Source organism: Natator depressus, chromosome 19, assembly GCF_965152275.1.
Source record: "Natator depressus isolate rNatDep1 chromosome 19, rNatDep2.hap1, whole genome shotgun sequence".
Taxonomy (NCBI): Eukaryota; Metazoa; Chordata; order Testudines; family Cheloniidae; genus Natator; species Natator depressus.
Genome location: NC_134252.1, coordinates 4,478,540 through 5,563,814, shown reverse-complemented (window position 1 = coordinate 5,563,814; position 1,085,275 = coordinate 4,478,540). Strand labels below are relative to the sequence as shown.

The 1,085,275-nt window shown below is 45.7% G+C and overlaps 6 protein-coding genes and 3 long non-coding RNA genes across 13 annotated transcripts; 5 read left to right on the top strand and 4 right to left on the bottom strand.

Annotated features, from left to right (window-relative positions):
- Nucleotides 1–20,758: 20,758 nt before the first annotated feature.
- Nucleotides 20,759–77,653, bottom strand: NFYC (nuclear transcription factor Y subunit gamma). 2 transcript variants are annotated; one of them, XM_074934608.1, is made up of 10 exons: nucleotides 77,447–77,651; nucleotides 48,640–48,754; nucleotides 43,792–43,863; nucleotides 41,228–41,341; nucleotides 38,445–38,540; nucleotides 32,049–32,222; nucleotides 29,650–29,808; nucleotides 25,348–25,455; nucleotides 22,442–22,501; nucleotides 20,759–21,100 (listed from the first exon to the last, which is right to left on the bottom strand). In XM_074934608.1, exons 2-10 carry the CDS (start codon nucleotides 48,742–48,744, stop codon nucleotides 20,981–20,983), a joined length of 1,008 nt encoding a protein of 335 aa, XP_074790709.1. In that variant the 5' UTR covers nucleotides 48,745–48,754; nucleotides 77,447–77,651; the 3' UTR covers nucleotides 20,759–20,980. The 2 variants fall into 2 exon arrangements, with proteins under 2 accessions (XP_074790709.1, XP_074790710.1); XM_074934609.1 differs by lacking the exon at nucleotides 38,445–38,540 and having other exon boundaries at nucleotides 77,447–77,653.
- On the top strand, nucleotides 77,577–84,768 carry LOC141974680 (uncharacterized). Its single transcript, XR_012635793.1, has 5 exons — nucleotides 77,577–77,728; nucleotides 79,929–80,021; nucleotides 81,073–81,240; nucleotides 81,882–81,903; nucleotides 84,258–84,768. It is a non-coding gene; the product is annotated as an uncharacterized LOC141974680 (long non-coding RNA).
- Nucleotides 84,769–105,092: 20,324 nt separating this feature from the next.
- Nucleotides 105,093–145,390, top strand: RIMS3 (regulating synaptic membrane exocytosis 3). Of its 2 annotated transcripts, none has more exons than XM_074934309.1 (7): nucleotides 105,093–105,349; nucleotides 123,226–123,494; nucleotides 138,358–138,499; nucleotides 139,341–139,453; nucleotides 143,049–143,150; nucleotides 143,909–144,048; nucleotides 145,178–145,390. In XM_074934309.1, the coding sequence occupies exons 2-7, from the start codon at nucleotides 123,275–123,277 to the stop codon at nucleotides 145,388–145,390; spliced, it is 930 nt and encodes a 309-aa protein (XP_074790410.1). In that variant the 5' UTR covers nucleotides 105,093–105,349; nucleotides 123,226–123,274. The 2 variants fall into 2 exon arrangements, with proteins under 2 accessions (XP_074790410.1, XP_074790411.1); XM_074934310.1 differs by lacking the exon at nucleotides 105,093–105,349 and adding an exon at nucleotides 106,270–106,320.
- A 10,376-nt stretch (nucleotides 145,391–155,766) lies between these two features.
- On the bottom strand, nucleotides 155,767–194,056 carry SMAP2 (small ArfGAP2). 2 transcript variants are annotated; one of them, XM_074934606.1, is made up of 10 exons: nucleotides 193,903–194,056; nucleotides 168,068–168,201; nucleotides 166,700–166,785; nucleotides 164,643–164,721; nucleotides 164,005–164,091; nucleotides 162,206–162,287; nucleotides 159,753–159,859; nucleotides 159,454–159,619; nucleotides 157,710–158,029; nucleotides 155,767–156,672 (listed from the first exon to the last, which is right to left on the bottom strand). In XM_074934606.1, exons 1-10 carry the CDS (start codon nucleotides 194,003–194,005, stop codon nucleotides 156,547–156,549), a joined length of 1,290 nt encoding a protein of 429 aa, XP_074790707.1. In that variant the 5' UTR covers nucleotides 194,006–194,056; the 3' UTR covers nucleotides 155,767–156,546. The 2 variants fall into 2 exon arrangements, with proteins under 2 accessions (XP_074790707.1, XP_074790708.1); XM_074934607.1 differs by lacking the exon at nucleotides 193,903–194,056 and adding an exon at nucleotides 184,278–184,424.
- A 10,516-nt stretch (nucleotides 194,057–204,572) lies between these two features.
- On the top strand, nucleotides 204,573–245,432 carry COL9A2 (collagen type IX alpha 2 chain). The gene is made up of 32 exons (XM_074934463.1): nucleotides 204,573–204,746; nucleotides 207,230–207,304; nucleotides 210,524–210,559; nucleotides 210,649–210,711; nucleotides 215,174–215,227; nucleotides 216,005–216,040; nucleotides 217,413–217,436; nucleotides 218,272–218,325; nucleotides 218,727–218,780; nucleotides 219,717–219,764; nucleotides 221,095–221,151; nucleotides 221,948–222,001; nucleotides 222,542–222,595; nucleotides 225,584–225,637; nucleotides 226,137–226,190; nucleotides 227,006–227,059; nucleotides 228,308–228,361; nucleotides 228,906–228,959; nucleotides 229,702–229,755; nucleotides 231,139–231,183; nucleotides 231,940–231,993; nucleotides 232,715–232,768; nucleotides 233,574–233,627; nucleotides 236,353–236,424; nucleotides 237,412–237,447; nucleotides 238,454–238,498; nucleotides 239,672–239,704; nucleotides 240,701–240,847; nucleotides 242,571–242,625; nucleotides 242,720–242,908; nucleotides 243,457–243,534; nucleotides 244,255–245,432. The coding sequence occupies exons 1-32, from the start codon at nucleotides 204,675–204,677 to the stop codon at nucleotides 244,458–244,460; spliced, it is 2,073 nt and encodes a 690-aa protein (XP_074790564.1). The 5' UTR covers nucleotides 204,573–204,674; the 3' UTR covers nucleotides 244,461–245,432.
- A 32,800-nt stretch (nucleotides 245,433–278,232) lies between these two features.
- LOC141974623 (uncharacterized) lies at nucleotides 278,233–281,460 on the top strand. Of its 2 annotated transcripts, none has more exons than XR_012635784.1 (3): nucleotides 278,233–278,297; nucleotides 279,269–279,447; nucleotides 279,850–281,460. It is a non-coding gene; the product is annotated as an uncharacterized LOC141974623 (long non-coding RNA). The 2 variants fall into 2 exon arrangements; XR_012635783.1 differs by lacking the exon at nucleotides 278,233–278,297 and adding an exon at nucleotides 278,847–279,041.
- A 40,227-nt stretch (nucleotides 281,461–321,687) lies between these two features.
- On the bottom strand, nucleotides 321,688–376,691 carry LOC141974579 (uncharacterized). The gene is made up of 4 exons (XR_012635777.1): nucleotides 376,662–376,691; nucleotides 372,159–372,278; nucleotides 345,935–346,061; nucleotides 321,688–321,790 (listed from the first exon to the last, which is right to left on the bottom strand). It is a non-coding gene; the product is annotated as an uncharacterized LOC141974579 (long non-coding RNA).
- A 31,498-nt stretch (nucleotides 376,692–408,189) lies between these two features.
- Nucleotides 408,190–944,736, bottom strand: CSMD2 (CUB and Sushi multiple domains 2). Its single transcript, XM_074934462.1, has 71 exons — nucleotides 944,531–944,736; nucleotides 901,215–901,431; nucleotides 859,560–859,672; nucleotides 800,090–800,284; nucleotides 783,754–783,961; nucleotides 689,459–689,571; nucleotides 674,682–674,759; nucleotides 664,338–664,425; nucleotides 663,026–663,150; nucleotides 654,524–654,645; nucleotides 646,335–646,438; nucleotides 640,879–640,991; nucleotides 621,723–621,905; nucleotides 610,147–610,473; nucleotides 605,755–605,949; nucleotides 602,989–603,127; nucleotides 601,469–601,656; nucleotides 600,714–600,902; nucleotides 599,511–599,627; nucleotides 590,747–590,962; nucleotides 587,050–587,238; nucleotides 580,202–580,371; nucleotides 577,419–577,575; nucleotides 576,490–576,681; nucleotides 573,597–573,723; nucleotides 558,720–558,922; nucleotides 554,432–554,623; nucleotides 552,061–552,199; nucleotides 549,793–549,980; nucleotides 532,135–532,329; nucleotides 530,981–531,097; nucleotides 528,011–528,124; nucleotides 526,520–526,615; nucleotides 523,827–524,030; nucleotides 523,055–523,179; nucleotides 517,481–517,577; nucleotides 515,860–515,964; nucleotides 508,814–508,932; nucleotides 508,639–508,708; nucleotides 505,840–505,956; nucleotides 504,197–504,406; nucleotides 501,541–501,729; nucleotides 497,838–498,015; nucleotides 495,734–495,879; nucleotides 486,801–486,881; nucleotides 485,521–485,634; nucleotides 483,985–484,173; nucleotides 482,748–482,894; nucleotides 479,646–479,834; nucleotides 469,812–469,997; nucleotides 468,725–468,919; nucleotides 466,926–467,099; nucleotides 466,294–466,467; nucleotides 462,031–462,204; nucleotides 460,348–460,536; nucleotides 456,496–456,669; nucleotides 452,901–453,086; nucleotides 441,484–441,660; nucleotides 440,465–440,644; nucleotides 437,596–437,769; nucleotides 435,208–435,381; nucleotides 430,946–431,019; nucleotides 428,844–428,955; nucleotides 425,074–425,253; nucleotides 424,338–424,403; nucleotides 422,074–422,235; nucleotides 421,193–421,305; nucleotides 419,384–419,471; nucleotides 415,371–415,509; nucleotides 413,392–413,569; nucleotides 408,190–411,756 (listed from the first exon to the last, which is right to left on the bottom strand). Exons 1-70 carry the CDS (start codon nucleotides 944,685–944,687, stop codon nucleotides 413,410–413,412), a joined length of 10,797 nt encoding a protein of 3,598 aa, XP_074790563.1. The 5' UTR covers nucleotides 944,688–944,736; the 3' UTR covers nucleotides 408,190–411,756; nucleotides 413,392–413,409.
- A 4,884-nt stretch (nucleotides 944,737–949,620) lies between these two features.
- On the top strand, nucleotides 949,621–967,258 carry C19H1orf94 (chromosome 19 C1orf94 homolog). The gene is made up of 6 exons (XM_074934550.1): nucleotides 949,621–949,886; nucleotides 959,116–959,783; nucleotides 961,004–961,173; nucleotides 963,246–963,320; nucleotides 965,514–965,698; nucleotides 967,183–967,258. The coding sequence occupies exons 1-6, from the start codon at nucleotides 949,621–949,623 to the stop codon at nucleotides 967,256–967,258; spliced, it is 1,440 nt and encodes a 479-aa protein (XP_074790651.1).
- The last annotated feature ends 118,017 nt before the right edge of the window (nucleotides 967,259–1,085,275 follow it).

Below are 1,085,275 nucleotides of genomic sequence, written 5' to 3'. Positions count from 1 at the left end.
AGCCCATCCGAAAGGGGCGGCGATGGAGCTGGAGCTGGAGCTGGAGCGGGCTGGGGTGGAGGGGGACACGCAGCTTCCCTCCCCGAGCAGCGGGGAGAGCCCCCCCCACCTCGGCGGCGGGGGGCGGCGGACGCGTCCCGAGGCTCCTGCGCCGAAGCCTGGCAGAGCCGCCGAAGTTTCCAGGAGTTGCAGTTTACATGGCACTCCGGGGGGCTGGTTAGCGTCAAAGCGCAGCGAATCGCGCGGGACTCCGAGCCTCCGCCGCCCTCCCAGCCCCGAGCTCTCCCCGGCCCCTCTCCATGCCGCTCGATTTCCCACCTGCCTTTTGCTTACACTCACATGTCACCTCGCCTCCTCCCCGGGCCCTTTCTCTCCTCCCCCAGCCCCTCCCTGCGCGCAGCCCGGCGACTTACTGGGCCGGAGGGGGTGGGGACTCCGCCTGCTGGGCTCTCAGTCGCTTCCCAGCTTCCCCCACCTGGCTGGGGCGGGGGGTCCCGCTCAGGGCTCAGCTCCGATGAGTTCTCCGGCGGCGTCTCGCAGCCCAGCGCTGTGGTTTCCCTTCCCCCGCCAGCCAAACGGCGGTGAGCTTGTTACCCAGTAAAAGGTCGGGCATTTCTGGGGCTGATCAGCCTCCCCAGCCAGACCCCGGCGGGGAGGTAAAGAATGAACAGGGTTAGAAAACCTCATGCTTCAGGGCGCAAAGCAAACCCCATGTGGTCAGGAAGGACCCTCCCCCTGGAGAGCTTGAGCTATAATCCAGCATTTTAAGGTCTCTTGCATCTTCCGCCGAAGTGCTGGCCACGGTCAGAGAAGGGGCTGGACGCTCCGGTCTGGCCCTTGCGAGGGATTCTTTTTTATATTCTTATGCCCAAATAAATGTGTTCCTCTCTACGGTGCCCCAAGGACTCCTCCTTGTTTTTGCTGATACAAACTGACACAGCTACCCTCTGAAACCTGTTTTTGACATCTGTGCTGCTGTTTTTCTCTGATGCCAGCAGGCAGCCTTCACCTGGAGTGGATCAAAATGTTGTTTCCAAATAGGGGAGGGCCTGGTTGGTAACGCTTGTTAAAAACCCGACCACTTGAAGGTCCGGGCCCCAGGGAAGAGGCTGCAGGCTGCTTGCAGCTTTGGCTGTTTAAGTTGTCACCTTTCCCCCATGACATGCCAAGCAGAGCTCTGGGGAGCTCCTGGGTTCCATTTCTTTGGCCACCGCCTGCGGGGGCTTTGCGGCCCTTAAGCTTTGGCCACAGTCTTGGGCTTCTCTTGGCGGTTCAAACTCCTCCCTCAAAAAACTGTGAAATTCAGTCAAAACCCACTAAATTCCACCATCTTGCCCCAAAAGCAAAACTCCATCCGATCCCGGTAGCTCCCTCCCAGCGAGATCAAGGCTAGCTGGAAAGAGTTGGGATAGCGCACAAGATCTGGGCTCAGCTTGCCCCGAGACCTGAAACCAGCTGAACACCCATGTCAGAGCCATGCAGGGCTTAGAAACACATATAAACACGGCCCACCTTGGCCGACCCTGGGGACCTCTGGAGCTAAAAGCATCACCCTCTACACTCGAGCTAAAGGATTGTGACCTATGGCTGGGAGCTGGAATAGACGCCATCCTCTGCACGAGGCCCAGCGGAGGAGATACGCACACTGGACCATGGGTTAACTTACATATAACTTGGTGCTTTTGGCCAAGTTTCACTTTGCCTTTTGGGCAGCCTGTTCTAATCTGAATCCCAGAGAGAGACCACACATAGCCCGCAGCTGAAGGAAACTGACTCCCTGATGCTTCACCAGGCTCTGGGGAAGGCATCATCTGCCACTGGTCCCAGACATTAGCCATCTGTGACTATTGAACTTCAGCATCTTTGAGGACCAACTGGGGAAAGCAAGGCAGGGAGCACAGGGAATCAGTTTAGAGAACTGGGAACCAATAAACTGGGAATCAGCAGAGAAGGGAGACAGGGCAGCAGCTTGTTTGGAAGAGATCTTGGATAATCTAGACTCTGTTGTAAATCAATCCTAGTATATGCTGTGGGCAGATTCACCAGGCAGGGCAGGCCAAGCAAAGGCCAGGTGTTCAAGCGTCAATCTGTGGGCAGCAGATTATCTTTATCTCCTTGCACTTTCTGCAGCCGTAGCTAGTGGGGGCCACTCTCACAGAGGAAACTGGCCTAGATGGACCCCGGTCTGGTGCATTCTGGCAATCGCTATGTTCCTCAGGGTGTGTTTGTTAATCAAGAGAAGATACAAAAATCCCTCAGCACCAAGTCTCAGAGCATGGGTCAATTGACTTGGGCTCATGGTGCTAAACATTGCAGGGTAGATGGTGGGGCTCAGACTGGAGTCTAGGCGCTGAGACCCACCCCCCCATCACTGGGTTTCAGAGCCCAGGCTCCAGCCTGAGCCACAAGATTTGCCCTGCAATTTTATAGTCCCCCTAGCCCAAATCCCACAAGCCTGAACCAGCTGACCTGGGCCAGCCACGGCCGGGCTGTGGGTCTTTTATTGCAGTGGGGATGTACCGTTAGGGACAGAGATGTCCCCGCTTTCCCCCAGCTGGGAAGGAGAGACGACACATCCTTCCTGGCTGCTGTTGAGAATCCCTCCCAATCCGTGCCCTGCAGGTCTCCCACCACTAAGGCTAGGTTGTGTCTGCTTCTAGCAGCCACCGCTTGCTGCCTGCAGCCATGTGGCCCATGTCATGGGCGCCCTGCACTCAGACCCCCTCGGAGTTCAAGGGCTGAGCCGTGGGGCCAGGGCCCTGTGTACGTGCCCCAGGACCAGCACTTGGCCACACCCGGTTTATTGCTGATTGGTTTATTTCCTAGGCAGCCTCTAAACGTAACATTCACCTGCAGATCTCCCAGCACTTTGTGGATCTGCATGAGCTAAGCCTCACAGCCCCCTGATGCTGAGCGGCAGGTACGATCGCTGACTTAGATGGGGAAACCGAGGCACAGAGATTTAAACAATTTACCTGATGTGACACGCGATGGTGGGAGGGTCAGCAGCATGTGCCACAGGCTTAGCTCCTCCTCCTCTGCCCTAGCCACACTTCCTCTCCAAGGGATTAAAGAAGCTGGTTTTATTTTCAAAGCCAGTTTCCCCCAAGTGCGCCCCAGGGCCCACGCTGCTGAAAGAGAAGTAGAGTAGCATAAGTGAAAATTTACGGCTTAGATTAGTGAATTGTTTATCATGGTGGTTGAGGATCCTGGCCCAAGCGCCCGGCCCCAGCGAGCATCACTAAATGTGTTGGGTGCTTTGGAAATATGTGCAATAAATGACTAGATAATACGTTTGCCACCTAATACTTCTCCCTGCGAAGGATTTGCCCACACGCCCGAGCTGCTTGCACACTTGGGAAAGCTGCAACTTGGAGAGCGAAGCAGAATGAATCTCTTCCCGTCCAGGAAAGGCAGGAGAGGGGGTGAACCCCAGATCTAGGAAGGTATTTAGGCTCCTAACTTGCATTGCTATGGAAGGAAGGAGCTTAATAACCTTGGTGGATCTGGGTCTCACTGTCTAAGGCTTGGGGAGGAATCAATGGGCCAGGTTTAATTTAATAGCTGGGCAGGTGAATCCCAGTGCAGAGTTACTGTAGGCTGGAGAATTCATGGGCAACCAGCCAGTCTCCTCGTGTATTCATAGAATCACAGAAATCTGGAAGGGACCTGAAGAGGTCACAGAGTCCAGCCCCCAGTGCTGGGGCAGCACCAAGTAAACCTAGACCAGCCCTGACAGGGGTTTGTCCAACCTGTTCTTAAAATCCTCCAGTGACGGAGATTCCACCGCCTCCCTTGGAAGCCTGTCCCAGAGCTGAGAGTTAGAAAGTTTCTTCCTACTATTTAACGTGCAAGTCCCTTGCTGAAGATAAAGCCAATTACTTCTTGTCCTACTTTCAGTGGACACGGAGAACAATTGATCACAGTCCTCTTTATAACAGCCCTTCGCATATTTGAAAGACTTATCAGGACTCCCCTCGGTCTTCTTTTCTCAGGGTTAAATGTGCCCAGCGTTTTTAACCTTTCCTTGTTGGTCAGATTTTCTAAAGCTTTTAGCATTTCTGTTGCTCTGTTCCGGACTCTCGCCAATTGACCCAGGTTTCCTAAAGAGTGGCCCTCAGAACGGGATACAGGACTCCCGCTGAGGCCTCGTCAGGGCTGAGCAGAGCGGGACAATTGCTCTCCGCATCTTAATACACCCCAGAATGATATTAGCCTTTTTCGCAACTGCATCCCTCTGTTCAATTTGCGATCCTCTATAACCCCCCAACGCCTGTTCCGCGGTGCTGCCCCCCTCCCCCCCCCAGCCAGTTACTCCCCAGGTGGTAGCTGGCTTGGTGGTAGCACTGTGGAACAGGAGCTGGAAAAGGAGTCCTTGGGGTTACTTAACCAGAATCCACTATAAGGGTAAAAGAGATTTTTCTAGGGGCAGATTTCATCCTGACCCCCCTGATACAACATGGCATGACTCATACAAAGACTAAAGTTGCCAAGAAGAATTGGGGCATGAGGGGTGGATGGGCAATTAAAGGGCAGAGTGGAGTCACGCTCCAAGCCCCTATTATCCGGACATTTCATCTGTCCCGCCTGGTTCAGTCATCTCCCACCGTCACACTGGAAATTGTCATGCAAACACCACCAGGCAGGACGATGTGCTGGTAAGGAGACCCTTTATTCTTAACAGCTGGTTGTTATTCCCAAGGAACTGATTCAATCTCTGCAGATCTTCCCCCAAGAATTTAATTCTTCTCTCCAGCTGCTGCTCTGTGACTTAGCCACCAGGAGGATGTAATTGTGGAACTCCTGGTGGCTGTCATCTCTTTATGAATGCTGCAGCTATGACATAATTCTGGAATTCCTTGCCTGCTGTAAGGCATATGGGCGGAGGCCGCTCTGCCAGATGAAGTACGTTACTATTCATCATTGGTATAAGATGGGACAGATCTGCTTCAGCAATCTGAGGGGTACAGCTAGCTGGACTTTGGAGGCTTGTGTCCTAGGAATGCAAAGATCCACCTGTGAAAGGCTCTTCCTGTGTGGCAGTGACTGACCCTGTGTCCGATATAGTGTGTGTGGGGGGGAATATTACAGCAGCCTACCCCCCAAAGCAGCTGTCGTTCATTTGGTGTACTCAATAGAGGCAGATTTATGTTTCCAGTGGCAACTGATGAAAGCAGATTGCAGGAGGGATGAGGGGTTATGGGGGTAGAGTTAAAGGTGACCTGCAAAGGACTTTTAACCGAGTTGGGGGTTATCTTAATAATGTACAAATAAGGTTTGGATGGTTGGGTTTTGTTTGTTTGTTCTTCCTGTTTTTACCCCAGAGATCTAGCTCAGGAGTGGCCAGCCTGGACATGGGCCGGGAGGATTTTTAACAAAGGCCTCATTTCTCCAAACTGCTCACAACATAGCTGTTACTATTTAAAAAAAAAGGGGGGGGGGCTTCTAACAATCTGGCTACAATGACCTTCCCAACTCCATTGCTCTGCTTTCAGGCTCTCACTGCTTCTGCTCTCATCTCTAAAAATCTCCTTCCTTGTGTTAACCAAAACTGAGATTAGTAAAAGGGAAATAATTGTTTAAAAATTAAACTACTTCTCACCCTTTGTTTTTGGGCTGCTCTGAAGGAAATCAACTCATCAATTTCACGTCAGTTTCAGGTCAAGTTCCCCTGGCTGCTCCATGCGCCAGCAGGGGGCTGCAATAATAGGGTTGCAAAGGTGGCAAAGGGTGTGAGAGAGCCCAAGCCAGGCCCAGTTCTATTTTGGGTTAATTTGTATTGATCCTAGGATATTTAAAGTCTTATTTATCAAACATGCATCTGGGGTTTAAACTCCCCTGGCAGCATCTATTTAAGGTATATTTTCAATCTTAGCGCTCTCCTCTCTCTGGAAATCAATCATATGTTTGTTTACCCAGGTTATTAAGCTAATGGAGATGCACGGCCCTTGCCGGTGTTTTCCTGGTCAGTCTGTGTGAAAGCACTGTGGAGACGCACCTCTCCGGGGGCCTGGACTGGTAAAACCGTGACTTGGCGTTGCTTGAAGAAGGGCTGGCTCCCTCCAAACATCTGTGTCTCTGCCTCGGCTTTCCGAGCTTGGTGTGTTCCCCTCGTCAGAACCTGAACAGATTCTAGAGCGAAGGGTTTGCTGGTTGTGTCTGAGAAAGAGCCAGGGAGTCGCAATCAATATTGCACCGACCTATCCATCAGAACCGTCAAAGGTTTCGGGAAGCTAGCCCACGCCACCGGCTGTTTCACCACCATCTCCCCCACAGCCCTGTCTGACTGAACCCCTTTTCTCCCCCCCCCCACACACCCTATGATGAAACTTTGAAGAGTAACTCCAAGGCCTGGTAGATTAAGTGTGAGGAGGCCTGCGTGCTTTGAGCCCATTTCCCTCTTGGGACTGCAGCGTGAATTCCTGGCACCGCAGAGAGGACAGAATTTGCATGCACAGGATTTCCAGTAAGTTTTTCAGATTCTGTATGTGGTAGCAAAGTTGCTGGGCTGGGAGGTGGGAGTAATAGAAAGCAGAGAGGAGCCGCAGGGTGACTACGGGGTGACTTCTTGCAGAATCTAATAGGGGACGGGAGCTGTGTTCCAGCCCTGAGCTCGGGGGTGGGGGGAGGGAACACACAGGAGCTCTGGCTTTGTGTGGAGGGTGCGGCCTGCCAGCCCCGTGCTCGGGATCCTGGCACCAAGCTGAGAGCATGGTTAGATCAAAGGGAAAATCCAAACAGCCCTGGGGTTTCAGAAAGCCCTGGGCAACGAGTCTAGCTAGGGTGGCGAGCTGACACTGCAGCTTGTCACCTGCACAGCCCTGGGCCCATCCTGCTCATGGCGCATGTGAAAGTTAGTTCCCAGGGTTCCACCTGGCTCTGGTTCTTGCACCCCATCAAAAAAGTCACGGCGTTTGGCCTGTGGATGACTCGGTCTGCTAGGGGCCTGAGACTGGGAGGGCAGAGGCAGCTGCAGCCAGGGGTGCTGATGATGGAAGCCATGTCTTTGGTGTTTGTTATTACTACTCCAAGCCAGGGGGTGCAGCAGCATCCCTAGTTCCAGCAGCACTGGCTGCAGCCTGGGAGCGAGATGCATTGACCGAGCTTTGGAAGGGGCAGGCCGTGACTAATGGGAAGGAAGTACAGGTTGGAGCAGACAGTCTGGATTTGCAACTGGGGGGAAAGGGGGACTACAGGTCAGGTCTGAGGGGTGTCGGCAATGCTGTGTGAGGAGTCCAGGTTTGGAATAGCATGATGGGCTGCAGGTGGGGATTGAGGTGCACGGGGGGTCCCAAGAACAGAGGAGCAGGAGCTGCTGCTGGAGTGGGATGCCTGCAGAGCACCTGCTTTCACATACTTGGCCGCAGCCAGGGCCATTAGTTCCTGCCTCTCAAGCTCACACACACTTGAACATACTAAACAAAAAAAAGTCTTAGGAGGAGGCCGTCCCCTAGTGACGGCAGCTTCTGACAACTAGCAACAGGGATGGATTCCAACAACTCCAGTCTTTAACCCCGGCCCATCTGTACCTCCCCAGCCTCCTGGGCAGGGGAGAGCAGCGCTCATGGAGCCTGCTGAGTCAGCAAAGCACCCCGTGCCCAGCATGGCAGGTGCTCTAGGAATGGGGCTGCCCCAACAAAGCACCCAGACGCAGGGGCTGACTTATACAGGGGGATGGGGGCAGACAGGGCTCCCTGGTTGCTGCAGGATTGGCCACTTGCCTGCCTCTGGAACTAGAAAGAAACTTGGGATTTTTCCTGAGTCAGGGGTGAATTCCAGGCATGTGAATAAAGAGCTAAGTTCTCCTGTTTCTTCATCTCCTTCTTCCTCCCTTCACTGGAGTGTCGTGGAAGAGTTAAATCCAAGGAGCTGAGGGTCAAGGCCGCTGGCTTCTTTTTCCAGCTCTATGTGAGCAGGGAACGGGACATAGCAACTTAAGAAGGGGACTCCAAGTGAGGACTCCTGGGTTCTCTTCCTGGCCCTGACACAGTCTGAGACCTTGGGCGAGTCACTTAACCTCTCTGCGCCATCTAGTAAATGGGGATCATGGTACAACTTGCCCACAAGGCTTAAATAATTTGTAAAGTGCTTTGAAATCCTCAGGTGGAAGGTGCTGTCAGATCAGCAGAGCATTTAGGGACAACTTCAGATGGCACCAGCCTTGGCATGGAGGGGAGGAAAGAGACCCACCTGCAGAGCACTGGACATGCAGCCAGAAGGAAAACAGCAAAAACACCCCAGAGAACAAATGAAGCTTCCTCTTCAGAGACCGTGTCTGCCAGGGGGAAGCAGCTTCCTCACAGGCCATCCCGCCCTGAGGTGGGGAGGAATTGCTCTGCTGAGATCTGCGAGTTCTGGCTGAGATGGGACATGTGAGCTCGTGGCCTTCAGCTGCCTCAAGCATTTACACTCAGACGCCAACGTTGCCAGGCTTCTTTTGGAGATGGCCAGAACCCAACAGGCTGATTTGGTGCCTCGTTGGTTTAAGTCCTAGGGCCACCCTGCCCTCAGTGGTGCCCACGCAGCCCTGCGCCGCTCGTTGGGATTGCACGTGCGTAAGTGAGGACAGAACTCGGCCACAGACAAGCTCCCGCCCGGCTGCTAACCAGCGAAGCAGCCCAGGCTGAGTGATTTCTTGCTCCAGCTCAACATCGTCCACATTCAAAACAGGCCCAATGTGGCACTCACTTAACCACAGGCTCCTTCCCACCTGCTCCCTGGGCCTCCAGCTTGCGAGCGTCACGTACGCCGGCTGTTTGTCGTCGTTTGGTAGAGAAACCAACGGTTGCAAATTAAGCAGAAATCCTCTCTCACACCCAGCTTAACTCATTGACCGCGGCTGAGAAACACAAAGTCTCTCTGAGCGACGAGGGCGCAGGCTGCCCGGGCTGTGACTGGGAGAAATCGTGCAATGGCATTTTTTTAACACTAGGGTGTAGTACGGGGGGGTGGTGGGGGGGACCTTGTTTCTTAGAGCTCCTTAAATCGATCCCTGAAATAATGGACTCGAGCACCTACAGCACTTGTCATCCATTGAGCCGAAAGGCAGAGAAACGTTATCCCCATTCTACCAAACGGAAAACCGAGGCACAGAGCAGATGAGTGACTTGCCCCAAGCCAGTGGCAGAGCTGGGAACAGAATCCAGATCTTCCAAATCCTGGTTGCACTATTCTGTAGGCCACATTGCCTGAAACACAATAGGGCAGGGTGTACCAACCATGAGGTTCACAGGGATTTGGGGGAAGCTCTTGGCTTCTCTTTAAGAAGGGGCAAAACCAGGATACAGGGAAAGCTGAATTTAGCACCGAGGAGTAAAATGTTTCCAAGCACAAAAGGCATCGGGGGACGGGGGGGGGGGGGTTGGGAGGTGCTCGTGCATGTGGGATAATCTCTCTACACACACGAACATACACACACAGAGCACAAGCACAGCGAGGCCCAGTGCGGCAAAGGACAGAGGGATCTTGGGAACACCGGTGTAAATCTGAATTAGCCAAGGGCAATAGGTTTACACCAGCATAACAAGCTCAGAATCTGGCCCTGAGCCTCTAGCCCATTGATCATTCATGTCTGGGTCTTTGAGGCCTCCAGCCACTGAAATAGCATTCGCTTGCTGCCAGGAACGCCGGGGGGAGGCAATGTCCTCCCCTCACTCCATGAAGAGGGCAGACTGCCTAGTGCAGCTCAACTGAAACCGGGAGTTTGAGTTCAGACACCGGAGCAGGGTTTTCTCTTGAATTCTGTTCACTAAGGAGCATGCCCTGACCTCCATCCTCTTCTCTCCCGGGAGGGCTTGGACAAAGCTTCCTATAGCTGCAGAAGGCTTGCTAGCATTTATTAACTGATGGCAGCCAGGCCCAATAGTCTCACCTGCAGCTTGTTTGCAGCACTCACCCCTGCATTTTATTTTTCAGGCCCTCTGCCCAGTAGAAAGGGGTCCTAGGTTTGAAATGGTGCCAGCCCAAGGCCCCAAGCCTGCAAAGACTTGTGCACATTTAACTTTAAGCCTACGAGCATGACCAAAGCCCTCAGTGCTCTGTGCCGTGGGGCTGCATCGTGCTTCAAGAGAAGCACGGGTGAGAGTCTTCGCCAGATCCGGGCCAGTCCTGGGAATGCCATCAGCATCCACAATGGCACGGTTACAACGCTCCTTCACAAACCAAGCGGCAGACCGCAGAGCGGGCTAGGGTGCAGTCAGTTCTGGTCTGATGCAGAATGAAAACCAAAAGTCAAACTCTTGACATTTTTCACACGACGGAATTCTTGTTTTGCAGCCAGCCCTTAAAAAAATCAAACTCAGGGTTTGTCTGAGGAGGGGGGAAGCCACCATGCACCCCAAAGCTGGGAGGGATCTGTCAAACGGCTCATCAACACTTTTTTCCATGCAAAATGGTGTGTTTGACGAACTGAGGATTTTGGCAGAAAGCTGCTAACTTTCCTGAAAAGTTGGTTTGGGGCTTTTTTTCCCCCAGCAGCTTATGGCCAAAATTGTTTGGTGTCTGATGAAATGTTGACATTTTCCACAGCCCTCCGCCTGGCCCCTTTTTGTACCAGCTCTAATCCGTCGCATGTATCTGGCTCACACTCATGTTCAATTCAAACAGCCCTGTTCTGAGCCCGCAGCGAAACGCTGTCAGGCACAGTCATTCCCAGCTCCCATGTGGCCAGCAGACCTTCCCCCCACACACACAACCAGAAGTATTTAGCAAGCAGAAGTGGACTGTGTTTTTGCAGAAAGCTCAGACTTTTGGAAAGTTCCAAAGTTGTCATGAACCATAGGCCCTGACTCCCTGGGTGCTCTGCGGCTGGAGCACCCATGAAAAAAAATAACAGGTGCTCAGCACCCACCAGCTCACAGCACCCGCTGTTTGGTGGTGCGCCGGTCAGCTAATCTGAGGCACCACGAAACAGTGGATCTAGGACACCGCTAAACAGGTGTTTTGTGGCTTGGGAGAGCGGCGAGTGGCAGGAAGAGATGGGGGAGGGCGGGGCCTCAGGGGAAGGGGCGGAGGAGGGGTGAGGCCTCGGGGTGGAGCAGGGGTGAAGCGCCCCCGGGGAAAAGTAAAAGTCCGTGCCCATGTCATGAACTTCCAGCGTGCGTTTCCCGGACGGTTCTGTGCAGCAATGGCTCCCAATGGGGGGAGGGATAGCTCAGTGGTCTGAGCTTTGGCCGGCTAAACACAGGGTTGTGAGTTCAATCCTTGAGGGGACCATTTAGGGATCTGGGGCAAAAATTGGGGATTGGTCCTGCTTTGAGCAGGGGGGTGGACTAGATGACCTCCTGAGGTCTCTTCCAACCCTGAGATTCTATGATTCTCACCGCTGCCCATTGGAGACACTCCCCAGGACGGGTGAGGAGATGGAGGCCAAGAGAGAGGTGAAGTGACTTACCCAAGGTCTCACAGCGAGTCTGTGGCAGAGCTGGAAACAGGCAGGATAGGAGCCCTGTGCTCAGCGCTTTCCTTTCCCCTAGCCTGGGTGCGGCTCAGGTATCGGCCTGTTACGGTCTCACAGGGTAGCAGTCAGCACGAAGGACAGGAGCTTGGCCCTTTGCCAGAGCGGCGTGGCTTTTCTCCTCTCCCCTTTTCTAATCAATACAGCCCAGCCGCTGCCGGGAGAGGCAGAGCAAAGCTCCCAGCGGGCCACATCTACCTGTGGGATGCCAGTTCGCAGGCAATGGTTTGCTGCTGAAATGTCACCTGGGAGAAAGGGGATGAGACGAACAACACGGAGGGATGGACACGGTGCCAGCACGGCAGCGGCCGGCTGGGAGCAGACGGGCCCTGGGGAGCAAAAGCCTCCTCTTAATGTCTTCGCCAGCTGTCTGCATAGGACCTGCCCGAGTCCTGAGCGCAGACGAGCAGGGACAGTTGCTTTATGGCCTGGTGCCCGGCGCCGAGTAGCAGCCATTGCCCCAGTGTCATTCGGGGTCCAAAGCAGGCGGGGAGGGGGTCGGTTGTGTGGGACGGGCTGCAGTCAGACGGAGTCTGATAGTGGATGGAGGATGGGTGAAGTGGCATGGAGGGGCAGGAGAGATGGGTTGGGGTGTCATCTCCAGCTGGCTGAGGGGGAGGATATTGACTCAGCTATAGATGTGGTTTGGTGGAGGTCCTTGGCCCAGGTCGCCAAATCAGAAGCACCTGTTAGGGCAAGCGTTGACGCTGACCCTCCCTTACTGCAGTTGGAACAAGGGACCACCCATCAGGCTCCTGGGGAGCCCGGCCTCCTGCAGATTAGCAACCTTGCCTGGCATGCAGAGCTGGTCCTGGGAGCAGTCATTTGCCTCTGTCCCAACTTGGGTTTTTTTCCTTCTCTCCCTCCCATGATGAGAAGGGCAAGACCCCCATGCTGGGCATTAGCGCTCCTTTCAGAGCTTGCCTCCCAAGCCCCAGGGAAGATCACAGGCCTTGCAACTCCAACCGTGCCTGCTGGGTGTCCCTCCCTGCGCTGGGGCGGCACTGGTGTGAAAGCTCTTCGCGGCACGTGCGATGCGGCTGCGGCTCTGAGCACATGCTACTGCAACAGCCTGAAATCAGAGGAGGGGGAAGTCGAGTTTCGCACAATTTGCTCCCTCTGCTGCATTGTCATACATTCCCCCAACGGGCAGTAGGTTATTTCCCTCGTGTTTACAACTGCAATTAAACGAATCAGCCGCTAACACCCCGAGAGAGAAAATGTGGATGGAAAACAATTCATGAATTTTTTTCCCCCAAAAGTTTTCCCATTTTTGAGCAGCTCGAGAAGGGAAAAAGAAGGAGTGAAATGGGGAACCTTCCCTGGGGGAACATTTTCATTTTCTTTGGTAACAATTTCTAAATAACGAGAAAATAATTTCTTTTTGAAACCTGTCAAACAGAGACAATTTGAAAGTTTCCCATGAAGTTTCTTGACCGTTTTCCCACCAGATCTAGCAACGTTCCCAAGGGTCGTGGTGGATTTTCCATGGCTGACTGTTTTTAAACCAAGATTGGACGTTTTTCTAACATATCAGCTCTAGGAGTTAATGCGGGAAAATTCTCTAGCTTGGGTTATACAGGAGGACAGAGATGATGATCCTTTCTGGCCTTGAAATCGATGAACAGGGTCATTTTTCTCCCTCTCTCATGGACTCCAGGGAGTCCATATCGAGGGCAGAATTGACCCAGGCTGGGAGGGCGATGGGGACCCACTAGAATAACAAAGAGGTTAATAAGAGCCTGGGTGCGCTTGCATCTCTAGGGCTTTGGCTGAGATACTGAAGGTTGGTTTCTTGATTGAAGGAAGGTGGAAGAAGTAGGGTTGCTTGTCAGATGGATTTACTTATGTCCCTCTGCAGACTCTCCGATATGCAACGTTCAGAACAAACCCAGCCACCTGTTTGCATTCTAGACACATTCGCGAAGTGCCTTCCCCTCTGCGGTTTTGGTGCAGCTCAATAGTTTCCTATGGAGAGTTAAGCAGAGGGACAGCTGTGCAAAGTCCGTTAGAACTCAGCTGTTCCTACCCAAAGGCCCCTGGGCCTGGCTGGCATCCTGCCCCCAGTCACCACGCCGAGCGCTGTAAAAGGAGTCGTCCTCCCGAGACGCCCCCAGAGGTTTCTGTTGCCCAAGAACAGCCTGTACTTTTTTTGTAACATGCCAGGCGCCTCTGCACCACAGAGCTGGGCACTTCGGAGATGCCTGCCCGGGGGAAATGAAACAGGCATCAAAGCAAGCATGAGTCGAGCCCGTTGGACTGGTCAGAGGGGGCTGAGATATTTGTAGTGACAGGTTCAAACCCTGGCAATTTCAATTCAAGCATTTCATCCCTCCCAGCCAGATACACCAAGTCCTGGGCAATTTAACACATGGGCACCTTTCAGCCAAGGGCTTAAATAGATACTGACTATTGGTGCTAAATGGATGCTAAGATCCCATGGCACTTTTATAAAAACCTCATGGTTTGTCCCAGCCCAATTTTTACCATTCACTCTTCTGTTGTGTGTGTTGTCTGCTGTCCTCCACCCCAGAGACAGCTGCATTTCAGTGGTGCTGATGCTGCAAAAGGCTCCCGGCAATCCCCGTCACTACTTGACACCCTGCCCAGACAGAGCGTATTGCGGGATCGGGGCTGTAGTTTGCACAGCACTTTGGCAGGAAAGGCTCTATAGAAAGCATCAGGCTAATTATTTCACCCATAATATCCCAATGCCCAAGAGCCTGGGGTTCACCACCCCAGAGTTTTCCACCCTAGGATGGTTCTTGTTTTTTTCTCCCAGTACAAGAGGGAGGCTATCGGGGTTACTTCAGGATACAAAATACCATCACTCAGACACGTTCAGCCAAACAGCAATACTTCAGTTCATCTTCAGGACCCTCAGTTGTGTGGGCGAGGCTTACAGCTTGTGAAACTAGCCCAGTGGAAATATTATTCTGATTCATCATAATATCCTCTACAAATGTTTTAAAAACTTAAACACCAAGTGTAAACATTCAAGAGGGCCTTCTTTTATGAAGAAAAAAACCCCTGCTGTCCAACCTGTGTGGGTTCCTTGGGGAAGCGTGTTTCCAAACACGACTCTGGGAAATCTTCTGAGCCAGCTGGTGTAAATCAGCATAGACCTGCTGACAGACAGCAGCTGAGGATCTTGACCTTTCGAGCCAGAAGATGGGGAAGACCATGGAAACGATTGCCCAATGTTTTCTGGAACGCAGGGTCAGAATTCCCGGGCGGACCTTAAGGTGGGATCAAACCACAATTGTTCTCAGGTCCACTTCTGCTGCGGATGCTAGCCACATTCAAGTCAGAAATTAGGTACAATTTTTTTTAAATCGTGCGAGCGAGCAGCCATGGGAACAAACGACCAAGGGAAGAGGGGACTCGTCAGCTCTTGACATCTTCCAATCAAGACTTGTTTGCCTTTTTGGGAGCAGCTTTTGTCAAATACAAGTTACTGGGCTCAGCACAGGGGTGAAATTTAACAGCCTGCGTTATGCAGAGTCAGACTAGATGATCTAATGGCCCCCTTTGGTAACTAACTCCCCTAGCCCTCCCGACTTTCAACAGAGCTAGGTGAGTGTACAAGAGCCATGCCTGCCCTTTTACCTCTAACTATATGCTTTATACACACACAATCCATCCACGAACGGTGAATGTGACACAATGGGCCCGAGGGTTCACTGCCCTGAATGTCAGGCATTTTGCACCCCTATGAAGTGCGACCAGTCTGACTCGATGGTGTTTTCACAGCCCCCTGCACAGGTGCAGGGGAGCAGAACCAGGGCCTGGTTTTTTCCCCCCAATACACCACACAGTGTGTTTTTATCCAGATCAACAATCCCCTAAACTACTCAGCTTTGCTTGTGTGCTTTATACCTCCTCAGAAACAAGCAAGCGCATGTGGCCTTATCCCATGGGATTGTTAGAGTTTATTTCTTATGCAGCAGTAAGTTATGCTCTTTGTACATCTCCAATTCCTTTGGGGGCTGTTGAAGCAGTTCCCACACAGTGATAGTCCTTACCCCAGAGGGTGACCTTAGCACCAGACTTTTGCTTGGGGGAAGGGGGCAGTCACATAACCTGTGCTGACGACTTGCAAACCTCAGAACAAGGGCAGTTGTCGTAACAAACAGCCCACTGAGATGAGAATACTGATTCCCAAGTGTAAGCGACAGTGGCACGTTCTCTCTCTCTGTGGTTTGTGCTTAGCTAATCACTCCCGTGGAGGAAGAAAAGCCTAAATTGATCCTACAGACTCCTTGTAAAGAAAGAACCCAGCTAATGGTCATCTTTCAGCCAAGTGTGAGCACGAATGCTGAGATCAGAGGTAAAAACATACATCACAACCCCCCCTCCCCTCCCGCAGTGATTAAATCAGAAATTATGGCAGACTCAGAAGTCTAAATGCTAAGTGCTTTCTTTTCCCTGGCAGGAGAGGCAGAAATAGCATTGGTTATCTTCTGCCAAACCCCGAGATCACATTCTTTTCTCCCTCCTCAACAGGAGGGACGGAGTGATGCCATCTTAAAACTGATCCATGTATTCAGCTAATCAAGTTACCCAGTACCTTGGCAATGTGCAATGCCAGGTGCAAAAAGGCAGCTACATCTCTTCATTGTGGCCACAGCCATTAGAGTGCAAGGGAGGCATTCCTCTCTGACCCAGCCCGGCCATCATTTTATGGCTTGCTGCAACATTTAAAGTCACCCTCTCTTAGTTTCCAAGGCCAGAAGGGACCATTAGATCATTTAGTCCAGTGGCTAGTTTCAGTGTATAGTATATAGAACAGCATAGACAAGTCATTGTATGAAATTTAATTTGTACTGACTTCGCTAGTGCTTTTTATGTAGCCTGTTGTAAAACTAGGCAAGTATCTAGATGAGTTGATGTACCCCCTGGAAGACTTCTGCGTACCCCCAGGGGTATGTGTATCCCTGGTTGAGAACCACTGATCTAGTCTGACCTCCTGTATAGCCCAGGCCAGAGAACTTCATGCAGGTACTCCTGTATTGAGCTTATTGTCTTGCTTCGCAGCGCTACCAAAAGGGATTTCCAATTACCCAGTGTTGGATGAAATCCAGGCAGGCTGTGTCCTAACGACCTCCTGAAGCAGCTAATTCCACGCGTGGGCTGAGTAGAGGGATGTTTCCTCCGATGGGCGCTAAACATACCACCCTTCCATTGATGGGAGCGGTCCCTCGTTTTCTCGTAAGGTTGAGGGAAGCCAGCCATTTTCAAGTCTCCTCTAACTCTCCTAGATAATCTCACCCTTTGCCACCTCTGGCTTTACCCAAACTTCACCTTGTCACGGCTTTAAAGTTGCCCTTGTTGGGGTTACTGTTGATGTGTATTTTTGCAGGTGGGATGAGGTTTTTCAGGCACAAGTTCTAAGCACGACTTATCACTGTGCAATTTCTAAAGCACCCTTTTTTTCTTCCATTTTAGTTCATAATGGCTATTGTGCAATGGGGTAACATTTTCACTGAGCTGTCCGGGAGGAGTCCGACATCTTTCCCCAGAGGATGCTGCCGTTCACAGTGCAGAGATTATTTCTGGTAGCATACGTTTCCTTAGGTTTCTCTCAGTGCAATTTCATTTGCCATTGTGCTTTCTTAATCCTCCCCGCCCCCCAGGCAATGTCATTTGCCTGGAATCTCAAACTTCCTAGGCTTGTGCTGCCCAAGAGAGTTGGGTGTTGCAGCTGAACTTCAGAACTGGCTCTCCACTGCTCAAGTCATTAAAGGGGAGAGATCAGTAGCCCTCAGCGTTGACCTAGCTCAGATCATTGACTTCAACGGGAGCAGAGTTAGGACAATGCCGAGTGCGTCTGAAAATCCCAACTCCCTGTATTAACAACGGGGGACCTCAGTATTCATGGTCCTCCACTTCAATAAGGTTGTTTCCTATCATTTAAACCTCTTTAATCCAGGCTCAGACTGTGCTATTTACCCCAATCATTGTTGTCCTTTATTGGTTTTAAGAGGCCTTCTCAAAAGCCTTTTGAAAAACCCAGTAAACTCTACCCCTTGAGTCAGCTCTTAACTTTTACAAGGTGCTGGGACACTTCAGCCAGGCACCATTTCCTCGCACAGAAGTGGTTTGACCTGAAGTGCTGTGCTGAAGTACCCTTAATTACATGCTAATTCTCCAGCTGTGCTGCTTGGCATCCCCCTAGGCATAAATTAAATGCTGCTCCTTTCTTTTGCCAACTGAGCTGCTTATGAAGCAAGTAACTTCTTTTTGCCACCCCCCAAACCCTTCACTTTCACGCTCAGCTGGGCTTACAATGGCCAGGTCTGAAACAGCAATTCTGCCTGGGTCAGTTGCTCATGGTCACCAAGTTAACCAGGATGCTATCAATTGCCAGCAGCTTTCTTGGTGCAAAGATCGTTGCATGAAGAACACACCTGACATGTGGCCAGTGAGGGAGTGAGAAGGGAGGAGGAACCCTCTGATGTGTCATCTGTTGAGTACAGACAGAACCACCAGCCACATACTTGCGGAATGAAGTCCATCTGTGTAACGATATGGAGCACAGTGCAGCCACAGACACACGTCCCAGGTTAACTTCCAATACTTCTACATCTCCTTAAGTGAGACACAGATCCATGCAAAATGTACACCGTTGTGTGGTGCCCTCTAGTGGCCAGACTTTGGACATGAAGCATTTGTTCAGCTCAAACAAGAGTATGTGTGGAATTATTTTCTCCCACCTATTTTCAGGTGGTTCTTCTAACAAAGGCAAATTTTTAAGACAGCTAAAATTGACCCTGGATTCTTCAATCAAGAACACTGGTCCAAGTCATGCTTCAACTGAGAAAGCTGTGACAGGTTACAATAAAAGCACCAATTTTAAGGAAGGCCTCAGCCCCCAAATGTTTAATTTTCTACACATTTAGACTTAAGCAGAGGAAAGTCCTGGTTCATAAGGCCCAGAAGGTTTGGACATGCAACAAATCTCCTCTGACTCTCTAGGTCAGATCAGATCGGTCTTCACGTCTATTAATTTGTAGCAGTCAAGCATTGAAACAACTGGAATTTTCTTTCTTTGGAGGCAGTTATCTCTGAAATTCCCATACGTCCAGGGCTATGCCTGAAGGCAGATGCCTACTCAAAGTTCTACATGCTAACTCTGCTCACTGCACAGCTGAGTTTGAGATTGTGAGGAAGAAACAGATGGTCTCACTGATGTTATTGAATTATAATTGGCCACAGTCCATTACAACCCAAGTGTTCTATCACCTAAATGGCTCAGATTACCTGCTGCGCACAGTTTTAGCCACAGTTCTCATTTTAAAAACTGGGTGAATTTGATGCTTTTAAAAATAAGAAATTTAACAATGAGCTACAGCCAGACAATGCAAGGGAGAGAGTCCTTCACACTGCTCTGCTCAGGCACCTCACACCAACCTGAGGCCACTCCTGAGCAGAGTCTGCCAGTTGTATCATGCTGTTAGATGTGTCGACATCTAACAAGGGACCTGGTTGGGATAATCAAAATTGCGTTCATCTTTTGGACAAGATATAAACGGAAGTCCTGACCACATTTGAGCATAAGATGTATTTCATAAAAATGGAGCTTCTAGCTGAATTCAAACTCAGACAATTACATCTGTCTCCCTAAGACCCACCCGCCCCGTAGCTTCTATTGGACAAAGGGCATTCCTAACCTCTTGTACTGAACTGTCATGCAGTGTTGCTATGCACAGTTAAATAGCTGTGTTCTACCCAGGAACTGCTGCATTTCAGTGGTGGATGATATGATCACAGTATTTAGTTTGTGTTCTAGTTTAAGGAGTGTGTGGCGCTCTTTTGATGTGAAAGGCAGGATACAGAAGTAGAGTCTCATCAGTTATGTCTCGCATTTGAACCACGCCTCCAGGAAGCAAGACCCCATCTGGCCCTCCCCACCCACTGAATCCCTTTTCCTGGGGTTTCATTTCTCATGGCATTTTGTAACATTTTTACAGGACCTGCCCTTAAGAGCTTCAGTAGGAGGCTATCACCTTGTTGGGTTTGTGCTGGTTACTTTTGGTACTCATACATATGCTCAGACACTGATGTGATATATGCCATCATGTGCCAGCAATGCCCCTCTGCCATGTACATTGGTCAAACTGGACAGTCTCTACGTAAAAGAATAAATGGACACAAACCAGATGTCAAGAATTATAACATTCATAAACCAGTCGGAGAACACTTCAATCTCTCTAGTCACTCGATTACAGACCTAAAAGTTGCAATATTACAACAAAAAGACTTCAAAAACAGACTCCAACGAGAGACTGCTGAATTGGAATTAATTTGCAAACTCGATACAATTAATTTAGGCTTGAACAGAGACTGGGAGTGGATGGGTCATTACACAAAGTAAAACTATTTCCCCATGTTTATTCCCCCCCCACTGTTCCTCAGACATTCTTGTCAACTGCTGGAAATGGCCCACCTTGATCACTACAAAAGGTTTTCTCCCCCCTCTCCCCGCCAGCTGGTATTAGCTCATCTTAAGTGATCACTCTCCTTACAGTGTGTATGATAACACCCATTGTTTCATGTTCTCTGTGTATATAAATCTCCCCACTGTATTTTCCACTGAATGCATCTGATGAAGTGAGCTGTAGCTCACGAAAGCTTATGCTCAAATACATTTGTTAGTCTCTAAGGTGCCACAAGTACTCCTGTTCTTTTTGTGAATACAGACTAACATGGCTGCTACTCTGAAGCCAGTAAAAGACATGTAGATTATCTAAAAAGAAATTTATTGCATTTCATGCAGCTTATAATACATGCATTGACTGAGACTAGCACAATGGTTAACAACTTTTTTTTTCTTCCAGATTTCCTTTCGTGTTTCTGGAATAGACTGGGACAAGTTAGAGCCTCTACTGTCCTTAGACGAGATGTTCATTGTAATGCAAGGAATATTTTATTCCCCCAGAAGCTGCAACTATCCAATGCCCAGGCTTACCAAAAACAGAGGGGGGGGTGGGGAGGAAAATCTCCCAGTACACTCAGGTGCACACGTGCGCGCGCACACACACACACACACACACGCATACACCCCTACTGAACTACCAAGTTGAGATACCTTAGTCTAGCTCTATTCAGAGTAGAATACAAACAGAATACTGCGAATAAAGCTGTTATGAGAAACAAGATGCAGGACCTTTTTACAAATTTGACCAAAGAAAAATGTTCTACATCATTTAATAAGCTGCTATAGATTTCCATTTTGTTTAATTATTTTCAGTTTTATCAAGATAAACAAGCAGCTAAGGATGTCGACATACTGATTTCTGAAAAAAAAAAAAAATAAGAAAAAACATTGCCTCCCTGTCCGTTTCTGTTGGATATTTGCTCATGCCCGCCAGAGGCACCAGAGATCAGAGCCTACTATAGGCTTCATATCAAGTACAGCTACACAGAGGGAGACGTCTTCATCAGAGCCGGTCGGAATGGCAAAAGTCAAGCTGGTATGTGTCAATTTCCATGCTGACAGAATACTCACTACAGTGGGCTCATTCAGTCCCCTGCAACCTGAGGAGCTTGTCCATCAGAAGTCTGATTGGTGGACTGAATAAACATGGGCTGTGTGATGTCCTGACCTGCAGGCATGGTCACTTGCTGAATCTGATAGAGTTGCTGGAAGAGGTTGAAAGGGGGTGGGGAAAAAAGGTAATCAAGTGTCAGCGAGATGTTCAACTCTTAGGAGCATGCAGCCATGTAGCCCTCAGATTTGACCAATGGTTTAAATCAACACACAAAGCAAGTAAAACGTGCTCAAAAAGTTGGAGCATGCATTACTCTAGGCCTTAAATACCAAAATGTGACAGTATAATGAAGTAATTTTATGCATTTCTGATGCCCGGTTGGACCCTGACAGACTTTGTTTTATATGTATAATGTTATGAGAGTTTGATTCCTGAACAGATTAGGACTGAAAAAGCCCCTATTGATGATTTAACCTTTGACAAGTATCAGAGTCAGTTTGTCAGGTTACTTCTAATCACCTTCATTTGGCACTGTGCATGATAAATTCAACTAGTGCTCAACCACTTAGACTTGAAATCCTATTACATATTCCAAGCAGACAGAACTAACTTTTGTTCTCGCACTGGATACGACTTTCACAACTTGTTTGAATAGAGAGAGACAGTGTCCTCCAACACACTTCCCCAGCTTATGGCTCAGTTTGATTTATTGAGCCTTTCCTGCAATCTGGTTTATATCTTGAATTGCTTATTTATACATTTACTCCCAGTTTGCTCAATATCAATTTAGTAGTGATTTCTATTTTCTAGTAGTCTACACCTTGAAGTTTTACCAGGCTGCATTTCATATTAGCCCTATCTTCAACAAATTGTATTATAAAGTTTATTTGTGGCAAATCTACTCCTAACTGGATCCAGTCTGATGTGTCCATTCAAAGTACTTAAAGAAATTATTCCATCTACTTCATATGCAGCATTTATGACAAATGAATACAAAGAGTGTGCTAAACTATCATTAAACACTCCCTTCACACAGACAAATTGAGAATACACCTCCCCCAACTTGTTCAAAAAGCTTTCTAGTGACACACTGAGAGGTTACACACCAAGTATCTATCCTTGTTTACTGGCTTAAATGTTTCCTAGGATGCTATCTTAATAAGACACATCATCTTATTTCTAGTAGCACCTGGGATGAGATTGATAGGGAAAAAATTAAATAGCTGATTTGCCATATTCTCAAAGAGCTGGGTTAATTTGGAGCAAATATAGCAAGATAATACAAGGACTTCACATAAACTACAAGTTTGTCACAGTTCTCATGAATCCTGGTTGCTAGGTCCATTTTGGGAGTGGTAGTGACTTTCTAATCTCACTGTCCCACTTCTTGTTAGACACCTAGTACTAACGACCGAGAGCTTTCTTAGCTCTGACTTCATGGACGCTGGCTCCCTAGTGATCAGTCAATCATCATGAGTTCTGAGATAGGTACCTGTCCATCTGTGAACTGGCTGAACTGCTGCTGTCCTTGCTGGACTTCTGTTTGTGTAATCTACAATAAAGAAATGACACGGGTGATCAGGGAACATTCCTGCTGGGTCAACAATAAATTAACAATATTTTACCCTCCCACTGGTGGATCGCCAAGCACTTTACAGATTTTTTTTTTTTTTTTTTTTTTAAATTAAGCCTCACAACATCCCTGTGTGGTAAAGCAAGACAGATTAAGGTCCTTGCCTAGAGTCATATCAGTGAGTCGGTGGCAGAGCTGGGAACAGAACCCACGAGTCCCATCTCTTGGTATTTACCTCTGCGCTAAATTAGTCTCCCGTACAAGCTCACAGAAATGTCAATTTTAAACAAAAAATATCTGAAACCACACACAAAGTAGGATGGCAATGAATGCTAGTTGAGAACAAAGGGCATTGTTGGATTCAATAATTAAAAAGCAATGCAAAGCAGCCCCCTCTTACTTTCATAAGCAGAATATGGACACAGTTTACAGACAGGAAGATGAGCCGTTCTTTCAATTTTTGAAGGGGGATAAAATTATGTTTAGCTACAGTTGTCTAACAAGAATATGAAGCATCTTAGCAGTTGTGTTGATCTGAGCTGTGCTGCTCTCATTGAAAACCTTATTGCCCTATCTCTGGAGCAGTTCTAGCTCTGAGGAGTTACTGCCCTATCCTCCTAGTCGAAAGGAATAGAAGGAAGAGAAGAGCAGAACAGATGAAGTGTGGGAAGCATTAAGCTCTACCCCACAACCAGTGCAGGCTGATAACCAAGTCAATGATTGAGTTGCAAAAGTGCCTCATTTAAAAAGTGGTAAAAGTTTTCAGGAGTTCCAAGAGGCATCTTACGTAACAAAAACAGATTTCTGGTATGACTGGAGACTTCTTATGTCCAATGCACGAGGCCAACTATCCATTTAACATGCACAAAATGGACATGCTTGAAAGTTTTGGAGGTAACAGAATGAAACACACATCTACTGAACCCTAATCTGGCTAGCCAGTTGAAAACTCTGTCATGTACTCATGTTAAGTTGGTCAACTTCAAGTTGCTTCCCTTTATGTGAGTTTTTGATATTTAAAGAGCTTTCTTTGAGTGTATCTCCAAACTAAGGTTTCAGAGTAGCAGCCGTGTTAGTCTGTATTCGCAAAAAGAAAAGGAGTACTTGTTGCACCTTACAGACTAACCAATTTATTTGAGCATAAGCTTTCGTGAGCTACAGCTCACTTCATGCATCCGACGAAGTGAGCTGTAGCTCACGAAAGCTTATGCTCAAATAAATTGGTTAGTCTAAGGTGTCACAAGTCCTCCTTTTCTTTTTCCAAACTAAGGCTATGTCTACACTAGAGACCTTACACTGAGCTCTCCTGTTGACATACTTAAACCACCCCCAATGAGCGGCAATAGCTATGTCGGCGGGAGAGCGTCTTGCAGAGTCCACACTGGCTCTTTCCGTCGGTGTAACTCATGTCGCTCGGGGTGGGGGGGGTGTGTGGTGTGGTTTTCACACCCGAGCGACTTAAGTTATACCGACAAAAGTGCTAGCGTAGACAAAGCCTAAATCTTTTAAGATTGAAACTTGAATCCTAATTCTGACACTGCTACAAATAAGCACACACATTTGTGTCAGGTAGATTCTGCCCTTAAAGCAAAAAGGAAGAGAGAATTAATTGAGGGGAGCCATCTGGTACCCTTTTGCTCCTTCAGCTCACACTCCTTGTGGAGATATACTCGGATTTCTCTTCTTCTACACAGCATTAAAACGGATTGGTTTATGTGGCATCTGAGAAGTGCATGGTATTTTGCAATGCAGGTAAAGGCAATATGTCCTGCTTCAGAGTTTTTAAGAAGAAAACATAGGGATAGGTAGAAGAAAGGAAGGGTGTGGGATCAGAAAATGGGATCATTAGGAAGCTAATTGTATCTAGAGGTTTCAGAGTAGCAGCCATGTTAGTCTGTATTCGCAAAAAGAAAAGGAGTACTTGTGGCACCTTAGAGACTAACAAATTTATCTGAGCATAAGCTTCTGTGAGCAACAGCTCACTTCATCAGATGCATTCAGTGGCTATCTAGAGGGTAATGAAGCAGGGTAGCTATCTTAATTTTTCATTAACATGATTAGTTTTATTTCTTGTGATTACAGGTGACTGGGCGAGGGTGAGAAGATAAAACGTCATGTCTTATGACAACTATATGCAGTCCTAGGAAGAGGCACTTGATCATTTGGAGTGCACTGGGAAAAAAATCAAGGAGCTTACATTTTGAAAAATGTAAGAGCCATTCCTGAATGATCTGCCACTTCTCCCATATCTGCACAAAGGAGCACTATCTGCTTAGGAGCGCATACTCACCCACCCTCAGGGATGAAGAGTCTCTCTGCTAAGAGCCTGAGCCTGCAGCACTGATGTTAATGGACTTTCAATGCAAGAGATGTGCTTCTAACATTAAGATTGCTCCAAAGGACAAAAAGGGATCACACTCGTGTCTTTCAGTCTCTGCTTTGTGCCTTCTCTCATTTGCCCTATGCCCACACAGCTTGCCAGTCATGTGCCCTCTTCTTTCAAGCCCACTTTTTTCATGAATCCTCCTTATACTGGTGATCTTTCCACAAGGCCTGAACTGTTTGTGTCTTATGGCATTAAATGAGTAGTGGCTGGGCTTCACCATAGGCCTTGTACAAGTGCTGTGAACATTTACACCACTACCCATATTTACATGAATGAGATGGTTACTCCAGACTTCCACTGTGTTGTTTTGTTTTATTTTTATTTATTTTTTATGTATGCAGTAAAGCAGAAAAATCAGAAATGCTGGAAATTGGAATCTCAACTCATAGGAAGAACAGTTTAATAGTTAATGACAAGTCTTTGGTATTACCGTACATACCTGCTGTGCATTGGCTGCAAGCGTCTGGATCTGTCCCTGGACTACCTGGGTGCCTGATACCGGCTGAGCTAAGCGGATATACTGCAGTTGGCCAGCATTCAGTTGAACCTAGAAACAAGGTAGAGAAAGAAAAATAAGACAGTGGACTGCATAGTATGAAACACAAACTTGCCTTCTTGTTTCCAAAACAAAACCAGATTAACAGATGATACTTGGAGGATTGAACAGATGCAGTGCTGAAATTAATAGTTACATGGATTCTGTCAAAGAAAATAAGAGAAACACTTTACCACTGCAAATTCTTAACTAAAACTTGAAAGAGCCACCTTAGCATCTCTCTTTCTACAACGGGAAAGCATTTAGAAAGTAGCACACTGAAGGTTTTAATCAAGTGTTAGAGAGCCCTTATTTTTCCTTTGCAAATATGAAGAGTGATCAGATTAGTTCTTCTTAAACTAGAGGAAATGGCAGATTCTCTGTAACTTTAAGTCTTTAAAGTCATTTGTACAAATAAGAAAACTACTTTACCAGTGAGCAAGCTGCAAATAGTGACATTCCTATTACATTCTTCCCATCATTTTCCTTTAGATGTTTGGTAACTTTTCACCTTCTTAAAAATGAGGGAACGACAGCACTAGCTAGAACCAGGAATACTGCAAAGGCTTCCAACACAATTCTGCCAGGGTACTTCAGTCCTGACACGACAAAGGCTGTAATATTATCATGCCAATGTTTTGTGCTTTATATTAAAATACAAAACTTCAGTTTAATATAACACAAGGTTAGAAGTTTAAATGTTGACAAGTCAGGAAAGAGTTATCACAGTAACATTTGTCCTGCTCTCTTACACATTCTGCATTTTTAACTATATAAACAAACATTTGAAAAGCAACACAAACAAAGCAAAACATGGAACATGGCTGAATTAATGTTACAACCAGAACTGCAACTTTTCCCATTAATCTACTTTTGAACATTTAATTCAGAATCTGAAGGTTAAATTGTTATATGCAGCTTGCATTTTAATTTACTTTTAAAGGGGGGAGGGGGTGAATCAAGAGCCATTACAAGTAAAGAGCATAAAACCACTTTTGCTTCACCAGTGACGCTTGGAAGCTCTTGGAACAGAAATTATTGGGCTTGCAGTTTACACAAACTCTGCTGACTTCACCAGTTGTGTCCAGAAGCCCCAATATTGCTCTTGAAGCAATAGCCTCTGCCGTAGTTATGAGCGTAACCTCCATCTGAGCACAAACATTTCAATACACAATCTGTTTCTGCGTTAAAATTTGCCTGCAGAGAAGAGGCTTCCCACTTCAATTTTTAACCACAATACTAATTTAATGGGTGAAACAGATTTGAAATGCTTATAAAACACTTATTTTTGGTTCTGCAGAGAACAAAAAAGGTCTAGTGCTCACTGACATCTAGCTAATGTGAAAATTTCAAATTGTAAATTCAGCTACTTTTGAGACGTGAGCAAAACATGTACATTTACCTAAAATGTACATCTCCCACCTTTGCTCAAAGTTTAAGAAAAAAATAAATAAAAACACAAGACAACATATGAGCTGAGATCCATGATGGAAAATTATAGCCAGAAAAACATTTTCAGAAGTTATAACCAGGTGCAAGCCAGTGGGGTTGTAAGGAACATTCCAATATCAAGCTTTTAATTACAGTGGGCACTACCAGTTTTATGACACCTTATATCAGAAATTTAAGTTTTTGTGCATGCGCAGTGAGAGACAGAAAGACTTTCAGTGGAGCCCTGGACTTGAAGAGCCATTAAAGGGAGATACTGATGATGCAACCAACAAGATAGGAGAGAGCTCCAGGAAAGCAGCATAGTGAAAGTGGAAGAGGATAGAATGATAACAGTGCTGATGGCAGCATAGACTAATGCCCTATTAAAAACCATCTGAAGAGAGTGCATTTGTTGCTGTACTTTGTATTCCAACACTGTGGCCTGATCCATTATCTATCTGAAATATAGAACGGGTCTCTCTCTACAATAACTGGTTCTTCAAGTCAGTGTGGATCCCCTAGAAGGTGTGCAGGAGCCTCATGTGCATAAGACAGTTTTTTGGACTAGCAATGTTTGTTATGGCCATGCATATACCCTATCTTCCCTCATGCTCCTATGTGAGGGCAGAAATGGGAGGGCACCATGACAATCCCTCAGTTTCCTCAGAGGTCAAAGTGCACATTTCTGTGGACTCAAATGCAGGGATGGAGGGCAGGGCATGGGATCCACAACCACAGTTACTGTAGAGTGACACATACTCAAAGGAGGGAGAATGGTTAATGTGGATCACACTGTGGGTGATTAGCAAACAGTATCCTCCCTGGAAGGAAAGAGTGGGATTTTGGCAGTGCCAGTCAAACAGCGACTGCAGTACTGCTCTTCCAAAATCAGCATCTGACCTGGCTACCATGTCAAGGGCATAACATTTGACAAAAGTCATTGGGTTGCTCTACCTTGCAGACCTGAGTCTGGAACATTTCTGAAGCAAACAGAAGATGCTGCCTGGGCCCTGGTGGGCTGTGTCTTGATGTTTGGTGGAAGAGGCTTGCCAGCCATCTGATAGCTGGTGGAACTGCACTATGTGATCCTCTTGGAGATTCTTTGAGATGAGATGGCTTGGCCTTTAGATGGGCCAGAAATGGCCACAAAGAGGCAGGGATGCAGCCAGAAAGATTTGGTTCTGTTAAGGTAATAGAGCAAAGCTCTGGACACATCCAAAATATGTAACTTCTTTTCTCCTGGTGTCAAGTGCAGCTTCAGGAAGAAGACTGGCGAAGTGATCAGTTGGTTTAGGTGGAAGTCTCAGACCACCTCAAGAATGAACTTGGGGTATCGTCTCAACAGTATCATGACCTATGGAAAGAAGTTAGGCAATCTGGCCACGAGAGCTTGGTGACTCTCTGATGAGCTGATGGCCACCAGAAAGACTGTCCTGATGGTTAGGTGGTGTACTGAGCACTCTGACAGTGGCCCAGAGAGGCAGGTTCCATCAGTTTTAGGAAGACAATGTTGAAATCCCATGTGGAAGTCAGGTCCTTAACTGGAAAGGAGAGAGAATGGAACCTCCTTTCTGTATCAGAGTAGCAGCCGTGTTAGTCTGTATTTTCAAAAAGAAAAGGAGTACTTGTGGCACCTTAGAGACTAACAAATTTATTTGAGCATCCGATGAAGTGAGCTGTAGCTCACACTCTCTAAGGTGCCACAAGTACTCCTTCCCTTTCTGTGTGTTCACTGGGTCTAGCCACCACAAGAACTCTTACAGTTCTTGAGGGAGGACTGTGACTCTTCTGTTCATGTGGTGTCTGGATGGGGAGTATGCAGGCCTCAGCTGTAGCTTAAGGACCAAAAGTGAAGTCTGGCAAGCAGTATCTTGTATGTACATACCCACATGTGACTACCAGTACATCCCATTGTCGCTGGGTTTGATTTCAGGTTGTTTTCCAGCAACTGAAAAAATCTGAATCTGTCCTCTGGCAGGTAGGCTCTGGACAATCAGGAGTTGATCATGGCACTTATGGATTCTATCATTCATGATGATGTGAGGGATTATTTCTTATAGCTCACAAGGAGTCCCAGTTGACGGTACAGGGAAAAGACTGTTACAGTCTCCTGTGGGGTCCTGCCTCTGATCAGCCAATTGTACAAGTACAGATAGATGTGGATGCCATGCTTCCTCAAAATGCACTACCACTACTTGCTAAGCATTACTCTCAATGCCACGGAGAAGGGCTGAACCCTCTATTTGGTAAAGGCTGGGATCTCAGAGTATCAAGTATGTGATGGATAGCTATATGGAAGTATGCATCGTGATGGGGAAGCCTAATAATAATTAAAGTAAATGTTTTCTGCTTCTGTAGAGCCTTTCCTCCAGCCATCTCAAAGTGTTCCATAAAAATGCTTTATAAAATAAGATTTTACTACACCTATTTCACAGATGGCAAACGGACACAGAGATACTAAGTGACTTGCTTAAGGTTGCAGAATCAGACTCAAACAGAATTGAAATAACACTCTTTGCTGAAGTATAGGTAGTAAAAGACCTAAGGTTTAGGCAATAAGAGTTATATTAACAGTTTCCTAAGCATACCTAGTTATTTTTTCTCCCAAGACAAAATTCTTAACTGAGTTATAAGCACTCAGTGTGCCACATACCAGAGGTCTGGTAACACCAGGCAGTGGTGTGTGTATATATATGTTCTTATGAGAAAGGGCTGATGTAACAGTTTGATACAAGACCATGAGAGTGTTACACATTCCTCCTGGTGGAGTCTTACCGGAATTTGCTGGATTTCTCCTGTGTTGGTGATTATCTGCTGCATAACTTGCATGGTCTGCCCAGTTCCACTCTGAGCCTGCTGCGTTTGTCCTTGTGGCTGTGCCTGGACGATCTGTACCTGTTGACCCTCCCCAACCTGCATCGTCACTGGGGTGGTCTGAATTCAAACACAAAAAGGAGCACAGATTGATTTGTCTGAAAGTAAGCAGAATCTCAGATTTACAGCCAGTAACCAGAGGCTCTTTACAGACCTGCTTTCAGCTTGATATTTCAAACTCTACCTACTTCAGCATTGTGACAACCTGGAAAAGCATATTCCCATGATTCTAAGTCTACTGCCACCAAGAAATAGATAAGAGTTAATTTTAGTTTCAACAAAATCTTTATTGTTCAGTTTTAAACAAGATGAACTTATTTACATAAGTTCATGTGCATTTTTGCCATCAGAGATCTATCTATCTTACATACTTAACTGGCCCTACCACCACAGCATCTGAGCACCGCACAATCTAATGAATTTATCCTCAACACCCAGGAGGAAGGGAAATAATATTCTCCCCGTTTTACAGATGGGGAACTGAAGCAGAGAGAGGCTAAGTGACTTGCTCAAGGTCATGCAGGAAGTCTGCAGCTGAACAGGGATTTGAAAAGAGGTCTCATGTGTTCTAGGTTAACGCCCTAACCACTGGACAAACCTTCCTCTATGAAAGGGGCTCTTGCAAAGAAGTGAACAAAAAAAGAGCCACTATGGCACCTATACACCACTAGAAACATTAGAAGCAATATTAAATGTCTGCAAACATAAGAACAAAAAACTGTCTGGAAAAGTAAGGTTCCTGAGGCAGGCTCCATGCTCTCTCTTAAAATGCCCGTACAATGCCGTGTATACTATACTGATGGTACTTTTAGAATAACATTCTTTTCCAGCTTCAATGTGAGAGAAACAAGGATAAGAAAAAAGCCAGTACAAACTGTAAGATTTATATAGCTAACAGCATTCATAGAAGAACAAAAATGCACTACAGCTTCACTTCTGTCATGCAGCTGCCATCACTCACTTCAGAATAATGGTCCAATTTAGTCCCATGAATCAACAAGTCATACATTTGCTTTTGAAAATACAGGGACATCACTTCCCTAGTAGGTAGGCCTGTGCAATTCAGTATTTTAACAAAGTACATCAGTTGCAATCCATATAGTTCCTTATTCTTTTGAGCATTTTACAGACAGCAGGGGAGATGTCAAGGTGCTACACAACATGGAGTTATCACATCAGCAGAGGTTACCAACATCCCAGTGCATAGTATCAATGCTGTTTTCCCCAAAGCCTTTCAGACACATCAAAAATTTAATTTCCTCAAACATTCTGGATAAGGGAGAGAAGAAGGATGCTACTAGATTAGGAGCTTTGGTTGAGTGGAGACTGGATAGACAAGGAGAACACAACCGTCCACCCCAAATTATACAACACCTAAAACTGTTCAGCTAATCAAATCAAATAAGCCACTTACTTTAAGACCTAAGAGGCATAGCCTCATACAAATAAAGCCCATGTATACAGATCTAATGTCAAGTGCTTATAAGTCCACACAGAAGGTACACCAGGCAATGTGCAGTCATTAACTATTAGGGTAAAATCCTGCATTGACAAGTGGATGATTAAATGACCAAATAGGTCCCTCTCCATCTCCATACACTATGGAAAAAAATGCCATTTCAAATGAGATGGAAACCTTCTGTCAATAGTCCTCTTGGTCTCTTTCAAAACAGTTACATAATGACACTGAAATTAATTGAAACACTGTTATATAAGTTGCAAAACCAATTTACTTAGTGCAGCAAAAACCTTTCTAGCAAATCACCAGGAAGACATTAAGTTTTTCCCTCCTTCCAAGTGTTCATGGTAAGGTAAATACAGCAACTGCCCACTTGTTAAGTTTTCAAACAAGCATCTATGTGCTTTTTTCCTCTTCCGCCCCTGATACTTAGGAGGAGCACCCTATGCAAAGCTACCTCGTTATCCTCCTTCAAAACTCTCCTGTTCTGTGAGGCCTACAAAAAACTTGGCACCAGTTACACTGCTGGTGTGCCGAGACCACAGCCTGTCATGCTGACCATATTGTCTCGTTATATATTTGCATCCCCATCTATATCCACCTGTCACCTCAACTTACACTTAGATTGTAGGTTCTTTGGCGCAGGGACCACCTTTCTGTTCTGTGTTTGTATAGCACCTAGCACAATGGGGTCCTGGTCCGCGACTAGGGCTCCTAAGTGCTAAGGTAAAACTAGTTATTATTGGGAACATCCAGATGTGGCTTTTCATATCCAGGGTACAGCTAGGACTTGGCTGGCTATGTAAATCTGTAAGCCCCCATGCTCTGCCTGTGCACTGACCTGTCCTTGCTGAGGCTGAGCGATGATGATCTGTCCTGGCTGGATGGTAGTAGTGGATGTGGTAGTCTGTTGTCCTTGCTGTTGCCCCTGTACCTGTACTGCGGCAGGCTGCTGGGCAAGCGTGAAATAGTACTGGACAGGCTCAGCAGGCGTCACAGCCTGGCGCACCTCTTCCTAGAATACAGGAGGGGAAAAAAACCAGACTCTGCATTCTGGCTGAAATCCACTTCCGTAAACAATGCTCAGTACAATGGATTCTTTCATGCTAGGTTCTAAACAGTTTAAGCCAAAGGAAAGTAAATTCAAACTGCCCTTAAGATAAATCAGAATGAAAATAATGGGTTTCCACAGACTTTTACTGAGCTACACAAATCAAAGCATTTCAAATTTCTAAGGTACAACGTGATCACCCATGTCATCATGAAAAGCAAACGAGCAAACAATTATCATAATTAAAACCCCTGCAATTACAGTGCTTGGCAGTAAATTCCAGCAAGGCTTGTTATCTTTGCACAGTGCTAATTGGAAGTGCACCATGAAGAGACATACAAAAGCATTGTATGCCACCAAAGCCTGCTCCTTACCCTACATGCTGAACACAAACTTCAATCTACCTCTTGCTGTGAAACCACTGGAAGCTTTAAAAAAAATCTGATTTTATAACCAAACCATTCCAGAATTAAGCTATGTCTACACTGCACTTTCATCTGTAAAACTTCTCAGTCAGGGGCGTGAAAAAACCACCCCTCTGACCGAGAAAAGTTTTACCGACGAAAAGCACCGGTGTGGACACCCCCATTGGGGGTGGTTTATTTTGTCAGTGGAAGAGCTCTCTTTGTCGTGACTCTGCGTACCTTACAGGGGAACGGCTGGAGCAGCACAGCTGTAAAGTGCGCAGTGTAGACATAGCCTTAGAATGATAAGACAAGTGATGTAGTTTTGCACTGTCTGCTTCTGCTGGCAATTGAGATATCTCAGCTTTTGTCAAACAACTGAAGATCCTGCTCTGGCCCTTTTGTTTCAAGCAAAGGAAATGCTGTAGCTTTTTCCTGTTCTGGTTTATCTAAACATGGCCTTGGGAGTATAGAAACAATGCTGATTAATGGAATTTCAGGAACGGAAGTAGGATTATTGGATATTACACTAGCCAGAAATGAGCTAACACTTTAAAAAAAGCCATACATTTTAGCTCCTTAGAAATAAAGATTGCTCCTACACCTAGAATTAAATGTGGTTCTCCAGATGTTCAGTCCATGGCAGAAGGAGTAAACAACCCTCTCCCAGCCACCTTAAGTCCACAGCTGAGAGTGTAGGATGTTTACACATGCTACAGCATGGCAGATTCCACATTACTAAAGCCTGTTGGACTCCTTGATATTAAATAAGGGCTGCCCATAGATTAGTATCAATTACACCTACTTGAGATGCCAAATAAAACAAAACAAAAAAACACCCAAGTGAAACAAGATCAAAGTGTATGTCGTCTGAATGGCTGAGGGCTTAGTAATGGCATACAGAATCTTTCATCTCTAAATTCCCTGTTCAATTCCTGCTCACAGTGATAGTGACTGAAAGTTGTTACTACTGGATGGATTCTTAGAGACCTATGTAAAATGAGCCTCGTTCCTAACAAACAGGCATCCACATCACACGGCTACAACTGACAGAAAGGCTTGGGCTACACTGAGGGGAGGGGGGGAGGGGAGGAGGGGGTTTTCGAACTAAGATACACAACTTCCGCGTAGCTGAAGTCGAAGCATCTTAGTTCGACTTACCTGGCTGTTCTCACATCGTCCCCCGTCGACTCCGCTTACTCCTCCTGCCGAGGTGGAGTACAGGCGGTGATTCGGGGATCGATTTATCATGTCTAGACGAGACGTGATAAATCGATCTCCGACAGATCGATCACTACCCACCGATCTGGCGGGTAGTGAAGATGTACCCTAAGTGGCACCTTTTTTGGCCGTTTCAAGCAGGAGGAAAGGTTGAACAGACCATGGAAAATAAACTGTCTTCTTCCATCACTGAAGTGGATTTCCTTCAGGTCAAAGCTGAGATACAGACTGGCAAAGAATGACATGGAGGAAGCATGCAATATTACTGAATCTAATACCCTTACTGTGGATAAAGACAGAATTAGAGAGACAAGTGGGGGTGAGGTAGTATCTTTTATTGGACCAACTTCTGCTGGTGAGAGACATGAGATAAAGACGGACTTGTCAAGGCAGCACTAAATAATATATATATTTGATTGAACTCTATAAAGTGCAAGTGTAATGTAGCATCAAGCCCTCTCCTTCAATACACATACACACTCTTTTCCCAACCAAAACTAAAAAATTACACAGCCTGGTGTAGCTAGAAAAGAAAAAGCTTCTGAGATTGAATCTTGGTGTGAACAGTAATGTCAGCATCACCCAGTGGTAATGCAGACAAAACACCCCAGTGATTTAGTTTTACAGTTCCTCTTTCGTGAGTAAATTCGCTGGAGTATTTTAACTTGGCTTCCTCAAGCTCTTTCTGACCAGTGTATGGATTTTAGCTGTAAAGTTAGAACATATTCCATTTTTTGTTGTTACTAACAGGACGCAGCAGTTGAAATCAATTCTGTCCTGATCCAGTCATGAAAAATCCATGCATGGGGGAGGACAGCTGTAGTAGTTTCTTTACAGCAAACTACTTACATATCCTATTCCAAGGACTGCAACACTCAAATTCCTAATTGAGCTCTTGAACAAAATTTAAATCAACTCTGCACCTCAAAGCATGCGTTCTAGGTTAATGTTTCACAGTGCTCCAGGCAGAAACTGATTGAAATCTGAACTTGTTTAAACCAGGTTATGTCTTGTTTAAACCAGGCCGCCTCTTCCCCTACGTCTACACTTAAGGCAGCATTGTAGAGTACAGGCACTATGCACATAGCTACATGCTGCAGTGAAAGGCTCTAGTGGGGTGGCACAGCAGAGATAGGCTCTGGCAGTGGGGGGCTGCTGAAGCCTTTCCGCACTGCCAGAGCCTGTCACTGTGGCAGGGAAAGTCTCTGGCAGCAGGATGCTACATGGCTAACAATATACACCCTGGCGGTATATACCCTGGGGATTCACCTCCTAAACCATGCCTCACTGTCTACACTGCTAGATCTATCCAAGACAGCTGAGCATGCAGTTTGTACTCTACACACCAGCACAAATGTAGTCATACTTTTTCCTTTAAATATGTAACTTCAATTACCACAGCAACGCAACAGTGACAATTTCTCCCCCAGCTCTCTGACGTAATGAACAGTAACTTGTCAGATAGTCTTAGCTGTGGCAGAGATAGACTACAAGTTTTAGCCTTAGCAAAAAATAAATAAATGCAAGCCCTTCAGCCTACAGGCAGATACTTTTCAAAGTTGTTGAACTAGACGTGTGTTTTTCCACTGAAAATTCCTTTCCTACTTTGTCAATGATATCATCCATCAAAGCTCTCCCGCCCCTGAAAATTTATTGCTAGTCATCCAGCAGTGTTCATAGAGGCAGGGAATATACAGGTGTTAGGCTTTGAGAAATTGCAGCCTAGTTCAAAACAAATGTTGATCTAGTTTCAGTTATTTATGCTGTACAACCCAGATAGGAAAGCTTTGGTGATACTGATCGGAAAGAAGAATTACTATGGATTATACAGTAACTACGTTATTTACATCTGGTGAGATAATGTACTATTGAATTGACTTCATATTTTGGACTTAGGCAGATTACAAATAGGACTTCTACAGAGGATTCTCTTTCATGGTGAAGTGAAAGGTCAAATGAGTGAACAATGCTGTGCACATATTTTGGCTTTTGTTATCTCAGGCTGTTACTCACTGCTTTTAGGTTCAGCATAAACACATTGAAACCATTTTCCTGATTTTTCCAGGTTTCCTGAGATGCAGGCCCCCCAATCCTCCAAACTGGCATGCACAGATTTTTCTTTGCTAGATGGCTCTTGTTTAGGGTGCATCTTTGAAAACCTGTTCTTTACATATCACAGTAGCAAACAAATTCGCTTCAGAGGAATCATTACTTGGCTATATTGAAAAAGGAAGAGAAGGCTGCTCTGTGGGAAAGGACTGAAGGAACCTGTGCAACATTTTCATACATGACATTCACCATGCGAGCAAGTATATACAGAACATGGTCCCATCAAATAAGTACATAAATCATGGGAGGTTGCTGAATTTTCTCTATATCAGATAATCTTCTAGGTCTTTCTTGAGTGAATACTTTCTAATAAGTGATGTTCTACCACCGCTCCCAAATAATTGCAAAATATAATGGGATGAGGTTAGCAGACCGTTTTCTGTTCACAAGGAAACCGTGCTTTTTCAAGAAATGACAGGGAACGTAATTGGGCCCAGATGACAGGAGGTCATCAAGAAAAGGGTAAATATGCATTCCATTCCTTTGGAGGGCCATCACCAGCACCATGAGGATTTTGGTAAACTGAGGTAGAGTGGTCAGCAAGCCCAAAGATTAAGGCTCTATGTTGAAAGTGCTGCTCTTTGTATCTGAAGTGAAGGAATTTTCTGTATATTACTCACACTGGCATGTGAAGGAAGCCTCCTTGGAGTCAATGGATGACAGAAAATTTCCTAGTGATACACCTGCTGGGATTTACCTCAAAGAAAGCAGGCTGTTTTATAGTACTTCTGAGAGATGTGAGGATAAGGTGGAACAGAGAATTCTAAGGGTTATCATGGACTTGCTACAAAGCTTTAGACAATCTCAAACCTTCAAAAGTATCAGAGCAGCAGTTCCAGATACATAAATCATTTGCTCCAGCACCTACAAAACACTGGACCTAATTATCCAGAAAGGAAGGAGTGACAAACTCCACACAATTTAAAAGGAAGTCAGGCAATGATTTCAGGGGCTACTGAACAAGGTACTGAATGAAGCAGCGTCTGTAAATGTAAGAATTCCCTAGAAAGCTTTATGGCATTGGGTGCTAATCTAGCTGTTTAGTCTACCAGGCAGTTTGTAGAGAAGGGAGGTACAGTTGTCTGACCGCTAGACCTAGATGAACAGCTACATATTTCTACAGCTTGGTACAACTGTGAAGGAAAATAAGCGTTTAGACAAAAGGTGATGAACTGGTCTCACAGAAAGCTGGATTTCTGAAGCAGCGATATTGGGCTTGCTGTATTACTGCCATAGTCTCAAAGAGCAGAGAAACCAGTGCTTCTTAAATACAAACCTGTTACGTTTCAAAGCAGGCCTGGTGCTCAGGATGACTGTGGCAGCCTGCCGCTGTAAACATCCGACTGAAAGCTCCCTTCTAGCACCTTACAGCTTCCAGTCAAGGATGTTTACAGTAGCAACAACTGCCCAGAAAATGCAGAATGTGGTACTTCTACGGGAAGCAACGTCTTTCCTTCTTCTCCAACAGCCTAGATGTGTTAGCTCAACTGGATTCTAGATGTTTAAGCATTCTGAATGTTAGCAACTTTTGTTATTTGTAACCTCTATTAGCAGCCTTGTCAACCAGCAATTACATAGATCAGTCTCATACAAGTTTTCACTTTTAAATCAGTTACCAGTAGGTGCACAAGTTTTGTTTTCTTCACATAACCTAACTCAAGCGACAACTGGACACTTGAAAGTGACAGCATGAGGAAATATGACAAGAAAAAAAAAAGCTTCAATCTTTTTAATAATACCCCGCTCTTACATAGGGTTTTCATCAGTAAATCTCAAAGATTAAAAAAAAACAACAAAAAACTTACCAGGAAGTATCATTACCCCATTTTACAGTTGGGAAACTGAAGCACAGAGAGGTTAATGGCTTGTTAAGATCATCCAGCAAGCTAGCGGCAGAGCAAGTGCTCTAACCACTATGTTCTGCTGCCTCCCCATGGACATTTCATTATAATAATTCCTATACAGGCAGTCATTTGGCCCCTTTAAAGTAAAGCCAATTACAAACTTTTAAGGAGAAACATTTACAAAGACAACAGATTTCTGGACTTCAGTGGTTGAAGGAATGTGGACCTTGAACTCAGATTTCATTCTACGGGAGCAGGTATCTGGTGTAACCACACAGGCACAACTGTGCCTGCTGAGAGGATACTCAATGTTCCATTTTATACAGTCCTCACTGGAGTGTTCTGTACACATTAGATTTTAGATTTCTAAAATGTACCCAATTACTTCTCTGAGGCACTGGCAACAGCAATGTTCACATTGATAATACAGAAAAAACTAAATGTCTAAGAGATTGAAACATTAAATATTGAACACAAACATACAATAAACTGTACTTGCCTTATGTTTGAACCTCACTTTACATTACTATTTAATATCAGAAGTATGTAAATAGTGGAAAAATCAAACTTGCATGTAAAGAATAGTAGTAGCTGTTTCCCCAACTCACCTGACGTTTCGGAGGTTTAAGTTCATCTCTCGGAACAATATCGATGAGAAAGTCAAATTGATCAAACTTTGTAATTGCCATGGCAATATCATTCCTCTGTAACAATTCCAAAACAATGGAAATAATCCGTCAGTTTCAGAATCATCTGTTTGGTTGCTGAGTAAAATAAAAGTTGGGAATGCCCGTCATATGGAACTGAATTCTCATCCTTGAAGCCCCAAATGGTCCCACTCACATAACTAGTACTATTGATTTGGAAACAGCAGAGGGCAGGCAAGCAGAATGAGAGACTCACGGAAACCTTGAGCCACCACAAGCAATAAGAAGATCTGTAATGGCAAAATTATCCCCTTCCATCTCAGAGAGGAGCTCTCCCATTGACCTAGGTAATCCACCCCCGAGAGGCAGTAGCTAGGTCAACTGAAGAATTTTTCCAGGAGTTAGGTCAGCTTCACTACATCTCTCCATGGTGTGGATTTTTCACACCCCAAGTGACACAGGTGGGTCAACCTAACTTTTTAAGAGTACATCAGGCATCACTGGGTTAAGTTTTTAGGGGAAAAAACATAAACAAACATTTTTGAACATTTTAAAATCAAGAGTAAATTAAGATTGGATGTTTTTCTAAAAGATCCACCAAAATAATTCCTAGAGTGTAAGTTCTATGGTTTATGACAGCAGTTCTCAAACTTTAGCAACCTGAGGATCCCCATTTTTATTTAAAATTTTTCTTGGACCCCCCAAGCCTACTGATATTTATTTCCATTTGAAGAAAAACACTTTCCATCTCCCACTCCACCCCTTCCCGCCTCTTTCCACCCCATCCCCCGACCGCATCGTGTCTCCGCTCCTCCCTGTCCCTTCCAGCACCCCCTGCACACCGCTGAACAGCTGTTCCAAGGTGTGCAGGAGGCACTGGGAGGGAGGAGGCGCAGTTGATCAGGGGGGCCAGCAGCCCCGGACATGACTCGCAGAGCCCCTGGAGTACCCTCAAGGACCCCAGTTTGAGAAACGCTGGTCTATGTTATATAGGAGGTCAGATGAAAAGATCACAATGATTCCCTTCTGGCCTTACAATCTATGATACCATAAATAATTGGGTCTTAGAACAGCTGGTTCTAAAGCACATAAGAGAAAAGGCTGCTCTTGATTTAGTCACAGTTACACAGGAACTGGCTCAGGAAGTAAGTGCATGGAGCCACTAATTCCCAGTGAACTTAACATAATACGTTCAATATCCTCTCAAAGGGATAATTACAAGAGGTAGTGCCATGACACTGAACTTTAACAAGGGGACTTTTCTTTAGAAGAGTCAGAAACAACCTGAAGGAAAAGTGATATTACAGTGTACTACCTAGGAGACCGTTTAAGAACATTTTAGGGTCACAAAGTGAGCATCACCAAGGAGTTGTGGGGGGAAAACGGAGTTAACTAGGAGTTGTTAGGAGCATATTTGAGAAAAATGGTATCCCAAGTGATGTTACAAGATCAAAGTTAACATATAAGATGGCAATTAAGAGGACTAAGAGGAAGCGTGAAGAGCGAAGAGTTAAAAGATAACAACTGGAAGATTGCAAAGTACATTAGAAGAAGGAAAGCCCACAAAAGAGAGTCGGCCAGCCTACCAAGATGAGAGGCTGGCATTGGAGACTAGGGATACTAAAATCCCTCCCCAAACTACTTATGGACTCAGGGGGTGATGCAGATATACATACCATGGAGTTACTTTTTTCAGGTATAGTGTCAGATTGAGGTATTTTAAAAAAAAAGAACTAAAAGAGTGAAATTGTGTAAGTCACCATTACTGGATAGCATTTATCCAAGTTCTGAAGACACTTAAGAACAAAGCAGCTGAATTTCTAACAAACAAGGTAATTTGTCATTAAAAACCGCTTCAACAATAGATGACTGTATGATGACCAAAGCCCTAAAATATCTTTAAAAAATCCTGGGTCTGATTCCAGGAATTATAGGAAAAGGAAGGGTCTTATTTGGTATTAAGAGAAATTCACTGAGGCTAGACTTATAAAGCATACACATGAGCACAACATGATTGAGATATCTGCCCTTTCTGATGTTACCTAGGATAAAAAATTAGAAGGGCTATCAATCCTCACACTTCAGCTTATCTGAGGTATTCCAGGACATGTATCACCTTGGGTAGGCCCACACTACTCACTGGATCAGCGAGTAGCGATCGATATATCAGGGGTCAATTTATCGCATCTAGTCTAGACACGATAAATTGATCCCCAAGCCCTCTCCCACTGACTCCGGAACTCCAGCGCTGCGAGGGGCGCAAGCAGAGTCGACGGGGGAGCAGCGGCAGTCGACTCACCACCATGAAGACGCCGCAGTAAGTCAATCTAGGTACGTCAACTTCAGCTACGCTATTCTCGTAGCTGAAGTTGCGTACCTTACATCGACTCCCCCACCCCCCAGTGTAGACCAGGGCTTTGGCATCTAAGTGTCAACAGTAGCTATGAAGAAAGTAAGGGAAAACACACATTTTCATCTCTGCTCCACAGATATAGTATATTTTCAAGGGGCACTGTTACAGCTGCAGGGTATTGCACCTCTATGCCCTCCTCCGTGGTACACTCCGGGAGTTCCTAGTCAGGTATCCAGTCTCCAGCGATCACCTGTCTCTGGTCAGGGACCCCATCTCACTCCCTTCTGACAGGGAGTTTTAAGGCTGCATAAGGTTCATATTTAGAAAGTAAAAGGGGTCAGAAAACACAGACATGGCAGTTCAAGGTTTCATGGAAATAGCTCTCCATTACCTGCAGAGTCCTCCGCTTATTATCTTCAGTGTGTATCCATGCCCGTAGCGTCAATTCTGTTATGAATATTTGAGCAGCCTTGGCAAACAGCACAGGAGCTTCAGCACTAATCATCTGTAATGAAAAATCTGCATTTCATTCACTCATCAATGTACTACACTTGGTTATACCATAGAAGCTTGGTATCGTATTAACAGGTAAAAAGTCCAGGGATGAATGAAATGGTAGTTTGGGAGATATGGGGATTTCCACATTACATCTGAAGGCCATCTCATTGCAAGATGTGGAAGTCCAAAGGTCTACCAGTTTTCAATCAAGCGCTGTAACAGGAATACTGGTCAGTTACAATTTTCCTGAGAAGTTTATTTATTGAAATATGAAGGTTATCAGATTAATTTTGCATAGCTCACTGGCTTACCCTATGCTAACACAAAGTTTTGGTCAATCTTACTCTTTAACAACAGAAGTGAAACTCCATTAACAATTCACATGACAGACAGGCTTCAATTCACAGGTTAATAGTTTCTTCTTTCACTTTTCAGGCTAACTTACTGTAGAGGATATAATATGTATTGTGGAAACTTAGGTTACAATTAACATTTGAGGGCCAAATTTTCAGCACCTGTTTCAACTTTAGGCTCATAAAACCCCTAACTTGCAGGAGCATATGGCATCAGTGTGTGTGAAGCTGGGTAGTCAGTCACCTAGTATGCTTGCACATGAATCATTTTTATATGTGCAAATTTTGTTGGTGCAATGAGGGTACAAATTCAGAGGCCAGGTTGAAGCCTCATTTAAAAATCTGGTCCTTGCAGTCAGACGTTATCAGTACTCATTTACAAAGTGACTTACATACTATGATAAGAAATGCAGGTAGAGTAAAAATGGATTGTAAAGATTAAATAAAAAAAACCACAAGTCTAACCAAAATTCATTTTCTTAGCAGAATCTGGCTCTAGTTCCCTTTCTATTAGAACCGTTTCACTTTAGCTACCTTTCTTTTAGGCTTATTTCCTTGGATAATTTCCTTCCTGTTAAACAATGGCCACCCGGAAACAATATTATTTACTTTCCATCTCCCTTTTCCTTTCATTACAGAGAATTTGGCATTAATTTAGTCAAGGCACTGAACTGAGACTCAAGAGGCTTGGATTCAATTTAGTTCAAAAGTTTTTAAAAAAAGTCTACATTAACAAAGGGAGCCAAAGAACACACCTTTTTCTCTGAGCTTATTTAAATGTTAAAGTCTCCCAACCTAAGGGTGGTATTCACAAGGAAAAGGATGGAAGTCATTGGCTCCATGAACTCTCTTGGAAATTGGTATCCCGTAAAATCTTCTAATTTAAGGCAAAAAGATCACTGGATAAGTAACAAAAAAAATCCCTGATATTTATAGTAGTTTTTTTTTTGTTTTTCGTGTTACACGAGTAGATGTGCCAGATTTCCCCTTAGACCTATGCACACCCTTATCCCCACATGGATAACTTGCCTCCATCACATGCCAAATAAATACTGATTTCTTAGTTTGCTTGTTTCAAGGGTTCAGATCTAAAAATGTATGAAATATCAAAGGTCACACTTCCGTGATAAAATGTAAAATATGATGTTTTGTACTAATATTTGAAATACCTTTGTAGGGTTGTTGTTTTTTTAAAATGTTACTATGTTTATATTAAATGCTTTTGTAGTGCTGTGAATGCAAAAGCCACAGAAATAAGGAGGAGATATGAATATGAAAACTGAGAGACCAAAGCTAGTCATTACTAGAATTGGGAAAAGACTGAAAGTCATTTGCAAATGCTTTATTCAAGACGTCGGGAAATTTGTTTTCAAATGCAAAATGTACAAATTATGTGCCCCGCTATACAAGCCAGTTAAATAATGAAAGAAGTTATCCAACAATGTATCTGAAAAATACTGTGAAATCTACCAAGCTGCTAACAGCTGTAGCCGCCACAATGGTGCAGTCAACTAATCTCCATAAGGCATCCTGAGTACCTCTTCTCTATAGGTCAATAAATAATCTCCAGAACTTAATGTATTAGGAGGAAAGATGACATTGTGGGCAAGGAACTGATCTGGGACTCAAGACCCCAATTCAACTCCTGGCTTTCCTACAGTCTTCCTGTCTGACCTTTAGCATGCCAACTCTCTGTGCCTCAGTTCCCTATATGTAAAATGGAGATATTACTTCCATTCCTCACAGCGTTAACTCATTAATTTTTGTGAAGCACTCAGATACTACTGTAACAGGGGCCATATAAGTAGGCTTTATGAGGCACCTGACTTGGCCTACTTCATTTGACATACACATATTCATCTTTATAGAGCACTCCTCAAAAAGAAACAATCACTCCAGTTTCTAGGGGGCTTTCATATCATCAACTGTGAAATTGTTCTGATAGTTCATGAGGTATTTTAATTCTTCTTCAGATTTCAAGAACAATAAGGTTGTTTTTCTTACATACACTGTGACCCAGAGAAATGACAGCTATCGTGCTCATCAACAGGGTTCATAACCGTATGTTTTGTTTCACAATGTAAAAGACCAAATATGAATTTACCTTCACATCTTCATCCAGTTTCATAATCTTCTTAATACGAGCCAGTGGAAGTTCCTGCACTCTGAAGTCTTTCTGCAGAGAGCAAAAAAAGGAGACTTCATAAACTGTTCAACTACACATAATTCAAAACAAAAGAAAGAAGTAAGTGATGTTCAGAAGAATTCAAAATTGGCCCTTTCTGCTTTAAACTGCATCTGTTTCCTGTAAGAGGCAACGGTTTTTATTCTCCAAGGTAAGGTAACTACAAACACTTGATGTTTACCCTCTTATCCACTTTTCTTTGCCATTCTAAGTGTTACATATTATATAGTTTCCCCCTTCATCTGCCGAAGGATGCTGTACAATAGACAGCATAGCTGCTGCCTGCACTACAGGAGGTGGGCCCTGGAGCAGACACAGCAGGCTGCACTCCAAGCTCAACCTCATGGATCTTGCTCATTCTTCCCCCCGCAACAGACTGCGCAGGAAAAGGAAAGCTCATGGAGGTAAGAGGCCAGGGAAGACCTCTCACCTGCAGGCTGGCAACTGGGGGGCAGCTGCTGGAGTTTGCCAGATGACTAGGAACTAGGAGGATGTAAAAGCCTGTTGGGGGAGGAGGGGAGAAGAGGAGAGGGAGGACTGCACAAACCTGCCAGTGGTAAGCGAGTGAGAAGGAAGGGCTCCGGGCAGTGTGTGTAAAGGGGAGAAGAAGTGGGGATCAAGTGCAAAGGAAACCAGGGCCTGCTTTTCTGTGCACACACATTTGATGTGCATTTAAAGTTGAATTTTTAGCACACATTCAGCATTATTGGGAGGAGCCACTTAAAAAAAAACTTGAAGACAACTAAAAACATGATTTCTTCTTTAAAAACGTGATTTTTATGCAAATTTCATGACTGAGTTTTGACTCAATTTTTGAACTCTTCGGGTTGGCAAAACTACTAATTGACTTGGTACCACATGCCATAAAATATAAAATTAACATGGCACACATTAAATGGTTAAAAACTGCTTATGTGTCAGATCTCAATCTAAATATCAACAAAAAATCATCATCAAAGAGGTCCCACAGGGATCACTTCTTGGCCCTATGCTATTTAACATTTTTATCAAGAACTCGGAAGAAAACAAAGCCATTATCAATAAAGTTGGCAGATGACACAAAAATTGGGAAAGTGGTAAATAATGAAGAGGACAGGTCATTGATACACAGCAATTCAGGTTACTCGATGAGCTTGGCACCAGCAAACAAAATGCATTTTAATAGGGCCAAATGTAAAGTTGCACATACAGGAACAATGAACATAGGCCATACTCACAAGATGGGGGACTCTTATCCTGTGAAGCACTGATTCTAAAAGACTTGGAAGCTTTGGATAATCAGTTGAACGTGAGTTCCCAGTTCAAAGCTGTGGCCAAAGGGGTTAATGAAAATTTTGCATGGATAAATAGGGAAATATTGAGTAGGAGCAGAGAAGTTGTATCACCTCTGTATTTGGCACTATGCGACTGCTACCTGAAAATTGTATCTAGTTCTGGTATCCACAATTGAAGAAGAATGTAGATAAATTGGAAAAAAAGCGTTCAAAGGGCCAGGAAACATGCCTTAGGAGAATGAAAGACTCAAGGAGCTCAATCTATTTAGCCTAACAAAGAGACAGTTCCGAGGTGACTTGATCACTTTTTACAAATACCTACATGGGGAACAAAAATTTAACAATGGGCTCTTCAGTCTAGCAGACAAAGGTATAACTCACAAGATCCAATGGCTGGAAGTTGAAGCCAGACAAATTCGGACTGGAAATAAGGTTAAAAAAAAAAATTAACAGCAAGGGTAATTAACCGCTGGACCAACTTTTTCATCCCTGGCAATTTAAATCAAGATTGGATGTTTTTCTTAAAAGGTATGCTCTAGTTCAAACAGGAATTAATTTAGGAAAGTCCTATGTTATGCGGGAGGTCAAACTAGATAGTCACAGTGGTCCCTTCCAGCCTTATTATCTAGAATCTTTGAGTTAGTTATGACTTCTCTGCAGATCTGAGACTCCTATCCAGAAAATCTCACAGTGATACAATTCTTCTCTAGTTTCTGCCACAGTTGAATAATACCTTACATTTGTGGTTATTTTTAGGGGGGAAATCTATTTTATTCCTATAAATAAGTACTATGGCTATTAGACATTGCATATATTGCGTATTTATTTTGGTTGAAGAGAAGCATTGCATGTTGTCTGGCTACTACCCAGCTAAGCAAGATTTAGGAGATCAATTCTTCAGCTTTTCTTTTTCCAAATTAAGCATCAACACTTTCACCATGCCTCTTCTAACTAATTCTGGAACTAATGTACCATTAGTACTATTTTCTACAGTTTCTCCAAGATTAGGTTGCATTTCTCTGTGTTTTATGGGGAAAAAAAATTCTTAAATGGTTCCCCTTTTCCCAGAATTCTAGCTAAAGTGTGTACACCACAAAAACACAAGAACAGAAGTAAAGATGGTCGCAAAGAGCAGTCAACCAGAACAGTTTGTATCACAGGTGACTGCTTTGACCCCCCACTACACAATACATGTAAATGAATTCTCAAAATTGCCCCGGTCCACATATGCTGCAGCACTCAGTGTGTTGGCTTTACGAGGCATAATAATTTCAGTGCCTGATTATGTGCAAGGTGGCTGGATAGGACTGTTTTATAATTGTTTTTCCCCTCCAGACCTTATTAAAATTTTAATTCAGGCAGAAGCTTACAACTCAGTATTCAACATTTTTCTAACTTGCAATGCAATAAACAGATTCACAAGACAGCAGTGTTAGAAATTAAATTGCCCATACTAGGTGAGCTGTAGAATAAACCCTTACCACATGCAGATGAAGACAAACTATAGCTCTTGCACATAAGAGCTCAGTGCACTAAGGGATCAAAGTAATTAATTTTGGTCTCTGCATACAGATTGCTACATCTGTTTCTTGAGCTGAGACTGTATAACATGCTGAAAGGGGAAGCTTATCTTTAGACTACTGTATCAGAATAGGGTTCTTCATTTCAAATGGACCATCTTCAAATTGAGCCCTTTTGTTTTCAGCTAATTTAAATTAAAACCAGAAAAGTCTGCATTTAGGAAAGACTACTTTAATGTCATAGTAGAGATGTTAGTTGCTCTTGAAAAGACATTTTTGTTATATGCCCTTATTCTCAGAGGCTTATCTTTTAAGTGGAAAAAATTTGGACAGTGAAATCTTTATTGTTCATTCTCAGCCTATAGGTGAAATTTTTAAAAATAAATCTGACAAAATTTTGTTCAGCTCTGAGTTATTTAAACATGTGAAAAGTGTAGGGTTTGTGTGTGTGTTTGTTAGTTAAATACTGTGCACTTTGTGTTCAGGTTATTTTTTAAAACTTCACACTTTCCAAATTAGTTCTTAAAGGGGGTATAATACTTTTGAAAGGAAAATTTATCAAAATTCCACCCTCAGAATCACATTTATAATACCTGCTAACTTAAATAGGAATAGGCTTATAATAATAATGTAGGACAGAAAATAATGAAGGTATTTTATTTGAAAAATAGAAGATAACACACCAAGATGCACTGGTCTAGCTATGCACAAGCAAGAGTTTGGGTATACTGAGCCCTAAACTGGCTATCACCTTGATATTGATGCTTAGATATCAAAGTAAAGTGCGTAGAAATATCATAGATTAAACTAAATTGGTCTAGATAACCTTGAATATTCTGAAACAAGTAATTACTGTAGAAGCCATAACTAAATACAACCGTACAGGAAAAATGGTAGCGGAAAGGCAGAAGCCCTACTACCAGTCTGTTTCAAAGTGGTTTAATCAGGTGAAGGAAGAAGCTAGTGAATTTCCACTGAGTAAGTATTGGGGAAACACCTAGCCCTGATCTCCCCAGATGTACTTTGCAACAGAAAATTATTTTTAGGCCTGGCACTAAAGCTATAAGTGTTGCTACTAGTGAAACTTAAAAGACATAAAATCTGAATTTTTGAATGTACCAAGTCAGCAAGCAAGTTTCAAATAAAATGATATGACAAAATGTAAGCTCCTTTCTGGAAACATGATAATAAAATAATAATAATAATAATAATAACAACAACAACATGAAAATAAAAATCAGTCTTCCATCAACAGATTTTCCTTAATTCTGGGAAACATCTTAACAATGTTATATATTGTTTGCTAGAATGTGGCAACTATGGAGCAAAAGTGTATACAAATTTAGACGCATTATCACCATTTTACATTATGGAATTCAAACAGTAGTAAGTACATTCCTAAACACACATTCCTAATCACTTGACCTCAGTTAATCAAAGGCAGCCAATATCCTGATAGAATCCACAGTCATCTACATTTATTTCAAAACTGCTTTCCCCCCCCCCCTAAAGGTTTTGAATACCGTTGAAACTTTCTAGGAAGTTAAGTTACAACTCTTTATATTAAACAGTCTTTGATTCCATTCTCTCTTGTGTCTCCATAAACTATGAAATATGTACATTTGATTTCATTATTGCTGAGCTACATCCCAAATTTTGATAAAAATGTACATTTATAGAAATCAAAATACAGTTCAGCTACATAATGATCATTTTCTAACCCTACAGCTGGGCTAGGAAGGTTCATCACTGAAAGAAGCAAGCATGGGGCCAAGTTCTGCCTTGAGATACTTACGCACAATTTCCACTGTTGACTCCAAAGGAGTTATCTGTACAGATCTGAAGAAGAATTTAGCCAAACGTAGTTGGTTTTTGAAAATATTTTGCTATAAGACACTGAAGTAGCAGGTAACTCCTGTTGTACTAGACATTTTCTTAAGGTTTTATCACATCATCAAAAGACACTCTCTTACCACTGTTAGATTTCGAATCTCCTCCATGACCCGAGGCCAGAAAGACTGTAGGCTTTGCTGAGCATCACTACTGCCAGCGGCACCAAAGCCACCATCTGTGGACATGGTGATAAAACTGGGGGAGGAAAAGGGGGAAAAAATAAACATTAGTAGAGATGGAGGAGACACTAGATTCAAAAAGTCCTAGAGTTTTTCCCGAATCACTTTGCAAAACTCTCCAAACAAGACAAGACTATCAAGTTCACACAGTGTGTGAAACTACCTGTTCTCTCCAAAAAAGACTCCAACATAGTTTCAAAGATCTGAAGGTTGTCAAGAAATTACTCACTCACTTTTATTATTGGAATGCACACACTATAGTTCTATTGGATGTCTAGTCCAAAAGGACTATTATGATGTTCACTGAAGAATTAAAAAACCACCAATATCTTATCAGATCTGAAAGGACTGCAAACTTACTAGAGTAAGCACCAGTGAAGAACGGGGTGAGCAAACAGGAGGTCATCTCTATTTTGGCTTCCATCCACTATGAGTTATCTACACTAGTACTGGTTTTTAAAAATTAGAATCGACTTAATTCAACAAAATCAAAGGAATTGCAGCTACTACTCTGCACTAGCCCACACCCTGTAAATCACAAATGTTGTGATTACACACCATCTCTGAAGTAGCTACATGCAAGAGGAAGCGTTAAGGCTGGACTGTCAACTTCACCCAGAATTTCCATCTAATTTAATGCTATTTTAAAAGAAACACAGTCAACTTAAAGTTAAATGTATTTTTAAAATGACTTTACAGTTCTGCACCTATTTGAAACCTGACAATTTCTGTGGTTTTATAATCCCATTTGCTTATTTTTAAAAACACATTTTTCCCATCAGGTGCTGTGTGAAAGATACAAACACCAAAAGAAACTAACTGGCTATACACAAGATGCTGTTAAATTCACAAAATAAACTGAATATTCTCTCTAATCTCATTCAATTTAAAGTAATTTTCTTCACACAGTGCACAGTCAACCTGTAGAACTTGTTACTAGGGGGATATTGTGAAGGTCGAAACCATAATGGGGTTTAAAGAAGAATTAGATAAATTGATGGACAACAGGTCCATGAATGACTATTAGCCAAAATGGTCAGGAATGCCACCCCATGCTCTGGGTGTTCCTAGCCTCTGACTGCCAGAAGCGGGGAGTGGATGTATCAATCAATGATTGACTGTTCTGTCCATTCCCTCTGAAGCACCTGGCATTGGCCACTGTCAGAAGACAAGATACTGGACTTGATGGACCATTGGTCTGACCCAGTATAGCCCTTTTTATGTTATGTTTTCATTACAAAAGTAATTAAAGCATTTTCAGCCAGAAGTGAGATTTTTTTAAACTGAAGATGTCTACTTACCCTTTTTCGTACTTTATTAAAACTATGCTTGTCATTTAGCACTCTAGAACTGAAGTTTGGGAAGCAAATTCTGTTAGACTTTAGAACTATACAGAATTTATTTCATGGACACCTTATAACCTGTACCTTGATAAGAGACCAAACTTAAGATGTATGCTAACACTTGCAATTGTGATCAACCAATATACAAAATATACAGCAACTGAATTACAACCACCATGGAGAAGAATAGGACTGACAGGCAGTTAGCTATACTAAGTTAATTTTTTTTTTTTTTAAAAATATCGAACTTGGGTTTACTTGCCACAAACACTGGGCCAATCCTGTACCCTTCATATGCAAGTAACTCCTTGAAGAAACTGCAAGACTAAAAAATGTGTGGCTAAAAAAATGTTATAACATTTAAGCCAGAAGCAGCTAATGCTGGACAAGCCCAAATATGCTCTTAAAAAGCACTTTAATTGCAAAGAAATAGCTTTACAGGAGGGAAAAAAAGGCACTAAGGGAGAAGTGTGATTCCTCTAGAGCTAATGACAATCTAAAACTTTAACACTCTAGAAAAAGAATGCTTAAGATGTGCTGTGTTTGCACACTAGAATCATTCCAATTCTGAGGGCATATATGAATTACAGAAATGTAGAACACTGTAGGACAGAACTTGTTATTCCCCAGGAATAAAAAGTGTTTCAGGGAATGCCAAAAGAGTCACTACTCACTTCCCAAATGAACAAAGAAATTAAATGTTATGGTAAATTTTCTCTTGGGTCATCCAAAGCTGCTTTGATGTTTTCGTTTAAAAAAAGCCACTTCTAAAAGTTCAGCGGGTTGTGGAGAGAGAAACCATGTGCTGTTTTTCAAAAGACAAATCTTAACATACTTAGTGATATTTGTGTCTGGTGATATAATGGGAAAAGGCATGGGGCAAAAAATTTTGAGCTGGCATGTTAGGTACAATTCCCATTCACTTCTGATCTAATGCATATAATGGTTTATTCCTGCCTCTTCAAGGTGAAGGAGGACTGTAGCAAAGTAATTTTAAAGTTTTATGTGATGTGGTTTAGAATGTTGTCTGGGGGAGATTACTGGTGGGCTTTAGACCCGTTGTGCCAAGTACAATAATTACTCTTCATAAAAGAATATTGTTAGATAAGCCTACAGTAGGACATTCATGGCTAGTTTAGTACAAACTAAACTGTACACTCTTAAATTCAGGACATATTGAAACAAGTGCTGTGAATGGTTACATTTAATTTTTTTAATTTGTTGGGGTAGTTTGACAGGATATAAAAAACCTACAAAAATGAGATTAACCTATAAATATTTGGCTAGTATCCAAACTGTTGCAATAATGGTAAAAATCAAAGCAAAGGCAATTACAAAATTTCTCTGGAAACAAATGACCAGCGGGTTATTCAGTAATTCTAACTGCAGCCAATTTTCGTAATTAAACCGCCTCTGAATGAAAAATCTTCAAATATTTAAAGGAAAATAAAGGTAGATAAAATACTTTAAGTCTTGTAACTGAATTCTGAAGTTGTGCACCTCTGCTTTGTCACATGAACAGAAATATAGATTTAGGAATGCACAAGCTAATCCTTGAAATCTGCTCTGTGATGGCAATATGCTCTTATGTAACTGAACTCGCATATCAACAACACTAAGACAGGACAGGAACTTTCCCCCCAACTCATGATGCAATTCACTCAAAAGGCAAAATCAACAGTTATTCAAGATTATGCTTCAAAGATGATTTGCATTCAAATCTATTTAATACCACAATGAATTACAAACAGCAAGAAACAGAAAAGCAAAATGACACAAACCAAGAAAAAAACCAACCACCAGCTACTAGGAAAATATTTCTAAAACCTACATGGATATTACTAAATTGTTTTATCTAATGCTGAGTAAGGCTTACAGAAATACTATGCAGTAGCCTATAACCAAAATATGGAAAAAAAAAAACCAAACAAAATAGTAAAACGTTGTCAAAAACACTAAAATCAAACCAGAAATGTTTTCATGATTTGTCATTAATGAAAATAGTTTAATTAAACACTGCAGCATTGTTTTTGTGCACGAGAATAAAAAGTTAAGTGATTGTCAGTTTCACTTTCTGCTATAATCTAATTAGACTGTCCAATCTCAGCAAAATTCTGAAAGTAAGCAAAGGGCAAGATAAGTAATACACCCAAGATAAGTAACACATACACATTTTTAACACCCTCTCCTTCAATTTTATTCAAGGTGGCATTTGCAAAAAAGGTAAAGAATAGATTAGTATTTTGGAAGTATCCTTTTAAAATTACTACTGCCATATGAAATGCATTAGAACCTCAGAGTTATGAATACCAGAGTTACGAGCTGACTAGTCAACCACACACCTCATTTGGAACTGGAATTATGCAATCAGACATCAGCAGCAACAAAAAACCCCCACAAATACTATATAATACTGTGTTAAACGTAAACTACTAAAAAAATAAAGGGAAAGTTTAAAAAAAGATCTGACAAAGTAAGGAAGCTGTTTGTCATTTAAATCAAGATGGTTAAAAATCAGCATTTTTCATCTGCATAGTAAAGGTTCAAAGCTGACTTAAGTCAATCTTCAGTTGTAAACTTTTGAAAAAACCACCATAATGTTTTGTGCAGAGTTACGAACAACCACAATTCCAGAGGTATTCACACTGAGGTTCTACTGTACGGACTTGCTTTTATGACTCATTATTTCCGAAAGTGAAATCTGTACCACATGAAGAAAAGTTGAGATTCTTGAATCTTTTCCTCTCGAAATAGAAATGACAGCTTTTGATGTAATAAGCACTGAACATGACTGTATCAAACTGTATATCATTGCTCATATCAATAATGAAAGGTAGTGCAGTTTGTTTTTAATTGAGAATCCACTCCAATTAGACTGTTCAAAAGGACAATGAATTGGTGAATAAATTACTATGTTAGACAGGAAGGACAAGGAAGTTACACTAATGAAAAGCTTTATTTTCTATTGTCTGTATCTGCTAAAGCAAGTTTTCCCTTGTATTCCATATATACCTATTGTACAAATTAGCACAAGATCTTGAAAGAGCTCAAAACCAGTTTAATCTAGTCATCTAGAATTTTGAAGGTTTCAGAGTAGCAGCCGTGTTAATCTGTATTCACAAAAAGAAAAAGGAGTACTTGTGGCACCTTACAGACTAACCAATTTATTTGAGCATAAGCTTTCGTGAGCTACAGCTCACTTCATCGGATGCATTCAGTGGAAAATCCACATCCAATGAAGTGGGCTGTAGCTCACGAAAGCTTATGCTCAAATAAATTTGTTAGTCTCTAAGGTGCCTAGAATTTTAAAAAAACCCTTAACAAGTTAAAATCATATCTTCAAAGTAAATAAATACAAGACCAATATTTCAGAATGCAGAATCAACAGCCTAGTGGTTGACTCAAAGATAATTGCTACTTTAAATAACTGCTTGAGATAATTATTAGGAAACTGTAAAGAGACGGCAGTTTGAGGTTACTACAGAGCTATTAATAATTATCCCCAGTAAAAAAAACATATTGCCGGAAACACAATGCACCAATGACTGATGTGCCTGTGAAGGAATGCTATGCTGATAGAAACTATTTAAAACAAACTTGGATGTCTGTCTCCTAGGCAGGTTAGACCATCTTGAAACATTAATACAAGAAGTCATTGGCATAAGAAAAAAAAATAAAAATCACATTTGAGTTAGAAAGTCAGGCTGCAAAAGGAAAAAGAAGAAGAAAGCGAGGAGGATTACACCGATCTAACCGTTTTCCTTCAGTTTAATTAGACCAAGGGGGGAAAAAATTAAAAAGGGTCAGTGGGAAGAAAACTGTCATTTCTCAAAGTACACAACATTTTATCAAACAGATGCGTTTTGTACAATCTGCAGAACACATAGGTTTAAAGAAATAGTTTACAAATCAGGCTTGTAAGTGTTGGAGAGAGATGGTTCTACTTCAAAGGATACTACATCTGCCTATGTCAGAGAAAGGATCAAGAAAAATATATTGATTTAGCTAAACTGCTATACAGAAACTGATTTAGTTAATTTTGTCCACACAAGAACAGGATTGCACACACTGATTTCAATTTACAAATTCCTTATGTCAGATTTGATTTAAACTAAATTAATATAAAGTAAACAAACCAAAATTAAAATGCCCACACAAGAAGACAGTTGCACTGATTTAACTACATCAGTTTCTAGAGCAATTTCGTTTTAACTGATACAAATTTATTGTGCTGAGAAGGCCTAAGACTTCATTACATTTTGCCTCTCTTCCCCTGAAAACAACTCTCTCTGGGATGTACTGTGAACCCTTGGGATCTTCATATTCCCTACATTAAGCTCCTCTCTGCATTATCTTGTCACTATCCTTTTAGCACCGGACATGAGTGCACAAAAAAGTCCCAACAATGCTGCTGTTTAATGTTGCCAGCAGAATCAATGCTGAGAAATACGAAGCCAAAAACAACCTCTGTATCGGCAGGTTACCACAAGAAACAACATTTACAAACATTATTAAATCTTACAATCAACCCTATGAGGCACAGAAGTTCTACTTACTCTCCAATTTAAAAAATTGGGGTTATTTTGGAAAACGGCCTTAGCTACTCAATGCTTCTTTTTTTTTTTGCCCCAATTTTATAAAGGGGAAAAAAAAAACAAAAAAAACATTGAGTAGCTAAGGCCATTTTCCAAAACATTCTCCAATTTTCGGTACCGAAATTTAGCACTACTGGAAGAGGGGTTAAAAAAAAAAAACCAACCAAAAAAAACAGGCCAAAGATATCTGCAGTTGAGCACCCAAGAGTTAGGCACCCAAATCACAAGCTACTTTTAAAGATTTTGACTTAAGTACTTCAACCCAAGATGCACAGCAAGCCAATACCAGAGCCTGGAATAGAACTGGATCTTTCTGGCAGCTGGCGCATGCTCTGACTTCTAGACCAAATGTTTGAAATAAAACCAATATAAAATGACCCAAAATAGTAAAAGGGACATACACCTCCACAGGGAAAAGATTATAGTCTTGCAGCAGAAGAGGACTGTAATTTAATTAGAAGCTCTCAGTGTGAAAGAGACCCTTAAATTCAAAAGCAGTGTCAACACGAACCACACGCCTCTGCTGACTAGCATCAACAGCATCAAGAGAAATAAAGAACACAGCATAATTAAAATAAACCACTAGAGTTTATGGTGGATGATATGATTTTTATGATGCTATACTACATGAAACTAGAAACGTATTATCCCATCCCATGTTTCTGAAGAGGGATAAACTCAGACTGGGATGATCCAATTTCAGAAGACTTGAGGAAATTAAACAAAATTGCTTGCCCCCAGGCTAACAGCTTTATCTACAGATCTCTAGATTGCATCCCATTCCTGTGTGAAATGTTTTTTTCCATTTTGCATTTTAAAGCTGTGTGTGAAAAGTGTGATATACAGTAGCTCTTCTACTCATGAGGAAGACAAAATGTAGTGCTATAGTGAAACAATCTACTGAATAGTCACTGGAGTTTTTGTATGTCTGAGTAGCTGTTTATGGTTCTGCTTTCACTCTTTATGGAAGCTTCATGATTGTACATAACTGTGGTATGTAACCAATCATTCAAATGAGCTCTTGTACCAGATGACTGGAGGATAGTGGATGTGACACCCATCTTAAAAAAGGCTCCAGAGGCAATCCCAGTAATTACAGGCCAGTAAGTCTAACTTCAGTACTAGGCAAAATGGTTGAAACTATAGTAAAGAACAGAATTATCAGACACACAGATATGAACACAATTTGGTGGGGAAGAGTCAACATGACTTTTGTAAAGGGAAATCATACCACATCAATCTCTTAGAATTCTTTGAGGGGGCCAACAAACATTTGGACAAGGGTGATCCAGTGGATATAGTGTACTTGGAATTTCAGAAAGCCTTGACAAGGTCCCTCACCAAAGGCTCTTAAGTAAAGTAAAGTAAACAGTCCAGGACTAAGAGGGAAGGTCCTCTCATGGACCAGTCACTGGTTAAAAGATAGGAAACAACGATAGGAATAAATGGCCAGTTTTCAGAATGGAGAGAGGTAAAAAGCAGTGTCCCCCAGGGGTCTGTACTGGGACTATTGCTGTTCAACATATTCATAAATGATCTGGAAAAAGGGGTAAATTGTGAGTTGGCAAAATTTGCAGACAATACAAAATTATTCAAGATAGTTAAGTCCAAAGCAGACTGCGAAGAGTTACAGAGGGATCTCAAAAACCTGGGTGACTGTGCAACAGAATGGCAGATAAATTCAATGCTGATAAATGCAAAGTAATACATATTGGAAAACAATTCCAGTGATACATACAAAATGATGGGCTTTAAATTAGCTGTTACCACTCAACAAATACCTTGACGTCATTATGGATAGATCTCTGAAAACATCCGCTCAATGTGCAGTGGCAGTCCCCCCCTCGCCCCCCACCAAAAAAAAAAAAGCAAACAATGTTAGGAACCATTAGGAGCGGGATAGATAATGAGACAGAAAATATCATAGTGCCACTATATAAATCCATGGTAAGCCCACATTGTGAATGCTGTGTATAGACCAGGTCACTCATCTCAGAAAAAGATAAGAATTGGAAAAGGTACAGAGAAAGGCAACAAAAAAGATTAGGGGCCTGGAACAGCTTCCGCATGAGGAGAGACTATGAAGACTGGGACTTTTCAGTTTGGAAAAGAGATGACAAAGAGGAGATAGGATAGAGGTCTATAACATCTTGATTGGTGTAGAGAAAGTGAATAAAGAAATGTTATTTACTCCTTTCTCATAACACAAACTAGGGGCCACCCAATGAAATTAATAGGCAACAGTTTAAAAAAAAAAAAAAAAGAAAAAAGGAAGTGCTTCTTCACACAACGCACAGCCAACCTGTGGAACTCATTTTCCAAGGGATGCTCTGAAGGCAAACACACTATCATGGGGTTCAACAAAGGATTAGATAAATTGATGGACGATAGGTCCATCAATGTCTATTAGCTATTAGTCAGGGATGCAGTACGATACTCTGAATGTCCCTAGCCTCTGTTTGCCAGAAGCTGGGAGTGGACGATAGGGGACGGATCACTCAATGACTGCCTGTTCTGTTCATTCCCTCTGAAGCACCTGGCCTTGGCCACTGTCAGAAGACAGGATTGGTCTGATCCAGTATAGCCATGCTTATGAGCTTCTAAAATCGTACATGGAGACAATAATCTCACCATTTCAAACTCAACCTGGGAATCCTTGGCCTCATTTCTGCTGAGAAAGTTATATAAACCAGAAAGTCCTGTGCCCCCCTATCTGCAGGATCTGGGTGCTTGCTTATGGGTCCTGGAACATCTCACACTTTATCTAACCTCCTAGCAAGCAGTACGAGTGTTTAGCATTTATATAGCACTATAAATCTTCAAATCAAGGTACAAAACTCACCAGTTAATCCTCATCTTACTCCAATACAATAAGATTTTTCCATTTCACATATAGGAAAATATGAAAGAGAGATTAGGCACCTTGCCCAAGGCTATAAAGTGAATTAATGGCAGAGCCAGGATTGGCCATCAGGAGATCTTGGCTTGTAGTCTCATGTTTAATATGCTACTAAGCCAGGCTTTGAATTTTTCCATTCTTACTTTCTCACCTTTTTTCTATTTACATTAATGTTCAGTGTCTCCATAAAAGATTTCCTTTGTCATCTAATGTATCTGATGAGTTTTACTCACTGAATGCACTGTTTTTGCATTTTGAATAGTGCTACTGTATTTTTGCCTTTATGTTGTGAAGCATTAATGAAATGCCACAAATAAATATTCTAGTACACATATATATTTCATGATTTCAATGAAAGCAGCTTCAGGAATACAAGATCACTTTTATATCTGCATTTTGTTGTTCTGTCACATTCTAGTATATCATTCCCAAGTACAAAAGGAACAGGAAAACCATGCCTGAGCTAAAAATGGTTAGTGCTCCAACAAGAAAGATAATTTTGCCTCAGCATGCTGTTGGTGTTACAATATCCACTACTCACAAAAGGTCTATCAGGAAGCTCAGTTGCAGAAAAGAAAAAACAATGTAGAGCCCATATTTCATGTTATTGAAGAATAGTACCTAAAAAGGAAGAATAAAGAGCACCTCGCCTACCACACAACACAAAAAACTGGAAGCCAACAGAATCAGAAATATATTTGCAGTGTCAGAAAGCGAGCAATATTTCTTTTGTCAAAATTCATAATCTTTATGATATATTTTTAAAATGCTTCAGACTAAAAGTCCTCAGATGACAAACTTCAAAATAGATTGCTGCAGTCTCCAAAATTCAAGGGAGATTCTGATATCAGAGATGCAGAGCCCACACTCATGTATCAAAGAATCTGCTCTCCACAGTAATAAATTATGATGTCACAAGCACTTGAGCATGACAATCTAGCAAGCAAGAAATTCTCACAAAAGGGTTCATGTATTTTAATAAGGTTTTAGTAAAGCACGTTTCTTTAAATTTGTCTGAGCATGACAATTGCTTTCTACATATGAACAGCACATTATCCGTAGCCAGATACTGCAGCAATTATATTTTAATGGCAAAGGCCAAATGCCCTACCTTTAACAAGCCACATTCAACCCATTGACTTCAGAATATAAACTGTGAGCTTGAAAATGAACTGCATGAGGTGACATTTTACAGTCTCAGCAACAATAAGAATGTCTTAGCTGTACTGAAAGCTAGTTTCTGGGCCACTGATCAATAGCACTTGTTCTTCTACATGTGCATTGTCCTGCTCCAGTCCCAAGAGTTGACTGTAATCTTGCTTTGAAATCATCTGCTGAAAAACCATACCAATGGTCTGATAACTGCTTCCCAAAAGAGACAGTGCCTGAACCTTCTGTACATTTCTCTGCTTCAAGGCCTATTCAAGGGGACATATGAACTTTCAGCCTGGCAGCTGACGGACCTATCAAGAAATACCGTTAAAGCATCAAATGTATTTCATTTACCATTCCAAATCACCTCTAGGACAGAGGCCAAATAATATAGCTGCAGCAAGCTGGCAGCATAAAGATACAACAACTACAGTCACAGAAAGAAAATGAATCCTATGTGCTTGGGGAAAAAAAAAAAAAGCTCATATTTTTAAACTGGCTTTCATGGTGAGAGACCGTTCTCTTTACCGCCCAAACAGAGTCAGGCCCTGTCCAAGCTGGAGCACCATGTTGTAAAATAGTTGGTAAACAAGGTTCTGGATAGCATTACAGAACTATGCTGACAACAGTTTTTAAACAAGGGTGTAGATTGCAAGGTTAGTGCTACAATGTGGACAGATTTGCTTCCAAACTAACTACGCTAGAGACTATCTGTTCCATCCCTTTCTCCACTTCCCACTTAGTTGGGTCCTAGCTTGGATTTGGAACACATTAGTAACTGCCCGGCCTTGCCTCACCCTAGATTTTTAGGGAAAGTGTTCACTATTGCTAACACTGATGCAGATCCAAAAGCAGCAACAGAGGGACCATTAGGGTAGACAAGGGCTCCAGGAAGCCACTGGCATTTTTAATACTGTGCTGTCGAAGCTTGAGTGCTGTAGCAGTAGTGTGCTCAGCCTCTCTAGTCGCACATGCCGTTAGTCTGTAAGGTGCCACAAGAACTCCTTTTCTTTTTTTGAATACAGACTAACACGGCTGCTCCTCTGAGACTAAGAGATGGCACTGATAAGAACAAGAGACCTGCATCCAGCTCTCCTGAAATGGAAAGATGGTCAGGCAAAAGACAGCACATGAAGATGGGGAGGTATTACCTGAAAGAGTCTTAGGGGCTCAGTGTTTCAGAGCAGTCCATAAAAAGAATAGTGAATGTGCTGCTTGGGTATCCAATTTGTAAAGAACTAGGGCCCAATATATACAGTCATAGTTATATGCATGACAAATGCTTTCCAACAAAAAGTTATTTGAATTGGTACAGAGGTTTGTTTCCACTTTTGATATATCCACAAGTGGAAACAAAAAAGGTCTGATACAGAAAAAAATATTTTTATAAACAAGTGGGGGAAAACATATATTTAATGTTTATATATTATTTAAAACTATTTTTGTGGCACAGCAGAACCATTTATTAATTTTGGAACCAAGAAGAATCTAATTTCAACTAAAGCAATGAAAAGTTATAAACAGGAAACTACAATAAACACACACCAGTCTTGACCCCTCCCCCCCTCCCATAGTTGTCAACATTAGTGGATATCTAGTCTCTTTGGACCTTTTATAATAAACACTAACTCTATACATCAACACCCTGTTTTCCAGCAAGGCGGCGCTTTAACAGAAATCAATAAATGAGGGTAAATATTTACATAGCTGATAACAAATAAGTGATCATATGAGGAAAACCTACTACTTATTTTATCTAGATTTCCTATATTGTAAGAAAGAATTCCCTGAATAAGCAGAGTTTGGTCTCTTCAGGCTCTGTTCAATCACATCTGGTCCATCTGTCTGAGCCAGTGAGCAGGAAAAGATCCTTAGTCTACTTTTAAAAGCATTTTCCAATTGTGTTTTAAAGGCTTCTAATATCTTGATGCACAGGAAGTCCAAAAAAAAAAAAAAAAGGACCAAAGTGTCTGTGATTTAAACATGTAGCAATATAAATGTACTTGTGTAAGCAAGTAGAATCCTCACTCTACTATGAGCACAGTACACATACACATACCACAAAAGCCCATGCTTACCACTTTCCAGGGGTCTGACTTTATTGACAACTCAAACAACAACAGAATTAAACCTCAACCTAATATTTCTCTTCAAGCACAACTGTCCTTAGGATTTTCCCGCAGGACCTCTATTTATCTCTTTCCAATTGGCTCTGAGATGCACTGCAACTATGTTTATACTCCTTGACTGGAGCTAACCAGACACTCCTGATCCAACTTCAGAGAGTGACTCAATTACTGCTTTTCATACAAGCTTCTGGCACAGGAGCTTAAGGTGGCTCAGATATACCCCAAATTCCTGTACAGAATCCTGTTACAACTAGCTTTTCACAATATGACCAATTCATCCAAAAGTGAAGAAATCTTCTGGGAAAGTGGAATAGCATGTTTTCCTATACAATCAATCAAAAAAAATTTGGTCAGCAAACCTTAAAGTTCATATCAGGCTGCAGGGTATTAATTAATCTACCAGCTTTTAAATATCCACCAGAAATCTTGATATGTCCTTGGAAAGGATGCAATTAAGCTACAGTGTTTACAAAGGCCTCATTAGGAAGGTGGGTTGTCAGACCCCTAGGGATTTGTAAGTTTCCTTTCTAACCACTTTTTCTTAAAGGTTATTTGCATAATAGTTCCTAGAGACCAACTTGCTTGACCATGATTCAGTGACATGACCCTAAAATGGGATTCCTGTTCCTCTACATCTTCACACCAAAATACAATAGAATGTTTTATATAAATGCTTATTATAATTATTTATATTATGGTAGCACCTAAAGATCCAATCGGGATTGAGACCCCGTTGTGTTGTGCATGGCACAAACTGTCATTTCAAATTGTGAAAAGTAGCAATTTCTCAAGCTTTTCACAATACTGAAGACGGTCTGAAATAAACCTATCTACGTTGCCCAGGATTTAGGCACATTATTTCTATAAATATTAATTAGAATCACATCCAAAAAAATGTGTATTGGACTGAAAATTTACATACTAAATTTTGAATATGGTTGCAGCAACTCTGCATTATTTGCATCATACTGTATGCCACCAAATCATCTGCCATAAAAGCATGGTTTTATGCTCTCAGCACTGGATTGGGAATCAGGGATCCACAAGTTCTAATCACAGCTGATATGACCTCCTTCTAGGTGCACAGACAAGTTACAAACTATTTGCATCAGTTTCTCCATAAAATGGAAATTCCAGGAGTGCTGTAAAGCACTGTAAAGACAAAAAGTGCTAGTAAGTGCTAAACACAATTATTCTAGCATACACAGCAGCAGCATCAATGCAGTGATCGGTAAAGCACAGTAATTCTTATCTTGATGCACAGGAAATAAGTTATGCATAAATTAGGGCTAGAATATAAACCAGAATCAAGAGATTTAGGCACATCTTTCTATAAATGGCTAGAGCAATTTAATTTACAGGATAAATGTTGAACCTATCTCCACACAACAGTACTGCAAAGAGACGAACATTCCCTCAGATAAACGTGAACATTTCCCACTGACTTCAATGAGGGCTTAATGTACATATTAAAGGAGATAGTATGGCCCTTAAGCTTTTTCAAATAAAAATGAGCACCTGCAAATATTTAACTGCTTCACACAAACCAACATATTTAAAAATACATGTTTCCTTCTAATACCTTTACATCAAGAAACTTCTATAATTCCTCACTTTCATTTTAAACTCCCCCCCCCTTAATAAAAAAAGCTTTATATGCTTAAGTTGCTTGGATAATAAATACCTAGCACTATGTTTCTTTTTAGCTTCAAAACACTATGCAAACATTAGTTCCCGCAGCACCCCTGTGATGTATTTTACCTATTTCCATTTTGGTGAATTGAGGCACAAGACTTGCCCAAGGTCATAGTGAGTTGCACAGCCATGAATAGAAGTGAGGAATTACTAGCTTGCAATGCCATGTGTAACCCATTAAACTACAGTGAAGTGAGTGGTAGTGCACATGTGAAGCAGAACTTAATTTGGCCATGTCACTCCTCCTGAAGTGCAACCCGTGGGATGAATGCCCTGATCCTGAAAATATTTATGCATATAATTAACTTTAACGTGTCAGTAATCCCATTGAATTTAATGGAACTACTGATGCTTAAAGTTAGGCGTGTGCTTATGTCTTTGCAGGATCAGGGACCAAGACTTCACATTTGTTGTAGTAACCTGCAAAAGGAAGCAACTATTCTTTAAACACTCTGGCAAGCATGTATTTGTGATATAGCCCATACACATAATCAAAGTTACATTATTATGCTAAGAGATGTATGCATAAACATCCAGATATCCAACGTGTTAAATTTTGCATGTGAATTAATACACTTAAGGCAGAATCACCTAGCTGTTAACAGTAGGGGCCAGGCCTCTATTGCCAGCTCAGGCAATGACTTACTGTATGACCCTGGACAAGTCAGAATAGCTATGCCTCAGTTTCCCCATCTGTAAAACTGGGATAATACTTATCTTTAATAGAGCATTTTGAGCTCCCCATTGGAAATGCACTACGGGCAAAGTACTTCTATTACATAATATCACAGAACTCATGTTAAACAACTCCACTGTGATATCCATGTGACTCTGTACACAAAATGACTGCATATATTATTTGTTATGCAAACTTATTTCTCTAATTTTAATCCTAGGGATGGTTCTCAGTTTTATTTACAAATTAGACAAACACACCATAGGCTTTATTCCGTGATAGAACCACCAGACACCTTAAGTGCACTGAAAGGCACAAAACTAAATGCAAGAGATTCAAGAACTGACCTTTTCTTAGTGCAGCACATGACTCAAGTGTCATAGTGATTGTAAAATGCTCAACGTTTTTAAAAGGTGATTATTAAAAAGTAAGCAAAACTAATCTGAATTGCTGTTAGTGTCAGTTATTTTAGTTTCCTTTCTTCCTTTGAACCAGAGAGCACAAGGTCACAGCTAAGATTTGGTACTTTAAAAGTTAAACATTTACTAAGATTTTTTTGTGTTTTCCCTTTGCACTCAATCCTTGCCAGGTTTGGTTTCAGTGTTGGCAAGATTTTTCCCAACACAGGATAAAAACCGATTCAGAGGACCTTCAGATAGATAAAAAAAAACACGTGTTCTTAAGATATACCTTGCATATATAAATTTCTATATCAAATGCTGAGTAAAGATATAAAAGGCCTCTTTAATAATCTGAACACTTTTTGAATAAGGTCTATTTCACAGGGTAAAATACTACTTTGTATACATTAGAACAATATCCCAAAGGGTGCAACTTGTCTCCTAGCTTTAATCTCATTCACTCAGGGAACGTACTATGAAATATGTTCTCTATACACACACACACACAGTGGTTGTATAAATTTAAACCGTTGTGTGTAGCAACACAGCTTCGGAAACCATGACTTTGCCAGCCCAGGCACAACAAAAAGTTACTCCCTTGCAGTTATTCAGGATAACGGCGTGGAGAATAAGTGAATGATAATTTAACTCACCTATCCCCCCCGCAAAAAAAAGTTACTTGCCCCAAGGAGTAGAACTGTGGAAGGCTGATGTAGTCTAGTTTTAAATTTAACTTTAAAAAGCACTGCTGAAATTAACGGGACAAGTTTTCACTCCTCAGAGACATGATGTGTCTTATTCAGATTTGTACAGAATATGCTGATGGAATTTCAGGGCTGTTATTTGGCATCAGCAAGATACAAATTAAGTGTATTTGTCACATGTCTAAAAATATATTAAATAGTTTAATCTGATTTCAAGGACTGAAGATGATGAGTTTTGGCACACAAATATATTCTCAGGATCCAATATGTGGCAGCAATAAAGGTCAGCATACATTTCAAACTATACTTATTTAGAATGTGCCCTGTGCTGGAGCGTTAGTAACCTCAATACTCAACGGTATTTTTACGAATTTTGTGATTTATACCTACATAATGCACTAGTTTCTACACAACTTTAGGCTACTATCTGGTAAGTGTCCAATAAGCACATAAGTGAAAATGAGTGTCCTTCAAGTACCAATATTTTCAGAAACATGGTTAAAATTGTTCAAAAAATTAACAGAATTAAAGGTTAATAATTAATGAAGCCCTTGTAACTACAAAAATAATGGTGTACAGTTTACCATCAACAAAAAGCAGCATTTCCAAAGAAAATCTTTGAAAATCCAAAAGAATAATTCTCTTAGCCCTGGAAGATTCATGAAACCAACTCTGCATCTAAGAAAAAAAATGAAAAAGATAGAGAGTGTTCAGGAAGCCCAAGTTTATTTCCTCTCTCTTTAATACATCAAAGAACAGAGAAAATACCCTCCTGCCTCCCACCACCACTCAAAAATTAATAGTGGCTCTACGCACCCTACTCTAACTTCCTTGAGAAAATCTTTTTAGGCTCTCAAAAGGAAACACTTCAATGTGAAAGCCAGCAACATAGCTCTCATTTGTGGGGCATCGCCTTTGGGACTTGCTGTCTCTTGATAGTCCAAGAAAGCCTGGAGTGGGTGGTATCTGGGGCATGACATAAGAAGTTTATTTAGTGTTTGGTTAAGTTTTGACTTTAAAATACAAAATGTAGGAAAAATAAACAGCAGAGATGACTGTGCATTATACATATATTTCTCACATGTAGTCCTTACTCAGGCAAAATACTATTAAAACACCGTAGGATTAGGCCATACGCTTTTTTTTGGTGGGGAGGAGGGGTGTGTGTGTGTGGTGGGTGGGGTTGTGTGTGTGTGTGTGTGTGTTTTTAATGTTTGCCCACACATTCCAGAGTTATTTATACACAACATATATGAATATAGACAGGTTTTTGATGAAACAAATCACATATACCCACATACACTTTACTACCATTAGACAGCCAAACAATTTATCTGGCTGAAAGACTTAAACCAGTTGAGTGTTCTTAACCGCCTATTTAGTATTTGGACCAGACAGAGTTCATATATGATACTGAGCTCAAACACAGATGCTGCAGGAAGTTTGGGGTAAAGCTGTGATTTAATCTTAATGCAGCACTAAGTGCTACATATTTCTTTGCTCTTCTGTTGCATTTTTAGAACCAATCATCAAACTGCAAATACGGGGAAAAGGCAGAAAGAACAATTAAAAATAGCACCAAACTATCAGCAGAACACACATATAAAAAATAAGTGATAGGAAGCAAAAAGTCTCCTTGTAATTACTTAATGAACGCATAATTATGGATTTGAAATTTTTATTATTTTCCAGATATTTTTTCTTTTCTATTTGCACGGTTTTTGTTGTATAGCAGCTGTGATTTTTTTGGACAGGAAGGTTGTTTATTTTGTGTATGAAGATTATATGGGAAAATTATTTGAACATTTATTTATTCATTCTTTTACTCCATGTGCTTTGTAAATAATAAAGAAACTGTGTGAAAAATGAAATTAAGAACAACCTAACTATCCTACTTTTACATAAGGAAATGCTTGAGGAGTCCATTGCCTCAGTTTTGAGGCCAGCAGATGTTGAATTGCTAGGGAGGTAGACTGGATAATCCACTAAGTCTTGTGCATTTCTAGCTTCTACAATTCTGTCCTATAAACAGCACACCATACAAGTGCCACCAATCTTCACCCTACACAAGTCTGCGTCACCTTCAGTGAACAAAAGAAAAAGAAGACTACTCAGACTGACCCAATTTTATACAAAGTGACCAAGTAGGGCAGGAAGTTAAACAGACTACAGAAAGCCCCCAAACTCAAAAAGACTCCTGAACAAGAGACACCTCAGAATTGTAAAATAATTCTCTCTTATAAGGAAAAATATCCCATAGATAACTCCCAATAAGTTTTAGTATTTTGGAAGTTTGTTCCTGAAACCAATGTTCTTATAACAAGTGCTGACTACGCTTCCGGACACTTTGAGGCACCAGATTAATTCACTAATGTTTTGAGAAACAACATTTAAAAGAGGGTACAAGAGACAAACCATAACAATTTCACTTTATTATAAATCGGCTAAGCCCTGAAATTGGCAGAGGCTGATTCACATGACCATACAAGTTAAAATATAGATGCTTTACCACAGCATAAGAGACTCGAATTTACAGCCCTTTGGTTTGTACTGACTTCCAGTGGATAACAACTCTCAATCATTCTATATCCCACTGCTACTTTTTCAGCCTGTGGACAACAGTTTTCCCCACTATAAACTTCAACTCCAAAATTTCACTACCTAAAAAGTCAACTGCAATAACAATGGGAAATACATATAAGGTACCTTGTTTAAACTAAAACTGGCTTCATCATCAAGTGAACTTGAAACACAAAAAATGAAATCTGTTTCTCTCAAACTGAGATCCCAAACCTGCGTTCCTTGGGCAACTTAAACTCTCAAAGAAACTAATAGGAGTTTTGGGTGAGCACAGAATACAGCATTAGGCTCCTACTAAGTTTACTGCACTGAGTAAATTGGGGTAAAAGTGCATCTCCTTCCCTTTCTGCCCTGCACAGTGGGTGGGGAAGAAAGTAGATAGAAACTGGTCCCATTTGTAAATAAATCCCTTACTAGCTCTACTGAAACACTTATAGTTCTTCAGGCCGTCTTGACATAGTTAAATAAAATTGTATCTATCTTAATTAAGCTCTGAACTTCTGGCAATGTTAAGCAATGATATGTGTAGTAGTAAGAACTGGACGTTAAAAAAGTGCCTTTGGTAAGGATTTCCTATCTTCTCTTTACAGTGAGCATGTGCGGGTGCGCACACACCTTCCAGCCTCTGACCTCCCCTCCACAATTCAAAATGGTTCAAAGCACCTTACCTTAACTTCTCGGGGGGGGGGGGGGGGGGGAATCTTAATCTTAACAGGGAACACTTCAAAATGTCATTCATCCTTTTGCTTGAAAATGTTATTAATGAGCTTTATAATCACAGTAAAAGTCCACTGATTCTGGCTGGGAACCCTGTACAAAGCTTTAACATTACTACTGTTCACATACAAAAAGGGACCCTCCAGTACAGATAATTTTGGCTAATGTTAGGCCTGGTCTACACAAAAAATTAGATCAGTTTAGCTACATTGGTCAGGGATGTGAGAAATCCACACCCTTGATTGGCACTGTTAAGCTAACCTAAGTCCCTGTGTAGGCATTGCTACGTCAACCTAGCTACTGCCTCTCGGAGAGGTGGATTATCTATGCTGACAGGAGAATGCCTCCCATCAGTGTAGGTAGCATCTGCACTGAAGCAGGGCAGCTGTTCTGTTGTAGTCTTTTAAGTGTATATAAGCCCTTAGTGTAGCACCCCTCACCTCCCTCTCTGATTTGAGACTAGCATGGATGCAACCCAGAATTAGCACTGATACAACCCAGAAGTCGAAGCTGAATAAGCTTTGTCTGCAAACAGAAGACATTATTGATAGGTGTGATTAGTTTAAATTCAAAATATATATTTTGAGTAGTTAGTATCTGAAGATCATGCTAATCCCAGACCTTTTATTCTTGACTCTTGGTAAGGTTTAATTCCAGCATGCAGGCCTTTATTGCCACAGTTATTAACATCACAGAAGAGACATTCTTTTTTTAAAATCCAGAAATAATGTTCTGGCCTGCTTTTCCATCTCCCACACAAAAATAAGCTACAAACATAATTAGTTCGGGCTTTTAGAAAACCACTTCCTTGGCCAATAACTGAAGATTAGAAAGAAGATAAAGAGCATCAGAATGGGAATACTGAATCTGTGTCATGCAGTTCACTCATGACAATGCAACGACTGTAATGCCAGGGAGATTTAGAATCTTTTGGTATGGATGGGAAAGAGAGAAGGACTGCGATGTAATTTGGATCATTGTTGAAAATGATTTCTAATTTAGATCTACAGCCTATTCATGCCAACCTCAATGTCCCCAGACATCGGAAGTAACTTCATTTTTCAACTTAGATGCTTTTTTCCAGTTCAACGTGGTATAAACAAACTTTGTCCTTCATTCTCTAAACTCGGAGCAGCAGTATTTCAAGGTCACTCTTCCTAGCGAAGGAAGGCCTTGCTCCAGCAACTTTCACTGCAGCACCATTTCAACTGCAAGAGCACTAAATAAATATGGAATACAAGTCTTTTATTCCGTTTGCCATGCAAATCCTTTACACTGAAAAACTTCTAAGCTAAGCACTCTCTCATTCTCTGTTTCCACGGCTGTCCTTTGCAGGACTACAGACCCTGTAAGACTGCTCTACTGCAGGAACGTTCCAGTGACCTTCAGTCCTTATTTGCAAATAAAAAGGAAAACAAAGAACTGCTTATACTTGTCAAGTGTTTTGTTGATGTTTGTAGAAGAGATACAAGGCTTCATTACTCACAAGAACTGAATAGTTACCGATTAGCAACCTATGTGCTAATGTTAGGCTTCATATCCCCTAACCTAAAAATGTGGCATTATCTGCAAGGGCAACAGAATGTGCTGCACTTACTATGACTTTCATATTCTGATAATAGTAAGAGTACTACAATTTTAGGAAGGCGGTATATGAAGTGACAGACATTTTGTAGTACATGCTATCTAAAGAGTTGTTAGCGGTCTTCATAAAGGATGTGATTTAAAGGATGAATGTATCTCCTTTTCACTCAGGCTCTAAAGACATTATGAATATCCTGCAGTGAGAATGAAGACAGCAAAATTTTACCCATCATTATACAGCCATTTTAAAGAAGCAAAACTATTCATGATATACAGGGGGAAAGTTATGAAAGAATTTAACTTTTATGATTCAGGGCCTTCAATATGAAATCCTATTGGACAGTAAAGCATATTTGTATACAAATTCATAACAGTGTCACTGGTGCTCTTTGTACCTTTAAAGTAAAAGGAAATGTGGAGAAAATTCACTCAAAATATTAAATTTTCCTCTTCTATGAAAGCTTCAGTGCACTTGAACAAAGAAAAATTATTCTGAAAAATAGTTCAAGCTTTGAACCTCCATATTCGTTGTTCAGAATAAGTATTTTATCACGGTACTTCCTTGAAAATTAATAGTTTCTTCATTCATCTTCTCTTATCTCTACTAAAGTAGCAAAATACAGTTGAAGGGCATGCAAAATCCAAACAGAACAAGGTACAGTAGGTGCAATGTAAGGTATGCAAGGAATGTAAAGTGGCCATTTTCTGAGACAGTTCAACTTATCTCCTCTCCTTAAAGCTAGACAGTTTCTGTGATTTCCACATAAAACAAAAATTAAACTTACCAGGAACTGCATTAATTTTACATGCAGTTAATTATCCCTCTTCAGACAGGGAGAAGCAAGTCACTCCTATCCATCCCCCACAAAAAAGGAAGAGGAAACAAAGGCAGCAAGAGATGCAGAGAAATGGTTCTGGAATGTCCAATGCAGTGCATAACTGAACAGCTGCCCTCCCAGCAAACTATTCGCCATTTTTCTTTGTCTTTCAGCTGACCCCTGCCTCACTGAAAAACTCCCGAGTCGCCAATGAAACCCTGTGCAGCCTCCTTCCACTTTAACAGTCAAAGGCATTCAATCTAGCATGCTATTTGACACCAAATCTTGCCTCTGCTGCTGTCTTATTGGTTAAGCTCCTTTATCTGTTAAGCTCACAAAGTCTGGATTGGCTGCTCATGTCATCACTAACCTCCATTGTACACTTCCTGTTTTAAAGTTACCTTGAGATGCAGAACAGGGGTCAGACACAGACTTCAAACTAGAAGGAAACTTATATAAGGAAATATTTAGTAAATATACATAATACAAATATCCTGGCAGTTTTTGTATCTAAAGTAGTCACTCTTGCATGTCTGACAGATTTCCTGACACTAACGTAGAGTCATACTATTTCCCACCCCAAGGATTTCTTATTGGCTATCTGAGGTCCATTAAAAAAAATTAAGATAATTTAGGGGCTTTTGATTGGCCAGATAGGTTGTCTGTGTAACATCAATACAGTACCATATAGCAGTTATTCTGAGACGACAGTAAGCACACACTGGAAAGTTACTGTGTAAAAACAATATAGGCTTTTCTTTATTATAAGGCAGGAAAAGCCAATCTAAGACAATTAAACTAACAACTTAAATTTAATGTAGCAGAACCGAAGTAATCTATTTGAGTCCTCGTCTCAATTAGTTGCATAAAGACCTTTTATAGTTTTCCAAAACAGATCTGTCATTCTAAGTAATTTTATTTAAAAAAAAAACAAAACAAACTAAGACAACTTTAAGGTTAAACAATTAAACACTCAAATCGTGACGTGCCACAGTTACAGGTTGCATGTGAACCCTTAACTTTGTGAATGCAGTAAGATACAAGGCTTAACTACGTTATTATATATTGTACTGTTTAAGAAAACGTACACATTTGCACTTGCATGTACATTCTCTTCATCAGCAGCACATAAATGCAATTCAAGAAATGAGGCAGATAACTGAAGTTAAATTAGACGTATACATAGGTGACATATGCCATTAATGTTCACTGAGAAATATAAATAGTTAAAATACATTTTACTTAATGTGTAGTATGTTATGAATGGCTCACTGTGCATCTTTCATTAGTGATTTTCATGGACCGTGTGGCGCTCACAGTAGTAGTAGTAGAATGTTACACAGATAGCATAATTGTAGAAAATTATGTTGTATTTGAAAAAAAATAAAATCATCAAGTAGAAATATTTGCCTACACATCACAAAATGTCCTATCCCATGAACCTCATGAGGATCACAGTAGGAAGCACTTCTTCACACACTAGATGTTGGTAGGAAAGAACCACTTTGAGTCTCAGGAGCTGTGCTGATTTTCCCTCCAAGGCATGAGTACCTTAAGTTGCCTCATGAACTTCACGGCTTCACTTGGGGAAAGGGTTCCATGGCACCTAATTCACCATTGACCTTACAAAACATTTCATGAATGAAGCAAGTATGCCAACAGAGCCCTTTACCTACCCACTCTAATTATTTCACTCTGCAGATGTTAGCTCTGCACACCTGTGCAGCATGACCTTCTTTAGCTTTGAATTTATGAACTTAGCACAATTAAAAGTGTTCTGTGCTGGCTCAGTACTCAATTTTCAAAGTCTATTAAGGCAACCAAATCAAGATCATTTTCCAATGGAAAGCTTAAAAGGTAAGTGTCAGTAAAGGCTATTTCCATGCCATATTTCAGGAGTCTAAAGCAGTCATTTTTGATGTTCAAACAAGGGTTCTAAGTATTGTTTCTACAACAGGTTTCCCCCCCCAACACCTAAACTATTTTTGCTCTTAACCCCACCCCACTCCCCACACACTCTCCTAAAGACCACCTCTAAAATAAAGTCATCATCACTTTCAGGCAGAGAAAAAGCCTGGAAAACTTTAGAAAATTTAAAACAGAGTTTAAAAGTAATTGAAAACATATGCCTAAAATGGAAAGAAACCGTTATGCCAATTAAGCCACAGAGGCTGCTATATTTCAAGGTCAATGTTCATACGACAACAGGTCTAATCTAAAACCCACTGAAGACAGTCCACAGAAAGACTCCCATTGACTGCAGTGGGCTCTGATCAGGCCGAAGCTTTGTAATAATGGACTAAACACAGAATGTGCTCATAAATATACTGAAGTAGGAATGTATGTTGTGCTTTGGATCGGTGATTAGCAACATCTACAGCAGCAACATATCTGTATTTTGTATAGCAGGTTTCAAACAAATTGTATCCCAAAATGCTTTACACACTTACAATAAGTGTGAATTTATCTTTCCCTCCCTTATTCTATGTTAAGAAGTGTAACAAACACAGACGGTACGAAAAGATTAAGTTAGACCCAAACAGCTGATAGAAATAAATGCATTCCAGAAAATATCTACCCTAGTGGCACATGAAATATTAGTAACAAAAGTTCAATCTTCATAATATTGTTCTTAAAAACCTCTAAAAATCTAGTAATGCTTATATTATATCCCTGTAACACTACATAGTCCAAGGACCTTATTCCGATCTGCTGGACAGACTGTACATGCTTTATTCTTATCATAAAATCAAAGGGAGTAAAGCCAATACTGAGCACTTTTGAAAAATCCCACCTGAAAGCTAGTAAGGGATGAAGATTCTGGAAGACAGCAAGTAAATTGAACGTTTCCACCACTGACTGATTATATGGCTTATTAGTTATCTTGGCTACTGAAAGTTATCATTTCATGCTTACAGATAAGAGTTGTTTTTTCAGAAGTGACAATCTATTGCAAGGTATTTAGATATACCATTTAAAAAAAAACAGATAGTGGCACTAGAGAGACTAATAAACATTTCTGATCCTAAGTGCATAGAATCAAAAGGTAGATGAATCATGACATTCTGATGGCCTATGAAGCTGGGAAGCTTGAGCATTGTAAAGAACTTAAATTTACAGCATGCACAACATTTTCCTTTCTAAATTTAATGGCAGTACAGAGTTCCAAATGAACAGGTATTAGGAATTAAAATTATTTATTTATTCTGTGCCTCAGACACAGACACTGAGCAAGCTCCCACCATTGCCCTCCCAACATTTAACTGGAGGGACCACCTTTAGTTGGTGCTTTGTCTCTGTCGTGTTTGGCTTTACGACCGACCAACCGAGACTGACACAGAGGTGGCTTCTGTGATGTGACAACTGTCCTCAAGTAGTTGAATTGATGCTTCCAGGCCATTGTATGTAGATAGCCATCAGATGGTGCTGATGCTCCCTTTTAGTCATTAACTGTTGAAGAGGGATTTGAATCAGCAACCTAGAGATGAAAGGCTCCATATCCAATTATCAGAGCACCTGAATATTCTAGGCCCTCTCAACTGCTTATCGTACAACAGATAGCTCACAGGCATAAAAACTGTACAACAGAACAGAACTAATTCAGATACACGTTGGACAAAGGATGAGATAGGATAACTGTTAACAAGAATCTGAAGGGTTAGCAAGGAGGGAAACAATGAGGAGTCCGGTGGCACCTTAAAGACTAACAGATTTATTAGGGCATAAGCTTCCTTGGGTAAAAAACCCACTTCTTCAGATGCAAGAAGGGAAAGGAATTATTTAGAATTAGAGGGTGTCCACATGAGCTTTTTTGCCCCAAATTTCCCATGTTTGGTCCCAATCATTCAGCACAACAGGTAGGAGTGTAAGCCCAAAGACGGCTCCAGGCACCTGCCAGCATTTAAAAAGTGTTGTCTAACCCTCTCCTACAGGTCCACATGGCACAGCGTTTAAAACACCAGCTGCTGCCAGTGTTTACACCATCGGTGATAGCAACTGTAAGAAATTTGGCACAAACAAGCCTAGTATAGTAAAAGCATTAAGAGTCGTACCAGGATGTTACGTAGCATGGGACAAATATTGGTAGAGAACGTTACTGAGAACTGGACATAATGTTTCAGCAGCAGTTGCATCAGTGCCAAAAACAAAGGTAAAATAATGTCTTTACTCCTATTTGAGATTCCTCTGTTTATGCAGCCAAGGGTTGAATTAGCCCATTTAGCCACAGCCTCATACTGGAGCCCATGTTCAGCTGATTATCTATGACCCCCAAATCTTTTCCAGAGTTACTGCTTTCTAGGATAGAGTTCCCCACTATTTAACTATGGCCTACATTCTTTGTTCTTAAATGTATACATTTAGGCATATTAAAATGCATAATATTTACATGAGCCCATCTTATCACGCGATCTAGATTGTTCTGTCAGTGACCTGTCCTATTCATTACAGCATCATAGGGTTAGAAGGGACCACAAGGGTCATCTAGTCTAACCCCCTGCCAAGATGCAGGATTTGTTGTGTCTAAACCCTCCAAGACAGATGGCTACCCAGCCTCCTTTTGAAAACCTCCAGTGGAGGAGTTTCCAAGACTTCCCTAGGCAGAAGCAGTTGAGTCTATTTACCACTCCCCCAAACCTTATCACTGATGATTTTATTACTTCTTCCAACTCTCTGAAATAGGCAAAAATACTACATATTTTACAGAGGAGGAAAGAGTAGTATAGGTTAAACAACTTGCTCAGGGTCACCCAGCCGGCCAGTTGGAATAGATTCTAATGGTCCTGATTCTCAGTCCCCTATATAACTACTAAACAACAATCCTACCCTGCTGTGTAGGGGTATCCAGGGTCAGTCCCAAACCAAAATACTTTCCAGTTTACTTGACCAAGAATTGTCTCCACCCTGAATGGCATTTAAACTCATTCATTCCACTGTGTTCAGTAGGAATAAAGAACTCTAGCTAAAAGCAAATTCATTAACATTTGAGTGAAAAAGTTGTAATTCATTGTGAAAGGTGAACCAAAACAAGTTATGTTAGAATATATTAGGTCAGGAAGAAGTGAAGAGCTGTACACTAGGTTATTTTGTCTGTGGCTAACATAAAAAAGTTAACTATGCCTTGCATGCTGCCAAGTCCTTTGCTCTGCACCACAATTCCTAACAGTTATCACACTGACATGAAATGGTACTTTCAATCCAACTGCACAGACTCTGGCAACTAATGAGGGTACTTACAAGGGCTTATTCACAGAGTTGCTAAAATAGACTGGAACTCTCAACACCAGGAGTTTCTTCTTGAAATCTCATATGGCACACTGGGCTTAGTAAGAAATAAAAAGCATGATGATAATTTTCTTCTAAACAATACACCATTAACGCACTACACCTGGAGTCAAGAGTTCTGGGTTCTAATCCTAGATCTGAGCGACATGCTGTAAAACGTCAGGAGGAAAGATGGTCTAGCAAATAGGCCTCCAGACTAAGATTTAAGACACCTGAGTTCAATGCCTAGATCAACCACGTACGTCCTGTGTGACCTTGGGCAAGTTATTAAATCTGTGCCTCAGTTTCCAATCTGTAAAACAGGAATAGTACTTTCCTTCCTGACAGGGGTGATGCAAGGATAAAACCTATTAATGACTATGGGATGATCAGATACCACAATGATAAGGGCCAGATAACTTTCTCAGTAGAATTGGGAGAGTGATCACATAATGGGAATGACTAACACCTATTTACTTCACAGAATGGATCTCAAGCCTATTTACTATGCTGTTTAATACAGACTAACACAGCTACCCGCTGATGCTGTTTAATGTTTTCATCCATCTCAGTTTGAGAAATTAAAAGTTAAACTGACTGCTTTTACTTTGTTTATAGTTATTTTCACTTTCAAGGTTCTTAGTGCTGCCATATTAGGGTTTCAACCACCACATGGGAATGTGTTTAAAAATCAATTGCTTTAATTTGATGATTTTTCATTGTGAAGACATTTCTAGTGGTTTTAGTTGTTTTTAAGGGTTTCCTCCTCCCCTGCACCCCCCCACAAAGGTTAAATATAGGGTCAGACTTTGAAAAGGAGAAATGATCCTCAGGTGAAAGATGCCATAGATGGGCAAAATAACGTGGCTAATATTTTGTGGTTGGATATCCTCCCCACTGGGAGTCAATCCTTGCTCAACTTTAGAGAAACTGGGATATTATGGGACTGTATTTCAGATGCAAAGTTTAATAACTTGAGGTTTTGCATGACAATCCTGGAAGACATTCAATACCCATTACCCACTGTCACAGGAGGTAAAGCAAGCTCCACTTAGAAGCCCTCCCATCAACCTAATGGCTGGATTCAGTGAGTAAGCTGCAGTTAAGTGGTAACAAGCAAGCGCCTGATCTTTCCCGTATCTTGCACATTTGCTGCACAAGAAGCAGAATGCACTACTGCGTAGGGATCCGCTCACACTCACTGGAAAAGGAGGAGGAAGTGCTTTATAAACAACGTTATTTCACAAAAAGAAAAGGAGTACTAGTGGCACCTTAGAGACTAACCAATTTATTTGAGCATAAGCTTTCGTGAGCTACAGCTCACTTCATCGGATGCATTCAGTGGAAAATACAGTGAGGAGATTTATATACACACAGAACATGAAAGTCTGTATGGTACGTAGATTGTAATGGATTCTACATACCATACAGACTGTTTTCATGTTCTGTGTGTATATAAATCTCCTCACTGTATTTTCCACTGAATGCATCCGATGAAGTGAGCTGTAGCTCACAAAAGCTAATGCTCAAATAAATTGGTTAGTCTCTAAGGTGCCACTAGTACTCCTTTTCTTTTTGCGAATACAGACTAACCCGGCTGCTACTCTGAAACCGGTTATCATTTCAGTATGCATGGTGCAAGTCCTCACCCCCAAGGGGACACAGGGCTCCACCTGCTCCACTCCTGTGAGTTGTCTGGCTGTGCTGCTTCAGAGGGTTCATTTCACCCCTTTCTCTAAACCTGCTTAGCTTAAACCTCCAGCCCACCACATACTCCCTTAACAACATGTAACGCTCCCCCTGGACCTTCTTCCCACCCAGGGCATCCAGCCCCACTGACAAGCCCCTCCCCCAGCCTACTAGGCCACCGTACCACCGCCACCACCCACCCCGCTCCCGCCCTTCCCCCACCCCGTCAGCGCGAGAGGGAAAAGGGGGTGCTTCAGTTTCCTGCCCTCTCCACGGTCCGCTCTCTCACAGCCAATCACCGCGAAGCCTTCACTGCCCGCCTCCTCGCCACCAGCCAATCGGCGGCGATGGGGCAGCTCGGCCAATGGGAGCGGACCGGGCTGGTGGAAGAGTTCAGCCGGAGAGCCCCCGCCCGGGCCGGCCCGCCCCACTCACCGGATCCCTACCCCCCCTCCTTCACTCACCAGCCCGGCCTGCGCCGCGACCTCCACCTCCTCTGCTCGGGCACCGAGGGGAGGGGACCCGCGACCGCTCTGCCTCCCGCCCGGCTGAAGGGAGAGGGGAGGGGGGTGTGACGAGGAACGGAGCGAGCGCGAAGCGGGCGAGAAACAAGATGGCGGCTGCTCCGTGAGGCGGTGGAACGGACGCTCCGCCCCTTTCCCCCCTCGGGCGAAACACTGCGCATGCCCGGGACTCGCGGCTCGGCCTCGCGAGATCTCCGTGGTGGGGGGGGCTCACTCCTCTCGGTAAGGGGGCGGGGACTCGGCGGGGGGCGGTCCCAGGCGGAGGCGGGGCCTGGCGCGGGGAGTCCAGGGAGGTGGCGGGTGAACCCCGGAAGCTGAATAGCACATACCCCCTCCTCAGCCGCCCCGGAACCTGCATGGGGCATAACACCCGGCTTGGAGGGGGGCCAGGGCTCTGCACGCTCGCAGGCGTGGGGCGGGGGCCAGACGAGGGGGGCCATGGGGGGGGCTCCCGGTGGGACAAGGGATCATTGATCTGGCTGAGGGGGTGGGAGGAGAACCCAGGAGTCCTGACACCCTCCTCCCCTCCCCCCCCACACACCTCATCTGGCTGGGGCGTGGGAGGAGAACCCAGGAGTCCTGACACCCTTCCCCCCACACACGCACCTCATCTGGCTGGGGCGTGGGAGGAGAACCCAGGAGTCCTGACACCCTCCCCCCCTCCCCCACACCTCATCTGGCTGGGGCATGGGAGTCCTGATCCTGACACCCCCAAACAGGGGCTCTCCCTTGCCCTGGGACCTGCATTATCCCATCCCTAGTCTGTCCAGAGGAAAACCTCTCAGTCAGATGCTTTCTTTGTTTTGCAGCTAATCTCTCCTCTCTGTCTGGCCCAGCCAGCAGAGTCTTGCAGGGGGTCTTAGGAGCATTACCTAGCTCGGTACTGCATGCTTCCTGCCACCAGAAACACTTCCTGAAGCTAAAAGAACAAGGAGTCCTTGTGGCACCTTAGAGACTAACAAATTTATTTGAGCATAAGCTTTCGTGGGCTAAAACCCACTTCATCAGATGCATCGTGGGTTGTGCAGTCCACCACCAATGACCCATTCCTTTTTCTGTTTGCAAAACCTGGCTCTGTCTCTGGTGTCAACTCTAAACTCACTTATGTCCTTCCTGCATTTCACTAAACCGATCGCAAAGGTAGAGTCCTTAGCTACAACAATTCTGTCTTCCGGATGCATAGAGAGACAAGGTGGGTGAGGTAATCTCTTGTATTGGACCACCTTCTGCTGGTGAGAGGGACAAACTTTTGAGCCACACACAGCTGTTCTTCAGGTCTAGGAAAGGTAGTCCCAGCATCACAGCAAAAATGCAAGGTGGAACAGAGTGTTTAGCATGAGCAGTTAGCATATATTGTAATGGCCCATTTCTCACTTTGAGACACTCACATGCTACTTTGCATGTAGCAGGTTCCCCAATGAACAAGAAACCTGCATCACTAAGGAGTCTCTCATCCTCTAAAGCACACTTAAGAGAGCGACACTAGCCTGATCAATCAAGTTGTCAAGAATGCAATATTATGAGACCTTTACTATGGCTACACCTCTTTGGGACCTTTAGCTTTTGGTCAGTGTTTATGGGTCATAAGCTTCCTGAGTTAGGAAATATTAATACAAAGATTTTATGGCTAGGTCAGTGTTCCATAAGTAGTGCAGGAGATTGGAAATCAGGACCATCCAACCAATGTGCTTCAATCCTGCCCTGGAAGAACCACATCTAAACATGAGAATCCATTTTCCATGGCTCGTTCAGTCTGTGACCAATCTGGTGATGTTTCCAAGTAGTGTCAGTTGTGATCCTGATAGCTCCAAATTGGACTAGTCTGAGACAACTAATTCGTTTCACATGGATCTCGAATTCACCATCACGTGGTAACTTTCAGCTACTATCACACCTGGCCTGGATCTGAATCACTGACCTGGAAGCAAAAGTCTTTGTATCCCAGTTCACTGGATTGTCCCATTTCCCAAAGACCCCTCTCTCTCTTCAACAGAGACAGGCTCAGGGGAATATGTTATGGCTGAATGTGACTCCTGCTGCCCTTGTGCTTTTCCTATTGAAAGGTACAGCCTGAAAAATTACTATCAATGCAGCTCTGTGTGTTTATTATCTCTCATTGATTACCAGATAACACACTCAGTTTACTAGTCAAATGATGATTTTCCTCACTGCCTGGCCACGTAACTGTCACCTGGCTGTGAAAGTGAAGCTGGGTTTTTCCTGGCTCCTATCCCATAACTAGTAATAAAGCTGCAGTCAGAACGGAGATGCTCTCTTGTGTCCTTCCACCACAATCATAGGTTTGTCTAGTGTTGGGCACATGATATGCTTGGTCTGTAGCTCTGGTGAGATCATCCATGGTGCACAGTTCCTCAAGAGCCAGCAGACCAACAGATGTTCTGTGATTTGTGTTTCACCGCAGTCACATGTCTCCGGGTTGTTGGAATGGCCCCACTTCCGCATACTGACTCTTGACCGGCCAACTCTTGTTTGGAAGTGATTTAAACATCTTCAGGTAGACTAGTCCTCTGTGCATTTTGATGTCCTCATCAAGTATCGCAAACTGTGTCTACTGTGTTTTCAGTTGTGTAGCTGTTGGTGATTTTTCAAGCAGTTGCGTTGCAACTAGGAAGCTTTTCCATGATTTCAGGCGGCTAACTGCTGTGATGTGGCCATGTCTGGTATTGTCGACCTATCATAATCATTCCATTTTGCTTGTGACCGCTTTCCTGATATCCGGTGGAGTGATACCACTATCTTTACAATATAATCAGAGCTGAGCTGACAAATACGATAATGATTATATTATTTGTATAGCATTGTTATGAGTGTCTTTGTGTTCAGTCTTTGTGCCCTTTCTGCTAAGATTGCCCACAAGGGCACTCGTTGAGGTGGTGGCGGTTTGTGATGTGACACCAGTTTCTCTAGGAAATGTACTAAAACCAAAATATCCATCCCTACCCCTGTATGATTTGATTTCTGATCCAAGCTTCCCTGCGGGGCTAAAGTGGTTGTTCTGATATGGGAGGTCCACTGTTGTCAATGCTTGCAATTTTTATAGAGTCTTGCAATATTTGGTGTTTTTCTTAAAGCATCAGCTCTTGGATTCATGTGAATGCATGAGAATCTCAGCTGTGGTTTATTAAAAGGAAGTTTGTAGCCCTTGTGGTTGCAGAGAAAAGCTTGGATATGTGACTTATGTGCAGAGGACAAGTACAAGTGAACTCCAAATTTATTATTTTAAAGATCTCATGCTTTTTAAGCCAAACTCATTTTTTGAGAGCTGACTCACGATCTTTGAATGCTTGGGGTAGCACTACTGGAGGTGTTTACTGCTATGCAATGTTGCATAGCCCATCTTCTGTTAACTTGTTTATAAATCCGTCAGCCAGCGCTGCTGCTGATTTTGCAACAAGGTGCAATTATAGATCAAAACAGCTGTTTTTCCTGTGAGCTGGAGGGCAAGATGATATAAGGAATCTCTGCCCATTCCCTCTGTGCTCCCTCCAATTTATTTTAATTGTGGTCTGATGTGCTAAGCCAGCAATGTTCTGTTTCCTTCCCAGCTGCTTTCGCAACAGCAATGAACACATCACTGAAGTGACCTGGCTCCCTGGAAAGGATCTTAGCCTTCTGCCAACAGGTCTCTGTGCTAAGCTGACTGCAACTTGGAGGAGACAAGGAAAAGCAGAAATGAGGCTTTTTCCGCTTTCTGCCTTCTTGCTGATAGTTGCGTAAATATTTCTTCCTGGTTTGTCGATTTCATATTGAACAACATCGGTTACCTGCTGAGCCACCTCTTTGCTGTATCAGCAGCCAAATCCAGGGTAACTTTGCTGCAAAAACGACACTGATTTTCAGAAGAACTGAGCAGAGGGTGCACGACACGGCTAAAAATCGTGCATCCCTGCATCGGAAGTTGTTTTTCCCTTTGTTTTTGACTTCCCTTCTCCACACCACTCTGCTAACTGCCTCACAAAGGGGAAGTAGTCTGAGTTTCCATGATACTGCAAAGAGAGAAAAAAAGAAACACCTGCTGTAAGGTATTAATTTGGCTTCAGACCATAGTACCTGACTGCATGTGAGCCGCACTGCCTTCTGCTCACGTGTGTCAAAACGATACAGCCTGTTTCTGATATCCCTTAGTCCATGAATAACACCATGAAAGTCAGTTGGATCACATGGCAAGTAAAGTGCTACCTAATCTGAGTAAGGGTGTCAGAGTCTGCCCCTCAGTGTGTAATTACTGTGCTTGCCTTATTATGTGTGCCACCAGAGCATATTGGTCACATATTGGGTACATTTTTAAAGGGCTTTTGGAAATTTTGTCCTTCAAAGTGACCTGAAAAGAACCAAATTCTTTTTTCTTTTTCAGGATGTGAAAAGGATCCCAAGAGGTAAGTTTCCCCTCTGCATGTTTTTTATTTTAGAATAAAAGATCACACCATGTCTTCCTTATCTTTTTTTCTGAAAGACTCTTCAGGGGACCAGAGAACTGAACAGAATCTCAGTCCTCAGTTGGTGAGGAAAGTGGGGGGGAGAGGGGGGGGAAGTGTTTGAATCACAAAGAGAACTTTTCTCCCAAAGCTCCGTAGGTGTTTGAGCTAAATGGGTGTGAACAAAAAACAAGGTATTTTAAACAGTCTAGCTAAAAATCCCTTCCCCTCTCAGTTGCTCAGATTTCAGTCTCTTATCACTTGTCAGAATCCCTCTAGTTCTCTAATCATCCACAGGGCCAACCATCCAGAGCAGACTAGACAAGTCCTGATATGATTAATGTTCAAAACAATCCCCAACCAAGCCCAAACTTTCTTTCCTCCCAGACAACCCACTTGTCAGGCCTTCTTCATGCATCTGAGAGGGAAAAAACAACCCACCCCTGACCTTACTGTCACCTTTAGAGTAATTTGGAGGTATTTGGGACTCAGCTGTGTTGGGACTTTGCAGTTTTGCGTCTCACCTCCAGGTGGAGGTATACAGTAGCTGATTATCTGCATTTTTAGAGATGTCGCCTAGTGAAATAAGGCTGTGTACAAAGAGCAGTCCACGCAAAAAACCAACCAACCAACCATCAAAAAAACTGCTACAGAATCAGGGCTGTTCAAATAATGATTTCCCAGTGCACAAAGAGATGCTCTGTAATAAAGAGTGGAACAGTTAATGGGATAAGTTTTGTTCCGTTAACACATTCTCTGTTCCAAATCAAAACACATTTCAAATAACAAAGGAACGCCTAATCCCTGGTAAAGCCACACAGCTACTTCTATGCAGTATGATTTTATTACTTCCAGGTTTCCAATGAAGTCATTAAAACCACCTATGGTTTAATATAAGGGCCGTAAAGTGTAACTACTAGCGGAGACCAGTTTACCACAGCTTCTTTTGTATGGAGGGACACAGCTCCCTGCTAAGGACATTTCCTATTGTCTCACCAACAGAAGGGCGGGGAGCAACTCCCAGCCAAAAGCTGGACCAGATATCAAATCCCATTCAGCTTCAGGTGGATGTGGGGTCCAGGGCAGCCTGGGGGATGAGCGGGGGACTTGGTGCCGGCAGCAGCGAGCGACCTGGCCCCAGCCCGCCCCACCTCTTCCCGCCCCTACTCCACCCCTTCCCCCAAGCCCCTGCCCCGCCTCTTCCCACCCCTGCTCCACATCCTGTCCCATTCCACCCCTTCCCCCAACCCCCCACCCCGCCTCTTTCTGGCTTCCACTTCCACCCCCACCCCCGAGCAACGGAGTCCTTAGGCAATCATGGAGACTTTGAAGTAAACCTATTTCCTAAGCGTCACTGGTAATTAACTATGCAGATTAACATAAGGCAATTTATCCATTAACCAGTTTAACACAAACTTTAAAGAGACATATAGACAATGGCATTATTTCACCCAAGATTCATCTAAATGTTACTATTCCCTTTTGATCTCTGAATCAGTAGCTATAGTGACAGAAAGAAAGGGAGTACTTGTGGCACCTTAGAGACTAACACATTTATTTGAACATAAGCTTTCGTGAGCTACAGCTCACTTCATCGGGTGCATTCAGTGGAAAATACAGTGGGGAGATTTATATACACAGAGAACATGAAACAATGGGTGTTACCATACACACTGTAACAAGAGTGATCGGGTAAGGTGAGCTATTACCAGCAGGAGAGTGGGTGGTGGGGGGGAACCTTTTGTAGTGATAATCAAGGTGGGCCATTTCCAGCAGTTGACAAGAACGTGTGAGGATAGTGACAGACAGGAACTGTCTGTTTACATGGGTAACATCTAACCAGATATAAGTAAACACATACAATTAGTATCACCGTTAATTCTCTAACAATACAGGTTTTCATTTCAAAGTTCTAGTCTATCTAACATGGAATGGCCCTAATTACCATTTACATACTTTTCTGACATGTCTCTGAAGGTTGAATCTGGGTCATTTATCCTGCAGGATGCTTAAGCCTTTCTGGCCTTGCATCACACTTCGTATAACATTCGTTGCAATTATATAACGGTGGTAGCAACAGTGATTTGCCTGGTCATACTCTAATCAGATAAAGTCACAGGGTCGTGTGCCCAGTGAGCAGCACTGCAGAGTTCCTGTCACCTGCTTTACCTTCACACTTGTGCTCGCTGGCATAGAATACAGGTTGCTGATAAGCCGTGGAGCACCATAAAGCACTGGAATCCTCTTACATGTGCCTTAAAAGAATAATCCCATTAAACAAATGCCTTTTCTCTCCATCACACCAAAACACCAAGGAGAGAGTGGCGAGGATCCAACACCTCTAAGAGGCTGAGCTCCTTAAAGAGCTAATAGCAATTAGAGATGGGAAAGAGACTTAATAGGCCCCATCCTTCTGGCCAACACAGGATTATTTCCCAAGGCTATGTACAGCCCAACTGCAAATGACTCAAGCAATGGAGATTTCCACCACTTCCTTTAGTCAGACTGTTCCATGGTCGCATGGATCTCGCTGCACCAGATTGTGACAACCTTACAGCACGGAGTTGTATCTCATCCTGCAAGAACTCTGAGTGATGTCAAGCGAGCTACTCACAGGGCTTGCTATTCAATGAGCAAGGGATGGTCAGGCGCAAGTCTTTGGAAAAGTTCCTGGCCCTTCAGCCTAAATTAGAGCTGTGTGGCAAACTCCAGGATTTCAAAACTCGTTTTGTTCTGAATCGGAAACAAATTTTGCAATGTCCCATGAAATGAAATTTCAGGAAAAAACCCCTCATTTGACGTAGATTTCAATGTTATCAAAATAAAACGTTTCACTGTTTGGCTTCAGTTTGGACATGTCATTTTTTTACAGCGTAAAATAAAAAATAAGAAGGAAAACTTATTGCAAAACAAACAAACAAATAAAAAAAAGAACATTTTGACCTTATTAAAATGCTCCCCCTCCCCCGAATGTTTTTCCTATCCGCACATTCCTGAAGGAACTTTTGATTTCAACAAAACAGCACCATCCAGCTGAAAATGTTCAGCCAGTTCTGCTAAATATTCGTATGCTCATCGGACTCACCAAAGGGGTCACCTTCAACAGTTCTCTCTCCTTAGTGTTTATACATATCCTTTAAATGCTGCTGACAGGCATATCCCACTTTAGCTATGGTTCAGCCACGCTCGCTGTATTTAGTTCTTATCGAGCTTTCCTCGTATCTCAGTCCTTCCCACTCCTTATCCATTGCAATCAGCTATCTAATTTGACATCTCTGGTTACCCTCTAGGTTTTTTGTAGCCTCACCATTCTCCTACTTTTGCTCTCCCATTGAGACGCTGTGATTTGGATTATTTTTTCCCCTGGGTTATATTAGTTTGTCTTTTTTCTAGGCTGAATCACATTTCATTTCTTGCTCATATTTCTAACAACTTCTGGGTCCTCTACAAACTGTGGCCCCCTTCTGTGCACCAAAGATAAAGTGGAAACAATGTGAATTCACACGCGCTTTTAAAACATGGCAATTACACCAACCCAGAGCCGGCACTAGGCATAAATTGCTTAGGGCCCTGAGCAGCTCAAGCCCCCCCCCCTTTGCTTTTTATTATGTGTTGTGCGTAGGGGGAACCCCCCCCCAAATATTCCTGATTAGGGCCCCCAATAGGCTAGCACTGTCTCTGCACCAGCCTCTGGCTATGCAGCCACTTAGAGCCCAGTCTTTCTCACACTTACTACAGATTATACTCCTATGGTGAGTTGTCTGATTGCCTTCAAGAATCTTATTGCTGCTCATTAATATTTGTACTTAAGGAGACAAATGAAGCCCTGGCATGAAATCATTAAAGTTACACCCATTTACAGCAGGGATATGATTTTTATGCTGGTCTAATCCACGGATGCGTGACATTCTACCAGCCCTCTACCAGCCGAGTTCCCCAAATAGCCGTCGTAATATATAAAATCCCAGTCCTTCTTAAACAGTTGGCGTTCATTAAAGGGAACTGCTTTATAGATACAAATAAACAGGTTCCACGCAGCTTGAGTTCTAGTTTTGCCTCACTTGTTTACCAAGCAGCCACACCTTGTCTGGAGCTCTATAAAGGACACAGAGACATCTAGTGGCCGATAATATATTACACCTCAGACCCTTCATGCAAGTTTGACCAGTCCCCACGCTTCGCAGCCTGGGTGTGGGTTTGACCGGATCTCTCCCAGGTCAGTGCTTGCTTTCTCCCAAGACTAATCAGTGCAGGTTTGATAGGCTCTTGGCAGAGTGCTCCTGCTAGACCTTAGTGGGTGCTTCCTTAAGGCGGTTTTAGGAACTCTCCATATGGCCTTGAGAGAGATATCATGTTCTCCGTATTATTCTGGGGAGTGCCTTCCAATACCGCATGTGGTTAAATTTCAGATATGGCTCTGAGATGCCCAGCTGGACCCTCCCCTCTTCCCTTTGCCCAGTCCCCATCCCCTCTGCTCATATCCAAGTGAAGTAACTGCCAGGAGGGACTGGTACATTTGCCTGGACATGCAACATCACAAACTGGAGTTTCACCTTGCGTTCACAGCCTGCTCTGGTTATTTATCTGCTCAAGTGGTGGAGGGGCAAGGTACAAAGGACAACATGTGCCCCCAATGAAATGGAATAAAACAAACACAGGCAGGGATGGGGGAGAGGAAAGCCAGTGTAGCCTTATGGAGAGGAGAGCTCTCTGCACTGACATGGGGAATGGTTTCTTGGCCTAGAACTGCAGGTTGCAATGCACCTGGTCTGACTCCCAACTTTGTCCTGTTGGGTGGTACAGCTGCAGGTTCTGCATCGGAAGAAGTGGGTTTTTTTTTACCCACGAAAGCTTATGCCCAAATAAATCTGACTCCACTTTGTTTTTGTGGATACAGACCAACAGGGCTACCCCTCTGTGGTTCTGCATGGACACTGAAAAGTATGCGGTGACTTACCTCCACCTAACTCTGTAGCCCGGACCAGACCCTAGTGCGACAGCAGGCCCACTGGCATCAATCCCCAAGGTGCGAAGCACTTTGGAATTTAACCTGGGCCAGTGGGCACCAAAGCTGCCTTTGGGCGGAGAGATAGCCCTGTGTGTGTCTTCAAAGAGTATGGAGCTGAGATACTACAGTGGCAAGTGTGGAAAAAGGAGGGGAGCATTGAGACGGGTCAGAAGGAACTGCCCCAAGAATTACCTATCCAACCTCCGCCATCCCCCAGCTTTGGGGGGTTCAGCTAAAAATGGGACCTGGTTGTGAACTGGGGCCGGTTTTCTCCAAAACCCAGCGCCTCAAAATAAAACACACACCCCCTGCTTCTGTCCCTACCTCCATGTGCTCAGGCAGGGGAAGGGTTAATCCCCTCCTTTGAGCACAGGTGCTGGAACGAGGGGTGCGGGGGGGAGGGTGCTGCCGCACCCCCTGGCTTGAAGTGGTTTCCATCATATCCAGGGTTTACAGTTTGGTTCAATGGCTCTCAGCGTCCCCGCCTTCCAGGCTGGAGGAAGGAGAGGGCAGTCGCCTGCCTAGAGCGCAGGGCTGGGCCGGCTGTGGGGGATTCATTAACCCCTAGTCGCCTTGTTGTCAGCCGGCTGGTGCTGAGAGCTGCCCTCTAGGAAGAGGGGGAAGGGGACCTGCTGTAGCTGGGAGTTTTCGTCCCCTTGGGCATTTGGCTGCGGGCAGCCACGTGTTGGAGGGAGGCTGGGGCTGCGGGAAGCCTGGGTGTGACATGCGGGCAGAGCCCCGTTTACAGCGGGCGTTAAAGTCGGCCCGCTCCAGCCAGCCCCTGGCCCAGGCTCGCCTCGGGGCGGTGAAGGGGAGCTGCAGGCCGAACAAAGCGCGGGGCGCGGCAGGGGTCCCCCCCTCCTCTCCCTCCGGCCCGCTGCGCGCCCGGCCGAGGCATCGCGCTTCCCCGCCGCAGGACCTGGAGCCCGGCCGCCGGGGGCATCAGCGGGTGCCGGGCCAAGCGTCCCGCCAGCGTGCGGAGCCCAGCCGCGCCCTCCCGTCCAGGGTCTAGCCGCGGGCCGGCGGAGGCAGCGCCCCGGGACAGCAGCGCAGCCGCGCGGAGCGGATCCGAGCAGCCTTTGGGAGCCAGGTGAGTGGCGAGCGCCGCCCGGCTAAGGCGGAGACCTGCAGCCCGGCCCCACCTGCTCCTGGGGGGCGCGGTCAGGGGTTGGAGTAGGGCGGGGGGCCGAGATCCCTGGGCTCTATTCCTTGCTCTGCCCCCCCTCCTTGGGGGAGCCTCTTCGTGGCCGTGCCTCGATTTCCCCTTTCCTGCAAAATGGGGTGCTGGCAAGCGTCCAAGATTCCTGCCTGGAAGGGCCCATGCCAGTGGAAAGTCCGAACTCCCAACATTGCTGGGGGCCCCCGTGGCAAGGCAGGGGGTTAGTGGTCCCCGGCCACCTTGGCTCTGGCATTGCCAGGGCTGAGCAGTCGCTCCTCCAGGGAAGGTGATGGAAGTGAGTGGCACCTGCTAAGGCTGGAGAGAGCTTGAGCGGCACCTCTCTCTTAGGCTGCCTCTGGGCACCACCACCAGCTGCTCTGAGTGGGGCAGGGGAAGACCCTGGGGAGGTGTATTTGTGTGGGGCATAAGGATAGCACTCAAACACGGCTGCATAGGAAGCATTAGACCAGGGACACATGCGTGTGACCATTCTGAAAGGGCCTTTGCTGGAGCTCACTTTTTGGGGTGGTGGGTGAGATAGAAGGGGGCGACCGGTCGGTGTATGTGGCCTCCTTGGTGGCTTCTCTTTCCAACGCATGGGGCAGCTCAGTCCGGCCGCCTTGAAACTCCTGGGTAGAAAAAGGCCCAGCAAAGCAGTGTCCAAGGAGTCTGGGCTCTGCCCAGTTAAGGCTGTTGGAGTTGAGGGTTTTTGGCTACATCTAGTGACCTCTTGGCTCCTCTGAGAGGGTTCGAGTTGTTGGCATTGGGCAGAGTGGGTGTGTCCTGCCCACTGTCCCTGTTCCCAGCGCAGTGATGCCGTACCAGTTGATAGCCGTTATAGAAAGGAAAAGAAATCCAGGCAGAACTATGGCTGGCGCAGAAGCACCGTCCACTGGAGGGCTCTCCAGCCTCCACACTATGCAAGAAGAGACAGGCGGACACACACACACACACAGTCCCAGTTGTGTAGGGATTTCTTCCAACTGGGAGTCTGCCCCATTGTGTAGTCTCATTCCCTGGCCTGCAGGGACCATGCATGCAGCTCCCAGTTCAAGAAGTAGCTTTACCTCTCATGCTCTGCTCTGTGACTGACTGCACAGGGGTGTGACTACAGGCAGTCACGTATAGGATCACTTTACACCCTCTAACTTACTCTCTGTCATTTTGTGGTTGCTCACCTTGCACAGACACTGGACGTGTCTATGTCCCTTCCCGGCGTTCACGCATTAGCTGCTTGTGGTTGGGTTTATGTTCCCTGTTGCCAGAAGAGGCTTATTGAAAATGTCTCTGTTCCTATTACCCATTAAACTGGGTGAAAGGGAGCGGTGTCAGCTCCCACCAGATGAGGTGTGAGGGAAGCACCCCTGGAGCAGGCTCAGTTTAGAGCTGCGCCCTCAGGGGAGGGCATAGTCTCTTGTTGTGGCCTGATCCTGCCAAGGAGTGAGTGCTCCCTGAGTTTTGTCTGCACAACACTGGAGCCCTTAGGAGTTGAGGTCAGAGATACGCAGGGTTGGACTGTATCGTGCTGAATTTTAGGGGTTGCTATTTGTAAGTAAGTTCTGTTGTGGTGGGCTCTGGAGTATTCTTTTTCCTCCCTGTGAGAAACCCAGCTCTGACCTTCCAAATACACTCCTGGCTCAGTCCTGTTTGTCTCTCTGGAGATGAAAGAACCCTTCATAAGTGACCGGCGACAAGCAAGGGGTTAAAATCCGGCCTAAAGGCAGCCAGAAGCCCTGCAGCTGCCAGCTAGGCTTAATAAGACCGCGGCAATCCCTTAGGGGAAATGTGGGCAAGACTAATTGGCAGCAGCAGATGCACCATGGCCTGGAATGCTGGGAATATAAACCAGCAGCAAGGGGAGTGTGCCCACCCCAGGAGCAAATTGGAAGGATTGGGGGGGGTACACGCCCTCCTCTCCCTCCATGGCTTTGATCCAGAGCTGTGGGAAGCTCTGGGCTTGGTATGGAGATCAGCAGAAGCATCTTATATGGAAGCTTCCACGTAGATGGGTTGGACACATTTCTACATTCCAATGGAAAACGGTGTCCCCTGTGGTGGGATCTCGGACTCCCCGGTGCAGGTCCCCCGACTAAACAGACACGTCAGCCTGCTTGTCTCATGCCTACATACAGATAAAGCCCTGCAAATCTGCCGATATCCGCTTCATATCCATGGATAGTGGACTGGATGCAGATACAACCGCACAGGGCTCTACTTGCTGGCGGTGCCCGGCCCACAGTGTCCGGCTCAGGCAGCCTGGGGGGTGCAGCGTGCTCCGAGCCGGTGGCTGGGTGGCTGGTTGGAATCGGGGCTGTCCAGTACCTGCTCGCCGTGCTGCTTCCTGTCCAGCAGCTTGGGCCTCTTGGGCAGTGCCAGCATCCCCACCATGGCCCGGCCCCACTGCCAGCGCTCCCGGACCCGGCCCGCTGGCTCTGGGGCAGCAGGGCCTGCCCCTGGCCACGGGAATTGAAGAGGGTGGGGCCCCGGCACCCTACCCCTCCACCCGAGTGTGATCGAACACACACTGCTGAGGCATTAGTTCCTCACTGGGAGAATCACTTGTGTGTGATGGTGGAGCCCTAGGGGTAGCAGCTTTGTTACAATGAGAGCTGGGCACAGTAGTTGAGTAGCAAACTGCTTATCTGGCAAATTTCATTCCTCCTTATGTGCACACATGACATGTAAATACTTCACTTCCCATGGATTTGTTTGTTCAAGGCTCTTTGACAAATGGCTTATGCAAACAGGGTCGCGGGTGCCGTGCGGTAATTGGTCGCTTTAGTCACATGCATTGTTTTGCCACCCTGATTGGTGGACTCCTCCTAGACAAGAACTTTCAAGATGGCTGCAGGAGGGCTTGCACTGGTGCAAATGTGCACAAGAACGATTAACGCTGCCCCGCGGGTGCTGCAAAGACAACTCTTCCTGAATGAAAGTTTGTCGGTGCAAACGGTGATGAGAAGCAAACAGGGGCGCCGCAGAGAACTTGGGTTATTGTCTGAACGTTGGAAGAGTCTTGCTGTATTAGCCGAGCTCCTGCTAGGATATTAACGGGAAGGCTGGGCAGAACCTCCCAGAGTGCTCTCTGCGCCTGATATTTGATGAGGAGGAATTTAAAGTGGTTCTTCAAGGCCGAACAAAACAATTAGCCCTGAGCTGAATTGCATCATTTGGTGCATGGGGAATATTCCATGGGCCTGTGGTGGTTTTATTTAATTAATGCGGAGCAAGAACATGAACTAGCTGGCCTGCAGATCCCCTCTCGCCAGGGGGAGTAGATGTCTCTCTTCAGCTTCCGAGACAGAGCATCGGCCTCACCCCACCGGAGTGCTGCTTTGTTTTGAGCTGAGAAAACAAGGATTCAAAGAATCCTTGCCTCTGTTGAAGGGAGCAATTCTGCCCAGTGAGCCCAGATGCTCAGGGGAGCCAAGGCCCCTTTGTGCGGTTCTGGCAAAGCAGAGGGATCTCCGAGTAAGTGAAATCTGTCCCCTAGGGATGGGTGGTGTGCTGGGGCTCTCCAGACCGTGTGGAACTGGTGCAAACTTGACACTGGCTCAGCTCCCAGCATAGAGCTTGGTGGAGTATCCGGTACCTGGAAAGCCCTGTACTGTGGCTCTTTTGCTTCCCAAGGGCCACATGGGGTCATGCGAAGCAGCGTATTAGAGGGAGTAGGCTCAGGGCTGTTCCAGCTTACACTGGAGGGGAGTCAGGAAGCATGAGAGTGGCCTTAAAGTCCCTGTAACCCCCACCACTCCTGCAAGTACAGGACCAGGGTAACTGAGAATCAGGCCTTACTATTTGTTCACTTGATTTGCCTCGGTGCAGCCATATGGAAACGGTCACGTTGTACATGATGCATTTAGAGTGTTATGAACGTGTCTAATTTTCCAGCTGATTAAAATCCAGGTAGTGTGGCACCATGTACTCAAAGCCGTTTCAATGCGCTTAACGTATTCTGTCACATCATCTATCTTAACTAGCAGGGAAGCCAGCTCGCCTAATGGTTTTAAAGTGATTTAGCACTGCCGTGACAGGCGAGGTGATGGTCTGTTCCATCCATGCTGTGCGTGCAGCACAGGCTCCTCGACGTGACTGGTCTGGATGGGCGGTGGGATACTTTGTCCTCGTGCTGGGGCAAGTTGCAAATGGAAGAGACCTCTGTCCCCACCCAGCTCCGATTGAAGCCCATGGCAGAACTCCCTATTGACTGCAATGAGAGCAGGATCGCCTGGACCCACACCTCCCTTTACCACCTGTGAGACCGTTCTGTCCTTGGCCTCTGCCAGGTTCTTGCTGTGACAGCTTCTTGTGACCGGTTTCAGAGTAGCAGCCGTGTTAGTCTGTGTTCGCAAAAAGAAAAAGAGGACTTGTGGCACCTTAGAGACTAACCAATTTATTTGAGCATAAGCTTTCGTGAGCTACAGCTCACTTCAAGCTTATGCTCAAATAAATTTGTTAGTCTCTTAGCTTCTTGTGAGCCTCCCTACCTAGAGGCTGCCCGAGAATCAGCACCAGTCATCAGCTGATAATGTCTCCTCCTGGTCACTAGTGACCTAAGCTGAATGGGAACAGGCAACCCTGAGGCAGATAGCTTTATATCCCATTACCAGCCTCCCATCTAACTCTTGCAGGAACAGTTCTGAGCCAAATGCAGAGTGGTCACAAGTTCTGGACCATTAAGTATCCCCCCTCTTCCACGTAGCAAAGGCAGCCCCCCTTCCCAGTGTCTGCTGCCCCTAAAGACAAGATCTAGACTTTTCCTCCCAGTAGGAGCGAGGTCTCGGGGATGCTTAGTTATTTGTTTGCATTCAGCATGTATGGGTAGCACAACCCTGCAAGGAACTCTCTCCCAGCCGGCTTCAATACTCCCGAAGGGAGGCGAGTCTTCTTAATGCTGCTGCATTGCTCTAATGAAGCACGAGCGGCTGGTCTCACGTCAGCCAGTGCCTCAGAAAACTCTCCAAGTTCTGTTTGAAAAACAATTCTGCTTTCCTGGATTTTTCTGCTACCCCAGCTAGATATATTTGTAAGTTTCCCTTTCTGAAACGGTGGGGTTTTGTCTTCCCCACACCGTAAAGCAAAGAGATGCCGCTTTCTAACAGGCCGGGAGCTGTCAACATCAGGACGTACTAAAACAGTAATATTGTGGTAGCATCTAGCGCCCTCAGTGAACGTGAGCCCCTGTTGTGCTAAGTGTTGTACAGACACAAAGTGACCGTCCCTGCCCCAGAGAGCTTGTAATAGTCACCTTAGGGATTTAAGGGGTGAGGCAGAGAATATAAAATGATTCATCATGCTGGAAACATCTGACACCCCTGCCCCCACCCACTATCTCCTAGGCTGTGGAATAGCCTCCCTAGGAATGAGGAAAAGACCAGGAAAAGTGCAGACCAGGGAATAATCCTGCACGGATAGACTGGATGATCAACAGGTCTCTGTACCTCTAATCTCTACCTTTTACAAGTCTCACGAGAGCCATCTCATCCAGATGCTTCTCCGAACCTCTGGGATCTTCTAAGCCACTCTTTGGAAATCTGCTTTCTCAAGCAAAAGTTACTGGAAGCCTCGTGTCCCTTAATATAGAAGAATGTTCAGAACTTTGTGCCGTCTTCCATCTCCATGAGGCAGGTGGCTCCTGGTCTCTCCCATTTAGAGAACAAACCAACCAGCTGCTGCGGCTACACAGAATTGAGCAGCAATTAACAATTAAGTCCTCGAGGCCACCCCACAGGTGTGTAGATTCTTTAGACCAGGGGTGGGCAAACTTTTTGGCCTGAGGGCCAAATCGGGGTTGCAAAACTATATGGAGGGCCGGGTAGGGAAGGCTGTGCCTCCCCAAACAGTCTGGCCCCCGCCCCCTATCCGCCCCCTGACTGCCCCCCTCAGAATCCCCCACCCATCCAACCCCCTCTGCTCCTTGTTTCCTGACTGCCCCCTCCTGGGGCCCCCACCCCAACCGCCCCCCCCAGGACCCCATCCCCTATCCAACTGCCCCCTGCTCCCTGTCCCCTGACTGCCCTCCCTCAGAATCCCCGACCCATCCAACCCCCGCCCCGCTCCTTGTCCCCTGACCGCCCCCTCCCGGGACACCACCCCCTATCCACACCCCCACCCCGTGACAGCCCCCTCCCCCCCCCCGGGACTCCCATGCCCTATCCAACCACTCTCTGTTCCCCATTCCCTGACCACCACCACCCCGAACCTCTGCCCCATCCAACCACCTCCTGCTCCCTGTCCCCTGACTGCCCCCGACTCCTGGCCCTCTTACCATGCTGGAGCCAGCCACACTGCTGTGCTGCCCGGCAGGAGCAGTGGGCTAGAGCGCTGGCGGCACGGTGTGCTGAGGCTGCAAGGAGGGCCTGGGAGCTCAGGGGCTGGGCAGGACGGTCCTGTGGGTCATAGTTTGCCCACCTCTGCTTTAGATGGATCCCAACAGTAGCCCAAAGGTGGGCAAGCAGGGGATATAGGCTGTGGGGAAGCTTCAGGAAACAAAGGACTCACTGGACATATTTTTGAATCCGTGGCCCTTGCAATAAAAGGTATCAAAGTCTACACTTACCCTCAGTCTCCTGGGACCTGCATGTCCACACAGCAAAGAAAAACCCGCGGCTGGCCCGTGCCAACCAACTCGGGCTTGCGGGCCTCGGGCTGCAGGGCTGTTGAATTGCAATGTAGACTTCTGGGGTTAGGCTGGAGCATGGGCTTTAGTACCCTTTGGGGTGGGAGGGTCCCAGAGCTCAGGCTCCATCCCGAGCCTAGATATCTACACAGCAATGAAACAGCCCCACATCCCAAGCCTCGCGAGCCCGAGTCGGACAGCTCGGGCCAGATGTGGGTTTTTCTTTGCTGGCTAGATGTACCCTGAGAGACGTGCAGCTTGGGCAACTTTCTTCCCAAAGAAGACTAGATAGAGAAATCCAGGAACTTCTACCCACACGGTGAGACTGCATCCACTGAGACGCTACATTGTAAAGCTGAAGCTTTGCGAGATGCCCATTGCTGTTTCCACACTAGAAGCAGAGCTGCCAGCGATTGTGGAGGTTGTCTCTGCCTCGAGGCCGATTAATCCCACAGCTAAACTTCACCCCTGATTTGCAAAACCTAAGCTGTACAAGCTGGTTTGGGCAAAATCCAAACCACCTGGGCTTAGCCTAGTTCTGATCCTTTCAGACCCCAACTCAGGAGGGGAAGCCAGGGTCAGCTCGCGTGTTTTACGTTTGGAAGTGGCAAGGTGCAGAACAAATGTTTGGTTCAAATACGCCCTTCACTTAATCACAAGTTGTGTTGTCAGCCTACTATTACCAGCATCAGCACTAAGCTGACATGGACGGAGGGTCTCAACATTTGAGACACATGGACATCCAAACCCGTGCCCTGTCCCAGCTCCGGCAGGCAGCTTCCTCTCTTAAGCAGCCACCTTCAGATATCCTCATTCCTCTCCAGAATGATCCCTCCCCAGCCCCTTGATAGGGAGGAGGCAGGTTGTTCTAGTGGATAAGGCTCTAGCCTGGAATCCAGGATATTTGGTTCTCTTTTAGCTCTGACGCTAGCCTGCTATCTGACCCTGGGCAAGTCCCTTCCCCGTGTTGTGCCTTGTCAGCTTAGATCGCAAGGCCTTCAGGGAAGGGGCTGCTGTTTACTAGGTGTATATACCCTGCCCAGCAGAGCGGGGCCCTGATCTCAAGTGGGGGCTCCCGGTGCTATTGTAATGTCTCCCCTCTCCCCAAGGCAGGTGAGTTTCCTGCTGGCCCCTTAAGCAGCTGTGCTGTGGTGTTAGCAGTACTTGCGTTTATAAAGCCCTTAAATGGCCCAATGTCAGTCACTTCCTGTTGACTTCAGTGGGCGCTGAGGTGCTCAGTAGTGGCGGAAAGCTGAGGCTTGTGTCTGGCACAGAGAGACTTGTTGCCTGGAGGTTCCAAGCTGCCCGAATAGGGGGATCAGGCACTGAACTGCTGTCCCCACTTTGGCCCCTGGGGTGCAGGTGGTGGCCGGTGCCAACTTATTTCCTTCACCTTCATGCCTGCTGCTGGAGTGGGAGCTAAGGCAAATCCGAGAGGTGCCCCGTCCCAGTGCCCACCTGCTTTCTTTTTGTTTGATGGCAGCCCTTGCCATGCCTAGACGTAGACCGTCCAGCCCTACGCCTGCCATTTGGACACCTGCTGCCTCAGGGAAGGAGCACAGCAGCTCTGTAATCACCACACAGCAACCCTGCCAGTTTAAGAGGGGAGTGGAGGAATGCTAGATCCTATATTCCCAACCTAAAGTCTGCCCAAGACCTTTACGGCTTTTGCCCCTCGTGTTTAGATGGTACATAACAGGATGGAAACTTGGCAGGGGCGAGGGGGGTGGTGGTTGCAGGGTAGGTAGGGAAATCAGATGTTATTCTCTGTAAGAAATCCAATGCTGGTAGGAGCATCCGAGAGGCAGGAAGCGAGAGAGCATCCCTTCCCTAGAGGAAGCTGCTCCATGAAATATTGATAGGATTCACACACAGCAGCCTCTGGAATGGTGTGAGCTGCATTGCAGAGCTCAGACCCCCGCAGCAGCGCAAAGCCAGGGGTTGTTGGATCTCCGAGGAGAAGCTTCTTTTGTAGAACTCATTTATGCCACGGGGATTCCATGCTGGGCTCCACCCTGCTGGAGGAAAGCGGCCCCTACCCCTCCACCCCCACCGGCACCCTTGTTCCTAGCTCTGCGACTCACCACACAGTGACAGTTCAAGTACTGAAGTGGCTGGGAACTCTCTTCTACACAGTGGATGAGGGACTGGTGGGAGCTGTCAATAACTCGAGGAACCAGGTCGCTTGGGGGTAGCAGTGGGATCCACTGCTTCCCACCTTCCTGAAAGCTGAAGCTGACAGTGACGAAGAGCTCCCCCTGCCCGTTAGCTGCCATCTCTTGTCTTCCTCCTGAGACAGGCCTCGGCACCTGGAGCGGGTTTCTATGCCTGTGCCTTCTCCACTAGAAATACACGGAGACAAATCTTTAAAATAAGATTCAGCCCCTACCAAAACAAGACAGGCCACTGCACATTCTTCACCCGCTGGGGAGAGCGCAAGAGAACATGTGATGTGCAGTTACGTAGCTTAATGTGGTCCTGGAAAGCACTCTGATACCACTGTGATACCACAGTGATGAGCATGGGATAAGAATGTGTCTAACTTGTTCGGTTTGCTCAAGGGGGCATCGTTGGTTAAGAACAGAGGCTCTGCGCGGGTGTTAGACCTTGTGGCTCTTTTCACATGAAGGAGGCGTCCTTGGCCAACATAATTCTTCTTGCAGTGCTGGGTAACACGCCACACCTCCTGCGTGGACAGCTGGGGCATTGAACTGATTACCGTCTCTACTGGGACATTGGTAGCTACCCAGGGCCTGGGTAGTTGACGGTGTACTGTATGCTGTAGCCATCTGAACCTTTGTGTCCATTGCAGGGATAACATCAGGCCCTCCTACTCCAGAAGCACAGGCCCTTGCCGCTTGTGCGAGAGAAGAACTTCCTTTATAGGGGCTATGAAGCAGTTCTGATTCCCTCCAGTCCAGAGCAGCAGTGCCTACATGCACACCAGCCAGTTCATTAGTGTAGAGTTTGCAGAGCATTAGACACAATGAAGATGAGAGTTGCTGAACTATTAACATTTCCTCCCCTCTGTGCAGTGGGAGAGCATTTGTGTGCTAAGATCAGTCTCAGGAGCAGCTTTAAGGATGCACAAAGCCAATGGCCAAGGGACCCAGACAACCCCCGCCCTTCCCATTCACGAGAGGCTGCCCCCAGTTTGCAGGACCATGGGCTTGAAGGGTGTGTGTGGGGGGTCTGAATGGAAAGGGAGTGAGGACTGTGAGTGAAGGAGGGGGGGAGGAGGGCAGAGATGAGGCCCTCCAAAAGCAGACCTGCTGAGATGCCCCCAAACTCAACCCCTCCTCCTGCGAGCCCCAAATTCGGTGCTGCAGTCCCCTTTGCAAGCTGACACAGGTGAAGTCCCAGCCAGTTTACATCTTCAAGCTAGCGAAGGAAACCACAGACCAGTTGCTTTACTGGGGGAGCTTGGCCTTGTGTGACGGGTGCTGGTTATTTAGATGTACTAGACATGATTGTTCCATTGTTACTTTGTCATTGAAGGGATTAGCCCAGCAACTGGAGATGTTGCAGTGGGGGTGGAAGGTGGGCAGCAGAAGTCTTCCTGAGATTAAACACCTCCCCCCTCCCCCCCCCCCCGAGCAAGACCACCCCAGCTACTGCAGGGTCCTGCGGATGGGCCATGGAGAACCAATCCGACTAGCAGAACCAATGCACCCATTGCGTTATTTCTATTCGAGTGGCAGCTGGGGCTCAACGTGTGCTCGGCACGGCACGGCACTAGTCCCTGGCCTCTAGAACTTGTAGTCTAAGGGCCACAGACAAAGGGCAGGAGGAGAAACAGAAGCAATGTCGCCTGCCCACGGCCACGTAGCAGGGCCGTGATTAGAACCCGGGTCTGACTCCCAGTCTGCTGGCCCGTAGCCTCTGCACACACGAGCCATTGTAAAAGGCAGGTTCCCCGGCCAGAGTGAGGCCAGATCGTACTCTGCCTGCAAGAGGGATGCCATTTCGGAGCCTTCTCATCTCCATTTGATTGGCTGCCCCACAACTTCGCCCCTACGCTGAGGCTTCCCCGCCAGCGGCCGGTTTGTAATGAATGTTTCTGGAGACTGATGGAGCATTTGATGCTGCGACTGAGCCCAGGGAGGCTCGTGCGATGGGCACGTCTTTTATGGAAGCAAGTCATGAATAAATAACCATGCACGTGACTCAGATGGCACGTGGAAACCGCTCCACACGCCTCACGGTGCCTCAGAGCTGGAGATTGCACGCGCTCTCATGACGCAATCAATAATCACCTTCTCCGTCGTCTCCACTCAGAGTGCACTGAGACCCTCTTTACAGCCCTTCGGAGCGAATTATTTATGGATCCCGATTGCAGCTTCCATTAGGCCCAGCGTTCTTTGCCTTGCCTTTGCCCAAGGATGGAGAACGCAGCACTGGCTGAGGAGGAGCAGAGCTAGGCAAAAAGCACAGGCTTCCCGTACTGCCTGGTTTCCCAGCTCCAAGCAAGGCCCTAAATCCAGCGTGTGGCTTGGAAACCGCTTCACGATGCTCAGCCCTTAGACTCAGACAGGGCCTGAAGTATCAAAGGAAGTCAATCTTAAAGAGGCTTCTGCTAAGAGAGCAGTGGCTTAATTTTCCAATATCACGTGATACGTCTATGTTCCAAGGCATCACCCGCTGTATGCACAGACTCTGTTGAACCAGGGAGGAGCAGGATTTATGCAAATGTTTGATGGGGAGAGGGCTTCCTCGCTTTACTTTGTTCCACCGTGGAGCTGAAATAGCCAGTTCTTTGCACCCTGTAACAGGTTCTGGAGTCTGTGCCGCAGACAGACCGTGGGCTTTCTGGCTGCCATGGTGGGAGATCCACATACACGTGCCGATGGAGCTAAGGCGGGGCGGGCAAACTTTTTGGCCTGAGGGCCGCATCGGGTTTCTGAAATTGTATGGAGGGTCGGTAAGGGGAGGCTGTGCCTCCCCAAACAGCCAGGCCTGGCCCAGCCCCTGCCCCATATCCGACCCCACCCCCACTTCTCACCCCCTGGCAGGCCCCCCCGGGTCTCCTGCCCCATCCACCCCCTGCTCTCTGTCCTCTGACTGCCCCCGGAGCCCGTGCCCCTAACTGCCCCCTGCCGCCCCATCCAACTCCCCCCTCTCCTTCCTGACTGCCCCCTGGGGACCCCTGCCCCCATTCAACCACCCTGTTCCCCGCCTTCTGACTTCCCCAACCCCATCCACACCCCCGCCCCGAACGCTGGCGAAGCAGTGAGCTGAGGCTGCGGGGGAGGGGCCAGGGGCTAGCCTCCCGAACCAGGAGCTCAGGGGCCGGGCAGGACGGTCCCACGGGCTGTAATTTGCCCACCTCTGAGCTAAAGCATATGGAAACATGAGCCAATCCCTGCATTCCTGATCTGCAGCTCATCTTTCCTTTCCGAGCATCGCAGAAACCAGTTTGGCCAGGAGGCTAACATCTCACATTAGCTGTAATGGAAGCCTCCATTCGGTCCACTAGCTGGATTCCATCCGCATTCCAGCATTAAGGAGAATGAGTTGCTTTTGGAACAGAGAGCTCTCAGTCCCTGGCCATTTTCACACCGGGGACCCAGGATGTGCTCTGCTCATCCACGGAGCAGCGAAGTCAGATAGACTCAGGCCCGTGGCGCACAGTGAGCATAACTGTGGACACAGCAAGAGCAGCTCAGTTGCAAAGCAGACCCAAAGTGCGCTCATGCTTCTGTCCCTGTCTGTTTACATACAGCATCCACTGCCTTCCCAACCCGGCACGACTCCAGATATTTCCAGATAGACCTAATGGCTCAGGCAAGTCCAATGGCCCATGAAGCTATTTGGGACAGAACAAGAGGACTATCGGAAGGGTGCAGAAGAGACTAAGGCACCATCAGTCCTGGGCAAGATTCAGATCTAGACAGTGGTTAACGATGGCCCTGGGTGAGCATTGAATTGGGCGAGTCACATAAGGGAGTGCCTCTTAATTAGCCTCTTGCAAGAGTAATGGATCATGGAATATGGACATGGGTCAGAAGAGCTGTGGCCAAGGCAGAATGCCGGGAGAGAGAAGTGAAGCAACACCATCTCCCAGATAGTAACAGTGTCTCCTACCCAAGAGCTCACAAGTCATGAGTTCTCCCCTGCCCCCAAGTCGTGATGGGTGTAACAAACCTGAGATTTAATTCATTTTAAGACCTTTATATCTGCTCTCTGGTTTTGAGCTTTTTTTTGCGGGGGGTGGTGGTGATAACATGTTCAAGCTTTTCACTGCAAGCAGAGGGTAGAGTCTCACATAACATTACTCCAGGAGCTGGCACTTTAGGAAACATCACGAGACTTGGGATAAAATCATAGAACCTCGCAAGACTAATACTTGCCAAGTTTAGCTATTTTATCATAAGACCTTTGCATCTAATTTATTATTATTATTCTGGTACTTCATTTAGTCCCTACTTCAACCAGTGGCGTGTGCTTTCCCACCGCAGTCCTCGTTTTAAGGGATCCAAGAAAATCCATTGGGTTGCCCCTAATTCCCTTGGGCAATACCATTCCAACGGCTAATAGATCTCAATTGCCAGGGAGCATTCCATAGTCGTCTGTTTAAATGATCCTTCAGATGATTTTAATCCAGTCCTACTCCTTGTTACATGAAGTGGCTGGATGTCCTGCTTGGGCATAGTTGGAGAAACAGCTGCTGGCTATTGGGAGAAGCTGTTTCTTGGGTCAGCCCAGGGGAGAAGCTATACTCAGCCTTGCAGAAACTGGGCATTCGAGAGGCTGAAATACAAAGCCTGGGTATACGCCAGCATTACCCGTGTTTCAACACGGCGGTGAAGAGAGGGTTGTGACTCAGTCCTGTTATCATGGCCTAATCTTGTATTTGTGGATAGAGTATTAGTAATTAATGCTTTTGCCTTGGTGGCAGCATGGGTCCCATATGATCTGGCCACCCCCAGGGCTATTTTTGGTAGTGTACATGGAGTGGGCTAACAGCAGGTACTGCTTGATATCTCTGCAGGGGAATTGTTCCAACAGGCTATGACTCCCAGCTTCAAGAAGGGAGATTTTTCTTTGATAAGTTAGGAACAGCTTCGGGGGGGGGGGAGAGTAAGGGAGCGTTCATAAACAACCGCTATGCTGCTTCCGTGGATTTTAGAGTCACAGTCTGTACAACACTGATTTGAGGGAGAGCAAAATTCGGGCATGATACGCCTGGACTTAGATTCCCTGCTAGTCTAGTCCTGTTTCCAGCTGCCTCTCCCCTCCCTTTTCGGAAGTAAATTCTAACAACCCACTCCAGCATCCTCTGCCTAGTCCCCTGCACTGCAACACTGGAATTAGCAACGGGCACCATCATTTGCATCCTCCCATTCAATTGGGTGGCACTCTTTGCATGATTTGGAGGCCACCCAATTAGACGGCAGCATGCAACCTGCAGGCTCGGCTCTTGTTTCTATGTCCAAAGTTTGATACTCCAGCAGAGCAGCACAACTGTCCCAGATTTAAGTTACTTAATAATTTCAGGTGGATTTTAAATGCTTCTTTTGGGGAAAGACGCTTACTGAAACACAGGGCCAAAAATCTGCAGTCCTTTCTTAAGCGCCTATTGCAATTTTGCTCAAGAACAATGATTCTGGGAGTCTCTCTCTCACACACACACACACACACACACACACACACCCTTACTTTTTAGGTAGAAGAAGCCACTATAGCTTGTATTGGAGAAGATTATTTTCCATAAACATTAAATTAAGGACCTGATTGAAACAAGTTTCATGCACCCAATTTGTGAGCAATTAAGTGTGCAGGTCTGGGAATTGCACTTGCAGGTTTTTAATTCATCGACATTCAGTTATTCACCTTGTTGCACAGTTAATTGCTTGCTCAGATTTGCTAAGCAATGGCTCATCTAACTTTAAAAAAAAAGAAAAATCCGGTCTGAAGGTGTCCAAGTGGGGTTTGTCGGACAGGGTTCTGGGAAACTCAGACTCATGTGGGCTCATGAGTTTTCACACACAACCAGTGTTTCTTACCTTCTAATCTCAGCCATTCTTTACCTCACATTAAGAAATGGCAAGGATCACAGACTAATAGTTCTTAGAAGCTATGTCTACACTGCAATTAAAAGCCTGTGGCTGGCCTGGGCCACTTGACTCGGGCTTGCGGGGCTTGGGCTAAGAGGCTGTTTAATTGCGATGTAGATGTCTGGGCTCAGGTTTCAGCCTGAGCCCAAATAACTACACCACAGCTCAACAGCCCTTTAACCAAAGCCCCGCAAGCCCGAGTCAGCAGGCATGGGCCAGCTGTTGGTGTCTACTTGCAGCGAAGATGTACCCAGAGCTTTCTATTTTCATTCAAATTCTGAGATTGTTTCCCCACCACCACCCCTGGGCAGGGTTTGCACTATTCTGGTACTCGGATAGTGTTCTGGATCCCCCCCAGCTTCAGTGACCCATATGGGCATTTTAGAACCCTGGAAAAAAATCTATTCCAAATTTTAGAACTTTGTCCCAAGTCTCTTGCATTGAGTCCTGCCATCTGTCTGATCTATGGATGCTGAGTTTACGCTCATGCTACAATGGTCTCACCACTTACCTTGTCCAATAAAGAGGGGCCCAAACAAAAACCCACAACATGGATGTTGCATTCCTCTGTGGGTAGATACTTAAATAGTCATGGGGAGAGTGGGAGAGCGAGAGACTGATTCTGTAGTCCAGCCGTAAGGGCACCCCCCAGGAAGACAGAAGAACCTGGGTCCAGTCCCTCCGCTCCAACTATTCCTTCATTGTGTATCCACAGTGGAACAGAGAGAGGCTGAGGGATCCCTGCATCAGAACATCCCATAGCTCAGTGGTTACCTCAGCCTCCTGAGAGGTCGTAGACTTCTGTTCAAACTTTTTCTCCCCTCTCTGCCCGATGGGGGAATGGAACCTGGCTCACCCACATCCCAGGTGGGCACGCTTACCCCTGAGCTAAAAGTTATACAGTGGCCTTTTCCTCCTGCTGGATTTTGAATAGGACCCGATCCACTCCGTGGCCCCTGGGCACGCTACCTGGATCAGGCCCCACAAGCAACTTAGGCATTTGTCTACCGATCTTCCCCCAGTTCATGAATTGCTGTGGGGCTCAGTGGGGAGATAGGTGCCCAGACACCTAGAGGGAGGCTGCAGCGCACGTGCCCAGAGGCAGGAAAAAAGACGCCAAGGGAACAAATACTTAGCTGCTGCAGGAGTTTAGGTGCCCCTGGGGGTCGGCGGGAGTTCTGTGGATTGCAGTGGAGACAAAACTGGGACATAGGCATCTAAGTCTGGGGCTTAGGCACCTAATTCCGTTTGTGGATCTGGCTGTAGTCTCTCTGTCCCTCAATTTCCATCTATAAAATGGGGTTAATAATACTTCCTGTGTCTGTCTTGTCTATTTAGGTTTAGAAGATCTTTGGGGCCAAGAATCTGTTACGTGTACGTACAGCACCTAGCGCCATGGGCCCCAATCTCAGCTGGAGCTGGTAGGCACTGCTGGAATACAGATAATTACTATTAATAAGACAGTCAGGAGGTCTAAAGCAAATGATCAGAGCTTTCTTACTGCCCACCCATCCCAAGTAGTGATGGGCTTATTCTGCAGCAAGGAAGATTTAGGGGAAAAAAACAACTTTCAAACTCTAAGGGTAGTTAAGCTCTGAAACAGGCTTCCAAGAGAGGTGGTGGAATCCCCCTCACTGGAGGTTTTTAAGAACAGGTTGGAAAAAAACCTGTCAGGAATGGTCTAGGTTTACGTGGCCCTGCCTCAGCGCAGGGGGCTGGACTCTGCGACCTCTCGAGGCTCCCTTCCAGCCCCACATTTCTATGATGGTGCTTCTTCTAGGCTCACCATCCACCACCTTTGGTTCAGCTTTGCTTTCTTCTTACCCTGAACCAGGCACTCCAGCTCCAATGTAGCCCATCAAAAACGGAGGCCCTGAGCAGCAATATTCAGCTCAGGTTCCAGATTGTCCCAAGTTTTTGGGAACTGGCTCTGGTGCTTTCACATGCCCCCCATTATAAAGGGCTAAGGGCTGGATGTGGGGGTCAGAATCCAGGCTCGCCAAAGACTGGGAGTATTTGGCTTTGAGCCCCATGCCTAGTTACAGTGTTGCTCTATTACAGACCCCAAACAATGTCTTTGCATCCTGACGGGAGTGAGGGAGAGAAGTGGGACCCCGAACCATGGATTATGAGGAATAAGGGGGAGAGGGAGGGAAGAGACGACCTAGTAAAGAACCATCCTCCCCACCCACGCAAAAAAAAAATTTGCTTGTGAAATAACGGTGATGACTGGTCCCCACATGCCTTGCATCTCACTTCTGAATTTCTTGCCTACCCCTGCTTTTGGCTGTGAGGAGAATTGGGTCAGGGAGGTAACCATGGAGATGCTTAAGCAAAGAGTCTACAGCTCCGCTCCTGTCTCTCTCCAGAAACCTTTAAAGATTAACTAGATTGTCGTCTCCTCGCACCAGGGATGGGATTTTGGGTTTGAAGCATTTGGGGCAGATTTCTTTTTCTGGGGAGGGGGAAAGAAGAGGTGGGGTGTGTGTGTGTTTTTGGAGAAGAAGCAGGGGTATCTTTTATTCCTGTTATACCTGGACAGCGTTGTCGGACTCCTCTATTTGGTAAGATGAATCGTTTTTTCTTATTACCCCTTTTCCTTAAAGGTGTGTGCGTGGGAGGAAGGAGAGTAGGGAGTAATAGCCCCGTTTCTCTTTTCAGGAGCATTTGCAGAGGTGAATATTTAATCAAATGCAACAGGGAATTAATTTTTCCAGACAATTTGTACCATTGCGTGTTGTGCATCTGCTAAAGTACAAACAGGGAGATTTCTTCCCGTCTCTCTGTGGGTCTGTGTGTGTTTCTATTAATGTGACAGATCAGCAGGAGAAATGCTTCTAACATGACATGTTTCTTTCATTTTGATTGCCCTTATTTGATTTCCTGCTATTCCATACGTCCTGAAGCGATTTTGCCAACGAAAGCCCTAGCACTGATTCCAGTCTGTGTAGAGACATGGAGCTCGTTTACTGGAGAACTTCTCAAAATGCTTTATTTTATTTTTTTTCAACTGTAAGAATGGTGAAGGTCACTGATAAGCAACCAGATTAGGTTCTACAAGCTTGGTATCCATCTCCTCTCTTTTCTTCTCCCCACCCTCCACTGTTTTAGAGCAGCGATTCATGGCAGAGAAGGAAGCTTTAACGTAATCTAATCACTGATTGAGCATTGCAGTAATTTACTCTGAGAACGTTTAGTATTTTGCAATAAAATAAATAAAAATAGGAGAGAGAAAGGGAATTGGAAATTGCCTTGCAATCCCCTGCTTGGTTAAAGCGAGTGTGTGAGAGAGAGGGGGCACAAACCCCCCAAGTGCTGCGGATTTTGGACCAAGGATATTCTTGTGGTAGTATGTTACATTTGCCAGGTTGGTACCAGTCAGAGCCTATGGCTTCTGTGTATGCTCCCCAGCTACTTGGGATATGTTCTGTAACCAAGCTTGTCTTGGTACAGCAGACAGCACGTCCTTCCAGTTCCCACCCCTGACTACTCGTTCTCCGAGGGAGCCATAAGAAGATGGGGAGAATGGATGGAGGTAAAATTAAGAGCAGGGTAACGAATACCCTTCCTCTAAGCTCAGCAATACAAGAGCATGCTTTCCTTGTCCTTTGGCACAGCTTATTCTTTGTGTGCTGTATTGCAAGTGATCCTATTAGCTGTAATGATCTAATTTGTTACCACCGGAGCTTAGCCATTCTCAGTGGTGGAGGAAGAACAGCTTAGGGAAAACAGCAGCAGGATCTTGTGTTTTTTCTGGCTTTATAACTACTAAGGATACTTAGCTTTTCAGCTGTAGTTCTCTTAGGAATGATGAAATGGAGGTAAAAGGGAACCTTAGAACCCCCTTGTTTATCTTCTTATCAGTTTTGAGCCAATGCCCCAGCATGTTGCTATGGGGCACTGTGTTGCCAGGGGTACCCCTCTCAAATGACATTAAAAATGATGACACTGTGTGTGTGTGTGTGTGTACATGTGCACGTGAAAAAGCTAGGGTGTTGCCCTTGTTAAATTCCAGTTGGGTGATTGCATTCTGCCTTCCCAAATTTTCTGCTGCAGTATCAGTTGAATACTGTATTGTTTACTTCCTGTCCTAACTGTGGTCCCAATCCAGCAAAGGCTCACACGTATGCTTAACTTGAACTACATGAGTAGTCCCCATTGAAGTCTTTGCAGGATCGGGGCCTGGTTTTTGTCATGTTGCTCCTGGGTGCTGTTAAACAGCTATTGCGCTCCACACCGGAAGCAGTTGCATTTCAGTGGTAGGTAAAATGATCCATATTTTATAGGAATTTGCGATCATGAGATTTATATACACTCAAGGTTTATAATTCAGGAGTTTGTTTCTGTTTAGTGCTGAGAGAGAACAGTCTCAGTTTCAGAAAAATTCAAGCTCTTCCAACCCACTACATGGGAACACTTCCATGCCACTGGGGCTAGGCATCACTTCTGTTGTGTATTATTGTTCCAATTTTACAGATGGGGAAATCAAGGCACAGAAAAGGGAAGCAACGTGCCAGAGGCAACAGAGGCAGCCAGTGTTGACACTGGGATCAGAGCACTGGCCTCCTAGTGCTTTAACCACACAACTGAAGTGCTTCCCTGTTCTAGGAACATTACTGAGAATTATTTGGATTGCTGTAGCCCCTAGGAGCCCCAGGCCTAGTCCAGGACCCCGTGGTGCTGTACAAACACACAATGAAAGGACTGTGCCTGCCCCAGAGAGCTTAGGGTGATTCTCCCAGAGCAATGGTTGAAGCCCCCTCGCTGGTAAATAACAGATGACCTCCGTCTCCGTGATTGGTGGAGCTGTATTAGATAATTGGTGAGTATTTGGACATCCAAGGTTTGAGTGAAAATATCTGCGGATCCCCAACATTTTACATAGTTTAGCATGAATGATCGCTCACCTGAAATGTCCTATCAAGAAGTGCGTTGTTTTCCTATGGAAAAATGTCTGCCATCCTGGCACGGACAGAGAAACAATGCCATTCGGTGTTTGTACGGGACCTAGCACAGTGGGGTCCTGGTGGTCCAGGACTAGGGCTCGTAGGTGCTACGATAATACAGATAATTAATAATAGTGCCGTGTGAGTGCAGTAGACACTCACACATCTGGCCTATCCACTACCAGATGACTGAAGAGAATAGTTCGTGAACAGTCTCCGGATTGAAAATTCTTGATACAAATTACATCGTGACTAATGAACAGTCTGAAGAAGATCAGCATCAGTTCACTAAGGAACAATGCGGGGGGGGGGGGGGGGAATGAACAACATATATTCATTGTGCCTGACCGATCAAAACACTTAAGTGTGTGCTTAACTCTAAGCACAGGATGCACCCCAATGAACTCATTGGAGCAACTCCCCATGTCAAAAACGAAGCCCACAGTTAAGTGCTGTGCTGGATTGGGGCCTTCACAAAGAATTCAACGAGTTCTGCTCAAGGCATTTAAATCCCTGGGAAATAAGCCAGCAGGCAACAATCCTGCACTGGCCCCCTGGGGAATGGGCTAGCTTGGCCACCTAGGTCTCTTCCATCTCTGATTTCTATGCTCCAGTAAAATGAAGGGTTTGTAAACCCCCAGAACAGGGCAAGGGGAGCCCATCAGGATCTAGCCATCCCAATATCCTCTTTAACGTGGGTGATACCACCCGACTGCAGGCATGATCCATTGTGCTCCTTCAGCATTGCCAGGAAAAGAGGCCATCTGCAAAGCAGTTACTGCTCCCCAGAGGGGAAGCTAATGACTCAGCAGGAGCACCTGACAGTCTTGAAGCTTCCTGAAGTCCTGAATTGTAGATTTCCCTCCCTGCCAGCAGCTGTTACCCCCTCCCACACAGAACCCCAGCTAGGGAGGTGTCAGGACACAGGCACAGGGGCAGCGAGCCCCCTTTTTAAAAAGCTGCGACCAGGTGTCAGATCAGGTCCTGGCCATGTAGGTTTCAAAGGAATGGGAAGATGTAAGGCAGAACCCTCTAAAGGCTTTCAAGGCTGTGGTCATTCCAGGCTGCATGGCAGCCAGAATCTCTGTGTGTTGGACCCAGAAACCCAGTCCAAGGTTTACCTGCCACTCTGCAAAGGAGAAAGCTGAGCTGATGAAGTCTGCGCTGGCGCCAGACAGGTAAAGGGCTCCCCCATCTGCTGAATTAACGCGCAGAGAAGAGACAAACCCGGTCTGGAGTTCTGCGGTCTGGGCAGTCTCCCAATCAAGTCAGTTCTGAAATAAGTAGCGCCACTGGGTTGAATTCTGCTCTTGCTTACACCAGTAGATTTACCCGCAAGTTACACCTGTATAGTAGGGAGGACTTTGGCCCTCTAGTTTGCACACACAAAGTACCTTTTATCCATCTTATCTTAAAGAGCTTTGCAAAGGAGCACCACTAGTTTACAGAGGGGGAAACAGAGGCACAGAGAGGTAAAGTGACTTGCTCCAGATCACATGGTGGGTCAGTGGCAGAATTGGGGATGGAGCCCAGCCCTTTGCTCTGGCCAGTGGCTGTGTTGCCTTCTCTGTTTCCATAGTGGGTATTGCCTGTAAGTTTGAAGGGATTTTTGAGAGAGAAATTGCAGGTGAGAAGCTTATAAGCAGCAGCTTGTTTTTCAAGGGTCTTGAGCATGGTCATTTCAGAGTTGTCCTCTTTTTTTGTCATGCCTGAAGGCTTATTGATAGTAACCCCTTGCAATGATAGAGCAGCTGTCTTCTGAGTATCTCAAAGCACTTTGCAAACCTTCTGCTCATGGAATCAGGATGGGAAGTGTCTGTAATAACATTTGCATATAGAGTTATTGCTCGACCTGAATGAATAATTGATTCGGGGTCAAGCTATAAAAATCTGGGGGAAAAATGCTTTGGTTTGAACCAAAACTGAATTTTCTGTGTCGTCGTCCCCCCCCCCCCCCCAACTGAAAAATAGAAAAAATCATTTTGGGTCAACTGAACCATTTTATGAGCCACAAAATGAATTTCTCATTTGCAGTCACTTTCAGCTGATTCATCCCTCTTTTTAGCTGGCTAAATTTCTAAATGAAATGCTGTTTCGAAATGAAAAATCATTTCAAAATGAAAGGTCTCAACTTTGCCCGAAACGACTCACCAACTGCAGAGACTGTCCTAGATTGAGGCAGCTTGGATATGGGGGGGGGGGGGGTCCAGAGACAGGGTTGAGTCAAGGATGATGCCCAGGTCATGGGCCTGCGTGTGGTGCTGTCCATAGCTTTACCTGGAGTTCATCTTGCAGCTTGTCTAGGAACTAAAAGTAATGGGAGCGCCTTGGCATAAAGGAGAGGGAGAATCTGGCCCTGGAGCAATAAACCTCATGGCTAGGTAGCTCATTGTTGAGTCTCAGGGCTCTGAGGTGCAAAGGGTCGAGTAACCTGGGAGCTGGCCCTAAATAAAAGGGCGGGACTGAAGCTGAACGTGGGAGAAGGAGATGGAGGGGATCGGAAAGTGCAAAAGGAAGAATAGCAGCAGCGGTGCACACGGGAGGGAGCTTACGCAGGGCCTTGAAAAGGAGGTGGAGTAACTCCATCCATCCATGGGAGGAGATGGGGCTCCAGTGCAGGGATTCCACTGGGGCAGAGGGCAGGCTCGGCAGAGGATCTTTGTAGAGGCCTTTTGGGTAGGATGGAGGGACGGGAAGGCCAGGAGATGAGCCTGAACGCACTTGCTCATTTTGTGCCAGCTGAGGTACCTCCAATAAAAGGGGACCTCTCGTTTGTGATGACCCGTGGTAGCCCCCAGAATCTGCACCCTGTATGACTCCCTAGTGCAGCAATTCTCAGCTTTTCTCATCCCATGATCCTTTGTTACAATGAACCAGAGTTTCAGGACCACTCTCCCAGCTAGTTATAAAGAAAGGGAGGTTGAAGTTGGGAGCCCATATCCTCCACTATTTACTAGCTACAGACCTGATCCAAAGCCCATTGAAGTCACCGGAAAGACGTCCACCAATTTCAGTGGGCTCTGGCTCCAGCCTGCCCTTCATCTGTAAGGTCAGAAGACGTAAAAGTCATATTACAGGGCACTTGTAAAACTGACATTTTTATTTGAAAGACCTCATTTTGTGCATTATGTTCTCCTTCAATTTTACCCTGGTGCTAAGTATTGCTTTGGCAATTATGGTCTGCTTAGCAAACAGCACCCCTGCCATGCACATCTGTAGAGAAGGGGAGGAAAAATGACTGGCTAACCTGTTTTTTGTGTGTGTCTAATGGTGGGTTAGTAGTCTGATTCACTGCCAAATCTGCTAGTTGTTAGCTCAGGGCTCCTTTAAAAAAAAAAAGGGAATCGGGAACGGTATACTTATACAAATTTCTCTGGGGTGGGCTGAGTCTTGGAGCTGAGTGTGCCCCTTTTTTAGTGGCATTTACATTTGTTTAAACCCTAAATGAAACTTCTCTACAAAGCCTGTGTTTAGAAAGTGCCTCACCACAAGTCTAGCAGAGAGGAGGTACCCCAGCAAGGGAGCATGCTGAGTCAGAACCCACAGGCTCTAGTCCCACCTCAGATATGGATGACCTTACCCTTCATGTGCCTCAGTTACCCCAAACAGGAAAATGAAGATGATCCTTCTCTCACCGGGTGGGGTGAGGATGATCTGACCAATGCATTTGAAACACCGTTGAGATTCTCAAATGGAATTTGCCTATCAGGGGGCTAATAAAGAATAATTACTTAATTGGAGTCAAAAGCACATCCTGGCTCTGCCACTGCTGTGCTGTATGTCCATGGACAAGTCACTGGCCCTCTCTGTGCTTCTGTTTCCCTTCCCACCCTTTGTCTTTAGGTTCTTGGGGCAGGCATTGGCTAGGCAGCAGTTCTGCGGAAAAGGACCTAGGGGTGACAGTGGACGAGAAGCTGGATATGAGTCAACAGTGTGCCCTTGTTGCCAAGAAGGCCAATGGCATTTTGGGATGTATAAGTAGGGGCATAGCAAGCAGATCGAGGGACGTGATCGTTCCCCTCTATTCGACACTGGTGAGGCCTCATCTGGAGTACTGTGTCCAGTTTTGGGCCCCACACTACAAGAAGGATGTGGATAAATTGGAGAGAGTCCAGCGAAGGGCAACAAAAATGATTAGGGGTCTAGAGCACATGACTTATGAAGAGAGGCTGAGGGAGCTGGGATTGTTTAGTCTGCAGAAGAGAAGAATGAGGGGGGATTTGATAGCTGCTTTCAACTACCTGAAAGGGGGTTCCAAAGAGGATGGCTCTAGACTGTTCTCAATGGTAGCAGATGACAGAACGAGGAGTAATGGTCTCAAGTTGCAATGGGGGAGGTTTAGATTGGATATTAGGAAAAACTTTTTCACTAAGAGGGTGGTGAAACACTGGAATGCGTTACCTAGGGAGGTGGTAGAATCTCCTTCCTTAGAGGTTTTTAAGGTCAGGCTTGACAAAGCCCTGGCTGGGATGATTTAACTGGGAATTGGTCCTGCTTCGAGCAGGGGGTTGGACTAGATGACCTTCTGGGGTCCCTTCCAACCCTGATATTCTATGATTCTATGATTGCCTCTTACTACATGTCTACACAGTGGGCCCTGCTGTTCAAATAGGTACAATAAGAAGAGTAGGCCCCTGCCCCAACAAACAGGCCATAGTTCCAATGAAATAATGCACTTGACACTTGCTGTGCAAGTTGTGTATCCTGTTGGCAGAACAGCCGGACACCCAGGGCTAGGGTCCGGTCTCAGTTACTTCCGATTTATCCCAGTGGTGTTTACGCTGGTGGTGTGACCAAGAGCAGAATCTGGTGCCCAGTCTAAAATCCCTATAGTACCTTGCAAAAAATAAAATGAAATGAAATTGCCTTGACATTACTAACCACAGCTGGGCAGTACCTTAGTCTCCCGTCTCTCCACTGGTACGGCACTCCGAGCAGCAGAGCAATCCCAGAGGGCCACAAGCAGGCATAGTCAGTACTTGCTTAGAGCTACCGAATGAAACACCAGCATTGCTTCCTGCAACAGCTGGGCAGGGTAGAGACCATGAGAAATCTCTCACCCATGTCTTGACCAAGCCTGCCTCTGCTATATGCCCCCAAAGGAGAGATGCAGCATCTCCTTTAGGCATAAAATAGAATGGCTAATTCTGGGTCATTCTAACTAGGTTAGACTATTTTTTTGACCTTAATATATTTGTTGGCTTGGAATTCACATTTCTAAATGCCATCGCTAGCTCTAGCATCCTGTTGACACAAGGGAGGTCCTCAGTTTGTAGTAAGGACGGAGGACACGCAGGTATTTGGATACCATGGTGACGAGCAGGTGATCAGAAACTATGCAGCTGAAGTCAATGGGGGCTCAACTCTTGTGAAAAATCAGGGCCTGGGCCTCTAAATTTGGGCTCCCGAAAGGAAGCTGGATTAAGTGACTCGCCCAAGGTCATGCAAAGAGTCAGTGGCAAAGCTGGGAGCAGCACCCAGCCCTCCCCTGTGCCTTAACCACAAGCCTCTTCCATGAAGACACGTCCTCTGACAGCCCTACTGACTTCAGTGCGGTCACATAGGGCTAACGGAGGGCAGAACGGGGCCTGTGCAGGGGACAACTGAACTAGGGTTGGCTAAGCTCCCACAACGGAGCCTGGAGGTCAACACAACGACTTCGGCTGACATGGATGCGGCCAGAAGAATGCTGTTACCCCTATGAGCCAGCTGTCTGTCCCCTGAAGGAGTAACCCATCTACTTTCCCTCCCCCTGCCCCTGTGCTTGAATCTTCAAGCCGTCACGTAAAGTCGGGAAGAGCCTTTTATTACTCGCTGAAAGCGCCATGGGGCAGGAACGGGCTTTGTTCTGTGTCTGACTCTGACCAGCGCCTGGCACAATGGGGTCCTGGGCCATGACTGAGGCTCTTGCGGGCTGTTGCGATCCAAATCATTCTGGGAAGGTGGCAGCAGGCAGGTGCGGTGAGGGACTAGCAGAGAAAGCATTAACAGGGACGCTCCCCCTCCCCACACCCCCACTCTGTGTGAAATCTCTTCAGCACAGAGCTTGGAGATCCTGTGACACTGAGTCAGTGGCTGGGGGAGAGAGGCAGTTTACATGATCGTGTTCCTCTTCCGCCCGTGTTTCAGGCACGTGGCCGGCACCCCTTCCCAAGCAAACCCTTTAATCTCCTTCCCACGCCTACTGGAAGGGCAGCAGGCTGGGGGGGTGGGAAATAGCAGCCAGAAGGTAAATATTGAAATGCTGCCGTGCTCCAGGAGCGGGCTCTAATTAACGATATTATGACTAATTGCCCAGCTTGTCTGCGAACCTATTTACATCCCTTTATAATTGATAAATGGGTGAGTTCATGCAGAGCGGTGTGACAGCCCAGCCCCCTGTAAGGTCTCATTAGCCCGGCAGGCAGATGCAGGGAGCACCTGCAGGGTCGCCCCTCTCAACTGCCACCCACGCACTTCAGGCTCTGCACGGGGAGGAGCCAGGCAGGCAGGTGTGGAAGCGGTTTTATTGGCCGGGATGGCAACCTGTGTCCTTGCAGCACCTATGCTGCTAACGAGCCAGGCGGCCGCGAGGGAAGGCGCAAAGGCCCAGAGCCGGGGAGGGATTTAGGCGTTGTGTGCGGAGCTGCACCTGCTCAAAGCTTGCCTGCCGGATCGGGCCCTGCAGGTGAGGGAGGCCGGGGACTGTCTGCCTCCAGGGCTTTGAGGATCACGCTGGGGCTGAGGCGGGAGAGAAGCCTGAGGCAGCAGTGCCCACACCTGGAGGCGGAAACTTCGGTACCGAGGGGGAACTTTGACAGCGGAAATGTAAGCGCTGAATAAGTTTAGGCACCAGTTGCGTGGAAGCTTTGTGGATCCCAATGGCACCCAAATCTTGGACTTAGGCACCTAAGCGGGTCCGGGCCCAAGCATCTCTCTGAAGCAGCATTTCTGAACAACATGTCCATGGACCGGCGCCAATCCCTGGGATCGCCCTGACACAGTTTAGGAAGGCAGCAAGCTGCTCTCTGGTATTGAAAGGTTGAGAAACGCTGATCCTTATAGTATCTGGGTACCTCACCCTCTTCATTGGATTTATCTTCACCCTACCCCTCTGGAGAAGGGAAGCAATAATAGTGCAGATGGGGAAACTGAGGCACAGAATGGCTAAGTGACTTGGCCAAGTCTGTGGCAGAGCTGGGACTTGAACTAAGGTCTCCCCACGTCTTAGGCTTGTGCTCTGGCCCCTGGGCCATCCTGTCTCTATTACAGTAGAACTTACAGGCCCCAAATGAGATTGGGAGCCCATTGTGGCAGGCACACATGGATCACGAGAGACTTTTCCTGCCCCAAACAGCTCGAACTATACAGGCTGGACAGCTGTGGGCTGAGAAGGGAACTGAGGCACAGAGAAGGGAAATGATATGCCTTGGGCCACCCAGCAGATCAGTGGCAGGGCTGGGCACTGAAATCCTGTCTCCACTCTGCGGTCCTCAGCCCTGCACCGTGCTGCCACGTCAGTCAGCTATAAAACACACAGGCCCATTATCGAGGGTGTAAACTGGTGCAGTCAGTTGTCACTGATGGCTGAGACGGAGATTGCTAAGGCACTAGGGGATCTGGATGCTCTGTTCCCATTAATTGTAATGGCAAATGATGTCCAAGTGCTTTCATGCAGCTTTGAAAATCTCTGCCTGTGTGAATTACCTCCAGTTTGTCAGTCTCTTGCTCAAGGAGGTGCCCGGGACTCAGCAGGTGCAGCCGTGCCTATGTCAAATGCAGGGGGCTGCGGAGTTCCCTCTGCTGGGATTTTGCCTTTTCACATGCGTAGCTCAAAGGACCATCAGCTTGTATTGCTGCATATCCCCTTGCAAACGAGGATCTGGAGTGCAGACTCTAATGGCCAAGAGACCCCTGGGTATCTCCCTTCTATTAAATATGGGATTTTACCCCAGATGTAGCATATACTGCACTGCAAACAATGCACTTCCAGATATGTAACTAACAGTGAGAAATTATGGGCCAGATCCTCCGCTGGTTTCAATCCAGCCATGCCAGTTTACTTCAATGGCACAAGGCCAACTGACACGAACTGAGGGTTGTGGGCATCATTTTGGCAAACCCACTTGCAATGCTCAGTTATGTAGCAGAGATGGGGAGGGGTGATGGTGCAAAACAGAACCATTTACCCAGTCTCTGAGCCTGGATAATTTGGAATAAATTTGGATAATTTGGAACCTGGATCTTGAGGATGGGGGGGGCCAGGGTGGTTTGTTTGCTTCCGAGTTTGTCCTGAAGAGTAAATGTCTAATCCAACCACAATACAGGTCTGCTGAGGGTCTGGTCCGTATTATTCACTGACCATATAAGTGGGAGTAATAGCAGGCCCCCAGTGTGTAGGAGTTAAAGCAATTAGAGGGCGTAAGTCAAAGCAAGATTGTTACTTTAAATTTACACCTTTCCCTGCCCCGGGCACAGAAATTACAACTTAACTCACTGACTGCTGATTCGCCATTGCCCTGCACCTGGTCTCATCACTCACACCAGCACAAAGCAGGTCTAAGACCCAGGCATGCTGCTTTGGTAGCATTTTACCCCCACGGATGTAAATGCCAACACAAGGTGCAGGGCACTAGTGAATCAGTCCGTAGAGTCCATTACACCCACTTCCCATCATTCCCACGTGGTTCACCACTGCCCCAGCCAAGCCAAGCCATTGTTCTGCTCCTCGGCAAAAGACAGCATCAGCTCCTCAAAGGAACATAGAGAAAGTTGCTGAGAAAATCAAATGCTGGCACTAAATCGGCTCACTGTGGCTGAAACTGCAGCTTACAACAAATACAGCTGCTCTGGGTAGGTCTATGGAACTGGGACAGAGCACGACTGGGTACTGGGGGCACCTGTATCTCTCCGCTCGCCGGCATGCCCAGTCGCTTTCATCCTATGCCATTTGCAGCTGCTTCTCTTGAAAGAGAAACATTTTTCCAGATGCTGCCTCTCTCTATTATTATAAAGTGGCTTCACTTGGCAGGGAGTTAATAATTTACCTTTCCCTGGAAGATGGATGCTTCCATCCCCTCGGAGTTTAAATATTCATGGGGCGGAAGAGAAATATCCATTAGGATATCTGGCCGCCATTTCATACCTTCCTCAAACCCCACAGCTCTGTGAATGGAAAGCCAGGCTAGGAATGGGCTGAAGGCAGCATGGCATTGGGGATAGGGTGTTGGGCTGGGAATCAGGGGACCTGGGTTTTCCTCCCAGTTCTGCCACCGTATTTGCTGCATCATTGTGGTCATATCACTGCCCCAATATGTGCCTCAGTTTCCTTATCTGTAAGATACTGACCCCACCTTTCTAAGCCTCCGAGGGAGGCTGGATGGTTTAAGGGATTAGTAAACTGTAAGATAAGGAGCTATTTCAGACAAGATTCATAGGAGTATTAAGCCAGAAGGGGGACCACTGTGATAATCTCATCTGACCTCCTGTATAGCACGGACTGTAGGATTAACTCCTGTTTGAACTAAAGCAGATTTTAGAAATACGTCTGATCTGGATGTAAAAATGGCCAGTGATTGGGAACCCAACACAGCTCATGGTAAATTGTCCTAGTAGTTAACTACCTGTGTCAAAAATGTGCACCTAATTTGGCTTCAACTTGCAGCCGTTGGATCTTGTTATACCTTTGGCTGCCAGATTAAAGACACCCCCCCACCCACCCAACCCGCAACAAATGTTGGTTCTCCATAGAGGTACCGGTACACTATGATCCAAGTCATGCCTTAATTTTCTCTTTGATAAACTAAATAGATGGAGCACCTTGAGTCTCTCACGAGAAGTCACGTCTTCCCATCCTGTAATTATTCTTGTGACTCTTTTCTGGACTTTCTCCAACTTTTCAACATCCTTCTTGAAGTAGGGACACCAGCTCTGAACACAGTACTCCAGTAGCCATCGCACCAGTGCCAAAAAGAGGTAATAGAACCTCTCTACTCCTACTTGGTATTCCTGTTTATACATGCAAGGATTGGATTAGCCCTTTTGGGTACAAGGTTACCGCAGGAACTCGCGTTCAGCTGATTATCCACTATGATCTCGAAGTCTTTTTCCAGAGTCACTGCTTCCCAAGATAGAGTCCCCCATCCTATTGGGGGTGACCAAATTCCACAACCTCCTAATGTGGACGAATCTATGGGAAATGAGATCTCACCACAAAAACCACCCCTCCACCCTGGGTAGGGTTAGCAGAGAGGCCCAGGAAGGAGTGAGCTTTAGAAACAAGGAGCTCCTCTTTGCCCCTTAGGGGCAAATCTTCCAAAATAGTAGGCAATGTGGGGGGCTGGGAAGGGGAGGTAGCTGCCCATGTCATGCACGTTCTGGAGAGAACGAGGACATTAGGCTCCAGGGCTGTTTGTGTGGCACCTTTCACCAATGGGAAAGTGAGTTTGGGGTGAAATTCACCTGTGTGCAGAAGGGCCAGAACAAGGCCTACGCACCATATAAGTCTATTTTAAGGGCTCAGAATAGGTGCTGGGGCCAAGTGCCTAGTCCTCTGCACGGGGGTGAATTTCACCCTCGAGAGAAATTAAGTATCTGCCACATGAACTCAAATAATAACCAACCTGATCTGTCTGCTCCAACTCAAGGGGTAGGTCCATGGGTGTGAACGGGGCAGGTCTGGGCCTAGGCTTGCAACCAAAACGTCACATTCCTAAGTAGCACCACTTTGTGGATTCCTGACCTCTCACTCGCTCCCTTCAAATATTGTGGCGGGAATCCCCAGGTGGCACTGTAACATTGTCTTACAAGTTCTGTTTGCAGAGGTGTGAGCACTGCTCAGTCTTGGCAGACATGCTATGTGGTTAGTTTTTTGATGGATTTTCTCTTTGGGGGAGCACTTGCAAGCAGCAAGGCAGGAGTTTGCTCTCTGCCCTTATCTGTCTCACTGGAGTTGAGTCTTTGAGGCAGAGTTGTTCCCTGGGAACTAGATATTGGTATTGGGCTGAGACTGGTGGATGAAGGAGTTGCCTGCATGCAGTTTGTGACCATCTCTGTCCAAGGACTGGTGCATATAGGGTGAATAAGCAAGTTTCACTACAAATACACCCAGACGCACTGATTTCTCCTCCAATGGGGAACTGGGCTGCAAGACTGAAGACATCTGAGACCACTCAGAGGGAGGTGACAAGATCTGTACCGGCGTGCAATGCAAAGCTCCAAGCTCAGGGACCAATCCTGCCGTCCTCTCTTAGTTTGCTGCACTAGCAACACTGTATCCCCTAAGTGTTCTCAGCTCAGCATTAAGTTAGTGATTTTCTAGAAACACCGTGGCCCAGATCCTGATCCTATTACAATAGGGGGGAGGAAGGGTCACTCTATGGAAGGCATCATTTCTCCAGTGTAAAGAACAGCAGCATTTGGCCCAAAATATGCCAGTCTCCTTGTGTATGCATGCGCATCTTTGCGATTGCAGCTCCAAAAGTTAATTAAAACAGCAAAGATGTTCACTGCACCTGTGCAAAGACCCATTTAATCAATTACCACTGTGTAATTAGGTTTTTTCTTTGAAGTCTGGCTGTATGCAACATTTCAAGTTATTAGGATTTGAGCAATTCACGAGTCATCAATATGTCACAGTAGCAGCCTGAAGCCCCAACTGAGACCAAAGCTCCCCTGTGCTAGGCACAGTACACACACAGCCCCAAAGAGCTTACAGTCCATGCAGACCAGACAGACAAGTGACGGGAGAAAGGTGCTTTTGAAAGCTTTACCCAATAATTCTGCCTAAGTTCCACTTTCAAAAGTGATTTAGGAGCCAAAGTTTTAGTTAAAGTCTATGGCATTTAGACTCCTAAGTCACTTAGGTGCTTTTGAAAATTTTACTTATCTCTGATTTACAGATGGGGAAAACGGGACCCAAAGAGATTAAATGATTCACCCGTGGTCACACAGGGAATCTGTGGCAGAGCCAGCAGTTTAACTCAGGTCTCTTGAGTTCCAGTCTAGTGCCTTAAGCACAAAATCATCCTTCCTGTCTTCCATGAAGCGAAAAGAATCTTTGGATAACTGTAATCCAGCCCCCCTCCATCCTCATACACCCCAGTGACAGCTCAGAAATGGCCAGAAGGATTTTTCTCAAACTTTGATAAGATTCCCTTTTGGGCTAAGTTCCAACATGGAAAGTTACAGCCCGGAGAGTAATTTTTAATTCTCAGAAAGTTATGAGCCGCTGAAACCGGTGGGTCCTAATGCAAACTGCACCAAAACCCTGGGCCCCAATCCTGCAATCGGATCTGCACGGGCTGGCTCCTGAACTCATGTTATTCCTGGTGATTTCACTGGGACCCTGCAGGATCTGCTTGTGGGGATCCAACTGCAGGATCAGGGCCTCCGTTAAAGCTGTCATGCACATATACTCATATTATTCCGCCCCCAGTGACTTTGCCTAGCTCAGCCACTGAAAGCTGTTAGCTGGTTTGAACACTAGGGCTGGCTTAGCTCATCAGCCCAGCATGGATTAAATTTAACGGTGTCTGGTAAATGGCATTGGTCACAGAAATATTAAAGCACAGAGCAGTACACGCAGAGTGGATTTTTAGTCAAGCGAGATGGTTGCATTTTCAAGCAGTAATTGGTGTTTCTTTATGTATTAGGAGGATTGGGGCGGTCATTTTGTGTGTGTGCTGGTCTGGTCTTGATAATTAAAGCCAGCCTCTGCCATTGCCTACCTCCTTCCTCTCTGACCTTGGGGGGCGAATTTGGAGAATGGTGGTACTTATGAAGGTGAGGAATTGGCTAGAGGCATCGGTTATCCAGGAAGGTCTGTGGTACCTTCCTCTCCCCCACCCCCTCAAGGTCCACTGACGTCCTGACCTGTAGCCCCCTGCTGTTCCAGCTTCCCCCCCCCCCCCCCCCGACAATGCACCTCACGCCTGACTTGTAGCCCATCTGCTATTCCAGTACTGGGCTCCTCCCCGGCCATGCCCCTCACTCCACCGTGGCACTTTTTACTATTCCAGCCCCCGGACCGCCCCCAAGTATTAATTCCTGCAGTCGTGTGCTTTGGGCAGCCCTCCAGGGGCTAGACCAAGACAACAGTGCTCGTTTCCCCTGTGATGCAAGGCAGTGGAGTGGTGCCCAAGTCTCCAGAGATGAAAGGCTCACATTTCTAAGCCACCCTGCCTCATGAGCCTCCCTGATTACTGAATTCTGTCCGCCTACACGGCCCTGAAGAGGGCTCCGAAAGACAGGTCTGGAACTTCCAGGCTGTGAGATGCGGCCTGCTATAGAGGTGCACAAAGGAAGCTGGTGCAGCACGGATGGGTTGCTGTGATCAGTGCGCCCTGGGCAGCAGAGGTTAAGGGGAAAGGAAGTGGTGTTTCCCAGTCAGCTCTCCATGAACACACAGCAGCAGCAGGTCACACCTGCCTTTGCCCATTTGTGTTAAGCCAGGAGCAAAGACCCAGGGGTGGGGACTTGTGCACAAGGCTTCACAGCACACTTCAGTCAATCGTGGCTCCCTGTAAATACCGTTGTCAGACCAGAACTCCCCACCTCCCTAAAACCCGTTAGCAAAACCAACATGCTTTCCACAAACGCACACACACGAGTTGCCTCCTGTCCTACTGAAATGTAGCTACTTATCATAGACGATCAGGGCTGGAAGGGACCTCAGGAGGTCATCTAGTCCAAGCCCCTGCTCAAAGCAGGACCAATCCCCAACTAAATCATCCCAGCCAGGGCTTTGTCAACACTGGCCTTAAAAACCTCTAAGGAAGGGAGATTCTACCACCTCCCTAGGGAACCCATTCCAGTGCTTCACCACCCTCCTAGTGAAAAAGTTTTTCCTAATCTCCAACCTAGACCTCCCCCACTGCAACTTGAGACCATTGCTCCTCGTTCTTTCATTCTGGTGTGGAACAAGGCGACTGGTTTATCAGTGCACAGTAACTGTACCCCCCCCCTTTTTTTTTTTTGGCGGGGGAGGTGTTGCAGACATGAAGCAGGATGCAATTTGGCCAGGACACTCTGTTAACAGCAGAATCTGTGGGGTCAGGAGGATTACAAGAGACCATTAGTGATGGCTAGTTGTCAGGGCCTTGGTTTTGCTTCTTGCTCAAAAGACATAAATATAGAGGCTGCACGGAGGTAAACTCTCTGAGCCTGGGGATTTCTTGTTTACAGCCTCCCTGAACCTTGGCCTGTGCCCCAGCTTCATCCCCCTGGCGTGCGGGGGCCCAGCCTGGTAACAAGCCAAGGTGTTTTTGGCGCAGGGCTGGCCGTTCTCACTGAAGTTGAAGAAAGCGCCTGCGAAAGCCACTTCCCCATTGCAGGTTTTCATTCTCCCCTGACAATTTCTGTCGCAAAGCCGCTGCGTCTGAACAAGCTCTCACACACGCACACAGTCCCTTGCTCATCCCCGCTAGCCCCGTGCAGGCTCCTCCAGCCAGTGCCAGGCTTCCCTCCCCACATCCGCGACACTGAAGGTGATGGCAACATAATGCCCTGAGCTGGGGAAGTGGGGGGGGGGGCGGATTCACACTGTGCCCTTAAACCTAAGCCAGAGCCTGTTGGGAGGCAGCTGTAGGGAAGTTAAGAGGCAAAAAATCCCAAATCCTGGCCCACTTCCCCCACTGCCCAAAATGCTGGGCCACACCACAGCTCCAGCTCTGTTTCTCGAGCCTATGAGCTGGACTAGCAGCTGCAGCCCCTATGCTGGGGGCAAAGGCCGCAGGGGCTCCACCCTTGTGTTTGCTGTGGTTCCTGCTCCCAGGGCTAGGACGTGCTGGGAGGCCATAACGCTTCCCTTTCCACGCTACCCACGGGACTCTTGCCTCCCCTGCATGGCTGCTCTGGAGGCCTTGACATGGGCTACTCTAACCTAGACCCAGCGTCACGAGATAATTGGCCTGGGACACTTGGCGTTTGGGAGCCTGACTTTCCCAGAGAGGAAGGCTGGTCATGTGGTGAAGGCTCAGGGCTGGGGCTCAGACCTGGGTTCAATTCCCTGCTCTGCCACAGACATCCTGTGTGGCCATGGGCCAGTCACTTCATCTCTGTGCCTCAGCTCTGCAGCTGTGGGCCAGGGAAAGCCATCCCCGTTACTTGTCTGTTCAGACCAAGCTCTCTGGGGCAGGGACCGTCTCTCAGAGGCACTACAGTGGGGCCTGGCCTCGGCTGGAACCCTAAAAGAGCACCGCGGCAATGCCTGTTGCAAGTTTTGTGCCACAAGGCCCCGGAAGAGTTTCCTGTGAAATGGGGCTGCACCAGGTAGATTTTTTGCACATCCCGCTCCCTTCCAAGCTGTGTCGTGCTGATGTCACTCTCTGGATCGGAGCGGACGCCCCTGGTTTTCCTTTGCACAGTCAGGTGTCTTTCCGCCAAACAGACCGGGGGCAGGAGGATGCCCCCGGGCTGCAGCCTCCCCTCCCCAGTACTCGGAACGACCAGGCTGCTGCGTGAGTGGAGAGCGCATAACAGACTTTCCCCTTTGTCTCTTTTTCCTCTCCCTGCAGCTGACCCTGCCCAGGAGCCCCCCCCAAGACAGAGAACGACTAGCTGACCATGTTTAACGGGGAGACTAGTTCCTCCTCGGCTAAAAATGTGGTCCGCAGCTCCAGCATCAGCGGCGAGATGTACAACGTCGAGAAGAGCAACAGGGGCAACCCGGACTCGGCCAGCATCACCTCCAACAAGAAGAGGCGCTCTAGCCTCGGGGCCAAGATGGTGGCTATCGTGGGGCTGTCCCAGTGGAGCAAGAGCACCCTGCAACTCAACCAGCCTGGTAAGAGCGGGATATTTGTGCTCGCTGGAGGGGATGCGTCGGGAGATCCCTCGCTTCCTGCCCAGCGCCCTGTGTATCCTTGACTGCAACTCTGCACTGGGCACAGTCCTGTTGCTCACACCCAGCTTGGGATCAGCTGCTGGCACAGGGCATGCAAACTAAGCTGTCATTATGGCTAGCACATGCCCAAGCCACCTGCCCTTCCCTCCCTCTGCCAGAATAGTGCTCAACTGCAGAACCTGCTCGGTTCTGTCCCCTCTGACCTCGATCACTGTATCCATGGGGGTGATACAGGAGGGATGCTGGAGAATGGACCCAACTCACCATTTCCTCTTGGTCACCACTGGCCCAAACAGCTGTGGCTTTCACACCTGTCCTTGCAAAGGGCTGAGAGACGCAGGATGGGAACTGAGGGTTCTGGGGACATTCTAGGTCCAGCATCTTAGAGCGTGATCTAAACCCCATTGAAACAAATGGAAATCTTTCCATGTACTTCAGTGTATTTTGGATCAGGCCCCTCGTCCCTTCTGCTCTAATCCCATTGCATGAGACTGTGGGTAAAATTTTCAAAAAGCGTGTCTAAGGGGAAGATGTCCCTGGTCACAGAAGGAGGTGGGGCACCGAACTCCCATTGATTTTCTGTAGCATAAGGTGTCTAACTGCCCTTTGTGCCATTGAAAAGCCTTCCCCAAAGTGATTTAGGAGCCTACGTTACATTGACTTTCACAGAAATTTAAGTTCCTGAATGCCAAAGTCACTTTTGAAAATGGGACCTATGGTCCCAATCCTCCAAGGTATTTAGGCACCCAACTCTTATGGAGAACAATCTAGGTGCCTAAACACCTTTGAGAAATCAGACCGTTAGGCTCTTTTGAAAGTTTGACACCCCCTCTCGCCCCTCAGCACCATCATTAGGAGCGCCGCCTCCTTGGTCTTTTGCAAGTGAGCTTGAAATGAAAGGGAAGAAGAATGAATTGGATGGAAGAAGCTAGGGGCATTTCCCTCAAACCCTTCCAGAACCTACACTGGGAAAGAAATGAAACTTCCCACTCGCATTAAAGATCATGATAAATCTGCCCAAACGGCCTCTCCTTCCAGCTGAGGGACACTGAACAGAGACTACATGCAGGTCACTGGTTTTTAAAACCACATGGTAGTGTAGACAGATCCAGTGTCGGGAAAGTCTGGAACTCTGACCTTTCTTGGTATTAAAACCAAGCTGGGGATTGTTGGAGGCTTAGGGTTATGGTTACACACAAAAGTTGTACCATTTTAACTATCTCGGCATAGCTAAAGCAGTAGCTCCCTGCAGTATGAACATAGGTGTGTGGGCATAGAGGCGCCTTCTACTGGTATAGGCTATTCCCCTAAACGTACCAGTATAAGGCATCTTTATAACAGCACAGTTGTATCCACACTAGTCGTGGCATTGATCTAGTTATTTTGGTAAAGGGCCAGGAAAGGTGCAGACCAGGTTATGTCATCTAAATGGGATCAGGGCTCCAGTGCTCTAGGCCAATGGCTCTCAACCTTTCCAGACGACTGTACCCCTTTTGGGAGTCTGATTTGTCTTGTGTACCCTCAAGTTTCACCTCACTTAAAAACTACTTGCTTACAAAAGAGAAGAATGAGGGGAGATTTGATAGCTGCTTTCGACTACCTGAAAGGGGGTTCCAAAGAGGATGGATCTAGACTATTCTCAGTGGTAGCGGATGACAGGACAAGGAGTAATGGTCGCAAGTTGCAGTGGGGGAGATTTAGGTTGGATATTAGGAAAAACTTTTTCACTAGGAGGGTGGTGAAGCTCTGGAATGCGTTACCTAGGGAGGTGGTGGAATCTCCTTCCTTAGAAGTTTTTAAGGTCAGGCTTGACAAAGCCCTGGCTGGGATGATTTAATTGGGGATCGGTCCTACTTTGAGCAGGGATTGGACTAGATGACCTCCTGAGGTCCCTTCCAACCCTGATATTCTATGATTCTATGAAAATCAGACATAAAAATACAAAATTGTCACAGCTACGCTATTACTGAAACGTGTCTCATTTTTACGGTATAATTATAAAATATATCAATTGGAATGTAAATATTGTACTTGCATGTCAGTGTATCGTGTGGTCTGTATGAAATTTTAGTTTGTGGTGACTTCGCTAGTGCTTTTTCATGTAGCCTGTTGTAAAACTTGGCAAATATCTAGAGGAGTCGACGTAGCCCATGGAAGACCTCTGTGTAACCCCAGGGGTACGTGTACCCCTGCTTGAGGACTACTGGTCTAGGCACTGTACAGACAGAGTAAGAGACAACTCCTAGTCCAAATGGCTCTAAAATTCCCATGCAGAGGCAAATTGCCTATGAAATTGCTATGGAGCATTAGGAGCTGGGGTAGAGTTTATGCTGCAGATTGGAACCCATTGACCAAACGACTCAGATAAATTTTGGGCCAAATCCTGAGATTTTTGCCCTCTGAGGTTGGGACAACCCTGTAGAAGTCCGTGGGAGCATTGCCAGCATAAGCCCCGAGTAAATTGCTCGGGATCTAGTTGTAGTTGTTTCTCCATGAAACCTTCATATAAAAAGTGCTAGTGGGAGGAAGATGCTAATTCAGAGAAAGAACTAGTCAAATATTGTGGCTATGGGAATTTTTAAGTGCTCGAAATAGATCTTTAAAAGAAGCTGGTGAGCCCATCTAGCCCCGGCATTTTCTCTGAGTTACTGCTTTTTAATTTTGGTTCTTGTTGGCATTTCATGGTTCAGTAAAGTGTGTTATATAGGGGGAAGGAGTTAATTTCGAGCCGGCAAGCCTTGCACATCTGAGATGTTTCTGAAGGGTTATAATTATCCTAGAAAGCTAAGCAAAGAGCATCCAAAAAACAAAGCTGGGCAAAACTCCACCCAGAGACAACAGACTCCATACCTTCTCGGGTCCCCTAGGACGGAGTGGGAGACAGTCTAATCCATGCAACAAAACAAATGGTCTGGAAGAACTGACTCTAAAGGCAGCCCCCATTCCCAAAACAAATAGGAGCTCAATTTTTCACCAATGTTCTAAACTGAAAAATTTGTCAGTGCATCTGTGCTCCACCCACAGAGCAAAGAGCCAACACGCAGCATCAGCACCACTTAAACCCCTGCCCCCCCCCAGGCCCTATTTTGAGGGGGGACTGAAACGGCACAGAGACCTTGTGCGGGCCCCTCATTCGGGGGTGAATTCCATCCACAGTCACCGGCTTTGTGTGCCTAAATATGGGTCTCTTGAATGTAGAATGGATGCGCTTGCAACTTTGGCAGACAATTCTCAAGGCCCGCTGAACCACGGAGCCTTCCAAATGGGTAGATCTGAATCGGTGATACGCACACACCCCACCCTTCCTGAATAGCAGCTGCCATTTCACAGATGGACTCTGCAAGGTGGGAAAAAAGCCGCAATTGACCGTGAAAGTCAGGAAACAGGCTGGGGCATGGGTGTGCGCCGAGAGAGCCAGACCTTTTCCAATAGACCTGCTCCTTCAAAAGGACCAGTTTCTACGGGTCCAGAATAGGCCTGCCCGCTGCAGGAGCAAGGTGTGAGAGTTCAGAGGGGCCCGCGAGTTGTCCATGAGCACACTGTTGCTTTCAGCACCATGGACAAGACTCAGTGACACAGGGCTCAGCAAGTTCGGCAGACGGAGGCGTTTGCAGGCTCTACTGTAGAGAGAGCTTCCGGGAGGGCTGCTGGAGACCTAGGTCCAGACCCGTACAGGTATTTAGGCTGATGGAGCCAGGCCCTGCTCCCTAGGAAGAGTGCCTGTAGGGTTGGTGGGGCCCACGTGCAGAGGGGGTCACCAGTGGGAGGCTCACAACCAACCTAGACAGCAGGATCAATACTGTGGAGGTGATTTGGGTTGGCACCTGGCCTATCTGTCCTAGTGTGTGTGCCTGTCTTTCCCATGCATGCACACAATCTCTGTGGGGCAATAGATCTCTCTGCCTGCCTGGCAGACCCCACTCCCTTCCTCACCCCTACAATCTCTTGCTTCTAGCCCTTCCAGCAGGGAAATCTCTTTGTGGAGAACCTGGCCTGAAATTCCTTTACAAGAAAACCTAAAAGTCACAGGACTGATTGTGATTAAGAGGAGCTCAGTTGTCGTGGTTTTCTCCCCTAACATCCAGGGAGCTCTCTATTAGAAACCACCACTGTTTGGGCTTAGTCCAGCACCCACATCAGAAAGCCACGCCATACCTGGCACTATCCTGAGCCCCCTGATTGGCAGCTTCAGAGGAGCCAAGGGCCATGGAGAATGGCCTGACCTCCTGGGCAGGGGAGGGCTGTGGAGTAGTTTCACTCCTGCTGCCTGGGCTTTACCTGCTCTGGGCTGGAGAGAAGACATCACTATCCAGGGGTGTTGATTCAGCACCTTTCACCAGCACTACAAGTTCTCTACACCACACCCTGCTGCTGGGGTTGCTCCTTTAAGCCCCGAGGGTGCAAGAAACTGGGGGGGAAGGAGGGCAGTGGATGCCTTTACTGGCATCCTGATAGTATAACTGGCTCTGTTGATAATAAAAAAACTTTAATCTTTCTGAGCATGTCACAAATCTTAATGCAGATATCCCCACAGCACCTCTGTGCAGTAGAGAAAGGCCATTATCTGAGAGACTTGGCCAAGATTACGTAGAGGGAGTCTGTTGTCAGAGGATGACCTTAAACCCAGGTCTCCCAGCTCCTAGGCTAGTTCTCTAACCATTGGGCCATCCTCCTTTTGCTTGTTTGACAGGGCAAATCTCAAATCTAGTAACGGGGCCAGGGGAAAACAGGCTTGGCAGGATGCACACAGCTGGAGAACCTGTGTTCTGCACTGATCACGCTCTCAGAAATGCTGTGGCAGAAACAGAGGACGATTCCGGTTGGGCATCATGAATGGGCAAGACTTGCCTAGGAGGAGGCTGAAAAAAAAAATTGGGGCTGTTTATGGCTGAGAGAGGAAACAAAGCTCTTGAATCCTTTCCTCCTCTGCTGAGATTGCCACGAAAGGGACCCACTGAAGTTTTGCAACAGGAATACTTGGAGCTAGACTGAGATCCTAGCAACTCATTTCAGATGAGAGGGAGGGTCTGACAGCCACAACTTTTATTCTCCCAGCCTGGGCTGGGTTTGATCTTGCAACCTGAGTGAGAAAGAGTTCTCTCTTATTCGTAATTCCCCAGCTCAGCCAGGCTCCTAAACTAGCCCCCTGACCACAGGGGTTTGAGAGTCCAAATCTCAAGTCCAGTTTTGAATATGGGCAGTATGGGTAGCTCAAGTCCCTCCTGATGAACTGCTGAGCTGAAATTGAGGGATTTCCTCTTCCCCTATTTACTGGGGGAAATTCTCTGGGCTGGGTGGTGCAGAAGGGCCGACTAGATGATCATAAATGATCCCTGAGAGCTGTACAAATCTATGAAACTTCAACACAACTCAGGCCGAAGCCTTTTAGTCTGTTTTGTCCATTTCTTAGCCCAATTCTGCTTAAAAACTGCTTAGATTAAAACAAAATGAAATAGGCCCTCAAAGAATAAAGATGAGTTCCGGCATCCCATTGCTCATAGTGACTAGCACTCGCTCATGGGTGCATTCCCACAGGAATCAAGGCCGCCGTGTATAAGTACAAACCCATGGGAGTAAGGGTTGCAAAACCTGGCCCGAAGTTAGTAGGACAAATGTGATCCATTCCAGGCAGAAGCCATGGTGGATCTCCAAACACACACTAGACAGAAATCCAGTTGTCGGGAATGGCAGTTCCTGGCTGCCTTTCTCATCCATTCTATTCACTGCCATCCATCCCACTGCCTGCATCCTCCTGCCAACGCGTTCTGACCCTTTTGACACTTGGCTCTAGCCAGGATGTAATTGGGGTGGAGAAAGGGAGATTTAGCCGATCAATAAGTGTCACATCCCTGAGTATATATGGTATCCCTGAGTATATATATATATATATATATCTCTATCTTTGCATCACAGGCACCAACCCTCTGCTATACTTCAAGGGAGATAATTATGGGTAATGAAATTTACCAGTCCGGGCTGGAAGCGTTTCAAATGCCAGAATAGCAACAGGTGGCCTGGAAAAGAGATTGTCCTCCTGCATTTGTTTGCTCATAGAAGCTCTAATTCAACTAAACGAAACCCCCATAATCTCCAAGTCCCCTTCCACAGCTTTACCCATCCCACTGCCTCCTCCCCAACTAATTTCAGGGAGCGGGGAGTTCAGACCACAACAATAAAACCAAGGCCAACAATTGTGAACCTGCCTGCTTGCAGCGAGGACTAGCAGGCTGCAACTCAGCTGGCTCATTAGGTTACTTCTGCCCAGCTCTGCCTGATCTGGGAGCAAAGTCTTTCAAATAAAGAAAACTTGAAACAAAAACCTTCATAACAAAGGGTTCTTTTCTTCCCCGGGTACCTCGGCAGGGCTGCAGCTTTCCAGGGTTCCTCCATGGCTGGAGCCCAAGTTGGTCTGGACTCTGTCTCCATTCTCCTGGCTCAGAAGGGACTAGCCAGCAATTCTCTCCCCACCATAAGGGGACAGGCAGATTATATACCACTCTGCTTCCCAGAATTTGCCCTGATTGACAGAGAGAGAGAGAGAGAGAAGCCTTGCCCCACTCCACCCTAAAAGGCTCGTAGTCCTGGGCCCTAAAAGGAACAGTGGCATCATTTTTCCCCCAGACGCCAACTGTTATCCCTGGATGATTTCCTCTCTCCCAGCATCTGCCTCTGTTGTTCCCTCGGCCTCTGCTTGCCCCAGAATGCCTGAAACATGGTAACCTGGCCCCGAGACGTCCCCATTTTGCCTTAAAGGGCAAGCATACCCCATTTCTCAATGCCTACTCATTTTAGGTAGGAACCTCTAGCTTCCTATTGATGTCCGTGGGATTTGTGGGTGATCGGCACCTCTGAAAGTCAGTTCACTTTTATTTAGATGCCTACATTTGGAGTTAGGAGCCTAACATTGGGTACCCAAGTTAAAACAGAAAGTTGGCCTCACTTCATATTAGAGCTAGTCCATAGAGAGTGAGTATTTCCAGAGACAACTTTTTAAATGAAAGATTTTCCCTGTTTTTCCAGGGTTTTTTTTCATAAAATTTTTCCATCTTTTTAATGGAAAAACTGAATTTTGGGCATAAAAAATCAGAATATTTCAAAGGAAAATATTTTTTTCACAAAGATTTCATTCCATCCCCCTTATACTGTGTATATATAAAAAGCCCTTTTAAAAATGATCAGAAAAATGTGTGAGTTGAAAAATGTCACCAAGCTGTACTTCTAAGAAAGACCAGACACATGGGGCCTGGTTCCTAACAAAGGCCCTGGCTTGTGGGGCATTTATTTAGAAAGGAAGGATCGGCTAGCGGTTCAAGTGTTGGACTGGGACTAGTGTCAGTTGCTTACTCTGCCAGACTTCCTGCGGGACCCTAGACTCCGTTCCCAATCAGTGACTGGGGAGAATATCATTGTCGTACCTCACAGGGGTGTGGTGAGCCTCAATCCATTAGAGAGAGTGAGGTGCTCATACACTATGATAAGGGGGCTGGAGAAAGCGTAGAAAGTGATTTATCAAAGCTGCCCGTCTCACTCCAGACAAAGAAAATGAACCAAAAGCCCCAGGTACAGGCTGAGTTCATCCCCACCAAATGGACTTGTCAAATCCAGGTCTGCATCAGCTTGCAGGAGAGAGATGGCCAGGGAACCCCATCTGTCTTTGTCCAGCTGAGGGGAGGCCCCCTCTGTTAGGATAACAGGACCCAGCTGCTCTTCCAGGCTTCCCGCTGGGTATTATTTGTATTTCAGTCATGCCTAGAAGCCTCCCTCAAGATCAGGGCCCCATTGTGCTGCTGGGGAGGAGGTGGAGAACTCGGGTCTCCTGACATCCATGCTAGTGCCCAATCCACTAGGGCAAGCCAAGAGAAGCTGCTATGCCTTTTAAATCCCAGCCAGAGGCCTCTCCTTTCATACCCTGCAGGGTTTGAGGTGGGCAGTTGGGTCCGGTGTGGGGCTGGCCCCTGTGAGCCTGTGCTCCCCCCAGGACAGTGGCTGGCACTTTCCCAGTGAGTGGGTGATGCAGATTGTTTGTGGGCAGGTGGTATGTGGACACAGGCCCAGGTTTATTGTCTAGTCAAGGGAGCTGAATCATGAATTATCGGCATACAGGTACTGTCATATCAGATCAGCCCAGTGTCTCGTCTAGTTTCCTGCCTCTGACATCGGCCAATGCCTTGCGCTTTAGAGGAAAACAAAAAAGGGAAACAATCTCTTTCCACTCCTAGTCCCATAATGCATCTGGCTAGTGGTGCAATGCAGTATATGGGAGGGGGAGGGCAGGTTCCTTCCTGACCCTGGCAGCAATCACCGTAGGCCCTGAAGCATGAAACTGGTTTGGCCCGATCGTTATCTTTACTTGTGTCGATACAAATAGTAATGGTTCAAAATACGGAAGGGTGGATGGTCTAAAGAGCAGAGCAGGAGCCAGGGTTCTGCTGTGACCAGGTGTAGGAGACCCTGCATGGTGGTTCCAGTCAGCTCAGGCTGAGCATGTCAGCCTGGGAAGTAGAAGACCAGAAAGCACCGCTGGTCTGTCTGTGTCCAGCAGCCTCTGCTGAGAGGCCCCTATAATCATTACAGCCACATCCTGTCTCCTCTCTGCTACGAAGGATGCTACAGGTTCTCTTCCAGGCTCTGCTACTGACTTACAGGGTGACCTTGGGCAAAGCACAGCCCATTCAGTGCCTCAGTTTCCCCATCTGTAAAAGGGGGATGGTGGTACCAATCTATTTCTCCGAGAGATTGTGAGGCTCAGTTTGCGCCTGCTTATGAAGAGCTTTGAGACTCGGCTGAAAGGTGAATCGAATTAACGGGGTGGGGTGTGGGGCTGTGTGTCTTGTGGGGACAGACAGACTGATGGCGGGCGGGGGGGCTCAGCCATTGGGCAGGGAGCTGGAGGAGGGCGTGTTGGTTTTCATTTGCTCAGTACACGGAACTGTCCACGTGTCCTTGGGCCTGGGTCTCTCCCACTGGCTCTGAGTAACTGGATCCCAGCGCAGAACTGGCTAAGGGTCACGCCCTGCCCGCCCCCCCCATGCACCCATTGGTTTCACTGAGGTCAGGGGCAAATTCAGCCCCACTGAGCCTGCAGTACAGCTGGCCACCTTGCACCCCTTGGGTGGCCACATAGCCATGGCCTCGTGCCCCCCGGAAGGGGGCCTCCTTTCCTTGCCGAAGAGGAGGCTTCGCAGCCCCCCCTAAACCCCCCAGGTGCCTGATGAATCACTGGCCCACCCTGCGGGTGACTGAGGGACGCCAAAGCGAATTAGCATCAGCGCGGGGAAGGCAGGGCATGAACCAGCTCGCGGGGGGGGGGGGTGAGGCGAAGGGGGGGGTTGGCGGGAGAGGGGAAGGTTGCCATGGTAACCTGTGACTGGACCATGAAGGTTGTGGGGGGGAAGCTCATGTAAAACGCTGGTCAGAAATAATCTGGGAGCACGAGGGGCCGCGGGAGTGCCCGTGCGGAACGGCGCACCAGCCTGGCCTGGCTTTCTGCCACCGCAGCTTCACCTGGCTTGCTCCTGATTAGCCCCACCTGGCCACCTTGCTTTTCCTTTGGCGGGGGGCTCGCTCTCCCTCTCTTCCCCTCCCCTCTGCCTCAGGCTGCAGTGGCTAAGGGAAAACTGAGCCCCAACCCCTCCGCCCCTTTCCTGCCCCTTCTGCTGAGGCTTGGGCAGCGGGGAGTCCCCGCAGCTGGAGAGGCCAGAGGTCAAAGCCCCTGCCGATGTAACCCCATTTGCACCCGCAGAATATGGGGCCTGGGAGTCTGAGGCTTTGCCCGCAGCTGGCAGCGAGCCTCCCGGCATGGGCAGCCAGACTCGCGCTAACTCGGCGCAGGCTAGCGAGCCGAAAAACGGCAGTGTGGAGGTCGCGGCTCGGGTGCAGCTCAGGAGCTCAAGCCCCCCGCCCCGCCCTGCCCTGCCCTCTGGGTCTGAGCTCAGGTGGCTCCCGCAGAGGCAAACCCTGGCGTTCCTCTCTCTAGCTTACAATTCTGCAGCCTTGTGACACCTTCCGGCCACGGATCCTCCCGCCCACCGTCGTGTTCCCCTACTCCTCGCCGCGAAGGCCTCGTAACCCCACTGCAGTAAAACCAGAGTCTTCCCGGACCTTCAGCCAGCTCGCTACGCTTCCTGTTAACAAAGCCCCAACTCTCCTCCCTCGCCCAGTAGGGGCACCCCACCCCAACCAGCTCGGCGGCCGGTCCGGGTGCAGGGCTGCCCGATAGGTCACGGGACGTGGCAGAAGAGCCGCGGATGTGCACATCACGGTGAGACGAAGCGTCGTTTTCTCCTCGAGGTTCCAGCCGTTCCTCGGAGGTCGTTTTGCTTTGTGTTGTTCCTGCCCTGCCTCTCAAACGCCCTGAAGCATGTGAATAATCCATTGGTCAGAACGGGGCTGTTCGCTGCGCGTAAGGGAGGGTGAATCAGACTCTTCGCTCCCCTCTAGCCTTTTCCACCCAAGGAGTTCAGCACTCTTTTGAGACCCGGATTGATTTCAGCTCTCACTAGCTCCCGGTGTGGTAGGAAAAGACAACCACCCCCATGAGATAGATGGGGAAACTGAGTCACGGGGTGGTGCAGTGACTTACCCCAGGTCATGTGCTGAGTGAGTGGACAGACCCAGGATTCCCAGCTGCCTGCTTTGCTACACCCTGCTTCCTTCCGTCTCGCATTCAGGGTACGTGGCCCCATCAGGCTGCTGAGCTGCAGGAGGGCTACGCATGTGAGTTGGGCACAGGGAGACGGCTCTCTAGGGCTCCTTGAGTTCCCAAGGGCGCGGAGGAGCGAGAAGCCTTGCGACAGCGGCAGTGAACAGGACAGTATAACAGAGTGATCCCGGCATGCATAGGGCTATGCCAGCTATATGCCTAGCCCAGCCCAGCAGCTGCCACAACAGCAAAAGCCTCACCACCCCGGGACACCTCACTGGGTGTGTATGATGCCGCCTTGCCCATGCAGAGGGCAGGGGTGCGGGAGCCAGGAGGAATGACGCAGGCAATCGTCCTGTGTGCCTGCATGCGTGTTCTCCCCTGGCACCCTCTGGCTCTGGCAAACAATACGAATCAAGAGCCTCAGCTGAGCTCGGCGGACCAAAGCAAGGATGCACTGGTTGTCTACGCCAGTGGTAAAGGCTTGGCACCCGCCCCCTGTGCTGGGGTGAATTTCACCCCCGATGAAAGGATAAGAGCACCCCCTGCCCCCAGTCAAAGTCAAAAGAGCTGTGGCATAAATGCAGGGCCCAGCCTTTCCAGACCACGCCTCCCTGCCAGCACCTGTGACCCCCCCGAACCATCCAGCCCGCAAGAGCAGAGCAAGCAGCCCCTGGGCGGCTGCTCCCATGTCGGCCTGACGGCCTCTCAGAGCTGGATAAGGATCCAGCCATATCCAAGTCCAAATGAGGGATGCCACCACTTGCAGAGCCAGCGCTCCCGGCCCTGCTGCATCAATGAGTTTTCTCAGTTGCCCCTCCTCTCTCTCGTGTCTCCAATCGATCCGTGTTCCTGCCTCTCTTGAACCCGAGTCCATCCCAGCAGGGAGGAGACTCTGGGGCTGGCTGTAGGGGGTCCCACTGCATTGCAGACAAAATTACCATGGCAACACTCGCCAGGAAGATGCTGCACAGAGGCAGAGTCAAGCTGAAAGGGAAGGGGGTGGGGGGAGATGAAATCAACTCCAGGCTTCTTTGGGGTGTCCTCTCCCATCTCCCTCTCGGGCCCCGCTGCAGGCACTGGCTTGCACTCCCCTCCTCCTTTAAGAGTTTACCGGGGAGAACTGGCTCTACATTTGCCTCATCTCAAAATAAAATAAAATAAAACTGTCATCCAGGGAACAAGATTCCCCCATATTCAGTGCTGGCAGGGGACCCAGGTTCGATAACAGTCCCCTTCTCCAGCCTTGCAAAATTGCTCTGACAGCTGGCCAGCCCACGTATAAAAATCTCTTCACCTACCCTTTGCCTTGGTGACAGTGGAAAATTGAATGGTGTTTGACTTGCCCATCAAAAGGAGTTACTAGCCCCAGGCAAGTAGAATTTTGCAAGGTATCGGGCTCCGGAACCTATGTCTGTGTCTGTTTATTTACGAGCTGGATCTAAAACTTTGCTGAGACTGGGAAATGTTCCCCAGTGTTTTGGTGTCTTTGCTCTTCTGCATGCTTGGGGTTCAGGTGCTAGACTGGAGCGGTTTGGATCAGGGCTTTCAGTTCAGCCCTATATACTCACCATTTGCAAAGTTTAGACCTGGATTTTGGACAGGATTTCAGACACCCCTCCAGCTCCAGCAATTTGGTTTGGATCCAGCTCAGCTTTTGCCCAACGCCAAAGTTCCTGGGAGTTTAGTGCAGCATCTGAACCAAACTGGGGACTTTTAGAAGGTCCCCATAAAACTCCAGGTGGTTGGGAAAAGCCCTCGACTGTAAGTGGGTTCAACCCAGCAGCCATGGGGCCCTGGACAATTGCCCTGCTGGCTACCCCCTAATGCTGGCCCTGGCTTTTATATGCAGAAAATCAGATGCTGGGCTCACGTTTGCTCACGAGACGACCCCTTTCTCAGTGAAGAGGCGAGTGAGCACATGAAAATCAGCCTGGATGGCTTTTGTTTTTGGTTTTTTTGGGGCAAAGGTTGCATAAATCCCAGTGAATAATTTATCAAAGGCCCAAGAGCAGCGGGCTGGGAGATGGGGATCAGAATCTTGTGGTGGAGTGCTTTGGTTCTTTCATCTGCTATAAAGTGCCCCCCTCCCTTGGGGTCTGTAGGGCAGAGAGCATTTCCCATTGGACAGAGCAGCCGCCCCACTCCCCCTCCCCTCCGGAGAAGGAAAAGGTCAGTTGTAAAGGGCAGGTAAACAGCAGATCTGAAGCATCTCAGCTTGAGCGTGATATTTCAGGGGAGCATTATCCATCATGTAACTGGCAGAGAGCTACAGCTCCCCTGCTGGGGAAGGGACAGGCAGGTGGGAGCCAGCGTTTGCCCATCTCACTCCTTGGCAACATTACCTGCTGTGTTCCACCAGCCAGCCAAGCGACTGGGTGCTCCTGGGAGTGAATTCCATCTCCTGCTTGCTATTTAGGAACCTGGGCAGTGCCAGGCTGCATCAGACCTGGGCCCCATGGCTCTGATTGCCCAGTACCAGCTGCTTTAGAGGAATCATAGAAATGTAGGTCTGGAACAGACCCTGAGAAGTCATCTAGTCAAGCCCCCTGCACTGAGGCAGGACCGAGTATTATCTCGCCCATCCCTGACAGGTGCTTGTCTAACCTGTTCTTAAAAACCTCCAGAGAGGGAGATTCCACAACCTCCCTAGGGAATTTGTTCCAGCTCTTAACTACCGTGACAGTTGGGAAGTTTTTCTTAATGTCCAACCTAAACCGCCCTGGCTGCAATTTAAACCCATTGCTTCTGGTCCTATCCTCAGAGGTTAAGGAGGACAATTTATCACCTTCCTCTTTAGAGCAACCTTTTCCCTACTTGAAGACTATTATCATGTGTGTCTCCTCCTCCCCACCCAGTCTTCTCTTCTCCGGACTAAAAGACCCAATCTTTCCTCGTAGGTCATGTTTTCTAGACCTTTCATCATTTTTGTTGCTCTCCTCTGGACTTTCTCCAATTTGTCCCCATCGTTCCCAAAGTGTGGGGCCCAGCGCTGCTGGCCGAGGCCTTACCAGTGCTGAGGAGAGTGGAAGAATTACTTCTCGCATCTTGCTTACCACACACCTCCTAATACAAGGCACAAGAAGCCTCGAGTGGATAATTCCGTGCTAATCTGCCCCCAAGAGAAGCTCCTTTCCAAGGCCCATCCGGCAGAGATTGGCCCATGTCCCCAAGCAGGATGTTCACATCCCTTCCAAACAACTTGCTTTTAGCCCTCAAATGTACCTGTGGATACTCTCGCTAGCCATCGAAACACCCGTCCTTTTGTTTAATCCTGCTGAGCCCCTGGTCCTCAGTTATTTGACTCTGTTTGAGTTTTTATACTGTGCTCATCTCCATGGCATCTGAGTGCCCTAGGCTCTGGCAGTGCAGCGAGAGAGGGGACGAGCATCTGCTGTGTGTGGTTGATTTGTTCGTCGCTTCCTTCCTAGGGGGAAATTGCATGTGGGTTTAGTTGGGTTTTTTTTAAATGACAATTGTTATTTGTTTGCTGGGAGGAGCAAAGGCAGGTTGCACTAGGAGCAGAAGGTGGCGAGATCTGAGATGGTTCCTGGTTGCTGGGGGAGTGCATTCCAGTCCGGGAGGAGCCCCCGAGGAAGTTTGGTCTCCTGCAAAAATGAGTGTTACCGTTTTGCCATGCAGTTCCCTTGGACCGGAGGAGCAGAGCTGCATCACAGTCGCACCTCCAGGCCCCAGCCAGGGACGGGGGCCTAGGCGCTGTACAAACACCATCCCTGCTGCAAAGAGCCATCTGCCACTTTTTGTATCAGAGCTCAAAGTACTTGGCAATCAGTTAACCCTAAACCTCACCTCAGAGGGGGCTATGGTCCTCTTCACTTTAGAGATGAGGAAACCGAGGGGGTAGTGACTTGCCCGAGGTCGATGAGAGAGCTGCAGCTAGAACCCAGGAATTCTGTCTTGCTGTGCTCCTGCTCTAACCACTAGACACCACATCCCTCATGATGCCACCTGGGGTGCCTGTCCCAGTAGGGTGGTGTCATGTTGCATGCCCATGTACCATCAACCCCTGAAGGACGAGGATGGGGGTGCAGGGAGCATTGTGCTGACTGCTCTCTGAAATCTTGCTGTCCGGGAGGGGGAGTTTCTTTAGTTCCCAGCCCACAATTCCCCAACCTGGCTTATCTGCGTGTTTGCTTCCAGATGGCGGCCCAAAGAAACTGCGCAGTACCATCCGGCGGAGCACGGAAACCGGCATCGCGGTGGAGATGAGGAACAGGGTTACCCGGCAGGGCAGCCGGGAATCGACTGACGGCAGCACCAACAGTAATAGCTCCGACGGCACGTAAGGCCCAGGGCGCGGGGTGACCGGCCCTTTACTGCATGGGACCGGAGGGGCGGGGAGCAGGGCGCCATCCGAGCACCCCGACTGATCCAGCGAGGCACAGAAGCCCTGCTCCAGTTCTCCTTTCGAAGGCGGCACTCAGGCTGTCACAGTGGGTTGGAGGAAGCATGTACTGCCCCGAGGCCGCTCTCCTCACAGAGGGGGAGGATGCTGGCGGCTCTGCTGTTCTCCCACGGGGCACAGCTTCAGAGCAGGGCTAATGTCAGCTCTTCTGGTGCCCCAAATCAGACCGAGCCCGTGGGCCCCCAGGCGGCGTGCAGAGCCAGAGCTCTCGGTCCCGGCTGTCATCTGTGCCTATCAGCATCAAGCCAGTGCTCTCTGACAGAGCCTCACGACCCCCTGGGGTGATGATTGCCCGGCTTTCAAGCACCCCAGATCCCTGGGCACAGAGTGTCAGATCAGTCTGGAGGTTCCTCGTGCTGAGTTCACAGGGTCCTGTAGAAATCGGAGGTAGCGATGGTCCATTGGGGGCTGTCTCCTCCAGGGCAGGGTTGTTCCCTGTAGAGTCTTCTGTGCTTTGTCCAACCGCGTTTCTAATCCATACATGGTGGGTATCCTACCAGTGCCCTGGGAGGGTCCGTTCCGCAGCTGATGCCACTGTCAGCAAATGGTAAGGGAGGTTTGGTTAATTCATGTTCGCTCCGTGCTTTGAGATCCTCGTGCAAGGCACATTATCTCTGCGCAAAGAACTATCGGCTGGGAAATCCAGTGCTACCCGGGGGCTTGTCTCACCCATACTGTCCCGTCCCCTCTCTTCCCCCCCCCCCAACCTTTATCTCAGATTCATTTTCCCCATGACCCGGCTGGGAGCCGAGAGCCAGTTCAGTGACTTTTTAGACGGGCTCGGGCCGGCGCAGATAGTTGGCCGGCAGACACTGGCGACGCCTCCGATGGGTGAGTGCTCACAGCTGGAGTGGGTGGCCCAGCCCAAGGGAAGAGGGGAAGTTGTTACACTGGATTAGGCTCCAAGCCCTGTGCCTGGCCCGTGTCTCCTAGTGGATGGAGTTGAACACCCGGATTTCACTGTAGGACTGCCGGTGACTGGCACCAAGGTCAGGATCAGGCCCTGACCCTGCCTCCCACGGGGTTAAGGGAAGTGGGTGTCTGTGACCTGTCTGGTGGGAGCTGGGCTGGAGTCGGGGGGCTGACGCATGCTTTCTCAGTGAAGAGGCGAGTGAGCACATGAAAATAAGCCGGGATTGCTCTCCAGGGCCTGAAGCGAGACCATTTTAACGTCACAGCTGTGTCCCAGCCTGAAGGAGGGACCCAGCCCAAAACAACAGACGGGGAGGCCCGATGGGGTTCATTTCTCTCACTGGGTCAGGCTGGGATCTGAAAGGGACTGAAGGGGGCTAGGAACCAAAATCCCAGTTTTATAATCTGCCTCGAGATCAGCCATTGCCAGGGTCACTGACAAACCAGCAGCGGTGCAGGAAGGGCAGCGAGGTGTCTGGGCTAGGACACAGGTGCCATAGGAGCAGACAGGTGGCCCCTTTGGGTACGGAAGAGAGTGCCGATTTCGGTATACATGTGGCAATGCCCAGATACTGCAGAGGAACCCGTCCTACCCCAGTGAAGTGTTCCATAGCTGGGATTTCTCTTGAGATGTTAAGCTGGGAGGAGCACCGTGCTAGGACAACGATTGCAACTGCAAATGAGGTGAATACCGGCCTTATTCTGTATAAAAGAAAATGATCCTTTCACCTTGAGTGAAGCAGGTCCTTTTCTCTGTAAGCCCCTGGCTTAAGTTCCATACTGCCTTTGAGTCCTAAGGATCCCACAGCCTATATGCAGCAGCCCCGCAATGCGGCCACCTCTGTGGGGGAGGGCAAAGAGGGCAGAAAACATTCTTCAGAACAGTGGTGGGATGATTTTTGAGGAAGGGCAGTAGAACAAAACTCCTTCCCCAGGTTCAGCAGATCTTTTATGTACGCACAGAACAGACAGGCCTTTGATTTAATTGGAAAGAACAAGGGTAGGCGGGGTGTGTGTGTGTGGAATTTCACATTTTCACTCCCCCCTCCCCGTTTTCTTTTAAGTCAAAATTCAAAATTTCCATTCAAGATTTTTGCCCCAGATTTTGAATGTTCAAAATGCAGCTGGTGGAAATGTTCTAAAGACCAGTAGCTGGCATGGTGCCTGTTTTCCACCTCAGCAGGATGAAGGGTCGAGCTGAGCTGGGTGGGGTGGGGTGAGGAGGAAGAGGTGTTTCATGCCTAATGTTTGGAAGGTGAAACCCTCCTCTCCCTGGTTAAAAAAAACACCATGAACAAACTGACCCTGACCCTGATTCTGTTTTCACTGAGCCTGGTGTAAATCAGAAGTAACCCCTTTAAAGTCAGTTGAGTGTCACTGGTGGGAGGGAGATCCGAATCAGACCGGCTGCGTTTAAAGTACTTTCCTGGCTTTTCTATAGCAAGTTTGGGGCTGAGGGAGAAAGGAGGCATTTTTCTTTTCCTTAAGGCCATTCATGTGGGCTAAGTCGGTGTTTCTCAATGACCACTGCATGGACCTGTGCAGGTCCCTAAGATCTCCCTGACACAGTTTAGGAAGGCAGCAAGCCAGACCCTGGTATCGAAGAGATTGAGAAACACTGGGATAGGTGACACCCCCAAACCATAACTTCCTCTCCACCCTGGGATTTTTCAAGAGGTGAGACCCTGCCTGGCTCTCAGCTCATTCTCTGTCCTCATCATCCCATTCCTTATGGTGTCCCCTGCTCCGAGTCCGACGCGTTTCTGAAATGCAAAGTGTGTCTGAGAATTTCCAAGTTCATCTTGTTTCTCTTAAACTCCGGCATGACACCAACAGCCCCCCCGTCCCCTTGCACCGCCCCCCGCTCCCTCCCCTGGGCTGCACCGGTGCGACGGGTGCAGGCCGTAGGCCTCGCACACACCGGTGGAGCGACGGGGACCTACCTCCATGCACATCCCAAGGGCTGTACCTGCTGGGGCTGCTGCAGACGTCGTAAGTGGGAGACCGAATCCGTGTCGTGAGCTTAAAACAACAAAAAAAGTTCATTTTCTTTTGTTTTCCTTCTGGTTTGTTTCTTTCTTTCTTTCTCCGTGGTGGTTTCTGTTGTTCATGTCGTTCTGGGCTTTGCCAGCCGAGTTGCCACATCCTCACACCACCAAGCTGAGAAATCGCATCGTCTTTGCTTTCCCTTTTTCTTTAACAAACCCACCTGTTCCCCCCTGCAACTACTGTCATGGTATTTCGTTTTTCTCCTTTGGCGCCTAATGCTTGAGAACATGCTTTCCTCAGCTGCCCTCTGCTGGTCAGCATTTTAGAAGAGGGTGGGGGAGAGGTATCTGGGTGGAGAACTTACTAACTCACTTACTGACAGAGGGAAGATTCAGGGTTTGTAAACAGAGGGCTGGGGCTAACCCTGGAGATGCTACTGTAAAGTGTATGACATGGAATCGGGGGCATGCCAAGGGCCCGTCAGAAATACCTTTGAGTCCGGCCCAAAAGGATACGGACCATCTCTAGGGTTGCTTTCATGGGACTCAAAAAGGGCTGGAGGAACTGCATTATAGGCAGGGAAATTGCCCACCCCACATCTGAAGGGAACTAGTTGCTGGGTACTCAGCCAGGCTTGGGCCCACAAGGACACGCAGTGTACTGAAGGTAGAATGGAGATGAAACCCATGCTCTCTCCACCTCCTCAACTTCTTGGGGCAGCCCCAGTATGTACATGCCATGCCGAGGAACTCCCCTTCCCAAGGCATGGCTCTGGTTAATCTTAGCATATTCACCCCCTGGCAAGGGGAAAGCTCCCAAAGGGCTGATTAGGGGTTCAGAGAGGGTGTATCTCAAAATGGCCTGACGGCTACAAAAGTACATGGACAACTAATTGAGTTGTCGGAAAAGCAGGAGGAACAAGCTCTCTCTCAAACCAGGGGAGCCTCATTTTTAAAATGCTACAGCTGGATTTCCAGAGGGTACAACTCACCTGAAGTTGTGGACGCTTAGAAATTCCGCAGAGCCAGCCATTGATGTCTCACGAAGTTGTCCCAGTACCCTGACAGCACGCTCAGACCGGCACTCAGGTGCATGAAGCCCATTGCATGTCGCTCTTCTCTGAATTATCTCCCCTGTTTCTATGTTGTTCTGGTAACAAGATGCCCAGAATTGAGTTCCGGGTCCTAGACATGTTCCCATCAAAGCTCCCTTGAGGAAGGGGTTAGATGGCTCTCCTGTAATGTCCTGTCTTCTCATCAACTCCACGTTCTTGTTGCTTTCGTTTTGCTGTCCCCGCCACCCCTGTTGCAGCTGTTTCAAGACATTGGGTGCTCTGGGACTTGCTCTGCAGTGCACCTGGTACTTTAGAACAGGGTCCTCAGAGCAAGGGAGCAGAGGACAGTGGAAGCCCCAGGCCAGTACGCAGGCGAGTAAGGGAACGACATGGATGCTAACTGGGAGGGCGGCCATTTGTCCCCGACACAGGATGGGACCCCTGAGTCTCACCTCTCCCCTTCTGTCCTAGGTGATGTCCACATTGGGATGATCGATAGGAGTGGGCAGCTGGAGGTGGAGGTGATCCAGGCCAGGGGCCTCACCCCAAAGCTGGGTTCCAAGTCCATCCCTGGTAGGTATCTGTGTTAACAAGCCTTAAGGAAGAGCCAGTGGAATCCAGAAGCTTTGGGAAGGTGTGCGGTGAGGGTGGGGTGGTATGGGAAGGAGTTCATGCCTCTATTTTGCTCTTGATAGTGTTGCTTTATGATACACCCCAATAACAGGCAGATGCTCCCCCCCATTCCTTGGGGCTCCCCCTCCAGTCATGCTATGGTTAGTCCCTTGGGTCTGGCTCTGCCTAGAGTGGGCAGCAGCGGGTCTGGCTGGCTGAGTGCACCGGCGTTTCACCACTGCAGAGCCAGGCATTAACACAAATAACCCCCATGACCGGGGGCAGTTAAGGTTGTTTGACAACCCACACACCTAACACAAAACCTACCCAAAAAGGAAGTGAAAAATCAAAGCTACCAGCACAGTACAGCCTCTCTCCTCCATGAGAATGCATCACAATACAGCAGGATGTCAATAATTCAGCACCCCTTCCCGAAATTCCTGGTGCCCATTCCCCCCTGCCCCACCAAACAGACCAGACGTCCCTCACCCATCCCTTCTGCATAGCTCTGGGAAACTACAGAACACACACACAGGGCTTGGGGAGGGGGTCCCGGCAGGCCAGCATCCTTGCGGGAGGCAGAGCTCTGGTTGAGGTGTGTTCCTTGCAGTGCTTGCCTTGGTTTCTCCCGCTGCAGATGAGGCCCAGTGCCCAGGTGGTTCTGCTGAGGATCATCACAGCTGGTTTGCATCTGTGCTTCTCTCTCTTTTTCAATGCAGCGACTTATGTAAAAGTTTATCTGCTGGAGAATGGGACCTGCCTGGCCAAGAAGAAGACCAAGATGGCCAAGAAGACCTGGGACCCATTCTACCAGCAGGCGCTGCTCTTTGACGAGGGCCCACAGGGCAGAGTTTTGCAGGTGAAGTAATCCTTTTTCAAGGGGAGGTGGGCAAAGACCACTTCTTAAAGGGAAAGTTGGACATCTTTGAGGAAATGCCCCCAGCAGCAGGTGCCAGATCTCCCCTATTCATTGGCTGTAAAAAGACCCAAACATCTGGTCTTTGACTGGGGGAGCAGATCCATGAACGCTTCATTTGAGGGAAAGGGGAGGGAACTGGGAGTCTAGATTCCTGGGTTACATCCCAACTCTGCCCCTCACTTCCTCCCTGACCATGGGAAGTCCCTTCCCCTTTCTGTGTCACTCCTTGGCACCAAGGGGCAATAGTTCCTGCCGTATCATGCAGGGGCATGGTCATCTCTCATATGCTCATTCATAGAGGTTTGTAAAGTGCTTTAAGATCCTGGGATGGAAGGGACTTTTGACCTTTCCCTCGATCAAGTTGCTCATGGGTACACACATGGCATCATTTACCTTAGTGCCCACACCTTATCGGTGGCCAGGATGGCTGTGCGCTGAGGTGCAACATCAGCATCCAACTGGGTGACCATTAGGCTGAGTGAGGGAGAGCTCAAATGTTGAAGATGCTGAGATCCTGTGGGTCCCATTGGAATTGCAGGTACCCAGCGCTTCAGAGAGGCAGGTCTTGAACTGTATATGTTCATATTATGGCAGTGCCTCATCCAAGGGCAGGACCTGTACAGACCGGGCGCCATACAGACACTAAGAGACGTTCCTCGCTCAGAAATGGCAGGCAGCACCTTGCAGCCAAGATCTCATATCGTTTTACAATCATTTCTCAGTGGGGTAACATCTTCACAACATCCCTGTGACATTAAGGCTATAATGCCCCATTTTGCAGTTCGGTAACTTGTGGCAGAGAGAGGCTGAGAGACTTGGTCACGGCTGCACGGAATCAGTGTCAGAGATGGGAATATAGCACCCCCATTGTCTTGATTTTGAAATTCATTGCTCATGCCCCTAGCTCAGATCCCCCCTCAGAATAAGACAAGACGCCTTTCTGGTGTGACGCACCTGGCTTCCCCCAGGTAAATGCTGGGGGACGGGAGAAGAGTCCCAAGGTTTATATGATGCATGGAGCCCAGTCTGGGACAGGTTCAGTTTAGCTAATGAGGGTTCTTCCCTGTAGGTGATCGTCTGGGGAGATTATGGCCGCATGGATCACAAGTGCTTCATGGGAATGGCACAGATTGTCCTGGAAGAACTGGATCTCTCCAACATGGTCACAGGCTGGTACAAACTCTTCCCCACTTCCTCGCTGGCGGACTCCACCATCGGGCCTCTGACGCGTCGCCTCTCCCAGTCCTCTCTAGAGAGCTCCACAAGTCCTTCTTGCCCCTAAGGGGCAGGGCTCAGGGCGGGGGTGGGAGGGAGGGAAGGAAACAAGCTGGCCTACCAAAACGTTTGGTGGTACGGCTGTAAATATTCTGTGTCTGGTTTTGTTTTGGTTTTTTCCCTCCCTGAAACGAGCTGCTCTCGACATGTTCCTCGCCAGCTGCAACGTTCCACCGCGCAGGCAGGGGACTTTAAACGAGAGGGGAAGGGGGCGGGAAGGAGAAACAAGAACACACTTGTGACGCAGAACAAGGGACGTGACTGACTGACAACTGATCCCAAGACTGTTACCGCATCTCATCGAGTCATATTCGGAAGGAGTCAAACTGTGGACCATATTTCTCATCTGAACAGCTAGCGGGAGCGTCTTGGATCCGATTCATTCAATCCCACTGCAAGTAGCATGTTAACTATTTTGTTTTGCCTCCGTTCTGTTTTCCTGATCATTGAGGGAAAAATAGCTTTTTTTAAAACAAACAAAGAAAAATGAATATATTCAGCACTGCTACTTTTTGTAATGGAATGTAGCATTTTATGATATTATGTAGCCTGCCATGCGCTAATTTAAAACACATTCTCTCTCTCTGCAATATCTAGGAGGGACACTCTCCCTACCGACAGGAACCATCCGCCAGTCACTTGCTGTTTTGGTAGATTCCTAACACAAATCTTGCAAAGTTGAGCAAGCAATCTGTGGATCACTTTTTTTCTTGGTAGCATGTAGCCTGTGACAAGTGACTCTGCCAAAGCAGTAGGGGAAGAAAAAGATGCATTTGACCTGACTGTTATTTAAGTGTATTATGGTTCTGACTTGATGTTCCACCCCCAAAATGTAATGGACACCATGCCTCATACACCAGTTCCAACTAGGAGGAGGTGATGCAACGGGAAGATTGCAATGATGGTTGAATTGAACTCCTAGTCAGTCTCACCTTTGCTCATTCACCCCCAGGCGAGGTCCAACTTGTAGCTGAAAGGTGTCCACGCTCCATTACTGCATTTCAGGGAGCAAACAGAGGGTTTGTCAGAACATATACCACCCGTAATCAGAAAGAAGGGCTGAATGCACCTTTTTCCAACCCTCGATTCATTGGTATGCTGCAGGGAAACATCTCAGTTGTATTCACTGTGGATCTGGCGTAAGGGTGACGGATAGGTTACACAAAACAAACTAGATGTTTTGAATTTATTACGATGAATGTTTTTTTGTTTTGTTTTGTTTTTAAAGCAGCATTCTGGTTCCCAAAGAGGACCAGTTCTTGTAGCAAAACCGAGAATTATGGAAGCTTTTTATGAAGGTGCCTAATGAAATTTGCTGAAAATACTCAGGGGAGACACCACTAGAAACTGCGGTTTCTTCATTAAAAAATAAATAAAAATTACACGACTGTCCTGAAGGATCAGTTTCCAAAACCAAGAGGTGGACAAGTGGTCAGACTGGAAAAGGACATGAGATTAATGGGGTATTTCTACCTAGTAGATATCTCTGACCTTCAGTCTTTAATACCAACTAACCAAAATCAAGGTTGAGGGTTTGTTTTTATTAGTATTGATTGGCAAAAAGAGAATTTCACAATGCACAGAGCACAAGGAACATCCTATGGTTCCTCCTGCATTGCTAGCAAGGATGAGCCAACAAGAACTTATTGCCACAAAGAAACAAAAAAGTAAACCTGAAGGGTAAGAACTGTGCTATGAAACCATCCCCTCCACAAAATGGAAACTGCCAGTCGGCAATGTACTTACTCTTTGGTGGCGGTCTTATGACACACAACCACCATCAAGATTTCAGCAACTTTGTGTCAAGGAATTTCAGCTGCTATAAATGTACATTGAATTTGCAACTTCACCAAACCAAAATATCTTGGGATCGCTGAGCGGGGACCAGACTGGATTCTGCTGACTACAGATGGAGATAGGTCTGTTTGCTCCCCAGTCCCCAGGATCTCATGTTTTTCTTCCAAGGAACCAGAGCCTGGTCTGCTATGGTGGAGGAGTGACTGTTCAGTACAAGCAATATACACTGATTTCCAAGTTTAGACTTAAAGGTGGCCCTGCTGGTCCACTGTAAGGTTTTACCTTAGAGCCAGAGTGGGTTATTTGAGGAAGCCCATTTTGTGCCCGGCTTATTGGAACAGGAAGAAGGTGATGACATGAATTTAGGTTCCTTCCAGAGCATGATCCTGTTACCTGATGTCCACCTTGGCTGGCTGGACTTGGTTTCTTTGCTCCTGAGTGCTGGATTTTTGAATATGTAGGAGGGCAGGTGTCTGAAGAGGACAAGCTTTCAAGGGAGTGATCTTCTCCTTCAGATGAACATCATCTCTGCTTTTGCTTTGGCCACTCAAGTTTTAGAAGGAAAGAAAAGAACAACCCAGCCATACTTTGCTGGACAAATTAGCAGGTCTGATTTGAGTTGGAAGTTGAGCTGAGCACTGAGAGGCCAGCTTGGACAAAGTATGAAAGTTTGGTAGATGTCTTGCTTATTAACTTGGACTGAAGTAAGCAGGTTCTTTCCCTTTCCTCCAACACACACATCATGCGGTCTCTAAATATCTGAGTTAGTACCGTAGCTTTACAAACAAACAAACAACCCATTATTTTCAGAACCAATGGAAGGGATATGGCAACTTCAACCCCAACCAACTCTTAGCATAATACTTTGCTGAAGATAAAGTCTGCAGAGACTTTTTCCAGGATAGCACTCTAAGGCCACCTAGAACAAAGACAATTGGGGTTGTATATCCACAACCGCATACAAATCCTACGGTCTCCGATACGGTCCGCCGCTCTCATGTGAGCAGTAGCTGGAAAAATCTACTCATGTTGATGTGTGGAAAATCCAGTGCCAGAACAAAAGAACTGTAATCTGAAGGACATGCGCAGATTCTCCAGGGAACAAACTGGACACTCCTGAGTGTTTGGGTTTTTTTTTTTATTATTATTATTATTAATAAACATTCTATGCTTTGGAGGATAACAATGTAACTAGAATCAGAACAAATTCCACCCCGGATTCCTTTTCAGTATAAACTGGAGTCTTGCTGCTAGGCAGTAACTCCGAAAAGCAAAGCACATGGATTTGAGGGAGTGATACTTTCTGCTCCCCAAGACGGGTTGGCATGGCAAAGCCACCATGCTGAGGACTTCAGATGGCTGCCGTCGTCCTCTACACAAACTGTAGCCCCATCAAAGCTTTTGTTGCTTCACTCTCAGCGCTGCCTGGCCAGCCCAGCCCACTGGACCCCATTCACATTGGGGGACTTGTAGGGGGACAGGGCAAGTTTTATTTTGGGTTGCAAAAAAAAAAGACAATACTCAAGTATCGTGTTTACACTGTGACGTCAGCTCCTTTTTATTTTCTTATGCATGAGATCCAGTGTCAGACATTTCCCTCACTCAGACCAAAAAACCCTCAGTCCGAGCTGCTTTTCTACACGCTACATGAAAGTCCCCACAGACCTAATGGAGAACAAGGCTTCAGCTGAGGGGGACAGGAGGAAATGTTCTACTGCAAAAGGGCATTTCTTGTCTGTTACGTGGTTTGCGATGGCTGGCTGCGAGCATTACTCATCAGTTACTCATTGCGCTCTCTCCCCATCATTTCTTTGGTCAGGAAAGGAACCTCAAACCCACCCGCATGCCTCTACTGCCTAGGGGCACTGCTGATGAGGGCATTTGCAAACTGTCTGTTTTAGTCTGGGCCTAATCAGTGCCCATGCCCCCCCCCAAAAAGGGAAGCCAGATGTGAGGATAATAAATACTTAGGACTTATTTCTGAGCTCACGTACACCAGGAATGAGTCGGCAGAAGTCAGCGGGGTTACATTAGTGCAAGTGAGATCAGAATCCAACCCCAGGCATCCTGGTGGAGTTAAAAGGATGAGCGTGGCCCACAGTGTTTCCCCTTGAGGTCCGGTGCTAAAAACCTGCAACGAAGTCCAAGCAAAACCAGTTATAGCCATGTAACACGGCGGGAGCACTGCATCATCTCTATGTATAACTAAACTGCTGGAAGCTAGAGACAGGCCTGATCTAGCAAACTTTCCCGGAGTCCAGGAAACTGGCTCAGGTTCTTCTCATCTGGAAATTAGCCCCAGATTAGCCTGAAGCATTCCCACAATTGCTGGGGCTTGCTCCAAGCTTGTAACAAAACATGAATCTTTTCATGCAGTTTCAGCTTTTGTTGCACATGTTTCACGTGGCCTTCTTGCGAGCCGAGGGCATTATTACACTGAAAAGGCAAGAGCCCGTGCTATGGCTCTGAAGGCACCTGTAACCGTGAGAAAGAAAGCATGCCCAGATGTGATGACAAGCACTGACTCACCGCACTGCTGCTGGAAGATGCTGCGAAGGTTCTTTAAAACACTGGTATGTCCAAAAACATATACTCAGTGCATGGGCCAGTGTAGCAGGTGATTTCTGTCCCACATACCTGGTACGTAAGGCAGTAGCAAACAGGGAGGAATGGCCTGACAACCATCACTGTTCTGTCAGCTTCATGGTATGTTGAAAGGGAACGAAGAATTGGGGGTGCGGGGGGGGGGGAGGGGCATCCAGCTGTTCTGCAGCTGGGTTTCTGAGTCCGTGAAGCTGTACCAGAAAAAGCCATGGGCAGCTGAGATTAGAATAAGTGCTTCCTGTACAGGTATCTACCCCAGCTCTCAGCCCCCCCTCTGACATCAGGAACAAATGTGTCACCCGGGGCACACTTCTATAGATGAAGCTGATTGGTTTTCAAAGCCTGGAACGAAGCCATTGGTCAAAGGAGTTGGGTCTGGGTTACCTTTGCTGATAGGAGGAATCCTGTTCTGTTGAGTGTCTTGGAAACTTGTTTGGTTTTAGCATTGAGTTGACGTGACTGAAAGCCACAGCATGTGTGTTTTTCTAATGCACTTATAAATACCTTTGTGTTACTGAAAAGGGTGTTGGCATAGCCTGGAGCAGAGGAGGGCCTTGAACTGTACAAAGCCATCTATACAAACAGCACTGGCTTTACTGTTTCAGGCTTAAATAATCCACCTCCGCTCAACTCTTACAAACCCCGCGTAAAACTTTTTCGGATCGGTGGGGCAGATGGTGGCATACGCACCCGTATGCTTCCTCTGAGGAATGTGTTTAACTGTGCTAGAACATACCAGCATTTGAAGGGTTAAACAAGAGCTTTCAGCCACCCTGCCGCTTGGTGGTTGCATTGGAAGCACAGGAAGGACACCTTCTGCATCACAGACATCCCCTGCTTTCCAAAGGCTTTCGTAAAAGCACGGTTCACAAGGGCGAGCATAGGAAGCAGCAGCAGGGGCTAAACCAGTTGTTAGAGGGTCACGGTGTGCTAGGAAAGTTTGACAGATTGTAGGAAAGCCTGCCTGGAGGGGAGAGGGGGTGGGAATCTGCTTTACATGTAATTTGGAAGCGTGTGTGGCAGCTAGGAAATGAAACAGGTGTGGTAGAGACCTGAAACTAGAACCTTCACCACCACAATGTAGAAAGAAAATTATGTAAAATAGAATCTTAAGTGGTCACACCTATAACAACTGTTCTCTGTGAAATCGATTACACCAATCAGCATCAGCCTGGGCCGAAGACTTGGAAAAGCAGGTTCTTAAGGCGAGATCTGAGAACTGAGGAAAAGTTTTGTAAATGTTTGTCTCACTGTTAGAGTAAAGCGGTCGTGTCTTTAGAAAAAAAAGAAAAAAGAAAAATCCTAGATCTTGTCTAGTGTATTTCCCTGGATCCTGGAAGGTAACACAGTAGCATCACAAAGCTGTAGATCTTCAGTATGTACACTACCTATGCCGATGGGAGGGGTTCTCCCATTCCTGCAGTCAATCCACTTCCCCAAGAGGTGGTAGCTAGGTCAACAGAGGACTTCCTCCGTCGATCTGGCACTGTCTACACCAGGAGTTAGGTTGGCATAGCTACGTCTCTCAGGAGTGTGGATTTTTCACATCCAAGAGATGCAGCTATGCCGATGTAAGCTGCCAGCGTAGACCACCCCCAAAAAAGCAACTCACAGTTTGGCTGCAAGCACAAGACCCAATGACTGGTGCAGGCTCTCTCTACCCTTTCAGAACTCAGATCATTGGTATACCTCATGTTTTTATAATCAGAGTTTAGCACACAGTCTTGTATTCTGGATGGGTTTTTTATTTTAAATGTTGGTGACGAAGGGCAGTCATTAACACATCGGCGCCAAATGCTTGCTTGCAGTAAGTCTGGTCCTTGCTTTGATTATCAAGCTAGTGATTCCTGAGCTAAATGGGAAATGATGCAAGAAGCAGGAAGGTTTTCGGGACTGTTAGAATTCAGCTAGATAGTACACCATCACTGCAAAGCTGGTTTTAATTTCTCTTCCTTTCATCTACCCGGGCATCTCTAAAAGGTGTAGCTAACCCTGCATCTTATCCAGAAGGCTGCTACTTAACTTGGCACACAATGATGTTAGAGGAATACTGCTTCCCTGCCTAATGAGGCCTCCCCCCTTTTTTTTTTTTAAATAAAAAGAGCCAGCCGTGAAGTCAGTATGTCTCAGATGTGAAAATGAAGGCACTTAAGTAGCCATTGAGAAGTGAGGGTTTTGCTGGGATCTTGCTCCCTCACTGCAGCATTTGCATTTAGTTCAGATGGAAGAAGGATGCCTCAGAAGCATGCAAAAAGGGGTTTTATTGAGATCCGAAGAGCGTGTGTTAGTAAATGACTTGGTTGTTTCTAAAGGGATTATTGTCAATTACTGGATATTGACAAGACTTCTTAGCACTTGCGAGAAAGGTGGATTTGTGTCTTATGTTTATTGCAAGGAACTTGATGCAATGTTTTCTGATGCCAGAGATGGCATCTTATTTTCCTCGGGTTGTAGCTGCACTACCCTCATCTGTAACCGACCGGCCAGATGTTCTGGCATCGAATGCCTCTCGGACGTTAGCACTTTGATGTTGGTGGCCTTGTTTTTCTTAGAAAAGGGCTTGATCTTTTCATGCAGTTAAAGCTAAATAAATTTCCCCCATCGTGTTGTCCCACTCCCCACTTCAAACAAAATATTGACTCTAACAAAGCACTATAGCAGTGTCCAGCACCCACTGAGTCTGTCATTAATGGCCAGAGGTTATAGCTTGACTATAAAAACCTGCCTCCAGGGTGGGAAGAATTGCTCAAGCAGCCCTGGTGCAGAATTAAAGTCAGTCTTTGACATTTGGCTATTTTAAAGCTACAGCAATTAAGAAAGAGGGTGGAGTTTTCAGAAGGACCCAAGGCCCTGATCCCCCAAAAGGTATTTAGGCATCTAGCTCCTATTGAAGTTAATGGGCATTAGGCACATAGGTACTTTTGAGGATTGGGGCCTACTTCACATAGGAGCGCCAATCCCCTCAAAAGTCAACAGAATTTATATTTTTAAGTTGCCAAGGTCTTTTGGAAAAGCCAATGTTCACTTTCAGCTCCTACAATGTTTTCAAACTTGTAGCCATATAGGCCATCCATTTAAATCTGGGCTGGGCTCTTAATTTAAAAAGCAAGCAAGGGATAGAGATTCAAAGGGCCAGTAGCACACACTGGCAACAAGGAGAGAGTTTTCATTGAGGGGGTCCAAAATTAAACTCTCTTAAGTAGACCAGGTGGTATTTTAGAGCCCTTCCTAATGCCCAAGAGCCCTGCCTGTACAGCTAGTCATTGCTTTAGAAAGTTGAAAAGAAAACAAGCTTTTGTTGTTTAGGTAGGTGCAGCATTATTAGGTGGTTTAGAGAGGTATAGGGTGAATCAGTACCACCTTACATTTGGATTATCTAAACCTGTACTGCACCAGTTGTAACAGATGGTTTGGATCACGCACACCAATATGAGCATTATGTACAGAAAGCCCAAACACCATCTCCTGAACTCAGTACAGTAATAGGAGTTAGTGGTCCACTTGCAATTGGCACTCCATGGTTTAAAAGGTTAGGCATGCCTCACATGCCTATTAACCATGATTTAAGAACTGTACAGAAGCTTTTTAGAAACTACAGGCATCTTGATTAAGTGGCAGATGGCACAAAGGACATACCCCATATTTAGCAAACCCCTATTTTTCATCTGAAAGTCAGAACAGGTATGCAGTCTGTAACAGAACCTACTGCCCCTCTTCAGTGCTGGGATAGTTTTATTTTAACAGGGAAGAACTAATTTGCTAAAATCAGATTAGTTGGCAACAGGTTTGGGGATTCCTTACTAAGTTAATCGGTCTCTTATTGGTTTTATAGTTTTGAAATAAGCTGTGTCTTAATGACAGATTCATAACTAACAGCAACTTTGTACTGAAATAAATTCACAGTAGGGGGTGAATTACTGATTTTAACCCCAATTCCATTGTTTAAGACAAGGGGATGGGCCTATGATGGGTACTCAAGAAAGGTAATAGATTAAAAAAGCAAATGGCAATTTTATACCTGTGCTATGTAATGTTTTATATGTGTGTGGTCTTTCCTAATGTAAAACTCTTGTATTTTTGTGGTTTATATGCAGCAGGACTGATGGATTTGAGGGTGCACGTTATTTTGTAAAATATTCTTAGCCAATTTGCCAAGAAGAAACAAAAATGAAATGTTCATATTCTTCATTGGCTTGTACCTGCATGTACAGTATTTGGGCAGCAAGTAAAGACGATTAAAGCCAGTTTGAAAACTGTTTGCTTCACCTACATTTGGGCTGCAGAACCTTTCATATAGGAAACTCCCTTAACCTTTGACTTCCAACTACATGTTTGAGGCTGTTTGCTAGATTCAAAAGTGAGCTGAATTCTGCAAGACTCTTGATACCCGAGTATGGATTTACTACTGCTGTTTTTGAAACGGTCACTATTGTTTGATGCACAAACAATGGCCACAGTTCAGAGGAAAGGGAAATGCAATGCAATGCTGGATGTGGTATACCATTCACCTCCCAACAGTGATGGCAGAGAATACTTTAGTGGATTGGGAAAAAGAACCATATGCAAGTGACTGAACACTGTACAGTGAGGTAGATTTCTTCCTCACCCAGCAAGCACCTTAAGGCATGAGAACTGAAAGCACTCAAAGTTCTCATCTAGAATAACTGCATATTCCTACCAAGGTATTTGCCTTTATTATCCAGTCCCAGAAAAGTATTTCCTTTCATATCCATGTCATCGTTTAGGTTAGGTGACCCTTTGGTTCTTGTACTACAGGATAAAGGAAGTTTCAAGAGTTTGCCTTCACTACATTTTGTGTGTTTTCTGATGCTGTTTCTCATTTTCCACACACCTTATGCCATCAGCACAACAGGCTCTGCACCAGCCCCGTAGAAACACCCTGAAATTTAGGCTATTTTTCATTTCTACTGTATATACGTGCAGTTCACTAAATACAGAAGCAGCAACTGCTGACCAAAGTGGATGATTTCACATCACATTTTCCACCTGCCACTTCCTCGGTGCAGAGAATTTGACACCCTGCCATCTACAAGTTTACTAATAATATTAGTGCAGGATGTTTTCCTACAAGGGGTCCTTGCTCTGGAACATTTTGCCACAATAGGAGTGCATGCATTATCCACGAATCTACAATGACTTACCAGCAAAAATATAAGATGACAAATTTTGCAAATTCAGTGGGTCAATTTCATCTGCAAAAGACATAGTAGCACTGTTGACAAACTGAGCAAAGATGGAACTTAAAAGATCACCTAAATTAATCCATTCTTGAAAAGTTGTGGGAAACCAGATTCTTTAAGGTTCATTAAGATATTAAAAACTTATCAGAGGATCTGGTTACAGCATTATAACCCTGACAGTTAAGACGGCTGTATTTCAGAGAGAACAGAATTGTGTGTACAGTGTTCAAGTTTTATTTGCCTTGCTGTATGCACAATTTAGTTAAGGTAGATGGATTTTTGTTAACCAGGTGCAAACACTGTATGAACTCAGTTGATTTGCAAGTCACTTTTAGTTAAAGTGGTCCAAATTTGCATGTAGACAAGCCCTTAGAATCCTGGGCCAGATAAGCAGTACATTTGTGTTCTAGTCTAATAAAGTAGACATGTTCCCACTGTGGACTAAAGGGAGAGCAAACGTTTGATTAGGGATCTGAACCCCTGAACCCAGAGGTGATTAACTCATTGTATCACTGGTGATTTGACAGATTCCAAATGAAATATTTAAGAGCCCAAAAAAATATGAAGTCAACTGATGTTTCACTGCAATGTTTTATTAAGGAATTTACATATACACAGGATAAAGTAAACCAAGTATGTCGCACTTTTTTGCTCACGCTGATACAATCTTTCAAACGTATGCTTTCTAGTGAGGCGGCTGTGAAGGACAAGAAAAACCTGCCTCCTTGCCCCCCCCTTCTATGCTTCGGTATCAGAATGTCAAGAGAAAGCTGGGGATGGGGACTACACAAGAACAAAAACAGATATGAAAAAAGTATAAATTAGGATGTCATGGTAATTTTAAAAGTGTAAGAAATACTTGTGATGGGCTCTTGACCCTCTATAAATTAATTATCTTGGTTAGTTCATTAAAAGTTTTTTTTTTGTTTTTTGTTTTGGTTTGTTTTAAATTACATCAACACCACAGATTAGACAGAAAAAGCCACTCTGAAGAAGTGCAAAGTTTCACATTCCAAACACAGTGTGCGTCCCATCTTGTGTGACACTCCTGTTTGGTCACAGGAGGGGTCTTCAACATGACTTTGGTTCCAATGAAGATTGACTAGCCAAGCACAGAGAGGCCTCAGCTCGAAAGAACGCCACAGCAAGAGAGAAGAACTGAGGTGGCAAGATTTAGGTTGGATTAAAATCCAGTTCCTCAGGGGACTGGGGAAACAAAAACCCACCAATACCATTTTATTTAAATCCAACTCCCCAAAGGCCCGATGTGAAGCCAGTAACGTAATTCAATTCAGCTACCTCAATCATCCCTCCCCTGAGATGCCGAGAAGGGGGAGACCGTGCCCCCAAGAGCATTTGCATTTCACTGTGCTGAATGCAGGAGTTGAAAGTGGTGTTCTGGTCACTGAGGTTTCCCTGTGGTTTTGACAGTGAAAGGAAGAGATGGGTCTCAGTTATGGGAGCCAGAAACAAACCCTGAATGTCTCATGGAGCAGTTTTAAAACAGAACGAAAGGCCAAAAAAAAAAAAAAAGTGGTCATAATACAGGGGAGGAAGAGGGTTATTTCCACATCTGAGAGCTGAGGGTTTGATTGGTTCCCTGGGCACTTCCTCCGCCCATTGACTGTCCATATCCCATCATGCCATTAGCTCCATAAAAGTTCATCCCAGCCATCTGCTGGGTCATCTGAGAAGGAAAGGAGACAAGCCAGGTCAGGGAAACCATTCTAACACACAGCAGGAAAAAAATAATAATCTAGGCCCCAGGCCAGGAAAGCACTTGGTACAGGCTTAAAGTTCAGCACATGGGATAGTCCTATTGACTTTTATGGGACTAAAGCACAGACTTCACGTTAAGTACGTGCTGGGGATCCAAGTCTTAGAGGGGGAAAAAGCCGTGTAACCAAAAGTAAGGTAAGGAGTCTGGCTCTTGCTGCTTGACAGCCGTCTCTGCCAAGAGGCTTGAAGAAGTGACAGCTTAATCTAATGTATTTTGCTAAAACGAAAGGCCAAAGACAAGGCAACAGTCTCATTTCCTACAGTATCCTAGAGGCCTATTACATACAATCTAATTAGAGCCAGATTGAAAACACACCCTATTTATCCCAGTACAGAAGTATCATACCCTGCCAACTTCTTATGAAGTCAGACATAACACAGGCAAAGGGGCTTAGAGTAGAAGCATGCAGGAAGATTCATCTGGAGCCAGCTCCCCTCTTTGCAGTTCTGGGTGACGTGGTAGTCATGGAATAACTCTCGCCTGTGCCTTGCTGGCATCTAGGCCGCACTGAGAGTTGTGAGAACTTTCCAATGGCAGCAACTCCGTCTGCTCATCCAACACCTCCTATTCCAGCCCTGGGCTAAACGACCGAGCTCTGCGCTGGAGCACGTTTATTTCAGTTCTGAGGTTTGGTGGGCGGGGTTTTACCAAACTGCACAATGGTTTTGCAATTTGGACCACCACGGAGAAAGCTCTGATGCTAAGGAGGACACAACAAGTGACCAGAATGGGGCTTAGGTGCCAAGACTCCTGGCTCTGCCAGCGTCCTAAGATACCGTGGACAAGTTTTAGCTTTTTCCATCCCTCCGTCTGCCTATCTCCAAGAAGGGATCCACCTTCCAGGCTGCTGCTATCATTCGTTTCGTATGTGTGAAGCATTTTAAGATCCTCGGAAGAAAGGCAAATACTAAACCTTGATTCGAGCAGGAACACGTCCCTCTCACCTGTGCAATGTTCCACTGAAGCTGCTGAGCTGGCTGCACACCATACACTGGTTGTGGTACCGCGGCCATGCCAGCAACGTACCCGGCCTGCTGTGCTGCCATCATTCCATTGGGGACGCCAATGACAGCTGTCTGCATGCCACCCACGTATCCAGCCGGGATAGCCATGGGGCTCACCATCCCTGGAGCTCCTGGTTGTGCCATCATTCCTACTGGCGGGGCCATCATGCCTCCAATCATGCTGCTGGGTGGGGCAACACCTGGAAAGCCAGTGTACGCTGCAGGGTATGCCATCGGAGCTGGGGCCATGAACATTGCTCCTGGAATAGGGCAAGAAGGTAAGTGGCCATAGGAGGGAAAAAAAAAATTCCCAAAAATCAGCATTGAGTGTAACTGGGATTTGGCTGACACATGCCTTGAGCAGAATTGCCACACACTTATTTGTTATTGCAAGAACTGAAATAGGTCCTTTTAAAAGAAATATAGGGCTGGCCGACTGCTAGTATTCTGCAGACTGGAGTTCCAGTTCTGGTCCATTACTCCCCGGGCCAACACACGCAACGTAGATGCAGCATATTCAATCCCTGGGACAAGTTCCTCTGATCACCATGACTCCTGAGCAGGGGGCAGGGCACCAACTGGATCCAAATGTAATCTGTCCTCTGCCAGGAGGCTGGCAGTTCTGGGGAGGAGGGGGGTATTAAAGCATGCAAAACAGGATGAATAAAACTCAAGGACTAGAAGACACAAGAAATCAGAGGAGGAAGAGGCATCCATGGACAAAGGCTCCTCTTGCTAACTCTAAAGGAGCTGAATTGCAATTGCACTTCAGTATTGTCACTGCATAGCGATACCCTTGCTAGAGCGAGAAGATATCACGAGCATTTTAAATGCAAATATCAAGAACAGGGATATCAGACCTACTTGGAGGACAGGGCAGAATTCCCCTGTAATTACTGCCCATGGACGGGGGTATAAGGACGTCTACGTACAACTCTCGAGACACAGCAGAAATCCACAATGTCAAAGGGAAGTCTGCACACAGATCAAGGGGCCCGTATGCAGGAACTAAACTGGGGATTATTATTCAGGACCTTATTATCTCACTCAGTAAGGATCAGTGAGAAATATGCTCCCCTTCAAAGCCACTGCTCTATCTGCTTGGTTTCTTTCCCTCCTCTTGTGAATCTCCAGCTCTTCCCTCTTCCCTCCATTTCCTTCCCTAAAACACACAATTCCCACCTACTGGTGGGCATCCCTCATGCCCTTCCCCATTCCACCCACTAAAAGGATCAGCAAGTGAATAGCTAATGCTGGCAATGAAGTAGAGTTGACGCTCTGATGAGATTAACAGGAAACAAGGAGTCCACCCCCTAAAGCTGCCTGAAGATATGACTGCATTGGCTCACACCTGAAGGGTTTTCTTCACAACCATGAGGGCTAGAGTTTTGTTTAAAAAAAAAAAAAAAAAAAGAGCTTAGAATCTGGACAGTCCAAATACATTCTGCAGGCTACATAAATACACCTTGTGGGCCAGAGCCAGCTCATAGATTGTACATTTTACACCCCAAAACAAAAAGGAATTCCTCAAGGAATACCTGACCACTTGTAACAGGTCTCACATTAATCCAAAAAGGTTGCACTAGAAGCAATTCAGATCTGTCAATTTAAAGCTCTCAGGACATCCCAATCAGTGGCAGAAAACTTTTAGCTCGCTCCCTCCTTCCCCCACGATGTGCAGTACCTTGGGCAGGCATCTGGGGTGTCTGAGAACCATACAGGGAAAGAATGGAGTCTTTAGAGAGTTGTTTCTTTCCCGTTTCCTCCACTTTACTTCCTGGCTCAGGAAAAAGGTTCAGGTTTTCAGGAACAGACCCAGCGCTTCCAGCTGTTGGCATAGAGCCAGTGACCTGGGGAGAAACAAAGACGACCGTGACAGGCTCACCTTTGTGAACACTGAGGATGAAAACATGCAGGCCTTCTCCGTGCTCAATGTAGCCACCTGGCAGTGTTTGGGGAAGTCTATTACTACACACTACTCACCTTGGAGTCAGAGAGCGAGTTAGATTCCACAGAACCAAAGAGATCTAGATCCTTCTCTAAACTGCTGCTGGGTCTTCCATTTGGGACAGTGCTGGTCACAGGAACATCTGAGAGACATATAAAGGTTAGACGCCTAATATGGCTAGCCAGCCTTCCTGCCAGCTGAGGTAAGGTGGCGAGTGGTCCGCCAAATAAGCTGCCATGTGCAGGGATTGCAGATTAAGGTGGAGCCCTACGTGACCCAAGCGGCCCACTGCTTGGCTCTTTGCTTTCCCACCCAGCGCAGCAAAAGCCCTTTTGGTACAAAAAGCACCCTGCCGTATGCTGAGCCACCGCCACCCCTCCTGAAACTCAAAGCAGCAGGCGCGGGGGGAAGCAAATGACTGCTGCACACGTCGTGCTGCTATCGTAGCACAGCTGCTGTGCAGAGGACAGTGCATGGATATTTCTGCTGCAACATCAAGTGCTGGAGCTGCATTAGGTGCACTGGAGGGCTTTGATTCAGCTACTCTTGGGAGTTACATTTCCCTCATTCACCTGCAGTAGGAAATAAGCACAAGTAGTCTTATTAGACCTCACGTTTCTATTCAGAGCCCTTCACAAATCACCATCTGCGGCATTCAGAGGCACATTCTGCCCCGAACTTGATTAGGAATCACTGAAGCATGGATCTTTAGCACTACCGTTTGCCACCCAGAGAATCTTATGCTGGCAGGAGTGCCTCACGCACAAAGCTATTCAGAGGTAACCTGCAAAACGTTTTGTAAAACCTGAACCACAATAGACTCGTGCACCAAAGAGCAAGGTTAGGAGTGCTCTGCTGGGGCATAGGGCCATACGATGTCAGTTTTAGGTGACATATTGTTACTGGGATAAAGTTTTGCAGGGAGGATTATACCCCTCTGGGATAGAAAGTTGACTTGTTTAGTTTCACTTATATTTAGATTCCTAAAGAATCAAACTGCTTGGAAAGCTAAAATTACGCCCATAGGCTACCTCTACGTTCCAAAGGACATCACAAAAGATGGCATCTATAATAGGAAAAATGTATGTGTGCTGAATGCCCTAGATACCACAGGTAATTTCCATAGCCGTAATCCTCACCCATTGTAATATAGCATGCTAAAGTGGATTAAAGGATTTTTATTTAATTTAAAGTTAAATACAGTTTCCTTTTAAAATAAAATATTTAAAATTATGACAACCCATATTAAGGCCTAAACTTATATCAGGTCTATTCAAGTCAATTACATAAAAATATTCAATGTTTACAGCTGAAGTTTTAAAGAAACTGAAACCACTGAACTGGTAGAAGTCACTGGCTAAGTAACTGGAACCAGAGTTGGCTAAGTCAGCTTTTGACAGAAGTAGCCTCTTCTGCAGGTACAGAGAATATTTTTTTCATTGCAGTTAATTTAGTTCAACGACTAGTTCCTGTAAAGTTGAGAAACTGACTGGGATTTTAAAAAAAGCACAAAAACACAATTCCCCAGCCCCACCCCTTCTAATCTGTGAACAGAAGAGGATGGGAGCTACTAGTTTTTAAATCTTTAAGGCCATGACTACCAGAAACACTGCTCAATACACTGACGACAGATACGACCTTTGTTAAATAAATCAGTTAAATAAAACAACCCTAAATGTGCTGGATAATTTTTTTCTAATAAAATGTAAAAATTAAGAATCTGAATAAATGTCTGTTAAGCTGCAAATGTTTAAATAAGTGTGTATGCTTAAATGTTTATAGATATAATGTAACCTTCCGATTAGCAAACAATACGAAATTTAGTGTAACAGCTATATTTAATTGCAAGTCAACATGTTTAAATGGTATCAACCAATAGGAATCAACCTCTTTAGGAAAATAACTGAAGTGCAGATGCAAAACAAGATTACAACTGATGATTTAAATCAACGTTTCCAGCGAGCAGATTTAAATCACTGATTGCAATCAGGATTTGAATCAGTCCACCCTGGGATAACTACTGCCTCCTCAGAGAACTATTGGCAAGTACCTTTAAGAAGAGCCTAAAGGCTAAGAGACCCTTCCTGCATCATGATGTCATGTCCGATTTTCCAGTTAGAAAGTTCCCTTCACCTTAGGGAGTGGTGGGAGAAGTGAGCTTTTAAGGCCGTTCTAACCCAGGGAGACAGCAAGTATTCACTGAAACAGGCAGGCGCACTCATTCCCAGAGGCCATTCAACTATTTACTTCCAAAAAGGTTTGTTTGTGTCCCCCCCCCTTTTTTGGGGGGGGGGGAGGGCCCGGTAGAGGAGAAAGAGAAGAAAAGAGTGTAATTTAGATTGCCTTCTAGATTGCCTTGCTAGAATATATCCCCAAAGGATTATGGGCTTTAGCAGCTGCCACCTACCTATGGGCACCACATTTAAGACCATTCTGCACTACTCAATACTTTTCAGAGAGAGTCACATGCTTTGGAACATTCTCTTACCAAGTCCTAACAGATCCATTACAGGTTCAGTAGATTTAGGGGGACTTTTTCTTGGTGGCTGCATTTCATCTTTCTTTTGTGGCTAAAAAAAACGACAATATTAAAATCCAGAAATCTTGCAGTTGTTCAAACCTTCTACTTAACCTTTGTGAAAAGGAAAGGATAAGGATGCTGGGCTTGAATTATGACTGCATTTGATCCAGTTCAAATTGACAGGGTTACACACTTTGAAAACTGAAGTTAAAGCAGTTAGAGTCAGGCTCAGTTTCCTACCAAATCAAGTAAACAAATCGGACGGAGTGCTGTGCTTGTATCTTGAACTGGGATAACTTCTGCCATACTCAAGCAAAGTCTAATAATTAATAAATACACAGTAATACTAGACAAAAGTCATTAGATCTAGTTACTTATCTAAAGAGGAAAGATAGGGCTGAATCTCTGATCACTGCTGACAGATCCCTGGACAGCTCAGAGTCCCATATACTTTATACATTTTATAAAATCAGCCAGAAGGGGACTTAAAGCTTCCCAGCATTTGCCCCTTCTACTCTGAACTATTGCCAGATGAGATACGATATTACAAGATTTGCATGTTCACATATGAAGTATCTTCAGAAAACCCTGAGCAGGATCATAGAACCATTCTGGTATTATGAGGTTTAGCGTAAACACTAGGATTTTCTGAAACATATCCCGTCCCAAACCTCCAGAGTATTGTCTTGCATTTCCTGTCTTGAAGTTAATGGGAAGGACAGTCAAGACACACAGCTTATCTTGACAAGAAAGCTACGTATTTGTGAACACTTGCCCAGTATGCACTCTGAACTTCAGCTGATAACCCATGCTCCAACTATACTTCCGCAACTATGTATGCAACTTATCATTTAACTGACAGGCATTATCGCTTAAGAACGAGCATCAGGACTGACAGCCAAAGGGGGAGTTTGACTACTTGATTCTGCTATTCTGTTTGCCTTTGTCCTGGAAGTAACTGCAATAGCGTTAAGATTTAAGTGGAGGAGAATTTACCCTAATTGGAAAAGGATTAGTCTTATGTTTTCAGTTTCCATTACTGAATACAAGTGTAGGTTTTAACATCAAACTAAGCGGCTTGTGGTATACCAAGAACCACTATACACTTCAGTTTATTAGCTTGTAAAATGCAGTTAGCCAGATGGGAGAAGAATAAGACTCGGTCCCTTGAAAAAGTCATTGTGGGGTTACACAAAATTAGATGTCACATGCCTTTACTGTAAAGAAGGGAGCTAGAATCTACTACACGCTTATTGGGGGTGGGGAAAGGAATGGTACAAAAACAAGAATTTCATTGTTTTGAGCAAAGTGAACTGATCCAGGAGAAACGAGCAGCCCTTATTTGGAGATGAAGTGCCACAAAAAGACTAATTTCTTATTGTTAAATTAGGGTTTGAAGGTATCAACACAGGGCTATAGTCACTAGATAAACTATGACAAGACAGGAATGGGAGAGAGGAGACAAACAGCATCCCAGGGTTGGAGAATACATAGAAATGGCAACTGTGATTGAGAGCTGTCTGTAAATTGTGGGGGGGGGAAGGATGAACCCCTCTCTAAGCACCTGGTATTGGCCTGTTATAGACAAGACACTGAAATACACAGAGCACCAGCGTGATTCAATGCATTAACTTCTTAATAGGAAGAGACCAGAAATATCTCATGTTTCCATAGTAAGCTGTACCATCTCTACTACACTTGAAAACCCCCTGTATCTTTCTAGATAGACCTTTACAATTGACCCATGATTGTACTTTTTGCCTTACCATTTTCACTCTCTCAAAGATAACAGGTTCCAGTTTCTTCTCTGATGCTGACTCACTATTCCTTTTCCATTTGTCATCTTTTTCTTTCTGTACAAAGAATCAAACAAAAGTGAGGGTCAAAGCTCAGGCCATAGTAATGGGGAAGTTAAAATAAAAACAGAAATAGAGTTTTTCCAAGCAAGTTCGTAATGAACTGCACCTTTTACCAACATGAAAAGTGGAGGCTAGTTAGATAACTACTTTGGCTTATAAACACCAATTTTCCCCAGTGCCTTGGTTAATAGTTTAAAACCAGTTTTGCCATGTGTACACATGGTAATTTAGAGCTGTAAACAGAGGATACAACTGCAGAATGGCCATGAGATTGTCCCTGCTTTTGGAGAATGAGTAGAGTTCCAAATAGTTAAAATTCCCAACACAAGAGAAATACTTCCAAAAAGTCTGTGACCCTATTGAAAATGCAACAGTTGCAGGTTGAGGAATAAGTCAAGATGGCCAGCCCTATACATTTGTCAGTTGATGGTTTTGGAGACAATTTTATGATAAGTAAATTCAGGATAAGACAAAGATATCAGGTCAGCGTTTACAAGCTTATGATTGGTCTTCTACACAAAAGTTCTTAGGAACTAGAGACTAACCCTAAGTGCACTGATGTCAAGACTTCGATCCATGTATTTCTTCTTTTCATATTTGTCTCTGATAAAGCCCTCCACTGCTCTGCAAGAGGCTGGTTAAGGATTAATGACTCAAAAGTTGAAGCTGTCTATATAGACATGTTAAATAGTTCAACAAAACACTTTTTGTGACCACAAAATAATGGCAGTTTAAGGAAGTTCTCTTGCAACAGTAATTTTATTTTTGTTCCTTTAAATTAGTGTCAAAGTTGTCAATGCTAAATATTCTCCTGAAGTGAGTGCGTGAAGTTATTAGATCTAAAGTTATATAAACAAGCTGCTGGGGATAGCCAGAGCCATGAGGCCACTGTGTTAAACCCCTGCCTCAGCAAGAGTGAGCTTTGCTGGAGATTAGCTTGTGTGTCAGCTTCCTGCCACACCAGTCTGCCTTCCTTACCAGCAAACTCCCTGAACCTCTACCAGTCCTAACCTTGCCTAGCAGTTAATCAGTGAACTCTAGCCTCCAAGCTCCTCGGATGTGTCTCTCCACAAGGGACAGTCCCTTTCACTGTACATTCACAAAAGATATAAAGGAGCAATGAACTTAAAGTCAATACACTGCAGCTCAACTGGTGTTTGACAAATACTTATCGCAATCACAGCACAGCACCGGTTTACAGTAAAACACGTTTAACAAAAAGTCATAGGTTTACATGATACCAAGACAGGAAGGGTTACAAGCAAACAAAGTAAAAATATGCTTTCTAATGGCTAAGACCTAACTTAAGCTACTGTCTTTGTTCAAGGCAGTTTCCTCACCAACATTCCTTCCCAGCAATGGCTGACTTGCTGTTCGCTGGGATCCACACACCATACAAGGTGCTGGCTTTCCTTGCCTCCTCAGGTGACATTTTTATTAGAGCAAGTTAAATAGTCATTTCTTGGTCCACTGTAGCAAGATGCCACAGCCCAGTAAGCTTTGCTAAAGACCATGAGCAATACAGAAAGGAGTTACGTACAGAGTTACTAGCGAAGGCCACATTGCACTTTAAGTATCAGACGAAGTCGGTATTCACCCACGGAAGCTTATGCTCCAATACGTCTGTTAGTCTATAAGGTGCCACAGGACTCTTTGCTGCTATTGCACTTTAAGAAAACTGCACAGTGACTATTAGAGAAGTTTTTAATAAAGATCAGTATTTATCATTTGTTAGCACCAACACTAAGTAGCATCTACCTTGTGCACACATTCCTTACAATCCTGCATTGGCACAAATCATTCTGAGATACGGGATCCCATGTGTCTGAAGGTCTGTCTACACAGCAAAGAAACACTCAGAGCTGGCTCATGCCAGCTGACTCGGGCTTGCATGGCTTAGGCTGCGGGGCTGTTTCACTGCCATGTAGACTTCCAGGCTTGGGTTGGAGCCTGGGCTCTAGGACCCTGCAAGGTGGGAGGGTCCCAGAGCCCAGGTTCCAGCCTGGAAGTCAACACAGCAATGAAACAGCCTGAGCCCTGTGAGCCCAAATTGGCTGGCACAGGCAGGTATCTAGTTGCTGTATAGACATAACACTGAAGACAGGCTCCCAGGGTATCTTTTTATATTACAAACGGGCCATTGAGCAACAATCCTGCTTCTCACTCCATTTACAGCACTATGCCCCTGCAGTCTAGGAGACCTTCTCTAACTTAAAATGTTCAAACATTTTCAAAAGGCACCGAACACGTGCAGCTCCCACCAGCTTCAGTGGGAACTCACAGTCCTTGGTGCTTTTGAAATTCAACCCTTCAGTTTGTTAGCGAACAGACAAGGCATATGCCATGCAAGGGCTTCAAGTTGTAACAGACTGGTTTTACTTAATTCTTATACTCTACAGAGTTTAGCAAGGATCACTCAGAGCTCTTCCATTGAAGACAGTAATGTACTAAATCTGAAGCATTGCACAGAGGGTGCCTAGCTAGGAACTTGTTTTCATGGCTGACACTCAGGCACAAAGATGAGCAGTTGCCCTTTTTGTAGAGAGGCTTTTCATGGTTTTAAGTCTCCTATATTCCCAAGTAGCAGGGAAAGAAAGGATACTGGTCTGTCTGAGGCCGCCTGAAGGTCTCTGGCAGGTAGGCTTCATAGAGACGATTCGCCTTTCTGTTTCCCATCTCCTGCATACACTGCAATTCAAAAGAGATTGTAAGCCATTTGTTTCAGCATACGAAAGTTCTGTCATACAGACCTATGGTGCAAAGCCGCCCTCCAAGAGTCTTAAGCTCCTCTATTAAACTAGCAGAAACATTTTTAGACAGATCTCTGAAGCCTGTTCTGTGCCTTTGCAGCAGACTGAAAACCCAAATATTGAGAGTGCTCAACATCACTTAACTGGAATAAACTGAGCCTTAAACTTTTGAGCAGCCTGTGGATTTGAAGCTTCGTTGCACAGGAGGTGCACGAGGGAGGTTTTCATCCTTGGGGGAATTTCATACTCAGAACATACAGAAAAGAAAACCCCATCAAGTCAGACAGTGTATCCCCTGAGCAGTGCAGGACTGGTCCTTTCATCTCCAAGGCTCACCATTTTCCTTGGGAGACTATTCTGCAACTCAAAGCCTGACTGGTGATGTTTCCCGATAGTCAACCTACACTTTTTAATCCCATGCCATTGTTCTCATTCCACCCCAGGTAGCTCTCCCTCACCAGCATTTACATGCTTCCATGTATTAGGGTTGTGCCCATCTTGCCTCCTGCTCTTTAGCTGTCTGTATGCCATGTGATACATAGTGCTTAGTCTTTCCTTAAGACAGCCTTTCTAGCTTGGAGGCCTTACTAGGTTTCTAGGTTGGAGGCATTATAAAGTCTTAGAAATAAGCTTTGAGATCCCAATTAAAGGAAAAATAGCTATAAGACTTGAGAATTATCTAATGCTAGAGTTTAGGAGTGAGAACAAGAGCTGGCTGAGCAGAGGATTCCTATTGCAACAGCTGTTATCAGCCTCCAGGGCTAACCAAACCCAAACATGACACACAGGCGCATAGGGGTGCATTTGTGCTAGGGCAATGAGACACCTTTTCAGGCTTGGCTAATTTGTGATCTCCCTTCTGTACAGCCCAAAGTAGATGAGGCAGACCCACCAACTAAAGCCAGAGACAAGTGCATGCTTATCTAAGCAGTTACTTGTTTCGGACAAATGTTTTATCAATATAACCAGAGCCTGTTTTTAACTCAGGGAAGTCTGTCACACTCCTACAGGCCATTATTTTAGTCAGTCAGCACAGTGTTGTGTGTGGTTTTTTTTAACCATATAGGGATGACAGCTTTGGTGATCGTTTTAAAGAAGCCTTTCACTCTCCTTCCACTGGACTCTCTCAGACAGTTTAACATGTATTTTGAGATTTACTGAATCCCATTCTGCCAGAGCAACAGTTCTGTTCACATTATATGGTCCAGCTCCATTTTTACTTGTATCTGCGCTTGAGTCCACTGGTCGAGATTGACAGATTTCACCCTGGATATGTGAACTCCTAGATTCCGGTGGATCCCAGCACAGCGAATACAAATGAACACGCCAATATTCCAGGATGCCCATCGTGGCCCTGCAAAAGGACATCAAAAGAGGCAGTCACGCACACATTCATAAATCCCTACTGCCACGAACAATCTCTTATGAGACACTGCACCAAGTGAACTGTGGATTGATGATTTTGCATTTTCATCTAGAATGGAAACTGGGATTAGACACTAGCAGTGTGTTCTCTTAAAAAAAAAAAAGACAGGTCCAAGTGTAAGACTTAGGCAACAAATGTTTTATGTTTCCTCCTTCCCCCTCCAATCTGGGTTATTTGTGTAACAAAACAGAACGCTCTCAAAGTGAAACCAGAATAATCCCGGGGTGCAGAGAGAGGATGCACCACGAGAACATCCTTTCGCTTAACCCCCATTCTTTTTAAGTGACCTTTTCGATATCGTGCAGCTAGTGTCCAGCCACTAGACCTGTACTGGAGGGTGGGTTCAAAATCTCAAGTTTAGCATGGAGCGAGACAGTTAATGTTACTGGCAATGTTACCTAAGAGCCAGATTTCGCTATCAGACTATGCCAGACAAACACCACTGCTCAAAGATGAGCTGCACTTAGTGTTTGAGTTATTTGACCTTAAGACAAGGAACATGACTATAAGTCTTCCTCTACTCCTGGAAAGGAGCAAAATGTATTGTACGAGATATAGCCATGTTGCTTAGGTTACAGCAGAAGACGAGTACAGAACAGCAGTTTATTCGTTCTCCTGATTCCAATAGCCTGACTGATTCTCCACCTTCGGCAGAGTGAATGTTAGGATTGTGATCTGAGAGAGAAGTCGATACACAGTTTACTCTTCAGTCTTTAGACAGTTTTGCTTTTAGATGCAAGGTTAACATGCAACTTTCAACAGACAGGAGAGCTCCAAGGTTTGGAAGAAGGGAGGTCATGCTGGGAAAAAACAAGGGAAAGCTTTACAAGTTTAATTTCACTCATTGTAAACTAGAACATTAATCTTTTTGTGAAATAAGCATGGAGATATAGTGCCAAGTGAAATACAGAGCCTCGTGAACTGCTACTCATTGCCACCAGGTGGCATTCACACTACTGTTCCCATCCCAACTCCTCTCCAGAAAGATTAGCATTTGAAGTTTCTGACTATCACTGCCAGCATGAAGTGATCAGGCCAGTTTCAAGGCATGAACAACTCTGGAAATAACCTTCCTTTGTTGAGCACAGCCAGTTCTCCAAAATCCACAGATGGACTTGACCCAAGTTCCAAAGGCCTGCTGAATATTTACAAAAGCCCAGCTAGCCTACAGCTAGTTTGGTTTGCAAACTGTACCTCATGCAATGTAAATTCACACACAATATCAAGGCTGGCAGGCCAAAAAAGTGATCAACTGATACAGGCATGCATTGGAGCACTTAGAGTAGATACCCATACACTTAGTAATAACACCTGCTCAAGAAATACAGGAGTAGATAGAAGGCAATAAGGGAAAGTTGTGTAATTTTAGAAAGCAGAAGTGTTCAAGACTTGCATACACGGTTGTGTGCCAATGTAGATACTTTACTATTTAAAACCTTTTATTTTTCCTCCCCTTCTGTTACTTCTAGTAATGCCAATGCTCTTCAAACCTGAACGAAAGTTAACAAGTCTGGGCACACAATCAGTGCTAAAGCTTGGATCAAACTCAATGCCCTCTCTTCCCTCCTGAGAGTTTTCAGATCTATCAGATTTATTTAAGACAGAATGCATATATAGAATTGGAAGTTTAAAAAGAAATCAGTTGAAAGATCAGGATTCTGAATGGAGAGATATTCCATGTTTAAAACAGACTAAATTTAGGATTTGTCTTTTAATCGGACCAACTGCTGTTGCTGAATAGGAGACAAGCATCAGGTCTGAAGAGCTCTGTATAGCTCGAAAGCTTGTCTCTTGCCAACAAAAGTTGGGCCAATAAAAAGATAATTACCCTCACCCACCGTGTCTAATATCCTGGGACCAACAAAGCTACAACAATGCTGAAAACAAATTTAGGACCACCAATCATACAAAGTTTATTGGCCCGCCCTACATCAAAATGATGGATGCAATACAAAATCGGATATTTTACTTGCTCATTAAAGAAAAGTTTGCAAAAAAAAGTCTCCTCACCCCAGCCAAGCAGAGCTATGCTTGATATAACGGAAGGTATCTTCCACTAACAAGTGGCCAGATTAGCACCTAACAGATGACAGCTGTTGAACATTAACACCCTCTCCTCCTGAATCTGAATTCCAAACCAGAAGAGCTCTCTGAAGTAGTTTCCACTTGGAATTAAATGAAGCATACAGAAGTAGATCAGTGAGCCATTCACTGGACAACTATAAAGTGTTTGATTTCCCATTCCTCACCCCTGCAGGAAAACATAAAAAAGTAGACCTCATATACACTAACTGTTTTATTGGCCTGTCTGAAAGGGGAGTGTTTTTTGTTTTGTTTTTTAAACCAACACTTATACTAGCATAAGCCGCTTATTTCGCTTTGCCAAACTGGAATAAATAATACCAGTACAAGCCCTTTTATACAGGACATAACAGCACCTACACCAGGGGAGTTTGCTGCTTTTAACTTTGACAACATAGTAGCAAAACTTAAGTTTAGACAATGTCATATACACCCTGTCCCCCCAGCAGTTGCTAGCCCCCTTTCAATACTTTAGAGAAAATGCAAGATTATGTTATAGGTGTGCGCAAACCATGGTAGCCATTTTCCAGACAGAGGTAGGCAGAGTTCCTGCCCTGAAGAGCAGACAGTTTTAGTCACTGAACTCCTTAATTTAGAAAACTGCAGCATACACTGTTAGATAAGGGGCTCTACTCCATCAAGATATCTGTTCAGGAACAGGGTAATTAACTCCCTTGCACCTGGTTAGAAAGCAGGACCTGAAAGCTCAGCGGAGATTCAGGAGGAAGCTTGAGAGAGGAAGGGGAACTCATGGAGAAAAATCCTTCAGAAGATGGAACTTCTCACCATTGTTAGGTAGAGTCAGCCTTCAGGGTTAGCAGCATTTCCTTATTCTCTGGCCTCCCTGTGGTCACACACTGATTGCTGTCAACCAAGCAGGATAGCAAACAAGCAATATGGAGGAAATTATCCCACGGAGAACAGTTTGAGAACCACATATACAGAAAGGAAAGCTAATGTTTTCAGCTGACATTGTATGGTTTAATCAAAGTTCCAAGGACAATGAGTAGGAAATCTCTAGTCTACAATACCATTGCTCTCTTAACTGCCTCTTTAAAAAGGCCACTTCACATCCCAACTCAAAAAGTAGTTCCTGAGGAACACCTCAATGTGAAGCAAAGTGTGCTTTGGACACCTAATAGCCATCACACAATAATGGCATAGAAGCACCGACAGTGCACTATGGATATATTATTCAGGAAGGAAAGCCCACAACCCCTTTGCAGTAGGTAAGTATTCTGGTACCAGAGAAAGAGGCACTCAGGTAAGTGATTTGCTGAAGGTGTTACAGTAGTCAGCAGTAAAACTAGGAAGACTGCAATCCCAGTGCCCAGTTGCCAGATTTACAAGTGCCTCTTATTTAATAAAAACTGTCCCATTTAGAGATTTCATTTTTATGTCTCATTTCAGACCGTTCTAATTTAGGGACTAACTTTGTTCAATCGAGGTAACTAACAGGAATTTTTCAGGGTTATACTTAAGTTAAACTTAAACCCTAGGCTATATTTAGTGTTTATAGGACTAAACGGATTAAGAGTAAACTAGATACTACATCAGGGGCCATAGTAACCTCTAGTTACTGTGTCCCATGGTGCTAGTTAAGGCCATTTCACCTTCTACACAATTATACCAGATGAGAACAGAGTGCTCTTGTTGGCAGCATCATCTGCAGTGATCTATGTCCCTCGCTCATCATTTTTGTGTTTCATTTAGGAGGTAGGATCAGAAACAGCTAGGACTGGGTATTAAAATGACAGCCGTCTGCCACCATATTCTGAGTTCCAAGCTCAGGAAAAATCCAGAACACATACAGAGTTGAAAGTTTAGAAGCATTTTCTGCTAATTGACATTTTCTAAATTAATACTTAAGCTATAAAAATCCTGTTAGTTGCCAGTATTTTTGCTTGGTAGCAGCAGATGCTGTCCTCTGAGGTAACAGACTTGTTTCCCCTATTTGTTGCTAAGAGCACAGAAACGAACAATGAAATGAGATGAGAAAGAGAAGCAAATGAAATGTCAGAGGGAAAAAAAATGCAGATCAAAAAAGCAAAGCAGAAACGTTACAAAGACATTCTTCTGCTTTTTAGAACGAAGGCTAACATTTTGATTCAAATGCATTGTTAGGAACCTTGATGCTCCAATACTATTGTGATGGAGTTACAAGCATACACAGACATCCCAAACACACAAAGATGCCTAAACATTTTATCAAGCATCCATTGCATTTTTCCTCCAGCCCTATGAAGCGGGCAAAGCATGTGAATGCCGGGTATGCACCTTCACCTTTGCTCTTTATTGCATAAAGCAGTAATCGATTAGTCTTCTTGTAAGTTCAGATATTACATCGAGAATCTTAACTCTTCAAAGAGAAAGAAGATGATTTTGCTCCCCTTGGGCAGAAAGGGCAACGCTGTAAACTGAGCGGCTGCAGTGTGCAGCAGGAACTGTCTGCTGAAAGAGCTGTGATGGGTTGACACAGGCAAGGCTCAGTACAATGGAAAGAGAGTAACTATAAAAATAAAGCATTAGTGATTGGGAGAACACAAGCATCAGCCTGTCAATAGCAATGCAAGGGCAGCTTAGACTTGCACAATTGAAGCAGGTTTCAGAGTAACAGCCGTGTTAGTCTGTATTCGTAAAAAGAAAAAAGAAAAGGAGTACTTGTGGCACCTTAGAGACTAACCAGTTTATTTGAGCATGAGCTTTCGTGAGCTACAGCTCACTTCATCGGATGCATAGCATATCGTGGAAACTGCAGAAGACATTATATACACACAGAGACCATGAAACAAAACTTCCTCCCACCCCACTGTCCTGCTGCTAACAGCTTATCTAAAGTGATCATCAAGTGATCATCAAGGAAGGCCATTTCCAGCACAAATCAAGGTTTTCTCACTCTTCCCCCCCCCCCACACACACACAGACACACATACAAACTCACTCTCCTGCTGGTAATAGCCCATCCCTCTTTGAAACCTCTCTTTATAATGCGCATGATAATCAAGGTGGGTCATTTCCAGCACTAATCCAGGTTCTCTCACCCCCCCCCCACACACACCCCCCCCCTCCAAAAACCACACACACAAACTCACTCTCCTGCTGGCAATAGCTCATCTTACAATGTGCACAGCAATAATCCAAGTAAAGGAGTACTTGTGGCACCTTAGAGAGACATTGTAAGATGAGCTATTGCCAGCAGGAGAGTGAGTTTGTGTGTGTGGTTTTTGGAGGGGGGGTGTGTGTGGGGGGGTGAGAAAACCTGGATTAGTGCTGGAAATGACCCACCTTGATTATCATGCGCATTATAAAGAGAGGTTTCAAAGAGGGATGGGCTATTACCAGCAGGAGAGTGAGTTTGTATGTGTGTCTGTGTGTGTGTGTGTGGGGGGGGGAGAGTGAGAAAACCTTGATTTGTGCTGGAAATGGCCTTCCTTGATGATCACTTGATGATCACTTTAGATAAGCTGTTAGCAGCAGGACAGTGGGGTGGGAGGAAGTTTTGTTTCATGGTCTCTGTGTGTATATAATGTCTTCTGCAGTTTCCACGATATGCTATGCATCCGATGAAGTGAGCTGTAGCTCACGAAAGCTCATGCTCAAATAAACTGGTTAGTCTCTAAGGTGCCACAAGTACTCCTTTTCTTTTTTCTTTTTACAATTGAAGCAGCGGCCACACAGCAAAGTATAAAGTGCCAAAGGATATTAAAGTTAATGTCAATCAGTACCCTTCCTTCTCAGGTAATAAGGAAGATGGAAGGAATTACATGACTTCTTGCTTGGGAGAGCCCTTGTCTTAGCAAGAAGGCCAAATTTAGGTTGTTCTGAACAGCTTACCCTTTACGAAATGCTGGGCAGAGTCCAGCTGTTCAAACAAAATGGAGTATGAATATGCAAGACTAAGTATATTGCCCTCCACATCCTCACTGATCCTTCAATTGCAACAGTCACTACTTACTCCTTAAAGGCTAACACAGGTTTTTGTTTTGATGTTTCTAATTTCCATGACATACTTAGCTTTGCAAACATTTGGGGCTAAGGTTAGCCCACTAATGTAAATGCAAACAAGTCTTATACTTCCCCATGTAGATTTTTGTAATCATGGGATTCTTAAAAAAAGAGGAAGTTGTTCACATGAAACATACAGCTCTGACAAAATGGTGCAAGAGAATATTGTTTATATTCTGTACTTCTAGTCAAGGTCAAGAGTGATGCTGCTGTTTATGCAACGTGATTAGATCTGCAAAAGCCCCTTTATAGACTGGTTCAGAGAATATTACAGAACGGAATTAGGTCCTACAAGAATTTAGTTTTGAGGAAACTAGAGGATGCAAAAAAGTTAAAACTATCCTAGTGACCTGCAATTTCAGTTGGGAACTTAATGCAAGAGGCATAGGATTAGATAGGTTATGAACAACAAAATTAAGACATACAATATTTTGGGATAACGCTTTGCTTCTTCTACCTTAGACAAACAACTTTTTGGGGGGAAAATGCAAAATCCCAGCCCTGGAAGCATTTGTCAACGTAGCCACAAGAATTGCTGAAGTAGTGGTATGCCTCTCCTGCAGCCTTTATCCACCCAAACGCTTCCTGCTAATTGCTCTGTGTGCAGTTTGCCGACCACTGTCTTAACTTTTTGGCCCAAGGGCCACATCTGGGTATGGAAGTTGTATGGCAGGCCATGAATGCTCACCAAATTGGAGTTGGGGTGCAGGAGGGGGTGAGGGCTCTGGCTTGGGGTGCAGGCTCTTGGGTGAGGATGAGGGGTTTGGGGTGCAAGAGGGAGCTCTGGGCTGGGACCAAGGGGTTCAGAGGGCAAGAAGGGGATCAGGAGTGGGGCAGGCTCCAGGCGGCGCTTACCTCAAGCGGTTCCCGGAAGCAGTGGCATGTCCCCCCTCCAGCTCCTACGTTTAGGAGCAGTCAGGAGGCTCTGTGCACTGCCCCGGCAGCTCCCATTGGCCGCAGTTCCTGGCCAATGGGAGCTGAGGGGGCAGTGCCTGTGGACATGGGCAGTGCAAGGAGCCCTCTGGCTGCCCCTGAACGTAGGAGCTGGAGAGGGGGGACATGTTGCTTATTCCTTGAGCCGCTGGAGCGCAGGAAGCCCCAGACCCTGCTCCCCAGCGGGAGCTCAAGGGCCGGATTAAATCGGCTGGAGGATCGGATGTGGCCTGCGGGCCGTAGTTTGCCCACCCGAGTTAGGAGTTGGAGCATTAGGTAAGAGGCCACATTTTATCCTGTCTCCACCTGTACAATCCCATTGTTTTCACCAGAACTACAGAAGACACTAAAGGTAAAATTTGGCCTAGCGTATTTATCGCAAAAGCACTTTAAAAACCAAATTAGTAAGAAAAACGTTTGACTTGCCAAATAATTGAAGAACATTGAAAGAAATGTTTCAGAGTAACAGCTGTGTTAGTCTGTATTCGCAAAAAGAAAAGGAGTACTTGTGGCACCTTAGAGACTAACCAATTTATTTGAGCATAAGCTTTCGTGAGCTACAGCTCACTTCATCGGATGCATACTGTGGAAAATACAAAAGATGTTTGTTTTTATACACACAAAGCATGAAAAAAAATGGGTGTTTACCACTACAAAAGGTTCTCTCTCCCCCCACCCCACTCTCCTGCTGGTAATAGCTTATGTAAAGTGATCACTCTCCTTACAATGTGTATGGTAATCAAGGTGAGCCTTCCCCCCCCCCCCCAAACAAACCCACTCTCCTGTTGGTAATAGCTTATCTAAAGTGATCACTCTCCTTACAATGTGTATTACCAACAGGAGAGTGGGTTTGTTTTGGGGGGGGGGGGGGGAGAAAACCTGGATTTGTGCTGGAAATGGCCCACCTTGATTATCATACACATTGTAAGGAGAGAGTGATCACTTTAGATAAGCTATTACCAGCAGGAGAGTGGGGTGGGGGGAGAGAAAACCTTTTGTAGTGATAAACACCCATTTTTTCATGATTTGTGTGTATAAAAACAAACATCTTCTGTATTTTCCACAGTATGCATCCGATGAAGTGAGCTGTAGTGAGCTCACGAAAGCTTATGCTCAAATAAATTGGTTAGTCTCTAAGGTGCCACAAGTACTCCTTTTCTTTTTATTGAAAGAAATGGTTCACATGAATAATTCAGATGGACAGAAAATAGAGCGATCAACACTATATTGTAAACATAGGTCCAAACAGGTTGGCAGAATTACAGCCACCAGATGGCTGTAAAACTTTTAAGATCTTAATGAGCACCTGCTCTCTTGTGCACAAAGTTACAAGTTGGCGGCTCTATCATCTAGTATTATACAAGGAAGCCTGGTGCCACGATCAACTTTTATTTAGTGTTGTCATAAATATAAAGGGAAGGGTAAACCCCTTTAAAATCCCTCCTGGCCAGAGGAAATCTCCTCTCACCTGTAAAGGGTTAAGAAGCTAAAGGTAACCTCGCTGGCACCTGACCAAAATGACCAATGAGGAGACAAGATACTTTCAAAAGCTGGTAGGAGGGAGAGAAACAAAGGGTTTGTGTGTCTGTCTACATTTTGTCTTTGCCGGGGATAGACCAGGAATGAAGCCTTAGAACTTTTAGTAAGTAATCTAGCTAGGTATGTGTTAGATTATGATTTCTTTAAATGGCTGAGAAAAGAATTGTGCTGAATAGAATAACTATTTCTGTCTGTGTATCTTTTTTGTAACTTAAGGTTTTTGCCTAGAGGGGTTCTCTATGTTTTGAATCTAATTACCCTGTAAGGTATTTACCATCCTGATTTTACAGGGGGGATTTCTTATTTCTAATTCTATTTTTATTAAAAAAGTCTTCTTGTAAGAAAACTGAATGCTTTTTCATTGTTCTCAGATCCAGGGGTTTGGGTCTGTGGTCACCTATGCAAATTGGTGAGGCTTTTTATCCAACATTTCCCAGGAAAGGGAGGGTGCAAGTGTTGGGAGGATTGTTCATTGTTCTTAAGATCCAAGGGTCTGGGTCTGTAGTCACCTAGGCAAATTGGTGAGGCTTTTTACCAAACCTTGTCCAGGAAGTAGGGTGCAAGGTTTTTGGGAAGTATTTTGGGGGGAAAGACGTGTCCAAACAGCTCTTCCCCAGTAACCAGTATTTGTTTGGTGGTGGTAGCGGCCAATCCAAGGACAAAAGGGTGGAATATTTTGTACCTTGGGGAAGTTTTGACCTAAGTTGGTAAAGATAAGCTTAGGAGGTTTTTCATGCAGGTCCCCACATCTGTACCCTAGAGTTCAGAGTGGGGGAGGAACCTTGACAAGTGTTTTGAGTAAATTTAGTGTTCACAGATGTGATGGACTTGGCACCTGTTAGAGCCAGGCACACTCCACTCAGATGCTGACTAGGTTTCCCAATATACTATCCTGCACGACCTCACACATGTCCCTGGAGTCTCCTAAATGGAGGCTGCTAATTGTTGGGAGGTGGACAAAGAATTAAGTGGAAATTGGCAACTTGGCATTATGCTGATTAGGGAAAGGGAACTGGATCAAAATGGAGTGAGAGATGGCTAAAGGAAGCCAGTCCATACCCTCTTAACCCTGCCTACGCCCCCTCCTGTGACAGCTGGGAATACCAGAGGGCCTCATTCTTGACCCAGGGATGGGTGCATGGAAAGCCACCTCTAGGAGTGAATTGTAGGTATCTCTATAGTTCATTCAGTCCTTGGCAATCCCAGAAGAGGGCACCACAGATCCCAATTAGTCCTAGGTGTGAAGGGGCATGTGGACCACTAGAGTGGCCAAGTTTCCCATAGGATAAAGAGCTACTACTAGTGGCATGGATTTGAAGCCTTAACCTAGAGGGTTAAAGGCTCCATGTTCCTTTACTAGTCTTATCAGCCAGTGCCCAACCTTCATCAAAATACATAGTGACTGTAAATTAAGAGTTGTGCCAGTTTTATATAAAAAAAAAATCTAACTCCAACACCCTTCTTCACACACAAGAAAACACGAGGCACTATCCAAGTGAACTGCTTGTATGTAGCACTTTTCCAGAAGGCTACTTTAAAACAAAAAACAAAAACCCAAACACTCTTTAAAAGCCCCCTAGCTAGTTAAGTTTCATATACATTTTACTGGTTTTTATCATTTGCGCCCCCCCCCCCGCTCCTCCCACACACACAGAGAATGCCATTTGAGGGAATTTTCATTTTTAAAATCCTAGAGGGATTCACTTTTTGCCCTCCTCTATTCAGCACATGGCATTTTGGCTCAAGCTGCTTATGCCAACTTCCTCTGTAATAACCCTGAAGGCATTTATGAATAAGCAGAAATTGACTGCAGAGAAGGGGAGGGGGAGAGGAAGGATGAGGTAAAATAGATGCTTTCATGGGACAGGAAGGAGAGAGCTTAGCTATTCAACTCCTAATGAAACAATCTCTGTGCGCACAATTGTTCAACTCGCCGGCTCCCTGCCTGCAATTACTCCAGCAAAAGCCCAGCTGTGAGAGGGAAATGTGCCGCAAGGACTGAATGATCCATGCCAATGCTATTGCATGTGTTGGACTCAGACATCCTGCAAGCATCTCCCTCAACAGTATGTGTGGGAGAGACTATGTGGGAAATTGTGCAGGCAGCGGGATAGATCCCAGTAAGATAACACCCACATCAGCTAGTACAAGCCATCACTGGTAGCCAACTGGAAACTTTCCATTGAGCTAGAACTGAGAATAAATTCCCCTTTCCTGCTTTCCAGTCAGCCAACTGATGAAGAGGTTTTTTTTTTGGTTTGGTTGATTTTTTCTCCTTTTTTTTTTTTTTTTTTTTTTAAAAGAGCCCCCAGTACTTTCCACTGACTTATAATTTCTCTTCTGGAAATGATATTGTGTAAGAGGACTGACTGGAATTCACGATATTACGGATTGCAGCTTCCTCTGGGTTTCCCCACCTCGCACATGCAGACACTCACTTTGCACCAGTCTGGTATGCTGTACACTTCTGCCCAAGGATTGAGAAATCTGTCACTGTTCTACAAGGACAGTCAATGCAGTCTCCCCAGCTTCCCACAAAGGCGCTAGATGACTAAACTATGTCCTTAATGCAAGCCCATTAGAATTTAGGAGTCACCCTACCTTAACTGAAAGAAACACACTTATGTAAGTCCCTCCCCCATCTATGGATAGTTGGTTTGAAGTATGATGTGACCCATGGTAAATTGAGGTAGTGACTCTTAAAATCCAGATATTGTAGAATCACAGAACTGGAAGGGACTTCTAGAGGTCATCTAGTCCAGTTCCCTGCCACTATGCATCGCACAAAGCAGAATCTCAGCTCCCGTCTTCTCTTGCATAAAGAGCGAACTTGCTGTTATATGAGGAAGCAAAAGCAGAAGAGTCCCTGTTGACAATGTGGTGAGCCAGGGATACTTTGGAGACTGAACAACAGGCCATTCAGGAAGTTGGCTAAAACATCTAGAAGCTTGACTTTAAGAAGCCACTCTGAGGAGCTCTCTTCCTTCGCAGGTCAACTTTAAAGGATTTTTTTTTTTAACTGCACAGTTGTCACAAAATTTACTTACTGGCACATACAGCATCTGCCCACCTTTAGCAGGATGATACAAGACTGAATGAGACTTTACTCAACCATCAAAAATTGTTCCAGGTGCTAACATTTCGGAGCACTGCCTTAAACCAACTAATTGAGGAATGACTAGGTTACTAGCAAAAAGAAAAGGAGGACTTGTGGCACCTTAGAGACTAACCAATTTATTTGAGCATAAGCTTTCGTGAGCTACAGCTCACTTCACCGGATGCATACATGCATCCGATGAAGTGAGCTGTAGCTCACGAAAGCTTATGCTCAGATGAATTGGTTAGTCTCTAAGGTGCCACAAGTCCTCCTTTTCTTTTTGCGAATACAGACTAACATGGCTGTTACTCTGAAACCTGTCATTATGCTAGGTTACTAGCAGCATGAACTCTTTGTTCCACTCCAAATATTGTGTAGGGAGCCTAGGCACCTAACTCAGACTTTGTGAATCCCAGTCACTTCCTAGGCACTTAAATGTTATGCTGAGTGTTGCGGTGCTTAGCCATGCCTAAGTTCCTTTGCTTACAACAGGTTAGATTTACAAGTGTGTCATTCACTATACTTTAACACATTTATTCAGTTTCTTAACTTCTGTGTTTGTCAAACTACAAAATTCCTTAAGTGCACAGATGTATGTATTTTCCGGGTTAGTAAAGAAAGTACCAAATTTAGTTGCAAATCAACATACTTCAATAGTTATACCCAGGAGAATGAACCTCTTTAGGAAAACTAAGTACAAATGCAAAATGATTTAAATCAGATTTTAATCCCCCCTGGTTGGATCTAGTGTCAAGAAGGGCTAATGGGGAGAGTTGGGCAACATAAGAGCGAGATTCAGGGCTTGTCTGCGGAATCTATAGCGTGCGCCAGCAGGATCTACACAGGCCAGTTAGAACGTGCACCAACATGTTGCGCACTAATCCCCACGACACAGCTGTGCATTACTGCACTGTGTAGATGAGTGGTAACATTCCAGAGACGTGGTTTTCTATGGACTAGTTGTTTATGCAGAATGAGGAACACTAAGCAAGTCCCATTTCTAGACCAGATTCTTGTTTGCACATACATCTATCACGTTTCACACCTTGTCGGCATAAGGGGCAAGGTTTGGGAAGAACAGTTGCTAATTTTAAGGTAAATCAGAAGTTCTCTCTGCTGTTTATAACATACATCCTAGGTACTCCACCACCATCCCCTCCACCAAAGAAAATCCTTCACAGAAGTTCCATGGGGTTCAGATTTGTTGGCGTTAACACGACAGTTGGTTGAAAGTTTCCCTGGTAACCTGAGACATATTGGTAACATTCTGTCATGAAGAGCTCAACCCACGACTACAATTTTTGCAGAATCATAAATATTACAAGAACTCTGCTCCACTGACTTATTCTTTATCGCATCTGTATGTATTTAATCTTATCAGGACAGTGGAGCTGCCAAGTAGTAATTCTGGCTTCCTAAAACAATTGCTAGTACAGCCAGGACTCTCCCCCCTCAGGATACATGCACATGGTCATGTCCAATAATGCATCAGATTTTGTATAACTGAAGGTCTCAAGCAGATAGAGCCAATGACATGGTTTATAAAGAGAATCTTGAAAAAAGGACAAATTCCACCAGTTACCAAGACTGAAAAAGACAGGTCAGAAGCTGACAACCAACCAGGGGTTAGCGACGCTAGAGAGTTTAGTTGATAGGGATTATGCATTTTTTCCACCTCAGAAGAGACTTTAAAAATTTTAGACCAAAACAAGTGACTAAATTAGTGGAGAAGTTGGATTAAGCTGCACTCATACTTCAACACTTCTGCTTCATTTACTTGTCAAGTGGCAATAGTTCCGTCTCTTCTCAAGTATTTGTGCATTTGGTATTGTATACTGCGATCTAGTGAAGCTATGCACTAGTCCTCTAGCATCACTATATAGGGATTCAAGCACTCAGAAGTACACCTCTCTGGAAAGATTTTTAGCAGCTCACAGGCATGTGTCTAGCACTCCCCACACACCTGTAGTTGTCACATGTGGGTTTGGAGGTGGTTAGCAGAACTGAGCCAGACAGGTTCTTTTCCTTGCTGTTGCAAGTGGATGGAAGCAAGAAGGGGCTGCTGCAATTCAGACATTTCTTGGTAAAGATCTCTACTGTATTAGGAATGTAGTTTCTTCCTTTGATTTTAACTCTCATCCAATGCAGCCTTCCTATACGGACTTCATCAATAAAGTCAGTCCTTCTGTCAGTCACTCCAGCTCTAAAGACAACACATTGTTGGTGTGTGTTTGAATTCAGATTTTAGGGCACTGAGGCTGTTCGATGACTTCTTCCTGTTCCTTCCCCTTGTTCCTGCTCTGGGTCCCCCCCAACCAGAGCTTCTGCCCATCCCCTTGCTCTGCATCTCCTCTGATGCCCCACCCCCTTTCTTCACCCCTCTGCATTCAAGTCAGGTTTCTTCCTCTCCTGCTGCGTGCAAGCAGGAGTAGCAAGGAAAGCAGACGAGAGGCTCTCGCTGCTCAGTTCTGGTGCCCAGAACCACAGCTGTCCCTAGCTACTCGGAAGGGCAACAGCCGGCCAAGTCTAGCTCAGCCTCTGCAGCACCAGGTTGGAGCATTTTCAGTTATTCATGCCTGTCTCCACAGAACAGTTCAGTCTGTGCATAGGAGCTGCTCAGTATAAACAAAATCAGAGAATTCACCTGCCAAACTCTAGCAAGCTTCTACTGAGCCTGCAGGAAGTTTTCAAGGTGACCGCAAAAAGCACAGACACCAGGGACCTGTCAAGTTTCATACCCTTGCTTCAAAGCATGAAATTGCTAGAGCTTCTCAACAAAAGGGGATTTTTTTAATTTTATTTTTTTAAAACATGGGCAAAGTGTATTTCCCTAATCTTGTTCTTGGAAACAGCTGAAATGTTTTACCTAGAATTTCCCAGCAAAAAAGTCAGCCTTAGGCAGACATCTAGTATGAAAAAGTTCAGCACAAATTGTTTAAGTTTGGCAAAGTTACCAGCAACTGAAAACATATATAATGGAAAGCACTGTGCAACTTTAACAGGGGTTGCTACCAGTTTCACCTATAAATATAGGACTTGGTCACAAATCAGAGGTGAGAAAGATATTACAGCATGTTCCAAGGATCAGTTTTGTTCCAGGCCCTTTTTTTTCCTGTCCTAAATTTCAAGGGGCATACATGAGAAAACTGCTGTTTCTGATAAGTCTTTCCTTCCAGACTAGAGTTATGGAGTTAGTTTTTGTTCTCTCTTTAGTGTCGATAATCTACTTGTATTAAGATGAATTATCTTTAAAGAGCAAAGATGTTGGTGAGATAAACACCTTCACAAAACCACATACCAGTCTGACATCTCAACTAATTTATCTGTTTGTTACACAGTAACCAACCACTATTAGTACTTAAATGGCAGTGCAAGTTTCCTGAAACCAAGCAGAGTAGTGTATTTTTACAAAAACTGGGCACTCGGTCATTTGTAAAACTGAGCATCACCGGATTTACATCGTATTTAAATGTTGTATGACGATTACTTTAGTCATCAACATTCCCCATTTTACAGATGGGAAAACAGTCTCAGTGACTTGCTCAAGGTCAAAGTTAGAGACAGAGATAAGATTAGAAGGCAGGATGTTTCTCTCTCGATATCCACTGCTCAGTGCACTTCATCACACCTGCCTCTATTTCTTCTCCCCCAGGTTTGCATAATTAATGCACCTGTATGCAGCACAGAGATGTTCCAGGCTCCCAGGTCTCCACACCTCCTTTCTGAATGATGCCGCTGCTATCTCGAACACTCCTCTCACCATGCACAGCTATTTCCAAAATAGTTTCCCCTCGAATGCTGATCTTTCCATACCCTGGCAACTACAATGAGAGCCATTCCAACATTCTCTTGGACCCATATTTGCTGCTGGCTGCTCAAACACAAGAGTAAGGCAGACCTGTCGTTATAGTTCTATCCCCACCAATACTGACAAAAAGTCTCTTTAGCGTACAGTGGCAGCTGTTAGAATAGTAAATGCTGTTGAAAAGGGATTCTAAGAACCCTTTTCCTACACAATGATCTTGATCAGATTTAGCTTTATCTGGAAGAGGACAGTGTGTTCACACTAGTTGCACTGCTGTACCTAAACCACTATTAGACCTATTTCATTCTGTTGCAAAAAATGATGCTCAGTCAGCCACCACAGAACTGCAGAGTTTACCTAATTTTAAGGTTTACCATGACTGGATTTGCTATTTTTCTTCCCATTTCTAACCCTGCCAGTTACAGTGATTGTAGAAGAAGCAGAAGCATAAAAGAGGAAAACACATTCTTGATTTCTCAGCTTAAGATGCTGCAATTTCAAAGGCAGAAGTACATTACAAAACTGTCATGCAGGGAGACTTACTGAATACACCAGTATGTACCCTACACACATCAAGGTCAGACATCCTCTTTCCACTTCGTAGATGTTATGGGTTTAAATTAATCCAAGAATTCTTCACCAGTTTCAAGCATAACATGTTGTAAGAATTCAAAATAGAATGTTAACTCACTGCAGGCAGCTATAATTGTAGCCAGGCAGTGCAGATCACTGCATCTGCTATTCAGTTCTGTGTAAAGGTCTGCTGACGCAAGTCTTAACACACAGGAGGAGGAAACTCTGCCAGGCTTATCCAGTGCCTCATCATGCAAACAAGTAGCATCTAAAGACTGTTCTTAGGGAACCATAGGTTAGTTCTCTCTTCACCACAAGCAGCCATTACACAGGGCAATTTAAAGAGAAAACGCCATGCACATTGCCCTTACTAAAAGAGGAAGCTCAACTGTGATTCAAGCAAGTTTAGACAGTGGTTTAGTAGGGAAATTCCATTATTCAATAAACACCCCGCCCCCGACATATTTAACATTAACCATTTGGCAGAGTGAGGAAAAACTTAAGATGAAAACCTGTTTGCACTTCTTGTTGTACGTTAAGCCCTTTTCTTCATAGGTGTCACCAAACCTTCACCACTCTTGCTCCACCCATGCTTTGGACCACTGTCTTGCCTTCTTTGTCTTCCTAGCTCGACGGCTTCTCCCCTCATCAAATGCCTTTAACAGCCTCACAACTAGCTTTCACCAGATTCCATCCCTTTCCTTCAAAAGCTATTTCAACTACTTATTCCATGAGTCATTGTAGTTATGACAATGATGTACTTGTTTTCTAGCTTCATATTGTTTTCCTGCCTTGCACCTGCTCTAGATTCAGCTTTTTAGAAGGATTGTAACTTGTTTGCCACATTTCACCTATTACAATGCTGTATCTAAAATCCAACACTGGGTTCCTGTACTGCCCATGCCAAAAGCACCACAATTGAGAAGATATTGTGAAGTTAATTAGTCCTTTTACTTTTATTACAAGCACTACTCCATATATTTAGAATTTAGATATTTTAAAATCTTACTTTCCATATACTTCTAGGCTTGTGAGTACAGGGTTATCAGTTTCTTTTCCTGATTCTTGTATATAAGCACAATATTTGTATTGCTAACACTGCAAGGCAATGTTTAAATACAAAAGTGAAGCTATTTGAAATATTAGAAAGCAGTGAACATTTCTCCATTAGTGAGACTTAGAAAAATACACTTAACACCATTAATTTGAGCCCAATAACTTGACAGTCACTTTACAAGCAATATGGAGATCATCATAAGCTAAGTATGTCCACTGAATTCCAGTAGTTAATATCAAATACTAAGGACAGAAAGAAGCAAGATCTTTCAAGACAGACTTTGCAAGTCAAGTGCAGCTTTCAACCAACACCTTTAACATTCTGCATTTGTACTGCACATTTAATCAGCACTGTATGTACTTAAAAGTCCCCAAGAAAAAACCTCTGTGTTGTAATTCTGGATGAGGAAATACTGAGAACAGAGAAACCCTGACCTAACTCTGTATGTAGATCTATTTTATGTTAGAGTCAAGAGATAATGCACAAGTACAAATTTTTTGCATCTAATTGGCAATGAGTTATACAAGAGGGTTGGACTTCAAAATGGAACTCATGGCAGAGCTCCCATAACACACAGGGGAGGGGTACTCAGACAAACCAAAGGAGGAGTGTGGGGCAACCTTAAACTGACGAGTGGATGCAGGAGAAGTTGCATAATGGTCATCGCTGGGGTACTCCACTGTGGAGGAACCTGCAGTTCTGCCATCAACGATACTGGATCCAAGGAGCCTGTGGGAAAGACGGGGACTGGAAGAGTAGAGGGGAAAAGTTTGGGAGAGGGAAGAGAGTCAAATACAGTATCTTCATGTTGTAAAAATTCAGAGAGTTAGAAATACATAGAAGCTCCTTTGTTAATTTAACAGCAATTCTCAGTGCCCACATTTAACACCTATAATAGTTGGAGACATTTAACACGGGCTAGTTTAAAACAAAAAAGTTTCCAGTCCATCCAAATCATGGAGTCTGTATCATTGCCCAGATTGAGACCTCCCTCACACACTTGTACTTCACAAATTTACCCTCAAATTAACAGTTGTGGTGTTAAATAGCTTCCATATCCACTCATATCCCAACCCATTCAATATCTCTGTTGGTCAACGTGTTGTGTCTGCATAGGCAGGTCATGCCATACAACTCAGCTCTCTAATAACGATAGCAAAACAACTATTTCCCAGAATGCCCACAGTGACAGCAGCAGTGCACAACAGATGGAAGAAACATCACCTGATGGTCAGGGAACGTTTTAATGACTCATTTATCAAAAAAAAAATACATATATACTGAAAAGAATGACAACCTCACAGTTGCAATGCAACTTGAGTGAAAAATGTTTCTTCCCATGGTTCCAATCTGGCAGTCCAGTAAGGAGACACAGCTTTGAGTAAAATCCCACACACTTGGTTGGGAAGCAGATCACAGCCTGTTTTGGCAGCATCCTTTTTACATAAGTATACCCAGCTGTCATTCATGTAGCAAGATGAGAAGAAATCGTGAGAAACGGGGCTTTTGGGGGCGGAGCCATGTGTGCACCACCTAGCTGAGGCTCCAGTCCAGAATGGGGCCTTTGATCATCAATATTAGGCATTGTGGTCATGCCTAATAGCTGCAGGTATGTAGCCACTAAACCCAGTGACCTAGAGAAAATGTTAGCAAGGTAGAATCTACCATTAATCTTGTGATTTGGTATCTATAGCATGTCATGATCAATAGTTATCAGCCTGATATTATGATCTCATGTCACCAGAGCCCACACATTTGTTTAGGCAGAAGCAACTCATTCCCAAGTTTCTGCTGCCAGAAACCAACACAGCCAAGCTTTATTTTAAAAGGGTGTATCTTGTTCACTCCTCTCCCCAGATCGCCTAATTTGATTCAGATTAAAAAGTACTCCGGGTATGTATACATGGCAAAAAAAAACCCCCAGAGCTGTGAGTCTCAGAGCCCGGGTCCTCTGACTCAGGTTTGCACTACGGGGCTAACGATAGCAGTGCAGACTTTCCTGCTCAGGCTGGACTGGGGCCTTTGAGACCCAGCCTCCATGCCAGGTTTCAGAGTCCAGGGTCCAGCCTTAGCAGGAACATCTACAGAGCCCCATAGCACAAGCCTGAGTTCACTGATCTGGCCTCTGAGGCTAGGTTTACACTACAGCTTACTTCGGTATAACTTATGTTGCTCAGAGGTGTGAAGAAGCTGTCCCCCCGAGCAATGCAAGTTACATCAACCTAAGCGCCAGCGTGGACAGTGCTACATCGGCCGCTTGCGCAGGTGGATTTATTATGCTAACGGGAGAGCTTAGAGCGTCTTCACCAGACGCAATGCAGCGATGCCGCTGCATCGATGTAGCACGTCTAGTGTAGACTATCCCCGAGACTCGCTGCAGTAGGGTTTTTTGCTTTTCAGTGTAGAAATACCCTCATTCTCCTCACAACTGTAGACATTAAGCAGCATTTTGTAACTTTTTTCTTTCCCACACTGCAGAGCTTTTGCTTAATTTCCTCTCAGTTCTCCAAAACAGACATCTGCAACCACTGCCTGCAGTGTTTATTAGCAGCTTCAGCTCTTCAAACCTCTCCCCATTTTCACCACAGAGAGGATCCTCTTCCCTCCAGAGCACCAGGACCAAGCATTGTATTTCTAAGAAGCTACCCACAATTCCCAATCTATGGAGTGTCTCTAAATATAACAGATCATGTTTGCTCACGCCTTAGGCCAGTGCATCTTCTCAACAAGCATGTTCTCTCTATCATGTTCAGACTATGCTAGCTAAAGCTTGTGTTCCAGTACTTGAGTTCTCCAGGGGCTAGGGGTGGGGAACATAGATCAGAAGAGGTGCTGATAATGCCTTCAACAGCTCTTTTGGAAAAAAAATTTTGAGAACAAAAGATTTCTATGTAATGCATAAACCTCAGTAGTTTGAATTTGAGAGACAGTGAAGGAGAAGCTAAGCAGCATAAAGTTTGCCCTTTCAGAGATTTCTACGACCAAGATACCACTAAATAGAATACTACATGGCCTGAAAGGGGAGGGACAGTTGCGTTTTATCCCCACTGATTGAACACTATTGCAGCCAGAGACCTACACTTTTTGTAAAGCACTAGAGTGAACAGGGCCTTGGCGTTATGATCACATCATTCAGACCTCATTCACACCAAAGCAGTGTGGTAGAAGAGACAGTGCCTTGTCTACACCCGCACTCCCACTCTTGGTCCGACCAATGGATCTGCACAAGAATGTGAGATCTCCTAGAGAGAGTTTAGGACGGACAACTAATGGGTTCCTCAGTTGTGCTCTCGGGGGTTTTCAGACTAAAGCAGGGGTTCGCCGGAACTACTTGATCACTCCTTGAAGGAGGGCCAGATTCATGAGAGAGTATCAAGGAAAACTTTGCTCTCTGGGACACTAGAAGGAGTCTGACCAGGATGCAGTCATGCTATGATTGGGGCCTATGCACGGAGTCACTGGGGAGGTGATACCTTTCTCTACAGTGTTTGCCCACGGAAGCATGCCATCCTCCTCATTAGAACAGAATGTTATGCACCCCACCTCTCAGGTACTGTATATCTATAGTGATAGGCACTACCCAGACAAGTGGTGACAGATATTACACCCCATGTTGGTACGGGATGTAGTATTTTACCTGTGTCCTATTAAGGCACAAAATGAGTAGAGGTTCTGAATCAAGCAAACTTGGCTTTTAATCTCTTGCATGAAATGCATCTCTTCACCAGGAAAACAAATACTATCACTCTGTACAGACCTAAAACTCTTTAGTCAGGCAAAGAGGTATGCCTACTATTCTGAAAGGAGGCATTTCCTGTCCACAACAGACAGAAAAACAGGGTTAGAATCCTCAAGCCAAACCACCGTGTTTAAAAAGTTGTAAGTATCCCTTGGGATATGGCGTTATAGAAATCTAAGTTGTTCTTAGCACAGTTATGCTTCTAGTGTGGATAGGACCAAAGCACTGATGTTACTGAGAATGAGGTTATTATCGACATCCCCTGAGTAGTTCTCTTCTGCGGACTGAAATTAAGGAAGAGGTGGGAACACAACAGGACTCCAGGTGAACCAAACAGCCATTTTGCAGCATTGGGATGTCATTCAGTTCTTATTTCTTTCCTACTTCTATGGAAAGAGGGCATGACAACTCACAATCCAACTTGTAGAGTGACGTCATCTGAAACATCTCACAGAACTGGAAGCGTGGGTGGCAGCTGAACACTATCTTTCAAAGGAGCTAGATACAGCCTAAGTAGCACTAAATTGCAAGAAGCCAGTAAGCTGAGCATAAAAGCAAAGAGACGGGGAACTAAACTGTAGTGTTATATGCCTACAAGTACTTTTTATGGTAGTTTATCTGGCTAGAAAAGAGATTTTCCCCCTCCTCCCCCAAATCAGTGAACAATCTTCCCTCTCATTCCTTGGTCATCTTTCCTGGACTCCATCTCAACATCTAAGTGTTGCACATCTCCTAAATGAAGTATGTTGCACTGAATTGGCTGACAAGGAAAATGAGCACAAAAATGCCCCCAAGGAACAGGTTTAATGTGAAGGTATAGTCTAATGGGAATCTTGATAAATTACTTTCCGCAAAACTGCCATTTTCAGCGACAACTGCTGCAGGTCAGCAGTAATGGCTACTAATGGAAGAATTTATTTAATCTTGAAGGGGATACAGAATTTGTCAGCTAGAAACTAAAACAAGATTTTTACCACCCTCACAACTGGGCGATATGTATTCATGCATTGCACAAGTTCAATGAATATTCTTCTAATCATATCAAAATGTCATGGTGCAAGATTCTCCATATGCTTGCACTCTATTTGAGTGCTTTCATGGAACAGAAGTCAGATGTGCAACTGATTAGAAGCATACAAAATAGCCTACTGTACTTAAGACCAGGTAAGTCTTTCTACCAAAACAATCAGTATGTTACAAGGAGAGAAGTAAACCCTACAGAGGAGTTAGCATACACCAGCTGGTCTTTTCTCATTAGAAGTCATTTTTACTTAAGAGCTTTAAATTACCTAGACGGAAGAGGTGTGTGTCAAACAAAAAGTGTTTTTTATGCTGCGCAAACATTAAAGGCCTACTCCCACTGAAGGGGAATTCAGCTGACTTCAATATCACCAGGCCTTAGGTTAGTTTCTGCAGCAAGTGCCTGATGGTAAAAACGGTGATGAGCAACCACAATTTCAACACAGTGAAACTGTGGGAGCCCCATACTTCATGAGCAGGCCTTAACAGTTGGCAATGGAAAGATAGATATACAGTTACAGAAATGTAATACAGCCTACTATACCTGGCTGGCAGTGTTCACAGAAATACCCAATAACCACAAAGGAAGTGTGTTTGGCTAAAGAAAACTATGGACTTCTTCATTTATGGTTCATGAGAATTGAGGCTCCCTCCACCCTTTCACTGTTAGTACAAATGACAATTCTGTTGCAGAAACAGCAACTACCATTCAACGCAACAGAAAACTGGTTCAATCTTGATCAATTTAAGTTTGTTCGTTTACAAAAAGCCTCTTCCTGTCTCATGAAGGATTTCACATTACCAAGTAATTCACCATCTTTGGTAATAATGCTGGATTGTAAAACCTCACTTCCTGCCCATCAGTGCAAGCTGGAATGTTACAATTCCAGAAATCTATAAACAGGATAGGCAGACACTTTAATAATCACACTTATCCAGGAGCCTTCTCTGCTGGGACAGCTTGTTTGTTTATACATTAACAGGAGAAAGTACCAATCCTCATTGTTCAAAATGCAATTATGAGATCTAAGAATAGCTTTTAGATGCCCAGTTTTATTTAACAGCTGAAATATATATCTAAGATCTAGCAAATGGGACAATGACCTCTACCCCTAAAGAAAAAAAGACCATATTCAGCTTACATGTCAACTAACCCCTCCCCCCCAAAAATATATAAGTGGAATGTAAAACACACTTCTCTAAGCTGTGCCATCTTCTCTCCAAAATGTGCAGCTTCATCCATTTGTGCAGTTTGCTACAGCTCCAATACACACAAAGCATTAGAAACCAAAGAGATGGATCCAACTTCAACCCAAATACCTCCCACAAGAAAATAAAGCAGTACTTGAACAATAATTTTGCATTTCTACTACTCAAGTTTCTCCACAGATCACAAAAGTGCTCTTTACAAATTGTTAATTAGGGCCTCATACTGATCGGATATACATAAATATCATCCCTCTGTAGAATGGAGAGAGAGAGGCAGAAAGGTATAGTGATTAAGATCAGTTATTGGCATAACTGGGAACAGAATCCAGGAATCCAGATTCCAACCCTCTACAGAAATTCATTAGACAAACATTTCCAAGAGCCACTAGCCAATTGTCCTTAAGTTACTGTCCTAGCAAAAATAGCAAAGGGCTCAGAACAGTAGGCCATGTGAAAATACATGGATGTGCAAGAGGATGAGTTAGGGGAGAAGCTGTTGCCTTTTTGCATTTGATTGCTTTGCCTTTGCACTTTTGAAGTCAGATCTTTAACAGTTTATTCCTCTCCTATAAGAGTACTTAAAAGAGAAAACAGTAAAAATTCTGACATTGAACATACCATCTGGAGCCACTGCAATGTGACATTCTTCCAGTGACACTTAATCAGCTCTAGGGCTACTTCATAAAAGGTCCATTTCCATTCAGATACCCACAGGATCCTACTATTATGTGCTTCTTCAGCCATTATCCCATGCCCATGCCACAGCTCTAATTTAAAGTTACAGTCTGAGGGAAGACAATAGATGATATGCTTTGGCTGAGAATGTTTTGCAAAGTTACGTAATCCAGTTTTTAAAGTTTCCCTTCAGGTTTAGTGTTTGCAAATTGTCAGTATTTGAAATTCAGCCACCATTTACTCAGGGTGTTTGAAGAGTCCTTACGGACAGATTTTAGCTATATTTTCTATTCAACTCGTTTGCCAAATGACATGAACAGTAGAGCTACAAAACCCAGTTTTTCCAGGAAACAATCACAGAAATGGCATCTGACTCTTGACTGTCGTGATGCTAGCATAGGCCACTGTAATTCAGGATTTATTAGCTAACCACAGTATGAAGTTTCGCTAAAACCTAGCGGCTTTTAGTGCCAACACTCTTCCCAATTGAACTGGAAGCATCCATTACGATATGAAGGAGAAACTTACCGAGAAGAAATTGGGGAGAAGTTTCCACCCCACACACTTATACAAACCAGGCAGGTATTGCTCCTTTGTTTGCACTAAACTGGTATTTAGCATCTGCTCAAGAGGACTGAATACGTTTTTGGATACACAGCAACAACCCTAGACTACAAGATTTTAGACCTCAAACTGTCACATATTGAGGTGTTATGAAGTTTTCAATAGCATTTCGTCTTTCTACCCTCATCCTCAAGAGCAGAGGGTAGAAAACATCCAATGAAAGTGCACTGTCTACCTGCTTCCCTCAAAAAATTCTTTAAAGAACTTTCATTAATAAGAGTAAGATAACAGATGGAAGCCTGACTTAGTGACAATGTGTGTTCCAAAATAGCATGGAGTGCAAATAAAGTTAGCACTTTAGGATTGACTCCTTATGTTGAACACCTGTGTTATCAAAGTGTATCAGGTGATAATGAGCATCAGCTGATGTCCAACATCCACCACAAATGAATCTCACTTCCACTGTCCTGGAAGGTGTGGCACTACCATGGAAGCCTCATTTTCCCCTGATGAGGACTGGGTTGTCAGAAAACTCCAACAAGAAAAGGCTTTTTTGGCCTAGTCAAAACTAATCCCACACATTCCAGAAGTAAATTCCCTCCACACTCCAAGGCCTCCTTGATCAAGTTCTGATGTATAACGTTTTGTTCAACAACCTTCTCTTGACAATGACTTGTACGTCAGCATGCAAATGAGTTCATGCCTCTTCATCTATCAACCTACAGCATTTATAAATACACCAGCTGCTGACTGCTAAGTTCTAAAGTTGCCCAGTTGACACGGTTACATAATCACCGCAGTTAGCCTTCCCTAGATATACGCTCTTTCTACAGAGGCCAACAATAAGCTAGTGACTTTTCAACCGTCCCCCCTCACTTACCGAGCCAGGGATCATTTTCACAACCTGCTTGCTCCCCTTCCCATTCAAGAGGCCGTCTGCACCCAGATACCATGTATGACTCAGAGACGGCCGGGGGGGGGGGGGGGGAGAGGTCCCTGCACAAGACATCACCCCATTACACCCCCCCCCCCAGAAAAAAAAAAAGAACAGGGAGCCCACTAAGAGAGTCACAACCCATGCTGCCCTGGGCAACACCCACCTACACAGCCCTTTTCTTTTGTATTGCAAACCAACCCCCCCCCCAAAATAACCTCTGCAGGTACAAGCCCTAAAGCACGCCCCCCCCCCGACACACACACACACACATACCCTCACCCTCCCCAGGGGATCAGGACCAGCCAGATGCATTTGCACGCCCCAGCCCAGCTACCGGCGGGTGGGGGGAGGGGAGCCCTGAGCATGCCCCCCCGCCCCCTCCGGCTGCATTTACCTTTGGCCTGGCAGTCGGCACAGTACTTGTTCTCCTCCTCCAGCAGCAGGCTGGCCAGGACAGCCTGGTACCGGTCCACGTCCCGCACCGACTTGCCCGTCATCGCGGGGGGAGGGGGAGAAGAGAGAGAGGGTGGGGGGCGGGGGACGGACCCTGCTCCCCACCCCCCGGCAACAAACCGCCCCCGGGGCCCCTGGAAGGGCGGGTCGCCCCCAGGCGGCGCGGGCCCCCCCCCTCAAGGGTCCCTGCGGCCCCTCAGCGCTCGCTCGGGACCCCCCTCCCCGGGCCCTCACACAGCGCGGCCCCCCCAGCAGCCACGAGCTCTGCCACGAGCGGGAGCCGGGTCCGCGGAGGGCGAGGGCGAGGGCGGCGGCGGCGGCGGGGCCCGGGCTCTGGGGTCTCCAGGACGCGCCTCAAGCTCAGCCGCTTCCTCTTTCCGGCCGGAGCGAGCGGGGCGGGGGCGGGGCCAAAAGGGGGGGCGGGGCAACGTGGCGGGCCGCGCCCCGGGCCCCCTCGAGCCGCCGCCGCCGCCGCCGCCGCGCGTCACGCCGCGGCGCATCAACCGCGAGCCAATCAGGGGAGAGGGGGCGGGACGGGGCGGAAGCCGGGGATGGGGATGGGGATGGGGATGGGGGCGGGGGGAGGAGAGAGAGGGACGTGAATGGGGCAGGTCACGTGACTGAGGCCGTGGGAGGGGGGCCGGAGGGATGGAAAGATGCGGGGGGGGGAAGAGGAGGGGGAGGAGGTGTGGGGGGATGGAGAGGAGGGGACGGAGGGGGAGGAGGTGTGGGGGGGACGGAGGGGGTGGCGGGGAAGAGGATGGGGAGGAGGTATGGGGGATGGAGAGGGGTGGGGGGAAGAGGAGGGGGAAGAGAGTGGAGGAGACGGAGGAGGTATGGGGGGTTGGAGAGGGGAGGGGTGGCGGGGAAGAGGGGGGGAGGAGGTGTGGGGGGATGGAGAGGGGTGGGGGGAGAGGAGGGGGAGGAGGTATGGGGTATGGAGAGGGGGTGGGGGGAAGAGGAGGAGGGGACAGAGGGGGAGGAGGTATGGGGGGATGGAGAGGGGTGGGGGGAGAGGAGGGGGAGGAGGTATGGGGTATGGAGAGGGGGTGGGGGGAAGAGGAGGAGGGGACAGAGGGGGAGGAGGTATGGGGGGATGGAGAGGGGTGGGGGGGAAGAGGAGGAGGGGACAGAAGGGGAGGAGGTATGGGGGATGGAGAGGGGGTGGGGGGAAGAGGAGGAGGGGACAGAGGGGGAGGAGATATGGGGGGATGGAGAGGCGGTGGGGGGGAAGAGGAGGAGGGGACAGAGGGGGAGGAGATATGGGGGGATGGAGAGGCGGTGGGGGGGAAGAGGAGGAGGGGACAGAGGGGGAGGAGATATGGGGGGATGGAGAGGCGGTGGGGGGGAAGAGGAGGAGGGGACAGAGGGGGAGGAGATATGGGGGGATGGAGAGGCGGTGGGGGGGAAGAGGAGGAGGGGACAGAGAGGGAGGAGGTATGGGGGGATGGAGAGGGGGTGGGGGGAAGAGGAGGGGGAAGAGAGTGGAGGAGGTGGAGGAGGTATGGGGGGATGGAGGGAGGTAGCAGGAGGGGGATGATGGAGGGGGAGGCTATAAAGGGGAGGGAGGGAGGACAGGAGGAGGGTAGGGAGTGGATGGAAGGAAGGAAGGTAGCAGGGACAGGACTTTATGCAGACTCTCAGGGGAGATATCACAGAAACCCAGATCACTTTCAACCTAGCCAGGACTTTGCCCTGAACTCTTTGGCAGTGTCTCTCACCTGACTTTCCATGCGCAAGGGCTCTGCTCCCTTTTGGAGAATGTATCTATGGATGTAAGGGGAAAGGCCAAAGGCAAATAGGTTTTAATTTCCTGGAAGCAAGGCTGTTTATTAACACAACTGTATCTCTCTAATTGCCCCATACATTCACAACTATCTGGGACGTTATGGCTACATCAGGGGCAACAGACTGGCCACTGTGTACACAAATTTTCAGCAACATGTTAAGTCCCTTTAACAATACTGGGGGGAGGGGTTTATGCATGTACCTGTTGGAAAGGAAGATAAATGCCACTCAAGCTGGAAATGCAGTGAGACAAAACAAGCAGCATGTCAGGTTCAACTTCTCCACAGCTTTGCCACTGACTCAAGTGGCTGACAGATCTCAGGAAAGAATCAGATCAAATGGGGAAAAAAAGTGTCCTAGTTTAAACACAAGGTAAAAATAACTAGAGAGAAAAAGATTTAGTTGAGGCTTTTTAACAAGGACATGTGTATTATAAACACACGCTTCCCAAATCCCTGAGGCCTCATCTGGAGGTGCTAAGTGGAGTAATTAAGCAACCACGCTATGTAAAAAGTTGTGATCAACTGAAAAGTGGTGTTGGGAAAAAACTGTAAGCATGCAACAGTCTATGAGACATTTCAAATTACATGACACTTCCTAAAGTGACACTCCAATCCCAAACACTTACATGTTCATAGCAATATCTCTGGAATTCTGTTTGCACTGGCACAAAATAAATAAAAATCACAACTGGATGATGAGCTTTAGGCATCAGTTTTCAGTGCTGTGAAAACAAGGTGTCCTTAATACTAAAGTCCAGAAATGCCCCTTGTAAATGCAAAGAACACCCACTTTTTTGTTTGTATGAATGAAAACACTTCAGTGCAAGGCAAACATTGTAGCTATACTAGTGCACAAGGGAAACTGACTGGGAACTAATACAGTGAAATTAACTTGTCCCTTTCCATTGCTGAAATGCAAAGAGTAAACAGCAAGAATGAAAAGTGAAATTTTAAACTTGCTCCCCAGTTTCATTTAAGTTAGCTAGTTGGGCAAACCACTTCACATAGAGACATGCAAGAGCCCATAGTTTCTCCATAAAGAAAAGGATGCGTCCGATGAAGTGAGCTATAGCTCACGAAAGCTTATGATCAAATAAATTGGTTAGTCTCTAAGGTGCCACTAGTCCTCCTTTTCTTTTTGCAAATACAGACTAACACGGCTGCTACTCTGAAACCTGTCATAGTTTCTCCAGTTAGTCATGGGGTCAGAGGGGATAGATTTTAAAAGGCACTGTGGGAATGAGCTACCTGACTTTCAGTGGGAACTGGGTTTGTGACTGCCCTTTTTGCCTTTGAAAATCTTCCCCTCAGAGGCTAATTACCTTTAAGAGTTATTTACTCAGAACTATCATAACCAGTCATGCCCAGTATCTAGGTGTAACCCTGCAAAGATCATAGGCTTTCTGACACTTGAACCGCAGTACAAACAACGCTGTTGAATAATACAGGAGAGCCACTAAGAACTATGGCCCAGATTTTCAGATGGTGTAAATCAGCATAGCTTTAATGACTTCAGACCTGTCTTATACCTGTGTAACTCTACTGACTGTCATGGAGTTACTCCTAATTTACACCAGTTTCAGTAAGAGGAGAATTAGGCCCAATGATTTCTGGGAGACTAGTGGACGTGATTCAGAGTATTAATGAGCGTTAATTTGGTCCAGGCTTGTTGAAGTGCTTTGTTGTTGATATTACCCCAATACACAAAACCTCACAGAGGAGGGAGCTGGGAAGGAATCACCAGGATGAATCACCAATGAATTCCCAAAACACACTCTGCATGTGATACTTGAGATGGTGCATTCTAGGCAGTGAATTTAAAGAGGGTCTGGATGTTAAAGTAAAAAGCAAGACTTAGATACCAGGGGGACCTAGACTCTAGGGAGGCTGGCCATAAAATGGGCAAGGATCAAAAACGGAAAGGGCAGTTAAGCATTGGCAGTTCCTTTCATCCAGGGAATTCGTGGCATTTTGCAAAAGCCCATTGCACTCATTTGAGGAATTGTTATCCCCATTTCATAGCTGGATAAACTGAGGGACAGTGACTTGCTGAGTGTCACACAGTGAGTCAGAGGTAGAGCTGGGAATCTGATCCAGGAGTCCTGCTTTTCAGAGTTGAGTGCTCTAATCACTAGCCAACACTCCTTCCTTTTAGAAGACAGGATACTAGTCCCTTTAAAGCAGGCAGTTTTTTATGCTAGAGGACACGGTGAGGACTCAGTTTCATTTATTCCCCCATCTCCCTTTCTCAGCTCTCTTAAGCAACAAAGGGCCTGATTCTCCTCTCACTTACACTGATGTCAGCCAGCAGTAACTCCACCACAGCCAACAGAGTCTGACTGGAGCAGGTGAGAGGAGAATCTGGCCTTAAATGTGGACTGTGGTGCTGAATGAACACAGAGACACACAGCAAAGAAAATAGGCTCCATTCTGTCACAGGTATGTCTTTATTCGATGAAATTAACTCACTATGAAGTGAATGGACAGTCCTGTACTTAATGACACTGAAGATTTAGTCTGTGGCTCTTTTGGTTTTCTTGTTTTGCCTTAGAGAGTCACAGCTGGTTTTAACTAGTTTGGATTTGTGAGGTCTAATTATCCTCAGGACTTTCCTCTTGCTTTGGCTTCCTTCTGGTGGAATATGGCCTAGCGAGACAAGGGAGAGGTTGACAGACCCCAAGTTTTGACCTACTTAGTGCTTCTATGAGTCCAAGACCTGGTGTGAGATTTGAACACAGGGGGCTCGAGTGTGCTGCCTTTGCAAATGAGAAACTCTCACTGAGGCTAGTAGGAATTGCCGGTATGCTGCGTGAGTGTATTAAGGCCCAGGATCTCTGGATCGCAGATCAGGATGCTGTTGGCTGTGCAACACTGACCTTTAAAGAGCCACTGTCTTAGATGCTATTGAAATGCAATGAAGAAGGGAGGTTTAATAATTGGCAAGGTTGCCAGCAACAGCAGGCAACTGGACTTGATGACCCAGGAAGTCCCTTCCACTCCTGTGTTCCTATGTTCTATGGCCCACCCTCAGAGGTTCCTAACTGCACTCAGGTGCCCTGCTCTCTGCTTTGCAACCAATGCTGCACCAACTATGAAGCCCACGGTAAGAACAGCACCTTCTAGAGTGCTACAGGAATATTGCTATTGACATGTAGACCAATAGGTCTGTGTAGCTCAGTATTTTCTCCCCAGTATTGGCCAACAATAAATAATGCCTCCAAAATAGGTGACTTTTCCCTGCAAAATGCATACAGAGAATTGTGCAACAGTCATCACCATGAAGGGGAATTTCTTCACAACACCAGACGGGGATTGACTGCAAAAGGAACTCACCATGGGAATATCTGGTGTACTGAGTGGAGACAGTGTGGTTGGACAGAAGCGCCTTGTTTCAGAAACTAAAAGACTAGACATCTATGAATAAGTTAGTAGGAAAAGCATCTTTTTGCTTCAAGGTGTTAGCCGAGGTTAGGAAGAAAATATTCACTGCAGCATTGCAGTTACGTGCAAGCATTTGGCATTGCTCACTCTCAGGATACCAGAACAGATGAGCCCACTGCTCTGTTTAATAACATGGATCTCAAACTCTTATTCTAGCTGTTTGACTAGGTACTTATATGGCCCCCGCTTCCATAATAAGCAAGCAACCTTCAAACATTTATCCTCACTGCACCATCATGAGGTAGGGAAGTATTACTATCCCCGCTTTACAAATGGAGAACTGAGGCCCAGAGACACTAAGTGACTCGCCCAAGGTCACCCAGGAGTCTGCAGCGGAGCCATACATTGATCTCCTGAGTTTCAGCCAGTTCCTGTACCCCACATCTGTCCACCCTTTTTCAGCTCATCTCAGATGTTCTCTGGGAAACAGCAGTTAAAGGATGATCCCCACTTTCCATGCTGCTCAATGTAAATAATTCATTGGAAACGCAGCTCAGTCTCCAGGATAATCTTGTCGGTGGATTTCAGCATGCGCCGCACCGTTAGCTGCCCACCTTTGATTGCCAGAGATATCAGCGGGGTCTCTAAAACAATGCAGTGCTTGTTTAAATGGCCCAACTCTGGCATGCCAATAAACGGTGCCGGTTGGATGCGGCCAGGGGCTTTGCCACGGGAAATCCTGGGGGGAGACTCTTTAGCGGCCCACAGTGCAAGTTTTTCAGTTGGGACCATATGACAAGAGATTTAAGAGCACAAGTGATCTCCTGGAGCCTAGCAAGTAGTTTTTCTCAGACAGGGAAACTGCAGAGCAGGGGTGACCCTCCCAATTCATGTACAGAGACAGTTGCTTTGCTCTCTGCTGCCCTCCACCGTTCCCTTTCCCGTCTGCATGGTTCTGTCCTTGTCTTGGCATGCTGCTATCAAGAGCCAGATTCAGAGCTGGTGTCAAGCCACATCCCACCATTGGTTTTGATTTCAACCACCTGAGCGTCTGGTCCTTAATCTCCCAAGGGCCGCTTGCTCTCCTCTGTCACGCAGCATGGAAAGGACCACGGAGAATGCCAAAATGTGGTTGAAAACTGTGGGAAGGGAGACTAACAATAGAGACACAGTACTACTCAGTCCATCTCTGCAACATCAGAAGGAGGTCAAGTGCAACAAAGTGCATTTCCATCCCTTGTAATGTAATGTAGGGTGGAACTTTTTTCACTGAGGGCTGGAATTTTAGGAGGTGCTGCACGCTTGCAGCTCCCATCAAACGCTGTGAAGGTTGCACAATAACTTGCTTACTTTGCTGTTACCATGTCTCCTCCCTTCCCCCACTTTCCTTGTCTCCCCACCTGGTGCATCTTTGTCATAACCTACATCTAGCTTTTGGGGGCACGGACTGTCTTTTTACTCAGCATCTGTACAGCGCCTAGCGCAATGGGCCCCAAACTTGATTGGTGGCGTTACCGTAATACAAAATAATAATAACTGTTGTTTGTATTCCAAAAGGGCCTAGAGGCTCCAAATGAAGTCAGGGCCCCATTGTGCTAGGTGCTGTATAGACACCTAGCAAGAGACTGTTCCTGCCCCAGAGAGCTTTCAATATAAATAAATAAGGCAGGGAAAGGGCGGGAGGGGAAATATAGGCACCGAGAGGTGACGTGAATTGCCCAAAGTCAGAGGCAGAGCCAGGAGTAGAACTCAGGTCTCTGAATAATTAATACATAATATAATTTAATTTTGAGACTTGCAACCTTCCCCCATCCCAGCATCTTCCTTTGATTAGGACAATAAGCCATCCACTGGGGGCTCCCAATTAAATGACTTCTACTGCTATTAGCTATCCACTGTGGTTAGTAATTAGCTGCACCACTGACTTCCAACAGAGGCCAGTTCTGTGATGTTGAATTAAACTTTTGAATTTGTTGGGGAATCACCCCTTGTTTCTGTGTATAGACCCTAAAGGGAAAGGGGCCATAGTAACACTTAAGGTAGATAGAGAAGATCTCCCCACTCCCCACTGCACTGACCAGTTCATGCATATTTTGTTTCCCAGTGCTAGTCTCTTTCAAAAGCTGGCTTGCAAACAACAAATATTCTGATTACAGTGACCAGTGCAACCTTTGAAGGTGAACAGCAAAGTGCCAAAACACACATAAACGGCTTAAGATTCTGGATCAATAGCAGAGTGTGTGCACAGACTGCAAAGCTAAACACACACATCCTCACAAAACCCCTTTTAAAATAAAATATTCTTCCTTTGTTTACCGGCAACAGGCTGAATTTTGGCAGGTGAGTAATCAAGGGGAGTGTGATCTAGTGGTCAGAGTAAGAGACTGAGAAATGAGATTGGTTCTGTTGCTGACTCTGGCAAGGGGTGCAGTGTGGAGAATGAGAGAGATCTCTTTTTGTATTAGTAGCATATGTGCCTCAGTTTACCTGCTTGATATTATTCCATCTGACTACATGGTGTTCAATCAAAGGAGGCCGTTAGAGAGATCAAGAGGGAAATGAACCAATGACAAAGATACCTCCAGAGAGATTACCAAGTGTCCTTAAGAGGACAATGGGGGAGCTATTAATCAGGAAATGTCTACCTACCTGGCTCCAGCCAGGTTAACAGATTTATTTTCCCAAGAATTTAGGATCAAAGGACACGAAACCATTAAAAACCTCTGCCTGCAGAGGAAGTTAGGGCGCAGCTGCTAGAAGTGACACTGATCAGAGAATGCAACAGCACGGGCTGTCTCTCCCAGCTCTGAGATGGAGGTAGCTGGGTTAAGTGAAACTTACCAAAATTTAAAGAAAGGATAAAGTTAGGTGAGACCAGACGCATCCGGACTTTTGTTGTTTTAACCCTTTCCTCTGCTGGCTATGTACCTTTTGGTGAATAAACAATATGCTTGTTTGGAAGAAGTCGTGGTTGGGTCCCTTTAACCAACAGCGGGTCCCAGGCTCCCGAAGAAAAGTTTTCTTGCCGTTGCCAAATACAGCCGGGCCTATCGTGTTCTCATGTTTAGGAAATGGGTTGGAACCCAGAGATCCAGTCCAAGAGGGGTTGAATCGCGGTGTTCCACCAGAGATCCAGTCCAAGAAGGGTTGAATTGCGGTGTTCCACCAGAGAAAGCGGAAGGAAGCCACACCTGCCATCCGAGCGGTACACTGAAGAGGGATTGCAAAGAGGCCTAAAACATAGTTCACCCTGTAATGGCGGCATGTGGCCTAATAGTTGGAACTAGTTATGTGCTGTGTAAAAAGACATGCTGTTGATCATTTTTTAATGTTAGCAGGTATAATTACCTTCTTGGGTAAGCCAGAAGTAGTTCTCACTACTGCCAGCCCCAAGCATTCAAAATCCTGAGTCTGGCCTCCCAAAATCGTGAGAGGGTCTTAAAAGTCATGAGATTGTTTTTTTAAAATAATAAATGTTGGGTTCTGTTTCTTTACGTTCTGTTTTTTGAGCCTTAAGTTACTCGAGTGCATGCTTCCCAGCTTTTCTCTGGAACCATCAGGGTAGAAATCTCCTTTTGTGTAATAAAAAAAAAAAGAAAAAAGGGAGAGATCTGAGGGTCTCAGGACTCCAGCAGCTGAGGCTTTAAGGAAAACACTGACGACCACAAGGCTTTAGGATAAACTCATGAGAGTTCACAACACTGACTTCCACTGCACTTAGGACCTGGGAATTTGGGGCAGGCTGCTGGTCGTGGTGGATCTTTGACCAGACCCAATTCCATGTCTCAATGCTCAGCAAGAGTGTGTAGCCAAGTGCTGGGCTTCTCTGAGCACCCCAGCTAGATAACCCCCCCTGCTGGTGTAATGGTTACCGGCCTGGCTCTCTCTCTCTCACACACACACACACACACACACACACGCGCGCGTGCGATTGAAGCAGGGATCTTCAGAGCTTAAAGAAAAAGAGCACAGGCAAGTCCAGCATGAGCCAAAGCACCATAGATCGTGGCTGTAACAACTCATATGTTCTACGGATCAGCACCGACCAGGACTTGTAACACACTCACCAGTGGGTTACACTGGCACCATGTGGGATCTGTGATGAGCACATTCTTCCTACAGAAATTGGCCCATCTCCTCCTTTCTACTCGGAGCATAAGGTCCGGGTGAATTCCTAGCATAGCTTCTCTCCTTCCTTTCCCTACATCACTCAGAATCCAATGAGGAATTTCTCAGTGACTTTCTGGCAGCCTTCCCAATGGAGAGGCCTCTGCTATTTTAGTCCCCAGGAAGCCTGCTTTCTTATTGATTCCATCTGGACAGTCAGTGGCTCGATGTGTCTGTGGCAGATGGGCCCAACGGGTGGCCTTCAGGTCTGAAACAGGTTCGGAGGGCGAGGGTTAGATTAGAAGTGAGATCGGGAGTTAGGGATTGGGTTCAGATTAGACATTGTACAGATGCCCAGAGGGACAGAAATCTGCTAGATACACTGACCTCGTGGGCGTTTCACTGTCTTGGAACAACATCTTGTGTGTGAACTGCAGTTCTTGGGACGTGTCAGCCCCATCTGAACCAGAACCAGGGGAAAAGGGCTCCCCGGTTCGACGCACAATGAAACCGAAAGGGCAGATTAAAATCTGGGGATTTGGACCTGATCACCACTGAAATTCAAAGGGGGTTGAATCTGAACTGTGGCCCATTTCTAGCTAACATTGATTTTTGTGGATTGGACAGACTCATCAGGACCCAGTTTTACACGTCAGCCAAAAGATAGCAGGTGTTGCAGCCCGACACTGAGGTCAGCATTGACTCAGAGGGGAGAGCACCCCTTTTCTGGAGTCACACCCCTCCCCCCCGATCATGAGGAGAGATCACGCCTCAGCTCAGCATTGATACCAACAAGAGATCGCCCCTGATTCAGTCCCCCCCACTGCTTCCGCTCGCACCGCAGCATTGAGACCAGCCCTGACTCAGAGGCAGGAGTCACTCTTCCCACACCCTGGAGTACTCACCTGCCTCTTACAGGTCTCCCATCCAAGGGCCAAACAAGGCCCAACCTGCTTAGCAGCGTGATGCTATACAAACACCGCCTTAGCCTTAGCGGTGAATTTTCTGTCTAAGCTGTAGGCTTCTTTCACAGCCCTTGTGCTATTTTACAGCCGTTTTATACCAGTGACTCTCATTCAATTCGAAAGCACAAGATCTCTGGCTAGACTCTTTCCCCTGGCCTGCCCTGCCTGGAAGAAATTCCCCTTCACCTGAGCCATGAACTACAGCTAGTCCCCAGAGTCTCATGTGACAGAGGAGGGCGTGAAGGGGACTCCCAGCCAATCTCTCTGCCCTCAACTAGGAAGCTGCTCCATATTAATGAGTCTGCCCCACCTTCTCTCCTCCTCCAGGCTATTGCAAAAGCCTGTCCAGCTGTTGGATTTGCAAGCTTGTGCATTTGAGGGCTGGCTGGCTGGCTGGCTGGCTTTACCTGGACTTTCAGCTAGCAGAAGGGGAAACTTCCCTGCTTCTGAGCTAGCCAGAAGCCCTCATCATGGCTAACTGCTTTGGTAGCCTAAAACTCTGCCTTCTCCTCCAAGCCACCTGCCTATGCCTGGCTCAGCTTGTAAGTGTTCTCCTTTATATCCTTATGCTTGGAATGTGTCAGGGTTGGGCTGGGGGGCTGGGGAACTGTCCCCTGTCTGCACCCCACTGTAAAACGTTGAGCTCTTTGTCAAATTGCTTGCAACGCTGAGCCGCTTTCTGATTCTTTGCCTTCTCTTATTTTTCTACGAGCTTTCAGCTAGTTTCCCATTCCGGCAGTGCTTAGCCCAGGGAAAATCCATAGGGAAATTCCCAGGGGGAATCCAGAGCCCCCATACCCCGAAATAACCTCTAAATACTTGAAACCATCTTCATCTCTGTCGGGAGAATGAGGGGGCCCTGGAGAAAGGGAGCGCCTGTGTTGGCACCTGAGTGGCACGGTTCTTTTGGAGATTTTCAGACTCACAAGGTTCTCTTTCATTCACCATCCGTGTCTTTTGCCTCCTGTTCCCTCGGGGCCGTGCCTACGTGTTTCTGGTTAGGTGGAATCCTGCTGCAGTTGAGCTGCTGCAGAACTGCTTGGTGTCAGCCGGACTCGGGGAGGAGGGCTGCGTTCATTAGCGACTGCTAGGGAAGGGTTTGAATGGAAGGATTTGCAGAGAGGCAGCAGGCCTTTGTAGGTCCCTGGATAGTTGCGAAGAGGGATAATGGGGATAAAGCCCTAGCAGGGATGAAGCCAGGTTGGGGATATTCTCTCCCCCACCCTCATCCCCCTTGACGATTTTTGGAAGCATCATACAACCTGGGGCATTCTAAAGAGAAGGAAGGTGCTCCTTGGAAGTGTCTTTAGGCGCCAGAGATAAGCTAGCCCTGCTAGGGGATGGGTTAGTAATGGAAGGAAATACTCCCTCTGCCCCCAATTTGAGTGCTACAGAGGGACACCCCTGCTGAGCTCTTACCCCCAAGACTGGCTTTTTTTTTTTTTGGCCAACAAAAGAAAAATGAAAATTAATATTTTTTTAAGTGGAAGTGTCATTTTCCAAAGAAAGGTTCCAAGCAGCGAGTGGGAGAGAAGACGGGACAGAGCTGAACAGGGCCGCTCTGAATGAAGCTCTCCCTTGACAGAGAGCTGGAGCACACAGTTGCTTGCACAGAAGAGGCTTGCGGTGGATGCATCGTGGCTTGTAGTAGCCTGGGAGCAAGCTGAATCCACTGCAAGGGGCGGGCTTGAGTCCACAACAGCGCCTAGGGCTTGGGAGCCCTCAAAACAAAGAAGCATTTGGCAAGGACAAAGGTGCCTATTCATTGGGTGCTTCCAGGAAACTTTGCTCTCTCCTGCTGGCTGGCTGCTATTTACGTATAAGGAGCAATAATGAGCTTTTTTCTTTTTCTTTCTAACAAATGTACAGAACCAACTGGCCTCTTCCCTTTAGAATAAATAAGCACTGACGAGTGAAGAACAAAGCCCCGAGCTGTCCCTGGCCATGTCAGATGCAACCAGCCCTTCTGGTTTTTATTTCCATGAATCCCTGAATTCCATCTCTGCTTTTAGTCTCTCTTTCCTTAGCACGCCCCAAGAGGGGAGCAGGGATTTATTTGTGGAATTCCTATCACAAAAGCCTCAAGGCTGCAGATGAGGCTGCTTCTGCAGAGATCCCTATTCTTGACACGGGCTAAATAGCATGTTGTGAGATTGCAAAGATACTGTGGAACATGCCTTAAGTGTTTCACCAAGGGGCTGGCACAATTAAGTCCCCTAGCAGAGTTTAAGACTGTGAGATTTGCAAAATTGCCCAAGGGATTTGGACACTCCATTGCCTTTAAAATTATTGGGACTGGGGCATCTAAATCCCCATAGCAACTTTGGATAGTTCAGCCTGCATCTTTAACTCTGGATCAACTACGATGAGCTGCAAAAACAGAGGCTACTTTAAAGCGCATCCTTAAGATCGAAGTTGCCTTTTGGAAGCGGGATGGGTGGGTGGAAGCATGATTCTGATCTCCGACATACACACTGCTGTAATTCCACTGGTTTCCATGGAGCTACTCCTGATTTACCCCCGTGTGTCTGAGCTCAGAGTCAGGCTCTGGGTTTCACTCTATAAAGGAGAAAACGCAAACCCTGGCTGGGCTGTTTGAGAACAAGGAGCAGAATCAGGGACCAGCTTGCTTAGATGCTGTCCCTGGCCTGCCTCATTCATCCCTATATAAACCCCAGCTACGGGGGAGAAGCCTCGTGCCTGTTTCCTTTGCCAGTCAGAACAAAACTGCTCCTGGATGGGCTGTTTTGCAAGGGCAGCTCTGGACGGGGAGAAGCAGCTGTCACTTCCCAGGCCCTGGGCTGTCTGCTATGTGTCTCGGGGAAGGGGTCCCCATGGCACGGAATTGTTCGCATGGCCGACGATTGGAGCGTCACACCAGGCCTCCCTGCCGCTCTGAGTGCCCTGACAGCCTGCAAACTGTGATCTGAAGTCCAGATGTCTCTCCGGGTTAGCAGGGCCGTGAGCTCTCCACTTGGGGCATTCTCCTGACCGGGAACGTGTGCTTCTCTTTCCTTTCCCGCAGCGAGGTCCTCCAGGAGAGCCCGGCCCCCGGGGGCCCCCGGGTCCGCCAGGAGTGCCAGGATCCGACGGCACTGATGTGAGTACACAGCTCACTAGCCTGAGCAAGGGGTGGGGGAAGGAGAGGGGCAGGGACAAAGAGGGGCATTGTGTCAGGGTACATAGTGGCACTTCCTAGCTGTGGCCAGCAGAGGGCGGAGGTGTGCACAGTCTGTGTGCTGAACCCCTGGTCTCTGTGTGCGGTAGGATGGAGCTCCTTCTGTAAAGATCCCTCCTCTCCTAATTTAGGGCCCCGCTTGGCTCCGGTTAAGTCCATGATAAAACTCCCTGTAGCAGCAGGATCGGGCTTGACATGCACACCTCCGCAGAGTCAGCCTTTGTCATGCCACTGGGCTGGCTGCAGGAGTCACTGGGTGATGTTCTCTGGCTTGTGGTATGCAGGAGGTCAGGATCATAGGGAACAAAGAAGTGGATGGGACCCCCTGGCTCATCCAGCCCTCTGCCATCACAGGCCCCCTGGCCATGTAATTCTATTCATGAAATTACCAAGCTTTGTCCTGAAACTAACCAGGTTAGTTTCCTTGTGGCCTTCACATCTATGGGTCTCTGCAACTAGCCAGGAGCTGCTGTTTTGCCTAGTGGTGGAAATAAAAGGCACAGACCCTCTTAAACTCGGAGGACCCAAACCCCTTCATTCCAACAATGCAGGGCAGGTGAGGGAAGAGAACTGGAACAGTTATATTTTAACCCTCTCATTGCCGGCTCTCCTAGATTCGCCAGCATGCGGCTGCCTCTTTCCATGTGTTTGTGCAGCGAGCAGTGCAACAGGACCCTGGTCCTGATTGGGGCCTCTGAGTTCTGTTGCAATACAGATAAAAATAAGGGCATCCACCATTGTGTCTTAAAAGAGACGCAAGGGCTCAGCATCGTCTTTTTTTGTCCGTTTCAGAGTAGTCTGGGCAAGGGTTGTCCCTTCTGAAGTCACTAGACTGTGGATCTGCAAAGGCTGTTTTTTCTGGGATACAAATTGATAGACAGGAGGGACAGACTTGTCTCCAAGGGCCAGATTTTCAAGGGTCTTTAGATCCTTAAAAGTGCAGCTAGTCACCCGGTGAGATTTTTTTCAAAAGCACCTTGAAATCAATGGGAGTTAAGGGATTTTCCCAATCCCATTAGATGTTTATCTGCACCTTTAGGCGCCGAAATACCTTTGCAAATCTGGTTCAGAATGGTTAATAATTAAAATAATAACTGTATTTGCAAAGCCCCTCTTCCCCTGCTCCCTGGAGCCCCAGCCAAATCACTCAGGGCGCTGTCAGAAATGAGTAAAACGTCTCTGAAATGTACCGAAATGCAACAAGCCTGGAGTAAAGCCATCTGCATCAAGCGCCAAGCAAAGGGCCCAATCCTGAGGCTCCCCCACTCAGGCGGCTCCTGTTGATTTCAAAGGGAGGGTTTTGTGGGGTTGGGCCCAAAGATGAGAAGTGCAGAGGGGATCCTAAGGGAGGAAGAAGGGGTGGAGGGAAAGGGTCTACACGTGGCTCTTGCAGGGAGCATGATTGAAAATGCCGCTGGGGCAGACAGAAAGGGTTCATCTGGGGTTTGAAAGTACAGGGGGAGGGATCAGGGCATTTGGAGCAATGGCGTGATTGCCTGCTCACTGGGGATGCAGTGGTGAGGTTTCTGAAGGGCATGCGGTGCCTGAGGCTTTCCGCCCGAGGCTCAGGGAGGGTGCTTGGAAGATAGGCCAGGCCTGTAAGTCATCAAGAACTGACCTGTTCTCTGGGCCCAGCCCCTCCAGAGAGACGCACCATCCGTGGTGTGGGATTTTGGTGCTATTTATACACTGAATGTAGCTGTGGCCTTCTCCTTGGGACCCACCCCCTGGAAGCTGGAAGCCAGGGTGGGGGAGAAGAGCAATGGCTTTTGACGAACTGTCTCTCTTCCAAAATCCTGTGGAGCATTTGGACCAACCCTGCTCTAGTCTGGACAGGCTGAGTGCGGCCTGATTTGGGTGGTGAGCGTCATCTCCAGACCAGTGTGATCACGTGCAGCCCATGAAGGATTCTTCTCATCTCAGGCAGCTAGGTAACCATGTAGTGCTGCTTAGGGCTAGCTCATCGGAGGGCTAATGATGCACTTTTCTTGGCAGGTTTAGAGAACCTGAGGCCTCCTGAGGGCTCTGTGCAGAACTGAAAGTCTGTTTCTCTTTTTGGGGCCCCAGCAGGAGTGGGTGAGAGGGGCTGGTTCAGACATTCAGAGGCCTGGTGCCTGGTGCTGTCATCCCTTAAAGCAGGACTGAAGTACTAAACTGCACTTCGTTCCAATGCAGGCAGCCCCCTTGAACTAGCCAGCCCAGATCAAATCCACGTTTGCCCCAGTGTCCTCGTGTTAAGACACCGGCCCTTGGGTGAGAAATATGAGTGAAGCCTGGGTTGTGAGGTGCCTTGTTACCCCGTCAGACAGGCCACATTCCAACTCGGGTCATTCTGCACCCCCTGAATTCCTCCCCCTGGTTTCAACTGACTAGAGCTTTCTTCTCACCCGGTCCGAAGCTGGTGCATTGTGTTCTGTTCCACAGCTGCCACATCCCATCCCAGAGGTGGCTGCCCTTCAAGGCAGGGTGGAGCAATCCCTTTAGGCCAGCAATTCCCAAACTAGCCCACAGTATGGCTCCCCTCTTAAAGTTAAGATACTCTTGAGCACGAATCCTGGTTCTAATCCCGGGGGCACCCAGAGACCTTGGTTGCAGAGCAGAGGGATATTAGAGCACCATGCGGAGAAACCCTGGAGACAAACCTGCTTTACTGCAATGGGCAGGTGGTGCAGCTGGGATACACCCCCCTAGCTTGTATGTGCTTAGTTCCTCTCTCTGGTTGCAGCATTTGGGACCAACTCTCCCCTCCTGGCCTGCTGCTCCAACCTCTCCAGCTCACTTTGCCCTTCAGTTCTGTCCCCTCCCCATGCGTTCACTGCTCTTGCTCCATCAGTTTTTGAATGACTCTTAAATGGGATCCTGTTTGAATTTCACACCAAAGAAGCGGCTTGGCAGCAGACCTGAGTCCCCGTGTGGTAACCCAGCTGGGGAGAGGAAGCTGTTTGGAGACTGATGCCTGCCTGGATAGAAATCCTCCAGCAGGGCAGATCTGCCTCCAGTCTTGGGGGCTGACGATTCTCCGCTGTGGCAGAGAAGGCACCTGGGTGTGCTCCGCAGACCGACCATCCGGCACTCAGGAATGGAAGGCTCTGCAGAAGCCCAGGATTCTTTCCTGTTTATAATGATCTCTTGTTTCCCTAGGGTGACAAAGGCCCGCCAGGCGCTGCTGGGACCCCGGTGAGTGTGCCACCAGCTCTCCGACATGCTTTGATGTCCACGCCTTTTCAGGACGTTGACTTTAATTTTTCCCAATGCCTATTTTAAAGGGCTCCAAGGGGGAACCAGGCGTTCCAGGTCCGGACGGGCCCCCCGGGAAGGCAGGCATTGATGTGAGTACAATCCCGTTCTCTTCTCACAGCTGCTTACTAGATGACAGAGTTGCCTCCCATTCTGCGCCTTTGATTAGTTGCTCCAGACTCCCCTGTTCACGGCTGTGCTTCGTGAACTTAGCCCTCGTCCTGAGCTTCCAGATGCCATCCCATCCTCAGGGATCCCGTCGTGTCCATGGGATGCAGGGGCTGGAGTCACAGATCCGCCTGGCTTATATATGAATATTCACGAACTGGAGTCCAACCGCAAGGCTAAAAGGAAGAGGGTCCTGATGGGAAATGTAGTCTTTAAGGTGGGAAGAAACAGCTGATCTCAGAGGAGGAAATGATCCTTCCTTCATTTGTCGGGGCAGGAGGAGGGGGGATGGGGATAAAAGGGGGGGGGTTGAGCATTGTCGGAGGGGGAGTTGTTGGTGTCTGGAGCAGCTCCCATAGGCCAGTGAGGAGACAGTTCTGGGGAACAGAGACTTGTCATGGCTCCCGCCTGTGTGACCCGTGGAGGGGAGACCCACAGAAAGGGGAGCGTGCAGTAGAATGGCTGAGCCTGACGGAGAGCCCCAGGGGCCATCTAACAGGCGGTGTCAGCGCTCTCCGAAACAGCCCTCGTCCCAAAGGTGGGAGGGCCGGCTCGAGAAACAAGTAGCCCAGAGGGTGCTTCATGTTTCCAGCCTTGCTCAGATTATGCAAAGGCAGCTGTTTGTCCACAACGCTCCGCTCATGTGCTTCAGCACCCCGCCGAAGCCTCCCCTCTGCTCCAGTCGTTCCCCCGCTCCCAGCTCTGCCGACGCTCCCTCCCAACCGGCAGCAGCACGAACCCGCTGCTAGTCCACGCCTGCCGCCCCACCCACCTCAGCCCCGCCCAGGCACCTGGGTCCGGTCGTGCCAGCCCCTTGCTACTGCAGCCCTGGGCTCCCTCCTCCCCAGCTCCGCCAATGCACCTCAACCCTGTCCTGCAATCCCCTCCACGGTTCCATTCCTGGCCTGCCCTCTCACGTCTGCCATGCCCCTCGGGCCTGCCTCGCAAACCCCCGCTGCTGTTGAGAGCCGACCAGAGGTGGCAAGCTGTGCTGTGCTGTGCAGTGTGTTTACAGCCTGGGGGGACAACAGCTGACCCCCCCGAACTCGTTCGGCTGCGGGAATTGGAGCAGGATCAGAGCACAGTGACAGTGGGGAGGAATGGCTGGTGCATCCGCTCCCTGGGCCAGCTCGTCCCTTTGTGTTAGACCCTGCGTGGGGCCATCGGGTAGTTGCCCGGTGGCTCTGAAGTGATGCAGCCACCCCGCCTGAGGCCCCAGATCATTAGAGGGAGCTCAGAGGGCTGGGAATTCTCCAGCTGAAGGTCTTTAATCTGAGTGGGATTTTAGGCTAACTCTCATCTCTGGCAGCAGGACGAGGAGGAATTTGGCTGGGACTTATTCTACCGAATCTGGGCCTATTATTGCACTCGGCACAGTTTGTTATTAACTCTGTAATGAGCCGGAAAGGCCCTTTAGAGACCCGAGAGGCGTCTTCTTATGCAGAGTTGCTTCCCACAGTCCGGCGGGGGCTCAGCCCTGCATGCTGCTAAAATCCTTTGGACCCATTTCTGTTGTCTCCAAATCCCTTTGCACAGAAGCTCAGGGTGTCCCTATTTGCAATGAGAAATCCAGGCTGACTGGAAGCTTCTCAGGCTGCTGCTGGTTACCAGCCTACCCACCCCCAATCCATCTGCTCCCTAAAAGGGCACGTGGCCTCATGAGTTTCCCATACAGGGCCTGGTCCCACTGAAATCAGACATCAGTGAGCATTGGATCAGGGTCAGAAACCCCCAGAAAGTAGAGGCACCAGGTACCAAGCCAGCCTACAACACATATTTCTCTAACCACAGCTGCTGTGATAGGCCCCGATTTGGATCTCGTTTACTCCAGTGTAAATCCACTGGAGTCACTCCCAATTTACACTGGTGTAAATGAGATCAGAAGCCATCCCATAGGCTTTATCTGCACTGGCAAAAATGGGATCTGTAATTTTCCAGCAGGATGGCTCCTGAGTGGTAGCATCAGTAGGAGTTGTAGTGTAGACAGGGCTCAGGGGTGCACCCACATTTTTATCACTGGGTTTTGGGGCTCACAGGGGCTGTTCATAATAACTGCAGGGTTTGTGGCTTTAAAAATGCTTTTAGGACTGAAGGAAAAGTGTGTGTGTGTGGAGGGTGTGCACCTGTTTGCGTGGTGTCTGTGTGTAGAGTGCGTCTAAATACAGGGATGGATGTACTGGGGAGGTGGGTGTATCTATGTGTCTGAGAGCATGTTGATGTTTTATGGTGTGAGCAGGGCGGAGGGTGTTTGGGGCAGAGGGGGAGATGGCTGGTATTCAGATATGTGCATTGAGGTGTTTGATTCAACTTGGAGGGATACTGAGGGGAGTCTGTTGATGGGGGGCAGGATAAGTAGCTAGCAGGGGGGTGTGGGTGAATGTGCGGCATGTTGTCTGAGCATGGGGTGTCAAGGGGTGTTTGAGTTTGAAGCGTGGGTATGTATCTCCGGATGGCAGTTGTGTTTGTGGCTGAGAGGCAGAGCTACACAGACAATTATGGACAGGCAGAAACAAACACAGTTAAAGTATACAAACCCATATAGATACATATATTTTGCAATTGGAAGCGATTTCTTAAACCTGTTGACTTCAATTCATGCCTTCAATAATAAATGAATAGAATAATAAACCTTATTACAACAATGTTTTATTCATCCAGACTAATCCTCCCACTACAGATCTCAATTATTAGAATAAAATAGAAAAGAATTGGGCTGAATAGAGAGTCTTTCATATTCGCTATGTACGGGTGCTTTACAAAGAGCTAGGAATTAGACGTTGCAAAGTGTGTAGTTCAGACAGTCAGGGGTGGGTATGAAAACCACCTCAGAGTGAGCCAGATTCAGATCTCAGTGGCCCATGCTGGTGTAAATCTGGAGTAACTCCAGATTTACATTGGTGTAACTGAGATGCGACTATGCATATTATTACACCTGTCTAGTTATCCACCCAGAGTCACATATCTATCTGTCCCATCTCATTGCAGTATCTGAACACCAAGTTAATGTTTATCTCAATAACAAAGGACACTTGATTTGATTATTTTCTAACTTTTATTTTATACCATTTTCGTTCCCTGTGCTGCGGAGGAGTGGGGACCTTTGGAGCTGGGCTGGTTTCCTCACTCTGAGGACCTGATCCTGAAACCCTCAATCCTACAAATAATCCTTGCTCACCCAAGGAAGGATTTGCTCCTGGAAGGGTTGCAGGATGGGACCTCTGGTTTGTAACTTCCTCTCGCCTGCCCTAGTGATGGCATTGAAATTTAATTCTTTGGTCTCAGTGACTGTTATATCCCTTCTTCCTTTATAAATAGGAGCTTCCCACTTGTCCGAAAACACACACACACACACACACACACACACACACACACACACACACAGACAATTATAAGGAATTCTGTCTCAGCAAGGGACTAAAAGCCTCATTTTCAATACAGGAATGATGTGATGGCAAGTAATTTGCTGTGTGTTGTGTTTCTCTGCCTGATCCTGCAGTCCTCACGCAGGGGAACAAATTCCTGCAAGCAAGACTCCAATCTCATTCATAAAGTGGTGTAAACTCAGAGTAACGCCACTGATTTATACTGACGTAAATGTGGTTAGAATTTGGCGCAATGATTTCACTGGGATTGTTCACATGACTGACACCTGTAAACCAAGCCCGCTCATGTTCGGTGCCTTCTTTGATGTGGACAAATGTCCACTAAGGTCTCAGTGCAGAAGAACTCCCCCGTGGGATGGGAATGCAGCACTCCCGAGGGCAAAGTCCCTTCTCTGAGACCTGGCCCATTGAGCTTGTGTCATGGGCAAATCCCAAAAAAGCTGAAATCTGTGGCCATGTCAACAGTACGTGGCGCTGCAGCTGGGCTGCTGTACCGGTGTAGCGTAGACATTTCCTGCGTTGATGGATGGGTTTTTTTGTTGTTGTTGCTGTAATTAATCTACCTCTCCGAGAGGCGGTAGCTGGCTCGATGGAAGAATCCTTCTGTCTGCCTAGCTGTGTCTACCACTGGGGTCCGGTCAACCTAACTGCGGTGCTCAGGGCACGAGGGAGTAGCTAGGTCTGTCTAATTTTGGCTTGAAAAGAAGGAAGGCTTGATGGGCAGCAGCAGTGGCATTGCTAAGAGGCGGGACGGTGGTTTATTCCCTGTGTTTCGTGGCACCACAATTTAGATCTAGGGCAAAAGCAACATTTCAACGTTTGCTGCCTCTTGTCTTCAGAACAGATGGACGAGCCCTTAGTAGCTTGTTAATAACCCAGCAAACCAGGTGGCTAAAACAACCCCAGCATAAATCCAATTGCATGGAGAGCCCAACGGAATGGGAAGTGACAGGGAAGAGGGTCTAATAATGAGAATGACTGTCTGCCATCTCTCCTCCCGCAGGGCCTGACTGGCGCAAAGGGGGAACCAGGGCCTCTCGGGAGGCCAGGGACTAAAGTAAGTGACTGGGGCTCTCGAGCGCCAACCCCAGCGCTGTCTTGTCCCTCCCTCCCAGAGGAGATGGGCGCAGAAGGGGGAGTTGGTTGGGGTGGTGAGGCCTGTTGGGTGGATGCCCAGTTTAGCCACGTGCTGGGGTCAGGGAATATTTGGGATCTAGTCAGGTGTGTCCAGGCCCTCAACGGGTGTAAAACGGTGCAGCCTCACGGATTTCACCTTTGCCATAGGCCAGGATCCTGGGCTGAGACCAACACGAAGGTGAGATAAGAAGCCACCCTACTCATTGCACCCAGAAGGCCCAGTCAGGATCGGGCCCCATTGCCCAGCCCTGTACGTGCCCAGAATAGGAGACGTCCCTGCGGGTGAGCTTTGGCCCTCCCAAGAGCAAGGGCTTGATTGGGCCAGTGAGATGTGGGCAAGCTTCCTGAAATGAGCGGAGAGCCTCATTGGTGCCAACGGGAGCTGAATCCGATCCAGAGGGAGACCAATCCTCCGCCCTGTGCACTATTAATTATGATTACAATAGCCCCTAGGTTCCCCAGTGCGAGCCATGGAGCAGGACCCATGCGCTAGGCCCTGTGTAAACACACAACAAAAAGACAGTCCCCGCCCCAAAGAGCTGACCGTCTGCACAGCCCTGCTGAAGCCAATGAAGGTGCTGCTGATTTCTGCCCATGGAGTGAGCCTGGATGCACATTTTAAAATGAATCTCCCCTGCCCCCCACATCCCATTTCCCACCCTGACCTAACATTGACTCTCTTCTTCTGCCCTGCCAGGGCCAGCCTGGACTGCCAGGGCCACCGGGACTCCCCGTGAGTATCAGCTTCTGTCACATCAGCTGGTCAGAGAAGTCTATTGTTGTTGTCGCCTAGTGGCCTGGGAGTGGGAGCCGGGGAACACCTGGGTTCTAATCCCAGGCTCACTCTGTAGGCGTGGGCAAGCCAACAAACCCCTCTGTGCCTCAGTTTCCCCCATGGGTAGGCTCACACGGGCCCACCTCGCCGGAGGAAGGATTGCGACAGGCTTCCCGATGCTCCCCTCTCCCTGTGCCTCACCCCTGAGCTTAGAATGAGAGGGGATTTCAGTGTCCGTAGCCCTTCCAGTCTCTGGCCTGCCTGCTGAGAGGACCTGCCTGCTGAGAGGGCCGGCCAGTGCTGTTGCCCGTCACAGGGGTGGTTTTGTGCTGTGAGCGCTTGTCTCCTGGAAACCAGGCTGAGACCCCCCAGCTGGTTCTTGCAGCAGAGGTGGCTAGCTGGCCCCTGTTGCTCTGTGGAGGTCATAGAGGCCACATAAGCTGTCCAGACCTCTGTGGCTTTGTCCACTAAACACTCTTCCCCCATCACTAACGTGGCCTTCGTTGAGGGAGATCCCACTGCCGCTACCGCCCTCCTGCCGTTCTTATGAGCTGTCCAAACCTCTGGCATCTTTCGACGAAGATCCCCGGGGGGCCCACGGCAGCTGTCCCTTGCAGTGCCCCCTGTTTGGCAAGAACATTGGAAGCCCCCGGTACCTCTGAGATCCGTGCATGGGGGGACCCTCAGCATGCAGATCTCCCCCTCCAGCAAGGAATACGGAGCTGTAGGGAAGGTCAAGGAGCAGGCAAGCCAGAAGAGATGTATATTGTTCCCACTCTTGCCCTGTAGAGAGTTCCCCCCAGAAAATTAACACAGTCTTGGGCTGTGTTCAATCTGAGAGGAATGATGTCCCAGTGGCTAGGGTGTTAGCCTAGGACGAAGGAGACCTGGCTTCCATTCTCTGCCCTGCCACCGACTCTCTTTGTGACCTTGGGTGAGTCACATAGTCCTTCTGTGCCTCACTTTACCATATGTAAAGTGAAGATGATAGCCCTGCCCTACTTCTCAGGGGTGTAGGGAGGGTAAATACATGGAGGGCGAGGTGCTCAGAAGTTATGAAGGGGGCCAGCTGAGTACTGAAGCTAGCGATTGTATTTCCTGCGTAATGGCAGGTCAATGAAATTGAAGCCAGTGGAACTGCTCTGTATTGGGGAGCAGGGTGTGCCCATGTCCTTTGCTCTCTATAGAGTGAGAACCAGAATCTGACCCCCCCATGGAGTCCCTGCATGTCTCCCCCAGCCCCGGGTGGGCAAAGGGGCTGTTGTGTTTTCTCAGCTGTTGTCTCTGAGTCAGAGAATTTCAGCCCATTATAACTTTCTTTTTGTTTCAGGGCCCTGGATTGTCGGGACCTCCTGTAAGTGCCATGCCGCTGGGGCTTGGTTTGTGTCTTTGGCTGGGACAGGGTGGGGGCAGAATGGAGTTTTAAGTAAAAAATTCTCAGCAGCTTGTGAGTGGGGAATTTATCTGCTCAGGGGTGGGAGGGATAGCTCAGTGGTTTGAGCATTGGCCTGCTAAACCCAGGGTTGTGAGTTCAATCTTTGAGGGGATCTGGGGCAAAAATTGGGGATTGGTCCTGCTTTGAGCAGGGGGTTGGACTAGATGACTTCCTGAGGTCCCTTCCGACCCTGATATTCTATGATTCTATGACTCCCATTAGCATCGATCCCAGTGCTGTGGCTCTCCCTGGCCATGGGAAAGATTTAACCTCCCGTGTCCTAGTCTGGGCCTGCACATTAATAACTGGAGTGGATCTAAAGGATCAGAGATGAGTCCCAGGAACAATGTAAATACAGTCACATTAACGCTCTCACTGCTGGCCCATTATTATTCCCCTAAAACCAAAGCAGGGCAAGTATATGGCTGCTGCATTCAGCAGCAGATGGCCCCGTTATTCCCATTCTACCTGGGTGTAACAGATACATTTAGCATCACAGCAGCTAAGTTCCTCCTGGAGGAGCAGAGCAGGTGCTATCTACCTGCCTGCACCTGATTCACATAGAAGGCACAACCTACCTGCAAGCGCCCGAGGGACCCTAATACATTCAGTCTTAGGCAAAGGGCTAAAATCTTCTTGTGCAAAAGCACTTTGCTCTGTGCAAGATCCCCTGGCAATGGATATTGTTTCCTATCACCAGCACATTTTGAAATCCACCAACGTGTGTAATGAATGACTGTCTCCTTTTTCCAAGGGGCCTGCGGGTCAGGTTGGACTTCCTGGTGAAATCGGAGTCTTGGGCCCTAAGGTGAGGAAGCACCGATCTGCGCACGCACCGGCTTGTTTCCTCTGACCCTACCTAGGGATGAGCCGGACTTTCAAAGGTCAGTTCCGGCTGCAGGAGCTCAGCCCCCGGATGGAAACACACCGTTATGGAAAGACTCCTACTGGTGACAGCCCTCTCAAAGAGCTGGCCTCAGGGGGCTACTTGCTCGCTGCTACGCAAGTTACTGCTTCAGTTCAAGAAGTAGGGACAGCTGCATTTGCTGCTGAAAGTCACGGGTTCAAGCCCCATGAATGACTGAATTAGTGCAGTCTCCATGCTATGTAGCCCCCCTCAGGGGTACTGCATTGTTCTCCCTGACCTGACTCTCTTAGTAACTGCAGCCTTTTGCATGTTAACTTTATTTTGGGGTTGCTTCTTTTCAGGGTGAACTTGGACCTGATGGACCACGAGGCCCCCCAGGTCCCCCTGGGAAACCTGTGAGTATTAACCCATCTCCCCTGGAATTTCTCATCTGAGGTCCTTGCGTGAAGGGTGGATTAAGGGAGAGTCCTTGATCCAGGCCCCGGGATTGGACAGAATCCATATGCATCAGAAAGTCCGAATCAGAACTGCAAGTGGTGGTTAAGGGCCTGATCCAGGGAGGCACTCAGCACCCCGATCAGGCCTGTAATGCACTCTGAACCCTGCTCAGCAGCCACCTGCATGGGGTGGAGATGACCTGAGCTAATCAAGGCTCATGCTTCAGGGTGTAAAGCTGATCTCTGTGAGGGTCAGGAAGGAAACGTCCCTGTGCGCAGTCCCTCTGGAACCTCAGGAATTGGGCACTGCCTTAGACAGGCTGCTAGAGTCTTTGTGGAGTAGTAAGGAGTGGGATACCTGGCTAGACTTTTAGCTGGTATGAAGGGAGGTGGGTTAATGGATTAGATGGGCCAGTGTTTGGGGCTAGTCTGATTAAACCCTCTTCATTTAAACTGTGGACAAATGACAGCAAGGTCTATGTTCTACCAGTCAGCTATCAAGGTTAATATTTGGGATTTGGGCTAGATGTGAGCTGCATGGTTTCCCAAGGGACTATTTGCAGATGGAAATGCTCCAAGGGCTGTGGCCTGGGCCAATGGTGGGCAACTGGCAGCCAGGACTCCTGGGTTCTATTTCCTGCTCTGAGAACACAGGGTATCTTATGGTTAGAGCAGGACAAGATGTGCAGCCAGGACTCCCAGCTTCTAGTCCCAGCTCTGCCAATGACTCAACTGTGTGACCCTGGGCATGTCGCTTCCCTGCTCTGTGCCTCAGTTTCCCCATCTATAAAGGAGGATGCAATGTTTACCCACCTCTGTAAGCTGTTCTGAGATTAAAATGCTGTGTATTGTTACTGTTATGTTAGGGCGCCTGATGGCTTTATTTCATTCCAGGGCCCCCCAGGACACATCCAAGGGCTGGAAGGCAGTGCTGATTTCTTGGTAAGCACTGCAGTTACATTAGGCTTTTAACAGACCCTCCCAGTGTAACAGCAGCTGGGAGCTCATTCCTGGGAAATGCCATAACAAGTGTCATTTGGTAGCAGGGAAGAGATGTTTTGTAGCAACTTCTAGTGCTCAGACCCCTTCAGAGCTGCGATGTTCCCTGCACTGGCTGCCCCGCTCTTTGAAACGCCGTGCTGCCGGGAGCCAAGGTGACACTCACTGGGCCATCAGCGCTTGCAGCCTCTGGGCCTCATCCTGCTCTGACCTCTGGGAGCAAATTGTATCTGCCAGCTCCTGCCTTTCCCTTCATGTGCCATATGCAGATGGTTGCCCTTTAGACTGGTGTATATACAGAGCCGAGCTTCTCCTTTGGGGCTGGCATGTAGTCAGGTGTGTCCCCTTAGGGCAGCGTCCTAGAGATGCCAGGTCCCTTTTGGGCTGCTCATAGAACCAGGTCAGGCCCTGCTGTGGGGGCTCACAGTGCGACTGGTCCCCTGGGGTGGGTTTACAGAGCCACGTCTGTCCCTACAGAGCCAGCTCTGAGTTGCCCCAGCTGCATGGGCTGCCCCCAGTCCTTTACTCGCTGGCAGGTGGCTGGTTATACAGCTCAGGTGTCCCCGTTGTAACCCGGCAGTGGCTCCCTGCCTTCCTTCTTGTCCTCACTAGGGTGGGCCTCCTCCGACCTGCAGGCAGACCCATGCCATGCACAGGGGGAAAATATTTACTTCCTAGGGGGTATTTCTCGTGGTGACTGCCTGGCTCTCTTTGCACATCCCCAGCCCTCTTATTGACTCATGGCTAGATCTCTCCAAGGGTCCCAGTCTGATGGTCAGTGAAGTCAATGGCAGGACTTCTTGTTGATTTCAGTGGGAGGCAGATCAACGATCGGAGAGTGTGTGATGGCAGGTCTGCCGCGCTGAGGGTGAGGGCTGTGGATCTGTGGCTCAGACTTCCCCTACCCCCCCGCTGCATGGGATCGCCCCCACCTCCCTGGTCACCTCCTACTCTGCATTCTGCTTGTGATTTCACGGAGCAGCACAGACCCCCCGGAAGGAGACAGGCGGGCTCAGTCTCGGGGGCAGAAGGATGTGCAGAGCATTTGCTTTGTGCTGTGCTAATAATTCAGAGCGAGGAAGGCCTGGAATTAAATGCCTGCACGAGGCAAGTGACTCTGCAATTTCCCTCAAGAGCTTTATCGTGCCAGCCCAGCAGCCCTGCTCCACTCACGCGAAGCCCCAATACTGGGCGCACCCCAAGTGCCGCTTCTCTACAGCCTAATATTGTTTTCTGATTAAAACAAGCCACTTTTCTTTCTCCCACCCACTAGTGTCCAACCAACTGCCCGCCAGGGCCCAAAGGCCCCCAGGGACTTCAGGGACTGAAGGTAAGGTAACTCCACCCCTGACCCAGGTGTTGAACCGGGGACCTCAACGCATCAGCCTTGAGTTCTTGAGCTCTTATTTGTATTATTGCAGCACCTGGGTGCCCGCGTTGCGGACCAGGACCCCAGTGAGCTAGGTGCTGTATGGACATAAAGGGTCTGCTTCTCTCCTAGCTTGGAGACCGTTGCGGATGCATAAACTGCTATCCAGGATCCGGCCCCTAGCTGGCTAGCGTGTTACACTGAGGACACAGGCTTGGGGACCTCCCCTCCGCACTCCTGCTAGCCCCCACCTCTAAATCTGAGAGCAGCTTCCAAAGGGTCCAGTGCTTCTGCCAGGCTCCCCAAGCCCTGCTTGCTTTGCACAGCCCCCTCCTGGCATAGGTGCGGGAACTAGGGGTGCAGGGGTGCTGCTGTGCCCCCCTGGCTTGAAGTAGTAACAACAACCCAAATTACATGATTTCCGCCTTCAGCATCCCCACTATATAAATGGTTGCAGCACCCCCGCCTCCTGGGCTGGGTAAAAGAGTCTCCCAGGGGTGAGCTGTTTACTGCTGCCCTCTGTGGTCCTTGGCTGCCCTCTGTCGTCCTCGTGGATGGAAGGACACGGTGGGCTGCAGCAGAAAAATGCCCACCCTAGCTTCTGCCTGTGTGCAAACGCCCTGCGGTACCTGCCCATGCGTGCGTGATACCCCACAGCTGGGGGATTTACAGGGCAGACGCTGAGTGCGCCGCCGGGGAAACCACTTTGAGTGCGGGACTCGGGGGAGCCTTAATTGCCATCTCTTTTCTCCTTTAGGGACACAAAGGCCGCCCCGGTGCCCTCGGGGAATCTGGCAGACAGGGCAGGCCGGTGAGTACAGCTCCCCTTACCGGGCATCCCAGTCAGATGGAGAGGGGTTGGGATGGGGGGGAGGGAGGACGGGAAGGGGGAATCTCTGCTCTCTCCTGTGTGGAGATGAGATGGGGGTCTGGAGGGAAAGAGAGACTGAAGGATGGAGAAAGTAAGGATGGGTGAAGAGGCAGTGAGGAGAGAAAAGCACCAGGAGAGAGAGAGAAGGAAGGGGATACTGGGGGTTAGGAGGAATAAGAGTGAGGGATAGGGGAAAGAGGGGGGTCCCTGCCCCCGGGCTTGCATCAGGAGGGCCAGTAAATGGAGCTGGAGCTTCCCATAGTGTGTCCCAGGCTGCCTGCTCTTCCCAGCACTGAGTGGCTGCTTGGGGACTGGCTCTTCATCCTCCCCAGGGTATTCAAATCCCATCCCCCATCACCATCCCTCCCAGGGTCCCGCGTGCGGGGATAGAGGGGCTCTGGGCAGTTTAGACCTCAACGGCCAGGGTTCAGAGCCAGCCTTTCCTGCACTGACGTCTCTCCTCTCTCCTGTTCCCCCCAGGGTCCCCCGGGCGACATGGGCATTTCCGGAGAACAAGGCATCCCTGGCCCTCCAGTAACGTATTTACTGTTCTTATCGCTTGGTGCTTTTGACCTAGACTCATGGCCCAGGGGATTCGTTTATTTGTCACATTAGGCATTTAGGGACCCCCCCCCCGAGTTCAGCACAGCATAGCTCCCCATGGCCCAGCTGCTCCCCACAGTCTGACCCATCTCACTGTTAGGGGGGTTAGTCTGCCTCAGTCTCCCTTGGCCCTCTGGGGCGGTGCTGAGGGATTCCGCAGCCTATTCAAGTCCTGGGATGCAAGGTGGAGCCAACAAAAGCCCCACCCCCTGAGAGGGCGGGGCCACAGAACCCAGAACTTCGCTGATTACAGGAGACAAAGGGTGAAAAAATGAGGATGTAGTTCACGGGGACAGAGCAAGGAATCCCACGAGGACAGTAACCACAGCACCCATGGCCATGAGAAGGAATCGAAGGAGTCAGGATAGGGCCCAGAGGACCTCTACAAACCAGGGACTGGAAAAAAGGCAACAGCCACAGAGAGCTCCACCATCCAGCTTCCTCCTCCTGGACGGGCATTCGGCCATGCCGCCAGTGCCAGGAGGGGCTGAAGACGTCTCGAGCAGCCCTGGAGTCCGAAGTCTTCTATTTACACCCAGCACAGTGAGAACAGGCGAGGTTCCCGCACACAGTGTCACCGAAACACCTCCAACCCCGCCCGAGGGAGAGAAAGGACGTCTGGCTCTGAGGCCGGTGCAGTCCTTGGTCTCCCTGCTGAGCCTACCATTAAAGGGATAAATGAAAGAGGCCAAGGGATAGGCACTGGGCTGGGAGTCAGGACATAGATTCATAGATTCATAGATATTAAGGTCAGAAGGGACCATTATGATCATCTAGTCTGACCTCCTGCACAACGCAGGCCACAGAATCTCACCCACCCACTCCTGCGAAAAACCTCTCACCTATGTCTGAGCTATTGAAGTCCTCAAATCGTGGTTTAAAGACTTCAAGGAGCAGAGAATCCTCCAGCAAGTGACCCGTGCCCCATGCTACAGAGGAAGACAAAAAGCCTCCAGGGCCTCTTCCAATCTGCCCTGGAGGAAAATTCCTTCCCGACCCCAAATATGGCGATCAGCTAAACCCTGAGCATATGGGCAAGATTCACCAGCCAGACACCCAGGAAAGAAATCTCTATCCATGCTATAAAAAGGCTTTTAGGAAGATGGGTTTTATTCCTGGCTCTGCCGCTTGCAGGCAGTGGTTACCCTCGGCAAGCCTCTTCCTCCCTCTGGGCCTGATTGTCCACCCACTGGAACGTGGGGATACATGATTCTGACTCTGCTGTGTAAAGTGCATTGAGCTCTATGGATAAACGGTGCTGTGTAGAAGCGATGTGTTATTAGTGCTTCGCTGTTCCAACAAGGAGCCAGGTTCCTTTCTTATTATTTATCTCCCACTTGTTTCATCCAAGCTGCTGAATAGTAATGCCGTCTCTTCGCTGCCAGTCCAGGACAGATCTGAGCCAATGTCTTGGCAGTGACAGGCTTTGTATCCAACTATTCACCGCCCCGGGGCCATCTAGTTTGCTTTTCCTTGATTAAAAACAGAGTGATCCAGTTCTGATCTCAGATACGCCACTGTAAGTCCCTTGAAGTTAATGGAGGTGCTCTGGATTTATGCCAGCGTAACAGAGATCAGAATCTGGCTCTGTGTCTTACAGTCGTGCTAATGCTGTGAGCCGTGAATATGGAATGCTGTTGTTACTTTGGGCTTCCCGTTCAGACACTGCCTCAAACAAGCTGGAGAAATGGGAAGACTTGAGAGGGCAAATACATTCCCTCAGGAGGCATGAATACAACATGGTGATTCGTCAGAATTTGAGAGGACTCTGCCTTCCCCCTCTAACCAGTGAGGCAGATAGATGGAAGTGAAATGCGTCTCAGAGCCAGCTGATAACGTATTTCTCCCAATGTAGCACATTCCCGGCATTCACTTTTGTCACTGTGCTGCACACCACCGCCATGGCATATTCTCCTGCTCCAAATGTACAGAGTCCTGCCACTTTCACTAAAGGAGAATCTCTGGCTGCGGTGTAGGTCCTCTGACACACAGCTGAGATGTTCTGATTCCACCCAGTAGAGGGCAGTGGTGCATATGGCCAGCAGCCGGTGCATTGCAATATGTTTCCCTGTATCCAGTTACCTCTGCAAATCCTTTATATGACCCTTCCTTTCCTAAATCTTGGGGGGAGGGTGGGTTAGCAAGCAAGTTCCTCTCACTACCTGTGTAGAGAAGACAGGAATGTATCATCCTGGTTATGTTGTTTATAAACAGGGAAGAAATGTGCATGAAGAGCTTGTATTTTATATGACCAGTAAATGGAAAAATCAATAGGCTCAATTTTCCAGCTATAGTGTGTGTGTGTGTGTGTGTGTGTGTGTATGGGGGGGTTTCTTTTAATCTCCCATGAAATTGATTGGGAACAGTGATTCGCCACAGAGGTGGGGTCTGAGCACAGACCTGAGAGCCAGGAACTCCTGGGTTGTGCCTCTGATCCTGGCACTGATTCCCTCTGTGAGCTTGGGGAAGTTGCAAATCCTCCCTATGCCTCAGTTTCCCCCAGCCAAAAATGGGGATAACACCTACTCTCAGCGGGGTTGGGAGGACTGATTAATTCATGATTAACTAGCACTTTGAAGAGGAAAAGTAATTAATGGCCAAATCCTTCAGTCCTGAAGCAGGTGAAATCCCTCTGAAATCAAGTGGGAGCTTTGCTGGAGTAAGGACTGCAAGCTCGGATCCATTCATAATAATAAACTGTTGGCCAGGAAGGGGCATGGGTGGAAATTGGCAGCACTTGCAGGGAGGGGAGGGCTCAGCCAGTGTTTCATAATTAGCACTAAAATAGTATTTTCCAATAACACTTCTAAAAAGAATCACTTTATTCCTGGGTGGAGGTGTTCCGCAGAGAGACACCCTGTTTTGGGTGCAAGATCTGACCAATTCTGACTAATCCTGGTTCTTCTCTTGCTTTGACAGGGTCCTCAGGGCCTGAGAGGTTACCCTGGTATGGCGGGACCAAAGGGCCAGACGGTAAGGACGCCAGGGAGGTGTTAAACAACTCCCATGCTTTGCTCTAAGGAATGGAGACCTAGGGATGGAATGGGGTCTGGTGATTAGAGCAGGGTGATGGGTTCTGGGAGTCAGGGCTCTGCTAGCTCTGGGAGGGGTGTGTGATCTAGTGGTCAGAAGAGGGGACTTGGAGTCAGGACTGTTGGTTTCTGTTCCTGGCTCTGCCGCTGATCTGCTGTGTTGCCTTGGTCAAGTCCCGTCGCACTCTGTGCCTCAGTTTCCCCATCTGTAAAATGGGGGTAATGACCCGACCCCTAGCGGGGTGTGTGGCACAGAGTATTATCATCATCATCATTGCTTGTTGCTGAACTCCCAGCCTTCAATATCCTAGTGAGCATCACTGACGTCCATGTCTGAGAGCATCAGGGGAAGGGAATTCACACACCGACCTGGCTCCTATGTGCTAGGGAAGGACAGTTCATAACATGTCCGTAATCTAAACTTGTGCTCTGCTTTTCAGGGTCCCCATGGCTATAAAGGAATGGTTGGGTCTATCGGAGCTGCTGGCAGGCCGGTAAGTCCTTTCCCCTCTTTTCCTGGGCTGCTGCAATGATTGCATGTATGTGTCAGATCACGTCCCACCTAGCATCCATGGGGAGCATCTGTGCAGCCCTGTCTGACTCGCAGAGAGCCCTGTTGTTATCCTCCCAAAGGGTAGATCCTACCATGGTGAGTGAAAGCTCAGGGTACTCATGCAAAATAAAACCGAGATCCCCAGCCTGGAAAAGCAAGGCTGAGTGCGTTTCCTGATACCATCGACTGCCCCCAAAGTGCCAATTTCTTCCAGAGTATCCAGCGCAGCAGCAGCCCCTGTCCCAGTGAAGCGTCTATGAGTCAAACCTTCTCTCAGCTGCATCTGTGCAAACCCTTTGAATCCACTGGTCTAAATAAGAGCAACATTCATCCCCATCTGTGTACGTTGTTACAAGGGGGATGAGTTTAAATAAACAGGATGCAGTGTGGCCTAGTGGATGGAGCACCAGCCCGGGGACTCAGGACACTGGGATTCTCTTCCTGGCTCCGCCTCTGGCCTGCTGGGTGATCTTGGACAAATTGCTTCTGTGCCTCAGTTTCCCCATCTGTAAAACTGGAGGCGATGATATTGACTTCCTTTGGCGATTGGCTGATGAAAACTGTCTTGGTCTTGTTGTTAAATACAAGCCCTTGTACTAGCTGATCTGCAGTTTTGTGGCTGAGGCTCTTCTCTCCCCTTCGGATCCTTCCTGCTCACCTGGCATTGTCTACACTCCAGGATGGATTGTGAGGCAGGGTAGGCCTGTGGCATGGAACAACCCTGTTAAGCCTTTGTGTATTTCCCTTCTCCCGTAGGGCGAGGAAGGCCCTAAGGGGCCACCTGGTGGAGCCGGCGAGAAGGGAGACCTCGTAAGTTAACTGTTTCATTGTGCTCCGTGCACAGGTGTCTGCATTGGGTTTCAGAGGCAGGTATGGTGGCCATGCATTATGCCCAGGTCACATTTCACATCCCTGAAGAAGTGCTTTAAACCCAGAGTGCTTCATGCTTCTGTTCCATGCTTCAGCAGATGTGCCCCAGCTGTGGTGTTCCAGACCGGTTCCTCACACATGGCTCTGCCAAATGCCCCTCTGTCCTAACCCACGGTCCCCCTTGCTCTCGCAGTCTGGGCTCCCCCAAACAGCTCTGCCAATGCACTCCCAACCCTGAGCTGCTATTCCCATCCAGCGCCCCTCCCGAGCAGAGCGGCGGATCGTTTGGCGATATGGACGAACATCCAGTAGGGACTCCTCTGCCGTTCCTAAGACCAGCTCATTTCACAAGCCAGGTGATAGCCCGATTCCAGAGCTGCTGGGTGGAGGGTCAGTTAACCTACCGGACGCAGGCAACATGTAACTCGGTGGCCAGACTTGGCTCCAGGACAAGAAAGGAAACGGTCTCTGTCAGGAAGTTGGTGGCTTCACATAGTTTTCCAAAAGCTGCTGAGTGCCTTCCCTGAATGGAGAGGCTCTCGCAGCTCCGAACCCCTCTGGCCCTTCCCAATACCCCTACAACCCATGGGGCAGAAATGGGTCCGAGAGGTCTGCAGATTGCAGTGCCCCTGCCCTCCCCCCACCAGCCCATTCCCTCAGCCTGATTCAAGGTCTTCGCCACCGCTACAGTGTGACCAGAAATGCCAGCCACTCAGATCCCATGCAAACAGGATTAGGGGATTAGAGGACCCCCGGGGGTAAAGTCCAGACAACGGAAGAATCAAAATAAGGATTTGTGTGTTTGAAATTGCTCCAAGTCACCTGACTTCCTTCACTACCACCCTGAGCCCTGCCTCTGCAGGTAGCTTGGGAACGCCACGGACTGCAGCTCCCAGATATTCGGTTTCCTTTTCTTGCAGTCCTGGGGGCTTCAGGCCTCCAAAGTGGGTGGGTGGCAGAGGGCTGGGAGAATCATTCGCCACCTAGCCCCAGATCAGGTCCAGTCTCCCCTCCTTTCTCCCCCACTGGGACCCAGCTGTGCTGCGATACCTCCCTTTGATTCCGCACGAGTTAACACTCCCCCTAAAGATGGGGCGCAGAACCCACAACCTGATCCACTAGGCTTGTGCTGATGTCCCCAGAGCCAAGAGGGATGGTAAAATAATACTTGTTCTCCTTTTTTTTCAGGGTGCCCGTGGCTTCAGGGGTCCCCAGGGAGCAATGGGCCCCAAAGGGGATAATGTAAGTACAGCCTGTCTCTGGATTCAGGCGGAGAGCCTTACCAAGAGCACCTTGCACCCCTGCATTTGTCCTCTGCTCCGTGCTGGGCAAGGGCCTGGCAGAGATGCTCCTGCCCATATGGCTGCACCAGCCGCTCTGGATTCAGGGGTGAAGCTCCTCAGTCGGACCTGATTTGCTTCTCTCCCAAGGGGCTTGGGGTTCCCCCTCTCCCCGCCTGCCCCTCCACTCCCCCTGCCTCACAACCTGCAGCCACTTGCATCTCTTTGATTGGGGCTGCCCTCTGTCCTGTCCCACTCCCTGCGAGCTGCCAACGAGGGGGGGTGGAGAGGACGTTGCTATAAGATGGTGTGGTCACACCTGCAGCAAAGGGCATCAGCCCCTAGGCATCTGTCCCCAGATCCTCTCTTCATGATCCGCCTGGCTTCTCCATTGAGGCTCTGCACATCTGGGCTTCCAAGCAGATTGGTCCTAACCTGCCTCCCCCCCCCCCCCCCCCCCCGCCGGCAACTATCTCATGGTGACTGTTCCTTCTCCTCCTTTGCAGGGACTCCCTGGCATCGATGGTAAAGACGGCACCCCCGGCATCCCTGGTGTGAAGGTGAGAGGCCAGGAGGGAGTGTGGGGAGAGGTTGGGTAGTACCAGGATGTCTCCAGTCGCTCCTCCATACTTCCCAGTGTCTCTCTTTGCCCCTGTACGGATCAGACAGTTAATTCCCCTGCTCCATGTTAGATTCCCTGTGGCTGGGATCAGGCAGCCCCAGGCCCCCGAGTCTCTTGCCTTCAGTCTGCCGTGGCGGTGGGGAATGAACGTGCACCGCGGGTCAGTTGAATGGTTGCTGGAAACCGGGGGCGCTTGGCCAGCACAACAGGGCACTGTTACTCCTGCTGCAGCCTGGGCCGGGATCGCCGCATCTTTGACCCTGACGAGTGCCGTGGGGTTTGCCATCATCGGATGGATGCTGATGTGGCACATGGATGGTTCCCAGGAGAGCGCCCCCACTCTCCCCCCAATTGGTGACCTCAGATTGGGGTCACTGCAGGTGGGGTTGGGTGTTTATAGGGACCCAGAGTTTTTCTGGGTTGCTGGGAGTGCCCATGCCACCTCCTCTGTGGGGCCATTTCAAGTGAGGGGCTGCCCGGGACACTCTCTTATAACTGCCCCTGCATTGCAAACTCTCCCATCTTGGGGCACTCTCCCCTCATCCTGCTTGGAGCAGCAGAAGCTCTCGGGCCCTGTCCCCAAATCAGCCCACGTGCGCTGTGCTCTGCCAGCCCCCGATTGCCTCCAATCGCTTTGTTCTTTGCTGCCTCCCAGTAACGACTTGTCATGTCCCTTGCAGGGGAGCGCAGGGCAGCCCGGCCGCCCTGGGTCACCGGGCCACCGAGGATTAGCCGTAAGTATCGGAGCACAAGAGCCATCCCTAGCCAGACATTTCACTTGGGGCTGACCTCCCGTAACTGCTTCCCTGCTGCTGAATGCGCTTGGTACGCCAGGTAACGCATCTCTCCCGTGTTGCCCTGGGCCTTAGTGTTGTGCAGGATGCTGCAGCACTGGAGGACCGGCAGTGAAATGGTTAATCTGGAATCTCTTTTAACTACAAATCAACCTAAGCTGCCAATTTTGGACCCAGATCTGATCTTCCCCTCATCCAGCGGTGCTCAAATACGGCCCACGTCTTGTCCGAACTCCCACCTGAACGGTTACTCCATCTCTTCCGGTGCAGACGTTGGTGTAGTCGATAGTTGGAATGCCACTTGGTTCATTGTCCTGAGATTTCAGTCCCATCATTCTTCCTGCTTCCCCTTCCTCAGACCTCTTTGCACTTTGATCCTGAGTCTGCTCTCACTTACACTCAGTGTAAATGAAGACTAACTCTGCCAAAGTTAGTGTAAAACTGGTGTAAGTCAGATCAGAAGGCACTGACCTCAGTGGACTCACTCCTCATTCACACACAGTGTAAGTGAGAGCAGAATCAGGTCTCAGTGGAGTTACTTCTGATTTACATGTCTGTGAAAGGAGAATCAAGCCCTTGGTTGAGACTAGCTCAGAATTTGGCCTTGAATTTTGAACAGGGTAAACTGGTTGAAGTCTATGTCCAGAACTCGAACCAAACATTTCTAGAAGTCCAAAAAAGTTCAATTTAACCTTTTCGTCCTCCATTTTTGCCACTGCTTTGGTACTTCTGAATGGCGTTGGGGACTGGAAGCGGACGTGGAAAGATGCTGTGAGAGAGAACCTTTCTCGTGGCATCTGCGGCCCACTCTGTTCCACCTTTATCAAAAGGCCACCTGGGTTTTGTTGGTCCCTGGTTGTCCAAGACAGGATTTCATTGTACAGGAAGGTTGGTGCCAGAAGATTTCAGCTCAAGAGGTTTAGAGAAGACTCTGAACTTTTGATCTTATTCAATCCAAGCCTTCTGAGATTTGCCCATCCCTATGTTTGGCTTCTCATTATCTTTTGCCAGTTTTTGGCTTCTACACCCTGTGTACTCTATACATTAATCCAATTCTTAATTCTGCAGGGGGCTGGACTAGGTGACCTCTTGAGCCCTCATTTCTATGAGACTGTGATTCCTGGAGGCTGTAATAACCCTGTTGCCCTGCGGGCTGAATTCCATTGACCAGCGCTGAGGTCCTGTAAATCAGACACTTCCCTTCCTTCAAGGGGGATCTCAAAGCTGCCGGGACTGTGTCTCAGGAACTGCCCATCCAAAATGCACGTTACATACAGGCAGTCACTAATACAGGCAGTCACTAATCTGGTTTTGTTTCCCCAGGGTTTGCCAGGCCAACCTGGGGCCAAAGGTGGCCCAGGAGTTAAGGTGGGTGAAAAGAGCCTTTATGTAGCATACTGGTACTGTCACCCTCTCTTCAAATGATATGCCCATCTGTATGGTCTCTGCAAGTTACATCTGTACACCTCTGGAGAATGGGATGGCATCCTTTATGCACACGGGAACAAATCGCCCAGTAAATATAAATACAACCCCGCTGCAAATATCCTTGTCCTAGCTCATCGCTTGGACCATGTCACCCCTCTATTGGTTCCCCCTTCTCCATCACCTCCAACATTACTTGTATTTGGCCTCATAGCCTATCCCTACCTACCTTTCATCTCTTGTATACTACTGAGCTGTCAATTTCTACCTCCAGTCTGGCCCATGCTGCCAGCCTCCATCTGCCACTTGTTACATTTCCAACCAAGCCCCTTTGTGTTTTCTCCCATGCTGCCCCTCCCACTGGGGAAGAGCGCCCCCGTGAACACCTGCAAAATTACCTCATTATCTTCCCTCAGATCCCTGCTTAAAACTCTCCTTTGCCTTAATGGCTACAAAATCTTTGCAATGATTAAGCCACGGGTGTGCTGAGCCCACCGCCTATCATGGTTGTCTCGTTGTTTCCTTGGGTTCCCCTCTGTGTCCGTCTGCCACTTGTCTTATGCTTAGACTATAAACTCTTCTGTTCCATGTCTGTGCAGCTCCTAGCACAATGGGGCCCTGCTCCATGACTGGGGCTTCTAGCCAGTAACAAGATACAAATAATACATACAATGAATCTTGTCTCTGGCTCATTGACAGGGTGAACCAGGTGCCCGTGGCCTTCCAGGAATCACCGGAGCCCCTGGGAAAATTGTAAGTAAAGAGACTCCGTCTGTTTATCCCTGTGACTCTCTGGCTCCCGTCCCATCAGCGCACGAGGGCGCTCTCGTCCGTCTTTGCTCGTGTTCATTTTTCTTTGTCTCTCTATTAAGTTGACAACAAAATCGGATGCTTCCACCCCCGCCCCCTTCACTATTTGCAAAAGATCTGGAGCTGTGGCTGTGGCTCTGGCCGCATCTCCAAGCCCTATGTGTTGGTCCCAGGGGCTGAGGTAAAGACATGGAGGAGGCAGGGTGTTCAGTGGCTTTTTTTTTAATCCTACACCAACTTATAAAAAGAATGTCAGATCCAGGTCCAGTGCCATGTTTTCTGTTACCCAGAGCCTCGTGGGCCCTGCCCAGCCCCAGTGCCAAATTCTGTGACCCAGAAGCCCCTGTGGCCTGGTCAAAGGTCCAGTTTAGCATTCCCTGATGCTCTGAATTCAACAGGGTGAATTAAAGGTCTGGCTTTGCTGCAAATGGCAGGTGCAGCTGGCAAGGAGGGGCACAGGGAAGTCACAGAATGCCACCCCCCCCACCATGTGATTTGCCTGTGGAAAGCACCCAAGGGCAAATGATTGCATCTGAGCACCAAGAGAGGTGATAGGCAGCTGCCGCCCCTGTGTAACTCCAGCAGATCTCTAGCTGAGTGGCAGGAGGCAGTGCTGTTCTATCTCAGTCCAATAGTCAGGCCCTGCTCTGGATTCTTTTCTTAGGGGGAACTTGGACCTCCAGGTGAGCCAGGGCCACAAGGTGTCCCCGGGGTGAAGGTAAGTCTAGAAAGTCGCAAGGGAATGTGAGCCAGAGTTCCTGAGTTCTCTGCTGGCTTTGGCAGGGAGTGTCGTGTTGCGTAAGAGAATAATAGTTAGACCAGGAACGAGGATTCCTGGGTTCTGTTCCTCGATCTGGGTGGGAATGTGTTTGAGTGTTTAGACAATGGAAGTCGGGACTCCTGGGTTCGATCCTTGGCTCACCATGTGACCCTTGGCAAGTCCCTGCCCCATCCATGCCTCAGTTTCCCCATCTGTAAACTGGGTCTAACCCATACCCCTTCACATGGGGGTAATGAGGCTTAATCCATTAATGTTTGTACCTTGCTTTGAGAACTGCGGATGAAAGGGACTCTAGAAGGGCAAACATTATTACAGTGTCTGGCAGCCATGCACCCTGGGGGAGTCCCTGCATCTGGGATCTGCCTGTGGGAAGAGTGGGACCGGAATGGGGAAAGGGCAATAGCTGAGGGCATTGCAAGCACAGGTGTGGAACCCAGCCTGCTCATGCAAGCTCGCCCCATCTCCCCCTCCTACAGCCTTTTCCCAGAATGCCCAGGCCTGGGGAAAGGGGAAGGCAAGCTGGAGTGAACCCCGTGTTCGTGGGATGCCAGGTAGCATCCCTGCACCCTCTCCTGGGTATTTAGGAGGGTGCTGTGGGGGTGTAGGCAGCAGGGGTGCAGGCAAAGGAGGTTTGCGTGGAAGGCGGGGATGAAGTGATGTGGAGAGATTAGTCAGGTGGTACAAGAAGGGCACAGACAGCCCTGGCTATTCCAACTGGTTCTGTTTTCTTTCCTCTCTGCAGGGCGATCGGGGAGAGCGGGGCCCGGTGGGTCCCCAAGGCCTCCAGGGGAAAGTGGTGAGTGTGGCTTTGATTGATCGCATTTGTGTGCGCGCGCGCGAAGATCCAGAGCCAGAAGCTGGGAAAGGAGACGGCCCTTTTCCCTTTCCTCCTCCCCGACCCGGGCATCTGCACCCCAGCAAAAACCTAGTGTCCAGGGCTCGAGCTCAGGGAGCCGGTTTTTCCAACCCCCCTGGATGGCTCAGTGCAGGGGATTGCACTGCTTGGATCGGGTTGGTAGCCAGAGAAGGGTCACCGTAGGACACAGTGGGCGTCCCCAGTCAGGTCTGCTGAGATCACCAGTGGAAGGGAGGTTTCTTACCACTCGCTGCAAGGCCAATGTAGCGGCAGAAGGGCCTGCAAAGTGAATGGCCAGCAAAGCCGCTCTTCGGATTTGGGGTCCAGAATCAGCATGTGCGGGGGGGGGGGGGGGGGATCAACAGAGCAGGAAGAGTCAGCTCGGTTTGCAGCTCCCAGGCTGGGCCGGGCACTCCAGTATCTCCGTATCATTTGGAAGCTGCAGAGGTTTCACCTGCATTGCTCAGAGGGAGAAGAAATCGGCAGTGTGACCCTGGCACATCTCTGATGGTGGCCTGCACTGCAATTACCTTCCAAGGCTGTTTGCCAAGGTAGGACTTGGGCATGTTCCCAGTGAATCCCTCAATGCCACACACATCCTGCTTGTCCCTGCCCAGCTCAGGTGCACTGTGCTGCACACAGGAGCACAGGGTGGATGGGGACCCAGATGCTGAAGCATGGCAGTTAAGCTACTTATGGAAGGGAGGAATGTCTTAGCAGGAAGGGGTTAATCCTTATCTCCTAACATAATCCACCCACACCTTGCCCCTAGGCACTCACACCTGTAGGTGGTGTGGTCTAGAGGATAGTGCACTGGACTAGGACTCAGGAGCTCTGGGTTCCATTCATGGCCTTCTGGGTGACCCTCCGCAAGTCACAGCCCCGCTCCGTGCCTCAGTTTCCCCATCTGTAAAATGGGGATGCTGCTGCTGATCTACATAATGTGTTTTGAGATGTTCTGATGCAAAGTGCTGTTTAAGAGCTAGGGGTCGTGACTAGTAGTTTATGCCCCCAGCACAGGAGAGCAAGGAAGCCAGACATGCAATGGACTCGAGACTTCCTATGGCTCAGGGCAGGGGGCTGCGCTTTGTGGTTATCCACACTTGTGCCTACATGTAGGCGCCAAGTAGCCCTCGGAGTTGAGCTGGAGGGCAGCACACAGATTGGCTTCTCTGCAGCACACAGATGTTTTGCATGTGCCATGGAAGACCCATGCCTGGAAAGGTTTGGCCTTTGCTCACCGGGGTGCATTTTGAAAGAACTAGCATGTGCACTAATTGGGAGGGAGGCATAAGTTTGGCTCAGACCCCAGGATGATCCCCCCCCCCCCCCCCCCCGAGCAGTTTAACATGAAGGAGCGACTGAGCCAGCCCAGCCCCTGCTGCGAGTGGCCAGACAGGGTGAGGGGATTAGGCAGCAGGAGAGAATCACTTGGGGATTAACGGCCCACAGGAACCGACTGTGTGTTTTCAACCAAAGCGGGGAGTGGGTCTCCTCCCCAGCCCAGAGAGAGAAGGACACACAGCAGGGAGTGTGTTTTTCTGCTCTTGGGCAGTTTATAACTGCAGGGTGGGCTCTAAAGTACCCCCCCTCCTTTTTCTGAGATAAATCATCTGGGAGCAAGAGCGTCCCCTCCTGGAGGACAGATTCCGTCTCGGCTCTTCTCCCTGCAGGATTTAACAGAGACTGTAAGAAAAGGCTATTTTGGGAGAGCAGGAGAGACCTTCCCATTTCCTGGGCTCATCTCAAAGACACAAGAGGTTGAGAGGAAACCCCCCCCACCCTGCTTTCTTTAACAAGTTGAATAGGAAACCCCATTTAAATGGGGCTATGGCTGTTAAATGATTGACAGGGAACCACAGTGTCCTGCAGCTGCTAGGATCCACGGCCCGGAAATGAGAGTTAGGTGCTAAAGGCCTGTGAGGATCTGGGCCTCATCGCTTTGCTTGATCCGCGAAGACCCAGGATCGTGCTGTAAATGCCCAGCCAGCCGGAGCTTGGGTGACTCTAAGAGGGAGGCCGAAGGATCTTCTCCCTCTTGGCATGCAGGATGCAAAGGAAACACAGGCCATGCCACTCACAGGGGTCTCTCCTCCTGTCAGTGGTCACTAGAGGGTGAACACATGCATGGAGGGGTGGATTAGCCTCCCCTGGGCACATCAGCGTGTGGTGCTGTGTTTATGGGAGTTACACGTGCAGGCGGAAAGGAGAGCAGTCCCCTTGGAGTTCTGTGCCTGAGGTTTCAACAAACACGTCGTGGTACAGACCGATGGGCTCCCTATGTCTGGGCAGCATCTGGGACACGCTGCACGGGGTGCAGGAGGCCCTGCTTTGCTGCTCCCACCAGCGCAAGGGAGAAAGCTGGGGTTAGGGGGTCCAGTGGCTCCGCAGTCTAGAATACACTCATTCATTCACTATCTACCTTGCTGTAGCCTCAACATAGCTGCACCCAATTCAAATGAATAGCCGCAAATTACTCTTGGCCCTGCTCTAGTCACCAGAGCTGCCACCCCCTTCCCCGCTGAAGGTCTGTGTCTTTCCTACTGCTGGTTTCACCCACACTTCTTTCTTTCTTTCTTTCTTTCTTTCTTTCTTTCTTTCTTTCTTTCTTTCTTTCTTTCTTTCTTTCTTTCTTTCTTTCTTTCTTTCTTTCCTTGATTTCCAGGGATCGAAAGGCGAGCAAGGTCCTCCAGGGATCCCAGGGCCACAGGGCCTGCCAGGTGTCAAAGGAGACAAGGTAACATCATGAAATTCCTGAGCGGGGGCAAGACGGTGATGAGGGCTGAGGCGAAGAGCAAAGCTTAGAAGGGAGATGAGATCCATGAGATCCACTAGGGACCTCCCCATGAAGATTTAATCTGTCAGAAAAATTGAGGTTACCGTGATGGGGACTGTAGAAATCCTGTAGACAGATAGATACAGTGGATGTGGTGAGTGGGTGGATGCAGCTGATGGATGAATGGATGGATGCTGTGGGAATGGGAATGTCTATGTGGCCCGAGGATACGCTTTCCCGGCGCAGGTGAAGGCTGGCCTCACATCCCAGCACCAGCAGATCTTCCTCGCTTTGCCTCCTGCAGTTTGACGGGCTGGGTCGGCTCCTCCTGCCTCACGCAGTGGAATGGCAATGAACTTGCCCAGGCAGTCCTTTACAGTCACATTTTAGCTCAGCTCATCCCTGATTTACGAGCCCAGTCAGGAACATGGAGGCTTGATCCTAAACCAGTTGGAGTCACGGGAAAGTTTCCCATTGGCTTCAATGGGCATTGGATGGTTCAGGCCCAGACACACTGAAGTGACTTAAAATGTGAGCGCAAATGAATGCTGAGGTAGCCCTGAGCCTGCAGTTGTTTGAACCCACAAACATGGAGACCCAGTGAAGGCCTGGCTGAAAAGTTGGCCCCAAGGCCCAGTTTTAATGGAAGGAGTAAGTGGCTTTATTCACAACATTCAGGCTGGCTAGATAGCTAGGAGGAACCAGCCACAGCACTTGGTCTGGTGTAACCCAGGAGGGAGATTTTAGGGAGGCTGTTATTTTGGTTGTCCAAAGTCCTGGTTAGAAAGATGTTAAGGGATCTTTCTGCCCCCCGCATAGTGTGTGATCACCCCCACCCCCATTCTGCCTCTGATGTAAAACACCGATGGTGCAACACACCTTGTCTTCTTGGGTGAAGACACAGCTGTGGCATCCCCGGTCCTGATTGTTCTCTGCTCTCTTGTCTAGGGCTCCCCAGGAAAAATTGGATCCAAAGGCGACATCGTAAGTAATTGACCTTCTTACTGCTCTGGGAAGCTGACTCCGTTGGGGTTGGGACTGTGGGCTGGAGAGATACTGGCCACTGTGTTTCCCAGGTCGGGAGCGCATTTGTAATGACCTTCTTTTCTAGAACAACCTGAGCAATCCATAGCTCAGTGGCTTGGATCCCGTGTCACCATCACTGTGTGTTAAATCCTAAGTGGCTCCCTGGAAGTGTGGCTCTTAGCTGTGTATCATGCTGGGGTTCCTGGAGCCTTTAATACAGTACACGCAAACTCAGCAGCAAAGCCAAGAGCCTAGCCAGTTTGCAGGATTCACTTGGCATTGCTGAGCACTGAGCAGAAATTAACTCCGTTCCCACTGATCGTATCCCAGCATGCACTGAGTCTCATGTAAAATCCTCTCTGGGAGTTAGTTTAAAGTCTTGGTCAGGAAAAGGAAGGGCACAAGGGTTTAGGACCTGCCACACTGGCACTGGGTCTTCAACTTCTGGTGTTCTCCTCCCAACAGTGACTGGTACCAGATGCTTCAGAGGATGCATCTGGCCAATTATTCAGTGCTGCACCTGGGGGTGGACATTTTCCTTCCTGACCACTGTGATGCTTGACTTTCTCCCTACTCTCTGAGGTGTTGCCTATCACGACATGGCTAATCCTTGAGCTAGACCCATGGAATAGTTCCTGTTTCTTTATAATCTTCATGCAGAGCCAGGCTTTTAAACACTGGCCTCTGGTTTGTTGCTCATTTTATGGGCGCAGCAAATTATTGACTGTAATGTCGGTATTTTAGATCTCCAGCGACTTGATTGTATCCACAAATCAGGCACTTGCCCAATTCAGTGACCTAGAGCATCTGCAAACAATTGGAAATGCAAAATTGCAGGCCTCAAGCCAGAGACTTGGTTAAGCTGAAAAGATGGCCCTGGATGCATGACTGAGATTGTTCTCCCCAGGGTGGGAGGGAGGGGAGGAGGAGTCACATGGACTGACTTGGTTTTCCTTCCCTCTAGGGAGACCCTGGCGTGGAAGGCCTTCCCGGGGAGAAGGGGGAGAAGGTAAGGTACCCTCTGGACAAGGCTTCCTCCTGGGCTGTCGGTGTGTGTGTGTGTGTGATGCCATCATGATACACCAGCACTACTGAGCCATGCCACAGCACACCTTGCTACACCAGGGTGCAGCATCCTGATGTTACATTGGCCCCATTGGCTGCTTTAGGGCATGACAGCATTTCCGGGGGCTCTCTCTTGAAATCTAGAGGATCCTTCAACAATCAGGGCAGATGCTGACCCTGTTGCTGCCCTGGTACTATTCAATATTCTCATTAATGACTTGGATAATGGAGTGGAGAGTATGCTTATAAATGCTGCAGATGACAGCCAGCTGGGAGGGGTTGCTAGCACTTTCGAGGACAGGATTGGAATTTGAAAGGACCTTGACAAAGTGGAGAATTGGTCTGAAATCAACAAGATGAAAATTCAATGAAGACAAGTGCAAAGTACTCCTCTTAGGAAGGAAATATCAAATGCACCACTACAAAATGGGAACTAGCTGGCTAAGTGATAGTCCTGCTGAAAACGATCTGGGGGTTCTAGAAGATCACAAATCGAATGTTAGCCAAGAGCGCGATGCTGTTGCGCAAAAGGCAAATATCATTCTGGGGTGTATTAACAGGAGTGTCGGAGGTAAGACACAGGAGGTAAGGCCTTGGCTGGAGTCCTGTGTCCAGTTTTGGGTGCCCGACTTTAGGAAAGATGTGGACTAATTGGAAAGAGTCTGGAGGTGGGCAACAAAGATGCTAACATGTTTAGGAAACCTGACCTATGAGGAAAGGTTAAAAAAAGACAGAGGCGGGACCTGATAACTGCTATAGGGAGTATGGTGATCAATTGTCCTACCTCCAGTGGACAGGGAGAACAAGAAGTAACGGGCTGAATTTGCAGCAAGGGAAATTTGTTAGATCTGAGGAAAAACTTTCCAGCTCTCAGGAGGTTATGGAATCCTCGTCACTGGAGGTTTTTGAGAACCGCTTAGGCAAACTCCTGTCCGGGAAGGTCCAGGTTCACCTGGTCCTGCCTCAACACAGGGGGCTGGACTTGATGACTTCTCGAGGTTCCTTTCAGCCTGACACTCTCATTGTTCTGTGATCTCCCCGGGGAGGGTGCTGAGCGGTAACACAAGGGCTCGTGGCTGTATCTGCCAACCACATTCCCTTTCTCCTCTATTCCTAGGGGGAGTCAGGCGAGCCAGGACCAAAGGGTCAGGTGAGTAACTGTGAATTTAGGAGTTAACAACTCGCCGCCCCTCCGCTCTCAGCTTTCCCTCCGGATAGCCCTTCATGGCTCATTTGATCACTGGATGGAGTCTGCGTGGGTTGGTGTGGGTCAGGCAGGAACTCTTCTCTCCCTGTAATTGTTCTAAGAGATTCCGAAAACTGGGCAATTATGAGGAACCAGGATGGACTCAGCATGGCATGATCCTGTTTCGGTTCCATGGGCCAAGCTTCTTAGTGGTCTGTGGATGATCCGAGTCCAGGGCCATCCCACATCGCCAGCCGATGCTGCTGAAAGATCCATAGGCACCTGATGTCCAGGTCCCACTGGAGAGCGGCCTGCGTTGCCTTAAGCTTCATTGCCACCACTAAACCTCCTTGCTGGAACTTCAGCAGAGAGGCCAAGGGCCGAATGGGGCGGAGGCGTCTGAGCTCCAGGCTGGGTCCCTTTGGGTCAGGGTTGAGAAACACGTCAGCAGAGGTTGGCTTGGGGGACGCGTGTCTCTCATGTGGACACACAGAAGACATCATGCTCCAGGGATCCTGGCACTTCTTGGGAGCTGTAGATTCATAGGGACAGGAGAAGAATAAGCCTAGACACCTGATTTCATGAAACCAGCTGTTTTAAAGAATAGAAGGCCCAATCCTCAGCTGATGGGAATGGGCATAATTCTGTGGAACTCAGTGAAGCTTCATGGATTGATGCCAGCTGAGGACTGAACCCAAGTCCTGTGTGTTTTGCTCTCTGGTGGGAGCGTGAATATGTTTCCGTTAGCGAGAGAGAGACCTCAGCCACCATATTCAGACCAGGATCCAAATGCCCCCCGCAGTCAGCTTCAGGCTTTTGGGCCAGCCTGTTGTACAGCCAGCTATCAAATCTGGATTCCCCTAAAGTGCTGACCTTTAGGATCGGCTCCCTCTTTAGCGTCCAGACCAATTGGCCTGAGATTATCCTGTTGCTGACCCCCTCTCTGTGTGTGCATCGCAGCAAGGTGTCCACGGTGAGCCTGGCTTTACTGGCCCCACTGGGGATGCAGGGTCACCTGGCGTGAGAGGTTTCCCAGGACCCCCAGGCCCTCGAGGGCTCAACGGAGAGCGCGGTGTGCCAGGAATGCCGGGGCAGCAAGGCGTGTCGGTGAGTAACTCCCTGTCCCGTACCCTGGCTGGGCCCCCTTCATGTCCCAGGGGTGAAATGTGTCTTAAATCCATAGGGCCATCACTGAGATTAACCCTCTGGTCCCCTGGTGGGGATGGGGTTGAAGAGGATGGTGGTGGTGGTGGGTGGGGAGATGCAATGAAACCAGCCAGAGCTTTGTCTCATCATTTAGCTCTACAAAGGGGGGCGGGATCTGGGCCTGACCCCGCTCCACTGACATGAATAGCCAGAGCTTCACTGACATCAGTGGACCAGGAGCAGCTGCTGCTTGGCCAAAGGTACAGGCTGGAGGGTCCTAAGCAGTAGGAGCCAGGCAGTAGGTATCTTTACTAGGATTTAGGCAACCGTGCCCTCTTATGGCCAATACCGAGCACTGCAAGGACAGGCCCAGCTGGCTGAATCATTGGGTTACTGGAGAGATCACAAGGGGTGGACTTTTTTTTTTTCCCCCTTCTCCCCATGTCTCTTGAGCAAATGCTTCAAATGCCGGTTTTATGTGGAAGGAGTGACTCCGGGAAGGCTGGGGAGTTGTATTTCCACCTGAAAATGTGAGCTGGTGCCAAAGGTTTAGCTGCTGTTGGACTTGAGGCTCCCTCTTGCCATAGGCAGCGGGTTAAAACTTGCTGCTGGTGATAATCGTAGCAGCTATTATGGATAGTACAGGCCCCTTGGGACAGAGGGGAAGGGGCTTTCTGGTGCATGGGCCTAGTCAATAGGGTTAAACAAGGGATGCGTTTCCTCCTCCCTGCCATGTGCACATGTTCAGAGCACCTTGGAAATGTCTGTTCATTGTTGCTCTGGGTGTTTCACCCCCGACATGAGGTCTCTGCACTACCTAAGTCCTCAATATAGGACTGAAGCGAGTCTTAAGTGAGGCCTCGGCCTTGTGCTGGATCCTCTGCACGGGGGTGGGGGGGATTTTGCCCTAAATTTACAGATTTAGGGGGGGGAAAATCTGCAACAACAAATCCTCAGCCTGCAGGTCAGACCGAGCTGGAGGATCTGGGGCTGCCCCTTAGCTTAGGGCTTCTCAGCCTTCTCCATTTCCACCACCGGATCTCCATCGTGTTCAGCAGCGTGAGATGGACAGGGTGGTCATGATCCCTGACACCTGCTGGGGACCCCCAGGGAGAGACCTCCCCCTCCCTAGCTAGCAGCAGGTCATTCAAGGGGCAGTGATAATGGCCTGGAGCCAGGTTTCCACTGGGCAATGCTCCTCACCAATAGGTGTGTTCGGTTCTATTCGTAGCCAGCACATGGCATGTTAGTGTGTAGGACACATGGCTGGTTTGCCAGCCACTGCATCTCTGGGCTTGCAATTACAGCTCCCCACCTGGACCCTGAACACACACAAGTTCCCTACAGCTGAGCCTATGTGGAGCGAAGAGTGGGGGTCGGCGATGGCCTGGGAAGTCCTTGTGGGCCCCAGTTGGAGAACCCCTGTGTTAGAATACTACAGCCCTGCCAGGGGAGATGATCCGTCCAGTGGCTGCTGGATTACCAGGCTCCAGAACAGTAGCAGACCCTCTTGATCGTGTTAGTGGGGGCAGCCTAGCCAGTGGGGCGCCCCATGCAATGCGACTAAACTCACATCACCAGGTAGGGTAGGGTTGGCCCTGCAGCGAGCAGCTGGGAAAGAGCGTTAGTCTCTGTTTAGCAGGCAGCCGAATCTCTGAGCGTCTCTCCTGTCTCCTGCTCTCAGGGCCGGGATGCTGGGGACCAGCATATTGTTGACGTGGTCTTGAAGATGCTGCAAGGTGAGTAGAAGCATGGGCCTCACCCCCTCCCACCCTGATGTGGGGAACCCCTGCTGAGCCCCCTGCCACAATGCTCCCTGCGTCTGCCTTACAGAGCAGCTGGCAGAGCTGGCAGTGAGCGCCAAGAGAGCAGCACTGGGCGGAGCAGGTGTGATGGGGCCGCCCGGGCCCCCAGGCCCCCCTGGATCACCTGGTGAACAAGGCCCACATGGACACGCTGGACCCCGCGGCATCCCGGGTATTCTAGGAGCCCCGGGGCAGATCGGCAATACCGGACCCAAAGGTGAGTGAGGCACCAGCTCCGCTGCCTTGAGATGGGGGATCATTGGGGATCAGAGGGAAGGGGCTGCCCTCTTCTTGCCCCCTCCTCTCCTGATTAGAAACTGCAGTTGCAAATAAAACATTGACAAAATTTGGCCATTTTCCCCCCAAAATTGATGTTTTTGGGGGTTTTTTTTTGCTAAAACACTTTTTTCATTCCCCCCCCAGGTTGTGCTTTGTTTATATAATCCCCAATGGGCATTTTTGATTGGTCAGCGTAGTCATGTGATGGGATTTTCAAAACCATTTTCCCCCCGCCCGAACGACCCCTGTATATTCTGCTAGCTGGACCCTGGATCTTATTTTGCTGTCTCTGTGTAGACTCAGGCTCCCTTGGGCCAAACACGCACACGCATGGGCTGACTTCTCCTCTTCCTTCTCGGCATCCCATCGTCACTGAGTTCTCTTCTGGCCCTGCACAGTTGCTGCCTTCCAGGTCCTCTCCTTGGACACATTAAGCCATCACTTTTACGCTGCAGTCACAACAAATCTCCCCCTTTTTTCACGCAGGGAAACGAGGGGAGAAAGGAGAGCGTGGCGAGGTCGGGCGTGGACATCAGGGTATGCCGGGACCACCAGGCATCCCAGGTAGGCTCGTCGCTGAACTCTGACACCCCCATTCTGATGTTTGGGAGCGGAAGGTTAAGAGGACAGAGGCTACTCCCTGTGGCATAGACTCATTCTCTGTGCTGATCAGTGGCACCCCCAGCTGTTGCGGTCCTAGACTCCCCTCATGCCTCTCTGCCAATGCCCCTCCATCCTTATTCACATTCCTGACCCCCAGTTATCCCAGTCCTGGGCCCCCAACAGCTCTGCCAATGTACCACAGTCCTGACCAGCAGCCCCTCTACTATTCCCATCCTCAGGCCCCCTCACACAGCTCTGTGGATGAACCCCAGTCCTGAGCAGCCCAATGACACCAGCCAGTAACTGCCTGTCCTCCCAGCTCAGCAGACATTGTCTTCTTGCTCAGGGCAGGGCTCAGATATAGGAACCCGTGAGGCCTCCAATAGGAAGATGTCAAGATACTTGGTTGCTTAAAACTTCACTTGATGTTTATGGCTAACGATCTCCTGACCAGTGAGAGAGTCCCAGAGTGTGACTTTTCCCCCCGGCAGGAAGTTAATTGATTTCAGTGGGAGTTAATTGTACCCTGCCTGGGGAGAACTGGACACTTTCCCTAAGTGCAGCCCAATCCAAAAACTAGTGAGAATCTTTGCATTGACTTCAGTGGGCTTTTGAGTCAGGTGAGAGGGACCTGTCCTGGAATATACACCACTGGACACTGAGTGTTTCCTCTCATTCTAGGTCTCCCTGGCATTTCTGGACATGCCATCAATGGCAAAGACGGAGATCGAGGGTCCCCTGGAGTCCCTGGAGAAGCAGGCCGGCCTGGTTTACCTGGGCCTGCTGGTCTTCCTGGATTCTGCGAACTGGCCGCCTGCTTAGGAGCCTCTGCATTCACCTCAGGGCGCCTGACCGAACCAGGCACCATCAAGGGACCTTCGTACTGAGTGACATGTGCCAGCATCCTTGGGGGAAATGAAAACGGGAACTTTTATAGACCAAGCTGGCAACACACCATCAAGACATGGCCAGGCTGGGGCTGGGAACCAAAGAAATGGGGAACTCCGAACACATGAAAACAAGATAGATGATATGCCTATATGCTTGGGTATCAAAACCATCCATGCTCTTCTGGTATGAAGACGGCACTTGGCCAACCTGAGAAAACCCAAACAAGGGGAATAAAAGGCACCAATGGGGATTTAATTATAAATGCTCAGATACCTTGGACTGTGGCAGGGGAAAGATCCAGAGGAACAAAGGAGTGGGGGGAGAAGGGGTGGTTTACTCCAATATTTTGTACTTAGTATTAGGGTCCATTAATTACCTCATTATGATTTTCCACACCCTTCTAAAGTAAATAAATGGCCTTTTATTAATATTCTCTTATTCTTTGATGTTATATTTGGAGGGGAGGAGGGTTTATTGTTGTGTCTGCCCTTTTTTGGTGCTATTTTTAAGGGACAAAATAATTGTGGTTTAATATTTAACTGAATCACCAGATCGGTGTCAGGTGCGCCCCGAGCTGTAAATCTTTGTAAAATAGGATTGTTTTATAAATAAGAATGACTAAAAAAGACCAACTTTTAAAAAACAAATGGACAATAAAATCAAGATGGAACGTTAATGAACTTAATCAATGCGTTGATTTCTTTGAACAAAATAGGGGTTTGTTGGTTTGTTTTTTAAACAAAACAAAACACAACTGTTTTGTTATTACTGTTATTTTATTATTATTTTTGGTGGGTGCCTACAGGGTTAAATACCCTCCCTGTTGAAATTATTCCAGCCTCTTGATTAACTTCATTAACAAGAGTTATTTATTTTGTGTGTGTTGGGGAGATGGTGTGGCTCTTCTTGGGTGGGGGGTGTGTGTGTGTGTGTGAGAGAGAGAGAGAGAGGTTGAGTTTCAGGAGCTGTCCAAGGTGCCGACCCAAAAGAGTCTCAAATTCCAAGTGGCAATACTGTTTACATTTGATACCCTGTGTGTTAGACTGTAATAAACTTGCACAGCTGTCCACAAAATAAAGGTAATTGGTGGAATTATTTTTTTGTTGGATTTAGATGGGCAGAAGTTTAATTTTTTTTTGTTTCTAGTCCTAATTTTCCCTGTTATTAAGTTGATTCTTGTGCTGGTGACAGACCCCTGGAGACTAAAGTCCTCCCTTCATCCAGAGCAACTACAGAGTCTTGGCATCAGCCAGGCATGCTCTGTTCACACTGCCCCACCACTGTCCCTCAGCTGCAGGGATGATCTGTAGGAGAGAAAGGGCCGTGCAATCTCCATGACCCATTCAATCACTGGTCTTGCTCCCTTAAAAAAATAATTAAGGTACAAGGCCCAGATATGCCAAGGTATTTAGGCACCTAACTCCCATTGAAATCAATGATCACTTCCTTCTTACCCTGTCTAGGAGTTTATCTGGCTCCCATTCGCATCTCTTCATAGAATCATAGAATCATAGAATATCAGGGTTGGAAGGGACCCCAGAAGGTCATCTAGTCCAACCCCCTGCTCGAAGCAGGACCAATTCCCAGTTAAATCAGCATCAACGGATTTAATCCCACAACCCCGCTGGGAGGTCAGGAAGCACTGTTAGCTTAAATGGACAGATAGGGGACCAGGGCACTGAGAGATTAAGTGATTTGCCCAAGGTCATGCAGAGAGCCTGTAGCAGAGCCAAGGCTCAACCCCTTGTCTCCCACAGACCACACTGGTGCTGCAGGCACCAGACCATCCAGCCTTTCAGCACTTGACAATGTTGGCTCTAAACTAAAAGAAAAACAAGTTATCATGTCCAGCACATGGAGCAGCCTAACCCATGCTGGCCTGAGCAGCTGTACATTCTCCCTCTCAAAGTCTGTGCCTTCCGTTATTTAACCCTCTAGGGCCCTGGGGGATGTGGCTGGTATGTGCGATGCTACACTCAGCACAGTCCGGAAGTGTTTTATACACACCATTTGTATGCATTGTCCATCTGGCTCACCGCTTTCATTAGTCGCAAACCCAAAGCACAGAGCGTGAATCCAGACGTTTCCCGAAGTTTGGGGTTAGCTGCATGTGTCCCTGGTTCCCATCAGCTGTTCTGTCTATGGTAAAAGCATTGACCAGACCCCTTCAAAGGATCAGGCTGCAAATGACTGACAGGCAGATGTGGGCAAGTGAGACTGTCGGGGGAACAGTGTAGGTGACAGGAGGCAACGTGGTGCACAGGGAGAGCAATGCTGGCAGTACACCCGCTGCAGAACACACAGCTCCTCACATCCTGCAATCTGCCTCCTCGCACCCGGGACATCCTGGTGTTAAAACTACCTCGGCTTCGGGGCCTGAATGAGCTCCTGGGAGGGACATCAGCACTTCTTTGGCCCGGCTCTCCTAGCTCACAGCCACCAGGGGGCAGTGCTGGCCTTTTCTAGCTGTCTCTGGCTGTAGGTTCCCTGGCACAAACCCAGCACAGGCTGAAGGTGATGGAAAGTCTCTTGCTATGTGAAAGCGGCTCAGTGAGACGAGGTTGTCAGGGCTCAGTCCAGTCGCCTGTGGACGGGTGTCAACGTCGCACAAAACACCCGCTAGACCGGCTTTCCTTTCCCCTTCTCCCACCCACGCTGCAGCAATCCGAGCAGAGAGGCCAGGGAGGGAGTGAGCCCGGACCCCAAGCTCCCCTCTGGCCCCATGCAGGTGGGCAGGGAGGAGGTATGCTGACGGGGCAGTGAGCTGGAGCACGGCTGTAGGCTTGACTCTACAGAGACTCACCCTGCACCAGTCTTTGGCTAAAAAAAATATGAGCAAAAAGAAATTGCCTCTGGGGCTGTGCGTGGGAGACAGGTGCGAGTGTCAGGAAATGGCAAAGGCTGTAATTTCAGTGCACCTCTATCTACAGCCTCTGCCTCCAGCTAGGTGATTAGCTACACACACAGGCAGAGCTATTACCTAGTAGGAATAGAGGGGAGACTGCTGACAGCCAGGGTGACAGCCAGTTACCCAAGGCAAACCTGGATAATCATTGAGTAGATCTAGCTCTAGGCTCCTGCACAGGGAGCTGTGCTGGGAGACAGGGAGAAAGACAGGAACAGGCAAAATAACTCTGGGGCGGGAGAAGGTGCATGCCCCCTAGCAGATGCCAGTTCTATAGGGGTGCTCAGGGCTCCCCAACAGCTGAAGCATTAGGGGCAGGGTGGAGTTATGGCTCTGCCCCCAGCCCTTCCCAGACACACTCTCCTTCTGTTGTTGCAGCACCAGATAGCTGCCTCAGAAAGGAGGAGACTTCTCTGAGGTAGAAGGTATGGGAAGAACAGACTTAGACTATGGGCTCTCCCATGAGTGAGCTGGGAAAAAGGGGCAAGGTGAGCGAAAGGTTTCCCAGGGAGGAGTTAGGCATCTGTGGCAAAAGGCCTGGGGTAGCACAGGAGTGTGTAGTGTTGTTGATTCCAAGCATTCAAAAATCCTGAGCTTGAAAAGAAAGAGACGTTGTGGGCTCATTTTATTTAGTTTCTGAGCCTTTAGGCTGCATTCAGGTCATGTTTTCAAGCTTCCTGCTGCATCCAAGAGGGCTAGGGATTTACCTTTTTCTTTAAAAGGGAGCAGGGGCTTTTGGGTAATCCCCTGACTCCAGGAGCCTGGGCTTTGAGAAGAAGACCAAATATCATGAGACTCAGTGTGGGAGTGAGGCCTGCGGTTGGCCACTTGTATTTCTTTAGGGGCCACAAGACTGGGGCTTAGGGCTGGGAGGAAATCTTTAAAACACTTCTACTGAAAAGAGGGGGTTTTTGTTTTTTGGGGGGATTTTTTGTTTGTGTTTTTTCATAAACTTCTTTGGAGGAAAAAATAAGTTTCCTTTTTTGACCAGACCCAGTTCCAGCAGGGGTGGGAAGAACCCCCCCCTCCATCCCCTGTGCTGAATGGGCTATAGTCCTGGGGAAGGAATGACAGACAATGAGAACCCTGCATCAACTGTCTTAAGGAGCTGCCCTGCCTCGGGCAGGGTGATGGGGCTATCCTGGGTTGTGCCTGGAGTGCTGGAAGGTAAGGTCTCTCTAGCTTGGTTGGAGAGCCAATTTCCTCTACGAGGAGGGAAATTTAAGCATCTCCTAACCCTACCTCACAGGCAGATAGGAGTCAGGAGAGCTGGAGAGGTAAGAACCAGTTGCAGGGTTGCCAGACAAGCACAGTTAGTGAGCATTGAACTCACATAAAGAGTTGGGGGTAAAGAGTTCCCTACAAGTCTATTCATGGTGAGTTACCTTGGCCAGCTGGGATTTTGCCTTGAACTCGCTGTTGCACAGAGACCTCTTTATACCACAGTGGCAGCATAAAGGGGCATTAAAGTAACTTCTGCCCACTTTGTACTGCCAGAGTGGGGCACAGGGGCATTGGCATGAAAGAACTGAGACCCTCATTTCTTAGTGTCCAAGACCTGCCTCTCTCCCTAAGGAGCAGCTGGATTGAACAGAGTAGAATTGCTGGAGGAAAGCCGCTGGGCACCGTGCACCAATCTGGAGTTCAGCTGAGCCCTCTTGCTGTGAGGAGTGCTGGGAAACTCTTGGCAATGCTGGGGAAAGCTACTGATCTTTTAATGGTTAAAAAAGAGACCTGTGACTCTAACCAGACCTGCCGTGCGCTCTCACTATTTACAAGGTCAAATGAAAGCTCTGCAATGGAAGGTTTGGGGCTGCAAGGAAACTAAAAATTGATATATTTTTTTTTATTAGTAAAGTGTGGTTTAAACTTGTCAAGGTAACACATCCAGTGACGCTGTAGAAGACCTGCTTAAAAAGATGCACGGTCCCCTTTGAAAGGCAACTAAAACCGTTCTGATCGATGAGCTGTACAGGTTCTTAGACCTCCCCACACAGAGCATGTCCAACTAAATTCTCCTTTCCAAGTCTGGTGCCACCCCCAGAAGTCTATTATGTAACGTGTGAGTCACGCAGAGCAGGGGTGTCAAACTATTTTGGAGGGGAAGGACAAATTGCCTGTTTGTTTATGGGCTGAGGTATAAACTCAGAGCTGCTACTTCCTACTCCCCATGGCAGAATGCGCATAGGAGGCTTGCAAAGAGACCCAGGTGTGTGGAGATGAGTATAGAGGGTGTGCGTTTTGGCCTCTGTGTAGTGACTAAATCCTTACTCTCATCCCACCTCCCCTTCACATGTGTTGAGGGGATGAATGAATGCTCACACAGTGCTCTGAGATCCTCAGATGGAGGTCGCTGGAAAGAATGCGAAGAGTTACTAATGAGCTCAGCCGATGGATGGGAACAGGAAGAGAGAGGGTGTGGGAGTGAATGATCAAAACACGTCTCACGTCAGCACACGCAATCCAAAAAGCTCTTGCTCCTGTCGGAATTGCATAACATGCCCAGAGGAGTAGTGTGGGGTTCCCGCCCCCTGCCCAACGTGCGCATCAGAGCAGTGTCTCCCCCACAAATTCCTTCATCTCAGTTTAGCCTGGATCCATCTTCCCCAGGCTGTGCGAAGGCTTCTCCTCAACTAAATTAATTCCGTTTTCATTTCAAATCACGGACCCGCTTCCAAGAGCCTTTCACAAACTGCCTCCCCATGCCTTATTATGTCCAATCATCCAACTTTAATAGGACTCTCCCTTTTTATATGAAAGGTGGAAGTTAATTTTAAATATTTTATTTGTAAGACAAAATTTAATCAAGAAATTAAGCAGCCTGAATACTAATTAGGGTCTGGACTCAATGCACCTCCACCAAGAGGCAAATAAGATCAAATCTGTCTTCCTCATCAGAGCCCTCATAAATATTCATCAAACAAATAGAAGATTGGATGCCATTAAAGAGAGGAGAGAGATTGAAATCGGAATATTTCTGTGGAGTTGAAAGGGTTGGATGGCATCCAAGCTTTGCCCCAAATAATAATAAATCATTGCTATGAGGAGGTTAAGAAATGGGCCTGTCAAATGCTTGTTGTCTTGGCTTTTGGACAAATCAAAAGAGATCTATCCTAATTTTTTCAGCCTGCTCCTTAATAAAAATGGACAGTTTGAATAAACTGTTAGGAATATTAATCTTTGTGTCCCGGCGGGGATGGTGGATGAGAGACAATGGACGAGTTGCCCAAGCATAGAGAGTTACAGCTTAAAGTTGGGACCTAGATTTTGGGTGCGTCTAGACCCACTTGACTGGATTCACCCATCAACTTTGTGTGTGTCAAAATGCTACCAAATCAGAATGGTCCATCTTACGCTCTTTGCTCTAATGTAAATGACTGCAAGGTACAAGGCAACAGACTCAGGCCTAGGGTCCTGGTTGGTTTGGTTTTTTGGGGGAAAGCAAGGCACGTAAGTGCTTTAGTGTACGTGTCACAAGGTGCTGGGCAAAGGGTTGCTGATTCAGCCCTCTGTCATGCCAGCTCCCATTTATGGGGATACCAGTCCCTAATTAGGGAGGCAGAGAGAGCTGCTGCCCAATTAGTGAGGGGCTGTATAAAAGCCTCAGGGGAAGGAAGCTGGGGGGAGCAGAAAGAAAGGGAAAAGGCAGGGAGTGGAAGCAAGGAGGTAGCTCTTCCCTCCCGCCTGCCCGCAGACGGTGAAGGGCCAACTGTATATGATGAAACAGTGGTAGGAACAAGCCTGTGAATAAACTGCACCGGTGGATACTAACCCCAGGGTCTCAGAGTGACTTTGTGGACTTGGCAGAGGCAGGACCAAGGGGGCCCTGCTGCACTCTGCTGCAGTATGTCACTGCCTTGTACTGGATACAATCAAAACTACTTGACTGTGTGCCATGATTTGCATGTGACCCGGGGTCTCTTAACGGCTAATGGAGTTTCTCCATTAGCTCACGTGGCGAGGGCCAGTGGCTTTGGAGCTGGAAGGTCTGAGGTCTGTTCTTGCAAAGGCCCAAGGAGCTACGTAGAGACAAACAACTATAGCCTCTGGCCACAGATTTGTTCCAATAGAGGTCAGGATGTAGGGTGGTGAAGTAGCTTTTCTTGGACAATTCTCTGGATGCTGCAGTGCGTGGAGACTGACACCCCCAAAGTTAAACTGGGAAACGTTCTTTCCACTTGTTGATTTTTCACACGCTCTGGGGAACTGTTTTCCGCCTTCGCTTTGAAAAACGTGAACCCTGCAATTCTTAAAATAATATCAACCCTTCTCCGATTCTGAGCCACGTCAGAAGTGACTTAAACTGTCAGCTAAATAACTATGCGAGGGCTGATTCCTGGGCTGGAAGGTTCGCTCTGTGAGGTGTCCTCCTTCATGGTAACATGACTAGCTGTCAGCAAGGTGCCCCTTGCATAGGAGGTATCAGGATCCATATTAATACCACGCTACCTCCTGCACAGGGCTGCACAATAAGAGCAAATGAATGTAAAGGGAAGAGGGGAAAGGGTTACTTCACTGGGGGAAATCTCTGGGGCTTCAGTAAGGAGTTGTGGGTCAAGAACGAAAGCCTAAGTTGTTTTGGCCTAGTTAATGTGTTATTGCACTAATAATAATATCTAGCTATTCTATAGCCCTATTTCAAAAGCACTTTACAAAGACGGAGAGTATCCTTATCCCTGTTTGACACTTGTGGAAACCGAGGCACCGAGAGGAGAAGTGACTTGCCTAAGGTTACCCAGCAGGCCAGTGGCAGAGCTGGGAATAGAACCCAGGGCTCCTGAATCCTAGGCCAGTGCTCTAGCCAACACTGCCTCCCAGTGGATTCAGCACTGTACAAATAGGCAGTACATGACAGCCCCTGCCCCAAAGAGCTCCCAATCTAAAAGCCAAGACATCTCTGCTGGTAGAGACCATGAGCAAGCTGGGGTGGGAGAAGCGGGCCCTCAAATAGGGCTGGGTAGGAAACAATATTTTTCTTTAAAGCTTTTTCCAAAATTGAATTTTATTTATTTATTTTTTTTTACAGCAATCTCTCCCCGCCCCCCAAATCTGTTTGTAAAAGCGGTGTGTCATGTTGAACAGCTTTGATGAACACCTGGGACCAGCTGCAGCTGTAACACGAAGCAGATGTGTGCAATTCTTTCTGAATCTCTCGCCCTGTGCAGCAAGGGAGGGTTCTGTGATCTGTATCTCGAAGCACCGCTGGAAGGACCATGGGATCTTGAGCAGTCTTGCCCTTTAAATCTCCGCCAGCATTTCCCAGAGATGTGCTCATTAAAAGACAAGGCATGCTGAGGGTTTACAGAACCACCTTGTCAGTCAGTTGTGGAGGCCTGGGACAGGGGAGAATCGGGCTCCAGTCACGACATTTGCAATTCCAAGTGAGGATTTAGAGACTGGGATTGTTCAGTTTGCAAATACTGTGGCGGTGGGGGCAAGATGCTGATATCAACTGACCTCTCAAGGTGCCAAGAAATCTGCGGGTGTCATCGGTCCGTGACGCAGCCCTTCATCCCTTTGGTCAGGAGCGTCTCCCAGTGTACCTGATATCACCGGGGGTGGGGGGGAGACCGCTCCATGTTTGAAGAGCAACTTTTGGCACTTTGCATGTTTGTTCCCTTCCCTAATCATCCTTTGCTGCCTTTCCTGAGGGCGGCAGGGGTGGGGGTGGGGGTTAAAGGTCGAAAAGTCACTGCCGTTTTAGTGGGAGCTTTAGAACAACTTAAAAAACAAACAAAAAAAAACGACCCCAGGACTTTGGCCTTTCAGATCAATGTTGTAAATATATAGGGCCAGACAGTGCTCAGATCAGTGCAGATGTGGGGAAAGGTAGAAGGGGGCTGATGCATCGTTGCAAACGACCGTTCTACAGGGAGGGCATCAATGCAGAATACTATGGAACGAGAATTTTGCCGCCACTTTGTACTAGTGTAAATGAATGCACTGGGTACAACGTAACAATGCATTGGGCCCAGAGGAGTCTTGGCTCCATTCGTCTCCCCAGCTAGGTACGAACACGGGCCTGGAGCTTCCTGGCACACACGGTCTAATAGTGGCAATAGGACCAGCAAATCTGACTTGAGTCGAGTTAGATGACGTGCTGCTGACCCCCAACTGACCTGCTTGGAACCGGGGTTAATTACAATTAGCTGGATGCTACTTGTCCTAGTCTGTGCTGCCATCGGTCCCATAGCAGTGGATCTACGGGGGCCTTTCACTCCGGCCACCAAGCAGCTGTCACATCTTACGCACCATAAAACTCCTCCAAACTGCTCTGGGGTCTAAACAGGCCACCTAGTGGTGGCGTTTCCCTCATTTAAGATCCTTACCTCTAGTACAGCTGGTATTCAGTGTGCTAGAGAAGTGAAACCCCTCCTGGTGCTAGTCTTGGCCACCATCAGCATGTTGTGTTCTGCTCCTTCTGCTTTTCTCTTGTCTTCCTGCTCCCCAGGGCAGTTTGAGCTTAATTACCCCCCGACTGAGGCCAGGCTGCAGAGGAAATATGTGTGAGAAGTCACCTGACACGCTGGTTGCTGTTGGCTGATTCTTTGAACTTTGGAAATGACCTTGCTGCTGGTGGTAAGTGTTAGCCAGTGGAGTGCTTGGAGCAGCTCTGGGTAGAGCTGATAGACCCCATAAACTACCTCCTCCTAAGAGTGGATTCCTGCTGCAGCCCCTGGATGAAGAAGAATTGTATCTGGATTCCTGGCCTTGCCCAGCACGGGTTATGGCTGCAGCCCATAGTTAGTGTAGTTAGGGGGTATGGGGTATCCACTTAGCATGTAGGTCCGCAGTAGAACGTATAATTTAAATTCTTTAGCTCTTTGGGGCAGGGTGTGACTTGTACAACACCTAGCACTGCGGGGTCCTGGTCCATGACTGGGCTAGCAGCATTACTGCAATACAAATAATAAATAACACGATAGCAGCGTTTGTCCAGATCTGTGCCAGATAAAGCACCGTTCCCTATTGTGATAGCCTGAGAGATGCCAGCATGGTGTCTCCCTCATGCGTGCATGATGGGCCTCCAACTAGGTCATGATAGAGGTTGTATATTTAAAGGGCACTATCCTGCAAGGTGCTGAGTGTCCTAACCTCCCATGGGTGCTGTGGGGAATCTGGGGATGAGAGAGAACCCAAGAGCTCCAAGCCGGAGGAAAGTGACCTCTTGGTGGCATTCCAATGTGCGTCCTCCACTGCTGTTTGGGCACCCAGAGCTGGGCAACTTTTAGAGGAGACAATGCAGAGAAATGAACGAACACGGTCACTGATCAAACAAACAGAGGTGCACTAGGAAGCATGTCAGAGGGTGAGGCGGGGGAAGCAACCTTCTCCGGGGACCAGCGACACCCCAGTTGAGCTGCTGATCTCTGCACAGCTACTGGTGAAAGGTGTTAATTGCAGTGGCTGCTGAGCCTGGAGTTAAGCAAAGGGAAGCTCGACCTTCAGCTGTTAATCTTGCCTTTAACAGCCCCAGCCAGCAAAGCTCCACACGGCAATCCCAATTAAAGCCGGGTTCTTGCAGCCTTACAAGTCTGAGGCTGATGAGGCCCGTGTCTGGGAAGATTAGACTTTAATTAAAGCTCCAGCCAAGCACCTGTCTAGGTCTCGGTCTCTTTTCTTTCCTTCCCATGCATGCTTGTAGTTCACATTGTAGGTTCTCTTCATAGCCTCCGTAGATCCAGCTCCCGGTGTTCTTATGCTTTGGAACATAGGAGCTGCCCTACCGGATCAGACCCACCTCGTCCAGTATCCAGGCTTTGGTAGCGGTCAGCACCACCTGCTTCTGAGGAACCTGTCCCTGGGAACAGTCGTAGAATTTAAGGCCAGAAGGGACCACCAGATCACCTTGTCTGACCTCCTGTATAACACAAGCCACTATATGCTACCCACCCATCCCACCTCAGCTTCGCCCCAAAGTGTGACAGCTCTCAGGAGGCTAAACTGCTGTCCACCACAGATGGAGAGCAGGGGAGACTAAGGTGCACCGTTGGCTGCGCAGGGGCAGGGAATTGATTTAATGAGAGAGACCCCCTCGCTTCCTGACATCTGTTAGAGGTTGGCTCCTGCCCTGAGGCACGAGGGTTTCAATCTCTAGCCAAACTCTTGGGGACTTGGTGGGGTGTGTGTGTTTGTTTTTAAATCCTCACTGTTCTAACCCTGCATATGCTCGTTATCCATGTATATGTACAATCCTTCTTTGACTCCTACTGGCCTCTTGGCTTCAGAGCCCCCTTGGCTTCTTGTCTGCTCTACCGCACCAGAGAACCTAGTGTGAGTTTAAAAAAAAAAAATAGCGACATGATTTTAAAACTAAACATCAAGGGAACCACCTTGAGTTTTGGGTTTTAACCCTTCCCCTCTGCTGTTTGTGAACCCAAGCGCAGGAGAGCCAGTCAATGAAACTTAATTGTGCTCTCAAGGGCTGCGTCCACAGTGGGAGCAGTTTATTGTTCTCGGAATCCCAAAACACTATCCCGGCAAAGGGCTCCTAGAGCGGACACGGCTTGTATTGGCAAAGCCGGGCTTTGTGCCAGTTGAGTTAAAGCCACCGCAGGGTTGCCAATTAGCCCCATTATTTACTGGCCGTCTTGAGCTTTTTGGTGTTTCTCTTAAAACCCCAGCTTCTGGAGTTATGGCTCTCATAGTCACAGAGACAAGCTTGAAAATGCATCTCCCAAAGGCTCCAAAACCGGAAAGTAACAAGTCCCAACATTTATTTATATATACTTTCAATCTCTTGATTATTTTGTGGCCCAGCTCCTCTGGGGAGTGATGCTTGGGCAGTGACAACACAGCTGGTTGAATCAAACGATTGTCTCTCGGCTTGGCTGCGCCCTGTTTCCTCTGATGCTCTGTGCTGCAGGTGAAAACATCACGCCCATCTTGAGAGTAAGAGATGGAAAATGAGAACACAAGTTTTTGCGGGGGGGTGGGGGGGGGAGGGGAATTGGTATGTGGTGCAAAGAGAAAGATCTCAGCCATGTTCCCCATTGTACTGTATTTATCGCTCTAACTGGACTCTCCGTGGGGAGAAAAGCCTTGTATCAACCTCATCCCCTGCAAGGTAACCCTAGGAGAATCTTATTGCCAAATTACAGCTGGACATAGTCAAAACCCATAAACAGCATGGCTCTATTTTGCCTTGCTCCTCCAAGAGAGAGGAGAATCAGCTGCATAGGGTTTAAAATAAGGTTTCCTTGCCTCAGTTAGGGACGAGTGCCTGAAATATTTGAACTGATTTCCCCAACTTGTGCCCTTTCTTTACTTTTTGCCTTCCGCTCAGGTCACGTCTACGTTTGACCTCTGCCAACCGGCTCTGTTGGTGTGGGCTGTGGCAAGGTGCGATTGCTGACCGACAGAACCCTGTGGCATAGACACAGCTCTAAGTAACGGCCCATCCACCTTATTGGTTCTCTCTGCACAGCTCTCCATCGTGTTGATGTTCGCTGCTGCGGTGTTGGCCGCTGGTAATAAGAACTGGGAGCGGTAGATAGCTGGCAGAAGCATTCTCCTCTTTCTGAGCTTGCTGCAGAATCAGGACCCCGTGTCCCTTTGTATGTAACTCTGCCAGCTTTAACTAAGACCAAAATGGGCAACAGGCTGTCAGGTTCCATTTGAAAACTTTCAGAACGGATTGCTCCCTTTCTGCAAAGCCGCAACCCGGAGAATTGTGCTTTTTGAATATGGAGACAGCTGCTAGGGCTGAATGAACTGACCAGCTCTGTCCGGGTATGAAAAGTCCCCTTAACGTCTCTCATTTGTCACCATTTGCTCCTCCCCACCTGAGATGAGACGTGAGAGAGTTGGGGTTTGTATCTCCTTCTGGCTATAAGGGCCGTGTCCCCCTTTAGTGACTGAAGTCCATATCCCTGCAGTAAAGCTTTTTAGCTTCCTAAGTGTTTCTGTTGCATCTCTTCTGTTCAGGGGGCAGCCTGGGCGCCATGTCCAGGGACACAGACTGTCTGGGGGGAGTAGAGACCAGCCAGATGCAGGCACTGTGCTTCTAACAAAGAAAATAACCTCCTACCCAGAAGTGCCAGGCTCTTGTTTAGTTGCCCATGAAAAAATTCCTGGCCTTCTCTAGGAATTGGAGAGCCAAGAGCTTTGTGGTTTTAACTTGTCAGGCTGAGACCTTCCAACTCATTTCACCCAACCCACAGATGAGCTGCCATCAGAGAGTAGTGCATTCTGGCCAAGTCTGGATTGGAGCCAGTAACCCAGAGGAGACGGCTCTGATTTCAAACCTCCTGGAAACTCCAGTCACCCAAGGGTTAATGTATTGATTTATTTTCCATGTAGTTGAGTACCTTGGAAGGAAGGGGGAGGCTGTTCTGAGCTGAAAAACAAACTCAATGAAAGAACAGGAAATTGAGGCAGATGCTCCCTGTGTCTGAAGAACCCTTAGTAGCCATATCCCTGGCAGGCCTGTCCAGCCTTCCTGCAAAAGTTGCAGTTTTTATTCTTTCACTTCTCTTGCTCTGTCTCTTTTGAAAGCTGTGTGTGTGGGAAGCCCAGTTTCTGAAGCCCTGAGTAATTGTGGGGGCCCTGATTGCTGGCAGTCAGGGCTGATGAGGGCTGCCGCATGGGACTGAAGTTTCATTTTGGTCAAGTACGACTTGATCCGCTCAAGGGCCATTGTTCCGTCTGAATGCACTGGTAATACTATCTAGGCCCATCTCAGGCAGGAGGCGAAGGAAACCATTTGCCTTCCTATGTGGAACTGTACGTAGACTCAAGACTCTTCTCTCACGGAGTTAGGAGAAGAGAAATCCGCTGTCGGTATAAAATAATCACTGGAGGGGTTGTGAAGGGGAACCCTCCCAACATAACTTCTGTCTGGCCTTTTAGCGGAGCCATCACCATAGTATCCGAGCATGCAAGAACTAAAAAACTAGCCAGGTGCATTACGGGTCTTTCCCTTCCTTGAAACATCAACTATTGGCCAGAGACAGGACATTACAATTGTTGGACCTAGTATGGTAAGCCCCAAATGTGTACAAATGTTAATTAAACCCTCCAAGTCCCCATATTAGGTACAATAGGTAAAGGATAGGTATAGATGTATATGTACTCCAATAAGCAGTAATATGCAGTCACCTCTGGAGTGGAGTGTGGCACCTGTTATAAACAGTACAAAACAATGCTACCCAACAGCTAGGATGGGACACAAAGCAGGAGGGGAGAATATCATACCAAATTGAACCTGCGCAGGGAACGGAGTCAGGCAAAATGCATTTACCCTAACAGAAATTTAGCCAGGACCCCTGGGTTCACTCCCTGCTCTTATGAGGATTTTGCCTTTAGTAGACAAGGTTCATTGTGAACCTTGGCTTGACACCCCATCTCAAAGACATCAGGCACAGCGACAGAGGGGACTGAGGCATTACTGAGGCTCTGGCCTCACTTTGTGTTAGGGTGACCAGATAGCAGTGTGAAAAATCGGGACGGGGGTGAGGGGTAATAGGAGCCTATACAGGAAAAAGCGCCGGAAATCGGGACTGTCCCTATAAAATCGAGACATCTGGTCACCCTACTTTGTGAGGCATAGAGCACCTTAGCACCTTTCTTGGCCTTTTGCCTCGGAGGGAAGAAGACCACTGCGTAAGCACTAGGGCATAGCAGGCCCCCTGGAGAAACTGATATGTTGAGGCCCTGTCCTTGAGTTTATGATTTCTAGGATGACTTTAGGGCCAGATTTTCCAGGCTCGGTTCAGTGGCTACACAAGACCCTAGCCAAAGCCTAGCTGCTGAGCTCACACAGCAAGGTGTCCTTTCCTCCGAGGGAACGTTTCCCTTCTTGCAGAGATCTTCTGGATCGTTTTTGACAGCAGCACAAGACCGGCTGTGAGACCAGGGGTATGCGGGTGGCTGTGGGCAGAGGGCTCTGGCTTTTGCAGGGAGGAGCTGATCCAGCTCGTGTTGCAGTGAACAGAAAGATGAGTGTTGTTTCTGGCTCTGGGTGGGGAAACGTAGCCGGAAATGGGGGTATGAAAGGATGGAGGATGTGTATGGGTGGTGAGATGGGCACCATCATGACATGAATAATTCAGGGGGCTCAGATAAACTTTCCTTGTGCAAGCTAATGTATTGATTGGACCAAATTGCCTCCCTAACCCTCAAGGAAGTAAAAATGAGCTAATCACCATTTGTTCTCTCTTGATAGATGATTAACCACAAATTAGAATATTAAACAGAGGACTCTGGGTATGTAAATTAATGGCTGAGAACTAAGTTAATTACCCGAGAAGCCATAAAACTGGCTTATTTTTATCCTCAGATTATTGTTCACAATTTTTTTTAAAAAAGGGTTTATTTTAGAAATCGCTTTTTTCCCCTGCAGGTTATGACCATGAGCAATATTCATAGCTGTGCCGGCTGCAATGGAGGCAATTAAATCTCATGCTTCAGGGCCTGGCATTGATAAGGATCAGGAAGGAAGACTGCCTTCATCTGTCCGACACTGCACAATAGACTAGGGGGATCTGTTTTCCAAGGTGCTGAGAACCTGTGTCTCCCATTGACTGACTGTCACTGGAGCAAAGGGTGCTCAGCATTTCTGAAAATCAGCTAAGTGATTGTCAGGAGTTGGTGGGGATTGTGAGGAGAGCTTATCTTTCGCTGTAGTCTTGAGGGTTGGAAGCAGCTGGGCTAGATAGATCAGTAATCTCAATAAAGTGCCCTCTTAATATTAATGATCACCACATGCTGGCTATTAGCCAGGCTGGGCAGGGATGGTGTCCCTAGCCTCTGTTTGCCAGGAGCTGGGAATGGGCGACAGGGGATGGATCACTTGATGATGACCTGTTCTATTCATTCCCTCTGGGGCACCTGGCATTGGCCACTGTCGGAAGACAGGACACTGGGCTAGATGGACCCTTGGTCTGATGCAGTATGGTTGTTATGTTCTCCTTCTGTAATGGGCATTACAGTCTGGAGATTCCTACCTACACTGGGAGCTAAATATCATCACCTTGAGTGTGCTGTTGATGACTTCATTCTGGGCATTAGTTTGGAGCACTCAGAACTGGGGTCGTTGGTTAATTTTGTCTGCTAAGCTGTTCTCTTGCAAAGCACTCAGAACACTGACTGACCCTACCCAAACAATTCCCAGTTCTGGGCCGTCAATTGATTCTGGGCTCCTGCCCATTTTAAAAATAAAAACTGTAATAAACCATCCTCATCTGGCTGGGATGTTTGTGCAGCCCACGCCCATCTGACTGGTGGACAGACAGCACCCTTGGCATGGGCGTGAGAGTTTGAATGTACTTCCAAATGTAAAAGACTGAGTTTTGGATCTAGTTATGGAAAGGGACAAAAAAGTGACAAGACCCTCCCAAATGGAAGAAGGCAGGTATATGATGTGAGGAAGGCCCAGGCTTCAGAGAATCACCTTTGCTAATAGCATATTCATTTAAATTTACATGGTGAGTGAGCATGGCTGATAATATAATGCTGGGAAATCTTATTAGAGGCAGAATTGAAGGGGTGTGTGTGTTGGGCGGTGGGGGGGCCGAATGAATGTGAGCTTTGGGCATCTGTTGCAAAAAGAAAAGAGACGTGCACAATTTCTAGCTTGTTATAAAACCTGGCTCTAGCCAAAGGAAGCATGATTGCATGTTTAAGGCACTGGGTGAGGAGTCAGGGGAAAGGGGATTCAGTTCCTGGCTTTGCCAATGACTTGCCGTGTGACCTTGGGCAAATCACTTCATCTCTCGGCACCACTCTCTGCTTGTAGGTGGTCTGTGTTGCCCTTTGGGGGCAGGGACACGTTGTTGCTCTACCTACAGCACGAACCCAAAGGACCCTGATCACTGTTGAGGTCTGCGGGCAGTACTGGAATAGGAATAAACTTCCCAGACAGAGCGTGGGTGTGTAACAAACAGCTGCTTGCAGATGCACAGCTCCATGAAAGGGACTGAATGCAGGACTCCCAAGTGCTGAACACCCAAGTCTCTACTGCTTGCACTAAAGGAAAACCCCTTTATCTGTGAGAATGCAGATATGCTAGTCTAGCATCAGCCACTAAGGGGAGCCACAATCACACTATATTACAAGAAGAATGGCAGTTCTGCTGAGTGACATGATGCAGCGTGTTCCTTCTGACTGGGTGGAATTGGCCAGTTCGATAGCCATTAGACCTTTAGATCTGGCTTTTTGCAGGAATAAACGCAGGCATTGAGGAGCACCAAAATGCACGCAAAAGCTGCATGCAAGCTCTTCTGCAGCAAACAAAGAGGTAGGTGCTATGCACGCTCACGATGCTTGTGATGTTAAAAGACAATGAGACTGTGTATAGCACATGCAGCTGTCCCCTCTGCATGCGGCATCGGACTTGCATGCTGACCTTTGCACTCTGCACGTGTGCCCCTTTGCACCTGCGAGGCAGGTGTCGTCCATCCAACTTTGCATGGGTGCAGCCATGGGGCGTGCGTGATCCAGGCCTCTGCGCTGCATGCAATGCTTGCGAAGTTAAGCCATGTCGTTTGACTTGGGTGCTTTTTAATTGCACAAGATCACTCTAAGCCAGATGCGGCCAGGAAACACACCACGCAGCTAGGAAGCAGCTCTTTGTGAGCAGCCTCTCTCTGGGATTTCAATTAGCAGTACCAACCGCAGCGAGGTGGCGCAGGGCCATGGGCATAGTGAATGCTCTCTTGAGTGCGCACACTCCTCCTTTGAAGGGGTCCTAATGTGCTCCTCTGTCACACGATAAAGGGGGAAGAATAGTGCTGACAAAAGGCTGATTTAATTATTGGAATTGTTCTGATTACAGCCTGCAAACACTGTTATCTTGTAATTATTGCTAAGAACATGCCATTAGTACATGATTAAACACAAAGTCTTGTGGGCTGCTGGCTGATTGTCTGATGCCTTATGAACTTAATTAGTTCGTGCTGATAGGAAGCTACTGGGAAGATGGAGAGAGGCAACCATGCTACAAGGCGCAGGGTCTCTTCCTGGGAGACCTGGAGGAGTAGGTCTGCCTCAGCATGAAGGACATCTCCTTAGCTAGGCTCCCAAAGGAGTCTCCTTATCACTAATTAACAATAGCTCCTTTCGTCTGAAGATCTCAGATCTATCTAGGTTCTCCTGCTGCGCTCGCCACGGGAGCATTAAAGCACTTGGGTCTGAATCCTCAGCTGGTGTAAGCCAGTAAGCTTCCGGTGACGTCCGTGGAGTTGCGCCAATTTGCAATCTAGCCCCACTGTCAGAGCGGGGCTCTCCCTGGCTTCAACATGTTTGGAAGGTGCTCAGCGCCTCTCAGGGTTTGGCCTTCCCGAATTACATTAGCACCTCCAGGCCTCAATCTAGATAAGAGTCCTGTTCTTGTCAGAGACAGGAGCAGAACCTGAGCCGCAGGCCTGTGCTGTACCCACTGGGCCATACTGCCTCCTGTTTGTTTAAAGTCCTCCCCCTTGTAATAACATACCCAGAGTGGGATGAATGTTGTTCCCATTTAGGCCCTTGAATTCAAAAGGTTTGCACAGGGTGCAGCTGAGCAACGGATTTGACCCAGAGGCTTTTCACTGGGACAGGGGCTGCTGCTGCGCTGAATCCTCTGGAGGAAACTGGCACTTCGGGGGCAGCCGATGGTGCCAGGAAACGCACCCGGCCTTGCTTTTCCGGGCTGGGGATCGTGGTTTTACTCTGCACGGGTGTCCCTGAGCTTTCACTCACCATGGTCGGACCTACCCCTTGGGAGATAACACAGGCGCGCTCTGCAAGTCAGACTAGCCTGCAGAAAGTTGCAGTTCTGTCTCCTAGCTCAGTGCCACACAATGGGTCAGAATCATGCCCCCACCCCCACCCCCCCGCAGATGAGAGGGGAAGGGATCCAGCTCATGGTCACACAGCATGTGAGTGACAGGTGGGTAAAGACTCCAGGTCTGTTGTACATCTGCGATAGGAACAAATTAGTTCATTGGAAAGTGGCTTGGATCCAATTCTCCTCTCACGTTGGTTTGATGCTGATGTAACTCTCCCGACTGGGGGGGGGGGGAATGACTCCTGATGTACCCTGGGATAGTCAGATTCTTATTCATAAAGGTACAACATTCTTTTCAAACAACTGTTCTGCACGGCTCTTCACTCTGCAACCCAAGGCAGCTAAACCCAGCCAGGCCTAGCCCATCCCTTCCCTGTCCTCCACGACACCGAGACCAGAATCATCCAGGAAATGCTTTATTTTCTTCCAGGAAACGCTAATCGCTTTCTGCATAGGGACCTCTCAACCCCTCTCGCGTGCCGTCGGCCTGACACGGTGACAAGGGCATGCAAACTCATCCTGACGTTTCATTAGCAGAATTAATTCACAGCCTAATTCTCCACCCACGTTGAGAAATCAAACCTTCCATCAGACGGTGCCCTGGGACCCTCCCTGTCCAGGCCCTGAGGCTTGGGTCTGAGCATGTTATAAATGCCCAGCCTGGTTCTGAATGATAATAGACTTAGAGGAAAGGCTTGGAAAGCTGGTTCTCTATCATTTGCTTATTGTCATACACACACCAGTGCTTTTCAAATGCCCCAGGGGTGGTGTGATCCAGCGAACAGGGCACTAGACTGGAACTCACCTGGATTCTAGTCCCCACTCACTGACCTCCTCTGTGACCTTGCTTCCCCTCCCATCTTTGTCTCTTTTGGTTGTAAGCTCTTTGTCTTGCAACGTGTTCTGTACTGTCTGTGCCTAGAGCAGTGGGGCTTCCATCTTGCTTGGGGGCCCCCTAGGTACTACGGTCATACAAATAATTAATAATAATGAAGGGAGTCCTGGGGCAGGCCCCTACTGTCCATTAGGAGAGATTGTAGGTGCCCTCATCAGGAACCAGCTGTATGTTCTGTGTTTGTACAGCTCCTAGCACGGTAGGGTCTTTGTCCACAAGTGGGGCTTCTAGGCACTGCCATACTACAGATACTGAATAATAACTGAGCCCCACAAAACACCTGGGGATTTTCATCCTACATCCTCATTCATCTAGTCAGAAAAAGAATTCTGCTGCAATTGGGTTTAAGCCCTTGGAATGATTCTGTGATGGAGCAAGAGGATAAGGTGGCCTTGCGCAAACAGCCCTGAGTCAGGAGACTGGGATTCTGTTCCCACTTCTGCTGTTGACTTTCCAGGTAAGCGGCTTTAGCCTCTGTGTCGTTTCCCCATCTGTAAGGTGAGGATGGTAAGATTTGCCCCTCTATTTAGTAGGGGAGTTGTGAAGCTAAATTAATGTTTGTAAAGTACATCCTGGGCCTGATCGCAAGTCATTGGAAGTCTTTCCACTGACTTTTCTATGGGCCTCTGAGTCAGGGTCTAGTATCCCTGGATGGAAGGTGATATATAAATGCAAATTCTCTATCTACATACTGTGTGAAATCCTGCCTCCATTTGAAGTCAGTGACATAATTCCCAATGTCTTTCAATGGAGCCAGAATGTCACCCAGGGTATTTAGGAAGCATGGATCACTACAGCATCTAGGCAACATTTTAACATTCAGTTCCACTCTGCCAATCACCGAGCTGGCTTCTGAATTCATCCATGTTGCTCTAGGATTTTCCCTGGGGCAGGTGGTGTAATCTGGTTTTCCCATCCTTTCTGCACTGCATGGCTTCATAAAAGAGGTGTGAGAGAAACAAATTAGCCCCATGAAAGGCAAAGGAAAAAGGGGAAATACATTGGAAATGGGTCTATTAACCCAGCCCGAGCTACTAAAGGATCCATGAATAAAATATGAAAAGAACGAATTTATAATGGCTCATAAACATTTAATCCCCTTACGTGGCACATACATATATTTATATACAGACACACAGCCTGCAGAGCCTCTAGTTATGGAAGCCCAAGCCTGGATAAACAGGTTGGTACTCTTGTGACTACAAATTGGCTGGTTCTCTTCCTAACAGAGGCCAGTGGGGTGGGGATCAAGGTCTGCATGAGGGTGTAGAATTGGATTTCAGCAGGTCCCAAGGCACCAAAGTCTCATGAGCTGTGCCCAGGAGAGAGCAGCTCCAGATTAATCTAGATTTCAGGTCCATGTCTGAACCACAGATGGAAAATTGGCTCTTTCACAGTTTTGAATCTAGCCTGAGACCAAGACAATGCAGTAGGATTAAGCTGAGAGCGTAGTGAGCAACGGGTCCTGTATGCAGAGCAATGCTGGAGTTACACTTGGTCCATGCAGGGGGCAGCTGGATGGTGCAGATGACACTGGCCTTTTCTGGACCTTCCTCACACGAGGTCATTCTTCTGTCCCTGTCATCCAGATCCGAGGCTTTGGCTGGGTGAGATTATTCGGCCGTGGGTGGTGCCTTACCAGTGGATGCCCTTCTCCCCTCTCCAGGAGCAAGGAGCTCATCTCAGCTGGGTCGTGAGCCCCTGGCTCGGGGACTGTGGATGGCAGCTTCACCTCCCCAGCCCTCCCTTGCTGAGGGGTCCCTGGGCCAGCGCTTTTCACCTCAGTGCACCTGTAATGAAGGGTAATTCCTAATCATTTCCGGCTAATGGAGGCTCTGAGGGCCAGGGTTGCTGATGAACGCCTGCCTTGATCGGAGCTGACACTGAACGCCGCCGGGGCCCGCGGCGGAAACGATTCTCAGGCAAACGTCGCTCGGAGGAGCTGCTGGCAGCTGCTCCGTTCACAGAAAACATGGCTCCGTAGGACCAGCTGCCCCTGCGCTGGGCCTGTGAGATCTGCGGGGTCCTTAGCCACAGTGAGGGGCAGTCACCGGGCCATAGGGGCCAGTGTTAGCGGCAGGGAGGGGCTTTATTTGAGACTGCGGTGTGCCTAGAGCTCCTACGGTAACGGGGAGGTGGGGCTGACTCTGGCAGGGAGCAAGTTACCGCCTCTTGCAACCCGGATATTCCAGCCATAGGCCCCAACCTAGCTCTGCTGATGTACCTCTGTCCTGATGTGCAACTCACCCCCCCCACCCCTCCCAGCTGTTCCCGTCCCAGCTCCCCCACACAGCTCAACTCACGCACCTGAACCAGCGTTTAGTCCCCATTCTGTGCCTCGGCTTTGTATTTCCAAGGGATTTTTGTGCTTCCAGGGCACTTTCTGTCAGTGTTCCCGTCACTCCGGCTGCCCCAGGCTGTGCAATACCTGGCAGGAAATCTACGGCCTGTTCTGTTGCATGGCTTAAGAAATGGGAAAGGCAGGAGTGATTCCAATGGAGGCTCATTTTGCTGGGGTGCATTTTTAAACCAGTTCTCTCCCGGTTTCTCTGAAGCTTTGGGTGCACCCCTCCTGCCCAACCTCTTTTTTGAGTGGAGGAATCGCTGACCCTCACCCGATTGCATTTAGAGCCAAATTTTCACCTGCTTGAAATCAGTGTAGCCCCATAGGCTTTAATGGTGCTACGTCAGTTTACAGCCGCGGGAGATCTGGCCCCCAGTGTTGATGTCTGTGTCTGTAGCACAGGGAAACTTTATTGTTTTCCACATACCCCGCCCTGCTCCTAGCATGGGATGCAACTCACCAGTACCAACCTGGAACCCTGAGAACCCTGCTTCTCTTTCAGTACTTAGCCAGAGACCTTGCTATGGGAGGTGGGGGGGTCTCCCAGGCCCAGTGTGGCGCTATGCAGAGCCCCTCCTTCCCCCTCCCCTCCCCCTGGGTCTTTCAGGCAGAAAGAGGGCTGAGAATTTCCCATTCTGCAAAAAGGAGATATTGCAAAGCAGACGCTTAGTGCGGCAGCCCTCATGCTGGCAAAATGACCATTGACTCCTAATCGTTCTCATGGATGGACCGATAGCGAGTGAACTGTATTCCTGATCCCTGGGAAACCCATTGTGCCGCTGGATTTCAAGGGTGCTAGGTAGCAGCCACATCACTCAGTGCTTGTCTCTGCAGTTCTGATACAGGCAAAATTCCCATGGGTTCTTCAGCCATTCACCTATCCATCCATTCACGTGGCTGCCAAAGCCATCTCTGTGTCTACACGGTGTGTGTCTCCCACCCGCATGCTGTCACCTCTCCATCCATCCATCCCTCTCATTGGTGAATGATGTCCTTGGCAGCTCAGTGAAAAGTGCACCGGGACAGACATGCTCCCCCTCCCCCAATCTGATGCTGTTTCCATGCTCTCTGCCGGGACAAGGAGTCATTAGCCTCCCAGACTAATCCTAGGAGACATGTTCATGTTGCTAGCTGTCACCTCGCTGGAACCGGCAGAGACACGGGACCTCTCTGAATGACACACACTCAGGGCCTTCAAGGCAAATAATGTCTCTTTGCATCCATGTAAACTGGAGAGTTGTAGCCTGGTTTCGGCATCTAGGGTTTCAGCAGCTGGCACGTGTTGGGATTTGAGCAGCAATATTGGTGCTGCGGTCAGGGATACCTGCACCAAAGTGTAGATCTGGAGCTACCCAGTCACAGTCAGTGGAATCACACCAATTTTATATCGGTCTAAGGGAGAGCAGGATCAGGCCACTGTATATTTTGAGGCCAGATCCATAGCTGGTATAAATTTGGCATAGCTCCTCTGGCTTTAATGGAGCCATGATGGTTTACGCCATAAGAGGATCTGCCTCATATCGTGCCCTTTCTTCATATAGCATGTGAACAATGGACTAATTCTCCTCGACTTGCACCAGTGCATTAGTGCAGATTCAGGGGTTACTCCTGATTTTTACCCCTGTGTAAACATAAATAGAGAATTCAGCCCAATGTGTAGGGTAGGCTCGTTCTGTCACAGTTTGGAGTACCGGCAAGGCAGTGCATTTGGCAGTCCAACAGGTCTGGTAGACTCTTTGGTGGGATCTTGGGCAGACTGTGGTAACCTGTCCTCCTGGAACTCAAGCAGTGTAATGTGGGAACCCAAGGTAACAATGAGAATCCAAAGGACAGATTTATCAAAGCAAAAATGGCTGAAGAGGACACAGGGCTATCCCCGGAGTGGATCCTGACCGAGATAGGTAGAGGCTGGGATGACTTGGTTGGGAGACGTGGGTATTCAGTAACCAACAGGACCAACTGATCCCTGGTGTGTAACCCTGGGCTTCAGTGGAGTTACACCAGGAATGAGCCTAGGCTTGCTTGTGGCTTACACCTCCCTGTACTCACTGCTGGATTTGGCCCTCCAGTTTCCATTCCAAGTAAACTTTTTTTGCACCAGATTTTGCAAATCTGGAGTTGCTGCATTGCCTTCAGCAGAGTGACTCCGGATTTATTTCAGGGTAACTGAGAACTGAATCTGGTCTCCTGGTAGTAAAAGAATAACGGAATGTGAAACACAGAAAATCTATAAGGGGTAAGCAGAATTGTCTCAGTCAAAATCTAAGGACCAGATTCGCAGCTCGTGTAAATCAGTGTGGCCCTGTTGTCTTTGGCAGTGGTCTGCTGACTGACACAGCTGAGGACCTGGTCCTTAGTTCCCAAGAGGTGCTAGCATCTCTTTTAAGAGATGATTTCTATTGGAATCATCTTGCTCCCATCAGAAAGCTTTGTGGATGACAAATCCATTTAGATGGCTCCCTGAAAATGTTTTTTCTAATCTGCATGGGAGGTACCTGTTCCTTTCTTTCCTTCTTCATTCCCTGTCATGCAGGAAAAGAGAGAAAATCCCCTGATGATTTGCTGTTTCTAGAGTCTTGTTCAACATGAGCAAATCAATACAGCAAAGTGTACAATGTGATTCTAGGGTCTGAATAAACAAGGTCTCAGACAATTTAGCCAGGTGCCTGTCATGTCCAGACACCTGTGGCGGGAGCGGGGGGGATTAGAGTTTGAAATGAAACTGAAAGGTCTCTTTGCAGGAGTTAATTACATCTCTACATGTGTCATTCCTTTCGCCCTTTTTGTGCTGCATTGTGTCTCCTCGGATCACGTGCAATTTTGGCTGGATCAGGAAGGAGGTGCCTAGATTTTTATTTGTGGCCACCAAACTCTGTGTAAAGGGAGGAGGGAGCAAGGCTAGTGTAGAGGAGAGAACTGTCCTCCTCAGGGAAGGCTAGGCTTAGTGATGACATCATCCAAGCTGGACTGCGGCTTCACCATGATGCTTACAACCAGGAATAGTTCTGGTTGGAAACAGTGCTGCCTGGACGATGGGGTACTGGAGTGGCGACCAGGAGCCCTGGTTTCTATGCCCAGCTATCCCACTGACTTGCTGCTTAAGCTTTGGCAAGCAACTTCCTTTCTCTACGTCTCAATGTCTTCATCTGTAAAACAGGGAAAATGATCCTTACGTGGGTAAAACACTTTGAGGTCTGTGACTGGCAAGAGCTAAGTGTTATCGAAGACAGGCCTGAGTTGCAACATTTGGTTCTGGATGGCAATCTACCCTTGAGTTCCAAAGTGTTTGGATCAGGGTGGGTTTGGTTCCGGTCCGTTTCTAGTTGTAGTCTGACTGGTCCATCACTGATTTGCAGTAAGAAAATGGAAGAGGTCACAATTCAAAGGTTACGCATGGAGAGCATCAGTGAGGCTATATTTTATAATGCCACACACCAAGCACTTGTCTTGCTCAAGCAATGTGTATTATCTGGCCGAGCAGTCAAGTGAGCAATAGAACTGTGAATTATACCAACAAGAGGTATTTTTGTTAAACAGAAACAGTTCTTCTGCGCCAACATGGAACGGATGAAAGAGAAAGCATTTAACTGCCTCGCTCTGTCTCAAGGGTCCCTCTTCTCTAGGAAAGTTACTCAGAGCCAGCTGTGGAAGAATACATCCCCTGGATTCTGTCCCTGCCTCTACCACTAACTTGCTCAGTGATCCGGAGTTAGTCGCTTACCCTCTCAGTGTATTGCAGAGGTGCCGTAAATGTTAGTTCATCAATGTTTGCAAAGCACTTTGAGATCCTCAGAAGAACGGCGCAGTGTAACTGCAAAGTATTATTAAAGCCCCAGACAAGCTGCCAGTCCCCACGCCCCAACTGTTGCCATATCATATTTCTCATTGATGGAATTAGCAAAGCTGAACTCTCTCAGCCTGATCAATAGCCTTAATAATTGCATCAGGGTCATGTCAGCTTTTATTTCCCAGGGTGCTTTCTCCAAGAGAAAGTTTCTAAAGTAAAATAAAAAGTTATGGGGCTGCTAGCATTCAACATGGCTCGTGTTCTGAAAGGAGGCTTTGGGCAGTATTGAGTGGTGGGAGCATGAATGGATATGCCGGGGTCTGCAATAAATCAGGAGACCCATTCTTATGAAGGACCCTTTCAAGTGTAGAAACCCTGGGAAGGTTCTGAAGCATCAGTCATAGGAGTTCTTTGCTACCCGTAGACTTGAAGGCCAGAAGGAACCATCGTGATCATCTAGTCTGATCTCCAGCACATCTCAGGCCACTGAACCTCACCCACCCACTCGTTTAATAGGCCTATAACCTCTGGCTGAATTACTGACGTCCTCAAATACTGATTTAAAGGCTTCCAGTTTCAGGGAATCCACTGTTTCCTCTAGTTCAAACCAGCAAGTGACCCGTGCCCCATGCTTCAGAGGAAGGTGAAACCTCCCCCAGCGTCTCGGCAAATCTGACCCGCAGGGAAATTCTCTCTCAACCCCAATTATGGTGATCAGCTAGGCCCTGAGCATGTGGGCGAGACCCACCAACGAGAGCACCTGGGAAAGAATTCGCTAGAGTAACTTGGAGTCCTCCCCATTTAGTGTCCCAACTCTGGCCATGGAGAGGTTTGCTAATAGCAGTCGCGGGTGGGCCGTGAGCTGACTTAGCACTTAGATTCTATAGTGGTGGGTGCCTTAGACATACCTATGATGGACAGACAGACAGATGGTTAACGACTGGATAGTTAATATAGCGCCTCTTAATGTCTCTTATTGCTGGGATGCCTTCCAGTTTAGACACCCATGTACCTCCCTCCCACACAAACCCTGGCTTCCAACCAGGTTTAAAGTTGCCTTTGCACTTGACCTGCCTTTCCTTTCGACATGTGAAAGGTATGCTGTTCTGTTAACAGAATGAAGTAGAACATCCTTAGTCATCAAGTTGAGTCCCCGGCAGGCATCCCCGTCATACAATCCTGCTCATAAACATATCAAATGACTTCTTAAAACTATTTAGGTTGTTTGCCCTCCCACTACTCCGATTGGGAGACCTTCCCAGAACCCGCCCCCTCCTCTGATGGTTAGAAACCTTCTAATTGCCAGCCTAGCCTTATTCACTGCTTCAGCGTGAAGTTACAGCTAGTGAAAGATACCAGATAACAGCCCGGGACACAGAAGCCCCCTAGCCGTCTGCAAAATCATAGCCTGAAGCCATGAAAGCCTCCCACTTACGTATCTCAAGCATGACCTCCAGACACCAGCTTTATGGTTGAGAAGATGACCCACTCTTTATGGCCCATTCAGTCCTTGGCCCACTGATGCGACTGTCAGTAAAGGGACCAGTTCGTGCCAGCTCTCCTGATGGCTTTGAGGCAATGGATCTGCTCTTACTAGGAGAGACACACTACTTATTTCATGAAAAGGCACGTTGGTTACCATTCTACTGGGCAGAAGTTTCACAGCTGAGTTGACTGAAAGATGAAAAGCTCCAGAACCCCTTCCCCCACATCACAAGCCATTCAGTCTCCTGTAAATTGAGTAGGATGTGTTTCCATGTATTTGGCTTTCTTTTGTCGCATGGGGTCATATCCTCAGTGAGTGTAAAGGACTGCAAGGGAGTGTCACCGATTTACACCACCTGAGGGCTGGCCCATGGTGTTTCAGGCATGAAAGTAACAAAAATAACAATTCTTGCTTGAAATTTCTTAGCAGAGTTGCACCAGACATAGGGGTCAGTTGCTGGGTGTTGTCCTCTTTCCCATTCTATCCAACCAAATGGCCCCAGTTGAGAATGTCTATAGGCAGACAGTGGTTATTATGGGAATACTGGAATATCGGATGATATGGTCATTATATTTCAAAGCTGCAAAACAGCCACCATAAGCTACTCAGGCTTCAAAAGTCTAATTTCTCAAAGGAGCCCTGTATTTACTGGTCACACTTTTAAATTCTGTGTGTAACGTAAAGGATTTGATTGTGATTTAATAATGGGCGCTATTGTCTGCTAAGAGCATGCTAGTTTGTTATTAGAGACCTATTTATGGAGGCTTAACAAGCTTTGTTCCGCTAAATCCTCCTTCAGCCCCATAGAAATAGAGAGTTCCAAACCAGCCAAATATCACAGAGCTGAAATCTCCCATTCTGCTGATTGCTTAAAGGCAGTGGGGATCCAGTTTGCTCAGTAGACGGCTCTGAATGTTGGCTTGGTGGGGAGTCATCTGTGCCGGAGAAAGAAGACTTGATTTGAAATTAAGGGTTCTGATTCAAACATTTCTTACCCTCCACCTTCTGGTACGGAGTATGGAGCAGGTGGTGCTGCCTTTGCATGGGAGCCTGAGACTAGTATGCAGTTTGGTGTTACTTTGCGAACTATAGTCTGATTCTCCTTCCAGGGCAAATCAGGAGTAAGTCCATTGCCGTAAGCCTGGTCAGCTAGCTATGTACAATGACAGATATCTATGCATGGTGATATATAGGCATGGGGGGCAATACATAAGCATGTATGACGGTCCATACGAACAACGATAGGGTGATGGATAGGTAGGTGCAGGGCTCGATGGGTATATGGTGGTGGGTAGACACAGCAGTGGCTACAAGGCAAAGGTGTGGCTGCTGAATCCAGAGTGGCTGGTGACGGTGCCATTGCGTCTGTGTTGAGATTAAACAGAGGTTGGCACTGAGAGAAGCCAGCTCCTTGCGGGGCCAGAGCTCCTGCCGCCCGATCTGGCAGAACAATAGCAGGATTAGGACGCGCCGTGTGAGTGGCTTGATTAATAAGTGAAGGCTTCTCTCCGCGTCTGGCGGGAGGGCTCAGGGCAGTTGGAGTTCTGCTAAAGGCAGTTCAGCGCTCGGTCAACGGCCCTAATCCCCTCTCTCAACAGGCCCCCGGCATTGTCTGGGGTTTGCAGGGCCCTGAATCCACACTTGAAACTTTCTGTGTGTATTATTAATCCTGTGCTTCCATAGCTGCAGAGATGGATTTAATGAGGGTAATTATGATTTTGCAAGAGAACAGCTACTCAAGCTGCAAATGGTGCCAGCAGTTTGCTCTCTTTGCAACATTAGCCCTGGACACCAAGCTATATGGGGCTTCTTGTTTTAGCCAAGACTAAGGTTCTTTAGCGCTGCCTCGGGCAGGAGCCATCGAATGATGGCATCTTCTAGCAGCCTCATTGGAAAGCCAGTGCCACTGCAGAAATTGCACCTCCTCTGCCTTTTAAAGCAATATCTCCTTTCCCGGGGTAATTCTCCTTCCAGCTGTGCATGAGCAGATCCCAGAGCCAGTGCATACAGGAAGAGGGAGTGGCTCCATCTTCCTCGCCTGCTCCAACCTTTCTGGAGCCGGGGGTATTCCCTCTAAGTGTTCTTGGCGGCAACTGGATTGCTAAACCAGGGCTTCTCTGCCTCGGAGTGCCACCATCCCCTGGGGCTCATGAGAAGTGAGTGCACCCAGACCACTTAGGGATGTTTGATCTCGCCAGCAGGGCTGGGCCTGGGTGACAGCTTCACTTGCACCAGCTGGGTGCTGCAGGATTCAGTGGTGTGGCTGATTCAGCAGGGGATGCGCCTCTCTTGGGGTCTCCCCAGCAGCTGGGAGCCTGCTGCCTCGTGCAGGTGGACAGGAGTGCTAGCGCCAAGCAAGCGTGCTAAAACTAGCCATTTGGCTGCAGTGGCGTGGATGGTGGCTCAGGTTGGCCCCCCGGGTACATACCAAGGCATCGTGTGGCACTGCTCTTTTCAGCATGCGAGGCACTCTTTGAAATCAATTCTGAACCAAGCAGGGAGCCGTGCTGCTAGAGCTGCCGTTTTGGGATGAGACGTGAAACTGAGGTCACTCGTAGTCCTTGAAGATCCCATAGACTTTTTCTGCAAGACAAAGGGATTTTAGCCCGTTGCCCTGACTCATGTCATCTGCGAAGAGACAATCTGCTGTCCTAAACTCCTCCAGCCATTGCAATCAGATGTGTGAAGTTCTTCTTTCCTGCCTTAATGTGGCTACAGAGGTGGTTGCATTTCAGTGATGGGCCCACTGATTCTAGTCCATTTGCAAAATGCTATGGGGTTCTTCTAAAGACAGGGTGTTAAGGAGGGTAAGTCACTATCCCAGAGCTGGCAACAACAGTAACAGTCTCTAGCCAATGTTGTCACATGTTTGAGTTTAACAATCAAGATTGTGGAGATGAAATACAAGGAGAGCCCTGACTGATGAACCTCTCCCTACGTCTGTCTTCCTCTTCCATGAGCTATGGCCACTGCTGGTCCATCCCTCCTGGCTCATTTCCCCAGCACCGTCAAGCCTGAGTCTCTGTTGCTAAGAGAGCATCCTCCAAGACAGAAAATCATCTCTGCTCGTTGCTCAGCAAGTGTTGTTTCAAATCCAGCCCCGTATCTCTCTCTCTTTACTTTCAAGTATTTTCCGCTTTGCAGCTTGAAAAATGGCAGTGCTTGGCATTAACTTCCATGTGGGAAAGGGTCCGGTTTGCCGAATTTTGCAGCTCAAAGGTTGTTTTTTTGTTTTTGTTTTTTTGAAGAAAAACAAACGGTTTTTGCAAACTTCGAGATGTCCTTCATTTCTGCATTTTTAGATTCAGATTTCCAGTTTAAAATGTAAGCTAATAATACTAATTAAATGAATAATGGGCCAAATGGAAGCAAAATGGTTCAAAATTTATCAAAAGGACACATTTCAATTGAGCTGGGCCAAAATAATTTTTCAGATTTTCTGTTGGTGAAAATTTTCAAGATTTTGACTTTTTGTCCCGATTTCGGACAGGATTTTTTTTTGCAAAATCTTAAAAACGTTTGCAGGATGTGCAATGTGGCTTTCCATCCTGGCCATCTCAAAGGGTGAGGGGGAATTCAGACTTCATGTCCCATTCAGTCTTAGGCGTCTGCTCAGATACCAGTCTGAGTTTGTTTTTTTTGCCAGGGGATTATCCCACAAGACACTGCCCCAAGTATCCCACCCTTCCATTTTCATTCCCTAAGTGTGGTTTGTTTTGTGTTTTACTCTTCCAGGAAGCGAGAAAAGAGGATTTTATGAGACCGTTCAATCTTCATTTCCTGCCACTTATCATTTTAATGGCAATTCCAGTGCATTAAGAAAGAGTTGGCATTACGGGTAATACAGTCTCTTTCAGTAACTGCTTCTTGCCCAGTGGAGCCGAAGGAATGTTTGGTTTCAGAGTAGCAGTCGTGTTAGTCTGTATTCGCAAAAAGAAAAGGAGGACTTGTGGCACCTTAGAGACTAACACATTTATTTGCGCATAACCTTTCGTGAGCTACAGCTCACTTCACCGGATGCATTCAGTGGAAAATACAGTGGGGAGATTTATATACACAGAGAACATGAAACAATGGGTGTTATCATACACACTGTAAGGAGAGTGATCACTTAAGATGAGCTAATACCAGCAGGAGAGCGGGGGGGGGGAGAAGAAAACATGTTTATTCCCCCCCGCCCCCCCCTGTTCCTCAGACATTCTTGTCAACTGCTGGAAATGGCCCACCTTGATTATCACTACAAAAGGTTTTCTCCCTCCCCCCCCCCCGGTGGTAATAGCTCATCTTAAGTGATCACTCCCCTTACAGTGTGTATGGTACCACCCATTGTTTCATGTTCTCTGTGTATATAAATCTCCCCACTGTATTTTCCACTGAATGCATCCCATGAAGTGAGCTGTAGCTCACGAAAGCTTAGGCTCAAATAAATTGGTTAGTCTCTAAGGTGCCACAAGTCCTCCTTTTCTTTTTAAGCAATGTTTGGTATGAGTTTCTGCTGTCGGTCTAGGTTGTTCTCTGCCCCATGCAATCACCATAGTAGCTGAGGAGCTGTGGTGTGCCAGCTGGAGAAGGGATTGTGGTGCCCAGAGCTGTAGTAATGGATAGTGAAGAATCAGGCAAGAGTGTATCAGCTCGTTGTATCTGAACAACAAGTGGCATGTGTGTTGTGATGATACTTCCTTTCACCCAGCTTGTGTCTGTTTTGCCTTGTTCCCGCACCGGTCAAGTCATTGACTTGAGTGAACATAGAGTCAAGCCTGTACATTGTAAACTCTTCAGGGTGGGCCTGTCTCTGACTTTGTGTTTGTTCAGTACCTGGCACAATGAGGCCCATTTCTTAGTTGGAGCCTCTCAGGGCTACTGTTATATAAACAATAATGCAGAAAGTTTCTAGAGTGATTTAGTGGTCAGAGCAGTGGTCTGGAAATCATAAATCTTCGCTCTGCAGTGGTCTCAGTTTGGGCCTAGTCAGTAACATAAGCATCATAAGAATTAGCTGCGTTCGAGTGGATGGGGGTTGTGAGACCTAGTGAGCATTGGTAAAGTGCTTTGAGATCCTTAGATGGGAGGTGCTTGAGAAAAACAAAGCATGGTGTCCAGTGGGGGGAAATCCAACTGCACAAAGCTGCAGATTCACACCCCAAAACAACACAACTTTCCATTCAAATTAGTTGTTTCCCAGTGTAAAGGAAACCACAAAATAGCCTCTCAAAAGTGGAGTCAGGTAAATTGCGGAGAGTAGATCAGGCAGGGATTGCATCTGACTGAATGCTCCCAAAGTTTGGACCTGAAGGTTTGGTTTGGCCCCTCTCTGATCTATTTGGCTCAGGATTTGGCTTGAAGGTTTCCCACATCTTAGGCCCATCTCTTCTGAAGTCTCCAAAGAAACTCTCCAGTGTGGAGTATTAATAGGCAAAGTGCTAAAGATTTGGTGGTTGAGATGAACCCTTTACTATTCATCTGTTTATATGGGATGAATTTCAGTGGATCAGCTATGCAGTGGATCAGCGTAAAACCCATGCACCACTTTCCTCCTGCTTACCCCTTCCAGGGTCTGTTTCATCTGCATGCTTTACCCAAACCACTCGAGTCTGTAAAACAAGGCTGAGAATCTCAAGGTAACAGGCTCTGTCGGCATGAGATTCTTGGTCCTTCACCAGTGGCTAAGCTAGAAATACAAGGCAAACACCCTCTCTCTCATGGTATTTAGCCCTTTTGCTGCTGGCCAAGAACTGGGAGACCATTGAGGCAGAGACATTGGAAAACAAGCTTAAATAAACAGTTCAGACCCTTCCAAAAGGTCCTGAACTGAGTGGGGACAGTGCCGGAAAGGGATGGTACTTGAGAATGAATGCTGCAAGAGGTTTGGTGGTGTGGTCAAGGCACAAACTAAGTACCCAGCTCTCTCCTAGATTTCCTGTGACTTTTTACACAGCACACTAGCCATGATCCACAGCGATCTGAAATTAAATGGAGTCTTTCCATTGACTTCAATGGGCTTTGACACAAGTCTTCAATCTCTCTGAGTTTAGTTGGCTATCTCTCAGGTAGTGATGATAGCCCTCCCCTTCCTCACAGGATGGTTGTTTGTGGGAATAAATTCATTCGTGTTTGGGAGGTGCTTGGTACTAACTACAGTGGTGGGCACTGGAGAACTGCGAGGGAGATCCATTAAAGTCAGCATTTTTCAAGGAGTGGGAAGTAGAGTGGGCAAATAATGGGTTTTGGGGTTTGCTGGGCAATTTTACAAATATATATAAATTTTTCATTGTTTTGGGTTTAAACCAAAACTGAAATTCTTTGAAATTTTCAGCAAACCAGAAAGTGAAAAAAATGGTTTTGGGTCAAACAAAAGGTTTTGTTTCAATTTAGAGTATTTTAAAATATATTTGATTTACAAAAAATATAACAAATAAAACCAAAGGAAATGTTGAAATGAAAAGTTGTTTCAAGCAGAAAAATCAAAACTGCTCTTAACGTTGAAACAAAATGGTTTGATTTTTTTTTATTTTATTTTTGTTTTCAGCTGAAACAAGGGGGCAAAAGCGGCACACATTCAAAAACCAGTTTGGTGTCTCCAAATCTGCATTTTTCGCTGAAAAAAACCAACAACGTTGTGTGTGGAAAATTTTTGCCCAGCTCCAGTGGTGAGTTGAAAGGCCAACCTAGCAGAGTTTTTGATTCTCATCGATTTATCTCTATACTACTTCGGCTGGGTTGACAAGCAGCATGATTAACCGCAGCTGAAGATTGTGAAAAGAAGATAAATATTGGTAGCAACACAGAAATGTGGCAATTGCTTGGGTGGGGCGAGGGAGGAGGAAGCAGCAGCTAAACAAAACAACCGCCCCCCCAGCTCATTTCTTTTCTAGTCTGGGTGATTATTACCGGCTCAGATCCAGGCCCCAGAGATTAAATATGCCATTTAAACAGAAAATTGCAAACAAACTCAAAACAAATGAGCTTCTCAACCTGTAATTTAGTTCAGATTAAGGGAAGAGGTGGAGTACAAATGCTGCATCTCCTAAAAGAACCTGGCATCTGCTGGGGCCACTGAGTTAAACACCTGCACTGAATTCTAGTCTCGCTGCGGAGAATCAGCTGAGCCATCTGATTAGTGGGCTGATGTTAGAGCTGGGCAAAATAGTGTGTGATTTTGTTTTTTGTGTGCAGGACCTGTAAATTTCCAGGGGTGTTTGTTTCAAATACAGCACGAGTGGAAACTCTCCCACAGTCTCAGATCCCCAGCAGGTGCACATCCTCCTGGTTCCATTGACTTCACTGTAACTACTGGCCTAGAGAATTTACTTCTGTACTTTCTTGCGTTGTTTCCCTTAATCTCAACCAAAAACCATTTGGGCAGAAAGGATTATGGCTGAAGAAACGCAAAAGTATGTATGCACAAGTGCCTGGGAGATTGCAGATAAATTGTACGTGCAGTATTGCCAAGACCAAGCAGTCAGAGATAATACATCAACCCCCAAAATCATGAGATTAGCTTCAAAATCACGAGGTTTTTAAACAACTATCCATTATGGATTATTTTTATTTACCACCTGGATTCTCTTAGCCTTTACAGAGGATTCAGTCACATTTTCAAACTTTTCTCTGTACCTAGGAGGGCGAGAAACTTACTTTAAAAAAATAAACCAAGCAAGCCGAGACTCTGATGTCATCACTCCAGGAGCTGGGACTTGAAGAAAAGCACCAGATAACATGAGATTTGCAATTAAATGGCCGGAGTTGGCGACCCTGCGTGTGTATGGGTGAATGCAAGAACATCTGTGTATGGAAAAGGTGCCAATGGAAGGAGGGAGGTTCTGCTCACGGTGTGGGTCTGTGTGAGAGTTGATAGGGGAGCCAAAGTGGTCCTGAGGCTGGGGCACAAGCCCTGGGTACTACTCTGAGCCTTGTCTTGAGGTATCAGCTTTAGCAAGTCACTACCCCTCTCGGTGCCTCAGTTTCCCCATTTGTGAATGGGGAACATGCCACCCAGTTTCCTTTGTAAAACACTGTGAGGTCTGTGGGAGGAAAGAGTTAGGTGAAGGCTAGGCATTACAATTTGGAGGCATTTGTACAGGATGCTGATTTGGGGGACTGCGAGCCTGGGGAGGGGGCACCTGTGCATGTGTGCAGATGGAACCGACCATGCAGTTTACGCTCTGCCCATTTATTTTTCAATGCACATTTGTTTTACAGTGGTGCCCACTAGTAGCATCATGCAACAGGACATGGCATCTCCTGGTCAGTTCCCCACCCTTTTCCAAGTCTGAGCTGCTTCCTGATGACACCCTGCTTCTGAGGCTGCCATGTAGCAAAGGAAACCTGGATTTTCTCTCCTTCGGCTCCTCAGACACTAGGTGGGGAAAGAGAACTGTGAATGTAGCAGGCTGGCCCTGCTGCTCCAGACAATCAGCTCTTCCGCAGCACAGACTCATGCCTGGCCTCTGGTTCTTTCATATGACGATCCAAGGCATGCAAGCCCCTGGAGTCATTCGGGAATAGCTATTCCACTTTAAATTCACACCCTACTTTAATCCTAATTAACTTTCAAGGCTACACAAGCCCTGTGGGAGCAGAGGAGCAGGAATTTTTAAATTCAGATTTCCAGTTTAAAATGTAAGCTTTTAAAACTGGATTGCTTTGTTAGTGTGAGTGGCTGAGATAATATTAGGGAGATTGTGTGCCTCTCCAAAGCAGCATATAGCCCGGGAAGGTATTATTAATGCTATCATCACTGCTCATGCATCTCAAGACAGCTCAGGAAGACCGAGCGCGCACAGAACAGAGAGGAGACCTGATGTTCTGGGAGCGTCCCCAATGGAGCATGCCTGGCATGGGGTGAGACCAGATTTCCTTTAAGGAGAAGTACCTAGCTGAACAGAGAAGAGGTGGAAAGCGGACAGGTGCATGTAGGAGATGTTTGCAGGGAGAGCTCACCTGGAATATGCAGTCTCTAAAGGGGCCAGTTGTGAGACACCGGTAGCGAATCCTCACTTAGAAACTGCTCAGAGCGGGGAGCTCTCCCAGGAAGTGTGTTTCTGAAACCTCTGAATCCCAGAGACAGCTGGAGAGAGCACACCCTGATCTCCGAGGCAGCTGCCACATCCCAGTAAGGTCATTTCACCCAGTCTCCTGACACCATATGAGAGGCTGCACCTGCTCCTGGGAGGACTGAGTTGTCGGCTCTGCTCCTCTGGCATCGCTGCGGGGATGAGCCAGCTCTGTGCCTCTCCCTCGCTGCTCCGGTCCTTCACTAGGAGAAATGTACCAGCTCTAGAGAGGCAGAAACGGCAATGGACATTTAAAAGGAAGCTTAATTCAGAAGCAAGACGCCATCGTGTGTCCATGACGCCAATTAGTGGTGGTTTTAGCAATCTCTGCACCTTAATCCCTCTTGGCCTGCTGGGGAGACGGGGCCATCGGCTGCAGCATTGAGACAATCTGATCACACTGACAGTCTCTGTGCCTCTGCAGTTATGGATTTGTCAGCATGGCTGCTCTAAACCCACCTCTTCACCCCTCCGGGGTGAAACTTCGCATGGTTGGGAGGGGAGAACTAAGGACAGGATGGAGCTGGCAGGCAGGAGAAATAAAAAATCAGACCAGAAAAATAACTCCAAGTTGCAGATCACTAATTTTAGATGCTTTTTTCTTGGCTCCAACACCCCGCCCAGTTTACTGTAAAAGCAAAGATGGGTGAAGCAGTGGGGCTCACGCATGAAGCTTCTGAGTGCTTTTGTGTAACACAGATAATAACAGCAAGCCGCCTGTACTGGAGCGCGAACCAAATCTTGGTGGTGGTTTGAGAAAAGGAACTTAAAATAAATCACCTAGCAATTTCACCTGGCTTCGGATTTATTTATCCAATCAGCAGTCACAGAGGATGAAATTCAGCCCTCTGCGGGGAACCAGCACAAAGCTAGGGAGCACTTCAGTGCTACTAAGATAATAAGAACAGCACCTAGCACAATAGGGTCCTGCTCTCATTTGGGGCCCCATAGGTGCTACTATAATAATTAATAATCAATCATACATAGTGGTTATTGATACATTTCTTCTTTCCAGGCCCATGTAAATTGTGTACATCGCTAGTCACTATATAACTCTCATTCACCGTATGGCAAACTAACGAGAGTTTCTGTATGTGTCCCGGTATATAGGTTTTATTTTCACATAAAGAGGCTTTGACACTGCTCCCTGAGGGGGTCTCAGTTTCCCATCTCAACTCACAGACTTCCTCCCTTCCCTCTTTAGATCCCAACACATAATTATGTATTTCACTCTGAAGGCACCATCCTGACTTCCTTTTATGCCTTCAGAACTTGTTTCCCTAACATGAAATACGTGTCTCCTTTTTATTTTATGATTTGTTAGAAAAATGAATAAATAAGAGAGGTGCTAAGTCCATTCTCAGAGACGTGAATGACTCGCTCTATTCCATAGTGACTTTGCACTATTTAATATTTTCCTTCCCGCTTAAACCAGCTCTTTAGGCAATGGTGAAATGCGACTACAGGTGGAGACAGAAAATTCATTTTGATTCTTAAAGCCATAGGGTTTTAAATAGACTTTGGCAAGGCTTGGGAGCATTATTTTTCAGCCCCGTCGCATTACAAAAGCAGCACAGAAGCTCTCCGGCTCTGCTCAGTAACCTGTAGGAAAGTGGGTCATGTTTTTTTTATTAAAACACACACATCCGCACAGACGTATAGTTGTGCAGCCACATGCGTACAAATGTGCGTGCACACACAACTATACAAGTATTTCATGCACATACACTCTTAAATATGTGTCTGTGTGCTGACACACTCCAACACATATTCCACATACTTCCATGTACACACACAATATACCCACACTTAAGACACACCTGTGCACAAATACTGAAATATGCATACGTATATAGACAGAGAGATCCGTGCATTCCACATATTATTATTATTTTATTTATTATTTGTATTACCATGGTGCCTAGAAGCCCCGATCATGGACCAGGTCCAACTGTGCTAGGCGCTGTACAAACACAGAACAAAAAGCTGCTCCTTGCCCCCAAGACCTTACAATCTAAGTATAAGACCAGAGGCCACAGGTGGATACAGACAGGCTGACAAGGGAGCACAAGGAAAGAATGAGACAGTCCTGGTCAGCATGACGGGCGGTGGTTTCCACCGCTTAGCTGCTGTCAAGTTTTTTGTCATTATCCCGGCAAACGAAAGTTTTAAGGAGCGATTTGAAGGGGGCAGGGGGTGAGGTAGCTCTGCAGATGTTTTTGGGGCACTCCTCCCAGGCGAGAGGGGCAGCAAGGGAAGGTGCTTGTTTGAAAATGTAACAAATGGACGATGGAGGCTGGCATCATGGGCTGATAGCAGGTGGGAGTGGACGTCTTGGTAGTGAATGAGAGATGATGCATGTACTTTCGCACCTGGACAAGAGCGCGCACACATGGACAGATACATCCACATATGCCACATCCACGTAAATCTTTAAATACACATTCATATTTAGATGCATACCTGCACCGCCCCCCTCCCTCCACCCTAAAAAACCAACCAACCAAACACTGGCCAAGTTTCGTCTTGAGAAAAGAAGTCTGAGGGAGGACCTGATAAGTCTTCAAATATGTTAAGGGCTGTTGTAAAGAGGATGGTGATCAATTGTTCTCCATGTCCACTGGACAAGAAGTAATGGTTAATCTGCAGCAAGGGAGATTTAGGTTAGACATTGGGGAAATGTTTTAATTAGAAGGGTAGCTAAGCTCTGGAATAAGTTTCCAAGGGAGGTTGTAGAAACCCGACCACTGGAGGTTGTTAAGAACAGGCTGGACAAACCCCTGTCAAGGCTGGTCTAGGTTTACTTGGTCCTGCCTCAGCGCAGGGGCTTGGACTTGATGACCTCTCAAGGTCACTTCCAGCCCTGCATTTCTGTGATTCTCCATCCCCAATATCCATACTCACACAAACACACGTGCTTCACAGACCCACCTGCCCACATCCTCTGAAATTCAGGAGCAAGGGCTGCCCAGCAGTAAAGAGCGGTGAGATGTTTTACAGTATTTCCTCCTTTTTATGACTCGTTCTCTATCTTCTAACACACTGAACTATGAAATTAAGAAACTGAATGGCAGGTGAGTGAACTCTTGTCATCAGAATCTCTCCTGAGCTATCGAAGATGTTTACCAAAGTTAGGAGGCCTAGAAAATTCCCAACTAAATTCCTTAGCTTATTTGATAAAAACACTGTCGGTTACTTTCTAAATTGTCCCCCTCCCCCATTCATGTTTTACTTTCCAAGGTTCCTAACACCAGAAACTTGAAAATGATTTTTCTCCCTGTCCATTTGGTGTTTCTCTCTTTGCCAAGTGAGCTGCACTTCCCACTTTTTCAGTCCTGGGCTCCTCCTACATAATTGTGCCAATGCCCCTCCGTACTGCCTGGCAGAATCCCTTACGATTCCGTCCCCGGGCTTTCACCACTGTTCTGCCAATCCACCCCAATCCTGATCCGCAGCAACTCTTGCTCTTCTAGTTTTGCACTTGTCCTTAGCAGAAATTGCCAGTACAGGTCCGTATTTGGTGTTGGTTTGCTAATATGGCCATTCTCTTGGTCCAACGAGTTGAGCTCAGACCACTTTTAATTTGTGATCTGACTTGGCAAAAACCCATGTGCAGTAACAGATTCACTCATCATCCATTTTTAAATCACACATTTGCCCAGCTCTCTGTTCTCAACGTGATATTTTTGTGGATTTCCTAGTTTCCTCTCTCCCATCCTCTCTCCCATCTAATGATGGATTTCAAATGCATCCACCACAGTAGCATCTAGGCTCCGAGCATGAGGCATCATTAAAGGAATCATTACTTTGAGTCATAGATGATCATTTGCACAGAAACAGTATGTGTCATGTGAGGCCCTCAAAGTGCACTGCAAATCTGGATGAGCATACTTATCCCCAGTTTTGCAAATGGAGAAACTGAGGCACTGTGGGTGTGTGGTGGTGGGGAAGTGACTGCATGAACACCTGGCTTGTTCTGCTGGTTTGTCCAGCTGTCCGGCTCTTTTCTGGCTGGCAGATGGATATTATGACCTAATTTCCCTCCTGCCAACATTAATGTCCTACTGATACAAGTGTTGGGGTTGGTCCTGCTCCTAATACAGGTTTTTGCCTTGACCGCAGTAGGGGGTAGGATCGAGCCCTTGTGAATGCGTCTGCTGCCTTTTGCTTCTTTTGGTCCTGTTGCATAAATAGCTCAGAAGCTCCATCCACTGGCTGAAGAGCCCCAGGTAGATGATTCTGCCTCTCTGCTGCTGGAGCAAAGGGCTCATTGATTAGCTGCTCAGAAGGTCGGCGTGATGCTGAAGATGGGCCTGAGCCTAGCTCCTAAGTTGTAACCCCCCTTGAACTGTGGGAAAGTCACATGCTGGTGGGGGTTTGAACTTCATAGGTTGGCCCCAACTCAACTGGAGACAGCCCTCCCAGAGCTCAGTTGGTGGAAGGATTATCCAGTGGTTAGGGTCCTAGCCTGGGGCTCAGGTGACCAGGATTCAATTCCCTGTTTTACCAGAGGCTTCTTGTGAGACATTGGGCACGTGGTCTCATTGTGCCTCAGTTCCCCATCTGGGCTAATTGCATTTCCTCACCTCACGGGCCAAGGTAAAGATTGTGAGTTGCTCAGGTACCATATTCATGGGGGCCAGATATGTACCTGAGGTAGGTATTCATGCATTTCACTTCGTGTGACTTATGTCGGACTTGGAGGTGGGTCTCCAGAAGGGCAAAGCCCATCCCTGTGGAAACACCAGTTTCCACACATGGATTCCCTGTCCGTCCGCTGGAATGGTTTACTTTCCATGGAACTCTCCTCCCTTTACTTCGCTCCGGGGCATTCTGCTGTGAGCAGAAGGAATAAGTTAAGTTTCTCATTAATAATTGAAACCTGCTGAGCGATGCAAGGAAGTGCTTTGTGCTAGGGGAGATGTCAGCCGCTCAGCACTGAATTCCTCCTGCCCTGCTTTCTCCTTCCAATCATAACAGTTAGGGTTAGACGTTGCACACTCCCTTTTGGAACGTCATTCCCCTAGGAGACAGGGTAATAGCAGGCAGCCTGCCCTCCTGTACAGGCTGTTATTAACGCTTATCTGCAGATGCAGCCTTGCACACAGCGAGCGGCAAGTTAAGCTCCGTTGATGGGACTTGTACAGTGCCACACCAGTCAAAGAAATGTGGGCGAAGGGAAAGCAATCTTTCTTTGCAGTCACTGCTGTGTCCTTCATCACAGTAGTGTCTGCGCTCCTGGTTAGTGTTCTCTGCGATAAGTTTTAATGACCCATTGTTAGCCGATGGTCCCTCTGGAACTTCACTGCAAAGATCATGATCTTTTACTGTTTGTGATACAGGAGTAATTCTGTTAGCTGGCAGCTGTAGTAGACTTTTATCCACTTATGTAAAGCAGCTATTAGAGGAGGACAAAGAACCCACACTCCCCTAGTGTAGCTTGCAAGAGCACATAGTATATTAGGTATACTTGGTCCTTGCCTCAGCATGGGAGGATGGACTAGATGACCTCTCGAGGTCTGCTCCAGCCCTACGATTCTGGGATAGTTTAGTGGTTCTAGACGTTCTGGGTTCTGTTCTTGGTTCTGTCTCTTGGCTTCTTTCAGTCTCCATTCACCCAGCTGTAGCATGGTTCTAATAATGCTTACCAGCTTCGGGTTGAGAGTGTGAGGCTCTTTTAATTCATGACGGGAAAGCACTTTGAGCTCCTTGGCCGAAAGGGGCTGCCGAAGGGCAAAGTGTTATGTTACACCACCGACAGCTAGAACTTCAGCAGCTCTCCTGAGACAGAGCCTATGGGAAAAGCTGATTTTACTCCCCTTCTCAACTCTGAAAGGCCTTCTGTGCCTGCCAAGCCCCCAGGACCTTACCAGGGCAGGGAAGTGTTGTGCATCACTATAATTTCTACAAAGGAAAAAAAAAGTCAACCCTTATGTTGTGATCCCGGTCACAACACATCCTGCATTGCAGATGTCTTTGGCATTCCTTTGTCTTTGGCCTCACACCCAAATACACTGTCCCATGGGTGTCAATTGCTTATGCAAAACGCAGTGTGCCACTGGGCAATACACTCCCAGCTGTTCCTAGTCCCTGCTGGGCTTGGAGTAGCTTTCTGTGCACTGCAGGGTTCATTGCAATATAGAATTGTTGTCATTTACCCCTCGGTTTCTCCCTTTGTCTCATGCTAGTCTCAGATCAGCTTTGGTCTCTTGCTTTGTATTTTTAACAAGAAGCAACTTATACTGAGCTAAAGGGCATCGTTAAAAGCTCCTGCAAGGAACCTAAGTAAACAGATCCGTAAATATCTCCATCCCTATGCTGCTCAACTTGCTGCTGCAGATGTTTATGGCCACTAGAACTCCTGTTGGTCCCTTTCAGTGTATACATATTTAATGGAAAATCAGGTCTTAAATCCTGCGTCTCTTGGTCAAGTGTGCGAACCTTGTCTTTAGCTGAATAAAGAAGAAATTTGTCTCCAGTCAGCAGAGAAGGAAAGACCAGCATCTCCAGTTTTATTAAAGTGCCATCAGGTCAGTCCCTTCAGTGGTCCCAGGGTATGAACTGTTAATTCCTTTTAAATGGAAAGCAGTGTAATGGCTAAGAAACCATTTGGACACATGGCTTCCTTGACACACTCTGGATTTGCTCCTGCATGGCACAGTTCCCACTGATGTCAGTGGGAGATGTAATCTAATCTACCTATGGTACCTTGCTAAGGCACCTAAATAACTAGCCTGTTTTTCAGAAGTGCAGAGCAATTGCATCTCCCATTGAGGTCAGTGGTAGCTGAAAGCACTCAGCATACCTGAACTTCAGGTCACTTATTTTAAGAATCTAAGTTTATTCATCCAAGTCTGGGCCTAGGGGACTTGTCCAAGGAACTTCCACAGGGAATCCATGGCCAGTTTGGGACTGGAAGCCGGGACTGGAACCAGCACCAGAAAGCCCGAACTTCAGCACCAAGCTTTGGAAAGCCTCCTTGCTCTGCCTTTTCCAAGCCCTTACCATCTCCGGTGGCGACGGCCTCAGAAAACAACACCTGGTGAGCACAGGTTTCCTCAGCCCCATGGTGTGGATAATGGGTGCATTACCAACTCCATTTCCCCCAATTGTTCACCTGCACATTTGTCTAAGTATATCATCCTGGCAACCTGTAATTTTGTGCTTTGAGAGGAGCTGCTAAAGCCAATATTTACTGGCCTCTGAGATTTTTGCACATTTACACAGCAAATTATACACCCCTCAGCTGTATGTACGGTGCCATTAGGCTATTATTTCCATTTCATTAGCAGAGCAGTGAGGCTCCAGCTTTTTGGGAGAAAGGTTACTGAGTCACAAGCAGACGCTTCCACTGTGTTGTTTTTCCTTCCGCCCCTTTTCTGGTTCTGACACGTGGAGAAGCAGCTGCCTGGTTGTATTCATTTAGTTAGTTTTTAGAGACCACAAAATAAATACATTGAATTGGAATCTGGGCTAAAGGCACTCATTGCAGCTCCATCCTGAAGGCTGAGTTAAGATTTGCACTTTAAGCAGGGATTCATACGCTAGATCAGTGGCCCTCAACCTTTCCAGACAGCTGTACCCCTTTCAGGAGTCTGATTTGTCGTGCATACCCCCAAGTTACACCTCACTTGAAAACTACTTACTTACAAAATCAGACATAAAAATACAAGGGTGTCACAGCGCATTTACTGACAAATTGCTGACTTTCTCCTTTTTACCATATAATTCTAAAAATAGAGCAAGTGGAATACAAATATTGTACTTACATTTCAGAGTAGATTATATGGAGCAGTGTAAAGAAGCCGCTGTCTGCATGAAATTTTAGTTTGTACTGACTTCGCTCGTGCTTTTTGTGTAGCCCGTTGTAAAACTAGGCAAATCTCTGGATGAGCTGAAGTACCCCTGGAAGACCTCTGCGTACCCCCAGGGGTACATGTACTCCTAGTTGAGAACCACTGCTCTATATTATGCATGAATAAAAAAATGTGGCCTCCCCAAACTCCCAACACTTAGCTCTCTGTGTACAGAATCAGTTTTTGGAGAATTTACAATTTAATCCATTAATGAGCTAAAATTATTTTAGGCGTGGAGTTATTGGTTGTATTCCAGTGAAACCTGGAGACCCCAGCTGAAATCTAAGACCCTTTTTGCTCGGCACTGGACATACATAAGGGTACAGGTTGGGTAGACAGACATACACTAGCTCAGACTAGCCACCCTAGAACATGTCCAGGGGTCCAGGCAGGTTTGTACTCAGACAGCAAGCCCGAGTCACCCAAGCTTCCCCTGGCTACATGGCTATTTTTAGAGGGGTAAGCTCGAGCAGAGCTAATGCATGTCTGCTACCCAAGCTGGGACCCGTGCTCCCAGCTGCAGTTGTAAACATACCCCAAGAAACAGTCCAGTGCTCCCCGGAAGAGCAAACAGTCTAAACAGAGCTGCCAGACCCAGGAATTCTCATTCCCCATTGTGCAGATGGAGAGTTACAGAGATGAGAAGGGACTTGCTCGTGGTCACGCAGGGAGTCTGGGAGGGAGCCAGGCACTGGCCTGAGATCTCCTGAGGGCTAATCCAGTGTCTTAACCCCCTGACCAGAGTTACCACAGCTAGCTTTGCTTTCTGTCCCTAGAGCCTGTTCCCCCATGCCCTTTTCATCATCCAGGCTTCTCTGCCTCCATTCTTGCGCGGCCCCCTGGGTCAAGGACTATATCCCATTCCTCTGCTGTCTTCTAGTGGGATATACTAGAATATACTAGAATTCAGGCCCAATCTCCTTCCCAGGGGGCCCACCGTCACACATGGACAAGAGTGTGTGTCTTAAACTGGCTCAGCCTTGGAGACCGGTATTCTGTCATAATAAAAGACACAGACTGCAAGAGCTGCATGGGTAATGGCTCTTTAATTTCTTCCCTCAAAAGGATTTCACTTTTCAATATCACTTAGGGGGTAGCTCTCCCTCTCACCTACTCCCTCTCCTTCTTATCGTTCTATCCTCCTCTCTTTACCCTTCATCCTTTCCCTTTTCTCCTCCGCCTCTCTCGCCTCTCAGTTCCCATCTCCTCTTTGTTACGTTGCTTTCAGGATTACTGGCTGCACTGTACTTTTCAAGTGGAGTGGGTCGCGGGAGTGAAAGGGAGTGTTATATTCCAGGAATTCTGAACCTCTCCGGTGCGCTCCTAAATCGTCCATGATCCATGCATCTGCGGCCACCGCGTTCTTGATACCAGCAGAGCTAGAAGAGGTGTAGCCCCACACTGCAGAAGGCCTTCCAATTTACTGTGCAACAGGAAATGGTTCCCCACTCATCCTCCACCCTGGAGTCAAAATCTGAGCAAGGAATGGTGGAGAACCAAATCCATGGAGCACTGAGTTTTAGCAGGGACGGACTTCCTTTCTTTCGTGTGTGTCCAATATGAGAGCAGCTCCCACTTCCTGTGCCCCATCTGTGAACTGAGAGATGCCTTCCTCGCCTCCTTAGTGACCAAAGCTTCCAGTCGGGTCTGTCCGAAAACAAACATCCAATCTACTGCAGCCACAGGGAGCTCCTGTACCTTGGATGCTGTTGTCCAGCAGTCTTGAATGCCGGCCTGAGGGATGAATACTTTTAGAGCATGGTGTCCTACTTCACTGCATTGATAAGAACACACCTGAACCCGTGGCTGTAGGATCCTGGTCCTCCAAAGTTAAACCATAGAGAAAAGAGGTCAATAGCTGGAAAGTGACAGAGGAACTAGAGGAGACACCTGCAGAACAATGGAGCCACCTGCACTTCCATTCTCTGGGGATTCTCTCGTCTTCTGCTAAGCCCCAGTGTTCCAGCCTGAGGAGGTCAGCGAGGCTGGAACACCAAGGAAGATGGGCCTGCAGAAGCCTCCACTCTATCCAAGCAGCGAGCGAGACAGATTTATCCAGGGTCTGCATCAGCTTCTACCAGCAAGGGAAAGTCCACCCCGCAACAGAGCCCCCAACCTGCCCTTTCCTAGGAGCGAATTTCTCCGCACTCTCCCGCCCTCCCTGGGTGTGAGTTTAGTTCAATTCTCCTTTAAGCTTTCACCTCTAGTCTTGGCTTCCTCTAGCAGCATGGGCTGGCAGCTCCCCAGCTATTAGCTGGAAGGTGCTTCGGAGCATTTTCCTCCACTCAGTGGCATAGTCTTTGGGGACTGTCTGCTGCAGTTGACGCACATCGGAGGGGATGTTTTTGAAGCTCTAAATGGCTTCATTTGAATGTATCTTTTTTTTTTAATGAGCTCTGATCAAAGGGCCTGGAACAAGCAGGTTAATCAGCTTTTTGCATGTGGAGAGTGATGTAGAGACACAAATTGCATTGTAGATGGCCCCGCATTTGCGTTAGAATTACCCTCTTTTGCCAGCACGCCCGTGCACACACATTTACAGATACTCACTCCACTTACCAACACCCTCATCTAGGTTAGATCTCATATGCATTAGAAACCCGCACAGACACACACACAATATGTGGGCACAGTACGCTCAAGACACTTGCAAGCTGTCGTAGACACCAAAGCTGTGACCTACTCAGAGCTTGGGTGTCGATATCCCCCCAGCTGCCAGGGTGTTTGGGATCCAGGGTTTTGATCCAGTCTTGCCGGTTACAGACAAACCCACCAACAAACCCACTCAGCTACTCAGGATAGACACATACGAGCCCCTGTGAACACCTGTCCGTACATGTAGAACTCCCACACCCACTGTCTTCCCCCAGAGAGGAAGGATGGTCCCTAAATAGCCCTGTCTATGCTATGCCACTTGGGTAGATCCTCAGGGAAGTCAAGCAAGAACAACAGAATGGCTTCTCAGGGTCTGTGTACACTGCAGCTGGGAGATGTGATTCCCCAGTGTGTAAACAGATGCACACTTGCTCAGCTGCGGGGAGGAGGGGGAACGCTAAAAATGGCAGCCTGGGTGTTAATTCCCTGCCAGCCGGCCGAGCTCAGACCCACCGTGTCGGGCAGCCTGGACAGGCATGGCTAGCCTGAGGTGCTGCAACATTCACACTGCTCCAGCTGACCAAGTGCGAGTCTGTCTGCCCATGCTGGGAATCACACGTCCTGGCTACAGTGCAGACATATCCTAAAGGCCCCCTCCTTTCTCCTGGCGTGTCCCCAAATGTTGTCTGACCAAGTGAAGAGGAATGGGACTGTATGCCACGGCAAAGCTCTTTGGGTAACAGTGGTGGGGAGAGTGTGGTCCAGGCCCTACAACCCAGATCAGTGGTGAGAGATCTTGCTCCTGCCACGTTTGGTCCAGGTCAGCCTTTCCTGGCAGCTGACTGTTGCCTCCAATGGCTTCTAATCAATGCCAGATTTAGGGAGTCATGGATCCAAAGCAGGATTGTTCTAGTTCTGGAACTTCTGCAGCAAGTGTCAGGCCCCTACTGTGTGTGTGTGAATGTGCATGTGTGTGGGGGAAACAGGGGAGAATTATTTCCTTCCATGAAGTTTGATAGGAAGTGCTACCAAAAATAAAAATCATAGGCCAGGGGAAAAAGGTGGAGTGAGCCACTAGGGGAGGAGGAGGGATTAAACCCTCATGCTTCAGGGCATAAACCAGTCTCTAACTAATGAGGGTCAGGCAGGCCCTGGGGGCAGGTTATCCTGTAATTGCTACAAGGTTTCTTGCTTCTTCCCCTCAAGCAGCTCATGCTGGCCACTGTCAGAAACAAGATACTGGGCTAGAAGGATCCAGTCTGGAAATTCCTATGTCATTAAACTGCTAGGGTCAGTGGAGAGATGGTAGGTTCAGGTTGCACCATCAACACGGTGGGTGGAGCAGCCGTACCCAGCTGCCCACCCTCTGGCTGACTAACCAAAGCTAGCTGCCTGTTGCTTCCATGAGGACTAGAACCCCCCCATAAACAAAAGCAGAAAGTCGATATTACGTCACGGTGCTGGTCAGGGTGGGATTTGTGGTGCTGCTAATGGAGGATGAAGGGGAATTGATTTGATAACCTGCTACCCCAATTCGGAGCCACACACTGTCCTTGACCCACACTCAGCATTGCGTGGGTTCCACACACCGATCAAGGGCTACACGCCATGGCAACGTTTGACATAGCAAAGTTTGGAGTCACCGGTGGGGCCTGGATTAGCCAGGTGCCAGAGTGGAGGCCGAGGCGTAGAAACCTGAATGTAGCAGAGCTGGGCATTTTACTACCAAGTCTGTGTTTATATAGGACCTTATGTCTGACTAGCTCAAGGTGCTTTGCAAAGGTTAACTGACTGAAGTCCAACGCTAGGCCAGTTTTACAAAAGAGCCAACTGTGATACAGAGAGGGAAACAGATTGTCCGGAGGTGAGCCAGAAGTCCTGGCTTCAACATACCCCCTTCCTTTCTCAAAGTGAAGTTGATGTAAATGTTTGTGAGCTTGGCCTACAAAAAGGTGGAAAATGCACAATCGTCAGATGTCGGCAGCACTTGTCTCTCGGCTGGGGCCCTGCTAAGCTGGGCCCCATTCTCGCCTCTAGAGGGTAGAACAGCCGTTACCGCTCTCCAGTAAGACGGACTATTTTTTTTTAATCCGTTGCTGATGAGCATTGTTCAGGTACAATCCGTTCCACCGCCTCCTCGTCACCGAGGCAGCAGAAGTGGCCGTCGGAAGATTGATAAACAGGGTTTGCCTCGGGGGAGACTTGGGGACGTTTTAACGGAAAAAGCTCTCCCTCGGAATGGCTTCTCGAGCAGCTGCCAAGCGGAGCTGAGAGGGAGATAACGCAAAAGAATTTAGCAGAGAAAACAAGCGGAGATCCTTTTGAGAGCTGGCTGGTTCTGTTCCAAAGCAGGGGCTCTATCTAAACAGAGCTTTCAGCAGCACAAAAGGAACCAGCAGTTCCACTTACACTTGAGGGGTGGGTCATCCCAGCAAACCTGTTCATTAATCAGCGTGTTCACCCCTCACCCAGCTAGGCCGAGATGGGGTTGAACCGAGAAGTGGCTGTGGCGAAAATGATATTATATTCTTCTATTATCTATCTTATGGTAGCTTCGAGAGGCTCCAACCGAGATCAGGGCCTTGTGCTAGCGAGAGCCAGTGAGGAAATAGTTTTTGTTCCCATGAAAATGTTTGAGGAAAACTAAAAAGTTTTCATTTTTGTACAAAATTTTCTTCAAGCATTTCTGAGTTTTCATTAAAAAAACAAACAACCAAAACCTCCCACACTCAAGATTATTTTTGTGTGTGGGAGGACTGGGTTCGCGAAACCTCCCTAATATCTTCTTTTTTTTTTAAATGAAACCCAAAATAGACCACAGGAAATGGACATTTCTTGCTGAAATTTCCATTTTGATGAAAAAAACCATTTTTTCATAGAAAACAAATGTTTCAAACAAAAAAAACCCCGTGTTTTCCAGTTGTAGTGCTAGGCACCGTATGTACACGTACAGCATGTCTTCACTTCAGTCAGGGATATGGGGCTAGATATTAGAAAGCTGGGAAAGATTCAAAGGAAAATGCAAACTTGTCAAAAAACAAGGTTTTTGCAAGAGCCACGAATTGTGGGATTTGAGGAAATTCTGTTGTCCAACCTACCTTTCCTTTTTTGTTTTAGTTTTTTAAACAAAGCTTTTACCGTCCTGTGAGAGGGAAGTGCTTTTGAAATTTTAAAATTCACCCTTTCCTTCAGGCAAAGAGCTATTGACATGAAAAGAAGATGCATTTGCATTTCAGTGGGCAAATAGCACATCTCAAGTTTGCACAATGATGAAATATTTTGCAATTAAAGGGCTCTGGTGTTTGACAAGAATCTAAGATCTATCTATCTATCTATCTATCCCCATAGGTCCCTCTATTTATCTCTCTGTCTATTCTTGTAAGATACATATTACATCCAAAAAACTAAGTTTAAAGAAAGTTATTTAAGTTGCAAAGTCAAGCATTTGCAAGTGAGGAAATACCAGATTTACAGCCCATGCAGGCCTTATTTCTGCCCACGTGTACATCTAAATTATACTGAATGCATCTGGTGAAGTGAGCTGTAGCTCACGAAAGCTTATGCTCAAATAAATTGGTTAGTCTCTAAGGTGCCACAAGTCCTCCTTTCCTTTTTGCGAATACGGACTAACACCGCTGCTACTCTGAAACCTAAATTATACAGTGATCATAATGCTTGCATACAAGGGGAAACTGAGAAACAACATTGCTAAGGCTGTGTCTATGCTCTGCTGTAGTCTGGACTATGGGGGAATCAACTGCAGAGTGCATGAAACTGTCGCACACTATGTGGCCCATGCGGATGCTGCTGCCACCAACTAAAAGGTGCCTAGTTTGCATGAATGTCCTTACGGGACTAAGTGACTTGTTCAAGAGCATGCAGCAAATCAGGGGCAGAGCCAGGAACAGAACCCAGGAGTCCTGACTCTGATTCCAGCAGCTTTATCCAGTGGATAACACTTCCTATATGGACTCCCTGGGGAATCCTTCACCTCCCTCCCCCGCGCATGAAAATCAGATTAAAATGCTGCGTACAGAGACTCTGGTGATGTTCACAGGACTGCAGATTTCCACAGTTCTCTGCAGAATGCTTCCCATCCCAGGAAACCTGTTCATGAAAATATAATAAGCACCCAAGAAGGCAGCTGCTCCAATTATCACTGTGGTTAGACAAAGCAGCAGCAAACCCTTTGCCTTATGGCCCTGCAATTTCCCGTCCCCCAGGGGCTTTCTGGATGGGTTTCTCTTTGCTGCACCACTTGATTCTTTCCAGCTAGTGAAGAAAAAATGTCTCGGTATCCTCCCCTTCCTCTCACGCACTTACACGTGTGGAGTCACAGACAACAACGCCAGCGAGGGCAGTTGGCAGCTGCTAATTGGCGCCAGGTTTACTCAAAGCAGAGTCTAGTTTGGGATGCAAACACCGGCAAATCCTTGGATAGAGCGGGTGTTAGAGCCGAGGTTGTATACCAGCTGGGCTTCATGTTGGTTTCAGGCAGAAATAGGCCCATTGCATATACTTGCAATTAACCCTTTGGCAACTGCAGGCCTCACTGTGAGCAGCCTGATCGAGTGGGCAGGGCATTGGGCTGGGAGACAGGCACCTGGTTCTCTTCCCAAGTTGGGCATTGACTTGCTGCGTGAGCTTGAGCCAGTCACTTCAGTTCTCTGGGCCTCTGCTTCCCCTCCCACTCTTACAGTTTGCCCTAACTATTTAATTTGTAAGCTCTTCCGGGCAGGGACTGCTTCTCAAGCGATGTCTATGCAGCAAAAGCTGGGCACAGCCCAGCCGACCTGAGTCAGCTTGACTCCAGCTACCGTGGGTAACAATAGCCGCAAACACAATGCAGCGTGGGCTTCAGCACAGAGACTACAAGGCCAGCACGGACCCAGGGTTCACTAGCCCGCTCAGAAGCCGGCAGTGCCCTTTCTTCCCTGCTATAGTAACCCGCGCCCGCTGGATTCGGCCTGGGTAGGCTGGCCCATATATAGGTTTTGCTGTACAGATGTAGCCTTTTGCTGTGTGCCTGGCACAATGGGGCCTATTGTCAGCTGGCCGCTCTAGGCACTAATACACCTAGATAACAATAACAACAATGGGTAAGATTTTCAAAGCCAGCCCGGGGGTTTAGATGCACACTGTGTGCTTAAATCCCTTAGACAACCATTTCAACCACGTATGCTCCGCTAAGGTGTGAGGGAAGGAGGCGATGGGGTTTGTGCACTTACCCAGCTGCACACGTATCTTTGGCAGGTCGAAGCAATCACTCAGTGCAGCTAGAAGTGCTCGGTGCCCAGCATGGCACCTGTCGCCCCTTCTGATGGGTGCACGCAATCCCAGGGGCATGGTTGGGGGCGCCGCCCACAAAGGCGACAGAAAGGCGGTGCTGCATGACCACTGCTTTGGAGAAACGGAACCCCGGCTAGGAGCCGTGCTGTGCCAAGCCAAACCAGCGCGGTGCCCCCTACAGGCTAACTCCTGCTCTTGCACTGCAGGATCAAGTCGTTAGTTGGGTGGGCAATTTGAGAAGCAGAAAGGTTCGGAGAGTTAATATCATCCGGGAGTGGCTGGATTCCATAACGAGATCTCCATGCTAGCTGGGATTACGTCTTCCAATCTGGTAAAAGCCGGGGTTTTATCCTCTCTTTGATAGGCAGTCTTTTCTCTCTCTGCTGTTTTAGCAATGAACTTCCCCCCCCCCCACTCTCATTTTATTTTATCATCAGGAAACCAGTGTGGGGAGAAGGCTATTTTAAACACTGCGTTAACATACAAATGTAAAAACTGAGTGCCCTGCAAAAGCGGCATAAATATGGAGAAAAATACCAGTGCATTAATGCTAATTGGAAACAGTGAGGGCCCCACTTATACAATTTGAATATGCATCCATCGAACAAAGAATTAATGGAACCGTCTTTCTTTTTTTTTTTTAAGCAGCCCCCACATCGCTTCCATCCTCAATATTGTTAAAATGTTTTACATTTCAAGAATAATTGTCTGCGTGTGCAGTGGGATTAACCCTTGAGTCACCAGATCACTTTATACTATTATTAATTTATTTATTAATAGATGCTTCACAGAAACAAACAAACAGAAGGCCTAGAATGTTTACAATTTCATTTCAGCAGGACCTAATGAGGGATGGTGAAACATGGACTCAAAAGGGAGAAGTGGAAAGGAAGAACAAGGTTAAAGCAATAAGATGGTTCTGTTACTCAATAAGGCTCTTGTATGCTTAAAATTAATCACATGCTGAGGTGTTTAGCTGAATGGGAATCTATGGTATTTACAGGTAAAGAGCTCTTCTGGTCACGTGGCAAAGATTAAGTTGCTTAGTCTCTCTGTGTGTCTCAGTTTCCCATTTGTAAAAGGAGGCTAACGATGTTTCCTTTCTCCTTTTGTCTGTCTTGTCTCTTTAAATAAGTTCTTCAAAGCGAGGGCTGTTCCTTGTGATGTATGTGTACAGGGCCTAGCGTACTGGGCCCCTGACCTATGCTGGGGTCTCTGGGAACTGTTGTAACATACTTACATAATCATGAAAAGCCAAAAGAATGCTTCAGCAGAGCTGTGTGAGATATCTGCCCAGCACCTGCTCCAGAAAAGCAAGGCACACCTCTGAGTGTTTCAGGGCCCAGGATGGCCAAACCTGCCTCTCTTTCCCTTCCATCAACAGTACCCTTGGCTCCATGTCTAGATGCAGACAAAGAGAGAGAGAGCAGGGAATATAGCACACACTGGCCTCTTCCCCTTTCACCTTTGTGGATTCAGTGTTCAAGGAGCCGAGTACAGAGACACCAGCAGATGATGGTTTCCAGACAAGTGGGATGTGCTTATTTATCGCTTGATACTGATACCGAGGTGGCCTCCGGGATCTCATTATAACCGACATAGTGAGCGGTTTCACGAGCTGAAATTATTCCAGTTGAGCTGAGTCCCCTCTCCCAGCCCAAGCTGCTGGCTTTGCCTTTGTATGCACTTCTGTTCCTTCCACTCCAACAGCATGGCCTCTTATCTCCCCTCTTTCCTCGCTGGGCTCTGGCTGCACTTATCTAACGCGACCAAGGAATAATAAATCAAAATCCACAAAGTCTCCGAAATTGTTATCCAAAATGTTTACACGATCACCGTCTTTTGGGCTCCACTTTTCTCCCTTCTCTCTCCTGACTCTCCCATTTAAGGGCGCTGGATCAAGTGCTTATTCTTTCAATCTTTTCCCTCCCCCTCCTTCTGTCCTTTTCTGTCACAAGCAGAAGCAACGGCAATTGCCAGACCAGCTCCGTGAAACATTTTGATTTTGAAACCCCCTTCCCCCCACTCAGAGAATCAGGCCCTGCATCCCTAGAGCCCAGAGTGCTTCACAAACGTGGCTAAGAATTATCACCTCCCATTTGACAGATGGGGAATCAGAGGCTATGAGGGGAAGTAATTTGCCCAAGGTCACACAGTGAGTCACCGGCAGAGTCAGGCCTGATTCTCTTCTCACTCCAGATTTATGCTGGTAAAACTCCAGTGATTTAGTGGAGTTACTCCTGCTTTACAGCAGCATGAGGGGGGAGTCGAGGCCCCATATACTGATCCCAAGTCCTCTGGACAACAACTGCCCCATGCATATCTACCATGGCTTGGGTAGGAGCCAGTCCATCATCTCCAATGAGGGGCTTTCTCAGCTCATGCTACCACTCTGAACTGTCTGCTGACGCAACAGAAATTCTGCTGAAATCTAGCTTTACTTTCTGTTGAAACCCAATTGCCTTGTGTGTGCATGTGGGCTTCTAATCGTTTAAGTAGCTGAAGCTGCTCCTGGTATTGTTAAATTACCTTATGTGACCCTGAGGTCTAAGTATTCAATTAAAATCACTGTATACATTACCGCATATGTTAATGGCGATGGAACAGGTTCAATAGACTATTAAAGCCTTTGAAGGCATCAATGGCAGAGTTCAAATGGGCTCCTTATAAGTAATAAAATACTAGCTCAATCTGGAGTATAGGTGATAATTAAGATTTAAAGAGAAACACCTTTGCAGGGGGGAAAAATGGAGGGATTTTGGAAATAATGAGCAACGCATGAATAAACTATGAGTGGAGTGGACAGAAAAGTTGGTTATGATGTTATAAAGTGCCCTAAATTAATTAAGGTGCCGAACAGAGCTGTCTTGAGCCTGGCAGGTTTTTTTCTAGTGGACCATTGACTTCCTTTCATAGAGGTTTACAACCTGCACGTTTCCTTTTGCATTGCAATTTCTAATCAAGCCTGAAAATATCTTAAAGCACAACTCCAGTGGAAACGGATGAGTTTCAAGACAAATCAAGGAGTTTATAATGGGCTGAGTTGACACCCCAGAGGTACAGAAAGGATTGCCATACCAGGTCAGACTGTAGATCCATCTAGTCCAGTATCCTGTCTCTGACCGGGGCCAGAGGGAGGTTCAAGACACCAGGTAGTAGGAAATTACAGAATAGCCTGCCCACAGGGCAAGTTTTTTCTAAGCTCCACTGAACTTTGTGGGGGAGGAAGAGTAGTGGAGAGGGAAGGGTCCAGAACCTGGATCTAGATCCACATTTTGGGGCTTCTGCCCAATTTTATCATTAACAGGAAACTGCAGAATTACCTCAGGTTTGCTTGAAACTGCCCCAGGTTTATGTGAAAGGCTCATGCCACAATTTCAAAAGTGACTAGTGATTTTGGGCTCCCTGCTTGGAGACCCCTTAGAGGGGTCTGATTTTCAGAGGGCGGATGTTGAAGAGCTGGTCACTTTAAAGTGTCTCAAGTCAGGCACCAAAACCACTAGTCACTTCTGAAAGTCTTGGCCTTCATTCTATCCAGGACTATCACAAAAGATGTGAGCCTATTACCAGCGGACAGGTAAGAACGCAGACACCAGCCACTACTTATTCCTGTAGCAGGTGCATCTCACATACATCACAGAGTTGTTCTGGGTAGGATACTCTGATATGAATGACCTGAACCTCCCGTTTCTGTGAAACTGGGCTAGCAGGCACATGATGATAATACTTCCTATGGTCATTTACTAGGTTCTTCTGGTCATTCAAAGACCACTCCCTGGTGGTATTTTGGTACCTTCACTTCTGGTCCTGGTGGGAAACTGAAAATGCCAAGGCACACAGCAAACACCTGTGCAATACAAGGCAACTTTATTTTGTATCCTGTCTCCTGCGGCCTGCATCCTAATCCGAGATGGGTGTGAACCACCCCATTCAGAGTTGAATCCTGGTCTGGATCTGAACTCCTTGAAAATGTGGAGTGTCGGGGTAGGTGTGGGGTTTTCTGTGAAGTGCAGGCTGCCGCTCTTTAAGCGGCATTTGTGCGGAAAGATGCAACGTGCAGGTGGCTTGGCCAAAGCACTGAAGAATATGCTGCAGAGAATAATCCAGAGATGAGCTAGAGGTGTCCACTTGTGTCCCTGCTTAGACGCAGATCGTGGAGTTTATGCGGAACCTGCTTAAATCATGGCTCTGAAACTGGAGTGTGAAAGATGTAACTACGAGCTCGACTGACCATGCCGGCTGTGCATCAGTACGTACCTGGAACTCTCAGATCCCTGGCCCAGAATGAATAAGGACACAAAACCCAAGATAGATTCTCTGGAGGAAATCCTGGTGGTGGTTCCAAAGTCCTGGTCAGGAACGAGGAGGGGGGTATTTTCAGGTTATTGCACATAATGGTTATAATTAACCTGGAATGAGAGCTTCCGCTCGTGTAAATCAGCAAAGTTCTGCTGGAGTGATGCGGACTGAAAGATCTGGCTTTAGGGCTTTCCCATCGCTGATTACTTTGATTCACCAAGTTGTTTTGGGATGATTTTGTTGTACAGAGACTCAGATGAAATATTCCATCACTTCTGTCATCTCCTCTTGAAAACATGATTAGATTTCAGCCACCCACACTGATTTCTCTCTTCCACACACAGAGCTTTTTTCTTTGCAATCACAGCTCTAATTCTTTTCTTTTCTGTTGCTTGTTTGAGTTCCCTCCAATCTCCAGAGCCCCAACCGCACAGCTGGGATTTCAAAGGCCATTTTGCCACTCACTACATGTCTAGTATCTTGAGGCCAGGCTACACTGATGGGACCATAACTAGGAGAAAGAAGGAAAGGAAAGGAAGGATGTTTGAATGTAGGATAAGGAATCTTCAGGTTTTCAGTGTGATAAATGGGGCAGAACCAGTGAAATTTCCCATGTAGGACTTTTTAAAAAAGAACTTTTATGAAACTTGCACTGCATCTTGAGTGGGATGTAAAAAAACCAGGCCCTCTTCGGATAGGCCTGGATATTAAAGCTTCTCCTTGTACCCAAGACCATTTCAGGGGGAAGCCGGACTACTTCTAATGGGCTGAGCAGCAGATGTGACTTCAAGGTGTCGAAAGCTGTACGTAGAAACAGTGCTTAATTCAGTCCAGCGGAGCATGATGGGCCCCATCACATCTTGTTAATATTTACACTTCCAGGGAAGAATAAAATAATCCAGCAAGGGTCAGTGTCTTAGCAATCAGCTCATCTCTCTTCCCCACCCTGCCCGCTAGCTCTGCTTCCCTTCTGCAGCCAGCTGATTCCTGGCCAACACAATCTCCACTCCCTTCCCCTTGCTAATGCCTTACATGGGGAGGGGAGGGCAGAGTTTCCAGGGCATCTCACCAAGCCGCGTTTGTCTGCATCTAAGCTCTTCGAAGCCGGCGTCACAACCTGGAATGTGTTGAAAGGAGCGAGAGCGAGCGAGCGAGCAAGGAAGGCATTTGGAGCCCACTCGAAAGGCACAGATGGTGTTTATCCATCAGGAGCAATCCAAGCCCAGCTTCTGCTGCCTCTGTTCCTGAATTCTAATCATGTCCCCGGCAATCTGCTGCATTTTCCAAGTGGGACCCACATGCTGGGACCGGAGCGCAGTCTGGTTTGTGCGTTTGATATCCGTTTTCACAGTTCTGTCTGGACCAAGATACATTTGTGGGTTCTTGGGCCAAACTTTAAGACAGTCCCTGACTGTCAGGGATGCTTTGTGTGAGTGTGAATGCTTGCTTGAGTAGCTGTTGGATCCAAACTGGAATTGAACAGCTCTGGTTCATTTCTGTGTCCTGGGTCTTGCTGACTGACTCAGCCTTGGTCCCCTGTTGCACTGAGACATCCCTTGCCTGCTGAAAACACACCCTCAAACTGCCATTATTCATCCCCACTACTCCCTTGCAAGGCAGAACAGACTCTTAGGCTTTAAGGTCAGAAGGGCCCATCGTGATCAGCTAGTCCGACCTCTTGCACATTGCAGGTCACAGAACCTCGCCCATCTGCTCCTGTAACAGACTCCTAACCTCTGGCTGAGTTACTGAAGTCCTCAAATCAGGGCTTAAAGACTTCAAGTTACAGAGAATCCATCATTTACTGTAGTTCAAACCTGCGAGTGAGCCAGGCAGCAGAGGAAAAAAAGCCCAAGGTCTCTGCCAATCTGACGGGGGAGAAAATTCCTTCCTGACCCCAAATATGGTGATCAGTTAGACCCTGAGCATCAGTATTCAGAGAGTGTAATCCGGGACCCTCTGTGCTGTGCAGCAAGTCATGAGACTGCAGTATTTGTCAAGTGAGTTAAAAGGGGCTGCTGAGGATGGCAGCTATGAATCCAACGCACAAGCTGAAGGCCTGCCCTAAGCGTGGGACTCAGCAACTCTCGCAGTAAACAGGCTTGTAAAGTTTCCAGCAGGGCTGCAGCGTGAAGACTTAATTCCCTTGCATGTCAGAGGCAAGACGCCAGATTCCAGCTGCCTTGCCCTCGCTGCTGTCCTGGGACGCTGGTGTCCATCACCCTGGGTGTTGGGTTTCTGCAGGAGGGTAGGACTGAAACGAGGACTGCACCTGAGCTGGGAATAACGACCGGAAGCTTTGACAGCCGGCCCTTTGCAGCGAGATTTCTCTCCTCGCAGCCCTCTGCTCGAGTCCCGCATTCCTCGAAACATTGCCCAGCCACACGGCTCCGTCTCTCACTCGGGGGGCTCAGTGGATGGCGATATAATCCAACAGACCGCAGCCGGGAGCCTCCCCCAGAGCCCAGACCAAGCAGGGAGGCTAAGATTTGGGCGAAGCAAAAAATGGGACCCTGCCACCGCAGGCATCAATGCCGTGCCCTGGGAAGAGATGGGACACATTTGTTCCGGGGTGGCAGGCACCAGTGACCTGGGCTAGAGAGCGGTGAGAGCCACCAAGGTCTATGACAGCTCCACAATGCAGGACAGATTGCCAGACAGGGCTGTATGGCTCCGAGCAGTTTACACATTGCACCGAAGCATTTAGAGAGTTAATGCCGACGGACTGGGCGGAGCGGTGGGAGCAAGAGGCGAGGCAGTGTGGGTGACGCCTTTCCTAACCCAGCTGCAAACCCGATTGCCTTTTCCCCGGGGACATCACCCTGGAAACCAAAGGCCTTGACTTTCAGTTATACTAAGGTCCCATGATATTACTCTGACAGTATAAAGAGCTTTTAGAGGGGCAGAAATAGCGCCCCCCATCCCGAGAATATCCTCTGTGTTGTGAGTCTCCTTCATGGTGCAGAGCTGGTGCTCTCCACTGGCGCTGTACCTGGGTCCTGGTGTCTGGAGTACGTCCTGCTGCAGCTAAGTTCTGCTTTCCTGAACCCAGAAGGCAGCAGAGCAGAAGTTAGAGTAGCCCCAAGACTGCTCTCACTCACACCAGGGGCTGGTTAGGGCCTGGCACAGGCCCAGAATGCAGGGAGCACACAGGTGGCTTAAAGCAAGCTTATCCTCTCCTCCCCCGGCTCCCATCCTTGCCCTACATGCAGGAATGACATTGTGGAGAAATCATGCCCCGAGCATAGCCGCGGACGGATGCCGTGCTCATCTTCTATGGTACTAATGCCCTTCGGGCTGTGAAAGGCCCAGCTTGTAACACCAGCTCGTTAGATCTGAAACAATGTGTCCGCTGGACAGCCTGGCTGCAATAATACATATCGAACGGGCTTTGACAGTGTCCCTTTGAGATCTCTTTCCGGTGTTTCACTTTCAGACGTCTCCCTGCAGAAACGGGGGCTATCCCGCATTGCCTCGCCTGGTCCTCTCCCCTCTTGGGGAATGTATTGGGTTCTCGGGCTAGCTTTCCATGGTGACTTACTGGAAAGCCCTCTCCACATGGGCCCGAGCTCGTGTTTACCTGTTTACCCCAGTGGAGCATGAACGTGGCTGTGTTTTGCCAAGACCACCAGGCAGCGGGAGTGCAGCCCACGTTCAGACCCCGTGCTGTGTGTGCTATTTCACTGGGTCTAAGGGGTTTGGGGATCAGGTATCGGTTCATCTCTTTAAGAAACAGCCGTTGTGTTGCAACGGCGAGGATGAGGGCACAGAGAACCCTGTGAACAAGAACCTCCCTCTGTCCCTCTATTTTTTATAGCACCAACCACAAAGCAATAACTTAGAAACATATTGAAGCTGGCACTTTCTGTTGCTGCACCAGAGAGAGTGTTTCTGCTCTGCCCAATCTGCTCCACGGAAGCACTGTTGTCTAGAGCCAGGACTCCAGGGTTCTCAGCCCTGTCACTATCTCACCGTGGGAATGTCTACACTGGTATAAAACACCCCCAGCTGGTCTGGGTGAGCTGACTAGGGCTATAAAATTGCAGTGTAGACGTTCGGGGTTGGGCTGGAGCCTGAGCCCTGGGACCCCGCAAGGGGAGAGGGACCCAGAGGCCGGGCTCCAGACCAAACCTGAATGTCTACACTGCAGTTTTACAGCCCCACAGCCCAAGCCCAAGTCAACTGACTCAGGCCAGGTGTGGGTGTTTAATTGCTGTGTAGACACACCCTTGATCTTGGGTAAGTCACTTCAGCCCAGATCCTCAAAGGTATTTAGGCTCCATTGATTTCAATGGATGTTAGATATCTAAATATCTTTGCAGATGTGGGCCTTCCCCTCTCTGTGCCTCAGTTTTCTTGTTTGTAAAAGGGGATAATAATATAACCTATCTCACAGAGGGTGGTTAGGAGAATGAATGAATGTTTGAAAGCACTCTGAGATGCTCATGTAGCAAGCACTAGAGAAAAGGTCAAGTGTTATGATCGTTTCTGAGCTCTTTGGTGTTTAGGAACATAGGACTTGCCAAACCAGATCAGACCGGCAGATCATCTAGTCTGGTCTCCTGTAGCTGACAGAGAAGCCAATGCCAGCTGTTTCAGAAGAAGAAATCCGGCAGCTGTGGGATAACCTGCCACCAGTGAGAATTTCTTGCTAACCCCCATCAGTTAGAGGTTGACTGACTAGTAAAGAGCGGCTCATAGCTAGTCTCCATAACCATGTGTTCCTAGTACTATCCTTCCCTACCCCTTATCCCTTGTTTGCTTCCCCTACTTGTCTCTCACTATGTGTCTGCAGAGCAGCCAGTACAACGGGCTGCTCTGATCCTGAATGAGGCCTCTGGCTGCTATTGCAATACAAACAAATCATAATAATTTATAAAGCCCTTGGACAAAGCCTGGGGGAGATTCCTGGAGCCGAGTCCTCCACTGGCTGTACATGTTAATAGGATGATGATGATTTCCGTGCTTTTCAAAGAAAGCTGTCACCAGTATTTCACAGCTGGTTGAAGGCGTATTCCAGATGGCTCCACTTGCAATTGCCAATCAAATATTTGTTAATAACCATCTGATAGACAACACCTTGAGAGCAGGGGACTGCAAGTCAGGACTTCTGGGTTCTAGTCATGATTACTTGCTAGCTTTGCAGATCTCTGTGTGACTCTGACTACCCATCTGTAGGTAATAGGGCCAGTTAATCTTCGTAAAACATTGTGAGAGCCCTGGTGAGAAAGTGCTGTAACTGCAAAACATTATGATTGTTATTTATTATTATTCAATTATTGCTGTAACTACAAAACATTATTTATTATTATTCAGTTATTCCTATTAATAAGGCAGGGGGCTGCACGAGGGGATAAGGCCCACGTTCCAGGGAGAATGACTGAGCATTGCGGAGTGAAATGTGCCAGATGTTCTTTTTGAGCCATGTGGAGTCTCATTTCGTTACTGCCCATTTAATAAACCTTTGTATCATGTTGCTGAGTCGCTCTTATGGTTTCAGTGAGGCCAATGACACTGAATTGATGCAGTCACAGCCAGATCCCAAGCTTTAAAAAAAATTATTTTTAGCTAACTGGAGATCATTCAGAACAGAGTCAACAAATGCAATTGATAGACTAGAGACAGGCTTATGAGAGGAGATTAAAAAAACGAAGGGCCTGCTTCTCAGCTGGTTTAAATAGGTATCGCTCCATCCATGGAGCTGTGCCAATTTTATACCATCTGAGGATCTGGAGCTAAATATTTAGCCATATCAGATGATGACTAGAGAGTGGCTACGATAAACATCTGCAGTTATCAGCTCAAACTTTCTCCCGAGGTGTGCAACTGCTTATAGGGATCCTCCTTCAAGGCTACCCAACCCACACCCTAGATCCCCTTTCCCTAGAGAACCCCTCCCACTCCCTTAAATCCAAGTAGGGTAAGAACCAGCTGCTTCAGTGACTCAGCAGAGCCCACTTCACCTCTTCCCCAGTAGGATCAACATATGCTCGTAGGGTGGGGGCATTTCAGGCTAACACTGTCAGCCTGGGGAGTGGTGAAATCTTCAGCATTAGAATAATCTGAAACCAGGCCAGCCTGGAGAATATACTGCAGGGAACAATCCTGTGTTGACCAAGGATTCATTAGATGACTGTAAACAGGTGGAGTGGTTCAGCACAAAACATATCTCTGTGGTCAGCAAGGTCTTTTCCTCCAGGGAACAATGTTTATAGCAGCAAAGTAGGGGGATAAATGCAGAAACAATAAACAGAAAATTTCTCACCTTGGGGTTCAACTGAGCCCTGTGGCCCTGGCTATGGAGTCTGTGATGCTGTGTTTACTTGCAGCATATTATTCAACCGCTAGCTATCTCTGTGTGTTGCATAGCGTGCATATAGTGTGGTCCCTTGTAAAGAAGACAGAAAAGCTGGAATTCAAGCTACGTGGAAGCCTGTAGCTAATTCTTTGATAAACGCCACCTGTTAAAGAAGATCTGAAATTCCACACATCATGACAGGGCCCGACTTCCCCAAAGGCTTCTATCTCCTATTTTTAACCCAGCAACCAATTTACAGTCCTTCCCCACTTGCTTGTTCCAGGGGAAGGGAAGTTGAGGTAAGACTCACCCTTAGGTCAGTGGGGACCAGATAGCACCTCTGCAGACCTTTCCATTCTTTTACTTTGGTGGCCCCTAGAGGTGTGCCACCCCCTCTCCTCACCCGGCAGGTGCTCTGCTCATTGCATTGTGCACTGTGCAATGCAGGGGCATGTTGCTTTGAAAGCAGAATGCTCCCTGAGTCGCTTGATGGGCATTTGCATAACACACTCAGACAGCACAATGTCACCTAAGGTTATACATCAGCAGTGCACTTCTCCCCCCAGGTAGTCTTACAGGGAGGGGTTAACGCATTTTTAAATTGGTTCCATATGCAAAAAAGGGGGCAGATGTTTCCTGCTTATAAATGAAATAATGTTGTTTGGGCCTCCTCACGTCTGTTTGCTGTAGAACTAATTAAATACCATAAGCGGAACCTCAGCAGATGCCAGGAATGGGTTCTAATCAAGGAGAGGTGCTGTCGCACAGGAAGGCCCCTTGCTGGCGAGAGGGGGCAGAGGAGAAGTCAGGGACGTTTCAAGAAGGCCCAGCACTCTGGCTGGTTTCCACACAAGCCTGAGTTCTGGGGACTGCTCCAAATTAAGGAATTTCTGGACCTGATTCTGTTCTCACTTACACTGAACTCACTCCATTGATTTCAAAGGAGTTACCTTGGTTTGAGTGAGAACAGAATCATGCCCTCTCTGGGATTTTACTCTCTGCCCATTGCAATCATTTGCAGAAGGAACTGCTGGAAGATGGAAGCTGCCTGTCTTTCTGTGGCACTGCAGATGAGGGGTTTTTGTCTAGTGCTTAGAGGAAGTGACACATGTTGTCAGGGTTCCTAGGTCCTCTTTCTGCCTGTGCCATTGGGCCAGGGTTCGAGGAAATCAATTTAATCTCTCTGGGCCTCCTCAGCTTCTCATTCTGTACAATGGGTGCAATTATTCCACCCTCTCTCACAGGTTGAGACATAGTAGTTTCTAGAGGGCTTTTGGGATCTCCATATCGCCAACCCTAAGCACTCAAAATCATGAGTCAGCAAATCATGAGTTTGGATTAAAAATCATGAGATTTTTAAAAAATAATTTTGGGGTCATTGCTCTTTGTCTCCTGCTTTCTGAGCTTTTTGGGTACGCTCAGGTCAAGTTTTCAAGCTTTACTCCACAACTATCCGAGCAAAAAATTTCCTTTAAAAAAAATGGAAGCTGAGATTTTCATGACTCCAGGAGCTGGGGATTTAAGAAAAAAAATCACCGAATATGGTGAGACTCACAATAAAATCACGAGAGCTGGCACCAATGTGCATCTTCCATCCATTTGAGTGTAACATTATTAAACCAGGATATGTCATGTCATTCACCCACTCCTTTACCAACTAAGGTCTACATTTTCAAAGTTGACTGGTGTATATTAAGTGCCTCAGTTTTGGGAAATCCAACTTGAAACACCATGAGGGCTGAGTTCCAGAAGGGCTGAGTTTCAGGAGGGGTGAGCACCTGGCCCCTCGAAAATGGAGACATGCAAAATCCCTGGTCACTTTTGCCACATTTAGGCCTAGACACCTACAGGTGATGCACATCCACCCACTGAGAACAGCTTGAAAAGTGCATTGTTTTGTTTTGTTGTATATTATAGATCTTGTAGTTAAGGGAACTGCAGGAGCTAATCAATGTATCAATATCCAGCTGTTCCTTAGATTCTTCCTCGGGCTGCTATTGGGCTGTCTTCACTAGTTCTGGTTTTGCTGTTAGCCATCAGCAGAGGGAGGCAAGGCAAACACCTAAGTTTGTTCTTGCAGTTGACATTGGTGTGGAACCGGATGAGAACATAAACATAATTAAGAGCAGAAAGCAGATTTGTAAGTCAATGCCTTCTGAAAGGTCAGCAGTGCCAACCAGTATCGTATTTCTACACAGCATTGTAGACTAGCTCCATCTAGGTACTGAAGAAGAGCTGTGCTTAAGCTCAAAAACTTGTCTCTCTCACCTGCAGACGCTGGTCCAATACAAGATTTTATCTCCCTCACCTGGTCTCTCTAAATACTTCTGTGGCACCCAGGCCAGTCGAACCTGAGCGCCTCACAAACATTCATGAATTCACAACCTGCCAGTGAGTTAAGGAAGTAATATCAGCCCAGCCACAGAGGTTGTTTGAAAAAATATTGAGGCCTTGTGCTCCCGTTTGTCTGTCTCCCAGTGTCCACCTTTTGTCTCATGTTTAGATCATAAGCTCTTTGGGGCAGGGACCATTTTTAACCCATGGTGAAGATCTAGCTAGCTAGTTTCTTACAGTGGGGCCCATGATAAGAGTAGCTAAGAATGCCTATTGTGTTCCTATATAGTGTGTGCGCGCGCGCGCTTCTGACAATACTCGAGGAGCGTGCTGGTGGACAGCTTGAGTGCATTGATCTGAACTCAGCCGTCTCAAGATTGCCCAGGACTGGCAGTGAACTGCTACAGACGTGCTTTCAAGGTAGCTGGCTGATGGTGGAAGCTGGGGGAAAAACCCCACTATATGCATCCCCGTAGCCTCAGTTGTGCCATAGAGCCATGCTTTGGGTGACAAAACCTTTCCACGTAGCAGGATATTCTATTATGCAGCCAATGGCTGGCCAGCAAAGCTTTATTTTATTTGGCTGTAAAAGAAAATTAAACCAGAACAATCCTGGGTTAAAACATCCACCAGGGTTCCCAAGAAACTTGTTCTAAAAACTCTGCAAACACTCAGGCTGACTTCATGGTCCTCTCAACTCCTGCACCTCTGGGCGCTGTCCCTGTCAGGCTGATCCTCCTTGCTTTCTTAGGCCTCTCTACGCAACCTGTAGAATTGGTGACTCCCACTTTGGAAGATGGGGGTCAGCAAGGATCTATGCTTTACAAACACTGAAGAGCATTTGGGGTTTTAGGCCATCTGGGGAGATGCTGTGGGAGATTTTGATGATTGGTTTCTAGAGCTGGGGGAAGCTTTCTGCTGTTTGTCAGCTTGTTTTTGTCTATGAATCATTTCACGGCAGTCAGGGAAGAACTGGAGCTGGCAGAGAGCGAAGAGCAGTGACATTGGTTCCTGGAGGCAGTGTGGTCAAGTGGACAGGAACCTGGCCTTGTAGTCAGAACTGACTCTGCCACTGACCTACTGTGTGACCTGGGGCAGGTCACTTCCCCACTCTGTGCCTCAGTTTCCTCTCCCACACGCTGTTTAGATTGTACGTTTTTTAGGGGAGATGGGGCCATCTCTTACTCTGTGTATGAGCAGCACCTAGTGCTGTGGGGATCCAGTCTCATCTGGGGCCTCTAGGGGCTAGCGAAATACAAATGAGAAATAATAATTACAAAGTTACAGGGACAGAAGCCACAGGCCTGCCTTCCGCACTGACGTGGGGCAGAAATCCCTGGCAGTGGGTTTAATGATTGAGGCAGTGGGATCATCCGTGGCAGAGCCGAGCTTGGGAAATCAGGATTCTTCTGCCGCGGTGCAGTTAATCATTGACTCTCCTTAGGGCCTGGACTGAAAAAGAGTTATTCCCTTGTAGCTTGGGCTTTGGGCTGCTCAATCATTTCTCGGCTGCCGTGCACAGACACAGAACGGGGGAAACAGTCTAAGCTCTTCAGAGCAGGATCATCAATAATGCACTAGTAATATAACCTTCAACTTTCTCAGAGACTCCAGTCATTCACCTGTCAGTGGAACCTATTTATCCAGAGAAGCAAGCGCTCTGCCAGAGAGGCTGGACTTGCTATAAAGTTATAGGTGGCGAGCAAACTTTCCGCGTACGGTGTCGCGTGACTCTCCTTCACTTGCTGACACGCTCCCTCTGTCCTTGTGTTGCTTTTCTCTCCTACTTTTGGGCACTCACAATGAGCAGGACACCCATCTGACATGCCTACGTGCCCACTGTCTGAGCTGGGCAAGCAGCTTCCCATTTAGGTGGCCAAGTCTGAAGACAGGGGTTACCCATGTTCAGTTCAGGGTCTGTGTCCAACTACTTGTATCTACCTGAGTGTGAGCTGAGCAAGAAGGTCTGGATCCTTCTCCACCAATACTATTCTGGGCAAGAGGCCAGTATGTGAGTGGCTTTCTGTCTTCAGGGTCTCACTCTCTTCCCTCTCTAGTTCCAGGACAGGGCTGGTGGAGGGGACGAGAAGCTGTGCTCAAAAGCCAGTTGCATTGAATAAAAAGGCATCATGCACTCAGCTGCTGCTAGGAGAGGAATTTGACTTTTCTACTCTAGCCTTTGCAACTCCATGTCTTTTCAGAGGAAATGATTTCACCTTGGAGAGGTGACAGGCCTGGCTGATAGACCTTTGCACTGACAGGTTTTAGGGCTTTCACATCTCTAAATCTCCAGGCTCTTTGCAAAGATAGAGTCACAATGTCTAAGGCCAGAAGGGACCAACAGATGATCTTATCTGATCTCCTGTATAACACTGGCTATCAACACTGCCCAGCACCCTACACGAAACCCAAATTAGAGGTTTCAGGAGACTAAGATATTATGTGCCACAGGCAGAGAATAGGAAGGACTGAGGCACATCAGTGTCTGAGTCCCCCACACCAGCATGGAAATGATGCATCTGTATTACCCCCAATTACACAGATGGGGAAACTGAGGCACAGAATGGGGAAGTGACTTGCCCAAGGTCATATTGAGAGTTAGTGGCGGAGTTGGGAATGGAACCAAGGAGTCTTAGTGCCCAGGACTCTTCCTTAGACCACCTTCCCTCCTTTCATAAAACGGAAGTGGGGCATTATGGAGGGTGTTGGGGAGTCGGATGAAAATTCCATTTTCCCCAACTTGTAATGAAGGGTCAACCCATGCAGGCAACTCTTTGTAGGCAACGGAGAGCCAGGCAGGCAGCACCAACTCCAGGAGCCCAGCATTATAAGGTCAAGGCTCAGGTGCTTGAGAAGTGAGGGAATTAGATTCTCTTCTGCTCTCTGTTGCTCATGGCTACCAGGGCAAACTCCAGCTCACCCTGGGAACGTGTCCTTCTACACAGCTGTGCTGTTGAGCACAGCACAACATTCCTGCCGCTTGTCTCAGCTGTCAGTGCAATGGATTGTATCTTCGCCCTGTCGCCTTCCACCCCCAGCTCCGTCTATTCCCAGCGCACTCCTCAATAATATCCTGTCTGCTTCTCTTCTGAAGCAGAGAATAATGAATAGTAAACTAAAGTCATAGGCTACAAGCTGGAAGGGGGGGAAAATTGCTGACAGTGACCTGGGAAGCCCAGCTCACATTTCTGAATGAGACCTTGGCTAGCCAAGCAGGTATCCTGGGGACAGATCTATTTAAAGCCACTCAATGCCATCAGAACCCCAGCAGAGGGTAAAAAGAGCTGGTCAGAGGACAAGGGGACAGTGGTACAGCTCGTCTGTGCATCTGTGCACCAGTCCAGTGTGTGGCCCTATAAATGCGCAGTTGTCTCCATTCCCCGATGCAGTTTGCAGCCGAGGAACAGCAGCCAGGGAAATACCCTCAGCTCCTATCAATCCCCAGCTTTAATGCTTACCTGATCCAGTTTATACTAACATTGCAGTTGGTTTTGCAATGTTATGCAAGCCAATACCAGTCTCATCCATTGTCATACTTCACGGGCCGTGCTGGTCACTAGAGGGGTCAGGAAGGAATTTTTCTACTCTATGTGCAACAGGAGCAAATGTGTTCTAGGCAGTTATCATCAGGATAAGCCTTCCTCTGAAGCATCAGGTATTCCACTTCTGGGGTGCAGGATACTAGTTTTAATAGACCAATGGTTTGATCCATAGTGACTAATTGTCATAAGTGTCTGAATAGTTATCAAATCCTCTTTGTTTCCACTGAAGCATTCCTGAAGAAGAGAGATACTGCTAAAAAGAAAAAAGAAAAGGAGTACTTGTGGCACCTTAGAGACTAACCAGTTTATTTGAGCATGAGCTTTCGTGAGCTACAGCTCACTTCATCGGATGCATAGCATATCGTGGAAACTGCAGAAGACATTATATACACACAGAGACCATGAAACAAAACTTCCTCCCACCCCACTGTCCTGCTGCTAACAGCTTATCTAAAGTGATCATCAAGTGATCATCAAGGAAGGCCATTTCCAGCACAAATCAATGTTTTCTCACTCCTTCAAGCCAAAAAGCATATCAATTTATTGCCCCTAAATGCTCTGCAGTAGCCTAAACCTTCCTCACTTGGTAGGCTACAGTTTACCAACCAGCCATACAAAAATATCTCCATGAGGGTCCTCTGCAAACTCCAATAAAGGGGTGGGTGTGGCCTCAGAACGTGGGAGGAGTCAGGGCAAAGCTGAAATGCTAACCTGGGGAAGACAAAGTACAGGGAAGTTTCAGACTCAGTGTTTCATGTTAAACTATTTATGATTCAATCATTATAATCCCATGGAAACAGAGGATATGATAATATAGTGCAGTGGTTCTCAACCTTTCCAGACTACTGTTCCCCTTTCAGGAGTCTGATTTGTCCTGTGTACCCACAAGTTTTGCTTCACTTAAAAACGACTTGCTTTCAAAATCAGACAAAAATACAAGTGTCACGGTACACTAGTACTGAAAAATTGCTGACTTTTTCACTTTCACCATATCATTATAAAATAAATGGATTGGAATATAAATATTGTACTTACATTTCAGTGTATCGTGTGTAGAGCAGTGTAAACAAGTCATTGTCTGTAGGAAATTTGAGTTTGTTCTGACTTCGCTAGTGCTTTTTATGTAGCTTGTTGTAAAACTAGGCAAATACCTAGAGGAGTTGATGTACCCCCTGGAAGACCTCTGCGTGTACCCCTGATTGAAAACCACTGATACAGTGTTACCAGAGATGGGCTCACACCACATTCTGGTTCATTCTAGAGCTATTCGCAAGAGTAGTTTTCCCATTCCATGAAAGTTTAAGATTAAAAAAAAAATTCCACCCCAAATTTGGACAAAAAGTTGAAAGCTCGACAATTTTCACAAACCAACAATCTGGGGGTGGGGGTGGAATTTGGATCAGGTCAATTAAGAGGTTTAATTTCAATAATTTTGAAATGTTTTGAAACAAAAATGTGGTTTCAAACCAATAGTGTGAAACTTTTGTTTCACAAATGGTGAAATCAGGTGTGTTGACAACATCAAAATGGCTCGCACTTTTCAACTCGAGGGAGGAAATTTGTCAGAACAGGCTCTTTCTTGTTCTGATAAATCAGCATTTTCCAATGAAAACACGTGTTTGTCTGAAAATTCCCTGACTACCTCTAACTGGGTCGGGTTCAAAAGCCAGCTCCGACGTTTGTGTCTTGGTCCCATCTCTACTTTTTAATTTAAAACCTAAAATTCTAGTTTTGTTCCTCAACATTAAAAATTAAGCGTTCCTGTACCCAGCAACGGGAGCAGCTAGAAACACTGAATGAAGAGATGCAAGACATAGATCACAGTACTGCCAACCCCACATTCATAAGATTGGGGTAAAAAATCATAAGATTTAAGGAAAATAATAAATTAGGGTTCTTTGTATTGGTCTTCTGGTTTGTGTCTTCAGGGGACACCCAGCTCACATTGATCAACTTTTCTCCACAACCAAAGGGCTAGAAACTTTAAAAAAAAAAAACCCGAAAGCCGAGATTCTTACCTGATTACTTGGCCTCTGCAGCTGGGGCTGTAACAAAAACACTAACCATCATGAGACTCATGAGACAAATCATGGGATTTGGCAACACCGAGATCATGCTATTGCTGCCCAGAGGACCCCGCCCATAGTAGAGAGACATGGCATTGAACGGGCAGGCAGCATTTCTGAGCTCCGGGCAGTCTTCAGCGGAAACAGCGTACAACAGCAACAAAGCTTGCCCAGTCCCACCCATTGCAGAGGGACCCTGTAGGTGTAGCCAAGCCACTGACCTGTTTCTCTTTCTCCAGAATGAGGTGGAGATTTCTGCATTATGAACCAGACCCATTGGCTCAGTTTTTGGTGCATGGCTGAGGGAGGCAAGCAGAAGCTGCTTAAATATCAACAGCGTAGCAATAGGGCGAATGCCATGAGCCTAAGGTCAGGGATGGCCACATTTGCCCTCTGGGGGCTAGACTCTATAACTGGCCCTCAGCCATTTGGTTTGCTGGGTATTTAGACTGTCACGCTATTACGACTTGATTTGATATTAGTATTAGCAGGGGTGCCCCACTTGAGAGCAGGGCCCCATGGTGCTGTACGCACAAATAGGTGCTGGAACTAGGGGTGCTGCCACACCCCATGGCTTGAAGTAGTAATAACAATCCAGAAACATGGTTTCCACCTTCAGCACCCCCACTATAAAAAATTGTTCCAGCACCACTGCACGCATGTGCACACAGAAGAAAGTCCCCGAAGAGCTTGCAATCTAAGTAGACAAAATGGGCAATGGATGGGAGAAAGGAGGAATTCCCATTGTACAGATGGGGAAAGCGAGGCAGAGCGAGAGAAAAGCAACTTGCCCAAGATCCCATAGTAAATCGGTGACCAGAAGCAGGAATTGTACTCTGATCTCCTGGTGCAGTGCACTGCCTTAACCACAAGGCCATTCTGCCTCTCTAGTTCTTGCCCACAGTTACGTAGCGATTCCACGGTGGAGTCAGGAATTGAACTAACTGCTCTGAAGTCCCAGTCCAGTGCCTTAGCCACAAGACCGGCCTTCTTGGAGAAACAACTCTCCATGCTCTAGAAAGGAAGGAAGGGGCATAGACGGGGAGAACAGAGATGCTTCCGGCCAAGATCCTGCATCTTGGCAGGGGGTTAGACGAGATGACCTCTGTGGTCCCTTCCAACCCTATGGTTCTGAGTTGGAGAGAGCTGACGGAGCAGAGCAGCACAGGGGAGGGCAGTCTGAAGTGCAGGAGCCGGCTCTTGCGCCTGCGTGGCACGAAGGGGCAGAAAGGCAGCGGAGGCTGGAGAAGTGAGGCGGGAGAAGAGGATGCTGGGTAGGTTGGTGCAAACCCATGGGGAGATTTTGACTGTCTGTGCAGAGACACAGGCCAACAGCATTTGGGCTGCGCTGGAGAGGCCGTAGAGCGGGAAGGAGAAGTAGCTAAGGTGAGAGACACGATGCTCATCCCCCCGCCCATGCCCAGCACTGCGCACACACTTAGCTGGCATGAGCGCACGGTGCCTGATGGCTGGGTTGGGGGACAGCCATAGCCGAGGGACACTTAGCAACATGACGGTTATCGGTGCTGGCAGCAGGCTGGAGAGGAACAGATGGGAGGGAGCAGCACGCACTGCACCTCCTGTCCCCGATCCTTCCTAAAATAGATGCTATAGGAAAAAGTTTACTCTCCAAAGGCACGTGGTGGGTGGGCTGGGGCCAAGGCAGCAAACGGCAGAAGTTTGGAAACACTGTGCCATGAAGGGTGTAAAGGTGTTACTGAAAGCTCAGAGCCTCCTTACGAGCATGAAGGGAGAGTGAAAGCCGCAGTGTGGGAGAGATGAAAGGGGCTCCCAGCTGGCTGGAGCCATAGCCAGCACAGCTCCGAGGTGATAAGGAGAGAGGGCTGCACAGACGCTCCTTTAGGGGGCCTGGCCTGGCCTGGCCCGGCCCAAGCAGCAGGTATGGATTGGAGAGGGATCTATGTATTGTATCCCATCTATAATAGCTTTCCATCAGCGGGCAGGATGGGATTAAAGGTTAGCCAGCAAGCAGCCTAGTCTCCATGGACCACAAACAGAGCAGTGGAAGGCTGGGTAACAATGTGAATGGAAGACCTTCCTGGAAAACCCAGACAGGGAAGTGCTGTTGGAGAGTGTGATTCCCACATGGTGCAGCTCTTCCTTCGGAGACTTCTGGGCAAACACACCCACATGGTGGTGCTAGGGGAAGATGGGGGCTGGAGGCGCTGACTTTAAAGATCTGACCACTTCAGATCCTCGAAGCTTCCATACAATGCCTGAAATGCTTTCCAAATATATATATATATATATCTTGAATGGGAGCAAGTGCTGAAAGAATCGTGAATGGCAGGAGAAGTGGGTTTGCAGATTCACATAGAGGGAAGGAGAGTCACATGGCCATGAATGGCAGGAGAGGGAGCCACTAGAGAGTCTGTCCCTTAAGTGGAAGGATGACCCAGTGATTAGGGCACTTGCCTGACACTGAGAAGATGCAGGATCAGATCCCTGCTCAGCCACAGTCTGCGTGTTTAACCTTGGGCAGGTCACTAAGGGTCTGTCCACACTGCAATGTGAGCCCAGGGTTAGAACTCGAGTTAGCAAACCCTGGGTTTGTTAACCTAGGGCTTGAGCGTCTACACTCATTTGTAACCCCAGGTTAGGAATTGTTGAAAGCTGGGTCTCCAGCACCTATGCTGCATTATGTGGTCCCAAGTCCAACCACTCATATTCCAGCCCTCCCCAAATGTGGCCACTCTAGTCCTTTGTGGGAAAGCTTGATTGTCCACCAAACTTGACTGTCCAAAGGAAAAAGAAAGTCAGCTCATAGGATACTTTTGGCAGTCTCCCAAAGTAAGAGTCCAATGGGGCCGCGTCTACACTGCAAAGCAATAGGGCTGGAACCCTGGCTCCACTCAGTCTCAGACCCTCCACCCCCGTAGGTTCCTGGGACTCTGAGCAACACAGGCTGCAGCCCAAGTCATACAAGTCTGCCTGGAACCCTGGGTACTTACATGGGCAGCAAGCTCATGCTTCTGGAGCTTTACTGCTCTGGTACCTGAGCTAGCGAGATTAAAGCTAACTTGGGTCCCTCCACACGCGCTGCAGTCACACCTAGCGACTGCCGCACAACTCTACCCCAAGCCTCTCGGTGCCTCGGTTCCCCATGTATAGAACAGGGATAATAGCACCGCCCCACCTCCCAGGAGTGTGTGAGGATAAATACAGTAGAGTGTGAGGTGCTAGAATAAGAAAAGACATGCCCCTCACTTTGTGAACGGTTGAGCTCGCTGCACGAACACAACACATAAAAGAAAACCCCCTAAAGGTTCAAAGTTTTGTTTCCAATCAGACAAGCCCCCCCTGTTCTTTGTCTCCCTGCAGCGAATAAGGTGCCTAACCAGCTATTTATAATAAACTAATCTGCACTGTTTAAAATTTTCATGAGGATGTTACAGGGATTGAGTAGGAATCATCTATCACCTAAATTACATTTCTAACCAGGAAGATGTTGGACAGGTTGGGGAGGGGGCGGGGGGGGGGGGAGACCACTCAAAATTCTCTATACATTTTTGTATCCATTTCATTTTATAGAGCTGAGATGTCATCAAATTCTGCCCCCTTCCGCAGTCAGTCTTAGAATCAAGTCTCTATATGGGTGTTCTCCATTCACCCCCCTTTTGGGGAACAAAAGAAGAGCCCAAGACCAACCCATGTTTTGCTACATTTGAAGTGTTTGCCCTCAGTGCAACCTCTTCTGTCTATTACAGTAGCACCTTGAGGCCTGAAACTGAGATTGGGGCCCCATTGTGCTAGGTGCTGTACATACACACAGCGAGAGACAGTCGCTGCCCCAGAATCCTTAATAGTGGTTTGCCATCTTTTAACTAAGTCCTTCTGCTTCTGGGCACAAACTAACCCACAACTGATAGGGGTCAAGAAGAAATTGCTTCTGTCAAGTTATACAATAATTATCTACTTCAGGGTTTCTTGTATCTTCCTCTGAAGATGGGACTGGGGAATAATAGAGATAGGATAGTAGACTAGATGGACCATTGGTCTGATGCAGTATGGCAGTTCCTACCTTCCTTTTTTAATATATGGCTTCACTAGGCCTAAGGACACTGGAAAGCAAAGCTCTGGCGTGTGTATTGTTCCACACCACATGTCGCTGGCCTCATTTGAGAGCGTGCAGAAAGCTATTTACAGTGACAAAGTGACAGGGCGAACTGCGCTCATGACAGTCGAGTGCCTCATCTGGGGCTGCAGTTCAGGCCCCCGGCAGCTTCTCCCGGCCACTAGATCTATTTCTGCCTCTGGTGAGGGAGCCGACCCCGGGCAGGCTGGGTCTGATTTAATGTGTCCATTCAAAGCTTCTGGCTGGCTCGGTGGTCACGCGAGTGGTGGATACGCCTAAAGAGACAGAACAGCTCCCATCCTCATTACACGTCTGAGATTCATTTGCATAATATCTTATGAGTTCCCTGGGCCGTTCTGGTACTTGGGCAAAGTCCTGGTCCCTCTGAAGTCAGTGGGAGTTTTACCCTAGACCATCAATGGGGTCCAAGGTTTCAGCCTGGGTCTTTTTAAGTCTGGGGTTGAGTTAAAATTGTTTGCAATTCCCCCTCCGCCCCTTACAATATTTTGTTTCCAGGGAAATTTAGTTTAAAAACCAAGTATTTCTACAACTAGCCAGACACCTGAGCTCTAAGGACCCTGAGCCAGCTCCTCAGCTGGTGTCAGTCAATGTAGCTCCCTTGTACTCTGCTTTGAAGGGGATTTTTGTCCTACTTTCAGGACTTTGGGGGAAGGGGCAGTTAAATACCCCACCCCTAAGCAGCAGCCTAGATCCCATGTTTTGCTAAAGCTAGATAGAACCCAAACCTAAAAAACTAGTGTCAAGTCCCCTCTGAAAGCAGGCAAGCCCCAGCCTGTAGCCCTGAACAGCCATAACTTTGGGAGGTGTCTGAAGTCTGAATCCTGATCTGATTTTACAAATATTTCAGTTATCTTCATCTTTGGCAGAACCAAAACTCAGGTCCAAATACCTGGTGGAGGAGCAATTCACCAGCCAGCACACCCTCCTCCTGGCAGGGCATGGCACTGCAGTCTCTCCTCCTTTGGCACTCCCGCACTGACAGGTGCTCCAGCCCAGCAGTGGTCGGCTTCTTCTTGTGACTCAGCCCTCTAGCTAGATTACATAGTCCCATGCCTTGCAGGGTACCCAGATGCTAAACTAAATGCAAAGGAAGAAACTCTTCCATCCCTCCTGGGCCCAATCCTTAGCACCCAATCCTAGCCACCCTTCTGGGCTCTGCAAAGTTCTTTCCCATTCTGTTGTGAAGTGCTACCTCCCTGGGGTTTTCCCCTGGAGGCCTAGCTCCTACCTAGCCACTGACCCTCAAGGCTTCTTCCCTACAGGCCTTTCCCCTAGGCTGGATTCTCAACTCCACCCTTCTCCCACAGACACCTGCCTTTGGCTCAGCTTTGTCTTAGGCCCACTTCAGGAACTTTTTCACCCCTGCTGCCCTCTCCCTTCAGGGCAATCTCATGGTCTAAGGATGCTCCTGAAGCTCCTCCATAGCTGACCACCACACAGGATTTCTTCCCTGGAGGGCTGGGCCCTGCCTTTTAGCAGGACTCACTGCTGGAGCTTGCTGTCCTCTAGTAGCTGCTCCATATCTCACTGGGCTCCACTCTCTACTGCCTAGAGAAAAAACTACTAGAGTCTTTCCCTGTGTCATAGAATCCCAGGGTTGGAAGGGACCTCAGGAGGTCATCTAGTCCAACCCCCTGCTCAAAGCAGGACCAATCCCCATTTTTTGCCCCAGATCCCTAAATGGCCCCCTCAAGGATTGAACTCACAGCCCTGGGTCTAGTAGGCCAGTGCTCAAACCACTGAGCTTCATCGGATCCGATGAAGTGAGCTGTAGCTCACGAAAGCTTATGCTCAAATAAATTGGTTAGTCTCTAAGGTGCCACAAGTACTCCTTTTCTTTTTGTGAATACAGATTAACACGGCTGCTACTCTGAAACCAACATTTATTTAAGTGAGTGATCTATGTAGAGACATGGTTCTACGCGCCGCTCCCTCGGTACGGGGTGGGTAGCATCGGCTGCAATGTTCATTTCACTCATCTCCTTCTGCTCTCATCCTTCCTTTTCCTTCTTATCCCCATTCCAGGAACAGAGAGTGTAGTGATTTTTTGTGGGTGCAAATGCCCTGGGAACGGTTTATCCTCCTCTTGGCTGGCTTTGTCTTCTTCTGCATGGAAGCTTTGGTCCTGGTTCAATCCGTTTGACTCTGGCAAAGTTGTTTAATCTCCCAGTTGCTGCAGCTTTCTGCCCCTCCCCTGCTCTTCCAGGTCAATCACTGAGGTGAAGCAGACAGCGAGAGCAGGCTACACGGGGCTGTGTCAACTATTATCTTAAGAAGTCAGGCGAGAGTCAAGGCCGCTTGGCATATGCATTTTAAATTGGCCTAAAAATTACTTGGCTACGGACTTAATGAAGTGTTAATGTATGAAAATCTCTCATTAAAAAGCAAAACTGGAGGCTTTTGATGGCTGGATGGCTGGACTCTGAACTGAGACCAATTAGATATGCAAAATTTTCTTGAGACCTCTGCTTCTCTGCCTGTCAAACAGCTTTGTTTCAAAGCTACCTTGCTTCTTTTCTGTTTTCTTAAAGGCATCAAGTTGTAGAGAGAGAGTGCCGTGGATAATTCAGACTTTTGCTATTGCACCAGGCATTGCCACCCTTCTCTTCAAACACAGCCTTGGGTTTTGTTTGTGGCCTTTTGTTTTTAGCTTTGGGTGTAAATTGGAGTCTCTTTAGTCTTGGAGGTGATCTGCAAAGGAAAACAAATAATTAGATTTATGCCACTTTTGGTTCCTCATGCAGGATAAAGGCAGCTTGAAATGTTTGGTTAATTTCTTTCTGCTTGGATTTTTAACATTATAATTTATACCAGCCGGCCAGGTAGTCTCAGGCATCAGAGCAGCACAGTCAGGGAAGATTGATCAAAAAGAAGGATAGCTCAGCAGTTAGAGTACTAAGTCTAGGCATTGGAAGACCTTGGTTCAAGTCTCTGCTTTGCTACAGACTTGCAGTGTGACCCCGGCTGAGACACTTGTCCCCTCTGTGATAACAGCACTGCCCTAACACACGGCGGTATGGGGAAGATAAGTATGATCCAGACTGTGTGGTGCTCAGATACTTTGGTAACAGGGTCCATGTAAGTCTCTGAAGTAGAGGAGGAAATTTGCACACCAGACCCAGGTGCATCCTGGCTCTGATACTCACCCAGAGCTCATGTCACCAGCGGATACCTCCACCCAGGCTGAGGTGGGAGCTTTGAGGATGAATGGCCATGATGCTGGTGCTCCATTGAGCCCATCCTGACAAACAGCCTAAGGACCTCAGTCGCAGACACAAAACATCTCGCGTCCAACCTGAAGGGAGATCCCCTCCCAGCTCTGCTCTTAAAGGGCCACGGGGTCCCAGCAGCGCCGGGCTCATTTCATGTTAATGGAAGGGTGGCAGCTGCAGGTGGAATATGAAACAGGGTCCTGTCTTGTCCCACCCCGCCCCTCCCCACCCCTTGTGAATAATTCATCCCCACCATCCCGGATAGAAAATGAAAGGGAAAGTGCTATTGTTCAGCGTGTTTTTATGTTCTGCTGCCCAGAGAGGAAAATGGCACATTTACTTTTAGTAGCCATAATAAAACACACTCTGAAATCCTCCCTCATCGATATTCAAGCCGCTTAGGCCACTAGTGTTAGCTGCCCAGCTGCAGGTAATTGAAGGCCACAGCTACAGCGCTCCATAGGGGACTCCTTCCACTTCTGCTGGTGGCTTGTGAGGAGCTGCCTGGAGATTTTCTCTACAGCTGTCTCCTCCTCGTCCTCCTTCCAGTCAGGGGGAGAGAACCCCAGGCTAGGGCACGAGCAGCAAACATGCGTGATAAACAATGGAGACATCAGGCAATGTAAATGAAAGTAAAGAGGTAGAGGATATAAGGCTGGGAAATAAAATAATCATACTTCTCCAGCACGCCCCACCCGCGAGGTGCTTTGCAAACGTTGTTATGCGTATGACTCCTTGTATTACACTTGCCCTCCAGACCCTAAGTGAGGGACCCCCAAAGAATAAGAAAGAGGTCAGCCCCGGAGAGCAACCACACTAAGGGCATGTCTACCCTACAAAATCAAGTCGACCTAACTTATGTCAGCGGGCATCGTTTGTGCATGTCCACCCTTTGCTCCTTGGGCTGGCTGTGCACATCCTCACCAGGAGCTCTTGCACCGATTGAACTGTCGCCCTGGGGCCATTGTGGGATGGCTTCTGAGAGACAGCAACAGTTGATGTAAGCAACACAGTGTCTACATTGACACCGCTTCAATCTCACGACATCGGCATTGACTCTACCCCTCTTGTGGAGGTGGAGTTATTAAGTCGGTGTAGTGGGTGAGTTACATTGGTGGGAGCAAAATTTTAGTGTGGACACTTACATAGTTAGGTCCACATAAGCTGCCTTGCATCGACCTAGCTCTGTAGAGTAGACCAGGCCTAAATAGGCAAGGGTGGAGGCAGTAGCTGCTATTATCCCCATTTTACAGATGGGGAAGCTGAGGCAGAGAGGTTGAGACTAAGCTTTTCAAAAGTGATTAGTGATCTCAGCTACCCAACTTGAGACCAAGTGGCCTGAAGTCAGAGGGTGGGAGTTCAGCTGGGCTCCCAAAATCACTAGCCACTTTTGAAAAGCTTGGCCTAAGTGACTTGCCGAAGGTCACATGGGATTGAGCGGCAAAGCAAGGAAATGAAGTCAGATTTCCTGAGTCCCAAGCTAGTGCATTAACTACAAAATCATAATCATAGAAATCAGAACTGTAGGAATTAAAGGGACCCCGAGAGGCCATCTATTCCTGTCCCCTGCACTGAGGCAGGGCTAAGTATTATTTAAACATATTTACCATTGTGGGCCACATCCGGTACTACCTGTACGGCCCTGAGGATTTCACACGGGCTGCAGTTCTGGGCTGATTGGGCTGCAAGTGGCCCTTGGGCTGCAGGTTGAGAACCACTGATCTAAACCATCCCTGACAGGTGTTTGTCTAACCTGTTCTTCAAAACCTCCAATGACAGAGATTCCACAACCACCTTAGGTGATTTGTTCCAGTACTTACCTACCCTGACAGTCAGGAAGCTTTTCCTAATGTCTAACCTAAATCTCCCTTGCTGCAATTGAAGCCCATTACTTCTTGTCCTGTCTTCAGACCCCTCTCTCTTCCCCCATTGGGTAGGCGATATTATGATCCCCTTTTTGCTTATGGGGCAAGTGAGAAGTGGGAGAAGTGAACGATGCTCCCTTGTCACACAATGAGTCTGTGGCAGAGCTGGGAACAGAATCCAGGAAACTGAGGGTGAACACCTGACCCCATGGAATTCGATGGCAAAACACCCACTGACTCCAACCGGGCCAGGATTTCACCCTCACTGTGCTCAGGCCATACGAGCATGCTGCCAAATAGCTCAGTGAAGTAATGTCCATCTCTGCCGGGAGCCCAGCAAGGAACAGCTGCTGAATGAACCAATAATAATTAATAAATAGATAGGGGCATTTATTTGGGTTGGGCTAACACTGGGATGTTTGGATCCCAATTCAGGTCTGACCCAAAATGTTCCTCAAATTTGACGGCATATGGATTCCATGGTTCTGGATCAGGAGCATTTCAAAGAGGAGCCGGGTTTGCTACAGTTTGGATCTGGCTCTGAATCAGCTCCCTTGTTGAGCTGCAGCCTGGCAGTAAAGTGGGTTGGGCAGAAGAGGTCTGAGGGGAGCTCAGGGCTGGTACAGCAGGGCAGCTCAGGTGCTTTGCAGGAATCCAGTTCTGTCCATCTCTGGCAATTATGAAGCACCCATCACCACAGTATCAAGACACTAATACTGCCTGGAATAACAGCCGGGTGGCGTGATTGGTGCACAGGCAAGATAATGCAAGGGAAGCTTGCACAGCATCGACTCATAATGCTCCTGAGTCTGCAGACTATTGCATTAGTCCCTGAGTTTGAAATTCACGCAGAGAAAAGTTAAAAGGAAGCCACCATGTCTGGGGACTGCACAGACCTGTGAATTCAGCTTCCAAGCTGGTGCAGGTACTGAGGCTCTCTCACGTCAAGCAGCGTATCGAAGGCTGTGGGAGAGTTGGCGTGGCTCCTGGGAAGTGAGAGCAAGTTCCAACCCCGGAGTAATCAGAACTGGGGCCTTTCTAGCGAGACTGTCAGCAGCTATAATTCACCTGCATTTCAGAAAGGCTGCTGGTACTGCATCACAGGAATGATTGATCTGTAAGCGCAGCAGAGGGAGGCGGCAAGGGGGAACTGCCAGAGCAGATTCAAAACTGTCTCAGGGAGAACTGGGGTGAGAGAGGCACTTGGATGAAGCCAGTGACTCCAAAAGTTCCTGGCTGAGAAACAGGAAACTGGGCCCCTGAGCGGGTTGACTCAGTTTCTCTTTATTCTTTTCTATCCAGGGAGCTGGATGGCCCAATGGTTAGGGCACGAGCCTGGGACTTGAAAGACTTGGCTTCAATTCCCTGTTCAGCCATAGACTTTCTGCGTGACATTGGGTGAGTCACTTAGTCTCTCAGTGACTCAGTTTCCCCATCTGTACACCAGGGATAACAGCAGTGCCCTGCCTCACAGGAGTGTGGTAAGGATAAATGCATTAAGGAGGTACTCAGCATTATAGTGGGGTCCAGGTAGATGGCATAGAGAGATCTGCTCTTGTATGGTTGAATATTTACTACAGTCAACGTCGCTAGGCCATGCTGCTGTTCTCACACTGGTGTAAAACAGACAGACTCCTGGAACCATTCCTCTGTGAAGTGGCTCTTTGGTTTTTAATGGCTGGAGGCTGTGGCTGAGATTAGTGTCTGTCCAAGAGTTGGTGCATCAGTGCATGTGGGTGTCCGAGTGCAACTGTGCTAGTGAGCATCTCTGTGAGCATGTGTCCCTCCATGTGCCTGCCTAGATGTGTGTATTTCTCTGTGTGTTGGGGGGGCTGTTTCTCTGGGGGGTTCTGCCTGTCCTTGCACCTGTCTGTTGTGCTGTTTCTCTGCGTTTTGGGTCTCAGTTGCTATTCTTCACCCTTCCTAGGGTACCGCCCAACTCTAGGCACTAGTCTGGGGAAATATCCACCTGCCGGGGTGCTGCAGGGCCCAGCAGATAGCGAGGGGAGATTCTGCCTCTGCTCTAGATCTACCTGACTGTGGCTGCCACTAAGAGGCTCTTCGAATCCCTCCGTGCTCTGACACAAGGTCTCCTCTGACACAAGGTCTGACCATGACACAAGGTCCCCTCGCCACACTGGCTGGTGGGAAGCGTAACCAAGATTTAGTCTGTTCCCCTCCATTTTTATGTGACGATCCTCTCCAGACTGGGGCGAAGAAAGAAAACACCATCCATCGTGATTATCAATCTGTGCGGATGGATGCGTCAGGCCTTGAGCCTGCTGCCGCCTCGGGAAGCCTGCCAAAGGGTGGGGAGAAGTAGGGGAGGACCGTTTGCTCCACCGGCACCGGTGAGACCAATGCACTCCAGCTACACAGGCAGAAATACGCACGCCGGCAGAACACGCTGCCAGGCCCCTGCAGATGGCAGCAGCTCCACAGATTTGCCTTTCTCCTCACACCCCTAACTGAAGGCCACCTCCTGCCAGCTCCGAGCAGAGCTGGCCCGGCTCCTGTCATGTAGGCATGGGCTCCCCCTGCTCCTTTCCTTAAAGAGCACAGTCCTGATCCTCAAGCTGCTTTGAGCTCATTACGCCTACGAGGGAGAAACTTCCCCTTGAATGAGTGCTGCCAAGCCTGCAAAGGGCTCCATGGCATCTCTATGACACACCTCCAGTGTCACACTCAGACCTGCACCCCAACACATACTGACACGCACACAGACTCACACAGCCCTCCTCCCCCACCACACACCGGCACCAACAGAGACTCACATTCGTCCACACCTAGACCAATACTACAGACGCCCACTCCCACACAGTGTAGACTCACACACACACACAGAGGCATAGACATCATCTCCCTCATATACCCCCCAATGCACACACACCCACACCTTTCAGCAGAGACACATCCCCGCACACACATCCGTTTACATTTACACACTCAAAAACAGCCCCACACACAAACGCGCTCCTGGATCCTCTCTCTCTGACACATCCATCAGCACATGAGCTGTCACACCCACCCACCCACACCCACACACAATTCAATTCAATACCACTTTGTTGCCATGACAACTGTTGCCAAGGTGTAAAAGAGACAGACTTGTCAGGTATATCAATAGCAAGTCGGGTCTGCCCAGGACGGAGCTTCGTGAGATATTTGGGATTTGAGCTGTTTCCGCTTGTCCCCGGTGTCCTCTCCTGAGCCAGTGGCAGGTTGCTGTGGAGGATGATCCCATCTCTGCTGTCTGATTGGCTACCTCCCACCAAAATAGACTGATGTCCTAAATCCTGACCTGCCGCTCCCCTGCTATTTCAGTCCTGGGCTTCCCCCACCCAACTTGGCTGTTGCATGCACTTTTCTCTTGCCCAGCACCATTCCTCTCACTCGCTCTCCCTTACTCTCTCTCCGTCTCCTGGAAAAAGCTTTAACCAAGTCGATTGCCTTTATCTCGTGCCTGGCAATAGATATTACAGATCCTTCAGCCAGGAGACCCAAATTAAGAAATATTCTTTAGACAAGTGAGTTATTTAAAGCCTGATTCAATTAACTTACCGCTTTCCGTACTGGTTAAAGGTTTAAAAATACTATTCCTTGACAGTAACAAGCCCGTGGTCAACAAGCTGATGCCAAACCTCTACAGCAGAGATAAAATGAGAGGCCCTAGTGTCTGGAGTTATAAAAGCACGTGCATGATAAATAAAGTCTGGCCTGGAAACAGCAGCCTGAAGAATATTTATTGCCTTGAGCTGAAAGGAAGACACGTCGTGCGGGGGTAGCCATAACTAGCATCTAGCACAATTAAACCCCGGAAGTAAATAATGACTTGCACAAAGACAGCAACCCCATTGAAGTGAATGGGCCTGATTCTCCTGGCTCACTGGCATAAATCAGGAGTAGGCCCAATAATGTCAAAGGGAGTTGCATTTGATCAGCACCTCAGGATCAGGCCCCAACTAAAGGCATGTCTATGCTGCAATCTCTGGGTGTGATTAAATCTATTTTGGTTTTGTCTGCTCAAGCTGCCCTCAGACCCTGGGATCGCATATAGATGTACCCCCTAGACAGAGTAATAAACTGGATGGTTTCTGATGAATCACAAAACAAGAACCTGACCCCACACACACTAGTGATCCCATGGGGCTTTTTTGTTTTGTTTTGTTTTTCGCACGGGTCAGGTGTTAGCACTGTCATCCGGACCAACTTTTAACGTGGGTACATTCTACTTCAGTAAAACCCCTCCCTGCACTTTCACCTGGATATGGGATTCTTCTTCACTTCCTGTCCTAATCAGCTCACTGCAACATTAGCTGTAAGCTGCTGTGTGGCACCCCAGAGGTGGGCGCTGTTTGGTGTCAGAGGTGAATCCTGTATACGTAACTTATATAGAATCACTGAGGTGGAAGAGACCATCCACTGCATCTTCCTGCTACTGCAGGCTTGAAAGACATCAGGCCTTCTCCGCTCTCTGCCCTGTCTTTAGTTTGCTAGCCTAGCTGGCTTCTCTCATGAAGCATTTTTCTATGTAGAAGGTACATTACTTATTATTATTCCCTGTGCTGGGCCACCTGGCATCCCGCAATGGGGAAAGGCACTGTGAGGAGCAGGGATGGAGGAGAAAGCAGCTACTGTTAGCTCCTGGTAGCCAGCGGCCATTGGATCCACAGAAAATAACAGGCAGCAGTAACAGGGCCCTGTGCAAGCCTGCACGCGGCGTGGTGGTTATGCTCCCTGCTCTTCGCAGTGAGCAGGCTGCATTTCCTCCTAGGGAGGACCTCGCTTATCTCCTTTTGCTTGGTAGCTGCTGCCCTCCCCTCCTTCTGCTGGGGGATGGAGAGGGAGACCAGATGCAGCCAAACCACCAAATATGTCTCAGGCTCTGGATTTTGGTGCTGTTTGAATGTTGGGTTTCAGTTTGGCCCATTGCAGAAGGAATCAAACAACAGATCTGGATTGAGAGTCTAGCCCTCCCTCCCCCCGGTCCTCAGTGATGAGATCAGAGCTCATTTCAGGATGGCTGTAGTTAATCCACCTGCCCAAGAGGTGGTAGCTGGGTCGAGGGAAGAATTCTTCCATCAATTTAGCGCTTTCTACACTGAGGCGTTAGGTCAGGATAGCTACGTCTCTCAGGCCTGTGGCTATTTCACACTGCTGACGGACATGGCAATGCCGATGTAAGTTTTCAGTGTAGACCAGCCCTGGATTATTCATTACCAATCTAGCCCTTCTTAAAAAAATCTTTTCTGTTTGTGAATCATCAAGCCTGTGTTCTGCATTTTGCCTACTTTTGTTCCGCTTTACGCTATGCATGGGGGACATCGCAAGAAGGCAGTAGACATGTGAGTAGCTGCCACAACACAGAAATTTGGCTTAGCCCAGGCTTCAGTGTACCACAGACGGTCAGACATGTGGTAGAGGAACGCACAATCAGAAGACTGGAGGGTGGACTGCATCACCTGGCTATCCTCGATGGTGTAGCAGTTAGATGGATGAAGAATCTAGATATCGACGAGTTGGGTGACCAGACAGCAAATGTGAAAAATCGGGACAAGGGGTAAGGGTAATAGGAGCCTATATAAGAAAAAGACCCAAAGATTGGGACTGTCCCTATAAAATTGGGACATCTGGTCACCCTATCGACGTGTGACGTGTCTGAAAGAAGAAGATGGCTTTAGATACCCAGATGGTAAATGCTAGAGGAATCCACAGACAGATAGAGGGGTGTGTATGAGGCTAGATAGACCAACCATGCACTGCTAATTTGGCTACGTAATGTGTGACTGGCCACATGAATCACATGGGATTTTTTTCTGAGCCCTGATTGGATGACAAACTTTTTAAACAGGAGGATACCAAATAATGACTAGGAAATCTGCTTGTTTGTCTGCAAAGACGGATAGTCATCTGAGGCCACTTCTCAAATATACACCCACTCACACAAACAGCAAAGAACCAGAGCATATAAGGACAGCACAATCAGACAGCCGTTTAGCAGTCAAACAAATGGTCTTGTATGTGAACCAGAAACCTAGAGCTGAAAGGCCACACAGCCCCTTTCCCATCCTCTCAGCCATCCAGCTCCTCCAAGCCGAGTTCTTTGTGATCCTAAATTATACAAGGGAAAAGATGTAGCTTGTTAAATTGCTTCTCTCTCTTCAAATGAGTTTTCCCTTTTCTCTTTTCTAATTATGCATGTCTTTGTTTTGGTAGCTAATGTGTTTGCATAATGCATGTTTTGTAGCAATTGTTTCATTTCTGAAAGAAATACATTGAATATTTGTTGGCATCCAACAGTGTCTCGGCACTATATTGTACTGCCAGAGAGAACGACTTACTGGGCTAACCTAACTACCGCTCATCTGTCTTCCGTATTCTTCCATACTCACCAAAGGAGGCAGTTGGTCCAAGGGAACTACTTGTCTTACAGCACTGGTCAGGTTTTTGCTGCCTCTGTGTGTGGGAAGCTATTTGCACAGTTAACACGTGGAGTTAAATAAAAACATGACCTGCTGTGCATGTTGATTAAGAACAGGAGCAGTTACAAGTAAATGCTGCTTTTAAAAATCTAGTGACCTCTGTCGGGATTTTGACTCCAAACCAGTATTTTGCACTTGTACACTCCTCTTCATCTGAGAATTTCAGAGTGTTTTGTACAAACAGAAATTAATTCTTGTGATATCCCTTGTCACCATGGATCTGTGGGTCACAGCTGAGAATGCCAGATTCAGGACAAACTGCTGAGGTAATCTAGCATTAGATTATACCAAGCCAGTAACAAAAGTAAACTTCTGTCTCATCACACTGGTTAACAAGAAGTCAAAAATACTGTCTCCTTAACCCTTATTTCACCACCCAGACACTGGACTTTATGATAAGTGGTTACTGAAAACCAATTTAATCAAATATAGGGTTCTTCTAATCTCAGGAGGTCAGCCACATAGCCAGGTCAATCTGTAACTCAGATCTCACCCAATAGTCACACTGCTGCCAATCCTTTAGTAACTAAAATCTAAAGGTTTATTAATAAAAGAAAAGAAGAAGAGAGTTAAAATGGTTAATAGATCATATAATTGCAATGTTGTTATATGAGGCTGATAGCAGTGATGGTATAGACTGCTAGCTTGTAAAGTTTCTCTGGTAACTTCCGAAAGATTGGAAGATCCCCAGTCCATAGTTTAATCTGCTCTTTTTAGTTGTAAATCCACAGTCCAGAGAATCAGGGCAGGAAAGAGGCGGCAAAATGGAGTCATTCCACGGGTCTTTTATAGCCTTTGCCGTGTGCCTAGACATTTTCTGTTTCAAACAAAGCTCACAGACCAGTCTGTGGAAAGTTATTGGCACAAGTTTGAGTCCAGGGTCACATGAACATATCACATGCCCTTACGTGGCTTGATGACTCACAGGAGGTAGACATTGGCCCCTTGGAGCATCTGTAAGAAGAACTATCGGGGTGCAATGAGTTTCTTCTGTGGCCCGTTGTTAGAGAGAAGTGTTCTTAATGGGCCATCCAGCTTGAATAGTCCATTCACAATGGGCTGGCTAGACGGGATGTAAACCATCTTGTGGGTGTTACCCCAGGAACAACCACATCTGAGACTCAGATATATAGCCAATATCCATAACTTCAGATACAGTGATGATACATGGATTCAATCAGGAGAATCTTATGTAACAAATCATAACTTTTCCAGTGACACCTGTCATGATATGGGCTTGCTGAAAGATTTGTTGCAATTGCATAACAGTGGCAGTATCTCTAATGGATATGGCCATATTTCAATCATACACCATCACAGCCCCACATCGCAGAGCCAAACCCTACAGTAGCTACTCAACTTATATTCAGGGAAAATTCCCCGCAGATTCCAATATTCAGTGTTGGCGACATATTCCGTGAGTAGGGGAAAGAAAGGCTAAATGCATCGAGTAAATGCTTCATTGCTGCTTAGACCCTCAGCGCAACATTAAAGTAAGCTTTTCAGTTGTTGTCCCAAACAACACGAGCCAGATGTTCAGCTGGCATAAACTTGTGTAGCTGCACCAAATTCAACTGGTTGTGTTACACCAACCCATTCTTTTAGCTCATTTTGACGTCTCTTGCTGGTTTACTGTATTTGCCTCAAGGCTCCTCTTTCCTCCACCACGCCGCTATGGTACACGGTCGTTCACTGGGGGTGTAATTTGGAAAATAAGGATGAAAACAAACAAATAACTACTTCCCCCAAAGATCAGTTAACCCCCCTGCCCCCGCCCCCCGCTCTCCCCCCCCCGCCCCGCAAGCAAGTTCCCAGTCTCTTCAGTAGGAATGCAGATTGGCTATCAGGAGAAATGTCCTAATAGCAAGGTCTGGTAGGCTTGGGAATAGTCTCCCAAGGAAAAGTGATAAAAATGGCCAGTGCCCCAGTCATGTCAACCTGGACTGTGCAAAGTACTAGAGACCATACTGCAAGGAACAGTCCTGCCCTGGCTGAAGGAAAGGACTGGATGGCGCACCAAATTTGGCTCCAGAATCCGGGATTTTGATTCTCCACAAAGAGGGGCTTGGAGAGAGAGGGAGGCCAGAGGCAAAAAGCAGCTCTTCATATTGGCTCTGTCTGTCTGGGCACTCGTGTGGTTCTCATCATCAGGGTATCTGCACATCTCCCAAACATGAACAGATCTGGCCTCACCTGTGTGAGGAAGGGAAGTGCTATTATCTCGGTTTGAGAGCTGGGAAACCGAGGCCCAGAAGGGTGAAATGACTCATCCAGAATCACACTGGGCAGCCATGGCAGAACTGGGAATTGAACTCAGCCCTCCTGAATCGCAGCCCAGCAACAGAAACCTTTGGGAATCCCACAAAAAAACACCCCTCAAAAATCCTTGGGTGACCAGCCCTCCGGGTGTTAATCTGTAGCTGCTCGGGGCAAGATCCTCAGCTGGTGTAATGTAGCACTGCTGGTCTGAAATCAAGGGAAGGGGGTGCTGAAAGCACTCAGTTGATAGACCTCTGGCAGATTATCCAGCTGAGGACCTGGCCCCTAACATCTATCGGTGAAACCCGGGGAGGTCCTCTGTGACTACCACTGGTGTCTCTGGGAACTGCAGTGTCTGAGCAGCTCTCCAGCTTTGCTTCTCAGTTCTGGCGTCTGCTCTCTTTGCTGGCTGAGCATGGTGTATAATTAAACCAGCTGGAGGAAAAACTTGTTGAAGTTTTAATAAGCCAGGGAAGGCCCATTCTTCTTTAAGGGCCAGTGAGACCACAGGGAAAAGTTTTCCACGGCTGAGTTGCATTTATCTCTGGCGCCGGCTTGTGCAGGAAAAGCCCCTGGCGAGACTAAAAGATAAGGAGGTTTCAATCAAGAAGCCTCAGCTCTTTGCAGAAAGAATGGAAATTGCTTTTGCTGCTGCTGGTGTTATGTTTATTTATCCGGCGAGGCTGCGACCTAACTTCTAATGGTTTCATTAGCCTAGCTGGAGGCGTTGGTTTTTATTTTATTTTTCTGTAGCATAACATGGCAGAAAGATTCTATCAAAGGCCTAAGATTGTCCATCACCGAGGTGTGCTGCAGGGGAGGGGGAGCCAGCAGTGATTGAACTGCACCTGGAGAATTACAGGGTTTTTTCCTTAGTGTAAATATGGCCTTAACAGGCAAAACATTAGGGTTGGTTAGTCTGGAAAGGAGAAGAGCTAGATGGAATGGGGCTCAAAGCAGCGTGCGCTTATGGGTCTCTTTGAGAGGACTGGAAATGGAGCACTGAGCTGGGAGTCAAGATCTTCGGAGTGATCACCATCCTCTTCATAGCAACCCCTTATTTTTAAGATTCAGGGGTGGCCAGTGCTAGAGTTTTTATCTGGGCCCATGGACTGAGCCAATAGACAGAGGCCCCTGGGGTCATAGTCTCATCTGGTATAAATTGGCAAAGCTCTGTTGAAGCCAATGGGAAAGAAACATTGAAAGCTTGAAGTTAATGGAGATGATGCACAACAACTAAGTATTCTGAAGAGCTGACACCTAGAACCACATATAGTTCTGTTTCACGAGGGATTTTGAGATTGTGCTTCTTTCTGAACCAAGAGAAAATTGAAATTGTCAATATTCTCTGCAAAGGAATGACTTTAGAGGACTCTGTCATTGTGCGTTATTCAGAATGTTTTGATTTGACGTAGTGTTTCGACTTTGACTTTCAAAATATTGTGTATTGTAATACAATTTGCAATATAATATAAAACACACAAATTCAAAATGAAAACTAAAAACGTTTAATTCTGAAATTCTTGAATTGGGACATCTCAACATGGGGATTTTTCCCTCGTCATTTTATTTTAAATAAAATTCTGGGGAAATGAATTTGATTTTGTGAAATGTTGCTATGTAACCACATATTCTGACTGAAAATGGTACCATCAAAGCTTCTCTGGCCCGCTTTACTGACCACTCAGGAGTCGAGCAGGTTGAAACATTTGAGACTGAACAATTTTCCATTAGAAAATACTGTTCTGTGAATCTCAAAATGATTCATGGGAACATGCTGATTTTGATGAAATTTTTCAGTGACAAAGTGTTAAAATAAGCCATTTTGACTTTCTCGTTTAATTTCATTTTGTTTGGACTTTTATGTTATATTAAACTGTTAATTTTAATATTTTATCGATTATATTTAATAATATATCATAGACACGTAGGGCTGGAAGGAACCTTGAGATGTCATCTGATGCAGCTCCCTGTTCGGAGGCAGGATCAAATAAACCTAGACCATCCCTGACAGGTGTTTGTTCAGCCTGTTCTTAAAAACTTCCAGTGACTGGGATTTCACAACCTCCCCTAGAAGCCTATTCCAGAGGTTAACTACCCTTAGAGTTAGCAAGTTTTCCTAATATCTAACCTAAATCTCTCTTGCTACAGATTAAGCTCATTACTTCTTGTTTTACCTTCAGCTGACATTGAGAACAATTGATCACCGTCCTCTTTAACATATTTGAAGACTGTTACCGGGTTCCCCCGTCAGTCTCCTTTTCTCAGTAAAATCAGGCCCAGGGTTTTTTAACCTTGCCTGACAGGTCAGGTTTTGTTAACCCTTTATCATTTTTGTTGCTTTTCTCTGGACTCTCTCCCATCCGTTCACATCTTTCCTAAAGTCTGGCACCCAGAACTGGATCCTGTACTCCAGCTGAGGCCTCATCATTGCTGAGTAGAGTGGGACAATTACCTCCCGTGTCTTACATTCAAGACTCTTGTTAATACACTCCAGAGTGATATTAGCGGTTTTCACAATTGTATCACACCGTTGCCTGCTGTGTAGTTGTAGCCATGTTAGTCCCAAGGTATTAGAGAAACGAGGTGGGTGAGGTGATATGTTTTATTGGACCAACTGATTGTCTCCTTCACCAACCAGATGTTGGCTCAATAAAAAATATTACTTCATCCACCTTGTCTCTCTGTTATTGTTGACTCATGTTCAGTTTGTGATCCACTCTAGCCCGCAGATCTTTTTCAGCAGTACTACTGCCTAGTCAGTTATTCCCCATTTTTTAGTTGTGCATTTCATCTTGTAGTCCTTTGCACTAGTCTTTACTGAATTTCATCTTGTTGATTTCAGACCAATACTCCAATTTGCCAAGGTCATTTTGAATTCTAGTCCTTTCTTCCAAAGTGCTAGCAATCCCTCCTAGCTTGGTGTCATCCACAAATTTTACAAGCGTACTCTCCAGTCCATTATCCAAGTCATTGATAAAAATATTGACTAGTACTGGATCCAAGACAGACCCCTGTTGGACCTCATTAGATACACCCCTCGCCCCAAGTCTGACAGTGAGCCATTGGTAACTACTCTTTGAGTGCAGTCTTTCAACCAGCTTTGCACCCATCTTATAGTAATTTAATCAAAACCACATTTCCTTAGTTTGCTTATGAGAATGTCATGTGAGTCTGGCAAAAGCCTTACTAAAATAAAGATATATCACATTTACGGCTCCCCCCCCACCCCGCCCGCCCGCCCCATAAGCTAGGACAGTAGCCCTGTGAAAGAAGGAAATTAGGTTGGTTTTGCATGAATTGTTCTTGACAAATTCATGTTGGCTATTCCTTATAACCCTATTATCCTCTGCATATTTACAAACTGATCATTTAAGAATTTGTTTCAGTATCTTTCCAGGTATCCAAATTAGGCTGACTGGTCTATTGTTCCCCAGGCCTTCATTGTTCCATCTTGTAAAGAAAGATGCTGTGTTTACCCTTCTCCCTTCCTCTGGGACCTTGCCCATCCTCCATGAGTTCTCATAGATCATCACTAACAGTTCCGAGATTGCTTCAGCTAGTTCCTTAAGTATTGTAGGGTGAATTTCATCAGATCCTGCTGACTTGAATACATCTAACTTATAAAATATTATTCCATACATATTAATAAAAATAGGGGAAGGAATGCAAGCCAAAATCGGGAAAGAAAAGGTTAAAGAATATTTTGATATTATATTATAATATAATATGTAAGCCTCTGACTACCAGATGCTTGCACTAGATGGCAGGGGATGGATCACTTGATGATTACCTGTTCTGTTCATTCTCTTTGAAACATTTGGCATTGGCCACAGTTGGAAGACAGGATACTGGGCTAGACGGACCATTGGTCTGACCCAGTATAAAATTATTATGTTCTTATGGTCTTATTATAATGTTTCATCATTATCAAAATGAAATCATTCAATACGACCAAAACAAAGCAGTTTGATATTTCCGCTGACATTTTTCAGAATTTCTGCTCCCTGATACATGTTGAAGTACGATTTTTTTTGTTCTGGTTTTGGAATAAACAGAAATTTTGCAATGTCGGTGTTTCCCATGAAACAGAAATTCCATTTCCCAACCAGTTCTACTCAGCAGGCTGCAGGATGGGAGTTACAGGCAACCTGCTATTGACAATAAAGCTATAGCACTGAAGTTTGCTTCGTGTGCCCCTCTCTGATTTGGGGCTAGAGCTTGTGTGAAAGACTCTATGCAAAATGAGGCTGCATTGTACTTGGTTCTAGGCGTCGGGCTAGCGGGCGAGCTTCCCAGGGCTGGCAGCTCAGAGGTTAAGACTCTTGATCATGAAAAGGCGGGGAAGCTGCCCCTTTGACACCATAACCGTTCTGCTGCATTGCACCCACCAAATACGGCATCATTAGTTTTCCCATGCCCGGCTGAGGATTATTTCTGACAGCTGTTTTATTTTCATTAGGAAATGCAGAGAAGCAGGTCGAAAACTCGGTGTTTAGTGCTGGTTGCCATGGAGAGTAAAGCAGCAGAAAGCATTTTGCTGCGGGAGGGGCCAGTGGAAAGGGTCTGGGACATCGAGGATTTGGATTTCTGTCAAGGTTGTGGCTTTGACCCCAGCCCATGGCTGGTGCAATGACCCTGGTTATATGAGCATAGTGGAGAATGAATACTGATGACATACAACTGGCTGGGAGCTAGTTGGCATTCAGAGGCCAAAACCAGATTTGGGTTTGAACCTTTCAAGGCTTCCTTGGGATAAAAGATTTGAATACATTGATTTGGGGGGGCGGGGGGAAATGTCTAATTGTGCAAAGTTCTTTTTCTCTGAAAAAGGAAGCATTGTCATTGGATATTTCCTTGGGATTGTGTTTGCATAACGTTCCCTTAAGGAGTGCTGGTCTGTGGACTTTGGGACATTATTGTAGCATTGCTATATCCCTATCTCAGGTCCTTCTATGCCCCCCATTGCCATAGTATCTGAGCACAATCTTCAATATATTCATCCTCGCAGCATTCCTGCTGAGCAGAGCAGTGCTGTTATCCTCAGCGGGTAGATGGGGAACTGCGGCAGAGCGAGACTAAAGGACTCGCCCAAGGTCACCCAATGAGTCTGTAGCAGAACAGGGAACTGAACATCAAGCTACCGCCTTCATCACTGCGCCATCCGTTCTTTGAGGAGGAAAGCTACGCACACCGGTACGTGATTGTAGGGTTGCTGGGGACTGCTGGTATGTTATTGGATGGTGGCTGCGGAGTCCCTTTGGACTGGTCTGTACAATGGTTACACTAGAACCGAGAACCCGAGTCTAGACATGTCTAGCCTCAGACTCGGGAGGGCAGTAGATTATGTATTTGCTCCAGCAGCAACGGTCGTCTAAACCGTAGAGAGTGTCGCTTTCTCTGTGTCTCCCCCAGGAGTAAAGCTGTTAGGAAGCAATAAAACAAACACAGCCTTGCTTTAATTCCTGAGCAGAGACGGTGCAGGCACTGACAACCAGCTATCAGAGAATCAAGCAGAACACAGCGCTGATTTTTGAAAGAGACGAGACACACTGGTTTCTGAGTGAGTGCTGGATGCACCAGCGGCTGTCGAACGAGCGGGCTCAATCCTCAGTGGCAGCTGCGCTCTGGCAGATGCAGCGGAAGTGGGGCTTGAGGGCAAATGGGGTTCTAAGCCACCTTCGAAGCTGCCTGATCTGGAGTTACTTGAAGCAGCTCTTTCCTTTGGCCGCGCCCCTCAATGCGCTTCCTTTCTCCCTGGCCCGACCCCGCAATGCATCTCCTTACCCCTAGCCATGCCTGCAGTGCATCTCCTTTCTCCATGACCACACCCTCAACACGTCTTCTTCCCCTCACCATGCCCCCAGCGCACCGCCTTTCCCCTGGCCACACCCTCAAAACTCGAGATGATCGAAACTCGGCATTTCAGTTTCTGACCTCTCAAAGTTTGTTTGCATTCTGCTCTGGACCCAGCACCAAACAACGTTGACAGGTCCAGCTCAACAGAACTTCTGAAAAATGTTCATCTTAAAAAAATTTCCTTTAGAAAAAAGTTCTACATTTTGCTTTGAAATGAAAATCTCCCTTTGAAATGTCTTTTGTTTTATTTATTTAATATTACTTTTATATTATTTGATGCTATGTCAATCGTGGTAGTGCATAATATGACATGCCATGCACACTATATATGAGTTCTAAAACGATTAAACACTGCTTCTCTTATTCGTACGGTGTGCTTATCTTATTTTCTTGTTCAAAGTGTCAAACTGTTTCATTACAATAAACTAGAGACATTTGAGCAAGAAAATAAGATGGTTCACCCTGTACTAATTAGAGGAGCAGATGTTTTCAATACCCTAGAAAAGTGATTCCAGGCCAACAGTTCTGACCAGCCCGACTCAACACTCCCTCTACACCAACAGCTGGGGTTCTCCCAGGCCAGAGGACTCTTCAGCTGGTTGGTTAAGCCACCTTTGTGGCCCCATTGCAATGTCAAAGCAATGCAAAGAGTGTGGGAACTGGTCTTTATATTTACAGCTTTCTAGGAATACGTGTGTGTGTGTAGATACATACATAAAGCTACTCACACAGAGTACCTATAATGCCTTAGTTTCCTTTTGTTCAACAGGAGTTAGAAGATATAGACTGGCACAATACTAGGGCAGGTTACGGTAACACGATGCGCCTTAGAATTCAGGAACTAACACTGATTTACTTCACATGAATCAAGCTCAGGCTGCCCAATCCTTCTCTTCAGGCCATTAAAAACATAGGAGTGGCGAGAGAAATTGAATCCAAGCCAGGGACAGTAGAGACTATTAGACTAACGCTGCAGAGAAAATCAAACCAGTCAGGGTGAAGCTGATTCCAGTGTCCCCTCCTGAAATGTTATTCAAGCCCTGCATTTCAGGGTGAGCCTCCGGAGCACAAAGTCAGAGAGTTACATGTATAATGGGAGGTCTATGCAGTTCAATATCCTGCTTCCAGCATCTGTCACCAATAGTCCATGCTTTAGAGAAATTTCAAAGTCATATGTGCAAGCGTTCAAGGCATCCAATCCAGGGCTTTGGAGCTGTGCTCCGGCTCCGCTCCAGCTCCAAGCAAAAACCTGCTGCTCCGCGCTCCAGCTCTGGGCTCTGCTCCAAAGCCCTGCTCCAATCAGGGAGCAGAAACAGCTCAATCACAAATAAGCAACGCTGCTCAAACTTGCCATACTCACATTCAATCCAGAGGAAAATAAAAATTGAAAAAGACATTCAAAGAAGCAGTGATTTGCATGTAGAGCAATAAGGTAAATCCACTGAATGAAGCTCAAATTTTAAAGCAGATTGTTTGCTCAGCTCTAAAGACACTGGGTATAAAGTGCCATAGTACTGTTAATAAACTCCCTGCACCAACATCTAAACACCCCTAAAATGTAGGATTGTTTTGTTCAGAGGAGGGAGGGGTAGTTCTGCTAATTATAGAAACAAGAGCCAGGCGACACTTTTCAGACCCACGTTCAAGTATCCCTGAATGTCAAAGGGTCAATTTTTTGAAAGCACCTAAGTGTCTTCGGGTACATCTCCCCTGCCAAAAAAGACCCGCGTCAGCGAGTCTCAGAGCCCAGGTCAACGGACTCAGGCTGGCAAGGCTCATGCTATGGGGCTAAAAGTAGCAGGGTAGACATTCAGGCTCAGGCTGGAGCCTGGGGTTTGAGACCCATCCCCCTTGCTGGGTTTCGGAGCCCAGGCTCCAGCCCAAGTGGGGAAGTCTCCACTGCAGTTTTTAGCAGCGCAAGCCCAACAAGCTGGAGACAGTTGACCCAGGCTCTCAGCCTCACTACCACAGGTCTTTTTTGGGCAGGTAGACGTATCCCTAGATTATGTCTACACTTTCAGTAGTGGGTAGAGGGCAGGCACTATACATGTAGCTACATGCCACCATGAAAGGCTCCAGCAGTGGGTAGGCAGCAGTGTAGATGTGGGAGGCACCGCTTGGGGGTGCAAAGAGCCATGTGGGATGCATACCCTGGGGGTTCAGGTGTGTAAGGGCACTTACTCGATTCTAATCCAGGCCTCATTATCCACACTGTTATTTAGATCCCTGCTCGCTGGGCGGGCAATGTCTACACTCTACATGCTACTGGGAGTGTAGACGTACCCTTACACGCCAAAGTCCCATTTTCAAAAGTGACTTAGGCAATTGGGGGCTTAAACCCCACTGACTTTCACTATGATTTATGCCACTCAGGGCCAAATTTTTAAAGGTATTTAGGTGCCTAATGATGCACATGGGGACTTAGTGGGATTTTCTGACGGGCCCAGGTGCCTAACTCTCATAAAACTCAATAGGAGTTGGGCACCTAGGCACCCATCTGCCCCTAGCTGAAAGTCAATGGGACTTAGGCACGTAATTGCCCGAGCCACTTTTGAAAATGGGGGCGTCGGTGCCTAAATCACTTAGGGGCTTGTTGAGAATTTGCCCCAAAGTGTTTGGACCTGGGGGTCTAGAATGAATCTGTCTTTAGCATTATACTGCCAGGAAGTTTAAGCCTGTATCCCATTCACTTTAACAAGCATCAGCTCATTTCATGCAAGGGAACTACGCTCCTTGGAGTCACATACATTGGCACCTGGGCTCACCTCGGCATGCTGGGTGTAGTATCTCTGCTCCTCTCGAGCGCAGGCTAAGCCACAAGGAACCCATAGATTGATTCTTAGCGTTCTCGCTCTTCAGGACAGGAGCTGACTTGACTCCTGTATGCTTTGTACAGTGCTGAGTGTAAAATGTGTGGGCTGAGATTGTCCATGCTGTCTAGGGGATTTGGACACCTGGGATCTGATTCTCATTTACACTCAGGCTGCCTTATACGGCTACGTAAGTTGAGTGTAAATGTAATCTTTACCCACTTCAAGACCCTTTACGCTACCAAAGCCGTGTACAATAGCCTAGGTGTAGCTGGGAAGCATGCCCAGAGGGCTCATTAAAATGAATGGGAACTGCGCTTCCAAATCAGTTACTTCCCTAATTCAGCAAAGCGGTTAAACACGTGCTGAAATCCCATTGAAGTCAGTTAGACGTAATCAAGTGCTTAAAGTTAAAAATGTTCTTAAGTACTTTGCTGAATCAAGGCCTGATGTAGCTTAGCAGATTTCAGCCGTAATAACGAATAATAATAGACCTAGTGTACAGCAAGGGCAGCAAGCTAACAGACACTGAAAGCCACCAATTTCCTTTCTGCTTTAAGTGGCGCCGTTGGTTCTGAAGAATAAGATTTCCGACCCACATCCATCTCTCCAAAACCCAGCTTCTGTATCAGTCCTCTAGGGGATGGACAAGTCTACACTGTGAATGACATTCTCTTAGTGTCTGCTGTCCCACAGCCATCCCACTCAGCCAGTGATGACATTTATTTCTAGAGTGAATAATCTTTTAATTCTCCCTTTTCTTTTTTTCCCTTGTGACCAGGCTTCTCTGTGCACTGGAAACCAATGGGGAAAAATGAGGGGGGAAAGAGAGGCAATAAAGGGATGTTTACAAATGAAAGAGGAGGGTGGCAGTGGAGAGACGGAGGGAACTCAGCCAGCTCAAATGCATGCTCCGTGACTCTGTTTAATGAGCTAGGAAAGGAGGGTAGCTACCAGCGACCAATGCCTTCTACTTCTCCGAACGGTTCCCACCGTCCCCTTTTGAGTTCCAGGCATTCATATAGGAGCCATAGTTGCAACACAGGAATACCACAAAGGACAAAAGTCTCCAGTGCTCCAGGATTGATATGTTCCCCTCCCATCTCAGCAATAGTGGGGTGACTTCCCAAGACCTTCAGAGCCTTTCGCCAAACGGAAACAATGGAGCAAATCTGCAGCTTCTAAAGCAGCTCATCCTTTCAGAGGCTCACAGAGCATATTCTGTTAACCCCTTCCACGCCGCACGCTCTGAGAACTCAGGGAAGGTGATCCACAAGGTTTAACTCGGTGTTTGCCGTGCCATAGTGAATGTCAGTGAAATACAAGGTCCTTAGCGATGTATGAATGCTGATGTTCCAGCTCAGTGCAACACAGAACACCTAAGGGTCAGTAAAGATGAACTTTAGACTTTGATTTTTCAGCACAGCTCCCCCATGCCCTCATTTTGCATTTGCAATTCACACCTCTGGATAGCTGACTTGTAGTCAGAAACGGGGATCTAAGTCAAAAGGAGCATGGCTCGTCCCTATGGATATTTGTGTGCGCCACAGAAAGAACTCCCTAATGATACAACCTGATGGGTCCTCTGTGCTCAGGAGAGGCCCAGCACTGGAATAGCGTAGCTGTCTAGATTGGAGAGTCTGCCTGCCATCTGTTCAGCCAGGTCCCTGACTCATCCTCTGTCCCCTTGGATCCCAGCATTACAGTGAACAGAAATTAAATGCAGTCCAATAGAAGTAACCCTCGCTGTAAGGCTGGCTAAGGGACTTGTTATCCCCAATGCACATTTGATTTTGTTTTGTTTTCTTTTCTTTTTGTCTTCCTCTGAAGCCTCAGAGATTGGCTCCAGCTGCAGATGGAACTCCAGATAGGGTAGACAGTGCTCTGCATTGATAGCAGATGCCCGACTGGTGTCTTGCTCACATGCTCTGGGTCAGACTGATTATCAGATTTGGGGGCAGGTAGGACTTTCCCCCCAGGTTAGATTGGCAGAAGTCATGGGGGAGGGGTGGTTTCACCTCCCTCTGCAACATGGGGCATCCCCTGCTAGTATCATCAGGGCATGTCTCACCTAATCAATTCTCTGCCATTGCATTGGCCTCCGGCATTGGTAGAACTTTGGTCTCTCCTGGTCTCCACCGGTGGCATACGACAATTTAGTTGCATAACCCTGAAATGTTTTGATTTAACTAAAGTCTTTGGGCTTAATATAGGGGTATCTGGGTGGAAATGAATGGCCTGAGAAATACAGCAGGTCAGACTATATGATCTGGTGGTCCCTTCTGGCTGTAAACTCTGAAACGATGAAGTTAGCAGGGCTGCCATGTGATCACCAAATAACCTTGGAGCCACTTGTGACCCATGGGAATATTTTTAAGTGGCTGATTTGCTGTTGAAAGATGCTGGGTTGTCAGGTAGGGAAAGGGACAGATTCCTGCTGGGCCCAATCCTGTCAATGCTTCAGTGGGAGTTGAGGGCATCCAGCACATCAAAGATAATGCTCACAGAAGTGGACATTTGATCTACAGATCTGGGACAGCACGGGCAAGCTGTGACCAGCCTACGGTGTCTGGGCACCTGACCCTGAGCCCAAAGGACCAAAGGTCTCTAGACATGAGCAGAAAGCTCAGCCTCCATTCATGACAAGGCCTCACCTAGTCACTGGACCTGATGCCCACCCTCAGCCCTGCTCTGCTTCCCTGATCTTTAGGAACATTTTTTTCTGAATCCAGGCTAGTGAACGTGGTCTCATCTCTGTGGCCTATTTGGCTGATAGCCCTTTCTCAACAAGGACACATCAGCCGTGATGGGGAATATTTATCTCACTAGGGCCTCCAGACTGTTGTCCCTGTTATTTGGCTTCAGGATGAAATAAAATCATCCCCAAAATGCAGAGAGAGGCAGATACTTCCTAGTTATTTCTTGTTTGCCAGAAACTTTCTGGAGGAAAATGCTCATGATGGACATGTGTCTGTAGCACTGTCGACAAGGAAATGTTTCAATGAGTGTATTGCAAGAGGCATCCTATCAAGCTTCCAATTTCTGAAGGATTGTGCTTTTCTTTGAGGAGGCAGAGAAGTGCTGCCCTCGAAAATGACTGTTCTCCTCGATCGGAGAGCCATAGGTCTAATTATCACCCAGATCTTCTGTATCTGGGTGGCTTGTCAGTGTACCGCTGCTGGATAATTAAAGTCCCAGGTTTCCACAACAGAAACAAGCAGTTCCTCATTAAAATGGGATTTTCAGATTTTTTTTTTTTGTACTCTCCCTCCAGACCTTCTGGGGTGAGGGAGAAAAAAAACATGCAATAAAGTCACACATTGTTGCTAGGTCAGGTGCAAAAGAGTGGGGGAAGATCGTTATTCCTCGATGCCCCAACCAAAATTAGTTCCCTATTGTGCAAGGTGCTGTACAAACACATGGTAACAGACAGTGCCTGCCACAAAGAGCAGACAGCCAAATAGACAAAGCCTAGGAGAAGAAAACAAAGGCAAAGGGACATGCCCAAGGTCACACAGAAGCTTAGTGGCAGGGCCAGGACTGGAAATCACATCCCCTTCTGGTGTCCTAGCCACTTGACAACACTGAGACAAATTAAAGGAATATCCCCAAAACATCAATCCTCTCTTTAGGGGGAATATAAAATATATGGGGTGAATTTTGGTCTTGGGTCACCAGACCAAAGCTCTTGGTAGCAGGGACGTTGTCTTGCTATTTCTTTGTGAAATCCCTTTTATTTTACAGGGGTAGAGAAATTTTTTCCTTGTTTGTACAACACCTAGCACAGTGGGGCCCCGATCCTGACTTATACAATAATACGCAAAATAAATAACAACAACACATGCATGGACACAAATAAATATGACTATTTAAAAAGAAATTCAGCAAAGAATGTCCATAATAGAACCACGCAGGAAATGGTTTTCCTGTCCTCCAAAATGTTGAGATCTCAAAAATTTTCCCATTACACATTTGGACAAAATCAAGACATTTGGAAATTTTTCTACCAAAAATATATCTGCAATCACCCTTCCCCAGGGTAGCCAATACTCAGACTGGGGACTTGAAGCTGGGTATGTCACATCCGAGGTGTGTGTCCTACACCCAAGACCAGTGGCTATTATGGTTATTATGGGTTGGGCTGATCAGAAATTTTCCCCACAAAAGGTTTGTCGAAACTGGTACAGTCCCATGAAAAGTTCTGGGTTTGACAAATCAGCATTTTCCAAGCAAACAAAGTTTAATTGGAAAAGTCCCAACTGCACTAGTCCATGATAGACATTTATACAGCTGATTGAGAAACATCCTGAATATTGGCTCAGTGCAGGAAGCTGGGTTCTGAACTTACTTAGATTTGTGCCATCCTGTTGTCCATAGCTTCAGATACTTATATAATAGATGCTTAACTGACTCTCTTTTCTATGTGTTTGTACCACGGGGCCTTGATCCTGAGTCAAGCCTCCGGGTACCACCACCTGTAAGACAAACAAATCGACAACAGTAACTCATACATTATAGAAAATGTTTGTTTCTAGCTATTCAGAAATATGTCAGGCCATGACCCACGGTTACAGCACTACACCTAAGTGCGATGAGAGCATTCCAGCCAGTCAGAACCTGGCTTTAGACTCAGTCACGGGCCCTTTAATGGCTTAATCATCCTCTGGAAATTTCTGAGGCTTGCAAGATCATTCCCAATATTTTGACCCGGTCATGTGACAGTTATTTTGCAGTTCTCCAGCCCAGAATGAAAGAGGAAAGGCCAGAGTTTAATTCCCTTACTCACAAGGAATACTCATCTGACACCATGAGTAGTCACATTGACGTCAGCAGCGCTCCTTGTGGAGTAAGCTACTACGCCTTGTACGTAAGGGTATCACAGTTGGCCTTATAATAGCACTAAGGATTTTAAGTGATTCCAGCCTGACTTTAGCTGATACATAATGGAATTTAGAAGCCAGTCGTGCTGCATAAATACTCACCTGTAAATGGTGTCTAGACACTTTCATAGGGGCTGTGTTATTTTTCTTCATTTTTCTGTCCTAAACTGCCCTGTCAGATTTCTGTGAGCTGTTCCATGCATTTGATACTCCAAGCTCACAATTCAGTGGCAGTGAGTGTTGTAATTATTTATATGTTATATATATAAAATTTATCCCAGGTAAAAAATAATTATTCTCTTAGCATTGTTTCCATATAAATCTTTAAACCTTCTGTTTATGTTTCCAGCTAAGCAACTAATCCCAGTGCAAACATTTCCCCCCCAGTACTGGAACATCTCTGTGTTGCATTACCATAGTAAATTTGCTTTGGTTTTTGTGTTCAGGGTGTTGTAATCAGATGTACTAACCTATGACCCAGATGCTGCATTCATCTGATAATGCCAGAAATTGGACAGTGGAACATCCCCCCTCTGCACGGTTGTAGTCAGATGACACAGTCCTCATGTCATCAGAGATTACTATTTCAGTCCTGGTGGTGGCAGTCTGGATTCCTATATTCACCCCTTTTACAAGACTATGATAAATTTTGTACAACATATGCCCTGTGATGTATCATTTGAAAACTCATAATTCACTGATCAATATTGTCCTGGTAAAATATGCGTGGGAATGTTGTATATAAAGTTATAAGATTCTACTGTATAACATTCCTGAAACATGTTCCAAGTTCTTGCCCTAGCAAACTCCCTTATGTTCGCAAGGTAAAAAAATCATCGTAAATGTAAAATGGACCCTTTAAGTTAATTTATTTGCCAAAAAGAAGTTTAAAGGGCATGATGGAAACAGGCTACCATACATTTATGGGCCAGCCTGTCACTCCCTTCAATTTCATTGATTAAGGGAAGGCAAAGGGACTTAATCCTTAATTTAAAGTCCTACACAGTGAAAACAAAAATATTGTAAAACCAACTTGGTAGGTAAAACTCTCGGCGTCAGATGTTTCTTTTGGAAAATATCAGGGAATCCAATTAAACTCCTCAAATTGATTTTGTAGGACCACTAGCTCTTACACAAAAGGCAGGTGATGGTGACTGGCTTTTTCAAAGTGAGTAAAAGCTTTTCCCTTAAATGGTGATGCAACTTCTAAAGCCCTGGTAGAACAGATGTTTTCTCACTGGGGGTTTTCATCAAAATTAGCATCCGAACTAAAAAAATACCCCATTTTATGGGTCATGTATTTTACAATTGTTAACATAATTTAACAAAAGTTTCAGAGTGGTTAGAATTGGCCTACGTCAATAAAATAAGAATTAAAATAATTGGAAAGTTGGAAACCACGTCATGCTCTTTCATATGATATATCAGAGCACGGTTGCTGCCAAAGATGGTTGGTGGTTAAAACCAGCTCATCTTATAAACAAGCTCAGTTTGTTTGTATGTAAAATGTAAGTCCCTGGTAACAAAGAACAGGTACCAGGGAAAACGCGTATCTTTGCAGGTCTTCAGCAATCCAAGATCCTCAGAGAAGACTGAAGTTGGAACTGGCTCACAGCAAAATGGGACTGGTAGCACCATTCCTCCTTGGTGGTAGCCTTGATGTCCTGACCATTGGTTCAGTGCCGCCAGTCAATTACATGTAGACACTTGATTTCCAGGAGTTCACCCCCATGTGGAGGAAACAGGAAAAAATGGACTTACGTGCAAAAACTCCAGATGTAAACTCTCACGCTGTAGTAACTGTGGTCTGAAGCCAACAGCAGCAGTCTGCTGTAAGATTACCTGTTGCCGTCCTGGAAGCAGCATGAGCCCATCCCCAGATGGCTGTACACAGAGCTGCTGAGCCACTTGAAGATTGCAAAGCTGCTCAATCTCATCAGAGTCCAGAGAGGAGAACGACGGTCCAGTGGTTAGGGCTCTAGCCTGAGGGTTGGATTCAATTCCCTGCTCTGCCATCAACATCCTGTGTGAGCTTGGGTCAGTCACTCAACCGCTCTGGGCCTCAGTTTCCCATTTACACAATGAGGTCAATGGCTCTGCCCTGCCTCATGGGGTTGCTGTGAGGATAAATACATTAACCACTGTGAGATGCTCAGATACTACAGTGATGTGGACAGATAAATTCATAAGATAGATAGGGGGCGTTTAATGGCCCATGTTATACAGGACGTCAGACAAGTTGATCACAGTGGTCCCTTCTGGCCTGGGAATCTATGAGTCTAGAGTTCTGATCCAACACCTAATGAAATCAATATGAGTCTTTCCATTGACTTCGGGGGTTGTGAATCAAGCCTCAGGCTGAGGATAGTAGCTTGGTTAAAAGGAGAATATGAGAGAGAGAGAGAACATGTACAAGTCATCGCTGGAACCAGATCCACTGGCTCCATGGTTGCAGCTGCATCCACAACAAATAACTATCACTGAAAAATAAATCAGGGCTTTTCCTTTCAGATTTTTAAATAAGGGTAAACAGTTATTCATGTGAAATATGTATCTTATTTTATACAGCCGTGAAACACCAGCCCCAGCCATTATTACTAATGCCCTAATATACTGTTATGTGTTTTTGTAACAATGATCGATAAAGCAGTCGGGCGGGGTGCAGGGGGAGAACATATCACCAGGGATCTAATTAGTTTTTATTACTGTAATAACTTATCATGTGGACCTGATAATATTTAAAAAAATGGAAGCTTTATCTCAGAGATAATTATTTCTCTTTTGAAAGCATGTGTGGATGTGCACACGCACATGGACCAAAGAAAGGTGGATGAGCTCCACTGATTAACTCCCTGAATAGGAGATCTGGATTTATTTTGGAATTTAACTGTTAGGCAGAGAATTTAACAGGGTTTTGTGTATCTCTCTCCGCATCATAACTAAAAGGCAAGGAAAAAGCTGGTCTCTTTCCCACTGCGTCCCTTAATGCTTTTGGGCATGCTCTTTTCCAGCTCCTGAGCTTCACAGCCAGATATAAGATAGCTACAGCGTAAAGACACATAAGCCACAATGCACCAAAGTGTGTTAATGGGAGCCGCAGCTGAGGGTTTTGTAGTTGCAGATACCTGGAGCATCGGGATTATCACTTTAAGTGAGGGACACATGTACTGACACAGACAGCATGGTTAAACGGCTTGAGCCCTGGCCAAGAGGGGGGTTGTCAGAAGAGCTTGGTCTATTTCCCACTACGGCACTGATCTGCTGTGTGACCTGGAGTGAGTCTCTTCACCCCTGTTTCCCCTCCCACCTTTTATTTGTCTTCTCTAGTTAGACGGTGAGCATTCAGGGCAGGAACTGTGGTTCACTACAGGGACGGCTTCACTGCACAATCAACCCGAGCTGTTGCTACTCTTCCAGTGCCTTCCCACCATTCCCCCCCACCCGTCCTGAAGGCCAGACAAGTTCTCCGGTCATTCACCCAATTGCCTCAGAGCATCTCAGCACAAAGAACGGAGGGATAGGCCTCCAGACACCACGGGGGAGCGCCAGTACAGCGAGGACACTGGAACATGGGTGGGGTTTGCAGCGGGGGCTGCTCACATCCGGGCTAGGAAAACCCAGGGGCCTGGACCCAAATTACCTGTGCAGTACAGCACTTGGTGTTGGGGGGGGGTCTCGCTCTCAGCGGACACTAGCAAAGCACACGCAATGAGTGATGATAATAATTGCCAGGGTCCTTCAGAACTATAAAAGCCAGGAGCATTTGTCCTAATTACATTTCCGTGAAAGAGATTGGTGAAGGCATTTCTGGGCTGCAGCTCAGGGTGCGTCTCAGGCATTAATGCATAAAGTGCCAGGAGATGAGAAGGCAAATTAACGAGAGCTGGAGGTGGGTAAAGCACTAACACAGTCAGCTGCCTCATCAACCAAACTGGCACACGCGCCTGATGGCCTTTATTCTGACAGCCCCCAGCTACCTCCCGGTCGAAAGACAGAGCAGCACGGGACATTCTAAAGCAGGCTCCTCCTGCCCCTCTTCAGCGCATGAGGGGTCTAAGAGAAACCACCGTTGAGGCAGAGAACATGTCTATTGAAATCAATGGGAAAGGACAGATTCTTTTACCTAGGAGATTAGAAAGATCAGACGCTATTTGGGTCAGAGGAATCTTTAGTCTCACAGGTGAGCTGGAAGAGATGAGACATCTCTGTACCTGACGGCAAACGGATTCCTGATCAGTCTCGCTCAATGGCTTGTCAAATTCCTTGATGCCCTGTTTTCTAACTGGAAGTGGCTCCCGCCAGGCACACCCAGCATCCTTCATTCCCCCTCCCCTCCACACAGAGACGGCTGGGATTCCGGCTGGGCAAGCCGAAGGACTTTGCTGTTTGAACACTTAAGTTTGCTTACGGACTAGCCCATCGGTCAGGCCAAACGGCTGCTAAGCTGAGCGGGCGTGAGAGCCGTGCCACAGGCCAGAGGACTGGACACAGTAAGATGCTAGTTGAACAGGCGTCCGCATTGCCCTGAAAAGTGAGCGTCAAAAGGGCACGGCGGGGCTCTCGGTGGTGCAGGGGCTGTGGAAGGGAAAGGGTAAGAGGTGGCAGCGGTGGAACATAGGAGCCCGACTGATGGAGAGGGGCCATTTGCACCCCTCATCTAGGGCAGTGGATTTTTTTTCTTAAGTAGGAGCAATGAAATGTGGGGTGCAATTTCACGGTTGCTGGTTGGTTTTACTGTTGGAGGCAGGAGCTGGGGCAGCTCAGATCTTACAGTGGTGAGATAGATAGATAGATAGATAGAGGGTATATGAGGATACATAGATGTGGGGGGGTGTATGGGATAGATTTTTTGCTATTTACTTTTTTTGATACAGCAAAGGAAACTACATCAAGTAAAAGCAGCATCAGAAGCTAGATTAGATTATTAGCTCCATCTATTCCAATTTCCCATAATGGTGCAATTTCTTCTAGGCCTCTTAAGATGCACATATTGCAGCATGAGTTCAAGGCACAGCCATTTACCCAGCTCCCCCTGTGGCTGCCTCTTTGTTCATCCTCTCCTCTCCTTCTCAGAAAAAAATGGCATCTTTTTAACTGGTGCAAAATACTTTAAATGGAAAAAAGACCCTGTAATGCCTGCCTGCTCTCCCCCCAGGATAAATCCAGCCATGATCTTCATCCACCTGATGAGCCCAAGGAATGCCATTCCAGACAACGAGCAGCAAAGCTGGGACTGAAGCATGATCTCCGCGGGGACCTTGGCAAGAGAATCGCACGAAGGGAAGCTTTTGCTATGTGAGGTGTTCATGCACCGAGTCTGGGCTTTTGTTTGCCCGCTGACGTGTGTGCGCTGCAGTCGAACACAGAGGAACACGCCACACCGCTTAGCCTCAGCCCCAGCTTGTGACAAAAATGCAGAGGCGAGATGCATGTGCCTCATACAAACACACACGCAAACAAGGGGGCGCAAGCGGGATTCGGTGGCACACAGGCCTCACTCTAAATCCTCTGCTCAGGGTTGAATTTCACCCACTCAGAGGAAGGAAGACACATGGCTCTGCAAAGCTCTGGGGTTTCCCTCCATGGCCACAAGAGCATTTCTCAGCCTTCTAGCATGACTGGAAGCCAGGGCCAAGAGCTGCCTGATGTGCACGTGTGCTGTTTAGTGCTGGGCAAACCTTTCCCACCAAAACCTTTCCCCCCGACAGAAAACTGGGTTTTTAACTACGTGAACAGTGGCTGCTTTCGTAGAAAAGTTTAATTTTTCACTAGAAAACTGAAAAACATTTTTTTGCTCTGTTTTATTTTCAGCTAAAAACGTTTGGGGTTCTCTGACAAAGTCAAAATAGTTAATAGAACCAAACCCCATTTTCCAACCCACGCTAATAATGGCCCCCCAAGTGGTTGTCCAGCTGCTGGAGGGAGATGAGGATGGGTTAACATAGGCTAAAGAGGCAGATGACATTAACATTGTGGGTGACCTCGTGTCTTCGGAACTGGACATGCCCCAGTATCTCCTTTTGCAAAAGCTGTATCTCTGCAAACAAGGGGAACAAAAGGACCCATTCTTCTCAAGGCAGCGTCACCATGACCCTGAAATCACAGACCTGTTTCTGGAGGGGCAGATCAGTAACGGGGGCATGGAGCAGAGGCTGGGAAACCATCCCTGGATCTCTCGTGACGGTACACTCAGTGCCTTCTCAGTCAATGGCCTGTGGGGATGCGGGATGATCTGGGCGCAGAGGTAGCAGTGTGGAATAAGCAGGAAGAGCCTCTGATTCCTGGCAGCGCTGGCTGGGGAATGATTCCCAGCCCTCGCCATGAAAATGTTTTTGTTTTTGTCAGCACTTGCGGGGGGCTTTTGTTGAAAACCCAGAATTGTTTTGATTAAAATGGATTTTTTTCTGCAAAAATTTCTGTTTTATTGAAAAAAAACCCACAATTTTCTGCCCTGCCTCCCCCCCCCCCAATTCCAACAGAAAGTTTTAACCAGGTCCACTCTCTGAGACATCTTAGAGCCTTCTGCTGGCATCTTTTCATGGCATTCTCTATCCTCCACTCTCTCCTGAATTCCTCCACCCCATGGAAAATCAGTGCAAGCCACACCATATTCCCGCTAACCACCTGGTATGGAACCGCCATCATCGTTCAGCCACCATTCCACTTGGCCTAGGGCCCCACATGGGCGCTGGACTTACCTGCTGTCAGGATGAGCCTGGCCCATCACCCTGATGATACTTAAAATATCAGAGGCTTTCATAAGGCCAAGCCCCTCAGTGAGCCATCAGCTGTGGGGCTCAAACCGAGGACCTGGAGAACCGAAAGCAAGAGAGTCGACGGCCGGCACTACCAGAAAGCTGCCCGCTGACGTTGCTGTGGCAGGTTTTACGTGTGGCCTAGCCACAGTAGCAGCGGACAGAGTGCCACCCTGCGTGAGTGTGGGTAACACGTTCCTCTCAGCTCACTCTCCCTTTCGCTCTCCCTTATTCCACTCACCTCATTTTCCCTCCCTGCACTGGGCAGAGATATGACCAAGTGCCTTTGCTTAACTGCAACCTGCCTCCTGCGCACAGACGCCAGCGGGCATGGCTATGCACATCAGGAAGATAATCCACTGGCCTATCAATAGCTACTGACACGGCCTGATTGGAATAGGGATGGGCTCATCTGAAGCAGCCCAACTGGAAATCGGGCTGAGCCGGACTGAGGTTACAAATCTCTCCTGCTCCAGGTTTAGTTCGCTGAGCTATAGGCCCCTGTTCGGCTACCTGTCCCCCCGCAGGGACCAGACCTGATTTAAGGGAAAATGCTGGGGAGAAAAATGCAGAAAGGTTTTCCTTTACTTTCCCCACCGCTTTTCTACCAGCCACAGAATGTATTAACGAGGAGACACAGCTGGGGACTGGGATGGTTCCGGTGACAGGGGATGGACTCTAGACTCCTCTAGGATTCAGACCTGGCTCAGGGTAGTAGTGATGAAAAGTTGTCACCATGGTGCTAGGATGTTCCTAGTGCTCAGGTATTCATGGCACAAAAGCTACTGCACCATCTGGCTCCTTCACTGGCAAGCTCAGCAGAGAGGCCAAGGATGGACTGGACCCTGGGGACTGAAGCATCCTTAGCCCTAGCTATTGGCCCTCTAGGTCTGTGCTGGGGTATGTCTAGGGGGAGAAGCTTGCAGTTCTTCTGCCCATTCTACCTGTTGTGTACGTAAACACGGATCATCTGCCTCCAGACCAGTGGAGCTGACACCTTTGACAAGCATTAACATTCACTCTCTAAAACCCATTAACTCGCAAACCCTGCTCCCAGAGTCCGGTACGTTCCCCTGACGCTGTTTGCTCCGGCAGCACTAAGTAAAGGACAACATGATTATTCTCCAGAGTCTGCTGTAAAAAGGGAACTTGCAGCCCAGCGCACCTTTGAAGGTGCTGAGTAGGAAAAGAGTTCCCAGTGTATTTCCCCGCCCCCCCCCCCCATACCCTTAGGAAAGGCCAGTCAGTGGCTCCTAATTAACAAGCCATCTGGCCCAGTCAGTGTCCTGTTTTCAGTGCAGTGGGGCTGCTTGACACAGAAAGGCTGCAAAGAAGATTAAAAGGTAGTTAATCAGCTCAGCAATTAATCCCAGAGTGGCATGGAGCAAGGGAGCATCTGAAGTCCAAGCAGCACTGTGACTGCTGTTTTCAACAGCGCACGAAAGAGAGTGGATGTTGAGAAGCTGACAGGAGAGCTTGGTCCTCCTGGTTTTATTTTTTTCCTTTAATTTTTCTTTTAGTGAAATTAGCGTTGCTGGATGCAAGAGGTGTGACAGAACTGGAACAGACGGGGCTAGTGCAAGCAGGTGCTGGACTAGCTCTCCCTATCGGTTAGGGCACTAGCCTAGGATTTTGGGGATCTGGGTTCAAGTCCTTCTGACTCCTCAAGTGAGTCACATAGACCCATATTCACAAAGGCATTTAGGCTCCTAGCGTCCAGTTAAATCAATGGAAATTAGGCACCTAAATACCTTTGTGCAGCTGCGCCTCAGTTCCCCATCTGCACAGCAGGGATAACAGCACTGTCCTGCCTTCCAGGGGTGTTGTGAATTAAAGATCGTGGGGGTAGTCAGCTGCTGAGGTAATGGGGGTCATATAGAGGAGCGAGCAACTTACCTTTGCCCTCTTTTACTTTTCTCGACAGAGTTTACACCGAGCAAAGGCAGGCTGGGTTGGTGTGGGGAACGGGGGTGGTTCGTTTTTGAAATCAAGCAAAAAATGTGTTTTATTTGGAACACAGGGAGTGTTCAGAAGCTGGAGATGCTTGTCAGCAGCCTCAGACATCCACCGGCCAGCAAAGTGAGTGGTAATTAAAGGAGCAGCAGGAGGGTCACCCCTGCCTTCACTTGTCCTGACCCCAGTTTGCTTCCATCACCCGAACTACGTGACAACTCAGTCTGGAATATCAAAGCCTCTTCCTTCCCACTTCCCTTTCCCCCGCCAGCCAAGAGCCACGCCGGCACCTGCTCTCATGCATGTAATTCTCAGCGTCAGTCAAAGAAGGACGCAGCTCTGCTCCTTTCTGGCTCATGGCAGGGAGGCTGGGAAGTGGCTCTGGCAGCACTGGCATTTGGAGCTTGCAGGCTGGTCAGTTTCCCATGGAAACAGGGAATCTGAGCTCCTGTCTTGCAAGCTGATCTCCAGTAATGATTTAACAAGGACTGAGTAGGAAATGAAGCCAGGTGGGGAAGAGTTGGCTACTGGTGTGCAGGGGGTGGGGGAGCTCTCGAGTGAGTCTCTCTCCTCACCCTTGTGCAGGTGTTTCACTCCACAAAACATCCACAGGACAAGCAGGAAATCCCCACAGGAATGATGCTGAGACAACCCGGAAACCTCACTTGGTTGGAGGGCCTTGTGGTTACAGACCTGGACTAGAGCCCAGAAGACCTGCATTTCACTCCTGGCTCTGCTACAGACTCCTTGTGTGACCCTGGCTTCCCAAGCCAGTTCATCTCTCTGTGCCTCAGTTCCTCATGTGTAAAACGGGAGTCATGGTCCTTCCTTCCTCCTCTGCTTTGTCTCTCTTGGCTATTTAAAATGTTAACTCCTCTGGGAGGCCACTGCCTCTCGCTATTTTATATTCAATATGGGGAGAGATGGGGTGACCCTGTCACTAACATAATAGGAGATTTCAATTCTTGAGACCTTCCCTTTGATACGTCATTTAGGCCCAGACTTTCCATTGATTTCAGCGGGAGTTAGGTACCTAAAAAGCTTTGAGGATCTGGCCTTAGGTCCCGATCCAGAGAAGTACACAAGCGCGTCCTCAACTCTGGGCACATGAGCAACCTCCTCCAAGTCAATGGGACAACGTACCTCCTGAAAGTCAAGCGTATGCTTAAGTTTTTGCGGGATTGGAGTCTAAAGCTCTTTGTGACTCAGTTTTCCCCATTCTGCACAATGGGGAAAATGAGACTTACCACCCTTGGTAGAGCACTTTGAGATCTTCAGAGGAAAGGTGCCATATAAGGTCTGGTATTGTCTCCTCCACCCACTTCATGAACAGTGTAAATGTCACCTCCACTCTGTATCTGAGCTTCACAAGCCAGGGAGTATGATACAGCCAGAGATTCTTGACTGCACAGCATGATCTGCATCTGCTTCCACCCTGCAAAGCCATTGACAGCCCCAGTCTGCCCACTGCCGGCCTCTGATGGTAGAAAAGCCCCTTTTCTCAACCATCATTTGATGTGTTTGTCACCTCCAAGATTCCCACCAAGAGGAAAGAGCCCTCAGCAGGGGTGGGCGAGAAATCTACCCTGCAGGAGACTATTAATGTCTTCAGAGCTGCAATTGAGAGGGCTGGATTGGATTTACACTGCACAGGATTAGGACATGGCAGGAGGGGAGTCAAATGGGTTCAGCAAAAAAGCCTTCTTGCCACCAGCTGGAGAGTTACTAGCTTAATTTGAAATGACACCACTGGGAAGAAGTCAGTACTATATCCAAGGCTGCCCTCTGACTTCCCTCCACCTCTTGTAATGTAATACCCATTGGTATGCTTACAAGCAATAGGGCTGATTCAGCCTGGCTCCCAGCACTCCCAGGAAGGAGACACCCACTGGTAGAAACCAGCAGTGATCTCAGCTGGGGCCCCACAGTGGCTGGGCAGCTTCATGTCCCATCCAGACTTTGGTGCTTACTTGGAATGAGCTATCAGTACAGGCCAGGGAAGCATGACCAAGACCTCCTGGCATTCAGCGGTGATTTAGTTCAGATAAGCCCCCAATACTCATTCTGGAGCCAATACTCATTCTGGCTTTACTCTGGCTCATGCTATCATCAACCCCTGGCTATTCATCTACAGGACGCAGAAAATCCACGACTGGGGGAGGGTTATGTCAGCCCAAAGTAGCTGCAACCACCTTCTCCGCACGGGTCAGCACCACCCAGGAAATACACTGACTCAGCATCTCATTGTACCCCTGGGAGCAGAGTCAGAGCCTTATTAGAGTAGGGCAGAGGCCTCAGTATAGCTAGGATACCATTGTGCTAGCTATTCTTCTTAGGGTTCCTTAGCAGCCCAATATCCAGCATCTGCGCCATCTCCTTGGTAAGTGCTACGATTTCTGCTGCTCGTGGAGCCCAAAACACATATTCCAGAGAAGGATGTATCTTGTTTTTCAGGATGTGTTTTCTGAAGGGCTCTTTTATCCAGTATTTCTTCTTCTCATTGCCCTATGCTCCTGCTTTGGGGCAGCAGGTCCCATTTGGCTCACAGTCCGAGGTTTCTGTGTTTTCTTTTCTTCTTTGTTTGCGCGTCCAGTCCAACCGTTGGCCCAGTGCACTGTCCCGCTCTGAACTTTCCTCTGAATATTGCACCGAAGTTGCTTAGAGTTTGCCACAACAACAAAATTGGAATTTGCCAGTCTAAAATGGCTCAGATGGTAATTTCTGTTCTCCATCAACGTCCTCTTCTTTCCAATCCCATGGGACGTTGCAAGGGTTTCTTATTTTTATTGTAGAACAAAATTGATTGCTGGAGAAGAGTGACACCCTTGGAGAATGAAGTTCATTGCCTCTCTGCGCACACGTTACACATGGGGAGCGGCAAGGCAAGCGTTGCCAGACTGCCCCTTGCGGAGGCATCTCCACCGCTGATCTGGAGGCACCACTTCTAGGGACTGAAAGGGGAATTCAGATTCCTTGGTCCAGATGCTCAGCTGGGGTAGGTCAACATAGCATAGAAGAGAGAAAATCCATAGGCCCAAACTGTACTCTCTCATTTGCAGCAGTTTACTCCACTACAAGAAGGATGTGGAAAAATTGGAAAGAGTCCAGCGGAGGGCAACAAAAATGATTAGGGGACTGGAACACATGAGTTATGAGGAGAGGCTGAGGGAACTGGGATTGTTTAGTCTGCGGAAGAGAAGAACGAGGGGGGATTTGATAGCTGCTTTCAACTACCTGAAAGGGGATTCCAAAGAGGATGGATCTAGACTGTTCTCAGGGGTAGCAGATGACAGAACAAGGACTAATGGTCTCAAGTTACAGTGGGGGAAGTTTAGGTTGGATATTAGGAAAAACTTTTTCACTAGGAGGATGGTGAAACACTGGAATGCGTTACCTAGGGAGGTGGTGGAATCTCCTTCCTTAGATATTTTTAAGGCCAGGCTTGACAAAGCCCTGGATGGGTTGATTTAGTTGGGGATTGGTCCTGCTTTGAGTAGGGGGTTGGGCTAGATGACCTCCTGAGGTCCCTTCCAACCCTGATATTCTATGATTCTATGAAATCCAGACTAACTCCATCAATTTCAAATGTTACTTCAGATTTAAGCTGGCGTAGCTGAGGGGAGAATCTGGCCCATTATCTATATTATTATTCATCTTTTTCTGTCTTGGAACTGAGAGAGGAAAACCCAACATGCTACAGCTCCAATCCCCCTAATAACCTAAGGAGACCAGTCCCAGATATCTCAATACAATGATAGGGGCCCACTAATGTATACGTACAACACTGACTTCCTAAAGCAAGTCTACATTTGATTTCCCCATAGTCCACATCGATCAGCAGCCTCACCTACCACGCACAGGGAGTTAGCTGAGCAGAACAGCCTCTGTAGGTTTGAATAAGAATCTAAGTGGGAATAAGCAAGCCATATGGCAGCACAAGAGATGCACAAATCCCAAATGCTGCTCCCCATCACCTTGTCACCTTTGATATTGAATCCTGTGAAGTGCTGAAAGACTAAGTTCAATTTCTGCCTCGAATAATTCATGGGGGCCTTCAAAGAGCTGGAAGAAGTGGTTGAAACTGCTTCTCTTTAGCCTTGTGGTCTGCATCGGGATCTGTCAGGAGCCCCTTCTGTTGGAACTCTAATTGCATGTGCCATGTAAAAGCTCCCTCCTGACCCTTTCTCCATTTCCTTTATTGGATGTGTCCTGAGAAATGTCCATAAGAGGGTATTTCTTGGCGCTACATTAAATCTGTTAGCGGTGGTGAAAATGAGGGACTGGATGAAGCCAAGGTGGTGTGTGAGCTAGACTTGCATAGCTTTGCCAATGCACATGACTACAGTCCCTGGATCAGCTCTGTGATTCAGGTCCTGCCCCCTGGACACAGCTCTGTCAAGGCACCTGTTCTGATCTGCAGCATCCTTTGGATTTGCCAAGGAACCCTGATATGGCCCTTCACCCACCCACCCCCACCTGCTGTCCCACTCCTTAACCTGGCACAGGCCCATAGTCTAAAGAGATGTGATTTGGGAGAGACCACAGCATAGTTCAGAGACAAGTCTTCTCTCCACACAGTTCCCCCTTCATGTCCTCCTTCACTAGTTGCGCTAAGCTCTGTCCATGGTGCTAGGAGGACAGTTTCAGATTTGTAGAAGAGACCACTGGGATCATCCAGTCTGTCCTCCTGCATATCACAGGCCACAGGACTTCCCTGAAGTAATTCCTGCTTCAAGTCCAATAGCCTTTGAGAGAGAATCCAAGCTATCCAATGGTTAATTACCCTCACCCTTAAAAATGTCCATCTTATTTTGAGATTGAATTTGTGAAGCCTGAGGCAGCCAACACTCCATCTCCTCCATCTAACATCTCTGTGTATTAGGTGTTTCTAAGCAGCCTATCACCCTGGTATCGACATTCACTCTCACCACCCCCTCCCCAGGTGGCTTTGCAATAGAAGAGAAACAGTGTAGTCTAATGCCTAGTGCATTGGCTTCAGGAGACAGGTGTTCTATTCCTAACTCTGCAAGTGACCTGCTGTACGACCTTGGATAGACAATTCTCCTCTCTGGTACTCTATTACCTCCTACTCTTTGTGTGTCTTGTCTATTTAGATTATAGTCTTGTTTTAGCAGTGTTGGTCCCAGGATATCAGAATTTGGTCCAATAAAAGATATAACCTCACCCACCTTGTATCTCTGTTTAGGTAATAAGCTCTTTGGAGCACAGACTCTGTGAATCCACAGCACTTACTACAGTGGGGCTCTGGTCATTGCTGGATTCTCTAGGAGCACTGTAATATAAATAATAAGAGGCCCTGAGTCAAATTACCTCTGTCCAAACTGGTGAAGACCCCACCAGTAACCTCACATCACTCCTGTGCAGTAGGGAAGGAATATTATTTATCCCCATTTTACAGATGGAGAACTGAGGCCCAGAAAGGCTAGGTGACTTGCCCAAGGTCACACAGGAAGTCTGTGGCACAGCAGTGAATTAAATCCAAGTGTTCCAAGTCCCAGGCTGGCACCTTAACTACTGGGCTATGCTTTCTCCCAAAGCAAAATAACATCCTCTCTGAAGAATTCAGACAGACAAACTAGAAGATGCAACTTAAGATAAAAAGTGAATTCCATTATGCAGACTCACATGCTAGGGAGGCACACAGCTCCTCTCGTTATGTTCTGCAACAAAATATATTAATAATGATGAACTGGCTTGGATTTATGCCCAGATAGCTTCAGAGGGCCTGTTAAGCCTTGGATTTTAAACCACAGCCACAGTGACATAAACTGGAGAGAACTTCACAGGATGGCTTTGCCTGGCCCCGAGAACCGAGAAAAGGGTTTGCCGATAAAAGCCTAAGCTCCTTTCATGACTAGCTTGGTTGTGTTTGTGGGGCAACCGTTTTCAACTAGGGCTGCAGGGTAAACTCCCACTGTCAAGCAGCACAGAACTCCATGTGGGTGGAGGTTGTTATGTGGGATAAAGAGCAACAGAAACAATTGATTTGCAGTTGCCCTACAGGCTAATGACTAAATAATGGCTAATCCCAGCAACCAGAAACTGCAGATTCAACATCCATCAGCACTAAGATTCCATCATCCTGTGGAGAAAAGCAAGCAAAGGCCAATGGATCATGTAGGTGAATCCAAACACATCAAAGCAAGGAGGTAAGACCCAAAGGAGATACTTTCTGGTCCCCTCCTATCATCCCAGGGCCTGTCCAAATTCATACGACTAGAATGGGTTCAGCCAAACTGAAAATGTTGCCACAGCAAAGACTATCATGAACAAGGCTCGACACTTATGCAGCAGCTTTCAGACATGGTGTGTAACAAACATGCAACAAGCCCTTGTCATCCCGTTTACTAAAGAATGGAGAAGTCAACAGACTCATCCAAAATTCACACTAGAGCAGTAGCAGCATTGGGAAGAGAACCCAGGAGACCTGCCTTCCAGACCTATTGTAATTGCTAGGTAACTCCCATTTTCCCACTCACCTGTGTATCTAGGTGTTTATAACTAAAGCTGGTTGGGAATTTTTCAGTGAAACAATTTTTCATAGGAAAACACCAGTTCATTGAAACTGAAATTTTCTTGTAGAAATGTATCAGTTTTGATGAAAGTTTCTCAGGTCCAGGATAGAATTTCTGGTCAAAACCCAGAAGAGACAGACAGACAGACAACCACCTTCCAGCTGATTCCAAACCCCAGCCTCCTACAGTAGAACCCCTTCCAATTGATAACGTTGACCATTAAGCCAAAGGACCTATTCCTAAGTAAAGGCCTCTTGTCAAGGGAACCAAAACCCTAGCACGTCTTAAGAATAATTTGTAATAATAAAAATAAATTGTGTAACCTTTATTAAGAATGGAACAACTTAGCTAGTAAGACTGGACAGTTTAGTTGATTAATCTTTAGCATAATATCCTGTTTATCAGAACCAGTGTTCTAACTGCAAGCTGCATGAACTGCACTAGTAGGGAAAGTTTGGATATTTGAATATGTGGCTGGAAATTAGCAACATGTACCAGACAAAAAGGGACCTGCATAATTGTCATGTGTCTGACAAAAGGGAAGTTATAGATTGCCTACAGTGCAGACAATAAAAAAAGAAGAGAAATTTGACCAGACTGAGACCAGACTGTCATTTGTGTCATTGGCTGCAAGCTTCGGTTCCATGAATATTGGGCACTGTATATCTCTCCTTGTTATGCACTATTCTTAAATAATAAGGGCAACTTTATTAATTAAGCAATCAAGCTTGACTACTCCTGTCTTACTATTTTATTGTTACTGGCGAAGGCTGGACCCGCTAATCAGTGTATATAGAAAGGGTGGCACCAACGATTTAACTATATAGGCCCTTCTGCCTGCACAGAATCCTAGCAAAGTCCGTGATGAAGTGCACACCATCATGGCAGATCTGACTGCAGGATTGGGGGCTACATTTTCAGGAACTCCTTTGATTTCAATGGATGAGGGTTATAATCCCGGTGCAACGGCCCACAGAGCTGGCCCACATCACCAAATCCCTGCTCTCCGTTATACTGGTGTAAATCTGGAGTAACCGCACCACTTGAACCTGAATTATTCAGAGCGGAGCCATCAAACCACATGCTTCAGGCCATCACCCCGGGTCAGGTAGGAATTGCCACTGTTAAGAGCTACATGTATGAAGCTGCTAAAGGAAGCCTTTTGCAGAGCACAGCATCAAGTTTTATTGGTCCTATATAGGCCAGGAGCATGGCTACCTGTTTTTGAGTGCTCATCGACTGGCACCTTATCTATTATCTATAATGTAATCTATATCTATACCTTATATCTACCTTATCTATAATGTAATCTATTTACATATATTACAGGCAGAGCTGGTGTCCGATACCATTATGAGACCCTGTTTTCAGTTGCTTATAATTTTGTCAAATTTTAAGTATTCAGGCTGAAATTTTCCACTCTAGGCATCTGCCTCGGTCTGAATTATTTTGGCAAGTTTCAGCTAAAACGGTTCATCCATTTCCAAGGAAACGATTAAGGGAAAATATGTTGTTCTTTCCAGGTTAAAAAAAAATCTCATAATTCTTTCATTGAGAAGCTCCAGCACCTTCTTGCTTTGGCACAAGAAGTTGAACATTGGAGGTGGGAGGAGGGGAGCTTGCTGGGATGGCAAGGTTGTGTGTCCAGTTTTGGCCACGTTATCACAGCCTTTGAAATCACAGGTCACCTACGCTCCGAAGAGGCTTTTTTAGTACAGCTGGTCAGGAATTATCTGATGATGCATTTGTTCATTTTCATCAGAAATGCTGTTTAATCAAAAATAAAACTATTAATTTCCAAGCGACTGAAATGTTTCAATTTTAAATTTAAGCTGATTCCAGTTAAAAAAAAAATTAAAAGTGATCACAATTTACATGACATTTTTCAAAATTATAAAAACAAAATGTTTCAATTGACTGAAACTGAATTTTTTTTGGGGGGGAGTGGGGGATTTTCAGTTTGCAAAAATTGTTGAGATTTCAAATGTTTTCATCCCGATTTGGGATGGGAAAATGTTCATGGGACAGGAAAACCAGTTCCCACCCACCTTTACTTCTTAGAGTTCGGCATCTAAAGTCTCTGACTATTCCGTACCGGGCACGCTCAATCTCTTCACAGGTCCTACCTATCAAACCTTGAGAACCTTGGCCAGCTTCATTGGGGTGCGGCTCATCTGCCTCTGAAGTATCAAAGTTTAGGCCACTTCCGATGCCGACCTTCATGGACAAATTGGTTTCAGGTGCTGTGAAATATCCTGATGCTTCTACAGCAGCTGATCGAGCACATCACAGTGGAGATTTCAGGCCTCTCTGCCATGCAAATCCATTGCAGCAACTCATTAAGCAACCTCAGTGTAGGTATATAAGCATATCACCTTCCAAGGAGAACTGGAAAAAGAAATAGGATTTTGCCCAGTTGGAACTGGAGTGGTATAACCTAATTTTGTACATTAAATTGTGATTAGTTAATGCACCCTATTCTCATGCCATCTCATGATTCTCACCTAATTTGGATGATCTCAAGGGAAAAATTCTCATTAAGTTGTCTGAGTGGACATGGAAGTTTGTTGCCAATGAGCACACCTAGGTCTGTAGCATATCTTGATTATTTTTGAAGCAGAGCCTAGCACACAAATGTCAAGAAGTGGAGGTGGCTGTTACCTGATTTATGATGCTATCCTGATTAGCTGAGGAGCCATCATACATCGGGGCGAGATCAACACATCCCCTGGCAGTTGTGGGTTTTCTGCATATCAAGTCATCCCTTCACCATTTCGAGGTGCGGCGTGCGCATATGGCAACTGCCCTGAGCCGAGAGCAATAAACAACATGTGAATTGATGCTGAGGAGGTGGAAAGGAGCCACCATGAAGCCAGAAAAATCAAGTTCCAGGGCTTTCTGTCAAAAGGAAGACACAGAAGAGGGAATGAGCAGAAAGCTCCCCTTGCTGCAGCCAGCCTCGGGTTTATGACTCTGCGGCAGAAACGCAGGTGAAATGAAGAGCGTAAACAAACCATCTTTCCCCCACTCCCTGGAGAAACCTACATGAGCTCTTGACTAGGGCAGCTGGTCACCTGGTGGATGATTTAAAACAAGAAAGTCAGTTTTGACATCAGCAGATCATGACCTTACAACTTGATTATGGCCCTCTTCTAATAGATTCCGGTTCTTCCTCTTTGAAAAGGAAGGATTAGCTCAGCACAGGCCAGGGCGTCAGGACTCCTGAGTTCTATTCCTGACTCTGCTACACCCTATAGCAAGATCCTCATTTTCCTTATCTATAAATTAGGGGAACTGTGAAGCTAAATCTACTATATTGAAAGGATTTTGCACACCTCAGATGGGAGGTGTGATAGGTCGGTGAAGTAGTAGCAAGCTCTCACCATGCCCCTCCTGAAGAATTAAAATGTCAGCAGCATTGAGGGCTTGGCATATCCCCATGTAGCTGGGGTGCAGGGCCAGGTATGCCTGGAGAAATGGAATCTGCTACTTTGTTCCTTCCAGTTCAAAGAGGGGGGTTGGGAAGAAGATTTGGTCTCTTGTTGTGATGTATCTTCGCTTTGGGAAAACATTTTGCTGATAAAAAAAGAAAAGCAGATGGGAAGTGTTTTATATATATATTCAGAGAACTCAGAAGGTACAGATCTTTTTGCCAGAGTTTCCCCTTCTCTGCTAAATGACTGGGGGGAGGTGCCTTTTATTCTTAAACCCCCAGCACAAATTAACATGTCAGCAAAAAGAAAGAGGAAAAAGGGGGAAAAAATATGTGCTACGTAAGAAACTTCAATAAGGGAAGCGCACTCAGAGATGTCAGCCTCTTATTTATTTTAAAAGCCACTAGCACTGAGATGAAAGATTCCATGTGCAGGAAGTGCCCTGGGGCAGGATGAGGGGTTGAGGAGCGGGTACATTATTCATCTTTTGATGGCCCATTCTAGAACAGTTCAGAATCTTCCTCACGGTCAGCTGCAAAACCTGCTTTCCCTGCTAGGGGACGCACAGATGGCCTTAGAATCCAGGTGAATAAACTTGCTGGCGTTCCGGCCGCATGTCTGGCTACAGAGGAAAGCGATAGCCATGAAACTGGCCTCAAAGGGCAATCCAGTAGCTACAACATCCATTTCCTCAACAGCAGCTCCTGCACTGCCTTGGAAGCTGCTTTACTGGGAGAAGGGAGGGCCATTGGTCAGGACACTCTATCACCAACGCTTCCAGTGGTGACTGGAGATCATTGGCACACAAGAACCCAAAAGCAAAATATTCAAGAGGGTTGGAAAAATGAGGCATGAGAATAGGAATCGGAGCCACTAAACAGGAGTATTAGTCTCAGCTCTGACACTGACTCATGCCTTGGGCATGTCACTAAACCAACAAGCGCTTACCAGGGGCTTGATGCTGAGTTCTCTGGCCCTTAAGCACCTCTTCATAGCACATTCTTAAGTGCTCTGCTGTAAAGGGCCTGATTTAGGGTGCCCAGATAGAATCCGATTTTCAGAGGGGTGCTGGGCTCCTGCAGCTCCCATTGACTTCACTTTCTCATGTAGCACCTCACAGAATCAGGCCCAGGATGTCTCAAGTTGGACACCCTAAAAATGGTGGCAGCCAAACTTCCAGGAGTATGGCTGGGTTTTGCTAGCTACTGGACGACAAGTGCTAAGGGCCCCCTTTAGGAAGTCATGTAGGTACATGCCTAACTTGACTTTAGAGAGACAGCCAGGCTTAGAAACCAAAAGCAGAGCATTCAGGCTCTGGCCCTCAGAGAGTGACACAGACTCCTGCACTGTTTGTTCTCTCTTTGCAGAAAGGTTTCTGTTGGAATTAGGTCGTTTGAGTGTTTCTGGCCGATGAACTCTCTCCCAGTGATTTCCCTGCAGAGGTCCATATATTCTCATTTGATTCCAATATCCTTTACCAGGGAGCTAACTGTGACAAATGGCCGGAAACGCGAGCATCCCTCCAACAGCTGCCATCACCGGCCTCCAGCCCCAGCTAGTGGGGCCTGCTGACCGGAACCAACAGCCAAGAGAAGGGTCTGATGACATGTGGGGGGAAAAGGAGGAACAATGCTCTTACCCTTGAAATCTCCTCAAAGGAAAGGGGCCAAATACCAAACCTCCTGCAAAGGGGAACACGCTGGGTGGAAGATAACTCACACCCACCTGTTTCTGCAGCTGTAGAGAGAAAGGAATCTTACTCCTCTGTGGGCAGAGTTCCCACTCATCAGCGATCCAATCTTCAGGGTGCTGACTGCCCTCAGTGCCATGGTGGGGTGCAAACTCGGGAACGTCAGTGCTAAAAGCACGAGCTTCTACCATTTTAGCTAAAGGAGTAACTCTGTCAGCTGGCAGCGGTAGCAGACTCTTAACCTCTTATGTGGAGTAGCCACTAGAGGGAGACAAAGATCAACACTCCTAATGTAGGTTCCATTGAGAGGTTTGCTCCTCCCACCCCCCACCCCAACTGCTGTGGGATGAACATGTTTGTCAGGATTTGGGGGCAGAAGAGTTAGAAAATTGGAGGGGAGGCGCAAAGAATGAAGATTCATGCTGACAGCAGCAGCTCAGCAATCTGCCCTTCTGCTGTTAACATCCCGCCTACCAGAAGGAATAGCCAGGGACCTCAGAGCTTGTCAGTTTGCAACAAAGGGCACTACCAGCGTGGCAAAGGAGAACTCCGCACAAAGAGGACATGTGCCAGTGAAGGGCATTGATGATAGCTCTGCTTCCCTCCTTTGTTCATCCCAAAGTCAGGCCAGCCTCTGCTCCGGATTGAGTTACTTGTTGCTAGTGTTTTTTGAGATATATTTAAGCAGGCAGCATGGCAAGAGGCTGCGGGGAAAAGGAGGTGCAGCTAAATGCACGGAGGTCTGGGGTAGAATTTTGCTCAGGATCTTCGAGCTAATGTATGAAATGTCACTGCAGAGCAGACCGAAGCTTGGAGTCTGAAAGGTCCCACCCAGAAGAACCTCAGCACAGCAAACCACTGAACTTGCCTTGGAAGGACGAAGAGCTGAGTCAGCGATGACAGGGCTCCAACCTGGGATCATGCCCACTGATTTCGTCCTGCCATGGAGAAGAGGCTTGGGCAGATTCTCGCCTGGTGTCAAGCGGTGTAGCTCCATTGACTTCAATGGAGCGGCATCTATGGGTACTGCCTGAGGATCTGGCCCTAAGAGAAAGCTTTGGGGGAAAACGTGCAGCATTCGCATCAAGTCTCGGAAGCAGAGACTGGAAGTGAGAGACAAAAGGAGAGAAAAAGCCCCTCTCCCTTGGGAGAACGAGAACAAACTCAAGCACAAGGAGCAACAATATGGGCTGGCAGATGAGGCATTGCACTGGGGGTCTGAATGCTAATCCCTGCTCTGCCACTGACCTGCTGGCCGACCTTGGATAATCCATTTCCCCGCTCTGTGCCTCAGTTTCCCCTTCCACCCTCTCTGTCTTGCCGCTTTCGCTCATAAGCCCATTGGGGCAGTGACTGCCTTGCTGTGTTTCTGTGTAGCACCTAGCACCGTGGGTGGGGGGGGGTCTGAGCTCAGTGGGGTGCTACTGTGATATAACAAAGAATGCTACCAACCATAGGAACAACTGCAGTAAAGCCTGGTGGCTCCCCTGTCCCCTCCACAACACGGGCTGACCCCTCTTTTTTGGTTGGAAACGCTGCCTTTTTGTGCAGAGGTGACAGGAGAAACTATGATGGAGAACAGCCATTAAAGAGTCACCATGCCCTTCTGCAGCGCCCAGGAGTTAAATGCACCTCCTGTCACCAATGCACTGCTTCCCAGGCTTCCCATCCTTCATCTTCACCCGTGACCAATCAGCTGGGTTACAATCATTCTCCAGGTTTCTGAGTAGCAGCCGTGTTAGTCTGTATCCATAAAAAGAAAAGGAGGACTTGTGGCACCTTAGAGACTAACAAATTTATCCGATGAAGTGAGCTGTAGTTCACGAAAGCTTGTGCTCTAATAAATTTGTTAGTCTCTAAGGTGCCACAAGTCCTCCTTTTCTTTTTAATAATTCTCCAGACGCCCTTAGGGAAAGAGGCTCTCTCTCCCAGCCTTGGCCCTGGACCAGTCAAAAGCTGTCCGGCTGCCACTCGGAGCATGGAGCTGTTCTGTGTCTTGGGGCCCTATTCTGCACTGCTGACAATAGCTCTGTCCAGCACAAAAACCATTAATTAATTAAGGCAATTACTCTTGTGTGGCCAAAGAAAAATGGCTACTCCTGTGCTGGTTTGGGGCACTGAAGTAAGCCAGAGACTAATGGAAAGGGGTTGTTAGAATCAAGCAGCTTGCAGGAAAGTGTTGGCTTAGCCTCCTTCTTCAGCCAGTGCATCTCAGTCCTGACTTGCAGGCTCCTTGCTATTCCCTTAGGGGCTCTCACGCTCAGTCCTCCTGACCTGCAATCCCCCCCGTATTCTAGCTTTGGGCTCCCCACACTGGGGTCTGCTAAGAGTCACTGTCGTAACCTTCAACATCGCTGCCTTTCCAGACCCCTTTGCACAGATCTGCTGATGCCCCTAAATCCTGACCTGCAGGAAGTACTGCAGTTCAAGCGGTGTGCTCCCGGCTCTGCCAATGCACCTCCACAAGTGACCTGCTGTTCCAGTCCTGGTCTTCTCCCCACAGCTCTGGTGTCTCATTTGTCTTAATAAATCCAGCTGTTGCTATTTTTCTAACTCACTTCTGGATTAAAACATTTTGTTTTCCCAAACACAGTGAATTAAACTGACTTGTCAAGGCTTAAATTGCAGCAGTCTGGTCCTTCCTTTCTCCTTCCCCAGGAGATCAGAAAGCCGGCATTACTGCTCTGTATTTTTTTAAAATAATGAACTTTACAGTCTGATCACACTGGGTGAAATTCACCACTGTCAGCACAAGTCTTGTTCACCCCATAAATAGTCTTTTTGCTGGCTCCTCTGCCAAGGGGTCAATTTCACTCATGGCATTATTGAAGAGATGTCATTAGAACGTCACCTTTCCTGTCCTTTGTTTTGCAGGGAGAACTAATGTGGGGAAATCGGCTGGTGCTGAGTGACAGGCCCTAAAGTTAGCTGGATCCTGATAGAAATATCACACAATGCCATGGAAGTTGCCAGATATTAAGTCCAAGTCCCCCAAATGTGTCACAGCTTGGCAGTTTTCAGGTTATTTATGGCCTTGTATGCAGAACAGGCTGGCTGCCTCTGCAGGCCTCCCCATCAGCCGGCCAGCAAAGGAGCTGACATGGAAAGCTTGATAAATAACACATGGAAACAGAAAATCAGATAAATAATACAAGGTGGGGGTGTGGGAAGAGAAAGGAAAGTGCCATTTGAATAATTCAGCTGAGCTGCCACCAGTCATGTATTATTGAGAAAGGGATCCAGGCAGAGGTGAGGCCAGGGCAGCAAGTCCAGAGGATGATACATATGGAGGTGATGAACTTCAGTAATCTCTGACCTCAAATCCGCTTGGCCCTGGGGTTTCACTGGCAATTGGCCTGGCTTGTTTGAACTAGTCTTAAGGTCAGCACAGCCATGTTTTGTAGGCAGAAGGTCTGGCTTTTGTTGCAGGTGGCAAGTCAGCCTCTTGTGGGTCTCTTATTTATGATACCTGCTCTGTGGCTTGTCAGCCTTGCCCTGCAGGAGAAGATCTGATGCTGAATACCTCTCCCACCTTGGGCAGTGATGTGAGGAACGCAGCCGGAGGCTCAGCTTGCAAACAACTACATGAGCCCTTTATTTTCGGTCAAAGACAAAGTCTGGGAGTTGGCTAAGCAACCCTGCAATGACTGCCAAGGGCCAGATTTTCCAAAGAGCTCAGCTCCTGTGTAGGTACCTAAATAACTACAGTTCCTTTCATCCTACAGGACTGCAGTGGGCTTTCCCAACTAGATTTGCACAGCCATTACACACACATTACATTTCTCTTGCTCCTTTTTTCCCCAACTGTAAAGAGGCGTAGTATCCATGCACCACTGAAGCTGAGGAAATAACTGGTCAACAGTCAGAAAATTCGAAAAGGTTGAATGCTTAACCTTAACCCTGCTTTCTCGTACCTCTGCTTTAAAATAAAATTTCTATATATATCACGTGCGTGTGTGTCATTGCCCCCTGCTGGATGGACTCAGACCTACTCAGCTGTGTGTCATAGGTCTTGTACCGCTAACCACTGGCAGCAAGCCTCCTTTAGCTCAAGTGGAAGGCCCATGGGCTTTTCGAAGATGGATGTTCTGAGCTCTCTCACCATTGCTACGGTGTTGTACTTGGCTATGGCACAACAAACAGCGAACTGTGAAGTCCACAGTGTTGGCATAGAAAAAAAGCCCCTTCTCCACCCATCCCACACCTTCCTTAATCGGCCCCTGGTGATTGCTTTAAAGTGGTGACATTTCATCGTATTTTGTCATCAAAAACAGTTCTGTAGCAGAAAAGGCAAAATTCCAGAGTGGACCAAACTTGTGGGGTTCTCATGAAAACATATTTGTTTGTAAATCAATAAGAATATCAACAGATATCAACAATATCAATAAGAATAATCAAGAAAATCCATAGTTCTGAGTGCCTCTAGGCACAGGCGCATCCCAGGATTAACTTCTCAGGCCCTTCAGAGCCTCCCAATCCCTTGCTGTGGAAGTGAACTGGTTGTATTAATCTATCAAACCATGCTGCCACAGGAGATCCATCACAATATTCGAAGAGCAAGCTATACGCATGTTTAAGCACAATGTACGTGCATCAAAGTGGCAACAATGTACCTAGATACGACTGTGATGGGTGTATTAGAAATGTTTAGATAGACAGCGAGGTAACGTGGCTCTGCAGATAAAAGCAGCATGTGCTCACATTCTATTAAAATCTGTGTCACCGCCTTATGCACTAACCCAGACCTGGCAGCTCCTCTCAGATGGCCTTTTTACAATATTTATTATCCCTTACAACCCTGCTGTAAAGGCAGTATTAATACCCCTCTTGGAACAAATGGGGAAAACAAGGCACAGAGCAGCTCAAGCAGCAAGTCCATGGAACGTCTGGGAATAGAACCCACAAAGGAGACATAACTGAGAGCTCACGCCCCAAGGATAAAAACTAAAATGGTTACATGAGATTATTGTTAATCACCGAGGCAAGAATTGCTCATAATTTGCATATGGAGAAAACCTCTTTTTCCTTCACCACACAGCGAAAATGAATGCTAGAAAGTTAGCAGGCAATGGCTTTCCTATGCAATGTGACCCTTTGCACAGTGTGAATGGATCCAGAGATGGCTCCAAACTAGAAATAACTTGCTATGAGAAGGTCAAATAGGGCCAACTGCCTTTTACCCCAAGAAATCCAAACCACATGCTTTCACCCCAAATGTTAAACTATACATTTGTTTACCTTGTAAACCAAATATACTATGGCTAATCTATTTTCCCACTTCCATATGTGTTTCGCTCTCCTTTGGAAACTGCACATTTGCTTACCTTGTGAGTCAGATGTGCATCTCTGCATATGTGGATGGTATCTCTTGTTCTGTTGAAAACCCTGAATGCCATGAAATGCTGATGTACAATCAAAGAGTGTAGGAAGCATGCCCATCAAATCTGTAAGATTACAGGGGAGGTTGTTGGTTTGCGTTGTGAATAATTGTGGCACTCTAGCAGTAATAGGAATGATAAGGAAGAAGGAATGTTGAAAGATATAAAACAGGGCATAATTTTGGATTATTAAAAAAATTGCTTAAAAAGGGGGAAATGCTGATGAATAATATAGGTTAATAATAAAATACAATCCTTGAAATGAATCAAACATAAAAAGCCTCCGATAAGAAAAGGATTGATGACACTTGTTACACTCCACCACTGAAAGCAGCAGCAGAAAAACGGAGACAACTGAAATCTGACCACTCTGTTGGCAAATGTGCAATAGAAATCAAAGGATGCCCCCTCCCCAGGAGCCCTGAAACCAGGATAGATAGATAGATAACACCGGAGGTTACCATGTGAACCCCAGAGTTGGCTGAACCCACAAGGAAGTTGCAGAACCCCCTGTGCAATGAATGACCAGACCGACTGTGTGGAAAGAATTCTCCCAACATCCCTGGGCTAAGAGAATAAGATGTGGTGAGATTCAATTTCAAAGACTGTATTTCCCCTTCCGTTCCTTAACACAAAAACCTGAAGTCTACCTTGAGAAAGTCTACACTCTGCAGTGAGACATCGAGTAAGTAGATTTTAACTAATTCATAAGCTCCTTTATAAGTTCAAACCAGTCAGCCTGAGAGAGATTTCAAACATTAACTTAAAGCAATTGCTTTTTGATATTCTAAACTTGTCCCTTTTGGACCAATCCATTGAAACAGCAGGGACCATGCTCTTAAAAATGCCTCAAAGCCAAATGGATCCTTGGGCGTGTGATAAATGTGTTAGGTACTAAAGAATTGATGATCAGAAGTAAATGCAATAAGAAATCTTGATGATCTACAGTGTTCCTCGGTATAACTGCTGGGTCTCAACTATAGTCTGTGGAAATTGCTTGCAAGGCTGTATTGTGTGTGCAGTACACACCTAGAACTTGGGTTGTGTCTACACTGGAGGGTGAAACTGTGGACTGTCTACTCATGCGGTTCTGGGTGAATTAATACATTGTTGATTATTTAAGAATAACCAGGTGTCCTGATTTGAAAAAAAACCTCTTCAGCTTAAAATTTGACCTGCAAAGAACCCAATATTACATTCGTTAAAGCACACGCCCTTTACGCAATAAAAAGGGGTTATCCAGTCTATAATACTTATCCAATTAGCAAATCTAGTTTGTTAGATTTCAGCTTTAAAATCTAACGGGCATCTCTGGCAAATTCATAAAAATTGACCCCCTTACAGTTGACTTCCAATCCTTTGCTCCAACCACTGTAATACGCTACCTAAACACAGCCCCCTGGCATATGAGGCACGCGGAAATGTATCACGCCTATTATATATAAAGCATCTTTTAATTTTATAAGTAAGAATACGATCGCTGTGAATGACAATTGCAATCTGAACTGCTACAGCATATAGTCACTGGCGGGCTACCACAGCCCATGTCTACACTGTAATTCATTAACTTGTTGACTTCAACCCTCCCCCCCTCCCCCACAGACCCAAAGCATACGCGACAATTTGATTATATGCCAGAAAATCTGTTTGTCAACCATTAATAGTCCCCGTCTATTCTATTACTCTTTCACTAGCCAGCTTCTGTATATAAATATTTCAGATCATCCCCCTGAATAAAACCAATTCAAGGACATCACGACCTGATGATTCCAAATTGTTATTGACACATTTATTGGCCACCATTGTTTTGCCAGGACCCAGGCCAGGGCATGAATAAATATGCAGTTGGCAAGCAGAGGGAAGAAAGCCAGGAACAACGGCCTAACGAAAGTGGTGCCATTCTCTGTTTGTGGGGTGGCAGTGATCAAAGATACGTTTCCATATTAGCATCACTAAATGGCATTCAAATGAGGGACAGAAATAATTTCCCATTTGAGTAGCATCCTTTTTTCATTGGCCTCTAAGTTACTGGGGCTGTTTGGGATTCTTGTTTAGACACAGGTAACATTTGGGCCTTTTTAAGAAGAGAGACAGAGGCAGATTGCGGGAGGGAATGTCGGGCAGAGTGATAGATGTCCCGTAAGCAGGTGTTCCTGGCAAACAGAAGTGCAAGCCACCAACAACGTGGAATCACTAAAGTGAGAGAGAGACAGGCCTTATGAGATCCCATTTAGTCCAGACCCGCTATGACCATTCCCGAAACTGAGATCTGGGCCCCAATGTGCTAGGCATTATACATACACACAGCAAGGGATGGCCCGTGCCCCGAAGAGCTTATGGCCTGGATAGACAAGACCAACACAGGAAGGGCTAGGGCCAATTGACAGGTAGAGAACTGTGCCACAGAGAGATTAAATGACTCAACCAAGGACACACAAAGAGTCTGGAGCAGAGCTGGGAACTGAACCCATGTGTGTTAAAGCCCCGGTGAGTGCCTTAACCATCTTCTTCTCCCTATGGGTCAGCCTCTGCCACTAAGGCACAATCTTAAACATGGGGATGTGGGGGACAAGGGAACAGAGCAGAGCCACAATACCCCAGGGAGACGTTGCTCAAGAAGGCATAATGCCTCCCTGAGCTGTTAAGAAGCCACTGCTCTAAAGAGGATGCTGTGTGCTTTCTGCCTCCTCCCCACTCCTTTTGGAGAGACTGGTGCTCAGGGAAGGGAGGTTACTGCCTTTGACCCTTACATGGGGGGGCCACAAATTGGGAAACTCCACAATCTGTCCTCCAGTCCCAGCTGGACTCAGTGAGAGCTGCGGGTGCTCAGGGCCTCTGTAAACGAGTCCCCATTGCCAATGTTTTGTACCATCTAATTCTAAGTGTCTCAAGGACCGGAGCATCCCATATTTATGTCTGCAATTCCCACTGCAATATCCCCGTCACCGGATTTTTCACCCTTAATACCAGGGTGTAATTGGTGCTAATTAATAAAAAATGTAATAAGCAAAAAAAATCAAAGTGTTTTCCTCCCGCTGCTTGAGCTCATCATTTAAGATTCACGGGTGACCATGGCTGGTTAATAATCTCCAGCGACTGTCACTGCAGAGAGTGAACTGGCTGGCCCCCGCTGATTGGGTTATTTCAAACTATTCCACCTGCACAAGTCAATAAAAGCAACCTGAACACGGAGCCTGATCATATTCATTCTGAAGGGCAAGGCTGCCTCTCTCCGCTGCGGAGAGGTTCCGCTGGATGGACGTGTGAAACTTGCAAGGTGAAATGTGCTTTCATGTCCTTGTGCAAAAAACTAGAACACTTAAAAGGCACCCGGCTCACTAGGTCACAGGCAATCACAGAGCCCGGTGTGATGCATTCTGAAAGCTCGAGTCCTGGGTGGAGGATGATTCCTGCTGAGTGGGCATCATCATTTATTTATGTCGCTGGGTGAAAGGAAATAAGCAGCTTTAAATACCTCTCCTTTCTGCCTGAGTGAGCAACACGGAAGGTTATTAACAGAGAAGTCTCGATTCTCCCCCGTGCTATAGCTGCTTTGCATAGGACCAAGACCAGAATATTGGTGATGTTCAACAAGGCTTCACCACGCTATTCAGTGCACAGTTATTGTGGCTTGCTCGGCTCTGAATTCTGAATGCAAAAGCATCATCGACTCTGCTGTGCCTAAAGTCTTGCTACCTTGACCTTGCGCACTGGCCTCGTCCACGCTCACAAGCTAGGCGGGGGCCAGCATCTGCGGTGTGTTGATGGGAAACAGCATGTGCTGGAGGAAGAGGTTTTGCAGTGCCAGTAGGTGGTGCTCACAGCCAGAGTTGAACGAGTGCTGCAGCATTGTTTTCCATGGGACTGTGCCATCTTTCATATGAAATGTATTCCCTGAAATCGGGGCCTATTATGGTAATTTAAGATCCCCTTGACACTTTCTGTATGTTAGCAATGGTCACCTGGCTAAGTTCCAAACTGGGTAATTACATTTTTCCTGCCTGCATTCCGCATTTCCACTAGACAGAGCACGCCTCAGCATTCCCTGTCCCATAGGTGCGGGAACTAGGGGTGCAGGGGGTGCTGCAGCCCCGCCCCCCCAGCTTTTAGGCGGGGCTCCGCTCCCGACCCCATGCCCGGGGTCCCGGCTGAGACTCCCAGCCTCAGTCCCCCCCTCGGAGACACGGCCCTGCTCCTGGCCCCAGCTCGGGGGTGGGGGCGGTGGCACGGACGGGGTAAGGGGGCTGGCTTTCAGCACCCCCACTCTTAAAAGAGTTCGAGCGCCACTGCCCTGTCCTATATAGTGTCGTGTGGCTGTGTGCTGTTAAACCCAGCTGCGGTGCATGAGATGTGGGTGACGTGGCCTCTGAGACTAGTTTGTAAAATGCCTTTGGGTCATTCAAGATGAAAGGCGCTACAGACAACCCACACTGTGCATTCAGTACTTACCCACCATTATGTACAGCAATGTCTGCCCTTCCTCGGTCTGGATTTAATTTAGGGTGCTGGAGAGGAGTGAAAAGTCTAACTTGTTGATTCAGCAGTAGAAATGGTTTATTACTTTTCTCTAGCTTTTCGGGGGGGAGAAATAGGTCACAACTTAAAACATGTTACCATGGAGACCTCTTACGGTGCAGCGGTTTCCGTCTCTGAATGAAGGAGACGGTGGTATTATTTGACTAGCTTTGCTGGTATGACTTTGCAATTGCTGTTTTCTGAATTTATTATCACTGTTTGCCCTGCAATAGCACCTAGAAGCCCCAGCAGCGAGGTGTTGTGCAAATACACTAATTGACAGTCCCTGGACACAGGCATTTTGCAATGGAAATTGACAAAGGAAGGATTATTATCCCCTATGTTACAGATGGCACAGAGAGATGAAGGCCCAGATCCTCAAAAGCATTTTAGGCACCGAACTCCCATGGGAATTAGGTACTTAGAGGATCCTGGCCTAAGCAACATGCCCACGGTCACACAGAAAGCTTACAGACAAACATCCATTGCCCCGCAACAAGGAATTCTTACTAACTTTCTCAAGAAGGAGGTCAGCATTCCCTGCCCTCCAAAGCATGTGTGATAGACGATTCATTGCAAAATAGCCAGCGGATCCTGCAGGGTGCTGAGTGCCTCTAGCCAGCAGCCAAGCACTCTTTGCTCCCACTGAAAGCCAGGAGGCTCTCAGCACTGCACCAGATGAGGCCACCTGGCTTTGAGAGTGCTGGGGAATCCTGACTGCTCAAACGAGAGACCGATCTATCAGACCAAAAAGACCATTGACCTTGCCTTAAGAAGGCAGAGGTCCAGGGTTATTTGTAAGCACTTTTGCTCCATCTCTGTCTTCTTTTGTCACTGGATCAGCTGTACCAGATTTTAAAATGAGCCATTGTTAAAAAAATAAAAAAAGGAAATTAGGCTCTATTTTGAGCTACCCATCCATATTCAGAAGCTCCCATCTCATTGCCATTAGAGTCACATCTGCTGAACACGGAAGCAGGTGGAATAGTACAGATAGTTATTTATGTATATTTTAATGGATTCATGTGGTGAGTTTGCTGTTGTCACACCTGAGGTCTCGATAGTTCTTATTCCTCAGGATTTGGGTGACCCCTGGTTTATTCCCGACTGTGTTTGGGAATCCTGAAAGTTTCAAAGGTTTTACCAAGAATGATGATTGCACCAGAATTTGCATATTTTTTAGATCCTAAAGCACTCTGGGGCAGGGACTGTGTGTGTGTGTGTGTCTGTGTGTGTTTGTGTAGCACCTAGCACAATGATCCTGACATGCGAGTGTAATGCAACTAATTAAATAATAATCATAACAACTTGTTATTGGCTATTCACCATTCTCTTTATAAAATGTCAGTCACTGGAACTATGCCATGTGACTCAAGTAACCAGTCTCACACCCAATGAGCAAATACCCAAAAGCAAATAGTATGTAAATAACCCCTAGAAAACACTTGAAAGCCAGTATTGTGGTTTCCTGTGTGTTTGTAAAACACCTAACACAAGGAGGGGACCAATCCTGACTTCACCCTTTGAGTGCCACTGCACCCAAAATAAAATTGTATGGATCGTTTCAATCATTAATAACTAACATTTGGTCACACAAACTCTTGCGCAAAGTCCCATGAATAAACGGATACATTCATACCCATCAGGATCAGTTTGCAGTCACAGGCAGAAATACAAGGGCTAAACTCGTCTGGAAACTGAATAATTCAGCCCATTCATCTGGAAAGCTCTGAGTGCACATTTCCAGTCTGCTTTGTCCCTAGCACACGAATACCTATGTAATACGGTTGAATCACATAGTACCTGTTAGAAATGCCTCCAATTACTTCCCTCTTCTGGATTAGCTAGAAAGTCAGAGTCGTGAGGACCTAGATATTTCATGTAAAACGGCAGTTGGTTGCATCACTTAGTAAAGAGCTATAACTACCCAGGGACTCGTAGGGCGTGTGATCACACCGTGGTTTTCCCCAAATGTTAGCTGCTGTAAAGTTACCACATGGCCAGGTCCAGGAGCTCATTACTCGGCCTCTACTTGCGTGAATCTAGTTGGAGTTTGCCTCAGTAAGAACAAGATCTCAGCTTTGGACCACAACACTCCTTGGATCAATGAGGAGGAGGTTTTACTGAACACACAATGTTCATCAGAATTAGGTGGTGTGATCATTTGATCACCTGCAGTTGTCTGGGTCACAAGGCAGCAGAAGTGTGGCAGTAACATGTAGCACAGTAAGTATAGACTCTAGTGGGTCGAACTTTTAAAATGCAGACGCCATGTCTGAGATCCCTGCATGAAATTGAGTCAGGGCTGCAGTATGAGCCAGCCTCCCAGGTCTCTAGTCTTTCTTACGGCAGCTGTAAAATCAAACAGGCACCAAGGACTTCATCTGAAATGTCACAACATAAACAGCTATAAAGCTGGAGTGTGACGCGAAACAGGGAGACAGGCACAGCTTGCGAAAGCATCTCCATAGTGGAGCAGTGCCTGTCTCCCTGTCTCCCTCCCTGCAGCCCTCGGCGGGCAAAGGCAGCTGACCATGCCCCAGGAATCCTGGCGGGAATTTCCAGTTACATCAGCAGTTTCTGACTGTCATTTTGACCTCAGTAAATCTTTGTTAGAGGCAGTGGTGAGCTGGAGCTGGTTCGCTGGAACCGGTTGTTAAATGTAGAAGCTCTTTTAGAACCAGTTGTTCCGCGAGGGAGAACAGGTTCTAAAAGGGCTTCTAAATTTAACCGGCCAAAAGTGGTGCCTTAGGTGCCAACTCCATGGGCGCTCCAGCCCTGGAGCACCCAAGGGGAAAATTTGGTGGGTGCAGAGCCCCCACCGGCAGCTCCCAGCCCCACCCCGAGCCCCAGCTCACCTCCGCTCCGCCTCTGAAGGCGCCACCCCGCTCTGCTTCTCTGCCCCCCCCAGGCTTCCCGTGAATCAGCTGTTCACGCGGGAAGTTGGGGGGCTGAGAAGCAGGCGGTGGCTTCCCGCTAAGGCCCAGGGAGGTGGAGGTGAGCTGGGGGGGGCACGAGCAGGGCTGCCTGTGCCGCAGCAGGTAACCCGGGGGCGCGCAGGGGAACCGCTCCCCATCCCAGCTCACCTCCGCCTCCCTCGGCCTGAGCGCGAAGCTGCCGCCTGCTTCTCAGCCCTCCCCGGCTTCCCGCCGAACAGCTGATTCGCGGGAAGCCGGGGGGGGGGGTGCGGAGAAGCAGAGCGGGGCAGTGCATTCAGGGGAGGAGGCGGAGCGGAGGTGAGGTGATCTGGGGCCGGGCGTGGGGCGGGGAGCTGCCGGTGGGGGCTCTGCACCCACCAAATTTTCCCCGTGGGGGCTCCAGCCCCGGAGCACCCGGGGAGTAAGTGCCTAAGGCGCCACTTTTGATGTGATCAGTGGGGGAGCGACCACTCCCCCTGCTCCCCCCCTAGCTACGCTCCCCCGCCCCTAGGAGCCAGAGGGACCTGCCGGATGCTTCCTGGGAGCTGCCCTAGGTAAGCACTGCCAGGACTCCCCACCTCACCCCCCGGCAGGTGCCTCTGGCTCTTAGGAGTGAGGTGGGCACCCACTATGGTGGCCCACGAGACCCTCCTGCCCGGTTCTGGGGGCAGTCAGGGGACAGGGGAAGGGGATGGATGGGGCAGGGGTCAGGGGGGGCATCAAGGAACGCGGGGGGTTGGATGGGGCAGGAGTCCCGGGGGGTGGGGGTGGGCAACGACCCCCTCGTGGGGTGAGAAGGGAACCCGTTGTTAAGATTTTGGCAGCTCATCACTGGTTAGAGGATACCACTGTGCACTATTACGGGGCATGGAAGTTCTATTCACCACCACGCACACTGATGGGCTCTCCCGAAATGTACGGAATGGATCCTATTAATTGCTCAGTAAGATGTAAAAATTACCTTTCCAGTCCATTTTGTTCTTAATAAAGCCAATTAGGGAATTTAAACTTTTCCCTTTTTAACTCTGACATTAAGTCCTATGCAACAGGAAAAGTTGGAGGGGACTGGTTCAAAAGCTTATTTTGAAACACTGCTGCCAGGTCTCCTTGGAATGATAGGTTCAGTCCTCAGCTAGGTCAGTTAAGTGCTACGTCCTCATGAAGATGCTTTGAATTGCATGCCGTTTACTGAGTGGAGGCAGCCTGAAATACTGGATTGCATGCTATACTCTTAGCCCAAAATATGTACCCTGCCTATTCCCTACTGTGAAATCTTTTCTATGCTAGTTGCCTGCCTAGCTGCTTTTGCCCCAATCCAGAAGTGGCTGCATTTCTGTGGTGCTGTTGCTTGTAAAACCCCTTGGGAAGAAAGAGATGTAAAATATCACCAGAAGCAAAGCTAACTAGAGACAGTGCATAGGCCATTAACCTCAGTCTTGAGAGACCTGGGTTCAGGTCTCCGTTCTGCTACGGACTACCTTATATAACCTTGGGCAAGTCTCCATTCCTCTGTTTCCCCTCCTAACGTTTGATTTATCTCTTTAGACTGAGAGTTCTTTGGGGCAGGGGTTGTCTCTTGCTCTGTGTTTGCATGGTGCCGAGAACAATGGAGCCCCGATCTTGGCTGAGGCTGTAGAATCTACTGTAAAAAGAATAAAAGGCGAAATCTGGGGGCTCATTGACACAGCTAATTGTATAGGGGGTGGGGAAGAATGCTCGGGACATTTTTGGATGAACAAATTGCAACAATTCACCTCAAAGTCCGTGGAATCACAGTCCCTCTCCCAAAGCAAGTGGCATTACAGAACCTCTTATTAAATCTCTAAGGTACTTATATGATCCCCCATTAGCATAGTTTCCAAGCACCTCCCACTCTTTAATGTATTGAACTCCACAGCACCCCTCTGGGCGGGGCACTGCAATTATCCCCATTTTACAGATGGGGAACTGAGGCACAGAGAGGCTAAATGACTTCCCCAAGGTCACACAGGGAGCTTGTGGCAGAGCAAGGAATAAAACCCAAGTCTCCTGAATCCCAGGCTAGTGTCCTAATCACTAGACCATCCTTCCTCTGACTTCATAAAATTTCTCCAAATGGAGAAGAGAGACAACTTTCTCTGCCTTCAGACAGTGCCAGAGAGCTGGCTGCCTGTGTCAAGACACTTATAGTAGCTCAAGCATAGATCCAGCATGGCAGGATTACTATTTTTTGTAATGAATTAATCCAGTTAATGTAAAAGAGCCCAGTAATTTACCAACCATGCCAAATCACTAGTGACTGTCCAGGTGAGCACGTGTTGGTCTCCCATTGAATAATTAGTTAAAATAGAGCTCTTCTCTGCTAGATCATAGGAACTGCTGAACTGCGTTAGACCAGAGATCCATCTAATCCAGTAGCCTGCCTCTGCTGCTAGCCAGAATTAGCCAAGTGGTTGTCATGCATGCAGGTCTGTAGCATTCCTCAGGTGTCATCATGTTGCAACCAATGGCTTATTGGCATCAGCTAGAACCAGGACTCCTTCAAGCCCAGCTCAGATTGGAGACGTCAGTCCCGGGCCCCAACTGGTGGAATACCAGAGCTCCTGACTGGTGGCTCCCCCTGCTTAAGCAAGAAGAAGGAACAGGAAGTCATCTGTACAGCTGGGCTCCATCTGGCTTTAGACCACTCACCTAGCGCTCTCCGGTCCTGTCTCTTGGTTCCCTGACCTGGCCTAGTTCCTGAGCTTGGCTCCTGACCTTCCAGGTCTGAACCCTGGTTCCATGGGGACCCGGCCCCTGGCCTATGCTAACAACTAGGCCCGGCGCCTACATCCCGGCCCTGACAGGACCCATAGCAGGCAGGTAGGTGAGAACCTGCTCCTGGAGAAAATTTCTTCTTGACCTTCTAATATTAGAGGTTAGTTTATGCCCTGGACCATGGGGGTTTATAGCCCCTCTGGAGAGATTATAAATGGAATGAAATGTTAATTGATTCTCAGATTTCTTGTAAGAAAGACTCATATCCCCAAACAACCCTTTTTATATCTTTTGTACACTCTCCTATATAGAAAGGTGCTCCCCAGTGACTCACTGGTGGTATCGGTGACCGTGCCTTTAAGGGCTGAGCGTCCCAAAGAGAAAAGATCATGTTGTTTCTAAGCACAGCCAGTTGGAACTGGTCACAGAATAAACTAGATGCCTTTTAAGCACTGCCACCACTTAACCTCAATCCCATGAACATTTAGGCACCAGAGTAACTTTATGTACATTAACTTAATGGAACTACTCACATGCCAAAAGCTACTCGGGTGTGTCGGAATGTAACAGACGAGGGCCTTAGACGGTAGCTAAGAAGTTAGGATACCAAGGACTTTATTTTTGGGAGGGTCTTAAAATGATTTTTTCACTTTGTGAAGCTCACTGAATTAACAAACTTGGAGCCTATCAAAATCTAAGGGACTAGTTCCCAGTTTAAAGTTGGCAGTATGCAAAAACCTGGCCTCTGGATCTCTGACGTCTGCCAAGGCTTGAGAGCTCTGTCTCTGCATCAAAGCCAGCTAGCTGGGGCCAGGAATTGGACTGCAGATCAAAGGCTCCTGTCAATTCCCAAGGGTTGGTCCATGGATCACGGACACCCCTCATTGCTGGAAGGCAATTCCCGGGATCAGAGACTCTTGTCAAGTCACAAAAACCAGGTCCTGTCATGAAAACATCTGCCGAGGGTCATGAGCTAATCCCAAAATCAGACCTATACTACTACACACAAACCAGTTCTTGCCGGAGAAGAGTCTTGGCCACTTGTCCAGCACCTGCCTCCACTAATTTTCTGACAGCCCTTGATCACATCCCTAGCTACCAACCCACTTGCTGCTACTCTCCTTTCTCTGGAGGCATGGTACTATCGCTTGGTTTCCTACTGAAGTTTCTTGATGACAAGATTTGGGCAGATGTGACATGCTTGCTCCCTCCCTAGCCACATGGTTCTGATAAACTCGTTCTTTATATAGACTTTTCTGCCGCACAAGTGGGGGTTTAAGGTGATGCTATGTAGACTTGCACCCCAGCATGTCCTGTGGCTTGTTCACACAGCATTCCTCCTCTGCTCTTGCAGGGGGCTTCACCTCATGGCCGCCACGTAGACGAGCGTTGGGGTCCTCCGTCGGAGTGCCTTTCATAGACTATTGTGTTATGTTCTCGAGGAGGAAGAACATCCCACCTTTACAAGCAGGAATGAGGGGGTTTGAACCTGTGTCTTTTATTAGTTGAGGCTCCAGCCTAGATCAGGCTGCTGTGCTGGGCAAATACAGAATAAGAGAAACTGCTCCCTCACCTCAATCCTTAGCTTAGAGTCTAAACAGCCCCGATAGGGAAAAAGCAGGATGGGAAACAGAAGCACAGCGTCAAAGTCACACTGCAAAAAGCTCACCTGAGTCCCAACCGAGAGGCCTATCAACTAGACCACACTTCTGCAGCAGCTGTCTCTTGTGGGAGATTCCCTTGCATCTGCAAACCAGTGCAGGCTGATCAAGGTGCAGCCAAGAACCCGCTCTGGCTGGCGGGACTAGTGTGTCCCTTCCACCTGTGGAAAACGAGGGATGGTGATCAGTAGCCAGAAGCATGGCACTCTGGGTACGACATTCAAAACGTACGCAAATGACCAACCACAACCCAGCCACGTTCTTTCCCTGTAAATGCAGCTGGCTCCAAGTTTGGACCAGAACGACAGGAAATCTGCCCCCTCTGTAAATTGCATTTCAGCAGCTGCAATTCCCAGTGCCCCTGGAGGGGCTTCTTCTGCCTCATTAATTCTTCCAGACTTTTTAACTCCCCCCCGGCCCTCATTCCAAAAGCTGCTGGGGTTTATCAAGAGATGAAAGATTGAAGGACATGCATAATTAATGGCCTGGATTTATTTCAATAATGTAACTTTGCCATCACATCTGCATGCTCCAGGTATGCCTTTAATTCTTTAATTACAAGATAGCATGCCATAGCACTTTGCCTGATTAACTGTTGGAAATTAAAGCTGGATTGGGGTGGGGGAACGGGGAGGTGTAAACACAGTTATATGCATATAAAGTAGCTTGATAAAGGGATAGATATAAAGTGTTTCTTTGGATAGACAGAGACATCTGCTTTAATGGGCCAAATCCTGAACCACTTAGTGAGACAAAACTCCCATTAAAGTCAATAGACCTAATTCTGAAGTTCTTACTTAGGCAAAACTCCCCTGGGGAGTGGCGAGACAACAAAACTAAAGCTCTGACATCCTTCATATTTCAGGGACAGTGGGATTTCAATCCCCAGGTTAGAGCCACCCACAGCACCCCATGCTTTTATTGTCCCGGTGGATCCAAAAGCAAAAGTAGCCATTTCTCCCAGATCAGATGCACCAGAACTCACCCAAAATGTCAACCCTAAATGATGGAAATCCTGCAAACTCAGTATGTTCTCATGAGTTTCTGGTGTCATTGAATGCAAACATGAACCGCAGCCCTGAGCTGTCCACTATCTGGGTTTTCATATGGGCACCCATCACGGTACTATCTGTCTCAAACCCAAACCCTCACATGAATCTAGTCTGACCCAAATGTTGTCTCCTCGGTTCCTCTGTAGAGAAGACACTGCACTGGCTATAATACTCTCCACTCCTCTGTCATCTGAGATTCTCAAGGTACTTTGCAAACATTCATAAACTAAACCTCACCAGCTTCTTGTAAGGCGGGTAGTATTCCCCCCTCCGCCTTTACTAGACAAAGGCCCAGAGAAGTTCAAAGTGACTTGTCCAAAGGCATAGAGTAAATCAACAGCAGAGTTAGGATTAGAATTCCAGCCCCATGCTCAGGACACTTGATGTTATGTATTGCCTCTCTGATTGGGAGTGCTCTTGAACTAATCCAATCCAACTATTCAGAGTATTAAACCAGGTTGTCAAAATGTCAGTGGGGTTTGTGGATCCTCAACACCTTGGGGAAAAAAATCAAGCTCCTTCTTTATATATATATATATATATATATACACATATATATATATGACAGAGAGAGAGAGAGAGAAGCTGGTCAGTTCTTTTCACTCAGTGCATTAGTGCTTGGATTGTACTGGTTGTCTAACAGATTGTAACTTCTTTGTGCTGGGATAATGTCTTCCTCTGTTTGATACAACACTGAGCATGCTGTCAGCGAGCCCCAGTTCCCTGCTCTAACCACTACACAACCCTCCCAGTCTAGGAGAAGAATTTTATTTCAGTGGAAAGTTTTGCAGCGTGCTCTGTAGTCAAGCTGAGCTTTGCAAGCAGAATCCAGGCTTTAGGATCAATAGAAGCTGATTTCCCTCATAACGAGCTATAGTCTCACCTTCTAGAAAGAAAGGAAGAAAAAAAATCAATGGTCAGTTCAGGCAACTGTATTTGCTGGCAATTATTCAAGGAACATTTTTGCTGCCCTCTGCAAAAGACACCATTTCCATTTGGTTCTGTTCCCAGCTGGGCTCAGAACAGAAAGAGGCAAGTGACCACTTGGCACAGGTGTATCAAATGGGAGAAAAGAAGAAGAGGGACAAACTGGACCCAGAGTCTCCACAGATAAAACATCTTAAAGGACCAAGCAGTGGAGTTTCAAGTTGCTGCATGGCAGAATGATAAAGGACAAGACAAGTGCATCCTATTGGTGTGCCTTCCAAGTTAAAGGGCACTGCTGTTAGCTCTCTGAAGAAACACACAAAGGCAGTACTCTGTGCAGTAGATTTACAGCAGAATTGTTTTTGCCTGCTCCCCATCCCCTTTGCTTTAAGGTTTTTTTTAAACTTTCTTTGTGTAACTTTAATTACATTTTTAATTTAAAAAAAAGCAAGAATGGACGCCAAAAACCTTAGCGCTGAAACAGAAAAACTGGCATAGGGAGAATAATCGTGGTGAAATTCTCAAACACAGAGCCTCACTCAAAAGCGATGACTCATTCAACCACTCTCAGACTCTGCACAGCAAAATCTTGAAATAATGGATCAAATTTAACCCTTGTGTCACTCCACGGACTTCAGTAGAGGAAAAATTTGGTGTGTCCTGTGCAGAGAAAATTGGATTATGGATTACTTCTTCCCCTGCCTTTCTGGAGTATAACCCCAGAGAAGAGCTAAATATCACAGAATCTCAGGGTTGGAAGGGACCTCAGGAGGTCATCTAGTCCAACCCCCTGCTCAAAGCAGGACCCATCCCCAATTTTTGCTCCTGATCCCTAAAGGGCCCTTCTCAAGGATTGAACTCATAACCCTGGGTTTAGCAGGCCAACTGCTCAAACCACTGAACTATCCCTCCTCCCCAAAGTATTATTCCTTATTATTCAGTGAAGCTGCTCTTAATTTGGAAGGGATATAAATCCACCTACATCAGGGCAGAAGCTAATCTCTAACTCAAGGGGGCAAGGAAAAAATTTTTCCTTGGTGCATATTAATCCATAATTGCCGACTGCAGGGTTACTTAACACCCTTCTTGGAAGCAGCTGATACTAGCCCCTGGTGGAGAGAAGATACTAGACTGTTCCAAAGAAATCAGTGCAGATATGCCCCCTGTAAAGCCCAGGGCATATCAGAACCATGTCCTGTGGCATGGATGCTGCTCTGGGGTTGCCATGAAAGGCTGTGGTCTAGGTCCTCAGCTGGCGTAAATTGGTGTAACTCTATTAACTTCAGTGGCGCTATCCTGCTTTGTGCCAGCTGAGGATCTGGCTCTTGTGTGTTTGCATAGGAGTGATCTCTTCCGTATCTGTAGGGAGATGGATGCCACCAATTAACTGACATCCTCAAAAGGGAATAAACGGATTCAAAGAGGGAGGGGTTTAATCAGTGCTGAGTACCGTCTGCTGCTGTCAACGTCTGTCTGATAAAAGGCTACAGCGCTGGGGAATGCACAGAATCCTGGAATATTAAATCTAATGGTGAGATGATAATGATTAATTATCCCACTTGTCTACGAGGGGAATAATTTCCTCTCAACTGAATAGCTAAAATATCTCTTGCACGAATACCAATTTGCTGCCATACAGCACCTTAAATCCAAGCACTTCACACCTGTTGGCTAATTAGGGCACAGCACCCCTTGGGGGGTTAGCTAAGGGATATCTCTGGGATCACTTTGCCCACCACTGAAATGCAACCAACTCTGGAGTGGAACATGGCAGCTGTTAAACAGCAGCTTTATGAGATGCTGGGACAGGGCGTTAAGAAGAAGAATACTGTATGCAACTGGAACTGCAAGAAGTTGGAGAGGCAGGATGTCATCACTTGAGTTGGACCTTGCTCAGGACATTGGTCTAGTCCAATGTCAGCTTGGGGAGGGGGTCACAACCTCCCAGGGATGTTGTAAAGTGCTCCAGGGGGGTCAGGACCAACATTCCATTCTTTATGGCCAGATGTGGCGGAAGGGTCCTGAAACTTTTTCCTGTCATAACATGGGGGGTCACGGTATGGAAAATGTTGAGAACCACTTGAGTCAAGTGGATTGAGCCTGTAGGTAAGTGCCAAACACTCTTGGGATCAAATCCTGGTTCTGCAATTATCTCATTATGTTGTTTGGGCAAGTCACTTCAGCTCACTGTGCCTCAATTTGCCCGTCTTTAAAATTGGCCTAATAATTAGAGCTGGTTGAAAAATTTCCAGCAAAACTGTTTATATCAGCAGAAAATTGTTTTTTTGAGAAAAGTGTCTGCTTTATGTGGACATTTTTGACATTTCATTGGAAAAAAGCAATGTCCTCAAACCAAAATATATATTCAAAATGGTACCACAGTGCTTCATGGGAGCTGTTGTATGGGTTCCTCATGCTCTCACTCTCCTCTGTGAGACAGGCTCTCTAGCCAGGCCACATTTCCCATGATGCAATATGGCCAGTGACTCCTATGACATATCCCTTTCCCTCACCAAGTGAGGAGAAAATGGTATTTCATAGTAGATGTTGTCTGTCCAGAGAGTCTGACCCATAGAAGAGAATGGGGGCAGAAGGTACCCAAACTACAACTCCCATGAGCCACCCAGGCACTATTTTGAATAGTAATATTTCAGGTTTTGGTATCTCACCGAAGAGTGGAAATTTCCAGTGGAAGCAGCCTCTGACTAGCTCTGTGAATAATACTAACCAACCTATGGCACTTGGCAGTGATATGGGTACAAAGAATTTAAGTGACTTGCCCAGGCTGACACAAGAAGATGGGCACTTGGGACATCTCAGGTTCAATTCCCCATCTGGTACCTTAACCAAAAGTTGTTTCTTTCTGGGGTACTGGGAAGTAGAGATCTCTGATAGGTAGCCACCTCTCGGGTGAAACATGGCAGTTGTTAAACAGCAGACAGCAACACTGCACATGGCTAGTAGGCAAAATGGCTTCTATGTGTTTTCAAAATCACACTGTGATGCTTGTAGAGGAAAAGAACTACATACCCATACCGCCATGGCCATTCCACATGGTCCCAAATAAACCCCAACCACCTTCCCTGCTTTGATGAACCACAGCACAGCAATGTCGAGCTACAACGTTGCACGACTCTCAGGTAACTCACAGTTCCTGGCTAGTATGTCAGATACGGGAAGGTTGGTGTGGGAACGGCTCTATCTATGATTCACAAATGAAAATGCCACTTTTTTTTTTGTCTTCCCATGTATGGAAAATGAATTACACATTCCCCTGCTCCTCCCAGGGCTGAATTATAAATTCTGCTTTTAATGCTTCGAGTGTTTCTGAAAGGAAAAGAAACCTGCCTTCTCCTCTTCCTTCATTCTCTGGTTTGTTCCCTCACTCCTCCCTGCCCCCAGATGTAAGAGCTCAGTTAAGTAACATGAAAATAAGTCACATCTGTGTTTTTCATTTAGCTGCAGATTTACTGTGGATGCCTCTCATCCATCATCCCCCGGTGATGGATTTTACATCACTTGTCTGTTCACGGCTGTGTGGAATTTGTATAACCTTGCAGTCATCTCAGGGAGATAACACAAGGCATGTGTACTTCAGGACTTGGATGCTACTCAAGGAGGGGCGGCATGATTTAGTGCCGGGGGGGACTCAGGATCTGCCATGAGCTCCCCGCGTGACCTTGGGCAAATCATTTACTCTCTCTTTGCCTCACTTCCCAATATGTAAAATGAGGCTAACACTGCGTTTATCCATCCAAGGTAGGTATCTAGCCCCACTCCACCCCCTGCTATAATATCTGAGCCTCCAACAGTCTTTAGTAGGGCTACAGAAGTGCAGTTATCCCCAGATGAGGAACTGGGGCCCAGAGAGGCTAAGTGAGGTCCAGGGTCACACACAGAGAGGTTGTTGCACAGCAGGGACTTGAGCCCAGTTCTCAGGCTAGTGCTCTAACCACTGGACCATCCTTCCTGAGCTATCTTGTTTTTTTAGGATGTTAGCTCTTTGGGGCAGGGTCTGTCTCTACTAGGTGTGTGTAGGTGGCCCAGCACAGTCAGGCCCTGATCTCCGTTGCAACTTTCAATGTTACTGTCATCACGGGACTCTGTTTTGTTCAGTGTAAAAGCTGTGTGCTGTCCCCCTGCGTTGCCTTTTGGCCAGGTGCAGTGCTGTGGGTACATGCTGCCTTCTGTTCCCCACTTGAATGGTCAATAAGTTCACTGCAAAGGATCTGGGCAAGGGGAAGCCAAAAACAAACCAACAAACCATGTCTCCTCTTCACAAAGGTGTCAGGGAAGGAGTAATTGTAACAACAGTTCAAAACACCCTCACCTCAGGACCTGGGTTAGAGCTTCCAAACATTAGGCCCAGAGACTTTATTTGCAGACCTTAGCAGGCTAGTCCCATGGAGCCTGAGCGAGAGAAAGAGACCATTGCCCATTGCAGCCTGCATGGCTTCTAGTCCCTGCTCTTCTGTTCAGCTTTCTATCTGTGTTTAAATAGCTTTGCCCCATGTGGGCATCTCCTTTATTACACCCAGACCCTCGTGGTTGCAGGCCCCAGGGGTAATACACTCCTTCCCAGCCAGCTCGGATAACTGTGTATTTACCTGCCTAAAGCATGAAAATCCTAGTAGGAAAGAAAGGTCATTCATCTACAGGAACTCCGCCCTAATCCATGGAATTCTCTCTGCAGTTGAAGAATAATTTTGTGACTCCATCTCTGTAACAAATGTTACTACATTGAACACTACCCTGGCTGGCTCTAGTACTGTCTTTTCTGCACGCAGCTGAGCCACCAAACCTGCACTAAACACTCACCTACAGTGGCAGAGGGGCATCATCCTGATCTCTGGGGCAAGTCATCTCGAGTCAACCTGTGCAACACCATTACTTGCACAGAGCTTCAGGGAAGGTTCGAATCCAGCATTCTGTGGGAACTGGGTACCTGAAAATCCTAGCTTAGAGCTATAACCTGACTGGAAATTCAGCACCTCTTAGGCAGAGAGAAATTTTCTTCAGCAAGAACCTGTTTCCCAGCCCTTTGATGGCTCTTCCCAAATGAGGTCCACAGACAAACGCAAGCTATGGGCCAGAGCCATTATATCTGTGTGTGTGTGACAGGCACTAAAGGCAGACACCTCGGATATTAACTGGTGCTCCATTTGATTTCAAAGTCACTTTAACGACAGCATGTGGGCCTCAGAACAACACCACAACTGGTTCAGCGGATGTCTGCAGGTCCCAAGCCAGCACAGTTCCTCCTGACTGAAGAAGTGAGTACATTGGGCTCCAGCATTGGGACTGCACCACTGATAAATCGAAGGCCGGGACAAACAGGATTCTATCTATGGTGCTTAAGGGGCCCCCCATAGCTGTGGTGTCTGACCACTTCACAATCTTTAATGCATTTCTCCTCACAGCACCCTCATGGAGTAGGGCAGTTCTATTATCTCCATTTTACGCAGGGGGAACGAGGGCACAGAGCGAGTAAGCAACTTGCCAAAGGTCACACAGAAAGTCTGTGGCAGAGCAAGGAACTGAAGCCAGGTCTCTCAAGTCCCACACCCTAGGAGATAAAGGATGCCCCCAACTACTGGGCCATCCTTTATGTCCTAGTTTGCTGAGCGAGGCTTCCCACCAGTTCAGGGTTTTCTGGGAAAGCTTCAGCATCAGTGGGGCGATCGTACTCCTGGTGTGACGCATTTCACAGGTCCCGGATCATTCCCACGTCCTTTGGAAGGTGGACATGGCACTGCCAATGGAATGATCAAAATCTCAAACTGTCTATGTCTGGATGCAATGTCATCACGACCTGGTGATGTTCTACATCTCTCTCGCGGCATGGCTACTCAGTGCGATACCATCAGGGAACACTCGCCAAGATAGCAACCATCCATATTGCTGCCTTTCTGGGAGGTCAGCAATCAGGCTCAAAAGAGGGGTAACTGGATGGAGTTCTGTGTTGTACAGGAGAGTCCCTTCTGGCCTTAAAATCTATGAATCTTTGTGAGGAGAAAAGAGAAAAGTTAGGAGAAATGAGACACACACTGAGCTCAGTGTCAAGTAAATCCTACTCAGCCAGAGTACAGGTTACAGACCTATTTTCCTAGTCTAGACAAGGCCAATTATAAATACGTGACTTGATTTTCAAAGGGACTGGGCCCTCGCAATTCCCATCTGTGGGAGTTAAAAATCAGGCCATTTAACTCTTCAGCGAAGCAATGTTACTGTGACTTATTCTCATGTCTCTGTCAGCCCCGGCCGCATCACTATCCCAGTAGGTAAAGCCATGCAAAGAGCTGGTTTGTGGCAGCCATTACACAGCTAATATGGAATCGCAAGCTATATTGTTAGGGTGCCAGCAGCCCTGCGATTATTTCATTCCTTTCGGCTATTCTTTTAGTGCTTCTTAGGGTTGTGGGGTTTGGATTTTTTTAAATCACCAGTGCCCTGGTAGAGAAGCTGATTGTTTCCAAGCCCCAGGAAACAAGACAAGGAGGTAGCCTGCGTATTTTGTATTATTACGATGACATCCCGCTGTGATAATGCAATGGGTAAAGCTGAGTTAAGAGAATCCGCAATTCACCCATATGGTGGGGTTCCCTTGTCTGGAGCTACAAATTCAGACAGAACAATATCACTTGACAAAGACAGTGGCAATGGGTAGAGCCTGCATCTGTATGGTAAAGCAAATGTGGAGGATGCTGTTAATTATTTATTTTGCAGTGGCAGTGCTTAGGCGGAGATGAAGTGTCTCAGGGATTTGGCCTTCAGCAATGGGAAGACACCTAATTCTTCACCCAGTGCAGTTAGCAGCATGACTGGGTGGGAGTAACAACCAAGGCCTGAAGATTAGCACTTGCGCCAACTGCCGTGTCCATTGCCACAGTGAAACAAAGCAAGAAAAGATCGTGGATATGCACACGTCTATACACGCCCAGATTCGCTAGCTTCTTTTATGGATGTAGGAGTGCATGATATTCACCAGTAAAGCTGGAAAATGGCACTTGCAGGAAGACATTCCACATTCCAGAATAAATGCACAATGGGGTCCAAGACCAGACATGGAAATGTTCGCTTTATGTCTTGTAATTAATGCGCTAGAGCTGGGGTGCATGCTGCAAAGATAATTGCACGAAGTCACATTTTTTGAAATTCAAATTCAAATTTTGAAATTCACCTGGCACACTGAGATCCAGATCTCAGCTGCAGCCTCTAGGTACTAACATAACATGATCCACAATAATAATGAAACCACAAGTTTTAAATCGGGGTTGACACTCATTAAGCCCCTACAATTGGCCACTCTTCTTTCTCCTCTCCTAGCAGTAAAGAAAATAGCCAATGACATCTGGGGGGTGATTAAAAAAATTCCAACAATTTTAATTAAAAAATAAATGAATGGCTACAGTTTTCCTTTTAAAAAATAATAAAAGTCTGGAAAGAGGGATGTACAAACCAGGATCATTATAATGAAATTTAAAAATTGATGAGGAAAATTGGAAAGGGATAAAATAACATTCACCAAGTAATTAGGCAGCATTAAGGCTGCAGTTTATCTCATGTATCTTATCATTACATGGCTGTAAGCCATAGAGCCTCTCTCTCTATTATCCATATAGATATAAAATAGAGGGTAAGTGATACATATGCCTGGGGCTAGTTCTTTGCACAAGGGTGAATTTCACCCTTAAGGCCTAATTGGGCTTCCGTTGACTTAAAAATTGCATCAAAGATGCGCCACGCAGAGAGCAGTACTGGGTAGCATTGAAAAATTCTTTAAGGAACGTAATGGTCTCTTAAGTCAGAAAACAGAAAGGAGATTGTGGTTTCAATGTCAGGTGGAGAGAAATAGGGCCAGATTCTCTGCTGGTGTAAATCCACGTAGCTGCACTGACTTATACCAGCTGGCTCGTGGACACATAAATGCAACTGATTGGCAGTCAGCCTCCCATAGATGAGGAAGAGCTTGAACTTCCAACCCAAGATAGGTGTTGGAGATTTCTGGATCCAAAACCACCTGCTCCTGGCTGGATGCAAAGTAGGAAGGAGTCTGTTATGCAGGTCCATGGTGGATGCAGATGAAATTTCTCCAACCATGCCAGATAACAATAACCTCACCCCATTAGCTGAGCTTCTGTGAGCCAAGTAAAATCTTGCGGCATTTCAGCACCAATTAATTTGAGCCCAAAACTAAATCCTGCCCTGAAACTATAAATGAAGTAGGGATCTGAGCAGGTTTTCCTCAGCCCTTTTCCATGCCTCCATCTTCTGCTTCTCATAGCCTGGCTGATTTACCCCTGAAGCTAATGATCACAGCACTTAATTACCCACCTCAGTTGGTTCCCCTGCTCTACTATAAATGAATTTCCAGGGACTCTCTGTCCAGTTTTACTGTGTGAAATCAATGCCAATGACTGTGCTTCTATAACTCACCGGGACAGCTGTACTGTACTTGCTCAGAATATACAGTAGCATCTTGGAGTTGCAAGGTGAAGGTGTAACCCACACCTACAGTCTGTGTTACCCGTCCATCTCTGTGCCTGATCCACAGAGGATATGAGTCTTACAGCCCCCACTGGGAGGAGACGTGGCTGCTTAGCTCCAGCAGTGGCAGCTCAGGCAGGGTCCTGGATGAGGCCCTGTCTATGTGACAGGCAGGGCAGGGGTGAATAAGGCCCACTGGCTGGGGAAGGGTGAGCTTGTTTTGACTCTTGCCCATTTCTGCGGTAGGCTAGAGTCCTCTGTGTTGGTGTCAGCCAGGCAGCTTTGAGGAACTATTTAAGTAGAGCAGCAGTGTCCCTGCCGACAAAATGACCTACCTGCCACGATGGGGTCGGAGTTATTTCACTGCTATCTCCATCACATTTAGGGTTACTGAGAACATCTGTGTCATCTTGCGGAGGGGAAGGTTCAGAGACACGTGATGGTCACACAAGGCACTCCGTACCTGGCTCACTTTCTGTCAGACCAGACTACTGGCTGTCTTTTCCTTGATGAATGGCACGAGCACAACAAAAATCCCACAGAATGGCAGCAGCAGGATGAAGAGGGTGCAGTCGGGAAAGCAGACGGTACCTACGCTGCCAGAGCCAGAGGGGTCTGGCAATTGAAAATAACAGATACATAAAAATAAACAAACTCCTTGCATGGAATGATCCTGAAAGATAAACTAAATAGGAAACAGGGCGACCGCTTTACCTAATTGAAACTATTAGTATAAAATTTCCTTGTAACGTGCTGAATGCTGTTGGAAAATGCAGGGGGAGAAGGAGCCATGGGTGGATTGTACATATGGAATACCCCTAGTATTAACCACTCATTTACAAAGCACTGATATAAATTGCTGTTAATTACCTCTGTAAATGCTTATTGTGCCTTCTAAATTAGAAGCTGCTGGAAGGGGTTAGATGTGCCACCATCCTGATTGGTTTTGGTTATTGGGTGTTTTTGAAGGAAATTGTCGATTAGGGTGCCTGGAGCTGACTGAAATGGGGAACACTCAAAGGCCACTGGCGTTGTGACAGTCAGTTCTTCTCTTTCACCCTCGGCTTCTCAGGCTATATTTCAAAATGTTGGCTGATGCAGTAGCAACCTAGATCCGAGGGAGTTGCTCGGCTGGTTATGATGTTAAGAAGCACCAGGATAAGGCAGGGGACTGGCACTCAGGAGACCTGGGTTCTCTCCCCAGCTCTGCCACTCACCTGCTGTTTATCACTCCCCCTCTCGATGCCTCTGTTTCCCCTCCTTCCCCCTTTCTCTGTATAACATATTTAGAGTCTAAGCTCTATGGCGGGGACTGTCTCTCACTAGATATATGTACAGCGCCTGGCATGATGGGGCCCTGACCTGAGGTGAGACCTCTGAGTGCTACTGTCATGCAGCTAATAGGAATGTCATATCAAATGCAGATGACTTCAGCAACTACCCTAAGGACAAAGCGCCCTAATGAACTGAGAGTAAATCCTCTTACAGAAACCTGCCTTCCAAACCTGCCAAGAAAGAGAGAAGTGGGGATGAAAAGTCAGGACCAATATGTTGCACTATAGTGTGATTAGCTGAAGCCCCACCTCTGAAAGCCACTGGCTGAGTCATGCATTTTCCCCATCTAATCCCAGAAGCCAACGGTTTGATCCAGCTCCAACTCACTTTAATGGATCAGGTCTTAATACCCTGCATAGTGATGCAGGACTTTTCTGTTGACACCCCCTCGGGACTGCTGTTAAACCATTGCATTAAAAAATTCAGGTTATTTGCTCTGAATCATGCTGGCAGGTGGGTCCAATTAAATCCAACCAGGATGTCAGGGAGTGGGAATGTCTCTCGAGTTCGGAAGAGGAACCCTAGGGACAGCTGAGCGCAGAGAAGAAGCTTAGGCTGGGTGTTCCTGTTTATGTTTGTGGGCTACCAGTAAAACCAAATCCCAGCAAGAGGGTGAGTCTGGGCTCTATGTCGGAGACTGTGCACTGATATTGATCGGTCTATTCACACCTCCATTGCTCATGTTCATGGGGCTGTGAAACCTCATGTCCATAGAGCTATGGACATTAGAGATGGAAGAGATTGATTGGTTCTTGTCTGTTCTCCTCTGTCAGAGCAGGATGATCTGTTCTCCAAGGCTTTGGCCAATTTTAAGCAACCCAAGCAACGGGGCTTCTGCTACTTTCCTTGGGGAAGAGTATTCCATAGGCAGATTTCAGTGTGAGGAAACTTAGCAGCAGGTTGTTGCTAATGAGGCTCTGCAAGTCTGAAAGCCCCCTCTACAAATGAATGAAGAGCAGCTCTTATCACCCCCACAGAGACCTGCATGAAGACCTCAGTCTCTTATAATGGCATAGTACGGTATCCTATGGGACCTCATTTGGCCAGTGCTCAGAGGGTAGCTGAGTGTGAGTTGGGTGTCTAACTCGCCTTAGGCTCCAGCCAAGATGTCCCAGTTGCTACTTGATAGTTTTAAAGGTGTTTCTTTAAATCTTAGAATATTCAAAAATACCATGCCAGGTGCATGCGGGGGATGGTAGTTTAAATAACTTCTGTTTAAAAAGCAAATATTCTGAACATGACAAGTACTTCCAGCTCGGAGACTAACTCCAGTATGCTAATGATTCCTAGCTCCAAGGATTCACTATTGCCTGTCCAAATCTCATGTGTATACAGCAGGGGTGGGAACTCCCGGCGCAAGAGAGGGAGTAGGGGAAGCAAAGGGGTGGCAAAACATGGAGGCTGAAAAATGTTAGCTCTGATCCAACATGCTTTAACCCTGAAAAACCCAGCTCAGAGCCTGCTACCATAGCTAGACCACCACCAACCAGGTCGTACTCCTCATCGGCAGATACGGGAAGTGAACAAGAATGTTACTTTGAGGATCTAAGCTGGAATAGTGTGCAACAATGGCCCATTCTGAAAGTCTTTAAATCAATCCTGCATCGGGACTCGGCAGTTCTCCTCCAGCGGTGCCCTCCCAGATCCAACAGGACTATTGTTAGTTCCCTGAAATGCAAAGCAAAAAGACAGACCGCTCTCAGCATGTGATGGATGGTCTCTACCAAACTTCAGCACAGTCAGGTCCTTGGCGTAAACCATCTGCTGAAATCTTCATAGCCAAAGGAAGCTGGGAGTTACTGCCTTTGACTGCTGGCATTATTCCAGGTGAGCAAACTAGCTAGAGGAGGAGTAAATGAAGTGAGAGACAGGTAAAGTACTCTCTGATTTGGAAGAAACAAATAGAAAGTTAAAGGAAAACCACAGGGTGAGTCAAACTTGTATCCAGGGAAGTCAGCGTGGGTGGAGTGGAAGAAGGCAGCAGGATATCAAAGGCAACATAATGCCCTTTTAAAAACAAATTTCACCCATGGAAGCCAAGATGCAAGCTAATTGCAGTCAATCAATAGCAAGAGGAAAGCAAGGAGGGATTGAAGAGAGAATGCCAGGCCCATTCAAGCAAATTGGGGCAGCCAGGGTCAAAATGCTAGACCAAGAAAGTAGCCTTTGAAGGGACAGAAAAGAGGAATAGCAATGCGTTCTGGAAAGCAGCCCAATTCTGCAAGGTGCAGTACCCTCAACTCCCAGTGGGAGGCACTCCACCCCTCACAGGATTGGAGTTCTATGTCTGGTGCCGAGTTTGTTGGAAGGAAGCTGGGTAGGGGACCTGGAGCCCAAATTCGCAGCTTATTGCTCCAGTCACCACAGCCAGGATTCAGGAATCCTGTTCCCAGACCCCTGCTCTAACCACTATACCCCACGCTTCTCCCAGAGTTGGGAATAGAAACAAAGGGTCCTGACTTCCAGACCCCAGTTCTAACTACAAGGCCACACTCGAAACTAGAAGTAAGAATAGAATCCAGATTCTTGTGCCTCTGTGCTAACCTCTACACCCAATTCACCTCCTAGAGTTGGGACTGGAGCCAATGAATCTTATTCCCAGCGCCCCCGCCCCCAACCCATCCCTACTCCCCGTGTTGTACATTCCTTTGTTAGTTTTGAAAGCATATTCTGGCAGGAGTGAGGTATCATACTGACAGCTCCCAGCAGGGGAATGATCACTTCTTCTTGGCAGGGACCGATCTGTCCCAGGTGCACTGCTTCCCCTTACAGAGGAGCAGTAACTAAATGAATTGTTCCTCCTGGAGCCAGCCCATGGAGTGCAGCATTGTGCCAGCAGCCTGGTGCATACCAGGAACCCCGGATCTCGAAGCAGGGAGGAGAGAGGCTTCCCCCAGTATAAAGTGAAAATGAACTATTCTACAGCAAGCACTTTCTTCCCGAGTCACGGCCTGGGGCTTTTAGCTTTTTCTTGCCTGCCAAGCAATCCATCCTCTTTCCAGCAGGGAGCCAAAGGCTGGAGCTATTGGCTTGGGTGGGAGACAGGAAGGAGGGCGGACGATGGAAGTTGGTGCATTGAGGGACAAAGAAACAGGTAACGAGGGCGGGAGGCAGAGAGAGCAAGGGGCAGAGAGATATTCTGAGAAGAAAGCAAAGAAGGGGCCAGATTCTCAGCTTCTGTCAATGGTGCTTGGCCAGTTTGCACCAGCTGCCCCTCCTTCTTTGGGGATTGGTATCTTGGCCGCCATTTCCCTCTGAGGTCTAAACTGTCTCTACAGCCGGGCAAAGGGCGGAGTTAAGGTCAGGGTGCGATTTCCCTGCAGTGCCCCCTGACGACTGCCCACTGCTCGGTGGGACAGAGCGAAGGAGGTGATTTCCCTGCAGAGCTCCCTGCCCAGTGTAACAGGACAAAGTCTGAGCTTAGGGGAAATGCCAGTTTCCAGGTGGTGGGATGGCTTCTTGTGCCTTCTTTGCTTCCCTAAGTGATAAGAGAGACTGAAAATACATGCAAACTGAAAAACTGAATGGGAGGAACAAAAGGTCTCCCTTCCCCCTCCTGTCATTTTGATTCTATCCTGTCTTGGGTCTCTCCTGTTTGCTGCCCCCTCCCCTCCCATGGAGGGCTCACACCTAAGGGGCCTGGGGATTAGATGTAAAAGTTTCGCCTGTAAAAAAGTGATCCTTCTGTTTTGATCTCACAGGTGATCAACTCTAGAGAAATTGCTTTTCTCTTCTATCCTGAGCGTCCATGACCTGGAGTGAGGCTGAATTCTGGGCGAGAGGGGAATGGAAACCAATTGACAGGATGGGATTGCTGGATTTGGCTAAGCAATTGACTCATTTTATTTTAGTACTCAGCTACCCCACTCCTCTCTCGCTGTCCCTCCCGCACACAACCTCAAACAACTTTTAACCCCTTCTTGTCCGAGGAAAATTTTGTCTCTATTGACTGAATTTCTGTTGTAGGTTTTATTGTAGGTTTTATTTGTCATCACACTCCTTAAGAAGAAGCTTTGTGCGTAAGGGTATGGTCTGGGGAACTCAGGAGCCCTGGGTTCAATTCCTGGCTCTGATGGACTCCCTGTGTGACCTTGACCGAGTCATTTATCTCTCTCTGCCTCAGTTCCCCCATCTGTCCACTGGGTATTTGGTTGCCTTGTCTATTGAGCTTGCAAGCAATTTGGGGCAGGGAATGTGTCTTATTACATACAACACCTAGCACAGTGGGGACCGGATCCCACACAGGATCTATAGGCACTACTGGAATAGAAATAATAAGAATTGTACTGCCACAGCAACCATTCAGAATCCTCCTCTAACCTCCCCCGAGGCCTCCAACTCTTTGCTGCTCTCCAGATGAATCCGTTTCACAGTAGCAATTCCAGTTAGGCCACCCACACGGCTCTAGTTAGTGTCACTGTGAGCACCTGGCTTTGCTCTCAGAGTGCTGTTGGCATGTGGGGTTTTCTTGGCTTGAGAGATAATTGGTCAATCGGGGGGATGGAACCTGTTCCTCCAGGGGCTCTATAGCTACCTCCACTCTGCTGGGCTGCAGCCAGCCCCTCACCTGCAAGAACATAATTCCCACTGGGGAAAAGGTCTCCCCCACAGATTCTTTCCTGTGCTGCTCCCTGGACTGCAGGCTATAGAGAGAACACCTGAGGCAGCAATTTATTGGGTCTACATGAGGAAGTGTGAGCAAAGGCTGAAACCGCTGGACCAGCTACCATCCGAATACCCCACATCCAGGCATGCCTAGCTCCCCGCCCTTCAACACAGCCCCCTAGGTGCAGATGGGCTTGAGTAGACCAGACAACCCCCATCTACTTCCCCTCCCTGCCTGCTTCCCTCGGACATCTGTTCCCTGAGCAGAATGCGGGTCACCAACACACAGGCTAGATGGGTTGTCATGACCTCCGGGACGGGGGCTGTGGACTGGCACCCCAGTGCCGTGCGTGACAAGGACTGAGGTGTGCCAGGACTTTCCTTTGGCTTCTTCTTGGCTCAACACGGCACCTGCCCCTCTCCAAAAGCTGCCAGGAAGTGCCAGCGTTAAGAAATCCAACCAAGAAAGAGGCAGCAGGCCTGGTGCCAGACTCAGTGTGGTGTGCAGGTGACAGAGAGACAGTGAGGAGAAGCATGAAGGAACCCACCGGTCTTTGCTTTCCGTTTGGAGCAAAAGGTAAAGGTAAGAAGGCAAATATCTCAAAATATCTCGGCCTGGGTGGCCCCTTATTGCCAGAACCAACCCCGGAAGGGAATCCTCCATAGACAAGTCATCTCTCCATGAACTGGGCAGGGGATCTACCTTTTGTGGGGAGGGAAGGAAGAAATTTACAGCGATGGGCTTAATGCAAACCTGCCACTGGGATTTACAGCTCCACAAACGGCTTTCCCCCAAGGAAAGGGCAATCTCTTTGCTGCACCTTTTGACAGCTGCATAAATAGAATAGTAAGAAGTCACTAGTGATTCTGGATGCCTGACAGAAGATGCCCTAAAGGGTCTGATTTGCATGGGGGAGAGATAACGGGGTGAAATTTGTTTGTCTACACAGCAAAGTTGTACAGGCTTAATTTGAGGTGCGATATTAAACTAATTTAGTTAAACTGGTGCCTAAGGCTGTGTGGACACTTACTTAAAAACCAGGTTTATTTAGTTTATTTAAGTTTAAATTTGCAGTGCTGCCTACAAAAAAACCCCCACCCAAACGTGACAATGGCTGCGCGGCAGGTGGGCTGATCCGCTGCCCGTCCTGCTGACCAGCATCGGCTTGTTCTGTATGTCTGCATTTGAGCTGGAGGATATAATTTGCAGCTCTGGAAGACATACCCACACTAGCTCTGATCAGAGCTAGCGAGCTAAAAATAAGTGTCCCTGCAGTTGTGTGAGGCCCAGGGGCCAGGGCACAAACCTGTTCAAGACCCTAGGCACATACTTGGGCAGCTAGCCCCTCCCACCACGCCACTTCTATTTTTAGGGTGCTGTCTGCTCAAGGTGGGAATTTGACCATCCAGCTCAAATGTAGATAGATGCACCCTTGTTTTCTACCACAGTGCAAATAATAACAATAGACAAGGCCTAAGTGGCTTGCTTAAAGTCATGCAAGAAGCCTTTGTCAAAGCCAGGAACTGCACCCAGGTCTTCAGGATGAGTCGCCTTTATGTAGCCCTGGCAGTGCAAAGGGCCTTAAAGTGGGTGTGAATGGAGCCCCCGAGCCCCAGCCTCGGTGTCCTGGCTCCCAGCCATGTGTCATGCCTGGCTGCCTTTCCCTGCGGGGCAATCCAAACTGCGGAGATGCAGGCTGGAGAAGGAGGGACATAAGATCACATGGCGACGATCCAGCTGAAAGGAGTGTGCAGTTTCCCAGGAGCACGGGCGCCTTTCCGTGTCTGATTTTCCCTCTGGGAGTCAAATGATTCCCTTATTATAGATAATGCAGGCTCGCCAGGAGCAAATGACTCAGGCCGGTTAGCGGGTGGAACTGAATTACTGTGGCTGAACCGAAGGCAGCAACAGGTTTATAGGGTTTCTTTGTAACTGCTTTGTTTCATCTTCCTCGCCCAGGCTGGGAGGAGGGCATCCTGGGCCTGCGATCAAAATGGGAATGTTAAAAGGCTCCGTGCTTGTAAAAGCCCAGGTCAGAGGCAGGCTCTGTACAGGCAGGAGATGTGTAAGGTGTCCCCCCCAAAACGACCCTGCTGATTATTTAGACCTCAAAAGTGCTAGCAATGGAAAGTAGCCAGCCAGGTATGGTCTCTTCCCCAAGGAATGGGCAGGCTCTCTGCTGTGGAATCCTTACCTGCAGCCCTCCCACTATTCCAGCCCTATGACCCTCCCACCAGCTCTGCTGGTGCCCCCCAGTCCTGCTCTGCAGCTTACTCCAGCTTTGCAGATGTTTTCAATCAACTGCCCCCCTGATATTCCAGCCTTGGGCCCCTCTCTGCCACAGATCTCTCAACCCTGCCCTATGACATCTCTATTCCATCCGTTTGCGTCACCTCTCCCCTCAGTGTGAAGGAGACACTTACCAGCTCAGACGGCACTCAAGCGGGAGGCATTTCCTTGTCCCAGAGCCCCCAAACGCACACAAAAAAGCATTGCAGCCATGATACAATCCAAGCCAAAAGGAAAGTAGCTTCCCTTTCTACGGGGCCTTTCATTCAATGGGATCCCGCTGTGCTTTGCGCAGAGATAGATAATTTCGCCTACTCACCACCTGAGTGCAGCCACTTCTGGGGGATGTCAGCCGTTCTAAGAGGGCCGCTCCTCAGGACAGGAATTGATGAAGGCCACGTCCAGTTGACACTGCGGCAGCAGTTAACGAGGGAGGAATGGCACTGCCCAGGTTGGACTTTTTGTCCCTGACACGAGTGTTAGCACCACAGATCTTGACAGAAGAGCACAGAATATTTAACATCCACAAATGGTCAGTTCTTGGTTTGACATCTCACCTGAAAGAAACCTCAGCAGCACAGCACTGCTCCCCTTTGGCCCCCCAAGCACATTGGGGTAGGGAAGTGCCCACCTAGTGAGTCAACTACATTGCTCCCCGAAACACAGCCTCCCACAGCACTGCACTGAGGTCAGTACTGACTCCGTGAGAAGAGCACCCCCTACAGACTCGCCCACACTACTGCCTGCACCCATTTCTCCATGAAGCTCACCCCTCCGAGCGCTACCCAGGGCCTTACCCTGCTGAGCTGGGAGGCTGGTTTGACCACAGGGCCTAGAAACTGATTGGCTTTTTGCTCTTACCAGCTGGCTGCAGACTTACAGCCTTTCCCGTCTCAGTGCACTGGGAGAAGCCCAGCCTGCTGCACCTATCATCCTGCAGCAGACATTAGGAGAGAGACACCAAATCCCATCTCCGGGGCCTGGACTTGCCATGGGTATATTCTGTATGGACAGCAGCAGAGCCTCTCACTGGGACTGTCATGGGCTGCTTCCACTCCCAGCCAGGCTGAGCCATGCAAAGCTTGTGCCGTCTCGGGAGCCTTTTGCACACCTGAATCAAGGCAGAGAGGCTGCAGCTGGCAGTTTTCTGCATTGTCCCCGATCACGTGCAGAGAATTGGAGGGCTTTTATTTGAGAGACAGCCTTAAAAAAAATAATTCCAGACTGCTCAATTTCCTGCCCAAATTCAAGGGGCCGTTTGCCCACAGAGATGCCTTTCAGGTCTGAATTTTCCCACCTCACCGTTCACCCCCTGTTCTGTTCGCAGTCATATATCAGGCACTGCTGGTCGCAGTCTGGAAACTGACACACATTCAACTGCTGTAAGGATTCTGCAGAAAGGCTCTCACTCTAGAAGTCAGTATTTCCCAAACGGCCAGTCCAGACCCCCCAGTGCTTGCAGGCAGGTTCAAGGTGAGGAGGAGAGGGCAGCTGGGCCAAACCTGAGTAATGCTATGAACCCATGTGACAGGTGGCAAAGCCTGGAGCGTGGAGCTGGGACTAGCCCTGTGCAACAGGAGGCCACCTCTGTGGGGTGAGTGTGGGCTGGGCTTGCTCTCCAAACACCTCCCACCTCCCGTCAGACCATGACACAGACCCCTTTACTCCCTTCCCCCCCCCCCCCCCCGCCACACACACACAACCCCAAAACTCCTCTCCCTGTCCAACATCAGCACAGATATTACCTGGCATGCCAGCACATGGAACATAGGTGCAAGATTTTGTTCCCTTCCTGAATGGACTTGGCATGTGCATTAACTCACTCTGCTGAAATGCCACGAGTGCTCAGAAAGCACCCCGAGGGGCTGTTGCTGCTACAGGCTGTTTGCTACCAGTCATGAGATTAAAACCCACCTGTGGGCCATTCAATTACCAGTGGAAAAGAAATAATATCTTTGGCCACTGCGTGAAGAAGAGGAAGAGAAGAGCTGGGAGAACAAGGCGTTAATCCAGCTGGGGCGGTTTCCAGCCCGGGACCCAGCCCAGCCATTGTCAGGGGCTCACTTTGGGGGCTCATGGTTAGAAATGTAATACCTCAGCTAACAGCTTTTTGAAGCAATTCTGGGGCCGGGTGGACTGAACCATGTTGGCAGGGACATGGGGCTTTTTCTTCCAGGCTGCTCAGTACAGCAATTAAATTGCTAATTTGTTTTTCTGCTGAGCCTTTCTCCAGGGGGCACAGGGATTAAAGTTGTGCACTGTCACAGATGTCTCACTTTATGGTCTTGATTTCATACCGGGAAATGGTTTATTTAGCGTTCTGCCTTGGGGTGTGGAGGAAAGACGTGGGCTGGGGGTAGAAGAGGAAATGCCTTCTCTACCTACCCATATTTGCCCTCTGTGCATTATTCTTCCTGACTTAAACTGCTGAGGAACATTGCAGCATGTTGTTGAACAGCTGCCGTGCTCCTTCCCAGAGGGGGCTGCATTCCAATGGTTGGCAGACGTGATCCATGACTATGTGGTTTGCAGATGCTTCGGGATCCCTTCCAAATACAAAGCACTACATCAAAACAAGTTATTCTCCATTTGGGCCATGATAATGGGCAGAAGTGCCTGCCTACAAACTAAAAGAGGTGGTTTTTTAAGCACTGCTAATAACACACGGGTACCACATATACAACCCTAGGAAAATTCCCTGGGTGTCAGCTGAGACTGTGCTGAACATGGCTTAAAGTCAGGATTAGACTAAAAAAAACCCCATGATCAGGGTGCTTTTTGGAAACCGTGGTTAAAAATATGCTCAATTTATGAAAAAAAATCTATGGGCTAATAACTTTCCCATATGCACCCAGTTAGGCATGTAATTCCCCATTTATATTCCCATCCAGCTCTGAAAATCACACACACAGGAGCATTTTAGTCTTCATGAGCCTGATTGTCTGAGGAGATGAGCCCCCACAGCTCCAATTCACAGCAACATGTGTTCAGCACTATCCCTAGACAAAGAAACAGTACAATAGTTTGTAAATATTTTGGAAAACCCCCCCCTTCACCCCCTAATTTTGCAAAAGATTAAAACACTTCAAACCAGCTAAACTGGGAAAAAAATTCGATGAAAGATTTTGTTGATATTTTGGGTTCTCTTTTCTGCCAAATTTTCGATGAAAAATTGGGTTGAAAAGTCAAAATAGTTCAATCAACTCTTCTCAACCCTTCTAAAAATCCGGCCAAATACGCATGGCAAGGCTGAGTCTGCTGCGTAGTAGCTAAGACCCCACCCTCCTTCCGATAGGCACAAACTTGTGGCACAGGGCAGCATGGCCAACATTTTAGTTCTGTGTCGTTTAACTGCATACTCTGTGCTTTAGGGACCAAGTTTGGCGAATGCTTCCTGGTCCAACCAGCATGGCTCCCTTTAACATCCGGAGTGCGATTAATTCCCACAAAACCATCATTTAGTTGTAGACTGAACAACAGTCCCTCTACCCAAATCAGGACTAAAACGACGGTTCTAACACTTTGCACTCCTTTGACACGGTTTTACCAACAATCGGAGTTTGCGGTTGTCCAGAAAGCACCTTCAGTCTCACAAACACCTTGTGAGGTCGGCAAGGAATATCAAAGGATCATTTCACGTGCCACTAAAACCGCAGCCACTGCTTCGGTGAGGCTCAGCACAGCAATGCCATGCAATGGTCTGGGGCCTCAAGTGAAGAGCGACCCATCCGGCTGAAACTGCAGGTCGACTTGGGGGAGGAAGAATGTGGGTTTTCTAATAATTTGGCCAGGACATAAAATTCTAAAACCTCTGATCTACAACATGTCCTATGGGATCTTCACTGAGCACCAGCTGTCAGCAGGATCTTTACTTGGTCTTCGCATCACTGAGGAGCACAAACCAATTGACACGCAGGCCCACCTAGCCCTATGCTACGGCACGGACTCCAACGGAAAATGTCTTTCAAGGGCATTTGAAGGTAACCAATAATTGCTGAGCCAGATGAGAATGCAGCTTCCCCAGTGGAGGGTGAAGCCCTGCAGCTGTCTCGTGTCCAGAGGAATAACTGTGCTAAGGAGCTGATTTCATTTCACAACCTCTCGCTCACTTGCCTCCCCTAGCCCCACTTTCTTCTCTTTTGTTTTACTGACCACACTGAAGGGCGAGGGGCTCTTCACATGAGAGGGGGAACACAGGCCCCTGCTCTTCTGATTGGGAGCAGGGTGGATGAATCAAGGAGGTGTCAGATTTAAATCCATCGCTTTTCATCCAGCAGCTCCTGCAGCTCCTCCTAATTTCTAGGCCAAGCTCCACAACCGGAGTAATTCACTACCGCTGTTAGCTGTCGTAAACGAGCATAGTATCTAGCCCTCTTTCTTTCTATAACCTCCCCAAATCCCCCATCTGCCTCCCCTCCCCCATGGATGAAATATCAACAGCTTGCTAATGAAAACCAAAAAAGGTCAGGGTTACAGGTGGAATATCATCCCACCCCGTTAGCAGAGCGATTGGAGAGAGAGGAAGTCACCTCGGGGGAATAGAGGACAGGTGTTGGATCAGTTTAGCTCCTTGCCCATGAATCTGCTGCAAGCCAGGAAGCACGGACTGAATCCAGATTGGGGAGGTCTTCCAAGGATTCCTGATGTCTGCTGGCTGTGGTAGGAGAGACTAGTATGTGAAGTGGGAGGGGGAAAGGGTCTTGTCCCTTTCCCGCCTTTTGCTCCTATTGTTCACTTTATGGGTCTCTGACCATGGTGCTCAGGAAGGCAAGGGAATAAGGACCTTCTGAAGAGCTGGTCACAGAGCAAGAAAAGTGGCTGGCATAAGTGTCCTCCTTTTTCCTTTACTGTCCCTCTGCCAATGCAGCTCAGCCAGATAGACAGTGCCCTTCTAAGCCAGCCCTTGGCTTCTCCCCCAGCTCTGCCAACACATCGTTTGAACCCCACTGCTATTCTAGTCCTGGTCATTCTCTACCTTTGCATCTAACTTCCACTCTGCCGCATTCCCTGCAAGGCCAGTCTTGGGTTTCCCCTCCTCAACTTTGTCAATACTGTTCAGTTCTGACCTGCAGCCTTCCCCCCACCCCCATTCTAGATTAGAACTGCATGAAGGAAAGACAGCAAAGATTCAGTACAGCAACGAGACTCCTCTGTGCTCTCAGCCCATCCATATCTAGGATTATCTACAGGCTGTCTGAAACCTCCTGCTCTCAGGAGATGTGGAGAGGTTCCGTGGTTGGTGTCCATAGCCTCTGTTCTCAGGAGATATGTAGAAGCCTTTCCCAGCTTTTGTGGCTGGTGTTTATAGCCTCTTTGCAGAGTAGAATGAGGAGATCCTTGGAAGCATATGAAAAAATGCCAGGAAAATGTAAGAAAAGCAATGCAAAAATTTATATTTTATTTTAATTCAAAAATTTAAAATAGCTTTCAAATTCAGTAAAGTATGCCTGGACACAATGAGAAGCCTCATATACAGAGACAGATAAATTAAATGGAATATACTGCAGACAAGCCAAGTGTATGTATAGATTACATATTTACAATTTTTTAATGTAAACCATATTTATACATTGTATTACATTTACAAAAAAGCCAATCTTCCACTACTGTTTACTACAATAATGAAAAAAAAACCCATTTACATTGTGTCTTTTTTTAACTGTACAAACTTTTGTTTCATAAAAATATATCTCTGTACAAAAGAGGGATTTTTTTTCTTTCTTTCTTTTTTTTTTCTTTTAAACATAATGCAAGTCCGATGGGCACAAGAATGAAAAAATATGTCACATTTCATGACCCGGCCAGCTTGCAAAAAAATGGGGCAGTACCACCCTTGAACTGTTGCATGAACAGCAATGAAAACTGGTACCTAATTGGTTGAAAGCAGCTAGTGCTGTGTTTAAATAGAGCCACAGTTCATCCTGCCATGCTATTAAAAGACATCTGGTGGATTCTAAACCTCTATGTATTTCCTGTACTGATGCATTATCTCAACAAATCATAAAGGCTGAGAAGTAGAATGTGGGGCCCTTAAATTCTTTTGTTAACGGAGCTTGCTTTTGTGTGTGTGTGTGTGTGCGTGTGCGCACCACTGCCCTCCACTGAACAGAATCAGAACTGCTCAAATGTGTGTCATATATCCTGTCCTGCTCACAGCTGCCGAAGATTCTAATTTAGGCCAAGTGGCAGAGGGTCTGTATGCTGGAAGCAGGAGGAAGTCATTTCTGTCCCCACTGTTGGTCTGAAGTTCTGAAGCAGAATAGTAAGTGTGAAGGTCAAGATGGCTGCCAATTTGATACAATAATTATCAGCAGAGCATGAATGATTGCAAGAGGATGCTCTCTTGCTAAATGCACAGTTCTCCTTCTTGGGGAGCTGGGTCCTCACACTATACCATGGGGTTGCTAAAAAGCATAGGAATAATGCTCTGTGCAATCAGCCAGGGATCTTATTTGGCTGAACTAGTGGCTGGGATAATGGAGGGAGACCAGAGAGAGGTCTCGAATCTTCAAATCTGAAGCTGGTCACCCATTTGCAGGCAAAATTAAAATCCCTGGGCTGATCCTTATCTTGGTTACACCGGTGTAAATGGGAGACAACTCCTTTGAGCTCACAGGAGTTACTCCACATTGACACGTGGGCAAAGGCAAGAAGCTGGCCCTGTGGCTATGATACTGACTGCTACAGCATACTTCAGTCACACGCTGTGGTGTTCTTTTCTTATACCTCTGTCTGTCTCAATTTGCAATTGGATCCAGACCCTCTATCAATCCACACAAGTGGGACGGGGATGGAATGGGGACAATAACCCACAAAATCTTTGCTTTAGAGGGAGCTCCTCATCACCACTTCAATCCCCACTTAAAAGGGAACTCCCCCTCTCCCAGTAGCACCAGGATGCTGTCTTAGCCTCATCAGTGCATTTGGTATGACCTGTTGCTAGTGTCCTGCTGGGGGAGCTGCTCTTTGTCAGCATGGGCCCACTACCCAAACTGGCAAGGAGCAATATATGAGCAGCCCCTGGCACCTGAATGGCATCTCACTGGCATCCATTGCAGCATTGGTGCCTTGGTTTTTCAGAGATTCCAAGGCCAGACGGGACCACTGTGATCATCTCGTCTGACCTCCTGTAGAACGCAGGCCAGAGACCTGCCCCAAGTAATTCCTAGGGCAGATCTGTTAGAAAAACAGGCCCTCTTCCTTTAAAAAATTGCCAGTGATGGAGAATCTACCACAACCCTTGCTAAGCTGTTGCAGTAGTGACTCACTCGCACTCTTGAAAAGGTATGCCTGTTTTCTACTTTGAATGTGTGTGTGACTTCAACGTCCAGTCATTGGGCCGTGCTTTGAATATGCACACCTACACAAACACACCCGCACGCGTCTCTTCCAAATCAATCTGAGCAGCAGGATTCTGGGTTCGCAACTGGCCTTTTTTTGCAGGCTGGCTGTTCAGCAACTAGGCTGTAGATCACTGCTTACTGTAAGACAGCTGTCTAAATAATAGATAGATGTAAAAATAAATATATATCCCTCCAGTAAAGGGGAAAGCAAAGAAAAGAGCTACCATGTGGTTTTAATCAGACAGGAACCTAGACAGTATTAGACAGGGGAAAGATACTGTTTAAAACCAAATTTAAATGTAAATAAGACCTTTTAAGTTTTGTTTCCTCTTCAGTAACAAAAAGCTGCTTCTTCGAAGTTCATTTGACACACACTGTTAAGCGGTCGGCTCATGGTGTGATAAAACGGCACGGTTACTTTCTCTGACTTCAGCCCTGTCGAAGGAAGTTAGCTTCTCAAACCAAACAGAATTAAATCCCGAATCAAAACCTAAATCCCTTTATTAGAGCTGATCAGTCTCATCACCAAAGCATCATTCTTTGAAGGGAGCAATAACAACATCAAGTCGTCTTATCTGCTTTCACTGCGGTCAAAACAACCTTTTGGCCTCTGAGAAAAACAGCCCGCAGCGCTGCATTTGAAATTACAGCCCTTACTGTGTTGCCCTGTGGAGGATCAATATGGAAAGGGCAAAGGTTTCTGAACTCACTAGGGGAAAAAGTTATCTGTGTTTGTAGGGTCTATTTTGGAAAAGAAGTTTTCTTTTTTTTCTGTCCCCCTAAATTTTTGTTTGTGTAAAGAGTTATAGAAGATTAGCAATCATTAACCACCGGGACAGGGGGGAAAAAGAATCACTGGTTGAGAGATTCAATTCCTATTGGCCCCATGGTGACCGCTGAGATTTCAGAGAAAGGATGTTGAAATTAACAGCAGCAGCAGAAGAAAACAAGGGAAAATCAATAAGGAGGGAAAAAAAGAGTTTCCTTCTCTCTAACAAAAGAAAAAAAAAAACCTTGTTCAGGACTTTTGCATCACTAAAAGCCTTGCCAAAAAACAAAACAAAAATCAACAAATAAACCAATCATCTCTCCCTTCCAGAAGTCAGAGGTCTCAGTTACACCCATATGCATTTTGTGCCGCGCTACCTGTGTCCATCCCTTTGCCAAGAAAGCTTTTTCCCAAAAGCAATGGGGTGCTGGTTTCACAGAAGCCCCCAACAACTGTTTCCTCCACTAGAAAAGACCTCGCCAGGCATTAACTGCTTCTCTTGAGATAATGAACAGCAGGTTGGCAAGGCAATTTAGAAGGAGATCACCTGCCTTCTAAGGCTCAGCAGCTGGGCACTGTCTGATTTCTGAGCAGCAACACTGGGATCTTGAAGTTGGCCAGGAGGAACTGGAAGTGGCTCAATGGCAGGGAAAAGGAAAGGTTCTCCCGAGCTGTGCTGGAGGAGACCCTTTGGTTGGCTTGATTATCCACTGCAAGACGTGGTGGGTGGGTGAAGATGAGGAGGATGGATGACAGCCTAGCAGGCTCTCTCTGGAGTAACTCAAAGTCCAACAAAGGAGCAGCAGCTTCTCCACAGCCTCAGCGTGATTGGGGTAGGGAAGATAATGACCGAAGACAAATGAGGTGAAACACAATCATCAACAGGACACCTGCCCCTTGAGAATTCTGGGGCAATGGGGGAGGAAAGGAGAGAGAGAAAGAGAGAGAGCAAAAGCAGAAAGTTATTATTAAGACATGCAAAAACCAGAGAACCAGAGGCAGTTTCACTATCTTTCTGAGGCTAGGGCTACGCAAGAAACTTTTGCTGATGTAGCAATGCCGGGTGGGGATGCAACTTATGCTGGCAAAATTAAGTCCTTTTGCTGGTGTAACCTATGTTGATCGCCAAACCGGCCTAAGATATACCAGCAAAAGCACTTTTTTGTGATATTTTCTAGTGTATACTTGGCCTAAGATATACCTTATCTTGCTCCCATAATATGTGAGCACCTCACCATTTGTAATGTATTTACCCTCCCATCCCCACCTCCACCCCCTATGTCATAGGGCAAGGCTATGATTCCCACTGTACAGATGGAGAACTGAGGCACAGAGAAGCTAAGTGACTTGACCGTGGTCACAAAAGAAGTCAGTGGCAGAGCAGACCTGAAGCCAGTTTTTCCAAGTCTCGGGCTCCTGCCCAAACCACTGGGCCACCTTGCTCCTCTCCTCCCATTGTGCATAAGGCAGTGTCAGAAACAGCATCACGGCCTCTGCTTAAAGATGGAACCAAACTGCAGTGATGAGATCCAGTGTTTGAATGTTTGGATCTAGGGCGTTGGGGACTATCTCAAATCTCTTCCCCTGTATAACAACCTGGTGTATTTGCCTGCCAGTGATGGGTTCCCAAACATTTGAGATCAAGCACCGGAGCGGACTCACTGAACCTGTCACTACTTCCCTTAACAAAAGCTGAGATGAGTCACAGATCTGACTGTAATAACTTTCTAACTGTTAGGTGCTTATCTGGGCCCCACCGCCACGGCATCTGAACACCTCACAATCTTGCAATGTATTTATCCTCCCAATGCCCCTAGGAGGTAGAGCAGGGCTGTTATCCCTATTGTACAGAGGGAACTGAGGCAGGGAGAGGCTCAGTGAGTTGCCCAAGGTCACACAGAAAGTCTGTGCCAGAGCCAGGAATCCAGTCCTGATCTCCTGAGTTCCAATTCAGCGCCTTCACTGCAAGGCTAGTCACGCTCCCCGAATTCCCAAGAGACTAGAACTCAGGCCTCCTGCTGAAACCACTAGGCGAGATTCCCTGCCTGTAATTTTTTATTTTAATGAAGGGAATGATTCCAGTTTGAATTTTGGACTCACTTGCCACCCCTCACGCCTCGCACCACCACCAGGTGTCTGTTCTCCTCACTGGCGGGAAAAGGGCAGAGGAGGAAAATGAGGGGTGAGCATGTGCCTCTTGGGGGGAGGTTGGACTTAGAATTCCAAAAGATGCCAATTAAATGTTAGTTTTTCCCAGGCAAACAGGGGTCTTTATGGATCGACGCCCATTTCAGTCCAACTAACAGCACGGCACTTGGGTTGAAGTAAAAGCGAGGCTCTGTATAAACTGCATGTGTGGATTACAGTGGGTCAGTTTAGACAGACAGTGGTCACCATTAAAGAGACCCTATTTATAATAACATTGGCATTTTAATGGTGACTGCTGCAGCCCGGCTGGGCCAACGAGATAGATGGAGGTAGACCGATCTGTGGGTGCCTTCAACAGCCTAGTATCAAAGTATTTTCTTTTCTCACACTCACCGCACGAGAGGATGAGTGCTATACCGCCGTGCACACGGTGCTGACAGTGAAATCCGCCTCGTTGGCCATGATGTCCGTGGGTTGTAGGTTTCGGTCGTACATCGGGTTTTCAAACGTTGCTCGGACGTTGGTGTTTTCATGGCCAGCGTAACCGTTGAATGGTACTTTTGGTCTTCTCCTGCAGGGTGCCAGAAACAGAATCCAAAGAGATCACAGCTAGTTCCTCACGGTATCTGGCTTGTGACCATTTCTCCCAGTTCGGATGCTGGGCCAAAATGACACTGAAAGGTCTCAGAGATGAGCCTGGGAACTTAAATTAAATAGTGTCTGCTGGATGCTAAAAACCATGGACTTAACAGAAACCCTGGTTTTATGGCTCGTTACAACAATTTGTAACACACCCCACTGCCAGCTAACTCTCCATTATCCTATGGCTGCAGAGGTGTTTATTGCCTACTTCATTTTAAGTGGTCTCCTACAGTATATGTGAACCTCTTATGCTTAACAATCTGTCCCACCTTGTATTTAGCTTAGACATTCTGGTTAACCACCGCAGACCTGAAGAGCTCTCTGAATTTCAAAAGCTTGTCCCTTCCGATAAAAGTTGGTCCAATGAAAGATATTACCTCACCCACCTAGTCTCACTGAAAGATATGAATGATGAATAATGAATTCACTACATTTGAGCAGGGTCAGATGTATGTGCCCAAATGGCCTGCAGGGTATCTATGGTGCTTCCTTAGTTGTATCAATATTACCTCATTGGTGGTGCCCCAACGGCATTAAGCAGGAATGGAGGGCCAGATGCTTAGCTGGTGTAAATCAGCATAACTCCATTGACTTGCATAGAGCTGCGCTGATTTACACCAGCTGAGGATCTGGCCCAGAATCGCGAGCAGGACAGGTCTGTAAAAGAGGTCTTGCTATCTGATCGGGACTTGAGGTTTTTCAGACACACCCAATTGCCTGCTGTAAGGCAAAACAAGACTAAGCTCTCCCATCCACCACATTGTTCATCTTGTTCTTTTCAAGACAAAGGGTTGTGAGGAAATGGTAATGGATCCAAACCAAAAAAACAATGGAAGGTGAAATCTGTTTGCAGGCTGCTGAGCCTGCAAGGTCATCCTGAAAGGTGCCAAGCAACTGGGACTTCCACTGTCCTCAGCTGGAGTTGTGGGTAATTCAACTACGCTTAACCAGGCCAGGTTCTCAAGCATTCAGTGACACAATTTTCCACTGTTGTGTCTCAGTTCAAAGTAGGAGTAGGACTCATCCCCGGGTGGTGTGCAGCAGTAGCATTACCAAGATGTAAATATCTGTCATTTGCGTAAGCCAGCGAGCAATTATGCTCAGGTCACTAGCATATGGACTGAAGGGGAGACATTCAAAAGCACCCAAGACGATGAGCAGCACAAATCCCACCAGCATTCTCTGAGACTTGGGCCTCTAAACCCCTTCGGTACTTTTGACAATCTCACCCTTAGCTTTCCTATCATTGCAATGCCCAGATTCCCAACGGCATCATTAACATAGATTGGCCATCCTAGACCAGACCCTGGGGCAGGCAAGTCCTGTATCATATCTCCTGCAGTGACCAACATACATGAAGTTTCAAACCAAAGCAACAACTCTCACTGTAAAGCACCAATCCTGAGAAAAAAAATTCTTTGCAACACCGGCAGGATCAGTCAAACTCTGAAGCATGAGATGTGCTTGCCTTATCTAATCTGGCATTGCTACAAATCTTCTTAGAAGTTGTTAAATTACCCAGTTCTTTGCAAATATGCTGCTACAGTATTTCCTCACCTTACCAACCACATCAGAAAGCAGAACTATCAGGAGTTCTCTTAAGCTAAGCTTGCAAATATTAATATTCCCCTCAGCACCTAGCTCTTTTCGATCCCATTTTCTCCATACATTGCCCCTCGCAGCCCAGCAATGAAATAGGTTTTTTTAATCGCTTTGCTCCTGAAACCTACCTGTGTTTGTAGAGATAAAGCACAAACCCTGCAATAATCAGGGCTATGAAAGGCACAAGAATGGCAGCTGCCACAGAACTGCTGTTTGATGCAAAATGATGTCCTATTGATTCTGGATCATTTTCAATCATGCTGATGTCTGAAACACAACGAAAGTAAATACGTTTAAACCACAGCTGCTGGGAACTGGGGTTTGCTCAAGTTATGCTAGAACAAGTTCATTCCATGCTTCAGCGTAAAGGTAATTTAAAGTTTTGGATTCATATGCAGGCTGGACTGCAGCTACCGTACAAAATGCATAATGTTGCCTAGTTTGAGGTTTCAACACTGACTTCATGGTTCAAAAAACCAAACCACACAGCAAAGATCTAAGTAAAGTAAAAATACGAACACCAGAATGCTGAAGTGTCAGTGCCTAAAGGCAGGGTTCTCAGGGGAATGCTCAAAGGTACCAATCACGGCACCCGACACAGGCGAGAGGGAACATTTTCTAATGCACCTCAGTGATTTAGGCTAAGTCCCATTTTCAAAAGTGACTTAGGCACTTAGGAATTGCAATCCCATTGACTGCTTAGACTCCTAAGTGCCTATGTCTCTCTTGAAAACGAGACTTAGGTGCTTTCTGTAAATCATACCCTAAATGCAATTGGAAGCCAATGGGACTTAGGCTCCTAAATCATTTAGACATGTAGGATAATATTTTCAAAAGTGCCTAAGTGCCAGGTGTGCCTTCAAAAATTAACCTCTCATTTGAAAAGAGGGCTGTTTGTTTCGGTGCCTCGCATTAGCACCAGAGCTTTGAAAATCCCAGCCTGAAAACATTAAGAAGAATCAGCGGTGTCTCTCAAACCATTTTCTGTACTCTCTAAAGTACTTCTCTGGCACCCACAACCGTAGCATCTGAGCACCTCACAATCTTTAATGAATTTATCCTCACCTACCCCTGTGAGGCAGGGCAGGGCTATGAACTGCTTTTTAATGATTATCTGAGGCACAGAGAGGCTAAGGCCCAGATCCTCAGAGATATTTGGGCTCCCATCTTTCACCGATTTCAATGGGAGTTCGGAACCTAAATGCCTTTGAGGATTTGGGCTTAAGTAACTTCCCAAGGTCACACAGGAGGTCTGTGGCAGAGGAGGGAATTGAACCAGGTCTCCCAAGTCTCAGGCTGGCACCCAACCTACTGTCAAAGGAGTATTTTGTTAAATGAATAAAGTAAAAAAAAAAGTCTAAAAGTAAAGGCCTCGATTTTCTAAAGCAACTAGTGACTCTGGGAGCCTCAAGTTCAGGGGGTGAACGGGAAGCACCAAAAAGGGCTTTGTTTTCAGAGGAAGGGGTGTTTCCTAAGAGCCCCTCCAAAGTTCCCCTCAGGAGCCAGTTTCACCTGTGCCCTCAACACCAATCTGCCAGTCACTGCTTATTAACGTCTCTCCTGGGTTTGGCTGGGGAGCAAGTGGTGGGAACTGAATGCAACACATTTACTTTCAGAGAGAGCTGGCACCTGGCCATGGAAATAAACTGCAGAGTTTTCGAAGCGCTGGCTTAACGCTGCTCTGTACATAAAACAGTGATGAAAATCGCTGTAGCTTGTTTTTAAAAAAAAGAGAGAAAGGAAATAGCTGATGCCCTCGAACCAAAGTTTTGAAGGAAACCTGGTCCAGAAACAATCCTGCTTCATCATTCGACTGTCTCCTCGCCCCCACCGGGGGACTGTCTGACAAGAACTGCTTTGGTTGACCTGTTCGCGGAGGACTTTGCACAATGCCCCTGGACAGGTTGTGTCCCGAGGGCAGGCTTTTATTTCTGAAGGATCTCCCAGCACACTTAGGGCTGAGACCTTAAGGGCAGGGAGTCTGTTTGTCTCTCTCTTAGATAGATCCCTTAGGGGGAAGGGTATAGCCTGCTCAGAAAAGAATGGGCTTCTAAAAGCAGCCAAGGAGCTATACAACCATAAATAAAATTGCCCTGATTTTCAGAGGCACTGGGCTGTTGGAATACCCACGGCAATCAACGGGTGCTGCAAGTACACAGGGTAAAATTTTGAGAAGTACCTAAGTTATTCAGGAGCCACTAAAAGTCAACAGCACTTGGACTCCTAAGTCAGGCACTTCTGAAAATGTTACCCTTCATTCTCAATGCCTTTGGAAAACCAAGTCACCTTTCCAGGTGCCTCAATATGGATTTAGTAACTCATGTTAAGCATGAACATTTGAAAACACTGGCATCAAGTTTTAGTCTCAAACATCACCTGCTGTGGGTTGGTGCACAGAAACTATACCCCCAAATTTTCAAGAGACAAGTTTCACCCCAGAGGTAGCTGCATTTCAGTGGTGGGAGGAGTGATTTCTGTTATGGGCCCATCTCTAATGCATAGAGTGAGTCTATGTATAGTGTGTAAAGTCCTTTGGGTGTCTGTGGAAGGAAAGGTGCTCCGTGTAAATACAAGATAATAAAATTGGCATATTACAATAAAAGTAAGAACCCCCTTGTAAACTTTCCTTAACATTGTACTGACGGAGCCCTCTGGACATACGACACCAGAAAGGAGCCAACTAGCATCTGCATGGGGCACTTGTAGTCAGGGAAAATACAGAGAACTATAACGAACAAACAGCACTCGGGTCTCCTGAGCGCGGTGTAGTAAGAGGGGAGAGGCTGCACATGTCTCCAGTACCGCTCATGTTCCCTGGGCCCCCATGTTAGTGCTGGCCCGCTAGCAACTGGGTGATTGCAGACAGGGGCGGAACAGGAGCAGCGGGGCGGCTGCTTATGTTGTCATGCACGGCGCTGCAGTAACAGCAGGCTAATCATACCTCAGATATTAGCAAGCAACAGCTGATGGAAAACCTAAGAGTCACTTCTCTAGCAGGTAGCGTTCTGAGAAGACTCCAGTTCTGTCTGCTGTACCCGGGTACTGCAAAGGCCCCCACCACTACAGGACATTAACGTGTCAGAAATAGTCCTGACTGTGTCCTCAGAACACCCCCACGAGGCAGAAAAGTAGTTTCACCCCCTTTAGACAGATGCGGAAACTGATGCACAGAAAGGTGGCGTGGCTTGCCCAAGGCTGGACAGTGACAGAGCCACGCCTCAGGGCTGCCGGCTGCCAGTCCAGTCCTCAATCCATTGAACGTCACTCCCTGGGCTGCGTGGCCAGGTTGTGAAGGTAGCATGATTTCTGGCTGGCAGTGGGGAGTTTTGCTATCGCTTCCAATATAGCCGAGATTTCATCCACAGGAGTCTTGGCTCCATAGTCTCTTACTCTAACAACTAGACCACATGGCTTGTCTTTCCCTTTGGCTTCATGATCGATATTTATCTTTCTGCTACCCTTAAAGAGGTGTATTTTGCCCTCATTGACTCTGCCAATCCCCTTGCCATAGAGAAAGCTACCGCCTTACGCCGTGGATGTAAGGGGACGTCGACACTGGAAAGAAGGAGTGTTCTGAACCTGGGCATAACTCAGGTTACAATAGCAGTGAAAACATGGCAACAACTTTTAACTCAGGTTAGCAGCACAAGTGAAAGCCTGCAGGGAAGCCTGGCTTCCAACTCAAGCTGCTAACCTGCGTTAAAAGAGGAGTTTCCATGTCTCCACTGCTATTTTAACCTGAGTAAGCTAACCTGAGTTAAGAACATACTTTTTTTTTTTTTTTGGAAAGGCCAGACATCCTTTGCATGAAATCACCAACGCAGAGGTCAGTCCTTGCTTCAGGAGGAGGCTTACTTGCCTTGAGAGTAAGGGACGAGGCACGGATGTTTAAAAGATGGACAGATCCAACAGCCAAAGCAGCGAGGAATATTGGGCCAGATCCTCAGCTGGTATAAAATAAGTGCAACTCCACTAGCATCAGTTGGATTAAGCCAATTTACACCACGTGAAGATAGGGCCCGGTATATTTGAAAACCAAAATGCAGGAATGGTCAAACGCTTCATGTTTCCAAACTTTCACCAGTGCCGAAATCCAGCTTAAACCATCTGGACATTGAGATAATAATAAAATAAAATTTACCGAGTCTCTGAAGGCCAAACTGCCCAAACCCTTTGCCGCGTACAAAGCCCTGGTATACAAAAGTGCCGCTTGACGACTCAGACGAGACCTGTAATCGTGGGAGCCCAAATAAATCATATTTACAATGGCATCTCAAAAATTCATTGCATCTTACTGCAGATGTAACACAACCCTGGTGGTGAGGCCATAAATCTGTTCAAAGCACAGTGTGCGGCAAAAGCATGGACACATTTACTCACACAAAGATCAACTTAGCTAAACAGCCGATATTAACATTAATTATATGCTTGGTTAACATTAGAAGCGTAGCCACATACAAATGACACTCTCTCCTGTTCAATGTATATTCTTTCTGAGGGTGAAATTCACCCCAGTGCCGCATGGGGAGCACAGACATAATTTCAGTCGAAGCCTTATTTTGAAGTTCAAGAGGTGTAAAGGTCTCATGCTGGCCCTTTGCACAGGGGTGAAATCTAATCTTAGCATCTTCAGCAGCTGACTTCATTGCCAAAACCAATGGGTTGTTTCTGTTGGTCTTGCAGAGCCAACCCAGCTTTGGGTGAATGAGAGGAGTCTATTCTGCTTTGGCTAGCAATTGCCAGCTAAAGTTTCAGATTGCAGAACATTTATAGTGAGGAGAGGAGATGCAGAAAGGACCCAGTGTGATTCTCGGATGCCAGATGGAGTCGGTAGCAATGGCAGCTCGAAACATAATCCTGTGACGTGCAAGATGAGCGAATTTACTGCGGTAGCTATTGAGAGAATGGAAGCCCGCCATGTATTTTCTCGGTAGTCTTGCTCTACTCTCTCACGGCATAGAATACTGGCATCCAGCGAGACGGATGCCCCACTGGATGTCCTGAAGGCCTGCAAAGTGCTTGTTTGTTAGGAGGTTCTAGCTGAAGGCGCAGAGTGGCACTAAACAACCGACTGTTGAGTCTGCCCTAAAACAAGACCAGCAAAGTACCCAGACCCTTGGAATGCGCCATTTGACGCAGCACATGAAGTTTAGGGCTTGGCTCCCAACAGCAGCTTGAGAAACGCAGCAGCTGGATTTTACCCGAGACGCCACATTAGCCACCTGTTTACGAGCAGAACTTGCTTCGTCTTTGCAATCTCTTCCAAGTTTACGCATAGCATTAATTTAGTTCAATTGCACAGAAAGCTGAAAGCATTTAAAAGCAAAACAAAACCCTGAACAACCCAACAACTTGTCCCTCAGGGGGGAAATCTTGTTTGTAATGACTGCTGCACATACTGCAGATAACAGAGGTAGCCAGAGCCAAGGCTGCATCTGGTCATGGGTCAGTCAGATGAAGCCTCCTCCTAAGCTTCAGGAGGCCTCTGAGGCGCATGGGAAGCTATCAGAGACAAAAGCTGGTGTGGGAAGCCAAGTCCTTAGGGAAAGATTAGCTCTTTTGGATGTTGAACCGAGACATAATACTGAGCTGGAATGAACCTTCTTGGCTACTCCTTTTGTGTTATCTGGAGAACATGCAGATTTAACAACACTGGGCAATGAAAAGCCTTATGGCCATAAGTGATAGGAGAAAAGCTGCTTGTGCAATGTTAATCTAATGCCCTGGCAGAGAGCGTTGCATCCCCTTGTAACAGCAGAGGATAACAACCTACTACTGCTACCAGCTAAGTGAGTTACTCTTTCAGCTCAGGTGGCAGAGGTCTGTGCTGTGGTTCTCAAGGTCAGACTTTGCCGATAACCCATGAAGGGGCTGCTACACTAACACACACTGCCATGCAAGAGATTTTTGTACTTACAGTACACATTTGCACATGTGCCGATATACTTACGTGCCCATCTAAAGCCCATTTATCATTCTTGAACTTGTTAACAAAGATCTCCACCGGTCCTGTTATCTGATAAACCTGGAGAAGCAGGTGCATGTCTTCTCTCTTGTAAATGCCTGGAAAAGGACACAGGGGTTTTACCAATCAGACATTCTTGGTCTAGCAAACCTGTCAGGTGCCATATTTCGATATGGAGGTGCGGGGGTTCAGCCAGTGAAACAAATAGTCTGAGATGACAATAATGCTTGGATTTATAAAAGTAGCTTAAGAGAATTTTCTACCTGAGCCAGAGATGGTGGCACAATAATTGCTTCTTCCCAAAGCAAGAAACAACTCCTGCACCATATAAAAGTGTCACTGCGAAGCGATAAAACCAGAACAAAACACCACCCCACAGACCTCCACAGGATAATAAACCATCTGGAGGACGGGAAGAATCTAGCCTGTCACTATTTAAGCTTTATAACCAGTTCATTATAAGAAGCACGGAACGGAGGATAATGAGGCAGGAGGTGTTTATGCCTTTTTACCTCATTTGTATTAACTGATTGTGAATCTGCCACTGCAGTGTGAAGGGACCCAAGCATGAGCTCAGGACTGGCTTTCAGCTGGAATCAGAGCAAACAAAAGTCTGTATCTTATATACAAGCAACTCCAGATGCAGCAACTCCTTGGTTTCCGTCTCTTTAACGCTAACAAAGAGCGGAGGTTTCAAAGCTCAGCTGTTCTGTTGAAGATCCAGCAGGCAATCAATATTATTCACAAAACAGAACAACGCTGCTTCAGTTTGTGACTCCAAAGGCCACCGTTTCAGTGTAAGAGACTGACTGCACCTGCCACGGTGAGTGTGGATCCATACAAGCCGCTGTGCTAGGACACCTTACCTGACACCAGCAGTTCCACGCCACTGTGGTCTATCAAAGTAGCATTGACTTTACTGGTAGTGGGATCGAAGCTGGTGACAGAGAGCATAGCGGGCTGCTTCTTTCCCATGTATTCATAGGAGCCTTTCCACAGGGAATTCTTTGCAAACACATCAGCGGGAACTGGAAACAGTAAGAAAGAGGGGTGGGGAGGAAAGAGGGGGTTTTGAGCAGAGCTGAATGAATGCAAGGTATATCCTATCATATTGTTGTATGATTGATAATATTGTGAACATCCCTTGGGAGGAAAAGACGACAAACAACAGGCAGAAAAAAAGACAAACAACAGGCAGATCCGCAGGAATGAATTTATTTAAAGGTGCAATTTCAGCTGGGTTAAAAATATATTTTAAAAAAATCGAATATGAATAGAAAATTGTTTGTCATGTTTGGAAACTCAGATACACAAAGATCTCGCTAAACATATGAGAAACACAAAGTGTAACAGACTAGAAGCTAAAGGGAAACTGATCAGTCTGGTTTCCTTGTTCAAGTGGGGAAAGGGTAGAAAGAAAACAAACAGCACAAAATGTCAAAAGTATTAATAATATTTGTATTACAGTAGTGCACAGAGGCCCCAGTTGGGTTTGAGGACTCATCATGCTAGGGGCTGTATATACACATAGTAGGAGACAGACCTAGATTTTTAAACGTACTTATGTGGTGCTGTGCTCAGCATTACAAGACCTAAGTGATTTATGAGCCTAAAACTCATTTGCCTAAATCCCATTGATTGTCAAAGGGATTTTGACTCCTAAGTGCTACATTTCTTTTGAAAATGAGTTTGAGACTCCTAAATGAGTTAAGTGTTGCAATGCTGAGCACAGCAACACTAAAGTACCTTTAAAAATCTGGGCCATAGTGTATTAGCCAAAGAAATAACAATTTAAAGACAGACAAAATGCAGAAGAAAGGAAATGTTATTATGCCCATTTTACAGATTGGGAACAGAGGCACAGAGCAGTTTAAGGTCCAAGTCACACACAGAGCCTGTGGCAGAGCTGGGAATTGAACCTTGGATTCCTGAGTGTTACACTAGGGCCTTAATCATGAGATCATCCTTCCTCTAAAGAGTACATTTGATTTTTAAAGTTCTCTCCCAAAGGGCTCATGTAAAAAATGGTGAAAAAATGTGGTTTCCATTCTGCAGGATTCGAACATGGACCCACCTGTCATGTTCTTAAAAAATTATCGCAATTTATGTTTTGAAAAAATTAGCATCTCCCCCTCTTCCCCCTCTTTTTTTTTTCTGCCCAGGAGCATGAAAGGAAAAGTGAAACTGTCGCTCTGATCCATATTATATTTCCAAACTTTTCACAGAGTTTAAGGCCAGAAGAGATCATTTAGTCTCACCTCCTGTACACAGGGCCATTCAATTTCACCCAGATACCCCTATACTAACACAAAAGATTTCCATTAGACTAAAACGTTTCATTCCTTGGGAGCCTAACTTGTGTGCCAGAGAGAGTAAACAGGAGAGATGAATGACCAAGGCCCCTGGAACTGCTCCAATTTTTGAAAACGTAAGTTTAATTTGTCCCTTTGCCCCTCTGTCTGCAATTTGTCCAGTGTTGAGGAAGTTTTGAAAAGTGGTAAAAGGAAAATGAAAAGAAAAACAAAGTGAGAAAACCCCCAAACCCTGGTTCAGTCTATTGTATTTGGCAGCAGAAAGGAATAAAGGAAAAAAGGAGGAGAGAGAAAGGGGAAAAAACCAAACTCTGATATTTTGAAATCTCCAGTTTTGACAAAACACTGGAAAATAAAAAATAACTCCCCACCCCCAAACAATACAGCTTTTCAGGTAAGTTTTCTTTATGGAAAAACAACAACAATTTTTCATTTAAAAAAAAAAAGTTTCTGACTCAAAAATTCTGACCAGCTCTACTCCGAGGGGACATATAGGGCTGAGATTTTCAACGGTGCCAAAGAGAAATTCAATAGGAGTCAGGTGCCTAACTCCCTTGGGCTGTGATTCTCACAGATGTCTAAGTGTGGTCCTACCACAGAACCCAGTGGTTAGGGAACTCTGGGTGTTTCCACCAGCCCTGTAGTTTAAAGAACTGCAGGGAACAATCTAAAAGCTATTTGTTAGCCTTCCGATCGATTTGATAACAGGGAAAGGCAGGGGAGCTGGAGATTGCTTCTTGCCACCTTCTATTTCCACATTTCTGTGTTAAGACTGAATATCAATGCTTCCAACAGCATAAATAGCCATGCTACAGTACCTGACACTTTAGCAAGGGGTGGATCCCTGGCAGTGCCAACCGGTCTTCCGCTAGGTCGTATATCAGCTAAAAAGAATGGGCAAAAATGCAGCCAATTAATATTACGGGACACTGAAGTATGGTTTAATCACTTCCCTTGTGGCAATGCATGATTTATGCATGGGAGTCGCTTCACACTCATTTCCCAGTGCTTGGATATTTGTTACAGCTCAGAAAGGAGCAGCAAGAGAAGAGAAACATCGAGCTAACATTTCTTATGCCCACAGTGTGTGTGCTCACCCCCAGTAACTGGTACCCCAAACGGCTTCCCAAACAGCCTGTCAATAGCTGGAATAGCTCTGGGATCTGGAATTCCCCTCCTATCCATCTGCATCTCTGTGAGGAGTCTGTCTCTGTTGGGACTTTAACTAGGGTTCTTCAGAGCCAAATGCCAATGTAGGTAAAACAGAGACTCTCCATTAGCTGCTAGCCCTGGTGTCAAAAAGCCTGATTCACCTGGCTTTGAAGCCTATAACAGTGTTTTCCTTGACATCATCGCAAGTTGGATCAGGCTTTATACGTTTATACAAGACCTGCAGTCACAAAACAACAAGACTATTGCCAGCTTCTCTCAGATGTATCCTGGATGTTGTGAGACAGCAAATTCCCCTTGGATCACAACTGCTCATCCCTGTGCCTCCAAGACACAACCCAAGCCAATCGGTCCCTTCCCTCCCTGCGGGCTCAGGGCTCTTACCAAGGCAAATGGGTGGTTTCCCTGTCCAGCTGCCATCCGCTTTGCAGGTTCTGTGTTCGGATCCTCCTGTGAGATAGTACCCACTCTGGCAGGAGTAGATCAAGGTGTAGCCCAAGGAGGGCAAATCTAGGGCACCTACATTAGCATGGGATGGGGTCTCTGGCTGTTTGCAGTGATGAGCTGGAAAAACAGAAAGGGTGGAGATGAGAAGACCTGCCTGGATATCGGCACAAGGGGTGAAATCCTGACTCCACTGAAGTCAGTGGGAGCTTTGCCATTGACTTCAGTGCGGTCAGGATTGAACCCAAGGAAGTTTTGTCCTGCTTAAAACTCTCTGAAGCCCTTCAGTGAAGATGACCAGGTTGGGCATCTCACAGATACAGGAAATTCAACAGGCCAAAGACGCCTGCCTCAACAGTTGGACGCCCATTTGTTTGAACGCAGAGCGCCACTTTCAGCAGGTCTCCTGAACCAGAGCCTGTGCACTCCCGAACACTTCTGCAAATGGTGTCAAGGAACAGTAGGATTCCTCAGACGTGCACATCTATGGGCAGAAAAAGCCACACTCTCGGGTTTCAAGTTCACTCTCTGATACGCCATCAGTTTATGAGTCAACGAACGAGCTTCCCAGCTAGCGGTGCCTCCAATTCTACCAAGGATTTGAGAGCTCAGCCCTGTTCATTCCACACCTCTTTGGTCCTCCTCAGTACAAAGATCCCCAAATTGGAACTGTGCTGAAGAGGCCCTTGCCGATGCACAAGGCAGAATAGAATTTAGCTCATTCTCCCGCCGCTCTGCAAGACCTGGCACCTTGAAGTCAGCAGGCACGTGAGCGAATACATAGGGCAAGAAGGGGCCATTTTTACACAGTCCTTTATCTGAACCTAACTAGCCAAAAAAGCCAAGAAAGACAATCTTCTAATCTCCCCCTTGCCTCCTTTGGCCGTAGTCCCAGCATAGTGTCACCGTGTAAATATGCAGATAGAAAATGGCCTGAAGGCAAATCCTGCTTTAATCTTGAGTTACTTTTGCAGAAGAACATTGAACCCTGCTAAGGCTGTGATCGTATCAGTGGTTCTACACGGTGGCCATGTGATGGATTCTCTCCTTATTTCGCCTCTGTTCCAAGGATCCCTATTGACTGGCCTCCTACCTAATAATTTATACCTATCTGTCTGCAGAATCACAGGGTCAAATCTTCTAGGGTGACTAGATGTCCCAATTTTATTGGGACAGTCCTGACTTTGGGGGCTTTTTCTTATATGGGCACCTATTACCCACCACCTCCTGTCCCGATTTTTCACACTTGCTGTCTGGTCATCCTAAAATCTTCAGAGGTGCTGAATACCTGTGTTCCCATAGTTACTCAGAATCTTTCAGGGTTTGGCCCTTAGATATTAAAAATCTATGAGATCGTGTGTGTGTGTGTGTGTGTGTGTGTGTGTGTGTGTGTGTGTGTGTGTGTGTGTGTGTGTGTGTGTGTGTGTGTGTGTGTGTGTGTGTGTGTGTGTGTGTGTGTGAGATTTACTGCTCTATGCAGCCCTGTTGTTAAACATACCACAGTTTCCTAGGGGCGGGGGGTTACTACACAAACCTAATCATCTCATTGGTAGGAAGCTTTCCCCAAACCTCCCACTTATTTCTCCCTTTCTCTGGATCTCAAAGCACTTTCCAAACATGAATGAAGCCTCAACAGACGCTGTGTGGTGAGTATTATTGTTATTATAATCTACATTCTACAGATGGGAAAACAAAGACAGAGAAATGACTAGCCCAAAGTCACCCCGAAAATCAGATGGTAAATCTAGGTAACTATGTAGGAGTCCTGGCTCTATGCTAATCAGTAGATGATAATTCGGCTTTCAGTAAATTAGAGTAACTGCACCTAATTCTACTCCTGTGAATTGCACTGCCAGAAGAGGCTTCAAGAAGAACGGATAGATGGCAAGTCGGTATTTCTCCCTGCTATAAGCAAGCAACAGAAACATTTTTGCTTCAACTCTCGTAAGAGCAGCAACTAACTGCTACTCACACCCGTAGCTGCTTTTCATACTCAGTGTCTTCCAGTCCAGCAGCAAGGAAGGTGAGTGTGTGATCTAGTCTAATTACAAAGGTAAGCTAAGGAGAAACACTGCTCTCTGCCAGGGCAAAGCAGCCACACACCACACAATTGCATCTTTCTCCTCCGATTCTCCATGTTAGGAATTTTAACGGCTGATGCCCAATTAAGCCACGTCAGGTAGGCACACTTTGCCCTAACGACAATAAACATCTGAAATAACCTACTGAAGAAGGCCAAGAACACATTCAAGAGAACTCTAGGAGCAAGGGAGTGAGAGAACAAGACCTTGGGATTAAAGGGAACTGGGCTATGAATGACGTTTTCCTGTTCCGTAAAGGGCCCGATCCAGCTCTTATTGGGAATTTTTCCATGGATGTCCATGGCAGCGGGATCGGTCTGAAGTTAAATTCAGCGTGAGGCCCAGTGTTTGAAGGTGTTCACATACCACGGTAAGGAAAGTAGTGTAATGAGCTGAGTAGAACAGAATAGCACAAAATCCCAATCCACATTTGGTAGGAGATTCCCCACCCCCATCCGCAGCTCAAATGAAGAGTAATAAGGTTCTCCATACAACAAATTGCCAATTCCTACCCCATCGAAGGACCTGCTTTCACATAACCCTGATTGCTTCCATTCTCAGTTAAGGGCCCATGCTTACAGTATAACTTTCAGTGGGGCATCTCCACATCTTCAGAGCGCACAGAAAGAGACACCTGCATTAAAGTCACGTGTCCCCAACCATGTGTTGCAAGGCGCCACCATACACGGCACAGCCCGCCAGCACCACACTAAGCGTATGTCTTCAGGGCAAGTAAAAGCTGCTTTCTAAACCTGCCTGAGCTAACTTGGGTTAAAACAGCAGGAAAGACACAGCAACTTGGCTTTTAACTGGGGTTAGCAGCTTGAGTTCAACTCCAGACTCCCCAGTAGGCTTGAACTGAAGCTGCTAACCTGAATTAAAAATTGAGTTACTGGGACTTCAGTGCTGTTTTAACCTGAGTTAAGAACACACCTTGTTTTTGCAGTCAAGACATACCCTCAGCAGGTTTAGTTCTTGTAGATTGTGTAGCTTTTCAGTCGACATTGGGCCAATATAGAGTTATTAATTAAATGTATGTAGTACATGCACTTACAGAATTACATTAACTGGATAAGATCATGGTAATAAGTCACCCCAGAAGGGGAAGGGAGAAGAATTCTAATATTTCTGATGAGGCGCTAGATGCCACGATACCAAGTTAGAGCTCAATACGTTGAATTAAATTCCTCCCTGTATAACAGGGAGAAGATGGTGGAGAACTGAATGAGATAAACTACAATTTATTCAAGATCTACAGAAACATCATCCCACTGAAGTGGTCTTCTGGCTGAAGAGTATTACTTGGGCCCTCCAGCCTGAGATTCTGTGTCTTGGCCATTAAACACAGTTGCAAAAGTACGAAACACACCAAGCCTCATCTCGGCACAAGATCAAACTCTTTGGCTGAAGGAAAAAAAACCCACCAGAAAACAAATCTGGCTGTTCTCATCTGTTGTATCCATGTCAGCAGAGAAGTGCCCTGTGGTTTTGCAAACAGAGAATCAGAACATATGATATTTCAGTGCCCCCTGGCCTCTAACGCAGAACGGCCAAAGTTTCGCTGCGTAAAGCCTGCTGACATGGACAAAGGGGCTTGTAGTACAGACAAAGCTTCCCCGTGACACTTACGAACACAATCCGGCTGTACTCCACTCCACGTCAGGTTGGGGAGGCACGTTCTAGTGGTTGAGCCTTGCAGCAGGTATCCTTTCTGACACCTGAAGAACATGATGCTTCCCACCTAGCGCGACAAAAGATAAAGAGCTGGATTGTCCAGTGTAATCGACCAGTTGACACACACTGTGTTCTACGCCAGTCCCAGAGTGTTCAGAGCTCTTGGAAAAAACTCTGCATTTGCTTAAGTGGGCACAGTGCTGCTCCATTCACAGAGGGGAGTGTGGCTTTTTTGTCATACAATTACCCCCAAATTAGCAGCATCACAAGTTATTTACAACGGATTGAAATTTTTTCAAAATGTTGATTACAGCGTTCATCAAAATTGTGTCCATAAAAAAAATCCAGGAATAAAATGTCATTAAAATGTGTAGTCCACGTTTCACCTACTCTGGTGTTATTTATTACAGTAGCACTCAGAAGCCCTGGTCAAGATGAGGGCCCCATTATGCGAAGTGCAGTGTGAACACACAAGAAGATATATGGTCCTTGCCTTAAGGAACAATGTTTATTTTCCTTATGATAAATGTTTAAAGGGACATTCAAAATAAATAATGATAATAGGAAACATCCCTTACTTACATTATAGATACCACCTTGGCTTATGGACCCTGAAAAGGATTCTAAAAATCTAATCTACTTTGCACCATTATTGTTTATTTTTCACATTTTGTTCTACAGGGACAGCAAAGCCAGACTAGTCAGTTTCGGGTCCTGTTTTCATAGGCTCCTAGCATGATGCTATTTCTTTTGGGTTTCCATCATTGCAAGCAAATATTTCCTTTTAAAGACAGAATACATTAAAAAATTAAAAAAAAAAAAGTGAGAGAGCACTTTTCACTTCTAAATTCTGTATAAACTCTGCTCTTTTTTAGTTGGTTTTTGCTGTTGGCGGGTTTTTGTTGCTTAAACATTTTGATCATTAAAGAAATCCCCCAAACTAACAAACTATCAGAAACATTATTTCAGTTTTTTACATGGAAGTTCAAGATACATAGTGGGGTGTAATCCTAGCCCGCTCTTAAGACAAATGGGCATGTTGCCAGGACTTCACCCGTGATCACAGGGATTAGAGGGAAATGACTGATTGAGGTGTACACACCTTTCTGACTCCAATTATCACAACTTCCTGGCATTTGCACGTGTGGGTGCTTACTAATCTTTTCTGCAGGCTCAACATTCAAAGACAACTGGAAATTTGGCACATTTGATCATCTTTCCGCCTCCCACAAGGACAAAAGTAACATAAGATTTTCCCCTGCAGTTTCTCCCACACAGTACCACCTCCTCATCAGCCAATCTACAAACATTCTGATTTTGTGATGTTTCGCCATGTGTAGGCTCTTGCGGGTTTCCGCCTGGCTGATGATGACCGGCTCTCCTTAACACAGCCCAAGAGAGCAGTCTCATTCACAGCATGGGTACCAGTGTGACTCAGCAATCTCGCCAACACCACTTACCAAAAAAAAAAAAAAAAATCACACTTGCGGCATCTCCGTATTAATGGAGAACCTAGAATTAACACACTAACCCCTGGATCAAGGTAACAAATTAGCAGCTTTACTCAAAAAATCCACTTTCGGAGGAAAGCCCACATCCAATTAACTAATCCCTCCTCATATCCCACCCTAGTATGTAAGGGGTCTTGTGTAAAACACAGGATGGGAATGCACAGGTGGAAACTGGAGGAGATCTCTCCATGACATTACATTGATTTCTTCGCCCATCAAGCCTGAGATTAGTAAAGCCACTTAAGTGATTTGGATTTAAAAGTAATGGAAACAGGGCATGCAATGCTAATACTAATTCTACTAATAATAAATCTTAGTTAGCAGCGTAATTAACAGCATAAATCTAATACTTAAACACACTGAAGGTTCGCTGTGGAATCATTGCACACTCTGGCAAAAGCCCATAGGCGTGAAGTCTAATTGAGGTCCCAGGGACTTCTTGAGCAAGTCAGCGCTAACCGACAACAGTACAGGTTGCAGAGTCTACGCAACTTGTACTTGTGTAATGGAGAAAGTGACATGGGGATATGATGGTAATTACATTACCTGATAACCTTGGGAATTGTTCTGCATTCCAAAGAGCGGCACACCAGGGTCTGCACATGTAGTGAGAGTTGGATCTTAAATAGAAAAAAAATGAACACAGCAATATTAAAAGGACTCAGACACTGAGGGTGTTAGTGAAATCCATTCCAGAGCTACGCATCCTCCCGGCTCGCTCTACAGCTGTTTCACCTTCCTTTTCACGTGGGACTTATGTATTTTGCGACAGAACTAATATGTACCATCAGAGAGAATTAAACAACTATTTCTGTCTCTTAGTCTGTGGTGGGTCCAACACAGTGTAACGGGAAGCACTGCACCCCTCAGGGAAAAATAAACAAGACAAAAATCCACCAGTGAGGTATATTTCCCTCCCTTTTCCAGTTCTACACACCATTCGCAACAGTTGATTCAATACATTATTAGACCTGGGATCCGTGCAGGAGCAGGTACCGTGGCATCCCAGGCTGGCCTGGGCGCATTCCAATAGCATGCACCAAAGCTACAGCAGGAGTTCCTAAGTCACCTGGCCGTAGTTGAGGAAAGTGCAAGAGTGGTTGGAAAAATTTAGTAACTTAAAACAGGAACCATTTTTTTGGGGTAAAAAATCCTCCCCCAAATCCCATTTTTCAACCACCTCTAGAGAGTGTCTTTAAGCCCATGGGTAAGCAGGACCCAACCCACAATCTTAATTTAGAGACACAGACAGTTCCCCCAGCTGCACTTGGCACTACAGAATGTCTAACAGACTGTTCCATTATCACTGTCTGGGTGGGATGGGAGATCCAAGCATGTTTAAAGGCATATTGGTAATGTCTCCCCCATCTGAGCATTTCAAGTATTACAAAACCCCTTCCCGGGCCGTTTGGACGATGCCGAGATGTTGTCACTTTGCGCATTGATGTGCAGCCTCTTGGTTTATTGGTCATTTTCTCTCTATCAACAGGGTTGTTTGTTCAATCTCATTTTCTAATGCTCCAGGCAGGGTTTACACAGGGAATAATAGTGGTTAGATTCCAAGTTCCATGCACGGCCCTGGAATAGCTGGATTCTGCTACAATAATCTGCAGTGAAACAGGTCCCAGTCTTGATATGTAAGTCCCATCTGTGCTCCAGTTATTATGGTACTGGGTCACCCATGGGCAACGCAATTGTGCTCTGACATGACCTTTTGGTTTTGGCCTACGAGAGGTGCTAGCTCCCTTTATATCTTCTCTGCCTTGCTGCGGGGGACAAGCAATGTTATGAAAGTTGCTCGGTGTGGTTTTCCATCAGGATTCCGCTCGGCTGCCTCTGTCACCAAACGCTCATCTCAGAACCCTGCTATTTCATGGTGATTGATGGTGACTGGAGATGTTAATGCATCTCAGATACATAATCTCTCTTTATGCCTAGTTTGGTCTCAATCCATCAGAAGATGGATACATGCAAGTCAGGAGAAATACCTGCCGTTGCCATTACAGCATATATCACTTTCTTCTTCCAGTGCGAAGACAAGAGCTGTGAATCAGTTGAATGAAAGCTGAAATGTATCAAGTTTGTCCTCGAGTTCCAAACTGATCAAAGAAGCTGTAATCCCTGCCTGGTAGGTAGCAGCAGCAAGGCTGACTGGTTGGTTTGTTTTTTCGTCTCCCAAACACACAAGCAAAGATACTGAGGATGGACAGTCCCCTGCTGGATCCATTGGGGAAGCAGTACTGGCTGACAAAGTGCCATTTCTTTGCAAACTCTGTGTGCTTTTGTGAACCTATGAGCTTGATAGGACAGCGTGAAGCTGAAAAGCCCCCTCTCCTGCAGTGGGCTGAGAATGGGCGAAATGTTTGGAACAGGAGGAGCAGCTCTGACTAAGACTCTGCCCACCAATGGGCTGAGCACAGCAGCTATGGATGGATCAGTAGGTGACCTGGGTGAAAAATCGGCTGTGGGCAATGTACATGGGCATTGCATTCAGGCCTTGATCCCGAGTCCTTGAGTTGGGCTCAGCAGGAATAGGCAGTGCACAGATGCACTGAAGTTTAAACACTAGCCATAGCCGTGTGCACCGAGCAGAAGTAAGTCACAAGCTCCCTGGGTGCTGGAGCACAGGATAAAAACAGGGAGTGTGATTGCGACCTTAGCAATTCTAGCACTAGTAGGGGCTCAGACAGCTTGGTGAGGGCCTGGTATAAGTGCACAGGACAGGCAGATATCAACAGACAACAAGAGTGCATGCAGACTCTCCACAATGCCGGATCGGGGTCTCCTGTGGCCACGAGCCTGTTCTTCATGCCGGTTTACACTGAGCTGCTATGTGAAGCACTCTGAACCGCACTGAGCAGGATCAAACCTTCCCTGGTAACTCTTTCCCTTAGCTAAAAAGAGACTCAAATGAATCGGATGTATCCAGACATAGGAAACACACACAGTGAGAAAAGCCCTCACAATCAAACACACACCAGGAGCAGAGATCACTCCCTCTCCTCATGGCAGTTAAGAGGAAAAGGGCACACCAAAGCTGTAACTAACAAGCCTGCATTTTTATTCCTTATGACCTGACTAATCAGCCTCTCCATACAGCATCCTTACGTGCTTCCCTGAGCTCTCTGCAGGTCCTTGGGAACTGCACTGAGTCAGTAAACAAGGGATACAAAGTGCAGCTGGTCTGGGGCTGCAACACACAAGCTAATTCATTTCACTTATTCAGCTCTGCTGACCTTTTGTCATTTATCACCAGTGCGGTTTCCATGGCATCTGATGGAGGCCCCCCAGATAAATCAGAGCGTCTAAACTCACTAACTAACTAAAATGAAGTCCCATCCCACAGATGAGGTGGAGGCTGACGGATCACGCCAGGTGAGGTGTATTAAATCTGGGTCTCCAGGCTGTATTTTGGGGACCTGAGAGCCCGGCCATCTAACGAACCTCAAGATCGGATGGGATCTGAATAAATAATGCTTTTTTATCGGCTGCCTGGACTGGAAATAGACATGTTGGATCAAGGTTTTCACAGGCAGACAAGTTTTTTCCCTTCCTGTGATTTGTATTAGGGAGACAAATTTGAAGTATGAAGGTAAATTTCTTTGGCAATTCAAACGACTGTTATTGCACTCTTCAATGCTACACTCTTCCAGAGGTGTGGATGCCACATCCTGAGTATATATTACAGGGCCCTGAATAAGGACTCGTGGAGAAGTGATGAAACATTGGAGGCGAACCCAACTGTGGTAGTTAAATGCCTACATGCATAGCTAATGGTACATGTGTACTTGGCTAACTTGCTAGACTAAACATCATGAATGGTCGAATGAAATCTGATTAGTCTTTCCTCATCACACCAACCCACATATGAGACCAAGGATGTGATTGATGGCAGGTAAATTTAGAACAATGCAGTTTCTTTGCTCCTGGTGCCTGGATAATAAGGTGATCGTGGCATTAGAAATGAATAGTTAGGTGGACAAGTTAGAGGGATAGATGGCATGTCGTCAGCCCGTAGAATTCATTGCCTCAGAGGCCTGAGTCAAATACTGAAGCTAGAAACAGATGAGAATGGTACGACTACTAATGATTATGTACTGTTCTGAGCTTTCGTGGGGCCTTGGAAACCACTGGGAAGTGACAGACAAGGAATATGTTAGGGATATGGGGATTTGTATCCAAATCAGCAGCTCAACTCCACAGCTATGCACAGTAACGCGTATGGTTCTGTATTCTGTGGACAGCACCTTTACCTTTCCAGAGGTCTCCTGTTCTGCTGGGAGCAGCTGCCATTTTGGGTCCCATTCAAATGCAGCATGTTACAGAGGACACATGCTGCCCTTTACTTTGTTCCACCAGGAGCTCGTGACAATCTGGCCCAGTTGTGGGTGCTGAGAGCTTCTGGAAACGTGGCCCTGGGTCCCAACAGAAAAAATTTCCCACAGGTTCCAGGGACTGGGACTTTGCCATGAAATACGGATGGACGGTGTGGATGGCCAATAGGCAGAACAAGCATCTGGGGCCTGGGAAGCTTGCAAGTGAGGTGAGCCCACACCCAGATCTGTTCTGAGATTTAATGGGGAGGAGGGTCTGACAAGTTAGCAGAAGGAAGGTGAGTTTGCCATGTGCTGGTCTTCTCTGCAGAAGAAGATCCACTGTCTTCCTCCAGCTCTAACCACAGGGGACAGGGCCGAGTAAGTAGGTGAAAGGGGGTAGGAGAAATTGTGGAAGAGAAACTGAGTAGATTGATGAGGGAAGGGACAACTGAAGGTTTGGAATGAGAAGTCAGATTCAGGATGCCCCCTTACCTATGCAGCTGGGCTGTGTTCCACTCCACGTCCCATCAGACTGACAGAACCTCCGAGCTGAGCCCACCAGCACCAGTGGGGACAGGCAGGAGAATGAAACAGATGAGCGGTACGTGAATCCTCTGTCTTCTCTCCTGCCCTGAGCTGGTGTCCCGGGATCACCACAAAACACAGCTAGAAAAGCCAAAGGGTAGTCAGAGGATGGCGATGAATCTCAGTAAAGGCAAATAGTGTTAATGGGTTAAAGACAATTCTATTAATGGCCAAAAACTCCCAACCCCAGCTTTCAAGCGCTGCAGTGGCTCAGGAAATTACTAGTGGCAGAAGGTACACTGGCTGCTTTCTGCTCACTTCTGTCTTTTTGTCAATTACTGTTTAATTAACTTTCACTTTCCAACATCTCCTGGCAGGGAGGAGGAACAGACGGTTTGGATCCTTTTTTTGGTCTATTTTCTGCACAATGGTGTGCTTAACTTTGACTGTATCTTTAATTGCACAATGTCAAATTGCCATGCGGAGCCATGTCACATGTAAAGCCCGTTAATTATATAATAGCCAGGGAAAGGTGTAAGGAACACGGTCAGGTCTTCGTGCTGTTTAATATGAAAATGGCTATTGTGCAGCTGCCAAATACTCAAAGCTAAAATCCGGCTTTATCATTTTGAGCTGTTTCACTAATCTGTATTGAATCACGCACACAGGTTTTCATCCAGCCACAGGGCCCTGCCTTTGCTGCACGTTCCAAGGCTTGCTGTAACACTACGGGGCTCTTTTCATACAAGGCCTTCACACGCCGCAGGGGCCAGAATTTCAGAAGAGCTCAGCTCCAACTGAGGCACTTAAGTCAGGGCCAGACTTTCAGAAGTGCACTGCGCATTGGGTGCATGGTGGGTGCTGGGGTCTTTTGAAAATCTGGCCCCTGTTTTGCATGCTAAGCGCTTGGAAAGCTGGGTCCTGATCGATTATCTTCACACCACCCCCCTAAGGTGGCGATGAGTTGTCTCCATGTTGCCACAGTAGGGGAAACTGAGGCACACAGCAGTTGGTTAACATGCAGAGCAAGCAGGTGGCAGGGATGGGGAGAGCACCCAAAACTCCTGGTCCTATCATTCAGAGCGCTACACTTCTTCCTTTTCGCCAGCATGCTGCCATCCAACTCTGTCCTGATGGGGTGACACCCTTGCCTCACTGAAGTCAGTGGTAAAATTCCCATTGATCTCAGTGGGGTCAGGATTTCACCTGGGGTCAAGAATCACTGGAGTTAGGTCTCCAAACCCATATGAATGTTTAATGCCCCATTGGGAAGTCCTTGTCTTGTGAGGATGGGACAAGGATTTCCCACTGAGGCACAGACATAGCTGTGAGGGACTGGGGGAGGAGGGGAGGGTCTCAAGCCTGGGTCCCCATACAGTCCTCAGACCACAGCCACCACCCACCAGCTCACTGGTACTAACCGGGAGTGTGGGCTGGTGAACCCTACCTAGGTCACCTTAGGCACAGCCCACAAAGCTCCCAACTGGCCTCTTTGATTGGCTCAGACTCACTATTTAAGTCAGAAGGAGGCACAGGAAGTTGCCTGAGTAACTATTTGAATCCTTGGCTGGTTGCAACATTGGACCCCTGTCTTCTTGCCTGACTCCTGAGACCTGCCTTTTTCCTGATTCCTGACTTCCTGTTGTGTTCTTGCCCTACTTGCTTGTTCCAGATCCCTGCTTCTACACCATATCCCTGTTACTGATTCCAGCTCCGATCCTTGGCTTGGTTCTTGACTTTGCCTCTGACCTCCGGTTCCAGGCACCAGACTCCTGCTCTCACCGCTAGGTCTGACCACCCATGTCCTGATCTAAGACAATAGCTAATTCCCATTATTTGAGAAACAATGTATAAAATCCCACCATGAGTTTCATCTCCCATCAGGCACACCTTTAATGGATGGTATTAACAACTGGGTCACTATCTCTAATATCTCCTTCCGAGGTGCAATTAACTTTTATGCACCAAGCAATTTCCAGACCAGCAGCCAAGGTTATGCTTTGTAGAAAAGTGTTTTGCCTTTCATTCAAAATATTTCCTGCTACTGTGGGTGCATCCATGAGCCATGATGCTATCTAAAGGTTGGGGGAATAAGTCTATCACTAATTGTGTATGGGTGGGAAGAAACTTCTCCTATGGGCAGGTTATGCCATAATTGTCCATTACTGAGATTTCATACCTCTCTCTCAAACGTCTGGTACCAGCCATTGCTTGAGAGAAGATACTAGGTTGGACGGACCATTAATTGGATCAAGAAAGACTAATCCTTTGGAGGTCATGGGGCACAGGGGGGTTGGACTTTAAGGCTAGTGCTCCATCCCATTTGCATATGAATACACGTGGATGTCTGCTTACGAAAACACTGTGGCAGTTCTCCAGTCCATGTCCCATTCCCTTCACATGTCAGGACAGCAGGTAGTGAGAGCTGGTATCCTTCTAGGCAGGCATAGCTCACGCTTGAGCCCCAGCTGAAATCTGAGCCCACGACTTTCCCATTGGGGATGACTTGTGGGGATTTACAGGTGATAGCTGAGCAGCAAACAAAAAGCATATTCAGTTCTAATGACTTCTCAGCGTAGTTATTTCGATAAACAAACAAATCCACATAGAATCAAAGTTATTTCCTGTGAACTGAATGCATCACAGGGAATTTAGCTAGAGGGGGGTCTGTACAAACTTTCTGTTATATGCATGTGTGTTTGTAAATCCTGGGATTTTGCTTTGAGTTTTAGGGTCAATCAAATCCCAAACCTCACAGTCAGATCACCAGGCTTTTGCTAGTTTCCACCTCAGATTATGAATCTGATTCCAGCTTAGTTGGAACATCACCCCGCATTCTCCAGAAGTTTCATAGATTTTGGAAAACCTAGACAAGTTTCAAGTTAGTGATTAACTCAACAACTAGGTTGAATTTTGCCTGGTTGGAAAGTTTTATAATACTCTGCTATCAAGTGCATATGAGCACTGGGCCAGATTCTCAGCTGGTCGTGTAAATCAATGTAGCTCCCAAGTGAGAATCTAGCCACATTGTGCCTTGCTCTTGCTACATTAGCTCAAAGTGGCAAGAAAAAAGAAGGCAGCATTTATCTTCACAGCCTTGCAGGGGAGTGAAGTATTTATGGAAGATCCCAAGTGACCTGCATTTCTGACAGGTGGACCTTAAGAACTTTGCAGACTGAGATCAGACAAGCATCCAGATGCTGCTTCCCATTTTGTCGGCACCCCTGGGTCAGCAAAACACTGACAAAGAAATCAGCCTCTCTTGCAAGATGCCCAGTGCATCTGCCTTCTGAGCAGAGAAGCAGAGGCAACCACAGCACTGAAAAAATAATACAAGCAGGGGGTAGAAAAGCTTTCCAGACCTTTTGGGAGGCTGAAGAAAATGCTTCATTCAGGTTTGATTTGAGTTTGGGGTGAAGACTTGCATATTTATGCAAAGTGCTTCATCCATTCATAATGAGGGAGATTCAAATCTCTTTTACAATGATGTAAATCCCCAATAATCCCACTGAAGTCAATGGGGTTACTCCAGAGTTATCCTGGTGCAAATGGGATCAGAATCTGACCCTTTGAGGCTACCCCAGTTAGGAGGAAGCTCTGTTTTAGAGGGCACTTGCTGTCCATGTTTGATTTCAAATAAAATGTGGCTTTCATATATACATACTTTTAATTTTTAATTGGACACATTTTGATCTTTAATAGGGGCCACAGGTTCTTCAACTCTCCCTTTCAAACCATGGCGTGTCCGGCTGGTTCTGAGGTTTGTTAAGAATGGTTTGCATTAGCTCTACCATCACACACTGTTACGTTGATTGAAAGATACTGAGTTGCAGATTTAGGCTGGGATTGTCAAAGGAACCTTGGATGTGGCTAGTGCTCAGCTCTGTGCAATACCAAGGTGGTGAGAGTGGGTCAAGACAGAGTGAAAAACCATTAAACATCAAACAGTGGCAAAGAAGAAACTATGGCAAACACATGAAACCGATGTGATTCTTAAATCTGAGCTACTGTAGGCTGGACGGATTACCCCAGTGTGAAAGTTCCTCTGCAGACTAGAGTATATACACAGCTCAACAGAACTTTCAGCATGGCAGAGCTATAATGCCGTCAATCATTTCTACAGGAAGTACTTACGAGCGTAATGCAACAGTTATTGGAACCTGAGATATTCATGCAACTGGATGAGTAAGTCATACTTAAGAAACCATAAACTGCACAGGTTAAGCATTTTGCAGCGGCTGGGTAATTTCAAAGTATATCTCTACAAGGTAAAGGCATGGATTATTTATATCTTCTAAACCGCAGTGCAGGTTCCACACTGTGGTGGCTACTTTTGGATCCTCTTGTGCATTGGGATGCTTACAACGATAGACTCTGTAGCCCACTTTTAACCAGGCTGGGGCCGATCTTCCCTCCTACTGCACATCATGCATACAATTGGGCTGCCCAGAGGAGCCGGAGTGGGTGCTACCTTTAAAAATCATTTATGGGCACACGCTCCCGCAAGCCTTCTGTGTTCTGTGCATCTTGACCTCCTGCTATCTGTCAGGTGACACTAACAGGGCAAATGTGACAATGTGCACGGTGCCAAGTTTCCCTCCAAGGAGAATGAGCTACATGCAGTAAACATTTGCAGCTATTTACACCAGGGCAAAGGATGTGTGTGAGGGCGGGGGAATAGCAATGTGCTTCTAACTCAGAATGGAAACACTTTGCCCTGGTGCAGGGCAATGGAGAATCAGATCCAGGTTCTCCTAGGAAGCAGAAGATTTACCTTCACTGGCCATGCTGAACTGCAGTCCAGTGAATGTGCTATTTGTGACTATTTGGCTGCATGTGATGTATCATACAGTGCCTGGGCAATTTCAGAGTAAACGGTATCCCTGCAAGGTAAATATAGGAGTATTTCTTTCTTTCAAACTACAGTACAGGTTAGATGGTCATTATTTTTGGACCTACTCAGCATAATTTGCTTGGCTGAGTCAGGAATTGCTATGGTTCAGAGCATGAGCCCTTTAACTCCCACTGGTGACCAGTTACTCACCAGTAGTTACAATGACTACTCATAAAATTGCTTCATCAATAAGAGCAAAGAGTTCAGAGTCTGGCCCCATGTAGTTGTAGGGCACTTTCGCAGTAAAGCTTACTAAGATATCATTAGCTACAGGAGCCTTGAGGCCTGTAACCTAACATCCTCAGACATTTATAGGAAATGGGGTCTCACCCTTGCAGACAGGTTTGGTGCCGTTCCAGGTTCGATCTTTTGTGCAAATCAAAGAGGACGCCCTGTCCGACTCCATCATGTAGCCAGGTATGCACTGAAACACTACAGTTTTATTGTAGTTAAAGTCATTTCCCAGCCTAAAGCCATTGGCTGGTACACCAGGATCCCCACAGTTTATCACTGGGAAAGGAGAAGATGCAATGGTTAAATTTTCTGGTGCACGTCGCCTGTCTCAAGCATATGGATACGCAATGGCTAGAAACCCCACAGTCCCCGCTGACTTTCAATGGATGATGGTGATCTATCAGCCACCGAGAGGTATGGGCTACAGCGCAAACCGGGGAGCTGGATCAACCAGGGCAAAGTTTGGAAGAGGTGTGTACAGAAAACTTTGCCCATGCTCAGTGGAGTGGACAATAATCATAACAAATGGCACTGAGGCCTAGCATTGTGCAAAACGACGTGTTAATTAGCACATTACGGGGGCCCTGAGGTTTAATCATAACCAGTTAACATGCCTTTACACATGACTTGCCCCTGTCTGTCCTAGATGCTGCATGTTGTTTGCTGACAGAATACATTTCCTTAACACAGGCCTTATTTCATCCACCATTCTAAGGACCTAAGTGAACACCCTATATGTTCAACAAAAGCTTCTGGGCTATGGCCAAATCAGGGCACGTTCTGGGAGCTGACACACCATAGGGCAGGACTACTCTGTAGTAGAGCTTACGTCTAGTCATGAGATTTATGACTGCAGAGCATGTAGCTCAGCTGAAAAGACCACCTGAAGCTGGAGTATTCCATGAGGCACTCACGGGCCTCAAGGAGTTTGCCCGAAGAATTATTTCCACTGGCAGTAGACAGTTTTATGACACTTCTGAACACAATGGGTTGACATGTGCATGCTGATGCCTGCAAGTCTTAAACTCGAGTCACATACACTCTTTGAAAACCTAGCCCCATGGCCTTATGTTTGTTATTTACCTTGTCTTCCAGGAATCCACTCAGATGCTCACCTGTACACTCAGGAGAGCTGCCTGTCCAGGTTCCATTGACAGTACAGTGCCTGCTCAGCACTCCTGTGGAATAATAGCCTTCCCGGCACTGATAAATAACGGAGCTGGAGAAAACCAAGCCGTCATTAAATACAACTCGTGCGTTGCTTGGAGTCCCTGGGTTTCCACAAGATATAACTAAAAAGCCAAAATAGCAGAATTAGAAAAAAATTAAAGACGACCCGAGTCTCAACGAAAGCAATTTAGCTGCAAAAACCTCTGGATTAATCAGTGGACTGCATGCTGTTTTGGAGTGAAATCAACTGTACCTACCAATGCAAGTAAAGTATCCCAAGAGCAATGGATACACCTTGCCCTGGGAAAGCACGAGGAAGCACATCTCAATGCTGTGTGACTTCCATGGTAAGCGACTGAGAAGTTCTCCTGCACCAGAAGCTAATTTCTCCAGCACAAGATACTCCGGCACATGCCCCATTGATTTCACACTGGGATTCAAGAACGCACCCCGGCTGCAAGCCTCTGGATTACAGGTCTCTACTGAATTGAAAGAGGTGCAGGTTTTATGCCCCTGGATACTGATCGCTTTGCAGGATCGAGCCGTTAAATTAGCCCAACCTGACATGCAGCTCAAAGAGACACAGCTGGGCTCTGGCTGGAATGATGGAGGCAGTTCTTATAAAGCACCTCAGGGGAGGAGGAGGTGGCACCTAGACAGCTCAGAACTAGCAGGTTATTGGAGTCTCTCATTGCTAATCTGAATTCAAGCGCAGATTGGTAGTGACCAAAACTCATGACCATTGAGTGATGGCTCGGTGAGCCGTGTGAAACAAGGTGAGTTCAGCCCAGTTTCTAGAAGTGGCTGCACCAACAGAGAACCTGGCAACGATTGTCAAATTAGTGTCAATAGAGGGGCTGACTTGGGCCATGAGACACCTTGTTTTCCCTTCAGATGCTTCTTGCAGCTCAAGATTACGACACATCTGGGCCTGGGAATCGGCACCCTGGTCTGGCTCTGAATTTCACAGACGGCCTCAAGTCTCTATCATGGGTTGAACCAAACCCTTAGGTCCCAGCATCTTTAGACAGTTACATTTTTGGGATCTGAGCTTCATAGCTGGAGCTCATATCTGCTTTGGAAGCCAATCTTTGCAGACTTCAAGGGAATCGAAGCAGTGGCGGACTCAGCTACCCTTCCATAATGGCAGCCGCTCCTGCTTATTGCCTGCGTAGATCCAATTATGCTTTCAGCTGGGGGAGAATATTGCAAGGATACAATTATAGGTTTGTCAGCACCCAGGTTTTATGTCTAAACTGCCTTGGTAACACTGCAGTAAAAGGGCATCCGACTGAATGGCAGTACGCGCAGCCCTGTCATGGCAAAATAAGTACCTGCAATAATTGCATCCAGCTCTCATTTACTGTGGAATTACAGTACATGAAAGAAAATCACATGAATCAATAAAGGCTTAAACTGTTCGTCTCTGACTATTTGACAAGGAAATTCCCCTGGCAATGCAGCACCATCTTACACGTTGCAAGAGCATCAGTTTGGAAATAACAAGGTCCCCAAGTCTCCATGCTCTATCGCTGCCCCCCACACCAGACACCTGTGGGAGTGGAATATTGCCTGCCACTCTCCACAGGGAAATGACTCTCACTTGGGTCACGGTATGAATGCACCGTGCACAGCTGCTCAATGGAAGGAGAGGCCCCCTTCTTCCTTGTTACTTGGCTTGCTGACAGCAGGTTAACATATGAGCTTGTCGGATGTGTATCTGTTTGACAGGGAGAAACGAATAACCATTCCAGCTTATGTGTGTGCAGACATTTTGCGTGGCACGAAAATCACGTGGGGTGCTCTCTAGTTACAGATTCCTCATGCAGCCAAAGTCTCAATGATACATAGTGTCATTTCCAATAAATGTGGGGATAAAAGTCAGATTCTATCACTTTAGGAAAAGCACTGGATTAATATTTCACTGTCGTGTCCATGCCTCATCCTCTCCCTCCCCACCCCTACCTGCCTTGCGTACGCACACACCAAAATGTACACAGCCTAAAAGAGTCACTGCTACAAAAATGAATTGTGACTCCGGAAAAGGTGTCCATGGGAAAGGAATGACGACGGTGCAATGTTACAGCACAGCCGAGCACGTGAATATAGAGTAGTAATTCCAATCGGACGTCTGCCAAAAGCCTGCATTGCCCTGGATATGAAAGAAACCTCAAACTTATGGCCAAGTGCTCAGACTTGCAAGTCATATTTAAAATAACTCAGAGCCCAATCCAGCAAGCCACGATCCATGTAAAGAATTTCCCATGGCATGAATGGGAGCTGAGAGCACCTTGCACGATCAAGTGACAGAAGAAAAGTGAGCGGCATTGGTGTTTGGAGGGAGCACGCATCAAAATCAACCCCACTCCCCACCAAACAAGAAAATAATTTGACAAGCAAAATACACTGGTTGGAACTGTTGGTCTTGTTCCTTCTTTAACTGGAAAATATTTCAAGGGACGAGACCCATATAAAATGATAGATTTTAACAAAAAGGGTCAGATCCTTAGCTGCCATGAAGGAGTGCAAAGGTGTAGGGAACCCATGGCCCTGCCCCCTTTCCCTTGGTCACACCCCCACACTGGGGACAGGAAGGGGAGCTGTTGTGATTGCTTTGTACCACCATCTCCCTAAACTGCGGTGAGCCTCCTGTGGCTTGTTACGGTGGCTGGATTGTTGCCAGGAATGTGGTGCAAAGCAGCCATACTCCCGCTCTGAATCTGGGTTTATAAATCTTCACCTGCATTACTAACCGCTTGTCAGACTGTCAAAACGGAGAGGAATTTAACGATCTAATTCACTTTTCACACTTTATGCTGATTATTTTCTTGAACTTCCCCTCAGCCGTGGAAAGTGAAATTAGATTGATCTGTTTAGTCAGTTTCACTTTCGGGTTCAAGCAATGATGATACGGTGCTGTTCTGTAGCGCCTTTCCTCTCAGGGTCTCAGTGCACTTTCAAATGAGTAATGAATGATGCCCTCAAGGGAGGCATTATTATGCTGATTTTAACAGATGGGAAAATCAGACAGGGAAAGATGAAATGATTTGGCCAAGATCACATAATGATTCTGTGGAATAGCTGGAAACTGAACCCAGAAATGCTGACTCCCCGTTCTCTGCTCTAACCACTAGGCTCCTTCTCCTCACAGAGCTGAGAACAGAACCCAGGAGTCCTGACTCCCGATCCCCTGCTCTAACCACTGAGACAGCCTTAGTGTATTCCAGAGTTAGCACAACACACTCTGGTTTATGAGCAATGCCGTGGAATGCTTACCACTAAAAATGATGTATATAGACACACACATCTAATTGCAAACATTTCTATTAATAACTAATTGTTGTCAATCTCTTCACCCCATATTTTTTGTTTCTGTAGCACACCTATATTTTGAGCCTACATTATTCTGATGGAGTCCCTCTGAAGCCAACACGATAGATGTGGCTGTTAAAAGTAATCACCATTGCTGCTAAAGATAAGGAGAGGAGCCCCGTGCCGGGGGTGGGGGTGGGGGGAGAGAGATCAGGCTGAGAATTACAATGAAGAAGGCGAGCATTGCTTGGGAAGTAACGGGATTTTATCATTTGTGGTGGTGCATGAGATTCACTAATGGGGTGGCTAATACCATTATGCAGGGAGACAGCAGCTCAGTTGTGAACCTGGCTGTGTCCCTACACAAGACAGTAACAGAGCATAAGCAGCATCCTTATTTCCCTGCATGAGTTATCTGCACTGGCCAGCAAAGTCAGAAGGAAGTTGGGGCAGCTTAGAGAATCCAGATCAACACACAGACAAACACCAGACTGTGGCCAGACCCCAAAACACACCTCTGGACCAGGATTACGAAAAAAAACCCTCAGCACCAGCTCAGGTTTTCAACAGAGCTCAATGCACTGGGTGCAGAGACTGTTTGAAAATCTGGCTGTAAATGGAGCAATGGGAGCTGCTGGGAGCTGGGCACTTGAAAATCTGGCCGTGAGCTCTTCTGAAAATTTGCCCACTGATGTAGTTTGGAAATTGTAGATCCTTTCAACATGTAATTGTTTTCCCTCGTTGCTGTTAAGTCGAGGGCAAGTTTGATTGCTTTCCTGCATGGCTTCCTACCTATTCAAGTGGCAGTTTTTAAATAAAGATGGCTACTAATGAAGAGTGACTTCAAATGAAGGCGAGTAGTAACAGTTATTGGTATAGGAGTTTTCACCAGGTGGCACTTTTGATATTTAACTCCATCTTCTTTACGAAAATATGCTTATGATATGAATATGACATAACTTAGACATATTTTATGCAAGATGGGTCTTGTAAAATATAATTGGAAAGGTTATAATTTACTTAATGTGATTATCCATTTTGTATGCATGTATCATTTCGGTATCTAAAGTTAGGAATATGGACTATGTAACAATTACAACTGGGTGTGTATTGGGAAGACACCCACCAGATGACAGGCCATCAAATTTGATGAGCCATCAGGAAGGAACAACAAAACCAGGAAGATACTAATCTCTCTGCCTCCTGGGAGGTGTCCGGGGACATAACTGTGACACTACTAGGTCAGGTGGTCTTGTCACCTGCTACTAAACACTACCTGGGACGTGTAACTTTCCATTGGAAGGGAAGGGAGGTCAAGTTTGGGAAACAAAGGATTCCCATCTTACGTAAATCCTAGTTAAGGGTGGGGAGGAAGGCAAACAGGACTCCTCCTCTCCATGGCCTGTCTGCCCAAGAAAAAAGACTGCTAAAGCCACCTGAAGGGAAGGCCGGGGGGGGGGGGGGGAGTCCAGACTGAGATGGGTCCAGTCTGAAAAGAAATATAACTGGAACTCGGAACCACAGAAACTTTGCAACCTGCCTAAAATAATATTTAGGGTAAGAAATTACATTTTGTAACCTGTTTCTTAAGTATATTGAGCATAGTTTGCGTACTTTGGTTTATTTGCTCAGTAATCTGCTTTGTTCTGTTTGCTATCTCTTTAACCATTTAAAATCCACCTTTTGTAGTTAATAAACGTATTTCTTGTTTATAACATAACCCCGTGTGTACAGTTCATAATTGAAGGGGGCGGGGAAGATAAGAGGCTGTGCATACCTTCCTCCACATGGAGGGAGGTGGCTGATTTTATAATATATCTTTGGGTCTTCACTCCAAGGGAGATGGACACCTGAGTGCTGGGGCAAGTCCCTTAAGCTGAACTTTCCCAGAACTGATCTCAGTGTCTGTTTCATTCTGCAGTTTGGTGTGGTCCTGCCTGTGTGTGGGCTGGAGGAAGCTTACTAGCTTGGCTCAGCAAGACAGGTAAAAAGGGTGCCCAGGTTGGCATAACAGGCAGGCTCAGTGGTATCTCAGCACATCAGGTGGCATCCAAAGGGGGGCAGCCCGTCACAGCGCTGTCACACAGTCTTCTGAGTTCTTCTTCTGTGAGCAAGTTTTGAGTCTTGGGAAGACATGCCGTGTGGTGGTTAATTCTGAGTTATGCCGGTGGGTGAAGAGGCAGCTTGGGGAGAGAGGGAACAGGAGAGTTTGGTGCCTGCCTTGGGCTCTGATTAGATTCAATTCTTGAGGCACAGTTGCTTCCAGAGAACCAGGCAGGGGTGTTGGGATGAGATTCCCAGAAGACGGGAGTGTCCTGTGGGCTGCTTGACCATCTCAGTTCAGGACTGATGTCTGTGCCGAAACATAGCAAGTTACATTTAGATAACACTCAGACCATGTCGCTGATTTATCCTCCCCTGGGAAGCCAAGCTACAAGGCCACAGGCACCAGCTACCATCTGGCATAAGGGGCATCACAAGTATCAGAAGAAGGGGCCACATTATTATTTATTTACTACAGAGGCTTCTAGGGCACGCGTTCTCCTTACATACCGTTACATACAGTGCTGCTTTTAATATTCCATCTGCCCGGCAGGGTGAATCCCGTGGAATTACATGGAGTGGTGTTTCTTTTTAATTTGGGTTTTTTTTTTTTTTAAAAGTTCTTCCCCTTCAGAACTGGTGGCACTTTAAGGCTCCATGATTGTTAAACAAGAAGCACAGCAAGTCCCTCCAGGAAGAGCAATAAAGCGTCTCTTCTCCTCTCCTACAGATTAAAGCTGTTTACTAAAGAGGATTCCAGTCTAGGTAGCATGTAAATAAAATGTCCCACACATGCCCCACGGTCTAATCCTTACAGCAGACAGAATTGTCCTTTTGGGTCTTGCTGCCATTCAGCAGACAGGCTGAATTGGTCTCCTAACAATGCCTGACACATCAGGCAAAATCCACTGCGGGAATAACACATAGCTGAGAGCCTTTGGAGTCCTGAAGCCTTCACTTTGCAGATGGTAATTTACATACTGTTTAAATTAAATAGTAGCCTACATTCCACCCGACATGCAGAGGGCAAAAAAATCCTGTTACAAGCATATTCTCAGTGGTCAAATTGGGATCAATTAAAATAAACACATTTCTGTTTACTTAAACTGGCAAACACCAGCGAGGGTCCTGCCTCATTCTGGCTGCAGATTTTGTTTAATTCATCTGGTGCGATAATAAACACGCCAAAAGCAAATGTTCCATTCAGCTTTTCAAGGAAGGGGAGAAACTATAAAGCTTAACAGCAACTAACAATGCAATTGCAGCGTCTATTGTGAAGGAGAGCAAGTGTTTTTTGTTTTGTTCCCCCCACCCCCTCATTCCTTCGCGCTGTGCATGGAGAGATGGACGGTGACAAAAGCAGGGGGAGGGAGGGGAGCTTGTAAATTTGCATTTACACTTTAAAACTTGCTGGAAATTAAAGCTAAATGGGGCTTGAAACCTGAGATTTTAGAAAGCCTGGAAAGCTGGTTTTACTGGAAACGATACGGCCTCTACTGTCTAACACAGTCAGCAGCACTGCGCAGTTCTAGCCGCTACCGATAATTGACTCGTTTGATTTCAATCCATTTGTACCTTATGAAAAAATGATTGTGGATTTTTTAAAAATAATTCCTCCTCTGTTTGTTTGAACTTTAGAACAGGCGAACGGCACCTGCCAGCTTGAGGGTATAAATCCTCTTCCTTACCCAGCTGGGCACTCAGAAGATCTGGATTCGGTTCCTGGCTCTGCCACACCCCTTCTCTGTGACCTTGGGTGAGTCACTTTGGTCCTGATTCAGCAAAACACTTACTTTAAGTTAAGCGCATGTTAAAGCTCCGTGGTCTGCAAAGCGAAGCACATGCTCAGCTGCTGGGATATCACCTCTTTCTGCTGCAGTTTTCCCGCTTTTTCCCCGCCCGGTCTGTTTAGATGGTAAGACCTGTAGTGCAGGGACTGTCTTGTATTACATGTCCATACAGCACCTGGTGCAATGGGGTCCTGATCTCAGCTGGGGCCTCTAGGGACTATAAACGACTTGCACCCACACCACCTGGCAGTGGCAACAGAAGATTCTGCCCAGCGCAGCGCCTGTAGTGAGCTGGGGCAGCCTTGCTTTGCAGGGGGCAAGATGGCAGCTTGATCTCTGCCCCCTTTCATTTCTCAGCCTCTCTGGCAACATTAACAAGGATGGCAATTAATTAACGGTGCTTTGTTTGTGCCGCAGACCTTGGTCTATTCAGGAACGGACAGAGCTCCTCCACGCTCATTTTGCATCGCGGCTAACAGAAGGGAAGGATTTTCACTCGCTGGGCAGGGTCGAACTGAGGCCCTGCAGGCCCCGCTTGACTTGATTATGCTTTCTGTTCCTAGCCGCCAAGCCTGAGGTGTGAGTCAGAGACAGACAATGCCCTACAGAGGAGCTGAATGGCTGCGTTGGCATGCTGGAGCTTTGCCACTCCAATGCTGAATGGGGTTCCCATGGAGACGTCCATACATTCAAATGGGCTAATTCAGAAATATGGAAGGGGAGATGCAACTTAGCAGGTTTTTAAATATGATTAGCCCCAATTTAGGGATATGGAACATATTAATCACTCTGATTCAGATCACGCCTTGGAGACCTTTAATCACCAGGTTTTAACGAGTTGGGAAATATGGAACTTGGGTGCTGGGGATATTCTCCCTCCTCTCCTCCAAAAAAACAAAAACAAAAAAAAACCTTTTTGCTAATAAAAGACAATTCCTGGCTCTGGGAGTTCTCCTTGGACCTGGGCTTATTTACGGAGGGTCTGCTGAACCCGATCCAAGAGTTATGCCTTTGATGAAGATGCAATTACCTACAGACATATGAGCGGCTGGGTCGGAACAAGCTTTTCAATAAGATTTCATTAGTCTGGGAACTTGGTTAATTACTGAGAAACCACTATCACATTCTGCAGAAGCTAAAAAAGCCCCGCACTGTGTGTGGTTTCTAAAGCAGACCAATCAGCTAGTGACATGTAGAGTATGCTGGCCACAAAGGTCAACGTTTGGGCTTCAATGCAGCAAAGCAGCTATGCACATGCTCAACTTTAAAGCACATCAGAGGGACTGAAGCATGCATTTAAACCTACCGCATTTCTATAAAGCAGGGAAGTCTGTGTTTATGTCCCATTGACGCCAATAGGTCTTAAGAACATGCTCTAAGTTAAGGATGTGCATTGCCAAATCGGGTCCTTGGTGACTAAAGTCAAGCACGTAAATAAGAGGCCTGACTTGCAGAGGAGTTGAACCCCTGTAGCTTCTGTTCAGTATAGTGCTTCTGCATAAATATGGATTCACGCCCCATTGGGCACTGAAAGCTTTGGCCTTACCCACTACATGTATATCCTTAGCTAAAAATACATAGAGCTGATTAGGGGTCAAAGAGATTTGGGGGCACTGAGCTGGGGACAGCACCTTCAGCAATGATGGAGGCAGGCACCATGCCTGGATATGGCCTACTGGCTTCAGGGACACTGGCAGAAACAGAGCAAAGAACAAGTTTTGTTTCACTTAACTGCGCTCTTCCCAGAAGTGCAACCTGGTGGATAGTGGGTTGGGGTCAGGGCTCGGCCCCCATCCTGCCCAAACATGCCTGTCTGGGTAGATAATTGCGTCAGCTGCACTGGCTGCCCCCTGTGGGGGTACACGAGGATGGGAGAAAGGACTTTTGCCACCTGCTTTCCACATCTTCCAAAATGCACATGCCCAGGGCCAGCCATAATTCGAGCGCTGCTGGTTAAAACCCCACCACCGTGCAGCATGGGACAAAAACGATCATGGACATGGCTATACCAGTGACTGTGGGGATGCCAGGCTGGGAAGCAGAGTCAGCATTGTTGGCTCAGTTCTCAAACCCTGGGTTCAAAGCCTGACTCAGGTCAGAAGCACCAGTAAGCCAATGGCCTAAGTCTCCGATCAGCCTATGTCCCAAACACCTTGCCCTTCCCCTGCACCATTTGGCACTGCTGACAGTCTGCTCAGGAGAGACAGGTCTGGAGTAGCCGGCGCAGGGGCACTAGGGAGTCCAAGGCTGGCCTGGCAGAGGGGCTGCAAGGTGCACGTGGCGAGACCTGCACTGAACAGCCAGGGGTGCTGCAGATTAGGACAGGGATGCTCTTGTAGAGCTGTGTTGGTTCAGGGTGTGGGGGGAGGCTGGGTCTTGAATGGCTGGCTGTGCTGCGGGTCAGGAATAAGAAGATGTGAAATAACTGCAGGTGAAGAGCTTGCATAACCCTGCCTGTGCCTCCTCAATGCTGTTCGTCCTCACTCCTGCCTGCCTTAAATGTACTCGCAACAATAAAACAAAAAGATAGAAATCCCTGCTCCAGAAAGGTGAATCGAAGACTCGGAGAGTACAGCCCCACTGATACCTGACCGTGTTTGCACCTTGCCATGAATACAAACAGCAGAGACACAGCGCACGACTCAACACTGAGAATGACTTGCCTATTTCGGTCGGCGAGGGCCTAACAGTAAACCACCACATTATAGGAATAATGTTACTATTACTCATACAGCTGTGATTCAAAAATAAAATAACCCCACTGCATCCTGGTGCCCTTTGAATTTGAGGGGTTATTTATCCCACTATTAATATACAGCCCCTGCGGATCCCCTCCACCAAAAAAACAAAAACAAAAACGGGAAAGAAAAAATAACGCCCCTCCCACCCCAAGGCCTCAGTATATTAATAAATGTGATGCGGTGTCTTCAATCAAGGGCTACATCAATCTGGAATAAATTTCCAATTCATTTGCAAACTCTCTCCGAGCTCTTGGCTTTCAAATCAGCTGAGGAGAAGGACTTGCACAGGTCTCCTTGCTTATCGGTTTCCTGCCTAGTTTGGGGCTTTTGTTCTTTCGCGGATTGATTTTTAAATACTTCTGTAATAGCAACAGAGTGGCTCGCAGGAGCTGGCCCAGGGTTTATTAAGTTGGATTAGGGGGTTTTATTCTTTTTCTTCAAACAAAATAAAAGGGATTTTTTTAAAATAAAAAAAATGTTTATTCAGATTTTAATTTGCGTTATGCACCGGTGTGTCACGTAACTCACTCAACCATTGTCCCCTCAAAGACTGGCAGGAAACCTTGGAGCAAGCTAATGAAACAGGTTCCCCTCGTGGTTTTCTGCCAACTAGAGCAGCCGGGTGCTCCTGCCCTCCCCCATTAGGGGAGGAAGGAAGGCTTCGGTATGCTTTCTGCCCCGCCTGCACAGCAAGGCTGGGTGTGAGACAGCCCTAACTATCTTACTGTGATGGCTCCACTAAGTAGGGCGCTACAGCGCCCATGAGCCCCCTCCCTGCTGCACATCCCCAATCTCCTGGCCAGGCGAGGGGAAAAGTCCTGCACCAGAAAGTAACTGGGCTCCGTCTGGAAGCAGCAGCTGCCTGGCGGCAGGGCGCTGCAGAGAAGCTGAATGCAAAAGGGAATCTCCAGGAACAGGATACAGAGCCAAGTGTGGACCAGGCAGTGAATACCGTACGTGACAGCGGGGTGCAGGGCTGTGTGGGACCTTACCGTGCAGTGGCAGCGGCTGGGCAGGGAACCACTGCAGAGAGGCCCCAGTGAGACACAGTAACTGAGTCTGACCTGGAAACCCACAAGCTCCTATTTGCTTGAACAGAGTCTGGATTGGAGAGGACACCTGAGACTCTAGGCCCGGACTCTACATTGGACGGCTCCTGGGACCCAGACATTTCTTGCTATGGCTCACTTTGAACTGTAACCGTTTCAGCCTCTGTACCTAGGGTATTTGTAACCTTTCCCTTTCCTGCCATACTTAGTAAAATACCCTGGCACTTCGCCATGTGTCCGAGTGCTTACTGGGACCCATCAGGACTAGCCCTCACCAGGCCTCACCGATGAGGCAACCACGATGCTTGCCTCTGAGTTGTGGTACACGGGGCACATACCGGCAACGTAAGGGGTGTGGCGTACTTCATGACTGAGCAGCCTCAATCGTTCCCCTGAAGAGACCAGCCTGTAAGGAGGGGAGCGGTACCTTCGCACTCCGGCTGCGTGCCACTCCAGGAGCCGTTGGCGTGGCAGGTCCTCTCCGACGAACCCCGGAGCGTGTAGCCTGGTTCGCAGCTGAACCGAACCATGCTGTCCACTCCAAACTCGTTGCCCAGCCTGATGCCGTGCGAAGGGATCCCTGGGTCACCACATGTTCCCTGGCTGCCTCCTGCTGAGCGGAGAAAAACACTTTGTCAGCAACAGCCAGGGGCAGCAGTGCAGGCGGCTGTCCTGGCCCATCTTCCCCGCAGCGGCAGAGAGGAGTTACCAGCACTACACAAGAAGCTACCACAGAGTAGCCAGTCTGCACGCTGCATCTTCTCATTAACCTTCTAGTTATCCACTGGGATCATGAAACCATAGTTATTGGAGACTCGTAGATTTTAAGGTGGGAAGAGACGACTGTGATCTTTAAGCCTCATCTCCTTCACAGCCCAGGCCCATAGAATTTCTCTTGGTAGGGGGAAAACCACCTACTAACCCATCCACTCCCTCTCCCTGCCATCCCAGGGATGGATGTCTTCCAGTGTTCTGCCCGGTCGGTTTGCTCTAAATACCCCTAAATGATAAGGCTTCCACCCTTCCCTTGGGAGACTATACATAGCCACTATGTTTTTTGTCTTATAGCCAGTCTGAATTTTCTCCCTCAGTTTCACCTCTCTGTTCCTGGTGACTCCCTTGGGGACCATGTAGCAGAATTACATAGCGGGCCAGTGAGCTCCAAGTTCCCTTTTTGCCCATCGGTGATGTGGCGGGGGGGGTGGTGGCTAAAACTGCTCTCCCACAAGTCAGCCAAGCCTTGAAATGTGGTGGCCGTTACAGCCCTGGCATCGCACGTTCATCATACCACACGCATCACTGTAGTAAGTGGGGAGGGCGAAATTCACCCAGTGTGGAAAGCCAGCAAAGTCCGAATTTAGCCCTTGTGCTGACCTTCTGCACAGGTGGTTATTTCATCCCAGGTGTCTACTGTCTTTGGAAGCTCATTGCTCTTTAAGCACTTGCAAAAGAGGTCCCATTACTCCCGAATCTCCAGAAAGAAACCTAGACAGATGCAGAGACCTTCTGCAGCAGCTGCTTAGGCAGCAAGAGGTTTCTTTGCCAGCAACAGTCAGGCGGATGGTTCCCCTCCAAGCAGAAATGATGAGATGCTCAAAGTCTCCCGCCCCAACCCCATTATCCTTGCAGAGCAAGGAGCTCTTGGCTTTGAAGCACAGACACGGTAGGAACCCAGCCAAGAAACATCCGCTCACAGAAATCGCTAACACTCGGCACTGCTGACGGAAAGTTAGGGGGACATGAAGAGAGAGGCAGCTGAAAAGGTTGCCTTGCAGGGATTCTTTGAGAACGTCTCCCCACATCCCAGCCTCATGCCACGTCTGTCTGTTATCAGCTCTCTCTGCTAATGATCACTGTAAACACACCAGCCCTAATTCAGGGAGCAATATTTCACTCCTACAGTTAGAGCTGAAGCCCCTGGCTCCCAAGCCCTCTGTGTTTTGCTACAGTAATGAGCTTTGCGGCATCGTGTCGGATGTAAAAAGTAATGAAGACATTTGTCATCCAGGAAAATACTAGTTTTTAAAAGGGTGAAGGGAATCCCTTTCTCTGGCCTCACTGTTTTCCTCTGCAGGTGACTTATTCCAAAACGGCTTGTTCTGATTTGCTAAAGCCACTGTCGCAATTAACGAGCTGCCTGCACATGGCAAAACCCTTTCCATTGGAAACAGCCTCGACTCGATTCTGGCCTCTGTACAACCACTCTGGGCTATAAAGGATGGCCCCGGAGAATTCCCCCAGTGCAGGAGCAATGTAGCGGTGGCATAGATGGCCCTATGCTGCCCTCAGTGTAGGGGAGTGCTGGGGGCAGGAGGTGGCATGCTGGACAATGGAGAATCAGGCCCTCAACTGATGTGTTTGCATTGCTGATTATTGAAGCACAGGCACAAGACAAAAGATCCGATTCCATATCACCTTGGTCCTTATTTGCACCAGTGCAAGTTGAGTTTGGTGTGAAAAAGTAGCAAATCAGAATCGTTGGCTGACACGTACCAGTGGTCATGTTTCACGCCCACTTTGTGGGGCTGGAAATGACTCACATAGGGTGCAATGAAGCTGGGAGGGGTAGTGGGGAGGAAATCAGGTCCCAAGTGGTTTGGAATTTGTGGCAGAGGGTGGAGTTTTCAAAAGCAGGTGGCACTGGCCTAACTCTGCTCCCTCTAAAGTCACCAGCAGACCTTCCACCCCACTGGTTTTAATAGGAGCAGAGTTAGGCTAATGCTGAAGGCTTTTGAAAAAAATGGATATGAATTAAAGAAGAAACTTTCCAAGTGGCCATAAATCTCTAAGCAAATCACCAATTGTTCTGTAGATATGTCCTTCAGAGAGGATGAAATTGCCTCTTAATATTTTTCCCCTTTTAAGTGCAGGTTAAACTTGGTCAAGTGGAGCTGCTAAGTATAAGTGGCATAATTAAAAATTAACCACTCGCTCCCATTGCTTCTGCTCCATCTAGAGTCTCATCTCCTTGGTGCCTTGCTCTCAAGGGGATGGAAGGCTGCATGGGGTGGGAGTGGGGTTTTACTCAGCTCGGGCAGTTTTCAGTTCCATCGGGGAGGGAATCTGCTGATTTTGTGACTGAAGAGACTTGGATATCGGTGCGGGACAAGACTGGAACAGGGATGGATCCTCCTCCCTGATGCCCTATCTCAGATTCTCATAATCGCATGTGATGTTTGCGTATCAGGACATTTCTCAACTTGGGGGGTGGGGAGAAACCCCACTCTGGTCCAGAGTTTCAGAACAGCTCAGCTCTCCATGAGGCACCAAGATGAGTGGCCAGATCTTCAAAAAATCTGCCAGCAGGTGTTGAGAGGGGAGCTGAGGGTTCTTGTAAATCTATCCCTTATTTTGACACCTGAGCTCTTTTGAAAATATGGCCCTGATTGCAGGCGATGAGCACTTGGAAATTGGTTACAGCGAGTCTATCCCTGCCTGTCATGGATACAGGACATCCCATGTTTATGTGCAACATCCAAACTGACGTGCGGCACATGGGACATGTGCATGAAGCAACAGATCAGATGTGAAGCCTGAGACGGGCGCATCTGACTTATCTGAATGCAGGAGAGAGGAAGGGAGAATCTGAAGTTACATTGTGAGGAGCAATTTGTGAGTATGAAACCTCCCCCCCCAAATCAATGCTCTTCACAGAAGCACAACAGGAGCCATTGAATAGCAAAGAGCAGGCTGCAGTATTGACTTTGCCGTGTTATTTGTTATGTTTAGGGCATTCGCTGCAATGATTTATTCATCCTGGGCCACAGGACAAAGTTTACTCGTTATCGGCACCCACTGTCCAAGGTGCTGGAGGCTGGACCCCTGAGCTCCAGCTGGGCTTTCCAAGTCCTGCAGGATCCAGATCCCTCCTTTGTTCAGACGAATATAGACCTGAGAGGCCTCATGGCTTCTCTTCTCCAGCTGGAGGCTGGGTGGAAGTGTGGTGGACTGTCCCTCTGTGGGCCTGTGAAGAAGCAAAGGTTCATCGCACTAACCCTGGCCAAGTCTCCTGGCCTTCTCACCTGAGCAGTGAGGGAGGGAGCCACTCCAGTGCCCGTCCAGCTGGCACATGCGAGTGGAGTTGCCAATCAGACTCCGCTTCCCCAGGCAGCTATAGCGGACGACAGACCCTACCGTGTACCTATCGCCTGAGATCTGGGAGTGGGGCGGGGAGCCAGGATGGCCACAGGAAACCACTGAAACAAAGAGAACAACATTATGGCTTGCGTTACTATTTAACTGCAGGGGACGAGCGTTCAAAAGGAAGGTGCAGTGGATGCAGCTGCAAAACACTCCCCTTTCGCACCCACAAAGTGGAATTTGCAGACACAGAGCAAACAACAGTTATGGGTCAGACCCCTCAGTTGGTGTAAATCAGCATAGCTCCATTGACTTCAATAGAGCCTCACCAATTTACACCAGTTGAGGATCTGGCCCTATGTGACCTTACATGAACTGCCCATTGAAATCTTGCATACTCTTACTCCCTACTCAGAGGAGCTGGCACAAGTGTCATGCACCATTGAGGTGCTCAAAACAGAGTTGCAATGGTGCACAAACCTGGCGTTGGTCCCCGGGGTGGATTTCACCGGGGCTGGTCATGTAAACATTTGCACAGGGGCTGTCCCAGGTCTGTGCATGCAAATACCCAAATGCACACGCGAAAAAGGATTTTCCAGGCATACACTTTGCACATTCCCGTGAACATCCATCCCCTATTAAAAATGAATATTTACACACACACATACGCATGCACATATTCCTTGGCAGTATGGGATTCTGTCAACACACAGCCGTATTAGATGCAATGTCACACCTGATGAAATTACTCTGGCAGCTTGTAAGAACCGCTCACCCTATGATTGCTACTAAAAACACTGTTAACAATAATCAATTGGTTTATTTAGCTTAGCTATTAGGGTAGATGAAGCTTGGCTATTCACAAACAAGCTGACAAGTCTAAAGGCGATTAAATATGATCTGATCTAAAAGAGTCTTTATGTGAGGACCATTAGAATTTCTGAAGGGAAATATCAGCAATGGATGCATTTCCCCCTTCTACGTAGGTGGAATGCATGATGTATTCTTCAAGAAAAAGAAAAGGGTGTGGATGTTTATATAGAGTACGTGGGCACTGAAAGATACTGACACAGAGCTGTGACTAAAACCAATGCCTTTTGCAAAAGAAATGAGTTTGATAGCTAATAAACTCATACTGAAACTAACAATTCAATAACGGATACTCCAGCAGACACATCTAAGCTAAAAATCTGTGACCGTACTGGGGGTTGTAAAGCATTTGTGCAGACGGTTGGAACAAATTTCTTCTGTTGTGTTAGATTTTGCTGTGGTAGATCTCACTTACTGTATCAGAGTCCCTCTTCCACCCCTTAAAGAACAGTTTTTTTTCCTTCTCTAAAATACTCACTAGCCAAAATGTTCAAACCTGGGTTACCTGAAGGTAAGATTCCTGGGTCTACATTTTAAAAAGTGAGTAGTGATTACAGGCGCTAAATAAAATTAGCCTGATTTTCAAAGGTGGTGAAAACACCCATAAAATCCTCTGAAGTCAATGGAAGCTGTAGGTGCTCAATGTTTTTAAACCACTGGACCACGTTTCTTTAGCTCCTTGGCTATGGATGTCAAGAGCCCGGCTTGAGGCATCCAGCTATGAGAAGGTTGGCTATTTGATTTGAGTGCCTGTAGATTCTAAGGTACATGGTTATCACTTGTCAATTTCCCATGGCTTGTGCAGCATGCTTATAAATGTAAGATGGTGACATGCTGGTAACAAAGGAAAAGAAAATGTGCCAAAAAACTAGTTTTTATGATTTGGTGGGAAAAGGATAAATAAAGGAATTTAAAAAGATTGAGGCTTTGGAACAGCTCAGCTGAATGAAACTTAAGGGGCTAGGTAGGAGAATTGATTGTCTCCCTCCATTTCTGACTGTTTGATCTATTTGTCCTGCAAGGTACAACTCCTGAACAGCAGATGCATCAACAGCAAGTAAAAGAAATCCTAACGATTTTACTCTTGAAGAAGGAATGTAAACACGAAAATCAATAACCATCGCTCATCTGGAGCTGGTGTGTTTCCCTTTCGCCTCACTTGCCCCCTGTCCCTACCACATAGCCTTTCTTCCTTGTTAAGTGCTTTGTGGGTTTCATGGAAAATTGACTGGATCCACTGAGGAGACTTTAACTGAAAGGTTATGTCTAGCTGTGCAGGAACTGAGCACATCCATCGAGAGGTTCTGCTTTCTCTATCTGCCTGAGCGGCTATATAATTTGCAATCACCTTTACCGGGTTACAATGACCCATCTGGCTGCTTTGGATTTTCTGTTGGGGACCATTAGGTGCATGGTGAATTATGCCATTTTCTCAGGGCCTAATCCAGTGCCCATTGCAATCAGCGGAAAGACTCTGCAGCCAGGCCCCAAGTGCAGTGTGAATTAGTTGCTAGTGCACTGGACTGGGACTCAGAAGACATGGGTTCTATTCCTGGTTCTGCTGCTGGGTGACCTCAGGCAAGTCACTTTGCCTTTCTGTGCCTCAGTTTCCCCATCTGTAAAAAGGGGAGAGTGATACTGACCTCCTGTGAAGTGATGAGATCTAGTGATGAAGAGCTAGGTATTACTATCATTGTTAGTCCAGCGTCCCCAGCTGCCTGACTCGAATGAACCTCCCGTACTGTATTACAGATCTTGTATCTATGGGTTTTGTACACTGCCTCTCCCCCATTGTACCTAAGCACCATAGGATTGGATGATGCTGTACTACTTGAAATTTGTCATTATTGTTATAAAATGTTTTTCTTACACAGTGTCTCATCCTGCCTGGTTCCAAACACCAATTTTTGGGGTTATATGGGTCCAGACTTGGTTTGGGCTCAAAGTTCTTGGGTCTAATATGCTTTTAAGGTGACAGCAGCGTGTGTGTACACGCACACACGTGAGCTATAAAGCACTCATAAGCAATAATACACCACAGGGTGCATCACCTAGGGTGCACTAAAGGCATGTCTCACGAGACAGAAAGAGTTCTCCAACACCTCAGCAGCGTACCTCGAACCCAAACTGCACATCCTGGAGTGTATTAAGATGGTTGTTCTGATCAGTTCTGAGCGGTGCGGCTACTGGCTCAAAACCACACAGCTCAGAGTTCCCATCTCCCAAATCAGACTGCTCCCTTAACCCAATCCTTGGCACAGAATCCCATATCTTTCTTCACTGTGCCTTTACTTATAAATATCTGTAACTAACTTAAAGGCAGCAAGCATTAACGCTACTTTAAGGGGAAAAAAAATCTACAGCATGACTCAAGAAGCGAGTCCTCTGGAGCCTGCATTTTGCAAAAGAGTAACAGCAATGAAGGTGTTTATTTTGATACTGAGCTGACATTGCCTTTCTCCAAAGACATGTGAGCGAGTGGGTGTGTGGAAGTTCGGATGTGTATGAGCTGTGCTAAATCTGCTGTGGCTAATTACATGCTGCCTTGCTATAAATTCCCCGTGTGGTATCTACTGGAGAACTGACGCTTCTCTTCGCCACCTACAATATTGTCGCTGGAGCGGAATGGGGTCAGGAATCCAAACTCAAAGGCGTCTGCATTTCATTGGTGGGTGAAAGGATCCCCACCTAATCTAATCTCTCTCTAGACCATATTTTTTCCCTTCTAGGGGCACCATCCAAAGCCTGGTGAAGTGGATAGGAAGATGAACACTGACTCCAATGGGCTTTGGATCAAACCTTGTAGGCATCATTCAGCTAAAGAGTGATGGAAACCCTTTGAGATGAAAGGCTGCAATGGATCATTTGAGTGTGACTTCTTTAGCAATGCCCTAAACAAAAGGGTTATGCTCTGAACAACTTACAAAGACACTGTGGGAGGGACCGGTCCCAAGTGCCATCCCCCTGACAGGAAAGTACATGTGTGCCCAATAAGTAATATCCATGGCTGCATTGATATGAGACAGTTGTTCCAAAGCTGAATCTGTGAGGACCACTTGGCTGCACTTGACGGATGCTGTTTTCCAGGTGCCCGGGGTCAGTACAGTTTACAACTGCAAACAAATAACAGAAAACAAAAATACAAAACAAAGGGTGTAACAAAGAACAAAGGACTCTCTCAAACAAGGAGAAAAAGGGGAAGAAATCTCAAGTCACACATTCTGCAGTTTGGGTTCTTTCTTTTTTCTGTCTTTTAAAAAAAATCAAACAAAATCATTGGATTTAAAAGAAGAGATCTTCTGGGCCTGATCCTGCCATGTGATGTGCAGAGACAGAGCCTCGCTGATTGGCTCACTGCAGGATCAGGCAGTTAGCGAGCAGGTGAGAAAGGCTGACTTTGCCATTGACCAGGCAGCAGTAGGGACAGAGATAAGTGGCTTGACAGAGTGTAGAGGAATGGAGTGCAGGGATGGGGAGGGGAGGGAAGGAGGGAATTTGGTAAGTGAACTTTAATGCTAATACTGAAGGAGGCAGGAAGCCCTGGAAATGAGAGGGAAGAGAGGTTAGCATATGGGAACATGACTGAGTGTTTCTGGGTCAGATCCTTGGTTGGTATGGATTGGTGTATCCCCACTGACTTCAGTGGGGCCTATCCTGATTGAGACCAGCTGCAGATCTGGCCCAGTGATTTTTTTTCTTATTAGCAATTCACACTTCGATAGGGTGGTAGGGAAGGGGGTGAAGCCTCAGGATCGGGATCAGCTCTGGGGTGAATAGGTGCAGCGCCCCTGAACTCGGGGGGGAGGGGTTGTATCTGCTTATGCCACATAGGAATGTTTGGCCTTCAAACATCACTCTTATGTTCCCTACTGAGCTGCAAACTCTGCTTTACATTGACTCATGTTGGCATCTAACTGGATTTCAGGAACCAGGAGTAACCAAGGATGTGGCACAGAGAGAAACAAAGTCCAACTCATCTTGATCACAGGGGGTGGCATTTGCACCATTCCTTCATCAGCAAAACCCCCATCACATCCTCTCTGTGCTTCCCACTTACACTCCCCCTGCTGCCTTCATCGCACCATGTCAGCTGAAGGAATGACTAAGCAGGAAAAACAAAACACAGCCCCAGTCTGCAAGGGTTTTTCCCTGGGCCAGAGTCGCAGCTGGTGAAAACTTGTGGAGTTCCACCCACATCAACAGACTGACGTGACACTGAAGGTGACGGCACTGCACCGATTTACACCAGTGGAAGATCTGGCCCAGGGTTGGTAACTAGAAATCAAAAAGTTCACGATGAAAATAGAAGAGGAGTCCCCTGTTGGGGCTTAGCCCAGGGGCTCTGCTCCGTGCGTGGAACAAACCCTTCCTCTACCTCCATTTCCCACGCAGCCCCTCTGATGCACCCAAGTGCGTGAGGAGGGGGAAGACAAGCTGCTGCTATTCCCTTGTCACAACCCAGTTACGCCTGAAGCCATTTCTGATCCTTGGACTATAGCTCTAGCCACCCTCTACCCCTTCCAGCAGCAGCTTCCTTTGAAGGGCCTGAGGCATTCATACGCTCCAGGCCTCAACCACAAATGAGGACCAGAGGGAAGATGACTTACTGCGGCAGGTGGGCAGGGAGTTGCTCCACTGGCCATTCGCCAGGCACTGTGACTGGGATGCCCCTTCCAAGTGGTACCCGATGTTGCAGACAAACTTGGCCACGTCGTTCAGGTTGAACTGGTTCCCCTGCGTCAGGCCGTTGGCTGGGTTGCCTGGGTGACCGCAAGTGATGGCTACAATCAGAAAGTGGAGACATTACCTCTGTGGCCCCCGTGGTTGCAGAAAGTGAGCCTGGAAGGACAGTTCTCAAGGAATAAGGTCACCAAGAAAATACCACCATATTCCACAACAGCATCGAGGTCCATGTCTTTGGAATGACACTTATTTACACCTGCTGTGTTGTTACTGCTGGGGGCATTTCCTAAGGGAGTTCAGCACCCAATTCCCACTACATTTCACTGTGATTTGGGCACCTAACACCCCTAGGCTTCTCTGAAAATCCCAGCCATTATTATTAATTCATTCGCGGAGCACCCACAGAGGTGCTAGGCACCACCCAGACATTCAAAGCCATGAGGCCTGATTCTTCTCTCGCTCCCCCGGTGTAAATCAGGAGCAACCCCACTGAAGTCCACAGAGTCACACTGGGCAGGGCGGGGGGGGGGAGGAAGGGGAGAGGAAATAGATTTAACCGGAAGAAGAAAGTCAGGTACCTAGCTCAAAGAGCTTACAATCCAAATGGCCTGAGATGAGAGAAAGGAACATAAACCCTCCGGCTCCAGGGCGTAAATCAGCTTTTAACTGATGGGGGTTAGGAGGAAACCCAGAGTGTCTACTGCGGGATTTTCTCATACCTTCCTCTGGCGCAGATAGGCCCCTGTCAGAGACAGGGTGCTGGGCTAAATGGACCAGGGCTCTGACCCACTGTGGGATGCTTATGTTCTGAAGACAATGCAAGGGGCAGGGTGGGGACAGAGAGACAACGGACACAACAATAGGATTATGTGGACAACCAGTAGAGACAGTGTTGGATTTAATACAGGCTTGGTTGGCTCATGGCTGGTTGGCCTCCTACCCCCCTGAGAGAAGCATGGTTGGCTCACAGCTGCTTGCACACCCCTACAGAAACAAGCCTTAAAGAAGGATTTAAAGCCATAGCAACCGTACTGGAAGGAGTAAAGTTGGGGACCTTTACTCCAGAGTACAGCAGTATTTTCGGTTTGCAAAGGAAGCTTGAGGATTTTCAGCTAAGAGCCTTCTGGCCACGTTAAGAACATGGCATCCTTTGATAGTCAATAAGAAAGCAACATTGACTGGAAGACATAGGAATTGCCATGGTGGAACAGACTGATAATCCATTACCAGAAGTCCAGTGTTTTGTCTCCGACAGCAGCTGTGCCAAATGCTACAGAGGAAGGTGAGAACAAATAATATACCTAGTCAATTGGGCAAGACTATACCACGGGGAGAGAAATTTCTTCTGGACCCTAGCTGGTGACTAGTTTAGGCCTTGAAGCATGAAGATTGACAGCCTTTTGGTGCTACTCAAAGCAGACGTCATGCTCTCTCTGAGGTATCCATGAGTCACCATTAGGGTCCTATTATAGCAGTTGTGAACTAGGTGGTGGATTCTTTGTCAACATAAAAAGGAGAGTCTCTCTAGACTGCACCTATCTCAAATTCCAGTTCGTACATAGCATAGCAACTCTTGTGGAGCAGGTTTAAGAAAAGAAACATTAACAAGACAGGGAATTATGATGGGATAACACAATGCCCCACTTCTATATAAATAATGACACAGCCTCAAGGCATCTATTTTCAAAACCCAACATTGCTCCATTTTAATTACTTTAAATGCATGTTACCCCAAAGGGCTGCTGTAGTTTTAATTACTTTGAGGCCATCTTTTGAATATCAGGCCCCTGCACAGGATGCTCCGAATCCACGAGCAGCCAAATCAGCTTTTAATTGCCAAAAAAGGAAATGAAGCTAAGCTAAGCAACTGAAAGTCCCATTAAGGCCCCTGTGTTTGAAAGGTAGGTCACCAGTGCAAAGTGAATTGATGCAGTCAGGCCATGGGACCCGCTTCATTCTAATGGGCTGGGCGTACAGACCTTCTGTTGGATTGGTTCCATGAGAAACCAACCGATTCATGAAAAGGCATGTGCTTTACAAATGCTGTGGTTTAATTAATCTAACTGGCTGAAGGTGTGGTTTGAAAATTCCCGCCAGTCAATAACAGTTGGCTACCCAGCAATCTGACTTACTGGCCTGGGCTCATTACTCACCTCGCGGGCTAAACGTGTTTTCTGCTTCTCATTGTGGTTCACAGATGGCTAGTAACGATGAACCAAAATGTTGCAGCTAAACACTCGCACACTTTGGGTGTATTCGAAATCTGGTATCAGACCCTGAGCGCAATTTTCATATGACCGTTATCCTCATAACAGAATGAAGGGAAAAATGGGTGCAAACGGCTCTGAATTTTGGAGCACCCATAAAGTTTTGCAGTTTGAGCCCATTTCTAACATTAGACTTGTGTCGGTGTTATTTATTGTTTTGCAGGGCAGCTACTGGCTGCTCTGTATCTTGCTTTGAAATAGATGTTGCTATCATATCTGAGCACATAAAGTTATAGCAGAGATAGAGGAGGTTGGAAGCAAACAACTGGCAAACCAGGATATGAAATATATGGACTGCGTCATCTGTTGATAGGAAGATATTAACATCATAGTCAGAAATCCAGTGAATTATTTCATTAGCTTATTTACTGAAAAGAAAAATTAAGATTCTGGGCAAGGTGACTCCTAAGAATGTGTCATAGGATAGGGACTAATTCTCCTCTCACTAACACCTGTGTAAATCAGGAGCAACCCCACTGATGTCTATAAAGTTGCCCAGGTGTAAATGAGGTGAGAATCAGTATTTTGAGCCAGATTCTGGCCTCAGGTCTAAATCCAGACTAGCATCACACATTTGAAAGCCAGAATGGGCCATTATGATTTTGTCTCCTGCAACACACAGGTCCAGAGAATGTCACCTGGTCACCCCCACATCCAGACCGATACCCTCTACTTCAACCACAAGTTATCTTTTAGGCAGAGATCCACCCTTGCCATGGAGGTTTTTCTATATGACTTCAATAGAGTTTCTCCAGTTTGATACCAGTGGAACTGAGATCAAAATATAGAATGATATTATTCCATTCCAATGTACCGCCCAGGACATGGTCCTCTGGCACAGACACAAGTGCAGCAACTTCAAAAGCCCTCATCAGTTAAAAATATATGAAGAAAAATAAAATAAACCTAAGAAAAAGGTGAGAGAGTTTGTGGATCTGACACTGAAATGTGCACAGAAAATCAGTGGCCAATATTTCAAATCTTGCCACTCACACGACACATACAAAGTATTTTTTTGCGCATGCAGGTGAGATATTTGTGCACACAAACACACATTTTGCATTCACAATAGTTGTGTGCTCCTGAGGGAGGCAATTTGTGAAAATCTGGCCACAGGTATTTTAGCAACGGGAAATTCTTTGTGCAGTAGGGATCTCTTGAACAGATGGTAGATTAGAGGCACAAAATCAGCAGGGGGACAGCTCATAAGAAAGCCCATAAATCACAAGTTAGCAAAATGAGGATGCTCGCTTACACAGTTTGCCAGTCTGATTTTGTTCCCAGCATGGTGGCTGAAATCACCCTCGCTCTTTGGAACGCCCTGAGAATTAATTTGTTTGCTTCCAATTCAGGGTATCTTTTGGAAACCTGATTACATTTTATTCTCTCCCTTTTTGAAATGAGTTTTAATGCTTGTGAAAGGTGCCAGATTCACAGCCCTTGAGGCTGGTGCTTGGCTAAGGAGAGGACAAGCAGTTCAGAACGGGCTGCAGCCAACGTTTCTCATCCATGTGTTTCAACTTTGAGCCGGAAGGACCAGCTGCAGGCATGAGATGGCAAGTAGCCTCCATGCTGACTCAACTCCACGGCAATGCAACACGCCAGTATCTGTTCAGAGGGGCACGGGGGATTTTTTTATTGTAGGAGATAGTCTCAGTCTTGTTCCCATCTTCCCAACCTCCAATCATTAATACAAGCCTAGCTGGCAATCATTTCTCACTAGGGCTGAAACCTCGACTGATCACCTAGATGCAAAATGCTCCCTCCCCAACCAGCTCCAACCAGTCCTTCCTTGCTTGTTCAAGTGACTTTTCCCCCAGTTGCTCTCTCAGTCTCTGAACTCCTAGATGAACAATGGTCGGACACTTCCGCCTCTGTCCCTTCAATGGCAGGGCTAAATCAACCTGACAACATACTTACGCACACAGACAGGAGTTTTTCCAGACCAGTGGTGGTCCTGCTGGCAGATCCTCACTGACATCCCAATGAGGCGAAAGCCAGGGTTGCACTGGTACACCACGCTGCCTCGGTAGTTATAGTTCTCTCCGCTGATCTGCCCGTTGACGATGGGGTTGGGTATGCCGCAGTGCCCGGCTGGATGGGGCACACAAGGGAATCCTTTCAGAACTGTGAGCACGCAGGGGCCGGTGGCAACAAAGCAAAGGACTTGCCATTTCGGGATATGGGGCCTGACCCAAGGCCTGTGGGGCCAATGGGTGTCTTTCCACTGACTGGAATGTGCTTTGGGGTCAGGCCCGGGGGCATTTCCTAAGAGGGTGAAGGGGCCTAGTCCCCACAGTAGTAAATAAAATAGCAACAAATAAAAATAATGTATCACTTTTATAAACCTCTTTCATCTTCACAATCCAAAGTGTGTTACACTCATCAATCAGCTGAGCCTCAAATCCCATTTAAACATGTGCTTAAACCCCTCTGAATTCAGTGGGAGTGAGACTTAAGCACATGCATAAATTCTTGAATGGGGTTCTGGTCTCTCATTCCTTTGTGAAACATAATTCATCACTTTACACAGATATCACTCCAGCACCTACCCAAACATTTCACTTCAGTTCCACTCCAAAGCCCATTAGCCATGCATTCCCGCACACGTGACCCCACCAGGGTATAGCCGGTATTGCAGGAGAAGATGGCCGTCGCGCCGTAGATGGTTAAAGTCCCAATCCTGTTCCCACTGGGAGGCGTTGGCAGGTCTCCACAGGAGATAACTGAAAGAGATCCCAAAGTATGCAGTAAGGAAGAGCAGCTGGGGGAATGCTTTAGAATGCAATGTAGTCTGTGGAACTAATTGTCACAAATTATTACTATGGCCAAGAATTTATCAGGATTAGAAAAAGAGGATTAGACGTTTACATGGCTAATGAGAACATCCACAGTTGCATGACACAAGATGAAAACATATGGGGTATAAACCCTCATGCTTCAGGACATAAGCCAAACTCTAACTGATGGGGATCAGGAAGAAACATCCCCTATGGACTGGTATTTCCATAATTGTTCAGTATGGGATTTCTACAGCATCTGGCAATGGTCAAAATCAGAGACAGCATACTGGACTAGACAGTCTGATGCAGGTTGGCAATCTCCATATTTTGTATTTCAGATGCCTTTTGGGTAGATATACAGAGGTAGCTGGGTGACATTTAATGGCCTGACATATAAAGGAGGTCAGGCTAGATGATCTAATGTTCCCTTTTGGGCTTAAACTCTATGAATCTACGAACGTTCGGGCAACCAGAGTTCTAAAGAAACTATGAAGTTAACATCAGAAGTGTGACCCCAGAGACATCCGTATTTATTCCCTTCCAGTGACTGCCAGATCAGCTTAAAAGTCAAAAGATATATTCCAGGGAAGGTGCCCAAAGTTTGGATGACATGCCAAACTTCCCCAGTGACTGGGGGGAATGTGTGGATCCAAAGTTTAGTTATCACAAGCTTTAGACTGAGGTCCCGCCCACAAAGTTCAGATCTGACCCTCTTCAAGCTTTCTGTCTGGCCAGTCTCTAATATTTTCAAACTCCCTAACGCTTCCAACTCAACATGAGATTTGAGGATTGAGCTGGGTTCTTTCTGCCTCCTCTCTTGCCACCAAGATTCTGCAATTGGAATTTAGCTGACAGTGCTCCCGACGAGGCAGAATGGGAGCTCACTCACTCCCAGAACAGGTTGAGCCCTGAAATGCCAACAAGAGCAAAATCTTGCGTCTGACAGTGAAGTCGGCAGCTGCATCTCCAGACACAAAGGTTGAGTAAAAGTGCCATTTCGAAGGTCTAATTTTTCTGTCTCTATCTGCACTTAAGGAGAGAAAAAGACCTTTCACAAAGGAAAGATCTAAAACACAGCAGTTGCATCAGGACAGACAGGATGCCTGGAGGAGTCACTTAATTCATTTGCCAAGAGCATTTTGATTTACAGATCTACACAGTTTGCTCTTGTAAACTTGGCATTTTTGTCAGATTGGAAGCTCAAGTATGATTTTAAAGTAGGGGGTTTTTTTGGTTTTAAATGCAAAGTTCACTATGGCGCTAGTGACAGCTGGCTGGCTGGGATCTGACAGCAAAGGATGGACAATTGCATTTGGGTCCATGTAGAGCTGTTCTAATTCAATTAAGAAGCAGATCAACATGTGGTCCATCCCTTGCTCCTAGCTTCCTTCTACTTGAGGAATTTGGCAGCTCAGCAACTAAGGCAGGGGTAAGGGTAGGGGTTGGTGTGTGTGTACATGCAGGGGAGGGGGCTTGTGGGCTTGGTGGGGAGGAAAACAGATTCCCCTGTGAGATGTTTAACACTGCAGTCTGCCCAGGAATAGGCCACTGAGATTTGCCATCCTTACTTTTACATGTTGGCATAGGGTCACCTATGCTCCACGTCCCATTGGCCTGGCACTTGATGACCCGCTGGCCCGTGTAGTAGTACCCAGGGTCACAGATCAGCATAAGCTGGGCGTCGTACTGGTACTGGGTCTCGTAGGTCAGCCTCCATCGGCCATGCTCCACCATGATGCTGTTGATATCGGGGCAGGTGACGGCTGAACAGCCGCCACAACCGTGGGGGAGCAAAGTGAGGGGGGAAAAAAGCAGAAACACGGGAATGAATTCAGGATTTCGCTTTGGGGCTCCTTCTGCCTCAGGCCTTGTAACAGGGTGTGCTGGTCCTTTAAGGAAGGCTTCAGCACCAGCCCAGCCTATTGCCGTTTACAGCCCAGAGCCAGGAAATTCTGGGGGACGTAGTTTCTAGGTTTGATGGGAGTTGGTGGCTTGGCAGCAATGGATGCTGGGAAGGGGAGAGAGGATGCCTGCTGAGAGAGAGGTCAGGGGAAAGGAAGCTCTTTCACGTCTCTGTCCCCCACTCCCAGCATGCATTGCTGCCAAGCCTACAACTCCCAGGCATTATTCCTCCTAGAAGTGCCTTGTCCTGGGCTGAAACTGGACAGAGACTGTGCTGGGCCTGCAGCCTCCCTTAAAGGGCCACCACACCTTCTTTTTACAGGGCTTCTTCTGTCCTTTGCCTGAATATCTCATTTTTACCTCTGAACAGAGCTAATTACAAAACAGCCGGCGATAACCTGTGAAACACAGGGGGACAGTGTTAGGGCTTTGCCACTTAGGGGCTGTCCATAAGTTACGTAAGGCATTGGGGCGGGTCCTTAATTTTTCTTGTTTGTTTTGCTGTTACACAGTGTTACAAGGGGCAGGTGGGTCTTGAAAAAATCACCCCAAAAATGTACTGTGGAATTCACGAACAGCCCCTCGAGGGCAACGTCGTAGCTCTCACACACACGTTCCATCCAGCAGAGGGGGGCAGTGATGCATATTTTTGAAGACCAGAAACAAAGCCATAATGTAACGTTCCCTTGGCTGGAGAGCCTTTTAAAACCACCTCGCGGATAAGGTGACCGGACCCAGCTGGGGGCTACTCACCCACGCACTGCGGAGGGATGTTGCTGTTACTCCACTGCCCTGTTTGCAGACACTCTGTGGTGGACTCTTCTCCGGCCTGCAGGTGGAATCCCTGATTGCAGTGATAGACAGCTTTGGTACCCACTGTGTACTCCTTGCCAAAGACGATTCCGTTCTTCGGGGCTCTGGGCACTCCACAGGAGATAGCTGGGGAGGGGGAAAAATATTGCCCTCTGAGCTGAAATGTTGATAGATGGTTAATTAATAGAACTGGGCCCACTCCAGGTGCCCCCACTGGTGGGGATTTCAAGCCAGATCAAGGATTCATAGCTGGGCCGTGATGGACTGAGCTAACCTCCCAGATCCAAACCACTCCTAATTTTGAGATTTCTGAATCCAGATTCAAACTCAGTGCTGTGGCCCATCTCTAATAAACACAAAGGGCCAGATCATCAGCTGGTGTAAATCAGGGCTGCTCCATTTTTCAAAGTCAATGGCGTTACACCCCGACCTATGTTTTATACAGTGCCTGTAATACTAAATAGATCACAAAGTGATCCACCATTTTGACAACAGAGTTGCAAGACTAAATAAGAAAATGACCTTTGTATTTAGATCCTATAGCACCCCGGACCTCAAAACGTATTCCTAGAATTAATTAATTAACCTGTACGACACCCCAGGATTATATAATACAGAGAATTGTATAGTTTAGTTGTGGCAGAGGCAGGACTAAATTTAGAGTTACAGGCAAGAGGGAAAAAATGGTGGTCAGATGACAGGTGAAATTAGATGGAGCCAACAAAGTGGAGTGAGGCAGGGAGGCTGTGCAAGGTGACTGGAGCTGCAGAGGAGAAGGCTCTCGCACTGTTATTGCTAAGAAGCTCACTGTAGTAGCCAGAGGGAATGGTTTGGTGGTCAGCTCGGGGTCCAAGAAACAGAGATTCTATTAACCCTTTCCCTTCAAGGACTTGTGGGGCAGGATTCCACACCCTGAGTTAAGACAAGATACCTAGCTTGAAGGGGACACACCGATTCCTCTTCATTTCACCTGTCCAAGTCCAGGCAGAAAGGGGCACCCATCCAAATTCTTCCTGATGGGGCCCTGCTTCCCTATGGGTCAGGTTCTTGAAACATCAGGAAGAGGAAACCAATCCAAACGTAGCTCCAGAACCTCTCAGCTCCCGGGATGAATAGATCACCACAGACAAATGCATTGTGACTACCCTCTGTCTCTATTGCTGTGTTTTGTAAAGGGACCTGCTCAGTGCCACAAAAATAACATTTTACACATACAGGACTGCAGAATGGGGGACTCGCTACTCTATTCAACTGCACCACACCTAATGAGTGGGGGGAAAGCTCCCACTGAAAACCAGGAAGTCTGGATGGGTAGAACATGGCTCCATCCCCAGGTACTCCGGGTAACCCAGTTAACCTCGTGATGACCACTTTACTACACTAAGCATAACAGATCGTTAGAGGCGAGGCTGCCCTTGACAACTGGGTGCCGCAGTGTTGAGAGCCCTTCCTGAATGAGTCTATCCCAACTGATTTCTGGGCACTCCCCCCTGTAAAGCGAGAGGCTGCAGAGATGGTGTCCCTAGCCTCTGTTTGCCAGAAGCTGGGAATGGGCGACAGGGGATGGATCACTGGATGATTCCCTGTTCTGTTCATTCCTCTGGGGCACCTGGCATCGGCCACTGTGGGAAGACAGGATACTGGGGCTGGATGGACCATTGGTCTGACCCAGTGTGGCCGTTCTTATGCAGTGTGGTGGGCTGGAGTTCAAGGCCCTGAAAGTGTCTGGCTTAATGGGGCAGCAGGGACAGAGAGAGAGAGAGAGCGAGCGTTTAGAGGGTTTAGAAAGGGGGCTGATCCTAGGGGACAGAGGGGAGTGGACGCAGAAGCTTGTCACCCAAGCAAAAGGCAGACTGGAATGGTGTGTGTCCGTGCGCCGAGCTTTGTACAACACACTGCACGTCATGCTGACCTCTTCCCGTGCCCACAGAGCTGGAAAATTGGGCAAGCAGAGGCTGTCTCTCAACCCCCTTTTCTTCATCAGCATTCACTGTGGCTGCAAAAGTGGTCTGGGGCTCGCCTCCAAATATAACAAGTGGGTTCCCGCCCCACTCCTCTCGAGTCCGGGGTAAGACGGCAGCCGGTCCATTTGGATTGATGACTCAGAGCCCACCCGTCTGGACTGGCGTAGGACAGCAAATGGGAATGGAGAGCTTGTGCAATGTTACGCTGCCGTGAGAAAGCAGCCAACGGAGCCTCGCCGCAAAATGCCACCACAGGCTAGGGAGGTGGAAGGAGATAACAGGACTTGTAGGAACTGCCGCTTTGGGGTGGACCCCTGCGCCAAACAATGGTACATGTGGGTGTCTCTTTTTAAAAGGGTCTAAAGTTAATGTATTACGCGAGTGACCATCCCTAGAGAAAGAGCTTCCTCTGCTCAGCCACTGCGTGGCCAGACTCAATGCACCTTGCAAAGGAGGGCTTGTAAAATGGGGAAACTGAGGCACAAAGACTTCCCCAAGGTCACCCAGTGGCAGAGCCAGGAATAGAACCCCAGTTCCCTGAATGCCACAGCAGTGCTCTAGCCACTAGATCACAGTTGCCACATTCAAGCTTCACCAGGATGGGCCCCCCTCTAGAGGTGAGAGGAATGTCCAGTCCTCCTCCTTCCTCCTTGACTGTAATAAGGGCCCTGCTATGCTAGGTGCTGTATAAACACAGAGAGAGACAGCCTTAAAGAGGTTAAAAGCCACGCAGACAAGGCATGCAATGGGAGAGTATTGATCCCCATCCTACCGGTGGGGAACTAAAACACAGAGAGGTGATGTGGCTTGTGCAAGGTGTCACCCAAGGAAGTCCGGAAGAGCAAGTCGCAGTCCACCACTTCAGCCACACAACCAGCCTTCCTCTTATTCACCCAACAGGCCATGAAAGGTTGCAAAACTCAGAGCCAGTCAGGAGAGTGGCTTTTTGTGATACGGGCCCCATCGGGCGTTGAATGGACAGACCCATCACATTTCATTCTGCACAGACCTGCCACTGGTGACATGGCTCTCCACCCTTACAGGTGCAAAGCACCTTTCATCTCATTCCCAGCGCCTGAGCCACTCAACGCTCCAGTCTGGAAAGCAATTAAGCAGCACCTAACATAAGCTGGTCTTGCTAATACACGTGGGTAATTCAGCAAACACGTATTAGCGGGATCAGGCATATCCCCGGTTGAAATGATAATCGCACGTATGTCACTTCAGCGAGCTAAGGAGCTTGATGAATCCGGCTAGGAGACGGGGTGTCTAGACAAGTTGCCATGCTGAATACCAATTTCATTCAGAGGTGAAAGACGACGGTGTTGGAAATTCATATCATTCTTAGCCTGTTAGCTATCATTTGGTAATCACTTTTTTCTACACATTATATCTGATCAAAGCAACTCAAGAGGTGACCACCAAGCCAATAGCTTTTCCTCTGGTGTCTACCTCACCCTGTCTGCCTCTCAGAGTCTAAGAGAGGGAGGAGACAAGGAGATGGTGGTGTTTAGGGACTTCGCCAAAAAGAGAACTCTCAGAAGTGAAAACACTTAGGGACCGATCCAAAGCCCATTAAAGTCAGTGCAGGTACGTCTACACAGTAAAAAAAAAAAAAAAAAAGCAAACCCCACGGCAGCGAGTTTCAGAGCCTGGGTCAACTGACTCGGGTGTAGATATTCCCACTTGGGCTGAGCCTGGGCTCCAAGACCAAATCCCCAGGCCGGGTTTCAGGGCCCAGGCTCTTGCCCAAGCCCCAACACTGCTACTGCTATTTTTAGCTGCTGCAGGGTTTTGTTTCTTTGCGACGCAGACCTCCCCTGAAAGTCTTTCTACTGACTTCATTGGCATTTGGATCTGAGCTTTAGTGTGTATGGAACCAGAGAGTGGAGACTGCTCCATGCTTTCTGCTGGTGCAGGTATCCTTTAGCACCAAAGCCATTTGCAAACCAGAGAACCTAGTGGCTGAGGCAAGGTACTGGAACTGAGCAGAACCAACTTCTGCCACAAGCCCCCAGCATGACACAAGGATTATCATCCCCGTTTGGGGAAACTGAGGCACTGAGCACTTAAGGCGGGGCTTTTCAAAGGGGCTGAAGAGAACTGGGTGCCCAATTTCCACTGAAACTCCAAGAGACTTGGACACATCATTCCCTAAATTTCCTGTGAAAACCTTAAGCTGGGTATCCCACCTACCTTAAGCTGGGTATCCCACTTCCCCCATCTGTAAAGCGGGGATAAGCATCCCTCTTTCTGCCCACCCTTACTCTTGGGGGGTGAGCACCACCTCCTGCTGGGTGTGCGCACAGCACCTGGCGCAATGGGGCTCTAGGAGCTACAGTAATACACACAATAAATAATAGTGGAGAAGCGACACCAAAGCAACTAGCCACACGGACGTAATATTGGGGAGGGAGTAATGACAAGAGAAGAAGCACTAGAACAAAGGGGCCAGACTTGCCTCTCTGTTATGCTAATTTTACCCTGGGGTAACCCCACTGCAGTGACACCATGTGACCCAGAGAAGAATTAGTCCCATGCTATTTATGGGCTTCTAGCACTCCAGCCAGTTATTTCTTCTTGTTATGCTGGTTTCCTTGTGTCTCTGTAGCTGCCTGTTTGATTTTGTTTGGATACCTGCCATTGCATAAACCCTATGTTGACACAGAGGGTAGTCAGCAATAATCCGGGCCATTCAGGCCAGATGTAGTTAAATAAAAAGTTCATTACGCTACTAATCCCCTCCGTTCCCCACAAAACCCTCTTCACCTGCAGATGGCCAGGCTGAAACGTGAACAGTCCATCACAGACGGCTGGCTGGGCCTTCGGATATTCTGCTTGCTGCACCCCATGGACTCTGGCGCCCTGCGCTTTGCAGTGGAAGGATGTCCCTATTTGCAAATTTGGTATCCTTGAACAGAATGTGGGATTATTTAGTCTTTATTTACAGGCCCGGCGTGGAGCAGAGAGGCTTGGTTTTTGGGATTGCAATAAACTTGCCATCTGCTCCAGCAGTGCATTACCCAGGTTGAAACGCAAGCGCCGCAAACCAGGGGAGTCAGAGAAGAGGACGAAATATTGGAACTCTTCCCAGGGAAAGCAAAGTCAACATTTATCTTTGAGGGACCCATTCAGAGCCTAGCTCTCAGGATGGGGGGGGAGGGAGGCGCTGCCGGGGAGGGAGCGGGAAGGTATGAGAGCGGTGTTTACAGGAAAACGTGTGCTAGGGAAGGACACAGGCTCTGATGGCAAACATGAAGCTGTGACTGCAAAAAGAAGGCAGCTTAAAAATAGACAGCAGAGGTAGAAATGATGTATTAGATCATCTTGTATTGTCCCCTCTGTGCCAGTGCAGGATTGCTCCCCGCAGAATGTTCTGTACTAGTTCCATAAATGTCAGCCAGGACAGAACAGCCAATGAAGATTACTTGGAGAGGATGGGGAAAGGAATGGAGGATTCTGAGCTGGCAGAAGGGGGCTATGGGAAATGTCATTGTTAACTAAACCATGTGCTTATGGGGACCCCAGTTCCCATCCTCCCGACACGGCTGATTGTATGAGCAATTTATTCCATGTTGTGGGACGAGTTCCCAAATCCCTGCAGTGTGATGCTAGCTACTGGAAAAGAGAGATGCTGAGGACAGCCAAAAACAAAAGGTTGCCAGTTGGCTGAAAGAGAGCAACAAAAAATACGTGCTGGAGTTTATGTAGTTGTACTGGGCGACATAGACAAGCCAGCAATTGATCTCATCTCATCAAGGCCAGATGGGGGAGCTGCTACCACTGTGAATTACAGTGATAAGTAGCACTTAGCTAGTGTTACTTATCCAGTACTACAGAGCTCAAAGATTTTGATAATGGTGGGGAAATATGATTTGTATTTTAAAAATGGGGGACAAACTACGGCACAGAGCGGGGAAGTGACTTGCCATACAGAGAGACAAGGAGAGAATCCAGGAGTCCTGACTCCCAGGCCTGTACTTCACCCACTAGTCCCAAAGGATGAGCTTTCCCCCAACTTCACCTATCTAATATTTGTAAAGATACCGGGCCATACGCATTCCTGATGTAACTCTACGGAGTTGGTAGAGTCACACCAGGGAGGACTTTGGCCTGCTGTGCATTGATAAAAGAAGTAACCCAAATAAAGGCCAGATTGTTCACCCCATCATTGCTGGGTCTCCCTGCACACTCCTGCTGCTTTACCATGAGCGTTTCACTGGAACATGCCAGGTGGCTACAGGGCAAGGTGCATGGCCGAGTCACACCCAGTAAATCAATCCACAGGCACATGCAATTGTTATTGGTGAAGCAGCTCCCGAGCGAAACTCTGCTCGCAGGCTGCATTTGACTTTCCAGAGCGGCCCCCGCTGCTTTAGGAACAGCCATAGGCCTGGAATGACTCTGGAAGGAGCAGGCTTCATGCAGGATCTGAGCTGCCAAGCTCTCAATAACACCACAGGGGCTTTCTGGCTTCCAGATCTTGTAGCTGTAACTAATGGACCACACAACACAGAGTCAGCTTCAGTGGAATCACTGAGGGAGGCCGAATGGGACTCGGGCCCCCCATCCCACTTTTATTGTCTTGTTGATGTCCACCTCGGTGCAGCTGCAGGACATGTCCAGCACAACCCACGAACCAACACACTCTCTCTATATAAGTAAAGTCTCCCTGATGCTTTAAAATTCCCCCTGTCTTGCAGGAAGGGAGGAGTAGATCCTCAAAGGTATTTAGGCACCTAACTCCCATTCAAACCAACGGGGGTTAGGCTCCTAAATACTTTTCAGGATCTAGGCTGGAGGGTGGTTTTGTTTTGTTTAATAGGAATGCGATCCCCAACGTAAATCGCCTTTTAGGGCAGGTAGCATCTCAAGTGGCCAATCTAGTAAACGCTCAGGAGTGTTACCATCCTCTGACGCAGCAACAAGGATGGTGGGGCTTTCGTTTAGAAAGATTTCAACAAGTAATTCCTGCTTTCTCAGGTACCCGACAGAAATTCTTCACACATGGTTTAATGTCTCATTCCATCGGGATTCATAAGCTATAGTTGCTATGACAGCCTGCTGTTAACATAACTGTCGTACGCTCGGATTCAGCTGCTCTATTCAACGAACCGGCTTTTACCCCAGTTGGTATTTTAGACTGGGGTTATTCACTTGTTTGCCCCAGCCCCGTCCCTTATCCGCCTCTTGTCAACAGCACCGCTTTCCGTGGCTTGGATTGCTGTACCCCACTCGCCTTTCTGCTAGTACAAACTCTAAAAAGGAACTCAGGGCAATCACACACAGAGCAGCCCTTGCAATTGGAGAGTGTGGGTCCCAGTGCAATTCCTAGCAGTCTGGAGTGTCCGTATCCCCTCCTGCCCTCTGCAGTTGATTGAAAAACAAAGGAAGAAGTTAGCAACATTTTTGCAAATTTTACTCCCGAGTTTTTTGTGTTGAAATTTCAACCAAACAACATCACCCCGAAATGCTATTTATTGAAAAATGGTTAAAAAATAGAGACAATGTTGCAAAATTTCCTCTATCCTCCCCACACAGCAACAGTTTCCGTCAGAGTTTTGCATTTTGAAAGATATAGCCATCTGGGTTTTTTTCCAAGTCCTCACAGAAGCTAAGGTGTGAATGGACAGGATTTACAAAAGAGCCTAACACCCAGGTTTTTAATGGGCATTAGTCACCTAAATACCTTTAAAAATCTGGCCCAAAGTAATTTAGGAGCACAAGTGTACCTTACTCTCCTAAAACACTTAAGCATCTCTTGAAAATCTCACCCTGAACTATCCTGCTACTCCATGGGGTGAGGGATAACGCTAGTATGAGAAAACCTTGCCTACACGGTACCTGTTCTCTGGCTAGTTTCCTGAGCCATCAATAAAATGTTGATTCCCCAGCATTACATTCACTTGGATTCTTGGAACATTACAGGAAGAAACATTCGGAGCTATTGGAAAACCCCGTCAGGATAAAGAGGAGTGTTTTATCAACAGAGAAAAGCAGGGATGATCGTTGGACTGAAAACAGTGTGACAAAGCTCTGTCCTTGCCTCTGTGGGTCCCGCGTTTCCTGGTGGATTTCGCTAGCCTCAGAGGCTCACTGTGACCCTCCACGTAACCCTTCTTTTTCTAGAGACAAGGGTCACGGTCTACTGAGCCATTTTCATCATAAGCCAGCAAGGGAGGTGAGGAGAAGTTATCCTTCCTTGCACAGTCTCTGTTGGCTCCCAGTCTCAGTGATTAATCAGGGGGCAAAGGTGGGGGGGGGGTGGAGCACGGGCCCACCCTCTACTCCGGGCTCCAGCCCAGGGACCCTAATAGTATCAGCTATGGTAGCTGACCTTTTAGAAACATGACATGTACAATTCCCTGGGCTACTTCCCCTGCAGCAGCCCTCACTTCCTCAAGCTCCACTTCACCCTCACCTCAGGGCCTCCTTCCTTGTGCCTGATATGGTGTGTACTACTCAGCCTCTCCAACAGCGCAACTTCCTCCCACAGCTCCTGACATGCACCCCCACCTGACTGACTGGGAGGCTTTTAACTAGTTTCAGCCAGCCCCTAGTTGGCTTCAGGTGTCCCAATCAACCTAGCCTTCTCCCTGCCTTCTGGAAAGTTCTTAATTGGCCCCAGGTGTCTTAATTGACCTGGAGCAGCTTCCATTTCACTTAACCTGGTACCAGGGATTTGTTTAGCCTGGAGCTAATATATCTATCTCCCACTACTTTTCCATAGCCATCTGGCCTTGCCCCGTCACAACAGATACAAATACCAAAAGCAGTGAGCAAGGAGGAGAGAGCTGGGCTTAAAAAAAAAGGATGGAACATGGTGATGCAGCCGGTGATGTTCCGGCGGGAGCTTTTCCCTCTGATGCATGTGCAAAGCGCCGTGTGCTTGAGACACATGATCAATAAGAGAGAAATTCACAAAGGACCATTATGTGCCCAGCTCCTACTGAAAGCCAGTTGGAGCTGGGCACCTATCTGCCATTTGTGCCTTGAGAAATCTCCCCCTTAGCACACAATAATTAGCCTAGGCTGGGATTTTCAGATGTGCCTAAGGGAGTTAGGAAGCACAATCCTGCCACTGAAGCCACAATCCCATTGCAGGTCAAGGAGACCCATGCTCCTTAGGTGCTTCTGAAAACCCCGCCCCAACCCCTAAAGCCCTCGCTCCAGGCTGGGCTGTACCATGACCCAGTTCCTCTACAATGGTACACATTGCGGCACAGGCTTTGAACCCTGCCCCCTCTTCGCTAAGGCTTCAGAGCCTAAGCTCCAGCCGAAGCCGTAACATCTACCCCACCTCCTGGCCCCTTGCTCGCACTGAGTGAACATTCCCCACTGCCCCTACCTGCAGCCAGAGGCACCCAGCGAGCAGGGGAAAAAGGGCCGCAGCAGTGCAGTTCTACCCAGCCCAAGCCCCCAAGCAAGCCAGGGCTTCATCTGAGCTCAGACTGAGGAAGAGCTCAGGGGATTGGGTGTCCCCTTAGTACAAACCCACCAAATGAGGGTAAATCCATCCTCATCATCGTATCCACTCATTATACTCCACACCTGAACATAGCCATTATATGAACAACACACCCCCATATCTCAATGTCTGTACTTTGACCCGTTAAACTTTTACCCCCAATCAGGGAGATTGCAGATTATGTATTCCTTACGCCACCCATTCCTAAACCGAATTTCGCACCCCTTGATAATCTGTACCTTATTCCCTGGTAACCAGAAACTTCTATGCTTAAAACTCTGCACCGTTTTCTTTTTACTTCAACATCATCTTAATAAAATTATTCATTTGCCTTCTCCTCACCTTGGCACAGAGGAATCGCTTCGCTCCAGTGGTAGTAGCCTTGAGGGTGCCTTGCGCACATGGTACCGCTGTGGCCAGTGAGACGGTAGCCCGCGTCGCAGCCGAAACGGATCTCGCTGCCTGGCTGCAGCCCGGTATGGCTGAGAATCGAGCCGTGGAAAGGGGGCGGAGGGAGGCTGCAGTAAGAAGCTGGAGAAGGGGGAAAATATGTCACACACACACACACATACACACACGGACATATCCTGGAACAAAAGAGGTGCCATGTCGAGACAAATTCTCCTCTCTGTGCTTAGGTGTTAGACAGGGTTTGCTTTGGTATAAGAGCTTACAAGGAAAGAGACGGGTTGCAAAAAAATATAAAGCCAAAGGGGGAAATGTTACAATGGCACATAATCAGGAACGGGCGTTATTAACAGCAATGCAAAGAATCTGTCCGCTCTGCGAGTGATTTCCAGCCATATTTAGGGCAAGACTGTACTGCTCCAGCAGCAGACCAGAGAGGGAACTATGACTCAGAGACACACTTCTATCCTTGCTCAAAGGGGAAAGTAACGTGCTACACTGGTCTATGACAGATGACTTCCGCTCTTTGCACCAGCTCAGCACTGCTGGCTGGCATGTTGGGGGAATGGAGTCAAGGCTCTCCCCACCTGCATGGGAGCAGGAGCAGCTGCTCACAGAGATGGCCCTTACAGCACCGTGAGATGCAGCACTGGAGTAAGGGCAGCTCACAGTCCTGCCCTCAGTAATTAAGGGCCTGACCCTGAGAGGTTCTGAGTGCCCCCAACTCCCACTGGATCCAATGAGTGTTGTGGGTGCTCAGCACTGCTCATGACGGGGCCTTGAGAGAGCTGTGCGCAAGGAGTGGGGGTGTTCTTGAACACTGAGAGCATCTCAACGTGGCTGATTTCAGGTTCTGTTCCAAGCCAGCAGGGTTGGTCTGACGGTCACATGCCCTTTGAGCAAACTGGGGCCAGAACCGGAGCCATTATTACAAAGCATCACAGCATTCCAGAGTAAGCCCTGAAAACGCTGCAGGTGACAATCCAGACGCTGCAGTGCTTTTCGGAGATTCCAAGGCCAGAAGGGACCACCGTGATCATCTAGTCTGACCTGCTGTATAACACAGGCCGGAGACCTGCCCCCAAACCATTCCCAGCACAGACCTTTTAGAAAAACATCCAATCTTGATTTAACGATTGTCAGAGATGAAGAATCCACCACAACCCTTAGTAGATTGCGCCAATGGTTAATTACTCTCATGGTTAAAAATGTGTGCGTTATTTCCAGTCTGAATGTGTCTAGCATCAACTTCCAGCCATTGGATCATGTTATACCTTTCTCTGCTAAATATTTGTACCCCATGTAGGTACTATAATGACATCACTGCTTACCCTTCCATCGTTAAGCTAAACAGATTGAGCTCCTGAAGTCTATCATTAGAAGGCATGTTTTCTAATTCTTAATCATTCTCCTGGCTCTTCTCTGATCCCTCTCCAGTTTAATCAACATCCTTCCTGAACTGTGGACACCAGAACTGGACACAGGATTCCAACAGCGGTCGCACCAGTTCCAAATACAGAGGTAAAATAATCTCTCTAGTCCTACTCGAGATTTCCCTGTTTATGCATCCCAGGATCATATTAGCCCTCCTGGTCACTGGGTCACAGTGGGAGTTCATGTTTATCTGATTACCCACCACTACCCCAAAATCTTTTTTTAGAGTCACTGCTTCCCAGGATAGAGTCCCCCACATCCTGTAAGTTGGGTTGGGGCTATCATTCAAGTACTTTTTCTTGTATGGGAAGCTGGGCAAAACTCTCAATTTTGCAAGTCTTTTGGAGACAAAAACAGGTGAAACTCAGTGAGCTCGAATGAGTTTTGCTTTGGGTTTTTATATTCTCAGTGGAGGTCCAGGTCAGAAATCAAAAAGGAAATGTTCACAAGCCCACCCTTAGAGGAGCAAAACCGCCAAGATTTACCCAGCTCTGGAAATTAGGAGTAATGTCTAGTAATTAAATATTAATTGATTCATTTACTGAGTAATGGCATTTATTTATGACATTCACTCAGGGTCACACTCTAGTTTTATGGCCGTCATTAAGTAATTGAAATTTGCTAGCTTCCAAAAGATGCTAATTAATTTTGAGGAATTCTTAGTAAACGGTTAGTATCCAGTAATTGGTTTATGCTGGATGAGACATTAAAACTAACCCTGGTCCCTCTGATAGCAATGGCAAAACACCCAGTGACTGGAATGGGAGCAGGATTTTAGCCCCAGTATTTCCCTTTGGGTGCCATAATACAAGAAGTCACTCCTGAGTCACTTCTCATGCACCAAACGGATTCTCACACAAATTCCAAGTGCTGTGCTTCTGATGCTACACACCAGACAGCTCTGAGCAGCCACACGGCCTCCTCAGTATTAGGATCCAATAACACACCATCAAAGTGATCTTGAAATGAATCAAAGCTAGGGAAATGCTGTTTTAAGGACTTAGCGGTTGAAGAAGCTGTCCAATCAGGGCTTCAGATCCACACAACAGATGGATAAAATCCCCCCCCACCCCCGACCCGATGCCAAGAGTCTGCAAAAAGCCTATGCTGTACATTGGACATCAGTGGGACTCAACTCTACGCCTGGTCGAATTTTGTCTACGGACAGCTGTGTGGAGCTAGTTTCGGGTCACTGAGATCATGCAACATTTTTCTGGTTTTGGTTCCCCAGGAAGGGTTCCCTGGAGTTTTTGCTCCCAACACCCGCCCCCCCCCCAAATAACTAAAGGTTTGATGCCCAGATATCACAGGGATGGGGGCATCAGAAATACAAAATGCAGGGTGAACTGCAGGCAAAAGCTGCACAGTTCCTTTGGAAACCCCAAACTGACCCCGTTTCCCAAACATCAGTGACCTGTGCAGTGAACTGAAAACTAGGCAGGCTTTGGGCTGCTCTAGAATGCTCTGTACAGCTGCATTCACCCAACCCAGCCCTGCTCGGCTCATGCAGGAACAACACTCAAATGGGAAACGCAAAGGGAGTTAGCCAAAGGAACAGCCACATTCTCAGGGGCCGGTTTCCAGTCTCTAGTACGAACTCACCTGAGTACCGGATTTTAAAGCCCTTTCTGTTGTATGCATGGTCGGAGGACCAGCGGAGATAGACCTTGTTCCCAGTGCTGGTTACAGTCAGAGGAGCAGAGTAATTTCCACTTAGAGACAACAGCAGTGGGCTCTGGCCAGCGGGACCTTTAGGGAAAGATCAGACAAGTGAAAGTTGGGGCTGGCACATGGCAACACCTCCCCTCAGCAATAGTCACTCCTAGCCTCACACACCAGGACCTGATCTTTGCAGAAGGGACACATGGCCTGCTTTTGGCCACACTGTGGGAGCTTTAACTTCCCCTTGAACATTGCCATGGAGTTCTGCGGGGCCAGCATTTCTCCTCGGGGCAGAACCTTCTGCACACTCACTGGGACAATGGTCAAGGGGTTTGTGTTCTGGGTTCAGCCATGCGGCTGCATTTCTGAGTGCATTAACGGAGCTGCTTAGCTGTGACACAAGAGAACCTGACTGAGTACAGGCTCCTCAGCTCTCCTGCAAAGTGACACATCTCCCTGGTGTGTGGTTTAGAGAAATGTCCTTGGATTGCTTTAAAATCCTTTCATTCCTCCCTCTCAACCCATCCTCCCCAACGACCTTCCTCATTGTTCTTCAGCCTTGCACATCCTCCAACTACTTCCCTCTCTCCATGCAAAGCTATCCCAAGTACTTCACTGAGCCATCTCGCCCCGATGAAATCACGGCCCCTCCCTCACCTGGAAGTGAAGCACAAAGTAGAGCTTCTCACTGTGCTGCGTTCCCAAGTAGAATTGCTCCCCCAGGGTATGTCTACACTGCAGCTAAACACCCCGCGATTGGCCCACGTCAGCTGACTCCAGCTTGCAGGGCTTGGGCGACAGGGCTGTTATATTTGTGGTGTAGACTCAGGAAGGAAACTGGGCTCTGGGCCCTTGTGACAGCGGAAGATCCCAGAGCCTGGGCTCCAGCATGATCCTGAATGTCTACGCCACACTTACAAACATTTCCGTAGCCCAAGCCCAATGAGCTCAAGTCAGCCGACACAGGCCAGCTGCAAGTGTTTAACTGCAGTGTAGACATACCCACTTGGGGGGCTTTCTCCAAGCACAACAGGGTGATAGGCATGCCGGTGGAAAGAACGGCCTAGGCTCAGGGAAGACAGCATTTAGTGACTAACAGCAACACTCACTGCTACGCGGTTGTGTTCTTTCCCCCACCCCCAACAGACATCGTCCAAGTGATTCACTCGACATTTACCATCAAAGATCTCGAACTCGTCGTACTGCTTCTCGCTCAGGAAGTACTCGATGGTGAGGGTGATGTTGTATCCGGGCTCTACTTTGATCACCCAGGAACAGGTCTGGAAATGGGGGTAACGCCCCAAGTAGCTCTGGCTGAGGATCACGCCGGTGGAGTCCGTCAGAACCTCATTCATCAGGCAGTGCACTAAACAAAACCCAAACAAGAGTCCACAGAAAATGAGACCTCATTTCAGGGGCCAGAAGAAAATGAAGGCCAAGGTTTTAAAATGCAGGAGCTTAAAGTTAGGCTACAATTTCCAAAGTGGTTTGAGGGGACAAGGCTCCCAACTCCAAGTCCTAGTTGCTCGCTCTAATTACTAGATCTCACACAATCACAGAAGTGCTTATACCAGAAGCAAGTGTTAAATAAAAGTTTGGTGTAAAAACAAACCAAAAAACTAACCCAAGAGAAACTGGAAGACAAACACACAACAGGATCTTTATTTATCTGTACATCCATCCATCAGCAATTGTGTCTAATGCTGTAGTGAGCGCTATACTTGGATTACAGAAAACAGCAAGAGATGTCCAGAAGGGACAGTGGATTCTTTCCAAATCCTTAATCCCATTAATGATTTTTTTACCGCTATAAATTGGTGATCAGATATAATTTAAGCAATCTCTTGGCTTGCAGGCTAACAACCACCAGTAAATAACTAAATGATGGCCCCCTCCCGCCCTGTTCTCCCCTTTAGTTCACACTATTAGAGAGAGACAAAGCTATAGAAAAATCTCCCATTATATAGCAAAAATGTTCAGATGGAGGAAAGACGATGAAGAGAAGTGGAAAAAAACCCTATCACTAGGAAGCGATAGGATAAATAAGATAACAGGGTTGCATCTTTGGCATTCCTCCTGAGTAACAGGAAGGGGTGTGATGCATCACACTCAGGGCATTCAATTTTCTCTTCTTTAATGCACTATGTAGTACTAATCCAGAAACTGCACCTCACAGACTCTGCCCTCAGGAGGACTGCACTTAGCTGCAGTCAGTTCCTCGGTGCTACGGGGGTTCGTGAATCACTGGCAAACCGTCAGAGAGGGCTTTTTGTCTCTCCTAAGATAAGGATGTTTGGATTGTGGTTTTAATGACTTCACAGATGTAGCCAGGTGTCTGCTATGTCAGAACAGTGCCCGGAAAGGCTTCGTTCGGGCTGTGACTCGGGGAAGTACTTACACTTATGCTTAAAATTAAGCATGTTCTCAAATGCTTTCCTCAACTGAGGCTTCAAGGCATAACACTGCGCTCCCCAGTGCTATACAAATTCTACCAGGAGGGGTTGAGAGCCATCAGCTCCCACACAATTTCTCAAATCATTTCTCAGATGGATACTGTCATAAATTAACTGATAAATATTTCACTATTCACCCTGCTTTGCTTAGTACCTGCAGCTGACTAGACTGAGTCCCACAGCAGGAGAAGAGCCACTCCCTCACTATGGTCTTTCAGGGAGAAAAGCTTTGCAAATGTGTTGGGACCCAGGCCAGTTACCTTCGCAGGTCGGGGGAGGCCCTCCAAACTGGAGATGAGTCCCCAGCTTGCATGTCAGGATTTCGGTTCCAGTCAGGGTGAAGCCAGGGAGGCACTGATACCTCACGATGTCACCTGGAAAGAAAGACAACACTCTCAGCTAGGCAGAAGGTTTGGTTTATGAAGGATGAAATTCACAACCCTATGTAGAGTGGCCAGTACAAGGCTCAGGTACCATTTCATTCCCACTGTAGCCATAACACTTCCCTCTGCTATTTCAGGAGATTGCTCAAAGGGCCTGATTGCAGGGGACCCAGTACATCAATCACACAATTCGCCTATTCTATAGGCGCAGACTACCAATCCACAGGGGTGAAATTCACCCACGTGCAGCTCCACTTAATTCCCACTTCAACCATCTTTTAAGGACTTCAGTGAGACATGGATCCACTGCACATCAGTGAATTTGACTGAGTGCCTGCAGACATACCATGACCTTTCTAACAGCCAGTGCCACACAGTGCCCCAGGATCTGAGAACCCAGCTCCTTCTGGCTCTCACACCAGTACGGATCCAGCAACCAGAATTTAGCTGGCCATGGTGTTCATAATGCGCAAGACAGACACAAATCCAGCTGGATCCTCCCCTTAGCTATATGGGGATAATATGTGCAGTATAGATAGATAGATTATACAGGACAATACAAGTAAAATGTGGCACATGCGGGTCATATTCTGAGTGGGGGTAAAGCAGAGTCACTCCACTGATTTCAGTGGAGCTATGCTGATTTACACCAGCTGAGGATTTGGCCCAGGAGGAGTAGATACAGTGAATGAGGTAGCTTTTGATCATGGCTACTTTTCTGGCTGCAGACATACTTTAAACACAGACACGATACTGAAAATTAAAAAAAGAGGAAAACTTTTGTTTGAAGCCTTGCAGCCTGCTGCCCAGTGCATTATTTTAATTGCCTTAAACATCTTAATGAGGCAGGACAGGATTGAGGCAAATAGCTCTGTAAGTTTCTGAACACGGATGGGGCTTTCCTAGGAGACGCGTCCTGGCAGTTACACTAGTGAGGATAAAAATCCTAAAGACTATCAAATCCAGCTGATTCAGTGCATAAGCCTGTCACCAACTGGGGCAAGCCCTCCAACCCCCCATACTGAATAGTGCAGAATTAGATGCATTCCAGGGTTCCTCTGAAGCATAAGCATTGGAGCCAAGATACCAGCTAGAGGGAGCTCTCATCTGTTCTGATGCAGCCTATCCTATGGGGATGGGTGTGGGGGAGAAGATACCTATGTTAAATTCTTCATTCTCGGTGATGATTTCGGCATTGGGAACAATGGTCGGTGGGCGGCATTTGAAGAGCTGATAGGCTGAAAAGAAGGAAAACCAGTCAGTGCATGGAATTGCTTCCAACAGGATGTGACTCGTCAGGACAAGGCATGCACATGCCTAATAACAGCTCAGTGTGGTGTAAGGATCTGCTTCTCTGAAACAAACTGCCACCCTGCGGCGTGGGAAAAGGGTGGAGAACCCAGCAGTATCGATCTCAAGTTAATTATCTGGTCCCCATTACCCTGAGCAGCTCACAATCTTCCATCCTCACAGCATCCCCGGGAGGCAGGGCAGTGCTATTGTTCCCATTGTACAGATGGGGAACTGAGGCACAGAGTTGCTAAATTTAGTGGAAGGTCCCACAGGAAGATTGCAGCAGGACCCATGTCCCCCTAGTCCCAGGCTAGCCCCGTAACCCCTGGACCATCCTTTCTCTTTCTTGGTAGGGTCATGGCTGAACCTTAGTTTACACTTAACACCTCATGAAAATATCATCCACTCCCTCCCTCCCCAGTATGTGAACCCCCATTATCAGGACTGTACAGTTCTGGCTCAGGCTACCTACATTATCCCAGCTTTATTCAGTCCCTGTCAGTGCCTGCTACATCCAGAGCCACTGATGAAATAGCCAATGGATTCCAACCTACGTCCAATCTACCTGGCTTCTGAGAAAGGGCAGGTGAGGAGATGCAAGACCCCCCCAGGTATTATTACAGTGTTGTTGTAGCCATGTTAGTCCCAGGATATGAGAGCAGCAAGGAGGGTGAGGTCATATCTTTTACTGGACCCACCTCTGTTGGTGGAAAGAACAAAAGCTTATGAGCTTCACAGAACTCTTCCTCAGGTCTGGAGAGGGTAACCAGAATGCCCAAGCTAAACATAAGGTGGGACAGATTATTAAGCATAAGGAGTTCACACATATTGTAGGAGACCACTTAAAATGAAGTGGGCAGTTAACACCTCTCCAATCATAGGACAATGGAGAGTTAATAGGCAGCAGGACACTAAAAAACATGGACTTGTTTTATGCCTGGTTTTGTGCCTGTTACAACAATTTCTAAAACACCCTGCTGTCTACTAACTCACCATTGTCCAATGACTGCAGAGGACCCCTCGCCCACCTTGTCTCTCGCTGGTCCTTGGGATGGTGTCTGTATCGAGAATCAGCACCATGGAGAGCACATGATGCAGCACCTCTGCTCCCAGGAAACAGGTGAATGGGAGGAGAGTGAAAGGAAGAATACAAGAAACCCTATATGATGTTGGGCTGTGACACTTTGTTCACAAGAACATCTTCCTCATCAGTCTTGGTCTGCCTAGAATGCCATCTATAGCACACTACACACCTTCCACGCCCGAAGTCACTGGGAAGAAAGCTCTTTATTTGTATGCAAAGAGTAGAGGGCTTAGTTCATGGACAGATAAAGGGTGACTGGTGTTTACTGAGTGACTCCTGTGCTGAGGTGATGGGATCATCCACAGAGTCTGGGATACTTAGTGGAAGAGACTGGGCAACCTCAATCAGATTAGGTCAATCTGGGAATAACCAGGATGGGTGGAAATCTTGTTGTGCTCTCCAGCTAAGTGAATAACTCACAATGAATAATTTTTCTGAGAATTTCATCTTTGGTCCCTGTCCTTGAACTGAGATTGCAAAATTCACTGATTTGTAACTTGGAATTATTCATTGTTGTATTCTGCAAATAATTCCTGGGATGCAGCTGGATTAAACTTCCAATTGAAAATATTAAAATCGAAGAGGCAGGTTGCAGTGCACAGTGTAACTTCCCTGGTATGTGATGTAAAAACAATAGTGCCGGTTTGAACCAGGTGTTTAATTCTCCATTTCTCAGCTGGCGCTGTGTTGGTGAAATAAAGAAGCCACCCAGTCAGGGAACAAAAACAAAACCGTTTGATTTATGAGCCAGGCCAAACACAACAAAGAGCAAATTTTACAATTGAACATACAGCCTGAAATGAACTATCAGCAAATATTCTAGAACTTGAGCAAAATAATTTGCTGCTCACCAACAGATGCTCTAATCCCTATGGAGATGAACACACAAGGGATGTGAACGTGGTTAAAACATCTGCTTTTGGATCTGAGTAACTCTTCTTGGAAAGCATTTTCTGAGGTCAGTCCTATTCTATTATACCCCTCCCACCGAGCCTGGGCCACCATAAACTTCTCTGCAATTGGTGTCAGCCTGCTAAGACCAGATGTACATGATCCACCTACTAGAGAGGAGCTAATTTTCACTAATTCTACAAAGCTAGTGGAAACGGCAGCAGACGAACAGTGTTCCAAAGACTTTATTATAATGTATTAGATGCCTAAATTAGGATTTAGTTGCTTAACTTTAGACACCCACTCACCCCTCTCTGTGCCTCAGTTTCCCCATCTATATGTTTGGGGTACAATAACGCTCCCCACTTCAGCAGAGAGGTTGTGAGGCTCAATTAATGTTTATAACATGTTTGGAAAGAGTTGGATGAAAAGGGTGATTTATTTTTACCCATGCACAGCCTACGGGCAGTGCATGGCCCAACGTTTGCAAAAGAAAAAAAAAATCCTGACATCATCATAATGAGCTAAGCTTGAACAGAGAAGATCAAAGGGAACTGTCAGCTCTGTAATTCTGTGAGATGCCTTCTATATACAGTTCTTTGCAACTTACCAAAAAGTTACAGTAAAATGATGAGCTAATGAGCAGGAGAACAATGCACGTTCCAGAGATCCGGGCAGTTTAACTGCCGAACCTGTCACTTCTCCTGCAAAGCTTCTTTGGTCATGGAGGAATAAAAGGGGTGGGGAGCAAATGGGAGTGAATTTCCCATCAGCCATTTTGTCAAGCTCCCAGAAATAAACAGTTGCTTGAAGATTCCAAACCTTTGTTCCCCTGAACACTCCGCCTCTGGATAAACAACAGGTGCTTCATTATGGCCAACACAAAACAAGGAGAGGGAGAAAAAGCCCCAGAAGAAAGAGCAAAGGTCGGACAACTGTTTTAATGGCAGAAGCATCTCTGCAAAGATTTATTTTAATTGAAATAAAACTCCACGCTAGCGGTATGTCTGTACTGCAATCGGGGAGTGTGACTGCGGCTCGTGGACACACCTGAGCTAGCTTTAATCCAGCTAATTTGGGGTACCAGAACAGGGAAGCGGTGGAAGCCTGGAAGCCTGGGTGCTTAACTCAGGAGGTGAGCCCATGCTGAAGTGTGGGCTGCAGCTACTTCACTGCTCCAGTACCCGAGCCAGCGCCATTAAAGCTAGCTCATGTATGTCCACCCTGTTGATCTCAGTGTAGACACAAGTGGCAGACTGGGCTTTAGGCCAAGATTTTCCACAGCGATAGATTATTCCATTTTGGGGAGCTCAATGCGAGCCACCATAAAGGGGCCTGATTTTCAGAGTCTGGGTACTCAGCACTTTCTCTCAGTGGCTCCCTTTAAGTAGGTGGTACCATGGTGGGACTCAAAAATCCCAGGTTCTAATCTCAGCCCAGCCACTGACCTGCTATGTGACCATGGGAAAATTTCTCTGCCTCTGTTCCCTCCCAACCTCTGTCTTCTCTATACAGACTATGAACTCTTTGGGGGCAGGGACTGCCTCTCACTAGGTATGCATAGCACCTTGCGGGAGGAAGCTCTGATCTTAGCTCTAGGTGCGATCATAAAACAGAGAATAATTTCCTTCCCTTTATGTCAGAGTGGAATAAAGATTCCAGAGTCCAAGGCTGAATTAATCCCCTTGATTGTGGAATATAAAAAAAAGCAAACCCGGCAGAAATCCAAACAACACACCTAGGAGAGACAGAGAGAAATGCTATTTGCAAGCTTTAAAATGGATGTTTGACAGTGGCGAATAAAAAAAAACCCTGACAAAAATTAAATTAAATGCTATTTTAAAAGTGCTTGACAGCATCTATTTAAGTGGAGAGATAACCTAGCAATTGGAGCATCAATCTCTATTCCTTAATGGGCTGCACTTCAATACAGGGAATCAATTCAAAGAATCAATTCTGAAGCACTTACATGAGAGGAAAGTGATCAGGAACAGTCAGCATGGATTCACCAAGGGAAGGTCATGCCTGACTAATCTAATCGCCTTTTATGATGAGATTACTGGTTCTGTGGATGAAGGGAAAGCAGTGGATGTATTGTTTCTTGACTTTAGCAAAGCTTTTGACACGGTCTCCCACAGTATTCTTGTCAGCAAGTTAAAGAAGTATGGGCTGGATGAATGCACTATAAGGTGGGTAGAAAGCTGGCTAGATTGTCGGGCTCAACGGGTAGTGATCAATGGCTCCATGTCTAGTTGGCAGCCGGTGTCAAGTGGAGTGCCCCAGGGGTCGGTCCTGGGGCCGGTTTTGTTCAATATCTTCATAAATGATCTGGAGGATGGTGTGGATTGCACTCTCAGCAAATTTGCAGATGATACTAAACTGGGAGGAGTGGTAGATACGCTGGAGGGGAGGGATAGGATACAGAAGGACCTAGACAAATTGGAGGATTGGGCCAAAAGAAATCTGATGAGGTTCAATAAGGATAAGTGCAGGGTCCTGCACTTAGGATGGAAGAATCCAATGCACCGCTACAGACTAGGGACCGAATGGCTAGGCAGCAGTTCTGCGGAAAAGGACCTAGGGGTGACAGTGGACGAGAAGCTGGATATGAGTCAACAGTGTGCCCTTGTTGCCAAGAAGGCCAATGGCATTTTAGGATGTATAAGTAGGGGCATAGCCAGCAGATCGAGGGATGTGATCGTTCCCCTCTATTCGACACTGGTGAGGCCTCATCTGGAGTACTGTGTCCAGTTTTGGGCCCCACACTACAAGAAGGATGTGGATAAATTGGAGAGAGTCCAGCGAAGGGCAACAAAAATGATTAGGGGTCTAGAGCACATGACTTATGAGGAGAGGCTGAGGGAGCTGGGATTGTTTAGTCTGCAGAAGAGAAGAATGAGGGGGGATTTGATAGCTGCTTTCAACTACCTGAAAGGGGGTTCCAAAGAGGATGGCTCTAGACTGTTCTCAATGGTAGCAGATGACAAAACGAGGAGTAATGGTCTCAAGTTGCAATGGGGGAGGTTTAGATTGGATATTAGGAAAAACTTTTTCACTAAGAGGGTGGTGAAACACTGGAATGCGTTACCTAGGGAGGTGGTAGAATCTCCTTCCTTAGAGGTTTTTAAGGTCAGGCTTGACAAAGCCCTGGCTGGGATGATTTAACTGGGAATTGGTCCTGCTTCGAGCAGGGGGTTGGACTAGATGACCTTCTGGGGTCCCTTCCAACCCTGATATTCTATGATTCTATGATTCTAGGGCCACGATTAAGATGGTTTCAGCATCTGGATAACACAGCACTGATAAACCTTCCTCTGAAAGCACCCTGACGTGCGTGCACCACAACAAAGTGGAGCCTTTGTCTTTGAAACACCTCTGAGACCCACCCTTGAGTTACTGTGCCATAAACACCCTTTCCCATCACATTCACACATCAGGTTCTTGGGCTGTAACCTGGAATAAGCATTTCATAATAGGTGCAACGTCATCAAGTTTCAAGGGATGCTGCCAACCATTCAGCCTCCCTGAATCACTCCTTTTCCAGGAGATGCTTCCCTGTAGGTGTTTAAAGGGGGGATGGTTCCCGTAAGCGGATGATGCTCATCATTGCATTGGGGAAGATATTTAATGGGATGTCTTGTGTGTCCGATCTAAGCAAGTCTGTGCATGCACAAAGAGAAAAATTCTGATCTCAGTTACATCGTGGCAGACCCAGGAGAAATGCTGTGGAACTCAGTGGACTTTCTGTAGACTTACACTGGCATATGGTAGGCACTGTCAATGATTCCACTCACTTTGGTCAATCAGGGAGCCACCTGCGAGCAAATTTTCTGCAGTACCATGTGCAACTGATCCACTGAAGTATACAAAGCTTGTGCAGAATGTGACCCGATGTCTTTTTATCATGGTGTTTGCACAGAGAAGAAACACTGCAGAGCTGTGGCTAGGCATTAATAGTAAAAGCATTTAGTCTCCAGAGAGACGGTTGCAGAGCATTAAACAGAACCCAGGCCTTGTGCCTCCCCCCCACACTACGATGAAGATTACCACTGGAACTGAATGATTTGGAGAGGGCTAAACAGCCGGCAGTCAATCTTTAAATACTTTGTGGAAGTTGGGTGCTCAGGATGAGGGTGAAGGTATGAGTTGGTAGAAGGAAGGTGCCTGAGGCTGAATTGGGGATCAGATGAGTGGAATGAATATCGGATGATTCAACTGCTTATTTCCTTGTTGTTTTCTGGTTAGCTTTGGTGGGATAGGTGATCTAAGCAACCTTAATTCCACGAACACAGCTGCAGACAATTTCTGATAGGTCATTTTTAAAAAAATGAAAATTCTCACTGAAATTTTGAATTTCAATGAAAAAATAATGGATGAAATGTATGTGCTTTTTTTGCATTTTTCAACCAGTTCAATCAATGAAGTTTTTAGCCACAGTTTATACTGAGGTTCCATTTTTATGTATTTTATAAAGGGGTTAATAAACTAGTAATAGATGCTTTAATAGATAGTTAAGCAATTGCTCCTGAGTCCAATTGCTCACAACCACAGTTTATAACTAGGCTTTGCACAATTTGATTTTTATCAATTTAAATATTCACAATTGTGCAATATGGGCATTAAGATTTTCTTCTGATTTGTATCCATTTAAATTTTCACAATTGTGGGAAGTTATGGGGGGGGTGTCAGATGCTGTGGGGCTAGACACTAGTTATTTGAGGATAGCAAATGCTGAGATTCAAAGAGTTAATACTTTACAACCATTAAAACACAAATGGCCAACATCACATGGCAAAATAATCAAAGAAAATATCCTTAAATCAAACTCTAATAAGTTATTGAGCAGGATGTTTCTTACTTTGCCCAACTGTAACTTCAATTATTATCAAAATACTTTTTAATCTGTGTACGGTGAAATCGACATTTCGTGACATTTACCGATAAAAGTCTAATCCTTCCAAGCCTGCTTATAACCAGCTATAGCATCTTCTCCTGAGGTGCTTAGATACATACTACTCATGACCAGAACATGTTCCTTAGACATCTGCTTGGGCCTAATTATTAGGCCTGACCCGGACCCAAGCTCACCCAACCTGATCCAAGAGGGTAGAGTCATTTTCCAACCTGACCGAGCACTGACTCTTGTCCCTGAGCCTGGGTCAGTGCCACGGCTGCCTGCTGCCCATGGGGTCGGCTGTCCTCCTATGGCCTTGGCGTGGGCAGCAAAGTGCTGTGCTGTGCGTGTCCTGCAAACTGAGCGGTGTTGGGATTCCTTGGCACACTCACTGTGCACACTCATACACACAGGACACAGTGAGCGACTGCACATCAACTCCCCCGGCAGCAGGAAAAGAGCCGAGTTGACCCGAGCAGGTCTGGTTGTTTTCCCAACCGACTCGCACCTGACAGTTATAGTGGGGTTAGGGTGGGTTCAGGTCAGATGCAGGGCTCAAATGCTTATGACATCTTATTAATCACTTACTCGTCCTTTACAGAATTATAGGGCTGAAAGGGACCACAAGGGTTATCTAGTTTAACTTCCCGCCAAGATGCAGGACTTGTGTCTAAACCATTTAATAACAATACCTGACTCTTATGCAATACTTATCTTTAGATTACAAAGAACATTCAGAAAAATAACTTTAATATAAAACGTGAATATAAATATATTCTGGTGGGCTTTCACTCTAGTAACCCTGGTCTCTAACTCCCAGTAAAAGAAGTGTCAATTGAATTGCAGTGGGATTTATGTACTGCTCCCTTCCATTGTCAGATTTTCTGTGGGTTTTTTTTTGCATAACTGTTAAACACACATCTCTTGTGCATTAATACACACCTCATTGTGTTTTGCAGTAATCAGGCAATTCCCCCAGAAGCCTAGCAAAGATTCTTTAAAATTAGCCTGGCCATGTAACACTGGCCTTTCCATTATCGGACATAATATTTGGTGCTCTGTACAGACTGGCATGTAACTGATATTAGACTTTGTTGCAGTTGTTACAAGTGAATTATTGTGGTGAGTGGAAGGTCCTGTTCACATTTTCCGAAATCCCAGAATTGTCACAGATTCTTGTTTGCTAATCCAATTTAAAGTTGGACTCTTGTTTAGTGATGGGGTGAAAATGCTCATATTTCAGCGTCATACCTAACATTTCTCGAGCGTGCGCCTCACTCAGACGCAAGAATCCCCAAATAATTTAAGGAATCATTTCTCTCACTGGGAAATGAAGCCACCTCTGGGCTGGAACGTGACTGTGGTTTAATAAAGCACATCACGGCTACCCAACCAGTTTAGCCTGGGATTGGAAGAATACCACCATATCCAGCTGAAATTGCAAGCAGTGGGAGTGTTAGGGACCAAAATGGATTTACACAAAATAGAATTTGCCCAGGAGAGCAGTATTAACAGTTGTCACCTTGTGAGATATGCCATAGGATCTTTCACAGCTGCTAGTTTGCAGGAGTTTGATTTGTGCTCTGATTATCAGGAAGTTGCTGATATATTTCTACCTCTGCATGGTGTATACATTCTTCCTTTGCATGTGCAATTATAAGTGTGTGCATAAGGCAGCATTTGCACATGCAAAATTGCACAGAGACTGCAGGTCTCAACTTTCTGAGAGCCCCCTTTATGATAGGTCTCATCTGAAAGATGGTGCTTCAAGCAGCAGGGTATTTTCTGTATCTTGCACTCTAAATAGTTCCCTTTCACGAGCATTATTCCTCCTCCTGATGACCCACAACTGGCCCAGACCCCTCTACATCCTGCAAAATTGTGGGGCAAGAAGTTAAAACACAGGCTGCTCAATGAGCAATACAGACCATAGAAATAGATAGCAAAGATCCCTCCGTTGGCTGCGTCACTGTGGAATTTCATCAAGATCTGATTAGAGGAGCTTTGGGCAGATTTCTTTACTGAGTTCCCTGTGAACATGCCCAGCTGTGGGGCTGTTTGCTGTGGTCCATCCCTGAAAGCACAAGTCAGAAAGAACACAACCACATTACACCTTTCCCTGTTATCCCAGGTTGGGACCAGCCTCTTGGCACTCTGATGCACACATACACACAACCTCCTGTTCTTTCCTGTCCTATCTTTGTTTTCACTACCCCAATCTGCGACATTAGGTTTCCCATGACTCCTTCGGCAGCCAATAACTTCACTTCCAGAGTGGTACAAGTGGATTCTTCCCAGGTTGGCCCATATAATTGCAGGCAATAGGGACTCCAGATGTGACCAATAATCTGCTTCTGAAGAGAGGCTTCATCTCTGCTTTCTGAACTTTCATCACCTGCCTTTGGAGAATTAAGGCCAGATGTTCCAAAGAGCTCTGCACCTCGGTGCACAGTGGATGCTGAGCTCCTTCGAACGTCCAGCTCCAACAGTGGGCACTGAGCACTTGAAAATGTACCTCTGAGCTCTTTAGGAAGTTTGGCCCCATGTGCCCCCCTCAGTGGACCAATGTGGGTGAAGTTATTGTTGTGCCGTGCATGACTTATCCTCCCATCTCCTAAGGGGAGATGAAGATCCTACCCTGCCATGCTCCTGGAGCCAAATTCTCAGCTGATGTAAATCAGCATAGCTACACTGACTTTGGTGGAGCTACGCCCATTTACACCAGCTGAAGACCTGGCTCCCGATCTCTGGGAGCTTGCGTTTGAACCCAGCTCTCCATCCCTGATGTGATGCTCTGCCCTTGCTCTGAGTGAAAGTGTTCTTTGATTTCACTTTGGATTGTTCAGTTACTTATGTCTGATGACAAAGCAAAAGCTAAAGAGGACACCAGCAAATGTAGTATTTCCCCACTGTTCTGTATCTATCTAGGACCACAAAGTCGTTCTGCAAAGGAATAAACAAGCCTGGGAAAACCTCTGCTGGGGAAATCTGAAGCGAAAGGCAATTCCTATTATGCTAGTTTGAACCAGATTAATTTCATCTAAATTCAGCTTGAAGTAAAGACCCCATTTGCCATTCATAAAAGTATCCTCTGTCAAGCCCCTTTGGCTGCCAGAGAGATTTTCTCTTATTTCGTTCAGCAGAGCATTTCAGAGATGAAGGGCCGGGCTGAGGAGAGAATCCAGCAGGAGGAGGTAACCTGTAACCTAACAATGTCCAGTCTCAGCTGGGATGATGTCCTGCATTTGCCCCCAGCAGAGATGCAGCGTCTAGAGAGAGTAATTGGGTCAGACTGGCTGCAAGAGGGCGGCATTTGTTTAAACTGCGCACAGCATGGGTTTGATTTCTTTGTTTTTGAACAGGTGGTGATCACAGAATTAGGACTCGGAGAGACTCATTGCCACTCAGTCCCTAGACAGTATTTATCCTCCAGGGGCCAAATCTTTGGTTGGTGTAAACAGCATAACTTTAATGAAGTCAATGGGAAAAAGATGGTGAGAGCTCAAAGTCACTGGAGCTACAGCCAATGTACATCGGCTGAGGATCCATCTACAGATCTTTGTCCAGTCCCACATGAAGGGGGTTTCCACCAGTTCCTTTAGGAAACCAGACCATGTTCAGTCTCATTCCCCTTGGGGACTTTTCATTTGAAATCCAGCCAAAGTTTTAGGTTAAGATCACAGAAGCTAAGTTTGGAGAAGATCTCTCAGCTCATCTTGACCATTCCCCTAAGCCAACACAGCACAAGGTTCTATGGAGAAAGGGCCGATCAGATACAGAGCTGATACTTACTAGGCCAAATTCCCATCACTCCTAGCTATATTCCAAACCCCACCCTGAAGCATTCTTCTCCCCCCCGAATGCTTCATAATGGCCTGGTCCAGCAAAGCACTCAAGCATATGAATAACACCATTGAAGTCAATGGAACTTTTCCCGTGCGTGCGTGCTTTGCTGAACGGGGGCCCAAATCCCTATAGATCAGGCAGACAGACCAACCAAGTCAGCTCTCATGCTCCCGCCGAGGCACCCACCAGATGGTGATGAAGTCATTGTAGGGCTCCGTTTGCAGCAGTGTAAAGTTGAGATGAATCCCATACCCTGCCGGCACCGTGACGAGCCAGGCGCAGTCCTGGGAATTGGGGTACTGGTTGGGGAAGCCCGGGGAGTAGATGGTGCCATTCGGGGTGGTGATATTTCCTCCACATGGGACTGCACGGAATTAACAATGAACAGAAACACAAGTACAATTAACAAACCCCTCCTGGATCCCCTGCCCCTCTTTGCCTTCCCTCCCTTCCTCCCCCTGCGGTGAACCTCCTCCCTCCAGTTGAGCAGAGATGGATGCACGACTCACTCCTGTGCCCAACGATGCTGATCTTCTCCTCAACCCTACTGGACGATTCAGGGGTGATCCGAGAATCAGAGGCTGATCCAGATGTCTAACTATAGCTCCCAGCTCCCCTCAGCCCAGAGGGCTCAAGATAAAGGCAAGATTTAAACTACACTGTGTCAACAGGGAATAAGCCAGCACTGAGGGGCTGCAGTGACTGGTCTCAACAAATACACGAGATGACAGAGCTAGAGCAATTAGACAAGACAGTGGTTCTGATTACACATGGATCCAACCCAAAACCCTGGACTGAACCCAATATGCACGTTAGGAATCTGTGGATCCTGTCCCAAACTTTTCAGCTCCATCCTGTTACAGTAAACCCTGCTTAGTGCCTCGGGGCTGGGCGGAAACAATCAGAGGCTTTTGGTACCCAGTTGACAACCAGGTGCGCTGAGAAACCACACCTCGTGCTCCAATACAGGGACTAGGGCTCACCAGCTGTGTGTACCCATGGGGGAACAGCATGCTCCTGAACCTGTCAGTGATTGGGATGCTCAATCCCTCTCAATTGTAATAAAACCCGTGCAACCCTGTGACTCCCAAGGGAATCCCTTCAGTAGCTTTAGAAATCTCAGCCTCTACTGATTTATTTCAAAATCACTACTTCTCTTACAGTTCAATGGACTTTCCGCTGTGACCTGCATGGGAAGGGGAGATTGATGGACGAGGGCAACTATTACTCACGGGCAGCTTCTATGCAAAAATAGACAGCGATTGGTGGTTGTGTTTAAGAAAGAAAGTATCTGAAAAGGGAGTGTTTGCAATGATATTAATAGTGCTAACAATCCAGCATGCACAGTGACTCCTCAGCAAACCCCTCCCCCCCCCACAACTGGACTTAACCACCTCTTCCTGTGCCTAAGTATGTGGCCCCTGAAGCGTCACATTTAGAAGTACTGTAGGACATGCCAATTGCTTTGTACTCCCTTCCTCGTGGTGTAGCAGGGTTCTTGCTAAAGAAAGCAAGCAGGGATGAAAGACAGGGCTGGATGGAAAATGTGGGCAGAACGTTATTTAAATACCTTAGGGGCTCGCTCCTGCTACCTTCAAGGCACAGTGAAGTCAACGAGCATTGAGGGTCTGCTGCACCTGCAGCTGGAGCTCAGCCCCTTGCAGGACGGAGCGCTAATGGGCGGATATTCAGCCACATCTGCAGCAGGTGTATATCACCAGAGCTCCATTGAAGTCAACTGACACCAGCTGAGGATGTGGCCCTCTATGTTTTATGTCCTCTAGGGCTAAGGAGTCTTGATTCAAAAGAGAAAAACAAATGCAGCTCCCCAATACAAGGCAAGTTTGGGAGCAACTGGTCCAAAGAGACTGGTACAAGCCATCCTGCTTACCGGGGGAATCTTCAATAACCAGGCTTGCACTTCTTAAGGTTTCATATAAAAGACCCCTCTACAGTAAACTGCACAGAACTCAATCTCTCTCTCTTGGAATGATGAAAGGCCAAGATAGCCTTGCTGGGGTTTGAACAGAGAAACTACACATTTCAGACTTGATGTCAAGAACACCAAGCCATTCGCTCCGGCTAACACCCTGAAACCACTCTTGGAAATCAGAGCTGCAGACACAAGTCTTGCAAATGGAGCCTCTTGCTAAGATCATTAAAGAATTCCGCCTCCAACAGGGAAAGAATCAGCAGCATTTTAGTGATGCAGCCGTCGCTGCATAAGGGAGACCAGACTGCGCATTGACACAACCCTACCACTGAAGCCCGATAGCTGCAAGGGTCTTTTCTCAGCAGGGGCTCAGCACAGTGGTGGTGATTAAATTTACTTCAGCACAGTACTGAGTGTTGCAAACACAAAGTGCGGAGCTGATCAAAGCCCCAGTTCTTTACCTTATTTATTTAGCTGCTCCGACACATCATAAAGTTCTGACTTTGATAGGTGTTTGAATGGGAAAAAGGCAAAACTTATTTAGAACAATAAAACACTGTTCGAATCAGGCTCAGTGTCAGCATGAAATAGCAGGCTGGGAAAGAAGGAAAAGTTAAAAAAAATAGAAAGAAAACCAGGCAGAGAATGCTAGCCCTGTGTGGCCATAAACCTGTCCAAGAGCTGGCAGTAATTTCTCAGGGGTTAATAAATCAGCAAAACGATGATGGTTTCTTAGCATAAGCAGGGAGCACAGATTCTGAAGTTGCCACGTGACAGCGCTCAGGGAAACGTGCTCTGTGGGGAGCTTGCAGAGAAGACAAATCAATGCATTTGCAATGTGGAGCCATTGTCCCTGGAGAGGTTAAGAATGGATGAGATCTGGGTTCTAATTTTTGTCTCTGCTACTGAGTTGCTGGGTGACCATTGGCAAGTCACTTGAATGCTTTGTGTTTCAGCTTCCCTCATCTATACAATAGACTTAATAATAATACACAAGGCAGTGGAGCTGAGAGGGTTAGATAATTAATATCTGTGAAGCCCACTTCTATCCGTGGAAGACAGGCGCTATGGGCCTGGTTCACAGAGGTTCTGACAATGGGAGCTTTAAGTGCTCAGCACTTTCAAAAAGCAGGCATGTTTTTCTCAGGGCCATATACTGCCTTATTGCGCAAGCACTACTCCCACTGACAGTCAGCAACGGAACAAGCAAAGAACAAAACGCTGCTAGCCAGCGAGGGGCTTGACTCATAACCCCAGATGCAAACACACCCTAACTCTGGAAGATGAACCCAGGTCTGGGTGTGAATTTCGCCACTCGCCCACACCTCCCAAAGTGGGCTGACCCCAACTAACTGATCCTAACACTACCAGGGTTGAGACCTGTAGCCGTACGACACAGCTCAGGCCTGTCTCTAGCAGCAGCTTGTGTTTCCAGAGAAACTTGCATCCTGTAGGATCACAAAGCACTTTAGGTTTTACAAATGTAAAGGGCCATGGCCTGTACAAACTACAATGCAATGTAGCTGGCTCTGGGGTGAGACAAAGCAGCTGTTAAACAGTGCACAGCAACGCTACACAAAGGCTTAGGAAAGGAAGAGCTATGCCCTCGAGGACCACATGCATATAACAAAGAAACTGCAGACCATATTTTTATCTCTTCTATTGGATCCTCCACTATCACTGAGCTGCTGTTCTGAGCTTGTTCCCTTCCCGCTAATCAGCATCGGCACAAAGCCAGACTGCATATGAGTTTGAATGAACCTGAGTCAGCAATCTGGGCTTTGACCTAGAAAGAAGGTGGATTTAAAATACCAAGGCAATGTCATTTCCTCCTTCCTCCCAGCTGATCCATCAAAATCAAAGGCAAGCAAGTTACCAGAAGCCAGTACTGAGCAGACTCCTCGGGCTACCCAGAAAATCCCCATGATATTCAAAGGTGACCCAATAAAGTCGTACCTTCACACCTGGGCAGTGGGTGGTCCCAGTTCCTATTGGTCCCATGCTGACATGTCAGGACTGGGTGGCCAATCAGCTGGTATCCAGGAAGGCACTCAAAAGATACGGACTGGCCAACATTGTACCCGGCTCCTCTCACAATGCCATTGGCAAAAGGCTCAGGGTCAGGACACTCTTGGAGTTCATAGGCTGGAAATACAATAAGGAGACAAGTTCTGTATTTCATGCTTTCCTCTAAGGGCTGGAGTCATTTTCCCCTCCTGCCAAGGGTTTCGTAGTGCTAGAGCCACCGTCCTCACCATATCTTGGCTGTCGCTCTAGAGGATGGAGGTTTAATGCGTGCAGAGGAAATGGGGCATGGGAGAGACGGCCAAAATGTCACCCCAATGGACAAAAATCCCTAGATAAATGCATGTCCTATGGCAGTAAATACCCCTTTCCTCCCTGCCTCATAGCTGGATTTAGGACCAGAAGGGCTTGAAGCTATATAAAAGTGGTCTGATCCAGGATGGCAATTCCCACATAAAAATCTACCCCTTGGCATGATTAGGGATTTCGGGTGAAATTCTGGCCCCACTGAATTCACTGGGAATTTTGCCATTGACTGCAGTGGGGCCAGAATGCCACCGTTAGATTCTTCACAATGCTTGATGTTTTTGGTTTGGTTTCGTTTTTGGTTTTTTTTTGGTTTTTGTTTTTTTTTAAAGAGTGGTGACTCTATGAAGGGTTTATAGAGCCAAACGTTCTTCCGATCGATAGCGATTAGAAAATCCTGCTACTTGTGGTAGGCGTGGTCACGGAGCAATGGGCCCCGCTCTTGGTTTATCCTGTCTCTATGAGGCCTATGTCCACAGAGTCAACCCATAGCTCGCTTCTAATGGGGGAAATCTGCCAGGTTTTTCAACAAAATGGAAGTGGTTTTGGTAATAAATGGATGGCAGTTGGCTAACATGCGCTGCCTGTCACGATGAGTTATTATTAATCAGCATAGCCAGATCTAATTTTCACAGCAATTTCCATGAGATTACCCATGGTGCCTTGGACTGTGCTTTTCCCCCTAAATCGTACAACAGCGCATGAGTTATATGGTACACGCACGGGAAAGCCAAAGGAAAATTAATGTTTTCAATTAGGTCTGAGTAGCTGCTTTTAGTGCTATTTCTGGGGAGTCTGCCCTTTGCCAGCATCACAGGGACAGAGAGATATGCTCTGCCTTTTCCACTCATAGTTTGCCTCTCTTCTGTGGTGGCAGGATCACTCAGCTCCCAGCTGCGGCACATTGAAGTCCATCTCCTTCGTTACACAACACACAGCTCCCCTGCACGACACCTGGTCCCTTCAATGCTCGAATCCCCCAAGGACGGGGATGCAGAGAAGGCCGAGTGTTTTGGGAAATGTAGTACTCACGAGAGCTCCGGATTGACAGCCCTGCAGACTCAGATATACACTGACCCATTCCGCTTGAGGTACATATAGAAATGTGGCTGTTTCTAGGTATATAAATGGAAATCTGCTTCTTTGGTCTGCTCAGCTCTTGGCTTCTTTTAATGAGGCTGCCAGTGTATTGCAATGACCAATGTGCCCCTCCGTAGAGAGGCCAACAAGCGAATGAGCCATGAGACTCAACAACCTGAGAGACGGCCCCTCCAAAGGCACATTGGTCAAGGGACATTGTGAGGGGAAACAGCACTGCTGTTGCCCATGCTGCAGCTGGATGAACCAAGGAATCCAGTGCTGTCAACCCAGCACCTTCCAAAATCAGAAAATCCACTCTGAGAAGTTTGAACAAGAAACACCCAGAGAGCTCCTGCCCAGAGGGTTTCACAGACTCACAGGAATTCACTGCTCAGGGGCCTACATGTTTAACAGCAACTAGGGATCGGGGGTGCTCAATTTTTCAGGTGCCTGACTTAAGACACCTTAAATGGGGCTTGATTTTGAGAGATTTGAGCCCCGTCCCCCTGAAAATCAGGATTCCCTGTAAGATGATCTCAAGCTGAGGATGCAAAACCAGAGGCTCTTCAAATTCACTGGTCACTTGTGAAAATTTAGGCCAGGGTTTGCTTATTAATTGGTACTAATTTATTTCTCTGCCCCCACTCTCATTCTCGGTTAAGATTCTCAAACCATGCCCAGCACCATGGCATATGAATATTCAATTAAACTACTGCATCTCTTTTCTTTTAAATGCCCAGTTCCCCTATCCACAGCCCATATCAGCACAAATCAAGAGCGCATCACAGCTCTAGGAAACAGAGAGGAGCTTTCAGGATCCAAACTCTACTTTTGACCCTGAAAGATGAGCACCTGCAAAATTCCAAGGCAAAGTTGTGTCCATTGGGGACGACTTCTTACGGCGCACGACAGTCTAGAGAGCCAAGATCAAAGTGAGTCTGGCCAGAATTAATTCTGAGGCATTTCACTGTTACAAAGCACTACGGGAATATTTGTTATTTGCCTTAGGCAACAGCAGGATGAATGGAACCCAGCTATTAGGATTAAGTATGGATCTCATGTAACACCTTTCCACTAATTTGGATTAAGTCCTCATGGTACTAATTCAACAAAAGAGCAGCTCTTGTTCCGTCTGCTCCCTCTCCAGTGCCAGCCCTGGGGACAGGACTCTCCCTCCCTGCTTGTTTGGTGGCCTTGTTACCTTGGTATTCCAACTTAAATCCTGGCTTGTTTTGCGAATGGTCGCTGTGGAAGTACACGGTTGTCTCGTGTGACGTCGACAGCAGGGAGCCTGGGATTTCAGTGCCACTGAACCTGCCAATCACATTACTGGTGTCATAAGGTCCATTCCGGATTTCAATGAAGTCGTGGTTCGGCTCGGTGGAGAAGTTCAGAAACTGGATGTGCGCACCTGAGAAGGAGAAGAGGAGGAGGAGGAGAAGAAATAAATGCAACGGTCAAGTCAGTCTGCTAGTTCGGAAATCGGCAAATATGGGTGGGTCAAGCAGCAGGACCTGGAACTATATTCATCAAGTTTCAGAGTAGCAGCCGTGTTAGTCTGTATTCGCAAAAAGAAAAGGAGGACTTGTGGCACCTTAGAGACTAACAAATTTATCTGAGCATAAGCTTTCGTGAGCTACAGCTCACTTCACTGGAATGCATAGCTGGATGGGTGAGAGCCTGAGTCCAGCTGTGACTCGGGTCTAAGCCCTGTCACTTTGTAGCATGGATGCAAGTCACGCTGTAGACCCAGGTCAGAAGGTCTGTGCAATGCAGTATGGACATGTTAGCATGGCTGAAAGACCCAGGTCCAGCAACTGCAAACCCAGATTTACAAAGCAGCCTGGACGCTCAAGCCTGGGCAAGGAAACAGTGAGTCCACAAGCCCGAGTCTCACAAACATGGCTTAGTGGACAGAGTAGACACACCCCTTATGTCCAAACCTCCAGCCACACACATCATGAAATAGGCTCACGCCTTACTTTACCTCCATCCAGAGAGAGAGAGAGAGGAGTCTCTCTATTACTAGTGTTCTCAACCAGTGTGGGCTGCACATGTGGCCCAGAATGTGTTACGTGGGTCGCATCCAGTACTACCTATATGGCCCTGAGGCTGTCACATGGGCCACAGCTCTGTGCTGATTGGGCTGCAAGCGGCCCATGGGCGGCAGGTTGAGAACCACTGGCTCAGACCAATGCTCTCTCAGGGATAAGTTCAGCATGGGGACTGGATCACCACTTCCGCTGCCTTGTGAAGACCAGGTTTCTGACAGAAACGAGTCAGACAAACTCTCCCAGCCTGCACAGACAGCGTGAGAGTTTAGCATTCAGGCACCGCTGAGTGGGAGACAGTGATCTAATTGTATCTTGATTTGCCCTTTAAACAACTCAGCTGGCTTCCAATTGTTCTATAAGGGATGCTTCTCAAGCTAATGGCCCAGTGCTGCTGGGGTTCCTACATTGCACTGTTTGGGGCCGGATTGTGACTGGGTCCTGAGCAGATGTGCTATGAGGAAGGGAGAAGGAGAGCACAAGGCAAATCTCTCCCCCTTTCCGTATGCTCTGGTGTGCGGCCGAGCCATGATCCGGGTGGCAAGCTGGGGTGCTGGGAGAGGCAAGGCTGTTGCATTCCTGACTGCACCCCAACATACAGAGGCATGCGTGGTAACAACAAGGGGGAAAGCTTCAGTCCAGAAAACTCAGAAGTGACCCAGAGAATCAGCTGTATTTGCAGGTGCAGTGAGACCTTCCAGATTAACCCCTGAGTGTCTACCATCACTTAGGCCACAAGCAGAAATAGGCACCCAGAAGCAACAGTGTTCATCTGAAGAACTGGCAGCCTTACCGAACCCTACAGGCAGGGAGATCCTCCAGCTGCAGTCCATGTTACTGGGGTAGTTTCCTGGGAACCCAGGGCTCAAGATCACTCCTTCCATCTCTTCTGCGGTCCCACCACATTGGGCTGTAAGATCGACAGGGGCCTGATGTTAATGGAAAGGATCTGGGGAAAGGTCACTTACCATTTACACAGGGAGACAGCCACCGCCATCAGTTTATTTTATGGAAAAGAAAAGAAAAATTCACCACAGAGATAACATGATATTTGCCAAGCATCACCCTGATCACCGCCCTAGTATGTTGTATCTTTTTCCTGCCCTCTGTGTCTGACCTATTAAAGCTCTGATCCTGTGACTGGATCAATACCTCTGAGCAGCTCTGGTCACAGCATTGTTGTAAGGTGTTAGAAGCAGGGGGCACCTATTACCATGTGTATGTGCAGTATCAAACCCAATGGGGCCTGTGGGTGGTAACGATTTCATTTCCTTAAATAAGACACAAAATACAGCTAAGAAGAAATCTATCTGTCTAGCCCCTTATGGTGATTCTGAATGCCTCCGCTTGATCCAAATCAAGATGGAACAGTTGGTATGATATTTAGCAAACTCTGGACAATTATAAATACAGAACAATTTGCATACGCAGTTGGCTCAAATGAAACCTCTACAAAGGCCAATGCACAAACATCAAAACAAACAAGAAGACAGATTAAATTTCAACTCAAGACATCATCTTATCTGACTGACCTCTGCGTTACTCTTGTAATATGTTCCAATAACATGCACTCATATCCCTAATCCAATCTGACACTGAAGGTACAGATTTCCCTTTGTCCAGCATCTCACTATGCATGCTCACGTCTGACAATGCTTCTCTTGTAAGGGTTTCCACCCCCCTTGAGGTCTGTTTAACATAATTGCTCTTAAATTATGTAAAAGGAAAACATCTGGATTAAATAAACAGACAGCAGCCAGCAAACCTTGCCAGGGAATTAATATGTTTTCTCCAGTGCTTTGGGGGCTTTTGTATAATGTCTGGAAATGAGAGAATGACGAAGAATCCAATCTCTGGTTTTACAGTGAGGTGAAAATTGTCATACTTGGGAGATGCTTGGCACACACACATAGAATTTCACACACACACACACACACACACACACACGCACACACTCTGAAAAAAGTTGCTAAGTTGCTTGATTTTCACTCAAGCAGGTGCAGGTGCTCAGCATCTTCGAAAACCAGGTCGACACAGCCTGCGGCAGCGAACCTCTGAGCCCGAATCGACACACTCAGGCTCATGGGGCTCAGGATACCACACTAAAAACAGCGGTGTAGACACAGCGGCTTGGGCTGGAGCTTGGACCCTGAAGTCTAGGCAGGGGGTGGGCTTCAGAGATGGAGCTGCAACTTAGAAGGGCTGTCTCCGCAGCTGTGTTGAGTGCGGTAAGCGCAAGCCCAAGTCTCTTGACTTGGGCTCAGAGGCTTGCTGTTGTGGGCTGTCACTGGCTGTGGAGATGTACCCTTATGTAAGGTGCTTCAATATGGATCCAGCTTTAGACTCCTGGGCTTGAACAACCCAACCCCAGACGCACACTGTGTTCCTTTATTAAAACAGCAGTGACCGGGTCCTGCAAAGCGGTCGCCCCCCAGTGACATCACTGGGATTTGGAGGAGAAGAGAAGTGGGGAGGTAGGTAGGTAGGTAGACAGGCAAGTATAGGGATGGACACACAGACGTAACTTTCCAGCACTACACTAAAGGGACAATCTGGCTCAAACACCAGTATTATTTGCATTGTGGTAACGCCTAGAAGCCTCAGTCATGGACCAGGGCCCCGTTGTGCTAGGCACTGTACAGACACTAATGTCTACAACAGGGTCTTGGTCCATGACTGAACTCCTCGGTGCTATGCCAACAGAAATACATCATAGTAATGATAATGTAAGATTTTTTTGTTCTTGCATTAATCTTGGACGTCCCCATGGCTGCAGACCCTGTTCCCAGCGCCTGAATTCCTTGACTATAATGCTGAGCCAAAGGGGTTCTGGCTCCTTTCTAAGCAGCTCCCATTGGCAGGAGTCCCATCCGCTCACTTATTTCTGCTGTAAGTATCTCTCTATTTATTTCTGGCCTGTAGATCATCAGATAAAAGAGCCAGCAGCTATTATAATTACTTTAAAGCTAAATGATGTGAGCTGGAGCAGCAGGGGCCTGAAATAACTGTTAACTAACTAACGCTATTAAATGCATAAATGTCTCTCTCGCAAAGTCATAAAGTGCAGAATATGAATATTAAACATCTAGAGTTGTTAAAAAGCAAAATATTGCCTTAAAATAACCCAAAATGTCCTGCAAGCTGCCTTCATGCCTCTTTTTCTGCCGTATCTGCTCCTGCCGTGTATCAATAGCCTGACACTTGTTCTCCTCAACAGGAGCAGGATGAGCCCTAAGGTCCACCACCTTTCACGCTGCTGGCCACTCACCATCACCTTTCCCCAGGTCATCACCCTAGGTGAGAATGGTGAACGAAGCATGGTGAGGGTCTGGTTCTTTAACATTCTTCTTTTCCTGCAGGGTGAACACCACTGAATCACAGGTTGGGGAAATGGCTCTCCCTCTACAGGAGTGATGGTTCTGTGATGTAGATTCATGGATGGCGGTTTCATGAATCAAACCAAACCAGGTTTTGTTGTTGTTTTGGACACCAGTCCCAGTGCTACCAGTCCTTCCCTTTTCACCCACGCTTATTCCCCCACATTTTAAGAGGGCACCATACAGAAGCAACTAAGCTGTGGCACGAATCCTACCGATGCAAAGTGGAGGTGGATAATTCCAGCGCCGGACGGTCCCTGGCATGCAGGAAATGTGTGAGTGCCCCTAAAAAAATAAATAAGATGTTCAGGAGATTTGGGGTTTCTTTGTTTCACAGCAATGTTGAAGTCCAGAAAACAAAAAGCTTCTGGATTTGCAAGTGTATAGTACCTGGAGTGCATAGCCTGGCTCACACTGAAAGGAGATGACATCATTAACCAAGTACCTCTCTCCGATCTTCAGGCCATTCCCAGGCACTGCGGGTTCTGGACAGCTGGACAGGCCGACGGCTGTGAAAAAGAAAGAGTGAAATTGAACGCTCAAAGAGAGAGGGGAATGTGAACTATGGCAAAGGCAGAGAAGGAAGACCCTTGGGTCTCAATGGGACAAGGACATCATACTTACAGACACACAACAAACACAGGGGAGATAGACCACAGGAGCAAACACTGAGAAAGATTCAATGCAACTGAGTGTGTGCTGCCAGAAATGGGCATAAACCACACAGGGGAATCTGAAGCTTAACTCACTGTGTCCCTTCAATGGTTGCTAATGACCTCCCCCATAGAAATCAGATGGGGAAACTCCATTTTGCCATCTCCATCTCCCTATGAAATCCCCCCGAAGAACAGTGTATCATGGCATGCTTTGCCCAGTCCAGCTTTGAATGCCTCTAGTGATGGGGCTTCCACCACTTCCAATGGGAGACCATTGCAGGGTCTAACAGAAGTTCCCACTGTCGTATTTCCTCCTGATAGTCACCTCAAATTCACCCGTCTTCCATTTTACCCCATTGGTCCTGGTTCTAAACCCTCCTCTACACAATCCCTGTACCTCTGGGCTGGGAACACTTTTACCTGCCAACATCTCTTCCCAAGGGCCATCAGCAAGAAAGATGGATCCCTAGAATGAAGTTTGTGCAGCATCCCGTGCGACTTTCTCTTGCCACCTAACCTGATCTGTATGCCCATGCCATGGTGCCCGTCTTCCTAACACCACCCTAATTGCCTTTCTCCATCCTCCAGCATCTCATTTACACTCCTGGCCTTGGCAGCTTTCTCTGGTATCTTAATAGTTCCCCACGCTCTATTCTCTAGTGCTTTATGCAGTCCAATTTTATTCGTCTTGCAAGAGCAGGCTCCCAACACTTCCCTTGGGGAGAGTATTTGTCAGATATGAATAAGTAAGATGTAACCTTCTGGTTGACAGGCATGAATGCTACTGATCAGACCTCACTGACTCAGGGCTAGTCAGCAGTGTAATAATTGCTGTATTATACATAAGCAACAATACATCAGTCTTTAAAGTAACCAAAAGTAGAAAAGCAAAGCACTGAGGCAACGAAAGCCCCCTTGAGAATGTTAAATCGTGTTTGTATTCATGTTGCTGTACATCGTTTTGTATCGGATGTTGCCTGATTTGTAAGAGGAGGGAGCCAATCCCAGTTGTCCGTTGCTTGACAAACTCCAGTTTATTTGAGTCACGCTTGTAGTACAAAGAGTCCATTCTTTTTCTCGTATGTAATTTACCCTTTTTGGGGACAGAGACAGCACAATCCCATTTTCCCCTTCTCTCTCTGCCCCCTCCCCCCCTCTCTCTTTCATTATGGAATGAATTTATCATTTGAGACAGGTAACAGTAACAGATCTGGGTCTCTGATAGTGTCTAAATTGAATATTCCATGAAGATTTTACTCAATCCCGTTTCCTTCCAGGCTACAGTTACAATGAGAAGGAGGCCCACTGCAAACAGGATTAGCAACCCCAGAGGTCATATGTCCAGTGAGGCGCTCGCCTCTTTATGTATTCCCCCGTCTCCCACTTCCATGGCGCCACATGGAGATAAAACTAAGACAGTAGTTTGCAGTCACCTCAGCTCACCTCATAGCTCACCATAACTCAGCTGTCTGCCAGAACCTCCCTCACTCTCCACACTAACAGCTGTCACTAAAAGATAACCTTCAGCATCATTCCAAGGGCTAAAGTTCTGCTTCAACTCTACAATCTGGAGGCTGAACTAGAAAGGGGAAAAAAAAAGAAATAACTTTGACATGGGTTTGATGGCAACTCCCCTTCTGATATCAGAGTCATGCTTTCTGGCAAGAAAACACGCATGGCCATATGTGTGGCTGTATCTCCTGACCTTCAGGGAGTAGAGAGAGCAGATTTCAATAACTTTTCACACAGAACAGTGGGCGACCGAGTCATCCTTGGTGCTAAAGTCCACTAATTTCCCTCTGGTTTTTGGGCATGTGGAGATAAGGGCAATTTCTCAAGGGATCAGATTGGGGGAGAGGTGGAAGAAACACTACGTATGAGCTCACCTCACGCTGCTTCCTTCTGGTGTTCCTAAGTATACAAGCTGGAAACTTCCTGTCCCAGCCTGGAAACCTGACCCCAAAATGGGGCACCCAGTATAGTTCAGCCAATGCCTCAGCTGAGAACCATGATTATCTATCCATCTCAGGGTTTTATACTGCTGACCATCACCGTAGCATCTGGGTGCCTTCAATGGCAATAGCCATATCGTTGCTGGACTTCATGGAGTTGCTGGCATTCTCGCTGTTGTACCTCACACTAATGTACTGCTTTACTAATGAACCCATTAGGAGCGAGGTGCTCTTATCCCTGTTTCACAGAAGGGAAAACTGAGGCAGAGGGTGGTGAAATGACTCAAGGTCTCACAGCAGAAGAAAACAGGTCAGAACCCAGGAGTCTTCATAGCAAATGACCAACCTCTCTTGGGCTACCAAAGCTGTCAAACCCACCCTTTCTAATCATGCCTCCAATCTCACCACCACCACCCGAGGATGCGCCTGATGGGTCAGGTTTGACTGTTCCTGGCCAGCTGGTCACAGCAGTCCCAAAGAATGCAGGTTCTCTCTACAAGCAAGTCTCCTCAAGTAAAGAAACAAAAAGTCCGGTGGGAAGAAAGTCATGGGATATGGGCACACCTGGCGACATGCTGTCCTATTGCTGGGAATAACCACGGCTGAACTTGGTGGTGACTGGCTGGATTAACACATGCCTGCAAGTGAGTTGGTAGGCATGGAGGAGGGGTTGGAAGTGCAATGAGGGGGGCCTGGGATCCCCACAGAGTTCTGACGGTCTCCCTCAATAATCAAACAAGTGCTAGGAAGCACCAGGGTGACCTGCCCTGGAGAAGGAGAGGGCACATGTGGGAGTCTAATGTATTCCACAACAAGTCGCTCATCTGCTGACCCACCCAAGCCTCTTCCCTGTCCCTGTGTGGCAGCATTCACCAAGGGGTGCTCCCAGGCTGAATGGAGAGAGAGAGAGATAGAGGCATCTGGCTAAAGATGTGTACACTGCTGGGAACAATGGGCTGGATGGAGAGAGGAAGAAACAGATGGGATGCAGATCTGCCAGGTGGGCTGGTGGCCCAGCAGATGCCTCACACCGCTGTCTCAATGTCAAAGCATGCCTGCCCAGCCCCTTTCTCATCGTGCCGGGGAGCATCCTTTGCACCCTCCTTCCCAGGCTCCTTGCCACTCCGCAGCAGAGACACCAGCCCAGAGGGGATGACAAGCCCCGGGCAGCTGACTGCGTGGCAGGTCTCACTTTCACAGACCCAGAGACAGCGTCTTTTGCGGACAGGCAAGCCGTAAACAAGAGGAACATTGGGCTTCAAGGAGAGAACATGGAGGAGGACAAGCGGGAGAGGGAACATCCGTGCATGACCTTGGGGACTAAGGGAAGCAGCAGGAAATGGGGGTGAGGGTGGAGGAGACGGCAGGACATGCTGGACCCTTCTGCGGTTACTATGGAAGCTTCTGTAGTGCACCATGTTGGTCAGGGACGGAAGAATGGTGAGAGGACGTGCTGGGAGCTTGGAGGCTGCCCCATTTACCCCTCCCTGGGCAATTGTAGCCGGGCCAGGAAGGGCCTGGCACAGCTTTTGGGCACAACCGCGGTTTTGCCAGAGACCTAAGACACAGAAGGCAGCCTTGGGGCCAACCTGGACCTTCACATCTCCACTCCAAAACTGCTGAGGCCAGGGCCCTCTTGACGGGAGCAGGTGGCACTGAGCTCTCCAGCTTGGCTGGCTGAGTGGGAGCTGCCATCTGGGTTAGACGATGGGAGCCAGGTTGTGGACAGAGCAAAGCTCCGACACCAAACAGTCTCCAGGTGAGAGAGAGAGAATCTGGGTAGGAACTGCAGCCGGATAATACGTCTTATTATTTGTATTACTGTAGTGCCTAAGAGCCACCCTGATGGAGCAGGCCCCCTAGAGCTCGGCACTGTTCAAACACAGAACAGAAAGCCAGGTCCCTGCTCCAAAGAGCTTAGAGTCTCAGCAATGGAATGCAATACGGAGGTAATCTTCTTTTATAAGCTACCATCTAGGAACCCATCTTGAATGCTCACACTTGCCCAGCCCATCTCAACCTGCTCTTGGTGTGGTTAACAGTTCACTGAAGCATCTGCCGCTCTGGGTTCCACCTCTGGCTGTGCTCTGAACAGAGGAGCGGTTCCCGACACAGTAACCAAGCTTCCTGGAGCACAGTGTTGGCCAAGACACTGGCGAGGAATACGCTACAGATCACCACCACATGGAGGGAGAAATAAACAGCCCTACTACCTACCCATAACAAGAAAGCAGAAACAGCGAAGCATTATACTGTGCCAAACACCAGGCAACACAGGGCCGGCTCTGTTCCCAGTGGGTGTCAAAGCTCCCACGCTGGCACAAGGGATTGGCCCCAAAGGAAGATCTCAAACAATTTCAACATGCACTACGCATATTAACTGATCCTCACAGCAAACTGTCACTCCCATTTTACAGGTGGGGAGCTGAAACACAGAGAAATCAAGTGACCAGCCCGCATAACAAGTCACGGACAGAGCTGCAGGACTCCTGGGCCACTACATGGATCCCTTGGGATCCCAACCACGGAGCAAGCCAGTGGCGTGGCTCCAAGGAGAATCTATTCAGACGGTAAGCTGTTTGGGGCAGGGATTGTCTTTTTATTATCTGTGTGTGCAGCAAACAGCACAATGGGGCCCTGACCCACCTGATCTGGGGCCTCTAGGTGCTGCCACAATGCAAATAAAATCAAGAATCATTTATGTGCTTTGCAGTAGTGCCTAGAGGTCCCCATGAAATCAAGGCCCCACTGTGTGGTGTGCTGCAAACACACATGGTAAGAGGCGGCTCCTGTCCTGAAGAGCTTACACACTAAACAGACAAAAGGTGGGAGGAGACACAGAAAGGGGAAGAGACTTATGCAAGTTCATAACCTCCATCTCCTGAGTCCCACTCCAGGGTCCTAGCCTCTCCCAAGCCCTCCTCCTCTCCTGCAGTTTTGCTTTAACCATTAGCACACACAGGCTTCTGATGCATAAACAGAAGCAACCTGGAAAGTCTGGTGCAAGCAGACATTTCTCAAGGGCGCAGAGTCTCTACAGATAGGCACCTGTACAGCACAGGACCGTATGCCATTTTGTGGACATTTTGCAAATGAAAGACGGTTGAAATCTATCTGCGGCTTTGGGGAGAGAAATCCCCACAATCTGTTGGCTCGAGATCTGAAGGCGAGAGTCATATGTTTGTGAGCACCTGTGAAAACAGGGTGTCCAGCAAGAAACAATTATGTTCACATCGCCCACAGGAAGATTCCATTAAAGGAGACAATAGTCCCAGCACATCTCTCATCAGCTCAGTGCTGCTGATACCGATTCGGGCATGAGTCAGAGAGTGGGAATATCTCTGTACACTAACCTCCACGCATGTAGGGAGCGGAGAATGCCCTGGATTGGTTGTTGCAGACTTCCACTGTAAATGCACAAGCCTGCTTGCTTCCACTGCTGTTACAGATACCTTCAATTTCATAACAGCGATCATTCTGCTACCTACAGCTCCTACGTTGCTGGACTTTTGCTCTAGCTGTCATTCATACGCCCACTGCTGTCCTGCTGGAGAGGTAAAAGCAACCACCTCTGCACGGCTGCCTGCTGTAGCTTTTCTGGATTGACCAGGTCTGGTCATAGATGAGAAATCAAAGTACAGGCAGCAGGAAGAACAAAGCCTTGGCTTCATGATCAAAACCTGCCTGTTCTCTTTAATGAGAATCCCTACCACCCCCACTCTAGTCAGATGCAACGTCCTGCAGAGATACACACGATCCAGGCCCCCTTTCATATGGATGGATCCATGCTCCCTGTCCAAACCCATGTGATGCTCCCATATCCTCCTGGAATGGAGGTCCAAGAATGGGAAGCGAACCTACGTCACGCCTGGTTGATGTGTTACCGCCAGATCCCTAGTGGTCAGGCCCTTTAACAGCGATTGGGGATGCACCAACACTTGAATCTTTCCAGTAAAGACTGGGAGATTAGCAATGGGACACTCTGTAGATTGCCTGGGGTAGCAGCTGCTTTGGCAGGAAGGTCTTCCTCAGGGCTTTCTATTCAGTTCATGCTAATAAGCCTCCCAGGTCTGATGTCCGAGGCTGTGAAAGTCATTAATGAGCATGCCCCTGCCATATTCACCTACACCATCGCGGCGTTGCCAGCATCTACCTTGTTGCTTCACAAAGTTCATTGGGATGGGAGGTGGGTTAAGACAGACACTGTCGCAAGCCCATGTTCATTTCTATTCTTTCATTCCACATAGGGCCAGGTGCTGTTACACAGCAGTGCCCACAGCAACAATCTTTGCATCCTGGCACAAGGAGGAAGTCAAGGTGGGAGGACAGCTGTGCACGTAGGCTCACCACACACATTCATGCACTGGGGGACTGACACTGTGCAGCAGCAGAGTATAGTGTGTGTGTAAGTGCAAGGGATAAAGTGCCGAGCAGGATAGGAAGTGCAGGGGACCCCGATCTATTAACCTGCAGGCTGCCAAATTACTCCTGCCTTGTAAGAGAGGCGACGCTAAACCGGGTTTGTCACAGCTAAGCGCATCAGGAGCAGGACGAGGATCACATGTATGAAAATATCTCCTCGGCCATGTCCATTCTATGCCCACATGAGTACCTCTTTTACACTCTGTGCACTTGACTGTAAGAGAGCAGGCATGGATGGCATTTGAGCACCGGGTCAAAACCTAGCACTTAACCTCACTTGCACCACCCACCTTATGTAGCCTCCACTTGCACTGAATTGTCACCACCTTACACACCATGCTAGGACCTGCAGGATCAAAGCTTGAGCATGTGCTGTTCCAGGAACCCATCTGGGAGCTGCGCTTACTTTTGTATTCCAAGTGAAATCCTGCAGCAGACACGCTGATATCCGAGTAGAAATGCAGATAGAGCTGGTTCGAAGTGCTGTTCAACAAAGCAGGCACCGTTGTACCTGGGAAAAGAGGACGGATGTATGGTACTGAAAGGTGTTTTTTCTCCTCCCCTTTATAGTCCGAGATTTGCTGCATAAATCTGAGAAGAATCTGAGAACAGAAAGTCCTTTAATTTAACGGCCCCGCTCAGTTTGAACAGGTCTAATGAGTACAGCAGAGGAATAGCCAAGGCCTGTCGGAAAAGACGTTTCCAAAGCCTAGAGACACATTTCATCACGTAAAGTCTTATCAGCCAGAGAGCAGCCGGACTGAGGGATTGAGAGGTCAATTTGGTGATGAGGATGAGTGCGAACAGAGCTTGAGTCGCTGGGGAAGCCAGGGCTGCCCCAAGTCTGTTAGCTATTAAAGTAGCAGGTCCAAGTGTTTCTATCTGATATGTGGGACTGAGCACAGCCCTGGATGAAGTGGCCGCTGCTCTTTATGAATCTGACCCAGAACCTTTCATCTGAGGATCTCAAAGCATTAAAAATATTAATCAATTAAATCTCACAATGCTGTGAATAACCACCGGCAAGTTTTTGCCAGAAACTCTGCACCCAGGTGTTGATTTTCAGGGAAAGGGTTAAAAGGGTTCTGGTGGCTCAGTGATGCAGGTGACTTGTTACCCCCACTTGGATGTAAGGTAATCTCATTCTCTGGGATGAGAGGATCTAGGGTGATGGCTGAGTGGTACCGAGGGAGAAACCATAGTAGCAACCAAGTCTAGAGAGAAAGCTTGAGTTAGTTGTGATGTTCTCTTTTTCCTGTTTTCACTGTTAACAAAGGTGGCGGCAATCTCAGACTTTACAATGTATAAGCACTGGGTTGGTAGAGCAGTTTAGGGAAAGTGCCACAGTACTGTACCCATTTTACAGATGAGTAAAAATGAGACACAGAGGCCTTATCTACAGCACAACCATTTGCACCCAGCAATGGTGCAGCTCAGGAATGCTAGCAATGGTGAGAGTGCTAGTGCAGGCAGGATTTACAGCAGGTTTGCACAAGCAGGGTGGTACAAACACCTATGCCCGACACTAGCGTTGACACTATTGCTACTGCACCACTGGAGCATTGCTGGAAAATGGGTACGACGCTCTCTAGTGTGGACACACTCAGCGATACTAACTGACCTTTTCAAAGTCACCAAGTGACAGGTCAGTCCCATCACTGGAGCGTAAGAGTCAAGAGTCCAGACTCCCAGGTCCTACTTACTAGACCATGTTCCTCCATTTTCCCTAAGATGACATGGTACTGCTGTTACCAACCTAATAACACTACAAAGGTGACCAGCCAGTGCCATGTTTAAGGTTCTCTGCTGGCATCTTCTGAAGCCAACCATAGCCCAAGGCCTCAATTCAGCAAAGCACACTTGTCCCATTTAAGCAGATGCTTAAATTTGTCCCGAGTCTGTAAAGCATTTAAGCATGTGCTTATCTTTTAAGCAGGTGTTGACGTCCAGTTGAACTCAATGGAAATTAAGCTGTTGCTTAAGGGCTTTGCTGAACACTGCAAATAGGACTTTAAATAGCCACCTACCAGAAAAACTTCCCAGCATGGTGACAGTATTATCCCCTCCATCAAACACTTCCAGGGAATCCCAGTTCTGCTCAGTAACAAAACTGACCACTTGAATCTGAAACATTAAAAAAGAAAAGAATATCATTCACTTCGTACCTATGTTGTTAATAGGCAAAAATAATACCAACCACAGAGCCATTAATAAAGATAACAATGTGTCCTGTGGTTTGATCTCACTGTCATTCTGCCTGTGATGATGCATTACCAAAGGTAACAGAACTACAGTCTCAGAATGTCACTGAGTGCGCTGGGTGAAATTATTACAGCAAAACCGGAAACCATCAGTCCACATGCTGGGCCTGATCATCAGCTGGTGCAACCTGGCACATCTCCTTTGACTTCAGAAGCTGATTTACACCAGCTGAGGATCTGGTCCCTTCCTTCAATTTGGCAAAATTCCTGCAGAGTTCTGTAGGTTTTCACACTAAAACATGATGTTTTCAGAAGGAAGATGCTCCCATGTACAGTAATGCCAATGCTCCATGATCAGAAATCATGAGAATGTCTTGAGATTCATGATATGATGATGATTATTTCTAATTGGGGGTTCTTCATATTTTCCTTCGGTTTCTGAGCCTTTTGGGTGCACTCAAGCTTTTCCCTACAACTAGAAGTGCTGGAAATTTACTTTAAAAATGAAAACTGAGATTCTTATGTAATCACATGACTTCAGGAGCAGGGGCTTCAAAAATCACCAAATAAATAAAATCGTTACAGCTGGTGATACGGTATTTGCATTCTGAAATAGCTCCTATTCTTCAGCAAGAACACTTCCAGTAATTACCAGCGGATTTTTTTTTTCTCTTGATGCCTTTTCAGACAGATTCTAACAGTATTTCTGGGGACAAGGAATTCAAAGTGCTGGAGCAACAAGTTGCTCTGTGCTTCTAGGTTGGCATTTTCAAGGCAGCCTAAGAGAGTTAAGGGCCCACCTCCCACTGAAAGTCAAAGGCAGTGGGGCACCGTAGCATTCTTTGACAGTCCCCGGCTTAACGCTTACCCCATGGCTACAATTTTCAAAAGTGGGGGCCTAAAGTTAGGCACCTAAACCCATATTTAGGCTCCTATACAAGAGGCCTGGATCTTCAAAAGTGCGGAATTGTGTGCCCACAACTGCCATTCAAATCTACGGGGGCTGTGGTTGCTAAGCCCCTGACAAAAATCACACCATTTATCTAGGGCCTAACTCCACGGAATTTTGTACCCTCATTTGGGCATTTTAGCTGGCTAGATGGAATCGCTCTCATTTCCAGAGCTCTTGCATATACTTATTGCTGCTGTTCACTTGGATGATGTAAATACTTCTTACCAATCCCAGTGCTTATGATCAGCAGAAGTCCCGTTAAATTCAATGAAATTACTCTTTTAAGCACTGAGCTCAACAGGAGACAATTTGCAGGACTAAGCACTTGCAGGTACTTTTAGACACGACAAATCCTGATTTATATATAATCACACAGACTCCCAGACATCCCTCCCACCCCCGCCCATCTGGAAAAATCCTATGAAAACACCCCCATTTCCTCTAAAATGCCCGTGTTCTGCATTTACAAATCCAGTCCAAATGCCTGAGTTCCTTTTGGCTGATAATGCAAAGTCGTTTTAAAAAAAATCAAACCATTATTTCTGGCATTTTAACCTGTTTTCCTGGTTGATTTACTCTGAATGATAAAATAACTTTGTGGCCTTATTTTTTTTAAACTAAGGGCGTCTATCTAGCTGGAATACTAATGACCCCTGTGGAGTCATTACCTATCACACTGACAGAGTCAATACCTGTCAGCCTGCATAATTGCACCCCAATTATTACTTATGTTTTTACAAAGGAAAGTGGGTTTCCTTTGCTTTCTTAAAATTCCTTTATTTGTGTTTATAAAGCCATAAACATTTTAAAGGTTCTAATTCTAGACTGATGTGGATTCATGAGGGAGTTGCATCTATTTTCTGCCATGTATAGAAATTAATTCACACGAAGGTTTGCTCCCAGAATGAATAATTCATGGCAGAAGTGCAAGCTGGTGCATTGATTACATAAAAACCCCTGCCGGTGACTCACTGCTGCTAAGAAAGCTTTCGGTTCGCCTCCTCCTCTGATTTACAGTTGTGTAACCTTTAATTGTTGTACAAAACGGGGGTAAACTGATACTTAAATTAGTATCTATTAACTCTGAACATGTCACACACAAAAGGAGGTAATTGGGGGGTGGGGCACATAAGGTGCTCAGGGCTAAGTGGTTCTGGTTACATTGTGGTCCACCTCAGTGCAGAGAGTGTCTTGGGGTGCCTAAGCATAACTAGATGCCGGCTTTGCTTCTATGTGGGTCAAACACAAAGTGATCGCTCTTGTTCTGCCTTTAGTGCATCCCTTTTCTTGACAGCTCCCGGAGGCAGACTTCATTGGTGACATGTTCCACCTGTCGAAGCCCAGTGGCTCTTGCAAACTTTTCTTCAGCTGACAAACTTCCAGCAGAGAAAAAGAATGACAAATCAACACCAGCCTCCTCAGCAGAAGGGGTCACATCACCTAGATTCGCATCTCTGCCCCTTGTTCTGTGTGCATCTTCCTGGGTAAAACTGAGGGGGCTGTGGATCTATCCATCATCCATGTCCCCATTCATACCGTAAATGCACTGTGGCCCCCTCAGAAGACTGGCATGGACAGGAATGCTGCTCCAGTCTAACAGAATTATTTCTTTAGCTCAAGTAGCAGAGGCCTGTCCTGAAGGGGAAGGACCAGTCCCTTGCTGATGACTCATCACTAGGGCCCTACCAAATTCACGGCCATGAAAAATGCATCACGGACCGTGAAATCTGGTCTCCCCCCTGTGAAATCTGGTCTTTTGTGTGCTTTTACCCTATACTATAACAAATGTCACGGGGGAGACTGGCGTTTCTCAAATTGGTGGTCCAAACCCAAAAGGGAGTTGCAAGGGGGTTACAAGGTTATTTTAGGGGGGGGAGTCCCGGTATTGCCACCATTACTTCTGTGCTGACTTCAGAGCTGGGCAGCCGGAAGGCAACGGCTGTTGGCCAGGCACCCAGCTCTGAAGGCAGTGCCGCAGCAGCGCAGAAGTAAGCGTGGCAATACCCTACCAGGCCACCCTTACTTCTGTGCTGCTGCTGGTGGGGGCTCTGCCGTCAGAGCTGGGCTCCCGGCCAGCAGCCACCGCTCTCCAGCTGCCCAGCTCTGAAGGCAGCGTTGCCGCCAGTGCAGAAGTAAGGGTAGCAGTACCGCAAAACCCCCGACAATAACCTTGCGACCCTCCCACAACTCCTTTTTGGGTCAGGATCCCTACAATTACAACACCCGTGACATTTCAGGTTTAAATAGCTGAAATCATGAAATTTACTATTTTTAAAACACTAGGACTGTGAAATTGACCAGAATGAACCGTGAATTTGGTAGGGCCCTACACATCACCATGGTATTGAATGCCAAATGGTTAAACTTTTGGAAATGACTGACTTGATGCACACTTAGAGGCAAGATGATTTTTGTTTCTCATGTGCATTTGTTTTTTTTCCTCTTTGCAGGTCACCTTTAGGGCTTGTCTACACAGGGACACTCAGGATAATTAATCCAAATTAAGGAAAGGGGTGAATTTAAATTGGATTATTTAAATCACATTAAACTCCAGTGTGGACATTTTGTATTCAGGATTAAACTGGATTTGTTCAATTTAGGTTACTTTACTTCCAGAGTGAATTAAGATAAACTGAATTAAGGCCACTTTAATTTTGAATAAGAGTGTCCACATGGGTTTAGTGAGGTTTAACTAATCCACTTTAACTTTCCTGAGTGTCCCCCTGTAGATAAACCCATAGTGGAAAAAGGGCTTTTGGATCATTTACTGATTTCCCTCATATTACTTTTCCTAGTTTTACCCACTATGGTTTGTGGGAAGGTTTATTAGATGCATCATGATGATGGGAGGACGAAATCACGGGGAGAGCACTTATGAATGAAATACATGTTATTTCATTCATAAGCCTACATTATTAGTCACTTCCTTCCATACCCAATGTAGGAATGTAAAAACAATGATTGGCTACACATGCTGAGAACATTCTCACTGAAGCTTTGCATTAAAAGTGGTGGAAGGAAGAATCAATTGATGTCACTTTAAAAAAAATCTGTGAATTAATTATCACCTCTTGATAATGTGAGTCCCAAACATTTTGCAAAATGCATCGACTGTTTAAATGTTTAAACGGAGCCTCTTGCAATTTGGTTGTATTAATGGCTAACATTTCAGATGAGTGGGAAGGAATCTGTGATGCATTTTGCAGCTTTGCAAAACATTCTGTTAATTGGACTTAAAATACAAAACAAGAAGCAGGAATTTGCCAGTCTGGAAGCAGTGACAGCCCTATTAGAAGCCACAGAGCACTTATTCCCTCCATTCCGCCTGTTAACAAACTGTCACTGATGTGACAGGCCATGGTCAGGCAAGATACTAATTTCAGTGACATGACTGTAGATCTGGAGTAACTCCACTGAAGTCAATGGAATCATTTCAGATTTACACTGGAGTCACACAGATCAGAATGCAGCCTGGTCGCTTCGTGTCAGACACAGATCTGCAGCACGTAGGGACAGGGTAATAAAAGTGTACCTGAAGTCAGAACAAACATGTCATAAGACATACATTTACTGTGTGTGCCAACAGCTATGACTGCTGCAGAGAGAGAGAGAGAGGAAAAACCCTCTATTAACCTATTGCCTGATAGAAAAATAAGAGCTTTTAATAAACAAAACCCCTGCAGACAAAATGGTGTAAAGAAGAAGAAAGAAGCCCAGCGATTATCACACTCTTGGAATGAATGAACCTATTAAATGAATCCATCTTATCTGCACCAATTGATGCCAGTGTAACATGTAGCTAGATACCTTCCTGTGAGGATGGGAACTTTATCTAAGGGACTGCTCTCTGTGATGTCTTTTGAATGAATTAAATTCTTAGTCTCCTCAGGTTTGTGGCAGGTTTTCTGTGGAGGACTGATAAGTGCCAGAGAAACCAAAACACTACATGGAGAAACTGACCACTAGAACTACAGTGGTAGAATTATACCGCTCTAGCTATGTCAGTATAGTGCCTGTGCGGATAATCTAATCCAGACTAAAAATGATTTATTTTGGTTTACATTGTTTACATGACTTTAAACCTGCATAATTAAGCACCACGTGGCTGCTTTAGGCAACGTAAGCTACACCAAAAAAGACTCACTTTTATTCCAGAATAGAGCATCCACACAGAGAGTTGTACTAGCATAGCTATAGCAGTTTAATTATCCCTCTGTAGTTCTGCCGGCCAACTTCCCCATGTAGTAATCCTCCCACTGAAATCTCACCCACCTTGGGCAGCCTTGGTGAAAATGAATGTCTGATTCCAGAAAAGAATGACGCTTTCCACTGATCTCCTTCTTCTGAGTAGCAGCGACTTGATGGTACTTGACCTCTACAAGTGCACTAGATACAGTATGTTCCGTCTCTCAATATCATGCTGCAGTGATAGCTGTTTAATACGGTACCTGTATTCCTGCTCCTTCAGGGACGGTTATCTTCCACACGCAATTGAGGCTATTCAGGTAGGGCTCAGGGAAGCCAGGGGAAAGGATGGTGCCTTTACGCTCGGTCAAGTTTCCACCACAAGGTACTGAAAAAAAAAGCAAATGAGAACTTGAATGTGTGCGAGCTCAGCTTTAATACCAACACTTCACTGGGTACGGGCAGAAAAGTACCTGAGATTGGGGGATTACTTAAGAAAGTGATTTGCAAATAAAACCATCAGGGTGGCAACACTGTTCCTGACAGTACAGCACAATGGAAACCTGATCTTGGCCCCAAATCGGGGGTTGGTGGGGATGGGGAAGGAGTGCACCACATTTCAGCAATCCGGATCAGTGGACAGATCTTCTGGAAACCATGATCTTTGGGCACAAGTTAGAGCAGCCTTAAGGCTGGTCTAATTTACAGCAGGGCCTGGTTCAGCCACCAGCATTGTGAAGGGTGGTAAGAAAGGTGGCATAATGCCACTTATACCCTCCCACTTAGGCCAGTTGTGCTGGGCACTACACTGGCACACCCGGCGAGCAGGAGCAGAGTCCTTAGTAGAGAATGATATCCTCTCTATAGGTGATTGTAACCTTCCCATAGAATTCAATATTCCGTTAAAAAACCCCTAGAGAAAGGGAATGGTTTTCCATGACTTTCTATAGGGCTTTCCGACAAGGAATACAAAGAGCTAGGCATGCAGAGAACCTTGCTTCCCCTTTTATCCCCCACTGAACTAGGTTTACAAACCAAGACAGGTAGGCACGGAGACATTCCACTGAGCTAACGCTCCCGGCATAGTTAGGCATTCAATACTCCGGGAGCCCTGGAGAGCATATCCGGCACTGCACTCGAATCGGACAACGGCCCCAACCGAGAAATCACTGCCAATCCTCCTCCCGTAGCGGGGTTCCGGCACGGAGCTGCATTGTGTGGCACTGGTGCGAGGAACCGCTTTGAACACAGAGGGAGGAAATGTTAGTGTGATGCTAGGAGACCCAGAGCCAGCTCATGCCAAGGCCCCGGGGCTGTCTGAACACAGAGTAGTGCTTAGCTGGAAGCCAGTTTGGTTCGCCTGTGGATTAGTATAGCTAAAATAAATATTAGTGTTATAAGAATGTGCTTAGACTCGATGGCATGCTTGTAGGATGCTGCTTGTATTAGTCCTACTTATAATACCTGTATCCCATGCTATAAGGTAATTCTCAAGTGTTCGCTCTATAGCTGTGAAACGTTTCTTCTGAAACTATGTAATTCACCAAACAGGGGGAAAAAAATCTTCAACTAATGCAAACTGCTGGATTCCTCCAGAAGGTGTTATCTCCTGGCCACTAGGAAGGACTACTGAATCCAAATGGGCCACTGTGGAACAAAAACTTTGTCAATTTCTCCTCCCACCCACCCATGAAGAGGTTAGGTGCAGAAGTGCTCATCTCATCAGCTTGGACTCCCTGACCAGAAGGAATTAGGGTCTTTTTATGATGTTTGGACTCTAAGGGACAAAGATTCCTAAACTTAAGCAAGAGATCCCCAGGATTAACCTGGGTTAGCCCTAATGGACATATAGAACTGGCATATTTCAGCAACTCTTTCACCGCCTGAAACTTAAGACAGCAACTCATTTGTGTGTGCATATTTATCTGTTTTAACCTCTAAAATAACTCATTTCTTTTTCCTACTGACTAAATCTTCAGCTAGTTTATTACAGGATTGGCTACAAGCGTTGTCTTTGGTGTGAGATCGAAGGTGCAAATTGACCTGAGATAAGTGACTGCTCCTTTGGGACTGGGAGTAACCTCAATATTTTGTGCTCTTTGGGTAAAGTCATCATCTGTCACAGAGTCAAGCTTGTCTGGGTGGCAAGATAGATCAGTCCTTGCACACAATCATTCTTTGATTAGCACTTAACATGTTCACAGTGATGTATGGACACCACCAGCTAAAGATTTGGACTTTTTAAAAAAATGAATTTAAAGTAGTTCCTGGTAGAACACAGGCTCCTGAGTCCCCTGACAAATTGTTGTGGTTTTACAATCACCTTTTCCTATTAGTTCAAGGTGGTTTTTCTCTCCTTTGTGAAAGACCCACACAAACAACAGAGAAAACTGGCGATAGAGGGTGCAACTGATGCTGAAAAATGCCATCATATCCAAACGTGAACAAAGAAGAGAGATCATTTTTCACTTTAACCTCTTTGTTGTCACCATCTCAGGTGTTACTTGTGCTAATGTGTTTCCCCTCACAACACCCCTGCGAGGCAGGGCAGTATTGATACCTCTCTTTTACAAATGGGAAAAGCGAGGCACAAAGAGGTTAGAGGCTGAGTTTTTCAATGGCGCTCAAGGGAACAGGGCACCTAACTTGATTCGGCTCCCTGGCAAATTCCACCCTAAGTGACCTGCCCATAGCCACAATGACCTAGCAGTGAAGCTGGGACTGGTACAGAGAGGAAACTGAGTTGGTTCTTTCAAGCTACTAGGAGTCTCATTATTGTAAGGGATTGTAACAATGGAGCGTGTTATTGTAACACTTTAAAACAAAAATACTTGCAGACATGAGAGAGGGAGAGAAAAGAGAGTTGGGCTCAGGCACTTCCCTTATTTCTGTAAGTGCCTGAGCTCCTGCCACTTAGCGGATGATGCTCTTGTGAGCTGTATGGTACGGGAAACAGCTGAGCTTCAGAGAGAGCGAAGGAGCGAGAGACTGACTCTCTCAGACCTTTGTGTGAGTGGGCAATTGCTCCCCGTGGGAATAAAGAAGTCAAAGCACTGATTATTCCTGAGTAGGAAATCAATGAATTTTCATCTCTCAGTGGCTCTAAGATTTATTAGCACTTCAGGCGGGAATTGCTGGGAAGAGGGGGAAAAACAAAGATTACAAGCACATTAGCGACGTGCTTTGGTTGATTTTAATTCGGTCCAGAGAGATGAATGTCAGTGCGCTGTGTGTTTTGTTTTACCCAGGATGCCTTGCACACCCTTTCCCTCTAACAGATCTCCGACAGGCATCCCCACCTACGCATACACAACAGCCAGGAAATGGGGAAGCAGGAAGTTAGACTTTGACGCACATCCGTGTTTTTTGAAAAAAAGGGTCCACTTGCCAGCACGTTCTGCTCTGTGCAAACGGACGATAACAGAGATTCCTGTGAATCTGAACTGCTGCTCAATAGGGTGAATGGGACGAATCATTTTTGCATTGGACAGACAACCAACCATGTGCCTCGCCTCTCTCCAAGCTACCGAAACAATTGCACCCATGTGCCTGACTCCACTGATCTCCTGCCCTTAAATCTACTGAAACAAGAGCGATCAAAGATGCTCAGGACTTTGCAAGTTCGGGTTCAAATCTGGGCCACCTATTTGAAAAAAAAAAAGTGCTCGTCAATGTCAATGAGATATTTACTCATCGTGGAGGTATCTCTCGACCACAACTGCACCTACCTTGGTAGACAAAATGAAATCCTTTGGCAGTTGCTTGACCCTTGGCACTGAACTTGATGAGGATTTGATTGGTGGTGGCTAAGGGCAATGATTCACCTAGATAGGGAGAGAGGGAAATAGACGGCAGGCATACACGCATTACAGCATCACCCCGCGAACTGGTTTACTGAGGTCTTTCTACTAAGACCTTCTCAACATGGGAAACTTCTATTGTATAGGTTTTTCTGAAGCTGGCATGGAGGAGTGTTCTTTACACAGAGAGCAATTGTTAATTGTACCAAGGGATCACTGAGAATCTATCTGTAGAAGCACATGGCTCTCACAGCTGGGGGGTTGCCTTTGGTGGGTTTCTTTTCAGGAAGGAAAAACGCAATTGCGGCTGCAATTTTAAAAAAATTTAATTTCCCTTTTTTTAAAAGACCCGAACTCGAATTCTGGAGGAAAAGGAAAAGGTCAGATGCACATCTTACAAAACCACTGTCCTGAGAAGTCTAATCCCTGGTGAAGATTTTCAGAAGCGATGAGCAACGAGGACAAGTTCTCAGCACGTTTTGAAAATCAGGCCCCTCTAAGGTGTCTCAAGCTAGGCTTCCCAAAAATGAAGCACCCCATATCAATGGTCAATATTGAAAAATCTTGGCCTAGACGGATTTCGCCCACTAATGGGGATCTCACACCACACACGCAGCAAGGAAACAGGTTCCTTAAGTACAGCATTGGGGAGATAAAGCCAAACAAGGGATAGGTGGGTCCTGAAAATGAAGGGAAGGCAATGTTCAGTTGGACGATAACACCAGCTACGAGGGGAGAGACATTGCAATCACTTCCTGCAGGGAAGTGTGATTGTGTGTTGGCCAAGAACTGAATCAGCCTCCAGCATCACTTTGGCAAACCAGGAAGATGGTCTAAGTTACAGCAGCCCTGCCGGGGCTGCCCATGAAGAGCTTAGCAGCCTGGAACTGCTCAGGATCTACAATTGTGCTCTGCATTATGGCCCCTTTCTCCCCTGACCTTGCCAGCCCCCCTTTTGCAAGGGCCGGTGAGGGGCTGTGCAAAGGGCAGCCTACGGCTGACTCACGCAATGCCTGCACAGGAGGAATTCTCCCCTGGCTGGCTAAAGGGCTTTCACATCCCCTGTATGCAGCCGCACTGGTGTACATGGTGTTTAATAGAGGGAATTAATCCCTCTCTGTTTCTAAATAGCCATTCCCCAGCATGCAACATTTGGTACGTCCACACTGCAGCCTGAAGTGAGCCTCCCAGCCCAGGTTCACGGTCAAACTGGCACGAGTCTGTGTACCTGAGCTGGGAGGTTCACTCCCAGCTGCAGTGTAGACATATCCATTGGGCCTTGCCCAACTTACCCTAACTGGCTAGCAGTGCTGCCATAGTCTCCATAGCCTGGTATCATTGCTTGTCATTGATCAGTCAGCGCAACGACATTTTGAGAGGGAAGGCCCATCTCTGCCAGCACCGGTGACTCATCTTTACCTGTGTGAGAGCCTGAGAGCGAGCTGAGGAGCCGGGAGAGCTGGTTGGGTCCATCGTGAACTTCTATGACATCATTGAGCGCGGTCTGGAAGAAGGCAAACTGCCCGAAAACCACTGTGAATGGAGAGAACGGAAGCAGTAAGGGCAAGAAGCAGGGAACACACTGCAATTCAGCGAAAGCCAACCCTCAACACTGAGATGCTTCAGCTGGACTGTCTTGAGAACCCCAGAGGAAAGTGTCTGATTGTCAGCCCTCCAGATGGAAATCCCTTATTTATCCATAAAGTGGGCACAACATGGGCAGCAGCAAGCTTCCAAAATGCCGGCTCACCAAGGATTCATAGATCAGAAGGGATCACATTATGGAGAGCCCAGCCTGGCCTCCTACATAAGACAGGCTATATAACATACAGACTCCATCATGGACCAGAACTCCATGGTGCTAGGTGCTGCCAAAACACAGAACAAAAAGCTGGTCCCTGCCCCAAAATGTTTAGGGCGAGATTTATTTCAAATTAAAAAATTGTGCCCTTAATTAAGAACATAACATAAACATGGCCATACTGAGTCAGACCAAGGGTCCATCTAGCCCAGTCTCCTGTCTTCTGACAGTGGCCAATCGCAGGTGCCCCAGAGGGCATGAACAGAACAGGTCATCATCAAGTGATCCATTCTCAGCTTCTGGCAAAGAGAGGCTAAGGACACCATCCCTGCCCAATTCCAGCACCAAGCCCATCTGCCCTAGAAGTGATGAAAAGATATTTGAATTTCCAGTCAGTCCTAGGCACCTCTGCTAAGACTGCCAATGAGGAAGTCACTCTGTGTTCCCCATTTTATTGCTTATTTTGTAAATGCACCCAGATGACCCCAGATCCCATCCCTGGGAAAACGATAATGAGATGATCAGGCCATTTTCCAGTTGGTGTGTGCGGGTTTGACTTATTTTTGTATATTTTTCAAAATACAACAACAGTATATTCCCCAAGACCCCAAGGCTCTATTTTTCCCCCTGAGCTGTGTATTGGTACGTTGTAAACACCCAGTTACAGATTCACAGACTGTGAGGTCCCTCACTGTGAAATTCATCAACAACCAGGCTGCAATGTTTGTTACTTGCAAATTCAGTTTTGCAGCAGGGCTTCCATGCTAGGACATGCGAGGGGGCTGGGCGAGCCCCCTGACACCTGCTGTCTGGAGAATCAGGAAAGGAAAGGAAATGGGATTCCTACAGTATTTGCTACTTGCAGTTTCCCACTCACTTTTAATGAAGCTATTGGAACATGGTGGGTGGGGGAAAGAAACGACTTAGCTGTCATCGTACTGTAGATAGGAAGTCAGGCCACTCATCAAGAAGTTGTGCCTAGGCCACTAGATACTTGACTGATTCAAGCATAAGGATCAGCAAAAATAGCAACAGTAGCACCTTAACAGGGCTGGACGGCACTGTGGAATGGTAACCACCTATGGTGTATTTCACAACTTGGTCACAGGTCTAAATCCACCTCAAGTCAGTAAAGAGTGAAGGTCATTGCTGTGTGCTAGGTACTGAGGGGAAGAAGTTGGTAGCCCTAATTCAGTCCCAGATAGAACTGAGTGTCCTTATCCCACCTTGCTGTCTCCAGGGCTATTGGGACTGACTCCACTGTAGATCATTATAACATGGCAGCCTACAGAAGCTTGCCTTGTGGAATAAAATTTGCAGGGCTTCACTCTACAGAGCTGTCAGTGCAGCAAGTTTCATGAGCCCTAAGTTCACTTTGAAAAAGAGAAAATATGTTAAACAATATTAATACCCATCCATCTAGCTGTCTCAAGGGTTTCCAAGGTACATATCATGCTGGTATCCAGGCACTGTACAAAATTAAGCAACATCAGAGTCTATAACTAAAATGTTGGTGCATGGATTTAATCTGGCGCTGATGCGCATTTAGGCCCTGATTCAACAAAGTACTTAAGCACGTGAATGCTCCCACACCTGTTCCGCCCAGCTTGTTTTGCTGAATCAGGGCATAGTGCTGTCGTTATCACAGAATAATCACCAACCCTTCCCCCGCCCACGAGACAGAGTTTTGCTCTAGTCTCAGATTCCAATATTCCAAGCAGTAGCTTTAGCAAAACGAAGGTCACGACAAGCCTACAGGAAAAAAAAAATCTCAAAAGGAGCTTTGCACGAGGGAGATAGCTTTTCTCATAAGACGTTATAAATATGGTACAAGTGACTGCACCTCCTCACTGTGCATATTAGAATGGCAGAGAGCATTAGCATTCTCGCTGGGGCAACATTTCTATCTACTGCCTGTGATACTATTTCACTTGACAGTGGCTGAATTGCAAAGATCAGTTCTAACAGCTGTATGACATTAATATTTACCTTCTAAAGATCCATTCAACAAACACGTATTTTCTGAAAGATTTTTAAAGGGCCACCAGATTGATTTTTACTCCTAGGTCTTTCTCTCTCTCTCTCCGTCTCACACACACACACACACACTGATTATTTTAGCACAACATTTAGCATAGATTTGGGCTGAATACATTTGCACGCAGACGTCTTCTGAAGGAGAAGACTGCTGCCACTGCTCCATTGCAAAAGTTAATCACTGTAAATTAAATTTTCACTTTTTTTTCCCCCTCAAATCAGTAACTCTCAGATTTGGTTGAGCAGCTACAAAAAAACGTCACAAAAATGTTGTCATTTTTTGGGGCCATTTTCCATGTATTTTCGAATTAAAAAATTTCCAATATCTCTGTACATGAAATTGAATTTACAGTCAATAGTGCCACTTCTGCCGTATTTCCCATTCCTCCCCCTCCCCCCCCCAATAATAATACAGTCACACTCAACTGTAGAAAAGAGACTGTGGGGAACATTTTCAGCTGGTATAAACTGACTTATCTCCAGTGGCTTCAACTGAGCATTGCTGATTTATACCAGCTGAGAATCTAGCCCACTGACTGCACGGCATATACCGTAGTCCTTCGGCACGACGACAAAATACAGGCAGATTTGTCCACTGGTGTAATTCCGAGGATAATTTGGAGACAGAACTACTCCATCTGATCCAGTGTACTGACCACCACACGGTGCTGAAAGACAAAGTCAGGAAGAAATCACTGGAGCAGCTGTCATTCAAGCCCTGGCTTCAAGCATTACCCATTTTCTCCACTGCTTCAAAATACATCCAGCCATGTGCTTATGATTCTGTGCAGGGCCGGCTGACCAAGTCTGTGATCAATTCTACATTTCAGGTGGAGCAGCACTCACTGCAAGTTCTTATTAATAACAATACCGCTTATCCTAACTCGAGTTCATGCTTGCTTCACGTTAAATTACCACCACCATACCAGGAACTGGGTGGATGTCGAGTACAGTATGTAGCCTAATGTGTGATCTCCAGCGCTATCCATTTGATTCTAAAGCACAGGAGTTGGAGGGTTGGGTTCTTAATCTTTTCATTGTTTCTCAGCAACAGGAGACTGGCTCAGGGACCAAAGCAGCACTCCCCATCCGAACATTTTCAAACCATCCATTTCTCCTGTCCGCACCCATGTTCGAGCCTCATATTTGTCTCTTGTCCAGCACCCGTTAGCAAACAGAGCTGGTCGGAAACATTTAATCAAAATAATTTTCTGATGAAAAACAGGAAAAACTTATGAGAAAAAACATTTTCCTGTTTTCTTACCAGCTCCCACCCTGGCTCAGGAAATCAATTAAGCACGTGCTTAGGTACCTTCCTAAATGAGAATGGATTTCAGCACAGGCTTAAGTGGCTTCCGGAATCAGACGCTGTCTTAGGATTGCAGAATTTGTCCTGCTGGATGCGATAATCGGTTTATTCCAATACCCTGGCTTTGTCAGATGCTTCCCAAGAAGGGGTAAGAAGCCTCATAATGGACAACTACGAAGTAATTTGCATACAGAGTAAGTTTCTTTCTGACCTCAGACAGTGAGAGCTTTCATTTTTCATTCAACATTTTGTACAGGAATAAAAGCTTCCCCCCACCCCCATCAAGCTCTCTACGAAAGGGACACCTGTGCATCTGAATGGTTTGTACCATAGAGAGGCTCAGCAGCCAGCATGGACATTTCGGAGCCGGCTCCTTGCTCACCCGGCCAGCCTTACCTGTGCATGTTGGCCGAGGTTTGTTCCACGAGGGTTTCCCATCCCCTCCCATTATGCATGTCAGGGTGGAGACTCCTTCGATCTCATAGCCACCATCGCAGTAGTAGGTAATTGTCGATCCCAGTTTCAGGTCTGTGCCCACTCGGGTGCCATTCTTAACTGACCCGGGATCAAAACAAGACTCCCTGGGATTTTCTGCAAAATAACATTGCAAGGAAGTTTAGTGTGTTGATTTGACTGTTTAAGATGCTCATCCTGCAGGTAAATAGCACGTGGCACCAGCGAATCAGTTACAGCAGGTAACTGGGAGTCAAGACGACTGAGTCCTATTATTAACAGCTGTGCCACTAAGGCTCTGTCTTCACTACAGAATCAGCCTGGGATCCTACCCACGTGTTGCCCCCATCCCCCCACTGTCTGCACACAAAAGCCTCTCACTTGAGTTTAGTGGTACTTTCAAGCTAGCAAAGTTGGGGGTGTGGGTGAGAGCCCTGGTTCTGCTTTCACTCAGGTGGAAACTACCCTCTTTGCAGTGGCTAAATCACTCGAGTGCTGATAGTCCTCCAGTGCCTTCCCAAAATCCCCCCCACCCGCCCCAAAGTGCCCAGAAGGACAGACAAGATCTCTGACAATTCACTCAGAAAGAGTCATAGAGCAGCTCATCTTACCGCGGCATGCAAAGAACCACAGGATATGCCACCAGGAGCCCTAGCAACACACATGGGGAAGTGCAGCACCAGTGAGGACCCACTAACTTGAGTACGGGCTTTGCAGCATGGCTGCTCACACCTGGGCTAGCTAACTCAGATGCCAGTCACCTGGGCTAACACTGCAGTGAAGATAAACTTTCACTCACTGGGTGTCTTTGGGAACATCACTTAGCCGCTCTATGACTCAGTTTTCCCATCTTTAAAATGGGAGAATAATATCACAAAGGATTTTGTGAGCCTTATTTACTATTTGTAAAGAGCTTTCAGATCTTCAGATGAAGAGCGTTTATTACATGCAAGCTCTGGAAATGGTGTGGTCTTGCTGATATTACAGGCCATTTTTTATAGGCCCTCAACTGGGTCTCTAATTTTGCACAGACATTCCGCTGTGGGCACCACAAACCATAGTCATGGAGTTAGACACTCAGGGCAAAATTTTCAAAAGTCTCTAAGTGACTTAAGTGCTTAGGCACTTAGAGAAATCCCAATGAAAGTCAATAGGAGTTATGCCCCTAAATCACTTGGGCACTGTTGAAGATTTCCCCCAAGTCCTATAGTGTCTCTCTACAAGTAAGCCTGGACATAAAATGATGGACGATATTAAAAACATGTCTCTGAAACCATCCCTAAGCAACTATGCTCTTCCACACAACAGGTAGATACCAATTTCAAAACCAGCTTTTCTGATCTGGGATTCCGCTTTAGCCCATTATAACAGATGGGGGTCATCGCAAGATTTGGATCCAGATCCATGCCCGGATTTCAAACACATTCTCACACACGGAGGAATCTGGGGATATTCAGATCCCAGATTTTGGTCCAGACCCATCTCTAAATTACCGGAGAAAGCTCAGAGTGGTGGAGGAGGAGGGGAAATAGTGATGGGGCAAGTATTTACCGGTACCAAATCGGGCACAAAGGAAGAGCTTTTATTTCAGTAGCTGCACACATGCTTTGCTGAACTGGAGACAGAATGCAATGAACTTTGCAAACCAGAGCATGTAATTGCACGTGCGGCATGCAAAGTAAGGGATCTATTCCCTTAATATAGTTTGGATGCACTACATCTATCCACAGTATCTCTCAGGCACCTATCAGTCTAGCATCTAACAGCTTAGTGCTCTTACCCACAGTGGTATACAGGGCCATGTGCTAGCTGGTTTTTTATCCAGATTACTGCAGAATGACTACATGCAATTAGACAAAATGAAGACATTTTTCATTCTCTTTCCCATGCTCCGCAGAGTTAAAGTCCCCATTTAGTTATGAAAATTCCAGTAAAGATTGCAGATCTGTCAGGCTGTGCATATTTTTCTTCTGCTTCAGAGGGACTTTTTTTAATGAAATATAATTAGCTGCCTTGATTATTCCTGTGCTTTTGTCATTGAGAAACTGCTGATTAAAGCTCAGGGCCTTTTGGTGAACAGTGGGGTCTGTGAACAATCACAATTGCCTAAGAATTATATCGTGCCGTTTTAATTTTGTTTGAAAGAAAAAAGACTCAACCCACTCCCATCAGGCCCTGCCCTGGCTTCGTTGTTTGTAGAGAAAAGCAGGATTAGCTTTGTGGTCTCCTTCTTGTGACAGCTGTGCGATTAGACAGCGGCTCAGGTAGGCAGAGAACAAAGAGTTTGAAGTGCTTCTATTAGGGATAGTTGAACTGGGCCACAAGAGGTAAAACCTCTCCTTCTCTACAGGGAAGCACTGTCTAGTGGTCAACGCACAGGACGAGGAGACAGAACTCCAGGGTTCTTTTCCTGGCTGCGCCCCTGGCTTGCTGCATGACCTTGGCCACCTCACTGCTCCTCTCTGCAACTTTATTTTCTTAACTGTAAAATGGGAAAATGCAATTTAATTGCCTTCTGGAGGTGTGTGTGCTGTGAGGCATAATTAGCCATCTGTTTGTAAAGGGCCTTGATGCTCAGACATAAGGTGGCAGAATAGTTCTGTTCTCAGAAGATATAAAGAACTGTTTTTATTCCATCATTTCATGCAGTTCCAGCCTGAGCAGAAGCTGGATGCAATAAAGAGACATTAGCCATGCCGAATAGGAAGAGACCAGGCCTGGAGGTCTCATTTCACCCATGGCAATGGAGAGCATGACCACCAGGCTATGCAGTCAGACAAGGAGCCGCCATTTTGTCTTCTTTAACCCTCACTCTTTGGATAATGACCACTGCTGCTCAGCCAGTCTATAATAGTGAGCAGGAAGCATTCAACAATACTAAGGTTCTTCTGTATAATGTTGGGATGGTGCCAAATTATTATGAATTACTGTGGCTGACATGCATAAGTGTGGTAAGCATGAGTTTGGTATGGCTTGGTACGTCTGAATTTGCTAGAGGATTCTGGGAGCAGGATTCTCTTAGCATCAGACAGTTGGTGTGGAAATTTACTGAGAATACTGAAATTGCACTTGAATGGTTAATAAAGGCTCTATCTGTGCGTGTGTTTCAACATGAGACTTTGAAACCTGTCAGCCGATTGACCAGCTCACAAAGTAAAGAAAAAGCAAAAACAGGCCATCAGTGAGCTTGGTACAGTTGACTCAGGTCAAAATAACCCCTTCTGGAGAACACCGCACTAGGAGCTCAAGTGAATGATTGATGAGAGGGGAAACGTTCATTGAGCTTTGGTCTGTGCCTGTTTTGCAGTCCCCTTCTAAAAGATTAATTAAAGAAAACCAGTAATGAAATGCCCACAGGGCATATTTCTGGGATATGTGACGCCTGTGAGAACAAAAGGTATAAATGCTAAGCAGAGTACATTAGTTAGTTAGTTCCCCAATTGACATCTAAAGAGGTCTGTGATGCTAAAAGACAGAGGGTCAGGGTAGCCGAGACCCTGCTACGAGAGACTTGTGTAGGACTTTTGAATCAGAAGGCCTTGGGGTAACCAAGACCCTGCATCGGGGGACATTTGACAGACCAAGTACCTGATGGGGAAAAGAAGAAAAGAAAAGAAGTCTCCCTCTGGGACTGGTAGCTATACCTGCTTTGTTTGCCAATCAGGATACTGTGTAGGGCCAACACAGTTACTGAGGGTTTATCCTTGGGGAACTGAGGCTTATTAGGGAGACGTGTATTCTATAACCTTTACTGCTCGTGTAATTCTTTCTCAGATAAACTACTGTGCATTAAGCATATTGAATCCGAATTTTCACTGGTACCGGTAACAGTCCGCCCAGCTGTGGGCCATTAAAGATCCGTTTTAACATATACCGCTCAAGAAACACTTGCAGGGCTGAGCGTAGCAACCTCAGCTGGAGCTGAGGCCAAAAACTGGGCCCGGACCTCATCGCTAGAACCAGTGCCAGACATTGGGGTCGAGATCAGAAGCCGAGCACCCCCTTGCACATCTGCAGTGCGCCGGTGGCTCCATCGGCCTGGGAGTGAGGGGCCCCAGGCAGTGCCTGAATTTGCATCTTGTGCCCTGAACAAGGCAGCAGTGCCGCCACCCGGCAAAGCCAACCCAAGTTCATCACTGCTCAGGAGACATTTGCAAAAGTAAACGTTGCACGTGCTTTTCCAAATTGTTTCTCAGTTCTGCTGGCCTTGATGCCGCTGAAATGCTAGCATTCGTTTTTGGCCTCTTCCCTAACAAGGCTGCACCCGACAGCATTCCTCATGGCCACGTTATGCCTTTCTTGTGATTCTGAACCATTTCCCTGCATTTCATCTCACATGTTGATGTCGCCTCAACCTGCCAATCAGCCTCCCACCTAGCCGTCAGGTGCCTTAGCCATACGCTTGATCTCAGTCTCTGCTCTCGCTTTGAAAAATCATGACTTTCCATGCTCCAGTCACTCTGCTGACGGGGGCTGGCGGCTGATTGCTGAAGTGTCCCCGTGCACCTCTTTCGTTTTCTTCCTTCTTGGCTGTTTTTCTTTTCCCTGGAGAGTCCATGCCTCTAGGGACAGTATGTACCTTAGCCAGGTGTGCAGAAGATTCCCCTTGGCATGCCGATAATACCCCCCGCCCCAATCCACCACCTCCTTCATTGGCAAGTCTCTGTGACAACAGCCAGCGCTGACCTATGAATGTGTTCACAGAGCAAAATGGCAGGACTTTCTCCAGTTTAAAGAGGAGTTTGGTCCAGTGATGGCCGCAGAGGAGCAGGAGTCAGGACTCCTGGGTTGGATACCCAGCACCACCACCAGACTCATCATGTGATCACGGGCAAGTCTTAATCTCTCTGTCCGTTGATTTGCCCGTCTGCAAAATGAGTGTCGTACCTCCACAAATTCCACGTCTGTGAAGGAAGCGGCGATTGGTTCAAAACAGTGACTGAAAAGCATTTGACATCTTGCACAAAGAGTTTGGGTATCTCATTCCAGTTCCAAAGGGACAGCCATCCACATCTCTCTCTCTCACACACACACAGATAACTGTTCACAACCAAAATTGGCCCTCTGCCTAGCCAATGTGGCACTAAGAGCAAAGAATGAATGAGCCAAATGGGGCATGGATATAAACCCGTCCTCTGACACCTAGAGGCAGTCCTTCCCGGCCACAGACTGGACATGCTGGTGGGATACTGTGAAGGAAACTTCTGCAGCAGCTGTCTACATTGCATCTGCTCTGCAGACAGAGGACAGTAGCTTCTAAGGCTGTTGATACGGGGCTCTTCATGACCACTAAATCCCCAGACAACGCTTTGAGAAGTTGCAGAAAAGAAAATAAATCAGCATGAAGTATCATTTAGCAAGAAAAAAATAAAATAAGTCCGAGTGTTACCACGCTGGGCTCCTTGGTTCCACACATACCCCTTGCTGCTCAACTAGAGCCATTGGGGAGGTGCCACTTTTCCAGTGACAATGCCAATACTGCCTTGAAAGAAGCACGGCCTCCATTCCTTTGACACGGCAAGGTCACAAGACACAAAAAAGCCGGGTGCCTTTACAATGCATATACCCCGTATTTCCAAGTGCAATACAATGAATCATTCTTAGGGGCCGTTTGAACCATTCCCCCTCTTTGGGTCTCTCTGAATGCTAAACACGACTGGATGTTCTACACCACGTCCTGCCGTATATTTCTAAGCGTGCTGAAGCTCCGTGGGAATTTCCATCTTCAAAAAGGGAACACAGGAATTGTTGAAAGAATCGCCCTGTGTGTTATTTATAAGCCTGGTATGGGCAAAGCCGCTTTGATCAAGTAATAACTGACTCGCAGTGGATGGTTTGTGGAAGGGTGAAAAATAAACAGCTGTGCCTCATTTGTTTTTGGTTCCATGCCTCTTCACTTCCAGATTCTAGCCAGGAACAAGAATGGGAAGCATTCAAAGAGTGCGAGAAATGTCGTGAAATGTCTAACCGTGACATTCTATCATGCCTCCTGTACCAAAGAGGTCTGGATAAATCTGGATAAGCATCTAGGGTCAGATGTTGTGCTGAGCTTCCAGGAGGTATAGCCCAGGGGGAGGAGGAGGCAAATGCAACTTTAATCTACCTTTGTGTTAAGTTCCTGGCATAATTTAGCCAGCTCTAGGGGCTGCTCTAAGTTATGTCAGCTTCCCCAAGCCTGCCTATACCCTGCAGCGCACAAGCCAGAATTGTTGCGGCAGGAACATGTGCTACAGCCCAGCCTCTCCTGTCTCCAACTCCACCCCTGTGCTTTTCCCTGAGCTAGGGATGCAGCGAGGGGGGCGGAGGAAGAGGAACCTGTGTAGGTCTGTCTATAGTAACCCAACAAAGTGCCCTCCCTCGGAGATTTTTCCTCCACCCCCTTGCAGGATGTTTATATCCCTTATATCCTGCCAGAGCTACATATAGAGGCAGAATCCCTCCACCGAATTTTGGGGCACCCCTCTGCACTAAAACTGAACAGCTTTAGGACTGATTTCAGCAGGGACTTGCTTATCTAAATTTCCCATTCGGAATGCCCCTTTTCCCTCCCCCGTTATCCCGAAGAGCATCGTTGTCCTCCAATAGTTGTGTGTTCACCTGAGACCTACAAATAATGCACGCACTTCATTTTGGATGCCACAAGCCATCATATGTTCTATACAAGCAAGATAAGACAAGCTGGCAGTTTGTTCATTTTAGTTACTAGAATTACTGGGTAATGCTCAATGATTCCAACAGCCCTTCATAGTGTCACTGCAAACGAGTGTCTTCTAGCTTAGGGATTCATTTTAAATGCCGCTTGAAACTTAAATCCACTCATCATGGGCATGTTTTTCCATAGATTAATTTTCTCTCTTCCTGATGGACAATGATATAGCTTTAAGTCCTTTCTTATTCTTCTTGATGCTGCATTTAAGCTATCGTTATAGAAGAGCTAACCAATATAGATAAAGAAAGAATGGATCTCAGCCAGTGCCCAGACTGCAAATCAAACCTCTCCTGAGGTTCAGGAAAATGGAGTTACTTCCCCAAAATCCCAGTTTAGCACTTCCTCGTCCCAGCTGGGATGCAAAGTAAAAAATGCCACTGGGGCACAAAGCAGAAAGATTTGACGGCAGGCTGGCTATTTGGAGGGACTGCGCTCATGTGATCACCAAAGGCTCAGGAGGTTTGGAAAATTCAGATAAGCATCAAAGCATCCAAACTACTGGAGTGCTTACTAAAACCCAGTGCAACCTCGGATCCTTTTGAGGTTCAGCAATGGCTATGAATGAACCAGTGTCTTTCTTCAGTCCTCCAGAGAAGTCATCATAATGCTGAATCTGGGACAAAAGCCCTTTGCAAGTCAACAGCTTGTGATGCCATCTCTACCAGAGTGTGACTTCAGAGCAGGGTCTTGATGAACAAGCAGAGACACAGGGTAAATTTTAGCATTTGGAGGAAAAAGACCTAACAAATAGCAATAAGAATTTTTTTTTGCAATTTTTTTTATGTAAGGGGTTTCTGCTCCACAGCAGTGTGGTTTTCAAGAGCATCCTGGGTGCACCCAGGATGTTGAGCTCTTCTGAAAATCTGGCCCCAATTCTGGGTGCTGAGCACTGGAAAATCCTGCTATGGGTTCTTTGGAAATTTAGGCTCCACATGCATAAGCACAAGCTAAAAATGTAGTCAGTTGAATGGGGAATACAGGGACGCTGGGTCCTGTGTTAATGAGAACAAGTCACTCCTGTCTCATAGCAAAAGTGAGAGTGGGGAATGGGGAGTGTATAGCAAGATGCACATTAACAGGATGATGGTTGCTTTTAAAGCGGTCTCCTCAACCATGCTGATTCTGTCCCCTAGGCCCTGCCTACGCACAAAAGTTGTGCCGTTTTAACTACACTGGTATGGTGAAAGCAGTACCAACCTCAGTGTGGAAGCAGTTACACCCGTATAAAGTGCTTAGACCAGTATAGCTTGTTCCTGTGTAAGAGAAGGGGAGTAAACTATACCGGCACATACGTTACAGACGTCTGCTGCCATAGGTGTATTGGTCAGGGATGTAAAGCAAAACAGAGTGAATAATGGATTTTTCAGTTTGGGGACAGAAATGAAAAATCTGGGGTGGGGAGGGAATGTATTTTGATTTGAACTGAAACAATTTTTATTGAAAATTTTTCAGCAAATCAAAAAATGACAGGAAAAAAATGAGTGCACCAAAACTTTTCCATTTACTAATATATATATATATATATATATATATATATATATAGAGAGAGAGAGAGAGAGAGAGAGAGAGAGAGTTTTTTGTTTCCGTTCGGCTGTTTTTGAGGTGCTTGTCGCACCTTTTGGGGTATTCTTGTAAAAAAATTGGCCAAATTTGAATTAGAAACACCATTTTGAAATGAAAAATCAAAACGAAACGTTTCAAAAAAAAAAGTCAAAACATTTCAAAATGGTCACAAGTAAGCAGTTGTACTTTAAACAAAAAATATTTTTTCTCCCTCAGCCAAAGCTTTTTGTTGAATTCTGCCTGAATTTACAAATAGTTTCAGTGCACGAAAAAATGCATTTTTGGAAGAAAAATCTATTTGCCCAAATTATTTTGCCCAGCTCTAGCGTGAAGAGGTGGGATCCCTGACCAGCATAGCTGTGTCATTGAAGTATTCCTAATACAGACACATTGCGTACTAGCAAAACTGCACTTTTAGCTTGCTTCGCTTGGGGGAGGGGGCGCTGAAATAAACGGTACTGGCAAAAGCGCAGTTTGTTGGGATAAGCGTATAGCTATGCTAGCAAAGCACTCCTAGTATAGATCTGGCCTAAGATAACTTCATACCTATATGCATCCACATTTTGCTCTCTCCCTGCTGTGCCCAGCACAAGTTCTGGCAGAACCAGAACCAAAACCATGATGTTTCTACATGTTTTTTTTTCTTCCCCTACCCACCGTGAAAGTTGCCCTTTCAGAGCCATCGGTCCCTGAATCAATTTAACATGAAGAGCTGGGGTTGTTTGAAATTCACCTGACGCGTTGTAGCTCAAGGCTAGCAATCTGATCCCAGTCCCCGAGAAGATGTTGGATTTCCAAAAGGGGCTGGTGGATGGTTGTGGCGTCTTTCCCTGCACATTACTAGTGGAGGATTACAAAGTCCCCGGTAATTGGACTGATTCGTCTGCGGCTGATATCGCTGAGAGATGTAGCTTGGGGATGACAGTGAAGTCTGTCTATGGACTGTGGGACTGACCATATGCATTGAGATGTTACAAACAAGCCAGCGTCTTTGAACTGTACTTAGCATTCTGCTCTGGCAATAAGCCCAACGAGATACTTGATTTCTCTTTCATATGCTCTCCTTTTTTTTCCCCTTCTTTTTCTTCTTTCTCCAATTCCCCAAAGTTCCATTTTCTGCAGCTTCTCAAACTCTAATTGCTGTCTCCTTCTAATGCATGGGGAAGTTAATGAGCAAAGTTAAAGCCTCATTCTTTTCTCCCAGCAGTTTTGCTTTGTGGGAAGTATGTAGGCGTGATTAACTCTGTAGGCATGTTTAGGGAAAAAAATAACACTGTACAACAGCCCTAATTTAATGAGGCCACCTTTTGTTCACTATATTTTGGCTGCCAAAAAGGGGGAGAATGGAGACAAAACCAAAGACCTTCATTTATACTAAAAGAATTCTAATTAAAGGCTGGAAATTTTTTAATTTGTTCAATTTTAAGAGCCGCTAATTACTATTGTCTTATTAGTTTATAGCTAGTTACTGGAGATGCGTCCATTCATTCAGGATGAGAAATGGACAGGATTTGCCATGTCTGACTATAATACTACTTAGCTTTTCAGCTGTAGACCTCAAAACATTTTCCCTAGAAATGGGTGCACTAAGCAGGGGGACAGGCCGAAGGTAGAGAGGAAAGGGAGGTTCCGAGGTGGCGTCTGGCGAGAGGTCGCTGCAGAGTGAAGAAGGGCCCCCATCCAGGTGCAGACCCCCAAGGACATGGGCCCGGGGAATAGTTTCCCCACAGTGAGCGGTGGAACCCCCAACCCTGGAGGCGGTATCATCACCCCCATTTTACAGGTGGGCACACAGAAAGGGGATGAGATTTGGCCCAGGACATTCGGCAGGTCAGTGGCAGCATTTGTAACCCCATCTAGCACCCTATTCACTAGATCATACCCGCTTCCATGTATAGGTTTGGGCCAGCAACTCTAGCATTCTGTCTCTGATGCATCTGAAAGCGGGCAAGCCTTCCCAATGGTGCACCTCATCTGCATCTGGAGGAGGTGTGTTTGAGGAGTCATTTCTTTTTAGCCCCTACTTCTACCATGTCCTAATTACCCCCTCTGCATAGGCCTGGCTGCCTCTCTCTGTCCCCATCAGCTGCTGGTGAGCAGCGGGGTGCTTTCGGAACAGCAGACTCACTGTAGCTGGGCATGTAAAGCCCACTGGCAGTCTAAGCCCTTTCTTTCCATAGACGCTTGAATCAATACATCCGCCCAGGAATCCGTCACTCACAAAATAACAGCCTGGCTTGGACAGGGGACCCGACGACAAAAATGTCCTAGCAGAGGCAAAAAGAACAGGAGGACTTGTGGCACCTTAGAGACTAACAAATTTATTTGAGCATGGGCTTTCGTGAGCTACAGCTCAAATAAATTGGTTAGTCTCTAAGGTGCCACAAGTCCTCCTGTTCTTTTTGTGAATACAGACTAACACGGCGGCTCCTCTGAAACCTAGCAGAGGCAGCATCTCAGCTTGAAATTTCACAGGAATGAGCGAACGGGACAGGACATGTCCTTTTATTGCCAATTGTTGCATCCCTGGCAACACCCTTCCACTCCTTGCTCCACCTCTCAAACCATCCACGTGCTCTGCAAGAACTGGGCAGCGAGGTTCTCATTCTTCCGGGCTCTGCACTATAGAGAAACATTCCATCATTTCTCTGCCTTTGGCACAGCAGGCTGAGTTTTATATTTTTTCCCCCTGAAACTTCAACGAAAATGCAAGCTGGTTGTGATGGAATACTCTGCAATGACAGGCAGGCTGTGGTGGCAAAAAAGAAATCTCACGTCCCTGTGAATTGTGGGAGCCAAGGAGAGGATCCCAAATGCAAATGCATGGCTGTCACAAGGATCCACTTGACTTGTAGCACTGTCTACACTAGTTTCAGTCATTAGAGAATCATAGAATATCAAGGTTGGAAGGGACCTCAGGAGGTCATCTAGTCCAACCCCCTGCTCAAAGCAGGACCAATCCCCAGCTAAACCAGGTCCATTCCCATCAGAGAGGGGACGAACCTGAAAAGGCTGGTTTGGTGGGGAGGGAGGGTGTTCAGTGCAGAGAACTGGGCAGCAGGAGTATTGTGTACTATTCCCTGTTCTCTCACTGACTCAATGTGAAGCCACTTAGTTTCTCTGTCCCTTCGCTTCCCCATCTGTAAAATGGAGATGATCGTACGGAGGGATTCTAAGGTGACAGAGGTCGCCTCAGTCGCAGGAGGGAGAGGTGAGGCTAAATCACCATTGGCTGCGAGAGCCCCAGCTGGAAAGCGCCGAAGAGATGCAAAGTGCCACGGGCCCAGTTCACTGCTGCCCTGCACCTCATGCAGTCATCAACACCGCTACTAAGGGAGTGCCACGTGGGTATAAAATGCCATCCTGTCAGAATGGGACCCTTTCACATTCGCTCGGCATGGACGTGAAAAAGTGCACAAAGTGTGGGGCAGGGGCGAACTGGGCCCTATATTTTGACAGAGCTCCTAGAGAATTGATATGGCCATGCTTGCGGTTATGCAAGCTGCCGGAGACATATGTGCAGACCACCACGGACACGTATGAGAGTAGTACAATGGTCGTGAGAGGCAATTGCAGCTACCGTGATCCATTCACTGTGAGGGTAGGTCTACAGTACACCCAGGCTCAGCCTGAAGCCTATTCCTATTTGTGATTTAATGGACACCTTGACACAGGGGATTAGGGGAGAGGCTCCATGGAGCATGCTTTTCGCTGAGACATTACATTGAACCGCAAAGAAATACAAACTGGAAAGGGACTTAGAACAATGGAGGGCCGCATGAGAAGAAAATGGTTTACAAATCAGCTGACAAAAGACAGGATACAGATGGTGCTTTGTTGAACGGCGCATGGTGAAACCAGTAAAACAAGATGGTACAGAGCTAACGTCTCTGCAACATTTCAGATACTTTGGTCTCAGTGTTGAGCTATGATGGGACTGCGGATGCAGATGTTAGGAGTCGCATGAAGAGCATTTGGTGCAAATGTAAGGGTTGATGGGAACTCTCTGAGATAACGAGATGCCAAGTAAACTAAAGAGCAAAGTATATAAGACCATGATTAGGGTGGCCACGATGTATGGGTCAGAATGCTGGCCAACAAGGAAGAAAGAAGAACAGCTATGACACAACACTGAAATGAGAACGCTCAGGTGGATGCTGGGTAAGACAAGAACTGATAGGCTGTGCAGTGCCATGGCATGAGTCAGGATGCAAATAGCCCCCATCACGGAAAAGTTGGAGGAGCATCAACTGAGCTGGCTTGGTCATGTGAGCTGATGAGATGGGTGATGGCCAGAGCCAAGACTGGGTAGTCATGGGACAAAGACCATGAGGAAAACCTAGAAAAAGGTGGTTCTAGACACCAGAGGAGGACATGAAGAAAGTCAGCGTCAGCTTAAAAGAGGAAGTTGATAGGAATACTTGGAGATGAAGAACAAGAACCACTGACCCCGACTAATGGGACGCGGCAAAGTCAAAGAAGAAGAAGAAGAATTTTGATGGCAGTTCAGTTACTTCTATGAAGTTTAACCAAACTTTGCCAACCTCTTGGAATTATAAATCTGAGCTGGAAGTCTCAAATGAACAACACTAGATTCACAGAGTTTCTTGTTTCTGATGAGCCTGAAATAACCACTAGAAAAGCCTTCCTGGAATGTTATTGCATTTTTCCTCAGATCCGCATGAGATCCCGATCACCATACCACTCAAATGGCCCCACCACGAGAACAATGCATTAAGCCCACAATGCAACACCTATTGGCCCATGTGGCTCTTTGCTCGGGTTCAATCAGACTGTTTGGCTGTGGGCATGACTAGAAGAGGTCTGACAGAGAAAACCCAGAATACCTGAAGGCTAAAGCAGAACAGACGCTTCACTGGTGGGCACCAGTACAAAACCTCATGATGGATAGATGGTCTGGCTCCAAAGAACTTAAGTGATGAGAGAACAGGAAGATGGTTTGTTCAATGTACTTTCCTGGATGCCTTTTTATTTTGCCTCCCCAAATTGAATCCAATTAAGATACTAGTTAATCTTCTGAGAGTCAAATTCTCATCACATCCTACAGCGAATCACATTTGTATGTATGTCAAAGAGGGTGTGTATGAGAGAGAGAGAAAATCCAGGTCCTTGTGAAGGCGGCCTAAAAAGGAAACTTGGAAAACTTTCTTTAGCTCTGAATGACCTTCTGGACATGTGTTAGTCTAATGTCTCATGCTGCTGTGGGTATGTCTACACTGAAACGACCCCCTCCCCCTGCAAAAAAAACACCAACTACACAGCAACGAGTCTCAGAGTATGTCTACACAAGGATAAAAACCCTGTTGGTGGCCGGGGTCAGCTGACTCGGGCTCACGGGGCTTAGGCTGCAGGGCTTAAAATTGCTGCATGGACATCTGGGCTCAGACTGGACTCCAAGCTCTGGGGCCTTCCACCCTTGCAAGGTCTCTGAGCTCAGGCTCCAGCCTGAGCCTGAATGTCTACCTAGCAATTTTTCAGCCCTGGAGCCTGAGCCCCGTAAGCCTGAGCCAGCTGACCGAGGCCAGCCGGGTTTTTTAATGCCCATGCATGAGATTGGCTGCCGGGTTGTTTTTTGTTTGTTTGTTTGTGTAGATTTTGCAGTGTAGATATACCCTCAGACAGTCCCAACACCACACAGCATTTAGACGTTTCTTTTTATTCAGCAGCAGCTAGCCTTCCCCCAAATAAATCCACGCTGCCTCTAATCACACCCAGTTTCTCAAGCTTGATCCCTTACTAAACCCTGCCAAATGATTTCTCTCATTCCACCCTCAGCCCTGCCCTCACCCTGCACACTCCAACAATGCTAAGAACAACAGTCTGTTGGGGTGTGCTTTAATTTCAAGTCTCCCTGAATAACTGTGCTGGCTTTGCCACTTCCCAGCCTGGCTTGAAAGCAAAGAATAGCTAAAAAGACCAGCTTAAGACTTTAATCAGTTCTTACACCCCTTGCCTTTAGAGCTGAATCCTCCAGAAGGTGTATTTTACCCTTGATTCCCTGGAGAAACAAATAAAATACTTTAAAGGCCGTAAAGCCACTGCTTTAATAAGAAAGGACACCTGGCTTGGCAACCAGTTCCCTTTATAAATACACTTTGGGGCCTAAGTTCTTTCGTCTGATATGTTTGTGCCACTCCGATGGGAGCAGTTCATGCATAATGGAGGGTACAATTCATCCAGGGTTTAAAGCCAGATGCCTTCCTGAATCAAGGCCTTAAAAAGGAATCTGCGAATAGCCCTTTAAAAGGTGAGCTGCCGGGGGAGGGAAATTGGGTTATAATGCTGGTTTCTTGCTTCCTTATGATAGCTAAAAGCTACCCCAAACAGCCACCCCTCCTGCCAAGGAATCTGCTGGTTTTTTACATTACAATTTTGGGTCTGGTCTGCCCTAGAAAACATGAGGGAATGCAACGTCAACAACCCTGGTCGGCGGCGGGCAGGATCGAACCCGGGGCCTCTGGAGCTTAGCGCATGAGCCTCTACCACATGAGCTAAAAGCTAACTGGCTGTTAGCTAAGGCTGTAGAGCAAACATATTAATCTCTCTAAGTGGTCTCGGTTCCACTGGATGGGAGAGTGCACCAGAAGGTGTGTGGGTTACAGGAAGATCAGAGAACTGGTAGATGTACGGCATCAGAGGCCAAGGAGGTGGATCCTCATTAACTGAGACGGAAGGGCTGGGCTAGATGCTTAGTGGCAAGAAATTGGCACATCTCCATTAACCTCAACGGTGCTACACTGATTTACCCCAGCAGCGGAGCTGGCCCTCTGGCTGCACATTGTTTGTGTTAACATCTACTTAACTAAAACTCTCAGAAGAAAATCTCTTCCTGTTACAGACATTCCCCTGCAGCTCTGGGAATGCAAATGCCACCCCACTGTCTTAAGGCTCCATCCTGCAAATGCCAGGTGAGGCCACTTAAGAACTAACTGAAGTGCTTGGACACTGGGCAGGATTCAAACCCTCGGGGCCAGATTTTCAAACGGGCCTAAATAAGGGTCAGATTGTCCCGAGCTCAGCTCCCAGAAACTCCCCTGGAGGGACATCTCAGCAGATTGTCCCAGAAAACTCAGCACCCAACACATGCGGAACGCTTGAAAATCTGCTCCCAATTGTGGGTGCTGAGCCCTTTTTAAAATTCTGAGCTGAGGGGGTGAGAACCAGAGAGTGAAACTGACTAGGAACAGAATGTGAAACTCACCAGTCTAGTTCTGCTTGCCCCATTTCTAGAACGCTAACCTGGCTTGGGTATCTGGGCACTACTAGTTTCACTGGGAAAAATGAATGGTGAAAAGCAAGCCAGACTATTTCCTTCTGCTCTCCCAAAAGACCCACGTGCTGCTCTGGCAGCATGCAGGGGCTGTAAGGTGAGGCTAGACACACGTACCTTAGCCTTGAGAATCCCCCCTGTACAATGGGCCTCCAGAGCAGTAGTACAGCTGCTATAAGGACTCTACGGGTACATCTACTCTGCAGTAAAAAAACCTCCAGCACGGAGTCTCAGAGCCTGGGTTAGCCGACTCAGTTCGTGGGGCTCAGGCTGCGGGGCTAAAACTAGCAGTGTAGAGATTTGGGCTCGGGCTGGAGCCTGGGTTTGGAGACCCTTCCCCCTGGCCAGATTTCAGAGCTGGGGCTCCAGCTCCAGCCCCAGCCCCAGCCTGAACATCAACACTGCAATTTTATAGCCCTATAGCCCATACCCCGCGAGCCTGAGTCAATTAACCTGGGCCAGCCGTGGCTGTGCCGTGGGTCTTCAATTGCAGTATAGACAAACCCTACACGGTCTCTTCTCCCAGCCCCCAGTGCAGGGGGGGGTGGATTGGAGGTGTGGCCAAAACCTACATCAGTTCTGTGCTTCCCAGGCCACACAGGGAGCAAAGGGTAAGTTAAAGCACCCCTGAGGATGCCCTAACTTATACTGGACAGTGGACAGGTGCCTGCATGGCAGAGTACGAAGAGTGCAAAGGTGGCTCAAAACCACCCGAAACCCATCTCCTGCATTCCTGCTGTGAGCACAGGGAGGGAGTCACTTAGCATCAGGCCCTACATTTCCAGTTTAGGGAGAGGAGACCTTTTTTGAGCTTTGATCTTCACGAAGTGCGGGTGCCGAGTCTCACAAAGCATTCCCTCCACTTCCTAGAGGCTGACTATGCTGCCATCTCAACCTTCTAAGTCCCTGCTGGTGCATGGAAGGCAAGCCTGGCTCTCCTGCACTTGGCAGAAAAGAGCACAAACCAGACGCTCACACAGCCAGCCCCAGCTGTGGGGAATATCACATCACAGAGAACAGATGTCAAACAACAAAGAGAATCCTTGAGGCATACCCAGCCGCCTGCAATGTAAGGACATTTCCCTCTTTGCCTTATCCATGTCCCACTGACATAACCGCGTCTTCTCCTTGAACTGCAGCCACACAGCCTGTGCACCAGGCACGGTCTGTGGGAGGCCCATGCAATTCAACATGGACAAATAACTCAACTGGCAACATTTCAGCAAAGGAAAGCCTGGCAAGCAAACGTCCAAATTGTTCAGCGCTGGGTAACATACGATGTTTGGAGGAAAAACAACAACACTGCGTTAATTTAAGCTGAGTAAATGAGCAAAGACAAGGGGCAAAGGGAGCAGCATCAAGCCCAGCTCACTGGCAGCTTTTTTGTGAATGTTTCGAAGGGCAGGGCTGGGGAAATAAGATCTTGGGGGCAGGGGCTATTTTTCAGTTTGGTGTGTGTTCAGCATCAAGCGCAATGAGGCTGGGCCTTCTTGGGTCTACTGCCACACAAATAATACTAATAAAAAATGACCTCAGAAGAGAACCCGAAGCTTAGTCCATGCAAAGGGGGTTGTTTCTGTTTGCAAAATACAGGCTCTGTTGAAACGGACTGGGTTCAGACCAGTCCACACAACTGTTTGCCCCGTTCTTCTCCAATCAGGGACCTGAAATGCCCCCATGCTCCCATGTCAAATACGAGGGTCTGTGTAATGGTGATGAGAAACTGGAAGCACTGTCAGTGAAATCCTGGCCCCATAGAAGTCAGTAGGAGTTTTGCCACTGATTTCAATGGGGCTAGGATTTCACCCTGGGAATCTAACATGGAGCTTTACATTTAAATCTCAGAGTGCTGGGGAAACTGAAGCACAGAGAAGTTAAATGACTTATCCGAGGACAGGAGCATCAGTGGCAGAGCCAGCTGTTCCTAGAGTATTATATAAGACAATGCTCATCGAAACCCATTCCCCCCCATACTCCACTGGGTTGAGCTGGGCTGAAGAACGGCACAGTACGGTACATGCTACGGCCGGCGGGTTACCTGTATAATCGATCACGAAGCCTGCATTGCTCACGGAAGCGTCGCTTCGGAAAGCCAGGAAGAGATTGTTGCTGCTGCTCTCTATCCGGTTGGGCAGCTGGGAGCCGTAGAAGCTCCCGATCAGGGGGCTGAGTGAGCTGGGGCCGTCGTAGATGTGGAGGAAATCGTACCCGGGCTCCAAATTAAAGCTGGGAAAGAAACAAAACAAGCACAGCTTGAACTATTACGTGTATTGTGGGAGTGCTGGGAGGCCTAACAGAACATCGGGCCCCAATGTGCTAGGTGCTGTACAGACACACAGTAAGGAAACAGCCTCGCCACCAAAAATTCCAATTTAAGTGGGCAAGACAGACAGGTGGAGGAAATGGAGGATTGTTATCCCCATTTTACAGATTAGGAACTGAGGTCCCGAGAGACTAACCGACATGCCTGATGTCTCCCAGAGAGCCCATAGCAGTGGTAGGAATTGAATCTAGCTCTCCAGAGCCTCTGTCCAGCCTTAACCACAAGACTGCTCTGGTGGTGGGTGGGGAAAAAAAAATCCTGCACAAACCAACATCTACTAATGCCACCATTCTCTGCTCTTCCATGCAGAGAGTCTCTCAAGATGCCCATTACCACGGTTACCGAAAAGTGCAAATTAAAGGTGAGGAGCACAAGAGGACGGCTCTTTCCCTTGATGTACTGGGGAAGGTTTAAAGGTGGAGAGGGCATAAGCATTAGACAAAGATTCCAGCAACACAAGCAGCTGTTGCTTGGAAGGACAAGACCTTGCTCCTGAGTCTGCCACCCAGGCCTGGGAAGATGACCCTTTGAAGCCCCTTTCACCTCAGGGTTACTGTAGGCAGAGCAGAGGGCTGAGCACCGCAATGCTTTAACTCCAGTCTTGCTCCAGATCCAGCCTAAGCTTTGTGCCAGGTGTAGCCTGAGTCTGATTCTGTCTTCCACTAGATGCTGTCCAGGAATTACCGTGGTCAATCTCCTCAGGCGATACAGGGCAGTATGGCTCAACAGGCCCCTCTCCTTAGGTGGCATCTACACAGTGGAGATTGGTTGAGATACCCTGGCTGATTGTCCCCTGATTTGGGCTCTTGGGAGACAGGGTCAGGGCATTTCCAGTGGAGCCTGAGTGTCTCCTGTGACTCTGACCAAGCTCCTGTTTCCTGGCCTTTGGGGCCGGCTGCTCGACCTCCTCTGCTGACACAGGCGTGGGTGTGAGCAGGAAGAGGGAGCTCTCGCTGAGTTCTCCATGCACTGGAGGGCAGAGGAGTCCATAAGCTTCTGTGCAGATTTTACATATGGGTCACAGGCAGTGTGGCCCAAAGGATTAACTTGTTGATCCAGCCACACTTTGGATCCAGTCCTTTGAAAACACCCGCTAATGAATTAACAGGAGCTGGAAGGGCCAGGGGGCTCACAGGGGGCATGGCAGACACTCGCTCTGCAATAGCTCCAGGGTTTACGCTCTTTAAATACATGCACAAATAAAGCAGGACTGCGGTCGGAATACACATAGCCTCTTCCCAACAGGGCGGATTGAGGCTAAATATGAGAGTAAATCAGCCAAAACTATAGGAACCAGACACCATCCTCGGTGAGACTGGAGAGAGAAGGGGCTGGCAGATATAAGTGGTTTTCTTTGCTTTGGAGAGCCCTTTTATTGGACACGGGTTAGGGGCACAGTTGCCAACTTTCACGCAGTAAATAAGCACCCCGACTTTCACAATAAGCCAAAAATCAAGCTAATCCCATTTCAAAACAAGGCCAAAACAAGCCAATCCCTAAGAACCCCAATACTCTATGTGACTAGATCCCCCCGGTGTGCAGTCTGGGACTGTGGTGGTGGGCCTGCTGTGCACCCCTGACTCTCTCCCTCCCCGTGTCCCTGCTTGCCCCTTGCCCCTGCTTGCCTCCCCTTGCCGCTGCTTGCCGGGAGCCCATAAAAAAACAGAAGCAACAAGCTGCAACAAGCAACACACTACAAGCCAAACAAGCAACAAGCCAAAAACTAGCCAACAAGCAACTGACAAGCCAATTAAGCCAAAAACAAGCCCAATTTCTGCGTTTTTTTCGCAGGTTTGGCATGTCTGGTTAGGGGCTCTCTAGGAAACTGATCCATGGAGCCCTAGGACAGCCCCTTTAGAGAGCAGTTGATGCAAATGACAAGCCCATTACCTCAGGCCTTGCCCCACCTCTGAGCTCCTCCCCTCTCCCCACAGGTCCCGGCAGAAGTGAAAGGGAACAGCTGAGCTGCTCATGGGTACGTACATATTAAATACCAGGGCAATGACATAATCGGGAGAGACCGTTAACTTCCAGTCGCACTCCTTCCCCGGGGGATAGGGCTCCGGGTACTGCGGTGACAAGATGACCCCGGCCGGCCCCGTCAGGATCCCTCCACAGGGAGCTGAAACAAGAAAGTGTGGGGGGGGGGGAACAGTGATACATGGTCTGCCACATGGGGAAAACAACAGACAGTGGTGGGAATTAGACTTCTGGGTTGAGCTGTGGACTAGGTGCACCTGGAAGTCATGGGGAGGGTAGATTTAGAAATGGATGGATGGAGACTTGGGTAGAGAGATGAAGAGATGGATGGAAATATGGATGGGTAGACGGCAACAGACAGCCATATGGAGAGAGAAAGATGGAACGACAGACAGCTAGACTGCCAGAGAGATAAGATACTATTTGTGATATAGTAGCCCTGAGGGGCCCTAACCGAGACTGGGGCCCTGTTATACTGGGCACTGGACATACACATAGCAAGAGAGAGTCCAAGCCGATTACAATTTTCATAAGAGATACAAATGGATCGTCAGAGAGAAAAGATGCCTTGAGCCTTCCTGTTCCATGTATCTAGGCAGCTCCCAGTCAAAATCAAGGCTCCTGCTCAAGAAGTGAAAACACGTGATGTCAGGGACTAACAATTAGTTTGCATTGCCAGGGAGGCTAAGCATTAGGTTGAAAAAATTTCCAATTCAGCGTGTTTTATGACAGAAAATTGGGTTTTCACGAAAACAACATTTTTCTCAGAAAGTGTCGGCTTTCCAGGGGAGATTTTTGATATTTTTGTCAAAAAGCTGAACACCCCAAAACACACATTTATATAGATACGAGACGCCGCTGCAGCATCTCAAGGGAGCTGTAGTTTAGTTGCTACCTACTCCCGTTCTCCTCTACGAGCTGGACTTCATCTCCCAAGACGCTCCGCCTCCTCTGCCCAAAAGGGGAGACCATGATGCGTCATGAGAGATGTCGTCCAACCAGGGAGCCCAGTTTAGAGAGAAGAATGGAAGCATGAGACACCTGACCCATGGTTCCCCGGAAGCACCGCAAAGGTATTTCAGAATCAAAGGATTTGATTTTTCACCAAAACCTGGAAATGTTCCACTGGGGGGAAAAAAACTCCAAACACTTTTCAACCAGCTCGAATTAGGCAACATAGTGTAAGGCTATTGTAGAATCGTTTACAGCATCTTACCACCCAAAATTCCAAAAGCCCTTTGTCACTGAAAGAGAACCTTGCTGCTGCTCTTCCCCCCCCCCAGCTTATTGGGAGATTTTCTAAAAAAGGATCAACAGGGCTCTTTCCAAAAGCAACCCACCATTAGGGCTCTTTCTTGACCTTCACTGAAGAGAATTCCCTGTGAGAATTCCCTTAGCCCAGATCATCTAACCTCAGTTCCGCTCCCTGGAAAGAAGAGCTAAGATCTCAGCTTTCAGTGTGAATGAGAACTCAATGGGGACTAGCTAGATACCTAGATACACAACACTGTGATTTTAGTTACAGCTCCACGACAACTAGAAGGTCTGTCAGCATCAGAGAGAAATGATGCCATGTGAGATTATTAACAGAGTCTTTCAAAAATCAAGACGTCCTGCAGCAAACAAATTCTGGGCATGTTATAAAAGTTTCCCAGCTGGCTTTAAATCTGTTTTAAGAAATGGAGTTAATTAATTTAAGTTGCTTGGGGTAACATTGCATAAACATGAATAAAGGTTACAGGATGACTAATATCTGGCTAACATTTAATTAGCCAGCTAATTTAACATTTATTGCTTTTATGTGCGTAGCATGACAATTGTTATATGTCCTGGCCGTATTGAAAAAAACATGAGCTTCTTTTATGACTTTATGAACCCACGGACAATGTCAGATAGTTTTCTCTTGTGATTCAGAATAAGTTACCTCCTTGCACAAAAGTCACCCAACCAAGGTCCTTCCCCAACCAAAAATAATTGGCTTGCCCAGACAATCCCCTGCCTCCTAGCTAAGATCTCACTCTCCTTCCTCTCTGTGCTCAGGGATCATGAGCACGCTGGGCTCTGAATGCCAGACTGCATGCCAGACCCCTTTGGCAAAACCGATTGCACAGTGTAGCTAGGTGATAGGTTTCGCCACTTTTACCTCCTCACCCACATGGCAGGACAGACCCCTTATGATGTCCTCATGTTCTGATACGGATTCTAACCCCTTCCTTGCCACTGGCTGTGTGAAACCTATGCACCCTGTTGTACTTATCCACCAAACCAGTTGGGATTTCTACCCCTTTCAATATGCAAAATGTTCCAACACACCCTAGCAAGGGGAATCTAGACCCCTCGCTGTACAATTAGAGAAATGTTGCATGGATCATACCTATGCAGGAGGGAGGGTCGGGTTGCCAGAAAAACCTGTTCTCAATCTGCACGCAGCTGATTTTGGCCTCCCCTTGCAGGGTGTATCCTGGATCGCACTGGAAGACGATGGAGTCACCTGCTTCTTTGCTGTCTGCGCTCCGGCTCCCATTCTGGGGAATCCCTGGGTCGTTGCAGGAGGTGGCAGTGGAAACTGGGAGTATCAAAAAACAAACAAGTCTATAAATACAGGTTTGCATACCTCCCCATGCCTCGCTTACCCTTCTATATGTGGCACATTCTATATTATGCCTAAGAAAATGAAGCTTTGGTTGAATTTTTTCCATTAAAATTTTTTTTGGGGGTGTGGGGGAAATTCTTCAAGAGCAGTGTTGACAACTTTCATGCTTTTCTCAAACTATCTGGTATTCTTCTTAAAGCCCCAGCTCCTGGAGTCATATGATCACATGACATTCTTGGTTTTCTTTGATTAAAAAAGCATAGGAAGCTTCTAGACCTTGTGGATGCAGAGAAAAGCTGGAAAATGCAATGTGCGTGTGATCTAAAGGCTCACAAACCAGAAGAGAAAGACGGCCCCCAAATGCATCTTTAAAAAAATATTTCATGATTTTAGAAGGGCCTGATTTGTGAAGGCAATATGGCAGTGCCATCAATCGAGATTTTTCCTTCCAAAACATTTTTCAACAAACAATGGTGTTTTGTTCTGAAGTTAAAAAAAAAAATCTTCACTGGAAATTTTTCTTTTGTTTGATTTTTTTTAAATCCAAAAAATGGAAAATTCCAATCTCTCCCCCTCCCCAGTCTCTTCCTCCCTTTTCAATTTTGTCCCTGGAAAAAGGTTAAGGTGGCGGGGGAGGTGGCCAGAGGAGTAGGAACAATTTTCGTGGAGAATTTTGATAAAACAAACTTTTTAAAAAATTTCTGCAAAAAATAATGACAATTTTCCAAGCAGCTCTACTATTTAGGAAATTATTTCCCAGTCTTTCAGGAAATTATACAGCTAATTAACATTTTTCAAATTTCACAATTTTGGAATTTTGAATTTTTTGGGGAAAAATTGGGATTTATTTCTACCATGTCCCTCTCCCATCATTTTTGGCTAGATCTAGTGTACACAGTTTATACTGTGACTTTAAACCCTCCTTGCTTTATCCTTGTGGCAATCTGTTCATCTCTCAAGCACTGACATCTGTGAACTCTTAACCTACATCGCTGCAAATATTGGACAGAAAATTATCCAGACTTTTATAATAAGGCAGTCTTGTTATTTGACCTAATGATACGCCTGCGGCAGGGAACTCTGCTAGCTGCAAATGTTAATTTTCTTGCTGCATTCAGTGTAAGTGCAGATTCCATAAAACAGAGCGGGAGATGAACATCTGTTCTGCTAGGATCCAACATGGTACCCACTGCCATATTTTCCTTGTTCTCCATGCACACTAATACATTTATCCCAACACTATCTGTAAGTGGGAAGAAAGTAGCGCTGCCCTGGTTTTACAGATGGGGAAACGGAGGCACAGAATGACTAAATGACTTCCTGAAGGTCACAGAAGAAATCAGTGGCAAAGCCACAAAATAAACCTCCACCTCCCAAGTCCCAGACCAGTGTCTGAACCCCAAGATCATCCTTCATCCTGTGTTGTTGACTCAACTGCAGTAACTGGGTGATGGGAGGGGAGAAGAACCAAGATGCATAATGCAGATGATGAGTGATGACTGTACTATCCTCTTTAAATACACTGTGCCAAGCAATGAGTTTTCTCCCTCTTTCTTTTCTCTGTTTCCCCTTAAAGTTCTTTCTCTCTCACACACACACACTCACACTCTTTTATTTTGCAGTGAGCATCTGTTCCTCCAGCTGGGAAAGGCTCCGGGGAACGGTAAGTTCAAGTGTGCAACACAGAGTGCAAGTCTGATGTATAATCATGCATTGCACATACATGTTTACTTAATACACCCAGGCATCCACTAATCTTACACGGCATTTTTATACAACCTTGCGTCAAACATATGCTGTAAAATAAGCTGATATGCTCGCAGCTTTCACTGTCACTGCGCGGAAGAGGAATTTAGCCTCGAGCCCTGGGAAGCATCAAGCCTGAACTTTTAGAACTGGACGTGCTCACCTAGCATGCTTGCAGCTGTCCTTACGAGGCAACAGAAAAAAAATACAATGGGCCAGGTCCTCAGTCCTTGTAAATCAACATAGCTCCATTGACGTCCTTGCTGATTTACATCAGCTGAGGATCTGCACCGTCATGTCCCCATGGCAATAAAACTATTTAGCCTCATGCATTTTAGTGTTGGAGTTGGGGACGGGGGAGGGGAGGTTATATAAATATATATTTAAATTATACCAGATCCCAGCCTGTATGTTTGAGCTCAGGTCTCTGGCTACATGATCACGCCCTATGAACAAAGGCTGTTAGAAGAAGTAGTAAATAAGGTTGCAGCGCTACATCAGACAGCTGCCTGGAGCTTATTTTCTGCTAATTGCACAGAGCCAGGTTATAGCAAGCTCCAGCATAAGGAGCTGGAGGGAGTCTGTATCTCACTTTGTTACCCTGGTGCAGAAGCTGGCCAAAATACTGCTGGGGAGCGTAGTCCCTGCTCTCTTCCAGCACCCCACAGCAGTTAGGGTGAGCCAGGAAAATCGGCCTGCTCCACTCCAGCCCATGCAGCAAGCCAGGCATAGAACAGAAGATGCAGCATCGTCTCCAAGGGCCCTGGGCCACCTCTCTGCCCTGTGCTTCCCAGGAGGAGTTCTGACTCAGGTAGGATTCGCCTGCAGGGCTCCCCCTGCAATGCACGCCCCTATCCAGCCCACACTCGGGCACCAAGAGCAGAATCGTACCCTCAGCTAGCAAAACAACTTGGAAGCAGAGACAAGAGCTGCTGCCTAGCTACCGAGGAAGCCACCACTCAGCTATCCAGGACCACTGCTGCCTGGCTACTGCAGTAAAACTGATACATCCCTGCCTTGCTGCTACAGCTACAGACTATGGCCCTCACTCTTTGACAGGTCTGTGCAGGCTTAATGTTACTACCCTGAGTAGCCCTTTTGAAATCAACGTGCATCAGGGTTTGCAGGCTCAGGGCCTGTTCAGCGAACACAGGGTCAGGCCATGTCCGTTATATACAGTGACGCTGTACAAAACAACAACTCTGGGCTATAAACAGACTAAGGCCAAGATTTTCAAGGCTGACTACTGATTTGGGTTGCTTCAATTTTGGGGGGGGGGCCCAACCTAGGTCATCATAAAGGGGCCTGATTCTCAGAAACTGCTGAGCACCCACACTCAGAAAATCAGGACCCTCTAAGGTGTCTCAGATTGGACACCAAAAAAATGGAGGAAGCGAAAATCATTAGTCATTTTCAAAACTTGGCCTGGCTTCCCATCTGCAGATTTGGTGCAGCACGTAAGGTGCGCACGAGACACCATGTTTATGGCTTGATTTTCAGACATGCGGTAAGCATGAGGCTCCCATTGTTTGGGGGCATAGTGCCTCTCAAAATCAGTCCATTAATATTTTCTGGGCAAAGCAAAATCCCCTTTGGGCTTGTCTAGCCTAGGGAAATTTGCACTGGTTTAATTACATCACAGTGCAAATCCCCTCAGTGCAGACACACTAAACTGGTGCAAAATGGGTTTGCACTGGTGTGACATACCTTGCACCAGTTATGTTTTCAAAATACAATGCATAGGTCTCGCGTTAGTCTCCACCCCTCACTGCACGTAACACTACAAATAGGGCCACCAGACTGGACACAACTTCTCAGGCCTTGTCTACACACTGAAGTTGCACTGGTAAAGTTCCATCAACCGAACGATTTCCAGTGGAGTGCACTCACACTTGGCTCCTTGTGCCACGGTGTTGTGTCCACGCAGCCTCAGGTAGCACTGGCAAAAGCATGGTGCACTGTGGGTAGGCATCCCAGTGCCCTCCATGCGGCCTGCAGGTGCATCACCTTGCGGGAAATTTTCACTGTGCATTGTGGCACCGTGGGATACCTCACAAGGAGCTGTGGGAATGTGGGGACAAATACCCGCAATTCCTCCTAACGTATTTCCCATGATCAGCTGTGCCATTTACAAGCTCACCACGGTGAATCTGGATACGGCGCAATGGAATGCAGCGCTCTTCCTAGTTACGTTACATTACGGTAATCACACAGCAGCGACACTTAATGGAGTGGCCAGCCCAATGAACGCTAAGTGGTGTGCGTGTCTGTTCATCACCAGCCCTGTACAACCCTGAGGAAACAGAGTCTTCGTGGTGCCTACCTGAAAACTGAATCGCGAAGCCCTGCTTGCTGGTGAAGAAGTCAGTGTTGAACTGAAGGACGATGGAGTTAAAGGTGCTGTGGACGTCGCTGGGCAAGCTGGAGCCGCTTATCTCCTTTAAGACAATCCCGTTCTCCACCGGCCCATCCCATATCCTCAGAACGTCGTGGAATTCCTCCGTGTGGAAAACCGTGAAATGGAGACTGCGTGGAGGAAAAGGAACAAACGCTCATGAGAATCCTTTGCAAACCAAGTACGGGGGTAGGCATCCAGCGGTGTAGTCCAGAATGGGCAACTACTGGAACACCCCTGTCAATGTTACCTCACACGCAAGCTAAGTAGAGGACGCCATTTTGCTCTACCCAATGGAGTCCTCCATTCTGTGTGTCCTCGCACACCCCACGCTGAGTGGAGGACACCATTTGAGAACAAAATGGCATCCTACATGAGGGCAAAAGTACTGGTATGGCCATTCCAGGGTGATCCAGCCTGACTACAGCACAATCTGTGTCCTTTGTGGATGCAGCTAAAAATGGGCTTGATGCCAATAAGAGACAGCACGTCCGAATGGACAGGGAAGCCGATGGGAACTCGGGTGACCTGAGCTCTGTTCCAGGCTCTGCCCCTGGCCTGATGGTTGACCTAGGGCAAGTCTCTTCCCCCTCTATTTCTGAGCTTCTCCATCTGTAAAACAGAGATAACCTCCTTGTGAAACACTTTGAGAGCTACAGATGAAAAGTGACTCCATCGGAGAAAGTGCTCAGCGCTTTATGAAAATCAGGCCCCTTCATGGTATGTCTAGCTGGGCATCCAAAATCTCTAAACAATCCTAAAACTCTTCTCCAGAGAGAGGAACGGCCTGATTCAAACCCCACTGAAGTCAGTGGGAACGTCTCCACTAGGGACTTCACTACTGCCATTGATTATACGTGCAAGGTGCTCAGATACTACGGTGACAGGCGGGAGGGTAAAACCCTAAGACAGACTAAAGTTAAGCTGACACAGAAAAGTGTAAGGAAATTGTGGAGGAGCAGTAAAGGGGCAGCCAAGGTGCATCCAATAGTGTTTTCTTGAGCTCTTTTTATTAAAGATAAAGACAAACAGAGTAAAACGGGGAAGCTGTTCTAAACCCAGAGGAAATGTGCTGGGACCCTTTAAGATAATTGACGTGCATGCATCTAATTCACATATCATCCCTATGTTGTGTGAGTCAAACTTGGCTGTCCTTTTGCTTCCCAGTGGAAGAGCTTTTTGTCACGGGCCTGCATCTCTTGATAAAGGCGGGGGGGTGGATCCTGAATGCTGGAATGCAGATCTGAAATGGGGAGCAGGGTAAAACAGGGGAGATGGGAAAGGATCTTCTGGAACATTCCGCAGTGCTGAGCTGGGAGCACTGCGGAAAACAGGAAATGAAGGGAATTCTTGTAAAGGTGCAGGGCAAGGCTGAGTTGGGTAGCAAAGCACTGGATTGAGTCAGGGGACAGGAAGCGTGATGCTGCAAGGTGGATCTGAGCAGAGCAACACAGGTGTGAGTGGAGTGCAGAGTGGAGAGACAAAAGCCAGGGAACTCTTGTAATGGTGCAGCGCAGGGCTGGACTGGGTAGCAGGGCACAGAAGGAAATGGGCAAGCTGGGAAGCTCCCATTAGGCTTCAGCACGGGTCTGATCCAAGTAACAGGTGATTGTGGAAATGGGAAACCATGGGGGAGCAAACGTATGAACCTCTCCCTAATCTTCCTCTCTTCCTGCTTTCATTCCTTCTCTCCTTTCATTGTGCTACTTCCATCTTTGAATCCTTTGCCACACTCAAGTGAAACACTAAAACTTTAGGAATTGCCCCACATGTGGTCAGGGCAGGTATGTGCAATGGACATGGGCGAGGTCCCTGGGGCGCAATTGATTTTTCCTCCCCTTTTCTTTAACTCTATTTTTATTGTTTTTATATCAAATACCAAACACGTAACAAAACCTAACCCCCTCTAAATATATGCACAAGAGGGAAACGGCCTATAAACAACACAATTCAATGTCACTATTTATAAAACCTGGAGAGGAAAACCGAAAACCAAAAACCCCTGAATCTATAGAGATCATGCAGGGCATCAGTTATTAAAGTGATTAAATACAAAAAAAATAAGTCAGAACACAGCCTGTGAGCATCAGGGACTAATACACACCAAGCTGCAAATGGAGGCAATCGTTTCTTGCGTGACCAAATGTCCTCATATTTTTTCCAAGCGTTTCTCTTAGGCAAAGTCATTTTCCCCAGTAGTGTAATGCAGTAGTCGAGAGCTCACTCAGCCGGTCTGTGTGTGAGGGAGGAATTGCAGATGTCCATGTTCTCAGAATAATTGTTCTGCCCACTAAAATAGTTACAGCAATCCATTTCTTAACGCTGACTGGGAATACCGGCTCCTCCAGCGCCCCCTCTATCCACCAGCTTGGAGAAGGAACAATAGCAGCACTTAAAGGTTTTGAGAGATTTTCAATCAATTGATTTTCAAGGGCTTCACTTCCTTTGTTTGTTTTGCTTTATTCATTTCTCCTGAGGTAGTGGCACCTGGCTGCCGCTTTAATATTTTAGTTCCCTATGCAAGATAATGGTTACTACTATAGTAATGCATTATATATGTTAGTCAGTGATTTGATATTATTAATTGACTACTCGGGAGGGTTCTGCATTTTAGGCTTTTATTTAATATGCTTGTTATGTTTGTTTTAATGTAATAATTTTGTACAGGAAAAACAATGAAATATTGATTAAAACACAGAGGAATTCAGCTCCTGGGCTCTTCTGCTTATTTATTAGGCAGCATGCCTAGCTTACCTTATATTAATGCCAACAACCACCATTTTACTGGCTTCCTCTTATAACTTCTCAGCCTATAATTCTGCTCCCCATGTAGTGCTCTGAGAGGTGACCCCCAATTTCTCCTCATTCAAATTCCCTCCCATCTAAACCAACTTTGAAGGCTTCAACTCCCAGGTGAGGAGGACTAGGAGTGGCCCCTTTGCATGCCAGGGAACACCCCAGGGAGAGAGGATTGGAAGGTGTGCAGTGCCCCCCCTCACCTTGACTTCCTTGGAGGGCGAGCAGACAACTAGGAGGGTGAGGAACGATGGTCTTATGGTTAAGGGCACCAGCTCATAGAATCAGGGAATCTGGGTTGTGTTCCTGGCTCTGCTGTGTGACCTGAGGCAAGTGCCTTAGGTTCTGCAATGAAGTAAATGGCAGTCTTTCCACTGACTTTTGTGGGCTTTATATCAGGCCCATAACTCCCATGACTCAGTTTCCCCATCTGCAAAATGGAGACAAGAATACCTCCTCGCAGAGGTGTTACGATGCTCCTTTGAGACCGAGTTCTGGGACGCTCAGGCAAAAGGTGCCATAGCAGATGAGGTGGATTTCTGTCCTAGATGTACCCTGTACTGAAGTTTGCTTTGGACACCATCGTTTATAAAACTTTAGTTATTACAAAGCTAAATGCAATCAGCTGATAGAATAAGTTCCAAGAGAATATCTGTATAGTAAGAAATTATGACCAGCTCTCCAAAATATACAGTTAGAAAGGAATGGAGAGGAAAGAGGAGAAACAACAGCCAGGGAAATTAACAATGTTCTCAGTTTGGTATTTATTGTAATACTCTGAATGCAGATCACATTACTCTGCGCCATATATTTTATTGCTTCACCTGCCTTGTATCAAAGGTTTCCCAGTATGCTACTGCCTGCACCACTGTCACTGTGGGCTGTTATCTCGCCTGTCCTTGTAAGGTGAGCAGGGTCATGCCTGGCCAGCACTCGGAGCAGAGACCCTGGGAAGAAGTGGTGTCGGTGAGTCAGTAGATGGCTCTCCACTTCAGAGTCAGGACTGAACTAATGGTCCAGTGTGGTGGCAGAAGTGGTGCGTCTTTCCATGGGAGACAGAGGTTCTGTCCACTTGTCCTCTTAAAGTTCCTCTGGAACTTTGCAGAAGGGTTAACTCGTGACCCTGATTCCCTGATCAAATTCCATTCTACTTATCCAACGCTTTCCCATGTTGCTACAATTAGATATTGGATCCTGCTTCACTTCCTGTCCCAAACGCTTGTGTCAGATAGCAGCACACTTTTCAATGGCCATCTGCCTTCTGCTTCAAAAAGATGTGAAATGATGGCTGCACACACACAGTTTGCAAAGAACTTTGGACCTTCCAGGATAAGAAGGGCTATCTAAGTGTAAGATACTGTCATTATTATTGTTAACCAGGGGAGCTGTCAGCACAAAGTGACAATACATCAGGGTTCAGCCCCTTTCATTCCTTCATTTAAAATGGAAAGCCGACAGGCATCTATAAATGGAGATTCCCTTTGTCCTAATAAGGAGGAGAGGATGGAAGATAATAAAATACAGGTAGGATCTGATGAGAAACCATCAAATGAAAAAATGTCCCATTCAATTACATCATGTAATGGCAGGCAGCTAAAAAATGACAAGTTTTTAAAGTGCTTTTATACCAATGTTAGAAGTCTAAATTATAAGATGGGTGAACTAGAGTGCCTCGCATTAAATGAGGATATTGATATAATAGGCATCACAGAAACTTGGTGGAATGAGAATAATCAATGGGACACAGTAACACCAGGGGACAAAATATATCGGAAGGACAGAACAGGTTGCGCTGGTGGGGGAGCGGCACAAAATGTGAAAGAAAGCGTAGAATCAAATGAAGTAAAAATCTTAAATGAACCAAACTGTATCAGAATCTCTAGGGATTGTAATTCCATGCTTGAATAATAAGACTATAGCACTAGGGATATATTACAGACCACCTGACCAGGATGGTGATAGTGACTGTGAAATGCTCAGGGAGATTAGAGAGGCTATTTAAATAAAAAACTCAACATTAATGGGGGATTTCAACTATCCCCATATTGACTGGGTCCATGTCACCTCAGGACGGGATGCAGAGATAAAGTTTCTTGACACCTTAAATGACTGCTTCTTGGAGCAGCTAGTCCTGGAACCCACAAAAGGAGAGGCAATTCTTGATTTAGTCCTAAGTGGGCACAGGATCAGGTCCAAGAGGTGAATATACCTGGACCGCTTGGTAATAGTGACCATAATATAATTACATTTAACATCCATGTGGCGGGGAAGACACCACAGCAGCCCAACACTGTAGCATTTAATTTCAGAAAGGGGAACTACACAAAAATGAGGAGCTTAGTTAAACAGAAATTAAAAGGTACAGCGCCCAAAGTAAAATCCCTATAAGCCGCATAGAAACTTTAAAGACACCATAACAGAGGCTCAACTTAAATGTATACCCCAAATTAAAAAACATAGTAAGAGAACCAAAAGAGAGCCATAATGGCTAAACAACAGAGTAAAAGAAGCAGTGAGAGGCAAAAAGGCATCCTTTAAAAAGTGGAAGTTAAATCCTAATGAGAAAAATTGAAAGGAGCATAAACTCTGGCAAATGAAGTATAAAAATATAATTAGGAAGGCCCCAAAAGAATTGGAAGAACAGCTCACCAAAGACTCGAAAAATAATAGCTATTTTTTTTTAAGTACATCAGAAGCAGGAAGCCTGCTAAACAACCCGTGGGGCCACTAGAGGATTGAGATGCTAAAGGAGCACTCAAGGACGATAAGGCCGTTGCGGAGAAACTAAATGAATATTTTGCATCTGTCTTCATGGTTGAGGATGTGAGGGAGATTCTCAAACCTGAGCCATTCTTTTCAGATGACAAACCTGAGGAACAATCCCAGATTGAGGTGTCATTAGAGGAGGTTTTGGAACAAATTGATAAACTAAACAGTAATAAGTCACCAGGACCAGACGGTATTCATCCAAGAATTTTGAAGGAACTCAAATGTGAAATTGCAGCACTACTGTCGTCTGTAAGCTATCATTTAAATTAGCTTCTGTACCAAATGACTGGAGGATAGCTAATGTCATGCCAATTTTTAAAAAGGGCTCCAGAGGTGACCCCGCCAATTACAGGCTGGTAAGCCTGACCTGGCAAGCTGGTTGAAACTATACTAACGAACAAAATCATCAGACAACTTTGTTTTTATAAATGGAAATCATGCCTCACCAATCAACTAGAATTCTTGGAGGGAGTCAACAAGCAGGTGGACAAGGGGGATCCAGTGGATATAGTGTATTTAGGTTTTCAGAAAGCCTTTGACAAGGTCCCTCACCAAAGGCTCCTAAGCAAAGTAAGCTGCCATGGGATAAGAGGGAAGGTTCCCTCATGGATTGGTAATTGGTTAAAAGATAGGAAACAAAAGGTAGGAATAAATAGTCAGTTTTCAGAATGGACAGAGGTAAATAGGGGTCTCTACTGGGATCAGTCCTATTCAACATATTCATAAATGATCTGGAAAAAGTGGTAAACAGTGAGGTGAAAACATTTTGCAGGAGATACAAAATTACTCAAGATAGTTAGGTCCAAAGCAGTCTGCAAAAGGATCTCTCAAAACTGGGTGACTGGGCAACAAAATGGCAGAGGAAATTCAATGTTGATAAATGCAAAGTAATGCACACTGGAAAACATAATCCCAACTATACATGTAAAATGATGGGGTCTAAATTAACTGTTACTACTCAAGAAGGAGATCTTGGAGTCACTGTGGATAGTTTAATATAGAAATATACCTATCTCACAGAACTGGAAGGGACCTTGAAAGGTCATCAAGTCCAGTCCTCTGCCTTCACAGCAGGACCAAGTACCATCCCTTATTGTTGCCCCAGGATCCCTAAATGGCCCCCTCAAGGATTGAACTCACAACCCTGGGTTTAGCAGGCTAATGCTCAAACCACTGAGCTATCCCTCCCCACTATAGTTTTCTGAAAACATCCACTCAATGTGCAGTGGCAGTCAAAAAAGTGAACAGAATGTGGGGAATCATTAAGAAAGGAATAGATAAGAAGACAGAAAATATCATATTGCCTCTATATAAATCCATGGTTTGCCCACATCTTGAATACTGTGTGCAGATGTGGTCACCCCATCTCAAAAAAGATACACTGGACTTGGAAAAGGTTCAGAAAAGGGCAACAAAAATGATTAGGGGGACGGAACGGCTTCCATATGAGGAGAGATTAATCAGACTGGGACTTTTCAGCGTGGAAAAGAGATGACTAAGGGGGGATACGATAGAGGTCTATAAAATCATGACAGGTGTGGAGAAAGTAAATAATGAAGTGTTATTTACTACTTCTCATAACACAAGAACTAGGGATCATCAAATGAAATTAATAGGCAGCAGGTTTAAAACAAACAAAAGGAAGTATTTTTTCAGACAATGCACCCTGTGGAACTCCTTGCCAGAGGCTGTTGTGAAGGCCAAGACTATAACAGGGTTAAAAAAAGAACGCGATAAGTTCATGGAGGATAGGTCCATTAATGGCTATTAGCCAGGATGGCGGGGATGATGTCCCTAGCCTCTGTTTGCCAGAAGCTGGGAATGGGTGATAGGGGATGGATCGCTTGATGATCACTTGTTCTGTTCATTCCCTCTGGGGCACCTGGCATTGGCCACTGTCGGAAGACAGGATACTGGGATGGATGGACCTTTGGTCTGACCCAGTATGGTCATTTAATTGCCTGTTTTTCATTGCCACATTATCACCAGGGAAAACACTGCATGACACAATGAAATCAGACTAAAACTGGACAAACTCTAGACATGCCATTCTATGTGCTGTGCTGAGGAAACCTCTGAAAATAAAATGACCAGATAGTAGGCTTAAAATCTCGGCAAAGAGTCTACTGAAGAAAACAAGGAAACATTAGCTGTGTTCCCATTTATCTAAAGCAACAATAAACAAACAAGGTGGAACAGAACCGCCCCCCTCAAACAGTCCAAAACAAAAAAAACCAAACAAACCCTGCAATGTACTCAGCAAGGAAATGAAGTCCACAGAATCAGACAGCAGCCAAAAGAGCTGAATCATAAATCTATCTAAGCAGGAACCTTGAGCAAAGTGAAAAAAAAAAAAAAAAAAGGACAGACTCAGGCAAAATAAGAATGGATCACACTGGAATCACTCTCACATATCTCAGCGCAATAGCATTTGCTTCAGGGCTAATTTACCAGCAATGAAAACTCATCAGTGAATTCACAGGAGCAACTGGAACACAGAGCGGATGGAAAGACACATGTAAGGAAGCAGTGCAGGGAGGGGGGGGAGGAGGAGGAGGAGTATAGCCAGGGAAGACTTTGGAATTCCTATAAACATCTTGTCCTACCAGCTGTTAAAGGAAAACCCCAACAAGCTCTCCAGTTACCGGGAACAGTGTCTTACTTCCTAATGGAGCTTTAAGAAGCGACTCACAAACGATCAACCATTAAGCAGGGAGCCATCAACATGACAACCTGATGATCTAATGACAAGGGACCGGCTGACCAATAATTGCAGCATCTAGGACCCCTAGTCCTGGACTCCATTGCACTAGGCATAGGGAAAACCCAGAACAAAGAGGCAGTCCCTGCCGTGAAGAGCTTACAATCGAAGTATCAGACAAGAGTCAACAGATGGATGGTTGGTTTGTGCATCCGTCAGGGATAGCTGATTTTATGTATTAATTTAACAGATTAGGTACCTTCGGGAACAATTGATCAATGCAACCGGGGCTCATGTAACTTCATGCCCTTACTTTCCTTACCATCACCCTCCCTTCCCTGTGCCCCAAAGAGCTGACAGTGTCATTTACGGCAGGAGACAACAAACGGGTGTAGCAAACAATATGGAGGAGGACAATTATTTTTGCATTCTGACAATCGCTATTAGATGTATTAAAATGCAGCTAAAATCAAATGAGGCAGTGGTTCTACACATGAACCACAGTACAGTTATCTCCTGCTGAGGGGAAGGAGGTGGAAGGCAGGACTTCTGGGTCCTATTCCTAGCTCTGCCACTGACCTTCTGTGTGGTCTTGGAGGAGTCATGTAGGCCCCAGTTTTCAAAAAGTGCCCAACTCGTTTAGCAAGCCCAATTTGAGGCAATCAAGGGCCTGACTTCCAGAGGGTGCTCAGCACCCACAGCTCACACTAACTTCCCATGGAGAGGTGGGTGCTCAGTGGGACTGAAAGTCAGGCTGTAAACACCTCCGGTTGGACACCCCAGAACTGAAGCACCTCAAATTATGGGATGCTATTGCAAACTTGGGCCTTATCCTTTAGCTCCATCAATATTCTTAGCTGGAGAATGGCATTCATAATGAATTAGTCCCCAGTCAGGTAGGCAAATCCCATTTATAAGGGGCCTTGAGATCTTCAGATGAATGCCACCAAGGAGCACAGAATTACTACACCGGCTACCTCCTTCTTTCTCTCAACCACTGTTGTTAAAGAATATAAGCCAGTGAAAACTACGGAGCCCCGGGAGCAGGCAGGTGTTTGCCTCATTGAGCAACAACTCCAGGTGCCACCCTTTCTGCTCCAAGCCTCTCCCAAGTGCTCTCTGAACCCTGGATAAAATGGGCAGAAGGATATGCCATACATAGAGAACTGGCTTTTGCTGCTAGGTATGTAAGGCAGCCATGATTAGAGATGCTGGTCAAAGAGGCTTTCCACACCAGAGTGACATAAGTCCTCTAAAGAACAAGTGGAACATGCTGTACTCTATTACCCAAATGTCTGAAAGCATTAAGGGATTTTTCAGAGGGTGCAGAATGGCGGAAAATTGCCCTGGGTGCTCACTCAACGAGAAGGAGAGGAAAACCTCACCAGTAGCTGCTGCAAAGGAGACGCACTTTGAAATGGAAATGGCAGGAACCTGAGCAAACATGAGGGGAAGAAGTAATGATGTAACATGGTGGATTTAACATTAAAACTAACCCCTTCCTCTAACCACAGGGGAAGTCCCAGAGGGAAATCCAGCCCTGCTCAGGGGTGAGACCTGCCTGCAGTGGAAGAGGGGCACTCCTGCAGTACTCCTGCCCCCCTGTCCCAGAGGGGTTCAACTGCTGGCTCTGCCATGGGCTCCTGAGATGACCTTTGGCATATCGCCTAATCTCTCTGTGCCTGACTCCCACTATAAAGTGGGGATACTAATACAGCCTGTTTCCCTCCTTATGACTATTTAGATGGTAAGGTCTTTGAGGCAGACACTGCCCCTTAGTAAGTGTATGTGCAGCACCTAGCGCAGTGATATCCCAGATCTGGCTTTCAGCCTTTAGGCATTACGAGAATACAATTAATAATACTGAGCCAACACCTTCACTGACTGTGGCCATCAGGGTTTTCCATTAATGTCTCTCATTCAAGCACTGGCCCTGCCCAATTCTGCTCAGTTTACACAACATAAAATCAGGTCCTGAACTGGTTAAGAAGCAGAATGATTGTAATGCTAATGATTTATAGCCCATCAGCCAAAGGTTCAAGCCTCAGTTTAAGACTAGGACCTTCAGAGTCAGTAGTTTGGGGCTCCTCTTAACCCCCTGAAAGCGCCATACCAACAAAATAAGAACTGCTCAAATTCTGTGCCCCCAGAAGTCTCTAAGGAAGCCGATCCAAGCATACAAATATTTCTACTCATATTTTTAAATGAGACTTTGAAAAATGGACCTGTCAGTACAGTGCCATTCATTAGGCCAGGGTTAACAACAACAATAAACTCTCTTACAACCCCGAGATGGCTGCTAAACAATAAAATACCACCGAATCAGCATATTCACAGACTGTTCTTGAGCATACAAACAGATGTCAGAGACAAGTTTCATTTGTTTTACAATACTCCCCTCTCCCACCCCCACCCCCGCACCTCTTTACTGGAGCTAAAGACATTTTACTTGCAATTTTATGGTGGGGGAGATGGTTAATCCCCTTTTGAAGTGCACCCCTTTTAACATTTGTTGCAATAATGGACATTCCATTTTCTATCTTCCTCCTTTTCTTCTCCCCCCCCCCTTGCCAAGAGATACAGCTTTATTCAAAAAGCTTTGGTGATTAATTTTAATGGAAGTTATAAATGAGAGCTTTATACAATTGTATCATGAGTGAAGAGGATTATTATTCTGATGGATTACCATAAAAATGAAGTTGATGGAAATTCGCTCTCCCAACAAACCAAAATTCATCTGTTCTGTTTGAGCTGCACAAAAACCAGATGTTCGGAGGAACAGAACAGGGGGCTTAATCACTGATGAAAGGGAGGGTCACAATTTGTATTATCACCTGGCATAATTTCATTCCATTCTTGAGCCCTTCCAAACCATTGGTCTGATCCTACAAACATTAGCACATAGCATGACTCATTCATGTATTCCCATTGAAGTGGATAGGAATAGGTGTGGGAGTAAATTTACTCACAAGCTTTAGTGGAGGCAGGATCAGCCACCATTGCTACACTCTTTTGGGCTCTGTGCAGGTGAATTATACTCACACCCACTCTAAGGCCCCTTTGCACAGTTACAATGATGTAGAAAGGCTTTGGGATAAATGAGAATCAGATCTCTGGGTTTCAAGGGGACGTCGTGTGGGTGTACAGGTCTGGCAGAGTGAATCCCATTGACAATAATGGGGCTCTGATAGGGTCAGAAATCTGTCTGCATGGATCAGGCTGCAAGACTGGGACCTTATATTTTAATTGTGCATGTTACATGCAGAGCCATATTCATCTAGGGCACTGTATGTGCAGTTTATGCTAACTACACATGCAGTCTTTATTCCATGAATAAATACAGAACTCCGATCTTTTTCGTTGTCAAGCCAGTGCCATCCACAAGTACTAAATTCACATTTATTTTATTTCTCCCTAGATTGATTACCTAATTGGTACCCAGGATTCCAGCAAGAACCACTGTTCCTACTGCTGCAATTTAATGCTTGCTTCTACCACTGCAAATTTAGAACAAGGACCATGGGTCAGATCATCATTTAAATCAGCAAGAGGTGATGCAAACTAGTTCTATTAATAGTGACAGAGCATGTACATGTTAATTGGAATATATCAGTTGCAACAAGGATGCGAGTAAGACATCAGTGGAGATAAGCTCAATCAAGAGACATCATTCCCTGATGGGAGCCAAGGAGCGTAAAAGATTTGCACAGGCTATTACAAAGTCCTTTGCAGGGGGATGGAAAAGGGGAAGAGCTTTTTGAGAAATGTTCCTTTGAAAGTCCCCCCCTTCCATCCATTAAGAGTTCTCATGCCAATTTCCGCAAACTATCCATCACTGAATCAGTCTGAGAAGACTGAAGTCATGCAGGAATTTCTGCATTTAAAAATACTGGACCAAATTCACCCCTGGCATAAATCCATTGAATAAAAACACCACACAGTTCAACGTGATTAACTGTCTCTGGTAAAGATCAGACCAGTGCTGCTGTAGCAGGTATGTTGTGGGTCACGATAGAGGTGCAGGGACAGAGCAATGTGAGAACACAGCATTGGAATAGTAAGGGATTCTGCAGATCAGTAGAGACGTATTACTGCAGAGCTTTTTATAGGAAGCAACAGCAGTAGGGTGAATAGATGGGCAATGGAAGAGCTGGTCTAAATAACAATGTGTTGAATAAATTCTGCGCACTTCCCCATCTACTCGCAAAAAAATGTATTTGCAAATAGGTGTTGGTTTTGTATTGAAGGCAGCTGTAGCTGGACTGGAATATCCAGTTAAATGCAGGGCTGTATTGAGGTGGTGTGCCAGGGCTGCGGGGGAATTCAGTGCTGGATTAGGGAAGCTGTTGGCTGCACTAAATCTACGAGTCAGTGTTCTCAGCCTCACCTGCCTCCGTGCCAAATTCAAGTAACTTAAAATCTAGAATACATTACATTTTAAACCGCAGTGAAGCAAAGGGTAGGAGAGCAATAACAACAGGTGGGGGAGAAGCGGGAGGAGGAAACGGTTTCTGGTCTCCCTACTCGCCAGATGTTTGTGAACTATTTCAATCCTTCTTTTAGGAAGGATAATTCCCTTTTGTACGTTGCTTTTTTATTATTAAAACTACAAAACAGTGAAGTTATAATAAAAAGATGCCATGTGTTGCGATCTTATCCTTCCAGCTCCTCCACTCACTGCTCACATCTGGGGACCCACTCCCGGATTCTTTTGTCATCTAGAGCCGAGTAATTCCACCGCTTTCGGATGAACTATTCCTAATTTACACTGGTGGTGTGAGCGGGAGATGGCTCAAGCCCCTAATTGCCTAGGATATTATCTTGCGGGTGCTTGGATCTCAAATACAAGCCCATTTGGTAAGAAAAAACAACTGGAAGCGCATTGGACCGAACGGGGGAATCTCAGTGCAGTACTCTGGTGGCAAGCCTGTTTTCAACTCTGAAATACATCCCAAGAGGAAACAAAATCAAAGTCTCTTGCATGGCACAAAGACACAGGATTGAAGGCTAACAGATGAAAGTTTAATAAAGCAATAATATCAGGCAACAGCAGAAGCAGCAGCAAATTACCTGACCTTCTCCACAGTGTGGAATGACAGATGTTTCTGACAATAAGGTGTCAGAGACAGGCCATATAGGGGATATAAATTAACCAAAGCCAGATTGTGTGTGTGTATGGGGGGGGGTTGGAATGGTGCCACTTTTAACCATCCTGGCAGGAGAAGAGCAAGGGTTGGCGGCTCATTTGTGACCCGCAAAGCGAAATAACATTCTTTCTAACCTCTTTAAGTAATTGCTAGCCGGCTTCTAGCATCACAGAAGCAGCAAATGGGAAATCAACAAGCCTATAGTAACCACCACGTAATCCCAGCATAACAAACAAGACTGCATAAGAGCACATGGTAACCCAGCCTCCCTAGAGCAGAACTACCAGTCACGTTTTCCACACTGTCTCGGGGACTTGGATGTCTAATGGGAACCGGACATTCAAATCCATTGAGCAGTTTTGACCTCAGCCTACTTGTAAAAAGAACTGATAACAGAGAAAATAGATAATGTGATAATAGATAAGAGAGCAAACAGGGCTGATAACAGAGCAAATAACTGATTTTCCAGCTAAGAGGCCGAACCCTCCTCCCCTCCCCAGAGCCCCTCATTTTTTTCAGGTCAAGACAAAGCTTTTTTTTTTTTGCTTTTTTTCCATTTTTTCCGGCTGAAACAGAAGACTGAAAAGAGTTAGTCTGGGGTTGAATGAAACAACATTTATTTCAGCTTTTCTGTTTCATTTCTGGGTGTCCCCCCCACCTCACTTTCTTCTTGTTATTTTTTTCAAAGAAATCTAGCTACATTTCAAAACAAAATCTCCTTCTAAAAGGAAATGTTTTGATTTGGGGGGATTTTTTTTCTTCTTCATAGTTTCGTAGATTCAAAGCCAGAAGGGACCATTACGATCCTCTACTCTGACTTTCTGTATAACACAGGCCAGACAACTTCCCCCCAAATAATTCTTAGAGCAGATCTTTTAGAAAAACACCTTTAAAATTGCCAGTGATAGAGAAATCACCATGACCATTGGTAAATTGTTCCAATGGTTAATTATTCTCCACATTAAAAATGGATGCCTTATTTCCAGTCTGAATTTGTCTAGCTTCAGCTTCCAGCCGATTGGATCATGTTATATCTTTCTCTGCCAAATTGAAGAGCCCATTATTAAATATTTGTTCCCCATATAGATACTTACAGGCAGTCATCAAGTCACCCCTTAGCCTTCTCTTTGTTAAGCTAAATAGATTGAGCTCCTTGAGTCATCACTTCTTCTTCTCCTTCTTTTTTGGCCAAAACTATACACCAAATTTGACCCAAATTCACAAATAATTTCTGTCAAACCAAAACTGCATTTTTAGCACATAAACAATTCATCCAAAAAGTTTCGCTCAGCTTTGCTGGCAAAAGAATGCAGTAAACCAAAGCCTCATCACAGAAGAGCTATGAGTAAAAACAAGCAGCAAAACAGCCCCTATATTTGGCCCCCAACTCACCCTATTGTGCAACCAGCTTCTGCCTCTATCGTCCAAATGCAGTTGAGGTTGTGATCATAGGGTGTTGGGTATCCTGGAGACAATATCCGTCCTGATGACTCTCCTCTGATAGTGCCTCCACACTCAGCTGAAAAAAAACCCATATGCACTGGTTAGGAAACGATTATTGATGTTTTGTAGCTATATACATGCAACAACCCCTAACATGGCTCACACACAAAGGATGTTGCACAGATACATCTCCTTCCTGGGGTAACCTTTTATCACTAATGTAACGAATCACAGATGCAAATCTCAGCCTATAATTACTACATCTCTTGGCAGTTCCTAGGCAGGAATCTCTCTTTCCTTTAGAGAGATTCTCAACCTTGTTATACTAAAGCTAATGAGATTCACCTCATCTGGCTTGCAGGTTGAGTCAGCAGAATAGCTCTGCACCTCTCTGCAGGACAGCTTCCTATAACCTGACGTGATCTCACAGAGAACCAAAGATTATTTCATCCCCCTTTGGCTTCACAGTGCACAAGTTTAGAGTTTATTAGCGTTCAGCTTTCTTTAATTCACACTTTGTGGGGTGATTTGAGAGAGCATAATATCTTTGCCATGCATATGCAAAAATCTTTAATAATGATTCACAAGTATAATAAAGCCAAGTTATCTACATACCTGCTTAATTGGCTTATAAAGAATGTAGTGCCCCCCTTTAATGTGTTTTGTTAAACATTTGTTAAAATTCTGTGAAATTTCACACACACACACAGCATTGAGGAGATGATGAGAAGATCAGCAGATTATAAAAACGTGGCCTTTTAATTTTAGCAGCCAGAGCTAAAGTTCAGCATAAGGTCATTGCATAAATTGAAGCCAGTTTGCTTTTGACCCAACTCCTAGGGTGTCATTTCTGAGCTTGAAAATAACCCACCAGTTGTTGAGACCTTCCTATGGAATGGTGCTCCAAGAGATTTCATCATGCCCTGGAAATATAGGTTAATTATGCAGCTATCAGTTAACAGGATACTAGGGCTGAGCTGATCATCACTGAATCATAGTAGTTAGAGGTGGAAAAAAATCTATTGGATATTCTAGTCAATACTACATGCTTCTTACCATGTATTTCCTAATGTTTTGTCCAGCCTAGTTGTAAAAATCTACAGCAGTTTTAACTGCTATAATTTCCAGCTGAGTTATCTTTCAGTTACTGTGTAATAACTTTCAGAGTAACTATGCAGTGACGCTACTGTTTATCTTCTTTATTGGCAGATGGGGATATAAATCTTTCCATTAAGAAAGGGGTTCCTATTTTATCTTGTTTAACTAGTTTGCCATGATTGTACACACACACACACACACACACACACACACACACACACACACACACCTGTTCGTGGGTGTTAAATGTTTTTTTTATTGTTTCCAGGGGGCGGGGGGAGAGAGAGCATGCGTGCACACACACATTTTTGTTGCACAGAGTCTGGTCTATACTCCATGTGGACGTTCAAAGTCCAAAACACCTGGTTCACAAAGATGACGTTGATGACGACAAGCAACCAACTTTCTTTACTTGGAGTCAAAATGACTCCTCGTATTCAGCAGATCGGAGGAGTTTTCTTCCCACAATGGACTTTCTGGGCTTAACTTTCAATTTCATCAGGAGAAGACTCTCTTAGCTTTGGCTTAACCTTGTGCCTACTGAAGCCAAAGGGGAGTTTTACCACCAATGAGAATTTAGCATGAAATCAAAGAAGAGTTAAGCCAATGCTGAAGGGTTCTGAGGGTCGACATTTTGATGGCTCTCCTTAATTGCATGCACTGTATTTGCAAGCACAAAGACCATGACTTGTGCATGTACATGGACATTGGCTACAGCAAACAAGTGACCGGCTGCCGATCTAAAATAAAGAACTAACAATGGTTAGGTAAAGGGCTGTTGAGGTTAGGGTGTACACGCATGGAACTAATCAGACACATGCTATTTGTCCACTGACCACTCCTTGTATATTGTATCGTCCTCCTTCATCTATATATATTATAGAATCTTCAGCATAGGGACATTGTCTTCCTATGTGGTCTGTACAGCATATAATATATTTTGAGCACTTCAATCTAAACAACAATGATCTGTTTGTGCACACAGCTCTCCATGTTTCATGAGCAAATGGATGCCACTGAAAATATCACAAGAAGCGATAAAGTCAACATTGCAAGTGAATTTTAAGAATCCTCCTCGAAAATGTAGCCCGTGGGGGACATTTTCGCATTTTGGATACTAAGGTTTTAATTTCAGACTTGTCTAGGCAAGAATGTACTGCTCTTGTGGGGTAAGGAGGAGAATGGACCACTTGGGAGTTGTGGAGAGGAGGCAAATTAAGAGAGTTAATGCAACAGAGTTAAAACCGCTGAGAATCTGGGATTAAATCCTGTGTCACTCTCAAATTAAAGTGATTTTGGACTGTTGAAACTTAGATCTCTACTGATGTTTCATCGGAAATCACCCCTCAGCTTAGCACATTTAAGAGAGGACAAAGGCCGGAACAACAGGAGAGGTGCAGATGAGGAATGAAGGACATTAGCAGAGATGTGCTGAAGGGACCAGAGCTTGAAGATGACTGCAAGGGGGTGCTTCAGGTCAGGATTGGGGCACATTAAACAGGGGGCTGTTTGTGGAACGCTGCACAGCCCGGTCCTCTCAATCTATAGTCACAACATGAACATAAAGACAAAAGGTCGTGTGGAAAGGGCTCTACAGTGCTGTCTCTGTTAGTGCAGATGGGTGTGATCAGCATGACTCCATCTCAGGCTAGTAGGCTGGCTATGCAGGCCAAAGGAGCATTTGGGATGGGAGATGCAAATAGAGCACTTAGCTAAATAAGAACCGAAATGACAGTGGTCGTACCTACACACACCGGCAGCGGTTGGTCCCAAGCTCTGCGTTCTCCTGTCAAACAGACCAGCGCCCTGCTGCCTCGTAATGTATAACCAGGGTCACAGTTAAAGGACACAGAGCTGCCCGCAAAGTGCCCTTCGTCACGGACCTTGTAGCCAAATTGTGGGATGCCAGGGTCCTCGCACTTAATGAGCTCAAAACCTGGAACCAGAGAAGAGGAAGTTCTTTTCATCAGATATTTAACAGTCAGGTACGCTAATAAGTGGGAAGATAATAGTTACTGCTTTTCCTGGGTTACCAGGTGTGAGAATTTTTTTCTCCTAATGTGGATCTCACGGCTAGTGGGAGAGAAGGAATGTTAAATGAAGCATGGTCTTGTGATTAAGGCACTGGACTGGGAATCCAGAGATTTCAGTGCCCAGCTTTGTCAGACTTCCTGTTTGTCCTCTGGCAAGTTCCCCACGCCTTGTCTCCACTAGAAAGGGTTTGCCGGGATAACTATCCCCATACAACTATCCTGGTACAGCTGTCTCGTGGAGATGTAGCTTATACTAGTTCCATGAATGAAATAAGCTACACTGGCCAAAGGACTTTTTACCAGTATAATTCCATCTACGCTAGGGATGACTTTGTCACACTTCTAACTGACATGGCTATGCCAGTAAAATGTTTAAGTGTAGACCAGGGCTTAATCTCTTTGTCTCTCAACTCTCCATCTGCAATATGAGGATAAGAATGCTTCTTCTCTGCCACACTCTCTCTGTGATGTCTATTTAGGCTACTGGCTCTTTACGACAAGGATTCTCTCTCTCAGTATGGGTTTGTACAGCGCCTTGCACAATGGGACCTTAGTCTCAGTTGGAGCCTGTCAGCGCAATAAGAAATAACAATGACAGTCCGGGTTTGTAGTCTCATGAGCCAGCAGACCTGTGACTTACTAGAAAACTGTAGCTCAAAGCCTTTACTCGTGTTCTCGCGGTTGGAGATAAATTCAAGCCACATGCTGCTGGAAGTGCTGTTGATACTGGTGCCCAGCATCTCAGTGCGGCTGAAGGAGCCCAGCAAGCGAGCAGAGTTATTGTTACCGTCATAGACCTGGAAGATTAAAAAAAATATGAAAACATTGAATATCTGGTGCCTGAAGGCTCTAGCCACTAGAGGGGGACAGAGAGCCACCCTGTATAATCACGGTGGCATCCGTTTAATCATTGATCATCCTAATGACAACATCCACAAGGATGCCTATCACCAGGCTATTGACTGATGGGCCAGAATGACTGGACCACCGCGGAAATGGGAAGGAATGGAGTCAGGGGAGGAAGCTGGGGAATGCAGCACTTCTTAAAAAGGGGTGCATCAGTGTTTATTTTATCATCATCTCCCCCCATTCGCTTTTAGGTCCATTTTCCCACAAGTTCTCCCTCCAGGCTCTGTAAGCCCAAAGTGTGTTCAAAATCTCTCTTTCCTCACTGGTTAGTCCAATGTCTTTATAGGAAGGCAGGCCTCAGGCTGTGCCCAAACTCTCCCGAATTAAGTGTCTTCTTTCCAAGGCATTGATTCTCCCCACACACTGATCTGGTGCTGTCTTTAGAGATCCCCTCTGCGACGCTCACCCCTCTGATGTTCCTACAGCAGCACACCCTTCTCTGGTGCTGCTTTGCTTCCTGCCACCCTTTGGAATGAGCTGGGTCTGGACTTACATGGGACTCCAACCCCTCCCACTTCCAGCAGACTCAGAGGATGGGGGGCTGATTACAGCCAGCTAGGTCATATCCTGCATGTTATTTTCAGGAATAGATCACCAGCTCCAGCTGCTTCCCCCCACCAGGTAAGAGTTCACTCTGTCACAGTGACACTTCAGTGATCAATTCTGAGGATGGCTTTTGTGACTGGGGTCACCCGTGTAGTAGGAACTGGTCTGAAACCACCAAATATTTTCACTTCAGCCATCAAATGGCCACGTTAATTAACGACCCAGAGGGGAAAGTTTCCTTACCATGTTTGCCGATGACCTCAGCCATCCATTTCACCCTGGTAGTGCTTTGGAAGTACAGACACACAGAATCTAGCCTTGTGGCTAACCTAATTCACCTCCATTTGTTGGGCAAAAACATACACACACATCTGCTGCCTGGTGCTACAAGTTGTCATTTGCCATGATGCAGACAATCAGGGATGAAACAATGGATCACTTTCCTGATGTCTGTCAGTAACACCTGTCCCTGGGTCAGCAGTGAGGAAGGATGGCCTGGGATTAGGGCACTAACCTGGGACTTGAGAGACATGGGTTTAATTCCCTGTCCTGATACAAGCTTCCTGTGTGACCTTGCACATGTCACTTAGGGATTGTCTACACTTCAAACGCGATAGCACCGGTAGTGCTTCAGTGTAGACACTACCTATGTAGATGAGCAGGATTCCCCCATCAGTATAGGTAATCCACCTCCTCAAGAGGTGGAAGCTAGGCTGATGGAAGAATTCTTCTGTCGACCTAGCGCTGTCTACATGGACACTTAGCTCCACCACTCACGGATGTGGATTTTTCACACCCCTGAGCAACGTATTAAACCGACCTAGTTTTCTAGCACAGACTAGGCCTTAGTCTCTCTGTGCCTCATTTTCAGACCCGTAAATGAGGAGTGAAATACTTCCCTACTCACAAGGCGTTGTGAGGATAAATACATTCAAGGTTATGAGGAGCTCAGATCCCATGGTAACGGGGGCCATATAAGTACGACAGAGAGATTAATGAAACATTTACGTTTCCTGCTCTGACTGGAACGTTCCCCCCAGTCCAGGGTATTTCAAGTGAAGCTTAACATTGTGTTCCGATCTTTCTGCTCAAATCTTTCTCTTTCCAGCATACAAGCGCTAGTCGGTAGGGAGCTGATGTCAGAACACGTTAGGATAGGCCAACATTCCAACAACCGAATCCTGCTTTGTGCAAGTAGGAAATCTCTCTCTTTCCAGTGACTCTATGAATAGCATGTCGGGGGATTCTGCTCACCTCGCACCGAATAAATACAACACTCAAATAAGGACAGATGTTTTCCTGGGAGATGGCTTAGCACAGTAGCAAGGAGCTTGCAACAATGTTCCCTACAAAAGGCAGTTCTTTGTGGTTAATATAATGCGGCCTAGGTTTGTCTCCCTCCATACGAGTCCTGAAACTTCTAAATGCAGATGAAAATAACACTGGGCGCTGCACCGCTGAAGAGCTCAGGTCTGGCGTTTTGCATTTAAATGATCTTTTTTTTGGCAAATCAGCCTTGACACACAAAAATCATACGAAGAACCTCGCGCATCCTCCAGGCTCGTACTTGCTGCTTTACAACGATGGGGATAAGAATGGAAGTTTGGCTTCAGGGAGTGACACTCCCGCCCCCCCCCCCCCCCCCGCGTTCCAGAAAATCTCTGAAACGGAGTCATTTTTCCCTCTATTAATGGATGTTTCTAAACATTTCTGCACATTGTGCAGTGTTTGCTGCTCTGTGGGGTGTCTGAAGCTGCCAGATTAGAGCCCCATCTCTATCCATCTACCATAAGACACAAAATATTTTCCTTTTTTTTAAGGAAAAAATACCCAGCCTCTTAGCTAGTCTGTGCAGGATATTTCCATTACCTTTTATCAATCTAAACAGCACACTACATCATTTACATAAAAGTGTCTCCATAAATTCTCCATAGTGTTACTTTCCAACAAAGGAGAGAGAGGCATTACCTTGAGAAGATCCCCTGACTCCAGTTCAAACGTTCTGGCTTTCAGCTGGATTCCCTTTCCTGGCTGGGTCTGGATGGAGTAGATGCATTCATGGTTGTCATTGTAGTTTATTGGATAGTTGGGGGACAACAGAACCCCTTGAGTCCCGGTTACAGATGAGCCACATTCAGCTGTGGGAAGACACAAAGAAACATTTTAATAACCATATGGAAATACTCGCAATATGGTACATGCATACAATAATATCTGAATCCCTGCATGTTTGTGTATAGGGCACTTGGTCCCTTACACACACCCCAAATCCACATTGCCTTGTGCTCTCTCTTCAAGTGCAGCTGGCATTTCAGCAACGAGCAGGGCTGAGCGAATAGTGTTTAGAAAATTCTGCAAATATTCAGATTAAAAGATTAATCCTAATATGACGGTGTGTGGACTATGAACATTCAACGAGCAGAGCTTTACTAGCACAGGTATTTGCAAAAATTAAAAAATATCACAGTTTAAGCTTGGAGGTACCATTACTTACTGAGGCCCCGATTCAGGAAAGCACCTATGCACCTGCCTAACTGTGAAATCAATGGGAGTTAAGCACATGTTTAAATGCTTTCCTGAATCAGGGCCTGAAAGAAGATTTTGACGTGCATGATGCACTGTGCTCTTCAGCCATTTGCCTGTGTGCTTCTACAAGTCACCCAACACAAAAAACCCCAAACCAGACCCCTTTATTTAACTAACCCACGCAGAGAATATCTCCTAGTTCAGCCCTTGAATATTGGTAACAAACTGTTACAACGGTAAAGGCTAGTTGCTCAGGGAAATATGCTGAGGCGAAATTCACGAATAATTTCAAATAATAACTAAATCAGTGAATTTCACAATCTTCCCGAGAATAAAGTTGAAGACAAAAGAACAGGCAAAATTCGAGACACTGTTCATTGTTAATCACGCCCTTAGCTCTAGCGATACAATAGCGGATGGGGGATACACTATTTGACATTATTTCAAAACCTCCTATTTACTTACTGACCCAGCACTTCTTTCTCCCACCTTGCAGCTGCCAGCTCTAGTAATTTCAACCAGGAATGGGAGACGCTTGTGGAGATACAGTATGAAGGTTTTCCCCCTCCCCCATATTCATTTTTTGTTTCCCAAACTAGTCCAAGTTCATGCACCTTTGGTTCCTCCCAAAATTTAAGCCCAGAGTCTTTTTCAAAGGCGAGTCACTTGAACCCCACCCCGTTTTCTGTAGCTGAACAGAATCCAGCACTCTTTATTAGGGAGAGAATTGCAGAAATGCTCAGCTGACCCTGACGGGCAGACCAATAGACAGGCTATAGACTATATTTATTTTGTCATTAGAATTTCTCTTTGCTCCTTTTGTCACAGTCCATGTTTCCACTGGATTTTCTCCCCTACCCTACCTACTTGGATCCTTTGTCTACACTGTCTCCTAAGACAAACATGAACCCTGTAGCATTTGAGTTCAAGCCAAAGGTTGGATTCCACAGTGTCTGAACGGCTCAAAATTTTCGAAGCAAGCTACTTTCTAGAGGAAGAATGGCCTTGGCGTTAAGGCACTGGATTGGGACTCAGAAGAAGTGGATTTAACTCCCAGTGTGACCCTGAGCAAATCCCTTAATTTCTCTGGGTCTCAACTCCCCATCTGTAAGGTGGGGATAAGAATATTTCTTTTGGCTGTCTTGTCTATTTAGATCGTAAGCCTTTCTAGGCAAGGTGTGTCTCGTATTAAGTGTCTGCACAGCGCACGGCACAACAAGGCTTTGATCTTGGTTGGGGGCCCTGGGTGTTACTGGAAAATAACACAACAAAAGCACTTGAGAAAATAAGGCACAGAGGAATTAATAAACCTGATTTTCTTGGGTCCTGAACAATCACAGCTTCTACTGACTCACAGAATCACAGACGATCAGGGTTGGAAGGGACCTCGGGAGGTCACTTAGTCCCACCCCCTGCTCAAAGCAGGGCCAATCCCCAACTAAAGCATCCCAGCCAGGGCTTTGTCAAGCTTGACCTTAAAAACTTCTAAGGAAGGAGATTCCACCACCTCCCTAGGTAACGCATTCCAGTGTTTCACCACCCTCCTAGTGAAAAAGTTTTTCCTAATATCCAACCTAAACCTCCCCCACTGCAACTTGAGTCCATTACTCCTCATTCTGTCATCTGCTACCACTGAGAACAGTCTAGCTCCATCCTCTTTGGAACCCCCTTTCAGGTAGTTGAAAGCAGCTATCAAATCCCCCCTCATTCTTCTCTTCTGCAGACTAAACAATCCCAGTTCCCTCAGCCTCTCCTCATAAGTCATGTGTTCCAGTCCCCTAATCATTTTTGTTGCCCTTCGCTGGACGTTTTCCAATTTTTCCACATCCTTCTTGTAGTGTGGGGCCCAAAACTGGACACAGAACTCCAGATGAGGCCTCACCAATGTCGAATAGAGGGGAACGATCACGTCCCTCGATCTGCTGGCAATGCCCCTACCTATACATCCCAAAATGCCATTGGCCTTCTTGGCAACAAGGGCACACTGTTGACTCATATCCAGCTTCTCGTCCACTGTAACCCATAGGTCCTTTTTTGCAGAACTGCTGCCTAGCCATTCGGTCCCTAGTCTGTAGTGGTGCATAGGATTTCCAAAGGAAGCCATGAGCATTCAGTGCCTCTGAAAATCAAGCTGTAAGTGGCCTGTCTAATAATGAACCAGTGGAGGAGGAGGTAGATATAGAACCTGGGAGTCCTAATTTCTAGTCCTGTGTAGAGCAGGTCCGAAATTTTCCTTGCAAATGCTGATTTATGAAAATTGAAACGATTTGTGGGAAAGGGTCAGTTTTGATGAGCCTCCCAATTCGAAAATTTAAACAACGTTTTGAAATTGTCAAAACATCCCGGTTGACTTTTTCTAAACAAAAAAAAAAAAATCATTTTTGGGCTTGAAACGACTTTTTGTTTCAATTTGTTTGTTAACTTGCACTAAGAGAAAAGTAAAAAATATTTTTTAAAAGGTGAAAAGCAAGAGCAAACATTTTGAAACTGCTGAAATGAAACATTTTGACTGACCCAATTAAAAAAAGGAATAGCAGTCTGTCGGTTGGTGAAAATTTTTGAGATTTTGACTTTTTAGTCCAATTCAGGACAGGAAAAACATTTTAAATCTCAAACCTTCTCACAATCCGAGAAAACCATTTCCCACCCAGAGCTAGTCCTGTGCTCTCACCATCAACCACAGCCTTTTCCTTAGAGAGCCTGTCACTACACAATACCCAGAACATTATTATTAGCTCCTTGATCCCCACCTACTCTTTGCCACACCAGCAGCTGTTTCAGCATTGCATCGAGCAGGCTGCTGTGAAGACTCACCAGGGCAAAGAATTGGCCTTAGCAGGCTGCAGTGAAATCACATTGGCTTTTGTTGTAATCTAATGCACATGGCTTTCAAAGTTACTTTTCTCCCTCCAGAACTAAAAAGAACCTTTCATTTACACATGCAATCTATTGTGCAAAGCAATTTAAGAGCCTGGAGATGTGATGGTTTCAAGATTCTGTGCATCAGATACCATTAAGAAGCTAGGTTCCCTCCCCCCCTCACACAGCACCTTTGAATACATTTCAAAGCATTAACAACCATCCAGGCTGGCGTTCACCCTAGAACAAAGCATCTCCCCCGCCGCAGTATCTTCAGTTATGTCACAAGGAATTCACCAAAGACTCTCAGGCGGAATTGATCAGGCAAATATTGATTCAGACACCTGCACGCCTGCTAGGTATCTTTACCCTGCGGGTTAAGTCTGTACCTTCACAACGGCACCAGCTTCTGTGCTCCCCACCTCTTCTGATCACTGAAGCTACTCTGTTACTTGGCCGGCCTTATGGTTCATGAGGTCCCAAGATCCCAGTGAGGGCGGTAAATCAAGCAAGATGCTGCCTTCCCTTTTTGACCCTGCTACTCGGGGTGGGGGGATGAAGTTCTGGCAGGGGCTTGATTTTTCCTCCCCTCCAAACCTACTACCAGAGAGCGAGATAGGACAGAGCCTCCAAGGAAAATGGGGCCTACACAAGAGTGTTGTTCTAAGTAGCCACTCGCTTTGCTTTACTTGTGTCTAAGAACCGCCAGGCCTCTTTTGCATCACTCATGGTGATCCATTTTCAGCATGTCCCTCCAAAGCTAGCAAGGCACAAGCAGGCTCCTAAGGAAGCCAACAGCATAAGAGCAGGTAGATAACACTGAGAACAGACTGACATAAAGCTCATGTCCGTGCAGAAGAGAGGACCAAATACAGGTTGAATAAGGCAGCATTTGTTCAAGGCAATGTGTGAAAGCCTGTACCAAACCCTTCCCCTGTAAAGGAGAAAGCTGGGCAAGGCTAACATGATCTTCCCTGAGCAGTGAAGGCCCCAAGGGCATCCTGAGACAGTTACAGAAACCACAGAGCCTCCTGAACAACTCAGGATGAAGGCTACATGGACATGTGACTAGAGCAGTGTCCTATTCCTTCCCTCACCTCCTCTTAGAGGGTGCTAGTAACACTAACGAGAGATAAGAAGATTGAGAGGGGACAGGCTAACAATTTTCAAGTACATACAAGGTTGTTACAAGGGAAAGGGAGTAATTCTTCTTCTTAACCTCTGAGGACAGGACCAGAAGCAATGGGCTTAAATTGCACCCAGGGCAGTTTAGGTTGGACATTAGGGAAAACTTCCTAACTGTCAGGTTTCAGAGTGGTAGCCGTGATCTAATGAAGTGGGCTTCAGCCCACGAAAGCTTATGCTCAAATAAATTTGTTAGTCTCTAAGGTGCCACAAGTACTCCTCGTTCTTTCTAACTGTCAGGGTGGTTAAGCTCTGGAATAAATTGCCCAGGGAGGTTGTGGAACCTCCGTCGTTGGAGATTTTCAAGAGCAGGTTAGACAAACACCTGTCAGGGATGATCTAGACAATACTTAGTCCTGCCATGAGTGCAGGGGACTGGACTAGATGACCTCTTGAGGTCCTTCCAGTCCCATGATTCTATAAGAGCTCAGAGAGCCAAAGAACTACTAGGTTTTATGCATTTGCCATAGGACAGAGAGTCCTTTTGGGAGCCCCAGTTTTCAGCGAGAGGGTTGGTCAGTTCTGCTGGGCTCCTATCTGTCCATCCTATTTCCCTTAACCATAGCCTGGGGAGCACTTGATCACAGTGCAGAGGGCTGGTTCTCCATGGCGCTTGCTCCTCTTTTAAAGAGGTGGTGGTAGCATAGCCAAAGGAACCGTGTTATATCATTCAAGCAAATATCCATGGGGAATGTCTGGAGATATTTGCTCATTTGTACCTGCTGACCCTAGTCTCTCTCACATAAAGTGTTTCAGTGCTTATTTCTTGACAGGAAAAGGCTGTGGCATGCACTCTGCAAGCACGTAAAGCAGTAGCACGTGGTGGAAGATGAGGCATAAAATTCCTGACTGTATTCTTTTACACAAGGCTAACACACAGAGTTGAGAATCTGATCAGCAGCATCATGGAACTAGTCACCCAAACACCAGAGTTTCCTGCAAACCATGAGACAATAAATTTGATCCATTATTATAAAACCAACATGTTAATTTAAAACCAGGGGAACTGGGTAAGTGGAAGCCATTATGTTGGCTTAGTGCTGATGTCTGTGGATCGAATGTAAAGCAGTATTATGACTCCTTTCGATTTCGATTTCCCTGATTAGCTTTCTCTGTAACCTGATTATTAAGCGTGCCCTGGAATGGCTGCTTGTCATGGCAGGACGATGTGACCTTGTGACCGAGACATTACGCAGTGCTAGGAAATGGATTCAGCATGACAGGACTCACAGGCAACGCGCTGCAGACTGCAGAGACAGCCTCGCTCTCAGTGGGATGCCCTCTCTGCCTTGGCCACAACAGGTTACTCACATTTATAGACAGACTCGAAATGGCAGGATTTGCTAGACTGGAAGTGGCAGGATAAATGGATCAGGGATTCTCTCTAAAGCAGAAGGCTCTCAAACTGCATGCTCCAGCCCACTGGTCGGCAGAAGACTTGCTCATGGTCTGCAGGGAGCTGGCTGATAACACGGTGCTGGCTGTTTATTTCTAACTGCCAGATTGCGTTACAAGAAACTAAAAAATGTACATGAAATACTGCCTTAGGATCACTCCTCTACGTAAATAATTGCTGTAGGGCCCCAGAGATGATTTGCAATGGCCAATGGGAAGGGAGGGCAGGGACCAATGGGAGGGGGAGGAGGAGGAGGTGGAGGCTGGTCAATGAGTGGCGAAGGAGGGGTCAATGGAAAGAAGAGGAGGGGGGTGCTGGGCAAAGGGAGGGGAGGGCAGGGGACAATGGGAGGATGAGGTGGGGACTGGGCCATGGGAGGAGGTTGGGGGGGCAATAGGGGGCAGGGCAATGGGATGAGGTTGGGGGTGGGGCAACGGGGGGTGAGGCAATGGGAGGGCAGGGTGGGGACATAGGAGGGGCAGTGGTTTCCAGGAGACAGTCTCTGTATGAACTCCTGGTCCGCTCTCTTGTGGACGTCTCCTCTGAAGTCCCCCGTGCTGCATGTTTCCTTTCTCGAGGATGCAGCGGAAAGGGTATCATTTTCTAGCCATCTTCACGAGACTTTTCATCAGGGATGCAGGGCCCTCCCACACCCTACGATTTACTTGCCTCTCCATGGACCATCTCAAGAGCCACCGCTCGTTCCCTCTCCCTCCCCGCCCAGGCGGCAAGCACAAAGACGCGGCCCCGGGGCGGGGGCAGGCCGCATGCTGCCGGCGCATGCCTCTGCCCGTTTCACATTACGATAGAATACATCGACCAAGCAAAATGAAAGCACATGACCACCTACCAACACACCTTGGCAGAGGCGAACTCCACACACGCCGTCTACCCCCCAGGCAAGTGATGCGTGACACGCCCTCCAGCCGGTACCCGGGGAAGCAAGAGAAGGTCAGCACGTCCCCGACGCCGAACTGCAGGCCCTTCCGGATGCTGTAGGCCGGGACCTCCGGCTCATCGCAGGGCTCCAGGTCGTACTCTAAGGAGGGGTATGAGGACATTGCATTAGGGGGCTGACTCATCAGGCTCCCCACCCCGCCCGCAAGGAGCTACAGAAACGATGCACTGATGACAATAGTCGGGTGACCAGACAGCAAATGTGAAAAATCGGGACAGGGCGTGGGGGGTAATAGGAGCCTATATAAGAAAAAGACCCACAAATCGGGACTGTCCCTATAAAATAGGGACATCTGGTCACCCTAAACAATAGTGCTCAGTGTTTTGATTGCAGCTGGGTGTAATTCATGCCGGGGCAAAGGGGCCGGCACCAGGCCAGCGCAAGTTCCTCAAAACAGGGGTGAGTTCCATCCTAGGGGAGCAATCAACAGGGCTCTAGATTTAACCTGATACTGGACCACATTCTCCATCATTGACACCAGATTACTGTGAGTGAACAGCAATGCCAATGGTACCAAGTCAGAATGGAGACATTTTCTTCTCCCGTTGGACAGGTGTCAATGACATGGGAAGTCAACCCAGTGGTTCTCTCCCATCTTCTCTTCTTCCCAAGAGCCCTTAGCACTCCGTGTTGTATTCAAGTCTTCATTGCTCTCTCTCAGACCTGCTCTATTCAGTCAGCCTTTGAGACAGCCCATACCCTACATTACTGTCACACCTTTTATCCTGAAATGATGACTGCAGAAACCACTGAAATGCACCCACCTCTGGGGTGGAATCCAGAAGCCAACTGACTGCTGCACCTTGCAAAACAGGATGTGAGGAATTTGAGCCAAGGAAACCAAGGGCAAAACTGCCACTTCTGTAAAATGCCATGGAGATTTTTGACTTCCCGTCTGCTCCATTTAGAGCTAGCTTTTAAAAGTGTCATCCAAAAAGACTCACGTACAGTAAGTTGCTTGATATTCACTTTATTTGCTTTAATGGAATGAGGCTGGATTCATGGGACTGGGACTTCTGCTGCTTCTGAATTGCTAATCCACAGAGTGAGTGGGACACAACATCCTGCTAAGGGACCGTGGGAGAATGGCTACGCTGCTAACCGGAAGGGCATTTGCTGTTAAAGCAGGTTGGAAAATATATTTCATTCGCCGCAAAACCTTCCGAAGACAAACATTTTTCAACGAATTGTTCAGGGTTTTGTTAAAAAAGAAACCCCCCCCAAAACAAAAGTTATTTCGTTTATGGCAACCAAAAATTAAAAAAACATAGTGGAGTCCCATTTTTAGCTGACATAAACAGAAAACAAGCAATTTTGACAAAACCCCTGAAAAATATCAATAGAAAGGGACATATTCTTGCGCAAATTTCTGTTTGGTCAAAAGCCATTTTTTATCAAAGTGTGGATGAAAACTTTTTTGACTAGCTCTGTTTGCTGCGGGGATTTAAGCTGATCAGACTTGAACTCCTGGTTTCAGAAGCCCTAACACAGGTATTTAAAATCAATGCTTCATTTCCTAACCCATCCCTAGCAGCTCGTGTGGGCACACTAGCTATCTATGCCTAGAGACATAAATGCAAGCACAGCATCAGGCATTACAACCACAATTTTTGTCACTTTTCGCCCTAGTGATTTTGTTCTATACAGAGTCTACCATAATGCATGGCACCTTAAAGACTAACCAATTTATTTGAGCATAAGCTTTTGTGCGCTTCAGCTCACTTCATCGGACTGAATGCATCCGATGAAGTGAGCTGTAGCTCATGAAAGCTTATGCTCAAATAAATTGGTTAGTCTCTAAGGTGCCACAAGTCCGCTTTTCTTTTTGTGGATACAGACTAACACGGCTGCTCCTCTGAAACCTGCCATAATGCATGAGCATCCTGAAAAGCCAGACAGCACCGACTGTATTTTCAAAATGCAGTGCCATCTGGGCAAACACGCCAGACACCATGGGCACATGTTCAGATTGGTGAGTGCAAAACAGCCACCTAACACACTGTAAAGGGAGCTTACACAAGTCAAGTGACCATTTGCATGAGCACTCACCTGTTCTGCATATGCAAATATGCATTTGCTTAGGTCTTTACCTAGCTGCACCACGTATATTTTGCGGGCAGAAGAGATGTTTGTATATGTGAAATTTGGTCTTAGGGAAACCAGTCTATTGTACAACTACATGGGGCCTGAACCTGTGAGGAAGGTGGCATGGTCCGGTGGGTAGGGGACTGAACTTGGACTCATGAGACCTTGGTTCTGTCACTGATCTACTGTGTCACCTGATGCAAGACACGTCCCCTTTCTGTGCCTCAGTTTCACTTCCTGTCTTGTGTCCCTCTTGTACGGATTGTAAGCTCTTTTGGGTAGGGGCTCTCTCTTACATGTGTTTATACACAGCCTAGCACAATGGGACCCCAGTCTTGGTTGGAGTCCATAGATGCTACTGTGATACAAATAATTAATAATGCAAAGCGCTTAGAAACCCGCAAGCTCCACTGAGATAAATAGAAGTTGAGGTGCCCAGCGTCAGGCCCAGGCAGTTTCAGAGCTCTGCATTCCTGAATGCCCTCCTAGGCTCCAGGGTGCCGGCTTCTACCAGCAACTCTTTTATTACAGCATCTTGAGCAAAGGAAGCCCAGCAAGCATGTACCGTTCCAGCTTCCCAGCAATGCCATCAGGCTAGTCTAAAGGCTGAGGCTTCGCAAAGCATGTATTCTCTCTAAGATCAACCAGAGCCAGCTGCAGAGGCTGGGTCACTGGATGAGCTGCTTGATGAAGTGCCCTTGGCATAGGAGCAGGGCACTGGACCAATGTACAAGGAGACCAGCCGGGCGACAGGAGTGACCAGCTATGCTCCTTTCCCCAAAGAGTCCAGATTGCTTGGAGTCTCTTTCTAAGGCATCCCATCTGCCACAGCTTCCTGGGCTGAGAATGGAAATGCTGCACAGGGAATGGAGGTATTTAGAGCAAGGAGGGCTGGCAAACCCACAGGAAACGAGAGAGGAAACTGGGTTCCCAGGAACAGAGGAGAAAACAAAAAGCCAGTTGGGAGGGGATGATAAATACCAGTGCAGAGGGATTTAATTTCAGCAGATTTAGTCCACTGGCTGATGCTATGCAAGAATGAAGAAATATAATTACACAGGTACATTTTTATTAATGTTGTACTTGCATGGATCAGAAGACATGGAATAAAATTTTAAAGAGCAAAAATATCCCTTAAAATTCCTGATTTAAAATGAAGACTGGATGGATGGATACTGGTCCCTGTCTAGGGATCCTAGGAGCTACAGTAATACAAATAAAATTCATCATCATCATCATCAGATGGCTCAGGGGAATGGGCCTTTTCTACTTGATCATTAGTTTGATCTTGGCTCAGGTCACCCTGATTGCAAATTGTACAGCAGCCAGGACTGAACGACCATGCGGAGAGGGATCCTGTAGAAGTCCTCGAACCACTTCATTTCAGGGCTTAGGTGCATCAGTGGCGTAAATGTGGCTAGGCAGAGGATTGATCTCCGAGGCACCCAACCTGGCCCTTCCCACCAGCCCTCAATTCGTGACAAGAATCAGTCTTTGCTCTTACCCGAGAAGGTGATGTTGAATCCCTCGTAGGACATGGAGAAGTCCGAGATGAAACGGATCTGAGCGGAAAAGTTCCCAAAGAGCCCGGCGCTGATGGGGGGAGGCAGGCGGGACCCGGTAAACTGTTTCAGCGGCTGGGTGAAGCTGCCATTTTCGGTGATGAGCAGGTAGTCATGGCCGCTCTCCAGATGAAAGGTGTGAAAGGTGAAGAACACACCTGTGGGGAAGAGAAGAGCGACGCCCAGCTCAACAGGTGTTTCTACAGTGCCCAAACACCCAGTGCAGCCTGTTAACCTTCCCGCTCCCCAAAACAGCAGTTCAACACCCGCCTCCCAAGAAAAGAAAAAGGAGACTGAAAAGACTGGGAGCGTTTACTTTAGAGAGGACAGAAACAGGCAGAGAACAGGAGAGACCTAGGTGCCACCAGTGCCTAAGGCTCCTGCAACAGCAGTGAACTGATGAGGTGAAATACACCCAGATGATCACAGCGGGTGATCCCAGGCCCCACGCTGCAGAGCAAGACGGAAAAACTAATAGAGGTCAGGAAGATGCTTTCCCTGGGGGGAGGTTATGCCAAATCCCTGCACCTTTCCCTGAAGTCGTGGTATTAGTCCCTGTGAGTGACAGGATACTGAATTAGATAGACCCTGGTCTTATCTGGTATGGCAATTCTTATGAGCAAGAAAGATTCTGCACTCTCATCCTGACAGCGTATGGCCAAAAGAGAAATTAAAACTGAACCAACAACTACTAAAGCCAGCCAGAGAAAGAAAAGCTCTCCCCTCTTCCCCCCTAAAAATCTAGGTTTCCATAGTTTGAACAATGAAACTGGAAGGGTCTGACCCGGCCACATTTGTTAAGTATTTAGAGTCAGCAATGGATTTTTTAACATCTCCCTCAAACCTACACACTCGCAAAAACAGCTACTATTTCTAATTTCCACGGAGGCCTGCAGCTGGCTGGAATTCAAACACAATTAGAAATGGCAGCAGCAGCTTTTGTAGAGACAGGAAAGGCGGGCTCCTAGACCTCAGCGCTTGTCACATCAACCATCCAATGACGTTAACGGACTAAAGAAACATCAAGCAACAAATAAACCCCTTTGGCTTTTGTACAGCTTCTTTCAACCAAAGAGCTCAATGCACATTCCAAACTTTAAGGACCAGACTGTGATATCCGACCTCATGTTGACTTCTGCTTTACACTAGCCATACACTGAAATCAGTGGGGCTCCTGGTGGATTAAGTATAAGAATATCTCAATCTGGATTCTAATCAGTTACAGTTGAACTGTAACCCCTTTAGTGACATAAGTAGCGCCCAGTGGCACAACAAAGGTATTTCATTAAAAAACCCTAATTGCCAATGTATGAATTGCCAGACTGGATCAGGTCTGATGTCCATCTAGTTCTGTCTCTGACAGCGGCCAGCACCAGATGTGTCAAAGGAAGGTGCAAGAACTCCACACAGTAGCAGATGCGGGATAATCTGGTTCCCACGTTAGGTCTCGTCCTGATTTCTAACAGTTCAAGATTGGGTAAAGCCCCGAAGCATGAGATTTAACATCCCTTCCAGATTGTCTGTTGGCATTCAGTACTATCACTCTGGATATTAAGAACATAAGAGCAGCCAAACTGGGTCAGACCAAAGGTCCATCTAGATCACATGAGGGGAGTAGCTGTGCACTGTCTACATTGGTGCTTTACAGCGCCGAAACTTGCAGGGCTCAGGGGAGTGTTTTTTCACACCCCTGAGTGAGACAGTTGCAGCGCTGTAAAGTGCCAGTGTAGACAAGGCCATAGCCTCTACTGGTAGAACCTGTTAACAGCTCTATAACTAAAGCCACAGGGCTGACTACAGACTCATTCAAAAGAATTTGCAATTCTGACCACACCTTTGCTCTGGTCCGAAATTTACTGCAGCACAAAATGTGTCAGCCTGAAAGCCAATTTCTTTTTACCAAATGAGGGGGAAAAGAAATCATTTTGGTCACTCAGAAGTTATGAGATTAAAAACAAAAAAATCCTTTTTCAGACTTAAGTATCTTAAAAATTAAACTCTTTTTAAACTAAAATTTTACAGCCCATTAGTCTGTAATGTAAATTAGTGCCTTTGGGCACCTAAAAAAAGCCATTACAACAACCCATCTGTTTCCTTTAGAAAATGAGTGTATTGCTCACATGCAATAAGCAGAGCAAAAATTCAGAAAGATCTGGGAGCAGATGACTCATGAAATTGGTATTTGTGCTGCAGAGTATGTCACTGCTAGTTTAGTGGTCTAGCTGACTGAGAGTCAGAACATTTCAGTTCCCTTTCTAGCTCTGCCACTGAGTTGCAATACCCTTCACTGCTCTAAGACTCGGTTTTCCCTTCTGTAAAATGGGGATAATGATTCTGAGCTCCTTTGTAAAGTGCTTGGGATCCACAGATGAAAAGGCGCTTTATGAGAGCTAACTGTTATTTTCAACCCAGAACACGGCAGGAAGAAGGACTAAAAGTTACCATATGAGAGCTGTTCTGTGGCCTATCAGAAGAATTGGTGTTCCTCAGACCAGCTCCGCCAGGAAATCATTAATGCAGTTGGCCTCAACTGGCATAACGTTTGGCAGTCTCAACACAGCGGCTCAGAAATAATTAAATGGGCATCAGGGCCAGAGTGGGAAAGGGGAAAAAAGGGGGGCAGTACTCTTCCAGACTCCACCCACAAAATGAGTCTTGCCCCCACATCAGAGTCACCAAATGAGACAGTACATTGTGAAGATGTTTAGAATATGATTGTGTTTGCTGCTTGGCATCGCTGAGGTCCCTGGGCTTGGCTCCCCTTCGGGGGGAAAGAATGGGCCCATAAGTTCTGCAGGACAATTTAGGCTTGGATTTTAATTGACTAGAAGGGGGAAAATTAAGTGTCGGCCTCTCCCAAATGCCATGCTTTTGTAAATTGCACCCATCTGTGACAACTCTCCCCCCGATATATACATATATATATATATATATATATATATATATATATATATATATATATATATATATTATCATTGGGCATCTGAGTTAACCCCTCACTGAGGTGCATGGGGCAGCTCACTCTTCTCTGAGCTATTTTTCCAGTCTCTTTGAAGACTCAGCTCTGCCTCAGTCACACTCAAGCCACATTTTAAAAGTTTTGTTTGCAACCATCACAGCTGGAGACCAACTTCTTTTTAAATTGCGAACTGAGATTCTGGAGAATGAGGCTGCATCTTCAGGGAAGGGCTGGGATGGCACATGGGTGCATTCCTGATGGTTTTAAGCCCTGATGGGCTTAGGAAGTCAACCTGCCCTCGTATAGAGACTGTCCCTCCCAATCTTGGACAGCCTTGGCTTTCAGGAATCATGGCAGCATGCTGAATGTCCTTGGAGAAGCAAGGGCGAGCCTTTTAGAAGGACCAACAACAATGAAGACAATGGGAATTGTGCCGGTTTGACACCAAGACTCTGTTACTTTTCACTGATGCTCACATGTATGGCTGGTGAAACGGAGCAAAAAAGACACTCCACGTGGCCCAGGCTATAGTTTAAATTAATGAAAGGGGAGGGTGAGGGACCAATCAGCTTGCTTCCTCCCCCAGCTGACCAATGAGTGGCTAGAGCTTCTGGAGGGGGAGGCGCCAGGCCTGCATGCATGCAAGTGCTCCCCTCCCCAATTCACCTGGGGCCACCGCCAATCTCCGCTGGCCCCACCAAGTTCTGCCCCCCCTTGAGGTGGGGGTGGCATTAGCACCAATGTAAAATAACTGTAGAACCTGGATTATGAAAGAGGCTCAGATAGGGCAATTTGTTTGAAGATGCATTATAAAACAAGGGTTATAGTATTTCATGGCGTGACAGAAGTGCTAAGTTTGGACTTAGCCTGGGGCGAGGGAGAGTTTCAAAGAGGATGTAGCGTGGGGGAAAAAAAAACAGTGATCAGAGATGGTGAGATCCTTGATGTTCAGACTAGAAAGTAACACCCCTACGAAAGATCGGAAGATCAAGGCTATTGCAGCAGATGTGAGCAGGAAGACGGAGAGTCTAGGTAAGCCCCAGGCAATGTCTGAGTGAAAGTGAGCTGGCCCCACAGGAGAGGAGGCGGGATTGATATGTCACTGAAAAATCATCCATTAGGGTCAGTGCGAATCAAAGACCCAATCTCAGGGAGTGCAGAGAGAGAAAGGGAACGGTTGTGCCCTTGGGGGCACCGTGCAGAGTGGAGAGCTGAGAGGGGAAGAGGAAAATGTGCTTGCAAAGCAGGAGGGAGGCCAGAGCCACTACTCTGGCAATGAAATTAAGAGTTTATTGCTGGTGAGAGAGGCCAGACTGACGGCTCCTGAAGAGGACATTTGTGGGAGGTTGGCACAAACCGGGGCAAGGCTAACTGCCTTGGTGCTGTGCCACGGCCCTGAGCTAGGAGTGGCAGCTTAGAGGGAGCAGATGGCAGTTCTGTCTCTCTGGACCGTGAAATCCTTTTCTCTCCACTGAGACAGCCAACACGGGCGCTCAGCTGGCCTGTTGCAATAAGAGTTGGGGAGATGCCCCACAAAAAAACATGGGACTTTTGCAACTGACTTCCACGGGAGCAGGAGCTGGCTTGAGATTTTCACAACTGATCTCAACAACCCCTTCCTCACCCCAAAACAAGGGATTTCGCCTTAAAAAGGAGGAAAGAGAGGGAATGCAAAAAAAACCAAGGAAAGAGGAATAAAAGCAGGAGAAAACAAAAGACAAAAAGCAAGTGAGCAAAAGAGAAAAGCGAGAGTGGGCTCCGCGTGTCAGCTCTCAAGGAAGGAGACAGAAAGCAAGTCAATAACCTTGCAAGAATCTCAAGATGAAAGTAGCTGCCACTGCAAGTGTTAAATCAGCAGGAGAGGTGTGGGAAAGAAGAGCTCATGAATGGAAGAGCTCATGAATGGATGGTGGTTACGGAAGCACCCCATCAACCAAACAAGGAGTCCTGAAGACAATAAAGAAAGGAGTAGTAAACGTCCAAAGCCGTGGTTTTCAACCTGTGCTCTGCAGACCCCTGGCGGGCCGCAGACTACATCTAAGATTTCCAAAGGGGGCCCCCACCTCTGTTTGACATTTTTTAGGGGTCCGCAAATAAAAAAAAAGGTTGAAAACCAGTGATCTAAAGGATGGGGCTTAGTAGGGAGCGTGCATTTAGGAACATTCAGAATAACATGCAGACTAGGACACACTTTATAATCTGGCAGTGCTGTGGGAATGGCGGGACAATGTCCTCTCGCACTGTTAGAAATGGCAAGCTGTTCTAGACTGTATGTCACTGGAAAGGTAACTTTCCACGGATTTGCTATGTGGTCTCGATTTTGACTTGTGACCTGTGGGTATCAGGCTGATCTCATGTATAAGACCTGGCCACTCTGTAGCTATCAGTGCACACAGCCTTAAACTCCTCCTAACCTACATCAGAAAACTTCTCTCCCACTCACAGACACAAGCTGCTTTGTGAAAGACAACATGGAAATAACAACAAAATGTCAGTCACGAATTAGGAAGCCCAATTGCAAAGAGATGGCAAACACGCTATGGAACACAGGAAAAGATCCCTCACTTCAGCATCTTATCAGAAGCTGGACCACCCCCCGAAAGACTCAGTAAATATCCAAGTAGAACCACTGCAAAGCTCCAGCAAGTACAGTTTATTGTGTCTCCAATGTGAGCAATCCCCATGCAAGATGGCACAACAATCTCGAACAGATTCAGAACCCGGCAGCTGGAAACTCCATCAGTTCCCAGCCACGAGTGCTGCCAGTCCAACAATGGGATAATGAAAGCTATGTCAGCTCCCCAATATTGGTACCGAAGATGATGCTGGACTGAAATGCACTGGCAGAGCTGTGTATGAGGGGGGTCAAAGCCTGGAACAGCAAGACGATGCTGCAGGTCTGGGCTGGGGTGCATTGGCAGAGCTGTGAGGAAGCTCAGTTCTGGAGTGAGGTATGGACTGAGGTATGCTTTAAAAGCTGTGTTGTGAGCCCAGGACTAGAACAGTAAGGCGCGATTCTGAATGGAGATGCTTCAGTAGAGCTCTGAGCAGCCTGAAACTGGAATAGCATGGGGTGCTGCAAGTCCAAATTAAGCTGGCATTGGTCAATAAGTGAGTGTTGCAAAGGGGAACTCATCGCATGCCTTTTGGCAATGCTGGTCACACCAGAGCGGTTAGCATTCTGCCTTTAATGAGCACCAAATTCAACCGCAATGTTAGAGAACAGATGTTCAGAGACGAGGATGTAACAACAGACAGCATTCTGCAATAAGGGGGTGGTGGTACTGAAGTCAGTGAGGCTACATTGGAATAACTAGGAGCAGAATTTGCCCCAATTTCTGCAAGCCTCTTCACTTCCCACCAACCCAAATTCATCCCATCTCAATCTCTGTTACTTTCACCTGGGATCAATCAGCTCCATTGCTTCTTACTGTAGGTAAGAGAGAGGTTGCTGAACAGGGCTGGGAGATCTCCGTGTAATGCCTTATTCTGCAATTTAATGCAGTAAAGCCTAGCAAAAACAGATCATTAAGAAATTGTGCACAGCTTCAATAGAAACAGAATGTATATACAGCACATCACAGTCCGGCCTCTGGCTACTTTCTGTTGCCGTTCACAAAATCATTAGATAAAAGGAAAACTTCAGGCACGCTCCCCTTTCCTTGTGTCGGTAAATAAATGCGGCTTGTCTGAACTCCAGGAACAATGAGGGAGTGGACTGGCTGACATAAAAGGTGGCTTGGTGCCAACTTCTTATAATTGGGTTATGTCCTCTGTTGTATCTTCTCCTTTCCCACCCAACTCTAATTTGGTTTCATGTTCTCCCGATTTCCCCCACTAACACAGCAGCATGGCCCCTGCATGCCTAATCCAGGGTGCTGCAGAAATACAGGAAGGGTGACTCAGCGAGGCACATGGGCAGAGTCCCAAACTGCTGAGTCAAACCCTGACAAGCAAAGTGCCTTTGAATGCAGACAGCCTGCTGGGGCAAGGAGAGAGATTCTCTGCTCGCTGGTATTTATTTCCAGCAGGTTGCTGGTAATTAGCATTGGAGGAAGGATCCTAGCAAGGGAAAAAGGGGAATAAAAAGACAACCCAACACATACATAGTAGCACAGTCTCTCTTCCCTCTGGCCCATAGGCTGTTTTTACACTTTATATTTTCCCATCTGTGGTCAGATACTATTGTGGACACAGTGCTGGGGGGGTACGCGAATTTTAACCGTGAGCCAGATTTTCCAAAGAGCTCAGGCTCCCGCGTGCATTGCTGAACCGGCTGTAGCAATGGCAGGTCACTTTAGGAGAATTTACAAAACGAAAGATTAGTATAGACACAGCCCCACAGTTTGAAAATGCAGCTTATCTTGGGCAAGAGATATTCTTTTCTTTGGGGGTCGGGAGCACATCCACCGTCTGCATTACCTCTTACGAGAGGGTGTCAGGTCTCTGTGTTGTGCAGTAGCTTAGCAACAGGATAATGCAACGTCTCTCATCAGAAGAGCTGAATCCAGGGCAGAGTGGATTAATGAAGAGTGGATTGGCATTGCTCAACGGGAGACTTTTCACGCCACATGAAGGCTCCCGAAATGCCCTGTGCTTTTCACTGACACGTTTATATGCTTTAATAAAAATGGGTCTTGCAAAATTGGCTAATGCTAGCTCTCACGGGCTGCTACCTGGTATGAACAGAGGGACATGGTTATATAAGGGATATAAACCTTCCCCCCCAACCCTTAATCCAGGTTGGTTTAGGAAGAAACTTCCTAGTGAGCCAGAGCAGCATGGGTATCAAATCTAATCTAATTTCCAGTAAGACGCTCTCATAAAGTAAACCTAGGCTTGGAGGTAGCTCCTTGCACACTGGAGCCAGGCACCCGGGGGGCCTGACTCCTGGCCTCCATGTCAATAAGAGGCAGAAGAGTGAACATACATGATGGAATGACCGAGTATTAAGCAGTCAGACCACGATAATACTTTGTATGCATGCAGTGGTTTTCATCTGAGGATCCTGACATGCTTTCAAAAGGTGGCTTTGGTTTTTCGCTCTAGATTGACAGGTTGGGTAGCAGGAGCACAGAGAATCGGACTGATTTGCCCAAGGTCATGCAATGATTCAGTGGCAGAGCTGGTAGTGGAACCCAGGAGTCCTGACTTCCAGTCCTCTCTTGTGACCACCAGACATCATTGCTGTCTCTTCTGGAATGGCGATATCACTTCTGAGCAGACATGGGTCTGCTAGGATGTGCCGCAAGGCCACTGAGAATGATTTCACTTCCTTAAACAGATGGACCTGAGGAGTTCAGTTCAGCAAAAAGGAGCTGGACCCAGGGCCCTCTATAATGAGGATCTGTTCAGATATGGCATTCTGCTTCAGGCCATATGGGAGACCAGTACCAGAGGTAAGGTCTACTTATGGAGTGGGACTTCACCAAAGCTTGCAGAGCTTGAATGTGAGGGTTTGGGTCCACCTACCTATGTTATTATGCCACCTCTCCCCATTCCAGAGGAAAGACAAGGTGCTTCTGAGAAAGCCTTGGTTGTATTACCCAACCCTCAGGGTCATTCCCATATCACTTTTGCGAGGACTGACGGGAAACAAAGGAGAGAGATACCAACACATGCTGGCTACTTTTGGGTCGCCCTTGTCTCTTCTGCTAGCCAACCATCATCTTTACATGGATGCTGTCCCCCCACTATCCCGCAGCATTGCCTCTTTTCCAAACCACCCTAATCTAAAGGTTTCTCACCTTTGCCGTGAGAAGTTTCTATCACCCAGGTGCAGTTCAAGTTATTGGGGTAGAAATCAGGAAAGCCTGGGGATAAGATGGTGCTGCTGGAGCCGCGGATGTAACCTCCACAAAGAGCTGCAAAAATCAAACATGCTAAAATCAGACAAGCCAATGGAGTGACTGTGAAAAAGGAGACGAGCTAGAGAGAACTAGGCAGGGGTATTTAGGACAGAAAAGGCTCTTCTTCCCTTCCCCTTGGGGAAAATGTGATGAAATCCACACTAAGTACATTTAGAACGTACAAAGGAAATACTTCTCTATGTGGCATGTAGCAGTCAGCCTATGGCACCCACTGAAGGAGGGGACCCATGCTAGCTACAATGGATGACTAATTTTATGACCAGCGATAGTACCCATAGTTACGGCTAATCTAAACACCTGCATCAGGGCATACACTTGATTATTGCACAGGTCAGGGAAAATAACCCTCCCCATTCCCTATGCATAGCTTTGCACTGTGGCCAATTGCATTACACGTGCCTTCATTTTCTTGCATCACCTGCACTCTGGGCATTGCCAGAGACAGAATGCCAGAGCCAATGGCCCAATGGCCAAGGATTGAATGGGCCGTGGGGATTCAACAACCTGTTTGCTCGCAAAGAAACTGTCCCAGATCAGACCGGGTGCACACTCAGGGGGCAATATGGGGGAAAGCGTTCTGCTGCTGATACACAGAAAAGTTACAACAGAGACCTTTGTTGTCCAGATCTGTAAATTGGACACCTCTGATGCAAACTAAATTCACCCTAAAACCCATCACCACCAGCCCCTCCAACAAACCACAGACATTCAGAAGGATATTTATTCTTGGTGAACACCAACATGCCTCCCTCCCGGGGAAACTCTGCTTGTGAAATCACAAATAAGATTCACAGAGTAGGTGCTGTTAAAACTCAACAACCCCTACTCCGGGCCCCTCTGGTACTGTGGTAGCGTCAGTGAAAACTGGAGACACACAGCATCACGATCATTGCCCTGGATACCCGAGGTACTGTGGCATTCCAGTCACTGCAGAGTTTTAATCGTATTGATTGTACATAAAGACCAGCTTGTAGTGCCTTGTGCTTCAGCCATGTGATTCACATCAGCCCGACACAGGACTCTGAGAATTCACCACCCTTGGGTTCCCCTCCTCCAGATGTTCTTTTCCAAAACCCTTACCCTCACAGCTGGGCAGAGGCCTGCTCCACTGGAAGTTGGGCTCACACTCCAGGGCCTCTCCGTCACTCAGGGTGTAGCCTGAATCACAGCTGAATGTCACCAGAGCTCCCACATAGAAATCGTTCCCATGTCGCTGTCCATTTACGGGGATCCCAGGGTCCAAACAATGGTCTGACTGGAGCTTCACAGCTGCAGCAAAGAAACCATCAGAGATTTAACGGGAGCAACCAGAAGGCGGCTGCACAAGGAGGAGGAATTTTATCATGAACTTTTAAATCACTCCTGTGTTATCTGAGAAATGTGCACAAGACCTGGGCTGGCCCCAGTTCTGCTCCCCAGACCCGGATCATCCCTGGGCTGGGAAGCACTCAGACAACATGGTGTTCACTGCCTGGAATGGGCAAGTTTGGTGTCACTCAGCTGTTCAGGAGTGGCAGTGAAAGGGTGGGGCGGGATACCAAGGATTGGTGGGGGTCAGGGCTATCTCCACCAAAGTTCTGACAGCAGCTGCAGCAGGGCTGAAGATTGCCCTTGAACTTCCCAGGACAATGACTGGTGCTGCACCTAGTGGAAGGGCTTCAGCTGGATCCCTCTCAATTTAAACAGGGAGCAGCAGGCGGTTGGGTTTGCAGATTGCAATAGCTTGAGGTCCTCAAAACACTTAGGAGTAACAGCGCTAACTGCATGGCAGAATGGAGAAGTAGCTCCAATGGGCCTTTGATTGAGTCCCTTGTGCTGCTAGATAGTACACTTACTTTCATATCGGATCTGAAACCCAATGTCGGAGTGGCTTTTGTCAGTAGAGAAGAGGAGGTAGAGGTAGTTGCTGGTGCTAATGAGGAACTGGGGCACTTGAGTCCCATCATAGATCCCTATCAGCGGGGAGGAATAGGACTTGCCGTCTCGCACTTCCAGGGTGTCGTAATTCACCTCAGTCTTAAACCTGCCAGGGACATAAAGAAATTGGCATCTTCCATGTTATAATTCTGAAAAGACTAATAACAGAGAGGCAACGTGGTCCAGTGCACAGGAGACTGGACTAGGAGTCCTGAGCAAAATTCATGTTTCTACCACTGGCCGGCTGTGTGACCTAGAGCAAGTCATTTCCTTGCTCACCTTTTGTCTGTCTTGTCTATCTAGAAGCTAAGGGCCCGATTTTTAAAGGTATTTAGGCAACTAGGCACTTAACATCCATTGAAGTCAGTGAGTTTTAGGCCCCAAGATACTTTTGAAAATTTCATTAGGCCTTTAAAAATCTGGCCCTACACTTGTTGTGGCAGGAACTGTCTCTTACTATGTGACATGCACTTTGTTGTGTTGATTTAAAGAGATGGTGTGGCTCAGTGGACTGAGCACTGTGCTGGAATTCAAGAGAAATGGCTCAATTCCTGAGTCTACCACAGAGCCATTGTGTCATCTGGAATGAATCAGTTCTTTCTTGTCTTTCTCTGCACCTTTCTTTCCTCTCCCATCTTTGCTCTGTCCTGTGTAAGCTCTTTGGGCCAAGGAGTGACTCCTGCTAGGTGTATGTGCGGTGCATAGCCCAGTAGGGCTTCCAAGTGCTATTGTAATAGAAATAATAATCGTAATATACAGAAGCATGATTATCAGAATGACTGTGAGAAGCAGCAGCCACTATAGGTATCAATTCTATAATCCCAGACATATATGCACTCAGCGGGCCAAACCCCAGTCAATTCGTAGTTTTGTTCGTAGACAGAAAGGAGAGCTGATTGAAAAAAGGGAAAATATTTCCTTAAAAAAAACAACAAAAAAACCCTTTCCTGATTTATTCATTTATTTCAATTTCAAAATTTCACATTTTCAGAGGAAAGTGGGGTGGGGGAAGAGATTACCAGCTGTAGAGTTGGTTGAATGACGGGAAAAATATCACAAAAAAAAAAAGTCCACTGAATGCATCCGATGAAGTGAGCTGTAGCTCACGAAAGCTTATGCTCAAATAAATTGGTTAGTCTCTAAGGTGCCACAAGTCCACCTTTTCTTTTTGCGAATACAGACTAACATGGCTGCTACTCTGAAACCTGACAAAAATACCTGATCGTTATGCAAATTTTTGAAAAAATGTGCAAAATACATCACCTGACTATAACAGAAAGCTCATAAGTGCTACTTTGTAGTGCTGGATATAAAGGATGACGAAGGATCTGTCTGAAGTCAGTGGGAATCTTTCCACTGACTTCAGTGAGCACAGGATCAGACACACAGGCAGAACTAGTTAATAGAAGCCACGCTATTTTTTATCCTCAATGACCACCTGTCAAATGTAATTTTGATGGGATATCCCGGCTGCGCCTCTATCACCCACACACAGTTCAGAGAGTCCTTGTAGAAGCCAGGCCAGCCCGGGGACAGGATCATTCCACTCGGAGAAGTCAGATGGCCACCACATGGAGCTGGGGAAAGAGGACACAGGAATCAGGCGAAAGGTTTTACTCCCTTGAGTCCCCTGCAGACAGTAAGGATGCTGATGTAGGACATGCCAGTTCCTAGACTGGCAGGGTCAGTAATTTATGTTCACAGTGAAGTTAGGGCTCATGAAAGTGGACAGTCTGGGAGGTTGAAATCTACGAATGCAACATTCCCCATGATACTCCCCAACTTACAGGCCTCAAACCTGCCCTGTAGGCATGAGGACAGCTCGGTCTTCACGGCCCAGTTGGGACTTAATGTCTCTCTGTTGTGACAGCCATCAAAGCCTTCAGTCAGTTCCAGCTCTGGCAGCGGCTTTACGAAATGGGCACCAGGGCTGAGGCCCAACAAACTCACTTCCCACAGGCCAACAAACAGCTACCAGGCGTTAATGACTCTCAGTCACTAAGGACCAGAGTTACAAAGGTGTTTAGGCACCTACAGATGCAGATTGGGGCCCAGTGGGAATTTAAGAAGTGACTATTTGTGTTAGGTGCTTAATTCCCATTGGCTTTCAATGGGTGTTAGATGCTTAATTTGCTCAGAGGCTTTAGTAAAGCCCACTAGGTGCCTACATGCCTTTGCAAGTCTGACCCCAAGGGCCTGATCCATTGATTTGACAGGGCATTGGACCAGCCCTTCCCAAGCTGTGTCCTAATCAGTGATTCAAAAGCAAAAAATCAGTTTCTCAAAAACATGAGCCATCCAGTGTCTCCCAAACCTCCCACCTGCTGTCCACCTTGTTGGTTTTGTGGGAGAAGATGCTCTTTTTCCAGATATGGACTTCTTGTCTAGTAATTTTCCAGACACCAACCAGTATTTCATGGAGACAAAGTGGGTGAGGTGACGTCTTTTATGGGACTAACTTCCGTTGGTGAGAGAGACAAGCTGTTATTCACTTTTACACATATACTTTTTCCTTTTTAAGAACTGATTAGAAAATTTGCATTTAATTGAGCACATACTGGAGGGCAAGTCAAAGGCAAACCAAGAGATCACGCAGAGAGAAGTACAAGTTAATAGAGCTGGGTTATCAAAGCTTACACAGATAAAAGTCGAAAAATATAATTTTATTTATATATTTCCCCTCCCCTGACCAGCTAGAGACATGTGCAAAGTTAAACACTCAGGCTCACAAAGGGAACGGAAATACTGAGCCAGCCCCGCAAATATTTCATTTGCCAACTCCCTGCAAAAATCAAATAAAAACAAAACAAAAAAAGCATTCTCCTACTGAATTACAATCATTCTGGACAGCAAGTACCCTCTTCTCCCTTTAATGGAAAAGACAATAAAGTATCCTCCATGCTATTTGCAGACTGGCATTGAAGCATGGATGGCCAATTGCTGAAATTATTTCTCAATACTTCAGCACATCTGTAATTCAAACGCTTGCAAATATCACTTCCTGGCATCTCTTCTCTGAGAACAGAGAGGAAAAGAGGCCTTTTAATTTCTAACAAGCTCTTTTCATTTCATTTCTGTTTTCCACACTGGAAACTTTAAAGCACCAGAAGCTGCTTTGAAATCCATATCAGAACCTTTAATTTTATCCCCACTCCCTTTTGTGTGTGTGTGTAGTCACAGACATATTGGCATGGAGCTGTAACTGCAAAACATCCAATTCCAGAGTTCATTATAGGGGTCTGATGTACTACACAGTCATTGATAGACTGAAGATTCATAGACAGGTCTGAATTTCTATAGCAAGAAATTCATTGTTCATTTCACTGCAAAGGCCTTTTGCTTCTTCTATTATTCAAAGAATATATAAGATTTTTGGTCTCAACATTTTCCTTTTTCTTTTCTTTACATCTCACCATGAGACTTGTGGTAAAGAATTTTATTTTTGTTATTAGCAAATCAAAGCTTTTTGTGTTTGTATGTGTGTGTGAAGAAAAACACTTGTTGTAGACAGATCTGAACTAATAAAAAATCCCATAATTTATCTGGAAAAAAAAAAGAGTCATAGAATTAATCACTCAGTGATTATTTGGTTTGTTTAAGTTTCTAAGGAAGCTACAGGGTGAAGACAAGAGTCCAATAGTACATAAATCACATCTGGAGTTGGGGATTAGAACCCTGGTCTTTCAGGTCGAAATAACACAAGCTTCTATGTGTGAGACATCAGAAGTCTCCTTTAGGGTCCAGTGCTGCAAAGAATGATGCATAAATTGAACTTTATCCATGGTGTGGTGCCCTTTGATGTCATTGGGGCTCTTCACAGTGTGTAAAGCATGTAAGAAAGCTTTGTAGGATTGGGGCACCGGTGGGAAGTGGTAGTAGCTTCCTTCTCTCTCGGCTGCAGCCACTAGTGGGAGATTTCTCTCTCTCTCTAACACTAACACACACACACCCCATTAAATTGTGTATTTAGGGTTTGATCTTGCAACATGCTAAGCACTCAGGCCCTGATCTAGCAAAGAATTTCATCTTAAGCACATGAGCAGCCCATGTTCTTCAATGAGATTATCCATGTGCTTAAAGTTAAGCACATGCTTTGCTGGATCAGGGCCAGAGTCAAGTCCTCATGTATTTAATCTCCTAACCAAAACAGACTGTCCCGGCACTAAATCATCCCTGCAGTTGGGGAGGGGATACAGCAATTTACCTTCACATCTCAGCACCGCATTGTTCCAAACCACATTGCCTTCCTTCAAGATGCAGGTGATGGTCTCCGACCCGTGGGTCCGTATGAAGCCCTCATCGCAGAGGAAGGATACGGAGCTGCCTAGCTGGAGGCTGTCGCCGAACCGCTTCCCATTGACGGGCACCCCAGGATCGGGGCATTCATTGTGCCTGAATGCTGCAGGGGGTGACAAGATGGTGGTGAGTCAGCAGCTTCCCTGCCCAACCTCTTGCCAATGTAGAAACAACCAGGTCAGACCCAAATCCAGTATTTTCACTTTCACAGAGCTTCATGGTGCTTGATCCTGCACCACTGAAGGCAACACTGACTTCAATGGGAGATGGCCCAAGAAGAGACAGAACAGCACAGGTGGTCAGGTGCTACCCTAAAACTTAGAAGACCTGAGTTCAAGTCCCTGCTCTGCCACAGAATTCATCTGTAACCTTGGGTAAGTCACTTAGCCTCTCTGTGCTGCTTCAGTTCTCCATCCGTACAACAGTGTTAATAGCACTTCCCCACCTCACAGAGACGCTATGAGGATAGTTATGGAAAAGATAACAAAGCAGTCAGATGCTATGGTTATGGGGCCCTCTATGCACCATAGATAGATACATCAGGTCCCTCAACTGAAGGTGAAGGGTAGAGCTGGTTGAAAAACATAGCATAAGCTTATGCAAAACTTCCCCCTCCTAGACATTTTTGGTCAAAGTTCAAAACAAATTTCAAGCAGCCCTAGTGGAAACAATAATACTATCTAACTTTTACATTGTGCTTCTCAACCATAGATCTCAAAGTGCTTTACAAAGCAGGTCAGTACCATTATCCCCATTTTACAGATGAGGAAACTGAGGCACCAAGAAGGGATTTGACTTGCCCAAGTCACCCAGCAGGTCAGTGGCAGAGCCAGGAACAGAGGCAGGGTCTCCTGAGTCCCAGTCAAGAGCCTCCACCTTACTCTCCCCATGCTGTGGTCTCTGGCAGGCCCTCCCATAGGAAACACCACTTTTTAGCTCCTCGAGCTAAGTAAATCATATAAACACAGTAAGTCTATTCATCAGACTGAAAGCTCTAGAGACCGGAATTTTCGAAGTAGCCAAGGGAGTTAGGAACCAAACTGCCAGTGATTTTGCATGGGATTTGAGTGCCCTACTCACATGGGCTCTAGGAAATCCCAGCCTAAAATTTTTTGTCCATATGGCAGGTACAGGCTGAGCAGCGGCATTGCAAGCTTCCCCACCAATGTGTCTCAGCCTTGGAATTTCGGGTGAGGGTGTCCAGTTGCCCTGTCCTTTTAGGTTCCCAGCCTCTGCGTCCAGGGATGCCAATGGTGCCAGTGAGGGCCGACTGCACTGGTGGGTCTCTGAGGTGGAGACTGAGGGCTGGTCTACACTAGAAAGTTAAGTCAACCCAGCTACATCGCTTAGGGGGTCTGAAAAATTCACACCCTCAGACCTAAGCCCCAGTGTAGACAGCGCAAGGTCAATGGAAGAACCTTCTCTGCCGCTGCAGTAAATGTCTACACTACGGAGCGAGTGCTAGGGCTGCAGCTGTGCCACTGTAGTGTTTGCAGTGTAGACAGAGCCTCCGACGGCAAACTTATTCCACATAAGCAATGACCAGCTATCAGACAGCAACGACGTGTGCCCTTCTCCAGCCTGTACTGCATTCAAACCAGTTAATTAGGGGCTAACTCTGCCCCATTGCCACTCCCCTGAGCCGTCCATTCTCTCCATACGCACATGGTTTTCATGACTCCAGCATCACCAACACAAACGGTATTTTTCACTTGATAACAACAGGCAGAATTAAGGGTGGCGTTATGGATGAGGCTCTGTTCTGGGACTTCGGGGGTTGAAATCCTGGCCTCCCTGAATCTGAATGACCTTGGGCTAATAACTTCATCTCCCTGTGCCTCGGTTCCTCACCTGCAAAGTGGGGATGATAATTTCTTACCCTCGCAGCGGTGCTGTTAGGACAAAACCACTGACGTTTGTGAGGTGCTGAGATAATACAGGGATGGGAGCCGTGGAAACACCTGCAATAACCCCCTTTACAAATCTTCACTTTTGAAAGATTTGAAATTGCACAAAAACATTGCCTGAGAGAATTTCCCTAAAGCTCCGGAAATGCTACAAAATAAACAGCTAATAAGGGGCATGTGTGCACAGAGGGGCAATAAACTGACAGACTATGAAAGGTTTGAGGACCTGAGGCTAACACGAAGAGCACTTGAACCATGGTCTGCCATGAAATATCTGACCTCAGTCATTACTGCTATTATAAAATGAAGGAAACAAAGTAATTACCTTTTTATGTATTGCAAAATTGAAAATGGAATTGCATGTACCCATAGATACAGGGTAGTTTTCAGCACTGGCCTTTACCAGCAGTTAAAAACCAAGGCAATCAATCAGAAAGCAAGAATTTAATCTTAATGTTCCATTAAGTTTAGAATTATGTGCGCCATACCTGAACAAAGTTTCTTCTCTGGTTAGCACCATGTGAAAGGCAGCAGTACCCAGATCAATTGCACACCTATGCTTTTACAAGTGTAATGCCCTTGTCTGTCTGAGTTCTGGACTACGTCTGGAGCAATCTTATCGGCACAGCGCTACTACGATCTGTGAAGACCGCTTTGAGTTAAGAAAGGGGGAACATTTAGGTTGAATATCACAGTCTCCACTTCCCTGTGCTCCCCGACTGTCTATTGTATGCATCTGTTGTCCCTTATCAGATCCTTAGGTTGTAAGCTCTTTGGAGGGGGCAAGGGGAGGGCAGGTGTTTTGTTACATGTTTAATACAGTGCCTACCACACTGGGGGGTCCTGGTTCATGACTGGGAATCTTAGGTGCTAATGGAACACAAATAAATAACAAGGACGCCCTTGCTAACAGTGGTATCTACTGGACTGTGAAACGTAGAAACTTGGGTTCCATCCCTACATTTTTATCCTCTCAACCAGTGTCAAGGAAGTGAATGGTTGACAGCTTTAGAAAAGATGAAAAGAAAGGGACAAATTCTTTGCTGGTATAAATGGGCAAAAAGAATTGGAGTTGACAGGATTCATTTACAACAGCAGATAATTTGGCCTACACACCTCTTCATACAGGGAGTAGCCAGCACGTGACTTTCCCATCCTCAGGAGTTCAGGACAGAAGAGACTTCTGTCTGTCTGGGGGCAGAATGCTGTGGGCCTTGCCCTCTGTTCATCGTTAACAGCAGTGCAAAGCAGCACAAACAGAGGGGCTGGTGTGCCCTTTCTTCTGAAGCACCAAGTATTAGTCATGGCCCCAAGCAGGCCACCCTACCTGAAGAGCCTGATCTGAGGTGGCAAATGAGTTCTCAAGACCTGCATTTTTTTTAAAATGGCTGATTTGCAGTCATCAGCAGGAAAGACTATGAATTTAGCAGTGCCACTAACTGCTGTTATAACTTGAATCATTTATCGTTTCTGCTGAGCAGGTTTAATAAAGTTCTTTGGGACATTACAGGGTAACATGACAGTCAATTGTTATGGTCATTTGCATACACTTGAACATGGAAGGCCTGAATTTATGTAAAGCCAAACATAACCCTGTCTGTTTCCTTCCTTCATTGTGTATAGTGTCTCTCTCACTGTCCTCAGAGGCTCTGCACGCCTCCCAGTGAATAATGATAGCACGGAACATTTATACGGCACCTTCCAACAAAAGAACTTAAAGCACTTCACAGGGTTTTTTTAAAATCAACCAAACCTCTGTCAGATAAGCTTTCATATGTTACAGATGCGGAAACTGAGGCACGTGAGATCCTGACTCCCAATCCCCTGCTCTTACCCTAGATCCTGCTTCCTTTCCGAGCTGGGAAAATTACCTGTCCTGTAGTTATGGCACCAGCCTGGGACTTGGGAGACCCAGGTTCGATTTCCTGCTCCACCATAGACTTCCCATGTGACCTTAGGCAAGTCATTTAACTTCTCTTTGCCTCAGTTTCCCATCTGTGAGCAGAGATAATAGCATTGTCCTATCTCACAGGGAGGGTTATGAGGATAAATGCATGAAAGACTATGAGGCCCTCATATGCTGCAGTGATGCAGGCCAGGTAAGAACCTTAGAAAGACAGATTCCTCGTTCACTCCTCTCAACATTAGATCACCTGCATTTCCAGAGCCAGGAACCAGAACCTGTGACTCCTGTCCCTGAGTTCTGTGCCTTAGACCCAAAGGCCGACATTCTGACCTCTACTGCACCATGTGTCAATCCAGAGTAACACCACTGATATCAGAGTTACTCTGGACTTACTCTGGTTTCCATTTGATCGGAATCTGGCCGAAGATGGTAATTCCACTTGGCCTGTCCTCCAGGTGCCAGCAGAAAGGAAGGATTCTGCACTTACTGGTGAATGTGATGTTGAAGCCCCTCTTCTCCATGGAGTGGTCGGTCTGGAACTCAAGCCTGGCTATATGGCCGCTGCTGGTCAGAGAGGAAGGGATCTGGCTCCCTGAGAAGGTCCCCAGCACCGGGGACTCAGGGGTCCCTCCATCTTTCACGGCTAGGAAATCAAACTGAGGCTCCACGTCAAAATCATTGAAAGCCAAGTGGATCCGGCTCTCAGGCTTAGCTATAATTAACCAAACACAGTGCATGCTGCTCCCGTATTCTTCAGGGTAATTTGGTGACAGGACAATCCCAGACGGGGTGGTGAAGTTGAAAAAGCAGGAAACTGCAATGAGAAATCGCCATCAATCATTCAGCACACAGTTCCTATAACCCTGACTTGTTACTCCCCCCACTTACCCCCATGCAAATTCATAACCTTTTTGCTTCTCAAATAATTTAGGATGGGAAGGGATCAGTGCTCCATTCACTGCTGGGCATCAGTGATTTATTTATAAAGGGGAAGAAGAAATATCTTCAATCAAAAAAATATTCTCTGGTCCTTGGTTCTGAATCGTCAATAATTTTCCAGCCAGGGATTGCATTGTCCCCTTCTTTATACTATATGTAACCCTGAAGCTTTAAAGTCCCACCACTCCTGCAATGGATTTCATGTCCTCACCCACTCACCCCACCACCCTTGCATGAAGTAGCATGTGGATTTGTGTGTTTGTCTGTTACAAGAACTCAGTGTTACTTAATGGAATTCACCCTGCAGGGGAGTTTGCACCTTGCAGGGTGAATTCCATTGAATAACACTGAGCTGTTTAAAAAAACAACCCTCAACCATCCCCTTCCCAGCAGGATGGGGGCATTTGAAGGCTTCAGGGTGCTATTTGGTTTACATGATCATTTGCTAAATGCAGTTCTAACCTAAGCCTCCATGCTACAAATCCACATAACTTGATGCACATAAGCAGCCTCACTGAACTCAACAGGATTCTTCTTATGCATAGCATTACTCCCACGTGTTAAATTCTTGCAGGACAGGGCTACAAATTGCAAGCTTCTTGTGGGAAGGAGCTGTAGGCTCGATTCACCATTGGCCTGCCACTTCTGCAGTCATTTGCACCAAAACAATGTGGGTATAAAACAGTGCCCTTGTGATTTGATAGCCACTTTGCACTGGGGTCAATCACTTCCCAGGGAATAGGCCCAGTGACTGGATTTTCTCTGAAAAATGCCATGCATACTCACACTGCTTGGTTCAAACAGACATGGCAACATATGATTGGTCAAGTTTTACAGTGCTGAGTGCACTGGACAGCTCCCTTTCCAATAGGAATAAATCACTGACTTTCACTGGACTAACATGATGTCAAGAGGAAGAAGAGCACTGGACTCCTGCCCCTATGAACATAATTAAGTGTGTGGGGCTGGGGGTGGGGGGGACCAGTGCAGATGAAAAATCCTCAGCCCTCAGGGGGTGACTGTTTTCAATATAGGCTGTATTTTAGCTGATAGGGTTCATTAGTTCTGAAGTGCAATGCTCCTATCTAATTGATACCTACATGATGATTGTTATGCTTTACGTACATCTTGCTTGCTCCTTTCCCCGGCCCCACCACATCGCCTGATACACATTTATTAAAAGCTATCATTCAGTATACTTTTCACACTAATTCCTGGCACGAGGCTATAACTCGGAGGATGGCTTTGGGTTGGCATTCATACAATTATTTGGTCTGACGTTTGCCCTCCCCCTAGCATGAGCTTCCTTTATCTTCAATACCTAATGGTCTTAAATCAAATAAAATGCACATTACCGGGCATTACTGAGGCTAAGAGCTACAAGCCATTTCCTGCTCTTGATAACAAAAAGAATAGGCAGCTAGATTAAAGAGAAAAGAAACGAGCTGCAGCATCTACCAAGGATTTGGTGTATGTAGGAATCTTTATTAAAAGGAATGCTGTCAAATATTTTTGACAACTAAACCCTATTGTAATGTGTCTGGGAATATCTGTCTATTAAAAAAACCCCACGCCCACTCACTGAAAAATATGGAGAATCACTACTATGGAAGTATGAGATAGGTGACTCCTAGAAAGTCCTATAAATCCAAATAAGACCATCTTTTTGTTCTGGGTTTGTACAGAACTTAGCACAATGGGGTCTTGGTCCATGACTAGGGCTCCAAGGTGCTACAGTAATACCAATAATTAAATAATAATAATGTAGGACCTATAACACTGTGATCTGCTGATCCATGCAACCAGCAGCAGAAGTAAATGGAGCAATGCTGAGTTACACCACGGGCTAGATTATGGCCCACTTGCACACCTGCACTGGCTACCGCCATAGTAGGTAGTAGTGTGTGCGTGTGGGTGTGGGGGGACGGACAGCCCATGTAGAGTTGGGTAGGAGTGGGCGGAGGTGGGCTGCGCATGCTGGCAGACCTGCGCTGTGCCAGGTATTGGGCTGACACAGGATACATTAGCCCTGGAGCAGTGGGGGAAAAAATGGATTCAGACTGGCTGAGAGTCACAATCTTCTTCCTGATCTGCTCCTGGAATAAAGCAACTATACACTGTCTCAGAGACAGGTTAGGATACGGCCATGTATATTAATAGACATGCAAACTGAGAGTGTCCCTTTACTTAGCAAAACATTGAGGTACTGCAATATAAATGTTAAATAATGAGAAGAAGAAGAATCTCGAGAGATTGCAGTCCCCTGCTTCTGGCACTCTGCATCATAAAGAAACCAATTCAAAGAAGAATAATCTCCTCAAGCTACAACAGTAGCAAAGATAAAATATTCGGTTAAAATACACTGTAAAATTAGGACAGGCAAACAAATGCAAGAGACATGAGAAAACCACTCCATGGTCCAGATTAAAGACAGGCATGTGACGCACTGGACATTTCCTTTTCTCCGGGGGAGGGGAGAAAGGGTGCAAAGGTAAAAATCAGATAAACCACTAGTAAGGATCCCACCCGACCCAGGTACACAGAGAGACACACGCAGCAAATAGCAGCACCATCAGGAAGAAGGAAAAATCTCAGGCCAGGGAGGCTCAGATGCACCAGTGTAAACCGGCCACAATCGTTACTCCAGACCACTGTAAATAAGAGCAGAATTCAGCCCAGGAAATGGATCTTAAGGCACCGGAGACCTGATTTTCAAAGGCGTTGAGCAGCCAGCCGGTAGTTGGTCAGCACCTCTGACAATCAGAATGTGCAGCAACAAAGCTATTCAAGCTATCCTAATAGGCAGGGTCCACTATGGGAACACCATACTTGCCGGTCTCCTAGTCAAACTGAGAGTCAGGAATCCAGTAGCTCAGGTTCTCATTATGACTAAGAGCAACACAGTGTCTGTTGGGCTTAAGAGCTTCCAAGCCAGGTCTGTTGCCAGTCTGGAGACACTAAAGAAGTATTTGAAAAAACTGTCCAAGCCCCAAAAATGTTGTTATGGGTCTACAGAATTCCACTGCTAGGCAAAGACAGACCTGGACAGTCTTTGAAGGCCACCTGAAGTTCTATCTGAAACTAAAGGTACCCGCTACAGAAACAAGAAGCATGGTTCCCGCTCGACCTGGGCATACCAAAGCCAACTCCATATAGATTCTAAGAGAGCTACAACAACTGAAGGAAGTGGTGTGGTTTTGGACGCTCTGCGACTTCCCTGCTGGATGGACACCATACACCCACACTCAAACACAAAACAAGCACCCTTCTATTTAAAGCTCTATCGGAAGGGTCTGGCCCACCAGTCAGCAACAGAGCAGGTACGTCCTCTTGAGTCATAGACGGGAAAACAGAAACATCCCTGTGGATCATAAGAAGAAATGGATTGGGAATGAACCATAGGACAATAAACCCCAATTCAGCAAAGCACTTAAGCACATGGTTAAGTTCATACCTAGTCACCATGGCACTTAAGCACATGCTACATTTAAGCATGTGCCTAAATCTCAGTGCTGAAGTGCTTTGATGAATTGGGGCCATAATGGAGAACAAAGACTTTGGATGCAGAATGACAGCTTAATTTTAAGAACAGGACACTCTTACATGGCTGCAACTGCGAAACAAGGTTGGTAATAAGAGCTACAAATCCCACATGTACATAGAGATCAGAGTAATCCAAGAAACAATCGTCCACAGGGACCAGGGGAGCCCTCAGAGGATTCAGAGCATTTCATGAATAAGTAACCTCTTTGAACCTGACTCTGGCCAACAGTAACCAAAAGTTATTAATGAGATACATGTTCATATCGCGCACACACGTGCACGCAAACACACACACACCATGCCATCGCTCAGCAATAACTAGTCTCACTCATGGCAGCCTCTGTTGATTGTCTGAAGCCAGAAGTTGCCTTCATGGCCCATAGCAGCCAGAGAGGAGGCACACTGGCAGGAGAGCTTGCCCTGCCAGTGCCCATCCTCTGTTTGTTTGGTGGATAAAAGCAGATCTAGGGATCTCATTCCAGTACCTTTCCTGAGCATATAAGGCAAAAAAGGCACCAGGTAAACCAGCCCCAAAACAACAAATGACAAATGTCCTATTACTCACCCAAAATCCACTAAACAAACTGAGTCTACAAACAGATGAGCAAGTAACATCCACAACAGGTATAACCTAGAAGAATGGTCTCCCCCCTTAGCAATAGAGGGGTGGAGCAGCCTGCAGATGCAACATACGCTATACACACCATATTCAATCAGCACTGAACAAAGGAAAAATAATGATAAAGAGGAAACATTACACAGAGTGCATTGGAACAATTTCCATTAGAGAAAGGAAACAGCTTATTCCATGGCTGTTAAAATGAGAAAACCCCCCAGTGCCTGTAAAGATCGAACTCCCGGAGATTTGAACAACCCCAGTCGCCTTGAATAATTATCTGAAATTTACCAAGGGTTTTGGAAGGGATGTGATTCTCTCTGCTTCACAGCATAAACCAGCCACTAATGAGTGGCAGGGACAGGAAGAAACTAGCCCCCTTCCATAGCTGCCCTTTGCATGGTTTTTGCACCATCCTCTTTAGAAGCTGGTGCTGGCCTCCCTCATAGACTGTCACACGTCAGCAAGTGGGAGTAAATAGGTCTAAGGAATTTAATGTACCCTTATGCAGTCTAATTACACACTACCTCTCAATTTTGCTCTTAGGCCTTTTAGTCTACTCACAAATCTTGTACTGCTTTAACTGTACTGGAATAGTTAGAGCACTTGAGTTATCCTAATGTGGAAATATGCTGGCATCAACGTGTTTTTACCACCGTATCTTATTCCTGTACAGGAAGGGGAATAAGCTATTCCGACCTGAGCTCTTTCGTACTAGTATAACCACATATGCACTTAGGGTTGCACTCGCATAACTATTTCAACATCGCACCCCCCCCAGTCAGTCAGACTGGTACAAAATCTGTGTGGAGACTAGGCCCTAGAGTCCGAGTCGGACTGTGTAAGTTCTCAGATGCACAAAAAACCATCCACTAATGACCCCATGGCATTTATCTGAGCTACAGCCGGACTCAAGCCAAAAGCCCAGAGCCAAACACACAGACTTTTAGAAAATTAGAATCCAGAGCCAATTTTGTGGTTTGACCCCCTTTTCGGGTTTGGCTCCTTTGCTAAGATTCAGGTCATTATTTTTATTTTTCATTCGGGAGAAAAGTTCAGGTTATTTATTTTATCCAACTATTTCTTTCTATGCTGGGTATTGGCTGGATTTGCATATGCACAAGTTAGCAAAACTGCCTTTCTTCTCAAATAACTTAACAGGAGCTATTTACCTTTTCTTTAATAGACCTAGAGTGGGTCAGACATGGGTAACTTTTAAAAAATAGTAATATTTTATTTTATATATTTTAAATGAACAACTCTATAACTTGCGGGGGGGGTTAGTAAATGTTTTCTTGAAACAAAATTTTAAATTTGGGGTGAAAAAAGCTTTGTTGAAATTTTGAAAATTTGCACACACAAAAATTGCATCTCTGTACTTCGAACAGAACTGGATTTCCTACCCCCGCCAGACCTATTCTGCTTTTGACAAAGCTTAGTGCAACTAAATTCAACAGATTATTATTGCCTTCTGGAATCTGGCTGTCTGGGTTCCCCAGTCTCAAAATAAATTTCCATAATTTAAAATAAAGAAATACAGAGAAGATTTTTTTCCTCTTATTGCCACTTATTGAAAACCCGCAAATTGTTTTTTGTTAGGGTGGTTCCATTTGCTGCCGTGAATCATGGGCAGCAAGAGCAGGAAAGAGAGAAAGAAAGAGTAAACAATTGGCAGGTTAATTTAGAGCTAAAATTGAAAATCTGTCGAGTTATACAAAATTACATGGTGCTGTTCAGTACGGCGCTGGGAAAACGTCTGTCACAGTTTGTATTACCGACTCATAATCCTATATGTATGTATCAGGAAGTGAATGCAAAAGGTTAGCCACTCAGTTTCAAATTAGAAAACATACCATTTGCAATGGGGGGGTTAGGATTATTCAGCAGGTATAAAAAGCCAATATGGGATTAACAGGAAGAGTAATTACCGCTAAAGGGGAGAAAAATTATACATCAGGCATAAAACATCAGGTGCACAGATGGGCTGGAAGGATTCACGAAGAACAAAAACAAACCTTTAGTGCTGTATAACTGAATGGGAGTTCAGGCTAGGAGCTCAGAGCCAAGCTGCTAACTGCTCACACAATGGCTGGTGCTTTTGCGGGACAAATTCAAAATCGCCACAACTCGCAACAGGCGCAGCTGATTCACTCCATGCTACTTTATAAGAGGTTTGGGGCACAAATCGCCGTTCTAAAACATCTAACGAATAGGCCCCAGTATCAGGTAAGTGCCCATTTTACAGGATATATATGTCAAAGCAATGAGATACAGACTGGAGGGAGGTTTCAAGCGGTGAATAGGAAACTACAGTTGGGTAGAAAAAAGCATTTCTAACCATACAGTGTGACAACCCTGAGTCTCCTTTCCAGTCAGCTCCAGGGCATGGGAACTTGCAAGTTTGCAGTTTGACACACACACTGTCACAACACAAAGCACCATGCCACGTCATAACCACCCAGACCCATAACACAACCATGTGAAGTTGTGCTGTAAACCAGCACCTCACAACTAGAAATGGCAGAAACTTTCACAATTAAAAAAAAAAAAAAGTTTCCATTGGCGTGTATTGGATTCTCTTAAACCTGAAACGCAAGGAACTGGGGGAGTGCACCACATGGACTGCAACTAAGGAAAAAATAAAAGACGCAAGGACTATAATAAAAGAAAAGGAGGACTTGTGGCACCTTAGAGACCAACAGATTTATTTGAGCATAAGCTTTCGTGAGCTACAGCTCACTTCATCGGATGTATTCAGTGGAAAACACAGTGGGGAGATTTTCCTTTTCTTTTTGCGGATGCAGACTAACACGGCTGCTACTCTGAAAAAGGACTATAATGCCACATGTTAAACTCTTTGGGGCAACGAGCTGTCCTGTGTTCTGGGTTTGTACAAAGCCTAGCACAATGCGGCCTTTGTCCACGACAGAGGCTCTAAGTGCTGCCACAATACTAATTAATTAAAAAAAATTAAATAACTAATAATAATAAAGGAAAAATCACTGGAAACTAGAGATGAGCCTGAACTAAAACCCCAGATTAGAACCACCTGGAAACTTTGGAGAAGTTTGTATCAGGACACGGACCCAAGCTTTCTGGTTCACCCCTACCATATCTCAAACAGGCCCAAAAATATGGATCCGCCAACAAAAACACCTCTCTTCATTAGGTTCCACACGTAAGCTATAGGGCAGTTGTAGCAGAATTTCAATGTAAAACCATAAGCTTTGCCCCCGTGTCCTCTTCAAGAACCCATGAGGATAATCATCTACAGCTGCATGCACACACACACACACAGACACACACTTTACCTTTACAGTGCTTGACGGGTCCAGCAAACTACAGCTCCATGAGCGTGAAGACACTGAACTAACATGTGCCAGAAAAGGTTTCCATTTCAGAAATAATTCTCCTGAGACACTCACCAGCACAAGTAATAGAGGAGGGGGAGTGGAAGGTAAAACCATCACCCATATTCATCAGGATTTGGTGTCAAAAGGTATCACTTGCCAGTTACAGCTTATTCCATAATTATCCACAACGTAAAATGATCACACATTTGGTGCAATTGAATCACTTGCTCATAGCCCAGGATTGGGCCATCGGGCATTGCTGGTCAGGGTTTGGGTGCTTTAACAGGACAGTGCGGGGAACCCCAGACTAGAAGAGCAAAGAGTTTTGGAGGACAGAATAGACCTGTGCAGGGGAAGTTGTCAGAATATCTTAGACACTAGCTGGCTCCAACCAGGAACCCTAGTCCTTCCCTTTTCTTTAGCACTGTAAGTCACACGCTGTAAAATCTATACTTTAAATGCAAAGCCTGGCCATGAAATCTGTTTTGAATCAGGACCTAGGATTGCAACAGTCCATCTAAAATCCAGATAAGAATTACAAAACGCCTTATTTTTCATAATATAGATGTGTGTGTTTAAGTAGATTCCAGTCCATCTGGCCATACATTTATACCAGGCTCATCACTGTGGTATATGAACAACCAGTCTGCTTCTTATGAAAATTCTGTTATCGTGGGGCTATTTCCCCATTCTTAAACCTGCTTATCTATTCATTCCCAGGTAACTACAGTTTGATTATTGCCTCATATACACATCAGATCCCACCAATGCACCCAGATGCAGCACCTCCTAAGAATAATTAACACAACTGCATGTCTGAGGTACTAATTTTCTCCCTTAGACACTTCCTCACCCTGTTTTCAGTACCTTTAAGTTCCTGAAGGACAACCACAACTTTATACCGAAGTGATGATCTTGGTTCTATTGTGCTATGAAATCTGGATCACACCTGCTTGTGAAAACGATACCAACCCTGGAATGATTTACAAACGGTAGCTTTCAAAATGCACATCAGGGTGATTAACTGTAACCATGAAGCTAGTATGACACTGCAAATGTCATGATGGTCATGGCTGAGTGCAACGACTTTCATCATCAGCTAACAGCAAACATGTGGATGGATAACTGCACTCACCCCTTTCAGCTACAGAAACACAGTGAGCTAAAGGAACCATTTCCACTAGCTCAGTGCAGTCAGAGGGAACCTATATGCACTTAAGGCCAGACATACTCTGTCCCTAAGTGAGCAGTACAGTGCATGCATGGGACAGGCTGGTGAAGATTCCTAAGGGCCCCACGTACATAGCATGAATGGTTAAGAAGTGTGATGACAACCACAAGGAGGATAAAGATGGAAGGTCTTTTATCGTGAAGGCACAGACAATCGCGGATTCAGGAACCCCTCGCAATAAGGCAGGTACGTGATGATTTTGTGTGGCCTCATCACACAAAAGCTCAGGCCATGAGTTCTCTGAGATACATACAACGTGGACATAAATCATTTGCTCAGGCCAGCAGATGCTGCTTTAATCTCCTTCTGCATTTGTCATGCGTTTGTAGCTAGAATTGCAGGCACTGAATCGTTTGCATATTCCAACTAGCAGCATATGAAACAGGTTACCTTTTTTTTTCCACCTGATGCCCAACACAGGTACAGACACAGATTTTATGCGGAGTTATGTTCTTATGCCACTCTATTGTGTCACTTCTGCTGACACACATTCATGTGATGGTGTCTAGAGTAACCAAACCCAAGAGCGGCAGGGGGCGGACGGGCAAAAGAGATGCAAAACTTCTTTGCAGTATCCATACGTTTTGCCTTTTTGATTAGAAAATATCCAAGCTGGACCAGAGAGGGTGGAAGGTGCTGCATGATTTTAACTGGTGGATTCATGGCTCCTTAGTGATCATGCTTCTCTTCCCCTGCCCCGGGCAATACGGGCTTTGGTATGATCCCCCCCCCACCCTTCAATTCCGTATCTATGGACACAGTAGGTGAAAAATCCACACATTTATTGGACTGAAGATGGGGAAATTTTAACCGTGATAACATTTTGATGGAGCTGTGTCACTCCGGGTACCCAAGATGTGAATCACAGGTATCTTGGTTGTCTCTATCAATTGTCAGTCGGGGGAATCTCAGAAACAGCTGAAGGTTTTGTTAACAATCCCAAATTCTGAATGGTTTTGGGTAGAAAAAAACTGGTTGAAGAGTCTCACAAAAAAGGGGGCTGTCACATGAGAATTCTAGCACTTCCCATGTTGATCAGGAAGAAAATGCAAGGGGGACTATTTTCCTCAAATGTCTCAGGGTGTGTTTGCTTCTGGACAAAGTCAAGCAGTGCAAACGTGCATGACACTTAGGAATGGGCAAACCTTGTGGCTTTCACAAATTGTGCAAGTCGCTTAGAGGTTTTGCAAAATTTGTTAAAGCATGTGAAACATTTACCCTATAATTTAAAAGAAAGTTTACTTATTTGCTACTGTTATTCTTCCACAGTTGCCTCTATGCATTGCCCCTTGTAGGATTTTTTTTTTGCAAGGGTAATTTAATTTTGAAATAATATATTTGTTTTTCTAGGCTTTGCAATGTCTTTGGTACAGAAGAAACCTATGTAAACTACAAGTGAGCACCTTGGACAGGATGCGTGTGTGCATTTATTGTATTATAATAAACATATGCACACTGTATTATTTTAGGAACATTTCTGCTGTCTCCTCTCAGCACACTCTTCCCCACACTCGCATTTCCTCTGTTTCTGTTATTCACTCCCAGCTCCATTTTATCATCCTGTTGTTTCACTGACTTTCCCTTCTCTTCTCCTCAAAGCTGAACATTCAGATACTAGAGTGCTCAAGTGGGTAAAGTATTAGACACAATGAGTTCACTCACCCTCAGCTGGGGAACAAAATAAAGTAAATACTTTTGTGAGCCTTGTTAACAGTTTCCTTTTGGGTGAAGGTTCAGATCATTTATAATTGTATTGTGCTTAACGCTGTCAGTTAAAGGGGAGATTTTCCAAGGTCAGTCAGGACTACTGAAAGCCAGAAAGAACTGGGCGCCTAACCCCTCCTTATGCCTCTGAAAATTCCCCTCCCCCCACCCAAGTCACTACTGGGAGCATCGAACCTTATTTCTGCTGAGATTTAAGACAAGAAATTTAAAGTTGAGATTTGGAGGTAGGGGACCTGAGAGCTGTCAGGTTACAAAGGAGAATTAAATGGCCAAAAACTTAATTTAATTTAATGGGTTTTTACCAGCATGGAAGATTCCACTTTCTCTCAGAGATGAACGTGAACCCAAATCCTGGAAATAAATACCATCCAAAAAAAAAATTGTGAGGAGAGATTGGAATCTGAAGCCAGATCCAAATTTTGAGGCTGTCCCCTTTCCCCTGTAATGGACAGAACCACATTCTCAGATTCAAACAAACACTCTCAAACATTGGGGTAGTTGAAATCTTGATCCATATTGTGCAGTATGGCTTCCATCTCTCTATCTCCAGTATTTTCTGTATTCTAGGTACTAAATCCAGTGCACAAATGTATTGTCTATGTAGCTACTTCACTGGACATTGCAAACACTTTAAAGCAGTCTCCTCACTGACTTACAAACACAGACTGGTTTCTGAGCGGACCACTGGCTACTCTTTTGGCAGGTAATAGTTTTCTGTCCCTTCAACTCAAAGGCAGGCTGGCATTCAAACTTCAGAGTGTCCCCGTGGCGAAATGTTGAGCCTTCTCTCTTGCCGTAGGCTGGTATCCCAGGATCGCCGCAACTTCCCTGGTCAATTTCTGAAAGAAAATAAAAAAAAAGTGGGGGGAAAAAACGTTCTGGCAACTGGATACTTTATTGTAATGATTTTATTATGCTTTTGCTTACATGCTATCAACAGATAATGTGTGCATTACCCTTACATAATGACACACCCCTGGGTGGGTTGTTGGCATGGGGGATTGAACTTGGAGCCTCTGTATCTCAGTGCATGGGCCTCTATTGCTTGAATTAAAAGATCCACCTCTGTCAGCTAATGCACCAGCAGCTTCATGGTCCCCTAGCTATGTCCCAGCCGCCACTACAGGGGGGCAGCATGTTACACTGACTGGGTGAATGGTACATGTATCAATGTTGGGACAACAACTAAAGCAAGTAATTATTTTAAACAGCTGTATTTACAAGCACGGTGACGGGTTTCCTGGTTGATTGATCTGAATTGCTAATCCCTTTCCATCCATCCTTGTAACTGATCTATTTCCGATTCCCTTTCTAAATATGAAAGTACTACAGGGAAAGAGAGATTGATTGTGGTACTGATTTCCCATGCAGCTGAATATTTAATCCAGGTGGCAAGAGAAGTGGACACACAGCTCCTGTGAAATCTTTGGGGTGGGGGAATCTAATTTGCGAACCTGGCCGTTGACATACAACGAACGATTTTAAAATCCATTTTAATAAAGAAAAAAAGATTGTGTAGATCTCGGTAAAGGAACTCTCGGTCTCCATCAACTCACGTTCTATCTCAGGAGTAAACAAAAACATCTATACTACTCATCGGCAATTAAAATCCACATGGAGCCTGAAGATATTCATTTACTTCTCAAAGGCTAGATTCTGTCACACTGAGTATAAGGCTGAGGCAATGGGAGTTAGTTGCCTATATACCTCTGAGGGTCTTGGCCTTATCAAATACAGGAGAACCTCGGAGTTATGAACACCAGAGTTATGAACTGACCAGTCAACCACACACCTCATCTGGAACCGGAAGTACGCAATCAGGCAGCAGCAGAGAACCCCGCCCCCCAAAAGCAAATACAACACAGTACTGTGTTAAACAAAATAAAAGGAAAGCAACATTTTTCTTCTGCATAGTAAAGTTTCAAAGCTGTATTAAGTCAACGTTCGGTTGTAAGCTTTTGAAAGAACCACCATAATGTTCTGTGCAGAGTTAAAAACGTTTCAGCAACCTACATTCCCGAGGCGTTCGTGACTCTGACGTTCTACGGTAGCCCCATGGGAATGAGGTGAGGTGCTCTGATGAGTAAAGCAGAATGTGGCCCTAAATTGAGGGTCCTTATCGCTACAGATTCACTACCCTGGATACTGAAATCCTAGATCCACAGATCACTGTTTGAAATAGGACAAGCTTCCATCCGGATGCACCTGTACTTCATGCATCTGCAGGAAACACCTATCCCTTGCTGAATTCCCAGTCCTATGATCCAGAAGATAAAATAGTCACAGGTGAAGCTGAGCCCAAAGTCCTTTGAAGGGGCTACACACAGCAGATTCAATCCTCTGCCCCTATGCTGAAACTAAGAACAGTGCCAACCGTGAGGGTGGTTTTATTATATGGAAGGCCATCAGTTCAATCAACAGACAGGACTGAGGCCGGCAGCCCATTTCACAGAGCCCAACAAACAGGGGGCAACGAGTGATCGGTCTTGCTGGGTTCAAAACAGTGACCTGCGAGTTGTAAAGCTCTGCATCCCATTTACCATTACTAACTATGTAATTTTCACTCCGTTTTCTGATCTGAGCTAATAAAAGGAGCAATATCTCAGGTCACAGATGGAACAGTTCAACCCAATGGAAATTTGAGAGTAAATCCCATCTCCTGAAGCAATTGATGACACTCCTTCATGAAGATATGAATGCTTAGCACATCTTTAATGCTTCAGGAAAGGCATCTTGTAATGACTGTACAAGAGAAGCTCTGCAAGTCCACTGTAGGAAAGTGTTCAGTGAGATGGGGTCGGTCTGTCTGCTTTCACTACTCCCCAACTAACAATGACCAAAGGAAAATATGGGGTTATCCTGGAAAGATCCTCTTCTACATTGCACACCGCGACTTTGGATTCTTTGATCTCCAGACAGTTCCCAAAGTGTCACCTGGTTTTTAAACAAGAAAACTTGAGCGTGCTCTGGTCCAACAGGTTCTATATTCACATCTTGATCCACAACCACATCCATATCCACAGCCTGCTGAGTCAGATCAATTTCACTGCAGTCTTCTAACCCCAATGTGTTTGTTTTCCTTACTGCATCACAGAACCACAAAATGCCACAATGTACCCAATAAGGAATGAAACACACTTAGTCTGACTTCATAGTTTTTATGATCATCTAATCTGACAAAAAACACAGAAAGTGAGTAAGTTGCAGAACTGAGATTCAAACCCAAATTTGAGTCCCAGTGCCTCAGCATAAATCCATCCTGTCTTCTGTATTTATCCTTTTTTTAACTTTATGTTACAGGCAAAAGTATCCCTCGACACCCCCTGCTACCAATCTATTCAATAGTGGCTGAAATATAAAGAAGAAAAGCAACCATGCATTCCTTTTTACCCTCTGATAATACAAAAACGAGGGGGCAGTTCACAAAATTAAAAGGCAATACACTTAGAAAGAATAAAAAGAAATAGATTTGGTGTGGTTTGATGCAGTGCATAATTAACCCATGGAACTCTCTGCAATAAGACATGTATATGAATAATATCACCTGCATTATACCAGCCAGGGTCTCTAAGGTGCCACAAGTACTCCTTTTCTTTTCGCAAATACAGACTAACACGGCTGTTACTCTGAAACTTTTACTTGTATCAACCTTCATTCCTCAGGTCACGAGTCAACCTCCAAACACTTGGGTTTAGGAACAAATTACCCCCGGGTGACATTACTGCATAACTGACATAATTATGGGTGTTTTACACTCATCTTGTATTGGCCACTGTCCGATACAGGGCTGGATGGACCACTGGTCTCACCTAGGGCGGTATTCACTCTGTTCTTAAAGCTCTCATTTTGCATATACTGTATGGGTAGGCAGGGATTCTCTCTTTTCTATGTTTGTACAGCACCCTGCACATTGGGGCCTCAATCCTGATCGGGCACTACCATGATATGAACATTTAATCCTTGTCATAATAAGGAGGCCTGGAAGTTGTTCTGCATGAGCAGAGCCTCACTGCAAGGTCCCACCCCCTGGAGAGCTCATTGCATGACAGGGGCCGAAGTCTCCATCGCAGTGGAGGGAGATACCTACAAAATGCAAGTTGGGCTGCTAAATTTGTGTCGACATTATCTCTCTGCATTACCGTATTCCATTTCAACATCAGTTCCCCCATGCAGTTCTAAAGTAGACAGATGACACCTTCTCATATGGAGATGTACAGGTAGCAAGAGATTAATTGTATTCTGACTTTGGGAAAATCATGTATGCGATTTTCTGTTATCTGCTTTCATACAGTTTCATTTCTAAAGAGTTCCTTCCCTCTCTATCGCTATTAGTGATGAGACTTTATTCCTTTGAAGCCTTCTTCAGTGCTTCAGCACTATTAATCTGTGTTGCATTCATCTCATCTTCCACGTTCTCTGGTTTTTATCCCCATCATCTGTGATCAGCCTCACTGTCTTTTCTCCCAGTTTTCAATTTCTAACACCAAATTGGAAACTTCTTTTATGACATTTCCCTTACAGAGGAAATCACATAAGTCAAGATTTGTATTAATCCATCTATTCCGATGTGATTTGAATATCAACGAGTTTCTCTTACTGTTATATTGACTCAAGGCATCTTTAGATACAGGTATATTTTCAACAGAAGCCATGACAGAGCATCTGGTTTCTGTTATTGCATAAAAAGTCATCGTCAGGTAATGGGGTCCAAAAATATGATCTAACAATTTAATATTAAGAGAAAAGTTTTCATGAAGTGTATTTCTTTTCTGCTCTTCAGTGAAAACAGTTTGTATTGCCCTGCAGGCTTTGCAAATGCTAAGAAACAGAGAGTGAAACAGACTAGATACAACAGGGAAATTGACCAGTTTATTGCTATTCTCCAAACAGACTCTTTATGCACATATTTATGCACAAAGAGGGCTGCATTTCCTATATTAGATTGACATTTCTAGGCTTCTTTATGAAGTTTGGACCTCAGTGTAACTTTGAAAACAACATCCTGGGCCTTGTTTAGTCTCCTCGTCAAAGAGATCCAACCTAGAAGTCCTCGCAGACTCAGACTTGAAGGGGCAGCAGTCCCTGAGAGAGTGGGCCCAGGATACTCTGTCAAGATACTGGCTTAGCTAACATAGTCGCATCCATCCTTGGCCTACCCAAATTTGCCAGCTATGAGCAGCCTGTGGCCAAGCGCTCATGCAGAATGGAGATGATCAGGGCTGACAAGTAGTGGCTTAAGGACTGCTGTATGGGATTATTTGATTGGAGTGCTTTGCAGAGGGATCCGGTAAATGAGAGAGGTGATACGAGCATGTGAGGTGGTGAAGAATCATCTTCCCCCCAGAGGAATGTTTGCTGTTGTAAGTGCTACAGTATTAGATTCACTCTGGTGCATTCCAACAGCAGAAGCGTCTGCATTTCAGAAACATCTTTATGAGCCAGAGAGAAAAAAACATCCCTGGGCAGGGATAGCTTCACTGCATCCAGAAAGGGTGGTGAACTCCATTCCCTTTCCCCTGCCCGGATGCGGCTGACAGGTGAATGCATGCAATTCGTGCACTACATACACACTGGCATCAAATTCATAGATCCCAAGGCCAGAAGAGATCACTGCGATCATCTAGCCTGACCTCCTGTAAGACACAGGCCATAGAACTTCCCGAAATAGGCCCTAGAGCAGAGCTTTTGGAAAAATCCTCTCGTCTTGGTTTAAAAATCTCCAGGGATGGAGAATCTACCATGACCTTTGGTAACTTGTTCCAATGGTTAATTGCTCTCGCTGTTAAAATTTTACACTTTATTTCCGGTCTGAATTTGTCTAGCTTCAACTTCCAGCCACTGGATCGTGTTACACCTTTCTCTGCTAGATTAAAGACCCCGTTATTCAATATCTGGTCCCCATATAGATACTTCCAGACTATAATCGAGTCACCCATGGACCTGCTCTTTGTTAAGCTAAATACATGGAGCTCCTGGCATCTAGAAGGCACCATAAAGTGATCATTTTACAACGGTCTCCTCCAGGGACCTTTGTCACAATGACCTCAGCTGGAAAAGTCACAAGGCATTTATATTCATACACAAAGTTCTTGGCCAGTTACCACTGGCCACTTCTACAATATTTAAAACCCACACCACCAACAAATGTACTGACTTGCGTGCGTGCTGGATGGAGTATCAGGACTGCTCAAATGCGTGACGTCAAGGTATCTTCTAGTACTTGGATTAGCTGCAGAGAAGATCTCTTAACACTCCCCCAGCTAATGGCAAAAGCCTTATTTAGCACAGCTAGTAAAGGCCTGTCTCCTTGGGTAGGAAGTTCCATGTTCTATCTTTGCTTTTAACCAGGAGTCCTGTGTCCCTGGAATTGTTGCAATAGGTCAGAAACCACCATTCAAAGCATCATGCCCGAACCTAATGCAAAAGTCCAATGCAATGTAAGGAAAATGTTTACTTTTCCCTCAGGGTTTTTGAAGCATCCTAAATAGAGAATTCTTTCCCTGCTTTGCAGTTTCCAAAAAACTCTAGAAACGAGCAAATTATACACTACTTAGAGTAACTACTACAAAACATGCCCACATTTCTATAGAAGTTCTATTGATTTCCACCATTACTTCAGTTCTGTAGAACTTTCCCACATGGGCACACACACAGCTCTGACAACCAACAACCCATCCAAAGCTGCCCGTGGAATATCCTTGTGTTGATGTTTCCTCATGCATGCAGACAACCAGAAATATTTTTCCATTTGTAGACTGCACCGCACTGAGTGCTGAAATTGTTAACAGAGCTCAATAGCAGGCAGTTAGAAATAATAGAAAACAAAGGTGGAAGGTGGGAGGGATTTCATTAGCAATAAACCCTCCTCAAAATGTTCTGCAAACATCCATTAGGAATGTCTGTGAGCTCATAAAACTCTGTCTACAAATAGCTGATAGACAATACACAGCCCCCAGAAAGCAATCCATGCTGACCTACTTCCTTTTAAAAACTGGTAATGTTGAAGTGTCTGATACACAGGAAGAACCTATTCAGAGCTTAATAGGAAATAATGTAAAATAAATAAATAACCCACACAGCAGTTGGGAACAAAACTAATGGCTACAAAAGGTGGATGTGCTACTTATATGATGCTGGGATGCCTGAGTTTTATTGAGTCTTCTGGAACTGCTACTTCAAATACAAATCGATTATTGCTTCTTATCCGTCATCGGGATTGAATGGGTCAGCTCTTTGGAGGCTCAGGATTCATATATAACGCAAATACCGCACCCACTGTACATATAGTAAATAAACACACACACACCCACACAATGAACACTTATGAATAGATATTCCACATACTATATAAAAACACATACCTGCTCTCCAAAGCATTTATGGACATGCACAGACAGACATGCAGAGAAAGAGAGAGACACAGTGCCATGATGTAGCAGCAAAGGGTTTTAGTGGCATGAGTTCGGAAGGCCTCATGGCTCACTAGTGGAAACCAGCCCTCCTGACTCACAGCACTGGGCTTTTAACCACAATACCATCCCTCCCTCTCTTTTGTTGTAACAGGTTATATCCCAAACCCTGAAAGATGGGCACCCCTCTATAAATGCCTCCATTTACTGATCCCTCCTCCCAACTCACACGAAAGCCTCTTGCACGCACCCCTCAACCATCCTAACATAATATGAACATGATCTTCTTAGGATTCATTAAATCCTATTAACTGCAGCACTGATATAAACATCTTTCATCAAGACATCTCTGAAAGCAATTTGCAAAGATTAAGGGCCAGATCCAGCCGAGCATTTAAGAACAAGCTTAACTTTTGTCATAGGATTATTCAGCAAAGGAGTCAAGCATCCTTGAAATCAAGCGCTTCATTGCATTGGGACCTAAGTAATGAAGCCACAGAGAACCCAGGCCTGATTCTGCCCCTCTGCATGACACCATTTACTCTCGCTAGCATACCTGTGGTAGGAGACACGGCCCTTTGAAATACTACTAAAATGCCCATTTTAAAACCTCAGTTGGGTTGTTTCTTTCAGTTTCCTTCTCTGGGTGAATGTGCTAAAACCACTCGCCATGTTCCTTGCTGTTGTGGTTTGAACATCCTTGGGACTGGTCGGTGAAATGTACACCTCACTGCAGGGTATGTGTCACTGAATAACATTGTGTCCCTTTAAAACAGTCAGCTTGCACTGGGGAGGTGACGTACAACCCCTAGCGGTGAAATTCTGACCCTGCTGAAGTCAACGGGAGTTTTGCCAATGGACTTCAATAAGGCCAGAATTTCACCCCAGGTTGTTTTCTGGTTTTTTTTTTAACCATCTCCCAAATGTTCAGCTCTGGCATAGGGCACTAGGAACCCTAACACAGCCAGGGGGCTGCTGTCAGAAGCGCTGAGCAAGTCCACCTGCCACGGAAGTCAATGGGAATGCAGGTGCTCATCACTTTTGTAAAACCAGGCTATGATTAGAGCGTGGGATACTCAGAATGAGGGAGGGAAAAGGGAGAAGTGCAGCCACACAAAGACAGGAAGGAATATCTTCTTTCTGACCCAACGAAGGGAAAGAATGAAGCTCACACAGACACCTCCCATGAAGCTGAATGAAAGGTCTCTGCAAGCTTCTCTCTCATTCCTATTTGCTTGGGCAGAAAGACGTTCCTTCTGCACATTGGCACATAATGTGGTAGAAGTAAGCCTGGATTTTCAAAACTACTAATGACTGCGGGTATTTCAGCATCCAGGGGTCCAACCTGAGACACTGAAAAGGGACCTGATTTTATGAGCATGGGCGGTCAGCATACATCCTCTATGGTATCTACAGTTTTGCTGTCAAAAATGGAGGCACCCAAAACGTAGGTCACTGTTTTCTTAGAACCCAATCTCAGGTCCACATGGGAGCCTTTCCCTTAACTTCAGTGCGTAGTGGGAATCAGACCTTTAAAAGAGTGCTTAACCCTGGCGCAAAATAGTTAATTGCCTCAGCTGTCTAGCCTCTTATGCTGTGGTGCAATTGCACAAGGCTGGAAGAAGCTACCCTCTGGAGAGAACTGCAGCATGATCCAGGATGCACAAGCTGCAAGAAGCCTATCTTCTTTTGTTGGTTCCAGAAGTGGGGAAAAAATGTCAAGAGAAGAAACAAAACAAAAAAAGAAACAAACTCCTCTGCCCCCTGGCCTTATACCTCCCCTCATACCCACTGTCTAGGCCAGAGCTCCCGGGCAAAAATAAAACCTGTATCCAACAGGCTGTCACTCATTAAAATCCCTCATCGCATAATGTCAAACCACTCCAGCGAAGTTTTATGCTCATCTTTAAAGGTAAACAGGAGACAGGGTTACTCCGAATGTAGCTCAGGTCAGTGGCACTGTAAGCTAAAAGCCTGAATGGGTGTTGGTTCAGCAGTCTCCAGCCCTCCTGCTTTATGACAAGAGTCAATATGTTTAATGGAAATCGGGAGGGGGAAGAAGTAAACAGAAGCTGGTTTGATAGACTTCAATGCCAGGCAGACTGGGGCGGGGGGCGTTTCTATAATGTAGGACCAAATAAAAAACAAATATGCACATCCAATCGATGGAGAGCATTCAGGAAAAGAAACACACAATAAATATGATGCATGGCCTCCCGCAGGAGCTGGCTTGTGCTAGCAGATCTGGTGTGGAATTCTAAGAAGCAAGTAGCTCAGAAGATGCCTTTGGGCCCCGGTGTTTCTGTGGCAGTGCCAGATGTAGTTCCTGGGAACAGCTCTTTACACAACAAAGACTGAGATGCAAAACAGATCAACGGGTGTCTGTCTCTGTACAGCGAAAACCTGTTAATAGCAGCCACCAGAGCGATGGTTATAATCCGGTTTCAGAGTAGCATCCGATGAAGTGAGCGGTAGCTCACGAAAGCTTATGCTCAAATAAATTTGTTAGTCTCTAAGGTGCCACAAGTCCTCCTTTTCTTTTTGGTTATAATCCGGACTACTGAATACAGGAGAAACGCATCATGCATGTGTGTGGTTTGTACAGGGGAACCGTCAGAGGGGAGGGGAAAAGTTGATCGTCTCTTGCAGCAGGTGGCCATTTGCACTGATGTAAGCATGGACATCTATCACAGGTATTTATCTAGCCCCCATAACTGTTGTATCTAATCACCTCACAATCTTTAATGTATTCATCCTCACAACCTCCCTGAGAGACAGGGCAGAGCTGTTATCCCATCTTATTGATGGGAAACAGAGGCACTGAGAGACTACATGACTTGCCCAAGATCACACAAGAAGTCTGTGGCAGAGTAGAGAATTGAAGCTAGAACTCCCAGGATAGTGCCTTACTCACTGGACCATTCTTCCTCCCCAAAGCCCCATGTTCACATTATGAGCCAGATTTTCAAGAGTGCTCAACTCCCATTCAAGAACATAAAAAGGGCCAAATTTTGAATAAAAACTTTTAGCATCCATCAGTTCCCATTGTGACACTATAGTATGAGTGTGATTCCCCACTACACCTTGTGCAGACTTTTGCATCAGTAGAAAACGAGTGTTAAGTGCTCCCAAAGCAGAGTGGTAGTGTTTTGTTCTCACTTTACACTGGTGTAAGTGGCATGACAAGGTGCAAGACAATGAACAATCAGGCTCTATATTAATTATGTTATATTAATGCATATACACTCAAATATGTATTGATGTGTATATTACATACAGAATAATTACATTCAAATAACATTCCTTAGGTTCCAAACTCAAACATGCAAAAGTTAGGAAAATATTTTATAATTTGAAAGCTTTATGCAATCTAAATATAGGGGTCACTATCAGCTCCCCCTACAATCTATGTGCATGTGTATAAACACTTGCATTTGCATATGGATACATTCAGATGTGCATATTTACATACACAGTGTGTATGCATACACAGAGGTAGGGAAACACATAGAAACCCAGTGATCCAAATTGCTTGGGTAGCAGGATTTGATTGAAATACCCAGGAGCTCGGTGCAGAGGGAATCTTATGCCTTCCGTTCTGCAGAGCTCCTATATTTCTTAGCTCCATGGGGCTAAAGCTGAGCACTAAAGCTAAGCTTCATCAGGGCTCTCCAGAGCCAAGCACTGAGTCAGAATTTAAATGATCGTAAATACTATTCATTTTTCATCCGCCAAACTCCTCCACCTGCAGCACACCATTAGCTGGGGAAAGAGGCCTCAGTCAGCTTCAGATTTGAAACCTAGTCTAAAAAGCCAGTCCAAATTCGGATCCAAACACCACCTTTTCGGGTTTGTGTCTTCATCGGAGCTGAACCAACAAACTCGGTGAGTTTGAGTTTGCCCATCATTAGAACGTAGAGTTTCTGGAAGGAAAGGATTGATCATGCTGGCGAATAGCCAGCCATAGGGGGCACAGGCTCTGGCCAACCTTCCTTTACACGTCTCTGCCAAGATACCCTAATTTTGATCCATCAGAACTAAAACTCCTGGGATCTGAAATTCAAGCAATGTTCTGAGGCTGTACGTTGTCGCCAGGAATAAAGATCCACTAGTGGGTCTCTACTGAACACAAAATACAATGAATTCCGGCTCACTCTCCTGTAGCTCTATTGGGCCAACAGAAGACTTCATCTTTGTAGCAATACAAGGAGATATAAATTGAAAGACATACACAGAGCCTGATCCAAATCCCACTGAATTCAACAGAAAAACAAAACACATTGAGTTTAATGGCCCTTGGATGAGGCCCACATGAAAGTCACTTACTTGTTAACAGCCCCTTTCCCGACTTTACCAGCACTTCCATTAACTTCCCTAGCCTCAGTTCTACAGTCCATCATTTCTGATGGCCAGAATGCACCACATGCTAACACAGTGTGGACACTTCATCTCTACGAGTGGTTAAACCACACACAGATATGCACAAGTTGGTCTTTTTGCTCAGGCACTAGAGACCCATACTCTTGGATTCAGAGGTCTCAGGTTCAATCCATGTACACGATCTGGCCAGGGCATTGTTACAAGCTCAGTAAAAGGACACAGGGGAATATAACAGGTCTGTTGTGTGGGAGAAGGGTCAAATTTTGACCAACTCAGAATTCTTGCAAATACACCACCGGTTAATGTTATTAAAATCTGTTTATTCACTTTTATGTAGTAATGTAAAGAAAGGCCCAGTGAAATGAGCACTAGACTAGGAGTCAGGAAACCTGGCCTCTATCCCAGCTCTGCCACTTGACCTGCTCTGTGGCCTTGGACAAGTCACTTCGCCTCTCTTTCCCCTCTACCCTTGGCTATTCAGATTGTGAGCCCTTAAGGGCAGGGATGGTCTCAGATAAATTCATGGAGGAGAGATCCATCAATGGCTATTAGCCGGGATGGGCAGGAATGGTGTCCCTAACCTGTTGGCCAGAAGCTGGGAATGAGCGACAGGGGATGGATCACTTGATGATTACCTGTTCTGTTCATTCCCTCTGGGGCACCTGGCACTGGCCGCTGTCGGAAGACAGGATATTGAGTTAGGTGGACTTTGGTCTGACCCAGTATGGCCGTTCTTATGACTCTGGATTTGCCTGATCTCCTTTGGAGGTTCACTCCAGACCTGGATCCCCTTGACTGAGATCCTTTATCCCCAGCTCTCTCTCACTTCATCTTGGGCTGCATGGTCTGTGCTTTCCCAGAGGGACAATGGTTCATAGATTGTGCTTCTGTCTTTGATGTAGCTGGCGTTTGATCCCTTAATTGCTTTGAAAATTAGGACCCAGGACTTAAACTGGCATCAGGGGCTGACTGGGAGCCAGTGGAGGGGCCTAAGCCATGGAGAAGGCAGGAGCCACATTCTGTACTAGGCAGCACATCATTTTCACATTCAGCTTCAAATACAATGAATTACAGTAATCCAGCCTGGAGGTGACAAATGGATAGATCACTCTGGCCACCTCCTCATGCTGGAGGAAGAGATGTTTCCTAGCGAGATGGAGGTGAAAAGACATTTTGGAAACAGATCATATCTGATCACCCAAGCTTAGCAAGGAGTCAAACAGGACCATGAAACCTGGAACCACTTTGATGAATGGGAGCTGTATGCCTTTGATAGAAGGTGGAGACAATTTCTTGGCTAGTTCTTCGAAGCATTTCCCCTTTTCAACAGGCATCACTTCACTCCTGCCTGGGTTCAGTTTGAGCCAGTGGCATTTCATCCGAGAGCTAATCTCCTGTAGCGTTTCTGACATGTTAGTGGTAGTGGCTGTTGCATCAGCAGTGAATGAGAGAGAGAGTTGAGTGTCATGGAAATTCACCCCACTGAAGACTTAAATTAGGGGAGATTAAACAAGGCATTCATCTAACGTAATGGTGTCCAGCCAAGAAGGCTGATCATAAAGAATTATGAAGGGGGTATTTGACTGAGAGACCCTCCTTCCGTAGGAATTTTCCTCCTTTTCCATCTGCGGCTGGATTTCTTTAGATTTTAACCACAAGAAGAAACCGACGGATATTAGACAAGGGGATCTAGACAGACAAGACTGCAATAAATTAAAACGACATCCACACAGGGGACTTGATTTATTGGGAAGGGATTGTGCAAAATGAGTCCACTCAGTGCTTCATAGAAAGCTCCGAGGGACGCCAGGCTGCAAAAACTTGTGAATCCAGATGTCTGATGGTTTGTGGGAATCTGCTGGATGAGATTAGACAGCCAAGCGCCCTGTGAACTTGAGTCCGGAAAAGAAAATATTGCAAACAGACACTGATACCTTGTTTGAAAGACACAACAAAAAATAATTAAAGGGCTAACACTCTCAAAATGGTGTATTTTGGAAAGAAAAAAAGATTATTAGTTTTGATTTACAGTTTCAGGATTACTGGGGAACTATCAAAAAGGAATTCATTAACAATATTCTTAGCGTTATTTCTGGCACCACTTTACATTATGAAAACTGAATGAGTTTCTAAAATCTCATTCCTCTCTCTTTCTAGGTGCCTATTCTATTCTCGATAGGTTCTTATACTCCACTCCTCACTGCAGTTTCTGATTGCCTTCCAGCAAGGCATTAAACAATGTGATCAACATCTGCCATATATCTGTTCTCTTGTCCGCTTCTTAAGCAGAGAAGCACTTGCACGGGACTGTCAAGTTTTGGTAAGGTTTTAGGTGGAGTGGTTTTTTTGGTTGTTTTGTTTTTAAATTGATATGCTTTTATGTTAGAGAAAGGCAGGTCAACAAAATGCGCCTTGGACTTGAAAAAAATGATGAGGTTTCTGATGGTCACTTGATGCACCTCATCACCACGTCAGTGATTTATCCCCATAACACCTCTGCCAGGTAGGGAAAGATTACCATCTCCATTTTGCAAATGGGGCACAAAGGGGTTCTCTGTGGGATTTTGGAGCACGAGTCCCAATGACATGGGGCTTCTGATACGAAATTTCTTAGATGCCGTCAGTGAATTTACCCCAAACAGTTATGAGTGGCAGAGCTTGGAGTTGACCCCTGAGCTGTGAACCCCCAGCTGAGTGCTTTAACCGCAAGACTCTCTTCAATCTCACCCTTAATGCCGAGGGCTTACTTTTTCCTATTTTCACTTTCTTTCTGTAGTCACTTGCACTTTCTGGTTCTCATGCACTTCCTAGTAGCTCACTGGCATGTCTTTTTGTTCCCAGCTCCACAGGGATACACCTAAATTGGAAGCAAAACCTCTTTTCAATGACTGTTTTTTTAAAAAAAGGGAGGGAGGAGTTTCTGTTTGCTTATCCTCCAGTGCCTCTGAACCACAAGTTTAAAACACCATTAGAAGGTCTGCTTTGCTAATTTTTTATGATGTGCAAAGAGCCTGTTTGCCCATTTTCAAGCGACAGTATGTGGGCCAAAGTCATCCCTCAGTTAGGACCTGATTCAGTTCTGACTGAAGTCAATGGCCAAGCTCCCATTGAATCAATGGAGCAGGATCCAGCACAATAATGCACAGAGAATTTGCAATGAACTTCAATGGTAACTGTAAATGCCCCATGGTCTGGTTCCTCCCATTCTAAGGGAGGCATCATGTTTTCACTTTGTGTTCTGCAGTGTCAGCTCATGCCAGTCTGCTTCAGCTTTCAAAGTTAAGTTATGGTCAGCTGTGATGTAATCCTGAGATGCATTAATGGATACTGCAGATGGGGTTTGAAGACTAGTCCTTCAAAGGGTATTGGAACAGGCATGCAGCCCTTTCATACACCAGGTTCTCACATAGGGATGTCATGGAGCAGGCTCCTAGAAGCACATGGTAGAATTCTGCCTGCAAATTAAAGGACGAGTCAGAAGGGGACATGATTCCCTGCTACTCATGGAGTTTACTTCCTCTATGGATACTGTCAAAGATGATTTCTCTTTGGAGCTCATAAAAAGTCTTCTGAGGAGCAATGACTGTCTTTGGGATGCACCAGCGTGCACTGAATCTCAAAAAACCCTATGTTGGATAGAGGGATGGGAGGGAGAAGAAGACATCCACGACCCCCCTACAAGACCCAACCCCATTTCGCAAGTAGAACACAGCACTGTGGCATCAATCAGCTCCGTACCATTTTCAGAGACAAAGGATGTTTCCAGCAAAGCGGAGCTTAATATTCATTTCTCTGACAAACAGCAGGGCCGCCTTCCTCGGTGATGGTCCCAAGAGAGCGTCTTTGTTTCCAGGGGAAAAGAAAGGCTGGGGTTCAGATGTTTGGCGTTGTCTAGTGGATTCAGACACACAGTCTCCATCGCCCTGGAAAGGCCAGCTAGTATAAATGGGCATAGCTTCATTGTAATCAATGGCATTACACCAATTTACACCAGCTGAGGATCTGGCCCAACATGCTTTGAATTCAGCCTAGATTCGCTGTCCTTCTTTACCGTGGGCACGTGTATCCCTAGGACATGGCTAAGAAAGGTGACTGGTTTTTCCGGGAGCTCCTTCTTAAACCACTCAACATGTTCCTTTCTCTGAGTTCTGAAACACATGTTTCAACACATCCTTAGGAGTAAGATTAGCACAGGCATTTGAACACCAGCAACAGGTGCTATGATTGTATTACACTTCAAAGGTACACTAAAGCCAAGAAGTATGCTAGGATATATAGCTATTTAAACACACTACATCTGCAACACTAACTTCCTATTAGGCAAATTCTTCATCTTGACTTTATACGGAGCCATTAACTGTGATTTCTTTCTTGCAATTAGGGAACAGGGTGGCTGTAAAACTGGTGATGAAACTTGTTAGTAAGTTGTGTATAATTTCGTTTGTATTTGCCAAGCACTAATTGCCTCTCACTTGGATGTTTTTTGCCTTGTCATTTGGCTCAAAGCGTTTACAAAATGAAATGCATTTTATGCAACTGGCTGATTAGGGGAAAGCCAAGCTATGGGATCGCTCCAGCACAGGCTCTGGGGACAGCAGAGAGAGGTGCTTTCTGTGGCTCATGCACCGGTGTTTTTCAGCAAGACCAAAACCAAACTGCTGCCCTAAGACAAGGCAAAGCGCTTAGAAAAAGGACATAGGACACTAGTCAGGGAGTGGCTCTTCACTTGTAAACCATGCAAGGGTGGATCACAGCTCAGAAACAGCTTGGGACAGGGGCCACCCATAGGAAGGCTCTCTGCCTTTAGGCTCACTCTGATATCTAGTGTGTTTAGGCTACGATGCACACACGATGAGTCTGGCTATGTGGTAAGGAACTAACTTGAACTCACTCATGCACCTGTCTAACACTTGGACAGAGATGGTTAATTTGGGCTACTAGCCAACAGGACCTATTAGCAGGTCATCTTGCTGCAATGAACAGCTCGAGGAAGGTGGCTTCAGTCTCTTCTAAGTGAGGTGCAGTTACAGAGAACGTGCATCTTTCACTTAGATGGGAAGGGGCATGAGGTTCACACCTTGTTACTTTGTAGGGACACATTAGCCTGGGACTTCCTGGCTCCTACTGCCCAGAGGGCTCTTGGTCAAGCAGCCTCTTCCATGCTGAAGAGGAACGTGCATTCACACTGATGATAGGACGTTTGTCACCTCCTCCTGCAAAGCCACAGTGCTCCCCTTTCTCCTCTCGCTTTAAGGTTCTGGGAAGTAAATGAAGTAGCAAAGTGTGGAAAACTATGGGAAACCTTGGCATGTGACTCACCACTGGAGTCAGCACCCAGTTAAAGGTGCAGGGAGCGGGAGGAGGAGAAGCACCAGCAGCGTTTGTTATAGAATATATTAGAACTGTGTGACCAGCACTGTGGCCCCAATCCTGAGAGGCAAAGGTCACCCTAACCCCAGCCAGAGGCCAAGCAGCAGGTGCTCAGCGCTGCTACAGATCAAACCATCTGTAACGTTTAAGCAGGTCAAAGACAGTAACTGAACCTAGGAGTAAAGACGGGTTCATTCGAAAATTTCAGAAATTCCAGAGGGAAAGGAGCTATTAGATGAGACAGTGTCACCTCTACCAGTGCAGGATGGTCTCTACAATACGTACTTACGATCTTTACGTCCCAAGCAATGGGGCTAGTACCACTTCTCTTGGGAAGCTATTCCAACAGCTAAGCTCTCACCATTATAACTTTGATGTTCAGCCTCTATTTTCCTGTGCTTGGCTTAATAACATTCTTCCTTGTACCTCTCTTTGCAAACACGATGTTGACATCCTGTAAATATTCATAAACCACTGTGGCCCATCCCGCCAAGGCATTGCTCAACCAAGCCAGACATACCGATATTTAGCTCTATTAGGTCTTCTTGCATATCAAACCCCTTCGTGCTCCCATACGTCATTGCTGGAGTGCTACAATCAGCAATCCTACCTGAAGCAGCTCTCAGCCTGAAATCAATATGACAATTTCCCCACACCTAGGCAAACATTTTCAAAGGTGGGTGAATCAACTATAAAAGTAGCCTGATTTTTCAGGTTCCAGGCGCTTAAAAACTGCTACTGCAGTTAATGGCAGCAGCAGGCGCTCAGCACCTCTTACAATCACATATCTATGGTCCTAGATATGGGTTTTGGTGTCTGGTTTTAGACACCACATTTTAGTGTTGGCCCCAGTTTAATGTGGAACCGAAATGGTTTTAACCAACGGGATTTAGAAAGAGATTAATCGAGATGCCTGGTCTACAGTGAAAAGAGCTTTTAAAAAAGTTGAAATGAAATTTGTTCAGCTACGACCACCTGAGTTCCAACCTTGACGCTTCTGCAGTTCTGTACTGCTAATGCCCAGAACAGGGACTGGCAATCATAGACACATAGACTTTAAAGTCAAAAGAACCATCATGATCATCTAGTCTGACCTCCTGCACATCGCAGGCCACAGAACCTCCCCCACCCACTCCTGTAATAGACCCTCTAACATTCCTTTCACTGACTGAGGATATCAGACTACTAGACAGAGACCTCAGGGCCAAAGTTTGCAAGAGCGACTAGTGATTTTGGGCGCTCAACTTGAGACATGGTAAAAAGACTGATTTTCAAGAAGTGCTTAGCACCTGCTCTCTGATGTTCAGGCCCCTTGAAAAGGCATTTCAAGTTGGGCACCCAGAAATGGAGGCAGCCAAAGTAACCAGGCACTTTTGAAAATTTCTGAGGTGTTTGTAAGGTAAGAGAGGAAAGAACTGACTTCAAACAAGTTGGGAGAAGAATGTACTTTTTGGGGTTTTTTACACGTTTTCTAATGATCTGGGATCTACAGACCCAATTTTGCAAACACTTTTGACCATTGCAAAGATACAAAATCCTGGATTTTTATTTATTTAAGGCTGGGGTTTTTAAAGAAATTTAAGGGAGTTCAGCATTCCAATCTCAGTGAATTGCAGTAGTCCACTTTGAAAATCCCAGGCTTCATTCTTACCTTTCTTTTTCACACCTTGCTTAGACCATTACAATTTAAATATGTTTATTCTGAAAATTCACTAGGCCCTATTGATGAGATTGATTATTTACGCTTCACACAAGGAAATCAGGCTGGCTATTTTCACTCCCACTTGTTTTCGGAAATGTACAAGATCATTGCTACAGCATTTGCACTCCCATCAAAGCAAGGGAAACGCTCAAGAAAACCTACCCTGGCCGTTTTCATGGAAACAAAATAATATGAAATGTTTTCTATTCATATTGGGCCAAATCCCTAATTTCAAAGAGGACTGCAGGTGCTTAGCATCTGCATCTCTGGGAATCTGACAACCTCCTTCCTCCACTTTTTTTGTTTATAGAAGGTATTCTTTGACATTGTCTTAAAAGACCCCTAAGCTTTTCAATTCCCTTGTAAAAAAGTTACTGTCTGATATCCATGTTATGCTGTTGTGAAAAAAATAAAACAAGAAACAAGGCAACAAAAATCGAACCTTCAAAGAAAACAAGAACTAAAATTACAAGAAGGAAGCCAATATTTTCCCAGTGCTGAATTATGCTGCATAAAATCATTGGAGAGAAAAGCCCTCAAAACTCTTACAGCTTGCAAGACAAGATATGTGACAGCTATGACTCACAGGATAATCTCCTGATTATTTGGAACTTAGTCTGCCATAAATTTTCCATTTTTCTTGGTACGTCTCCCTTTGTAATATGAAGCACATTAACGTATTCAAATACACCATGCTCCCTGTATAGAGTCAGTCATTCAAAGCCCAGATCCCAGCCCCCTAGCACCTAGTGTCAGGAATGTATCACACTCTAAGGTGCTTTAAAAATAAATATTCAAAAGCTCTGAGTCAGAATCCTCCAAGTGCAATGCCCACCATGAAGCTGTCAAAACTGCAGCGGGATTACGTGTCCTGAGATGACAAGATCCACACGAGACCACATCCCTCCTTCTTCCGAGGCAAGCAAACGCCAAGAACGGAACGTAGATTACCTTCATAGGTTGCTTTGAATCCTAGTAAGTTGCGGACGCTGTCTGTCTGGAAGAGGAGCCACATCTGGTGATTTGTGCTGACAATCAGATCAGGAACCGTCGTACCTGTCAATCTGTCAAAAAAATAATAATGCTTATTTCCCCTACAGGGGTATTTGGCTTGCTGTCCATTTCAAAGACCACATACCCCTTTTCTGTGGGGTAGACAATAACTTGCATCAGTGCTATCAAATCTCACTTTAAAAAAAAAAAACGAATTGAGCAAATTTTAGTGCTTCTGAAAGTAAAATAATGACACACCCTCTAGGCAAAGGCTGAACAACCTCACCTCAGCCACATCCTTCTCTCAATCCCAACCCACGCACTGCTCCTTTTCCCTGGGCCAGTCCTAAGTGACTAGCAACAGAAAATGACAATGGGGCCAAGGTTTGCAATGGTTTATTTTTCCTCTCTGAAGGGTAGCAAGAAACAAAAATGTATCAGAAGACAGTGAGGTCTAGTGGATAGGGCACTGGTCTGTTAATCAGGAGACTTGGGTTTTGCTCTGCCTGTGACCTTAGCAAACCACTTAGGCCTTGTCTACACTGCAGGCAGCATAGCTACGGTACTGTGGCTATGCCGGCATAACCCCCAGGTGTCGATGCAGCCTACGACAGAAGGGGTTTTTCCATCACTGTAGAACACCACCTCCCTGAGTGACAGTATCCAGGTTGACAGACGCATCCTTCCATCAACCTATTCCATGTACTCCAGGGTTAGGTCAGCACAGCTACACTGCTCGTGGGTGTGCATTTTTCACACCCCTGAGCCCTGTCGCTATGTCTGCTAAAATTGTAGACCAGGCCCTAATCTCTTTCCTCTCCCACCTGCTCTCCAGTTAGACTGTAAGCTCTTCAGGGCAAGAGTCAAGCTCTCACTAAGTGTCTGCACAGTGCATAGTTCAGGGAGCCCTGATCGCAGTTGAGCCAGTGAGGCAATATTGTAATGTGAATAACGGCATCTTCCTTTGTCACTGAAACAGGACGCAAAACCTGCAGGTGAGGGAAGCGGGTGACTGAGTCACCTTCATTGCCTCTCCCCCCTCGCCGTTACTTATAAAGCAAAAAAGTAGTCAAATATTAGAAATTTAATTTAATGGCATTTCATGCAGCACTTCTCTGCTGACAGGAAAGTTTTCACAGGGACCGCAAACAAACTGCAGACGGGCACAAACTCTCGCGCGTCTGCTGATGCTAGGCGAACCCTTGACGATGCCATGATGCCACCCCCTATGGAAGCACTGGAGCGTTGTTTAAGCAAGGCTCACCCGGGAAAGCCATTCTCAGGAGAGCTGAAAACAGCGACCCGTTAGAGAAATACCACAACAGATCCATGTTCATGAGCTAGCCGGGGCCTCTTATCTAGCCACCGGGACTATTCACCTTATCTTTGTTCAACACAAACATTTGATAAGGGAGTTGGGGGCGTGGGTTGTAAAGGTGAGGAATTCACTCTGTTTAGGGGCAGGATTTGAGTTTTTAAGTTTCCTGCCTTATAGGAGGTGGTTTATATTAAATAGTACTGTTGCAGCTAAAGTATTATTTGTGAAGAATTTTAAAATCACAGGTTTCAGAGTAGCAGCCGTGTTAGTCTGTATCCACAAAAAGAAAAGGAGGACTTGTGGCACCTTAGAGACTAACCAATTTATTTGAGCATAAGCTTTCGTGAGCTACAGCTCACTTCATCGGATGCATACTGTGGAAACTGCAGAAGACATTATATACACAGAGACCATGAAACAATACCTCCTCCCATCCCACTCTCCTGCTGGTAATAGCTTATCTAAAGTGATCACTCTCCTTACAATGTGTATGATAATCAAGGTGGGCCATTTCCAGCACAAATCCAGGGTTTAACAAGAATGGGGGGGGGAGGGGTAGGAAAAAACAAGGGGATGAGTAGGTAACTTTTTGTAACAACTGCATAAACAGACACACACACACACACACAGAGTTGCTGTATGTCCTGCATCATCCACGGATCCAGCCATAGCAGTGCCTGAAAGTGTTTTTGATGAAATTGATCCCAGAGCTCTTGAGGCAAAATTATTGTAAGCCAGCACTGCACGTGAGCAAACACAGTGGCTGTGCACCGACAGCACCAGCTCCTCTTTGGGGTTTTTGAAAGAGGCAGACGCAGGAAGGGAGACGGAAGATTGACCAAGAGGAAAAGATCATTGCCTCAAAGTTTCACACATGCTTTCAAACTCCACCTTCCCAAAGACAGTCAGGCTGAGATGTTCACAGTTGAAGGAAAGATTTGGATGCCCAATTCCAATTAACGTTAATGGACACTGGGTAGCTGAATCCCCAAAATCTCAGCCTAAGAGTCCCCATCTCATCTGAAGGACAGGGACGTCGTACTGGGGTGCAAGAAAGGAGAATGACAACCACCAAGCTCCCACAGCTCAGTTTGGCACTCCAGAAGTTTACCATTCTGTACCATTAAAGTCATTCGGAATTTTCCTCTTGGCTTCAGGGGAGGCAGGATTCAGCTCCTAACACGCAGGACAAGAACTGGTCAAGGCTAGTGGCAGAAGCAAGGCTGGTGGTGGGTTCAGAATCAGACTCCGGACTCTAGCTTTCACAGCCAGTAGCTGTAGCCAGCGGGTATGCATGCCATGCAGGTTTCGTTGACTGCACTAGAGCTGGGTGAATGCTGCAGGACGTCACCTCCCAGATATTCATTCACGTCTGCTGCCTTCGTGCTCCTTTTGCACCTGCTCTCACGAGTGACTTTTCAGCTCGCACTCTGGGATTGAAAATTCACTCCCTGGGCATCTTTGCACCATTCACTTGATGGTAAGAGTTACACTCCTTCAGGCAGGAAACAGAAATTATACCATGTGACTTGTGCAACCAATCATGGCTAGGCAACAGAGATTCCAAATATTTGCAGTAGCAAGGTGCTGAGTATCTAATATTAAAAAATGTGGCCGGATTAAGCACTAAGATTAAATCTGGGATGATCTTGATAATAATACCATTGCCTGGCTCTTACATTATGCTTTTCATCAGCACATCTCAAAGCGCTTCATGAAGTAGGGTCAGTGTCATCACCCCCCTTTTACAAATGGGGAGACTGAGGCACGGAGCAGGGAAGTGACTTGCCCAAGGTCACCCAGAAGGCCAGTGGCAGAGCCAGAAACAGAACCCAGGTCTTCTGCGTCCCCACATAGTACTCTATCCACTAGATCACACCGATTCCAGCTGTTCATGGACATCTCACAATGCCAAAATGAGGGACTATCCACTGACTAAATTATTTATTACAGACTATTTCCTCTGCTCTGATTTCCATGGTCAGACCAATCAGCTGTGAAATGTTCTGCGACACTTTAATTACAAGTACTTTCACAAGTCATACTTCAGAGTTATATACACCACGGGCGAGAAACGGTGACTCAAATGTCACTGGAGTGTACACTCCGCTGCGCAGAGACAGTGCAAAAGAAGGAGAGAAGGCAGAGAGAAATTCCAGAGGAAAAAGAGTGAAAAATTAAGCAAAATGAAATCACAGAGGCAGACAGACAGACAGACTGTGACAAAATAAGAAAAAAAGAGAGAAAAAATTCGAATATAATAAGAAATAGGCTGCATACAGTAAAGAGGGCAGCCACTTATGCCGGCCTAGCGTTTGGGCAGTTATTCTACTCATAATGCATGGCAGACATTTTATTTAGCTGTAATACAGTAGTTCTGAAACTTCTGTACTGGTGACCCCTTTCACACAGCAAGCCTCTGAGTGCGACCCCCCCTATATATTAAACACACTTTTTAATATATTTAACACCATTATAAATGCTGGATGCAAAGTGGGGTTTGGGGGTGGAGGCTGACAGCTCACGCCCCCCATGTAATAACCTCGTGACCCCCTGAGGCATCCTGACCCCCAGTTTGAGAACCCCTGCTGTTATATATCTACATAAAGAAGAAGGAGAGCCTAGCGGTTAAGGCACTGAACTAGGACTCCAGAGAACTGGGATCAAGTTCTCACAAACACTCTCCAATCTTGGGAAAGTTACTTAAACTCCGCGCTTCAGTTCCCCATTTATAATATGGAGATGATAACCCTTCCCATGAACTAATTTTGTAACCTCTTCCATTCCCAGCCCCCTCCCGGCCCCAGCAAAAAAAACAGAGTTAAAGAAGCTTTCAAAACCTCACACGCAATGAGGTTTACCAGTCCCGAATGGTCAGGTGCTATTATCTTCTCCATGTCAGAGACAGGAAAGGGATGCAACAAAAAGGTTAAAGGTCAGACTTGCAGAAGAGGTCAGTCCCCGTTCTGGCACCTCAGGGTAGATCTATGTTGTAATGTGAAGTATAATTGCAGGTGGGTAGGTGTATCCAGGCCAGCTTTAATTTAGCAAGTACTGCTAAAATATCACGGAACACATGGTGAAGCGGGCTTCTGCATGGGCTGCAGAAGGCTGCCCAGAACCTTGGGTACACACTGCCATTCCTAACTCACATCAGGGTCCATGCTGCAGTGTCTTCACTGCTATTTGTAGCGTGCTAGCTAGATTAAAACTAAAGCTCCCAGTCGCCTGCTCTTACCATCATCGCAGGCTGTTTCTCTCTACAAAGCAGGGCTTTGGAGCTGTGCTCCGGCTCCGCTCCAGCTCCAGGCAAAAACCTGCAGCTCCACTGCTCCGCGCTCCAGCTCTGGGCTCCGCTCCAAAGCCCTCCTACAAAGCTACACAAAACTACACTGCATTCTGCTTCAGTGTATCCTATGATTACAGCTACTGCTCCTTCCATATACTGGAGCTGGATTCGAACTGATGTCATCTTCAGCAGTTGGTGCTCCCCCTCGTCCCCCATCCTTCAGGCTGTGGAGGGGAGATGCGACCTACTGGAATAAGATCAGAGGCAGACCATCAGAAATTGGTAGATTGGAGACCGGGGCTTCCAGGCCTCATTTTCTCTTTCAGGTTTGTCCCATCCTGCTTGATGTTTGAGAACTCGACTTATCTTCATGTTGCAGAAGGGTAGTCAAAGCCTGCTATGCAGTTATGTATTCACAGGTGTACCCTGCTTCTTCAGTATTTACCATTGCACTAGATTTCTGACCCCACGCATTCAGCTTCCTAGCTATTGCTAGTCTCTCTCTTTCTCTTCTCCTCTGTCAAGTGTCCAGACACAGCGACATTCCAGAAGGAAGGAAGCAGCCGGATGAGGGAATAACAATTCTGAAGGCTTCCCTGGATGGGCCTGAAGATAACGTGACTAGGAAGGAAATACAAGGCGCCAGCAAGAACACTCCGTTCATTCTCTATTGCAGACCATGACATAAAACGTTCACTGGCTTCTAGCAAATAGGCCCTGGACCCTCCAGAATGCAAACACCTATGGTAAATATCCTGATGCAAAATTCATGTACTGATTTGCACAGTGCTAAGAGAAACTACTTACACATAGAGCACAGTTTTCTGGTCTCCAACCTGCCCTCCATCACCCACTGTCAGCGTGTCGTATCCTCTTTCCAAGTCAAATTCTTCGAAGGTGAGTTTGATAACCTAGCAAAGATACAGCATATTAATACGAGTCAACCACTGAGGCAGCCTGCAGGTCCTCTTGTTTATTTCTGTGTGTGTGTCTATTGAGGAGCAATTTATAGGTGCATTAAATCTTCTGGACAATGGAAATGGTGTCTGGTCTCACTTTTTATTGCATTGTGGCATTTCTCCCGAGACGCACACAGCTATTACTGAAATCATCTTTCATTTCTCTGCTGTGTCTATCGATTTTCCAGATGCATTTACTGATACAGAGATGCCCATTGAGCTTACAGCACAGGGGTTATATTCGCTCTGCTGGCTGGTCACTATTACCATTTGATTTTCTTTGCAAATTGGGGATTTGGATTTGGGTGATGGATCTGAATGCACGTGTAAGTGGCATTTATCAATCAAACGCAGTGCAGGCAGGTTTAAAGCAGCTTGGGGCCCTAGGGTAGTCAATTTGGTGGTGGGGGGGGGTGTACTCAGGGGGTTTCCTCCTTGGCTTTAGTGGCTGCTGTTTCTCCCTCTGCTTGAGACATCACTGCATTGGTTACACTGGGGGCAGCTCCCCCATCTCAGAGCAACGGTTTCAGGCTCTCTGCAGACTCAGACATCACTACATTAGTTTACAGTTAGTTCAAGTTTTCAGACTTTTTTCACATAAACATTGGATGGGATTTTCCAAAGTACTTGTGCAATTTAGGAGCACAAGTCCTGCTGAAAGTTAAAGAGAATTGTGCTCCGAAGTCACTTAAATGCTTTTGAAAGTTCCACTCATTTTTTTTAAAAAATGAATGCTTCATTCTGAAACTGGGGACTGGGGCCATAGGCACCGGCCTACTTTGACTAGACCTTAATTCTGCCCTGGGCAAGCTATGTAACCTGATGCTAATAATGGCCTGATTTGCAGAGGGGCTAAGCATCCACAACTCCAACCAAAGGCTCCCAATTCGGGAAAGTACGTAAGCAAGTATTTAAATGCATCCTTATTTAGAGACGCACTTATGCATGTGCCTATATGAAAAATACCTCACTGTGATACTCATAACCCCTTGGATTATCAAATATGAATTTATTTATTTATTAAATCTAACCTGTTTTTCAACTATTTATGATATTTATTTAATGTTGCACTTCAGATTAGAAATAATCTCAGATCATAAAGACAGGAACCTGGTCACCTCAAATGTCAGCACAACACCACACGAGCACATGCCAGTAAATAAATAATTTCATCCGGATTGGGACAGGGGAGTTAGGTATGAGATCATCAGCTGGTGTAAACTGACAAAGCTCCATTGACACTATTAGAGTTACACTAATTTACACCAGTTGAGGAACGTTGCCCATAGTCAATTCTCTATGGGAAGTTATTAGGCACTTAAGCAAATGTAGTTCCATCAAGTTTCATCAATTGAGTATCTGACCCTAGGTTGGTCAATTTCACATTCTGACTCCCGTCAGTTTCACCGTCATGCACTAGCCTGTTACCAAAGATGAGGGAGGAATGTTTAAAACTGATTGCCACTGAAATTTAAAAGAAAATTCTATTGGATCTGTCTATTCATATTGGATTGTGGGGAAATAATAATTATTTAAGAAGTATGTAGGGATCAATTATATTTGGAAGCATCTCTCCAAAGGGACACCACTAACATTAAAAGAAAACAAACAGATGTCTGTCTAAACATTTTTCATCTACTATAGTTAAAAGCAGCATTTAAGGTTCCCATCATACAAGGACTTAAGCATATGCATAAATTTAAGCACATGAGTAAGCCCACTGAATTCAAAATGAACAAGGTTTCAATGGCAATTAATTTAAGTGGTACTACCCCTATGCTTAAAGTTACATGAGTGTGCCAGTATTTGTGGGACCGGGGGCCTAAGTTTACTATAATTGCAGTAGACAAGAGAAAAATGTGTTTCTCTTTTTTCCTTTTCCTTACATTTGACAGAACTTTGTTAATACTCATTTCGTTGTATTCCCTGTTTTCCTTCATGTTATGCGGGTCTTTCACACAGCAGCAGGGAGAGGAAAACAGTTTAAAAATACAGAAAAAAATATGATTGCAAAATCACAACTATTGGCTCAAGGGAAGAAGTAGCATCTTAAGCCACTTCTAATTTTATCTATCTATATATTTATTTTAATTGACCAGGCATCCAAAGGACAATACCCTTTTAAGAACAATGGGTATATATATATATGTGCGACGGGGTGTATCAATTCCATACTGGGCCAACAGGGGCTGACCAATCACTGTGGGCCCAGGAGACCACGCCCCCTCACCTCTGCTGTGCATGCTCCAGGTGGAAGGGACAGATAAAAGGAGATGGCCCAGCTCAGTTGGGGCTGGCTGAGGAGGAGGAAGGATGTATGCTGCAGGCTCCTGCAGAGGAACCATTGACTTTCCAGACCACTGAGGTCATGGACCTAGACTACGTGGAGGAGGCCCAGCCGACCGCAGAGACTGACAGGGATGCCACGCCGCTGCCAGCAGAGGAGATGCCTGAGATGGATTTTATGGTAGGAAGTTAACCAGGGAACGTGTCAGGGGCCGAGGCTTGAACCCTTAATAGGGAGTTTACTGGCTTCATGGGACCCTGGGTCAGAACCCGGTGGAGTAGGATGGGCCTGGGTTTCCCTATCCCCCTGCACTTGCCACTAGGCATGGCTGCCGGGGACTCTTGATATAGACTAATTGTTTGCTTTGCCCTGCTCAGGGGGTCAGAACCCCTAAATACTATTGTTTGCCCTGGCCAGGAGGCCCAGGGGCTATAGACGGCTTGTTTGCTCTGCCCTGCCCAAGGGTCTGGAGTTCCTGATTGTGATCACTTGACTTAGCAGGGAATCTCAGCGACTGTGTGACAGGGTGTATCAACCCTGCCCTGGGCAAATGGGGGCAACACCCATGGGACAGACTGAGCCCCCGTGACACCACGATTCAGGCAAAATGTTCTTTGTTCCTCTCTTATAACTACAACTAATCTCTTTAAAATGTGTAAATCTAGCAAATCTAACGAAATTAGACACTGTGGCTATCACATTTTGGGTAGAGCAGAACATTCAAAAGCTTCTGGATTCTAAAACAAGGGGATTCACGGTATTTCATGGAGGTTAAGGAACTTATATACATTTTAGTACTGATCAACTCCAATTCCTGATTGTGGCTTACAGTAAATGTTCTTAAAATCCCCAATCTTCATTTTTTATGTTAAATAAAAAGCTACTAATATTAGCAGCAATGCTGAAATATTAACGGACGCAGAATATTATTGAACCATGTAACAATTAAATAATGTGATTAATACAAAGAACACAGGGCTGTAAAATGGCACACATCATTAGTTACACCAGTCATGCAAGTAAACTGCATTTTAAAGAGTCTGACCCTCATTAAATAGCTAATTACATTCTAATATACTGTAGACCATAACCTTGTTGCACGAGAACAGGCTAGCGAGTGTAACATTTATTTACATATCTTTCCCTCACCGTTTATATTGTTTTGCTTTTGGTTGAAGACTGAACATTATTTAATGGGACAAACACCACAAGACCTCCTGGCACATGCAGGAACACTAATGCCACAAAACCTCATTTTTAACTCATTGACAAGACAGGAATCAATTGGCGAAGTCAAAGAAATGGGCTCAAATATGCCTCATGATTTCAAGGCTTGATCCACTGCAATTTCTGACAGGAAGGAAGGCCACATTTGGAGAACAAAATTACAATAATAATCCTATCCATGTAGTATAGCACCTTCAATGTGCTCATCTCCAAGTGCTTTACATATATTAATTAAGCCCCACGATATCTGTTTGAAGTCAACAAGTCAACATTGCTATCCAGTAGATACGACGACGCAGCGGGGGATGTTTTTACAGCTGGAGAAAAAAACAAACCCACACTGAGGTCAAGGGACTTGCTCAAGGCCAAAGCGTGAGCAGGTGGCAGAGCTGAGCACAGAAACTCAGGCATTTCTGGGTCAGATCACTAGATACCCAGCTCTTTCAGAGTACAAATATTTTGGCTGGTTTACCCGAAACTGTATCCACGCCTCAGTTAATCAGAAGCCAGTTTAGCATCTCAAACCTGTAAGCTGCTGAGCAATTTGGCCTAATTTGAGCAAGCCACATAAGCACGTGCTTTTATTTTAAGCATGTGAGCAATTCCTGCTCCACGTCTTGTAGCACTGAGCTCTAGGAGTCCTTCTCAGAAGAAACATTGACAAATGAGCTCAGTTTTATTTTAAGAAGGGGGGGAGGCGTCACCAGCAGTGGGCTCAGAAATGCCAATTTTAATTCAAATCTTGTTTTTCCCCAGACACTTCTCAGTTTGCTTCTAGTTCACCACTTGAGAAACAATGCCTGCAGCCCAGGGGCAAGCACAAAGACTTAAGTCCTCAAAAGAGTGGTTACGGAGAGCGGTCCCATGTGGTACATGGGCCCCACTGTACACAAAAGTTTTCAACCAACGCTGCACTGTGCTCAGGGTGTCTAAGCACACCCCAGGGCGGATTATGTAACTCAGTGGTTTGGACTCACGCTAGGTAGGTTTACACTGTTTGGGATGTGATTTTCCCAGCTCGTATGGGCATACCCACACTAGCTTTCATCTGGCTAGCTCGCTAAAAATGGAACCAGCGTCTTAGCACCACCGGCTTCAGTATAGGCGGCACAAGAGAGTACATACCCAGGGCCGGGGCTTGTCAGGTGGATTTGGCAGCTAGTACTGAGACTCACGCTGCTGCACCCTCACGTCCATTCTTAGTGAGCTCGCTAAACGAATGCACCCTATAGCTAGGCTCTGCAGAAGAACATTTTGACAGATAATTGTGAGGGACGGCAGGTCTAGAATCCGGGTCCATAAGTCGTCCTCAAACAGCAGCCACCACCCAGCCGCTCACTGGTACCAGGTGGGAGCGCGGACTGGTGGACCTAGCTCACCTAGCTCCTGCCGATGAGCTCTCTTCTTCACAGCTTGGGGTTTCTGCAGCCTCAACAGATTCCTTCAGTAGCAGCAAATGTTAAACGCAATTGATTTGTTTTTGCTGTTTGCCATCTTCCTGGGGAGTGTCAAAAGGCAGCCCTCTCCTTGGATTGGCCCCTGGGACCTCGCAGAGCATTCTCTGCCATTTTAACAGGGCGCAAGATATCATTCTTTGGTCATGAAGTACATCTCAGATTAATGTGAACAAGCTCAACTGTTCGCACGTGACAAGCAGGCACAGCAATGGCTTTTCCGAACACATCAGTGCATTTCACCCAACCCCACGTGCCGCAAAAAGATGGAGAGATTATTCCCTACCTGGAAATCGTGTCTCTGGGATGAAGCACTCAACAGTCTGAAGTCTTCCCAGAAACCCTTTATAGGCTGATAATTATCTAGTTACTTAAGGGAAAAGACTGTTTATTCTCCCTGGGCTGGTGTAAATTGATATAGCTGCAGACATTAAGGGAGTTACACCACTTGAAGATGTGGCCCATAGAGAACAACGTGTATTCTCTGCAGGAAGTTATTAGGTATTGAAGTCAGTGAAGCTACACCAGCTGAAGATCAGGTCCTATGGATCTGTTATCTAATTAAGGTTTTTTTTTTAAAAAATTATTTATTATTATTATTAAAGTATGTTTAAAAGCTAAGGAAGATACCAACTGGAGAAAGAACAGTGGGGATGGAGGAAGCTGCAGCAGGGTGGAGACAGAGTCTGGGAAACATGCGATCGGCCATTCCGCCTAGCCATTGTGCATAGTAGAGGGAAACCCATGAAACAGATCACTGGAGGAGAAGCAGAGAAGTTCATTTACCAGATTTTCCGTGCCTGGTGAAAAAGCAAATGGGAATGTCTGGAGTCTGCCCATTCAAGCACTACGGGGAAGTGGCACGAGGCAGTTCTCTTGTTTAGGGTCACTGAAGCACCTGACACAGCCATAACTATGTAATTCGGTGCCCAAAAGTCATGCACCCAAGCTCGAAAGGGTTTGCCTATTTGAAAGCCAGTGTAGACAGGGCCTGGCTGACTGCAACTTCCTATCCAAGCCCCAGAACAAAGGGAACTGTTTTCTGAAAATTTTATTTCCCAAAATTTTGGGTCCATTTTCTTTTTTTAAACAAAAAAGATGCAGAAAAATAATTAAGAAAAATGCAGGAAATACATCGCTTCTCTCCTCTTCTCCGACAATTTCTACTATGGCCCCAAAGTCCTTGTGTCCAAAAACCTACCCCCGAGTGCACGTTATACAGCTAATGCATGACATTATTTGTCACTCACACAAGCTGTATCTAATCCCTCCGCTGCACCTCGGCAATAGCTTCCAAGCTGCAGTGGAATGTCCTTTAAAGCATTAATGTTCCACTGGAACATCCTCCCTTCCGATTCAGACACCCCGGATGGCACTTCTTGTGTGTTGCACCTGGCATGTGTCGCACAGGGTGCAGCAGTGCGGCAGGTGCATGGAAGGGCTTGCACACAGGTTTACACTATGTTCATTGAGAAAGCACAACCCTCAGACCCCGGGGGAAACAAACACCAGCACTAGTTGGTCACTGGTATTGGCAGCTTTTCAGCTGTGCCCTTTGTACCTGCTGATCGCCAGCTAAGCTGCTCAGAAGTCAAGCCTGGCTTCACTTTAGATCTTTTCTCCTCATTCACATCACCCCTTCTATATTCTCATGTCACCAGCTCCAAGACTGAGATCCCACAGCCGACACATGGAACATTGCACAGACATGGCCGGCCCTGCCACAGTTCAGAGGGATGGGAGGAGAGAGAGATTTGGGTTCAGGGAGACGTTTATCCCATGCTTAGGCCTGATTTTCAGAGATGCTGAACCCCTGTGGCTCCAATTGGCTTCTAAAAATCCTGCTAGTTTATTGGAAATATCAGTTGCAATCACATGGTTAGACCCGGCTAGTTCTACTTCCCTTTTGTTTAGAGCCAAAATGTTTAGGAATTAATGACACCGCATTTTTGTTGGCCTGAAATCTGTTTTTAAATATTCAGTTGATAAAAAAGTTAATTCACAAGACATTTACTATGGAACAAATTAAACAAAAACAACGAAAACATAATGTACGCCACACTTTGCACCAAACAGCTCTGAATGGGGGTGGATTATTCTTACTTTTAAGATTATTTCAAAAGCCCTCTTGCAACTTGTTCATATCTGTCAAGTGACCAAACAGATCAACCAGCAAAAGCTGTCACAAGTGGGCATGATGAGGGCTAAGGGGAAAATGCAGAGGAAAATCAGCCAGGGAAGGTTTTGGAGAATTTAGGAGGGAAAGAAAGAAAAAGGAAAAGACTGAGAGAGAAACAAAATGAGAGAGACACCTGAATGTTCTTCTTTGGGAATTCAGGACTTTAGCAGTACATTCTAGCCTTTTTAACAGAGCCTCTCGAAGTTTGGGGAACTCTCCACAGTTCTCCAGTACCTTGTGGACCCAAAGCAAGGCTAAAGCATTATAGCCTGGAACTCTCTGTGTTATCAAGCATCACTGGGTTGGGGTGCAAAGGCAGCCATCTAAAACTCTCCCGCAGCACATGGCAAGTGGGGAATGGCAGAGAAAAACTCAGTGTTTTCTTTCCCTGCTTCAAACCCCAAAGCACAGGAAGGACTGGCCAGTATTAGCGGTGGAGAGAGCCAGTTCCTCCTCCTCTCTGGCTCGCCTTCTACCCTTTAGACAGTAAATCCCAGTTGGCTGGGGGCCAGGTATCAGTTAAGATCAGGGAACATCAGCATTCGCGGCACGGACGTTCTATGCCCTAACTGAAAGCCAGTTTTAATGAAATGCTTTGCTAAGCTGTTTGGCATTTCAGCACCATTCACATCGAGATATCAAAAAGGCTTTGATTAAAAATAATTACATTGACTTTTAATTACATCCCTTAAAGAAAGATATTTTAAACGGGAGGTAGGCGACGTGTCACAGCCTCCCTAAGTAGTTGAGACACACGTGGTAGGTGGAAACAACAGCACCAAAAACCTGAGCAGCTTTGAAAGAGAGAGAAAGAAAGATGAACGGTGACTCAAAAAAAAAAAAAAAAGGGACTAAAGATACTAAGATGGAGACATCTCTCAGAGACCTACCTTGGCTGGATTGAGGGCGGTGATCACCCACACGCAGTAAGCATTGTTATCATACTGTACGGGGTAGTTGGGAGAGGTTATCACTCCGCTGGGGCCCCGGAGATATGTATCGCACATCCTGGCTGTGAAGAAGAAAATAAGACAGTGTCTGGGGGAGGTTCATCAGCCTTGGGATGTACATTTGGCTCCTTATTTAGGGAGGGGAGAGAGTGCTTGCATAAAATCAGGAGGGAAACAAACCGCTTCACATTGTCTTCAGCAGGTAGGGGCTGTTGTGCCCCTTTGTAGTACAGAAGACACAGGACACCACTGTGATGAACAGAAAGGGGATTCTCGATTAAGGCTGCTGAACAGAGACAGGCCCTGTGGCTCAGACTGATTTAACAGAGCCTCTGCTACACCTAAGGCCACCACACAGGGGCTTCTGTAAGCCCTGGTTCACGAAGGGTACTGCAACCCTCGCTGCAGAATCCAACTAGGAAGCACTGCTTCTTTCCAATGGGCCAGGCGGGCCCTGTTTTCCTTTCTCCATGCTCCTTTTGACAGCCTGAGCAAAGACCAACACAGCAAACGGTTAATGAGGAGAGGCTGAGTTAAGTCCAATTTCTCCACGGGCTGGCAGCTCTGCTTAGCATCTTAACAACAGCGTAAGTGAAGCAGAGGTGGGAAAGTGCATAAGGGTAAAAGAAAGGAAAAGGCCCATGGAGTCCTTTTGTCAGAACCAGCCCCCAACTCCCTCTCCACTGGCAACCGTGAAGTGCAGAGTCATGGCTCTGTATCAGCGTTTGCTGTTCAGCTGAATGTCAAGTGGGCCTGGCCCACACACATCAGATCCGGGATTGGACCTCCCTGATGTCCGAAGGGGCTGCGTGTGTACGTGTTCTGTGTGAGCGGGTTGGTGTGCATGCATGTGCCTGCGTTCATATACAAGGTTCTGCTTTGGGTCCATCGCTAGACAGAACAAATACAGCTACACAGAGCTGCTGATTAAGGGCTACGCCATATGAAAAACACAAACAAACAACACCCCATTCCTGAGCTAAACTGTTGCCCTTTCAGTACAGTTACCCAGAGTCTAAGCCCAGAGCAACCAACTTTGGGCCAAATTTCCTGTAAATGGTGGTGTTAAAGGGCGTAACTTACAACCCGAAGGCCAGAAAACTGGGGGGTGCAGCAAGTGAAATAACCATGAAGCAGTGTAAAATAAAGGAGGTCCCTCCTACTTCACCTGAGCTGTATCATTTCACGCTGACATATATTTGGGGGCATTCTGCTTCCTGATCCAAGTTTCACCCCCCCATTTCTTCCCTGTGGCCCCCCCTGTCAGTGATTTGACACTGCAATGCTGCATCCTGCCACTGATGGGGACAAACGGGCCTCCTGTTAATGGAACAGGTTCACAACAAGGCTCCTCTCTTATTCCAAATGAGCCCCATAGTGGTCAGTCTCCTGATATGAATGCTGTATCTTGTTAACGTGAGATTGACGGGCACCCTTTGTACCAGCCTGCCCGGAGGCCGCTCCCTTGTGACTGATAAGTGGCAACGAGGAGGGAAACACCTTTGGGTGTAAGCACTGGTAGACTGGACCCAATCAACAGGCTCAATGGCTATGGCCCATGAAGTTGGAAGGGATCATGCTGGTTGCTGTCGGCAGGAAGGCGTCACCAATAGGGGGCACCATTTAGATAGTGGAGAAGCCAGTAAATAGTTATGCAAGGATATGGTGGTCAGGTCCAAAGTGGGAGCTCTCTGGGCCCACCAAAGTCAATGGGAGTCTTTCCATTGACTGCAATCAGGTCCTGAGTAACTCCAAGGGTTTCCCTAGCCAAGGGTAGGTTCTGTTTGCTCATACACACGGGCAAAGCATAGGAAATTTCACACGGGCCTTTGGACTTCATAGGCAGCATGGATGAAATGGAGCAGAACTGAAGAGTCATTTGTAGAGGAGCTGAGAAGATCTATCTACAAATTGATCTGGCCCCACCACCATTGTATCTGAGCACCTCACAATCTTTAATTGATTTATCCTCACAACACCCCTCTGAAACAAGGAAGTGGTGTTATCCCCATCGTACAGCTGGACCATCAGGAGTTAGATACAAAGTGGCCTCCCGTTACACTGCAGTGAGATAGGGTTGTTTCAGAATGACCTTTGCATTTCAAAGGAGTTTGTCATTTAAAAACTAAAAATATAAAAACAGCAACAATGCTAAAAATGGTTTGGAACCGGAATAAAAAGCAACAAACCAAAACAAAACCATATAAAAAAAACTGGAGGTAGGAACAAAAAAAAATCAAGATGATTCACAGAGTCATAACAACACAGGCAAATCCTTTCTTATCTCAGATGAGAGGACGCTGTAAATTTGCTTTATAGTGTTGAATATTTATGCCAAATATCCTCTTACACTGATTCAGTTTATTCTATACTTGTTTCAAAGAATCAGGTGGTATTCTAAAGCCTTGCAAAAATCTGCAGAGGAAATTAAAGGTGGGGAAAAAAGCAGAACTGAAGAAATAACTGTTCATGACTTTAAGGGCTTCAGAGGGATTTAATTAAAAGTGTTACAAGTTCTTCATTATTAGCATTACAAACATCACAATTATACATGCTGGTTAAAAAGAAAACGTAACCAAAATGGCCAAGACCTAGATTGGCATCCATATGTGTTGTCCTCTTAAGCAAAACTCCGTTCACACATTCCCCGGTGCTGGGTCACAGGGACAGCCAAATTTTGCCAGTTGCTGGCTTCTTGCTCATTGCCTAGTGAAAGCCATAAGTCATAATGAGCAGGATCACTGGCTTTTGTTTAACACGCTTTTGATTACCAGATGCTGGGAGGGGAAAAGAAGGGCAGATCACTCCAACTTTCCTGTTCTGTACACTCTCTCTGAAGCTCTGGTACTAGCCACTATCGGAGACAGGATACTGGGATAGATGGACCATTGGTCTGACCCAGTATGACTGTTTTGTTCTAAAGCCCCTGCGTACACTACAACTACGGGCTTGTCCATAGCCTTTTAGCACACAACAGCAAGCCAGGGTATAACTCTATTGCACTCTACTTGCAGGGCACTAAGCAGCTAGGAGGACCCTGCTATCATGCATTAAGAGTTCTGCGCTTTAACTTCATAGCGTCTCTGGCTTCTCTTCCTTTTCAGGTTACAGACAGCTCTGCTAAGGGTAGGAAGATCGGGTTTTCTGTATTTCGATAAGGGTAGGGAAGTGGGGAGTGGTTGATGCTGTGAATGTCATTCAGGTTGTGGCTGGAAAAGATTTACCAAACAAAGCATTTGCACTGTTCCATAAGAGATGGATCAGGCTCTGGGTTCATTGAGTCTCCACTGAAAGTTCAGCTAAGAATGCCTTGACACCAGCTCTCATGCACTTGTTCTGAGCTTTAGGATCTGCATTGTCCCAGATTTGCACACCTGTCCCACAAGTTCATATTTCCGTTGATGCTGTAATATAGAAGGGCTTGCAATGTGAACCATATTAAGCAGGGCCTGGGTGAAGCCCCATTATTGCGGGAGGACTGGATGGGAATTGAGGGAGAGTGACATAAAGGTGAAAAGTCAGCATTGTGGTGAAAAACCTCTCCTCTGTCCACTGCAGCAGGAGCTCAGCACAAAGTTTATGAACCACTTATCATCCCACTGAATCCTTCAGGTAGGATTCAGATGGGACTTAAGTGACGCACAGGCTTTGTGCTGGTCCCTCTTCAGAGGGGTGAAAATTCAGTGAAGGCAACTTTCAAGAATTTATCACGAGTTTCCTGAAATAAAAGCCCCAGCTGCTAGGATGAAGAGATTGCATGAAAATCTCAGCTTTCATTGGGGAAAAAAAAACAAAAACGTGTCTAGCTATTATGGTTGCAGAGAAAAGAACGAAAACATGACCTGAGTGCACCCTAAAGTCTCAGAAAGCACATAAAAAGAACCAAATTAAAAAAAAAATCTGGGGGCCTGACTTATTTTTGAATGCTTGAGGTTGCGAACACTGGGAAATTCACCTCCAGTGATCAAGAATCCTTAGTGCGCACACACTCTCTCTCTCTCTCTCTCTCTCTAGCTCTCCCGTGGGCGTGAGTGTCCACAAAATATGCACATGCAGACAGAGCTGTTAACAATGGCTGAGCTAGAATCGTAATGGCCCCACTGGACTATTTTGTGACCCTAAGCTACCTGCAGGTTTGGACTCTGCACTTTTGATCCGACCAACCTACTCGTATTTTTCGATCAGAGCCCAGTCCCCGGTGCAGGGTCTTTCAGCAGCTTTTGAACACGCATCCCGTGTCCCAAAGTGCCACAGAACAGACGGTTACGAAGGCCAAGAGCTAGCCCCGCTTCGGGCAGCTCAGAGGAGCTGTCCCTGGAGGCCAGCCCCAATGACCTAGCGCCCCTGCATGCGGAACTAAGCAATGGGAACAGCTCTTTTCATCACAGCCCAGAGAGGCCTCTCAGCACAGACCACATCCACGTACCTCTGCTGAAGGTGTCCCCTGGCGGTTTGAATCTAGAAAGTGGATACTTATAAAAGAGCTGACGTACATAAAGGGAATGATAACTGGGCAGAGGTTATGCGTCTTGCTTAAGCATCCCCAGGCACAGCACAGTGGTCAATATTTTGCTGATGGTTAGACAATGGAGTACCTATGAGCATTGCTGGGAAAATACAGCCCATCAGAGACCTGCCGTTCAACCAAATATCCTCCAACAATAACACTTTATTAGAGGCATTCGCTTCCATGCAGGAAAAGAAACAACAAGGAAGACTACTACTTAAAAATACAAACAGCCTCAGGTTCCTTTGCCTCTGTTTGGAATGAATACGCTGTGGGGCTGATCACAGAAGGACAACGAGCTGGTTCATCAGCATGTACGGCATCGCTAATTTCAGGACAGTCTTTATTACTGGGGTCCATTTTTCCCAGGAGCATTGTTCTATTGTTGAAAATAAGACCGAATCATGAAGTTAAGACTCTGATCCAAATCCTAACTTCCCCCGCGTGTGGCCATTTTCCAGTCTCACCTGTTAGGGTATGTCTACATTGGAGTGGGAGGTGTAGACGTACCTGCCCTAGCTCTCATTAAGCGAGCATGCTAAAAAGGGTAGCGTAGCTGCGGCTGCATGAGTGATGAAATGGGCTAACCACCCCATTCGAGAGCAACTATCCTGCTGTTTTTAGTGTGCTAGCTTAATCGTAGCTGGGGGGGTACGTCTCCTCAAGCTGGAATTTATGCCTCTAACTCCAGCGTAGACATGCCTTTAGAGACAAAGGCTCAAGTCACATCAAAATTGCCAAACTGGATCTGAACAATGGTCTGTCTAGCTCAATATTCCATTTCCAATAGTGTCTCGTACCAGAGAGTGGCTACCTTATGTCCTGAAACACGAAGGTTTATATATCCCTTATCAGTATTTTATCTAATGTAACTATGGATGTTTTATTGTTCATATAAATACTTAATTCTTTTTAAAATGCTGCTAAACTCTTGGCTCTAACGTTATGCTTTAGCAGTGAGCTCCATGGGTTCTGTCCCAAATGTACAAGAAGCATACATTACCCACTGCAATAGCATTGGACTCATCCGACCACATTCAGTGAGTCAGCTGACATTACTTCACGCGAAAGGGGGGCAATTCTGTAGCCTACGAGCATTAAACAGCCTTCAAAGATGCTACAGCACCGTCCATTACTTTTGAAACGGCAAGTGTAAAGGGCAGCGTGCAGAGAGCTATCAGTTATGGGAGGAAAGAGCCTCAGGTACAGTAGCTGGTGGTTCAGACAAAATACCGGACATTCTCGTTGGGATGAAAGTCAAGTCTATAACGTAAGCACAAGTCATCATTTATTAACTGTTCTGAAGCCACTAAAGACAGCAAATCAACAAGCCATTCTCATGTCCTTCCAGGCATAGTGATCATTTAAGATTTAAACTATCGGGTTGACTTTACTTGGAATCGTTCTCTAAGAAATTGTACTAATTAACAAATGTAATATCTGCAGCCATGTTAATGGTATTGCAACGAATTTGTGCCCACCTACAACTTCACAGCTGTCAACATGCTGCAGACTGAGAACATATTCAGAACAGTGGGGATAGAATTGGATCCTCCTGCTCCAGAAGTCCAAGACCCACCTTCTTGAGCTAAAGGAGACTCACCTTTATGTCCTCTAAATGTTTATAACACACCCAACACTGTGGTATCTCAGTCCATACAGCCATAGAGGGCCTATGAAACACAGTTGAGCCATTCCCATTCTCACCAGTAAATGGCAGCATGCAAACTAGCAGGTTCGTTGAAATTACAGTTGGTTGAAAACTGTTGACAAAACAGAGCTATTCTTCAAACTGAACACGTTTTGCTTCTTTGAAAATGTTCTGGTATCGCAACAAAAATGTCTCAATTTTCAAACTAAAAAAACAAGCAGAATTCTTTTCTGGTTTTCAGTTTTTCATTGAAAAAAATGAAAAAAGTTTTCCGTTTTTTTAAAGATATTTTTCACAGAAAATCCTTTCCATGTTCCAGCTCTGAGTGCAGTACTGATCTATCGCTGTCACACCAGAGACAGGCATGTGATTTTTGCATGGTTGTCACCTGCTCCCAACTACTATATATATAATAAAAAGGACATGGAGGGCGAAAAGATAACTTAATTCAGTCACGACTAAGCATCTAGCAGGGAAATGGTCCAGGGTGTATAGTCATCACTGCACCGCAAAGTGCAAAAGTGAGAGCATAAGGCAAAAGCTGCTTACAATGCTGACCTCAAAGGCATAATCCTATTAGGCACTGAGCAAGCTCAGCTCCTACCATCTTCAGTGAGGCTTGCTCAGCACTTCTAAGGAGACCCTTCATGACTGGGCTATGAGGGGTTGTCATTAACCCCTCTCCTCCCCCCTTGCACCAGACTTTCCCCATAGAGTGGACTAATCCTACCCTAAACTGTATTAGCTACAGACTTTGGGGGCCTGATTCGCCACTGCCCAGCATCTCCTGCTGCCGTTTGCACCCATTCAAAGGGAGTGCAAAACACAACTGTTCTGATTGGCTGGTGGTATGTCCCCACTTTGCACTAGTGTAAACGGCAGCACCAGGCTCAATGCAATGGCAAATCAAGCCCTGAGCTTATATTTCTTCCAGTGATGAGGAGGGGACATATTTAGACAATGCCATTTCCTAGTCATCTCTCTGCAACAGGCTCCCATGAAAGGGGAGGCAGGGGGAATTCTGGGTCTTTGATGAGACCTTGTGGAAATAGCCTGCGGGAGGGAGCAAGATCAGGGACCTTCTCCCGCGGTGCACACTTCTGCGCTGATAGTTCTTTTCTGCTAGAGACCTAACAAGATGTCTTTATCATCATCATCATCAACACTGAACCTGATAACTTAGAGGGAAACCATTCTAAGGATACAAGCTCCCATAGAGAAAACCACAGGCACCGGAGGGAAGCAATTAGAGTGACCCCGGTACCATGGAGGCAGCACAAACTGCTCAGTTCATGGCCAGCCTCAGCAGCGCTAGACTGCCCAGGTATCAGGGATGCTATCCTGAAAGCGACATCCATCAGGGGGCTGTGCATAGCTTCCATCGTTTCGATTTCTTTTTTACTTGCTGTTTACAGTGACCCCCTGGGAAAGTGGGACCAACTTCTGGGACCAAACTGGGTTATCCACCATTGGGCTGAGCTGATGGCACTGGCTTCTCCCCTTAACAACAATACTTTGCTCTCCCCTAATGCCTTGCAACCAAAGATTTCACTGCACTTGACATGCTTGAAATAATTAAGCCTAACAGCCACTGCATGAACTAGGTAGGCATTATGACCCCCACTTGGCAGGTGGGCAGCTGTCCGGGGTGCTGGAACAGGGGGACAGGGAAGGGCAGGGGGCCATGGCCCCTTCACTTTTAAAAGTGGGAGACAGAGGGGGGAGGGAGCGAAGAGGAGTGAGTGGGGGGCAAGCTCCCGGGTGGAAGAGGCGCACGGGGCCAGAGCCTTGGGGGAAGGGGACATGAAAGGGGCGGGGCCATGGTTTGGGTGCCCAAGGCCCCCCAGTTTTAGGGAGCTTTTGCTGTCCCTGGGAGCTGCCAACTTTCCCTGGAGCTAGACAGTGGAACCAGGAGTCCTTGCATCCACTCCTGGGCCCTCTTTGCTGGGCAACAGTTTCTCTTTGCAGAGTGAACAAGCCGTGAGCCAAACAAGGAAAGAGTGAAGAGACCTCAAGACCCCCTAGATAAGAGTTGCATCGGCTTTGCCAAAAGATACACAACAAAGGGCACAGCTCCTTTGGGTCTTAGCAACATGAGAGCATCCCTTTAAAGGACATTACCAACAGCACTCATGAGGGTGGATAAAGAATTCCGATGTGAGGAAAGGAGAAAGTCGAAAGACCAAGGCTTTATCAAACACAAACGTAAGGACAGAATGGAGGATTAAGAAGCTGGATTTTTCATCAATCACCATAGCTAGGTTAACTCCTAATGCTCCCTCACCTCTGCACGCCGGCCTCTGGTCACTCCAGGCAGCGATCATGTCACTCAGTTTCTTACAGGTGATGCTTTTGGACCCCTGTAAATCATAGCCTTCATTACAGGTGAACTGGATGCTGGATCCTAACCTAGTAGACAGAACCAAAGGGAGCTAATTAGCATTGTAGAGACTACCAAGACAAGAGTTTTGTCCTTTGCCTTCTTTGACGCCTCAGTGATTCGCCATAATGTGAATAACAATATTTCTCTGGCTTCCAGGGCATAGGATGGGATGAGCAAAGGTCAGTCTCCTTTCTCATGCATTTGCTTGTGTTGGGAGCTCGTTTCCTAAAGCAATTGTAGTTGAATAGGAGATCAGAGCTTTCAACAGGACTTCAGGAGACATTTCCTCAATGCAGAAGCCTAGGTTTGTGCCCTAATTCGTTACATGCTCAGCATTTTTACAAATGACAAAATAAACAAGAAAAAAATCACCTAGTACTGGAAAAACTTGTTAATTCCGTGGCTTTAGCACCAGAGACTCAGCTGGTATAAACCAGTGCAGCCCGATTCACAAAAATGGAGTGATGCTGATTTACACTAGCTGAGAATCTGGCCCATAGTATTTAAGGACTCTGTTTGGAGCCCCTCTTCTTCCCTCGCTCAGAAATCCATTTTGTGGATTTCAGGGGGAATTTGATGGTTTCAGGTTAGTCATTTTTAGTGAACAGAACAGCAATCGACAGAGAAATAAGATTAACTATTGCTAATCTGTCATTGCTAACAGCTGGCTGATTTACTCCTGCACACTTCACATGAAGGCCAGCTACTAAAGTAGGACAAAGGCATTGTTTTAAACGTTAGATGAGAACAATTATCCAACAGCACATATGCTTATTGAAAAAGGGTTGACACAGTGTTCTGGGAAGCCATCTCAGAAGCCTCTACGGACAGAACCCTGTGGTGATTCATGCTAATGTAAAACAGGGTGTTTTGTTTGTTTGTTTAAAACATTTCTTTCTGCACTTAACCAAAAGGAAAAAAATGAATTACAAAGAATCCTGATTGCAAAACCTTGGTTACAAGGCTGACTTTGACAAGAGAAAACATTCCTGAGGAGGGGGATTCATTATAATCTCTGCTTGTCATATTATCACATATACACACACACACACAATTTTTCTGTGTCACTTATCATTGCAAGATTTTCAGACACAAACCATTTATAGGTGTACAGTGGGTCGCTAAAGAAAGAGTATGGAACACACAGAGCCCATATGATGGTTATGAACAGTAGCTTTGTTGCATGCAAAAGAAACACATACAAGGTTCTTACCTAAAATCGTTGCCTATCCTTTTGCCTCTCTCTGGAATCCCAGGGTCTGGACACATATTATGTCCCTGGGACACACCAACCTGAGTTACTACAAAGCAAAAACAGCACATACAGAGATAGAATAGCACAGGAAATCATCATCTTACATCGACTGTGTTGGGGTAGGCGGATGTGAAGAGAAAATGGGTAATTGCTAGTTGGAATGCATTAGCTTTTTGTTTTGTTTTAATTTGGAAAAAAGTGTAACTGAAGTCATTTCAGCTCAATTTATGCACCATGTTTCTCTGCTCAATGCCAGTGAGCAACATGGCTTTCCCTTCATTACACTACAGAAGCACCATTGTAAAAGAAGTCTTGCATTTTTCAAAATTATACCAATTAAAGAGAATGTTTCCAAAGACCGCTATTAAAAAGGTCACCTGCAGCATGACAAGGTGTGTTCCCAATGCCCATCAGACTCCCACCTGACTGGTGCCGGTGAAAGAAAGCAACTCAATAAATGGTGGATGTGTGATACAAACCGTCCAAAATAAAAGCCAGTCTAAGTTTTAAAGCAAGTCATTAAGTTTGAATATGAAAACTTTTATGGAGCAACCTTGATATAGCTGCTTATAAACAAGAGATTTATAAAGAGATAATCAGCACTGAATAAACACATCCGTATGTTTGACCCCTTTCCCATTTCCCCCCGCAAATCTGTCAAATGGCGCAAACAAGCATAGACGCAGAGAATGCATAAAACACAGATGGTTCCCAACGAGGATGAAATGAGCTCTGGCAATATGTTCATTTCAATTTTACATTTTGATAACCACCAAAAATTTTTTTTCATGTATACGAATATCAGAAAAGGGACAGTTTTGTCATGGAGTGGCTGAAATCTAGATGATTCAACTTTCTCACGTCGCAGAGGAAAAGATGTAGGGGGAAAAGGTGGCATTTCTCCGCAATGCTGCTGAAGCGATGAAGCATGAAACATAAATGAGCATGCCTCCCTCCTGCCTCAGCCTAAATGAAAGGAAGCCAAACCATCCTCTCAGTTACACGCCAGAATTTATTTAATTAGAGCAGTGGCCTTCAGAGCACTCAAGATTGGATGGCAATGTGATGGAAAGCATGCCTTTCACACAGCACGTGTGTACCCGCTGCATTAGTGCCATGCGATACCGCGCACACTGCAAAAGGTGTGGCGGTGTGGGAATGTGACTATGGAACAATAGATGCACACGCACTGTCTGTGGAGACATGGCCCTGCGCACCACCGAGTACGCTGAAGGCAAGAAAGCTGCATTTAGCAATTTTTCACTGTACAGTTAAACGCCACTTTGTCGTTAGGTACTGCGCTTGCCAAGCGTGGGACGCTGCTGCTCTCAGACGGATGGAAGGAGCCATCTGCTTCCAGGGGTTCAAAGCTTCAATCCCAATGCCTTACAAGGAGCTGCTGCTGACACATGCTGGAAGCCTTAATATTAGAGCAAATACAGGTTTCCCCTTTGGTTCCAGTGCTACCGGAGCATGACTTTGGGGGGTGGAGGTCCTCAGCTGCATGCCGAGGTAGACACATCTCTCTTTCTAAAGGATTTTCTATACAGCTCATCCCCGTAGTATCTGAATGCCATACTTTCTTTGAGAGGCAGGAACAACAAGGCCCTTCTCTTCCCTTTCCTTAATCCTGACATCTTCGCCACTGCTGCTCTACAAGGATTTAAAATATATATAAAACAGATACTTTACCTTCTGCCTCAGCCACAATCCTTTCACTAAACTGCCCCCTTCACCCCAATATGGCATCTGCCTCCCTATCTTCAGGACCCAGAAGCTCCCCAGGATCTTAGTACAGGGCTTCGTACCCAACTCCTTTGAAACACTGCAGGAGCTACGCAACCACAAGGGGAGATGTGGTGTCCTGCCATCTCCAAGTGCCCTGTTTCACAGGGAAGATGCGGCTTGAGGAGCAATCTCTCTTAGAAGCATCTTTCCAACCTTGTGGGTACTGGGGCATCCTCAGAACCCTCTGATTAATTCGTACACACAGGCTCAGGAATGCCAGAGCAGCCAGGGAAACAAGCAAAAGAAACAGCAACAATATAGTGGTCAATGCTTTATTTCCTGTTGGCTACACTTTATAACAACAAAATTTGCTGCCACCTTTTATATATCCTGGGGACTCCGAATGTGTGGAGAAGTTGAGAGGGAACTTCTCCTTAGAGAAGGAGATTGTGCCATATATATTTGCAATACAGTGTCAGATTAGACAGCAATCATCTGATAATGTAGGCAGCCATTAAAAAAACCCTGTTTGCTGAATGGGCACCTCCATGAGTTAACAGAGCTGCCAGATACCCAGTGGTTTTTCCTTCGCAGAGATTTGTGAAAATATTTCCTTTGGTTATGAGATGTGAGAATTTGTACCACCCGTCTCCCACGCCCCCTCTGAACATCATGCTCAAACACACACAGCTCCTCAAAGCAAAACACAGATGAAAGCGCCATGTTTTACCTGGATTTCTATGGAAATGAATGTGGCGTAACTTGGATTTGAAATCATAAAGAGGGCCCAGAGTTGGAGGGGTCTGCCAGTTTCAAGAAATATATCAAGGCAACTGGCCTGAATTTCAGTCTTAAGCAAACCCCGCACTTAGGAAAGCACTTTGTATTTTGGTGCAAACATTTTGCACAGCTCTGATAGTCTGAAACAGGGCGCAGAAGCTTTAGAATAGAACATGTACGCAACCTGGAAAACCAGCTGAATGACAAAGGTAATTTCTCTGAGACCTGAAGCCAACTGAGGGATGCATTAAACTGCAACCCAGCACAGTGGCTCAGACAGGGGCAATCCAGCCAGACCTGTGCTCTTTCAGTCTTAATACCATGCAAGTGCTCCTTATGGTATACTGAAAACCAGGCTACTAAATGCACCATGTGCTGCTAAACGGGATGCATTCCTGGGCTGCTGATCTGCTACGATGCAGCGCACCTTGAAAGTGCAGCATGTAAAAAGACACTGAATTGTGTCTAAATTAGCTCTGTTATTACACAGTGGCAAGAGGAAGGGTCAAGTTGTGTCTGGGGGCTCTTAGGCAAGGCCCACACCACCAGGTACAAGTACTTATCCCCACCATCTTTCTACATTTTTAGCAGAACAGGGACTTGGATCCCTCTCTCAAGTCCCTAGTTACTGTCCTAACCACTATACCACCTTTTTTTGACAAACTATCCTAGGCTACCCCTTATTTCAGCTCACTGAAGCCTCTAGCAGCTGTGATCCAGGATCATCTTGCAGCCTGAGAGATTATACCCGGCTATTAATTATCTTTGTGGGTCGAACAATCCCGAGGTGTCCACCTGCTTATGAAAATATCTTTGGCAAACACAGCTCAAAAATAGCCAAGAAGGGCAAATAAGCGGCCAGTGCTCTGGTTCTAAACACATGCATGCTTGTTTTGACTGTGCAGAAGTGAAAGAGGAGCCCACTTTGTATTTCAAGCCAGAGAGTGCCTCTGCTGAAGGGTGTGAGGGATAGCTCAGTGGTTTGAGCATTGGCCTGCTAAAGCCAGGGTTGTGAGTTCAATCCTTGAGGGGACCATTTAGGGAGCTGGGGCCAAAAAAAATTAAAAATTACATTTGGATGATTGGGGATTGGTCCTGGGTTAGACTAGAGAACCTCCTGAGGTCCCTTCTAACCCTGTGATATTCTATGAAAGTGCAGGGAGCATATTTTAGGAAAGGCATTATTTTCACTGGAAACATTTCACAAAAAACAAAACCAGCAACAAATATCTGCCTCCCAGAGGGACTCTTGAGCAGGACATCAGCTCTTTAAAGATAGAGGCGGTACTTGTGGGAATGACTTCATCCATCAGTGCTACCCAGTGGGGTGATGAAAGTGCTGGAAATAACAAATCACTTGTGGGAAAGGAGAGGTCTGTAGGGTGGGTCAATCAAGTCACTTCATTTTCCTTTGGGTTTCTTAACTCTATTTTGCCTCCCTGCACAGAGAGTGGGTATTGACCATATTTGCAGTGTACAAATCACAAGTGTTCAAGGTGATAAACACTAAGATTTCTTTTCATTCCTATGCCTTTTCCCAGACCAAAAATGCATTGTTGTGCAGATACGCACACAATGTATGTGCCCCGTGCTTTCCAATACTTTTACCGGGGATGGGGTCAGCATTTAAGCACTCGAGTTCTCAAAGCATCTTGCAAAGCAGATTCCAACAACACAGACAACACGTATCCCCCCTACCCCATCCTCTTCTTTGCAGCTCTCTAAAAAGACAACAACATTATCCACGTATCCTCCAAAGTTACTTGTCCCAAGCAGATTTAAAATCCATTCCATTGAATTTACTAAGCCCCACACAAGATGGCGGTGCAACTGGAACCCAGCGGCCCATCGGAATTGATACGAGGAAGAGGGGCACCAAACAGAGTCACGTAGAACCCCAAGGCACCAGAGGAGCAACCCTCAACTATCCATCACATCTGTGACTACTGGAAATGGTTATTTCCCTGTATGCTAGCATGTTATTCACATAGTAAAGGACAGATAAGCCAGCAGGTAGGGTGATAAAATAGGGAGCAGGGGAAGAGAGAAAAGTCACCCGGATGTCGTGGTAGTTGGAATATTATAAATGTCAGCATGGGAGTGATAGAGAAGGAGGGGAGAGGATGCATCAGATGGCTCACCCACAACTCTTGCTTCTGACTATCATGCACAAACCTTCCCTCTTCTGTTATTTATTTATTTTTAAATAGAGAGAAATGTCTTGATTTAACCCTGCACGAGGCTAAAATCCATATTTGCCATGCTGACAATTTGCTTTCATTTTACAAGAGGTTTGACTGAGCTGAGCTCCAGGCTCTGGCGTTGTCAATGAATTCTTCAAGGTTACTGGGGAAACAATAAGCCTTGATCTTAATGAACTGTTGACTTTATAAATTACAGATTCAAGAGTTTTCTTCCCTAAAGCGTTGGGGGGGGGGTTCTTCTCCCCCTCCTTCCCTCTTCTTCTCCTTATGCCAACTCTAATTTCTTTCCATCCCTTATTCAGAAGCAGCCAATTGTGATTGCATTGTTTGCCAAAGTAATTTACTCCTTCTACTGAAAGAAGAGCTAAAGAGGATGATCCCTCAATTTTTTCCCTCATGTTAATAAAGGAATTTCATTGATGCCTCTCCTGGGGGCAGCTTTCTATTGAATTTAGGATTGTTTAATATGAGCTACAAGATAAAAGAGAAGTATTTAATAGAGAGGTACAACCTCCCCCCCAACCCCCAGCCAGCAAGTTTCTCCCTGCGAGGAAAGCAGAGAAGAGATGCAAGCAATCTCTTCTGTTTAAAAATAGGATTTCAGTAGCCATCATGTTCTGAAGAGGTTAAAATTAAGCTGGATGATTTCTAAGGGTATGACTACACGGAAAAAAAGGGGGTATTTTTAACTTGGCTTAATTAACTTGGGTTAAAATAGCAGTGAAGACAAAGCAGCTCAGCTTTTAACTCGGGTTAGCCTGAGTTCAAACCCAGGCTCTTCTAAACTATGTCCACACTGCAGCTGGGAGCGTGAATCCAAGTCTAGGTAGACGGACGTGTGTCAGCAGGGCTCACGCTAGCGTGCTGAAAATAGCTGGGTAGACTCTGCCATTCAGGCTGGAGTTAGGCTTGAGAGCCCGAGCTCCAGCCCCAGCTATTTTTAGGGTGCAAGCATGAGCCTGCCCACACAAGTTTGTCTCCCAGCTGCTGTGCAGATGCACCTCGACAGGCTTTGATTTGAGCTGGTAGCCTGCGTTCAAAGCCACGCTGCAGGGGCTTCACTGCTATTTTAACCCGAGTTAACTAACCCAAATTAAGAATACCCTTCTTTTTCAGCTCAGAAATACCCTAAGAGGCAAACTCTGCTTCCAGTTACTCCCATGCAAACCTCTGTCCAATAACAGGGTGAAGAATTTACTTCTCAAATATAAAGAGATGATCCCCTGATAACATACTCTAGCAAAGCAAAGCAAATGCTTACTGTGGTCCCAATCCAAGAAAGCACTTCGGCACTTAGGTATCTTTAAGCATGTGAGTGGATCCCACTGAAATCAGTGGTTCAAGATCAGGCATTGAACTCTTCACATGCTTCAAGCTATGCGGGTGCTAGTAGGTTTGAAGGATTTGGGACACAAGGGTTTGATATTGTGAGGTGCTGGCCACTTCCACCAAGGTTCTGGAAACTTTCAGCTTCATGACTTTCCTGGGACCCCCACCCTGTCATTCCCATCAGGATTCCAGGGCCAGAGGGTTCACAGGGACTCGAGCATGTAGACTGCAGAGAAGGCCTCCATTACAGCAGTGAGCATGCAGCATGCTTAAGATACAGATTTTGAAATCAGCATACAAAAATAAGGGTAGAGGATAAGATCACACAACCCACATATGATCTCACATCACATGACTCTGACATGGCTTCATGGAAAGGAGACACCACTGTCTGGATGGTTTCCATCCGTGTCTGTTTTGTTCCAAATCTCCAAACGGACCCTGCAATTTTAGTCTGTGTTTACGCGGAAAGGTGTCCATGTGCTACATGCCATATCTGGTTACCCCAGAACAGGAGGGTCTTCCAAACCCACGTCACCGCACTCCACTCTCTCTCTCTAGAATAGATCAAAGTAAATGCACGAATCCAGAGACCTCTTCTGAACACCAGGGATCCAGAATTCCAGAGTATCCAGAAATCCAGCATCACAAATGTTTCCAGCTTCTAACCATCTCAGACTTTGATGAGAAACTGAATTTACTCGTAATTTACAAGAGACACATTTAGAGTATTCCTCCCTTCAACCTCTATTTTCAACATTGGATGCCTGCCGCTAGAAATCCAGAGTCTGATGCTCCGGTGCTTCTGCAGTCACTTACGCCAGTGCAATGCGTCTGTAGAATGCTCCCACACCAGAATGGTGATGATGTACATTTGTATGGCATGCACTTTGCACTGGTGTAAATGACTGCACAAGGTACAGGGTAATGGAGAACCAGACTCTAAATTGATAGTTAAGCATCTAATTAAGTGAGCTGTTTTTCACAAGTGATGAACACCCAGCAGCTCCCGCTGACTTGGCTAGAATCTGGGTGCTGCTCAGCACCTCTGAAATTCTTTTAATTCGGATCTAAGCAAGTTGGAAAATGCCCTTACTGCGCACACCTCTTTCCAATAAGATTCAGCAGCAAAAGTTTAGGAATATCCTGCAGACAGATCAGAGAAACTTACTTCTGTTATTTTTGTATTTGGGCAGCAGAGGAAGGAAAGATGCTCTAGAAAAGATGCTTTCCGTGCCAGATAAATAAGGACAAAATACACATATTGTACACAATATCCATGCTACTCCGCAGCTTTGGGAATGCTGCAGATATTGAAAGAAGTTTCTCTCTCAATTAGTATCAGTGACAGAAACACGACTCCGAAAACATAATCCCCTAAGTGAAGGCTCAGCTTTAAGCTACATTTCTTCTGCTTATTTTCCAAAGCAATTTTAAAAAGCATGTTTAAAAGAAAGATGTCCAATTCATTTTAGGGGAAGTGGACAATATGTAGCCGATGTAAAATTTCACATTAAAATGTTCCATCATCATTCAATGCAATACAATTTGCACCAGGACTTATAGATAAAATTATTTCCCATTTTTATTTCTCGGCACACAAGAGACATGTTTAAGGATGTGAACTACATTTTGCCTCCAGTGGGTCATGTGAAACTTGCAGGCTTTAATCTAGACAGTTGGAAACTGGCAGCCATCCATGGCGACGGTTCAGCAAAGCAACAATTCTCTGAAAGACCTGCAGGATATTAAGAACATAGCAGTAGTCTGCCTTATTCCTTGGTACGGGCTTCTGTAAAGTGGAATTATTGGAGAGGTGCAATGTACAGCAGAAAATATTACCTGTAGGAAAGGGGTTAGCACTAGCCTTTATATAGACATGTTATTAGAAACATCTGAGAAGCAAGCCACGTGAAATTGTAGTGGCACCAAAAACAAGCTCTGTGGTTCTTTAAACATCCCTTTCAACTGTACTACTGTCTCTAATAAGTTAATTATATATATGAGGGGAAGGTGGGAGAGACATGGTTAGGTATGCAAGGAAAACCGCCATGTAAGGAGATTGTAATGGTTTAGAATCCATTTCCTGAAGGTAAACAACACTTCCTGGTGCCACAGCCTCTTGAGTCAGCATTTCTGAAGTTGAGAATTTGCTAAAATCAAATGTGCAACAGCAGCAGGCTGTACTAGACCAAGTAAATCTGAGGCAATGAACAAGGCACAGTTGAGAGCGATTTACCCTGAATGGGCTGAATACCCAATGCCCGTGGAAGACTCCAAGCTGGTAACAGAAAGGAATTTGGGTCATAGTTTCTGACACGTATTTTTAGATCAACTGCTTGCAAGCTAATCTGCCTCCCATGGCTTCAGGGGGCAGCTGTGTCTTGTGCAAAATTGGCACCATCCAAGGCACTGGACTGACAGCCCTGGTGACGAGTCGCGTATCCATTGGATGGGGACAGTCTGAGCCGAGCCTGCATAACTCTCTATTTCCCACTTATTTCTCAGCGCTTCTGCTGAGATGGCCACCTAGAGGGCCACTGGCGGGGGTAGCCTTGTATTATGGAAACCAGAGTCGGAACCAACTGTCACCGGATCGCTGAGCAGGCAAACACAACATTCAATTCTTAGCCCATGCCTGGATTCATCATTATTTTGCTACTCTAGGTTTTCTGAATCACCATAATGATCAATGACAACTGGTAGAGCTAGGGAGTGGAGGAAACCCAACGCTCTTGACCATGTCAAATGGGGGAAGCCCTGCACCCCTTCCATTAAGAAAACAAATTCTTTGTCTGGAATACCTGTGTGTGAGCAAATTATGATTCCAATCCAGGCCAAGGCTTTTCTCTAGATAAGGACCCCCACCTCCTTTGAGGTGTCCAAAACAAAATGTATCCCCATCCCCACATCCCCCCTCAATGCCCACCTCTCCAAGAGTTCCAGTGTCCAAACCAACACCAAAGCGAATGGTACCTTCCAACACACGTTAACCATCAATGCATAGACTGGAATGTTGATGGTAGCTTCTTGGATCAGGCAAACTCCTCTTGGCTAGAATCTTTCATAGGGCCAGAAGTATCTTGGGCACATGGATTTTCCATCCCAATAAAATCCCACTTGTTTTCTCTAACGATGCCTAACTAGCCCATTTCGCCTCCTTCTAGAGTAACCAGAGGGCATCAACACACCTGTGTTAAGGCTAGAACTGAGCCAAGGAGCAGAACTTCATTTCAGATAGATGCTCAGTGACATTTTATATTTTTTTCATTGTGTCCATTTCTCTCTTACCTGAATTTCCCCTGTTGGAATTACAGATGCAATATATCAAAATGGTTCATCTTGGATGGGCATTGTGTATTACGCAATGGATGAGCAATTATTTTTCCTCACAATGATTAGTTCATTCCAAAAGGGCTAAATTTTGTCAAGATCCAAATTTATCCAAAATTCAGTTCAACTCTGAACCAAACCTTTCCTACTTAATCTCACAAAGGGTAGAGAGGGGGCCCTTTAAGAGCACAGTCACCTGCCTAAAAACATAAGCCTAACGACGTTCTGAATGTCACTTCTGATTTACAAAGTTGCAAGGACCAAATGGGTTCACCTACTGGAGCAGGAAACCATACTGGGCACAAAATGACATTCTAGGCACCTCTCTAATAGACTTCATCCGCTATACGCATTTTGCATAAGAAACTGACAGAGATGTGGGATGCAGCTGAAGTTTGTATTTCAGTGACTAGTCCTTTCATAGCAAAGTGGTATGATTTTTTCTGCAGGGAGGTATAATTAAGTCAAATAACTTGCAAAGAGAGCAAAGATGCGATTAGTGTCACAGTTATTGTTACATCTTCACTAAACTTTCTGTCTGTAGTCTCCTCATTGCAGCTCTGACTCCTCTTACTTTTACACTAGATACATGCATTTGTTTTCAAATTCATTTGCATTTGGATACTCTTAAGACTAAAGAAAACACAAAAGTAATGAACCCCTACCTGGTATTTAGCAACAGATATATGTATACAGTATATATACACATACACACATGCACCAGCTCCCCTGCAGTCCCCGTTTAAGGAGTTAGTACATGTTTGTGAATAGAGCACTGGAAGGAGGTGATGTGGTAATGCCAGGGGGAAGGAGGAGGGATACACATTAAACCTTTTAAGAGTGACAAAATTGTAGAGATTATTGTCATATGAAATGTTCAGGGAGATAATCTTGCGAAGAGTGCAAATCTAGGAGCAGCGAAACTTACACACTGATGTCTTCTGATTATTGTCCTTGCTGGGCATCAGCTTCACTCCTCTGGATTTCAGCTCAATCTGCTTCTTGACTGGAAAGAGATTTTAACCAAAAAAAAAAAAAGGTTTAGCTAGATTTTAAGGATTACTGATTTGATTCAGAGACTTCGAAGCACCAATTTTTTTAGGCATCCCCTGCTAACACAGTGTTTGTACAGCACCTTGCACAATGTGGCCCTGATCCTGAGTAAAACCAAGCAAAATAATAAAATGTCCCCAGGTCCCAGAATTCACAATAACCCTAGCATGATTATTTATCTCAGCTTCCATAGCAAATAGTTTGATGTTGCCTATTTATTATTCCCATTGAATTGGCCAATCAGGAAGCAAAATCAATAACTTGTGACTTAGATGACCAAGAGACACAGTATGAATAACCAACAGTGAATAATCCATGTGCCAATAAATGCGTGCGGGTGGCTCCAAAGGAATGAAGCTGCACCGTTGTAAACTCTCTAATGTAGCTGCTTGAAGTCACCTTAATTAATCCACCCCCAACTATGTCGGTGGGAGAACGTCTCCTGCACAAATAGCACCGTCTCCACTGGTGCTTAGGTCCGTGTAACTATTGTCGCTGGGGGGGGTGGCTTTTTCACGAGCGGTACTGCCATGTTTGGGGGGCTAGGAGAGCAGACTTTAGTGGGGTTTTGTTTTTAGTACGGGAAAAGAGTAATCTTGCCTCTGAAAGCAAAGTGCCCAGAGTCATTTTACAAGATTCTTTCCATTGTAGTTTTATTTTCATCTATTCAGCCAGTTTATATTTCATCTCAAGTGGTTCCCTTTGTGTACTTTATTGTTTCATGCTTTCATCTCTACACTAGCACATTTCTAAAGGTTGTCAAGAAAAATTATGACTAAAACTAGGGGGAATTTTAATCAGAGAGAGTGTGTGTGTGTGTGTGTGTGTGAAAACAAAACCTGTTAATACATCTGTGTGCTAGAACTTCACGCAGGGAGATGTCAAATACCTTTTCTTGATGCTTACCCCAAGTAACACGTTCTCTGCTCTACATGTCTGTTGGCACCTTTTCACTTTTTCATGTGCCTATTGCATTTTGAGGGATTTTTTTCCTTATCTTTAAATAAAGCAATCAAAATATCAAGCTGAGATCAGGTCCCCAGTCATAAATATATAAGTATGTGGGCTTAGGCAACTCCTGTCTTTCCTACAAGCATTAATGGCTTTCATCTTTTGGGTGGGGCAAAATAATGAACAGTATGCTGATTTGAGAGGAAAACTTAACACACACAAATCTTGTTTAAATATAAACCAGTTGCAGATATGCTAAGGAATACGCCTGTCTCAGAAAGCCTTAACTGACAATACTCCTCTAGGGTCATATAGCATACTGACGCCTGGATATAGGCAATCCAGTGTCTCCTGAGTCCTTAGTTAACAGCAAACCTGCTGCATGCCAAAATGCTAACTTCGTCTGCAAAATCCCAGACTGTTTTGGGAAGCCAAGGAGCTATTTCTAGCTCAGCGAATCGGTAACTTTCCAAAATTTCCCTCAACTTTGGAAAAATCGCAGTCTCACAGTTAATGTTTTGTTCATTCTTTGACCTGTACATTACAACATTGGAGAAACTTGGGAAAGAAACAGAAGAAAAAGGGGAAGGAGGATGGTGGGAGAGGGAAAAAAAAAAGTGACAGGAAAAATAAACCCCAAAAAACCCAGGACATTACTCGTTTGATTGCAATCAGTGTCAAAAAGGAAAGAATGGGAAAAATGAAAACTGGAAACCTTGAATTGTTTTGGTTTTCAAAAACTGAAACTAAATGCAAATTTCCAGCTAGCAATGAGAACTGAAAAAGCATGAGGTGATCTAACACATTCCAGGCACTAGAGGGCAGTGGTATATAGATACACTGTTAAAGGCACAGGGCAAATTTAGTTCTGATGTAAGAAAATGATTGAAATCCTGTTGCATTTGGTCTGGGTTTTTCCCATAAAACCTTTTCATATAGAAGCAGGTCAAAAGAGGTCTAACGCTAGTCTCAGGGGACCATGATGGTGAGGGAGGGAAGAATCTCTTTGGAAAGTATATGTGGAGTAAACAGTCTGTGTGAAGACAGCAAAGCATCGCGTGGACACTTCACAAATGGCTAGGAAACAAGCATAGCAATTCGAAAGCATCTGTTACTTACACTAGCCAGTAACCCACTCTTTACAGATCCATATTTACCATCATTCCACAAAAATTGGAGGTAATTCCTATCAGCGTAAACTATTCGCAACAGAAATGCAGATCCATTTAACCGGATGTTATTTATACTGAAGGAATTAATCCTTTGCCCCACACCGAATCCCATGTCAGAATCTTCACTGGCTAAGGAGTATGCAAATACTGGTACTTTAGATCCAATCTTGCAAATCATCTCATGGATGGAATATACCCCTGTATAATATATGACATTGGGCTACAAAGACTACCTGTGCCCTCTGTATAGATGCACACTGTACACTAGTCAGCAGTCCTTTCCACAATGCTTTAAACCAGGCCAGGATTTAGGGGAGCCCTTTGGGGTGGCACTGTGCTGTATTTAGTGAGCCTGGGAGCTACAGAACCGGAGAAAAAGGCGAGCTCTCTCTGCAACCTGCAGCCTCAATGAAGAATCTCTTTCATATACATTACAATGGAGTCCTTTCCCATCTCTATTGCAGGAGAAATTCCTACACAAGTCTGCAGCATCACAACAGAACTGGAGCTCTCAGCTCGAATGCCAACACTGCAGTGCAGTAATGAAGGGTTGATGCATGGCTAGAAGTGCTGTAATTTGGCCGAAATTTAAATTGAGGTCCCAAATCGAGGTCCCATTCTACCTGCCCCAGCTGACTCTGCAGGCAGAAGTTAATGATCCTCTGGCACTTACCAGGCAACTAAGGAACAACCCCATAGTCCTGGGCAACATTCCCTCTCCATCAATAAAATACAGTCAAGTCCAAATGTCTGAAGTGCCATTTGAGCTATTACAGGATGCATAATGGCTCCTGACTTTACGAGATCTAACTCATTGCTTTGTAAAATGCTTTGGGGCACCTTCAATAAGAAAGGAGCTTTATAAAACAAAATTCTCCTCTACTCCCTGCACGGCTTCATTGTGCATCTTATTGTATGAGTGACATTTGAGGATTTTTTTTTTTGTAGCTCTGAAATGCACACAGATAAAAATGAATCTTTTGCCTGTCATATGCTCGCAGGGAATTCATCAACTGATCGAACACATCTTTTTCTGTCCTTCGGCTTTGAAAATAAATTTCTAATTTTACAGGGGCATTTAATGCTTTCCATCCACAACTCCACACCTGACTGACACCAGTGGGGCAAACAGCCTTTATGGCGGACTCTGTGGGCGTGGCTGGGATATTCTGTCGTTAGCTCCTTTTGACCCAAGCAGCCCGTCAAAGTTCAGGGCCTTGCAAGTGTTCTAGATGAGAACAGAAACGGATAGTGGAGTCTTTTGATGTGGTCTTGTTTATTTACAAGAAACGTACCAAGTCCTGTTTCTTTGAACACAGTAGGAATCAAAGTGCAGGAGACAGTTTCTTTGTTCGCTGTCCCAAGCCTGCCTTTCCAGCTGACGCTTTGTACCCAAATAGACTTTTCTCTTAGCTTTATTTTAGGGCAACATTATTGTGCTTCCACCCTGTGGCTGCTTGGCTCTCTCTCTCTGCTTCTGTCTCTTTCGGTCCCTGTGTATCTCTCTGCTTGTGCTGCCTCTGTCCCACCACACACACAAAGACACACACACACAAACAATGCCCTGTGGAGCTTCCCGCCCACAAAGTCCAAATTACTGGGCAAGTTCACAGAACCCCTTTGGCTGAGGTGGGACTGTTTTGCTGTCTCTCACAGCTATTGTACATGAGGGATGGAGGTCACAGATTTAGACAAGGTTTAACCCAACACACCTAACGCTTTACAAAGGATTGACAGAGCTTCTGATTGCAGCATATTACTGAAGTGCAGAACAACTGCAGCACCCAATGGCTTCAAAGAAGCAATGCACACACACAACTACAGCTGAAGTCAGGGGGTGCTGTAGGTGCTGATGGCCTGTGCAAATCAGGTCCTTGGCTGTCTCAAATTGGGCATTTATTCAGACCCCGATTCAGGAAAGCAATTAAGTGTATGCGTAAGTCCAGTGAAGCTGATGGAACGTCAGCTATAAGCATAACTTGAAGAGCGCACTTAGTGCTTTGGGGCCTTAAAAACAGAGCCACCCCAAATTAGCGCGCGCTGTCGAAAATTTAGGCCTAAATGACTCACCCAAGATCACAAAGTGCGTCACAAAGTGGGCAGAACCACATCGCCCTTATTGAGGCCTGGTCTCGTGTTCTAACTGGTAAGCCACTGTCTCTCTCCCATGACTTCAGTGCCCTATATTACACTAATTGCATTCGGCCTTTAGGAATAATAACTGGAGAGAGATTCCTATATGTTTTCCAGTTAATCCTTTATTTTGTTCATTACATGGAGACAGAATTTTGAAGGAGACTTTGGTAACATCTTAAGGCATTACCAGTAATAAAGGCGTCAATTTAAAAGAGGACAATTCAAGACATACATTTTCTCTCTTTTTGTTTTGTTTTGTTTTAATGACTCGGATAACTTGAAAGCAAGAACACACACCCTCCCCCTTCCCAAAAATACATAATCAGATTGTGGAAGGCCCAGTGTTCTTCCAGGTTCAGATGCGGGACAGTACCTCAAAGGATCATGTCAAGATAACTGGTCCAACAAAACTTGTGCTGTTTTCTGGAGGGTTTCGCTGTACATAAACAACTGACAGATCTAACAGAATATTCAATGTCTTGTCAAATCGAAGCGTGACATTACAAAGCGGTTGTGGCAAGCAGACAATCTGGTGTATTAAAAGCTGGTTCATGTTGCTTTTGAATAGGAATTTCTCATGGGAAAACCTTTTAATAAACGGAAGAGCGCATTTAAGCAGAAAGCTGTTCCTTGTGTCCATACTATCCCCGATTCCCCTTGCTGCGGTTGCTATTGAAGAGCTCTATGTGGAATTGGAGATTGTTTCCTTCTTTCCCTTCTGTTGATTCTTCTGGCTGACAAGTCCAATACTGTATTTGCTCTGTTACGAAGTGCTGCTTAAAAGGTGGGGGGAATCTTGGGGGGAGAGGGGCCTAGGGGATTTGATTTGATTTTATAACTCCCTGAACCATTTTGTGGGCTTGCACAAACGAACTTGTGTTTTAGGACTGTTGTTTCGCCTATAATTTAAACTCATTTCCCCCTCCTCACCTTGACTTACTTTTTAATAAAAGGTTTCAGAGTAGCAGCCGTGTTAGTCTGTATTCGCAAAAAGAAAAGGAGTACGTGTGGCACCTTAGAGACTAACCAATTTATTTGAGCATGAGCTTTCGTGAGCTACAGCTCAAATAAATTGGTTAGTCTCTAAGGTGCCACAAGTACTCCTTTTTTTTTTTTAATAAAAAACAAACAAAAACTAACAAATACAACAACAACAAAAATACACCACAGCTCTTCCAGCTACAGGGGGAGTTTGCTTTGCCTTAGGGACAAAACCATCCACCGCCCCCCCTTAGAACTCAACAATCCCAAATCAATGCCAGATCATGATCTGCACACAGACAGAGGTGGCTTCCAAGAAACCTTAAGAGCGAGTGATTGTAGGAATCCCTGTGAGCAGGGATGACTCACTCCCTCTGTCCCACAGATGGCAAACCACTGTGGCTCCATGCCACCCCTTGACCACAGTCCCGAGGAACAGGGCTGGCATACTAGGGCTGCAATCTGCACTATTCAGATGGCTGGAGCGGATTATTTGCTGGTTTGGGTACTCATGGAAATTGTGCACGCAGAGCAGAGTATGCAGACATGCCTTCCACCTGCATGCATTTCTGCCTGCAATTAACCAATCCGCAAGAGAAATAAATCTGTATAAGCACCATCCTCAAACATTAAAGGCTTTGGAATCCAAGCTGAAATCCATATGTAAATTTTCTGACTATCGCAATGAACAGCCAAATTAAAACCTGTATCTTTTCTGTTGAGGTTTCAAAAGCTGAATTAAAAGATTGTAGCCATCATTTATAGCTAAATTGGGTATGTGCATATCTGTTTTTCAGAGCTGCTGAGTACCCAAAATCCCCGTTGCAATCAATGAGGGTTCTGGCATTTCAGCACCTCTAAGTCAGGCTGAGTGTTTGTAGTGGGCCTAACACTGAGCAGAAGGATTTTGAGAGATTATGGCACTGGTTTGGAACTCAGAAGCTCAGGGTTCAATTCCTGGCCCCACCACAAACCCCAAGTGTGACCTTGGGCAAGTCACTTATCTCTTTGTGCCTCAGTTTCCCTCCTTAATATGGGGACAATAATCCTTCCTTTCTCCCACCCCTTCTTTTATCTGTTTAAGACTGTAACTTCTTTGGAGCAGGGAGTGGCTCTCGCTATGTATTTGTACAGCCCCTACAACAGTGGAGCTCTGTCGTACAATGGGGCCTTGAAAAGCTAGTGTGAAATTATTCTCCTGTAGGATTTAATGGTTCCTATTATTAGGGTTCTGTATTTTAAACTCCCAGGGCTGGCCCTCCAAAGTGGATTTGGCACGTCAATACAATGCATGCTGTGTTCCTTTGCAGTCTAACCCAGTTATCTGGGATTCAGATGGACAGATCTGATGAAGACAGAACAAGGATATCTGAGGGCACTTTGTTTTAATGTGGTGTCATATTTTCAGGGCTTCTCTGAACAGTTTATCAGCCCATTACTGAAGATCACAGTTCATCTGCCCTTCAGAGCACTGCAGCGGCTTGATTGGACCAAGACTAGACCCACATTTATTTCCTGAATGGGGGGAGGGGAGGGAAAAATAAAAAGTAATATAGGAAGCAATAAGGTGCTGGTAACAATCAGCTAAAAAACAATTTGGGATCCTAAAATAGGTGCTGGTGAGAGGGCCAGATTATTCGTTAGATCCGTTTAGCATTGTTTTAAACTCAGCAGCTTTTTCATTAGCTCACTTTCAACACTTCATCCTTGAGCACAGGACTGAGAGTCAGGACTCAGGGTTCTAACCACTGAGCTGCCACTGACCTCAGACCAGTACTTATGGGCTGGTTTTCAGAGGTGCAGGGGCTTAGCACCTCTGAAAGTCAAGCCGCTGACTTCTCTTTGCTTCATTTTCCTTTCTTGCTAGGGGTGTTGGAAGATGTAATTAAGTTTTGCAAAGCATCTGGGGAGACTTCACGCTGAAAGGTGCTGGAGAAGAGCAAAGCCTGATTATTACTACTGAAAGGAATGGATTTCCTATACATGTCTACATCAATAGAAAGAGCACTAATTTATGGCCTGATTGTATGCAACATAGCTTGTACATTTATACAGAGAAAAAGATCTCAAAGCTAAGGCCTGGATTATGAACATCAGAACAGAAGCATACAAGGAAACTATTCTGGTAAAAGTTAAAATCAAGTTTAAGAAGTTGGAAAGGGGAAAGGCTTCTCATAGATAATCTGAAAATGCAGATGACAATCACAGAGAGGGAGCATCTCAGATGCTAATAAGTTATATCCCTACCCTTGGAAAACAGACAACAAATAAAATCTATGCATTTCAAAACCCAAGCCTGGCACTACAGCAATCCCCTGCTCAGTTTGCATCTCTGGTGATTAAAACTATTTGCTGCGTGCTTCATGTGGGTTGATGACATGTCCTATTTTGCATGTATTTACTTATCTTTAATATTTGTGTTAAAACCACCTTATACTTTTTTCTTTTCTTTTCTTTTTTTTTTTTTAAAGGATGAGGTACAGTCTTCTGAGGCCCCACTAGGGTGGAAGATGGTTTCACTAACTCATTTAAAAAAAGGACAAAGATGGGATCTTTGCACCGTTTCAGGTCTTTATTAATAGGATGGAACTAACTCTACAATGAAAACCAGGCTGGAAGCAGAGTGGCCAGCTATCATGACCTTACTACGAGTCTCAGGATATTCTGTGTTTTTTCTTAAAAGATTTAGCTTCTGGAGTCATTGGAATATGTGAGAATCTCCACTTTTGATTGAAAAAATAAAGTAAGTTTCCAGCTCGCACAGTTGCAGAAAAAAATATTGAAAATGTGACCCTTAAAGGCACAAAAATCAGAACGCAAATAAGAGGGACAAGATGAGTGAGGTAACTTGTTTTATTGGAGGAACTTCTGTTGGCGGAAGAGCCAAGCTTTCGAGCTTTCAGGACCTGAGGAAGAGCTCTGTGTAAGCGCAGAAGCTTGTCTCTTTCAACAACAGAAGTTGGGCCAACAAAAGACATTACCTCACTCACCTTGTCTCTCTAATATCCTGGGAGCTACACAACCACAACAACACTGCAAATGGAAAGTAAATAAAGAGACTGCAAAATGTAATTTGTTTTTCTAATTCTCATGACTATTAAGCAAATCTCATGATTTTTGGGCCCTAATTCTTGGTTCTGAATGTTTGAGGTTGACAAGATTGTGGAAGGACGAGAGTAGGTAGCAGGAATTTGTGTGGGAGGGGGCACATGAGAGGACTGGACATTATCAAACTAAATTCTCTATGATCCAAAGTATGAAAATTTGCACGTTTCAGAGAACTGGAGATGTGTGAAAATCCTCAAATTCCCTTCACAGAGGTTCACACATCAATGATTTCTTCAGTTCTGCCCATGGGTGGGATTCATGCTGCAATGAACCCAATAACTCCAAGTGAAGTTCAGGTAAAACTGCCAAGGGTCATGCCATCAGACATTGGGCCTGTGAATCCCATGTGGTATTAATGCATAACTACAAGGAGGAATAGAGTTCCTGCAGGGCAGAGAGCATCTGAGATCCTGTGTTTCTTATTATTTGTATGGTGCTCAGATGATGAGCATGGAACAAAAACCTATCTGGGTTAGCTAGCTACGTAGAGATAGATTTTATCGAGAGCGAGAGAGAGAGAGCGCACGCGCGCGCGAGAGAGATACAAATAGAGCTACTTGGAATTTTTTTGACAAAACTATTTTTAATCGAAAAACACCAATTCATCAAAACCCAAACTTTTCCTGCAAAAGGGGCACTTTCAAAGGGAAGGTTTCTCAGACTGAGGGGAGAATTTCTGCTCCAAAGCAGCGAGCGAGAGAGAGACCTACCCCAGAATAGCCAATAGCCCAGTGGTTAGGGCACTCTGTTAGGATAAGGGAGATCTGGGTCCAACTCCCTGCTCTAGAGAACAGACTTGAACCTGGTTTGCCCATGTCTTGTGCATCCCAGGTACCATCATCACTGGGCTCTTGGCTAGCTGGGGGTGGGGATCCCTGTCAAATAAATTAAACAAATAAATAAATAAATAAATACGGAAAATCTTGGTTTCATCCCACTGTGGATAGGAATACCGTTTCCCACCCAGCTCTAACTACAAACTCTAAACTAGCTTCCACCAAACGTTCAGAACTATTTCAAGGGAATCAAATATAACTCTCTCTCTGTGGCTACATAGCTAGACAAACTCTCTCTTTCCATGACGAGGGGCTGGACTACACATAGTTTTGCACCACTATAACTACATTGGTGTAGAGACTGAAGCTATGTATGACAGATGGGATAGCTGTGTAGTGATTTCAGCACCTTTATTTTGGTACAGCTGCATCTAGACTAGGAGAATGTAACACTTCATCTTAACTATTTCAGTTTCTAAACCAATAATAATTATACTGGTTAAAAAATGTGTAAAACCAACCCACACAGTGAAAGATTTATCTCGAGAGAGATTATCTGAGTACGTAGAGAGAGAATTAGATCACAAACTGTGACAGATTTCAGAGTAGCAGCCGTGTTAGTCTGTATTCGCAAAAAGAAAAGGAGGACTTGTGGCACCTTAGAGACTAACCAATTTATTTGAGCATAAGCTCAAATAAATTGGTTAAACTGTGACAGAGACCTTCTTTGCCCCCTGCTAGAAGTATTGGGACCCTAACACTCACCAGCTCAGGCCAGGCTAACAACAACTTAATCTTCCAGAGGCCTAGAAGGGCCAGGAGGAGATACTAACCAATTGAGCACCAGCAGGCCAGTTAAAAGGGCGTGTCTGCTTTTTTGGGTTTTTTTGTTTGTTTATTTAAAAAGCACAAAGGGACACATTTTGAGTTTGTTATTTTTATTTAACTGTGTAGAGACTGATGCCAAGCTTATGGCAGGTAGCCAGAACTTGTGGACTAAAGCAGGGAGTGCCCGCAGCACCATGTGTGGCCTTACAGGGAGTGCTATGGAGCAGCCCCAACTGGAACACAAACCTTCCAAAGGAATCAAAATGTGTCATCACAGCCAGTGTAGAGTTTGTAGCAAAAACCCAGCCCAGGCGATCTTGATGTGTGTTCTGGATTCCCAGAGCACATTTACCTGGCTGTAATTTTGGTCACATATATCATGCATTGATTTCTCAATTCACTGAAGCACGCATAGCAAAATCTCCCGGTTCCACACAGAGGATAAAAATGCCCAATCACCAAGCCCCATTAATACTAATGGATCCTGCGCTGAAGTCGTAACACAAATGCACCTTTAGAGCATGACACGTGCAGCAGATGGGATGTGCTCCACCACCTCAATTGAGGTCCTGCCTCATTGCCATTTTGTGAAGGTTTTTTTTAAGTTAATCTTTTAAGCGCTTGACACACAAACGCAGAGCTCATTATATCCAACAAAACGTTTTCCGAGGAGCTCGCTAGATTAGAACCCCCTGACATTTATCTAATCAGAGAAAATTATAACATTAATCGTTACTTTTCTATTTAAGAAAAAAGGCATGATTCAGACAGGTGTTTTAATAGAAAGCAGCAATCATGACTGTGGAAGGAAAATGTCAGATCAAGAGCCATCAATGGCGTGCAGTAATCTATGCTAGAAACAAAAAGCTACGGCAGAGTTTTTTGATTTAAAAGTGTGGCTATGTAGTGGGGGGAGGAACTGAAAAATGATTTTAAAACAAGGTCCAGATTAAGGCCACTAGAGTGATTTCTGGAGCTATGCGAAGGGAAGGATTTTTTTGTGTATCTGTATCATGGGACTGGGAATCAGGGCATCTGGGATCTCTTGCCCCTTTGTGGCCTTAAGTACAGATTTAAACCTCAGTTTCCCTTCTGTACAAAAGGAGTTAATAACGAAGAGGGATTGTGGGGTTTGACTCATTCATGTCCATACAGTATTTTGAAAACCTCACACTGAGGTTTTAACAAAGGCCCTGATACTAGAAGGCACATGCTTAAATCCATTCCTATTCAAGAAAATCCTTAAACACTTTAAGCATGTATACAAGTCCAATTTGCTTCAAGAGGAATTAAGCACATGCTTATAGTTAAACAAGTGATTTCCTAAATATGATGATTTCCTGAATTGAGTCCTGTCAGGAGTATGTCCCCATGGGGGCGAAGCGAGCAGCGTGATAATACCTCAAAGTAGCACCCTGGAACTCCCATATTCACCACGGTGATATGATTATATGTTCTGTACAATGCATGCCTTGTAAAGTATCATTTCAAACATCTTGATCTGTTGAACACCAATATCCCGTTGAATTGCACATACCATCATTGTACATGAAGTTATGAAGTATTGCTATACGATCGTTACTGAAGTATGTGGTAAGTGGGAAACCCCCACAGCCAGTGGCAGCCGAGGAGCAACTATCCCTGGCCAGACAGGCGTTGATGGCCCATCAAGAAGAATCCACTCTTCCAATGGGGGTTGCCTAACACCCATGTCACAACAGGGATCTTTCTAGCACCTGGAGAGCAAGTATAAGTGACGGTCAATGACAACATCACTTGGCCTCTCTCCTCCCCCATCTCAACCTCTGGAAGATCACCTGGAAGACAAAGACTTGGAACTGGGGAGATTGGTCCCAGGCTGAGAGGGAAAGCCAGCGTGTGTATTAAGAGCTACGAGCTGCCCGTAACATCTATTAGGGTGAGAAAAGCTGCTTGATTCAAATCTTGCTTAGTCTGTTAAAGTTAGAATTGCCGTCTAAATTCTATTTTTTATTTCATAGGTAACCAACTTTGATCTCTATGCCTACTGCTTATAATCACTTAATATCTATCTTTCCATAGTTAATACATCTTTTTTGTATTTTATCTAAAACAGTAGGTTTTTGCTTGAAGTGCATGGGGAAATCTCAGCTCAGGTTAACAACGGCTGTTGTAGGTCCACTCCCCTTTGTTGGGGTGGCAAACTAATTAATGAGCTTGCATTGTCCAAGGGAGTCTTGAGCAGTGTAAGATGGTATATATCTGGGGTGCAAAGCTGGGGGTGATTTGCTGGTGTCTGGCTTTGTATAATTCATGAGTGCTGGAGAAAGTTGGAGAGCTTTCATGCAATTTAGCTGGGTGTGGGTCTCCACATGCTCACGGCTGAGTGATCATGCCGCCCGCAGGAGTTTGCTGCTTGTCACTGGCATAGCTTTGTGAGAGACAGTCCAGGCTGGAGAGTTAAGGGGGCATAGCAATCCCACAGTTCCAGGTTGAACCCCGGGGATCCTGTCACAAGCAGCTCCCCTTGGTTTAAGCCAAGGTCACAGGTGGTCTGTTGGAGATGATCATTGCCTTAGAGGCAAATGGGTAGAGTTGAATAACCATCGTTTTGCTCCTTATGTCAGGCAAGCCCTTCATCACCGAGGGCGAGGCATGTCACTTGCTTAGTAGCAAAGGGAAAACCTCAGAAGATTTGGGAGGGTGCCGTTTGGATATATCTCAGCAAGCTTTCTGCTTACTGCGGGCCTACACCTTGGATATGTTTAAGAGTGGGAACCGCCTTTCTCCCCATTTATTTAGCTCATTGATTTTTTTTTTTTTTTTTTTTACTGTGGCTGTTCTGCCTACTAATAACCATAAAAGACCCTGCAGTGCAAACCAATAATAGCATGTTCTTAACTATTAATTCTGCCCTTTCGCTGCAGCACCTTAGGTGATCCTGTTAGGCTGCTGCTACAGTGCTCAGTTTTATTCTGTTTATCTTGGGCACTTATCTGGGCCCATCACTGTAGTATCGGAGCGCATCCCAACCTTTAACTTACCCTCACAACACCTCTGCGAGACAGGGCAGTGCTGTTATCCCCATTTTACTGACCAGGGAATTGAGGCACAGAAAGACTAAGTGACTTGCCAAAGGTCACACAGGAAGTGCGTGGCAAAGAAGGGACTTGGAGTTGGGTCTGAAATCCCAGGCTACATCCCTAACCACTGAACCCAACCTATTCCCACTTAGTAACACCCTAAGAAACCCCTGGTGAAATTCAGCCCTCTACAGAAACCCTGCATGTCACTTAAATCCCACTTAAGCCTTCAAAATAAAGTTTTAGTGGAACACAAGTGGCATAGGGGCCTTGAGCTGTTCCTCTGAACAGGGTTGAACACTGCATCCCCCATGATTATTTTTCATACAGATCCCTGCTCTGTGCTTTGATTTAAACAAAACAAAAAACTCATTGGGCATCTCTTTGTAAACATGACAAAACTCCATCTCCTTCCATAGCACAAGTGGACAGTGTTCTTTACATCCCAGTGCTAAACTGTGGTCCATGTTGGCCTCCTGTAACAGTCCCCAACCCTGGCTCATTATCAGGATTTGAACCCAGGACCTTCAGCATCAACCTCTGCCACATTAACCGAATTAGCAGCGATAGCAGGCTGATCGCCTCTCTGTGGATCAGCCACTAGAGGGGGACATGAAACACATTTGACATCCTTACACATTTGTAAAGCTCTCCAGCCTCCACATGCTGCTAGAGATAGTCCCACACACTGAGTGCACTAGCCAATGAGAGCTGGACATCATGACATGAGTGTCCCAAAAACTCACGCTGCTTTGGCTGGATGATTCAGTTGTCCATCATACCCCCCGATGCAGCTTTTGAGTTTCGTAGCTCTGTAGCGGGCAGAGAGACTTACCACCAACAAAATTTAAATCAGGCCTTCAACACAACGGTTTCAATTCTCATCTCCATTGTACCAGTTTGCTACTCCACCACCTTCAGTACAGGAACTTCTGATTTAACCAACGTGAGATCTAAATGAGGATCAGTAAAAATAAATCTGGGCTCTGACATTCTGACTGAGGGCTGGTCTACACCACGCTTAAGTCAATGTAACTTACGTCGCTCCGGGGCATGAAAAAGACACACCCCTGAGCGACACAAGTTACACCGACCTAAGTGCTGTCCACACCAGTGCTAAGTCGGCGGGAGAGCGTCTCCTGTAGCGCCGACATAGTGCGGTAGTGTAGCTCTGAGCCAAGCAGAAAGCAGAAAGCAACAGATAGGATCATTACAGAAAGACTCACTTAGATGGACACTTATCGAGGCCAATTAGGTACCCAACTGCACTGTGAGGAGAAAATGCATCCTGCAGACACTGTCTCCCTACCTCTTCAGGATGAGGAAATCGAGCTGATTAACTTGCTGTTTTCTATTGACAAAAAGAGAATGTGCCAAGGCCAGAGGCAAGTGCAAACAGAGCAAATGGGTGTGTGTTTCTATTTTTTATTTTATTTTATACATATGCAGGTTTATTTCCGAAGTAGAAGCAGCCCTCATGCTTCCAGGCCCTCTACACTGAAAAACATGGAAGAAGAAGGAAGTACCCAAGCTAACCTGTCAGTGTAGTTTTGAAGCTAAAGCATTTCCCCCTAGAGCTGAAAGGAAGGATGTAAAAAACCATTGGTTAACGATTCAAAATGGTCAGTAAGCAGTTACCTTGATACTGGGCACTGAACCCCTTCTGCCTGTGGTTGCCATCTGACGTAAAGTGAAGTCGCAGCCAGTTTTTACTGCTGATTACTGGGGCGGGCAGATTCATTCCAGTAAACCTGTAAGAAAATCAACCAGTGATAGTCAAATGCATGTGGCTGGAAACGGTCTTCTGTGAACTTAACCGGAAAGTTGCCCTTCAGATGTCCCAGGAACTGTTCCACTCTGAAGAAAATGGAATGAAAATACATAGACAGTATTTTCCTACATAGTGTTACCATCTTTCACCTCAAGGACTCGTGCAGGGTCAGGACCCCAAATTGTTCAGCATGCATTCCAGAAGGGGAAGTCAAAGGAAAAGCATCCCCATTTCAAAGGAACAGCCCAGCAAAAGAGCAAGCTGGAAAGCTTCCAAGAGGCATTCTTAGTTGATGAATGAGCCAGAAGAAATGCAGGGCCCCATCCCAAATCCTGATCTAGAGCCACCCACTGGTGAGCTACCACTTGCTCTCCTTTCTGGGCCTTTCAACTTCTGCTGAATGCAGGATGATAGAGTGTGAAACGAAAGAGGAAGGTCATTAAACCTTTCAGGACTGCTTTTTGATCCCACTGTAAAAAATAAAAAAATAAAAAATCATCTGTCTTTCCTGTGAAAGGTGCTAGGGATTTTCCCCCTCTCTCAATTAAAAGGGTTATATTCATAACTGGCTATGTCTCCCTCTCTCTCTTATTTTTAGGACAAGGAATGCAGGTGACCAAGAACTGAGCATGTCTGGAGAGGGTCAGGATCCTTTACTAAGGACACTCTGTTCATGTCCTCAGAGCTAAGGAACCTTGCTTGTTTGTGCCAGATGTGCACTTCTGGCAGCGTGGGCGTGGCAGAGAAGTTACTCAACCAACATACCTCAACATGAGCTGCTTCTAGGTCAGGTGAGGTTAGTCTGACTTCCACGTCATTTGGTTCCTGGCCACTTGGTTCAGACTGCTAACAAGAGTGCTGATTTTAATTGAGGGGAGGGGAGGGCAGGTGCGAGGAAGGCTACTTCTTGTAAAGAAATGAGCCAGGTCCACCAACTGACTTCACTCAGGCCACCGAACAGCTCTTGTGCAGTGATAACATGCAATCCACACCAAAGTGGAGAAGACTGGAGCCCTCAAACTACAGGTGGAAAGCACCATATCCCATTAACAACCCATTGAGCCACCTACTCCCCCAACTCCTTGTTTAATGATAAACTGATTGCTTTAATACACTGCAGGAAAAGAAAAAAAAAAACCTCTTAGCTAAGTTGTCCTGTGCCATGTCTTAGCCTGGAACAAATGTTTACATAATAGAGTTGTATGCACGAATGCACCCTTGAAAACTGGGGTTTATAATAGGAGTATTAACAGCCTTTCCTATAGCAGTGCAAACAACATTGCCATGATATCAGCTATTACAGAATCCAGTTACTTTTAACAGAAGCCCATTTAAAATATATTATAAGACTATGCTACTTATTTAAAAAATTTCAGTATTCTAACACCAGTTCTGTTCTGGACGAGAGGAAAAGAATCCCAGTAAATCAATTCCGTTCTCAGAGAGGTTGCACGTTTTATAGCCAACACATCCAGTAACAGACCAGACAGCCAAAGCAACATAAGAAATCCCACCCCAACATAACACCCCAACGATAACTTGTATCTTTCCTTCTGGCAAACAGCAAGCTGCTGGGATGACACTGTGCAGTACATTTACTCATGACGGTGAACTTCAATACATCCCCGTTCTATGTGTTAATGAAGCAGCCCTGATGAGTTTACTGCATAGCTAACACTTCTCTGCCACCTACAGTACGGCCTTTAAACAAAGTTTAACCTTCAACGTATACCCACCCAGGTGGCGCAATTCCAGGCACCTGTGAAACACACTTTAAAATGTTTCTCTTACACTAATTCTTAAGATTGTTCCTGGTCATTTATCTATTGCTTATTTAGATTTGATTTTTGCAAGCCTGGGATGTTATAGAAATGGATCACATCTGGCATTTTCCCACCGATGGATAACTCAAAGAGAGCTGAACCAATTTCATTTAAAACCTTTCTAAATAAATAAGTTCAAACAATCATCTTTGGGCTGAGATCAAACCTGGGCTGTTTATTACCGATTTTGAGAAAGTTACTATGGATGGTTACAATGGCAGCACAATGAAACTTAATCCTTGTCTTAACCCAGAGGCTATGATGTTATTGTGTATTCTGAATCAATGGTCCGACAACTTGATCCTGTGTCTGTAAAGTTAAATGCCAGAAATCTATCACTGAGTCCATCCTAGTACATTATCATTCTGCAAAGCTACTTTAAAAATGGGCTAGATTCCCTTTTGTCTTGCACCTTGTGTAGTTATTGATAGGAGTGTAAAATGCTAGTAAATCAGGGTGGTAGTGTTTTTTATGCACCTCACACTGATATAAACGATTATGTAAGGCGTGGGTTGGAAGAATCGAGCAGTATATATTTTGTGTATGGAACTCATCAACACCTTGTAACATCTGCCTAATCCACCTACAGGATTTTGAAGGCATTAATCACTGCCCAATCTGAGCATCAAACCCCGACTTCAACGGGACTATGCATGTGCTTAAGGTTAAGCACCTGCTTAAATCCTTTGTATTCTCTTAGGCACCCATGCCACAATCCGCCACTTCTCAAAACGTCCTCGTTCATCTCTGCCCCCGCCCCGCCCCGATCAACTTCATTTTTATTTTCTAAACAAAATTAGACTTTTAATGTAAAATGTTGCATCACAGTGGGGTGGCCTCCTGCAGCATTATGTCCGACCACAGCTATTGCTGGTCATTAGCATCCACTTAGTATCTGTGCTACAGGAGCACGAATCAGGGATTAAGGCTTCATAGTGCTAAGCACCATACCCGCACACAGTGAAGAGACGGCCTTCCTCGAAACACTTATACAGCTAAAGCTGGAATTTAAGGACACCCAGAAGTGCCTGTCTATCTATTTAATGTACTTATATTAGCCACTGTAGCATCTGAGCACCTCCCAATCTTTAGTGGATTTATCCTCACAAAACCCTGAACAGTAGGTCAGTGCTATTGTCCCTATTCGGGGGGAGGGATAGCTCGGTGGTTTGAGCATTGGCCTGCTAAACCCAGGGTTGTGAGTTCAATCGTTGAGGGGGGCCATTTGGGATCTGGGGCAAAAATTGGGGATTGGTCCTGCTTTGAGCAGGGGGTTGGACGAGATGACCTCCTGAGGTCCCTTCCAACCCTGATATTCTATGATTCTATTTCACAGATGGGGAACCGAGGCACAGAGAGGCAAAGTGACTTGCTCCGGATGACATAAGATGCTTGTGACAGAACAAGAATTGAACCCACATCTCTAGCTATCCACAACCACTGGGCTGCTATCACTAAAGATGAGGAGTACTTTGCTAGATGAATAGCGCCACTGAGATCACGAAGGCTGCGTGTGTCTCAAGGTACCATTCAATGTGAGTGAGTGTTGCACAGCTGGGTTGAGAATTGCTTGTGTGGGGATATGCGTGTGTGCACATGTGTACATACAAAGACTTGCAGTTAATGAAGTGTGAGCATCACAAAGCCATACCCTCTCCCCCAACTTTTTTTTTTTTTTTTTGCTAACGAGTCAGCTGATCCACTTTATTAAGCTGTGGTGAGGAAAAGCTGGTAGGATTATATCTGGATTCTGAACACTAGCAGAAGAATTCTTCCTATTTTGTCTCGCTTCTTTAAAGCAAAAAGAATAATAATTCCCACCCTCGCTAGGGTTTCTGACCACATTAACTTCCCAACAGGTGAGGAGCATTTCAAACCCCACCACCAAATTGCTTTTCCAACACCACATAAGGAGTAGTTAAGCAATTAAAGTGACTTTTTTAATTGGTTCCAGTTAAATAGGGATTCACTAATGGAAACTTGTTCAAGAACCTGAAGGCTTCATCTTATAATTAGTTTAATTGCACAAAAAATATAACTTGAAATTATACGTGTGGACTGTGCTCCACTTATGACCCAAAGAAGGGAAATCTTTACAAGATATACAGGGACATTTTGTCTGTGGGTGCTGCTGTTAATTATAACCTTCCTGGGTGTTAAAGCTTACATGGCACGAAGTGTTTTTGTACAAACTTTGGGCCTGATCCAAAGCCTAAATTGATGAGAATCTTTCCACTGGCTTCCCTGGGTTTTGGATCAAGCCTTTCATGTCTTTGTATCATCAAAGCAATTTTTGTTTGTACCAGACAAAGGTCCAATCCACTGTGTTACGTTCTGGGTGATCCTGGATGCACAGTTCTGATTCAGTTGATTATAACGAAGGTTGGTGCTAGCAGTGAACTTGGATCTGGATCTGAACTTGTCCCAAAACTTGGAGATACACAGATCTGAGATTAAGGTTTAGGACACAGGAATGTTGTCTCTCTCACCAACAGAAGCTGGTCTAATATCCTGGGACCAACAAGGCTACCCCTCCACTCGCCCCCCAAAGACTAGCCAGTACTGACACTGGTGGCTGATAATACCAGGGGCGGGAGGGGGTGTCAAATTACAAGCAAATACTTAGAACCGCAGCACTGGACTGGACAAACAACAGTAACAAGAAAGGAGGGAGGAGAATCCTCTGAAAAAGAAATGACTGACTGGAACCATGTATTTAATGGGAAACATGCTTCTCTCCAGCAGTTAATAACTCATTTTTCACTCTAAGGATGGGATCCCACAGGTTTCAGATAATCACTAGGAAGCATTAATGGTTAATTGATAATGGAATAATTCATTACAATTAAACACATATGGAACGGAAGCAGCTGCACGGGCCCTGAATGCAAATGCCGTGGACTACAGACACACAATCTCAGATGCTCAGCTGGTGTGAAACAACATCGCTCCATAGATTTCACTAGAGTTATGCCCCTTTACACCAGGGGAGGATCTGGACCCAAAATGTCTTTCAATAATTATATGGTTTAGCATTTGTATTGAGGTAGCACCTAGAGGCCCCGGCCAGGATGCTAGGCCATCTAGCAATTCCTTCTCCAAAGCGGAGTGAGTGGCGTTTCACTGAACTGTGCAGCAGGAAGCCAGTTCTGTTTGCGGTAGATGGAATTTGGGAGCAGAGATGCTGCTAGACTGGCATGGGGCAGAGTTTAAGGCTGTGGCACATATTCTGCAGTGTACAGTGGTTGTGCTAGACGGGGATTTGAGGGACTGTACTGTGATTAGCCTTCAATTTTCATTCCTTAACTTTTCAGGGTTGTGCTTGGTGTATAACCCACAGAGCACCCCTATCTGACACAAAATGCAGGGCTATTGTCTATTAAGAAAGGGGGAAGCGAATTCTAGAGGCTTAACCACACTGAGCTATCCAGACAATGAATTATGCCTCTTCTCCTTTCTGCGTTCCCAAAGACACATTTCTACTATATGATGCACAATGAATTTCCAACCCCTGCCATTAGCCCAATAAATGATTGCATTTCTAATAGCTCAGTGAGTCACTGGAATAAATGAAGTCTATTTTGGATCCTTGCTACTGAACCTTTCTGGATCTTATCTGAAAAAGACGACTACTCGCAACTTTGAAGCCTTTTTAACCATTCCCAAGTTTTTCCTGCCATCATCATCAGGAGATATGAATCACCTGACTAAGTATTCAGATTCCTGAATATGGTGACATGTTAACTGGAAATTCTAAGGTTTTGGATGACTAGCTGGCTACATATTAAAAAAAACCCCAACATCACTCACTCTTGGAGGTACAGTGTTCATTCTAAATTAAACCCTCTTTTTTAATACAGGGAGCATTCAGACCAGGGCGTGGATGAGAAAATGATGTTCAAAGTGCTGAGGCTTAGAAAAGACTGGATCATTTTTCTGGATGCAAGGTGCAATGGAGGCCGGGGGTGGGATGGGGTGTCAAAGTCATGTGATGGTTTTGGCTGGAGCAGAAGTGGATTTTCACACTTGTTATTTTATTGCCCTCATGTTCAATGATTCTTGGTGGGAGAAAAAAAAACAAACTAGTCGGCTTGATCATTATTGCTTTCCTAAAATGATGCTTCACTCCAGTGCTGTGAGGGCTGTATTTTCAGACATCTCAATTTATGTCATGCCTAAACACAAGTGCCTAAGACAGGAAACCCGGAAAATGCAAACAACCATTTGGAATAAGAACAGGAGGACTTGTGGCACCTTAGACACTAACCAATTTATTAGAGCACAAGCTGTCGTGAGCTACAGCTCAAAATGCAACACTAGGCGCTTCTCATGCAAAACAACCTGTTAGCATGTACCAGAGCCAGCCGAGTGCTGAGCACATCCTGTCAGATGTTGAGCACCCTCAATTCCCACTAATGTCAACCAGAGTAAAGGACATTCAGGATCTGATTCTATTCTTACTCCCCATGGGGTGAATCAGGAGTCACGTCCTGGGGAAGAAGGCTGCTCTTGTGGTTAACAGCACTAGCCTTCGACACTGGGTTCGGTTCTACTCCTTATGGGACCTTCAGCAAGTCACTGAATCTTTGTGTCTCAGTTTCCCATCTGCAAAGTGAAGATAAGCACCCCGCCTTTACTGTTTAATGTCTTGTCTATTTAGAGGCGCAGGGTCTGCCTCATATTACATGTATGTAGATGGCCTAGCCGAAGCAGTTGCCGATCTCAGTTGGAGCACCTAACCGCTACTGTAATACCACTATAAACAACAGGACACTATTCCTTTGAAGTTAATGGAGTCACAACCAGCGTACGACTCCTAATTGGAACGTGTTTATTCCAGATTTACATTGATGCGAGCAAGAAGAGAATTAGGACCACAGTGTTTTCCAGGAACTACTCAGTGGCTTACAAAAGTGGCCTGTGAAAAATCCATTTGTTAAAGTCAGAAGAGGGGCAAAGACTTTCCCAGGTTTCATCCCAGAAGCCTCCAAATATTGTTTATAACCACAGCATTAAAGCAATTTCCCTTAACTGGAATGGAATTCTCCAAGTTCAGTACAGCTCATCAGCATCCTTTCTTACATACTATGGAAAGGTTAATGCCCCCAAACATTTGCCTTTCAAGCAAACTCAATGAAGCGTGGTCCCCTGCTCTAAACTATTTTACTTGTTTTTTTTTCTTCCATTCTTGTATTTTACATTGGATTTAGTCATTAAATATTTATACCTTTCACTCAGCCATTCCTTCCTCAGCATGATCAGTATTACTGTATGCATATCACATTGATTAATCTCCGGCTCTCAGGCACCATTATCCATTTATAATACCCGATTCCTCTTTTACTTAGTTTCCATTTTCCCCTCTAAATCAATAAAATGTCAAAATGTAAATCAGAAGCAGTAGAATACTAGAAGGAGAGTATTTCCAGACAAATGCCAATTTACACCCCCCCTCCAAATTACTGGCATTATTATATTATTAATAATTGGTATTATGGTAGCCCCCAAAGGCCTCTGATGAGATCAGGTACTGTACAAACAGATGGTAAGAGAGACCCTGCCCCAAAGAACTTACACTCTAAGACTCCAATTCAGAAAGCAACCCTATTTAGGACAGCACGTAAGTAAGTGTCTTGTTATAAATTAATGGGACTTAAGTACATGCTCAGTTTCAAGCATATGCTTAAGTGATGTTCTGAATAGGAAGAATTAAACCCAAATTGAAACCCCTTCATGACTCGGGCTCCAAATAGGGAAGACAGATAAAGGATCAGACAAAGGCAGATCTTTGTCCCTGTTTTACAGACTGGGAACTGAGGCATTGAGAGCTGAAACGACTTGCCCATCATCACAAAATATGTCTGGGACGGAGCTGGGAATTGAACCCGGATCTCTTAAGAACTAATGGGGATTATAAAGAAACTTTCCCTGTAGAAGGTTATTATATACCTGGCCCCTCTGGGGTTTCTTGCACCTTCCTCTGAGGCAGTTGGTGGTGGCCACTGTCAGAGGCAGTATATTGGATGAGATAGGATCAAAACAGCAGTCTCTCTGTCTCTCTCTCTCTCTCTCTCTCTCTGTTCCTACATGCATGAGCCCCTGCAGTCCCAGACCCCTGCATTTTACACAGGCACACCTACAATTAATGCCTCCTAATGCTTAGTATCCCATTCAAGCAGGGCTGCAACACAGGTAATTAAAAGCTGGCAATCAAAGAAGAGATCGTCTGAGCTGCCAGCCTTTGTGCTGAATAAATTAAACACAAGAAACCCCATTTCATTTGGTTAATTGCAAATTCGATAGGAATTGTGCAAAGCTTTCCCTCATGCAAGGGCCATAATGAACCTCTTAACAAAGCCTCTCATTTTCTAACAGGCTTGTATCTTCAGGATGAAGCCTTTAATGGACTTCCGTTTATAGCCACTGCTCTCACTTAGGGTCCCTTGGGGATTCTGAATCCTTCATTTCAATGGGCATGTCCAGAGTGCGAGAGCTCCTAAAGAAATCCTCATGTTACTCTTGTACATTAAAATCAAAATTTCTCCTGCACCCTTGGAAAAAGAACACTGACAAGGGGCTTGCGTGATCTGGTTTGCAAAGTCGCTGTGCTATTGTAACCCACACACCTCCTGGGTGTGGTGCTCTGTCCCCTCTTGTGGCACTGAGACCACTTGGAGATTAATGAGTCTGCTCTACAGCCGTAGCTAATGGCCATATGGCTTTTAGCTCATGCAGTAGAGGCTCACGCATTTAGATCCAGTGGCCCCAGGTTCAATCCCGCCCACCGACTACCGGGATCTGTCGCAGTTACACTACGTTCCTGGGGTTCCACTTTGCAGTCAATTTACCAATGGCGGCTGGGATGTGAACTTCCAATCCAGCATTCTTCAGTGTGGATTTCCACTCCTTGCCTTACAGGCTAGAAGAGCAATGCCTTTTAGCCCCTTGTGTACCTGGTGCAGATTGTGGCAGATGTTTGACGAGCGCACGCAAAAAAACACTCAGCAGGTAGTGAGAAATGTCTATTCTATTCTATAGAGGTTCTCACCGTAGAATTTGAGACACCTTCTAGTTGTGCATTAAGCAACATGATTAAAACCTGTTTGTTCTCTTATCCTTCCCCCCAGGGGACAAAGTCTGTGTAGTGAGTTGCGCGCGTGCGAGTACACACACACACAATGTTGGTTAGAGAAGGCAAGGTGAAAGAAACGTGCCTTGCACTTCGAGCAGAAGGTGGTGAGATTTCTGATGGTCCCTGGATGAGTTCATTCCAGTCTTGGGCTACACCCTAGAAAGCCTTGCATCCCGCACAGCTGACTGTTACCCTTATTGTAGGGTCCCACTGTGCCAGAGGAGCAAAGCTGTTGACTGTGGTCTTCATCCCAGAGGTTTAGTTAGGCTTTTTGCTACCCTGGGCCCTGTAGCCAGTTGAAATAGCAGGCAAACAGAGGCTGGCCGACTGTACTTGCTACAGCTGGGATGTAACTAACACCGCTTCCTCTTGTGAAGAGTACCATCAGATCTTAAACAACTATGAACAGGCAGGAGGATCTGTCTTTTCTGCAAGATGGCAATCCCAACAGCACAGCACTCCCTCGCACCACAGTGGGTTAATCACTGACTCAGAAAGAAGAGCACCTGCTCTTTAAATAATCTATACTACTTTCTGAAGCACCAGATGGTCTTCCCTAAATGCCTCTGTGAAGCAGCCAGTAAAGGGTTAAGGGTACCTGCCAGTCACATGACCCAGCAAGGGTTTAACAATAGGGCGTGCCCTGGAGACAGAGAAGCAAGAGAAAAGCCTCTGCAGAGTGCAACCTGCATTGGCCAAGGGAACTGCTTTGCTTTGGTGTTGCAAGTTTTCTGTTTAACCAATAACCCATGCCCAGAGTCACGGAGCAAAACAGTTGAGCACATCACTGCTGTGTGCTGGGTTGGTCAGGCCGCCCACCAGCTTCCAGTCTCCCAGGCAAATTTTGGCTCTGATGAACTATCCTTAACTTATGAAACATGACAGTCACAATGCAAGGTAGGACAGCGTTAGGCTGGATACGCTACCTCGACTTGCACATTAATCAATCCTTTCTGTAGACAAGGGGCCATATTTCAGAAGCTCTTCCTATCTTAGTGCATTATTTATTATTATTCCCTTCATCTGTACTTCTGCCTTTTCAGCCAAACTTCTACTCAAATGATCTTGAGAGGAGAATGGTCATTAATTTTGAACATTGTACTTTAGGGTATTCACCCTCTTACGGGAAAGCATGCAGTGAGAACCTAACACCTCATTCACTGGAAATCAGAGCAATTTCGTCAGGATGGACTTCCACAAAGATAACATAATTACGTCAAGTTGTTCGAGAGTAAATGCCAGGAAGTGGGGAGGACAAAACAAGCATCCCTAAATACACCTACATAATTTGGAAAGAGAAATTAAAAAGCCTGGAGTTCTCCTATCGAGCATGATGTAACGCTGGGTTCTCATGCTGAGCTTAAGTCTTTGACAGTCCCTAGATATTTACACTTGAACTGCCATTGAGCATGTGACTCCTGCCCACTGCAGCACTAAGGGAAAAAAATACACTGATAAGACTAGCAGCAATGCCTTTCAATAGCACCGTCTATCCAAGGACCACAAAGCGTTTTACACACATGAACTGAGTCTCCTGGCTCCCTCGTCCCACCACCCTGCAAAAGAAAGGAATTAAATTACTTTCTCCTTCTATAGACAGGGAAACAGAAGCACCAAGAAGTTACCGGTCTGATCTTCAGAGGTGCTAAGCACCCACAAATCCAAATGAAGCTAACAGGAGCTCAAGATCTTTAGAAAAAACAGTCCATTGTGACTTGCTCTAGGGCATTCACTGAGACAGAGGCAGAGGCAGGCAGCTCTGGTTTCCTATTCCAGCCTTACAGATCTCGGGTGAAATCCTGGCCCTGCTGAAGTCAATGGGAAATCTCCCATTGATTTCAATTTCTCCTCTGAATTTTGCATCCTAGACCCAACTCTAGGGCCAGACCCTCCATTGCTGTAAATTGGTCATAACTCTACTGACTTCAAGCTCTCACCATCTTCCTGTTTACATAAATGGAGCATCATCATCTGAGAATCCAGCCTCTACTTTCCAATTCTTGAGTGTTGAGTCCTTCCTAGATCCGATGATGCATCCGATGAAGTGAGCTGTAGCTCACAAAAGCTTAGGCTCAAATACATTTGTTAGTCTCTAAGGTGCCACAAGTCGTCCTTTTCTTTTTGCTTCCTAGATACAGTTTCCAGCCTTTGAGTTCATCTGCTGGTATCCCTTACAAAAGCTGATGCTGGAAGTGACACCAAGTTCGTTTATCATTAGGTTTGCATTCTTCTTCTGGTTGTATTCCCTTGAAAGATGACAGTACTTCTGCATAGCAGCAAAAAATCAGCCATGGCCGTCAACTTTAATTACGGTCTGCTTCCAGATAAATTTGCTGGCTAAAAACAATCAATACTTTTTGCAAGAGAATTACATTGCTGTTAATTTTTTATTTTTAAAGTGACACAGGATTTGATTTCCCCAGCTCATTTAAAATAAAAAATTATAAACCAGAGCCTTAACGGGTATATATCGGTGTAAAGGAGCTACACCAGTTTACACTAACTAATGGTTGGGCCTTACCTATTTTCCCTGCAATTTATTTTCCTGACCTACAAAACGTTTCAAAATTAGTTCACTCCCCCTCAGCCTACTCATTATTGGACCCCCTCATACCAAACTGTTTCATTAAAACGAATCAAATTAATATATTTACTTGCCCACTGGCATTTTTGAAATTATTAAATGGCTTCACAGTAACAAGGTGAAGTCTGGATGCTAAAGATTTCTTGTTTAATTTAACACAGTTTGTGTACACACCCTCTCCCTCCCCACACATACGTGTTAAAGCAAACGGTCCAGTTTACTTCTAAATACTTCATTCTCAAGGTGGATTTTGCTCCCATAAATGCAACTCTCAACTCCATTCAAGGACAAGAACTCAAAAGATGCAACTATCCTCTACAGAAGGATTTTCTGCTGTGACGGGTGAAAGATTTGGGATTGTATATAGATTTAGAGCATTTACAGAAATCAGCTGTTAAACAGTAAGCGAGCCTCAACCTTGAGTATAATGGTGCTATAGCCCAGTTATAAATCCACCAAGAAACTTTACTCAAAACTTATCCTGACCCTAAACTTTGAAGTTCAAAAATTCTGGATAACTCTAAAATCTCTCTTAATACACAAACAGTCTACCTATCCAGTGGCACAGTCCCTAAAAGAGCATTATCACATTCTGTTGCAGGAGAAATGCATACCAGTGATGAAGGTGAAAACAGGACATCTGCTGCTAATATTTCCTTCGGCCTGTCCAGGTACCAACAGGTGGGGAAGTTGCATGTATAACCAGGAGGAAAAAATCCTGCTGTAATAATACTTCTGAAATGGACCCAGCAGAGATAGATCCCCACCCAGGGCCATTCAGGAGGAAAAGAAAGAGACTCTTACTCCTGGAGAAGAATTTCTTTTAATAGGTGGCCAGGGCTATTCTAGCTATTAGCCAGACAGCTGTAGCTGATACAGAACCTCCTGTAACCCTGCTCATCATCTTGCAAAAAGATTTGTACTGGTGCCTTCAAAATAAGAGTTGTGCCCAATACCCTCAGATATTAAAAATAGATATTCCATGTCCTGGCCTTTGGCAATTTTTTTTAATATGTAGCAAAACTTGGTGTTTATATAGTGCTTTTCATGCCTAGGTCTCAAAGCCCTTTACAAAGGAGGGAAAGTATTATTACACCCATTTACACAAGGGAGGTGGCGTGAATTACTGATGACCACACAGGGGGCTGGGAATAGAACCCAGGTCTGCTGAGACGCAGATCCCGAGCCACTCAGTACCCCGCCCCGTCCCTTAGTGTATTTAATACGGATGAGAGGTTCATGAGGTCCATCACAGCCTCTGTTAATCCAAAAAAGACCGAGTAGATGAAGAGAGAACTGCCTTGCCATTGTGCCTCAGGATTGTGGTACGTCTGCACCACAATCAGAGATGTGACAGCGGCACCTGTAGACAAATCCAGCTAGCTGGAATAACAATAGCAGTGAAGCCACGGCAGCATGGGCTAGCCACTAGAGAACATACCCAGGGTACTGAGCAGGCCTGTACTGCAGTGACTTCACTGCTATTGTTATTTGAGCTACCTGGATCAAAGCTAGCACAGGGGTATATCTGAAAATACTTCAGACATAACTGATTGCATTGTAGACATACCCTCAGGCATGAGAAGTGATGTTCCGTGAGCAGTCCATGGCCTTCCTGGTTACACACCCAACCCAGGAGCCAAATATTGTCCATTATGGGGGGATGGTTTTGTGATGTGGTCACATGTAAAATAACCTATGGCTATTGGACAGACATCCGATGGAAATGGCTTTCCCTTACTACTGATCTGTGACCTGAGAACTAGAAATGAAAGTTGCACATCCCCTTCGCCAATTAGCTGAGCTAGTCTTAATGCAAATATTCGTACAGTGACTTGATACAAGACAACCCCTGTAAACATGACACGGGCTTTACAACAGAAAAGAATGGGGAGCCTGTACAATGCATAGACACAATAACCTGCAATAAGAATGGTCACAAAAGGAGGCTTACCCTAATAGGATGGATGGATCAAACTATATACATAAAAGTGCTTGCCCTGGTATTTCTATTACTTCAATAACATTAGGTTCAAGTCATAGAAAAAGAAAGGTAACTAATATGATTATCTTTATTCTATTCAGGAGAAAACAAACACTAATTTAACCCAAGGTAAAATAGCTAATGCATTTGAAAGCTGCTAATGCCGTGTGCAAATCCCCCACAGAAATTTGCTACCGTTTTATTACACTCCCCTGTAACCTCTTTCTGCCTTATTACCAATGCTACAGAGACTGCTTTTTCTCAGGACACACACAGCTAGTGGGGTGACAGCAAAGAGCCACTACATTTTATTAGTTATTGTTTTAAATAATAAATGCTCTGTGTGTGTGTGTGTGTGTGTGTGTGTGTGTGTGTGAATTTACTTGTGATTTCAACAGGACCTAGTCATATGCTTAAAGTTAAGCACATGCTTAAGTGCGTTGCTGGGTGGGAGGCAGTGGTGCTGGACTGATAACCCAGGAATCAGAAGCTCTCTCTTTATCCATAGATTAGGCAGAGCATGCATGATAGCAGGGCATGTATTTACACAGTGGTCAACCCTGAACTCCAAAGACCAACCCCAAGGAGTAGGAAGACAAGTCAGTCTCTATGAATCCTTGGTTGGCCTCTCTGCTGGGACTGCCCACCTGGGTTTTTATGATCGTGGTTTCTTTGGGAACTAGACCTTGAACATTCAATTTAAGCCACTACTGCTTTCAAATACACAAAAACTAACTTACATAGATCCTTCTGAGTATTTGCTGGGGTAGCAGTTCACTGGAAAATGCTAGGGTCCAAAGGGTCACTAACCTTCATCCAACTTCTGAGTGTCATATCCGCAACTGGAATGCTCCAAGCCAGGGGTCAACACATTCTCAGGGTCCTGCTTAGGGCCTGATCCAAATTCAGCTGAAGTCCCTGGGAGTCTTTCCACTGACTTCTATGGGCTTTGGGTCAGGCCATTAATAACTGACTTGAGATCATTTTACCAGCCATTGTTCGTTGACTATTTATGGACATTCAGGCCCAGTCTGACAAGCTGCCAAAACCTGGAAGGAAATGGTTTCAACAATAAGATGGGGGATGAGGCTCTCACTTACATGAAGGATTAGTCGCCTCCTTAAAGTTGCAAAGAATGCTCCCCAAGGCTTGCCTGGCATGTGCAGAGATGCTAGCCCCAGGAAAGTAAGACACTGCTAGTGACCCAGATACCAGGGGTTGCCACTAAACCAGCTCATGCACTATTTAGGACTGCAAGTGGCTTTCTTCCAGCATCTGGAGCAGCTTTTGAAGTGGCTAAAGATTCTCCTACAACTTCTCAACTGTGCCACAGAGGTAAATTAAACCCCAAAACATTCACCATTTGAGCCCTGCATATAGGCAGTCCCATTCAAACATACTACGCAAACAATAAAATAGCCACAGACATTGCAGTCACGACCCCTGCTAACTGGCCTCAGGGATACGTGGTAGAGCTGATCATAAGTGGACCAGGAGCAGGAGAGTGTCTCTGCAGGCATGGTGCTTCCATCAACACCTTGAGGATAAGAGGGACTGATGGGCTGTGCCAGGAGAGGTGCTGAAGCCTCCCGAGGAAGGCACAGGCCTGGCCTAATGGTTTCCGCCTCAAATCAGAAGTCTTAACTAATCAAGTGACAAACGGCATCTCTGGCGCTGGGAGTCTGGAGCAGCCCATCGTTTGGATTATCCTCACCTGCTCCTGTAGTGAGACGCTGACTGATGGAAACAATGCGGCAAAGCTAGGGGATACAATAAGCTGCTCACCTTTCCCATCACATCAGCAAACAGAGACTGGGAAGACGACTTTAATTTTTTAAATATACGGTCTGATGAATCTTGGGACTATTACAACCTCCTTCCTAGTCTAAAACCTGTCCAGACTGCTTACACAGTGCTAATGCATTATACTTAAAAGAACAGCATAACGATAGCTACTCAGACCATCCCGGGCTACTTTACACTCTAAAGGGACAATACATATGAGCACCCAACACCATGTCTGCACCTTTGGGTACTTATATGAAAGGATTGAACCTCCAACCCTTTCAGCAGATGGCAAAATCTTGTCTAGCTGTTTAAACAAGGGCTATGCTGAATTGTCTGTCTGGTTACATCTGGCAACATTACAGGCCATACTTTCTTCAAGTGAAGTCCAGCACTGAAGGAGAATGACAAAAATGGCATGGTCTTATTCAGTAGAAGCCTGGTCTGAAGCCCACTCTAATTGCCTTGTCCTCTCTGCTTTGGAACCTACCTCGGCTACCATGCCCACAGATCACTGACCTTTTGGGGACAGAGACTCTCTTTTTATTCTGTGATTGTACAGCCCCTACCTCCCTAGTCTGGACCCTGAGTGGAGCCTCTAGGACCTACCACAATACAAATAAATAATAAAATACCACCACCACCTGGCATTGGCTGGGCAAGGGCAAGCAGCTCACTTGATGATTACCTGTTCTGTTCTGTTCATTCCCTCTGGGGCACCTGGCACTGGCCACTGTCGGAAGACAGGATACTGGGGTAGATGGACCCTTGGTCTGACCCAGTAGGGCCATTCTTATGTTCTTAATTTCTTTTTTCTAAATTGTTTATTGTTGTCCTTTCCCCACCCCCCAAGCCCTGGCCCCATGCCAATTTCTCAGTTTTGTCCTAACACCTAGATGATAAACTCACCAGGGCATGGCAGTTTTCTTTGTTATTTTTCTTCACAGCGCCAAGAACAATGGGGCTTTGTTGAGCACCAGCTTGACTGGGGCTCCAAAAAGGGCTACTGTAATATGAATAGATCTTTGGCTTCAGTAGGTTTTTGATCACGCCTCAGAGCTGCTCTCTTAACGTATTCCATGTTTTACGTGCTTGCTTTAGTGATGGAAAATAAGTGTTTACTCCTTTGCTCTCCCACTACCCCTGTGCAGCCAACACAGCTGGTTGAGAGCTAATTGGATTCTAGTCTGCCCTGTAGAGCGGCTACGTTCACAATCCTAACTCACTACAGGGCCAAATTCTGGCCCTCACTTCCACATAGGCAACTACACTGAAGGCTAGAGCCAGAAAGTTTTCATAGCTTCTTTCATTTCATTCCCACTGTGCAGCCTTTTTGGCTGTAATGTCTCCAGCTGATGCTGATTCAACATGGCCCTCTGGCAGCTTGTTCCATTGCCTAAAAATTGTCCTGACAGCTGTAAAATTGTTTCTTGTTCTACCTTCGACTACTACAGAGAATAAGCCTTCCCCCTTCCTCTTTGGTATAGTCACACATGGTTTTATAGTTATAGTGTCTGCCTCCATCATCTCTTACATGCCTCTCTGTGGAGATCTCATTTTCCAAACCATTTTTGGTCGCCAGTCTGGGAATTCCTTTCCAAACTATTATTTATCCAGAACAGGCATCATCCCTTGCGATAGCTGCCAGGGGAATGAAATGTGTCCCTCTAGCAACCAACAAAATAAACCCAAAATTGTATATATAAAAGCTTGAAAAGGTTTGCTGGACATTGGGGTTCCAGGTTTGTTGGACAGTCAACTCTCCAGAGCCCTGCATAAAGAGAGAGATCGGGTGTGGGGAAAGGGCTCTTCTGAAGACTGTATCTTGGAGGGCTATTTCAGCAAATGGACCTATGAAACTGTAGGGGGCAAGGGAAGATGCTACACACCGTTCCACTATTCCACCCTTCATCCACTACCCCTTTTACACTCCGGCTTCCCTCTCTTAGTTACGCTGTGCATTGTTGCTGTTATTTTCCACCACCAGTGATCAGACTCTGGTAATTGTCATGGCCACAAAGTTTAAACATTTTTATTATTGTACAGTAGTTCCTCGGTGAGATCAGGAACCCTGCCGTATACACCATTTACATAAAGTAAATAGTCCTTGCCCTCAACGGAAATTACAGCACAAAACAGAACCAGTACTGGAATGAGACTGCCTTATTCTCATGGTGACAATTACAACACAAGATGGTTTTGCAGTCCTCTTCCTAGCTCAATAGGGAATCATTAAGAAAGGGATAGATAAGAAGACAGAAAATATCATATTGCCTCTATATAAATCCATGGTACGCCCACTTCTTGAATATTATGTGCAGATGTGGACGCCCCATCTCAAAAAAGATGTATTAGACTTGGAAAAGGTTCAGAAAAGGGCAACAAAAATGATGAGGGGGATGGAACAACTGCCATATGAGGAGAGATGAATAAGACTGGGACTTTGCAGCTTGGAAAAGAGACGGCTAAGGGTGGGTAGGATAGAGGTCTATACAATTATGACTGAGGTGGAGAAAGTAAATCAGGAAGTGTCGTTTACTCCTTCTCTTAACACAAGACCTAGGAGTCACCAAATGAAATTAATGGGCAGCTGGTTTAAATAAAAAAAAAGGAAGTATTTCTTCACACAACACACAGTCAACCTGTGGAACTCCTTGCCAGAGGATGTTGTGAAGGCCAAGACTATAACAGGGTTCAAAAAAGAACTAGATAAGTTCATGGAGGATAGGTCCATGAATGGCTATTTGCCAGGATGGGCAGGGATGGTGTCCCTAGCCTCTGTTTGCCAGAAGCTGGGAATGGGCAACAGGGGATGGATCACTTGATGATTCCCTGTTCTGTTCATTCCCTCTGGAGCACCTGGCCCTGGCAACTGTCGGAAGACAGGATACTGGGCTAGATGGACCTTTGGTCTGACCCAGTGTGGCCGATCTTATGTTCTTATGTTGCCTGTGTGACCGCAGCAAATTCTCTTTCCAACAGGCAAATGGGGAAAGCAAATGGTGGATTTTGGTCTAACGATCCTCTCAGAACAAAGCATTTTGGTTTAACTGACACACAGAAACAAAGGGTGGAAATTTTTTGCCTTTGAATGCACTGATTGCAAAGGGCTGACAGACTGAAGCAATCACCTGTAATGCCTCAATGTTGAACAAAACATGCTAAGTAAATAAACACATTCAGATATTGTGGTCATTTGCTAAGGTACACACACAGAATGGCAAAGAGAACACAGGACCTTCAGGTTCAAACCAATACAGCTCTCGGCTACTTTGTACTAAACAAGATTGCCCATTAGCTGTGTGCCTGAGTGGCACCACTTATCTGCTCTTTCTAAACCTCCAGCCATCAGAAACATCATCACGGTCCTATTTAGGATTTAGGGCCTGATGCAAATCCCACTGAAGTTGAGGGGAGTCCTTCTATTGGCTTTGGATCAGTTTATTAGTATTTGTCTTGAGTTTATTTGACCAGCAGTCCTTTGTTGGCTATTCATTCTCCATGCACTAAATATATAGATAGATTTCGATATAGATATAGACAGGGTCATTCTGGCCCTGTCTGATGAGCTACCAGTCTCTTGGAGGAAATACTTTTCGAGAAGAGGAGGAGAGGCTCTCATTTTACATGAAAGTTTATTGTTGCCTCCTTAAATTCCCAAAGGGTCAAAAAATTGCATACGCCCACGTGCCCAATGCAGACCAAAGCCCAGATTTTTCAAAAGCAACTAGAAATGTTGGGTGCCCCAATAACTGTTTGGGTCGCTAACTTGAAACATGTCAAAGGGGTGTACATTTTCAGAACCTGCCCTCTGATAATCAGGCCTCTTTCTTAGGAGTTTCAAGCTGGGCACCCCAAATTTGAGGTACTCAAAAATTACTAGCCACTTTTGAAAAGCTTGACCCAGAGCCCAGCAGGGTGAGCTGCTGAGCCACATGCAGCTTAGAGATGTCTGATTTGCCTCTGTGCACGTGTCCCTGTTTGAAAAGCCAGAGAAACAGTTAAATGACAGAGCTCCAGGTACAAAAATGCCTCTAATTGTAATCAGCCACTGTGCAAAGCCCAGCTTCAATGGGAACATTTATTTGATTTTCCAAACTCTTCTTTTTTTTTAAACCTGTGCTCTCTCATCAAGCTTAATGAGGCATTCATCTATCCAGGCCCACACTGGGTCTGGGGAACTGAAAACAAAGCCAAAAGGTCAGCAGCAAAGATGCTTTGTGGTCCGAGAGCTAAACCACTGTCAGCATGAGAATTTTGACGTGCGGAACATGGCCTGAGTGAGGGGAATCTGCTTGCACCCTGAGATTCACAGCTATGACGGGGGCAAAATAGGTGATCTGTGGGGCAGGGAGAGATGTGCAGTATTGTATCTTGTACTCAGTTTTATGATCCCTCCACTTTGGAGCCCTCTCCTCCTGGATATTGCTAAGTCCGCTCAGCAAGGTGAACAGGGACTGCCCCAACTCAGGGCAGCATGGCATGTAGTTAGCAACTCCCCTTTCATCATCTTTCCCCATTCACCACTGTGACACAGTCTGTCAGTGCTAATGCCAACAGTGTTTACTTCTGCTAGGGAACTTCACCAGTGACAGAAAGATCTACCAGGGCACTGAAAACGCAATAGCACGCAGAACACACTCAATCAATGCACGCAAACTTGCTTGACCAAAAACTCAATAGGGCAAGCAAATTAACAGGGCTAATATTTTACCTAATTGTTAGCCTGAGGGAATTAGCATTCAATAAATCAGGTAAATATAGATGTGAGTGCCTTGGAATGGTGGTAGTTGGGGAAACAACCCTAGATCTTCTTAGAAACAGAGCAAAGTTTAGAACATCATCTGGATTAGAGTCTGATGCTCATAATCCTGGTGGGAAAAGGATTATCCATTACTGTGCTTTGAGTACTGCCTTTATGTGGATAAAAAGAAGAGAAATCCCTTACTTCGAAGCCACAACATCTCCAACTGATACACACAGATGCAAACCCAAACGCAACCCATTTTGCCACCCTTATTTCTCTAAGAATGATCTCTTAGTGATTCAGTGATGAAGGGTGGTCTGCTCGAAATGCACGCAATTTTGAACTCTTCTTGAGAAGGTAACAAAACCCCAATAAAACACATATCCCCGAACATGAGGCAAGGAACTGGGAAAGCATTTCAAACCCTACAAAAAGAGACCATCCCTTGGATGGAAACTACTATTTCATGCAGGAGAAAGGAGCTGTTTTGCTTACACAGTGTGAAAGAAAGGGCATTCCTTTTAACTTAACACATACATTGCAATAAGAAATCCTATTAAACAGGGAGTTGAAAAACACCCCAACATCCTTAAGCATTATTGTGCTTTTTGATAGTCAGACATCTACCAATTTACAGAGACAGGTTGTTTTCTGGAGTAGGTATGATTATAATTCTTTACTAATTATCACATTTCCACTGCACTGTGCATCACAGCAACTAGAAAGAGCTAAGAAGAGTCTATCCCAGATTCTTCTGTGCTGGAATAATCCCTGATTGTTATGCACCTTTCATCCTCAAACACTTCACAGGCTGTAGACAATGGGTTGCACTTTAAATGTTTCTACCAGCATGAAAGTTCATAGCAGCTCAAGTTTGTTTGTTTTTGCACTTATTAACAAATCGGGGGAAAAATAAAACAAAAACCATTAAAAAAAACAGTAGAAATTTTATAGTGCCTCTAAGGAACCAGGAAAAAAACAAAACCATGAAAAGCTTTTAAAGTGCCTCTGCTGTATACACTACACTGTCATCACTCAGCCACTTCTGGGGCAGAACACAACAGTTGTTTTGGAGTGCACAGCAATGCTACACACCCTAAATTAAGAATACTGTATCCAGTTGGAATCACAGGGAATTCTGGAAAAGCAAATTTAGTTACTAAAACTGGCATTTACCTAGCTTACTAGGGCGAACCTGTCTACTTTTCCAGTAAGAAACATGAGATCTTTATTTTTAAAGGACTCCATTCTTCATTTCATCCAGAACACAGCACCTCCAGCAGTACATATTCCCTAGCATCACCCAGGGGTGTTGGTTTACTATTGAATGAGAGAGAAGAGAACCTCCTACTGAATAACCATTACCACTTCCTGCAAGGCCATGATGTTCACTGTATGGGGTGCCCCACTTGGATATTATCCAGGCCCAAGCCTGCTTGACTTGTGAGGTCTACTGAAACCACAGAGTACAGCGGAATAATTGCAGGGCATTGGCCAAGTCCTTTGCTGGTATAAAGTGGCGCAGCTCCACTGAAGCCAATTATACCAGCAGACAAGTCGCCCCAATATTCCAGTTTCCTGCAAAGATGGATCTAAACACCCCAGAATATATGGGATAGTGTGCATTCAGATCCAAGCTTTGCAGCTAAGGTTCAGCTCTATTTTTGGTTCGGGTAGGGGATTCCTCCCCTCCCCCCATTATATCCAGAAGTTTGGTTGGTTGGATGGTTTTAAACATGCCGTCTTAGTTTTACATAAGTAACAAGGGTGGCTTTAGGATTCTCAGAGGCATTTCTGAGAATCAGGCCCTAACCTTCCATCTCTCAGAGCACATCGCATTGCATGCAAACCAATTGCAGTCTGCTCTTTTCTAACAGCAGCACTTAAAGCTTGTCCTTAGACATTAGCCTCCAGTAATGGCTTACTCAATCACAACTCTTGCTGCTCCGCTAGCAGCTGCCAAAGTAACGTTTTCGAAATTCTTAGCTTGGTATCTGTCAGTTGCAATGACCTACCATAGGAAACAAGGCAAAATAATGCTTTTGTAAATGTTGGATTTCAACAAAAACTCTTTGCGGCCACAATTCCTTCAAGATTGGACATGCTGCCAGGCTAAGGCCGTTTTGTATATTAATGGCACCAAATATATTAAATATCCACTGCCAAGTCTCTGCTGTGGTCATTAGAAAATGGATGTCAGGCATGTGACAAGATGAGGCTGTTGTTTTGCTCGCTCTCCCAGCAGATAGAGGAGCAATGTGGCCGGCTGCAGCAGCTGGAAATGAGATGTGCTCTTTTTGCAGCAATAAAAACATACTGAAGAAAATTTAAGCACGAGCCTCCAGAGTTCTATTATTTAGGATTTTGGGGTTGTTTAAGTTAGGAAAGGAAACGGACCCTCAGCGCAACAGCCAGCCTGTGAGTTAGGAAGGAGGGATATCCATCATGGCCTACTGCTGAGCTTTTTCACACCGTCCTCTGAACCAACCAGCATAGGCCACTGTCAGAGACAGGACCCCGGATTAGAGGGATGGATCCATTATGGTAATTATAGTCTTATCTCTAAGGTCACCACTAAACTACACACAACACAATGCATGCGCCACCATTTTAAATTAGGATGGTCTCGTGGGTCAGACAGTGTGCTGTCACTCAGAATATCTGGGTTCATTTCTCTGCTCTGCCACAGACTCCCTGTCTGACCCTGTGCAACTCACTTAATCTGTAAAATGGGATAACGATGCTTCTTCGACAGTGGTACTGGGAGGCTAAACACATTAATAGCTGTGTGATGTTCAGATGGTAAGAGGGACCATCTAAGGACGCAGAAAGACAAAAAAATACCTCTCCTCCTCCTGGGAATCCTGGCCTCTGAAGCAAATGAGGGATAAAGCCTCAATGAGGAGCGTCTTCAACAACCACAGTCCCACACGGAACACCTGTTCCCTAGCCTCCAGTGAAATTCTTGAATATCAACCTTCTTTCGGCATTTGGACTTGGCTAGTATGCACCATGTATCTTGCCTCATTTTCATGCATTGGTTCTAACTTTCATTACTGCCGAGATGACACAAGCAGCAACAGAGGCTGTTGCTCAGATGGCTCTTGTTAAGAGAAAACAAGAGGATTATGACCTGCGTCATCAGAAATAATTTAAGTGCACCAAGAGGTGCACTGGGAGCAGACAGAACTCAACTTTTCTGCAATAGAAACAAACAGGATAAAGACAAGCAAAGTGATGATTTTTTTGCACCCAAGAGAAGGGACGAGCAAAACCACACTCCCCAAAAGACACATGTGAGCGAGCAGCTTACGGCTTGAACATAGCTATGGCTAGAGAGAGGCCAATCTTTGGGCAGCTAGTTCTCGTGCTTCTGCATAATAGGTGCTGTGCTGAGCGGATGGAATGTCTGCTACCACGTAAGATATAGAAAACCGTCAGCGAGAGAGGTGATGAGCAGACAGAGACAGAAAGGGGAACAGCAAAGGAGAAGCAAACAAAATTAATGAGGAACGTTGTAGAAAGGGAATGGAAGGAGAAAGGCCAAAGAAGGCAAAGAAATGAGGGGAGAGAGAGAGAGAGAGAGAGAGAGAGAGAGGGAGGGAGAGAAATATAGACTGGAGGCCTGGTTTTCCATTGCATTGCACCTCATGCAGTCATTTATGCCAGCACAAAGTCAGTGCAAACTGATATCATTCTGATTTGGGTAGCACTTAATGACCACTTTGCCCTGGTGTAAATGATCGCAGAAGGTGCTAGGCAATGGGGACTCAAGCCTAGGGAGGGGGCCGTTAAAAGAGCAAGGTAGACAAAAGGATAGGTAACAAGGGAAAGGGAAAATCAAAGGAATGAAAAGTAGGACAGAGTAATGGGAAAAGGGAGCCCAGGTTTGGGTGGTATAATGAAAGTGAGTTGAAAGCAAATCAGCAGGGCTTTTATTCCCTCTACATGAGTTACTGAAGGGAGACCAGGGCTGCGGGATTTTCCATGTTTCATTTTCATTCAAGGATTGAAACTCTCAAGAAAAAAGCTAAGACTAAAAACCAGCTTCCTCAGCTGGTGCAAATTGACATCGCTCCACTGAAGTCAAAGGAGCTCCAGTGATCCTCCAGCCTAAACGTCCCCATCAGCCTCACTGAACTCGCACTACTGTTCGGAAATGTCATGCAAACGAGAGGCGCTGGTGTAATTCCATTGACGTCCACCACGTGGGAGACTCCAGATGCCAAAAGTTGACAGAAATCACTGTCCACTCACAAACCCTCCTGTGTCCAAAACCACGAGGCTCACCAGTTTCATCATCTCCAGTCTCCTGCTATCCTAAGGTATTGGAAGCACTAAAAGGTCACTCGCAAATAGACGTGCAAATCAGGGTCCCCTCCAAGGCCAATGGAGTTACACCAATGCCCACATCGGCTGAGAGGAGAATCAGAACCCAAGGCCAACATCTTTCAATTTAGGCCCCTAAAGTTAGACTCCTACATCGGAGCAGATAAAAATTGACAATATAAAAAAATCTGTTATTTTTCTTTAAATCAGATGTTTTTATTTAAATGTTGAATGGTTACCAACCAATAAGAATCAACCTTTCTTCAGGAAAATAATTAAGAAGGACAAATGCAAAACAAGATTAAAATCAGGCATTCAAATCAATCCACCCTGACCTAAATTCATATTTAGACACCTAACTAATAGCCTGGATTCTCAGAGATGTTAAGCACCCACAACCCCCACTCACCTCTCTCCTCTCCCTTATTACCTCTGCCTCCTCTATCTCTCTCCCTCTTCGTATCTCCTTTCATTAGAGTTGTTCCCCCTCTTTCCACACTTCAGCCCCCCTTTCCTCAAAGGATATGTCTACACTGCAAGGGAATCTGTGTTTCTAGCACAGGTAGGAATACCCATGCCAGCTCTGATCTACCTCATGTGCAGGTGACAGCACAGGCTTCCACATGAACTGGTAACCAGAGTTCAAACCCACTAGTAGCTTGCTAGCCAATGCTATGACATCTACACCCCCTATTGTTACCTGTACTAGCTAGGTTAAAGCCTATCCATGGTACAATCACACTGTCATTTGCAGTGCGGACGTACCTAAACTTTAGGACCCAAGCAAGGCTGAAGTATCTGACATGGTCAGACCGACGAGGCAGACGAAAAGAAACCAAAGCTCACACTGCAGCTTTGTATAATTGTAGACGCAGCATCAGCAAAATCTCAGTCACTTCAAACCTCTCACCAATAAATACTTTTGTTTTATAGGCATTCCCTTCACTTTTAATGAGAAGGGGCACAACAGCTTCCTAGTCTCCAGTATGAACCATCCTAATCTTTTATGCCTCTAAGCCGGTAGTGGGAAAAAAAGAATTATGTCAGCCTCCAAGGTCACTGTGACAGGCTCTCAGCAAATGAGGCCTTTCTGTGGATTCATAAAATTGAAATATATATGCCCGGTACATTAAAACATTAAAAAAATCAAATGTTATTAAGCCTCTGAATGAAAGCCATAAAAGGCTGGAAATCCAGAGTTAAGCTTGAATCTCTGGATATGATTCAAAAGAGAGAGAGAGAGAGAGACAGGTAAAGATTGTTTCAGTTTATGAACATTTGTTTAGTTTATTAATTTACGAAGCTCCCATTCTCCAGATGAGTTATCTGCGATTGTGCACAAAATTAAACAGCTGGGCACGATTCCCAGAAAAATGGGCAAAATCAAATGAGAGGCTGAGAAGGAAGAACTGGCGAAAAAGGAGCAGGGGGAGGAAAACAGGCAGTGATCCAAATATGAAAGCCTAAGACTAATGGTTCTCAGGTTTGAGACCTAGTGTACCACACTGAGAACTCAAAGGAACTTGGTGAATCTCTTAAAAAAAGTATTTAACAATCTCAATAACATACAAAATAATTCTTAGCTTCCCCTCTACATTCATGCAATTAATCACCTTTGGAATTTTAATCTTTTTCAGCAGAACCATTACCTACCCAGTTATTCCCTGTTTTGTAGTTGTGTATTTCATTTCTCCTTCCTAAGTGAAATATTTTGCCTTTATCTTCATTGACTTTCATCTTGTTCAATTCAGACCAATTATCCAATTTGTCAATTTCCAATAGGGTCATGCTGCCTTAGACCAAACAAATCTGGGGTGACATGCTCTGGAAGACAGCACCATATATATGGGATGCCTGAATTAAAGGGACACAATACACATGGGGATTACAGCTCTGAGGCCCAGCACAGCACAGAGGTCCCCCGGAGGGACTGAGTGGGAGAAGCAGCCACTCCAGCACATTAGCCATAGATAGTTAAGGATTTCCTCATTAAATTGTAAAGCCCTTGAACTAGACTGGCCTTACCTCTGAGTCACACTGCCTCTTCCTTACTGCCCCAAGAAAAGAGAAGGACATCAGACTCCAGGGCTTCTCACCCCCTAACCCCTTTAGACAAATATACTGATCCAATTCTTACAAAGGCAAGTTATTTCCAGAGCTTTTCCTTCTCTTCAACACCACTACTAATGTCATTCAGGTAGGATAATAAAATACAAGATAGGCAACAAAAAATTATCCGTGGGATGCCCGAGAGGAATGTTGACAAGGGAGTAACAACACAGTAGTGATGATGCTGAAGAAGCAGGAGTGGGTACAGAGTGGGCCCCAGGGTAGTTTCTATAGGGACTACAGAGCTTTAACACACAGGATCATGGCAGGCAACTCTTTGAGAATGAAGCAGGTTCTCCACTCAGTTGGATATGATCATTTTAAGCTAATTCTTAAAGCGAGTCCCATCAAATATTTTATTTGGTCAGAATATTAAAATCATCATAGGAGGTGCTGTCTAGTGGTTAAAGCAAAGAATCCCTGGACTCCATGCTCAGCTCTACCAGCGAGCAGCCTTTGGACAGTTGCTTCGCTGCCTCAGTTTACCCCTCTGTATAATGCCGACGATAATTATCTGTCTATCTACAGGGGTGCTGCAAGGCTTAGCAAAGAACTCAGATCCTTGCATCACTAAAAATGGAATGTGAGATGTATCCTTTGAGGAAAGGAGGGCTGGAGTGTGGAAAGAGGCAAAGGGAATGTGAGCAGGCTGGACAGCCCAAGAGACAGGATAAGAGGGTACAGGACATTTCTGATGTGTCAGTTTTGGGGTGTTCAAGTTGGCACCTCTACAGCTTGATTTTCAGAGGCGCTGAGCAGCAATAGCTCTCACCGTCTTCAGCTGGGTGCTCAGCACTTTTGAAAATTAGACTTAAGGTGTCTCAAGGTGGGCCTGGAAACCCCCAAACCCCTGGAGTGAGTGGCCATCTTTTAATATTTGGATGATAGAATCTTGCTGGATAGGTTCTTCAGGGCTCCAGTTCATCCAAGTGGTTAAACAGGTAGTTAACTCCATCCACTCTTCGGCAAAGCACTTAAGTACATTCTTACTTTAGGCACAAGCTCACATCCTATTAGGTCACTAGCAGAAGCAGAAACACTGGAAAAGGGAAGGATCTTCAACAGCATCAATTGCCAAGAAGTTATGAAGCAAATGAGCTGCCTTTCTTTGCTCAGTCTTCCTATTGGCCCCCTCCCTACCCACTGTTAATGGATTCAGCTCTTTATGGCGAGAGAGAGACTTCAGACAGGCACTCGTGAGATCCCGTGTATTTACTTAGCAAGAGCCGAATAATTAGAGCAGAACAGCATAAAACAAGCCTGGCTCCAAACTCTTTGGTGAATTATTTAGAGAGTCCATTTTCAAAGAGATGGTGCAACAAAATGGTTTGCTGTTGTCAGAGCACTTCAAGCATTCCATCTGAGTAAATAAATCATCTCTTCCTAGGAATGGGCGGCGTGTTCTGTTCAGTGAAATTGGGACCCCGGAGCCTCTGCCTTAATACGTTTGTGCGCCCAATAACTCCTCGGCAATTTTAAGTTGGAGTGTTTCATGCTGAAAGTTTTCAAATAGGAAAGAAAAACTAAATTGTAATGAGACCTGACAATTTCCTCCTGTTTCTCCAAGTCAGCAAGATACTTATTTAGGGTTAGACTGTGCCACTGAGTCAAGGTGGGACTCCCAGCCCACCCAGTGAGGGAGTAGCATGCTCTCCTGGCCTCCAGCGGTCACATAGAATCATAGAATATCAGAGTTGGAAGGGACCTCTGCAGGTCATCTAGTCCAACCCCCTGCTCAGAGCAGGACCAATCCCAATTAAATCATCCCAGCCAGGGCTTTGTCAAGCCTGACCTTAAAAACTTCTAAGGAAGGGGATTCCACCACCTCCCTAGGTAACGCATTCCAGTGTTTCACCACCCTCCTAGTGAAAAAGTTTTTCCTAATATCCAACCTAAATCTCCCCCACTGCAACTTGAGACCATTACTCCTTGTCCTGTCATCTGCTATCACTGAGAATAGTCTAGATCCATCCTCTTTGGATCCACCTTTCAGGTAGTTAAAAGCAGCTATCAAATCCCCCTCATTCTTCTCTTCCGTAGACTAAACAATCCCAGATCCCTCAGCCTCTCCTCATAAGTCATGTGTTCCAGTCCCCTAATCATTTTTCTTGCCCTTCGCTGGACTCTCTCCAATTTTTCCACATCCTTCTTGTAGTGTGGGGCCCAAAACCAGACACAGTACTCCAGATGAGGCCTCACCAGTGTCAAATAGAGGGGAACGATCACGTCCCTCGATCTGCTCGCTATGCCCCTACTTATACACCCCAAAATGCCATTGGCCTTCTTGGCAACAAGGGCACACTGTTGACTCATATCCAGCTTCTCATCCACTGTCACCCCTAGGTCCTTCTCTGCAGAACTGCTGCCTAGCCATTCGGTCCCTAGTCTGTAGCGGTGCATTGGATTCTTCCGTCCTTAGTGCAGGACTCTGCACTTGTCCTTGTTGAACCTCATCAGATTTCTTTTCGCCCAATCCTCCAATTTGTCTAGGTCCCTCTGTATCCTATCCCTACCCTCCAGCTTATCTACCACTCCTCCCAGTTTAGTGTCATCCGCAAACTTGCTGAGAGTGCAATCCACACCATCCTCCAGATCATTAATCAAGATATTGAACAAAACCAGCCCCAGGACCGACCCTTGGGGCACTCCGCTAGATACCGGCTGCCAACTAGACATGGAGCCATTGATCACTACTCGTTGTGCCCGACAATCTAGCCAACTTTCTACCCACCTTGTAGTGCATCCATCCAGCCCATACTACTTTAACTTGCTGACAAGAATACTGTGGGAGACCGTGTCAAAAGCTTTGCTAAAGTCGAGGAATAACACGTCCACTGCTTTCCCTTCATCCACAGAACCAGTTATCTCATCATAGAAGGCAATTAGATTAGTCAGGCATGACTTTCCCTTGGTGAATCCATGCTGACTGTTCCTGATCACTTTGCTCTCGTCTAAGTGCTTCAGAATTGATTCCTTGAGGACCTGCTCCATGATTTTTCCAGGGACTGAGGTGAGGCTGACCGGCCTGTAGTTCCCAGGATCCTCCTTCTTCCCTTTTTTAAAGATGGGCAATACATTAGCCTTTTTCCAGTCATCTGGGACCTCCACCGATCTCCATGAGTTTTCAAAGAGAATGGCCAATGGCTCTGCAATCACATCCGCCAACTCCTTTAGCACTCTCGGATGCAGCGCATCCGGCCCCATGGACTTGTGCACGTCCAGCTTTTCTAAATAGTCCCGAACCACTTCTTTCTCCACAGAGAGCTGGTCGCCTCCTCCCCATGCTGTGCTGCCCAGTGCAGCAGTCTGGGAGCTACTGCACTGGGCAGCACAGGCTGATGCAGAGGGATTGTGGGAGATGGCATTACTTCCTCCCAGTCCCCTTTGGAGAGGTTAGAAGAGCTCAAGGGTCGTGATGATGTGATTATGGCCACTGGGAGAAGGTGCAAGGGGGATGGAGGAGCCTGTATAGGCTCAGCCCCCTTTGCACAACCTGGCTTTTATTGGAGAGGCATTTGGACATGGCAGTTGGGACCAATGTAAACTGCAGTCAGAAATCCACAGGTGGCCCCAGACCTTTCTGGACATGTCCTGCCTCGCTTTCCAGTCAGCAACTCCCCCTAAAGGGAGATGTGGGGTGCCCTGTGTCACAGCCACTACTCACCCTGCAGACTCTCCACCAACACTGGCCCTGGATTACAGCCAGAAGAGCAGCACAGATGAGGGGCGAACTCGCCCCGTACTTTATGTATAAATAAAGCTTTTCACGAGACACACCCAGGACTGAATGAGCCATGGAAACAGATTTTTCCTCAGCCCCTAGAAAGCGTGTCCCTGCGCTCAATGCCCACTAGCTGGGGATGACATGGGGGAGCTTTGCTCTAACACTGTCTGTGCAGTCCTGGCTCTCCGGATACGCAGGGGACTTCAGTCTCCAGAGCTCCAACCTGGCACCATTCATGAGCACTCGCTTTAAGAAAGAAAATGCTTTTCATCCTGTACCACGGCTGGCTGCCAAAGGCATCTCTGCATTTATTCCACGGAGAGCAGAAATTATCAGTATTTTTACTGCAGTATTGCCCAAGCATTGGAAAAAATGAGCATCGGGCAGCAAATAAATCATTGCACTTCACTTAAAATTATGCAATTAAAAAATAAATGACAGATTTGGGGTTCTTTTTATTTGCATTATAGTTCACAAGCCTTTAGGGTCTTATTTTCATGCACTCATGAGACTTAACCCCCCCAACCCCAAATAATAATTTAGTTTCTCCCATAGTCACTTGATGCCACATACTGAGGCTTTAAGAAAAATAGCAAAAAACAAAACAATAACCCACGAATCACAATAAAATCACAAGAGTTGGTGCCACTGGTATTAGCTGCATACAAAGATCCAAGATCAGGACCCCATTGTGCTCGGGCTGTACATACACACTGTTCCAAAGAGCTTACAGTCTATACAGACCAGACAGACAAAAGGTGGGAAGAGAAATCAAGGCACAGAAAGGGGAAGTCATTTGGCCAACGTCACGCAGCAGGTCAGTGGCAAAGTCAGGGCCAGAATCAACCCAGCAAGATACGTTTTAGCATGTATGGAGTGTGCAATACAGAAACACAACACTCCTGTGCGATCAGCCTGGTAGTTATAAAGTAACTTACTTTGCATTCTCTCCCTTTTGCTGTTTTGTTTTGTTTTATTTTTTAATTCAGGCTGTTATTTACATCAGGGCTGTTTCATGCTGTCTGCTCAATATCAATGGATTTAAAGTTGTCTATGTGCTAGAACCGGATAGAGAGAGCAATGCAGATTTAATTGGTTTGAATCCCAAGGTAGGGCCTGCCAGAAACAGCTGCCTTCTGTCTGGGTAAGATCTTAAAAAAAGAAGTCCTGCAATGTCAGGCCAGAGAACGCACCATGGCTGGGCACAGCACATTGCGATCCAATGGGCTGCCTAAGGCTTTAGGTTAATAAACACAAACGGGAAGAGGCTGAAAAATGCATGTCATTGCCGGGCACACAGCAAGGAATGAAAAGCTGTTGCATTCCAGTATGAGGATATGCGGAGGCTTACACATGGGCACAAGAAGGCTAAGCAGCAGGAATCCTTTACACTCAGCAGCTGCACGTCTCAAGCACCTTGAATGCCCGCTTCTTTACTCTTCAGGGCACAAGGTATAAAAGGAGTGAGGCCAGGGCAGGGAATGGTGGAGAAGGAACATCCAGTGGTTAGGGCACTAGTGTGGGACTCTGGAGACCCAGATTACAACGCCCAGACCTTGGGCGAGTCTCTCTGAGTCTCAGTTCCCTATCTGCAGTGTAAGAATAATCACACTTCCCTACCTCGTTAAACACCATGAAGTGCTCTGTTATTATGGTAATGGAGGCCATAAATATTATATCTTTACCTACGATAGGTTGAGAGATTGGGCATGTCTGTGGTCATATCAATCCCCATCCTGCTAAGGAGGTGCTAGGCACTCCCCTCTCAAGCCTCTCTCCTGCAGGGCTGGGAGGTGGGCTTCAGTGGCTGCACAGTGTCTCATTAAGGTTGGACTGTGCTCTGCCATTCTGCACATTGCTTATCACCCTGTGCTTACACATACAACACGCTCCTTTGTTGGACCGCACCAAGCCCTTTTAATGCACAAACTACCTACATCACAGATACCTGAGTGCGCTAGAGGGCGGGCACATCTTCTAAAACTGCGGCCACAATTTCTCTCACCTGAGCTCTTCCACACATAGAATAGCTGTGCGTGCAAATGGCCTGGGTGCAAACTGCAGTAGAATAGTTATTCGGCTGGTTGGCTGATCTGTGCATGCAAACACACAGCTGGAACCAGTTAAGGTCGGAAAATTTGACTGTTCACAACTGACCTTCAGGTCTGACAACAGCAAACTACACAGATCCAAGCTCAGGCATATTCGGGTAGGGCAGGAGCTGTCCAGTGACTAGGTGTCAATGTAACACTCGCTCCTCTGACCATAATCAGATACTGACAGGTAAGCATGGAAGTTTTGTATAACTCAAGACAGGCAAACTCCTGAAACTATGAGACATTCATGGGACGTGCCAAGGTTGACTAAATGTTGCTCTCCGTTTAAATTAACTGCATCATCCATAACAATAATTAAAGATAATTAATTCTAGACTGACTCGACTGTCTCAGAGCTGCCCAGCGTCATTCCACGTAGGAAGCAGAGTTCTGAGATGGGCAGGCAGAAAAGGGCTGGATGCAACCGTGAGGCAAACTACGCAGCCCTGGCGTTTAGATCTTATGGCAAATGGCATATATAATATCCCGCAGACTAATAGACAGACTCGGGGGGAAGGTGGTGATGCACCTCACAGAATGCTTAGAAAAACCCACCCCCAGGTGCAAAGGGCAGCACTGCTGTTCCCTCTACCGGTTGGCGTGTCATCCCTGCTCAGTGTCTGTGTGTCAGAGGCGGCACTCAAGCACCTATCAGCATTAGTATTGTTGCAGCTAACGGAAATTCTCGGTCAGCTCACAGGGCTGGGTCCTGAGATTTGGGGGCTGGAATGCAGTGAGTTCTGTCCCTGCTGATGACTGCAAAGACTGACATGGCAGCTTTAGACACAATGAAATGCAAGTCGGAGGCAGTGCAGCCCACAGAATCTGTATGCACAGCACCTCTGGTAACCGTGATGCTGGGGGCTTCATGGAAGGAAAAGAATAAGTGGGGAGGGGCAGAGGACAGGTGGGCTCTGGGTTTGTGTAGCTTTAAAAAAAAAAAAGAGAAAGGAATCATTCCAGGAGAGTCGTGTGACCACCCACAGGCCCCACTGAGGATAGCGAGGCACTGAATTGACTGCAATCAGGATTTGCCCTTTTTATAATTAGTCACTATCTGAAAAGATGAAGATACCATGATTCCTACATTTCCAGCCAGCTGTTTGCCACTGGCCGGCGGGGTGTCCTTGGACAAGTTACTTCCCCTCTCCGTGCCTTCATTTTTCTATCTGTTAAATGGGGCTAGTGACACTTCCCTCCTTTGTAAAGTGCTTTGAGATCCATGGATAAAAATGTTATGTAAGAACTAGGTGGTATTATTACAGCTCACAGGCCAATCAGAGAGACTCCAGCCAGGACTTTTAAACAGGCAACTTTCACACATGCTAAAGTCTCTCTCTCTCCCCCCATTTTAGATCACCCCATCATACCGAACATCCTGCTGTCCTGCATGTTGGCTCACGAATACTCCTAAGGCAGCAGTTTTGCCACATTACCAGCTATCACCATAAGAGGGGTGGTATCTGAAACCAAACAGGCCCCCCATGGTGGGAACGATAGCTCAGTGGTTTGAGCATTGGCCTGCTAAACCCAGGGTTGAGAGTTTAATCCTTAAGGGGGCCATTTAGGGATCTGGGGCAAAAATTGGGGATTGGTCCTGCTTTGAGCAACGGGTTGGACTAAATGACCTCCTGAGGTCCCTTCCGACCCTGATATTCTAGGATTCTATGACACTGTCTCACAGCTTTCTTGAAAACAAAGAAAATAAAACCAGATCCATCTCCAATCCCTAAAAGTTTTAATTACACTTTCCAAATCAGCCCATGACCGGATGAATGCCTGGAATGTGAAAGCACTTAGAAACTATTTACGGAAGGGCTAGATTTGCCCTAGAGATTCCCTGGAGAAATGTACCCTTTATGATTGGAGACTAGATCCCTTCTCTCCCCCCCGTGTCTCAGGCCTTTACTAGAATTGATTTCTCTGTGCTCTCTCTCTCTCCTACTCTAAGACCCACAAATCTGCCACTTGGGACGTTAATTCCATTACCTTATCTGAATGAGCCTCCGCAATGGGATTTTTGGTTGGGTGGGAGAAGGACCTGCCACAGACCAGTGGACCACTATTGAAACTGGCCACTGTGGAGGAGATGCTAGCAAACCAGGGCTTTGTTACCTTTAGTCAGAGCTGCGATATCAAAAATGTCCTTGAATTGTATTGGGGCAGGGGCTTTTATTCCTGAACATGCCTGGAAAAATGTCCTGCAAGGGGACAAAAATAGCCCCTTTACCATTGTGGAAGGAATGATTTGAAGCAGTGGTAGATTAATGTTTATTATTATGTGTATTACAGTAGCACATAACAGCAACTGAGAACGGGGCCCCAGTGCATGCACAGAGTAAGAGACAATCCTAGCACTGAAGAGCTTACAAACCAAACAGATAAGACAAAGGAAGAAGTATTACTCACATTTTATGGAAGGGGAAAATTGAGAGACTGAATGACTCACCGCAGGTCTCTTACAGGTAGTTTAAGGCACAGCCAGGACTTGAACACAGACCTCCTGCATCCCAGAACAGCACCTGGACCACAAGCCCATCTTTACTCTCTATCACACACTTACACACACATCAGTCATACAAAGCCTGATTTTCAGAGGCGCTGAACACTGCCAGCTCCCATAGACTGTCCTGGTAGCTGTGGGCACTGAGCACTTCTGAAGTCAAATCCATAACCCTTAAAACTCTCCAATGATCCACAAATCCAGATGATTCTTTACGCTCCTTGCAGGTGGAATGGGCAATAATATTGCAGGACACAGGACAGACCCCTGTCACGACAGGTGAGGACACAGGAATTGTTACCTGAGATGGCTAACGCTGTCTACACTCAGAAGCCAAAACATCTGCACGCTTGATCTTCCAAACTGTATATGAAACCAACCCAGTATTGCCATTCAGTGGTGCCTTTCCTCAAAGGACCCACTACAGAAACATTCCTTGGGCCATGTTATTCCCCAAAATATTGCTATTAATGCAGATCACATTTAACTGCACCCCTAACCACAAACAGGTAGGGACCATGAAGCAGGGTATCCAACCTAATCCTATCATCGTAATCTAGTTATTGGTTCTCTATAATGTATTATCCTAGTATCTAATCACCTGCAGCTATAGGGCGCAGTGTCACCCAGTTGCTTGGCCCCTAGTTTGGACTCAAGAGATCAGGGTTCTAGCCCCAGCTCTGCTGGTAGCCTTGGGAAAGTTGCTTCTCCTGCCTATATGTACAATGGAGAAAGATCCTCATCTCCTTTATAAAGCACTTTGAGATGTATGGGTACAAAATGCTGTACAAGAGTTGAGTATCATTACAGGTTGGCTGAAGCTTTTTAATATTTGAAAAATCAATACAGCAAAATATTTGGAAACAAACCATTGCTGTAATTGTTCATAAATAACTTACTCTAGCTAGTGTTGTACATTTAATTTATTAAGCTGACTTAATTAAAGCTGAGTTGGGTCAGTTAATATTTGCTGTGTCACTGTTAAACCATTAACAAATACAGCCGGGAATGAATTTTCACAGCTACAACATTCATTCATTCACAGCTACAACATCCCACTCCTCGCTTCCCACTTTCCCAGAGCAGACTGCTGGTGGGAAGAGAAACAAAACTCCAACCCCTTTAACAGAACACCTCTAACAAGACTAGACACAAAAGAGAACAACCACAATCATTTCGCACAGTATAAAAGACAAAGAGCTACAGTGGGGCAAGTTTGTTAGTGGGCCAGCAGGGAAATGTTCTTAATGGCAAAGCAAACGGGCGGTACCCCTGACTCAAGCAAAACGGCATAGGCACTGCAGAGACTCAAGAACAGGAGTCCTGGCTCCCAGGAAACCAGACTGCTTGCCCAGAATGGGATGACTCAGCAATTGACCTGATGTTTATCGGAACATTTCAACACCATGTCGTTAAATTCCTTATTTACTCTTCTAAATCAAAATGGGTGCCCGTTTCACCAATGTCTGTTTCCCCTTTCCTTTCCGGACAGGTGACAATGTCTTATGCTCTGCCATCCACAAAGAGTCACCATTATACTTTGCATTAAAATCACCCATCCTTTAGGTTAAACAAACAAGGATACAAGTAGATTCTCCTTTCAAGCAGCGTGTGTGTGTGTGTTTCCTCTACAATGCTCTATGCTGAAACTCTGCCTCTCAAAAAGGCGGCCAACAGCTGCAGACAACTCCTCCTAGGCATCTCAAGGTGCAGACCGGAGGCAAGAAAAGAACAGCCCCGTTGCTACATGCACCACAATGTGAATCGGACATCTTAGCTCCCAGAAATAGGGTACGAAAAGGCCACCAAGGCCCAGAGCCTTGATACCATAAGAAGTTGGTTATGTGGAATATACCCACTTGACCACAACAAGTGACCCCACTCAGTGCAGCAGAATAGGGTAAACTCCTCACTGAGTTGGCCCCTGGGTACAGGGGAGAAACCCCCTTCATGACTCTACATCCAGGGATTGGTCAGATGCCTGGTTACGTATGTTTACAGTTTAAAATGGGAGGGGGGCTGATTTCCAGAGGTGCTGAGCATCTTTAGCACCCACTGAAGTCAACTGAAGGTGCAGGATGCACAGAGCAGCTGATAAATTTGTCCCTGTCTTAGTAACAAGTACATCATAAGGAGGGCGCTGGAATAAATATCTGTGTTGACTCCCTTATCAGAAGTCAGACTTTTGGAGGTCATGAAAACATCACAGCCCCACATTACATCCACCCACACCCACTCACACAGAGCCTGGAGTAATACATGGCCTCATCTGAGCATCTAACCAATAGGTACGTGTCGCACCAGGTCTGTAGGTGGTATCACACCTTAAATGGAACTTTATATCGCAATTACTTCCTTTAATATTGTGTAACAGATGAGCAAACGAATCAGCAACCTGAAATAGTGAAAAGTTAAATATGGTATTAAAGCAGAAAACACTACCTAATAATATAAAAAAGGATCAGGAATAAAAAGGCAACACAGCGTGCAACAGAGAGAGAAAATAAATACTTTATTACACACAGCTGAAAGATCTGACATGTTTTAGCAGCCTCTGAAAAACGAATTCAGCACTTCAGGGACCGTTCCTCTCTTAGCTGCATGGGTTTATCACATCATGGAAAATAAAAGGGAACCAAGGAAGGAAAGAATAAAAATTAACTGTACGTTCTTCATGGGAACTCAATGAAATTTGATAAACTGGTCTCCCTTATGCAGTTAGTAGATCAAGGACAAGGTGCTCCAAGAGATATAACTTTCCTGAGGAATAATCACAGAGATGGTGCTTTAGAATCATAGAATATTAGGGTTGGAAGGAGACCTCAGGAGGTCATCTAGTCTAATCCCCTGCTCAGAGCAGGACCAACCCCAACTAAATCATCCCAGCCAGGGCTTTGTCAAGCTGGGCCTTAAAAACCTCTAAGGATGGAGATTCCACCACCTCCCGAGGTAACCCATTCCAGTGCTTTACCACCCTCCTAGTGAAATAGTGTTTCCTAATATCCAACCGAGACCTCCCCCACTGCAACTTGAGACCACTGCTCCTTGTTCTGACATCTGCCACCACTGAGAACAGCCGAGCTCCATCCTCTTTGAATCCCCCCTTCAGGTAGTTGAAGGCTGCTACCAAATCCCCCCTCACTCTTCTCTTCTGCAGACTAAATAACCCCAATTCCCTCAGCCTCTCCTCGTAAGCATCAGTGTCCACTTAAATATGCAGCACCTTGTATTATTAATTATAACATCATCATCAACACTTAGCATTTAGATAGCGTGCCAACCATGGGTCTCTAGGTTTTGTGTGCACATTCATTAAGCTTTGCAACCCCACTGTGCGGTACAATAGTCCGTATTATTGTCTCAATTTGATAGATGACTAAACCAAGACACAGAGGTGAAAGGGCCATATTTTGGAAAGCGACTATGTATTTCTGCACGCCTCGACTTGCATGTTCTCAAGCTTTGGTGGGTGTGTGCAATCCAAGAGTGGCGTGCACGCCTGCCTAATGTGTGAGAGCATGCAGACTCACAAGTCATGTGAGGAGAATAGTGCACCATTCTCTTTTTTTTAAAAAAAAAATCTGGCCCAAATTGATCTCTCCAGGGTTGCACAGATAGCCAGTGGAAGATGTAGGAAGATGGCCCAGCCCATGTTCCCTACTCTAACCACTACACAGGAGAGAAAGCAGCAGTACTTTTCAATATGCTAGGGTCTTCCATCTACAAGGGAGGATGGTAGCTCGTGGCTCGGAGGAAGCTGTAACTATCTCCCTGCCTTTTTCTGAACTGGAACTAGGAACAGAAGAGAGGGGAGGGGATTTTGGAAGGGCTTCTGAGTGACCATCAGAGGTCAATAATCGAGGGGTTCTCAAATCCCTTTCTGATCTACCTCATCAGAACAGCTCAAGTCCTCTGAAGAGAGGTAACGAGTGATCAACATCATCTTCATTTCCCAAAAAGCATGTGATCTCTATGGTAAATTTAAGATCCCCCAACTTTCCAGCTTACTGGAGATAGAGCTGTGCTGAGCTCAATGGTCTCTCTGCACAGGGCTGGGCAAGAACTTTCCCTTTGACCCTGGCGCCCAGCTGTTCTCACCTCCAAGCTTTGCTATGTACTTTTAGATGAGCCAAGGTGCAAACCGTGAAACCCAATGCAACCTGCAGAACATCACGCCAAAGCCACTCAGAGATGGTGAACGCCAGCAGGAAGCGAACATTCCTCCGCAAACGCACCTGCGAGCTCTTAAGTGAGCCCGGCTCCACGTGTCTCACTGAAATAGAACCACCAGCCCACTCTGAGATGAAAGGGCCAAATGCCCAACCCACAGGAGGTTCTGCCACTGAATGCTAAACAGAGCAGGATGGAGAAGTAGATGATCAAGTAAACTGCACCCGCGTTTCAGGCTTTGTGGTAAATGCTCCAGGCAGCATCCTCCCTTGGCTCCTGATGCATTAGCACCTGATCTTCAGAGGGGCTGAGCTCCACATTTGAAGAGCACCTCCCACAACTGGGCCCAAAAGGATGGGATTCACTCATGGGCAGAGGGACCACAAAAGGCCTATGCAGCTTTTAAATCCTCGTCTGAGACACAGCACCTCCAGGGTTAAATGAGAATTAAGTGGTGCAGAGGTCTCGGGCTGGTCCCCAGCACACCGGTGAATTTCATCTAAAATTAAACTTGGGTCAAAAAACAGCTTAGTTTATTGCCTTTTCAGTCCCAGGCAGACCCTAAGGTGTAAATGGGCATAGCTTCACCCAAGTCAAGGGAGTTCTGATTTAGACCAGCTGAATAGCCAGGCCTTTAATTTCTATGATGTGAGGAAAACATTCACAAACCATGAGACAGGCACCAAAATATCAAGACATGATAAAAATAATAAATTTGGGCTTCTTTTTTTTTGCTTCTGGTTTCTGAGACTTTAGGTGCACTCAGGTCACATTTTCAATCTTTTCTCTGCAACTGCCAGAGCTAAAAATTCACTTTTCTTTTTAATTGAAAGCCGAGATCATCATACAATCCCATGACTCCAGGAGCAGAAGTTAAAAAAAAAAACACAGCAAGTGTTGCATGAATCATGGTTAAATCATGAGACCTGGCAACACTAAAATACACAGCACAGAACTTTTAACATTTTACCACTCTTCTATAAGCACAGAAGGTTTCAGATGTTACATAGCTCTGCTTCTCACTAGATCAGATTGTATATGGATCCTGTATGCCCAAGTGGGTGTCTGATCTTTTCAACTGAATGTCAACGTTCATTTTCCTTATAATTAACATCATTATCAGCAGACACATTTCTCTCATCATCTTCCTGCTTTTTCGTTTCTTGATGGCTTCTGTCAGGGCTTCTGTTTTTCCTTTTTTAGAAAAAGAAATAGTCCAAAACTGTGCTTTCAAATTAACAGCTAATGTATGTGGCGAAGGTGTCTCAGAATTAATTTGTTATCACTGGTTATATTGACCTTCAAAAAACATTCAGGCCACAGGTGAATGCAGCTGAAGATTCATCTTTATTGGGGCAACAAACCAGGGCATGGTCTTCTGGTTTTTTTCTTTTCTTTTATTATTTTCTCCTCACTGCCTTGCACATCTTTCCCTTCGGTCAGGGATTTCTATCTTCCATGGCAGATCATCTCAAATTTCACCGCTTGGTGGAACTCAAAAGGGCTCCAGGGCCAAGCAGGTCAAGGACTGAAGTCTGGATACTTATCAGTTTCTCTCAAGGATTTCTGTTTATTACATGCATTATATGAATCTCTCAATTCTAAACTATTTAGCTAGGAATCTAACAAGAACAAACTGTGTCCACAACAAAAATTTCCTGCTCCAAGTCCCAGCTGGCAGAACCGTGGTCATGGTGTTTTGGCGTTTATGGTCCTGGAAGGAACCCGTAAGTCCGCAAGTGGCGAGATAAAGACATTAAGTGACATTCTAGAACCTCCCAAGGCTTTTGCTCAGGCTCACTTTTGGAAATTGGCAAAGATTCAGGGGTTTTGAAACTTTCTTTACTGAACCACTGCAACATGTCTTCTTCATGCACATCCACTGAAATAAAAAGGCCTTCGCTGTCCAATGCCCCCTTCTGAAAGCCATTGTTTCCCAGGGAGGAAACATGCCAAGTACTTGAGTCAGGGGGAGTGGGTGTTAAAGGCCAGACTAGTCCCCATCTTCCATGTACTCACTGGGTGACCCTGGAATGGTCACCTACCCTCTTTGTATGGCAGTTTCCCCATCTGTAAAACAGGGATGATGATTCTTCCACAATTTTGAGTTCCTTCCCCCAGAGATGCCCTTAGCATGGCTCTGTTGTGTTAACTGGTGACTGGAACACTTTATCCACTTTCCCACAGTTAGACTCCTAACTGATGCAGGCCTACAAGGCCCCAATTATTGCAACAGCTCCTAATAACGCAGGCCAGGGGAGAGGCCTCTCCAGCATATCCCCTGATGTCTCATTTGAAAGCCAGCTGTGTTCACGTGCAGGATGCACACACTACAGAATAAGTTTGAGGACACTGCAAACTGGACTAGTCTTCTCTCACCCACTAGCAGAAACAACATCCCATTCTAACTTTGAAGGGCAGAAACCAAGTCAGATGACCTGGGTTCAACAGCACTAAGGGCCCTGGAAGAACAAGCCATCCATATGTAGTTCAATACAGATTTGCCACATGACTTCTGAAGCTAAAGAATGTAGAACAATCCCAGAGATTTAATATCCCACCTGTCCTGCAGGAAAAAAATATGTGATTTTCATACAGGAGCCTAATGTTACTCAATGGAATCTCCCTTCAGAAATGGTGTGTAAGACAGTGATCAGAACTCCGGGCCAACCAAGTCCCATCATAAGCACAGATAAAATATGGAGATCAGAAAGGTTCTTCCTGTTAGACATAAATAACAGCAAAGAACCGCAGCCCTGACAAATTACCTGGGATAGAAAACAGCGGCCTTTTCTGTTCAAGTGATTACCGTGTGCAAAACCCCCTCAAATACCCTAATTATGGCTTCTGTTTTTCAACTCATAGCTGTTCCCCTAGTACAACCCTTTATGTCCTCTGCTTCCAATCTGCCTACACTTAGAAACTTCAACAGCCTCCTTTGTATGATACTAATACAGGGGACCAAGGCAAGAATTGACTCCATCAGCAATACAATGGAAAGGAAGAGGGGAAGAAACTAAGTCCCAGTGCACAGAAACACATTCATTTTGTAAATAAGAGGCCAGATTCTTAACAGAGACAGAGCTCAGCTTTTAAGTTCAACAAGGTAAAATGAAAAAGTGAATGGGAGCATATTAAAGCACCAAGTATTTGGTGTCTTCAACACCATCAGTTTCCCTATATATCAGAACACAAAGCAGACTCGATGTACCTTATTCTGTTATCAGGTAGGGACAGTTGTTTTTAAATTATAGCTCCCTATAAGCTGCTATCAGATAACTCTTGTGCTATTTTATTGTGGCATTACTGACTTATCATATATGACAGATGGGGAAAAACAACACAAACCATTCCTAGCCTCAGCCAGCTCTAGAAGTGCTAAGACAAGTATTAAGTGTTTTGCTGAGATGAAAGAGAAGCTGAGCTCCAGACACAAAGATATGGTGTGTACATGAGCAAACATACCATGGGAATGTCAAGATCACTGTCACCACTCAGCAGAGGAGCTGCTTTACTGTGAAAGAAAGTAGCCATTCCAGGGAATTTAAAGACGGTCACACTATTCATTGTCAATAGCTTATGCAATGATTTCATCCATGTTTTTTTCCTGTGTACTGAATTACTAGCAAACAGATCATGATTTTTACACATTTGTTGCTTGAAATCATTAGGCAAAGAGTTTTCAATTAATGTATTTGAGCATATAGATTGAAAACTTGATGCAAACCGCTCATGCACAGTCTTATTTGGAAGCACAGTTGGTGCTTTGTGATAGGGCAGCTACTGTAAACCTCACATGGTACTGCTTCTCTTTCCCTATTGGATAATCCCAACCTTTACAAACTACTCACCTTTCCGTTCAAATTGAATTTCGTTTATCAGACAGGTGAGATTCACTCCTGTGCAGAGGGCCAGCACACAGGCTATGCACCAAAACCCTCCAAATGAAGATTAAGTGAAATTTAGGTACTTCATAGTCATTGTGCTGGCCCCATTGCATGTGGGTGAATACCAGCCTTGGCAGATTTATTTTTTTGTCTAAACAAAGCTCGGCTACAGGCTCAGAATTAACTGCCCATGAACATTTGAATGAAAAAAAAAATTGCTCGTACAAATATCCATGAGCAGTGAATAAAACATGCCAAATCAAAACCAAGTTTCTAGTTCAGTGAACAATTCATCAACAAGTGTTTTTTTTATTCAACTAACACAAAGTGGAAAGCACATTAAAAAGCTACATTCTAAAGGGGAAAATACTCTTTGGTCACCTAGGAGAAATTCCTTCAAAACTGTAAGATTAGTTACAGATGACTGTTAATCAGCCCTGTATCTGTACAAAAATAGAGGATGCAACGTTAATGATGCAAGCAAACCCAACCGTCACCCAGACACCCTATAAAATATGCTCTAAATTTGGAAAATCAATCCAGAAGAGAGCAAGTCAATTATACATAGGCAATTTAAGATCTTTTAATCTTTACTTAGGTCTGGTCAACACATAGTTCTTGTGCTGGTATGACTCTGGTGGTTAGGGGTATCATTGTTTTCTTTTCCCAATAGAGTTATATGGCTACAGCCCCTAGTATGGACATAATTATACCAACATAAAGGCACCTTATGCCCGTATTTCTTATTTCCCTTCCCATACAGGAATAAGCTATACTAGTATAAGCATATCTAGTCTGGTCTAATTGCACCTGCACAAGCAGAGGGGGTGGGGAGTTGCAGCTCTTGAATTATATCAGTACAGCTTTTCTGTCTAGACTAGCCCTTAAAGAAGGTCTTAGGTCACCTTTTAGGTCAATTCAGTTTCACCGCCACAAAACAGCTCTTTAGAAATTTAATTTCTAGAGAGTGAATGAACAAAACGATGGTGTTCAAGTGTTTTTGTATTTACATCCGCGTAGCCAAGTGGAGGGGAAACCGGCACGCTCGACACAAGGACAGGTTCTCGGGCAGTCTGCTTGTGAGGATAAAGAGATGTACCTGGAGTCTGGGCAAGATCAGCCTTCCACTCCCTGGATCCAACACATTTCTCGCCATACACCACCGTTCCGGCCATCTGCTGTTCCAGTCGCAAGGCCCTTCCCCAGGTTCTGCCAGCCAGCTCAGTTAAGAACAATAATATTAATACATCTCTTGTGTACAGTGCTTTTCATCAGTAAATCTCAAAGCACTTCACAATCTTGGTTGTATTTATCGCCACAATGCCGGGCAACGCTATTATCCCCATTTACAGATGGGGAACAGCCACAACGAGGCTAAATGACTTGCCCATGGGCACTCTGGAAGTCTGTGTCAGAGCAGGGAATTGAACCCTCTTCTTCCTAGTCCCAAAAGAGCTTCCTAACCACTGAAGCTATCCTTCATTCACTGCCTACAATCTCTGCCATTCTAGTAATGAGCCTTTCAGACAGCTCTGCCCATCCCTCCCAACCCTGACCTGCATTACTCCCTGACATTCCAGCCCTGGGTCTCTCTTGAGTCTCTCTCTGCCTATCGTGCTAAATTAGGTATGTAATTTGGGGACTTGAGCAAATGTTCTATTGGGATTAGATTAACAGCCTCAACTCAAAGTGATTTTTATAAATGACCTAAACCAAATGTGAGTTTGTCCATCTCAAGTGCATTTTAACACCACACGCTCCTTAAGATAATCACATTGAATATAATCAATTCCACATTTAAATGAAATTCCTGGGGAAGATCTGGAAAGGACTCAGATAAATGAGGCCAAATAAATGAAATCAGGAAAGGAGCGGAAGAGCTTTATTTGCAGCTCTCAAACTCTGGGAACTGGGGAATACAGAAAGTCCCCCAGGCTGAATTAGTGAGATAATAAAGCACCTGCTGAAGAGACCTCCAAGTGCAGTAATCAAATTATTTCACTGCCCCAGAATAATCATAGAATCATAGAATCTCAGGGTTGGAAGGGACCTCAGGAAGTCATCTAGTCCAACCCCCTGCTCAAAGCAGGACCAATCCCCAATTAAATCATCCCAGTCAGGGCTTTGTCAAGCCTGACCTTAAAAACTTCTAAGGAAGGAGATTCTACCACCTCCCTAGGTAACGCATTCCAGTGCTTCACCACCCTCCTAGTGAAAAAGTTTTTCCTAATATCCAACCTAAACCTCCCCCACTGCAACTTGAGACCATTACTCCTTGTCCTGTCATCTTCTACCACTGAGAATAGTCTAGAACCATCCTCTTTGGAACCACCTCTCAGGTAGTTGAAAGCAGCTATCAAATCCCCCCTCATTCTCCTCTTCTGCAGACTAAACAATCCCAGTTCCCTCAGCCTCTCCTCATAAGTCATGTGTTCCAGACCCCTAATCATTTTTGTTGCCCTTCGCTGGACTCTCTCCAATTTATCCACATCCTTCTTGTAGTGTGGGGCCCAAAACTGGACACAGTACTCCAGATGAGGCCTCACCAATGTCGAATAGAGGGGAACGATCACGTCCCTCGATCTGCTCGCTATGCCCCTACTTATACATCCCAAAATGCCATTGGCCTTCTTGGCAACAAGGGCACACTGCTGACTCATATCCAGCTTCTCGTCCACTGTAACCTCTAGGTCCTTTTCCGCAGAACTGCTGCCTAGCCATTCGGTCCCTAGTCTGTAGCTGTGCATTGGGTTCTTCCGTCCTAAGTGCAGGACCCTGTACTTATCCTTATTGAACCTCATCAGGTTTCTTTTGGCCCAATCCTCCAATTTGTCTAGGTCCCTCTGTATCCTATCTCTGCCCTCCAACGTATCTACCACTCCTCCCAGTTTAGTATCATCCGCAAATTTACTAAGAGTGCAATCCACACCATCCTCCAGATCATTTATGAAGATATTGAACAAAACTGGCCCCAGGACCGACCCCTGGGGCCGGTTTTGTTCAATATCTTCATAATATCTTCTGAAAAGGGAACCCGCATAATCACAAATGCGGGTTCCCTTTTCAGAAGAAAGAATCAACAGAAGGAGAAGCAGGATAGATAAATGGAATTCAAATCTCCCTCACGAGGCATACGGAAAGCTAAAATGACATACAGGAAGTGAGCCTTATGCTAATTCCAAAGAGACTGGGAGTTTATTCCGTTTTTATTTCCTACTGCAAGGTCACCACTAAAAGGTAAGCACAGTAATGGAATATGCTAGAGATCACCTGACATGTTTCTGTTTTGCTTCGTAAACCACAAAACTGACTGAAAAGAAGCCTGTTCAGCATTGCACGCCCCAAAAGAACTCAACACTTGAATGGGCTGAAGGCTCGTCTTGTGTTTCAGGCACTTGACGGAAATCTGGGTTCAGTTCCAGGCTCTGCCTTGTTTTCCGCATATAACCGAGGGCAAATCACTCAATTTCTCTAAACCTGATTCAGCGCAGCACTTAAGCACAGACTTTACTTTAAGCACCTGCTTAAATCCCATTGATTTTAATAGAAATTAAGCAGGTGTGTAAATGAGTCAAGTCTCTTGTGCCTCAGTTATCCACCTGCAAAGAGAGATAATGTCACTTCCCTTTTCCCTTCCTTTGTCTTGTATAATCAGGACTTGCCTACATGGGGATGCTGTTGCAAAATTAACTAGGGCGTGTACTGAAAGCACGCTAGCCATTCTGGAACTGCTCCCCACGCAGACAATCTTATTCTGCGTTTAGTGCCTTTTTGCAGTTTAGCCTGATCCACTTTCCGGGCTATTCTCCCATGCAGGCATATTCTCCCCTTTGATTATACGCTCTTTGGGGGCAGGAACTCTCTCTTATTATGTGTACATCGCACATAGCACAATGGGGCCCTGACACTGGTTAACACCTCTAGACGCTACAGTAATACAAAGAGGAAGTGGTGCCCCTGCACATAAACTGCGTGGCCAAAATTTCAGTCGGCTTCGTTACAACGATTCATAAGTTTGCTCTTGGCAGCAGTCAGACTCACAAAAGAAAGTTCTGATGGGATCAGAACTGGGGTCTGTTTTCTTTGTGTGGATTTTTTTAACCTTAAACAAACCAACCAACCTGGGAAACCAGCTAGTTGTTAGCCACCCAAAACTGCAGAATCTTCTCACTGTTTCATTTACAAAAAATGTAATTAATGAAGGCTTTTAAACCCTCAGAACCTTTCAAATTAATGAAAAGTCTACCCAAGTAAATTAGACTGGTAGGCCAAGTGCTGCAGATTTAAATTATGGTCATTATCCTGACAGGAACCAAGAAACAGCTGTCAGATACAATTATTTTTAGGGCTGCTACTAAACCATTCTCACATTATGAGCCACCACCTCTCAGAGGCTAACAGTGGCTTCACATTTTATCATGACAAAGAATTAGAGTCATCCAGTTCTCTCTCTCTGGATACTACATACATTTATAATATACTGTACATTAAACAGATAGGAATCTCACAGCCAGCTGGAAAAATCCTATCCTAGTCTGTAGAGGACTACATTGCATAACGGCAATTATGACTTCAGCTCAACCTTTTAGCCAATCAGACTGGAGTATGCAAATGACCAAATTCAGCTCTAGGTTGACTGGAGAGGTTTCACTTGATGTCACAATCAGACTACGTACCAAATAATGTCAAGAAACCTTAGTACAGCATCAAGTTTGCCTTCTGTAACACCACACTGGGCAGAACCCTCTCCCCGTGATCATCATGCCACAAGGAGGAGGGAACGGTCTGTCTAGCATTTAAAATCATGTTTCTTCATTTGATTTGCACCAAAGGAGCTCAGAGCAGATCACTGGACAAACTTCATCATTATGTAAGATCAAACATTTGAAATAATGGTCGGGCATGCTGCAATAAAACCAAAGGGAAAATTATCTTCCTATTTGCTCTTTTTCATATCTTTCAAAGAGCAATACAAGACAAACCAAACAGACCCTGCCTTGAACTGCATAGAATTATCCAAGAAGTGCTCGGAAAAGTGGAAAACCATCTCTGAGGAGGAGAAAAAGAAGTATGAAGAGATGGCAAGGGTGCATAACGCCCGCTGCGTGAAGAAGCAAAAATCAGATCCTCTGCGGGGCGTGAGGAGATCACAGAGAAAGAGACATGGGAAGAGAGGTAACCAGACCACAAGGAAGAGGCCACTGTCTGCTTTCTTCCTCTTCATGGCTGCCCATCGCCCGGCACTCAAGAGGTCAAATCCGGGCTGGACCATGGTGGAAATCGCCAAGAAGCTGGGAACAATGTGGCACCAGCAGCCTGACAAAGACAAAGAGAAGTACAAACAGCAGGCAGCTCAGCAGAGGCAGAAAAAACGAAAGGGCAAAGCAGGCGGTCGGGGCAGAAGCCGGAGGCGATCGAGAAAGACAGGAGGTTCACAGCGCAGGGGATTCAAGAGGAGGGAAGCAGCCGATGATTTTGATTGTGCTATTTGTTGCTAAGCCTATAAAACTCATCAAGTTCAGCTCCTCGTTAATGTTGGTGCAGCTGAATGGGAAGCTTGAGTGCCCCTCCTTGTGAACTTAAGTAAAAATTAGAGCAGACTTATGGTAAGTGTGATTCTTTACAGGAGACAATTCAGAACTAATAGAGTGAAACCTGTGCTGGTGAAAAGCAAGTAGTTCCCGCTGCCCGGAGACAGAAGTCCTCCATTTACCCACAGCAAAGGCACAGTGTGGAGAATGGCAGTGCGGGCTCCCCCTGGCCACAGCTTGGAATGAGGTCCTTCCATAAGAGGAAAAGGACTCTGGCCCCCTTGGCAGAGGCTCAAAGAGGTGCCAATTCACACCCACAGAGGGAATGATTTTTATGACGTGAACTCTTGCTCCTTAGAGCAGATGCAGAAATTTGCTTTGCCGAGGCTATCCGCTGGTAACAACTTCTTTAGCAGAACCGGCCTGGGTGGTGTATGGCAGGGCAAATTTATCCTTGGAATAACTCCAGTGATGTCATTGGTGTCTATGCCATTTCCCGTGAGTACCTTGCTATCACCTGCCCTTAGCGTGCCTGCCTTGGGTCAGCTCCCCAACTCCACTGGCCATGGGCAATACAAGCAATCCCCTCTCAGCCTAGCAGGCCCTGCTGATACTCTACAGGTTAGCAAATGACATGCCCCAATCCTCAAGACATCCAAGTGGTCCAGCCCCTGACCACTGGACATTCCCAGTATTCACAGATCCACTACTCCCATGAAAACTGTATGCCCCGCTGACCAGTTCCACTTTAGATCACAGCACGCTTCACACACAGCACTCAGATATGTTTACAGTGAAAACAAGCATAAGTTGATTTAACAACGCACAGAGATTCCAGTAACAGCACGTAGATGTGTGGGAGACAAATGGAAACCTATCAAATAAAATCATAACATGCATTCTAGAGCCTTGACTTAATTCACGAGACACTCATGTCTTGCAAAATATAGCTCACTCCTAAGCCACGCCGGAGACCAGCCTGCTGTCAGCGTCTCTCTCTGGTGAAGGATTCCATGTGTCCCTCTGCATTCACAAACTAATCCTCTCTCTTTATTCATGAACAGGACACACCCTGCTGTTTGTTTCTTCCTGTAGGTTTCCTCTCTTGTACATTATGCAATCTCAATTTGCATCTGGCTTAGTATGCAAATAGGCCTACAATGGGAGGCACACAACAGGCCCCAGCCAGGGAGATAGGTGTTAGTGACTGCCTGCCTGAAAGGAACACCTTTGAGGTCTGTCACTGCCTGGTAACCTGCCTTAACTCCAAAATTTAAGAATATATTTTTCAGTATAGATACATAACTCCTCAAACATTATCTGTACATACATTCTGCCATGAGTATGATCATAGAATCATAGAAGAATAGAGTTGGAAGAGACCTCAGGAGGTCATCTAGTCCAACCCCCTGCTCAAAGCAGGACCAATCCCCAACTAAATCATCCCAGCCAGGGCTTTGTCAAGCTGGGCCTTAAAAACCTCTAAGGAAGGAGATTCCACCACCTCCCTAGGTAACGCATTCCAGTGCTTCACCACCCTCCTAGTGAAACTGTGTTTCCTAATATCCAAACGAGACCTCCCCCACTGCAATTGGAGACCACTGCTCCTTGTTCTGTCATCTGCCACCACTGAGAACAGCTGAGCTTCATCCTCTTTGGAACCCTCCTTCAGGAAGTTGAAGGCTGCTATCAAATCCCTCCTCATTCTTCTCTTCCGCAGACTAAATAACCTCAGTTCCCTCAGCCTCTCCCCATAAGTCATGTGCCCCAGCGCTCTAATAATTTTGGTTGCCCTCCGCTGGACTCTCTCCAAATTGTTCACATCCTTTCTGCAGTGGGAGGCCCAAAAACTGGATGCAATATTCCAGATGTGGCCAGTGGGCTACTGGCTCGCAATAGAGACCTCACATTCTATCCCTTGGTGAACTATTATGTACATATCCAACCCAGGGAATCCCTGTAAAACCCTATGCACTCCCTCTGGCAGCTGACACCAATGGGGCCCCAGGTCACAGTGTTACCTCAAGGATTAAGTTGCGGCGGTGGTTTGATTATTAGATGTTTAGTGATCGTTATGTTAAGACATAGCATGAGGCGATGATAATATCAATACCCAGCGTGAGTTAAAAACAGAGTAAGACATAAGGAGGGTGTAGTGGCATATTATACTTCAGTGTTACTAAATGACTGCGGAGCAATGAGAGCCCAACACTGGAACAAAGTATAATCTAAAACACAGAGGAGCAGATTTTAAATTCAGCATTTTCACGTCTCAGGCTCTAATTCATTAGCAAGACGTGACGACATCACGTCCACAGGCATTAGCTGTGACACCAACAATAGGTTGCACTTCACAGCCGTCCCAGCCAAGCCACTTGGTTTTAATAATCCAGTCATAACATGGGACGTTTAGGGCTGGATTTTCAAAGGAATCTCAGCTCAGCCTCTAAAACCACATCTGAACCCGCATTTTTTGGCTCCTGGATTTTTTTTTTCCCCCTGTGCAAAATCTCAGAAGTGGTTACACAAAGTGCATTTGAATGTAACTTTTTGTGCCTCTACCCCCAGACTGAGCACTGCATGATGGTGCAGGCCTGCAATATTAGACATGCACGTTTTGGGAGACTGTTGTGAAAATCTGACCTATAAAAACTCAACCAGACGAAGTGCTAGAAAGTATAGTGAAAGTATATATCTCAGCTAGCTCGGGACACCATATGGGGAAAAAGTCCTGTAAAAAAAAAGTTACGAGGAAATTAAAAATGAAAGGTGCTAAAACCAGATGGGATGCATGTCAAAAAGCTTTATTCCAATGATCTGATAGGTAAACCTCATGCAAAGAAAGGATCCAAAGATCCAAACAGGATCTTGATACTTATTCAGTCAACCATTGTCACAAGAAAACAAAAAAGAGAGATCCAACTGGTTCAGATTCAAAGCTCACTGGGCTATAGTTCTGGAAACCTCAGGATGGTTTCCTTCCAAATTCCTGAATCAAAGATTTCACCATTATTACAAAACAAAATAAAAATAAAAACAAAAAAAACCAAAACAAAACAAAACAACCCCCCTTCCCCACAAACCCAACTGAATCACAACAACAAAATGTCCTTTTGCACAACTTACTCGTTCCCACCGATAGGGAACAAATGGCACCAGGGTGCATTTTCCTTTCGAAACCTCTGTTAGCACATTGGTTTGGATCTATAGCGAACCGAGGCATGAGCCGCTCTGGCACCATCCTTTTCATCAGGCTACCAACATATGCACACCATAGGCATACGTGTGCATACAAACGCAACCCCCCACCCCCCCAAATAAAAACAGAAGAGCAATTTTTTGCTTGGCTTTTAAACACATTTTCTAAATACATATGAAATGCGGACAGGGATCAGCTTGATCAGGAAGTAGCTGAAGGGAGTTTGTTTCTATTAAAACTGATACAGTGACACAATAGCGCCTCAAATAAAGGAAGTGGGCAGGAACCCCCTCTCCCCCACACACAAACACACACGCACACACTTTCCACAACTCAAAAGTAGCTTACCTGAATAATTCAAAAAACTAAATATTAATTGATCCTCACAATGCCCGTGTGGCAGAGTAAACTATTCTTGGCCCCATGTTACAGGTACAGAAATTAAAGCACAGAGAGATTAAATACCTTAATGGTCGCACAGCAAGCCAGGGGCACAATCAGGAATTGAACACGGAGGTCTCGATTCTCAGTCCCCCTATTCCAACGTTGGAGGGAAAGTGCACCCTTCGCCTTGTTAAATGTTTGGTGTCCTAGCTCTGTAGTTTGTATAAGTATTGGGTTCGGCTCCACAGGGCAGATCTGAACGGGACTGAACATTTCCTTGGTCTGGTGGAGGAAGGGTGGTTTTGCAAAACGGTTTCTATTCACCATTTCCCAAGGCTAAGGTGACTTACAACACTGTGGCAAAGCAGGGAAGCTGTTCCTCCCTTTATGATTAAAAAAAGCCAACCCGCAGTTTGATTAAGGTGGAAAAAACTCATTTGTGAGTGCAAGTTCAGTGAGGATAATAAACCATTTTTTAAAACTCTGGAGACCTCTTAAACCAAGGATCTAATCCCAGCTCAGCTTCCTAAGTGAAAACAAGTTTGATTATTTTGCTCCGGACTCCATTTTTCAACATCCTGGAATCACAGCATCATTTGGAAGGGCTGTCAGTTTCTATTCTGGAGGGAGGAAGAACTAACAGTGGGTGTTTGTGGGTCGAGATTGTTAGAGGAAGGCGAGGGGAGCTGGGTGTGAGCAGAGTGGGGAGCACGCCTGTACTATGCTCCTGAACACAGCATGAGAACCTAGATACAGAACACGTTAGAGGGCAGGAATGAGGTGGCCCAACCCAAAGTTACTTAAAGACAATGGGAGTCTCTCCATCGACTCCAGTGGGCTTTGGATCAGGCCCCAGAAGAGCAAGAGGCGCTGCTGTCAGGGATTGAGGTTGAGCTGGCAGAGATTTGGGAAGGTGGCATTTTGCTTGGTACCCAAACACCCTATTATATTCTATACTGGCTCTTAAGTCATCCTCATCTCCACAGTCTCTGAGTGCCTTTCATCAGTGTATCGAGGGTACGTCTACACTGCAGCGGGAACGTGTGATTCCCAGTGGGGGCAGACAGACTCATGCTAGCTCAGCCCAGGCTAGCGTGCCAAAACTAGTCGTGTTGCAAAATATTGCAGCATGGACAACAGCTCAGGCGAGCCACCCAAGTCAAAGCCCACTTGACGCCCTGGGTCTGAGCTCAGGCAGCTAGCCCAAGCCAGCGCCCACGCAGCAACATGGGCACTGCCAGGAATCACACCGCCTAGCCGCAGTGCAGACGTACCTTATACAACAAGCCCAACCACTGTCTCATGTGGCTCACTCTCCCTCATCCTCGCTCCCAGAGGAAGAATTGCGCGTGCAGTGTCGTGTTTTGTTTTGGCAGGGTCTGTGTTTGTTATAAACTCAGTCAAATCCCACCCTCAGCTTCCTTCCAGACTCATCCGGAAAATCATTTCAGTTCCCCAAACTCCAAACAAAACTGGCCCTGGTGGTGATGGGATCTTTGTCCCATATTCCACCAACTGGACTCCTTTGGGATCTTAGCACCATCTGCTGTAATACCAGGAGAACAAGTCACCATGGCCAACCACTTTCACTGCATGCAGAGGAAAAACTCAGAGGCATGGCCCACTAAATAGTCAGTAAAGACACTGCTGACATTAAGTAAAAAATAATTCTCGACTATAATTTCTCTGACTCAGTGGCAGAGTGTTTAACTGAGCAGAGACAAGAAAATATCACATTAATGGCTCTCATCACTGCATGGTCACTAACAGCTTGACAGGCCCCATCAATTAAAATCTATTTCCAGCTGCACCAGTGAGGGTGACTCCAGGCTGTCTAGCTATTTTTGTCCCGTACAGCAAATGCAAAGAGGTTAATACACACGCTCAAAAATGCACAAGGCATCATCCATCCCACCAAACTTTTAAAAATAAAGAAATGTAGGAGTCTCTGGTTCTTTGAGTCACGTACGCCACAAAATGCCAGGGCATGACTGGTATGCAGGCAAAACCATGCTCTGTGAAGATGCCACATAGGTTCCACCCAATTTAACGCACCGGCGTCTGCTCATGAGTAACGTCTCTAAATTCCTGCAGCCAGGCCTCCATGCACACACACCTTTTTGCAAACGCACACACTCCAACAGAGTCTCAATATGGCTGCTGTTACCAATCCTCTACCACGGAAATGCATCCTTCAGCCCCCCATGACTGCAAGCTCGGGGAATTTGTGATCAACAGAAGAGGATTTATTTTTTAGCCATTCCAGCTGGTTTTCTGGAGTGTCACTCAAAGTAAGAATAAGAGCAGCTCAAGGTTTACTGCATGTATTAATACCTCCTGGGGGAAAAAAGCACTTTACAAAAGGTAGGCATTACCCACATTATGCAAATGGAGAAACTGAGGCACGGAGGTGAAGGCCAATATTTTCAAACTTGGGTTCCGAAAGTTAAGCAACTAAATCCATAGTTGGGTACCTAAATAAAAGTTGTCCTGATTTTCAGGGGGAGCTACCAGCACTCCGAATCTCTGAAAGTCAGACCACTTTTATTTAGATGCCAAACTTGAGCCGCCTAATTGATTTGGCCAAAGTCAAAGAGATTAATGAAAGAATCCTGGGTTTTGAACTCATTGAGTTCTTGGATTCCCAATTTTTTTTCTCAGAGCACTGGGCCACACATCTCAATGGAAGTGTGAGCCAGGACAGACTATTAGAGGGAACTGGCAAAAGAAGAAGTGACCATAAGTAATTTTAGAATCCTGAATGTTTCAGAGTTCCACGGAGCATCAGTAATCACACTAGCTGGTTTGCATAAGCAGATAGCATTCATCTCTCCATTAAATAGCTTCCCTTCTCAGTAGTCGTTATGAAGGGAAGCAGTGTGATCTGATGAGTAGGTCTCTAGACTAAGGGAAGCGTGTTTTAATTAGAACAGGGTGAATAACTGATTTTTCAGCTCAATGGCCAAACGGGAAAATCCTCCCACCCCCAAAGCCCAAAATTGTTTTGGGTTGAATGAAACATTGTGTTTGATCTAAAATGAAATTTTTGTTTAATTCCCAGGTGATCTTTTTAAACTGTTAAATCCTGCTACATTTTCAAAGGAAGTGTGTTTCAAAATGAAATGCTGAAACATTTTGTTCTGAAAATGTCAAAACAAACATTGGGACTTTCTTGGAATTTCCCCTCCCCCACCCCGTTTTTGGCCAAAACTCTTTGCCGAATTTGACCTGACGCTGCCCCGCTCTAATCCTGACTCTGCCGTGCATTTGCTATATGACCTTGGGAGAGTCATTTCACACCTCTGGGCTTCTATTCCCACATCTATCAATGGGGAGAATGCTTCTTACCTTCCTTTAACTGTTTTGAGAGCTACAGATTAAAGGCACTATAGAAGAGTTATTAACAAAAAACAAAAACCCCTAACACTTTCTCAGTTGCCATGTAGCATTATTGAAGGAAGCAGTCCTTTCTCAGGACCTGCTGATGAAATTTGAAGTTGGAGGGAGCTCTACATTGTTAGACTTACTCGAATGAAGACTCATAGCCTTTAAGGGCAGAAGGGATCATCATGATCATCTAGTCTGACCTCCTGCACATTGCAGGCCACAGAACCTCCCCCACCCACTCCTGTGATAGACCCAGAACCTCTGGCTGAGTTACTGAAGTCCTAAAATCATGGTTTAAAGACTTCAAGTTACAGAGAATTCACCATTTACACTAGATTAAACCTGCAAGTGACCCATGCCCCAGGCTGCAGAGGAAGGCGAAAACCCCCCAGGGTCTCCGCCAATCTGATCTGGGGGAAAATTCCTTCCCAACCTCAAATATGGTGATCAGTTAGACCCTGAGCATTTGGGTAAGGCCCACCATGCGGATACCTGGGAAAGAATTCTCTGTAGTAACTCAGAGCCCTCCCCAGCTAGCACTAGTCACCTTGAAGACCATGGACAGATTCCCCCTCCATCCAGTTTCTATGCACCAGTAAAAACAGGCGATCAAATCGTATCTGAAGTCCATGGATTCTTTCAATATTGAAACAATCCAGCTCAGCTGAGGCTCATTACAAGCCTTAGCACGAAAGCTGTTCCACATGCTTTTCACATACTCAAAACTAACGATGACATTATAATAGATCTCGTAATAACATTTTTACACAGCTTAATGCAGCCTTTGTTTCCGTTGCTAAGGGAAAGATGGGTAAAGAATACCTTTTAAGTTTTGCAGAAGAAAATTAGCTGGAATGCCACTTTCCTTTAGTGAGCCAACTAAATGGATTAATCTGGATCATTGGCAGAGGTACAAAACTAGACAAGTGTTTAGTTTTCTTGTCATCTTGATGCATAGATATCAAAACGTTTAGGGTTCAGCTTGGAGAAGCAACCAGAAGTTTTAGATGCTTATCCAAACATCAAGTCTGCAGAAATCTGCTTTCCTTGGCAGTTTCCCACACTTCCAGTTCTAATTACAGGCAGAAATACAGAACTACTGCCACTTCTCTGGCGGTACTTCTGCACTTCAGACGTCAGATTCATTACTTCTCTTATCTGAAAACTTCAGAGCCTTAAAAATTTGGCTAAAGTTCAAACCATAAAAGAACAAACAAGTTTCAAGAACTTTTCTGGAATGCTCTACACCAGTGGTTTTCAACCTGTGGTCCGCGGACCCCTTGGGGTCCACAGACTCTGTCTAAGATTTCCAAAGGGGTCCGCACCTCAATTCAAAAATTATTAAGGGTCCGCAAATGAAAAAAGCTTGAAAACTGCTGCTCTGGACAGAAATGAAAATGCCTGAATTTACAGTGGAGAGACCTGAATTCTAATCCCAGCCCTTCTGGTGACTTTCTACCTGGCCTCTTGCAAATCATGTAACCTCTCTCTGTGTCAATTTCTCCAGCTACAAAAAACAGGAACAAGGACACTTTTCTGTCACTCCTTGTCCAATCTCAAGCTCTTCAGGGTAGGAACTCTCTTACCAGGTGGTTGTACGATGCCAGGCACAAGGGCGCCCCCAGTCTTGGTTGGGGCCTCTTGTTGCTATCATAATACTGATAATAGAAGGGAACGTAAATTCCTTTCAGCACTGGAATTTCCCCAAAACAGATTAGGTTAGTGGGGTTCCTTCTCTACTTTAATGCCTTCAGACACGCTCCTTATCTTTCCTGAGTCAATTAGGCATGAAGAAGAAAACTCAACTCCACCGAAGCTTTCTGAAACATCGCATCCCGCATTGCTGCATTTAAAAAAAAAGAAAGAAAGAAAAGTCTCCAGGACCGAACATTCTGATTCCTGGTGGATGTTGCAAACCTGATGAGAAAGCATGTTTTTGAAAGCACTTGTTTTATTTTTTGAAGGTCAAAACAATCCTGCGATGACATTAAATAGATTAGGATTCCCCTGGCAGACTGATTAAATAAACACTATTATTAGCCTTATTGGCATTTCAGCAAATTATAGTAAGTATTAAATGGGAGAAAAAAATTAAAAAGATTATAACAAAACCCCAACAACCCTGCAATTGAAGTAATCTGTTGGCTGGATTTGTGTTCCTATCGCTGGTACAGAAGGTGAATTACTTCAGCAGGAGAAATAAGCAAACTTCTGCCAGCTTTACGCTCTCTTTCCAGTAAGTCCCTTCTAATGGAGGTTATATCTAGCCAACATGGGAGCTAGAGCTGTGTCAACAGTTTCCGTTATAAGCCTCTCCACTCCCTCACCGCACCCTGGCCAGCACACCACCACCCGGAAGCTTTTAAGAATACAGTACACAAAAGTTCCATCCAGGCTGAGCTCTTGCCGAAAACTTGCTCTGTTTAGAACCCTGGAGTCTTACATCCTTGCTCTCCTCTGGCCCTTCTACTGATCCTGTGCAAGTGCTCAGGGACCTTACTTTACCTCTCCTAAGCTCCAACTCAGCAAAGCACATAACCACAATCTTTAGTCCTACTGAAGAAAATGACGGCGTCTAGAAAAACCGACAATGATATCGTTTGCAGAATGTGAGAAACTAGAGAGGTTTCTGTAAAAGGGAAAAAAAAAAACGTTTAGGCAGTTGGACTATATCTTAAAAAACAACAAACAACCGAGATTAAGCTCTCCAGAACCTTCAAATTAATATTCACCCTGCACAGCCATTTTAGGAAATAACTGATCACGAGCTAATTCACATCTGTGGCAATCAGAGAAACATTTTTCCTACTTAAAAAGAAGATACAAGAGGTTGCTTAGGTACCTTATGTGCATAGGCTGCCTGGCAAACCACCTGCCATTTTGTTGGAAAAGATCAGTAGCCCAATGTGCTGGCAACATGATCGTAATTTGGCCACCAGGTATCGGTATTTATTTATTTAATACATAACAAAGCTGCCAGCACTCCTTGCAGAAGGAAGAGCAGTAATTGGCCTATTTCAAATCAATCCAACAGTGCATCTTCCATCAAACATTGACACTATTCCTGTATGTTTATTTAATCTCTGTAGATGTATATGACAGATAAATAAAGGTAACAGGATCCCTGTAGTCCCGCTGTGTCTGTCTCCAGCTTAGACTGAAAATCACGGGAAGAGGGATGGCTTCCGCTATATATCTGTACAGTACCTAACACAATGGAACCCCGATTTACCGAATGCTGCCCTGTGATACAAATAATATATTTTATTTATTAAACCTAAGCATCACTGTTCAACATGGTGAGTTGTTTACCATCCATTCCTTCTGTCAACCTTGCAGTCCTTAATGCAAAAGCATCCTCACTGGAAACTGGAGTTTGGTTAATGAAACACAGGTCTTCATGAGTGCATTATTATTACCTAACCGTGTAACCATCTGTTTCATTTATTTGACAACAATGACAGCAACAAAAAGGCAGATGCTATGTTATTAAAAGTGCCATTAGGGGAGGTTTATGTTTTTGCTTTTTGTAAACTGCTCTGATTCTCTCTCCGCCCGTAGATGTTTCAAGACATTACCAACTAGACTGATAAAATAAATATTTGGTTTCGTTCCTTCCAGCCTAAATTAAAACAAGGACAGGTATAGCAGATCATTAGAGACATTATTAACTTGGGTATATGAGGCGAACTTTCTTATCTATAGTGGGATGGAATTATGACTGAGACATCAAGTTAAATATAAATATATACATACACATATATGTAATAATGTATATGTCTGCCTTTTGCTATCTTCTTATATAAAAAATAAATTCTGCATTGAAAATAGACCCCGCTAACAGTTAATTAAGGATAGGTACATTACACATTGTTAATAAGCCACAGCAAGCATTCCCAATCTAATAAAATATTTTCTCTATTGAACTTTTTTTTTTAAATTTCAAGGATTTTTTTGTCCTTCTAAGAACAGCAAACAGCACAAAGTGCATTTACAGAGGATTAACTGAATTAATAATAATTCACAAAATTTACAGAACATAGGAGAAATTAGTCAGCACCCATCTGAAATGAAATGCTTGCTACAGAATCCCACTGGTTGCTTGTAAGCAATTGGTTAAGGCTGGGTCAGTGTACATGCTAGCCCCACACACACCTTGTTTCAACCACGTTTGAGTTTTAAAAGGCAGAAGGAGAGTTTATGATGACCTTGTTTCTTCAGAAAATCAATAGAGTTCACTGCCTGGCTTAATTCCAATGCTGGATGAAACATCAGGTAACTGAAACACAGCCCTGCATCAAGCATCCCCTAAAACAAAGCAAACATATTAATCCTTCCTTGCTGCACTCGAGAAGAGCTTTATCAGATTACAGCAAGCTCTGCCAGCAGTCACAGCAGGGAACTAAGAGTCAGAACTCCTGGCTAAGCAGCCACTCATTGCTGGGTGACCTTGGGCAAGTCACTTAACCTCCCTGTGCCTCAATTCACTCATCTGAGGATACTGTGACTAGTCTGCCTCCCTGGGAAGGTTATGGGGTTTAACAAACATAGGAATGGGCATATATTAAAAAGCCTGCTGAGCTCTTTGGATGAAAGTTTGTATAAGTACAAAACTAACATTACAACTGTCTTATTTCTAGGGACCGGGGAATCGTTTGGGATGATTTTAGCCGCTCCATGCAGGCTTCTACACTAGTACTTGTTGCCTCTTGCATAGTCTCCCTGAAGGTATTACTACCCCATCAAAGTCTCCTGCCACCTTCCCTGAGAAAACATCAGCAGCTCCTCACTTCCTCAGTGTCTTTCCCTCCTTAGTCTAAGTTCTCCAGATGGATCAATTACCATCTGCTCGGTTGGAATTCCTTGAAAGGGATTGGCTGTGCCTGGAGAGGCCTGCAAGACAGACCTTATTTCAGTGGTTCTCAACCAGGTGTCGGGGGCCCCCGGGGAGCACACAAGCAGGTTTCAGAGGGTCCGCCAAGCATGGCTGGCATTAGACTTGCTACATGCCAGGGCAGAAAGCCGGGACTGAAGCGAAGCGTGAGCATCTCAGCTTTGCGATGCCCCCTATGGCATGGGATCCCAGGGCAATTGCTCTGTTTGTCCCCGCCCCTACCATTGTATAGAAGAACTGAGGCACAGAGAGATCAGGTGACTTTCTGTGGTAGAGCTAGGAATTGAATTAAAAATTCCTGGATCCATACCAAGTGCTTTAACCACAACACCAACTTACTGAGAGAACGTTTTGCAGATCTGTTTCCGTCTATGGTCCCTGCAGGATTAAGCCTTTTTAATAGAAGATATTTTCCATATTTTCACTGGTTCATAGAGTAGCAAGAAAACTTGGGTTTATGGGGTAAAGAGCACAACTCTGGTAAATGCAGGAGCTTATGCAAAATTTCTTTGGTACTTACATTTCTCACAGGTTTGTCTAGCAACAAAGGAAATCCCAAAGTTCAAACTTGGGCCACAATCTCCTAACTCCATCTTGCATCACACTGGAAACCCGAGGTTTTCATAAACTAAAATATACCTTCATGCTGCCTATTTAATCCAAAACCCATTGACGTTAGCTGCAGTCTTTCCATTGACTTAATGGTCTTTGGCACAGGGCTTTTGCATAGGAAGGTGATTGTCCATTTGAAGCTGGAAAAGATGACTTCTAGTAATTTGGTATAAAAAGTTAAATACGTAACTTTTTTTTGTTTTTTAGGAATTTATGAAAATCAGGAGAAATTTCACTAAAGGAAAAGTGTCAAAATCAAACTGATCATTGGCTCTGTGGATGAGGGGAAAGCAGTGGATGTGTTGTTCCTTGACTTTAGCAAAGCTTTTGACACAGTCTCCCACAGTATCCTTGCCAGTAAGTTAAAATAGTATGGGCTGGATGAATGGACGATAAGGTGGATAGAAAGCTGGCTAGATTGTCGGGCTCAACGGGTAGTGATCAAAGGCTCCGTGTCTAGTTGGCAGCCGGTATCAAGTGGAGTGCCCCAAGGGTGGGTCCTCGGCCCGGTTTTGTTTAATATCTTCAATAATGATCTGGAGGATGGTGTGGATTGCACCCTCAGCAAGTTTGCAGATGACACTAAACTGGGAGGAGAGGTAGATACGCTGGAGGGTAGGGATAGGATACAGAGGGCCCTAGTCAAATTAGACGATTGGGCCAAAAGAAATCTGATGAGGTTCAACAAGGACAAGTGCAGAGTCCTGCACTTAGGACAGAAGAATCCCATGCACCGCTACAGACTAGGGACCGAATGGCTAGGCAGCAGTTCTGCAAAAAAGGACCCAGGGGTTACAGTGGACGAGAAGCTGGATATGAGTCAACAGTGTGCCCTTGTTGCCAAGAAGGCCAATGGCATTTTGGGGTGTATAAGTAGGGGCATTGCCAGCAGATCGAGGGACGTGAACGTTTCCCTCTATTCAACATTGGTGAGGCCTCATCTGGAGTACTGTGTCCAGTTTTGGGCTCCACACTACATGAAGGATGTGGAAAAATTGGAAAACGCCCAGCGGAGGGCAACAAAAATGATTAGGAGACTGGAGAACATGACTTATGAGGAGAAGCTGAGGGAACTGGCATTGTTTAGTCTGCGGAAGAGAAAAATGAGGGGGGATTTGATAGCTGCTTTCAACTACCTGAAAGGGGGTTCCAAAGAGGATGGATCCAGACTGTTCTCAGTGGTAGAAGATGACAGGAAGAGAAGTAATGGTCTCAAGTTGCAGTGGGGGAGGTTTAGGTTGGATATTAGGAAAAACTTTTTCACTAGGAGGGTGGTGAAACACTGGAATGTGTTACCTAGGGAGGTGGTGGAATCTCGTTCCTTAGAAGTTTTTAAGGTCAGGCTTGACAAAGCCCTGACTGGGATGATTTAGTTGGGGATTGGTCCTGCTTTGAGCAGGGGGTTGGACTAGATGATCTCCTGAGGTCCCTTCCAACCCTGATATTCTATGATTGGCATATATACCCTAGCACCATAACACATATATAATCTATTGTTTTGTCCCTTTGGACTTAATTAGTCCAAATTTACAAAAGGATGACACCAATAAAGATACTAAACATTAACAAATCTTCTGTTAACTTGTTTCAAAAGGAAGTTTAATTGCAAGCCTTCGGTTTTACGTATATTCTGGTGTTGTGTAATTTAATGGGTTTTTTATTCCTTCCACAAAAAGTCAAATATGTGAATTTCATGTTAAAACCCATAGTTGTTTAAGAAGGTTAAAAAAAGACCAGACCCTTTGAATGAGTTCATCCTCTTGAGGTCTTTTCCCTTTGGTGACATATTGGGACAAGTTTTAAACAGCAGTGTCCCAAATCATCTACTTAAATATCTGCCATCACATTTTCCCCTATGAATACAAATAAATAATGTATATGCATATGTCCTATTTTAATTACAGAGGGGCCCAGACCAGAAACCCCAGATCTAAATGCCACCTGACTTTGATCCAAACTTAATTTTAATTCAAAGCAATTATGTACATAAAACAAAGTTGAATAATGTAAGAAAACATATTATAACAATAAAAGAACCTACACCCATGCTAATAAGCTTACCAGAGATCACCCCCAACTCTAACAAGGGCTTTGGCCGGTGATCAGTTCTTCAAACCCCACCAATGGGGGTTTTCTGTAGTTCTAAGTCTAAAACAGCTGTTAACTCACAGCTCCCCCATGAATCTGTCAGTCACTCCTCATATAGTTTAGGGCTTTGATCTTGGTGACCTAGGGACAGGTCAGCAGCAGACACTGCATGTTCCTCAGGCCATAGTTTCAAAGGGCTGGAGTTTTGCATAACCAGAGATGGTGTAGGGAACAAATTCGCATTCCCTTTCCCCTAGATATTTCCCAGGAATGCACTTCACATGCATGATCCCAAAAGTTCACTCTTGTCTGCCACATAGTCCAATATAGTCCTTTGATCTTCCAGCACCAAAATAATACAGAACCTATGCAATGGACTCCAAAGATACTTAAACTTAATTCAATAATATCACAAAGATATTGCGGGAAATTGCCTTATCTGTCACACAAACGCCTTAAGGGTCCTACATTTGGTAGGGATAAATGCCACGTGCACCCATGGCACCACTTAAATAATGAGCTCCAACCATCTGGAGGCCTCGCTGTACAGAGAAACGCATCAGCAATGCCTGGTTTCATACCAGGACACGAGTACTGGAATTACCAACACCATTACCTTTATTTATTTTATAGAATTAGTGCCCCGAAGCTTCAGCCAAGATCCATGTCCCACTGGGCGAGGCATTGTGAAAACACACACAGTAAAGAGCTTGCAAACAGACAAGGCAAAGGGCAGGAGGGGAGGCAGAGGAATAGAGAAGGGAAGTGACTTGCCGAAGTTCACACAAGAGGTCCGTGCTAGAGATACACACAGAAGCCAGGTTTCCTAACTCCCCATCTAATGTCTCATCCATTAGACTATGCCCTTGTGGAGGTTTCAGCTTTGCTTCCGAGTGCTACCAGCTTCATAGCACCAGGTGATTTAGCTGCAGGCCATTAACAGTAAACCCAGGGTAAGGCTTTCTCCATTATCCTCTGTGGAGCTGGTGCAAGGTGATGCAAAAATCCCATTACACTGCTTCATGATTAATGACTGTCTTTACAGTGCTTTGAAGTAGTAAAGCACAATAGTGCTAAGTACGAGTATTAATGCCTTTACTCCTTTGCAATTTCCCTATCCTCTTCAATTCCTGTGGTGGTCTAGCTGCCTCAGTGAATCTTCTATAGGCTTCCTTTCTCTGACGTACTTAAAGAAAGTCTTGTTAACTGTCTCTGCATCTTTTCACCATTTGCTCTCAATCCTGAAACGGCATCTTACACTGGATGTTAAGTCCTATTAGCATCATTGTCAGTCTTCTAAAAGATACTTGTGGGGGTGTGGGGGGGGGAGGGGGGGAATGGCAGGAATACACTTTTAGACCTTGCAGTTTAACCACCTCAAGATATTCCCCTGTCTTGCCCTTTCCTTGAATTTTTGTTCCAGGATCCAGCAATTCTAGTAAGGCTTTTGAAAGCTGCCTCCATGCTGGTTCCATGCATTTTTATTCTGCTTTTATTAGGTGGTAGTACTTTTCTTTCCATCTGCCACAGCCCTTTAGATTTTGTCAACAGGGGGTCTCCCTTGTTTCTCACTCTGAGAAGTATCCTTGTGCATTTCTTCAGGTATGTTGGCAACAAGAAGAAAGCCAAGGAAAGTGTGGGCCCCTTACTGAATGAGGGAGGCAACCTAGTGACAGAGGATGTGGAAAAAGCTAATGTACTCAATGCTTTTTTTGCCTCTGTTTTCACTAACAAGGTCAGCTCCCAGACTGCTGCGCTGGGCATCACAGAATGGGGAAGAGATGGCCAGCCCTCTGTGGAGATAGAGGTGGTTAGGGACTATTTAGAAAAGCTGGACGTGCACAAGTCCATGGGGCCGGACGAGTTGCATCCGAGAGTGCTGAAGGAATTGGCGGCTGTGATTGCAGAGCCCTTGGCCATTATCTTTGAAAACTCGTGGCGAACGGGGGAAGTCCCGGATGACTGGAAAAAGGCTAATGTAGTGCCAATCTTTAAGAAAGGGAAGAAGGAGGATCCTGGGAACTACAGGCCAGTCAGCCTCACCTCAGTCCCTGGAAAAATCATGGAGCAGGTCCTCAAAGAATCAATCCTGAAGCACTTACATGAGAGGAAAGTGATCAGGAACAGTCAGCATGGATTCACCAAGGGAAGGTCATGCCTGACTAATCTAATCGCCTTTTATGATGAGATTACTGGTTCTGTGGATGAAGGGAAAGCAGTGGATGTATTGTTTCTTGACTTTAGCAAAGCTTTTGACACGGTCTCCCACAGTATTCTTGTCAGCAAGTTAAGGAAGTATGGGCTGGATGAATGCACTATAAGGTGGGTAGAAAGCTGGCTAGATTGTCGGGCTCAACGGGTAGTGATCAATGGCTCCATGTCTAGTTGGCAGCCGGTGTCAAGTGGAGTGCCCCAGGGGTCGGTCCTGGGGCCGGTTTTGTTCAATATCTTCATAAATGATCTGGAGGATGGTGTGGATTGCACTCTCAGCAAATTTGCGGATGATACTAAACTGGGAGGAGTGGTAGATACGCTGGAGGGGAGGGATAGGATACAGAAGGACCTAGACAAATTGGAGGATTGGGCCAAAAGAAATCTGATGAGGTTCAATAAGGATAAGTGCAGGGTCCTGCACTTAGGATGGAAGAATCCAATGCACCGCTACAGACTAGGGACCAAATGGCTAGGCAGCAGTTCTGCAGAAAAGGATCTAGGGGTGACAGTGGACGAGAAGCTGGATATGAGTCAACAGTGTGCCCTTGTTGCCAAGAAGGCCAATGGAATTTTGGGATGTATAAGTAGGGGCATAGCGAGCAGATCGAGGGACGTGATCGTTCCCCTCTATTCGACACTGGTGAGGCCTCATCTGGAGTACTGTGTCCAGTTTTGGGCCCCACACTACAAGAAGGATGTGGATAAATTGGAGAGAGTCCAGCGAAGGGCAAGAAAAATGATTAGGGGTCTAGAGCACATGACTTATGAAGAGAGGCTGAGGGAGCTGGGATTGTTTAGTCTGCAGAAGAGAAGAATGAGGGGGGATTTGATAGCTGCTTTCAACTACCTGAAAGAGGGTTCCAAAGAGGATGGCTCTAGACTGTTCTCAATGGTAGCAGATGACAGAACGAGGAGTAATGGTCTCAAGTTGCAATGGGGGAGGTTTAGATTGGATATTAGGAAAAACTTTTTCACTAAGAGGGTGGTGAAACACTGGAATGCGTTACCTAGGGAGGTGGTAGAATCTCCTTCCTTAGAGGTTTTTAAGGTCAGGATTGACAAAGCCCTGGCTGGGATGATTTAACTGGGAATTGGTCCTGCTTCGAGCAGGGGGTTGGACTAGATGACCTTCTGGGGTCCCTTCCAACCCTGATATTCTATGATTCTATGATTCCATTTCTTTTCTCCTTCATCTGCTTTTGCTGCTCTGTGTTTGCCCTTTAGAGGTTTTTTTAAAAAAAAAAATACTGATAATCTTCCATGCCAAAAGTCTGGCAAATCAAATGACAGCTCCCTACACCAGTCCTTATTCCGTCTCTAGTTATTATTAATTATTCGCACTGAAGTGGTACCTCGGAGTCCAAGTCATAGATCAGGATCCCACTGGGCTAGGAGCGATACAAATCACATAAACACAGTCCCTACCCCAAAGAGCTAGCAGTCTAAATAATCTCTAGTCTGTCTCCTAACCTCAGCCAACGGTCAACAGAATACATGGAACGCAGCATTCCACAGTATGTCTCAGGGGTCAGGAAAACAATACAAAGCTACTCCAACCCACTCCCAACTAAGCCAGCTAGGCTCAATGTAGCACATTCTAATGGTGCAACGGTTCCACACAGACACCACTTGAAGCGTCTCCTGGCAGCATGGGACGTGTTCCGCCAGGAAGAGCCCCGCACTCTCGAAGGAGAGAACTGCAGCCTGCCCCACTCCTGGTACCCTGCACTCCATCCCGAAAACATGGATGCTGCCGGGCGAGTTTGCAACATCAGCGTCAGCAGCCTTGTGTTATGGGTTTACCCCATATTGGGAATCACTCTGCCCTCCCCCCAAAATAAAGTAGAAACTTTTTGAATCCGCCCACCCCCATGCTTCATCTCTCAGGACAAAGGGCGTGCTATGGAGACTGATCAAACACTACTATGGCCCTGACATGGTGCACAATGCACATCCAACAACGGGAGGGAGGCAGTATGGTCTAAGCACTGGACTTGGAGCCAGGAGCTCTCGACTTCTAAGCACAGCTCTGATACCGACTCCTTTTCTTTTTGCGAATACAGCCTACCACGGCTGCTACTCTGAAACCTGACTCCCCTCTGTGGTCTCGGGTCAGTCCTTTCCGCATCCGCAGAATGCACGTTAAGCCCTGCATCTCTCCGAGAGGACAGAGGGTTGTGCGAATTAATGAGTTAATGTTGGCAAAGTGCTTTGCAAATTCCAAATGTCATTAAAGCCCGAGTAGTATTAATATGCCGGGCAGATAAATTCTTGTTTTGCTGTTATTGTTACAATGGCAAGCACAGCTGCTTTCCCACTAGTGCCTTGCTTCCCTAATTGTTTTGATCAGGGGAGGGTCAGCCCATCCAACGATTTAAATCACATCCAGTGGAGCCTTTTTCTCAAAGTAATTAATACTTCTTTTTAAAAAAGGCCATTATCTTCAGCACCCACACGGTATCTGGGATGCTGTACAAAAAATGTGACATTAATTTAATAAAGCTGGGCCACATGGTCCAGGGAACGAGAGACAATGTGCCAAACAACATAACAGGCCATTTAGGATAAAGGGCTAATGCAACACCTAACAGTCAACACTGTTTTGTTTTGTTTTTTTTTTTTTGGGGGGGGGTTGGATTTTGTTCTTTGCGCAGATTGGGGAAACTGAGGCAGAGCGGTTAAGGAACTTGCCCATGGTCCTGCAGCCAAGAACAGAATCCAGGTCTCTTGACTCACAGTCCAATCCCACATCCTCTGGGCCATGCTGTTTCCAGCACTAAATAAGCCAAAAGGCAAAGTGAGCACAAAAGGTGAGCTGACTCCGAATTTAAAAAGTCTCAACAGTGACCCAAGACAGCTACAGGGCAGCTTTGGTGGGCATCAAGGCTTGGACACAGCCTGATTCAGACGGAACCATGGGAAGCGAGAACACACCGAACCTCTACTCCCCTGGCTCGACAGGGGCAGGGACAAGTCCGCCAAGTAGCGTTGCCAAGCCTCCAGGATTGGCCTGGAGTCTCCAGGAATTAAAGATCAATCTTTAATTAATTAAAGATCATGTCACGGGATGAAATCTCCAGGAATACATCCAATGAAAACTGGCAACCCTACCGCCAAGCCTAAATGACTGATGGTGAAGAATTCCACTCATGCAGAGGGCATGCACGCTCTCCATGAAGTATGCATATGTGCTATTGATGTGTGTGGACAGGAGTGCATTAAAGACGATGCTTATACCAGAGTCCACATAAGATCCAATACACGTAAAATATATAAAAGTGCCCATGTATTAATTTACTTCTCTTTAACTTCTTTGAGGGCAGCTAAAATGCCCACCTGCCACTCTGTCACCTACCAGGTATGTTGTGTGCCCATATGGTCTTACATCACATGGTACCCAGCTTGGGACGAAATTTAGACTGTACATTTTGAGGGATATGTTGGACCCATTATAGAGCATCATGGACACTTTCATTGCTGTACAACATAAATAATCGTATAACGTAGCACCAGGACGGCCTGAACAGGATCTGTTGGCTAAAATCACGCCGAGGTTTCTATCATGGTCTTGGGGTTAAGGCATTAGTTTGGGAAACTGGGCTCAATTGCTGGCTGTTATTCAGACTGTGCGTATCTGACCTTGGTAAGTTACCTATGGGCTGGTTCTCCGTTGCACTGCCCTCTCTGCCGTCTTTCCCGCTGGTGTAAAATGCTGCTCTTTCGGAATGGCAGTGGCTCACACCTGTGCGGCACCAGCATCAGGTGACTTCACAAGATCAGGCTCTTAACCTCTGTACCAACTATAACTGGAATAACCACACTGCCCTACCTTACACACATGCAGAAGATGAATTCATTAATGTCTGTGAGGCGCTCAGATATACTGAGAGAACTGGCAACCTGGACTAATCAAAAGTCAGCTAGGCAGGGGGTTTTGCTACGTTCTGAAACACCAAAAATTAAACATCCATGTTGTATTGTGGGAGGAATGTTTAGGTCCCCCTTTGTGCAGCTTTCCCAGCATCCCACCTAGCACTGCAGAAAGCCCCACTGAGTTCCTCTGAGCCCGAAGACTCTGCTTGCTCACAGCCCAGAGACCCCAGTGGGTTGCAGGCTGCCAAACAGAAGGCTCTTGGTGCAGAGAAAGGAGGGACTGACAGATTGTGTTGCTGCCCTGTGGAGTTCCCTTGGACTGCAGCCTGCTTCTAAGAACACCCCCAGGGGAGTGCAAACTGTAGGAGCCAGTTCACTTTCACTGACATGATACAGGTCCTACACACTCAAGAGGAGGATACCAAAGTGATTCCAAACACAAACATGCTGTTTGAACAACAACAAGCCTAAGGTCTAAAGGCACAAAAACAAAGTAATCCAGATGAGTGGAAGAGCAGCACTCTGGGCAAGGGGAGACCTGATCTCTCTCTGCACACAAACTACAATTTCTAGGCACAAGCTAGTGAGCAAAGGAACTGAGCACCATCAGCCTTTGTTCTCTGGCCCTTCTGGTAGCGTACACTGTAAAAGCCCTTGATTTGTTTGAATTGTGAATTGATCACTTGCCAAGTTTCATTTAAACAATTAAAGATTTTTATTTTATAATTTTGCAAGCACAAACACACTACAGTCCGCTGGCAGGGTTTGGTTCTTTTTATTTATTACTATTTTCTTATTTTTACCATATAATATGTGTGCACAGTATGAGGAGTAAAGTTTGTGCTGGTGGATGGTTCTGTACCAGCCACCCAGGAGAGTGCAGCATTCTGGTTACTCCTGACAACAGGAGAACAATACAAGGAGCAATAGCAAAAGCACACGCTCATGCACACTCATGCATGCCCTGTAGTGGTGAGAAGAGTTGCGCAAATAACGGACTTTTTTGGTTTGCCAGCAATTAAAAAACAAACAAAAAACCCTGTTTTGGGTCGACCTGAAAATGATTCTTTTTAAAACTTTCAAGGAAAAGTAAAAATCATTTTGGGTCGAATGGAGGATTTGAATTGAGCTTTTTTTAAAAAAATACTTCTTGCACGCTTTTTCAAAAATTTAAGGAAATTTTGAAAGTCATGTTTTGATTTTTTTCAAGTATTTTTCTTCCGGCCAACAAACCATGTGGCAAATTTTCAGTGATGGGAGGGTGGGGGAAAAGGGGTGTGTGTGATTTTAGTGCCAGGGATCACAATCTTTTTCACAATGAGACCCTGTGTTACAACAGAAATAAAAGTTCAGGATCCCACCTCCCCTCCCCATCTAGCCATGAAAACAACACCCAGCTTGAGAAACCACTTACTAGGGAACTGACTGACTTTCAACAATGCTTTTCTCCATCCACTACCGGACAGCAGTGACTTCCATGCTGCTGGTCAGAGTTTGAAACACAGGCTGCATATCTAATTGTATGCCACCCATCACCACAGCATTCCCGATTCATACTGAATGCATTCTCACAGCCCTCTCTGAAATGTAAACCAGCACCACCATCCCCATTCCATCCCTACCTCTCTCCCCTTGCTATACTGCCATAGCTGAGGACAACAATGGCAGGTTAGCTGGATCACCCTCACTATAAAGGAGCAGGGACAGCTAACAAGACACCAGCCTCTGTAGACTCTGAAATCTGTCCTCCCGGTCTGAGACAGCCTGAATTTGAGGACCTTCTGGGCAAGCTGCAAAGGACCCACTGTTTTACAGGGTTTTTGGGAGACAGTGGAGAGGTAGAAAAGGGATTTCTTTTCCCAGTAGTGGTTCGCTGGCTATGCTCCTGTTTGAATCACTGTTTTTACGCTGCTGGGATTTTGTTGTATGGGGAATTATGTATCAGGTTAGCTAGAACTTTACACATGTATTTTTTAAATTACTATTTAATTAATTTATTAATTGTTATTTTAAACGAGGCCCTTAAAGTCACTGGCTGTTGTGTACCCAAACGCCACCTGTGCCTTTGATATGCTCCTCCGACTCGTAAATGATTCATGGCAGGAGTCTGCAGCAAAGCCAACACTTGAACCCAGGTCTTCTGCATACTGAGCCAGCACTTAGATCACAAGGCCATCTTTCCTCTCTAGCCTGTCACTGACAAGGGGAAGGCTCCACATCCCAGCACCAACCCCTGAGTCAGATCGTCTATATATTATATATAAATCTTTTCCCTTCAAAGGTTCCTAGATCAAAACCATTTCAACACCAACTCCCTGTCTGGAGCACTTTTTTCCTTTTTAAAAGAGCTGACTTATCAAAACCAGATTTTATAATGAGAAAACTAACCCAAACTAAGCCACATTATTATAATTCATGCAATTAATTACATTTATGCTTTTTTTAAAAAAGAAAAGAAAAGAGATACTTAATGCAGGTAATTTTGGCTAAAAGTGCTAATTTGAATTGTTCTGTCACATAGAAGATAATTAAAATTAATTTAGAAAACACATATTGAATAAAGATGGGGTGTGGAAAAGCATGCAGGGAATAGGAAAGTGATCATATGATCTTCAATTGTGACCTATCTAAATAGGTAGTTTTATATTGTAATAGTATTGCTAATCGGGAGTATTTTCTCATGGAATCTCGGTTGTTTAAGCCATTGAAAATTTTACTATGTTTGTATGTTGAATCATTTATATTTAACAAGCCAGCCTGCCACATATTAACAAAGGTTCATGGGGGTAAATAATGTCATGCAAAAGCATATTCAACACACACAAAGAGCCCAGTGGTGTTTTTGTACACAGTGCACAACCCGGATATTTTACGAAGGAATGCAGTGTTGCAGTCGTGTCGGTCCCTGGATATTAGCGTGACAAGGTGGGCGAGGTAATATCATTTATTGGACCAACTTCTGTCTCTCTCACCAATGAAAGATATTACCTCACCCGCCTTGTCTCTTATTTTATGACAGCGTTGGCGGTGGCATACCTTGCTGACTTTTAAAGGCTTTCATATCACCCCAGCCTTTAGCAGTCTCCAATGCAGAATAAGACCAGAGCACAGCTTAAAAAATTTAAAAAGTATAGCTCGTATTGGTTTAAATGGACCCCATCTGTTCTGTGTCGTCTTCAGGCTATTTGTCCTTGTTTGTTTATTTGTGTTTAACAGACTGCAGCACCAAGCTGGAAAATCATGGAACTAACATGATGTTTGCTACTACCACATTGCTAACTCTCCTTGTGGGTTAGGCCCTTTCCCCCTAACCTGTCTCTCTCTTTTAGTCTATTTAGATTGTAAACTCTTCAGGGCGGCATCTCTATCTGCTACTCTGTGTTCGTACGGTGCCTAGCACAGTGAGGCCCTGCTCTTGGGTGGTCCGTAGGCAATACTGTAATAAACATGATTAAGAAGAAGAAATTGGTGATGTGTTCAGAATTGCCAATCTGGCTGAGGGCTCCTTTATTTTCTGAGGCATTTAAACTGACAAAAGCTCTTCAACCTGGCAAATCAGTCTCTCTTTGGTTTGTGGCAATTCAGAGTTATTGCTTGGGAGGGAGATTTTATTTTTAAAGACACATTCCAGTGACAGTCTGAAATCTGGGCTAATGTATAAACCTCTGACGGTAATGAAATGCATCCTCAACAAGATGACAGGCCAGGGTACCTGTGCAGCATTAAAATTCAGAATACAGATCATGATTGAAAAAATTAACGCTGTAGCAAGCTTTGAACAGACAAAGGAGGTTGAGGGCCCCTGCAGTAACGACAGCTAGATCATGCAGCTTGGAGCTGGGGGCCATTCTTAGGAAAGAGTTTCTAGCAGTAACTTGGTCTTTGAAACAAGTGCAGGCAGGCGGGGCACAGTCAAGCAGATGTCGAAGCAAGCACACTAGGCAGAAGTCAGGCAGTGATTCCCGAACGTATGAAGGCGAAGCCCTCTTCAGGAAACTGAAACCAATCGTCCTGGCACAGTACCCTTGCAATGACACTGCCTCTTGTTAAAGGTCTGCCCAACATGAGCAGTCACTGAGATGAGACTGTGTACATCTTCACAGTGAGATACACTTCCTCTCCTTTCTGGTTTGCACTGAGCCGTGAAACAGCAAACAATGTTGACATTTAATGTACCATCACTAGCATCCAAGGTAGCACCCACTGAAACAAATGGGGAAGTTCACACGGCAGACCCATAGTTTCCAGCTCTCTGCAAACTGAGGTAGGCATTGCTGCAGTAGGTACACTTAGCTTCTGTTTTCAAGGTTTCCATCACATGCCTAGCAGCTGCTGATTTCTTTTTTCGAATGAATGCTGAGGTTCCGAAGAGCAAGTGAGAGGCCTATCCACATCTCACTCAGCAAATCCTTCAGCCCCACACTGTTCAAGGGGCCCCACTCTTTGGGCAATGCTGAGTTAAGGACAGACTGTCCATTTTAGCTTCATTTCCCAAGGCTTCCCTGACTTTGCCTCAACCTTCTAATATTTATTCAGAACCAGAATCATTTTTTCACTGCGGGAATTACCATGACAACAGTACCAGAGATTTGCTGTGATGCTTGATCCAGCTTAGACACACAAATGTGGCCCCAGCCACCATGCCTACTTTTTGTGATCAGTGTCCATCCCACAAATACTCACTGCAGAATGCGGCCTGCCTTACCCTGACCTGATGTGACATCTGTGAAAGCTGAATCAAAATGCCTGTTCTAACACTAACCGGTTATTATTTCTGGATTCTGGATATAACCTTTGAGAGCTCTCTCATACCGTTACCTCCTGCTCTTTCTTTTGCTGCCAGAATCCACTGGGGAAAAAGATATTGTTTACCTCCCAACAGTACCGTCCACGCGGAGAGCCCTGCCTGTCACAGCAAAGTTCAAGATGAAAGCCACAAAATGAGAGGACACACATGTCCCAGTGAAATCTGGCATTCAAGGAGATCTTTAAAGACCAATGCTGCCCATTAGAATGAAGACCGTAAACTTTGTGGCATTAGAGAGCTCAAACACCATCAGAAAAACCACCAGAAAAAAAGCAGCAAACAGACTGTGGTCCATGTGAATCAGAAAACCAGCATCTCCCTTTGCTGCCCGCAGTGCTGGGAGGTCACACTACAACTCAAATGCTCAGAGATTAGAGATTTGGAGTTGAGAGGTTTACATTAAGGAGCAACTAAACCACAAAGAGCATTGATAAGAGCTGTATGCATGTTGGTCAAGAGGGATGTGAGTACCAGGGAGAGATGGGAAATACCTCCTAATCACTGAAGCATATCAGCGTCCATTTGCCACCCGCTGAAATAAGATTGAATTTTATTAAACACACCTGGTCCTCCACCTTGCCAACCCACCTTTCACTGTCCTGCTGCTTGGTGGTATAATTTTGGGAGATGTTTGGATCGGCTCATTGTAGAGAAAGGGCTTAGACTCAACCCTTAGAAATGGATTCAGACTCCCACAAAGCATGTAGGGTTTTTTCCAGCCTGGCAATTTGCTTCAGTGCCCATTTCTAGATGGCGGGCGGGGGGGAAGCTTGCTTCTGGATATTGAAGTGGTGAAGACATTTGTTTGAATCAGCAACAGGTCCCCACGTTACTGTAGAGAAAAAGGAAGCATGAGCTGATCACGTACCAAGAGGGGTCAACAAAGGAAGAAGAGAAAACAAGTGTGGCCAGAAAAGTCCAGTTGCAAGCCAGCTCTATAATCTTTCAACGAAGAGAGGAAGGATGCTTTGTGGTGAGGAAACTGGGGCTATGACTCCATAGACCAGGGTCTAGTTCTTGGTCTGACAAAGTTCTTGTGTGATGTTGCTCTCTTTCTCCAGTCCCATCCTTTGACTGTCTTGTCATCTTCGAATGCAGGCTCTTCACGGTCTCTTGCCATGTGGGGCCTCTAGGTGCTGCCATAATAATAAACTAACAATGACTCCATAAGGGCAGTACAGATGGCAAGCCGTTCTCTCACCTTGAATATCTGTTTTATTTCTCCTGTTTATATGACTGGGACTTTTCTCTTATGAACCGCGGACTTTTCCAGAGCCATCACTCCGAGACGTACAGTGGAGCACAACCCCGCCCTCCAAACAGGTTGATCATTAGCAGAATTTATTCCTTTTAAAAGTAGCAGCAGCTCAGGCCTGAAATAAATCAACAGCAGCAGCAGATGAATAATTTCTCACTCCACCTGAAAGGTTGTTACTCAAGGACAAAAGCCCTCCCTAATTTACAGCGTATTTGTCAAGTTAAACTTCAAAAGACTGGCTAGAGAAAACACAAACCTATTAAAAATATCTTGAAATAAGGACAATGGACTGGCTCCAAACACACTTTTTCCAATCCTTAATCTCAAAAGCGTCTCTCTCTCTCTCTGTACTGTTGCAGAGATGGCTATGATAACACGTGCCTTTGTTTCACAGCTTCTACAGTAGAGGGCTTTGCATCTGATACATTTAATTAATGTTTCTAGTTCTTTCAGCACCGAAATGTTCCTTATTTGTCCTCCCATCTCATATCCCTTCCTGCTTCCTGCTTCTTTGAGGATACTTAATTTAGGAGTAATTTCTGACCCTGTCTTCCTCTGAAACCTAAAACAAAATTTAAAAAAAAATCTCTCTTTCCATTTCAGGTGGAGGCCATCTAAGGGAAGACACTCAGCTGGGACAATAGCTCCACAGGATTAGAGACATGCAGCCTACACTAGCATTGGAAGACCCTCAGAAGACAATAGTTCGGTGGGAGGAGGAGTTGGTATCATGACCAAATGTTCTACTGATATTGACCAAAATCACAATAAGAATAGACTCTCTCTTGGTCTTACTATTTATATTATGGGAGTGCCCGAGAAAGCTCAGCTGAGGTCAGGGCTCTGTTGTGCTAGGTACTGTGCAAACACCAAGTAAGAGACAGCCCTTGCCCCCAAAGAGCTTACACGCTAAGCAAAGTGGGAGGGGAAACTGAGGCACGGAGAAGACTTGGCCACAGGCTCATACAGGTCAGCGGTAGAGCCAAGAATTGGTTCACAGGTCTCCCAACTCAATCCAACGATCCCATTAATACGCTGCCATTTCCAACTCCCAGCAGAACCAGAATGAGCAGGCAGAATAGTTCGCTATTACAGAGGGGAAAGGTTTGTTGTAGGAGCATGGGAAGTGAACAGAAAGAACATGCTTTTATTCTGTTCTGGACTGATTTGCCTATCCCTGGTATATGCACAGCCCCGTAGCTATATCAGAGGCACGTGGAGGCAGAAGGGCATCTTTTGCTCTGACCTCACTAGCACTACTGGCTTCTGTTCTGACGTGCCCTCCAGTTGTCAAATCCCATTTGATTACATCCTGACTAGACAAGACAGACAAAGGAGGTGCTAAAGGGCTAGAACACAGAATAGAAAAGTAGGGCTGGAAGGGACCGCAAGAAGTCATCAAGTCCAGCCCCCTGCATTGATTTACATATATACAAGCAGAAGAGGAGAAATTAAGTGACATCCCATGGCAAATATGGGCAGAGCCAGGAATTGAACCCATATCTCTTGAGGCTCAGTCTAATGTCTCAAACGCAAGACCTCCCCTATCTAGGTGCTAGTCTGCTGCCAACTTGCTGCTTTTTATGACTCTGACCCAACTACCATTGATATAGAAGAGACTTCAGTGGACAGCTGGCCCCAAGTCAGTGTTAGAATATAGAATCCTAGAATATCAGGGTTGGAAGGGACCTCAGGAGGAATCTAGTCCAACCCCCTGCTCAAAGCAGGACCAACCCCAACTAAATCATCCTAGCCAGGGCTTTGTCAAGTCGAGCTGTAAAAACGTGTAAGGATGGAGATTCCATCACCTTCCTAGGTAACCCATTCCAGTGCTTCACCACCCTCCTAGTGAGATAGTTTTTTCCTAATATCCAACCTAGACCTCCCCCATTGCAACTTGAGACCATTACTCCTTGTTCTGTCAACTGCCACCACTGAGAACAGTCTAGATCCATCTTCTTTGGAACCCCCTTCAGGTAGTTGAAAGCAGCTATCAAATCCCCCCTCATTCTTCTCTTCTGCAGACTAAATAATCCCAGTTCCCTCAGCCTCTCCTCATCAATCATGTGCTCCAGCCCCCTAATAATTTTTGTTGCCCTCCGCTGGACTCTTTCCAATTTTTCCACATCCTTCTTGTAGTGTGGGGCCCAAAACTGGACACAGTACTCCAGATGAGGCCTCACCAATGCCGAACAGAAGGGAATGATCATGTCCCTCGATCTACTGGGAATGCTCCTACTTATACAGCCCAAAATGCCGTTAGCCTTCTTGGCAACAAGGACACACTGTTTCCTCGTATTCAGCTTCTCATCCACTGTAACCTGCAGAACTTCCGCCTAGCCGCTCGGTCCCTATTCTGTAGCGGTGCATGGGATTCTTCCATCCTAAGTGCAGGACTGCCCTGGACATCAACGTGGGGTTCTGTTTAAAGCGCTCAAAATAATACACTCATGCACTGCCCTATGATTACTGCAACAACGATAAATAAAGCTCTCCTGCAGACACTCTGCAGCTACGTCCTCCTTGGCTTCCATGCACTTGTAAAGCTCAGATGGGACAGATGTATATGAATAAGAAATGAGACTTGAGAGATTCTGCCAGAAAATTAATGGCACGTCTCCATAATTTCAGCCTGTGGAAGGCATGGTGAATGCAATTCTTCTCCCCCTCATGAATTAACATGCTATGGAAATTAGAGGAGAGTTTGGAGTTTGGACTTAATCATGGTACATGATATACATTAGCATCTGACATTTAAAATGAATTTAAACAAACAATAGCAATGCGAATTAGCCCCAAACTGAATCAATTAGTTGTGACTTCCAACTAAGGCACAGGAAGAAAAGCTACAGGGCCAGAACACATGTAAAGCGGCATCCTCCTATCCTTTCATACGAGGAAAAGCTGTAACAAACCAAAAGAGGAAAACAAAATTAAACATGCAAAATTCATTAAATATAAAAACTGTAAAATGGCCGGAATCTACTCTCGTCCAAATAGGAATTGTTTTGGACCTGTGTTATATAGCAGGGCAGACGAGATTATCACAGCGTTCCCTTCTATGAGACTCATGTACAGATGACACGAACCAGCCTTAACCAAGAAAGAGCTGTCCCAAATTTATACCCAAAGCCTGAGCCGTGGGCTGGGCTGGGAACTCTCTCTCACCTTAAATGACTCGGGGATTATGATGTGATTCCTGCCCCATCAAGAATAACTCAAAGTCCTAGGCAGTCAGATCCTCAGCTGGTGCAAACTGGCATAGCCCCATTGACTTTGATGGACTAATGCCAAACTACAACAGCAGAGGATCAGGCCCCCATACATACAAAGAGGTCCTGGCTCTCCATCAGCTTGCAGACTGTGTAGTCATTTATACCGGTACAAAATGGGTCTGAAATTTCACCCCCAGCCTAAATCAGTATCACAGTGGTTTACACCCATGTTGCCCAAATGTAAAATCCTGCACAAAGTACAAGGCAGTGGAGAATCCTGTTCAGCGTGTCTTCCCTTCATCACTAAGCCACTGCTCACTTTGTAGCCCCATTTCCATCCAAAGATTTGTCTTACCCAAGTTCGTACACAAGAGCAATCTTGCTGAGACCTCTCTTTAGCCTGTGAGTAACAACATTTTTAGAAGCAAGCTTTAGCTTGTCCTCTTCTTTGGGGGGAAGAGGAAGGGAGCAACCATTCCAGCTATCTGACAGGGATTTCTGAAAGCTAATTTCTGCTTGTTGGAAAGCCTGCCGGTCCCTCTCCATGTCCTGCAGTCTCCTTCCCACACAGACACTGTCCACCAAACAGCTACCTTAGTTACTCAGGGCTCTCTGTGCTTAGGGGAGGTGAGCATTGTGTCAGTTAAATGAAAGAGGGACAAAGTAAGACGATAAAGACAATTAAAGGATGATTAGTGTAGCTTGTAAACCATGAGAGAAGATGTTTTTAGGCTGTGAAAATTGCCTGAATATTCATAGGAATGCCCTCTACCATCAGGCAAATGGAATTAATCATATTAATGCATGGGAAAATAAGATTAGTCAGGAAATGGTATAAGAAATCTAATCATGTTTTATTGCATGAAACAAAGCGGGAGAGGTCAAGGGGCCCTTTCATTGTAATTTGTTACAAAAGTCTCTCTCTCTGCCATGCTGCTGGCAAAGGAGTTGGGCAGGGCTGGGCTTTTCAGAAGCACGAGGAACCCTGCAGTACAGATGAAATCACTGGGAGCTGCAAGGGCTCAACAACTTTGGAAAAACAAAAGCAAATCAGAGAGTTTAGAAGCTAATCAGGGAAGGAATGGGTTTCCAAGAGCAGCGTTCACAGAAGGGAAGTGACCTCATGTTACCAAGGAGTCAACGTGAAGTTTGGCCAAACGTATGGACTAGCTGAGCGAATGTGGCCCGTTTTGCTATTGATAAGTTTAAGTAGCACAGTAACATATCAGAATGCAATTGCTCTAACAGTGGGAACAACGGGCCAGGAGACAATGTTCCCGAGTTCTATTAATAGCCAGGCATTAGTCTCACCATGTGACCCTGGGCAAACCACTTAGGTCCTGATCCTGCATAGATTAAGCCATATGCTTAATTTTAATCATGTGCAGCAATTCCATGGGTCACTGCTCATAGGCTTAAAATTAAGCACATGCCTAAATCTTTGCAGGATTTGGGCTTTATACCTCCTGGGCCTTAAGGCCCCTCTGTGGACCGACACTCAAAGGGATTGTTGTGAAGCCTCCCCCCACTCTCCATTCATACTTGATCCTGCAATGCTTACTTGGGCAAAACTCTTGTAGAGTTCCATTTTTTATTATTATTATTTATATAGTGCAGTAGGCCGACATGAAGACAGACCATATTAAACCCAGTCCATAAAATACCCTAAGTTATCACGCTCTCCGTCCTCCCAACTTTGCTTCTGTATTGAGATGAGAAAGCTCAGCTGCATGAGATCCACCCGGGGGGAGCGTTTTAGATGAACTCCAACTCCAAACCGCAGCCAGTAAAACGAACACGCACAAGAGCCGTGCCAGCTACCTCCCACTGCGGAGGGTTCAGTTCACTGACCTGCAAATCCTATTTTAACATGAATCTGCAATCTGAAGAACAAGGGCCAAAGCACAGCCCGGCAAGTGGCAGAGGCGGGATCATCCCAGCGAGTTGACGCCTGCCTGCCAGAGACAAAGAGGGAACCTCACACAATAGCACAGCCCTGCCTGCGCGATAAATCACTAGCATTTCCAAAGCTGGCTGCGGGCCTGGAGAAGTCTTCACTTCAGACAGCCCTCCTGACTGTCTCTCCAGATAGGGGCAGTTCCACGGACCCAGACTCCAAAAATCACAACACAGACCCCCACCCCTCCAAAAATCAGTGAAAATCATGAGATTGAAGAAAATCATAACAGTAAAATAACGTTTCTATTTCCAGTCAGTCTTCCTGAGTTTTTGGAACTCTTAACAGACAGCGCCCCCGCCTGGTGCAATTCAACCTGAAAGATACACTAACTAGCAAAAGTCACTCTGGCACAAACAGAACCGGCATAACGCCTATGAGTTTGGGCTTAAGTGGTACTTAAATGATGCACAGGCCTTGCGCAGGATCTCTGCGTAGAGTGAATTTCTCCGCATGCACACACAAATTGAGGGATCTTCCTCCTCTTGATGGGAGAAATGCTGTCCCCCAGTGCCCTTCTCTGCCAGCATGGGTGTGCATGGTACTTAACACCAAGAAGGCAAGAGCATACAATCAGATACCACTCTAGGCTTCCAAGGTGCTAAACAAACATTAACCAATGCAGCCTGGAATATGGGGCACACCTATCGGCTTTGGAGCTTATTCCGCTGGAAACTGCCTACCTGTAGAAATATCTGAGAGAGACAGGAAAGAAAGGTATAACATGAGACTAAGGCAGCTGAAAAGAGCTGCACTGTCATGGCCCCTACAGCAAATGACACTAAATTTTCCATATCAAAGCACAGATTTATCTGTGAATGCTGCAGTGAGGAACATTCATTTAAATCACCCTAGGGGTTCCAAGAGACAAGCATACTGATGTGGTAAAGGTTACCTTTACACCTGAAATCAAAGGGAGAAAACTCTGCCCCTCGGGACTGACCCCAGATGTCCCCCAAGAGATGCCTGATCTACACATAACAATGTCAGTTGGGATGTGATTTTCTACCAATACAGTTATACCAGTACAAGCATAGTGTAGACACAGTTATACTGATATAAAGATACCTTAGACAACTGTATAGCTTATTCCTCTTCCCAGTATAACTGTGTCCACATTAAGGGAAGTTGTACCATCTATAATGGTATAGTTAGAATGTTACAACTTGTGTGTATAGACAAGCCCCAACATAATTCCCTTGGGTCTAATTCTCCATTGCTTTGTACCATTTGTGGTTATTTATACCAGGGCAATGAGAATGTAAAATGTTACCATTCTGATCTGACAGCCTATTTTATACCTGCTTTGCACTGGTGTGAATGAGTGAACGAGGTTCAAAGCAATGGAGAATCACTTGTCTTGAGTTCAGGATGATAGGAAGTGTTACCCAGCGATCACAGCCTCTCTCCACTGCTCCATTTACCCACCTGGGAGCTGGGTATAATAATACTCACCCAATTCACAAAGCGGTTGTAAATAAAGTGGTTGGTAAAAAGATGAGTGTGTTGTGGGGGGAAAGGGGGAAGAATCCCTTTAATAAAAAAAAAAATCACAGACAACATTTCTTATTCTTCCTCAAAATTTCAAACATATCCATTTTTTCTGACCAGTTTTTTAATATCTATAAAGTGCTCTGAGATCCTTAAATGAAAGGTGCTGTATCTCTGCAGAATATAAATTCTAAGATTAAAAAAAGGGAGGGGGGCTTGCTAAGAGACATTGATTTGCCATGCAAGAAACAACTTATATATCACTGCTAAAATAAAAAGCCATCTGTAGAGTATTTGTTTCCAGTTTTAAACATTACTGAGCTCTTTAAAAAAATTAAAAAGTGCACAAACTGAATAAGGAAATCTGTTTTCACACCCTGATGAAGATGTAACTGACATTTAAACAGTGGATTAAAAAAAGCCACCGCACATACACTTTTTATTCATTCCCAGTTCTCTGAAAAATAGGACCAGGGAAGAAAAGCATCCAAATATTACAGATAAAAGTATCTGTTATTTAACCGGCTCGTAAACCTAATTCACTGCACAAAAAAGGGAAACTTTCACACTCGCATTATCTGGGCTTCAACCCATGATGAAATAGGTTATTTCAAGGAGCACAATAACTAATCTCAAGTTTTCTGCCTCTTGCATGCAGCGGGACGATAGAACGGTAGTCAACTTTCAAATAAAAGTAACCACAGGTAGGACAAATCCCAATGAAAGCACAATAGATAGGTGTAAGCCATTGTTACCCAGCGATAGGGCTGTATCGTTTACAGCCTCTCTGTTGCGACTGGCAACTAGCTAGGAAACTGAAATGAAATGAAAATACACCAGTAGGCCTAATCCTCTGCTGACCCGCACCTCGTGTAATCATTCACACTAATGCAGAGTGAACGCAAAGTCGGTGCAAACCACTGGCAACTGGAAGCATTCTTAAACACACTCTCCTCTGGTGTAAAACAACTACGCAAAGTGCAGGGCAATGGAGGATTAGGGCGGTTGAGCTGCAGCAGTGATAGAAAAGAGAGAAACACTTCAACAGGCAGTGGGCTATCTGCTTAACTAAGGAGCTGATCCAAAGACCAGTGAAGCCAAATGTCATTCCATTGGCTTCAACAGAATTTGGATCAGGTCCTGAAAGAGAGCTCAAATGCAAACTCTCTCTAGAAAGCCCGGAAGTTGGAAGTCGGGGATCAGAAAGCACTTGCAGACATAAGAAAATAAACCATGCAATTAAATAAACCATGCAAATAAAACTTGCAATTCATTACAAGTAGCTATGTAAAACAGCAATACGAATGACTATGAATCCTCATCATCATTTATTATACTTAGGAGCTCTAGTCAGGGACACTAGGACCCCATTGTGCTAGGCACTGTACAGACACAGAACAACAACAACAACGAGTGTGGTTGACCCAAAGAGTTTGCAATCTAAGTATCATCATGAAATGAAACTGTAAGCACCCACCCTCTGAAGAACAGGTACTGTGCTCTTCTCAGCTTGCTGGGTAGACCATGACATGTAGTATTGAACTAGCCCATTCAGTGGTTTTGAATGTCTGATATCAGAGCTGAGCAAAAAGCAGATTTGATACTGGAGAACCAGTCAGATAATATTATACACCAGTTAACATGGTTTAGCATCCCTGCCCATCCTGGCTAATAGCCATTGATGGACCTATCCCCTGTGAACTTACCCTGTTATAGTCTTGGCCTTCACAACATCATCTGGCAAGGAGTTCCACAGGTTGACTGTGCGTTGTGTGAAGAAATGCTTCCTTTTGTTTGATTTAAACCTGCTGCCTATTCATTTCATTGGGTGACCCCTAGTTCGCGTGTTATCAGGAGTAAATAACTCTTCCTTATTTACTTTCTCCACACCAGTCACGATTTTATAGACCTCTATCATATCTCCCCTTAGTCGTCTCTTTTCCAAGCTCAAGAGTCCCAGTCTTATTAATCTCTCCTCATGTGGAAGTTGTTCCATACCCCTAATAATTTTTGTTGGCCTTTTCTGTACCTTTTCCAATTCCAATATATCTTTTTTGAGATGAGGCAACCACATCTGCACGCCGTATTCGTGACGTGGGCATACCATGCATTTATATAGAGGCAATATGATAAACATGAGGTGGGGGTAGGGCAGGGAAAAGGCATGTACTCCACCCACTGTCCACAGGACAATTCTGGGAGTGGGAGGAGGAGGAGGAGGATCCTGTTAAGAGATTTTAGCCAACACATCAAACTAAGCAGAAGATTCTTATATACCTAAGGGCTGCAAGGTACCTAAGATGCCCAACTTCCTCATCCTCAATACCTGAAACACAGCAGGGATTCAACATCCCATTCTGGTTTTGTCATGGCCGCAGCCATTATGAGATTAAAAAAGAATTCCTAATTCCCCCAACTCTCTGAAGGGAGGTGGGGGATTGAAGAAAGGACACAAACATTTTGTGTTATAAAGTTTTGTCTGTAGTTTGAGTTGGGCTCTGGGAATCAGAGCTTGTGGGCTCCATGCCCAGCTCCGAGGAGGGCATAGGGTATGCTTGTTAGAGAAGAAGCCAAGGGTTCGGAACTTCTGGATTGTCTTCCCAGTACACCACTGGCTCAAGTACAATTGCGCAAGTCACAAGCTTCTGCACCTCCGTTTGCCTATCACCTGGTGACCATCACATCCTACTGGGGTTTTCATAGAATATCAGGGTTGGAAGGGACCTCAGGAGGTCATCTAGTCCAGTCCCCTGCTCAAAGCAGGACCAATCCCCAATTTTTGCCCCAGGTCCCTAAATGGCTCCCGTGAGGATTGAACTTACAACCCTGGGTTTAGCAGGCCAATGCTCAAACCAGCATCCATGCTTGTAGAACATAGACTCCCTTAAAAGAGAGGAGCTACAGACAGTAAATGTGGTGTTTTGCCTTACAGAGTTTATTTTTAGCCTTTTCAGCTACTCTGACTCACATGGGACAGAAAAATCAGAATTAAAAGCAGTCACCACACTCCATTCAATGCTGGCATCTCACAGCAATATAGTGCAGGTTACATATTAGATAGCTGACATAAGTTATGCCATGTCATAGAACACAATTACTTATACATTCAGCCTTTTAGCAGACATATCATGACAACTCCTTGGGAAGCCGTTATGCCGTATCGTGTCACTGCACCCTTCCAGGGCCCGGATGTTACTTGGATGTGTGTGTTATTTCAGTGCACCAGACCATCTGCATCCTGCTCTATGGAAGGAGATATCCAGGGTGCTCCTTGCACTGGGTTAACACAAGCAAGGCTTGGTCTGTGCCCTCTGGCCCCATATGTCCGGGCTGCTAGTTTCCCCTATAGTTCTTTTGTGTCACTGCTGGAGTTGAGTGTTTAAATTAGAGAACATTTCGTAAAGAACCAGGTACTTCGGTAAGTTCGCATGTTTTTTGTTTACCGCATTAATGAGTGACATCTCACAACTTCCCTGTTAGCAAAGAAGAATTACAATCCCCAGTTTGCAGACACAAAACTGAAGCACAGCCTGGTTGAGGGAGCCTGGCAGAGCTGGGAATTGAACTCAGCACTCATGACCTAGTCCAGTGGTTTCATCACAAGACTTTTTCAGTTATAAATTCAGACAAAAATAAAGTACTTTTAAAAAAAAAAAATCAGTGAGGCTAATTAACCATTGGAATAACTTCCCAAGAGTTGTGGTGGATTCTCCATCTCCTGCAATTTTTAAATCAAGATTGGATTTTTTTTTTTAAATCTGTTCTAGTTCAAACAGGAATTAATTCAAAGAATTTCTAGGACTTCTGTTATACAGGAGGTCACACTAAGTGATTACAATGCTTCTGGCTTTATCAACTATGAATCTATAGTAAATCTAAATATGATACTTACCCACAGATTTGTACAATGCACCGAGATCCACACATGAAAAGCACTATACACAGTCAGTGTCTATATACCTACCTCTCTAAATGAAAGCCTTCAGGGAGGTTTTGCCAAACCCATAACAATATGGTTTGTATAGTGCCTCCTACCCTCTCGGTGAGATCTCGATCTCATTGCACTGGGCACTGTACATACATATGGTAAGAGAGAATCCCTGCCCTGAAAAGTTTACAATCTAGATAGACAGCGGGTGGAAGGGGAAAGAAAGGTACAGAGAGGTGAAGTGACACAGCAGGTGGGTGGCAAAGCTAGTCACTGGACCATTCTCTCAAACCAACAAAATATGTTCAAAACCAGGCCAAAATATATATATAATTCTAAATAAATTTATTAACGTAAAATCAATAAATATAATACAATTTATATTTTGTTTAAAAGTATATGTTAATGTATTTATTTATTAATACAATATATCATTTTAAACAAAATAATAACATTTACCAAACATTTTTTGAATTCTCAAAGCAGTTTCAGGTTTGGTTTCTCTGTTGAGTTTACTGACCTCATTATTTCCCCAAATACACAGCTGCTCTCAAAAGTTCAAAGAAACGGCAGATTTATTTTTAACTTTGCCACAGAATATAAGACTCTTTTTCTACCTACATATGAAAAGTAGAAATCTCTGGTTCTCCCACCAAGCTATATGAGCTTTAAACACTAAAATCAAAAGCAGTTTGTAGCCATTAGAGGGAATAACATTTGGCTGTAAAGCAATAATTAACTACAGCAACTGGGACAGATTCACATTCCAGGGATAGAATAGTTGTAAAAATTGATCATTCAGGAAACTTTTGTTTCGTATAAATGTTTAATGATGATCAGCTAATATTATAAAAAAAAACAATCCATTAAAACATATCACACTTTTAAACACTATATTCATCTTCCAAATGGCCAAGAGCAGCTACATTAAACAATTGCATGCATTTTAAAATTATTATAGTATATTTATTACTCTTGTAATCATCATTATTTAATGACAATGTTTAATTAAAAATCTCAATTGCAAATACTCAAAACTCTACCCGCGTAATATTTCTGAGAAAAAAACACCGATGGGTTTTCACTACAGTCGTAACAGAATGTCCATTTCTTACATCGCCCTTGTGAGCACTGGGCTCTGGACCTCTCGATGTAAGCACCTGAATCTGTTTCTTATGCTAAAAAAAAAAATTAAAAAGAGCTCCACTCGCTTGCCTAGCATCCTTGTGAGTCAGTATTATGCGATTCCCCAGCATGGCACTAAGAGGTGCTGTGCTATCGGAGGTTCTGATTTTCATATGGGACCTAAACCTAATGTCCTGATGACTTATAATTAGATTTACCCTGTTCAGAAAACTAACCCAAGGGCTATGCACCACTTGCATCCTATTTTGAGTGCTCATGTGGGACTTGAGTGGTGCATATGCTTTTTGCTGCTCTTCCATACAGGGATGAATTTCGCTCTACAAGAACACACACTACTTTTTGCAGCAATAGGAGGGGGACAGTAAGGACGCATCCTTCCAGCTGAATTCCAGTCTGGGTTATTACACTTTCTTGCCTTCCTGAGTTCCCACAATCTAGGAAGTCCACTTACCTAATGTCATTTTAAAAAAGGAGTTTATCTTTCATAATGAACATTTCAAAACTCCTTACATCTCAGGGCTAATTCTCAGCTGAACATTAGGCCCGTAAGAGACACACAATCAATCAAGAAACACTGAATCAACATCAAAGCATTCCAGACAGCATGCTGCCGTCAAACAAATGAACGTTAGTGTTTTGTTTTTTAAACAACACTAATTCCTTTTGGAAGGGATGGGAATAAAGCTTCATCATTGAAATGAATTGACATGGAGTGACAAGTCATTTGGTTCTAGGGAAATCTACGTTCAAATTCAGATTCAAGATACAATTTGGCACTAAGTGGCACCATTGCTAGCAGACTCTGCAGAAAGGCACAAAATCGGCAGCATCCTCTTTCACTGCTACAGGTGCTTCTCACAAAGCAGCAGAGGGGGGCACGCAGATGATGCTTGTATTGTCACACACTGGACAATACACATTCTGTTGATATTATTCATTATTTGTATTACCATCGCATCTAGGAACCCAAGTCATGGATCAGCACTCCTTTGTGCTAGGCCCCAGGACAAACACAGAACAAAAAGACAATCTCTGCCCCAAACAGCTTACCATCTAATAGAAGCTGTCTGTCTCTGGGCTTCAGTCCCCATCTGTAAAATGGGATAATACTTACTTTCTCCCATACTTTGTCTATTTTGTCTGTAACCATTTTGATGTAGGACCTCTTTCCTTGCTACGTGTTTGTATTCCACCTCGCGCAATGGAGCCCCGATCTCACCTGAGCAGCCTAAGCACATTGTGATACCACCAATAGACACTCGCAATTTATATCTCCTGTCTTTACATTCTTGTCCCTGAGAAGTTTGGATTTAATTCTTCTCCCAGTCAAAAAACAGCCTGATTCTAATGTGTTTCCCTCCAGATTTTCTACCTATAGATGACTTTTTTTGGTTGTGTGGGAAAGCAGCATAAAGTACTTGTCTCCCCCTCAAGATATTTAGTCAGTCCAAGCACTTTGCCTATTAAAAATTAATCAGAGTTAGTTTAGTGTTAGAACTCAGCAAGCGTCATTGTTAATTTGCAAGAACCTTCCCAGAAGATTATCGGCTCCCATTCACTCCTTCATGACGTCTAAAACATAGTAAAACGGACGTATCCTTTTATTAACTTGTATTACTCCACGGTTTTCCTCATTGTTATTCCTGGTTAGCTGTATGTCAGCAGTGCACAGAGGCCTCATTGTGCTGGGCACTGCCCAGACGTAAAGCATGACACAGTCACCACCCTATATATTACAATCTCAGCAGACATTACAGAGATAAGAGTGGGGGAAAGAAGCATTATCCCCATTTTATAGATGGGGGACAGAGGCAGCGAGATTGAGGAACATGTCCAAAGGCACATACAGTCTGCAGCAAAGTAGAGAATCTAAATCTCATAAGTGCCAGGCCAGTGTCTTAGCCATGGGACCATCCTTCCTAGGCCAATTTAGCCAACTGAGCTAAATTATATTCTTGTTAAGAGAGATGTAGCTCACATTCACTTTCAAAGCATTTCCTACAGACATGCACTGTGAGCATAAATTGCAGAAGGTGGACTTGCACCGAAGCCCTTGAGTGATTTAAATTTGCTCTCCCCCACTCTCCCCACACTCTTCGGCAGAATCTCAACCCAGGGCGGAACTGGTAAGAAATGCAGTCTGTCCCACAGAGTCTCAAATCTATTCTCTGGTACAATGGTTGGCACCTTTGTGCTGCCTTTCAATGCCTGAGTGCTGCAGAATTTGGTTCTAGATGTGTAGCTCAATCCATTCTTGGAGGAAGACAGCAGTAACAATGGCACCGGCTCGAACCAAACTCTCATAATTTGCATGGCTTGGTGCCTTGTACATTTTTTCATTGTAATATTCTGTAGCTTGAACGAGACATGAGTGATTCTGTGGGAGAGTGGGCTAGATTGGATTTTGTTTATTTGAATGCAGTTCTGGACTTGATTAAAACAGTTTATAATACTTATTAAATGAAACATTGTAGTTGCGAGGTACTTAGATGTAATGGTTTATTTGGCCAGGAGTTTATCTGCCACATTACCAATAATTAAAACTAGGTTTTCATAAAGCAAATTAAAAAAAAGAAAGAAGAAGGGGTTTCTAGCAATATTTTCAAGCTGAATTATATCAACATATTTAAAGAGGAGATATGAGCTTCAGTTTTTCCCCACAGGCAAAAATTATTTAAAAATGGGAAAAAATGAGTCATCTGAATTTAATTACCAGACTCAGGGTAGCGACAGCGAGCTTTGAAAAGTGAAATTTAAAAAGGACTCTGTAATTCTGCCTATGGAATTGACGAGTTTGCTTCTGGAGAATAGTAAACTGGGTCCTTCAAATTGACTGGAGCTTATAAATCTTGCCTGTGTGTATTTCACAAATATAGGAGGAGTGCAGAATGCGCCTTGGAAAACAAACCTTGCCATGGACTCTTAAGAGTGAAATTCACACCTGCACAAGTTCCGAGTGTCTTGAGTGTCCTGCTGTAGCGGCCAATCCACTGGACACAGCTAATAGTGTTGGTCTTTAAACTAAACCTCAATGGCAGTCCACTGAGGGAAGAGAGTCACTGGATATGTACCACCTATTTTGACGTCCTCAGCAGAGCACAGGCCACGTGTGGGCCTTCCACTTGGGGGTGAGTCTCACCCCTGAAGAAGTAAATGTTGGGGTAACATTTTCGAAAGCACCAAAGTCCCATTTTCAAAAGGGATTTTGGCAACTGTGAGCCTAAGTCACTTAGATGCTTTGAAAATGTGTGTCTATGGATTGCGAATACATTCCCTGTTATCATTTCGTTTTAACATAGGTTTCCCCAAACGAGTGTGGTTTTACTTTCAGGAAGCAACACGCACAAGTTGAAGAATGCTTATCTTCAGAGTCCACCCGATAACTTCCAGTCCTGCTGTATCGCACAGCCTACTGATCCTTCATGAAGTGCCGAATAGCTAAGAAGTAAGAGTGCCCTAAAATATTAATGTATGCTAATAAAAACAGTTTGCTCATAAAACAGCCACATCTAATTTTCAAAGGTGTCCTGGGGAACAGTAAACAACTGGTACATAATAAATGGCCGCTACCTAATATTAATCTTAATCCCCCATATTTGCCAGGCAAGTATAAATTACATAAATGAATGTTAATGAGACAAGGTGGGTAAGGTAAGATCTTTTATTGGGCCAACCTCTGTTGGCGAAAAAGACAAGCTTTCGAGCTTACGCCAAGCTCTTCTTCAGGTATTGTAGCAGCGACAGGACCCTTGTAAATCATCGTAATTTAATCTTATATCTGGTAATCCCAGGTGATTTCTTTAATTATTTTAGACGTTTAATTCTTCCCCTTCCTGAGACAGGGTGGGGTCCCGAAGAACAGTCGTCTCCATCAATCAGTAGCTACAAGTTTTAACTCCTTGTTGAGTGAGCAGAAAGCAGTACATGAAGCCACCAGGCACTGAGCACTTGACTGCCTACAAGAGCTGAGGGACTCAGGGGTGTGGAGGAGAAGGCTGTGTGGGAATGACTGTTTGGGGCCATCTAGTCTGACCCTTTGTATATTAAATTGATGTTCCCTGCATTGTTCTCCTCTATAGCAACTGCAGTGGTGAGTTGTTTTGGCCATGAAGAACCTCCACAGTAACCTCTCATTTAAACTCTGCCCTCCTTATCTTCAGCTCTCCTATTACCAGCTGTTTCCAATACTGGGTATCCCTTATGATTTCTATCTCTGCCCATCAATCCACCAGCCTTTCGTTCAGGCGCACGAAATAATGGTTCTGCAAAAACACTTTACAACTCTGAAACTGACTCAGATTAATTCTCTCATCTGCTCCTTCCACCTGGACCTGGTTCTCTACCCTGTTGCCATTTCCAATGCCTCAGATTACTCCGCAGCCTCTGGAAGAGTGCTCAACACATCTCTCAGGTGCCCCTCGTTTCACGGGACCCCACTCATTTTAGTGGCAAAGTGACCTCCATTCCACGCATATTTGGTGTGTGGCCCCCAACACACACTTTTTGAGAAATTATTTACACCCAAAATAACAATCATGGATCTGAGGATGCAGGAAGAATCAGCTGCACTAAAGAGATGAAGCCCACAGCATTTTAAGTCTCTTGCATGAGTAATGTTTCTCCCCTCCTCTTTTGGGGGCCTTGCACACTGTGCCCCACATTCAGGCCTTGACAAGTAGAGAGGTACAGTGTCTAAGCAAGCATGAGGATATTGAGCTAACTTCTTTATCACCAAGGGAATCCAATGAGAAAATCTCAAGTCACCAGTGAACCAAACCACTGCAACTCGGCACATAGATGTTGGAACTAGGGCTGCTGCTGCACCCCCTGGCTTGAACTGGATTCCGTTATATACAGCATTTACAGTTTGGTTCAATGGCTCTCAGTGCCCCCAGTTTACAAATTGTTCCAGCGCCCCAGCCTTTGCAACTCACAGATGGAGCTCTCTCTCTCTCTTATGAGTGGCCCAGTGGGCTATGAAAAACCTCATAATTTAATGGCCCTACTCCTTAAATGAATCTTCCTTAAGCATCACTTTTATTCTAATGCTTTCCAAAACTGGGAAGGAAAACAGTGAAGATCTCCTTCCTTCCACTCCTCTCTTCTATGATGATGCTTATTTCTCTTTCAATTATTCTCGGAGGGGAACGCAAAATCAAATAGTTTATATTTACAGGTTTCAAAGTAGCAGCCATGTTAGTCTGTATTCGCAAAAAGAAAAGGAGTACTTGTGGCACCTTAGAGACTAACAAATTTATCTGAGCATAAGCTTTCGTGAGCTACAGCTCACTTCATCGGATGCATTCAGTGGAAAATACAGTGGGGAGATTTATATACACAGAGAACATGAAACAATGGGTGTTATCATACACACTGTAACCAGAGTGATCAGGTAAGGTGAGCTATTACCAGCAGGAGAGCGGGGGGGGGGGGGGTGGAGAGAACCTTTTGTAGTGATAATCAAGGTGGGCCATTTCCATCAGTTGACAAGAACGTCCCTCCCCACCCCCCACCATTCCTCAGTCATTCTTGTCAACTGCTGGAAATGGCCCACCTTGATCATCACTACAAAAGGTTCCCCCCCACCCCACCACCGGCTCCCCTGCTGGTAATAGCTCACCTTAAGTGATCACTTTGGTTACAGTGTGTATGGTAACACCCATTGTTTCACGTTCTCTATGTATATAAATCTCCCCACTGTATTTTCCACTGAATGCATCCGATGAAGTGAGCTGTAGCTCACGAAAGCTTATGCTCAAATAAATTTGTTAGCCTCTAAGGTGCCACAAGTCCTCCTTTTCTTTTTATATTTACAGGAGCTTCCATGTCTTGTTTTCAAACCACACAAAAGATAATTCTCTTAGCACTAAAGATGGGCCTGAACCACAAAGCTCAGATCTCAGTCCAAACTTCTGCAAAATTTAGGGTTTTCTGTAATGGGCCGCCCCCAACACCCTGAATCCAAAGTAAGAACCAGCTACAGAACTAGATTCCGGACTTGAACTTCCATTGGAGATAGGAGGTGATGGGATCTGGAGCTTTCACCATGTGTCCATCTTCATTTGTTACACATGCATCTGAAGCCTAGTGTACGCTACAATGTTTTCCTAGCATGGCTATGTCGGTTAAGAGTGTTTAAAAAAGACACAAAAAAACCCCACAGCTCTGACATATCTATGTTCGATCTCTCTCTCTCTCTCTCTCACACACACACACACACAGATATAGCTGCAGCTTACACCAGCCAGAGACCTTTTGCCTGTACAGCTTACGTTGTTTGGATTGCCAGTTAACCACACTCTGAAAATAATTCCTATTGTCAGCACATGCTGGGCCTCCGCTAGGTGGCTTTGCCGGCATAACTGAACCCACAAAGTCTTCGTCGTGTACACAAGACCTCACACAGTGAGCACACTGGGCTCCTCCTTTTTACATTCCATTCAACTAAGCAGCAAGGGAATTCAAAATGCAGCTGAAAAAAATCTCAAGAGGTTCAACCACCGGCGAAACACGATTAATGTCAAACGAGATCTTTATAATGTGATCAGCTGCGGAACCCAAACATTAACAAACCTAAATCATCCACATGGGGTATCCTGCAATTTTTTTTTTGTTAGACGCTATTAGTTCATACGTCAGCTATCAAATTTATGCTACGAACCCCGACCTGTAATTTCAGAGCCCTGACCGTGGAGACATCATTGTTACCTTGAAGAAAGCAAAAGAAATGAAATGATTGCAGCGGAATAAGTTTCTTACCAACAAAATAAACCCGTTCTCTCAAAGCATGCACATTTGTGGAGTAATCAAACTAGACTTAATGGGACGAGAGAACAGGAATACTTAAATTCTGTCTGCAGCCTGCTGTACATAAAGCAAATCAAACAGTAGCACATTTGCCACAGGGTCGTTAACAGTAAAGTTAACTTGTCAGCAGTAGATTTACCAATAATCAGAAAACAATTGAGCAGAAAGCAAGTTCAAGATTTCTACGTCCACAGGTTTTTAATCTAGTTAACCAACTACACACCACAGGACTCTAAGAAAGACCATGCTTCAAAGCAGACATCAATCACTGTAAAACTCAACTAAAGCCATAAAAATATATGCAGAGATTTTTCATTACAATGTACTTTAAAATCTCGAATTGTGGCTGTAACCACTGCTAGTGCTGACTGTGACGTTCAGGTACGAGGTGAAGTGCACACTGGATCCCACTGCAGTTAATTTCACACCTAAAGTTATATATGTGCAGATATAATTAAACGTGTACAGCCATAAAAGGCCATACAGCCACTCACTTACCAGAGTGAGGATCCCTCCGTTCCAGTGACTTCTAAAAAGTCATATCCATCTTCTAATTGAAAATCCATGAAAACCAGAGCAATGGTGTCTCCAGGCTCTGCTAGGATAGTCCACGTACAGTCTGCATTATTGCCATACTCTGAAGGATAATGAAGACTGGAGATAATTCCACTCTGTCCCCGTAACGTCCCTCCACAAGCATCATCGGCTGAAAGGCAGAAAATACATATCATGGGTGTTTTGCTGGAAGGGAGCATGATGCAAATATGCCACCAAGGCATTGGAGCAACACAGCCCTGAGGTTTTTTTTTTATTCTTCCCTTCCATGTGTTAAGGCTTTCAGAGCGGGTGGGGGAATGACTCATATGCCACATTTGAGACAACGGAGGGAAATCGTGATCAATAATGTCTCCAAAACTCAAAAGGCGGGGGAAGGAGATTTTAAAAGGCCATTGATTGGTACATAACAATAACTAAACCAAGGCTGGAGAGAGTAGCATAAATCAAAAAGGTACTATGCAAAACATAATGCCAGATTAGGGGAGATTGGAGTGCACTGCAAAGATCAAGGCTGAACTCTTAAAAAAATACTTTGGTATTTGCTTTTTGTTGTTATTGTTCTTCTTCTTCTTCTTTTCAAGTGCTTGATTTTTTATTGGCACATTGATCAGACACATATGGGCACGAGGACATTCAGCAAGTGCATGGCATGTGAAGAGATGCCTCTCACCAGAAGACACAGAGGTGACATGTTTACATTTCCCAAACCAGCTACTCAAGCCTCCATCATTCTGTAGCCATGGGCAACCCTGCAGTAGCCAGGGGCAGGAGTGGAAAAGTTGGAGAGAGTCCAGCGAAGGGCAACAAAAATGATTAGGGGTCTGGAACACATGACTTATGAGGAGGCGCTGAGGGAACTGGGATTGTTTAGTCTGCAGAAGAGAAGAATGAGGGGGGGATTTGATAGCTGCTTTCAACTACCTGAGAGGTGGTTCCAAAGAGGATGGTTCTAGACTATTCTCAGTGGTAGAAGAGGACAGGACAAGGAGTAATGGTCTCAAGTTGCAGTGGGGGAGGTTTAGGTTGGATATTAGGAAAAACTTTTTCACTAGGAGAGTGGTGAAACACTGGAATGCGTTACCTAGGGAGGTGGTAGAATCTCCTTCCTTAGAAGTTTTTAAGGTCAGGCTTGACAAAGCCCTGGCTGGGATGATTTAGTCGGGGATTGGTCCTGCTTTGAGCAGGGGGTTGGACTAGATGACCTCCTGAGGTCCCTTCCAACCCTGATATTCTATGATTCTATGGAACAAACATGATCCAACAGACCTCTGACACCTCTAGCTTCTACAACTCCAGTGCTCCTTACCATGGTGTGGAAGAAGAGACCCAACATGGCTGACATGAGTTTTGACGGAGATGTGGACCAGAAAGTGGATGTGTCACATCATTGGCATACCCTGCTTTTCCTCCCAAACCAGAAGACCTTTCCAGAGGTGGGAAAGTTAGAGTAGGGAACACCCACCAAACTTCACAGGGTTCTCACCCCTCTCCAAACCCACCAGAGAAACCAGTGTTATTGCAAACATCCACCCAGATCCCCAGGGAGGTCTCAATTGGCACAGCTACCTTGATTTCAGTAGAACTATGCCAATTTGAATTAGATGAGAAGCTGGCCTGCTGCAGCTCTACAAAACAACTGATTTCTGACATGTAGGTGTCTATTATACAGAGGATAATGACAAGATAACTATAAGAGTAAAGCTTAAGTTCCTCTTCATGCCAACAGAACCCTCAGATAGGTAGACAGAATAAGGAGCATGTGACACGGTTATTACAGGTATGTACACAGCACCTAGGAACACAGTGATTTTGAGAACTGTGCTATTATGCAGTGACACCCGTGGTGATATCTGTGCAATTGAGAGTTGCATTTTATATATTTGGTGGATCACAACACCTTTAAAACTGAATTTATATGATTAATAAAGTATTTAACAACACAGGACTGCATAGCAATTGAGAGAGCAGTAAGAGACAAAGTTCTTGCATCGAAGAACTGTGGGTATTTGGACACCATGGGCATTAGTGCAGGATAAGATGATGAGGATAGTAAACTCTGTCCATCCGTCCAATCTAAGATTTAACACAATAAACAAGAGCAATGAAGGGGGTGAGGGAAAGATAGTACAGGGGTTACACCAATATGAAATCATAGGATTGCATTGGGTAGTCATACACACATTGCTGAGTCTTCTTAAAATACCTGTAAATATTTTTCTTTAAATCCTTTTAAAAAATCCCATCCGCCTTTAATGGATGTTGATTTATTATTTGTAATACTCTGATGTCAGATATTTGCCCCACTCCAAGAAGAAAACTTTTACAGGAAATGTTTATATAGGTCAAGATTTTTGAAAACAGGTGGCTAATTTCAGCGACCTAAATACACCTTAGGCATCTGCCTGATTGAAAATTCCTCACCATCCAAAGAAGGCAATGGGAAATGTTGGGTGCTCAGGGCTTTTCAAAATCTAGGGCAGATGCCTAAATTTGGACTTACAAAGCTAACTTGGGGGGCGGGGTTGTTTTAATTTTTGGCCCTACATAGAATAAATGACTCTCCCTGAAATTAAGACCCTTTATACAAGCTTAACTGTGGTCTCACTACCGCTCCATCATGATATCTGTATATATTGCACACACCAACTATACAGACACACCTTGAACTCCAGAGTTACAGAACCATCCACTGCGCTTGATCCTGCCACGAGCTCTGCACGGGCAAACCCCTGGACTCATGTGGAGTCCCACAATGAGGCTAACGTAGCTCGGCTTGAATGCTGGGATCTGCCAATATGGGAGCTCATTGTAGGACAGGGGCCACTGTTTGTGGAGGGATTGGGACAAAAGAGATGGTTCAGAGCACAGCTGAAGTTAAAACACCATAAGGGTGATGCAGCTTCTTTTCTTCTCCCCCATCACACTTAAAGTCGTATTTCAGGGTTGCGATGTTAGAACCATTAAAATATAGCCTATTGGTACCATCATAGCTATAAAATATTAATTGGCTGTATTTTACTAGCTGGCAGTGGATTTGTTTTTTGTTTTGTTTTCTATACCCATTAAGATACAAAGACGTTACAGGATACAATGACCTATTAGGTCATCCAGTCCATCTGCCTGCGAGCGAAAGCTTATTCCCTATTGTACACTTACTAGTGATTTGTTCGGTCTAATTTTAGACATCCCAAGTGACAGAGCTTCTACCACTTCCTGGGGGAAGTAGTTCCACACAGCCTAATACATCAAGTTCTTTCCTGACATTCTGTCCGAGTTCTCTTTCTCAGTTCTTACTCTTTACTCCTAATTAAGCCCCCTTGAGTCATCCTCAATAGCTCCCTCTCCTCGCTGTCTGCTAGGGATGGATGAACCTTGTGCAGTTCAAACGGAATTTGTGGGTTCACAAAAATGCTTGAAACCTTTTTTCTTCCCCTCCTGTCCTTTGAGCCATTGTTTCCTTCAGAAGGAGAGCTGGGTTAAACACAAAGCGTTTCCAACCCAAAGAGATGCTTGTGCCACATACATGGGAACAGAGGAGCTCTGCAGAAGCTGGTACAGCCAGGTGGTGTTGTATATACTACGAGGGTGCACTCTATCAGCAGAATCTTTCTTCATCTCTCTGCTCCCATTTTCATTCTCCGCTTTCCCATTCTGCCTGTCCTCTGCTTCAGTTTCCCGCATCAGCACATCTTTTCCCCAGTATAATCTGTCCTAAGCAGGATGCAAATCCAATGAAGTTCACATCTAAGTCAAAGCTCTGAACCCATGTCTGAGTTGAGCATTAAGCAAAATTTATTCATTTTTCCCTTTTGTTTACAGCTTTCAAACTTACATTCCCTCCCACAAGCAGCTCCCGATCTTGACACGTGTATACTATATAAGAGCATTGACTGTTTTGCCTTTAAGGATCACATTTTCAGAAACTAAAACTGAATCTGCAATTTTTCATTGTTCTCGTTTTCTCCATCCAAAAGCCCACATTTCAGAGCACAGGCTACTATGTGCCTGTGGCAATGGGATAAGGAGATGCCCAAGAACCTAAAGGGCACAGACAAAGCCAGTTTTAATGATTACTCCATTTGCCCGGCCAACAGCAATTTTCTGCATGTGAGCCACAGGTCGGGGGAACAGAAAAACACATGCATAAAAATGGGGGTGCAATTTCAGAGGCTGCATGTTAGTCCCTTTGAATGTTTGGTCCTAATTCTTTGCCCTCTTGGCATTAGCAATCAGCATTAAAACCAAGCAGACTGGATAGGAACACACGCATCCTGGAGTTTAGTAAAACCTTATGCAGTAATTCATGCACGCTGCCCTTCTAGAATGAACTATGAGCTTATGCTACTTAAAAACAGGAAAGTAAAACCTATGGAAAAAGCTGATGTGTCATTAAAGCTGAAGGCATTTACCAGTTGGAAATGGGAACTGCTGTTTGCTACATGTAATCTTCTTCTACAACTAGACTCTATTAGCAGAAGCTATTAGAGCAAATAAAGGAGGAGGATCAAGAGAAAACATGGGCAGGAAGATAAAGGAAACTGAGAATTAATTTGACTTGCATTGTGGCAGTGTGTCACTTTTGTATGTACAGCATTGTCAAATGCCTTGCTATTTATATGAAATGCACTATGAAAAGCCTGTTAACTTTACAATGCACATTATAGAATGGCATTTCAGATGCTTTAGTCAAGGAGCTCTCAGGCTTTACATTATAAACACCTATTTTCAAGTGTGTAAAACTCCAGCATAACGCTATTAAAAAAAATCCTTCGAGACTGAAACTCAGCAAAGGGATTCTCATGTGTTTTATGCAGCAGTTGAGGCACTTTTCTGGGGAGGTGGGACAGGAGGGTTTGGGATACTGCTCCACAGGAAATTCTTAGTGTGAACGTATCAGAACCTTTTCAGATCTGAGCCTTGCTGACAGTATAAGCCGCTATCAGCAGGGCTGGGACTTGCAGCATCTGACTGATGGAGGTGCAAAAGGAAAGGAAAAACAAACCTCTGGTTCATGCCAACTCTTATTTCTCATGGCCATCTGCTACCCAACTGCAGCCAGGCAGCCGAACATGTAGAATGCATCGCACAAACGCATGCTTCCTGGTGAGTGAGGGCAATCACTCAGGTTAGAAGTAGCTAGACTCCCAGACTCAAGTGATATTCCCTCCTAGTCTTCAACTGATCCACTCAGCCTCCAATACCTTTTGGCCTGGGGCTTAGCCCCGCCGAGCTCTGCCATGTAAAACCTCCACCCTGTCCAGGGTACCCAAAGGCCAAAATAAACACGAAGAAACCAATTCTTCCATCACTTCTGGGCTCAACCCTCAGCAGATTCTCTGCCTCTCCCGGGCTCTGCTGAGTACCAAGAAAGCTAATGTTTGTGCCCCACCTGGGCTCGGGCAAACCTACAGGAGTTGGCAGCCAAAGGAGACAATCATCTCCTGACAGGCCAACTCTACCCCACTCCAGGGAGGCCCTGACAGGCACCAATCTTCGTCAGCTCCTACCCCAACCCCAGCTAACCTGATCTCCCACAGTGACAGTTAACAGCCTGCTCTCCCTCTCAGCCAGGCAATAACTGAGCAAGGCCCCACCAATTTAGCTCCTCCCTCACAGCCTTACCCCTGAGACTCGGGTGTCATAGAGCATGGTCCAGCTGCCCACTGACCCTTCCCCTGACCCATGTAGGGTTTGCACACCCTGTCAGAGTCTCCAATTTCAAGGTATGATATTCCCATTGACCTTGCATGTCTGGTTCTTCTGGTTTTTTTTTTTTTTAAACCCAGAGGATCCTCTCTGCTACATATTAACTCATCCGAGATAAAGGTACAGGGGTAGCTTCGAGGGCCCTGGCCCATGCAAGAGGCATGAGTCTGTCTTACCTCTGATTCCTGGAGATGGGCAGCCACGGTGCTAAAATGGGATCAGGAATAAGGGGAGAAGCATAAGGATTTTTTTTTCTTCCCAGTACATTGAGACTACAGGAGCTCTTCTTAATTCTTGGTGTGTGAATGGGTTCTGGCCACAAAGGATAAGCACGATTCACTCATTTGCTGGCATGTGCAGATACGCACAGACTTATTTCAAACTATTCTCTTCAATAACCCCTTGAGGATGCTGGAAAGGCAATAAATGTAGAAGCGATGCTGCTACTCTCAATCAGCTAGCTCTCTGCAAGCCACATGCCCAGCAGAAAGGCAGAAAGATACAACGGAGACAGGATGAGGCCATTAACTGCTTCAATAATGTATGCAAAGGTCTGAGCAGAGGCAATTTATTGCAGAGAGGCATTCCTGCAGAAGGACAGCCACCTCCGGCATGGCACAGGTTGCCTTTTAAACATTATTATTGCCTGACAGGAACATGGAACATTCATGGGGCTATTTTAATATTAATGCCCTGGAGGAATTATACATGCAACAGCGATGAGCTTTTTCTATGTGCCCAGGTAAATCTGGCAGAAAGCACTGACTGCAAACAAAGCCAAGAGCCGACACCTAATTTAAACCTTCTCCAATGTCTACCGAATGACCCAGGCAAAAGCAGGCAGCCTGGAGGCCTGGCAATGAAAAGGTTAATGAAAGCTGGGGCCTACAGTTTCTAAAGTGATTGGTGATTTGGGGAGTACTTTTTTTTTTTTTTGGATGCTCAGCTGGAGACTTTTGATTTTCAATAAGTGCTGAGCTCACACTCCCTGAAAAATACAGGCCCCTTTAAAGGTGTCTTGAGTTGGACCCTCCAAAATTGGAGCACCCAAAATAACCAGGTTTCCAGGATGCAGGGACTCTAGGCACCTAAAGGAGAGGGACTGCCCTTTTGAGCAGGGACTGTCTTTTTGTTATGTGTCTGCCTAGCACAATAGGGCTTTGGGCCACAACCGGGGCTCCCTAAGAACTAGGGTAAATAAATTATTAATACATTTATAATAAAAATTTAGCAAGATGAGCATTCAGGTGAAACCAGCCCATAACTGACAGCAGTTTGGAAGAAGCTTTTCCTATAGTCAGGTTATCTCCTAGCTGCCTACTGTGGGGTCTTGAAGATTCATCTGAAGTATCTAGTTTATTGTCAGAGAGAGGATGGTGGACTAAAAGAACTTGACTCATCCAGTCAGCCAATTCCTAGGTTTCTCTGCAATTCAGAATAAAGCAAAACGGGACAATGTTCTTTCCCAGAGAGAAAAGAAAATCCTACAAAATTCTGCCTCTTGATGCTGCATCAATCTTAAAAACATTCTTTAAAAAAATCAGCTGGTGGAAACTGGTGTAGCTCCATCGAAAAACCTAGCCCCCCATTTTTAAAAACTTTAATTAAAAATCTTTTAAAATACATTAACGATTTCCAACACTCATTAGATATGGATAGATCTGTAGTTTGCCCAACTTGCTCTTTGGCTTGATGAGCTTGATATTATTGTTAAAACATTTTAAAATGCTCTTGAACAGCTCTTAAAATGTTTTGGGCACATCGCACTCTAAGCAGCTGTTTGAATTATAATAGGACAGGACACTTTTAATGAGCTAATGCATATCTGACACGCTTAAAATGCAGCATCACAAATGTTCTTGACTTCTTCAGCCGGCTTACCGATTTTTTACTCAACCGCCTACTAAAGTCATAAACCTATCAATTCTATTTACACTCAGCAAACAAGCTGGGCAAGACTTTTGTCTCCGAAGGCATGCATGCATTTTAGCAAACAGAATCTACTGACACATATTTCAGAATATTGTACTGGAGCTATAAATAGGAAATCCCACTTAACATAAAGTTAACTGACCCAAGTTTGCACCCAGAATTAGATCTGAACCCAATTTGACCTGGTTTTAAAGGTTTAAATTTAAGAAGTCTGTTATGACTAATTTAGTTTTATTTTTAAACACTCTTTTTCCATGTTCACGCTTCCTCTGAAGCTCACAGGCTTCTCTGAAAATTCCAGGGAAATTCTGAAGGAGTGCAGCACCCAATTCCTAGTGAATTTCAATGAGATTTGGCCACCTAAATCCATTAGGCTCCCTTGAAATTCCCACTCTTTAAGGCCAAAAGGGACCATTTATTGTTATTGGTAATAGTATTGCAGAATTGCCTTGGAGCTCTCATGACGCACCAGAATCCCATTGTGCTAGGGAGCTGTAGAAACACAGAACAAAACAAAGGCAGTCCCCCATCCCAAAGACCTTTTATTCTAATCTGATCTGCATAATACAGGCTGTGGAATTTCACCCCGTGATTCCTGTAATGGAGGGAATTATTCTTCGCTGCTTGCTAAGGGACACTATTGAACCCAGAGAGACAAGGCAGGTGAGGTAATATCTTTTGTTGGACAGACTTCTGTTAGAATCATAGAATATCAGGGTTGGAAGGGACCTCGGGAGGTCATCTAGTCCAAACCCCTGCTCAAAGCAGGACCAATCCCCAACTAAATCATCCCAGTTAGGGCTTTGTCAAGCCTGACCTTAAAAATATCTAAGGAAGGAGATTCCACCATCTCTCTAGGTAATCCATTCCAGTGCTTCACCAGCCTCCTAGTGAAATATCCAACCTAAACCTCCCCCACTGCAACTTGAGACCATTACTCCTTGTTCTGTCATCTGCTACCACTGAGAACAGTCGAGATCCATCCTCTTTGGAACCCCCTTTCAGGTAGTTGAAAGCAGCTATCAAATCCCCCCTCATTCTTCTCTTCTGCAGACTAAACAAGACCAGTTCCCTCAACCTCTCCTCATAAGTCATGTGCTCCAGTCCCCTAATCATTTTTGTTGCCCTCCTCTGGACTCTTTCCAATTTTTCCACATCATGCTTGTAGTGTGGGGCCCAAAACTGGACACAGTACTCCCTGCTGCTCCTAGGTGGAGGAACAGCCACGAGGGCTCCGTGCACTGCCCCCACCCTGCTCCAAACGCTGACACTGCAGCTCCCATTGGCCGTGAGCTGCAGCCAATGGGAGCTGCGGGGGCGGCACCTCCGGGCGGAGGAAGCCGCCTCGGTGCAGCAGGAACATGTCCCCGCTTCCAGAGAGCCGCCTGAGGTGAACGTCATCCGGATCTGGCATCCTGAAACCCCTCCCGTGCCCCCAAACCCCTGCCCCGAGCCCGCTCCTGCACTCAAACTCCCTCCCAGATCCTGTGCCCCACACCCTCTCCCGCGCCCCAACCCCCAGCCCCAAAACCCCTCCCACACCCAAACTCCCTCCCTCCATTGATAAGTATAAATCTTAGTTAACCAGAATTTTTGACTAACCGGCACTCTCCATTCCCCCAACATGCCAGATTACAAAGTTTTTCCTGTAGTTTTTATTGGGTCATTTAGCGCACTGGATGAGATACAGCACATGCGATAGGTATGAGTAGGATCCATGGGTCTTGAAAGGTGTCTTGTGCGGGATATTGATCATGTTAGCAGTTAAGATATGTTAGCTTTGCATCTGTTGCTATGGCAGGCTCTGGTCCCACTTTGAGTTCGTGAGTCCTGGCCTGTGGGGAGCTCGCTTCTGATGATGAGCGGGGCAAGGTTGGGGGGTTGTTTAAGGCCAGAAGAGGGAGTTCAGGAAAGCTTTCTTTCAGGACGTAGTCCCCATCGAGTATGAGTTGTGATTGTTCAGCGATACCCTGTATGGGGTCCAGCAGATTCCAAGAATCAGTCTCAATATAACCGTGCTTTCAAAACTGCTGCTGGGCTAAGTACTCCCAGTCATCTGGGCAAAAATACTTCAACAACCCCTTCTTCCCACACCTTGAGTCCGCTCCTGCAAGCCTGACTCATGGAAGTAATGCTTACTCAGAGGTGCAGCCCCACTAAATTCAACGGAGGTTTTTATGCAGGTCAGGACACTCACATGGGCTGTGGATTGCAGGGATCTAGGCCACTTTAAGAAATGTAGCTCTTCTGGTGTGAATTCAGATAGAGTATCTCGCACACATCAGCCACTATTTTATTTCTATTCAGGGTAGAGTAAATGTGCTTCACTAAACAACTCAGGTGCACAGCAGTGCCAGCTTGCTCCTGAGATGCGCACAAATACAGACCTATCTAAGTAAGAGTTTTGGAATTTGGCAACTCAATTAACAGGCTCCTCTCAGAAGGTGAAGACAAAAGAGATCTATGTTTGATCATCTGAGTCCACCACCCTTGGGCAGGGCAGGATAGTTCCCTTTACTCTATCAGCTCCAGGTTAATATAGGATTAATTCCCTACCATACAGTTTTTCCAGCCTAGTTTTGATCATCGCAGAGTATGGGGCTTCTTGCTGCAAGTTATGATGCTACAAAAAGCCAAAATAATGACATGTTTATTAAAAAGGTTTCTGGTTTGTACAGCCGCTTAGCAAGATACTGCCAGGATAAATCATTTCCAAAGATGCCTGCTTATTTCTGCTACTAACACAGCAATGCCTTAGACTGTTAAAACAAGGACTTGTGATGGAAGAAGGATGATCTGTTAGAGCACTGAGTCAGACGAGAAGGGTTGTGGTAGGGGCTTCCCATGACAGCCTGGGCAAGTCACGTAACCTCTCTGTCCCTCAGTTCGCAGTCTTTAAAATCGGAAACACCATCATTTTGCTCCCTCACGGGGACGTTAGGAAGAACAATTCAGACATACTTGTGAGGTGCTCAGATAGTGATGAGTGCCATACTAGCACCTAGAGAGAAAATGGAGGGTACATTCATGATTTGTACGGCAGTAGCACCTAGAAGCCCCAGTAAAGGACCAGAATCCTATTGCACTAGGCGCTGTACAGACATAGGAAAAAAAGTCACTACTCCAAAGAGCACACAATCTAAATATAAGATAAGAGACAACAGGTAGACCAACATCAATGAGGGAGGAACAATGAAACGAGACAACGTTGGTCAGCTTGATAGGTGGTGGTGGTTTATCCCCTCTTTCTAACTTCTGCTCTCCCCTCAGGCCCTTTTGATGCTTTTAGGACAACAATATTTTCTCTTAAGCCTGGGCCCACTCGTTGTACATTATAGAGACAGCAACATTAGACCAGTTTGCTCTCAAAGCAGCAGCTTCCATGATTACACCGTTCTTGTATCTGGACCGCCCATCCTTTGAAGTTTTTATAGCCCAGCTTGACAAAGTCCTGGCTGGGATGATTTAGTTGGGGATTGGTCCTGCTTTGAGCAGGGGACTGGACGAGATGACCTCCTGAGGTCCCTTCCAACCCTGATATTCTATGATTCTATGACCTGACACTTAATCCTGAATTCAGCAGCCTGACCCATCTCTAATGTATCTGTTATAGAAGGGAACAGGCTAGAAAGATTTCCAGAAAATGCACTTAATAAAGGTTTGTGTCCCAAGGAGAATGGTTTCCTCCCTTTTGTTGTGAGGAAGCACTGGCTGAATGGAATAAGAACAAACAGATTCTCCCCAGCACATTTATCCCTTAGGATATAGGGAAAGGAATTTAATTTTTGTGGGAACCTCTTGTTAAAATACTGGTGCCACACTGCTACAAGGCATCCTAGAGAGTAAAGTGTTCCTTAGATGGAGGGTTAAAAAAAACCCCACACAACACTCATTTATGTAAGACTAATATATCATCAGATATGATGCAAAATATTCCAACAGCCCTGGTGATGCCTTCCCCAGTAAGTACATACAGCTGCCGACATACATTCTTATTTATCTTCTACCGCAAGATGATGTTACAGTATAGACTGGATGTTGGGGCAAGAAGGTCCAGAGCACCGCGAATCTACTTGAAAGAGAGAACGTAGCAGGAAGAGACAAAAGACTGAATTGGGTAAATAAAACAGAACCCAACTCACAGACTTAAGGGAACATGCTTCCCGTGCCGGCTGTGCAGGCCTTATTTTCCAGAACAAAATGGGTTACGTAAGACTATTCCGCCTCCTAATGGAGCTGCAGGTGTTCTTACATGGTTTATGCTCAATTTGATTTAACCACAGAACAAAATGCTAATGTTTATATAAAACGTGGAAAGGGTCATAGCACCAGCTAAGCAAAGCATTAAAAGTCTCAGCATGAGCTGCTGTTCCTTCCTTTCACTTTATAGCATCCTACTTAGGACAAAACACAAGATAAGAGGTAGCAGAAAGTGATACTGAGTGAGAGAAGTCTGATTTTGCCTCTCCCCCCCCCCCCCACACATCATCAGTGAATGTCTGGTGAAAGACAAAGGAAGTCAGCCTATTTCTAACATCACCATCTCATACTCCAAGAGTCATTTGCGGGGTTTGAAGATGGGGCTTTCCACATGCAAGAACAGGCCTCCAGCACTTAAGCAAAAGGCATTAGCTAGCAGTATTAGCAGTATGTTATATTCCATGTTGGCCAACCACTGGCAAGGGACAGGACGCATTTTATAGGTGTGTTACATACACAGAGCTTTTCTTTTTTCTTTTTAAAGGGTAATCAGATGTGTCCAGCTGTTTCACAATACTTAGATTGTAACGTCTCTGGGGCTGGGATCAGCTTTTGTTTTTGTTTGTACAGAACCTCGCACAATGGAGCACTGATGTGTTACTGAGTCTCAAACTATTCCACAATCATCATAATAAATAACAGTTCAAAAAACAAAGCATGACCTTGGAGCTGTCGGACAGTTGAGGTTCTCAGCAGAGATAAATGGCTTCTTTTCTGCTGCCCATCATATTGATCCATAGTTAGAATCAAATAAATTGGTACAATGGTTGCTATTAAAAAAATAATCCACCTTTGTCGGCAGATACCAGACAGCAATATTTAAGATAACTACAGCTTTTCTCTATAATTGTAATACAAAATAACTGCAACAACAACAACAAAGTGGCTTCCATTTGCAAATGTGTTATTCATCTGGCAGATCGTAACAAATTTTTGGAATCACTCTCACAGTCTAGGTGACACTGATTCCTTTAGAAATACATCAGTTCCTTAATAGTTATACAGAGTGCTATAGTACAGTAAGATATGCAGCATCCGGTCACATAACACATGTCTCAAATACCCATCTGTGGCCACTACCAGATGCATCAGAAATTATACGCTATCTTTTTAAACCTAAATATAACCCACCAGTTGTGCAATGTTCTACATGGGGAACAAATTCCTTCCTGACCCATGCAACAATCAGTTTATGCCCTGAAGCATGTGACTGACTTATGTTAGCTCACACAGCTAAAAATATTGGTCATAAAGTTATCCATCCATTTCAAAAAAGAATCCAGATACAGTATTTGATTGATTTCCTAAGGCAAGGAAATCCACAGGCTGAATACATGATGTGTAGACATTGAGAAGGTCTAATTTCTATCAAGGAAATATATATTTCTATTCAGGCAGTAGCTCTAAAGACACATTATTTTCCCAGCAGAATGAGACACTAAAACCCTTTTGCCTTTATGCAAATCTTTTGACCCTTGCAGTCATTACAGTCTGTAGTGGCCGTGTAACAGTCAGACATGAATTTTAAATCTGACCACTGAAAAACCTATTATGGTAAAATCAGTTCATATGGCTGGGCAGGTTCTGAGTTCTCTATTGTGTCAATTTCTTGTCAGTTTTTTCTGCTTTCTACATTTTTGTATCAACTACACTACATTCAATGAGCATTTACCATTAACTTCAAATGGTGCAGAATCCGTCCCAAGTTCTTAAGTCTACTGAAACGATCAGCAAACATCTGACTACATGCTGTACAGAATGGTAACCTTTGGAACACATCACCACATGAGCAAATAAACTGATCTGAAATAAATTAATACTTGCCACAATGCAATGTGACCATCACGGTATATTTTTATATTTTTCAATCATAAGTATATGAAATATCAAGAAGGTGGTGGTAATTTTATGGGCGGGGGGTTAATTAGTAACCGTAATGGCTTCCTGAACAAAAGGATTGCACACAGGTAAGAAGACCATCTGCAGCAAAATCAAACAAAAATTACAAGGGTTATTAATCCTTATGCTCCAAGGCATCAGCACCTGCTGGGGTCAGGAGGCATTGCCTCCCCTATGGAATGGCATTGCACAAACACCTGTAAATAGTGGCAATGTTTAACCTCTCTCTCAACCACTGGCCACTGTCAGAGACAAGATGTCAAATTAGATGGAGCACTGGTCTATTCTTGCATGGCATTTCCTTTAATCTGAGAGCGATCTGACATTTTATACCATGTTTCAGCCTTGAGGGTGCTTTTCTTTTTCCTTTCCCTCTCCAGCCAAGTTGTAAACACATTTAAGAATAAAGGTTTATGATGGAAGCACCGATTTAGCATGAAACTTGAAAGTCAAGACTGAGAATGCTACTTGGAGATAAAAAATGGAGGTAAAACATCCCTTCCTGGCACCAACCTATGTATCAACCACTCCTGTATTGGGACCAGGGGTCACACACAAGAGCAATAGATAAGCAATAGAGTAACAAACACAATAAGCAGCAGGAACCACGACTGCATGACTCATCAAGGGAAGTGTTAGGAACATATATCATCAGGCAAATAATATTTTTGTATTTAAAATTCAAGATGTATGCTCCGGCTCAGGCTTGCTAATTGATTACACAAGCAAAGGGTCAATAAAAGGATCGATACTAGATGGTCTGCTGAAGCACACAAGGAATTGAACAGGAATGAAGTTGGGAACCAGCAACTATTTTGGTAAAACAACCCAGACACTTGTATATTTACTGACAAACTAGTCCTCTGAAGCTCCCTGAATCCACAAAGGATTATCAAGAAGCAATTCGCCATAGTCATAAAGAAACTAAAATTCCACTAGCTCCCAGAGGCTGCAGCCCTTTACATCAAGTGTTACCTCCTGTATAAAACTTTCTCCAGCCCAGAGACTTTATGCCTATTTCTCTGCTGTCCTCTATGGTGTGCAGCCTGTAGCCAATGCAAAGTGGGTGTCCAACCCTACCCAATCAGAATGGTAGCATTTTATACCCACTTTACACTGGTGTGAATGATGGCACAAGATGCAGGCAGCAGGCCCAAAGTGCAAAGCAGTGGAGAATTAGATCCAGTGGTAAGCTTTCTAAGTCAGCCTGGCCTACCCTGGCACTGTTTATCTGCCACTTCAATAAAGCTGGCCTATTAAAACTGGCTGCAATTCATTCTGCTTATTAAAATACATGGAAAAAACAAAAAGTCACTACGCTGGATCTGAAAGTCCCTAGACTCTAAGCTTCCTTTAACACAACTAACTAGCTGTTCTATTGTGGGCTTCCAACAAAACTCTCAGCCTGCTGTCCCAATAGGTCACCTACCCTGCAGAGCAGAGGGTATTTGGGCTTTTTAAATGACCCTGTTGAAGCTTTTCTTTTGGTCAGAACGCACAACAGGAAATAGAAAATGGTCAGAAAACACAATATATGAAGAACATGAGGAAGAGAGGATTCCATGACGGAACCTATCAACCAGAGTCAGAGAACAGTGAGATGGAAGATAACTATTACACTACCTTGCTTGTGCCCCATTCCAGGGCAGGATTGTTCCCCATGGTTTATTCTCCAGCGCAGTCTGAAACAATGCAGGCTATGGACCTTCCACCATTTCCCTTGAGAAGACTATTCCAACATCTTACAGTCAATCAGCTGCAGAAACATACCTCTGAACACCAAGGCACCCCTCATTTGAGACCCATCTGGAGATCTCTATCCCTTGCAAGTTTGCTTTACAGTTCCAGGGCATAAGGGTGCATAAAGTCTTGTGCAGGCCCTCAGCCTCGGGGTGAATTTCACCCCCTAAGCACAAAGTGAACCCAGTGACATGTATGCATGCCCCCTTCTAAAGATGGGGCAAAGCTGGGGCCATGTGAGAAGCTGCACTGGAGGAACGAGCATGAGGTTGGGAGATCAGGAGGTCCCAGTTTCTAATTATGGCTCTACCACAAAGTCTCTCTCTGTGGCCTTGGGCAAATCATTTAATGTCACTGCCTCAGTTTCCCCACATGGGGATGATGATGGCAATGACCAGGGATTGTAAGAATCAGTTAATTAAATGGTTGCACACATTTAAAGCACTGTAAAGCACTCTATAAATTGTAAGTATTATTGTTCCTCCACATCTCTGGAGCTTTAGGGATTCTGTTAAAATTAAGCCTGGCTCTCAACTGCATCTTGTTTGGCTTTCACTTGGTTTCGTTTTGTTTTGAAACCAATATTCCACTGAATGCAATGCTGCCAGTCCCATGTAACTGCTCATGCTGCAGCATCTCTGATTCCATCTACAGCTGGGAGATCTTTCTAGCTATAGTTTTCTCATGATCATTAGTTTGTGTCCACTGATGTAAATATTAACATAAGGAAGCACTTTACCTCTGCAGGAGGGCAGTGGAAAATCCCAGGAGGCACTGTTTTCCGAATTGGCATGGCAAGTGAGCAAGGCATGTCCCTCCAAAAAGAAGCCCGGGTTGCAGCTATACCTCACTTTGTCTCCAATGCTGAATGTCGTCCCTTGCTGGATCCCATTCTGGAGTCTTCCCGGGTTTCCACATGTATGACTCAGTAAAACTGCCAGAGAGAAAATTGTTCCTGGTTAGTGAGAGATGCAAATTCCACTGCCTCCATCCAGTTAAAACACTCTCCTTCTTTTTTTGCCTCATGTATTATGACAAGGTTCATCACATCAGATACAGAACCCAATTATATAATTAAATAAATGCACTGTCAGTTCAGCACCATTCCAGTACCAAAGCGAACGTATCCCTTAAAAGCAAAAAGCAAGCTCACTGACCATAGGATTTACCATATTGATTAGTTCATGGCCCATCAAGTCTGGTATGTTACCTTCCCTAGTGATAATGCTTCACAAAAGGGTAACCTCTTCCAGTAACTCACCGAAACAACTGTGCCAAGCTCTGCACAGGAGAAGCATATTCCTTCCCAACTCCTACAAGGAATCTGTGACATTCTGTACCTTGGGGGAGTGCCCTGTAACCCCCCTTTTTCCTCCTTTATATATGATTGTGATCTTACATATAAAGCATGCCTTGTAAGATATCAGAGGAAAGGTCATGATCTGCTGGAAGTCATTTCTCTATCCATAGATGTGTATCATAAGTGCATATGAAGTTATAAGAATTGTGTTGTACGGTTGTCACTAAAACATGCTGCAAGTTCGGGAATCAGCCAGATATTAGCTCCCCAGAGGCAACAGCCAGGAAAGTAACCAACACCTGGGGTGGGGTGTCAATCAACCCATCAACCACCATTGTCCAGCAAGGGAGCTACAATGCAATGACTCACCTGCACGAGGCCACACCAGGGGTATCGCTCAACCTTGCCTGGAGACTCAGCAATGCACCCAGACATGCCTGGACTTGTGTTTTCCAAGCACATGGACTGAGGATATAAAACAGACACAGTGGCCACATGCTGGGCCTTTCTCCTTCACCCACCTACTCTGCAAGCAACAAGGACACTCTGCAGACTCCAACTGAGGGGACTGGCCCAGATTTCAAGGGTGAAATCTGTATACTATGGACTGCAATATCCAGTGGGGTGAGAAAAACTGCTTAATCTAGATGTTGCCCAGTCTAATAGGGTTGAGAGCTTAGACTGCGTGCTTATATTTTATTTTATTTTGGTAACTAACTGACTTTTTGCTATCACTTAATATCACATAAAATCTATCTTTTGTAGCCAATACACTTCTTTTACTTTTTATCTTTACCAGTGAGTTTGTATGAAGTGTGTGGCAAATCTGCTCAGGTCTTGCAAAGGCTGGCGTATATCCACTTTCCATTGATGAAGTGGTGAACCAATTAATAAATCTGATTTCTCGTCTTGAGCAGTGCAAGATGGTATATTCCCGAGGTACAGTGCTGGGAGCTGAGGGGAGATTTGACTGCTGCCTTTCCTTGTGTGATTCATGAGTGGCTCTGGGACCATTCATGCAATGTAGCTGGGTGTTGGGTCTCCACATGTGGTTGTGCTGAGTGATCACAGCTCCTGGAGGGGTTTGCTGCTGGTCAGTAGCAAGGCATGTGAGAGACAGCCCAGGCTGGAGAGAGTTCAGGGGGCACAGCGGTCCCACAGTCCCAGGCTGCATCCTGGGGATCCCATCACAGAATCACGATATTTTGTCTATTCATTTTAGGTATTTACAGTATGAAAATCTCAATAGATGATGTTTTACTCAGGAACTCAATGTTATTCAATGGCATTCACTAGATGGGGCACAAAATATTCTGCAATACAGGTGAAATTGTGTAAGTCTTTGTGTAATGGTATATGAAATGGCAAAGTCTTGAATAAGCAATTATTCAAGACAAAAAGACTCCAGAGTCAGCACTTTAGGTTTCGCATATATGGCTAGATCCTCAATTAGTGTAAAATTAGCATATCTCCAATGAAGGTAACAGAGTTACACTGATTTACATGAGCTAAGGATCTGGCCCACAATATCCAATTTTAATGTCAAGTAGGCAGCAGCAGCAGAAACTGTAATAAATCCTACAATTTTTCACCAATGACTTTGTTCAGCAGCCCTAGAGAATCAGTATCAAACTCTACAGGCTCCCATAAAACACTCCAAAAAGATCAAGTCTATTCAGGTTTTTCGTGCCTGATGCAAAGCGCAACAAAGACAATGAAAAGACTACTACTGGCTTACTCAGCTTTGAATCAGGCCCTTATGAACCATCTCCCTTCCTCAGCAATGCAACACTGCAGGAAATATAATGGAGAAGAGTTTCTGTTTCAGAGCTGATTTAGTGTTTACTGCACATACAGGAATTTTGTCAAGGGCATGCACAAAAAGGATGAATTCCTGAGAGCACAGGGAAGTTTAGTCTGAGATCCTGCTAAGGAGAAGAGCATGAGTAACAGCAAAATGAGATGCTAAGTAGAGGTAGCAGAGGAAAACAAACCTAGAACTGTGCACAGCCAGGTGAAATGAAGTGAACATTCATCACGATGTATTTAGCTGCTGTAATTGGCGTAATGGCACCGTACTACCGCCCTGCCACATGGAAACATTTTAGAAGAGTGACTCAATTTTCTGCTGTGCCTTGCACAGAAAGCCAGGCCCAGCTGGTAGAACCAGCATCAAATCACTTTAAACCTCATTGCATCTAAAACAGCCAAGCCCCTGCAGGAAGGGGTTCTATGCCGCCATCTATAAACCGACACTGTCCATTGTGGTAAAGAGGCAAGACTTGGCTGTAATGAATATAAGGGGGGATTCTTTTATTGAGGCTGCTGGACAAACAGACAAAGTAACTGATGACCGACCCTGCGGTTCCCTAGTGCTCCAGTTCCCAGGTTAAACAGAACCTGAATTGCCGAGGGTTCCATTAATTCTAATGGGAGATGCGTCAAAATCTTTTTGGACTGTTTTGAAAACCTCAGCACTGCCCCTGTTTTCCCTCCCACTCTTTTTTCCATCTCTTCTATTTAAAATATAAGCTCTTTGAGATGGGGACCGTCTCTTACTAGGTGTCTGTACAGCATCTAGCAGAATGGGACTTACTGTAATACAAATACTACTTCCAATAATAATGGCTTCCCTTCCCTGTGCCTCAGTTTCCCCCAGAAAGCCTCTTAGATACCATGGTAATGCCTACCTATATTGAAACCCAGATAGGGCAGAAAAGAGAAGATGATGCTTATAACAGAGCCTTTGGAAAGAGCTTAGAATTAAGCGCTTCACATTAAAATTAGTTTCAGAGTAGCAGCCGTGTTAGTCTGTATTCACAAAAAGAAAAGGAGTACTTGTGGCACCCTAGAGACTAACCAATTTATTTGAGCATAAGCTTTCGTGAGCTACAGCTCACTTCATCGGATGCAACCGATGAAGTGAGCTGTAGCTCACGAAAGCTTATGCTCAAATAAATTGGTTAGTCTCTAAGGTGCCACAAGTACTCCTTTTCTTTTTATTAAAATGAGTGCCTCCGTGGAGTGCATGAATAGGCATCCACCAACAACTCTGGCAGACACACATGGCATTACTAACTATATTAAAAAGAAATTCATAGGCGGGGGGAGATATTGTTAAATATGCCGAATGGGTTGAGAATCGGTGTAGAACTAATGTTTCATTTTCTGCAATGAAACTCAAAGACTCAATTTAATTAAATTACTAATGTAAATTTTTTTAATGAACCCACTCCTTCTTTTGTGCTTTCTCCCTTTAAAATTAATGACTAGAACTTCGCTATAAATACGAATCTATCATTTTTAAAAGTCACTCTCTAACACTAGCTGCTCTTTATTTAATGAACCGTTAAGAATTGGACAACCCCGACCTGCATCATATCTTGAGATCATCTTTGAAAAAATGGGATCTCATTTAAAAATTCTGCTTCATTTGTCTACATTAACTAACGTCGTGTTACTGGGCAGACGATGCCCAGAGGCCTTTTGCGCATAGGAGATAAGATGGCGCTAGCTCCTTGTTCACTTCGGGTTCAGTCGTGATCCCTTGCCGCATGCCTTCGCTGGGCAGACAGACGCACCCTGTCACCATGTGCCAGAAGGAGAACAGGCTCCACAATGCTGCTTCTCCTCCTGCCTCACGTGGGTTGGGGCAGGCAGGCGCACCAAGTGGCCGGATCCTTTGGCTGCCACATCCATGAGGTCATGCTGGGGCAGAGAATGAAGTAAATGTGTCCCAAGACAAGGGCTAGTACAGACTACTTCCTTCAGGAGCAAGGGGAAAGTCAAGGACCAGAATGTGACTCTCGCTGTCGCAATCAGCTTACTGCCCTACTCCTGAGCCAAGGCAGCTGCATGCTGCTTCTGACTAGGGCTGCACTGTCTGTAAGGCCTTTGAGCAGCACAGCATTAAAAAAAAAAAAAAAAAAAGTCCTTCCAGGTCTTCCACCTGGTTCAGTCCAACAGCAACGCAAGCAAAGGCCTGCCTTTGAGTTCCGTGCATGACTTATAGGGCCCACTTCAACACAAACGCTTTTGCAGCAATGAATTTGTGTTTCTATTTCAAAATTTCTTAGAGGAGATATTATTGCTCATACTTGGCTGGTTCTAACAGCCAGCCGCTTTGATTGCCCGGGAGGTTAACAGAACGGTATTATTTACCCAGATGTCACATGGAAGAGTATTACTGAAGCTTTGTCCTGCCCGTTCACCAATTCCACTGTAAATTGGCAGCATGGATTTTTCTCCCCATAAAAGCTGTGTTCCTAACCATCAACATAATAGTTTCCAGTGACTGTATGGAAATGAATGCAGCCATAGACCAGATTGATACAGTGAATTGAAGCTCCTGGCTTTTGTGTTTGTTTGAACTAAAAGTCTGTTTCTCTGCATGATAAATTGATGGCAGTTTGGTTTATTTATCTTGGTTTCAACCCAGTGTCAAGTTGTATTTGCTATGGGAGATGGGGGTGAGGATTTAATGTATTATTATTTTTTATTATTATTATTCCAATAGCACCTAAAGGGCTCAGCCAAGATTCAGGCCCTACTGTGCTAGGTGCTGTACAAACACCTGTTAAAAAGGCAGCCCTGAAGAGCTTACAATCAAAACAGATGGAAGGGGCAGGAAGGGGATGTGATTTGTACATACAAGGTGACACAACAGGGCAGTAGCAGAGCCAGGAACAGCAGCCAGCTCACCTGAATCCCAGTGAAGTACCAATATCCACTAGACAGCCCTGCCTCTCCAACTCAGTTCAATTACTGCTTAGGTTATGTGCAGCCGCTGTGAGTAGCTGCTGGTCACTTGCTAGGATTACCTGGGTCTCTCTCACTTATTTGTTTTCCTGCCATTGTGGGGTCCTCTGACATTGGTGCCCGTCGGTCGCACTGACTGCCTCCCTGCAGCACATAACAGGCTGTAAGACTGCAGGGTGTAAGACTTTGGTCTAATTTTGGCTGTTGGGCTTGGCGTGCGTGTGCTGGGTGGTGTGGGCGGCTTGTGACGTGCCAGGGGGGTCAGACTAGAGGGTGGTTTCTTCTGGCCTTAAACTTTATGATTTATCTCATAAGAAGAAAAAAAAATCTTCCGAAGACAAGATATTAAACTTCAGGTAAGGAAAAGGTCAGCCAGGCCTAAACATCCAATTGTAATTCCCTGCAGCCTTCCTACGATTCTGCAGCATATCCCTCAAAGTCCCCCAGAAACAAACTTCAAATTAATTTGTACATACCGGCTGCTCCCTGTCTCTGACCCCTTCGTTGGCTTCCTCTCTCCTGCATTTTAATTCAAGCTCCGCTGTCCTCGTCTCCAGGCAGCCATGCTGGTTTCCCCACCCCTCACCCCACCTATGCGTCTTCCCTCATTTCACTCTCACGCCCTACATACTTCTCTCCCTTCGCCTCCCCTCCTCTCCTGGAACATCCTCCCACATCCTGTGCACTACGTGCCCTGCATTCCCACCTTCAAACCCTACCTGAGGCCCACTTCCTGGGCAAAGCCAGATTCCACGAAGTTGATCACACCCCAGGTAGGCCCCAATCCAGGAAGTCGCTCGCTGGTTCTGGTCGCACGTGGCCTGCAACGGAGCTACAGATTTGGAGGGAGCCAGAAGAGAGCTGAGCACCTGCCACTGTCTATCCTCACTGCCAGCTAAGCACAGCACTTGCCAGAGCTCCCCCCAGGCCCAGAGACACACTCATCGTATTTCAGAGATCCCAAACCCTTCCCTGACTTCACTCCTCTTGGGTGCAGCTCCCCATTCCTTTTTGTGCTCTGTTGTCTCAACTGGCTCCACTTGGTTCTCACCCCATTTCATCCCTACGTTAAGCATCACTGTGCTGGACAATTGCAAAAGATAGTGGGAGTCACAACCGCCACAACTTGCTGTCTCTCCTCCTCGTTCCTGCTCATTCAAAATTAATTAGTAGTTTTGAAGTCATCAGCCGTGACTCGGTGCATCCTTGGACAGAATCCCACCATCAACGCGTATTCAGCCTAATTGCATCAGCCTTTCCTAAACCTTCATCAGCTCAAAAAGAAAGAAAGAAAAAGAAAGAAAAAAAGAAAAAGAAAGAAAAAGAAAGAAAAGATGCTTCCCGTCCCATTTGTCATGTGAAACATTTGAGCTATTGCACCATTTCAGGTAGCTTCAAACACGAACAACAACAATCTACTTATTAGCCATTCAGGGTAAATGTCTTTGCTCGCTCCTACTCAGATTAATCTATGGACTTATTTTCTTCCTTTATATTGCTCGAGTGTAAAACACCACCAACATTTAATAGATCTAGGTACTATCTCCTACTCTATTACTCTATTTACATGGCTAAAAGAAACATTTTTATGGCCTGAATTATCGATGGTTGTTTATAACAGCTATATTTTAATGCTATTGTTGTTCTAACCTTGAAGCCTTAACAAGGAGGACAACTTTTATGATACAGGGCCTCATGTAATCTCTGTCCCAATTAATTCACACTCCCAGCAAAAAAACAAAGCTAATGCGTTGGTGGGGTCCAGAATAAAATGAATGAAGCAAAACAAGTTTTCAAGAAGTGTTAGAGGGAGCTGAGAGAGAAAGCGAGATGGGCAGACCTGTCAGGATACAACTAACTCAGACACTTCTGCGCATCCTAGAAACATTTTCAGAAGTTTCATTTCAGTTGCTTTTTTCCAACTTCCTTATGCATTCCCATGTGCCTCCTGGATCCATTTGCGGTTGGAAGTTGAAGCCCCAAAATGCCACGGAAAAGGCAACTCTTCTAATTCCAGTCCAACCCAGGACAGGAAGTTCCAGGGTTCTTCCAAGAAAAACAAACAAAACGTCTGCACCGTATTTTTCACCATCCTAGAAACAAGCGGGAGAGGAAAACCTTACAGGAGAGCATGTTCCCATGAGATTTCCACCTCTGAATGGCAGTCACAAGAGTAACCAGGCTTCAAGTGGCTGCCAGGCCCAGACCAGGACATGCTAAGATTTGCCTATCACTGCCTTAGAGGCATGGGGTTCCTTTCTTTTCCCCAGAATTCCGGAGGATCACAGGAGGCTTGAGACAGAATAGAAAGGGCGGGCTACACCCATCATGCCTCACCAACAACCTTCCCATGCTGACAAGTTGATGACCGATCAGGTGCCCCTTTTCCAGTGGACAATGCGTGCGCTGTGGAATCCCCTTTCAAGGCTCCACAGGAGGCGGTGAGTGGCGAAGACCCTGGAGATGTGCTGCTGAGAAACGAGAGAGGGGAAGAGTGCCCCAGACTTTGGAAAAAGGCACAAGACCTCCCACATGGATGGCCACAGTTTGCAGCAGATTGTAAGTACTGGGAAGGCTGAACCCGCTGCCCACTGCATAGTGGGGCAAGACTTCTCCTGGAGCAGGATCCACCAGAAAGAACCGCTCTCATTTTCTACCCTTCCCATTCCTATAGATTTTTCCATGGCAATCTGGCCCAATGAGCTTGGGATCTTCCTAATTTATACTCACATCAAGATACCTCAACAATTTGCTGCTGACAAAGTGAAACCCTGAATCCAAACCACCTGCAAGAGCTGATGTGTCCAGGCAGAGGTTGCAGAACCCAAACCAAGAGCCAACGCCTGATTTAAAAAGACATCCTTAATTTTATTAATTAATTTATTAATTAGCTCATAATGTGTCACTGCTCTGCCACACCAGTACCGGCTACAGTACAGGGGGGGAAGAAGAGGCTTCAAAATCATTAGAGACAGAGGGGTTTTGTTTGCAGGGAAGAACACTTATTTGGCTACCTAAATGATCTGTATCTACTTTGGCAGAATCTCAGGAGTGGAACCTTGCAACTGCATTCTTGTTCCTGATGGACCCAACATCACCAGAAGCCAATCCAGGGAGTAACCCGAATTTACGATTTCACATGTTGCTTTTTCCCTTTCCACAGGGGTGAACTGTAATAAGAAAGCTTAATGCCAGCAAAAAGCCTATGCAACACGGAAGTATTGCACAGACCTTTTGCTGGAACGGGGGTGAATTTTGACTTAGGTGAAGAAATACCATTTTCTCCTTTCCCTGCCCATAACTTTTCAGCTAAGTGTGCTGGGGATGCCCTACAGTCCTTTAATGTATATAATCTGTGTTTTAGTGTGACCCGTTTTAGTTCAGAAGGACATTTTTAACCTTCAGAATAAGTGTTCACCATGTGCTCCAGAAAAGGAAATAAACGGTATCTTTTCCATTTCATTTTATTCTTTTTTATGTCATGATTCATTTCCAGTACAGCCAAAAGAGATAAAGGTAAATGAAAAATATTTTCTCCCTCTAATATTTCTTTGTTCACTAAAAAACAGTCAGATACTTCTGGATAGTAATGAACTAGGATACTTCATCATCCATCTTATTTGTGGTAGTAGTTTTGGTGCTTTTTTGCAGATCCACTTTCAGTTTTCAATTTCCCTTGTTGTAGTGTGCTGGTGCAAGTTTGCCATTATCTTCCAAGAGTATCATGCAGGCAAATAAGGAGCCGTTAAATCAGCCGAACAAAAAAGAAGAAATCATTCCTTATGGAAATCGGAATATAGCTGAGCCCCATCTGTATCATCTCACCATTTCCGTGTTCTTCAGTATTTTTTTCTTCCCTCAGCCCTTTCACATCGAGAGTATGGACAAACCTGTCAAGATAGAACAAGTGACCTGGACAGCTTTGCTCATCCTAGAAACACTTTTGGAGGTTGCCTTTCAGTTGCCTTTGCATTCCCTTGTGCTTCCTGGATCCAGCTGGAGCAGGCACCAAAATGCCATGAGAAAGGCGACTCTTCTTCTTCCAGTCCAACTGGGGACAGGCAGTTCATCAGTAAAGCATCAGCCTATGCCAACATATCATCACACAATAGTATCGGAGACACTACATGTTTTCCCTGTACTTTGAATAAGAAATGATTGTTGTATTCCAGACCCACTGTTAATTGAGTCTATCTAGGCACTTATAGAACCCCAATTATAGTAGTATTTATATGTCTACCAAATATGTATGGATTTATCCTCACAACCCCCTTCTGAGATAGAAAAGGATTATTACTGCCATTTACGGATGGGGAACGGAGCCAGAGAAAGTAAACAACTCACCCTAGGCTGCAGAAGTTTGTGCAGATCTGTGTACAGAACTTAAATCTCTTGAGTTCCAGTCCAATGTCTTGATCACAAGCCTCTCCTTTCCGATTGTTGACTTTTTAAATATACAGTGAGTATACTCCTGTACACAGCACATCACAAATAGACTGTGTATGTCAAGGACCAAGAAGTTAATGTCCACTTTGTTTATCTTCTCTATGGTTTCCTAAGACTACAGACTATAGCTTCGATTCAGCAAAACATTTTAAGCACATGCTTAAGACATATTCTGTGGGACTGGAGCGCATACTTAACTTTAACACACAACTGATCAGCTGAATCAGGACTTTATTTCTGAACATCCATTCTTCAAAGCTATTCCTTAAGAGCTTTGGAGGCACTGAAAGCTTCACTGAACGTAACACTGAAACGTGCCATAAGAGATGCAACACCTGACATACTTCTAGAGTCAATTTTGCCCAGAAGCATTAGACCCCTATGTACTTCATTGACTACAGACTTGAAAGAAAACAACGTAGAGCTCGAGCTTCCAATTATTTTCTCATGAGCATAATTTTGCTAGCATGGGTCCCAATACATCAGTCCACCCTTCTTCAACAAAGCACTTCAGCACGTTTTATGTTAGGCAAGTGCGTAAGACCCACTGACTTCAATGAGATTTAGACACGAGCTTACCTGCTTCACTGATCTGGGGCCATGAACAATCCCACTGAGCTATGTGAGACTGAGATTTTATGAGAGTTATGGATGGTTGCAGTTCGAGGCCATAGGCTTCAAATACAAAGCACAACAATCAAAGATGAGATCTAGTAGGTGTCCATATTCAAGTAGCTTCCAAGGGCTTATGAAAGACAATGCATGGACACAGTGATCACTCTGCTCTTTTTTTTCCCACTACACCCTTTTTATTGACAAAAGAATGGTAGAGATTTTCAGACACTGGAGAAGGAAGATATGAATCACGGTAACAGGTAGAAGCTCCTACTGGTCTTTCAATTCCTTCAGTCTTCTGATGGCAGATTTGACTGTCACTGCAGAGGTGGTGTTATAGGTCCAGGCTCATGCAGAGCAGTCCCTTACTCCGAGTAGTCCCACTAAAAATCAACAGCGCAGCATGAAAACAAGATAGCTGAATCTGGCCTGTTATAATTAATCAAATAATTAAGGAGAAAAAAAAAATCACAGATTTCCTACAATCAGTTTGTCATTACAAGCAGAATTAATTAAAGTGGCTTTATGAATCACATTTTTTAAAATCATCTGTTTTGAGCACTGATAGCCAGGGGGATTAAACATAAATAAAATCACATGCAGAAAGGTCTCCAGAGAAGTGACGAGTTGGGATCTGCAACATTTGGGACTTCAAGCTATTCATTATTTATTCTTCTGAATTTAAATATAATCACCTTGCTGAGTTCAGAAGAGAAAATGTGAGCAGGATGAAACCACTGACTGAGGTGCCAATCCATAGGTAGGCCATGAATCAGGGCACATTAGCACCGCATGAGCTTTAAGCTGGTGCTTAATTCCCACTGATTAAAATGGCTCTTACGTATGCTTCCTGAATCAGGATGCATTCTGGAATTGGGACCCTATTCAGCAAAGCACTTAACTTTAAGCATGTGCTGCTGTCCCACTGCCTTCAATGCATCTTAAATACAAGCTTACAATTAAGCATTTGCTTAAGTGTTTTGCTGAGTAGGAACGGACTTAAGCAGGGGTTTAAATGCTCTGCTGAACTGGGGTCTAACACCTTTTATGCTAAGATTAATAAAATTAAACGAGTTTGCTTTTTCATTATTTCTTTATTTTTAATCTTTGATCAGGGCCAAAAGTTTCAAGATAAAAAACAAATCCTTTGTTCTCTTCATAACATCAAAGGCCAGTAACAAAAAACAGCTACACGGAAGGTTATCAATATAGGAACCAAACCATCACACAGGTACCACATAGCCCTAGACTGCAGGTGCCAGCTCTGCATTTAAAATGTTTCCCTCCTTTATGCATAACACCAGCGTGGAAAAAGGGTGCGAAAATTGGAAATCCAGATCTGAAGTGATTCTATCTAGACACTGGGTGCCAGTGTTGATCCACTTTGTATTATGCTGGAGAGTTTCCCTTTTGACAAGGGACACTTTTCATTTTTGTGAAGAAACCACTTAAATACTTCCAACTGTAAGGGCTACAAAGTTTGTCTCCTTATCGACTTTCTCTAGCTTCTGCCCGGTTGCAGAGGAATAAAAACCTACTGCCAAGTACACTGATAAATAAAGTGAATGAAAAAGTAATTTGAGAGAGAGAGAGAGAGAGAGAGAGAGAGAGAGAGAGAGAGATTAGCTATGATTTTTTTTACCCTCACTCTTTCTTTTTTTGGATGGGGGAGGTGAAGCAGTGCATGTCACAGAAAGTGAAGAGCAATAACAATGCTTAAAGCTGGGCACCCCATAGACAGCAGCTGTATAAACTTCCCCACACAGCTCTGCCAGAATACTCCCTGCTATTTCTCCCACAGACAGATCTGGCAATGTTCCTCAATGCTAACCTACCGCACTTGCCATTTCAACCATTAGCCTTCAAACATCTTAGAGAACGCTCTGCAATCCTTTCCTGCAGCAGCCCCTGCTTTTCCAGTTCCACCCCCTTCCTCCTATACAGCTCTGCCAACCAGCGCACCTCAATACTGGCTCACAGTATCCAAGCTGTTCCAGTCATGGGCTGCCTATATCTCTGCCAAAGTACCACATTCAGCCCTTACCTGCAGTCCTCTCTGGTAGCAGACCTTCTGGACCAAGAAACAAAAATCAAGCTGCGTTTTCCCATAAGCTGTGCTGCCTTTGGGATGGGGATAAATTATCCTCTTAAAAGTAGGCCCTGAAACCTCCACAGTCCGACACATCTGATGCTTTAACTTCCGTTCAAGTACCTAGTCCAACAAATTATTTCATTAAAAAGGCAAAGCAGGGCATGCCAATACCATCCCACAACAGTATTTATTTAACCTGCACCATTTTCTGTTTCAACCTGCCTTCATATTATAACTCATTCTCTCTATCTTCACCATGAGCCTTCCTGCCCTCCTGTGTACCTTTTCAAGTGCTGAACAGCTGTTTTATGCAGTCCAATGGCCAAAATCGGAGGCATTACTGTAACTGCAAATCTGACCACAGCATTACAAAATTGCTACATTAGCTGAATTCCAAATCAGGGAGCGTGTATGTTTGGAAGGGGTGGAATATTATACTGCACAGTAGGAAAGCCATTAATAACAGCCCGCAGAAATGCTGAGCTCATAGTATGAACACCTGACACTGAGATACAGGAGGCCAAATATATTTCACCGAATGGGCCAGGATCCCACTGCGCTCTTGTAGCGATATGTAGCATCCTCTGTCGTGGCACTGGGGAGATTCATTATTAATTTGTGATCATAAAAAAATCCAGAAACAAATTCTATTACACTACACTACAAACAAAGCTAAAACAATATAATTATATCACAAAAAATGCCTAGGGTCTTAGCCCTGTTTCATGGATTCACTCACAGCAGTCTATGTTGCAAAATTGGCCACAGGCGTGATTTTGCAAGCCTCGCAGTAACGTGTGCACCTGCATCTGAGAACAAGTTTGAGCCCTGCATGGGTTCACCACCATCCCTGCAGACCTTTATACACAAGCAGGCAGTGATTCTATCCAATTTCAAAGCTTCTTCTGGCAGCTGCTCAGATACGGTGATTGTGGGGCTGAAATAAGGTGTTTTTAGGGCTGCCCTTTCCTTTCAGATGGTCATTTTTTAATCAGACCAAGCTATTTTAGGACGATGAACGATATTTATGTGAGCTAAGGCAGAAGTAATCAAACCTCATGCTGCAAGGCATTAAGTGTTCACTAGCGAGACCAAGAAACAAACACCTCTCTGACCCATTAAGTAAAGCATTGAAAAAATCTAGGCCTCTGGTGGAGAGAGACATCCTTAGTCCCAGGGAAATATGACAGATTAAAGTTGCGGTCTGGGTGTAAATGATCTCTGGCTTTGATCCCACATTAAATCTTTGTGTCTCCAAGCTGGAAATCTCCAGCAAATATTCACTACCTACCTAATATATAGGCAGCTGCAGAATGCATGTGGACTACATATTTGGAGCTACCAAGCACTATTCCACAAAGGGTCATGATTACGAGGACAAGGAACTTGATTTGAAGGTTACACAATAGATACGACAGAGGTGGTCCAAAGATAGGAGGTCAATTGGAAGAGGATTACAATATTCCCTTATTATTACCACTTCATCAACGGTAGCATCTACTCCATGCTAGGAGCTTTCCAAAAACTCCAGGAAGATTGTCCCTGCTCCGAGGAGCTCAGAACTTAAGGGTGGGAAAGTGCCAGTCAGAGCAACAATCTCAAACATATACACGGACAATATATCAATAGCCACAAAGCAGCACGTAAGACTGCCATAATATATTCTGTGATGACTGTGTTTGCTGGAGACAATTAGACTGAGATCTAACAGCGTGTTAAAACCTACTGATCAAAATGAAGTTAGCAAAGGAAATTAAAAATGTTCTCTGTGGTCCACCTGTCGCATGCATGCCTAAAACCACAGTTCCCCTTGAATGTCCCCTTAGAATACGCGCTAGCAATTTATACTAAATTAACTATTTGATTAGCTGTGAAACTTCATCCCGTTCCCAGGCCTGAAGAAGAGCTCTGTGTAGTTCGAAAGCTCATCTCTTTCACCCACAGAAGTCGGTCTAGACGCACGGGGGACATACCTACACAGAGGTGCTGAGAACCGTAACTCCACTTAGAACCAAATGGGAGCACAGCAGGTGCTCAGCACCTCTGACAAATTAGCCCCATGCTATCTATTTACTGAAAAGGAGACTAAATACAAGTATTCTAGCTGGGCTGAGACTATTTAAACCACATATTGAGCATTTTATCAGGCCGTACCTGAGGAAAGGCAACAAGATGGAAGTGTTGGTCATTTGGAGCCTGACTGCAACACATGCCGTATCATGTGCATGAATCTATTACCCAGAATGCAACAGGGTGAGGGAAGCGTTTTCAGGAGTTCGCAAACCAAAGCTTGAGTTTTAAGAGAATCTTATTTGGACTTAGCTGCTGCTAACAGCTGTTTTTGGAGATGGGCACATGCTAGTAATACAATAGTACAGCCTGACAAATAACCACACGTGCCACTGTCGCCCTCAGTTAAGTCCGTCTTCCGGAGGGGGTTGGGGGGCAAGGCACTTGAGTTTGCACTTGAGTTCTTTCAGGCTGAAAGGTAAGTTCCTGTCACTTCTGAGCACACAGCCTGAAGAATGTGGGTATGATTCCATGTGATTTTTGGACAATGCAGGAGGACTGGGTATCTTTCATAAGCTGCCAGCCCAGTTGTGTGGGATATTATAAGACATGTCTTCCAGGGGCATCCACAACCAGCTTGCTGATTTAGATTGCTAACAGTTGTTTTATGACGTTTACACTGAAAGATCTAAAATGTGGGAACATCCATCCAGCTGCCTAATTCTTCTGCAACCAAAGTGGCTGATGAGAGTTTACTCCTTATTTCTGCCTAATTCTCACCTTCATTCTCAACAAATTTCAAAACAGAAATCTGCAACCGTGGTCACCAGAATAAAAATACCCCTTGTAAGGCCAGGCTATGCCCCTACATTGGGAGATGTGTTTGGGCCGATATAAGCTAGGCACACAGGGAACAGAAATCCCTGTCTGGAGCATGAATGTCTCTGACAAAGCCACATGATCCCTGATGGAACATAACGTGTTTGCTGCTCATCTCAGATCCAAAGGCAAGGCTGGGCACAGGGAAATGAAAAGTCTAGATGGTAAATGAAGTAAATGCTTTGGATCTTTTGATGCAAAGGCATTTAGAGGGGTTACGCCCATAGAGACAGCTTCCAAGGGTAAATATATTTGAACGTAGCATGAAATATAATTCCTTTCACTACCATCCTCCCCATCCATAAGGGCGTATTTTCAGTTAACCTCTAACTGCACCTCTAGGACTCATGAGGCCTGTTTGGAAATTGCTAACTGAGTTGTTTCTGAATTTTACACAGTGCCACTTTTTGTCAGGGGGTCGGCACAGAACCACGGAAAAATACAGTTAGAGTTACATAGCCTGAAAGTGAATATATAGGGAGAAGTAATACTCGGTGGTGCGATATAAAAGCTTGTTTTGTTTTTCATTGGCATGACTTTGGCATTGCTCATAATCCTTTAGCTTTTTGTTTTTAATTACAACAGAAAACAACAGCATTTAATGAATTACCACCCAGAATCCAAAAGATGCTCATGTGACCCAATAGATACACACTGTACATCATGAAAGCCTTTTGGCAACAGCTAAAATCTTAAGAAGAGAGAAGCTTTAAGGAGTGCCTAGAGCAATGCACCTCTGGATTAGATCTATCTTGCCTTTGACTAATTACAGCACCATTAGGAGAAGCAGCGTAGGCCAACTGACAGGCCCTGACCTGAGCGTCAGGAAACCTGGGTTCTATCCCCTGCTCTGCCACAAGGGTGACCTTGGGCAAGTCACTTCCCTTCTTTGAACTTCTTTCCTCCTCCCCCACCCTGCCTTTGTCTTATCTGTTTGGTCTGTAAGCTCTTCAGGTCAGTGGCTATCGCTTACAATGTGCATGTACAGCCCCTGGCACAGTGGGAGCCTGATCTTGGTTGGGCATCTAGGTGCTATTGTAGACTCTTTGGGGAGGCTCTGTCTTTGTTGTGTGTTTGTACAGCGCTTAGCTCAATCACAGAATCCTAGGACTTGAAGGGACCTCGATTGGTCTTCTAGTCCAGTCCCCTGCACTCAGGGCAGGATTAAGTATTTTCTAGACCATCCCTGATAGGTGTTTGTCTAACCTGCTCCTAAAAATCTCCAGTGACGGAGATTCCACAACCTCCCTAGGCAATTTATTCCAGTGCTTAAACACTCTGACAGTTAGGAAGTTTTTCCTATTGTCCAACCTTAACTCCCCTTGCTGCAATTTAAGCCCATTGCTTCTTGCCCTATCCTCAGAGGTTAACAAGACAAAAATTTTCCCTCCTTCTAGTAATAATCTTTTATGTACTTGAAAACTGTTATGTTCCCACTCAGTCTTCTCTTCTCTAAACTAAACAAACCCAGTTTTTTCAGTCTTCCCTCATAAGTCATGTTTTAATCATTTTTGTTGCTCTTCTCTGGACTTTCTCCAGTTTGCCCACATCCTTCCTCAAATGTGGCACCCTGTGGCACCCAGAACTGGATACAATTCTCCAGTTGAGGCCTAATCAGCATGGATTAGAGCAGAAAAATTACTTCTTGTATCTTTCTTACAACACTGCTGATACTACATCCCAGAACGATGTTTGCTGTGTCAGGGTCTCAGAACGGGGATATTCCCGTCATGAGAGACAGACACACTGAGCTGGTGCCCTTTTGCAGGGTTGCAATTTCGAGACTGAAACCAGCTCTGTCTTATACTTCTGTTGGCATTGGTAGTCCATTGAGTGTGCTACAGTTAGTTAAAAGTCCCATTTTTTTGTTTTTCTGTAAAGCATCCAAAGCCTGGGATTGAATAAAATAAAGTAACTATTTTAATATAGGTTTGGTCCTTTGCCAGCCCTTTCCATCTAAGGATCTGAATTCAGCCTCACAATACCTTCACTCCCCACTCTGAGAGAGATCAGTGTTAGCTCCATTTTACAAATGGGAAAAACTGAAACCCAGAGAGATCATGTGACTTACCCAAGGTCACACAGGATGTTTGCACCAGAGCCAGGAACTGAACACAGATCTTGAGTCCCAGTCCAGTGGCCTAACCAGAAGATCACCATCCCACTCCATGCCAGGGGCCTGTCTCTCCACAGCCCTGCATCGTGAGTGGTGATTAACACCCGTGTGCAATTAGTGCAAAGGGGGTGTACAACACTAACGAATAAGAAAGACACACTTTATACTGGTGTAAATGACTGCACAAGGTGCAGAGCAAGGGACAGTCAGGCCAAAGAAATCTATGTCCTGTTCTTGGCTTGGCCACAGTCTTCCTAGATGGGTTTGAGTTTGTAGACCCAACTCTCTGATCTGACACAGTGAACCCTATGTTCCTAAAACCATGCATCCCTTCAACTCCTGACCTCTTTCAATTTCTCTAACGCCTATTGTGTTGCTCAAACACATTATCGGGTTAATGATTAGGACGTGGGAACATGCACTCGAGAAAACAGCAGAACAGCCAGAGATGCAGGAAGCTGCTTTAGAATAAAACACGTCAGGCATATTTATACTCAGCTTTGCTGTAGAATCACAACAGAGCACAACCACTACTGAGATGACTGCTTGAAACACACTAGCTCAAACTCGTTTTCTTCCCACTGTATGTTTCTCCAAAGCTGGTCTAATTTTACAGGAGGAGAGGTTGCGTGGGAGGAACCGGATAATAGCACGATCAACGATTACAGGAAACCTTAATTATCATAAAGGTTCCTCGAAAATAGCTTATGCCACAGAAAAGAAAAGCAAGACAATGGCTGGAAGGCTAACTTCAAAGGAGCCTGGAGTTTGGGGCCCCCATCTGTGTCTATCGTTTAGAGGGCACCCATCACATTCGTTTCTTGGCACAGTGACTGGGACAAATTGCTTTTCTTCTGGAAATCTGTGGGACAACTCTAGGATCCATCCCTGTATCATTTTGATTAGGAACATGGGAAAGAGCCTATGGAGTATCCAAGTCCAATGAAGATTGCTGGTTCCATTAGCAGTAGGGGTGATGTGTATAAAATAAAGTCAGCCATTACAAATCAATATGAGACTGGAAAACACACTGGGCTAATTCTATTTTTTTTTTTAATTTGAGGTTCTTCAGCACTCCTTGATTCTGGATGAGGCATATGAAGAATAAAGGCTGAAAGAATAAGTCTGCAAGAAGGGATATTCCCAAGGAATATGTAGATTGACCAGAAGAACAAAGCTCCAGCTACCTCAGGAGACGACCTGGTTTCCTACCCCAACGGGCCAGAGGAGATTGCTGATGTGGGAGGATTCCCTCCCACCAGTCAATAATATCTACCACCAATGTACCAACAATCCTGGGCAGCATTCTCCATCAGAAAAGACCCTTTCACTAAGTAGCGTTCCAGACTTTTGTTTTATTATGTACTCAAATGCCCTCTGCCAAGTACCTAATTTTGTCATCCATAGGTCAAACTCTTTGGGTCACTCATAGCTTTGGAAGTGAGAAAATACCCGTCCTATTCATCAAGTTATGCACGTAACCAGCCACTGTAAATGCATGTGCTCACTGCTGTTACTCTCATGTTCCCTTCCCTTCTCCCTCCTATGGTTTGTTACACTCATTTGATGGATCTTGTTTCAAATTTGATTCTGTGCTCTGCAGGGGAACCATGGCCCAACTTTTCAAAAACAACATTTTTGCCTCCATTTATGAGGGGGAGGGCCCAACTTCAGACAACTTAAAGATGCTGCAATAACTTTCTTCCCTCAAAGGAAGAGCTTGATCCTATGCTCACTGAAGCCAACGGCAAAAGTCCCATGCACTTTAATGGCACAGCATAAGTGCTTAGGAGAGGAGCAGGGGAGGAACTGTGATTCAGAAAGAGGTTTGTGTCAGAATGCCTCCAGGCCTATTCCTAAAGTGGTGCAGGTCAAGAACCATTCCCACCAGTCAGGGCTAATGGTACAGGCTAGGCATAAATTAATTGTTTTTGTTCTTTCCAAACCTTTTTGATCAGCGTTTCAGATTGGCTGGCTACATCCTGTATTTTCAATGCAAAGGATGTCACCGGCATTTAGTCACACACATGCATACAAATTGTATGCAGATTATATATATAAGATCAGCATGAAGTCAAGTACGTTCTGTCGGTCCCAGAACTTTGAAATCAGTTGATCCCTATCTTTAACTCCAGAACTCTGTCTAGCAGCAGGAGGTATGTAAATTGGGATGCAAAACATAGATCAGTTGAAGGGGAATTAAACTATCTTCCAATGTAGGGACCAACGCCTGTAATCGGTACCAAGCAGAGTGCTTTACTGCCCTGGGTAGCCCCATTGGCTCGGTGGTGTTTTGCATGATTGGGGCCTACATCACAAGATAGTTCAATCACCATTTTTATTAGGCTGTCAATCATGATTTCATAGATCTCTCATGCGCTTGTGTTTCCATCAGAAGTGTCAGCAAAGTCCCTTTTTTTTAAGGTCACCGAGCGTCCGGGCTGGTGGAGGAAATAAAGTCATTGTGAATGAAATCACAGAAAAGACACAGAGAGGCCTGAGCCATAACCCCACTCCAAACCCAGAGCTGGATCAGAGTCTGTGTCCTGAAACACTTTACAAATGATCTGAATCCAAACACGTCAGCACGAAGCACATCACAACGATCCAAATCAGCCTGGCTTTGAAACGGAGTGGGAAGGGAGGGAGGGAAAAGAGCATCCTTGCAAGATCTCTTCCCTCTTACCAGAATCCCGTTGAGGTCACTTCCAGAAGCCCCTGGTCTATGTGGAAGCAGAATGAATGCATTTGTCACATCTCAGAAACTGCACGGTGCACAAATTATCACTCGGGGGATTAATGGTCTTAGAAACCATCAGCCACAGAAGTAACAAGGAGAAATGCTCAGAAACTAAGTCCACTCGCAGCAATGAACTTTAATGGATTAGCTGGAACCAGCGTTTTCACTCTCTGCCCCCCACCCCGCCCCATTTATTTCTTTGAGTTTTTGTGCAAAGCTGAAAATATCCATGTGTCCTTACTGCTGCTTGTTCAAGTAATGACAGAGCTGCCAAATTTCCCACCCCAAACACACTCAATTACTTATGAGCAGGAATGGAGGCTACAATATCGGAGAAATAATACATATTTATACCGTTTTGGCAGAAAGACGTAGTTTGAATGAATGAGGCTCATTGTTCCCTCTCTGCCCCCTTCCCCTTTTAGAGATGGATCTGAGCAGGAACCGAGGAAGTGGATTCATCTTTATTTTTTTAAACAGCCAAATGAAAGCTAATAGGCTGAAGGGTAAAAGAAAAATTTCTTTTGGATTAGAAGATTTTGGGGGCACCTTTCATACTGGCAAGCTTGTTCCTAGGAAATCTTATTTCCCTTACCTGATGTTTCAGAAACCTACCCGGTGCGTGTTATTGCAAGAGTTTGTGTTTTGCTTGATATAGTCTAACAAAGCATTTAGAGCCTTGGATAAGCACTGGAAAAAATGGAGCTACAAAATAAGTGAGATAAACAACAAACCTGGTGAAAGAGCACCGGGTTTTTGATGAATGAGTCCCATATGAACTGCACGTGAGCTGCTCTGTTCTCCTGGCAAAAAAGACTTGCGTTGCCATTTGCCTAGTGCTTCCCTTTCTGGGCCTTCCCCAGAGCTGTTTCTCAACACACAACAGAACATGGTTACAATCCTCCTGCAGAATAGCAGGCTTGATAAATGAGCTGATTCAGTCATCACAAAATCCTGTGTCCTCCCTCTCTCTTCGACTTTATTCCCAGGTACAAATTTTACTTCCATCAGTGACCAAACGATTCTACAGTATGTCTCCACCTGACACAAGTCCAGTGTCTCCATCCCAGGACTGAGCTCCCCTAGCGTTTGCCCAGTGAGCTTGACTTCTATCCTGATGGCACTGGTACAATCCAACTCCAACAGCAGATATATATAATTCATCCATCTACAGTAAGGGCAGCTTGTAAGTCCTTTTTTCCCCTGCATTAAAAAGAAAAGTCTGCATTCCAGGGCATAGAAGTCCAAGGACATCTCTAAACAAAACATGTACAACAGAGAAACCCAGCAGAAGTAGATACTGCAAAGTGTTCTTGAAATATCAGTGTCTACCCCAACACACACATCACACCCACACAGGACACCCTCTTTTGAACTCTCTGGAGGCAGTTTTACACTAACAGGACTCCAGTGACTTAACTGGAGTTTCTCCTGGTTCAAACTGGTGAGAGATCAGAATAAATCTCTGATCACAGCACCCGCTACAACAGAGAAGCAGAGGAATTTGAAACCAAATGAGTGTAAAGCAAATATGTTGGCATCACAGGTGGCAAGAGGCACACAATGGAGAACATCAAGAGCTTTGGGTTATTGGATACAAAATTTAGAAAAATAAAATATATCCAAACTTCTATCCACACCGTTCATGAATGAAGCAAAGTAATCACATAGGCATCCAACACGTGTCTGGCAGAAGTTGCTAATGGCATTCAGTAGGCTGCAGCAGAAAAGGAAGCCAAGTGGTCTTGCAGTTAGAATACAGGAACCTCAATCCAAGAGACCTAGGTTCTAATCCTCTCTCTACTTTGATTTGGACAAGTTATTTCACTTCTCTGTGCCTCAGTTTCCCTCCCTATAAAAATGGGAGTTATGCTTTGTGAACTTCACAGAGTGTTTTGAAATCCTGGGATGAGAGGCGTAATGCACAGGCAGGTTCAGATTTCCACTGAGTCTGCACACCCAGGCTGAGAATTCATATACCAAATGATGAAGTCCAAGAGGAACCTCTTTATTATAACCTGGTCCAGTCTCAGATACTACAATGCTGGGTGCCAGTTCTAAACCCCAAGACAGGAATAAAGTTACATCCATATCAGAACAGCATCCACATCTGACCTAAAGTCACAGTTAAATATTGCTATTAAGAAAGTAGACATTTAATTCTGGAGTTCAATTTCCAGGCTGTTTCACTGCAGAATTCAGAACCCTTTGATGCAAAGCTCTGAGATTTCAGTTATGTCTTTCTGATCACATAACTTGATCTAGATGCAAGCCTAATAACAAAAAATGGCACTCATTTCCCCTGGAAAATGTTGATGTCAACATGCTCAAGAGGATACATCTCAATGTCAAGCAATGCCGATGTGATCTCACCTTAAGAGGCCTTCATACCATCTGCGGAAAGGACTGTAAAACAAATTTAAAAGGTTGCATTTGATGAGGAGATGGCTTCAATGTTGTTATTCCTTGTGGGACAGATCTGAGTTCAAATCCTGGTTCTGCCACAAACACACCGTGTAACCTTGGCCAAATCATGGAGTCCCTCTGTGCATCAATTCTCCATCTATAACAAGGGGATAAACCTCTTTTCTTCCGTCTTGTCTATTTAGATTGTACGATCTTCAGAGTAGGGACTGGTTCTATGTATGTACAGTGCCTAGGACAATGAGGCTTTGATTTTAGTTATGGTGTATAATACAAAAAGTAAAACTAAGTCAGGGGCATTCACCCTGTTAAACATGGAGTTTCCCGTGTGAGGGGGAGAAACTGTAGAAGACCCATACTGTTGATCCGCTCTAGCCAAGGTGTGGGGAAGGGCGCACAATTCCAGGGAGGTAAGCAAAGGGAAGAAACCTACTGTTCAGTTATACCCTTCTAGATGAGATTTTTCACTGCAAAGTTTCCAAGATAAAGACATGTAAATCACTTCCCCGGGGGCAGATGGCTGCTGCCATCACTTTATCAAGTAATGATTTCTAATTTTCATGCAAATAACAAAAATAATGAACTGAGGGTTTGGCAGCCGTGGCAGCCCAAAGAAAGTAACATCCATGAGCAGATCAAAGCAAATGGCTGACCCAGCAGAAAGCATTTACACAGTGTTATCTACTCACATACAATTCCTCTGCCACAACACAGACTACAAATAAACAATTACCTCTGAGAGTAGACCCAGCTGAAATTAATTTGGAACTTTGGGGGCAACCCTCTGTTGATTACTGCATGTGTCAACCACTTTGTAGGAGCACACATTAAATGTTTTGGTCTATAAGAGAGTGTGTGTGTGTGCGTGTGTGTGTGTGTGTGTGCGTGTGCGTGTGCGTACACACCTGCCATCCCTCAAGGGGAAACTGCAGTCGAAGTTTTGTGTTAACGAATGGATAAGGCTATTAAACAAATGATGTCAGGGAGGGTTTTGTTTTGAAACCAGAGGTTGTTTTCTTACCTCCTTTGATTGCAAAGCCTCAGGATAACATCATGCCAAACTGAGCTTTCAGACATTGGAGGGTGCATTTCCTTACTCTTTCAGCTGGTAAAACTTGGCCTTTCTATACCTGTCACTATCTCGGCTTTGTATGCTGTAGCTCCAAATGTTCTCTCAGGCTCTCTGATCAATCCATTGCACCTTCACCTCCGGCCCTCAGCTATCAGCCAGTCTGCCCCACTCCATCTACTTTCTTCCCAACCACGTCTTCACCTTACACCATCGCCACCCCCATCCCACCCAGTTTTGACCCACCAAAGTCAACCCACTACAAGCTGCCAGCTCATCAATCTAGCCACGAAATGATAACCCACACCCAGAGTCTTTTCAGGCCTTCCTTCAGGGGAAAGTTTTACCCTGTACATACAAAACTCTTTTCCACGTGGGAATGGTGGGAATATCATTGCCAGAGCCCAGTTAGCCAGGGATTTTGTTTTTTGGGGTTTTTTTAGGTAGGGATGGTCTTCACGAAAGAGATGGGACCTAGATACATCCATTCTGCGAGCTGCGTCCAGAGCAGGCTTTGACACCTGCCCATGCTTGTGAATGCAATATTGATATCTGACACCTTGGATCTCACAAATGATCCTGTAAGAGTCACCAAATTCATTCTTGAACGTCATGGCCTGGAACGATTATTGCAGAACAAGACAACAGCAGCGGCTTAGGCAAAATACCAAAACAAAATACAGTTCCTCTGCCCTCCATGGGCTACAGCTCCCCCAGAGGCTCCTCCCTTTGCCTCTCTCGGTGCTAAAATAAAAACCACACACCCAATTCCACCTGTCCCATCCCTTCAATAACCCTGCTTCAGAGCTTACTGCAGGAGTAGATCTCCCACCTGCAGCTGCTTCCAGCTCAGCTCCACTACCCTTTCATGTGGATCACCTGACCCTTTCCCCAGCTGGGGCCAGATAATTGAACAAGGCTGGCTGGCCCCAGACCCCCTGGCTCTTAAAGAGAACACCACCCAGTTACATCCCTCCTGAAGACTCATTACTTATAGGACACCCACAAAAAGTCAAGAATTATGGTAACCTATACTTAATTCTAACCCCTTTGGAAAAAAAATTCACATTTAGACTCCTAAATCAGTTAGGCATAGAAATGCTGAGCATGGCAATGCCTAAATACCTTAAAAATATGGGTCTTAATGTCTTTGTGGCTCAGTTTTCCATCTGTAAATGGAGATACTACTCTCTCTGTCTTACCTATTTAGATTGTAAGCTCTCCAGAGCAAGGACTGCCTCTAACTATGTGCTAGCACCATAGGACCCTGATCTGAGTTGGGGTTTTTAGGTGCTACTATAAACCCACATAATGAGAATATCTCCTGGTAATAACCAGAAGCTCTACTGAGGAGACATTCCAATAAGTATTTTCATCTCTGCCAAATCTTCCATTGCATCCGAGCAAGCCACACACCAAATGCTTCAGCTCCTTCTCCTAAAACCTGAGAAACTTCTAACTCCGCTTGACCTGAGATTCAAGTACATCAGAAGCTAGACTTCTCAGCAATAAACAAATTTTCAGAGTGCCTTTCTTGCTGAAAAATATAATTTGGGGAAAAGCATAACCTTAAGAGTAATTTTCTTTACCTCTACGATTGCTTGGGCCTAATTTTCTGTAAGGCTGCACCATGTATAGTGTGACGGAGTCAGACCACAAGGTTATAAGAGAGTTGTGGAAGGCAGGTATATCAGCCGCAGGATGAGCAGGTCCCTGTTCCCTGGATAGCCAAACAAAGGCTACTCCAGGCCAATCAAGACACCTGAGGCCAATTAACCAGTTAAGGTCGTTAGGCTAATGGAGACAGGTGGAACCAATCAAGGTCTCACTCAGACTGCTTAATAGCTCTCCTTTCCAGTTCCCTCGGGAGAGTCCAGGTGAAAGGAGCTGGAGGAGGAAAGGGTGAAGCTAGGAAGAGGGTACCACGAGGGAAGTGGCCCAGGGAATCAAAGCAGCATTTAGCGGTGGAGGGAAAGCCACCAACAGCGGCTACCATTAGGGTCCCTGGGCTAGAACCCGGAGTAGAGGGTGGGCCCGGGTTCCCCCCCAGCAATACTGTACAGAGATTCCCTTGAGAGGGGAAGCAAGACTCAGTCCACTCAGGAGGTCGAACTATGCCTACGGAGCTCTACGGAGCAACAAAGACCATGGGGTATTCCCCCTTTCCATCTCCCATACGGGCCTGTGATGAAAGTAACTCAATATGCTGTGACTCTGGCCACTACACTGTGAAAGGAAGGTCACACTGGGGCCTTAGTGAGTTTCTGAGGCCCCTGAATCCGCCAGGAAGCGCGGGACTCACAATTACAGGCTCGGAACTTTGTTACAGTAGTCATATACACCAACACAGCATGCGTGGAAAGCATTACCCTCTCAGAATGGTAGCATTTTACCCACATTTTGCACTGGTGTAAACGAATGCACGAAGTGCAGGGCAATGGGGTAATCAGGTCCTTTGAGTTCTTGTGCAAGAAGTGGCTCTTCCCTTGAAGGTATTCCTCTTCTTGCTGTTGCAGGAGATCAGACCCATGTTTAAACGTTAAAGGCATAAGTATAGTTATCTTAAACGTGGTTCTTCTATCTTCAGGTGTCACCAAACATGATAACATATAAAAGATGCAAGAATTTAATAATTGCGGTGCTCCAGGAAGAATGAGCGCAAAGGAAGCTAAGTGGCTATTTTTCACACCCAGGTTTTCGAGTGTTCATGCCATAAGAAATACCAAAGAGACATGTAAAAGCAACTGTTTAACAAAGTTAAAGGCAGGTTATGATTACCCCAGCACCATTTAAGCAATGATAATGGATTTCCAAGCTTATATATTTATTACAGAATTTTCAAAGACTTCCACTCCGAATTAGACACAGCAAAATAGAACTTTCGTGCTGAAAATGAACAAGACCAGGGCTGTGTGAAATATCCACCTCCAACCTCAAACTCATTCAAACCAAGCCCTTGGTTCGATGGCTCAGTGAAGCTTGACTGGCAGTCACAAAAGTTGGCAAATAAGGGCTAAAGTCATGTGCCCACCTGGGAAGCTGGCAAACGTCCCTCCCCACAAACCCTTGATTCACTCCTGAAAGTGTGGATGGTAGGTACAGTGGGGAACTGAGGGCTACTGTTGGGGGCTTTTCTTTGGACGACTGAGCGAGTTAGTCAAGCTCAAAGATCTAAGCACACCTGGTTCATTTCCAGACTCTGTGAAACCACCTGCAAGGCTCAGCTCACAAACCAAGTGTTCTCAGAGCCTTATCTAAACCACACCTAGGCTTCCAACCATAACTTTCACAGGGGACACCTAACAGCCACATTTCTCTAGGTCACCTACATCTTGAAGTCAAAACTCAGGGATACCACCCAGCTACAAAACAACTAGCTATTCTCCAGTCCACCAAACTGTAAACCGACTGAAGGCAGGCAAGTTAGCAAATACATTGACATGAGTCCCAGCACAGTATCTGTTCAAGCAATAGCACGTAGCTCTCCACCGTGGCGCCGAAATAAATGTTGAAACATTAATGTTAAAACATCTGACCGTTATAACACCTTCTGTCTGAGGCTCTCAAAGTGCTTTGTGAACCCGCACAGTTCCCCCAGAGGGGTAGGTTGTGTTTTCTTCATCTTACAGATGGGGAAAGTGAGGCAAAAAGTTGAAAAGCAGCTGGAACTTCCACACCACTGAAAATCAGGTTACTTCCTTTTACTCACGCACCGTAGAAATTTTAGTATGCCATTTAAAACAAAAACCAGACAGCATGTAATGAATTCCAGCAGGGATACGCTCTTGGATAGCTAATGAAAATTTAACACTTGGAAAAATATATTAGAACATATAAATGCTATATAAGGAACCTACATTCTACATATTGCATATACAAGATGTCATATACTTACACATATAAACTAAAGTAACTCCTACCCCATGATAATGTCCACATGCATAAGTGGTACAGTATATATTAAAACACTAAGCCAGATCTTAAGCTGATGTAAATTGCCATAGCTCAACTGAAATCAACAGAGCTTCACTGATTTACACGAGCTAAGTGTTCAGACCATTATGTTCAGTACACCCAAGACAAATGTGTTCTTTATACCTGGGTCGACTTAACATGAAGCTAACTGGATTGCCAGTTGTCTGGCAAGTAAAAGGTTCAGGATACATGGAAATGTGCGTCTAACTTGCCCATTATTCCCATTTATCTTTGGACACATCCGGTTTCTTGTTGTATTTAGACACCCAAACAGGTCTCCCTGATTTCATTTAAAAGTTAGCTGAATGTATATATGTGCTGGTTTTTAGTGCTTGATGCGATGTCTATTCAAATCAATGGGAATATCTTGGATGATTTCAACAGGCACTGATCTCAGGCCCAGAGTGGCTAATAATTAAGTAACATTAAGTAATTAAACATTGTTCAAAAAGTGCAACATTAATAGAAAACCCGAGGCATAAAATATTCCCAATACAGAGGAGAATGTGTAAGCTGTTTTTTCAGTAACAATCAAAAATTTTTGCACAATTGTCTTCCATAGAAACATGGCTTTTTCCCCCCAAACAAACAAAAAATCAAACGAAAAACTGTTGACTTTTGTATTTTCCAAATCACTTTTCCACCTTTCTTATCAAAACTGTTATAGGGTGTGAGGCCGAACCAGGGAAGAATAAATGGCAATGTCCCTCTACTTGAGTCACAGACAGATTGCAACTGACCCAAAACAATGCAACAAGTCAGGGAAGGGCTTGGATTGCAATGCATGTTTTTTGGCTCTCAGCTCCTTTTCTTATTCTAAGGAGACACTCTACCAAATAGAACACATTAGCATTGTTACTTGGTCAGACTGAACTTCAAGAGAAGCCTGCAGTTTATACTGGCCTAGCAGTCGAAGAGAGAAGAGCAGCTTGTGGGGGGCTGGGGTATTATGTTGGGGAACTCCACTGGCCACTTAAGTCAGCTATTCCTGCGCTCCATGTTGGCCTGTCCCATGGAAGTCAGCAGGAGTTTTACTGTCGGCTTCCATGGGTTCAGAGTTAGGTCAGCGCTGATGGCAGTTTTGAAAAACCCACCCTAAATAGTGTCTTTGGTCTGTATTTGGGGGCTAGCCCAACAGGGATAGAGAAAAGAAACAGTGCTGGTGATGCACAGATACTTTTGTCGATCATGATGGGACAGAAAGCACAGAACAGAGATTTGCCAGCTTTGGGGAATTGGGGATAATATAACCTATTCTTTACGAATGATTTCTCGCAGGGTTGTAGCGATTTAACATTCATCAGTTTAAAAAACAATGCAGACTTCTGTGTGGGTCCACATACCTTGGTTTCAGACTGGCTATACTGATTCAGCTTGTACCTAATGTTGACAAGCACAAGCTAAACCTGTTAAAATAGATTTAAAGCTGGTTTATGAGGGTCCACACCAGGGGGCTGCACCCAAGTTAACTAAATCCGTGTTAAATCCTATCTTTAAATTAAACAGGTGTCACTTTGAAGACCAGTCCACATTGTGCCAATGCTCTGTACAGTTCCTCTGGAGCAAGGTCTTCATCCTCTGCAGATCCTTTATTCCCATTGATAATGGAAGTTCAGCAATTCTGCAGGATCAGGCCCTCAACTGCCCGAAAAATACCATAATGAAGGTAAGACATATCTTATTAGGATGGGATTTTCAACAGTGCCTGATAAGTCTCATGGACTTTTAATAAGATTTAAATCACTTAGGTGCATCTGACAATTCCATCCTTGCTGGCTAACAGCATCTTCTTTAGTGGCTCACTTTTGTTGTGCATACTTCCAGTCTTTCTACGTGCCTCTGTGTATATATCATATACAGATGTGTTTGTGTGTGTCATGATTTTTCTTCTAGCCGTTTAAGACGACTCATTTCACTAATCCGCAGCTGTCAGCCTTCCTCTTGGGTTCTTTGAGATGATTATTTTTCCTGCAACATGCAAAAGCATTTATTCATGTGAAGATGCAGCCAGCATGTCTGAAAAAATGGCCGATATAGACATTTTAGGCAAAGATGATGCACTGGAACTTCATTCAGTGTGCGAGCCACTGATATGTGAAGAGATTATTAATGTTCAACAGTTTTTTGTAGCTCTGTTAGGATCAGGCTGAAAATGCCGTTTTATATGGATAACTGCTCTGCTATTCGGCATTGAGACAGGCACAGTCAGGCGTGTACATGGCGGTCTGCGTTACGGGGAGTCTCGAAGCGTGTAACCACCATGGAATGTGCAAACTGGCTCTTTTTTAAGGATGAGAGATGTTGAGATGAAATGCGGTTAAAAGGGGGAAATCCATGACTCCTTTTTGCCATCGTTCTCATTGCACGCTGTTGTGTCTAGAGGCGAAACGGCAAGAGCATTCTCTCAATTGCTCCATTTTTATAAACTGACACTTTTCAACATCCTCTTTCCTGGTGTGAAAGGTCACCAGAGGCTTTAAGCTCTTCCAACTTTTCTATCTACGCCTTATGCTGTCATCAGGGAGAAAATAATGACTGACTAATCAAACTATAAAAGAGCTAGGTGCTGGTCGTAGTATTATTATTATTTACAAAACCTGGAGCTGTCTGTCAGTGATCTGGGAAACTTCATGCAGAATAAATATAACCTGTTACTCCTTCTTAACTTGCTTGCAGAGCTCCATATAGGTCAGAAAGTGGTTTCATTTTTTCTGTTCTTATGCCAAAACTGGCTGCTGGAAAATAAAGACCTTTCTTTTAGAATTGTTGTTTGGAAGTAATAAAAAAACCAAATAAAAACCAACCAACCAAAACAAAACAAGAATTGTAATGTTGTTTCTGTTTGCCTGAGGATTTTGATATATGACGAATGTTGATAACTATTTTTGACAACTATTTCTCCAATCTATGCTACTCACCAGCTGCAGCATCTAAATATAGACCAGAGCCACCCTTTCACTGTGTAGGTGAAACTGAACGTAAGGCTGCAAGGAGCAATTGATTTAACTCATTGGAATGGGGGGGGAAACACTAATTAGCCACTCAGCATATGGTAGGGACACAATGGAAATGCCAGCCGCACGGAAGTTGGGAGTAGCAGCCACACCAATGGGAATATCTCATTGGAGATGACGACGGCCAACCAGGCAGACTGTCCGGGTGAGCGGGGCCAGGTGCCGCAAGCTGTGTTTCTATTCCACTGGCTTCGCAGCTGAAGGAAGCAGCCCGTCACCATTCCAAGCATGGGGAGGGAGGGCACCAGAAGCCCAAAGAGTGGAACCACGCTCCATATCTAGCCAGCGCCAGCACGGTCTTTGAACCTAATTTAACCATGGCAGATCACAATGGGGTGAGAGAGGGACCCAATTCCCAAGTGATATATGCAGCTCCCACTGATTTGATGGAGAATTACCCATATCAAATGAAATTCACTCCTGGGCAGAGTAAGCACAAAGTCCATGCACCTCTTATGTGCAATTTTGAGGGCTTAAATGGCGCACCGACTTGCGCTGGATGTGTATACAGAAGGGGAATTTCACCCATCCTACAGCAGGAGAATAAGAGATCTGATCCTTCATATATCAGCAAGTGCATTCAGAGAGCTAGCAGTATCCAGAGGGCAATATCCCAATATATCCACTTGCTCCCAGCACACCTGACCTGCCTCTTGCCATGAGCTCCCATTCGGTGTACGTGTGAGCAAGAGACCACTGACAATATTCAATCCCACTGACTCGGCACAGCCTTTGGAGCGACTTTGTGCAGCTCTGATCCCTTAACCTGGATTGCGGGCATGGCTGTCACTTCGTTTTCCCTTAACCTGCGTTCACTTGGCCAGGGGAGAATGGCCAGAGTCTTGACATGCTTTGATGATCTGCTTCAGGCCTCCACCATGACTGCAAGGTAGCCAGCACCTCCATGGGAACTGATGGCTGCATATGTCCTTTTTCACCTGCAAACAGCTGTCACTGGGAACAGAGTCTATGTGCTTTGATTTTATAGTTACAAGAATAAGTTGAGTATCAGAGGGGTAGCCATGTTAGTCTGGCTCTGTAAAAGCAGCAAAGAGTCCTGTGGCACCATATAGACTAACAGACATTGGTAGTGGGAAAAGGGGAGTCTGGCCCGATATTTCATCTTAAATTGCTAACACCTAATCACACTGCGTTCTTCATCAAAATATCATTCAAGGTAAGAAGGCGCAGTAATCAGAGACACACACATGAACATGCGGCATGGGAACTCACTTCTGGAAGGGGAGATAAAGTTAATTAAACAGTCATTTAATTTAAATTAAGATGGTTTCATTCCACGTGAGGTGATCAAAACCTACAAGGAAAGGAATACTGTATATATAGGAGTAGTCTCACTGTCATTTACATTTTATACAGAATGCACTAATTGCATAGTCTAATGTACACACTCTGACCTTTTCACACCATCTTCTAGTGTAGCTTCCAACTCTTCCCCTTCGGCTACAAGGAGGAGCGTCCCAGTGGGAAAAGTGCATCACTGGGAATCAGGAGGAGTGGGTTCTGTTCCCAGTGTGCACTCCATCTGGTCACTCGAGGGAACACTGCACAGCCGCCGGGGTCCTTCAGCCTCAGCGTGTATTCCCCATTCAGCACAGTTCGCAAGGCTCTGACAGCAAACAAGGGAGCCGCACCCACGCACACCTAAAAGACACTGCCTCATGACTCGTCATCCCAAGGCATCGACCGGCTGCTGACCAAAGCAGGACCTGAGCACCTCACAGCCATTACTAATAATATAGCTTCGTGTATTTTATTCCTGTTTTGCAGATGGGTAACTAAGTCACATTTCCTGATCCAAAGTGAAACAATTCCCACTGATTCATGGCTTTTGAGAGATTCAATGGGCCCAGAGAGATTAAGGTTAGGATTTCCAAAGAGGCCTAAAATTCTTAACTTTCATAATTCTTTTAAACCCCTTGTTTTTAAGTGACTTACCCACAGTCAGACAGGAAGTCTGGCTGAGCCAGGAACTGAACCCAGACTGCCCAAATCTAAGCCAAGACTATCCCTTTATCCATTATTAACTGCATACCACGTTTTCACCCCAGCAAGCGATGTATCCAGTAGTCTGCTTAGCCCCAATCTCTGTTGGGAACTCTATGGCTCAGAGGGGGGCAGTGGTATCTATTTAGCACCTAACAAAGAGCCCACATTTTTGGTCAACATTTTTTAACCATTAAAACCAACAGATTTTAAAAAAAAAATTTTTTTTTAAACCACCACCACTTATTTCATCTATTACATTTTTAAAATCAATTTCTCGACAAGGAAAGTTTTCTCCATTCCCGTTCCCCATTGTTCCTCGGCAGTGATTTCAACTGCATTTCTGTTGTGATTTTTCTCTCTTTAAGGAATGTCCCAGTGAGACAGAGGAAGAAGTTTCCACGTGGCTCTTAAAATCAATGATATTTCTGCATCCCCATCTCAGACATAGCAAACTAACCATCAAGGTCACTTTCTGCCCGTCTCTGACGTAGTGAGCAACCAGGACGCAGCTGTAATGAATATAAAGGAGATTCTTTACTGAAGCTGCTGGACGCAGACTCACCCTGTGGTTCCCTCTGTCTCTCTAGCTCCCAGACTGACGGTAACAGCCTGTACTGCACACATGGTCTCCCCTAAGAACCTACACTCTACAGTGTGCAAGGGGCTGAAAAGTACTGGACTGATGGCCTTTGAGAGTGACGCCCTCAATTTATCTACAAAACAGGCAGTGGCTGGGCAAGTTTCCCAACGTAAGAACGGCCAAATTGGGTCAGACCAAAGGTCCATCTAGCCCAGTCTCCTGTCTTCCAACTATGGACAGTGTCAGGTGCCCCAGAGGAATGAACAGAACAGGGAATCATCAAACAGAGGCTAGGGACACCATTCCTGCCCATCCTGGCTAATAGCCATTGATGGACCTATCCTCCATGAATTTACCTAGTTCTTTTTTTAAACCTGTTATGGTCTTGGCCTTCACAACATCCTCTGGCAAGGAGTTCCACAGGTTGACTGTGCGTTGTGTGAAGAAATACTTCCTTTTGTTTTTTTTAAACCTGCTGCCTATTAATTTTATTTGGTGACCCCTAGTTCTTGTGTGATGAGACGTAGTAAACAACACTACCAATGCGACCACAGCATTGATTCTTTTTATCCCGGTAGCACCTGCCAACCTCAGCTGAGAGGAGAGCCCCATGGTGCTAGGCATTGTACAATACCCACAATAAGAGACAGCCCCTGCCCCAGAGAAGTCACAATCTATTTAGACAAGACAGATAAAAGATGGGAGAATGGAAGTATTATCCCCATTTTACAGATGGGGAGTGGAGGAAGTGACACACTCAAGGTCACACAGGAAATGCATGGCTGAGCTGAGAAGTGATCATGCAACTCCTAAGGTTGAGTGCAGTCCCTCAAACACAAGACCATCCCTTCCTACGCAGAAGTGTTCTTCAGGGATGAAGCCTGCTAAGGGATGACTGAGCACTTCTGTCTCCTTGAGCCCTTAAATTCTCAGTTCTGCAGAGTCTCAATCAATAACTGGAGGATTTCTACCCCTGCCCTTCATTCAAAGACCCCAGTAATCGCCATAAACGCAAATAAAGCAAAGGGCGTGTCACCCTAGTGCACACGTACACATAAAGCAAAACAGAGCTGTGACTTGTGCTTGTAAGACAAGCTTCAGCAAACTGCTTTGTAGTTATTTACTTCTTCATAAAGCAGGTTCTACTTGGACAGATGACATTTTAAGCTCATAACAGGAAAGAAATGCCACAGGGTGAAGAAGAGGGAAAAGAATTACCGTCCACAGGCCAGGCAGATTTGAGCAGATTGAGACAACATGTCTCACAGGGGCTTAGATCCAATCAGCTCAGGTCAGCGGATTTCATGGAATAAGTTCTTCCCTTCATTACTCACAGCTTCAGGCGCCATTTGAACAACCTCCCTGCAACCTAGCTGGTGCTTCCCACTTATTTTGGTCAGCAATGAAAGCCCCACATAAGGGCAGGCCACTTAAGAATTATGCCCGTTGCTCCAACCTGTCCCTCTTTGCATAATCCCTAACTATCATCTCCTCACCACAGATGCTGGGTGCAGCCTAGAGTTAGGCTCTTCAATACACATTTAGGCACACCAATAAGTACCTGAATTTTCAGAAGCTCTGAGCACCTCGTGACTTCCTTGAAACCTGTGAGATTCTTTAGAAGCTCAGCAACTTTTGAAAAATGAGGCAGGCCACCTTAGGTGCCCAAATCTGGATTTAGGAGCCTGTTTTCAGAATTTTTTTTTTTTTTTTAAAAAGCTGGGACACTGAACGCAAATTAAATTATGAGCATTCTCCCTCTAGCAGGGCCGGAGCCTCAGGGTTTGTAAATCCCTGTAGCCCCATTTAAGTCACAGCTACACAGATTTACCCAGCTGAGGATCTTCACACTAAGAGTATGTCTACACTGGAGTAAAAGAGCCACAGATGGCCCAAAGGAGCTGATTTGGGCTTATGGGACTCAAGCTGTGGGGCTAAAAATTTCAGCACAGGCATTTGGGCCCAGGGTGGAGCCTGGGATCTCTCCAGGACAAGTCAGCTTACCTGGGCCAGCCACGGGTGTTTAACTGCAATGTAGACATACCCTTAGGGTTCTTCTCTCCATCACAGAAGCCAATTGATTAAATTTATTATCAGAAATCAACCTCTAAAATTGTGTTTGGGAGTCCTGTGGAGCAAGGAGCACTTCCCATACCGGTGAATTTGTGCAGGGAGTTCTGGGACCAAGCTCGCATTGAAATCTCTGTTCACGTCAAAAGACCTAAATAATAAACACCGTCGTTATAAAGAAAATTTGCTCCCCTGCTGGGGTGCACAGAGTGCTGTACGACATCGTCAAAGCCAATTAAAATATAATTAAACAAAACGCCCTCTTGGAATTCAAAGCAGAGCGTGAACTACTGGAGGAAGCCCAGGAAGCAAAAGTGAAGAAATTGGGGAAAGGTAATAAATGGAAAACCCAAGAGAGGTCATTCTTATAACAAACTCTCCTTAGGGGAATGGAAGGCGGGTCAAGTGGTTAAGACAGCAAACTAGGACACAGGTGATTTACCCTTGGCTCTACCAGTGACTCTCTGTGTGAGTCCTTTAGGGTAACATTTTCAAAAGCACCTGTGTGACTTAGAAGTACAAGACCTGCTTTCAACAGGGACTTAGGCACCAAGGCCCAGATCCTTAACGTGCTTAGCTCCCTAACTCTCTCTGAGTCAATGTGAGTTAGGCTCCTAAATACTTTTGAGGATCCAGGCTTTAATAGTCCAAATTTCAATGAGGGTGACCAGGACTGAGGCTCCTAACTTACTTTTGAAAATGGTACCTAGGCTTTCAAGTTACTCAGGCACATCTGAAAATGTTATCCTTAAATTCTCTGTGGCTCAGTTTCCCCACTTGTATAACGGGATAATACTAAAGACCTACCTCACAGGGATTAGAATAATAAATTCATTCAATAGTACAGTGCTGGAATAGAAATAAATGCACAGATTTGTATATAGATTTGCATATAAATACACAGATAAAAATGGGGAGCCTGAAGGTCTCTGTGAGTGGGAGAGGCGAGGTGGGGTAGGAGGCAGTGAGGGGAGGTACGGAAACTCAACCGTGGGAGGAGGAAGCAGGGATAATGTAAGAAGGGCCATGCTGGGTCAGACCAAGGGTCCATCCATCCCAGTATCCTGTCTTCCGACGGTGGCCAATGCCAGGTGCCCCAGAGGGAATGAACAGAAGAGGCAGTCATCAAGTTATCTGTCCCCTGTCATTCACTCCCCGCTTCTGGCAGTCAGAGGTTTAGGACACCCAGTGCACGGGGTTGCCTCCCTGCCATCTTGACTATTAGCCATAGATGGATCTATTCTCCATGAACTTAACTGATTCTTTTGTGAACCCTGCTATACTTGTGGCCTTCACAACATCCCCGGCAACAAGTTCTACAGGCCGACCGTGCGGTGCGGGAAGTAGGACTTCCTTTTATTGGTTTAAAACCTGCTTCCTATTAACCCAAGAACCCAGGGGTCACCCCATGAAATTATGTGATGGGGGTAATTAACACTTCCTGAGACACTTTCTCCACACCAGCCATGATTTTATAGACCTCGATCCGATCCCCCCCTTTAGTCGTCTCTTTTCCAAGCTGAAAAGTCCCAGGTTTTTAACCTCTCCTCAAACAGAAGCTGTACCAGGCCCCTCGTCATTTTTGTTGCCCTTCTCTGTACCTTTTCCAATTCCAGCATATCTTTTTTTGAGACGGGACGACCAGAACTGCACACAGCATTCAAGGTGGGGGCGTGCCATGGATTTATATTATGGCATTATGATATTTTATGTCGTATCATCTATCCCTTTCCTAATGGTTCCTAACATTCTCTTAGCTTTTTTGACTGCCAATGCACACCGAGTGGATGTTTCCAGAGAACTCTCCACAATGACTCCAAGGCCTGTCTTGAGAGGTAACCGCTAATGTAGACCCCCATTTTGTATGTATAGTTGGGATTATGTTTTCCAATGTGCATTACTTTGCATTTATCAACACTGAATTTCATCTGCTATTCTGTTGCCCGGTCACCCATTTTTGTGAGATCCTTTTGTAACTCTTCGCAGTCTGCTTTCGACTTAGCTCCAGGCTGTGAAGGAGGGTCCTGGGGTTCCTACCTGCTTAAGGGCCCTGCTTCCTGGCCTGATCCCAGGTGGTGCGGAAGGTACTCCGGCCCCCCGGGTCCCACTCCCTGTTCCCCAGCACGCTACTGGGCCCTGCGAAGGCAGCTGCAGCCCCCTCTAGGTTCTGCTCTCACCTCTGCACCCCTCCGCCTCCAGGGGTGTGAGAGTTTATATGGGGTGAAACCCCCACAATACTTCCACTGAGAGGGCACTAGCCTCCCTGCCTCTCCCGGTCCCACCACCTTGGATAAAAATAGAGGGACAGATCCTCAACTGTTGTAAGTCAGCAGAGATCCAATGACTTCAACAGAGCTATATTGATTTGCACCAGCGGAGAATATAGCCCAGAATATCCATGTTCTATAGAACTTGGGGAAGACATACATTTAGATATCAGGAAGCAAGTATCATGTCTTATGAACGGTTTGTCTGTTTTAAAGGGGCTACATTCCTCCCTCCCCCAAGCCCCAGCCCCAATACCATTGCACTGCCTTAAACTCTCTAATTTTATAAAGAGGAGGAAAGAATTTTCATCTTCTGGGATATTTTTGGAATAAGACACAATGTGCTTTGTTTATTTCTCAGCCTCTGTCAATTTCAGAGATAAAGTGACATAAGAGGACTTTTAAAATTTTTCAACACTGGCTATAATTAGAAGAAAAATCAGCCAATTATAACTATGAAAAGAAATTCCACAGGCTTTGAAAAGCAGTTTCTAATTCTCATTGCCTGCTTCCACTGATGAGATATAAACCCGGAACCCAGCATATGGAGATTAAAAATAAAATTAAAATAAAAACAAGAGTAACAGCTGCATGGAATTTTTCAAAGATCTGAGATGTTAACATAGGTATCTCACCTTCCTTTTTTAATCACCGCGGTTGTACCTGTTTGCGTGCATTGTGCATGAATAAGGATCAAATGGCAATGAGAGTCGGACAGGCCTTTTAATCAAATTGGCTTGGCAGAGAAGCTGCAATTTTCTCGCAGCTCATTAGTGTTGACTTTTTATGGAAATGAGCGCTGAAACAAAAACCAAACTCATCTAACGACTACATGTTCTGCAAATAGATTCCCTGCTTGAAAAGAGCACGGCTGTCTAGTAGACCTGAAAGAAAAGAAATGGGAGAGAGAGAGAGAGAGAGAGAATCATCGAGGTATTAAAAGCACTGACTAGAGACAGGCACGGAGATCAGAGGTCCTTTGCAAGATTTCCTTTGACAGCTCTGTAAAGACTTCAAGGTCCTGAACTGCAACACCTCCCACAAAGCTAACATGGCCCTCTGCACACAGGTCTAACCAACACAGCTCAAGTACAAAATCAACCTCTTACTCCACTCATGGGCCTCCATGCACTTCTTCCAATGTACATCAACCCTAACATACACCCCCTGCTGTGTTAGTCCTGGGCTCCCCACACACAGCTCTACCAATCCCCCTGCAGTCCTGACCTGCGTTGCCCTCTACCATTCCTGTCCTGGGCTCCCCACACACAGCTCTACCAATCCCCCTGCAGTCCTGACCTGCGTTCACCTCTACCATTCCTGTCCTGGGCTCTCCACACACAGGTTCAATTCCCGGCTCAGCCACAGATTTCCTGTGTGACCTTGGGCAAGACACTTAATATCTGTGTGCCTCAGTTCTCCATATATGAAAAATAGGAAAATTATATCCAGTTGCCTATCTATATAGGCCACAAGCTCTTTGTGGCACCTACTAGGTCACTAGCACCATGGGACACTGATTTCAGTCGGGGTCTCCAGGTGTTACTGTAACGTAAAGATCAATAGAGCTAGAGGGGTGGTTCGTTAAATCTAGACAAATTCACACATCATCTTCTGGTCTCCCTGCTAGCATTCACCTTTTCTGTGGGGCTGACCAAGAACATGTCAGCTGGACAAACAGCATGGTGACCTTCTGGACTGCAGACCGTCCATGGATTGCTGCTGAGAAAGCATCACTTGCTGTTTGTTCAAATGCTTAATACTGGTTCCTAGTCACAAGGCATTATTATTCCTGCTCTCCTGAGTCAGATTAATTTCATTTGCATATGCAAATCACACTCCAGTACGATCCACTTAATAGCCCCCAGTCCTCGCTCCTCAGCATTTCGTGTTGCAACTAACAGAGGTAGCTATCTCAGACACCTTCCTCCAGTACCCTGCTTTTCTCTAGCTGAGTCAGCACATGCTAATTAGCTACACTGCTTTCAAGTCTTAAAATCAATTAGTAGTATATTAAGCCAGACTTGCTGGGAGCTCATTTAAGTAATAAAAATCTTTGGAAGAGCTTTAGGAAAAGAAGAAGGAGGCTCCTCATCCCAGGGTCCCCTGGAAGTTGTTCCAAGCTGGAGTCCTAATGGAAAGCACGGTGTCTGCCTGGGACTGCATGGGGGGAAACCTGTAACGATAATGGGGAAAAACTCCACTCTTATTATCGGTTTCTGTTATACCAAGCTCAGGTATTGCTACACTCCGTGAATGAGAACATTCCGCACCCTCCATTTGGGTAACAGCTGAAGGGTGCTAGGAAAACCCATAGAAATAGGACCGTGGAGCAATTTATGCTCCGCCACAAAGCCTCCATCCCTCTGTTTTGTGGCTTCAGTCTTTCAGAGCAACTGCACTTTGTCTGCACGCATATCACAAAGCAGATCACTTACAGAGCGGTGCCCCTAGGCTGTTCGTATTGTCACAACACAGGCTCTCTGACAGTAGGGTATTAGCATTCCAATGATAACGACCACTAACTTCCCAGGAAGGGTGATGTAACGTAAAGCTGCACGACAGCCCAAACAGACAAGCCACGCGATGCAAAACTAGGCCTGTATCCATTTCTAATCCTACCAACCTCCCAACTTGCTTTAGCAAGGTCTTCTTTGGAAGCCTCCCATGCAAATACAGACCAAGCTGACTCTACTTAGCTTACAAGAGCTGATGGGCACACAGTGTAAAATGTCCTATCTGCAAGGTTACCACAAGCGGGCTTGGCTCTGAAGCCCCAGATCTGCAGTATGCCCTGCCCCTCCTCCCAGACATGCAATGCTCCCTGGATTTAAGCTAATTTTCCTACAGGCTTAATGGGTCAGCTCCAAAAGCTATTTCAAAGACTGCCATGGAACTCCATAGCCTTTGTGTCAGGCCCTACTTCAGAGGGATGGCTAGTTGCGTATAAAGCATAGATTTTTATTTATTTATTTTTAGAATTGTATCTCGGTTTTATGCAAAGGTTCCCAGCTCCTCGATATAGGTTCTTATGTCACACTCAGCCTAGTATGTGAGCGCTTCAAATGCCTTGGAATAGTGGATGTATCATAACGAAAATCAACAAGAACATACATATAATAGGCCACATCCTCACCTGGTGTAGAACAACTCCGCTCCACTGACGTGAACAGAGCTATGCTGATTTACACCGGCTGAGGATCAGGTCCAGCATTGTTACTCTACATGCTGCTTTCACCATCGCAGGTCTGATGGGAGATGTAAATGTTGACAGGATGATTGAAATGGAATCTCGAAGGCACACACTCTTATTCAGAGCCAGCCTATATGAATCACCAGGGTCCAGAGCTTCCTGGTTTGTTAAGCCAATGCTACCGTCAGCGCCATCTGTGTAAGCTACTTGACCTTGCAACTATCAAGAGAAGCTCTCATTAGCTACAGCAGAACTGCATCTTATCCCTTAAGAGAGAGAATTTCAGTTCTATGCATCCATAGGTGCTCGCACCTGAATGCTGCCCGCATCCACAAGAAGAAGAAGAAGAGGAAAAAAAGCATATTTTCACAACAGGTTGAGTGCCTCTATTCATGCATCACACCAATATGGGAAAACACAGCCATTGCAGCTACTTACAGTTATTTCCTTGATGCGTTGAAATGTCCACATCCAGATATTTTTGCTTTACCAGCCTCTAACTACTTGAAGTATGGTCAAGCTCGTAACAGCACAAGGAACTAAAGCCTGGCTTATTTGTTTGATTTTACTTCACCAAAATTATTGGGTATTACATGCAAGAATCAGACTCCAGAGCACTTACTGTTTCTTGCCAGGGCTGAGAGACATGACTGACTCACCACTGTCTCACCAATTTGTCATTCGTTTCCTGCTGGTGACTGATGTGCCTCTGCTAACTGGGTTGCTTTCTTCCTTTGATACTTACCTTTACACTCGGTGCTGCTCATAGAGGAGACAAGTGTATGGGAGATGAGAGAATTCACCAACAATGAAGAAATATAGTAAACTAAGATTTGCAAATTGACCTTAGATATTGCATGCTTCCTTTTAAAAAAAGAAGTTTTACTTATTTTAAGTACCTGAAGTCTTCTGTCACAGGAAGTTTCCCTCCACCCAGGTCCCCGACTCGGTTTTCTGGACTGCCCCATCATAAACAGGAAAATACACGTGTTGAGAATCCAATATATTTGTAACTGACATTTGCCTGTTAGCTATTTCAAGGAACACAACCTACAGCATCAAAAAGTTTTTTTTAATAGTAAATGCAGAAGCTGTTCAACCATGCACACGCATACATGCACACACAGAGCAACACAATTTTACCCCATGACCAGTGCCCTCTCTAAAGTGAAAATGCAAGAGAAATCTCTCTCTCGTGTCAGGAAACACACTTTTGTGGAACTCCTCAGAGAACCATATTTAGCCCTGCTATCAGAGTCAGTAGCTCTTGCATCTTCAACTTGACAACAAATATGTCAGATATTGTTCAGCTATTCATGTACCTGTTGACAACTACAATATACACAACAGCCCTCCTAGCCTTCCAGTGCTAGAATTGGCCAACAGCTCAGTCTACACTTGGCCAATGGTAGAGTTTAACATCAAGATTTAGCAGGAACTAAGACTAATTTGGGATACACAGCCCAGCTGAATGACTTTGACCAACCAAATGGGTTACTGTTTCTCTTGTCAAGTTTCCAAACATGAATGTGAGTGCAGAGAATAGCTGACTGTGAGGAATCATTGTTATTCCCAATATGCGCACGGAACATTACATAAAAGTTGCATCTTGTAAACAGCTGATGATAGAAAGGGAAAGAACTGTACAGCTGATAATATTCTGGATGCATTTCAAAAGCAGTGATGAGATAAACCAAGACCATATGTTATGCAAACATGTTGCCAAACTACATTTTTAGAGGTTAGGTAGAAAACAACACTTAAATTAATTAACTGACAGCAGAATCTATCCATTGATATGCTTTCAACCTAATTTTACAATGACTTCGCTTTCTGATAGACTGTGTAAAGCAATCCTGTCACTCAATATTATTGACATTTCATTGCTATAGTGCTTATTGTGTCACACTGTGTTTCATGTAACCCAAATACTGTAACCAAGAAATAAATTAAAATATATTGTCCTCAGTGGCACAGTTACCGAGGTTTGCATGGCACCAGTAGCATTATGTGTATGAACTACATAAATTATACGGTGAGCCCTAAAAATCACAGAACCAAAACAGGAAGGAATCGTAAAACACTTTTGTCCAAAATGTAGTAATTTGGTCCAAATGTAATAATTTTGGACATTCCCATTAAGTGGCAATGAGTCTAAGAAAGAGTTCATTATAGTCAAGCCCCCACGTACTCTGAGCTCATGAACACAGTCATTTGTTAGCTAGAGGGAGTCACTGAAACGATAGGAGACGGAGTCTGAAATGTAATAAAGGGGTCATTTTTGACTGCTTCTAGCTACTCAACAGGTTCTCATGTAATTTGTCCTGGAAATTCAGTCTTTCCCTTAAGAACAAATGTTATGAACACATTCATTCTCAAAGCAAAACAGGAGGAATTAAATTCCCAGTATAACTGCAAATCTCAATGCACCCATACGTGAAGAACAGCTACTGATGTGCCCACAATACACGCACTCACAAACTGTGTTGTGTGTGTCCAATATGCAAAAGAGAAACAGTCAATTTCTTTGAATAATGTGTTGCATTTTAGCAAAAGAAATATAATCAGAATACACTGAATATGTCTAGAGAAAAGCAGGACTGGGGTAAATGAGGTCAGGAACGTCTTGGAAAAGACTGGGAGCTGAAAATTAAGAGGAAAGCAGATTAGCAAACCCTCTAGGACTTGAATGGTGATTGTGTGAATTTAAACTACGCCAACATGGATAGAGATGAAAATCGTTCTTCAGCTAGGGAATTCGTAAGCATTTCGAAGTTAAAACTTTTGTCCCTTCTATATTCATAGATTATAAAGCCAGAAGGGACCACTGTGATCATCTAGTCTGACCTCCCGTTTAACACAGGCCATGGGACTTCCCTGAATTAACAGCAGGTCTGCTAGAAGAAACATCCAATCCTGATTTTAAAATTGCCAGCGATGGATATAGAAAGCCATAAACCAAATCAGATTTCTTAAAACCAAGCCTGGAAGACCACAACTGAACAACAAATAAAAGAATCCCCTGAATGTTCAAAATACCTGTAATAAATCTAGATCATTGGAGCAAATTTTAGTTCTCAGGAAAACGAGAGGTTGGTGTTAAGGCCAGGACGTGAAGACAGAAAGGAAAGTGTTTTCCCCCTACTGCTCTGCTAATTAGCTCATCAAGCTAATTAGCCCTGCAATACCCCAACGGTTACTGTGCCTCTTGCAAACAGACTCCCCAGCCACGCCAAACTGTTTCAGACACGATGGTATACGTATAGGTTCTGGAACTAGGGGTGCTCCCGCACTGCTGGGCTTGAAGTGGATTCCATTAGCTACAGGATTTACAGTTTGGTTCAATGCCTCTCAGCACCCACACTATACAGATTGTTCCAGCACTCCTGGGCAGAAGATGGGGGAAAGGAAGGGCCCACTGCGGAGTCCCTTCTCTGTCTGCCAGCGTACAGCACGCATTTGTCACCCTCTCAGGCAACTCTCAAGCTTCTTCTGTTTCCTTTTCAATCCATGTAGCTTGTTCTTTGCCTCCTGGTGCGTAGGAATACCAGTGAGGAGGGACAATGGTGCTTTCTGGCTCCTGCTCTTTATTTTGGGCATGGTGCCCATTATGATTAATTAATCTTTCAATCCATGGGCATTAGGGTGCCCAAGGAGCTTTTGGGCACAGGGACGTCGATATTCACAAATAATCATCTGTTGAATTTTTTTAGCTGGTTTTGTTTTCAATCCGTCACTTCTCTTGTTACCATTTGTAAACCGGAACACGGCCCACTGCAATCCAATGTAGCCCAAACCCATACAACTCCATTAAGGTAGCGATATTAGAAAGGGATTGAGATGCAGTAGAGCTTAGGGACTATCAAAAAGTAAGAGGCACCAGGACAATTCATTTAGGACAGGACAGCCTCTTATGTCTCATTTGGGTGTTACCGTGGCAGAATCAACAGAGCAGATGTTATCACTACTGGTTCCTCCGGAAGCATGCTGTGCACGTTTTCATATCAGAATCCAAGTGGCTGGTACTGCATCACCCAGCGCCTTCTGCAATAATTTCAACATAAAACATGACCGCGTCAGAATAGCTGGGGTTTATACTGACTTTGAACTGGTGTCAATAACAAAACGAGGTTCTGGACAATTGAGAACCAGACCCCTAGCATCAAAGTTATGGACGAATGAATGGGTTAGAAACCAAGCTAAAGAACAGAAAATAGTTTGCCACCAACACACAGTAACACAGATGCTGGAGATGAAATGAACCGTAGGGAGGTCTGCACTGGTTCCCTGTATTGTATGTTGCACCGCAGCTAGAGAAATAACATGCATTCATTTTCCAATGTATGATTTCCACCTGTCATCCCAAAATACTTTATGGCCTTTACATGGCAGTGGATCAGAATACAGAGCCGGAAGAAGCCTGGCCTGATTACCACATGGAGGAGTGGTTGAAAAACAAGAATGCCATTTTGCAAAACATGTCGCAGTTCTGGAAACACACTCTTTTCTGTACCTGAATCAAACCAAGAGATTGCAAAAGTTCAGAGTTAGGTCACTTGCCCGGGATGTGGGGGAGACAGGTTCCAGAACCTGCTACAAATCGGGCAGACTAAGGAACTGCTGCCCTAACCAACTGGCTACTCTGGGGTGGGTATCTCTCTCTCTCTCTCCCCCTCTTTCCCCCCCTAACCCCCACAAAAATTTAATCCCGGCCCTGAGAAAGTTTTGTTGAAACCAACGCACTTCCATAATATATTTTGGTTTTGACAAATTGGCGTTTTCCAAATGAAAATATATATATATTGTTGAAAAATTCCTGATCAGCTTTAATCCCATGCTGTTGCTGTTCCTTGTGCAGTTTCCCCTTGGGCCCACTAGCCAAACCCAGCACTTGGAAGAAATGCTAACAATGAACGAATCGCAGCTGTCCTAGCCAAGGATGGGCCACCGTTGGCTGGCAGGTGCCACAGAGCCACCAGATTTGTGGCCCATCCTGCCCTCACCTTTTTACACATACAGAAGACTCCACATATTTTCAGCAAGCTGGACCTAAATTCTAAGTAAGGTTCTGGTCCTAAGCAAAGCCCCTGCACTCTGCAGCACTCTGGTGTGGCAGATGGGAAACTTGTCAGATTCATTTAATAACAGCTTTTAATGAATTAAACAGGAAAAAAAATAATGCAATGGAGCACAGCAACCCCCACGTTAACATTTCTATATTCCATTAAATGTAATTAATGATATCCCCATGTTTTCTGCAGGGCAGCAGGTTTCTCACAGCCATACACGCGGCGAGGGTTGAAGCTGAAGGTTTTGGCAGCTGTACGGGAGACAGTTGGGTCTTTTGGCACGTGGGGAGGAATGAGAGGCAGTCGGGGATGCTGAGAAGAGCACACAAGCTGAATGCGTGTGCTTAAATTCACCACTGATCATTTTGTTTAATGTGACATTTACCATTAGCATCTTTAGACTTCAGGGTTAATACCCCCTTGAGACAAAAGGGGCCGTTTGAACCGATTATCTCAGGGTGTCGGCTCTGTGAGACATCACAGTTTCAGTTCCCAGGCTCTTTTCCTCTACAAATTCTTCTCTATGATCGCAAGGGCAAGAAACTTTTTTGAAACGAAAACTTAGATCCTGGAACAGAATTCCACACCAAAGAGGGAGAGTGGGGAAAGGTACATTCAGAGGCACTGTGGGGTACACAGGGACCAGGACTACATTCAGATGGAGGAATGACTTCTCCCACCACTAGAATGCAGCCATTTATGGAGCGGAACACGGATATTATTTAACAGTTACAAATCAACAGCACCCTAATAGTGTAATACAGGAGGGAGGAAGAACACTGGATCCGCTGGAAACTCTGGAGAAATTTAGAGGAGCGGAATTGAAATTGTCCAAATGTGGAAGTTGACCAGGATCATCAAATTAGCACACACCACCCCCAAAACTCTACTGAAAATATTATGGGCTCTTTAATGACCACAGGAAGCCAGAAGCTTGGGCTGCATACCACAATCAAAAGAAAGTACTCACAGCAGCAAAATCTAGGCAGCTATACCATGCTCCTCATGCTAGTAGTATGCATAGTCTCCTCTTTTGGGAAAAAAAAGAAGAAAAGACAGGCAGTCATGTCTGGTTCAATACTGACTCACAGTGCTACCTGCTGAATCACTACGACTACTTCCATCAACATCATGGGATTTCCCTCTGAGATCCCCCTTCCAAGCACCGAGCCCAGCGTGACCCTGCTTAGCTTGTAAGATACAAAGAGATCACAGCCTAAGGGTGGCAGCTCTCCCAGGTCACGCAGATGCAGCATAGTAAACCAAAGAGCAGGGCAGGCAGGCAAATAAAAGGGTCTGTCATTTTTAGCACGAAAGCCAAGACATGTTAACAGCAGCAGATAATTATGAAATGACGACCCCTAGAATAAAGGGCATGACACATATGCCATGACGGCCATGCTGCCTGCCTCAAATATCTCCAAGACAATGGACAACACTCATCAGTCGCTGTCCTCCAAGGAAACCTGAACAATACCTCAAAAGACAACCCTGAGATGTTAAATTCATAGAGCAGCTGGACACTAAAAAACAGACTGAACAGGGATGCTGGTTTCGTGGCCCATTACAATTTGTAACATACCTGCAGCCTACTAAGCCTCTATTGCACGGTCCACTTCATTTTAACAGGTCTCCCATAGCATGTGTGAACCCCATTATGCTCAACAATCTGTCCTACCTTGTATTTAGCTTGGACACTCCTGTTACCTTCTCCAGACCTGAGGAAGAGCTCTATGAAGCTCAAAAGTTTGTCCCTTCCACAACAGAAGCTGGTCCAATAAAAGATACTGTCTCACCTACCAGTTGTCTCATGAAATGTAGTAACAGTCACTTGAATGAGCTGAATGCACAGAAGTCCTGAAAGGCATTGAAAGGCTCCTTAAAGTTTCACACCCAGGCTGATACTAAGTAGCTCAAAGAACTATTTAGAGCCTAATCAATCACTGAAAGCACTAAGAGCTATGCCTCCAACTGCAGGTCGTTTGGTTTTGACTAGATTCCAGTACTTCTTTAAGGGATTCTACCATCAGGCAAATGAAATGGCATCAACCTTCCAAAAACGGAAGAGCCAGACAGCTGCACTGTTATTCTTCCCCACACCAGCAAAATGAGATCTTACCTGTAGCTTGCAGTAACTCAGGCTAGGTCTATGCTCCCGCTTGCGTCGGCAACACTTATGTCGCGTGGGGGTGTGAAAAAACACACCCCTGAGCGACATAAATTTGCTGGCATAAGTGGTCGTGTGCACAGCGCTATGTTAGCAGGCGAGCTGATGTTTCCATCAGCTGGAGAGCAGCAAATAGGACCCAGGAGTCCCAGTCAGGTTTAGTTAGAAAGACAGGGGGATAGGGGGCTAGAACCTTTTATTTTATCATCTAAATTTTCACGCCTAGGTCTACAAACAAGCACTGTGAAGAAAGAGATATTTGTACATGCGAAAGAGGAAGGTATTTATTAAGGAGGAAAACAGTAGCATTTACTTGGGGCTGTTTCTCTCTGTATTTAAACACTTCTAATTTCTTAAAATAAGCAGTGATCTTCTAGGCATAATTGTTTCTTTTCAATCAGGCACTTAGTGTTTGCAGCTATCAAATTTGTCGCAGCTGTAATCAAACACAATGTCTCAGAAAAGGAAATCTTCACCTACTGTTAAATCCTGTTGCATTAGGGACTAGTGCCTCTGTAGCCAAAGACCCCATTGTTTGTAATGGTACATGCCCTAGGCTTGGTGGCTGACCAGACTTTGCTTCCATGAAGACCTTGCCTTCACTTAACATGGATGAAGAAGCATATAATATTCCTAGAAAGATTTAGACATTTTCTTCTATTAAGAGTTGTATTTGCTTTTTCCCCAGTAGGGCAAGTCTGGAAACAATTGTGCTCAACAAATTCTAATGTATAGGACTACAGCGCTGTATCTTCTAAGTATGTGTCACCAGAGGGAGGAAAGCTAAGGCATTTGCTCGGCACTTAAAACTCAATTTCAATTCCTCAGTCTGCCACAAACTCCTCGGATCTTTTAATGTCTGTGTCCCTCAATTCCCTACCTATGAAATGGGAACACACAATTTTTCCATTCTCTATTTAGACTGCAAGCTCTTTGGGGAAGATATTGTCTCTTACTATATGCATGTACAGCACAATGGGGCACTGATCTCATTCGGAGCCTCGCAATAATAACACAATGCTACTCAAAAGTGGGAGCATTGGAAAGCATTGCAAAGTGAAGTAAATTCTAGCTAAGTGGAGGTGAAAATATGAGCATGGAGGATGCAGAAGTGAAGTGACATGCCCAAGGTCACAGGGCTAGCTTGTGGCAGAGCCAGAGATTTAACTGTTTGACCACAATGCCTCCAAAAAGCATATAGTTGTGAAAGATTTCCAGCCCATTCATGCAGAATAAAGGAGCTGGAAAATGTAAGTGCCAAGTTCAGCACCTGAACTTTCACATACATACCTCAGCCAAAACCCCCAACTCAAATCTTGAGCCCACTCTTTTGCTCAGCACCCTCAACTCCCATTGATTTCAGTTTTGGGCACTCAGCACCTTGCAGCATTGGAACCCTTTACAAAGTTGTCCAATCACCACTAGCTGTCAAAGAATTTTCACCTTCCCACAGAATTGCTAACACACATGTCTAGATAGAAACAAGTTTTATGTAGGATACCCGGCACCTGACAGCTTAGTTAGCATTTGCTAAGCACTTTGAGACCCTCAGACAGAAGGCACTATTCAGAACTGCGAAGGACTATAAAAGTTTTATTAAGCTCAGCTCAGTGTTTTATAGCACGGCTTTTGTCTTTATTCATGTATGATGAAGAGCGAGCGCTCATAGCATTCTGTTAAGTCCCTTGATTGTCCTTCATGCCCTTAAAACTAATGACAGCATAGCCAAGAGGTAGCAGTTTATAAACTATAATGCAGTTTCATCTTTCACCCACATTAATACACTAAAAACAAAACACCCTCCACGCATGATGAACTGTTGATATTATTGAGGATAGGATGTGGAATTCCTACTGATTTTCCACTTACTGTAAAAGACTCGCCCAATTTATTTTAAACACCACCTTACTATGTCGTCATCAGGTATGCTGTAGCACTGATTATAATTAATTTCATATTGTAGATACCTATAATAGTGGCACATGCCATCCCAAGAGCATGTCCTAACATTAGTTTAGCATCTGTCTTTCAGATGAAACATCAAACCGAAGCTCTGACCACTTGTGGTCTCCAAAGATCCCATGGCATTTTTCACAAGAGTAGGAAGATGACCTGGCCAAATCCTAACTTGGATTATCTATAAATGTGCCTCCATAATTCCCCCTGCAGGTACAGTGAGATGCAGTGGTTGTCACATCCAATCCTAACTTGTTGCATTGCTGTGTGTGGGTAAGTATCTAACACCTTACACCTCTTCTTGAAGAGCACAAAGAATCAGGAGTTCTGGGTTCTGTTCCATGGATTTGCCTTTGATTTACACTGTGCTAGGACGCACAGTGTAAAAGGGGATAATATCTAGTCATGGGGGTAACAGAGAGGTTTATTTAGTGTCTAAACATTTTTGCGGACTTGAAGTAAAGATGCATTACTTCTGCTACTACTTGTATTCTTTTATTATCACGTGATGAGCATGCGAAACTAGAGTATAGCAAGTATTCTATTTGATCTGCTTTGTACCTACATTGCCCTAGTATCTGAGTGCTTCACAAACATTAATGAATTTATCTTCACAGCACACCTGTAAGGGAGGGAAATATTACTGGCCCTATTTTACAGATGGGAAACTGGGAGCAGAGACACTGAATGATTTACCCAAGATCACAGAGAATGTTTGCGTCAGCACTGGGAACTGAAGCCAGATCTGCAATCCTAATCTAGCACCTTAGCCAAAGGAGCACCCAGCCTTGCTAGCATCATTTTTCGTAGCAATTATTTGCATAGTGCCAACAGTGTGCAGTGGAAGTTATGGGTGATCAGCAGCTCTGAAAAACCAGGCCTACAGCAATTATTATTATAGCTAATCCCATTAAATGTAATGGACAGAAGAAACAGTATGCCTGGTAATAACCATGTGTGAGATTCTGCTCTACGTATTGACTGGTAAAGTCAAAACTACAGCAGATGTCAATTTTGTCCTTGCATTGACCACTGTGTGTTTGGAAAGTTTTAAATTCCAGAACAAAACTTCCTTTCTTCCAGTTTCAGTGCATTTGTTTGCATAATGTTCCAAAACAGGAGTCTTAACAGGAGACACAAAAGGAGTTTGGCATAGAGCAGGAGTAGTCAATAGGTGGACCATGGCCAAATCCGGACCACCAAACACTTTTGAACAGACCCTGACATCTTTTAATTTACTCATTACTGTTATTCTTTTTTATTATTATTTTTTCCGGAGTCTGGACCTTGATTATTCATTGACCAAGAAATTTGGACCATGACAAAAAAATAATCGACTACCCCTGGCATAGAGTACATCCAAACTTGGTGCACAGGGCTGCATACAAAATAAAGCTAATGCAAGTTCAGCTCATCTTCACAACCAGATGTTGAAAATCCTTTTGGACCAAAAGTAGTAGCAGTCAGTACTGTCCAGTGCCAGACAAAACGAACTACGTGCTGTCTGCACAGTACTAAATCTTGTCAGAAAGTGTGCAGAATAGAATTTAGCTTATATTTTATACATGCATGTACACACGCACATGAAGAACCTTTCAGTGCATCTGCCTAAACTGTACTTGGGCTGTGGCAGAAAGGCGGCTTAGTCTCAGGGAGGACAATGTTTCTACTTTTTAACCAGCTCCATATTCACACAGCTAAAAAACAGAGAGACAGCGCATAAGAGCTTTTCCTTGCACTTCTCGGTGCTTAAAACAATATGTCCAGCATTAAGAACATAAGTACCACAAAAATGGCGGAGATTAGGAAACAAAAAGAAGCAAGGAAGAATGGAAGTGGATGAAAAATAGGTGAGGACCTGAGATGCAAAGCAAAAGGAAAGAAGACAGATGAAGATGGGAAGAGAGAAAAGAGGAAAAAACAGAGATGTAGCAATTAGGCAGGTGAAAGTAAGGAAGATTGAAAAGCATGAGCAGAGGGGGGGAAACGTGCCATGATCTAGCAGTATGGAAGTCAGGTATTCCTGAATTCCAGTCCCACTTCTCACACCAAATTCATCTGTGGCTTTGAGCAAGTGACAAACTCTCAGCACCTCATGTTCCCTATCTAGCATTAAATCATTTCTAAAATGGACTGTTGTACAGACTACCCAATTTATGTTTTTAAAGCAGAAGACATTATCGGCCAGTTTCTGCCATCTTTACTCACATGTAGTGCCCTTGAGCTCAATGTAAATACGGCTCAGTAAGAGTCCCGATAGAAATATTATTTTGATATTGAGGGTAATAAAATTATTTTTACAATTTTACACATACAAATATGAAATATCTATTGTTTTCTAGCACAAACACCAAGGTAACAAGATAAATGAATCATATCTTATGTTAGATAACATTGTTTGTACAGCACCTAACACAATGGGGCCCAACCTGATGTGAACTTTAGGTGTAACTACAATATAAACGTTAAATAATAACAAAAGCTGGATACAATGACCTCATTCACCCATTTTCCCAGGGAACAAGGCGGAAGAGAGACTAAAGTAACAAGAGTACACTTTTTATATCCTTTTTGATGCATCCATCTTTGCACTTGCTCTTCCTATAAAAACTAATTTCCCCCTTTTAATAATAAAATTGCTGAGAAGTGTTTTGTTCCAATTTTAACATTCTGATTAGGTGGGGTGTTTTGGGGTTTTTTGCATTTCCCAGAGATTGTTTAAAAAGAGGGGGAGAATACCAAACATGCTTTGATAGCAAATCATAAAAGAGCCATTTACAGCAAGGACTCTCATTTCTGTCTTTAAACACAAATTGTCGCATCACAAGCTATTCAGTGAGTCGTAGATTATGAATGGACTGAAACAGAACAACAGCAACAACATATTCCCTTTCATCAGAAACATAGTTATCTCCTTCTTTACTCTTAACTAACTCTTTGAGAAAGGTGTATAGCTGAAGTGTTAGTGGGTGTTCCTCCCTTACCTCTCAGGATTAAGTTTTAATTAAAACATGAGTTCTCCCTCACGTTTGGTGGCGCAGGCTGGGTTTTGAGTGGTTTATTTTTCTTCTCTCAGGAGATAAACTCAGTCACTCATTTTGGATCTTTGCTATCTCAGCAGCTGCTCATAGGCTTCTGCATTTGATTTTTTAAAAACACCATCAATTACTTCAGGTTTTGCTTTGAGAAAGAAAACCTTTTTTAAAAAAAAACTATTAACAACATTAGCTTTATCTCAGATTGTTCTGCATCACAGAGAAACACAGAACTAGAGAACGTTATAGAAGAGGGGGGAAAAAAACCAATGTTAACCCATCTAGTCCCTGATTCAGCAAAGCATGTTCTAAACTCAGTAGACCCACTGACTAATTATATTCTCCCCCACACAGCACAACCTGAAAAAACTACTGTCCTACCTTGGTATTTATATCTTTGAAATATATATCAGTGGAGGCCAGAATTTTCAAAAGTGCTCAGGACTCAACACTGGCTACAAATGTGGGTACTGAGCGCTTGGAAATCTGGCCCTTCCACCCCCAGTTTAGCCAAGCTATTACCTATATAAACTTCAGGCAATACCTACACTCAAGCAGTATAGCTTAGATCTAGGCTACGTGTCAGATCTCATAGTAACCCAGGAAACCTATGGCTCCATGCCCAAGCATCAGACAGCAAATCTATGTTACAGCTCACTCACAAAGCAAACTGTGATCTCTTCTAGTGGCTCATACTCGCTTCTCTCTCTACATAGCCGTGGACTGGAGCTGGCCCTGCAGGCTGGTAGTAGGGAGGCAGAACCACTCAGAAACTATTGATCCCAGCCTCCAAGAACTTTAGGGTGTCTGGATAAAAACACCGCCTGGATCCTGAACACCCCTGGCTTGGGGTTTAATTATTACAAAACAAAAACCCAGCTCAAGAGATTTTGCCAAGCCAAAACCCCTATGTTGTGTAGTGCGTATACTGGGGCTATAATCGGCAGGGGGGAGAGGGGGAATTTTCCCTGTGCAGGGGCAGAGCAGGGCAAAAGCAATTGGCTCTACCTCAAGGTCCTCCTCATAGTCATTAGCACAGGGGACATGCTTGGCACAATGGCAGCAGAAGGCAGACGGGGGGTAAGTCCAAAGCAGTGCTCACAACAGGGCTTCTGACCTGCAGAGCAGCTCCGTGCTAAGGATGCTATAAGAAAAGCAGGGTAGGACTGCTCTAAACTTACAGCAGGGGTTGCATTCGCCCCCACAGCACACCGGAAGCCAAGAGGCGCACAGGTGGCATGAAGCCACCTTTGCACCAGCTGCTCCTGGGCTGCCCCTCCGAGGAGCAGCCCAGAATCCAGTCCAGACTATTTAATTGCCCTTCCCTGAGGGACTGAAGAGCTGTGAGCAATGCAGGAATCTGAGAGACAGCTGTCACACACCCCTCTTACTCTGCTTCACCTGCAGGTCTGTGAAGGAACACTGCCACCCAGTGGCCAGGTGCGTTCCGCACAGCCCTCATGTTCCCTCGCTTCCAAGCCCCAGGCCCTTCTTTCCAATTTCCAGTCCAGAAATGTGAGTAGCCTTAATCCCAGCCAGGATGGGACAGGCAGTCAACACTGCAGCTCAAACACACAGAGGCATGAGCGTGTATGGACTAAGACCTTGACAAGGCAAAATAACATCCACTCATTGACCCAGGGTTTCTTGGGTTGTTTTCTTTCCAGTGACACCATGCCCTGGACCCACTCTCTTCACTGAAAAAAACCCCCAAAAAACCTTGTCTGGGAGGTAACTATCTCAATGTAAAACCCTAATGGAGACAAAACCTAGGCAGCTTTTGCCTTCATCTCTCTAGACAAGGTCAACATTATCCCTCTCACCTGGGGTTTACTCCAACTAGCCACCTAAAGATAAAAACTAGAGCACCCTCTTCACTAGTATTTTACATTGAGATAGATAACCATGCAAAAACATGTGTCTTTCAGCAGTGAAGGCATCGCCCTAGAGTCTGAAGTAGCCTCTGAGCAGAAATGTGGCCCTACTATTATGTAGCAGTAATCCCAGCACGACTCAGCTGTTTTATTGAAAAGGCAAAATTCTGCTGTAACCCTAGTTCCCTTTCAAAATATGCAACGGGACAGTGCGTGCCTGTATATTCAAAACTTTTTTTTTCCCCCCAGTGGCTGATTAGGATCTTTACCAAACTTTCCAAAAACATTGGAATTCCTCATGCTTCTCTCTATCAAAAGCAGGACAGAAAATGTTTTGGCGATGATCTAGTCCACCCATCTACCATTCAATATGGAAAATATTGACATTGTAATATAAATAATAGACGCCCTTAAATACGTCAACATTTCTGAAAACATGCGGGGGAATTTAAAATTTGGGGTTGTTGCACAGTTAGATAGATAACTACACCATGTAATCCTCACAAGTCCCTAGCACAGAGCAAAGGGTCCTTTTCCCTGGTATTTTTTGTGTCTATGTCACTGATGAGATGATGATTTTAAAAATTAATTAAAAAAGAAATCACACAAGGCTATATAATAGTCTCCCAAAAACTTATCAGCTGCAATGGAGAGGCAGGCAGCCAGGAACTGCCAGTTGCAGAATGGCCACTTTAGGGCTTCAGTTGCATGTCTCTGCTAAAATCATTAAGCCTGTCCCAGAAAGGCTTGCTTGGGGGAGAGGGGTGTTTATTAAAGAGACCAAACTGCATTGCAGGGAGTCGGTACAGTACAGGCCAGGCAGTAACCTAAAAAGCAATCCTAGGACTGCAATGCTTTGGGGTTGGCCAGGTAGGGAAATAACCTCTTATTTCCAGTGAGATGTACTGGATGGGACCGGATAGGGGCTTTGCCATTTTCCTTCCATACCCTCTGTGAGTCCACAAAAATAAAAGCTATTGAAAAAGCTGTTGGCTTGTATGTTTCACCTTCTTGTGCTGAATTCCTCACATTTTCCTCCTTGAAACATAGACATCAAAAGAAGAATCCTCATAACTGAAAAAAACCTTGGGAGTGGATGACTCAGGAACGGATGATGCAGCTTTTAAAGGAAAGTGTGTGTGTCGGGTGGGAATGTTTCATATACCTACAGAGCGCACTGTTGTCATAAAACAACTGGGGCTAATACTCTCAGCTGGTGGCAAATACAAGACATGTTTTATATCACTGAAGGCTGTATAATGTATTTAAATATTACTCCAGGCCCACTCTGATAATGAAAGCATTTCAGCCGAAACACCCTACTTTACAATGCTGGTCATATTTTTTTTTGTAATTCCATTATTATTATTAAATGATAAAACAATTCATATCCAGCCTTCAGAATAACTACTAGAATGAGGACTGCAAACCTGAAACCATTGGGATAAACAACATGCCTGGTATATGTAATGAATTCAGTCGTCACGTAAGGCAACAAACGGAGAATTCAAGCAGAAGCCAAACAACAGCGAGAGTGAGCAATGCATTTCATATGGAATTGAGTCCAGAGTGAAATACCTGTTTAAAACTAAAGCCCACAGCTCAATCCCAGAAAAGCTCTTGTGTGATGATGCTGTTGTCTGGTGAGTCAACAAACAACAACACTAAAAGAGTTTGAAGGCAGATGAATTGTAGCCTTGCTGCAATTTCTGAACACGTTTAAGATCAACTGGAAGACGTTCCCAGCAGTTCAAGGCAAAATGCAAGTTCCAAGGACAGATATTTGGCTTTTCCTGAACTCCAAATTTGTTTGGGGACAGAGGTGCAACCACTGAAAGAAAGAATGCCCCTGTGGTTAAGCGACTTGTCCAGGACTCAGGAGATGTGGGTTTAATTCCCAGCTCTGCCTCAGAACTTCTCTGTGACCTTGGGCAAACAGTTTTCAAAGCCATCCTGGGGAACTGGACACTCAATTCTCATTCATTTTAATGTGCCTAAGTTTCAAAACTGCGTCCCTAAGCAATTCAAAGTGCAGACTGGACAGGGGAGATTTGTGTTCCCAGTTGCCAATATTACAAAGACCCCAATTAGGAAAATGTTTCTAATTTTAGTTAGAAACGGAAGTTAAAATTAAACTTGCATAATGTGAATATCATACACTGGTCCCACTGGACTGATCAGCAAGAGGGCAGTGGATCCATTCGTGGGGTTCCCTCCAAACACACGTAAAATTAAAACAATTTATGTGCAATGGGAACATTATGGTTCTGAAAGGCAGTGAGACAATAATGGTATCTAGAGACAGGCATTAGTGTGTGCTGCCCACACATAAATGCACCTCAATCTTGATCTGCTGCACCAGACATGATCTAGCCCTGGGCTCCTCGCAAACAGCTCTACTAATACACATCAATCCTACCCACACCCGCACCCCCTTTCCCACTCTGTTCTTATCCCTGGGCCTCACAGACCTCTACTGATACCCTTCAATCATAACAGTGACCATACTGGGTCAGACCATAGAATTATAGAATATCAGAGTTGGAAGGGACGTCAGGGGGTCACCATTGGTCCATCTAGCCCAGTATCCTGTCTTCCAATAGCGGCCAATGCCAGATGCTTGAGAGGGAATGAACAGAACAGGCCAATTTATCAAGTGATCCATCCCGTCATCCAGCCTCAGTTTCCAGCAGTCAGAGATTTAGGAACACTCAGAGCATGGGGTTGCATCCCTGACCATCTTGGCAAACAGCCATTGATGGACCTGTCCTCCATTAGTTCATCTAATTCTTTTTGAACCCAGTTATACTTTGGGTCTTCAAACATCCCCTGACAACGAGTTCCACGGGTTGACTGTGTGTTATGTGAAAAAATACTTCATTTTTTTTGTTTTAAATCTGCTACCTATTAATTTCATTGGATGACCCCTGGTTCTTGTGTTGTGTGAAGGGATAAATAACACCTTTTTATTCATTTTCCCCACATCATTCATGATTTTATTCATCCCCAACCTACTCTTCCAAGTTACAGTCCCTCAGCCCGCTCAGCCCCCTTACGCAGTAAGACTCAATCTCCCACGAGCAGAGATGGCCAGATGCATCAAACAACATAGCAGTTTTGCAACGTGCACCAACACAGACTTAGAGTGAAACCCTACAGCTCATTTTTGTTTGCCACCTGAGCCAAGATCTGAATCCAGGCCTTCAGAGGCAAAAACCCTGAGGGGTTTTCAATTAGCTCCGGTGTCCCTCCTGCCCTGGACCCCCACAAAATTTCATATTTCTGATTAATTCAATGACTATGAAAACCAGTTTGGCTAAAAATAAAACCTTCTTGCGTCTGGTCAAACATCCCTCAAATAATTTAAAATATATGTAGGTGCAAACCAATCCTGGATCCAGCTTCTTTACACGCGTATCTACTATATCAAAGGAATATAAAACGAACGATCAGGAAGAAAGGTATCAGAAGACAAAAGCCAAGGAGGGGATAGCTGTATAAAAATGGAAATTATATAAATTTGATCCCACTTAAGTGGCCAGCTAAACCTTAAAATAAAAACCTATTATTAGCTCTCCATCCCGAGTAACGTTCAAACATAAGGGGGGGCAGAAAGGTGATCCCCATTCTGCTGACATTCCCAGCATGTTGATTCTCACTGAAAGACTCTGCAAGCAACTCAGGAGACAGGGCTGTGCACAAACGTTTGTAGTAAAAGCCATAACCAAGTGTGACCCACCTCATTCTCTTGTCTTGCTACAAGTTTGGCATTAGGGACAGGTTCATGCAACGTTTAGCTGAAGTTCATGAATGCCCACGTGCACCCACGGGGCTAGATTTGAGGGAATCTCAGCAGAGATAAAAGAATGAGGAGTACTTGTGGCACATTAGAGACTAACATATTTATTTGGGCATAAGCTTTCGTGGGCTAAAACCCACTTCATCGGTTGCATGCAGTGGAAAATACAGTAGGAAGATAGATACACACACACACACACAGAGAACATGGGAAAATGGTATTGCCATACCAACAATAGTTATAGAGATCCAAGCATTTCTGTAGCTGGACAGACTACCTCCACAATTTTGAATAATACAGAACATTTTACCCCACCTAAAAGGAATGTACGGCAAAAGGTTTAAAACCTATTGTTTGGGCTTTTTAAGAAAATGCACATGGAACTCAAACAAAGCTCTAAACTTTTGAGGGCTGCCTTCTCCATGCAGCCGTGCATTCCCCATTAGCTCATCGTCCTCAGTCCCGTTGGCTGGAAAGAGAGCTGCATTCTCTGTGACCCTGAGGAGCCCGGAGCTAACGTTCTACTTTCTCTTCCAATCCCAAAGCAGCGCTCTGCCTTTCTTTACATGGTAACTTTTAAAAACATTTTGAGTAGAGCGGGTGGATAAAATTCAAATTTGCACAGAAATTTTTGTTTCCTTTGGTAATTTTTTTCCCCCAAAATTTCCACACACTTTTTTTCCACACTTTTCAACAAGGGCTTGTTTTTAGTCCCGGCTACAGCAGTAAGACAAATGGAATGGGGCGGACCTACCTTCATAGTTTGCCTGGAAGCCTTGAGCACTGACAGCGTAATCGCTCACGAGCCATAAAGATAACACAACTCCAGTGCTCACGATAGGAGCAGGCAGCTGGAAACCTGTTAACCTGAAAGACACCAAGAGAAAGGTTATACTGGCAAATACAGGACAAGCCAGCAAGTCTAGAAAGACTCATACTCACAGGGATAGCCACCACCTTGGCCAACATACCAGGGACTGAACCAGGGATTTCCAAACCTAAAAGCATGAGTATCTACAGCTTGAGCTCAAGAATCAAGTCTATTTAAGTAGGGCTACAACAGACCTACAGCCTCTGTGAATTGAGCACCAAGTGGGGCCTCTTACACACTTACCAGTTGGTTACAATGGCTGTTACCAATTTCTTCATTACATACATTAACAGCCATTCTGTCTACTTCTGGTCAGATTTTATATTTACCATTTCATTCATTGGGGACAGCTTCATGACATTTAAAAAAACCAAAACCTCACACTTTCTGGAAGGTACAGGGAACATAACAATTGTCTATTTATCTGCCTGAAGCTTTTCAAAAGCAACCTGCACGGCTGTACCTAAGCACTAACCACACTCGCTTAGATTTGTAATGGTCACATATTCTTTCCCCCACATGCTCCAAAGAGTGTAGTCCAGACGCCAGAGAAAGGGACAAAGTTCAAATTCTGATTCCTGGTTCTTTTTCTGACACACGCTGTGACCTAAGGCAAGTCACTTAGCCTCCTTGAGTCTGTTCCCACCACCTGTGACATGAGAATGATACTCAAACTTCCAAAAGTCCCAAGGCTTCATTCATTAATATTTATGAAGTGCTTTAAGATCCTTGGAGTAAAGGCACTACCTAAGTGCCTAGAGTGTTATACGAATAATATTAAGTTGGACTCTCAATCTAAAGTAGCAGAGGATGAGAAGCAATAAAACCAACATTGCCAATTAACTGGCTGGATTTACATCGACTATTTATTCTGTATATCTACCGAGACGAGGCTTTTGCTACGAGCCGAGAGTTCTTAAGGCAGCAGAACTGCCAGCTAACCCCAAAAGGAACTCTCCTCTGGACTAAGCCAATACAGACATAACGAGCTCTTGCTTGTCATCAGCAGATCTCAAAATACTTTACAAAGGAGTCAGTGTAATTATCCCCATTTTATACAAGGGGGAAGCAGCTTGCCCAAAATAATGCAGAGTACCGGAGCAGAACTGGGACTGAATCCAGATCTCGTAAGTTTCAGTCCAGTGCTCTATCAGCTGAGCCAGTGGGTCACCCTAAATGCCCTAAAACAGAGCTTTCAAGATCTTCAGATGACTGACTTCTTGCAAAGCTCTCGTATGCAATATATGGAGGGACAGAGGGACAGAGAGAAGAAAGGGAAGGAGGTTACAGTCTGTGATTATAAGGGAAAAAAGGAGTGAGACAGAGTGTTCCCTCTAAATAATAATAATACCTATCTTTCATACAGCACTTTTTGTCAGTAGTTCTCAAAGCGCTTTATCCCCATTTTACATATGGGGAAACTGAGGTATGGCGTGGCAGTAACTTGCCCAGGGTCACCCAGCAGGTCATCAGTAGCAAACCCGGAGACAGAGCCCAGGTCTCCTGAGCCCCAGTCCAGTGGGAAAGAGACATGAGACTGATACTCCGCACAAGAGAGAGGTGACAACAGTGTCAAAAACATGGGTACAATTAACAAAGCAAGAACAATCTTCCACAACGTGTCCTCAGCATAATTACTTTGGGATTTTTTTGACAGATTGACTCTGAGTTACAAGGTAATTGTTAATTTTAATACAGAAGTTTGTTCATCAACATTTTTTAATTGGCATTATAGGATCCCAGGCACTAATTCCCTGACACTATATTGACACAGACTGAGAATAGCTGATGTACATTTCTGACAAACAATTACAGTTTTATGATTTATAATCCATCCCCCTGCACTTGGCTAAGACGAATTACATAACAGATTTACAGAATGAAAAAAATAATGTTTTTCAACCACTCATGTTAAATTCTTGCCTGTCGTTCCCAAAGACAAATCCAAATACAATCTCTTCTGTCTGATAACATTCAGAAAAATCTGGCTGCTGCAAAAGCATGTAAGAAAGAGCAATTTAACCTATGGAACTCATTGCCACAAGATATCCAGGTCAAGAGCTGAGCAGGTTTCAAAAAAGAATTCAATATTGATTCAGATCTTGAGAACATCTGCAGTTACAGTAGAGATGGCATTTTAAGAAGCTCTGAAGGGATATTTAGAGTATGAGCCAACCTCTCATTAACGGAGATAGGAAGGAATTTTCCCTTATGGGCAATTTAAATGCCCACTTCAGAGTTTCTTGCACCTTTCTTTGAAGAAGATAGCCTCGGTCAGAGACTGGGCCGTAGACCAGAGAGACCACCCTGGTCTGATTGAGTCTGACAATTCCTATAGTCCTATAAAAACAACTGAGAATTTTATTTGGAATATTTCCTCTTCCTTGTATGACATTAGGTTTGAGACAGAAAAGCTCTGTCACGTGTTCTACCACAGCCCCCTAAACACGCTCATGACATACAACCCTTTCATCAAGAGAACACTAACAATGCAGAGTCATAAAAAGCATCTAATGTATTTAAATGACCCCCAACCCCATAGCAGCTAAGCACGTCACAATCTATTTAGTGTATTTATCTTCACAACGCCCTGTTAGGCAGGGCAGTGATATTGTCTCCATTTTACAGATGAAGAATTCATGCACAGAGATATTCAATGACTTGCCCAAGGTCACACAGAAAGTCTGTGGCAGAGCAGGGAAGTGACCCCAATTTCCCATGGACCAGACTAGCACCTTAGCCCCTGCCATCCTTCCTCTCTGAGGGCAAGAAGTAAACCATTAGGGCTAGGATTATTAAAGGAATCGATAAGAGTTCGGTGACCAACTCCTCCAGGCGACTTTGAAAATTCAAGTCTAAAAAACAAATGCAGACTCCCCTCCCTCCCCCCGCATTTTCAATATGTCTAAATATTGTGCCAAAAGGACGGAGCCCTGACTGAATAATGAAATTGGACATGCCCTGCCCGAGACCCTTATTAAAGAGAAACTCCACCGTTATCACTGGCAAAACCCTTACAGTTGCTAAATATGATAGTCAAGACTTAATGTAAGCTAGGAAATATTGAAGGGCACAGACGTGAAGAATAAAATCCTTTGTTTGCAGTATTTTAAGCCCATATTTCTGTTGAATAAAAAAATCAAGTTCTATGTTAAAGGGTTTGTACCCTTTCACCAGGTATAGATGGGTAGAAAAGTGAGGTGGCTATTTTTAGATTTAATTAGAAGTGCTTATTGAAACCACACTATTTTTTACAATAGAGGCACGTACAGAAATGTGGAACAATTTTAATGAAACCATGCGTTGCAGATGACAGACAATTGCTTAACCCCCTCTCCTCCCCACCCCTCTATATAGACAGATAGATATTATAGTACCTGGGGAGCGGGGACTAGAACTCTGCACCCTTATCTCCAAGACAGATCTGTACCACCTGAGCTAAAGAAGATCACCCCTTACCTCACTGCAGTAGGAAGTCTTTTATCTTGTCCATGGGTCCACAACTAGAGGGTGCCATCGAGCAGAGTATTTTACACAGTCTCCACAAAAAGCCCCACAACAAATAAAAACTCCCTCTTCCCTGACACCCCCCACCCCTTCCCACACACAAACATTTGCCCCACTGTCTGAGGGAAAGCTTAGAACAACAGTGTCCCCCGAGGGTCAAAAACTCTGGTCACTATCAAAGCCGGGTGGCAGAGCTGAAGACTCTTTGCTGAGTATGTCAGCTCCCCAGCCCCCTCCTGTTACACACAGGTAGAATGAGCCATTCAGACAAGTGCTTCAGCTGACTGCAACTATCCTGGGATCAAAGAAGAATAAGAAAAAATAGACATTATGAAAGAGACCGACGGCCACCAGCTCATTTCAGACAGACCACTGGGCACACAGGGGTGACTTTGGGTCTCATGCTACCGGAGGCAGAATTGTTCTTACATCTGCTCAGCACTAAAATTGACTGATACAAATAAAGGCATTAGGTAAGCCTGCCACTGTGCATTGCAAATCTCCAATCACCCCCTGTAAATATACCAAAAGACAACTGGACTTGCCCCAACCCGCTTCTCCTATTATTACTTCTGATAATGATGGTGCAGAGTAACAGCAGCTCCCAGACAGTGCCAAATCCCCTTTGCTCCCGTTTTGCAGTAAATGGGGTTTTTGGACTGCGGATGCATAAATGTTGGCCTGAGACTGAATGGCCAATACGTCACAAGGCCAAGGATGGAAAATCATAGCACATCCAGGGGAGCTACGACACGAAGGGGCATTCTGAATTCTTATAGGCACAGAACCTTTTTGGTTTCACAGCATCATGACGCAGGAATATTGTGGCACTGATGCTCGGGTGGTGGTTTCTGTCGGATGGAGACAGCAAGAGAAAAGGCTGTTACAACACTTGAGCTCGGGCTCATGTACATAATCGGAGCGTGCTCAGATAACCACAGCTTGCAGCTTTAGGCCCCATTTCAGGGCAGCACTTCAGAACATGCTTTTCTTTAAGCAAGCATTTAAGTCCACCAGGAGACAATGGGATTTAAGTGCTATCCTGAATAGGGATGACCTTAAGCGTGTGCTTCAGTACTTTCCTGAAGCAGGGCCTTAGAAGGGAAGGATTGATTTGTGCATAAGGCACTGGACTAGGACTCGGGAGAACCTGGAGTCTGTCCCAGCTTTGCTACAGATTCAGTGTGTGACCCTGGACACATCACTTAATCCCTCACTAGGAGTTATGGGTTCTCAGGACCACTAAACAAATCATGCCACTTATTTAGGTGCCCACATATTTGCCTAGTATCTGTATTTCACAAACAAGAAAACAAAGTGGTGAAGAGACGTGCCCAAGTTCACAAGGCAATTCAGTGGCAAAGCTGGGACAAAATGCTCAAGGGCTGCTTTCCAGCCCCTAGCTCTGCCCACTAGACAACACAACCTCCCTGCAAAAACATGCCATTATTTGTGTGAAAATTCCTGGAACCAAAGGACAGAGAGGAAGGAGCTATTAGGTCACCTAATCCACTCCCAGATGATACAGGTTTGCTTTCTACAATATATTCCTTTGAGCACATAAGTAGTGTACCTGTCTGCACATGCATTTGCCACTTTGCATCATCATGCCGACTTCCTGCACCTTTCTCCGTCTGGAAGAATATTTCCTAGGTGACTTAAAAGTTCAGCCCACCACCGCTCTTTGTTGCACAATGCACATACACATCCATTCCGCCACTTGAAGGATACTACAGTCACAGATCTGTTATGCTAATAAAACGCATTTGTTAGTAACTGCAACACACTGCAGTAAGAGCCACTACAGAGAAATACTTTTCAACACCTACACATCCTCATTAATGTTCCCATTCACACATTCTTACATAACAAAGCCCACTCAGAGGGAAGATTTTTTTTTTTTAACCACTATCAGCAGCTTGTCAGTATACCAGGAGTGGGTGCAGCTGGTAAGAGATCCTGCCACTTTTCACCCCAGGAGCCTCCCCACTACCTGCAATGACAGCTGCAAGGACATCCTTGGGCCATTACTCCAGTGTACATTGCTAGATTAAATCAGACTGGTTTTTCTCCAGGGCCCCCACCCCCATGCCGGCATCAACTGTGGCCAGCCCAGAAGTCCTGAGTTTCCTTCAGTTGCCACTTCTCTCTCCTTGGCTTAGCCAGAGCAGAGGCAGAGGCGGTATTTGCTTTGGGAGGTGATAAACATGGCATTTGGAGCGGATTATTAGACTAGGACTTTTTCAGGAATGAAGAGCAACTAGAGCCGGCTTAAGGCTTCAGTATAAGCAGAGGGGAAAAAATTACTGTAACTGTAATGAAGCCGTTTGGGATTCTCATTCCACTTCTGTTCACTGTCACTGAAGCCACTGTGGATCAAATACTGCAGTTCTCCTTTGGTTTTCATTCAGGCACAGCGTGCAGGGATTCCACTCGGATTCTGCCTGAATAAGGACCAAGTATAAAACGAGCAAGAGGGACTTGGCCCAGTTGTTGTTGGGTTCCCCCCCGCACACACGCACACACGGGGCAGCGATGTGCTTTCAAGCTGAATGGCTTCTATTTTAAAATTAAGTGCAAACACCAGGAAAGAAACTACGCCAACTCCAATTCATAGACCATAGTGTGCATGTCTCCTCTGCGACATAGTACAGTGCTGCACAAAGAGCTCCAGGCGCACATGGCTCTTCGTGCAACAGAAGGGCAGAATTTGCCCCAAAACGCAGCTACCCCAGCACCAATTTTTGACATGAACGAGTCATTATTGAACCCGCTGCCCTTTCGTGGGGGCTCTGTTGGGCCATGCACACCAATTCCTAGCAGCGTGCCAGTCCTAAGCAAGCACCGCAAATCCTTCAGTTACTATGGGGTCCTAACTCCTGGTGGGTCCTAGTACGCTCTCCGCCAACTGCTTTCAACGCCCCACTCCTCAGATGCCTCTGGGACCTGCTCCCGTCCTCCCCTGCCAGAGACGAGTCACCTTCCCCATTCACAGGAGACGAGCACGGGCAGATTCACCTCCATGCTGACCTATGGCTGTTCAGCAGGGCCAACACATTCTGTCCTGACTGAACGTTTACAACGCAGTGCTTCAACCAGGTTGGGGCCCCAATCTGCTGAGCAGCGGGCAAACAAACGAAATACATAATGCCAAGGGGGAGTGCTTCCCAGGCAACCCTGCTCAGAGCTTGTGAGAGCTAAGACGACACAGCCAGAAGTGGTACGGCCACAGGCGTGCAGGACGGTCTATTCTACGCTAGTTCTCATATCCTCATCATTGTAGCATCTGAGCCTTCAAGTAGGGCACTTCAGCAAAGTGACTAATTTCTGTCACATGTGGTTCCTTCTCTCATCCTTTCGCTATGGGCAAAATTGCAGATGCAGCTGAGTGTTTTCTTTTGCTCAGTTTTCATCCCCACTTTCTTTGTTTTGTTTAGAATAGGACCTAGGTCGTACACAGCACAGCCACAAAGAGATTTACAAAAGTGGCACCATTATCCCAATTTTACAAATGGGGAAACTGAGGCATGGGGAAGGAAAGTGACTTGCCCAAGGTCACCCAGCTAGCCAGTGGCGGAGCTTGGAATAGAACCCAGACCTCTGGAGTCCAATCCCAGTGCACTATCCACTAGGATTCAGAGTAGCAGACCTGTTAGTCTGTATTCGCAAAAAGAACAGGAGTACTTGTGGCACCTTAGAGACTAACCAATTTATTTGAGCATAAGCTTTCGTGAGCTACAGCTCACTTCATCGGATGCATTCACTAGGACACACTTTTAGACAAGCTCTACCTTGCACTATGTGTTCACGTTAGCAATAGCAAAGTCAAAATTGCATTTGGGAGAGCAAAGAGATGCTGGGGAAGTGAGGAGATGGGGACTTAGTTGCTGAGCGAGTTCATTCTGCAGACTCACACGGGCCCCTGAAGGATATCTGTCATCTGCGCAAGGCAAGTTTTACCCTTGCAGTGGTCAGCTCTATTGTGCCTGAGGAACAGAGCTGTCGACGACCATCTCAGTCCTTTAAATGTGTTAGTCTCCCCACTCTGCATGCTATGCTATTCCAGTGCGTCAAACCTGACTGTGTCATGTAACACAACATGGGCTCCATTTTGCAACACAGGTGCCATAAATAACACAGCACACATTCCTTTTTCTGGTAAGATGCCCACCGTCAGCTTGGGCTGCAATCAAAAATGTTACTGCAGCTGGCAATCTGACACCCTTTACAGCACAAAGGCGAGAGAAATGCCTCAGAACCTCTCTGCACACCTCTAATGAAAACCTATTGGATTGCATCATTTAACCCAGCTTTAAATTACACCACATCATGCTTCAGTGATTTTTTTCCTGCACGCAATTTAAATGCACCCATTAAAGAGAATTTCTCATCAAATTAACCACTCTCTTACTTTTAACCATACACAATTAATATGATTGGTGCCAGGAGGGCCAAACTGATTTTCCTGTCCGACACAGGACAAAACGCAAGCTAAGCCAGATGGAAGGAGCTCTGTTAAAAACAGCACCGTGAAGTAAGAGAGGTGGATTGGAATGTTTGGTAAAATACTGTCTGAATACTAATTAATATCTGAACTCTTTCTTCAGGTGCCAGGCAGTCTCACAACTGATATGAACATAAGTCAACCTGAAGCAAAAGGTACCAAACTTATATGGAACTGATCCAGAGCCAACTGACATCAGTGGAAAGACGTCAGCGGGCACTAGTGCATGTCCTACAGGCCTGATTTAACATGGTATTTAACTTCCAGTGCATGAGTCGTCTCACAGACTGCAATGGGATTACTCATGTGCTTAGACTTTGACGTGGGCTTACCTACCTTTCAGTGCGGTGCTTAAGAGAAGGCATTTTAGCCCATAAGATTTCTCATCTTCACCAGCAGCAGCGTGTTTTCAGCCTTTAGAGCAGAGGGACTGAGGGTCAGGACTCCTGGGTTCTCGGTCATTGACTCAATATGTGATCTTGGGGCAACCCACAATCTTCACGTGTTTCCGTTTCCCCATCAGTGAAGCCGGGACAAAATCTACTTCACAAGAGTGTGGTGAGCACGTAGGAATAGGTTAAACCCCTTTCAAACATGCTGGGATAAAAGGTGTCTTAGTTACGTGCAGAATGTGATGAAGATGCAGAGAAGGGATGAAATGCTCCTGACAGGACAACACGGACTCAAACTGGAAAAAGCCCGGGGAAAGGTTAGTGTGTATAGAATTCCTTACTACTTTGCAGTTCTATAATGCCTTACAACCAAGGATATCAAACTACTTTGCAATCATTAGCAAATTTAGCCTCACAAGCCACCTTTGAAGTAGGGGAGTGCAGGTAGCCCCAATTCACAAAAGTGGAAATGGAAACACAGAGAGGCAAACTGATATGCCTAAAATCATACAGGGAATCTGTGGCCGAGATGGGACAGCAGCCCCCTGACTTCTTATGAGCCACAAGCCCATCCTTCCACAGCAGGACACAGCAAGAAAACAAAAAAAAAACCTAGAAGAGAGTCTCCCGCAAGGGTGCAGCACATTCATCCACTGCTGCCACCAAATGGCAGGTCAGACAAAGAAACATGAGGGAGCTTCTCCAATTCTGACCCTAAAAGGTGTCTTCTGAAGTGCCCTTGGAGAAATTGCACTGCCCTGGCAGAGAAAGGAGTCATTAGATCAAAGCCTGCTCCTCACTAAAACAGCTGGGGCAGCAGCTCTTCACATCAGCCCTGGTGCAAAGATCATGCAGAGGGGAATACAAAGACCAATTACCAAGGAACACACAAGGATCTTGGCTAGCTAAGGGACACCCTCTCGCCTCCTCCACACGTGCTCCTTTCAGTACATACATGCAATCCTCAGACTTCGGCTGGTGTGCACATGACACCTTCAACCATATCTCACCGCGTGTCTGAAAAATAAAAGCAGCCTCAAGAGACCGTGAACCAGCCCCAGATATGAAAGGCAATGACTGCTCACAGATGTCATGCTCAAGGCTGCTTCGGAGAGTATGCCATGAAGAAAAAGGAGGAGCAGATACAACAGAGAGAAGGAAATTTATCTGTCAATCCATTTCACCGTAGATTTCATAACTAGGGGTTGGTTTTCCTTACGGACACAATTACTGGTGTGTTCTGAAGGGTGAAGTACTTTATGGAAATAACATCTTGGCATTCAAACTAATATCTTATCTTTACACGGTGCCTTTCATTTTGAAGAAGCTGAATGCTCTTTTCAAATTATGGGCCAAATCCCAGATCCTCTTGGGATCTGGACCGATATTATAAGTGAAGGAAGGAAGGATTAGCTTTCTCTCAATAAACGTCATTTTCACCACATGCACAGAAGCTGACAAAAATATTTCCATTGATAATAATCAAAATTTACAGATAGGCAAAGAAAGAAAAATTCTATTTCAGAACCTATTAGCGATCCACTTAAGGATATTTACTTTGTATCTTTTAACATGTGAGGCTGATAGTTTTAGAACTATTAAACCACAAATTAATTTTTTGAATCTCAACATATACTGTAATTAAATAAATTGTCTGACTCCCTCAATTTCCTGCCACATGAAAATTTAAATCAATAAAATTGGGGGGAGGGGGGAATGCTTAAAACCCATAAATTTTGTGCAACTGTGAAAATTTAAATAGATACAAATAAAAAGAGCTTACAACTACTCTGCTATTATCTGTCAAAAATATAAAAAAATACAAATTGAATTCTACCAAGCCACAAACACAATCATCTCCTGGGCGACATACAGCAGTTCATTTAGATTTATTGAGCGCTAGCCACGAGAAAGTGAAGACTATCCTATCCACTTAAATTCCACAGTGAATTTAAGCGGTGAGCACACAGTCCCATGAACTGGAATTTGGCTAGGCTGACAGGCCCGACCCTTGCATACATAATGTGTCATGGCCTCAATCGGCAGAGGCCTTGGGTGGTATCACACACCTGAAAGACGGCACCTCCAGCAAAACAGAGCCTGCAAGCGCCAGGTGCGGGCATCGGTTAGCCTTAGGGAGATGAATTTTAGCAATGCATACATCACACCCGGCATCCAAACCTACCACCTGGTGGTGACGAGCTTTGTGAGGTACACAAAGCATGCTACGAAACGGATGCCCCCTTCTAGATGTTTAGTAGCATGCTTTGTGTACCTCTCTAAGCCCACAGACATTCCCACATTTCAAATAGTCCTTAACTAGAGCTGGCCATACAAAGGGCACAAATGCCCCAGGCACAAGGATTCCCACAGTTACAATAAGGCTCAAGCCAACAGTTCCTAGCCCAGCGCCTAAGGGCAGCCCTCTACAGGGGTATAGAGGTCAGTGTGTCTCGTTGGGTTCCTCTCCATATCACCATCTGCCGGCAGGCCCTGATCTCTATCCTCCCGCAGCAGCTAATGCCAGCAAAGGGTGCATCTCTGTTTTCCAGTCCCAATTTCCTGGCCTTCCTTCTGCAGCCAGCTTCCAGACAACCTTGCTTTGATTCTCTCCCACATACAGTCCCGACCCTGATCTCTAGATACAACTTCCTTTTCTAGCTATTTGGAAATTAAGCCCTCTATTGGTTGTGTCAAGGTTCCTTCCCCACTCTGAACTCTAGGGTACAGATGTGGGGACCTGCATGAAAGTCCCCCTAAGCTTATTCTTACCAGTTTAGGTTAAAAACTTCCTCAAGGTACAAACTTTGCCTTGTCCTTGAACCCTATGCTGCCACCACCAAGTGTGTTAAACAAAGAACAGGGAAAAAGCCCACTTGGAGACGTCTTCCCTCAAAATATCCCCCCAAGCCCTACACCCTCTTTCCTGGGGAAGGCTTGATAAAAATCCTCACCAATTTGTACAGGTGAACACAGACCCAAGCCCTTGGATCTTAAGAACAATGAAAAAACAATCAGGTTCTTAAAAGAAGAATTTTAATTAAAGAAAAGGTAAAGGAATCACCTCTGTAAAATCAGGATAGTAAATACATTACAGGGTAATCAGATTCAAAACACAGAGAATCCCTCTAGGCAAAACCTTAAGTTACAAAAAGACACAAAAACAGGAATGTACATTCCATTCAGCACAGCTATTTTACCAGCCATTAAACAAAAGAAAATCTAATGCATTTCTAGCTAGATTACTTACTAACTTTTTACAGGAGTTCTGAGATGCATTCCTGATTTGTTCTTGGCAAAAGCATCACACAGACAGACAGACCCTTTGTTCCCCCCGGTCCAGCTTTTAAAGTATCTTGTCTACTCATTAGTCATTTTGGTCAGGTACCAGTGAGGTTATCTTAGCTTCTTAACCCTTTACAGGTGAAAGGGTTTTGCCTCTGGCCAGGAGGGATTAAATAGCACTGTGGACAGAAAGGTGGTTACCCTTCCCTTTATATTTATGACAGGTTGCATGATAACTAGGTAACGGCCCCATCCAATGGCTTGATCCTTTACCTTCTGTTCAGCCGGGGTTGAGGGAAGGTACCTATCTAAGGAGCCAGCAGCTCTACTGCGTGTATTTCGCACATACTCCTACTGCTTTCTGGCTTCAGGGGGGTTTTCAGCAGCTCTGCCATCAAATTTTTTTTCCCTCCTCCTGTTACTTTAATTTTTAATAAGACAAGGAATTACAATGAGAAATGTTTGACTTTTTTTTTTAATATTGGTAGAAACATAATTGATATTTTAAATGCCCTCATTAATCAGCCAAGAAAATGAGCTGTGTATAAACTGAGGACAAGCTGCAGCATGCTGTATCTTGGAACATTTAAAGGCCAGTGCTGACTGTAAGGCAAGACTCACCAGCACTTACTTAGATGGCTGTCCTTTAATTTGGAATCCCTGCAAGGCAGGAATGGTGCTCCAGGCCAAGAAAACTCAACCAATTTAAAATGATATTGTAATGAAATACAAAGGCACAGTTTCAGTTCAAGTCTTGGAGGCCATTTGTCTTCGTGCAATGGCTTTTGTTCCATGTTCTCGTGATTAAATAAATCCCCCTCCCCCTTATCGCTAAGACAAATTAAATCCATGGGAAGAACCAGAAGTTTAACACGTGAAACGGCTAGCACGTTGTTTTCAGTGGGGTTTTAGGAGAACTTAGTGCTAGAGAAGGTGTTTTTAGGGCTCAATCTTGCAAGATGCAGAGACCGAATCATGCAATGCACTTCAGTGAGGCTGCTCATCTGCTTACATGCTGTGGAGGATCAGGGCCAAAGTGCTCAGCACCTTGACAGATCAAGCCCTGAGACTTTTCAAGACACTGTTTTGTTTGGGGGGGGTATCTTTTGGAGGGGGGGGCACAGGGCTAAAACACAACACAGAGCATACTCTTGACAAGCACTTAAGAACAACATCGCTGAAGACTGGAGTTCTCCATCAAACAACACAAATCTACCTTAACAGAATCCATGCCAGTCTGCCCAGCCATTGTGCGGCTCCTCAAGCACACAGGGACCAACTCTTAAGGCGTAAGATCAGCCCACTTTCCATGTCCATTAGTTATACTAGAGTACCACCTGAGGCTCCAACCAAGGTCAGAGGCCCATTGGGCTGGGCACTGTAAATACACATCCTAAGAAACAGTTCTTGTCTCCAAAAAGTTACAATCAAAAGAGACAAAGAAAAAGGAAAAATGTATATCCCCATTTTATAGGTGGGGAACTGACATGCAGAGGAATTCAGTTAACTGGCACATGATTACACAGGGAGTCCATGAGGTCCACTAAGGAGTTTGCTATTGATTTGACATCGAAGGTGCTCAGATACTGCAGTGATGGGCAGTAGATAAAACCCAAAGATAGACAGTCTGTGGCGCCCCCCTCCTTAGGCTTCAGAGGTCGAGCTCCAGCCTGATCCACAACTTCCAAGTGCTGTCTACACAGCTATTTTTAGAGGGCTAAAGAAGCCTCAGTCTGTTGACCCAGGCTGGGAGGCTCGCTTCTGCAGGCTGTGAAGACATCCCATTAGTCCCTAGTTTTATTTATTTTTTAATTCTGTGCACAAGACACACATTCGGCTCAAAAGAGAATGCATCACCGGGATGGTGGAGATGAATGCTGATTAACTTGGCTCGTTGGAATGATTTATGATCAAAATCAAGCTGCTTTTATTTTCCAGTCAAGCTACAAATAGATTCCTGAGCAAACACCTTCAATCATGTGCATGTTGCAAGCAAGCACCACCCAGGAGTTCCTTGTACATTCACAGTTCATACTTCAGAGCACAACTCAAGTCTCCTCTGCTGCCAACCAAAGCCAAGGATCCTATTTTATTCTGTGACACTTTACGATCATTCCGTCTGCCTAGCTGGTTGATAATTAAGTTGTTTTTAAATAAAAGCATCAGTTCACTCCCTGCTCACTCTGAATTTGATTATTATATATTTTTCTTAAGAGGACAGCAATGGGCATTAAGAAACCCACCATCTTTCTCTGTCCCTTACACTCACTCCCTTCATAATCAGTCTCTGCCAGTAGAATGTGTCCTCTTTGTTTTTACAGCAATACAAGAGTAAGCTGCTAGGTCTACAAAAGTCCATACACTGAATCATCAAAAACATTTGATCAATTTGAACAGATGAAAGGGGATTTGATGACAGAACATCCACTGTAAATTCAACAGATAGAAAACCAGTGCTGTTTAGTGGGTAAAGGCTAGTATGGACCCTGGGTTCTATTCCCAATTCTGTTGCTTACTGACCTTAGGCAAGCTGAGGCAGAGAGAGGTTTGCCTATCTGTAAATCGATCTAAATACTTACCTACCTCAAGAGGTTGCAGAGAGGAGGTCATGATAATGAATGAGTTCCTGGCCATAATTTTCAAACGTGATGGCTAAAGTGCTCTTGAAAATCAGAAGTACCCTGCCTATGACTGTTTCTGTTTTGAGTGTTGTAATTACATCAACTTTCAGATCTTGTTGTTATATTCTGGATGGGCTTGTAAGCTAGCCACTTCTCTCCAGCAAGCTCTGCACTTAGCTGTTACATAACAAAGCAATAGTATATTTGCAGCACCGCAACCAATTATCTCCTCCACCAAAGAAATGGCATCCAGCCTTCCCAATGCTGGAAACTGCTCTGATTCTTGCTAATCATGTGAAGGGAGGGTTTGGGGCGGGGGGAGGGCAGAGAACCTCTTATTAGATCAGGTTTCCACCAGGTGGGACAACCTATTACAGCCTCAATTCAGGAAAACCCTTTAAAACACATGTCTCTTGGGCTCTTTAGGAAATACCATTTTAAGGCTTTGCAAACACTGCTCAATCTAAATTGGAATCAAAGCCCATGCTGATATGGCAGAGAAATCACCTGCATTTTCTTCTTCTCTTTCCTGAACGTAACTGATGAAGCCAAAAATGAGTCCTTTGCTCACCTGACACTGATAAAGACTTCATTAACTAACACAATCTCTAGGGACAGTCAGAGGGATCATAAATTGCAGAGTGGATGGATTTCCGTGCTCATTTAAAATGGGTTTTGGTGAATCCCTGCTAGTCAAGTCTTATTTATAGGGCTTGAGGTCTGCACATCCACACCAGATATATTGGTCCTTCACATCTCTCACATCCATAAACATCAGAGGCTGAGCGACAAATCTCAATAAATCTGATTTTCACGCCATGTAACCATCTCAGTACAAAATCCATGGACTCAGATTTTTCTCTCATTTCTCTTCCACGTTCATTTTTGCCTCTACTTTCTTGCGGCGTTGGAAGCAGATCTGCGCCAAATTTTGCCAGCAGTGTCCTTTGTTTCACGGTGTGTTAGTTACAAACCTAACAAGGAAACCCAGTTTCAGAAGCGTTTTGGTGAACTACAGCCGACTTTTGGGCCTACCTCGACCAATCTGATGGAAATCAAGCAAAGCTCAGAAACGTGGTAGTTTCTGCCTGTTTTCCGGCTCTGTTCAAAGTGAAATTCAGGGGTGTGAGCCCAAGTGAATGAGAAAAAAGTTCTTGCAAAACTCTGCAAACTCAAAACCACACAGGCTTGAACAATAAGTATCATTGACTATATATGGCTATATATGTAAATGCAATGTGCGGTAGTAAACTAGACTCCGTCTGAGATCAGGCCTCGGTCAAGTTAGGTGCTATACAATCACATAGGAAGAGACATCCCCTGGCAAGCCTACAATTTAAATAGACCACACAAAGAGCGGGAAAAAGTATTATCATTCCCACTTTACCAATGGGGTACTGAGGCACTGAGCAATTAAGGGCATATGACTATGCTGCAGTCCCAGGTATGACCGAAGGCTGGGGTAGATAGACGCTCACTAGCTGTGCTTGAGCTAGCATGCTAAAAAACAGCAGTGTGGACCAGTGGAGGAGCTAACATGGCTGGAGGGGGACAACTCCCAGCCCTCCATCCAACCCCCGCCCAGCCAGCAGCCTTTGGTTGTACGTATGGCTCCTTTTCAAGCCAATAGGTATAACTGAAAGGTGGCATCTCCAACGAACCATCGCCTCCATCACTGCTCAAAGCCTGGCTTCGCTACTGGTGCGGACCTTCAGTGTGGGCAGTGGCTTGGGCTCGCCATCCAAACCTGGATCCACGGGGTTGGGCAGGCTTGGACTTGGGCAGCTAGGCTTCGTCACCAGCCCTGCAACAACATCCACGCTGCTATGTTTAGTGAGTTAGCATGGGAGGCATGCTCTCTGCTGCCGTGTAGACATATCCTAAGTGACTTGCCCAGGGTCACAGATCAAGTCTGAGAAAGCCAGGAATTGAATCCAGAGTGCCTTAGCTACAAAACCCACCTTCCTGTCAAATGGCACCGTATGAGTGCAAAGGATCACTAGGGTTATTATCCAGCATCACAGAACCACAGAAAAAGGAGACGGACTAGAAATCATTTTATCTGACACCCTTGACTTTTATTATTATTATTATTATTAATCGTATTTATCACGATAGTGCCTAAGAGTCGAACAAGAACTGGACTCCACAGTGCTAGGTGCGGTACAAACACAGAATGGTAGACTGTTCCTGGCCCAAAGACATAATAGTCAAAATAGACAAGACAGACACAGGGTGGGGGAAGTGATGGCAACATTTAGACAGAATTCAACTCAGAGCCTTAAGACCTTACAAAGTGAAAATCAAAACATTATCCCCTGACCAATCCTTAATTTTTATAATTCTACACAGTTCCCCACTTACTGAAATTGTCTAACTGTTGTATGCATTAACCAGCTTGCCCTAAATATGATAATGCCATAAAATAAGTTATAGGGCCACCTGCTGGCTCAGAAGCACCAAAGCTATGAATCAGAATGATTAACAGCAGAGAAATTGGAGGAACTCAATTAGCTTAGAAGAATGTTCTTTTTCAAATCACAGGTAACCGTGTAAAATGTACAGTGAAATATACAAATTGAAACAAATTCTGTGCTGACAATGTTTGTGGGGGAGAAATTTACTTCTGGTTATACAAGTCACTTAATATCTGCAAATAGAAGAAGGAAAATGAAATGGAATGAAAATAAATTACGTTGTTAGTGGTAGAGCAAACCAAAATATTAGGAAAAATTGAGTAAATAAAAAAATCCAACATTTAATCGAGATTGTGCCGAGACCGAGGATTTATGGGATGATTGGATTGATATGGATTCCTTGTAAGTAATGCAGGCCAATATTTTCAAAGGTGACCAGTGATTTTAGGTGCTTAAGAGTGTTCGGGTGCCCAACCAGATACTCCTTAAAGAGGGTTTGGATTTTCAGAAAACATCCTCCGTCTAAAAATCAAGTCTCTAAGGTTGCCTCAAATTATGCTCCTAAAAGTTGAGATGCCCAATATCATGAGAGCTGATTGAAAACTTTTCATCAATTCTTCCCTTCTCCCCCATGACAAAAAACTTACTTTTTAATTAAATGGAAATTTTTGCAATGGCAATTTTTGTGCTTTGAAATTTTTGGGGTTTCCATCAAAACAACAAAAATTTGAAAACCAAAAACCCAAACCTTGCAAACTGAAACTTCACGTCCCCGACCCTATTTAAGATTGCCCATCTGGGTGGTCACATGGGTTTGGCTTAATGCACAGGCTTGACAGTCAGGAGTCCATAGTTACATTCCCAGATTTGCTAAGTGGCTTTAGGCACACCACTCAACCTATCTGTACCTGAGTTTCCTCTGTCTGTAAAATGGGGATAGCAATACTAACCACACTACCTCCCAGGGCTTTGAGGAGTCTTAATTAATGGTTGGGCAGCACTCTGAAACCCCTAGATGGAAGCATTATCTTTATGACCACCATGTGAACTGTAGAGAGGGTTCCTTTGAGCCATCATCAGTTCTATATGCTGCAGGGTGGGTGCGTACCCAACAAGCTTTGCGACTCTGCCTTCAATAGCTAGGCATTTATGAAAAGAATAGTGAATTAAGAGGCATTACTAGAAACACAAAGCTATTCCCAGGGATACTAAATCAAGGAAACGGCCCAGTGATGCAAAGGCAGCATAAGTCAAACAGGTGCCTTTCCACAACGCAGTATCTCGAGAGGAGAGAGCGCTGAGGGATTTCTGAGCCTTCATGTGTCAGGAAAGGTTAAGCGGTCTGAGGTGGAAGATTGAGTGAGAAGATCTGGGGTCACTCTGCAATAACTGTACACACTAATCAGAAGAACCAGGCAACTCCATGTCATAACTAGCATGTATTCAATTAAATGTATATCGTATGCAAAGCAAAAGGTCTTTTTTATTCTGTGTGGGGCTATTTTCTTTTCTGCAGCAACAAAATGTCAGTTTGAAAAGATTCTGACAGCCTGTTCCATCTAGCGGGCATGACAGAATGGTTAATTATGTTTCTTGCCAGGAGAATATGCACTGTGCAATCAATAATGTCAAAAGAGAATATTATTCCCTTCCAGGCATTGCTGCAAATGTTGGGGTTGGTATTTTTTCCCTTCTTTTCTTTCTCTCTTTTTTTAAACACTGGTTCAGTTACATCCAGTATATATTTTTTAAATCATTCTGATCAACAATTTAAAGTCGTTTGGGGTAAGTGTCAATTTAACATTCTTCTTTGTGACGGCCTTTTTTCCCCCCTTTCCATTTCTACTTAATGGTTTTATAATGCAGTCATTTAGAACCATTTTCTGTCCTAAAAGCATCTTTACTTTTGATTTGCCCAAATTACCATGCATTTCCCCTCTGTGACACCTGGCATGTCACTGAAATGGAAGTTGCCTGTTTAATAAAGATGGGCTGCTCGGCTGCCCAAATAGAATAAGTGTCACTTAACCGACAAAGACCTTTGTTGTAAAACAGATGTATTTGCCATGCACACAAACACAACACAAGCAAGGTAAGCCTGGTACCTAGCAATACATACCCTTCGGTCGTCCAGCTACCACCGTCTTACACCACACACAGACCATGGCATAAACTGTGCTCTCCTAGGCTGCGGGCGTTCCAGCATGCCCATATCACCCCTCCTACACCAATCATCCACAACTAGCATTGGAAGATGGTTATTTGGTTAAAAAAACAGCATGCAGAAAGGAGGGTGGGGGCCTAGAACATCATGGCTGTCACAGTGGGGGCTGCTTGTAAATTCACAGTGATGGCATGCTCCTGCTCCAAAATCGCAGCCTCTGCCACCAGAGCTAAAGGAGAATCTTCATCAGCCATAAGGAGTCTATGACACACACACAGGTACACAGCTCTGATTCCATCCAGTAGAGGCAGTGGTGTACATACAAACGAATAGTTATGACACTGTACAAACAATGTGAAAATCTGTTCTCGGGGCATTTCAGGGACCCTGCTTCTGTTTCCATGCAAAAAGTCACTCCAGCTACTCATCATACAGCTTTTTACTAATAATTTCCTACTCCTTATGCCCCTAATTCTGGTGCCTTAGGAATCAGAGCCCACTACTGCATTTGGATTTAGCTTATATCCATAGTGTTCGGTCCACTTCTGAAAACAGCAGGACAATACAGACTGTTAAGGGCATGACTCTTGCCCATAAGCCAACGCCAACATCAAAACGGCCAGGGACTGGATATTTGCCAAAGCAGCATTAATTATTTGCCACACCTGTCCCACACTGAGGCAGGAGCTCATAGCTGATTTCTGTGTCATGACAGATAATCAAGTCACTGCTAACTTCCCAGCAGTGCAAAGGGAGCAGACTGGAGAGAAGACTAGCACACCAGAGTTAGTATCCTATGGAGATAAAGTCCTTTCACCAACACCTAACACTGGAGACCTAGATGCAGGTTCTAGCTTAAATCCTCACACACATATACCCCCCCACACACAAAAACCCCCCACCAGCACACAACAGGTTGGGAAGCAGCATTTTTACTGGCTTTTTTGCCCCACACAGAACAAGTGAATTGTACAGAGGGTGGGCAGTTCCAGGTACAGCAGGTAGCCTGGGAGAAGGAATGAAAATGACAGTGAAAACAAGAGAATCAGGCCCCCGATCAGGATCAGCCACACTCTTACACACACACACACACACACACACCCCTCACTTCAACCACACAGGTAGCTCCTCTGAAATCGTTCTTTACTTGGTCAAAGTCAATCGGACTGCCTGTGCGTTTAAAGTTCGGCATGTGCTCAATCAATTTGCTGGATTGGGGGTAGAGGGAGGGAGACAGCTTTCTGCGTGAACCAGTATCTGGAAGGAAGCCCAAAGGGCATGCTGAGTGATTTAAACCGCAGAGCGGACAGCGCTGTAAGAGCAGGCAAAGGACAATTAAGAAAAGATGTTCAAATACCTTCCCCCCCACACACACCCCAAGGATCCCGGTGCATCTCAGGAACAGAATGGGGAGAAACCATGTGGAGCCCAAAGTCAAAGCTCTGAATAGATATAGGATTATTTTTCCCCTCAGGGATGAAGCAGAAGCAAAGCCGGGGGAGCACATGCCAGCCACATCCCCACACCTCTTCTGACAAAAGCACAGCTGAGAGCGCACGGGAAGGCCTTCCTTGGGAGACACCTGGGAAGGGACATTTTACTGCATCCTGCAAGCAGGCATTCCATTGGCAGAATCAGGGCAGGACCCAAGTGTTTTTTTAATTGACACCTCAATGTCATCAACGAGAAACAACCTTGCCTTGGACCTTGGCTCACAGGGTTTGATCCTGCACCAATGAAGTCAGTGGGCAGCTTAGCGATCAACTCCACCTCTGTCAGGATCATGCCCACAACACCTCCTCCCCCAGACCTCCTCTGCTCAACCAGGGAACCCAGCCGTGATGCTTCTGTCTACTTCCTTCTCCCACAGCTGCCTCCGTGCGTTTCTCCATGCTGCCACCTTTGCGCTGAAAGCTATCCCAATCATGACTCACCAAGCTACCATCTTCTCCCAAGAGACACTCGATTAGTATTACGGTAACCCCAAAAAACTCCAGTGAGACTCAAGGCGCTCCCATGCGCTTATTAAAAAGACAGTCCCTGGCGCAAGGACTTTACAGTCTCAGATACAACAGGCAGACTAAGCAAACATGGGGACAAGGAAAAAGGAAGTAGATGACAAGGTAACAGTAAAACCGGATTCCCTTGCACAAAGTGCCTCAGTGGTGGCTTGCCATCTGCACGGACATTTTTCCACGATGACCATTGTACAAACATGTAAAACCAAGCCAGCCCTTGCCACGGACAGCTCCCCGGTCTAGGATTGTGCTGAGACACAATAGGTGGATAAGCAGGGAAATGGGGTTACGTTGGGAGAGACAAGTGACAGTCAAGATGGGTATGTTTGTATAAATCAGCAGACCCAAAGGTCACAGGAGATTGCCAGCCTAGCCAATGTCGGATGGGAATGATCTGCAGCCATCGCAGAAGAAGGAAGTTTTAAAGAGGGATTTAATACAAAATAAGGTGGTGGGGTAGATGAATTTTGATGGGCAATTTGGCCCATTGACAGGCAAGGAGTTGCTTAGAGAAAAAGATCCTTGCAGACAGAGCAAAGCCAATCAGAGATGCAGATGGTCAAGGCTAATCTCTTTTATTACCTCCATTTGTGTCTCAGCGGTGTGCAGCCGGCAAAATTTACCCCTTCATCAGTGTGCCACAAATGTGTTATGGAAGGTGGGAGAAGAGAAATGAGACCCACTCAGGCAATTGTAATCAGCAGCCAGAAGACGATGGCTCAACAGGACAGGTTTTATTTCAAAATATCATTCCGTTCCTCATGTACATGGCAAGTTTCCATGATATACAGGCATTTGGGCGATTAGAAACAAAACTGAAAAATGTGTGTTTACTCTGTGTCTGTGCTTGATAGAAAGTGAACGCACAGGCCATTAACTGCAGAAGTGGGATTAAGACAAAAGAATGCTATGTAGCAGCGATAAACAGTGGCTGATAACCGATATAAATATGTATAGACAGTACAAATCTGCACAACAAATGAGGATTTCGCCTGCTATTACAGGCTTGCTCCATAAATATTTGACTGGCATGGGAGTATCTCCATTTTCAAACAATTCCCCCTCTCTGTTGTGTCGGCCACAGTAAATGTGTTTGTGCGCAAGAAAAAGATACGAGCAAAATGAGGTGGTTGTGTCTGCTTGATAAAGAGGCATCTCTTTGTCTGATGCTCTAGGGATAAATTGGCTCCCGAGATTCCTCCCACTGACTTCAGTGAGGTCAGGATTTCACCCTTAGATTTTAAACCAGAAGGGACCACTGCAATAATCTAATCTGAATTCCACATAACAGAGACCCTAGAGTTTCACTCCAGAATTCCTGCAGTGAAAGAAATTATTCTTCCCTGCTCTATAAGTGAACAGTAATGTGCCCAAAAACTTGCTCTTGAAAAAGAAAAGCTGCCACAAGTGGGATTCGAACCTGCTTGCTTCCTGGATCTTAAATCCAAAGGCTATTCTGGTGATATCCAATCTCTGAGATACCTGGAAAGATATTGGAACAAAATAATGAAAAAAAGCCCCAAACAATTTGTAAGCACCTAGAGGATAATAGGGTTATAAGTACTAACCAGAATGAATTTATCAAGAACAAATCAAATCAAACCAATCTAATTTCCTTCTTTGACAGGGTTACTGGTCTAATGGAAGAGGAGAAGCTGCAGACATGAAATATCTTGATTTTAGTGAGGCTTTTGACACAGTCCCACATGTTGTTCTCATAAGTAAACTAGAGAAATGTGGTCTAGATTAAATGACTATAAAATGGGTGCAAAACTGGTTGAAAGACTGTACTCAAAAGTAGTTTTTAATGGTTCACATTCAAACCGCAGGGGGGTGGGAGAGAAAGAAGGTGTGAGGTCCCGCAGGTGTCTGTCCTAGGTCTGGCTCTATTCAACATGTGAATTAGTGCCTTAGATAATGGAGTGGAGAGTATGCTTATAAAACCTGTGGATGACAGGATACCGGGCTAGACTGAACCCTGAGTCAGTCCAGCAATTCTTATGTTCTGAGCTACAGTTCATCTCAAGGCCTTTTTCTCAAGACCAGCTTTATTGCCACAGAAGGATCTGAAATGAGCAAAAGCAACTCATAACACTCTATGCCTGCGCTCAGGAACCTGGCATCAGCAACCTTTCCCCTTGGTAAGCCTTTCACTGCTCCAAAGCTTCTTGCCTAGGTTCCCGCACAGTTAATAAAATAAAACCTTTTTTTTTTATCTTTAAACTCAACTATGACTCTTCACAGCCACAGACAGCAAATATGGTGAGCTGGAAGCTGCTGTCTTTTTTTTTTTCTTTTCCCCAAACTTGAGCCAGAGAAATTAGATTGAGAAATCAGAGATTGAAAAGATCTGGATAATCGAAAATCCATCTTGTCCCTGCCGATGCAGGTACATCCAGGAATTCTGCATTGCTGAACGTTTCAGACCTGATTCTCCATTGCCCTTCACACAGTGCAGCCATTTACACCTGTGCACAGTGGATGGAAAATGCTATCAAATCAGACCTCGGGTGGTGTGGTCCATTAGACAGACCCTAGTCCAAGTGGAGAGCACTAGGTTCTATTCAGGTTCTGCCACTGGCCTGCCGTTGGATCTTGGGCAAGTCATTTCCTCTCTTTCCTCTTTCACCCTTTATTTCCCTGGTCTGTGCAAAATACAGGCTTTTGGGGACAGGAGCGTCTGTACGCTGCCTAGCCCAATGGAGCCCTGATCTAAGTTGGAGCCTCTAAGGACTGGTGTAATAACACCAACAAACATCACTAACAAATGGAATGGCAGTATTTTACACTTACCATTGCACAGGAACAAATGACTACAACAAGGTGCTATATGAAGCAGGGGGGAAAAAATCAGATCAGCCATATGCAACATGATAGATTGAAATCAAGGAATAGGACTATGTTAAGTTAACGAAATGCAGGCACAGCAGAGAACTAGCCAACCAAAGGGGTGAGGATTTAAGTGAAACTCCCCCCCCCCCCGATTCCGCCTGGCTCTCCTTTTAGCGAGCAGAACTTTTTTTTGTTTTCCAAATACTTACAAAACTGAAACCAGACAATGGCATTCTTTACCTACGAAAAGGATCAAATATTTGCAGTTGCTCTCCCCACACGACGAATACCAGTTCTGAGTATTCAATTGAGAAGACTCACCACCCTCTGCAACGCAGCAGAAGTAATGAATGTCAATGGGCACAGAAGAGTTGTCAATTTTCTATTTGATATCTCTAGTAATAGCACTCCACAATGTCATTGTATCTCCCCTGATCTACTAAGATTGTATCGCTTCTTGCAGACAGTCATTAATTCTGATAAAAGGGAAATACACCGACTGAAGAGGTGCCCGGCTTCAGAAACTTTGAAGGTCATCCCTTAGAATCAGATACAAAAGCTGCACTGTCCTAAAGATTAACTGAGTTCAGAAGGTTCCCTCCCCTGGCCCACACACACTCCCTCCCCTGCCCCTCCCCCTCCCACTTTTCCTGCCTTCAGGAAAAGAAATTAAGACTCCTGTTTGCAAATTCTCTCTATCGTGCACCTCTGTTACATATTTTCACACCCCAGCAAATAATCCTCCTTTATACCTTCTCTTTAAGCACTTTGCAAACCACAGTTAAGTCCCGCCAAACCTCTAAGTATTACCAGAGACATTTTACAGATCGGAAAACTGAGGTTAAGTGACTTGCCCAAGCTCAGAGAGCAAATCTGTTCCGGAGCTAGGAACAGAACTCAGGACTCCTGTCTGAGGCTCTAATTCTTACTAGGCAGTGCTGTCTCACCTACACATTCTGCCTATACTTCCGTTATGGGACATACATTTTCCATGGCTTGTTGCACTGCTCAGAATTTATTCTTTGCGGAGAATAGCCACTAATTTTTGGTGAGAAAAGTGTCAATGTTGGTGGAGACTGTGGCCAATACCCACAAACTACTGGGCAGAAGAATTTAAGGGTTTTCCTTTATGGCCAGATCCCGCACTACTAAAGTCAAAGGGACTTCTGCCATGGACTCCAATAGGTCCAGGATCAAACTCTTACCCACCTCCTCTTTATCTGGCAGCCAGAATGCAAGGGTGGGAATCGGAAGACTTGGGTTCTATTCTCAGCTGCCAATGACTCACTGTGCCACCTCTGGCAAGTCAGCCTCTCTGTGCTGCATTTCCCCATCGGTAAACAGAGGCAATGTAGTAAAGTAGAACCTCAGAGTTATGAACACCTCGGGAATGGAGGTTGTTTGTAACTCTCAACAAAACATTATGGTGGTTCTTTCAAAAGTTTACAACTGAACATTGACTTAATACAGCTTTGAAACTTCACTATGCAGAAGAAAAATGCTGCATTTAACCATCTTAATTTAAATGAAACAAGCACAGAAACAGTTTCCTGATCTTGTCAAATCTTTATTTAAAACTCCCCCTTTATTTTTTGTAGTTTACATTTAACACAGTACTCTACTGTATTTGCTTCTTTTTTTTGGTCACCTCTGCTGCTGCCTGATTGAGAATTTCCGGTTCCAAATGAGGTGTGTGGTTGACTGGTCAGTTCGTAACACTGAGATTCTACTATAGTCTATACTTCAGCTCTTGCATAAAGCCTTCCAAATCCTCCTGATGAAAAGCACCATGTAAGTGGTAAGTATTATTAGTACCACCTCTCTCCCTCTAGTGTTGGAAATTTAATCTCACTTGCTATGACCCCAAACACTCACCAGCCGGCTTTTGTACATTGCCATTTCCGATAAAAGAAACTTGCGACTCAACCGTTACAAATGTGTGGCTGCTTTTTTAAAGAAACATTTTTAAAATAAAAAAAAATAAAAAAGGGGAAAATGTTCATCTCGGGAGAACACGTCTCATGATGTAGCAGTTAGCAACCCCAACCCCGTAACATTTTCTAATCTGGAAAATGAGCAAAGCACAGGTCTCATGAGGCTGCTCATGACCTCACCACATCCAAAAGGCTTTGATACAGTGGTGTTGGGCACTACAGGAAATGCTAAAGCAGATAATGATAATTGGAACTTCATTAGGATCTAGAATCTTTTTTAAAAGCTAGTAATTACTATATTAAAAAAATTAACTTGACACTCGAATGAGCCACCACTTTTACCATCTGTAGGGATGAACATGGTCTAGTGACTCTAAATTATTATTTTGAATTATCTCAACATGAGATCAGGGTCCCACTGTGTGCAGTGCTGTACATACACATCGTAAGAGGCAGTCCCTGCACCAAAGAGCTTTCTATCCAAATAGACAAGAGGGAGAAACTGTAGGGTGTGAAAAGGGAGGCCCAGAAATGTGGAGTGACTTGCCCAGCCAGGTCAGCAATAGTACCAGGGGTCTCCTGACTGCCACTAGATCTCATCACCTCCTTAAACAGAGCAGCCTCACATCACCTTAGTTGGAAATGTGAAACTGAAAAGATGTCCTATTGAACAAGGAATAACGATGCAAATACAATTTATGGGCATCCCCCACAACCCCCACTTTGAGCTGTTGCTAAACATCCACATGATCAGTCTCTCTCGGCTCACATCGATAACTTGAACACAGGAAATCAAAAGACACACTTAATTTCCACACACCTCTAAAATCTACCTCCTCAATTACTAATGGCATCCAGAGCCAAGAGACCAATCAAAGAAAATTCCACCTTATAGCCTTAACTAAATATTTCAGGTACTATCTAATTAAAGAAAATCTTTCCTTATTCAGCACACCTTAATACTGGACAAGCACCATTGCCAGGATTTTTCTTGGAGTCTCCCCCCCCCCCCCCACTCCATGCTTGTTAACAGTTACTCTCAGTGTGGAGGGAAAGGATGAACAAGAAACCAATTCCAGGCAAGAGCCTTACTGTTGTTATTATGGTAGCACCTTCAGGCTCCAACAGAGATCGATGCCCCATTGTGCTAGACACAATGCAAGAGACAGTCCCTGTCTGAAGGAGATTACAATCTAAATAGGCAAAAGGCAGGAGACAGAGGGGAAGCGACTTTCCCTGTTGTTATTATTAGGGCTGTGACAGTGCCTAAGGACTACGACCCCTTTGTGCTAGGTGCTGTACAAACAGCTCCCTGCTCCAAAGAGCTTACAATACAAGTAATGTCACAAAGCAGGTAAGTGGGAGAGCCAGGAAGAGAATCCAGCTCCTCCTGACACTCAGTCCTCTGGACTACACTACCTCTCAGTTTTCCCATGCGTGTCAACATCTAAAGTGCGGAAGGTCAGAGAAACACCCAAGATAAGCCTTACCTAGAGACTCATTCAGAGCCTACAGAAGTCAATGTTACATCAACGTGAGAATCTGCTGTTAGCCATCATGCCCCTTCCTCTGATCTTTGTATCTGCTAAATGTGAGCCCAACACAGAACAGCAGCACTGAAAGTCTCTCAAACTTTAAGGACATTTTGCCCAAAGCTTCACATTTGGCACCTGCCTTGTGGTAGAGAGGAGGCTTGTATACTCAGCATTTCCTCAGAGTGATAGGACAGAGTCTCTAACAATCTTCTCATCGCTGGAGCAGCTCGGGTGAATATCATCTCAGAGAAATACAACTGTTTATTTTATTTTATTTTATTCCATTTAGAGGGCATGGATTGAAGTGCTTTTTATTCCCGCAGGGTTAACACAACATGACAAACTGCACTGGAGGGGAAAAAGCGGTAAGATTCTGAAGTAAAAGTTCCCCAGGATTGACAGAAGAATTTAGTTGACACTGATATTTTCCCTATTTTAACAGAATGAACTACGGTCACCTTGAAGAGCCGAGGTGATGGCAGAGGGCTGTCTCATGGGACCAAGAGTGATCCCACAGAGAACCAGGATAGACAAAGGGTCCTGTTTCCTGTCTGCCAATGGTCAATGACAAATGCTATCCATCCAGGCATTTATGCAGCTCTCAGCAACGTGGGATCTGAGCAGCTTCAGAAAAAGACACACTTAGTTCTGCAGTGCTTATACAGGGAGAGCGTGGTCCGGGTGAAAGGATGAGGAGTCAGAAAACTTGGATTCTATCCCCCAGCACAGCCACTGATTTGTGGCAAAGCCTTCAGTGATCCATGTAATCTCCCTGTACCTCACTTTCTCATCTGTAAAACGGGGATCATATGTATTCTACATGTAAAGTACTAGATGCTGACAAAGGATGATAACCTCACCTATGAGAAAAGACCAATTTTTGCCAACACTTTGGAAGTGAATTTGTCATGGGTGGATTTTTCAGTGCAGGAAGCCTGAATTAATTTGACAGCAAGTTATTTTAAGCAAGGAGCTATTTTGGGTGGAAGGGCGAGGAGGAAAGAGAGTGTGTTATTTTCCCCTTACTTACAGGCTTGAAAGTTTTGCTTTCCTCACTGGCTCTCAAGTACAGATTGCCCAATCCAATTTTTCAGAAGGGTAATTAGATTATCAGCACAAAATAGATATTTTTGAATCATCTGTAAATGGGTCACCCCAATAGGTAACTCACCTCTTAAGCAGTGCCCTGCAAGCTTAAAATACAGTATTTTGTTAAGTCTTTCAGTCAATTAAATATGGCCAAAGAGATTGGCATTTTGCAACTATATATGCACAGTACATTGACACCAATCATTCCCCTCAACCCTCCTTGACAGTTCTTCAGGGGAAAATAAAACAGGTGTCTCCCTACAATAAGCCTTGTCAATATTTTGCATTATATTCAGTGGTTGCCATTAAAATGGAATCTAGTGCCAGACAGTTACTCAGTGACACTGTATCTGAGATTCTACAGATTGCCTCTGTACCTTGAGTAGGAGGCCAGGGTGGTAACTCTTAGCAATTGTCTCTAACAATACAGATTCATGAGCTAGATTAGAAACAGTAAAATATTGTGAAAATATCAGATCAGTTTCTCAAGGTTGAGTAAGTTCACATATCTCATTGAATTCCATGGATCGACACCCATTTATAGCAGTTTCAATCAGCCCCATAATCTGGATTCGCTCACTTTTCTTGAAACATCCACCCAAACATTTTTTCAAACAACTGAATTCAGTACCATCTGAAGACCTACCTAAACTGGGAGAAGACTGAAAAAAGTGCAGAGAACCAATTAGTTAGAACAAGACAGACATAGCTAATTATATGAGTATAGACTAGATCTTTCCCAACAGTAATTGTAATGCATCCAAAATCTCTGTGACCATGAATGGTGATAGAGTCTCTGGGAGAGTTACAATTTTATGGATACTTTTTAACAGAGGACACAGCTGTGATTATCAAATATGGGCATCTTAACATGATGTGCAAACACTATATCTGAAGGCTCTCATCAGCACTTAGTAAGCATTTGTGCTGATTTAAAGGCCCAACTGTACAGCATATTAAGGCAATTTGTATTTTAAAATTGGGTTCTTCATCTGATGCTGGTGCTTGGAAACTGTCTAAAGTTAGGGTTACTTTGTTGCTTCAGAATAAGGTTAGGGTTTGGGCCACTGATGGCCCAGAGTTAGAATTAGAAATAAGAACAGGAGTACTTGTGGCACCTTAGAGATTAACAAATTTATTAGAGCATAAGCTTTAGAAATGGAACTGGTTGGAGAACCCAGGTAAGGGTTATAGTCACTGGGAGTTGAACTCTCCATGGTCCTGATCTTTCTCCATTGAAAGCAATGGGAGTTTGCCATAGGCTTCAATGGGTACGGGGTCAGACTTCATTTGGGAGGAAATATAAAGCACCTTTATACCAGTTTAACTGCATCCACGGGGGGGATTACCATTTTAACTATTTCAGTTCCTAATCCAATATAGTTACAGCAGTATGAAAACCGTACGTATACCAGCCCTTGGATGCATGAGCAAGACACGAGAAATCCAGAGTTAAAATTACGCCATTAAAGACAGAACTTACCTGGTAACAACTATGACGACTATCTACGTCCTTTTGAATTCTACATTTCTATGATTCTATGATCAGTCCCCACCCTTTGCCAAGCATCTAAATACTGAACTGCAGGCCAGATTTCCATGATCAGATAAAATGTCAAATAGCTCCAGCTGCACTGCCAGTTATTGGGGTGGGGCGGGGGGGGAAGGGGGGAGAGAGAATCATCGACATTCTTTGCGGACAGTATATGGGACAGTAAATCTTGACCAGGCAAGGTGGAAAGATATCTCAAAAAGCACACAAGAATGAGATGGTATTCGAACAAACCTTTTAAAAACTGCTGCATAATGGATCCACTGCAAAGTATTCATTGACCTAAGAGAAGCCATTAAGTGATCAAAAAGGCAAGAGATAAAAGGGAATGGGTGTTTGCCATTCATTTATATATGGAATTATTTAAATATTTATCCTTAAATGACTCCTCTCCACATACGTGCTACTTTATCCATTTATTCAGTGTACTGGTGAGAGAAAATATCAGGCTTTGTATTTGTATTGAAGTTATACATTTGTTCCCCCTTTTTATGACAACAATATTTAAAATGGCTAAAAAGAAAATAAGGAAAGATGATGGAAATAGCATGGAGTGTCATTTTCAAAGGGATTCACCATTGAGGACAATGGAAAATTCCCCCCACATCAAGAACAGTGGAAGTGCTGTGTACTAAGTAAAGCTGGTGAGAAAAACTTTGATGGAGCCATTTTCCATGGTCAAAATTGAAACACTCTGCGAAATCACAACAATATTGTCAAAATGTCATTTAGGAGATAAACGGGAAGAAAACATTCCAACCTCCCATTTCAGCATTGTCAGAACAAAATATTACGACTTTTCATTGTGAAATGATCTTTTATTTAGTTTTTTTGTTTTATTTTGGATTATGCTATAAAAACAGAAAACTGAAAAGCGAAACAAAACATTTTGATTGTGTCAAAACATCTTTTCAATCAATCCAAAACTTCATTGTTTTTTCAAAATATTCTTCCTCTGAGAATTTCCCAATGTTTGGAAAACTTGAAATCCTTCACGAAACAAGATTTCCATCCTCCATGCAACTCTCATGCTGAGTCCCTTTGGAAATCTGGCCCACCAGTGAACTAAATACCATTATTATGCATGAGAGAAACAAGGTGATCTGGTGAGTAAGGCACTCTCAGGACTTATCCTTGGTGCCATAAGTACTCCTTTTCTTTTTGCGGATACAGACTAACACGGCTGCTACTCTGAAACCTTTACACAGAGTTAGCTTCAGGTAATGTGAGTGCTGCCCTTAACCAGACTCCTGTCCGTACTCAAAAATCTCTAGCTTGAGATAAGTGGTGGTTTAAACTCAAGCTAGCTGCTTCCTCAGGGGCTTGGATTGACGTCCGAGTACAGCTGATAATGCAGTGGGGACTCAGGTACTCTGGGCTGCTAATGCAAGAATTCCGTGCTGCTCCAGTGTTTTGCAGTGTGAACACTCTCTCTGAGCTAAGTTAACTTGCGAGGAGTTAAACTCAAAATAACCATGCAGCGAAGACTCAGTGGGTCCTAAATTTAACACAATATTCACATCAGATATCAGAGTCTCAAATCATTAATATCTGCATAACCCTTAATGATCTTCTGGGCAGGTACTATAAGGGCACAGAGTACTGTCCTTCACTTTTACCACATAAGGATATAGCCCCATGGTATTGTGCCTTGGAACTCTGCTCAGTACAGCTAACTTGCTCTAAGAGGAAGCACAATTTAGCAGATAGGTTGCTGGACTGGGAGTCCAGCGACATGGGTTCTATTCCTGGATCAGTCACTGACCTGTGCGATCTTAGGCATGTCACTTCCCTTCTCCGTAACTCAGTTTCCCCTCTCATCCTTGATCTAGACTGTAAATTATTCAAGCCAAGCACTGTTTCATACTATGTATTTATACAGCACCTAGCACAATGGGCTCTCTATCTTGGGAACTCCAGACACAGAACCATGAAAATCTGGCAGAAGAATTCTCACTTCTCTGTGCTGGTCTTTCCCCTTATGCTCTTTGTCTCTCGTCTATTTAGAGTGTAAAATCTTGTACTATTTAAAATAATGAGATTGTGTCTTACAAAGAATTAATATAGCACCTAGTGCTATGGGGCCCTGATCTAAACTGCAGCCTCCATGCACTACTGTAATCTAGATAAAAGACAACAGCAACATATGGTTTAAATCCTTGAATATGCATAAATTTATCCAAAGGGCACTTATCACAACAGCCTATTAAAAATAAAGTACACTAACATGAGCACTGCAGCTTGCCTTAAAAGACCTCTTGGCAAGTTACTTTTACTGGCTGAACAATCGGAAGAAAATGTTTCTGTTTAAATATTTAAAGAAAATGTTTAATGTTTAAACAGAAACAATGTTTTCTTGATTGCTTGAACCGATATTAAAGGAAGTATTGAAAACAGTCCGTGTTCTCGAACGACAGGGTTTTCACTTACTGTCATCATCATTGTCTAGGTTCCAGTTGCACCCACATTACGCTAGGCTCTTTCCAAACACTTAAGGCACCACATTCCTCACTCCAGAGTTATACAATGCCACTTCGCCAACATCAAGATGGCCAGTACATAGGTCACAAGAATGGGAGCTAGGAGACATGGGATCTATTCTACTCTAGTCCTCCTTATTCTGAAGGCTGGCATTTATTCCCAGCTCTGTCACTGGGTTACTACCATGTGACCTTGGGCAAGTCCCTTCTCTTCTCCGTGCCAGTTTCCCATTTTCCTCGCTATGTGTTTGTGCCGGGCACTGCACAAAGGGACCTGGATCCAAGCTGGACAAAGCTGGACTAAGATGGATCTAAGCTGCACAAAGGGACCTGGATCTAAGACGTGCCATCTAGACGCTACTATAGGACAAATAACGTGGCAACTTTTAATTAAAAACTGTCCTCTTAAGAAGCAGTTCTCAGTATGACCAAGTGTGGACCTTCGTTCTCCAGTCCTGAGGAAAATGGGATCAGCTTATATTTTACTGGCCAGTCTTACAACTAACGAACCAAGCAAAATTTATCGTGGTAACATCCAACCTAAGAGCCTTCTGATCCATCTAATAGTAAGGTCCTAGAACCTGGAACACTGAAAAGAAGGACCTGAAATAAACCCAAGAATCAAGCACCCCTAGACTTTGGGAAGTTCAGACATCATGTGTGGTATGAACTGTACAATTAGAACCCATTTCTGATAATGCTACACCCATAGCACCAGATCTGCAGCTAGTATAAATCATCGTATTTCCACTGAAGTCAGTCAACTACGTTATGCTAATTCATACCAGCAGAGGATCTGGCCCATAAACTCTTAATTGTACCTTAGTACAAGTTATATTATCTGCTACACAATTCTCTCTCAAAGGGCATTGGACATTTCACTGGTCCAAATCTACTTGGCCAGTTGACCAGCCAAATATTGTCAAATAATGTAAAAAATGGTCAAATATTTTAAAACATTAGTTTAACAGAACAGTAAAAGCAGTAACAAAAAAAAGAGTAAGATTTTATGGTAGTAGGCTTAGCCTTAGATAGATTATTTATGCCTAATTACAAAAAACAAGTTACTTAATGACTTATTTTAACTCAGGAAAATGTGAAACACAATTAAATGAATTTCTAAAAACAAAGAATGGCATCTACATCAGGACATGTTGTAATAATCAGGCCAACAAATATATACTGATTGTATATTTAACTGTAGGCAGTGAGTGTAAGTTCATAAAATGTGGCAATAACCTAGAACAACAAATGTTAATGGGAAAAGGTACAAAAGGGAGACAAACTGAATTAGTCCAAACAAAATGGCCTCCTGATATATCTCATATTAAAATCATAATTGGTAAACAAGAAAAGTGTAGAACCAAAAAATCAGTAAACCAAAATTGGTGTGTCGAAAACTAGGCCCTGGACAAAATAATGAGAGCATGAACTATTCTGCCCATCATTCCCTTTTGAGGTCCTTAAAGAAAGGGACTTTGGAAGGAAAACTAGCTACTGGAATGAGCTTCACCATCATGACTGCCCAGCAACAAAGAGAAAGACCCAGGTAACATCGCCACCTCTACCAACTCCATCTCATTTCCAAATACCATCTGGATTAAAATGGGGCCAGATGTTAACAACACTAGCACTACCAGCCCATCTCAACTAACTTCTTCTCTTTTGCCAAAAAGGACAGTTATCGCTATCTTTGATACGATCTAAGAGACTGTCAGACAAGAGCTTTTTAGTTCTAAAATCTCTCTCCAAATAAAGGGAAAGGGACAAGGGATGTTGGTAAAATAAAAGCCTCGCTTAATATTTTACTTTTCAAATGCTTTAACTGTTGTTCTTTCTTCTCTTTATCTTGAATAAAAAGTTAAAAAAATTAATAGTATTTTGCCATGAGACTAAGCAGGCTAAAGTCTCTGTACGCCAAACCCCTGACCCTGGTTAGCATTGTTCAATATTAGATAGTAATTGGATTATACTAACACCTTTGGCTCATATAGTCTATCTAAATTAATACAACATTTCAGCATCCCATCATGGGGCCTAACAGGTTAAATACATAGTCAAAAGGTAGCACATTGGCAGACAAGCAATTGCCCTAACAAGTGTTAGTGGTAAAACAGGTGGGCAAGGTCTGACAGACTAAAAATGCCTTTGCATTTTTACCACTTTGAGTGTTGCAAATCGCTCATCAATGCAAGAGTAATTTCAAAAAGACGTAATTTTGTTGCTTCTTTTTCAAGGAAGCAACACATTTAGGTAAAATGCTATCAAAGCTAGTTTTTTCCTCCAAGTAAGTAATCTTAACCACTGTTGCAGCAAATTTTCATAGTTGATGTAGAAATATGGCTTTACCTGCATAAGCAGAAAAAAAAATCCATCCTAAGAATACAACCAAGAGTAATAAATGCCAATTTGTTCTTCAACATTTTACAAAACATGTAACTAAAGCAGTTTTAAATTTTTTTTAGCAACAAATAAGTTGCAAGTTCTTACCTTTTTAGATCTTAATAAAGTTAAGTATTTTATAACGTCTAGTCAAATGAACTTTATAAATTCCAACTTTAAAATAAAAAATGCATAAGTCTTCATATAACCAAATATTTTTCCTCCTTTCCTCTAAATGCTTAAAACTAAAATAAAGGTGGGTATTTTTTGTAATTTTATGAACCAATATCCAACCCTAGGTGTAATTTGTCCATTAAAATTTATTATAATAATTAAGCCTACAAATGTATCCTAATTATAAATAATGAATTTAAATTAATAAAATATCACAATAGCCTACAATAAAAAATACAAAATCACAAACTAAATTTTTCCAAACAAAAAAACCTAATGGAGCTCAAAAACTATCTAAAAATCATGTTTAAGAAAATATAAAACCAAAATAAATATAGCTAAAGGTAAGCCTAATTAGTACACAAAATAATACAAATAAGTTATTCCACCCATCACTCCCTGTTTAAAGTCCTTAAAATTTTTTTTACTAACCCCCAATTCCTAAAGCAAGTTTCGCCATCACAACTGCTATGCACACAATCTCCTAAACACTGGCCCCTCTTTGTCTAATCCTAAAAGGTGTCCTAACCATCCCAGGGAAAAAAAGGGGGGAGGGGGGAACCCAACGGACACAGCCCCTTGATTGGCTCCTGCTAAATCCCAGACACCATCTAAAATAAAACCAAACCAAACAGCAACTCTGGCCTCTCTCAGGTAACTTCTCTTTCCCCCCCCAAAAAAACAATTATGACCATCTTTAACACTGTCCAAAAAATGGTCAAACAAGGGAATTTTTCTTTCTAAAAACTCTCTAAAAAACTGTTAAAATAAAAGCCTCCCTTAATATTTTTACTGTTTTTCCTTCTCTTCTTTATCTTTAATGAAAGGTTAAAATAATTTTAATAGTATGTTCACCATAAGATTAAACATGCTAAAGTCACTAGATATTAAACCCCAAACCTCCTTTAATGACTGAGTTATGCTAACACCTTTAGCCCATATATTCCATCTAAATTAATTCAACAAGCATTCTTACTGGTATATTTGAGAATTTTTGGCTGTCATCAAATAGGCGGTCAACCAACCAGCTTGCCAAATCTTCTTACACCTGCACATTGTTCCCTATTGGCTCAGCTTTCAAGTGTAGTTTGTAAAATGGCCATCTAATGAGACACTTACATGTGCAAATACATGCCCTAGGTAGCAGAGTGCCATCTGAGACTTAAAATAAGGAATTCTGCTGCCCAATTTTGGACTCAAATTTGGAAAGTCATTGGAAATTATTAGCACCAGTGAAAATTCTTTAGAAAACGTTACACGGATGGATGCACCAGAAAACACTGCGGCAAAAGAGGAAGCCTCAGCCTGGGGATGCCATGTGCAGACAGCCAGTTCCTAGAAAGTGCTAAGTTCCCTCAACTCCCCTTGATTACTTCAGCCCCATAAATAGCTCCAAGTTATTACTCAGATTCAGTTGCGTTCCTGCATAGCCCCACAGAACAGAGCTGTGAGAAATGAATCGTTGCAAACTAAGATGACGGGAGCATCCCTTTAACAAGGATACATTCACCAAAGCATGACTGGGGAACTGGGACAAGAGCAGCTTTAAATTAGAAAACCCCAGATGTATTCCTCTTACCCATCCCGACAATTTCAGAGGGAGTTAGAGCACTTAGCACCCTGTAGGACTGGGACCTAGGAAGACCAGCATAACACATTTGGCTCTTGGAGAATGGAGGAGAGTTTTGTCTGGCCTGATGATGCACAGACAAGTCTCACTGAAGCCAATGGGAGCTACCCACATACATCCGAGAGAAGATCTGGAGCGTTTAATCTGAATTATTGAAAACATGCCACCCTCTCTCTCTGGTCAGGGAAGAAAGTGATCTCTTGCTATCAGCATTGCCTAGACCCAAAGAAGAAGGAGATTCTATTGCCACATTCCCTCTGAAGATGAGCCCTGGAGATATGTAAGGTGTTGGGAGAGGAAGGAATCTGAGAAGGTCACATTCATGAGATACTACCGGAGTAAATAAAGGACTCAACCCCTCCCCAAGAGTCAGCTCTGCTGATATCACAATTCTTCCTTGATTGCTATATAAGGACAACAGCCGCTCTAGATGATCTAAATTAAGAAAACACGAAGATGCATTTATACTCATGTTCTCATCACAAACACATGATGCAAATTTCCCAACGTACAGTAAAGCAGTTTATTAGCAAGTGTCTCATTGAATTAAGTTTACTCTTATTGTATTAGGGAACTTTCATACCACATTAAACCGCAACACAATAGGGTGTTTGCTAACACAAAGAATAGAATTACTAACTCCCTCTCAGAAATTCACTTAGACGTGACGCACAAAGCCCCACAGCAGAAAGAGCAGGGGAAATTCTCAGTAATACAGAGATTAAATGCAATAGTAGGGCCTTGTAAAGTTCCTCCTGCACAAGGGTGAATTTCACCAATAGGGAATACATTAATTTCCACCAAGCTCATTCTTCCGCACCAAGAAGTTGGAGTGAAGAATGACACACTAAACAAGCCAGTGTCCCTACATGGCTACAATACAAACATTCATCCAATCCCCCCCATTGAACCACTATTCTCACGTATCCGATTTGTGTTGAATTTGAAAGAATCAATGCACAGCCAACCAAGCGCAGAATTTGGCCTACTGAGAGGAAGACTATAATTCCTTCCATTTAAAAGGGATTCTTGTTTATTAAGGTGAAAATCAAATGAACACCCGGAGGGCCAAAAGAGAAGATTATTGTCCATCTGTTAACTATTTTACTGATGGCCACCATTATGGTGAATGGAACAGCTACATTCTCTTCACAGAGGCAGGTTTTTTCCCTCCCGTTGCACTTGCCTATCACTTATTTTGGCCAACTTACTGATGAACTTTGATAAATGAAGTACAGTTCATCCATCTCCTAGCGTAGCACTTAGATGATGAATGGAGTACATTTGGAAAGCAGACCGAGGAAAAACATAAAATTGATATCCTAGAAAAAGAAGAAAACTGAGCGCTGGCAACAGCTGCAAAGTTTAATAAGGAAAGATTGATGCACAAAACATTAGCTGAACAAAGACAGATGTTGAACAGCCAAGAAACAGCAAATTCTGATTTCAAGAGCCATTCTGTAACTATGGGGCAATTTGAGAAACACCAAAGTCATTTAGGACTTTCGGCGGGACTTGAGCTCCTAAATCCTTTTGATGCTTTTGAAAATCTCACACTAAATGCCCATCACGCTGGCTTCAGAAGTTTTATTATGGGTGGCTCCACAATTGTAGACATGGAAACAAATGACAGCTAAAAATTAGAGGGTGAAATTCACACTCACTTTTTATTTTGCAGGGGGCAATAAACCCTAACTATACTGCGACACAGTTGGCGACTGATGATGCATAAGAAGGGAAGACCCCATCAATTTCTCAGATCCCAGAATGAGCTTGCAGGGCTGGTAAACTAGAAATTTATCAACTGAGCAAATTTAATCTGGGGTCACGGAGACAATCTACGTAGCACCCTCTGCTAAGCTATTTTTGCAGTCACATTTCAGAATGATGATGATGATCTGAACTGCGGTAATACCTAGAAGAGTCCATCATGGACCAGCACCTCATTGTGCCAGGTGCTGTACAAAACACAGAACGAAAAGAGACTCTCCCTGTCTCAACGAATTTACAGTGTAAGAAAGAATGCAAACATGCTTTTATGTGAGTGCTCTAACATTTGTAATACCTAGATTTCCAAAGGCAACCAACTGCCATTGAAAGCCACTGGGAGTTGGGAACCTCGCTGTGCTTTTTGCCATTGAAAATCTCCCCCATTTGTATTTTTGATGCAAAATTTGCTGATTTGCCATACAACTTTTTTGTTCGTTTAAACACACAATTGCCCTCCAGGCCATTTCAAAGCCAGATATTTTGCTTCTCATGAAGTAGTCAGTTCACAATGAAGCACAGGAAAGTCGGACTATTCACTAGTTTCCCTAATAAGAAAATTATTTTTTCACCTTTGAATTAAACAGTGATTTTTTTTTACAATAAAGAGATTTTTCACTCAAAAACAGGACTATCAAGTAAAAATGTGCCTGTCATCAAAATATTCCTAACACTCAGCAAAACCACAGAAAGTCTGCTCATTTTAAAAAAAAGATTTATGTAAATTCAAACTACAGTTCAAAAAAACTTAAAATGTTTTTACTAGGGAATTTGTTCACTCTCTAATGATATCCATCAGACCAGGTACCCTTTACAACTCTAACCACCATAGCATCCAAGCACTGTGAATCCCAGAGGTTTGTTAGCACTGATGGCTTACGCTCAGATTTCCTCGCCATTCTCTTGGTCTGGAGTCATATTGTGCTTGGCAGTAATTAGCAGTGAACAGGAATACCTGCTTGTGATCTATCTACAGTAACCTTACTGATTCACTCCACCATGACTCCTTCCTCCAATCTAAGCTCATTTATGGATTCTGCATCCTCAGCAGAACCTCCCATCGACTTCCAGAGAGCAAAGGTAGTTTATGCCAATGCTGGTGAATGCAGTAATTTGCCCAGGGGCCACTTGGGATGAGGCAAATCACAGCATTGACCCTCCACCACTGCAAAGCTTGCCTCACAAGAAGTTGAGCCTCAACTGATCATACGTGGGTCTCCTTTATACATTACCAAGAACAAAGTAATGTTCTGCCTCTTGATTAAATAAGAGCATGAAAACGGCCATACTGGGCCAGACCAAAGGTCCATCTAGCCCAGCATCCTCTCTTCTGACAGTGGCCAATGCCAGGTGCTTCAGAGGAAATTAACAGAACAGGTAATCATCAAGTGATCCATCCCCTGTCACCCATTTCCAGCTTCTGGCAAACAGAGGCTAGGGACACCATCCCTGCCCATCCTGGCTAATAGCCATTGATGGACCTGTCCTCTATGAACTTACCTAGTTCTTTTTTGAACTGTTATCGTCTTGGCCTTCACAACATCCTCTGGCAGAGAGTTCCACAGGCTGACTGCGTGTTGTGAGAAGAAATACTTCCTTGTGTTTGTTTTAAACCGGCTGCCTTTTCATTTCATTGGGTGGCCCCTAGTTTTTGTGTTAGGAGAAGGAGTAAATAACACTTCCTGATTTACTTTCTCACCAGTAATGATTTTATAGACCTCTATCATATCCCCTCTTAGTCGTCTCTTTTCCAAGCTGAAAAGTTCCAATCTTATCAATCTCTCCTCATATGGCAGCCACTCAATATCCCTAATCATTTTGTTGCCCTTTTCTGAACCTTTTCCAAGTCTAATATATCTTTTTTGAGATGGGGCAACCACATCTGCATGCAATATTCAAGATGTGGGCATACCATGGATTTATATAGAGGCAACATGATATTTTCTGTCTTCTTATCTATCCCTTTCTTAATGATTCCCCACATTCTGTTTCCTTTTTTGACTGCCGCTGCACATTGAGTGGATGTTTTCAGAAAACTATCCACAATGACTCCAAGATCTCTTTCTTGCGTGGTATCAGCTAATTTAGACCCCATCATTTTATATGTATAGTTCGGATTATGTCTTCCAATGTGCATTACTTTGCATTTATCAACACTGATGAAATCCCATAATCAAGACAATTCTCTAGCATAGCTGCAAGGTGAAGACATAATTTATTCACCCACCTGAACTCCACTGTATACAACAGAGTGTTTTCTTTAATGTTTCTGTTTCTCTAACCCAGATTATCCAGATGGGTTAACTGAGACATCAAGAGGACTTGTCCTAAGTCACACAGTGAACAAGTGGCTTAAAATGAAATAAAACAAAATCTTTGAGCACTCTCCCCGCCCAAGATCACAGCCTTTAGTCCAAGTTCTTCACAAAGCAGCCACTTCATGTCACTGAATTCACTGTGCAATGCCAACACCAAAATTCAGTTTTATTGGTTAAAATCTGAAATAAGAAGCCTTTGAACCTATCATCATAATCAACAACCTAGGAATAAATCTAGGGTCTTGTCTCTGAATCATAAGGTCCAGTCGACATATCTGTCTCTCTCTCTCTCGCACACCCATTTTTAATTATCAGTGTCTCTGTTTAACTTATTAGTCATAATATTAGGACAGCACGTCGCGGTCTCAACTGAAACAAAAGCGCCATTGCACTAGGCACCGTACAAACACATTATCTGCAACAGTTCTCAGCCCCAAAATACTTACAATTTAAACAGACATTACAGAATCAATGGACTATTATCCCCCGTGTACAGAAGGGGGAAACTGATGCAGAGAGCTTAAGTGATTTACCCAAAGTCACACACAGAATCTGTGGCACAGCCAGGAATTAACCGCAGCTCTCCTGCGTCCTGGTCCAATGCCTTAACCACAAGGCCACCCTGTGTCTCTCTAAGATAGTAAAGCTTTGGGTTTAAGGGAAAATCTTCCTCATGTCAGACCTCCTCTCTTCTAGCTCCATTTTCTAAATTAAATTCTCCAGATGTCTAGGATATATCAATAAGCCATGCTTGTCAGGCACTCTCAGCAGTATTTAGGATCTTATCAAACGTAAGAAATCAAAACAGCTAAGAGAATCTCTCTCACAAATAAGCTCCTAATTCAGTTCAAGCCTCCAACCTAAGTATTTTAATCCCAGTGGCAGAAATCTTGAACATGCTTATAAAGGCCATCAATTGTTATATCGCACACTGTACCTTGTTCTCAGATTCCCCGGCTGAGGCAGTCCATCATAGACTGATAATACATCAAAATCTTCCTCTAAGGCGAAGGACTGGAACACAAGCTGTATTCTGTTCTGCTCCTCAGCCGTGATTGTCCACGTGCAGTTTGCATAATTTGGATATCCGTACGGAAATCCTGGACTTTGTATCGTCCCGTTTGGGCCTTGAAAGACGTAGCTGCAGTTCTGGGCTGGCGAGAGAGAAGACAAACAGGTTATTGTAGCAGACTTTATAATTCTACACCAACATCACCGCTGATACGGATCTCCTCCGAGCAGAGCCAACATGGAGGTTGTTCATTTTCAAACACTTGCTGGAGAATTTTGTTCAGGTTGGAAATACACTTGCACCATTAGAGCTGCACTCATCACATACTGACCATAAAACAAGCCTGAGTCATCACGAGGCAGACTGGCTTTGCACTCGTTGAGGACTGGGCGACACTTAAATTTAGCTCGAGCTAGCTACATCATTCAGGGGGAGAAAAATTCACATTCTTGAGTGCCATAGTTAAGTCAGCGTAACCTCTCCGGACAGACGGGGGGTAGCTCAACAGAAGAATGTTTCTATCGACCTAGCTACTATCACTGCAGCACTGCAGGGCGTGAGTGGGTGGAGGGGGGGGGGTGATTACCTAGATCAACGGAAAAAATCCTTCAGTTGACGTCTGAAGTGTCTACATGACACTACTTCAGTGGCACAGCTGCGGTGACTGTAGTGTAGACATGCCCTTAGAGTAGGCCAGGTATACAGGTGATTGCCAAAGCAGGCTATTTGATTATTAGTATCATTACATTAATGCCTAGAAGCCTCGACCAATGTAGGAGGAAACAAAGGTTGAGAGACATGGAAATTCTCCTTAGTCTACTTCACTTTCCCTTTGGTGTTATTTTAAACCTTGCAGACTATATTATCGAACACTCAAGCTTTGTGAAACACGGGACTTGTAATCACTGTAATGCTAGTTTGAGGTAGAACTCGAGTTTGGCCCCTGCTCCTGTCCCCACACACACACACACACACACACACACACACACACACACACACCTCCAACACTTTGAACTGAAGCTAGCTGGCCCATCCGTGGCACACGCTGATGCTCCAGTGTAGCTGATGCTCCAGCTAGCAATGCAGTGGGATGCAGCAGCTTGATTTGCAACTCATCAACTGCTCGTCTGATCACTCTGCGTAGCTCTGGCACTACTCCGTAGTGCAGTCAGCCTCACTAAAGCTAACCACTGCAGTGAAGACAAGCCTGGGGAGGCAAATTCACCCCTTGCTACTTGGTACAACTCCTGCTGGTGTTAGTGGAATTGCTCCTGTTTACATCAGAGCTGAATTCCAGCCTCACCATTTGCTGGGGTTGCCAACCCTCCTGGTTTCGCCAGGAGTCTCCCAGAATCACGCTCTATCTCCCAGAGATAATGCAGTCAAACCGGGAGATTTTGAGCGCTAAAAGTCTGGCAGTGCAGATACCTGCCTTGGCTCCAAGTTGCTCCCGGAAGCTGCCGGCACGTCCCTTTGGCTCTCGGGGGTGGGGGTAGGGGGGTCTCTGCACACTGCCCCGCCCCGAGTACCGACTCCGCAGCTCCCATTGGAACTGCGGCCAATGGGAGCAGCGGGGGCGGTGCCTGGGGCCAGCACACGGAGACCCCCTGACCTCCCCGCCTATGAGCCGCTGCCAGAGGGATGCGCCGGTCGCTTTCCGGAGACACCTGAGGTAAGCACCCCCCACCCCATGTCGTACCCCTCACCTCCTGCCCTCCCAGAGCCAACACCCTACACCCTCTCCTGCACCCCAACTTCCTGCCCCAGCCTGGTGAAAGTGAGTGAGGGTGGGGAAAAGCGAACGATGGAGGGAGGGAAGATGGAGTGCGCGGGGGCGGGGCAAGGGAGTTTGGGTTTGTGCGATGAGGCTGTTGGCAGCCCTACCGTTTGCAGGGAAATGCAGTGCAAAACAAAAACTGTGCTACCTTGTTATCCTGTGATCAAGCTGATCACTGCTGAGATTCCTGAGTTCTACAAAACAAGTCTGGCTTCTTCCATCGATGCTGGTTTGTTTGCCCTTATTTATGCTGGTTACTGAGGATTTCAAACTGAAATAGTTCGGACTGGAAATCATGGCTTTGATTTCTCCTTGCTGTTTTCCAAATCAGTAAAGTTATTAGCACTTCTGAGTGCCAACCAGCCACAGGTAAAGAATGATAGTAGCATTCATTAAAGCCAGTTACAATGCAATTGGCCTAGCCTTGGAACCCAAACGCTTAGTAGAACCTGTTCTGTCCCTGCAAGATAGAGTTCGTATCTTTATGGAACTGCAGCAGTCAATCAGATTTACCCGAAGGGGAATATTTTTGTACATGGCCTATCTTACGAATAAGAGTGAGGATAGCCCTATAATCCAGAGCGGTGGAGTAAATCTGACCCATTCATAAAAAACTCGTTAACAAAGATAAATAACAAAACTTTGCATTTGTACAGCACCTAGCATTTGTGGCTAGGTTTGCTTTGCAAATACCAATCACAGAGCACATGTGCAACCCCTGTGAGCAAAATTCATCCCCATGCACTGTTAAATTGCACTTGTTTGTGGACTTGGCTTATGTGATGCATAAACCTGGTGCTGGTATTCTGGGCAGGGGCGAATACCTGTGATCCTTGGAAAAGCAGGCGAGATTAATCCATTTTACAAATTGCAAACTGAGCACAAGTCCACAGTGGGAGATCCATAAGCTGCCCTGACTCTCAGTTCCCCTGCCTAGCCACGAGAGCATATTCCCTTTCCTTCACAGAGGCGGTTATTCAGCAGGCGAAGTGTGGGTACATAATTTTCTCTACAGAACACTTAATTTTAATCATGAGTAAATGCCATCTGAATGATTTGGGAAAATTGGTCAATTAAAAAGGCTGTAGCAATGTAATTGTTGCAGGTATAAAACCTGTTGATGCTACGAGCTATCATGTTAACGAAGCATATTCAAGGTCAGAGATTCTGTGTTCCAAACACTCCAGAAGGTCATTGGAAGGACAAACAAGATTTAATCAATCTGGTTATGCCAGTGTGGCCCTAGCTCAGAGATTAAAATCGAGAACAAACAACAATGGCTACAAAAATCTACATCCTCCCAAACTTATAGTAGCTGAAGAAACACAATAAACGACAACAGAAAAAGCTGATACGGTTCTATAACAAACTAATCTACTGAAATAATTCCACATTCATGATTCTGACCCAAGATGAGCTTCTGCTTCTTATGGACACAGCTAACAGAAAATTGCTTATTGGACGCAAAAATTAATTTCTCAAGAGCTGACAATCTACAAGGCAATACACCGTCATCAGAAACAGCCAGGAACTTTGTTTAGGTTGGAAACTGATGAGAACAGCTGGCAGACATGGGAATAGATCAAGGAACCACAAGAGGTTTTGCTCATACCCAATAATCTGTCTTAAGTCTGAGTTAGTTCATTTTGGGTTTGATCACCAAGACTTGATCTAAAGTCTATGTTACAAGACTATCAAATGTTGCATTTCTCCTTTGAAGACTCATGGTTACAATTCTCTTTATCCCTTTGGCCCCGGGGCATCAATAAATACAGAGGAACGCATGTTTTAGTGAAACCCACACTAATGCTTTGAGAGCCCTCAGGGCTGTGTTGTCAACGGGCCTTCTTGAGTATACCTGCCAGTGCTGTGCTCAAGAAGAAATCCAAACTTGAGCCCTCAGGGGAAACAGGAGCACATATCCCGTGCAAGGGCAAAGGAAAGTCCCTGAACTCAGGGAAAGTCAGGGGCTTCTCCCGCCTAGTGCTCCCCGGGGTGCTGGTGCACATCACCCCAAAAACAGTGCAGAGCTGGCAAGGCATGACATGGGGAGCATGAGAAAGGATGGTGCAAGTCAACAGGCTCCCGCTGGTCTGCATAGTCCCACTATGCACTGGGAAAGCTTGAGATGGGGGGTGCACCCAGCCCTTCTCAGGGCACTGTCTACATGACACAATCTAGCCAACCCCACCACCACCACCACAATTAAAAATGATAAAAAATAAGATGTTAGAGGCTCTCCCCCATTTTTCAGGTTACAAATCCTTAAAATCAGGTGATCATACGTTGAAGTAGGCTTAGCCATGACGGCTCTTCTACAATGTGCCAGCTACCAGGATGAACTTGATGGCATGTGTTGGCTCCCCAGTGCCCCCTACTGGATGGCATTGCAATCACTTAACTCTTGTGACACAGGTACCCTACACTTAACAGATCTGCCAGTAGCTAAACCCAGATCAAGTCTGTGCTTTTGGAGAAAGAGGGTCTGAGGTCTGTCCCCTCTCTCACTAGGAAGTACAGCACAGTGATAACCATGAAGACTTGGGCAAAAGCCACGATTTATAACAATACTGTGGCGTGCACAGTAACCGATTTCATTGTACTCTGCATACGGGACCAGCCCTTAGCAACTGCAGCGTCCTGAATCTGGGCTAGATCTACGCTGTCCAGGTTTTGTAACATCCGGACTCTGCTTGCAAAATACACTATGGCCCGAGCTGTTATTTGATCAGACCCACTCCCTAACCCTGCGCACAGCCACGTAAAACACAACGGTCACCTGTTAACCCGGTTGCTTGCATTTTCCTTAACGTAGCAAACTTCGCTGCAGCCTTTGCTAGGGAGAGTCCCATGCAACATGAAAGGAGCTCTGAATGGAGAGCAATATTTCAGTGATGGTTCTGACTTGCTTTCCCCAGCCCAGAGGTTCTAAATGAAACTTCACTCCTCTCCCCACAATACACCTGGGAATGTAGGAAGTGCCAGAGTGGATCAGACCAGTGGCCCATCCAGGCCTATACCCTGCCTCTGACAGTGGTCAGTATCAGATGATTCAGAGAAAGATGCAAGAAACCCTGCAGATATTGAGCAGCCTGTACCAGGAAATTTCCTCCTGACCCCCATTAGTCAGAGGTTGGTTTAAGCTCTGAAACAGGAAGGATTAAAACTTTTCCAAAATTGTTGTATTTTGGGGCGAGGAGGGTAGTATTTTTAAAGCACTTCCTCTTACATGTTGTCACTCCTAATTCAAGAGCCACAAGAGTGAATGAAAAAGGGAAAATAGATAAAGCTAACAGATTGGATGTCATCTGCCAGCCAGCCCTATGTGGCAGCAGTGTAAATATTTATGGCAGTGTAAATATTCATTTCCAACTTCTAATACTACAGCTTATGGAGTAGAGCTTCACGATAGCACTGCAGCTGCAGGAATCACAGCAGCATACACACGTTCGGATGGACATGACCGGTTTTGTGATGGAGGTAAACAAGAAAAGAGCCGCTTCCACTCATGTTCTTGACAATGGCAGCTGGCATTGGAATTCTGGAAAGCATTCTATTAGAAGGATAATGACAGAGTTAAAACATGCATCCTATTAAAGGAATGTATTTAATTTTATTGTGGTAGCACCAATGGACAAGGAGCAGGACCACACTGTGCTAGGCTCTATATAATGAAAAGATAGAGTCTAATCTCTTTGGGGCAAGGACTAAGTAAAAAATTAAGTGTAGTTGGCAGGATTCATACCTGTGCAGGAAAACCTCAATCAGTATTAGTACCCTCAGCTGAAACTGAAAGACTCTGAAAAGTCTCCTTTACTCATCACCATTTACTTCTTGCCTATTTTATCCACTACACTGAGCTTGAACAACGTAAAGAGAGCAGTCAGTTTCATGATCTGGCTCTTGTGCACCTGCAAAATGATGCCACGACTGGGTTACAAACAAACATGGGCCTGATTCTGTGATGTCTCATCATAAGGGAGCGGCTCCCTCGACTCCAACATGGCTGAAAAAGCAGCATGTTTTAAGTCAATAAAAAGAAATACTGCACAAAAATCATTCTCTCTCACACACACACACACCCCTACTCCGTCTATGGAACTGACTCCACAAGTTAACACTGGAGCCAAAGAGCTTAGCAGGTTTCAAAATATGACTGGCCATTTAAATGGACAGAGAACAGCCAGAGTTACATTAGACAGAATTATTTTTTTTAAATGATAAGACCCAAGCTTTACGGCATAAACCAAACTCTAACAGGATTTAGGAGGTAACCTCCCCATAAGCAAATGATTCCATAACTGCATCTTCCTCTGAAGTATCTGGTACCAACTACTGTTGGAGACAGTATTCTGGACTAGATGGACGGCAGGTCTGACCCATTAGGTTCCCATGCTCTGAACTGTGTTAACAACACTCAAACTAAGGGTTGCAGAATTATCGTCATTGCAGAAGGTTTCAACTGAAAACAAATGAACAAATCATTTAATCACATTTAAAAATGAAAAGAGCCAGAGAGAAGTTAAGATTTTTAGTTGACTTTAATTTTTTTAAACAAACACTGAGGGGCAAACCCAGCTGGAAACCCCTTTTCAGTAAACTTGACTCTTCAGCATATGGTTTCCCCTCCATCCCATCTTAGCATTTAGGCAGCATAGCAGAGTCAGACAACCTACATGTCCCAACACGGTCATTACAAATGTTCTCCTAGCTGTCAGATCAAACTAAATCACAGACACAGCCGACACCTGACATTGCCAGTTCATGAAGTACAAAATGCAATTTCCAACATTTTTTTGTCTTCTGGCCTCTTCTTAGGGCTTAAATTTACTGGGCTAGATCCTCAGCCAGTGTGAATCAACGTAACTATTAACTATGCTGATTTAGACTAGCCAAGGATCTGGCCCACTATATGGCAGAAGGGGGAAAGCAAAATTTATTTCTGCAGTTTCTCATAACACAAGCTGAGGCACTTAATGTCTCAGCAGAAACAAAAACTAATTTAGCAACACTGAAATATGGCAACAGCACAATTTTAAAAAGGACAAAAATCAAATCATATGCATTGCCTCTCAGCAATATAATCTAGGGAGGATACATAGCCATCTTTTCTCCTTATTGCAGTAGACGTTTAATGTTTTGATTTTCCTAAGCTATTGTTATTTACACTCGTATGTTTTTCTCTGGTATTGTTCTTTACTAGTCAATAAAATGTGTGAGCTTCAAACAAGACACTAGAGTAAAACTAAAGCCACTACTCTGCACACTTTACTTTCACGCATATATGTTCCACTCGGACACACAAAGAAGGGAAAGATTCTGCCAGCACTGAAACAATAACTTTACTTACTAGATCACCTCATGTTACTACTCACAGTCACTCACACGCAGGTTTTGAAGGATCAGGGTCTTCTAAAGTAACTCAAAACTCTTGTAAAACAAGTAAATAATAAAAGGAGGTAAAATTTTCCCAATCTGGCTTTTTTCACAGATTCTTGGTTTGAACAGTTAATCAGTAATTAATTTTTCTTATGCATAACACACTGGAATCAATATATACATATACCTAAATAGAAAGCTAGCTTACTGGTGTGTCTATGACTTTTGCCAACATGTATTCACACACAGAGCACATATACACATTTAAGTCTCTTTTCAGTAAACTTTCAGCTTGCCGTAGCCCTTAACTTAGCTTACAGCCTCAAAAGCAAAGCCTGGTAATAAATAATGCGAGAGATTCCATTTACAATAGAACCGTTAAAGTCCAGCAGCACTGAGGAGAACATGTACTAAAGGGCAGACTGCCATCTCCGATGCTCGGCGCCCGCCCGTCTCTGCGTCGGGAGAAGACTGCAAGCACAGGAAGCACACGGGCTTTGCCTGCATCCTGGAGGAGGCACTCCAGTGCCTGCCCCAACGGAACTGAGAACGTAGCACCCGTGGCAGTGAGGGTTTTCAGACTAGCACCATGATGCAGCACTATTGTAAATCGAACCGGCTCTCCCACATGTTAACTGAGCTCTCGGGGGGAACTCTGGAGACAGGCATTACTTCCCACCCACCCCGTCCGTCTTTCACTCACATTCAGCATCATTGCACGCCGTCTCACGTAGCGCTGCCTGGACCTTGAGAATGGAACCCATGTTCTTAGAGACTGGCTACTATTTGGGAGACCTGTCCCATATGGACACTGATGCAATAGTCAGATGAAGCATTCAGTTCTGAGGACTTCCCAAGTAGAAATGCAGGGCACAGGAGATGAAAAGATAAAGGGGCAATAATTTGCCATTGGTTGATAAAGATGGATGAATGAGGGGTTTATGCAAAATAAGATCTCTCCCTTGCACCAGAAGCTGGGAATGGGTGACAGGGGATGGATCACTTGGTGATTACCCGTGATTCCTTCTGGGGCACCTGGCATTGGCCACTGTCGGAAGACAGCATACTGGGCTAGATGGACCTTTGGTCTGACCCAGTATGGACCCTCTTCTGTTCTTATGTACCACATCTTCAGCCACAGCTGAAACCAAATTATTTCACTGAGGTTGATAAGAGTTTGGATTTTTCTTCCTCCATAAGTGCCTCTGATTGTTGCGAATCAACAGGCACACGTGCCAGAACACCTGATCACAACCATTAGAACAGTTTACACATGAACAAAGGGGATCCTCCATCAGATGGAGTCTTTAAGTCCATTCTGGCCTGATAATCTATGGATAGATTTTAGATTTCATCTGTCTGACATCCTCTATGACATGGACCAGAGAGCTTCCCTGAATTAATTCCTGTTTGACTAAAACAGAACTTTTAGAACATCGTCCAAACTTGATTTAAAAATTACCAATGATGGACAGTCCCCCACAATCCTTGGTAAATTGTTCCAATGATTAATTACCCACACTGTTAAAAAACTGCACCTTTGTTTTCAGTCTAAATTAGCCTAGCCATGGGAACTTGCTTAAATAAGACAAACACAAGACACGACACAGGTTCAAGGGAGGGAGCCTGCAGAGATGGTGGGGGAGGGGATGCAGAGGTTGGCCAACGAGAATGGTCCAGATATGGAACACATGGAGTCGGCCGGATAGAAGGTATCAAGTCAAGAGTTGGAAAGGGAGAGAGAGAGATGCAACTACTCAGATTGTAAGCTCTCTGGTGCACAAACTATCTTTCTGTTCTGAATTTGTACAGCACCTAGCACAATGGGCTCGGGCCCATGACTGGGGCTCTTGGGTGCTACCGCAATACAAATCATAATAACGAATGGGGAAAACATAACGAGTTAGAGCAGGCGGGAGCAGAGATGTAGGCAGGGCTGAGATTATGCAAGGCCTTGTACACAAGGAGGAGGAACTTGAATGTTCCATCTCTACTCATCCAGACCATATCTACTCTAGTGACCAAGAAGCGAATGGCTCCTTTGCTCATTCGCAATCCCCCAAGCCAACACAATGCGGCTGTGGGTTAACTCTGCACACTCAAGTGTGTCCCTGATTGAGGATATACTAAAACAACCAGGATTCTTATTTAAGCCACTTTATTTATTTATTTGTTTATTTTAAATAAAGGTCACTCCAAAAGCCCTGCCTCGAGAGAAGTCGGTTTGGTTTGATGGTGTCACCCGCTGCGACTGCTGCCCCATAGCTGCACAGCCCGCAATTAGCCAATCAGAACACTTGAGCATGTAAGCCCCATTTTACAACAAATAATTGATGAGGTTTATAATGTTTCACGGTCAGTTGTTCTGTGAAGAGTTCAGGTGCTCATCTTTTCATCACTCCAATGGGTAGGGACAGCATTTCTCTGCCAGAGTACTAATTCCGTGCAGCGCTGCCTGCTATGAAAGTAACTGCCAGAGCAAGCTATTCATCAGTAATTTCATTATCCTATCGAGTTCCTTGCATTAAGCTGGTCTCTTCTCAGGCACACAAACAAGCAGATAAAATTGACCCATCTGCAGACCAAGAGAAAGGCTTCAGAATGGCTTTAATGAACACCAGTTTCAAGAGCAGAACTCTGCCTACATTATGGAGGCATTTTCTTGCCCTAGAAAAGCAATTCTGAAAAAGGTTTGGCCATCGACAGAAAACACAAAGGCGAGAAGTATCGCAATATGAGGTGAAGCATCTAAATTGCTGTGCTCAGTTTGATGGTTGTCAGTATAACTGGTTGAAAAAACATTATATTTTCTGGAAAATATTTGGAATGAAATGAAAAAAAACCATGGCTTCCTTCTTAATTCTTCCACAGACTTCTCCCTTCCGCCGTCCTTTCTTTTTCCCACTGGGACAGGGGATGGAAAAGGGGAGGGGAAAGAAATTAAATGACAGAAGAGTTTTGTTTTCAATCAGAAATACTTGGAAATTTAGAGCCTTCCCCACAAGGAAAAAAGAGTGAATTTAAAATAATAATAATAACAACAACAATTGAGTAGCGATAGCTATAAGTTCCAATCCAATAGGGAGAGACCTGCAAAATGTCTATCCACATCCAATCCGCGATCCCCAGACTTGCTCCGTGGATATCTGCAGATTTGCAGGACCGAATCCTGCAACAAGGCACCCAGTCGAGCCCCATTTCAGGCAAAAGAGACTGTCTGTGAGAAGCCCATGTGGAATTCATTGCAGAGGATGGGCTGAAAATCATCGTCCCAGGAGGCTGTATTGGTGATCTCTACAAAGTGAGTTTAGGGATGGAGGGTCTCCAACAAATTCCTTACATATCAGCTTCGCAAACATACATAAATAAATAAAAAAATCCCCCCACAGTTGGTACTAACTGGTCTCCCTTCCTGACAGTCACAGTACAGAAGAGCCAAGGATTCAACAGGCAACCGCAGGCTGAATGAACTCTTCCATGCCATGAATGCAGCTAGCTGGACAAGGATTGCTAGTAGCAGCCAGTCAGGGCTGGAGGAAGGGGAGTTAGCTTTCACTCTTGCTACCCAAGCTGTCAAATGGCAGAAGACTTCACTCTCCAGGGCTGCCATCCTGACACCTTTGAGGACAGCACATTTACTTCAAATCCGTGATTTTGTGTTCAATGAATGCATGATGTAATTAGAGTAGAGGGGAGGGTCTCTCTCAGTATTACAGCAGATCCCTTCCGTCACCTAATCCAAGGCACATACGGTTATATCTAGACCTTACCTAGTGACTAGTGGAAAAGGCTATATCATATATAGAAGAGCGATGGCTAATTTTGTATCTGCCAAAAAAATTAAATGGAAGGAATAACTGGCAGCTCTCCTGAGGACAGAGCTCTCCCCCCGTCCCCCACAGACAACCATGCGGCAGGTGCAAAGGGAAAAGAAATACTTTCTCGATAGGCCCACAGATGTACTATTACTGTTTCTCATTCAGATGAGCCTTCACTGTGTTCTCTGTGCCCGTTGCAAAAATCACCCATCCCCAAAGTCAATAGTCAAAACTCTGCAGCAGTTCAAAGCTGGATCTAAATTTGGCCCAGCTTTGTATTTCCACTGGAAACCCACTTGTCTCAGAGGTTAATCACTGGAATGGGGCAAACGCAAGTGGGTTAAAAGACGACTCCCCCAATCATTACTCAAAAACTTGAACCGAACTTTGTGAGTTCCACAAAAGTTTGATTAATCTGTTTTTCTCCTTCAGTCTTTCTACATGTCTTCATTCTGCCTTGGAGCTGAAGCCCCAGAAGGTACACCAAGAAAAAAAGCTTGCTCTGGATGTTTGTTCCCCAGAAATGAAAGGAAGCAAAAAAGCACGGGAAGTCTCAACAGAAAGCCTGTCGACAGGTCTCTATTTTGATTTTTCAGGCTCTAGGCTCAGTTAGTTTAGATACAGAGGCAGGTCCTCAACTGGCATAAACCATCCTTAGTTTCAAAGGTGTTAAGACAATTTACACCACTTGATGATCTGCCCTCTGGATTTTTGGATGCTTATCCCACCTATGGGCCTGATCCAAAGCCCAATTAAGCCAACAGAAAGACTCCCAACAGGCTTTGGACTAAGTCCTAAGTGCCCAACATGGGCAGATGCAGAGCTTCAGCGACTGTGGTGGAAATCCATGCACGCACAGGGGTATGCTCACAGGGAGCTCGTTACAGGATCGGGGCCTAACATCACAAACCTTTCAGGTGTTGCACGCCCTCAGTACTCACTGAAGACACCTGCAGTGGGAAGCCCTCACCGTATCTGTACCCTACCGGAGTTTGAAATATTGCTAATGAAATGCAAAACTACCCGGGATTTCACATTTCATCACAATCTCTACAGCAGACCCTTTTTTTTTGGGGGGGAAAGGGGTAATTTTGCTAACGTGCATACTTTTGCCAAGCAGAAAATAAGCAAAATTAGACCTATTTCTAAGTAAAGAGAGATCTGTAGTGAAGCACAGGAAAAATGGCTTTCATCCATCTTCTATGCTAAAATGGCTCCTCCGTTTAAACTACAAATAAGGCAAAGCTTTGGGCTATTCCACTGCATGCAAAGCTGAACATATTTGTAAAAGCTTCTCTTAAAACAATAACCAAAAAAATCTTGCACAGCTGGAACGTGAGTCAAACCTAAAATGTTATAACCATAGTAAGATCAGTCCATTGGTTCAATGAGACGTGACCAGAAATTGCAAGCAATTAAAGAAGAAAGCTCCTCTTAGTTTACTGGATGGAGGCAAAATATTTCAGTGAGCAACTAAGATGTTAAACTGATGGATCATTAGCAGGCCAAAAGCCAAACGTTGCTCCCGGACAAACTGGTATAAATCCAGAGTAACTCCATTGCAGTCAATGGGTAAGCAAGAATTTGGTCCTAAAGCTGTAACTATCCACATTGGTCATGTGCCCCGATGCCTGGAGTCACTGAAACGTAATAGGGTATGGCAGGTACTTATAAGTTACACAAACTACCATATTTCTTAGGCACAGAGAGGTGGCGGGGTTTCCTATGAAAGGAAGATAACGTGCCCCGCAGGCTGGAAAAAGTGACAAGCCCACTTCCTCCCAATGCTCACAGATGGAAGGAAGACAGCACTGATGGAACCAGCACATACGTAACAACCAGCTCCATACCTCAACTCTGGACACTGCAGACACCCTTTTGCCTTGTAAGCATTATGTCCCCATGCATAGTGCCCGATAAACTTCGGACCCCTCACGGTAGTGGCTCACCAGGCCTCTGCAAACGTTCTTCCTTGCTGGGGATTTAGGGTTCTCTGTCCTGGTGCAGATTAGCTGCAGCAAACAGGCAGATCTTTTTACTGCATCGTCACCGCACTCAGACAGGCCTGAGGAAGAGGGACTAGGACAGGTCAGTTCTGAATTGTCAGAGCAAATCCAGGGACCCATCACTAATACTGCCACATTAGAAATAGCAGAATCGTCTTTAGTCCCCTCCTGAGACCCACAGGAGAAAGCTGGCAGCAGGCTAGGTGGGGGTCCAAGACCTTGGAATTTGCTGCCTTCTTTGGAGAGGACTGGGAGTTCTGTTATGCTGATTTTTCACTGATGTAAATCAGTGCAGCCCCTCAGCTGCTGTAATGCCAGGGTGGAATTAGATGCAAGGGAGACCTGAGCTCAAGGGGGAAGGTGCTTGTAGGCACCCATGAACTGAAGAAATCGAGACATTAAGGAACTAAAACCAAATCACATCAAATAAGAACAACATTTCTCTGACATATTGTAACTCCCAAAGCCCAGCAGATAAATACTTTGACACTTTGTTTTTTTGTCAAGATTCTCTCCCCCCACCCAAGTCACTGCTTGACTTCAAAGAAGCCTCAAGCTACTCTGGAAAGACCAGACAGATTCCCATCGGAGGAAGCTCTGTTATCAGAGAGTTTCAAAGGCAAGAGTGATTCTACCTGCATTAATGCTGCTGAAGCAAAGGCTTGTGGCATCGATGGATCCAAGAAGAAAATTAAACAGGACATATCTAGAAAAGATGAGAGTTTGTCCTGCGAATACAAAATCTAGGGGAAGAAAAATAATTCAAAAACTAAGCGAACATACACTACATGGAAAGTACAAAGCTAATTAATATCATAAGCAAGGAGAGCAGGGATGGATGGCCTTGTGGTTAGGGAATATGAATGGCACTATAGAAACCTAGTTTCTATTCCCAGCTCTGCTACATCTGTGACACCTTGGGTGAGTCACTTAACCTCTCTATACCTCAGCTCCCCATCTGTCTGTCTTGTCTATAAACTCTAGGCTCTTTAGGACCAGGGCTGTCTCACCATGTTTGTACTGCACCTTGCACAACGGGGCACTGATCTGAGCTGCTGCCTCAGTCTAGGCACAGCCATAAGACACATCATGAGAGGGAGAGAAGAGCATCTCAGTAACAGAATGTGAACTTTAAGAGTGAGCAATGTTGCATGTGTGCAGAACCAAGGGCAAATCCTGTGAGGCACTGAGTGCTCTGGTCTCCCACCCATTGCAGAGCAGAGGCAGCTGGCACCCTGCAGGATTGGGCCCTTACAGGGAAAAAACCTACAATTCCACTTTCAGAATGCAACAATGCCACAACCTTCCCTTCACCGTGTGTGTGTGTGTGTGTGTGTGTGTGTGTGTGTGTGTGTGTGTGTGTGTGTGTGTAAAGAGCACAAGACACACACAAACAGGCCTAAATGTTCACCTCTGCATACTGATGAGACGATATTGGGTGGCGTGGGGGGGGAACCTCCATCCAACACATAACAAAAATCATCCAAATAAAAAGATTTTGTGCTGATTACAGCAGACAGAACAGCCTTTGCAAGAGGACACACAATGCAAAATAAGAGAACCTCAGCAACTGTTGCTATGACAATGCACAACACCCTTGCACCTGTTCTTGTGCCCAACTTTCTTCGAACAGGGATAAGCGTTACACATGGGTTATTCGGTGCTACAGCCTATCAGCCCACAGAGGACTTGCTCAGGTTCCGGGGGACAGACATCAAAACGAGGTTAGTTTCTGCCCATATGTACGTGAGTGTTTGCAAAGTATAAACAGAGTGTGAAGGAAAGAGCTGAGCTTTGCTTCAAGGGCTTAAGATCACAACTGCATCTGGTAGATCGTTTATCAAGGATTTCACTGCTGTTCTAATCATGACTATACAGACAGGGTATATGTGCAGTATATTCATTAACTCTATTAGGATTAAGAATAACTGGGGGAAATTCTATGCCCTCTGCTATGCAGGTGGTGAAACTAGGAGTATGTCTACACTAGAAACTTAAGTCAACCTCATACAGGCTGACTTACAGCCACCGCAGTAATTACTGCGCTAGGACATGTCCACACTACCATCCTTGGGTTGACGGTACACAGCCTTCACCAGGAGGCCTTCCACCGACCTAAGAGGGGCAGCGTGGGGAGCCGAGAGCCTGGTCTCTCTTCTCTGCTGGCAGCTCCCTGCCGGGAGCCTGGCTGTCCCACTGACTCCAGGAGGGCTTCCCAGGGCCTCTCACCTCCCTTTCCTCGCTGGACTTCTCACGCCAGCTCCCCGCTGGGAGCGGGATCCAGCCACCCAGCTCTACAGAGCAGCAGAGAGCAGCTGGGCTCTAGCTCCCCAGCTTTCTTGTCAATTTCACGGCTCCTGTAAGTAACACATTGTCTACACAGTGACATAAGCCCTACGCCTCTCATGGAGGTGGTGTTATTATGTCGGTGTACTAGGGCTCTTACATCGGTAGAAGCAAGGCTGTAGCGTGTACACTGACATAATTAGGTCAACGTAAGCTGCCTTAGGTCACCCTAACTGTGAAGTGTAGGCCAGGCCTGAATCATCATAGGGGTCCCTAATAACCAACTATCCATGAGTCTCTCTTATTGGGAGGAGAGAACTCTGCAGAAGTTTATTGATTATAAAAATATTTTGATGAGTACAACAGGAGTGCGTTTGACTTCTAAGACACATCAAAAGAATATTTTTGCTTATGCAAGCTCGGTAATGTAAGTAGAAAGAAAGAAAACACTAGGAAATCCTTGTTTATTGAGGTATAAAATAAATACCTATTCCCCTGTATATTTATACAGTGCAACTCCAACTCAAAGAATATTGCACTCTAGCTTTGCTATCTCAAATTTATATGCGCGCGCACACATACACACTCACTCCACTCAATTCACCATTGGCACAGGATGTGATATCCCTTAAACTAGCCTAGAAAACAGTTTAGGGCATGAAATGAAGACGACTTTATTTAGTTGATGTGGCAGGGTGGCTTTAAGGAGGCAGCCTAAAATCACCACCACAGGCATTAGGCCTGGACACTAGTGGTATGTCTACACTGCAATACAAGACCTGTGGCTAGCCTACGTGAGCTGACTCAGGCTCCCAGGGCTATAAAACTGCAGTGTAGACGTTCGGGTTCAAGCTGGGGCCCAGGCTCTGGGACCCATGATGGGGAAGGGTCCTAGAGCCTGGGCCCCAGCCAGAACCCAAACATCTCTACCTCAATTTTATAGCTCCGCAGCCCAAGCCCCGTGAGCCTGAGTCAGCAGACCTGGGCCAGCCACAGGTGTTGTATTGCAGAGTGAGACGTACCCTAGGACACCAGGGTTACCTTTTCCCACCCTCGGTTACAAAGATACCCTGGGATGTTTATCAGAACTCAGTCCTACATTTCACCTGAAAACACAGTGGAAGATGACAGAGGCCGTATTGATCATGTCATTTGGGGAGGCTCCTAGCACACACATGTGCAAAACTGCACCGTAAGGTAAAGAAATGGGCTCTGCCCATTCTGCAGAAGGAGAGATTGTCTCTCCGTTCTACTAGTCTGCGCAGACTGAACTTGGCCAGACAAGAAAAGCTTGCTTGGTGGGAGCCTAACAGAAGAGCCAGAAATGAGGGCGGACTTGATTGTAACAATGTCTCTCCATCTCCCGAAACCCACTCTCATTTGCGTTCTTCTCTGCCCTATCCTTTTTCTTACCTGGGCTGCAGCATCGCTGCGTGTGACAAGCCTGGCTTACATCTCCTGAAAGCTAGGCCAATGAGGAGCACCAGATACATCTTCCTCCCCTGGGAACCTTGCTCCTCAGCAACCATGCTCAGCTGCACATACACGACCTCCTGAACATTTATGCTGTCAGATATCTGCTAGCCAGCAAGGTCCCCACAAAAAGGCCCTAGCCCTAGGGCAGAGGCAACGAGTATATATCGGCCAGGTAGGCAACACACTACGCAAGCTCTGTGTGGTACTGTAAGAAGAACTTCCTCTGACAGGAACGAAACATTACCACCTCCAACATCACCACGCTTCATACCAGTGATGCTGCATGCAGCAAGAAGAAAAAAAGCACCCTGAATCTTTTCACAAGGGAACAAAGACTCAGAGTTTATGGATACTTGGCAACTGTCAGCAAGGCCATATGTACCACAGCTCACCCCAGCTTCAAACAGAGCAGAGGTGTACAAGAGCGAGACCCTAGCATGAGCAAAGCAAGCCACTAACATCCAGTGCTTTGCACCACAGCACCAGCCTGAAAGCACAATAAGCTGCATTAATACGAATCACAGGTTTGTGCCTCCTCCCACTGAACGCAACAATTTCACCACATATCCAAAGGCAGAGCTGCGTCTATGCTAAGGGTTTACACTGGCCCCTGAACACCAGTAGGTGTAATCAGGGGAACCCTGCCCCCACTGCCACAGTGCAGACATACCCCAAACCTGTGCTTGCACCACAAGATCATTTGCACTGCTGGGATGACGGACAACCAGTCAACGTGACACCCAAACACCTCTCACAAACCTTGGTGAGAATCGAGGGACAAAAACAAAAACAGGGTTGGGGTTCTCTCTTGAAAATCATATTGAGTTCAATTCCACCTTGGTAGTTCATTCAGTGAGAGCAGCAAAGGGACCATGTGCATGTGTGGACCCTAAGGCAGAAGCCGTCCCAAGATTCATGATAAACTATTAGCTGAAACATCATGGAGTTGAAAACCAGAGGACAATCAAAGTCAGCTGCTGCCTCCGAGAAGGAGTTTGAAATGCATTCGTACTTTGAACATTTTTCAAACTTCTAGTCAAATGATTGCCTACGAGGATGGATGCAATTTTCTGCCACTTCCAAAGGGTTAATCAGACTCAGAACTTCTCTAGCACTTTACATTTTCACAGTGTTATACAGCCATAAGTGCATAAACGCCAACAGCCACCTGGGAGGTGGATAAGTGTTATCCCCAATTTATAGACAGGGAACAGAGAGGTTACAGGAGTGGCCCTAGACTGCTTTACAAAGTCCAGGGCAGAAACAGGACTAGACCACAGGAGCTCCTTCCTCCTCTACTGAACCCACTAGACCACTTGCCCTATAGGTGACAAGAGAGGGAGATGTGATAGGCAGGGGCCTTATGCTAACGATGTAGTCACAGTCTGCAAGAGAGACGAGCTTTCATCTGTCCAGGAGCCACGCCCATTTTAAGATCCACATATCTGCTGCATAACCCACCACCCAGCGCTCTGTGCCAGCAAAGGGCTTTCATTATACAGGCCAAGCCAGCGAGGTTAGTTTGCTCAGTCTCCTTGCTGCCCCCCACACCCATCCTGCTCAAGTGTTCAGGTTACATCTCCTGCTACTGCAATACCAAAGGCTCAGTACCTCTGTCAGGTACAAACTGTATCTGCACTAACAGGGCATCGTCTGTTCTTACACTGATCTTCACAAGTCACTACGGGCTTGTCTCAGCTGGGAATACAAGTGGTCCTTTAAAATGTGTTTAGCTAAAATGTGTTGATTAGAGTATTTTTAAACACCACAGAGCAACTAGTGTAGACAGGGTTTAAACGTTAGCCCTAGAGTAGACTCTCCACACTCTGACTGCATCCTTAGGCTTCCCCTATAGAGTAGACCAAAGCCAGTTAACACATTTTTAAAGGTGTCAAACCCTGTCTACCCTGGGTGCTGAGTGGTAAAAGTATGTTAGCACATTAGCGAACATGCTTTAAAATACCACTCAACACCTAGTACAGACAGAAGTGGTATTTGCAGAGCTGTAGATTCCATCAGCTCCACTGGTGCAGAATCCAAGTTGTTCACTGGGAAGTGTGAAAGGTTTCACACCTTCAAATCCCTGTGGACAAGCATCCAAGGCCTTATCTCCTCTAGAGGGGGTGGCGGAGGCATGGTTTTAGCATGTTAGTTGCTTGAGGTAAACCTGGAGCTCCCACCCCAGAGCTTACTCTGACCAGCTGATGTGTGAGAATTCCAAATTGCATTGTCTATACTAGGATCTTAGCAGGTGTTAAAATACACCTATTTTCCTAGCGTAGGTAGGGTCCAAGAGTTAAGACACTGGCTCCAATCCCCTAGGACCTGCAGCTGCAGTTCAGAATGCACATTACCATTGCATTAGGCCTGCAATTATGAGACCATGACTATGTCCACACCAGCCGTGCTTCACTAGGATAGAAATACCGGTCTATTATACCGGCAAAGCACTCCTACTGTGGACGCAGCTATACCAGCTAAGCTGTGCTCTGTACCAGTACAGTAAAAACACCCTTCACAACTGAAATAAGCTCTCCCAGTAGAACTACAGCTTTGCCAGCACAGATGCATCGGCACTAGGGACTTCTGCCAACATAGCTATGCCAGTCGAGGATCCCATCTCTTTACACCCCAGACTGACATAGCTATGTTGGCGGAAGTCTGTAGTGTAGACCTGGCCTGTTAACTTATGCAGATACACCTCTGGGCCCAATTTTCCATTGCCCTGCACCCTGTGCAGCCATTTACACCGCTGGAAGCAAGTTTTGTATGCTCCCTTTCTCCTTTGGTAGCATTTTATACATACTGTACCCTCACTTGGCACTGGTACACATGGTCATGCAATACACACACACACACACACACGGAATAAACTGCCTAGGGAGGTTGTGGAATCTCCATCATTGGGGATTTTTTAAGAGCAGGTTGGACAAACACCTGCCAGGGATGGTCTAGAAAATACTTAGTCCTGCCTTGATGACCTCTCGAGGTCCCTTCTAGTCCTATGATTCTATGATCTGGTAGCATTTTACATCCACTTTGCACTGGTTTAAATGACAACACAAGGTGCGAGGCAGGTCAGAATCAAGCTCTCTCCCTTTCCGGCTATAGCCTGGCCCACATCTTAGTTTTATGCCAGCATAAATACAATGGTTAGGGGTGTGATTTTTTTACCGATATAGTTATACAGGGACAACCCCTAGCTTGGGTGCAGATATACCAATAATAGTATCTTATTCTGGTATCATTTATTCCTCATCCCATATGGGAATAAGATATGCTGGTATAAGCAATTTTATATTGGTATAATCGCATCTGCACCACGGGATGTACTGTATACTGTTACAGTGGTACAACTTTTGAGTGTCGCCATCCGATGCAGTGACCTGTAGCTCACGAAAGCTTATGCTCAAATAAATTTGTTAGTCTCTAAGGTGCCACAAGTCCTCCTTTTCTTTTTGCCACAGCCTGAGACACTCTGGCTGGTGTCCAGCATTCCAAAACGTTAACATTTCTCTCTCTTCAGAACAATCATATCAGGCTGCAAAAAGTTCTCTGAACATGAGGGCACGCTATGCTCTTAATAAAAGGTCTTTGGTAGCCGATAACAAAAGAGATCTAAATAGACAGACAAGCACTTTCATCCAGAGGCAAGGGGTTTTTAAAGCCTGAGAAGAAACTCAGTGGAATCTACCAGAAGAAAATGACGAGATGACCAACCCTCAGGGTTTGCACACAGCCCTCCTGCTAAATTTTGGTCCTGTTTTAAAAAAGCACCAAGGAACGTTTCATGAAGGTCTAACCCCAAGGCTGTTCTTACCCTGTCTCATCTGCCAAGGGACAGTGTCGAAAAGCTGTGTGCAGGCATTCAAGGAAGCCTGAAGGTCAAGGAACTAGAAACAAGGCTTTGCGTGCTTCATAAAGAGAGGCCCTAGTATCTTTCATCACAAATTACCATTCTAACCAGCTCCCTGACAGCCAGCAGCTCAGTTCCTAATGTTGGGTTCTCTGAGATGCTGCGACGTTGCTAGGCATGGTTGCTAGGCAAAGGCACACATGCAGTTGCTTAACTGCACTTCCATCACAGGGCTGGCAATTTAACAAAAAAATATTAAAGCTACACATTTAAAAAAAATATTTTAAAGCCAAACAACTAGCCACCAGTTCGGAACCTACTTCGTCTGAAAATGACCTTCCACGTCACAGGTTTCCTGAGGTTCACAGATAACGCTGTTCCCCCTCTTCTTTTGCAGCATTCATGCCATCAGTATTCAGCAACACAGATTGCTTTCCGCTGCACCGCAGGGCACTCGGCCATTGCAGGAAGCCAAGGAGAGCATGGCGAGGAAGAAAAGAGACAGCGCCTGCCCGAAGCAGGCATGACTTTTCCAGCAGTGGGCCTGAGCCACAGAAATAGGACCTAGATTTTGAGTTTGGGGTACTCTGCTCCAGGGCTTTGGTTTGGGCACATCTGTAATATTATAACAAATCTAGTGGTTGTGTAAGTTTTCCCACTTGACTGCAGCAACAGGGATAGAACTTACAGTCCTCAAACTCCCACCTGTCCTGTTGCAAGCAAGCAGGGTTCTGGGTTTTCTCACACACGCACACACTCTATCTAAACTCAATGACACTCACCCTACATGGCAGGAAGCCTCCTGCAGGACAGGTAAAACATTAAAGCTCCTTAACTAGATCTTCCTGTTCCAGAAGCATGAGTCATTTCCACATGAACTAAAAGGGAGGGTTATATTCAGCTCTGAGAAGTGTGAAGCTTAAGCCACATGGCTGAGCACTTCTCATTTCATCCACCACAGGGCAGCGAGTGCACAGATAGCACCGCAGTGGACCTGATTCTCCATTGCCCTGCGTATCTTGTGCACTCATGTACATCAGCACCAAGTGAGAGCTTCACATCATAAATGCCCATGCATGACTTATAGGAGTGCAAATGAGAGTCAAACACTAACCTTCTGGTGTGGTAGTGTTGGCACAGGTGTGAATGACTGCACAGGGGGCAAAGCAATGAAGAATCAGGCCCAATAAGTTAAACAACTTCTCTGGAAGAGGTGAACACACAAAGTGAATATGCTCCCCCAGAGCTAATCTTCTGTGGCAGACAAGGCATGCAGGGCACTGATGCAGGCCAGCCTTACACAGGGAATATTTCAATATGGATGAATTAAACCAAACCACAAAAACAACCACCACCACCACCTCTTCTCCTCCATCCAACCTTCTCCAGCCACTGAGAGTTCTCCACTCTTAAAAGAGTTCTGACAAATTTTTAAAACGTTCTCTCCTTTAGCCTAACCTCCAACCAGCAGCCAGATAAAATAAGAATGAACGTAAGCCCAACTGAACACTTGACTCTTCCCGGGGTTCCCAGGGCTGTGAGCTCCCTTGCTGCCACGTGCCCTCTGTGTGGACACTTGCAGTGTTCACAGATTCACTGCTTCCAAAAGGTGCAGTGCACCCCAGCTTGCCAGTTTCATCTCAGACCACCACTTTGCTTAACACTTAGCACTTAGATATGAGTAAGTGAAAACAAGTATACATTTATTTAATGAAGTCCATAGAGCCAAGTGATAGCAAGTGTTAGACACAAATGATTACATTTAAAATACAACTAACATATGTTCTAGATCCTGGACTTACTTAACTAGATAGTTTTATTTCTTATAGCGCAATGCTCACCCAAAATCCTTCCAGCTTTTTACAGCTAGGCTTGGTTGTGCCCCTCCGTTCATAAGGCAAACCCGCAATTCACTTGCCTCCTTAATGAAGAGCCCAGGGTGTACCTTAGTGAAGAACCCCCCCGATGTACACCACCAATCCATTGCCTTTACCCCTAAACAGGAACATCTCCTGCCATTTGTTTCTTCCTGTAAAATTTCCTCTCTTGAAGATTTCACAATGTCTTGATTAGCATTTGGCTCAGTATACAAACTGGCATTCATTGTGAGGTAGACAATGCCCAACCCACATGACCAGACAGAGATAAGCAACTGTTACCTCTTGCTTGAAAGGAACCTGTCCGAGACGTGTCACCTCCTGGTTACCTGCCCCATGAGCATAATTTTCAGTACAGACACAGAACTCCTTAAATATGAGCCATACACACATTTCACAGTGATTACAATGACCAGTGGACTACTGGCACGTGCCACCCTTTAGTGAATTATAACGCATGCATCTCACCCAGGGTATCCCTATGCAACTCTATGCACCTCCTGTGACCTCTGCCAATTGGCATCAAAAGGTTCCTGGGTCACACTGACCTAAGATCCCCACCCTTTCCACCAATCATAATTTTTCATTTTTGCTTCCAGGGACAAGATGGGAATGGCACGCTGATTCAAGTTGCTTCAGGAAGGCAAATAACCCGTGGGATAACTCATCCAGGGAGGTAATGAATTCTCCAACACTTGAAGCCTAAATCATTCTAGGGTGCTTTTCCAAGAAATATGGTCTAATTTAGCGGTTCTTTACCTCGTCCATACCCTGACCACAAGTTACAGTACCCTCCTGGCATACGTTTCAAGGAAGTGGAGGGTGGGCATCATCTAGCTACAAACAAAAGGAGAGTGGTTGCAACCCCCTAAAGCCCCCAATGGGTCAACAACCAAGGATGAGAACTCATGCTCTTGTTCGACCACAAGTTGTTGGGCTAAATGCAGGAATCAGTGGGTGAATCTCCATGGCCTGATTTACTTAAGGGCATCTAGTCTGACCTTCTGATGTTCCTTTCTGGTGTTAATACCTGTGTAAGCATTCTCTGATGGAAAGGCACAGGAGAATACTAAGGCACTAGGCTAAGGTTACAAATGGAGGAAGTATGGTCTGGTACTTGAAGTAGAAGCCAGGACACTGGCTCATCAGCAATTGGCTCTTCCACAGAGTTTCTGAATGACCTTAGGCAGGTCATTTTCCACTCTACGTGCCTCAGATTCCCCACCGCTAAAGAGCTCATATTCAACTTTCCTAACTCACAGGGCGGTTGCGTGGATTAATTAATGTTTCTCAAGCATTGCAATATCCTCTGTTGGAAGTTTAAAGAATGTTTAAAAAACGCCACTGATGAGACTATTTGGCATTAAAATCCTTAATGTCTGATAGAACTTCCTAGAATACGGCAGAAGCAAGCTAGCACGGTGGTGATGTTCTGACCTAACTACAGAACATAATGTGCAGGTGCTAAAAACTCCATGAAAAAGGATGTTCTCACGGTTTCTGGCCCACTAGGAGGCACTCATGAGGCTGCAAATGCAACCAGTTCAGAGAGCTTGGATAACGTGCAGCAAAGCGTCTGAACACAAGAATGCTCATCTGCGCCCAACCTTTAAGCCTTCTGAGGTTCACCATGGACAGTGACAGCTGGGTGAAGACTCCAAAAAGCTTTCAACAAATAAAATATAGTTTGCCTGTTTGTGCCTCCTGAGTTTGCTTTCCATAAACTCATTTACTACAATATTCATTTTGCAGGAATACCCATGGACAGCAAATTTTAAGCAACAAATCAAACACTCAACCAACAGTTTGAAAACTACCAACAGTCCCGTAATGATCTGAAGAAATAATTTTGATGAAATTGGGAACTTTGCATGGACAACTCACACAGAGGAGGAACAAAAGTCACTCACTACAAGTTATTTGCTTAACTACTGACAAGTAAGGGTGTTATCCCAATATTCTGCCCAAACGGCCTTTTCTCAAGAGACGCAATTTTCTCCCTTCAAAAACTCTTTCAGAATTGTCTCTTAATCAATTCCGACTGCTCCCTTAGCTCCATGACTCCTTCCTACATAGCCTTTGTCAGCATAATAGTAATAATATCAAGTACTTATATAGCCATTTTCATCTTCAAAACACTTTACAAGCATTAACCAATTAATGCACATTCTTCCCATGCTGTCTCCAGTGTTCCTCAAATTCTCATTAGGTTTTCTCAGTGATTTCCTGTCACGGTTTTTCAAATGTCCCTGGTTATCCTCTAAGGGAATGCAATAGTCAGCAGCTTCATTTGGCGTTTCTTCCATGTCTTACATTTAGAACTGGGCCAGAGCTGGCAGAAAGTTCCTACATTCCGCCTCGTGATAGCATGATGGCTTTGAACCCAAACTCATAGGTTCAAATGTTTTTGATGCAAAACCAGAAGCTGGCCCACGAGAGGAAGGACAAACTTGCAGTTAAGGCACTAGGCTTGGACTTAGGAGATTTGGGTTCAACTCCTGCCTCTCTATACACTCCCTGTAAGACCTTGGGCGAGTCCTTTAGGGTAATTTTCAAAAGTGCCTAAGTGAATTAGAATCCTAAGTCCATTTTTGAAAGTTATTTTGGCACTTGGGGCAGATTTACAAAGGCATTTAAGAACCAGAAGATGCAGGCAGGTGTCTAGTAGGATTTGCAGAAGTGCCTGAGTTTGGCACCTACCCTGTTTAGGTGGTATTGTATTTCCCACTTGGCATCTTTAGGCATCGAAATACCCTTGTCAATCTGGCGCCTACAAGGCTCAGTCTCACTGGTAGTCTTAGGAGCTTTTGAAAAATGTCACCTCTCTTCCATCAGTAAAATGGAGACAATGATACCACGCTTTGTCTATTTAGATTTAAGTTCTTTGGGGCAGGAACAGTCTCATGTGTCTGTGCAGCAACAAGCATGCTGACCTAGGTGGGGGCCCTGACCTAGGTGGGGGCTTCCAAGCCCTGCTGTAATACAAACATTTTAATATGAATAGTACAATCCGATTTCAAACGTGGTTTGCTTTGAATTGTGTGATTCATTTCAATTGGAGAGGGAAAGCAAAACTCAGAGCTGAGCACCATAAAAATTAAAATGAAAAGGTTTGTACAAACTCCCGCAAACTGAGATTTTATGCAGCCTCATTTATAAAGGCACTAATTATTATCCCCAAAACAAGTTTTTCCTATTTGGGTTTCAATTATTTTGCGGCAGAAGGATATTTGCATTTAAATGGCTTACACACAGTACTCAAACATATAAACTCACTTTCAGCTCAGGTGGGGGGGGTTCATTTCTCTAGAAAGAAAAATAGAAAGGGGGGAAAAACAGGATTTAATTTTGAACCATCTCACAAATCAAAGAAAAAGGCTAATTTACAGATTCCTTCCTGTTAGATTCTCATTCTTTCTTAGTTTTTGTACTCTTATTTTCAACAAAAAAAAACGTCACCCTGAGCGGGACAGATTTAAAGCTAGCTGTGATTTCATTCATCTCTATTAACTATGAAGCAAAGTGTCCACCTACAAAGGTCAATGAACTCTTAAGGTCAGTGGGAATGGCGCTCCCCATAAGAGAAGATATCTGACCTAGTTCCACCTACCATCCAGCTTGCTATGTATATAGCATCCATATTAATAAATTAATAAAATTATGTCACTTTTTCATCAGCAGTTCTCAAAGCACTTTACAAAGGAGTTCAGTATCACTATCCCCATTATATTGATGGGGACACTGAGTCACAGAGCGGTGAAGTGACTTGCCCAAGGTCATCCAGCAGGCCAGTGGCAGAGCTGGGAACAGACTCCATCACTTTGATGCTTGAAAGTCTCAAAAATGTTTTATCCTCGGTGAGGCAGGAAAGTGCTATCATCTCAATTTTATAGATGGGGAACTGCGTACAGGGAGATCATCATCTTGGGAATACATTCTTTTTTAGAAATGTGTCTGACCTGACCTCAGGTGGAGTTGCAGCCATTGTTCTGATTCAAGTCTCAATCGCTGGTAGATGTCCCTAAACATCAGTGTAGCAATCTGATTGTTTCCATATCTATGCAGGATTTACCATTTCCAAAGCAAAAGTCTTGCATGTCCAGTTTCTGTCTTAGACATGATTACAGACCGTTACTGTAGCATCCGAACATCACACAATCTTCAGTTATTTATCCTCACAACTCCCCTGTGAGGCAAGGCAGTGCTGTTATCCGCATTTTACTGATGGGAAATGGAGGCACAGAGAGAGTAAGTGACTTGCCCAAGGTCACACAGGAAGTCTGTGGCAGATCAGGAACTTGAACCCAGCTCTCCTACACAGTTCTAGGCTAGCGCCCTGCCTACTGGACTACTTTTGCCAGTGATTAGTGCCCAGTTTCTCGATGTACAAAATTACTGTCCTTGGCAAGCTCAAACACCACCCTCTTAAAAAGCACTCAGTTATTCATTGCTGCAATTTTCTTATTTTCTCATCTATACAAAAGCACAAAGGACATTTATGAAGTGCTTTGAGATCTTCCACCAAAAGGCACTACCATAAGTACACAAATGCTAATTATTACAATACAAAGTCATCTAAATTACAGAGAGACATGCAAACAGTAGAAAATATTGCCTGCAAATATTTGAGATATTAATCAAATTGTGTCTTAATTCTATTCAGGACACTTGTGTGTTTGTTTTCTGAGAATATTCCAGCACTGGAACTTTACTAGCAAATAGGAAACATCCACATCTAATAGTCACTGAAAGTGAATCTCAAATTGTATACTAAATTGCGAAATTCACAACTTACTCTGTCCAATCTGGGAACAGAAACAAGAGCACAGGACTTGTGTGGCCAAACAGCATAGTTCAAAATTTCAAACTGAGAGTATCTGCAACAAACTTTTTGTGAACAAGCTAAGAACTGATGGCAGAATAAAAAAAAATATTTAATTGAATGTTTGAAATGATTGTGGAAATTCCCAGTCTCTTCATGGATGATTCACACAAAGTAAAATTTGAATTTTCATTGCAAACTATTAGCTCTGCTCTAAACTTTAAGTGCCCCTCTGTTCAAATTCTTTCCTCTTAATTGACCGTGGCACTGAAGTTTGACTTCTTTTTAACACATAGGAGTCAGCAGATCCTTTTAAAGAAAATTCTCGCTTTTGGTGCTCTTCTTGCCGTTTATGCACAAGTATTCCCACCGACTTCAATGAACTATTCACACGTGTGAGCTGTAAGTGCATGCGTCATGCTTGCTGGTTTATGGCTTGCATGTGGGTCTAGGAATCTGTTTCCACTGCCATTATTTTTTCCTATCCTTAGATCATTTAAAGCCTCATTTTCCTCCTTAGACTTATTCTATTTAATCCTAGTTCTCAATCCAAAAAAAAAGATCAATTGTTCTCTTCTCGAATTTAGATAGCTTTCAATTGAATAGTTAACACAGGGTGAACTTTTTTTAATGTACATATTTCCTAGGGGGGAAAAAGGCTATAATTTGTTCTCTTGTTTAAGACTGTCACAGTGATTAGCAGGAATAAGTGACAGACCCTTCTGTAAAACATTAGCTGCTTGCTCACTTAAAATCCTCTGAAATAGACTCACTCTTCACATGGAGACCGCAAGCTGGGCACCGATTCTGCTATTCATCCACACCGCCTGGGCCACATGGACTGCACAAGATTCTGTCCCACGCTATGCCCATGTAAAGGAACCACGGGTAGGATTCAGGGAAGGTAGATGAGTCTCCTTGGCTTCTCCGTCAAATGCACTGCTGCTCTTTTTCCAAATGCTGAGGGCACAAGGGCTTCATCCAAAAGCCACTAAATCAACAGAGAGACATCGACGACCTTTGGCTCTGGCACCAAGTGTCCATTTGGAGCTGGACTATCTAAGGTACTGCTAAGGATCCTGTTACCTTAGTATCATAGAAACTTAGGATTGGAAAGGACCTTCTAGGTAATCAAGTCCAGTCTCCAGCTATCACAGGCAACCGTCGTATAATCCGATCTACAAAGTTGTCAAGCTCCATCTTAAGGCCACTTAGGTTTGTGGTTCCCATTACTCCTAGTGGAAGAACATTCCAGAATCTCCTTCCTCTGATGATTGGAAACCTTCTTCTAATTTCCAGCCTAAGTTTACTCATGGCCAGTTTATACCTATTTGTTCTTTTGCCAACATTGTCCTTTAACTTAAATAGCTCTTCGCCTTCTGTAGCATTGACCAGCCGCTGGCATTTGGACCATCTTGTTGCCTAACCCAGCTCAAAGCAGATCTAGAGGACCAAGGGGTTAAAAGGTTACTGCTGTGAAACGTTACAGTGACAAAGTACAGAAAGCCTTAAGTGTCAAGGGTGACATGAACACCAGCCCCCTACAAACTGATCTGAGCGCACCTACTAATTTCATGTGGACTTCAGGACAAGAACTGTTTTCTGACACTATTCACCTGGGATAGAACCAAATGATCTAGAAGTGAAAAACTCCCTCAGTCTTCCACTGACTTGAACATCAACAAAGTTGCCATAAGCTACTTTTCTCTAGCTATCTTAGCCTGTCAACTAGCCTCCTACCCCTATGCCCCATCCCTGGTCTCTTTTCATTTTTAAATCTATGTCAGTCATTTTCTTTAACAGACCAGCTGAAAGCACTCCGCAGATGACTGTAATTTTACATTTAAAAGCAAGTTCTATTTACTATTGATCTACTAGCTTTGGCATACTCCATTAACAGAAAATACGATGTTTCATCTTGGCTGCAAAATTGGGGCCTAATTCTGCAGAGGCTGAAGCATGTAAGTAATGGGGCTGCTCATGGCCTTAAGTCTTTTCAGAAGCTTTCCCTTGAGTGTAACATTTTAAACATCTGATTAAAAATAAAACATTGCCATCAGGTACAGCTTTCCCACGTCTCCAAAGCTAAGCATTTCAGGAGGTGACACCATTTTATTATTAACATATTGCATCTTTCTCTGAAAGATGCTTAACTTTAATGAAAATATTCCCAGACAGTTGCTGACAGATGTCCAGGGTCCACAATCACTGCCTAACCTTTACATAATGGATACACGAAAAACAAGAGAGACGATTGATACGCTGTGTGATATGAGCAACATCTTTAAAAATGCTATCGGTTCTCAAAAAGCACGAGGATTCATTACCTTTAACAGGAAACATGCTTCCTGTTTGGAAGGAAATATATTTTTCTTGATAGTATTATTCAGTATATCCAACGGGAAAGGAACACTGAATTGTGCCTTTGTTAGAGTAGAAATGAGCTTCCACTTTTCTGTACCTACAACTTGGCATTAACGTCTTATCAAATGTCAGATCAAGCTTCGTTCTAACAGTGGGCCTGATTCTCCTCTTACAAACAGCAATGTAAACCAGGTGTAATTCCACCGAACGCAATGGAGTTTCAGAGACGTAAAACAGGCAAGGGAGAGGACAGAGTGAGGCCCAGCTACTCTCTTACATTTTGAAAATGCAGGGCTAGCTTTCCTCAGTGATGATTAAAACCAAGCTGGAGTGTTTAATTTCAACTAGCAGAGCATTAACGAAGGATTCTCATGGTAAGTGATTAGATCTCTTAAGTTTGGGAACACTGATTCACTTACTGCTAACAAAAGAAGAGGCTGGGAAAGTGTAACAAAATCTAAGAAATTGCACAATGGTTTTAGACTGAGTGTTTTTCCTCGCCAGAAAGATACCTTTTACAGTGATCCTGTACAAAGACATAAAAATAATCCTTAAAAAGGCAGCCTCTCCACACAGCTATGGATTTATGCAGTAATTTCCAACACAAAACGCACTAGTTTCTGTCTCCACAGAAGCACTGGTTCATCCACAATCAATCCTAATTCTATCATACTTTGAAACATTCTTGTATTTTCCACCACGAATTTAATAAAAGTAGTTTCTAAACCTTCTTGTCTTCATTACTAAATGAGGGAAAACTTCCCATAAATATCTATGGTACCTATCTAGCCATAATCACCATAGTATAACTGGATTAAAAAAAGAAAGAATTAGATAAATTCTTGGAGGACAGGTTCGTCAATGGAGATTAGCCAAAATGGTCACGGATGCAACCCCATGCTCTGGGTGTCCCTAAGCCTCTGACTGCCAGATGCTGGGACTGGATGACAGGGGAGAGATGACTTGATAATTGCCCCGTTCTGTTCATTCCCTCTGAAGCATCTGGCATTGGCAACCGTCAGAAGACAGGATATTGGGCTACATGCACCACTGGTGTGACCCAGTCTGGCCATTCTTATGTAGTAATGGTGTTTCACAATCTTTAATGTACTTATCCTCACAACATATAGGGAAGTGATCTTATCCCCATTTTACAGATGGGGAACTGAAGCACAGAGATGGTAAGTGACTTGCCCGGGACCACACAAAGTCTGTGGCAGGGAATTGAATCCCAGTCTCCTTCAGACTAGGATACTGCCCTAATCACTGGACCATCTTCTTGATCAGTATCCTGCCACTGCAGTGACCGGAATCCAGATCCCTGATGTTTAAAAATTCTTGTCCTTGACAAGTGCCAATGCCTGCCACTGCAGTGACCGGAATCCAGATCCCTGATGTTTAAAAATTCTTGTCCTTGACAAGTGCCAATGCCACCTCTTAAAAGCACTGATTTAATCTGTAACCATTTTCTTATTTTCTCACCAATACTAAAGTGCATGGGACAATTATGAAGTGCTTTGAGATATTCCAGCAAAAGGCACTACCGTAAGTACACAAACATACAAAGAGTCAGGCAAACAGTGGAAACTCTCACCTGCAAATATCTTTTGGGATAGTAACCAGATTTTGACTTGATTCTATTTTCAACCCTTTTGTGTTGGCTTTCTGCGAATATTCCAGCATTTGAGCTTTACTAGAAAACAGAAAACTTCTACTCTAAATAGTCATTGAAAGTGGGGCTCAAATTGTGTATTAAATTGCAAGAGTCATAATTCACTCTGTCCATTCAGGGAACAGAAACAAGAGCACAACTGATGTGACTGATTAACAATGCAAATTTTGAACTGTGAGTGTCTGCAACAAGCTTTTCAAACCAGCCTAAGAACAGCTGGCAGAGTAAGTTTGACAATCATTTCAAAAGCCTAATTAGTTTGAAAATTCACTAACACTGTTGTCCCCATTTTACAGATGGGGAAATTAGACTAAGTGACTGGCCCAAGATTAGACAGAAAGTCTGTAGCAAGTCCCAGACTAGCCATCTAACAGCACCATCTTTCTTCCCTGTGCAATTTATTCAATAGTTACCAACTTCTAGTTTTCCTTGTACCTTTCTCTGAAGCAGCACCATGATCCGAGACAGGTTAGCAGACTAAACTGTCCATTGGTCTGACTTGGTCTGGCAAGAAGAGATCCGTGTAGCTTGAAAGCTTGTACCTTCCACCAACAGAAGTAGGTCCAATAAAAGATATTACCTCACCTACCATGTCTCTCTCTCAATTCCTAGTCAGTCTGAGAGGCAGCTGCACGATTTATACTAGAAGAAATCTATGGCTTTAAAGATAGGTGAGGGAAATCCAAATAAAGTAATTTAATTAGGATAGAACAGGCTTAACTTTTCACAGAGCAGATACAAACAGCAGCCAACCGCCCTGATCTTCTCCCTTTTCTTTTTTAAAAATTTTCTGGATAAAGACATCTTCACTTGATATTCATTGTTGTTTTATCTGCCTTGAAACGAAGACTGCAGTCACTTTGATAAATGGATTGAGAAACTTTTTGGTTTCACCATAGCTCCTGTAAATGCCTCCAGATCCGCTAGCACGGACACAATATTTTCATGTAGAGACAGTGTCTCATGAACATCTCCTCTCCCATCAACAGCTTCATAACATCCCTATGATGTAATCCAGTGGATAAGATACTGGACTCGAAGTCAGAAGACCTAGGCTCTAATCTTTACTCTGTTAATTTGGGAGAGTCCCTTTGCCTTTGTTTCCCGTCCAACTTTCTGCTAACGTAGATGTAAGTGCTCACCGCCTCTCGATGTCTGCATGCTGCCTAGCACAATAGGACTCCATTCCTGGCTGGGGCCTCTAACTACCAGTGTAATACAGTAATAAGTGTCAACAACAGTGATGCTTTATATGGGAGAAAAAAAAGACTCCCTAGCAAAGCATTTAAGTTATTGTTAGCTTCTTTCAAAGCAATTTGGCAGATGGAAACAAGGAGGAGCAGCCAGGACCATGTGACCAGCTAGATCTCCCTGGACCACCAGATTAGTGGCCCATACACCACTGATGGACCAGTCCACATACCCCACTTTGGGAACTCTGTTGAAATCCTAGTTTGACACTTATCTCCAACAGCACTCTACCGTCAGACAAGACCACCCTGTGCGAGTGGCCAGCTGGGGTTACTGTTACCATGAATCCATCTTGAATGTTTAGACCCTTACAAAACATTGACTCAAAAACCTGCAACTTGTGCATGCAACCAGTCTGTCGTTACATGACCCTATCGCAGACATCCTCCCACACTCCATCTGTTTGTTGCATATTATCTTCATTTAGACTGCAAGCTCCTTCAGGACAAGTACGGTATCTTACTACATTATCCTGCACCCAGTACAGCGGGGGCCCCGATCCCAACTTGGGCTCCTGAATAATACCACAATATAAATAATAAAACAGCATGCTTTCCATGTGTTTATAGGAGTGGGGAAGATGCAGTTTTCCACCTCTTTCTCCACCACCAGCTTCCCAGAACTCTGTGCTACTCCAGCCCATTATTACGCTGGTTTTCCATAACAGACACACAGCTACCTAGCACTTCAGTCACCCCTAGGCTGTAAAGCCAAGGCCACTCAGAACCTCCCAGCTGCGGAGATAAAAACGATATCCTCCTGCTCCAGAAGCACATGGCCTAATGGAGCATCTCCACCGGTTGTTAGCACCGCTGGGCTTCGGCTAGAGCTGTGCAGATCTGAATCCACACCATTAACCTCTGCTGGACGTGCACACACACTAGATAGGTCATTGCCACACCAAGAAAACCTTCGTTTAATAAAGACCGTCGATTATTCCCGCCATCAGGAAAATGGGGACGTCGCTGAATCTAAACATAGAGGAAGAACATTGTACTTAGTCTACTGTGAAGTGACGTATTAAAAACCCTCTGTTCTGCTTCTTCGCAAGGGAGGTGTTAAAAAAAAAAGTTACACATTTGGGCTCAGTGTGAAGTATAATATCCCCATTCTGGCTGGCGGTGTCCATGGCAGCGAGCAAAGAGACTGAACCAGAGTTAATTTGATTTCTTTAATCAATGGCATTTTCCCAGTTACACATTAACCACCATTACATTAGTCTGCCACTGCATTGCATGTCTGGAGTATATATTTTTGCAGATTACTGCACTGCATTGTATGTATTGGAAGCAAAGTACACTGATTTCCATAATTGCACCGTAGTTCACTCCAAGCAGCGCAGCACAGTGTCAATACAGTAACTATGGGGGATACTATTAAGAATTTTTTTAATCACTGTATCCTGGTTTCCATAAAAACAATGCAGGCTCATCAGGTGCCAGAGCAAAACTCCAGGTGACAGGCACTGAGATACCACACTGATGGGAGTGTCAAAACCTTCTAACTATGCGCACACAGAACCACCACCAAGGCCTGTCGCCAGTACAAGTTACACATACTCCACACAGAGAAATATTTTAATGGACAAATCAGAGAAGGATGATCTTGGGGTTAGGACAACCGACTGGGACTCTCAAGACCTGTGTTCAATTCCTGCCTCTGACAAAGCCACCCTGCACAACCTTGGGCAAGTCAGTCTCTCTGGATGTACATTCCACATCTGTAAGATGCTGATAATCATCCCTCCTAGTTCATCAATTTAAATTGTAAGCTCTTTGGGGTAAAGACTGTCTTTTACTAGGTGTACATACAGCACCGAGCACAACAGGGCCCTGATTTTGGTTGGAGCCCCAGGATTTAAACATTGAAGGGATGAATTATGGTCTCTGTATGTTGGTGCTCATTAGAAGGTACAAGGGGGCCTCTCTTATTCCCCAGAAGGGCACTTCTGCAGGATGCAGCCCTTATTTCGCTCCATATCCTGGGGTGTGCTGCAAGTCAGGACCAAGATGCATGAACAGTGCTGCATAGGAACTCAGGAGGGGAATAGTCGGCAGAACAGGGAAGCTTGCATGCCATTCACCCAAAGAAGACCTGACTCTAGCCATTGCTGTGATGATTATTACAGCACCCATGAAGTGCTTTCCAAACACTCAAGAAGGGACGGTCCCTGGCCTGAAGCGCTCACAGCCTAAGGACAAAGGTTAGGGGAAAAGGGAACAACCTGTCAGGGGTGATCTAGATAATACTTAGTCCTGCCTTGAGTGCAGAGGACTGGACTAGATGATCTCCCAAGGTCCCTTCCAGTCCTATGATTCTATGAAGAGGCCATTTACATGAGTCAGCTCATTTCACATGAAGCAACATGGCAGAAACAGGTCTTGAAGAGGGACTTTAGCAGGGGGGCCTTCTGGCAGGAGCCTTCTGGATCAGTTTAAGGAGGTGGTGCCAGTACTAGTCTTCCATCATTTTCATGAACCCTAAATTCACTCACTCACTAAGACTGAAGGGTGAAGCAGAGGGTGGAAGGGACAGAATAGGAAAATAGGAGTCACTTGGTTCCAGGTATGTATCGTCTCCCAAAGAGCCTCCCAAGAGGTTTGATGGTATTAGAAGAGCGTGATGACCTAGGCTTTGCTCTGTAACTGCAAGAAGTCAAATGCTTTGCGCACATACTGCGGGATTTCTCACTTCCTTGAAACGGAGGGAAGACCCAATAAATACATTTCATATGTACACTGTACCTATAAATAGCCTCACAGAGACTTCATTAAGCTACAGAGCTAGAATATAAAGCCCCCAATTAATATGCAGGATTGATAAGGCCGCCTCTGCTTTTTCATTGCCAGGGTTCCAATGGGTGGACTCAAAAATTTTTCTGTTTTTAATACTTAGCTGCCTGTTGAACTTGCTAACCTCCTGTCATACATCTTCGTCTGCCAGAGACTGCCCTTGGAAAAGATGGACTCCCCCTTCTGCCTAAACAGTGATAATATCATCTCTGACATTTGCAATCACTGTAGACTGAACAAGCAAACTGACTGCTGAACTGACAGATTCAATGAATATAGGATCACTGTGAGTTAACTTACCAGTTGCTGGCCTATTCTTAAGGGCTATAGCTTTTATCTAACACTTTGGGAGCTCCGTGCTTTGTATTTGCACAAGTGGATACATTTTAAACCTTGGATCATTCCGGATATTGCCAGACCAACTAGCTACCAGTGTGAAGGAACAGGTGAAAAGAAAGAAGAAATAGGTGAAAACCTATTAAACCTACTGGATAAAATACAGCCTGGATAGAATGCCACTGAAACCAATGGAAGATAACGTTGGCACACTGTCTTGGGATATTCTTGATACAAAGGCAGATTAGCAGGACTCTGTTGAAGTCTTACGTGCTGTTGCTATAAAGCTCTGCACTTGTATAGCAGTTTCCCTCCAAGGCTCTTAAAGCACTTTATACACAACATTGTCGTGTAAGCATTATTCCACCCGCTGTACAGATGAGTAAATGGAAGTCAGACAGGAGAAGTTCTCTTTCCCACGGCCAGCTATGGAGATGGAACAGAATCATTGAATCGGAAGTCCCCGTCTGACCAGCAGACAGCATTTCCTTATTTCACACTAGGGCTCCACCGTGGAAAACGCTGTTAAGGACTTGCCTTCAGCTGAAGGAAGCTCAGAGATGAGACACTCAAAGGCCATTCCTGAGTCAGCTCTCACAAAGTTCTTTATAGGTACAGCTGGGAATCTCCACAGGGCGTATGTTATATGACCGATGCTAAATAAGGTTAGACTGCCTGAGTTTTCCAGAATATCTCTGACCATTTATATTGTCATCAGTTTCTTCTGGACAAGAATGATGTATATTTCACATTACAATCATCTGAGGGGGTGATCTGCAAGAGCACTTAGTGTCACCCTAACTCGGCTCCTGCTGAAGTCTGGGGGGGGGGGTTATCACTGTGTGGGGGTTACCACTGAGTCTGATCACAGCTGCGCTGGGCCAGTGCTGATCATTTACAACACCCCGCCCTAAAAGGGTTAAAAATGAGTGATGTACAGCAGAATGCAACTATTAGTGACCAAGTGCGTAGTACTAAAGTCACTGCACATTACAGACTTTTTAAACTCGGCAATGTAATTCCTACGGCGAAATCTACACTACAGCCTATGTTGGCAAAACCTGTGTCGCTCAGGGGTGAAAACATTCCACCCCCCGGAGCAACGTAAGTGACACCGACATAAGCGTTCGTGTGCACAGCGCGCTCCCGTCGGCATAGAGCGTCTTCACCAGACTCGCGGCAGTGGTATCTGCAGCGCTCGACGTACACATATGGCCTGTGTGTCTTTATGAAGACTAACAATTGGTACAGCAGTTGAGATGCTTATCTATTCTCTCCATAGCAACCTAAGAATTATCACCCTGCAACAGATCATCTAAACCAGTATCCTGTCTCCAATCAGCTGCTGCAGAGGGAGGTACAAGAACCCTTTCAGTTAAGGGATAACCTGCCTTCAGGGACAGTTTCCTCCTGACCGCCATGAATTAGAGGCTGGTTTTGGCCTTGAAGCAGGTGGTTTTATATGCCCCTTTTAAAAACTCATGTTTATTTTACAATAATCGTGACAATAGGCTATCAAGGCCTGCCAATCCTCAATAAACCTCTCTGGACGCTTGCACACTCTAGCTCTAATGACAGAAGGGCTTTGTGAGTAATTCAAGCATTCCAGAATGGGATTGATTTTTTTTTTTTAACATGGAAGCTTCTCAGATACTATGGTAATGAGCAGCATGATAAAACCTTAAAATAGAAAGATGTTGCCTATACTCTTGATGACAACCAACTTGAAAATAAGTAACAGCCTAGAACAAGCCATCGGTAGTGTTCTTCCAGTTACATTTACTGACAGATAACCATTATAGAATTTCCACATCTTACAGGACTTGCTCCTGCTCCCAATGACGTCAGTGACGACATCCCCATTGACTTCAGTGGTGCAAGACAAGCCTCTCTTTTCAGGAGGTATCAAAAAGCCAGGGATCCCCCTGGACTCTTCTTCATGGCACCTTTCTTTTGTCCATACAGTAATCCAAACTTCAGAGAAATCCAAGGCTTCAGTTAGACCAATGTCCTCATTTTTCTTGCCCACAGCCTTGCAGAGGGGCTCTCAGACACGCATCAGGGAAACAAAGCCGAAACTGATCTGTGTGTCAAGCCTGCCTCAACAAGATGGCAAAGCAGGCTCAGATTTCACGCCCGGGCCTAGCAAGCAGCTTAGAATTCATTTTTCCTTGGTGGGAGGAGGAGAGAAGAGACCAGAGAACCGGTAGCATCAGATCTTTGGATCATGGAAGAAACCCCAGCAGGAGTCTCATATATTAGGGAGACTCTCCTTCCCCTCACTTCCCACCTCCACATACTCACCATCTTCTGAGGATTAAAAACAAAAGTGTCTTTTCAGGATGTGCTTGTACAATGCCTGTGATACTGGGGGTCCCAATAACTGAGTGGGACCCCTAGATACTACCACAATCAACAGCAAGCAAGATTTACGGCCCAACCTGGTAAACCTTCACCTACTCTCCATCCCTTAACCTATGGCTGCTGGTGCTGCAGTCATCATTCTAGAGGACCAAAGAACACATCCCTCTGTCCTTCTGGTGCCCAACAGAATGCAGGAGTTACACTGTAAACTCTTTGCAGCGGGGACTCTCTTTTTGTTCTGTGTTTGTGCAGCACCTAGTAGAATGGGCTCCTGGTCCGTGACTGGGGCTACGAGGCGTTACTGCAATACGTACCGTAAGTAATAATGATGACGACGTCAGGCCAGGCTCAAGCCCTAAGAAGTGCAGACGATGGATACTACAGACTGCGAGTTTAGTTCATTTTTTAGAAATGTGGAGAACAGATATGAACAAATTATCGAGGTTTGCAGCTCTGGGCTCTTGTTTTCAATAGACAATCCTGGGCTTAACCAGTGACACTGACAAATCTGAGACACCAAAGTTCTACATTTCATAGACAAGTGGCTTCTCAGGAGACAGTAGCAGACAGCAAGCAGCACAGTGTGCCTCATGGTTGGCAGCTGCCAGGAATACAGGTGAAGGTGGTGAACAAGGGAACTACTGTGCCCTCTCCCAGCAACTGGACTAGCCATTTTTGCAGAGCAAGGAAAAAGGTTTCTTATAAAGCAGGTATAGTACAAAGGATCCTGACAAATTGCTCAGTGATAGTCTCAGAACTGAACCAACTTGGCACTGAGTACAACTATTGGGATCCATGGCAGATTGCCTGGATCATGTTCCCTGCACCCGTTTTGATGTGTCTCCCCTTTGGACAGAAGCTCCTAGACAATTGGAAGCTGGCCACTCAAGATTAGTCTGATCAGACACCTATCCTCTGTAGCACTGCAGCTGGGAGACGGCTCAATCCAGAAAATAAACCATTTCACCAGGAGATATTTGGGGAAATACAGATATTTCTGGCAAGGAAGGAAATTAAGGTCTGAGATTTCAATAGCTACATAATTATTTGTATTTGAGTAATGCGGAGCGGCCCAAGCCCAGCTGCGCAAGGTGCCGCACAAACATAAAGTAAGTGGCAGATCCTCCCCCAGAGAGTCCAGAATCTAAATAGGCAAGGGAGAAGGGAAGTGGCTTACCCAAGGTCACACAGAAAGGCAGTGGCAGAGCATGGAATAGCTCCTGGGTCTCCTGAATCATAGGGCAGTGGCCTAGACATTACACCATGTTGTCTCTCCAGTAAATTACTTTCTCCCACTCCCATCCTGATCCCCCAAACGCAAAGAAAGCCAAAGCTTCAGGACGTGTAGTGAACATTCAAGGAACATTTCCCTCAGCGTATTCACTAACAGTTTATACTTGAAGAGAATCCGTGCGCCTCCCTGTGCAAAACCGCATGCAATTCCGCACCAGCATCCTGGTCCAATTGGCTCAGGAAATGCAGATATATGGAGCCTGCTCTGAACTGGGCTGATACATCCCCCAAGATTCTAGGCGGTTGTGCTCCATCTGAAAGCTGGCTCAGAAAGGTTCTTACCTGGCCAGCAGGAACTGCTTCTGTGCTGCCAATGAGAAAGAGATAGCCCCCGGGGGGACTATTACTTCTCCCAGCCTAATACGCTCCCAATTCTCTGCCTGGAAGGCTCATTCCCAACTCTTAGCTTCCCAGCACAAAACCGGGCCAAACCAAGAGGTTTTTCCACCAAAAATTCTGCTTTGAAATTTTGGGTCTGAACCTGATTGTTTGATGGGAAACTGAGGAGCATGAACAGCGCATGGATGGAGACAAGGAAACCTTTGCATGAAGCGAGTTTATTACAGCCCTAGCAGTGTCTCATGTGGGAAGGAGGAGTCACAGCTTAGCCCGCACTCCCATGAGGCTGCAGCCATGGTCCCCACACTGCTGGAAGGAGGGAGAGCAGAGGCAGCGTGCCTGGTTTTCCCACCTCTCGCAAGCAGGTGGGCAGGAGGATGTAAGGAGGCAGAGGGATTGGCTGACACCCCTATTCTGCCCGGCCCTCTACACATTAGCCAGGGTTGTCCCAACATGAAGGAGGAAATAAGCTGGACCCAGTAAAAGGCTGGAATAAAGGACTGCTTCCCCTCCCCCAGGAATAAGGGGAGAGCAGGGAATTCATTACAGTTATATCGGATGTTGTTTACAGGCTTAGTCTAGCCCTAAACTTCACTGTACCATGGTTGTTAGCAGGACTCCTGTTGCAAGCAGCAGCATCCTAGGCTATTGCTGTACGAGGTACCGGCGTATCTGACGAAAGAAACTCCCTTTAAAAGGGGATGATTAATAAAATGAATTATTTGTGTGCCCACACAGCAGCTCAAAATGAATACTCAACTTTCCTTCCCCTCTCCCATCTTTTCAGAAAGAAATCAGCCAAAACTACTTTCTATCAGGACAAAAGAAACAAATGTCTAGGCCATGTTCCAACCCAGTACATCTTTGTATAATCCAGTCATCAACAGGAGGTTAATCACCAAAACACAGTTTTAACTATAATGGTACAAATGACCTCCATTACAATGGCTTTTTTAAAAAAATATATGCTGTATGTGTCTGTCCATATATATTATCCAACCTATGCACCACAAATCCATCTCAGGGACATCTTTCATTAACAATGCACAGATAGCTTAGGGTGAAAAATCATCATGACAAGAACTTGCCTTTGAGGGATAAGAAAAACTACAAAACTATTACGTGGTATGCCCTCTCTCTGACTAGCAGCATATTGCTAGTCGCCAGTATCTTCTCGAAACAGACGACAAACTCTGCCAGGTTATTCCTGCACCTCTTCTTAAATTCAGCGAGTGTAAGAAATTTATTGTTCTTTGAAGAAAAATGCATGTCCCCTACCTTATAAAGAGAATAGCTTTAGCTACAGTTGGTTCAGTTCCTTGCAGAAGATTAAGACAACTGACCATGCTTGTAATTTCCTGAGAAACACTTGCATCTGTAGAGATCATCTGCAGCAATCTGCCATTCCCCCACCCACCCCGCCCCCGAACTGTATCAGGCTGTAGGAATATTGACAGCTCTAAATAATTAGATAGAGTAAGGTTAATGTAATAACAGTATGATTTCTCAATTTTCTTTTTTTGCTCTTTTTCTTTTTTTGAGACAGGCTAGAACTACTAACTGATAGTTTTATATATACATCTCTAGTGCCACACTATGGGAACTCATGGTTATTGCTAGCCATGCAATCCCCAGGGAAAGGCTAGGCTGAAGAGATAGCATGTTGAGGACGCGGTCCCATAGAGGCTCATTACTAGGACCAGCGAGTCCAACCCTAGGCTAACCTGAAAATATCTGATCGGAGGACTGCAGGAACCAGTAGGCACCTTCACCCAATAGGCACAGTTACAGCATCGCTGTTAACGAGCTACATCTTACTAATCTCAGAGTTGATCCCTTGTTTTGATAAAAAGGTTGTTCAGAATCTCATGAAGAAGTGGCGGTGTGCAGGGAAAAACCAAAACACTCACACACACACACAGAGATCATTGCCTCGTGATCCTACTGCAGCTAAAACAATGATGGACTTCTGGAGAGCTTTCGCAGAGCTGGCACTTGTGTAAAAGAGGAAGGGGGTACAAATCAATTAACAGCCCAACGGTGAAGGATCCTGGATAGGTATAATTTTAAATGAAGCAAAAATTGAGAAAAAAGAAGGGAGCTGTGCTAGCAAGAAGGACTAAACACAAAACCACCAGGCACTGAAAGAAAACCAACAAAAATCTTGCATGCACGAGTCAAATATAGCAATGGGGAGCAAGGGGGAAAGGAGAGAGAAAGAGGAGAATTGTAAACCCCTGAAATAGTAAATCACTCATTTAGGTCTATGTCCAGCACTCCACTCAACCCAGCCAAACAGCACAGAGCTAGGGGGGAGGTTTCTCTGTTCTCAGACAGTCTCAATGCTTGTGCTGAGGGGAGAAAAAAAAATCAGGAAGATATTTATCTGTATATTTACTCCCAAGGAACTGATTTCCTCCTACCCTAATTGGTGCCCCCGGTTGGTAAAACTCTTCGGATACCTCAGGAGGAAAAGGTGCTGATGGTCTTTCTGAGTCTCCTTGGAGGAAGTCTGCCTTACACAACAAAATCAGTGTTGCATTTCAAATACAACATAAAAGTTTACCAAAAAACACACAACAACAAAAAACAAAGAAAGGAAAAAAAGGCAGTTTTCCACCCCCATGTGTTCACGCGCGCGCACACACACACACAGTCTTTTGGCCATGTTGCATGAGGCACATTCGGACAAACCTTATTTAGAAACATTGGGAAACTGGGAACCCCTCAGTGTTAAAGGAAGAAAAGAACAATGTTTTTCTTCCCCCTCCTTCCCCCCCCCCCATTACACAAAGCCAGACTCAATACAAGACCACAGCAGAAAAAAAAAAACACAAACTTCAGTTTCAAATTGAATCCTTCACTTCGGCTATGCTGCAAAGGCAGTTTCAGAAGCAGGGGCGGGGGGAGAGGGTTAAACCTCATCTTTAAAAATCTATTTTTGACCTTTCCTAAGATTAAAACTACATATTTGGCTAAAAATATATATCTATATAATGCTGGGGCCAAACAGCTAGTGCTTAAAAGCACCACAATCCGAAACGTTTGAGGAGAAAGGAGGAATCATAAGAGTGCTTCCATCTGCATGTAAGAAGTCCCTCAATCTATTTTATAGGCTGTAGGCAAACATTGGGGTAGAGAAATAATGAACTCAGATGCCAAAAAAAAAAAGTGATGGCATTTTTCTTGGTCCTCTCGCATTTGGGACACACTGATCTGATCCTTTGAAGCTGGGGAGTAAAACAAGAAACAAAAACACCTTTTTATGAACCCAGACTGTAAAATTGTTGCCCCCATAGGATATACAGTACCTGCAAACTTTATCTTCCTATGGAGATATACAGCAACAAACGTGATCCCTGCATGGGCTATAAAGGAGGATCTCCTCCTCCCACCCAAAGAGAGACACAAAAACACACACATACACATATATATATAAACCCCCCAAATGCAAGAGAATTACATCTGAATCAAGCAGCAAGAGGGGAGGGGGGGAAGCTCCCAAAGTTGCCAGCTTCCTCCATTGCACTCACCGGTTGCTGATGCAGCCAACAACCCCACAAAGAGCAGCAGAATCCGGCTCCAGTAGCTCACTTCCACCGTCATGAGAGCAAAGATCCCCAATTTCCCCCAATTCCTTCTAAAGCCGCAGCTGCATCCCGTCCTGTCCCATCCCAAAGAAGGTTGCATGTCAAGGGGTCGTGGGGTTTTGTGGTCCTCTCCCCTTTACAACTGGGATGGTCCTCGGATCGGCTGGAGGAAGAGGAGGAAGCAAGGGGGGGTGGGGAAGGTCAGGATGATGATTATGATTATTATTTTAGCTCGGGAAAAATCCCAATGCATGGAAGGCTCTGAGCTTCTGCAGCTGGAATGAACCAACTCTCGCACTGGCTTGGGGAGAGGAGGGCTGGCTCTCTTTTTTCTCCCCCTCCCTTTCTCCCCCCCCCCCCTCACTTAAAAAATGACTATCTCGGATCAAGCTTTTCAGGATTAGCAGCAGAAGGTTCCTAGGGAATTACACTTTTTGATCAACATCAGCAGCATCCAGGTGACTAATCACCTCCACATCCTTGTTCTCTTCTTTCTTAAATCCTGGGAAAGGGGGCACTTCAGCTGTGTTATTTTGGCGGAGGGGTTGCGTGTGTCACACACACACACACACACACAGTATCTGATTCAAGATTTTTATTCCACTATTACCCCCCCCCTTCCCTCCATCCTCCCAGAAACAACAAACAGCACATTATGTTTTAGGATCCCTTTTATTTGTTCATTTTAATACCCACCCCAGGTCTCTTCTCCTTTAGAGAAGCAATTCCCGCAGATTCCTCTTAATACACAGATATGATGTCCAATCGGCAGCTCTCCTTGGCGTTCACATATCCGCTAGAATAAATCTTGCATGCATCATCCAGAATTCCCACGCCCCCCCCCGTCTTTTTGGGGGGCTGTGTAAACACCTTGATGACATGGACACTTTTCATGACCAAGGAAATTGCGTTACAAACACAAGCGGGATTGCAAGGCTGGGGTGGGGGGGAGACACCTCCCAGAGAAAGCTCCCCGCTTTGCAATTGTTACTTTTCCCAGTACCATGTGTTCCTGGGAAGAGATTAGGTTCTGACAGGTGGGACTGGTTGTAGCGGAGGAGAGAGGGAAATGTTTTTGGAGATCGGGGGGTGGAGGAGGGGGGGGCTTTGCGTCACCTCTTCCCAAATCAGCGCATGCTTCTTCTCACTGGGCTGCTGCTTTGCAGAGCTGGCAGGAGGAAGGTTTTGGCTTTTTTTTTTATTATTTTTTTTTATTTTTTGCATGGACTAGCACATTTGCCCCTACGGTTGCATGCAAATAAAAAAAAATCCAGCCTGTTAAAGCCACATTCAGGCACTTCGCAGTGATGTTCAGCTCCGTGGGGGCTCGTCCGCGACACACCAGACATTAGAAAGCCCACACACCTTTGCCCCCTTTTGCATTCACGCAGTTTTAAAGCTCAGTCCCTTTGGGCAAACGCAAGAGACCCCCCCGGGTATCTGGGGATTCCGCTCAGCCTTCCGCGCCGAAGGGACAGGACTAGATCCGAGGTGGGGGGGGCCCTAGCTGAAGGTTTTGCCTCCCCCCGGAGAAGGGGGCGCGGGTGCATGGGAAAGGCAGAGAGACACGCCTCGAGAAGGGAGGGGAGGGGGACACACACACACACACACACACCCCAGATCTGAGGCTCTCGCACTGCCTTGGCATCCAGAACATGCACCACTGCGAAAGAGGAAGGGCTGCTGCTGCTTTTCCCATTGCAACCTCCTCCAAAGCTGCAGCACATGGGGGGTGTGGGGGGGGGGTGTGCGGGGGGGGGGGGGGAGCCGGTCCAGCGGCACCACTGGGCGGTCTGCAATGCCAGCTGCGAGTGAGCGCTGCTGCTCCAGAATTAGCTGCGATCCCTGCCTCCCTTGGCTCGCCTCTAAACCATTTATACCCAGGGCTGGTACATCTCTCCCTCCACCCCCGAATCAATCCTCTCTCTCACTCTGCCCCCTCTGCTTTTCAATCCCTCCACCGGGAACCGATGCCAAGAGCCAAAGCAACAAGGGCTGGTACATGAAAGAGTCGCTTTATGTCTGTTTAAACTGCAGTGTCCTATTCAAATAGACCTTATTGTTCAAAGGCATGGCTCCAGATATAAAAGGATCAGAGAGGAGGGTACTCCACTGCGCAGCTCCATCTATCCCTTGCCCCTTACACAGATAGTTCTCTCCGAGAAACCCCCTGGCGTTGCATTCAGCTGAATGTGTGACTTGGTTGCTGCTCACAGGCTATAGGGTGAGACAAAGAAGACTAGCAAGGGGTCAAGAACAATATGCAGGCATAATAAAGTTATTGGAGAGATACAATCCCACTTTATTCCTGCTTAGTAAAATCATATCTTTTTCTAAATCAACTGCTTTTAAAAAAAAAAGTCTTCCTCACAGCAATGCTGGGCATAGGGTCTCCATCTCTCTTAAAAGATTTGCATATATTTGGTAATGGGCATGACTGGTAAAGACAAGTTCTTTTTTGTGGCAGAAACCTATCAGGGTTCTCAGGGTTAATTTTACTTGCCCCTCATCTGAGAAAGTGTGTGTGTGTGTGTGTGTGTGTGTGTGTGTGTTCTGGTTAACTGGGCTCTTAACCTCCACTACGCAGCTGAACGACTTGCTAAATTACTTCCACAGTAGACTAGACACAGGATTTTGCCTTTCTAACCACCCAGTAAGGAGCAGGGAATTTTTGCTCTGCACTGCCACCCACAGTCAGACCCCAGGCTCAAAACACCCGTTGTATCCCATCATTTCCCCAAACAGAGCCAAAGCCATGTAAATGACTATAATTACACACACACACCCTCTCCCCCCAAAACACAACAATAAACATAATATTTCTGAACATCTGTAAGCCAAGGATCTTGGGATGATTTACAAATGTTAGGACTTGTCTTCACGTACAGCGGTGAAGCTGCACTCGTGTAGCACGTTCGTGAAGATGCTACTACATCGACAGGAGAGCTTCTCCCGTCAACGTAGTTAATCCACATACCCAAGAGGCGGTAGCTATGTCAATGGGAGGCATAGCACTGTCCACACCAGGGCTTAGGTGGGTACAATGACCTCGCTCAGGGGTGTGGATTTTTCATCCCCCTGTGCAATGTAGTTATACCAATATAGGTCTGTAATGTAGACTTGGGCTTAGTTAGTCCTCACAATGATTGTCTGGAGGTATGTAGGAAGTATTTGCTCCATTTTACAGATCAGGAAACAGAGACACAGGAAGGAGAAAGAACTTTCCCAGGATCACAAAGGGAACTGGTGCCAAAACTGGGGACATCATCTGGGAGTTCTGACACCATGACCCCTTACTGCTGCTAGACGACACTCCAGCCTGTATATACAGTCCCCGTGGCTATGAATGAGGAGTCCTAGAATTCATCAGGGCTCATGATCTTAGAATGTTTCTCCAAGATAAAAAGCAGCACAATTAGCAAGTCTCCATAGGGATATGAAAGGTGTTTGGATAAATAAAAAAAATCCCCAACGTGTACTTTGTTAACCAAACACAGGTGCTGTGGGTGAAAAGAGCAGCATTTAGCTGGGCATAAAGCATTAGCCAACAGCCGCATACATAAAATAATCTCTGTTTATACAGAGGCTGGAGTCGCTGTGCCTTTGCATATATATTATAGAAAAGTCCACTTTTTATATTAGACTGCACATGGAGTGGGGATTTCAAAAGAAGGTGCAACAGCTGCAGTAATGAAAAAAATCCACGCCCAAGTGTTGCGCCTGCAGATGTTCAAAGGCACTTTGACATGTAAAAATATGACTTTTGCCTGCCTCCCCCGCCTTTTTTTTTTCTTTTTTGGCACAGTCATACACACGGTGCACACACAGACATAGGGGCTTTGGACTCACAACTGCCAAATGAATTTTTGCAGATATAACCAGTGCTTCTGAAGCTTGGCCTGTGCTGGCTTCCTTCTTCCCATTCAGATTCCACTGCTCTCCCCAAACCAAAATGTGTTTTAACCACAGCTGATAAATCTGTCCACAGGTACAACCTAGTTTAATAATTCTCGCACCTCATGGCCTTACGTATCAGCAGGAACAGGGCTTGGGAGCAAGAAGAATCTTCATTAGCTGTAGCAGTATTAAGGATTGTCTCCTCTGTCAGGCTGTGCTACTACCTGCCCTGGGAAGCATGCTCCCAGCTGCAGTGTAGTAGATATATAAGGCTGAGCCAGCAAAAGGCAGTGGTGACAAACATAAGTCAGCACACGGCAACAGGAATTGCTGGACCAGATCATGCTATACAGCCCAGCATCCTGCATCAGTTAGTGGTCAGTGCCCAATGCTTCAAAGAGAACGTTAAGAAAAAAAAAAAAGTTCCAAAAGCAAAATCCCATATCCAGACACCCGCAAATGCTGGCAAATTCTGAAACGTTGTTTCTTGGGCCCATCTGCAGAACAAGAGGAGACTTGGCTAGCTGTGCTCCTGTTCCTTGGATTGGAGAAACAGAGGTAAACAGCAGGACAAGAGATCCATACCTCCCTGTTCTGAGTCCCACACATGCATACTGTCTCCCAAGTAAGTCCTCCGGTCTCTTTGCTTCAGTTTATCTCTGTGAGAGAAGGATAAGGAGGGGACCTGATATGGGGTAGGGGAAGGGACACATGGCTGAGGAGAGGCCCCTTACCGTCACCGGAGACACCTTGGGGGTAACTCCCTCTATGCACCAGGGGTACATTAAATACAAAGAACAAAGAAAGGAGGAGGGGAAGGTTAAATTATGGACCTGAGAATACATGGAGTCTGGAAGTAGTGGCGACTACATGGAGACTGGTCCCAGAGGCTGCTCTCAGCCTTGCTTGGCGGGGAACACGTGGCTCCTTCTTCCACTTCTTCCTTTGGGTGGTGCTGGCAACCCTAGAGCTGTTTCCGCTTGTCGTCCTTCATACCAGTTGCCAGGCCGCAGGGGTTCTATGGTTACCGAGTTACCATGGTTTGTTGTTTTTCATTCCATTCTGTACCCACAAAAACACTTTGTTAAAAAAAAAAAAAGTTGTCTTTTGGTCCCTGGGTGGGAAGAGACTGAAAGATGCTCACAGGTGGGAGTGGGCTCCAGGGTCCAACTATAAGCCCCAAAGGCCCATTTCCTCTAGGACCTTTCCCAAGACACATCTGGATCCACCACAACACTCCTCAAGATAGCTTGGACAAAGCCTGTCACGAGATCTGGAAACGGGTTCAAGGTCTTTCTGAAGAGCTCCAGCCTACGTCAACGTCACCAGTCCTGCAGCCTACCTGTCACCCAGTCTTGTCATCAGAACCCCTCAGAGAAGAGGGCAGCAACTACCTGAAAGAGTGAGTGTTCTCAAAATGTCAGAGAGGAGATCACTGAGCAACTCCAAGTGGAAATTCACCCCTCTCTTACACCCTTTCTTCCCTGTAGTAGCTTTGAGAACATGTGTACAAACAGAGTAGGTAAGCTCTCAGACTGGGTGAGATAAGGGACCGTGGTTGTTTATTTTCACAGCACCAACCCAGAGGGCAAAATGATCTCCTCTCCCTCCACACGTTCATTTTCCTACGCAAAACGCCCTGTGATGCCGAGCCACATCTGTAATTCTGAAGCACAGTAAGCAGCTGCTGCATTCAGTTCCCCACCGCAGCTTTTTTATTTAAAAAAAGATCAAAATATTTACAGTAAGAAGCAAAAGCAGCATTCAAAAGAGCAAAGCAGAAAATTAAAATGTGATACTGTAAACAGCAGATCTTTACAAAGGAAAGCTGAATTTGGCAGAGAACTTTTTTCTGCCAAGTCTCTCTCCACGGGGTAAGTCATCGGAAGGGAAGGAGGTACAATTTTCAAATTTAAGAGGGAAGTATTTATAGTATTCTCCTGAAGCAGGGCGGGGGGGGAGGGACGGACAAACAAACAAACAAAAAGTAAAATTTGCAAACCCAGCAATGAATTAGCAGAGGATGGCAACTGTCCTGGTTTTAAGGCAAAACTGCAATACACCAGTCAGGGTTGCACAGACTGGGCCCAGCCAGCTCTGATGCAGTTAATAAGTAACATTAGAGCTTAAATTGCTTTATAAAAGATGAGTTAGTATCATTTCTCCCTTTATACAGATGGGGAAACAGACTGAAGGGAAGGGATTTAACCAAGGTTACATAGTGAATCGGTGATATGTATCCAGGCATAGAACCCAGGAGTCCTGACTCCAAATCCAGTGCCCTATCCATGCTAAGTGTACTAAAATCTTGAAGGTAGGCTCCAGAAGACATGAAGAGTCAATCAGGCTCATTTCTCCTCTCACATCCAGGTGAATCTGGAGTAACTCCACTGAAGTCAGTCTCCAGTGCACAGCTGGGGTAAGTGAAAGGAGAATGCAGGCCCAAGCGTCTTTATGAGCCAGATGTTCATCACAACAGTTAATGCACTAGTGGAAGGCGCTCAGATATGATGATGAGAAAGGCTGCACAAGAGCCTGTGTAGAACAGAATTAAACTACTACTAAATTTTAAGTCCTCCCCTATTTTAATAAATGAAATTGACCCTTAAAGCACCAGAATTTTTGTTTTTTAGCAGTGAGTTTAGTTAGTTCTGCAAGGGCAACCAACCTAACATTATCCCTTGCCAAAGTGCCTCATAACTGCCCTGAAACTATCATACCTAGAGGGGAAGACTAGAGCGTAGTTCCATACTCTCTCTTTCCTTTACATCTGTGCTGCGTGACCGCTCACAAGAGCGCCAGAGCCGTGGTGGAGCTTCTGAGGGGGACACCTGAACAAACAGAAACTGGACTGGTACCCATCGAACTTGTTTTTCATGCAATGAGAGAGGCAGTGAGGGCCGGTGGACAAGGTGTACTAAGCCTCGAAATCAGGAGACCTGGGTTCTACTGACACCTCTACCATGGAGCTGCTGGGTGGCCTTGGGCAAGTCACCTCGCCCATTCCCTCACAGCCTGTGTCTTGTCCGTTTAGGGCAGGGGCTGTCTCTCACTTTGTGTCTGTACAGCAACTAGCGCTATGGGGCCCTGATCTTGGTTCCTGTACAAGTAATAACCGAACTGCCTTCAGATAGGTTTTGGTTACCATTGACCAAATGCCAAGACCTGTTTCACTCTACTCATTTGAGTAATCTCTCCGAAACTAACGCTGATGCTCAAATGAGCACAGGGAGAGGATTCCAACCTGGGCCATATTTTTACCATTGACCCTGGAGGTATAAGTGTCCTTATCCAACTGCCAGGAGATCCGTTCTCCTGGAGGAGAATTTATAAAAACCTCACGGTCTATGCTGATGGGCAATAAAGGTCCATGTATTACCTGATTCGTCATCTGCAACAACACTGGGGGGCCAAGATTAGTCCTAGTGACCTTGCTTGATTTAGCAAACTTTAATTATTTTAAAATATTGACTTATGCAAATCACAGCTAAGTTCATTTTAAATGCATCTGGAATCTTTTGAACAAACAGTTTCACCTTCCTGGCTTTGTTATTGGAATATTTAGACATAGGAGGATGACAAGGCACTGGAAACATCCAGAGCCTCTGTTCTGTTTTATTCATATTGTGACCACGCCTAGTAGACCCAATTGAGATCAGGGCCCCATTTTGCTAGGTGTTTTCACACGTCTAGTAACAGACAGTCCACTACCTTGAAGAGTTTACAATCTAAACAGATGAGGTAGACAGGAAGGATGGCTAAGGCCCTAGTTTAGGACTTGGGAAACCTGGTTTCAAGTCCCTTCTTTGCCACAGACTTCATGCCTGCCCTTGGGCAAATCACTTGATTCCAGATCCTCAAAGGTGCCTGAATATCTCTGCGGATCTGGGCCTTAGTGTCTTTATGCTTCAGTTCCCCATCTGTAAAATGGAGATAACAGCACTGCCCTGACTCACAGGGGTGTTGTGAGGATACGTACATTACAAGATTGCAAGGCGCTCAGACACTGTGGTAATAGATGCCATTTGAGTACTACGATAGGAAAAACAAAAGCTGAGCCCATTTTACAGATGCTACACTAGGACTTATGACGATATTGCAGCAAAGAATTTGCTTTGTATCCAAGCCCCCTTGTTATTATTTGTACTACCTTAGCACTTAAGAGACAACCCCTTAAAATCTCAACAAACAAGTCCTCCCAGTGGCAGAGCATGGAATAGAACCCAGGCCTCCTGACTTCCAGTCCCTTGCTGTAGCCAATAGCTAATGGTGCGCCAGAGAGTTATACCTATACACCCCTGTAGGTATCACACAACACTAGCTGAGGATCCGTCTCTCTCCAAAGGACTTCCTCTTTCACCTCCCTGACACACACCTTCCCTGCGTCGTGTGAGCTTTCCCCACTGACAGATCCTTGATTCTCTCCATTTTTTGCTTTTTGGGTCACTATGGTCTATGTCCAATACAACGTCCCTTCCCAACCCCTCGGCGATCCTTCTGGGATTAACATTCCTACCCTCTCAGGTTTGAAAGGACACTGCTCTGCGTTTGGCTCATGGAGCTGTTTGCCCGTCTAGGCTATTTTACATCTATCCAGTGGGATATCTACATGTGGTCATTTTCTAGCTTTTGTATTTTAGCATTAAAAGTAACCCGTGGCCATGCAACTTCACAGCAGCACCATGTTCACCTGAACAGGACAGCAACAGCACAGACAAAACTCAGATCTTTCTCCCCAAAACATACAAGTTCCCCAGCACTTGCACAAAAGCAGCAGCGTCATTAGCCATATAGGCTCTAGGATAAACAGTTGATCAGTTCCAGTTCTATCCAGCAGAGGACAGTGGAGTACACATGAACTTACCGGTCTTATATTTCACTGATGTCAAAATTTGACTCAACTTAGGCACTGAAACCAGATGGGACATTCTCTTCTTCCTATACACTCTTGTGTGTGGCAACACACATTTTTGGATGGGCCTTCACCACTGTTTTTAAAGGAGGCCTGAAACACTGCAGTAGAGATTCATGTTTGCATCCTCATCCAGCACTAACAATTTTTCACCTGTAGTTTGATTCAGGGAGATTATACTGACTTTGCCTTTTTTTCGGTGTTATGTATACTGAACTACTGAGCGAATGATATACTGTTCAAGAGCTGTTAAGCTGAAGGCCGAAGGCAAGCAGCCCATGCACACGGTGTGTGTATACACATGCTCGCATGCACAGAGTCCTATATTCCAGAAAAACCAGATATCCTACACTGTTTGCTGCTCAGAGATTGGATGGATAGGTGGCAGTTTTTCCTCAAAGATTGTGATCTTGTAAACACACGTGCTTAATTGTACATGGGGGCGGAGGGGAGTGTACAATTGGAGTAAATGACTCTGCTCATTTGTGCAAAGTTAAGCACGTGTTTGCAGGTTTAGGGCCTCCGTCAATACTTAACCCAATATCCCAGCACGGTGTCAGGGATTACTGTCATGCTGGAGGTCCTCGCCACTAGTGAGCATTAAAGACTCTGTGGACCTTTTTGAATAGGGTGACCAGATAGCAACTATAGCAAAGATAGCAAAACACGGGATGGGGGTGGTGGGTAATAGGTGCCTATATAAGAAAAAGTCCCCCAAAAACGGGACTGTCCCTTTAAAAACAGGACATCTGGTCACTCTATGTTTGAATGACTAGGGTTCTTAAGTCTAGTGTGCAAATTCATACTCACATACTCAGAGTTTTTCTCCCTTGATTTCTTCTGCAGTTGCAGGTGGATATGGCAGTCTTCACTTCCAGCCCTAAGCTTTTATGCAATATTCCTGGATGCGGTTGAACAGGAACTGCATTTCCTACTCCAGAAGTGGCTGCATTTTAGACATGACTGAAACAATACTTCAGACACGGTTGTGTGGTTTAACGTTTGTGGTACAATTTGAACTTGTTGGATGAAAGGCATTGTAGAAATGCAGAGCATTACTGAAAAACACTATGCGTTACAGTCAGAATTTAGAGGCGCTCATCTGATACTGAAGATTTGTCTGCATCTCCGCATTTCTTTACAGATGGTTGGATAAGAATTGGTGAACGGGTCATACAAGAGTAGACGGAAAGTCTTGGTAGCATCTTAGAACTCTGAATTTTCCAAGGGGTGGTGTTTCCCTTCCCGTTTGTGTCTTTTCACCCCATCAGCTCTCAGTGCTGGCTCACGGTATTTGCTTGATCCTTTAAGCTGTCCCAGCTACACAAGACTCTCTCCCTTTACAATACCTAGCACTTACACAGACTCTTGAACCACAGATCAAAGCAACACCCTCTTCAATTTATGGATGGAGAGACTGAATCAATGTGGTTAAGTGACTGTCCGAAGGTCACAGAGCAGGTCAATGGAGAACTGGAAACATAAACTATGTCTGGTGACTTCTAGCCCACTGCCCTATCCACTGGCTGGCCACACCTTTCAAGTTCTTCTCCACTTTTAAAATTGGCTGTAAAACTTTCCTTCTGTGTTTGCATTAATTTGGTTCTGAGAACTGATGTGCCATATGAAGAATGCTTGAAATAGTTCTAAGGAAGGGGAAGTTTTATTTGGAAGCAGCGATAATGATAAACCATCATAGAGATCAACATGGATTCGTAGATTTTAATGTCAGATGGGATGGTTATGATCATCTAGTCTGACCTCCTGTAGAACACAGGCCAGAGAATTTCACCAAGCAAATCTCACCATCTCTGCATCAAGCCCCATAAGTTCTGGGAGAACTAGAGCATCTTTTTTAGAACACCACAATCTTGTTTAAAGGCTTCAAGTGGTGCGGAATCCACCACACCCTTACGTAAACTGTTCATCTGGTCAATTACTCTCACTGTTAAAAATATGAAGCTTATTTCTAGTCTAAACGTGTATCTCAGCAGCTTCCACCCACAGGAATTTGTTACGCCTGCGTCTGCTATAATAAAGAGGCCCCCTGCCATCAGAAATCTCTCCCCTGCATAAGTACTTCTAGACTATGATCAAATCACCTCTTAGCTTCTCTTGGAGAAACTAGATACAGCAAGTGACTAAAGAAATTCAGTGTAAGGCAGGATTTCCAGACGTTGAATCATATTTGCAGCTCTTAATCCTTTCCAATTTGTTGACATCCTTTTTAAAGTATTGTCACCAGAACTGGCCCCAGTATTCCAGTAATGGTCTCACTAAGATACCATAATGAACGGTTTTAACGCCTGCCTACTTCTGCTCTGTATTGCCCTGCTAATACGTCCAAGGAACCCATCTTTCTTCTCCCAGTGCAATGTACTGGAGCTCAGGTTCAGCTGGTTAGCCACCATGACCCTTAAATGCTTTTCTCAGTCACCGCTTTCCAAAACATACCCCCCATCCTAGTAAGTGAGACTTGCATTCTTGCTTCCTTGAATGTACAACCTTGCATTTAACAGTATCACACACACGTTTGAGTGAGCCCATTTTTTACCATGTCACCAATTTGTGTCTCATCAGCAAACTGTACCAGCAGGGATTCCATGTTAGATATTTTTTCCCTTTATGTGGATACAAATTGCCTCGAACAGCCTCGCCACCAGCAGACCTTCTCTCCCCTTTCCTAAATTTACTTCCCTTCTTGAGGTTTGGCTTCCTGTCTTTATCAAAGACTTCCCAGGACATTGTAGCACCTAGATCCTGAAAAAGCCTCAGGTTGGAAATCTCTGATGGCCCCATTTGTGCACCAGGTGTGATGGGAATTGCACCAACTGACCCTTCCCTATTCTCCCAGCGCATTCTGGGATACCTGGATTGACCACAAGACAACAGGACTAGATGTGATCAGGGTACTTGACACACCAAACCCTTATACAGATGCTTACCTTTACTCACATGAGTAGTCCCACTGAAACCAATGGCAAAACCACATGTGTACATGACTGCAGGGTCAGGGCCCTAATCTGTACTGCAAAGGTAGCTTTGAACTGGAATGGAAGTCAGAGGCGGGGAGAAAGGTTATACCTTTTAAAAATATTAAACAGGCTGCACTTCACCACCTCCCAAAAACACCCCCGCCAAAACTGACCAGCTGTTTCTCTCCACAGTATTTCACTGAAGTTTCTTGGTTATTTTATTTTCGGACGAGAAGAGCCAGGCAGTTTAAAATCTCTGATAATTACATAGTGAGTCCATAATCAGACATAATTAGGTGAATTTATAATTGATGATTAAGAAGTTTGGCAAGCTATTTATATGTACATGTTTATAACCCTGGCCATCCCGTTCCGCAAGTCAATAAGGATAACCAGTTTATGCATTAAGTTACTAATCACATTTGGTAATAAGTGAGCAAACTGGGTCCCTCATCACACAAGTAATCAACAGAAGGCGGGAGTATTGTGAGCAGGCAACCATACTGGAAAGATCCATAATTAAAAAGTTATTGAAAAGAAACCAATTTCTGACCATGAATGTGCCCATTTCACCACTGTCCTGCACCATATGCCATCAATAGATTGCAAGCTCTGTGGGACAGGAACTGTCTTTTTGTCCTGTGTTTGTACAGCTCCTAGTACCTCAGGGTCCTGGCCCATGACTGGGCTTCTAGGTGCTGCCACAAAACAAACAAATAGTAACACAGCACGCTAGGGCAGAATGGGTGTAAAACATTACCATTGTGATTTAGGAGCATTTCATACTCACTTTGCACTGGTGTGCGTGGTTGCACAAGATGCAGCTCAATGGTGAATCGGGCCTAATAGATTTTAAAATTGAGTCAGTCATGCCCTGTCATCCAGTCCCACCATCTGGCAGACACAAGCTAGGGACACCCAAAGCATAGGGTTACATCCCTGACCATCTTGGCTAATAGCCATTGATGGACCTATCCTCCATAAACTTATTGAATTCACATGGAACTCATTCTAGGACTGGGATCTCTGACTGCAACTGGAGTTGTGAGTCTAAGCTCCTCTGGAGATCAGACCACTTTTAGGTCAAGAGTACTGATTTAGGAGCCTAGCTTTGTGCACCCAGTGTGTGCAGTTTGGATAAAGAACTTGAGTGTTGAGAGAGAGAGAGATTTGTATTGCATGTAGCCGGTGATTGTGTATTCCCATTAGACTTCAAATTCAGGGCTATGTTCTCAGAACATCAGCTTGATTGACATTGAAGCCAATCTCATTGCAAGCTGCACTAAAAGATCAAACCCAACTCTGCCTTCACTGACCTCTAACCTACCCCCAATGCTTTCAGTAAACATTTGTTCTACCATTAGTTTGCCTCCCTCTGCAAAGGAGCTAGTCAATATGTATTGGTCCCCTAAATGGCCAAAGGTAGGAAAAGACAGTCTAGTGGATAATAGGCTACTGGACCGACTGGGAGATATTACCTCACCCATCTTGTCTCTCTGGAATTCTAGAGACATTATTATTACTAGCTGACAGTCTGTGATGTAACACAGGCATAATCCATAAACTGTATAAAACTGTGGGGGGGAGGGAGAGCTCAGTGGTTTGAGCATTGGCCTGCTAAACCCAGGGTTGTGAGTTCAATCCTTGAGGGGGCCATTTGGGACCTGGGGCAAAAATTGGCGATTGGTCCTGCTTGGAGCAGGGGGTTGGACTAGATGACCTCCTGAGGTCCCTTCTGACCCTGATATTCTATGATTCTATGAAAGCCAAAAATGGCTGAGAACGTAAATTGGATGGTATTAGACTGACCATCCCAGTGATGATTAAGCCTGGTGATATTCTAAACAATAAAAAGCTCTCTGACATGCTTCTAGAGGTTTCCATCACTTCACACTGACTCTACAGAGATTCTTGGCTTCAGAGTGGCACCCAGACAGAGACACAAACCTGGAATTTTATTATAAAGATTATCATCTGTATTACTGTAGCATCTAGGAGCCCCAGGCATGGAGCAGGGCCCCATTGTGCCAGGCACTGTACAAACACAGAATAAAAAGATAGCTCCTGCCCCCAAGAGCTAGGTTCAATTCTCTGCCTACCTGTGAACTCTCTCTCTGATTTGGGGCACGTCACTTAATTTACCTGTGCCTCAGTTTCCCCATCTGCGAAGTGGAGAGAATTCGTCCCTACCTCACAAGGGTGTTGGAAGGATCAAAATTCGTTAGTGATTATGAAACTATAGTGATGACGGCCATTTAAAAACAGCCACACAATGTAGGCTTCAGTGGAACTTCATCTATACTAGGGCTTTGTGGTGGCCCCCTCCCCCCAAATTGTGATGATTTCATCAACATTTCAAATTTCAGTTAAAAAGGAGTGGAGGCGGAGACAATTCTCTCTCCCCATTTTTCAACTGATTGTCGGAAAAACCCCCACTGCTAACAACTGGTAAGGCCAGGTGAACTGATGCTGAACTCAATACTGCAAATATTGCAAAACTGCAAGCATATTGGGCTTGGCAACTAATTCATACACCCCTATTGTCAACAGTAAGTCATTTTCCTACTGTAGACAAGGCTTGGATTTCATTTTGTAGCAAAAATATATTTATAGACCCAGAATTTACTTTAAGCACCTCTCTCATAATAATTCTTTGCGTTCCCACAATGTGTTTCATCCAAGTTGTCTGCAGATATCCTTGTTGAATGTGCATTAATTGTGTTAGATTTCTCTCTTTCATGTAGATTGTTGGAACAGAACTGTGTCAAAGATGAGATTTCCCTTCTGGTGGAACAGGAGTACTTGAGTCTTACCCAGGAGAACATTAGCGGGACAGATATGCAAGGTTTAGAAGGAAGCAAAAAATCTGCCTCTACTTTAAATCAGAGTTCATCAAACAACAGCCTTTTCCTGCTTTCCGATAGGGACCAGTTGCTAGATGAAACAGAAGCAGTAGAAAGCATGTACCGAGCAATGATGGGAAGCAAAGAAAGGGAGATGAAACTCAGGTCTCTCTGCGACGCTCAGCTTTCTACAAAATCCACCATTGCTGGGATTCTGCGCCCTGCAAAATGCACCTTCAAGAATGCAAGAGGAGTGGACAATGGGAGCAGTAACCCAGTGGCTTCAAACAAAGAGACCAGTAAGTCACTGGTGCCGTGTCCATTGAAACACACAGAGGCTGCCAAAGCGCCAGATAACCAGATGGTGGCGGAGGAAACCAGGCTGACCAAGGACTACCTACCAAGTAACATGTTCAGTTCCCCCACCCATAAGGAGAGCGCAGTGGTGCCTCCGCCTTCGACAACAGCAGAAAGCCAAGCCCCTGGGCCAAAGAAGCAGCTCCCGGTGTTTGCCAAGATCTGCTCAAAAACTGATCCTGACTCTGTTCCTGAGGGACTTCAGAACACAGGTACAGGGTGTTTGGAAAGCATAATTTGGGAATGATTGGCGGGGGGAATAAAGTAGAGCAAGAGATGTTTAAAATGCAGCCAACATCGAATGGGAAGGGACCCCCTGGGTCGGGTCTAGTGCCCTGTGATTGCAGGCAGCCATAGACAACAGGTATGGCATTCACTGCTATATACAGAGATGTCATTTCATAGGGGACAAACTCAGTGGTTCTTAACCTTTTCCATAGTGGGATCCACTCCCAGCATCCTCCCTGTCATCCAGCTGGGATCTATGCAACACCCTTCTCCCACTTAAAAAGATGGGAGGTGACCCCAATATTGAGATCCCATGGACTGGCGGATATGACTGGTAGCTTTTTAAAGAAGCCAACTTGAAAGTTTGTATGGAACTGCCTTACTATCTGCAGCACTTGATGCCAGCCTGGTCAGAAATAAATCTTGCACATATCTCTTTCCTTATGTATTAGCAAGGGTACCATTTTCATGGTGGGCAAAACTGAGATGATCAAGGTTATGGAATAAATACTGAGTTTGGTTCACTGCCAAGTGAAAACAATAGGACTCTTTCTATTGACTGCAATGGGCACTGATTGGGTTCATAATGCATTATCTCACACTTTGTGAGGTAGAGTTAACCCCTACGGCCCAAGATTTTTCAGAATTAACTCAAGTATTTTGGGGGCCATAATTTGTTCGTGGCCCAATTTAAGACACTTTAAAGGAGCCAGAAAGTACTGAGCACCCATCCTCGGTAACTCCCTATCAGATGTCTCAGGATGGGCACTCAACATCAGTAATCCATTCTGAAAATCTTGGTCTAGGTTTATTGAAACCCAGAGATGCTAAAAAATTAACGCAAATGAAAAACTAGTCAGTTTTCCCCCCTAACCTTAAAGAGGTTTTGAATGCAATGCAAAGGGTCTTGTCCCATTCTTATTCTAGCTGAACCATTTCATTCAGCCTTATCCCTCAGTTACATTTAATTCCAAGTCCTCTCGTGACTGGATGGATGGGTCCTACTAATTAGAGAATTTAAAATGCTAATTGTTGAACTTGGGTCTCAATACTGAAAGATTGTAGCCAGTAGAAGTAGTGGAGATCTTCAGTAAATTTTGTTTGTGGGCAAAGCACACCCTTTTAAGTTAGGCTGATCCACTGGAGCAAAGAAAAGCCCAGCACGTCTGTTGACTAATGTGTGTAACCATCTTTTGTTTTATAGTAACTACGGCAGCGTCAGAGAAGAACAATCTCAAATACAATGGGAACGTTTTCACCCCGCGTTTTGCCACCACTTCAACGACCACCTCCTTAAACCAGCCAGTGTGGCTCAGTCTGAACTATCCTCCGCCCCCGCTCTATCCAAACCATTCAAACTTTCCACAGTTCCAGGTAACAGAACAATAAACATGCAGCAGATCTAAGCCTGGCAAGCCTGTGGTTGCAGCCCCCACTGCTTCTAAACCTCCTTTTTGCTTTGTACCATTGGAAGGAGCTGAAAGGAAATGGACTGCTATCCAACTTTGAGCGCTTCGGGAGAAAAAACGGGGGATAACTTTGGGTGGCAAACAAAACATAAAGAGAACAAGTGGTTTAGTGCGTCAGGGGTGTTCATGCTTCACTGGGAGGGTGCTGAATTGATGAGACATAGTGAGTTATGACTGACCATGCTTTGTACCCGTTTTCATTCCTAGGTTAGCACCAGTTCAGAGTTTTCATTTGCTAGGATCCCCAAATGGATTTTTGATACGACCGCCATGTTTGCAGATAAGGATGCCAGAACTAGGGTTGCCTGTACAACCTTAATTTAGTCTCAAGTTGCCGTGGGGGAGGTCTAGGTTGGATATTAGGAAACACTATTTCACTAGGAGGGTGGTGAAGCACTGGAAGGGGTTCCCTAGGGATGTGGTAGAATCTCCATCCTTAAATGTTTTTAAGGCCCGGCTTGACAAAGCCTTGGCCGGGATGATTTATTTGGTGTTGGTCCTGCTTTGAGAAGGGGGTTGGACTAGATGACCTCCTGAGGTCTCTTCCAACCCTAATATTCTATTCTATGATTCTCCTTGTGTGTATACATCATGCCTGACTATTTTTTCCACAGGATCCCGGCCTCATTCAGTGCACAGAATGGATGATGCTCACTCAATGAGCAACTAATCAATATTTTGTTTTCTCCTCATTCTGTGCCTGGCCCCAGGCCTTATTTACTGCACACAATTACAGCCCACATCTGAAGATGGAAATGTTAATTTCCTCCTGAGCTTTTCTATTGTGCTCATCATCATTATATTATCTAGGGGGGCTCACAAACATGAATGAATTCATTTTCACAATATTCCTATAAGATCTGGGAGGGGTTCTGATGGGAAACCAAGGCACTGCAGTAAAGGTCAAAAGTATCCATTAATTTTGGGTGCCCAATTTGAGACCTCCAAGACCTGATATTTCTGAGTATTTAGAACTAAATAGCACTTCAAAGCACAGCTCCCATTGACTTTAATCAGCACTTCTACAAGTCAAACACCAGGGTCTCAGGTCAGGCACCCAGAAAATGAGGAATACACAACTGGTGACCCCCCTCTGAAAAATGTGGCTTAAGTGACTTGACTAGCATCACATAGGAACTCTGTGGCAGAGGTAAGGATAGAATCCAATTTTCCAGGGTGGTATTTAACTACCTTAACCATGAGAACATCCTCTCTCTTCCTGAAATTCCCTGCCTCATTCAATACATATGTGGAATATTTTGATTTATCTGTACCAAGATTTTCTGGTGAGGGAAAAATGTTCCACCAGAAAGAAAAAAAAATTAAATCAGCTCTATTCTTCTCCTTTCACTTAACATGTGGAATAGTTTCTTCAGTCATGTCCCACCTTCCACCAATCTTATCTCTACATTTCTCTTATCCTCAGCTCACTCTGTTAGATTTAACACTAGATACCACCCTAGCCGTATGGCAGAGTCTTATCATCCCTCTGGCCTGTTCACACTGGCTCACCCTATCCAGTTTCAAAGAGATTTGAACACCCAGCTCCCTTAAACCACTTTGAAAATCTCATCCTTAGGACTAAGTTCTTTGACTGGCCTCAACCCAGCCTATCATTTTGTGGGTGCACTTTTGCACTCTAATCAACTACAGTTGTATTTAATAGGCATTCGCCAGCCGCTTGATACGTTCAATGACAAGTTAGCTATCCTCTGCATGCATAATTAATCCTTCTCTCCTGGAGGTCAACAGGAAGTTGAGCTCATTGCAAAACAGGATGGAGAGCGCAGAATCTACCACAGAGAGCTGTAATGTAGAGAAGAAACCTAGACTTGTGGAGAGTCTTGGCCAAAGATATTAACTAAATTCAGCTGACCTCCATTCCCTTGAACAAATAGCATGTCCTTGAAAAGACAAAGGAGCGTACTGCACAATACAAATAAGACCTAGTCAGTCATGTCTTTTGTATTTTAACAGGGTTTGTATCAGCAGAGAGCACGGATCCCATACCAGCAGACTTTACACCCTCCCCTAGGATGCTATTCAAGACAGGTGTGTCTAAATGGTTATAAATATGCCTTCATTTGCAGAACACAGATGCTAAGCATCAAAAATTAGACAGAGCTGTTTGTCATGTGGCATAACGGACATTGATAGCTGTGCAAAAAAAAAAAAAGATTTGGGGGCCAGATCCTCAGACGGTGTAAATCAGAAAAGCTCTATGGAGTTACATCAATTTACATTAGCTGAGGGCCTGGCCCCAAACCTCTAACCAAAATATCCAATTGTATATGCTCCATTTAGTGTTAACTTAGGAAAGTCTTTTTTTTCCTTTGTAAAGAATGGTACAATCAGCATCATGAAATGATGCATTTCTATTGTGAGTTAATGTATGAATGAGGAGGAGAACACTGGATGAGCTGCAGTGAGATAAGCTATGACAGTAAGAGGCACCCCAGAGAGCTGGAGTGGCTTGGATGTCACCAGGAGAGTCTCAACAGAGCTGATCTTGTGCATGTCACTGCAGCGCTTCTGGTCTCAGATCCAAACTGGTTTCTCAAGTTGGGGCTGGGGAGCTAATACATTAATTAGGGAAAGTGCCATCACTTTGAAAGGGCAGCAGTCCCGGAGAATTTTGCAGTGTCCTGCAACACCCGCAGTATTATCCCAGGGGACTGGGGGGAAAAGAGTATAACCATATTCTACAGAAATGTTACCAGATGGTGTAGCAGTGTAGTCTAAGGCTCTGGTCTTGACAGCCAGAGACCTGGGTTCTCATCCCAACTCTGCTCTGTGACCTTGGATAAATTTTCTTGTGTCCCCTCCCACCCTTCACCTGTCTTGTCTATTTACATTGCAAGTTCTTTGGCCAAGGACTGTCTTTTCCTCTGTAACTGCAGAGCATCTACCATAGGTGGGCCCCGATTTCAGTTGGGACAGTAAAACTGCTCATAAATAATAATATAGATGGCATAGATGGTTTTGGGGGTGGCCAGGAGTCAGGACTACATGGGTCCAATAGCCTAAATTCTCATCTATACATATGGTGGATCCATGGTCATCACTGCAGCCTAAGGACTATGGAGTGGCTCTCTCCCTGTTCCATATGCCGGCTCTGCTATAGGTGAGGAAAACAGAATGCTGTGTCCCATGCCGCATAAATTCCCCAGCCAAGCTAATGGAACTTAGGGGGTTGTCCAAGAGGTAGTTTACTTTTCAGCAAACACATTTCTGTCCTAGAGAGTCTGTACGATGCTTTGACTCTGCTTGCTTCTTCCATCTTTTCCTTCCGAAGAACTGACAAGACTTTAAAAAAAGGATGGCACTTTTGTTTGAAAAGGAACCAAGTCACCAACTTGTGGGCCTTTCTCTGGGCAAACATGAGCTGGGTCCCTTGTAGCCACTAAATTAGCTAATCCCTTCTGGGCATTCTCTCCAAGATAAGGAGGCTTCTATAGCAAGATGCAACCCACCCAGCACTCAGACACATCAGCTTTTTCCTCTTCCATTTCTGTTCTATAGGAGGGTGGGGTGAAGGGGAAACCCCATCGGATCAAAATTTAAGAGCTGGGCATACCACATAGCAGACATCACTGCAACTCTCTCTCCAAACAGAGAGATGGCTGAGAAGCACTTTCATCATGCTGAATGCAACTGAATCAGATCTGAATGACACCACGATTTCTTTGTATGATGAACAATAGGAAGTAGAATGAGGAGCTCTTGTCAGCTTTGATATCCTTGACATGTTTTGTGTCATTTGCAAGGCTTCTGTAGGAATGGGTGCAAAAATACGTGTTGTTGTAGCTGCAGCTAATTGTCATAATGTCTTAAGTGTCTTGTGAGCTAGATTTTGGGAGGTGCTGAGTTCACTTTCAACCCCTTTGACATCCGTAAGAGTTGAACGTTTAAATTCATCTGGTCAAAAATGGTGATGGGGCAAGGAAAATATATATATTTCTTTTTAAAATGTCCCTGTTTTATCAAAGTTAGAAAATTCACTGACTTAAAAAAACAACCCCCAAGAAAAAACAAAACTCTAACGAGACCCACAGTCATTAAAAAAAGTAGAAGGGGATTTTTGTGCAAAAATGTCATGGAGTATTTTCCCTTTTTAGTATAATTTTTGCATTTCAAAATTTGAAATATTTCATCCATCTCTAGCTCCAATTGGCATCTACAGATCAGGCTGTAAAAGGTTTTACTTCACCAACTTCTTGCTCTTTGTTTCTTTACCATCTGTAGGTAACTCCATACAATCCACAGCAGATTTTCCGGTCACCTTACACCCCTTTATTGAACTATATCCCTCTGGTCCAGCCCGGTTATTCATACCAGCAGAGGAACCCCTCCAAACCATCTAGCAGCGTACGTGATCCACCAGCAATGGCGGGTGATGGGCCGCAGTATCATTTTTCTCATTCATATGGGTACGTCCACACTCATGTGTGGTCTAGTTCTCATAGCACATCATGGGAGGGTTTGGTGAGTTACAGTAAAGCCACATGGAGCTACTGACTGGAGCTAGTTGGAAAATGGAATTTCCATCCAGCTGGAATTTCTAACTTTTCAAACTGCTTTTAATACCCAATCAGAACAAAAAGTCAAAATTTACAACCGAATAGAATTTCCAAAAAATATCAATCCAGAAACGTTTTGTTGTGATAATGTTCACTTGTTTCATTTCTGTAAGGTTGGAACATTATAATATATTATAGAAAATTCAATATGAGTCCAAACAAATGAAACAAAAGTCAAAACCAAACGTTTTACCTGATCTAAAAAAAAAGTCAAAATAATTTATTTCATTTATTTTCCAGCAAAAACATTGTGAAAGTTGCCATGTTCCTGCAAAGCGTTTCGATTTCAACAAAACTATACTATCTGATGGAAAACTGCTCCATCTAAAGTTTCCCCCAGCCCCATCAGCTCCACCCCTGACCTTCACTGCATGTTCTGAGATGAGTTGTCTTCCAGACACAAAACCATTCATCTTGAGTCTTAGTTTAAAGAAAGGGAAAGTCGTAAGAACAAAAATAAGAGAGAACAGTGTATGTGTGTCTCCTCTGCAACATACAGCATCAGCCCTGCCTTGCAAAAATGACAGCTGTCCCTGCACACAGGCAGACTTCGAAATGTAAAGGGTCACTACTCAGGAAACAAAATGTTAATGGTTACACAGCTATATCCATCAAAATAATGATAGAACATTAAAGGGGAGGTGGAAGTTGTTTTGAATTTCTAGGACATTTTTCAAGTCATGACAAAATTTTCAGTCACCAAATTCAGGGTGGGGTGGGAGGAATAGCACAAAATTAGATGAGACTTTTGTGAAAACAAATGCTTCCCCTTTTCAAGAGGGGGCCAATCTAAATGTTTCAAATTTCCATTTTTTGTAGAATTTATGGAGCCCAGCAAGGACTAGCAACCCAAGTATGAATCTAAGGTCCCTGGTGGACTTGTACCGGGGCAGCTGGCCCATGCAGAGGTGCACACCACTGCATCTTCACTCCTATTGTTACCCTTGCTAGCTAGATTAAAACTAGCAGGGCTATGTCTACCAGCTACATTTCACCTTAATTTGCGGTACAGACGCATCCCTAGACATGATGGTTAAAATGCTGGAGGACCACTTGTTTGTAACAAGAGTGGGAAAGTTTAGGGGGAAGAGACAAGTATCTATACAAGGCCTATGACTCTTAGGGCTGGATTTTTAAAGGTATTTAGACATCTAACAATGCAGATGGGATTTTCAAAAGCACCTAGCTGTATCTTTAGGCATGTAAATACCTTTAAAAATCTGGCCCTTCATCAAGATTTCAAAAACTAATCTCAAAAGGAAGTGTGGGGGGGAGGGGGGGGAAACTGTGGAGGAAATCATAATGAAACTGGATTTAATTTGAATGTTTTTCAGGTTTAGTTCTACACCTGGTGGATCTGTGAGGACAAACCCATATTTCTCTTCCAATGGGAGTGGTATAAACTTTTAGATCATCTAACTTTTTGACACATCATCTGGAGACCCTGAAGCTTCAGTCACTGTTAGGAATTCTGAGGTCAAATAAGGACTTATTTTGTATTTCCCACAGTGAAGATTTCTATCTAGAATGAGCCTACATGACTTGTGCATAAAGAAAAAGCTACACAACAATTCATCCAAAAGAGGAGAGTTTTGTTTAGCGGAAGCAAATGAGATTTTTTTTGGGGGGGGGGGGGTAAGATGGAGAGAAATAATAAAACAAATGTTTTATTTATGACAGATGCCTAAGCTGCTTAAAACTGAATTTTGCTGTAATAAAGATGGCTGATATAAAAAGGATCATGACCACAAATTTCAGAGGCGATAACTTGAGTCGTGTATTCAAAGTGAGATTAACACACAGGCATTCAGTAGCTACGGGGCTTGATTCTGTGGAGGAAATGCTTGTGTCTTGTATCTGGAACCATGATACTGATCTACGTTTTAGCATTAAGGAAGAGGAAACCAGAATGCCTGTACAAAGGAACTTATTTTACTATGTTCCCTTTATTGAATTCAGAGTTTCAGGCTCTAACATTTGAAAGTGAGCTTTTGCCCTTGCAACATAGCTCTTGCTTGGGACTATATCATTAAAACAGCCTCAGAGTGGTAGGCGATCTACAGACAACTATGATGGATGTCTTTCTACCCTAGTTCAACAATAAGCTGTTGGTTTAAATGCAGAAAGGACTGAATGGAATTATGTGGCCTGTTACGCTGGAGGTCAGACTCACTAGGTGATCATAATGGTCCCTTCTGGCCTTTAAAGAAAAAAAAATAAAGGTAATAACGTCTCTCTTGCAAAGAGTTTACAACCTGCAATTATAAGGTCCTGCAACCGATAACGTAAGTGTCTGCCTGTGCACTAACTTCAGTAGGTCTTTACTTAGGGCTTGTCTACATAGGGAGTTATACTGGTTAAGTGTGAATACCAATAACTAAAGTTGGACTGGTATAACTCCCCATGTGAACACTTTCCAGTATAAGTGCCTTTTTTTGATTTAGCTTATGTTACTTTCATAGCAGTTTAAGTTAAACCAGAAAAAGGCGCTCTAGTCTAGGATAAGACTGTCCACACAGGGAGTCTAACTATAGAAATTAATTATACCAGTATAATTTCCTGGGTAGATAAGGCCTTAGATTGTAAACCTTACGGGGCAAGTACCTTCTTTTTGTTTTGTGTTTGTACAGCACCCACCCAATGGGGTCCTGGTCCATGAAAAAGTCTTCTAGGTGCTTCTGCAATACAAAGGATAAAATAATGGGGCTCTGTGCAGGCACTGCATTCTGCTGAATGATCAGGGGAAATTGATGCAGAGAGGAAAAGGATTATCTGGAACATAACCACAGTGGAATGGGATATCAGATTAAGCCCACACTATGACGGCTGTGTAATTCCCAGGCAGAGTCTTGACCCGTATTTGAGCTTTATGAGCTGCACATTTGGGAAGAGTAATACGTTCATTTCAAACAGAAGGAAGCTGATCTCTGCCATTACACCTCTGCGACAAGAGAGATAAGAACGGCCACACTGGGTCAGACCAAAGGTCCATCTAGCGCAGTATCCTGTCTACTGACAGTGGCCAATTCCAGGTGCCCCATAGGGAACGAACAGAACAGGTCATCATCAAGTGATCCATCCCGTTACCCATTCTCAGCTTCGGGCAAACAGAGGCCAGGGACACCATCCCTGCCCATGCGTTTTCAAGACTTGTTCCCTGCAAGGTGGAGAGCACCCTACACCCATATTAAATTCAACGGGAGTTAAGGGTTTTCAGCCCCTCTTCTTAGGGCCCAATCCAAAGCACTTTGGAAGATATTGGGCATCTCTACTTTGTCATCCAAAGTGCCTTGGGACCAGCCCTGAACACCCTTGTTTTAACAGGCTTCGGATTGGGCGCAGAATGCTCAGTATCTTGCAGGATCAAGCTCCCAAATACAGATGGCAGTAACTTCTGGGTAGCCCACTCCACAAAGCCGAGTTTGGGAAATAAATTCAAACCTCCCTTCCCTGTACACCACGTAATGTGCTCCGTGGGATGTTTTTTTGCCCTGCCATATTTTACAGGCTTCAGATGAGTAAGGCCTAAGTGATTTCAGAGCTGCATCGTCCATACTGGCTACACTTGACATCTAATATCACAGCAATCCTTCAGGTGACATTTCAAACATACTATTAACCTACGTTTTCTCTTTCTCCACACTGTGTCAGCATTTTATTTCAGGTTGTACAGATGATTGATTCTACTGATGACAATTTATGATAAGAAATCCATGCTACTGCAGGGGGAGGGGCGACACAAGCCAAACCACAGGCAAAGACTCTACCAGACACAATTCGGCCAACAATTAAGAACCTCCAGTGTTTTTATGAAATATCAATGTCCTTCACTATGTATGGCTTGTGGGTAACGTGACAGCTTGATAATAGAACACAAGCTGAAATATTGTTAAAGGAATGCCAAGGCAGCAGGGGGGGAAAAATCAAAGCCATATGTTGCCCTAAAAACTCTCATTGGTGTCAGTGACAATTTCTATAGCACCTTTCATCCAGAAAGGCTTGGAGCACTTTACACATTGATATACAGGCTATATACAGGGATAATTTCACCCACTTTTGGAAGGAACATGGCAGCTGTTTAACTAGGCTCATTAACATTATACCACAGTTTAGGATAGGAAGGAAGAACCCGTTTGATACTTCAAGGGCAATTTAGGTGAGAGGAATGCAGTTATTCCAATTGGAATTTAGCAAGGACATGAAGGTAACTGCCCTTACGGTACTCTTGAACAAGCGGACAAAACTTCTGATTTATCCCTCAACCAATAATCATGATTCATCAGTAATACAGTATTCAATTCCGTGATCACATACTCTTTTTCCAACAGCATCCCAGCCTCAGCCAGGGCACAGGACGGATGGGACTCAATTAATGATTCAATATTTTGTTTTATCCTCATTGTTCAATGTATTTACTGCACAATATTCAAACCCTGCTCTGAAGACAGAATTAATCATTTCCTCATGGGCTTTTCAATAGCACTTATCACTGTAGTACCTGCCTGCTCAACAAACATTCATGAATTTATCTTCATAAAACCTCTTTATGCTGAGGGGGTGGAATTATCTCTGTTTTACAGATGGGGACCCACTAATTTTGGGTGCCCAATCTGAGCTCCCAGGACCTGATCTTTCAGAGTACTTAGCATTATATGGCACTTTATATGCTCAAAGCACACCGAGACATTGACTTCAGCTGCAGATGTGAGTGCTCAGATGCAAGGCAAACCCCAGGCTCTCAAGTCAGGCACCCAGGAAACTATGAACACACAATTAGCAACCAACTCTGAAAAGTTTGCATGCCCAGCATCACCCAGGAACTCTATGGCAGAAGCAGGGATAGAATCTGATTCTCTAGGGCAGCAGTCAGCTGCGTAAACCATGAGATGGTCCTTCCTTTCCCTGCAATCCCTCTGCCGCATTCACTACACACCTTCCAACTTCTGGCAACAAATGAGGCAAGGGTCCTACACACAACAGCCTCCTTCACCACACACCCTTGATTCATCCCCAGGGCAGGTCCGTTCTGTGCAGTGAATGAGGTGGGCTCTCATGGCTCACAAAAAATAGTTTGTGATCATATAATTAAAGTCTGTATCGTAATCAACTGTGCAAGGGAGCTGAATTAAGGTTGTCCAGGCAAAAATGTTTATTTGTTTAAAAAAAAAAATTCCCAGCTAGCTCTATAATGAAAGCTCAACACCACATAGAAGTGTTATTACCCCCACTTTGCAGATGGGGAAATGGAGGGTCAATAACTAACATACCTGTACCGTGCCTCAGTTTCCCAATGGGTAATAGTAGGATAAAGACACAAGCATGCCTTTGACAAAGCAACAAATAGAATCTAGACCATTAAAGTCCCAGGGTACTGCTATAACCATGGGACCATATTTTCTCCCACTTGGTGCTGCAATTTGAAAGGATTATTCCATATATGACAATTAGAGCAATTACGTTTTGATTACAGGATGGGAATAACTTGGGAAGTTCAGGAGATCTGGTTCCCATCACAATCAGGTGCTTATATCCAACAGTGGGCAGACAAAAAATATCATGAGATTTCTAACACTACCTAGTCCCACCCAAGTCAGAATATCCCTCTCATCCACTAGTCTAGCCAAAACTGAAAATGTGAGCAGAAAGTTTAAAATGGAACAAAATAAAAACCAGCGAAACCTTTTTTCCAAGCCGGAAAAAGGGTTCAGAATTTGGTTCGGTTCCATCTGAATTTACCCACCCTGAATTGTAGGGTTCTCGAGTCCTTAAAACCGCTGTGAGGTTTTTCTTCAATATTCCTAACACAATTAATGTAACAAGATGAAAGCATCATCAAGTCCTATTACATTTTTCTTCCTTAGTAAAGGACTGATGACAAACTAGGAATCAGAAGCTAGATTGAATTACATTTGCCACAGAAGAGTTCATTAAGTAATAGTATGTAATAAAAATCCTCATCTGTCAACTTGAAGAAGAGACAGTCTACTTAGGAAAGCTGCGGGTTGTTTTCTACAGCACTCTGTGGCATATAAACATTCAACTGAGGCATGGGGGCAAAAGGGCACCAGACATGAAGGCTCGTCCAGCGATTAGAGCCTAGAAAATCTGGCTTTATGTCCCTGCTCTGCCAGACTTCCTGTGTGCCCTTTGGTGAGTCATTTAGGCCCAGATCCTCAAAGGTATTTATGTGCTTACCACTAATGGATTGTTTCAATGGGAGTTAGGTGCCTAAACACCTTTGAGGATCTGGGCCTTTGTCTTTCAGTGCCTCAATTCCCCATCTGTAAAATGGGGATATTAGCACTGACCTACAGGGTGTTGTGAGGATAAATACATTTAAGGCTGAGAGGGGCTCAAATACTACAGTAATTGATGCCATATAAGAACCTTTGATAGAGTTAACGTCCTTTCCTCTTCCAGAGATCAAAGGGCCCTGATTATTACTAATATGATATGCACCTTTCATCCAACCATCTCATGGCCCAAACAAGAAGTCCCACAGTGCCTCCGCAAGGGAGGCAAGTATTCTTGCACCCACTTTTCTGAGCAGGAAAAATGAAATACAGAGATGAAGTGGGGACCGCAGAGTGAGTGGGGAATCCAGGAAGAGAACCCAGGAGGTCCCACACTCGGTGCCCTGCTCTGACAAGCCACATCTTCTCCTTTGCCGAAAGTCTAGTGTTCCCTACGCATCTGACACATTCAGCCCAGGAAGACAGCGATTATCCAAAGCCATGAATTTGGCTGTAGAGCCAAAGTTCAGGGCATTTAGCCTTCGGGTTCTGGGTCAGGGTACATGAAACCCAGCCCCACAGTAAATGTGATAGATTACGTATGCAACCACACAGACTTTCCTTGCTGGGGAGAAAGTACTGTTTTGTTTCTCTCTTCCCCTTGCAGTGCCTAAAAACATAGTATAGTCTGAGAAGAGCCTGCTTATTAAACAAAGGTCTGTTTAATTTACCTTTTTTTAAAAAAATTTACTGTTTGTGGCATAGGGATTTCTTTTTATGGAGGAATTCTCTAACCATGCTTTTTCCCCTTAATCCATCATCACGAGGTATTGTTCTTTAATAACTGTATAGGACTGTAGGCTCACCTCAGTGGTTTACAGAATGTGTAAAAAGAAAAGGGGTAAAATCCTGGCCTTATTAAAGTCAAACGTCATTAACTCCCATTGACTTCAACAGGGTAGGATTTCACCCCATAAACCCTGTTGTGATGAGCTTCCAACCTGACTCCCTCAAAACATGCAAAACAAACTCCCTCTTTAAAACAAAACCCCACTCCCATAAAGGATAGCCCCCCACCCCCACCCCTTCCAGTTCCTTCACATCTTTCATAGTCCCTGCGCTAGAGCAATAGCCAGGTTAGGGAACCTAGTTCCAATATCGACTTGTCCTAACTATGTTTTTCCAAAGAGACCAAATCATGTTATAATCACACGAAGGCAATTGATCAATCATGCTAGAACACTGATCCTTTCCCAACCACATCATAACGGGATTCCTGCTCACAGTTTTAACTGTAGCATAGAGAAGGCCTAAAAGGGCAATTCAACTCTGATATTCCACCACCAGCATCTATTCTCCAAACCCCTGGCTGCGTTCTTTTTCAACAAAAGACAGCCACTTTCCTAAAGATAGGTTAGTCTCCAAGGAAGGGCTAATTACTTCTCTCCTTCCCAGTCATCTTGATCTGTTACTCCCCGCTGTCTATTCTTAATAGACGCTGACGTTTCAGGAACCTTGGGAAGGTTTACGCAGCTTTTCAGAAGGCCGATGTGCAGAGACGGGCGTACGAGCTACTGGAACGTAACAGGTTTGGGGAAAGCACTTTGCTTATGTCAGTTATTTGTTTCCTGTACCTCAGCTTACCTCTCTACAGGGGTACAGACCACAGTTTAGTCTTTTCAGGACTTCAATTTATCTCTCTCTATATGTTATACACCGAGTCAAAACTCAGAGAGAACAAAAGTGACACTAAATCTCTTCATAAATATGTAACAGTTTACTCAGAACTCATGGAACAACTAAGATTCTTGTCAATAACAACATTTTAAAGATAAAATGTTCAGGGAGCTTCCCCAAATTGTTGAGCTTATTATTGCCACAAGCCCAAATGCAACATAAAATGTGCACTCTGTTGAAGGTTATGTCTCAAGGTTGCCCCCTTGGGGGCAAGGGAGGCACCTCACTTACCTCAGACATTTCCCGGGCAACTGCAGTCCTGTGGTCTGGTCCTGTGGCATAGCCCTCCCTCTGTTCCTCTTCCCAAGTCCTCTGGGTAGGTATAAAACAGCCCCAACAAAACAGAAATGGCCCCACAGCCCCTGAGGGGCCAGACCCCTCCCTCACCCAAAGGAGGGGAAGCAGCCTTTCAGCAAGTCTCGGCTCCTGCCATCCTGCAGGGTTTAGGGCCAAGAATTAGTTCTGGGGACTGCAACAGATCAGCCCATCACCTTCTCTCCGAAGGCAGGAGCTGACAGTGCACTCCAGCCATTCCTCAGCAAGTGGCCCTGGGCTGGGAGCTCTAGCTCTGTTTGCTTCAGAGAACCACCCACCACACCTGGGCAGAGTTCCTCTCCTTTCAGGGCCTGCCCCCAAGCCTGACAAGCCTACAGGTGCATCAGGTGGGGGCTGATTGTGACCACAGAAGTTCTTTAACCCTTTCTGGACTGATGTGTGTGTGTGGCAGGGGAGGTTATCTGCCTCACCATGGCATGTACATACAGAACTCCCTCCCCTTGGGCTCTTCTCTGGGAGGAATGACCCTTCTCAGAGTCTGTGGAATGGAGCCCACGCCCTCTGCAGGGCATGCCAGCTCTTTAAGTTGGGTAATGACTGGTAGCCCCACCGGCTCCTTCAAACTCCCACTGAGTCTTTGCAACATCAGTCTGCCATCTGCACAGCCTGAAGCAAATTCTAGTCCTCTTCCTCGCCAGTGGGTGAGGGAGCCTGCAGTGTAATCCAACAAAAATCCCAAAGCCCCTGGAACACAATCCTTACAACAGAACCTTCTGGTCCTCGTGCTGCTCCACTACTGAATACTCCAGTGGCTCCCACTCCCATTCTTCCTATTTATAAACTCCTCCCCCTCCTCTTGAGTTCCCATTGGTCAGTGGCTCCGAGTCCTGCCAGGCTGCTTGTCCACAATGGAAATCACCTAAGTAGCTTCAAACAGATAATGAACATGCCTAGTACTCCCCACATCCAATTTTTGGATGATTTCAGCTCATCCCGCAGAGTTTCGCCCTGCCTGGCTCTGCCGAGTCTCCAGGCAGAGTCCCCCAAAACAAAACTAAGAAACTATATATCCTCTCCAGTTTTTCCCCCATTTACACCACTAAATGCTGCAATACAAGCATGTGGGTTACAGTAGCAAATCCTCTTATCTCAAGGTTGGTAAACCTCATTCCAGACAGAAATGCCAGTCTGGATGAGAATGCTAACTCTGCTGTCTCTCTCCTCCTTCTCTGTCTCCTTAAAAACATACTCAGGTAATTCTCTGAGGTTACATGACTTCATCCAAGAACCTCTCAAGATTAATGTTCCTCTTAGGTTTTTATCACTTCTAATTCATCACAGACAGAAGACAATTGAAATGGAAACTCTATAGCTGGAGTTGCAGAGAGACTCTGCCAATATCATCCCGCTGGTAACTCTATAGCACACAGTTACCCCAAAGTACAATTCACCTTTTTTCCAGTCTTGTCCACCACCGCCACTATTAAGGAGTAAACAGTATGGCTGGTACCTGCATTGTGTTACAAGAGTTCTATATAAAGGAGCCGATCTGCATATGTACAAAGTTAATACAATGAGCACTACCTTTTGGCACATATGAGTTGCATCACTGGTCACATGTTTGTAGGTTCAATAAAATTGTTATGCACTGCAAATCATGTCCCAAGTCAAGCTCTTAACAGACCCTAGGCCAGCTGTAGTGTTAGCAGCTTTGCCCTCAACAGCCTTCTCCCCTCTCAAATTTCCCATCGTTGCTACCACTGATGCAGTTTCACTTCTAAATATATATCTTCAGAATTTCTCCCCCTCTCTCACCATGCTGTGGTTCTGTTCTTCTGGCCATTGGATGAAATCAGAATTGTTCCACTATGTTGCATATGCCCTACACTGCTTTTACCTGATGGTGAGTTTCTATTAGCTCTTGTGATGGGGGTCCCTATGCTTTTTGGCCACCCAGAGGGTCTGAAATCTAGCCTTGTTTCCTGTGTGTGGGTCAAAGTGGCCATGCTGTGCAGCATAGTGACAACTGAGAAGTCTGAAGTTTCCATAGATTTGTTGCAATGTTACTGTGGTGAGATAACCATCTACACCAATTGGTCTGAAGCAATTCCCCCCCCACCCCGTCTCTCCTCACCTCTTAATGACCTGTAGTTGCCCTGAATGGATCATGTAGCCACCACTGCAGACTTTGCAAAGTCAATGGTTAACCCCTGTCCAAAGCAAACTTTTTTTTTTTAATTAGCTTGCACATCTCCCAAATCCCTTACACTTAAGAGAATATGGAGGGAGGGAGGGAAGGAGGGATTGATTGAATGGCTATTAATCAAAGGATGGGTTTTATTCTCGTGATGTCATAAAGTGCAGTAGCAGAGCTCAAGCAGTTTATTAAATTATTGAAATGCCAAGAAAAATAGATAGCTTTAATAACACATTTCTGCCTATCTGTTATATTTGTATATGTAGCTAAGAGAAGAAAATTAAAAGGTTCCCTACTGTATAAAAATGCAATTAAAAAAAATAAAACAAAACAGACTCATTGTCACTGATGCAGAATAAGGTTATGCCAGGCCAAAAAGTTTATACTGTTGTTGACATTAGATGCTACTGCAACGGGTGGAGAAAAACCTAAGATAAAAGCTTTTCTCTGTGTATCTAAAAGCATGAACCTCTATGCTTTGATCTAAAGGATCAAGTCGATTAATTTGGAGACAGTAGCAGACTCACAGATGTATTACACAGTCTATCCACAAGAGGAAGACAAAAAGACCCTTGGCGTGTTACGTTAATATCAGACACAATCACTGGTCCAGATTCTTGACCCCATTGTATCACCTTTGTGCTGCGTTGTTGGTGCATGGCCCCAGAAAGATGTCCCATCTGGTCAGCTGGGGATTCTAACAGTGAGCTGGAATCTGTGTAGAATAACACTGGCATAACTACTGGGTTAGGCAGCATGGTCAAATGAGGAGGGGACGTGGTCAGAACACCTCTCCTCTTTGCCAATATCCAGCTGATGTAGTGACGCTGCTCTGACTTGTTCCAGGATTTGAACCAGCCCTCCACTGTCTCCGGTGAGAGAGGGAATGCAGGAATGGCCCAAAGCCACCCAGCCCACTCCAAGGCCTGTTAGGCAGGAAAGTCCAGCAGGACAGGAATATTGTGTTTGTCAAGGCGATCAGCAGATTTTTGTAAAAATTGGTGTGTTACTGACAGCTCCTGGGAAGCGAGATCCTCTCTCGCCTCTCTTCCCCAGCCACGTTCTTACCCTCTTTAGTTACCATCCACTTCTCACAAGCCTGGCATGTCAAGAAGCATCCCTTCCTTTAGACCCATATTTACCCCAATCCTGCTGTTACCTCATTTTTCTATTGTCATTATTTCCCCCCAGGAATGCAGTGTCATGGAATTACATTCTTAAGCATTTGCCCTGGAGCCATACCACCCCAGCTATGAATTCAGCACAGCCCACAAGTCAACTGGGGTGGAATCTAGTTAGTGTTTGGATGGGAGACCTCCAAGGAAAACCCATGTGTGCAGCTGATGATTCAGTAGCTGACTTTCTTCCTTCTGGTTCGGGGATTCACTACGACAGTGCTAGAAGGCACAGCAAAAGCAACATCCATTATAATTGATAACCGGAGCAGCAAAGCAGGTCTGAATTGTGCCCAGATCCTTGGCGGTTCCCCCTGGGGAAGCTGCTTAGTAAGTGAGGGCTCTTTTGCATCACCAACACTATTTGATTTTCCAAAGTAACTTAAAAAAAAAACAAGAAACTGTGCTCAAATCAAAGATCTGGAGATCCATGTGTCAGCTCCAACAGCAGAACAGAGGAGCCCAAATGACAGGGTGTGCAATGCAATCAACGGGCAAGGCCCTCTGGTCTAAAAGCACCATGAGGGGCTGCTGTAGTTAGGGATAGCTTCACTGTAGAGCCCTAAAAAAGACAAGAGGCCTCTTGAATGACATGGAAAATGGAAGTCAGAACCAAGGAAATCAAGGCACTTTCTGCAAAAGTTAGGGGAGCTAACTGTACACCATTTATCGTCTACTGCAATACAGCCATGTGCACTTAAAACCCCTTCTTCCCGAAGGAAGGGCATGCCTGATTTAGAGGAATGCACTAATATTCTGCAAAATTCATTTGACAAGACAGAAAACCCTAAAATGAGAAATTAGGAGCTTTACCTGAAGAGGACTGTCAATTCTCCCTGCAGCTGGTTTCAACTGGATTCTGCCACCAGGTCCTGTCCTAAATCCTCATAGTGTTGCTATGTGCTGTTAAACAACGGACATGCTCCACTCCATAGCTGTCAGTCCTCTTCTGGTCTTTGAAAAAGTGCATTCGGATCACTGCAATGCAAAAGTCACTATAATGAAGCAATAAAATTGTTTCCTTTGCTGCTATTTTGGGGGCAACAATAAGGAGAAAGTAGGAGGATTGGGTCCATGTCCAATTCCCACCAAAGCCTGCCACCTCTATACCAAGAGAAGAGAAACTGAATGATTTAGGGAGGAGAGAAAGCATCCATAATAAATTACGTTTCCGCATAAAACACTATCCCCATTATAAGACACTATCCCCATTAGACACTATCAAGTCTTATTTGCTTCCCATACTGGTTTTACACCAGGTTAACCCCATCGATTTCAATGGAATCACTCCTGATTTAAACCTGTGACAGAGTAAGGTCCATTGTGCAGTCATTTCCATCACACCTTGCCCCAGCTATTTTCAAACGAGAATTTTATCACCCTTTAAAGTGTCGTGAACAATAAATCTTATACCTTGGGAGCAGCTCATTTATTTATGTTGATAAATCGGAAGCATGCTTCCATGCCTTTAATTCTCTCGGTCTCTTAGCTGTGCTTTATACATTAACCTCTTAACACTCTACCTTACCATGACAGACACAGGTAATAAGTGTATTGTACTGTTAGCAGCCCCTTGGGACGAGATCACACACAAAGTAGGTATTTATCAATCTGTAAGTGTAATTCCACTGCGGGAGGGAAGAAGGCTGTCTACAGGATTCTGCAGGTAAATCCATCTCTGTGATTGAGATATAGGGAACATTGTCACTAGTTCTTACCCAGGGTTAGAGGAGAGAGACAGAGGCCCAGGATTGTATCCAATGGGTTGATATGAAAACTAATTCCATCTGCATATTCACCTTTTACCAATGTGCATTTCAGTTATTCTCTGCTGGATGCTTATGCAAAATGAGGACTTCACCGGAAATTAAGTGTCTCGTTGAATTTGTGCTCCACTCTTACCTTAGAGCAGAGTTCAGATCGCATCTCCGGGGAGGAGAGAGGTAACCACCAGAGCAGAGCAAACTGCAGGAGACGGTCGACACAAATTCATGACTGATCATATTCGCAATTCTTCCATGTTATCCTTCCACTAGCACTGAAGCAGTTACCCTGCCCCACATGAATAAATGCGAAGACTGGATTTCTAGCTCAAATGCCTTCAAGATTCGCTGACAGCGAATTTCAGTTTGCTCTGTTTCAGAGTAGCAGCCGTGTTAGTCTGTATCCGCAAAAAGAACAGGAGGTTTCATGTTCTCTGTGTTTATAAAATCTCCCCACTGTATTTTCCACTCCATGGAGCCAATGAAGTGGGCTGTAGCTCACGAAAGCTTATGCTCAAATAAATTTGTTAGTCTCTAAGGTGCCACAAGTCCTCCTTTTCAGTTTGCTCTGTGTTCATCAGTGGAATAAGCCATGTGGTGCAGTTTCTATTCCGTGATTGATCACCTATGTCTAGAGTCAATAGGGTGCTGTGAAAATTCCAGTCCCACATACCATTCAAAAATTGCACTGAGTCAAGTAATTTAAGTTTATAAACTACAAACGTCTTAATAAATAAGAAAGAAGAAATGAGAAGTTAACCAATAGATGGATGGTTTCATCACCATGAATCTTGAATTCTCCCTCCCCAAACCTCTGTTGTATTTCTATATGCACCTGACACATCTTGTCTCTGCCTAGACTATAAGTTGTTAGAGCAAAGACTGACTGTGACCTCACAATGGTACAGGGTCCCGCACAACAGGGCCTTGCTCAGGGTTGGCTCTTCTTGGTGCTATTGCAATATGTGTAAGAGTTTGTGTTATGGTGTTGATAGTATATTCATTTATAATATTCACAGTCTGAATGATTTCCAGAGGTGAAGAATCACCGGCAGAAGAAAGCTCACTCATCATTTCAAAAAACAAAGAAATCAGGGAATTTTGCAACCTGCATCCAGAAATCTGGACAATTTGCAAACAGAAAAAAATGAATCATTAGAAATTATTCATTTAATGCTAATTACAAGAATCAGGTACCTCAGTGCAAGCATTTATTCACGAGTTATAAATCAGTTTAATTTTCTTCGAAAGCCAAATGGGCAAAAATAAATGTTCTTACAGTGACCCAAGATATAATCATTGTGACTTCCTTCTCGTCAAATATATCAACCTCTATAGATGAGTGGTTTTCCACCATTCAACTGCACTTTTATTTGGGACAGGAATGCCTTTTAGTGACTATGATTAAAAAAAATATCAAGTGTTTCTTATTTTTAAATCCTTGGCTGCTCAACATTACCAGTCTGGGCCTGTAGAGGGAGTTCATTTCCTGGGGGAAATGTATTTGCTATGCATCAGAAAGCGAGCTTTGGATTGCTTTGGGTTTCTTTGGTTTAGGGAGGCTCAAAGAGCTGATACGAACAAGATTGTTCTGCTGGAAAATGTGCAGAGTTAATCCTGCTTAATATCTACCATCCATTCTTTGGCCATGTACATTGGAGAAATGTTAGTTTCTATTTGTAGTATGAGCTTTGCAGAGACATATAGGTTATTTAAGGGGACTTTAAGGCTGTTTTGTAAGCCTATACACTTTTGCTTATCCGGTTTTTCACCCCTTTCCCTCCTGCTGGTGGTTTAATACAGTAATTTACTTTCAATCCACTCACCTGATGTATGTTTGTAAAGATCACCCTAGACGCTTGGTCCATGCAATTTCTTCCCTAGGACCCTGATATCCATCCATTCCAGGAACAGGGGCAGAATAGCAACATTCTCCCACTTATAAAACTTACCAAGAGCTGCGTTGGATTCTCAGTTGCAGGAAATTTTTAAATCGAGATTGGATGTTGTTCTAAAAGATATGCTTTACTTCCATCAGGAATGAGTTTGGGGAAGTCCTATGGCCTGTGCTATGCTAGAGGACACAGTGGCCTGGTAATCCATGAGTCTATCCACCACTTGCTCTAGGTCACTACCTGTTCTGCTGCTATAGCAGAAGCATCTCTGCAGAATGAGCAAGAAGCGGACAAGTTCCACGGTCTATGGAGCTACCCATATTGGAATTTGCCCGGGACACTGGGTTTAAGACTGCAAGCAGAGGTGTGCGTGCAGCACGTGTAGGCATATCTGAGGCAGCTTTGCGCTGGCCAGCTCGAGTAACGATAGCAGCGGTGAAACCAAAGCACCACCCATGGCAGCACGAGTTAGCCACACAAGTACACACCCCGGGTCCTGGGCTGGGTTGTACGGTCCGTGCTGCTGCAGCTTCACGGCTACTGTTATTCAAGCTAGCTACATCGAAGTTGACTCACGTCTGTCTACATGTGCTCCAGACACACCTCTGACTGCGGAGCATACAAAGTCTGAAGGCTTGTCTACACGAATACTTCATTCGCAGCTAGCTGGTTTGTCAATCTACCCCATACCCAAGGAGACCCAAGGACAGGTCTCCGCTGCACCGATGCAGCTGCGCCTCTGTAGCGCTTTATGAAGACACTCTAAGCCGACAGGAGAGAGCCCTAACTTACTTACGGCTTAGTTACTCCACCTCTGTGAGAGGCGGTAGCTATGTTGGCAGGAGAAGCTCTCCCGCCGACACAGTGCTGTCTACGCAGGGGGTTAGGGTTGGTACAACTACAATGCTCAGGGACCCTTGAATGACGTAGTTATGCCGAAGTAAGTGTGTAGAGTAGACCTGTCCTAAGCATCTGTGCGGATCCTGCTGTCACGCATTAACTGTTTGTTAGTGAGCTCTGAACTTTGAAACGGGACTAGATCAAAGCACACTAACAATCTGTTAATGCGCATCAGCAAAGTCCACTCAGACACTTAGTGCGCAGTAGATTCACACCCCAGCTTGCCACAAACTAAATGTTTGTGCCAACAAGCCTGAGTTCCCCTGGAATGCCAGAAACACCATAGGGTAGTCAGCATCCAGAAGCAGCCAACACCTTGGTTTTCTGTCTCATCATGCCTGCAGCTGCACAACAATAGTTCAGTTCTGAGGGGGCAAGACGTTCCCTTCACTATCACCACTTCTGGCACAAATTTTTCTAGACACTCTCTCTTCTAAGTACTGACCTCGCCCAGCTCTGCTTAGCTTGCAGAAAAACTAACACGATCACAGAATAAGGTGGTACAGCTTAAAAGACACACGCTACTTGGGAAGTTTATACATTCCTGGTTCTACTTTTATACTTTTTCTTAGACACAAAGAAAGATTTAGATGCAAATCTCTTGCATTGATTAAGAACTGTAGGCAGTTTGTTAATTTCTCTTCTGGAGAGTCTAGCAGTGCTAAGGAATTTTTTATTCTATTATTATTTTTATCAAGAGATATGCAACACAAGTGTTAGCTTTGGTTATTCCATAATTTCTAAACTGGGATTTAATTTTGCAAACCAAGGGTTCATTTGGATTCCAAGTCCCATTTTCCCTAAGTCCCAAATGTCTGTGGAATAGGGAAATAGATGGTAAATTGTTCTGGCTTGGGCCCATATTACAATTTTGCTCTTATGTATATGACAGTAGCTCCTAGAAGCGCCACTGTACTAGGCACCGTACAAACATAATATGAGACAATGCCTGCCCCCCAAGAGCTTACAGTCTACAGATGAATGGTATAGGGAAATATCCTCTCTCTGCCTACCCAAGATCATGCAGTAAGTCAGAGGCCAAGCTGGGAATAGGAGCCAGGACTCCTGTCTCACAGTTAGCGGCTGATCCACTAGTCCACACTCTTTCTTTTTGTTTACATCATGTACCTGTAACGTCCTGTCTTAAACCAAAATGGTAAGCTCTTTTTCACAGGGACTGTCGTTTTCTCTGTGCATGTGTAACACCTCACACAATGGGACCCTGGCTCTGATTTTAGGAGCTACTCTAGACCTCTCTATAATAATCCTCTCTATAGTTTAAGTAAAGTTGCCTGGGGTGAAAAAAATGTTTGCCAACTCCTTGAATTGATTAGAAATGGGAGGAATTTAGTAACCATCTCTTCATCAGTGTCTGCCAGCAATCCATCACTGTCACACAGCGACAGGGCCTTGAATGCTATCGCTTTGACCCATCAGCTCCCTCACAGAATGGGGGAGATGAATGCCAATGATTTACTGTCAGGGTCTTCTCCATCTGTGCAATTAAAGAGAAGGAGCATGGCTGATAAGACAGAAAGTTCCCATGATGGAAGCTGGGCCCCTGGTGACTTATTGCTTCTATATATTTTGTGCTAGCTGTGACCTAAGCAAATCTTCTTAACGGGGAAGAAAGTGAGCGTGGGTGGGGGAAGACGGCAGAGGGGCAGGAGGTTGGGGAACGGCAAAGCTGAGGGGAATGACAAGACAGCACGGCCTGTTCTGATTAATGACGTTTTGGTTGACAGCAGTCATGTGTCCCCTCCACCCCCACTGCAGAATCGGAGCATTTGATTTTCGAGTGGTGTGGAATTGAAATGCCAGGCTTTCTGCAGACTTCTCGCCGCTGAAGCCAGTTCAGATACTCGAGCAGGAACTTTGGCCCTAAAAAGTCTACCCTTGATAGGAACATTTAAAATAAAATAAAATAAAATAAAGAAAAAACCTTCTCTCTGTAGGCATCATGAAATGTCAGTACCCAGCGGGGTTCCAGCAAATCAGAGCTAGCTGGGAAAGGCAAGAGAGAATAAAGCAAGATGGTTTCAAAGCAGCTTGAACGACAGCGAGCATTTGCCCCCTTTTCAGTCTGAGGATGGTGCTGTAGATGAGCATTAGGGTGATCCAGGGGCTTGAACTCAGGACTAGGAGCTGAGATATTTTAGGTGCTGAGGTCAGCTCTGACACAGACTCCCTATGTGGCCTTGTACCAGCCACTTAATTCGTAGAATCATAGAATCATAGAATATTAGAGTTGGAAGGGACCTCGGGAGGTCATCTAGTCCAACACCCTGCTCAAGGCAGGACCAATCCCCAATTAAATCATCCCAGCCAGGGCTCTGTCAAGCTGGGCCTTAAAAACCTCTAAGGAACCTCCTCCGTCTTCATTCGCTGAGCTGTAGAACAAGGACAATGCTGACTTCACAAGGTGATGTGAAGAAGAGCCAGTGTCTGCGGAGCGTTTTAAAGAGAACAGCCAAGAGTGATCCTCAGTGCATGCGGGCTGGATACAAAGAGGAGGCTAGGCCTAAAACGGGGCACATTTGGACAGGTCTGGACCCCATCAGAATGTGCTTGTCTTGGTGCCAGGGTTAGAAATGCAGTAGTAATATATATCTGGATGGGCACCCCGTCTTCATCACAAGGTGGCCACTTCCAGCTGGGTCTGTACACAGGGAGAAGGGCACCTTTGGGGCTCTCAGTACTTGCCAAAATATGCAAGCACGGTTTGCCCTGCTGGAAATTAAGAGGATGGGACGGACCTATTTCAGTGTAGGACACATTTTGATAAGACACCACCTCACTTCATTTAATTTCTGTAGTACTCTGCTGACTCCACTTCCTGTTCAGCTCAATAGTTCTCTTCCAAGTGGGCGCACTCTGCTCTCATTTATACTGGTTGAAAAGAACAGAGCTGAGAATTCTGATGTGTGCACAGTTGTTTCCCTCCTTCAGTAAGATATCTTGCTTATTGGAATAAGGGACTCGTAATTGCCTACGCGTTGCTGCTATACTTCACTATTTTCATGCTGCTGAATGCATCTTATGATGGAACATAATATTCAGAAGTTTTTTTCTTACTTCCTTTCATTTGTATAATGAAATTATAATGTATCATTTGTATTTGTTCCTCTGTTCTTTAATTACTTAACATTGGTCATAAGGAAGAGGAAATAAAGACGTTGTGGCTAGAACAAACTCTAGTTCCCTTTTTAAAAAGTGCAAATACAGAATGATTAGATAGTGAGCTGAGCAAACTGGGAAATCAAAGGTAAAAAAGGCTTCCACGTGGTCTGTCGAAAAGCATCGAAGGTGCGCATTGGTGTATTACAAGCAGATTGCAACACTGGCGCCTAAACCAGGCAATTTGCCGAGTGTCTGATTTTAGCATTTGGCTAAATATCAGGTTACTGGAAATGGTATTTGGCCAAAGCCAAATACATGTGAATATAGAAAACGTGATATAGAAATAGTTTCTACTCACCGAGATTCTGCAAAGTCCTATGCACTCGTTCACCTTGATAAATGTGCCCCATCCCACTGCCTTCACTGGGACTGGTCACGGGTATAAAGCTAAACCCTAATTTGTGGTCTTTAGTGGGATGTAAGAGGTGCCTAGGCCTCCAGACAGTGAATTTCACCTCAGTACAAGGGCTGATGGTCATTCTCCATAAACAGAGACTAATTATCTCCCCATTCCCTGAGCCACGTTTATCTACTGGCATGTAGTCACCGAGTCTGGCACTATGCAGAGGGGATTGGATACATGGTTGGGGCATGTGAGAGGGAGTCAGCAATAGACAGGAGGAGAGCGACCACCTGCTGTCTGAGCAGGGGATTTACAGAAATGACTCTGGGGGTTAGGAGCACAAGCCCCATTGGAAGTCAAAAGTAAAGAGCCCTTAGGCACTTCTGAAACTCCCCCTGCGTTGTTTGCTAAGGGGCTCTCTGATGGGCAACTCACGTACATAAAGGGCCACCCTATGGAAGCTCTGCCTCATTCAAACCTGGGAAAACATCAGAGTAAAATTACCCCAGGTGGGTGTGCCATCTGCAGTCCTTACTTGGGCAGGCTAACCCTGGGACATGAAGCACCCATGCGGGGTTCATTCCAGAACCGTGCAGTGCAGGCTTTCCAGCGGGGGGGGGGGGGGGGGCCTCTGAAGCACCAGCTTAGCAATAGCTTAGCAGCAACAGCACAAAGGGGCACTTTTCAAAAAGTGGTTCTAAGCAGTTCCCAAGCAAATCACCCTCTGCGCCGCCCACAGTCATGACCTAGGTTTTGCCGACACTGCAAAGATTTGCTGGTAACCCAGGGGACTTTTGTAAACCAGGCCCTGGAGTCAGCAATGAGTGCTGGTAGCAGAATTTTAACAGCACTCGCTAATGGTTTTATAACAGTAGTAAGGCTTTCCAAAGCACTTGTTATAGAACTGATACAGTACTGCCAATTCTAGCCATTCAAAAATCAAGACTGAGACCCTCCACGACCCCAATGAAGCTGTCTTAAAAATCATGAGGGTTTAAAAAAAGATACATTTGGTGTTCTTTTTATTTGCCTTTTGTTTCCTGCATTCGCTTCACATTTTCCAGATCTTCTCCACAATCATGGGGCTAGAAGCTTCCTGTTTTGAAAATGACAGCCGAGATCCTCATGAATCCAGCTGCTGGGACTTTTAAGGAAAAAACCAGCTATCCCGAAACTCACAAGGAAATCATGATGGTTGGCAATATTGCTGATCAAGAACAACAGTGGCAGCCTTTAATTCTTGAAGCAGGTCATGTAAATGGGGCTGTAAAGTTGAATACTTTGTAGATGACAAACAGGAAGATGTTGAGTAAACACTTCATCCCAATTCATTTGGTGTTGCCTAGATACAACTTTTATAGCTGGAAGGTCTTGCTGTGGCAGTATTGCCAGCAACCTTCCCCTTCTCCCCAGCCTCTTGTTTAAAAAAATAAAATAAAATGCAGCACCTGTATAAAATATTATCGACGTTCCAATATGTATTCTGCTGTACCTTATTTCTGGGCTTCAATGTCACTCTGACACAGCAGAAGATGCAGCGGGGTTTATCGAATGATTTCATGAATGACTCTATTAACCACAGGAACCGAGTCCTGTAAATGGCATGTCACTCCATGCAAGCTCCTTTTTTTTATTACTCCCCTGCTATTGCTACCCTTTGCTTCACTTTAGGGAGTAAACTGTGGGTAACTGAAGAATGATTGACTTGAGCCTTTTTTGTTCCCCTAAAATTGTGAGCTGAATTCAGTCTAGTCATGGAAGCAGATGCGTCTCCTAGAGGAATAAACACACGTCTGTTTCTAAGGCCATGGATACACTTTCACGGCAAAACTCATCTTGCTTGTGCGAAAAAAACACCCCCTAAGAGGCATAAGATTCACTGGCATCAGTGGTGATGGGCACAACTCTCCCACCAACACAGCTACCACTGCTTATTGAGGTGGTTTTATGATGCCGACGGGAGAGCTCTCTCCCGTCGACATAGCTGCCTCGGTGTAAGCTCGCTCATGTAGATATGGCCTCAGAGATCCCATGCAAAATCTTCCTCCCGGAGCCTGCTTCCCAACTGCCTGGCACCTTCTGTTTTAATTTACACCGGGGCATGGCGGGTGTAAATGAGAGAGGCAGCATTTTACACCCATGTAAATCGTGACAGAAGCCACTTGGTGGCGGTGAAGCAGTCCGATCATCTTTTAGACTGACGGGTTCTGTACATGCCCACTCTGAAACTCTGCATGAGACAAGTCCCTGATCCCACCGACTCTTCTGCATGCAAACAGTCCTTACTCAGCCACCCAGTCCTACCAAGGGCAACAGGATGATTGGGAGGAGTAAAGATTTGCAGTTCTTACCTCCTGCAAAACATCCAGGGGCCTGATCCACCATTGTTCCCCATCTTGGGCCTGATGCCCCATTGCTCTGCCCCTTGCGTCATCGTTTACATGCAAAGTGGGAGCAACGGCTAATAAAAACTCACTTTGCAAGGGTGTCGTTCTGACCCTAGGTGCAAGGGCAACAGAAAAACAGGCCCCAAATGTGTACCTTTATACCAGCGCAGAATGAGCGCACACTGGGTTTAAAACACTAGCACTCTGATTGTGCAGCAATTTGGCATCCACTTTACACTCACTGTGCACCAGTAGAAAGGAGGACAATGGTGTATTAGGACAAAGAACTGCAGTATTTGAGCTTATCTATTACAGGATTTGAAGGCTGCCGCTAGGATCCATGATTTCTTTTGTCTTGTTATGCAGTCTTTCTCCTCTATAGCCTCAAGTTTAATAACCAGCTGTATATTTTCCTATTACTTTTCTATCACAATTCTTTTTACATCCCTCAGACAGACTCTAATATTAACTTAAGCAATCACTTTTGTTCATATAGGGCTGTTCATTTTTACTGATAAATGTTTAAACAAAAGTCTAAATTATTAACATGAAATCTCTAGCTCTTTCCCAGATTGTCTTGGATGCTGCACTGAAGACGAGGCGATCCGCTGCCGAGCTTGGGAAAGGGAGTTCATTACCTGGTTCCATACGTTCGGGCTTGATGGTTTAACTTGAAAACAGCCAGTTTTCTGCTAAATCGGTTTTAGAAGCAAAGTGATCAGTTGTCTCCATTAAGGTGCCAATTAAATGCATGGCTTCCAGTAAGAGAACACCAATAATTCTTCCTTAAATTTCTGGGAAATTACGGTAAACATATATAGCAATTTCTAATTGCAGTGCATTACCATGGCATCCATGCCTAGCTGTATTTATCCTTTCCCAATCAGGTAGGCATCACCCCATTTATACTCTTTCGCCTAAGTAATGGGGTGAGAAAACTGTTTGTTTAAATGGAACAAAGATCAAGTGCACAATTTATCGCATCCACTAAAACGGCTCAGATTAAAATCTGACTTTAGAACTGCATATTGACGAGTGACAGACGTGCCCAGACTATTATTATTGTTTATAACATCAACAGGGCCCTGCAACCCATAACAGAGGCCCCACTGGGCTAGGTGCCTACAAACCCAGAGAACGAGGCCAGGGCTCACAATCTAACTGGATAGGAGAGACAAAGGGTAAACCAGCGACAGAGGTGAAATCCCTTGTTCAAGGTCATATAATAGGCCTAGAGAGACATAGGAATGTAACCCAGGGGTGAAATCCTGGACCGTTGACATCAACAGGAGCTTTGCCATTGATTTCAAAGCAGCCAGGATCTTGCTTCAGGTCACTGGAGTCCTGGTTAAGTGTCATGTCCCAGCATGCACTGAGGATCACTCTTGGCTGTTCTCTTTAAAACGCTCCGCAGACACCGGCTCTTTTTCACATCACCTTGTGAAGTCAGCATTGTCCCTGTTCTACAGCTCAGCGAATGAAGACGGAGTAATTAAGTGGCTGGTACAAGGCCACATAGGGAGTCAGTGTCAGAGCTGACCTCAGCACCTAAAATATCAAAATATCTAAATAATGCATGGAGCGCATTACTGAGTAGCTGTGCGTCCTAAAACACTCAGAAGTGCTGAGCATCCACAGCACTGACTGAGGTCAACCAGAGTTGTGGGTGCTCAGCCCCTCTGAAAAAAAATAATAACGAGGCCTTCAGTATTTACAGGGATGTTGTTAGCCAGGCTTAGGCCCAACATTTAGTGTAATCAAGGCCCAGCCAAATCTAACGAACATAGGACCAGCTCCTCAGCTGGTGTAAATTGATGCTCCTCTCCTCAAGTGGATATAGCTACAACAATTAACACCTGCTGAGGATCTGGCCCCAAAAGTTTCCAATTTTCCTCAATGGTCAATTTAAAAAAAGTGTTGTCAAAAAAAAATTAAACAGAACTCTTGCCGCTTGGGGAGTCCAAACACAGCATCCATGCAGCTGCCTGAGATCCAGAAAGCGGCCTTTATGGCTCCACTGTCCAGCAGAGCTGGTTGGATGGTAAAACCAAACCAAAAGACAAATAGTTTCATGAATAAAAGCTCTGAGTCCTGATCCCTCTGGCTCACCCATTCACATTTAATTGTCTGTGAGGGATTAGACATTGCAGGACAATTAATGAAAAGAGTTCCCAAATCCTGAATGTTTCACCAGTTGGTGGACAAGTGGTACACATTCATACCAACCAGTGTGTTATTTGACAGTTCTTATTCTGTTAAGTGTTTCATTTTTCCTTTAGAGATCAGAGGCAATACCATGTGAACTAGGTACCATACTATATCCCACCAACTGCTGACACAAACAATCAGGCCCTGGTTCGGCAAGGCACTTAAACATGTGCTTAATCCAACAGGAGTTAAGCACATCCTCGATCACTTTGCAGAATATGGGCCATGGTAAACAACACACATGGCGAGATTTTCAGAAGCACCTGTGTGACTTTAGGAACTCAAGACCCATTAACTTTCACTCCTCCTCAATCATTCAGGTGCTTTGAGAAATCCTATCCCATGGTCTGGAAATAATTCATTGAAACTATTTGGTGAATAATTCCCAATAACATTTGCTGAAGTCAGGGCCACTTTGTGAATAATTGAAAAAAATATCCTCTTAGTGCACCAGTGGCAGGGGCCATGTCCTCCTCTCTGTGTGTACAGCACCAAACACAACAGAGCCCTGATCCCCATTGGGGCCTCTTGCAAACAATTAATAATATCAGTAGCACCAATAAGGGATTTATATCATTTTAATCATAGCACGCTTCTTTGACAGGCTATTTTCAAGTATGTCTCTTTCTTAGTTTTCAAGACCAAGTGCCATTTCTCTAACAAAATGAGGTGAGAAAAGAACAAATCCAAGGGTAGACAATGACATTTTCCTGTGTGTCATTCTGTTTTGCAAATAATTCATCTGAAAATCTGCAGGAAATACACAGAATAGGTTATTACCACACAGTGAAAGACAGCTCGCATCAAAGAGAGAATTGCGTGATGGTAAGAAAGCCAATTTGAAGCAAACTGTCATTTGTCAAATGTTCATCAGATTATGTCCCGGCTCTATACAGAGAAGGGGCAAATTCTGGATGGTAGTGCACATAGGTGTACACAAGAATGGCGGAGCTATGAGAGGGACTGTGAAAGGGCATTACAGAGCACGGAGAACATTTCAACATGTATATTCCATGACTCAGCAATGGCTGTTATGCACAGCCCACCTAGCAGGAAATTCCTACGCATGAGGGTGAAATTCACCCCCTTCAGACTGACACTAGAAGGGCTGTGCATCACTTAAGTTCTAAAAATAGGGCTTAAGCGGGACTTAAGTGATGCATACTCATTTGTGCTAGCCCCTCTCTGTAGGGGTGATTCTACCCTCTAGTTATTAGAGACAGGTGAATAATTTACAGGGAATCATTTGACATGTTTCCCCCTCATGTTCTGCTCACGGATCATTTGCAAATTGAGTCAACAATTCTTTAACTTAGTTGCTATTCAGAATTGTGACTCTCTTCCACCGTAGTTCCTGGTGTCCAGATCAACTTCAATTTCCAAATATTCACGCTGCCCTGGGAACCTGTCCAGGTTACATGGTATTGGATGATATATGTAACTAACCAGCCCAGCACCAGCTGTGATTGTCACAATCAAATTAGTACATAAGCTAAATTATGGCTTAACTGGTGTCACAGAGATTTGATGGGACAAATCTCGTGACTAGAAAATTGATATAGAGGGGTACGGCATGTGAGAGGTAGACCATTTGAAAGTCTCTGGTGAAGATAAAAGGGAATAAAGGGATGGCATCATGGCAAAGGTCTAACATAGACCACCAGATCAGGAAGAGGAGGTGGATGAGGCATTTGTAGAACAAATAACAGCAATATCCAAAACTTAAGACCTGGTAATAATGGGGAACTTAACTATCCAGATAGCTGTTGCAAAAGTAAGACGGCACAATACAACATTTCCAAAAAGTTCTCGGAATGTGCTGGGGACAACTTTTTATTTCAGAAGGTGGAGGAAGTAACCATGAGAACAGCCATTTTAGACTTGATTTTGACTAACAGGGAGGAATTGGTTGCGAATTTGAAGGTTGAAGGCCCTTTGGATGAAAGTGATTTGAAACGACAGTTTTCATGATTCTAAGGAAAGGAAGAAGTGAGAGCAGCAGAATAAGGACAATGGACTTCAGAAAAGCAGACTTTAACAAACTCAGAGAACTGGTAGGTAAGGTCTCATGGGAGGAAAATCTAAGGGATAAAGGAGTTCAGGGGAGCTGGCAGTTTCTCAAGGAGATAATATTAAAGGCACAACTGCAAACTATCTCGATGCAAAGGAAAGATAGGAAGGATAGTAAGAGACCAATATGGCTCCATCAGGGGTTCTTTAATTACCAGAAAATCAAAAAGGAATCCTACAAAAAGTGACACATGGATGGATTGCTAAGGAGGAGTTCCGAAGAACAGCACACGCATGTAGGGAGAAAATCAGAAAGGCTAAAACACAAAATGAGTTACACCTGGCAAGGGATGTAAAAGGCCATAAAAATAGACTCTTTAAAACATTAGGAGCAAGAGAAAGATAAAGGAGAGCTTAACTGATGACATCAAAAAGGCTAGGGTGTTTAATGTCTATTTTACTTCAGTCTTCGCTAAAAAGGTTAATGATGACCAGATATTCAACACAATTAATATTAACAACAAAGGGGAATGAACAGAAACCAAAATAGGGAAAGAAGAGGTTAAAGAATATTTAGATAAGTTAGATGTATTCAAGTCAGCAGGGCCTGATGAAATTCACCATAGGGTACTTAAGAAACTCACTGAAGCAGTCTCCAAACAGTGATTATCTTTGAGGACAGCTGAGGTCCCTGAGTACTGGCCAATCATAGTACCTATCTTTAATAAGGAACACAAAGAGGACCCAGGGAACTATAGACCAGACAGCCTAACTTGAATACCTAGAAAGATATTGGAACAAATTTATTAAACAACCAATTTGTAAGCACCTAGAGGATGATAGGGTTATAAGGAATAGTCAGCAAGAACAATTTTTGTCAAATGAACCTAATGGCGGATAGCAGGGAAGCTATAGACAAGATAGATTTTGATTTTAGTATGGCTTTTGACACAGTCCCACATGACAGTCTCATAAGCAAACTAGGAAAATGTGATCTAGATGAAATTACTATAAGATGAATGCAAAAGTGGTTGAAAGACAGTACTCAGAGCGTAGTTCTCCATGGTTAGCTGTCAAATGGGGAGGAATGTATCTAGTGGGGTCCTGCAGGAGTCTGTCCTGGCTCCAGTACTATTCAATATTTTCATTAATGACTTAGATAATGAAGTGGCAAGTATGCTTATAAAATCTGCAGATGACACAAACTTGAGTGAGGTTGCTAGGACTTTGGAGAGTAGGATTAGAATTCAAAATGACCTTGACAAGTTGGAAACTTGGTCTGAAATCAACCAGATGAAATTCAGTAAAGACTATGGCAAAGTACTACACTTAGGAAACAAAAATAAAATGCACAACTCCAAAATGGGAATTAGTGGCTAGGGGATAGTACTGCTGACAAGAGTCTGGATCACAAATTGAACAGAACTCAACAATGTGACGCCATTGCGAAAAAAGGCTAACATCGTTCTGGGGCTTATTAACAGAAGTGTCGCCTGTAAGACACGGGCGGTAATTGCCCCGTTTCTCAGCACTAGTGAGGCCTCAGCTGGAGTACTTTGTCCAGTTCTGGGTGCCAGACTGTAAGGAAGATGTGGACAAATTGGAGAGAGTCCAAAGGAGAGCAACAAAAATGATAAGTGACCCGAGGAAAGGTTAACAAATATTCATCATGTTTAGTCTTGAGAAGAGAAGGCTGAGGGGGAACCTGCCAGGAAGTGCTGCATCGAGCCAGCTATGGGACAGGCTTCATGAAATCTGTCTTTGTCTGTCTCTATGGGGTTGGGTAGATAAGGGGATAGATGGGGACTCAGGAGACCACGCCTCTGCCTCTAATGTCAGCCTGCTGGCAAATCCCATCCCATCTCCGTGGCCTCTGTGAAATGGAGTTACTGATACCTGCCTCCCTTTGAGATCTCTGCATGAGAAGTTCTGGCTTATTGAGGCCCTGTTGTCTTTCTACCCAGAACGAGACTGAGCCCAAAACCTCAGAAGTCACCACAGGAGAATCAAATCAGGAAAGACTTTTTCATTTGCTACTGAATAAAAACGATACAATTCTACCCACAAGTACGCCCTGCCAATGCATTCATCTGTTGTGTTACAGTAGCACCTAAAGACCCGAAACCAGCATCCCCTGGTGCTGAGTGCCACGCATACACATAACGAGAGACAATTCCAAGCTCCAAGAGCCTGCGATCTGAATAGCCAGGATGGACAATGCATTGTCATCCCCTTTTACAGGTGGGGGACCGAAGCTCGTAGAGATTAAGTGATTTTCTCAGGGTCACACAGGGGGTTTGTGGCAAAGCTACGAACCAAACACAGGTCTCCTGACGTACTGATCCAGTGTCATAACATTTTTCCTCTCAACACACTTCAGATTGGTCAGTCCCCAAGCCTGTGTAAAAGGATTATTGCCTATTCAGGTCTATAGGCCTTGCTCCGCCACTGGGAGGAAGATATATATCTTTTTAGCTATTTTATCAGTAAATAAGGGCTCGGCCATCCGGAAACATGAGTGGATGTTGCTATGCTGGAGTATGTATCGCAGATTAAATACATTCTTAGAGCAGCAACTGCAGGCAGACAGAACAAACAAACGAACGAACCAAAAATAAAAAAAGGGTATTTATTGTTTCCAGTTGGGCTAGTGGTTTATTTTCCTCTGCATCATATGGATCCCACCGGAGAGAAGGTGAGGTAATGCTATTTTCAGACATTTGTTTTTAATAAGTGAAAATATTTTGCCTGCTCCTCAACTCTGTGGACAAAGCCTCCAGGGTAAGACAAAGAGAATCTTGCCTGTATAGTTTAATAGCTTTTTGTCAGGAGAGACAAATTAATACATTCTTCTAAGAACATAGTGTGTCATTGCAGATACTGCATTTACAAAGAGAGTGCATCCTTTAAGACTGCTGAATTCGTGCAGGAGAGGGGGATGTTGATGACTCCTTCCCCATGTGCTAGGGAAAGAGAATGGCTAGAGAAGAGCAGCAGGAACTCAGACTCCTAGATCCCCTTCCTAGCGCGGCCACAGTCTCACTGCAGTGCTGCCAACCCCAGGTGTGCAAAACAAGAGCCAGGCAGGCTCTATATTAGGCGCTCCAAATTCATGAGATTGGCTTAAAATCAAAAATAAATGTTGGATTCTTATTTGTCCTATTTAGGGGTCACTTCCTCAAGTTTTCCTTTGCAATCACCAGGACTAGAAACTTACTTTACAAAAACAAACAAACAAAAAAACCAACAAAGTACAGAGTTTCACACAATCATATGATTCCAGGAGCTGGAAGTTTTCAAAAGAGCACCAATTATCACAAGACTCGTGATCAAAATAGTGAGATTTGGCAACACTTCACTGTGGGACCTCAGGCAAGTCACGTCACCTCTGGTTGGAGAAACTGAGGCACGTGCTGCCTCCGCAAACCAACAGAGGACAGATGGTCCAGTGACTAGGGGAATAGCTTGGGAGTTGGGACACCCCACACCACCATTCCTAGCTCTGCTGCAGACTTCGTGTGTGACTTGGCAGAGATCATTTCGTTTGTCTGTGCCTCAGTTTCTCACCTGAAAAATAGGGATAAAGGGCTGCCCTACCTCACAGGTGTACTGTGAGGGTAAATAAATTAAAGACTGTTCAGATACTGTGGTAATGGGAGCCACATAAGTAAACAGACTTCCACGTACAATCCCAAGTCCTCCAAATTGAAATTTGCCCCCCCACAGATCTGGATTACTTTGTAGAAGTGCAAAGTATGCTGACTTCTTACCAACCCTAGAGTCACCAACTATCCCTAAATTGTAAGTTAATTGGGGCAGAGATCTTGTCCAGCTGTGAGCACATCTGTGATGCATCAAACATATTAATAGCGTATTAAACAGAAACACAAACAATATAAATACAATACATAAATATGAATGCATAAACAAGCCTTTACCTGCAGGAACATTTTGCTTTTAAATGTTGAGCTCTGACTTAAACCATTTCAGTTTACCTTTTAAAAAAATATTTATTACAATTCGACGCAATATTTATTTCCTGTGCATTTGCCTTCCATAAATCTTCAGGGAGAAAAATAAAGGTTTGAACAAGAGGCTTTTTCAAGAGATTGCAAGTGGGAAACATGCTAAAGAATGTGTGAAAGGTGAAAACGATTTATGCTTTCAAGCTTGGTAGATTAGAAATGCTTTCCTAATGTGAAAGTCCCTTTTCTAAACAGTTAAATATTGATGATGACTAAACTAATGGGGGGAGGGCTAGCTAAGTGGTTTGAGCATTAGCCTGCTCAACCCAAAGTTGTGAGCTCAATCCTTGAGGTGGCCATTTAGGGATCTGGGGCAAAAATTGGGGATTGGTCCTGCTTTGAGCAGGGGGTTGGACTAGATGACCTCCTGAGGTCCCTTCCAACTCTGATATTCTGTGATTATTGAAATATTTAAAGTCAGCTAGCAAGACAGACGTGGTGCCTTAACTGCTATGGTTCATTGAAGTCAACACACCCATTTTTGTTTTTTTAACTCCAAAATTTATCCGTAACAGAAGCAAATCACCATAAAAATCATGAAAGTTCATGGGGGAACAAGAGCCACTGGGGTCTGCTGCTGCATTCCTGCACAGAAACGAAGGTGGCCTCACCCCACCTTTGCCATCCCGTATTTTGGGGCTATTCAGGAATCAGTTCATTCCCCTGGTATAAATTATAGCAGCTTTAGGGATGCTGTAACTTATGCTCAGACTGCCCAGGCCCCCACAGGGCCATTGGTGGCTGAGAACAGATGACGTGCAGTGTTCTATGGATAGATTCCCTCCCTCCCCCGGCACACCATACTCTGGGGAGCTCGTGCAACAAAGCATGGGGACCCAGTGAATGAAATTTACCAGGCTGCACAAGCTCAGGACTCAGTTACATGAAGCCAGTAGCAATAAGTCGTCAGATGTCAATGTGTAAAAGCCACTCCAACAAAATAAACGTTATTTTCAGACTGAAGGAATGGAATTTCCAAATCATCCTCCGAGGTTTGTCCTCTCCTTAAGCTCAGGAAGAACAGATTGTGCAATTCATCTTCAGTTTACAAACGGTCACACAATGGGGAAAAAAATAATGAAGCATTAAACACAAAACCTGTGTTTGAACTGAGCCATTAAAGAGCAAAGGAGGCACAGCTGGATCCATTTTGAGTGCTCTTAGCCAGATTCAAAGTGCATAAAAGCACCTGATTTGGAAGCCAGGACAGAAGCAAAACAGTTCAGAGAAGTGAAGAATTGAATATAACAAAATACCTGGCACCAAATTGTCTCCTGGTGTAAACTGGTGTAGTTCCATTGAAGGTAAATGACTTCACAAGGTGCAGAGCACTGGAATGACATCAGTTTACACCAGATGAGATTTGGCTCCTGGCAATAAACACAGGAGTTAGGGAAGGGGAATAGGGCCAGATTCTGCTCTCAGTTATCGGTGTAAATCCAGAACAACTCCAATGAAGCTATTGGATTCATGCTGATGTAAGTGAGACTGGAATCTGGCCACACGTGGCCTTTTGCAGTGCAAGGGAGAAGGAAGATACAGAGCGTGATTTTTCTGCTGCTTCTTAGCCACTTACTTCTACACCTCTTTTCACAGGGGTGCCAGTCAATGTCAACTGCAGAGTGTTGGAGAATCACGCCCCGTGTTTTCATCCCACCTAATATAGAAAAACATCGGTGTAAATCACTACCAAAGAGAAAGTGGCCCTAGAACAGACCAAATAAGAAACCTCCACTCACTGACACCAGCCCACTTTGCAGAGGTGTCAGTAGCTAAGCAAGGCTGTGGAGAGCTAAGTAGCTGTGGAGGTGTCAGTAGCTAAGCAAGGCTGTGCCAGGCTGTGGAGAACCTGGCGCTCCATTTCCAGTGGGCATTTCCTATGCATCCAGGAGGAATTTTACCTAGGCACAAAAGCGCTAGTGCAGACAGGCTATGCACCACTTAAGTCTCAGTTAAGCAAGCAGAATGGGGCTGGAGTGGTGCATGGACCTTGTGCCAGCCCCTCTGCATGAAGGCTGGGAATAGAGATGGTGCAGAAGTCTTGAGTCAGCCCTGCACTAGCCAGGGAGGCAGGGCATCAGGTCCATTGGGGAAAGCAACACTAAACCAGCTATGCAACTTCCAGCTGCAGAGACAAGGTCTCATGGTGGGGACTTATTCAGATGTTGCAGTCAGAGGAGGGCCAGAAAGAGCAAGTGGTCCTCCAGCAAGTCACGTCCATTTACTATTACAGGCATTGATTCGCCATGAAGTCGAGGTGGATGCAGCTGTTTGACTCATGACTTGTCATAACGTGATCGGCTTCCCCCCCCCCCCACCCCGGCACATTGTCAGGGCACTTTGGGAACTAGAGCAGCCTCCAGCAAATGGTCGCGGCTTAGACCGTCCTGTGGAGAAGAGAATTTTATTTTATTCCATACGTGGATCTGATGGAGTTTGCAAATGGAAGGAACAGGGGGCATCTGGGGGCCTGATCCATGGTCTACTGAAGTCAATGGACAGACTCCCAATGATCTCCAGGGGGGTGGGATTAGCCTGTCTGTGCAAAACCTTTCACCAATCCATTTCACAACACACAGGGGCTCATTCTCTGCTATTGCTTCCTTGTGCTGGGGAAGGGAAGCCACCTTTGCACCTGTTCTGGGGCCTTCCCAGCTGCTGGCGTAAGTTAGAAGGGCTGCGCTACCTTCTGTTCTGATTCCCCTGTGGACCCTAGGAAGCAGAGAATAGCTGTAGTACTGTGCCATGGGGCCACACCCTCAGTTTGCTCCCTGTCCTGGAGGCTGGGAGCAGGGCTGGAAGACAGCCCTTATGCTGGTAGTTAACCAGCCAGGGTGGGATGGGGGCATTGCCCCAGAGAGTCATTTCCACCTAAACCATTTTGCACCGTCACGGAATGCCACTGAGGATCAGGCCCGTAGATACATCTATGAAGTGTACTGTTAATCAGAATTGATTCACAACCCTTCAAGCTCTTTGTATTTCAGACGTGGCTTCCTGTTCTTGTAGCAAACAGCTCTGCCTACCTGCTGTACTGCCTATTCTGGAAGCAGATCGGAGATCAGCTATCAGTTGCAGTAGCAAGCATCTAATTTGACTTTGTAGGCAAGACAGCAGTGTCTTGAATGCTAAATTGCATCTGCAAAAAGGTCAAAGCCCATAGATACCTGTGCATTTACATAAGTCAGACAGCTCATCGTCAGATGCCTCTATTTCATTTATTTATTTATTTATGTTTTAAAAAGCTGCTCCCTGGCAATAATTTTGACATGACTTTTGGGAAAGTGACTTTTATTGGGTCTCGTTCTTGGGTTTGACCTTGTTTCCATGGTGTCGATTACTAACTGTCATTAATCAACTGCTTACATCTACAGAAAAATTTTGCAATTAGTCGTCGGAATTAGCCCTCCCCGGCAATCACTGTAAGAAACATGAACCCCTGTCTTAGAATGACAAATGCTCTTTGGTTTGGGGTCACCACTCAGTTTCCTGCCCTATCCCTCCCACACTCGCTACTCCCCGCCCCAGCTCCATTCTAAATTATCTAGAGGTGTTCAATAGATTGTGTTACAGATAGTGAGCCAGCTTATCAGTGGGTGCAAATGGGTGCAGACCGACAGAAGCCAGTAAAGGAGGATAGTATTGCTGTGAAGGCAATAGCCTGAATACCGGGCAAGCTGGATTCAATTCCTGGCTGTGCCACAGACTTCCTGAGTGACCTTAGGCAAGTCATTTAATTTTATTGTCTGAATATGGAAGAGCTGCAATAGAATTGAAAGGACTATTCTCCACTGAAAGCAAGGACTAGAGTCAGGACTCCTGGGTTCTAGTCCCAGTTCTGACACTAACCTGGTGTATGAGCTTGGACACATCACGGCCTGGCTCCGTGCCTCAGTTTCCCCATCTGTAAGAAAGGTCTATTAAAACCTACTTGACAGTGGGATTGTGAACTCTAGGGAATTACCATTTGACAAGTGGATTTAGATCCTAGGATGAAAAGTACTATGATAAGTGCTTATTATTACTGCTGAACTGTTCAAATTTCCCTCTCCCGGTCTATACCCTCCCTCAGCTGAATTACAGCTTTGCAATTAATCTCCTTCCCCTAGCGCTCTATGTTATTACAGTACAATGATTGTTTCTGGTAATTCCATTTGATAAATGCCCCTAAAAAGTGTGAGGCTCTGGCAGTGCAATCTGAAATGAAATCTCTTCTTGGGAAATGCAAGAAGCAGGGGAGAGAACAGGGAGCAATTATTTAAGACCTTTAGGTGGAGGTCAAGATAGCAGAGGGACATATATCCAAAGGGTTAGGGCCCACTTGGGTATACCAAAAATTCATGCACCTTTGCACAACGACACTTACCGCATTTGTGCACTCAAACCCAGAGAGCTGTAATCCCCATCAGCATGTCCCAAATCCCTTGGAGATATTATCCCAGTGGATTTCACTCCCATTTCGACTCCTGCCCTCAGGTCCTCATTGGACTGTATTCCATTCTAGGGAAAGAGTAAGAGACAATCTCTTCCCCAAAGAGCTTGCAATCTAAACAGACAGGACAGACAAAGAGTGGCAGAAAGGAAATATTGCAAACTCCTAGCCCGCCCCCCATTTTAAAGATAGGGAATTGAGAAAAAGAGGGATTGGGTGACTTGCCCAAAGTCCCACGGAGAGTCTGTGGCGGAGAGAATCTCGAGTCCCAGTCCCGTGTCTTAACTCCAAAATCACCCTTCATCTCTAGTCCTCGTTTGATACAACAACCTAGTCAGATCCTCGTATACTGCAAGCAAGAGAGACCTGGCTAGGTTGACGGAGTTGAGAAAACGTGGTGGCATCTACCCACAACACACCCTCAACAATAAATTGCCACTTCGGTGTCCTTCCCAGTCACAACCGTTTGGCCAAGTTCGTTGCCAGCAGGATAAAAAGCCCAGGGACTGAAAAACAGCTCTCCAAAGTTTAGATACAGAAAATTCAGAATTGATTCCCAGATGTGGCTCTCCAGCGTGGCAGCCCCATCTCTATATTAAAGGAGGTTCAGGCCTGGGAGTGGGACTCAAAGCGATTTGTGCCGCATTATTTCCTTTGTGGCCTTGGGCAAATTGCTTCATCTCTCTCCGTGCCTCAACTCCTCATCTGGAAAATGGGGGGAATAATATTTCCATTCTCCCACCTGTCTTGTCAATTTAGACTGTAAACTCTTCATGGCAAGGATCATCTCTTCCTGTATGTATGTACAGTGCCTAGCACAATGGTATAAAACAATAATATTGTTATAGGTTTAACCGCTGCCCTTTATCTAAGATAGCTGTAAGAGACAGTCAAGCACATTTCACTGCCCAGAACCAAGGGATATGTGAATCTGCTCAGGAATTCAAACCATCTGGGTGAAAGGGGTGCACACAAGGGGACAGACACAGCGAGGGCAGAAAGCAAGACACAGCCTGAAGCAGCAGCTGGTAGCGCAACCCTGAGAGCGTGAGTTTTAGCGGGTACTGGCTGAAAGAAGTTTGGTGCTGTGACCAAGCAAACTGCCTCCTAATTGTTTGGTTCCTCCTACATTCAGGGGATCGTGACTTTGTACATTCTTTGTAAACAAACAAGATGGCAGGAAAGGAAAAAGACTCCATGATCAATTTCTCCTCCCAACGGGAACAACCTGCAAGACCCCAGATTTTAGCTAGCCATGTGGGCCAAAAGGGGTAACCATCAGCACTGCACCTGCATGAAATAGAAAAAAATCTATTAAACTAATAAACCCACTTTGTTCTTTAAATGAGTGGTGATAAGATAAATTTAACTTCTAGTGAGGGGCTTCATTGCTTGTTTTGGAAGCAAGCTTTTAAAAAAGCAACAACCACCCTACACTGAACACCTGCATCATCAAAAAACACGAGAAAAAAAATACTGTCATCCAGCTGTCTCTGATCCCTCTGCTTATCATGGTATGTATCACTTCCTCCCATGCGATCAGTCCAACTTTAGTGGTCTGCCTCATTAGCCAGCCAGCTACCTGCCTCCCTGCTCCTCCCTTCACCAAAATTCAACCCCCTTTTATCTTTGCTGCTCAGGAGACAAATTTGTTGTTTGAGGTCTGAAAGCGTGATGGGAAGAGAGCTGGTTAGGCTAAATAAATCTCTCTATGCATAGAACATGCAGTTGGTATGAATAAGCATCTCAGATCTCCCCTCCCCTTTGACAGGTTTCAGAGTAGCTGCCGCGTTAGTCTGTATTCGCAAAAAGAAAAGGAGTACTTGTGGCACCTTAGAGACTAACAAATTTATTTGAGCATAAGCTTTCGTGAGCTACAGCTCAGTTCATCGGAGTGAGCTGTAGCTCACGAAAGCTTATGCTCCAATAAATTAGTTAGTCTCTAAGGTGCCACAAGTCCTCCTCCCCTTTGAGTGATAGCTAAATTACTTCTAAATATAGTCCTTGAAATCTGCATTAATCCCCTGCTTGCCACAAGTGAGTTGGGTTTTATTGACAACATGAAGCTAGAAACCAAGCACCTGCATGGAACACAAGCTCCTAAGGGAAGGAATGAGAGAGATCCAGGTGAAGTGTGATTGGGAATGGCCTCTCCTCAGTTTGGCTTCTTCTCTGAAAGCCATGCTTGCATCTGAAGACTGCTCTCTTTGTGCTCTGCTCTGTACTTCAACCTTGGCTTCTGAGCTTTATAATAGCACCATTTCTCCATGTGTGGAAACTTCAGCGCACGAGCTGAATTAGAACCAGAACTTCCACTTCAAATACAGAAAGTTAAAAAAAAAAATTCTGTGGAGCTTTCGATTCATGTTTTCCTGCAAAAAGATTCAGCTCCCTTTCTTGGTGTTTCCAAGCACTACCGGTAAATGAAGCTGTTTAGTTTGATTTTCCCTAATACCAAACACAGATATTACCTTCACAACCTTTGAGGAGCACTTAGAGGGGGTTAGCAGGGAAGTGAATTCAGTTGTTAATGACTACATATTCCCTGACGTTAAGAGTGCTTTGTTCTCAAGAGCAGGTTCTTATGATTATTTTTAGGTGTGTACAATAATGGACATCAAAATGTAAACTCTTTGCTGCTTTTATCAAAATGTAAGCGTTTCTTCTGTCTGCAGTGTCACCACATTATCTTCAGTGATGAATGGGGCCAGGATGGCATCCTCTTAAGGTGCCTTCGTATCTTCCATAAGAATATGACGTTAGCGACCTCTTCCAAACACAGAGATGAAACACGTTGTTTCCCCAGCTGAGGTGAAGTGGCAAAGTCATTCTGCACATCTGCCAAGGAAACCATGGGAAGTTAGATGCATTAACGTCCCATGGTGATGGGAGCATGCACTGAGCCAATAATGCTAACACTGTACAAACCTCAGGTGTGAATAGGTTGGCTTTGTTGTTAATGTCTGTATTACAGTAGTTCCTAAAGACCCCATCGTGCTAGACACTGCTCATCACAGTCCCTGTCTAAGGGAATTTACAATCTAAACAGGCAAGATAGACGGAAAGCATTACTCTATGTGGGGATAGGGGCATTGAATTAGACTAAATGATGTGCCTGAGATGTTTGTGGCAGATCAGGGAATTGAAACCAGATCACCTGAGCCTTGACCACCAGAGCTCTCCTTCCGGTCCTATTCCAAGCTCCTGGAAAATGTAGCTTCCCTCTGTTTTTCCAAATCCTCTTACTTTCACCTTTCTCTGCTACTCCAACCCTTTTACCTAACTCCGTGGTCTCTGCTATTACTGCATTTCAAGCTCACATTAAAAGACAAAGATCAGGACGAGCTCAGGTCTTGCCACACGTGAATCATCCCTCTGCACAAATCCGTCCTAATTAGGACAATAGCTGCAGTCTCCATTAGATGCTCAGGCTACGTCTACACGAGGGGTCTGGTTCCCCGCACATGTATACGTACCCGCTCTAGCTCAATGAGAGCTAGCAGGAGTATAAACAGTTTGGGAACCCTGGCATGGGCAGTGGCAGGGCTGGCATGGCTCAGCCGCCGTGAGCACAATCCCTGTGGGTATGGCTGCTCCTGCTGCCTGTGTGACTGCAGCAACATTATGCTCACACGAGTATGCGCACCCGAGCTGCGGAATCACCGTCCTAGAGCAGAGCATAGATGTAGCCAAAGTGACAAGACTCCTCTCGTGCTTACGGACAAGCAAGCGATGGAGAATTACAGCTTCTCAGCTGGAACCAATGGAATATTCACTTGTGCATGTGGCGTCTGCGTGGATATTGCAGTGGTAAGAAATTCACAGCCTGGACTGGGTGAAATAAAACCAGGTAAATTCCACAGGATTTCCATTTTCATGGTCCAAATCGCCGCAAACTGAGTCTAGTTGGGAACATTTGCCCAGTAGAAAATTTGTTATATTGGCCAAAATTTTCAAGAGACACAACTGATTTTAGGTGCTGTCATTATTGGGTGTCCAAGTTAAGAAGGCTTAACAGGGCCTGATTTCCAGAAAGTGCTGCATACCCACTCTCTGCACATCAGGCCCCTTTAAAGATGTCCCGTGTTGGATCCTAGCAATGAGGATCACTACAAATCACTATCCCTTTGAAAACCATGGGGTTATGTGTGTCTATCCCATGTGCACGAGATCGGCTTTAAAAATAAGATCTTCATGAACCCAGTTAATTCCTATTTTGCTTCTCCCATTTACATTTTTCAACATGATTTACAGTGCAGCAAACAATAGGAATCTTTCATGCTGAACTGTCTCTTTTGGAGCAAGCCTCTCGGAAGGTGAGTGGAGAAGCTGGCAAGATTCGCGCATTTGGCTACGGTCCTCAGTGCCGATCCACTGGTACTCTTGGTCCAACAGGCCCACCGCAAACCTATAAGCAGAGATAGGGCCTGATTCTCTTCTCTCACTATCTGGTGTAAATCAGGAGCAACTCCATTAACTCCAATGGAGTTACACCAGTGCAAAAGAAAGGAAAATAAGGCTGTTAGCACGTTCTCTTTAAGGGCACCCCATCCCTGTTTGGTTTAATTCATTTTGCTGGTAGTTCTGGGCTAGTTGCCATCAGCAGTAATTGGATTTCAAGAAAGGCAGCTATCTGGTTCCAGGACACATTTTTATCAATATCTGTCTGTTTACAAGTGTCTGTCATAACCTTCAAATATACTTAAAAAGCTCATCCATCCAAAGATCAAACATATGATGGGAAGAAAGCAGGATTCACGGACCAAAGCCACAACTCCCACACACGTTTTTGCCGTCTCAGTGTGGTAACGCAAAGAGCCTTTCACACCCAGAAGTTATTTGAAAGGCAGCATGGAATATTGGCTTTAGCCAAGAAGTGGCACTGACAACTCCAGATTAGATGAAAATTTTCTCTTGAAAGAGTTTTTTGACTGAAAATTGGGTTCTAGATTAAATGAACGTTTAAGCATCTGTTCTCCATGGAAAATTTATATTTTTCATCAAAAAAACAAACTCCAAAAATATTATTTGGCTAGGATGCTGCAATACCAATGGAAGCTGCAGTTCACATTGTATCACGTTCCCATTCACCTCCATAGCCTAGTCAGATAAATCTGCCAAGATGAACCACCAGCAAGGACTCCCATGATGCACCGTCTCCCCTCACCAAGAAGGGCGGCTGTGTTGCATAATGGGAAATGTAGTCTGACCCAGAAGTCCAGCTTATAGAAGAGACTGGGAGCATGAGTCACCCAAACTACAACTCCCATGAGTCACCAGACACATTTCTGAATGGAAATATTTCAGTTTCTGGCTGAATGGGGTGGATCACTTGATAAAGTGCCCTCTTCTGTTCACTCCCTCAGAAGCATCTGGCATTGGCTGCTGTCAGAAGACAGGATACTGGGTTAGACAGACCATTGGCCTGACCCAGGATGGCCATTCTTACGTTCTTATGCATGTTGTAGTACTCAAATATTTGCTGAAAGGATCAAATTTGTCCTAGAAATGCCTCCCCCATGTTTTCCATCCACTTCTAGCATGTGTATTGTTAATGGATTTGGCATGCCCAAGAGAAGGACTAACCAATTATTAATTTCTTCCTTCCAATACCACGTCACTTTCCATCGACACTTCGGAAAGCTACTGTGTTTGCAGAGGCCAGTCACAAAATGGATGGGCCCAGTGCCATTAAAACGTGAACTGGTCTTATAAAGAGAATTGAACTTTATTTCAGTCATGCCCCTGAATCAGGCTGAGAACATGAACTACCCCCATGGTTTTTAGAATGAGTCGGGGACACATTTAAAACCTACTTTGGTCCCATCTGCATGCCAGGCTAAGAAACGTACTGTAACCATATAAGGTAACTGGGGCCCACAGCTTCTGTGACTGGGGGCCTGTGATTCTCATACACTGATCTACACATTCAGAGGAAAAGTAAGATGCACTACTTGACCTGAATGCATTTCAGAGCCATTGTAAAAACAAAAAACTTGATTATAATTATAAGTAGGGTTATTGCCCTGGGACTCTATGTCAATTAGTGTTAGAGGTGCTGCAGAATTACAAATACAGAGCAGATTTGTGCACTTAACAGTGTGTGAACATTAGGTTACATAAGTACATTTATTCATTTCAAAACCCTATCATTTAATCCACTCTGGGTTCCAAAGAGTACATGGTTTCCTTCTATTTTTTTTTTCTTATGCCACACTTAGCTCGAATGAATAGGCCAGTCTATCATAATTCATAACCTATCTCAGATCTTTTGGCCTCTCCTGCACTAGAGTAAATCAGACTTTCTAATCCTTCGCTCATTTAAAGATCTGGTGAACCTAGATATACCTGCAGCTGAACCTTCAGTAAGAGCTTGACGGAGTCTGTCAAAAATAGTCCTCAGGCCAGTACAACCTGTACAGAAAGGGCCTTTCTTATTTTCAAAATTAAACCGTGAATGATTTTCCAGCAGTCCCTGGCTCCCTACATCTGTTTTGAACGTGAGAACATCGCTTATGCCTGTAAGGTGCAGAACGGTGGTGCTATTCCCTATTGCCATTTAATCCGAACAGAAAAGTTGAGGTTTTTAAATACATTTGTCCAGTCTAACTGAACGGATCAGTTTGATGCGACTCCAGTCTTTAACCACAACACCCAGCGGACAGAATAGTTTTGAAATGATGGGCTGAACAGTGTGCATATCAAACAGTCCTGCACTTGCACATCTATCTAGGTACTTATACGCCCTCACAACACAGTGGGTCTAAGCACCTCATAGTCTTCAATGGATATAGCCTTATAACCCTCTGATGAAGTAGGGAAGGATCATCATCCCCATTCTCCAGATGGGAAACTGAGGCACAGAGAGAATGAGCACTTGGCTCAAGGTCACAGTGACATTGTGGCAGAGCTGGGAACAGAAGTCAGATGTCCAAGCTCCATGCTCTGACCTTAAGATTGACCCACCCTGCCTTATGTAGCAGAAGTGATTAGCCATGTAACTTACACTGAGAGAGCCTCGTTTGCATATTGAATATATTATTTCAGTGATAGAAATTGACCCAAACAAAACTTGGATCTAGATGGGAACTTTCCCCGAGTTTCAGGGGTGCTCACATAATATGCTTGAGAAGAGCATGGCATCCCTCACTACCTGCTCATCCGCACACAGGGTAACAGTCTGTGGCTACTGCCAGTGAATGGGAGCTGCTCTTTTATCTTCATTTAACAGAGTCTGTGCTTTGGTGCTCAAGGTCCTAGAGTCAATCCCAGCTGATGACCTGTGGCTGTTGAAATTCAGGCCTCTGATCTAGCCCATTGCACAAGGAGGACCCAAAGTATGGATCCAGATCTTCGCCATCTATTATTGATATTATGGGAGCACCTTAGGATCCAAACCAGATCAGGGCTCAATTGGGCCCAGGATTGCGCAAACACCCCAGGAAAGACAGCCCCTGCTGCAAAGAGCTTACAGTCTAAAAGATCTGAATCCAAACCTCCCCCAAAGCCCCAGGAGCTCTTGATTCACTGTCAGTCTCCAGTCAAAATTAATCACAGCGCTCCCTGGTCATGATCTCATCTTTAGAGTGACCAGATAGCAAGTGTCAAAAATTGGAAGGGGTGGGGGTGCAATAGGTAGTCTACATAAGCCAAAGCTTCCAATATCAGGACTTCTGGTCACCCTACTCCTCTTCCCAACCAATGGTTCTAGAGAGAGACCTCGCTTATTTCCTGTAGCGTATGGAAAGTGGGTACTATCCCTTTAAAGAGTTTGCGCCCTCGTGGGCCTCCCTGTCTTCTGGTGCAGAAGCCAGGGCAGCCGTGTGTTTGGGTAAGTTCGCCTTGCATGGTCTCTGATAGTTAAGAAACGCAGATGCAGTTGGGTTCCAAATAACCATGTTTTTCCTAACTACATCATGCTTCCCATTTAAGAAAGATTTATACTGGGGGCAAAGAGAGCAGGAGAAATGTGTTTTGCTACTTCCGGGGAAGTTACGCAAGGAGAAAATGTGGGAGACTCTACCTGGTCTAATCAATATCAAATGGTTCTTGACAACTCTATCTTTTTCTTTAGCCTGTGAAAGATCCTAACCTATTCTATCGCCTACTCTGTTCGCTCTACTCCCATGAGACTAGTTTGTTCAAAGGTTATTCCAGCAGCTTGCACGCAACACAACCATCTTCACCTCCCTCTCTACCCCCCATCCCCCATTTCAGCCTTTTTTCCTTCTCAAGTGCAATCTCCATAACAGTTCAGACTTTCGGTAACTTCACTTCACTAGTTGCAATTAGCTCGACGAGCCGAGGGCAGATGCTCATTGATCAGTTCATTGTTCGAGACAAAACAAGAAAACGAACTGAACAAGGCAACGGGGGGGGGGGGGAGACAAAAAGAAAACCACCCCCCTCCCCAGGTTTTGTTCAAAACCACCCCCCTCCCCAGGTTTTGTTCCATAAAACTCCAGCACACCAATCCAGTTCTGCGGCTGGAGTTATTTGGTGCCGTCACTGCAATTAAACCAATTCTCTTTGAAGAATAACAATGCCCATTCCAGCCTGGTGCATCTCTCTCTGTAACAGTACTTCGAGGGCATTAACCTGAATGCAGTCATTAAACTCAGAGGGGCGGGGGGGTACTACAGGAAGACAGTCCTCGTTATAGGAAAGAATCCACTTCTAAGCGACCGCAGGAGCCAATGCAGGGACAAAGGCAATGCAGCTGGGGCATCCCTCTTAAGGGACCATGGGAGTCGGTATAAACACCAGGGCACATCCGAGTGATCCTGCAACAGTGTCTCCTATTGACCTTTGCATAGGCACAGAATGGCAAGGGTGCAAGTCTTCTGCAGCTATGCCCCTTCCTCCTTTGGCCCTACCTGGCCTCTGCTCCATTCCCAGCTCCTCCAGAATTCCCCCTCCACCTGGGGCTGTTGGTGGAGCATTCCTTGGGGTCTTACCCTACATCCCCTTTGTACCCACTTAGGTGGCACACAGACGGCCACAATGCCATGTTGAATCAGGCCCATCAGATGCAACCTGACATATGCATAAAGAGCCAAGGGAAGTGATGTATTTAAAAACCACCTTTGAGCATTAAAATGGCATAGGCAATCTTGCAGCTTACAGAGTGATTTTGCTGGTCAAAGCGGATTTTCCCTGCCCAGCACTGTCTGCATGAGGTACCTTGTTTTTCTTTTCATCTTACAGCTGGTTCGATTGCCCAGATTTTTAATACCTTAGCGACAGCCAATGGGTGCACACACATATGAATCCTTCAAAAACCCACCTGTCTGGGGCACTGTCAGATGTTCCAGCACCAGCTGCAAGGTGGGCAATACCAGCCTGAGCAGACAGGTGATCGGCTGCACCGGGCACACCTATCTGTGCATTTTAAAATACGGATTCATTTGGGGGATGCCCTAAAAAGTGCAGAAAGCAAAACAGTTTGTTACTGGACACACTGTGCTCTGTTAGCTCACCTTCTACCATACCAGCAGCACCCCTGCTCTGATCCTGGGCTGCCTTTGAACTTGAAAGTAAAAGAGGAGCCTAAATATTATTGTGACTTGTAGGATGGCAGTACCCAGAGGATCTGAAACTGGGGCCTCATTGTGCTAGGGGCTGTACAAACACACAGTAACCGACAGGCCCTACTCCCAAAGAATTTGTAGTTTAAATGGTGAGGCGAATAAAAAAGGGGATACTATATTTATTTCACAGATGGGGAATTGAGGCACAGACGGGAGGGCTGGAACAATTTGTATAGCGGGGGTGCTGAGACACATTGAACTAAACTGTAAACCCTGTATTTGATGGAAACCACTTCAGGCCAGGGGGTGCAGCAGCACCCGCAGTTCCAGCCCCGATGGGTACGGAGAGACTAAGTGACTTGCCCAAGGTGATATAGGAAAATTGTGGGAGAGCAACACATTTCCTGAGTCCCTTTCCAGTCCTCTCACTACAGACCATCCTCCCTCGGGTTACCCACTCACTTGCTTCTGTGATTTTGAAGGTACAGGAGAGAACAGAACGGGTGTTTATTTCTAAGGCCGTGTGGGTTGATGTGTACAGCTGGGCTGGTCCTACATATCCTGTATCATTTGTGTGTGCGGCGGGGGAGGGGAGGAGAAGGGGAATGGATTTGGGATTTTGGTTCAGGCCCATTGTACATTCCTCCCTACTCTCTTCCAGTTTCAAGGGGATATGGATGTGCTGAATCGGTACTTCCAGGTTGTGACCAGAGGCACAAAAATCACACCAGAAAGCCTGCTCTTGCCAGATTTCCACCCCAGATGCACAGGCAAGCTGCTTGTAACGAGATATGCATGCAAAGAGTAGAGGCCTGATTTGGATCACACACACACACACACACACACACACACACACACACACACACACACACACACACACACACACACACACACACACACACACACACACACACACACACCCCCATGTAAATCAGGAGTAACTCCATCGAGGCCAGTGGAGTCAAACCTGTGAAAGCCTGGAATAAGCAAGAAGAGAATCAGTCCTCCTTGGCCTGGATTCGTCTCTGGTTGCTGCAGAGCTCACTGCTGGGACAGCAGGGAGATGATTTGCCCCAGCCTAATTCTGGGGCTGCAGAGGGATAGCTCATTGGAGTTCCTGCTGCAGGTTAAGGCAGTCGTGAGGTCACCACCAGGCCACCTGAATTGCAAGGGCACAAAAAACATTCAGCCATACCTGGAACCCCCCCTGCACCACGGCCTTCTGGGGAAGAGCACACAAGACGAGGGTCTCCACCAGGGGAAATTCATGCGGGGAGGGGGCTCCTGCAGCTTTTGTGGGCGTCTTTTGCACTGGAGGCTGCAGGGAGCTATAAATTGGGCCCCCTGCATGTTTATCTCTCTTCTGTAATGGGTGTTACATGAGTACTCTGTATCTGGACACACACACACACACAGTTAGTGGATAAGGTGCCAGTAGACAGCACCTAATAATAGGTAACAGTTTCTGGGTTTTGAAGGACCAGTACAACTGAGCTGTGCACTGAAAATGGCTTCCTCTGGCAGCTCTTAAGATGCTGTCTGCAGTGGGATTTGTATGAGAGCAAAATGGCTGCAGTCTCTGCAGCTAGGTAGAATGTGACCTGCTCTCATAAATAATACTTGGTGTTTTACTTAAAGCTCCAGTTCCTGGAGTCAAGCGATTACATGAGAATCTCATCATTCATTTAAATAAAAGAAGTCCACATTTTACCTTCCTGGTTGCAGTGACGAGCTTAAAAACATGACCTGAGGGCCCCCACCCCCGCCTCCAAAGGCTCAAAAATCGGAAAGCAAATTAAAATAAACACAAACATTAAATTTAAAAAAACACAAGGTTTTTAAGCCACTCTTGATTTGGGGGGTCCTGACTCACTATTTTGGGAGGTTTAAAGATGCATTTCACTGCACCCAGAACTGCAAGACATTTCAGGAGCATAAGGCCTAGTTTAATACTCTAACTCCACTTGGAACAATTTAAACTCACTTGCAGAGAAAGATACAAATATGTTTATTACTCAGACCTCTAGCAACTCATCCTCCATAGGCTCATTTATATTTATTTGCGTTACGAATGCCCTAACAGATTAGACAGGGGGTTATAAATGTCTAATTAAGTCTATTATAGTACCTTTAATGTTTTACCTTGATATTTAACTTAATTAGGGCAGCAAGGGGGAGGAGGGATTGGAACCTGGTAAGTGTCACCAGCAGCTCCTTTTCAACGTCTGAATTGGAAGGGCTGTTAGCCAGATGTGCAATTACACTGAACACCAGACAGTAGCAATCCGTGTATGCAAGGGGCCATATGCTTCAGCCTAGCCCTAGCAAAGAGCTTTGGGAAGTTCTGTCACTTCCCAACCTGTCTCTCCAAGATGCATCTTCTACTCACGGCATTTTCATGCAAAGCCTTTTGAGATGCAGGATCTTAATAAGAAGAGGACACGCCCCAGATCTCTAGCCCTCAGCGTGGCTGCCAAGCACTGGCTGATGGTCAGAGGAGAGAGGCAGGGACAGAAAACTGGCTCCTGTGATCTCCACATGCCTCGGCTCAGCAGGAAGGAAGAGCTCTCAGTTAAGAGCATGATTCTTTGGGTAGGGTTCCTTCAAAGCCAGGCAGCAGGGGGCCTGGCATAAGCAGAGGAGCAGTGTGACAAATAGGCCACCATGTTGTGAGGAAGTGACAAGGCTTTTTTATGCTGATGACTGGGGAAAAAAGCAGCTCCTATGAGGCACAATCAGAAGCTCCTTGCGGCAGAACAGGGGAATTTTAATGACATTGCAAACAGAGTCCATTATAAAGGACAGTACAAATCCCCTGTATGCACCTTCATAGGAAGATAAAGCTTCCAAGACGCATTTTCAGTTACTCCATTTCTGAGCTTGGGGCATGGGCCATGCAGAAGCAGTACGGAGGTGACTGTGACAGCAGCCTTCTTGGTCAACACAATGGGGAATGAACCAGTCACCTCCAGAGCTGAATGGGTGAGGTGCTGAAACGTGGGCTAAAAAGCCAAGGCTCTGTAGCTCGAGGCTATAGCAATGCGTGTCTTCTGTGGATCAGCACACAGGGGGACTTATAACAGACACTCACCACTGGGTTACATGACTCAAAGCTTCCTTTCCACTCCCTGGTGTCAGACAGAGCAGGCCTGAGGCTGCTCTAACTTACACTGTGCTTCCCATGAGCCCTGGGAAGCAGAGAGTAACCATAGTGCACTCCAGCCACACCCAATCCAACCCTTACATCAAAGAGAGGAAGCAGCCAGAAGAGAGCCAGACACCATGTCTGCACATGTGGGAGAGAGAATCTTCCAGGGCCATTTCCACCCACTCTAAGTCCCTTTTATGTTGCCAGAGTGAGGTAAATTGGCCATAAGTGCAACCGAGAATCAGGCCCCAATCTTTTCCTTTTGGCAGGTGTCACTGCAATGACTCGCACTGGTACTGGTCTAGGGTTACTGTCTGTACACAGCTAGAATAGATAATATTATGAGTAATAATCACATGTTGCATTTATACAGAGCCTTTCATCCAAGGATCTCATGCTTTCCAAACCTATATTAATTAAGCTGCGATCCCCCTGCCCTCCATGAGTTCTATAAGTGCTCTGTCAGCATTTCTAGGTTGCAATGTTCTTTTACAGTGGTTATTAATTGGTTGCGGGTCTGCAAATTTCTCTTCAGAGAGAAATTTAATTCTTGCAATTAAAACTCCAAACTGGGAGTCAGGAGTTCTAATTCCAGGCTCTGCCACTGATTCATTTTTGTGATTTTAGGCAAGTCACTTAACCGCTTTGTGCCTCAGTTTTCCCCCTCAGCAAAATGGAGGCGTGTAATAATGCACTGGGGTGTGATGAGGTTAAATGCATCCGTGATTATAAAGAAATCCCACTTCTCCCCCCTCCCCCGCTGTCTTTAAAGTCTCTTCAGAAAAGAAAAAAAAAGTGAGGGCTAAGTTCTGCTCTCATTTACATCAGTGTAAATCTGTAAATCAGTGGAACCCCTGCTCCTGAATGGAGAGAGAAGCAACAGAGAGGCAGCCTGCCCATGCGGCAGTCCCTGCCTCTCTGCATCCCCTGCTCTACACATGCCCAGAAGCCACGTGGTTAGAGGCACTGTTCACTCCTCACTCTGTGTCCTTCTGTAATGAGGACCTGAAAACCCAGCAAGGTAAACTTCAAAGCCTCCTCATTCTCCTGTCCCTTGTCTGTAGTTTTTTTTTTTTTTTTGCATGAGGACATAAAGCGGGGTGGGACATTAACTTCCTTGTGTCTTAATTTGTCTAACCCTTAGGAAAGCGGCCAATTTTCCAGGTGCATAAAGTAACAAAAAAGGGTCTGACAATCTTCCATGCTGTGCTTCCCAACCCAGAGGGTGCCCGACAAAAGTCACCTCCCTTCACCATTGAAATGCAGCCACCTCTAGGGTGACACATGGCAGCTGTTTAATAGCACACACATAAAAGACATTTAAGGACAAGAGAATGAAGGTGAACCCTGTGCCCAACCAACAGTAGACCCCAAAGGCTAAAATCCCACTGGTAACACATCCGATGTTCCATGACACTGGAGCCTATATGCAGACGCGAAAATAAGCTGGTATGCCCCGGTATGGCGTACCGGCAAGAGCCGGTGCACCGTACTGGGGCAGCCCGGCTTCCCCAGGGGGCAATTTAAAGGGCCTGGGGCTCCCAGCAGTAGCTGGAGCCCCAGGTCCTTTAAATTCCTCCAGAGCCCCGCTGCTGGAGCCCTGGGGTAGCAGCTGTGGGGCTCTGGCTGCTATTTACTCCAGGGCTCGGGGGGCTATTTAAAGGACCGGGGCAGTAGAAGCAGGGGAACCGCAGGCCCTTTAAATAGGCCCCAGAGCCCCGGGCTGCTGCTGCTGCTACCCCGGTGGGGGAGGGGAGGAGAAGGGGGGGCACTTACCTTACAGGGTGGGCTCGGGCTGGCTCTAACCCCTCAGCCCTGCCCCTTCCCCCCTAGGCCCCGCCCCTTCCAGGGGCCAGAGCTGGCCCCAGCGTACTGGTAAATCACTCGACTTACTTTCGCCCCTACCTACATGATACAAAAGGTCTCCCTCGGTACACCCCTGCCTCCTGTATACGAGCATATCAAGAGATATAATACAAAGGGGTGGGTTCCTGGAAGGCACTAAAGCCTGGGGATTGGATTTCTCAGCTCCTGGGAGTGGAGGTCAGGCCCGATTCTGTTCTCACTTGCAAACATGTAAATCTGGAATAAAGTGGAGTTCCCCCCATGCTGGCGTAAAACAGACGTGAGTGGGAGGAGAATCAGGCTCTTGAGGTTCATTTCACATAGTTTCCCCCATTTTATTGTTCAGCCTGCCTCCTGGCCTAGCAGGGGGCTGGGGCATACAATCGTGATACTTAAGAGAACAGATTGTCAGTGCAATTGGCAGACATCCTTGACTCAGCCGGATATAAATCCCCAGAAATCCGGAGCGCGCTGCTTCTGCTCCTGCTCCTAGCTTGTTTTATATATTTATTTAAGTGGGATCAAGTAACCAAATAACAAGATTAGACTGGGCTATTTCACTGTAGTATGGAGCCTTCCTCCTCTGCCCCTAACGCATTAACACATTGGATAATCTTTTCAGCTTTGCCTTTATAGTTATTGCAGTAGCATGGTCCAGTGGATCGGGTCCTGGACTGGGACTTAGAAGGCTTCGATTCTACTTCTGGCTCCGCCACCGACCTGTATGACCTCTGGTTCCCCTGCTGCCTCTGGTCTAGAGAGAATATCCGCTCTTTGGGCATGGGGCTGTCTCTCCCTGTGTGTTGACAGAGCACGGAGCACAAAGAGGCCTCCTAAGGCACTACTGCTGTATTAATAATGAATCATCATCATAATAGTTAACATAAATAGCAAACAACCTTATGACTATGGCTTATCCTTACCCCTTGTTCCCCCTGCCTTTGGAGGCCTCTTAACCCTTGTACACTCCTTATGGCAACTGTCAGCCTCAAAAGACAATGGAGTAAGTGCCAAAGCAGCTCAGTTACTGTGTGTCACGTTGCAGCATCGCGAGTGGCTAAGAAGTCTGGCGTGACACACAGTAACCACTGACGGATCATGCGGGCGTAAGGCACAAGGTCAGAACATGAAGCTGGCACATTACTGTGCTTTTCCCCTTTGCTCTCTTTGCCTTCCGGTTTCTCAACCACCTCCCTTCAGCCGCTTTGACCAGCCCTGGCACAGCATAGCCATCCAATGTGGCCTGTTAGTTGCATCTTCCCAGTTTATGGAATTGATGTTGAAAGTTTTCAAATCCCTCTTGCAAACATCCTTGAACCTGAGCCTAGGTCAGCCCCGGGGCCTTGGAGCATCTCCAAGTTCTCCATAAAGGAGGTTCTTTGCAAGGCATGGAATTACATCCCTACACTGGAGCTAAAAAGTCCCACTTGATCTGGCTACTGCAGCAAGTCAGCCAAATAGCTCTGCATCACTATTCCAGAACCCGCGGGTATCGGGTCACGTTAAAAAAACAATATACATTAAAGAGACTGCTGCAAAACAGCCACCTTCACATCAAAAGCCTTGGTCTACTCATTTAAATTCTCCATGCCTAATGCTGCCATTCGATACAAACATGCTTACAGCTCCAAGTAATCAATGGGATCCGCACTGTGAGCTTTTAGGCTTTGTACCTCATTTCCTGCTCCACCCATAAAAATGGTGAGAACGCTGTTGACTAACCTTTGCGAAGCACTTTCAGATCCTCAGACCAAAGGACTTGTCTATATGCCAGGTGTCATAGCAGCCATATTCTTTGCAAGAATCCCGTTGCCTCCTGCAAAGAAGAAGAGGATACATATAGGAAATGGATGCCCCTTTGTCTTCATCTTTCATGGAAGGAAACAACCAGATCATTTGATTTTTGTGCCCGCCAGGGGAGGTCAGGGTTACGTTGAATCCATGGGCCTCACCGGAAGATTTCTCCTCCACTGAAGTGACTGCAAGAGACAGACTATAAATGGTGGATGCACAGAGAACATCTGCCAACACCTGGATGTGCTGTGGGTGGGGGAAGGTGGCATAAAGGTATCAGAAGGGAAAGGTCAGACCGTGCAAAAGAGCGCCCACTGCTGCAGAGCATGCCCAGAGCACAACTGGCCCAGTTCAGCCTGAGTGTAACTCCATCTTGCCATTACACCAGGGACTGAGTTTGGCCCAGTGGAAAGAAGGCTGTAGATAGGAAGTCTCCCAAAGGACTCCCTGCACACTGAAGCACAGGGGGGAAACAGAAGGATCAAAGCTGGCCAAAAATCATGCTCCCGTTACACTGTGATGCAGCAGACAGGCCCCTGTTTTAAATATATAACCTCATGCTCAGCTCTCAATAACCTGCTGCCATGATGAACGGGTGCTGTGCCGCTGGGAGAAAAAGGGTTACAAGAACAGAGTTTAAAAATAAATCAACCTCTGGGCAGCTTTGGAAGTAATCTATGAAAAGGATTTGGCTGAAAATGGCACCGTAGAAATAGCAGGCATTATTATTTTTGACAATAAAAAAAAAACCCACAACCAACCACCCACAGTTTCCTTGTATTTGCTTGGGAGTAAAACCATTTTGCAGATGTCTCCAGACAGGCTGCTTAACTGCTTCCAGCATCTTAATTTTCCCTTTTAAGTTTTTATTACGTTTAAATTAAAATTATGCCCGGGAGGAGGGAAGGGCAATTTTAAAAATCTATTACCATTGAGCTTTCCACTACTTATGACACCTTCGCTCAGAAACCTGAAAATCAAATGACTTCTTTCCCCATTAGATCTCATTATTCTCTCGGTCTTTAAACGTACATGTCCTTTCCCACCACTCTATGTTTCAGGGCAGCTCATTCTAAGCATATGTAAGCGGGGGAATAGTCCTGCTATTGTGGGGAACTTTCCTGGCTTCTGCACGACCCCGGTGAAGTGGGCTAGCGAAAGGATCTGAGTCCTCGCTCCCACTTCCTTTACCCAGTGGCCTCCCTGCCCTTGAGGACTCCCCTTCCACTCTCCTGTCTGGCAGAGTCCTCATAACCCCAACAAGGCTGGGCCCAGGATTCCTGGGGGGCTCGACCCCCAACCCTGCTGCGGTGACCTAGGATAGGGGCTACGGTGTCCCCATTCCGGGGTACTCTCTCTGCACTGGGCACTTCTCTGACCCACTGACCACTACATACAATTTAAAGCAAATACAAGTTATTTAATCAACAATTAATTTTAAAAAGAATAAGGAAAAATGGGAAAGGTTAAAGGAAACACATCACCCCGCTCTGTGGCAGGGAACATCACAAACAGTGTCTCTGGAACATCAGGGCAGTTCACAGTCCGTTCCTTGTAAATCCCAGGCCTTCTTCTCAGGCCCTGGCCGTGCTGCAGGGATGCTGTGGATTGGACACTTGCTCTGGTGGTGGCCACACGCTCTCAGGCTCTAAGTGGTAGGATCCTTCTGCCCAGTGTCACCCCCGCCCTGTTGTGGTTATGATCCAAGCCTGGCCTGCAGAGCCTCTTGGCTGAGGCATGTCCCTGTGCTGGGCCCGCTGCCCAGGGTCCCCCTCGCTCTCCCCAGTTGCTCACCACACCCAGCTCCAGACTGCTCCAGCCCCAGCTGCACCGCTCGGTCTCTGCTGGGCTGCTGCTGCTCTGCCTCCACCTCCCTGGGCTGCTGCTCTGGCCCCTCTGGCTCTGGCTGCTGCAGCTCCGCTCCCAGGACAGGTCTGCTCTGCCGGCTGCTTCTGTGACTCTGCTCCCAGCCCTGACCTGCTTCCTGGGCTGCTTCTCTGGCCCCTCTGGCTCTGGTTGCTGCAGCTCTGCTCCCAGGGCAAGTCTGCTCTCTCTGGGCTGTGCCTCTGGCTTTGGGGCTGCAGCTCTGCTCCCAGGACAGGGTCTGCTCTCTCTGGGCTGCTTTTCTGGTCCCTCTGGATCTGGCCCAGCTCTGCTCCCCAGCTTAGCTCGGGCCCCTGCTTTCTCCTTAGCTGGGCCCCACTCTGTCTGACCCAGGCAAATCCAGCTGACACGGAGGAGGGGACCTCCCTGGCCTCCTGACTCCCTGATTAGCCTGCCCGCTCTGTCATTCAGGCTGACCTGGAGCATTGGCCTCTCCCCATTGTTCCTGGGGACTGGCAGTCTCAGGGTCCTGATTCCCCATCGACCGTTCCCCTTTTTTAGTACTGGGAGCTAGCAACTAAAACACCCCCACTGAACATTAGTAAGGGGGCAACAGTCCCCCCTTACACATGTTATTACCATAGCATAACCTCACAGTCATTATTATTAGTGTCAAGGAACCACAGCCAAGATCAAAGGCCCATTGTGCGAGGCATTGTGCTAACCCGTTTTAAAAGACACTCGCTGCCTCAAAAAGTTTACAATTTAAGTTTACGTTAATAAAATAATAATAATAGCGATTCCTTAGTCCTATTTAGCACTTTTGGTCGGTTAGATTTTACTTCTTTTACCCTATTTATTCTTGTTTCACTCAGTCAACATAAATGCTCTTTAGACGGCAAGCACACAGCTGCTTGTTGTGAAACATAATGAGTGCCCTGATGTGCATTCCCACGAGCAAAATGAGGTAAGTCTTGGGATACGTCATATATTCCGAGTTCTGAACTTCCGTGTCTGGATTTGTTCTTGTTTTCTGGGTCAAATGCGTCTGTTACATTAACTTTAACTACTCCGCGAAGCTAATCTTCAGATAAATATAGATATTATGTATATTTAACATTAACATGAAGGTTCCTTGGAAAGAATCTCTTAGGCCCAGCATGCACTAGAGAAAAAAAAAGAGGCTGGTTTATATATTTAGCACTTCTATTTTCTATTGATGCATGGCCAGATCTACTGAGATGCAAAACATCTCAGTCGCAGAGACGCCCTCTGTCTAACAAGAGGAACATCCGTTACAAAGAAAGCCTGCCCATTTTGCTCAGCTCAGCCTGGTCACCTGGAAATTCACAGAAAAAGAGAAGCACTTCACACCACATACAAGCTGTGAATGGTACAGAGTTCTCAATGACAACTGGCATTTCTTAGCCATCAGATGGAGGCGATCTCGTGTAAGGTATTTTAGGGCCCGTGTACACAGAGAAGTCACTGGAATAGCTATTGCCAAATAAGGTAAAAGTCACATTATTCTAGAGTGTCCACACTGGAAGCTATTCCAGGATAGCCATTTATTCTATGATAGCTATTCTGGTCAATTTCCCCATATAGACAAGTCCTAAAATATATTAAGTGACACCACTCCTCTGACTCTTACATCTAAGAGCCCGTCTGCACAATGGGAATTTTTGCACTGGTGCAGCTATACCGATTTAGCTGCCCTGGTGCAAAGAGTCACTTGCAAATGATCAAACTATAATGACATCTACTTTTTACACTGATGCAGTGCTTCCACACTAGGAGATTGTACCAGGGCAAGAACATCAGTGTCACTGTGCAGTGCAAAAAAAAAAAAAAAATCCCTGGTGTTGATGTGACAGCCACCATCTTGGCTGACACGGGGAACTGAGCCAGGGTCTTCCAGACCTACAAGCATGAGCTTCCACAATTTGTGCTAACAAACTAGGCGAGGGGTCGGCAACCTTTCAGAAGTGGTGCGCCGAGTCTTCATTTACTCACTTTAATTTAAGGTTTCGCATGCCAGTAATACATTTTAACGTTTTTTTGAAGGTCTCTCTCTACAAGTCTATATATTATATAACTAAACTATTGTCGTATGTAAAGTAAACAAGGTTTTCAAAATGTTTAAGAAGCTTCCTTTAAAATGAAATTAAAATGCTGATCTTACGCCACCGGCCCGCTCAGCCCGCTGCCAGCCTGGGATTCTGTTCACCTAGGCCGGTAGCGGGCTGAGCGGGGCCTGCGGCCAGGACCCCGGCTGGCAAGGGGCCGGCAACAGGCTGAGCGGGGCCGGTGGCCGGGACCCCAGACCGGCAGTGGGCTGAGCGGCTCAGCCCGCTGCCAGTCTGGGGTTCTGTCCGCCGGCTCCTGCCAGCCAGGGTCCCGGCTGCTGGCCCTGCTCAGCCCGCTGCTGGCCTGGGATCCCGGCCCTGCCCACATAGAGTAGGTACCTACCTTCTCCCTGGTTCTAGCCCATTCTCTTCCTCTCTCTCTCTCTGCACTGAGCTGAGGGTGGGAGTGCACTGAGCACAGGGCTGGGGGTGAAGGAGCGGGCTCGGGATTGGGGTGTAGGGTCTGGCCAGGAGCTAGAATGAGGGAGGGTTGGGGCAGGAGATTTGGGTGTGGAGTGTTTACCTGGGCAGCTCCCATTTGGTGCGAGGGGTGCAGGCAGGAATGGGGGGAGGGGTGCAGGAGCTCCCGTTTGGTGCTCAGGGTGGGGGTGAGAATGTGGGGGGTGCAAGAGTCAGGGCATGGGGTGTGGGGGTCTGGGTATGTGTGGGGAGGGTGCAGGAGTCAGGGCATGGGGTGTGGGGGGGCTGGTATGTGTGGGGGGTGCTGGAGTAAAGGCTGGGGTCGTGGGGGGGTGCAGAGGTCACGCAGAGGGCTGGGGGTGTGTGAGGAGGGTGCAGGAGTCAGGGCAAGGGGCTGGGGGGGTGTGAGGAGGGTGCAGGAGTCAGAGCAGAGGGCTGGAGGTGTGGGCTAGGGTTGTGGGGGTGCTCCCAGCCCCCTGCCCAGAGTGGCTCATGGCAGGGGGCTGGAGGGGATATGCCCTGATTCCCGCCCCCTCTTCCCCAAGGCCCCGTCCCCACCTCATCTCCGCCTCCTCCCCAGAGCAGCGAGCGCTCTGCGGCTCCGCTTCTCCCTCTCCCGCAAGGGCCATCAGCTGATCGGCGGCAAGGCGGGAGAGGAGGAGGGGCAGGAACCCAGCATGGCGGGGGACGGGGGGACCTTGCCTGCCCTGCAGCAGCAGCCGGCAGGACCAAGCTTCTTCCCCTGCCCCCGCGGCAGGGGGTGCGGAGAAGAGCGGACCGGGGCCGGCGGGATTTTTAATGGCTCGCTGCTGCCTGCCGGGGTCCCGGCCTGCGTTCGGCAGCGGGCTGAGCAGGGCCGGCGGCTGGGACCCGGCAGGCTGCAGCAGCGTGCCATTAAAAATCGGCTTGCCTGCCGTCTTTGGCACGCGTGCCATAGGTTGCCGACCCCTGAACTAGGCTTTGCAGGCTGAAGGTAACATCCTCTGTGGATTGGCCAAAGCAGGGGACACATAATGCATACATAACATCACACAGAACAACTTTAAGAGATTCTTGAAATGGTATTTAAGGAGGTAGAAAATTGGTTCACAACCATAGGAACAGAGCCAATAATTTGCAATAAATCATTTAGCTTGTCTTATTGCTCAAAGACTGTTCAGAGGAGATCAGTCACCCTGAACTTTCCCCCCTGTTATTCCAAAGTATTTCATTAATTTTCATGGGATTTTTATTAAACCAACAGTTCTCTGCAAGAATTTGCAGTTTGCCTGGGTTGATTAGTCATGATTGGGCATATAAATCACATGGCATTATTTCTGCTCCTTGATTGGATGAACATGCAAGCACTTCTGGCCATGAATGTTAGCAGATGCAACTCTAACAAGTCCTTGTCCCATGCAGCTTGGAAATTTTGGTTTCTGAAAATATTTGTGCAGATATCAGCAGATCATAGAATTATTGATGGAAAGTGAACACACAGAAGACACACAAGAATTCCTGGAGTAAATTTATATTACAATGTAAATGAATATTCATAGAATTTTTGTTTTGTTTCGTAGTATTCACCCAGCTGTGATGACAAGATGCTTAATCGCTACAGAAAAGGCTTTATTATCAAAGCCACTATGTAAATGTGCCTGTAAAACGCTCACACAATTGCATGTCTAATTCACATGTAGAGTTAGCATCATTGTAAGTATAGATGAGATAACGGACATGGAGACAGCCACTTGGGTGTACACAGTTTCTTAGTTTCCTGCCATTACATGTGTACTTGTCTACGTAGATTAGGCATACAATTGTAGGTGCTTTGGAGTGCCCAGAGTTTTCTACAATTTGACCCAATTGCCATTAAAAAAAAACTGAAAGGCTCCCGTGAAGTTCTTTTTAATTGGTACTAGAAAGTCACCAACCCAAAGCGGAAATCCAGGAGCCTGGGAATGTTCAGATTCCCCCCTATCCGCTCCCTCCAGTTCACAGTGCGGAAGGTCCCCATAACCACTTGGAAGCCACCTGGAAGCCGCTGTGGAATGCACACGAACCCAGGTATACAAGACAGATCCTTTACTAATTATTATATATTCCTCCATAGGCCCATCCCTCCTTTCTCAGCAGTTCTCAGTGGGGAGGAGACCCAACAGGGATGCAAAGACCTCTTGCTTAATGTGCCTCTGCTGAGTCACCAGAGCCTGGGAAAAGCTGGGCTGTTTTGGGGATACAGTGAGGCTAGCAAGAGTAGGTAGCTGTGTCCTTTCAGGAAGGTGACTGTGTGAGTGTTTGAGGCAGAGCCGGATTTCAAAGCCAGGTGTCTAAATGTTGGCTCCTATGTCCTTATTTAGGCACCTAAATCTGATTTTGGAAACAAGAAGCATCCAGCAACTCCCACTGAAGTCAAAAGAGTTATTCTGGATTTGCACCTGTGACACTGACTGCAGAATTTGGCCCAGTGTATGTAAAAATGTTAATGTATATAAAATGCATACATATTTTGATTACATCCCTCTTTGTCAACCTTTGTATATCATGCAACTTCTTAGGACCTGATCCAAGGCCCATTGAAGTCAATGGGAATGGTTCCTCCATCTTCAATGGGCTTTGGCTCAGGCATTTAGACTGAGATTTTCCAAAGTGTCCAGGAGATTTAGATACATGTCCACTCAGTTAATAGTATCTAAATCCCCTAGATTGCTTGGAAAATCCCAACCTTAGACTGAGACTTGTTTGATTTGAGCAATGTGGAATTTTTCAAGTGTCTAAGAGATTCAGGAGCACAAATATTCCATTGAAAAGTGATTGGATTTGGGCACCTAAATCCCTTAAACACCTTTAAAAATCCCTGTTTTTGACTTTTAATGGGACTTGTGCTCCCGAGCCAATTAGGCACTTTTGAAAGCTCACCTTGAGTCTTTCAACGTGTTTGTGGTGTGCATGCAATGTCTTGCAAATTGTAGGCACTACTGGAATACAAATAAATAATGATAGATGTAATCTGTATACAGAACAATAAGAACAACAAACTATATTGTGCAGAAACAGACCATCTGCTGGATACATATCATTGCTAGAATTACAGGTTGCCAGAGTTATATATGATAGTGTTTGGCTGAAACCTTAAAAAAGTGAGATTCTACCTACAGCCTTATGAACCATCATCTTATTTTCATATCAAGATGCAAAATAAAACGCCCATCAGGCATTCCTTCTGATGCTTATATTTTTCCTACAAAGTTCTCTAAGTGGAATAAGACATGCAGTGAATTTCAATTTAAAAAAAAATATCCTATTTAAAGTGAAAAGCACTAACATTCTCCCTCTATTCCCAGACTCTAACACAGATGGGAGTTTAGTCCGAGATTACTGAGGGATGATGGGTTAGAAATTTCACCTCAGGGCTGTGGGTTCAAATCCAGCCCATGTTTGGAATGACCAAAACTTTGCTATTAAGTGATGTTTAGTGGCTTCTGTCTTGTATCAGTTCAGTTTGCACCTGCAAAGATATGAGCAGGCTGTGCCCTGTGTAGGTGAATGGTATCCATCCACTCACCACTGATGTAGAGCCTATGTCTGTGGCATGAAACTCTCCTTGACTTTAGGGGTGCATGACTGAGCCCTCAGCTCCAGCGTTCTGTCTCCAGATGCACTGGGCTCAGCACAAAACCAGGAACGGATTCTCTGAGGCTGGGGGCAGTTTCACCTGTGGCCTTGTCTACACTTGTGGTGACATGTAGGATACATGTAATTGCTACGTGCCACAGAGACGGGCAGGCTACATCACGGAAAGGCTCTGGCAGCTGCCCTGGCCAGAGCCTTTCCCCACTGTGGACAGAACAACTGGGAAAGGCTCTGGCAGGTGAGAGGCCGCGAGACACTACACTGCTAAAAAGAGCATTTTTAGGTTGGAGGCACAACTTGGGTATGCAGAGAGCTGTGTAGGGGAATAGCCCAGGGGTTCGGGCATGTTTCTACTCGACTCACCTAAGCAGGGCCTCCCTGTCTACACTGCTATTTATACCCATGCTAGCTGAAGGTGCAGAGCTCTGTACACTGCCAAAAGTGTAGATCTAGCCTGTGACTGAATCAAGCTCCTGGTCAGCATGTTCCCAGTACATTACAGTGACCCCATTTGAGATTTGTAAAAGGCTAGTCTGTTTTTTAATCATTACTTGATGATTTCCTTTTCTTTTTTGGGGGAGTTACAAAAATAACAATACTTTAACCCTCAGTGAACTGCAGTCATTCCCAGGATTTCCCCTTGCAAACTCATTTGCCAGGCAGGTTCGAAAAATACCAGGTGTGGTATTTATGGAGCTTTGTTTAATTCTCCAGTGCCATTTCTTTGATGAGATTAGCCATGAAGCTCACAACAGCAGACACTAGTTAGTCCAACAGATTGAGGGGGGAAAAAATATGTGCCCAAGTTAGCAGATTGTTTTGATGGCAAATGTTGACTCTGAAAGGTTTTGGTTATTAGGAGATCCATCAGCTCAGAGCGGAACCTTTCGCTGTTTACTTTACTTATTAACACTCTAGGTCCGTGTTTGGAGAGGGCACCGTGGTGTGTGTATTAACGATTCTGTAATCTCCTTGTGTGAACTGCCCCTGGATGCAGTTCAAGAAAAGGAAACAAGGATACTTCCCGATCAGAGCCGGTGATTCTTGCCAATTAGCAGGAGGATGCAGAAAATGGAATCGGTACCCGAGCAGCACAAATACGTAGAGTACACTGAATGGTGCGACTTTATCCTTTAGTAGCTAAACTTATTCGGCGTCTGTTCTTGGATCACAAATACGTTGTGCTTAGCATACAGTGGTGAAACCTCTTCGATAAGCCAGCCACCACCTTCCAGCCATTAACAGCTGGAAAACAGGCCATTTGCATGGCTCATTACTAACACAGCCATATAAATTAGCGATGGGCTCAAGAGAAGGCAATAGCTGCGGTAAATTGGCCTCACCCCATTTGCTTCACTGGAGCTAGTATAACCCGTGCCCACTCTGGCCTGCTTTAGTGGTGGCAGGGCCATAGCTCGAAATTAATGAGCCTGCTGCAGCACTGCTATGGTGTAACCATGCCACCTCAGCGCTGCTCTGTAGATACTTTGTACAGCAACAGAAGAAGCTGGTTCATTGCTGTACGTAACCCACCTCCCTGGGCAGGTTGGCTAGGTCAATGGACACATTCTTCTATACACCTAGGCACCTCTACCTCAGGGTTTGGTCAGCATAGCAATTCCTAAGAGAATTCCTACCCCTGAGCCATGTAGCTCTGTTGCTCTGAATGTTAAGAGTGGAGCAGGCCTAACAGATAAGGGTCTTTTGGAACCAGAGGTTCCAGATTCACTCCCACGGGCGAGGATACGCCCAGGAGGATAGCGTTACACTGTGCCAATTTACATCACTGGAGGATCTAGCCCACAAAGCCCAATCCAGATTTCAAACCCACCAGTTGGTGCGTGAGGAGAGTCAGAGTTTTGGGTCAGGCCTATGTGGAATATAAATGCTCACAGAGTCAGTTCTAAGGGACAGGCAAACTGATTTTATTAAAATACCCCCCTCCCCCGTGAACCGTCACGCCAGACTAAAGCTAAACTCAATCCCTTCCCACACTTTTGAAAAACTTTAGCTAACCTCTTTCCTGTTGCTTATTCATTTTACACTGCTGCCCCGTATTCCGCTTCCTGAGGGGACCGTGAGCAGGAAACACCAGGAAGCTTGTCAGAGACACTCCTTTTCTCACAGCACATCACCTGCAGGCTTGCCTGCTCCACTTTGCCTGGTTCACAGAAGAAGCCAGACTCGTTGGCTAAACAGACCCGTTAGAAGTTCTACTGTCAGCCAGACTCCTGCATGTAGCTATTCACAGGCATCCAGGGAGAGTTTAAAGCACTGGGGCAGAGCCTCAGCTGGTGTGAATCACCATAATAGTTCCACTGACTTCAGTTCAGCTGACTGCATGACACCAGCTGCGGTTCTGGCCCATTTTAACCGTTTTACTCTTGGCAAGCTGGAGCAGCAGAGGCTAGCATCCACCTAGCAAAGTACCTAGGCCAGTGATTCCTAACCAGGGGTACATGTACCCCTGGGGGTATGCAGCGGTCTTTCAGGGGGTACATCAACTCATCTAGATATTTACAACAGGCTACATAAATAGCACTAGGGAAGTCAGTACAAACTAACATTTTATACAGACAGTGACTTGTTTATACCACTCTGTATACGACACACTGAAATGTAAGTACAATATTTATACTCCAATTCATTTATTTTATAATGACATGGTAAAAATGAGAAGGTCAGCAATTTTTCTGTACTAGTGTAGCTGTGACACTTTTTCGTATTTTTATGTCCAATTTTGTAAGCAAGTAGTTTTTAAGTAAGGCGAAACTTGGGGGTATGCAGGACAAATCAGACTCCTGAAAGGGGTACAGTCGTCTGGGAAGGTTAAGAGGCACTCACCTAGGCCCCATCCTTAGGTGGTCTCAGTGAGTGAACACAATGGAGACCTGCTGATTGACTCCAGCTAAGGATCTGACCATTAGGGTGTGAGCCACACAGGGACTGAGCCTGTGCAAGACTAAGCATTGTGGTGTCTCACTTTTAGCCAGGACTCTAGGCAAGGAGCCGCCTAACCTCCAATTTAACCAATAGGAGATGCCCACATGGGCAAAGCTTGGCCCCCTCTCATGGAAATAGGTACCCAAGTCCAAGCACCTGTCTTTGTTTAGAAAGCCACTGGGCAGCACTGGCCACCTGGAGTCAGGTGCCTTAGGTATCTAGGCTGCTTCTTGAGAGAATGAACTAGGTTCCTGCCTTGCTCCATTCAAGATGGCTAGAGACAAAGGGGCCTATCTTAGAACTTTTAGCCCAGTGGTTAGAGCACTTGCCTGGGATGGGGGAGACCCAGCTTCAGTTCCCGCCTCCGTCTTCTCAGCTAGAGGTGGGGAGAAAGGATTTGCGCAGGGGTCACCCACCTCCCAGGAGAGTGCTCTGACCCCTGAACTATGGGACGTCCCGGTGCAGGGCTCCCTCAGTCACTCTTGTTGAAGCCTGTGGGGACACAGTGAAGGAGTAGGTGGAGCAGAGGGACTGGAGCCAGGATCTCCCGCCTCCCAGGTGGGTGCCCAATACAGAGTCGTTCTTGTGCTCCTTGTTATTCTATCCACAATAGAATAGACTTTGGGCCCAGCAGAAAGACAGAAAGAATGAGTATTCTAGCTACTGCGTTAAAAGTTATAAGGAGGGTGTCAACACTGCCTCCATCCCCTTGGATGTTGAATGGGACCTGATCCAGTAGGCATGTGCACAGATGGGGAGAGGTGCCTACAGAATTTTAGGTGCCGAGTGAGTTTAGGCACCTACAGTTTCAGCAGGAATTGTGTGGATTGTGGTGGAGCCAAAACAGGGACTTAAGCACCTAAATCTGTGGTTTCAGAGCCTATGTACCTTTGTGAGGACCATTCTCGCTGTTTAAGCTCCTGTCTGAAATGACACCATCTCCTTGGGTCACCTTGGCCTTTCTCGGCAGGGTCTTTTTCTTCCTCATTCTTTTCTCAGTTTACTGATATCTAATCTCAATCTCTCCTTTTTTAATTTTTTTTTTTTTACATTCTCTCTCTTTGCCATCTGATCAGTCCAGTTAATTTCCTGCCTAATTACTCTGTGTCTCAAATCCATTTCTAATTACAAAGGAATGTTCTTCATTTAGACCCAAATTTAACTCCAGCCCATACAAATCTGCTACAATCTGGTTCTTTGCTAAAGCCTGATCGTTCTATTTATGACTGTGAAGGGAGGGAGAGATACATGAATTCTGGGCTGAATTTCAGCAGATTCAAGTATTCGATGCCCAGAAAAGATCCAGCATGGGTGGCAGTGAGGCAAACTTCCCGCAGGCCGCCCTGAGCCAAAGCCCATCAAAGTCAATGGGAGTTCTTCTATTGATTTCAAAAGGCTTTAGATCAGGCCCAATGTGCCTTAGCCTTGATGTGGAAAGAGCATCTCCAAGAGCAGTAGCTTTCTACACCCGTTCCCCCTTACTGACACTGCTGGAACAAACAGAAATGGAGGTGATTTGCACTTTTGCCCATTAGTAAGTGGACTGAGACCCAACCAAACTCATTGCACATCTACTAGTTTTCAGATTGCAATGACGTTCATTTTTAACCAGTCTAGACTGGGTTTGAACCACTGGCTGAGAAGAGAAAAGCTCGGGATCCCATTGTAAGTCCTTGCTCTGGAGCTGTTAAAAATCCATGGGCTTCAGCAGTCATCAGCGCCTGTGAAAATCAGGTTCTTAGATTGCAAACTCCTCAGGGCAGGGACTATCTCTCTCACTACATGTTTGTACAGCACCTAGCACAGTGGGGCCCCAATCTCCTTTGATATCTCTAGGTCCCACCATAATGCATATAATAAACATTAGTCATGCTATTTGATGAACGTTTGTCCTACCCACGATATTCCTGCCAGTTGGGGAGATTAATATTTGAGGAAACTTATTATTTATATCATGGTAGTGCCTCGAGGCCTGAATCAAGATCAAAGTCCCATTGTACCAGATGTGCTTACCCTCTAATTATGAACACAAAAGGGGTGTGCATGTTACTCAGGGATGGGTGGGTGTCACAGGCCTCCCGCTATGCCCAATCCACAGAGGATGTGAGCCTGTTACAGCTTTCACTTTGAAGGAGTGGTTCTTTAGCTGAAGTTGTTGAAGCTTGTGCATTTTAGCTCCGGAGATCCCTCGTTCAGTTCCCTGTGTGTCCACCAAGCTGGCGGGCGTCAGATGAACAGAACCACACTAAAGTTCTGAGCGAGTGCGGTTTGCAGTATTCACACAGCAGATGACTTACCAGCCTATGCAAAGAGTTGAAGCAGTGACCTAGATATGAAAAGCTCAGTAACCATGTCCCTAAGATATTCACTTCTCCCACCTTGTTCGGGCCAGTCAGGACTTTTCCCCCAAGTTTAGTTTCAATGGAAAAAAACATCTGAACAGCCCTGCTTGTATCCTCCTGGCCACTCTGAATATCAAATGTGATGTTGAGCGGTACGTTTTTAGTGCACTGCATCAGGAATTAGATGCACAACTCCTGTTGCCATAGCTTTCATCCCTCTGAGACTCCCATGCATGACACATACCCAGTGTGAGGTGCACAAAGAAAGGGGATGGGCAGAGACCAGGAGTGGAGGGAGCTAGAAACGAGGCAGAATCCTTTCTTTTAACTTCAGCCTCATGATTCAACATTTGTGATATCAATAATTTGCAGCCGTAAACAGCAAGCTAACGCCAGATCTGTGTGGGAGGGAGTTAAATCTGAGCTGAAAATGACTGGCAGCCTTCATAATCACCAATCAAGCACATTTAAGAGATCTGCCTGTTGCTGCTAATAAGAATTCAGTAATGAACAATCTTCCCATAGGAGCTGCCATATCGGAATAGACCAATGGTCCGTTTAGTCCAGGATCTGGTGGCCAGTGCTGATGCTGCATAGGAGAGGTATAAAACTCTCCCATAATACACCTAGTTATGCAGTACAGTTCCCAGCACACACCATTAGCACTGGCAACAATCAGAGGAAGTTACATACGGGAGCTGATTCCTTTCACTTTTGCAGCTGCAGAATGTAAAGGGAAGTTCTGTTTCAATAATCAGGGCTTCCTTGGGATTCTTACAGGCGAGTAACAAATTGTTTTCTTCGACAGTGTTTGTAAGAGGTGCCAATCCACTTCAGGGCTGTGCTGTAAACAAACAGCTGTGATGTGTTGGGATTCTGGGCAGCTTCGGTTTTGCACAGAATGAATAATCCACTGCAAGAATTGGCCTTTAAAACATGATGGACCCCTGGTATTTTTGCGATCTGTAACCAAATGACACGGTGGTTGACGTGCCGCTAGCGTGAGAGAGGCTGTTTATGTTCCCAACTTATAAACGGACAAAGATCCATCACTTAACTTTGTGGAGGCCGCAACTGGGATTTGCAAAAGGAGTTTAAGGGAGTTAAGTGTCCAGATCAATCGCATATGTGCAATGAGCTGTGACTGCATCCACATATAGAGACTGTGGTCGTGAGAAAGGATCCAACTCAGGAATGGCCAAGGTGAAATTGTGTAGCCTGCAAGATGCAGGACATGGGTCTAGATGATTATAATTGTCTTTCTGGCCTTAATATCTATGCATCTTCTATCTCCCATGCTGAAGGAAAGCTTATGTTCCCTTCCTGCCCTTTTTTTAGATTCTTCCTATGCTCTGGACCTCAATGATACAGTGTGTCCATGAGTTCCGCAGACTAATTGCTTCTTGTGTATAAAGGTATTGCCTTGTGCTAGTTTTAAATTTCAGTGTCACCGAATGTTCTGGCGCTATAGAAACGGGTGAACAGAAGGGCCTGGATGGTGACAGAAATCTCACAAAGAATGCATGTCCCCATGCAATTTTCATCTCGCTCCTGCATTCAAGAGGTTTTGAATAAGCATCCAAAATTAAAGGCTGAACGTTCTGAGGGTCCCATGCAAGCATCCAACCATCATCTGGAATATACATATGCTCCATCAAGTTTCTGCATGCAGGAGAGTTGGGCTATAGGAAAGGACAGTAACTGGAGAGGCTTTTCTGTGGTGCTATGGAGCAAACTTTGGAGTAGAGTAATCCTCAGTGAAGAGCCAAGGGGCTTGGGCCTGAGAGGGCAACAAGATGTTCCGAAGGGCACAGGGCGTTCTAAGGTGCTTGGAATCAGAGAGGGGTAGCAACAAAGCTGGGGCAGGGGTGACTCAACTGAGGTCTCTGGCATTTCTTTTGCACAGTTCCGGCCACCTCTGTCAAAGCTGAGCAGGATGCATGCACAGGGTTTAAATAAAGAAACGGCACCATCCCTGCATCTGTCACCGACGTCTCTAGCGATAGAAACTCGGCTCCTGCCACTTATTGTTGATTGTCTTCATTATGGCAATGGGCTGGGACCCCTCTGTGCTAGGGGCTGTACAAACAGCAAAGATGACTGCTGTCCTGTGGCCACACAGTGGCAGGCTTTGGCACAACAGTGACATCTAACCCTTTTCATCAGCACGTCTTAAAGAGCTTTCCATCACAATCCCCACTGGTGCCTGAGGCACAGATTTTCCCAGGCTCACTCAGTTGCACAGCTGGGACTAGAACATAGGCCTTTAGAGTCCTAAACCAGGACTCCAGCCACTAGCCACAGTATACAAATGCTATTAATGCTGATGTTGTAGAAGTGCTGAGTCCCATGGGGCTAGACACTGCAAACACAGAGGAAGACAGCATCCTGGCCCTACCGTGCTGCCACCTTCTGGCATCTCACTGGAGCATCATCTTCAATAAACCAACCCCAGAGGGGCCAAACTCCTGCTTGCCTTGCTTGCATGAGTCGTGTCATCAAAGTCCATGGGGCTCCTTGTGTGAGTGAGTCCAGCATGGGCTCACAGAGGTGGTTTTATTATGCCAACCGGAGAGCTTTCTCCCGTTCGCATTGAGCGTCTTCACCAGACACGCTGCAGCTGCCCTGCTACAGCGCTGTATGTGTCGATGAGCCCTAAGTGAACGGCACTGTAAGGTTACAAAAAGAACAGGAGGACTTGTGGCATCTTAGAAACTAACAAATTTATTTGCACACAAGCTTTCGTGGGCTACAGCCCACTTCATCGGATGCATAGAATGGAACATATAGTAAGACGATATATACATACATACAGAGAACATGAAAAGGTGGAGTAAGAGGCTAATTAATTAAGATGTGCTATTATCAGCAGGAGAAGAAAACTTCTGTAGTGATAATCAACATGGCCCATTTAGACAGTTGACAAGAAGGTGTGAGGATACTTAACATGGGGAAATAGATTCAATGTGTGTAATGACCCAGTTTACAGTGGAAACAGCCAAATAGTTTCACTTCTTGTTAGTCTCTAAGGTGCCACAAGTACTCCTTTTCTTTTTGCAGATACAGACCAACACGGCTGCTACTCTGAAACTTCCCTGAGAGGCTTTTATTGACCTTGGCATCTCACAAGAGACTGAGGCCACATTTTAATGGTGCGTTGCTTGGTTATCTGTGGAATCTTTCATCACAGATCCATGCTTATCACTTGCCACCACTGTCATTATTAGGACCTTGGAACCTTCCCGTGTGAAGCCCCTGCTTGACAAGGGATGTGAAGCTCTGGCAGCGGGGCCGCCACAGAGCAGATGGAATTGGCTGTGTTTGGGTGGGTGGAATTATTCAGAGATGGAGACATCCCTTGGAAAATAATCGTTAAAAAAAATAAAAGACAAGGCTGAATTGCTCCCGCTGCCTTATAATTTCACGATAATGGCCACCAATTAGCTTATGGAAACACTCATCTTTGAAATATTCCCTTGGCTGTTGTGAAATTGGCTTCGATTCCTCTCATCCATTTCAATCCTGCAAAAAACCATTTTTTTAAGAGGGGGGAAAAAAGGAAACATTTTAGTGTCGACTTTTACTGCTTCCAACGTATTCCTCCCCCAAATCAAACTCAATTGAGCTTTTGTAAATGCTGCCTTCCTTCCAGAATGACTTGATCCTGAGTCAAAGGGTATGTCTACACTACGGAATAAGGTCGAATTTATAGAAGTCGGTTTTTTAGAAATCGGTTTTATATATTCGAATGTGTGTGTCCCCACAGAAGTGCATTAAGTGCATTAACTCGGCGGAGTGCTTCCACAGTACCGAGGCTAGAGTCGACTTCCGGAGCGTTGCACTGTGGGTAGCTATCCCACAGTTCCCGCAGTCTCCGCTGCCCATTGGAATTCTGGGTTGAGATCCCAATGCCTGATGGGGCTGAAACATTGTCGCGGGTGGTTCTGGGTACATATCGTCAGTCCCCCCTTCCCTCCCTCCCTCCCTCCGTGAAAGCAAGGGCAGACAATCGTTTCGCACCTTTTCTCCTGAGTTACCTGTGCGGACGCCATACCACCGCAAGCATGGAGCCCGCTCAGGTAACCGTCACCGTATGTCTCCTGGGTGCTGGCAGACGCGGTACGGCATTGCTACACAGTAGCAGCAACCCATTGCCTTCTGGCAGCAGACGGTGCAGTATGACTGATAGCCGTCCTCGTCATGTCCGAGGTGCTCCTGGCCACGTTGGCTGGGAGCGCCTGGGCAGACATGGGCGCAGGGACTAAATTTTTGGTGACTTGACCAGGTCATTCTCTTTAGTCCTGCAGTCAGTCGTATTGAACCGTCTAATGGTGAGCAGGCAGGCAATACGGATTGCTAGCAGTCGTATTGTACCATCTTCTGCCGGGCAGGCAAGAGATGACGATGGCTAGCAATCGTATTGTACCATCTTCTGCCGGGCAGGCAAGAGATGACGATGGCTAGCAATCGTACTGTGCCATCTTCTGCCAGGCAGGCAAGAGATGAGGATGGCTAGCAGTCGTACTGTGCCATCTTCTGCTGAGCAGCCATGAGATGTGGATGGCTTGCAGTCCTTCTGCACCATCTGCTGCCAGCCAAAGATGTAAAAGATAGATGGAGTGGATCAAAACAAGAAATAGACCAGATTTGTTTTGTACTCATTTGCCTTCTCCCCTGTCTAGGGGACTCATTCCTCTAGGTCACACTGCAGTCACTCACAGAGAAGGTGCAGCGAGGTAGATCTAGCCATGTATCAATCAGAGGCCAGGCTAACCTCCTTGTTCCAATAAGAACAATAACTTAGGTGCACCATTTCTTATTGGAACCCTCCATGAAGTCCTGCCTGAACTACTCCTTGATGTAAAGCCACCCCCTTTGTGGATTTTAGCCCCCTGAAGCCAACCCTGTAAGCCATGTCGTCAGTCGCCCCTCCCTCCGTCAGAGCAATGGCAGACAATCATTCCGCGCCTTTTTTCTGTGCGGACGCCATACCAAGGCAAGCATGGAGTCCGCTCAGCTCACTTTGGCAATTAGGAGCACATTAAACACCACACGCATTATCCAGCAGTATATGCAGCACCAGAACCTGGCAAAGCGCTACCGGGCGAGGAGGCGACATCAGCGCGGTCACGTGAGTGATCAGGACATGGACACAGATTTCTCTGAAAGCATGGGCCCTGCCAATGCATGCATCATGGTGGTAATGGGGCAGGTTCATGCAGTGGAACGCCGATTCTGGGCTCAGGGAACAAGCACAGACTGGTGGGACCGCATAGTGTTGCAGGTCTGGGACGATTCCCAGTGGCTGCGAAACTTTCGCATGCGTAAGGGCACTTTCATGGAACTTTGTGACTTGCTTTCCCCTGCCCTGAAGCGCATGAATACCAAGATGAGAGCAGCCCTCACAGTTGAGAAGCGAGTGGCGATAGCCCTGTGGAAGCTTGCAACGCCAGACAGCTACCGGTCAGTTGGGAATCAATTTGGAGTGGGCAAATCTACTGTGGGGGCTGCTGTGATGCAAGTAGCCCACGCAATCAAAGATCTGCTGATATCAAGGGTAGTGACCCTGGGAAATGTGCAGGTCATAGTGGATGGCTTTGCTGCAATGGGATTCCCTAACTGTGGTGGGGCCATAGACGGAACCCATATCCCTATCTTGGCACCGGAGCACCAAGCCGGCGAGTACATAAACCGCAAGGGGTACTTTTCAATAGTGCTGCAAGCTCTGGTGGATCACAAGGGACATTTCACCAACATCAACGTGGGATGGCCGGGAAAGGTACATGACGCTCGCATCTTCAGGAACTCTGGTCTGTTTCAAAAGCTTCAAGAAGGGACTTTATTCCCAGACCAGAAAATAACTGTTGGTGATGTTGAAATGCCTATATGTATCCTTGGGGACCCAGCCTACCCCTTAATGCCATGGCTCATGAAGCCGTACACAGGCAGCCTGGACAGTAGTCAGGAGCTGTTCAACTACAGGCTGAGCAAGTGCAGAATGGTGGTAGAATGTGCATTTGGACGTTTAAAGGCGCGCTGGCGCAGTTTACTGACTCGCTTAGACCTCAGCGAAACCAATATTCCCACTGTTATTACTGCTTGCTGTGTGCTCCACAATATCTGTGAGAGTAAGGGGGAGACGTTTATGGCGGGGTGGGAGGTTGAGGCAAATCGCCTGGCTGCTGGTTACGCGCAGCCAGACACCAGGGCGGTTAGAAGAGCACAGGAGGGCGCGGTACGCATCAGAGAGGCTTTGAAAACCAGTTTCATGACTGGCCAGGCTATGGTGTGAAAGTTCTGTTTGTTTCTCCTTGATGAAACCCCCCGCCCCTTGGTTCACTCTACTTCCCTGTAAGCTAACCACCCTCCCCTCCTCCCTTTGATCACCGCTTGCAGAGGCAATAAAGTCATTGTTGCTTCACATTCATGCATTCTTTATTCATTCATCACACAAATAGGGGGATGACTACCAAGGTAGCCCAGGAGGGGTGGTGGAGGAGGGAAGGAAAATGCCACACAGCACTTTAAAAGTTTACAACTTTAAAATTTATTGAATGACAGCCTTCTTTTTTTGGGGCAATCCTCTGTGGTGGAGTGGCTGGTTGGCCGGAGGCCCCCCCACCGCGTTCTTGGGCGTCTGGGTGTGGAGGCTATGGAACTTGGGGAGGAGGGCGGTTGGTTAAACAGGGGCTGTAGTGGCAGTCTGTGCTCCAGCTGCCTTTGCTGCAGCTCAACCATACACTGGAGCATACTGGTTTGGTCCTCCAGCAGCCTCAGCATTGAATCCTGCCTCCTCTCATCACGCTGCTGCCACATTCGAGCTTCAGCCCTCTCTTCAGCCCGCCACTTACTCTCTTCAGCCCGCCACTTACTCTCTTCAACCCGCCACCTCTCCTCCTGGTCATTTTGTGCTTTCCTGCAGTCTGACATTATTTGCCTCCACGCATTCGTCTGTGCTCTGTCAGTGTGGGAGGACAGCATGAGCTCGGAAAACATTTCATCTCGAGTGTGTTTTTTTTTTCTTTCTAATCTTCACTAGCCTCTGGGAAGGAGAAGATCCTGTGATCATTGAAACACATGCAGCTGGTGGAGAAAAGAAAAGGGACAGCGGTATTTAAAAAGACACATTTTATAAAACACTGGCTACACTCTTTCAGGGTAAACCTTGCTGTTAACATTACATACATAGCACATGTGCTTTCGTTACAAGGTCGCATTTTGCCTCCCCCCACCGCGTGGCTACCCCCTCAACCCTCCCCCCTCCCTGTGGCTAACAGCGGGGAACATTTCTGTTCAGCCGCAGGCAAACAGCCCAGCAGGAATGGGCTCCTCTGAGTGTCCCCTGAAGAAAAGCACCCTATTTCAACCAGGTGACCATGGATTATATCTCACTCTCCTGAGGATAACACAGAGAGATAAAGAACAGATGTTGCTTGAACGCCAGCAAACATACACTGCAATGCTTTGTTGTACAATGATTCCCGAGTACGTGTTACTGGCCTGGAGTGGTAAAGTGTCCTACCATGAAGGATGCAATAAGTCTGCCCTCCCCAGAAACCTTTTGCAAAGGCTTTGGGAGTATATCCAGGAGAGCCGCGAATGCCAGGGCAAAGTAATCCTTTCACATGCTTGCTTTTAAACCATGTATAGTATTTTAAAAGGTACACTCACCGGAGGTCCCTTCTCCGCCTGCTGGGTCCAGGAGGCAGCCTTGGGTGGGTTCAGGGGGTACTGGCTCCAGGTCCAGGGTGAGAAACAGTTCCTGGCTGTCGGGAAAACCGGTTTCTCTGCTTGCTTGCTGTGAGCTATCTACAACCTCGTCATCATCATCATCTTCTTCGTCCCCAAAACCTGCTTCCGTATTGCCTCCATCTCCATTGAAGGAGTCAAACAACATGGCTGGGGTAGTGGTGGCTGAACCCCCTAAAATGGCATGCAGCTCATCATAGAAGCGGCATGTTTGGGGCTCTGACCCGGAGCGGCCGTTCGCCTCTCTGGTTTTCTGGTAGGCTTGCCTCAGCTCCTTCAGTTTCACGCGGCACTGCTTCGGGTCCCTGTTATGGCCTCTGTCCTTCATGCCCTGGGAGATTTTGACAAAGGTTTTGGCATTTCGAAAACTGGAACGGAGTTCTGATAGCACGGATTCCTCTCCCCATACAGCGATCGGATCCCGTACCTCCCGTTCGGTCCATGCTGGAGCTCTTTTGCGATTCTGAGACTCCATCATGGTCACCTCTGCTGATGAGCTCTGCATGGTCACCTGCAGCTTGCCACGCTGGCCAAACAGGAAATGAGATTCAAAAGTTCGCGGTTCTTTTCCTGTCTACCTGGCCAGTGCATCTGAGTTGAGAGTGCTGTCCAGAGCGGTCAAAATGGAGCACTCTGGGATAGCTCCCGGAGGCCAATACCGTCGAATTGTGTCCACAGTACCCCAAATTCGACCCGGCAAGGCCGATTTAAGCGCTAATCCACTTGTCAGGGGTGGAGTAAGGAAATCGATTTTAAGAGCCCTTTAAGTCGAAATAAAGGGCTTCATCGTGTGGACGGGTGCAGGTTTACATCGATTTAATGCTGCTAAATTCGACCTAAAGTCCTAGTGTAGACCAGGGCAAAGTGTCATATGGTTTTATCGACAACGCAGGGGCTGAATTTGAATTGTGTTTTATTTATTTGTCCAGTAACATAGCGCAGAGCTGAAGAAAAGCGATCACTCCCAGGTATTTCAACAAGGCTGTATATTTCTGAGAGGCTGGTTTCTCAGACTATGAAATAAGCTGCCCTGCTTTCAGAAATAATATTCAGCCCATCATGCCCTCCATATAAAGGAAAGCTTCCAATCTAACCTCTTTCAAAATTAGCACTCTAAAGCGTGACTGACAATATGTGTTTGCAAGCGAAGGCCTTCCATTCATGTCCTAGTCTGACCTGCCATCTCAACACTGCACAACAAGTCGTACAGCTGCTACGCTACAAAATTGGTTTGTGATTTTGTTGCCCATTCAGCTCTCTGAGATATAATCAAATATCACTTGAGTACAACAGGGGCTGTAAATTGCTTGTGTTCAACTTGCATAGCTTTGTTTAAGCAGGGAGTTGCTGCTAGTGTTGTGTTATTGTAGGACTAAATTGCTCTGAGCAAAGTTGTGTCAATTCCGTCAGTTAATCGCCATGGGGACAAAAATCACCTGCTATTTGCTCACCTCATCTCTGGGGACTTTTACATTAATGGGTGCAAGAAACTTGCTTCCAACATTTGGGAATCCCCGTTATTACCACAATCTGCCGCAGTGTTTAAATGTGGTGTTGGTAATAGAATTCTAGCAATGTTTTCCTGACCAGCGTGTGCACAACTGAAAGGCGTCCTAGCCATACTGTTCAGTAGATGATTCCCGTTATCCTGTCTTTTGCATGGTTTTATAACAGTTCTCTACCATCTCAGGTGGCTTCAAAAAGATTCCCACATTGTTCAAAGAAGAGCAAAGACGGTTTCTTTTCCAGTGTGAAATGGGTGTTAAAAGAGAGATTTCTACACATATAATTTCCAGTTTGTATGTTAGAAACAAGCTATTTGCTTGATGTGTCAACCAATGGGACTTTTGTGAAGTCACAGACCAAAGTCTCTCGTTCTGATTCGTAGATTTGAAGGCCAAAAGAGACCATTGTGACTGTGCATAACACAGGCCATTTTCACCACTGCTGTCACTGCTGCATCAAGGCCAAAACTTCTAGCTGAACTAGAGCAGATATTTTAGAAAGATGCTCAGTCTTGATTTAAAGGCTCCAAGAATCCATCCCATCCCTTGAGAAGCTGTTTCTGTGGTTAATTACCCTCACCCTTGCAAATTTCCACCTTACTTCCAGTTTGAATTTGTCTAGCTTCACCTTCCAGGCATTAGATCGTACCATGCCATTTTTCTGCTGGATTAAAGAACCTTCTGGTTTCAGAAATTTTCTGCCCTATGTGATACAGCATGGCCAGAAGGCAGCAGGAGAGTGATATAGGAAAGATATGTAAGTCCCAGGATGAGGAGAAGCCTTATTTCCTGTAGATGGAAGAAAGGTTTCTATAGATTAATTAAAAGCACCTGAAGCCAATTAGAGCACCTGAAGCTAGTCACCTGATAAAATTCCCCTGCTTCAATCAGCCAGGGGAAGGAGTTGGAGCAGAATGGTTTGGAGTTGGAGCAGAGAGCAGTTTGGAGGAGTTGAAGTAGAGAAGTGCTGTGGCTGGCTAGAAGACCAAGACCCTAGGTAAAGAGACACCCGGCTTGTGCAGAGAGAGAGGGCAAGAAGCCCCACAAGCTGAAGAGCAGGAGAGGGAAGTAACCCAGGGGAAGGAAGCACTAGTTCAAGTGGTTTACTACTATCCCTAGGGCCCCTAGGCTGGGACCTGGAGTAGAGGGCGGGCCCAGGTCCCTCCCTCTCCACTACCCTTCTCTGGGTTACTAGTGGGACAGTAAATACCCTAGTTCAGGGGCAGGAAACTGTGCCCTGAACCCCCCCGGAAGAGGAAGCGCAGGACCCATCGTAATCGTACTGGCAATTTGCCACATGATGTACATATTTATAGATTGTGATCAAGTCAAAAACAGCCACATGCTGGACAAATGTCAAAAGGATCAGTGGTTCCGTTGGGACAAATATGCAACATTGTGGACCCGTATCCAGAAGTTTACAAGAAATATAAATAGCTCTACTGAATTTTACAGCCTCTTGCTTCTCTTCAACTGTCTATTTTTTATGTGCCATGTTGTTGCAGCTGTGTTGGTCCCAGGATAATAGACCCACAAGGTGGGCGAGAGGATATCTTTTATTGGATCAAAGTCTGTTGGTGAGAGAGACAAGTTGTCAGCTTGAAAGCTTGTCTCCTTCACCAATGGACATTGGTCCAATACGAGAGATTACCTCACCCACCTTGTCTCTCTCTTTTTATTTATTCTGGTTAGCGTGTTTCTTCATTGTGTTACTTCTGTCTGAATTTTGCTGTCCATATTTGGATGGTTGGGGTTAGTCTGTAGCTCAGCTCCAACAAGGCCCCTCCGATTCCCAGCATGCCCCCTCGGTCCCAGTCAGCTATAGTTCTTCTAAGCATGCAGGTGTCAATTTACTAGGTTAGGACCTGATCCAGTTCCCAAATTAATGTTAAGCCTCATGTTAATGTCAAAGGAGCTGGATCGTAGAGAGAAAGAGAGGCAGAGACGATGCGTAACTCTTGATGGTGAGGGGGCATAATTTAAAGTTTGGGGGGGCGGCATGTGACTGCCCCTGGGCTGAGGAGCAGCAGCAGAGCCAGGCGCGCCAAGGCAGAAGGAGGCCTTGGGGAGCATCTCATGGCAGCCGGGCTCTGTGGGCAGGGTCTGGCTCCAGGAGAGGCAAGAGGGCGTAAGGGGTGCAGCTCGGAGCTGTGCCACCCCCTGCCTGGGGCGTGCCCGGCTGTGCAGAGGTGGCCTGGCTCGGGGAACAGGGCAGGGAGGGCTGCCAGGCAGCCAGCCAGCGCCCCAGCTCCCACCGCATGGAGAGCCAGGGGCCAGGTGGCTTCCACCAGCTTCCGATCCGCTGGCTCCTGGCAGGAGGCGGTGGTTTTCAAACTGTTTGAAAACCTCTGTGCTAAATGGAAGGCAGAAATTGGGGAAGGGCGGGAAATGATCCCCCATGCCCGCCCCCCCCCACCTCCACGTTGCCTCTGAAGAGAGGGGTGTGTGTGAGAGAGAGAAAGAGAGATCATAGGTGGTTGTAGTGGTGAAACCTAGTGACAACAAAAGCCTGCTTCTTACTGCTAGAGAGAAAAATGTATCCCTTACCTCAAGGAGGAGGAGCCTGCGTATTGGGTAACAAAAGGTGGATGTTCGGATCCTACCGATGACTGTACGTTCTGTAAGTATTTTTTACATATTCTGTCCACCCTCCCTTCAGTTAATCGTAAGGAGGAACCGTGGGTGCTTTTGAGGCCTACGCTGATCATTACAGAAGGCAACGCATCAGGTCAGATTCTCACTAAGCTGAAGCACCCCTGGCTTGTTCTGAGCCCTGCGGGGTCAGCCGAACACCCATCCGCCTGGCTCTTCGTGTCACTATTGATTGCAGTTGAAAGGGTCTTATTGCCAGAGCTGTCCCCATGACACGCTGCATGTTGGGTTTTTTTTTTTTTTATCTGTCTCGTTTTCCTGTCCTCACCACTCCTTTCGTTCCCTGCTTTCCTGGAACTGTGAGGCCGCTTGACATAACCGATCTTTTTCAAACCCTGGCTGTCAAACTCATTACATCTTCTCATGTCTGCTCCCGTTAGGGCTCCGGGATACAGAATGAAGCTGACACCACACAGCTGCTGTGTATACTCTCCCCCACCCCCTTATTTTTCTATTTTTTTTATTTTGTTTTCTTGCAAAAAAGGAAAAAATAGAGGCTTGAAACACACACGATTCTTACTGCTCTCTTCTGAGACCCTTCTTGCCAAGGCCGGGGCAACGACGAGAGCAGAGAATCGTAGGCCGAGATTTTTCAAATGTGAGTAGCGTATTTGGGGATTCCTTAATTTTGGAATGTCTGATTTGAGACCCTTTAAAGGGGGCCTGGTTTTCAGGAAATATCTGAGCATCCTTTACGGCATCTCAAGTTGGGCTCCCTGCAATCAAAGACCCCCCCCCCCAAAAAAAAAACAAAAAAAAATCACTAGCCCATGTGAAACCCTTGGCCAAATTGTCTGGTCTCTCATTTTATTGAATGTATTACTGTGAGACAGCATGGTGAATCTGAGACACAGAGAGGGGTCAGGTACCCATGCAAGATCACAGGGACTTAGTGTCAGAGCCAGGAACAGCACTCAGGAGTCTGGTCTCCTATTATTATTCATAATGGTTTATATAACAGTTGTGCCTTGAGGTCCCAACCGACAGCAGGGCCCCATTGTGCTAGGTGCTGTACGTATACACAGTGAGAGACACTTCTTCAAAGTGTTTACAATTAGAACAGCTCGGGGAATTTTTCAATGAGTCATTTTGTCACTGGTTTGGGAAAGGCTGGATACAAAGGCTGTGCCTTAGTTCCAGCTCCAGCGGGTGAAATTTTTCCCTCTCCCCCCGTAAGTCTTGGAATCGAATTTGATGCGGCTGTCTGCGTCACACCTGGCTTTCCCAGCCTGATGTTGATTTTACGTCGAACCGATGCCACTTGGGCCCACGTGAGACTCGGTTCTCGGCTGTAGATTTTTCCCTACTGTGTCAGTCGATATTGAATCATCAGCCAGATCCAGGGAGCGTTAAGAGGGAGTCCCCAAGGACAGATATTGCAAGACCCTGCCCGTTGGGGTGGTTTTTCCTCAAGTGAAGCAGAACGAGGACAGGGAGAAGGAGACAGAGGCCTTGTCTACACTGGGTTTTGCCCTAATTTCACCTCCCAGACCTTTAGGGCGAGATCCTCAGCCCTGCATGTCCTAGCAGGGTACAGGGGCCAGACGTTGCAATGAAAATCACAATACAAATAGAACAGGCAAAAACGCCTTCGCTGACTGGAAGAAGATATTCCTGGCCTAGGCACTGTGTGGGAGAACCAGAGGCTATCCTCTGTGGCTCCCCTCACAAGCTCTAGTGCAGGGGGCTGGAAGGGGGCATATTACGTCAGGGGTTGCTTCAGCCCTTAAAGTAGCCGGGAACCCAAGGGTGCAGATGTGGTGTAAAATCATCTTTGTCCCTTACCCCCAGGGCTGCAAGTTCTGTGCGTCACCTCCCAGTTGCAGCACAGGATCTCGCCCCTAGCGTAGACAGTGTAAATGGTTCTAAACTGCCAGTCACCGCTCAGGGCGCTGTGGCCGCAAGAAAAGCCCCTGGTGGCTGCATCTGAGAAACGCTGGGCTAAACCGTCCTGCTGCATGCACCGCTTCCACTGCACTGCCCGCTTTAGCCTGCTAGCCCGTTCAAAGCTTGTGTGCACGTCTACCTGAGCTGGAAGTCACCGCTCCAGCTCCAGTGGGCACATACCCTTAGGCCCTGATTCACTAAAACATGGGTTTAACTCTAACCATGCCGTGAACAGACATGCGTGCTGCCCTGAATCAGGCCGAGAGAGAAACACAGGGAGTGGATGGGAGAGGAAGCATCTGGCTAGAGGAGACTGATAACCAAGTGGCTGCTTTCGGCACAGTTTGAAAGCACGAAGCACTATAGATATTAGCAAAAAGAACAGGAGGACTTGTGGCCCCTTAGAGACGAACAGATTTATTTGAGCATAAGCTTTCGTGAGGAAGAGGCTGAGAATGAAATGAGAGGAATACACATAAAACTGGAGGTGTTTCAGTCCCTGCATCCCTCCCAGAAAGCAGGCCAGAGCAGTGATCAGCCAAGCAGAATCTCAATTGTAATTGGGGAAAAAAAAAATTACTTGTTTGTTTGTTTGCTTTTTTTTTTTTTGTTCCCCTCACTGCAATTTCACTTTTAGGTGCCAATGACAACCAAGAAACCGAAATATATAGATCCATCTATTTTACACCTTCTTCACATATAAGCTCTCTCTTGGTGGAAGTCCTGCTTGAGCAGATGCAGGAAATGGAAGGCGATAATAGATCTGTAGCTTAACCAAGCCCACATGATTGACTGAGGTACACACTGTGCTGAAGGGAGATGTGGGGGACGAAAACCCCCAAAGCATTTTTTTTTGTCAAGTTCACATCAATTGCATACATTTCCAGCTGGATGAACTTAAATTAGGAGGGTGACTATAACCGGCTGACAAGTGAAAGTGAAGCAACCGTTGCCAGTCTTTACTGATGTATCACGCATGCGGTGTTTATAGGACAGAGACATCTAAAGTGGTGCGCGATATGAAAAAGAAAGGAGGAGGGGGAAGAAACTTGGCTGTAGTCAGAAAAGTTGCAAAGGATGTTAACTGGATACCTTCTGTACCCACCAGTTGCTAAAAATAAAGTGGCCTACCCTCGTTCTGCACATGGTTCAGTATGACCCTGATTCAGCAAACAATCTCTTTTCAGCAAGGCGCATAAGCCGCTGCTTAATTTGAAGCACGTGCTTAACTTGAACCACATACTTAAGTTCCATTGACTTCAATGGGGTGAGGTTTAAAGTTAAGCACGTGTGCTTTGCTAGAAAGGAATGGATTTAAGTATGTGCATAATGCTTTGCTGCTGAATCAGGGCCTACAGAAACTACAGTGGTGGTGGCCACGTAAATACCTAGACCGAGAAGTACTTAGGCAGATTCACATTAAGTGGCCAGATTTTCCCCACGTTGCAACAAGATCTCTATGGGATCAGTGGGGTGCGGAGCACTTTTGGAAATCTGGCTGCTTCATTTAGGGAGCTGAGCTCTTAGGGAAATCTGGCACGAAGCGTCTGCAGCATCAGAGCCAGAATTCTGCTATACGTTGAATTCTACATGTCTCCATTTAACTAGGAACATGAATGGTGCACACAGAATAGGTGGAGCACAGTGCTCTCTGGCCACCCGCGTTCCCCAGCCACACCATTCCTCCTTGTGGGAGAAGTTGTGCGGGTGGCGGCATTGAGCTGTTTTGCTGGCCCTGTACCACCTAGGCAAACCTCCTGAACCCAGGAATGCTTGAGTGGGGAGATCCAGTGCAGTGTTGCCAGCTCTGGCATTTTTATTGCAAGTCTCACAATCCTTCTTTTTTTGTTTTTAAAGCCCCAGGTCCTGTGGTGAGGTGATTACACCAAACTGTCACCTTGCATTGAAAAAGGGGCGTTTCTAGCCATCATGGTTGCAGAGAAGAGCTCAGACCTCTGAATGCTCAAAAATGAGAAGCATAAGAACAAGAACTCAACATCTATTTCTTCATTTAAGTCTCGTGATTGGCTGAAAAACGATCTCCTTATTTCTTGGGTGGGGGCTAGGGGGGTGTAATTCAGGATTTTTTGACCATTTGGGATAGGCAATACTGCAGCAGCTTTCCAGTCTCTTTTATGCTACAGGAGTTTCGGAAAGGGGCAAGAATAAGAGCCAGAACTGAGGCCTATTTATTTATTTATTTTGGTCTCCTGTCCTGAGACTGGTTTTGAGGGAGGCTTCAATCACTTAACGTTGAGGCTTAAAAAAATAATAAAAAAGAAAATCTCACCTACTCATTTCCCCGTGCCGCAACTGAGTGCTAGAAATTTCTGTGTATAATGTACAAAGGGGATAATAACACTTACCTATGTCACAGGGGGTTTATAAGGCTTAATTCACTGCTTCCAAAGTGCTGTGAGGGCCACCGCTGAAAGTGCAAATTACTACTATGATTATTGTACATAGGAAATGCTTTGCTCTCTAGATAGTTAAAAAAACATTGTCCATGCGCTTAAAATACACACGCTAGGTAAATGCTTTATCTCTCAAACTTTTATTGGCAACGGGGCAGGAGGGAAAATTCTCTCTCCCTCTTCTCTAGTCTGTGACATCAAAATAATATTTACATCCAGTGGGAAGCTGAGTAGGCTTCCTGTATCTTACCTTGTTGTTGTTTGCATTAGGGCAGGGTCTAGCAACCCTGAATTCAGGGCCCCATTGTGCTAGGCTTTGTCCAGGAAGATACAGTACCTGCCCCAGAGAGCTTATGATATAAATGGACATGAAGTAGATAAAAGGAAGCATTATAATGGAATGGTGGTACAGGGAGAATAAGAGTCTTGGCCAACATCACAGAAGGAGTTTATGGAAGAGGTATGCATGCAGTGCACCATCTCAGTGCAGTGGAAAATGGAGCATCGTGAATGCTAGCAGCTGTAATTTCCATGACTTGCACTTTGGGCATGAAAGAAGGCAGCCACGGTGTCAATTTTTGGGACCTCTGCCTCCTTATGGAACCTGCCACCACCTTCATCTAGAATTGGCTAGGTGGCTATCAGCCACAAACATCTGTGTCTTCTAAACACATTCCCTAACTCTGAGCAAACGAAACGACCTATCCTGAGGGGCTTGATATTAAGACCGATGGGGATTTAATTAGGTTTCTGCAACCAGATGGCTTCTATTTGTTTTTAATTTCCTTCTGTTTTGCACAGTAAGTTGCTTCTATTGCATCTTCTGTAGGCTCAGGCTTTGTGCAAGGTTTACGCAGAGAACTATTTCTGTTTTCTCTTTCTGGCTGGTGTTAAACTTTGTTTGCGTTTGTGCTGGCAAGTTTAACTTGAACATCAGTGTGGAATAAAGCTTGACAGTAATTGGTATGTTCATTTGTTTGACTCACAGTTACGATAGACCCAATTACTGTTCCACTAACACTTTTTGTGTAGTATATGTATACTGCTGTTATTACAACATGCAAAAGAAAGGAGAAAGCTCTCTTTGCTAAGGGTAGATTTTACACATGATTGCATTAAAATACAAAATAAAGAGCTCAGTAGGGCAGCCTCAGCAGGCAAGATGGTCTTGTGGTTCATGCACTTGGTTGGGGTTTAGGAGATGTGAGTATAAAACAGCTTTCCTCTGATGTGGTGGTCCAGATTGCTCAAACTCTGTGTGCCTGAGTTTCCCCATCTGTAAATGGCGTTCTCCCGAGAGGAGCAGGTGGAGTCGACAGGGGAGCGGCAGCAGTCGACTCACCGTGGTGAAGACATCACGGTAAGTCGATCTACGTACATAGATTATTCACGTAGCTGAAGTTGCGTAACTTAGATCGATTTTCCCCCCCTCCCCGCCCGCCCCAGTGTAGACCAGGGCTGAGAATCATAAGGTAAGTCAGCAGGAGAGGGTCTCCCGTCAACACAGCACGGTGTAGACACCGCGGTAAGTAGATCTAGCTACATCGACATCAGTTAAGTTATTAATGTAACGGAAAAAGAAAAGGAGTACTTGTGGCAGCTTAGAGACACAAGTACTCCTTTTCTTTTTGTGAATACAGACTAACACGGCTGCTACTCTGAAACCTGTCATGTAACGGAAGTAGCGTAACTTCGATCGATTTACTGCGATAGCGTAGACCTGGCCTGAGTCATGTGATGTTCCCTGCTTGGATGACTTCGTTCCTGTTTGAACAATAAGGTTCACAAACATATAACAATAAAAATGCATCTTGGATTGAAGCAAATCTCCACAGTTTTCTTGCACTCTTTGCTCATCTTCATTTAAAAACACATTCAGCATCAGAAAAGAGCTAGAGATCTTGATTAAAACTATTGATGAATTCAGCCCAACTTTCTGGTTTGGATCAAGATGCTAATTCTGGTACGTTTCATGTGCTGTTGGGTTTCTTAAACAGATTTATGCATCTTAAGGCATCCTCCTCTTTGCTCCTTTAAAATGTGAGAACCAGAAACATACTTGCAAAAGGAAGAGTTGTGTTAGAAGGGAAACAAGATGAAACATTTAAAACAAATTAGGAAGGGCAGGTTAGTGGAATCCTGGCAACCCGATGATAACCTTGGCAGAGAAATGGGCTGTTTGCCTCTGGCATCTCATTAAAAAGCTCTGTTATTGGAAATGACAGGTTGGGGAGTAGGAGAATATAAAAGTAGTAAAGTTAAAGCTGACAAACTGTTCCTACAACAAGTCTTCTTTATTACCCTGAGGCAAATCCCTCATGCAGTAAAGGTTAACAAGTGGGATTTAGGAGCTGGCAATTTCCAGAAGTAATCCCCACAGTGAGACAGGCGTTTACTGCTTGAGCTCTCGGCACAGGTGATGGCTGCTCTTTCCTGGCACTTTGTAGCCACTGGAGAGACTAAAGTGACTACTTGGGGGCAAAGCTAAAAATCAGAGGTGGTTGAAAAGCAAACCCTCAAAATCCAAACTCCTTTGGATTGAGCAGTGTGGGTTTAGAGCCATCCCTACCATTTTGGCTCTAACCCCTGCTTGTAACACAGCAGGTACACAATGCCCCAAACTCACCCTCTCCCTCGGTCCCGTGGTCTTTAAAGACCAATGGATTTAGGACAGGACTGTACATATTTCCTAAGCTGCCTTTGGAGGGGGTTCATTAGTGTTCCTTCCTGCCCTTTTCTATAGCTTTTGCTTGCTTCAGAAAAGCTTTCAGCCTTTTATCTTCCTGAAAAGAGCTAGTTGGCTCCACCTGCTTTGTCTACCAGGGTGAGTCAGTAGAGACAGCTCTGCACTGCCATACAGGTACTGCTAGGCTAGGCACTGTGTGACCAGTGGGAGCCTAAAAAGACCTATTGAGTCAGCTAGCCCAGTGGTTCTCAGCTGGGGGTACATGTACCCATGGGGGTACGTAGCGGTCTTTCACGGGGTACATCAACTCATTTAGATATTTGCCTAGTTTTACAACAGGCTACATAAAAAGCATGAGCGAAGTCAGTATAAACTAAAATTTCATACAGACAATGATTTGTTTATACTGCTTTATATCCCATACACTGAAATGTAAGTACAATATTTATATTCCAATTGGATTTAGTTTATAATTATGAGGTAAAAATGAGTCAGGAGTTGTCCAGTAATAGTGCACTGTGACACATTTTGTATTTTTATATCTGATTTTGTAAGCAAGTAGTTTTTAAGTGAGTTATAACCTGGGCGTCTGCAAGACAAATCAGACTCCTGAAAGGGGTACAGTCGTCTGGAAAGGCTGAGAACCACTGAGCTAGCCCATACAATTGAGAGATAGAAAGAGGTCCTAGGAATCAATGGCTTTGCAAATGCCATGTGTGCAGGCTCAAAACCTCAGTGGCACTGTACAGAACTGAAACACTTCTCATGGAAACCACTTACACTTGTTGGGCTTGACGGATGACTTCATTTACAACACTGAACAAATGTTGGGAGTCCAATTTCCTCCCACAACTTGTTTTTCAAACTAGAAACCTTCATTCCAGTTTGCTTCTAGCTAAGCGGCTAAAGAACAGCAGGTGCGTTAGCAGCAATCAGAAAAGCAACAGCAGGTTTAGCTAAGGGACTTCTTCTCTCTGATCTTTTCTGGCTCTGCCAGGGCCTGAAAAGCCTTGAAAGCCAAAGAACAAATAGCCAATGTAACAGGGTCTAAGTGCACCCAGCATCCGACCTGGCTGCTGCCACATTTTCCCCTTCACTGGGGTCTCAGAAACTGCACCCAGACTCTTATGAGTCAATCCCCCTTTCCCATTTCATGGAATCTGGCTAATTAAAACATCGCAGATGAATTGTCCACTGAAATCAAAACAAATCTTTCCCCTACTCTACTGGTTCCTCAACCGTGTCCCAGGGTCAATAGTTTTTTTCCATAATCCTGGTCTGCTATCTGACCTTTCCTCAGGCTCCCACCAGGCCTAGCTCTCTGGCCGGCGTAAAGAATGCCTATCACAACAGATTTCTGCCCTCACCAGAGCAGACTCCCATTTAGCTGAGATGAGCAAAGAGTGCAGGAAACCTGTGGAGATTTGCTTAAATCCAAGATGCATTTTTATTCCCCCCATTTTTAATTTCTAAGGGGGGGAGGTGTCACACTCCTGGGCTTGCTGTATCAAAGGGGTCACCAATACAAATAGTCTGAGAATCACTGGTTCAACACTGTTGGCCGGGTAGCCCCGCCCTGTGTCAGCCAGGATATTTGAAAGAACCTACAATCGAGGCCACGTTTTTCAGAAGAGCTCCCATTTGGGCATGGGGACAAATGGCCTCATTTTCAGAAGCGCCTAGTGGGTGTGCGTGCAGAGCCCTCTGGGAAATCTGGCGGGGAGCATCACGAGGTGGGCGGTTGAGTGCTGAACGCTTCACAACCTGCTCCTTGTTTTGAACCCTCAGTAGGAGACGAGCTCTTTTGAAGATCTGCAGGTGTCGGACGCTTAGAGGCTTCCGATTGTGGGAACTGAGCCCTTGAAAAGGTACCTTTGAGCTCTTGTGTAGCTCCATGCCTCCACTCCTCCTTGTCCTTGTTTGTCTGCCCCGTATCTCTCTGCTCTTTCATGCACTTGCCTCTGTGCAGGTGGTTAGGCTGTTTCTCTGGAATTTTCCAAATTTTTTTTTCCTCTCTTTTATTTGCAATAACCTCTTGTCCGCTTCAAACTGGAATCTGCTTCCCAGATGAAATTCATTTCTCTCCCAGCACGCACGTGGATTTGTTGGTGCCGGCTTGTGCCTTGGAGCATGGCTCTGGATGGTTGATCTGTATTGCAGCACGAACTCGGATTGGGTTGAGTGTGCATGGGGTTGTTGTAGGGTTGCCTGTTTGCACTGAGCTGTGCCTAATGGTTTTTCATGGTGGTGTTTTACATGCTGGGCTGTGCAGACTAATTTGTAATTATAGCGTTATTCATGAGGGCGAGGTGGGCTCTTAACACCATTTGGCCCACATTTTACGGCCTCAGTAGTGGTTTCAGAGGCCTCCATTTTTAGGAGCTCTCCTTCGGACACTTGAAAGGGGCCTGAGTCTCAGGAAAAGATTGAGATCCCAGGGTGGGATCCAGGAAGTGACTTAGGCTTTGCAATGCGGAGCATCATGACGCTGAACTTCTAGGCATCTAGAAAATCACAGGAGAGACACTGCGAGCAGTGCCTTGGCTCCACGTACAATGAGTAGGAAGAGACAGGTGCCTTGCTAGAATGCAGTCCCCAAAAGCCAACTGGGCTCCGTGGGGAACTGCCTAAGCTAGCCCATGGCAGAGGCCGATGTGAGGGGTGTGTGCTGAGCCCCCCGAGCTATGTGCAGAGATGTCCAGGCTGCTGGGAGGCTTCTATCTCCGCTTAGCGAATCAGGTGCCTAAGCAGCTCCTTGCCGGAATGAGTGGGGCACCTACCCCACGCTGCACAAAATGGGGGCAGTGAAGGCGGTGCATGTGCCCACCTTACAACTTCTAACCCGGTTGTTAGTGCACTCGCCTGGGATGTGGGAGACCCCAGTTCAATTCCCCCTTCTCTGCCAGAGGGGGAGAAAAGATTAACTGGGTTAGGGTGCCCTCAGCATTGGACTAGAATCATATTTTCTCTCTCTCTCTCTCTCTAGCCCAATGACGCTTCCACTGTGGATAAATACTTAAAGATAGCCATTGGGCCAGAGAGAGAGAGAGACTGACTCTAGTCCAGTGGTTGGGGCACCTGGGTGGGAGGAGGGAGACCCTGGGTCCAGTCCCCCTGCTCCAGCCACTCTTTTATTAGTTATCCACAGTGGAACAGCTTCAGCAGGAGACCTGGAGGGAGCCCTGCAGCCCAGTGTCCCACAGCTCAGTGGTTAGAGCACATTTCTGAGTGGTGGGAGACCCCTATTCAAATTCTCCGCACCCCTCCAGGAAGGGAATTGAAGCTGGTGAGAGCTCAAACTGCTGAACTAAAAGTTATAAGGTGGGCACCACCATCACCTCCTCCGGCCGGATTGGGAATGGGACTGATTGAGTAGGCAAGCTCAGAGGCTGCTTAGCGGCTTGGGCCCACATGCAACATAGGTAGCCAAATGCCTGTCTTCCCCCCCATTTGTGACTCGCTTTGTGGCTTCCCTGGAGGCAGGTGTCGGACACTTAGAAGGAGGTAGCAGTGGGTAGCAGGGTCTAAAACACAGACATGAAGGGAACCCTTATTGCGGAAAGTTAGTCGCTGAGCGAGTTTAGGCACCTATGAGGTTAGGCAGCAGCTGAGTGGGAGTTTCACGCATCATAGCAATGCTGTGCTCGGGGACTTAGGGGCTAGCTCTGGAGGTTAGGCACCTATGTTGCTTAATGACTCCCACCCTCTGAAAATCAGGGCCCTTTCTGTTGTCTCAGGGTCATGGCCCAAAATCAGTAGTCAGTCTGGAAAATTTAGGCCACTATCTTCTATAAAGGCTTGAAAGGATTCATTTGGAAAGCAAACACACGTTCACAAGTCATACAGAGATATTTATCTGTATCTGAACTTGAAAAGGCCTGTGAAGAGATCTAGCAAATGAAATCCGGGTCTATTGTCCGAGGAATCAGTCAGCCTTGATGCCCTCCTATTAAGCTCCATTCATAATTTGGAGTCTGGAAACCTTGGCATTAGTAACTTGCAAATTCATTCTCTGCTGACTGCTGATTTCCTGGGGCTTAGTGAAATAGTGGAGAAATTCTCTCACATCCCAGAGTGGCAGAGATGAGCAGCAGCAATGATGTCATGGGGTGGGGGAGAACGGGAGAGAGCGAAGAATTCAAGATCTCTTTGAAAACTTTTCATAGTTTTGCTCCCCCTGATTCTCCACATGGGTCTTACACGCTTATTTAGATGAATAGCAAGCTACAGACAGAGCAGCTGCCGCTGCTCAACGAAATGTGCACGGGGAGGTGACTGTTTAAAATTGATGTCAGCAGAACTGTGCTGATTTACACCAGCTAAGGATCTGGCCTTTATGCTGTGAAGAAGTTACGCTGGCTAATGGGACTCAGAAGGGACATCAGGTTTGGGGGAATGGAGAGATAGAAAGAAGCCTTTCTTGGAATGCAAGAAAGTTTGGGGAATTGCTTCTTGTTTTTTCCTGGGACGTTTGATTGCAGCAGAAAGTTCTGCTGTCTTGTGACTGCAGAGGGTGGTTCTCTCGCTCATTGCAGTCGAGGCTCGCTAGCTGTGCTGGTTCCAGTCTCTGCCTCCGACGCTCTTTGCGCAGTGTGGGCCGGATGTCCTGAGGAGGAAAACACAAGACGAAAACCACATGAAAAATTCAGGGGGAATTTTTTTATTAGTAATAAAAAGTCCCCCATATGTTTACATTATTATTAGAACCAAACAGTTGCGTTAGCTTGAAGATGCTGGCTGTTCAGATGCTGCTCTGGATGTGAAGGAAAAACTGATATTTTTAAGATGAGAACAAACTCTTTGGTTAGACCTGACAAGCTCCCTCCTCCACTCAGTGGTACTCAAATGCATCTAGAGATGGGGAAAGGACCTAAGGCTCAAACTCTGGCCTGACACTTGAGAGATCCAGGTTCAAGCCCATCATCTGGGGTTCTTGTTTTCTATGTTAATTATGCACATTCTTAAGCTTTTCAGGGCAGGGACCATCTACGTGTTCTGTATTTATATGAGTTCCAGGACGTGGGTCCTTAGGCAGGACCATCATACAAATAACCGCAACAATACTTTTGGATTTGAATGCAAGTAGCTTAGCCCTCCTGTATATTATATACTTCATGTTACTCTAGGGCTATGTCTACACTTAATATGCAACAGTTGCACAGCCGCAGTTGCACCATTGTAATGCTTTAGCGTAGACACTTACTGCAGTGATGGGAGGTTTCTCCCATCGCTGTAGCAAATCCACTTCCCCGAGAGGCAGTAGCTAGGTCAACAGAAGAATTCTTCTAACCACTGTCTACGTGGGACTTAAAGGGCATAGGATCAGAGGGGTAGCCGTGATAGTCTGGATCTGTAAAAGCGGCAAAGAGTCCTTTGGCACCTTATAGACTAACAGACGTATTGGAGCATAAGCTTTCGTGGGTGAATCCCCACTTCGTCGGATGCATGTAGTGGAAATTTCCAGAGGCAGGTATACATATGCAGGTAAGAATCAGGCTCGGGATAACGAGGTTAGTTCAATCAGGGAGGATGAGGCCCTCTTCTAGCAGTTGAGGTGTGAACACCAAGGGAGGAGAAACTGCTTTTGTAGTTGGCTAGCCTTTGTTTAACCCTGAGCTGATGGTGTCAAATTTGCAAATGAATTGAAGCTCGGCAGTTTCTCTTTGAAGTCTGGTCCTGAAGTTTTTTTGCTGCAGGATGGCTGCCTTTACATCTGCTAGTGTATGTCCAGGGATATTGAAGTGTTCTCCTACAGGCTTTTGCATATTGCCATTCCTAATATCTGATTTGTGTCCATTTATCCTTTTACGTAGGGACTGTCCAGTTTGGCCGATGTACACAGCAGAGGGGCACGTGATGGCGTATATTACATTGGTGGACATGCAGGTGAATGAACCGGTGATGATGTGGCTGATCTGCTTAGGTTCTGTGATGGTGTTGCTGGTATAGATATGTGGGCAGAGCTGGCATCGAGGTTTGTTGCATGGATTGGTTCCTGAGTGAGTTATTATGGTGCGGTGTGTCATTGCTGGTGAGTATATGCTTCAGGTTGGCGGGTTGTCTGTGGGCAAGGGCTGGCCTGCCTCCCAAGGCCTGTGACAGTGAGGGATCGTTGTCCAGGATGGGTTATAGATCACTGATGATGTGTTGGAGAGGTTTTAGCTGAGGACTGTATGGGATGGCCAGTGGAGTTCTGTTGGTTTCTTTCTTGGGCTTGTCTTGCAGCAGGAGGCTTCTGGGTACACATCTGGCTCTGTTTCCTTATTTCCTCATGTGGGTATCGTAGTTTTGAGAATGCCTGGTGAAGATCTTGTAGGTGTTGATCTCTGTCTGAGGGGTTGGAGCAAATGTGGTTGTACCTCAGCGCTTGGCTGTAGACAATGGATCGTGTGGTGTGTCTGGGATGGAAGCTGGAGGCATGAAGGTAGGCATAGCGGTCGGTGGGTTTTCGGTATAGGGTGGTGTTAACGTGACCGTCACTTATTTGCACTGTAGTGTCTCGGAAGTGGACCTCCCGTATAGATTGGTCCAGGCTGAGCTTGATGGTGGGGTGGAAGCTATTGAAATCATGGTGGAATTCTTCTAGGGTTTCCTTCCCATGGGTCCACATGATGAAGATGTCATCAATGTAGCGTAGGTAGAGAAGGGGCATGAGTGGACGAGAGCTGAGTAAAGGGCATAAGCACTCAGCATGGGGAAAAAGACATGAGTACATGGAACAAAGCAATGGGTAAATAATAGAACTGGGTGAAACTTTTTGGTCAAATAGTTTATTTGCTGCCAAATGCAGTTTTAGGGCCACTGAAACTATTAATGAATTTGCGTCAAATTTGGTGAAATATTTTTGGCCAAAAAGCCTCTAAAGAACAAAGAATCTTTTTTGAGAAAGTTGAAATGGTTAGGGAGTTTTTAAATTTTTTTTGTGTTTTAAATTAAATGTTTTGACTTTCCATTTTGAAACTACATTTTATTTAAAAATTTAGTTTAATAAAAGGGTAAAACCTATCCACAAATATGAGAAATGAGAGAATTTCATTTGGGGGAGAACAAAATGCTTTGTTTGTCCCAAAATTAATTTTGGGGGAGGAGGAGGAGGAGGATGATGATGATTATTATTTTTTTATGAGTATTATTTTGGTTCAGCCACCAAACTGAAAAATCAGCTATTTGCTCGGCTCTGGTAAAGACCGCTGATTGCCTCTGTGCAGGAATAACCCCCTGGCTCACAGTCTCTAAATCAGTTTGGTTTGCAATATTTATCAAGTGTTTCGGGACACCTGGACGTAAGATGCTAAATAAATGTCAGCTGTTATTACGGTTTCTTGCTTGGGTTATTGATTTCTCCCACACTGTTCTCGCATGGTTGGAGTGATTTGATGCCCCCAGTAGACCGGTTTGCATGAGATACCCTTTTGCTCCTATAGCCTGTGTGTCTTTCTCTCTTGCAGTGCATTGTATTTTTGAAAACACCAGAATGTATTTACATGTCTTCTAACCAGATATAACTTCCTTGCTTTGGCTTCTCATAACTCTTCAGCCGCGTAGGTTAAACAGTGCACAGATCCCACCTGAATACCATCCGTGCTATCTGGGCACACAATATCCTTCATGATCCCCTGTGGCAATGTGCTGTGGATTTTCTATTCTACTACCCCTCCAATGCACGCACACAGCCCCACTTACCCTTTATCCTACAAAATCTGCTCTTGTTTGAATAAAAATATGTTCTGCTCTGTAATTTTAGCCTGAAGGACAAAGTTACCATTTTGTCTCCTAGCAAACCCTAACCTTTGAAAGAGCAGCGGTGAAATATGAACCTTTGGCAGGATTTGATCTCCTGGGAGGCTGTCTGGTGCTGTAGTGTTCCATGAAAAGCTGCTTCGGTTTGAAAAAGTGTCTTCCCCTCCTATTAAAATAATAATAATACTAATGATCAGGATTCCCCTTTCCCTTCCATTGCACCCAGGAGCTGTCTCAGCTAGTCTGGATAATTCAGAGATTTTAAGGCTAGAAGGTACCACTGTGATCATCTAGAGAGGAATTTTTCAAAACTCCCTAAGGGAGTTAGGAGTGCACATGACCTTGAAAGTCAATGGGACTTGTGGGGAAGATTTTTTAAAGGTGACTAAAGGCTTTAGGAGCAGAAGTCCCACTGACTTCCAATAGCATGAGCACTCCTAATACGATGTTGTGATTTATTTATTTTGGAAAACCTCTCCTTGTGCCCCAAAGTGACTTAGGAGCACTTTTCAGCACCCCACCACGATCCTACCTCTTGCATAACACAGAATAGGGAATTCCACCCAGAAACTCTTGCATCAAGTCAGTGACTTGTTGAATAAGATCAGAGCTGAACCTTCAGCCAAACTTGCATTGGTTTTTTTTTTTAAGTCAGGAAAAGGTCAGATGCCTTTTTATTTTTTTTATTTTTATTTTTTTTAATAAGGGCTGAATTTTTATCCCAGTGAAAGGTGCTGAACTGAAGGCCTCTGTTTATCTGTAGAACAGGGCTGACTGCAGCATGAGCTTCCACCACCACAGCCCTGCTACCAGCTGGCATACAAGGGCATATCTCCATTGACTTCAAGAAGAGACTTCAAAGGAGTGACGTCCATTTACGCCTGCTGAGGGTCTCACCCAATGTTGTCATTCCGGATCAGGGTTGAGTTCCATCTAGGGCAGCTGAGAGGGAGCTGAGTCTCCACCGTGCTAATGTAATACTGCTAATACTCACTTAGCGTTAATTGCTCATCATTTGCTCTCGCTATTTTCCTGCACTCGTGCCTCTGTGGAAAGGGTCCCTCGCAAAAAGCAGCTTTGAGACAAAGCTTATTTCCCATACACCAAAGACTAGACAGCAAGCCAATGAAGTGCTTTTAGAAGAAGACTTGCTAAGCTTTTTTTTTTTTTTAACAGTCTCAACTCCCTTCCCCTCTCTAGCACTTGTCACTCCACTTTGAACATTAACTAGACTTTCTTTCTCTCTCTCCCCTGCACTTAGGGTAGGATTGTTAAGGTCCAAGCAGCTCTTTCCTGGCAAGCAAAACTGACAATTCCCCCAGCTGACAACAGTTTCTCAAAGTGAATTACTGCTTTGAGGATCACTGAAGTTCTGCCATTCCTAAAGAATGTTCCTAAAATTAGTTCCTTTTCCAGTCCCTGTAGGCTGGCAGCTAAGGAGATGTATCCCCAAGACTCAGGGTATACACTCTCACCTACAAATTGAACTATCAACTCGAACTGCGATGGGCCTTGGTGACCAGCATAGCATGCATCATCATTTCTTTTCATTTTTAACTTGGAGAGAATTATTGCCACTTCCAAAACCCTGAGCGACTCTGCCAGTCTTGCGTGATATACACAATATAATATCTTCCAGTTTGCTAAGATTTATTATATCAGGCTCAGGTTGTTGGTCAATTTTTGATTCAGGACATAGAAGTGTTTTAATGCTTTCGGCATCCCGTGTACTCTGTGATAGCAAGGTGTCATTCATGGGCTGTCATGCCAGCTCTTAAAAATAAGGAGAGAAGGGTTTTTTTGGATTTTTTCCTTAATAGAGTAAATCCCACTTAAAGGAATTACTATAGAGCAATTAAAATATTGATGAGAATGAAATTACTACTACTTAAATGGGGAAATCCACTTGCAATAAAATTGCAAAATTTGTTTGCATGCAAGGGCAAAATAACATCTCCTTAGGATGGGCCAGACCCAAAGTCCATTGAAGTCAAAGGGAAGGCTTCCATTGACTTCTACAGGTGTCAGATCAGGACTCAATGCCCATATTAAAAAAACTATCCCCATTCAGGCGAGCACTTAAGTATATGCTTAACTTTAAGCATATGCCAAAGTCCTGTTAAAACGAACGGCCTGCTTTAGTGCTGAATGAGTGTCCAAGTGAATAGATCATAGCTGGACCATGGAATGTGCCAACAGGCATTGATAGAAAGTAGTTTGGGATGGAATTAATGATGGTCATCGAGGACATTTCTATCTTCCACCTAGTACAGGATACGATGCCAGCCCTGCAAACTCAGTTAGGAATCTGAGGGTCAAGCTGAGTTCTCTCCTGCTACTACGTCTTCAACAATAAAGATTCTGCAGTTGTCCACACTTACAGCGCTGCAGAGGCACCGCTGCAGTGCTTAGTGAAGGTGCTGCCTACACCGACGGGAAAGCTTCTCCCGCTGGCATAGGTACTCCACCTCCCCGAGAGGCGGTAGCTGTGTCGACGGGAGAAGCCCTCCCGTCACCATAGCGCTGTCTACACCAGGGGGTTGGCTGGTATAATGACCTCTCTCTGGGGGGTGGATTTTCCACACTCCTGAGTGACACAGTTAAACCAACATACATCTGTTGTGCTGAGCAGGGCCCAACCTAGCTAGCATAGGTAACAGCAGTGAAGATAGAGCAGCATGGGCTAGCAGTTAGCATACAAGCCCCCTGGGGACCCTGGTACGTACCCGGGTTGCTACCCCAAGCCACCACATCTACACTACTATTTAGATTGAAGCTCACACGGCTATGCCTATCCATGCTACAGTCACACCTTCACTTGCAGTGTAGAGATGCCCTTAGACAGACCAATGGATACAGAGGCATAACCTAGCAGAGCAGGTCTGCATAAGAGCCAGAACCTCAGTCTCATAACTCCCCAACCAGCACCCTGTCTGCTAGACTGTGCTACCTTGTTGCTTGCAGGAGCGGTATCACATTTTAAGCCTAGTGACTTTCTGTTCAGTGTCGTTCAGCTGATACCAAAGTCTGAATGATTGCAGCCGAACAAGGGGGGCATGTGGCTCCTTCATCCTTGGCAGGGAGTTTGCAAGAAGATAGGGATAAAGAGTAATTTTCACCTAAATGTGAATGAGAGAGACACTTTTATGTGTTCCTTTCCTGTTCCATGTGTGTGGTGGGAGTAAGAAGCGATATATTAGAGGATTTTTATAACACGAATAAAAGCTGACATTGCTAAAATATCACATTATCACAAGCTGCCATAAATGAGCTCTTCTAAGAGACACAGCTGGACATCTTGAATATGGCGGCAAAGTGATTACCAGAAGCTATCAGCAGGCACTAGAAGAACTGCAGGAAAGTCAATAACTTATTAGCGCTAGTTTCTGGATTATCTGGTTTCCTAAAGAGGTTTCTTTCCCCCCCCCCCCCCCATCACTCAGCTAAATGGCCTTTTCCATTATGCAAAGCTAAAGATCACCCTTCCCTTTCTCAACTCCCTGCTTGGAGTTTCAGCTTCGGAGCAGAGAGGGAATAGGTATAAGACCTGCCTAACACTATGTGATCTCCAGATTGGGCTTTGTTGGATGTGGCTCTTGTTTTCTCCAATATCTTTACTGGAGTAGAATTATCCTCTGTCTTAAAGACCCCACCAAAGGCCAGCAAGGTTCTTAAAAGAAAGTTGCAGAGACAGTCATCTTTGCTGGTGCCTCTGTATTTTTTTCTGGTAATGGTTGTCACAGTGGGGAATATAAAGCTTTCATATATTAGTGCCTTCCAGTTAAAGATCTCTGTGCACTTTGTAAACGTAGGCATTATTAATCCCAGATGGGGAAACTGAGGCACATAGCAAGGGAGAGGGTTGCTCAAGGTGACACAGCAAATCAGTGGCAAAATGGGGAATGCTACCCTGCTCTCCTAGCCCCCCCAGATGTGCTTTGACTTACAAGCCAGGCGCCTCGGAGCTGTTTAAGTAATACTTCTAACGTAGCAATGAATAAGGATCACTTGCCTCCCAAAGTGCTTTGAAAACTGATAGGGTAAGAAAGGTTTGAAGGAGTGGGATGCCGTAGGCTCCCCACACTAGCCCAGCAAGAGCTGAATTGGGCCAGGTGGGCCCAATCAGCTAATTAGGCTGCAAGCAGGGGAGATTTAGTCTGGAGACAAATAATTAAGGACAGGTTCACCTAGGCAGTTTAAAGTCAGGGAGCTGGCTGCAGAGTGGTCTGCTGCTGTTGGGAAGTAGAGGGTGGTTATTCAGAGTGGAGGGAGTTGGAGGCTGGCAAATCCAGAGAGGGGGGGCAGCTAGCTATGTAGGAAGAAGCCCAGGGAAACAGCAGCAAGAGGTAAGACTGTACAGAGACTGTGGCTGATTGTTATGTGGTCCCTGGGCTGGAACCCAGTATAGAAGGCATGCCTGGGTTCCCCTACCAGCCAGTGGGGAGTGGCAAGGGTGTGGGAGATAGGCAGTGGGTCTGGAAAGACTGTGAATTCCTTGAAGGGGAGGACTTTAGTGACCTGGCCGGAGGGCCAAGCCACAGAAAGAAAGCTGCAGACCTGGGAGTGAGCAGGGCAGCACAGTGAGACAAGATGGGAGAAGACAGAGCCCAAGCTGGCAGAGCTGATCCCCAGGATGGCCAGCAGGAGGTGCTGTGAGTGGTGAGTGAGACCCATGACAGGCGGCAAACCATCTCAAAAGGAAAAGTCCAGGATATATATAATTCCTCTGTACTCAGAGCATAATGCAGCATAGAGACTCCATGTATAGTAGAAAGGGTTGCCCCTCTCTCTAACATGGTCTGTATCAGGGTACCCAGAATAGGCTCTATCCCCAGTAAAGAACTTATCATAGAAATGTAGGACTGGAAGGGATCTTGAGGTCCTCTAGTCCAGTCCAGTCATGCTGAGGCAGGTTTAAGTGTATCTAGACCATCCCTGACAGGTGCTGGCTCTCAAAACCTTCAGTGATAGGAGGGCACAGCCTCCTGTGCTAACCTCTTCCAGTACTTCACTGTCCTTAGAGTTAGAAAGTTTTTCCTAGTGTCTAACCTAAATCTCCCTAGCTGTAGAGTAAGCAGATTTACTTCTTGCCCTACTTTCAGTGGACAAAGAGAACAATTGATCACTGTCTTCTTTATAACAAGCTTTTACATATTTGAAGATTATGTTCCCCCCAGTCTTCTCTAGACCAAACATGCCCCATTCTTTCAACCTTTCCTCAGGGGGGATGGTTTTCTAAACATTTTGTAACTATATTTTGTTCTCCTCTGGACTCTCTCCAGTGTTTCCACATCTTTCTTGGAGTGCGGTGCTCAAAACTGGACACAGGACTCAGACCTCACCAGTACCAAATAGAGAGTAACAATGACCTCTCTTGTCTTACTTACAACACTCCTGTTAACCTACCCCCAGAATGAGATTTGCTCTTTTTGCACCGGCGTCACACAGCTTAGCTAGCTGTACTGCTCTTGCACGCTGAGTTGTGGGGCTGTTCCAGCTTACAGGTGATCTTAAATCCTATCCCAAGTGCAGGCCTGGAGTAACCAAGAATCAAATGACTTGTGTGCTCGTTGGGGAAGAGAAGTGGGAACCTTTTTCATTTTCATCCCATCTGGTTCGTCCACCCCTCACAGACACACTCCCACGTAGTGTGGTGTGGGGTAGGAATACTGGCTATTTTAAATAAGAAGCTGCTAGGAGCTGTATAAATGCAACTGCTTAGAGAGGCTTAGTACAATGCATCAGGTTCAGTGTTTGTCTGTGGTGACGTGTTTAGCCTTCATTCTCCTTGGCCTCTGTCCTCAATCCCATCTATAGTAAATTAATTTACTTTCTCGATGGACCATGATGCCTTATCACCTGTAAAAGAGTGTATACTTATTTCCTGCTCCATTAAACTAGTCTCCCAATGACAGAGCCTATTAAGTTACAAGGGGTAAGAGAGACCTTTTTAGGGCATAGCTCCTTGTAATACAATGTATATCTGTGCATTTGACATCTTATCATGTAACTCAATAAATATATGTAAGAACATAAATCACTTATGGTAATAAAAGGGAGGGGATCCCTGTACTTGACCCCCTGATTTCCTCCATCCCTCAGGACAGGTTCTGGCAAAGCATTGCTGAAATCCTGAGGCTTTGGATCATTGTGACTCCTCCGTCATTTTGGGGAGGATTCACCCTCATTCTTAGCTGCAGGTCTTGTCAAGATTTTTTTTTTTCTCAAAAGAAAATTGAAATGAAACACTGGTTTGGATTTTTTTTTAAACTTGTTTCTCTTGCCTGCCCTCACCCTGCCTTCCTCCATGGAGGGGAGAAAAGATGAAAAACAACAAAAATTGGAGAAATGAAGAAAACTCTTCATTTTGATGTGAATTGATGAAAATGGAGAAATTCTATGGGAAAATGTTTTCTTCATTTCTTTTGAATTTTGCAAGAAACAAGTACTGGGTTTCAACCAGCCCTGTTCACTAGTTAATAATGTGCAGGTGCTCTACAGTCATGGATGAATTGGCTCCCTAACATAGTAAATTGTGAGTTTGCCACAAGCCCTGAGCAAGGGGCAGCCCATAACTGCACCATCCCAGGAGCAGACCAAGGCCAGACTCTGATTAAGAGAGTCAGGGCAGGTCGACGCTACCGCTTAAGTCGATGTAACTTGCATCGCTCAGGGGTGTGATCTTGACTTAGGCCCCAGCCTGTTGCTTTAGCCTTTGACTGAGGAAGCTCTCTTGTAGCTGGGCTTGACCCTTAAAGGGACAGGACTTTCCTGCCCTACAACAAAACCTACCAGGAGGGTGTTTAAACCCCTCTGGGGACTGCAGAACCTTTCCTGCCCACTCTCCCCCAGCCCAACCGTCTAACCTTGGCATCTCCTCTGCTGAATGGGGGTAGCAATTCAAGCTCTCCTTTCCCTCCCCAATCCAGTTGCTCCTCCCCGTTCTCCCCCCCCCCACACACACTGCTACCTTGGGGTGGGGGTGGAGGGGTGAAACACCCTGGGCAGAAGGCTCGGGGGGAAAAGCTTGTTAACACATACGTCTCGACACTGAGTAGATTTGCTGCCATTCCTTGGTTCAGGGCACACATAATGGGGTAATGAAAGTCCCAAAATTTCAATCCATATGAATTAGCATGGCACGAACCCATCAAGTCTTAATAATATAGACAAGATATTTCAAGGAGTACTGATAAGAGATCACGTTCCTATGCATTCTAGTTTACTCACTGAGTAATTATCTCCTCACTCCCTGGTAGTGATATAAAAGGGTTTTATCTCCTCCTCCCCCATGCAGTACAACAAGTGCTGCTTTCAGGCTGTCATGTAAAACAAGGCCCTGAAAATAACAGCCATAGATTGATTTCCATTTCAATGCACGTGTGTGCCCCAGTGAGACGCAAGGCTTTCTAAATCACAGTGCTTTGTACCTTCCTGGTGCCTTTTAGCTGGGGATCTCAAAACACTTTACTTAAGTCTCCTGAGGTCGGTAGCATTGTAAGGATGGGAAAACTGAGGCACGGAGCGGGCAAGTGACTTGCTCAAGATCAGACAGTAAATCAGTGATTGTAATTTACTCGCTAAGTGGATTACTTAGATTGTAAGATCCTTAGGGCAGGGGTTGTCTTTGTTCTGTGTCTATACAGCACCTCTCATACTGGCCTCCTGGGCCATGATTGACACTTCCAGGTACTGCCACAATATAAATAATATATATATATTGTGAACCAGGAATCGTATTACATATGGTGTTAAACTGGCATGGTCTTCAGCCTGCGCTTCTCAGCTGATACCTCATGGCAGGCCAGTCAATTGTTGATTATAGACCCAGGCATCTGTCCGTCTCTCTCGCACACCTCCAGTGTAATTCCACTGAGTATTTGTCTAAACTACTGACATCCCAAATGTAAACATTCAAACCTGTCTTAATAGAAGGCTATGAGCCTTTTAAAGGAGGGGGGGGGGGGGACCAGTGGATCAAGCACTCAGCTGGGACTCAGGTGATGTGGTTCTCTTCCTGGTTCTGTATGCTGCTGGGAAAGTTGCTTCCGTGCTCTGTTCCTCAGTTTCCCTTCCCATGCTTTGACTTGTATGTTCAAGCTGTAATCTCTTTGGGGCCTAGCTGTCTCTCACTGGGTCTGTGCAGCACCTGGCACAGTGTGCCTCAGATCTCATTTGGGACCTCGCTTCATGGTAGCACCTAAAGAAAAGAACCTCCACATACTGGGTCTAGTGAAGGAAGCGGTGGCATAGGTTTGGTGTTCAGGAGGGTTTGGATGCTTCTCTTAACTAGCCATACCTCTATCGCCTGCAAAATTGGACCAGAAAAGTTGTTAGAACAGATGTTATCTTGAAACAGTCCTGCTGTTTCTTGCTAGGCTTACCTGTAGGATACCTATTTTGCAGTGTGGGCTTGTGAAGCTTCTTTAATTTGTTTTTAAATTGCTTTGAGATACCCAGGTGAAAGGGACAATAGACACTGCAATATCTTTATTGTACCCTCAGGCCCTGATCCAGCAAAGTCGTAGCACGTGCATGTAATTCCCCTGAATAGTGCCATTGAATCCAGCTGCTTAAAGTAACTGCGCTGGACTGGAACCTCACTGCAGTATTGTGGCTGGTTATTTTATAGTGATGGGCTTGATGCGAAACAGTGCCTCCAACCAAACCAGTTAGCCTGGATTTCCTTGCTCACTGAAAGTCTGTTGCATAAACTTCAAGTCTATTCAGTTCTCTCCTCCTTTATAGTTCTCCAGCAGCAAACTGCAGTCACAGTGATACATCTTGCACTATGCTTCCAAATTACTATCTCCCTGAGAAATAACAAACATTAGCCAAAAGAAAAGGAGGACTTGTGGCATCTTAGAGACTAACAAATTTATTTGCGCATAAGCTTTCATAGTCTCTAAGGTGCCACAAGTCCTCCTTTTCTTTTTGCGAATACAGACTAACACGGCTGCTACTCTGAAACATTAGCCAGACAATCAGTTTTGGGGACAGCCTGGTGAAGAGAGAATACACAAATGTGTTAGAATCTGTAGGTGGGGGCCCTGTGGTGAAGGCACAGGGTTAGTCTCCGAAGATCAGTGTTCGTTTCCCAGATCTGCTGCAGACTCACTGGATGACCTTGAACAAGTCATTTAATAATGCAGGGTCTCCGCTCCCCATCTGTAAAATGGGGTTTAATAATCCTCATTTTGTCTGTCTGGTCTATTTGGATTGTAGCTCTTCCAAAGAGACTCTCTTACCACGTGTCTGTTCAGCGCCTACCGCAAGAGAACCCTGTCACTATAGTAGCATAAGTAATCACAGATGTATTCTACGAATGCCTGGTTTAGTTTCCCACACTGGTGAAAATTGGGTATTTCTGTCGACTATGCCACTGCTGTTACGGTGCGTGTGGCATCTTGTGTACGTTTGCCTTTGCTACTGGAACAGATGCAGAAGAGAACAAATTTGAATCTTGAGACTGATTAACCCTAATTGTGCTGTCAAAATGGCTTAATTGTAATGACTCTGGGGAAGTTTAGGTTTTCTGTTTTAAAAAATAAATAAATAAAATTCTAAGGTATCATTTATTGGTGTAATCAGAGCACAAGACAACTCCAACTATAATTTGTTCAGCGATGTATCAATCTCCAGCACAGCAGGGACAAAATTACCATCTTATCAATATTCATCAATTATTGCTGAGGTAAATTAAATCCATCTTATTAAGTTAAACGCAGTCCCAGAGCCAACCTTCCACCTTACCTGTGTTTTACTATCATGCTGTAGGGGTATAGGAATAGTCACACTGGTTTGGACCCAAGCTTCATCTAGGCCAGTATCCTGTCCGGCAGTGGTTAGTACCATATTCTTCAGAATCAGGTGCAAGAAACCCTGTTGTGGACAATGTGGAATAATATGTCTCTAAGGGAAAGTTTCTTTTTAACTCCCAGTAGTTGGTGGTTGGCTAGTGCTCTGAAGGAAAAGAGATTACATGTGTGATGTTTGTAGATAGGTTCCTTTAGAACAAGGACTGACTGTCTTAACTCAATGGTCTTAAAAAAGGAATAAGAAAAACAAAGCTGTTTGCATCATGCATTATAGCTGGTCAAAAACAGGGAGGGGAGTTTTTGTTAATGGGGTTTTTTTTCCTCATTTGGGGAGTCAGTCAAGATTTTTATGGACATTTTCATTGGAATATCAATGAAAATCTTGGCTAGCCCCTTCACACCCATGTGACCAAGAGCGGAACTGGGCCAATTAAGACGCCTCTGACTATTCTGCACTGTGTGGGAAAGCTCCGAGTAGACCTACACTTGGTCTAATAGCAGTTATATTTGTTGTTTTTTAAGCTGCTCCCCTTACTTGGTTTAGCTTTCCTCCTATAGAGCACGTTAACCCATGACCAGCACCAAGGAGCTGATTCAGAGCAGGTTTACACCAGTTTTACACAGATGTGACAGCAATGCAGGGAAAGATGGTCTTTAGTAGCTGAGGCATGAGACTAGAATTCCAGAGACCTGGGTTACATTTCTAGTTCTACCATTGGCTTTCACATGACCTTGGAAAATGTCACTTTATCTCTTTGTAGCTCAATTCCCAATCAGTCAAGTGGGCATGATCATAGTGCCTTTCTCCTTGCCTTGTACAATTAGGTTGTGATCTGTGTGGCTGGACAGCTGTGCCCATAAGCAGAACAATACAGGAGCCTTAGGCTATGTTACTTTACAGATGCTGCAATGTAGACACTGGCTATAGTGATAGGAGTTTTCCCATCGCTATAGTTAATCTACCGCCATGAGTGGTAGTAGCTAGGTTGATGGAAGAATCCTCCCATTGATCTAGCAGTGTCTATACTGGGGCTTAACTACGTCTCTCAGGAGTGTGAATTTTTCACACCCTTGAGCAACACAGCTAGGTTGATCTAAGTTTTAGGTGTAGACCAGGCTTGAGACTGTAAACTCTTCAGAGCAGGGACTACCTCCTTTTTTTTTTTTTAATTTTTATTTATATATACACACACTATCAGTGGGACATCTATGTGCTGTTTTAATCCAACTAATATAATTAACTTCAATCGAGCTGCTCCTGATTTACACCAGATGCTCCAGAATCTGGTTTTAAATCTCTGTTTTGATTAACTCTCTCATACTTCTCAACCACATGTCTAGAGTCAGTGGTTGTTTGAATCCCCTTAGGTGGGGAGTTTGGAGCTGCGAAAGAGAGACCACTTCCCTTGGAGGCAGTCTCTTCATAACCTCACTGCAGCTCATCAGCGTGGCAGGGAATGTCAGATGCGTCAATGGAGCTTTCAAGGGATGGGATCCTATTGTTCTCATTTGCTGTGGGGCTGGATACCAGTCTGGCTCCAATCAAAACCCTCCCAACATTCTGCACCTTTATCCCAGTTTTCTGATTTGCCTAATAATGTCGTGTCTATTCCATTAGACCATAATGGGCCACTTTACCCACAGAGGTCATCAGTAGTAGTAACAATCCAGGTGAGCTTTTCCCACCAGCCAAACCACTGTTTAACCAGTAACCACTGGTTACTTTGTTTTGTGAACTGTCTGGTTATTTTCTCACCTCCCTGCCCACAGATAAAAATGTCTCCTTTTCACCATATCCTGATGCCAATGTAAAATCCTGCCTCTGTCTGCAGAGGCAATCGGATCTAAACTTGGGCTGCTGTTGGAGAAAGCTGGGTCAGAACAGAAGTCTCTGAGGTGCCTGATTCCCATCTCACTTTGGGACTGATCCAAAGGCTATTGGTGATACTGGAATTCTTTCCAGTAACTTTGACAGGCCTTTGAGCAGACACTGGCACAGATGTAACTTTGCTGAGGTCAGTGGAGTTACATCCACATAAAAGCAGTTTGGTGAGAGAAGAATCAACCTCTGGATTTAAAGGATGGAAACTGCCCCTAGACAGACAGCTAACAAAAATCCCTATGCATTGTGTAAGTCCCACTTCAACCCTATTTGGAGGTATGCACTTGTGTGTAGACCTGGTGCTGCTAATTCTCTGAAAAGGAGTACATTTCATGACCCTTAATCCCAATGCCTAGTAAATTTCACCAACCCTTGCACAATTGTTCTCTTGCTCACCTTTCATATCCTCCATATCTAGTTTCAGGATATTCAGTAGAAATACCTGACTGGTAAACAGTAAATTTACTTAATAGCGCCTTCCCCTTTTCTTGCCAGACTTGGATTAAAATTTATTTTTTAATAAATAAAATAAAATGCAATTTTTTCATCACCAGCTGCCAACTCTAAAACAGATTAGGAGATCAATTATCACAGTGGTGAATGAATCTAATTTTTCAATATAATTCACAGTAATTCCATATTCTCTGCACTTGATGGAAATGGCCCTGGCTTTTTTACAAGGAGTGATCTTAAAACCTCAACAACTTGGTGACACAGTAACCAGGACGCCCAGGGTTCTGCTTGTTTTGATAATGCACCTAAGATTGTAAGTGAAATATTTGTCTAGGTGCTTTCTTTACCAATCCCTACTGCAAATTTACCCTCTGGAATTCACTTTGGGAAGAGCTGGATTTTTAAAAGGGTTGGATCATTTTATGGGCAATTGCAGCATGCAGGGTTATACAATATGGGGCTGCCTGAAGGCAACAGGAGCTGTTTGGTTGACTTCACTGAGTTTTGAGTCAGGGCCTGAATATGAAATTCACCCCTGTCTATATGCCATTATTTTCAATTGAAGCACCATCCTGTGTCCCCATACCCCCACCCCACATAAGCCTGAGACCTGAACCTTCAAGCCCTTCCTTACGCATGTCCTTCTATTTGGCCAAATCCTGAATGGTGCTGAGCACCTGTAGTTCCCACTGAAGTCAACGGGAGTTGCTAAGGCTCAGGGTGTGGCTGATTTCCTTCAATGGGAAGACTGGTACTACTGTCCCGGACACTGGTTTACAGCATTTGGTTGCTGCTCTTGAGAGGGTGGCGCGGCTTATCTCCCGTGGCTTTGTTGGAAGTTAGGAATGCTCAGTGCCCTCTCTGGCTTACAAAAACAGGGTGCACAAAGTTCATGCTTCAAGGTATAAACTGCCCATTGCAATGGTCAGACAGGAATTCCAGAACTGCATTGTACAACAGGTGAGGCGAATTAAATGAAGATTTGGCCTTCAAAGAAACAGTTCTTGGCAATTGCTGGACCCCAGACTTGACAGACTTTTAGTCTAGTTCCAGGAAGCTAATTCTTTTGATATCGGTCCTGCAGTTGGATTCTTATGGATCTTTGCATCCATCTGGAGTTACACTAAAGTCATCCAGGCTTTGCGCAAATGCCTCCGTTAGTAGAATCAGGGCCTTTGTTTGCATGTTTCTAGCTGGGGCGTGTGGCTTTGATTTGAAAGCAGGCATGGTATAATTAAAAAGCAGGGCATTGATAGAGCTTATTGCTGGCTCCATGACACATACTTAGTTCCAAAAGTGCCATGCAGGTGTCATGTAGTCATCTGTTATTGTTAGTGGCTTATTTACTTAAAATTTGGTTGGGGGAATTGAGAGAGAGCTCTTTAAGAAGTGCAGCAATCCTTGCCAGCACGGCTGCACCCAGTGTCAGCCAGTGATCCTTGCTGGTGCTGGTTTCCCCTGCCCCCCACCACCTCTCGCCCCAGTCTCAGGGTATTCCCCTGCTGCTACTCCAGGGACACTTAAAGTTATATCTATTTACTAACAAGGCTTCTTGGAATGCAGTCAAGGCAGAGACATGCTGTGGGGGAGGGGGAAAGGGTGCTTATGTCTCTTCCTTCATCACCTGTAAGCAGCTTCTAAGCACTCGTGTCATTTATGGAGAAGTATAGTGCTTAGCATACACGTCAAATGAGTTAAAATAATTAACAGAAACGGCGCGCACAAGTTAGATGGGGAAAAGGGAGGGGAATAAAAAGTTGCAGTGCTTGTTCTGTTCACTTTAAAAACTCAGTAGGTCTCAATTTAGATCTCCTAGGAATACAGATCGTGCAGTTAATGGGCTGTAATTTAGAAGTCCTCCATTTCCAAGGCCTCGGGATAAAAAGATGGGAAATAATAAATCTACTAACATCAACTCCAGTTTGCCATCCAGCCGAAGACTCAAACGAGCAGGGGAGAGTGTTGCTTTACCTTTCCTCCCATTGTTTATGGTCTGAGTGACCGTGTGAGTCAATTGCACAGAAAACACCCTTCCCAAACAGGAGAGGATTTTTTTTTCTCTCCCCGGTAATGCTGACTTGCCAATGCACAAATAGCAAGATAATTATTTTCAGTGTAGAATGAACCATGACTTGGGTAACTGTTTGAGCCATAGTACAAACACTGAAGCCATCAAGGAACACAATCACATGAAAGGGGTCATCTCATCTGGGCATGGATTCTTTTCCCCCCTCTCCGTTCACTGAATAACTGCAATTTCTCTTTATCTTTTTTTATGGTGGTGGGGGGGTGGTTTTTGTTTGTTTGGGCTGTCTAGACAATCACCACTGTCCTTTGTGGCATGAGTGTGATTTTTCCATAGTACAAACTAGACCTTTATTTTGTAGATGACAAGTTCAAGTAAATGAAACTGTGCACGCTTCATTTTCCTATAACTCTGCTGAGGCATTGATTCAGCCCTGATGCAGATGGAAGAGCAGCACTGAACAACCAAACCTTCCCCCCTCCTTGGAGGCTCCGGGTTTTCTCTACCAGCCTGGAATCCTGCTTAATCCTGTTAATGGGTTCATAGGATGGTGCATCTGCAAGCTTGAGTAATGACTCTGCCCTCCATTTGTAAAGAACTACACCATCTCCTCCACTAGATCATGTTGAGTTAGATGGATCGCTCCCAAGGAGAAGATGGTGAGATTTCTTGATTGCAGCTAGATTGTCTCTGCTGAAGTCGTAATGAGTCATCTTCATTCTTAAAGTCAGGAATGTGAACAGGAGACACTCCTGTCTCATTACCAAGGCTTGCAGACCATACCACCTTCAGACCTCATCAGCTCTTGTAAACTAAGGGTGGACTTGTTTGTTTGAAACTATGTTGCAGGTTGGAGGCATCAAGTTCTAGTGGCCACAAAAAGGGTCTGTTTTCCAAACCCTTTGGCAAAGAGTGAATCTCCTTATTTTAAGGAAATGGCAGCAAACAGCATTTGGTTACAGACTCCCAGTTAGACCAGGGATGAGAAACTTTCAACCCACATCAGCTCATCCTGATTCCAGAGGCCTAGATCATAGTGTTACAGCCTGAGGGTGGGGGAATGCGTGGGGTATTCTCTTGCAAGGCACTGAGAGCCTGTATTTAACATCACGTGACTCTCGCACAAAAGCAGATGGCGGGCGGTGTGAACAGCAGTTCCCTGCAATCCTGTGCCTGGCCTTCCAAGACGTAGCCTGACCCTTGGTCTCTGTAGTTGCACCTAATTCTGTTACATGATGTTAGCAGCTGCACTTAATCCCAGGAGCAGACCATGATTGCAAGAGCATCCCCTAGCCAGCGCTTGAGGGATAACTCAGTGGTTTGAGCATTGGCCTGCTAAACCCAGGGTTGTGAGTTCGATCCTTGAGGGGGCCATTTAGGGATCTGGGGCAAAAATTAAGGGAATGGCCCTGCTTCAAGCAGGGGGTTGGACTAGATGACCTCCTGGGGTCCCTTCCAACCCTAACCTTCTATGATTCACTCTCCTCCCACCACCCTGTGCAGCTCCAGCAATGCAGGTAGCCTATGCAGGGATGGATGCAAAAGGGCCCTTGTCATAAATATAAAGGGAAGGGTAAACACCTTTAAATTCCTCCTGGCCAGAGGAAAAACCCTTTCACCTGTAAAGGGTTAAGAAGCTAAGACAACCTTGCTGGCACCTGACCAAAATGACCAATGAGGAGACAAGATACTTTCAAAGCTGGAGGGGGGGAAAGCAAAGGGTTCTCTCTCTATGTGATGTTTTTGCCAGGACCAGAGCAGGGATGCAGGTCAGAACTCCGGTAAAAAGTCAATAAGCAATCTAGTTAGATATGTATTAGATTCTGTTTTGTTTAAATGGCTGATAAAATAAGTTCCTGTTTTTGTGTCTTTTTGTAACTTAAGGTTTTGCCTTGAGGGATTCTCAGTGTTTTAAATCTGATTACCCTGTAAGGTATTTACCATCCTGATTTTACAGAAGTAATTCTTTTACTTTTTCTTTAATTAAAATTCTTCTTTTAGCGACCTGATTGCTTTTTTCATTGTTAAGATCCAAGGATTTGGGTCTGTGCTCACCTATGCAAATTGAGGATTTTTATCAAGCCTTCCCCTGGAAAGGGGGTGTAGAGCATGGGGGGATTTTGGAGGGAAAGACGTTTCCAAGTGGGCTCTTTCCCTGTTATAGTTGTTAGACGTTTGGTGGTGGCAGCAATAAGGTCCAGGGACAAAAGGTAAAATAGTTTGTACCTTGGGGAAGTTTTAAGCTAAGCTGGTAAAAATAAGCTTAGGGGGTTTTTCATGCAGGTCCCCACATCTGTACCCTAGAGTTCAGAGTTGGGAAGGGACCTTGACAGCTCCTGACTCTACTTCCTAGTGCAGGGGTGCAGCTACTCCAAATTGAGCCCATAACACCTCTGCTGGAAGCCTATTGACTTGACCGGTGCCATGTGGTGAAGGGAGAACAATCCAAGGCATTTATGCTCTTTCTGTGACCATAAAACTGTCATTGGGCAGGTTTAGAATTAAGACAGGGTGTAAGTGTATATGTGCAACAAGCAAATGCCCAAGGAAGCCAGTGGGAAGACTTCCCTGGCCCAGGTCCTCCAAGGTATATGTGCCTAATTACCATTTATATTAGGCGTTAGGTGGCTAAATACCTTGGAGAATCTGGGCCCCATTGACTACAGTAAGCTTTGGATCAGGCCCCAAGTGGGTGGAATGAATGAACATTTGACTATTGCTGATGATGGGCTGCAGTGGAGAGGGGACATCCCATCATGAAAGAAACCAGGTGGGAAAGATATAATATTGCCAACCCCAGATGTTTAAAAATCATGAGTTACTCCCCCCCTGCCCCAAACCATGAGATTGGCTGAAGAATTGTGAATTCTTTTTAGGTTCTTTTTATTTGCCTTGTGGTTTCTGAGTGTTGAGTGCGCACTCAGTTATGCTTTTCCAGCTCTTCCCTGCAACCAGGAAGGCTAGAGACTTCCTTTAGTAAAATGGAAGCTGAGATTCTCCCCTACTCACGAGATTCCAGGGGCTTTAAGAATAACACTAAATATTGTGAGACTTGCGCCAGAAATAGTGGGAGTTGGCAGTACTGAACATCTCTTAAAATCCCTGATGCCATGAAACTATTCCTCTGTGGTAGCGGAATAGTCAGTGAGAAGGTGTGTTCTTCATCAGCTTGTCATGGTAGGTGGGTTCACACCCAGGCTGATGTTACAGTCTGTGAGTAAAGAGAACAGTGGGTGCTAGACACTTTACTCTAGGAAGCATTTTTAAGAGTTTATTAACCTACTTGGTAAGGGCCTTGTCTCTGGCATCTCGTCACTGGAGACGTTAGAGCATCTGCCAGCCATTGAAACAATAGTGAATCATGATGGATGCCCTCCTGTATCCCCATACAGTCTGAGCAAAGGGCTGACCCGGCTCTCCATGGTAATGCAAGGTGTCGGAGACATCACAGAAGCCAAAGAGCTAACACGAGGATCAACACCAGGGGGCTGCGCTGCCCTTCGAAGCAAGCGGAGAGAATGGCTGCAAGTCTGAACATTTGGGAGCCAGCGGGAAGGCCAAGGACCTGTGGGTGAGTGAATGTGCTCTGTGCCCCACAGCTATGGCATGGCACCAGCCTCTGTCCTAAGCTTCGGCATTTCATCCTGCCGCTGAAGAAGCTGCTCCAGTGGCAGGATGAGCTGCCGAAGTGGAGGTCTGAATACCTGAAGATGAAATTCTAGGGTTCTAAGCCTGGCTCTCCAACTCGTAGGAGGGACAAGAGAAGGTTCTTTTTGAACATGGAGGGGGGGGAAACATAATCTGATGGCAAGAGATGGTCCTCTGAGATCTATTCCATCAGCAAAAGCTCCAGCCATGTAAGGTTCAGTTCAGGATTTGGTGTGCTATCAGATATAGAGAAGAAGCTTGGCCTTTTGGCTAAGGCATTTAACTGGGACTCACGAGATCTCTGGTTTGGTTCCTGTCTCTGCCAGAGATTCCCTTTGACCTTGGGCACATCACTTGATCTCTGTGCCATGCTTTCCCCATGTGTAAAAAAGGGGATATTAATACTTTTGGCTTATTTGTAAGCTCTTTGGGACAGGAACTGTCTCTTTCTCTGTGCACAGTACCTAGCACAATGGGGGTGTGGGTCTCGTTCAAGGTCTGCTATAATACAGCTGATAATTATGCGACCTGTCATTGGTAAGGCACTTGAGAGTTGATCGTTTCTGTAAGTGGGGTGGTCTTATGGCACACTCCACTCCCAGCCACTTCTCTCTCTGGGGTCTGCACAGTCACTGATCCTTGTTCTGTCTGAGCAAGGTCAGGATCCTCCCACTCTGCCTGGGTGGCGAAGGGATCAGCATAGGAAATGTTTCATTCTATGCCATTTACAGAAGAGTTGATTATCCTCACCCCGGAGCGTTTAGGCCTATAAATATTTATTGGCCTCCTCGAGGAAGTGTATCACAGCCAAGATAAAACTGAAAATCCCTACGGCTGTGATTGTGGATAGTGGAACCTCCTTCATTGAGCTATCTTTCACAGGGCCTACATTTGCGCATCGGGGCAAGGGCATTGAAAACACATGGCAAAGGGCAGAAAGGGACCAGAGGAAACCAATGAGAGTTAGAGCATAAGAGGCAAGGACTACCTGTCCAGAACAGGCCTGGGAGCCAGGAATTCCTAAGTTCTGATTGCAGGTACATCTCCAGCAAAGGGGCTCCTGCTCCAGGGTTCTGACAATGATTCTCTTTGCAGACTTTTGCAAGTTGCTTAAAGTGACTGAGGTATAGAGAAATTATCTGTAAAACATGGAAAACCACTCTTGGCTACTCTGCCTAATTCCCAATATATTAGTGACTATTGATCTTACACATTGGCCTCTGGTGAGGCCAAATGCTGATCTCATTTCCCTGGGTGTGATCTCCTTTGAAGCTAGTCCATGAAGTCCAGCCTTAAGAAACCAGTAGAGGGAGCTCATATTAGCAAGATGATACAAATTGCTCACTGGAGAAGAACTAAGCTTATTTTAGCACTTGCACACCCTCCTGATTAAGAGCCAATTCTGTACTTGGACACCCATGCAATACTCGTTGCCTGTAACTTGATGGGGCTGTGATTAATGGTCCCTGCTGACTGACTGGTCCATATAAGAGGTTTGGGGTTGCTTCCGGTTTCACCTAGTGAAGTTGGTGGCAGCTCATGTATTTAGCACTGAAGGTCCCAGGTTCAAATCCTGCAGATTAGCCTGAGTGGGGTTGGTTTTGCTTATAGGCATCTAAGAGCTAAACTTAACTACAGTGGTAAAGTCTATTTTAGAAGTTGGCTAGTGGAAGCACAAGGACTGATGGGCATTACACGCCCTTAAAGAGCAGACCCAGCATCAACAGCTAAGGAGATGACAAACTTCACCAGGGAGCTAAGCACTTCACGCACCACAGTGGATGTCTGCATGAGGAATGACTTGGCATCTCCTTATTCCAAGGTCATTAATACACTGAGGAATGCAGAGATAGGAAGCTGTAACAGGGCAGGGCTCCCTCATCCTGCAGTCCTTGTTGCAGAGTCCTCCCATGCTGCTGTGGCATGTGCAACACCATATGCTTCATTTACAATGTGCTATTAAGTGCTTGTTCCCTACAGCATAAGGCTTTTACCTTCTCCCAGACACCAGGGGAGAGGGGGAAGAGATCTCCCCTCCCTGAGATCCTGGGCTTCTCTGGCTCCTCCTCCAGCCTCTTCCGCCCCAACAGTCCTCAGCTGAGGAGCTGAATCACCTTGTTAATTGGCTACTCACCTGGTGCTTAATCAATACCTCAATTTGTCCCATGTGGGGACACATACAAAGTGCACAGCATGGTGAATCAGCTGCAGGCTGCTCCTCAGAAGTCTGGGCCATGACAGAGGAATGCATTTCAGAGATGGGTGACTTCGCTGGGTCAGCAGATTAACAAGGGAAAGCAACCATAGGTCCAGGGGGGAACGTTTGTAATAAATTGTAGAGCAAGCGGGGAAGAGAATCCAAAGGGCTGGAGAGAAGTATTTATTGGTTTCTCATCATAAAATGAGTCTGCATCATTTTGTGGTATTGCAGTGAATTAAAACAGGCTATCCTGTCAGGGCTTGAGGGCAAGTTGGGAGTGTTCTAGTCTGCATACAGTAAGAAGCAGTTTGCTGTGACATTTGGGTTTCAGGGCTCTTGCAGAATATAGCTGTACAGAGGTAATAGGAAGCCCTCTTACAAAGTAACTATTGATTATTTAATGGCCTGATAAATACCGTGGAGCTACAGTATAATTACTCATTTAAACTTCCTGGCCTGAACAGGCAACTCTTGCTCAATGCAAACATCAGTTTGATTATAAAGGGGAAGCACAGACTGCAGAATAGGTCACTGTGTGATTACAAAGCCATCTGTGCTAATAGCCAACTGCTAACTATGGTTACCTGTCCTCAAAACACTATCCCATGAGAGTAACTCAATATTAATCCTATGCATCACAAGGCAGCCTGTTGTTATGGCCAGAGAAGAAGTAATCCTGGTGGTAGTAACAAGTTTCAGTGTAAATAGCACCTAACACCAGCTTCCAGATCTATTTGTCTGCCTACAGTATCTCTAGGGCTCTATCTATTGGGTTGTCACTAATGGATCACTTATACCATGCATATTACTGTGATTTTGAGCACTGTTTTACAGGGTAATTACTTTTAGTAACTATATAATAGGTTTTACATAATATACAGGTGCATAGCCAGCAATTGTGCTGTATTTAATATGGTCTTACCGAGTGTAACCTTAGGTGGAGTACCGCAGCCTACCATAATAGTGCTATTGTGTACACATGAGACCAGATTCATCTCTGGGTGTGGTTTTCCTGAGATCACTTGGGACCATGTGTGTGCACCTGTCTCTCTTAGGGGTGTGTGAACTAGCTTTGACAAATAAGAACCCCGTGAGGCCACTGTTCATATCTACAATGGAAAGCATCATTCTTCAGGTTTTGAGATGAGATTTCAGGTCTAATTTTGCAGACTTTTTTTGCAGTGGATGCTTTTCTGAACTCGAAACCTCATGAGAATCACCTGCTCCATATATTCCTCCACTATTCTCTTTGGGCTACATCCATAGCAGGCTTCTTAATCTCATTCTCAGATCAATAGGCCCAGTCTGTCCCTTTCCATCTAGTTGGGTCCCACTTACACTCCCTTATTGTTTTAACCAGGACCCCAGTCCCACTTAGCCATATACAAAAGCATGGGTGGTCAGGGACCTCCGTGGGTGTTGACTCCCCCTCCCCCCACTGCGGATGAAAACCCAGTTCTTACTCATCTGCAAACAAGTCCCAGTGCATGGTGGCATCTCCAGAGTTGCAGCATTTCTGGGTACTTCCACTTTCACCTTCCCGGAAGAAACGGTTGAATTTTTTTCCTGCAAACTTCTTTTCGGGGATAGGGGACAAAAATGGCTTTTTTAAAAAAAAAAAAAAAAAAAAAAGAGAGAGAGAGAGAGAGAAAAAAAACTTTTCATATTTTTGCAAAATTTTTCAGTTTTCATTTTTTCACTGAAACCCTAAAAATCCATGGGGGCAGGGGTAGAATTCTTTGAAACTTTCCATGGAAAATAAAATATATTTTTCAACCAGCTGTCTTCTGGGGCAGATCTTCACGTGGTGTAAATCAGCACAGAACCAGATGAGGTTCTGGGTCCCTTTTCTTAACCGATTTTATCCCCCCGCCCCCTAAATATCTAGACAAAACCCATAGCCTAGATTATCACTGAGGATTGAACCTAGCACTTTCTGTACTATAAACTAAACTTTACCACTTGAGCTAAAGTCAAAATCATATTGGGGGTGTTTGTTATCAAGGCTATTACCCAATAGAATTCCTTTCAAGAAACAAGTTGCCTTTTGTCTACTTTTCTTGTTTCAATGGTGGTAGCTTCTGTAGGCTGGAGAGTCAAGAGTTTGAACAATAACTGGCTCTTGGCAATCTCAGGCCAGTAGTTGCAAACCTGCATGAATAAAATATTAAGACAAACAGTAAAGTATCTTTTTCTCCCTTCTTTGCTTTTATTTTTTGTAACCCAATTTATTAATGATAAGCCCTATTTACCATTTTGCAGAAGAGCGCAGGCAGAGGCCAGCTGCAGCAAATGTGAGAATTTAACCAAATTGTTACACTCAAGGGGATTCTTTACGATCTTTAGCAAAGCAGAAAGCAAAATGAACATTAATTTACTTAGGCTCCTCTATTGTAATGCAAATAAATGGTGATAATAAAATTCAAATTGGCTATCGCAATGGCTGAACTGTGCAGTTTGCTAGTGCATTACATCTACCCCCTGCATCTTAAATTGAGTTTGGAATTGAATGGAGCTGGCTAGAATGATGCCTTAAAGTGCACAACCAATCCCTTAATTTGGTGGGACTCTGCTGTGAAAAGTGAAGACTCTCCCTGCTGTACATTGACTGGATTAGATGCAGGTCGCTTCCAGTATTGGTTACAGGCTATGGCCTGCAATGTTTTCTCCATAAATAAAGGGGTTATTATCTCTAAAATGAGATATAATGAGAGGAGGGGACTTGGCTAAGCCTAGGCTAGGGCTGTGAGAGAAATAAAATATGCCATAGTAGTATGCAAAGAGGAAAATCTGGGTAAGCATCATAAAATGCATGTGGGATAGTGTGTTACGGCTTAGAGCAGGGGATAGAATGTCAGAACTTTGGGTTTGTTTTTCCCAGTTCAACAGGTATCTTGCCACAAAGCTTTAGAGGAGTCATCTCAACTGTGCCTCCATTTCCCCATCTGTAAAAATGGAGATCCCTCCCTCTTTCACAGGGACAACACAAGGTTTAGTTCATTAAAGTTGGCAAGGAGCTTTGTGATCTTTGGGTGGAAGGTGCTGTATAAGGGCAAAATATTACTGTTTCATTAATGAGCAATTTTATCATGAAATTGTGTTGTGTGATCCCAGATACAGCATGGGTATGTTACCCACTTGTACGCCAAACTCTGCTTTGCAAAGTCATTTCTGCATGTACCACTTTGCTTTGAGGAAGAACGCTTTACAGTGGGAATCTTGCCATTGAATCGACTGAGAACCGGATTTGGGGAAATAGGGCCCCAATCCAGCACAGTGCTTAAGTATGTTCTTAATTTTGAACATATGAATATTGCCATTGACTGACTGAATTGGGGTCTAGTGGCAAAGACAGTGCCAGGAAATGTATATCTCAAAAGCTGGTGTGTCATTTTTGGACGTTTCTGGTGGAGCAGAGACTAAGGAGAGACTGTGATTGCTTATAAATGCTGCAGGGACTGCAGGTAAAACAGAGCTGCCCCCTGATTGGCCCTGCTACATGCTACTGTAATAGAAATTATAAACAATGTTTTTAAAAAAGAGTAATTAAAATACATGCTGCATCTTGGTTTGAACTGCTTTCTGGAGGAGTAAATTCCATGAGTCTGCCAACACCCCCCCCCACCGCCACCACACACCACTGCACCTAATAACCAGCAAATAGGCACCCGTAAAAGCATGCCTGCATCAGAGTAATATTCTGTCTCCCCAGCTCTGGCTCTGCAGCTGTGAATACTAAACATGGGCTGTTGTCACATCAGCATATCCAGGAATTATAGCAAACGGCGACCGGGATATTTTCAAACTGTCGTCTTGCAGAAAGAAGATGATGGTTCAGAATCTGGCCCTGATCAAGACTCATCCATCAAAGAGACAACAATGACAGCTCTGTAGTCCCACTTGCAAAACAGTGTGATTGCAATCTGAGACAGCTCCCTCAGTTTGGTTTGTTACTTGGAACTTTGTTTTGATGGATTTTTGTCGAGAGGCACAGGAATTGGAACGGAACTGCAGAAACCAGTAAGAACCTACAAAGATTGAGGCAACACGTAGGTAATAGAAATTACTCCTAAATTTTGATGAGCCTGTGTTAATTATATCCCAGCTTCTTGCAAACGCTGTTCCATTGATCTTAGTTTTACAAGGGCTTCACTTGAAGCTTCTTTAATGAGGCAGACACAGAGAAAGAAGTCGGACGGGAGCTGAGTTATGGATAGACATTTCTTCTGGAAGATCCATTTCAATTCTCCTTTGATTTCTTCCATGACAGCCTCACTTCACAAGCTCAACCCAAAATTGGTTTAACTGCCAGCCCAGCTGGCTTCAAACCAGCATCAGAGAACCAAGCTGTGCTCCTTCTGCCATGTGCTGGTGCTGAGCTAAACCTTGCCTGTTTTACTTTGCAGGGGTTGTGACTTCACTTCTGACTGGTGTGAGGTTCCCAGTCTCTGACATTTGCTTCTGAGTTTTGGAGTTAGAATCTCAAAGGGAAACTCAGTCAAAATTGCTGAGTTCCCCTGATTAAGCTTCCAAATTACATCTTTTGAGGTTCTTAATTCTAGGCGTGCCACCTTGGTTTCTGAGCAACTTCCAGGCTCTCCAAAAAGGCTTGTGATAACCCCTTTGATGAACCTGGTCTGAATCTCAATTGCGAAACAAGGTGTAGAGGGAGTTTTGTTCATACAGCAACAGGGCTACCAGAGAACTAGGCTGGCAGCCGTGTTGATGTGATGCACATCACATGGATGGACTGCCCTTAGTCTTTCCTTTCATTTAAAATTAATATTTGATTAAGCCATTTGCAGTAAAATTAGTACTGATAGACTCACAGCGGGGCAAGCTAACCATGTCTCCAATAAATTCAATTAATGGAGTGGTACACCGTAATGATGGGCATTATGGAATGGCTGCTAATTCATCTGTTAAGGCTAGACCTTATTTTCTGTTTAAAATATACAGAAAGGGACACATCAACCTGAAAGTTGATAGGGCCCGGATAGAATTTATGGGGGGGAGGGGAAATTGAGGCCATTCCATCAAGGGGCTCCTGAGGTACAGAACCAGAAATGAACTGCTTTCAAAGTTTCAGAATTTTTGAAATATTTTTCCTTCTGCAAAGAGGGAACAATTAAGGAGCCGGGGAAAGTTACAGATGAAATTTCTCTTTCCGGAATGCAACCCAAAACCAGATCAGGTCCAAATACACATCACTTCACATTATTGATTAAAGAGCCCGTTCACAACTCAAGAAAGCCAGCCAATGTTAGAAAAGCATCTTCCTATAACAGCAGTCCTGCAGCAGGCCCCACATTTTATAATCTGTTTCCATGACAGAAGGGCCAAGCAAAGCCCTACTGTGCTAGGTGCTGTACAGACAATAAAGAAGATCGCTCTTAGACCTACAATCTCGGTGTGCAGGTAAGACTGTAATAATCCACCCTGCATTGTGGAGTAAAGGGAGTCAGTTCGCCATGGGGAAGATTCTTTTGTGGTGTAACTATTGAGTCCAGAGAAATTACACCAGGCAAGCCTGTGAAATGTCTGAGAGGATGTTGCAATTCATAATTGTGCAAGGGGATGACTCCCACGGCAAACGATTCAGAACCAGCCCTTTTGGCAGCTCTGGTTAACCACAGGAGGCTCCAACTCCCTTTCTCACTAGTTTGGAGTGTGCAAAGAATTAGAGCTGCCCGCAGCATGATTGCCTGGGATCAGCCTGCCTATGGAGTCTAAGGTCATGGCAGCTTCCATCACAGCAGCTGTCCAAAGGGAAGTAGATATGGGACAGTCCCAGATCCTCTGTCAAGCAGCAGCCTCTCTTCCCTACTCCTACCACCACATGCCCATCTCCAGCAAAATGCCCCTTTTGCATAGACCTGCGGGGAGTCCAAGAAATAAGCTGGAGCAATTTTATAATGCATTGTCTTGGAACTTAAGTCTACAGAACACACTGGGATGTTAAACTCTATCCTGCTGAGAAGGGTCATCAAGATTTCACCTTCCTAGTTCCCAGCCCCCAGCCCCGAGGAGAGATCATACTTCCATGTCCCTCATCCCCTCCAACTCCAAATGAGGTAGACCGCCCCACCGCGCTGTCATCAGCCCTTTGCTTCTGGGGGTTCCAGATGTCAGGACCTAGGTCTACCACTGAAGGAGAGGTAGATGGAGTTCTTCAAGAGCAGGAAACCAGGAGCTTGTCCTGTTCCTTCGTACCCGTCTTGGTTTCTCTCCATCCCACAGCTAACCCAGTGCATTGTTGACAGGTTATCTTCCCACCCATTCCTAGCGTCCTTGCAACTTTAATGCTAATATCAGTGTCTCTGCTGGAAGGAATGTCAGGCCTACTTGGGTGTCATGTCCTGCTCTGGGAGTTGTCCCACAGAAAGCTCGTGAGAGTTTTCTTTTACCTCCCTGGGCTGAGACTCCCACCCAGGAGTCCCATCGCAATGACTGGCAACAGGAGACGCTGTGGCTCTGGTGGTATTGCTGAAAAGGCTCCCGAATCTTAAGTAGCGAGTGTAGTGAGCCATGCTGGGCAGAACCCCGCAATGTCCTGTGAGGTCATGGTTCATTGAAGCCACTCCTCTGGTTCCCAACTCCTGTGGCTTTATGGGCTCCGCAGTGCAGAGCGCGAGGAAAAACGTCTTTGCTTGGTGTGTGTTGTTTTTGAAGGTGAGTGAAGCAGCTGGGTTGGGAGACCCCAGGGGAGCAGTCACAAGATACACCCTAACATGGGGACATTCATCCTGACTTGACTGCAGCTGGCCCAGCTTTTTGTTACTCTCTGTTATCTGGGACCCTTTAGTGCTGGAAGTCAAAGAAGAGCAAGTCCTGTTCTCCTCCCCTCACAAGCTTCTGCACAAAACTTTAACTACCTCTGAGCCAAAGTTTTGTGGGGGTCTGAAGATGTTACGTTCTTTCTCCATTCCCCTGGTGGAGGTGAGCCCATTGTCCTCCTCTCCTTGCTTTTGTCCTATGATAGCACTATCCGTGGCTAGTTCTGTGGGCTAGATGATGATTGTGTATTACGGTAGCACCACTAGGGCCAAGTCTCATTGTGTTAGGTGCTGTATGCACACACAGTTGGAGAGAGTCCTTGCCCAAAGCACTTATATGCTGATTAGGCAAAGGGTGGGAAGGAAGTCGGAGGCACAGAAAGGAGAAACCACTGGCGCAAGGTCACAAGGCAGGTCATTGGCAGAGCTGGGAATTGAACCCAGGATCTCTGTCTCCCCGCTCGTTCTACTCTCCATCTATGCAGCGCACACCAGTGTAAGCACCTTGCATTGGGCAAATGCCCTCTGTGCCTCCCAAAGCTCCCTGCTGCCATGTGCCTTCTGGAACCATGCTGCCTACAGGTGGTATTGCTGTGGCAAGGATCCTTTTCATGGGGATGGTGACTTATTGGCATACTCATGTGCTTTGGCTTTGTGAGCGCAGCCTGAGCACTGTCGAAAAAGCTGGTGTGACTGGATGTGTGCTGGAAGAATTCCTAGGTGCCATTAAATGCAGAATCTATGGGCTCTCTTTCACTTCTTCCTTGTGCACACGGTAAGCAAAGGGGTGAACGTTAAAACTGACCCTGCAGGCAGCTGTAAAACGCAGCAGCAGCATAAAATGCCTTTTATTTTCCTTCCTTAATGTGGCTCTGCAATAAAAATGCAGGTTTAATGAATTAAAAGGGAGCAGTGTGTTGCTGGGCTGGGATTCAATTCACCGGGGCAGTTTCTCTTATGTTTCTCTTTCATGTATTTCTTTTGTTTTCCTGCTGTTAAAGGAAATCGTTCAAATGAAAGATGCAAACAAATCCCCCACCACCTTTCTAGAGCTCTCTGAACACTGGTGCTTGCTGGGAGAGTGGGGCGGTTGGATAAACCAGCGTGAGAGCTGCCAACACACTGGGGATCTCCAGAGCTGCTTGAGCTAGAGCCATGGCTTTCTGTAACAGACTCCCCTCTTGTGGATTAAACCCAAATGGAGCCCTGTAACATACCCTTACCATTGGGTTATGCTAGCACATGGAAAGATGGTTTGAATGGGACGAAAATGGGCCTAAATCTTTAATGGAGACCTAAAAGGAACTCAAGTCCTTCTAAAGCTTCAGAAGAGTTTGGTGACCTACCTCCCACCCGTTTTGGCTGCCGTCTGCCATTCCAAGCTTCGGCTGGTCAAATCTAATGAGTGAGTGTATATTTCTAGCCTGAACAGCAGCAGGAAGTAATGGACATATGGAATCGCAGGAGATTTCTAAACCAAAACGTCTCAAGTTAAGCACCTCTCCCTGTTGAGATTCGCCTGTTTCTAAGGACACGTCACACAAGAGCACTCATTTTCTAAAAAAAATCTTGGTCTACCCCTCTTGAGAAGTGATGTCGTCATTGAAATCAATGGAATGGATAGATTTTTAAGGCCACAAGGA

Coding starts and splice junctions, on each gene's coding strand:
- SMAP2 (XM_074934606.1), bottom strand. CDS start 194,005: ATGACGGGCAAGTCGGTGCGGGACGTGGACCGGTACCAGGCTGTCCTG. Junction 166,786..168,067: donor GGACTCAAGCGCAGATACAA/GTAAAAATGGAG, acceptor TTTGAATTGCAG/TGTATGCAGGAGATGGGAAA. Junction 159,860..162,205: donor AATGGATCTGTTAGGACTTG/GTAAGAGAATGT, acceptor TATGTCTCTCAG/ATGTTCCTGTGACCAGCACT.
- C19H1orf94 (XM_074934550.1), top strand. CDS start 949,621: ATGCTCACAGGTGGGAGTGGGCTCCAGGGTCCAACTATAAGCCCCAAA. Junction 949,887..959,115: donor GGCAGCAACTACCTGAAAGA/GTGAGTGTTCTC, acceptor TCTTTCATGTAG/ATTGTTGGAACAGAACTGTG. Junction 963,321..965,513: donor TAGGATGCTATTCAAGACAG/GTGTGTCTAAAT, acceptor TACCATCTGTAG/GTAACTCCATACAATCCACA.
- CSMD2 (XM_074934462.1), bottom strand. CDS start 944,687: ATGCAACCTTCTTTGGGATGGGACAGGACGGGATGCAGCTGCGGCTTT. Junction 554,624..558,719: donor CTTCGCGATTCAGTTTTCAG/GTAGGCACCACG, acceptor TGATACTCCCAG/TTTCCACTGCCACCTCCTGC. Junction 453,087..456,495: donor CTCCCTCCCTCACTGCTCAG/GTGAGAAGGCCA, acceptor TTCTCCGCTCAG/CAGGAGGCAGCCAGGGAACA.
- COL9A2 (XM_074934463.1), top strand. CDS start 204,675: ATGGCTAACTGCTTTGGTAGCCTAAAACTCTGCCTTCTCCTCCAAGCC. Junction 222,002..222,541: donor CTGGCAGACAGGGCAGGCCG/GTGAGTACAGCT, acceptor TGTTCCCCCCAG/GGTCCCCCGGGCGACATGGG. Junction 236,425..237,411: donor CAGGTGTCAAAGGAGACAAG/GTAACATCATGA, acceptor TCTCTTGTCTAG/GGCTCCCCAGGAAAAATTGG.
- NFYC (XM_074934608.1), bottom strand. CDS start 48,744: ATGTCCACAGATGGTGGCTTTGGTGCCGCTGGCAGTAGTGATGCTCAG. Junction 43,864..48,639: donor AGATTCGAAATCTAACAGTG/GTAAGAGAGTGT, acceptor TGCTCTCTGCAG/AAAGACTTCAGAGTGCAGGA. Junction 41,342..43,791: donor AACTGGATGAAGATGTGAAG/GTAAATTCATAT, acceptor TTTTCATTACAG/ATGATTAGTGCTGAAGCTCC.
- RIMS3 (XM_074934309.1), top strand. CDS start 123,275: ATGTTTAACGGGGAGACTAGTTCCTCCTCGGCTAAAAATGTGGTCCGC. Junction 139,454..143,048: donor ACTGGCGACGCCTCCGATGG/GTGAGTGCTCAC, acceptor CTTCTGTCCTAG/GTGATGTCCACATTGGGATG. Junction 144,049..145,177: donor CACAGGGCAGAGTTTTGCAG/GTGAAGTAATCC, acceptor TCTTCCCTGTAG/GTGATCGTCTGGGGAGATTA.